The sequence below is a fragment of the Geotrypetes seraphini genome, chromosome 6, assembly GCF_902459505.1.
Source record: "Geotrypetes seraphini chromosome 6, aGeoSer1.1, whole genome shotgun sequence".
Classification (NCBI taxonomy): Eukaryota; Metazoa; Chordata; class Amphibia; order Gymnophiona; family Dermophiidae; genus Geotrypetes; species Geotrypetes seraphini.
Window position 1 is genome coordinate 51,969,272 of NC_047089.1, and position 1,104,695 is coordinate 53,073,966.

At 42.2% G+C, this 1,104,695-nt stretch overlaps 5 protein-coding genes across 16 annotated transcripts in view; 3 read left to right on the forward strand and 2 right to left on the reverse strand.

Moving 5' to 3' along the window:
- Positions 1-39,650, forward strand: part of PDS5B (PDS5 cohesin associated factor B) — a 376,109-nt gene extending 336,459 nt beyond the window's left edge. For both annotated transcript variants that reach the window (XM_033948529.1, XM_033948531.1), the window contains exons 31-35: positions 861-969; positions 11,602-12,041; positions 12,133-12,237; positions 26,681-26,804; positions 38,546-39,650. In XM_033948529.1, the coding sequence (XP_033804420.1) occupies positions 861-969; positions 11,602-12,041; positions 12,133-12,237; positions 26,681-26,804; positions 38,546-38,581 (814 nt within the window). In that variant the 3' untranslated portion in view covers positions 38,582-39,650. The remainder of the gene's footprint in view (positions 1-860; positions 970-11,601; positions 12,042-12,132; positions 12,238-26,680; positions 26,805-38,545) is intronic.
- A 67,999-nt stretch (positions 39,651-107,649) lies between these two features.
- Positions 107,650-188,865, forward strand: KL (klotho). Of its 3 annotated transcripts, XM_033947495.1 has the most exons (6): positions 107,650-108,519; positions 173,834-174,344; positions 178,465-178,733; positions 182,816-183,869; positions 186,214-186,574; positions 186,672-188,865. In XM_033947495.1, exons 1-5 carry the CDS (start codon positions 107,794-107,796, stop codon positions 186,549-186,551), a joined length of 2,898 nt encoding a protein of 965 aa, XP_033803386.1. In that variant the 5' UTR covers positions 107,650-107,793; the 3' UTR covers positions 186,552-186,574; positions 186,672-188,865. The 3 variants fall into 3 exon arrangements, with proteins under 3 accessions (XP_033803386.1, XP_033803385.1, XP_033803387.1); XM_033947494.1 differs by having other exon boundaries at positions 186,214-188,865; XM_033947496.1 differs by having other exon boundaries at positions 178,504-178,733; positions 186,214-188,865.
- Positions 188,866-206,142: 17,277 nt separating this feature from the next.
- STARD13 (StAR related lipid transfer domain containing 13) lies at positions 206,143-612,913 on the reverse strand. 6 transcript variants are annotated; one of them, XM_033948071.1, is made up of 17 exons: positions 612,784-612,913; positions 570,909-571,685; positions 494,047-494,080; positions 424,871-424,915; positions 284,541-284,612; positions 280,298-280,379; positions 273,702-273,765; positions 263,233-264,608; positions 254,224-254,397; positions 252,760-252,919; positions 241,453-241,651; positions 238,433-238,640; positions 235,666-235,780; positions 226,194-226,415; positions 225,085-225,302; positions 215,080-215,256; positions 206,143-207,165 (listed from the first exon to the last, which is right to left on the reverse strand). In XM_033948071.1, the coding sequence occupies exons 2-17, from the start codon at positions 571,578-571,580 to the stop codon at positions 207,048-207,050; spliced, it is 3,936 nt and encodes a 1,311-aa protein (XP_033803962.1). In that variant the 5' UTR covers positions 571,581-571,685; positions 612,784-612,913; the 3' UTR covers positions 206,143-207,047. The 6 variants fall into 6 exon arrangements, with proteins under 6 accessions (XP_033803962.1, XP_033803963.1, XP_033803965.1 ...); XM_033948072.1 differs by lacking the exon at positions 424,871-424,915; XM_033948074.1 differs by lacking the exons at positions 494,047-494,080; positions 570,909-571,685; positions 612,784-612,913 and adding an exon at positions 461,329-461,658.
- A 50,401-nt stretch (positions 612,914-663,314) lies between these two features.
- On the forward strand, positions 663,315-714,625 carry RFC3 (replication factor C subunit 3). Of its 2 annotated transcripts, XM_033949252.1 has the most exons (10): positions 663,731-663,790; positions 671,324-671,377; positions 672,114-672,251; positions 674,859-674,926; positions 685,509-685,606; positions 689,639-689,820; positions 697,813-697,949; positions 698,342-698,440; positions 705,642-705,711; positions 713,969-714,625. In XM_033949252.1, exons 3-10 carry the CDS (start codon positions 672,183-672,185, stop codon positions 714,158-714,160), a joined length of 915 nt encoding a protein of 304 aa, XP_033805143.1. In that variant the 5' UTR covers positions 663,731-663,790; positions 671,324-671,377; positions 672,114-672,182; the 3' UTR covers positions 714,161-714,625. The 2 variants fall into 2 exon arrangements, with proteins under 2 accessions (XP_033805142.1, XP_033805143.1); XM_033949251.1 differs by lacking the exon at positions 671,324-671,377 and having other exon boundaries at positions 663,315-663,790.
- An 11,901-nt stretch (positions 714,626-726,526) lies between these two features.
- On the reverse strand, positions 726,527-770,862 carry LOC117363058 (probable tRNA methyltransferase 9B). Of its 3 annotated transcripts, XM_033950270.1 has the most exons (5): positions 770,690-770,862; positions 759,731-759,869; positions 754,385-754,584; positions 735,511-735,684; positions 726,527-728,723 (listed from the first exon to the last, which is right to left on the reverse strand). In XM_033950270.1, the coding sequence occupies exons 3-5, from the start codon at positions 754,536-754,538 to the stop codon at positions 727,678-727,680; spliced, it is 1,374 nt and encodes a 457-aa protein (XP_033806161.1). In that variant the 5' UTR covers positions 754,539-754,584; positions 759,731-759,869; positions 770,690-770,862; the 3' UTR covers positions 726,527-727,677. The 3 variants fall into 3 exon arrangements, with proteins under 3 accessions (XP_033806161.1, XP_033806160.1, XP_033806162.1); XM_033950269.1 differs by lacking the exon at positions 759,731-759,869; XM_033950271.1 differs by lacking the exons at positions 754,385-754,584; positions 759,731-759,869.
- Between the last annotated feature and the right edge of the window lie 333,833 nt (positions 770,863-1,104,695).

Consider the following 1,104,695-nt stretch of genomic DNA (forward strand, 5'->3'; position numbering starts at 1 on the left):
ACATTACCGCAAGAGAGGACTCTGCCTTTGGGTTCTCAGTATTAAGGACCAGCGCAGTCAGCCCGCCCTAGATGTCTGGGACTACTTTTGTATGTCTCACTTGTCCAGAATGACACACCTATTGCACTGGAAAAGAGATTATTGGCCAGATGCACTAAGTCAGCGATCATTGTCCTTAAATGATTTTGATGGAGCTCTTGCTTGCTTAGGTACTAACTACAGGTGGCAGTAGAACTCCCAGTGAAGTAGGAGGACCAAATTAAAAATCCAGAGTAGATTCCTTCTGCATATGACTCGCGGCCATGGGGAGATAGCCTGCTTGTCCAGAATGACACACCTATCTACTGGAAAAGATATTATCAAGGTAAGGACAATAATCTCTTTAGACAGACAGATAGATAAAAATTCTAGAGAAAAGAATTCAGAAGAAACCAGCGCCAGTGCTTATAGTAGTATACTTTGATTAATCAGAAACCTCCATAACACTTAACCGATCTAAATGTGATTATTACTTCAGAAATTTATCAAGCATGAATCTTGAGTTATGCATGTTTGTTGTTTTGAGGTCCCTTTATCTTACCCAGTTTAAAATCATATATGCAGATTTTTTTCTGTTGCATATTTATTGCAGAGATTATGTCTTTCAAGGTTTTGGTGGATGTCTAGTTTTTTGTGGTTTATCAAGGTAGATGTGTTAAAGTATAGCTTTATTGAGCTTGGGTTAGAAGTTAACTTTATGGTAGTTTTTAAAACTGTTTCAGGCTTAACTTTGGGCTCCTTTGAGAACATGAAAGAGAGATTTTATATATATTTTGCTATATAATGCTAAATAATTATTAATGTATATTGTATGTTGTAAGACTGGACAGTACAGAACTGGATCACAGTGAAAATGAAGATTATACAATGATGGCTTCGCCTTTGTCAGGAAAGAAAACTGACAAGAGAGATGAGTCCGATCTAATGAGGGTAAGTAGTTTTCATGTTGCAGTAGTTTGAGAGAGGTTGAATCTTACAATATTTAAACAAATGAATTGACAGATTTAGAGTGAGTAGTTGAGGTGTAGTAAAATTAATTTATTGTGATCATTTCTAACCTGCAACATTTCAATACCATGAGTTAGTGACTCCCAGGGCAGGATTAATTCGCCGAGGGTCCCTAGGCACACAAGTACACTGGGCCCCGCCCCACCCCACCATGCGCCCAGGCGGAAACAGGAAGCTGCGTCAGAAGGAAACTTTGGGCAAGTAGCACCACTTGCAAAATTACAGTTCCCATTGCCTTTCTTACTCGCGTTGCTTGCTTGTCTTACTTTTCAATGATGGGGGGGAGCCATGTTGTTGATCGGGGGGGGGGGGGGCTCGTGTTGCTGGTCCGAGGGGGAACCCATTGCCGATCAGGAACGCATTGCCGATCAGGGGGAACCCAAGTTGCCAATCAATGGTGGAGGGGCCCATCGCCGTTTGGAAAAAACAATGTTGATGCCCTCCTTCATCGGGCCCCCCTGACCATTTCAGGCCCTAGGCATGTGCCTACTTGGCCTATTGGTTAATCCTGCCCTGGTGACTCCTGCAAAACATGAATAACACTGATTGTAGTCAACCTTGCAAGCACCATTATTGTTACTTCCTGGGAGCATCTCAAAGAGACTGGGCATTAATTTGCCACCCTTCACATGCACTTCCCCTCCCTGTGCCTGCTTTACAAATCCTTGGGGTCTAGGGGGCATGGTGTAGAAGTAATCCTCAGTTGCTTCTGTCCTTGTTGATGTCAGGTTCAAAATGGCACTGCCAACCTCAAGCAGCAGCTTGATCTCTAGCAGTAGTATCACAAAACTATCACTAGGGATATTGGCACCATTTTGAATTCAGTGCTGGCAAAATCCTTGCCTTTACTTAATATCCTTTATCCATAAACTTAGGAAACCAACCTATACAATCCTAGCCCTCAACAAATGATCTCTAGAACTGTCAATCACCAAGTCTATACTTTGTTGATTTCACTCTATCTGTAACATCTTTAATCATTGTAAACCGCATAGAACTTCACGGTCCTGCGGTATATAAAAAATTGTTGTTATTATTGTTGTTGTTGTTATAAACAAGCAGACAGCATATTGTCACATGTAGGTTAAATCATCCACGGAGCCCGATACGGACAGTGGTAAAGTATACTGTCACTTTAAGCTTTTAGCAAAGTTTTGAGACTGCCCGCACCGCTCATGTGCAAATGCTTTCCTGCCCAACGAGGTCATCAGTTTTTCATTTTCCGCAGAGTGAAGATAACATATCTGAACTTCATTCCCTCAAGTTTGCCTTCCCACTTAATTTTTTTCATGTTTTCTACTTATTTGTTTTTATTTTCCAAGAAAAATAATAAATATAAGTTTCCGTGTGAAGAGGCCTTTAGGCAATTTTGAAGCCTTGGCTCCTGCCGACAGTGTCGATGGCTTTTCAGCCTTCCTTTTACTCCACTTCAACGTCCTCTCCTGCTAGTTCTGAGTCCAGGGCTTAAAAAAACCGATGATAACTGAAACACCAAAGAAGAAAAAATAAACAACAAACTAACAATGTTTTTTCTTATTTCTACATATTTTTTTTTGGGAAATCTTAGGCCTGGAGTCCGATTTCCACCAACTTGGGACTTTTCTGTGGTACTGATCCCTGTCTGTCCAGGTGGACATCGAATTGCATTATTTGCATTTCTAGCATCAAGTCTCTTGATGCGTGTCTCTCGACGCCATCATTCTTCAATGCAGGCTGTCATTTCTGAAGTGCCTATTGAGGCAACCACGCTTGGACTCCTGCTGCACCTTTGGTACCAGCTAGCATCATGTACCAGTGGCTCCTCTTCATACATCGAGACATTTTCCTCATCGTGGACATTTTCAGCATTGAGTCTCGATGCAGGCTGTCAATTCTGAAGTGTGCTGCCTTTTCAGGTAATGACGCTTCGACACCCTGCTGCACATATGGTATCGCCTTGATAGCATATGGTACTGGTGCCTCTATTCCCTGTGTTAAAAGTCACGGGACTATGTGATGCATTGCATTAACCTCGACAGCATCAATGATACCGACGCATGAGCCAACTCTACCAATGCACTCTTTTCAAAATCAATTGAGGAGTTCTTCAAGAGGGAAATTGATGACATTTTTTAATTTGCATGCGGCACCAATGCTAACATCAAATTCCTCAGTACCGGCCTGCGCTGAAATTAGCATATAACAGGTACTAACTCCAGTTTTTTTCATCAAATCATCAATAGCTATCGAGATCTCTTGACAAGGGAACATCATCATGATACTGATTCTCCTTCCCCTGGATGTCATCGATATGGTGCTGTCATCCTATGGACATGTTGGGCAGTAGAACCACATTGAAGCCACACACAAATGTATAAAGACAATGGCAAACCACTCCTTTACTCTGCTGTGAGACATCTCAGGGTGGATTCCTCACTGTGCATGTTGCCATTTTTTCCCCCAAAAACTACATTCTCTTCCTAGAGAAACAAACCTTCATATGTTGGACTGTAAGCGTCCCTTGGCTTACTTTATACAAAACACAAAACCAACCGTTCATCTCTTTAGCTCCTAACAGGAATGGGCCAACTCGGTGGTATAATCCGTCCCTCATCTTTTCTCCAAAGTGTACTTCTCAACGCTTCTCAATCCAGAAATCCAAATGTGGATTCTGATCTGTCTTTACCCACACTGCTGAACACTGAGTGTGAGCCTACGTCACGCTGAAAAATCTGCCGGCCTCAGCAGCAATTCAGCAATGTTGTCTGTGGCTCCCTTTCCTGCTTTCCAATCATCTCCTAGAAACATAGAAACATAGAAATAGACGGCAGATAAGGGCCCACGGCCCATCTAGTCTGCCCACCTTAATGTCCCTCCCCTACCTTTGCCCTGTGAAGAGATCCCATGTGCCGATCCCATTTGGCCTTAAAATCAGGCACGCTGCTGGCCTCAATCACCTGTAGTGGAAGACTATTCCAGCGATCAACCACTCTTTCAGTGAAAAAGAATTTCCCGGTGTCACCTCCTCCTCCTCCTTTTTCTCTTCTGTATATATGGAAAAAGTTCTAACTATCAAATTGGAGTCAGATACTAAACCCAACCATGGATCCTTTATTTCTTAGATTATGATGAGCCTCCTACAGAACTTCTTAAGTTGCCTCTGTACTCTTCTTCAGGATGCGCTCTTTAAGAGCAGAGAGACACTCTTTCTCTTACTATTGCTCCCAGCATCGACCCTCAACTGAGAGTTTCCAGCTGTGCACTTTGAAACTGGGATTTTTCCTCATTGTCTCCACTGTGCATACTCGCATTGACAGTACTGCTAAGTACTATTAGAGATATCCACCATGATTGTAGAGTCTATAAGGTGGGATCACCTCTTTTGTGCACTATAACAATGAAGTAAACAGCATGTGTTCTGCATGGTTTACAGCCTATTAAGCATGGCATGACTCTTCTGTTTATCACTACATCATGCTAACTTAATCAAACGTGTAGAGCGAGTTAGGATGGATTGTCTATCCCACCCATCTGAATATAAGAACATAAGCAGTGCCTCTGCTGGGTCAGACCAGAGGTCCATCATGCCCAGCAGTCCGCTCACGTGGCAGCCCATCAGGTCCAGGACCTGTATAGTAATCCTCTATCTATATCCTTCTATCCCCTTTTTCTTTAGGAAATCATCTAATCCCTTCTTAAACCCCAGTACCGTACTCTGAATAACTTTGCTTATTACATTACCGGGGCTCTGATGGAGGGATCCAATCTGGGTGTAGAGCCTGCTAAGTTGGATCACCTCACACATTTTTTCCATTTGAAGGAGAGATCTACTATCGGTGTAGAGCCTTTAAAGTGGATCACATTTCTTTCCTTGAATGTCTGGAGAATACTATATCAGATGGTTCACTAATTATGTTCCCTCAGCAGGATCAGCCAGGTTCTTCAACACAGAACGTCTACCACTGTGCCATCAATGTTAATATAATACTCAAGGAGATACTCACACTATTTCATTTGGCATATCTTACCTTACTTCCCATTTATTTTATTTTATTTTTTTTTAATATATTTTTATTGAAAATGGTCAGTGGCAAATGCAGCAGAATGCAGAAATAACAACCATGATGGTAAGAATACACATAACTGATAACAATAATTGATAACAAACTGCTGCTTTACCCCTCCAGCAAAAGGCAGCCAACCAAAAAAATACAAGAAAGGTCATCAGAGAAACACAACTCTTTAGCATAGCAGAGAAACAAGACCGTCAAAGCAGAACCCTGCCAGCCCACCATCCAATTTTTTATGGAGAGCCCCAACAATCCCCACAAACAATCCAGCCACACAAGCCATTCCTACCCCTCACCCCCACCCCTCCCCGAGCCCCTGGAGTACAGTAAGAGCACAAATGCTGCAGAAAAAATGAAAAGGTAAGGGTGGCGCAAAATCCAACAGCCAGGTGCTTAGATGAGAACCAAGTCCAGCAGATGCTGCCACAGAAAGGTATAATACTTCATATCCGAATGTCTAGCTCCTTTATAGGACCGGAGCTCAAACTGGGCCAGCTCCCACAACATGCATTTCCAGTGAGTTACAGGGGGGTGCATCCTCTGAAATCCAATAGTACAATATTAACTTCTTAGCCAAGAGGGTAACATTGTAAATGAACCAACACTGAGGAACAGTAAGGCCCTGCTCCTGAAGTGGTTCCTGAAATCCCAGAAGAAGCACCTTGTAGTTCCATTCCACAGAACGATGAAGAGTGGTCTCAAGAAGGGGCAACAGCTCTTGCCAGATGGTAAGCCTGGCACACTCAAGAAAAGAGTGTATATAGGTGTGGGTTTACATTTAACATAGAGATCGCACTCCCACAACCCAAGTTGCGCTCTCCCAATGCCGGGTAATATAAGCGCGATGTAAAATCTTATATTCCAGCTCCTGAAAATCAGCAGACTTGGAGAAATGATAAAGCACCTGGAAGCACTCCAGGAACTGATGGTCGGAAAAATGCTGACCAAAGTCCCCCTCCCAGCACTCCCGCAGGGCGCTCATGCCTGGTACCCGTGTGGAAAGCCGCAAGACGCCATACCAGTGAGATAACTTAAGTGGCACCAGAGTAGCAGCAAGAATTTTGTCCAAAGACCCCATGACTTCCAAGCCCCCGGGCGTTCAAGGCGCTACGTCCCATTTACTAATATCAAAAGATCAACCTTCGTCTCCATCTACTTCTTTATTCTAGAGACTTTAGAGGCTTGGGACTGGCTATAGGGGAGAAGGAGGCCAGTGTACATCCTATTTAGGATGATTTTACCTTTTTCTGGCTATCTCTGCCTTCACTAAGATCTACCTTTATAATTCTAGACCTATTCTTGAACCTTTCCTCGCCCATTCTGGAACATTCACTACTAGCCGGTACACTGGACTACGAACAGGTTCACACTCGTATCTTTTGGAATTCATTATGGATCATTACACTATTTCTTTTTTCTGCATTTGGTATTCTTCCAATACTTGTGCTAAAAAGGACGTACCTTTGTTTAAAGGTTTTTCCTATTCCAATCTATTTATCGTTCTCCCTTCAGAGTTTTCCTGTGTTTCTACTCCATTAACTATGTAGTATACCTGAGAGCACACACAAGAGTTAACCGTGCATGTCTGAACCTTTGTTCAGTGGTCACAAACAGGGATCTGTAGCCCAACCCTGATTCAACTCCAACTTCAGCTCTATTATTGGTTCCAAGTCCCTACCCTGCTGATGAGTTATGTTTATCTATTAAGGTACCACTTTGTTCCTAGCTTTCCATTTTTCTCTGTGGTTCACAAGAGACGACAGAGTTCCTCTCCTGGCTAAGATTCAGAGCATGTAAACTCTCTTCACCAGCTGCACAATTCAAAATAGCCTGTTGGTGACTACGGTACGCTCAAATCCAATGTATTTCCAATCAAAATCTCAGTTCTCTGACAACGCTACCATTCACATAAAAACATAGAAACATGATTGCAGATATAAGGCCAAATGCCCCATCTAAACTAAAACTAAACTAAAGCTTAGCTTTATATACCGGGTCATCAACCTATGGAAGCCCATCCACAGTAACCATTATCTCTTTCTCTCTCTGGGAGATCCTATGTGCCTATCCGAGGCCCTCTTGAATTCAGACACAGTCTCTGTTTCCACTACCTCTTCCGGGAGACTGTTCCACCCTTTCTGTAAAAAAGTATTTCCTCAGATTACTCCGGAGCCTATCACCTCTTAACTTCATCCTATGCCCTCTCATTACAGAGTTTCCTTTCAAATGAAAGAGACTCGACTCATGCGCGTTTACACCACGTAGGTACCGTATTTGCCGGCGTATAAGACGACTTTTCAGTACCTTAAAATCCTCCCCAAAGTCGGGGGTCGTCTTATACGCCGGGTACTGTTTACATGCCCTTACTTTACATTAGAGAGCTGCACGGGGACGCCCCCTAGGGTCGCGGGGATCCCGTGGGGACGCCCCCTAGGGTCGCGGGGATCCCATGGGGACGCCTCCGAGGGTCGCGGGGCTCCTGCGGGGCTGGATGTACTCAGTCTTCTGGATGTACGCGGCTCTTCTTCTCCCTACCTTCTCTGCTTGCAGCACAGAGCCGAACGGAAGTCTTCCCGACGTCAGCGCTGACGTCGGGAAGACTTCCGTTCGGCTCTGTGCTGCAGGCAGGGCAGATAAGGAGAAGGAGAGTAGCCTCGCGGTTCGAGTGGCTACCAAGGGAAAGGGGCGGCCCGCCCCTCCCCGCCCCGGTTGCAGCACAGCCGGCCAGGTTCCCTTACTTTTGTGGCACTTTCCCGACCGACCGATAACAGCCCGGGTCCGACAATCCTCCCTGCCCTGTAGCCGCGAATCTAAATTACCTTCTTACAGCAGCTGTAAGAAGGTAATTTAGATTCGCGGATAAGGGCAGGGAGGTTTGTCGGACCGGGGCTGTTGTCGGTCGGTCGGGGAAGTGCCACAAAAGTAAGGGGACCTGGCCGGCTGTGCTGCACCCGGGGCGGTAGAGAAGGAGGGGGGGAGAAGGACGCTGAAAGGCCATGGTGAAGACAGGAGGGGGGGAAGGACTCTGAAAGCACTTGAAGACAGAGGAGGGAGAAGGAGGCTGAAAGCACATGGGGGAATACAAAGGGGTGAAGAAGGACGCTGAAAGGCCATGGGAAGGACTCTGAAAGCACATGGGGAAGACAAAGGGGTGGAGAAGGACGCTGAAAGGACATGGGGAAGATGGGGGGGAGAAGGACACAAAGGAAATGAGGAAGAGAGAGTAGGGAGAAGATGCTGGCAGGGAAGAAGACAGATGCCAGACTATGGGGGGAGCAGAGAGAAGAAGATGGGTGCCAGACCAATTTGGAAGGGGGAAGAAAGGGAGAGGCACAGTAACAGAGCAAATGGAAGATGCAGAAGGAAGAGAGATAGTGGATGGAAGGAATTGAATGAGAACATGAGGAAAGCAGAAACCAGGCAACAAAGGTAGGAAAAGAATTCTATTGCTTTAGTGAATTAATTAAAATTGTTGAAATAAATTCTGATGTTCTTTTAAGTTTTATTTGTTGTGCAGAAGGTGTGCGGAAGAAGGGGTAGTCTTATACGGCGAGTATATAACAAACTCTATATTTTAACTGTAAAAGTTGGGGGGTCGTCTTATACGCCCAGTCGTCTTATACGCCGGCAAATACGGTATTTAAATGTCTCTATCGTATCTCCCCTCTCCCGCCTTTCCTCAAAAGTATACAGATTTAGATCTTTAAGTCTGTCCACAAATATAAATCACCCCACTTCAGAGTGTCAAATATAAGAAGGAGGGTAAAGGGTCTCAGAAACCTGCTTGATTAAACATATGATTGTGTAATATCAAAGCTAAATGAGTTGGAATCTTAATCTTTGACCCTTAACTCCACCACCTCCTTAATGCTTTGCTTAAATCTTACTGTCACTAATTTATTATATAGTCAACTTTTAATAAGACGTTATAACAGTAAGTATTATCACTTATGTTTAATGTGCAGTCACTACTGCCTCTTTTTGATGAGAACCCGTTTCCCCATACAGAAGCTTTGTCAAGGGTTCTAAAGGAGCTCTGCATAATATAAGAAAAACGTGTTTAAATCCAACATCATATACTAAAAACACCCTAAGACTGTGTTAAAACTTCATATAAATCTTTCTATTTCATTTTTATTTTTAATTAATTAAATAATGTTCATCTTATATTCCAAATACTGATTTAAAAATCCCAATTAGTAATAGTGAATTAAGTAGTAATGTATTCACTATTACTAATCCTCTTATTTAAAGTACCAGACTAGATGGCCAAGTGCAATTAATAATTTAAAATTTATCCATTAAAATTTCAAAATATCATGAACCATTCTGTCCTTAATTCCACTCAAAATTAAATCCAAAAACTTTTTAATTATAAATCAACTCAAGTTAAACAACAATCAAGGTTACAGCACTGAGACAAGTTATAGCTTCTATCCTTAATCACCTTTATGGTCTTTACAGCAGAGGCACAAGTGCTCTGATTATTCAACTAGATCTAAATAGTTCATTAGTTCTAAGTTGACCAATCCTTCCTCTAGCTTTTTTTTTTTAAATTTAATATTTATTGATTTTTAATAATTGACAATAATTACAAGTCAATAAGCAAACATACACTGTAGTTTGAAATAGATCACATTCCAAAATTCTTAAAGAAAATCAAACTATACAAAGCATTGTTAGTCCACAATATATTTTGGAGACGAAGTTAAGGAAAAAACTGAGATGAAACAATTAGGAAATTAATAAAAGACAATAATAAAGAGGCGATCTGACTGCTCTTGAACAATCTGCATTGAGCTAACTTGAAAACAAAGAAGCTCATGATGACTCTCTATCCGAGATAAACTTAGATAACTGTTGTGGTTCATAAAATACATATCTATTTCCTCCAAATATCATAACACACTTACAGGGGTATCTTAGAACAAAGGTTGCCCCTAGTTGTACAGCCTGAGGTCTTAATACCAAAAATTGTTTTCTTCTTCTCTGGGTTGGACGAGATACATCAGGATACATCCTAATTATATTTGTCATAAACGGAACATCTTTATACTTAAAAAACATCCTAAGCATCCAGTCCCTGTCCGAATCAATTGCAAACTGTACTATTAATGTGGCTGGGACCTGAATCTCAGTATCCGATCTCTCTAGAATCTGAGTCAAATCCAAACTATCAGCAGATAAATTCTGCTGATCTAAGTTTGGATTTTGAGGTTTAATTCTCTTTAAAAGGTAATATATTTTTGAGAGAGGTGGATACGAGGTTTCTGGTACTTTCAAAATTTCTGACAGATATCTTTTAAACATAATAAGGGCAGTTGTAGATTGTACTTTTGGAAAATTAATAATCCGAAGATTATTCCTCCTAATAGAATTTTCCAGCATTTCTTGTTTAAAGTGCAAGCTAGCACTGTCCTTAACCCAAGTCAGGGCTTGTACTTCCAAAGTCTTTACTTTAGTCTCAATGTCACTCATTTTGTTCTCCATACTTGATACCTTATTTTTAAGTTCCAAATTTTCTGAGAGAACAGTAGTACAGCGTGAAGATAACTGTTGAATTTGACTCCCCAGAGAAGTTTGCATGTTTGATATGGCCTCCCATATGGATTCCATTGTAATTACCTTAGGCCTTTGCAAGGGGACAATCTCAGTTCCAATATGTCCTGTTGTGACCAAAGTATCAGTAACCACTTCAGAAATCTGAAAAAGTTCATGGGCTCCCAAAGTACCTGTAGCCTCCTGAGCAGTTGAAGAGAGTACATGAGCTTGCTGAGTTCTCTCAGCCGCTTCCTGGGATCCTAAGGGCTCCTCCTTCCCCCATACAGGGTTAGTCCTCCCACTCCGAGAGGACAGCAAGAGGGCATCCCGAGCCGGCACGTCGGCAAACGACTCCTCCGTTGCTGCGGGGCAGGAAGGCGGTCTACGCTCATCCGGAGAAAGAATGACTGCCTCAAAGGAGAGATCCCGCACCTCAGCTTGTGCAGTCTCTCCAGCCGAGGATACCTCCGGTTGTGGCGTTCGCGAGCCATGTTCCACGAAGGAATCCATCGGACCCAATGGTGTCGTTACTTCAACGGGAAAGACCCGAACCTTAGATTTCCTTTTCACCATAGCTCACAGTAAAATTCCACCACGAGAACAACGGCGTCTCCGCAAACATTCAGATCGCCATCTTAGGTAAGCTCCGCCCAAATTTTAAAAAAAAAATCTCCTTCCTCTAGCTTATTGAATAGGGGCTGTGAGAACGGGAAGTTTGGGAGCATTGCCGCGGGTCACATAAAACAGCCAGACAGACTGGATTTGGCCCGCGGGTCTTGTATTTGACACACGTGTGCTATACATGAAAGGAGGTAGAAAATAACTAAATGAAGCATGCAAACTGAACCTGTATTCCTGATATACAATGTTTACTGTATGTTGAATAACACAGGAATTATATATGTAATGCTCAGATATAGTCAAATTAATCAACAGTATTTAGTAATGCAAATTTGCTTTGCAGTCAGAACTGGAGAGGCCACGAAGTCGAAAGAAAGCAACTCTCATGGATCCAGAAGAGAAGATGAATCTTGAGGAGCTGTGCAAACTAGGACAAGAGCAAAAACTGAAGGGTAGTCAGCGAGGAAGGAAAAGAGCTGCAGTTGCTTCAGAGTCAGATGAGCCCTGGCCAGAGGAAAAGAGGCTGAAAGAAGGTTTGTTAGAAAATGAGGATGAACAGAACAGTCCACCAAAGAGAGGCAGGAGGGGGCGGCCTCCCAAAGCAGCCAAAGGAATTATACCAAAGGAAGATATAGCTGTTAAACCTGCTAAGAGAGGCAGAAAAAAAGCTCAGCAATTAGCAGTAGAGGAAGAGGAAGAAATGGGGGAAGAACAGGTCAGTGAAAATCTGCAACGAAAACGAAGAGGCAGGCAACCTAAAATGCCTAGAAAAGCTCAGCAGAGGTAGGTCATTTTCCTTACTGCACCCTATTCATCTTGTTTTGTTTTAATACTTATTATGAAATATTTCAAATTTGGATCATCCTCCAAATAGGTTGGAGACATCTGAATGTCTTGCGGATGAGTCACCACAATCCACACCGCAGAAAAAACGAGGGAGGCCTCCAAAAACACCTCCATCACAAAACAAAAGAAATGTGTAAGTTGTATACCATTACTCATTCCTACTGAAATATCAGCATAGGATAAATTCATAACTGCTTGTCTAGATTGGGAGGGCAAATAGGTACCTGTTTCATAAAAATTCATAGATATATTTATGCCTTTATACAATTTCCTCACAAAAGCTAGAGAATTTACGGCTAAATGAAGCTATGGACATTTATATCTATTCGGTGTAAATATTCATATGTAAATCACAACTCTTCCCATTCACCCAAAATTGCAGATCTAAGAGATCTTAATGGTATAAATGGACTCAATAAATGTATAAGATAAAGAGGTTCTCCTGTGTTTTAATGTTTTATAGGTAACTAGTGTGCTGGTTTTAAGAAAAGTTTGGACAATTTCCTGGAGGAAAAGTCCATAGTCTGTTATTGAGAAAGATATGGGAGGAAGCCACTGCTTGCCCTCGATGGAATGTTGCTGCTACTTGGTTTTTGGCCAGGTACTAGGGACCTGGATTGGCCACCGTAAGAAAGGGCTACTGGGCTTGATTTTAACATTGGTCTGACCCAATAAGGCTATTATGTTCTTATCTACCCCTGACCATACTTACAACCTAGTCAGTTAAATAGGCACACATTTTTGTTACCATACATAATATTAAAGTTCAAAACAGAGGTGTAAAAATCCACAGCAGTGCATATATAGCACAGCTACTTACCTGTAACAGGTGTTATCCAAGGACAGCAGGCAGATATTCTCACGTGTGGTGATGTCATCCATGGAACCTTGCATGGACTGTCTAAAGTGAACTATCACTTTAAAGCTAAAAAGATTTCCCATACCGCACATGCACAGGTGCCTTCCTGCCCGCTGCCAGCTTGCGGGCCATCAGTTCAATGACAAAGCTAAAAAGCCAAAAAGTGGAGGTGGGCGGGTTGTGAGAATATCTGCCTGCTATCCTTGGATAACACATGTAAGTAACTACTTTTATTCCAGGACAAACAAGCAGCATTTTCTCACATGTGGGGACTCCCCAGCTAACGAATAGGTCTGGTGTGAAATTGGCTTCTAATTAATAATTAAACTTTGTGGCTGAAATGACTGTCCTGTCTGGTAAGATTTTCCAAATAGTAGTGGGTCATGAATGTATGAATTGAGGACCAAGTGGCTGCATTACAGTTTTCCTCAATAGGAATGGAGTGCAGATGGGCTACTGAAGTCACCATGGCTTGCACCTTATGTGCAGTAATACGACCCCCTATCGTCAGACCAGACCGAGCATATCAGAATGAGATACAGTCCACAATCCATATGGAGATAGTTCTCTTGGTTACTGGACTTCCCAACTTATTTGGGTTAAATGACAGGAACAGCTGATTAGAAACTCTGTGAGGCTTGCTTCTATCCAAGTAGCAAGTGAGAGCACGTTTGCAATCCAATGTGTGAAGCACTGTCTTGTCAGGATGAGAATATGGCTCTGGATAAAATATTGGAAAATTGATGGACTGGTTGAGATGAAACTCCGTAACAACTTTTGGGAGGAATTTTGGATGAGTTTAAAGAATCACCTTGTCAGGATAAAATGTAATATTTGGTGGATTCTTTACTAATGCTTGGAGTTAACTTATCCTACGAACTGATGTGAGAGCAATGAAAGACCACTTTCTAAGTGTGGTGCTTGAGAGATGAAGTGGACAGTGATTCAAATGGAGTCTTCATGAGCACTGATAGTACCACATTAAGATCCCAAGCTTCTTTGGGAGGTTTTAGAGGAATTTAACATTCTAAAGATGTTTCATGAATCTGGAGATAAGAGGATAAACCGCTAAGGCAGGAGTGTCAAAGTCCCTCCTCAAGGGCCGCAATCAGTCGGGTGTTCAGGATTTCCCCAATGAATATGCATGAGATCTATTTGCACGCACTGCTTTCATTGTATGCTAATAGATCTCATGCATATTCATTGGGGAAATCCTGAAAACCCAACTGGATTGCGTCCCTTGAGAAGGGACTTTGACACCCTTGTGCTAAGGGCTTTGTTGTGCAGTGGTGTGTGAAAAACACTTTATAACATTGAGATGAACTCTGACTGAATTAGTTTTTAGACCAGAATTATAGAGGTGTAGGAGGTAGTCCAGTACAGATGGAAAGGGACAGATTACTGGATCCAGAGAATTGTTCTTACACCATAAGGAAAAATGAGTCCATTTGAAGTGGTAGCACCCAATGGAAGGCTTTCTCGATGCTTCAATGATAGTTGACACTGATGCAGACAGGGAGAAAGAGTATCTTGTGGTTGGGAGAGAGATACCATGCTGTGAGTGCCAAGGAATGTAGATTGGGATGCAGTAGTGATCTCTCTCTCTGTATCAGCAATGTTGGGAAAATTCGCAGAGTAATAAGTTCCTGTTTGCACAGAGGGAACCAAGGTTGACGTGGCCACTGAGATGCTATAAGTGTCATGGTGGCTGTTCCTAGCAAATCTCGAGCAGACACATGCTTTCCTCCCTCAGCAGAGACTCGTTACACTTGTTTGGATTGTGTCCAGAAGAGCTCCAATGAATTCCAGAGACTGGAGTGGGCTCCAGGTAGAATTCAAAGCATGTTGAGCCTGCTGGAGTGTGAAGGCTTTTATCAACCAGTCATCCAAGTAAGGACATACTGTACACGGAAGTTGAATGAACAAAGAATTGCTGCTACAACAGCTAAGCACTTTGTGAAAACTCTGAAGGTAAACTAAACTAAAGATAGAGCTCGACACGGTTTACAGGTAATTCAATAAATGAGGGAAGGACATAATAAGAAATTACAGGTAATGAAGAGGATAGCTAGCTTTACATTTTAAATAGATAGCTTTACGTTTTGGAGAAAAGCCAGGTTTTCAGATGCTTTCGGAATAATTGGAATGAGCCTAGGTTCCGCAGCGGGGCATGGAGGTTATTCCAAAGCTCAGTGAATTTGAAGAAAAGGGATTTCTCTAATTTACCTGCATACATGACACCTTCTAACGAGGGGAAAGATAGTTTGAGTATGTGGGCGGATCTGGTAGTGTCAGGTCTTGAAGAATTCCAGGATAGTGGGATTAGGGGAGGAAGAATGCCATATAGGATCTTGAAAATTAGGCAGGTACATTTAAAATGAATCCTAGAAACCACCAGAAGCCAGTGAAGTTTTGATAGAAGCGGAGAAACATAATCGAATTTGCTTTTTGCAAAGATCAACCTAAACGGAGTGTTCTGGATCCGCTGAAGTCTGAAGATTTTTCTTGGTTAGACTTAGATAGATGGAATTACAATAGTCCAGTCTGGAAAGAATGATTGATTGTACAAGGACAGCAAAATGTTGTTGGTGGAAGCAGGATCTCACTTTCCTCAAAATGTGAAGACTAACAAAACATTTTTTTTACCAGAGAGTTGAGATGATCATTAAAGGAAAGTGTAGAGTCAATAATGATGCCCAAAACGTTGCTTGAGAATTCGATCTGCAGTGTGGGACCAGAAGGTAGCACAAACGGGAGGACTTTGTACTGGAAGTGACATGTTCCAAGACAAAAACAAAAAGTATTTTATCCCAGAACAAGCAGGCAGTATATTCTCACCGACGGAGCTCCAGTACGGACACTTTAAAAGTGCATCACCACTTTAAGACTTTCAGAAAGTTTGCGATAGCCTGCACCATGCAAGTACCTTTCCCTCGATGTAGGCGCGCGGTCCCTCAGTTTTTTAGTTTCCGCAGAGCTAAGAAGTCGCGTTTCAACGGCTGTTGTCGGTTTTGCCTTCCCACTCTTGCGGTTCTTTGACTTTTCAGTCATATTCATTTTTTCTTTTCTTTTTTTTTTAAACGAAAAACTTAAAAAATTTGTCTTTTTTGGTCGTCTGTGGGTTTTTGGCCCAGCGGGGCCTCCTCGTATTCCTCAGCTCGCTGACGGGATTTAAAAAGTGCGGTCGCTGTGCTCTCACTGTGTCACTTACAGACCCTCACAGCTGGTGCCTGTAGTGCCTGGGTCCCAAGCACCGTGTCCAATCGTGCAAGTGCTGCTCTTCGCTGCAGAAAAGAACTATCAAAAAACCATAGCTTGCAGCAGGAAAAACTGTTTGGTGTCACCATGGAGGGCGAACCTACATCAACCCCATCAACATCGAAGATGCCGAAATCCTCGACACCAGTGGAAGTACAGACATCGACCCTGGTGTCACTGTACACCATCCCTCTTGGTAAGCCGGCTAAGAAGCCTTCCCCTACCCCCGTCAGGGACGGAGGTCAAAAAGGCATTGAGCCAAATCATGCTGACCTTGCACAAGTCTATGAAGCATACCGTTCCATTATCGAGGAGTGCCTTGATAAAGAACTACTCAAGCTCCCACTCCATGGTATTTTATGAGGGACATTCTACAAGAACTTGGAATCTCCTCTTTCTGTGCTGGTGGCTCCCAGAAAACTGGAATCCCTCTATAACAGGGATCTCAAAGTCCCTCCTTGAGGGCCGCAATCCAGTCAGGTTTTCAGGATTCCCCCAATGAATATGCATTGAAAGCAGTGCATGCACATAGATCTCATGCATATTCATTGGGGAAATCCTGAAAACCCGACTGGATTATGGCCCTCAAGGAGGGACTTTGAGATCCCTGGGCTACATCATACCTCACAATAATGGTACACCATCAGTAGCGCGCAGAACAATAGTGCCCTGACAAATGTGTGCTCTGACAAGTGCACGCATGAAGGGAGCCGGATTTTCAGGCCACAGTTGTTAAGTCTAGTGCATTGAAAGCAGTGCATGCACATAGATCTCATGCATATTCATTGGGGAAAGCCTGAAAACCCGACTGGATTGCGGCCCTCAAGGAGGGACTTTGAGACCCCTGATGTAGCCTTAGTTTCCTAATACAATGAATCTGGTGAATCATACATAGGAATTTACATGACATCTCAGTGAGTAACAAATGCACATAACTAAAGGGGACAAAATGAGCAGACACACAAAGACAGCCACACTGCTTAACTGAGGTCTTTTTTTTCTCCACAAGTTTGTGCTGGTGATCTGGATTTTTGGAAGTGTGTACATTCATGATCTAGTCTGTGTTCTGATTTACTTGTGGCAGTGTAGCTGTCTTATGTATCAAGCATAATTCTTTTTTTTCTTTGTGGTTTTGTATTATGCTTCTTGTTTATATATAGTATGATTTCAATTACCCCAACATTGACTGGTTAAATGTTACATCGGGGAGCGCTAGGGAGGAAGCATTCCTAGACAACATAACTGACTGCTTCTTGGAACAACTGGCTCAGGAACAACAAGAGGGGGAGCTATTTTTGATTTGGTCCTTAGTGGAATTCAAGGCAGAGTATAGGAGTTAACTGTGTTGGGTCTGCTGGGAAACAGTAATCATAACGTGATTAAATTTGAGCTGGTACCGGAAGTGACATCACAAAAGAAATCTACTATAGAAGCATTTAATTTTCAAAAGGGTGACTATGATAAAATGAGGAAAATGGTTAAAAAGAAGCTAAAAGGATCAGTTGCAAAGGTTAGAATTGTAAACCAGGCATGGATCTTATTTAAAAATACCTTCATGGCAGCCCAGACCAGATGTAGTCCACATATCAGCAAAGGTGGAAAAAAGAGGAAATGAGAGCTGGCATGATTTAAAGGTGAAGTGAAAGAGGCTATTAGAGCCCCCCCCAAAAAAAAAAATCCTTTAAAGAATGGAAAATGGATCTGAATGAAGAAAAGAAGAAGAGACACAAGCACTGGCAAGTTAGATGCAAAGCATTGATAAAGAAAGCTAAGAGAATATGAAGAGAAACTTGCAAAAGAGGCAAAAACTCATAACAGTTTTTTTAGGTACATCAGAAGCAGGAAACCTGTGAGGGAATCCAATGGACCGGACCATTGGATGATCAAGGAGCAAAAGGGATGCTCAGGGAAGTTAAGTCCATAGCTGAGAGACTGAATGAATTCTTTGCTTCGGTCTTTACGGAAGAATATGTAAGAGATCTACCTGAACCGGAAATGGTTTTCAAGGAGGGTGATGCAGAGGAACTGAAAGAAATCTCAGTGAATCTGGAAGATGTACTAAGCCAAAACGACAAGTTAAAAAGTGATAAATCACCTGGACCAGATTGTATACATCCCAGGGTACTAAAATAACTCAAACATCAAATTGCTGAACTTCTGTTAGTGATCTGTAACCTGTCGCTAAAATCATCTGTAGTACCTGAAGATTGGAGGGTGGCCTTTGTTACACCGATTTTTTTTTTTTAAAGGGTTCCATGGGAGATCCAGGAAATTACAGACTGGTAAACTTGATTTCAGTGCCGGAAAGAATTATAAAAAATAAAATAGTGGAACACGTAGACAAACATGCTTTAATGAGACAGTCAGCATGGTTTCAGCTGAGGGTGATCTTGCCTCACCAATTTGCTTGACTTTGAAGGTGTGAATAAACATGTGGGTAAAGGTGAGCCGGTTGATGTAGTGTAGGGGTGTCAAACTCACATTAAGGGGCTGAAATCCGAAACAGGCTAAGTCGCGGGCCAGATCCTGCCCCCATAATCATAATTATAACACCATTTTTTCCATTCATTTTTCATATATACACACACAATATAATCTTATTAACAGTATCACCTTATCTTAGTATCACCTAAACATTAACTACACCAAACACTAACTTCCTTTCCGTTTTTCCTAATATGTCCCCCATGAAATTCTTAACAAATTGTATTATGTAATTCGCCACTTTTTCTAAAAGGGCCCTTCTGAAATTCTAAACAAACTGATATAGAAATTTGCTGCATTTTAAGATTCTGTATACTATAATTTTCACTGACTATCTGCATATTGTAACTCGCTGATTGTCCAGCTCTCTTCAGTTTTGAACCGCCTAGAAGTCGCACGATTATAGCGGTATATAAGAATAAAGTTATTATTATTATTATTAATAATGGTAATGGTTAACCACAAAATTAAACTACACAAAACACACTGTATGCTTCTCAACATTCATTCCTACCAGAACACAGATAACCCCTATGCAAATACAGGATCAAAAATTAAATGTACTAATATATGGAGAAAAAATAAACCACCCTAAGATTCAAGATTCTGCATGCAGTACAACCCCCAGAGAAAAAGAAACAAATGTATTTCTTCCTGAGCAGTGCAAAAGATTGCAGATTAAAATGCTCAAAATTGACACAGTTTGGGGGGACGTCACGTGACCGTGCATAAGATGGCAGCCTAGCTAACTCCTCCGCTTCAACCTTCTTTAAAAATATCGATTTCAACCTGTTCTACTTGGCTTTGAGGTCAGTAAACCTATCCATCAGGCTTATTATGTCCTCTAAGCGCTCCAAACACAAACCCCCATCGCCTGAAAAGGCCTGGGAGCCTCGATTGCTCACGACCTGCAAATTCTGCGTGGTCTCATGCAAGATAACCTAGCTGCAACTGAAGATATCAGATCTGAAATAAATAACATTACCCTGCAGCTAAAACAGTATAGTGCACGCTTAGATCTGACCAAAGAGTGCCTCACGGTTCACAACACTCAAATCCAAGAAGCACAACATGGCCTCCACAAAATGGATGTCATACAGCGTGATATCGAAGATATGTCTAACCGTATGCGTAGGAATAATGTTTGCCTCATCGGTCTTCCGAAGGGCATGGAGGGTAAGGATCTCATATTTCTTCCCAAAATTTTGGCTATCCAATTCACTCCGCTACTGGAGATCGAACGAGCGCACAGAGTGCCCTTTGGCCCTCCTTCCCAGTTCAAGTTCGAGGCCAATAGTCATGAAAATCCTTCATTAGCAGCAAACACTGTAAATTTTACAAGCTGCAAAAACAAAATCTTCCTTGATGGTAGATAGCAAAAAAAATCCTATTTGTTCCAGACTTGTCAAAATCATCTGTTCAAAAAAGGAAAACTTTTCTCTCAATGCACTCACATCTTAAAAGCATCGGCGCACAATATAGCCTTTTCTATCCGGCCAAAATGAGGAGAACCTAACGCAACACTACCAAGACCTTTTGAAGATCCTAAAGATTTACAGAAATTTCTAGATGACAACACCTGTGACCTGACATGATATCTTTTCTGTACTCCTTTATGGGTTGATCAGTACTCGGTTTTTCTGACTGTTTTTTGAAGACTGAGGAGCTGTATGCTGGGCGCGTTTTGTCGGCATGCGACCCCCCATCACTGGTTTTCTGTTTTCCTACTCTACATGTTTGGTGCAATCATGGATCTTCCTTGTTTTTCTTTTTGTATTTCTCCCTTTTTCATTTTTCTTCCCATGGAGCTTCTCTCATACTTCTGGTTTTTCATATGCTGGAGCTTGGCTTACCCATATCTACCTGGGCAATATGAATCATTAATAGTATTCATTCCATATCTTTTGGACCCATCTCATTTTATGATTCCTAATGACTTAAGATTAATCTTTTTTTAATATATTTATTTATTTTTTTCAAATGAAATCACAAGAATCTACTTGTTACAGTAATACAGAGTATATCATAAAAGAAAAAAAAATCCCAAGATTATAAAGAATTCAAAGCTAAAACTAATCACAATTTAGGAATCCTTGAGAATTATATATAACAGTTAATCATAATCGTAAACTCTTAATTAGCCCTCAAAAATGTATGGAGAAGCAATTTAAGAAAAGACAAGGAGGTCTTAAGAAAAATCACACATACCAAAAGAAATGGCTTAACGTGCTTTCATGGCCCTAATTTTTGCAACCCTACAGCAATCCAAGAAGATTCGAAGGTGCTCAGGAAGGAAAAAAAAAACATATTTAATTCCAGTGTATCTTACTAGACATTTACAGGGGTAACTTAATACAAAAGTAGCTCCCAGGGTTTTAACTTCTTCTCTCATAAGTAAGAACAATTTCCTCCGATCTTGAGTAGATTTTGTAACGTCAGGGAATATCCAGATTCTCTGACCCAGGAATAAACTCTGAACATGTCGGAAGTATAGCATTAAGGTCTTGTTCAAAAACAAATGATATTATCAAAGTACCCCAATATTCTATTTCTTCCAGGGAGTTTTCTAAAATATCAGTTAAGTTATTTAAATCCAAAGGTTTTGATCCAGCAGCCTGTGCGTCTTGTAATGAAGAACCAACTTTCTTAGGAAGATAATATATCCTATTTATAGGTGGAATTGAGTCCTGAGGAAATTTTAAATTTTCAACGAGGTATTTTTTAAACATGTCTAATGGAGAGGTAACTGAAGATTTAAGAAAATTCAAAATTCTAAGATTAAGTCTTCGGTTATAATTTTCAAGTTGTTCAATTTTCCTTTGGAGGAAAAGTCTTTCTTTAGTAAAAATTTTGAAGAAAAGCAATTTCTTTATTAACTTGGTCAAACTTTGTGTTAGTATCAGATTGAATATTACGCACAGAGACTGTAAGGTCATCCAATTTACTCACTATCGTTGAGATCTCACTGGCAGATTTGGTAGAGGCAGCTTCTAACTTCTGGAGCACTCGCCAAATGCCGTCTAAAGTCACCTTTGAGGAGTGGATATCATCCACTCCTGCCGCTGTTGATTCTCCGGTGCTCAAGCTAGCGTGAGGCCCTCCTCTGCTTGGAGCCGTCGGACACGTCAGGTCCTCAGAGATCTCATTCTCAACGTCTGCTGACACCGGGATAGGTGGCAGTCGGGTTGCTGGAGGGGAGAGCGAGATAACAAGTCCCACAGCTCTGGTGGCTTCTTCCATCGGAGCTATCGTTGGGGTTCCTTCCCCCTTCATTATTGGTCGGAGTGCTTGTAAGGAAGTGTTCCATCGACTTCTGTCCCAGTGCGGGAGGGTCCATCTAGACCAGGGGTGTCCAATGTCGGTCCTCGAGGGCCGCAATCCAGTCGGATTTTCAGGATTTCCCCAATGAATATACATGAGGTCTATTTGCATGCACTGCTTTCATTGTATGCTAATAGATCTCATGCATATTCATTGGGGAAATCCTGAAAACCCAACTGGATTGCGGCCCTCGAGGACCGACATTGGACACCCCTGATCTAGACAAAACCCTTACGTTGGCATGTGGCATCTTCGGCAGACTACAAATCTGAGGTAGTAAGGTAATAATTGTAAGGACTGACGGAGCACAACTTAAAAGCTGTTACCACGCTGCCGCCATTTTGCTTTCCGAATCTGTGTATCGACTAAGATTAATCTTGTCTCTCTGAATGTTAAAGGTATTTCCAACCCTGTTAAACGGAAGAAGATCCTTCAGTATTTCAAACATCTTAATGCTGACATCTGTTTGATTCAGGAATCACACCTTACTCTGGCAGAAGCTCAGAAACTGGCCGGTGGCTGGGTCCAGCATTGCTATGCAGCCCCGGCCAATGGTAAAAAAAAAAAAAAATGGCACCATCCTCCTTATCAACAGATCCCTCAATTTTCAACTAACCCTTCACAAATATGATCCTACTGGACGCTGGTCTTATATTGAGGGTACTATTGATGGCTTACCACTCAACCTGCTAAATATATATGCTCCCAATTCTGATAATTCAGATTTCTTCCACTCCTTCCACACTATGAATAGCTCCTCTCTATCTGAACATACTATCATTGCAGGAGATTTCAACTTCCCTATTGACCCCTTCATTGATAGATCATCTTCATGCCGTCCTTCCAAACTTCGTTCTAGATCTACCCTCCTTAGCTTGATGGATAATTATGGCTGGTCTGACATGTGGAAGATTCTTCACCCCACCATGAAAGATTTTACATTCTACTCCGCACCTCACAAAACGTACTCCAGAATTGACTATATTCTAGGATCCAAGGACATATTGAACGTGACCACTACTGCCAAGATTCACAATATCACAATCTCGGATCATGCTGCCATTTCATGTTCCCTTAACTGGACCTCCAAGTCTACAACAAAATTTTAGAGACTGAGGAATTTCTCTCCCATCTTCATCGTGAATCTAAAATATTTTTTTCTAATAACCAAAATTCAGTTACTGACTACTCCATATTATGGGAAGCCTACAAATCTTGGTTGAGGGGTGAAACCATTAGTTATTCAACATTCTATTTAAAAAAAAAAAAAAAAAAAAAGCTGACCTACATTGTCTAGAACTGGACATACATTCTTATGAAGCTCAACTATATGATAAATTCGATCCCAACTTATACAAAACTTTGCAGCGTCTTAAATTTCAATACAATGAGATATTTAGCAACTCTGCGTCCTCCTCTTTATTCAGACAATCTACCATGTATTACGCTCACTCCAACAAAGCTGGTCATCTGCTGGCCTTTTACCTTAAAGGCCGCAGAACGAAACACAGAGTGTCTCATATAACATCTCCCTCTGGAGCACTCCATACATCCACTCGAGACATTCTGGAGGATTTCCATATTTTTTTATGAATCCTTATATACTTTGGAAATACCCTACTCAGAACATCATATTGCAAAATTTTTACTCTCCATCAACTTACCGTCTGTAACTGACTCAATGTCAATCTCTACAGCAACCCATCTCTACTGATGAAATCACTAAAGCCATTTTCTCCATGACCTCAGCGAAAGTGCCGGGCCCAGATGGCCTATCATCAGAATTTTATAAATCATTCTCTTCACTACTGACCCCTACATCTCCTTGCTTATTACCGGTTTCATCTCTTCTCCGGATAACCTCCATCGTTTTCATGAAGCTAATATCATCATGTTTCCAAAGCCGAACAGAGATGCTTATCTCGTAGAGAACTGTCGTCCAATATCATTATTGAACCTGGACTATAAGATCTTTAAGATCCTTGTGTTTAGATTGGAAAAGATTATGTCATGTTTAATCCATAGGGACCAAGTCAGGTTTCTAAAAGGAAGATATGGAGCGGATAACACCAGATTACTTAGTCATGTTCTCCACTCTGCCCTGTCTAGTCAACCTCCCTTGATTGTAGCCTCTTTTGATGCTGAAAGGCTTTTGACAGGGTAGAGTAGAGATACTTATTTTGTGTTCTTGATCATTTTGGTTTCCTTAAAGAATTTCTTGATATGATTTCCTTACTATACAATAACCCTGTTGTCAAATTAATAGTTAATGATGATGTTGCTTCTCCCTTTACTCTTCACAGGGGCACAAGACAAGGATGTCCCATGTCCCCACTTTTATTTAATTTAGCCTTAGAGCCATTACTATCTGTTATAGGACAATCCACTTCCATCAAGGGCATCTCTATAGCTAACATAGAATTTAAATTATCAGTATATGCCAATGACATTTTATTATACTTGTCAGATCCTGAGACCTCCCTTGCACGAAAATATGACCTATCCAGCTGAGATTCAACCCTTCCCATTGTTCCAATTCAGCAAACAGCTTGTGTAAACGCTCTGGATAATTTATTTTATATAATTGCTTATGGTCTGCAGTAAAGTTAATGCCCAGATATTTGATTAACTTTGACGCCCATGTAAAGGGGAAACTAGCCTGTAATTGACAAACCAGCCTATCATCCAAAGTCACATTTCAAATTTTGCCATATTCACCTTAATCCTGATAGTTTACCAAATTCCCTGAGCTCCCTGATCACATTCGGTAAAGATATCTCTGGATTCCACAAAAGGAGCAGAATATCATCTGCATAAAGCACTATTTGGATCCCTTGACTATCTGCCTGGTGCTGAATATGGCTTGCTAGAGGCTCCATCAATAATGCGAAAAGCAAAGGGGAAAGGGCACACCCTTGATGCGTCCCTCGTGCTAAGCTGATAGGGGGCAGCAAGGTTTCATTAATTTTTGAACAGGACAGAGGGGCTTTATAGATCAGCTGTAGCCACTGATAATATCTCTGGCTAATGCCCATTTTTCGAAGCACTTTGAAAACATGGATCCAGCCCACCCTGTTGAGTGTTTTTTTGCATCGAGAGACAGTATCACCACAGTGGAGCCCTCCCTATGGTCAAACCAAATTAAATGAAGAGCTGTTTTAATATTATCAAATAGCTGTCTTTGGGAAATAAAGCCCACTTGATCTTTATGTACCAATGTAGTCATGTAGCTGTGCAATTTCAGCTAAAATTTTCATGAAGATTTTATAGTTGGTATTGAGCAATGAGATGGGTTAATAGGCCGCACAATTTTCTGGGTCTTTCTCCTGTTTATGAGAGTCATTGCCGCTCTTCTCCAAGTCTGGGGAAGCAGGTGTTGTTCGTTCTAGCCCATTGTATACTCTTACCAACAACGGAATTAATAGCTGCTGGAACGCTTTATAAAATTTTTGGTAAACCTGTCCAACCCCGGGGCGGTATTCAAGGAGAGAGAACCGATAACTTCTTCCACCTCGCTAGTTGTTATGGGCCTGGAAAGCGAGGCCGTTTCCCCCTCCGAAAGAGTCTCCAATGGAACCAATTTCAAATAACCCTCTATCTCTACCTCCGTTGATTCTGGGTCTGCTTGATATAAATCACTATAGAACTACATGAGAGGCAATTTTTAAAGGTTGTTTGAATTTGCACATTCAGAGTGAGTGAGGAGTCTAGTAGTATCCTGAGATTTTTGACCTGTGATTTTAGGGGGAGGTCATACTTCCCCAAATATATTTTGAAGTCAGGTATCTGCCAATTTGTGTTAGGAACCCAAAGAATATCTGTTTTGCTTAGATTCAGGCAGAGTTTGTTGTTTGCCCATTCTTGAGTTGCAGTTAGGCAGTCAGTTTACTCAAAGATGTGCCCACCTAAAATTACTAAAAATTAAAATTGCTGCTTAAAACGGCTTAAAAACACCATAAAATCTCATGTGTTCCCACAGCCATTCTATGTATTCCAGTGATGCTACAATGATGTCATTGGAATTGGCATAATCGGAAGCACTAACAGGCTTCAAAGAAAGGGATGTAAAACACTTTTTATTGAACTGACATGGCCCATGTTCTGCAGAAGCCTGCTTCAGGGTTTTTCTGCTCATTGATAAGTGTTTTTCACTACTTGGAACAAAGCAGCATTGTCTATCAACTGGATGTGGCATCAGTAATTACTAACAAAAACGATAAGGTATTTTTCCTACATCACTAGTATGAGACTTCGTATCTAGCATGAGTGAGAAGGAGATACACTTTATCAATGAGCAGAAATGACCCTGATGCAGGCTTTGGCTGAAATATGGGCCATGTTGGGTCAATAAAATGTGCTCTGTCTCTTTCCTTGAGGCCTATTTGTGCTTATGATTGTGTGAATTGACTTAGTATTTGCACATTTATTTCCCTTTTCTTTGGACATTCATCATTGGAATTGGGGCACATTAAAAAGTAGTGTGGGAAGCTTATGCTTGCTCTAAATAAGTTAAAAACAATCATAATTAGCACAATGTTGTAAATAAAAACACCTTTGACCCCAGTGCTCTACACTAGGAAGTGGGTCCTGATTTTGAAATATATTATCATTTCTGACTTTAGATGAGGCATATTTTTTTTGTTTTATAATGCAGCCGCTCTGGACGTTACAAACAAGTAGCAAGTAAAGAAAATGAATCTGATGAAGACATGGCTCAGTGTAGTCCTCTTAATGATGACATTCCTCTGGAAGATGATGATCAAGGAAGCACTCTTAATGTATGTATTTTATGTTTTGTATTTGATATAGAATAAATTTAAAGTTAGGACATTCTTTGCAAAGGTGAAAGGTATAGGAAGTCCTTTGTTCCCAAATACCAAGCCACGAATGAGTTACAGGTGTTGCCACTTGAGTGACGATTTCCTGACAGGGTGGTTTGCCATTGCCTCTTCCGGTCTAAATATAAGAAATCAGAGAGAGAAATAAACTAAACATAAAAGATTCTGAGAATCTTAGTTTTTATATATTGTAAAACCTTGGATTACGAGTAACTTAGTGTACAAGTGTTTTGCAAGATGAGCAAAACGTTTATTAAAATTTTAACTTGATCAACAAGCGTCGTCTTGCAATACAAACACATCGACGTGCACCATGAACAAGTATGCATAACGTACTCATGTTACATCGCTGAGCACAGCTTAACACAGCACAAGCATCACAACTGAGAACAATATAAGTGCGACACAAACGCACACAGCAACACAGTATTTTGTTTAAAGTTTTTGGGTTTTAGAATGAATCATCTCAGTTTCAATTATTTCCTATGGGAAAATTTGCTTTGATATATGAGTGCTTTGGATTATAAGCATGCTTCCAGAACATTTTATGCTCGCAAACCAAGGTTTTACTGTATAATAATTTTACATAACACATTTCAGCAAAAGGAGCCTGAAGCTTAGTACAAACCAAAAAGCAAAGTTGTTTACCTGTAACAGGGGTTCTCCATAGACAACAAGAGAATGCAGCCATACTTGCTGGTGAAGTCCTCTGACTGTGCCGGTGCTCTCCCATAGGTATAGTAAGTTTTTTTGTGGTTGGTTTTTTTTTTTTAACTTACTGAGTATGTGTGGACATCTTGCCTCCTGAACTCCACCCCCTGGTTAGTCAGTTATGTTACTAGCTTAAACAGCAAATGTTATTGTGCAGATGGAGGGCAGGCAAGTGTGGCTGCATTCCCCTGCTGTCTACGGAGAACCCCTGTTACAGGTGAGCAACTTTGCTTTCTCCAGAGACAAGCAAGGGAAATGCAGCAAGTATGCTAAAATGTGATTGATTGGGCAGCAAAAACGATCTTGAGCTTGGAAGTGTGCTCAGATAGAGAAACATTTCTACTTAAGTGACTTCCTTGTTGATGAGTGTCTGGCTGCAAGAAGAACCGTTTTTACTGATGAAAAGACTGGGATGTCAGTAAGGATTGTTCATTCAATTTCTATGCTGTGAGACTGAGGCTGCGAAGATTGGGATGTAACATGCGACCATTCTGTTGGGAGAGAAGAGATAGATAATCCTTTAAAGGAAGTGGAGGAGCTTTGAGAAGGTCCAGGAGTATAGGATACCAGATTTGCCTGGGCCATTGAGCAAATAAGAATCCATCTGAGTGCTGTCTCTGATGACCTTCTGAAGAACTTTGGAAATCAGTGGAATTGGAGAGAAGGCATACAGCAGAGTGAGATTTCATGGGATTGAAAAAAGCGTCACTTGCGATTGCATGAGGGGCAGGACAATAGGGAGCAATACTTGGTGCACTGAGCATTGACTGCGGAAACAAAAAGGTCTGTTGCAGGGGTGCCCCATTGTTGAAAAATGTGTTGTACTACTACTGAATTTAAAATCCACTCATGAGGATCGAGTTTGTAGCTGAAGAAATCTGCAATGATGTTCATCTTCCCTGGAATTCATACCGCTTGACGGTAGGCTTACTTGTTCAGCTAGAACATTGCTACTTGGTTGTCTGTTCGGATAAGTAGAAGCGTGTTGCGTATCCAAGGCCTGAATACTCAAAGAGCATAATTAATTGCTCGAAGTTCCAAATGATTTATGTGAAGGTGTAGTTCTACTTCTGACCACTGACCTTGAATCTGGAGGTGATTGACATGCGTTCCCCAACCTTTGTTTGAGGAATCTGTGGTAATGGTGAGTAGAGGTGGTGGAGACTGGAATTGCCATCCTCGTTGAAGGGATGGAGAGTAAACAGGAGAGGGATGCTTTGACACTGGGTGGTAGAGGAATTGAGGTTGCCAATGATTGAGTTCACTGAGTCCAATTCAGCTTGAGATGCCATTGTAGGGATCGCATGTGCAGCTTTGCATATGGTACCAAAGCAAGGGAACTGACCATGTGACCTAAGAGGCGCAGAATTCGGCGCACTGGAAGAGCATGAGATTGTCTTATCTGGTTTGCTAGAGAGATTGTTTGATGACGTTCTTCTGGAAGATAGGCCTTTGCAGTGACAGTGTCGAGTTGTGCCCTGATATATGCGAGACAATGAACTGGTTGGAGCTTTGACTTGTTGAAATTGATTATGAAAGCCAACACTTGCAGAGAATGCACTTTGATTTGAATGGTGAGAAGCAACTAATCCCTGGAGTGTGCTACTAGGAGCCAGTCTAGGTAAGGAAACACCACGTGGTTGTGTCTTTTCATTTCGGTTGCTACCACCGCTAAACACTTTGTGAACACTCGTGGTGCTGCTGATAGGCCGAAAGGTAGAACTTTGTACTGGTAATGATTGTTGAGGAACATAAATTGTAGAAATTTCTAGTGGGAAGGATGAATGGGGATGCGAGTATATGCATCTTTGAGGTCCAAGGTGGCTAACCAATCGTCTTTTCTGAGACGTGGAAGTATTGGTGGAAGTGAAATGATCTGGAATTTCTCTGTTTTGAGGTAAGCATTTAAGAGACGAAGGTCGAGTAAAGGTCGAAGACCTTGTGTCATCTTGAGAATGAGGAAAAATCTGGAATAGAATCCCTGGTAATGCGGTTTGGGAACCTCCTTGATAATGTTCTGTAACATCAGGGAGATCTCTTCTGCCAGCTGAGGAATGTGATGATGCGGAATGGTGTAGGAAGATGAGTATGGGGGTGGTGAGGAAGGAAGTTGAGGGAGTATCCTTGAGAAATGATAGTTAGAACCTAATTGTCTGTGATGATTTTTTTGCCATGCTGAGAAAAAAATGGGTTAGCCCCCCTCCCCCCCCCAATACACACACAGGTAGAGGGTCAAAATCTAGGAGCAGGTTTAAGCGGGGAGAGTTGAGTACCTGAAGGCTGCTTGCAGTCTCTTGAACGTTATTTCTGAGCAAATGAGGAAGATTGGGATGTCAAAGGAGTGGCTCTGGTATAAGGAGTAAAATGCCTCTGGGGATGATATTGTTGATGGTATGATCTACGATAAGACAAAGCAGTGCAAGATCTGTGAAATGCTGGGACAGATCCTGGAAATGTGCTGAGAGCTCGCACTTGGTTGTGTAATCCTTCATGAGCTGTGAAACCATAGCTTTCACTTTTTCACCAAAAAGACTATCTCCCAGACATGGGGCATCTGCCAACCTGCCATGAATAGACATTCTAAGGTCTGAGGCTTTGAGCCAGGCTGTGCGTCAAACTGAAATGGCAATGCAGCAATTCTAGAACTCATGTCACAGTTTTTATTAAATGGTAAGTGGACTCTTGTAATGCCATCTGAAGACTAGGAATTTCCTCAGAAGAGGCAGTGTCCAATTGTAAAATGGAGTATTGAAAATGTAGAATTTGAAATTGATGGGCCATGATTTTTGATGTGAGCATGGAGCCCTGATAAACTTTGCGTCCGATAGAATCCAGGAAACTATAATTTTTCCCTGGAGGTGAATTGTATTGAAAATTTGAGGATTTAGATTTATGAATGGCTGATTCTGATACCATGGAGTAATGTGGTAGCTGTTGTAAATCATGCCCAGGCACCTTTTCAACCCTGTATTTTAGCTGTAGTCACCTGGAAGCAGTGAAAACTAATTGGGGCTTCTGCCAGTTAGCAAGCTGTAGATCTTGGAGTATTTGATGCACTGGGAGTGAAATAAATCCTTTTGAAGGAGTTTGGCAAGACTTAAGGATTACTTGAAAATCCTTTTTATCCTAGGACAAGCAGGCAACATATTCTCGCATGTGGGTGGTGTCATCCATGGAGCCTGGTACGGACAGTATGAAAAGTGAACTGTCACTTTAAGTTTTAAGAAACTTTGCAACTGCCCGCACCGCACATGCGCGAGTGCCTTCCTGCCCGACTTAGGCTTACAGTACCTTATTATGTCCTGGACGTCGTCCGGTTAGTGTGCTTTCGACCTCTTATTAATATTATTTTTCAGCTTATAGCCATTAGTTTTTTTATTTAAAACTGTTTTCTTTACTTTAAAAAAAAAAAAGTATTATTTTCATTTCTCTCAAGTGGGCGTTTGCCCTTGTAAGGGCTTTTTGATTGCCATCATGAGTTGTTTTTCGACTGTTTTTACAGTCGTCTGTTTTCCTCTGTTAAAAATCAATCATTGAGTTTAATTTTGCCAACGCTATATTCCCATCCATGTCAAAACCATTGATGGTGTTTAAAAAGTGCTATTGGTTCCAGTGGCCTATTTCCATAACCGACCCCCATAGCTGGTGTTTGTACTGTTTGGGCCCTGAAAATTGTGTGTACTCCTGCCTGCACTGTTCCACCTTGCAGAAGCATTCACTAAAAGCCCGCCGCATCCAACAGGAAAAACTCTTTGATTTGACTGTGAACACTGGTAAACATGTGGAACCTGCGGTACCAGCATCAACATCTGATGACATCCCGGCATCAGGGAAGCCAGCTAAGAAGCCATCCTCTTCCCAGCCAACATTGTAGACCTTGACATCGAGTCCCTCGATGTAGGCTAAGAAGCAACGTCACCGCTCTCCATCTCCACAAGTGGTATCTCCTTCAGAGCATGCATTCTCGTTGAGGTCACCCACCCCTAGACACCCTGCCATGCCAAGTGTACCAGTACAGTTCCTCAGGGAGCCAGTTAATGAGTTCTTTAAGAGAAAGTTTGGTGACATGTTCCAAGTTGCATGGAACACCGCTGTCAAAATTGACTCCCTCAGAACCAACCCATCCTCAGCATAGCACCTCAAGGTCACAAGATACCAACGAGATCCTTATTGAGATGTCGATCTACTTCGCACTGATCCACCAGTAGACATCGATGCTCACCGTCCAAGTATCAATCTTCAGCTTCACAGTGAAGTTCTACATCAAAGCATCACCGTTCTGCCTCAAGGCATCGTTGTTCTCTTCAAGACATTGACGTTCTTCATTGAGATCTGGTTCTAGACACTGTTGATCAATATTGCATCATTCCCATGTTTCCAGGGGTAAGAGAACTTCTCATCGGTTCTCTTCTTCATGTCATTGGATCGGTATCGCGGACCATAGTCTCATACTACTCGTCACTCTCCTTGTTTTTCTTCATATAGAGAATCACCTGGAGTGCCTGTGGCAGACTCTGACCTTTCACATCACCATTCTGACCATGTGAGCTCTCTGTCTCTGCACCAGAATCATATGGTATACCATCAGATCCATCTCCTCCTCCCCAAGACGGTGGTCTCACCCTGAAGGTCTGTTTTTCACGAAATACATCAGATAATTGGAGAAGGCCCTGCCTGTCAAGCTGGAAGCTGACACAACCCAGAGCAGAACTGTTGAATGCCTTAGATTATGATGAGCCACCTAAGGAGCTTCTCAAATTGCCCTTACATAATCTACTCAAGGAGGCCTTGTATCGTAATTTGGAAAATTCCCTTTTGGTTACAGCTGCCTCGAGAAAAATGACTCTTTATGGAATAATTTCCTGCCTGGGATTTGATAAACCGAAGCTGCATCATCAATCGCTGTTGGTGAAGTTGACTCTTAAGAAGTCATCTAGTACCAGAATTTATGTGTTCACACTACTGGGGCATGAGGGTTGCACGATGGATAAATTTGGATGCCGCCTCTACCAAAATTCAATGTTGGCGAATAGTGTGTTAAAAACTACAACTTCTAAATGTCCTTTTATTTTAAATATACTATTAAATACTATTAAATATACTTTAACTAGTCAGAATATATTTTAACTAGTCAAAATATATTTTAACTGATTTTAGTTGATTTTGAGCAGTATCTTCCCCCCCCCCCCCCCCGAACATCTGGAACATCTACTTCAACTGAGTACCAAGGATCCAATTCCCTTACAAATCTTTCCATCTCTGCTCACTCAGAGTCAAGGATCTCTTTTACATCCCAATCTGAAATCGCTATACCTCACAGCTTAGTACTTTTTGGCCTAATCTCTCAGTAGCTGTACAAGCCATTACTGCTGCTTCCAAAAAACCTTCTACTCAGCAACGTTACCAGCAGAAGTGGACACATTTCAGGACGTGGTATACTAGCCAACAACAAGATGCTACATCTTTCTCTATCATCGGTATTGGATTAACTTCTCCATCTTTCTTATTTTGAACTAAAAACTACTTTGGTCAGAGTTCACCTCAGTGCTATTAGTGCTTTTCGTGTTCCTGTCAACAATAAATCTCTGGCCTTTCATCCTCTTGTTTCCAGGTTTATGAAGGGACTTTTCAATTCTAAACCTCCACTTTAGCCGCTTTCATTTGTCTGGGATCTTAATATAGTATTAGCCACTCTGATGGATGAAACCACCATTTGACTGCTACTCATTTCAAGTTTCTCACTAGGAAAGTGGTTTTCTTGATTTTCTCTCACCTCTGCTCGTTGAGTGAGTGAACTCCAAGCCTTGGTGTCAGACCTACCGTTCACAGTATTCCATCATGACAAGGTGGTCCTACGCACTCGTCCTAAATTTCTCCCAAAAGTGGTCACAAATTTAATCTCAATCAATCCATTGTGCTACCAGTTTTCTTCCCAAAGCCTCGTGCTCATCCCGGAGAAATAGCTCTTCACACTTTGAACTGTGCTTTGACTTACTACATACACAGAACTAAGCTACACAGGACATTATCTCAACTGTTCATCTCATTTGATCCTAACAAATTGGGCAAGCTTGTAACCAAAAGAACTATTTTCACGTGGCTAGCGGCTTGTATTTCCTTTTGCTATGCTCAGGCTGGGCTGCAGCTCGGAGGACGTGTTACAGAACACAAAGTCCGAGCTATGGTAGCATCAGTAGCTTTTTTTACATTTCACTCCTATTGATGAAATTTGCAAAGCAGCTACTTGGTCCTCAATTCGCACATTCACATCTCACTACTGTCTATAATCCTATTCCAGACAAGATGGTTATTTCGGCCAAGCTGTATTAACAAAATTTATTTTCTTCTTAATAGCCAACTCTCCCTCCATCCCATTATGTTCAGCTAGGGAGTCCAAAACAAAAAACAACAACAATCCAACGGCTCTGCAGTGAAAAGTCAAATGGCCAAAGCAAGGAGAAAAACTGCAGATATGATGTGCAAGGTGTGTAAGTCTAGTCTTTATTAGAAGAAATTCAATGTTGCATTCCAGAAAAAAATGGTTCTCTTGTATGAGTACACAGGACCCAACACGGTCTGTGTTTCGGAAAACATTCTTTCCTCAGGGGTCCGGGATGTAATGATACATAAATACAGAGAACCTTATTTTTAAAAACACGTAATCCTTGAAAGGACTGACGGCATCGTATTTCTGTCCAGCTGCAACTCAATAGACTTGCAGGTAGCAAAAGCTAGAGAGTCCCACATGTGAGAATATCCTGCCTTCTTGTGCTAGGATAAAGAACAGTTACTTACCATAACAGGTATTATCCGGGGACAGCAAGCAGATATTCTCATATCCCTCCCACCCCTACCCCTGGGTTGGTTTCTTAGCTTGCTGATCTACCAAACGCCTACGTCAGGTGGGAAGGCACTCGCACATGCATGGTGCAGGCAGTTGCGAAGTTTCTTAAAACTTTGTGACAGTTCACTTTTCATGACATCACCCACATGTGATAATATCTGCCTGCTATCCCGGTTAATATCTGTAACAATAAGTAACTGTGCTTTATCCACTGGCATAACAGTCTGCTTAAGACTTAAAAGAGTAGAAACCTTCTGCAGGAATTTGGGATAAGAATATTCTTCCGATAATGGCTGCGCTTGGGAAGGAGGCTCTGTATCCAAAGTAGCAAATTCAGATTAATCATACCATTCATTGGTAGATGTTTGCTGTTGAGGAGAGGGTCAGAGAGATGTACGAGAAGACCAAGCAAGATCCAGTGGATTTGAGAGAGGTTCTGGGCACTGAAAGTCCTGAGAAGGACACTGGTTAATACAGTCAGGGTACTGTTGAATATCCACTGAGGTGGAAGGAGAGAGAGGGGGTTGATGTAGTAGTGCAGCACTATCTCTCATAAAATTTTGTAAAAGCAAGAAAATTTTATTACTTTATGCATTGAACTTTGTGCCTTTGGAAAAACTGTTGGTAGTAATTGAGGCATAGAGAACAATTTAAGAGATATGAGGTTGTCTGTAATTTGGGCTAGAGAGACTGGCTGTTTAGTTCTAAGTTTTGACTGAGAAGAATTTAAAAGTTTACCTGCAGAATCCTTTATGGGGGCAGGAGAGGACTGTGAGACAGAAACGGTGCCTGTGCGAGGCCTCCATACACGAAGTGCCGCTGTGGAGTAGCAGCTTTCCATCAATAAAGAAAGAGTTTTCATGGCCATAGCAACTGCCATATTAAAAACAGCAAGCAGTTTGCCATTAAGCAAAAAGATATCGGCTTTGTCTTTCCTCCAATATATATATTTTTTTTTAAGTCTGAAGAGAGAGAAAAAATTCAGTGACACTCTTTGAAGTGTCCTTTCTTTTTTTTTTTTTAACAAATAAACAAATGGTCTACAGTATTTCTACTAAGTCAAGTTTTTTTGCTGAAGAGGTAAGGAGAGGGTCGCCGTACCTCAAGAAGGACATGGCGGTACTTGAGAGAGTCCAGAGAAGAGCAACTAAGCTAATAAAGGGTATGGGGGACCTCTCATATACTGACAGACTGAAAAAGCTGGGGCTTTTCTCGCTGGAAAAGCGACGACTTAGAGGAGACATGATAGAAACCTTCAAGATCATGAAGGGCATAGAAAAAGTGGACAGGGACAGATTTTTCAAACTATGGGGAACCTCAAGTACAAGGGGGCACTCAGTGAAATTGAGAGGGGAAAGGTTTAGAACAAATGCCAGGAAGTTCTTTTTCACCCAGAGGGTGGTGGATACATGGAACGCGCTAACGGAGGATGTGATAAGTAGAAGCACGCTACAGGGCTTCAAAGAAGGTCTGGACAGGTACCTGGAGGACAAAGGGATTGAGGGGTACAGATAAGAGTAGAGGTAAGGTTATAGGGATAGGATTAGAGGTAAATGGTAAAATTAGTCAGAGACCACTGTTCAGGCAGTGGGCCTGATGGGCCGCCGCGAGAGCAGACCTCTGGGCGAGATGGACCTCTGGTCTGCCTCAGCGGAGGCAACTTCTTATGTTCTTAGGGGAGAGCTGCAACCTGTGAGGAGCCTGGTGAAAGAAAAAACTGACTAACTAGGGGGTGGAGCTCAGGAGGCAAGGTGTCCACACATGCTCAGTAAGTTTTTGGGGTTTTTTTTTTTTTTTTTTTTAATAAAGCTTACAATACCTAGGGGAGAGCACCGGCACACAGGCTCAGTCAGAGGACTTCACCAGTAAGTGTGTCTGCATTTCCCCTGCTTGTCTCTGGAGAATCCCCATCCCTCTTCTCCCAACCCTAAAATCGAAGTAGCCAAAGCTTACATCCTAAAATCTATAAACCACCGAAGAGGCTTGATATAAAACTAGGCTTTCAGCCACCTTTTAATGGAGGGGTAGAATTTCTCCAGGCATAATAAGTCCACAAGCAGCACAATCCACAATTTAGGGCCATACACTAAAAAAAAAATAAGATGGATTGCAATTTGACTTGCTTGGAATTTAAAGGAGAAACTGTTGCAATCAACTCGAATCCAAAGATGACTCATAAAATCATCTTAATGACTTCAGATATTCTAACACTTCAAAAAATAGAGTTTGAAATACTTAACAAAGAATCCTAAATTGTATCTAGAACTCAACAAGCAAACAATGAAGCACAGTCAAAATTGGGGTGCTATGTTCAAATGACTTCAAATTCATCAATAACCAAGCTTTGGACGAGCCGAAGGTGTTGCAACTGATATTTGGAAGACCACAGTAGAGGCTATTACAGTAATCAAAATAAGATTATGACAAAAGCATGAACCAATATGATCAAATTAGGTTATCCCTCTTGGCTGCAACAGTAGCAGTATTTTGAAAATTATTTGATTATAACTTGCATTTCAGCCCTGATTTTCAGAGGCATGGCTGTTTTTCCATTGATTCATCAAAAAAAAAAAAATCTACAACTACAAAGGGAAAGGGGAAAAGACATGATTTGTCATTTTGGGCATGGTTTGAATTGCAAAATGCTAGCTGAAAGCTACATGACTGAAGAATAAGATGTTTGAGGAGTGTAATTTCATAGCACATGCCATTATGTTTTCTCATTTACAAAATATGATTAATAATGGGAGATTTTTAATTCCAAATAGACAATCTGAAGTTCAATGATGGTAAAATTATATGTGCTTTAGGATGAAGATAGACAGGTTCTTGGTCATCTATGCCTCATAGAAAGCCAGTGTTGCTACAGCTGGTCTAGAGGATCACCAGTGCCCATATAGGAGATCTTTTAAAGAAGATTAAAAAAGAAAAAAACATTCTGAACTGGAAAATCCAAATGCGCAACAGATAAGATTTTATTTGAAAGTTCGTTGATATACCCTAAACTACACAAAATCAGAGACTTAGTCATGTTATACCCTATATAAATTTGTTTAAAACATTTGAATGCCAATCACATATTTGGCTAGAGGGAGGGACATAGTTGAAAGAAAGAGACAAATACTATGATTCTAATACTATAAATCAGGGGTGTCAAACTCAGTCACGTTAAGGGGCCGAAATCCAAAATGCAGGCTAAGTCGCAGGCCCCCGATGTTATCTTCTGCCTGGCTCCCTCCTCCTCACTGCTGCAGTATACACAAAGCCACGGGTGGTGGCTCCTCATGCATCCCGTGCCTCATCCGGAAGCATTTCCTCTGACATTGCAATGTCAGAGAGAAGGTTTCCGGTTCAGGCGCAGGACGCGTGTAGAAGCTGCTGTCCGCGGCTTTATGCATACTGCAGTGAGGAGGAGGGAGCCGGCCAGAAGATAACACCGGGGGCGGCAATGAAAATGCCACATCACACCGCAGGCCACATAAAATGGCCAGGCGAGCCGGATTCAGCCCGCAGGCCTTGGGATTGACACATGTGCTATAGACTGTAGACACAGTTCATCTTTCAACTCATTTATACAGTAGATTCATTGCTTACACACAACTTTTTCATTAAAGGAATATGGAAGAATGCTTCTGGTAAGTGTAAGTGATATTAGTGGAACTAAATAAATCTTAATGCCTTTAGCTTCTTGTGTTCCTAGACTGTCAAATTTCTACTCATCAGCTACTTTATGTTCAGCGAGGAATATAATATTTGTTATGGTACTGTCCATATTCATGTTGACTTCATGAAACAGTGTTGTGTAATCACGTATGCATATGATTTTTAATTTGTTCACAGTAGTGAGCTGTCTTTATGAAAGGGTCATAACGGGTTACATGTACCACATTACCTTCATGCTATTTCACTCAATTACAGCACTTCTATTTAAAATAGATCCACATTTTTCTTAATTTTGAAAGGAATTTTCTGTGGTCTTGAAGCCCATCAGCATTTTTAATGGAAAAAATCTGGATTTGAGAGAAGTAATATGAAATAGTTTGCCTTGCCATAGCCATTAGCATATGTCCACAATGTACAGTAGCTTTACAGAAATCTGTAAACTAACAGAATCATAACCCAACAGGTACGGCGCAAAATCTCAAAAAGAGACAGACCGTGAGCAAACCTGGAAGTGCCATTCTACCACATGAAGACATGGAGATCACTTTTGTTGGAAAGCTTTTGGCAGAATGAAGCTGTCGGTGCAGAAGAAAAAACAAACAAAAAAAATAAAAGCAAATCATTTGCATTTACTACCCCTGCATTTGCAGCCCCTGGGTCACAAGCTTTAGCCACACAAATTGATTTCATTAGCTGGTTTTTTTTCAAGTTGTGAATTGTAATGTCCACTGGCTGTGTAGACCTATGAACTAAAGAGACCTGTAAATAGTACTTTTTTAATGTTTCAGAAATGCTTGTATAGCTTTTATCTTGCAGCTTTAAACAGACAGTACCCAATCATATCTTGGATATGTTTTAAAAATAAGGGTAAAAATCTGTTGGAATGGATCTTAAGCAATATCTGTCAGTGTTTGTATTTGTACCTTCTGTGGCATTTTACTGTGAAAAAGTATCAGTTAAACAGTGCCCTATTCTGTTGCCATAGATTCCTTGCAAAGTCAAGTGGTCTTTTCCCCTCTTTGTATTTAATCTTCATGTTTACTTCTAGGTACCCATTTGTCTTCAGAGGTGCTAAATTATTCTGATTTTACAGGTGTTGAATAGGATAATATATGGAAAATGAGGGTTGTGAAAGTCACTGTGTTATAAGTCATTGTTACTCCTCAGTATTGGTGCCAGAGTTTTCTGGTCTTTCAGTGGCTTTGGGGAAAAAGAATGAAAACAAAACAAAAAACCCTTTTACATAATTTTTATTTTAAAAGTGTTTTATTAAACAGTGTCTTGAAGTATTTTTTTCCTATTTTATCACACCTATTGATTTTTATTAATCTACTGTATCAATAAAATTCTTTTGTTTTTAATCTAGAATGTTAACTTGTGTAGATATTTCCCTAGAACATTACTGAGAAAGAATTGAAATTATTATTGCATTATAATATGAAATCTTAAATATAAAATATTATGAAAATTGCAGTTCTTATTGTTATGTAAAGTTAATCCAAAAGGAAAAAAAAAAAAGAAATTTTATTGATGCAGTGTCCTTTTCTTTACCTGTTCCCGAGAACCTAGTGTTCTGTGTTTTATAGTGAGTTGCATGTTTATGAGCAGTGTGCTGAAAACAGGAAATGTTACTGGAAACTAATATGTAGCAGTGGTTCATTTTAGCTTACTCCAGTGAAAACCTGGCATCAGCAGGGTATTGTACTTTATTATAATTTTTTTAATACCTGAAGACAACAAGATTTTTGTTGAATGAGCAGGTTTTTGTAGGCTTACTGCATCCTTGTACAATTGAAATCATGCTCCCTTTAATTCCTCGCCAACTGGTGTTGATAGTGATCTTAAAAAATAAGGAAAACAAAATTTATTATGAAAGTTTTCTTTGTCTTTGAACCAAACTATAAAAAATGTGCCTGGTTAAATATAAAATAATTTCTGGTTTTGTTCTCATTAAGTTGTGAAAAGTATTATAATGTATTATTCCACTAAATAACTAACATTTTCCTGTAATAGCACTCCAATACATGTGCTCTTTACTTAAACACTATTTTCAGTGTTACTTCAGAATGGGAATAAAAAAGAGGATATTGATCAAATACTTTTGTTTCATTGAAAACAAATTGGTGATTCCATTTTCATATCTAATTCTTATGCACTCTAGTCTATGTAACATATCATTTGCTTCTCTTCTGCATTTGTATCCATAGTGGGGCCACTGATTGTGGTGAATTGATCCTGCTGCTGAAATTAAGTGATTTGCTTGAAAGCTTTCCCCAAGGATTAGCTAAATTATCCCATGTTGGTTACTTGCACATCCATGCAAACAAACATTTCCAGCCTATAAAGTAACAATCAAAAGTGATTTTTTTTTCCACTGAATTGCACTGAAGTTTTTAAAATAAAGAGAGATATATGAGAATGATTATGAAATATCAAATGTGGGTTATGATTTTGAAACTTTTTCAAAGTTCCTCTCACCAATTAGAATAATTTCCTTAAATATTGATGCTCATGCTTTGATCGTTTATGTGCTAAATCAAAAATTAGTCTGATGGTCAGGTATTTGAAAAGTTGTCAAGAAAGTTAAACAGTGTCATATTATGTTTTAATTGCTAGGTGTTTTTGCTTTCAAGTTAGAGTACTTCATTTTTGTTTAGTCTGTTGTTAGAGTGGTGAACTCTGTCTACAGATGTCCTCTATCACTGATTCTTTGTGACATTGTGCAAGCCAATTTTTATCCTCCTGTCTCGATTACGATTTGATAATTATAATAGCTTCCACCAAGAAATAAACAAGAGACTTTCTTGTTGTATGAGTTCAAGCAATATGTTGCAAAGAAATCTGTTCCCTAAAATAGACCAATACAAACAACTGGGTAATATTCAAAATAAGAATGTGTTCCCAAAATTGCGTAAAATGCAAAAAGACCAGAGAAGGAACAACCAAAAGTACTTTAAATACCTTTTTAAACTTAAGTGGCGCTCAGAATCCAAGATGGAATGAAAAAACTCGATGTGGGGTACAAACCCCTAAAGAGCTTCTTACAGAATCTATCATTGCACCATTTTGGAGTAAAAGGTAATTAAATGTGCTTGTTGAAAAACGCTCATAAATAATTTAATGTCCATATAGTGAAAAAAATGTCCAGTTTATACGTGAATTCAAAAAAATGTGAGTTCAAAAAGACTTAACTTAAATGTTCAGTCAGCGTTGACCCGGCGAGGTTCTGACGCGTTTCGCCTGACAGGCTTCCTCAGAGAACCCGCTAAGCTGCCAATGAACTACGAATTGAAATATGTCCTGATCCGAAGGAAAGTTTTTTGACGTTTTGACGTCACAGGAAATGAAAAAAACTTTCCTTCGGATCAGGACATATTTCAATTCGTAGTTCATTGGCAGCTTAGCGGGTTCTCTGAGGAAGCCTGTCGGGCGAAACGCGTCAGAACCTCGCCGGGTCAACGCTGACTGAACATTTAAGTTAAGTCTTTTTGAACTCACATTTTTTTGAATTCACATATAAACTGGACATTTTTTTCACTATATGGACATTAAATTATTTATGAGCGTTTTTCAACAAGCACATTTAATTACCTTTTACTCCAAAATGGTGCAGTGATAGATTCTGTAAGAAGCTCTTTAGGGATTTGTACCCCACATCGAGTTTTTTCATTCCATCTTGGATTCTGAGCGCCACTTAAGTTTAAAAAGGTATTTAAAGTACTTTTGGTTGTTCCTTCTCTGGTCTTTTTGCATCCCTAAAATAGACCAGCATAAAAATATATAGATTCCAGTGCAATAGGAATGGTATGCTGAACCAAGGGTCTGTTGCAGGAGATACTTACTGATCAATGTTTTCAGCACCTCCTTGTACTCTGCTGCCCCCAGTTGGTTATTTCTTCTGCAAGCAAGTCTACAGAAGCAACCTTGATCTGCTCAGTCTTTTTTATTTTTCAAGTATTTTTTGAGGTTTTTCTCAGGGTTTTGTTTTGTGTTGCTGTTCAGCTCCAGTGACCACCTAGCCTCCGTGAGAGGTGCAGACTTTGGTTTGCAGCTGACAGATAGATCCTGCGAAACCTGCTCAGCCAGCCTGTTTGAACTGTGGAGCTCGGGGGGTTCCCCTTCTGTTTACTCACTCCTTGACTTGATTAGAAGTGCTAGTGCAGGCTATATAGGTACCAATTGTGTTTCTTCAGAGTGCATACGGTTGTGGCATGACTGGCAGCTGAAGAGTCAGAAGAGGCAGTTTTCATGTGGCAGAGGTCCTCTCCTATTCCCAGCTACTATGAGAGATGCTGTGGCAGGATGCAGCATATCTTCCTAGCGTCTGGTCTGTAAGTAGGGCTGTCAACCCACAACACAAAGCAGTTCGGGGGGGGGAGGGGGTTGTCTGAATTTGATGTTTTTGTAGGTATAATATGTTATAGCCTTGTTCTCCCACTCCCAAAATCATACAGTCACTGGTTTTTGTGATCCTACAGTGGCGTTACAGCCATTTTTTCCGAACTCTCCTGCAATCTTCCTCGGCAGGAGAGATGTCCTGTCCCGATCCCCCGAACCCTTCCGCAATCTTCCCCAGCAGAAGGGATGCCCAATCCCTCCTGCTGCAAACCTCCCCAAAGGTTGCCCACCTGGACCCCCCCCCCCAACTCAGACTCCCTCTAATCTATTTTAGATGGTTGGCCGGTTGGCTCCTGCCTGCGTCTGGCCAGTAGTCCCGCCTTCTCTGGAATGGCGGGCCTGCCTTTCAAGGGCCTAAGGCCCTGATTGGCCCAGACACCTGGGCTAACCAGAATCTAGGCCTGTCTCCCAGTACATTCTGGGATGCACTCGGAGTGGTCTAAGATTCTGATTGGCCAGATCCCCTAGGCTCCTCTAGGGTGGAGGGACTCGAATGGGGGTATCCTTGGGTAGTCCAGTGGGGGTGGCTTTGGACAGTCCGGGTAGGCAACCTTTGGGGGGGGGAGTCATGGGTATCCCTCTTGCCGGTGAAGATTTTGGGAGGGTTTGGGCATCTCTCTTGCCCCGATGCTTGCGGGAGGGTTCGAGATCACGGCAGGAGGGATTGGGCATCCCTCCTGCCGCGATCGTTTGGGGGTGGATGGTTCCACGATTCTCTAACCTGCACTTTTGACAGTTGCTGGTTAGAGAATTGTGCTTTTAGGGGAAGGACTTGTCCCTCCCACGCCTAAAAGGTCTTATTTTGGGTGTGTGGGACTTGGGCTTAAAGGTAGACATAGTGGCTGTCTGGGCGATTAAACTCCTTGAATTTACAGGTAAGCCATTCTTAAAAGAAAACATTTTGAATGTTTTTTTAAAGAATGGCCATTTCCCTGCTGCTTACTTTGAACGTCTAGGGCCTTAGGCCAAAAGGGAACTTAGATTTTTTTTTATGACCCTCCCAGTCTTCCAATTTCCTAAGATCTGCCTGCAATTTTTCATGATCCGCATGCATTTTAACAACTTTGAACAGTTTAGTGACTCTATTTTATTCAACAGGAACCATGCTATCTGTCTGCCTGAGACATGATGGGTTTCAAGTAACTGCTCTTTTTGGTCTGGTCTTCCATATATGTATTTTTGCCAGGATCTATCTATTCTTTTCTTCTTGAATCTTTATGACATCTCCCTTGCCTCTGCTTGGATTCTCCTGCCGCTAATAGGTTGTCTATTATTTTACATCCTCCATTCATATAGTCTTCCCTGTGTTCTTCCTTTTTTCCTCTTGTTGAAGATGGGATTCTTCTGCTTAGTCTTTATTTCTTTCCCTTGCCTCCTCCTCCTCCTCATATCATCCAGTATACCTGATTTTCTTAAAAGGCAACAAGCGTTTTGTTTCCTTAGAGGCCAACTTTCCCTCCATCCCTTTGCTAAAGCTAGGGAGTCCCACATGTGAGAATATGCTGCCTGCTTGTGTAAGGATAAAGCACAGTTACTTACTGTAACAAGTGTTATCCAGGGACAACAGGCAGATATTCTCATAACGCGCCTTCCTCGCCTAGTTGGCTTCTTTACTTGGGCATAAAACTGACGACCTTACAAGCCGGCTTCATGCATGCTTGGTGCGGGCAGTCTTGAAGCTTTGCTAAAAGTTTAAAGTGACAATATGCTCTACCACTGTCCATATCAGACTTCATGAATGATATCGCCCACATGTGACAATATCTGCCTGCTGTCCCTGGATAGCACTAGTTGCAATAAGTAGCTGCTTTTTATATGGTGAACATGGTGGCTCAGGAGGGCTTCTCCTTTGGAGCCTCAGTTTTGAGGGCAGCCTTCTCTCCCACCCAAGGTTTCAGGGACTGCTTAGGTACATTTTTTGGTTCAGCATTCCATCCCTATTACACTAGAAAAAGAATTTAGGTTCCTACTGTGATAATCTTTTCCAGTAGATAGGTGTGCCTGCCTGGACTTTCTCCTGCCTGAAGTTGCTTCTCTGAACTTTCTGCTCACTTTGATAAATTGGAAGACATTGTATATTGATTGTATATAGTTTCCTAATGGCTGCCCCCCCGGTTTCCACAGTTTCTTGTGACTTTCTGTTAATAAAGATTGTCATTAGTTCCTTTCATCTCCATGGCATGTTTGTGAGCTGTGTATTTTATATGAGCAGATCAAAGGCTCGCTTGGGGGAGTTTCTCTCCATTCTCTTTCTCCTCTTCTCTCCTGTAGGGCTGTCAATTGCTTTGAAACTTACTAAGGGCAGCAGGGAGAAGGAGGAAGTGCTGAAAACAATGATCAGTATCTCCTGCAATGGACTCACGGGAGCAGGAGCAAGACCCTTGGTTCAGAATACCATCCCTATCTACTGGAAAATATATTATCAAGGTAAGAACCTAGTATCTTTTTACTGACAATTTGGTGACCCGTCAAAAGCGCGCAGGACTTTGACGCGCTGACAAGCCCATGGCAACATTTGTGCGCGGGACAAATGCGTGCCACCATTTCTGCCATTCCTGTTTGCACTCTGAGGGTGTGGGGAGTGTGTGTGTGTGGAACCCCTCACTACACTGAAAACTCCCGAATACAGAAAAAGGGAAGGAGAACAGGAGTTCTCAGTGTACTTTGCGGGGTTCCCCCCAAACAGAAGCACAAGCACTTTTAAGTGTAGTTGGGGGCGGTTCCCCCCCCCCACACACACACACAGAGCGCAATCAGGAACGATAGCGGTGGCACGCATTTGGCTGCACAAATGTTGCTGCAGGATTGTCGGTGCACCAAAGTCCTGTGCGCTTTAGTATGGTACCGACAATTCTCAGTTGCCTAATATGGCCAGGTTTCACCTCTGCAGCTGCATCAGGGTCTGAGACAAAACCCAGACTTTTACTTTTCTAGCAATCACAACTTAATAGCAATCACGTTGTGGACACAGCACACTGTTCTAAGAGTTATTAGAAGTGTCCACAACGTGATTGCTATTAACCTGTAGGTTTGGCTCTTTATGGTGGTTTTGTTTTGGGCTGGATCTTATAGATTTTGTAGATCACTTGCCAATCTGTTTTTGGGACCAAGTTGTAAAGTTTCAGATCCTGTTTTGATTGAAGGCTGTATTTAAATTTAATATCCTTAACTCTTTAGGACTCCTTAATTAAAGGCTTGAAGATAACAAAAAAACATTTATTCATGTAATAACATAGCAATAAATCATTTGTAAAGTGATCAAGGGTCAGACACATATGAAACAATAATAGATGTCTATCTGTTATAATAGATGAACATTATAAAGTGTTCATTCACCTTAAAGTACTTATTGTAAAGTTCTCATACTTCTTAAGATATTAGGGAGTAATGCATTTGCTCTAATCTCAGTTCTGCTTGTTTGCACTAGTGTGAAAACGAGCATGAAATGTAAATTAATTTTGGACAGGGTATGTTTTGGTTAATGGACAATTCAATGGAAGATAATCCATCATGGAGCATGACTCTTGAACAAGACTTTGTCACTCCTAGATATCTTAAATATACTTTTTGTTGTTTATTTAAAGCTTTTATACTGCTAACTAATGACTATGAAGTCAATTCAGAGCAGCTTACATGAGCAGCTTTAATGAACATATGAATATTAACTTCAGTAATTATGATACAGTACATGAGTTACAATAGATATGAAACTTCCTAAAATTATTTTGCAGAACCCTAATTTTAGATCCATACAAAGAACTTTAATTTGATTTCTATCCCATTGTCCCCCAGGAGCTCAGAACAGGTTACAGGTATAACATATATAATTTCTGTACAAATTTGCAATACAAGTTTTTATCCTAACTAGATACATGCTAGGGTCTAATATTAATATGCATAATATACAGTTTACTGGTTACAATTTGCTATAGTTGTCCTTACAGTGCAAGGTTTTCAGTACAAGTTATATCCTAATTTGACAAACAGAAAGTTACAGTGTATGGTACAAGTTATCCTTATGTGACACATACTGGTTCTGATACCAATATACATTTCTTTATAGTCTATCGATCAAGGGTAGGGGTTTAGGTGAAGAGGTATGGTTTTATTGCTTTTCTAAAGGGAGTCCATCAAGGGATTTGATCTGTGGAGGAAGTTTATTCCAGTGGTTCGGTATGAAGTGGGAGTAATAATAACTTTATTTTTTGTATACCGCAATACCACAAACAGTTCAGAGCGGTTCACAATGCAAGAGACTGTACATACACAGCGAAGATACAATGCAAGGGAATGTACTATGCAGTTGGGAGCAGGTTACAATGCAGGGGACTGTACATATTCAGCATAGGTGTTTATACAGCGAAGATACAATGCAGATTTACAATGCAAGAGACTGTACATATACAGTGGAGATATTTATACAGTGAAAATACAGTGCGAGAGACTGGTAGAGCACGATACGATGCAAGAGACTGTATAATGCGGTTAAGTGGATTACTATGCAAAGATAGTTACATATATAGCGAGGATACCGAGTGGTGAATGGCCAGAGAGTGCAACCAGTATCAGTTACGGGAGGGTGCTGGGGGGAGGGGTAAGTAGGAAGGAAGGAAGTATTGGATTGAGGGGGGAGGAAAGGAGAGGTGGTAGGGTTTGGTTAATTGGAGGAGATGACTGTCGCTTTGCGGTTTAACCATGATAAATAATCTTATGGAAATTAAGACACAAAACACAATATATTGGTTCAATCCAAAAATAAGAATAGATGGAACATCATAGTTATGGTCATCATGGGCTAATAAAGGAATATTAACTGTTGGTTATATGTATAATCATAATTCTGTTAATGTCTTTTAACAATGCCTGTAAGATATATAAACTTTGCACAATGTTTTAAATGGCTTCAAGTAAAGCATTAATTAAAAGCATACCATAAAAATTATAGTCCTAAAGATCTTATACAATCAACATTTATTGTATGCAATGATATTGTAAAGGCTAGACACAAAGCTTTCAATTGGTTTAAAATTATCACAAAATACACAATGAAACTTATTCTTCAAAATCTATACCAAACATAGAATTCAGCTTTAAATACTATATTAAATGACAGACTGGTTAAATTTTTGTTCAAAATGAATATTCTGAGATCTGCATTGATTAAACAGTCACTATTCTTTGTTGTTCATCATGCGCTGTGGACACTGTTGAAATCCCAATTAGTGTCTTCATCTGCATCATAACAATGCAGAAGGAACACTGGATCGTATGTTTTGGTGTCCTTTTGTGCATGAATTTTGGAAAAAGATATGGAAACAAATTTAAATTCTATTAGATACTGATGCACTGCTAACATATATGGGTGGTGTTGCTAATAAATTCAACCCTGCACATGCCTTCACAAAAGAAGATAAAAACTCTACTACTTTTACTATTTATTATGTATAAAGTGCTACCAGACGCACGCAGTGCTGTGCAACAAAAGAGCTTACAGTCTAATTAAGACAAACCATAGGACAAAGGTTTATTCATGTTACATATCTTTACTCACTGCAGTAGCATTACAGGACATACTTTGCTCTTGGAAACATTTTCAAATGAACTTCCAATTTTGTTGACAAACGGTGTGTACTATATACAAATATGAAGCTAATATACAACAGAAATTACTGCATAATCATAGTTTTGAAAGCTTTTGGGCACCAATTAAAAATTATGTTAATGTATAATACTTGTATAATACATCACAAATATAATTGTTAGCACTTAGCTTTGTGAGACAGATGGGTGGAATGGGATTAAATGATAATTTGTTATATACACTGCACTTTTACATGTGGTTCTCCTATGTGAACAAATTAGTATTTCATTTATACTATACAAGTTGTTAATTGTGTTACATGAAAACAAATTTAAAAAAAAAATATTTTTGGCTCTACATATATCAAAAACCTACCTTTTTGATATAGCTTTCAATCCTTAACCCTAGTCCTCTCCCCTCCAACCCAGCCAGCTGATTAACCGTTTCCCTTAACTGTATCCATGACATCCTGTTTGTCTGTCTTGCCTGTTTAGATTGTAAGCTCTTTCGAACAGGGACTGTTTTCTTACTCTTTGTGACTCTGTACAGTGCTGCGTGCATCAATAATAATAATACATTTAAAGGCTGTAGTATGAAAGATATATAGCAAGGTTTTGAATCCTACTGTCTTGGTTTTCTTTTCTTTTCTTTGGCACAGTGTTGGCTTTTTGTCTCCTTTTAATAGGTGGTTTTCTATACCAGGTTCATTTTCTTCCTTTTTAACAATTGTACCTGAAGGCAAGTCTGAACTGAATGTCCTCGGTTGTAGACATGTGTTCTGGAAAACTTGAAGCATGTTATCTGATAATATAGAAATTAAAGTGTGGACATTAGTTACGAACACTCTATAAGATGTTATCGGTCAATTAGATATTCCTCAGTAGAATGGAATATTCAGCCTCGTGATCTGCATCTGGAAGTTGTAGTTGAAAATTGACTTCTGGTTGCCCTTTAAAATAACAGCTTACTACGTAACTTGTTTTTGTTCTACCTTACTGAGCATGTCCTTGGTCCTCTTGTGCTACTCAGAAAGTTGATGGAGGTCCTTCAGTTTTAACTTGAAAGTAGGTCTATGAGTATGCTTAATTAATACTTTTCATATAACTTTCTCGAACAGAGCATGTTTGGGAAAACTAAGGAGCTCAGGAAAATAAAGTTGGTTCCCACTGTTTTATAGAAATATAGGGAAGTATATTTTTCCTCAGTGGCTGCTATACTTATAATTTAGGCCAACATAGTTCAGTATCTCTCAAACTGTGTGCTATAGCACAATAGTGTGCCCTGAAGAGATTATGGATGTGCAATGAGAGATTCCAGAATTTTACTTTATTTTTAAAAAATTCCCTTCATAAGTATACACTAGAAGAGATGACATGCAAGGGAAGATCATGCCTAACGAACTTATTGCACTTCTTCGAGGGAATATACAAACAGATGGACAAAGGGGACCACATAGACATCGTATACTTAGATTTACAAAAAGCCTTTGACAAGGTACTCCATGGACGCCTACTACAGAAACTGAAGAACCATGGGGTGGAAGGAGACGTACATAGATGGATCAAAAATTGGTTGGCGGGTAGAAAGCAAAGGGTAGGAGTGAAGGGCCACTACTCGGACTGGAGAATGGTCACAAGTTGTATTCTGCAGGGGTTGATACTCAGACCACTGCTGTTCAATGTATTTATAAATGATCTAGAAACAGGGACGAAGTGCGAAGTAATAAAATTCTCAGACGACACCAAACTAGGAGAGTGGGCGACGAGATGGCAAATGAAGTTTAATGTAGAGAAATGTAGTCTTGAATATAGGAAGCAGAAACCTGAAGTACAGCTATACGATCTGAGGGCTGGTAATGGATGAAAGTACCCAAGAAAAGGACTTGGGGGGGTAATAGTGGACAAGACAATGAAGCCATCGGCACAGTGCACAGCAGCCTCTAAGAAGATGAATAGAATGCTAGGTACTATCAAGAAAGGTATTACAACCAGAACGAAAGAAGTTATACTGCCGTTGTATCGGGCGATGGTGCGCCCGCATCTGGAGTACTGCATCCAAAATTGGTCGCCGTACCTCAAGAAGGATATGGCAATACTCGAGAGGGTTTAGAAAAGTGCGACATGTTTGATAAAAGGTATGGAAAACCTTTCATATGCTGAAAGATTAGAGAAATTGGGGCTCTTTTCCCTAGAAAAGAGGAGACTTAGAGGGGACATGATAGAGACTTACAAGATCATGAAGGGCATAGAGAAAGTGGAGTGGGACAGATTCTTCAAACTTTCAATAAATACAAGAACGAAAGGGCATTTGGAAAAATTAAGAGGGGACAGATTCAGAACCAATGTTAGGAAGTTCTTCTTCACCCAAAAGGTGGTGGACACCTGGAATGCGCTTCCAGAGGGTGTAATAGGACAGTGTATGGTATTGGGGTTCAAGAAGGGATTAGATAACTTCCTGAAGGAAAAGGGGATAGAAGGATATAGATAGAGGATTACTATACAGGTCCTGGACCTGATGGGCTGTCGCGTGAGCAGACTGCTGGAAACGATGGACTTCTGGTCTGACCCAGCAGAGGCACTGCTTATGTTCTTATGTTAGGTAAATGTCTGTCAATGTTATGTAAATAGCTTCATAAAGCTTTAATAATGACCAATTCCCCCTTCCCGACGTGTTTCGCATAGCTTTATCAAGGTCAGGGGAACTTAGTTATAGCTGAGCTTTTCCTATTTAAACCAGCCAGCCAGCGGCTGGTGTCGATGTTATGAGAAGCATCATTCTTTGACATGATTGGTCCTTGAAAATTAACGGCAAATACATTAGATAGATTGTGAGTTCACCGAGACAGATAGGGAAACATGCCTAAAGTACCTGTATGTAAACCATTTTGAGTGTGATTATATAACTACAAAAAGGTGGTATACAAATCTCAATCCCTTTCCCTTTAGTTTTATATTTTATACAATAGTTATCCTAACTTGAGCAACAAAGAAATCAAGGCTTTGTTACCATTTGGATCTTCTTATTTTTGTGAACTTGGATTTTCAGCTCTGACAGAAATTAAATAAAAAGGACGACTGAAGATGGTAATGATGAAATGTGTGTTTGCATGTCAACTATCAAGCTGCGTTTTGAGTTATTGTACTCAAAAACAAGCACATCCATTGCATTGATTAGCAATTCTATCTACTTTAGTTTAACCATTGTTACAATTGCCCATACATAGCTTAAAGAACTTTAAATAAATAGCTCTAAAATTTAATTTTTTGTTGGTTTTACAATTTTATAATTTCAATTATGTGCCGTGAAAACCATTTGTTTCATTTAGTGTGCTGGAGCTAAAAAAAAAAGTTTGAGAGACACTGGCATAGCTGAATATCGCTCAATATAAAACAGACATATGTGTAGGGAAATTGTCACTTCGAAATCAAACTGGTCTCAGTCTCCTTGATGTATATAACATCAAAGTTTTTCAAATTTTAATTGGTGGAAAAATCTCAAACTCTCACATATATGCCCAATTCATTCACAGTATCGGTGACGCTGATATGTTTAGCACTGCAACCTGCATTGATTGTGTTTGTCTACAAGCCAGTACCCGTTTACTTGTATAGATCCCTGAAGAAGGCATTCCAGATGGCCAAAACTGGGATCCTAGTCGGGACTTTAACTTTGTGGTTTCATCAAGTAAACATACTAGGAATTTTTTTTTTTTACTAATATAATTGTACCCTTTGGTTGTTCTATGACATCTTGCTTGCTTTTTTTTTTTTTTTTTCATCTATTGAGGCAAGTCATCATCCCTTTTCTTGTTTGTTTACAATTCATTCAGTAAATGTGGAGAGACATAATCTAAACAAACATCAAAGTCTGATTTAGACATAGGGTGCTAGTTGCCCAAAGTCGGCAGTCTCAAAAGATCCATTTTTGAAAAGTGCATAGAAAAGATTTTTTTTTCCGAAAATTGTCTCTCTGTATGTCCAGGTGCTTGATCGTCCAGACAGCCAGTACGTCTATCTTTATACTACATAGTCCAAGTCTGAAACATCCAGAGCAAGATATTTTGGACGTGAGAGGGGCCAGCATTATGATGGACTGGTCACCCAGACAGGGCAACAGAGCAGTGGGATACCTTACAGGGCACCTTATTGTCAACTTCACAATAAGGGTGTCACATAAACATCTCACCACAACTTCCTTATAAGTCGTGATGAGCCCCCAAAAAACCCACTATACCAACCTGTCTACAACCCCAATAGCCTGTATGGCTGCAGATGATACCTATATGGCAATAGAGTAGGATTTGGGTTTTTTAGTGGGCTCACATTTTCTACTATGAATATAGTGATTAGAGTGGCTTATGGGCCTGGGTCATCTTCTCTATGGTTCAGTAGCCCCCCTCCCCCCGGACTACTTAAGCCATCTCTGTGCAGCTCTATTAGGCTTTCCTATGCTAAGTGCTGATGTTCCGGAGGCAGATATATATGTTTTTATTCTGATTTTTGTGGTGGGGTGAAGGTGTCAGTGAACACGGTGGGAGTGTGTAGGGGTCTTTACTTTGTCCCTGCAGTGGTTATCTGGTCACTTTGGATTCCTTTTGACACTTATACCTGTTTTTAAATCATCTAAGCCACAACGTACAAGTTCTGTCTAAGCAGTCTCATCAAACCTTCGATTATTCCAGCAGGTTACCTAAGTCTAGGTCAGCCTACATCCCGCACTAACCACTCCTCCAGAAATGCCCCTTTCTGCTCTGAGAGCACAGAAGGATTCAGAGACCTAAAAAAAATCTCTGGATATGTCTAATAACCCGTTTCTATTAAATCATCTAGGGAGAGGTATGGCCAGTAGGAAAAAGGAGGCATTGATGCCTCTGTATAAGACTCTGGTGCAACCTCATTTAGAATATTGTGTACAATTCTGGAGGCTGCAGCTTCATAAAGATATAGAAAGGATGGAGTCGGTCCAGAGGAAGGCTAATAAAATGGTGTGTGGTCTTCGTGATAAGGCGTATGGGGACAGACTTAAAGATCTCAATATGTATTCTTTGGAGGAAAGGGGGAGAGGGGAGATATGATAGCGATGTTTAAATACCTATGTAATATAAATGTGCATGAGTCGACTCTCATTTGAAAGGAAACTGCAATGAGAGGGTATATGAAGTTAAGAGCTGATAGGCTCCGGAATAATCTGACAAAATACTTTTTTTACAGAAAGGGTGGTAGATGCTTGGAACAGTCTCCTGGAAGAGGTATGGCGGATGGGCAGACTAGATGGGCCATTTGGCCTTTATCTTCCATCATGTTTCTATGTTAACAGCGGTACCTGGAGTGACCCGCTTCTGTTAAACACTACACCCCCCTCCTCCCGTCCAACCTCTTCCTAATCCCAAGAAGACCAAAACACCTTAAGTGGTAAAACCTGGCCGCAGCCCTGTTTATTGAATAATAACATATTCTTAATACAATTAACACAGTTAAATATACATAATTTAACATCCTCAATTAACATTAACAAACCCCCTAACAATGGTATCACCATTGTTACCAGATCCCGAGCTACCATCAGAAGTAATTGGCCCCCGACCCCGCCATCCAAGCTAGGGTCTGAGGGGTGGCATGTCCCACACATGCCCCATTATCCAGGGTCACCGACCCGCCAGGCACGGCTCCCAGCCGGCCCACCGCTCATCCCTTGATGAGCCCCAGTAGCCAGTAGCTCGGGATACCGCGACCCTTACCTATACTACACCCTATAAACTAAAGGGCGGGCGGGTGGGAAAGCAGTCTCGGAGGACCAAACCGTTTAGGTCCTCCGAGCAGGCCTCCTTTTATCCCCTCCCTCCCACAATCCCCCACGGCTGCGACACCCAATAGAGGGGGGGGGGGAGCAGCGATCCCAAGACCACGGACCGCCCCCCCCTACCCCCCCTCCTAGCTCTCTCTTTCCTTTTCCTATCCCTGCCCCGGCTAGCCAGCCCGATGAGCGACTCCGCGGGCCACCCAGTCCCGCGTTAGGGTCGCCCGTCGAGACCAGCTCTCGGGCTTGCTTATTCTAATTCAGAATCCGACATTTTGCTATTGTTGGGATTATATCTCCATATGTGCACTGCTTTGCACTTGTCCTCATTAAATTTTATTTGCCATTTAGATGCCCATTTTCCTAGTTTCACAAGATCCCTCTGCAAATTTTCACAATCCTCTGCTGTTTTAATTTAAATGCAGACTCTACTAGTGTCCCTAGTTCAAGCAGATCATTCAGTCCTATTCTGTTTCATCTTTTAACTGCTTTACAGTCCATGAAAGGGCACTGCATCCTATTCCATAATGCTTTAGTTTCCTAAGGTTGGAAAAACAAGTTCTATAACTAAAATGTTGAATAAACTGTACAGCGCTGCCCAAACCATATAAATAATATTTATTTATAAATTTTAAGTGAAATGAAGATCTTGGTGCAGGATTGTATAGTCAAATGAACGAAAAACCGTTCAGTACTGCAATCCGTGTGTCACCACACACACACCTCACCATCATCGCGTCTTCCCTGTAAGATAAATTGGTGCCTAAATTAATAAGTGAAAAATCATTAAAACAAAAGCTAATGTGGCAGCACGGAAGCTGCTTGTATTTTCACTGCTCTCAGCACCGATCCAGCGGGCAGGCAGAAAACGAGGCAGGAGGCCGATCCTGCAGGGGAGTTGAGCCGTGTCCGCCCCCCCCCCCCCCCCGAGACCAACGGGGGCCTCTCCTTAAAAGAGAGCAGCACGGAAGCTGCTTGTATTTTCACTGCTCTCAGCACCGATCCAGCGGGCAGGCAGAAAACGAGGCAGGAGGCCGATCCTGCAGGGGCGTTGAGCCGTGTCCGCCCCCCCCCCCCCCCGAGACCAGCGGGGGCCTCTCCTTAAAAGAGAGCAGCACGGAAGCTGCTTGTATTTTCACTGCTCTCAGCACCGATCCAGCGGGCAGGCAGAAAACGAGGCAGGAGGCCGATCCTGCAGGGGCGTTGAGCCGTGTCCGCCCCCCCCCCCCCCCCGAGACCAACGGGGGCCTCTCCTTAAAAGAGAGCAGCACGGAAGCTGCTTGTATTTTCACTGCTCTCAGCACCGATCCAGCGGGCAGGCAGGAAACGAGGCAGGAGGCCGATCCTGCAGGGGAGTTGAGCCGTGTCCGCCCCCCCCCCCCCCCCCCGAGACCAACGGGGGCCTCTCCTTAAAAGAGAGCAGCACGGAAGCTGCTTGTATTTTCACTGCTCTCAGCACCGATCCAGCGGGCAGGCAGAAAACGAGGCAGGAGGCCGATCCTGCAGGGGAGTTGAGCCGTGTCCGCCCCCCCCCCCCCCCGAGACCAACGGGGGCCTCTCCTTAAAAGAGAGCAGCACGGAAGCTGCTTGTATTTTCACTGCTCTCAGCACCGATCCAGCGGGCAGGCAGAAAACGAGGCAGGAGGCCGATCCTGCAGGGGCGTTGAGCCGTGTCCGCCCCCCCCCCCCCCGAGACCAGCGGGGGCCTCTCCTTAAAAGAGAGCAGCACGGAAGCTGCTTGTATTTTCACTGCTCTCAGCACCGATCCAGCGGGCAGGCAGAAAACGAGGCAGGAGGCCGATCCTGCAGGGGCGTTGAGCCGTGTCCGCCCCCCCCCCCCCCCCCGAGACCAACGGGGGCCTCTCCTTAAAAGAGAGCAGCACGGAAGCTGCTTGTATTTTCACTGCTCTCAGCACCGATCCAGCGGGCAGGCAGGAAACGAGGCAGGAGGCCGATCCTGCAGGGGCGTTGAGCCGTGTCCGCCCCCCCCCCCCCCGAGACCAGCGGGGGCCTTCTCCTTAAAAGAGAGCAGCGCCAACGTTCGGCGCGCCGGCGAAGGCGCATAGTGCGCACCTTTGTGAAGCGACACTTTTTGAAGCGACAAAACGTTATGATAAGTACTTCAATCCACTAAAATCGACCTCTATATACTGCACCTTTCAATAGATTTTTGACAGTATCTGCAAATTCTATATTCCTTCCAAATTGCCTGTTAAGTTGATAGTTCTGTTTATCTTCATATAGCCTGATGAGTTGATAATACTGTTTATCTCCATAATAACCTGTAGGTTTTCCATATAACCTGATAAGTTGAAAGTACTGTCTAACTCCATAATAACCTGTATGTCTTCCATATAACCTGATAAGTTGATAATACTGTCTATCTCCAAAATAACCAGATAAGCATAGACAAACTGCCATAGCTGATACTCTTATATCCCATTGTTAGTTCTCCTTATCCGTACATAACATTGATAGCACCTACCCAGCTCTGAACTCACTACTGAGGGCTACAGACGCAACAGAACAGAGGGGAAGAAAAAATGCCCCCTCCTCCCCAACCTCCCTTCACCTCTCAGAATCTCACCCCTCACACCAAACACCAATCTGCAGACTCTCCCGCCCCCTACAAAAAATTCACTATGCCCCCCATTTTTTCTACAAGCATACTCCTACATCTACTACTCTTCCTACTCCTAACCAACAGAATAACAGAAGGATATCATACACCCTCTATCCCAACCTTAACAGAATCCCTTAGGTTCCCTCTACCTACCAGAAAACTATACTCGCACAGAAACTTGATAGACTGCTCCTCACTCAACCATATCAGCATACCAACCAGCTGGGGAAAAAGACCACCCCCAAAACCAAAATCAGCACACCACAACTATCATCCACAAACCAAAGAAAATCTCCTCCACCCAAACCTCTCACCCACTCCCCAAACACACAACACCTCATTATCCTGTGCATATATGAACATCAGATCAATAAGCACAAAAGCAGACCTTATTAAGGACTGGATAATTAAAAAACAACTAAGCTGCCTATTCCTATCCGAAACCTGGCTAACCTCGGAATCCGATCCCACCATCACAGAACTCTGCCCAACAGGTTACAAAATAGAACTGATCTGCAGAAAAAAAAAACGTGGTGGAGGTCTAGCCATCATACTCAAAAACAACATTAATATAAAGACCCTAGACAAACACTCCACCTCCCACCTAGATCTCCTAGCCTGTCAACTATCCGATGATTCTCTCATAGGAACATTAACATGCATCCTCTGTTACTCAACACCAGGAAAATGGAATGAAAATAAACAAGCTCTCGAAGAATTCATTTACCAGAATTCCATAACATCACCTCACAACCTACTCCTAGGAGACATAAACCTCCATCTAGAAGATCACACCTCTAATCAAGTACTAAATTTTCTCTCATACCTCAAAGCACTGAACTACCAGATCCTCAACCCCCAACCCACACACGAAAAAGGCCACCAACTAGATGTCGCTGCTTACATGACCCAACACCCTCACAAACCCAAAATCCATATCTCAAATGGGACCTGGCACCCCTCCCTCTGGTCAGATCACTATAAATACACATTTAACATCAACTGGCCTCAAAGCATCAACAAGCAACCTCCAAAAAAAACCTCCTTCAAAGCACGCCAAAAAATCGAACCCTCCACATTCTGGGATAAAGCAGACCACGCCATCAACAACATAGCCCCCAACGAATTTACATCCCAATGGCGAACCATAAGCGAAACCATCCTGAATGAGCTAGCCCCAGAAAAACTAAAATTTAAAATATGCAGACCTTCTGATAAATGGTTCGACTCCGAACTTCTCCAAGAAAAAAAGCTATGCAGACAACTTGAAAGAGACTGGAAAAAAAATAAGAGCTCTGAACACTCTAAAACAGCATGGAGAAATCAAATTAACCAATACAAAACCAAACTCAAGGAAAAACGGAAAAACTACTACTCCAAAATGATAGGCACAAAAACCCCAGACACAAAAAAGCTATTCAACCTAGTAAAGAACCTCACTGATACCAAACCTTACCTTGCCACACAAGGAATCCACCCACCGACAGCAATCCACCTAGCAGACCATTTCAAAAACAAGATCACCAACATCAGAACCGCATTCATCAACACACACACCCATCTCGAAAAGATAACAACAAACCCATCAACAGGGGAAGCCATTGTTGCAGACAGAAGCTGGTCCAACTTCCCAATCCTACTTTGGTCGGATATGAATCGACTATACAATAAATACAGCCATGCCTCCAGCGACCTAAATAATTGCCCCACCTACCTGTTATCAAACGCCTCCATCACATTCAAAACTAACTTCATGCTATGGATTCAAACCACATTGACAGAAGGCCAATTCCCACAGGACCTAGGAGAGATTTTAATCACTCCAATCATGAAAGATCACAAAGGCCCAATAGATAGCCCCGCCAACTACAGACCTATCGCTTCAATACCAATATACGTTAAAATAATAGAAGGTCTAGTAGCTCAATACCTCACTAACTACCTGGAAAAACATAACTTACTCCACCCCTCACAATCAGGATTTCGAACTAACCATAGTACAGAAACACTACTTGTCTCACTTCTAGATGCAGCCCGGCAACACATCAGTAAGGGAAAAAAGATGGTGTTAATACAACTAGACCTCTCCGCAGCATTTGACCTAGTTGACCACACCATATTACTACAAATACTCGACACCATAGGGATCTCAGGCAAGGTCTACAATTGGTTTCAAGGGTTCCTCAAATCAAGAACCTACAGGGTAAAGTACAATGATATAAAATCAGAGCCATGGGCAAACCCCTGCGGAGTTCCACAAGGATCTCCACTCTCACCTATGCTCTTCAACCTCTTTCTCTCCTCCCTAGGAGCCACTCTAGATAACCTAAATGTCACATCCTTCAGCTACGCAGACGACATCACCATACTCCTCCCCTTCGACCCATCAGATACCACCACCACAACAAAGCTGGAAACAACCTTAGATACAGTAGAAAAATGGATGATGGATCACAAACTAAAACTAAACTCAGAAAAAACAAAATTCCTCTTGCTCGAACAGGCCAAAACGCCAGCCATCACAGAACTGAAAATCAAAAACACCAAATACCCAATACAACCCGAACTAAAACTCCTAGGAGTTATAATAGACAGATGCTGCACAATGCAGTCCCAAATCAACAAGACGACCCAGAAAGCCTTTCTAACCATGAGAAATCTACGTAAAATCAGAAAATTCTTCAACCCAGCACAATTCAGACTAATTGTCCAATCCCTAGTCTTAGGTCTGCTGGACTACTGTAACTCCCTCTATCTTCCTTGTCCAGCCACTATGATAAAAAGACTCCAGACCATACAAAACACCGCCCTCAGACTGATCTACTCACTCAGAAAATATGATCACATAACTACTGCCTTCTTAGACTCCCACTGGTTACCCATACAAGCACGAATTCAATTCAAGTTCTACTGCCTATTATTCAAAGCGTTACATGGCTCTTCCCCTTCCTACCTAAACAACCGCTTATACCAGATCTCCACCTCAAGACACAGAAGAACCCCAAACCCTTTTACCTTTCCCCCACTCAAAGGCACACTACGCAAGAAATTGTTTGACAACCTTCTGGCAACACAAGCAGCAAAACTCAACCATACCATCTCCAATCTGCTGACAACATCGGACGACTTCAAAACATTCCGAAAAGAAATCAAAACCCTGCTTTTCAAAAAATTCATCCAAATATCTTAACCATTCTTCACCTACCTCAAGATATTACGTCCCCAAATAACCCACCTAAACACCTTCCAAGCAAACAGACCCAAAAATTAGATGGTAATCTTACCTACTCTAACAATATTCTCTTTGTCCATATCACACAGTTCAGCACTGTCATTTTACTATCCAACCCCTAAATCCCCTTAGGAATCTATCCAGCTATCTCTCCTCTGTCAAAAAAAAATAAAAAAAAAAAAAATTGTATCTTCACTGGAAAATGTCCAGTCAAATCTTTTGTAATCCGCCTTGAACTGCAAGGTATAGGCGGAATAGAAATCCGTAATGTAATGTAATGTAATGTAAGTGTATAAAACATCAAATGACTGCACAGTCCAGAAATACTGTAAAGAGACAAAAAAAACACCCCATCTCAAAAGGGGATCCAAAAGTCCACACTGCTCTCAACAGATTTCAGGACCAAAGATGGTAAAGTGGATGGAACTCCTCTCGTATGAGGAAAGACCAAAACAGTTAGGGCTTTTCAGTTTGGAAAAGAGATGGCTGAGGGGAGATATGATTGAAGTCTACAAAATCTTGAGTGGAGTAGAACGGGTACAAGTGGATTGATTTTTCACTCCATCAAAAATTACAAAGACTAGGGGACACTCGATGAAGTTACAGGGAAATACTTTTAAAACCAATAGGAGGAAATTTTTTTTCACTCGGAGAATAGTTAAGCTCTGGAATGCGTTGCCAGAGGATGTGGTAAGAGTGGATAGCGTAGCTGGTTTTAAGAAAGGTTTGGATAAGTTCTTGGAGGAAAAGTCCATAGTCTGTTATTGAGAAAGACATGGGGGAAGCCACTGCTTCCCTTGTATCGGTAGCATGGAATATTGCTACTCCTTGAGTTTTGGCTAGGTACTAGTGAGCTGGATTGGCCACTGTGAGAATAGACAACTGGGCTTGGACCTTTGGTCTGACCCAGTAAGGCTATTGTTATGTTCTTACTTGTTGCTCTACTACGCAGACTGGCCATAACTTTTTATTTTTTAAATTTCAATCATATTTATTAACTTTCAATAAAAATAGTCAAGAATAACCAAGCAACACCAAGAAAGGTGTCATGTACAATAAACCAAAGTAGAAACAGTGTCACAAAGATTAACAAAGGCAGTAAATATCCATCCCTATCACCAACCCTACTCCCCCCTCCCCTGGAATGTGAGGGGGGAAAACCAGCATAAGACACTTCAAGGACAGCCAATTAAGACACGGCTGCGTGCCTATGGAGACAAAGTATCTAAAAATGGCTGCTAAATAGTAAGCAACACTCGTCCCTGTTTAGTATCCCAATCAGATAAACTCATGGTTTCCATAGTCGGGAGGTTCAACATACTTGAGCACCAGTGGCTGTAAGTAAGACGTAGAGAACCTACCCAGAGGAAAAGAATAACTTTCAGCCCTGAAAAAATTGCCCTTCAAAGAAAACTCGAAGACCTCTAGGCACAGGACGTTGAAGGTCAAAAAGCCAAAATAGACTACTAGCTATAACATTTAAAGCCATCATACAGGTTGGTATCTACTATTCATTCACATCTTCTTTTTTTTTTTTAGGGGGGGATGGGAGGTGGTCAGTGACCACTGGGGGGGATATGGGAAAGCCATGCTTTCATCACTCCAATAGTCATCTGGTCAGTTTGGCTACATTTTTGCGGCACATATTTGTATAAACAGGTCTAGCCTCAAATGTCCAAATTGTGTGCATGTGCTCTGATCCTATGATGCTCACTAATATTATTTGATAGCCCAAATTTAAATAAAATTCCACTCAGTATCTTTATTTAAACTTTCTGGATATACATTACCCCACTGCAGTGGCATACCTAGCATATGTGACACCCCTCCATCTGTATGAAAAACATGATTTTTAGTAACAATCCACACGTTACACATGATACCTAGGAAAACGTAGCATCTTACATATTGCAGTGAGCAGTACATCAATACACCCATTGTAAAACTAAACAAGCCAGACTAGCAGCCTTAAAAATCATTGTAGCAATCTGTAGCCTTGCAAAATCATTGTAGCCTTGCAAAATCATTGTAGCAATCTGTAGCCTTGCAAAGTTTTAGCAGCCTGTAGCCTTGCAAAATCATTGTAGCAATTTGTAGCCTTGCAACGTTTTAGCAGCCTGTAGCCTTGCAAAGCATTGTGAGGCTGATAATTAGCCAGACATCCTGTAGCCTGATAAGCCTTATAGCCTGATAATCTTTGTATAGCCAGCCGCGTGTTGTTTAGCCAGACAGGCCCCGCTTTGCCTGCACCATGGCCCGGCCTAACTTTCATCAATGCACATCATTGTTCTTACTCTTTCTAATCAGCATCAGAATCTGCACAATCGACTCTCTATACTCGGCCCCTATCCCAATTCACTACACCATATACCACACGGTAAAACCCAAACACCCTACATTCACACCCCATACTCCATATGATCATCCAGCAACAGAGCCACCCCCAATCCCCCCCCCCCCCAGATCTACCAAGCCTCGTATTAATAAACAACGATCACTAAAAAATCTAGCCTACTCCCACAACTTCCCAACTGACCACACCAACTACCAGAACCTACAAGGCTACAACCTGAACATAAGATCAATGAGGAACAACTCCATACTGATCAAAGATTGGCTGAATGAATCTAACCCAGACCTTGTTCTACTTACAGAAACCTGGTTGCTATCAGACAATGATATAATTATCAAAGACTGCCTTCCCCCAGGTTTCAAGATTCTATCCCTAGCCAGAACCTGAGGAAGGGTCAGAGGATTAGCAATAATATTTAGAGACCACCTAAATTGCACTATACTGAGCATCAAATCCTCTCCCAACTTAGAAATATTATCTATCTCACTAACTTCAAAGTCCCTAGCCTCCTCCCTTACTATCACTTTATTCTATAACCCACCAATAAAATGGAACCTAGACAAAGAGGACTTTGCTGAATTCTTACTGACTAACTCATTAGCAAGCCCTTACAACCTATTATGTGGGGATATCAACATTTACCTAGAGCAAACAGACCAACCAGAAACATCTGACTTTTGGTTACTTATCTCCCAACTCGGCTACTTCAAACCCCCTCCAATCAAAATCCAACAAAGAGGCCATCAGCTAGACCTGGTGACATTCTACACCAATACGCCAACCAATCCCAAATTCTATTGGAAACATGATAAGTGGACAGACTCCCTATGGTCTGATCATAGACTCTGTAACTTCTCCATTGACTGCCAACAACACTCCTCCAAAAACAACAAAACAAGAATCAATAAAACTCACACTACTAGAGGTAAGATTGACCCTGTAGAATTCTGGTCCCATTATGAGACTATCACAAAACAAAATGAAGAAACGGATCAACTTATGATCTCCTGGATTAAAGACAGCATTAACATCCTAGATGAAATAGCCCCCTTCAAATCCCGCAGAATCAGAACTACAAACCTAGAGGGCTGGTTTGACTCGGAGCTGCTACTAATAAAGAGGGACCTAAGAAAATCAGAAAGACTATGGATCAAATCCGGTACTCAGGAGCACAGAGTTGCCTGGAGACTAAAACTCAAAAAGTACAAAAACCTCACCAAGGGAAAACGCAAAAACTTCTATGCCCACAAAATTGGAAACGTCTCTATTAACAGTAGAAACCTTTTTAAACTAGTCAACGACCTCTACAACCTTGAGATACTCGTTGACAACCATGAAGAACCCACATTATCCGCCAACACCCTAGCAGATTTCTTTAACTCCAAGATACAAAAACTAAGATCATCGATAACGGCCTCAGCCAATCCCCACGGGTACTTTCCTATTCTCGCTGACATCGACACATCTAAATCTGACCCTGGGTCCAGAACGGACCTAAGCTGGAACCACTTCACAACCATCGACTGGCAAGCCTTCAGCAAATATTACAATAAATATACCAACTCCTTCTGCAAACAGGACTCCTGCCCCCAAACATCATGAAAACCGCACCGACTCACTTCAAAGCCAATATGTTGGCATGGGTAAACTTTTTACTATCCACAAGAAATTTCCCAGCAGAACAAGGCCATATTATGATAACTCCTATTATAAAAAAACACGAAAGAACCACCCAACGTCCCGTCTAACTACAGACCTATCGTGAGCATCCCGCTGTTCACCAAAATAGCAGAAGGGGTAGTAAATGCTGAACTCGCCACATATCTGGAAAATTCAATATCTTAAATGATAACCAATCAGGCTTCTGCTCGGACCACAGCACCGAAACCGCATTCACTCTTTAGCCAGGGCACTAGTGCCCTGATCTTGCAACTTGACCTGAGCAGTGCATTCGACCTTGTCGACCACTCCATCCTCCTAGACTACCTTCGGCCTACATCGGTATCTCTGGCCAGGTCCTCAATTGGTTCCACGGGTTCCTAAGAAATAGATCATACAGGGTATTCAAAAACAACTCTTTCTCATATAGCTGGGACAACTCCTGCGGTGTTCCTCAGGGATCTCCTCTCTCCCCCACCCTGTTTAACAACTACCTCGCCTCCCTGGGAAACCTCCTGCAAAGCCTCAAGCTCAAATTCTTCATCTACGCAGATGACATTACAATAGTCATCCCGCTAACCAGTTTCACACCAGAGTTGTTCACCTCTCTTTCAAGCTCACTTACTCAGATAGAACTCTGGATGCTATCCTACAGACTAAAATTAAACCCTGACAAAACCAAATTCTTCCTAGCTACCTCGAACGACAAAATCAAAGACACCACAATTCAAGTGAAAGGAGCATTTTCCCCCCTCGAACAAACCTTAAAAGTACTGGGAGTCACCCTAGACAAACATCTATCCCTAGAAAAACATACTGATATTACAGTCAGGAAAAGCATCTTGGTGCTCTGGAAACTCCGCACCATAAAAAAATACTTCGACGACACCTTATTCCACCTGTTAGTACAATCCTCCATTCTCAGCATCCTAGACTACTGCAATATTATTTACTTGGGCTCCATGAAGAAAACCATCAGGAGACTGAAACTGATCCAGGACACTGCCGTCCGCCTTATATTTGGCTTGAACAAATGTGAACACATCACCCCTTTCTACCACAAATTACATTGGCTACCATTTGAATCTAGAGTCCTATTCAAGTTTCCGTGCTTCTGCTACAAAACTGTATTTGGTTTATCTCCGAGCTACCTCAACCCACACTTCAACCTGAATTGCAACAATAAGAACTCCCGCAGAATCTATCTATTCACCTTCCCCTCCCTAAAACTATGCCACCTCAAAAGGTTCCTCGACAAAACCTTCGCCTTCCAGGCGGCCAAATAGAACCCATGGCTAGCCCAAATTGTGCTCGAGGCCCCCACCTACCTAAACTTCAGAAAACTACTCAAAACTCATTTATTCCATAGACAGAACCCCTAATCCCCCATCTTCCACTTCTCTCACCCCTTCCACCAATGATCTGAACTCTCCTCTTACTCCTTCTTATTGTTTATTCCCAACCTGCTAACTCCAATGACTTGTACATTCCTTTTATGCTTACCTCAATGACTTTGTTGCTTGTAAATCTGATTAATTGATGTGAACCGCCTAGAACTCCCTGGGTATGGCGGTATACAAAAATAAAGTTATTATTAGTAGTAGTAGTAGTACAGATCAATCCTGCACAGTCAATTCTAACAGAAAATCATGTCTTTCGAACACAGAAAACACATTTGCCATTTATGGAATATGTAATTACAAACTAACCCCTCCCCCTTTTACAAAACTGTAGTGTGGTTTTTAGCCACATTGGTAACAGCTCAAACTCTCATAGAATTCTGAGCATCAGAGCTGTAACCACCATGGCCGGTGCTAAAAAACACTACACAGTTTTGTAAAAGGGGAATAAAATAGAAATACAAAGACAAAGGTTAAATTGAACCAGCAAGAAGCTGGACTCTGCATACAATGCAACACCACAGAAACAGCGATGCATCTCCCCTAATGCAAAAAATAATAAATAAATATAATTTTTTTCCTATCTTGTCTCTCTGGTTTCTGCTTTCCTCAGCTTCTTGTCACTCTCTTCCTTTCATTCACCGTTTACCCTCTCTCTTCCCCTTCTATAGGGCATCTTCTCTCCTGTTCCCCTTCCAGAAACTTTATGCCTCCCCCTTCCATCTCTCCCTTCACCCTAATTGGTCTGACATGCATCTCTCCCTCCCCCTCCATAGTCTGGTATCTCCTTTCCTTTCCCATGGACTTGGCATCTCTGGTTCCTCTCCCTTGTCTTCCTTCTCCCTCTATCTCCCCAATTGGGTGCTACAGCAGCAGCATTTCTCTCTCCCCCCTTCCCTCCCTGTTCAGCAACAGCATTTCTCCCCACCACTTCCCTGTGCAGCAGCAGCATTTCTCTCCCCCGTCCCTGTGTGGCAGCAGCATTTCTCTCCCCCCTTCCCTATGCAGCAGCAGCATTTCTCTTCCCACTCCCTTCCCTGTGCAGCAACAGCGTTTCTGGCCTGTTCCTTGCTGCAGCTGGTTTTCCATTCAAAGCTGCAGGTGTCGACACCTCGCACAATCCGCGGCTGCGTCGGAAGCCTTTTCTCTGATGTTGTGACATCAGAGGGAACACTTCCGATGCAGACGTGGATCACGTAAGCCGATGGCTGCGTCTTTGAGCAGAAAAACTGCTGCAGGGGAGCTGGCCAGGAACTAAACACCCGCTGGAGGGAGCACAAGCTGGGCCACGGACACCCCTAATTTTAAGTTTGCTGCTGCTGGTTAAGGAAAGCAGCAGCAGCAGAATAAGGGTAGCTGGCTGTGCACCCCCTAGGATCGTGCACCCAGGGCAGACCACCCACCCCCCTGCCCTCCCCTTGGTACGCCACTGCCCAACTGATATATCAATCTTTTCTTAATAAAATCACTGAGTGGCAAGTCAAATGCACATGGACAATTGCGCGAAGACAACTCAGCACAAGACAAAATTACTGAACATTCCCACCCACAACAAAACCACAAACCTCAAATCTGAAACCTGATGTCCCTTCTGTCAATGCTGTACTCACTGGGCTTCATCCTTCATCACCCACAAGTGTTACTTAAACATTCTGCTATACTGAATTTGATCTTCCTCCTCATTTGTCCAATGCATAGGAATCAACTCTGTGGGTGCTATGCGTGCTTGAGCATATGTAGTATTGAGCAAATTCCTTGACTGTGACTAGAGATGGGGCCATTTCCAATCATTTTGGAAAGTCAGTTTCTATGGTCCAATGTACTATAAAGATTGTCCATCTCTCAGAACCACAATAACTAGCAGCCAAACTACAAAGCCATAAACCCCTATGCGCTCTGCAGTCAACCCAAGACTCCTTACTTCAAATATCCTCCATCAAAGACATCAAATAAAAAAGCACCAGGGTAAGAATGTTCTTGATAATGGCCCCAATGTGTTAGAATGCCCTACCGAAGAAATTAAAGCTAGAAAAGGACACCGGAAAATTCAAAAAAGGGATAAAGACTGTCCTTTTCTCAGACTACTACTGAAATTATGAAGTTGACAGAGAGAGGAAACTAGAACTTTCAGGGATGCATGTAAATAGATTACAGTACTCCCCTGATATTCATGGAAGTTCCATTCTAGGAACCCCTGCAAATATCAAAAAACTGCAAATACAGTTTTTCACCTGGGGAGGCAGGAGAAGGCAGATGGAGAGCCAGCGAGTGAAGGAAATCACTCGCGGTATGCTTCGACCTCCTCTTCCTGTAGTAAAGTCGGGCTACAACAATCAGGAGCTGCTTTGACATGCAGCTCCTGACTGGTGTAGCCCGACTTTAGTACAGAAAGAGACGGTCGGAGAATACCATGAATGAGTGAAACTGCGAATCGCGAATTCGCGGGGGAACACTATAGTTAGTTGAAATGGCCAACCTCCATAGGAGGTGTATTTAGCTGCAGTAGTAAACCTAGTTTATACGTATATTTACATAGGATGATTGATTTGGTAAACGTGCATATAAGTAGGATGATCACTATGCCAGAAACATAAGTAGGACGATTGATTATGCCAGTACTAATAACTCTGTATTGTAACACCACCACAGAGCACCATGTATTTTAGTATAGAGCCCATGTATTGTAACACTTTGCAGAAGCTCTTTATAACTCCATATGGTAACATCTCTACAGAAGCTCGTGTAAACCGCTCTAAATTGACTCCCTAGTCATTAGTAGCAGTATAGAAGCTCTCAATAAACATCAACATATACAACTTGACTAGTTTCACAATCTGAAAAAAAACATGGAGATGAAAAGGTTTGCCTGTTTATGGATTAATAACTTTTGTTTCCATTGCAAACTTGCAATGGACACAGCACATTCAAAATGATCCCTATGTGTTGACACTATTCCAAAGTGCTGTCTATGATCAGATAATATTTCTGACCAATTTTTATTGCGTGTATGAGCAAACTGGGATGGATCATTAAATTGGGAATAAAGATTTAAAATAGCCAATACCGCCGAATGGCTTGACAAACAATATTCTATGGGTGTCTTTAGCAGTTAGCATGCCCTAAGGCGCTTAATGCCCTTTCATGAATCCCCCCCTTATACAATTAACCCCTTAGTGACAATTTTCACTCCACTAACCACCTAAGTGCCTGGATAGAACTAGGCATGGACAGCAAAAATACCGTCCAGGCACAGGTTTGAATATTGGCCAGTTTCTGGATAACTTGTGGCGACTAGTGCTTGGATTAGGCCTGGCATTGACTATCTGGGTCATTTACTGCATTTACAAAGCATGGCGGGGTGGCCTAGTGCTTAGAGCAGTGGCCTAAGCACCCTGCGGTTGTGAATCCAGTTCCCACTGCAGCTCCTTGTGACTCTGGGCAAGTCACCTAACACTTCATTGCCCCAGATACAAAATAAGTACCTGTCTGTAACCACACACAAAAAGCAGTATATCGAGTCCCATTCCCTATACTACAGTCTAGGCCAAATGTGAAGCTTTAAGTTAGGCAGCAGTAGCCACCCTACCACTGCCTAACTTAATTGGGTTTAAGTGGCACGATAATTGGTTGCACCATTAAAACCCAATTAAAAACTCATTAAAAAAAGTCCCTGCTATGTGCCCTACCTGACCGGCGCCTTGACCCATGGTGCCTACTGGTGCCTAGCAATGATGAAGGCCAGCCGTGGGTGTGGTTAGGGGGTAGCACCAACCTTTGGTGTCACTAGGCGACTGGCCTCAATACACAAAGGACCCTAGGTGCCAGAAATATAGGCCTGTGAAACCCTGGCCTATATTTCCAGCACCTAGGGTCCTTGCTAGGCACCGGTATGCCCAGTTCTATACGTGGCACCTGTCAGTGATTAACATGCAGCAAGTGCCTGTTTGCTAGGCGCACCATGTATAGAATCAGCTTCTGTGTGCCTTTGTAATTACTGACTGCCATAAGCAGTTAGGCTCAATATCAGCTCCCAGATTATTTTTCAAACTGTGACATTCATTATGAGGTGTTTTTTTTTTAATATATATTCACATAATTTCTTCTGGTAGAAAGATTACACAAGTTTCAAGTTTGCATCTCTGAACATTAAAGCAGAATCCGAAGAGGATTGATAGCAGCATTAGTTAAACATTTGTTAGCTATGCTTCACAAATTTGATGGTCTGCATCCTGGAAGTGATAGATAAACCACTGCAGAGAAGAGATTGGTGCAGACATTTATTACAGGTTATGCAATGCTGAATTTTTCATTTGGACTCTTGTACTCCCCGGTGTTTAAATTAAAAGATGGACCTGTTTTCTTTAAGATTTCACAGCAGATGCTGAAGTGCTGCTCTGTCAGAGGACAGGCATTAACAAATTTTCTTTGACTCACGAAGCCAGCACACACACAAAAAAAAACCAACCCTAAGTTACATCACTTAGCTGTAGAGCAAGGGGATGAATAATGCTCATACACACATATTCCTTCAGTGCTAATGATTCTATGGAGAGAAGCACTGAAAATACCTGTATATGAACTATTTAAATGCCATGACTGGCATTTCAAGAAAATGCCTGCCACGAGGTTTAAACATCAACCTGTTATTTGCTAAGACTCTGTTCCCAATCTGTGGCTATGGGCAAAGAAAATTTAGTTAATTAGTTCCTTAAGGTGCCACTGCACATTATTGGCAGAAGCTAACAATCTCCCTTTCCAGAGCATGACATCATGCCCTTGATCAGTGTGCTTAACATAGCATCATAGCCTCGACCCTCACCAGTCTCTCCCTCCCCATACCCCCTTGCCCCAGAATTTACATATTCTCTCTCCTATTTTCACCCAGTTTTTCTCTGTCATTCTGCCAACTCAGTCTCTTGCCTTCTACATTCCCCTGACCCCCCAATGGAGCAGGATTTCCAGAGGACTGTGTTTTGAGGGATGCTAGCTAAATTAAAGGTGGACAAACGATGGGGCCAGATGGCATACACTGAAGGAACTTTAGGCAGCTCTATTAGCTGATCTTTTTATCCCCCTCATTTGTAATTTTGAGAAGAAATTCAGAAAAAATAATACGCAAAATAACTATTATCTTTGCCCTCACTAAAAGGCGTTACCTTCATTGGAAAACTAGGGAAATATCTTCACTTCAAAACTACTGAGCTCTGGAAGGCACATTTAAACATGGGCACGCCCATGCCAACTTAAGCTGGTATTTTATAATGGCATCTTGGTGCCAAGATTCTGTTTTAGAATTGATGCTATGGGCATCTAAACTCAGGTTCCCAGTTATAGAATTACTGCCTTAGCTTCTAATCATTCATTTGAATATTTTTCATTTATTTTATTTATTGTTAGGTATTTATATACCGCCTATCTAAGTGGTTTACAATCAGGTACTTAAATATTGACCCAGATGTTATTACAGTGTAGTAAAACCTACCTCCGAGCCGAGAGACTTGCTCTAAATCAGGGGTGCCCAACGTTTTGGCTTCCGTGGGCCGCATTGGCCGAAAAAAATGTTTCTGGGGCCGCACAAATGTGCAAACGCTGCAGCAAGACAGAGGAGGGAGCCGGCAAGACAGTAAACACCCGGGGGCAGCAGAGGAAAACACTGCATCACCCTCGACTGGGGCCACACAAAATACTTCACGGGTCCACAGGTTGGACACCCCTGCTCTAAATGTTCATATTGTTAGATACAGACCTAAGAAATTGAGTGGGTAAGTAGGAGGGTGCTGTACTGAGTCTTACAAAACTAGTTTGCCTACAAGATGAAGAAATGTACCTCTCTGTTCCTTAACTCCAACTGGCTTGGTAATAAAGGTCCAGTCTTGAAATGCCTGAAGCTCAGGGTTTACTGAACTCACTATCTGCCTTAATATGGCAGAAAAAGAAGGAAAATAAATATTTTTTTCTTTCCAAATTAAGGCTTTTATTCTCTTGCCTGACCCCATCACATTTCATCTCTCCTTCCCTGGCCATTCCCAGTGGTAAAGTCAACTACATATACATTCCCACGTATTCCACGGTATAAAGCTACCAAATTTAATACTGCCCTAGCAGCCATTTGCATAAATTATTAAATTAATCACTGGGGTACATAACATGCATGTATGCCATATTGTAGCTTGGACATAGATATAACAGTGCAATTGCTGTATTGGAAGGAAAACCTCTGGTCCCTGTTTGCCACTAGCTATTTCGACTTAGCTTGCAAACCATAGTGGGCCAAACATCATTGGTTGAAACCTCCCCCTTACCATTTAACTTATAGCTTTTAGCTTCTAAACTTTTTCAAATTATACACTGTATAATTTAGTACTTAGCTTTAGCTTTCATGATGGACTTTTGCCCTTGTTATAAAGTTGCTGCTTTTTAGTCAGCTGTCCGTTGCCGACGAAGGCCACCCGGGTTTACTGAAGTAATGCTGTCAAGCCAGGAAAGGGAAAAATCCTTACCTGCAGCAAAAACAGAGATCTGATGAAGGAGACTCACCCATTTCCAGTTAGCTTGTTCTGTCCAGAGCCCTGACGCAGCAGAGCGAAACGTGGGCTTAGTTAAAAGTTGTCTATAAAAGTTATTAATAAATAAAGCTCTTCAAGAAAAAAAAAAAAAATTAAAGAGAATTAATTTTAAAAAAATGTACAACTTAATTGGAGCTCAAGTATCACAGGGTTCAGGACATAATGTTCTGGCTCTAATACTGACTAATTATCAGCTGCCTCAGGAACAGTGCCCCCTGCTGCTGCTTCTTTCCTCTGCCATGGTCACTCAGATTAGTAGGTGTTAGCCTATTTCAAAACTGCTGCTGCAATCCAATGGAGATGTGGGTAGGTCTTGAAAAGGCATGTGAAAAGCTATTCCTGTATTTGCGAATGTTGTCTCTAAATAATTTCTTGTAAATTACTAGTTTCAGGTTGTTGGGGGGGGGGGGGGGGGGGGGTTTGTTTTGTTTTTTTTAAAAAATTTATCAAGGGAAGGTTTTACCTGCGTTGGTGGAAGATAAATGCTTCCTAAACAAATGATTGCTGTATATGCATTGCTATACTCGGTCCTCTTCTTTAAGGCAGAGTTGATGGTTGTACCCTTAATGCCGCTAATAAATTAACAGAAAGAGAAAAATTATTTTACAAGATACCCGTGGTATTTGTTACTTTCTATACTGTACTACGCTAATGGATGTCAGACTTTCAAGTAATTCCCTGTTGTATATTAAATAAGGAGTGGAATGGAACAGGTAGATGTGAATTATTTTTTTACTTTTTCCAATAATGCAAGCACTAGAGAGCATATAATAAACCTACATAGTAAATTTAAAACAAATTAGAGAAAATATTTCTTTGCTCAATGTATGTAATACCACTCTGGAATTCATTACCAGAAAGTGAGCATTTAGGCCCGGATTCGGTAAGTGGCACCTAAATCGGCTGGTGCCTACAAAAATGGCATCAGCCGCATGTCAATCATGCTTAGGCGCTGTTAACAGAATTGCAGCTACTGGTGCCTAAGAAAACACTTACCCCCTCTTTTACAAAACTGCGATAGCAGTTTCTAGCGCAGAGAGCCACGCTGAATGGCCCCGCGCTGCTCCCAACGCTCAAAGGAACTCTATGAGCGTTGGGAGCAGCGCAGGCCATTTAGCGCAGCTCTCTACGCTAGAAACTGCTATCGCAGTTTCGTAAAAGGAGGCCTTGGGCACCAGTAATGTAGGCCAGAGGCCTACATTTCCAGTGCCTACATTTTTACCGTGAATTGCACATAGCGGCGCCTAAGTACATCTCCGCCCCTAACCATGCCTACTTTGACCTTAGGTGCCATCAGATGCCTACTGGCATCTAACTTATGGCGCTGTTCACAGAATCCGGGCCTTAGTGTAGCGGGGTTTAAAAAAAGGTTTGGACAACTGCCTGAAAGAAAATTCCATAGGCAATTTTTAAAATGGACTTGGGAAAATCCATTGCTTATTTCTGGGATAAGCAGCATAAAATTCATATTACTTTATGTGATCCTGCTAAGTACTTATGACCTGGATTGGCCACTTTTGGAAACTGGCTATTGTCCCAATATGGCAACTCTTATGTTCTAAGTTTTCCCTCTTGGATATTGGTTATTTGCTTTTGTATAATGGTTATTGTGAGCATTGTCAGCAGGATGTCTAAGACAGATCCTGTACACGACACAGAAAAGCCAAATCCAAAATGTGATCAACAGAGCCTTTAGTGTAGGGTTGCCCTCCTGCCCGATAGTGATTTGATAGAAGCTTTTCAAAACCCGGACAAAATGCCAGGTTTTGAAAAGCCGTCCGTACCCCTGAACATGTCCAGGGAAATCTAGATGTCTGGTAACCCTACTTTAGTCCCAATGTGAGTAAATATGTGTCATACTTCTTATGTTCAGCAGAACTAAACTAAACTAAACCTTAGGTTTGTATACCGCGCCATCTCCACAAGCGTAGAGTTCGGCACGGTTTACAGGGTTAGGTTGAAAAGGAGCTACAATGAAGGGTTATAGGAAAGGAGCTAGGAAGATAAAGAGGGACAGGGAACCAAAAAGCGGGATTTTTGAAAAGAGCCAAATTTTCAGTTGTTTGCAGAAGGATTGGAGGAAACTTGAAACTCTGAGCGGGGATGTGAGGTTGTTCCAGAGTTCTGTGGTTCTAAAGGGGAGGGATGTTCCTAGTTTTCCTACGCAGGATATACCTTTTGCAGAGGGGAATGATAGTTTCAGTTTTTGGGAGGATCTAGTGGAATTAGGGTTAGAGGAGTTCCAGAAGAGTGGGATAACGGGAGGGAGGATGCCATGTAGGATCTTGAAGGCTAAACAGGCACATTTAAAGAGGACTCTGGAGTGAACTGGGAGCCAGTGAAGTTTGGACAGGAGTGGGGAGACGTGGTCGAACTTGCCTTTTGCGAAAATAAGCTTGGCCGCGGCGTTCTGGATTAGCTGAAGTCTATGGAGTTTTTTTTTAGTTAGGCTTAAATAGATGCAGTTGCAATAATCCAGTCTAGAGAGGATGGTGGATTGAACAAGGACGACGAAGTGAGAATGATGAAAGTATGATCTCACTTTCCTCAGCATATGAAGACTAAAGAAGCATTTTTTTACCAAGAAGTTGAGGCGGTCATTGAAGGAGAGAGAGGAGTCTATGATGATGCCAAGAACACAAATCTTTCTAAAGCCAAATACTTCTGTAGCAGAGAGGTTTTCTTAATTATGAGCAGCAAAGTGTATTTTTTTTTTTTTAGGTTTTCACATAAATTAAGCAGATTATGATTTTGATAATACAGAACTGTGTTATTTCTGCCCAAAGCCTGAGGATGACCATTTGTAACACAGACTGCAAGGAACAGTTCCTGGAAAAGCAAGAACACGTTTCATGCATTTTATTTTAATTGCTCTAATAATAGCCCCTCAGAAAATACGGGTGACGCAACAGAGGAAAGTGATAAGATCAAGTCATTTCTTTTGATCTGATTTATTCTGCCACACTGACAAAAGCAGAAGGGACTCTAATTATGCAGCTTGGTGACCTGGACAGCTCAGCTCCTCTGGCTAATTGCATTTTACCAAGCTGAGAACACTATCAGCAGCAGTCTGGGTTCACCAGGATCTACACTTTATTTGCTGTATTTATTAACCAATAAGGCTTACTGGAAATACTTTGCCTTGGAAACAGTGGCGTAGCAAGGATAGGAGGTAGGGAGTTGCATGGGGACAGAAATCCCACCCATCCCCGCCCGTCCCCTCCAGGATCCTCTCCATCCCCACCCGTCTCTGTCAGGATCCTCTCCATCCCCACCCATACCCGCAAGGAATTACCTCCATCCCTGCCTGTTCCCATAAAAAGCAGCAATTACTTCTGACAGGATCATCAATTCCACAGTTTCTTTTGTGTTTGCGCTGCTGTTTTCCTTGTGAAATCTCTTTGGTGGAATCCTTTTTTTGTTTTCTGTTCAGGTAATTAACTTATAAACCTCCTCTTTTACTAAGGCTGACGTGTCCATTATATTATATGGACAAACCCTGCTCCCAAAGCCTTCCATCCCTGTGGGAATCCCGTGGGCCAGAGGAGGGTCCCCTTGGGAGTCCCATGGGCCAGAGGGGGGTCCCTGTGGGAGTCCCGTCGGTTAGGGGGGATTCCCGCGGGACCTGCAGGATTCCCGCAATCCCCATTCCCGTGCAGACCTCTAGTAGGAGGTGCCCAGGGCAGTGGTACCCCCCCATGTGCCCTCCTTTCCCCCCACCGCTCCTTCCACAACCCTGCTCCTTCCCATCTCCCCACTTGCACTCTCTCCCTCCATATATCTCTGTAAATCTTCACCAGTGTAAATGGCTTCTCCGGCATGCTGCTCACACCAGCATTAGGTTGCCCTATGATGTCACTTTTTGGCACCGTGACCCTGAAGTGATTAAAAGGAGAACCAGGCCGGTGCGAGCAAGAGGCAGGAGAAGTTGCTTGTGCTGGCAAACATTTACAGAGATATGGAGTGGGGGGAGAAGAGCTGGCGTAATGTGGTGAGGTCATCGAGATGGCGCCTGGGGTGGTCTGCCCCCCTCACCCTCCCTTTACTATGCCAATGCTTGCAAAGAAGCATCAGGGCCAGAGCACATGAAAGTTTTGAATTGCTGAAAACAATGGATTTTCTCATTTAATGTTCTTCCACACCTTGTTATGCTGTTCACTATCTTTGTCCTAATACATTAGACCAGGGGTTCTTAACCTCTTCCATTCAGTGTCTGTGCCCTCTCTCTCTCCTCCCTTCCATCCAGTGCTTGACCCCTCTCTCTCCCTTTCCCTTCCATCCAGTGCCTGACCTCCTCTTTCTCTCTTCCATCCAGCATCTGTTTCCTCTCTTCATTTGATCCAGCATCTGTCCTCTCTGTCCCCCTTCCATCCATCATCTGTCCTTCTCACTTCCATCCAGCATCTGCATCCTCTATCCTTCCTTCCATCCAGTGCCTGTACCTTCTCTCTCTCTATCCTCCCTTCCATCCAGTGCCTGTACCTTCTCTCGCTCTCTCCACCCTTCCATCCAGTGCCTGTACCTTTTCTCTCTCTTTCCTCCCTTTCATCCAGTGCCTGTTCCTTTTCTCTCTTTCCTCCCTTCCATCCAGTGCCTGTACCACCTCTCGCTCTCTCTCTCTCCTCCCTTCCATCCAGTGCCTGTACCACCTCTCGCTCTCTCTCTCTCCTCCACTTCCATCCAGTGCCTGTACCTTCTCTCGCTCTCTCTCTCTCCTCCCATCCAGTGCCTGTACCTTCTCTCGCTCTCTCCTCCCTTCCATCCAGGGCCTGTACCTTCTCTCTCTCCTCCCTTCCATGCAATGCCTGTACCTTCTCTCTCTCCTCCCTTCCATCCAGTGCCTGTACCTTCTCTCTCTCTTTCCTCCCTTTCATCCAGTGCCTGTTCCTTTTCTCTCTTTCCTCTTTTCCATCCAGTGCCTGTACCACCTCTCACTCTCTCCTCCACTTCCATCCAGTGCCTGTACCTTCTCTCGCTCTCTCCTCCCTTCCTTCTCTCGCTCTCTCTCTCCTCCCTTCCATCCAGTGCCTGTACCTTCTCTCGCTCTCTCCTCCCTTCCATCCAGGGCCTGTACCTTCTCTCTCTCTCTCCTCCACTTCCATCCAGTGCCTGTACCTTCTCTCGCTCTCTCCTCTCTTCCATCCAGTGCATGTACCTTCTCTCGCTCTCTCTCTCCTCCCTTCCATCCAGTGCCTGTACCTTCTCTCTCTCTCTCCTCCCTTCCATCCAGTGCCTGTACCTTCTCTCGCTCTATCCTCCCTTCCATCCAGGGCCTGTACCTTCTCTCTCTCTCTCCTCCACTTCCATCCAGTGCCTGTACCTTCTCTCGCTCTCTCCTCTCTTCCATCCAGTGCATGTACCTTCTCTCGCTCTCTCTCTCCTCCCTTCCATTCAGTGCCTGTACCTTCTCTCTCTCTCCTCCCTTTCATCCAGTGCCTGTTCCTTCTCTCTCTTTCCTCCCTTCCATCCAGTGCCTGTACCTTCTCTCGCTCTCTCCTCCACTTCCATCCAGTGCCTGTACCTTCTCTCACTCTCTTCTCCCTTCCATCCAGTGCATGTACCTTCTCTCGCTCTCTCCTCCCCTTCCATTTAGTGCCTGATCCCCTCTGTTTCCCTTCTAGCCATTGCCTGACCTCCTCTCTCCCTCTTTCCATCTAGCACCTGACCTCCTCCCTTCCCTTCTATCCAGTGTGTCTCTCCCCCTCTCTCTCTGGCGGTGGCAAAACAAAGATAAAGGCTACTGGCCCCACCCACTTCTGACATCACTTCAGTTCTGGGGCAGAGCCGACAGCCTAAAAAATGAACAGAGAGGTCCCACAATACCTTTATCTTTGTTTTGCCACTGCTGAAACAGCAGCAGCAGTGGTAGCAAGGTGTGGGGAGATTTTTGGAGGTGCCATGACACCCATGACTACCCCTGTTCTGACGCCTATGATGCCTATCTTAGACTATCAGGAATTAACTGGTACTTGCTGACAAGTTGTGGAAGGCCCATTTCCATGTTTAAGTCAGATCCCCCTCCAAAGCTGGAGTCGATTCTACTATCCTATTATGGATCAACAACGGTAAAACAAATTTTGACAGTTCAATATAAATAAAATAATTGCTTAAAAAGGTGCAGAGTGGAGAAAAGACCTCAGAATAGCTGTTGCCTTTAACTATAATTTCTCTGACAGCTCAATAATCTAACAGTGACAATCAGTCAGATAAATTTCTTAAATGTGCAAAATCCATCAACTGAACTATAATTATTTCAAGCGCTGTATCTCAATCTGTTCATCAAAGTCATAACACTCTCAAAGAGTATTCACATTTACAGAAAAGCTCTGATAGATAGAGCCTACCATTTTGCCAACAGCTATGTCAGAGGTTTTAACATCAGACTAGCATTTTGTATCACCCCATGCTCCTTTCAGCATCAGAGTTCTAAATAGTGAAACATTTTAAGTTCAAAATTATCCAATTACAAACCAGCATGAGGCTACAACAAATACAAAATTTTATTTAGACATAGTCATGAACCATGAGTTAAATAGTCTTCTAGATGAAGATATTTTGCTAATTTAAGATTTCCTTGGATATGAATTTTTTCAATAAAAATATTTCCTTGTTTTTTGGGCTATGTTATGTTAGCAGGCCATTGGACTGTGAACTGTGATCGACTGGAGTATTTAACCGATGCTATAACAGTTTGAATGGTCACTCTGTGATGGTGAGTAGTTTGGTTCCTGTTTGACCCACTTTGCTTTCAGTCCTGTTTGTCCCTGTGCATTCCTTCCTGTATTTGCACCAGTTCTACAGTTTGCACCTTGGACTCTTCTTGAGTACATCTCCACCTGCCATCCTGGACTGCTCTTAAGAAACTGGCTCCAGCTCAGTTTGATTACCCTTCTGGAACCGTGTCTTGCATAATACCTTGGCTGTGAATGACCTGGCTCAAACCTGCTAGTTCTGACATTTGCAACATTACTCAGAAAAACAAAAACAAGAGAAAACATATCAGTCAACCTATAAATAACACATCTAATTTAGGAATCTTGCAACCTGTAGTCACAGGTTATCAGTGCAAGCATGAAGAAATTGGACATTAACCTTATACTCATATACCCTCTTTGTATACACATTATATAGTCCAAGAGCAAAGTTGAAAATACAAAGAAAATCACATAGTAAGCAAGCAGACTACAATTGTCAATCATTTTCAAATATTCTTTTTAAATTTAAAAATATCATGGGGTTTAAGATGTATCAAGGTGTTAAAATGACAATTAACATATGCTAATTGCAACTTAACAGCTAATATGGAAGGGGTCAAGAAATGGACTGGCAGTGCATCTTATAGTTATCACAGAGGTAGTTACCACATGTTAACTATGAATGCAAGAGTGTGAGGGAGTATATAATATAAGCCCGAGTTTCCTTAAAGATTTTCCCTCACTGAGACTAAGGGCTAGATTCACTAACAAACTGATCGTCTACTGATCAGTTTGCGACCCCTTTGTGACCCGATTTCCCTCTGACCTGATTCACTAACCTGTGTACTGATCCGATTCCGATCCGTGCATGCAAATGAGGGGAAACGGCATGCAAAGTAGGCAGGGATGCGATTCACTAAACTTTTTTCTTGAACACCGACTGGGTTGGCCGATCAACAAGAAGCGACTGCTGGGGACCAGTTGCTCACGTCCTGTCCTGCCAGCCCTGCAGCCCTGAAATAAACCTGCTTGCTGCCTCCCCAACTCCTCTCTCTGGCTTCCCGGCTCTCTCTCTCTCGCTGGCTCTCCTGCTCTCTGCCACGACCTACTTTCTGCCTCCCCGACTCTCTCTCTCTGGTTCCCTGGCTCTCCTCCGTGATCTGCTCTTTGCCTCCCCCGACTCTCCTGCTCTCTGCCGCCCTTTCCTGCAGTACGAGCCCGTGGTTTTAACCCGCTTTAAACCCCTGGGTTAAAACCACGGCTCACACTGCAGGGAAGGGGGGCAGAGAGCAGGTGAGTCAGGGCAAGTAAAAAAAAAACAGACAGAAAACACATGCGCAGACTATCTACAGGCAAAGTAGATAGTCTGCGCATGTGTCGGTATCATTACCTAGCGATCTGTGTTGGCAGATGGGGGCGTGCCTTCGATCGCCCCCATTAGAATATTCTGGCTTCCAGAATCGATCGGCCCAGACATGGATCGGTCACGATCGGGTCCTAAGACTGCGTTATCCTAAGGCAGGGAAAGCTAGCGTGCTGAGCCAGGAGGATGGGACTCAGTACCTCATGAAAGTCTTCTGATAGGAGATAATGTCCTATTATGGATTAAGAATTGGTTGAAAGCCAGAAAACAGAGAGTAGGTTTAAATGGTCAATATTCTCAATGGAGAAGGGTAAATAGTGGGGTTGTAAATGAAAACTATACAGAGTGTTTGAGAGAACCAATCTTTACGTCCACAAAAATACTCCCTGAACATATCATCCAAATCTTCAGCAATTATTCTTTAAACAGTCTCAGCCTGTAAGAGTCTTGAAAATCAATTCTCTTTCAGTTCACTATCAAAGGAGGAAAAAAAGCCTCAGATCCCCATATGCCGCCATAATATACTGGAAAGGTAAATCACCTCCTCAACAAAAAACCTCCTTGTGTCAGTGAGTTCCCATACACATCAGTTAGTTCATTTAAATATTTCTTTCAAAAAAGATTACACTTATCAAACCTCAATCAAAATAATCGGGAACAACAATAACTTATCTTTCAGTTGCGAGTCTTTTAACCACTGTGCTCTCTGCTCGATCTCTGCCAGATGAATAATCCACTGTCAACGAAGGCACGCTCATGTTTTGCTTCTCACTGCATCAGGGCAAGGGACCCAATGCATTTGACACACAAATTTCGTGTTCATTAGCGACAAAGTGGGTCTGTGCTGGGACTTATGCTTTTTAACATATTCATCAATGATCTAGAGATTGGGAATAACTAGTGAAATAATTAAATTTGGGGATGACATAAAGTTGTTCAAAGTTGTTAAATTGCAAGAGGTCCTTGTGAGACGAAGAGACTGGGTATCAAAATGGCAGATGATGTTTAATGTGAGCAAGTGCAAAGTGATGCATGTGGGAAAGAGGAACCTGAACTATAGCTATGTGATGCATGTTTCCATGTTAGAAGTCACTACCCAGGAAAAGGATCTAGGTGGCATTATTGAGGATACGTTGAAATCCTCAGCTCAATATGTGGAGGTGGCTAAGAAAGCAAACAGAATGTTAGGAGTTATCAGGAAAGAATGGAAAACAGATAAAACTATTATAATGCCCTTGTATCGTTCTATGGTACGGCTGCACCTCGAATACTGTGTGCAATTCTGGTTACCATATCTCAAAAAGCATGGTTACATTAGCTATATAAGCTAATCCTTCTTCTTCAGATCAGAGATAACCAATTTAAACAGCTATCAGTATATAACAGTAAAACATCAAAGTATTAAAATACTCTTGCAGGAAGAAAGATGAAAGGGGAGGGTGGGAGACGGAGATAAGGAAGGGTGATCTGAAGGTGTTAGAACAGTAAAATTTATATGTTGTAATGCGAGAGAAAGCCAATGTCTTTGTTAAGTCCTGCCTGGTGGATTTCAAAATATTTTATAATTTTGATCTCCAAGATCTTGTGTTCCTGGATTGTCTTAAAATTTCCTTTTAATATTCTCACCATAAAATCTTTGATGCAGTGTTCTGGTTTTCTGAAATGTTGTCCCAAGGAGATGATATCCTGGTTGGCATTGCTGAAATTTATGTTCTTGACGGGGTTCCGAGGCTTTTTCCTCACTCAGATTATTTTGGTTTCAATTTTGCATGAACCTTAATACTTTCTCCTTGTGATTTATCCACCTAGTATTTTTTTCCCTAATAATTTTATCCATCTTGACTTTGACTTACAAGACATTAGCTTTATAGGGCTTTAAGTTTATGGAACACTGAATATTTCTTCCTGGTTTCAGATATATATGTAGATATATATGTAGAAAGAACAATCTTACTTCTGGTTGCTATGAAAGTAGTCCATACTGTAACAATGAATTTTAGGTTATCAATTATGTTTCATTTGAATAATTGCTTTAATGACATATTTGTAATTCTGAAGCACTTGATTTTTTTAATGATACTGTAAATAAAGAGCCACTTTTGCAAAGCATTGAAGAATTAAGGCTGACTGTATTGTTTGCAGAAGCACTCTAGCAAAGGAAAACATTGCAGCTTTATTAATGCTCTTCGAGAAACATTTCATTGTTAAGTCATGCTGTCTTTGTACACGAACAAAACAAATACTTGCCCTAGGAATATATAGAGAAACAGCTGTCATATTAACAGCAGAGATACAGAATACTGTATACAAGGCATGACTGCTGTAGATTAGTGTTGCATTGTTCTAGATCTTCATCTTGCCCCCAAGCAAACTGATCCAGGAAGAAGTCTAACAGCATGCCAAAGGAAACATTTAAGAACCGAGTCAAAGACTCACAGACCTGCAAAATGACCAAGACTGATAGGCTTGGGCAGTTTGCATAGCAAACTTAACAAATGATGAGCAGAGGAACACTAGGGAACAGCACATAAAATCCTAAGTCACTTCTCTTGGTCTTAACAAAGAGTGCAATTTTTCCAATTGCTGGACCAATGGAATGCTCTACACATTGGTCATACCTCAAGCACTCAAGTGGTAATGAAGTTGACATTTGCATCAAAAGTATACTTTGCACAACACTATTTTCCACTACGATGTGCTGTAATAAAACTTATACAGATAAAATACATATGCCTATCAACAATTATAATACCAAATTTGAAATAAAGTGAGATTTATGCATGAAGGACATAAGAATAGCCATACTGGGTCAGACCAATGGTCCATCTAGCCCAATATCCTGTTTTACTAAAGTAAAATCTGGGAACCCTATCTCCACCCCTAACCACATCTACTTTGACCTTAGGCACTGCTAGCCGCCATGCTGCAGGTGCGATTCCGATGCCTACTCCAGCAGCTGCCTACTTTTTATAAAACAAGATTTTAATTGGCTTTAAACCACATGGTCAATTGCCGTGCCAATTAAAGCAATTAAGTTAGGCGCCGATAGGCGTCAAGGCACCTAACTTACTTTTGTGTCCTGTTTTCACCTTTCTGGGCTGGGTATCTGCAGTCTGCAGTACATCTCATGGCTCTGATTTTCACTCCTGCTCAGTGGCATAGCGAGAGTGAGAGGCGCCCCTCCCCTGTCTCTGCTCCCTTGCTCTTTCCCCAATCCCGCCTGCCGCGCAAGCTCCCTCTTCCCTTTCTCCGTACCTCTAGTTGAAGTTGTTGCTTGCGATGGTCAACAACGTGCTTCTTGCGACCCCATCAGCTCTCCCTCTGATGTCACGTCCTATGCATGGCACCCGGAATTGATGTCAGCGGGAGATCCAATGGGGTCGCAAAGAGTACGTTGACCACTGTGAACAACAACCCACTAGAGGTATGGGGAAGGGGGGCACATGCGTGAAGGGGAGGAATAGGAAGAAGTGGGGGGGAAAGGAGGAGGGGTGTTGGCGTCCCCGCCAACATGGCGCCTAGGGTGAACCCCCCCCCTTGGCTCCCCCCTTTACTACACCACTGCTCCAGCTGTGCTCTAATCACTCTAGGACTTTTCCTCTCTTTTCTGATCAATCTTTGATTTAATTTGATTTATTAACTTGATATACCACTTATACTAATGCAGTTTACAATAAATATATATTGTACAAAAAAGTTTACAATTTAAAGAAAATTTTAAAAATTACACAATTTTGCTGTTCCTGGGTTTTCTGCTGCCACCCTCTCTCCTTGCTGGCAGCTTAGCTCAATTCAGTCTCCCTCTTTGCCACTTCCATAAATGTTGGGACACACTCCTGCAGCTCTTAGTATGACTGGCAATTGTTCTCTCCTCTTCTATGGCACTTAAAGCTCCTGATGTGACTCTTTCTTCTCTACCCCTCAGCCACAGCCATTAGAACTTTCCCTCTTCCCTCAGCAGCAGGCTTGACTCACTTCTGGGTTTGTCAGCCCGGACTGCTGGTGTAGGGGAAGAGAAGGTAGAAACCTTAGGGAATACAACCTTACTGCCAACAGGTAAGAAAAAGTATATTTTCCCAAGTATTTACATTTCTGTTACAAGATAATGTTGATTTATGGTACAAAACTAATTTATGTTCTTAGCACCTACATAAGAGAGGTCTCTTGTTTTCTCCATTTGCTTGTCCATTGATCTCAGCTCTCAGACACTGGGTTATTACTTTTCTTTGTTTCCTGAAAGTAATGTGTTGAAGAGTTGTGTTTCACTGTACACAGCTGTGATTCTACATCAGAGGCAAAATAAACTACTTGCCATTCATCAAGGCATCAAATATAAAAGGTCGGCTTATCATGTAGATGGATGCTTATTCTCCATTGTAAATGGAGTGGGATATTCTTGTATGATTTACATTAGCAATGTAATAAGAGTGCTCTTGACATACTGATTCATTCAGATAAATGGACTGGAGAAATTAAAGGCAGCTTTAATTGGATGATTTTATAACTGCCAAATCCGTGAAAAGTTGTTTTGACACTGAAGTGCAATGCTGTCTCAATGAGTCACATGCAAATATCTATTAAAATATTTTTCCTCATCCCCCTCCCAAAAAAATGTTCTTTACTTCTGAGGGAATGAGTCCTGCAGAGGGAGTGAGGTATCTCTTAAGCCCAGCCACTCCTCTTGGGACAGCTGGGGGAGGAAGGCTGAGTGGAGGGGAGGATTACTTCAGCGACTTAGCATTAATAGCAGAAGTGGTTTTCCTTGTTAATCTTGTCTTTTTACCAGTCTTGCACTAGACCAGTGGTCGCTGACCTTTTTCACCTTAAGGGCCGCAAAGTGGTAACAAAAGGGCTCGGAGGGCCGCAAGCATCACCCCCTCCTTCCCGTGTGAAAAAAAACAACTGGACCATGAATCATAGGGGGTTAGCCTCCCTCATCTTTGCTTCTAGGAGATTCCATTATCAGAGGCATTAATCTTGGGAACATAGTTCATGGAGCCCAACTTAGTGAAATACCTCCAAGAATACTAGGCAAATATTGACTATATATAGAGAAGAAACTAAGAATTTCAACACTGATGTTGTTATACATCTGGGAACATATGAATTGGCCAACAATATCCCGCTTAAAGCGCAGAGAGCTTTTTAGTTGCTGGGGAAGGGTTAGAATGTTTGGTAAACACAGTAGCTTTTTCAGAACTCCAAGAGATGTCTCCCTAGTCTGGTGTCATCAAGAAGGCACTACATGGAAAAACAAAAGAGTATATTGTAATGATGGGCTGCATCTTACTATGGCAGAAAAAAAAAAAAAGAAATTATTGTAGAGAAATTCAAACAAAATGTTTCTAGGCATTTAAACTAGAAGATGGGGGTGGCATATGGATGCAGGTCACTTCTGGTCAAGGGTGTCGGAACAGGGGAGGCCACAGAAGCCATAGCCTTCCCCAAAATTGATGATCAGAAGAGTCAGTTATGGTTCTACACCCCCACCTACCTCCTCACGGCCACTGTAATTTTAAATCTTTGGGCAGCTGCCACACAGCGTCAACGAGCAGGTCTGCCCTGGAACCCTTCATTCTGCAGCATCCCGCCTACGTGGGAGCAGGAAACTGCTGCAGAATGAAGACTTCCGGGGCAGGCCTGCTTGTTGATGCTGTGCAGTGGTGGACCAAAGATTTTAAAATTAAAGTGACGGGGGAAGGTTAGGTGGGGTGGGGAGTCGGATGCTGGAGAGACAGCTCATGCTACAGGATCCTGCTAGGGCTAGGGCAGATCCTTTGGGCCCCCCAAACAAAAAATAACATTCTCCTGCCTATGCTTCTGGTGTGACAGTTGTAAAGATAGCAACACAAACAACAATCTTTGTAATTCACTACTTAGCAACACAGTAGGAAGTGAGACTGAACAACAAACTATATGGTCAAGCTGGAAAGCAATGACCACAAATGCACACAGTTCATGATCTGCAAGCCTTGATATCAGGGGCAGACTTAGATTATGTTGCTATTACAGAGACATGGTTCAGTGATTCCCATGGATGGGACACAAATATACCAGGCTATAATCTTTTTTAAGAAGGACAGAGATGGTCAAAAATGTGGAGAAGCAGTTCTCTATGTGAGAAACAATACCCAAGCAACTGAAATACAGATGGCCTGGGGAAATGAAGAAGCGATATGGATCGCCTTGAAAAGAGAAGATGGAATGTCCATGTACATGGGTGTTGTCTATAGACCTTCAACACAATCAGAGCCTTCCCTCTGCCTTGTCATCAGTAATGTTGCCTGTTCACAGATCTGCTTCTTCAAGGCCAGCCACTGCTGCTTCTGCTGCTTTGGGAGGCCCAGAGATATATCTCTATACAGAAAGGTACAATAAGGTTGCATGTCTTATTCATTGGAAACATCATAATCATTACATTACTGTATTAGAAAAGTATTGAAGAATTCTGGAAATGAAGTTATGATTGCCTGAAACATTTCAATTTCAATTGATGATAAACTTGATGCAAGAAAACCAGACATTGTGGTAAAGTAGAAAAATACTAGAAGGGTAGTGATTGAGGTATCTGTTCTAGGTGATTATTTTGTGAAATGGATGGAGAGGAAGAAGATCCTTAAATACCAAGCAATGCAGTCAAAGACCAAGAAAATGTGGCAGAAAGATACAGAAATAATTTCCATTGTATTAGCAGCCACAGGCTTCATTAAAAAGAACTCTGGATAGGTTGTCTATACATGTTACATCTTATGAACCCATACAATTTTATAATTTCAATTATAATGTGCTGTGAAAACCATTTGCTCCATTTAGCGTGCCAGAGCTGAAAAAAAGGTTTGCGCCACTGATAGCACATTGTCTCGCCCATGGGTGAATCAAGAATATTTAGTGAGTGAACTGAATGATCCTTTTATTGGTTTGGAGAACTGTTTTCAGTGGATAAATCATTGCTGTATCATGGCTCAGTGAGTAGTGGGGATGTGTAGATTACAATGTGAATATTTTACAGGGTTTTTTTTTTTTTTAGCACATTACTTTCATATCTCTTGAATTTTGACCCAGTCCATTACCATAGTATATCCAACCTCCATAAATCCCTCTTCAAATCTCTAAATGACTCCTTAAACTATAATGCTGGCACCTTCTCCCCATACCTATTGACTTCAGGAGTGCTGTTCTATTCTCACTTGCCTTCAATTCCTTAGTCCAATCATTCACCAGCTCCTCCACCGATAACACAGACTCCTGTTCTTGTTCTGTTTATAGACCTAAGCCTCTGACATTCTAGCTGGAGTCTATTTACCCCAAATTCTCACAACCCTACACTGGAACCTACTGTAAAAACCAACGACAGGAGTATGAATAACATCACAAAATAATCTACACCCATACAAAAATCAGATCTAAAATATGGTATTTCCTGCCTTTTGGGATCCCCTCTAGGGCGGCAAACTAACTAAATCCAAAACCCCTTTGAAAATTGACTATAGATTTCATGGATATTTGCAACAATAAGGCTACTGAAAATTGCTCCATAAAAGCATTTCAAGCTGCAGAAAACAGAAAAGTTTCAATTTCAAAACAAAGATCTTACCCAAAAAGGAATGCTTACATTCAGTTTTCAAAATACATACAACTACCGTATTCCTTTTTTAAGTTCAGCAAGAGTTTGTTTTATGGTCATAAAATTAATGTTTTCCAGATATTTAAAGGCCCACACAGAGCACCAGAAGGGAGTTTTGGCTCTCCATTCTAAGGCCCTGTCCTTGAGCATGCCTTTCATTCTGAAATTCCCTGAGAGATATATTGTTAAAAGTCAAGGTAAAGTGTATTCTGTATTGAGAGATATTAAAAAATCCTATTCTCACAACCCTACACTGGAACCTACTGTAAAAACCAACGACAGGAGTATGAATAACATCACAAAATAATCTACACCCATACAAAAATCAGATCTAAAATATGGTATTTCCTGCCTTTTGGGATCCCCTCTAGGGCGGCAAACTAACTAAATCCAAAACCCCTTTGAAAATTGACTATAGATTTCATGGATATTTGCAACAATAAGGCTACTGAAAATTGCTCCATAAAAGCATTTCAAGCTGCAGAAAACAGAAAAGTTTCAATTTCAAAACAAAGATCTTACCCAAAAAGGAATGCTTACATTCAGTTTTCAAAATACATACAACTACCGTATTCCTTTTTTAAGTTCAGCAAGAGTTTGTTTTATGGTCATAAAATTAATGTTTTCCAGATATTTAAAGGCCCACACAGAGCACCAGAAGGGAGTCACCAGTATATCTACTGAAATCCCTTGGGAAAAGGCCAACTTAAGATCAAAAAGATCCTAGCTTACTAGTATCGGGGATGAAGACTATAAATCTCAAGTGCCCGTGGCCAGTTACGAGAAATAATCTTAGTTTCTTGAGAGATATTAAGACAAATGATACTTTTTCTTGGACTGGCCTTCTCCTCCTTTTGTGGAGTTTTGGAACTGAGAGAGTTAACTTTCCTGCTTTATTGTGGTGATTTGCCTTTTACGCCCTCCCGTTCCCCATCCCCACCCCCTCAGTTCTAATAGTTCAATATCCTTTGTAATTCTTTTTTGATTAAAAAAATAACAATATTACGAGCAGATTAATACTATACTAATACTATACTGATCAATTTGAAACTTTTGGAAACTGACCCAATTACCTTTTTCTCAATCAACACTGTGCCAGGGCCATGGAAGGTAAAGAGAATTTTGCAGTGGAAAAGTACAGCCCACTAATTCACACGATGCAGTTACCTAAAATAACTCTGAGAGTTCAGGAACTAATATACCTGCTATGCAAGCTTTCCATGATGAGCCATCTGTTTGGGGAGGGGGGGGGGAGAAGGAGGCTGATTTTGTAATTCTAACACACTTTTTCCTGTAACCCTGTGATGCTGTAACTTCATGTCATTGAGTTCATTGTTAAATGATATAACAACTCTATGTTTACTGCTGTTTTCTTAAACCAGCGTTCAGAAGTCGTAAAACTGAGGGAAAGTTCTGTTTGCTTATAAGTTTTTTTTATTACATTGGAGCATGCAATATAGTATTACAAGAAATACCGCACATGCTTAGGACAAGAAAGTTAGAAATCCTAGAAAAAAAACCATAAGTGCTAATTTTCTCTGTCTTTGGGTGTCTGTAATTCCTACGGGGTCAGTTGGAGAGTTGAGTTAATTGACTAAGGCCTAAATTCTTTTTAAAAAACGCATTAAAAAATGACTGGCTGCTATTGCAGCCGTTCTGGTAGCGAATTAAAAAAAGTGAGCCATTCTCCAAAAAACGCTCATGTAAATGAGGTTGGCGTAGAGTAGTGAAAACTCACTAAATTTCCATGTGCCTATCGTTGGTGGTAGAGATGGGCACATGCGCAGAAAATACGCAAAAAGAAAACCAAAGCAAAACCAAAACACAACAACAGCGGGAGAGTTCAATCTTTCCCGCTACAAACCAACACCCCCCCGTGCAGTGGGAGAGATGCCCTTTGATTTTAAATCCTGTTCTGAGATGGAAAAATTCAACACCAGCAGACCGCATAGGAGTGACTGTACCATTAAGAAACATGTCAGGCATTTGGAAACCAAAGTTTATTAGCCTCATTATAATATGCATATGCCTCATCAGTGGCGTAGTGAGGGGAAGAGGCGCCTGGGGTGGTGGGGCCCCTCCCCACCCTCTTCTTCGTTCCCCCGCTCCATCCTGCCCCCCTGCCACATGTGCCCCCTTCCCTTCCCCTGTGCCTTTTTAATTTTCCAGGCAAGAGCAACAGTACGAATTTTCTGCCTGCCTCGTGTCAGCTATTCCTCTGACATCACTTCCTAGGTGTGGGGCCCGGATGTGACATCAGAGAGAGGCAACACCGACGTGGACAGCAAGTTCGTAATGCTGCTTGCGCAGGAAAAAATAAAGAGGTACTAGGGGAGGGGGAAGGGGCACAGGGGAGTTCAGGAAGGAGAGGGGGCAGAAAAGAGGACGGGTGCTTGTGCCCTTTACAAAGATTGCGCCTGCGTCTCCCTTACTGCACCAGTGAGCAGTGCTGGATTAACCCTATACGCAAAGTAAGCACGTGCTTAGGGCATCAAGGGAAGGGGGGCACCACAGAAATTTTTCATAGCTGAATTTATCATTTAAATTATTACATTTATAGCCATTTTCAAAATGTAATGAAAAATGAATAAGTTCTGTTTACAAAGCGTTCCCTCTTGTGTCATCATGTTTTATCCTGCCAAATAAAGTACACTGTGCTCGCAGATTGGAAGCTACATACGTTTTGAACAAGTCTAGACGCGTTTGAAACAGCACACCAAGTGACGGGTACTAGCTCTTAAGAAGTTCTTCATTTAGTTGCCAACTGTCACTGGTGGAAATTGCAGGTGCATTCATAACCTCTTCTTGCTTTCAAAGTCCCAAAGCCTCAAACAGCCTCAAAGTTGCTTAATGACTATTCCAATAGCACACTCAGTTCTGGCTCTTTTAATCTATTAAAATGTAAGTACGTAATTTTATAAGGCAGGGACCACATGTTTCTTCACGATTCTTCATCTAGTATCTGCTGCCCTGTATCAATCTTTTTATTTTTTTATTGCATCGTGCATATTGGACTCCCCTTAAACCAGGGGTGTCCAACCTGCAGCCCAAGGGCCACAGGCGGCCCCATGAAGTATTTTGTGCGGCCCTGGTAGGGGCGATGCAGTGTTTTCCTCTGCTGCCTCCGGGTGTTTACCGTCTTCCCAGCTCGCTCCTCTGTCTTGCTGTAGCATTTGCGCGTTTTTGCGCCCCAAGAAACATTTTTTTTTCCAGCCAATGCGGCCCAGGGAAGCCAAAAGGTTGGACACCCCTGCCTTAAACTATCCAAGCTACAGACAGATCACAAGGATGACCTCTGCTGGTCTTGTCAATCATCACAAGGAACATTAAAATACATGATATTTGAATGCTACTTGTTAAAAGGCTATTGGAATCATAACATAAGAACATAAGCAGTGCCTCCGCTGGGTCAGACCAGAGGTCCATCGTGCCCAGCAGTCCGCACACGCGGTGGCCCAACAGGTCCAGGACCTGTGCAGTAATCATCTATCTATATCCCTCTATCCCCTTTTCCAGCAGGAAATTGTCCAATCCTTTCTTGAACCCCAGTACTGTACCCTGCCCTATTATGTCCTCTGGAAGCGCATTCCAGGTGTCCACCACACGTTGGGTAAAGAAGAACTTCCTAGCATTCGTTTTGAATCTGTCCCCTTTCAACTTTTCCGAGTGCCCTCTTGTTCTTTTATTATTCGAAAGTTTGAAGAATCTGTCCCTCTCTACTCTCTCTATGCCTTTCATGATCTTGTAAGTCTCTATCATATCCCCTCTAAGTCTCCTCTTCTCCAGGGAAAAGAGTCCCAGTTTTTCTAATCTCTCAGTGTATGAAAGGTTTTCTATCCCTTTTATCAGACGTATTGCTCTTCTCTGAATCCTCTCGAGTAACGCCATATCTTTCTTAAGGTACGGCAACCAATATTGGACGCAGTACTCCAGATGCGGACGCACCATCGCCTGATACAACGGCAGGATAACTTCTTTCGTTCTGGTTGTAATACCCTTCTTGATTATGGCTAGCATTCTATTTGCCTTCTTAGCGGCCGCTGCGCACTGTGCCGTCGGCTTCATTGTCATGTCCACCATTACCCCCAAGTCCCTTTCTTGGGTGCTCTCCTTCAATAATATCCCTCCCATCGTATAGCTGCACCTCGGGTTTCTGCTTCCCACATGTAGTACTTTACATTTCTCAACGTTGAACTTCATCTGCCATCTTGTCGCCCATTCCTCTAGTTTGTTCAAGTCTCTTTGCAATTCTTCGCAGTCCTCTTTAGTCCGAGCTCTTCTAAATAGTTTGGTGTCGTCCGCAAATTTTATTATCTCACACTTCGTCCCTGTTTCTAGATCATTTATGAATATATTAAATAGCAACGGCCCAAGCACCGAGCCCTGCGGGACACCACTCGTCCAGTCCGAGTAGTGGCCCTTCACTCCCACCCTCTGTTTCCTACCCGCTAACCAATTTCTGATCCATCTATGTACATCTCCTTCCACCCCATGGTTCTTCAGTTTCCGAAGTAGGCGTTCGTGGGGTACTTTGTCAAAGGCTTTTTGGAAGTCTAGATATATGATGTCTATGGGGTCACCTCTGTCCATCTGTTTGTTAATTCCTTTGAAGAAGTGCAATAAGTTTGTTAGGCACGATCTCCCCTTGCTGAAACCATGTTGGCTGGTTGTCAGAAGTTTGTTTCTTTCAAAATGTTCGTCGATGTTGTCTTTTATAAGTGCTTCCACCATTTTCCCCGGAACCGAGGTCAGACTCACTGGTCTGTAGTTTCCCGGGTCACCCCTTGATCCCTTTATAAAGATGGGCGTAACATTGGCTATCTTCCAGTCCTCTGGGATCACGCCTGTTTTCAGGGATAGATTGCAAATTTGCTGCAGTAGTTCCGCTATTTCCTCCTTTAGTTCCTTAGACCGAAGCTTTAGAGTTCATTCAAAGAAGGAAACTTCACCTCCCATATCTCAAACCTATAGTGTCCCACAGGGCTCCATCTTATCTCCTCTGCTGTTCAATATTTTTTTGTCCCCTCTCCTTACTCTTGCACAGTCAATAAGATTTACAGCCTATGCCTATGCAGACGATATTCAATTACTTCATCCAGTAGATACCTCTAATCCCACAGATATTCAAACAATCAACAAAAAATTAGATGAAATAAGTGACTGGCTTTATGAAAACAAACTCTCTCTAAACATCAGTAAATCAAGCAGCCTACTTTTTCCTACCAAAAAGAACGAAACTATTCATGAACAAATTCTCATCAAAACTTATCCTGTAAAAATGGAAACTAAAATAAAACTACTAGGGGTTACCCTAGACAAGGATCTTACCTTTCATGATCAGATTAGTACAGTTGTAAAAACTTGTTTTTACAAACTAAGGCTTATACGTTCTCTATCATCCATCCTTGATACTACAGCCATCACAACTCTAATTCATTCACTTGTCATCTCTCACCTTGATTATTGTAACTCTCTTTACAATGGACTCCCTCAAAAAGAACTACGACGACTTCAACTCATACAAAATACAGCCATAAAACTTATTTACAAATTAGGAAAATATGACCATGTTACACCCCTCCAGAAAGAAGCTCATTGGCTACCTATAACCCATCGTATCACATATAAAACAATTATGCAAGTCTTCAAAATTAGATTCTTCCACCAACCTTCTTTTCTAGATAAACTTCTCATCCCTTACTGCTCATCACGGACCCTCAGATCAGCTGATCAAAACCTACTATCTGTTCCCACAATCAAAGATTTCTTCTATACGAGAAAGACTAACTTTTCTGTAGTCGCTCCTACTCTATGGAACTCATTGCCATCCCACATTCGTCACGAGACATCAATTGATAAATTTAAGGCCAAACTAAAAACTTTCTTATTCCAAGACGCGTTTTCTTGCTCCTAAATATAATTTATTCTTCAATACCACAACCGCTTTTAGGAAGCGATCCCATTAGTTATGTTTCATCCTTCCCTTTCCAATTTTTTTTTTTTTTTAATTGAACTATGTATTTTTTTCCCCTTCCACTACTTCTCCCTACCATCACTTTCCAGTATGTCCAGTTAAAGTCTAAATGTTCACAATCCCCCTTCTTTTTCTTTTCAATTATTTTATATATTGTATAAATTTTATTTTTATTTTTTTTATCATATTTTAACTTGTAAACCGGCTAGATATTTGCTGATAGTCGGTATAGTAAAAATTTAATACACTTGAAACTTGAAACCCTTGGATGGATTCCGTCCGGACCCGGGGATTTGTCAGTTTTTAGTTTTTCTAGCTGCCTGCGTACGTCTTCCAGGCTCACTTCCATGGATGTTAATTTTTCTGTTTGATCTCCCTTGAAGATTTGCTCAGGTTCCGGTATGTTGGATGTGTCTTCATTTGTAAATACAGACGAAAAGAACATGTTAAGTCTTTCTATTACTTCTTTCTCTTCCTTCACCACTCTCTTTCTGTCTCCATCGTCCAGCGGTCCCACCTCCTCCCTGGCTGGCTGCTTTCCTCTAACATATCTAAAGAACGGTTTGAAATTTCGAGCTTCCCTGGCTAGCCTCTCTTCATACTCTCTTTTGGCTTTTTGAACCACACGGTGACATTCTTTTTGATACTTCCTGTGCTCTTTCCAGTTGTCCTCAGTTTTGTCCTTTTTCCATTTCCTGAATGAATATTTCTTATTTCCTATCGCTTCCTTCACAGATTTGGATTCACATTATATCCTTAATAGATATCTCTACTCCTCTATCTTACTCATTACTAATTTGTCTACATTACACACTCTATTACCACAAGAGAATGTTCAATTGATACAAATGCTCATGTTGATAGCACTGTGCACATCTTTGCAAATTGGAAGGATTTCTCCAACATCTCTTTTTTTTTTTTTTAAATAATTTCTTTATTCATTTTTAAACTTACATCAAGTGTACAGTAAATATCAACCAAATATAATACAACATCACTTGAAAAATTTTCAATATCAAACACCAAGAAGATTTAACCCCCACCCCTCCCAAATTCATATACAACTAATATATACCACATAAAAATAATATCTTACGACAATCATCTATATATTCTTAATGGAAAAACAAGAAATCCCTCCCCAAATCCACATGTGTATTAAGATTGGGAAAGGTGTAACTTATTCATTACTATAATTTAATAAAGGTCCCCACACATCCTTAAATTTATTATAATAACCTTTTTGAACAGCCAACGCTCTTTCCATTTTATACACATGACAAACTCTATAACGAATGGTGGAAAACTGTCTTGTCTTTATGCTCGATATGAAAGAATAGCAGCTGAACTCAAAGGCTCGCTTAAACGTTTTGAAAAATTGTGGGCACCATTGCTCCAATATACTACCATGACATGATTATCTACAATACCTAGTGAGCTAGATTGATCTCTATGTTATTTACCTGTTACATTTTAAAATAGAGAGTGCATAAAGCTTAATTCGGTTTGCGACTTGTGATTTGCAATGCTGACTTGTTACTTTACACACGTCTGTCCTGTTTGTTTGGTTGTAGGTTATTTCCTGCCTCTGTTATTTCATGATTGTAGTTATTGACCACCCATAACAGAGCAAGACATGTAGTATTGGTCAGTAACTCACTCTATGTTATAAAATGAAAATAACAATAAAGATGATTGAACTAAAAAAAAATGTAAGTACGTTTTATATATTTTGAATGCGTTTAATTCTGTTCTTGGATATGAGCTCAGACATTTTGGCGCACTCACTTAATGGCGTCGTGCGCCAAACATGCCTTTGTACGAAGTGTGCTTGTGTCCACTCATGTTGCACAGTCTACTATTTCAGTACTATTTAGGGCTCCTTTTACAAAGCTGCGCTAGCGGGGTTAACGCGCGCGACTTTTCATCATGCGCTAACCCCCGCGCTGGCCAAAAACTACCGCCTGCTCAAGAGGAGGCAGTAGCGGCTATCGCGTCCGGCGGTTTACATGCGTTAAACCGCTAGCGCGTCTTTGTATAAGGAGCCCTTAGTTTTGTTTATTCCAGCCTTTTTTGATAGAACATAGTTCAATTTATTTCAGTTTATTTGTTAAACACAAGTTTTATAAGCGTTTTTAACATTAATGGTCCAAATTGCTCAGCTGTGCGTTCATTTTCTTGGTTGAAATATATTAAAAATCCCTCAGATCAACTATGCAACAAGGTAGGCTGGATGCCTGATCTCTATTATGTATAGAAGCAGGTATGTTACGAAAGATTGATTATGAAGATCTGATCAAAGACTTTGCAAGAAAAAAAAGTAGGAGAAAATTATTAAGCCATAAATCAGGGGTGTCCAATGTCGGTCCTCAAGGGCCACAGTCCAGTCGGATTTTCAGGATTTCCCCAATGAATATACATGAGGTCTATTTGCATGCACTGCTTTCATTGTATGCTAATAGATCTCATGCATATTCATTGGGGAAATCCTGAAAACCCGACTGGATTGCGGCCCACGAGGACCGACATTGGACACCCCTGCCATAAATAAAATGAATTAATGGACTGCACTATCTATTATAGTGAAAACTTTTGTGAGAGAAGTATTCAACCTATATAAACAAGAGATGATAACTTAAAGACCATCTCCCTTTTTCTCACACCTATCATAAGGTAATGGATATTTCCAATGCTAACAGACCCTTAGAAGTACCACCATGATGCTCAAAATGCTTTCACTGTATCTGGCTTCACGTATTAAATCCTCACTGGGTCACCATAAGTTAACATTATTTAACTATCAAACTTTATTGTGAACTTTTTAGGTTTATAAATATTAAATAGTACTTAACTTTATAAATTAAGTGGTCTAACTCAGTGGTTCCCAACCCTGTCCTGGAGGAGGCATTCGATAAGGTTCCGCATGAACGAGTCATGGAATCGAGGGTGAAATACTCACGTGGATCAAAAACTGGCTAGAGCACAGGAAACAGAGAGTGGGGGGTAAATGGACAATACTCGGAGTGGAAGAACATCACTAGTGGTGTGCTGTAGGGCTCGGTGCTTGGACCCGTGCTCTTTAACATCTTTTTAAACGATCAAAATACTGAAGGGAATAGACTTAATAGAGAAAGACAAGACTGTTCACCCTCTCCAAGGTAGGGAGAACGAGAGGGCACTCTCTAAAGTTGAAAGGGGATAGATTCCGTACAAACGTAAGGAAATTCTTCTTCACCCAGAGAGTGGTGGAAATTTGGAATGCTCTTCCGGTGTCTGTTATAGGGAAAAACACCCTCCAGGGTTTCGAGACAAAATTGGACAAGTTCCTGCTAAACTGGAACGTATGCAGGTGAGGCTGGACTCATTTAGAGCAGTGGTCCCCAACCCTGTCCTGGAGGACCACCAGGCCAATCGGGTTTTCAGGCTAGCCCTAATGAATATGCATGGAGCAGATTTGCATGCCTGTCACTTCCATTAAATGCAAATCTCTCTCATGCATATTCATTAGTGCTAGCCTGAAAACCCGATTGGCCTGGTGGTCCTTCAGGACAGGGTTGGGAATCACTGATTTAGAGCACTGGTCTTTGACCTGAGGGCCGCTGAGTGAGCGGACTGCTGGACAGGATGGACCACTGGTCTGACCCAACAGCATTTCTTATGTTCTTCTTTATTTATGAGGTTGCCATACGTAGAGGATTGTTATCTTCTTTTTTACTAGACAAACATCAATTTGGAATCTGGCCAAAATATAGTATGGAGACAAGATTGATATCAATAGTTACATAGTGACATAGTAAATGATGGCAGATAAAGACCTGCGTGGTCCAACCAGTGTACCCAGTAGTCTCATACTCATCATCTAGTAATTATTCATTTTACTTGCTGTTCCTCTATAAGCCCTCTATAAGCTGATGTCTTCCCCCTCCCCCACGATAAGCAAGACCTGCACTTGGATGATATGAATGTAGTATAAAATAGGGATCCTTGCTTCTGATCCATCTTGTCATATACAGGACACAGATCTTAGAAGTCAGTCTGGTATCACTCACATTGCCCCAGTGCCAGAGTTGCCGTCAAAGCGAACTCCAGCTCATCCTGTCTTGCCATATGGGACAAAGACCATAGAAGTCCGTCTGGCATCAGCTTCACTACCCCACTGCTGGGGCTGCATTTAAGCATCGCTCCTGCACATCATGAACAAAATTATAATTGCTGATCTGATGTCCTAGTTGTAGAGCTGAGGTTATGGGATCAAATCCCAGTAGTGCTCCTTGTGGCCCTGGGCAAGACACTTAATTCTCCATTGCCCCAGGTACAAAACAAGTACCTGTATACCATACCTTTTATGTAAACTGCTTTGAATGTGCAACCACAAAAAAATGGTATACAAGTCCCTTTCTATTTAGGGATTCTTTGGGGCAAATTCTGTAAAGGACATCTAAAAGTTAGGCATCGTTTAGACGTGCAGTAGCACAAGTCACATCCGCCTAACTTGGGCCCAACTAACACCCAAAAGTAGACATGGTTTTGCAACGCCTACATTTTAGGCAAAAATATAGATGTGTTAGGACATTCAGCGCCATGTGGTTCTGTAAGTGGACATCCATATTAAAACCATGCCCACACCTATCCCGTTAGGTGCTGCTTTTTCTGATGGGCGTCTATGAAATTTTGGATGCCCTTTTTATGAATCATGCGCACACAGCCTTTGGACGTCTAACTTTCAATTATTGTTTGTTAAAGTCGTTAATTGGGCTTATTATCTAATTTATTTGGACACCTAAGTTGCTGGACGTCCACATTCTGGATGCCTAAATTTCTACTTCATCAATCTTACACGACTTTGGAAATGCTAACACTGAGTAACTGAGTAACTACTCACGTTCAGTTTTAAACAAGTAACCTCCATCTATTGGTTTACCACCTGAAGTGACATAGTCAAAATTTCTAAAGCCTTAATATAAAGGTGTTCTAATCTAAAGAAGAACTGGATATCATCTACATAAATCCTATAGTCTAACCCCAGAATACCCAATAAAACACTATCAACTGTTGTCCTCTGGCCTCACAGCCAACCTGATGTCAGTCCACTACTCTCTTTGATTCAGATCCTACTATGCCAAAAAGATGTCAGTCCATGATCCATGATAATGAACTCTTTCAGTCTTCTCCAGGTCTGCACATGGGCAACAATTTATATCATCAAATCATCTTGAAAACAGAAAGATCCCTCTCCAGTTTCCTAGGTTCATCTGCTGTAGGGTCTTTATATGGATCCTCCTGTGTAGTTAGGGTGAGTCCTTTATCTTCCACAAGCAATTGTCTTAGTCCTCACAAGTCCTGGGGTCAAGAAGCATCCCCTTATCCTGCCCCCTTTCAGGGCCTAACAGGGTAATATTCTCCCTTCCTGGGTTGTCTTTTCTTTTTTTTTAAATTAATCTTTATTGATTTTCAAACTTTGACAGTGCTATATAATTAATTTAGATATAAACACTACAAAGAAGGTACTTTAAATTCACAATTAATACATATAACAATCATTAACCCCCCTCTCCTCATAACTTGTTATATTAATTAATCGTTATTCATTTTTTAAAGCGCCCAATAAGTGTAATATATAATACAATCATTTATACTTAAATCACATTTAAAATATCATCAAATTCTAAACTATATCAAATAATCCCCCTCCCTTATATCCTATAGATGTTTATAAATAAAAGAAATCATAAAATATTCCCATCCACGCACCCTGGACGTATATGAACCAAAGGGAAAAAAAATTAATGTTTATTCTATATAATATTTTCAATATTTGCAATATTTTGTTAATGGCTCCCAAATAACCTGAAACTTTTTGGTGGAACTCTTTATGCCACATATTCAAAATGGAAAAGATAATTGCTATACAGCAGGGAAATTAAAAAAAATTTCAGGTTATTTGGGAGCCTTCATGGGTTTTCTTAGTAAATACTGTCCAGAGTTCTTCAAAAAGTTTCATCACTTTCATATTTTCACGGGAAATGTTTGGGGCAGAAAAAAATAGTAAGAGGGCATGTCAAAGAATGTCATGTGACTAGTCAGTCAGGCAAGCTGGCTCACCTGTGAAAAAGTAATGTAATTTGCTTTTGAGATATTTAATAAACAGTGTTTAAAAAAAAAATAAAAGATTCCTCGTAAATACTAATGTTTCTTCCGTTTAGTTGGGCATCAAAATCTCACTCCCAGCACTCAGGGAATTATCAAGGGAACCTGAAGATTAGCCTCCCACCACCTTCCACATAGCCTTCTGTGACCAGTTACAACCAGCCATGACAGGGACCCAGTGCCTTTAAGGACCAATCCTTGCAGATTGCATCTGAGGGCCCTCAACTCCTTTGATTAGACATACATTCCATCACAAACAATGAAGGGATTCACAAAGATATTAAACAATATAGCTGACAGAGCAGACACTTGCACAATCCTGAAAGACTCTCCATCATGCAGAACAATTATGTGATTACCTTATGATTGAGAAATTTAGGTTGGTACTTTACAGTTTAATTCTGCTACTCTTTGATTACTGTAACTCATTGTTTTCAGGGTTACCAACATTTATTTTGTGTGCATTACAAGTAACACATAATGCATTAGTAAGGTTAGTATCGGGATATTCCAGGTATGAATATATAACATCAATCTTATATAAACTACATTGGCTTCCTGTGGTATGATGGGTATAATTCAAGGCCTTGTGAATATACAAAGCCTTGAATAATGAAACACCTATTGTTAATGCTTCTACTTGGAAAAGAGAAGGCTCAGGGGTGATATGATACAGGTCTATAAAATACTGAGTGGAGTGGAAAGGGTAGATATGAATTGCTTGTTCACTCTTTCCAAAAATACTAGGACTAGGGGGCATGCGATGAAGCTACTAAGTAGTAGATTTAAAACGAACCAGAGAAAATATTTCTTCACACAACGTATAATTAAACTCTGGAATTTGTTGCCAGAGAATGTAGTAAAATCAGTTAGCTTAGCAGGGTTTAAAAAAAGGTTTGAATAAGTTCCTAAAAGGGAAGTCAATAGGCCATTACTGAGATGGCTTGGGGAAATCTACTGCTTATTCCTAGGATAAGCAGGATAAAATCTGTTTTACCACTTGGGATCTAGTTAGGTATTTGGGACCTGCGTTGGCCACTGTTGGAATCAGGATACTGGGCTTGATGGACCTTCGGTCTGTCCCAGTACGGCAATTCTTATGCTCTTACTTTACATATCTTTTAACCTCCTAGAGCATTATAATCAATGGATAACAACTTTCTAGTTGTGCCATCCTTTTATACAGCGCTTTTTGGAGCAAAGAAATAGTACTTTTCAGTCTATAGGATCTCAACCATGGAACTCATTACAAACTGATATATACTAGATTTTTGAAAATGCCTGCTTAGAAAAAGCTTTTCTTGGTAATCTATTACATTAATATTCGGGCATTCAAATAATATTGAATAATATTCTGGCTGAAAACGGGCCCATAGTGAAATTTTGAATATAACTTTGAGAACTCAACCCTAGTAAATTTTCAAAAATGATAATTTAGGAACATAACTCTCAGATTTAGGAGCATAAATCCTTTGAATATTTTTGCTCCATGTAAATTGGTCTGTTGTGCTTTCTGAAGGTCAGTTCTTCAAGTACAACAAAACACATTAAAAAAAATCTACTACAGGCTTTACTCCTAGTTGACCACCCAATCCTTTTTTTTTTAGTTCTAAAAATAAACTATCTTAACATAATCAATTTACATTCTAGTTGAAAAAACCAACTTTATCATATGGGAAAATCTATTTTTGGAGCCTAAGGCCTTTGTCCATGAGTCACTGATGCATATTTTTCTTGCTGTACCTCTGATCTCTGCTATAATTTACATCTAATGTTTTGAAATGGACACTTTTTCTAAGTTTGTGTATAGATTAGATTAGAGTAGGATGTAGTTATTTTAACTAGCTCTTTAGAAATATTCTCAGATTAGAACCTGATAAAGAGATAAATAAATAATTAAACATACCACTGCACAACAAAGTTTTTGCTTCCTGAACACTGCTGGGTGTTTCTTATAGAATTTTGGGTGCTGATCATGAATATTACATCAAAAATTACCCATCACGTACCATTTCAGAGAAATCTTCAATTTTGTCGTGATTTTTTCTTATATTTGGATGCAAACAATTTTTTCTCCCATAAGTGTCTTATCAACAACGGTTTGTGCCGCCTGGGTATGTCCATGCATAAAATCTAGCCAGGTTGGAAGCTGTTTTATGGAAGATGACATCCTGGGCATGTCTGGGCAGGTCTGAACGAGCTTGCGCTGTCTCACCATGCTATAATGGTGGCTTCCATACACCGATCCTGCTCATTTGGTTAATACAGATAGTCCGTGTGTGTATATAGTATCAGTATAGTAAAGTATAGTAGTATAGTAGCTGTAGCAATATAACAGTAAGTAAGCTTGATGCTATAGACGTTTTGGTGTCGGGCAATATGTCTCGTCGGTGTCGTAACAGCCGCGACACATTCTGCTATATCTGTGGGGAATATACACTTACGCCTCAGAGACGTTCGATGACTGCCCTTGTAAAGAAAGCCTATCATCTGTATTTTGGCTGCAAAATAGGTGATCAAGACAAGCAATGGGCGCCTCACATTTGCTGTGCGACATGTGCTGTTAGTCTGAGAGCCTGGCTCAGAGGTACTCGAAAGACGATGCCATTTGCTGTTCCGATGATATGGCGAGAACAGAAAGACCATGTGACGGACTGTTATTTCTGTTTGACTAATGTGTCTGGTTTCTCTGCCAAAAACAAGAAGTCAATTGAATATCCTAATCTGCCTTCAGCAATGAGACCCATGCCACATGATGACAGTCTTCCAGTTCCGAAACCACCAGAGGATTGGACCTTAGACGAACCAGATGAAGAAACTGCAGTGCAGGGTTCTAACAGTGACATTGACCCGGATTTTGAACCATCCTCATCAGGCGATCCACATCTGATAACACAGTCCGAATTGAACGATTTGGTCAGAGATTTGGGTCTGTCAAAAGCAAAAGCTGAGCTGCTAGGTTCGAGACTGCAGGAATGGTGTTTGCTATCACCAGGTACGAAAATTTCTGTGTTTCGAGACCGGCATCATGATATAACCAAATTTTTTGCACAAGTCGACAGTCTCTGTTTCTGTTGTGACATTGAAGGATTGTTCTCGGTCTTTGGTTGTGATCACAACCCGGAAGAGTGGCGTCTTTTCATTGATTCGTCAATGTTAAGCCTGAAAGCTGTTCTGTTGCACAATGGCAACGTTTATCCTTCAGTACCTGTTGGCTATGCAGCACATATGAAAGAAACATATGAGAATATGGAAATGTTACTAAAGTATGTCCAGTATACCAGGTATAACTGGAATATCTGTGGAGACCTCAAAGTCGTTGCTCTGTTACTAGGACTGCAGCTTGGCTATACAAAGTACTGCTGTTTCATCTGCGAATGGGACAGCCGAGACAGAGAGTCGCACTATTCTAGAAAGAACTGGCCACTCCGTAAAAAGTTAGTTCCAGGACAGAAAAATGTAGCACATGAATCGCTTGTTGACCCGACAAAGATATTTTTGCCTCCTCTTCACATTAAACTGGGACTCATGAAGAATTTTGTGAAAGCAATGAACAAGGAAGGGGAAGGTTTTCGTTATTTAAGACAGATGTTCCCAAGAATAACTGATGCCAAGATCAAAGAGGGTATTTTTGTTGGCCCCCAGATCAGACATGTTATGAGTGACAAGCGATTTGAAGATCTGTTAGTTGGGCCGGAAAAAATTGGCTGGAAAGCCTTGAAAGACGTTGTTGACAATTTTCTGGGCAATTACAGAGCCCCAAACTACATTCAGCTGGTAGACAAACTTCTCAAAGCATACAAGAGAATGAAGTGCAATATGTCACTCAAGATTCATTTCCTCCATTCACACTTGGACTTCTTCCCCGCAAATCTCGGTGCTGTGAGTGACGAGCACGGTGAAAGGTTTCATCAAGACATAGCTACGATGGAGAAACGATACCAGGGCAATTGGAATCCGTCAATGCTTGCCGACTATTGTTGGATGCTACAACGTGATGCACCAGACACTGAATATAAAAGAAACTCGGGAGCAAAACACTTTTAATTCTGTTTCATTTAGTCGCTTGTGCGAAACGTAAACTTGACTATATATTTTATTGTCAGTAAACATAAAAATGTCTATTTCTCATAGTTCTTACGTGATGCAGTAAAACCAAAACCATATTTGAGCATACCAAGTTGGTACCTGTCATAATCACCAAAAACTTTTCAGGAATCAAGACTTAACCAAAAAATTGTTGTGCAGTGTACTTAGTCTGGTATTTTTTCCATGAAGAGACATGATTATTGCCTCTGGGGCTGTTGACAAAACCCTATATTACTTAGGTTAGAACGATCATGACTGATACATGAAAATTAGCATAAGAACAACATTCTTCTCATACTTACCGTATATACTCAATATAAACCGATCCAAATATAAACTGAGGTAACCTTTTTTCTCCCCCAAAAATGGGGAAAAAAGGTTGACTCGAATATAAACCAAGGGTTATATTATTGTATAGTTATTGGTGGTCCAGCGGTGAACCAGGACAAGAGCAACACCTCCTGTGCCCTGTCCCAGCAGGCTTTATGCCCCTCTTACCCCTCCTTGACCAATTCCAGGCATCTTCCGGGCCTGCCTTGAGCCCTGGTGGTGCAGCAGTGAGTCAGGACAGGAGCGACCCCTCCTGTCTCCTGTTTCGGCTGGCACTGCACCACCCCACCTTCCTTCTACCTCCTGGACCCTGCAAAGGTCTACCAAGCTCGATGACTGGTGAAGAGTATCCAGGACCTGTGGGAACCCAGAACACAGATCAGAAGACTGGTGGTGGCCCCACAAGCAGCTAGAAGAACTGGAAGAGTTCAAGGTCCAAGGCTGATGAGGACTAGTGAGTGACCGGCAGAGGGACCAGCGGGGCGATGGTAACCAGCGAAAAGACTGGCAAATAGTGTCTTGAGCTGCCAGAAGACCTAAGAGGAAGCAGCCTATTGGCTCTGAGAACACTGGCAAAGTGTGACTGGCAAGTGACTGGCAGAGGAACTTGCAAGGCCAGTGGCGACCAGCAGAGAGATTGGTAAATGGTTTCGGAAGCTGCCCAAAGACCCAGAGGGCCAAAGAGGGTCAGGGAGGAACCTGGTGATGATCAGGAAGAGCCTGGAGGAACCTGGTCACATGTATTAACAGAGTGTGTGGAAGCTTTTAACAGAACCTTTAGCAAAGCCCAGTGGAAGACCAGAAGTTCCTAAGGATAGAGGAGTGACGGGAGTAACCGCTCAGCTTCATCACATTTGGTGGCAATGTTGGGATTCAAAAATGCCCATCACATATGGAGTGTTGGGATTTTGGAACCACCCATCACATTTGGGGTAGGTGGATTCTGGAACTGAACTAAAATGAATCCTGGTAGAACAGATAACTCCAAGTGAGGAGTAAAGGGGTGGCTGTAGAGGCAGAGGATGCTACATGGGCCCTATCAGGGAGCCCACAGGGGGCTCATAGGGAGCCCATGAGTGAGGCCATAGGAGCCCTCAATACAAGGGGAGGGGGGTTAGGTTTTGAAAAGCTAAGTGGACTAGCCCTGCCTTAGCCTTAGAGAAAGAGAAAACTGCAGTCAGTTAATTAGAGCTGGACATGCAGGATTTTTTTCTCTTCTCCTGTCTTAGCGGAGTGAACACCAACCTTTTTGAGGGGGAGGGGGGAGTGTGACAGGTTTAAGTTCCTGTCATGAGCCAGCAGAGGGAGCCTGGCTAGTGAAGCTCATTTACATATAGATGCAACTGGGAGCTGTCCACTCACACTGAGTGAAGTAAGGTGCTGAAAAGGACAGTTCCAGAGCAAAGAGCTGAGAAAAGCAAGGGCTCCTTTGGGAGCAAGACAAACCTTAAGGGAAGGAATGCTGGCTTTGATCTAATCCTTGATAGGCTGATAGACCAGTCTGCTTGGTAGAGCTTGGAGTCCAAGGAGGGCTCATGCTTGACAACCAGCAGAGGGCCTGGTGAAGAATGTGTGAATGACCAGGAGAGTGAGCAAGTGGGAGAGCTCTTATGGAGAGTGGCTGAGGGACTGGAAGGAGTCCTCAGGAGTAACAGAGAGTCATTTTGGAGACCAGGAGAGACTGAGCAACTGGGAGTAGGTCTGGAAAGAGTAGCAGGAGGGCCCAGTAGAGCTTGGAGTCCAGAGGGGCTCAAGTTTTATGATTGGCAGAGGGACCGGTGAAGAATGTACAGGACCCATGAGGACCGAGAAAGCTGGGGATCAGAAGAGCTGGAAGAGTTTGAGGTCCAAGGCTGATGGGAACTTGTGAGTGACCAGCAGAGGGACAGGCAGGGATGGGTGAAGAGTATCCAGGACCTGTGTGGACCCAGAAGGCTGGGGCTCAGAAGAACTGGAAGAGTTTGTGGTTCAAGGCTGATAGTGACTGGCGAGTGAATGAAGCAGAGCCCAGTGGAAGATCAGAAGTGCCTGGGGATAGATGAGTGAGTCCAATCACAAACACTAACCACTTTATTGCACTTGGTAGCATTTTCATATGCACTAAGCATGCTTTAGACTAGAGCTTGCCCTTTAATAGATATAACCAATTGATAGCTATGAGGCTCATTTTTGAAACAGAAAAATGTCCAAAAATAGCACAAAGGGGGGGGGGGGGGGGACGACGACACAGGGGATGAATCATCCCAGGCACTGTCTTTGTGTGGGGGTGGGGGGGGGGAGGTGCCGACAGCTCTTCTCTTCTCTACCCCACCATGTACCTCTTTAAATGTTCACCTTTGTGCGTTTTTCCATGGAACTTTTTTTGTTTGAAAATGGCCCTTGAAGAATCACTGAGCACAAAAATGTCTAAAATAAGGCAATTTTTTGAACCAAAACAATGAATAAACCAATAAAAGAGCAGCTTCTTTCACTTGCTGGTTGTGCCAGCCTCGGCTCCCTTCTGACATCGTGTCCTGGTTGCTAAGACTGAGCTGACCAGCAGATATCAGCTTAGCCAGCTCTGTCTCTGCTGGCTAAAAAATATCCCAGAAACTCAGTACCGGTTGCCAGATATGGTGGCGGCATTGAATTTCTGGTTTTGCTTTGGACCGTGGTTTTACTAGTTATCTTCAGCAGTATGAATATGGGGTAGAGAGACTTTTAACTGCATTGAGAGTGGTGAATTCTCAGACAAACGATTAATATGAACAAAATGCTTTCTTTATTTTGTACCAATGTAAATCATGTTGGGGTCCTTTGACTAAGCTGCAGTAAATGCTAATGTGTGCTTTCTGCGGAACACACTCAGGGAACCTAGAGAGGTTTCCACTCAGCATGCGCTATCCGCTCTAAAAAATATTTTATAACTTTGGCATAAAGTGGGCATCTGGGCACAGAGAGTGGGTATTTCAGAACACATCAATTAGTGCAGCCACATCACCAGGTGCTAACTGATTAGCACAGGATTAGCATGTTGATCCTTATTTCCTACAAAATAGGTGTGGGTAAGAGCTCACACCTATATATTTTTTTAATGGCTGAAGGCAAATGGCAAAATTAATAGGAAAAATGGAAAACTGACCATTTTCCAGCTGCAGTAAAAAATGGCCTTAGCACATTAAAGCCACTTTCTACCATAGCTTAGTAAAAAGACCCCTTTGGAATTTGCGCTCCTAGTTTCTATGGTTGAATTGCCAAGACTGTATTTTTTAAAAATGTTATATTATTATAGCTGAAATTCATGACAGATTCAAAGTGTGATCTGAAAAATCCATTGGAAAATGAACAGAAAATTCCACTGGCCATGTGATTCCTGAAAAACAAACTCTTATCAAGTAAATTTTATTACCAGACCTCAAACACCCAAGGCACTACTTTTTGATTTTTTTCATGCCCTTACTGGGGTGTTTGAGGTCTGGTAATAAAATTTACTTGATAAGAGTTTGTTCTCTATTACTTTTGAGTTAATTTATTGAACATCTCTGAATTTTTTCCTTATCCAGTTGACATATGATTCCTAGCCATTTTGGCAGTGAAGTGGTTAAAGCTTGTGCTTTAGTTTGTAGATCACTTCCTCACTCTCTGATCTCTCCACAGGGTGGAGGTGTACATCAGCTTCTAGGTAATCATTAATCACCTCTCCTTTCCCCTTCCTTTACCTAAGTATCTTGAAAAGGGACCGGGCAGTGTTCTGAACTGCAGGCTGATGAATGGTGCTCTTGGTGGAGGAGAGTGTGTGTTTGTTAGAAAGAGGGAGAGTGCAGAGAGAACTCCGGGCCGAATGATCACTGTTGCCTGTCTCTAACATCAACCTGCAGCCTGAAAGAAGCCGCAAAGACAAAATGCACCCCTCACATCATCTGCTTCTTGCTTTCTGCCTACAGATCTACTGCCTGAATGCGGACTCTGGTGATGGAAAGAAAACCTGGAGCACATTTGACAATCTTCCTTATCCTGAGGATAATCTGTTTCTGTATGACACATTCCCTCATGGTTTCATGTGGTCAGTTGGCACTGCTGCTTATCAGGTTGAAGGGGGGTGGCAGCAGAATGGTAAAGGACCATCCATCTGGGACACATATTTTCACGAAGTCAATCCACAGCTTGCCAATGGAGATGTTGCAAGCAACAGCTACAATAACTTACAAAGAGACATAGAGGTACTGAAAAGTTTGAAGGTCACCCATTATAGGTTCTCCATCTCTTGGGCCAGGATTTTTCCAAATGGGACTGTGTCCAGTCCAAATGAACCAGGCTTCAACTATTATAGGACTTTGATCCAGAGGCTGAAGGAGATTGGGGTAGAGCCTATAGTGACCCTCTATCATTGGGATTTGCCCCAGAAACTTCAGGATGATTATGGTGGGTGGATCAACGAGTCCCTGCTGGATATCTTCAAAGACTACGCCGAATTCTGTTTTAGGTCTTTTGGTAAGGAAGTTAAACACTGGATCACCATCGATAATCCTTACGCTGTGGCTTGGCATGGTTATGCAACGGGCAAGCTTCCCCCTTTAATTCAGGGAGGCAAAGTGTTAGGATACAGAGCTGCTCACAATCTCATCAAGGTAAGAAAAATACCCTGAAAGTAACTCCAGATAAGATGAACACAAGCCAACATTTCATTATTCTTACTAAAGAAAGATAAACAGATGACATATGCATATATGTTTTGACAAACCATTATAAAAGCTAAGGATATGTGTGTATCATTTCCTATAAGAAACACATGGGGAACATTTCTTGCTGAACTTTGCAGCATAGGCATGTGAGGAGACAATATTGGCAAATTTAAACTTTATTCTGGACTTCAGAAAATAATTGGTAGGGTCTTCCCTAAGCAAAAGGCATCTTTTCCTATTTTTTTGGTCTAGATAAGTGATTATAAATCCTACATATGGTTATAGGGTTGCTGCTTATTTTCATTTTGCTGACCATTGGATGAAGAGATTTTGGGTTTCTCATTAATAAATGTTACTAAGACTTACTGAAATCATTTTTGAACTGTAATTTATAACACGTCAATATTGCCCATCTGCTCAGCTTTAAAGCTTCTGGTTTAACTAAAAGGAACTATGTTAGTCTGGCTAACCCTATTACATTCGAAGGTGCCAACATTTAAAAATGATTTGGGTGGCAATACAAATTACCCATCCCTGGACATAATGAAGGAGCTTGGCCAGTATTAGGGTTGCTCAATACCCACTGGTATCCACAGAGCTGGCTCCTATGATTACAAGTTACCAATTGCGTTTACATATATTGCCCTTTGCCTTTTGTCAACAGAAAAGATTTTGTTGATCTCTTATTATTTTTAAATTAATATATATGTATTATTAAAAGATGGAGAAAAGAATTAATCCTAAAACAGATCTGGCAGTGCCACTTTTTATTTTAATTGCATTACTGTCTCCTTTTCTTCCTTTATCTAAACTTAATTGGCTTCTTTTTCTCACACTCCTTCATCCCTCTCCTCTCCTTATCCTTTCTCAGCTGTCCTTTTCTTATTCAGGAGTCAATTCTCAGAAATGTAGGGAATAGCACTGGGAAATACCATGGGAACAGTGCAGCAAAATATATTCCCAATGCTTATTACTAAGAGCATGCAAATTATCCCCCCTTTTACTAAGCCATGAGAGTGCTAAATGCTCTGACGCTGCTCTGACACTCATAGAATTCCTACGAGTGTCAGAGCGGTGCTGGAGCATTTAGGGGGAAATTCTATAAGAAGCGCCCAAAAGTTAGGTGCTGACATAGGCACTGTTCAGCGCAATTCAAGTAACATTGGGTGCTGTTTAATGAATCACTCTGTGCGTCTATTTTGGAGGCACCCAATAAATAGGCCAGCTCTAGGTACAACTGTGTGAGCGCTTAAGCACGCTTAAGAGCAGTGATGCTGCAACAAGGTGCCTAACACATAGCCATGCCCACGCCTAACATGCATAGCGCCTATTTTTAGAGGCCCCTTGTTACAGAATCGCTTTTTCTTGATAGGCGCCTAAGTTTCAATTATTACATGCATGTAGGGAAAAAGAACCCGATGTTCAGCTACAAAATGGGAGGATCACTGCTAGGGATAAGTAACCTTGAAAGAGACCTGGGAGTGATGGTGGACACGTCTTTGAAGGCGTCGGCACAGTGTGCCACAGCCTCAAGAAAAGCAAACAAAATGTTGGGTATCATTAAGAAGGGTATCACGACCAGGACAAAGGAGGTCATCCTGCCACTGTATCGTGCAATGGTGCGACCGCATCTGGAGTACTGTGTCCAGTATTGGTCGCCGTACCTCAAAAAGGACATGGCGGTACTTGAGGGAGTCCAGAAAAGAGCAACTAAACTGATAAGAGGTATGGAAAACCTCTCATATACTGACAGACTGAAAAAGCTGGGGCTGTTCTCCCTGGAAAAGCGGAGACTTAGAGGAGACATGATAGAAACCTTCAAGATCCTGAAGGGTATAGAAAAAGTAGACAGGGACAGATTTTTCAGATTATGGGGAACCACAAGTACAAGGGGGCACTCGGAAAAATTAAAAGGAGACAGGTTTAAAACAAATGCCAGAAAGTTCTTTTTCACCCAGAGGGTGGTGGACACATGGAACGCGCTTCCGGAGGCTGGGATAGGCCGGAGCACGTTACAAGGCTTCAAAGAAGGTTTGGATAGGTTCCTAGAGGATAAAGGAATTGAGGGGTACAGATAAGAGTAGCGGTAGGTTATAGGGATAGTCTGGGACCATTGCTCAGGCAATGGGCCTGATGGGCCACCGCGGGAGCGGACCGCTGGGCGAGATGGACCTCTGGTCTGCCTCAGTGGAGGCAACTTCTTATGTTCTTATGTTCTTATGTACTGATTAAAAAGCTTAATTGAGCTTGTTGGTCAATGTAGATAGATGCCTATCTAGGTGGGTGCCTCCATAATAGGTGCCTAACATTAGGCGCCAGTTACAGAATTAGAACTTAGTGCACCGGGCCATGGTAGAAACCTTTACCACAGCTTAATAAAAGAGGGGGAGGGGTATATGCAGCTTGTTGCATTGAGCATTGGGACGCTAAGGGGGGAAGAACGTGCCTGGTGCAGACAAGCTCTCTTAACTTTATCCCCGTGGCTATCTGGATAGCAGACTGATTCTTTTTTTATTTATGAAATTAAGAATTTGCATCCAAGCAATACACATATATTAAAGTAATGCTAACATAACAGGAATCAGTAATCAAAGGAAATAATACACAACTCTTAAATCACAATATGGGAATCAAGAATAAGGGGAAAAATTCTAGGAAATGTCAACTTTTATAAAAAGTGTACAGAGACACATCAACAGCTGGTTAAAGAACTCGTGGAAAAAAGAAACAGCATTTGGTGATTCTCATAGTCTCAAAATTAACTGTTTGGGTTCAAAAACGAAATAGTTTTGTCCACCAAATATAACAAAACATCTACAAGGAAATTCTAACAATAACATATCCCCCAACACCTGAACTCTTGAGGCTCCTTTTACTAAGTTGCGCTTAGCAGTTTTAGTGTACATTGCATTGCTGCACACGCTAGATGCTAATGCCAGCATTGAGCTGGTGTTAGTTCTTGGTGCATAGCGAGGGATTAGCGCGCGAGGCAATGCAGCGCGTGCTAAAAATGCTAGCGTACCTTAGGGCTCCTTTTACTAAGGTGCGCTAGCATTTTTAGTGCACACACAAGATTAGCGTGCGCTAGCTGAAAAATTACCGCCTACTTAAAAGGAGGTGGTAGCGGCTAGCGTGCCCTAAAACTGCTAGCGCACCTTTGTAAAAAGAGCCCTTAGTAAAGGAGCCCTTGGTCTTAAACCCATGAATTCTCTGTGCCTGACTTGTGTTAATCAAGAAAGGTCAGGAAAAATTCTAATAGTTGAATCCATAAATATTTCAGAAAGATGTTGATCCTGGCAGCCTACACTGTCTAAATTATTTTAAAGGTAGTATAAACTTCTATCAAATCATACAATTAACACTGCCCTAATCAGCACTTTCAGCCTTCCTTTTTACTTTTCCTTCAGGGGCCTCAGCGATGGCACCCACACCAATATTCAATTTCATTAATGGCTGGGGTTTATTCATCTTGTCTTCACTGGCTCCCATATAAACTTCCCAAATTGATATCTCTTCAATCTTCAGCATTAAACATTTCATATGACTTGATAAGAACATAAGAACTGCCATCTCCGGATCAGACCTTCAGTCCATCAAGTCCGGCGATCCGCACAAGCGGAGGCCCAGCCAGGTGTACACCTCGCGTAATTGTAGTCACACATATCCCTCTATGCCTCTCGTAAGGAGATGTGCGTCTAGTTTGCTTTTAAATCCTAGAACGGTGGATTCCGCAATAACCTCCTCTGGGAGAGCATTCCAGGTGTCCACCACTCGTTGCGTGAAGCAGAACTTCCTGATATTTGTCCTGGACTTGCCCCCCTTAGCTTCAGTCCATGTCCTCTTGTCCGTGTCACATTGGACATTGTAAATAATTTTTTTTCCTGCTCTATTTTGTCGATTCCTTTCAGTATTTTGAAAGTCTCGATCGTATCCCTTTGTAGTTTCCTTTTCTCAATCCCAGTCTCTTAAGTCGTTCCTCGTACTTAATGAATAGAGAAAATTTATCTCATCTTTATCAATAGTAATATTTTTCGGTAGTAGAAAGCACTTATCTCTCACTTTCTCTTCAGAGTACGAATCAATAAGGGACTTGGGGGTTCAGCGACTGACCTGACTTATGTTTCGCATTTGCTGCATCAAGGTCTCTCCCCCTGCTCAACAGTGCCATTGTCACCTTTCATCTCAGTTCATTAAGTATTGATTATCAAATTATATTAAGGGCTCCTTTTACTAAGGTGCGTTAGTGGTTTTAGCGCGCGCCTAGCGCACGCTACAATGCTGCGCGCCTAATGCACGCTACAATGCTGCACGCACTAAACGCCAACACCTCCATAGAGCTTGTGTTAGTATTTTTCATTTAGTGCATGGTTTGCGCACGCTAATCTTAAGCACGCGCTAAAAACGTTAGCGCACCTTAGTAAAAGGAGCCCTCAATGTTTAATGCTGAAAATTGAAGCGATAGTAATTTGGGACGTTTATATGGGAGCCGGTGAAGACAAGATTAATATATTCCAGTCGATAACTAAAGTAAAGCTGAAGCACAGTATTATGATTCTGCTCAAATACAAAAGTGACCAAGAATGTAGTCCTTACTGTTATAACTTCTAACGATAATTCCAAGTTTCCATTTTTATTTGGGATTTAATGTCCTGCTCGTCAAAGAAGCAATGCCAGAGCTGCTTACAATCTAGTTTCTTAGGAGAGGAAATGCACAAACTAGACAGGACGATGGGGGAGAGGGTGGAACTGAAAAATTAGATAGGAAAGAGGTAAGGGGGGGACAGTGCAAGAAGGCTAAGCTCTGCTTCCATAATTCCCAGACAGTTCTAGCTGGAGGGAGTAGGAAAAGATCAAGTATAGGTGTCAGAGAAAGAAATGTTTTGAGATCTGATTTAAATTTAGCCAAAGAAGTCTAAAATCTGAGATGAAGTGGCAGCTTATTCCAAAGTTCAGGACCTTGTACTGCGAGTGGTGTCAAGAGTGATATTGCAGGGGGCGTAATAAGTTGATTCTGATGTGCAGATCTGAGGTCTCTGGAAGGGCAAATGAGGTCAGAAATCTGGATAAATAAGGGGATCTTATAGGTAATACGGTGTGTAAGAGGTAGCCAAAGGGCTGCTTTAAGTAGTGGAGTGACCTGGTCAAATTTACAGTGGCTAGTGATCGGTTTAATAGTGGTGTTTTGAATAATTTACAATCTCGGAAGGTTGTCAAATTGAAAGTCTCATCACAAACCACTTCTTGGCCATCAACTGCTCCTCCAGAGTCCTCTTTGGAGATTTAAAAAAAAAAAAAAAATGGTCCTAAGAATAGGGGGCATTTATACAGATGCTATCAAATGAGATTTGGGGACATTCAGTAATTAAAATTATTTTTCCTATTTTGGTTTTCCAGATATTCTAGTCTTTTCTGTAGAATGTCTTTCTCAATTTGTGTAACTTTAAATTCCTGAATTTCACAAACTTGGGATGCTAAAGTCTCCAATCATTAACCTGTAAAGAAATATTATCCAGTCTCTTAGATAATTAATACAAATGTACTTCAATAAATTCATCCATCTGCAGTAAAGCCATCCACAAGGTGTCCATAGTGACAACTGCAACTGCAGGTTTTTAAAGTTGTCATAACTCACAAGGAAGCAGTGATATTTCAACTGGGTTGTCCAAGGGTGCATATACTACACCCGAGGCACCCCATTTGTCTCCATCAGATGGTGAAGATGCTACCAGGTAGAAGGTCTGAGGTTGAGATAGACACTAAAGAATGACAAGGGATGGTTTTCCGTGGGAATGGCGACTGTGACACATTCTGTCACCATGTCATTCTCTAACCAGTAGCAAGTTCACTAACACAATAGTTCCAAACCTCCTCTTGAGCACGGGACTCCCAGTTAGGATGACTGGCTGATTGCTTCCAGGTTGCGGTAGAGTAGCAAGCTTGCCCTGTCCTGTATTGGTAGCATAGAATATTGCTACATATTGAGTTTTGGCCAGGTACTAGTGACCTGGATTGGCTACCGTGAGAACGGGCTACTGAGCTTGATGGACCACTGGTCTGACCCAGTAAGGCTATTCTTATGTTCAATGAGGTCCCCTACAAACTTTGCTCTGCACTAACAGCAGAACCACCCAAATCTGATGAACTCTCCACTCAAGGTTGTAACCCACAGGCCTCCAGAGTCCTCTGTCTCACAAAGGGAGGCTTCCCCGAGCTTAAAGGGTATGTTTTAAGTTTAGCCTTCCTCTCCCCGTTGCAGCAGTAAGGCCAAGGTCTGAGAGTTCACAACACCCACACACATCATCCTCCTGATGCCATCTTGGTTCCTGCTAGCAGACCAATTTCACTACTTTCTGGTCAGAGATATCTGGATTCCAGTGCTGAGTATCTGGATAGTAGACTAATTTCACCACTCTCAGCTTAATAATAATCTGAATATTTATAGATCTGAAAAATTAATAACTGCATATTGCTTACCCTCTCCTCACTACCAAAAATACCATCCTTCTCCTCCCCTCAATCAGCTAAAAGTCTGAATACTGTGGAAACCCTTGCATTGAGCTTAAGTTAGACCAGAAAGAAATATCCAGACAGGCTAATGCAGGGGTAGGGAACTCCGGTCCTCGAGAGCCGTATTCCAGTCGGGTTTTCAGGATTTCCCCAATGAATAAGCATAAGATCTATTTGCATGCACTGCTTTCAATGCATATTCATTGGGGAAATCCTGAAAACCCGACTGGAATACGGCTCTCGAGGACCGGAGTTCCCTACCCCTAGACTAATGTATTTGAGTACGATATCTATTTATCTAAGTAAATGACTTAATACTGTTCATTTAATCTTCATTTAGGTAGGAGCACAATGTAATTTAAAAAAAAAAGAAATTCTCATTTCTATTTGAATGTACTGCCTCCCTGAAACCCTGACTGGATTGTGGCCCTCATTCCCTACCTACCCCTGAACTAGAGTATTCAGTACAAGTCCCAAAACCCGGACTGCTTGGGGACTGGGTCAGTCTGGATTTTCCAGATTCTCATGCAGTGCTTTTTGAAATTCAGATTTAAGGAATACAGAAAAGTTGAACAAGTCAGTTTTGTTGATGTATTCATTAACAAATACAGAATACTTCATTTATCACAATGGGTATATTCACAGGAACACGTACAAAAACTTAAATATATCCCCCCTTTATACTAAACTGTGATAGTGGTTAATAGCGCAGGGAGCTGTGCTGAATGCGCCGCGCTGCTCCAGATGCTCACAGGGATATTCAGTGCAGTTCGCAATGCTAATAACCGCTATTGTAGTTTAGTAAAAGGGGAGGGGGGTTAATGAGGCCAATATTCAGCACTGTTTGACTAGCCAGGAATGACTCTCAGTTGGATAAATAGTGCACAGCTGGCTATCTGGCAAAATTCAGCGAGAGATAGGCGGATGTATCCTGCTGAATATCTGGCTTAGTGAATTGGCTGGTGAGAAGCTATGTCGTGTGGCATAGCTGGTCACCGCCAATATTTAGTGGCTCACTGGCTAAGTTCAGTGGCCAGATAGAGCTGCCCAAAAGGGTGGTCTATCTTTGGCTGTTAGGACCTAGCCAGCTAGTTGTTGAATACACTGGGCAACAGATATTCTATAGTGGATATTCTATAGTGGATATTCTATAGTGATTTGGGGGTCACTGAATTCAAATCTGACCTTAATTTTTTGGTATAACCCTCTGATTTTTGGCAAAAGAGCATTATAATGTAAAAATTAACATTTTCACTATATTTTCTAATGCTTGGAGTAAATGTTATAATCTGTGAAATATTAAAACCGTTTGCCTCAAATTAGATTTTTCCCCTGATAATCTTGGCAGTGTTAGTGATGAGCACGGGGAAAGGTTTCACCAGGACATTGCTACAGATATCGGGGCAGATGGAATTCATCAATGCTGGCTGATGATTGTGGACATTAATTCGAGATACTCCTAATCTCATTTATAAATGCACTTCAACAGCAAAACGATTCTAGAAAATAATATTTATAGGAACTCTTAAATCGGCGCAATGCGTTGCATTATGACTTCTCATACTATAAATATTTGCAATTTGCTCAAAAACTATACGTGATAGGAGAAAACGGAGGCTATTTTCATACACAGGATATCAAATTCTATAAAGTACACCTCATGTTCTTCTTGCCCCAGAAAAAAAGTTAAAATTTGTTGCGCGGTGATATTAGCCTAGCTGGCTACGTCTCCACCGATCAAAAATAGACCTTAAACTCAATGCTTGTTGCCGGATATGGTGAATTTCTGGTATTGCTATATACTGCAAGAAATTGCCGGCAATCTCCCATGGTCTGAATATCTTGGGGAATTTCTTATTGAATTAAACCATATAAGGAAAGTCATAAAAAAACTATTCTCTATTAACTTGTTCCATCTCACTCTTGATTTTACACTTCTCTCATATCCTTTCTCAGTCTTCTCTTCTTAGAAGGGAGTCATTCAATCCCATATGTCCTTTTTTATTAACCTTTCTCTGCGTCTTTTCTAAATCTTTTCTGAGATGTGGTGACACCAAACAGACACTGGTTATGACTGAATTGGAAATTCAAGAGAGCAGAATACACTTCTGGGCCAAAAAAAATAATTTAACGTAATAAATAAAAAAATAGGCTGCACGATTCATAGTATGATAAGCTCCCAGCAATATGCTATCGTAATTAAGGGATAATAATCTGGATTGCACAAAATTCTGATCTGTTTTTCCTCTGAATCCCATCAGATCATTTACTTCTAGGGCCCTCTGTATTTATCCATTTCCCCTCAGACCCTCACATAATACAAGCAAATTGTTGCTACACTGAGAAAGGTGCAATATTGTGAGTGAGAGAGGAGGATTCATTTCCTTCTTTTGCCAACACTTTAATATTTTTATGACCTGCTAATCCACAGAGTGTGCCCAGAGCGGCTGACATGATAAGAAAAGCATTGGATACAGGTTTAATTGCATTTAATAAAGCATACATAACAATAAAATGAAACACTTGAAAAATGAAAAGACAAAAGTAATTTGATAAGGCAGTATCATAAGCCTCCTAGATTATCAAAGGCCGGAATGAAACGGAAGACCATAACAGAGAAGGCTACTGTAGATTTACTAATGTGTGCTACTGGGTTAGTGCATGGAACATGAGAATATAATCCACGAAGAGAAGGAAAATAACCCCATGTCAAATAAACCAGAACAAGAAAACCAGTGGGGAAGGGACTGTATGAATATAGTCTGTTAGCTCCCTGGTAAAGCTGCTGTCTCTGCACCCAGAGGTTATGAGATCAAATCCCAGGGCTGCTTCTTGGGACCCTGGGCAAGTCACTTAATCCTGCATTGCCCACAGCTTTGAATGCCAAAGGCAGTATACAAGACCTCATATCCTTTCCCTTCCCTACTTACTAATGTTACTACTATTTATAATTTCTATAGCACTGAAAGGCGTATGTAGCACTGTACATATAACACAAAACAGACGGTGCCTGATCAGAAGAGTTTACAATCTAATTTGGACAGACAGAACAGTTGGGGAGTTTCTTGCAGAGAGAATAATAGGATGGACATAAGTATCTTAAGGTGAATGGTCTGCGTCTGTGTATGGCCTTTTGGAGGAGGATGGGCAGGGGAGGGCTTCAATGGCTGGGAGGGTGTAGATGGGCTGGAGTAAGTCTTAACAGAGATTTCTGTGTGGTGCAGTGGTTGGATCTACAGCCTCAGCACCCTGGGGTTGTGGGTTCAAACCCCGCGCTGCTCCTTGTGACCCTGGGCAAGTCACTTAATCCTCCATAGCCCCAGGTACGTTAGATAGATTGTGAGCCCACCGGGACAGAGAGGGAAAATGCTTGAGTACCTGATTGTAAAACCGCTTAGATAACCTTGATAGGCGGTATATAAAATCCTAATAAACTTGAAACTTGAATTTCGGCTGTTGGAACCCAAGCACAGTACCGGGTAAAGCTTTGGATTCTTGCCCAGAAATAGCTAAGAAGAAGAAAAAAAAAAATTTAAATTGAATCAGGTTGGGCAGACTGGATGGACCATTCGGGTCTTTATCTGCCGTCATCTACTATGTTACTATGTTATGTATTAATGTGCGCTGTTTCCTAAAATGTGCAACTGTGTTAGTGCATGGTAGCATGCCTGTGTGAATCCGATGCTAGAACTGAATATGCGTCTAGCATCGGATTCACACAGGCACTCGTTTGACACCTTTGTATTGCGGTTTGTTTCAATACCTTATCCACCATGGACCCCTGGGGAAGGCGTGTTATCCGAAACACGGACCGTGTCAGGTCCCTTGGTTGGTAATAAGGTTGTATATTGACTGTATTTTATTGACGGTATAATAAACAATGCCTGCATCCTGTACATGGTCTGCAGTTTTTGTTTTGCTGCTTTGTTCACTGCAGATTTGGTAGGATTTTTTTCTTCTTTTTTGTGGTGTCGACTGTTTTTCCAGCACTCATTAATGTGCACTATTTGCTACTGCCTTAGCACAAGCTAACGTGCATTAATGTGCATGATTTAGCACAGGTCCCATTTTATGCAATATGACCAATTTACTACTAACTCATCTTAGTGCTAACACAGTAACACACTTTAGTAAATCTAGCCCAGAAAGCCAGTTTCCTTATTCAGATTTCTGTTATGTACCTTGAGTAGTGGTATAGCAAGGAATGTTTTGAGCTGGTTTAAAGGTTTTCTTATTATGAGATCTTAAATGTTTAAAATGAAAGGAACCTATTCGGATAAATGGACTGCAACTTGTGGAGTCCCGCAGGGATCTCCGCTAGCACCAATTTTATTTAATACACTGATGTTTTTCATTGGGGATTAAACTAGAAGAAGCGAATTCCAGGTTTTCATGTATGCTGATGACATCATTGTTCTTATTCCCTTACTTATTGATATAACTGAGATTAAGCCTAGAATAGACGTGTATTTTATTTTATTAGTAGTTGGATGACTGATAGCTGTCTGAAATTAAATAAGGATAAAACTAAAGGGTCTTTATACCAAAGCTGTGGCAAAAGAGACACCAAGTTCCGAGCATGTGAGGGCCCTAATTGAAAGAAATGTCTATGTCCGATTTGGACTTAGGGCACTAGTCGTCCAAAGTTGGCAGCCGCAAAAGGTCCATTCTCGAAAAGTACGGCCAAAAGATTTTTTTTTCTGAAAATCGTCTCTCTGTACGTCCAGGCGTTTGTTCGTCCAGACTGCCAGTACATCTATCTTTAAACCACATTCTTGACCAAATATTCATCCAAGTCTGAAACGTCCAGAACAAGACCTTCTGGACATGGGAGGGGCCAGCAAAGTGATGGACTGGCCACCCAAACATGGCAAGAAAGCGGTGGGGCACCTTACAGGGCACTGCTGTGAACTTCACAAAAAGGGTGCCACAGAAACATCTCACCAGAACTCCCTTATAAGTCATGGCGAGCCCCCCCCAACCCACTATATTCACCTGTCTACAACCCCAAAAGCCCATATGGCTGCAGGTGGCACCTGTATGGCAGGAGAGTAGGGTTTGGAGGGCGGGATGGTAGCCTCACATTTTTCACCATAAATATAGTGGTTAGAGTGGCTTAAGGGCCTGGATCCTCCTCTCTATGGTTCACTAGCCCATCCTCCAGACTACTTAAGCCACCTCTGTGCAGCTCTACTAGGCTCTCCTATGCCAAGTGCTGATGTTCTGGAGGAAGGTATGTACATTTGTATTCTGATTTTTATGGTGGTATGAGGATATGAGGAGGTCAGTGAACATGGTGGGAGTGAGTGTGTGTCTTTACTTTGTTCCTGAAGTGTCTCTGGGCACTTATACCTATTTTTAGATCACATAAGTCACAACGTATAAGTTCCATCTAGGCAGTCTCGTCAAACTTTCGATTATCCCTGCAGTACGACTAAATCTGGGTTGGCCCACATTCCGCCCTAACTACTCCTCCAAAAACGCCCCTTTCTGCTCTGGGCACACAGCAGGATTCAGAGGCCTAAAAAGTCTCTGGATATGTCTAAAAACCTGTTTCAATTATCGACATTTGGATGACCTGTCTTTATGATCATCCAAGTGCCGACTTGGGCGGGTGTTGAGACGTATTTCTGTTTCGATTATGAGCCCCGTATTATATAGTTTTAAAGGGATGTAAATCAAATAAGCTTTTTTGAGCTATTTCTGATCATCATATATATTATTTTAGTATTTCAGAAAGTAGATGACATGCCATGAAGTTGGATAGTAATACATTTAAAACAAATAGGATAATTTTTTATCATTCAATGCATAAACCTTCTTTTACTAAGCCATGGTAGAGGTTTCTACCACAGCCTGGAGTACTAAATGCTCATAGGTATTCTATGGGCGTTGGAGCATTTAGCGCTCAAGGCTGTGGTAGAAACCTCTACTGTGGCTTAGTAATAGGGGGGATAGTTAAGATCTGGAACTGGTTGCTAGAGGTTGCGGTAATAGCAGATGGAGGGGCATTTTCGATATGACATCCAATCCGAGTTTGGACATTTTGCGGAACATGCACACAAATCAAGTAGCAAATATGACCATTTTTGAAACAGAAAACATCTATCATTTTGTTTCAAAAATGGTAATTTCTTAGATATGCTTGTCCTTGGTGCGTTGATCAAGGAACCTGCTTGCTGCTCTACTAGGACTGACCATAATATCTGAAGCTATCATACAGGCAGGTACATACTGTTTCATTCACATTTTTGGGGGTGGGAGGGGGACAGTGACAACTGGAAGAGTGTGTGGGAGATCATGCCTCAATCCCTCCAGTGGTCAGTTTGGGCACCTATTTGGCATGTATTCATTGTTAAAACAGGTCTAGCCCCAAATGTCCAAATTGTACCCTGGATGCATTCTAAAATGTTCTGTTGCAGAAAAATCGTCCAAATCAAGCCCATCCTAGTTCCGCTCAAGCCACACCTCCAACACACCGTCTTTGGGTTTAGATGCACTGTAGACAATCACCATAGAAATATGGGTAGAAAATGGGGTTTGAAAAATGGTGAATTAGAAGGGTTTGACAAGCGAAGCATCCATCTGCCCCTTTACGCCGCTTTTTGGACGTTTTTCTTTTTTTGAAAATGAGCCTCTTAACGTAGTTTCAGCTATAAAAGGTTTGTACTAATTCTAATTAAGTTTAAGTTTAAGTTTATTAGGATTTTATATACCGCCTATCAAGGTTTTCTAAGTGGTTTTTTTTACAATCAGGTACTCAAGCATTGTTATTAAGGTAGACTCAGGGAAAACAACTTCTTATTCCCAGGGAGAAGAACAGAATCTTGCAACTTTTTGGGATTCTGCCAGATACTTGTGACCTGGATTGGCCATTGTTAGAACCAGAATACTGGAGTAGATTGACCTTTGTTCTGAGCCAGTGTGGCAATTCTGATGTTCTTATGAAACAGGTGATTGACAGGAGAATCAAACCCCTAAATCCATTTATTGGTAGTGCCAAACCTTTTGAGCTCTGTTTAATGTGAGAGTGTGGCATAGTGGGTAGAGTTACAGCCTCTGCGTCCTGAGGTTGTGGGTTCAAACCCCATACTGCTCCCTGTGATCCTGGGCAAGTCACTTAATCCTCCACTGCCCCAGGTACATTAGATCGATTGTGAGCACACTGGGACAGATAAGGAAAGTGCTTGAAGTACCTGTTTGTAAACCACTTTGAATGTGGTTGTAAAACTACAAAAAGGCAGTATACAAGTCCCAATCTTTTTACATAGTATAAAGGCTTTGCCTATTCCGGTATTCTTACTGTTGTTAAAAATTAATGTGAAAATAACATGTTCAGATTCCAGAAATCAGTGAAGCCAGAAATGCGGCAGTGGTTTTATAGTGCTGCTGAGCTGTTTTCCTTGGTCTTTTTCTAGTTCACTAATCATCATACATAAGTAGCGTAAGACAGCAGTTCCCAGTTGCCTCCAATAGATTGGGTTAGATTCTGATTCTCTGCCTATAGTAAGAAATTTCAACTACCAAGTTTCTGAAATTGTGACACATTTACATATATTTGAATAATTTTGCATGTTAAACCAAGGACATTTATTTTGAACAGTAAACAATTGGAGCGATATTGAGCCCACAGTGGTTGGCAATGACAGAGGCTCTGACCACTGTAGGCAGTAAACAAGGCAGATAGTTAATGCTAGGCCTAATCCAGGGATCAGCATTTGATATCTGGTGCTAGTCAATATTCAGCCTGGTGCCTAGATAAAGTTACAGTAGCCTTTTTGCTGTCCTATTTTCATCACTTACCCAGCTGCTAGGCTCACTTTTGGTAACAGCAAATTTGACCATGTGTCCCCTTTACTCCAAAAAATTACATTGGCTTCCAGTTCATCTTAGAATCCAATTTAAATGCATTTGTATTGCATTTAAGATCTTATATGTTCTTTTCATTACTCTTGTTCCCTTGGACTGGAATGTGTATAGATCTCATCTTGCCAGAAGCACCCAAAATTGAAACTCTCCTTTCTCTCTCTTAGGGGTAAAAATAAATCTATCAGGAGATTTAGCCATTCTTTCTCCTTCAGATTGACAGAGCTTTGGAATAGCTTGCCGCTTTCGCTAAGAAGTTTAAGCCCCTTCTTATCATTTCGGAAAGCTTTGACGACAATTTTGTTTGCCAGATATTTTGGAAATTAGTCACATTTATGTCCTTTAAATTAAATTACTTTTCTGTTCTTTTTTGTATTTTTAGGGCCTGTTTTACAAAGCCACGCGGTAACGGCCCCGAAGCCCATAGAGATCTAAAGGGCATCGGAGCTGTTGCTGCACGGCAGCCACTAGACCTTTAGTGTTAACAGTCGAGCTCCAATTGGTTGATGACCCGGTCTATAAAACTAAGTTTTAGTTTACCTGATTAGGAAACTGAAAATTACCACTCACGGGTATACTCCAGCAGTAACCAGATAGTGCTACTGGGCTTGATGGACCATTGGTCTGACCCAGTAAGGTTATTCTTATGTTCTTAAGATTGCATCTATGAATTGAACCCTGTATCTAGTGTCATCAGCTAAGTCTTACTGTTTGTGCATGTGGAGGGTTTATGTTCACTTTAAGTCTTTAAAAAGGTCACATTGATGGAGTATTTTTATGCCAATGATTTATGATAGCTTTGATTACTATATGTATGTTGATGTCATGTTAGTTTGAGACTTTTTTCTCCACCGTGTTTTTGATCCTTTACGTGTCTAGTGTTGTGCCCTCCGGTGAATACCGGCCATTTCACAATGTTTTTAAGTATTGAATTTGCTGGATTGAGTATATTGTTTTCCTCATATTGGTTGGCTGAAAATGTACCAAAACCTGCATGGCTTATGCCATAAGAGTGGCCCTAGGATGGGAAAGCAAAATAAATAGCTGGCTTAGATGGCTAAGACCCCTTGAGCCAGCCTTATCTGCAGGGGTGCTCAAACCTTTCCTGGAGGGAATGCTAGTCAGTGAGGTCTTCAGTGTATCTAGAATGAATATGCAAGATATACATTTACATGCTCTGTGTGTAAATTAATCTCAAGCAAATTCACCGTAGACATCCTAAAAATCTGACTGGCTAGTGCTCTTCCAGACTAGGTTTGAGAATCACCGTGCTATATCATATAAACAGTTAATTATTTCTGCAAATTGAGTATAAACAGCTAACTCAGAATAATAAGCCTTGTGGTTTTTCTTCTTAAAGTTCAAGTTGATTAGTTATTTATTGTTACTTCTTGGTATTATGCCCAGGCTTAAAACCTGTACATTTGTTGACTGGTGTGTGCAAACCCCGTCTAGGAGAAGTCTGCATACAGAAGATCTTACGATTCTTAACAGTCATGGTTGAAATGATAAAGTAAAAGTAAAATAATCAGCTGGAAGGGCTGGTCAAACACTTTTGTGGACAGGGAACTCTTCTCAAATAACTTGGAGGCAGTTAAACTGTAGACTTGAAGCACTGGGCATTTAGGTAGGAATCGGGATGTGTAGTTGAGGACATGCACAATCCCCAGAATATTTTACAAAAAGCCCACTGAATGCAGAGCCTTTTATAAAATACATATACCAACGCTTCCCAAACTGTTGGTCAAGACTCCAAAAGGGTTCTCCGAAGGTACAGTACATTATTATTCTGCACATCTGGGGGAGGGGAAGGGGTGAGAGGTATCACACAATTTTATTTGGGCACAAGCATGGCATCACAAGCACAAAAAAATTGCGAAGTACTGATGTATACAGATGTTAGTAAATATACATGCAAGCCCTGGCATGTCCAATGGTAATAGCCATTTGCCATTCTACCATTCTGAAACAAGAGCAGTATCACACAGAGGGGAATCCTATAAACAGTGCATGTCTCCATTGTGCCTTTGCCATGTGCTCAGTGTCAAAATGCCTAGTTACAGTAAAGATAATAGAATATTAGCTGATACATGGAAAACATTGCGTTATGTAAGTAATTTAACAACTATTCCAATTTACAAATCTACAAATCAATCTATATGGCTGAACTCCAAGATTCAAATAGGCGGAAAAAGGATCGTCTGGAAGCATTGGATGATTGCAGGTATATGTTTATTAAATGATGGTATCTCTAATGGTAAACTGCTTGAGTTTTCACAATTGCAATACAAATATGGCCTTAATAAATCAGAAAGTTTTAGATGGTTGCAATTGAAGCAGGCCATTCAGGCTGGGTTCCCTGAATGGAAACATCTTAGCGAGCAATATAGTATGGAGTTCTTATGCTTTCAGGCGGACTTCCTGGGTCATCAGGCTGCCCAATAGTATAAATTATTAACTGGACTTATTAAAAAGAAACCAAACACTGGTCTGAGAGACATTTGGGGCATAGAGATTAAACAACAAATTTCTGTGTCTAAATGGACACAAATTTGGACTTGGAGGTTGAGATGTACAATGTCAGCATCTATGAGACAAACATGTTTTTTTCTGTTACATAGAGCATTATGGATCCCTGTTCAGTTACAAAAATTGGATAGCTCTAAGTCTAATAGATGTTGGCACTGTCATCTCGAAGCAGGGACTTTGGATCATTTATTATTCTATTGTCCATTTATTATGACCTTTTGGAAATCAATTTGGGACCAAATTAATTGTTTATTAGACAATCCAGTGGCATTGTCATATGATACTGTGTTGTTTGGTATGGCAATGAGAGCAAAAAGTCAAATTTCTTCAAATAATAACAAATTATTACTTATAATGACCGGGGTTGCCATTCAACAAATTACGTATAATTGGAAAAACTGGAGTAGACTAAACTATAATTTTTGGTGGAATTCCCTATGTCATATATATAAAATGGAGAGATATATTGCAATACAGTGAGGGTGTTTTAGAAAATTTCAAGATGTGTGGGATCCATTAACAAAATATTGCAATGATTAAATGATTATTTTCCCTTGATTTACAGTTCAATTATGAGGGGGGAGGGGGATAATTTTATTTGATTGTATTTACATTGTATTTGATTATATAATAGGAAGGGTTGGGGAGGCTGGTGGTTAATAGCATTTTATGTGTACTCTTGATGACTATTAAATATATTTATGATCTATTTGTTATATTATATTGATGCACTTATTGTACGTTTAAAAATGAATAAAGAATTAAAAAAAAAAAAAACAGTGCTGGAAAAAATTGGTGCTAAGTGTTTTTCTATAAAGGGGGTGTATCCTCTATAGAACTGCATGTAGCACGTCGATTCTTACTCCTAACATTGGGAGCCAGATCTACACCTGCTGAAACCTGGTATAAATGCTACCACCCAAGTTAGGCACACTGAGGAAGTATTCTATAACTATATATCCAACTTTTTGGAATGCTCCTGATAAGCCCTTAGTCATGCCTCTTTTTAAATTACACGCTAGTAGAGTTAGGCGTAGGGTTACCAGACGTCCAGGAAAACCTGGACATGTTCTTTTTTTAGAGGACTGTTCAGTCTCCCAGATGGACTTTCCAAAGCTCAGCATTTGTCCAGGTTTTGGAAAGCCCTGACGAGCTCCGGCTGCATCTGGAGGGCCTCTGAGCAAGCGCAGATGACGTCACACACATCCGCACATGCTCCAGACCCTCCAGACGCTGCTGGAGCTCGTCTGAAAGAAGGGAGGAGACTGGGAGTGGGGGGGGGGGGGGCAAGGCTGGGGGTGGTGCTGGAGGCGGAATGGAGTGGGGCTTGAAGCAGAATGGGGTTAGGATCATGTGTCTGGGGTTTCTCGGAGAAAAATATGGTAACCTTAGTCCTGGCCCATGGTCCAAAACTAAACAAACTACTTTGTGTGACCCCCTTCCCAGCTACCATGTAAGAAAGGGGCTTAAAGAAGTATCAGCTAAGCTTCCAGTGCAATACACTGATTATTTATAGGAGGAATCAACTGGCGATTAAGGTGGAGGGATAGGAGCACCAGAGGCAGAAGACAGTGGGAATGCAGCAGGGAAAGAGTAGGCATGGTAGCAAACAGTACAGGCTGGACAAGCAGCAACCTCCTAGCTATCAGTCTCCCATGGGTACCGTAGAACTGTCTTTGTTGACACAGGCCACAGGTACAGTAATCAGTGGCAGAGACCACCACCAATCTGCCGCAACTGAAACCCCTGTATGAATTTTTATGACACAAAACTTTGCAGAGCCCAGTGAGACCAGGACCATGGACTGAGCACACAAATCTGCAATTTGCCCACACCTGATCAAGGTTGCTTGGGATTTCTGCTTCTGCTCACTACCCAGTGTTGCTGGTGAATTAGGGTTACCAGACTTCTGGTTTTCCCCGGACATGTGCTCCTTTTGACATGTCCTCTGGGGGTCTGGACGGCTTTTCAAAACCCGGCACTTTGTCCAGGTTTTGAAAAGCTTGGAACAAATCACTGTTGGGCAGGAGGGCATCTGCGCATGATGAGAGCAGGCAGCGGGGGAGGGGAGACTAGAGCAGGATTGGGGGCAGGACTGGGACATAATGGGGTCTAGGGGGTCTGGATTTTCCAAATGGAAAATCTGGTAACCCTATGGTGAATGGATATTCTCAATGACAGGGGATAGCGTAAGTCCACATAGTTCACAGCTAGCATCAGATCTGGTGGAAAAGCTTCTGTTTCCAAAGATAAATTTTCCTCTAGCTAAGTTCGCAATTCAATTAATGCAACATATGACCGCTCTCTATCCCTCAGTGTCTTGCTGTGGTTTTTCCTATTGCCACCCCATGGCTGCTATTTGATCTCCTTTTTTGTTCAGTGGGTTTGTTAGCTTCACGTACAAATAGAGATCAAGAGAGGAAAACCTCTTCCTCCAGTTCTCTCTCTCTCTTCTGTTATCGCTGCCTCCTGTATCGCTGCCTGCCATGCCTGCTGTAGATCTCGACAATGCCTGGCCCATTGTCTTGGTTCAGTGCCACTGCACTGCTATATTGTACTAGTGCCACCTAGCTGCTGTCTGGTGTGATCAGCTGTCCTGCTACTCTCTTGTTTCCACTGGGATATTTTCTCCATTAATAGAAAGGTTCTGATTGGGTGATTATTATGATTGGGTTTAAAAAAAATCAAATTTTGTATTTTGGAGGCTAGTGCTTGAAACTTAATTGATGCGTTCATAAGCTGAAAATTCATTTAGGGCAACTAACACCCTTGCACCATCTTTATTTAAATGGCTAATACAAAAATCTGACTTGGAGTCTTCTCTTTATATAAGCACATCTGATCGGTTTGCTTAGTTAAGTATTCTCAAGATGGGACCTGTTTGCAGTACCCAGGAAGAGGCGGCCATTTTCCTATGGAAACGATTAAATGTACTTGAACTGGTATTCCATTTACTGTAGCAAAAGAAGTTAAAAAGCGGCATGAAAGGCATGTCATCGGCAGACCATTAAAGACCATGGTGTAGTTGAAGAATCAAACCTCTATATACCTTGGTTTATACTTTGAGAACAGGTTTTTATACTTCCTCATATGGACTTTATTGGGCAGGTTGCTGGAATAAAGCTTCTTCTGCACCCTTCTGTAGCTTCTGACACATAGCTGCTGCTTCTTAACATTCTTTATACTAGGGGTCTCAAAGTCCCTCCTTGAGGGCTGCAATCCAGTCGGGTTTTCAGGATTTCCTCAATGAATATGCATGAGATCTATGTGCATGCACTGCTTCAATGCATATTCATTGGGGAAATCCTGAAAACCCGACTGGATTGCGGCCCTCAAGGAGGGACTTTGAGATCCCTGCTTTATACAGTACATAACTTAATTGACCTGCCATCCTGATCTTACCAATGTACCAAGGACAGGAGAAATCACCTTCTCGTACCGGAGAAACCATAAAAGACAGTGAAGAAGACCTCTGGGTGCTAGAGTACTTTAATTCAAATAGAGACTCAATACATACATGTTTCGGCCAAAACGGCCTGCATCAGGAGTCTGACTAGACTGTTAAAGCTAATAGACACTCTTTCTTGTATAGTCTTAATACAACGTGGCTCTAATGTAATGCAAATTTATGTCACACCAGGCAGTAATGAATGCTATTGTCTCCTCGATCTTGGCTATTGTGAAGAAAGTTTGTCGAGACTCATCAGTCCTACTGATTATTATCTCATGCTGCTTAACCTTGTTGTTATGAATGATATTGCCAGGTATCCCTCCAAACATTTCAGAGAAGATAAAGCAGCACAGGCATTGTTCTCCTCAATCTTCCCTAATAAAGGTAAAGGCCAAAACAGAGAGAAGCTTAGGTCCTGAATTTGAATGCATCGCTGCACTCATGTAATCACCAAGAAAGATTTCAAAAGGGCTGCTGAGCAGAGATAGTATTCATCTATCAGAGAAGGGATGAAGTATCTTCCCTAGCAGACTGGCTAGCCTACTGAAGAGAAGGCTTAAGCTTCACTTATTGGAGATGGGTAGCCGAAGCCCCCAGATAAGTAAAAACCCTTGGGTAGTTAAATCATTTAATACTTCTGTAGAAATGGGGTAAAGAGGCCATAGTATTGGATAAAAGAGTCTGGATCTAGAGGCTGTTATGGAAGAAAGTGACTTGGATTTGCTGATGGTCACAGAAATGTGGATCAAAGAGAACCATGATGAGAATATATTTGTTAATATAATGTTTAGTCTTTAAGCCCATAACATTAACGGGTGCTAGAATAGATGTGTGTGTGTGTCTTTCTTTTTTTCTTTCTCTCTCTCTCTCTCCTTGGCCGCTTTCTGTCCTTCTTTCTTTTTGTCTCTTTTGCCTTGGCTGTCCACCACCACCCCTTGCCTGCTCCCCATGTCCAGCAGCACCCCTTCACTGCTCCCCCTGTTCAGCAGTAGCCCTTCTCCCTTCCTTTTACCACCCCCTGTCCAGCAGCACCCCTTTTCTGCTCCCCCTGTTCAGTAGCAGCCCTTCTCCCTTCCTTTTGCGTGGTCCTCTTAGAGTGAGTGATGGCGGGAGGGGGAGTCGCCGGCATATTCTTCACCTCCTTGCGTCCATGGTTGACATTTCAAACTCTGCATGCGCAGTAGGATCCAGAAAACCGCCACAGGCTCGTTCTACTGGCACGGAGCTACGTATCATAGTCGCAGAGATCACGAAGTTTGAAGTGCGCATGTGCGCTTAGGGTTTTATTATAGTAGATTATCTATTCAGAATGGATAGCACTGAAGAAAGAGGAGGATTGCTCTTATATGTTAAAAATAATATTTAAGCAACAGAGTTGTAAGTCTTTCAGGATAAGGATACTGTGGGTTAATCTGGAAAGAAGGACTGGAAAATCTATTTATATTGTTATGATATACAGGTTTTCTTTACAGGCAGAAGAAATGGAAAGAGATTTAATTGAAGGCAATCACAATATATGTAAAAAAGAGGTAGTACTATTAATAGATAAGTTTAAAATGCCAGATGTTAACTGGGACATCCCTGTTGCAGAATCATCTGGAAGTAGTGAGATCCTGGATGAAAACTGTCACAGCAGTTGGTAATTACGAATGGGCAGCTGGAAAATTTTCCTATCATGTAGTTTCCCATGTCATGTACAGAAATCTTCATTTTATTTCAGATTTTTTGACCATTTTGTCACTAAGGGAACAATGTTGTTAAGAGTCAGTGGTGTAGCGAGGGTAGGAGGTACCTGAGGTAGTAGCCCCCCTGTAACTATGTACCTGAGGTAGTGGCCCCCCCACACCCTCCTCTTTGTCCCCCGATCCTTCCATGTTCCCTGCTCCTTCCCTGCCCCATGCTACACTCATGCCCTCCCTTCCCCCATACCTCTTTAAATCTTTGCCAGCACAAGCAGTTTCTCCAGCCTGCAGTTCACGCTGGCGTTGGCTTTCCCTCTGATGTCACTTCCTAGCCCTGCAGCCAGGAAGTGATTGCAGAGGGGAGCCAGGCTGGTGTGCACAGTAGGCCGGAGAAGTTGCTTGTGCTGGCAAAGATTTAAAGAGGTACCGTGGGGGGGGGGGGGAAGGGGGAGGGCAGAAGGGAAGGCATGAAAATGGCATGAGAGTGGAGAGGTGCTGGTGCCCTCCGCAAGACAGGTTCGCCCCCCCCCCCGCCTCCTTACTATGTCACTGTTAAGAGTGTGCCCTATTTACATAGAATGCACACTATTATTGGCAAACAAAATTCCATAACATATCATAGGTTTTTTTCTGCTCATTTTCATTTGTTAATGACATGGAACAACATGGGTTGTCGTTGACATGTCCCATGTTGTTGCAAATGACAGCCAAGTCCTGATTGATCTGTTAAAGGGTGATGTTCTATTTTTGCTCATGGATAATGTAGCTCCTTTCTATATTCTGTGTTGTCTTTTACTCTGTTTGTAAACCACTCGGACAGTTCGCTCATGAGTGGTATATAAAAAAAAAAATAAATCTTGAAACTTGAAGTCTGCCTGTTCCAGGTATAGAAGGCAGCAAGGTGGAAAAAGCAGAATTTGTAGTTTAGCAAAAATGTAAATATTCCATTACAGGTTTATCTTGATATAACTTATGGGCTCCTTTTACTAAGATGCATTAATGAATTTAGTGTGCACTAATGATTAGCACATGCTAATTGCAAACACGCTCATAGGAATAGGAGAGCTGTATGGCATTTAGCGCACACTGAGATCAGTAGCACGGAATATTGAACCTGTTTGGGTTTCTGCCAGGTTCTTGTGACCTGGATTGGCCCCTGTTGGAAACAGAATACTGGGCTAGATGGACCATTGGTCTGAACCTGTATGGCTATTCTTATGTTCTTAATCATTAGCGCATAATAAATCCATTAGCACTCCTTAGTAAAAGGAACCCTAATTACTGTAATGCAATCTAATTGATTATAATATTTGAAAGAAGGTGGGTGGGACGGGATATAATTTTTATGTTTGTAGAATTATATGAGAATTACAAGTGTTATTGTTGTTACTAATGATATATTCCTGTACGCTTGCTGTAAGTTTTCAAAATGAATCAAGAATATTAAAAAAATAATAATAATAATAATAATTGACCCAATTGAAACCAGTTAACATATTAATGCCTCATTGTCAATGAACATGTGTTGCAACAGTTAAGTATAAAGGAGTTAAAGGAAAACGAGAGAATGACACGGGGACCCAATTTTTTCCCGTCCCTGCGGGAACTAATTTTCCCGTCCTATCCCTGCAAGTTCTTTTCCTGTCCCTGCTCCATTTCTGCAAGTATAAGAACATAAGAATTGCCGCTGCTGGTCCATCATGTCTAGCAGTCCGCTCATGCGGCGGCCATCTGGTCAAAGACCATCGCCCTAACTGAGACTAGCCCTACCTGTGTGCATTCTGGTTCAACAGGAAGTTGTCTAATTTTGTCTTGAATCCCCTGGAGGGTGTTTTTCCCTATGACAGACTGGGAGAGCGTTCCAGTTTTCTACCATTCTCTGGGTGAAGAAGAACTTCCATACGTTTGTAAGGAATCTATCCCCTTTCAATTTTAGAGAATGCCCTCTTGTTCTCTCTACCTTGGAGAGGGTGAACAACCTGCCCTTATCTACTAAGTCTATTCCCTTCAGTACCTTGAATGTTTCGATCATGTCTCCTCTCAGTCTCCTCTGTTCGAGGGAGAAGAGGCCCAGTTTCTCTAATCTTTCGCTGTCCTCATCTGCACAAGCCTCAAACACTTTAAAATCATAAATGTTCGAGGTTTATGCGGTTAAGGCTAAGCTTACAGGACAGCTACAGTGCCAAAACTTGCGGGGGTGGGACGGGGAAATTGAGTTCCTGCGGAGATAGGGAAAAATTTGTCCCTGTGTCATTCTCTGAGGTAAACCCAGTCCATTTCTGAAAATTTCTGAAATGTGACAATGCCTAAGAGCGAGCATATTGCCTCCTGAGGTCTCTGATCTCTGTATTTCCTCTGAATATCTACTTATTGTATTTCGCTGAATGTCCAGCACTCTTGATTGTAAACCGCCTAGAAGTCACAAGATTGTGGCAGTATAGAAGAATAAAGTTATTATTATTATTATTATAAATAGGACATCACCCTTTAAAAAAACATCAAGGGTCAGTTTTGAAGGAGCTCTCTGGCTTTTACGAGGATCCCTCTTCTGTTGGGAGAACAGGGTAAGAATAGCCATTTACAGACAATGGGGGGGAGATGCATGAGTCTGGCATCCAGGTGTGGAGACAGAAATCCTGCAATATGCAGGAAAGAGACTGCAGAAATCCTTGCTATTCCACAGCCTGAAATTACCAGTCTGATCAAGGTTGTGTCTACAAGAAAGTTTATTAATGTGACTCCCCTGGAAAATGCCTCTGTTGGCTGAGCAGTGGCATGGGATTTTTCAGGGGGTCACTAAGTTGGTGAACTAGGCTAGAAGAGACAGGAGGAGGAGAAACATAAGAACATAAGAATCGCCACTGCTGGGTCAGACCAGTGATCCATCGTGTATTGATGCACCTTCATGTCCAGTGCTGTATATGTCTAGTCTTCTTCTTTAGGTGCCATTGACTTGTGGAGGAGGAGAAGGGATGGGGGAGGAGTAACGGGACGGGAGAGGAGGGACAGGACATGGAGGAAGGACGGGGGAATTTATAAAAGGCAAGGAGGGAGTGTAAACTAGGCTTTTGGTTATTCCTTTTTCTCCCACCAGAGCCCTGACACCAAGGGAAACTCCTGAAGCAATTTGGGAGGGAACTGAGGGAAACCCCCCCCCCCCCCCCAGAACTTTAGTTATCCATTTTCTCCTGCCAAGGCTCTAGACCCGAGGGAGACTTCTGGAAGGTGATTCTCTCCCAAGAATTAAAGTCCATAACGTTTGCAGAAGAGCAGACACCTTGAAATGAAATAAGGGAAGCTGCAGGAGGTTCATAAGAATAAGAACTAAGGATGTTCTCTCAGGGTTTCTGCAGGTGGCATCATGCTTATTGCAGGTTTCCTTGTCTCACTGCATCTTGTCAGGCAGAAACCGACATTTCAGCCATCATGCGGTGGCTTTCTTCAGGGTATGCTGTGAGGTCTGCAGTTTGTCTTTATACGAGCTGCTACCCAAAAGTTTGGGGAATGTGAACAGCGTGTGCGAACTAGAAATAATATGCCCTTCTGCCCCTAGAGGTGTCTAGCAGTATGCTTTGTGAATCAGTGTGCCAACGGGCATGCAGCTGAGAGGTTACGTTGTTTTGTTCTGTGTGATTTTATAAGGTTGTGTTTTAGTGACTTGGCGGATTTCGATATGATGGATTTTACTGAGCAAAGAATCTGCATCAAATTTTGTTTCAAACTTAATAAAACTGCTGCAGAAACCCATCGTATACTTCAGGAAGCCTTTGGAGATAATGCCGTGTACCAAATGCCATGTGCCAAAGCAAAACCTTTCTTTGGTACAAACACTTCAAGGATGGACGAACATTTGTCCACGACGATGACCGTTGCGGACGACTGTCAACAAGCACATCACCGGAAATCAGATTGTAGGCAAACTATCCACGATATTTATGAGATAGTAGGACAGTCATATGGGACAGTTCAACAAATTTTGTCAGACAAATTGAACATGAGATGCATTTCTGTGAAATTTGTGCCAAGACTGCTAACCGGTGAACAGAAGGCCGCTCACATGTCACTCGTTTGACAATTCCTGACTTCCAGAAACATTACAGTGATTACGCACCCTCCCTATTCGCCTGACCTTGTCCCCTGTGATTTTTTTTCCTATTCCCAAAATGAAATTACGACTGAAAGGGCGCCATTTTAACACGAGTGAAGAGATCCAGGCAGACTTGCAGGAGGTCCTCAAGGCACTCACCTACGATGACTTCAAAGATACATGGACTCATGGGAAAAATGCTGGGATCGCTGTATACATTCTCAAGGGGACTACTTCAAAGGAGATAATTAGGAGTTTCGGTAAGCAATTTTTTTTTTTTTTTTTTACAATTGAATTCCACAAACATTTGGGTAGCACCTCGTATACAGTGGGTCCACTATATAAAATGAAATCATCATTCAGAATCCTCAAGGAAAGATTTCAAACGGTCCAAAATAATGAAATAAACCAGCTATTTTATATAAAGTTGTGGAAGTCTGGAGAATTGGTGCAGTTTGCAAGTTTCAGTCTTCTGTTACTTCAGCTACAGTATATCAGGAAATGTGGTGATGGGGTGGAAAGCACACTGCTCTCAGCTTCATTAACACATACAGTTGTTAGTCATATCACTCCCATACCTACCTTCCAACACATTCATTTCCATAACTGAGCCTGAACTTGTTTCGTGTGCCAAAACAGTATAGTGTGTGAAATCAATGATCTAAACTGGTTCCCTTGTGAGTATCATCATCACTAGCCAAGCTAAATGCTTGCTCTTCAATAAAATGATTGCAGTCAATTCACCCATCTTCAGCTTGGAAATGAGGTCATGGCAAATAGCTACTTGGCAGGGCTGATGACTATAATTGCTGTACAGAGCTGGAGCAAGGACATTTAGGAATTTGAATCAGGTTGAATTGGATGATAGTGTCTATATAATGGAGTTTATTGTACCTGTCCCATTCCAGTGCAGGATGCATTAATTGTCTCATTTTCAAGAGCATTAGCCTTATTATTCCTTTCTTGTTATGCAATGACAATCATGTGATATCAGTAACATAGCAGATGATAGCCAACTAACTCAGCCTGCCCAGTTATGCTGGTCAACGCTGCTAATGATATAGGTCAGCAGTCATACATAGTAACATGATGGCAAATAAAGATCCTCATGGTCCATTTAATCTGCCCAGCAAGGTGGTCAGAGCCACACCTGCCTCTCATAGAAAGATAGAAACATGAAGGTAGATAAAGGCCAAATGGCCCATGCAGTCTGCCCATTCGCAGTAACCATTATCTCTTCCTCTCTCTCAGAGATTCCACATGCCTATCTCACACCTTCTTGAATTCAGACACAGTCTCTGTCTCCACCACCTCTTCCGGGAGACTGTTCCATGCATCTACCACCCTTTCTGTAAAAAAAGTATTTCCTTAGATTACTCTGGAGCCTATCACCTCTTAACTTCATCCTATGCCCTCTCATTCCAGAGCTTCCTTTCAATTGAAAGAGACTCGATTCATGCACATTTACATTACGCAAGGTATTTAAATGTCTCTATCACATCTCCCCTCTCCCTATTTTCCTCCAAAGTATACAGATTGAGATCTTTAAGTCTGTCCCCATATGCCTTATGATGAAGACCACATACCATTTTAGTAGCCTTCCTCTGGACAGACTCCATCCTTTTTATATCTTTTCATATCTCCATGCAGATTAAACTCCGTCATGATCAAATACTGACATGACTAATAGGGCAGTCACACAATCATGGAAGAGTGGCTTTTTATAATTTTGGATAGTCCCATTTATTTTCAATACTCAAATAAACCAACAATCTAATCATGTTGCAAACTGATATTTTACTCACTATTCACTCTCAGGTGAATGCGACACCAAAGCACACACACTTTTATCTTTATCTGTCCCTGCTATCCTCAGGTCACAGACTGTAGAATTCTGCCCGGCAATGGTCCTACTTACCAATTGTTGGAATTGCTGTCAAAGCCCACTCCTGCCCATCCATTATCAGCAAACAGAATGTAAAGGTCTGCTCTATTTTTTGCCATATTAGGGACATAGACACTGACAGCTTATATGTATGTAAAGAATATATTGGAGATATCCCCTTTGGGAGTAGTTCGAAGAGTTTTTTGTGCACATAAAACAATGTTTTCTTGCATTAATAGCTGCTTATAAAATTGTCCAGTGTAGATGCTGCTGATGTATAGTACATATTTTTACAAAGTGTAGACACAGACATTGCTGGAGATGGAGGTTGGCTGGAAGTGGGACAAAATGCCCGGCTCAGTACGTCAAGCTCCGTCTCTGGCAGTATCCAAAGCCAGACTCAAAGCCTACTTCATTGAAGATGCTTTCAATTCCAAACTACAACCCACCTTCTAAGCACCAAAATCTGTAATTCCCCCACCTGAGTACTGTGTATTGATGCACCTTCGTGTCCAGTGCTGTATATGTCTAGTCTTCTTCTTTAGGTGCCATTGACTTGTGCCTGAGTCCTATAGATCTAAAAAGAAATTGGTTTTGTGCTATTCCGGTAAGGTCCTCCAGCATCATCCCTGTGGTTGTTTTCAATGTGTCCAGCCATCTGGTAACAGGTTGCCCTCTTCGCCTGGTTCCTTCGATCTTCCTAAATGTGATGTTCTTCTCCAATGATCTTTCTCTTCTGACAGTATGACCAAAATAAGACAGTCATAACTTCAACATTTGGGCTTCTAGTGGCATAATCTATTCTAATTGAATTCTTAGTTTTATATATCGAATCATCTCCTAAAAATAGGGCTTATTTTTGGGGTAGGGCTTATATTAAGACCTACCCCGAAAATCATGCTAGGCCTTATTTTCAAGGAAGCACAGTAGTAACATAATAGAAATGATTAGTAGTAATAGTAAGTGGGACATAGTCGGGGCCTCCGAGAGACAAAGCCAGACCTAGGGCAAACATGATTGCTCCCCCCCCCCATGCATCATTGGTCAAAGGTAAAGTTCACCCTCCATCCCATCTACCTTCATAAGCCTCTCTCTCAAGGGATTGCCAGCAGCAGTGACAGCAATTTTCACACACTGCCTGCGGCTGACCCAGTATCCTCCTCTCTGCCATATCAGGAAGTTATATCAGAGGGGGTGAGACGCAGCAGAGAGATTTCTGAGTTGCCCACAGGCAGTGTTTGAGAGGTGCTGTTGCTGTTGCCAGCGACTCCTTGAAAGAAAGGCTTTTTAAGGGAAGGAGGGGAAAGAGATGGAGCAACCCTATAAGGTGGTTTTCTGTGGTCAGCGCCAGGCTCCCTTTGGAGATTGAGCCTGAATCTTGGCCGACTGCCCCCGCCCCCCCCCTTTTGGCAGCCCTGGGTGTAGTTGCAATGCATGTCACAAAATTTGTGCATATCCGTGCAAACTTAGGTGGAAAAGTTACACCTTCCTCAGGACTGGTCTAACGTTGTTCATGAAATTTCAAGGAGGGTAATTTTGTAAAGGCACCTAGACATATTTGTAGCCTTTGTAAAACAGACACAACATTACATCCCTGCCCAAACTAAATGCTCTATTGTAAAATCACCTTTTGTATGTTCTTTCTTTCATTCCTAATCATTTGTTCAGCTTCAAGCTGTCCTTGAGATGATTAAATTAGATTTATTCTATGTGCCCATCAACACCCATTGAATGTTAAGGGTTTATTTCTCTTCTAAATAACTGTCACTACTCTGCAAGTCTTGCAATAAACTACCAAGGGCCGAATTTTGTATCTAATCTGTAGGTCTTGAGGAACATCCAGGATTTCTTTTCTTGCTTGGGAAAGGAGGGCGTTCTCATCCATGCATTACACCGGACCTGAGAGTTTCTTTAGATATCACCAGAAGGGGTGTGCTGATCAGGTGTAACATGGATGCCATATATTTTAAACAGGAAAGAAGGAGCTAGAAGAGTAAAGAATATAATTGATAATCACCTGTTAAACAATTCCCAATTCCAAAGGGGACATAAAGAAGCAAATAAGAGGTTTGTGGTATAATATGCCTTAATATTCTGGGAACAAAAATTAATCAGAAGATCCACTTAATTATTAAATTTGTGTTTTCTTGACTGAGAATGAAAAGAGAACAAAAGTGTGCCTTTTTACATGAAAAGGTGGAGTACTCTATGGATGTTTGTTTATATTTCTGTTTACTGAAACCATATATACTGCCTCTTGAGAACACTGAAGTGGTTTACAAAGTTAGGGAAAAGGGAAGGGAACTACGTTAATGCTGACATTCCCTTTTTCTGATTTCCCTTTCATTTCTTCCCTTTTTCCGATTATGTGAATAATTTGTTTTGTTTGTCAGTTAGTATTTGTTAACCCATATTTACATAATTTTTATTATGTACACCGCTTAGATATCTGATAAGTGGTTTATCACATTTTAGATAAATTTGAAACTTGAAACCTTGAAACATTCAATCAGAAGAGAAAGACAAAAAAATTCCAATTTCACTGCGCCAAACAATAGCAGCCCCATATGTCAGACTGGAACGCCTGAGTGAAAAATTGTGTCTTGAGGAGGAAGAGATAATGGTTACTGCGGATGGGCAGACTAGATGGGCCAATTTGGCCTTTATCTGCCGTCATGTTTTTATGTTTCAAATAAGAATTTTCAGAATGTAAGACCAATGGAAGGGAGTTCCATAGCATATGCACAAGCACAAAAAAGGTAAAATGTCTAATGAAAATAAGTTTGATTAAGTGGACTTGGGGGGGGGGGTGGTTAATTGATGAGCGGTTGCTGGTCGGAGAGAACGTGAGGTTCTGTAGTGACTAAGGGCTAGATTCACAAAGCAAACCTATCGTGTACCGATCAGTTTGCGACCCCTTTGTGACCTGATTTCCCTCCGACCCGATTCACTAACCTCTCCTGCGATCCGCTTCCGATCCGTGCATGCAAATAAGGGGAAATGGCATGCAAAGTGGGCAGGAACGCGATTCAGCAAACAAATTTGGGACGCTCTGGGCTGGCCGAGCAACAGAAGAAACGACTGCTGGGGACCAGTCGCACACGTCTCTGCCGACTCTCCTGCTCCATTGCTGCCCTGCATTCTGCCCCGATCTTCCAGCCATGCCTGATCTTAGCTAAGTGTGGGGGGTTTTTCTGCCTCCCAACAAACAGATATGAATGTGGAAGCCTGTCCAGTCCCGATCTTCCAGCCCTGCTTTCTCCCCCATGTACTCTCTGCTATGAGCTCTGGATCTCTGCCGCCTTCCCTGCAGTGCGAGCCCGCGGGTTTAAAGCGGGGCTGCACGCTGCAGTGCAGCCCCGCTTTAAACCTGCTCGCACTGCAGGGAAGGCGGCAGAGAGCAGGGCATGACCAGCTGACAGGAGAAAGCAACAAGCCAGTGTCGGCAAAAGGGAAGAGGCTGCTGCCGCCGGGGAGTAGCCCTTCCCTGGGAGAGCAGGAGAGTTGGGGCTCCCAAAAAAACCCTCAGAAAAACAAACAAACGGACACAAAACGCATTTGCAGACCATCTGCAGGGAAAGCAGATGGTCTGCGCATATGTCAGGATCAAACACTAGCGATCCATGCATTCAGAGGGAGGCATTCCTCCGATCGTCCTCATTGCAATATTTTGCTGTTGTGAATTGGTCAGGCCTGCTGGAATCGGACCCGGAAGTCAGATTAGTGAATCTAGCCTAAAAAGGAAGCCAGATATGAAGGAAATACTGAATTCAAGACTTTAAAGGTCAGATTTAACAGTTTGCAATCTACACATTCTTTGATGGGTGTAATTTTAGTGACTGTGAAAATTGCTCGAATTCACCTGAAGCAGCAGTTTTTGTGAAACTGGGAACTGTTGGGACATTAATCCAAGCTCCAGACATGGGTATCACAGGGAAAAGGAGTGTCACATATAAGCTAATGGGGAACTCTACTGTATAAGCTTGAACTAAGAGCTTTGCGCCACGTAAGAGAGTGTAATGCACATTTAGATGGGAAGTTTATCAAGCTGTTTTAGAGCTTTTAAGTTGCATTATTTGCCCCTTAACATGATTTAAAGATCCCTAGCTCAGTTTGATCTATTTTACTGTGGCAATATTTAAGTTGCCATGGGTTACAGAGTAACCTCATTACTATGTTAAAAAAAACAACAACAACCTTAATGTGATTTGTAGTATGCACTGAATGCATACTGCATGTCATGTTAGGGCCCATAAATCATGATAAAATAACAACAGCTTTTAGTTTTGTTTTTTTTACCACTCGGGAGCATCTTGCCTGACAACCCATAGACCACCAATAATGGTAGGCACTTATGGGGGTCTAGGGCCCTTTGGTGATGAGGGAGTTGGTGGGCATTGGCTGTCTTGGGCCTTTTGGGGGGTGGGGGGGTGTACAGCGATTGAGGTGTGGATGGAGCCTTTGGGATAGAGCTTAATTTATGGGAGCCTACTCTTCCAGCCCTGGTGCACTGGGCTGTGGCTTTGCAGCCCAATGTTCCTGAGGCTGCTGAAACAATGCAGCTTGTGAAGTGGCTTGCAAGCGATGCTATTCTTTTGCCACAGGATTCAACAACCTGCAGGACTGTTATCCTGTAGGCTGTTGAATCCTGTAGCAAATCAAGGTGAGATAAAAACATTTTCATGCGTAAGTGAACTAGGCACTATTATATGACGTGACACCCAAGTGGTACAGCATATAATGCCAGGGTGGGTGTAAACGTGGGAGAAGCATGTGTGGACCATGGGCGTGCACATAAATGATAGAATAAGCAAAACCAAAAGAAGGACTGCAGAGATGATGGACAGGGTTCAGGAGCTTTATTTTAGACAATAAAATGTTGTTTTCCAAAGAATGGTTCACATTGGTTAGAAACCGGAACCCGACACGGTCTGCGTTTCAAAAAAAATGAGGAAAAAATAGCCCAGGAGGCCAAAAACTTCAAGTCCTTCTTTAGATACGTGAAAGGGAAAAAACCTGCAAAAGAGGCAGTGGGACCCCTGGACGACCAGGGAAGAAAAGGGTACATCAAGGAAGATAAACAAATCGCAGACAAACTAAATTCCTTCTTTGCGTCTGTCTTTACGAAGGAAGACACCTCAACAATACCTGAAGCAGAGAAAGTGTTTCCAGGAGAAATAGAAGACAGCCTCACCACAGTTGAAGTGGACTTAGACCAGATATACTATCAGATCGACAAACTTAAAAGTGACAAATCCCCTGGACCGGATGGAATTCACCCGAGAGTCTTAAAGGAATTGAAGGTTGAAATCGGAGAGTTATTGCACAAACTTGCAAACCTGACAATCAGAACTGGACAGATACCGGACGACTGGAGGATAGCGAACGTCACGCCAATTTTCAAAAAAGGATCGAGAGGGGAACCGGGCAACTATAGGCCTGTGAGTCTTACGTCGGTCCCCGGCAAGATGGTTGAAGCACTGATCAAGGATAGCATAGTCCGGCACTTGGACGCACACGACTTGATGAAACCCAGTCAACATGGATTCAGGAAAGGGAAATCATTTTTGACGTGTGCGGATCGCCGGACTTGATGGACCGAAGGTCTGATCCGGAGATGGCAGTTCTTATGTTCTTATGTTCTCAGGGGTCCAAGATGTTCATAATCTGGTGTACCAAGAACCATATGAAGTACTAAGGAGCCTTTCGCCGCCTCCTTTCCACGAATTTTATGTCCAACTATTACAGAACGGGTTACAGGTTAAACATACATAAACAGTTAAAAGGTTACAATTTGCACTAGATTTGCCATATATGTGTATATCTCCTTCCCTACCCCCCTAGTTTTGTGAGAGCCTATTACTTCATGTAAACTTTCATTATACTTGGAAATAGAATTATAAAAAGCATAGTAACATAGAGTCACATAGTAGATGATGGCAGATAAAGACCTGAATTGTCCATCCAGTCTGCCCAACCTGATTCAATTTAAATTTTTTTTTTCTTCTTCTTAGCTATTTCTGGGCAAGAATCCAAAGCTCTACCCGGTACTGTGCTTGGGTTCCTACTGCCGAAATCTCTGTTAAAACCTACTCCAGCCCATCTACACCCTCCCAGCCATTGAAGCCCTCCCCAACCCATCCTCAACCAAAAGGCCATATACAGACCCACACTGTGCAAGTCTGACCAGTACTGGCCTTAGTTCTGCAATATTTACTATTATTTTCTGATTCTAGATCCTCTGTGTTCATCCCACGCTTCTTTGAACTCAGTCACAGTTTTACTCTCCACCACCTCTCTCGGGAGCGCATTCCAGGCATCCACCACCCTCTCCGTAAAGTAGAATTTCCTTACATTGCTCTCAAATCTACCACCCCTCAACCTCAAATTATGTCCTCTGGTTTTACCATTTTCCTCTCTCTAGAAAAGATTTTGTTCTACGTTAAAACCTTTCAAGTACAAAGAGACCTGAACAAACTGAGTGAGTGGGCAAATAGATGGCAGATGAGCTTCAATGTAGAGAAATGTAAAGTTTTGCACATAGGGAAAGGAAACCCGATGTATAACTACATGATGGGGGGGATGGTACAGGGGGAAGGCAACCTAGAAAAGGACTTGGGGGTTTTGGTGGATAAAACACTGAAGCCGGTGGCACAATGCGTAGCAGCCTCGATGAAGGCGAACAGAATGTTGGGCATTATCAAAAAAAGTATCACGACCAGAACGAAGGAAGTTATCCTGCCACTGTATCGGGCAATGGTGCGCCCGCAACTGGAGTACTGTGTTCAATACTGGTCGCCGTACCTTAAGAAGGATATGGCGATACTTGAGAGGGTCTAGAGAAGAGCAACAAGGATGATAAAGGGTATGGAAAACCTTCCATATGCGGAAAGGCTAGAGAAGCTGGGGCTCTTTTCCCTGCAAAAGCGGAGGCTTAGAGGGGACATGATAGAAACCTATAAGATCTTGAAGGAGATAGAGAAGGTGGAGAGGGACAGATTCTTCAGACTAGCGGGGGCAACGAAAACAAGAGGGCATTCAAAAAAACTGAAAGGTGACAGTTTCAGAACAAACGCTAGGAAGTTCTTCTTCACTCAAAGGGTGGTGGATGCTTGGAATGCGCTTCCAGAGGAGGTGGTAGGACAGAGTACGATTTGGGGTTTCAAAAAGGGATTGGATGATTTCCTGAAGGAAAAGGGGATTGAAGGGTATAGTTAGATGGTTTCTATACAGGATATTATATAATTAGGGAATAAAATGTTTTAGGTAAAAGATCACTTACAGGTCATGGACCTGGGGGGCCGCCGCGGGTGCAGACTGCTGGGCGAAATGGACCCATGGTCTGACTCAGCAGAGGCGACGCTTATGTTCTATGTTTTTTCCAAATAAGGTAAGCAACTGCAAGATATTATCCCACAGTTTTGCCGTACTTCATTCAACAGCGTTTATAAATTTTTACTGGTCCTCAGCGGGCCACCACGCACTCAAATTGTCTCATTGTGTTGGGCTTTATGCTCCCACTCGTCATTGGATCCAGTGTGTATTATTTTAAACCTTTTTAAGAAATAATTTAATTTTCTCAAATAAATATATGCTAAAAGTACTTAGCTTTTGCAAGACGCTATTCGGGGGGAGTAAATTCACCATTCACCCATTCACCAACATGTTTCGCCCGTACGATTCAAAGGGCTTTATCAAGGTTTCCACTCCCTCTTAAGCTATTCAACCAGACTATTGCAGATGACACCAAGCTATTTAATGGGGCTAGGACTAAAGAGGACTGGAAAGATTTACAAAGGGACCTGAACAAACTAGGGGAGTGGGCAACGAAACGGCAGATGAAGTTCAATGTAGAGAAATGTAAAGTCCTACACATAGGAAACAGAAACCTGAGGTACAGCTATACAATGGGAGGGCTGTTATTGAGTGGGAGTACCCAAGAAAGGGACTTGGGGTAATAGTTGACATGATAATGAAGCCGTCGTCACAATGCGCAGCGGCCGCTAAGAAAGCAAATAGAATGCTAGGAATAATCAAGAACAGTATTACAAGCAGAATGAAAGAAATTATCCTGCCATTGTATCGGGTGATGGTGCGCCCGCATCTGGAGTACTGCGTCCAATATTGGTCACCATACCTAAAGACGGATATGGCGATACTCGAGAGGGTTCATAAGAGAGCGACACATTTTATAAAAGGTATGGAAAACCTTTCATACGCTGAAAGATTAGAGAGACTGGGGCTTTTTTCGCTGGAGAAGCGGAGACTTAGAGGGGATATGATGGAGACTTACAAGATCACGAAGGGCATAGAGAAAGTGGAGAGGGACAGATTCTTCAAACTTTCGACAACTACAAGAATGAGAGGGCATTTGGAAAAATTAAAAGGGGACAGATTCAGAACCAATGCTAGGAAGTTCTTCTTCACCCAACGGTTGGTGGACACCTGGAACGCGCTTCCAGAGGGCGTGATAGGGCAGAGTACGGTATTGGAGTTCAAGAAGGAATTGGACAATTTTCTGAAGGAAAAGGGGATAGAAGGGTATAGATAGAGGGCTACTATACAGGTCCTGGACCTGATGGGCCGCCGCGTGAGTGGACTGCTGGACATGATGGACCTCTGGTCTGACTCAGCAGAGGCACAGCTTATGTTCTTATCCCTGTCTGTGCATATCAGCCTCTCACCTCCCAGCATATACAGTTCTTTCTGATTTTTAATCCCCAAATGCATTACTCTGAATTTCTTTGCTTTGAATTTTAGTTGCCAGATATTAGACCATTCCTCTAACTTTTGAAGATCCTTTTTCATATTTTCCACTCCCTCCTCTGTGTCTATTCTGTAACAAATCTTGGCAATATTTCTTTGTGATAATGCCCAGTTTTCTTTCAAAAACTTGTTAGCCACTATAAATATATCTTGAGACATGATGAACAATATTAATACAATAACAAAGTAAACAAAAAGAAAAAAGAACAAAGATGGAAGATGGAAGAGCTCAGTGCAAAGTAGAGAATGATACGGGGACAAGTTTGTCCCAGCAGGAACTCAATTTCCCCATCCGATCCCTGTGAGTTTAGTCTCTGTTGTTGTCCATGCCCCAGTCCTGTAAGATCTACCTTAACCGCATAGGCCTGGAACACTTATGATTTTAAAGTGTTTGAGGCTTGTGCGGATGAGGATGGAGTTTGCAGAAATGGGGCAGGAACAGGCAAAGAACTCGCGGGGACGGGACAGGAAAATGAGTTCTCGCGGAGATGGGGAAAAATTTGTCCCCCCCTGTCATTCTCTAGTGCAGAGATCATGAACGAGCAATCTGTTAAAAACAGGAAGCAAGAAACAATGCTGTAATAGTTATTAGTGACCGTGAAGTAGCTTTAGAATGAATTTAGCTAGAAGCACAGTTTCCTCATGGCACATGAGATGCAGAAAAGAACAGTTATTTATGTTTCTACTTAACCACATTTAAACTAATGAAAAGCAGGTGCAGATTGGTGGCCATGTTTGAAAGAGAAATCTCGGAAAAAGAGCAAAGCGTTTGTATGTGCCTGCAGCTAGTGTTTTGTAATTGATTTTTAATTTACAGTAAATGTGTTCTCATTTTAATTAAATTGGAAAGTCTACTGTACCTTGCACTGCAGCATAAATTAAACCCTGCACTTAAAACTGTCCATCAGCAAAACAGACTTGATTATTGAGCGTAGTTGCTGACCATAGACAGTGAACCTTTATATTACAATTATTCATTTGTATCATCTACTATTAAGCAAAACAATAGCTAGAAATATAAGGTGTGATAATACCCTCCCCCCCCTACACACATATTTTAACATGCTGTAAATTTTTCACTTACAAGTAGTTTTGGATAATCCTTATCTCTTTTTCCTAATTATTTCTATTTCAAATGGATCTTTCCTATGATTGAGGTCTTAAGTGGACTGATAGTAGGATTATAGTTCCTATTTTCTTTTTTATTCTTCTTATTTGTTAAATTTAATTTTCTTTTGTCTATATAGCTTTCTAAATAAGTAAATTTACTTTTTAATTGTTAAATTTTTAAAAAGGCAATACCTCCTAACAGCATCTCTGTGCTCCAAGTTTTCCATCCCCTGTCTTTTAAAGAATATACAAAAGAGGCTTAGAGACCATAGAATATTTATTTATTGGGATTTATTAACCACCTTTATGAAGAGATTCACCTAAGACGGTGTATTAAAACAATATTTCTAAAGCCATACATTGACTACAAACATTTTTGTGATATTGTATTAGAACTGTTTGGTAAGGGTTGACTCTTTGTGGATGATACCAAAACCTGCAATAGGGTTGATACCCCTGATGGGGACGAATTTAGGGAACATTGAAGAATGGTCCCAGATTTAATAGCTAATATTTAATGCTAAAAAATGCAGGGTCATAAGAACATAAGAATTGCTGCTGCTGGGTCAGACCAGTGGTCCATTGTGCCCAGCAGTCCGCTCACGCGGCGACCCCCAGGTCAAAGACCAGTGCTCTAAATGAGTCCAGCCTCACCTGCGTACGTTCCAGTTTAGCAGGGACTTGTCCAACTTTGTCTTGAATCCCTGGAGGGTGTTTTCACCTATAGAGTAAAACCTTGGATTGCAAGTAAGTTGGTTTGCAAGTGTTTTGCAAGACAAGCAAAACATTTTATTAAATTTTAACTTGATATGCAAGCAATGTCTTGCAATACAAGTATATACAGTATACACACACCACATCATCACAACGGAGCCAATGGCTCTTCTCTCTCTGACATTTTAACAGTGTAGTGACTGTTCTAAGCAAGCAAAGTCATGCAATATGAGTACATACAGTATACACGTGTCACATCATCACAACTGAGCCGATGGTTCTTCTCTTTCTGATGCTGCAGGAGTGTAGTGGCTGTTCTAAATGAGTGAGGTCTTGCAATACAAGTACGTATAGTATTTTGTATTAAAGTTTTTGGGTTGTTGAATGAATCATCTTGAGTTTCCATTATTTCCTATGGGGAAATTCACTTTGATATATGAGTGCTTTGGATTACAAGCATGCTTCTGGAACGAATTATGCTCGCAAACCAAGGTTTTACTGTAACAGACTCTGGAAGAGCGTTCCAGTTTTCTACCACTCTCTGGGTGAAGAAGAATTTCCTTACGTTTGTACGGAATCTTTCCCCTTTCAACTTTACAGAATGCCCTCTCGTTCTCCCTACCTTGGAGAGGGTGAACAACCTGTCCTTATCTACTAAGGCGGAAGGACAGTGTAAGTTGTAAAATACATCTCTGCATGGAAGAGGGAAACTTGGGAGCAATAATATCCGATGATCTTATGGTGGCCAAACAGGTGAAAAGGCTACAGCAAAAGCCATAAAGATGCTTGAGTGAATAGGGAGAGGAATGACCAATAGGAAAAAGGGGATGATAATGTCATGTTGAGACTCCATTTGGAATGCTTTGTACAGTTGCTCCAGAGGGCAACTGTAGAGAATGACACAGAGATAAATTTTTCCCCGTCTCCACAGGAACTCAATTTCCCCATCCCTGTGAGTTTTGTCACTGTCCCTGCTCCATTCCTGTAAGCTCTGTCTTAACTGCACAAGCCTCGACCACTTATGATTTTAAAGTGTTTGAGGCTTGTGCAGATGAGGACAGAGCTTGCAAGAATGGGGCAGGGGCAGGGACAGGAAAAGAACTCGCCGGGACAAGAAAATGAGCTCCCGCGGGGATGGGGATAAATTTGTCCCCGTGTCATTATCTAGGCAGCTACTAAAATGGTCATGATAAAGCATATGGGGCCAGATCTAAAGATCTCAAAATATATGCTTAGGAAGAAAGATGATATGCTAGAGACATTTAAGTGCATCCACTATATAAATGCTTAATAGACAGACCTCTTTCAACTGAAAGGAAGCTCTGGAATGAGGGGGGCATAGAATAAAAGTGAAAGGAGATAGACTCAGGAGGAACCTAAGGAAATCCTTCTTTATGGAAAGAGCCATGGATGATGCATGGAATGGCTTCCCAGTGGAGATGAAGACTGTATCTGAAATCAAGAAAGCATGAGGAAAAACACAGAACATCTCTGAGGGAGAGGAAGAGATTGCAGGGTTTAGTTGATGGTATAGATGGGCAGATTGGATAGCTACAGTATATGTTCTTTACTTGCCATCATTTTCTGTGTTTCAATGTGAGTGCCAAGTGATTATTCTGTGTATTGTGTGGAGAAAATATCTTCAATTCAAAGACAAAGAATACGTGGCAGAAAGATCTAATTTAATATACTCTTCATACTTGTACACCACATCTTCCCTAAATTATAGAACTTGAAGTAGTTAACAAATAATGATAACAAAGTATTAAAAATAATTTTAAAAAGATGCAGACGTATTAGCTGCACAAGCTTCATTAAAAATAGTTTCCAGTTGATAAGCTGCTTACACATATTACTTCTTATGAACTCCAGAAACAAGTTCTCTTTCAAACAGTGGAAGAAAGTTTTGGCAGTAAATATGAGAGAATGAGATTATACATTGTTTGAAATGTCTGTATGCAAATATCAGAAGCCTCAGAAACAAGATGGGAGGCATGGAGGGCCATTTTCGAAAAGGATGTCTAAGTCCGATTTGGACATTTCTCACAAGACATCTAAAATTCCAAAACTCAGAACGTCCATTTTCGATAGGCGATCCACTAGATGCCTCCCCCCCCAATTTTTTTTTTTTTTTAAATCACCTACTTGGACGTCTTGGCTGGCAGGATGTCCAACCCTTAGGACACCTTCAACCATAGAAACATCCAAGTTGAAAATGTCACAATCCAAACCAGTTGGACATGGGAGTAGCCATCATTGTGAACTTCACATAAAGGGTGCAAGAAATACATCTACCTGTCTACCACCCCGATAGCCCTTATGGTTGCAGGTTGCACCTATATGGTAGTAGAGTAGGTTTTGTTGGACTCACACTTTCTACCATCAATGTATTGGTTAGAGTGACTTATGGACCTGAGTCATTATACACACCTAAGGAAAAAGGTCTGTAAACTCATCAACTACTCTAATCAATACCCTATATGGAACTGACAGGGGACTCTACACCACTGAAAGGCCTCACAACAACATACCATACATTGCAGTCACTCAAGCACAAGCGGAAAAGACAAAAAAAGAAGTGGAGAAAAAGCCTCAGTTCTGCTTCATGGCAAAAAAACTCCACTTCATTAAGATAACCACTTGCACATGTGAACTACAACGAAAGGTGAAAAAAGGCACTATAACAGCCTGTAGCGTGCCACCATATCGCTCAGCATGCCAGGAAAAAAATTCCAAACAGTGATACTGTGGGTAAATAAACACTTCAGCACTACAGTCACTAGTATTGCATAATGAGCAGAACAAAGCAAGAAAACGTAGCTGCCAATGGTGTCCAAGTTCTCTCCAAAGTGTCCACAATCACTGCTCTCACACCCGGACCCCACAGCTAGTTGACCTGACGGGGAAATCTCCGTTTCGCTTCGCTGCGTCAGGGGTACAGATTCCGCTGCATCACAGGCAATAAGTCAGGATCCTCCGTGCACATCAAGCTCCCATTCCACTTTTAAATCACTTCTGGCGCAAAGAAACGCCGCAGTCAAGGGCTGATAAACTCTTCCAGGACTCCGCCCCCTATTACCATTCACCAATCAGAATGCATCCTGAACTAATGAACGCTGCCCATTCAATCCGGGCATTTAATCCATCAGGGTGAACCGAATGCAGTGTATAAATCTAACGCTGTTCCTTCTGCCACTATCCCACTCACCAGGTTTCTTAATACACCTACCTGTATGCTGCTCTACTAAGCTTTCCCATACTAAGGTCTGCTGTTTTAGAGACAAGTATATACTCTTTTGTTCAGATTTTGGAGAAGGGGCAGGGGGGGGTCAGTGACCTCTGGGGACTGTGAGGTAGACAAACCTTCATGTATCCAGTGGTCATCTGGTCAGTTTGGGTCCCTCTGTGGCACTTAGATGCTTCTAAAATAGGTCTAGCTAAGAATGTCTAAGTTCCATCCAGGACATCCTGGGAAAGGATGGATTATCGCTGGAAGACATTCAAGTTAAGCACACCCAAAGCACGCTTCCCAACTACCCCCCTTGGAACTCTGGATGTACAGTGGGCAAAACACCTCACTAGACATCTAGAAAACCAGCTTTGAAAATTGGCACTTGGACATCTCGGTGATTAGAAAGTCAAAGTACCAATTTATGATGGTTTTTGGATGTCTTTGTTTTTTTTATTATGAGCCCCTTTGAATATATTGCACTATATTGTTAAAGCATCATCTGTTTTGTAAGATGAAACATAAAAACATGACGGCAGATAAAGTCCAAATGGCCCATCTAGTCTTCCCATCCACAGTAAACTTTCTCTCTTTCTCTCTCTAGGAGATCCCACATACCTATCCCAGGCCCTTTTGAATTCAGACGTCTCTGTCTCCACCACCTCTTTTGGGAGACTGTTCCATGCATCTACCACCCTTTCTATAAAAAAGTATTTCCTCAGATTACTCCGGAGCCTATCACCTCTTAACTTCATCCTATGCCCTCTCATTGCAGAGTTTCCTTTCAAATGAAAGAGACTTGACTCATGCGCATTTATGCCACATAGGTATTTAAATGTCTCTATCATATCGCCCCTCTCCCGCCTCTCCTCCAAAGTATCCAAATTGAGATCTTTAAGTCTATCGCCATATGCCTTATCACGAGGACCACACACCATTTTAGTATGATGGTTGATGCCTTTTATATGAACTGGCAATTCTGATGTTTTTTGACATGCTTGTTTTATTATTTTTTAATTGTGTATGTTTGGTTGTAATCTACCTTGTTTAAAGGTGGAATATAAATAACACACTATAAATGAAAAGATGGATATAATAGGCAGCTCGAAGATTTGGTAGAAGAAAGATAATCAATGGGATGCTATGATACCTGGGTACAAATTACCGTATATCGCAGTGATAGGGTAGATCAAATTGGTGGAGGTGTAGCCTTTTGCAGTAAGGAGGGCATTTAATCAAATAGACTAAAAATTCTACAGGAACCAAAACATACCTTGGAATTAGAGAGTGACATGGTAACCACTAATGTGGTAATACACAGTTACCACGATAGCGGGAAGACCCCTGAAAATTCCCTCGGAATGCCGCAGGGACTCTTGCTGGCCAGCTCATAATTTATATATACCAGTATTGTTAATGTACTTGTAATATTATGAGGCATTTGATAAAATATTTTCAAAGTTTTTGTTGACCAAAATATGAGTCTTGTTTTGTGCGATGAATTTTATGACCCATTTTGCTGGGCAATAATGAAAAAATTTATCTAATTTGGGTAATTCTATCAGTATATCTGAATTAAGCATCATAAACTGTATAGATAAGCCAAATTTGAGTTTTTTACCAGTTTTGGTATATGTACTATAGATACTGAAACTAGCCACTTTGGTTCCGGTTGTGCAAAGGCTTACAAGAGTACCCCTCACATTGGATGCTCTACTTTAGGAACAAATGCTTATATGACTCTAATATTTTCTATGGCTTAGCTTAAGACCTTAGGCTACTCATATATAAAATTTAATGGAATTCCAAGATGGTTGACTGGGGACATGTTTCAAAATTGGACCACTTGACATAGAATAACCCATCTACAACAATGGAACAACATAAAATAATCCAACTGGGTATCCCTCCTGCTGCAATCGTTTGGGTGTGTGGATGGTTCCAGCAGGAGGGACGTTGTGTGTGTGTGTGTGTGTGGGGGGGGGGGGTGTTCTGTCAAGAGGGATTGAGTATCCCTTCTGCCAGTAGTCTCCATGGGGGGTAGAGACAGGCTGCTGCTAAATATATCATGTTATAAATGGTCCGGATATTACCTCAATATTTGCCACAAGTGTAGTGTTTATCAAGACGCCTCAGCCCCACCACTCCACCGCAAAAGTTTCATTCAAATCGCGGGAAGTATCATGTGGTGCTTCATCATTGGCTGTCTTTGATTTCATAAACAATTTTTTAACTTTTTTCCAACTTTTTTTTCTTTTTTATATTAATATTGAATCTCTCAATTGCATTTGAATTAGAGTATAAAATCCTTAAAGGATAATACTTATCTCAGCCAACCAGGGGAGCCAGACCAGACATGTTTCGCACGTATATCGTGCTTTTTCAAGGGTCTCCCGAGGTACGCCGCCGTCATCCGACTCCAAAAGGTTAAAGAGCAAAAGACCTTTGCTCTTTAACCTTTTGGAGTCGGATGACGGCGGCGTACCTCGGGAGACCCTTGAAAAAGCACGATATACGTGCGAAACATGTCGGGTCTGGCTCCCCTGGTTGGCTGAGATAAGTATTATCCTTTAAGGATTTTATACTCTAATTCAAATGCAATTGAGAGATTCAATATTAATATAAAAAAGAAAAAAAAGTTGGAAAAAAGTTAAAAAATTGTTTATGAAATCAAAGACAGCCAATGATGAAGCACCACATGATACTTCCCGCGATTTGAATGAAACTTTTGCGGTGGAGTGGTGGGGCTGAGGCGTCTTGATAAATACTACACTTGTGGCAAATATTGAGGTAATATCCGGACCATTTATAACATTGTGATTTATGGTGTTGGCTGGATGAAGATAATTATTAAGGCCAATATAAATAGATGCTAAATATATCATGGCAGGGAGATTCCTTGCCGCGATAAGCTCAGTAGAAACCCGATTCTCTAACCGGAGTCTGTAACATGGATGTCGGTTAGAGAATCGGGTTCTTAGGCACGATTCTCTATAGGACGTTCATGTACGATTCTGAAAAGCCCCTTAGACAGCTTCTGAGACTGGGCGTCCTATACAACAGTGATTCCCAACCCTGTCCTGGAGGACCACTAGCCAGTTGGGTTTTCGGGATAGCCCTAATGCACTCCTATCATCTTCATTACATGCAAATCTCTTTCATGCATATTCATTAGGGCTTTCCTGAAAACCTGACTGGCTAGTGGTCCTCCAGGATAGGGCTGGGAACCACTGCTATATGGAATCCAGGCTTAAATGCCCAGTTCTTTGAAGCTGCTTTCATCTCTTAACTCCAAATCACTGTCAGATACCTATACCCATGGTATCATTCCTTCTACCTGAAACTCCCCAACCCTGAGAAGCCCTGTCTGTCCAATTTAGATTGTAAGCTCTTCCGAGCAGGGACCATCTATTGATTATTAAATATACAGCGCTGTGTATGCCTTTCAGCGCTATAGAAATACAAAATAGTAATAATAGTAGTACAATAGGAGGAGTACAATACAAATACACATCTCCCTCCGTATTCGCGGTTTCAGCATTCGCAGTTTCGATTATTCACGGTTTTTAGCTTGCTGTCTCCTCCCCCCCAAATTAAATCAGCTTGCATAGAGAAATCACTGATTCCAAGCGTTTACAGAGAAAATCGCTGAGTCCCAGCACTTTCTTCACCGTGTTTTGCCTCTCTTTCAGTTTCAAATTATTTTGTGTCCCTACTATTTTTTCTCCAGAAGTTGGGGAACCCCGGTACATACACATGCACAAGCTGGTAAAGGAATTATGGTGAGAATATATCCGATTCTTAACTGTGGGCATAAGGAATATCATATTTTAAATCAGGGGTGTCCAACCTTTTGGCTTCCCTGGGCCGCAATGGCCGAAAAAAATGTTTCTGGGGCTGCACAAATGCGCAAACGCTGCAGCAAGACAGAGGAAGGAGCCGGCAAGACGGTAAACACCCAGGGCAGCAGAGGAAAACACTGCATTGCCCTCGACCGGAGCCGCACAGAATACTTCACGGGGCCGCAGGTTGGACACCCCTGTTTTAAATAGTCTCGGTGTCCATTTACATTTTCACATATCCCAATTTTTCTACCTTCTGTATTTCTCTTATACACTGCAGTCTATTAGACATGATCAGTTATAATTAATCATTGCACCAGTGTGTAGTATAAAGGTACTGAAAAATGTTATTAAACTGAGTTCATAGCTGGTCATATATCCAAAAATTGAAATTGTCCAATGTGTTTTTTTTAAAGAGAAGTAGCTTAACAGCTTAATGAATGAACTTAGCTTGAATGTTCAACCCGCGATGGTTCAGCTGGGTTCTGACGCGTTTCGCCCCTATGGCTTCATCAGAGAACCCGCCTAGCTAAAGATGAACACGAATTCAAAATCAATCCTGAAAAGATGAAACAAAAGAACAAGATGCATGACTGTGTTTGATACTAAAAAACATCTTATAAATGCAAGTAAGCAGCAAAGTTAACGACGCTACCGGTGGAATACCTGTGTTGAAACAATGATTTTCAATTTCCTGTGACGTAAGCGCTCAGCTGAGCGCTCGGTTTTATGCAGGGAGAGATGTCAATCACCTAGTGGAGGAACGCCCACCACTCCACTTCTTTATTAAGGCCAGAAGGAGCCACTGTCTGCCAGTGAAAAATGAAGCTCTGTTCTTGTTTCCAAAGCCAAGCCTGTGAATTGCCCCCTCTATTACTGTGTGCCACCTTCAAAATTACAAATTTTAAATCCTGTAATTGATGAGAAGAAGATTGCCAATGCTGAACCAACGGGGCATTGATGTCTCCTCTTCTGATTTTACTGAGGTGTTCAATAATACGGGTCTTAATACTTCTAGTAGTATGTCCTACGTATAGCATATTGCATGGACAAAAGATCAAATATACAACACCCAGAGTGTTGCAATCTGTGCGCTGTTGTAAAATGTGTTGCTTTCTTAATAGCTGGGGATGTTGAATGCTGGTGGTTTCAAAAGCATGCGCACACACCGTACACTGTCCACATTTGAAATGCCCCGGGGGGGGTGTCTCAGTGTCATCTGATTTACTGAAAAAATAAGAAGTGGATATATGATCCCTCAAGTTTCTGCCTCTGGAATATGCGAATAGAGGAGGCTGTTCAAGGCATGTGTGTGTCTGCAATATATGCCAATGGGTACTGATGATTTTTTTGATATTGAATGCTTGATAAGAGTAAGGCAACGTGCATACCATTCGGGATTCAGGTAAATCAGAAGTTTGATTTAATAAATAAGAACGATGAGCGTATAAAGCCCGTTTATAGGCTTTTTTGATGGTGCCATGAGGGTACCCTCGATCTTTAAAGCGTTGCCACATATCTTCTGAACGATGTTTAAATTCTTCCGTGGTACTGCACAAACGCCTGAGTCTCAAAAACTGACCCACTGGTAAATTATCTCTCAAGTGACGTGGATGGTAACTGTCATAGTGTAACAAAGCGTTCCTATCAGTGTTCTTACGGTGTATGGAAGTATGAAAGACCCCTTGATTGAGAGTGATGTTAATGTCTAAAAAAGCAATCTGGGTGTAAGAAGTGCAAGAGGTGAATTGTAAGTGTGGATTGCATGTATTGAGCCACTGTAGAAACTGGTGAAAAGATTCAAGCGTGTTAATCCATATCATTTTTCACTGGCAGACAGTGGCTCCTTCTGGCCTTAATAAAGAAGTGGAGTGGTGGGCGTTCCTCCACTAGGTGATTGACATCTCTCCCTGCATAAAACCGAGCGCTCAGCTGAGCGCTTACGTCACAGGAAATTGAAAATCATTGTTTCAACACAGGTATTCCACCGGTAGCGTCGTTAACTTTGCTGCTTACTTGCATTTATAAGATGTTTTTTAGTATCAAACACAGTCATGCATCTTGTTCTTTTGTTTCATCTTTTCAGGATTGATTTTGAATTCGTGTTCATCTTTAGCTAGGCGGGTTCTCTGATGAAGCCATAGGGGCGAAACGCGTCAGAACCCAGCTGAACCATCGCGGGTTGAACATTCAAGCTAAGTTCATTCATTAAGCTGTTAAGCTACTTCTCTTTAAAAAAAACACATTGGACAATTTCAATTTTTGGATATATGACCAGCTATGAACTCAGTTTAATAACATTTTTCAGTACCTTTATACTACACACTGGTGCAATGATAGATATCACAAGAATCTCTTTAGGGGTTCGTCCCCAGTTTTGAGTTCTTCATTTGCCATCTTGGTTTCTGAGCACCACTCAAGGTTAATAAGGTATCTGAAGCATATTTTTGGTTCCTTTATCTGCTGTATTTACTTATTTGGATCTTTAGGAACACATTTTTGACTTTATTCCCCAGCTGTTTATATTGAATGACAGTTATAATTAATGCCATAATAATAGCCTAAGCAAGCTCCAACTGGTACTGCACTCTGACATCGCTGGAAGATTAATGAAACACCTTCATGTTCTGAAATTATCATTGCACTTGTTACTAAACACAAGTTCTCTGTAAGGAGGGTCAAAGTCTTAGCATGCACTGCAAACATTTTACAGCTTGTTTTAGTTTCCTTAGAAGAATGTAACTCTGAAGGGAGGGACGAAAGAGTAATAAAAATTGACATATTAACCAATAAAGCCAATGATTCAAAGATATTGCTTTACATGGAGTGCATGCAGCTACGGACTGCACATGGGGGGATGTCGGGGTTCAGGGCACAGAACCCAAATGCTTCAAATGTGATGTACTCATGAATTTCTTTATCTTACAAATAAGTGACTAAAAGAGTGGCAAAAAGAGATTATTTTACAGATAAGGCAAAAAGAGCCTTAATTTATAGCTTTCTTAATTACAAAAAAAAGAATAGTCTTGCATATAAAGTTCAATGCCCAAAACTGACAGCAACCTTTACATTTTAGTCTTAGTAAATAAATTAACAAACAGGCAGAATGAAAAGTGTTTAAGACCTTTTTGTACGATAAGAGAAGGCTAGGAGAAAGAGCAATGGTGACAAATCACTTTGAAAGAGGCTGGATAGATTCTAAACTAGTGGGCATAACATTTTGTTGGTGGTTTAGCTGTACTCTGGTGTCATTTGGATTAGGTTTGTGTTATTTGAACATCAAAATAAAGAAGAAGAATCACATAGTCAGTTCTTTTCTCTAGGGATCCAACAGCACTATCTGATATTGTCAGTGCTGTAATTTTAATCAGCTTGCTGTTTTCTTATCCAGTTTTGGTGGTCTAGACCAGGGGTGCCCACACTTTTTTTTTGCTTACGAGCTACTTTTAAAATGACCAAATGATCTGCCAACAATAACATTTTTAAAAACAGAAAGCACACTGTACACAGATAAAATGTTAATTATCATTTGTATTCGGGGGTTTTATCAGAGGTCAAGGCAGATGACTTTAAAATATGCAATGTCATCTCAATAACAACTATACAAAAATAGACAAATATACCCCCCTCCCCTTTTACTAAACCGCGATGGTGGATTTTAGCGCAGGGAGCTGTGCTGAATGCCCCTCGTAGCTCCTGACACTCATAGGTTCCCTGCGCTAAAAACCACTAACGCGATTTTGTAAAAGGGGGCCATAATGCAAAATATAGACAGCAGATATAAATTCTCAAAACGGACACATTTTGATCACTAAATTGAAAAAATTATTTTTCCTACCTTTTTGTCTGGTAATTTCATGAATCTCTGGTTGCACTTCCTTCTTCTGTAAAGCCAATATTTCTCTCTCCCCCTGTCCCCTCTATCTTTCTGCCTTTCTTTCTCTCTCCCCCTGTCCCCCCAAGCCATCGTGCCGATTTCTCCACTTATCCGCTTCTTTCCCTACCCCCACCCCCATGCCACCAACGTGATTTCTCCCTGCTGCTTCCCCAAGCCAGGCCTAGCGCGTACAAGCGCCGGGCCCAAAAGACTTCACTTCCGACGTCAATTCTAATGTCGGGGAGGAAGTTCCAGGCCAGCCAGGCAGCAATTGGCTGGCCCAGAACTTCCTCTCCGACGTTAAAATTGACATCGGAGGTGAAGTTTTGTAAGTCCGGCGCTTGTACGTGCCAGGCCTGGCTTAGAGAAACAGCAGGGAGAAAAAGATCGCAAAGGCAACGTGATCGACTCGAGTTGCCTTTGCGATCTACTGGTCAATCGCGATTGACCATTTGGGCACTCCTGGTCTAGACAGATTTATTTTTTATTTAATGCTGAATGTAAAGTCCAATCTTTTGTTTAGTTAACTTTTGGCATTCATCCATAATCTATTTTTGTACAAAGGGTCAGTTTACTCAAATGACAATACAACTGTGCCTAATTAAAGACACTGGAATGTTAGGTTACGATTTGATCACAGATCTCTCATTCTGGCTCCACCTTCTTCAACCAGTATATGCAGAAATCATGCCTTCCAATCAGTAGTTTAATAAACACCATCCAACTAAGAATTAACCGTGTCGCTTAGTTTGCATGATCTAAGCAAGAACACAGAGAAGGTAGACAGGGACAGATTCTTCAGACTGTGGGGAACCACAAGTACAAGGGGTCACTTGGAGAAACTGAAAGGGGACAGGTTTAGAACAAATGCTAGGAAGTTCTTTTTTACCCAGAGGGTGGTTGACACATGGAATGCGCTTCCGGAGGTTGTGATAGGCCAGAGCACATTACAGGGGTTCAAGGAAGGTTTAGATAGGTTCCTAAAGGATAAGGGGATTGAGGGATACAGATAGAAGTAGAGGTAGGTTATAGAAATGGTCAGGAACCACTTCACAGGTCATAGACCTGATGGGCCACCGTGGGAGCAGACCGCTGGGCGCGATGGACCTCTGGTCTGACCCAGTGGAGGCAACTTCTTATGTTCTTATGTTACCTCTTTGACACAGTACATAGATACCTGGTATTTGGACTTTCCAAGGAAGAAAATATTACAACAGAACTCAAAGGCACAAATTAAAAGAAATGGAATCTATGTTAAAAGTTGTGAATCCTAATAAAGCAATAATTTCGCATTAACCCCTCTTTTACAAAACGGTAGTGTGGTTTTTAAGCACCAGCCGTGGCAGTAATAACTCCGATGCTCATAGAATTCCTATGAGCGTCGGAGCTCACTAAAAACTGCACTATGGGTTTGTAAAAGGAGAGAGGGAGGTAAGTTTATATACAATACCATCTACCAAAAATACAGCATTGTTGTACAGTAGATGTTGCGGGGACAGTGTCCAGAGAGAACAATGATTTTACTTGTCCCATGTTTACGTGTGTGTGTGTTTTTGGGAGGGGGAGGGGGAATCTACATTTTTTTCCTTAAAAGTGCAGTTTTATGAAATTGCTGCTCCCTCTGTATATAAATGGACTTTGACATGCAGCCCTGCCCCTGTTTTATAAGAAGCTCTATGTTTGGCAGAGCTACTTGTAAAATAATACAAGGACTGTGTACATTTTGATTCGAACATGTGATTTTTCCGTGTTAAAATCTGCCTCTGCTATTATGGTGCACTCAAGATATTAGAATCATTCTCTATTGTTAGTACATTATTAGGTTTAGAAGTGCTTGACTTTTTTGTGAATATTTTTTTTCATGGTTATTGTATTTCATGTTGTATTGTTATTTAATGATTGTATATTGCCATTTGCAGTAACCAACTAAAAGGTGATTAGTGATTAAATTAAACTATTTTGTCAATAAAGGGCACCGGTTGACTGCTAAGTACAGACACTATCACTCCGTTGTCAGAATAAAAAAAAAATGCTACCTTTCACCCTCATATGATATAACATGACTAGGTTTGGAAACAACTTTAGGAATGCAATATTCTTAGTAACCTTGTTTTCATGACATTCTCTAGGCCAAGGTTTAGTGTACCACATACTCTGCTAGATTATGTTAAAACCTTTTTCCTGCTAACACCTTGGAAAATAGTTTCAGATCCATATTTGTTACCTTGGGAGCCTGCCATAGTAATATAATATTATAAGCTTTTGTAAACCATCCTCGGTTGAATTACACAACCTTAGAAATTTGCATTTAGACCATACCTGCTGTTGTGTTATAAAGGAGCTACTTATGGGAGTCATTTTATAAAGGTTTTACATGAGGAAAACACTTTGTATAAAACTGTGTGGTTGTTTATGAGTGTACGGGGCTCATTTTCAAATAAGATAGGTGTCCAAAAGACAGCATAAACCAGCACTTGGATGTCTTACTAGTCAAAACATCCAAGTGGGTATTCTCAAAACAGACTTTCTAGACATCTTTCTAGTTGTGCATCCAAATCTTAAGGGGGCGTGTTTTGGGTGCGCTTAGGACTTAGACACTCGTCAGGCATAATCAAACCTTTAACAAAAGGTCCTGGGCTTTGTTTTTTAGACATTTGGGGCTAGACCTGTTTTAAAAGTGTCTAACTGCTAAAAAGGTGCCTAAACTGACTAGGTGACTAATGGAAGGATTAAGGCATGACTCCCCCTTTACTTCCCCAGTAGTCACTGACCCCGTTCCCATCATCCAAAGATGTTAACCCCCCCCCCCCAGTATATTCTAGCCTGTATTACGAGGGGGTACTGAAAAGTTTTCGCCCAAACAGCTTCAGATGTTAACACAGATATTTGAGCCCAGAAATCAGAGAGGCAATCTAAGAGTTACTGCAGTGAATTTCACATTAAAACTTCCAGGTACAGATGTTAGTTTAATTTGCTTCTGTTGTATGGTGAGACCTCCAAAACCTACTGTACCTACATTAAGATGACACTCGCAGGCATAAGGGCTATTGTTGTGGTATACAGGTGGGTACAGTAAGTTTTGGGTGGGTTTTTGGAGGGCTCACTATACAATAGAAGAAAGACATAGTGACATCTGTACCTGGGACTTTTAATGTGAAAGAACAGTTTACTAAGAATGCAGGCTGCCTAGAGGAAATCTTGCTTTTGTGAGTTTTTCATGTGGACATATTTATATTTGAGAATGGCCAAAAAAGATATGATGAAATAAGGACCAAAATGCCAACAGAGGTCATTAAAAAAAAAAAAAGATAGATGTCTTGCTAGTTTGAGAATAGATTTTTTTTTCTACTGGATTTCTGGACATCTTTCCCAAAACGTCCAAACTCATACTTAGACATCCTATTGAAAATACCCCTCCACATGTGGCTGGTAGATGTGAGAATAAAAGTAATCATTTGGATGCACATTGCCTTTTATTCCTCTGTATCTACTGTTGGCCTTCTTTTCTGAGTTCTTCATGGATATTTCGTCTTCCTGGTTTGTTTTTTTTGTTGTTGTATACAGACAAAATTGCGTGTACTTATACATGTGCTACATATAGGGGCTTCCGGGACTATAACTTGGGTGGAGCAGAGGTAGAGTTGTGATGTATGAGTGTATTTTATTAAATATGCAGGTATTACCATATAGTATATGCACACATATACACTCATAACACTGGCCAACACTCATTTTGGTTCCTCAAATGTTAGACCTGTTTCTGGTTATATTTGACCTGCTAATTACCAAAATGGCATCAGTTTTCTCCTATCAGCTCTAGTTTTTGTAGATACAAAACAAAATACCATTCTTCACTCTGCTCACCCATCAGGATATTTTAATATAGCATTTAAATGAATATCTTTTAAGCATGAAGGAAACATATTAAAAGAAAAGTGTACAACATGAAAATCTACTTATTTCATACCAAAAGCAAAAGCTTATGATACAAACTTTCTAGTCATTCGACACAGAAGAAGCTCCTTTGTAAGATTTCTGAGTGGGATCTTCCAGGACAATCCCGCATAAGATTCCAACAATATTTTGCCTTCATGTGTGCATCCCATATTCCTTGGTATCTGACTTCCATTGTTTTTATGTCTTGGTGAAATCTTTCACCTTGCTCATCGCTTAAGTCACCATGGTTCTCTAAACCATCTGTTGATACACCAGCTCAATGTGTGTTGAAATTTACGAGCTCATCGAGCTCCTTTGCTTCAGCAGTTAAAGACCATCTTTCCTTATTTGATGTACATCCAGTTCTGTCTCAAATTCAATGTTTGATTTCGTTTTCCAGAAATATAAATTTGTCTGACATGGTCAGCAAAGCAGATGTGTGGACAATGAGACAAATGGGTGTGGGTAGTCACAAAAAATGTAACCACTATTCTATGTGTGTAGCCACTGAAGAATGTCATCTTTTTCAATGGGATAAAATTGACTTTGCTATGACGCTGAAACAAAATACATCCTATGACTCAGTGGGGGTAATTTATATCATCCGATGTCCGTGTGATAGAATCTATGTGGAACAGACTTCCACAGTGTTTAAAACACACTTGATTGAACATCGTTCTTGTATCAAAACGAAGAAAATGGAAGCTCCTTTGGTGCAATACTGTACAACAGTTGGACATCGTTTTGAAATGCTTAGGTGTCTGGTGCTTGAGCAATTAAGTATACATTACATTACATTACATTACATTAGTGATTTCTATTCCGCCATTACCTTGCGGTTCAAGGCGGATTACATAATGAGTTATTTGGATGTTTGAGATTGTGTTTAAATCCTCCTGCTGCTTTTGAGCCTGTCGTGGTTGGAGAAAGAATGTTTTCCTTTTCTCCTGATGCAGCTTATTTTTGCGAAACAAAGCTCATGTAGAGGAGGGGTGACTTTGTTTATTGGTACTGGACCTATTTTGCTGACTGTGGATCTTTACTGCTTTCTGGTGACTTCAGTGAGTGCAGTTCAAGTGCTCCTTTCACATTGTTAGCGTAGATCTTCAGCTTCAATTTACAGAGGGAGAGACTTTATGTTCACAGTTAAGTACTTGGTTTTTGACTCTACAACTACGTCCAGTTCACCGTTCTGATCACTGTGCTTAATTTTTTCTCTGCTTTCGGGCCAGGAGCACAGGTTTTTCTCAATTTGTATGTTGAGGGTTTGGTTTTTTTTTTTTTTTACTGTGCTCCCCTGAAAGCAAGAGGAGCCTATGATTATCAGACTTTAAGCCTTTGTGGCTTTTACTATTCAGCTTGGACTTGAATGTCCTGCTTGTTTGTCTCGATTTGATTAATTAGTGTGAGTTCAGTTGTTCAGTACAGCGCTGTGTAATTTGAATATTTGCCAAGTGAGTATGCATTAAAGCCAAACATGAAATGAAATAATCTCTCACATGGGAGGAAAGAAAAAGCCAGGAGAAGGAACGAAAGCAGTATGCACATCCTTAAAGTAAATATTTTATTTATTCAATATTTTAATCTCATGATTCACCATGTCACATTAAAAAACAAATTACACTTATAAGAAAACCCCCATAAGCTAACACCACACTCATACTTTATCCAGGTATTGATTGATAATGCTTCAGCTGTGTTAAGTTCTTTGATGTGAATCGTTCACCCTTTCCAAAAATACTAGGACTAGGGGGACATGCAATGAAGTTACTAAGTAGTAGATTTAAAACAAACCAGAGAAAATATTTCTTCACACAACGTGTAATTAAACTCTGGAATTCGTTGCCGGAGAATGTGGTGAAATCAGTTAGCTTAGCAGGGTTTAAAAAAGGCTTGGATAATTTCCTAAAAGAGAAGTCCATAGGCCATTATTGAGATGGTTTGGGGAAATCCACTGCTAATTCCTAGGATAAGCAGCATAAAATCTGTTTTACAACTTGGGATCTAGCTAAGGTACTTGGAACCTGGGTTGGCAATTGTTGGAAACAGGATTCTGGGCTTGATGGGCCTTCGGTCTGTCCCAGTAATTCTTATGTTCTTATGTACTTATTCTGGCCACATTTTATTATTGCACTCTTTGGTTGTTACCATTCTGGCTAGATGAGTACTGTATAGAAATTCCCATATATGTCAAAATCCATTTCCTTCTTTCTATGTCTTACTGTGAAGCTTTGTAATAATCGAAATTAGTGGGGCTGTTGCCTGAACATTCAAATGCCTAGGTACCAAGGACATATTCTGTAGTTCATTTTTTGGGAAGGCCTGGGATAGACTGTGGGGAGAAAGCATGCATTTTCTTGTTCTGCCCCCACCATGTTAGTTATCATACCTTTGCTGGTGGAGATGTTGAATACCCGCCAGCCAAAGAAATCTGCTGCCCAAGCCACCCCCTTTCTTCTCAGGCTGCCTCAGGAGTGACGAAGTTGGCAGTGTGCCTTCAGTAGCCAATGCTGGCACTTCCCGAGCATGCTCAGTTTCCACATGACCTGAGCATGCTGAGTCATGCACCTTGGAAGCGGAAATCCATGCAAGACGTACTTCTTGAACGGAGAAATTTTAACAAGGCTTCAGCAGAACGAGATTTAGGAGTAATCATTAGTGCAGACATGAAAACTGCTAATCAAGCGGAGAAGGCTTCATCTAAGGCAGAGTTGTCCAATGTCGGTCCTCGAGGGCCGCAGTCCAGTCGGATTTTCAGGATTTCCCCAATGAATATACATGAGGTCTATTTGCATGCACTGCTTTCATTGTATGCTAATAGATCTCATGCATATTCATTGGGGAAATCCTGAAAACTCGACTGGATTGCGGCCCTCGAAGACCGACATTGGACACCCCTGATCTAAGGCAAGGCAGATATTGGGTTGTATCAATAGAAGTTTCGTCAGCCGAAAGCCTGAAGTCATAATGCCGTTGTACAGGGCCATGGTGAGACCTCATCTGGAGTACTGTGTGCAATTCTGGAGGCCACATTACAGTAAAGATGTGCGCAGAATTGAATCGGTTCAGTGGACGGCCACCAGGATGATCTCGGGGCTCAAGGGTCTCTCGTACGAAGAGAGACTGAACAAATTGCAGCTCTACACTCTCGAGGAACGTAGGGAGAGGGGAGACATGATCGAAACATTTAAGTACCTCACGGGATGTGTCGAAGTGGAAGATGATATTTTCTTTCTCAAGGGACCCTCGGCCACAAGAGGGCACCCGCTCAAACTCAGGGGCGGAAAATTTCATGGCGACACTAGAAAGTATTTCTTCACAGAGAGAGTGGTTGATCATTGGAACAAGCTTCCAGTGCAGGTGATCGAGGCAGACAGCGTGTCAGACATTAAGAATAAATGGGATACCCATGTGGGATCCCTACGAGGATCAAGATAAGGAAATTGGGTCATTAGGGCATAGACAGGGGGTGGGTAAGCAGAGTGGGCAGACTTGATGGGCTGTAGCCCTTTTCTGCCGTCATCTTCTATGTTTCTATGCCTTTGACTACATTGTTTGTGAAGTAGCACGAAAGGGAAGGGGTGGCTTAGACAGAAGATTTCTTCGGCTGGTGAAGTTTCAGCATAAGGTGCTGCAGCTTTGGAGGGAGCCCAAGCCGAAAGGGGGGAGGAGGGGGGACTCCAGCTCCCACCATAACTATGCCACTGTTAGGTGCCTTGGGAGCTGCAGGTGGGTGTGTGTGTCAAGTGATCCCTACACTAGGCTCTCTATCTTTACTATTTGCTAGTATAGGCCCTACATATGCATGGTCTTGTTGGACAATCACGTATTTATTTAGCTCAGAACGGGCTACAGGTTGACATGCACAATATACAGTTAACAGATTACAATTTGCCATAGTTACAGTACAACCAAGAAGAGAATAATACCCAGCATTGGCATCAATTGATTGGATAAGATAAGAATGGCAGCCTGCTACATCTAATTTAGCTATTCCATGGCTTGCACTATTACTGGGTTCCTTCCTTTATCTTCTTATTACAGGATGAGGGCAAGAGACTCAGGAGTGAATGTCAGTGGATCAGAAGGAATCAAGAAGGAATAAAGATAGGAAGATAGCTAGCTGTGGATTGATCTAGAAATACTGATTTAAAGGCACACAGAAAGGTAAATCCAGTCTCACATGTGTGTTTAAAAAGCAATTGGCTTAGATTAGAATACTGAATTGTGAAGGGGATAGAGATATATTAAATTTGGCTTCTTAAAATAGCAGCACTAACCAGCTTACAGAAATTCTTCACATTTGGTGGGAATAAGCAGGAGGAGATTTCAAAATCTTTATATCTCCTCAGGGATTAATTATAAATCAGAATGAACATGCGGCTCTCATTAATTTTCTTTGTTGGAATTGCAGTCTTTAAATTATGTTAAAGGACGTGTGTTATTATATTACGCTGAGGATTGCTGGTCCCTTTACAGCAACAGTATTATTACAATGCAGGGATGTTTTTTTTTAACCGTTTACACTACCGAAAACCATGCTTGTACTTTTCACTATGCAGACTCTGTTGGATTTTCAAAGCAACAATATACAGTACTTGTCCTTCCGCTTTGCAAATTACCCTGGGAAAACTAGGCACAAGTATTTACATCTACTGTTTGGTTTCTATAATTCTTCTGATGTAAAATGCAGGCACTTTTTTGACAATTTAAAAGTATGCCCATAGGTTCCAACCCTGCCGTGGCCTATCTTGGACCACTTCCTCAACCTGTAGATAAAGTTTAAAGCCTTCAGGTTGCATTTATATAATATTACCTGAACATGGAGAATTTCATAAAAGCCCTTATCTGTATATAAAGCACTGTTTTATTTATGAAAATGGCTTTAAAAATTGCTCTCCACCCAAACTACATTTTATAATAGCAGGCCTAATTTTTCAGTGCATCTACTTTTAACATGCGTATAATTCCACATGTGTACAACAGGCTTTCCATGAGGAAAAATCTTTATAAAATTTGCCCCTACATACCCGAATTATTCTGTGTGTTTCACTCTTTTGCTTTAGGTAGAAGTAACATTTTTTTTTCTTGTGTGTTTTATTGGGAAGTGTCTTGTTTTCAACTTGCTCCCGGAGGAATAAGAAATTAGTACTAGTAGGACTTGCCAATAGTCATGCAAAGGGTAAAATAGGGAAGGAAGAAGATTCTGAAGCACAGGCCAATGTTTTCACTACTAGACCATGAGTCCTCCCAAAATTTATAGGGCTTCTTTTACTAAGGTGTGTTAGGGCCTTAACGCGCGGAATAGCGTGCGCTAAATTGCCCTGTGCGCTAGACCTTAATGCCAGCATTGAGCTGGCATTATTCTAGAAGTGTACCGCGCGATGTAGTGCACAGTAATTTCATGCGTGTGCTAAAAACGCTAGCGCACTTTAGTAAAAGGAGCCCATAGTCACACTGCACTGGGGGCTTTGATTTCTCTGAAGTGTCATAGTGATGCTGGTGCTCTCCTTCAAGATTTGGTATACTTTCTTCTATGAAGTTCTGCCAATTAAACTGCGATAGCGGTTATTAGCCCACACTGTGCAGATGAAACTGAACGAATCCAAAACAAAACTTCTCTGGCTCAGCCCAAAATTGGACCATCTGCCCACCTCCATCCCTCTGTCCTCTGGCCCCATTCTGCATCTTGAATACTCAAGTAAAATTCTGGGAGTCATCATTGACTCTACACTTCCCTTCAATGATCACCTCAACTCCCTAATAAAAAAATGTTTCTTCAGCCTTCACATGCTGAGGAAAGTGAGAACCTGTTTCCATCAAAAGCACTTTGCCGTCCTTGTCCAATCCACCATCCTTTCCAGACTGGACTATTGCAACTCTATCTACCTAAGCCTAACAAAGAAAAACCTCCAAAGACTCCAGCGGATTCAGAATGCCGCTGCCAAGCTTATCTTCGCAAAAAGCAAATTCGACCACGTCTCTCCGCTTTTGTCCAAGCTCCACTGGCTTCCAATAATTTCCAGAGTCCACTTCAAATGTGCCTGCCTTACTTTCAAGATCCTACATGGCATCCTCCCCCCCCCCTTTATTCCTCTTTCTTGGAATTCCTCTAACCTCAATTCCACCAGATCCACCCAAAAACTGAAACTCTTCTTTCCCTCTCTCAAAGACGTCTCCCTTGTAGGAAAACAAGGTTCCTCCCTCCTTTTTAGAATCACTGAGCTCTGGAACAACCTTACCTCCCCTCTTAGGAATCTGAGCTCCCTCCAACTCTTCCGTAAACATCTGAAAACCTGGTTATTCTCAAAAATGTAACTCTTCCTCCCTCTTTGATTATTCTAGTCCTCTAAATTTCCTCTTCATCCTTTCCCTCCTCTGGAGTTCCTTTCTACCCTAACTTCTGTTAACCGTGTCGAGCTTTGCGAATGTAGAGATGATGCGGTATACAAACCTAAGGTTTAGTTTAGGGAGCCGTGCTGCTCCCGATGCTCATATGAGCGTCAGGAACAGCATGGAGCATTCAGCGCAGCTCTCTGTGCTAATAACCACTATCGCAGTTTAGTAAAAAAAGGGGGGGGGGGGGGGTTAACTATAGCAAGTCATAACGAGGTTAAATAATTTAGAAGCTATTGTTAAGAAAAAAATTACTGGTCAAATAGTACATAATCTACAGTGCTTTGTAAAAGTATTCATACCCTTGTATATAGCACATTCAGCTGTCTAAAAATATATTTCAAAATAGAAAATGGTGGTGTTTAAAGACCATATGACCCTCCTCTTCAACTGAACACCCACCAACAAACAGTCTCCTCCGCATCCCCTCCTTCCTGCGAATACTTGCTCTACAACCCGCCTCTCTTAATCTACTGTAATTTCCTTCTGCATCATCCATATGCTTATGATGATCTTGAAATGTCCTTGTAATATACTGTAATATTTTGTGAATGTTCTTTGTACTCCGTTCTGAGCTCCTGGGAGAACGGGATTGAAACCGAAGCAAATAAATAAATATTCAGTTTGTCCATCCATAGTATCTTCTATCCCTTCCTCTCCCTTAGAAATCCTATGTACTTGTTCCATGCTTTCTTGAATTCAGGTGAGGGAGGCTCTGTTTCATAATTTTCAAGATAGACCTTTTTCTTTCCCACCAGCCTCTTGGGTGGACGATTAAAATCTGCTTTTAATATGGGATGCATGTAGATTACTATTTGAAGAAATTTATTGACTCATAACAGAAAAAAACAAATTACTAACAGAATGTCCAAACAATGTTGAGTATAATCAGGAGCTAATCATATTTTTGATGCATTAATGACTGGGAGTAAAGAGTTGAGTAAATAATATTTTTTTAAAATGCAATATTATCTATGAACTTAAGTTTATAATGAATAAGGGACTAAAGTAGACAGATTGTTTAGCCATTAAGAGGCCCTTTAAGCTCTTCTAGGTCTTTTCCTATATGCTAAGGCCATAAAAATTCTTATTTTCTGTTAATTGCGTGCATGGCTATGCACCATGTTAATATTAGCGCATAGTAATTTTTAAAAAATTGCTATGAGCATTTACTGCCACCTCCAGCATATACAAAATACAGCAATCAGACTTCTAAAAAGCCTCCAAGCCCACAACGCTGTCTCCCAGACTCTATCGTCGGCTCACTGGCTGCCTGTAGCAAACATTGAGTCTTCAAGGGCCTGATGCTAGCGTTCAAATTCTTGTACGACATGGTGTTGGACTACATGGCGACCAAGCTTCTTCCGTACATGCTGAACAGGTCCCTTCGCTTCTAGGATGAAATATGCCTCAAAAACGCTCTCTGGTCAGGCCCTTGAACTGCAAACTGCCAAATGACGTTCCTACTCCCACGTCATACCAACCCACTGGAATCAACTGACCCCACAGATTAGATCCCTTGAAGGACTACTCAACTTTAGGAAAGCAATAAAAACATACCTCTTTACCTAACTCCCTCACTCCCGACTGATAGATTACAAAGAAATGTATATTGATACAAGATCCATGATATGTGCCATGTTAGGATAAAAACTTGTATTGAAAAATCTTGCACTGTAACTATGACGAATATAACCAGTAAACTGTATATTATGTATATTGGTACTAGATCCCTAGTGTGTGCCAAGTTAGGATAAAAACTACTACTATTACTATCCATTCAGTTGTGTCCAACCCTTGGATACTCTGTAGGCCAGTCCTCATCATGCTTCCCTATTTTCACGGCTTCTTTCAATTGCTTGATGTTTATTCCTGTGTCATTCTTGATGGTATCCAGCTAACAGGCCTTTGGTCTCCCATGCTTTCTTTTACCACTGACCATTCCAAATAGCATCTCCTTTTCTAGTGAATTCGCCCTAATCACATGTTCAAAATAGGTCAGTTTCTGTCTGGTAATCTTGCCTTCCAGGGACAACTCTGGATTTATATGATCAAGAACATCTTTGTTGGTGATCCTAGCTGACCATTGGATTCGTAGAAGTCTTCTCCAGCACCACAGCTCAAAGGCATCAATTTTTTTTCTATCTGCTTTCGTGAGTGTCCATGTCTCGCAGCCATATGTCATGATTGAGAACACAATGGCAGTGATCAGTCTTTGTTTGATGGTGACTGAGACATCCTTGCACTTCAATATTTGGTCCATGCTTACCATGGCTGCATGCCATGGATAAAAACTTGTACCAAAAAAAACTTGTACTGTAACTATGGTAAATTGTAACCTGTTAAGTGTATATTATAGATGTTAACCCTTAACTCATTCTGAGCTCTTTGAGGAGGATGGGATAGAAAATGAATTAAATAAATAAATAGTCTTCATCACTTCTACTTCATCACTTCATCAGTTCCACACATCCATAACCCTTTCTGTGAATAACTATTTCCTTAGATTACTTCATCCTAGGTGCCCCCATTCCAGAGCTTCCTTTCCATTGAAAGAGACTCACCTCCTGTGCATTTATGTCATGGAGGTATTTAAATGTCTCCGTCATATTTCCCCTCTCTTGCCTTTTTTCCAAAGTATATACAGTATATTAAGATCTTTGTCTGTCTCTATATGTTTTATGATGAAGACCACTGAAAATCTTAATAGCTACCGCTTGGACCAACTGCTTCTATTTATATCTTTCTGAAGGTGCGATCTCCAGAATTATACACTATACTCTACATAGGATCTCACTGGGGACTTATTCATAAGAACATAAGAATAGCCTTATTGGGTCAGACCAATGGTCCATCTAGCCTAGTATCTCATCTTCATGGAGGTCAATCCAGATCACAAGTACCTGGCAAAAACCTAAATAGCCTGAACAAATATCTAGTTCTTCTTAACAAAAGCAAAACAGTTGTGAAAAAACACTCACTCCCCTCTGAACAGTTTTAAATCATACATCAAGAACTATTTCAATTATTTTAATATTTTTTGAACAGGAGATCCTCAGTGTGATTGCATAGACAGGTGAGCACAATAGCATTCAATGCTTAACTAATGCACAGGCTAACAAGCCCATTGCAGCACACCATCCTTGGACCCTCCCTTGTGCTAAAAACCAATTGTGCAAAAATTCCACTTATTCTTATTCTTCAAACACCTCCCCCCTCCCCCATAATATTATAGTTCTTTTAGTCAGTAGGACATAGTTCAAAACTCTTCAAACTTCTTCATACAAACTGTACTCAAAACCCGATATTTCAGTACTTCAACAAGTTGAATGCTAATCTCTTCATTCCCACCATATGATTTTCAACCTGCATAATAAAATTTTCCACATATAATCGTACCCAAAACACAAAAAATGAACTATCTTAGGGCTGCTTTTACTAAATGGCGCTAGAGGATTTTAGTGTGGGCCGGCGAGGTAAATGCTCACAGAATTCCTATAAGAGTTGGAACATTTACCGTGCCAAAAACCTCTAGCACCATTTAGTAAACCCAACGTTAATGTGCAGAATTCTCAATAGGTGAAGTCATTTATCTGTATGCTGACAACCGTTGTACACCTTCCATTCAGTCTTTCAACCGGGTTTAATAAAGAACTGCATTCATTTGATCAAAAAGAAGGCCCCAGTTCAAAACCGTTTGTAGCAATCCCTACAGGGCTACCCTGTTTTGCAAATGCATCCTCAGGGGAATACTTTGTAATCCAGAATGCATAGAAGTGGGCTGTCCTCATCAAGCAGAGAAATAACCCAGCATACAGTTTTTCCTTCGAGGAGGAGGCAAATGAAGCCCATCTGCACCTCTTCTTTAAGAACCTCCTATGAGTGTCAGAGCTTCCGAGTTCCAGGAGGGAGATTTTAGGCTAATTCTGGAGTTCTGACAACTGTATCCTGATGTATTATGAGATCTAAGTGTTGATGTCAATGGGTAGACTCACGGACTACTGATCCCAAACTACTAGCCAAAGTCTTCTTTCTGGAGCTGGGTAACTTGGCAGCTCCGGAGGTGCCAGGAACCACTTCAAAAGAACTTATAAATGCAGAGCTACTAAGTTACCTAATTCCAGGAGGGTGACCTTTTTAGACAGTCCTGGTCCTGAACTTATACCCCAAAACAGTGGGGAATGTATAGTCTCTAATTCTACCCATTGAATTCTGTGCTGCAGATATCATAATGCATCATGATAGGCTTCTAATAAGGCCTTACATGGCCTAAAATCTCCCTTTAGTAACAGGGTAACTTGGTAATTTTGCTAAATTGCTGGGGATACAGTAGTGTGGTTACAATAGTCACTCAAATTTAACTGAGTTCTTCTATCAGCTTTTTTTTTATTTAGGTGACTGAGTCAGTCTTCCAGTACATTTTACTTGGGCTGGCTAGCTCATTATGTTACAATCTCTAGACAGTCCTTACCTACTAGATAGGATTCCTAAGACTTGTATTCTAGATAAAACAAGATGGAAGCTATGCCTGCTCAAGGTAAGTCTTAATGTCACTGTGCCTCCAAGAAGTGCATCGAAGGAAACAAGCCTGGAGGCAGGGCAGAAATATCCAAGCCTGTCCTGGGCTGATTCTTGCTGAGCTAATCAGGAAACAGGTACCAAGATTACCAGAAGTACAAGACACAGCTACGAAGGGGCTGACTACAGCTAACATTACTAGAATAAGCAATCTTTGATTTGTTACAAATATAGGGCCCTTGGCATTAAGTCTTTTCCCATAGACTCAAGAAGGACAGTTTTTCAAAGCATTAATTTTCATGAAGAGTGGGTAAATTAACCTGTCTGAAAATTACTCTCTCAAAATCACTAAAAAGTATATGCAGTACTGACAGCATGCATATCTAGTCAAGCTATCAAAAATTGCCTCCTTAAACATACCAAATGTAAAGTTATTTACCCCCCTCCACCCTTTTACTAAGCTGCGATAGAGGTTTTTACCACAGCCCGGGGCAGTGAATGCTCTGACGCTAATAGAATTCCTATGAGCATTGAAGCAGTGTTTTGGAGCATTAGCGCCCCGGGCCATGGTAAAAACCTCTATTGCAGCTTAGTAAAAGAGGGCCTTAGACACAGAACTACTATGTTTAATACAGAATCTTTTCTCATGAAATTAATGCATTACAGAGTTACCGGTAATTTGTGAGATTGTTCACTAATTGAGCTTACATACATTGAAAGCACTAATGAGCTATGTGTGCTGACTTTCTTGATGATTATTAGACTAGGTAGAGATGATCTGTGAGACTCTTGATTACTGCTACAGTCTACCAACCAGAAATCAGGAAGTTTATAATAAATGAATGTGTTTGTGTTTCTTTAATAGGCTCATGCCAAAGTTTGGCATCTCTACAATGACTATTTTCGCCAAAATCAGAGAGGTCAAGTATCCATAGCCCTTAGCTCCCATTCAATAAAACCTCAAAATATGACTGAAGAAGATATCACAGAATGCCAGAAATCGCTGGAGTTTGTGCTGGGCTGGTTTGCCAAACCCATATTTACAGATGGAGATTATCCACAGAGCATGAAGAACGATCTCTCATCTATTCTGCCTGTGTTCACTGAGACTGAGAAGAAATTTGTTAAAGGAACAGCAGACTATTTTGCACTTTCTTTTGGACCAGTACTGAGTTTCCAGCTTTTGGATTCTGATATGAAGTTCAAACAAGTGGAGCATTTAAACCTGAGGATGGTTCTCTCCTGGATCAGCAGCGAGTATAATCAACCCCGAATATTCATCACGGAGAATAGCTGGCTTGGTCCCAACAGTACTAAGCGAGAAGATGCCAAGTTTATGTATTATCTTAAACAGTTTATAATGGAAATATTAAAAGGTACAGTTTAATGGGTCAGTGCTTGTCCATGGCTATTGCAATAGTATACATTCAGCTATAGTAGGTATTTTTCTGTTCCTGGATGGCTAACAATTACAAAAAAACAGTTGAAGTGGGATTTGTGGTTCCTGGATTCACAGTCTGCTGCACTAACCACTAGGCTAGTGGTGGGATTGTAGGGTGGGGTGGGGTGGGGTGGGGGTAAACTCCTTCAGAGCTCCAGTAAACAAACCCTGCAAAAGTAAACACATTCCAGAGTTACATAAAAAATTTGTCATAGTAATGGAAATAGAAACTGAAATACAAGACATCAGAAATGCATATTTTGCAAAACTAATATATTCCAATTAATACATTCAGAAAAAAAAAATTTGTCTACCTTTGTCAAAGTACTGCTTTTGTCTCAGTGTTTCTTTTCTGCTTTTCTGTTTTTTCTTAACTTTTTCCAGGTGTTTATATCCTTTTGACATTTCTTCTATATGTTCACCATCCATCTTCCTTCTGTATCCCTTATCCATTCTATCCAGCATCTCCCCTCTGTGTCCCCTGCAACTAGGAAGACATCAGGAGAGCTGAGGCCAGCAAGAGCAGCAGGTAAGAGATGCTGCTCACTGCTGGCGAAGATATGAAGATGTGGGTGGGTAGAGAGGAGAGGTGCCAGTGACCAAACCAAGACGGTATCTTGAGCAGTCCATCCCCCCTTACTACACCACTGCTGTGTGCTCTCATTGTGCATCTACAAAAACTGTGAATATATTTAATGCACAGTAAAGAACTTTTTAGTATGGTAAAGAATGGGAAGATCCATATTATTTGCACTTAGGGCTGGATTCAGTAAATGGCACCAAAAAATAGGCATCAGGAAAAATCAGTGCTAAGCACTTAACAGCATCCCTGCTTTCGGTGTAAGGACTTATGCCAGCTGAAACCTGGTGTAAATCCTGGTGCATAACAATCCCCCAAACTCTATAATGTGACCATTGTCCCAGGTACACTAGGTAGAGTGTGAGCCCACTGGGACAGATAGGGAAAAATGCTTAAGTACCTGAATGTAAACCACTTAGGCCAGAGGTAGGTAATTCCAGTCCTCGAGAGCCACAGGCAGGCCAGGTTTTCAGGATATCCACAATGAATATGTACAAGATGGATCTGCATGCACTTGCTCCTTGAGATGCAAATTTATCTCATGCATATTTATGGTGGATATCCTGAAAACCTGACCTGCCTTTGGCTCTCGAGGACCGGAATTGCCTACCCTTGACTTAGGCTATAAGTGATATATATATATATACTAAAAATAAATCATTCTTTGCAACTCCCCTGGAGGATTCTTAAACCTATGATAATAATTGGAACTAGCAGTATATAAAAAAATGGATTCTGCTTTTGCAATTATTGAGGTTTTTTCCTCTATTTAGCTCAAATACAATAAGGGGCTCGTTTGCAAAAAAAGATAACTGTCCAAAAGACAGCATAAGCTGGCACTTGGACACCTTACTAGTTAAAACGTTCAAGTAGCCATTTTCGAAACTGACTTTCTAGACGTCTTTCTGGTCACTTTGTCTCCACTGCATCTAAATCTTAAGGGGGCATGATATAGCATGTTTTGGGTAGACCTAGGACTTGGATGTTCTGCAGGGATAATCAAACTTTAAGCAAAATATCCAGGGCATTTGGGGCTAGACCTGTTTTAAAAATGAATGAGTCTAAAAGGTGCAAAAACTGATGAGATGATCACTGGTGAGATTAAGACACGACACCCCCCCTTACTCCCCCAGTGGTCACTGATCCCTTCCCACCACCCAAAGATATATAAAAAAGTACATTCCAGCCTGTATTACAGCTTCAGGTAGTCACACAGCTGAGCACAGCAGAGCAGAGGGGTACTCTAAGGGGTACTGCAGTAAATGTCACATTAGGGTTGCCAGATTTTCCAATCAGAAAATCTGGACCCCTAGACCTGCCCCCAAGACAGCCCAGTTCCACCCACTCCCACTGCCTTTTCTTGTTGGTCAGGAGGACATCCGCGCATGCGCAGATGCCCTCCTGCTCAACACTGATTTCTTCAAAGCTTTTCAAAACCCGGACAAAGTGCGGGGTTTTGAAAAGCCATCCAGACCCTCGGACATGTCCTCAAAAGGAGGAAATGTCCAGGGAAATCTGGATATCTGGTAACCCTATGTCACATAAAATGTCCCAGGTACACATATCACTATAACCTGCTTATATTGTATGGTGAGCCCTCCAAAACCCAGCCAAAACCTACTATACCTACATAAAGATGACACCTGCAGGCATAAGGGCTATTGTATAGGTGGGTACAGTAAGTTTTGGGTGGATTTTAGAGGGCTCACCATACAATATAAGCAAGTTATACTGAGATGTGTAGCTGAGATGTGACAAGAACTGCAGTACCCTGTAGAATGCCCCTCTGCTCTGCTTTGCTCAACTGCACTCGGTTGTTTGTTGCCAGTCTGCTAAGAATGCTGGCTGCTTGGATGTTCTGATAGCTTATTTTTCTCTGTTTTTCATTTGGACATCTTTGTATTCGGAAATGATCAAAATAGATAGACTTACTAAGGGCCAAAACATCTAGACAGGTCATAAAAAAAAAGACATCTTGGATATTTTCTCTACTGGATTTCTGGATGTATTTTTCAAAACTCTAAACTCAGACTTAGACATCCTATTGAAATTGCCCCCTCCATGCCTTTAAATTGTAGGATTGGATTTTGTGGTTTATATACACACCTCTGACCCACTCATGCCCCTCCTATGGCCACGCCCCTTTGGGCAAGAGAGTTTGGGCAAGGATTTACATCGTCACATTTTAAAGTTATTGCTCTCTTGTTTATTGTGACACATATCTACTCTGCCAAGATTTAAAGCGACTGCATATTTGAGGATCTGTTTTGCTTTTGATTATGAGCCAATGAGTGACAGTTTGGAGTTTCTATCAAGAACCCCTCTGAGATTTTTTAAAAACTTATTTGTGTTTGATTGAGTGAAGGAGTGACGCAGTTTTGACCCCTGATGCAGGCAATTTGTGCCGAAACACGGTCCATGTCGGATCTTTCAATAAAGTGAACTGTACTTACTACTCCCATCTCTGAGGCCCTTGGTACTGCGTTTTTTACTTACTGTACTTTGAGTCCCTCTTCTAGTTATATTCTCTTGAGAAACAGCTGATCTATCTGCCACAGCCAGCCACTCCTCCCCCAGACCATGTCATGCCAGGATCCTGCCCTTGTTTTAAGCAGCTAACACATGGGATTTTACTGCAGCATCTGCCTTTTTAATGCAGTAGAAAGTAGCAAAGGTTTGTGCTACTGTCTACTACATGGTAATCTCTGCATTAGCTGCTTATCCCAGTTTAGTAACAGGACCCCTAAATGTTCTTTAAAAGTGTCTTCTATTAAGTTGAGTAAATTGGGTTACTGCACTGCCAATCCCTACCGGAAACCCAAGCAACAAGTGTAACACTTATATGAACCTTTTAGAGAAAAGGTGGGCCATGTCTTATACGACCTACCTACCTACAAATTAAAGCCAATTCTAATTAGATTGTAAACTCTTCTGGGCAGGAACCGTCTCTTGCATGTACAATGTACAGTGTTATGTGCGCCTGGTAGCGTTATAGAAATAATAAATTGTTGTTATGGGCCATGTCTCATACAACCTACCTACTTACAAATTAAAGCCAATTCAGGCATGGCATGTTCTTTTTACTAACATGCATACCTCACAACTTAGATGGCCAATATCTTTCATTGTAACAAAGTGAACTTGGCCCACTATTGTTCTCAGAGGTTCATATATGCCACACATGTGCACAGTATAAGGAACTAATGAGAAGATTTTAGGAAAGAGATTTTTTTTCTACATAATGGTGGTATAACCATAATGAAAAGTGCCCCCCCAAAAAAAAATAAAATAAAGAAATCAGTATAAAACCTAATTATGAAGCAAAATATAATTAGGAAAATTTTAAGTTTAAGACCAAAAGAGGAGACAAGTGATTCATGAAATATGCACATATTTTGAGGACTTTTTAAACTGTGTAACTGTTGGACTGCTTAGGGCTGGGATGCAATTTCCTTCTCATTTATTCCTTCTCTAGCTATCAGATTTGATGCTGTCAATGTTACTGGTTACACAGCTTGGTCCCTCATGGATGGCTTTGAATGGCTCCGAGGATACAGTATCAGAAGGGGACTGTATTATGTGGATTTTGCAAGCCACAATAAGAGGTTGATGCCCAAGTCTTCAGCTCTTTTTTATCAGAAGCTGATTGAGGAGAATGGATTTCCTCCTTCACTAGAAAATCAACCAATAGAAGGAACATTTCCCTGTGGTTTTGCTTGGGGCACTACTTCCTACACTATTCATGTAAGTCTGTGGATTATAACATAATGATTTTCTCATGGAAATCCCTTTGAAATCACACCATAATATATCCTGTAATCAACTCATTTACTGGCCTTTTTTAAAACTTATAGATGATTTCAAATTGTTCATTATGTATGTTCTTTTTTTTGTAAATTTTGTTTATGGTGCACTGATATAGAAAACAGAATACAAAACAACTAGCAAACATGATGAAATGCAATAATCATGACCAGATGTCACAAAAAATAACAAGATCAGCATCCCTAACCAGGAAACAAACCAGTACAACTATAGCTTAAGTATGGGCTGCATCTCCTCCTCCCAGTGGGCTCTTATCTGGGATCCATGGGAGATCAGCCCCCTACTGTATGCTTCTTCAGTGTCTTTTCTGCAGTCTTATCCCCCATCACTCATCGAACCATTCACCAAGTTACCCTCACATTCACACAGATCCCCACACATACTAAACTCCCTCTCTCTCTCCCTCATCCCCCAACCCTCCCCCAAAGGACAACCACCAGATACTAAAGGCCTTCTGCTCTTTCAGATCTCAGAACCAGTAACTCTCCAATAGTGATCCAACAACTGTCTTACCGTATCATCACCCTGGAATGACCTACATTGGCCAACCAATGCTCAAAGACCACCATACGCCCCATAATCGCTTGCCAGATTTCAGGCAGAGGAGTCACATTCTGAGATCACTATCTTAAAATGACTTTGTGGACCAGGAGAGCAGTTAGATCATAACGTTTCAGTGCATTGGGTGACAAGCATTCTTGTTCTCCTATTATCCATATGCCCAACACCAAAAAGCTGGAAGTATTCTGCAGTGGTCGGCCTATCACTCATTCAACTGTCCCAATAGCAGTTGTATGCATGTTTTTCTATAGAGATTTTTGGTGCTAACTGCGTAGTTTGATACTGTGTTATAAACTTTTTTCAAGGATAGGCACTCTCAGATCTTGCCTATATGGGTACTCCTACAGTACAGATGGACAATGTTTACTCTCTACAGTTATTATTACTGTTATTAGTAGAATAGAAAACATATAGGGGAAAAAGTAATCATTATAAATAATTCATATAGTAAATGTAACTTAATATCAGACAGTGTATAGACTTGGGAAATCAGATAAAGTTCTGAAATCAATATTCAAAAAAATCTCATAAACTAATCACATATACCATTTATAGTGACTCCAATTACCAATATTTTGTTTCCTTTTTGGTTCAAATGCATATGTTTATGTATTCACACATACCATTCAGTTTTTTTGGTTATACAAAGCATGTCACTTTGCATATATTTCACATAGGATTACTTTCAAAATACTACTTCTTACTTTTAAAGTTCAATCTAATCGCATTCTACCCTTTATAGATAGGATGATAATCCCATTCGACCCACATAGGACGCTCCGCTCCTCCCAACAACATCTTTTAGCGGTCCCCTCAGTCCGCCAATTGTTTTATGATACAACACGTAAATCAATCTTTTCTGTAACCGCTCCAACATTGTGGAATACTTTACCTCTTATCCTGGGACCAGAAAAGAATCTCAATAATTTTAAATCTAATCTTAAAACATTTCTTTTCAGAGATGCTTTTGAGATCTATACTTAATTTTTTGTTCAAAAAACTCAGAAAATAGGCCTTACATCAAAGACTCCCTTTTTTACCTTTTGTTTTTTTCCTCCCCTTTCTTTTATGTTAAGCAATGTATCCTCCCTATTTGCCTTTGTGTATCATGTTGCGTCTGTATTGTATTTGTTTATGCGTTCCCTTTATGTTATATATTTTTTTATATTTTTAAACTTTGTATTGATTGGAAACCGCTTTGATCATAAAAGCAGTATATCAAGACTTAAATAAACTTGAAACTTGAAACTTTCACTTTTACCATTCTCCTTAAGTTTTCATAGTCTCCTTTTAAAAAAAATTAAATGCAGTTGTATTGGATTTCCTGTGTGAACTTATTCCAGGGAATATATCAAATTTGATAATGTTATGATCACTGTTATCAAGTGGCCCCAACACCATTACTTCCCACATCAATTCATGCACCCCACTAAGAACTAGGTCTAGAATTGCTTTGCTTCTTGGATCCTCCATAAAGCAGTCTTTGATTTCATCAAGGAATTTTATCTCCCTAGCATGCCCTGATGTTACATTTACCCAGTCAATGTTGGGGTAGACCGAAGGTCCATCACCCATTATTATTGTGTTATATATTTTATTAGCCCATATGGAATTTCTACCCACAGGGATTCCAAGGTGTGTTTCTGCTCCTCTAGAATTTTCATTTCATTTTATTCAAGGCTCTCCTGAACATATAACTCTACTCCTCCACCAATTTGATCCATCCTATCACTATGATATAGTTTGTACCCAGTCCCATTGACAGTGTCCCATTGGTTATCTGCCTTCCACCAGGTCTCAGAAATGCCTATTATATCTATCTTTTCCTTTAATGGAATATATTCTAGCTCTCCAATCTTGTGTCATAGGCTTCTGGCATTCACATACAGATGCAGGAATATAGATGTAAGATGCAGACAAGCTTATTGCTGAGAATGAATGCCACGCCATTTTTCCTGTGTTTCATGACCAGAGGAGCAGATTCAATGCTTGTTTGATTGAAAATGGACCTGTCCTGTCCATTCGAGTTTACTGATCCCTGTCAAATCAATTTTGTTTTTTTCCATTTGATCTTTAACAATTTCCTTGATTCATACTTCGTACATTCCATGTCTCTATGTTGAGAATATCTTTATAGCTTTTGATATCCCTTTTCTGTCCAGCAACATCAGCATCATGATGTCCTGGCAGCTTTCATCCGTCAGCTTCATACTCTGGGTGATGATCAGTTCTGCCCTAGTAGCATGGTGAGTGCCTTCTGACCTAGAGGACTATCTTCCAGCACTATACGTTGATTCTTTATGTCTCATCATCAAGTTTTCTTGGTCGAATACAGAAATAGATTGCCAGGCCTTTCTTCTGTGCAGTATAAATTCGATGTTGCCGCTGTTCTCGCATCAAACGCGATCCTCTGCCTCTGACATTGCCCATCTGCTGCTGCCCAGATGGGTGGTACATCGTTAGTCCACCCTGCTGGTAGTGAAACTACCAATGGCATAGCTTTCAGCTTCTCAGATGTGCACAAGCCCGAGTGGCATTATAAGCCCATGTACCATGGCTGGAGCCCTATTGTTATTGCCCAGTATTAATGGATAGTGTATTTATCAATAAATGCACTATTTAGTAGGAGGGTGCTATTTATCAATAGCTCATGCTGTTGAGGATAGCGTACGCTACTGACCTATAGTAAATGCTATTGAGCGTTAATGCACACTATTAATGAAATCTCTCTGAAATGAAAATGAAAAAGAACACAATAGCTAGAGGTGAGGCATGCAATGGCTGTTGATGCTTCTTTCCCCCAGCATATCCCCTTTGCGCCACCTTCTGGGGACTGCCCCTGCAAATACCCCCATTGACTCACCTCCCTTTACATTTGTGTCCTTAGGCTCCTCCACCAATGAGTTAAGCTACTATTCAAATCACTAGCTCTACTCATTTTCTATCCTGTTTGGTCATCCTTTTAAAATCTACTCTTCTGGTTCCTGCTCTCTTCCTTCATCCTTTGTAGCTTATCCCACCACCCCAGCCTGCCTCCTATTCCAGCCCTTCCCTATCTCTACCCTATCTCTGAGTGGCTGATCTACAGATTGTTTGTGGATGGCAGCCACTTAATAGGTGACTGTCCTAAGTCTAAAACAATTTTTTTTTAAATACCCCAAATGACAGGACAAACTAAACAAAAGAAAAAATTTGCCATACACATATTGGGTGAGCAGTTTTCAACTAGTCATTTTTCCCAGATAAATAAATATTTACACTAGTGCCTGGCTTATGAAACGTGTCCTTTGAAATGATAGAATATGTTTTCTCATAGGCAGAGCTCTTGTTAATTGAAACTCTGAAACCATTACCTTTTACTGTCTATTTCGCGAACATAATTCAGCTGGAATGAGCATATGAGATTTAAACATAATTTTTGTTCTTTATTCTTTTCACAGTTGGATACAACTCCTTCCCAATTTAATGACCCTAATGTTTATTTGTGGGATCCGAAGAAAATGAAGAGTCTTACTAAAGTTGAGGGTGCGATAACTCAGAAGCGCAAGCCTCACTGTGTTGATTTTGCTGCTATCGGACTCCAGATTTCTTTGCTACAAGAAATGCACGTCACTCATTTCCACTTTTCGCTCAGATGGGCTTTGATTCTTCCTTTCGGAAACCTGACTAAGGTCAATCATACAGTCTTGTACTACTACAAATGTTTTCTTAGTGAGATGGTGAGAGTTAATATAACCCCTGTAGTTGCCTTATGGCAATATATAAATGAACATCAGGAACTACCTGTTCCACTAGCCGAACACGGTGCATGGGAGAACCCCCAAATTATCCAGGCCTTTGTTGACTACTCTAGGCTTTGTTTTAAAGAACTTGGCAATTATGTTGGCTTTTGGATCACAGTGAATGAACCCTACGTGAGAAATCTTTCCTACACTGCAGGACATAATCTTTTGAAGGCCCATGCTTTAGCTTGGAGGGTCTATGACAAACAGTTCAGACAATCACAGAAAGGTAAGATATCTATAGCTCTGCAAGCTGATTGGTTAGAACCGGCTTGCCCCTTTTCTACAAATGACAAAGATACAACCAACAGAATTTTAGAATTTGATATTGGATGGCTCGCTGGACCTATTTTTGGCCATGTTGATTATCCCTCTTTTACGGATGATGAAAAAAAGTTGATTCAGGGAACATTTGACTTCTTTGCTTTAAGCCATTTTACAACCAAGCTCGTTTACTGGGAAAGAGAAGATGCATCCAAGAATAATCACTATCTTAAAGTTCGGCCAATGACTGACAGCACATGGCTACATTCACCTAACAGGACGGCTGTGGTTCCATGGGGATTACGAAGAATGCTCAACTGGGTTAAATCTAAGTATGGTAACATCCCAATTTATATTCTGGCCAATGGAATTGATGATAACCAGGAAGAGTTTCAAGACAAGCTGAGGATGTATTATATACAAAATTACATCAATGAAGCTTTAAAAGGTAAAACAAAAACAGAGAATTCTGATTTTACTCTAATACACTGAAACAAAAGAGTCGCTTGATATACTAAATAACGGTCACAATAGAAGGGGGATAGGACTTTGGACTTCTTTATAAGCTCTGATATATACAAAGAGAGGAATTTCATAACAGGTCGCCTAAATTGGGATGCTAAGTAGGCATCGATTTTGGAGCTATGAGGGTAATTTTATTAAGAGGTACCTATTTTAGGCACCAAGGTCCAAGTTCTATATATGTCGCCCCCCCAAATCAGCACTGAAAAAAATCTGTGCTTAGCACTATTCTATAAACTGCCTCTGGAGTTAGGCATGGTTTATAAAATATGCTTAGCACTGGTCTGTGTGACTAACATTTAGGCATGGTCATTTATACCAATGAAAACCAGGCCTAAATGCCTGCGCCTAAACTGTGTGCAGATTGTGCGTGTTCTATAACAGTGGGCTTAACTTTTAAGAACAGCCACAACCCGCCCATGCTTATCCCCTGGCCATGCCCCCTTTTGAGATCTGTGTAGTAGAATTTATGCACACTACATTATAGAATATGCTTAGAAAGTTGTGCTTGTAAATTGTAATTAGTGCCAGTAATTGCTTAATTGGCAGTCATTGGCACTGATTGGTTTGTTAACTAGTGCTGCCCAATTCGCTGATTTGAATCAATTCACTGATTCACTTTGGACCTAACAGAGAGAGGAAAAGTCTTTTTTGTTTGCTTTGGTTACACCACTGCGCCGACTTGGGGTGGAGAGGGCAAAGAGGGGTGGGGTGGGTAAAGAGGCTACAAAATAAACCTGCCTGGATGTTTGGAAAAAAAACCAAAAAACAACCCAATTGGGCAGGAAAAGTGAATCGAATCGAAAAATTGATTCAATAGGCTGAATCGCATCAAATCAAAAATTTTTTCCTTGAATCGGGCAGCACTATTGTTAACCAATTAAGTTGCAGGTACAAATTGGCAATGCTCAACTTTGGTCACAGTGGTCTCAAACTTGCAGCCCGAGTGCCACATGCAACCCGCCAGGTACTATTGTGAGGCCCTCAGTATGTTTATCATAATCACAAAAGTAAAATAAAACAGTTTCTAGATTAGTGTTTTTCAACCTTTTTATACCTATGGACCAGCAGAAATAAAATAATTATTCTGTGGACTGGCATCGGTCTGTGGACCGGCGGTTGAAGAACACTGGGCTACGTCGTGGGCCAGACCCCGCCCATCTCTACCCAATCTCCACCCCAGACCCCGCCTTCATAATAATACTAATTTTTCACAGATACATAATATAATCTTATTAACAACACATAATGGTTAAGCACAAAATTAAACTACACAAGTAACACTGACAGCAGATGTAAATTCTCAGAATTGACATAATTCAATCACTAAATTCAAAAATAAAACCATTCCCCCCTATCTTTGTTGTCTCCTTCCCTCCATGCTATGCCTTACCTTCTGGCCTGCTCCCGCCTGGCCATTTTATGCCGCCCCCAGTATTATCTTCAGGCCGGCTCCCTCTTCCTCACTGATGCAGTGCACAAAGCTGCGGGCAGCAGCTCCTTGCGCGTCCCGTGCCTCATCTGGAAGCCTTCCCTCTGACGTTGCAACGTCAGAGAGAAGGCTTCCGGTTCAGGCGCAGGATGCCCGTAGGAGTCACTGCCTGTGGCTTTGTGCACTGAATCAGTGAGGAAGAGGGGGCTGGCTTGAAGATAACGCTGCATCGATCGCACCGTGGACCGGCGGTTGAAGAACACTGTTTTAGGCCTGATGCACGTACTGGCCCTGTGGACCGGCAGGAAATTTCTGTGGACTTGCACCGGTCCACGGACCGGTGGTTGAAGAACACTGATCTAGATCATATGTCTCTTTAGCTATAAATTACAATATTATTATTAAGACTTAGCCAAAAGGACAGATTTATAAACTATAAAGAGTTTTACCTCATGCAAAATTGTCATTTCTTTAATAAGACATTAACTATTTTTTTTCTGAGGCCCTCCAAGTACCTACAAATCCAAAATGTGGCCCTGCAAAGGGTTTGAGTTTCAGTCCACTGGTATAGAGAATCTGTGGGCAAGAAGAAAAGGAGGCACCTAGGTTTTTACAGCATTGTTCTAGGACAGGTGGTGGTGAAGGGAACATGATTAAGTTTAATCATCAAAATCTTGGGTAGAGTGCCTATGGGCCCAAATGTTCATTGGCAATAGGGGTGGGAGAAAGATCTTGCACTGATCCTGGGGCTTAAATTCTGTCAAATACTCTTTCACTGCGTTATTCCAGCAGCATCTATTCTGACTTATCGCTTTTCTTCCTTTGTTCTATATTTCAGCTTATGCCATTGATGGTGTTAATCTCGCAGGATATTTTGCTTATTCTTTTAATGACAAGACTGATCCCAGTTACGGCCTGTACAGCTATATTGCAAATCAATATGAGCCCAAGCCTTCCATGCAACATTACCGAAAAATCATTGACAGCAATGGATTTCCAAGCCCAGACGCTTCTGTGATTCCATGCCCAGCAGAGCCTGTCTCCTGCATTGAAATCAGTTTTTTCCAAACCAGAAAGTCTTTATTGGTTTTCGTCTCCTTTATATTTTTTGCTTTCATTGTAACTGTTTTCATGATTATTTATTATGCTAAGAAAGGGAAAAAGATATATCTATAATATAGTTGTACTTATTAATCTAATGTTCTGTGGGAGTCCTGGAATAATTATTCAGCACAATCTTGTACAATCATTGCAGCACTGGGAACTATTTGCACCGTGTAATACTGTGAACTACTTTGTTCTGTGGGAGTCCTGGAATAATTATTCAGCACAATCTTGTACAATCATTACAGCACTGGGAACTATTTGCACCGTGTAATACTGTGAACTACTTTATTGGAAAAAAAATATTTTGTATACATGGGCCGATGAAGTAATTTTCCCTGATATAATTATCTGCTTTTTAATGACTCCTATTTTGTTCTCATTGAATCAGTCGTGAGGGTTTTAAACTAGGCCTTCTTTCTTGATCTGAAACTATTTAGGATGTAAGCTGAAATAAGTCTAGTGCTAATGAGAAGAGCAAATAGAGAGTTTTAAGGGAAATCTTATGTTATCACCCAGAGGTAGGCATTACCTAAGAGACAAATCCATAGACCAGGATTCTCAATGGTTGCTGCCAACGACGTGGCCTTTGTAAGAAAATTTCCTCTAAGGGAATAAAATTTTGGTTTAAACAGAAATGCAGCTGAAATGTTTAAATATAGATATCAGCAGCCACCTACAGGAAAATATTTTCTTCTTTATTGCAAAGGAGAATCAGAGTACTGAGAGATCCAGAAGTCCCATTAACTAACATGGTTGACTTAGTCTGCACTGAAGGATCTATAATGAAGGAAGATAGATTAAGCTGCTAATGAAACTGGCATTCGTTCTCCATTAAGTAAATGTGTGTTGTTTTTTTGCAAGTTCCACCCTCAGATAACTGCCTGAACTTCTCCACCTATGTGATTTCAGTCCTGTTTTTGTTACTAGAATGTGCTAGTGCTAACACTTTTTAAGGAAAAAATTATTGTGGCAACAGGATGAAAAGGAAGTTCGGACGGAACTCTAAGGCAGAGTGGAAGAAAGAGATGGGGAAACCGGAGCAGATAACTTGAGTGGAATCTAGGCGATGATTCCCTCTTGCTATGTGAAGTAAGGGGAGGAGGGATGTGGGAAGAGCTATAGTAGATCTTACTTTGTGAGAGGAGAGCTGGTGGAAGTAAATTAAACAGAATGAAATATAAAGTAAGGGGGCTATTCGATAGAAATACTCTCCACACCCTTATTCTTTCTCTGTTTATGACTAAAATGGATTATTGCAACATCATTTATGCTGGAATTTCATAAACTCTAATTCAAAGATTACAAACCATGCAGAACTATGCTATTTGCCCACTATGTCGCAGAAGCAGGTTTACTCGTATCTCACCAATTCTCAGAGATTACCATTGGCTTCCAATTGAACAATGAATCAAATTTAAAATCCTTTTTCTGGCATTCAAAGCTTTTCAATATGGTTTATCCTAATGTATCACAAACTGTGTACCGGAGCGAGATTCTCGATGCTATGTGAGATGCCGGCGAGGAGGAGAGGCACCAGCTGACTGCCTACAAGACATGTCTCTCGTGATGCAAGGCACGTTCTGTAGGCAATCAGCCAGCACCTTTCCTCCTCCAGCACTGCCCCCCCCCCCCCACGGTTGGCGGCTCAGGGCCCTATCTGGAAGGCATCCATGCATGTTGATGTGATGATGTCATTCATGCATATGACATCATCACGTCGATGTCCATGAATTTCCAGATGCCTTCCAGCCATGGCCCTGAGTTTAGTGTGCCATGGCTTCGGGGAGTTTGCGAGACACTGTTTTACCCAAATATCTCCCTTACCTAACTATTCCATATGCTCCTCTCCGTATGCTTTGGTGTATTAATGATCACCGGCTGGTTTTGCCATCCCTCCAATATGGACATGGGCAAGGATTCTGTAAATGGCGCCGTTATCGGCAGCTGCCTTAAAAACAGCTGCCAATCATATGTCAATCATGCAATGGCGCCGTTTACAGAATTGCAGCTATGTGAAAGATAGGCACCAGAAATGTAGGCCAGAGTTTTAAAAGCCTACATTTCTGGCACCTATCTTCCACAAAAATCACATTCACGGAGGTGCTTTACAATACCTAACACCACTTCCTGCGTTAACCATGACTACAATGGTATTAGGCTTCGTAAAGCACCTCCATTTTTTTTTTAATTGCAGGTTAATTGGTTTTTAATTGGTGCAACCAATTAGTGCGTCGATTAAGCCAACTAAAACCAATTACGTAAGTTAGGCAGTGGTAGGGCACCTACCACTGCCTACTACTACTAATATTAATTATTTCTATAGCGCTACCAGACGCACGCAGCGCTGTACAGAGCCACAAAGAGTAAGAAAACAGTCCCTGCTTGAAAGAGCTTATAATCTAAGCAGGCAAGACAGACAAACAGGATTTCATACTTACAGTTAAGGGGAACGGTTAATCAGCTGGCTGAGTTGGAGGGCAGAGGGAGGAGAGGACATCACTGATGAGGTTGGCTCTTATTGGTGGAATGAGGCATTATGACATCACAATCTCGGCTCTGCTTCCCAAAGACAAACAGGATGTCATGGATACAGTTAAGGGGAACGGTTAATCAGCTGGCTGGGTTGGAGGGCAAAGGAGTAGGGTTAAGGAGTGAAAGCTAAATTACGGTGCACTATCAAGAATTTGGGCTTTGGAGTCCACACAACACAGTACTTTCTTTTTCATAGCTCCAGAGTTATGGAACTCATTACCTTTGGCGATCCGTAGAGAGTCTTCCTTGAAAAAGCTCAAAATCACAGTTAAAATGTGGCTATTTGAGCAAGTTGTTAGGGGCCGATGGAGGGGCCTCTCGGGGTCTGACTGCTGTGCTTCCTGGAATCTCTGTATTAAGTCCCTTTTGAGTTTGTATATTATATTTGTACGTGTGTGTCCTTAGTGTGGTTGGTTCTATCCTATCAAGATTTGTAGTTCCTTTCCATTATTTTAAGTTGTAGATTGTGCACTTCCTTGATCTACTACCATAGTTAAAGGCGGAATAGCAAGTTCAAAATAAATAAATACACAGTGCTGTAAAGTACTGTTTGGAAAGCAAAACTGTTACTACACCTTACAAACTCGTAATCCTAAAACCAAAATAGCTCAGGTGTTTTAAATAATGCTGAAGAACGCAAGCCTTACTGTAAAAAGACAATTCTATACTGTACATGTTACTGAAAAGTCCAAGGGTGATTTTTACCCATGGAGTTCACATCAGTTTTCAAAAGGAAAAGTGAGCAGGGGAAGTAGAAAGGCAGGGCCAAAACTTAAATTTGCTACTTTAACAGCAACAAATCTTTTTGTTAGGGAAATCAAATAAAATTAAGAGGAAAAGGCGGCCACTTTGGTTCTAACAAATCAAAGCTGAAAAGATAATGAAACAGTGGTTAGCTTTTGTAAACTACAAAATATTACAGAAAGAGGAAGACAGGTGACAATATCTGGAAAGGCCCTTAGATCTGGCCATGAACAAGTCACTGCAGACTTTGGTGAAAAGTCCCATTATGTAGAAATACCGATCAGCTGGAAAGGTCTTTGTACTTGTTATTCTAGATAAAAGGCACTCTGCTTGCAGATGAAAATGTAAAAAACTTTCTGTGTGGCATACATTTTAAAAATATGCTTTTCATAAGTGGTAGAGATTACTAGCTAACCAATGACATCACATTAGAGATGGTGCTGGATAAGCAGAGGCCCAGGGCAGAAACTGGGACAGGGGCCTGTTCTTGGCCCCTCTTCTCTCTTTCAGTCTTTATCTCCCTCTCCTTGATGCTGCAGCCTGTGAAGTCCAAACTCTGGTCTGGTTGCTATTGCTGCAAACCCCTGCCTAAACTGATGAAAACAAATTCCAGCACCAGTATATTCCCTCCAAATTTGCTTCCTTAATGGAACAGGAGCTCATGAGCTGGCCTGCAAAGCCCTGTGCAGAACCTACCTGAGGACAGACTCATAGGGCATGTAATGCTCGTTTACATCACCCATGGTAGGAGAGAGGAACAGGTAGGTTCTGCGAGGTTTCTCAGCCTTTCCAATACATACAAGACTTTTGTTAGACTGCACAGTAGAAGGACTGGCCACTGTTGAAAACAGGATACTAGGCTTGATGGACCTTTGATATGTCCCAGTATGGCAACTCTTATGCTCAAACCCCCTGAAGTAACTGTTGGGGGCATAGAACATAGAACAATATTTGTATTATCTCCCACATAAGCAGTTAGTATATGTTCAAGATATCTGTGTTAGTTGCAAGGTACACTTCCCACCTCCTAATAAGTACTTTGATATTACATGTTAACAGTAGTTAATGTGCACCGTTAATGTGATGTGTCAACAGTTTAAAGAGCTCTGCATTAAAACTTAATGTGAGTTGAAACATGCCTTAAACATCCAAATGTATCTTTTTTAAAAATTTATATAAATTTAATGATTACAATATCAGATGATACCAGGAAAAAGGATTCTTACACAAAATTTAAACAATATTTATACATACAAACAAAATTCCTTTCCAAGCCCACAATAATGGGGAGACATGCTACCAATTTTTTACACAAAAAATAAGAAGAAAACTAAGAATTGGTTCTTGATTCATCCTTATGAATCTTAAACCCTTCTCTACCATTTGAGACTCTTACATCCTCCAATTTCTCAGTTATGAAACACATTAAAGAATAAAACTCATTTCTGTTCTCTAGCTAATAAGAATTGTTGCAATTGAATGGGGTCCCAAAACACATATTCAATGTCTTGTAATTTAACAAGACATTTGCATCTTCAGCTGGCGGAACTTAGTGCCATGCCAGCCAAGAAAGCAGAGGGATTCCAAGCCAAAGGTGAGGGGCCTAGGCCCCTGTGCACCCCTCCATGGCTATGTCACTGCTATATAGTGTCATTTGCTGATTGCCTGTGGATTATCATAGGAATCTATGATGCTGTGTCATACGAGGGGGTGCTGAAAAGTTCTCAGCCCAACCTACCAACTTCTTAAATTCTGAACTGAAAATAGTGCCAGTTTGCAGAAACAAAATTCAATGTTTTTGGCCTTGTTTCAGCTCATTGATTGAATGATATTCATTCATTCATTCTCTTTTTGGCAGGGCTGAAAACAGTTCAGCACCCCTTCGTACTTCCATGCTTTTTTAAATACATACGCACTGCACAAAAAAGCATGATGTCATTGTGATTCTGCATAACTTGATAAACCATTTGTCCTTTTATTGCATTTCAGAAAATCACAAATCCAAGAAGGTTTGAAATTCTATTTTTATTCAAGTATTTTTGTGATACAGGTAAAATATTCTATTTTGTTTCTGAATGCAGTTGGTTGTATGTATGATAATGAAATACTTTTTTTAAGTATAGATATTTGAGAAATGAACATCACATTTTAAAAAGAGAATCAAGTCAATAAATTATATAAATTATATATTGGAAATTTATTTTTAAAAATATCTAGTTTTGTCTTGAAAATGTTTTGTTTTTATTCAATAAATTTGATGTTGAAATAATGGAGGCTGAGGACATTGACATCCTTAATTCTCATTTTTTAAATATTATTCAACCGAGAAGTGCAGAGAACTCAAAATTTTTAGCATATGGGGCACCTGTACCCTGGCCACAAGTTAGTATTTCAACAATCATACCAATGGTAGTGGAAAACATAAAGTTTAAGATTTTATTTAATCAATTACTATAAAGTGTGAAATAAGCACATCACAAGCAAACACAATACATGGCATCAATGATCCATCCAAAAGATTACACTTATATTCCGAGGTCTAGACTTCTCGTTTTGGGTATGGTTACTAGGGATGGGCAGTTTAAAACTTTTCTTGCTGGTTTTTCTTTGTTCCAGAACAAATGTTATCAAGACTTTGCCCTCTTTGCAAACGAGTAAGCACTGTCCCCCTAATTCTAACCCTTAATTTTACAAAGTCAAAAGTTAAGTGCAAATTAGGCGCTGAACTTCCAGAGCTCAAACTCAGCTGCATGACTTATCTACTGTCAACTTCGCTACCCTCACTTTACCCCTCTCCTCAAATCACTTCACTGGCTCCCTATCCACTTCCGCGTACATTTCAAACTCCTATTACTAACATACAGGTGTCTTCATGACGCAGCCCCTCAGTATCTCTCCTCTCTTCTCTCTCCTTATACACCTTCCTGAGAACTCCGTTCCTCAGACAAGCCGCTTTAATCTGTACCATCTTCCACTATTCCAGACTTCATTCCTTTCATCTAGCTGCCACATATGCATGGAATAAACAATAAACCCACCTTTTTGATATGGCCTTCAATTCTTTATCTTACTCTTCACTGCCCACTGTTCACCACCCTAGCCAGCAGAGCAACTATCCTTCCTTACTTTATCCCCACACCCTAACATCCTGTTTGTCTTGTCTTAGATTGTAAGATCTTTCGAGCAGGAACTCCATTGTGACTCTGTACAGCGCTGCATACGTCTGGTAGCACTCTAGAAATAATTAATAATAGTAGTAGTAGGTGCTCAGATGGAAGTTAGGCACCAAAACAAGGGTGAAACAGCAATTAGGTGCCTAGGTGCACTCAGACACTATTCTATAATACTAACATAAGAATTGACAAACTGGGACAGACCGAAGGTCCATCAAGCCCGGTATCCTGTTTCCAACAGTGGCCAACCCAGGTCCCAAGTACCTAGCTAGATCCCAAGTAGTAAAACAGATTTTATGCTGCTTATCCTAGGAAACAGTGGAATAAGCAGTGGATTTCCCCAAGCCATCTCAATAATGGCCTCTGAACTTCTCTTTTAAGAAATTAGCCAAGCCTTTTTTGAACCCCGCTAAGCTAACTGATTTCACCACATTCTCTGACAATGAATTCCAGAGTTTAATTACACAGTGTGTGAATAAATATTTTCTCCGGTTTGTTAAAGTGACATTTTGTCTGATTTTTCACTTACAGTATGTTGCACAATGCCCTTATGTTACGTAGAGCTTCCTTCACCACACCGTGGTAGCTATTCTTCTGTGTCAAATGCACTGAAGCCCATTCAACTCTTATAGGCTTCAGTGCATTTGCCATAGGATAGGGTTACCAGATTTTACATATGTAAAAACTGGACCCACAGTCATGCCCCAAGTCCCAGCCAGTTCCACCCATCTCCCCCGTTATGCTACCACGCCCCAGCCTCGCCCCCCTCGGACTGCTGGGTGCGATGGACCTCTGGTCTGACCCAGCGGAGGCAACTTCTTATGCTCTTATGCTCATCTCGGTCAGGAGGGCATCTGCAAATGTGACAAGCATGTGCCCGTAACATCACCGCATTGCATCCGCGCATGCCCTTCCCGATGCAATCTGCTTTTCAAAACCCGGACAAAGTACCAGGTTTTGAAAAGCCTTTCAGACGCCAGGACATGCCCTCTAAAAAGAGGACATATCTGGGTAAATCCGGACGTCTGCTAACCCTACCATAGGAGAATCACTACTACGGATTTGTAAAAGGGGCCCATAGTTTTCCTATAGTATTACTATTTTTTATGCAGTTTTGAAAGCTTATTAAAGAATAAAATAAAACCCTCATTTTACCTGCATTAACTGTCTGTCAGAAAAGTGCCCTCCCTGAATGTGGTCAAAGGACAATGTGTTGTTCCACAGTGCGTGTAGATTAAGTTGCATTGAGAAAAGGTGTCCTCCCCAAATTTTCTACACAGAGCAAGGAAATTTATGGGCATAAATGACATTTTTGAACTTTGTGCATACTTTTCTGGGAAAAATCTACATGCAGAAAAAGCAAGAGCCACGTAACCCATGGCAAATTTCACAGCCACAACGTGCACTTCTGCTTTAACTAGTGCAAGACCCATTCAGATCCTTTATCCCAATGTGGACAGTTTATAAATGGCCCCTTTTTGTTCTGAATGAGAGCTTTGTTTCTGCTTCTATTTCCCTTTGATATACAATATGTTTTACATAAAAGAAATAGAAAATCAATAAATGCAATTTTTTTCTAATTCAGTAGCCAATGAGGTATGAACTGCCCTTTTATTGTTCATATATTTAAAAGACTATAGTGGAGGAAAAACTTCACCATTTGCTTTACAGTTCCTATAGCTATGTCAGCTTAAACAAGCTTAAAGCAAAACAACACATAGGAAAAATCACTATTTTGCAAAGGTTTGACAAGTAACTACTGTAAAGTCCAAACAGGGCGGTTTAAATCAAACGTGAACAAGTAAAAGTCCCTGCACTTATCTTTCTGTAGAAGCTCCGCTGCATTTTGAACTCAACTTATCTCCTGGAGCTTAATAATGATTCTCTTTTAGTGGTAATATTTTTATTACGTGCTTTTAATTGTACTCTTCCAGAATGAGGAATAACTATTTTGTGATCCATATTGAATCTTTATTGAAACTTGCAGAATATAAAACATACCCTCCCTCCTTTTATGAAGCAGTGTTAGGCTTTTTTTTTATCGCTGGCTGCAGCGGTAAAAGCTCGGACGCTCAAAGAATTCGGAGCTTTTACTGCCGTGGCCTACGATAAAAAATCTTAATGCAGCTTCATAAAAGGGGTGGGGGGGAGGGGGAGATAGTATGTATAGCAACTCTTGGTATACTCCTTTACACAGTCACTGTTGGTTTGAACTGCCCTCTTTGGATTATAGTTACTTTAAAATTTTTGCAAAACAGTGCAGGTTTTTTCCCCCTTGTGATGTATTGCTTTGCGTTAAGCCCATTTAAGCTGACATATCCACTAGCATAGGCAGTGAGCAGGGAGGGTCTCCCCCCACTGCTTGTGCAGGCCTCAGCCCTCCCTCTGACATCACTTCCTGTTCATGGGACCAGGATATGACATCAGAGGGTAGGCCCAGTCAGCATAAGGGATAGGAGACCCTATTCGCTGCCGGTAACTACAAGAGGAATGGGGGGAAATGCATTTTTAAGACACCCCCCATGGGGGTGTGTAGAATGCTGAGCACCTCTGCCCCAGGGTACACCATCCGTTCTATGCCACTGGGCATAGCTATATAGGAGTTGTTTCAATTAAACAAACACTGAGGTTTTTTTCTCTATAATTAAGCATATGGACAATTAAAGGACAGTTTTTAGGTCACTGGCTACTAAATTAGAAACAATTTGTATTTTATGGGGTAGAGTGTATTGTAGTGGTTAGAGCTACAGCCTCAGTTCGCTGAGGTTGTGGGTTCAACCCTGTGCTTCTCCTTGTGACCTTAAGCAAGTCACCTAATCCTCCACTGCACCAGGTACATTAGACTGTGAGCCTGCTGGGATAGGGAAAATGTTTGAGTACCTGATTGTAAACCACTTAATACACCTTGTCCAAGCAGTATATCAAATCCCAGTACCCTTTTCCCTTATTGATTTTCTGTGTCTGATATTTTTGCACTCCAAATTGATTTGTGTAATTACATAAAAGAAAGTCATACTGTATTTACTATATGCACATTTATTTAATTCTGACTTTATTATTAGTTTCCAATTGATATTCACTGAGGTAAAAATATATGAGGTATAAATATAATTACAACAGAAACATTCGTTATCATTTTGTACTCCCAATGACAAACTCAATAAACAAACCCTGTATTATCTGCTAGGCATGCACCTAATGTGCATTTTTAAGAAACATATTGCATTCACACCCAGTTTATAAGTGCTAAAACAGGCCCAGATTTCTTAAAGGCACTAACCTTAGGGGAGTGCCAACCTCTAATCATAAATAATACTATGGTCTCCCACTAGAAGAGAGCTTTAATTTTTGATGGAATGCCCCTTCATTTTTACCAGTTTAGAGAGGGACAGCTGCCTGAGGATGCTCTGGATAATATTGGAATGATTTGCACATTTCTACATAGAATACTACAGTACCAGCTTTAGTCCAGGAAGGGAATTATCTTGCTACTTTTCCATTAATTATCTAATGAATAATATCCTACTTGCTCAATAAATTTTCTTATAGTTTTGGGGAATGCAGACATATGCTAATTATTCCTAGGAATGAATGATAATTTCCATATTTAAGAGAAAGTTTCAATAGGGAAGTTAATAAGTATATTTCAGCACGACAGAAAAAAAGAGGTGTGAACAGTTCACAAAAAGCATCCAAAACAGCAAGATGCATTAATAGACTTAAACAATTTACCCCCTCCCTCCACTTTTTTTCAAAACTGTGATAGCGGTTTTTAGTGCAGGCCGTGCGCGTTGAATGCTCTATGAGCATCAGGAGCAGCGCAGAGCATTCAGCACACCAGCCTGCGCTAAAAACCACTATCGCAATTTTGTAAAAGGTTTGTGTGTGTGTATGGGGGGGAGGGGGGTTATTGATAGAAAAAAGCCCATTGTGGCCACCTTTCGCAGGTAAACTGCTTCAGGGGAAAAAGCCACACTAAAGCATAAATGTACAAAAACAATCAAATGAATTATGTTGGGTGGGATTGTTTCCTATGATGCAGCCTACAGGGTGATATGTGGCCACATCAGGCTCGTGTCACTAAAGTTCTTTTTTAAAGAGCATTTGCTGCATTCCAATATTTTGGTTTTTTATATCTCAGCATTCACAAATTCAATTTTCAAACACAAGGTTATCATAGACATTGGGCCCCTTTTACAAAGCCACGGTAGCGATGCTGCCATGGTAAACGCACTGAAACCCATTCTATTCCTATGACCTCTGGTGCATTTACCACCACTTTGTAAAAGGGGCCCTCTAGATCTGAATATCAGTGTCTTATACAGCTCCCAGTATGCCCATAAACTCAACTCAGACAGCCTTATACAATGATGTAAAGAATGTGCTTTAACAAATGCCAACTATTAGGTTTAGACATTTTGAAAATGAAATGTATGTGAGCAGTTTCTTGCAGAATGCTTATTTTCCATATAGTGAAACACGTGGTTATAGAAGTATATACGCCCTTTCTAATGGCAAACATGCTACTTAGCCAAATGCGATGTTATTTTTTACCCATAAAAGCGCCATCGAAGCTTTTGAACATTTATCACCAAGGGCTCCTTTTACTAAGGTGCGCAAACGTTTTTAGCGCATGCACAAAATTACCGCACGCTATGCTTCTAGAATAATGCCAGCTCAATGCTGGCGTTAAGGTCTAGCGCGCGCAGCAATTTAACACATGGTTAAGGCCCTAACACACCTTAGTAAAAGGAGCCCCAAATGTCCTTGAAATTTTGTGAAATGGCAGTTTAATAGACAGGATTAATATACATGTGAATAGTTTTATGGAATAAAAGCTACTTTTGGAACACTGGGGTTAATTTTATAAACAATTTTTCATGTATAAAGGCCATTTTACATCCACTAAAGAGCTTTTATAAAGTTGTTCAGGATCATTTACATAAAATTACATAGAGTGACAAGATGTATATTTTTACATGACCCACATCATTTATGTATATTCAGGGTTGAAGTTTGCGCCAGTGCTGTAGCCAGGTCTCAAATGTTAGGTGGACTTACAGGCTAAATAGGTGCCCTCTCAACAACTCATGCCCCCATCCCAATACAACTTAAAATATTAAATTCCCGAGCTGGTGGGGATTCTCCAAGTTCTGCCAACTGAAGACCTCAAAAGCACCCATAGCTTTCTTTTGGGTTGCTTGGCAGTAGCTTTCCTATGCATTTTCAGTATCCAATTCAGGGCATCATTGCAAAAAAAACCACAGGCCATCTCAGGGAAAACGATATCATGTCGAAAAGTGATTTTCCTGTGATGGACAGTGCCTTTTCTGCTCTAATGCCCTGGATACTGAAAATGCTTGCATAGTTAAGTTCTAAAATACTTTTTGTAAACATTGTTTTATGGAAATGTATATTCTTTGTGAATTTTTATTATGGGGGAAGGTGTTAAATTTGGTTATTGATTAGATATTTCAAAGATCAAATTCTTTTGAAGACGAAAATTACTGTGACAAACTTGCCTCATGATAGTCCCACACATTTAAAAAGTTTAGTAATTCAATTGTGATATTTCATAATGGTAACATAGCAGCCTATGTGCCATTATCAAATAGGCTCCCTGAATGATTCTCATGAGTGTACAAATGCTCTGTACTCATGCTAAAAGGCATGTGGAACTGTGTGAATATATGTGCATCTTATATAGAGCAGGGATCTCAAAGACCTTCCTTGAGGGCCGCAATCCAGTCGGGTTTTCAGGATTTTCCCAATGAATATGCATTGAAAACAGTGCATGCACATAAATCTCATGCATATTCATTGGCAAAATCCTGAAAACCAGACTGGATTGCGGCCCTCAAGGAGGGACTTTGAGACCCCTGTTATAGAGTATATGCGTACCTCAACACTTGGGGGGGGGGAGAATTGGAGGGTTTGGGTAGAGTTGGGGTGGACATACATGCCATTGGCAGCGTATGTACTCATATGTGCATATCCACCTGCACAATTTATAATTCCCATTTCCTTTCTGTAAAAAAGCTTTACACCCAGAAAATGCTTTACAAAATTATCCCAGATGTGACTCTATTGTACATCAAGAATTGCCAAATATTAAAAAAGAAAACATCACACTATTAAAGCAATGGATAGAATGGAAAGGAAACAGATAACATAACGTTGGAAGATAATTTACAGTACATTGTCAACAAGTTTCCTTAAAGCACCATTAATAACAATGGGTTGAACTTGAAGTTTTACAGAAATTATTGCTAAGAAACTTCCAAGAAACACATGCTATGGATAAAAATATCTATGCAAAAACATTTAATTAGCACTTTAGAGGCCTGCTGTATGTATAAAAAATAGGGTCAGGGCAATAAGTCTTTAGCATGCATATTGTATACAATTCCCTGAAGACCGCACCTTCAGAAAAAAATTAAAAGGATGGAGTCGGTCCAGAGGAAGGCTACTAAAATGGTACATGGTCTTCCTTATAAGGCGTATGGGGACAGACTTAAAGATTTCAATATGTATACTTTGGAGGAAAGGCAGGAGAGAGGAGATATGATAGAGATGTGGTGTAAATGTACATGAGTCGAGTCTCTCATTTGAAAGGAAGCTCTGGAATGAGAAGGCATAGGATGAAGAAGTGATAGACTCAGGAGTAATCTAAGGAAATACCTTTTTACAGAAAGTGTGGAACAGTCTTCCAGAAGAGGTGGTGGAGACAAGAGACTGTGTCTGAATTCAAGAGAGCTTGGGATAGGCACGTGGGAGCTCTTGGAGAGAAGAGATAATGGTTACTGCAGATGGGAAGATAGGATGGGCCATTTTACCTATATCTGTCATTATGTTTCTATACTTTGATGGGCCATCCAGTGTGAAAGGCAAATAGGATAGCCGTGCATGTAAATGCGGGAATATGATATGGAAATGAGGTTTTATTGCACCATCACATAGTTATTTTCTGAGAGTGCAATAAAACCAGAAAATTTAACACCTGCCTTGGCCCAAAATCTATGCTCATATTTTCACTTTCAGCTATTTAGCACAAAAGATTTCTTCCCATTCTGAACTCCCATCCCATATATGACTATACAGTTGGGATGGGCTGGGGAGGGCTTCGACGGGAACTACAATAATTTGGGCTGATTTAGAAACGCTGGAGTGAGCTTGGACAGCAACTCCAGTAGTTGGAACCTAATGACAGTGCCAGGCCAACTTCTACGGCAGAAATATTAAAGAAAAAATAATAATAAAATAGACTGTTGGGCAGACTGGATGGACCATGCAGGTCTTTGTTGTCATTTACTCTGTTTACTATTAAATTGAAGATGGCCTCTCTCAAATGTCTCCTTAGCACCATTCCCCCCAGTCCCAATAAGCATCTCCTCCATCTCCTTGGTGCAGAGCAGCAAATACCTCACACCCGAGAGGCTTCCCAGCTCCAGAGGCATCAATTGAAGAATCTTGTTTTTGCATAGCAGAACCTCCACCCCAATTTACTCCATCAGAATCAGATCCTTACTAATCTGAATGGGTGGGATCTTCTCAGGCATTAAGGACATCAGAGCCACCCTGTCCCCACTGCAACCATCACAGCACAACACTGCTTTAAGTGCTTTGCAGTATATGATGAAACGTACCGTTCCCCATACCTGGGATGTCCCCATCCTGACAGGATGTCAAAAACTAGATATAGTAGGAAAAGATAAAAACACCAGAATGGCATTGATTTTAGAGGTGTCAGCCCCAAGCAATCACTCAGTGTATCACCTGGACAGAGAGAGATCCTAATATACCAAGCAATGCAGTGTAACACTAAGAAAATGTGGCAGAAAGCTACAGAAATATTTTCCACCATTTTGGGTGCCACAGGCTTGATCAAAGAGAACTTGCAAGTATACCTAGCTGTTGCCTATACATGTTATATTACATCTTATGAAATCTAGAAAAAAAGCACTCTTTGGTACAATGCTACAGTGAGAATTACTGGTAAATTTGAGTGGCTGAGATCATACTCCCCATACCATGGCTTAGAAGTGAGGTCATTACCGTCATGGTACACACAAAAATAATCAAGAAGGGAACAAAAATAACCTAATTAGCCCTGCCAAAAAAATCATTTTCAAATATTAGGGGCTTTGAAAAAGGTTCTGTATAATGGTGGTGGTGGTAAACAACTGAAGTGCGATGATGGTTCCTAGTTATCTTTTCCTCCAAGTAGAAGAAGGATAATGGCACTGAGCACTTCATTGACTAATATATAAGTTTTTTTAAGCAACATTGGTATTATTTCCTTCCTTTATTATTTATATTTTCCATTTTTTTTTCAAGTTGAAGACACACAAAAATAACTTATTTGGAGAAAACTGCTCCAGGATGAAGCAACCATAGTTGTCGTTCTGTGGTGACTATGGAGTTGGCAGGAGGATTCCAATTTCGTTCCTGCTTTAGAAGATCCTGGCCCTTTGAACTGGTAAAGACCTAGGCTGGCTCAGGGTTTGCTGCTCTACACTGAGCCCAAAACCTCTGCTCTAGCCCCAGCAGGATGCTGCAGCATGATGACTCCCCCACCTACCTTCCCCGGTCGCTGTAATTGTAAATCTTCGGGCAGCGATGTAAATCTTCGGGCAACGATGCTGTTTGGTGGCTGAACTGTGGTTGCCCACAGATTTAAAATTACAGCGGCTGGGAGGAGTAGATGGGGGAATAGAGCCATAACTGACTCTTCTGACCGCCAATTTTTAGGGAGGCTGTGGCCCCTGTGGCCTCTCCCATTCTGACGCCTATGACACTGAGAGGGTGTGAGTGGATGGCTGGTTAGGTATAGGAGATGCCACTTGCAGATGAAGATTGTGATGTCTCTCATAGGATGTAAGAAAGGAGTGATAGTGTTTGAGGGGGATGGGTTCAGGACACCACTTTCAGTTTGGTTCATAGAGAGAAGGTATTCCCAAGCTAACTGACCCTTTCAGTTTCAGCTGGTTAACACAGGCAGATAGTGAGAACAGCATGGTTATTTTCTAAATATGTATGCTACTTTTGTGGACAGATTAGTATGGCAAAAGGAACATACAATCAGTACAACTTCTGCATATCATGTTAAATAAACAGACTACAAAACCTTCAAAAAAGAAACTAAAACCCTACTCTTCAAAAAATACATAAAACCTATTTAACACGATCAGTTCCTTCCCAAACTCCACCTATCACAATCTCTACCCCTTTCAAATCTAAAATGTTTCCAGTTACCCAACATGTATCACCTCAAGTCCCGACAATTCTTATGTAAAGTTACAATTCTTGTAACCTCCTGGTAAATCTTATGTAATCCGCCTTTAACCGCAAGGTAATAGCGGAATAGAAATCACGTAATGTAATGTAATATAAATAATGCTTTATGGTGTGTGCTAAATTTTTACTGATTTACACACAATTTTTTAGTGCAAGTATTATTGATTAAAAATTAGGAAGTGGGAGTCCTTTCAGTTCTTAATTTTCTAGGTAATCTTTCTCTAAAGTTCCATCTTTGGCTTTATCTCAACTAATGTGGGCAGAACAAACTTTAGTTTTTTCCCTTACCATATTGCTCATTCCTTACCTTTTCCCGACTCCCTCCTTTCCTCATATTTCTTTGTTGGTTCAACTGTATTTTGTTTGTATATTTTTTATTCTTTACCCTTTTAAATTTACTTATTTTAAACTTTTATTGTAAACCACTTAGATTTACCTTTGGTTTTATATTTGTGGTATATTAAATAAATTGAACTTGATTGGGAACATGGAAATAGTTGATTCCCCCTGATAATAGCACACAGAAACTGAAACAGTATGTGAGGTGGCTCTCTGGCTTCCTCCTCCTATGATCCCAAATGGTCTGGAAACTGCTGATATGCTATATTTTGATTCTGTGATGTTATGTGCTAGATTGGTAATATATAGAAATCAATAGAAATAAAACAAAGCAAAGGCTGATGGAGAAGGAGCAATGACTCTTGAGTGCTGGTCACGGAAGTGTTCGATGGTTTGGTTTGTTCTATTTGGTTTATTGATGTCTGTTATTGAGGCATCTTGTATATCTTATGGAATTTTATATTTTGATATATGTGTGGGTTTGGCCAGTTTTGGCCTTAAATTGAAATTCGTCGTTGATGCGACATGTATGTTATATGTAATTTGATTTGATATGTAAATATGTAATTTGTTATAGTGTATCTCTGAAGTGTTTTGTATGATAAATGTAAATCTTTTATTTTGTATGTTAATATGTAACTTGTCCTGGATAAGGGCGGGTGAGAAATAAACAAAAAAAGGAGATGGGACTTGAGTGACTTGTCCAAAGTCACAAGGAGCTGAGGTGGCACTCCCCTTCCTTACGCTCTCCCCTTAACTGTTTTCTATCCTATATTAAACTAAACTAAACTAAACCTTAAGTTTATATACCGCATCCTCCCCATCTTCCTGTTTCGTGTTAGTCTAGTCTACTTTGTTTAATATTAGGCACGCCATTTGCTTAAGTTGTTTTATGCTCCTTTTTAATTGTATTGTCATTGTCATTTTTAATTTTTAATTTTGTTTTCCTCATTATATTTTATCAGTATCTCGCTTAGAAGTTGGATAAGCAACAGTATCAAATTTTAATAAAACTTGAACTCACAACTAGAGAATGACACAGGGACACAAATCTGTCCCCATCACTGCAGGAACGCCCCGTCCCCGTGAGTTTTGTTGCTTTCCCTGCCCCATTCCTGTAAGCTCTGTCTTATCTGCACAAGCCTTGAACACTTTATGATTTTAAAGTGTTTGAGGCTTGTGCAGATGAGGTCGGAGTTTGCAGGAATGAGGCAGGGACAGGAAAAGTACTCACGGGGACAGGACAGGAAAATGAGTTCCCATGGTGACGGGGAAAAATTTGTCCCCGTGTCATTCTCTACTCACAACCTCAGGGTGCTGAGGCAACTGTTCTAACCACTGGGCCATTCCTCCACTTTACTCCTTTTGTTTTATTTCTATATATTACCTTAAAAAGTGGGCTAGGCCAAAAGACCATTTCGCATTTCTAGACTGTAAATTGCTCCGACAATAAGGATGGAATATACAGCACTGCAAGAAACTACACTAAACCTAATTTCTACATCACCCTAACACTAAAATGAGTAGAATCAAAACAAAAAACAATAGTTGAATTTCTGCTTGGACAAAGCTATAAAGTTTTAGTGATTAATGCATTTATATTTATGTTTTGTATCAGTGAAAAAAATACCCTGTTTCCCAACAGCAAAAAAAAGTCACACTTCTCTGCACTCTTTGATTGTACAAAGTACTAATGCCCTGAAAATGAAGCAAATTAGTAGACAGAACTAGATCAAAGTATTTCTGATATACATTATACATAAAAAGAGGTTGAGTTATTAGAAGTGTTAAGTTTAAGACTTGTGCTAATTCAATCCCGTTTTGTCTCCGTTACTGTAGGGGTAATTTTAAAGCCATCTTTACATTATCCAGACACTGCCTTATGGAACACCATTGTGCTCTGTGTGTATACCTGTGCACATACAAGTCATAAGCACATAATTTCACATGCATAATGGACGAGCAATTTTCAGAGGTCCCGATTCTATAAACGGTAGTTAGGTGGTGGTAGGTGTCCTACTGCGGCCTAACTTAACTTGTTTTTTTTTTAATCAGCACACTAATTGGCTGCACCGATTAAATACCAATTAAAACTCAATAAAAAATAAATAAATGGAGGCACCTAAGGGCGTCTTCAAAAAGGCCACCGTTATCCCAACTATGGAGGCACCTTACTATGCTGAATACCATGGCATGGTTAATGCCAGAAATTGTGCTAGGCATTAGAGAATGACACGGTGACAAAATTCATCACCGTTCCCATCCCCGTGAATAACCGCAGGAAATAATCCCATGTCATTTTCTAGTGTCTGTTTCAACCTCAGTCCTTCTACACCAGCATTCTTCAAAGCAAAGCTTGAGGATCAGTGGCTGTGGCCATTCATACTCTGATTCTTATGTGAGCCAAGGATAATGAAACCATTGTGACATCACTGATGTGATTGGCTCTTAGGCACTGGTGGAATGAGGCATTATGATATCATAATATCTGCTCTGGATAGCAGAGACTGTCATTCTGTAGTGTCTGTTTCAACCTCAGTCCTTCTACACCAGCATTCTTCAAAGCAAAGCTTGCGGGTCAGTGGTTGTGGCCATTCATACTCTGATTCTTCCCTCTCTCCTTAAAGAATGACATGAAGATGGTTTCCCGCGGTTATCCGCGGGGACGGGAACGGTGATGAATTTTGTCACCGTGTCATTCTCTACTAGGCATCATAAGGTGTCTCCATAGATGAGATTCTTGTGAAAGGTAGGTGCCGGAACTGTATGCCTTTAAACCCCTGGCCTACATTTCCAGTGCCTACATTTCACGTAGCCGCGATTATGCAAATGGCACCATTGTGTGACTGACATGCGATCGGCCACCATTTTTTAGGTGGTTACCAATAACGGTGCAGTTTACAGAATCCGGGCCAGAAAGGCTATTTTTGAGGAAGAAGCACAGTTTAATCTACAGAGACCTTTTTGAAAATTACCCTTCATGGGCCAGATTCTAAAAATGGCGCTCAAAATTGGCCACCGGAAAAAATCCATGTGAAATGCGATCTTATAAAGGGCACATAGCTTTTATATAATCCTGCTTGGTGCCAAGTCCCATATCTTAACTTTGGGTGCCAGATTTACACCTGCTGAAATCTGGTGTAAATACTACTGTCCATACTGGTGTCCAAGTTAATTGAAGAGACCCAGTATTAGGTAACAACATGCACAACTTTTCAGAACACTCCATTCCCCCTTTTGAGTTGCATGCAATGAGATATGGGCGCCTTGCATCACAGAATAGTATGCAGCTAGACGCGCAAGCAAATCCTAATTGGTGCCAAGTAATATCAAGAATTGGCTATTAGTGGCGAATTGATCATTAGTCAATTATGTTGTGTACGCATATGCAGGTCATTTGTAGGCACCATATATAGAATCCAGGAGCATGTTTCCAACATAGACACATGTGTTTTTCTGTGACACAATTGTTAATTATTCCCAAGAAACCTCATGAAAACCATCTGTTATACATTTACAACAAATAGATTTTGAAAAAAAAGTTTTACAAGAAACTTCCAGCTAGTCTTGCAAAATGATTGTGAATTTTGGAAAAGGGTCTTATCTTTACTGAACATGTAGTTACTAGTAACAGACACGATATATCAATTGAATTTGGGTGGAAACATGATTTCTCATTTGGTTCCCAAAACAGATCTCTTGACTCAAAAGAAATAAAAACAACTAACCAGTCCATAATACTGTCAAAGAACGGAGACAGTCATCAATATTATCCTAGAATTCATTCAAAGATGGTTTGTGTGCTCAGCTTTACTCTGGGATACATTACCGTTCTGCTCCCGCTTTTGGCATCTGGCAACACAAGCTGCCCTCATGAGCATTCAGTATGGCTATTTTCTTGCAGAATTAGATTTGTGCAAAGTACACAGATTACATTTCATATGCCTTTGTGGTAGTATTATACAACAAGTGACAAAAAAATACAATGTAAAATCCAAGTTAATGCCAGCTGATTTTTTCCTAAATGAACTAAAATATATACAAAATAATTAGTTATATGTACAGTTTATATAGCTATACAGAAATACATATATATTACATATACTATATTTTATTTACAATTAATATGCTTCTTAGAAGCCTTCAATATTAAAATTAAGTAATAAACAGATGATATTCTGCCCATTGAAAAATAATGATAAAGCTCTGAAAGGATTAAAAATGGTTTAGTTCAGTGGCTGAAATCAATATTAAAAGAATGAGAGTGTAAAAGTGCAAAGCTCTCTCTTGGTGACAAGCATCCAATATGGCATCCTTCCTTTTCACCTGATGTGACCCTGGCATCTGGCTTTAGATTGAAAGCTCGTTCGAGCAGGGACTGTCTTCTTTGTGACTGTACAGCCCTGTGTACATCTGGTAGCGCTATAGAAATTATTAATAGTAGTAGGAGTTTATGTACTTTTTGGAGAAAAACAGGCTCTCAGATTTTGGTTTCTGGTCCCTCAGAAGTAAAAAGCTGGAACGAGTTTCTGATCCTGGCAACTTCTGCTGCACACAGGTGTCCAAAGGCTTTGTTGTACCACTCCAGGCAGTGACCTCTAAGAGAAAGGTAAAAAAGCCTGTGAAAAAAGAGCTTCTTTCATAACACAAACAAAGGAATATGTAATAAAACTATATGATACAGTACTAATTAGTTGTGACCTGCATTCAGATGGCTGGACATGCTGAAAACAACCATAGGAAGACCTTACTAGACTAGCACAAAATCGATTTCTTTTTGAGTTGCTAGGACTCAAACACAAGTTGATGGTATCTAACAACAACTAATTAGTTTGAGTTTTTGAGATATTTTAGGTATCCTGTTATAGAATTGTCCTGCATGATGTGTAAAGATGGAACCCCTTCATCAATATGTCAAGAAAGAGAAATTAAAAATGAACTCCCTCTCTATGGTATTTCCCTTACAGCGAGGCAATGATTGACTAGCCTCCGTAGGCTATTGCTGCCTGATCCAGGGAAATTTTTTTCCATTTAATTTGGCCTATTGAATTGATTTTTATATTCGATTCACTTTTCCCGCCCAATGGGTATCCTCACAGGTTTATTTTGTAGCCTCTTCACCCAATCCAGCCTCCTTTGCCCTCTCCAGTCCCATGCCATTGTTGTAGTGTAAACAAAATAAACAACAAGACTTTTCCTCTATTAGGTCCTAGCTCGCTCTCACTGTCTTAACACCAGTTGTGGCAGGATACACATTTCAGATCTGACATATTGTAATTACAAAATAGGTAATAAATTTATTTTTTCTACCTTTTGTTGTCTGGTCGTTTTATTATTCAAATCATGTTGGTCTCAGGCTCTGGTTTCTGTTTGTCTTCTGTTAACTCACTTGCCAGGGACATTTTCTTTTCTCCGTGCTTACCATTCATCTTTCATCTCTGTAACTTCCCTTCCACTGCCAAATCCAACATTTCTATTTCTTTCCTAGTGTCTACCACCTCTCTCTCCCTGCCTTGTGCCTGGGTCACACCTCTGTATTCCCCTCCATGCAGCATCTCTCCCTTCCTCCCCTCCATTATCATGTGCACCATTTCTTTCTCTCCATGCACCATCTCTCCTTGCTCTCTACCCTATGTCCAACATTTCTCCCTCTCTCTTCTCCATGCATATTTCCCTCCCCTCTACCAAATGCAGGATATCTCCCTCTTACTCCTTGCTACCTCTGTTGCATCTTTCCCTTCCTCTCCTCCACCCCATCTCCACCAATTCTTTCTCTTCCCCCCCCCCTGCGTATCAGCTTTCCATCCCTCCTATTCCCCTGTGCAGCACCTCCCAACTGACCCCCCCCCCACTCCCCTTTGGGCCTTCTAAAGTAGCAGCTGTGGTGGCAGTGACTGGCTTGGCAAAGGCAGCAGGGTGAATAGACTTCTCGTGGCCTGCCCGCTAGGGCTTCCCTCTGCCATATCATCAGTGACGCAGCAGAGGGAAGGCCCCAGCAAGGCATGCCAGGAGAAGCTTGTTCACCGCATTGTGTCTGCCAAGTGCGGTCATCGCCGCTGCTGCTGTTACTTTAGGAGGCCCAGAGGTATGTCAGGAGTCACTGAATCGGTGAGTCCGATATTTTTAGAAAGTGAATCGATTCAAATCTGGTGAATCGGGCAGCATTACCATAGACCATAAAAATACCTACTTGTATATTCACATCATCCAATATATTGAAAATTCTATATTTTACCATATAGGATAAAGCTAGCTCTACTATATACTCCCTTTCCGGATCTCATCAGCTCCAAGAGTCTTTACAAAATGCATCACAATAGCAGTGGCCATTAGCACAAGCAGGGCATGTTTATATTTCCCTATCTCAATGATTATCTTGTTTCCACATAAACTGGTGCAAACACAGGGGCTAAACCAGCTTCTCTATTCTGTTCTTCTCTGGACCTCTGGTGCTCAGAGCCAGGTCATTCTGTGAGCATCTATAGTGACCACTACAGTTGTGGAGGATGTCTTAAAACAGACAAGGTGCACTCCACACACAGAAACAGAGAAACATGACGGCACATAAAGGCCAAATGGTTCATCCAGTCTGCTCATCTGCAGCATCCACTCTCCCTAAGAGATCCCACATGCCTGTCCTGTGCTTTCTTGAATTCAGACAGTCTTTATCTCTACCACCTCTACCAGGAGACTATTCCACCCTTCCTGTAAAAAAGTATTTTCTTAGATTATTCCTAAGCCTATCATCTTTAAATTCGCCTGCCTCTGCTTCAAAACCTTAGCAGGCTCTTCACCAATTTACCTATCTGAGCACCTTGAAATTGCAGGCCCCTCTCGTACTCGAAATACCTACCTGTTTTCTTTTCCCTCCCCGAAGGGCTGCCTATACAAAAAATTCCTCGACCAATCCCTAGCATTCCAAGCGGGCAAATGGAACAAATGCCTCTCCACTCTCATCTCCAATTCCTCCCCCTATCAAACCTTCAGGAAGTTAACTAAAACCTACCTTTTTGACAAATTCCTCTGAATGTTCCGCTCTCCTCCCTCCTCCCCCTCTGACCTCAACTCTCCCCCAGACTCTTTACCGCCGTATGTAATACTTCTATTTGTAACACTGCTGTACGTAACTCATAGCAAACATAACTACTTCGAATATATTACCTACCTGCAAAAATTAACTTCTCCGTAAATGTATCGTCTAAAATGTAAATTTAACTTGATTGTTAAAAAATGCATTGTCTAAAATGTTAATGTAACATTAACGAAATTGTAACTTCGCTGTAATTGTACAGTCTCTTCTTCTGTTAACCACATAGAACTTCCATGGTAATGCGGTATACAAGAATAAAGTTATTATTATTATTATCTCTTAACTTCATCCTATACCCTATCACTCTGTAGCTTCTGCAGCTTCCTTTCAACTGAAAGAGTCTTGCCTCATGCATATTTATGCCTCTCCTGCCTTTCCTCCAATTGTGCAGGACTGGGTCAAGATGAGTCTGATACTAAGACAGAAAGTATTTAGGGACAGAATGAGCTTGTTCCAGTAAGGAATGATAAGAACATAAAAACATAAGAATTGCCACTGCTGGGTCAAACCAGTGGTCCATCATGCCCAGCAGTCCCCTCACACGGCGGTCCTCTGGTCAAAGACCAGAGTCCTGAGACTAGTCCTACCTGCGTACGCTCTTATTCACCAGTAACTTGTCTAACTTTGTCTTGAATCCCTGGAGGGTGTTTTCCCCTATGACAGACTCCGGAAGAGCGTTCCAGTTTTCTACCACTCTCTGAGTAAAGAAGAACCTTCTTACGTTCGTATGGAATCTATCCCCTTTTAGCTTTAGAGAGTGCCCTCTCGTTCTCCCTACCTTGGAGAGGGTGAACAACCTGTCCTTATCTACTAAGTCTATCCCCTTCAGTACCTTGAATGTTTCAATTATGTCCCCTCTCAATCTCCTCTGTTCGAGGGAGAAGAGGCCCAGTTTCTCTAATCTTTCACTGTACGGCAGCTCCTCCAGCCCCTTAACCATCTTAGTTGCTCTTCTTTGGACCCTTTCGAGTAGTACCGTGTCCTTCTAAATGATATGCAATTGATGAGCAGCACTCATTGATAGCATGGCTCCTTGAAAGGCCTTCCTACATATGATATCAAACATGTTTGTAATCTTTGCCTGAAGAGGTGTTAGTGTTCGATTTCTAGTAGAGAATGACATGGGAACCAGTTCCCATGGCATACTTCAGCAAACTACGAAAAAACCATGGGGATGGGAAAAAATTGGGCCATCTACTACAGGAACAGGAGCAAGGCCTTTTACTGCCTGTGGGAGTTATAAAGGGTAGTGATCTCCCAGTAAAATAAAAAAATTTGCATCTGTGTCAGCATCTCAGTGAATCCAGCAGCCCCCTCCCATGAGTCCAACAGCACAACTAAACCTTCCTCCTCAACTCCCCTCTCGGCCTGTGTCTTTTTTACCTTTAGTAGCCTCAGCTGCCAGGGAGAATAATCTTCAAATGCCCACACAGAGGCCTTCCCTCTGCTGAGCCCCTTGTTGATGTAACTTCTGGTTTCGCAAAACCAGAAGTTATATCAACGAGGAACTTGGCAGAGGAAAAGCCTCGGTGCAGGCCTTTGAAGATTATTCTCCATGGACGCTGCGGCTAAAAGCAAAAAAGACATGACCGAGAGGGGAGTTGAGGAGAAAGGTTTAAGTGTGCCAACTCGCATGGAGGGGGGCTGCTGGACTAAAGGGGGGGATTCTGCAGCTATCGCCTGGTCTGGGGGCTGATTTTAAGGGAGATAGTGGCTGGAGCTGGATCAGCTCTGAAGGCTGAGTGAAAGAGAAATAGTAGGGTTACCAAATGTCTGGTTTTCCCTGGACATCTCTTTTTGAGGACTCTGTCGGGAGTCCGGGTGGCTTTTAAATTTTAGAACGTTTATCTGGGGAAACCAGACATCTAGTAACCCTACACTTGCTCACCTATTTGGAGTCCTCCCCTTCCCCCATGCACCTATCTGGAGTCCTATTCCTTCTCCCATGCCCCATGCCTGTGAACACCCATCCAAAGTCCTCCTCCCTCCCCCCAGGGGATCCTGTACTTGTCCACCCGGCACTGCTGTAACTCTTCATGTCGTTGATAGAGTGAGTGAACTAAACATGCTGCTTTTGGTGGCCCGGAAGCTTTCTCTCTGCAGAGTTTAAGCACTAGTCTTTGACCTAAGGGCCGCCTAGTGAGCAGACTGCTGGACATGATGGACCACTGGTCTGACCCAGCAGCAGCAAATCTTATGTTCTAAGCAGTGGAACCCGGTGGTGGTAGTGGTGGGGGTTTGGTAAAAAAGTTGCTGGACTGCAGGGATGGGGAAGGAAGGAAAGGAAATATGCCCTAGACCTGCAGGGGAAGAAAGGGAAAGGGCAGATAGAGATACCAGACCACGGGAGGAGGGGAAGGGAAGAAGAGAGATGTCAGACCACTGGGTGGGGTAGGGGAGGGGGTAGGGGAGAAGAGAGAGATGTCAGACAAGGGAAAGGAAGGAGGAGGGAGGTATTCCCGACTAAGGCAGGGGGAGGGGAAGGGAAAGACACAGAGATGCCAGACCACAAAGGGGGGGGGGTAGAAGGGAAAGGAAGAAGGAGAGAGCGATGCCAAACTGTGGGAAGGAGAGGAGAAATATCCCAGACCATAAGAGAGGGAGGAGATGGTACACAGGGATGGGATGGGAGGCATGGGGAAGGAGAAGTGAAGAACAAGGGAGGAGCTGGGGCATAGGGATGGGAAGAGTGGGGAAGGTAAGAAAATGGAAGAAATGCAGTTTATGGATAGATGGGAATAGGGGAGAAGAAAGAGGGAGAAGTTGGTACACATTGATAGATGGAAAGGGAAGACATGGAAAAGTAGATAGATTTGAAGAAGAAGCAGAAAAATGGAAGAAAGTTGAATGTTAAAAGTTAATGCAGAAAATGAAGAAAGAGAGAAAAACAGCAAACAGATAAGAAGGCCCTGGAAACACAGACAAAAAGGAATGCAACCAGAGACTGGGAAAAGTTGAATAGAAAAATAAAATCACCAGACAACAGAGATAGGAAAAGTGATTTTATTTTCAGTTTAGTGATTGAAATGTGCCAGTTTTCAGAATTTACATCTGCTGTCTATATTTTACACTGTTCAGGAAGAAACATATTTCTTTCTATTTCTCTGGTATTGTACTGCACACAGAGCCTGGCATCTTAGGGTTTGTTTGTGTATATTAGGACTTTTAGTTTCTGGTTTAGCTGTGTTCTGCACATGTGACCAAGGCCAGGTGTTCTGGTAGGAATGAATGTTGTGAAGCATTATTGATGTCATGGTTCCAAGTAGGAAGATATTTGTTGGCAGACTGTCTGGGTTTTGGAAGGCCCTAAGCTCAGGGCCGCATCTGGAGGGTCTCTGTGCATGTGCGGACGTTGACGTAATGACATCACACATATGCATGCATGAGCATGATGTCATCACATTGACATCCATACATGCGCAGAGGCCCTCTAGACATGGTTTGGAATTGGGGAAGGAAACACAAGTTTAATGTGGAGGGGGGGGGGGCGGGCGGGCGGAATGGGGTGAGGCCAAGTGTCCTCTTTTTTTAAAGAAGAAATCTGGTAACCTTAGGAATTAGGGGCTAGAACTGCATCTGGTCTGGGAGCCGAGTAAAAGGGAGATAGGGACTAGAGCTGGAGAGAAGAGACAAAGAGGGTATTGGCCCTGCAAGGGGGGTGATTGGAGCTAGAAGGAATGGAAAGAGGTTCTGGACCCATATGGGTGGGGCTTGGGTTGAAAGAGATAGAAAGACTGAACCTGGAGGGTGCTAGACCCATGTGGGAAAGAGCTGGAGGAAAGGGAGAGAGATTTAGGTGCAGGCTAAGAGGGGAGTTGAGGAGGAAGGTTTAGGTGTGCCAATTCGCATGGGGGACTTGCTGCTGGACTCAAGGGAGGGGGCTGCTGGACTCACTGAGATGCCGATCCAGATGCAATTTTTTCTTTTTACCAGGGAAGCAAGACCCTTTACTGCTCCCATGGGGTAGTAAAAGGCCTTACTCCCATTCCAGCAGTAGACGGCCCAATTTTTCCCCCCATCTCCACGTTTTATTGTGGTTTGCCGCTGTATGTTCCAGGAATGGGTCCCTGTGCCATTCTCTAATATTTACCAAAGGTCTTTTGCAGCTGTACAAAATAGCTTAAAATCAGGCTCCTGCTGAAAAGCTTCTGAGGAAACCCAGCATAAGCTTCTGCTCAAGCATGCGCATTCCAGAACAGTATTTTGTTATACAAGTTTAATGTTTCTAGTAGCTCTAGCTTTCTTCTATCATGTTGTTTCCCTGAGATGAGTCTAGGTAGGTATGGGCAGTGGTGTAGCGAGGGTGGGAGGCACCTGGGATGGTGGCGCCCCCACAACACCCCCTCTCTACTCATCCCCCATGCCACACTTGTGCCCTCCCTTTCCTCTGGTACCTCTTTAAATCTTCGCCAGCACGAGTACTTTCTCCGGCCTGCTGCTCATGCCAGCATTGGCTTTTCTCCTGACATCACTTTCTGGCCCCATGACCCAGAAGTGATTTCAGAAGGGAGCCAGGCTGGTGCAAGCAGCAAGACAGAGAAGTTGCTCACGCAGGCGAAAATTTAAAGTGGTATGGGAGGGTGAGCGTGGCATGCAGGAGGAGGGGCAGAAAGGTGCCAGCACCCTTACCAAGACGGCGCTCGGGTGTCCGCCTCCCCTTACTATGCCACTGGGTATGGGGCTCAAGGGGAGTCAGCAGAATCCCGCTCAGACAGAATAGCAGAGGAAAGGGTCATAGATTCTGACACTGATGAACAAGGTATAGAAGTTGCAACTTGCAATCCCACTGGTCTGCCTATGTACCTGTGGCTTGCAAAATGTCTTTCTATGCTGGCCATGGCAGCTCCTAGTATACCAACACCTTTACGACGTGCCGTTGGCAGCAGGAAATCAAACAAATAGAGTAGGATTAATGCAGAGATATGGAGTCCACTGTCCTCTCCAAAAATAGCTTTGTACTTAACCTTTCATCATCCCTCTCATACTCTACCCTTTGTTAATGTGTGGAATGAGACTCTTAAACAGTCACAAGACAGCCACCACCACAATTTTTTTTTAACAGCATTATCTAAACAAAAGAAATGACAGTGGTGAATACAATAAAGACACAGTGTGATTCCAACTATGCAAAATATAAGAACATAAGAATAGCCTTACTGGTTCAGAACAATGGTCAATCAAGCCCAGTAGCCCATCCTCAAGTTGGCCAATCCAGGTCACTAGTACCTGGCAAAAACCCAATGAGTAGCAACATTCCATGCTACAGATCCAGGGCAAGCAGTGGCTTCCCCCATGTAATTACTGATATAGAATTTGTGTTTAGCCTTCATCATCCCAGTAGCTATCTCTAGGTGACCTGTTGAAAGTTATCCTGCTGGCGCATAAATGTAGGCAACAAGTAACGGAATGAAGGGGCACGTACTTCAGATCAATCCGGCATATGTGGGTCAGTCTGGATTTCCCAGAGCCGCATGGCTCTATTAAGTACTGTGAATCCAGCACTGCTGCTCGTACTCCTCCTAGCACAGGGGTGTCTTCATGCTCTATAGAGAGAGCCACCAGAGTGCAAACTCCTTTGGGCAAGTCCATCCTCCAGGTCCTGTTGAAATAAAGAAAACAAGGAAACATTATGATTTCTTTTTAACTGTCAGGTGTTTTGGGGTTTTTTTTTTTTTTGAAACATAGGTAAATACCCAGTGACAAACAAGCAACCATCAGCTTAACAGAAAGCATCTCCCAAGTTAAACAATCAAATATATAATGGTAACATAACGGTAATCCTAGAATTGAGAGTGGTACCATAGGACTGGAGAAGGGTGAATGTGGTCCCTCTCCACAACAGAGGGGGACAGAGTGGCGCAATGGTTAAAGCTACAGCCTCAACCCCCTGAGGTTGTGGGTTCAAACCCACGCTGCGACTTGTGACCCTGGGCAAGTCACTTAATTCCCCCTTTGCCACAGGTACATTAGATAGTTTGTGAGCCCACCGGGACAGACAGGGAAAAATACCCGAGTACCTGAATTAATTCATGGAAACCATTCTGAGCTCCCCTTGGAGAATGGTATAGAAAACTGAATGAATGAATGATAAGAGGAAGTAAGGAAGAAGTAGGGAATTACAGGCCAGTAAGTCTGCCTTCTGGGGTAAGAAAATTACTACTGCTACTACTATTTATCATTTCTATAGCGCTGAAAAGCAAACGCAGCGCTGTACATTCAACATGCAACAGATAGTCCCTGTTCAGAAGAGCTTGCAATCTAATTTGGACAGACAGACAGGACATATAGGGAGGGTTGGGGAGCTTCTTGCAGAGAATGATAGGATGGACAAAGGCAATTTTATGGTGAGTGGGAGATCGGAGTTGAAAGCAGCATCAAAAGAGTGGGCTTTTAGCTTAGATTTGAATATCGTTAGAGACGGCGCCTGACATAAAGACTCAGGCAGTTTATTCCATGCATACAGCGCAGCAAGATAGAAGGGATGTAGGCAGTGGAGGAGAAGGGTATTGATAGGAGGGACTTGCCCAATGAACAGAGTTCATGGGTAGGAGCAAAAAACTCCACCACCACTGAAATGTAATTATCAAAAGGGTAATATACTCATCACTGTGCACAGGAAAAACAAAAAGAGTTTTACTTAGCTTGGGACCATGGTCTGAAACGCCGTGCTGTACTGGTAGAAAATGTCTGGCCAGACTGTAGATGAAAACACCCCGGCACCATTTAGATGTACAATCCAGAATCCATGTCCAATCCTCCAACAAGTGCCTTGTTTCACCTCTCAAAGGGTTCCTCGGGGAATGTATCAGCTGGAAAACTCCACTCCTCTTCCGTGCACAAGAAACGCCCCTAAATGGTGCCAGGGTGTTTTCATCTACAGTCTGGCCAGACATTTTCTACCAGTACAGCACGGCGTTTCAGACCATGGTCCCAAGCTAAGTAAAACTCTTTTTGCTTTTCCTGTGCGCAGTGATGGGTATATTACCCTTTTGATAATTACATTTCAGTGGTGGTGGAGTTTTTTTTGCCAGTGATAGTACATATGCAGCTTGGACTTTAAACAGTATTGAAGGTGTTTACTGCTGCATTGAAATTTTTGAGGCTTTTTCTCCACTGGTTTGTGAAATGGTTATCAGGGGAGTGAAACCCATCTCTGGTGAGTAATATTTTGTAGTTAAATTTTGGGATTTTTTTCTATTACTCTTTGTTTTTTTCTTGAGAGATGTTTAAATACCTACGTGGTATAAATGCACATGAGATGAGTCTCTTTCCATTGAAAGGAAACTCTGGAATGAGTTGAAACTCTGGAATGAAGGTGAAAGGGGAGAGACTAAGAAGTGATGTCAGAAAATACCTTTTCATGGAAAACAAATATCTGTTAACAATATACCAACTACAGTCAACCCATAATTTAACAGACCTCAATTTAATGGATTTCGGATTTAACGGACAGTATTCAGAGGAACAAAAAAATACATGACAAGAGTATATTTTCTCTTCTTCCTTGCACATGCTCTTGCCTTTGTGGGCAACATTTATTTAGCAGTATTTTTGCACTGTAGACTCCATATACTCAGTGATCAACAATGATGTCTGAACCTACTGGTAGCAGTAGAGAGAAGACCGTGTGGCGCAGTGGTTGGATCTACAGCCTCAGCACCCTGGGGTTGTGGGTTCAAACCCCGCACTGCTCCTTGTGACCCTGGGCAAGTCACTTAATCCTCCATAGCCCCAGGTACGTTAGATAGATTGTGAGCCCACCGGGACAGAGAGGGAAAATGCTTGAGTACCTGATTGTAAAAACCGCTTAGATAACCAAATCCTAATAAACTTGAAACTTGAGAAAGCGGGTGAATTTAAGTTTGGGGCAGAAACTTGAGTTAATCAAGAAATTGAAAAGTGGAATTCCAATAGCCCAACTATGCGCAGAAAATGGCACCAAGAAACAAACCATTTCAGATATTTAAAAAAAAATCAAATAAACTTTACTCTTAAGTATAATGTCGAAGGTGCAAGTGGTGTAAGAGCTAGAAAACATATGAGAAACAATTAAAAGAGGTGTATTGTACAAAACGGTACATTCAACAACATTCATGTGCTGTCAATATGCATAGGGTGCAATTAAGTGCTGCTGTACAGAAACTTGCAAAACATATGAACATCAACTTTCAAATAAGTGATGGATGGTTGTGGAGATGTCTGAACAGAGAAAGAGAGTGGGGAAGGGACACTGGTCAGACCACTGTGAGGACAAATATGTTTATTTAAAATATAGAATTTCAGTTAAAATTTGCACAGGTGTACATATAAATAGAACAAGTCGTGGCAGGCATGTAAAGTCCTTTGTAATAAAGCATATACTGGACCCCAACACGATCCGTTTTTCGGCCACAAGGGCCTTCCTCAGGGGTGTACTAGTAGCCCAGTAGGCGCACTGAGAACAAACACATCAGCAAAGATACCTTCATGAAGTACTTGTTGAGCTGGAGGAGGAGAAAGATGTGCATCTCCTCCAGTGGTCATCTTGGGCACTTTTTGGCTCTTTATTCATTTTTAAAACAGGTCTAGCCCAAAATGTCCAAATTGTGCCCTGTACATTTTGAAAATGTTTGATTATCCCTGAAAAATGTCAAAGTCCTAAACCCCCATTAATCCCTCCCAAAACACGCCTCTAACATGCCCCTTTATTTGGCATTGTTGCTCAGAAGCAACATATGTCTTCTATGGCTCTTATGGGAGATCTGCATCTCCAAATGCCTTTTACTTTGCACTGTTGCTCTCGTTCAACATTAAGTTACATAAAGCAGCCATTTTATCATTTGCCAATTAAAGGGTTAAAATGTCCAAGTGCAGGAATAATCAAAGAAAATACTTTTTTACAGAAAGGGTGGTAGATGAGTGGAATATGCTCCTGGTAGAGGAGGTGGAGACAAAGACTGTGTCTGAACTCAAGAAAGTATGGGACAGGCACAAAGGATCTCTTAGGGAGAGGAGGAGATAGTTTTATGCTGTAGATGGGCAGATTGGATGGGCCATTTGGCCTTTATCTGCCATCCTATTTCTGTTTTTCTATTTTGAAAATGAGCCCCTTAGTTACATAGTAGATGATGGCAGATAAAGACCCTTGAACAGTCCATCCAGTTTGCCAAATGATCACACTCATTATCAATTCAAGATTAAACCAACAATGAATATTAAATAAAATGCTTGATCTTTCTTTGGTATTTATGGGACAAAGATCGAAGAAGTCTGCCCTGAACTGTCCTTATGTCCCAACCACAAGAATAGCCATCAAGGCCCATCCCAAACTGTCTTGCATTAAGGTTTAGGGAAATTTATTTGGGCAGGAGGTAGACCACTCAAACGAATCAGCATTTGCCCATTCAAAGAAATGTGCAAATACATTTCTAGTCAGGGTCACTGAAAACTGCACAGTTCCTGAGTCTTTTGCATTTTCATTCAATGCTATTTGCTCGTTTGAAGTTTTAATGCAATTTTCTGTCCCCAGCAGCTGATGGGATTGGATCAAACTCCATCTATCACCAGCTGTGAGAATCAGTGTAGTGTGATTACAGTCATAAATTAAAGGACATCTTCAGGAAATAGGACTAAATAATTGTTCACAATTATGATGGTGCTAAGAAAAAGTGCTGTGATTATGCCTTCTGACAAAGGATCTAATGGCAAGGTATAGAAATGAGCAAGTATGATCAAGAATCTGAAAATGGAGCAACTTCCCTTTGAGGAAAAAATAAAAAAAATAGTATTTATCTACTTGGAAAAGAAACCCTGAAGAGAAAGATGACATGTATATAACATGATGAAAGTCTTAGAGAAAGTAAATAAGATATATATACCAAGAGAGCAGAGGAGTGGCCTAGTATTTAAATTAGAGCATAGGTTCTGAACAGGAGGTTTGTGTACCCCAAGGTGTACATGAGACCTCTGAAGGGGTTACGAGGTTTGTCTTGAGAACCTATGAAGTTACCTTTCTCACCTCCCTCCCGCTACCATCCTTACCACTGCTGCTGTTTCTCCAACTTACCGTAGTTGTGTGGCCACCAGTCTTCAAGTGCATGTTGTTGACCCTGCTGGTTCCCCACCTTGGAATACGAAGTTGATGTCAGAGGGGACACAGGACCTACAAAGCCAGCAAGGTACACTTGAAGACTGGGGCTGTGCAATTGCTGTAAACTGTGTTGCTGCCACTGCAGCAGTTGGGGGGTGGGGGGTGGGGAGGCAGAAGGTGCAATGGAAAAAGACACTGGATGGAAGGAGGGAGACAATCAGATGGGCAGGGAAGATGCTGGATAGAAGGGCAGGGGAGAAGCTGGATGGAAGAATGAAGTATAAAAGATGATAACGAAAGACTCAAGAAAGAAGAAAGGGAATAAGAGAGCCAGGGTAAAGGAAAGATATGGAAAGCTGTAGGTAGGGGACTTCAACTACCCGGGGATAGACTGGAGTACAGGTCACTCCAACTGCACTAGGGAAACAGGATTTGTAGAAGCCGTGAGGGACTGCTTCATGGAGCAACTAGTCAGGGAACCGACGCGAGGGGGTGCTACTCTTGACCTCATCCTAAACGGATTAGGGGGGCCTGCAAGAGGGGTAGAAGTGGGAGGACCACTAGGCAACAGTGACCACAACGCGATCAGATTCACATTAGAAAGGGGGACACCCATAGTAAGGAGGACCGCAACAACTGCGCTCAACTTCAGGAAAGGAAACTATGTTGCTATGAGGGAAATGGTGGGGAGGAAGCTCAGAAACATCTTTAGGATGGAGACTGTAGGAAGCGCCTGGACCCTATTCAGGGACACCCTGCAGGAAGCACAAAGAATGTACGTCCCCAGTTTCAGGAAAGGCTGCAAGAACAAGCGGTCAAAGGACCCGGTTTGGATCTCAACAGAAGTAAAGAGGGCAATAAATGACAAAAAAGTATCCTTCCGGAGATGGAAAAAGGACCCAACGGAGGAAAATCACCAGGCGCACAGGAAATGCCAAAAGGAATGCCACCGAGAGGTTAGAAAAGCAAAAGGGAAATACGAAGAGGGGCTGGCCAGGGAGGCAAAAAACTTCAAGGCATTCTTCAGTTACATAAAGGGGAAGCGACCAGCGAGAGAGGAGGTGGGGCCGTTGGACGATGGGGATAGGAAGGGAGTGATTAAAGAGGATAAAGAGGTAGCTGAGAGGTTGAACACGTTCTTCTCGTCGGTTTTCACGAGAGAAGACACATCTAATATACCGGACTCAGAAGAGCTCATGAGTGGGGAACAGGCCGAAAAATTGGAGCACATAGAGGTAAGTAAGGAGGATGTCCTCAAACAGATAGACAGGTTAAAATGCGGCAAATCACCGGGCCCAGACGGGATCCACCCAAGGGTTCTGAAGGAACTAAGACAAAAAATAGCGGGCACAATCCAGCATGTTTGCAACCTATCCTTGAAAACTGGAGAGGTACCAGAGGACTGGAAATTGGCGAATGTCACACCTATCTTCAAGAAGGGATCGAGGGGTGACCCCGGGAACTACAGGCCGGTGAGCCTGACTTCAATTATAGGGAAGATGGTGGAAGCCATGATCAAGGACGGCATTTGCGAGCACATCGAGAGAAATGGCCTACTGAGAACAAGCCAGCACGGATTCTGTAAGGGAAGGTCGTGCCTAACGAACCTTCTGTACTTCTTTGAGGGAATAAGCAGTCGGGTGGACAATGGGGAACCCATAGACATCATTTATCTCGATTTTCAAAAGGCTTTCGACAAGGTGCCACATGAAAGGCTGCTTAGGAAGCTGTGGATCCACGGGGTGGGAGGGGATGTGCACAGATGGATCAAGCACTGGTTGTCGGGTAGACTGCAGAGGGTCGGAGTAAAGGGCCAATATTCTGACTGGCGGGGAGTCACGAGCGGTGTGCTACAGGGATCGGTGCTGGGGCCGTTACTCTTCAACATATTTATCAATGACCTGGAAAAGGAGGCAAAGTGCGAGGTTATAAAATTGCAGACGATACCAAACTGTGCGGCAGAGTTAGGTCTAGGGAGGAGTGTGAGGACCTGCAAAGGGACCTGGACAAGCTGGAAGACTGGACAAACAAATGGCAAATGCGCTTTAACGTGGAAAAATGCAAGGTCATGCATATAGGGAAAAAGAACCCGTTGTTCAACTACAAATTGGGGGGGGCATTGTTGGGAGACAGCAGACTTGAAAGAGACTTGGGTGTGCTGGTGGATGCATCACTGAAGCCATCTGCACAGTGCGCAGCAGCCTCGAAAAAAGCCAACAGGATGCTGGGCATCATAAAGAGGGGCATAACAACCAGGACGTGGGAAGTCATCATGCCACTGTATCGAGCGATGGTGCGTCTGCATCTGGAATACTGCGTTCAATATTGGTCGCCGTACCTCAGGAATGACATGGCGGTACTTGAGAGAGTCCAAAGGAGAGCAACGAAACTGGTAAGAGGGCTGGAACACTGCCCATACACCGAGAGGTTGGAAAGGCTGGGGCTCTTCTCTCTAGAAAAAAGGAGGCTCAGGGGAGATATGATAGAGACCTTCAAGATCATGAGGGGCATAGAGAGGGTGGATAGGGACAGGTTCTTCAGACTGAAGGGGACAACAGATACGAGGGGGCATTCGGAGAAACTGAAGGGAGATAGGTTCAAAACAAATGCAAGGAAGTTTTTTTTCACCCAAAGGGTCGTGGACACTTGGAATGCGCTACCGGAGGAAGTGATCAGGCAGAGTACGGTACAGGGATTCAAACAGGGATTGGACGGATTCCTGAGGGATAAAGGGATCGTGGGATACTGAGAGAGGTGCTGGGATATAATACAAGTATAGAAAGCTAACCAGGTAATAAGTATAGAAACCCAACCAGGTCGTGAATGTGCAAGACCGGAGGGTTAGGACTTCGATGGGAAGATAGGACTTCAATGGGAAACCAAGGTGGCAAGGGGGCCCCTTCTGGTGATTCAGACAGGTCGTGACCTGTTTGGGCCGCCGCGAGAGCGGACTGCTGGGCAGGATGGACCTATGGTCTGACCCTACGGAGGCACTGCTTATGTTCTTATGTTATGTTCTATGTACAGTAAAAAGAGGGATATTGAAGACTGAATTTAAATCTGGATGAAAAGGCAGAAAATTAAATTGAAGAAAGCTGAAAGGAAAAAAAATGGCAAAAGAGTTAAGATGGAGGAAAACAGAAACCAGATTTGGATCAACATTATTTGAAAAATATAATAATCGGACAATACCGGTAAAAAAGCAATTTTATTTTCTATTTCATTACTGGCATATGTATGTTTTTGAAATGTCCACTTCAACTGAGGACCCTCTATATATAAAGACAAACCACAGACCTCACAGCATACCCTGAAGAAAGCCACAGCATGATGGCTGAAACGCAGAAAACTGCAACAAGCATGTAAAAATGTTATTTTACTTGTGAAAGTACTAACAAAAATACCATCCAAGTTAGCAGTTTTTTAAAAAGGTTAGGATAAATCCCTAGAAGTAAAGTCTATAAACCATTAAGGCTGTCCTGGAGAAAGCCACTGCTTATTCCTGGGGGAAGATAGCATGAAATTTTTCTAATTTGGGGGAATTCTGCTAGGTACTTGTGACATAGATTGGCCACTATTAGAAGTAGGATACTGAACTTGACAGACCTTTGGTCTGGCCTAGTATGGCAACTGTTATGTTCTTAGGTACTAGGCTCTGAGTAGGAGGAGTTGAAGGAATGGAGGATAAAGTATCATAAGTGAAGGAAGATCTCCTGCTGCTATCACCAACTTTTATTTTATTTATTCAATTTTTCTATACCGTTCTCCCAAGGAAACTCAGAATGAATTTATTCAGATACTCAAGCATTTTTCACTTTCTGTCCCGGTGGGCTCACAATCTATCTAATGTACCTGGGGCAGTGAGGGGATTGAGTGACTTGCCCAGGGTCACAAGGAACAGCGTAGGTTTGAACCCACAACCTCAGGGTGCTGAGGCTGTAGCTTTAGCCACCATGCCACACTCTTTCTGGGAGCGAAACAGAGCCTAGGTAGGTGAGATACCAACACACTCTTTCTTTCTGACTGTGGCTAGGTGTAAAAACACAGAAACATGACAGCAGATAAAGGTCAAATGGCCCATCTAATCTGCTCATCTGCAGAATCCACTATCTCCTACTCTCCCTAAGAGATCCCATGTGCCTGTTCCACGCTTTCTTGAATTCAGACACAGTCTTTGTCTCCACCACATCTACCAGGAGACAATTCCACACCCATAGCCCAACACCTCCAAGTCACTCTTGGGCGGGGTCAGCCTAAAAATGTTCCTGTGGTTGACAGATGTTTTCTGTCTGCGCTCTCGACCATGCCTCTGATGTCAGCCCAAAATGGGAAGTTCATGATCAAGTGAAAAGTAGAAGCAGAACAAATAGCTGACTCCAGGAGCAGAGGAGAGAGTGAAGGACAGAAAGCTGGACCAGATGGTGGATGGGATACCCTGGGAAGGATGATAAAGAGCAATGGATCAGATCCATATGTGGGTCATGGATTCCCCAAACCTGTCCTAAATCCTTTCAAAATTTGTCTATATTTTTTTTCACAACTTTTACACAGATGTTAAATCTCTCCATTCCAGTTGCAGACCACTCTAGACAGTTCAGAGAAGTCTAAAGATTGAACTGTAACCAGACCATCTTATAGGACAAATTATTTTATTGTACCTCAGTAATAATTTAAAATGCAATTTATTTTCCCATCTTCCTCTTGATGAAGCTGCAATTCACTTGCAAATTCTGGAAAGCTTATTTTAAAATCCACATGAAAGAATTTGATTGCATATTTCTGAAGCAATTTGTTTGCGGGACATATTTTTTTCTGTTTGGAAGGAAGCTGCTACTCAAATGTGAATCATTATTGCATAAGAACATAAGAGATTATTTATCTGGAAGAGTAAAATTATTATTTTTTAATTATTATATTGATAGTATAATATATAATATTATTGTTTATAATTAAGATAAGAAGGGGATAAAAAATTGTTCAATGTAATAATGTGATGATAACAATGTATTTTCATAGTTTTTTCTGATTCTTCAATTGTATACATTATAAAGTTTGAAATGTCAATAAAGATTTACAAAAAAAAAAAAAAAAAAGAACATAAGAATAGCCTTACTGGATCAAACAAATGGTCCATCTAGCCCAGTATCCCATCTTCACAGAGGCCAATCCAGGTCACAAGTACTTTGCAAAAACCCAAATGCCACTGATCCAGGGCAAGCAGTGGCTTCTCCCATGTCTGTCTCAACAGTAGTTTATGGACTTTTCCTCCATGAACATGTCCAAACCTTCTTTAAAACCAGCTACATTTTAGTATATTTTGTACAAATTATTTGATAAATGCTTCAGTCTTGATCATACCTTAGAATTACAAAGTCTCTGGTGGGATGGGGTGCCATACTGTTCAAAACATATTGATAGATTTCTGTCTGTTTATCAAGTGACTCAATGACCTTCCACTGCAAAAAATCATCATCCCATAGGTGGCGTTCTCTCAATATACGATTGAGTACAACTGATGGGGGAGCTTCAACTTCAACGGATACTTTCCATAGTCTTAGAGGGTTCCCATCTCCAACCTAGAATCAAAGGAAATATCAAATCAACCAATTATTTAATGTTACAAGCTAAAAAAGAATAATGACAGTGGGACTCTAGAATCTTTGCATATTTCTGCAACGAGGATGTTTCTGGATTCCTTCCTCTGAAGTGTGCATTGTATAAAAAGGTGATGTAATGGAAGCTGGGCTTTGTCAGTTATTATATCCAGTTGAATTTTGAAGAAAGCATAACATTTATTTATTTTAGTATTTATATATCACTTATAGCCTAAGTGGTTTACATTAAAGCACTCAAGCATTTTTCCCCATCTGTTCTGGTGGGCTCATGCTCTATCTAATGTACTTGAGACAAAGGGGGATTAAGTGACTTGGCTAAGGTCACAAGGAGCAGCATGGGATTTGAACAAACAACCTCAGGGTGCCAAGGCTATAACTCTTTCCAGCCACCTACTTTTTACATGTATAGGTGGCATAAAAGTCCTTGAGGAGAATGTTGCATAGTGATTAGAGCTATAGCCTCAGCACCCTGAGGTTGTGGGTTCAAATCCCACGCTGCTCCCTGGGCAAGTCACTTAATCCTCCACTGCCCCAGGTACATTAGACAGATTGTGAGCCCACCATGATAGACAGGGAAAATGCTTAAGTACCTGTATGTAAACTGCTTTGAGTGTGGTTGTAAATTGCAAAAAGGCAGTATACAAAGTCCTTATCCCTTTCCCTTTTCTGTGTGTAAAACACCTTAAAAAGCAGAAAAAAAGCTTTATAAAATTACCATATGTATGTATGTATGCATTGCTCCAACTTTATCTTAATGATCTTTAGTTTATATAATTTGTAGTTATAAATGTTATATTGGGTAATAGTAAATTTATATATACACTCATTTCACTTCCTGTCCTTGGAGGTTACCTTTTTATAGGTGAGTTCAGTATTATCTATGCTGGAGCAGGAGACCCATCCCTTGAACTTTTCTTTTGCCTCCTTTTGCAGGCTTAGGATAAGATACTCCAGATACATCTGGTATGTCCCGTTGTCTTCATCCAGCTGTTTTCCAAGTTCCTCCAGGGTCAAAAGGCGAATCTCAGCTTCCACATAAGAATTACGTGACTGTGCTATTAGCTCATGGGGAACCTAGTTCACAGAAATCACAGTAATCAAGTTACCAAGATCACAAAAGAACCCACCCCCACCAAAACAAACAAACAAAAAAAAAAAACCTGAACAACTCACATCCAGTAGAAGCCCAACATTATTTATTGTTTTATGCTATATTTTTTCACATGAAAAAGAGCTCTTTGCTAAGTATTTTATGATGGTAATTGCCAAAGCATCATATAAGCAACAATTTACATTAACCTAATGGCAATGCAAAAAAATGTATTTAAACCTCTCCAAGCTAATGCATGGCCCAATGTGGACCATGGTCTCCATTTAAAAAAAACAAAAACAAGGAATGGTTAAGCTTTTTGATGAAAAGACTTTGTAAAACAATTTATGGTATGCACAGCCAGGCAAAAGTTTGGATCATACACTTCTCCCTCCGCATTCGCTGTGATAGAGGATTAACAGAACTGCAAATACAGAAAAACCGCGAATAACTTTTTCATGTTATTCGCTGTTTTCTATTAAAAATCATCGTGAATATGGTGAAACCGCAAATAACATGGTGGGAGACCTGGCCAGTTCCTGAAGGAGAGGGAAAACAGGGCGACAAAAGTGCCGGGAATCAGAGATTTTCTCTGTAAACGCTTGGAATCAGTGATTTCTCTATGCAAGCTGATGTAATTTGGGGGGAGGAGCAAGCAAGCTAAAAATCATGAATAATCGAAACCGCGATTGCTGAAACCGCGAATACGGAGGGAGAAGTGTACTTATTTTAAACAAATTTTTCCATGATTGTGTCACTTACTTGTTTTTTGTATGTGCATGGTATGCATACTAAAACTTTTGTAATCATGCTAATTAATTGTGCGCGTGTTCATTTATAGGTATATGTGTATATTAGTGATCTGTGTACACTTTAAATTTGTAGGTGCCCAATTGGACCAAATGCATGTTCATGAATGCAAACCTCGATAAAACATGCAACACTGCAGAATCAACTGGTAAACTGTTCTGGATCACAGGAAACAGTTCTGTGGGTGCTGTGGAAGCTCGAGCAGTCCCAATATTGTATAAACTCCCTGATTGTGCCCAGGGAGATGTAATGTCCATTGGGTTTAGCACTTCCAATAATTTTTAAAAGTTGGCTCCTATTGTCTCAATTATAGGAACTTCCCAGCTCATAAACTACTATTCTATAATATCAAACTGCTTTCAACGGAATCACAGGCAGGACTTGTTCCTCTGCCCATAGGTGGCTCAAACAGGTTTCTGCGTCCTTGCCAAATTTCCACTATTTATATTTTTCATTTTTTATTCCTGCATTTTTACCACCTTATTTTAAAACTCCATTTATCCTCTCTCCTCCGATGGAAAGCCAGTGTGTCTTTAATATCACTATTTAAACAACTGCAATTCTGACAACAGCAAAATGCAGTGCACAATAAGAACACAAAATAATAGACATAAAAACAACACATATACATATAAATGATAAAATACAAACCTAAAAGGCAAATAGTTTTAATCATATTACTAAATAAGGGGTCCTTTCACTAAATTACTAATGGAATTAGCATGCACTAAATGCTAAGAAGCTCATTTTATTCCTATGAGCTTCTTGACGTTTACTGTGTGCTAATTCTATTAGCACACAATAAGCTTTTGTAAAAGGGCCCCTAAGTAAATTAAAAAGCTTTCATTCTTTTCTGGAAAGCTAACTGATCAGTCTCTCCATGCAGATAAACTAATAAAATATTCCACAAGCTAGAGCCAGATGCGTCTCAATAAGCTTAACATATTTCACAGCAGGAACAAAGCCGCTGACTGCAAAGCACATGTTGCTGAACATAATAACAAGGGGAATTCTACAAAATAGTGCCTAAAGTTAGGCATTAATTCTGCCCCCAAATTTCAGTATGGATATGCGTTCCAACGGATGCAAGACACCGAAACGGGGCTGAAATGGCAGATTGGTGTATCCATGCTCAACTGCCTATGGGCATGGTTGGGTCAGGGGCATTCCAGAAATGTGGGCGCATCATAGAATACTGCAGACGTATGCCCAACTTGCGTGCCAGGATTTACACCTGGTTTCAGTTGGTTTAAGTCCTAGTGCCTAAAGTTGGGTGTGAAATTCAGCACCCAATGCTATTCTATTAAAAAAAAGTTATCATCCCAAAGCACTCTTTATAGAATAGCATTGGGGGCCAATTTTTTTTTGTAACCAAATTTGGGCACCATTTACAAAATCTAGCTCATAGTGAATGATGGTATAAGAACATAAGAAAAGCCTTACTGGGTCAGATCAATATCTAGCCCAGTATCACATCTTCACTGTGGCCAATCTAAGTCACAAGTACCTGGCAAAAACTTAAATAGTAGCAACATGGACTTTCCGTCCAAGAACCTGTTCAAACCTTTTTCAAAACTAGCTACATTAACTGCTTTTACCATATCCACGGGCAATGCATTCCAGAGCTTAACTATTCTCTGAGTGAAAAAAATATGTCCTCCTATTGGTTTTAAAAATATTTCCCTGTAACTTGAACTTGAGTGTTTCCTAGTCTTTGTAATTTTTGATGGAGTAAAAAAAAAAAGAAAAAAAAAATCGATTCACTTGTACCCGTTCTACACCACTTAGGATTTTGTAGACTAAAATCATATCTCCGCTATCTTTTTTCCAAGCTGAAGAGCTCTAACCTCTTTAGTCTTGTCTCATATGAGAGGAGTTCCATCCCTTTTATCATCTTGGTAGCTCTTCCTTGAACCTTTTCTAGCTATAGCTTTTTTTAAGATAAGGCAACCAGAATTGAACGCAACACTCAAGATGAGGTCACACCATGGAGCAATATAGAGGCATTATAACATTCTTAATCTTATTTACCATCCCTTTTTTTTTTTCTTCAATCATTTTTATTAATTTTTTCAGATGTACAAAAACAAGCAGTACAAACATACCAACCAAAATGAACAAAACAAAAAGCAGAAATAGTCAGGTCATTCGCATCTTCCTTCACGAAGACCCACAGAAACCAACCGCACCATACACACCAGAATCCCCTACCCCCACCCCACACACTCCAGTGTCAAAAGTTCAGTAAAGAACTACGAGCTCTCGAGGACAATCCCTCCCAAACGGGAGCCCATATTCTCCTAAATTTCCTCCAGGGCCCAAGACCCCCCCTCCGAACATCCATATATTCAAATTTTAACAAAGTAAAAAATTAATTTCTCCACATAGTTAAGGTAGGCACATCAGCTTGGCGCCACGACAAAAGGATACACTTCCGGGCCAACAATGAGACCTTTTGCAATAACAGGTTACCCCCCTCTAGACAATCCCAAAGGAGCCCCTGGAGAAAAAAGCAGAATGTCTGCCCGCAGATCATTCTGCAGGTACAGTGCTACAAAGGACCAAAAGGTTTGGATACGGTCGCATGACCAGAACATATGAAGTAAGCCTGCAGGGGTGGACTGGCACCAAGGACACCGAGCATGAGAGGCGTATCCAGAAACATAAGCCCGGAATGGAGAGACATGCAGCCGCAGAAGAAACTTGAAGTGCTGCTCCTGCAGGACCACAGAACGAGTCAGTCGAGGAAGATGTTTCATCAGAAGACGAATTCCCTGGCCCGTGATATGTTCAGATGGGGAAAGATCCTGGCTCCACACAGCCGCCATCACCTCAGGGTCCCAAGGGGCTGCGAAGCAGCCCAGACTGACCTGGTGGAAGGATAAACTAAACCGAGTCTGACGGGACAAAGTCAAAGTCTCACACACCACGTCCGCCTGGTCTTCATTCAAGGTAGCAGCATCCAGTGAGTGGAGATAATGAGACACCTGGCGATAGTAAAGCCAATCCCGAGCCTCCAAGAGACCCGCCGCCTGTAGATCCTGGAAAGAACGAGGCATAACATCTGCACATAGCAGAGACCACGACCCCGCCAGCATTGTAAATATAGTTTGGATGCGTCAGGATCCAGGTCGCGGTTACCCCACAGGGGCAACAGAACCGTGGAACCATCCCTTTTCTAATAACTCCTAGCATCTTGTTTACTTTTTTAGCCACTGCCGAACATTGGCCAGAAGGTTTCAGTGTATTGTCTATAATGAAACCCAGATCTGCTTAATAAGGTGGCCAGAACCATATCCGCCACTCCATGCAGATTACACTCCTTCATGATTAAACACTGGTATCCCAAAATTTAGGTTCACCACCTTGCATGGCCTTTACAATCAAGTATCAGAGTTTTAAACTCCATGTTTGAAAAAGAAATTAGAAACTAATATAAAGCTTTAAGCATAGAGAAATATATATATATATATATATTAAAAAAAAAAAAAAATAAATACCTATCTAAATGTCTTGGCTGTCATGACGTGTAACCTTAGGATACCTAACTTTGTTCACCATTTTCAATCACAAAAATGTCCATCCAGACCATTTTGACATGGGAGAGGCCAGTATTGTAATGGACTGGCCACACAGACATACCAACAGAGCAGTGGGGCACCTTAAAGGGCATGCTGTGAACTTCACATAAAGGGTGCCAGATGTTTATCTCACCATAACCCCGTTATAATGCGTGATAAGCCCTCCAAAACACCAATAGCCCTTATGGCTGCAGGTGGCACCTATATGGCAGAATAGAAGGGTTTTGGTGGCCACACACTTTCCACCATAAATATAGTGGTTAGAGTAGGATATGGGTTTTGGTCTCCTTCTCTATGGTTCACTACACTGCCCACCAGGTTACTCTGGACACCTGTGTGTGCCTTAGGCTTGGGTTCCCTCCTGGCCCAATCGTTATTGGCGGGTTGGGGGGTCACCTGGGCAGGAGGGCTTGGGCTCCCTCCTGCCTGATCTTGTCGAGGAGGGGGGGGGTGGTGATGCATTGCGGCAGGAGAGATTGGTTATCTCTCCTTTTGCAATAGTGATCCAAAGTGACGCAGTTGACAGCACTTCGGGATCATTATCGTGGCAGGAGAGATTGGCTATCTCCCCTGCCGTGATGGTGATCACCCCACTACCCAAACTGCCACAAACCGCGGCAAGAGAGATTGGGCATCTCTCCTGCCACGGGTCGCAGCAGTTTGGGTAGATGGGTGATTGCCATCGTGGCAGGGGAGATGAGCCATCTCTCCTGCTGTGATGGTTGCGATGGGGGGTGGGTAGATTGCCGGGCCACTGAGCTGATCGCGCCAGCCGCCATCAGCTCAGTGGGCCCTTTTTCGGCACTTATACCTGTTTTGACTTGCTCTAAGTCAAAACATATAAATGCCAACTAGGCAACCTGTCAAAAGGTTTGGTTATACCTGCTGTACGACTAAGTATAGGTCGGCCCATCTCCTGCCCATTCCCCTCCTCTAAAAATGCCTCTTTTCGCTCTATGTGTTTAGAGGCAGGGGGAAGGCCTAAGATGGTTTTAGATACGTCTAAAACCAGCTTTGGTTATGGGTACTTGGATGATCAGGCTTTTTGATCGTCTAAGTACCCATTTAGGCCACTTTTTAGATTTTTTTTTTATTATGAGCCCCTTAATGTTTTGAAAATGCCCCTAATAGTATCTAGCTGAAAATCTTGCTGAACAACCAGATACAACTGGGGCAGAAGGCAGGTGGAATGAGGGAGGATTTAAAATTATACAGATAGTGGTGATATTCAGCTGCTTATCAGATAATTTCTATGGTTAGTTTAGGCTGATGCATTAATAGCATCATCACCTGGATTCTATAAATTTACAGAATTTTATGACTAGAGTGCAAATTTGTGTACTTAAGTTATAGAATAAGGGCATCTGCATGCACAACTTAATTTAATAATTAGCTGTTAATTAGAGTTAACGGCCAATGAATGCCTTAAATTGATATTAATCGGCTCCATACAGCATTTGAGAGTGCAACTGCCCTTAATCACTATTCTAAGAGTTGTGTGCATCAATTTCATTGTGTGCAGCTTCAAGGGGACATGGATGTGGGAAGGGCATGGACAGGTCAAGGGCATGCCTAGCATTTAGGCATGCAGATTATAGAATACAGTGGTGCCTCGCATAACGAACGCCTCGCACAGCGAACGCTGCGCACAACGAACTTCATGTCTTGCTTCCCACAACGAACTTCGTTTCACACAACGAAGTCGCCCGAGCTGCATCCTTCCGCGCAGGCACCGCGCTTAACTGCCCTCTCTCCGCCTGGCTCCCTGTGAAACAAGCACTGGCGCTACAGCCGACACCCCGCCGAGAAGAGAAAGTGATGTCGGCAGGGAAAGAAGCACGGTATCAAGCAGCTGTGGGTCCTGCACCGCCGATGCGGCTGCATCCACTGAGAGAGCCAGCGAAACTGAATGCACATCATTCGGGCGGGAAAATGCCAACTCAACCGGCGCCATTACTTCATCTTCCCCCGAAGCGTCCACATACCCTGCAGCGCATAACCCCGATGGTGTTTGCCGCTTCCCACACCGGAAACAACTTTTAACCACCTCTGCTGCCATGTTACTGCACCGAAAAAGAGAAAAAACTAACACCACAGAACATGAAAACCACCGGGCCAACCAAAAATAAGCCAAGAAAAAAAAAATGAACAGTTAAGTCCCAGTTTTTGCCGCTGAGACTCTGCCCTCTCTCACTGTAAAATTAGACTCTACTTAGTCTGTCTTTAAATTTAAAAAATGTGTGTTGTTTTAAAAAACAATTATGTTTTTAGATGTATCTAAATAAAAATAATAACCAAAAATTTATCTTTTTTTATGTCATCTTAGCATATTTTATGCTACAGAACGAATTATTTTTTTTAACATGTATTGTTATGGGAAAACGCGTTTCACATAACGAACTTTTCGCATAACAAACTTGCTCCTGGAACCAATTAAGTTCGTTGTGTGAGGCACCACTGTACTAGCAATTACTGTACATGCCTACTTGCCGTAAATACAGTACATGGCATGAGTGCTCACTTTTAAAGTTAAGCGCCAAACTGCAGACATACGCTAGTATTCTATAATCGCAGACCTGTGTGAAACAATCATTATAAAAGTTGTGCTTAGCACACATCATGTGAACACCTACATTTTAGTACTATTTCTTTAATCTAATCCTACATGTATATTATTTTTTTTTCTATACCGTTCTCCCAGGAGAGTTCAGAACGGTTTACATGAATTTATTCAGGTACTCAAGCATTTTTTCCTGTCTGTCCCAGGCTCACAATCTACCTAATGTACCTGGGGCAATGGGGGGATTAAGTGACTTGCCCAGGGTCACAAGGAGCAGTGAGGGTTTGAACCCACAACCCCAGGGTGCTGAGGCTGTAGCTTTAACCACTGCGCCACACACTCCCTGATGCTAATGCTTATTCCATTTATTAGTTTATATAAGTATTACGAGCTGCCATGAGAGGTCGAGGCAACCATTTTCAGGCAGCAGCTACAGGGAGTAGGATGCTTTTCTCTTGCCCTCATTGACTCCAGAATTGTACACAATATTCTAAATGAGGTCTCACCAGAGTCTTATACAGAGGCATCAATACCTCCTTTTACCTACTGGCCATACATCTCCCTAGGCAACCTAGCATTCTTCTAGCTTTCGCCATCACCTTTTCAACCTGTTTGGTCACCTTAAGATCATCACATACAATCACACCCAAGTTTCGCTTTTCTGTTGTGCACATAAGTTCTTCACCCCCTAAACTGTACTGTTCCCTCTGTTTTTTGCAACCCAAATACATGACCTTGCATTTCTTAGCATTAAATTTTAGCTGCCAAATTTCAGACCATTCTTCAAGCTTCGCCAGGTCTTTCTTCATGTTATTCACACCATCCAATGTGTCTACTCTATTGCAGATTTTGGTATCATCTGCAAAGAGGCAAATCTTACCAGACAACCCTACAGCAATATCATTTATAAAAATGTTAAAAAGAACAGGCCCAAGAACAGAACCTTGAAGCACACCACTGGCAACATCCCTTTCCTCAGAGCGATCTCTATTGATCACTACCCTCTGTCGCCTTCCATTCAATCAATTCCTGACCCAACCCATCACTTTGGGACCCATCCCAAGGGTACTCAGTTTATTTATTAGATGTCTGTGTACACCACATCTAGTGAACATCATCTATCCAATTCTCTGGTCACCCAGTCAAATAAATTGATCAGATTTGTCTGACAGAATCCATGTTGTCTCCAGTCCTGTAATCCACAGGATTCCAGAAACTTGACCATTCTCTGTTTTAATAGCATCTCCATTAATTTGCTTACCACAGAAGTCAGACTTACCGGCCTGTAATTCCCTACTTCTTCCTTACTTCCACTTTTGTGGAGATGGACCACCTCCGCCCTTCTCTAGAGACTCATTGAAAAGGTTAGTCAGTGGAGCTACCAGAACTTCCCTAAGTTCCTTCAGCACCCTCGGATGTATATCATCCAGCCCCATCGCTTTGTCTACCTTTATTTTAGCTAGCTGCTCTCGAACAGAACCCTCTGAAAATGGATCAGGGTCTATGAATTTTATTAGAGTAAACAATTGTGGAAAAAAAAAGTTACAAAAGTTCAAATACGGGACTGCTTTTTGACCCATGACATGATAATATCAAATTACAGCTCTTGATAACTTGCTACTTGGATTGTCTCACAGAAGAGACAATCATTTTCCAACCTACTCTGGGGTTGAGCCCATCTCCTTTCAAGGCGTGCCTAGGCCCAACTCAATAATGATTTCTAAACATTTATATCAAAGATTGGCCATTTTTGTAAAAGTCATTACAGCTTGCTGATGCCGAGAGACATCCTCCATATTGATTACAGAGTTCTCTGGTTACTTTACTTTTTTCGAGCTCTTTTTCTCTATTTCTCCTAGGGATGTGCAATTGTTCCATGCATTCAGTTCATTGACATGCCTTAAAATATGTAGTGTGACCAAAATCGAATTAGCCCACATTAACCTATGCATATTAAAAAGTTCTAACGTGTGATACAAATTATTATTTGAATGATTGTATGATCTAATCAAAATACAAAAACCTGAAAAGGAATCAAATGTTTTCTGACTGTACACATCCCTAGTTCCTCCTTATCTTCATCCCTTTAGATCTTTCCTTGATTAACTACTACTAAAATATAACAGAGGTAAAGGTAGGGGAGGGTCATTAGGGTGGGCAGACTGGATGGGCCTTGGCCCTTATCTGCCGTCTATTTCTATGTTTCTATGAGGCCTTATTGACTCTTGTATGCATATAATGTGATCTGTGGGATGTGCAAGTGCAGTAATCTGGATCACTCACCTCAAAAAGTTTGTTGCATTCCATTATCATGTGCGCTAGTCCTTGAGTTGCTGCCAGATTCTCATTGAGATCCTTCTGATCTGGTTTTCCTGTTGCATATTTTTTCTGTATTACCCTGAAAGGAATTCAAGGTCTCAGATAAATCAGGAGAGCCACATCATTTCTAGATCAAAGATATATACAGTTGAATGCAAATGATTAAGGGCACCTGATCAAACTGTATATTTCAATTAATTCTTAGATGAACAGAAGTTGACAAAATTTCTATATGGTATAAAGGTAATATGATCTAGGTGATTTTTGGAGCCAGTTGTGAGTCCCTATACAGGTACCTACACTGAATATTCAGAAGTTATCTGGGTGCCACTAATATTTGGTGTGGTATCAAACTGGGCATAATTAGAACTGCTTTTTATGTGGGTCTAATTGCCAGATTAGTTATCCAAGTACCACAACAGAATACTGGATAGTATCACAGTAGTCTGCCCGGATGTCCAGTGACACTATTTAGGTAATTGCTGCCAAATATCCAGGTATGAACTGGTCAGCAGAATTTTTGAGGGTAAGAGTCTAGATAAGTCAAGCTGAATATTAACTGTAATATCTTTCAGCAAATTTTATTTAAAAATTGCTATGTGAAAATAATATAAAAGTGAATATGGCAGGTGTTAATGTTTGGACATCTTTCTAATTGATTCAACAGTAGGTTTTTTTTTTAAAGTTCCTAATAATTGGTTTGTTATCTTTTGATAAAATTCTAGGTTAATATAAATAAAAGCTCTGACCCTTGAACTTCCCATGTTGTGATTATTGTTCTTCTCTAAGCAGCTGAAAATTAAGATAATGAACTCTTTGAAAGCAGGGGATGGAAAGCAGGAAAAGGATCTAGGTGTCAAGGTTGAGGATACATTGAAACCCTCGGCTCAATGGGCAGCGGCGGCTAAGAAAGCAAATATAATGTTAGGAATTAACAGGATGAAAAAAAGAAGGATGAAAATGATATCATGCCCTTGCATTGCTCAATGGTACGGCCGCAACTCAAATACTGTGTGCAATTCTGGTCACCGTATTTCAAAAAAGATATATATATATACTTTTAAAATGGAACATTCGATGGCCGTACAACAGAAATGTATGGATGTTTGGGAACCATTGACTAAATTCTGTAAGGAATGATAACTGATTTTATTTTATCAACCCTTAAGCATACACATCCAGGATGGGTGGGAGGGGGGAGGGATTTGCATTGGAATTTCATTTGGGGAATATATGGAGGGTTTCCTGTAGGTATGTAATTTTTCTGATTATTTGGTGGGGGGTGGGGGGAAATGGTTGTGCATTAATGTCTATAAGTGTAATGTACATTTCGTGTAAACTTATGTATATTGAAATTGTTTGTTTGCACAGCGGTCAACAAGAGAGACAGAAAGACACACAGACAGCGGCCAAGGAGAGAGAGAGAGAGACAGAAATACAGAGGCAAACGAGAGAGAGAGAAAGAGACACAAAGACAGCGGCCAAGGAGAGAAAGAGACAGAAAGACACACATACAGCGGCCAAGGAGAGAGAGAGACAGAAAGACAGCAGCCAAGGAGAGAGAGACAGAAAGACAGACACACACAGAGAGCAACAGAGGGAGACAGAAAGACACACAGACAGTGGTCAAGGAGAGACACAGAAAGAAAGAAAGAAAGAAAGACAGAAAGACAGCGGCCAAAGAGAGAGAGAGAGACAGAGACAGAAAGAAAAACAGAAAGCGGCCAAGGAGAGAGAGAGAGAGAGACAGAAAGATAGAGGCAAACGAGAGAGAGAGAAAGAGACAGAAAGACACACAGACAGCGGCCAAGGAGAGAAAGAGACAGAAAGACAGACACACACAGAGACAGTGGCCAACGAGAGAGAAAGAGACAGAAAGACACACAGACAGCGGCCAAGGAGAGAGACAGAAAGACAGCAGCCAAGGAGAGAGAGACAGAAAGACAGACACACACAGAGAGCAACAGAGGGAGACAGAAAGACAGACAGCGGCCAAGGAGAGAGAGAGACAGAAAGACACACAGACAGTGGTCAAGGAGAGACACAGAAAGAAAGAAAGAAAGACAGACAGACAGCGGCCAAAGAGAGAGAGAGACGGAGATAGAAAGAAAAACAGAAAACAGCCAAGGACAAGCCCCCGTTAATATATCGGGCTTAAAAACTAGTCTGGTATATATATATATATATATATATATATATAGATGACTTGGCGGTTTGGACAATCAAACGGCTGGATGTAGAAGTAGACGATTCTCGGAAAAAAATATATATTTTGGACATATTTTTCGAGAATGGACGCTACTGACTTTAGGCGACTAGCGCCCTAGGCCCAAAACGGACTTAGACACTTTTTTAAATTATGCCGCTCTTTATGTTTAGGGGTATAGCAAATTTTAAATAAACCGTAAATCATTTAACTTGATAGTGCTGCTACATATCTCCTCTGACCACTGTAGCTCTGTTCAGGCAAAGCTGAGCTGGTCCCAGAAGTTATACATGTACCGAATATATTCAGTGCTGGTGTCTGCATAGTTAACAAGGATCCCTTAAACAAGTGGATTTGGCACTGAATATCGACCATACCCACATAACTTTTGAAGATCACCGCTCGCTCAGAATATCTATGTCACTGATTAGACAAGGCCCAGCATTGAATATTCATATCTAATTTGGCCTTTGGAAACTGCATTTTAAAGTACTGTAACAAATAAAAAAACAAACAAACACTTACTTTGGTGAACTGTCTTTCTTTAATATATTGAGGTGGAAAAGGGAAGGTGCTAAACACACTGCAACATTCATAGGAGTCATCTGGTTTTCTGCCACGGATGTGACATCATTAAGAAAGCAGAGTAGTGTCTGTAGAACCTCTCTGTTTTCATCAGACATCAACATGATGGCTGCTTTCACCAACTGAAGTCGCTGCTCTTTGGGCACATCTGAGGGAAATCAAATGCCAATCAAAGATATGAATCATTAGGACAAAGGGAACTTAAAAATAGTCACTGCAATGGTAATTAAATCATTTTCAATACAGTAAAACTACTCAGCTGGAAAGTTGACAGGACTGACAAAAAAACCCACTGCTATTTGCTTAAACACACCAGGCCAAAAAAACTGGGCCGAAATCCTTTTCCGTGTTTTCTCCACCTCCAGGTGACTTTGGACTAACTGCATATCTTGCATATGGTAGGGATGAAGGACCAATAATTGTTCCATCTCCTCTACCCCTCCAGGTCTCCCTTAGCAACACATCCTTTCTTATTATAAAATATGGGGGTGCTACGATAAGGGATGTCCTGATTGCCCATGGGATTCTCATCCAGTCACAATCTGAGCTTGTGCTGCCCTAAGAAATTAATCCTCTGCCTGTGCCCATTTAAAATCTCCTGGGATTACATCCTCACTCCACTTAGGCCAGGGGTGGGCAACTCTGGTCCTCGAGGGCCAGAATCCAGTTGGATTTTCAGGGTTTCCCCAATGAATATGCATGAGATCTATTTGCATTTACTGTTTTCAATGCAAATTCATTGGGGAAATCCTGAAAACCTGACTGGAATCCGGCCCTCGAGGACTGGAATTGACCACTCCTGACTTAGGCAGACTATCTAAAGGGTCTTGAGGTGTACTGTCTCTCCTATCCTGAATCCTCATTAACTGCAGCCCTTAAATTCAGAGTGCAGTGCAGATTTTGCAACAACCGGTCAGTGAGGTTTAGGCAGCTTCAGATCCTCAGTATACAGATAGGGGTCCTCCAAAGGAAATATCTCAGGGAAAGACACTTCCTCCATCTTCTTTGGGCCAACAGTTAGCTGAGCCCAGATAGTTCTAAATTTTGAGAAGTCCTAACCCAAGACAACTGGGTAGGGAAGCCAGGCAAGACTGCTACCTCCAGTTGGGCTTGCCCAGTTGGGGTCTTGAAAGAAACCTGAGCTGTAAGATAGTCTTTGGTCCCCATGCACACAGGATAAAGTCCTTAGCCTGGAAATCTACTTCCAACAATAGCCAATTCAGGCAACAAGAACTCAGCAGAATACCAAAAAGCAACAAGATACTAACACCAGGGATAAACCGTGGCTTGCTCCATGTCTACCTTAATAGCAGTTTATGGACTTTTCATCCAGGAACTTGTGCAAATCTTTGTAAAATGGATTTTCCCGCTGCATGTGCTACTACCTATACACGCACTCCTGTAGATCTTTTAAAATACCACCAAAATTGAGCATATCCTGGCATGGACGTCTCAAGTTGTATAAAAAATAGGGATCCACATATATCAAGCTCCATAATAAATTCTACTATTTGTTCCAAAATATTTTGGAAGCCTAGATAAGATATATTCTATGTATTAAAAAAAGGTAATCAGCATAGTTTAAGCCAATTCAAGAAACAGAAAATAGAACCAAATGAGGAAAATAGGAATGAAAAAATAATCTCAATGATTCAGGACAATCTCTTCACTTCATCCAATCTAATTTCATATCTATCCTCAATCCAATTATAATAATTCAATCATGCATAAATTTAAATGAATATGTAATGTGATAAAACGTGCTTAGAAATCATACATGCTCAAAAGTCTCATCATAACTGTAGTACTCCATGTCCATCACTGCACATTTGAATGTACTGCAAATTTTTATATTATATAAAAGTAGTATATACAATGCACACAATGGACTTACTTTCAATTTATGAACCACCTTTTCATGAAGAGATTTGCCAAAAGTAGTTTATAATTCATTGAATAGTAATCAGGTACTCTAAGGGCTCCTTTTACTAAGGTGCGCTAGCGTTTTTAGCGCACGCAAGAAATTACCCTGCGCTACACCGCGTGCTACACTTCTAGAACTAACGCCAGCTCAATGCTGGCATTAAGGTCTAGCGCGCGCAGCAATGTAGCGTGCGCTATTCCGCGCGTTAAAGCCCTAACGCGGCTTAGTAAAAGGAGCCCTATGTATTTTAATATTAGTTAGGATTTGGGTTTGTATTGGATTATTATTATTATTATTATTATTAAAACAGATAACGCCTAATTTATTTCATAGTTGGAAAACAGTAATGGCCACTAAGCAGATTTGAGAACATCCCGCCTGAATAGAAATATGTTCAGTAATGTTAGTTAGCAGCTCCAAACTAATCAAAATGACCTCAGCTTAAATGGCATACTGGAAGGCAGTAAGGCCCAAATTCTGTAACCAGTGCCTAAAGTTAGGCACCTATTTCGGAGGCGCCTATCTAAATTAAATAACAAGCTCAATTAGGCTTTTTAATCAGCACTGATTGAAACATAGGCGCCTAACAAGAAAGTGTGATTCTGTAACAAGGCGCCTCTAAAAATTTAGGCGGCCTTAAAAAAAATAGACGCTATGCATGTTAGGCGTGGCTATGTTAGGCGCCTTCTTACAGAATCACTGCTCTTAAGCGTGCTTAAGCGCTCTGCTAGGCGCCTAACTTTTAAGTGTGCCTAGAGCTGACCTATTTAATGGGCGCCTGCCAAAATAGGTGCTGCTCAGCGTGATCCACTAAACAGCACCCAAATATGCTTGAATTGCGCTGAACGGTGCCTATATAGGCGCCTAACTTTTGAGGGCTTCTTATAGAATTTGCCCTTAACTGTTAATACTCTTAATGAAAGAGAGGCAAAATATGATAACTATTTTGGTTTCTGCTGAATATAGTGTAGACTGACCCTGCATTAGGAGCATAATGACAATAATCTTTGTGTTTCCATACAGCAGCATTACGTACACTGGTAGATGTGCAGGAAGGTTTCTCCTAGTTTGCTGGTGAGAAGTGGTTCCGGAAGGTCCCTAAAAAACTGTTTCACCATGTCGGCGACATCATATGCACACTGGTCTTCATAGCAAACGTTTTCAGGGCAGCTTTCATTCATCTGTCGCAAGGCTTGTATCCGAGATCTAACCCCTGATTTTCGAAACAGGCCAACCTGTAAGAAGACCATTCAGTATGTGAACTCTTTTCAAGAGGCAACTAATTGTCAGGACAAAATTAAATTGTGAGGATAAAGATGCAAGTTTTGATGATCTTCTTGTTTACAGATAGACATTCAATTGGAAAACACTGTCATAAGTAGAAAATTTCCATCTAAATCACGTATCTTTGCTTTCTTTTTCAGTCATACCATACCAAAAGAATATGCGATGCTTACAATTAATGCAAAACGCTGCGGTCAGACTTATCTTCGGTCTAAAGAAATTTGATTACGTGACGCCATACTACAAACAGCTACACTGGGCTGCCGTTGGAAGCTCGTGTAAAGTTTAAGTTCGCCTGCCTCTACTTTAAAGTTCTTTACGGTCTAGCCCCTAAATACATAACTGACCTCTTCTCCTTCTCAGCCAACAGACACAAGAGAAGCTCCCACTTGCACTTCGTTTCTCCCCCGGTTAGAGGTTGCAAACTAAAAAAACACCATGAACACCTTCTCTCACATCAAGCAGCTTTATGGGGTAAAGATCTAGAACAACTGCACTCGCCCACCACTTACGAGGTATTCAGGTAGCGCCTCAAAACTCACCTGTTCCTGAAGTATCTAGACAGCTGACCCGTTCCTCTCTTTCCCTTCTATAACGGTTCTCTTGCCCTATCCCCCTCTTGTTTTCCCCACTCCTTAAGTTCTCTCAACTTGTACTTCATTAATCTTTTGTAAACCGCATAGAACTTAACGGTACTGCGGTATATAAACTGTTATTATTATTATTTTTTCACTAGAAACTCTTCACACTCTCAAAATAGACTTTTGAAGTGAACACCTAACTATTCCATATCTTAGCTGTTTTAATCTTTTGCTCAGCTTTCAGTCTCCTCATAGGGCCAGAACTAGAAATTCTGGAATCTAGGATGAGCAGCCAAAATTTTCCCTTAAACACTAGGATTAAGCTGAAGTTGGCAGTTGGAAACACTGCATTTCTTATCTTCTGTCTGCACCTAGGGGTAGACTGTAGCAAAAACTGGCCTAGAGGACCTTCATCCCACACCAACCTATGGGATATCAAATTCCGTTGCGATCCCATAACCCCCCGCAGACTCCACTTATCCCCAAGCCACTCTATATCAAAAAATGTTTTGTTTTTTCACCTAATGTTTGAAAGAGTGGCAAAATATGATAAAGACAGCATGGTTCATCTGCTGAAAATTAAGAGCTAGATTTTAAGCTGGCATAATGACCATCATGTTATACATATGTTCAGTGGAACTATCTGTACAGGCAGTGGTGCTGAATGCACAGATATTGAGATTACTGTGTCAGCACTATTTATTTGGCTGGACTAAACTAAATGTATAACTTATCTTAGGGTTACCAGATGCTCGAATTTATCCAGACATGTTCTCTTGTTAGAGGACTGTCTGGACGTCTCTGGACAGCTTTTCAAAACATGGCACTTTATCTGGGTTTTGAAAAGCTGGTGAGATTGGGACCGAGTATGGAGTGTAGATGGCCTGCAGAGACGAGGTTTGCATGGGGCTGGGGGCGTGGAATGGGGCGGGGCCATGCGTCCTCTTTTTTGCAGATGCACAATCTGGTAACATAGAAACATAGATGACGGCAGAAAAGGGCCATAGCCCATCAAGTCTGCCCACTCTAACGACCCCACCCCCTTGAATTTACCCCCCTAGAGATACCACATGTCTATCCCCTTTCTATTTTTACCCCCTAGAAATCCCACATGTGTATCCCATTTCCTTTTAAAATCATGCACGCTGCTGGCCTGAATCACCTGAATTGGAAGTTCATTCCAATGATCGACCACCCTTTCGGTGAAGAAGAACTTCCTGGTGTCGCCATGAAATTTCCCACCTCTGATTTTCAGCCGATGCCCTCTTGTGGCTGAGGGACCCTTAAGAAAGAAGATATCATCTTCCACCACAATACGGCCCGTGATAAATTTAAACGTCTCTATCATGTCTCCTCTCTCTCTACGTTCCTCGAGTGAGTATAGCTGCAACTTATTCAGCCTTTCTCATACGGGAGGTCTTTGAGTTCCGAGACCATCCTGGTGGTCATTCGTTGAACCGACTCAACTCTCAGCACATTGTGTGGCTTAACCATGCTCTGCCCCAAATCCATCCTCAAGTAGTTCACTCAGATTACTGGCCCAATATTAACTGCATAAGTTTTTATGATACTTAGAGAGAAACTTTATTCATTCATACTTTACTAATAAACATAGAAATTTGTTTTATTAATAGGCTGTATGAAAACACTATAACATCATTGTACCAGAAAAACTATAATCACAAGCTTGACAGAATTGCAGGAAAAGAAGAAATAGATGTTTCCTCTTACAACTCTCCGTAAACAATATTCAAATTCTGGTGTCACCTCAATAGCAGCAATACAAACTCTCTCTACTACTCCCGGTACGTACAGTACTTTGTGAAATATGAAAAAAACATGCAGCAGGTATGTGGCGAACTGCCCTACCAAACCAGCACTAACCAGATCTCAAGCAGTAACAATATGGCACTCAGCCCTTGAAGTCACTGCAAAACACCTTCCATTGGAAAAAAACCAGAACAACCCAGAAACTACGCACTAGCAATATCCCTCATCTTTGTAACACATACAGACCCTCATAAATTTGAAGAACACAGCAGATAATTGAAATGGGAACTCCATGAACCATGCAATGCAAAACTGAAGAAACACACAAAAAAATGCATTTCTCTTATAGTAAGCAAAATGCAAATATATAAGCGATGCACATTGCCAAGGATAACATATTCCATATATTAATATGAAAACAAAACATTTTTTTCCTTTGTCTGGGACATTTTATTTTCCTCATCACATTGGTCTTAGTTTCTTTTTCAGACTTTTAAAACTCCTTTTCCATGGTCTGATGTTCATTTTCTGTTTCTTTTTCTCTCTCCTCTAGGATTCTGCTTCTTTTCTCTCTCCTCATCGTCTTTCTTATTTCTTTAATTTTGCTTTTACATCTCCCCGCCTTCATATTTTACTCCTATTTTTCCTGCCGGGCTGTAATCTCACTGTTATCCCTTGTCTACCCAATGGTAATGTGACCATTTATTTTTTTCATCAAAACGGAACATCTATTAATATACAGCCCCCCCCCCAATCCCGCCCTAGCCCCACCCCCAATCTCTTCCATTCATTTTTCATGTACACACAATATCTTATTAATTCATAATGGTAAACATAAAATTAAAAAAGCACACTGTACGCAGAGAAAATGTTAATTATCATTTACGAGTTTTGGTTTTTTCCAAAGATGTCAAGGCAGATTACTTTAAAATATGCAATATCATCTCAGTAACTATAGAAAAATAAACAAATATAGTGCAAAATATAGACAGCAGATATAAATTCTCAATACAGACACATTTTGATCACTAAATTTAAATAAAATCATTTTTCCTACCTTTGTTGTCTGGTGATTTCATAAGTCTCTGGTCGCACTTCCTTCTGACTGTGCATCCAATCTTTCTTTCTTTCTTATCCAATATTTCTTTAACAATCCATCCCCATCCCCTTTGGGTCCAGGTCTCTCTCTCTTTTCCCTCTGTTACCCTCCCCAGATTCATTGTCAGTTCTCATTTGTACCTTTGTTCCAGGTCTCCCTCTCTCTCCCTCCTCTGTTATGATCTTAAATCTCCGTTCTTCCCCAGGGTCTCTCCCCCTCTGTCTGAACCTCCCATAGTCCTGCATCTGCCTCCTGTCTTTCCTCTTTGGTCCAGGCCTTTCTCTCTCTAGTCTTTCTAATCTGCTTACAACCCCCCTCTTTTCTCTGCCTCTTTCTCGCCTTCTTCCCTCCCTCTCTCCTTCCCTCCCAGCAGATTTTAGCATATCTCTCTCCTTTTGTCCCTTCAGATCTGGTATCTGTCTCCTTCCTCTTTTCCTCCTCCCAGGTCTGGTGTCTGTCTCCTCCCCTTCCCCCCTGCTAAGGCATCTCTCTCTCCGCTCCCTTCCTCCTGTTCTTCCTTCTTAATTTATTTTCTGCTTCTTTCTAAATTCTTTCTTACTATTCAGTCCTCAATTTCCCTCTTTCATTGTGTCTACCTATAGATTGCCACCTCTTTCCTTCACCCCTTCCAGTATCTAACTCTATCCTCTTCCCTCAATCCAGCATATGCCCTTTTTTCTCCTCCTCCCCACTTCCTTCCAGTGTCTGCTCCCCCTCTCCCTCCACTTCCATTCAGTCTTCCCCCTCTCCCCCTACTTCCATTCAGTCTGCCATCCTCTTTCCCCCACTTCCATTCAGTGTCTGTCCCCCTCTCTCTACCCCTTCCATCTACTGTTCACCCTGTCTCGCCCCTTCCATTCTCTGCCCTCTCCATCCAGTGTCCACCCTCTGTCTCTTCCTTATGGTATCTTCCTTCTTTCTATGCTCCTTCCATAAACTGTCTCCTTTGTAAATGATTCATTTCAGTTTAACCCCCTCTCAATTTTTCTTTCTCCCTATGCTCTGGAATCTCTCTCTCTTCTCCTTTCCTTCCTTCCTTCCGTCTCCACCCTATGGTCTGGCATCTCTATCTCCTTCCCTTCCCTCCCCCATGCCCTGGCATCTCTCTCCCTCCATGCTCTGGCACCTCCTCTCCCTCTGGTCTGGCATTTGTTTCTCTTCTCTCCCCCATGCCCTGGCATATTTCTCCTCTCCTTCCAACTCCCCCTCCCCTTCCATTATCTGGCATCTTCTCTCCTTCTTTTCTCTTCCTCCCTCCTTCCTTCCTTTCCCATGTTCTGGCATATGTCTCCCCCTCCATGCCCTGGCATCTCCTTTCCTGTCCCTTCCTGCCATGGACTTGGCATCTCTCATTCCTCTTCCTTTTCCCTCTTTATGTGTCAGCATGCCCCCTATCTACCTATTACTCCAATATCCAGAACCTCCTTTTTCTTCTTACTGCATCCACCCTGTATCCAGCATCTCCCACCTGTCTTCCTACTCACTTCATGTCTGGGATTTTTCCTTCACCAAACAACCTCCATGTCCAGCATCTTCCCATGTTTTTTCCTTCCTTATCCTTCTAAAACGTTGGCGTGTCCGCCCCGCACCCCCTTCCCTGATAGGTCCCTTCTACACCTCCCGAGTCCCCACTGCTGTATCCCCCACTTCAGACCGCAATGCATTATCTTCTCCCCGAACACGGACCTGTAGTTGTTTACCCCATCTGCAATCTTCCCACAATGCACCGCTCCCACCAGGCCCCGCACAAACTGCCACCGAGCCCTACGGCTGCTGCGCTAAGGACCCGTCCTAGGGGACAGTGGAGAGGGCAGAACGCATCGATTGGTGCCTGAGCGCTGTCCCTATCCCATTAATGAAAGGGAAAGTCCGGAAGAAGCAGTGCCCTGCCTGTCCTGTTTGCCCCACACACAGCTTCAGGATGCCATCTCTGAAAACGGGACATTTTGGCATCCCGAAGCTGTGCATGGGGACAACAGGACAGGGGAACTGAAAAAGGGACAGTCCCGTTCAAAACGGGACGTATGGTCACCTTACCCAATGGCCATATTTTTTCCAGGAAGGTCCCAAGACTGCAACAAGAAACAAGCATGAGCAGAGCCTTTGAGCCCATGCATATATTCAAAGCCCTGCCCCCTTCATCAACACAGGCTTCCTGATCCCCCAGGATGGTTCTTTGTCCCACCTTCTTGGTAGGTAAGTGCATCTGCTAAATTAATGTTGTTTTTCATTATTCAGGGTTCTCCTTCCCTCTGGGCTGCCTATCTCATCCGGCTCCAGGGAAAAATATAGTACCAGCCCTCCTGGGCTTCTGGCTTTTCTCACTCAGTACAGCTCCTGCAGCTTATTTAGTGAAGCAGGGCCTCAGGGACTACATTTTCCACTACATTTTCCCTTGGCTGGAACTGTCTGCTTACTGGAGTCTTTGCTGCTACTCCTTCCTCATTGATCACAGCAATGCTTTTCCTCAGGTTCTCTCTCATGTCCTGGCTGTAATTTATGAAGGTAGGTAGGAAGGTTTACCCCAGTTTCTTAATGTTTCTTACCTCCCCAAATACAGGGTTTCAGGAGTGTCTTTCAAGGAAACAGGCATCCTGAAGCCCTGCAGTGATAGAGCTACTCTGTCACTATATCTATCTATGTTAACAAAATTAGGTTTTAAAAAAAGCATCATGAATAAGACCAAATCTGGCCAGGCGAGTTTTTAGTTTAAAGATACTAGTTTTTAGTTTAAAGATACAGTTAGATACAAAAGTTGTATATCAAAGCCTGTGTTTGCTTCAAAAGAATGTAAGAAGACTGTGTTGAGTCATAGCTACGTGACATCCTGTTTATATTAAATCCTGTGCCTAATGGTATTACTCAGTTCTTCCCATTCTGTCTTTCACAGAAAAGGACCCAGTTCAGAGCAAGGCTTTTTATCTTATTATGCCTTTCCCAATCAACAAACTAAAAGTAAAAAAAAAATAAAAAATAAAATAAAAAAATATATATCCTATATAATAAAACCCTAAGCGCGCATGCGCACTTAGGGTTTCGTGTTCCCTGACGCTGTGGTGTGTGATCCGTGGCCGTATTCCATTTTAGAACCTGGCGGCAGGGAACATTCTGGCCATTCCCCTCCTCCCGCCCTCACTCATCATTTGGAAGCGCAGGCAAGCTCTCTCCCTGCCCGCGTCCTCAGCAGGGAACACACCTCCCGCCTTCACTCGCTGCTGCCACCGCTGATCCTCCTCTTCAGAGCAGCCTGTCCAGCCCTCACTCGCCGTTGATCCTCCTCTTCAGAGCAGCCTGCGATGGTGGCCGGCTTTAAAGAACCTCGCAGGCCGCTCTCCAACCTCAGTAGCACATTCCCTCTGACGCACGGGATCGTGTCAGAGGCAACGTGCTACCGAGTTGGAGAGCAGCCTGCGAGGTTCGCTAAAGCTGGCCACCACGATCGCAGGCTGCTTTGAAGAGAAGCAGGCCAGAAGATGCTGGGATGGAGGGAGGGTAAGAAGAGGATCAATACTGGGGGCCCGGGGCAGAGGGAAAGGGGGCTGCTTTGGGGGGAGGGATGTGCTGGGAGGAGACAGAAGGGGCCATGGAGAGATAGGGAGAGGGAGAGGGAAAGGGGGCTGCTTTGGGGGGGAGGTGTGCTGGGGACATACAGCTTTGCTCTGGGGGGGAAGACAGAAGGGGCCATGGAGAGACAGAGAGAGGGAAAGGGGGCTGCTTTGGGGGGGAGGTGTGCTGGGGACAGATAGCTTTGCTCTGGGAGGAGACAGAAGGGGCCATGGAGAGATAGGGAGAGGGAAAGGAGGCTGCTTTGAGGGGAAGGTGTGCTGGGGACAGACAGCTTTGCTCTAGGGGGGAAGACAGAAGGGGCCATGGAGGGAGAGGGAAAGGGGGCTGCTTTGGGGGGGGGAGGGGTGTGCTTGGGGCAAACAGCTTTTCTCTGGGGGGAAGACAGAAGGGGCCATGGAGAGACAGGAAGAGGGAAAGGGGGCTGCTTTGGGGGGAGGGGTGTGCTTGGGGCAAACAGCTTTGCTCTGGGGGGGAGACAGAAGGGGCCATGGAGAGACGGGGGGAGGGGTGTGCTGGGGGGAGACAGAAGGGGCCATGGAGAAATAGGGAGAGGGAAAGGGGGCTGGTTTGGGGGGGAGGTATGCTGAGGACAGACAGCTTTGCTTTAGGGGGGAAGACAGAACAGGGCCATGGAGAGACAGGGAGAGGGAAAGGGGGCTGCTTTGGGGGGAGGTGTGTGTTGGGGGCAGACAGCTTGCTCAGGAGGGGGGGAAGACAGAAGGACACAGACAGCGGCCAAGGAGAGAGAGATAAAGAAACACAGACAGACAGACACATCTATTCTAGCACCCGTTAATGTAACGGGCTTAAAGACTAGTATATATATATATATATATACACACACACACACATGGTTCTCTGTATCAGAAGCTTTAGTTAAAACAGTGTGTCCCAAACTTTTTAAGCTGCTGGCACACTAATCTCAGGGCTGTGTCTGGAAGGCACCCGGAAATGCGTGGTCATTGATGATATCATGTGCATGCATGATGTCATCACATCAATGTGCAGATGTCCTTCAGCTGCAGCCTTGAGTCTCCTGTTACCGCCAGTGAGGGTTGCTGCAGAAGGAAAGGTGAGAGGAGCAGAGGCACTGGCGCCGGCTGACTGACTACAGGATGTGCCTCTCGCCTGTAAGCAGTCAGCCGGCACCTATGCCTCTCCTCCTCGCCGGCATCTTGAGGCACCCCTAAAATCCTCCGGGGCACACAGTTTGCAATACACTGGATTAAAAAATGACTCAAGGCTAGATGCACTAAACATGGTCAGTAAGATCATGTGGGATGCTGTAGGCTGATTTTTTGGCCGAGTCCAAAAAAGTTTGTATGCAAATGATTTGTGCGGAGGTTCGCCGTAATCCCCGTCCAATCAATCACTGTGAGAGCTACTCACACATGCGCAGAATAGCCCAGATGATATAGCGACAATGTATGCATGTGCCAGATTTACTGCCATCAGTCATAGGTGATATCATCGTTTCCTCTTCCTTCCAGGGAAAGGGCAGCCTGCTTAAACCAGAGCCTACAACCGTTGTCTATAATGTTGATCGCTGGAGCACAAAGCACCCATGTCCCATGGAGCACAAAGCACATATGGTTAACAAATGCTGGTATTTCACACAATTTTAAATAGTATGGCGAGGGCAATCCATTGATGCTGTATGGAGGGGGCAGAGATGTAGCAACAGACTATGCAAATGAGGCTGGTACTGAATAAATTCTGGCCCAGCTCCTACATATTTTAATCATGAGGGACGGAAATTTTCACCTTCTCTCATTAGCACCCATATTTTCGCAGCCTTTTCTTATATTTTATGCTGTTAATGGGCACGCATAATACTCGCCTTCAAAACACGTGCTCATACCGCGCATAAAACACACGTATACGTCCCTACTGCTTTGTAAAAATTGTATTTATGGTATAAATGTTATAAATGCTATTATTTTCAGGGCTGAATGGATCACTACAGGTGATCACTATTTTTTGTGCATGGTGAACTGATGTTGGAGCATCGATCGGTCAGCTACTTTGCATGCCGTTTTAATATTAATGACCCCATTTGCATGGTAGAATCAGTACATGAGCGATCGCGCAGAAAAACATGCAGTGAGCAATTTTGTGTATCAGGTCAGCAAATATGATCAGTTGCTAAACCGGTCAAAACGGTTTAGCGACGATCGTTAGACGATCTGAGACTTTAGTGCATCTAGCCCTCCATGCTAGAACCTGTAAGAGTAATAGAGAGGAACTGAAAACAAACTATCTACATTTTTCCTAATCATATTATAAGCATCTCCAATCCAGTATAGTACTCCTTTTCCCCAAGCAGTGTGCAGTATAGCAATCATTGTACAGTACAGTAGAGGATAATTGGGGCATTTATAACAATTGTTTTATACACAGATGAATTAATTCTGGAAGGCTTGTGGTTATAAATCCCAGAAGCTTCAATAAAGATACAGAGAGAGAAGGGCATGAAGAGTTCACATTCACATGCTCTAACACAGTTTGCACTTGAATTCTAGATAACTGAGACCAAACATTTCCTCCCTCCCCCTCTTAGGTCAGATGCAGGAGATCACATGCGTAAGATATATTTTATAATTATCTCAACTGTTTCGTACCATGAGAGATATCTGCTTTTTAGGGTAGGGATGCTTGCATTTTTCTGCATTCAAGTATACTAATGCAGCCAGCACACTACTTTATCCTGTCTTTTCAGAAACAGCTGCTCTTTTTATAAAATGACATTAGGGGAAAAAAAGCCAAATCTCTTTTTTAAGAACATGAGAACATAAGAATAGCTTTACTGGGTCAAACCAATGGTTCTTCTAGTCCAGTGGTTCATTCTCACGGTGGCCACTCCAGGTCACTAGTACCTGGCAAAACCCCAAATAGTAGCAACATTCCATGCTACCGATCCAGGGCAAACAGTGGCTTCCCCCATATCTGTCTCATTAACAGACTATGGACTTTTCCTTCAGGAAATTGTCCAAACCTTTCTTAAAGCCAGCTACGTTAACTGCTCTTACCACAACCTCTGGCAATGAGTTCCAGAGAGTGACAAAAATATTTCCTCCTATTGGTTTTAAAAGAATTTCTCTGTAACTTCATCAAGTGTACCCTAGTCTTTGTAATTTTTGATGGAGTAAAAAAAAAAAAAAATTAAATTAAATCGATCTACTTGTACCCATTCTACACCACTTAGGATTTTTGTAGACTTCAATTGTCCGAGTTTCCATTATTTCTTATGGGGAAATTCGCTTTGATATATGAGTATTTTGGATTACAAGCATGGTTTTGGAACGAATTATTTTCGCAAATTTTTTACTGTATGTGCACACGTACTTATCCCTGGATTCTATAGATAGACCAGTGTTCCCTCTAAGCTGCGCTGGCGTGCGCTGGCGCACAAAATATTACATCCAGCGCACAAGTTTCACGTCACAGCGCACGGCGGGCAGGGCGGCGAGAGGAGAATTGGGCGAGTTGGCTCATAACTTGCTGGCGCCCGATATTTGTAGCGCACAGCGAAAAAAATTTTGCTCACAACACCCGCCCGCTTAGAGGGAGCACTGGATAGCACCCAAGTTTCCATATGATGCTGAGATTTGTATTCAACTAAATTAGTTTAAAATTCAATACCCATCACTAATTGGCTGCTAATAACCGATTACTGACATTACTCGGCACTAATTTGGATTTACTCACCAATCAGTCTGTGCGCAATTCTGTAATGATCAACACAGAAATCATCTTTGTCCATTTTATCAAGTGTTTCAGATGGGCTGACTTGACATTACATTTCTTATGTAGGTACGGTATATGAAACCTGCAAATGACATTTTCATGCCCAATCTTTCCATGTTTGTTTAGCAAAGAAAGAAAAAACTTGCATACCACCAGCAAGTCTTTTTTTATTTTTAATTGTTGCCCAATTTTATGTCCTTGATGCATTATTTTTAAGCTATTAGGCTAGAATAAATGATGCTGCCACTTGTAATCCAGCAAGATAAAAGATTATCAGCTAATTTCTGATGCTTACCTGATCCAGGCAGTTGCTGCGCAGATAACGTAACGCTTGTTGTATGCTTTGAGGAAGGGGCTGCCCTGTCCTTTGAACATGAACTATTAAAGGGACACCAAAAACATTCTTATCCTTATAATCGGGCATTTTCATCCTCTTCATGAATTTCGGCACAGACCTGGAATTCATAACCAGCAATGTCAGCATCAAGAACACTTCTTTGTATCTTTATAGTAATGCTGGGGTGGGGGAGGAAGGAAAGTATAGTGAGAAAGTCAGTGAGAAAGTTCTGAGCCTCTTTTACTCTGTCAAAAGCTTTCTGAAAATCTAGTTACACCATATCAACTAGTTCACCTTTATCCACATGTTGATTGTAAGTGCATAGGTTGTACAGTAGGTGTAAGGGGCAAGTCTGGCTTTCTCTTGAAGTTATTGCAATTGCTGCACATTACGACTGTTTGCAATTAATGCAGATAAACTTACCGTCTCCTCTTGAGAAAGCGCTAAGGGCTGGATTCTATAAATGACAGCTAGCATCACCTACATTGTAGGCGCCGCTTGGCACAGTTGTCAATAAACTGCTAGGCACCGCTTATAGAATCGTGCCTAGCGGTGCCTAGATGTATTTAAGTGCCCTGGAGGTAGGCGCAAGTATATAAGGCCAGGTTTTACTTGGCCTAATTTACCAGCACCTAACTCAGAAGCTAGTGATGTCTAAGTCAGCCATACCTATTCTCCACCCCTAATCATACCTAATTTTCAGTTAAGTGTCATTAGGCGTTGCATCCCTAGGCATCCTAAGAGTTCAGCGCCAAACTCTTAATTGTTAATTTAATATATTTTTTTTATGGGCTGAAAACTGGCGTGGTCAGTTACCATGCCAATTAAGTCAATTAAAAACAAATGTGCGTGGATTCCGAAGTTAGGTGTCATTAGGTGTCTTTGATTAGGACGCTTAGCAGCGCCTAATGTAGGCGACTTATACAGAATCAGGCCCTAAGTGCACACACTCTTAACTGCAGAAGTGACAGTGTGCAGTAAGTAGTGCAACGCTCAGTCCATGCCCATTCTCTGCCCATAATCACCCAGTTCCCACCAACAAAGACAACATTTAGTTACTTCATGAATTAACATGAGCTATCATACCACTGCGGTAGCAATTACTGAGTGTCTGTGATAACAGGCAAGCTGATTTGTGAATTAACTATTTAATTCACTTTTGTAAAAGGGCCAAAAGGCATTACTAAAGGACATTAATTCAATTTTGGGTTATTGTAATATCTTGTTTTTTGTTTTTTTTTTCAGGAATGTCTCATTCCTCTCTATCTAAATTGTAATTCATTCATAATATTTCAGCAAGAGAGGATTACTTCTCTGCTGCAGATTCTGCATTGTTAACCAACCAGAGCGCATATAGAATTTAAGAGTTGTATTACTGTTTGAATAATGGTATTTATCCATTGTTCTAGTATTTATACTCACCACGTCCATCCATGTTTATTTGACATGGAATACTTCTCCATGATGGCGGTGAGATGAAGTAAAGAGAACTTCTGTAGAAGATTCAGTTGACCAGCGGACTGATTACTCATCTGAAGTGATGCCACCGAGTGACTGAAACAATGAGAAATCTGGAAACTTGGCCATCGTAATCGTCTATATTAAAATACAGCAAAGTAAGATTATAACCAAATACACAACACAGATACCTGTCTTTATATACGGGGGCAATTTTGAATAGTTTACAAGTAATCTTAGCCCCCACATATATCGTGTCAATTTTCAAAAGAAAACTATAAACGTAGAGGTCTGTTTACTAAGCTGTATTGTGGCAATAATACACTTTCAAATGTATAATTGAAACACTTTAAATTTTAAAAACCATACAACATATATTAATAAAAGCTAACAATAAATCCAAGTTGAATGTCAAAACCTTCAAATTTACACACAAAATATATTCAAATCATAAAGCTGGTGAGAGGGGTAACCATTATTAATAATAATTCTAATAAGTGGAAAAAAAGACCTCCGTGTCACCCAGGATAAAACAAAATAGTCCTGGAGACAACCTAACTTGAAAAGAATTTCTGAAGTAAGAGACACATCCCTAGTCATAAAAAAACTCCACTCTACATTTATAATATCAAGAACTGCAGACTTAGGCCCTCTTTTACTAAGGTGCGCTAAGCGGTTTAGTGCACACTAAATCAACATGTGCGCTAACCGCTAATGCGTCCATAGGATAACATGCACGCATTAGCGTTTAGCACGTGTTCAGCGCGCGCTAAAAAGCATAGCACACCTTAGTAAAAGAGGTGGGCTAATCTTTTAAAAAAACTCTTAATACAGTTATATTGAATTGAACAAAAAAAATTATCTTCATAAAAGCTAAAGCACAGTTACTTACCGTAACAGGTGTTATCCAGGGACAGCAGGCATATATTCTCACATGTGGGTGACGTCATCTACGGAGCCCCGATGCGGAAGCATTTTCAAGCAAACTTGATTGAAGATTTAAGTTTGCTCTGCTGCTCCACGCATGCGTGCCTTCCTGCTCCACTAGGGGGCGCATCCCCTCGTGGTCTCCAGTTCACTTAACTAGCAAAGAAGCCAACCTCGGGGAGGTGGGCGGGTTGTGAGAATATATGCTTGCTGTCCCTGGATAACACCTGTTACGGTAAGTAACTGTGCTTTATCCCAGGACAAGCAGGCATGATATTCTCACATGTGGGTGACCTCCAAGCTAACTGAAAAGGGATGGAGGGAAGTTGGCAATTTAAGCAAATAGATTTCGCAATACCGATTGGCCGAACTGGCCATCGCTTCTGGACAGTGAGTCCAGACAGTAGTGGGAGGTGAAAGTATGAACTGAAGACCACGTGGCAGCCTTGCAGATTTCCTCAATAGGTGTGGACCTGAGGAACACTACGGAGGCTGCCATCGCTCGGACCTTGTGTCCCGTTACTCGACCATGCAGCGCGAGACCAGCCTGAGCATAGCAAAAAGTGATGCAATCGGCCAACCAGTTGGACAAGGTGCACTTGGAAACTGGGTGGCCTAACCGGTTTGGGTCGAAGGACAAAAACAATTGTGGGACTTTCTGGTGTGGTTGAGTGCGTTGGAGGTAAAAGGCCAACGCTCTCTTGCAGTCAAGAGTGTGAAGCACCACCTCTCTGGGGTGAGAGTGGGGCTTGGGAAAAAACACGGGCAAGACGATGGACTGATTGAGGTGAAAATCAGACACTACTTTAGGCAAGAACTTTGGATGTGTGCGGAGTACCACCTTGTCATGCCTGTAGCTCACTAACTCGCCGGGCGGAAGTGAGTGCAAGCAGGAAAATCACCTTCCACGTGAGGAATTTAGGATGGCATTTGTCTAGGGGCTCAAATGGAGGTTTCATTAGTTGAGCCAGAACCACGTTAAGGTCCCAAACCACCGGAGGGGGTTTGAGAGGAGAGTGGACATTCAGAAGACCCTTCATGAAGCGAGAGACTAAGGGGTGGAGCGAGAGGGCTTTTCCTTCCAGGGGCTGATGAAAGGCCGCAATCGCTCTGAGATGTACTCGAATGGAGTTGGTCTTTAGGCCGGAGTGAGATAATTGAAGTAAATAGTCAAGGACCAGAGGGACGGGGACCGACACCGGGTCCTGGCTGTGAGAGGAGCACCAGGCTGAGAATCTGGTCCACTTTTGAGAATAGCAGGTTCTCGTCGAGGTCTTTCTAGAGGCCTCCAATATCTCCTTGACTGAATGAGACACGGGGAGAGAAGTCAGGGGGAAAGAAACCAAGCATTCAGATGAAGAGATTGAAGATTGGGATGTAACAGCGAACCCTGACTCTGTGATAGTAGAGAGGGAAACCGAGGCAGAGGCAGTGGATCTCTGACACTGAGTTGAAGTAGAAGGGAAAACCAAGGCTGGTGTGGCCAGTGAGGAGCAATCAGGATCAGGGTGGCTTTCACCGTTTTCAGGTGGACCAGCGTCCGCAGGATCAGAGGAAATGGCGGAAATGCGTACAGAAACCTTCCCTCCCAGTCGAGGAGGAAGGCGTCGGCCTCGAGTCGGTCCGGGGAGTGTATCCGGGAGCAGAAGAGGGGCAATTTGTGATTGGGTGGGGGATGCGAACAGATCTATTTGAGGCGTCCCCCACTTTTCGAACACCTGTCGTAGGGTCTGAGAGTGCAGCGACCACTCGTGTGGCTGGAGGAGGCGGCTGAGACTGTCCGCCAGACAGTTTTGTTCTCCTTGTATGTACACCGCTCAAAGGAAGGTGTTGTTGGAGATTGCCTATTTCCAGAGGCGCATGTCAGTGTTCCCTCTAAGCTGAGCAGGTGTCCTCCAGCTGCATTGCTACCACTAGGGGGTGGAATATTTTCAGTCGCTAAGGACAGGTATGTTCCCTGGAGTCCTGCAGAACTTGCCTGTCCCTCACAATTGAAAAATGTGACAGTAAAACAGCACCCTCTATTGGTGAGACTGTGGGTGGAGGACTCCTGCTCAGCTTAGAGGGAACAGTGAAACCCTGTCCCCCCTTGTTTGTTTACTTAGTACATTGCTACCTGGTTGTCGGTTCGGATGAGGACCACCCGGTTGTGAAGCAGATGTTGAAAAGCTACAGCTGCGAGATAGATGGCCCGGAGCTCTAGCACGTTGATGTGACAGCGGCGGTCTTCTGCCGACCACATCCCCTGAGTGCGGAGGCCGTCCAGGTGGGCTCCCCAAGCGTACTCCAACGAGTCCGTGGTGAGTACCTTGCTATGAGGAGGGGCGAGGAAGAGCAAACCTTTGGAAAGATTTGAAGAGTCGGCCCACCAGCGGAGCGATCGTTACAAGGAAGGAGTCACTGTCACGGGACGATCGATCGGGTCCCGGTCTTGACACCATTGAGAGGCCAGGGTCCATTGAGGGATTCTCAGATGGAGACGGGCGAAGGGTGTGACATGGACGGTGGAGGCCATGTGGCCCAGGAGAGTCATCATCTGTCGAGCTGATACCGAGGTCAGCAGTGAGATCCTTCGGCTCAGACTTACTAACGCAGACTTACTAGACGCAGAGGGGGGAGGAAGGAACGGAGGCGAACCGTGTCCAGCGTTGCCCCGATGAATTGTAGGGACTGTGAGGGGCGTAGTTGGGATTTTGGGAAGTTTATCTCGAACCCCAGACTCTGTAGGTAGATAATAGTCTGTTGGGTCGCTGAGATAACCCCTTCCCTGGACGGGGCTTTGATCAGCCAGTCGTCCAGGTAGGGGAATACCTGAAGACCTTGGGAGCGTAAGGTAGCTGCGACCACCACGAGGCACTTGGTGAAGACCCGAGGTGACGATGCTAGGCCGAAGGGGAGGACTCGGTATTGCAGGTGCAGGTCTCCCACCTGAAAACGCAAGAACTTGCGGTGAGCTGGGTGCACTGGAACATGTGTGTACGCCTCCTTCAGATCGAGGGAGCAGAGCCAGTCGCCCTCGTCGATCAGGGGGTAGAGGGTCTGTAGGGAAAGCATCCAAAATTTTTCCCGTACTAGAAATTTGTTGAGGCGTCTCAAGTCTAGTATTGGGCGAAGGTCTCCCATTTTTTTCGGTACCAGGAAGTAACGGGAGTAGAAGCCCTTCCCCCGTTGGCCGGGGGGAACCTCCTCCACTGCTCTCAGGTGAAGCAGATCTCGAGCTTCGGAGAGGAGTAGGGGTGGCTGCGTCCGGTTGGGAGGGCAATTCCTTGGGGGGTTGTCTGGAGGAATGGCCCGAAAGTTGAGAGAGTATCCTGATGAGATCACGCCAAGGACCCATGTGTCCGACGTGACTTGTTTCCAGCGAGGGTAAAAGACTTTGAGGCGACCCCCGATGGGAAGGAGGCCTGGGACTATGGCGGAGGAGGCCCGCCCCCTTCCGCGTATCCCGTCAAAAGGACGGGGATGGTTTGGTAGTCGCAGGCGGTTGGGACTTGGGCAGAGCCCGATGGTGGGCTTGCGGACGCCTGGGCGGAGGCCGCGAGAAGGCAGGAGTGGATTTTTGTGGGTAGCGGCGTGGAGGGGCCCTGAACGGCCTGGACGCGGGCGGTTTAGGCTTTTGCCGCACGAGGGAGGCAAACGAGCGTTCGTGTTCGGAGAGGCGTTTTGTAGCCCCCTCGATAGTGTCATCGAACAGTTCTTTACCCACGCAGGGGAGGTTAGCCAACCGGTCCTGTAAGTTGGGGTCCATGTCGACCAGGCGCAGCCAAGCTAGGTGGCGCATGGCGATAGCAAAGGCTACCTCTCTGGAGGAGAGTTCGAAGCCATCGTAGGCCGCGTGGAATAGATGGAGGCGTAGGTTGGAGAGGGACTCTGAAAGCAGGTTAAACGCTCCTTGGCGGGAGGCCGGTAAGTCAGTCTCAAAGGCTCTCAGTAGTCCAATGAGGTGTTTGAGGTAGGATGTGAAGGTGAAAGTGTAGCTTTGCACCCTAGAGGCCATCATCGCATTTTGATATAGTCTCCTGCCGAACTTGTCTAGGGTTCGGCCTTCTCGGCCTGGGGGGACCGCCGCTGAGACCCTGGAGGGGTGAGCCTTTTTCAAGGAGGATTCTACTAACAGCGACTGGTGGGAGAACTGCGGTTGTTCAAATCCCGGGAAGGGTACTGTACGGTACTTGGCCTCCATTTTGGAGGGTACTGCTGTGACCATATAGGGGGTCTCCAGGTTCCTGAAGAAAGCCTTTTGGAGTACTGGGTTAGGCGGTAAGCGAAGGGACTCTCTGGGCAGTGATGGCATATCCAGCTCCGCTAGGTACTCCTTAGAGTATCTGGAGTCGGACTGGAGGTCCAAGTCCAAAGCGTGGCCCATGTCCTGGACAAAGTGAGAGAAGGATGGGCGGGATGTTCCCGAGGCCCCGTGCGGGGTCGGTGAACGAGACCTCCGTCGGGTGGAGAAGGATGGGGAGGCTTCCCTCGAGTATCGAGGCTCCTGCTCCGATCCACGCTCTGAGACCGGGGAAGCACTGTGAAAGTGTTCCGGGGTCGTGGATCTCCGACGTCTCGAGGAGCCCCTCGGAGACGATGCCGGGGTTCGGGGTACCGATCGATGTCGAATCAGTAACCTCGATCTGGACTCCCTCGGTGAAAGCCTGAAACCTCGGATCGGAGCCCCGGTCCGAGGGGGAGTTCGGAGGATGCGCGGGTTGGAGAGTGATAGCTCCGCCACCCTCAGCGGTCCCGTACGAGGTGTAGGTGAACGGCCTCGTAGAGTGGGGGAACCCCGGGCCTTCTTGGAGGTACGGCGGTTCGAGGTTTCTGTCGTTTTAGCACGACGTTTTGCCCCGCGGCGGTCTGTGGAGGGAGAGCGCCTCGGGTGTCTCGGCGAGGAGTCCGAGGAGGATGGGATGTGGCGAAGCTTGCGCGCTTTTCCACGAGGTGGCTCGACGCGAGGCTCAGGCTGGTCTGGCACATGCGGGGTCGAGGTCGAGGCCGGTTGTAGATCGGCCATTGCAGCGGACAGCTCCGATGAGATCATCGCTCGGAGTAGGTCCTGGAAAACGGGCACGGACAGCATCGAGGGCATGTCCACTGCCTCGGTGCGCTCCACCGGGGGCGACCTCGTATCAGAGTATTCCCGTGTGGTGGAGGCACGGCCCGAAGGCTTGGAGGGTTTCGCCTGGGCTGTAAGCATGGGACTTCCGCCATGCGTCGCCGGTGTCCCCGAGGCTGGCTTCTTCGCTGTTACGGGACCTGAAGAGGGAAGAGGGGACTTACCCAGAGCCGAGGCTTTCTGTTGTCCCGAGGACTTCGGATTCGAGTCTCGAGGCGATGCCGAGGTCAAGCCGGGGCCGACCTCGAGGCCGAGGTAGAGGGTTGGTCGGTGGCGAAGAGATCCGCCATGCGGGCTTTTCTTCGGCGGAGGGCCCGGTTCTGGAAAGTAGCACACTGGGGGCAGGAGTCAGTTGGATGAGCGGCCCCCAGGCAGAGGATGCACCGGCGATGCGGGTCTGTGATGGAAAGAAGCCGCTCGCACCGGGTGCACTTTTTAAAGCCGGTCAAAGGCTGGGACATAGAATCGAAACTGGCCACGGCTCGAGTAGCCACGCGGCCACGGGGACCCAGAAGCCTCCGGGTCGGTCAAAAACGAAGCAGGAACAAATTGAAACAGGAAAAAATTCACGCACAGCGACTTAATCGAGAAAAATAACAAAAAATCGCGGTGCTAGAAGGCAGTTGGGGCAGAGCCTGAAAAAACACGACTTCTAGGCTCAGCGGAAAATTTTGAACTGGAGACCACGAGGGGATGCACCCCCTAGTGGAACAGGAAGGCACGCATGCGTGGAGCAGCAGAGCAAACTTAAATCTTCAATCAAGTTTGCTTGAAAATGCTTCCGCATCGGGGCTCCGTAGATGACATCACCCACATGTGAGAATATCATGCCTGCTTGTCCTGGGATAATACATGTTATTTCACTAAAAGCAAAAAACTATGCTGTGCCACAAAGCAGCTTATTATCATGCAAAATGAATGATAGGGCTTATGTTAGACTTTGCAAGTTGCTTTATTCATGGGAAATTAATAACAGCTTTAGAGAAAGTTTTAACCTTCTTCCAGGAGCAATAGGCTGTTATATGCCCTCAAGAAGTGACTTCAAGGGACTGGCCGGTGGCTTGAAAATGCCCCCTCTGCTCTTCTACTATAGTCAGTGGTAAGTACACACTGGCTTGTACAATACACACTTTTATTTGTGATGTACTGGAAAAGTGCCCTTCGAGAGCAGCAGCATTCAAAGAGATCTGGTAGACATATAAGGCAGCCAAGGTAACTTTCCAAGACCACATTAGTAATATTGTTAAAACAACCTTTTACAGGCTGCGCCAAATTCGCTCACTTTCACAATTTTTATGTTCAAAATCTGTTAATATTCTCATTCATTCTCTGGTGATCTCTAAAATTGATTATTGAAATGCCCTTTTTAAGGGCATTTCTCAGAATGAAATAAAACGCTTACAAATTATTCAAAATGCTTCCATTAAACTTATAACTAAAACTAGGAAATTTGATCATGTAACACCTCTTCTTAGGAAAGCGCATTGGCTTCCTATATCTCACCGGATAACATATAAATTATGTATACTTACTTTTAAATCCCTGTTTTATAAAACTCCAGCATTCATCTATAAATTATTAATCCCTTATACTCCAAATAGAATACTGAGATCCAATGAACAAAATCTATTGACGATCCCTTCTCTTAGGATTATTAATACAAGACGGCAATTTATTTTTTCTGTTACTGCACCTCAAATTTGGAATTCTCTCCCTATTTATTTAAGGGAAGAACGCAATCTGGAGAAATTTAAGAGTAGTTTAAAAACTTTTCTTTTTAAAGATGCTTTTGATAATTAGTTAGCAGTCCGCTGGTCAAATTTTTATTTCCATTGTTTAATTTTATGACTATTGTCTTCCCTACCTTTGTTTTACTCCCTGATTGTCTTACTTTTCTTTAATGATTTTGTATTTCATTCTCCTTTTCCCACGTGTCCATGGTTTGTAATGTCTGTCTTTTAGTCTGCTCGCATGTAAAATATTGTAAAGTGTTGTATTGTCCCCCAAATACTGTAATTTTAAAAATGTTCATCGCTTAGAAATATGATTAAGCGATTAATCAAAAATTTTATTAAACTTGAAACTTGAATTGACTTGACTGCTTGTACTGGGACATCTGCTCTTGCTCTTGTATATAAAGGGAGCAAGTTTATCCTAAGGTGCTCATGTTGGTCTCTACCCCCTCTCCCTTTATTTTAATTTAGAAGAGAGACTGGTGAGGTTTTCTATAATCCCCTAGCTCTTTTCTTGGCCAATTAAGGGCTCAGGCCTACATTGTCCCCTGTGACCCTGAGCAGGCCACTTGGTATTTCATTGCCCAGGTACATTAGATAGATTGTGAGCCCACTGGGACAGATAGGGGGAAAATGCTTGAGTGCCTGAATAAATTAATGTAAACCGTTCTTAGCTCCCTTGGGAGAACGGTATAGAAAATTGAAATAAATAAATAAACACATATCCACACTTCTGCTCCACAAAGGCTGGTATACAACACAATTGTTTGTTAATATAGGTGTGCTTTGGACTTGATACAGCTGGAAAATACCTCTTAAAGGTGTTTGACTAATTTTTTTCTATCACTCTAAATATCTTGATAATGATACTATCTTCTATCACACAAGAGACCTGAATTGGCCTACATTAAGGGCAACAGGGTTTGAATATGGCAGAGAAGTGATTGACAGAAGCCCTTGTGGAGGGAAGGAGTGATGGGCATGAACCTGTGGGAAATACAAGAATCTGAAGAGTTCAGACTTGGGGAAAGTCAATCTAATATATGTTCTCAACAGGGTAACTTGGTTCCTACAGTATAATCACCAGGTGAGTGAAATGGAGGAGTGGAACAGAAGTTAAGTGCCATCTTTCTCATATCTTTTTCTCATAAAGCATGAATTTCAGTAACCTTATAAAACAGAAACAAAAAGAGTCATTCAACAAACCTGTTAGGTCTGGTCAGAGAGGCCCCAACACCAGAATCTCTCCGTTCTTTTACTCCTGTTGTCTCTAATTCATTGAGAGATGCACCATCTCGATCTATATCACTAGGTGTGGTCCTGTCATCAGAAACAGAATTCCCTTCAAAATCTAATGTGATTTGATTGGGAGATTGGAATGATACTCCAACTGACAAATCATTTTGAAGCTCTGGCATCATTTTCTTTGACCAGTGGTCTACAACCTCTTGAAGTCCATTGACGTGTTGCAAAATATCATCTAAATGAGGAAAGAAGTTATCTTTTTCCAAATCCAGAAGGTCTCCGGTGCTGGCATACAAATGTGAGCCTGGTACATTGTCATAAACACTTACTCTGCTTCCTCTTGTACAACAAGAAGACACTAGTCTAGGCTCCTTAGGCCTGTTAAGAGAAAGGCTAGCAGTCCGCCAGTTTACAGCATTGTTACTGTCTACAGGTGACAGACTTTCAATGGAAAGGGCCTTAGGAAAAGTGCCAGGTTTGTGATCCTTGGGGATATGGACAACCAGGTCCTCTTGGGAATGAAACTCATTGTTACGATTTTGGTTCATCAAGTGTTGTAGCACTGCTCCTGTCATAACATCCATGTCCTCCAGATACATACCTTCACGTTTGTTGGTTTCATGACTCTTTCTTTCTTTTAAAATGGGAGTGCTCATTGCACTGCTATTATTTTCTGACAGACTGTCATCACTAATGAACTTTGGCGAAAATGAAAGCCCACTTCCTATTCCATCTATTGTGTTTTGCACATCTTCATTTGCTATCTCTACACAGTGCATTGCCTTTACTGATTCTGGTTCCTGTTGAAGAATAGGCCCACTTATCACTAAGCCACTAGTCCTTCCACTGCTCTTATGTTTTCCAAGCGTACCCTTAGGTCTTAATGTTTCCATACGTTTTAAAAGGTTTTTGGCTTTGGTTCGTGTTGGGTTCTCATTCTTGAGGTTAAAAGTATAATTTGAGAACTCTTTGGTGGAATGAGGGACTATACTATTAAATGAAGTGAAGTCAGGCATGACCACAGTATGTGCACATGTCCTCGCTGAGCAGTCAAATGTTTCTCTAGTTGCACAGCTAATGCCAGACTGGCACCTATTATCACTTCCTCCTCCACTGCTCTCACTATGAATGGAAGAGATCTCGGGTTCGCTCAAATCTGTAAGTACACTTTCACTGCTTGTAGTGTTTTTCATCTTCATGTCTCCCATAGACCCATGCTTATCAGATCGGTGAAGACAGAGATCAATTTCATTCACACGAGACCATCGTCGACTGATTCTTTGAAAAGTCCATTTGTCACTGATGGCACAAAGGTCTTCTTCATCTGAATCTTCACTCTGAAAAATATTATAGCATTATATTTAACATGATTAAATACTGGGTATATTTCAAAGGCTTAAGAGCATTTTTGCTAAGCAATACTAACTGCCACTATTGAAGGTAGTGCAAATACACTCATTCAAACAGGAGGCGACAAGTGAATCTGTTCTCAGTTCTCTTACTATGTGGTGCAGTTTTTCTCTGCAGTAACTGTATAGGAAGATGCTGGGAACACCCCCAACAGTTACTGCACAGGCTTTGCACTTAGCATGTGGTTAACTACAAAACTTTACCACACTTTAATACCAGGGCCCCTTAATTGAAAATACCCAAATCAGGTTTTATACAGATAGTATGGGGGAATCCAACTAAATTGATCTTTGGCTGACTAAAAGCAGATACTCCCTCTCAACTGCGGTACAAACAAGCATTCCCCAGATGTAACTTGGCTGGGGGAGAAAATTAAATGCATGCCCCTTGATGCACAGCTTTGTAAGGAGTCTTCTTCTGTGGGCTTGACTTATGTACTTAAAGTATTCCATTCTGTATTGGTTTTATACACTAATTTGGTCTTTTTATTTTTTGATGGTGGAGAATGGGGTGGGTTGGTTGGGATGCGTTAACAGATTAATTTCAGTATGGTTTCCAATATGGATCCACAAATCAAATTTTCCCCAAATGTTGTTAAATTGTCCTAGCAATAATGCCCAATAGTATTTTGATGGTAGTTTCATACAGACCAGTTTTCAACACTCGGTCATAACATTTAAGATCTAATTCTCAGTGTAATAAGCGAATATTAATATAGGTTATTTGTATGCCATTTTGTTGTCCTTCCTATACTCCAGTGCCTTTAAGATACATTAATGTGTGATCTGTTGCTAATAAAAAGGATATTATGAGGGACTGGATAGAGGAAGGATATCCTGGCCTAGTATTAGTAACAGAAACATGGTTATCTTCATTTAGAAATAATCTGAGATGACGTATGTTATGGGAGGTTTTATGTACTGACAATCTGTTTATCATGTATGATATACCTTCCTCCTAATTCATTAAGGGGTCACTGCCTAATTTAATTAATTTGTTCATTCAGTTGATTAAAATTGCACAATGAATATATCTATCTATAAAAAGTGAAGTAAATGGCACGAAGCACGTGTGTGATCACTATAAATAGTGAAATCAAAATTGAATAATTTCCTATAGTCACTCCATAAGGAGGCAGGTGCTGACACCACCCCCTAGAATGTTCCTATGACAGACGATTTTGGCTTGAGTGTTAACCAGGCATTTTCACCAGCACTATTCAGTTACATGCCGCTGAAAATGCCCAGTTAGTCCTGGCCAGGTGATTCGAATTATTTTGAATATTGGGTCTCCAAAATCAAACAGTTTGAAAGGGCATGTCATGTCTAATATTTCCAAAAATGTAAAATTACGGGGGACATATGAAAAAAAACTAGAATATTGTAGGTGCAGAAGAGATCCTTCAATGAGTAGCTGAGGATGTTCTCCAGCTGCATCCTGTACAATGAATATTTTCAGATACAATAAATATGCTTTAATTGCTTCCTGTATTCCTTCCTGCATATCATGAATTTTGCCAGTAAAACTCAGATCTGTATTTCTAATGGAGAACAAAGAGGGGCCCCATCTATAGTTAACTCTATTCATAACAAGGTTCCACATAACATACAGAATTCAGTGCTTGCCGTCAATTAAATTACTTCACAAGACTCCACTCTGTAAATACAGTGTTATCAGAGCTGATGCAAAGATAATAGGTCTATAAGGACTAAAGTCTAGATGCACAAAAATTGTCGTTAAAATTCTGTGGGTCACTGTGAGGCCGATAAATTTTCCGATTTGAAAACGGGAATCAACGTTCAAACAACTTCACATGCAAATGAGTTTTGCGGAGGTCTGCTGTAATCCCATCCAACCAGTCATTGGAAAAGTGACTTTGACACCTGCGCAGAGCCAGCAGGAGAAGCTCAAACAGTTGAGCAGCAATGAAAGCCCTGGTGCAGCCTCCTGCTGTTCGGGGCATGAAGAATTTTAATCTTTTTTTGATGGGAACAGATGTTTTACACACGTACAATATCTATCCCCATTTAAATTAAAAAAAAAAAAAAAAAGTCCTGCCAGCATCGACGACAGCAACCCCTGAACAAAATGAAAAAAAAATAAGATAGGCAGGAGGAATGCCCACTCCCTCCTGCCTCGGAAACCCAGACCCCCCTCCCTCCTCCCATGAAGATCATCAGCATGAGGGATGCCCACTCCCCTGCCCCACCCCCCATACCTTATACAGAAGACAGCAGGAGGGATGCCTAGTCCTTCCTATTAGTAGGTCCGCCTCTTCAAAATACTGAGCCTTCCCCTTCCTGGTGCATCCCAGGCGCCTGAGCCAATTAGAGCCTTAGGCCCCTGCCAGGTGCATCCTGGCACCATTCCTCTATATCCCTATGCCTCCCTATGCCCAGCATTGCCCCTATTTGTCCCTGTGTCTATGCTCCCTCCCTGTCCAGCATCTTTTTGCGGTGTCTCTGCCACTACCTGTGTCCAGCTTCTCCCTATCTCTTTCCTTCATCCTGCACCTCCCCCTCCCCACTAATGGTCCCAGCATGTCTCACCATGACCCTGCTTTTCTGAATCTAGCATTTCTCCCCTTCTCATTGTCCTTCTTATCTGGTCTCTCTTTCTTCCACACACCCCCTTTGTGGGTCCAGCATCTCTTCTTGCATCACCCTCCCCCCACCTAACAGTCTTACAAACTTGCTTGTCTTCCTAGCCCAACCTGGTAGCTTTCCCTTTGCTGCAACTTTCTGTAGGACATGCAGTGAAAAGTACCCTGGGGCTGGTTGGTTTCAGGCTAGCTTAATTGATGCTGGGAAGACAAGCAAATTTGTTAGATCATCAGATGAGGAGGGTGGAAGGGAAACAGAGGAAGGGAGAGATGCTGGACAGCGGACTGGAAGGGAGAGACATTGAAAGAAATTCTAGACCTACAGGAGGAGAAGAGGAAAAGAGAGAAACATTTCAACATTAGGAACAAGCATTTATGGCTCGAGCCCTGTATCCAGTGAGGGGTGGGGGTGGGGATAGAATGACAACAGGGGTTGCCATTGTCCAGCAGACCTTGAATGGAAGAACACTGGGGTACCAAGGAAGGGGACAGGAAAGGGGGAGTGAAGGGAGGACTATTCTGTTTCTTGAGACTCCCCATCTACTGTTTTTGTGACCCTATTTGAGGTTATGACTCACAGTTTGGGAACTGCTGGCATAGATAAACCAGCTGGTCAGATGGGAGGTGCTAGGAATTATTACATATGTAGGGTACTCTATGCCTGTGGTACATAAAAAACCCCAAATTGTGCTATTTCATAGTTAGTAGCTGTGTGTCAAAACATTCCTTCTGAAGAGGACTAGAAAACTAGTGTAATCCTTGATCTAAAACATTTCTCTCCAGAGAAATTAGATTTATCTCAGCATGTTTAGTTTAGTTACTTTTATTACACCTTTATTAGCCATAGCACAGGAACTGAACCTCTTCCTTGAGGTATTACTGAAAAAGGTGTAAGCAAAATCCAAATATATAATTAATCAGATCTAAAACATTGGAGTGCTTTAGCACTGTGTTTTAGGGATATGTAAGCTGTGCAGCTACATAGGCACTACGCCCAAGGTGGGGATAAGGGTCCATGCCCTTCCTTGATTTGTGATGCTAGACTGCTATTCTAGCATGGATCTGCCATTCATAACTATGGCCATTCAGAAACGAGGGAGTGGGGGACATAGTGGGACAATTACACTAAAGTCATAGTAGGGCAATCACACTAGGCCTCATCTTCTGGGGGACTCCATGCTGCCACAGAAGTACCAGAACAAAGCTACAGAATAGAATGGTTATCACACCAGCTGGCGATTTTGCTAGATGGTAGAGTAAGTGAAATTCTGAACAGGAAAATAAAGCAACAAAGGCGAAGCAGGACAGAAGGTGGTTGGGGTAAAAAAATGAAAAGAAAAGGAAGCTGCAAGATATGGAAAGAGAGGAGCATGCTGGGCAGGTGGTAGGGTTAAGGGTTCAAAGGGGAAAGCCTGCACGATAAACACAAGCCTACACATGGAGGTGGGAAATGGGGGCAGTGCCCAACACCTACTCTTCATTTAGTGTGCGGGGTGGATGATTGCAAACAGGCACTGCATGACTTGTCCATCTCACACCCACTTCCACTAGGAAGTTAGTGGCGTAGTAAGAGGGGGCAATCTACCCTGGGTGCAATCTACCATCTTGGTGGGGGCACCGGCACCCGTCCTCCTCTCTGCTCCTTCCCCGCCCCCCCCCCACTACCACACGTGCATGCTCCATCCCTTCCCCTGTACCTCATTAACATTCCTGGCGTGAGCAGGAACCCCAGCATGTTGTTTGTGCCAGCATCAACTCTTCCTCTGATGTCACTTCCTGGACTTGCACCTAGGAAGTGATGTCAGAGGAAGAGCAGAAGCTGGCGTGAGCAGCAGACTGGGGTTGCCGCTCTCGCCAGGAACATTAAATAGGTATGGGGAAGGGAAGGAGTGGATGGGGGTGGGGGTGGTGGAGAAGAGAACGGGGTAGGGACGCCACCGCTTCGGGTGCCTCTCACCCTCGCTAAGCCACTGCTAATGGGTGTTCTTTCTACCAGGCTTGAGACAACTCAAGTTAGCTGCTTAGTAAAAGGGTCACTTAGCACATCCTTATTAGTAGATAGGCCTTAGAAAATATGGAAAGACGTAATCTGAAACATCCCCAAGTTGTTGCTAACCTTTAAAACAGGAAATCAATTGGTTTCAGGTTTTTTTCCCCATTTTATTAACAGTGCACACGATTGCAAAAACAGGGGTAATTCTATAAAGAAAACACCTACATCTACATAGCAGATATGTGCATAAATCATTAGAATATTGGCATTTATGTGCGCTTGTGTGCACATATACATGTAAATGCCAAAAACCCCTTATATGCCATTCTGCAAATAAGCACATTTCTGCAATAGTATGCCCAGATTTGCGTACCCAAGAGTGAGTGTGCAAATTAATTGAATAACAAGCCCTTAACTACCAATAATTGGATGCTAACCAATTATTTATGTTAATTGGCACCCATGAGCACTTGTGCACGAATCTGACTACATGATATTCTATAAGGCATGATGCTTAACTCTACTAGTGCGCAGCTCAAAACAGGGCGCGGCCACGGTGGCTCAGGGGTGTTTCGAAAAGGTGCACGTGTAGTTATAGAATATGGCCTCAGTGCACCTAACTTGGACACCAGCATTTTAAACCAGGTTTCAACAGGCATAAGTCTGGCACCTAAAGTTAGGCATGGGATGTGCACCCTTAATGCTTTTTGACCATTTTTTTTCAGCACCCATTTCTGAGCACCATTTATAGAATTTTCTTCTTTGTGTATGGGCAAAAAAGCTCAGGGGGCAATTCTATAACTGGATATCACAGTGGCGTAGCAAGGGTGAGTGGTGCCTGTTCCCCGCCCTCTTCTCCATCCCATGCTCCTTTCCGCCCCCCCCTACTGCACACGTGCCCCCTTCCCTTCCACCTCTTTAATTTTCTCGGCGCACGCAGCATCATGAACTTGCTGCCCGCGTCAGTGTTGGCTCTCCCTCTGAGGCCACTTCCTAGGTGCAGGACCTGGAAGTGACGTCGGAGAGAGCCGACGCTGGCGTGAGCAGTAGGATGGAGTTGTTGCTCGCGCCAGTGAAAAGCTAGAGGTATAATCAGTGCGAAGGAGGGAAGAGTGGAAAGGAGCAGGGGTATGTGTGTAAAGAGGACGGGTGCCAATGGACCCACCAAAACAGCACCCCTGCACCCCCTTACTACGCCATTACCACTATCTAGGCTCCTTAAGGTTGCATATGAGCACTAATTCGATAACAGCATCTGGTGCCAAAATTCCATTCTAGAATACTAGCATAGGGTCATATTCATGCGTATATATTTAGGTGCACCCACTTATGTCGTATTAAGGGTAGGCATACATGGGTGTACCTAAGTGTGGTGAGCTACTCATACTCTAACACAGTGTCTCACAAACTTCTGGAAGCCATGGCACACTAAACCCTGTGCCGCAGCTTGAGGGCATCCAGAAATGTGCAGATGTCAACATGATGACATCATACACATATGATATCATTGCATTGACATCCGCGAATGTGCAAAGGCTCTCCAGATGCAGCCCTGGGCCACAACTGGGGGGGAGGTGTGTGCTGCAAGAGGAGAGGCGCCAACATTGGCTGACGGCTGTGCCTCTTGCCGCAAGAGGCACATCCTGTAGGCAGTCAGCCAGCATCAGCGCCTCTCCTTCTTACCAGCATCTCATGACACACCTGGAATCTCGCCGTGTCACACAGTTTGCGATACACTGCTCTAACAGTATTCTCTAAATTGGGTGCATAGGTTGGAGACACGTCTATGTTCCTCCCAAGCTCCACCCGCATGGGTGTCCCCTTGCCGTTCTGTGCTAGGCTATGGAATACTGTGGAGTGCACTGCTAGCACTTGCACATGTAAGTGCTACATTATGCTTGTAAATGTTAGTATTCTATGACCTATATGCACAAATAGTACCTAATAATAGAATTGCTCTTCAAATGAATCAAGCCTTTAACATGAATTAAGTGAAACATCCAAAGGAATATTTTTTTGCTAGCAGTCCTCTTTTAAAAAGAAGGATTAGTGCATCTCAAATACATGAGGACCTGGAGTTAGATGAGATCATTTGAGTTCCTGATATGGACCAAAGACTGAGACCAAATTTACTATTCTAGATTACTCAGCCTCCTGCATTATCACATTTCCATCAACACATTCAGCTTAATGCCAATGTTTCAGCTTTCTCCAAAAGGTGGACTACATTTAACACTGCACTGATTAGAGAGAGAACATGCTTTGGGTCAGAAACCTCACACATGACGGCTTAACTGGTACAGAGGATCTATTTCATACAAATACTTAAATTAGGTAAAAGGGTTTGCCTGTCTGAGTGGAGCCCTTAACCCTTTCAGGACCATAAGGATCGTAGGCCAATTTTTGTGGTTTTGACGACATTTTTATGGTAAAAAGGGCTTGCAGATGCCAAAAAATTGATTTTTTTTTGTGAAATATCATTATTTTTATTTAAAAAAATCACACTTCTGGCTTATGGACAGTGTGGCAAGTGAATCTTCTCGTCAATCTAGCAACGACGCTAATGAATGAATGTCGGAACCAGTTTGTTTACATAAAGGCAGTATCATATGGAATCGGTACATATCAAATTTAGAACTGTAGACTATCCCAATCAAAATTTATAGGATTTTAAAGTTATGGGACAAATATGTCCCTTGGTCCTGAAAGGGTTAAAGCCTGAGATAATGTTTAATTTGAAGTTTTAATCTAATGGTTAAAGCAGTGAGTTTAAAGACCAAGGAAGCCCAGTTCAAATCCCACTGACCCTCCTGTAGTGATCCTGGGCAAAGCCATTTAACCCTACTTTGCCTCAGGAGCAAACTTAGAAGGTCTTTTATTAAAGATTTGCCCAAGTTATCTGCAGCAGGGCTCGTAGAAATAAAATGGATCATGTAGCAGAAAACCTGTGCTAACCTTCAGATTGTGAACAAAGAAATATCTTGCTTTCAGCGACTCCTGGAAAAAGTGTGACCTAATTTATTTCTTAGAGCCTGCACGTGCCACAATAAAGCTCTATCTTCCCCTTTTACGAAGCCTCGTTAGGCTTTTTTTTTTTTTTTTAAAATTGCTGGCCATGACGGCATCGGCGCTAATCCTGCTGCAGCCGGCGATAAAAAAGCCTGATGCAGCTTCGTATAAGGGGGGGAGGTATATTTATTATAAAAGCTTCTTTTAGGCATTCTTTTTTTAATTTAGTAATTTTCACACCAAATGATACAATTATATGCTTGCAAAAGAAAAAGAAGAAATTTAGAAATTAAATATCAAATGAAGTTTAAGAATCAGCAGGAATTAAATTACACATAGTTCTCTTGCTATTCCTTAATATTTGCAAACATTCAGTCCTATGCTGCTTAGGAAGAACGATATATCCCCCATCTATCAGAGGAACTTGGATAACAACAGTAGTGACAAAAACTTTTACAACACAAAACAAATATTTTGTCACCTCCATGCTCCTACTGATACTAGAAAGTTATCTTAACAAATTTAAGAGAAGGCTTGCGAATTATCCCACCTCCCCTTTTATTAAGTTACGTTGCCAAACAGCGCAAGCTAAATGCTGAGCCATTCAAGATTAGAATGGGTGGCACAGCATTTAGCTTGCACTGCTTGGCAGCACAGCTTGATAAAGGAGGGTGGGGGGGGGGAAGGAAGGGTATAAGATGGTACCTAAAGAAGTATAGACTTTTGGCATGCATTGCTCTCTGACAACCTGGGCAAGTCACTTAATCTTCCCCTGCTCCAGGTTAGTTGCGTGTGGACAGAAATCCCACCTATCCCCACCCATCCCCGCCAGGATCCTCTCCGTCCCCACCCATCCCCGCAAGGAATTACCTCCATCCCCGCCCGTCCCCATAAAAAGCAGCAGTTACTTCTGACAGGATCATCAATTCCACAGTTTATTTTGTGTTTGTGCTGCTGTTTTCCTTGTGGAATCTCTTTGGTGAAACCCTTTTTTTTTTGTTTTCTGTTCAGGTAATTAACTTATAAACCCCCTCTTTTACTAAGGCTGACGTGTCCATTATATTATATGGATGAACCCTGCTTCCAAAGCCTTCCATCCCCGTGGAAGTCCCGTTGGCTAGAGGGAGGTCCCCGTGGGAGTCCCATGGGTTAGGGGGGAATTCCCGCGGGATTCTCATGCAGACCTCTACCCCAGGTACATTAGATAGATTGTGAGTCTGCTAGGACAGATAGAAAAAATGCTTGGATACCTGAATGTAAACCACTTATGCTATAAGCAGTATATAAACTACTAAAATAAATCAATAAATTTGTGATAAAATTTGCAAAGATCATCCAAAGCTGACGTGACAGCTAAGGAAAGCGCACACTGTACACAGCAACAGAAAAAATGTCTTCCTGGAAATTTCAACCTACCTTCTTCCTTTGGAAGTTCACATCCAGTTTCATTGAGGCACACTTGTTCAATGTGTTCAGTCGTCTGAAAGCAAAACAGAATCCAATAATTATCATCCCACCGACAACAGGGGCCGACTTTCGATGCTTCTTAGCCAAATGGGTCCTCAAAGTTTGCCCTGCCATCAGTTCATGTAACTTGAAGAAAGTTTCAGGTAAACATCTAAATGTTATTTTGCTCTGCTAACACAATCAGAAACAAAAAAAAAAAAAAAAAAAAGAAATCATATAGACAGATGCAGTTTAGTAGCTTAGAAAAATGGACTCCATTCTGCAGAACTCTCCTGGACAGATTTGCTACAGGAATGAACCTTTGTTGGCAATTCTTTAAATGCTATTAAAGCAAATGATTTTCAGGAACTCCTACTACACTCTAGTGAGTTAATATTCTCTAACAGAGGAAGGGAGTTTAAATTCTAAAAGCTCTTAATTTCATTACTCCCAAGACTCCTCCCACTGACACATTCTGAAAGGGTGACAGTGTCTCTTAGCAGCAAGAAACACAAATGAGTCAACACTCTTGGCACCTCCAGTCTGATTAAGCACTTTTGTATTCAACTATGAAGCTTTAAACCTTGAAGTCTCTCTAATTAGGGAACTGATGAGTTTAAATTTCTCTCACAGAATGTGCTGCATATGAAAACTGGAGCTAAATCAAGAGTCTACTGTTAGTGCTTTTTTTGTAGAAAAATTCTATTATGTAAAACCAGATTCTCCAAGAGTCCTACAAACTCAAGAGAAACACAAACCCAAAACTCATTTCCCCTCCAGTTAGAGGCTGCAAAATGAAAAAACACCACGAACACCTTCTCTCTCACCAAGCAGTCCAATGGGGCAAAGACCTAGACCAGGGGTGCCCACACTTTTTGGGCTTGCGAGCTACTTTTAAAATGACCAAGTCAAAATGATCTACCAACAATAAAATTTTAAAAAAACACAACGCACACTGTACGCATAGAATTGTTAATTATCATTCCTATTCCAGGGTTTTTTCAAAGAGGTCAAAGCAGATGACTCCATGCACTGTCACTTCAGTAACAACCATACAAAAATAGACAAATACCCACCCCCTCCCTTTTTACTAAACCACGATAGCAGTTTTTAGTGCAGGGAGCTGCGCTGAATGCTCAGCGCTGCTCTCGACGCTCATAGGCTCCCTGCGCTAAAAACCTCTATTGCGGTTTAGTAAAAGGGGACCATATTGTAAAATATAGACAGCAGATATAAATTCAGACACATTTTGATCACTAAATTTAAAATAAAATCATTTTTCCTACCTTGTCTGGTGATTTCATGAGTCTCTGGTTGCACTTTCTTCTTCTGACTGTGCATCCAATCTTTCTTCCCTTCTTTTAGCCTGTATGCTTCCTCTCCTCCTGACCTCATTCCCCCCCCCAACGTTTTCTTCTTCTCTCCCTGCCCTCTCTTTCTTTCTCTCTTCATGCCCCCTTTCTTTTTTTCTGTTTCTCTTCTTTCCTTCTGTCTCCCTGCCTGCCCTCTTTCTCCCTCCCTGCCCTCCCCCACACCACTGACACTGCGCTGCCATCGGATAACAGGCCCCCAAAGCCGCCCGCCGCCAGCCAAGCTCTCCTTGCTTCAGGCCCACCAGCATTCCTCTCCCCGATGTCAATTTTGCCGTCGGAGAGGACGTTCCGCTGGCCAGAACTTCCTCTCCGACGGCAGAATTGACGTCGGGGAGAGGAAGGCTGATCGGCCCAAGATCGACCTATTGGGAGAAATGCTGCCGGGTCCTGCCTTTGAGGAAACAGAAAGTAGGCAGGACCTGGCAGCAAGAAGAGCAAATCGCAAGCTTCACTGACCTGTCTCCCGCTTTAGCCCGCGAATGGGGCTCTAACATGTGCGTGCCGGCTTCCCTTCTCTCCCCCCCCCCACTGGACATAACTTCCGGTTTCAGAGGGAATTGAAGGGAAGCCGGTACAAGCACATGTTAGTCCCCGGAGCATAAATTCTCCAAGCCGGTTTTTGTTTTTTTTTTTAAATGTTGAGCAGCGGAGGCAGCAGCAGAATTCAGGAGCAGGCCAGTCAGGAGGGGAAAAAAGAGAAGGGAAGAAGGGAACCCGCTTTGCGATCAACTGGGGTCGCCTGAGCGAGCGACCTGTCGATCGCGATCGACGTGTTGGGCACCCCTGACCTAGACCAACTGCTTTCGCCCACTACATACGGGGAATTCAGGAAATGCCTAAAAACATACCTGTTCCAGAAATACCTAAACAATTGACCCGCTCTCCCTCTCCCTCCCCCCTCTCTATTCCACCTGAACTTACAGCACTGTTATAAATATAATCTGCTATCTTCATCTTATCATAATTTTATATTGCTATTTATCCCCAACAGGTCCTGTCGGACATTACCTACTAAAATGTACATATTACATTTTCGCTCAGCAAATTGTATTTCTATACTATTGCCTCCTGAGGTCTCTGATCTCTGTATTTCCTCTGAATATCTACTTATTATATTTCACTGAATGTCCAGCACTCTTGATTGTAAACCGCCTAGAAGTCGCAAGATTGTGGCGGTATAGAAGAATAAAGTTATTATTATTATTATTATTAAATGCTTTTGGAATGAAAAATTTTGATATAAGGCCACATTTTTTTGTAACTCAGACCAATGTAGCTGTATGGATCATCCGAGAATCAGAACTAAGCGAGCATTATAAAAAGCAAATTAAGGCTGATGTGTGGCTATCTGAAGAGGCACAGCCCCTGAGGAAACTGTAAAGTGAAATGGTTGGGCAGCTGTCGGGCAAAAGCTAAGTGCTCTTCTTTTATAAATTACAAACATACCATTAATTTCGAGCCTGCCATTAAGAATTAATATCAATTTTTTGTATATGCTTAAAAAAAAGACCAATGATGAACACGTCATCCTGTAAGGGCACGAAAAAATATTGAAGTAGTGCCTTGAGTGTTTGAGGTCTTGCAGTAAAACTTATTAGATTCTTTATAAGTTTGTTTTTTGCGAGTTTAATACCAAGAAGTTTTACCACTGTGGGAGTTTCAGCAGGGTGGGACTAGGAGGCGACAGGCCGGAAGAGGGGCAGAAGATGACGTCGACTTTTGGAGAACTGCGTTCTGTGCCCCCTCCAGCTGAATGGCTGGCACATTGGGCTCGGACCTCTCCAACTGAAGTGTGTTCACACCAATGCCTCTTTCCTGTCTGAAACCTTATCTTTGGAGCTGGCATTAGGTTTCCGGCGGCAAGAGCTGCATTTTGATTTGCGCTTTGTTTCTGAGCATCAGGAGGAATAGCCAAGCAACCTTGTTTGACTACACTTACATGCTATTTGTGCTTTCTTCAGCAACCACATTGTTCCCTATGCTGGTGCCCTCTGAATATGTGCATAACCTCATGCTGGCGCTAGTCCTCTAGACAGGGCAGGATTAATTCGTCGAGGGCCCCTAGGCACACACCATCCCACCCCACCATGCGCCCAGGCGGAAACAGGAAGCTGCGTTAGAGGGAAGCTTTGGGCAAGCAGCACCGCTTGCACAATTACAGATCCCGTTGCCTTTCTTACCTGCGTTGCTTGCTTGTCTTACTTTCTGTCGATTGGGGGGGGGGGGGGGGTGTTGCCGATCGATTCTGGAGGGGCTCATCGCCGTTTGGAAAAAACAATGTTGATGCCCTCCTTCATCGGGCCCCCCTGACCATTTCAGGCCCTAGGCACGTGCCTACTTGGCCTATTGGTTAATCCTGCCCTGCCTCTAGAGCCTGCGTTAAGAGTTCTGAACATCGGCACGTAAGTGTAGGAGAGACAAAATAGCATCTTATGCCTGCCCAAGCTTTTTGCAGTTGTCATAATCTTATATACAGCTATATCTGACCAACAGCCTAAGCATGCTGATTGCACAGAGCTTTACTTTCCTCAATTGCACGCATATTAACTTATTTATTTAAAAAATGTCTTCCCCATTTATCACCTAAGCGAGTTACAATAGAAAACATACATAATCAAAACATACTCAAACATATTAGAATATATGCATCCTATCCTACTCTTCCAAATACAATCGCTAAAATTAGCATAGCGCTAATAAAAAGCTCACCCTATATGAACTGTAAAATTCATTTCTCTTCAAAGCTAATAAAAAGCTTTAATAAATAAATAAGTTTTCAGCTGCTTCTTAAATGACAATTTCTCTCTACATAATCTTACCAACCCTGGCAATGTGTTCTACATATATGGACCAACAACAGCTGTTGCTTGCGTTTTTTTTGCTTTTTTTTATAACGTGTTTCACCTAATGCATCAATTGATAACTTCACTGCAGATTGTGATCTCAAATTTCTAGAAGGTATATTCCAGTGGTCTCAAACTTGCGGCCTGGGGGGCCACATGTGGCCCACCAGGTACTATTTTGAGGCCCTCGTTATGCTTATCATAATTACAAAAGTAAAATAAAACAGTTTCTTCATTGCATGTCTCTTTAGCTATAAATTACAATATTATTATTAAGCTTAGCCAAAAGGAAAGATTTATAAACTATAAAGAGTTTTACGCCATGCAAAATTGTCATTTCTTTAATAAGACATGAACTATTTTTTTCTGAGGCCCTCCAAGTACCTACAAATCCAAAATGTGGCCCTGCAAAGGGTTGGAGTTTGAGACCACTGGTATATACTGTTTCAAAACCTGTCTCAGGTATAAAGGTGTCTCCCCATAAATTACCCGATGAACAATTGTCAAAATTTTGTATTCAGTCCTTGATTGAACTGGTAGCCAATGCAAACTCTTCAGTGGTGGAGTAATATGATCATTCCAGGCTACCCGTGTGATCATACGCGCTGCAGCATTCTGTACTACCTGCATTCTACATTTGGCAATACCAATCAGCAAAGAATTACAAAAATCAAGCCTAGAGATCACCATACATTGAATCATAGTCTGAAAATCTGATATTGACATATAGATGTCACCCTTGCAGCAATCTAACTAGAAGAATGCACCTTTAACCGTCTGCAAAATCTGTTCTTGCATAGAGAGTTTGATATCCAAATATACCCCTAACATTTTAATATATGGTGAAACTGTTAGGGTCACATCTTGTACCTCCAGTTCTTTCGTATTCAGCAACAATTCATCGTTCCCCACAAACATAACCTCTGCCTTTTTAATTCCTATGCTTTCTTAAAATGGGTTATCTTTGGGAAAAAAAACCCTGCATTTGTAAGAGATGGGTTTGGTGCCTCAGCAAAGTCATTTTCTATTAAAGCAAGAATAAGATGACAGGAAGAGGAGTAATAAAGAATAAACTGAAGTGCTCTGATATGATAAATACATTAATCCAAATCAATGATTATTTGATGTGTAACCAGTCAAGAACTGCTAATCCCATCAATCTGGAGAATCAGGCACTGAAACCTATTACCTTTTACTATTATCCTGTCAGGGATATCAAGAGCAAACATTGTACCAAGACTAAACACGCTCTACAAGAACTGGAGATGGCCGGGAGCTCAGCCTCACTGTCTGTGTCTAGCTATAATACAACCATAGAGCAAATAAGGGCCTTTAGTTTTAAATTAGACTCTGAGCTAGTATCAATGAAGCAAAACATTAATTAATAGACCTACCGAAGTATCTACAACTAGTATCCTAAAGTTAAGTTTCGGTCACTTGAACTTTTCACACAATAGCTTGTGACGAATGCTGCACATGAAGGGACTGACGAGGCAACTTCTGTTAGAGCTCCAATGACCAACAGTAATGACCAATAGTAACGGCCAGGGAATGGGTTAGGGCTGGGGAGGAGTCTATTTTAAGAGGTTGCACCTCAATGGGGAGGAAAGTTGAGCAAGGGGAGACTGCCAAATTAGCTGTTGCCCATATTTGGGGCATTTACCATTAGAGGGGAGCTGCAGGGGGGGGTGTCTTGATCTGGAGGGAGAGTGTACTGCAAAGGGGTGTTGAGGTATGGGTTTTTGTGTGCCACAAGGGGTGTTGATCTGGGGATTTGTGTGCCACGGGGGGAAGGGGGGGAGGAGGAGTGCTGTGTGCTCACTCCTATCTCTACCAGCACCTAAGGTAAGTGAAAAATGCTGTTTAAACATTTCAAACTGATTTTCAAAAACCGCCAGAATCGTACCTCTGTAGGCACTTTATGGAGCCTAACATCACTATAGGTGTGGCTAACATCAGAAGTGGCATTAAGACTCAGTAAGCGTCTCCCAGAGGCACAATTTATGTCAAAGGTAGGCGACGGAAATACAGGCCTTGAGAACCCTGGCCTACATTTCTGGCACCTATTTTTGCTGGAGGCGCGATTCTCTACATAGCACCGTTGTGTGATTGACCCTCGATCGGCAGCCGCTTTTAAATGCAGCCGCCAACCATGGCGCCATTTAGGGAATCTGGGCTTAAGTACTTAACTGTTCAGTGCTGAGGCTAAAAATAAAATCGAATAGTCAGTGCTGGTCCCCGGAAATGGCCCAGCATTGAATATTCTAGTTGAGCGCCAGCACTAGGTGGACAGTACGCTCTCCGACACTGGCAGAATATCGGCCCCATTGTCATGGTGCATTCATTTTACCTGCAAAGGGGCTCTATATGGTCTTTGTCAAGGAAGTCATGATCTCGTTTCACAGCAGCAATGTCAATTGGAAACTGGGAATCTAGACGAAAAAAAGTTAACAGTTAGCATTCATCTTATATTACAATGAAATATTACTTTGTTTTACAAACCATGAATAAAACCTATGATATGGTGAAATAAGTCCTCTGCAAGGTGTTCTGTTTACTTTATACAGCCCTTTAGGGGCATTAACACTAAGAAGGCCATAAAATAGCATAAATCAGCACTTGGACGTCCTAATCGCCAGGATATCCAAGTGCCAATTTTCTGGACATCTTATGAGGCAACCTAGCCACTATGCATCCAAAACTAAAGGGGTGTGTGTGTGTGCTGGAGGCGTTTTATGGGCGGACTTTGGGTGGGCTTAGACTTGAACATCTTGCAGTAATAATCAAATCTTTCCCCAGAACTTAGATGTTCTGAGCTAGACTTGTTTAAAAAGTGTTTAAGTGCCAATAAGGTACCCAAACAGAGAAGATGACCACTGGAGGGATTAAGTTATGACCCCCATCCCACGGTCCCCCAGTGGTCACTAACCCTCTCCCACCCCACAAAGATCTGAATGAAACAGTACATACCTGTGTCTAGAACAGCACCATCTGGTATGGGAAAGCATTACACAGGTGTCTTAAGTAGCCTGGTGAATGGGCTAGTGAGTCATAGAGAGGAGGACTCAGGCCCATAAGCAACTTTAACCACTACATTTATGGTGGACAATGGTTGTAAATACAAAACTTTCCTGGATAAGACCCTTGCGTTCCAAGCAGGTAAACAGCAGTCTTGGTTGGGTAAATGTATTTGTCAAGCCATGTCGTCCTACAGTACTTTTCGGAAAGTGATCAAGACGACGTTGTTTGAAAAATTCATTTCCTAGTGTGGCTGCATCATGAGACATGATAGAAACCTTCAAGAAGGGCATAGAAAAAGTAGACAGGGACATATTTTTCAAATTATGGGGAACCACAAGTACAAGGGGGCACTCGGAGAAACTGAAAGGGGACAGGTTTAGAACAAATGCTAGGAAGTTCTTTTTTACCCAGAGGGTGGTGGATACATAGAACACGCTTCCGGAGGCTGTGATAGGCAGGAGCACGTTACAGGGCTTCAAAGAAGGTTTGGATAGGTTCCTAGAGGACAAAGGGATTGAGGGGTACAGATAGGAGTAGAGGTAGGTTACAGGGATAGGAGCAAGAGGTAGTTATAGAAATAGTCAGGGACCACTGCTCAGGCAATAGGCCTGATGGGCCGCCGCGGGAGCGGACCGCTGGGCGAGATGGACCTCTGGTCTGCCTCAGCGGAGGCAACTTCTTATGTTCTTATGTTTATATTATGAACTGTTATTCTAAGCAAAAGTTTATATTGTATTTTCTTAAAGAATATTTGCATTTTTAATAAATATTTTGTACTTTCTTATCATCTTGTATTTCGCTGATTGTCCAGTCTTCTTTGGTGTAAACTGCCTAGAAATCAGTCGGTTATGGTGGTATACAAGAATAAAGTTATGTTATGCTATATAGGTGCCACCTGCAGCCATATGGGCTACTGGGGTGGTAGACAGGTGAGTATAGGTTTTGGGGGAGTTTTGGAGAGCTCAGCATAAATTATCAGCGGCATATGGTGAGATGTACATCTGGCACCCTTTATGTGAAGTTCACAGCAGTGCCCTCTGCTCTATTGGTATGTCTGTGTGGCCAGTCCCTTCCACTTCCAAATGGTCTGGATTAGGATGTTTTGAACTTGTGGTCGAAAATAGTGAACAAAGTTGGACATCCTGATGGCCAAGACGTCAAAGTAGGTGATTTAAAAAAAAAAATAAAATAAATTAGATGTCTTACAGTTTTGCCTGTTTCAAAAATTGCCATTTCTCTGCCTCCGACTTTGGACATCTTGTGAGAAACATGAAAAGTCGGACTTAGACATCCTATTGAAAATGTCCCTCCCCATGTACTTCTTAAATTGCCATTACTAACAAAAAGAAAGAAACAGAAAAAGATCCCTATCTTTATATTTATTATAACAAGTTGAAAAACAGACACATAGAGGGGCATAATCAAAAGTGTGCCTAAGTCTGAGGTTGGACGTTTTGTGCAAGACTTCCACAAACCCAACAGGAAAAATGTCCATTTGGGATTGTGAAGATCACATTGTTGACTGCCGCAAACAACAACTTCAATTAGAGGTATGAGGGAAGGAGGCGCACGCATGGAGGGGAGGAATGGGAAGAGGCAGGTCGGAGAGGGGGGAGGGGTGCCAGCGCCCCCACCAACATGGCTCCCAGGGCGGACTGCTCCCCACCCCCTCCTTACTATGACACTGGTTATGGAAGAATTTGCCAGTTCAGGGGCCGTGTTCAAGAGTTTGTGAAGAAGATTTCATGCTAGTTTTTCAGATTTAACTGCCAGTCTTGACTCCTTTTGTAAACAAAAGGGAGCCCCTGCAATCTTAGAAGGCAGGTAAGAGATAACAGACATGCGCATGCCTGAACAAACTAAGTGAAAGCACACACATTCTTATCTGTTCTTATTTATCTAAATGTGAACAGTGGGGTGCCTCCAGCCACTAACTCCAGGACTCCCAGACTATGCTCAGTTCTTGCATGAACTGAATATGCGCAGTGTCAGCAGCTGGAGACATCAAGCCAAATTCCGGGTTACTACAAAAATGCAAGGAGGAGGACAGTGGCTCAGCAGGGAATTTCTTTGGCTGGCGAGATTTGGCATCCTTGCCAGACATTTAATAGGAACAGTGCAGATCTGGAGAAGGCTTGAGCCCAAAGTGAGGTGGGGGTCTAGCTAGGTCCTCAAGGCCCTCCATGGCTACACCACTGATTTAGGTGAAGAAGAACAGGCACTGATGTACACTGGTACTTTCAATTTTTGTTTGGATACGTGCACACAAAACCACAGCTACCATGAAGCCTTTCTATGCATGTGTCCAACACACTTCCCTCTATCTACAAGTTTTCTGTTCATAAAATTTACATATACAGAACAAAAAAAGGAACTAAAACCCCACGTAAAATCAGACAACAAAAGAACAAGTGGGGAGTGGGATAGACCACATCAACCTTGGGGTGGACAATCTTTATTTATATAAATAAATTCACATTAAAAATACATATAAATTCACTTCAAAGTTTGCATATGAAAATCCAAAATTCTGAAAGTCCTGGTAGAAAATGATGCGACCCGACACTATCTGTGTTTAGGCCTCTGATTGGAGGCCTGCCTCAGGGGTGTAGTCTACCCAGTAGATGTCACTCCAATGCTGGGAAACTGCTTAAGGTGTCTTGCACGAATGTAGGTGGGTAAACAGGATTCAGGGCTAGATTCACTAACCTGTCCAATCGTGTCCGATCCGTGTCTGATCCATGGCAGGCCGACAAATTCTCAATGTGTCCTCATGCAAATGGGGCTGATTGTAGGCACACCCTCCAGCGATTCTGGCGCATGTGCAGACCATCTCCTTTGCCTGTAGATGGTCTGCGCATGCTCACTGTGCATGTTATCACAAAGCTGGAAACTTTCACAAGCCTGTGGTTTTAACCTGTGGGTTGAAAGCGGAGCTGCACCGCGGCTTAAAACCATGGAGTCAAGGCAGAGAGCAGGAGATCGGGGCAGAGAGCAGGAGAAGCACAATCGTGGCAAAGAGAAGGAGATCGGGGCAGACAGCAGGAGAAGCACAGTTGGGGCAGACAGCAGGAGAAGCACAGTCAGGGCAGAGAGCAGGAGATCGGGGCAGAGAACAGGAGTTTTTAAACAAGCGACTGGTCCTCAGTTACATTTCAGTTTTTATTAGTGGTTATAATGTGTTTGATTTAACAATTGAGTAACCACTATAAATATTTTTTTAGAAAAACATCCAAGTCATAAGCCTGCCCTAGTCCCACCCAAACCATATATCTAACACGTTCCCTTGAGATTTAGATGATCTACAGATGAACAGCATAGATATCCATCTAGAATATAGGTTCTGAAAATAGCGAATTGGAAGGATTTGTTGAGAAAAATGTCTATCTGCCCCTTCTGACATTTATCCTTTTTGAAAATGAACCTCATAATATTTTTGATTTAAACAATACAACAAAAACATACACTTATACTGGCAAGATGGAGAAAAATAGAAACATTTGTTATCTCTCTTAGGATCATAAGCTCTTGGTTGCCTGTTTCTGAATTAGGCTCGGAAACAAAGAACTCACCCTCATATAGCTGAGCATATTGAGGAAATCCAGCAGCTCGTAACCAGTCACATGCTTCTTTTGCTTCAAGCTCTAGAAGAAAACATGAAGAAGATAGGCACTAAGTTAAGCTGTCAACACAATATTTGTAAAAGAAAACTGACAAAGCACTTAGGCAAGAGAGCATTTTAAATGGCAAGCTTCTGGACTACTACTGTAACTATCTTAAGTAATCTAGAAAGGAAGCGTGCTAATCCGAATAAATTTACTATAGCTCCATATTTTAAAGATCTCAAACATGTCATCAGCAGGAGTGAGAAAATCCAGGGAACTGGTTGCTCAGCCATCTAAATGTCTTTCCTTCCACACTCCTGCTGCAGACTTTGAACACAGAAGCGCTAAAAGCATGGATCCTGCTGAATAGGTTTCAGCTCTGTGGGTATTTGAAAACCCCAATACTAAATAAACCCCCTTCAGTGTGTTCAGGGAGGGGTGATTTGTGTTGGGTTTGGCACCCCCAGTTATTGTAAAAAGTTAGATGAACCGTAGAGAAAGACACGCTGCCAGGCCTCAAAGAGAAAGAAATGCAGTTTTGGCATTCCCAGGGTGTTAACCATCAAGCAAAATGGGTGGTTGCCTAGGGCAACAGCTTCTTGGGGTGGTAAACAGCATCTGAGCCTGACAGCCCATGAACTCAAGGCCCCGATGCTCTAAGGTCGCCATTAAAATCCTGTGAGCCATTGTACTGCCAGTAAATTTTTTGATTTCTAAACGACGAGCAATGCTCCACAAACTTTGCATGCAAATGAGGTCCACAGAAATATCATTTGATTAGTCACTGAAGAAAGCAACTTGACACATGCGCACAATAGTTCACGGAAAGAGACATAAATGTGCACATACACCAGGAAAAGCTACATTGTAGACATGCAAATCATAGACGTGCCTTATTGTACAATATTTGCCATTCTGATAGATCTTGCCAGACTTCAAATAAAAAAGAAAGTAAACTAAAACTTCTCAAAAAGCGAATACAACATCTTCGTTTTGAGCAGCGGGACGCTTGATACCTGATGTTATATTTGCTTTTTGAGAAGTTTTAGTTTACTTTCTTTTTTATTCGAAGTCTGGCAAGATCTATCAGAGTGGCAATATATTCTAGATATACACATCGGTGACTCTCAAGACTCCTGAGGAAGGTCTGTTGGCCGAAACATGTGCATGTCGAGTCATTGAGCTGTTGGATGTATTTTTATGGCGTTGGATGAATAAAGATTCCTATATTATCAGATGCATTGGAGGACACTTTCATTAGTGCACATCATTCAGATCTGGACAATTCCACTCAGCCTTTGGTACATTTGTGTCTGTGGTTTTGTTTTTTCCCCTGTTTTTGCTTTTTTAGAGGAGTCATATCATGGACAGTGTGTAGAATGTTAACCAACTAGCGTATTCACATTAGCTTGTACTAGCAGCCTAATGCTGAGTTAACATGGGAGCACTTTTGTTAATTTTTTGCAACTCTTGCATGCTAATGGAAACATCAACATGAGACCTGCAAAATAAAAAGAAATCAAAATGCTCTAAATACTGCTGTGTTGACTCTAGGCTTAGTGCATAGGAAACTCCCATGTTAAAGACAGGATAAGTCCAGATACTAATGACCCAAGAGCCCCTGAAGATAGGGTTGTGGAGTTGATACAGCAAACCTTTTGACTTTTTTGACTCTTCCATTTTTCTATTGTCCAACTCCAACTCTAACATATATTTTAGATCTAGGACAAAGACATCTATTTATTTATTTTTGTTTTAATACACTGCTTATAGCCAAGGGGCTCATAATCAAGAGAAAAATGTCTAAAAACCGGCCTAAGTCGGTACTTGGATGAACATTTCTCAAAAATGTCCAAGTGCTGAAAATAAAAACGGGTTTTGGACGTATTTCTAAACGACCTAGGCCTTCTGCTTCGAACTTCATGGTATAGCGGTATATAAGAAATAAATTATTATTATTATTATTCATAGTGCCGCTCAATGTCCAAAGCTAAATGGGGCGTTTCGGGAGACGTGTCGAGGGCGGGAGTTAGGTGGGACATGGGCTGGCTTAGACTTAGTCGTACAGCATGTATATCCGAAAGTTATACAGCCCAGGATCAACGGAACTTGGACGTTGTGACTTAGACCATGTAAAATATGGTCTAAGTCACAAAAAAACATCTAAAGTCAGCAGATAAGCACTGCAAACACATAAAACAGACCCCCACACACTACCCCAGTGATCACCAACCCCCCCATAAAAATTTTATTCACAACTTTAAATTTCAGCCTCCAGACCATAATCACCTGGCCGCCTGGCATAGGAAAGCCTAGTCATCCAGCCCAGAGGCAGCTTAAGTCGTCTTGGGGGTGGGTTAGGGATCCATAGAGAGGAGGACCAATGCCCATAAGCCCCTGTAATCACTGCATTGATACTTAAAACATGTGCACTCCCCTATACACCCCAAAACCCTTTTTTACTGGCATATAAGTGGCTCCTACAGCCATAAGGGCTATTGGGGTGGTAGATAAGAGGGTCTAGGGGATTCTGGAGGTGGTTTGGGGGGCTCACCATCACCTAAAAGGGAGCTGTAGTGAGGAGAAGCCATGGCACCCTTTTTGTGAAGTTCACAGCAGTGCCCTGTAAGGTACCCCACTATTTATGTGGCATGTCTGGGTGTGCAGTCTATCACCTTGCAGACCCCTCCCACATCCAACAGGGCTTGTTCTAGGCGTTTTGGACTTGGACAGAAAATTGGACGGAAATGTGGTATAAAGATGGACGATTTAGCGGCTTGGACGATCAGATCGGCAGGACATATAACTAGACGATTTTCAAAAGTAAAAAAAAGTTGGACGTATCTTTCGAAAATGTGTCTTAGGCTCTTTTTAACTTTGGACGACTTGCGAGATGGATGTAAACGGACTTAGACGTCCCTTTCGATTATGCCCCTCCACGCGGTTTACATTCAGTTATTCAAGTATTTCTCCCTATCTATCCTGGTAGGTTCACAGTCTGGCTAATGTCCCTGGGGACGATGAAATATTAAGTGACACAAGGAGCAGTGCTGGATTTGAACCGGCAACCTCAGGGTGCTGAGGCTGCAGCCCTAACCACTAGGCCACTCTTCCACTATCCACTATCTAAGCTGGAGTTGGAGTCGGTATATTTATACGGACTCCAACTCTGGCTCTATCCAGAATTGCTTCCGACTCCACTACTCTAACATCATAGCCCTGCCTAAAAGTACTCTACATGGGTGGCTGAGCAGGCGCAAAAGAGGAAGCATACATTTGAAAATTCAGCATGTTATGTGCTGCTCGACTTCTTTAACCTAAATCCATCTGATGTAATGCGTCTTTAAATCCAGCTTAAAAGTAGGCATGTTGTAGACGCTTGAGCATGCTTGGGCAGGGCAGGAGATGGTAATATACCCAGGAAAACCACTATATCCCTGGTTAAATGGATTAAAATATTGTCTTCAAATAGTTTTTAGTTATCCAAATTTGCCTGTAAGTAGAGAATGACACGGAGATAAATTTGTCCCCGTCCCCACAGGAACTCAATTTCCCCATCCCGTTCCCGTGGGTTTTGTCGCCGTCCCTACCCCATTCCTGTAAGCTCTGCCTTAACTGCACAAGCCGCAAACACTTAGGATTTTCAAGTGTTTGAGGCTTGTGCAGATGAGGACAGAGCTTGCAGGAATGGGGCAGGAAAAGAACTTGCGGGGATGGGAGGGGAAAATGAGTTCCCACGGGGACGAGGAAAAATTTGTCCCCGTGTCATTCTCTACCTGTAAGGCTGCTATCCATACTGAAATACAAATGAACGCATGCTTCTTTTTATTTTTTTTTTTAAATATTTTATTTATAACATTTTACAATATTACCAAGCATATACATCTTGTACAGAAAAGTGAGATCAAACTACATATTAAACTATAATTCCAAAATTAATATTTGCTACAAGGAAATACCAATCTAGCTGTTCTCACACTAGTCCTCAATATTATTGGATCCATTATTAAGAGCAGAACTTATATACTTCAAATTAATTAAGCAAGAAAAATCCTTGTCTAACTAAAGTGCGGGGAACTAATTTCTCATAGGCGTTATTACGTTGTTATTCCTTTTTCAAGACGTTTCATTGAGAGAAAACTAATCAATTGAGATGGCTCTGTAAATATATATTTCAATGATAAATATCTAACTACACATTTACATGGATATCTCAAGAAAAAACTACCCCCTATTTGAGTCACTCCAGGTTTTAAAATTAAAAATTCTTTCCTTCTTTTTTGAGTCTCTCTGGAGACATCAGGAAAAATCTGAATATGTTGCCCCAGGAAGTCTTTAGACCTATTTTTAAAGAAAAGTTTTAATATCCAATCCTTGTCTGGAGCCAAAGCCACAGACAACAAGAGAGTAGCTGGAACCGCCAACTCTCTATCTGATTGTTCCAATATTGCTGAAATGTCCAATGACCTCTCCCGGGGTTCCTCCATGTTTTCTTCTTCTTTGAATTGGGGCTTAGCAGGTAAGTAATACACTCTTGTAAGAGGAGGTAAGGAATTTTCAGGAATTTCCAAAATTTCCATAAAATATCTTTTCACCATTTCTCTGGGAGAAGTTGACAGGATCTTTGGAGAAGTTGACAGGATCTTTGGAGCATGCTTCTAAGCAAAACAGCTCATCTTATGTTTTATGAACTCCAGGGTTATTTTATTTCATTTATTAAAATTTATTCACCACTATTATGGTTAACAAAGCCATTCATGGTGGTTTATAACACTAAAATTTAAAAACAATTGTACTCTAGCACAAGGGTTTTTCAGATCAGTCCTTGGGACACACCTAGCTACCCAGATTTTCAGGATATCCATAAATGAATATGCATGATAAAGATATGCATATACTGGAGGCAGTGCCTGGAAATTTAATCTCATGCATAGCTATACTATCATTTATGTTATGTCTGTAATGGAAATGCTGCATTATCAAGACTGTATTATCACTTATGTCATGTCTGTCATGTTCGGTCTTTATTGTGAATGTACTCTTGTAACCTGTTCTGGGCTCCTTTGTGAGGACGGACTAAATAAATGAATACATTCATTGTGGTTCTCCTGAATACCTGACTGGCTAGGTGTGTCTTGAGGACATGGGTTGAGAATCTCTGCTCTAACAAGATCTCGCTAACGCAATTACAGCAAACACTTTCACACAAAGAGCAACAGTACCGACCAAACCATATCAATTAATACCGTCTTAACCGAGCCACCTTCACCTCCTGTCTTGAAGAAAAAAACAAATTTTTCAGCTGCTTCTGGAAAGATAAATTTTGTTCCAGAAGCATAATCAAAGGTAGCTTATTCCATATTTCTGGCACTGCCACAGAGGCTCTATTTCTCCATTTTATCAGATGCATCACCCTAACTTGGTACAGATAACACTTTTTCTTGAGCTGGACAGAGCTGCCTAGTTGGAATGTACTGCTACAGGCTACCAGCCAATGATTTTGGCCTCTGAAATATGTAACACATGTAAATATATGTGAAGGCAGGACTGGAGATAGAAAACAAGCCAGACTGTTTTGATGCTTTGTACAGATTCTGACATCTGATCAAACAGTTATTTCATGTTGAGCTTCATACTTCCTGGGGTAAATAAATCATACTCTGAATCTCCATGAGTAGTGTATCTGCTACTATTTGCAGGAAACTGATTTCCATTAAATTTATATCTGAATGACTCAGGTTTCATAGTAACATAGGGCTCCTTTTATAAAGCTGAGCTCGAGCCTTAACGCGCGGAATAGCATTATAGCGTGCGCTAATCCGGTGTGTGCATTAAAAACGCTAGTGCACCTTTGTAAAAGGAGCCCATAGTGTAAATTGGAACAGTGGGTCCAAAATTCAACAGATTTACGTTCTTAACTTAAGGGGTCTTTTATTAAAGATCAGCATATATTTGCCATTTTATTGCTATGGGCACTGCTGCAGGTAACAGGTGCTAATTTTTAGTAAAAGACCATTTGAGAGTTATAGTCATAAATTAGCCTGTTTGAAAATATACTAGGGCTGAATTCCTAAATTTATAGTCAAATTTTAACTCAGCTCTTAAATATACTAGGAGCATAAAAAGTGGATGGCAACATGAACAGATTTAGGGTGGGGGGACAAAAGGTGATTTCAGTACTAGGGTCATAAATTAGGCTCATAGATATAGTCACTCAGTGGTCGGCATACCGCGGCTTGCGAGCCGCATACGGCTTTTTGGCCACTTGAGTGCAGCTCGCGGTTCTGCTAGCTAGAGCAGGGGTGCCCAACCTGCTTCCCTTCCCCATAAAGAGGACGCTGAAGCGCCAGGCCAACCAACCTTCCCCACCCAACGTCAATTCTGACATCGGAGAGGAAGTTCCGGGCCAGGATCAGTAGGTTTAGTGAATCTTGCCCTTAATCCCTCCATTGCCTCAGGTAACACAGATTGTGAGCCTGCCAGGACAGACAAGGAAAATTCTTATGAGTACATGATTACAATTGTAAACCGTTTTGGGTGAATCTCTTTTTTTTTTTTTTAATTCTTTATTAATTTTCAAAACTACAACAGTGTAATACAACCAATGCAACTCATAGTAATACAATAAAAGCACATTCATCTTTCTCATGTTCATAATCATCCTTTCCTTCCCCCGGCCATCCACCCAAACAATTATCATTCCATATAACACAAACATATATTATCATAAATATCCTATCTATTCTGAATAATGATAACTTCACACCCATCCCAATTATAAATATTCAAAAATCAATTTATGACATAAAGAATCCCTCTCCCCCCCCCTTGCCCTGGATATGTACCATAGTAAAGAACAAACTGATTCACAGTCAACAAACAATTACAATTAATCTCTTCATAAAAAAAGTGGTTAATAAATCCCATCAAATAAATAATTGGCTCCAATTAACACTTAAGGTCAACTGACTGTATATTGGCAGTGGCCTGTTGTCCCGTGATATAGCCAGTCAATGGCCAATCCAGCAAACCAGATATTCAGCTGGCTAAGTACCACTGAATATCAGGGGGGTGGGGGGGGAGAGGTCTCTTATACGTATTTATAGGTAACCGATGGCCTCTACGGGGTAGCTGTCCTCCTTCTCCATTTTCCTTTACCCAGTGGCATAGTGAGGGTAAGAGGCGCCCCTTCCCTGCCCTCTTCTCTGCCCCCCTGCCATGTGCCTGTCCCCCTTCCCTTCCCCCGTACCTCTTTAACTTCCATGGCAAGAACAGCATCGCAAACTTGCTGCCTGCGCCGGTGTCGGCTCTCCCTCGGACATCACTTCTTAGGTGCGGGAACCAGAAGTGATGACAAAGGGAGAGCTGACGCTGTTGAAGTTGCTGCTCGCACTGGTAAAGAGCTAGAGGCACGGTGGGAGGGAAGTGCAGGCATGAGAATGGTGGAGGGCAGAGTGGGAAGGAGCAGGAGGGCGGAGAAAAGGAGGGGTGCTGGTACCCCCACCAAGACTGCACCACTGTCTCTTTCCCTCTCACTGATTTCTTAATGTTGAGGTTGTATAATGTTAAATCACTTTTTGTTGTTTTTCCTTTGAATTATTTTCCAATTTGTTGATAAGCAAACAGGATGCTAGGAATTATTTAAAAAAAAAAAAAAAAAAAAAGGGATGGTTAACAAGACTAAGAATGTTATAATGCCCCTGTATCGCTCCATGCTGCGACCTCATCTGAAGTATTGCATTTAATTCTGGTCTCCTTATCTCAAGATAGATATAGCGGCACTAAAAAGGGTTCAAAGAAGCGCAACGAAGATGATAAAGAGGATGGAACTCCTCTTATATGAGGAAAGACTAAAAAGGTTAGGGCTCTTCAGCTTGGAAAAGAGACGGCTGAGGGGAGATATGATTGAAGTCTACAAAATCCTGAGTGGAGCAGAACGGGTACAAGTGGATCGATCTTTTCACTCTGTCAAAAATTACAAAGACTAGGGGACACTCGATGAAGTTACAGGGAAATACTTTTAAAACCAATAGGAGGAAATATTTTTTTCACTCAGAGAACAGTGAAGCTCTGGAACGTAGAGGTTGTGGTTAGAGTGGATAGCGTAGCTGGTTTTAAGAAGGTTTGGACAATTTCCTGGAGAAAAAGTTCATAGTTATTGAGAAAGACATGGAGGAAGCCATTGCTTGGCCTGGATCGGTAGCATGGAATATTGCTACTCCTTGGGTTATGGCCAGGTACTAGGGACCTGGATTAGCCACCGTGAGAATGGGCTACTGGGCTTGATGGACTATTGGTCTGACCCAGTAAGGCTATTCTTATGTTCTTAAGTGTTATACTTGATATGCAATTAAACTATGCATAAAATATATATACAGGTAATATATATATATATCTATATATATATCTATATATATATATAAATAAAAGTTATTGCCCATATTACTTGTCGGTATCCGTTTAGACTGAATCCAAAAGATGCCTGCAGGTATAATTATTACCACTAAAGTATACTGATTTCATTAAAATGGCATTAGTCCCAAGACCAAAAACTATAAGTTGACATAATTACTAACGTTACAATTTACTAAAATCACTCCTTTTTCCCTTTTAAGTTGTAATTGCCAAGAAGGATTACGAAAACACACACAAATATCTGCCTAACTATATGTTTCAGCAGGTATTTTCAATTCAGGGTACTAATCACAGCTGCTCTGACACTAGTTCATCAGAACAATGGCACTATTAATACAGGAACCAACCCCCCCCCTGCTTATTTTTAACTAAATTTCTTTGAAAATTCTGGGAGTTTATAATAGAATATGAGAAGATCCTGATGGGAAACAACAGACAGCACTACATTATTTTGGAACTACACTACAGGAAAATGGAAAATCTGCAAAAACAAAAGCAAAAAAAACCAACAACAAAAACCCAGCTACGAAATGTTTATTGTACCCTGTGTTTTGGGAAAGCTATCAAAAGAATTCATAGAAATTATAAACTGCAGTATAAGCAGCTGTAGCTGTGCCTGTAGCCCTTAATTCTTTATAGTGCACTAGGGGCTCCTTTTACAAAGGTGCGTTAGGGCCTTAACGCGCGGAATAGCGCACGCTAAAATGCCCCACGCGCTAGCCGCTACCGCCTCCTCTTGAGCAGGCGGTAGTTTTTCAGCTAGCGCGCGCTACAGCACGCGCTAATCCGGTGCGTGTGCTAAAAACGCTAGCGCACCTTTGTAAAAGGAGCCCTAAATGTTTGACACCAATTAGGTGCCTAATTTGCTTTCAATATCGACCCCTTAGGCACCAATCTAGCCGACCACTGATTGGTTAAATCGCTTTGTTGGGGCTAGCTGCTAATTTCCAGCAGCACTTAACTAACACCCCTCCCCCCCCCTTTTACAAAACCACAAAAGTGTTTTTTTAGTGCAGGCCGGCACACTGAATACTTTGTGCTGCTCCCAACCCTCATAGAGCTCCTATGAGCACTGGCAGCAGCGCAGAGTATTTAGTGTGCCAGCCTGTGCTATAAACCGCTTTTGCGGTTTTGTAAAAGGGGATGGGGGAGGGGGGTAAGTGCTGCTATAATTTGCAGTTAGCAACTAACTCAAAAGCTGGCTATGTTGAAGGTGTTTTGGGGGAGAGGTCAGCAGTTAGCCACTTAAGGGGATATTCTATTAATGGTGCAGAAACTTAGATGCCGGTAGGTGTCCTACCAGCACCTAAGTTAATTGAGAAATGCCATTTAAAACAGCACCTACATAGGCGATTTACAGCGCTTAATGCCCCTATTGGCGGTGCTAACACTGGAAGTGGTGTTAGGCCCTGTAAAGTGCCTACCTTAGGCACGATTCACGGCAAAGATAGGTACCGGAAATATAGGCCCGGAAAACCCGGGCCTACATTTCAGGCGCCTATCTTTCACAGAGGTGCGATTCTCTATACGGTGCCGTTGCATGATTGACACGCGGTCGGCAGTTGCTTTTTAGGCGGCCACTGATATTGGCGCTCTAGAGAATCCGGGACTTAAGGGCTGATATTCAGCCTTTAAGTGGCCATGTTCAGTGTATAAATAGGACCGCATATAAGTCTGTCCTATTTTTATGAGCTGAATATCGACTTAAAATGGCTATGCGCTGACTTAAACATAACCAGATATTCAAAGCCGAAGCCTGCATGGGTCACAGCTTTGAATAACTCCTTTGGTGCTGAGCGAAATGCTCTCTGCTGCCGACTGAATATCGGACCTTAGTGGGACACGGGCACTCTTTTTTTTTTTTTTTTACTTTATTTACCATATATATAACAGAATATCATAAAACAAGGAAACAAAAGCAAGTTCACATTACTGGAGAGAGAAAAGCTAATTGGGAAGTACTATTCTATGTCCTCTCACAAATAACAAGAGATCCTCCAAGCCCACATTCTTAAACTGTCAAACTCCACCTCCAAAAATGCCTTGCTCCTACCTTTCAGTACATTCATCTGTATGTGAACAAAGGACTTTTGTGGGAGGGGAAAGAAGATAATTTACAGTGCTAAAATTATATGTTTCCTAATGTAACCAGGGTTAAAAAGTTACTTGAGTGAGAAAAAACAGGGTTTGAAGAGGATTTTAAAAGATTTTTTAAAGTAAAAAAAAAGTCTGGAATATAAGATCTGTGTTTTTTTTATTTTGAGAAGTATGGTTTGTGTATTGATTGTATTGGTGCAGTTTTGAGGTTTTCTGTTGCTGATCTCTTGCATAGGTCTGCTGTCCTAGTGCAGAGATCAGCATCAGCTGTCTGAACATTCTAACTGTCAGATTTGACAGTTGGGAGGGTGACTTGGTTCTGTGAGGAGGTGTTTTGGCTTGTGTGGCTCTTGTGAAGGTAATTATAGTTGATTGTATTGAATTTTGAATAAGAATTGTAAGTTGTGGTTGAAGTTGAGGTTTGATTCATAGATTCTGGTAATTTCCAAGGTTGAAATATTTATTTCTGGTAGATGTGAAGAATTGTTTTATCTGTGAGACTATTGGGTGTTAGAAATAGTCTGTGAGAATATTGGTAAAGAAAATTTGATAAACTGTTTTGGAAGTTTTTTTTAATATCTTCTGTAAAATTTATTGAGACTTTGGGTTTTATTTGTGTTTTGAGATATAGGAAATTTGAGTGATTTTAGAAATAGGAAATTCTGGGGAGGGAAAAAGTATAGGGAACATCAATTACACTGCACAACAAAGTTTTTGCTTCCTGAACACTGCTGGGTGTTTCTTATAGAATTTTGGGTGCTGATCATGAATATTACATCAAAAATTACCCATCACGTACCATTTCAGAGAAATCTTCAATTTTGTCGTGATTTTTTCTTATATTTGGATGCAAACAATTTTTTCTCCCATAAGTGTCTTATCAACAACGGTTTTGTGCCGCCTGGGTATGTCCATGCATAAAATCTAGCCAGGTTGGAAGCTGTTTTATGGAAGATGACATCCTGGGCATGTCTGGGCAGGTCTGAACGAGCTTGCGCTGTCTCACCATGCTATAATGGTGGCTTCCATACACCGATCCTGCTCATTTGGTTAATATAGATAGTCCGTGTGTGTATATAGTATCAGTATAGTAAAGTATAGTAGTATAGTAGCTGTAGCAATATAACAGTAAGTAAGCTTGATGCTATAGACGTTTTGGTGTCGGGCAATATGTCTCGTCGGTGTCGTAACAGCCGCGACACATTCTGCTATATCTGTGGGGAATATACACTTACGCCTCAGAGACGTTCGATGACTGCCCTTGTAAAGAAAGCCTATCATCTGTATTTTGGCTGCAAAATAGGTGATCAAGACAAGCAATGGGCGCCTCACATTTGCTGTGCGACATGTGCTGTTAGTCTGAGAGCCTGGCTCAGAGGTACTCGAAAGACGATGCCATTTGCTGTTCCGATGATATGGCGAGAACAGAAAGACCATGTGACGGACTGTTATTTCTGTTTGACTAATGTGTCTGGTTTCTCTGCCAAAAACAAGAAGTCAATTGAATATCCTAATCTGCCTTCAGCAATGAGACCCATGCCACATGATGACAGTCTTCCAGTTCCGAAACCACCAGAGGATTGGACCTTAGACGAACCAGATGAAGAAACTGCAGTGCAGGGTTCTAACAGTGACATTGACCCGGATTTTGAACCATCCTCATCAGGCGATCCACATCTGATAACACAGTCCGAATTGAACGATTTGGTCAGAGATTTGGGTCTGTCAAAAGCAAAAGCTGAGTTGCTAGGTTCGAGACTGCAGGAATGGTGTTTGCTATCACCAGGTACGAAAATTTCTGTGTTTCGAGACCGGCATCATGATATAACCAAATTTTTTGCACAAGTCGACAGTCTCTGTTTCTGTTGTGACATTGAAGGATTGTTCTCGGTCTTTGGTTGTGATCACAACCCGGAAGAGTGGCGTCTTTTCATTGATTCGTCAATGTTAAGCCTGAAAGCTGTTCTGTTGCACAATGGCAACGTTTATCCTTCAGTACCTGTTGGCTATGCAGCACATATGAAAGAAACATATGAGAATATGGAAATGTTACTAAAGTATGTCCAGTATACCAGGTATAACTGGAATATCTGTGCAGACCTCAAAGTCGTTGCTCTGTTACTAGGACTGCAGCTTGGCTATACAAAGTACTGCTGTTTCATCTGCGAATGGGACAGCCGAGACAGAGAGTCGCACTATTCTAGAAAGAACTGGCCACTCCGTAAAAAGTTAGTTCCAGGACAGAAAAATGTAGCACATGAATCGCTTGTTGACCCGACAAAGATATTTTTGCCTCCTCTTCACATTAAACTGGGACTCATGAAGAATTTTGTGAAAGCAATGAACAAGGAAGGGGAAGGTTTTCGTTATTTAAGACAGATGTTCCCAAGAATAACTGATGCCAAGATCAAAGAGGGTATTTTTGTTGGCCCCCAGATCAGACATGTTATGAGTGACAAGCGATTTGAAGATCTGTTAGTTGGGCCGGAAAAAATTGGCTGGAAAGCCTTGAAAGACGTTGTTGACAATTTTCTGGGCAATTACAGAGCCCCAAACTACATTCAGCTGGTAGACAAACTTCTCAAAGCATACAAGAGAATGAAGTGCAATATGTCACTCAAGATTCATTTCCTCCATTCACACTTGGACTTCTTCCCCGCAAATCTCGGTGCTGTGAGTGACGAGCACGGTGAAAGGTTTCATCAAGACATAGCTACGATGGAGAAACGATACCAGGGCAATTGGAATCCGTCAATGCTTGCCGACTATTGTTGGATGCTACAACGTGATGCACCAGACACTGAATATAAAAGAAACTCGGGAGCAAAACACTTTTAATTCTGTTTCATTTAGTCGCTTGTGCGAAACGTAAACTTGACTATATATTTTATTGTCAGTAAACATAAAAATGTCTATTTCTCATAGTTCTTACGTGATGCAGTAAAACCAAAACCATATTTGAGCATACCAAGTTGGTACCTGTCATAATCACCAAAAACTTTTCAGGAATCAAGACTTAACCAAAAAATTGTTGTGCAGTGTTATCTATTTTTTTTCCTAGATTATAAAGTATATTTAGGCAATTTGGGGTTATTAGATTATTGGTTTGTTTAAGTCAGAGTAGTAGGTTAGTTCCAGCAAGAGAGAGTCTGCTAGCAAAAGCGCGCCTACCTGGTACCCCTACATAGCTCAAATACCCAAATCTGAGGAAAAAGAAGAACTTTACAGAGGGGAAGTAGAATCTCTTTGTTTAGATTTGATTTACAGCATTTGTTTATTAAATTTTATTTCTATATTCAGCTTTGAATCCTTAGTGCTTCTTTATATTTATTATATTATATGTTTAATAACTATTTTTATTTCAAGGTTATACCATATTATTATATATTATTATTTTGTTTATGTAATTCACCCCTTCTCCTGGGGAAAGGTATCAATTTAACCCTCGGTGTTCACGACTACTAAACAAATCTTATTTCAAGAGGGATACCTTTTACCTCAGTCTGAAAAGGAGGGGGTTACACTAATAGATTTCGTAAGTGTACAAATGCTATAGGGGGGATGTGGTACAGTGGTTAAAAGCTACAACCTCAGCACACTGAGGTTATGGGTTCAAACTCATGGTTGCTCTCTGTGATCCTGTGCAAGTCACTCAATCCCCCCCATTACCCCAGGTATATTAGATAGACCATAGGTGTCAGAAGGGGGAAGGGGAAACACAGGGGCCGTGGCCTTTTCAGAAATTGGTGGTGGCTCTTTTCCCTCTTTTGGCCACTGTAACTTTAAATTGTCAGCGTGTAGCACATGTTCTTCTTTCCCTCCCTGTCCCCCTCCTAGCGGTACCCTACCGCACAACCTCGCTGTTCGGCTCTTGACTCCCCCCCAGCTCCTCCCCCGTGTTCGTCATTTAAAATCTTTGGGCAGTGTCAACGAGATCAGCATGCTGCCGTTGGCCTGCCCTACATTCAGTAGGCTGCTGCTGAATGAAGGGTTCCGAGGCAGGCCGATGGCAGCATGCTGATCTTCTTGATGCTGTCCAGTGGCTGCTGAAAGATTTAAAATAACAACAATCAGGGAGGAGGTAGGTGTGGGGGAGTCAGCAGCCAAAGAGATAGGTCATGCCGCAAATTCCCGCTGGGGGGGGGAAAGGAAGAATAACATATACTACATGCCAAGGGCTGGGGAGGGGGGTTGGGAAGGTAGGGGTGCAGATGCTCAGGGGCTTGGGGTGGGGGAGTTGGGAAAAACAGATGCTGCACTTACTGGGAGACAGTTTTTGGGGTGAGAAGGCAGGGAAGGACAGATGTTACACAGGCTGAGAGGGGTTTGGGAAGGACAGATGCTGTGCGGAGTGGGAGAGGGTTGGGAAGGAAATGGGCTGGGGGTTAGGAAAGGAGGTTAATAGAGATGCTGCACAGGTGGGGTAGTGGGAAGGGAGAGAAAGAAATGCTGCCAGTGGGGGAGTGAAAAGGAATGGAGAATTGTTGGACATAGGTGTATGGAGTGAGAGGGAAAGAGATGATGTACATGGGGAAAGGAAGAAAGAGGGAGAATTGTTGGATATGATAGTGGTGGAGAGGAAGGAGGGAGAAATATTGGATGTTGAGAGGAAAGGGATGTAAGAGGGAGCAATGTTGAACATGGTGGTGGAAGGTAGGAAGGACGAGATGTAGTATTGTGTTGGAGAGAGTTGATGGAAGGAGAAATTTTGGGCATGGGGATGGTGGGAAGGGACAAAAGATGGTGTTTCTATTCTTAAAAAAGAGCTCGAGAGCTGGTCTCGATGGGCGACTATAACGAGGGGCTGGATGGCCCAGGTTGGTCACCCATGGAGAATCAGCTTATAGCTGATGGGAAGGGGTGGTGAGGGGTGGAGGAGGAGCTGGGCATGATGGGAGGAGGTGGAGCAATATGTGTCTCTGTGATTCAGGGTTTTTCCTGTTCATTCGAGGCAGCTTTGCAGGTACTGTGTTCCTGGCTCTGTTCCCTGTTTACTACCCTGCAAAACCTTTGCCCTTTCCTTACTGTTCCTTGTTCATTGTTTCCCTGCATTCATTAAACTTGGACGGGGGTTTCACAGGGCGAGGGTTGCTGTTTAGTTGCCGCAGTCTGCCTGGGGGTGCGTGCAGGCCTTGGATAGGCCTCATGTGCTGGCTGTGCATGGGGTGTGTGGCTGGGTGTCATGGGAGATGATGATGCATTTTGTTGAATTTGTGCAGGGGTCGGGCCTGTGGGATAGCCAGGGGTCAGCGGGAATCGGTGGGCGTGGTGAGTGTCGGGAGTGCTGGTAGTTTCGCGCTTCAGGGTCCTACTGAGCGCTGTCTTGTGGGCGGGAATCCATGTTGTTATCCTCAGCCTGTGCGCGGTGGTGCCTGGGGGGAGCGGCACACCGGACCTCTGGTTCCGCAGGCGTCCCCCTGTCTCCGGCAGATCCCTCCTGTTTTAGCGGCTGGCGGTGTCGGCCGTCCTGACGGTGTGCGCGATAGCATGGCACGCTTTGTGGGAATTCACCTCCTTTGTGCTTGTTTGGGGCTTGTTCCATGCTGCGGACAGCGACGTGTGCGTGCTGTGGGGCTCACATCGGCGTGTGGCCATCGGGGTTTGTGGTGCAGGGTACAGATGCCCCTCTCCCGGCCGCCTTTGTGATGGATCCTGGAATGCTGGGGGCTGGAGTGGGGGGTGTTCTTTATGCGCTGCCTGTTTCTTTGCGGGGTTGCCGGGGAGGGGGTGCCAGGTCGCCGTCTTGCGTGCCTCGAGGGCGGCTGTTCGGCCTTGTGGTGTGGGCGCTGTGGAGGTGGGGCGGATTTTGGATCCCCTTTCATGTGTCTCAAACAACAACAAAAAACAAAAAATTAAAATAAAATAAAATCAAAACCAAACCTCATTAAATCTTGTTCCTCAGCCTGTGCCTGACTGGGGGGAGCTTGGGGCGTAGTGGATACAGCTTCTGCCTCGGCCCCTGCAGTGGGGGGGTTTCCTGCCATGTGGCTCCTCTCAGTTGCTCTTGCACATGGGCGCTGCTCTTACGTGTGGGCTTCGGGTCTGTGCGGCGGGAGTCGGGGTCTTTCCGTTGGAGGGCGGTTGCCTTGGAGGCAGGTGGGGGAGTTAGCACTGGTGGCTCGGTGCTCTAGGGCCTTGTTCCCCCTTCTCTATGGGCTTGCCATTGGACTCCTGGTGAGTCGGCTCCTTCAACTTGTTTTTCCTTATTTCCTGGGGCAGGGGTCCGGCTGGGGGGGGGGGGAGGCTTGGCCTGGAGGTGGGGATGACAGTAGGGGCTGAGGCCATGTCGGGTGTTCAATCGGGTGTGGGTGCTTTGGGAGTGGGTCTGGGGCGCTCCTGGACAGTTGCTGCTGTTCTTTTGGTTTTGTTTCAGGTCTGGCGATGGCAGTCTCAGGGGCTCGTCTCTTCTTCACTGGTGGTCTGTGGACAGAATATCAGATCTTTTGGTGCCAGTGTGCGACGGGGTCAGCGGGCTTGGTGGTTGCTCCGAATGGCGCCACTGCCTCACAGGTTCCTCTTTGCTTCGCTGCTGAGCAATGGCTAGGACTGTCAGTGCCGTTGGTGACTGTGACCCTGGACGATACGGATTACAGCGGGAGTCAGCAGACGCATTGGTAGCTGCGAAAGGCGCCATTCTTTCTTCCAGTCTGGTTTTGGGATCGATGAGAGACTGGTGGTTGCTTCGAGGGCGCCACTGCTTCGGTGGCATGCCCTTTTGCCAGCTGTCTGCAGGACATGGAGTTGTTCTGTGGCAGCGAAATGTGGCTTGGTTGGTGGCCTGGCTTCCCCTTGGGGGATTGGGCTGATCTGGTGCTGTGGACCCCCCGGGGGGCAGGACCGGGCGGTTCTGTGGTCTCTCCGGGGGGGGCAGTGCTAGGACGGTTCTGTGGACTCCCCGGGGGAGGGGCAGGACCGAGGTGGTTCTGTGGACTCCCCGGGGGGACAGGACCGGGGCAGTTCTGTGGACTCCCCTGGGGGGCTGGACCGGGGTGGTTCTGTGGACTCACCGGGGGGGGGGGGGCAGGATCGGGGGTGATTTTTTGGACTTCCCGGGGGTTGCAGGACAGAGGTGGTTCTGTGGCCTCCCTGGGGGGGCAGGATTGGGGTGGTTCTGTGGCTCCTCGGAGGTTGCAGGACTGAGGTGGTTCTGCGGACTCCCTGGGGGTGACAGGTCCAGGGTGGGGTTCGGCGAACTCCCTGAGGTGGGAGGACCGGGATGGTTCTGTGGACTCCCCGGGGAGGGGCAGGACTGAGGTAGTTCTGGGCCTCCCCGGGGCCGGGGCCTTGTAGGGACCTCCCGAGGGGGTGTGACCGGGGTGGTTGGGGACACCCATACGGGGCCAGGACCTGGGGTAGTTCTGGGGACTCCTGATGGGGTGGGACCGGGGGTGGTTCTGTTAACTCCTGGAGGAGAGGGCCCGGGCAATGGTTCTGTGGACTCCCTGGATGGGCTAGTGCTGGCGTGGTTTGGATGGTGTCCTTGGGGCTAGCTGGGGGAGGTTCTTTGGTATCCAAGGATGGGGCGGGCCTGAGGAGGTTCTGGTGATCTCCTTAAAGCACGTTTAGGAATGGGTATGGTTCAGGGACCTCCTAGGGAGGACTAGGTCAGTCTGGGAGTTTTTCAGTGCGGGATGGGTGGTGCTGGTTGCATGCCGCTGGAGAGGTGCGTGGCGACGGCCTGAGTTCCATGGGTTTGCGGTGCCCTACCACTGGGGCGAGGGGCGGTGATGGCTGGTTGGTGCTGGTTCGTGGAGGGTGCTGCGGTGCGGGGGGCTGAGGGGCCCTGGTTCCGATGCTGAAGGACTTTATTCCCATGTGGGGCTGTTTCGGGGTGCATCGGTGGCGGGTTGTGGTAGGACTAGGTGGTTTGGTGGTTTCTTGGGGGCGGGGGTCCAGGTGGTGCGTGTGCTCGTTGATGGCTGGTGGGTGTTGCAGAGTTGCTATCATGGTTCCTCCGGTGCTTGGCTCCTGTTTGGTTGTTTTCATACTTCCGACCGTGCGTTGACTTGCGGTTGGTCTGGTGGTGGCAGGAGTGGGTGGTCCTGGTTCTTTGGAGCATGGGCTGTATGGGGGACTGCGTGATATGGGGTGCGGTCTAGGCACCTCGGTCTGCGACCCTTTCTCTTCCCCCTCCTCCTTTGGCTGGCTTGCCGCTGTACGTGGCGCTGTTCTTGGGTCATTTTGGGTAGGCAGGGCTAGGGTGGTCCTGCAGTATCTCGCATTAGCTCTAGGTATATCTGTTAGTTCCCTGGTGGTGGGTCCCGTCCTGAGTTTATGGACTCCCCCTTTTGGATCAGGGGTTTTAATCGGTGGCACCTTCGGGTTGGAATAGGGTTGTTTGGTGCATGCTCTGGTGGGGCTGTGTTGGGGGGAGGCGCATTTTGGCTTTGGCTAGTCGCTGACGGTTCCTTCGGGGACTTCTTGGGGCATGACTTGTTTGCTGGATTTGGGGCCAGATGCGGGCGTGGTATTCCTTGTCGCCCCTCTGGTGTATAGGTGCGGGATGGGCTTGGGGTCTTAGTCCTGGTTCTTCGGGTTATCCTGGTGCCTTGTTGGCGTGGTTGTGATCGGTCGGATCGGCCCTCTTTATGCTTGGTGCCAGTGAGAGTGTGCCTGGGTGTGGGACGGCCGCGCTCTGTGGGGGGATTGCTCTGCGGTTGTGTTCAGTGGTGCCTTCCCTCCAGTTCTTCCCAGCTGCTATGCTGGGCGGTTGGTGCCTTGGGTTACAGTCTGGAGATTCAGGGGCAAGGGGGCTGTTCTGGTGGTGTCCAGGGCTGTCGACTTGGTTTGTCTCGCTTGGGCTTTGTAGACTGGTCAGGGGGTTCCTCCGATGGGGAGGTATGGGGCGGGCAGGGTGCCCTTGCCGTCCTGGTAGCGGGGTGGGTTCGGCATGGTTTGGGTCTCGTCCGTGGGGGTCCGATTCTGGGTTTCGGCCCGCTCTCTGGGTGGGTCCTGGGGGCTTTGGGGTTGGGCTTGGTGGTCAGCTGGCCGGGAGTTGGGGTCTTGCTGAGCTTCTGCTTTGTTGCCTCATGATGGGATAGCAGGGTGTTCCATTCTTCTGGTGGTGGGACAGGTTTGCCTGTCAGGGGTCGTGTGTTCCGCTGAGGATTTTCCCAGAGTGTGGATAGGTTTGGGGCCACAAGTGGTGTGAGTCGTCCGCATTTCCTGGAAGGTTTTTCGGGGGTGCAGGCTCATCGGTGTGCGAGTGGAAGGGCGCTGATTTGTGGCGGTTCCAGTGTGGGGTGTTACTGCTGGCCTTGTCCTGGGGGTAGGGGATGGTTCTGGCTATTCTTCGGCCATTCTTGTGGTCTTTATTCCTTCGGGCCCCTGGGCTTTGTGGGGTTCAGCCCAGGATTCAGTGGCGGTCCTGGGTGGTGGTCTACCGGTATTACGCATGAGTTTGATGGTTCCGGTTGGGTGGGCTTGCTTGCTGTTGGTGGTGTCTTTGGCAGTGCCCCTCTGGGGGGTGCTGGCCTTGTGGTTGCTTAGTCGCGGGGCTGGGGGGGGCTTTTCAATACCTCACTTTCCTGGGGGGCCGCAGCTTTGTTTTTGGGTGGGGGGGCCTGTAGTTTACAGGCCTGTGGCGGTGATCCCGAGCTACAAGCTTTGGCTCATCAGAAGATGAACGGTTATGTGGTAGTGTGATCAGCTGAGGGATGACGTCATGGGTCATGTGACCCGGCAGGGGGGGCATGGAGGTACGTGCCTTACCCCCGCAGGCTCATCCGGGGATGAGCCGTTAGGGGGAAGTGAGCTCAGGGGAGCTAATGGGCTTTTAGCCACGTGTCACGAAAAAGGGGCATGGAGGTCCATGCCACCCCCTAGACTCTTGCTTCATGGCGGGGTCAGGTGGAATTTAATTTTGATTTGTCAAAATTGCAATGTTTTGTAGCTCGGGAGGTGACGCAATTGAATTGCTTATTTACTTCTTGTCCCAATAAACAAAGCTGCGGCCTGGTTATGACCATCAATAAGAGTCTGTGGTTATTTAAGGTTGTCATTATTGTGGAGGTTATAAGGGATCTGATAAACAGGAAAGCATTGAGATTTGGTGTACATAAAGGTAAGAGGGTGATGGGTGAGGTGGGGCGACAACTGGGCCATTCCAGTTGCAGGGCCATTCCAGTTTGCAGATACTTCTTGATGTATCTTGATGTACTTGTTTGGTACTGAAGGGGAGTTTTCTGTAGCAGTTAGTGAGGTGACACTGTATATTTTAAAGTCATCTTTCTTGACCTCAGAATATGTTAATTAAAATTTTCTCTGAATACAGTGTGCTTTATGTAGTTTAATTTTGTGATTACCATTATGTATTGTTAATAAGTTGTGAAGAATGAATGGAAAAAACGACATTACAATTAGTACTATTATGGGGTGGGGTCTTAGGCGGAGCTTGGGAGGAGCTTTTGGGCCCTCCCCCACAAACAAAAAAGCATGAGTACCTGAATAAATTCATGTAAACCATTCTGAGCTCCCCTGGGAAAATGGTATTAAAAAATTGAATAAATAAAAGATCTACCAGTGGATCATCTCAGTGAGAGGTATAAACTTTTATGTGCTGAAAGAGTTAGCAGCTTATACCGACTATGCTGAAGATTTGCAATTTTCTTCAGTAATCATTTCCTCACATCAATGGCATCTGCTATTCAGCACTAATTTACTATATTGCAAATGTAAAAAGCTGATGATTTATTATACAAAATGAACTGCAGTATATGCTTATTTTAAAAATACAAGAACATAAAAGATTAGTGAATTTATCCTTTAATTAATAGGTTTAATATTTATTTATCAATTCATTGTTTATTAACTATCAGGGTAGCATCATAAGAACACAGAATGCAAATTTAAAAGCATTTTAGAAGAAAAAAAAATAGTTTGGAATGTAGCAAAAATGGTTTTTTGTTAATAATTTCAGGGAGTGCTCTTGTCTGAATGTTTCCCATGATTTCTGGCATTCTTCTCACTGAAAGCAAAAAACCCCCACCTCATATGGCTCTAATTTAAGATTCTCAGCAGACCTCACTAAGGAAATTCCTTGTGTAAGTTTACATTTACTCATTCATAACACTGCCATCTGTTTGGGCCACTGGGTAATCAAAGGTCTTCATAACTCTGAACACTAACCCTGCTGATTCAGTACTAACACGAACACAATTTAAGCACAGTTAATTCGCAAAACTATGGGCCCTTTTTACAAAGCCGCAGCAGCGAATCCCGGGTGGCAAATGCAGTGCAGGCCATTCAACTTCTATGGGCTATAACATAACAAGTCACTTTGATACCGCATAACCGGTAAGTTCGATGCAGTTTACAAAATTTAACAACTAAAGAATGAATTAATTGACTAACAAATGTGTCTTCAATTGCTTTCAAAAATGATTATACGGCATGGAACTCAATAGCAAAGGTTTCAATTCCTTGTCCCAGAAAGCCGCCTGATAAGAAAGCAAAGATTGGCGGTGTTTTGTGTGACGAGCCTTTGACAGATGGAAATTTTTTTAAAAAGGCTGTGTGAACGGCGAAAATACTTGGACTGAGTAAAAGCAAATAATTCAGATAAGTATGTGGGTGCCATGCCAAAGAGGACTTTGTAACAAAGACAACCGAATTTAAATTTAATTCGAGCCTCCACAGGAAGCCAATGCAATTCCCAATAATAAGGAGTCACTTGATGAAACTTTTTCAATCCACAGATCAGGCGGACTGCTGCATCTTGGACTATGCGCAGCCTAGATAGATTTGCCACATTGGCCATGCTGGGATTTGTTACAGCAGCTTTGTAAAAGGGGCCCTATGTTACTACTTCATTATCTCCCTCCTTTACAAAGCCATGCTAGAGTTTGTAGTGCCGGCCACTGCGGTAACAGCTTGGACGCTCATAGGAATTCTATGAGCGTCGGAGCTGTTACTGCTGCGGCCGATGCTAAAAACGCTAGTGCGGCTTTGTAAAGGAGGGGGGGCGTGTAAAGAATAATAAAAGTTGCAAACAGCAATTAGTTAAAATTTTTAGAAACTACACCATATAAAGATTGGAAGTTACCTTGCATTAGAGTTGTGAGCTAAGCGTAAGGCTGTGGCCTAGTCATGGTTGGGCTCTCCTTGCCTTTATCTGTTTTTCTTTTCTTCCTCATGCTTTTCATGGAAGCCAGAAAGAGATGGGGGTAGAGAATGACACGGTGACAAAATTAATCACCGTTCCCGTCCCCGCGGATAACTGCAGGAAACCATCTTCATGTCATTCTTTAAGGAGAGAGGGAAGAATCAGAGTATGAATGGCCACAACCACTGACCCGCAAGCTTTGCTTTGAAGAATGCTGGTGTAGAAGGACTGAGGTTGAAACAGACATTACAGAATGACAGTCTCTGGTATCCAGAGCAGATATTGTGATGTCATAATGCCTCATTCCACCAGTGCCTAAGAGCCAATCACATCAGTGATGTCACAATGGTTTCATTATCCTTGGCTCACATAAGAATCAGAGTATGAATGGCCACAGCCACTGATCCTCAAGCTTTGCTTTGAAGAATGCTGGTGTAGAAGGACTGAGGTTGAAATAGATACTAAAAAATGACATGGGATTATTTCCCGCGGTTATCCGCGGGGACGGGGATGGTGAATTTTGTCACTGTGTCATTCTCTAGATGGGGGCTCTTATACTTGCAATAAACAAGAAATCCTTACTAACGCAACTGCCAAATCATAAGTTACCCCTTTGCTTCTCCTCAAACATTGTTTTAAAGCCTTCTTGTCTTCAGCACAATTTTTTTCTTGTGTGGAAAACTGGTTTTAAAAGCTGAGCTATGCTTTATTGTATCACCCCCATCCCCTCCCCAGTGTAACAATAGGCACAAAATTTAAGGGCATATGCCAAGAAAACATATGGAGGATACAATAATGTGGATGTCCAGAAGTAACCCTCCAAAAGCCTCCATTTGTGCACTGCATGACATTTCAGTGCAAACACATCTAGACCACTTAGAAATATGCATATTTATTTAATTGGTTTTCTATCCCGTTTCCCCCAAAGAGCTCAGAATGGGTTACAGGTAAACATATGTAATATACAGTTAGCAGGTTACAATTTGGCATAGTTAAGTTTCAAGTTTATTTAGAAATTATACCGCCCACTCGAGCCTTCTAGGCGGTGTACAAAAATGCCATAACAATATACCAATTAAAATGTAATTTAATCAAAAACAAACCAAGGGAAAAGACAATTTAAGGACAAAGACGAACGGGAACAAAAGGAAAGAGGGGATTGGAACTACAATTAATAGAAAGAAAAAGAAAAGAAAACACTTAAGGGGAAGAACAAAAGGTTGGGGAACTGAAAGTAGAAATATTTCTTAAATCTAAGCCGTCCTTAAAAGGACAATTTAGGTTACAAAGGCTTGCGATACAAGGTTGTATCCTAACTTGATACATACTAGGGGTCTAATACCGTGTTGGGTCCGGAGTTCCCAGTGTTTTGGGTCCTAGATATTTTTATGTCGATTACCAAGTATAACTTTTAAATTAAGCCTACATCTTGAACATTAACTCTCCACAGAGTTTCTGTCTAATACCAATGAACATAATATAGAGTTTACAGGTTACAATTTGCCATAGTTATCCTTACAATGCAAGATTTTATAATACAAGATTTTATCCTAACTTGACACACACTAGGGATCTAATAATATCAAGATCCAAAATGCACAGTTCTGGTTGATCTATCGTTCAGAACTCTTACTAGTAGCAGTGACAATATTTCCTACCAGTTTCATTAAACAGAGAGAATAATAATCAGAACAACCGTTGTGGGCTGTCCACTACGAGAGGGGTGCTGAAAAGTTCTCAGCCCACCCAAGAAGAGAATGACGTGGATATGATACAATCAATGATCTGAAATAACGTCAAAACACAAAACTTCGTTTCTGAAAATTGGAACTTAGTGAAGATAATAACACTCTTTTCAGCTACAGTGTCAAAATAACACTTAGAGGGGCAAAATCGAAAAAAACGTCTAAGTCCCATTTTGGCCTAAGTCCCTAAACATTCAACTCAGAAACAGGGAAAGTGTCCATAACCAAAACATACGTCCATGTTTTGATTATGGCCTTCCTCTGCCTAAACGCCCAATCTCCACTACCCTAAAAGTACCCCCACAGCACGTCTACACTTTTTAACCATAATGAAAAAAAAAACACAAAACATCCAACAGAAGGGCTTTTAGGCAAAGGAGGAGCCAGTCCTTCGCCTAAAAGCTGGATTCTGTAACCGGTATCTGTCAAAAACAACACCGGTTACAGAATCCTCCCCCCCCCACCAACGATCCAGGCAGGAGGGTGCCCAAGCCCTCCTGCCATGTCAAACCGCGACCCCCCCTCCCGACGATATCGGGGCAAGAGGGAGTCCAAGCCCTCTTGCCCCGTTGAAGCCACGACCCCCCCCCCCCGATAACATCGGGGCAAGAGGGAGCCCAAGCCCTCTTGCCTCAGGCACCCGCGGCACCCCTGACTCGTTCGGGCCAGGAGGGAGCCCAAGCCCTCCTGGCCCAGGTGACCCCCCTCCCCCCACCCCCACTACAGTACGGGCAGGAGGGATCCCAGGCCCTCCTGCCCTCGACGCCCCCCTCCCCCCCAAGAATCCCCGATCACCCCCCCAGCCGACCTGCGACCCCCCCGGCCGACCCCCCCTTCCCCGTACCTATTTTAGGTTGGTCGGACAGACGGGTGCCAAACCCATCTGTCCGGCATGCAGCTCAATGAAGAATGGGGCTGGATTGGCCCAGGGGCACCAAAGCCCCGCCTCCTGGTGGGGCCTAAGGCGCCTGGGCCAATCAGAATAGGTGGGGGGGCGATCGGGGGTTCTTAGAAGGGCGGACGTTGGGGGGAGGGGGTGCATCGAGGGCAGGAGGGCCTGGGATCCCTCCTGCCCGTACTGTAGTGGGGGTGGGGGGAGGGGGGTCGCCTGGGCCAGGAGGGCTTGGGCTCCCTCCTGGCCCGAACGAGTCAGGGGTGCCGCGGGTGCCTGGGGCAAGAGGGCTTGGGCTCCCTCTTGCCCTGATCGTGTCGGGGGGGGGGGGGGGTCGCGGCTGCCGCAGGGCAAGAGGGCTTGGGCTCCCTCTTGCCCCGATGTTGTGTTTGGGGGGGGGGGAGTGATTCATCGCGGCAGGAGAGATGCCTCATCTCCCCTACCACGATGCCATCACTCCTCTACCCGAACTGCCGCGGGTCGGGTAGAAGAGTGATGGCATCGCGGTAGGGGAGATGAGGCATCTCTCCTGCCGCGATGGTTAGGTTGCCGGGCCGCTGAACTGATGGCGCCAGCGGCCATCAGCTCAGCGGCCCGTTTTTCGGCACTTAGACCTGGTTTTATTTCGTCTAAGTGAAACAGGTCTGAGTGCCAATTAAATTGTTTTGGTTATACCTGTTGTACGCCTAGGAGTAGGTCGGCCCACCTCCCGCCCACTGCCCGCCCTTTCCCCTCCTCTAAACACACCTCTTTTCTCTCTGTAATTTTAGTGGCAGGGAAAGGCCTAAGTTGGTTTTTGATACGTCTAAAAACCAGCTTTGGTTATGGGTACTTGGACGATCAGGCTTTTTGATCATCCAAGTAGCCACTTAGGACACTTTTTAGACTTTTTTTTAATTTTATTATGAACCCCTTAGAATTTAGGAAATTGGTTGGTTGGGCTAAGAACGTTTCAGCACTTCCTCATATAAGACTCTGGAAAATTCTCCATTAGCAGCTTCTGCAGTTGGGTTTGCCATCTTACCCCCGAGGGCTGACCCAGTCATTTAATGGGCAAAAACCAAGAGTGGATAAGTTCATTTGGTTACTTGTGGTGGTGACAACCCTACCTCTAGTTCAGTAGTAATAATATTCAGCATACATTATTATTATAGAAATCAATGAAATTATATAGAAACATAACATAGAAATATTATGGCAGATAAAGGCTAAATGGCCCATCCACAGCATCCACTATCTCCTCCTCTGCTTTCAAGATCCCACATACCTGTCCCACGCTTTCTTGAATTCAGACACAGTCTTTGTCTCCACCATCTCTACCGGGAGCCTATTCCACACATCTACAATCCTTTCTAAGAACAGCTGTAAAAAAGTATTTTCTTAGATTATTCCTGAGCCTATCACCTTTCAACTTCACCCTATGCCCTCTCATTCCAGAGCTTTCTTTCAAATGAAAGAGACTCGCCTCGTGCACATTTATGCCATGTAGGTATTTAAATGTCTCTCTCATATTTCCCCTCTCCTGCTTTTCCTCCAAAGTAAAACAACCAGCTCAATTGATTTTCAAAACTCCCCTTTACCAAATCAAAATGTATATCATACGAGGAGTCTTAATTGGTTTATCTAATTTAAACTTCTTAGGTTTGCAGACCTCAGTGGTACCTCCTGTATGCCACTAAACTTTTAGATCATACAGAATACTGGTACCCATAGTCGTCATCGGCCACCTAAGAAGTTTAAATTAGATAAATCTAAGAAGTTTAAATTAGATAAACCAATTAAGACTCTTCGAATGATATACATTTTCCTCCAAAGTATACATATTGAGATCTTTAAGTCTGTCCTCATACTCCTTATGACGAAGACCACTGACCATTTTAGTAGCCTTCCTCTGGACTGACTCCATCCTGTTTATATCTTCTTGAAGATGTGATATCCTGAATCGTATACAATATTCTAAATGAGGTCTCACCTGAGTCTTATACAGGGGCATTAATACCTCCTTTTTCGTACTGGCCAAACCTCTCCTTATGCAAATGAATAAAATAGTTCCATAGCAGCTGAAGTTTAAAAGTTGGGTGCAAATTTTGGTGCTTAGCGCTATTTAATACACAGCATCCAACTTGAAGTACTGTTTAGGATAATGCTCTATAAATTTCTGCGCTTCTCGTGGTGATTGGTTGGTCATAGATGACAGCATTTGGGCTGAAAGAGAGGCTTATTTAAAGGGGCATGGTGTCCTGCGTCCCGTGCCTGCGGAGCAGCCATGATGAGATACAGAGTCTCTTAAGAAGTATTGTTGTGTGGAAACCTGTGGGAAGTGAGAAGATTCAGTATATCTTTTCTTTAGGAAAGAATCAACACCTTCACATCCTAAGGCAGCTGTAATTTAGCGAAACGCTGGCCATTGTCGGTATGCGGTGGATTCAACATAAGATAAGTATTTTTTAATTTCTATGAATTTTTTGGGATGAATTGTTTGGCACCATATGCTCTGCATTGCACAAGGCCTTTTTCGAGTTTAAATACCCACTAGAGGAGGCTTTTTATTATGCTGATGAGGTAATCTACCCCCGTGCAGTTTCCCCACCTTTAAAGTCTAATTGTCGGTTTGTGTGCCTTCGACGCAACCCTCCCATGACCGCCCCCCAAACCCCCAATTGGCCCCCCCCCACTGACCCACGACCCCCCCTGCTGGCCCCACACCCCCCCGCCCCCGTACCTTAAAAATTGTTGGTCGGACGGACGGGTGCCAAGCCTATCCGTCCGACAGGCCAGCCATCTCGGGAATGGCTGGCCTTAGGGCCCGATTGGACCAGGTGGCTCAAACCCCGCCCACAGGTGGGGCTTGAGGCGCCTGGGCCAACCGGAATCGGCCCAGTTATCTTAGGCCCCTCCTTTGGGTGGGGCCTTAGGCACATGGGACGGTTGGGTGGGGGGGGTCGCCGGGGGGGGCGATCGTGGGTTCAGGGGGGTGGTCGTGGGGGGGGTTGTGTCAAGGGCAGGAGGGCCTGGGATTACTCCTGCCTGTATTTTAGTGGGGGGGGGTGGGGGTTAGAGGGTGTCGTTGGACCAGGAGGGCTTGGGCTCCTTCCTGGCCCCACTGGACTCAGCAGGGGGGGGTTGGGGATCGCGGGGCAAGAGGGCTTGGGCTCCCTCTTGTCCTGATATCAGCGGGGGGGGAGGGGGTCGAGGTTCACCAGGGCAGGAGCCCCAATAGTGCGTGTGTGTGTGTGTGTGGGGGGGGGTGATGTATTGTGGCAGGAGAGATTGGCCATCTCCCCTGCTGCGATGCGATCACTCTTCTACCCGAACTGCCACATCCCACAGCAGGAGAGATTGCGCGGGTCGCAGCAGTTCGGGTAGAGGGGTGATCGCATCGTGGTAGGAGAGATGAGGCATCTCTCCTGCCGCGATGGTTGCGGTGGGGGGGTGGGTAGGTTGCCGGGCCGCTGAACTGATCGCGCCAGCTGCCATCAGCTCAGCGGCCCCTTTTTCGGCACTTATACCTGTTTTGACTTGGTCTAAGTCAAAACGTATAAGTGCCGACTAGGCAACCTGTCAAAATCTTTGGTTATACGTGTTGTACACCTATGTGTAGGTCGGACCGCCCACTGCCTGCCCTTTCCCCTCCTCTAAAAACGCCTCTTTTCTCTCTGTGCATTTAGAGGCAGGGGAAAGGCCTAAGCTGGTTTTAGATACGTCTAAAACCAGCTTTGATTATGGGTACTTGGACGATCAAGCTTTTTGATTGTCCAAGTACCCATTTAGGCCACTTTTTAGACTTTTTTTTTTTTTATTATGAGTCCCCTAGTGCAGTGTTTTTCAACCTTTTTTGGGCAAAGGCACACTTGTTTCATGAAAAAAATCACGAGGCACACCACCATTAGAAAATGTTAAAAAATTTAACTCTGTGCCTATATTGACTATATATAAAGTAATTCTCTTGAATAGGAATCAAATAAACACAAAGAAAGTATTTTATAATGCTGCCACCGCCAACAACACCGTTGGCGGCGGTGGCACCCAAGTGGCTAAAGAGCCGCAGTTTGCCGGCCTAGGGACAACACTGGAGGGTGGCCAGCTGTGCACCCCCTTGGGATGTAAACCCGGGGTGGGGCAGACCGCCCCCCCCCCCCACCCTGGTATGCCACTATCTGTACCTCACTCCCTCCCTATGACCAAAAATTCTCCTTTCTTCTATTCCCCGTGTACACAACCATCTCTTTCCCTCCCTTCCTCTCTCCAAAGTCCATGCCTTCTGTGTCCAAACACTCATTCCCTCCCCCACCTCAGCATCTCTTTCCCTCCCTTCCTCTCTCCAAAGTCCATGCCTTCTGTGTCCAAAAACGCATTCCCTCCCCCACCTCAGCATCTCTTTCCCTCCCTTCCTCTCTCCCAAGTCCATTTCTTCTGTGTCCAAAAACGCATTCCCTCCCCCACCTCAGCATCTTTCCCTCCCTTCCTCTCTCCCAAGTCCATTTCTTCTGTGTCCAAAAACGCATTCCCTCCCCCACCTCAGCATCTCTTTCCCTCCCTTCCTCTCTCCCAAGTCCATGCCTTCTGTGTCCAAAAACCCATTCCCTCCCCCACCTCAGCATCTCTTTCCCTCCCTTCCTCTCTCCCAAGTTCATGCCTTGTGTCCAAAACGCACTCCCTCCCCCCTTTTGTGTTCCGTGTTTGCCTACCAGCCCATCTTTGCAACTTTCTCAGCAAAACGAAGCTCAAGCCGCGAGGCTTGTCTTCTGCTTCCTGTCTGCCCTGCCGCACACAAATAGCCGAACGGAAGTATTCTCCGACGTCAGCGCTGACGTCGGAGGGCAGGCTTTGCTTAAGCCCTCCCTCCGACGTCAGCGCTGACATCGGGGAACGCTTGCGATCGGCTATATGTTAGCTGCAGGGCAGGCAGGAACAGAAGACGAGCCTCGCGGCTCGAGATGTATTGAACTCAGTAGGTCCCCCGTTCAGCTCTCTCCTGTCCACGTGGGGCGGATCGCCCCTCTCCCTAGACTGGTGGTATTGCCCTGATGGCGGCCCTGACCGTACGGCACACCAGGCAACATCTCGCGGCACACTAGTGTGCCGCGGAACAGCGGTTGAAAAACACTGCCCTAGTGTATGTAAATATATTTCATGCATATTCATTGCAGCTCTCCAGAAGACCAGGACATTGTTGAGAATCACTGTCCCTCAAAGAGGAGATATATGTTTCCAAAATGATAGAACAAGGTTTCACTGAAGAAGTTCAATATTTACCTATCCGTTGGTGCTATGTACTAACTACTATTATACAACTTACAACATATTAAAAGGCATAAGAGTTTGAGGGGAAGAGTAAAGACATTTCGGAAGATTTAATATATCCAATGCGATCTGGAATTGAATGTTTGAAATAAAAATTATATACTAGAACAAAGATTACTATACGATTGCTTCAAGCAAAGACCACAACGGAAGCATCAATCACTCAGCATTTGAGAAGTAAATAATCAGATCTGCTTCAGAGACTTCGCTTCTACTCAACACAACAAAGCTATAACGCCTTGCCAACATTTTTATGGATATTTTTCTCCCCTCTCTAACAAGGGTATTATGTCATTACCATCACAGAACCTATTTTCAAAACAACTTTTAGTTCTAACTGGATTTTTGAGGCATATATGACACACTGATTTGGTAAACAGAAACCTAAAACTCATAAAAGGATTCCAAACTCTTAATACAGTGCTTTGGAGCATGCATTACATAATACTCTTTTTTTTTTAAATCTGTTTTTTAAAAATCTACTTTGATATAGAGCAGTCTGCATTATATTTCTTGGAAATAATTATCCAGTCCATAAGACTATGACCCTTTGGGATTCATTAAAGAAAAATGATGGCTCAGCTCTATTATGTAGGCTCTCTCAGATTGCAGTAATCCAGACAAGAGTAAACAATTTAGCAATGTGCTTCTCACCGGTCTACTGTTATGCCATCTCTCTCCACTTCAATCTGTTCAGGCTACTGCGCGCTTCATTTTCCGCCAGGGTCGTTAAACCCACATTACTCCTCTCCTGAGGCTGCTTCACTGGCTCCTGGTCCATCTTCGCATACAATTCAAACGCCTCTTACTGATGTTGAAGTGTACTCGCTCTGTGGTTCCTCAATATCTCTCCTCTTGTTACCCTGTATACTCCCATTCGGGAACTCCGCTCATCAGACAAGTCCCTCCTCTCTATACCCTTCTCCTCTACTGCCAACTCCCATCTCCGTCCTTTTTATCTTGCTGCACTGCATGCTTGGAACAACCTACCTGGCTTGTTACGTCAGGCTTTGTCTCTGGCGGTATTCAAAGCCAGATTAAAAACCTACTTATTTGAAGTTGCATTTAAACACTGACCCAACCAACATATCTGTCTGTCATTCCCTTAATAGTCCCCTACTATCTTTTAGCCCCCTCTCTGTGTTAGTCATAATTAGATTGTAAGCAGGGACCATCTCTTGCATATACAATGTACAGCGCTGCGTGTGCCTGTTAGTACTATAGAAATAATAAATTGCTGTTGTTTACTGTTATTTTAGAGCATTCTTGTATCATTTTTCTAAGCACTTCAGTGAACAATTGGACATCTTTAGAAACCAATACAGAGTCCTCATCACCAAAATTTACCCGTTCCTCTTTTGAGCACACTACCCTGACCCTTGTCCACACTCTCGTAACCTCATGCTTAGATTACTGCAATCTGCTTTTAACCAGTCTCCTGCAATCTGTGCAAATCTCTGCTGCACGACTCATCTTTTACCAACCTCGCTACACTCATGTCATCCCTCTCCTTACATTACCTCACTGACTCCCTATCTGCCTTCGCATACAGTTCAAGCTCCTATTGCTGACCTACGTAGATGTTCATTCTGATGCCCCTCAATATCTATCATCTCTTCTCTTTTCTTATACACCTCCCAGAGAACTCTGTTCCTCAGATAAGCCGCTCTTAGCAGTACCCTTCTCCTCCACTGCCAATTCCAGACTTCATTCCTTTCACCTAGCTGCTCCTATGCCTGGAATAAATTACCCGAGTTTAAGAACACAAGAATTGCCGCTGCTGGGTCAGAGAAGTGGTCCATCATGCTCAGCCGCTCCCGCGGCGGCCTTTAGGTCAAGGACCAGAGCCCTAACTGAGTCTAGCCTTACCTGCGTACTTTCTGGTCTAGCAGGAACTTGTCTAACTTTGTTTTGAATCCCTGAAGGGTGTTTTCCCCTATAACAGCCTCCGGAAGAGCGTTCCAGTTTTCCACCACTCTCTGGGCGAAGAAGAACTTCCTTACGTTTGTATGGAATCTATTCCCTTTTAACTTTAGAGAGTGCCCTCTCGTTCTCTCTACCTTGGAGAGGGTGAACAACCTGTCTTTATCTACTAAGTCTATTGCCTTCATATAGAGTTGTATGTTCTGGATTCAGCCTTGTAAATTTCTGCTTGGCAAAGACTGATTGTAAGAGGGACTGCACAACTCGCTTGTACTGATGTCAAAAGTTAGTATCTCAGTCTCCACCTGCTGACAGATGAGCGTAAACCCATCAGTTTCTGTGCCAGTCTGGAGGGACCAACAGAAAGAAAATGAGCAGGCAAGGACCCAATTTCTCCTTTATTTACTTACCACAGAAGTCAGATTCACCGGCCTGTAGTTCTCTGCTTTTTCCTTCCACGTCTGCCCTCTAGTCCTCTGGTTCCACTCCCTACGCTACAAAAGCCAAGACCCTTCCCTTGTTTAAAATCAGATTGAAAACCCACCTTTTTGATATAGCCTTCAATTCATAACCCTACTCCTCACTACCCAGCCAGCAGATTGACTGTTCCCCCTAACTGGATCTATGACATCCTGTTTGTCTGCCTTGTCTGTTTAGATTGTAAGCTCTTTGAACAGGGTCTATCTTCTTTGTGACTCTGTACAACGCTGTGTCTGATAACGCTATAGAAATAATTTATAGTAGTAGTAGTAGTGGTGGTACAGTGTAGACCCCCCTATTAACTAAGCTGCGTTATCTGTTAATGTGGCAATTAACACGGCAAATGACAGCAGAAAAAGACCCTCACAGTCCATCCAGTCTGTCCAACAAGATGGTCAGAGCCATGCCCCCCTCCCCCTCTGTGCAGGTCTCAATCACCCATGCTCAAGTGTCAGTTGTGAAGTCACCACCATGCCAACTATCTAGGCAGCCAAACATGACGATGTGATTATAAGATATGTGATTATAACCAAGACTCTAAGTAATTAATGCACATCAACAATTAATGGGCCACCTTAGCACAGGGCTTCTCAGATAATCTTTGGGTCAAACAAAGTCCCATTAGGTTTTCAGAATATCTACATACATATGCATGAGATAGATTTGCATACCAATAAAGAAGTGCATGCAATCTATCTCATGCATATTCATTCTGAATATCCAGAAAAACCGATGGCCTGGGTTGAGTAGGTCTGCCTTAGCAGATAACACATAGTAATTTCTGAATCAACCATCTAACACAGGGGTGCCCAAAACGTCAATCGCGATCTTCCAGTCGATCACAAAGGCAATGCTGGTAGATCGCTGAGCCAGTCTTCTCCCTAGTGTGTTTAGCGGGCACGCTGCCCAGCTAATTTAGGTGAGCGCCCAGCTGTCTTACTCAGATGACATGCTTCCCCTCAGCGTCCTCCGTTCTTCACTCTGGACCTATCACAGATGAAAGTTAATTACGGCAGCCTGCAGAGTAAATGTAGCAGGCTGCAGTTGGTCTCTGTAGCATGTTCCCTCTGCCGCGGTCCCGCCCCTGACATTACAGGAGGTGCGGAAGCGTGGCAGAGAGAACATGCTACAGAGGCTGACGGCAGCCTGCTACGTTTGCTCTACAGGCTGCCGTAATTAACTTTCAGCTGTGGTAGTTAGGCCCAGAGGGAAGAATGGAGACGAGGACAGTTTGAAGATAAACTGAGAGAGTAAGTCTGTACCCTCATCTATCCTCTTGTTGAAACATAGCATTTAAGGAAGTACTCCTCCCAGTAAGGCTCCCAGAGTGCCTTCCCAGCTGCCTATGCCATCCGTTTGCTGAGCACTTTAAAATGTATTCATTTTAAGTTTGCTACTATTTTGTCTAGTTTCAGAGGCATAAAGAGGAATTAGCTGAAGTTGCAATCAAGAGGTAAGGCTGTGCCATAGCGAGGACCCCGGTGGGATGGGGGTTGCCTTAGAGATGCTGGATCGGGGGGGGGGGGGGAGACAAAAGGACCTTAAGGAGGGGAGGGGGAAAGCAGCTGTTGGTTAGGGAATGGAATGAGGTCTGGAGGACAGAAGAGGTACACACAGTATATATAATAAATAAATACGGGGGTCTTTTACTAAGGCGCGCTAGCCAATTTAGCGTGTGTTAAATGCCAATGCGTCCAAAGAATATAATGGGCGCATTTGCACTTAGCGCTCGCTAAATCGGCTAGCACACCTTAGCAAAAGAGGGGGTATATGTTTAGTGTTTTTATTGTTGGTAGATCATTTTGACTTGGTCATTTTAAAAGTAGCTCACAAGCCCAAAAAATGTGGGCACCCCTGATCTAACACATAAGGGGTCATGAAATGGGTAGGAACTGCACCTTTCAATTAACATGGGGGTTGTTACCACGTGTTAAGTGTAACTGTGGCAGCTAACACAATACAGTTAGGGAGCAATGATACAACTAGGTACCTCCACTATCCAATAATGACATCTGGGGGCCCAGATTCTGTTACAGAACAGTAGTGTAGCCCGGAATGGGAATACATAATGTTTACATGCCCATAATTACACCAGCCATAGACCTGGCATAACTGTGGCTGTGTAAATGTGACAAGGATATGCTTAATAGTACTCTGTAAGATATGGAGGGAATTCTATAAATGGTGCAAAAAAACTGGCATCAAGCACTATTCTGTACAGGGTGCCCTTTATAGAATAGCCTTAGAGCCAACTCCTGTGCTCAAAGTTGAGTGCTGGTATTTACACCAGCTGAAACCAATTCATTGCATTTGGGTATGAAAATAGCGCTATTCTATAAAACCACGCACAACTTTTTGAAATATCTCTACCCCACCCTGGACATGCCCCCTTTGGAGTTGAGCACTAAGGAATTTAGGCACCTGATCTTATAAAATAGCACTGAGACAGATGCATGCTCAAATCACAATTATTGCCAATTAATTCCTAGTTAATGGCTTGTTAAACAATTTATTGGTGCATGCATCTTCACTCTATGCCAAAATCGTGGCTCCCAAATTTGGGTGTCGTATATAGAATGCAGGGATATGTGTGTTAGTGGGAGCCCTGCCCATGCTCCACCCATGTATACATCCCCCTTGTATTTACATGCTATGGGATCAGTGGCATAGTAAGGGGTGCAGGAGGGGCAGATCGCCTCGGGCACCATCTTCATGGGGGCACCTTTGTCTCTCCTGTTCTCCAACCCCCTGCATACCTCTTGAAACATTTGCTGGCATGAACAGCATCTTCCACCAGCTGCTCACAGTGACCTTGATTCCTTTCTGAAATCACTTCCTGGTCTCAGGACCAGGATGTGACGTCAGAAGGGAGCAGAGGCTGGCACGAACTGCAGGTGGAAGATGCTGCCCATGCCAGTAACTGTTTCAAGAGGTACAAGGGGGTAGGCGCTCAAGCAGTGAGGGGTGGGGGGCACTCAAGCAGCAGGGAAGATCAGGGGTGCATGGCGCAGGGCATGGCGCAGGGCACCACCCACTCAGGTGCCAACCTCCTTAGCTATGCCACTGTATGGAACCTAGATCATTAGACAGTAGATTCACCCTGTTCAAGATTATGTGGGATCAAACCTGGCCTGGCATGGGTCTTACTCTCTGTTGCCTGGATTGTCCCTGGTGTCTAGGTTTTTGTTAAATTTTTTTTTATTTGATGGATTTTGCTTTGCTACATTGAGCCATCTTGGAATGGAAATAAAGTACACTGGGGCAGCGTTGTTCGCAGCTAGGAGCATGCAAACCATTTGGAAATTTTTCTTTCAGAAGGGGCTTGATATAAACTCTGATTATACAGGATGGGACTGGGTTTATTTCATATATGAATAATCTTTTACTGCAATTAGCGTTTCAAACATGCAAAATGGGAAACCTTTGAAGCTAAGGTCCTATGTTAGCTTATAGCAGAGGTTCTCAACCCAGTTCTTAGCAGCCAGTCAGATTTTCGGGATACCCATAATGAATAAGTATGAGGTGGATTTGCATACACTAGAAGCAATGTATACAAATTTATATCATGCATAGTCATTATGAAATCTTGGAAAGCTAGACTGGCTGAATATGTCCCAAGGACTGGATTGATTACACAGGTCAATACATCATTTTCATCAGAGTTAATGTTGGGTGGGTTTTGTAGTATTTTTCATGCTGATTTCAAATCTGTGTTTAGTTTCTCATTAGCACACTACATTTTTGTAATGAGGCTCATTATATATATATATAATTATAAACGTTAATTGGCGATATATCATATGTTTATGGGATAAATGTATAAGGAGGGTTAACGATAGTTGTCTTTGTTTTTTATGCCACAGACATTATTTAATCATCCAGATAGTTTCTGTGACAGCTGTGGTTCATTCATGACGAAAACACAGCGTCGCCCAATTACCGTAGATCTGAAGAAGGTATAAAAATTGTACTTTGGCTGTCCACTGGGTGACCAGGATAAGTCTTGGGCTCCACATATTATCTGTACCAGTTGTTCCAATAGACTTTGTGACTGGCTCAATCATAGAATGGCAGTGATGTCATTTGCAATCCCAATGATGTGGAGTGAACTGCGAGACCATATTAAAGATTGCTACTTTTGCTTTGTGAACACAAGTGGATTCTCAGGTAAAACTAAGCACAAAATTATATATCCTACTTTGGATTCTGCTATTAGGCCTGTTCCTCATGATGACTCACTGCCTGTCCCTGTACCTCCACAAGCTTCTGTGGAACATGATGAAGAATGTGATGATGCAGTAGCTGGTCATAATATAGAATTATCTGATCCTGATTATGTGAATGATGATGATTCAGAACCAGAGACCTTTACACAAGCTGAGCTCAATGATCTTATTCGTGATCTAAATCTTTAAAAAGAAAAAGCAGAACTTCTTGTTTCAAGGCTTAAGCAAAAGCACTTACTTCAAAAAGATGTTAATATAACTCATTACAGAAAAAGGAATCATAACTTAAAAACATTCTTCACTGTAAATGGCTCATTGTGCTTTTGTCATGACATCAACGAGCTGTTCATCAGTTTGTCACAACTGCATTGTCCAGATGAATGGCGTCTCTTCATTGATTCTTTACAGAGAAGCTTAAAGGCAGTGTTACTACACAAAGGAAATTCCAAACCAAGTATACCAATTGCCCATTCTGCTCATCTACAGGAGTCTTATGAGAATATGAAGAATTTACTAGAAGCAATCAGTTATAAAACACACCAATGGAACATCTGTGGTGATCTGAAGGTCATTGGCATGCTAATGGGAATGCAAGGAGGATTCACTAAATATTGCTGTTTCCCTATGCTTGTGGGATAGCAGATCTACAGCTGAACATTACGTCAAGCGTGTCTGGCAGCTGAGGGATACCTATAACCCAGGGATAAGCAGTGTGAAATTTATGCCATTGGTGGATCCTCATAAAATATTTCTTCCACCTCTTCATATCAAGGTGGGGTTGATGAAGAATCTGGTAAAGGCCATGGGTAAAGCAAACTCACCAGGTTTTCAATATCTTTTTAAGAAATTTCCCAAAATCAGCACTGCAAAACTGAAGGAAGGAATATTATAGGCCCACAGATCAAGTCCGTTATGCAGGATGAAGATTTTAAGCAATCACTCTCAACAGCTGAGCTTGAAGCTTGGGAGGCATTCAAGTGATTAGTGGAAAACTTTCTGGGCAACCATAAGTCTCCTTCATATAAGGAAGAGTTCAGAATCTCCTTGACTCATATCAGAAGCTTGGCTGTCGAATGTCATTATACACTTTTTGCACTCACATCTTGACTTTTTTCTGGAAAATCTTGGTATGGTGAGTGACGAGCAAGGAGAATGTTTTCACCAAGACATTCAGTTAATGGAGAGTCACTACCAAGGTTTCTGGAATGAGAGAATTATGGCCAACTACTGCTGGATGTTGTGCCGTGACAGTCCAGACACAACTCACAAAAAGAAATCATACTCTAAGCATTTTTGAAGAAATACTGGTTGCTAAGTGACACAGTCCAGTATAATTATGCTATGCTGTGTGCTTATTTGACTTTGGACTGAAGATACTGCAACATTTCTTTAAATTGATGCTGCAATTCTTAAAACCCTATATGCTAAAGCTATAAACTAACATTAGTCATAACTTTAAAAGTTTACGTGACTGAAAAAACCCCTAATAACAGATCTGAAATCAGCATGAAAAACTGATTTAGAAAAATGTGCTGTATTGTCAGATGATTCCGAAAAAGTTTTTTTGTTGCCTTGTGCTATTATTGGCTTATAGAGCTGGAGAAAGGTACAGTGAAACCTCGGTTTACGAGTGTACCGGTTTGTGAGTGTTTTGCAAGACGAGCAAAACATTCGCAAAATCGGCGCCATGGAAACTGAGTTTGACTCGATTTACGAGCACCACCCCCCGCGATCCAGCATCCCCCCCAGCGATCCGGCATCCCCCCCGCTCGCATCTTTCCCCTCCCCCGTGATCCTACATCCCCCCCGAGCACCAAAATGAAATCCCTTACCACGATTGGGCACCGGCACCAGCACAGGACATGCTGGTGCCGGAAGATCCTCCCTCTTCTGGGCTGGGCAGTGCGTCGGAGATCCTCCCTCTTGCCCAGCACAGGCAAGAGGGAGGATCTCCGACGCACCGCCTAGCCCAAAAGAGGGAGGATCTTCGGGCACTGGCACCGGCATGTCCTATGTGTTGGTGCTGGTGACCAATTGGGGTAAGGGATTTTGTTTCGGTGCTCAGGGGCATGTAGAATTGTGGGGGAGGGGGGTCACGTGAGCGGGGGGGGAGGATGCCGGTTCGCAGGGGGGATGCCGGATCACGGGAGGGTGATATGGATCAGCATTGGTGGCTTCAAGGGGGGGGGGAATGGAGCAGCGCCGGTAGCCTTGAGGGGGGGGGGGGAGGTGGAACGGATCAAAGCGAGTTTCCCTTACTTCCTATGGGGAAACTCGCTTTGATATACGAGCAATTTGGTTTACAAGCATACTTCTGGAACGAACTATGCTCGTAAACCAAGGTTCCACTGTACTTTAATTTTCATCTGTCCCATCCTTCAGTGTAAATTTCTGTCCAAAAAGTGAGGCAGTCTTCACCTATTTAAGTTCTTCTACTCTTGAAGATTTATCGTGACCAATATTTATATTTATACAGTATATTAAGTGTTAACTAAATTACTGTATTTTGAAGTTCCCTGTTCTGTGCCACAGCATTCCTTGTTCTGCCTTTTTGTTTTTACTGAACTTTGAAATATGTAGTCCAGTTTATTTTACAAACAAAGATCAATGGTCTTATTTTTAGAATGGTTTGCCCTTCAGTGCCTTTGGCAAAACATTTTAGAAAACTGAGTTACAACTAATTAACTGTTTAGAATAACCCATAAAATCATTATCATTTACAGTACTTATAATGTACAGTCATTCACTGTGTCACTTACAAGAACAGAAACCTGTGTTGCACTAAATTAAGAAAAGTTACATTAATAAGCTGCACGTACAAATGGTGTTTAAGACTCCATCCAAGATCCTTGCCAAGAAAACAGAATACATTGAAAGTTATTTATTTATTAAATTTAACCATTATGCACAACAAGAATCAACACTGGAAATTAACTGCAGTAAAACATCACAAAGTGAATTAACCCCCCCATTTTACGAAACCGCGATAGCAATTTTTAGCGCAGGCCAGTGCGATGAATGCTCTGCGCTGCTCCCGACACTCATAAGAACTCTGCGAGTGTCGGAAGCAGCGCAGAGCATTCTGCGCGCTGGCCTGTGCTAAAAACCACTATCACAGTTTTGTAAACCAGGGGGGGGGGGGATTACAATAAATACTAAAGGCCTCTTTTACAAAGCCACAGAAGTGATGCTGCTGCTGTGAATGCACCGAAGTCCATTCAATTCCTATAGACTTTGGTGCATTTACTGAAGCAGCATCACTACTTCAGTTTTGTAAAAGGGGCCCTTATTAACATACACCAAAGCAAGTTAATGCATGCTAAATGACACAAACCCCTTTATTTATACAGCTGAGTTATGCAAGTCGAATGCTTTCTAACTGCAGCTGTGACTTAGAAAATTGCCCTCCCTGTATCATGTGTTAAGGTAATGAATTAGTTAAAAGTCTGGAATCACTGTGGTAACTTAAGACTTGATAAGAACATAATAATCATACTGGGTCAGACCAATGGTCCATCTAGCCCAGTATCTGTTTCCAACAGTGGTCAATCCAGGTCACAAGTACCCGCCAGAAACCTAAATAGTAGCAACATTCCATGCTGTCCATGCTGCCAATCCCAGGGACAGCAGTGCCTTCCCCCCTGTCTTTCTTAATAGCAGACTAGGGTCTTTTCCTCCAGGAACTAGTCCAAACCTTTTCTTTAAACCTAGATATGCAACTGATTTGCATAAGCGAGGCTCATATAATACAAAAGATTCAAAATGAACAAAGAAGCGATACGTGCAATACAAAATGTAGCAGAAAGGGAAGGAATGTCACAGATATTTAGAAAAGCCTCCAAATGATCCTCGTTATGGTACTGGAGAAATCAAGGTTTCAGAGCTTTGCATTATGAAAGCACATTTAAGGTATTTATGTGCTTATCCTGATAAAACATGCAGAAACTATTATTGTAAAACAGGTTTACTTTCCCACTCATTCCATGTGGAAAGAGATTAAAGAGAAGTTCATGTAATCCTTTGCAGTTTACATAGTTTCCTGCCACATTGTTTTCGCAAGTATACTCAAGTTTCCAGGCTCTACCAACATTTGGGGGGTTGGGGGGGGGGGAATAATAACAGTGGAAGGGGACCAGAATGGCATTATGGAAAATGCCACAGTCCACTGAATGACTTAGTAGTTCAGCCAACTGAAAAGCAGCACAACAGATTTACAACTCTCCAAGAACCATCCACAACTCTAGTTATGCTGACCATCTCTTGCATTAACAGAATGAATATGCACGGTCTCATTTCTGATGAATTGTGTTGGTTTCAATCTGCAGGGCTTTATGGAATAAAAATTTTAAGACAAGCCAGGATGACATGGAGATAAATTTTCCCAATCCCCATAGGATCTCTTTATCCCCGACCCTTCCTCGCGAGCTTTGTCCCTGTCCTATTCCTGCAAGCTCTGTCCTCATCTGCATAAGCCTTGAACACTTTAAAATCATACGTGTTCGAGGCTTGTGTGGTTAAGGCAGAGCTTGCAAGAATTAGACAGGGACAGAACTCGCAGGGACGAGGCAGGGATATTGCGATCCCATGGGGATGGGGGGGGGGGCAAATTTGTCCCCGTGTCATTCTCTACCAGACCTTGAAATCAAAGTGATAAAATATTTTGACACCCACCAAACCGAACTTAACAATCTTGCCCCCATCCCCTTTTACTAAGCCATTATGTTGTGCATAATGGTAGAGGTTTCTACCGCGTCCCGGAGAGTTAAATACTCCGACGCTCATAGAATTCCTATGAGTGTTAGAGCATTTAGCGCTTAGGGCCGCGGTAGATACCTCTACCGTGGCTTAGTAAAAGTGGTCCTTGGTTTTCTATCACAATACAAACCACAAAATTATACTACTTTGTCACCCTCTTATCACACATCCATCTCTCCCTGTCTCTCACCCATCCAGCTTTCCTTGTTTCTTACTTTACCCACCCCTTTGTATTTCCTGTCAGACTGCCATTGTAATGCTTTCGTTTCACTTATATATTCTAATATATCAACATTTGCTTATTTCTGATCCAAGAAGAAGGGTTACCTCTGAAAGCTAATCAAAAAAATGCATTAAGTTAGTCCAATAAAAAAGGTAGCACCTTATTTCATTTTGGTTTAAAAAAAAAAAAATTCCATATATTACCAGGAATAGAAATATATTTGAAATACATCAACAAATAAAACAAATAAATACTATAAATAACTAACCAGTCGATATTCAGCTGATATTTCATTGGTTAGTGCTGCTAAAAAATGCCCGGGTATCCCTGGACATGCATTTAAATGCCTGGAGCTTTCTATCCCTCTTCACAATTCCTACCAATGGTTCATCATTCATAGATGGTGGTGTAATTTTATCCCTTTGATGTCAACATGTGTTTCTATGGAAATGAGCAGAATTTGATCAGCAAGAACTGTGACAACCCAATAGACAGAGGTGAGAAACTATGAGACGGAAGAACATATTTCCCAAACAGTCTACCAAAATGTACTGAAAAGGGAAATTTGAGGGCACATAATTTTATTTTGAATTAGTAGACTGTACCAGTATTTATAGTTTACTCAGGGCCAGCTCAAGGGGGTTGTTGCACCCTGAGTAAAGTTTAACTTTAGTGGCCCCCTTCATTGGGCAAATCTTGCAGTATAAGCCTCACAGACAGTGGTAAATGTTTAGCCAGCACAGCCACTGGCTTAGGGTAAACTTTGGCACTGATGTTATAACTCTACTAGTGTTTAAGCCCGTTAGATTAACGGGTGCTAGAATAGGTGTGTAGACTTAGGCATTTCTTTCTTTCTATCTGTCTTTTTTTTTTCTTTCTGTCTCTCTCCTTGGCTGCTATCTGTCTTGTCTTTTTTTCTTTCTGTCTTTCTCCTTGGCCGCTGTCTGTCTTGTCTTTTTTCTTTCTTTTTTTCTTTCTCTCTCTCCTTGGCCGCTGTCTGTCTGTTTTCTGTCCGTCTATCTGTCTTTATTTCTGTCTCTCTGCCTGGCCCCTCATCTTTCTGTGTGTCTGTCTCTCGTTGCCCCCTGCCTGTCTGTTTCTTGTGCGATGAGACGCTTCAGCTCCAGTCCCCTTCTCCCACCTACCTTATAAAAATGAAGCAGCTCTGGCAGGGTCCGACGCAGGCTGTATTGATAGGTAATATGCCGCACAGAAACCGCCGCACCGCCGCAGGCTATATAGATAGGGAAACCACCGCAAGCTCCAGCTGGAGGAAGCTTGAGGAAACTGCCGCACATGCCTGAAACTGCCAAACAAACCAAACCGCCACAGGCTCCATCGCCGCACGTGTCGCAAGCTGTACTGAGCCGCACATGCCACACGTTGTACCGCGCATGTCTGACACGGAGGCACAAATCACGGATGCAGGGATCACGCCGTTTGAAGTGCGCATGGAGGGGCATAATTGAAAGGAACATCTAAGTCTGTTTTCGTCCAAGTCACAAGTTGTCCAAAGTTAAAAACAGCTTAGGACACATTTTCAAAAAAAAAAAAAGTCCAAATTTTTTTTCGTTTCGAAAATCATCTAAGTATACGTCCTGCTGATCTGATCATCTAAGCTGCTAAATCACCCATCTTTATACCACATTTTGTCCAACTTTTCGTCCAAGTCAAAAACGCCTAGAACAAGCCCTGTTGGACGTGGGAGGGATCTGCAAAGTGATGGACTGAACACCCAGACATGGTACCTAAATAGCGGGGTACCTTACAGGGCACTGCTGTGAACTTCACAAAGAGTGCCATGTCTTCATCTCACTACAACTCCCTTATAGGTCATGGTGAGTCCCCCAAACCACCTCCAGAATCCCCTAGACCTACTTATCTACCACCCTAATAACCCTAATGGCTGCAGGAGCCATTTATATGCCAGTACAAAAGGGTTTTGGGGGTGTATAGGGGAGTGCACATGTTTCAGTATCAATACAGGAATTACAGGGGCTTATGGGCATGGGTCTCCTCTTCATGGGTCCATAACCCCCCCCCCCCAAGACGGATTAAGATGCCTCTGTGCAGGACGACTAGGCTTTCCTATGCCAGGCTGCCAGGAGATGATGGTCTGGAGGCTGAATTTTAAAGGTGTGATTAATATTTTTATGGGGGTGTGTGCCTGTATTATGTGTTTGCAGTGCTTATCTGGTGACTTTAGGTGATTTTTTGTGACTTAGACTAGGTTTTAAATGGTCTAAGTCACAACATCCAAGTTCCATCGATCCTGTGCTATATAACTTTCGGTTAAACATGCAGTACGACTAAGTCTAAGCCAGCCCACATCCTGCCCAACTCCCTCCCTCGACACTCCTCCTGAAATGTCCCGTTTAGCGATGGTCGTTCAGCGGCACTATGAAGGCCTAGGGCGTTTAGAAATACGTCCAAAACCAGTTTTTATTATCGGCACTTGGACGTATTTTGACAATGTTCGTCCAATGTTCGACTTAGGCCGGTTTTTGGACGTTTTCTCTTTCGATTATGAGCCTCTTAGGGTTTTATTATAGCGGATGAATATCCAAATATTCGGAATGTTAAGGAATAGAGTGATTTGATATGAAGGATACTTTAGGTGCACTGAAAGTTTGTGCATAAAATAGATGTGTCTTATGGAGGGAGTAGTGGCCTGATGGTTACAGCTGCTGCCTCAGCATCATGAAGTTGTGTGGCTCAATCCCAGTGCCAGTGACCCTGGGCAAGCCATCTAACCCAATGATATAGGGATAGAGCAAATGATTAAAAAAAAAAAAAAAATTGAAATCATGCTTTGTAACTGAATCATACCACCTAGTGGGTCATATTTTTATAATTTGTTTAATTATTTAGTATATATTTTAACTGTTTTTATTGTGTATGTTTGTTTTGCGATCTGCTTTGGATAAATGCGCACTAGAAATAAATTAAACTAAACTGTTGCCCAAGTTACCAGTTAGATTGTGAGTCTGTTGGGACAGATAGGGAAACACTTAGGGCCTGTTTTACAAAGCCGTGCTAGCGGCTGCTGCACGGTAATGGTCCCGAAGCCCATAGAGATTTAAAGGACTTCAGGGCTGTTGCCACGTGGCTTTGTAAAACAGGCCCTTAGAGTACTTGATCACTACTCACTGTAAACCATTTAGTTATATAAGTAGTATTCAGACCACCTTCACATTCGTATTATGTAAAATACTTGGCTTAGAATATAATCTTATCATAATAAAAATTGGTTTGGGGCAGAATTTCTTTTCCTCAGAGAAGCACAAGGACTTGAGAGATCAAATATTAGCCTTTTCTCATTATCTCGACCATCTTTTCCAAACTACAAAAGTATGAACCACATCGGTTTATGTATGCACTGCCATTTCTAAGTATACTAACGAGCATCTCTCATTAGTGAGAGAAATAGTAGTAAGAGAAATAAGAGAGTGCTATGATCAGTATTAATTATATGTATGCTCTAACGAGTCATGTATTTTTTTTATCTTGGGCTGAACTTATGTAAATAACAGTTTTGTAACACTATATAAGATGCAGCACTTAGAACACACAACCCATAACCTAGCGAAGAATAATTGACTAAAAAAGTAGAAACAGATATGCAGATAAAGAAATGAAATGCAAAATGCAAGATAACAGACTGCACAACACTGATAAAAGTCAAACAGAAATAAATATTTTCCTGTACTAAATAAGATACAAAGAAATCTCTAAAAACTCCCATTTTTATAAAAAAGTTATTTGTTTTCTTTTTGTAAATTAAGATTTATTTACCACCTTATTGAAGGAGTTCACTCAACTGAATAAGTCAAACAAACATAAGCAATAGACGGTTCATAGACAAAACCGCGGAAGACAAAGGCGCACGCCGACAACTGAGCGCAAGACGGAGGCGCGCGCCGAAGAAAATGACAGTTTTTAGAGGCTCCAACGGGGGTTTTTGTTGGTGAGCCCCCCACTTTACTTAATACAGATCGCGGTGGCATTGTGGGTAGTTTGGGGGGTTGTAACCCCCCTCATTATACTGTAAACTTAACTTTTTCCCTGTTTTTAGGGAAAAATTGAAGTTTTCGGTAAAATGTGGGGGGTTATAACCCCCCAAACTCCCCCACAACGCCCCCACAACGCGGCGCGATCTGTATAAAGTAAAGTGGGGGCCCCGTCGGAGCCCCTAAAAACAGTTATTTTCTTCAGCGCGCGCCTCCGCGCTGCGTTCAGTTGTCGGCGCGCGCCTTTGTCTTCTGCGGTTTTGACCTGACACCGCAATAGACAATTGCAGCAGTAAAACAAATATTCAGATTACAATACAAGGGGGTAGAGGAAATGATAGTGGGTATAGGTATCTGACAGCAGTGAGTGGGAGTTAAGAGTTAAAAGTACAGTGGTGCCTCACACAACGAACTTAATTCGTTCCAGGAGCAAGTTTGTTATGCGAAAAGTTCGTTATGTGAAACGCGTTTTCCCATAACAATACATGTTAAAAAAAATAATTTGTTCTGCAGCATAAAATATGCTAAGATGACATAAAAAAAGATAAATTTTTTGTTATTATGTTTATTTAGATACATCTAAAAACATAATTGTTTTTTAAAACAACACACATTTTTTAAATTTAAAGACAGACTAAGTAGAGTCTAATTTTACAGTGAGAGAGGGCAGAGTCTCAGCGGCAAAAACTGGGACTTAACTGTTCATTTTTTAAATGCCTGCATGGTTGAAATTGTTGTCCATTTCCTTGGGCAGATCATTCTGTCTATAATACTAGTTTATACTTATTACAAAATGGTCTAAATGGATAAGCTTTTTTTTTCCTGTTTCTTTCAATATGTAAACAGATTGCCAATGGTGAGAGAGAACAAAGCTGTTATTTTTCTAGCATCGGGGAAGCGGCGAGAGTAGCTCCGCCCCCCCAACGCATCAGCAGTAGGCGCCGGGCCCCTGCGAGCCGACGGTCCGCCACTGCACAGGGAGCCAGGCGGAGAGAGGGCAGTTAAGGGCAGTGCCTGCGCGGAAGGATGCAGCTCGGGCGACTTCGTTGTGTGAAACGAAGTTCGTTGTAGGAAGCAAGACCTGAAGTTCGTTGTGCGCAGCGTTCGCTGTGCGAGGTGTTCGTTATGCGAGGCACCACTGTAGTTTCAAAAAAGTGGGCTTTTAGCTTGGATTTGAATACTGCTAGGGATGGAGCACGATGTATTGATTCAGGCATCCTGTTCCAGGCATATGGTGCCACAAGAAAGAAGGGACGGAGTCTGGAGTTGGCAGTTGAAGAGAAGGGTACAAATAAGAGGGGCTTGCCCAATGAATAGAGATCACTGGGGGGGAGCATAAGGGGAGATAAGTGAGGAGAGATATCGGGGGGCTTCAGAGTGAATGCACTTGTAAGTCAGCAAGAGGAGTTTAAACTGTATTTGGAAATGGATGGGGAGCCAATTAAGTGACTTGACGAGAGAGGTTAACGTGAGAATAGCGGCTCTCACGGAATATGAGTTATGTGGCAGAATTTTGAATGGACTGAAGAGGTGAGAGATGGGTGTGCAGGAGGCCTGAGAGAAGTACGTTGCAGTAGTCTAAGCGCGAGGTGATGAGAGCATGGACAAGGGTTTTGGTAGTGTGTTCAGAGAGAAGAGGTCGTATTTTGGTAATATTATAGAGGAGGAAGCGTTGGAATGGAGTAGGGGATCAGTTACAGAAAAGATAGAAGAACGGATTGTCTGTGGGAGGTGCTGAATTTAGCATCCCAAATCATTTTGAAAGTTGGTTTCTATGATAAAGGTCATGTCTTGTGATTGAAAAGGGGTTATAAAATACCTCTTTTCTCCCACAGGAAATAATGGGAGGCACACTGCCAAAAAAAGAAGGCTGAATAGACTTACTCCTAATTGAAGCCAGTGAACTGTACTATATTTAAGTAAAAATTTGTTAGTTTTACTTGTAAAGAAGTACAGGATAACATTTTTTTACTTTTATGAAGTAATAATTTCATCTTTACTACTTTTACCTAGTTACATCTGATACTTGCAGTTAAAAGTAAAAAGTTAAAGCTGAAGCAAGATATAAATGACAATTCCTCAGTAAACCAAATCAAACAGAAAAAGCTGGAACTGGATTTTGTTATTGAAAACCTCATCATGCAAACAATGGATCATTTCACCTTTAATTTTGCTGTTCAGTGAATATAATCTATGTGGAGTTGCTTGTGTATGTTGAACTGGTTACTAATCTCCAGCCACACAAAACATTGATGAGTTGGGTTACTTTGAAGTGGAGATGAAGCTGAAGCTTGTAGCAATTGGTGAACAGACATATGTCCCTACCACAATAAATTGCTGGTCATCGCAAGACAATCATTTTCAAAATTTACTTTTATGAGAAGTGATGCTTTTTGTCTGCATCTATCATCTGCAGACAGTTTTTGCCTTTTGAGCCTCTGAGTTAGCCGCCAACTGTGGCGGTTGGTGTGCCATTTACATCAGGCACCCGGAGAAACAGCGTGGGACATCACTGGGGACCTTCGACTCTTTTTGAAAAAGTTGCAGCTACTGCTGTGAAACATTTATTGTCTGTGTCTACTATCTGTGGAGTGTTTTTATCTTTTGAGTCTCTGAGTTAGCTGCGAACTGTGGTGTTTGTTGTTCCATTTACTTCAGGCACCTGGAGAAACAGTGTGGGACATCACTGAGGACTTCAGCAATGTTTGAAAAAGCCACGACTACTTTGGTGCATGGCTGCATGGCATGGCCGAAGGGACACGCTAGGCCCCTTGGGAGCCTCTTGGAGTCAAGAGGAGCTGCAAGAGACTAAGGTAACCTGGGAAGTTTATAAAAATATTTTTTTCATATAAGGGGTAAGTGGAAAGTAAAACCAAGGTTTCTATTCCAGTGACCTCTGGTCCTATAGATTACCATGTGATTGTTCTCAGTGTATCTTTTCTACTCTACTCCCTCCTTCTTTTCCTGTTGAATTAGGTCCTAATACATCTTCACCAAATAATCCAGAACTTTGAAGTCCATTGATAATTACATACATTTCTATGCCAAATGTCTACCCTATGTTGACAGATGGTTCTGAAGATCATGGTTTGGTGCAGGTACCACAGGAAATTTCCTTTAAGGATGTTTGGTTAATTAATGTTAAGATGGAGGGTTTCTTAAAATCAGTTATTCATCAACATCAGCTTTCTAAGAGGAAGTTGTTGGTAAATTAGAAAATTTAGACCTCCTTTTACGAAGGCACGTTAGTGGTTTAATGCACATAATAGCGCATGCTAAACCACCGGACGCGTTAGCCACTACCGCCTCATCTTAAATAGGCGGTAGTTTTTCGGCCAGTGCGGGGATTAGCGCATGATGAAAAGTCATGCGCATTAAACCCGCTAGCGTGGTTTCGTAAAAGGAGCCCTTAGACTCCAATGTAAAGATTCTTGATAAAAGACTTTCTACAGTTGAAATGTCGAAACAGCTTGCAAGGCAGAAACCTGCATCATCTGTTAAAGATTACCTTAGCTTACATTTAAAAATTGAAATGTTGGAGATGCAAGATCCAAAAACCTGTGATTATTAAATTTCTCAATAACTCATTTGCTATCCCTTAAAATTCTTTTGAGAAAATGTATCAGGGAAATTTTAGGTTTACAAAGTTCTGATTCAATGATAATCTCTAATTGTTATTATATTCCTCGAGCTAAAAAATTTCCTACAGAGTAAGGGGTGGATCAGCTGAGTGCAACAGAATTTGATTTAACAGGTTTCCTGAAAGACTCTCAAGATGCAATTCAGAGTAGATCCATCCTGTTGGTGGCATGCTCCACTGAAAGTGATAAGGCTTTAATTTTGAAAACTTATTTTAAGAATAAAAATGCGATATTTTGTGGAGCAAAAATTCTTATGTTTCCGGATGTGACCAAAGCAACACAGGTTAGACGGAAGGCCTTATTGGTATTAAAACCTAGGGTGTTGGCTTTGGGTGCCACATATTTTTTGAAATTTCCTTGTAAATGTATATTGAAGTGTCAAGATAAAGATTTCCTTTTTTGGGATCCATTACAGTTGGAGCAATTTCTTAAATTACACGAAGGAGAGAAATCTTGACTGTTTTTGATTTAGGAGGTAAAAAAAAAAAAAAAAAAAAAAGAAGAAGGGGCGCGGTTTATATCAGGATTATTTCCAATTTCTTTCCTTAAAAGTATATTATGATATAATTGGTATCATGTAGTAGGACTATCTGCCAAAAACTTATCTCACCTCCAATGCGTCCAAAATGCAGCAGTCTGCCTAGTCAAAAACTTGAGCACCTGTGACCACGTCACCCCAGCAATAGTATTGTTTCATTGGTTACCTATCAAGAAGCGCTGGCATTCAAAACCTTCAAGAAACTGGTACCAAGCCAACCATTAAGATCACAAACTGGTACCCAAGCCAATCATTAAGATCACAATAAGAAAGATGGATGTCCCTACCCCCTGGACACACCCTCAAAACTGAATCAGCCTGCAGACATGCCTACTCACACTTCATACCCAAGCTATGGAACCTCATCCCCCCATCTATCAAAGAGCTGGACGACCTATGGAACTTTAGGAGGGCCATGAAAACCCTCCTCTTCACAAGTCCAGTTCCATGAAAAGACCAAACCTAAATGATCTCAGATAAACTCATCAACTAGACCATAGCGCTAAATTCCTCACCAAAGCATGTATAGTTACCGTATTTTCACGCATATAACGCGCGCGTTATACGCGTTTTTACCTACCGCGCATACCCCTCGTGCGTTATATGCGTGAGCGCGGTATACAAAAGTTTTAAAACATAGTTCCCACCCCGCCCGACGCCCGATTCACCCCCCCAGCAGGACCGCTCGCACCCCCACCCCGAACGACCGCTCGCACGCGCTCCCACCTGCACCCGCATCCACGATCGGAGCAAGAGGGAGCCCAAGCCCTCTTGCCCGGCCGACTCCCCGACGTCCGATACATCCCCCCCCCGGCAGGACCACTCGCACCCCCACCCCGAAGGACCGCCGACTTCCCGACAATATCGGGCCAGAAGGGAGCCCAAACCCTCCTGGCCAGACCGCTCGCACCCCCACCCCGAACGACCGCTCGCACGCGCTCCCACCCGCACCCGCATCCACGATCGGAGCAAGAGGGAGCCCAAGCCCTCTTGCCCGGCCGACTCCCCGACGTCCGATACATCCCCCCCCCCCGGCAGGACCACTCGCACCCCCACCCCGAAGGACCGCCGACTTCCCGACAATATCGGGCCAGAAGGGAGCCCAAACCCTCCTGGCCACGGCGACCCCCTAACCCCACCCCGCACTACATTACGGGCAGGAGGGATCCCAGGCCCTCCTGCCCTCGACGCAAACCCCCCTCCCTCGAACGACCGCCCCCCCCCAAGAACCTCCGACCGCCCCCCCAGCCGACCCGCGACCCCCCTGGCGTCCCCCACGACCCCCCACCCCCCTTCCCCGTACCTTTGGTAGTTGGGCCAGAAGGGAGCCCAAACCCTCCTGGCCACGGCGACCCCCTAACCCCACCCCGCACTACATTACGGGCAGGAGGGATCCCGGCCCTCCTGCCCTCGACGCAAACCCCCCTCCCCCCCAACGACCGCCCCCCCCAAGAACCTCCGACCGCCCCCCAGCCGACCCGCGATCCCCCTGGCGACCCCCACGACCCCCCCACCCCCCTTCCCCGTACCTTTGGTAGTTGGCCGGACAGACGGGAGCCAAACCCGCCTGTCCGGCAGGCAGCCAACGAAGGAATGAGGCCGGATTGGCCCATCCATCCTAAAGCTCCGCCTACTGGTGGGGCCTAAGGCGCGTGGGCCAATCAGAATAGGCCCTGGAGCCTTAGGTCCCACCTGGGGGCGCGGCCTGAGGCACATGGGCCCAACCCAACCATGTGCCTCAGGCCGCGCCCCCAGGTGGGACCTAAGGCTCCAGGGCCTATTCTGATTGGCCCACGCGCCTTAGGCCCCACCAGTAGGCGGAGCTTTAGGATGGATGGGCCAATCCGGTCTCATTCCTTCGTTGGCTGCCTGCCGGACAGGCGGGTTTGGCTCCCGTCTGTCCGGCCAACTACCAAAGGTACGGGGAAGGGAGGTGGGGGGGTCGTGGGGGTCGCCAGGGGGGTCGCGGGTCGGCTGGGGGGGCGGTCGGAGGTTCTTGGGGGGGGGCGGTCGGTGGGGGGGGGGGGGGTTTGCGTCGAGGGCAGGAGGGCCTGGGATCCCTCCTGCCCGTAATGTAGTGCGGGGTGGGGTTAGGGGATCGCCGTGGCCAGGAGGGTTTGGGCTCCCTTCTGGCCCAACTACCAAAGGTACGGGGAAGGGGGGTGGGGGGGTCGTGGGGGGCGCGGGTCGGCTGGGGGGCGGTCGGAGGTTCTTGGGGGGGGCGGTCGTTGGGGGGAGGGGGGTTTGCGTCGAGGGCAGGAGGGCCTGGGATCCCTCCTGCCCGTAATGTAGTGCGGGGTGGGGTTAGGGGGTCGCCGTGGCCAGGAGGATTTGGGCTCCCTCCTGGCCCGATATTGTTGGGGAGTCGGCGGTCCTTCGGGGGGGGGGAGGGATGTATCGGACGTCGGGGGGGGGCATCAGACTTTCAGGATGGGGACAGACCTTCAAGGGGGGACAGTGCACGGAAGTCAGGGGGGGTGAACGGAGAGTCGGGACAGCGCACGGAAAGTCAGGGCGGGCGAAAGGAGCGTCGGGCAGCATGCGCGGTATACCCGTGAGCGCGGTATACCAAAGTTTTTGTACATATCATCGTGATTTCTGCGCGCTATACCCGTGTGCGCGTTTTATACGGGTGCGCGTTATTTGCGTGAAAATACGGTAATTAGTGTACCTTGGATGTTTATATCAACTATAGCATATATAGCTAATTAATGTACCTTGGCTGTTAATATCAACCACACTTCTCCCTCCGCATTCGTGGTAGATGCGGGTGGAACATAGCTGCGAATATGGAAAAACCGTGAATAACTTTTTATGTTATTCATGTTTTTATTGTAAAAGTCAGCGTTTTTACTATTGAAACCACAAATAACTTTTAACAGTTATTCACGGTTTTTAGGGCTTATGGCAGGCAAGCAGCGATTCCCAGCGATTTTAGGGCTTCTCAACGCTTTTAGGGCTTATAGTAGGCAAGCAGTGATTCTCAGTGATCCCCAGCGATTTTCAGGGTAATAGAAATTTTCTCCATGCATGCTGGGAAGCAGAGTTTCTCTCTATGGATGCTGGGAAGCAGCGTTTTTCTCTGTGCACACTGGGAAGCTGGGAAGCAGCGATTTTCAGGGTGAAAGATTTGAAGCAGCAATTCTGTGGGAGAAAGCATGGAAGCAGCGATTTTCAGAGTGAATGTTGGTAAGCGCTAAACTTTTTTATCGGTACAGTTAAAGAAAAGGAACTTTACTCATGATGTAATTTTGGGGGGTGGAGTCAGCATGCGAAAAATCGTGAATAAGCGAAACCATGAGTGCTGAAACCGTGAATATGGAGGGAGAAATGTATAGCATATATAGCTAATTAATGTACCTTGACTGTTTATTTCTACCCTAGCATGTATAGTTACCAAATGTATCTCTGAGGTTCTCTACCTCGTATCTCGGTCACTGTACTACTAGCTTCCCAAGTACATCTTGTCCATATTTGCCTTGACTATACTGTGTATGTACACCTGTAACCCGTTCTGGGCTCTTTTGGTTGGATAATTGAATAAATAAATAAATAAAATCTCTCTAGATGTGGACTTGATGGATTATCATATTATTTAGAGATGTTTTCCGCTGAATATATTTTCATTGTATTTCCTTATCCTGTATTCTGTAATGGAATGTAAATGTAAAATATGCAATATAAAAATTCCTTTTATTAAAAGCAAAGTGGATTGAATTGTAGAACAATACAATTTTGGGAATAAAAACATTAACCATAGTTGCAATCACTGTTGTTATGATACTTTTACTTTTTGCTCAAAAACAATTATTTTTAATTTATTTAAGTAAATTTTTTAAATGTATTCTTCATTGTAATTTTACTTTAAGTATTAAACAATACATGTGTTTTTACTTTTACTTAAGTACCGTACTTTAATCAAATACTTTCAACAACGCTGCCAGAAAGAGCAGTGAAGGGCTGGCACTATCTGAACAGTGGTGATAGTCAACTACTATTCAAGATAACATATCCAGATGGCACTCAGAATAGCATGTTTGCTGTCCCAAATTATTCAGAAAGCTATCTGGCTAGCCCTTTTGAGGTTTACTACTATGCAGATAAACTTTATCTCCACTCTGACTCCGCCTCAGTAAAGATACTGAGCAGCACATCTTACCACCAGAATTAAGGGCTCCTTTTACGAAGCCGCGGTAGCGGTTTAACGCGCTTAATAGCACGCCCTAAACCGCCAGACGCGCTAGCCGCTACCGCCTCCTCTTGAGCAGGCAGTAATTTTTCGGCTAGTGCGGGGGTTGCGCATGATTAAAAGTTGCGCGCGTTAAAGCCGCTACCGTGGCTTCGTAAAAGGAACCCTAAGTAGCATTTCTAACAACTGTCCATCTTTCTGTGCTGGCTGCACTAATTTGTTCACCCCTCGTGCACACTGCAAACTCCTCTGTCCAGGCCAAGCTCTGAATAAAAACACAATTTATCTCTGTTATTATTTTCACAAAAGGCTAATGCACAGGGATAGAACTCAAAACTAGTGCTGCCCGATTCACGATTCGAATCGGTTCACCGATTCACTTTGGGTGAATCGATTCAAATCGATTTAAAACACCATAAAATCGGCTTCCCGATTTAGACCCTCCCCCCTCGCCCCATAAAGCAGGAGCGGCAGCGTTGCTCTTGCTGGCCGACCGCTGCTGCACCTGCTTTAGAGGGCAAGGAGGGAGGGTCAGTCGGGAAGTGCTGCTATTGGCTTCCCCCCCCCTGATTTCTCATCCTGGCGTCTGGCTTCCCCCCTGGCATCCCTGCACCGTTTTCCTTATAGGTGAAGCCTGCAGAGCAGATCGCGGTACTAGCGTCTTTGCAAACTGCTTTGAGGCTGTTTCCTCCGCTGCGATCCTGCCTCTGACGTCAGAGGAGGGGCGGGACCGCAACAGAGGAAACAGCTCAAAGCAGTTTGCAAAAACACTAGTACCGCAATCTGCTCTTCTATAAGGTAAACGGTGCGAGGAGGCCGGGGGGAACACGGAGGCCTTCCCGGGGGTAGGAGGGGGGTGCGCAGTCCTTCGGTGTGGGACAGGCCTTCAAGGGGGAGTGAAGGCCTTCAAGGGGGGGGTACAGGCCTTTAAGGGGGGTACAGGCCTTTAAGGGGGGGGACAGGCCTTCAAAGGGGGGACAGGACAGGGATGGTGGAATAGCTCTTCAGGGGGGACATGCAGGCCATCAGGGGGTACAAGCCTTTAAGGGGAGACAAGCCTTCAAGGGGGGGACAGGCCTTCAAAGGAGGGACAGATCTTCAAAGGGGGGACAGGCCAGGGATGGTGGCATAGGCCTTCAGGGTAGACAAGTCTTTAAGGGGGGGCAAGTCTTCAAGTGGAGGACAGGCCTTCAAGGGGGGGGACAGGCCTTCAGGGGTGGGGTGCAGGCCTTCGGAGACAGACCTTCAGGGGAGGGGAGACCTGGTGTAGAAGAACACAGAGGGAGGAAGGGAAGGGGGGGTTTCAAAGAAACGGGCATATGCCGGACTTTGGGGGGGGAAGAAATAATGGGTCTAAAAATAGAGGAGAGGGAGAGAGATGATGGTCAATGGGATTCAGGGAGGGAAGGAACAGAAAGGGAGAGAAGTTGGACACAAAGGATGGTGTGGAGGGGGGATAGAGATACTGGATAGGAGGGCAGTTGGGAAAAGAAAGGGAGAGATGGTGGACCCTGGGGTGGTGGGGAAGGAGGGAGAGATGCTGGATGAAAGGGTAGTTAAGAAAAGCTGGATCTGTGGATGGAGATGAAAAAAAAGAAAGATGCCAGACCTCCGGGGGAGGGAAGGGAAATGGAAGGGGAGGACGGAGATGTAGATGGATAGTTAGCACGGAGAAAGAAGGAGACCCTGGCAAGCACGACAACCAGAGCCTGGGACCAACAAGATTTGAATAATGATCAGACAACAAAAGGTAGAAAAACTAATTTTATTTTCTGTTTTGTGATTACAATATGTCAGATTTGAAACGTGTATCCTGCCAGAGCTGGTGTTAGACCGCAAACGTGAGCTAGGATTTAACAGAGAGAGGAAAAGTCTTTTTTGTTTATTTTGTTTACACCACAGCACCAGTGTGGTTAGGAGAAGGCAAAGGGGGTGAAGAGGCTATAAAATAAACCCACCAGGATGTTTGAAAAACAAAACAAAACACACAATTGGGCAGGAAAACCGAATCAAATCGAAAAACCAATTAAATAGGCTGAATCGAATCGAATCAAAACGTTTTTTCCTGAATCGGGCAGCACTACTCAAAACAAACACATCTATGAAAATACAGATCTAATCTAATCTCTTTGCTCATGAAGAACTTTTTCTATAAGTGAAAGAACAGTTTTGCCATAGTTCTTATCCTGGTTAGTGTACCAGCTTTCTTTTTCTGTAATCCACCTTGGAACCTTAATGGCGAGTTAGCAGAATATAATGTAGACCCTCTTTTATAAAGCCACTTTAGGGTTTTTATCTCTGGCCTCTGTGGTTAAAGCTCCGACGGTCATAGGAATTCTATGAGCGTTGGACCTTTTACCACAGCGGCAGGTGATAAAAAACCCTTACGTGGCTTGATAAAAGGGAGCCTTAATTTGAATTCTGCTTAATCAAAATAAATTAATTGGCTGAAGGCAGATCACAATGTCCTACAATAATCACATTCATATTAATACAGAAGCATTATAATATTCTTGATCAGTTTCTACAAAAAATATCATCAACACAAACATTAATATAGAATTATTACAAGTCTTACACTAAATACTAAAATATGTCTCAAAAAGGAAAGTTTTCAATTGCAACTTAAATTATATATATCTGTGCACATAGATTCATGAAATAGAATTCTAAAGTTTTGGACCAATACTCATTATAGACTGAAATAGGAGATCTAAAACCCTTTAATGGAAGGTAAAACACTTATTTGTGTTTAGATCTTAAACTTTTTGTTAGTATGTATCAGTTTTCCATATAATTTGGGGCAAGGCCTTGCAAATTTTAAAATAAAAAATAGTAACTTAAAATCTAATCTCATTTTAAAAGAAAGACAATGATATTTTACTAAGTAAGGAACAGCCCAAATCATCTTCAAAACACATTTTGTAGAATTTCTAAGTAAGAAAGTTGGTAATCTGGCAATTCAAAAAGAATTCCATAGCAATTAATCAAATATTGTCATAATTATAGCCTGTACCATAGCCTATACCACCAATTGCAAAGGATGTGAACTAAAATAGTATTTAATATGATGTAGCTATGACAAATGACCATAAACTTTTCTTTGATAAATATTTTATTTTTAAAATCTATATACCACCTAATACCGAGGCAGTTTCCAATAAAACCATACATAATACATACTACAAATACTTCTAATTTATCTGTGTTTCATATTTAAGCCAGAATCTAAATAGGTATTCAAAAACTTGATTTCCCAACACAGGGATAACAGTAATCATGCTACAGCTAAAATTTCAGGAGGCCTAGCCTCCTGACTATCTCCTACCCAAAGAATCTTGGACTTTTTAGGATTGAAATTTAACTCTTTGTCATTCATGTCTAAATAAAAGAAAAATCTTAATCTTTTCTTCATACTTTACCATGCTAGAATATTTACCAGAGAAAAAATACAACATTATCTGATCTGCATATGAAAAATAAGTAATTTGAAGGTTATAGAGATGCTTTTCTATTGATCGCATTTACATGTTAAATAGGATAGAGGACAATGGTAAGCCCTATGGGACCCCACAGTACAATTCCATCCTCCAGAAATCTCATTATTCTATTTTACTTGCATTGATGTATATTTCAGAAAACCTTCAGATTAATACTTTTCCAATTATTCCTGTTGCACTCAATTCTGTCAGTAAATTATCACGGTTAACAAGATTGAATGCTGCTGTTAAGACCAACTTCACAACCAAACCTTGTTGTTGGCTATGCAATTGGATTCCCAAATCTCTAAGGATTCTGAGGATGGAATCAGGAAGGAGCTGTTAGCTCTGTGGGTGTTTAGTGCCAGTGCCCGCCTAGCTAAGCGACCAAATAGGACCACATAAATTGCAGACCTAACTTTGGGTGCCGGCAATTGCATAATTTCTGGGCTCTGGCCTGAAATGTGCCAGTCTACCCTTCCTCTCTTCCAACTACCAGATGATGCAGACCTCCTTTTCACCCACCTCCCCAGAAGAACTTCCAGACCCCCCCACCCCCACCCCAGAATCCCCTGCCAAGATCTCATGAGTCCTACTTATCGAATACCTGGTGATCTAGCAGGAAATGGCCAGAAGTGATGCCCACTTGATTCTGCTTATCACAGCTGCCTCTTCAAAATGGCTGCCATGACCTCTAGCAGCAGCCTTGCACAGAATATCAGCCAGAATCTATATAAGCTCCATCCAATAGCACAGAACAAATGAGCACTGGATAATCAATGCTGGTGTCTAGACAAGGCATGACATTGAACATCTGAATATAATTCTGCTCGCGATTGTCAGCATTTAAAAACCAAATTAATAAAAAAATGCTTATCACTGTGGACTCAGTATTGACTGGAAAATTTTTAAGGACACATATGGTGGATAATCAGGTCATCCAAGTTGAAAGGGTCTGGGAGCACTTATTTTAGGCCTCTTTTAAAGAGAAACAGGAACCTATATGTCTTCATAAAATTGCTCCTACAAAGCTGTAAAATTAAACATTAAGATTATGGCTTAGACATTTATGGCAGCTCAAGAACAAATGGAAATATTTGTTTATAAAATGCGCACATAAGAGTGTATTTAATAAAGAATGCTATGTCAACCGCAACTCTACCCATACTTCACCAAAAATTTCACCTCCGATCATGCCTATGCTTGAATCACAAACACATGTGATCGCGCCACCATGCATATTTATACACGGGGGTGATTTGTATGAAAATGCCTTTATAAATTACCCGCATACTGGTTCTTATTACATAAAGATTATCAGAAACAGGTTAAGCAAGGGTTGACAGTTCAACGTTTCTCTCCTCTGTTCACCTTCATCAAACATGTCTCTCTTTCTTTCCAGATGTAAGTGAAACTAACCAATATGAATTTCTGCAAAATAAATAAGTCATCTTCAGAACTATACCAAAAGATAAATGATTCCAGACACTGGACTGCAGCCATTTTCCCACACATGCTTCAGTGTTTCTTCATCCATATCTGTCTTAACATTAAAAGAACATTTTCCTTAAGAGTTTATGACAAATACTGCAACTTCTGGCTTGGATGATCAATACTACAGGAATAAAATTTGGGGGTGCTAGCTGAAATATAAATGCATGAGGCTCTGGTACACAAAGTATACCGAGTTCTGGCATTGGATCCCATTTCGTGTATACATTTGTACTTCCTGTAATCTTCTCTTTCCAAATCAGGTCTCAAAGTACTTTCTCTCAAATTACTTTAAATAAAAACCAATCATTTCATACATTCTAAAAATAAAGTTACTAGAACATAGCAACATAAAATACTTTACTCTGACCTGTATCCACAGGGGTCCTGAATTATATTTATTTTTTTTTTTGGGGGGGGGCAGTGTTCATTTCAGCTATGTCAACAAATTAAGTACACTCAAAATGAATGCCACGCAATTAGAACTTTTGAAAAAGAGCTCTGAAAATGCCATCACAGAACTTGGCATTTTGGAAACAGAGAGCGACACATCAGCTCACAACACTGCAGTCCATAAAACTGGAACTATTTATTCACTTTTGACCATTAACAGCAATTTTGGTCATACACTTAAAATCCTTTGGGAAATTCCTTTGCTTTTTTTTTTTTTTCCAAATTTGTTAACTGCAGTTTTGATAGCAAAGCTACGTTATTCCTCCTGTACAAGCCCTCCTGTTTCACCTTGCACCCACATGATCACATCTGGAAGCCGACCTTGGAAGAGAGAGTCTAAAAAAACATTCCTACTCAACAGCAATGCCCCCCCCCCCCCCGAGATGATTTTTGCATTTATGAGACAGAATCAACCTTACGGGATGTGTTTGTCCGATTGAAAGTGATCCTGTTTTAAAAGGTAGATGAATTTTTAAGAAAGCTATTCAGTCTTTCAAGTTAAATTCAGAAGATAATCGACTTTTGCTTTGAAGGCAAAACCAGCTTTCAAAACACATCTAACTGCTGTACTATATAGCATGTACACTTACTTCATTTACAAACACTGTATTCCTGAGGCTTGACTCTGCTTTTGAACAAAAATCCCTTTCTTCTGTATTTCCTTTTTCTTGAGACCTGCTTTTCAAGGTCTGACAAATAGCTCCTGGGTCATGGAGTGCCTCCTTGTCATAATCTTTACGAGTTAAAAACTCCACACAGTACTACTTAGCTGTTGTCTGTACAGCCCTGTTCTACCGTCTTCCCAGTCAGAGCAATCCTCCGTCTGGTTTTAGGCTGATTCCAGCCCCACCCCCCAAGTCTTGAAGAAACAAAACCTCACAACTGGAATTTTCATAAATCATTTCACCCATCCTGTGTTGCATACTACAGAAAGGATGTGGATGTGTCCCTCTGACATTTTGGGAGAAATGGACAGACCTCTTCTGTAAATGCACATTTTTAATTGGATATTCATTTCCTTGGAAAAACTGCTGTGTTCTCAATTAACGTAAACATTTGGATGTAGAATAAATGCTCAGAGGATTGAAAATAACATTTCTCTCACTTCATGGCTTTTCTAATTACTTTCTTCCTTATACAAATAACACTAAGCGAGAAGTTATCAAGCTGCATTAGGGGATCTAAGCTGCCTTATTTGCCTCTCAACGTGTATTAAAGGGCACCAAAGCGAGTTAAATTAGCATTATGAAACAATAACTAAGGTAACAAGGGCTACAGTTAGTTGAAATGGCCAACCTCCTTAGGTGTATAAATATAGTGTATTTAGCAGCAATAGTAAGCCTAGTATTATTATATGTGTATATATGTAGGATGATTGATTTGGAATAAACTTGTGCATATAAGTAGGATGATCAATGTGCCAGTAACATCAGTAGGATGACTGATTATGGCATAATCATGCCAGTACTAATAACTCTGTATTGTAACACCACCACAGAGCTCTGTGTATTTTAGTATAGAGCCAATGTATTGTAACACCTTGCAGAAGCTCTTTGTAACTCTGCATGGTAACATCTCTACAGAAGTTCATGTACCGTAAACCTCTCTGAATCAACTCCCAAGTCATTAGTAACGGTGTAGAAGCTCTCAACAAAAAACTATAAACAATGCCATTGGTGCTTCCACAGTCAAGCCTGCCACTAGTGCCCCCCAAGCAGGCAAACTCATTTGAAGGGTCCTCCAAGTGTGCCCCCTACCCAAGAATAGTCCCCAAAGTCTCCTACCCCTCTGAAGTCTTCCCCCCACCTCCAAACTCATACCTTTAAAAATCCCCAAGGTCTAGAGGACAGGTAGAAATGATCTCCAATTGCTTCTTTCTTTGCCAGTGCTGAGATCAGAAATGGTGTTGGCAATCCCTAGAACAACAGTCCTCAAACCTGTGCTGTATATCTCCACTGAATATGTATGAGAGAAAGTTGCATACAGTGGAAAGTAATGCATGCAAATCAATCTCATTAATATTCATTGCAGATATCTGACTGGCTAGGGTTTTCCCAGGACAGGTTTGGGAACCACTGCCCTTGTGGTAGTCTCACAGAACTACTGCTAAGGATCGTGCTTCAAGAAAGGTTTAATGACATTATAGCTCTCAAGCAGTCACATTACCAATAACATCAATGTAGGCATGATTTCTGCAGGATTATCACTAATAATAGCTGTTTATGTGTCTTTATAAAATAGTCTTAAAATAGGTACTTTACACCCTAGAGCCTCTTATATAATTATCCTTATTGTCAATTTCCACATATTAAAAAGTTTTAAGACAGATTTTAAACTGTTTATTAACATAAATGCATGAAACAAATTAATAAAATAAAAACCTGAAAATAGAGAAAAACAGCCAAATATTTAAATATGAACAAATTATAATCCCCTGTGCACAACCTTTAGCGGGGCATTTTCGATAGTGTATCTAAGTCTGACTGGATGTCTCCTGCAAGCCATCCAAAAGTCGGGGCGGGGAAGTGTCCATTTTTGAAACCACTAGATGCCCCAATTTATTTTTTTAATGACCTATTTGGATGTCTTGGCCCTTAGGATGTCTAAATTTTTTGGCCATTTTCGAATAAAAGAAGTCCAAATTCAAAAAAATCCAAATTATGCCCATTTGGGCGTGTGAGGGACCAATATCTTAGGGCCTCTTCTATCAAACTGTGCTAGTAGTTTGTAGCGCGGTGAGCCGCACTGAATAGCCCACGCTGCTCCTGACGCTCATAGAGTTCCTATGAGCGTCAGGAGCAGCGCGGGCCATTTAGCGTGGCTCTCTGCACTAAAAACTGCTATTGCAATTTGATAGAAGAGGCCCTTAATGGACTGGTCAGAAAGACATGACAACAAGGCTGTGAACTTCACGTAGAGGGTGCCAGATGCGTATTTCACTAGAATCCCATTTTAGTGTATGGTGAACCTTTCAAATCTCCTCCAAAACTACTACACTCACTTATCTACCACCCTAATAGCCCTTATGGCTGCAGGTGTCACCTATATGGCAGTATAGTAGGTTTTGAGTGGGTTTTGGCGGGCTCACATTGTCTACCATAAATATAATGGGTAGATTGAGATATGGGCCTGGAACCCCCTCTCTATGGTTCTCTGCACTGCCCACCAGGCTACTCCAGATACCTGTTTACTGCTCTATTAGGATGTCCCATAATATCTATAGCTATCATAGAGGCTGGTATGTACTGTTTCATTTACAACTTTGGAGGGTGGGAGAGGGTCAGTGACCACTGGACGAGTGTGATGTCATCGCATCGCATCCGTGGATGCCTTCCAGATGTGGCCCCAAAGAGATGAGATTTGTGTGGGGCTGGGGGAAGTACAGGTCAGGGCTGTGGGTGGAATGGGGTGAGGCTTTGGGTGGACCAGGGCAGGGCCACATGCCCTCTTTTTTCGATGTAGAAATCTGGTAACCCTAGCTAAGGAGCAACTGAGTTCCTTACACAAACTACAGACAAGAAGTTAAAAGTACTTACTCACATTTCAGTAGCCAAACTGGTTCATTACAATATCTTCAAACACACTTAAGCACATCAGTGTCACAAGAGTTAAAGGGAAAAATGCAAGTTAAAAGAGAAGTCCATGGAGATAGGCAGTCTGCTTGCATGGGGTTCTTTTAGTGCAGTGGTTTTCAACCAAATTCTTAGGAACCACCTGGCCAGTTGGGTTTTTAGGATATCTATAACGAATATACACGAGAGAGATCTGCATACCAAGAACGCATTGCAAATCTATCTCAGGTGGTCCCTAAAGATTGGGTTGAAAACCACTGTCTTAATGCACATTAAACCAAAGTAATGCACTTTAATCTATGAAATAATGAATGTTACAATATGGTAAGATTTTGCATGTACCATGCTTTAACAGGAATTTTTAACATATAAGCAAGTGCAAATAGCATATGAACATAAGAACAGTCAAACTAGGTCAGACTAATGGTCCAGCTAGCCGAGTATCCTGTTTGAAAAAGTGTGACTATTTGCAAAGAGAGAGAGCTTTTTCAGGAGTGCATACTTTTTCCTAATAAGGTACCCACTTGAATAATTGCCTAGGTGCGAATAATGTGTGCCTCTGTGCAGTGGCGTAGGGAGGGTAGGAGGCGCCCGGGGTGGTGGTGCTTCCTGCACTCTCCTCTCTGCCCCCCCCCAGCTCTTTCTGCACCCCCATGCCACACTTGTGTCCTCCCTTCCCACCCCATATCTCTTTAAATCATTGCCAGTGCGAGCAGCTTCTCTGGCCTGTTACTCGAGCTGGGGTTGGCTTTCCCTCTGCTGTCACTTCCTGGCCCCATGACCCGGAAGTGATTTCAGGGGGAGCCAGGCCAGTGCGAGCAACAGGCTAGAGTAGTTACTTGTGGTAGCAAAGATTTTAAAGAGGTACAGGGGTGGGGAAGGGAGGGCACAAGCGTAGTGTGGCGTGTGTGTGTGTGGGGGGGGGGGGGGCGGAGAGGTGCCAGCGCCCCCACCAGTGCCTGGGGTGGTCTGCACCCATGCCCCCCCCTTACTACGCCACTGCATCCATGCATTTCTGAGAACAGAGTGCGCACTTCTTACAAATAGCATGCATTCTTTTGAAAGTATGCTCACTCAGTGATTGTGGTTCCAAGATGACAAAATGGCCAAAGAAAATCAAATAAGTTTCAAGTTTATTAAAAGATTTTTTAGACCGCCTATTCAAATTTCTAAGCGGTTTACAACATAAAATTACATAAAAACAAATTATAAAATTACATGAAAACACGTAAAATGGGGGATACTAAATAACATCCAAACATAACAAACAGCTTTGATCAGAACATTCGTAACTTAAAACAAGGATAGTGGGGAAGAACTACAATAATTATAGAAAAGATAAAACATAAAAGGGTAAAACAATAGGTTAGGATTAAAACGGCAGTTAGTTTAAATTTTAGATTTTGCCCTTAGAAGGACAATTGTTAACCAAAGGCATCTTGGAACAAAAATGTCTTTAGTTTAGCTTTAAATTATTTTATATCGGATTCATAGCGCAGATAATTAGGCAACGAGTTCCATAGAGTTGGGACAGTAACCGCAAAAAGGAAATATCCTGGTTGCCCATCCCTAGTAATTTCCAAGAGGTATTTTTCTATTTTATTTTTTAGCCCATCCTCTCATAGGAGCTCACAACAGGTTACAAATCATTTTCCCTATCTGTCCCAGCAGGTTCACAATCTAACATACCTGGGGCAGTGGAGGATTAGGTGACTTGCCCAGGGTCATAAGGAGCGGTGCGGGATTTGAACTCGCAACCTCATGGTGCCGAGGCTGTAGCGCTACACACTCCCTTCCAGGTAGTCTGACACATGGGGGTTCCTTAATTAATGCAGAAGAAGTGGAAGACCTACTGTATTCCAGAAAATGAGGTCAATGCAGCAGAGAGCTCCTGATGAATAAAAAGCAGATTGAAAAAGACAAACTGTAGATGTCTGCCAAGGAGAAGAGCACAGCCTGCCAAACCAACCCAGGTGCTAATTCTTCTGCCATCTCTTCACTCTTTTGCAGCTAAGGATCCTCTGTGTTTACCCCTACTGAACACTTGGCATAAGCACAGAAAATTCTTAGTTACAAAATGACAAATGTTTTTACATTAAATATTTAGGCCTGCTTCTTTTTTTTACTCAGCATGTTTTAGGTAATGACTTTCATGGGTTCCAACTTTAGCTAAACTTCAAATTTCCTGTCTCTGATATTTCTATTCTCCAGAAAGACTGTAGGCAATAGCAGAATACAAACAGCCCTCTTTTCACTCACTGCAAACGTGGCAATGAAAATGTTAATCTTTATCTAGGGCTTCTATTTTACTGAATATTTTGCTTTAATAAACATAATTTTAAACTCTTTCCCACCCCAACCTGCCACAAATATTTTATTTATTTATTTGGTTCGTTTTACATCCCATTCTCCCCCAATGAGCTTAGAATGGGTAATATTGATCTTTGTGATTTAATTCTAGAAGTGGATGTTTCCAGAAATTCTTTATTTTTTTTATTCTTACAAATTCTCCTTTTTAAATATTATTGATGCCATTTAAATATTTTGGCTTCCTAGTTACCCAAAAGCCTTTTGGAAGAAACAGTGGCATCCATTATTCAGTTCAGAAGTGTGGGTGGCCATTAAAACTACATACAACACTAAAAGGTCTTCCTTTAAATATGCTTAATCATAATAATCAACTTAAAAAAGCCTTAGCCGCAGAGGATTATGCCGTTAGCTGCAGCCTGCTTAATACTGAAACAGAAGAATGCACTTCATACTTTTGCTTCTCCAGTGAAATGTTGCTACAGTTGTACCAGAGGTTTGAAGGGCACATCAGGACACATCCATTAAACCAAACAACTGTACTCAGCTTTAACAGAAAGCAGTCGAGAAAGAAGCCATTTCTCCGCAGTTGCACTTCAGAAATTGTAATGTGTTATAGAATAATATTGTCAAATTTTTAAAACTGCTTCTTTAATTGCTAGGAGGTGACTTCACTGCATATGACATGCATTCCACAAGGAAACCCAGGGTGCACATTAGACATAATCACAGTCAAAACCAGTTGGGCTTGATAGTAAATAAAAAAAAGTGCAAAGCCTACATTTAGATCCTAAATTTGTTCCAAAGTTTTAGTCAAACTTAGGAGCACAGCTTTGGAGTTAAAGCTGGAAGCTTAGAGTGTGTGGCGCTGTGGTTAAAGCTACAGCCTCAGCACCCTGGGGTTGTGGGTTCAAACCCACACTGCTCCTTGTGACCCTGGGCAAGTCACTTAATCCTCCCCATTGCCCCAGGTACATTAGGTAGATTGTGAGCCTGCCGGGACAGATAGGGAAAAATGCTTGAGTACCTGAATAAATTCATGTAAAACCATTTTGAATTCCCCTGGGAGAACGGTATAGAAAATTGAATAAATAAATAAATAAATAAAATAAAATTCTGGGTTGAACTGCAGTTGGTAAAAAATGTCCAAACTCCAACTCCAGCTTCAAAATAAAACCTTATAGTATTATAATATAGGGTCAATTTATCATTTTATGCTTATATATTTTTGTTCAGATTTCAAATACATAGCCTGGTGGATTGGCTAATAAGCTATAGAGAGGAGGACCCAGGCCCATAAGACACACTAGCCACTACATTTATAATAGAAAGTATGAGTCCATCAAAACCCTACTCCTATATAGGTGCCACCTGCAGTCATAAGAGCTACTGGGGTGGTAGACAGGTGGGTATAGTAGGTTTTGGGGAGAGGTTTGGAGGGCTCACCATATATTATAAGAGGGTTATGGTGAGATGTATACCTGACACTCTTTTATGTAAAGGAAATCTATGTGGCCAGTTCTTTACATTATATTACATGGGTGTTTTCTATACTGCCAATACTTTTCAGTTCTATGTGGTTTACAAAGAATTGGCCTGGGCATTCCCAGAGAGATTACAAGGTTGATAGTTGGAAAAAGCATTAGGATCTGGGGAGTCTAAAAGGTTTTGATCAATGGACAAATTTCTTGAATAGCATGGTTTTCAATTGTTTCCTGAAGGTTTTTTAGTTGGGCGTTGTGGTCAGCAGATTGGAGAGGTGGTGGTCTAATCTTGCTGCCTGGGTTGCTAATAGTCCATCATACATTTTCTTGCTTTGCATGCCTTTGATTAGGGGGATGGGAAAAGTGTGCCTGTGTTCTCCTTGGTCTGGATGTTTTGCTCCTGATTAGGCGATTGTTTAGATAGTTTGGCCTGTCTCCATTCAGGGCTTTGTATAGGGTGCAGTAGAATTTGTATTGTATGCTTGCTTCTACTGGGAGCTGGCCCCTCCCACATCCAAATTTGTCCAGATTTGGACATTTTCAACTTGGATGTTTCTGTAGCCTTACACTTTCCATCATAAATTAAGACCCTCTTTTACTACGGTAAGCTAACCGATTAGTGTGTGCTAAACGCTAACAGGTGCATGTTAGTCTATGGACACGTTAGTGTTTAGCGCAGCTAATTCAATTACTGCGCGCTAGTAGTTAGTTTCAAGTCTTATTTAAAATTTGATTAAATCGCTCAATCAGACTTCTAAGCGATGTACAATAATAAAACCATTACAAAGATTAAGACTTACCAACATATTATAGCCAAACTGACAAACTAAGTGCAGACAAACAGACAGAACCAATGGGAAAGAGGGGATGAAGTACAAATGTGATAGGATAGATTTTTAAAAAATGGAAAAACGATGTGTGGGAATAAGAGTAAAAGTTTAAAAGAGGCTCGATATCAAAAGGTGAAAGATTTCAAATCTGGAATCGAAGGTCTCTGCCTCGCAGGGATATGAATTAGGGTTAGGAGAAAGAATTTTATTCAGAATTTGATGGAACCTATCTCAGGGGGTTATAGATCGAAGGCATCTTTAAATAGAAAACATTTTAGGTTACTTTTAAATCTGTCAAAAGAAAGTTCTTCCCTTAGATAAAGTAGTAGAGAGTTCCAAATTTGGGGTGCTGTTACAGAAAAAATGTTTTGCCGCCTAGTATTAATAACTTTCAAAGATGGAATGGATAATAAATGTTGATCATTTGACCTGAGTGATCGTGCAGGGGTGTAAGGTGTTAGTAATCTGTCTATAAAGGAGGGAGCTTTGGAAATAAGTGTTTTAAAAGTCAGTAAACATAATTTAAAAGTGATCCTATAGGAGACCGGGAGCCAGTGTGCTTTTTGAAGAAGTAGCGTTACGTGATCAAATTTTCTAGCATTCATGATGAGTTTTATGGCTGTGTTTTGAATAATTTAGAGACGTCTTATTTCCTTCTGAGTAATTCCCTTAAATAGGGAGTTGCAGTAGTCAATGGGCCTGGGTCCTTCTCTCTTTGGCTTATTATCCCACCCACCAAGTTACTTAAAGACACCTGTGTGATGCTCCACTAACCTTTTCCTTACCAGTTGATGTTCTACAGATAGGTATGTACTGTTTTATTCATATCTTTGGGGTTAGAGGTGGGTGGGAGAATGACCAATGGGAGAGTGTGTGTATGTGTGTGTGTGGGGGGGGGTGTTCATTACTTAATCCCTCCAGTGATCATCTGGTCAGTTTGGGTACCTTTTTGACACTTAGACGCTTCTAAAACTGTTCTAGTTTGTAACGTCTAAGTTCTGTCTAGGACATTCTGCAAAAGGTTAATCACCGCAAAATGTCCAAGTCTAACCACAGCTCGCTGAAAACACATTTCTAACATGCCCCTTTCTGAGTCTGACATTTTGGAGGGCAAACGACTTTGTTTCAATTATCAGCACTTGGACGTTTTGCAGAGAAAAACATCCAAGTACTGATTTTTGTATTTTGAAAATGCTCCTACTACTGTAGCAAATTTCAAAGAGGCGGATTTAGAAGCCTAAACACCTTTGACTATCTGTCTCATTCATTCTGGACTGAAGTCCATACGCTATGGATCCCTTTTACTAAAGTGTGGTAAGATTTTGCACTTACCATGTGTTAAAGGCAAAAATTAACATGCAATAAGTGAAAGGGCCATGCCAAGTATTTACCCTGCATTTATCACACAGGGCAGAGCCATACCATACAGTACCACATTACATACAGTACCAGACATCTGCAGTGCCAAATAGTGTAAACTAACATAGTCTGTCCCTAACTGAAATAATCATGTGACCGGGCCAAGCGGTATTATCCATCACATGTCCACACCCCAGGCGTATCCTGGTCCTTCCCAGTCTCTCTCTACCACCAAGCTTGTTAACACAAAACAAACAAGGTTAAACACTGTTCTAAATCCTGTGATCAGGTCTTCCCAGCTCCTCCTGCACTCTGTGAACTCCAGGTCTTCTCAAGTTCTTCCTCCGACCTTCCATTGACCCTCTCCATCTTCGGCAGCTTCTGGTGCAATTTACTTGTCACTCTGCCGGTTGCCACCATCCCAACTGGTCCCTCCACTGGACACTCCTTAGATCTTGAACAATGCTCCCAGGGTCTCTCAGGCTGCCTCCCAAGGAGTCTTTGAACAGCTCTCATTGCCATCACCAGTCTCTCAGCAAGTCACCACCGGCCCCACTGCTGATCAGCCCCCTGACCCTCTCAGCCTTGGACTCTGCCAGCACTTTGAGCTGTCTCTTGTGGGGCCACCACCAGTCCCTCACTCCCTGGCCTCTTGGGTCCCCACCCCTGGATCCTTCTTTACTGGTCCCATCACCGGTCGTCAAGCCTGAGCCACCTCCTTGACTCAAGGCTCTACCAGGCCCTCTGACTACTTCTGAGCCCTTTCCTGCCGGTATATTGGTCCCTGTGGACCCTCCCACCACCAGGCTTCCATTCTCCGCTGCACCAATTCCCCCATCAGGACTGGTCAGCCTAGCTACTCTATTCTGCTCTGCTCCCTGAGCCCCCTGTCAACGCTGATCAGCAGTGGCCTTCAGGGTTTACCGGGAGTTAGGCCAGAGGCCAGCATCTCTCCTCATGAGGGTTGCCCAGCTCCCAAAGGAGTTCCTTTCCTTCTGAGCTCTCGTACTAGAAGCTATGGGTGAGTGGATAGCTCCCAGCAGCACTTGCAGCTCTCATGCAAATCAGTTCTCCTCTCAGGCTCAATGAGCTCCACTGCTCAGGCTCCCTTCACTGGCCAGTGAAAGGTACTCCACCCTGTCACAAAAAGATAGGCACTTAACACTAAAGTAGGAATGTTAGAGGTAGACTTATGTATCACTAGGTATGATTCTATAAAGGACTTATGCGCCTATAATGTAGGTTTTTAAAACCCTGGCCTATATAACAGGCACCTAAGTTTTAAGTTAGGCGCTGCTAAGCATGATTCTCGAATGGGTACCTAAGTGTGATTGACATACAAATTACAGAATTTGGCCATAAGTGTCACATGGCTCATAGGTATAGAATAAGTTGCACAGCATTTAGCATGTGCTAAGCTTTAGTAAAAGGGCCCCTTAGAGTACTACAGCATAATTCTCATTTTCTATCTATGTTGAAAATTCCTAAGACATATGTTCCTAATGCTGCTTTTAAGTAAATATCACTATATATTTGATAAACCAGATGGTTCTCACAGTTTTTCTTTATAAACACATGGAAGGATTAGTGCACACCTAATTGATGGAATATCTTGGCCAGTTCTCTCTCCTACATGAAACCCAATCTGGTTTCAGACCTTTATTTAGCACTGAGACAGTAATTGCAGCCATATTGGATAATTTCGCTCCTTGTTTAGTAGAGGCCTCAAAGCCCTGATTATGCAATTTGATATGAGTTCCGCCTTTGACTTAGTAGACCATGGGAAATTGCTACAATGCTTAGATGCAATTGGTATCAGAGGAGAGGTGTTAGACTGGTTCCGAGGCTTCCTTATATCCCGCACCTATCAAGTTCGTTTTGATTGCAATCTCTCGGACACCTGGAGAACACATCTGACGTCCCACAGGGGTCACCACTATCCCCATTACTTTTCAATGTTTACATGTCAACATTAGGTGCACAACTGTATTCAGTTATGCAGGCGACTTTACGAACATCATCCCATTCGCCACCTCTCTCTCAGAAGTTACTCCCACGGCAACAGAAGCAGTAAACTCGATGGAACGATGGATGACTGAATTTAGACTGAAGCTCAATTCAGAAAAAACAAAATTCTTCATAGCTTCGCCACACCCACTAGATACTAAAACTCCACTATGCATCAACAATCTTAATTACCCCATTCAACCCACTCTGAAGGTTCTGGGCGTAACGCTGGACCAGGGCCTAACCATGAAAGACCAGGTCAATTTTTGGTTAAAAAGGTTTTTTTTACTCTCTGGAAGCTTTGGTCCATTAGAGCATATTTTGATGCACCATCATTTACAATCCTGGTACAATCCCTCATACTGAGCCAACTGGATTACTGCAATATCGCCTATCTGGCAATTTCCCAGAAGAATATGCGGCGATTGCAACTGATGCAGAATGCAGCAATCAGGCTGATCTTCGGGTTGAAGAAGTTTGATCACATAACTCCCTCCTACCGACTCCTGCATTGGCTGCCAATGGAGGCACGTGTGAGGTTTAAGTTCGGTTGCTCAAGGTTCTATTCGGACTAGCCCCCAAATACATAACCGACCTATTCTCCTTTTCAACCAATAGACATAAAAGAAGCTCAAACTTGAATTTTGTTTCCCTCCCCCTCCCCCCCCCCGGTTAGAGGATGTAAATTCAAAATTCATCACTAACATCTTCTCTCTTATCAAGCAGCATTATGGGGCAACGATCTGAAACAACTACTTATGCTTGCCAATACATATAGGGAATTTAGGAGACAACTGAAAACATATCTATTCTAAAGTACATAGGAAACTGATTCGTACAATCTCTCACAATACCAGATCTCTAGAATTGCTAAACAATAGATATTAACTATGTCAATTCTACTCAATTTGTAACATTTATAATTATTGTAAACCGCATAGAACTTCATGGTCCTGCGGTATATAAACCGTTGTTATTATTATTATTATTATTATCTTCCAGGTCTGGGTCATTTCTTCTACAAGAAACCAATCCCTCTCCTAATAAAAAAAAAGTAAATTCCTCTCCCTCAACTGTGTATAAGCTTAGTTGAATAATTAGTTCTGTAATTCAGTGCATACATACACACCCTACTTTTAATGTGTTTACACAATAGCTATAAAATATTTGCAGTTTTTACTGTTGTCCACTAGAGGCCACCCAGGATTTACAGTAAATGTTTTCAGGGTATGTCAGAGGCAAAATGAAGAAATGCAACTGCAGGGCTGGATTTGCAGTATTCTTTTCTTCATAAGCACAGAATGTAATAAACCCTTAATAATGAACACTATTTAGTATATACTGCAAATGAACACTATTTAGGATATACACCATGATCGAAGGGAACTATGTATTATCTAGCTTTAGATTAACATTCACATTTAACATGCACATTAATGGCTGGTGCCATTTTAATATGAGCTCTGTCCAGTGTGCACGTCTAATGCGCATATTTTGCATAAGTGATTTTAAATTTATTTATTGAGCTTTATCGATAACCTCTACAAATATGCTGACGACATCCTCGTCCTCCTCGAGACTGACTCGAACCTCACCGACCTGGCTAAGAACATATCCTCTTGTATAATGAACCTACAATCCTGGGCCCACACTGCGCAAATGAAATTGAATGAGTCCAAAACAAGACTCCTTTGGCTTGGCCCAAAACTAGACCACCTACCCACCTCCTTCCTACTACCCTCTGGCTCCTCTCTGCAACTTGAGTTCTCGAGCAAGGTTTTGGGCGTCATCATTGATTCCACATTGTCCTTTAATGACCACCTCCAATCCTTGGTAAAAAAATGCTTTTTCAACCTTCACATGCTGAGGAAAGTTAGATCCTGCTTCCATCAAAAACATTTTACTCTCCTTGTCCAATCCATCATCCTCTCCAGATTGGACTATTTCAACTCTATCTACTTAAGCCTAACCAAGAAAAACCTCCACAAACTCCTACGGATTCATAATGCCGCAGCCAAGCTCATCTTCGCTAAAAGCAAATTTGACCATGTCTCCCCGCTCCTGGCCAAGCTCCACTGGCTTCCGATAATCGCCAGGGTCCACTATTTAGTTTTCAAAATCCTACACGGTATCCTCCCTCCCTTTATCCCTCTTTCTTGGAATTCCTCAAACCCTAATACCACCAGATCCTCCCACAAATTAAAACTATCCTTCCCCTCACAAAAAGTCATTTCCCACAAAGGAAAGCTAGGGACCTCCCTCCACTTCAAAATCACTGAGCTCTGGAACAACCTTACGTCTCCTCTTCGGAACTTGAGCTCTCTCCAAATCTTCCGCAAGCATCTGAAAACCTGGCTTTTCTCAAAAAATGTAAGTCTCCCTCCAAATTAGGAATCAAGGAAACTCTTTTATCTTGGCATCCCAAGTCCTCTAAATTTTCTTCACACCTCTACCTCTAACCCTCTGTTGTAGTTCCTTCCTATTTCTTCTACTGTAAATCGCACCGAGCTCTACGAACGTGGAGATGATGCGGTATACAAACCTAAGGATTAGATTAGATTAGATTGAAGCAATTTACAAATATAACATAACAAAATTTTGTTTGCATAACATGATACATCGTGAGGTTCGATGCAGTTAACAAAAATTATCTATAGACCGTACATAGGCGGATGGGGTACAAATACAGTCAGCACAAAACAAGTACAATCAGCACAATACAAGTACAATCAGTATAATACAAATGCAAGGAGCAGAAATTTAAAATAATATATAGAAAATCATACATATAAAATAAATAAAACCATCAAATTTTAATACCAAGAGCACCATACCTTATACATAATAACAGAAGACTTATTCTCCTCAGTCCATCTTCCTTCACTCTTCAATGCCCAGGGTCACAAGGAGCAGCTCTGGGATCAAACCCACAACCTCAGGGTAGTGAGGTAGCAGCTCTAACCACTAAGCCAGAAAACATGCACACTTTAAGATATGGTCACTTACACCAGCCTTACCGCTGGTGAAAATGTCCACACCTTGAAGCTAACATGTACATATGAAAGCGACAGAATTTTATAATTTATGTGCATACCTGTGTGCTCAGTCTATACTCAGCCCATGTACATTCCTACTGGCAAAGTAAAAACCATCAAATCATGGTGCATATTTTTTTGCTAAGCAGAATTCTAGAAAAGGCCATATTCACATCAAATTGGGGATCCCTAGTAATAGCAAGTGTTTCCCAAACCAGTCCATCAGTCACACCCTGCCCATCTTGTTATCAGGATATCCAGTGAATATGCATGATATAGACTGGCATAGAATGGAAGTGGATTCAAATCCATCTTATGAGCAGTGGCGCAGTAAGGGGGATAGACTGCCCTGGTACCATCTTGGTGGGGGTGCCAGCACTTCTCCACCTCCCTCCCCACACACCATGCTCGTACCCTCCTTTACCAGCATGAGCAACTTCTCTGGCCTGCTGCTCATGCCGCCCTGGCTCCCCTCTAAAATCACTTTCAGGTCACGGGGCCAGGAAGTGATGTCAGAGGGAAATTCAGTGCTGACACGAGCAGCAGGCTGGAGAAATTGCTCACGCTGGTGAATATTTAAAGAGGTTATGGGGGGAGAGGGAGGGTGAAAGTGTGGCGTAGGGAGTGGGGAAGGATCGTGGGTGCAGAGGAGGGTGCCGAGGGATGCCGGTGCCTTGGGTGCCTCCTATCCTCGCTATGTCACTGCTTACAAACATGAATATTCATTGTAGATATTTAATCTCTCCAGGCTGAAAAATGAAGAGCCCAGCAAAACTGTAGCTATCTTTATGCGCCACTGCTTATAAGATGGATTTGAATCCACTTCCATTCTATGCCAGTCTATATCATGCATATTCAATGGATATCCTGATAACAAGATGGGCAGGGTGTGACTGATGGACTGGTTTGGGAAACACTTGCTATTACTAGGGATCCCCAATTTGACTCAAAATTACACTACCTAAACATCTCACGGTGGTAGCAGTCTCTAGGTTCAGCTGCCAGGAATATAGCGTTTTAAGGAGCATCAAGCAAATAGGAGACCAATTCTATTCTGGGATTTTATTATGCTGCTCACTAGAATTAAGTAGTTAATTAATAATTACTTGTGTTAATAAATCTATTTTATAAAAATACTCCACAAGTTAGATAAACAACATGTATATTGAAAGCATAAAATGCTGTGTAATAATAATAAATATTAATTAATATGTGAAGTGCTCAGTCACCAACTGATCCGTGCATAAAGTACTATTAAAAGTACAAGCGCTGGTTGTACAACAGGAACCATCATTGCACTCTCAGTCCCTTAACCTTCTTTATTCAGTGTTAATAATCAAAAAGAATGAAAAAAATCACTTATCTTCAAATGAACTTAAGGAAGGTAGCATGGTATTAGTTCAACTCCAGCGCTCATAACAGGTTTCAATCTCAATTAAAGAATCCCCAAGTTTGAAACTCACATAGCACTTCACTTATATTAATTAATATTTATTATTATTATTATTACACAGCATTTTATGCTTTCAATATACATGTTGTTTCTCTAACTTGTGGAGTATTTTTATAAAATTTTATTATGCTAGTCTACTGAAGCAGACCAAGCCATTTCATTTACCAGCAGTCAATTCTATAACTGGGTGCCTCCCTTTAGGCATTGCAGGGCCTAGCCATAGGAGACTAGGCAGCTAGACAATCCGGTGCTAGCACAACTGTACCCTTGTGTTAGCTGTACCCTGGCATTAACAGACCTAACTTTAAGGCATCTGCACTTACAGCAGCCACTGAGCTGGTGTTCATTGGGGAACTGAAATCCAAAAGGGACGCAAGCAAGTCACAGTATTTTGTAAGCTACTTGTGTAAGAGGGAGCTCCATGACTCGTATGTCTACCCATGCTCTGCCCCTGTGTATGCCCCCCTTGCAAATACATGCTATGTACATTGAGCAGGTATGCAGAGAATAGCACTTAGGCAGCATGCTGGAATAGACATGGGTAAGTGCACACTTATGGGTGCATATGCCAGTGTTCTATGCATTTACACACATTTCCCCATATTCTATAAATAGCACTCAAAATTGTGCATGCAAATTTGGGCACACGCCCAATTTGCGTGTGCAATTTAATTGAGAAATGAGCCTGTTAGCACCAGTAATTTGGCACTATCAATTACTGGCACCAATTGGTAACAATTTGAACTTACACACATCTTGTCAGGCACTAGAGGCACGCATAAATCTTTTTTTTCTAATTTCTTTTTTGGTGAACGGAATACAGTACAATGCTACATAATACAACCGGATTAAACAGCAACAAGAAAAGAAGAAAAAAAAAAGAGAAACACAGCTGCTGGGCAAGTGCAGAGCTTCAAATACATTCCATTCGTTTTCTATTTTTATATTCCCTCCCTTGCTACCCCTCCAACCCATCCCTACTATTTCCTTGTCTGCAGAAGCCCCTGCAATTTTGTCTTTAAACTTTTTTCCAAAGTGCACAATATGCTTCACTCTTTTCCCCTTGAGGCCTAGTGTGCTCCCATGCATGCACTTGAAATATGAGCAAATACCAATGTTGCAGTGGAGAGCACTGTCCTATACCTAATGGTATAATATCATTTTCTTATCCAGCACAAGGGCTAAGGATATGAATTGCTGTTGATGCTCTGTGACACCTTGAGCAGTCAAATCAGAGTCAATCCTCAGCAACAGTACCCAGGGCAGGATTAACCAATAGGCCAAGTAGGCACGTGCCTAGGGCCCGAAATGGTCGGGGGGGGGAGGCAATGAAGGAGGGCATCAACATTGTTTTTTTCCAAACAGCAATGGGGCCCTCCGACATCGATTGGCAATGCGGACCCCCCCCCCCCGATCGGCAACGCGGCCCCCCCATCGACGGAAAGTAAGACAAGCAAGCAATGCAGGCAAGAAAGGCAATGGGAACTGTAATTGTGCTTGCCCAAAGCTTCCCTCTGATGCAGCTTCCTGTTTCTGCATGGTGGGGTGGAGCGGGGCAGGGGGCCCAGTGTACTTGTGTGCCTAGAGGCCCTCGACGAATTAATCCTGCCCTGACAGTACCTTATAAGAACACTCCAGGGAAGTGCCCAAAACTCTCTCCAAACTAGAAAAATATACCTAGCCAATATTGTGTAATTGTGGGCACTCCACAAAGTGATGGAGGGTACTCCAGGCAAAGCGACACATGCATCACCTACCCATAACTCCATCTCTTTCCCTTTACAATGAGCGATATAAGCTTTAATCAATAGTTTGTATGGAATCTCATGCAAACCCACATTTGGGGAGGTTCAGACAGCAGCCAAGAAGCTAGATGCCGATTCATCTTCTGAAACACTTTCCCCGATGCGTGAGGCCCAAATTCTGTGCGAGACTAGAAAAGAAGGGAGATGGTTTTTGCTCCCTTCCCAAATTGTACCATACTGACAGTTTGGGCTCCTTTTACGAAGCCGCGTTAGCGGTTTAACGCGCGTAATAGCGCGTGCTAATTTGCCGGCCATGCTAGCCGCTACTGCCTCCTCTTGAGCAGGTGGTCATTTTTCGGCTAGCGCGCGCTAAAAATGTGCGAGCGATAAAGCCGCTAACGCAGCTTCGTAAAAGGAGCCCTTTAGGTTTTATTGGCATTTGCAAAAAAAGAGCTTGTTTAAAGTAGCAAATGTGGAGCCATCTTTGCTTGCAACAAGGAGTAGTAATGTTGAAGTTCTAAATACTGAAAGAAATTAGAAGCGAGGGAGGTCTCACCTTTGTTGGCGTTAAGAAAATGATGGTATAATACCTGTTTCTAAATTTTTTTAAATGGCCAATATATCGACAGCTTCCCTGAACTAATGGGTGAAATGCTCTAGTTCCCCTTCCTACTGGGAAATCATGACCATCTTCTGCTTCTAAAAAAATAGGGAGGGGCCTGTTGCCACCACCAGCCTATGGGCTAGATGCAGTAAAATCTCCAATTGTCTAACAATCATCTCTAAACTGGTTTGACTTATGTTGCGCTTCAGAGCGGATATAAATCTGTAGAGAGCATTTGGGCAGGAAAAGTGGGGGGGGAAAAAGGAGAGAGAAAAAAATTCCCTATGAAAACAAAGCACCAAATCACACAAGAGGAATATGGAAGGACCATAGGACTCCAATGAAAAACAAGAACTCCAAATTTAAAGATGCACAAAAATGGATTGAGAAGCCAACCATACGAGACTAAAAAAAGATGTGACACGGAGACGTATTTCAGTAATTCAGTAGTCAACATCTGATGAGCACAGTATCCTTAGGTTTATATAGTCTCTGTTAGCATAAATATGGCTCACATAAAACTGGATTTTTTTTTTTTTTGGTATAAAGGCATAGTTGTCTGTGTTTTCATTATAAACTAGCCTAGCACAGCCCTTATAAAAATGAAGGGTTATCATTGACTGCATATATGTTGTACTTAACCATGCTCTTTGACCTTAACATTTTATAGAAATTTATTTTTGAAGTGTATGGCACTCAGGACATGATCATTAACATGGGCTACCTTGAAGATATGCTATTATAGCCCTCTTTTAATAAGCCGTGGTAGACGTTTCTACCGCGGCCCGGAGCGCTAAATGCTCAGATGCTTATAGGAATTCTATGAGCGTTGGAATAGTGTCAGAGCATTTAGCGCTCTGGGTCGTGATAGAAACATCTACCGCAGCTTAGTATAAGGGTTCATTACTAATTTGTGCTATTTTTGCACAGGTCTCATTGTATGTAACAAGACCTATAGTTACTAATAACTGGGGTTAACAATAAAATAACATCTTAAGGGTAACCTATGTTGACAACTGAACCCCTTAGTAAATATGCACTTTGTAGTTTAAATTTGCATGAATGAAAAAAAAATATTTTTGTGTGGAAACTGCCGTATTGTGTATTTAATTATTTTAAGATCATTTGTATAAGTTTCTAAAAATCTTAAAACTCTATTCAATATACATTTTGAAACCGGATATATTTAAGTAATAATCCAGGAAAAAAAGGTATTTTAATGTGTGTCATATCCGAAGCATTTAAAAGCCTGAGGCAAACCTACGGCGCTCCAACCAAGACAGAGCATTAACAAAGAGTAAATGCCAAGCACGGTGGGAATTACTGCAAACGTAATGTAAACTTTGTTTTATTTTTTTCCTCTCCTACTGCAAGCTGATACATTTATGAAACATATGAAAGGAATTTCTTGGAGCTTCATTTCATTCAACGCATCCATTCCTCAAATAATCTCACCCATACTTTAGTTGTTCTCAGTCACAGCCCTGCCATGTAAACTCAAACTGCCCTCCTAGTGGGGGGTGGGGGGGACAAAAAACAGTGGCAGAATTTCAAAAAGCAAAGGTAAAACACAGAGGATTCCTAAACAGCAAGAGGATGGAATCAAAGCAAAACAAAGGTCTTTCACACTTCAAAAAAGGCCGAGAACATGCGTTCTGTATGGAGTGACAGGTATAACCCTAAACAAAGATATATGGGAGTAACCAGCAGATTCTGCAACTGCCTTACTGGACAGACTAGATTAGTCATGTCGGTTTTATCTGCCATCTGTTACTATGTTAGTTAATAGAGTAGCTAGGACTGAATAGGTTCTGGAAGGAAAAATTAAGATGGGCCCCTATAATACCATCTCTCAAAAGGTTGAGGGAGAGGAAGAACCAATCCCCCAAAATATCCATTCCAGATCTACAAGTACGATAAATAGAAAATCTGTCATGGGGGAGCCAATGCTTGCCCTGGGATCGGTAGCATGGAATGTTGCTACTATTTGGGTTCTTGGCAGGTATTTGTGACCTGGATCAGCCACTGTGGAAACAGGATTCTAGGCTAGATGGACCACTGGTCTGATCCAGTATGGCTATTATGTTCTTACTAGTCTTTAAGCCCGTTACATTACGGGTGCTAGAATAGATGTGTCTGTCTGTCTGTGTTTCTTTATCTCTCTCTCCTTGGCCGCTGTCTGTATCCTTCTGTCTCCCCCTCCCCCCCCGTGCAAAGCTGTTTGCCCCAAGCACACCCCTCCCCCCAAAGCAGCCCCCTTTCCCTCTCCCGCTGACTCTCTCTCTGGCCCTCTTTCTCTGTCTGTCTTTCTGTCCCTCTCCCTGCCCCTGTGTATTTCTTTCTTCTTGTCTCCCTCCCTCCGCTGTCTCTGTCATTTTTCCCCATTTCCTTGTGCAGCAGCATTTCCATCCCACTTCCCTATGCAGCAGCAACAGCATTTCCCTCCTACCCCCCTTTCCTGTGCAGAAGCAGTAGCAGCATTTTCCCCCACCCCCCTTTCCCTTCTCTTATCTTCTCTTCCCTGCTCCGTTTGGCCCCTCCCCCTTCTTTTACTGCCGTTGTCCTGCTCGATCTGGCCTGCTCCTGACCCTCCCACCGCCGACAAACCTCAGGGCTCCAGCCGCGTAGGCAGCACTTTAAACACGCTACTTCGCGGCCTTCTACTGCCGATTTCCTCTGCCGCGTCTGTCTCCAATGATGTCATCAGAGACGCAGCAAAGGAAATCGGCAGAGAAGGGCGCGAAGCAGCGTGTTTATAGTGCTGCCTACGCCACTGGAGCCGGGAGGTTTGTGGAGGGTCAACGGCCGGAGCGGGGCTGCTGTCCACCATTGCTGCCACTGGTGCTGCCTAGTCTGCTGGAGCCGGGAGGTATATAGAGAGCACAGTCGTGGCATGCGCCTCCAGCCTCTGCAAGCGCCGTGAGGTGTCAATTAGAATGTTGCCACCTCACGGCGCAGTGAGAGGCAGCGGCGAGTGAGGGCAGGCGGTGACGCGCCGAGGACAGGGAGAGAGAACAGTCGCGCGCCTTCAGCCCCCGCATGCGCCGTGAGGTTAGAATGTTGCCACAGAAGCACACCTCACGGCGCCAGGACTCACGAATTTTCGAGAGCGCATGCGCGCTCTAGCGTTTTATTATTATTGATAACAAAGCAGCACTAACATCCAGGATTCAAAACCCAACTATCCTACTTTTAAAAGGCAGCACCCTAGAATATCAATACCATAATACTTTCTGCTGGAAAAACAGAACAAGCCTGACCACTAGAGAGCCTGACACAGAAACTATATACTAGCAGAATACCCCACTTCTACCATTCATGCAGAATAAAGATAGAGCCTCTAATACAGGATAAGCAACCACAAACTAGAAACAGGAACTCTGAAAAGTCTGAATGCAACACTGGAGAAAGGAAATGTATTTCCTTCTGTACTATGTAAAAAAAAAAAAAAAAAGTTACCAGTCACTTAATTGAAAATAAAATGTATTCTACCTTTGTTCTCTGGTTATTCTATTTTACTAGTCTGCTTGGACCCATCCTCTCCTTTTAACTTTTCTTGCACCATCTTCATCTAAGTTCTTTTCCAGGTTCAGAAAATACAGGGAAGCTACTGATCAAAAAATTTAAAGGCAGCTGAAAAGCCTTAGCTCTAAAAACTGCTCAAAAAGGAGTTTAACATGTTTTCGTTTTCCCTTCAGTTATATCTTTATACGATTCCTTGTTCTTTTCTTTGATGGTTGGAAGGGGAGGGGGGTATTTCTGGGTATTGATTTAAGGTATCTGAATGTTTATAAGTGCTTAATTGTTTATGGTCAGACATGTCTGTTATGTTGCACTTTTTGTAAGATATGAAAATTCAATAAAGATTTGGAAAAAAAAAAAAAATTAAAGGCAGCTGAAAAGACTTAGCTCTAAAAACTGCTCAAAAAGGAGTTTATCATGTATTCGCTTCCCCTTCAGTTAGTGGATTCAAATGCACAAAATTTCATGGGCGCCAACTCTCTTATCAAGCTGCATTGCATGACAGTGACTTCTAGAACTTGTTCCTAACGTCCCACTCTTATCTTCAATTTAGAAAGCAACGGAAAACCCATCTCTTTAACAAATTCATTGGTAATTAATTTCTCTCAACCCATTTTTCTTTTGTATCCCGCATAGATCCATTTGGTAATGTGGTCTAGAAATCAATTTATTGTATTGTATGTAACAGGTTTTTAAAAATTTTTTTTTAAATGAACCAACTTATGAATACTTCATTCTCTGCTCTCTCCCCCTCTCCCTCTCACACACACACTACCAGAGCCTTTAGAAAGAAGGAGGTATTCATAAAATGTATGTAGTTCTGGTACACTGTGTGTGTGTGTGCTTGTTTATCCTCTCATTCAGTTCATTTCTACTTGAAATTCACTATAGTTTGGCCTTGTGAGCAAAGGGGAACATGTGGGGAGAGGGGGCGGTATGGAATTTCATAACCGAACAATCTCTCTCTCATGTCGGCAGTCACCAAGAGGACAGGAACTGCCTTAAATAACTCATGGATGAATTACAGCATAAATAGCAAACCCAGCTTAGAACTTGAAAATGCAGTGATATGCATGGGGAGGAGGCAGGAGGCGGCTTGATTCACCCAAAATCATTTTGGCCTCTGAAAGGAAAACAGCAGCTCTTGTAAAAGGAGATATTCATTGGCCTCTTGAAAGAAAAGATATTCATTACAGTCTGAAAAAATGCATCTGCAGTCAGCAAGAGGAGGAGTCAGTGCAGAAGAATCTTTAATTCTAAAAAAAAATTTCCCCACCCAAAGCATATTTTTCAGGGGAAAAATGAAGGTTATGAAACTGTGCACCGGTCCACACATAAAAAAATAGGTGCATTATTATGATTTGCACCTAGTTTTCAACAATCTGCATAAAGGCATTTCCAGGGACAGAGTTGCAATGTATACCAGTATGTTACAAAACAGTGCACATGCACACATTACTGCGTTTGATGTAGTATATTTAGATTTTAACAAAGCCTCTGACAGGGAAGGGGTAAAACGCGGACCTCACGGACCTCACGGATCTAAACCCGTATGGCCTTAAAAATCTGAGGTCCATGTCGGTCCGTGTCGGTGCCGCTTGTAGTTTCTGTCGCTGACAGACCTTGATGAGATTTGAGCACTGACGGATCCGTTTCAGCATAGGGAGGGAAAAGTGTTAGGATCCATCAGCGTTAAAATCTCTTCGAGGTCTGTCAGAGCCAGAGACTAGTGCTGGAGTTCGGAGACTTCTTTTCCATAACGCACGTCCAAAACCTATGTCCCCGCTCTCTTGGCTTCTGCTCTGCCGCTCCAGCACTAGTCTCTGGCTCTGACAGACCTCGAAGAGATTTTTAGCACTGACGGATCCTAACACTTTTCCCTCCCTAAGCTGAAACGGATCCGTCAGTGCTCAAATCTCATCAAGGTCTGTCAGCGACAGAAACTACAAGCGGCATGGACACGGACCGACACGGACCTCAGATTTTTAAGGCCATACGGGTTTAGATCCGCGAGGTCCATCAGGTCCGTGAGGTCCGCGTTTTACCCCTTCCCCCTCTGACAGTGTTCCACACAGGTGTCTGCATAACTAAACAGCTTTATCCCCAGCTGGGCCAAATGCACACCTAATGATAACAAATAAACGTTAAAGAGCAATGGGGACAATGGTGAACCTTGCGGAATGCCAGATGAATTATTCCAAATACCTGAAAGATCTTTATTGAAACGAACTTGATAGGTGCGAGACGTGAGAAAGCCCTGAAACCATTCTAACACCTCACCTCCAATACCAATAGCATCCAAACATTGCAGCAATTTCCCATGGTCCACAAAATCAAATGCAGAACTCATGTCAAATTGCATGATCAAGGCATTAAGACCTTTACTAAACTAAGAACGTAAATTGTCCAAAATAGCCGCAATAACTGTCTCGGTACCAAATAAAGGTCTAAAACCAGATTGAGATTCACACAAGAGAGAAGATTGATCAAGATATTCCATTAGTTGAAAATGGACCAATCCTTCCATAATTTTTACAAAAAATGGAATTGATGCTACTGGTCTATAATTAGTGATCAATGCTAATGATTCTTCGGGTTTTTTTGGGTTTGGAGTTAACAAAACCATAGAGGCAATTAAACTATTCATTTTTGGGGCAAATATACCAACCAAATAATATTTTGGTTTTCCATCCAATTCACACAACATTTTCTGTACATACTAGGGGGAATATTGGTTGGGAGAGATTCACACATTCCATGAATGCACTCATATAATTATTTCACCAAGTAACTGCAATTTTGAAACCTAATAGCTTTGAGGTTTTCCAAAACTTCAAAACATGTCAGTAAATACATTAGGATTCCAAATGTTTGTGAAGGGTAAATGGGATGGGACTTGTATACTACTTTTTCCGTGTGGTTTACACAATCAAAGTGGTTTACACATTTCTTAGACAGGTACTTATTTTGTACTTGAAGCAATGAAGTGTTAAGTGACTTGTCCAGAGAGTCACAAGGAGCTGCAGTGGGAATCAAACTTAGAACCTCAGGGTGCTGAGGCAGCTGCTCTAAACACCAGGCCACTCCTCCACCTGTAATGGTGACAGATTATTAATTCTAGAAAAAAAGACCTCAGATCCTGGGCAAGCCCTCAGAACTGTTCAAGATATGCATCTCAGACGGATTTATTTGTTTGGATTTTCTGTGAACATACATAGGAAGGGAAAACAATTATCTTTGATACTGCTGCTGATCACAATGGAACTGCTATTGTCAGAACTCTAAGGCTATGCCCAAAGAACACAGAACTTTGCCAAAAGCATTACATAAAAATTCCGACCTGTAATAGATGAGCCCAGTTTCCTAGAGCCCACCCCCTTTATCTGCTTAAAAAGAATAGAATTCTTCCATTTCTTATTCAACAAAAGGTTATTGGCTGCTGTTCTAGGAAAAGGAGAAATACAGACCCTGGAACACTAAGTCCTCCATCACAGCCTTTCTGTAAAGAAGTGCCAAAAGTTTGTCTCTGTTAGGAAAATGTCAAGCAAAATATTTAAAGAGATGGGGACTATGGGTACAATTTCAGATCAGATGTGACAGATAAACAATCTCACTGACCTACAATGGTAATTTTCAGATAATAAAATCAACTATATCTAATCTAATGAGATGGCATGAAAGACTTCTTTTACAGAAGTCTGTGCATTATGTTTCATTTATGGTTCAATCTTTGGCTTCGGTTAATGGTTCCAATCCTACCTAGATGGGTATCAAAATGCAATTGTCAATGATTTGGTCATCTAAATCACATTCAGACTGGACAGTTATTCTCTGTTTTACAAACTATTATGACTGTCACTAATAGTGATCTCACTGGAGGTCACAGCAGGTTGAATTACATTATTGATCCTACAGTCTATCCCTTAAGAAAACACATACCCCTAATTCTACATACTTGTATGCAAAATTACCTGTGCAAGTTATAGAATAGAACCAACTATGTATAATTTAATTGCTAAGTGGTGTTAACAACAATTGACTATAATTGATATTAATAAGCGCTAATTGGGCATGTGTTGATCAAAGATGGTGACATACTGAGTTGTATGAGCTACATCTCCCTTGGAAGCTCCTTCGATTTAACTTTTTTTCCTGCCTTATTACCTGTTTTCGGGTAATGCCGAAGAGGGGACGAAGTGCTGCTAGAGCCTCGCAGCGCTCCAGGACGGTCGTCTTTGGCAATATTGAGGCGCTAATGAGGAGAATGCAGGGCATGCTGTTGCCAACGGGGAATTTCCCGCAGGAGATACACAGTGGAGGCGAGACTGCAGGATCTCCATGGGATTGGAAACATCTTTGAACCCCAATGTTAGACCACTGCTGTTGCCAACGGGGAATTTCCCGCAGGAGATACACAGTGGAGGCGAGACTGCAGGATCTCCATGGGATTGGAAACATCTTTGAACCCCAATGTTAGACCACCTCCCCCACGCCCTCAATCCACCAGTTCCCCGCAGGCGGAGGCATTTCCGGAAGTCGAGGTTCACCTCCTCCCGGAGGCTAGGGAGAACGAAAAGGGGACTGTGCTGTCGGACTCTTTGCCGATGCAAAGGAATCTGAACAGGGAGATTGAGGAAGAAGTGGTAGGGGCCGAACAAGCCCAGCAGGTCGTTTGACGAGCCACGCTGCCAGTGGGTAAGCTAATTGAACTAAATTTACATTCTTCCCAAATTGAGAAGCCCCAGGAAGTAACACTGGACTCTCTATGGGATCTTGTAGCCAATTTGGCAAGATCTATAAACCCACAGTTACAGCAGTTGGAAGGAAAACTTAATATTCAAGAAATTCAGATTAAAATTTAAAGACTGAAGTAGAGGATTCTAAAACTCCTGTACAGACTGTCCATCAAGAATTAAAAACCTCCAAGCAAAACACTGAAACATTAATTAAGGACAATATTAATTTGAGAAGGAAGGTAGAGACACTGGAGAACTTTTCTCAAAATAATGATCTTAGACTAATTAATTTCCCTAGGGCTTCAATGGTAGCTCCTAGGGAAATGTTGAAACGTTACATGTTGGAAGTATTGGAGGTAACTGAGGAATCAGTACCTCCATTTACACAGGTTTATTACCTTACAAATGTGGCACAAGACCGACAACAGTAACAGGAATTGGGACATGATTCAATTACCGTAATATATCAAATCTGTTGGAACTATCTGATAAAGAATTAGTGACTCCAGCAACTTTACTTCTAACGGTAGCTCTCGCACCAGATAAAAACTGGCTGCTGAGACTTTTCTTTAAAAATAAACAAAAACAATTTTTAGGCCTTAAAATACAGATGTTCCCAGATTTGGCTAAAGATACACAGTGAAGGAGACATGAATTCTTATTAATGAAACCTGGTGTTACAGCCCTGGGGGCGACCTCTTACTTGCGTCATTCATGTAAATGTGTAATTCATTATCGATCTCATAAATTTGTTTTCTTTGAGCCATCCCAGCTGACAACATTTCTCTCAACGTCACGCTTGGAGAAAGATGAGATCTGAATGCTTTGTTAAAAGGAAAGGTGCCCTAGTTTCACTCAACTAGTCTATTGCTTGTGTAATGTCATTTTCTTTAATACTTGCTTATTACCCATTTTGGATCAATTTTGAGAACTTGAGTTGAAATTTAAGCTTATATTTGATTTCTTTAATAATGTAATTCTTATTTTATTATTCTTTGCTGAATTTCCTTTCTGTTCAAGTGAAAAATGCTTGATTTATAATGAAACTCAATAAATATATAATAAAAAAATTAAAAAAGCGCTAATTGACACTAGTTTGTAGTTACAGGAGTTAACTGTCCTTAATCGGTATTCTGGAAATTGTGCACACAGAATCCATAGTGAACAACTGCAAGGCAGAATGAACCTGGGAGGGGTATAGGCAGGTTATAGAATACTATCAGCTATGTGCCTAAGAGACAGGAATTAGACACATAACTAGAGACTAAAGCTAGTATTCTATAATGGCAATTATACAAGTAATTGCCGATATAGAATTTGTTTTAGTGCACATCATCTCGGTGTCTAACTTTAAGCAGAAAAGAATCACAATTCAATCTGGTCTGTCCTTTTTTGCCCTGTATATAATTCATTCTGTAAAAAGCTCTTCCACTGTGCTCTTAGTCGCACTCCTATTTTTGCATTAGTGATATCTCATTTGGATTACTGTGGTGCATTATACTGTGGTTTCCTTCTTTCCTCTTGCAAACGTCTCCAACTCAACCAGTCTGTGGCTGATAATCTTTAGTACATGCCATGCATTGACCATGTTACGCCTTTTTTAATCTACAAACACTAGCCCCCAGCTTCTGCATGCATTAAATTTGAGATAAAGACCATAGTATAAAGCAGTGTATCTCAAACTGTGCCGCAGCACACTAGTGTTCCTCCTGAGATTTCAGCTGTGCCACGGCACACTGGAGAGGAGGAGAGGCACTGGCTGGCTGCCTACAGGACATGCGGCGAGGGGAACATCCTATAGGCAATCAGCCGGGGCAGGCGCCTCTCCTTCTCTCCAGCCCTCTTCCCTGCAGGCACTCCCCACCGGTGTCTCAGGGCCCATCTGGAGGGCCTTCATGCATACGTGGTCGTGATGACATCATCACGGTAATATCCGCGCACTTCCGGATGCCTTGAGCCGCAGCCACTACATTTAGTGTGCCGTGGCTCGAGAACATTTGCGGGACACTGGTATAAAAGTCTCTCTCCTCTGGCTACTCATCAGCTCGCAAACCTTCTTATTCCCCTCACCCCATCTTGCAATCTTTGTTCCTCTCAGCAAGTTCTCTCCTCTTCCACCATCTTCTCATCTCTGCCTCACTGCATCTCGTGGCACTGCTTTCTGCTATGCCAACACACAGTTGTGGAACACTTTGCCACTTGAACTCAGGTTTGAACCCTCATTTTCTAAATTCAAATAACAAGTAAAACCTGGCTAGTCCACATACTTAGTCCCTCCTAAGTAAACCTATGCCTTACACAGCATAATACTGTTCTCAACTCTTTCCACCTCACTTTACCTACACCCATGGTCCTTTACCTTTCCTTTATCTGTCCATTGGTTTAATTTCTTGGAAATGTGATACATGTTTTAATGATTTTGGATGCTCTTTTATTGTAAGCTGCCCAGGTTTTGCGGAAAATAAATATTTTAGATAAATAAATATCCTTTTATATATGATGACCAGGAAAATAGACACCCAACATTTTTCCAAATAACTCAAAAAGTTCTATTGCAGCACAAATTCTGCCTGAAATTTGAGACATTTCTGAGTACATTATTTTTTAACAGGCTAGAACTCCAGTGCATCGAGCTCGCAAAACGGTTGAGCTGCTCACTCAATTCCTGTTCCAATAAAGCTTGCACAGTCCGGCCCGACACAGAGCTGTGTTTCATTTCAAAGCGTCTTCAGGAGCTGTGACTGAATAAGGCTCCCATTTGAGATTAGAATCTTATCTTATTTAGAAGGAAGCTGAAAACAATTTTGTTCCTCCAATGATTTGATTTTTAGAATGTTAGATTAAAGTGGGCTGATTGGGTTATTATATAAGTGGGTTATTTTATTTTCAAGTGGGTTATTTTTATTTATAAGTGGGTTATTTTATTTTTATGTATTTCTTTTCTGTAATTCTTATCTCCATGTTCTGGACTGTTACTGTTTTATATACCTGTGAATCATTTTGAATGACCAGGAAAATGGATACAATTGGGAGTAAATAAATAAATATTCTATAATAGAACCCATGCATCCAGATGCCTTTATAGAAAAGGCTGTCAGCAATGGCATTGGGTACCTAAAAGAAGACATCCATTTATAGAACTGCCCCTATAGTGTCTGAAGATTCATGGATAGAGGGGCTGGTGCACTCTCAAAGCATTCTTGAATGTAAGCAACTCTTCATCTTTCCCTAATGCAGTGGTTCCTATACCCCTGGCCTATGAATATTCATGAGATAAATCTTTATTCATTGCCTGCAATACATACATATTCCTCTCATCCGTATTTGTGGTGGCAATCGTGAAAACTACAGTGGCTGTCTCCCAGGACAGGTCTCTGTAATGTCCTCTAGAGCCCTCTTTTACTAAGGTGCGCTAATCGATTTAGTGCACGCTAAATACTAATGCATGCATGTTAGTCTATGAACAAGTTAATGTGTGCTAATTCGGTTAGTGCACCTTAGTAAAAGAGGGGGTAGTTGTTGTATCCATGGATTCTGGGAGGTCCGTGAAGTCCAGACCCAGCATTTCTAAGGCATTGCTCTAGTGCAGGGGTAGGGAAACCAGTCCTCGAGAGCCGTATTCCAGTCGGGTTTTCAGGATTTCCACAATGAATATGCATTGAAAGCAGTGCATGCAAATAGATCGCATGCATATTCATTGGGGAAATCCTGAAAACCCAACTGGAATACAGCTCTCGAGGACCGGAGTTCCCTACCCCTGCTCTAGTGGATGGGAAAAGTATGACTACCTCTCATTCTTCTTCCAACTGGCATGGTAATCTTAGTATAGATTTATTTATACATCCATATTGCACCCATTCATTGGAATGTGGTTAGACCGTTTATGCCACTCAGGAGCCTATCAATGTGGGCTACTGTTACAACCAGTGGCGTAGTAAGGGGGACGAGGGGGCGTACCGCCCCAGGCGCCATGTTGATGGGGGCGCCAACACCCCTCCTCCTCCCGCCTCCTCCCATTCCTCCCCTCCATGCGGATGCCTCCCTTCCCTTCCCCCATACCTCTAGTGGAAGTTATTGTTGGTGGCGGTCAACAACATGCTCTTTGCAGCCCCATCTGTTCTCCTGATGACGTCACTTCTGGGTGCCACGCATAGGAAGTGAGGTCAGAGGGAGAGCCAATGGAGTTGCAAGGAGCACGTTGTTGACCGCTGCGAGCAACTTCAGCTAGAGGTCTGGGAGAAGGGAAGGGGGGTGCACACGGCAGACAGAATCAGGGAAGGAGCAGGGGGAGGATATAAGGGCGGGGGCATGAGCGCCTCTCACCCTCGCTATGCCACTGGTTATGATTTATTTTACCACTAACTCATGCTATTTTTGCACAGGTCCCATTTTATGCAATTAGTTACCAATAAGTGGTGTTAACAGTAAAATAACACCTCTTAACCATAGCCCGTGTTAATTACTCACCCCCTCCCTTAGTTGAATGAGGGTATCCTGGCCACGCAAACTACTCACTGTGCAGAGGTTCCACTCAAAATTAATGGATTAGACTGAATTACACATTTTGGTGGGCAAATATTTGTTCCATGTATAAATATGAGAGAATGAATGCGGAGTGTTTGGGGTCTAGTATGACATTCAATAAGGTGTGGAGCCCATTCACTGCATATGTTGACTTGCTATGAATGTCAGGTATCTCCCTTTTTACAGATTCTTTACACATCCGGGGGGAGGGGAAGGTATTTGGGATTGCTAAAGGTATTTATCTATAATATTGCAATAATATATGCATATGCAGTGTAATAGTTATGTGAGGAAGAGAGGGAGAAAAGGATTGGTAATGTATTAATTTTGTGTATTTTAAGTGCGTTATAAAAACATAGAAAGTGACGGCAGAAAAGGGCCAAGGCCCATCGAGTCTGCCCACTCCATTGACCCACCCCCCTAGTTAATTGCTCCCTGATGACCTTTTCCCTCGAAGAGATCCGACATGAGCATCCCAAATGATCTTAAAAACTTGCACGCTGCTGGCCTCAACCACCTGTATGTATAATGCTCATGTTTAATATAGTTGTATTGCACTGTCAAAATTTGAAAATCAATAAAGCATTAAACAAACAAAAAAAAGGAGCCTAGTTTTCAGGCTGCATGCATGCATGTAATTACTGTCTGCAGCATGTGTAAATCTAAAACCTCCCACCTCAGAATCCTCATGTCACCCCATGAAACGTTCTGGTTTACTAGAGACACACACACACACACTCCCTCAGACACAGACATAACAATCGCAGAAGCTGCCTTTTATTCAAAGTAGAATAAAAATAGCTGAGTATAACCACTTTGGCAACTATACTCACAAACCACTCAATAATACCTAATGCCGGAAAAAAAAAGTATGTCTTCTTTTGATCTTGTCGTTTCTTGTCCTTTCCTGTTTTTCCTTACATAACCTTTAACATAAGCCACTCATTCCTCTCTTTTTATTCCTTGAATTAGTCAAAACCTATCACTACATCAAAACAAACAAATATTAATGTTTTTTTAGCCATCTTCTTTTAGTAAAAGTCTTCAACTAATTTATTATTATTAAAATATGGTTAATGGATAGCGGAGATAAGAAAAAGTAAACACAGGAAGGCGGGAGAGGAACAGAGAGGAGTTGGAATTAAAGTGAAGAAGGGAGAAAATATGATGAGAAATGGATGGAGGTAAGGAAGCAAGAGAAATTATGAGTAGGGAGAGATAAAAGAGAAAAGGGGTGCCAAGAAAAACTCCCGATTGCTTTAAAAAGAACGGATTATGTTTACTTATGAGGCTGTCTTATATTCAGAGCAATATGGTATTTTTCCTGGAACCATGAATGTTTCAACTTGTTATTTTATAGACTATTTAATTTACTGAACAAACTGTTGTTAAAGTGAATTATGTCTTACCTTGATAATTTTGTTTCCCTTAGTCAGCCGCACCATTCTGAACAAGTAGATGTTATCCCCTCCTACCAGCAGGTGGAGGTAGAGAAAAAAACCTGATCTCTTTCCAGCAACTTCACTGGTATAAGGTCTGGTGCTAAGAGGAAAACTTCAGTATGCATCTGCCAAAGCAGCAGAAGGCCCCTTCATAATGCATGCCTGCGCCCTATCAACCACTGCAGCTGAAACGATTATCAAGCAAGCATAACACCACAGAGTGGCACCCACTACCCTGCATATGTCAGGATGGACTCTGTTTTCTTTTGGGGTTTTTATTTTTGAAACTGAAAAAGAAGGATCAGAGCACCCCATGAGTCCCAGGTCTGAGTCTTCTGAGGGTGGATATCAGAACAGTGTGGCTGACTAAAGGAAAGGAAATCAAAGTAAGACACAATTTCACCTTCCTTAGCGTCAGCTGCCTTATGTCATGCCACTGGAGCTTGCATGCATCTGAGAAGCTGAAATCTATGCTGTTGGTAGTTTAACTACCAGCAGGGCCTCCCAAGGTAGACAGGTTTCAACGGAGATGTCAGACTAATGATGTACCACCCATCTAGCAGCAGCAGATGGCAGTGTTGGAGGTGGAGGATCGCTTTTGATGCGACAACAACAACATTTAATTTATACTGCACAGAAGAAAGGCCTGGCAATCTAATGCTGTATTCTACCACAAAAACTTGATGATGTTCATCAAATCGCTAGGACCATATACAAGTCGATGGCACCTAACACAAAGCATCAGCTGCACCATTCTGAACAAATGGGATACATCCAAACAGATTTACTAGGCGGGGGAAGACAAGGCCCCCAAATGACTGCTCTGCCAAAATCTGCACAGACTCTGTCTAGCATGACCAATCTGTAAAGCTTCACAAAGGAACGGAGTGATGACCTTGTCATTGCCTTGCAAATATTTTCCAGAGAAACCGCTTGGGCCTCCACCTAGGAAGCTACCTGAGCCTGAATCAAGTGAGTCCTCAATCTTGAGGGACCTATCTATACCTATAGATGTAAGCGGACCAAGACATCTTGATCTACCTCACCATAGATGCCTTGGAAACCGTCTAACCATTGTGTCATAATCCAAGGAAAGGGAACAAGTATTAGAAATTGAGTTATTCAGCTGGCTAAATAATCAAGAAGATGCTGATTCAAATGCAACAGACCACATCTTTCTATAAATTTCATTTGCCAGACATATACCATTTCAATAAACAGTATAATTCAACAAATAAATAGAACCCAACTGACATTGTTGCCTCATTTCTCGAGTAAGCGGGCACTATGATTTGGCACCTTTTCTTTGATTGTGACACATTTAAAGGGCTATAGAAAGGATGAAGAGGATGGATTATTTGTTCTGGTCAAATAATGCAGCAATGTAGCTGATCCCAGAAACTCAAATAGAGCCCCAGAGAGCATCAATAGAACCAAGGGCAAGCCCCACGATGGCAAAGAAGGTTGAACCAGAGGAAGCAAAAAAAAATATGGGCCACCTTCCTATAGCTATCAAGGAGGCACCCAGGATCTGACCCTGAGAATTGGAAAAGGCAGCCACCTGCACTGATAAAAAAAGTCAATGCCAGTCCTTGTTCCAGGCACTGCTTCAGGAAATTAAGGAGGAGGGGGGGGGGGTCTGTGCCATCCAGGGGAACAGCATCACTCCCTCCAAACTCTCACATAAGCCAAAGATGTTGAAGTCTTTTGATATTCAAGTGATGTCGAGATAATCATGGGCTTGAACTATGCCCTCTCGGGCCAAATCATAAACCTAAAAGAGAACTGGATCTCCCATTTCCACCAGCTCTTGCTGGAGAAGACTGCAGTATTTTATCAGTGGAAGTAGTTCAGGTCTCAAATACACACCAGGTCCGCAAACCTCTGACAAACCACGAGAAGAACAAGGTGAGGATACTACACAATCCTGCACAAGTGCTGGCCTATCAGAGTAAAATCTGGCAATTCTATTAATGCTAAGGTTACCAGATAGTAATTGGCCCCTTGGCAAAACCAAATTCATGATTATCTATAATAATAAAATGCTAAGCGCGCATGCGCACTCTACCACCGTGTTGCCTGATCTGTAGTTCCGTGGTCGGCAGAGTGCGTATGCGCGCATACAAGGGTCCCTCACTCCGTCTAACATAGCGGTCTCGGCAGCGATTCCCCCTCCCGTCCTCACTTCGTCAAACTACACCATCCCTAATATTCTTCCAGAGAGGACTGGGCAAAATACGCTGGAGTCATGTTCTTTTTCGGCCCCCCCTCCCTTCCCTTCCCGCAGGCTGGCCTGCTGTGGCTGAAGGTTTTTTTTTAAAGTGGCGGCGGCTCCTCTCACGATCCCTGCCAGCGTCGGAAGCCTTCTCCAACGCTGCTGCAGGCTCGTGAGAGGACACCGCAGCTTGAGAGGTGGAGAGCAGGGAGTCCAGCGCTGCTGGCCAGTTTGACAAAGTGAGGACGGGAGGGGGGAGTCGCTGCCGAGACCGCTATGTTAGAGGGAGTGAGGGACCTTTGTATTATTTATATTTAAACATAATTTATACTAATTTGTCCCAGTATTTATGGTTATTCATTCTGAAAGATTTAGGTGCTGTTCTGCACATCACTGCAGTTTACTAGTTTTCGCTGTAGAACATTCAGAGCAGTAGTTCAGATATGTGGACTCTGAATAGGATACAGCTTTTCTGACTCACCGACTAAGAATTCAAGATAGTGGCACAGCAATAACTTTGTTCAGAACATGGGTAATCATTAACCAGTGTTCAAACACCTAAACTAAGTCTGATTAAAGAAAACGATGGACTCTTCTTGCTATAGCACAATGTTGGTTGTTTTCTTTCCACATATGAAATAATGGCATCGTTTGGGGAAAGAAAGCAGGAAGATGAAGGGGAAAATTATCAAAACATCCTGAGCTGAAAGCACTGGCTCAACTTTACTTCCGGCAGGAAAAATGAAAACTAGACCAATTCAAAATCATCTTATGGGCATCATCTATCTGGTCGCAGGCCTTATAAAATTGCTCATCGACAGCTTGTGTTCAAACTCAACTAACAACGTTTGAGTTATTCCAATTTCATAAACACAGTTGAGCACCAACTGATCCCCTGCTCATACGTTTTGGGCTTGATTTTATAGCAGGACTACTATGTAAAATGTCCAAAAACTGCTTCTTTTTTTTAGACACATCTACGAGTCTTTATAAAACAGGCTTCCAAAACTAGTCCCAATATACTCATACAACCCCATTTTAGGCAATTTGTTTATTCCAAAATCTACACATGAAAGGGACGACGTATAGATTTTGGGCATCGTTTTAGAAAGGAGGGTGGATTGATTTTGCAAACGCACACATGGAAAAATGATCAAAGAAAGCACCTTAACCTATATGTGTGTGCAAAATAGCAACTTAGCAGTGACACATACACATACATGGCTGCAACTCTGCAAACTTCTTGATCCTCTTGGAATCAGCCATCCTCCAACAAGAAACTCTCCCCTGATCAGCACACTCCTTACCCTCTTATAAACAGCCCACCAAATAAGACCCCTAATTTTCACTGCCTTGAACCAGGCCTATCAATTAGCAGCTCCTGCATTGCACATACACCCTAATTTGCAGCCCTACTGAACCAGAACTCTGATTAGCTGCCCCCAAATTTCCTCAATCCAATTCCTCCTCACCATCAGCCCCCCCCCCCCCACCATCTGAGTTCCACAGCATCATCCCCCCACCTCTGGAACCATCCCCCAGCCCCCGCACCAGACTACCAGAACCTCAATCCCCCCTCCAAATAATCAGCTCCTGCAGCTGTTCTGATCTCTTTCTCCCTCAATCCCCTCGGGCAGCCCCAAAAAGGATTCTGGCCATCTAGGAATGGGGGTCAGGAGCAGACCTCCTCCACTCCCACCCTGTCTAGCTTTAGCACCTCTAGTGGTATTATCATAATATTACCGCTAGGGGGTCAACCTTCCACATAAGAGCAACATTTAATTTATACTGCACAGATGGGCACTGTAGGTGTCAGGAAGGAGATTGGATGTGCTGCAGAAGGGAACACCACTGTGGCAATGGCACATTTTTATGTTTATTTCCTGGGCCTATATCATGTTATGCGCTTTGGTGGATGGTGTGGGTACTCCTGCACTATCTGGTATTGCATGTAATTCAGTGTCTGTACTGCTGTGTTAACTGATTGTCCTGTGTGATAAATGTAGGGCTCATGCAGGTCATGCCTTATGCAATAACCAAAACAGATAAGGAGTGGAGAAAGGACACAGTCACCCAACTTGAAGGACAATCAATTTAGTGATAACATATAAATAGCTAAAACATATACAGAAGCTTAATAACAGAGGGTCTTTTAATCCTTTTAGTGCTGGACGCCAACACGGTCCGTGTTTCGGCTTAGAAAGCCTTCCTCAGGGGTATATAAAAGAAGCCCAGTAGATGGCGTCAAAGTACTTGTTAAAATAACAAAAAGGAATGCTCTCAATATGTGATCAAAAGCCTGCAACTGAACGTTATTCCAATCTGAAAATGATGCGAGCTATCACATTTGCTGAATGCAGGGTGGGAGGGCATGGCGCAGGGGGGGAGGTGGGGCTTTTTTTTATGGGACAGGTTGTGCATGTTTAACTTGCACACAACATCTGTTCCATTAAAAAAAAATACAGAAGTCCTAACAGCAATGACTGCTTCCCCTGTCACTACTGTTAGGGCTCTGTGCATGTGTCAATTGTTCACTGAGCAATTGAATCGGTGCGTTTGCATGCAAATGATTTGCACATCTGTGCAAATCATTTGCATGCAAACTTGCTAGTGCATCAATTGCTGTTGGAGAATCGACCAGAGAAATGGCCAACAGTGATCAAGTTGCTATCTTTAGTGCATCTAGGGATGGGCAACTCTGGTCCTTGGGGGCCGGAATCCAGGGAATCAGGATTTCCCCAATGAATATGCATTGAAAGCAGTACATGCAAATAGATCTCATGCATATTCATTGAGGAAATCCTGAAAACCCGACTGGATTCCGGCCCTCGAGGACCAGAGTTGCTCACCCCTGATCTAGCCCTTAGTTGCTAACTGCTAAGTTTTAGCAGCAGTAACAATGTTAAGTGCCACTGAACATTAATAAATATCCCCAAACAAGCAATTTAACTGGTCAATGGCTGTTTCTGATCTCTTAAATGCTGTATATATTCAAATATAAACCAAGGTAACCTTTTCCCCCAAAAAGGAGGAAAAAAGGTTGATTCGAATATAAACCGAGGTTAGAAATTTGGGTATGCGAGTATCATTTGTCATCCCCACCAGAACATCTGGCCTCAGTCGCACATGCAGAAAACAGATTTTTAAAAAACCCTTTAAAAAATATATACTCACAAACTAAAAGTACTATTGTACACAAATGAAATCTTAATATGCCAGACTCTGCACACAGTACACCACAAGAAAAATAGAAAGTAATGAATTTCTTCCTGAACAGTCCAAGATATAAAAACAACAGATGTAACTTTTCAAAGTTGACAAATTTTAATCACTACATTGAAAATAAAAACCATTTTGCTACCTTTGTTATCTGGCAATTTTATTTTTCTGGTCATCTTGTTCCATCTGTGCTCTTAACTCTGTTTCTAAGGCCTTCATATGTATTTGCTGTTTCTTTCCTCTCCTTCACTTTTTGCACTACATCCTTCTTTGGCACTGATTTTCATATTCAGTTTACTTCCATTTTTCTGCCTCCATCTCAAATCTATCTTTCCAACTCTTCATCTTCCCTCCGTCCATGTGCACCATCTTTTCCCTCTCTTCTTCTTCCTTTCATCCATGTGCCCCCATCTCTTCCCCTTCCCTCCATCCATTTGCACCATCTCTTCCCTCCTTCACCCCTTCCCTCCATCCATGTGTCCCCATCTCTTCCCTGTCTCTCCATCCATTCCCCATCTCTTCCCCTTCCTGCAATCCATGTGCCACCATCTCCTTCCTCTTGCTGCCCGCAGCTTTCCCTGCACTGTTCCTTTGCTGCTATCCACCCAAGCAGAAACAGGAAGTTGCTTCAGAGTAGGGGAGAGGGGGGGGGGGGGAGGGGCTGTGGTAAAAAAAATAAAAAAGTACAGAGGAGGCCACCATCTTAGGTACTCCTATCCTCACTACCTGCTCCCTCTTTCCCCAGACCAACATAGCACTTACAGTCCCAATGCTCTGTGTTGGGCTGAAGGCCTTGAGCGGCTCCACATGCTCAAGGCTTGCTGAATTCCCTTCAAGAATCCTGGAGAGGGTGGGAGCCAGCAGGCCTTGAGCATGCACAGATGCTCAAAGCCCTTCAGCCCAGCACAGAGCGTCGGCATCGACTTCCGGAGTATCAGGACTGTAAGTGCGATGTTGGTCTAGGGGAGGAGGGAGCAGGTAGTGGAGGATAGGAGTGCCGGTCAACAATGGGAGGGGGAGGAAGATAGGCATGCTGGTCATCAGGGGAAGCAGGTGGAGATAGCAATGGTCATCAGTGGAGATAGCAGTGCCAGTCATCGGGAAAGGGGGAGAGATAGCAGTGCTGGTCATGGGAAGGGAGTGGAGGATAGCAGCGCAGAGGATCTGGAGGGGTAGAAAATAGCATTGTTGGTCATCGGGTGGGGAGGGAGGAAATAAAAGCACAATCATCCAAAGGAGACTTGAATATAAACCAAGAACCCCATTTTTGGGCCTTTTTTGGATTAAAAAAAAAATCTCTGTTTATATTTTAGTATATACAGTAGTTCTGAATATTGACCAGCATGTCTCTTCAATGGCACTTTGCATATTTTATAAAAGGTATAACATTCCTGTAAATTTAAGCACTTAAAACCTAGATATTCAGTTCTCCACCGAGATGATCTATATAAAGTTATACTCTTTGGAGTAGATAATTCAGTTGTCAGTGGTGAGCACTTTTTAACTATCACTGGTACCATTCCCGGATATTTACAGTGCTATGTCAAGCACTGGCTTTAAATATCCAGGATTATGTGACCGGCTTTCTCTCATGCATTTAAGTGTGATAATCGGCACTTAACTGCCTAAGTGGCACGGCATTAACATCAGGCAGTAAATGCTCCATCACCCAAAGGAATTGAATGGACGTTGGAGCATTTGCTGCACAGCATTCAGCTGCAAAGCTTTGTAAAACAGGACCTAAGATAGGATAGACTTTTATGCAATAAGTGCTGAATATCAGCACTTAACCACATAAGTTGTCCACCCTACTCCAGGGTGCCTCCAACAGATATTCTACCAGAAATCTGTTCCACTTAAAATTCCCAGAACGCAACTTCCTGACCGACACCCCCACTCCCACATGTAATCTGACATATCGTCAGGCTTCCTAAAGCAGCAGCAGTGGTGGCCGGCTGCCTATGAACAGGCTGTATGCGACCTGACCTGCCAGGGCTTCCCTCTACTGCATCACCAGTGATGTCATCAGTGACATGGGAAGGGAAGGCCCTGGTGGGGCAGGTCACGAGCAGCCTGTTCAGAGTGCTGCCTCTGCTTGCCATCTACCACCACCGTTGCTGGTTTAGGAGGCCCAGAGGTATGTCTTGTCTCACCAGGGAGCAGGGTTGGTTACTCAATTGGCGAGTCTGATTTCTGGGGAAAATGAAATTGATTCACCAAAGTGAATCGATTTGAATCGATGAATCGGGCAGCACTAATCTGCATCACGAAGATCTCCGCCTCTCCTCCAAAATCTGCATTTACAAGCAGCATGTCAACAGTTCCAGGAGATAAGGTCCTTAGAGCTCACATTGAGGAAAGGAATGTGGTCAGTAGTGTGCTGCAAAGTTCGGATCTTGGGTTAGGTCTTTTGAACCTTTTTATAAGCTATATGGCTGAAGGGATGTCTGGTAAAGTTTGCGTCTTTGTGGATGATACTAAAATCTGCAATAGAGTAGGCAACCCTGTGGATAACATGAGGAAGGACCTAGAAAAGCTTGAAAAATGGTCCAGAATTTGGTAGCTATGGGGAGATGCCAGACCAGGGGAGGGGAAGGGAGAGGAGATGACAGGCCAGGGAAGGTGAGAGGTATATACAGGGAGGATGGCCTGTTCTCCATTATCACAGGATTACTGCAGTATCAGTTACCATTCCCATAGGAATACTGTGGAATGGTCTACCGGTATGGTAGTAATACCGGGTGTTCTTTGGACACGGTTCCCATTACCATGGTAACTGCAGTATCACCACGGTACTGGTTACCATGTCACTTTCTAGTTCTGAGATCTCAGACCATGTGTCCAATTTAGAATATGAGCTAACAAGATATACTGAGGGTTAATAATGAAAAAGATGGAACTGTTAAGAGCAGAAGTTGTAGGAAATCAGAAGTAGAGGACAGTAAAAGATAAAGGAAAGGAAAATGTGAGAAAGAGAAAAGCAGCAGATAAAACAGAGATACCAACACACACTTTAGTAGTTCAAAAATTTCATATTTAGAAAAGAAAATGTAATTTTAAATGAAAAGTTCACAAAGTTTTCAACCATTGCTTCTCAGCTCTCTCTTGGAAGCACACCTAACAGCTGGGTTTTCAATATTCGCACAATGAATATATACGAGATAAATTTTAATATATAGGAGACCCATTGTAGACAAATCTATCTCATGCATATTTATTATGGGAAACTTGAAAACCCAACTGGCTAGGTGTGCCTCCAGAAAAGAGTTAGAAAGCACTGTTTTATCACATCCCGCATCTTGTCTCCTCTCTAAATTATTTGAAAGATCCTAACAGATCCTAATAGGGTGTTCCATTCTCTGTTGCTTCTGATTAATAATTGTATTATGGATCTGTCTGCCAAAAATCTGTCCAGACCTTGTTTAAACTCAAATGTGCTATTAACCTTGACCATATTCTCCATTAGCAAATTCCACAGCTGGTTTGCTGATGGAAAAATACTTTTTAAATTTGATTTCAATCTACTGTTTGTTGGTACCAATAGGATGTCTTCTAGTAAAGAACAGTTCCTATTAGGGTAAAGAATACTTCCTATTTATTTGTTCTACACCAGAGGTTCCAACACATAGTACACATAGTTTGACTTGTAGTTTGTTTGAATATAGCCATTTTAATATATCATGATTTTATTTCAATTGTCCTATTGTGCCATATATTGTGCAGAGGCTAATCAAGTCAAGCTTCTGCCTAAGAGATTTTTATGGCTTATTAAAATTGTTTCAGTTTAATAATTGGTTTATTTCAACATATATGAGCATGGCACACCAGAGCAATTTTACCATCTAAATTTCCATCCCCTGCTTATGTTCTCTTTGGTATTTAAGTCTTCTGCTGGTTCGATTTGTTTTTTTTCTTCCCTCCTTTCCCTTTCCTGAGGGCAGGTGGCATGTGTGTGTATGAGAGAGACGGGCAGGTGCTGTGTGTGAGAAAAAGAGAGAGAGAGATAAGGGCAGGTGGGATGTGTGTGAATGAAGGACAGGTGGTGTGTGGGTGTATATGTGTGTGTTAGAGCAAGGAGCAGTGTGGGTTGGAATCTACAACCCACATCACATTTACATACATAGTATGGTAAAAGACAGCATGGCAAACCAAAGTTTACAAAGCATGGTATTGCGAGACATAGCATAGTGAGCATAATTCAGCAAAACATAGTAAACATAGTATTATAGGCATGGCTATGATAGTATGACATGACTAGAGAAAATGGTTAGGCAAGTGTGCATGATGAACCATAGCATGGAAAACATGAAGTGGTAGACATTTTGTGGCAGACAAGGCATGAGAGATCAAAGCATGGCTGACATAGTATGGCAAACCTAGTATGGTAAATATGGCATATAGTAAAGTATAGTAAAACAAGGATGGTGAGCAGTGTGGTAGAACATTGTATGACAAAACATGGCAAGGTTAGACATAGGATGAGGCGTATCAGCATTTGAGACTCATGTCGGTGGAGAGTTGGGCCCTTTGTCAGAAGATCCAGGGAATTAGGATCGATGCATTCTCATAGAGGGTCAGGGGAAAAGGTGAGTTTTTATTGCCTTCCTGAAGTTTTAGGCAGCTCTGTCTGGCCTGTGAACTTAGCCAGCAAGCCACTAAATATTGGCAGTGATCGGCTATGTCATGTGATATGCCTGTTATCGACCAATCCACTAAGGTGGATATTCAGCAGAAGATAGCTGTCTATCTCCTGCTGAGTATCGTGGGATAGCCAGCTATGTGCTATTTAGCCATCTGGAAGTTGTTCCCGGCCAGCTAAATAGTGCTGAATATCGGCCTCCCTAAAATTTGAGTATGCAATGTATAGAATACTAGCTAACAGCAGTGACACACATCTTTCAATCAGTGCCAATTAAAACCATCTATACCTAATAATTGGTTGTTAAGGTCAATTAGCATCCAATTAACCTACGTTATGCTCGTAAGCATCCTTATTCTACAACTTGTACATGAAACTTTGTATGCTAATCACAGACTTAGGCATACAACTTTATAGAATTAGGGGATGACGGTGGGCAGTTCTATAAATACATGCTTGCATTTATGTGCCTCCTTACGCATAAATACAGGGAAATATAGCGCTTTGTGCATAAGCATCCTAAGCGCTATTCTATAATAGAGCTACCAGATGTTTGGGAAAATCCAGACATGTCCTCTTTTTAGAGGACTATCCAGGTTCCCAGACGGACCTTCCAAAACCCATCAGTTTGTCCTAGTTTTGGAAAGCCCCGATGAGCTCCGGCCGTATCTGGAGAGCTTCCAAGCATGCGCGGATGATGTCACACACATCCGTGCATGCTTGAGGGCCTACAGACACGGCCAGAGCTCACCGGAGAAGACGACGAGGCTTTGAGGGGCCAGAATGGGGCAGAACAAGGCAGGGATGAGGCAGAAGCCATACATCTGGGTTTGTAAGGCTCCAAATATAGTATCCTATGGTAAGGGTGAGTGTAAGTACAGTGCATATGTGCAAGGGGGTACAAGTGGGAGGAGAATGGGCAGGATAGGGGCAACTTAAAGAATATAGTATGTTATGCCCAGACATGCTGCATTTTTGCAGTCACAGTTGCACCAGTTCCTTGTGGTGTAACAGCAGGTGTGTACATTTTTGTTGTACCAATGTTGACTTATGCTGATATAGAACAGATGCTCAGGTGAGCTGAGGGCTTAAGTTTGTTCTTGAGGCAATCGAATATGAAGTGACTCACCTAAAGTTACAAGGAGTTTCAGTAGAAGAACTAGGATTTCAATTTTGGCTTCTCTGGTTTTCAGCTGACTACCTCCTCTCTCTCTCCCTCCTCTTTCTCTCCCCTCTTACCTCTCTTTACAGTCGCCTTGAGCCTGTATAGGTATGAGCGACGCACAAATAGAAGATTAGATTAGAAGATATTTTCTTATTCAATTGTTTGGTTTTAGAACACATAAAGTCTCTTTCTGATTCTGTAAATATCTTAAGCCTTGGCTACTTACCGTGTACTTCACCTACTGGAGTGCTAGAGGACAGGAACTGCAGTAGACCATATACAGGTGATTTCAGCGATAGGCCAGGAGGTATAGTGCTCCCATCCTGCAACAATCCACTAGGGGCAGTGCTCCAGCTGAATTGCTCCAAACCCCACATCCCCTAAGAATCAGCCATGACTGCAAACACCTTAATTTGTGCTCTGAAGAAATATGTGGTACCAAATTTAAAACTGTGTGAAGGCATTCATGCTAAATTCAGTTTTTGCACAAAAATCTCAAGAGTATTGTTATCCTTCCTTCCTGAGAGCACTGGGCCACTAAATGTGTAGCCTGATTCTCCTGGGGATCAATCAAAAAGGGGTGGTACTTATTAAAAAATAATTCTCAATCCCATGATCTCCTCAACCTTACCCCCCGAATGTGCCATCACATACTCACCCTGCAGTGGTGTAGTAAGGGGGGTGGGGGTGGGGCAGTCTGCCCTGGACACCGTCTTGGTGGGGGCACCAGCACCCATCCTCTGCCCCTCCCATTCCCTGTACCTTTTTAATGCTCCCAGCCCAAGCAGCAGGTTGGGGTTGCTGCTCGTGCCAGGAACATTTAAAGAGGTACGGGGGAAGGGGCACACACACGGCAGGAGGAGGTGAGGGAGGGACACCTTTCACCCTCGCTATGCCCCTGTTCTCTCCTTTTTAGTGATGTAGGGATATTATTAGGGAGAGAGCTTGTGGGTTTATGGGTTGGTGAAGTGTTGTCTTATGTTCTGGTGTATTGATGTGTTTATTGCATTTCTTATGCTTTTTGTGATTTTATTATGTATGTTATTTTGTAATCCGCATAGAATTGTTGGGTATGTGGAATATAAAATTTTTAAATAAATAATAAAATAACCCCCTGGACACCCAAGCCTTGATCCCCCACTTTAATCCTCATTTTAAAAAAAACAAACCTCCCCAAATCTCCAAAACCTGGCCCACAAACCCTGATCCTCCTCTGTTCTAGATCACCTTTCAAAATAACCCTAACCACAAACCCTTTTAATCTCCATTCAAAATAGCTCCCCTCCTCCCTGGGTCTTTCTAGTGAATAATAGAAAAGCAGAAGCAATCTCCCTGTGCTTCTGCTCCTCTGCATCCCTGATTCAAAATGATATCTAAATGTATTCAAAATGTATCTAAACTAAACTACTTATATTTAAACTACTGTTCTTAATTTGCTGTATAGTCCCTATATCTAAACTGCTGCACAGTCTCGTATGTCCAAGTATTTAAATCTACTGTATAATCTTGTATGTCCAATTCACGCCATTGTGAATGTTTACTTGTAAACCGTTCTGAGCTACTGGGAGGACGGGATAAAAATCTAAATAAATAAATAAATAGGCTCAGCCCCTTCATGGAGGTTTGGGAGTATTTTGAAGGGGGATCAAGATGGGGGTGGCATTACAAATTTGGGGGATATCATTTGAAAAAGGATTAAGATGGGGGCATGACATTTGTAAATATCAGGCCTGATTTGGAGTCCATTATCTTTGAGTTGCTGCATCTGAAAACATAGAAATATTTCTAGCTTCAGCCATGCAAAAGTGAACTTCCTCTGCTAAGCTTTCCATGCTAAAATAGCACAATATACTACTGTATTTTACCAGAAGTTTCAGGTATCTATTGTATTTCATATTTGGGGAGGAAAGGGGGGGGGGGAGTGTTTACTCGTACATCTGTCAAAGCTATGAAATAACACTTTGTAGGAAGCATAACTGTTCATTTGGTTTTTACTTTATGGCCCATATTTTTATGTTTGTAGAGCAGCCTGCAATTCATGCAGCAGAGGAAGAAAAAAAGCCAAAGGAAGAAACAGCAGGCTGCAGCACTCCCCTTGGACACAGGACTGCTGAATAAAGGGGGAAGAGAGTATCCCAGGGAGGAGCTCTCAAAAAGAGAGAGGATTAGGGCTCCAACCCACTGACCATAGTTCCAAGAGCCCGTGGAGAAAGAGATGGGCAGAAAGATGTAATAGAGGAGCAAAAGGGCTCTGCCAAGAGCCCTACAAAGGAAAATTTTGCAAGAGCTGAAGGAAAACCTAGAAAGCAGAAGGAATTCTGAGCACGATGTAAAGCTGGGATTTAAACAGGACCGTGGTTGTTACTTAAGTAAAAGTAGTAAGTTGCAGGTCCAGAAATCACAATCACAAAGTCCAAAGATAAAAATATAACCCCCCCCCTTTTAAAAAAATCTGCACAAGCAGTTACCACACAGCAAACACTCCGACATCCATTAATTCCCTATGGATGATGCAACCTATCCTTGAAAACAGGCATGATCCCGGAGGATTGGAAGATAGCCAATGTCACGCCCATCTTTAAAAAGGGATCAAGAGGTGACCCGGGAAACTACAGACCAGTGAGTTTGACTTCGGTTCCGGGGAAACTGACGGAAGCACTGATTAAAGAACACATCGATGAACATCTGGAAAGAAACGAACTTTTGAAAACAACCCAACATGGTTTCTGCAGGGGGAGATCGTGCCTAACGAACTTATTGCACTTCTTCGAAGGAATTAACAAACGGATGGACAGAGGAGACCCCATAGACATCATATACCTTGATTTCCAAAAAGCCTTTGACAAGGTGCCTCACGAACGTCTACTCCGGAAACTGAAGAACCATGGAGTGGACGGAGACGTACATAGATGGATCAGAAACTGGTTGGCGGGTAGGAAACAGAGGGTAGGGGTGAAGGGCCACTACTCGGACTGGATGGGGGTCACGAGTGGTGTTCCGCAGGGCTCAGTGCTCGGGCCGCTGCTATTTAATATATTCATAAATGATCTAGAAACAGGCACGAAGTGTGAGATAATAAAATTTGCGGACGATACAAAACTATTTAGTGGAGCTGGGACTAAAGAGGAATGCGAAGAATTGCAAAGGGACTTGAACAAATTGGGGGAATGGGCGGCGAGATGGCAGATGAAGTTCAACGTTGAGAAATGTAAAGTATTGCATGTTGGAAACAGAAACCCGAGGTACAACTATACGATGGGAGGGATATTATTGAATGAGAGCAACCAAGAAAGGGACTTGGGGGTAATGGTGGACATGACAATGAAGCCGACGGCACAGTGCGCAACAGCCGCTAAGAAAGCAAATAGAATGCTAGGCATAATCAAGAAGGGTATTACAACAAGGACAAAAGAAGTTATCCTGCCATTGTATCGGGCGATGGTGCGCCCGCATCTGGAATACTGCGTCCAATATTGGTCTCCGTACCTTAGGAAGGATATGGCGTTACTCGAGAGGGTTCAGAGGAGAGCGACACGCTTGATAAAAGGGATGGAAAACCTCTCATACGCTGAGAGATTGGAGAAACTGGGTCTCTTTTCCCTGGAGAAGAGGAGACTTAGAGGGGATATGATAGAGACTTATAAGATCATGAAGGGCATAGAGAGAGTAGAGAAGGACAGATTCTTCAAACTTTCGAAAAATAAAAGAACAAGAGGACACTTGGAAAAGTTGAAAGGGGACAGATTTAAAACGAATGCTAGGAAGTTCTTCTTTACCCAACGAGTGGTGGACACCTGGAATGCGCTTCCAGAGGGAGTAATAGGGCAGAGTACAGTACAGGGGTTTAAGAAAGGATTGGATAATTTCCTGCTGGAAAAGGGGATAGAGGGGTATAAATAGAGGATTACTGCACAGGTCCTGGACCTGTTGGGCCGCCGCGTGAGCGGACTGCTGGGCATGATGGACCTCAGGTCTGACCCAGCAGAGGCATTGCTTATGTTCTTATGTTCTTATGAGTGTTTACTGCAGTAGCAGGGGGGGGGGGGTACATTTTAATTTCAAAATAAAAAGTACCATGTCATCTCAGACAAGGCTCAAAAGAAGTGACATATAATACCAAATGAAATTGTAATTATCAATATATAGCCAGAATTTTTAAAAAAGTCAAGAATTAACAGAGACATCAAGTGGAAGGGTGGTGGTGGTTGATCACCTTTGGGGTCACTGCACAGCAGGGGAAGGGGTCAGCCCCAGGGAAATGTTCATGTCCAATTAAAAATCATGTATACAGTACCTTTTTTTGATGGGGGGGGGGAATTACTATTTAACATGAGTACTTCTTTACAAAGCAAGAAAGTACATAGAAAAAGTACTAAAACTGTAAAGAACTAATGTAACAAAATATTTTTACTTCATTAAAACTGAGCCCTGGATTGAAACCTTTCTGTCTGAAAACAGTCCTCTGGGATTTTCAATTAACATCACCCTGCACTTCCATATCGTGGGTTGTGTAATTCCTCCCCTTCTCCTTTTGTTTCCCATTTGTGATGTACTATTTTTTAAGTGTGTTTCTTCTTTACTTTGCCTTGACCTGGATTTAAACCGCTATGATGTAATGCTTTTTGTGCAGGGCGTTAGAGCAAATAAACAAATAAATGCTATGCTATTTAATTTTTTGAACAGCCGGAAAATATATTTGCACATACTGAATAAAAGAATCATTTTTGTACTCCAAGGTCATAAATGGTTTCTCTGCTTCTACAGTGAAAACATGTTTATTAAAGTTTTTAAGTGACATATCCCGGGCCAAAAAAAAAAAAAAAATCAGACTTGTTTAGATAAGGGTGCCCTTTCAACCACATCTACATGCATCCTCTGAAATTCAACTGACTCTATTATGCTTAAATTATTTTTAAGTATACCCATAGGGGGAAAATTCCATTCAGCTTTCTATTTAATCAAGCTGGTGCAGAAGGTTTATAGAATTACATAATATCCTTCCTCAGAATCAGAGCTTCAAAATAGTATCCAAGCATCACCCGCTCCTAAATCTCACAAACAAATTCATCTGAAGCAACATGCATGATTAGCAAAGGATTTTGTATCCTTTTGAGAGGACAAATGTGCATACTTCATGCAACTTAAAATGATATTTTAAAGGAATGTAGACAGAGTTGTAGATCTTAATACCTACTTATGTAGGGATAAGTACTAGTTCCTCTGCTTCAGTCCTTTGAAGGGAGGACTGTGTTTATTTATATCACCTACAAAAGGAAATTCCAAAATTGTACTTCACACCCCAAGTAAGCAAAGTGATACGAGGGTCCACTGAAAAGTTCTCAGACCAGCCAACAAAGTTGGGGCAATCTCCATTGAGGGCTATACATTTAGTCCAGCAATTTTCCACTTTTTTCGTTCCATACTTTTCTGACTGAACAAAATCACTAGACTAAGCATACAGCCCTCAATGGAGAGTGCCCCAACCTTGTTGGTTGGTCTGAGAACTTTTCAGTGGCCCCTCATAAATATCCATGTACTTGGATTGCAAGTGTTTTGCAAGACAAGCAAAACATTTTATTAAATTTTAACTTGATATACAAGCAAGGTCTCGCAATACAAGTACATACAGTAAACACACATCACAACTGAGCCGATGGTTCTTCTCTCTCTGACGCTGCAGGAGTGTAGTGACTTTTAAATGAGCGAGATCTTGCAATACAAGTACGTATAGTATTTTGTATTAAAGATTTTGGGTTGTGGAACAAATCGTCTGAGTTTCCATTATTTCCTATGGGGAAATTCACTTTGATATACGAGTGCTTTGGATTACAAGCATGCTTCTGGAACAAATTATGCTCACAAACCAAGGTTTTACTGTATAAGTAAAACACTATTTATTATACTTAACTAGTTTTCTTTCTTCTAACCGGTGTTCTCCTTTCTGTAGTATAATGGATCAAGGAAAATCAATTAGCTTATCTATAAGGCTGATATTTTGAACTCACTCAATGCTGTTCTCTTTTATTTTGGAATTATAAATCACCTTCTTTCAAAACTCCCAATATGAAATTATTAAATTCAGTAGACAATGTTAACATTTGATGATGTCTTTTCTCTTGAAATAAAACATTTTTAGTTTTCAAATATTCCCTATAACTTTCAACACATGGACTAGCAGAGGGTAATTCTAAAAAGAGTACCTTTAGGTACCAATAATGGGCTTATTATCTATTCTATAAAAAATAGGAACTTACTTTTTTTGATAGAATACTAGCATCACAGTTCAACTACGTGCTTATATTTTACAAAGACTAGAGGATACTAATTTACAGAGTAATAATTTTAAAACCAATAGAGGAAATATTTTTTCATTCGGAGAATAGTTAAGCTCTGCTCCTTGTGACCCTGGGCAAGTCACTCAGTCCTCCATAGCCCCAGGTAAATTAGATCGACTGTGAACAGTCGATCTAATGCTTGAGTACCTGAATGTAAAACCACTTAGATAACCTTGATAGGCGGTATATAAACACCTAATAAAACAAGAAACTTGTGTTGCCAGAGGATGTGGTAAGAGCAGTTAATGTAGCTAGTTTTAAAAAAAGGTTTGGACAAGTTCATAGTCTGCTATTGAGACAGACATTGGGGAAGCCATTGCTTGCCCTGGATCGGTGGCATGGAATGCTGCTACTATTTGGGGTTTTACCACGTACTTGTGACTTGGATTGGCCTCCGCAAAGACAGGATGCTGGGCTAGATGGACCATTGGTCCGACCCAGTAAGGCTATTCTTCTGTTTTTATGTTAATCAGGTTTTCTATTCTGCCTTTATCTATTCAAGTTCAAGGTCGGATTACATTACAAGAGGTTGGGTCAATTACCCAGGAAGTTACAATAGACCATTTGACATGGGCATTCAATAAGGTTGCCAGCACAGGTAGACCAGTACAACTAATACAATTAGGTTGTAGTTACAAATACAAAGGCCCTCTTTTACTAAGGTGTGCTAATCGATTTAGCGTGCGCTAAACGCTAATGCGTGCATGTTAGTCTATGGACACGTTAGCGTTTAGCGCACCCTAATTCGATTAGCGCATGCTAATCGGTTAGCACACCTTAGTAAAAGAGGGGGTTAGTTACAAGTACAAGTAGGTCATCACTGGCTCTTCGTTTTGACCCAGGAGTTTCATTAAACAGTTTAGAAATGTGAGCACTTCCAACAAAGGTCATCATATTATATAATTTATGTGCATAGATTTTAGTGTTTTATAACCTACTCCCCCCATTATATATATATATATATATATATATACTCAAAATAATGCACATAAATGGCATATCCAGGATTCTATATATGGTGTCTAGATTTGTGCATCAAAATTTGGACACACTCGTGAGATGCATGCACAAATTAACTGGCTAATGAGCCAATTAAGATCAATGATTAGGTACTAATTATTGATGTTAATTGACAAAATAATTGCTGTAAAATTAGCCTTCCAGGCCCAAGTGATGATATTGGACACAACCTGTGGACAGTTGAAGTGATAACTCTAATTACAGTGTATAGGTTTGGCTCTCATTATAAAACTTTAATAGATTTTTATATATCCCCACCGCCACCGTTTACCTAAAATAAGGCAGGTATTTCTCATACATTTTTTTTTTTTTTTTTAAATAAATGATGCTCTAAATCACGGACAGAGCTCACAGAGTTGTTCAGAAAACAGCGGCACAGGGATTTTTCAGATCAACTAATAATGTAGAAATGTAGTTCAATAGAAACAATGTAGAAGGGAAAAAAAATCCAAGAGAACTTCTGGTGAATAGAAAAAAGTGTGGCATGTGACTATAAAGACAAGGAAAACAAGGACCTTTAGCTCTAAAAGGAGCCTTTTATTATAAAAGAGTCCAAAGGAATAATCAAACTACTTGCACTCACATGCACAAGTGGTGACCCAAAGATCAGATTTGACACAGCTGTATTTCAGTGGTCATGCCTGCGTCAGAAGTCAAATGCTTACAGCAGCAAGGACACATCATGTTCTCAACTTGTGCATGTGAGTGCAAGTCGTTTGATTATTCCTTTGGACTCTTTTTAATAAAGATTCCTTTAGCCCCTTTTAGAGCATGAAGTTTAGTTTATTACAGTGTCTCTCAAACTGTATAAAATACCAAATTTCCACTACAATAGTGCTGGACTTAATCTTTTCTTATACATAGCCTATAATGCTAATACCATAGGGGAGTTCAGATCTCCACCCGAGTAGTTTAACTCAATGTGGTGTTGTTCTTCATAATTCCCGGTATAGCATTTTTTTATTATTAAATTTTCATATATTCCTTTTTTCTTTAGTTTTGTTCAATAAATTAAATAACTTAGCAGCAGAGTAAAATAGGCAAAGATAAACTTAAGTTCTCCTGTCCTTGATAAAGTCATGTGAAACGCGTCGGCAAGGGGACTAACCTGCTGAAAAGCTAAGTTATTTAATTTATTGAACAAAACTAAAGAAAAAAGGATATATATGAAAATTTAATCATTAAAAATGCTATACCGGGAATTATGAAGAACACTATCACATCGAGTTCAACTACTCAGGTAGAGATTTGAACTCTCCTATGGTATTAGCATTATAGGCTATGCATAAGAAAAGATAAATAGTAAGTCCAACACTATTGTAGTGGAAATTCGGTATTTTAATTAATCTAGAAGAAAGTAAGATTGAATAAAGGGAAGATGTCTCAAACTGTATGCCATGACACAGTGGTGTGCCCTAAAGAGATACGGGTGTGCCACGAGAGATTCCAGAATTTTACTAAATTCCCTTCATAAATATACACTAGAATAGATGACATGTATGTCGCATACGCAGGAGTCAATGCTATGAGCATCTGTGTGCATAAGGATACAACTGCCCAAACAAGCATCATTCTTTGATGTGATTGGTCCTTGAAAACTAATGGCAAGTAATTTTATTTTTTTATGTAGTAATTATCCTAACTCGAGCAACAAAGCAATCAAGGCTTTGTTACTATTTGGATTTTCTTATCTTTGCAAACTTAGATTTTCAGCTTTGACAGAAATTAAATTGAACAAAAAGAGAACATCTGGAGAGGGTGGATGATGAAATGCATGTTTGCATGTTGACTATCAAGCCGCATTTTGAGTTCATTTGTTCTCAAAAACAAGCACATCCATTGATTAGCAATTCTATTCTATCTACTTTAGTTTCACTGTTGTTACAATTACCCATACATAGCTTTAAAAACTTTAAATAAATAACTCTCAAATCTAATTTTTTGTTGGTTTTACAATTTCAATTATAATGTGTCATGAAAAACCATTTCCTCCGTTTAGTGTTATGGAGCTATAAAAAAAAAAAAAAAAGAGAGACACTGGTTTAATTCATAGATTCAATACTTATTTCCCCTGATGAAGGTTATGCTTTAGGCAGTGTTTCTCAACTCGGTCCTGGAGTAGCCCCTTGCCAGTCAGGTTTTCAGGATATCCACAATGAATATGCATAAACCTGATTTGCATACTTCATTATATGCAAACTTCTTTCCTGAAAACCCGACTGGCAAGGAGGTACTCTAGGACCAAATTGAGAAACACTGCTTTAGGGAATCAGAAAGCTCAAACTGTAGCCAAATTAAACATTTTCTATATTTATTATTTTGGGATTATAAATCACCTTCAATTAAACCTACAATTGTGTGCAAACATTTATGCACCCCTGTTTAAATGAATCCTTAAGCGAACACAGCCTCTACAGTTAAACACAAAATTGGTTGTTACTTAACAATTCTTTGAAAGACACAGCTTGACTAGGGGGCAACTAAAACATTGGAAACAATTGTATTTGTTCTGATATGTTACATTTGCTATTTTATTTAATTTAATGATCTCATGTTTTTGCACCTACTAAGGTTTAGTACTTTCTTACTATTTGTTATTTAGGGCCTGATGAAGGTATTTCAATGGGTCAAAATATTTGTAATTCATTGGGGAGGAGGACTTTAATTTGTACCTAGTAATTATGCCACAAATTGGGGGGGGGGGGGGTTTAGGGTAAGAGAAGGAAAGGTAACTATGCCAGGAGGTTGGAGGAGGGAAGAAAAAGTTATTATGCTAAGTGAGGGAGAAGAGAAAAGGAAAGGAAGTGAACTACTGCAGAGGATAGAGAAGAGAGGGACAGTCATTTTGTGAGGGAAGGAAATTATTGCTGTGGTTGGGAGAGAAGATAGATGGAGAGAATGGAAAGGAAAGGTGATAGATGTCACCAAATGACACTGTTAGAATGTTTATAAATATACGTCCCATTGGAAAATACATTTCTTATTTGGTGTCATTGGCATTAAACATTCTTTTTTTGAAATAAGGATTGTTAGCTCCATATAGAATGTTAATTCTTTTTGAAGCCAATCAGGCTCATATTCAGACCACAGGAGATTAACAGCAATCTTCAGCAATACCAGAAATTCAATGCTAGTGCCACATCCGACCACTGTCATTGAATTTCCAGTCTATATTTGGCTGGCCAACACATAGGCCCCTTTAACTAAGCTGGGATAGAGGTTTCTACTGCAGCGAGGGATGCAAAATGCTCCGACACTATGAGCATCAAAGCAGTGTCGGAGTATTTAGCAATTCAGGCCATGGTAGAAACCTCTACCACAACTTAGTAAAAAAGGCAGGGGGGGAGGGATAACCAGCTATGGCAATATTCAGTGGCTAGCTGGCTAAGTCTCAATGGCCAAAGATATACCACCCTTTTAGGCTGTCGTCTTTGGATGCTAAACTTAGCTGGTGAGCCACTGAATATGGGCGGTGACTGGCTATGCCACGCAACATAGTGAGATACTGGCCAATCCATTAAGTCAGATATTCAGCGTGAGAGTGGATATTCCCCACGGAATATTGGCAGATAGCCAGCTATATGCTATTAAGATGATCAGGAGACGTTGCCAGATGTCTAAACAATGCTGAATATTGGGCCCTAGATGTTTGATTATAGTGGCATCTACCTGCACAAGATAAATTAGGCAGCAATAATTTTTATTACATGACAGTATGATAACGTGGTGTGGTAGCCATGTTAGTCCACTTTAAAGGTTAGTTTATAAAACTACAAAATAAAAAATAAGGTACCGTATACCTTTCTACTGGACTAACAATACATTTTTGACTCGCATTCAGAGGCCAAAAACTCCTTCCTCAGGTCAGGATAGTATTAGAAAAAAGATAACAACGGCAGAATATATAAAAACATTCCAATGGAAATTTCAAGGGGAAAAGTAACATACTGCATGAAAATTACTTTGGTAGACATTTGAGTATCTTAAAGTTTAAATTAGCAAAACATAGACTAATATGTATTTTAACTTACACAATATGTGAAAAAATGAAGTATTCTTGGTGAACTAGTATTAAAAAAATCTCTGTCTCATTTCTCTGTCACACTTTGTAAAGCAATCTCCCAGTTCACTTTCTGTTACCTGTTTTTGTAATTACTTAGACCAGGCCATTTCTAACACTGCATTGCAGGAAATACTTTTGCATAGCTTGCCAAAACATTATCACATTACTAAGTTGTTCCAATTTAGCACAAGTTATAACACACTTCATTTTTTATATTATAGTTTTGAGGAAATTGACCCCCAGTGACACTTCAAGAATAAGAAACCCCTGTAACAAATATTGATTATAAATGATGTTTACTTTCTGTAATCCTGTCAAAACAGAACTATAAATGAAGCCGTCAGAAAGATACATTTATTAGTTCTTAGACAACTGTAATTACACATTGGTTCATTTCGGCTTTTTGCATAGCACATATGCACTTGTAGGTGTATACATAATGCTTTGATATGCAAAGGATTTGCTTCTGATTTTGATAGTTATACTCCTAAATTGACCTTTTTTGAAAATTTACTAGGGTGAAGTGTCTAAATTTATATCCAAAATTTCACCACACTTATAAATTTAGGAGCATGGTAACAGTGGGTGGTAAGAGGAGCAAATTTAGGACAAGCAAAAAAAAAGTTAGGCACTTGGCACAGATTTTTAACACTTAGGGGGCCAGATTCTATAAACAATGCCTAAATTGGCAGCCGCCTACAAAAGTGGCTGTCAATCACGGAAAGCGTTTTACTGGCATACACTGCATATGCCTAAGTTTTTAGTGAATTGCCCCTACGTCCCGCTCCGCCCCTAACCATATTTTCTTAGGCATAAGGTGCCATTAGACATCCTGCTGTAGGTGCCTTTTAAAAAATGTTTTTTCTATATATATATATATATATATATATATATATATATATATATATAAAATATACACACACACATACCACTTATATCCTAAGTGGTTTACATTCAGGTACTTTATAATATTTCCCTAATTGGTCTTAAATGATGCAATTATTGCACCAATTAAAACAATTAAGTTGGGCAGCCGTAGGGCACCTATGGCTGCCTAACTTACTGCAGTTTAAAGAATATGGTCCTAGGTTCACAAATCCAGGCAAACAGTAGGCCTAAATTTACAAGTATAACTTTTAAGCTTCTAAATTAAGATGAATTTTCAATCCAAAATTTAGGTTTCTAAGTTTGACTAAAAACAGGTCACACATTTAGGAATTCAGCATTTTTTTATTCCAGTATCAGGCTGATATATATTTTTATGCTTCTTATTTTTTAAAAATTAGGAAATATTACAATAATTACCGTGGATAAGGCTCAGCATACACGGAAAAGTGCTACCTTTCTCTTTAAAATCTGATAACACCCCTAGGGGCAAAACTGCCTAGTCAGGGAAAAAGAATTCCTCCATAACTTACCTTGCAGCCGCTGTTGGCGTGCCAGAAAGCGACTCATTCTGTAATGTGAGCGCCTAGATTCCTCATACCAAAGCAATGGCTCCTGGCCCTCAGGTGTCAAATAATTTAGACAGGCACAGCCCGAGCCTGAAGTCTGAGGCATTTGCATAAACATTCTGCAGCCTGCAAACACCACCTTCCGGCTCCTGGACGACAGATCCCAGGCTCCTCGAACAAGGGAGAAAAAGAGTAAAGAGCAACCCAGGCGAGTTCCGAGGAGCGAAAGAACATTAGCACACAAAAAAAAGAGAGGGAGCGCTGACAGCTCCAGCTCGGGATTCCACACGGCGTCACGTGACCGAGGCGGACCTATCAGGATGAGAAGAGACACCTTCCGTCTCGCGGAGTTAAAAATGAACTCTTTTCACGCGTTTGTGATCCCACCGTGCTGAAGGCAAAGCACATGTCCTAATGACATACTTCAGAGGTGACGAAGCAGTGAATCGCTGGGATCGGAAGGGCTGGGGGAAGGGAAGGAACACCTATTCCATGTTGCAAAACTTTTGCAGTGCCAGTGTGCCTAGGAGGTGAGAAATCTCCTCTGCTCTGCCAGAGAACCCGGTCCTGCCGGAGTCATCGGTTAATTAGCAGGAGTGCTAGTTTTCTTCTTACTCATACAACAGAGTGCCCCAGGAAAGCAAATTTAAAAGGGTTTGTCTGAGTCAAACAGCCACCTACAGCGCCATAAACAGCACCAAAGAAAAGGAAACCTCCCTAAAAGGAAAGACACCCTGTAATAAAAGAGACAGGTTAGGAGTAAACAAAAGATCACTTGTTCCTGTGAAGTTATTTACGTTTCAGTTCTATAAAGTGTGTTTGTGTTTAGGGAGTGCGTGTCTTTTTTTTAAGATTTGTAGCTGCAATGGACTTAGGTTATTTATTTTATTTCTTTTCAACTTGAATGTTACATTACATTAGGGTCTTCTATTCCGCCTATACCTTGCAGTTCAAGGCGATTACAAAAGAGCTAACTGGACATTTCCAGTGAAGTTACAAGTTGTTGTTGTTTTTTTGGTTACAAGAGAGGAGAGGTAGCTGGATTAATTCCAGAAGAACTTTCAAATTGGATATTAAATTGACTCTACGTTACTGTGTGATATAACAAATAGATTACAGTTAGAGTACAAATAAGATTACGTTACATTTCAGGGATCTGAATACTTGGTTGGTGTTTTGGGGAGGAAGAGATTATTTAAGTGGAGGCTTTGGGGGAGAGTTTAACTAGGAGGAGGGGGAAGGGTTAGGTTAAGATATCTGGATAAATTTTTTGAAAAGTTGGGTTTTGATTTCTTTTCAAAAAGTTTTGAAGTCGCCTGTTGCCGTCAACAGGTTGGAGATGGAGTGGTTAAGTTTTGCTGCTTGCGTCGCCAGAAGGTTATCAAACATCTTTTTGCACTGAGTGCCCTTGAGTGGAGGGAAGGCAAAAGGGTTCGGAGTTCTTCTTTGTCTTGAGGTGAGGATCTGGTTTAGGCGGTTGTTTAAATAGGGGGGGGGGGGCGAGCCATTTAATGCTTTGAATAATAGACAATAGAATTTGAATTGAATTTGTGCTTGCATAGGTAGCCAGTGAGAGTCTAGGAAGGCAGTTGTAATATGATCATATTTTTTCGAGGAGTAGATCAGTCTGAGGGCAGTGTTTTGTATAGTCTGAAGTTGTTTTATCATGTTGGCAGGACAAGGTAGAGGGAATTGCAATAGTCCAGTAGACCTAAGACTAGGGATTGGACAATTAGCCTGAATTGTGCTGGGTCGAAGAATTTTCTTATTTTTCGTAGATTTCTCATAATTAAAAAAGCTTTCTGGGATGTTTTATTGATTTGGGACTGCATTGTGCAGCATCTGTCTATCGTTACTCCTAGGAGTTTGAGTTCGGGCTGTATTGGGTATTTTTAATTTTCAGTTCTGTAATGGTGGGAGTTTTGGCCTTTTCGAGCAGAAGGAATTTTATTTTATCTGAGTTTAGTTTCAGTTTGTGGTCTACCATCCATTTTTCCATTGCATTTAGGGTTATTTCCAGTTTTGCTTTGGTGGTGGGCTCTGATGGGTCGAAGGGGAGGAGTATGGTGATGTCGTCTGCGTAGCTGTAGGATGTAACATTTAAGTTATCTAAAGTGGCTCCAAGGGAGAAAATAAAGAGGTTGAAGAGCGTAGGTGATAGAGGTGATCCTTGTGGAACTCCGCATGGGTTGGACCATGGTTCTGATATGATATCATTGGACTTTACCCTGTAGGTTCTTGATTTGAGGAATCCTTGGAACCAATTGTAGACCTTGCCTGAGATCCCAATGGCGTCAAGTATCTGTATCAGTATGGAGTGGTCGACCAGGTCAAATGCTGCGGAGAGGTCAAGTTGGATTAGCATCATCTTTTTGCCTTTGCTAATTTGCTGTCGAGCTGTGTCTACTAGTGTTACAAGTAGTGTTTCTGTGCTGTGGTTGGTTCTAAATCCTGATTGTGAGGGGTGAAGTAGGTTATGGTCTTCCAGGTAGCTGGTGAGGTATTGTGCAACTAGACCTATTATTTTTAATGTATATTGGTATTGAAGCGATAGGTCTGTAGTTGGAGGGGTTATCTATTGGGCCTTTGTGGTCTTTCATGATTGGGGTGATTATGATCTCTCCAAGGTCTTGAGGGAATTGGCCTTCTGTTAATGTGGTTTGAATCCATAGCATGAGGTTGGCTCTGAATGTGGTGGAGAAGTTTGATAACAGGTAGGTGGGGCAGTTATTTAGGTCGCAAGAAGCTTAATGCCTACAGCATTTTACAATCAGAAATTACAATAGAAACGATATAAAGTTAAAAAGAAAATGCAGGACTTATGTCACAGAGTTCTATCTTAGGAACTCTTCTCTTCTCTCTACACCTCTTCCCTGGGTGCCCTGGCCTGATCTCCTCCCATGGCTTCCAGTATCACCTATATGCTGATGACTCCCAGATCTACCTTTCTACACCTGAGATTTCACCTAAAGTCCTGCCGTCATCTGAAACTAAATATGTCCAAGACTGAGCTACTCCTCTTTCCTCCTAAACCCTCTGCTCCTCCTCCTCCTTTCTCCATCTCAGTAAATAATACTGTCATTGTTCCATTCTCCTCTGCTCACAACCTTAGAGTGGTCTTCGATTCCGAACTCTCATTTTCTACGCACATCGAACAAGCTTCTTTCTCTTCAATATCACCATAATTCGCTCCTTCCTTTCTGAGCACACTACCCGGATCTTTGACCAAGCTCTCATAATCTCATGCTTAGATTACTGCAATCTACTTCTAACTGGTATCCCACAGTGTTACCTCTCCCCCTTGTAATCTGTGCAAAACTCTGCTGCATGATTCATCTTCTGCCAACCTCGCTATGCTCATGACAGTTCTTATGTAATCCATCTTGAACTACCTTGTCAATTCTTATGTAATCCGCCTTGAACCGCAAGGTAATGGTGGAATAGAAATCACTAATGTAAAGTAATGTAATTGGCTCCCTATCTGCCATTGCATACAGTTCAAGATCTTGTTGTTGACTTACAAGTGTGTTCATTCTGCTGCCCCTCAATATCGCTCCTCGTTTCTCTCATTATACACCTCCCAGAGAACTCCATTCCTCAGAAAAGCTGCTCTTAACTTTACTTTTCTCCTCCACTACCAATTCCAGACTTTGTTCCTTTCATCTAACTGCCCCCTATGCCTGGAATAAATTACCTGAGTTTGTCCGCCAAGCCCCTTCCCTTCCCTTTTTAAAAGCAGACTGAAAACCCACCTTTTTGATATAGTCTTCAAACCTTAACCCTAACTCCTCTGCCCTCCAACCCAGCCTGCCAATTATCCATTCCCCTTAACTTATCCATGGCATCCTGTTTGTCTGTCTTGGCTGTTTAGATTGTAAGCATTTTCGAGCAGGGACTGTTTTCTTCTTCTTTGTAACTGTGCAGCGCTGCAAGCGACTGATAGCGCTATAGAAATAATTAATAGTAGTAGTACAGCAATGATATGGACATTTGGGCGCATACAGTTCTACAAAGAAATTTCTATAGCACGTCTGATTTGCACAAATTTAACAAAAAACACAGCGATACTGTAGATTTAGGCTTTTGCTGTCCCTGGGAGGCGCATTAGGTGTTTGAGCCAATCAAAGCTTTGGGCCCCTCCCTGTGCAACCCAGGATGCACCAGGAAGGGGAAGGCCCGCTATTTTGGAGTGGCGGGCTTGCGAGCAGGAAGGACTGTGCATCCCTCCTGCTGTTTGCTTCACATAGAGGTGAGGCGGTGGTTCGTGGGGGGTGGATCGTGGGGTGTCAGAGTCATCCGGTAGCAGGAGGGAGTAGGCATCCCTTCTTTTATTTTTGTTCCTGGGGTTATCGGGAGGGGGGGAGGTGGCTGCGGTTCAACTTTTTTTATGGTGCAGATATTGTGTGTGTGTGTGTGTTAGAAACACAGACACACCTGTGCCCATAGAAAAAAAAAAATGAAAAAAAACATATCAGACCTGTCAGTTACATACACTGGACTATGGCATTGAAATGTTAGGCCCTCGATTGGATGGCGAATTTGGTGGGTCGCTAAACCAGTCAAACTGGTTTAGTGATCATCGCTACACGATCGGAGTGTTTAATGCATCTAGGCCTCAGTTCTTGTAATGAAAGCTTTCACTTTTAGCATGGAGGCCAAGGAAATGAGTGCCTAAGACTCTGAAAATACAAAATGACTGTGGCCCAGTACTGAGTCAATCTGTTATTGTTGATACCACTACCCCAAGATATGATGTTGGCATGGCCTGCAGGAAGTGCACTAGTAGGCCAAGTAGCTGTTGTCTTTCAATGTTGTTAAAGGCAGATTTACTCCACTGCTGGATTTGATGGAAAAAATAAAAATAAAAAAAAATGTTACATTTTGGGGTTGTTGTTTTTTTTTTAAATTAAAGCCTGAGAGGATTATTAATTAATTAGGGAAGCTAAAATGTAATCAATATTTGGTGAGAAAAGGGGAAAAAGACAGAAATTCTTCAGTACATAGTGATACCCCTGCATAAGACTTTGGTGAGACCTCTTTTAGAATATTGTACCTTCAAAAAGATATAAAAAGGATGGAGTCGGTCCAGAGGAAGGCTACTAAAATGGTATGTAGTCTTCATTCTAAGGCATATGGGGACAGACTTAAAGATCTCAATCTGTATACTGTGGAGGAAAGGAGGAAGAGGGGAGATATGATAAAGACATTTAAATAGCTACTTAATGTAAATGCGCATGAGTTAAGTCTCTTTCATTTGAAAGGAAACTGCAATGAAAGGGCATAGGATGAAGTTAAGAGGTGATAGGCTCTGGAGTAATCTGAGGAAATACTTTTTTACAGAAAGGGTGGTAGATGCATGGAACAGTCTTTCGGAAGAGGTGGTGGAAACAGAGACTGTGTCTGAATGCAAAAGGGCCTGGGATAGGCATATGGGATCTCTCGGAGAGAGAGAGATAGTGGTTACTGCAGGTGGGCAGACTAGATGGGCCATTTGACCTTTATCTGCCATCATGTTTCTATGTATCTATGAAAATGATGCACAATCTCTTCTGGCCTTAATTAATTAATATAGTAGGCCAGCACGGAGAAAGTGGTGTGATGGCTTAAATGGGGATGCTCCTTGAAACAGCTCCTCGGCGAAATGCTGAATTCACGTCGGAGCCCCAATTACTATATCATTAAAATAAGTCAACCTAGGCTTTAAATTTCATAAAATAAGATTAATTAATGAAAATATACATATTGTGGCCGATGAGGAGGATGGCTACTATATAGCTGAAACTTTACATGACATATGCTGCTTGAGTGTAGCCGCTGATGTCACTAAAAATATTTATTTATTGTGGTTTGAAGAAGATGACGATTGATTAAGAAGGAAGACTGAAAAGGAATATATTAAATCTATTCTTTAGTTTGTATATTGAAAGTGAGTGTGGCAACTAGTATGAAAATGATGCAACACAATGGGACGCATACAAGCTAAATGCCAGCATATAAAACCAGGTCATAAAAATGTTTCTTGGTGGACAAATAGCTACATCCAGTTCATAGGTTTGGAAGGACGAATTCCTTACAGATGGAAAGAGATAACTGAAGGAAGAGTGGCATACTCGTACATCCTGTCCAAATTGAGAAGCTCATAGATTATGTGATGGGCCACTGAGGACCAGAAGTTCATATAAATATTGGGCATGGCCTGACCAAATGATTTTATGGGGCATACTGAGAATTTTGAATTTAATCGCATAAGTGTCTGGAAGCCAGTGGTGAAACATGCCCCACTGAGAACACTGATCACAGTTTACTGTACGAGTTGCAGATGGCTCAGGAACAATGCAAGATGGAATTACCACAGATTACGCCTTCAGAAGATGAAAGGCTTTTTTTCCCCAAGAAAAGCAGAAAAGCAGAAAACAGATACAATGTAGATTTTGTTACCAAAGATAAAATACATGTGTTTGATGGCTGTTTACATCATCTGGGTTCATTGAGATTTGTTTCCTCTGAATCACTCTAATTTCTGGCACAGGTATCTTCCCTACGTCCTCTTCAGTAAACACTGAAGCTAAAAGTTTATTTTGTCTTTCTGGTATAGCCTTTTTCTCCCTAAAGTGCCTATTTTACCATCCAGTCATCTAATGGTCTAATTGATTCCTTCACATGGGAAGTGGGAGCTCTTCCTATGTCCTACCCATACTCTGCCCCGTGTCCCTCACTTGCATTAACCCCCGAGTATCCACATATATGTAATTTTCTAAATATTTATATGCCTAGCTATGTGTAAATGTGTGTGCTTAGTTTATATAAATTGCCCTTTATATGGATAAAAGTTATCCAGGTCTAAATCTAAACAGGTGATGTTGATGCAGTCACTATGTAACACATATATCCAAAACTGCTTCTTATATGGATAGTGATGCTAAAAACAAATTTATCCCTAGATTCTATAAATGGCACCTGATGTTAAGCATATAAATTGGGCATGAGGTTCTAGAACATAAGAATAGCCGCACTGGTTCAGACTAAAGGTCCATCTAGCCCGGTATTCTGTTTCCAAAGTGGCCAATGTACGTCACAAGTACCTGGCAAAAACCCAAGTAGTTGCAACATTCCCAGGGCAAGCAGTGGCATCCCTCATGTCTGTCTCAATAGTAGGCTATGGACTTTTCCTCCAGGAACTTGTCCAAACCTTTCTTAAAACCAGCTACATTAACCGCTGTTACCATATCCTTTGGCAATGTGTTCCAGAGCTTAAGTATTCTCTGAGTGAAAAAATATTTTCTCCTATTGGAAAAGTATTTTCCTGTAACTTTATCAAGTGTCCCCTAGGCTTTGTAATTTTTGATGGAGTAAAAAAAAAAATAGATTCACTTGACCCATTCTACACCACTTAGGATTTTGTAAACTTCAATCATATCTCCCCTCAGCCGTCTCTCTTTTCCAAGCTGAAGAGCCCTAACCTCTTTAGTCTTTTCTCACATGAGAGGTGTTCCATCCCCTTTATCACCTTGGTTGCTATTCTTTGAACCTTTTCTAATTCCATTATACCTTTTTTGTGTGACAGATTTTAACGCAATACTCAAGGTGAGGATGCACCATGGAAGCATTATAACATTTTTAGGGCCTCTTCTATCAAACTGTGCTAGCAGTTTGTAGCACAGTGAGCCATGCTGAATGGCCCGCGCTGCTCCCGATGCTCATAGAGTTCTTACGAGCGTCGGGAGCAGCGCGGTTCTCTGCGCTAAAAACTGCTAGCGCAGTTTGATAGAAGAGGCCCTAAATTTTATTTACCTCCCTTTTCTAATAATTCCTAGTATCTTGATTGATTTTTAGGTTGCTGCTGCACATTGGGCTAAAGATTTCAGGGTATTATCAATGACGATGCCTAGCTCTTTTAATTGGGTGCTACCTCTAAGGTGGACCCAAGCATCTGGTAACTATGATTTTGGTTATTCTGCCCAATATGCATCACTTTGCAGTCTGTATGCATTTTAACAACTTCAAACAGTTTAATATCATCTGCAAACGTAATCATCTCACTCTAGAGAATGACATGGTGACAGAACTTGTCACCATCCCAGTTCCCATGGGAAACCATCCCATGTCATTCTTTAGTGTTTATCTCAGCCTTAGTCCTTCTACACCAGCATTCTTCAATGCAAGGCTTTAGGGTCAGTGGCTGAGCCCATTCATACTCTGATTCTTATGTGAGCCAAGTATAAGATAATGAAGCCATTGTGTCATCACTAATAAGCTTTGCCCTTATTGGTGGAATGAGACATTATGACATCACAATATCTGCTCTGGATACCAGAGACTGTCATTCTCTAGTGTCTATCTCAACCTGTCCTTCTACACCAGCATTCTTCAATGCAAGACTTGAGGGTCAGTGGTTGTGCCCATTCATACTATGATTCTTCTCTCTCCCCTTAAATAATGACATGGGGATGGTTTCTTGTGATTATCTGTGGGGACGGTGATAAATTCGTCATTCCAATTTCCAGATCATTTATAAATATGTTAAATAGCACCAGTCCCAGTACAGATCCCTGCAGCAGTCCATTATTTGTACTCTTCTCCATTTAACTATACCCTCTGTTTTCTGTCCAATAACCAATAACCTGGGCCAATCAGGTCTTAGGATTAGTGGGGATGGGCGGACCCGCTATGCCTAAGGCCTGATTGGTCCAGGCTTCTAGAGCCTGGGCCAATCAGGCCTTAGATTTAGCGGGGATGGGCCGGGAAGGGGCGGGCCCGTCTCATTTCCACGAGGCGGGCCCATCGGCTGGACGGCAGCAAGACCCGTCAAGCCGACCAACATGTAAAGGTTAGTTGGGGGAGGGAGGGGTTGTCGGGCTTTCCGGCAGGAGGATTGGGCATCCTCCTGCCAATTACCAGTTTGGGGGGGAGGGGGAGGGAGGTTCCAGGGGGGTTCCGGCAGGAGGATTTGGCATCCTCCTGTCGGCGATTACCAGTTTGGGGAGGAGGGGGGAGGGGGGTTCCGGCAGGAGGATTGGGCATCCTCCTGTCGGCGATGGGACAGGTGGCCGTGACCGCGGCCACTATACTTATTGCAGCAGGGAGATCCCTTGCTGCCATAAGTATAGCGGCCGCGTCTACTTACAATGTAGACCAGCATTTTGCTGGCCTACATTTTAAGCGTCTCTTCCTCTACTAGGGAGATGCGTAGGGCCGCCTAGGTTCGCCTAAGGCCCTTAGGCGAGCTTAGGCATCTTGCGGGCCTCCCTAGGCTCCCGAAGGCGCCTTCAATATAGGCGGCCTGCCGGGGGAGCATTTTTTTAAAAAACCTGCATCCTGATTGGCTGATTAGACAGCTGTAGGACGCCTACAGCTGCCTAAAATCGGGACGCATTTTGGAGAATCAGGGCCTGAATGTATGGCTTGGAAAAATTATGTTAGAGGTTCCTTCTTATGCTGTTTTAGAAAACTGCTAAAGACACAACTATTTGATAGGCTGGTATCTTAATGTACTGTAATCTGTTTTAACTTTTAATAAGCTCTTTTCATTCAACTTGTATTTCATCTGTATTGTATGTATCAATTTTATTTGTTGTGAACCGCCTAGAACCTTTTCGGTATGGCGGTATATAAGAATAAAATTACTATTATTATTATTAGTCACCTTCCAATATTCATGTACTATAGACAATTTTAACGATAAGTTACAGATCACTAATAGCAGATCGTCAATTTCATGTTTGAGTTTTTTTCAGTACCCTAGATGTATACCATCCAGTCCAGGTGATTTATCACTCTAACTTGTTGATTTGGCTTAGTATGTCTTCCAAGTTCACTGAGGTTTCTTTCAGTTCTTCCACATTGTCACTCTTGAAAATCATTTCCAATTTAGGTAGATCGTCTTCTGTAAAGACCAAGATCTTCTGTAAAGACCAAAGCAAATAATTCATTCTTCAAGTGTCCCTTTTCCCATTTGTGCAGAATATCGACTTAAGCAGCTATGCATTAGCTGGCTTAAAAAGAACCATACTCAATGTCAGAGCCCAAACAGGTCCCAGCTTTGAATATCTAAGAATGACTCCATCAGCAGTGAGCAAAACACTCAGCTCAATGGCTGAATAGTCACTCCTAAATGTTTATTCCTCATTTCAGACGAGGAATGAATGTTTGTGTCCTAACAGTAGGTTTCATCTGATTTTCAGGAAATCCACAGTGAATAAGCACTTCTTTCATTTTATGCAAATATCTGTCATGCATATTCAATGTGGGTATTCTGAAAACTCAGTTGGCCAAGTGGTCCCTGAGGACAGGGTTGAAAACACTGTCTTAACAGTTTCTCATGGGGGTTTATACGTGCTATGCAAAACATCTAAGTCAGTGGCTCCCAAAACTAACTTGGGGAATCCCCAGCCAGTCAAGTTTTCAGAATACCCACAATGAATATTCATGAACATAAGCATCGCTTCTGCCGAGTCAGACCATAGGTCCATCGTGCCCAGCAGTCTGCTCCCGTGGTGGCCCCCTAGGTCCGTGACCTGTAATTGATCCTTTACTTAAGACATTTTGTCCTGTATAGTACCCCTCTAAGTATACCCTTCAATCCCCTTTTCCTTCAGGAACTTGTCCAAACCCTTTTTGAAACCCAAAATTGTACTCTGCTCTACCACCTCCTCTGGAAGCGCATTCCAGGTATCCACCACCTCTGAGTGAAGAAGAACTTCGTAGCATTCGTTCTGAATCTGTCTCCTTTCAATTTTCTTGAGTGCCCTCTCGTTTTTGTTTCCCCCATCAGTCTAAAGAATTTGTCCCTCTCTACCTTCTCTATACCCTTTAGATCTTATAAATTTCTATCATGTTCCCTCTAAGTCTCCGTTTTTCCAGGGAAAAGAGCCCCAGTTTCTCCATCCTTTCAGCATATGAAAGGTTTTCCATGCCCTTTATCATTTTTGTTGCTCTTCTCTGGACCCTCTCAAGTGTCGCCATATCCTTCTTAAGGTACGGCGACCAGTACTGAACACAGTGTTCCAGATGCGGGCACACCATCACCCGATATAGCGGCAGGATAACTTCTTTGGTTCTGGTAGTGATTCCTTTTTTTGATAATGCCCAACATTCTGTTTGCCTTCTTTGAGGCCGCTGCGCATTGCACCCCCAGCTTCATTGTTTGGTCCACCAAAACCCCTAAGTCCCTTTCTAGGTTGCTCTTCCCCAATACCATCCCCCCCATCGTGTAGTTGTACATCGGGTTTCCTTTCCCCGATGTACAACTACACGATGGGGGGATGGTATGAGAGATGTTCATATGCAAATCTCTTTCATGGTCTAAGTTTCAGAGAAGTGATGTATTGAGCAGTGATCAAGGAAGGCCACTCTTTTAATCTCCCAGTAGTTGAAGTCTACCCCCTCCCCCAAGCAAAATCGATAAAGAATATTAGGCTCTTCATAGATATGGAGAAAATAAAAGTTTTTGTTTAAAAAATGACTAAGACAATCATTTATGTTCCGAGATATTTTAGACCTTGATTTGTCTAAAATGGATGTTCATGCTGCACATAACATGAGCATAAACATCCATTTCTCCTATATTTTAGATTAGAACATCCTCATTCATTCTACAATATTGGCAGAACTTGAGATTTTCCAACCTGCATGTCTCAGTTCTGTGTTGTACGTCCTTTCTAAAATGCCACTCTTTGTCTTCTGTCTTCTTTTTTTTTTTTTTTTTGCCTTATAAACAGAAAAGATATATCATGTCTTTTTCATATCCCCAATAACTTCGTACACTGTTGTATGTCTTTGTCCTTAGTCACACTGACTTTTATCTCTCTTTTGTCTCTCCCTAAACTCTACCTCAGTAAGTCTCTTATTGGTACCCTTCTCCTCTACTGCCAACTCTTGACTCCGTCCTTTCTATTTTGCTGCACGTATGCCTGGAACAAACTGCCTGACTCCGTACGTCAGGCTCCGTCTCTGATAGTATTCAAATCCATGCTACAAGCTCACTTGTTTTTTTAAGCTGCTTTTAAGTCCTAAGTCCAACCCATTTGTAAAACAGTCATACCTGTTCGTTATTCTCTCCTTAGTTCCCTATCTACCTAATTATTCCCTTTGTAATTCCCTACCTGAGCAGTGTCTATAGATTCACCTTTTTGTCCTGTTTGTCTGTCATAATTAGATTGTAAGCTCTTTCGAGCAGGGACTGTCTCTTGTGTGTTTAATGTACAGCACTGCATAAGTCTGGTAGCACTATAGAAATGATAAATAGTAGTAGTAGTTATAGATAGGTCTAAAGCAGTGGTCTCAAACTCAAACTCTTTGCAGGGCCACATTTTGGATTTGTAGGCACTTGGAGGGCCTCAGAAAAAATAGTTAATGTCTTATTAAAGAAATGACAATTCTGCATCAGGTAAAACTCTTTAAAGTTTATAAATCTTTCCTTTTGGCTAACCCCCTCTTCTACGAAACTGTGATGAGCCGCGCTGCTCCCGGTGCTCATAGAGTTCCTATGAGCGTTGGGAGCAGTGCGGGCCATTCAGCGCAGCTCTCTGCACTACAAACTGCTAGCGCAGTTTAATAGAAGAGGGGGGGGGGGGTAAGTCTTAATAATACTATTGTAATTTATAGCTAAAGAGATATATGATCAAGAAACTGTTTTATTTTACTTTTGTGATTATGATAAACATACTGAAGGCCTCAAAATAGTACATGGCGGGCCGCGAGTTTGAGACCACTGGTCTAAAGGCATCTTCCCTGAAACACCTGAGCTGGTGCAGAACACAGCTTTTACGCTTTTTCAAGTGCCCATAGGTACGAGTATGTATTTCTGCTACTTGAAAAATAGTGATGACAATAAGATTTAAAAACTTCATCCTAACAAATAGAACTCTTTATATACGAGGGACCGCTGAAAAGTTCTCAGCCCAACCAAGAGGAGAATGATATGGAGCCATGAAACTTACAGGTTATTCCACACTTTTCTTGACACTTCATTTAATGATAGGAAATGAAACGAAGCGTCTCAAAAACTCCTTTTTATTTGGCCAAGCATCTAATTTCTTCTCATCCTGTGAGGTCACTGTGTCTCCGGTCTAGCATTTTGCTCACTGTTCCTTTACCTATGGTTTGAATTCACTCATACTTCCACTTCTTGTGATACTCCCAGACTCTGAAATTCCCTTCCATCCTATCTTAAGTTAGAAGTGCATGTCAGAAGTTCAAGGTTGGCTTTCTCTCAGAACATGCTGCTTCCAAGGAACTTGCTGCAAGGACAACGTTGAAAGTTCTTGCCTGATCGTTGCCCTTCATTGTTGTCTTATCCCCTTCCTGGTGTGTATGTTCTTGATCCTGTGTCTCCATTATGTCTTTCCCATTCTTTTGTATGTTTCATTTTTATGTCGGCCTTGGCCTTCTAATATTATAAACTGCTTTGCTGCAAGATTGTTGGAAGGAGGCATATCAAGCCACTAAATAAACTCGTCTAAACAAAATATTAGTGAATAAGTAGCAGTAGCAGCAGCAACAGCAGAAGAATTCAGAAAGTCAGAAACAGAGAAGGGATATCAGTTGAATCGTAGATTTTCAGATATAATCATTAGGATGTGTTCCTGTCATGAAAAGTATAGAATCATTCTAAGCTAGAATTTGTTACTTAGGACCTAGAATGGCCTCCTAGTTGAGGGGGAATCAACTCCCTAACTCCAAGGTCTACAGCCCAAGTGGTAGCGCACAATTTCAGTGCTGAATCCAAAAATTGGGCAACACTTACATTCTGTCTCATAAGAACAGTTTACATCAATTAAAACATAAGATAAAAACAAACCATATCATAAAATCTACATAACTAAACAATTTCTTCTCTGCACATGTCAACTGATAAATCGCAAGAATAAAATCAAGAAATTTCAAGATGTTTGGGAGCCATTAACAAAGTATTGTACTGATTAGATGAAATTTTCTTTTCCCTTAAATTTATAAGTTCAATTGTGAGGGAGGGGGGGGGAATTTTATAGTTATGTATTGTATAAGTATTGATTATTTGATACATAAGGGGGGGAGTTAAGTATTTATCACTGTTACCATTGATGATTATTAAGTGATATAGATATTGTTAATTTGTTTGGACATTTTATCACACTTATTGTAAGTTTGAAAATGAATAAAGAATTTTTTTTAAAAAAGAACTATGGTTGGGCCTAAACCAAAAAGAACCTTGGGAATTTCAAGAAGTCTTCATATTCCAAATGGAATACATACAGTTGCCAGCAGATTCTCTTGGCTCTTCTTGAGTTCTAGGATCCAACTGACTTACATTCCAGCACTAAATGAAATGGCAGGGGCTCTGCCAACAGTGAGCTAAATTTCAAAATACCCACACTCAAGTACAAATTTAGGGCTCCTTTTATGAAGGTGCGCTAGCGTTTTTAGCACACGCACCCGATTAGCGTGTGCTATAGTGCACGCTAGCTGAAAAACTACCACCTGCTCAAGAGGAGGCGGTAGCGGCTAGCACAAGCGGCATTTTAGCGTGTGCTATTCTGCACGTTAAAGCCCTAACGCGTCTTTGTAAAAGGAGGCCTTAGAATAAGACCATTTTATCTACAAAGTACAACAAAATGGAGGCCACTGAATACACAAAGCCTACAGCACTGGGTCACACTGCTACAGATGCAGAAATAAACTCTCTCTTTCTTAAAATTGCATTCAGAGCTATTTTCTACACTCCTGTGAGCTTTCTTTCTTTTTCTCATGGGCAAATGGATATATGCAAGCTGTTTGAAACACTTCTTGAAAGAACTCATTGTGTCCAGCTTGAACTGGTAAGAGTTGAGGCATTTCCTGTGAAAATGCACAAAACACCATCGTTTCATTTCTTCTGCAGCATATTCTCTGTCTTTAGTCACTATGGTATTTGCTTCTACACTGAGAAAAACAAAGAGGCTTTTTCCCCACAAATACCATTAATATGAATATGGGCCTGAGTTCCTAAGGCTTTTTCTCTGTTCTGTAGCCATTTCAAATAGCCCGCAGCGCTGGCAACGTCAATGAGAATTTTTATCCTGCTTGTAGGGCATTTTCTAAGGGAAGCTGCATGAGTAATGCCCTTTTGATATCTGCCTGCAAGGTACCGGAGCTAAAAGCACCCATGTACGTCTGTGCACACTACTTCTGCAGACTGTTAATCGGGAGAGGAGAGGGGGGCCAAAATAATATGCAGACATCTGACAATAAAATTTATACGTGCAGTTTCATTCTCTCATTGAGAGTGCTTCTATTCTTAAGGTTCAAGCTTAAGATACATTTAGGGCTCCTTTTACTAAGGTGCGCTAGGGCTTTAACATGAGGAATAGCGTGTGCTACATTGCCGCGCACGATAATTTCCTGCGTGCGCTAAAAACGCTAGCCCACCTTAGTAAAAGGAGCCCTTAAACTTCACATTAGTACTTCATCTTAGAGTTTAGAAATATTATTATTTCTCCAGATTTTCTTCAAAATATAGCTTACAGAAAAAACCTTATATTATTTAGTGAATCATTCAGAAATCATTCACCATCTGGCCTAGTTACAGTGGTGTTAAAAAAAATTCAGAGGGTCAATATCCAGTGGCAGTTTTCTGGGCAGGAGTGGTTCCTACTCAGATAACTGTCGCTCCTGGGGGCCAACAACAGTCTTTCAGCAGCATTTTCTGGATAATGCCATTGAAAATTAACACTGACCGCCCAGTGCTATCTTGATAATGCTATGGTGATCTGGGGCAGAGCTAAGATGCAACTGGAATCACCCAGTTAGCAGCAATATTCAGTCTGCTAACTGGGTAATTATCCAAACAAAGTTAAGACAGTAAAAGGTTCTATTTTATCCTGGTAGTTATCTTGATAGCAGCCTGAATATCACTAGTACTTGGATAAATGCCGGTGGCTGCTTTAGACCTGGTTATCTGGGTACAGCCTAGTGCTGAATATTTGTGAATACAAAACCGTGCAGCAGCCAGACATCATAATATTGCTTCTACTATAACGCTGATAACTATAACTATAATTATCTGAATATAATTTTGAATAGCAATAATGCCTGCCCTCACCTTGCCAGTGTGAATGTGATATGTGCTTCTAATAGCATTTACTGACTGTTGACTCAGGGAGAGCATGATGCAATTAAATTTTATTTGAGAACTGTGCACCCACGATTGCAACCTTTTGATGAAAATATTCTTTGATCAAATAAGGACAATAAGCACTCAGTAAGATTTGTTTTTGAGAACATACTTTATTAACCAAGGCTTAATTGTGGATCCAGGCAAGCCAGGGCAGGATTAGGGAAAAGGGAGACTATTCTCTGTTCTACTCTAGGCTCATCCCCTCTCCTTCTGTTCCCTACAGGCTTCCTGGAATGGAGGGGCTAGAGCAAAACACCCCTTCAGCTCTGGAGTCTGATAGGAAGTAGCAAAACTGTGTTCCAGGCCATTCCCCCATAAATGAAGCCTATTCACAACAAGGTTTTTATTTCTTGCTATATCTCTTCAGAATGATAATTACAGACTTCCGCAATGAACCTCCCTGTAGAGAAGGCCACCTAGGCATTTGTAGATCACAGCAAAGCGATTCTTTTGCTATTATATTTTGTAACTGTCCCCCCCACCCTCTCTGCAGCTCAGAGGGCTATATGAGTGTACATGTGTTTTTGGATCCTGAGGGATAGAGGGAGAAATAACTCTTACGGACCCATGTGCACAGATGACTTCTCACCTCAAGTGTGTTTTGCAAAATTACTCTCAAAAGTTCTGTTGATAAAAAGTGAATTTATTGGGTGAAACTAAAAAGAATTAGATCATCTGTTAGTTCACAGATATATAGCAGCATAAAACAGAGAAAAAGGTCAATCTGGGGACAGATCAATCTTATATTATTAGAGTCATCTATTCCTTTATCATATGAAGCCATTATTTGTGGTACGTTGTTACAGGTAAAGCCTGTGTAAGATAAATACAAAAGCCGTCTTATTTATCCTACTATAGAGATAACACAAAAAGGCAACCTAGTCACATCAAGGTTTGTGTGGGGGACGCTCAGGACGCCAAAATTGGCTCACAACTTTAAATAAATATAATATAGGGTGCTCTCAGTTATTTATCCTGACAGCAATAGCTATTCAAATGATCACGAGAAACTAGAAATGTCATGACAGACTTAATTACACATTCTGGTGGACAAGTGTGTGTAACACATACAAATATGAAAGAATGAACGCGGAATGCTTGGGTTTTAGTAATGCATTTAATAAAATATGGAGCCCGTTGATTGCATTTGTTAATACACAATAATAGTAATGTATTTTTCTTTCTTAGATTTCCTTACACATCCGGGGGGGGGGGGGGGGAGGAAGGATATTTTGAGGAGTTAATTATTTGAGTATAATGCAATATAAATAATATGATTTAATGTATTCATAATTGAGAGGGGGTGGGGGAAATGGTTGTTTTTGCTATTCTATTTGTGTATTGTGGGGCATTTTATGTAATCTTCTAATGTTATATTCTTTGTAATACACTGTTAAAGTTTGAAAAACAATAAAGAATTTATTTCAAAAAAAAAAAAAATTAAAAAAGTGAATTTATTGGGTGAAACTAAAAAGAATTAGATCATCTGTTACTTCATAGATATATAGCAGCACAAAACAGAGAAAAAGAAAAGAAACTAGTGGCGAGATTCTTGACTTACAAAAGCCTTTGGGCCCAATATTCAGCCAACGGCACTCAAGGCCAGATTCTACAAATGGTGCCCTAGTTAGGTGCTGCTAGGCACCCTTATTGCGGATGCCTAGTGACATCTAATCCGTGCACGACCCAAATTATTTCAATTAGTTTAAATGGCGTGGTAGTTGACCGCGCCTTGAAGTTAACTGATCAATTTAAAAAAAGAAACAAACAATTAAGAGTTCCATGTGGAATTCAGAGTGGCACCTACCAATGCCTATGATGAGGCACCCTCCGATGCCTACCTGTAAAGTTGGCATGGTTAGGGGCAAGGAATAGGCCTGGTAAACTTAGGTGTCACTAGGTGTTTGAGTTAGGTACCAATAAAACCTGGCCTAATGTGCTGGCACCTACCTCTTTATTTAAAATATTTTTATATTGTTTACAAAAAAAACCTAAACAGTTTACATCAATTAAAACATAAGATAAAAACAAACCATATCATAAAATCTACATAATTAAACAATTTCTTCTCTGCACATGTCAACTGATAAATCGCAAGAATAAAATAGCAAGCATGGTTAAGCAGATTCTTTTCTTCAAATGTCAATTAATAAATCACAGAAATGCAGTAATAAACAACTGAGTTTTTAACTGTTTCTTAAATTGAAACCGGTTTTCAAACAGTCGAAATTGGCCCACCAGACCATTCCACATTTAACACTAGCATTACAGAAAGTCATTGCTCTAGTCTCTGCATAATTTCCCTGTGCTATTGGAATTAATAGCTTTTGATTTTTGGACCGTAAAAATCTATTAGTCTTATAAAGTGCCACAACTTGTCGAAAGTACAGTGGTGCTTGATGGTACATAGTCTGATGGACCACAGAAACAACTTTATGTTGCACCCAAAATACAACTGGCAACCAATGTGATTGCTTCAGAATTGGTATAATATATGCCATCCTGTCAACTCCCATTGCTAACCTAGCTGCAGCATTTTGTACCAAATGTAATGCTCTCCCTCTTGTTTTTGAAATTCTAAGGTAGAGAGTGTTACAATAATCTAACCTAGACAGAACCATCCCCTGCACAACAGTCTGAAAATCAGAAGGCAAAAGCAGCAATTTCAAGAAATAGAGCATATGAAGTTGGTTAAAACATGCCTTAACAGTCTTGACTATTTGCAGCTTCATGGTCAGGCCTGAATCCAAAACAACCCCAGAACAGTCATTTCTTTCCTCACACTTAAGGAATTAGGCCACAGCACTTCCCACTCCTTCCAACAAACATTACTTCTGCGTAGCGATGTCCAAGCCTGCTTAGGTACCGCTGGGCGTGATTCTATAAGCAGCACCTAGAAGTTGACTGACAACTGCATGGAACGACACCTACAATATAAGTGCCCTTAGGCGCCATTTATAAAATCTGGCCCTTAGTGTTTTTGTTGACTGTCATTGATGTTATGCCTGGAAATTCAAAGATGGGCCATGTCTAGGCACTGGTATTAAACTTCTGGGCTTGCAGAGCTGGCTAAAGTATGCCTCTATCTGCATAGTGTTGATGTCAATGTTTTTGCTATCTCTGATATTCCTGCTGTTTATGATGGTTTGTTTTGTTACTATGACCCTCACAATCATCTTTGTACTTCAACATTGCCTGTACCAATGGAAGGAGGGTGGTGGGAGCTATCTCTCTGTATAGTTTAGTTGGGTTTTAATTTGAAAAACTTATCTTTAGCATAAGTCTTCTGTACGGCTTTATAACTACAGCTACAGTGACTATTATGTAATGTTTTTATTGTATGTGTACAGAGATCAGAAAAAAATGTGTACCTGTATTGTTGTTCTAATTTTCTTGGTCTTGTGTTTATTCTTGAGCTTATGCTTACAAAGATTTGAAAAATAAATGTTTTGATTATATGCTTTTGTCTGAGGCAAGGTTCTTTTCAAAATCTCTCTTTACATTTCTTAACAGTGCTTTGCATTTGATTCACCATTCATTACATTATTTCCTTCATGTTGATCTTTTTTCCATTTTCTAAAGGATATTTTTAGCTCTAATAGCCTCCTTCACCTCACTTTTTAACCATGCCAGCTGTCATTGGCCCACCTTCTGCTTTTTTAATATGTGTAATACATCTTGTCTGAGATCTAGGATGCATCTCCTGCCAACCTCACTACATCACCTCACTCCTCTCCTCAAATCAGCTCACTGGCTTCCTATCCACCTTCGCATACAGTTCAAACTCCTATTACTAACCTAAAAGTGTGTTCATTCTGCAGCTTCTCAGTATCTCTCCTCTCTTGTCTCTCCTTAAACACCTCCCTGAGAACTCCGTTCCTCAGAAATATTGTTTCTATCTGTACCCTTCTCCTCCATTGCCAATTCCAGATTTCATTCCTTTCATCTTGCTGTGCCACATGCACCTTCCTACCAAACCTTCAGGAAGTCAATTAAAACCTATCTCTTTGATAAATTTCTCCGACTCCTTTCTTGTCTTGTTGTATCTTTGAAATGCTTCCAGATAAATTTTGACTAATCTTGACATGCTAATGTAATTTGAAAGTCTTTTTTGTAACATTGCTGTCTGTATACCATCTTGGTTCTCTTCCATTTGCAATTTGTATCCCAGAAAGTACTTTTTCTATTCCCCTTACATCTCATACACTCATTGTATGTATCTCATTGTAAACATCTCTTACTTCTTGTTGTAAACATCTCTTACTTCTTGTTGTAAACATCTCTTACTCTCATTGTATGTAACTTGTTGCAAACCGCTTTGAATTTATGGTATAGCGGTATATAAGAAATAAAATTATTATTATTATTATACAGTCTCTTCCTCTGTAAACCCGCTCTGGTATTACGGTATACAAAAATAAAGTTGTTATTATTATTATTATTGGAATAAACAACTAAGTACATGCGTCACGCCCCTTCCCTTGTTCAAAGGTAGGCTGAAAACCTTTTTAAGACAGCCTTCAACTCATAACCCTACTCCCCTCTGCTCACCACCCTAGCCAGCAGTTTAACTATCCCCTCTAATTGTAGCCCCTACCCTGGCATCCTGTTTGTCTATCTTGATTGTATGCTTATTCAAGCAAGGCTGGTCTCCTTTGAGACTCTGTACAGTGCTGCATACATCTGGCAGTGCTCTAGAAATAATTAATAGCAGTAGCAGTAGAATAACATCCATCCCTGATGTAAATTTTTGATCTTTGCAACTGCTCCCCTAAATTTTCTTTTGACAATTTTCTTCGTTTTATCAGTCTCCATTTTTGAAAATGAAATGCTATCGTATTGGATTCTTCCAGTTTTTAAACCCAATTTGCTTGATCACCGTTGCAAATCATGTGTTTTACTAAAGGCTAGATCTAGATTTGCGCCCTCTTTTATCAGTTCCTGAACCAGCTGCGTCATAAAGTAATCATTTATTTCATCTAGAAACTTTACCTCCCTAACATGTCTTGACATTATAGTTCTCCAGTCAATATTGTGGTAATTGAAACCACCCATTATTACTGTGTTACATAATTTGTTTCTAAACAGAGACTTATGTTAACTGCTAGCTGTGCACTAACATGATTTGATATGAAAACATTAAACAGAGACTTTAAATGCTAACCTATACTCTAAACTCACTTTGTTAAAATATTCAGAGTAATTTAAAAAGAGACACTGAAATTATCTTGGTTTAACCCAAAGTCTACCTTCTCCCAAGTTTAAATAAAAAAAAAAAAAATCTTAGTACATACTTATCAGCGCAGATTTCCTCCGTACAGCAGCAGGTTCTGTCTTTGCTTCTTTTCAGAGCTTTCTTTCAATTGAAAGATATTCGCCTCCTGTGGCATTTAGCCACAGAGATATTTAAATGTCTCTACCATACCTCCCCTTCCACAGTTGAAATCCACACGTATTGTAGACAGTTCGCAATCACATGTATATAAAGCAAATCAAATCCACAGGTATAGTGTCGGAAAAGGACCCAACACAGTCCTTGTTTCGATTGTAATACCTTCCTCAGGGTCCTAAGAAAAATCAGATTCGATATGTCAATCTTTGTGGTTAAAGCACATGCCAATGCCAACCCTTGAGGAAGATACTGCAAATCGAAACAAGGACCGTCTTGGGTCCTTTTCCAACACTATACCTGTGGATTTGATTTGCTTTATATACATGTGATTGTGAACTGTCTACAATACATGTGGATTTCAACTGTGGATTTTACTTCTTGACATTAATAAAAGCACCTGCATCAAGGTGCATTGTTTCTGCAGTTCTCCTTTTTGATTTCTGGTTACCTCTGTACTAACTGCAGAAGTGTTGGATTTGCTTTCATTTTTTTGACTTTTGTCTTCCTCTAATACAGGGGTAGGCAATTCCGATCCTTGAGAGCCGGAGCCAGGTCAGGTTTTCAGGACCTCCACCATGTATGAGATGGATTTGCATGCACTGCCTCCTTGAGATGCAAATCTATCTCATGCATATTTATTGTGGAGATCCTGAAAACCTGACCTGACCTGAATCAACCCTTCTAAAGAAGCAGCGAAAAGAACGGACAGCAAAGTAGCCAAAAGTTCCCTATGTTCCTTTAGCACCCTCAGAGGTATCCTATCTGGCCCCATTGCTTGTTCCGCTAATTGTTCAGCCTAATGGGAATTTGTCTGTAAACAAAGTAGAAATTTACGGTGCTGGAACTGGGTGGGGAGGGGGGCACTTTATATGAGATGATTGTTGCTCTATGGGTAACAGCATATGCAGATAGGCTGGACACGCAGGCCTTTACTCATATATCAGGTGGTCCCTGCACAAGTCGACTGCCTTAACCAAATGACTTTAAAAATTAGCCAATTAATTGGGATTTATGACATACATAAGAACATAAGAAGTTGCCTCCACTGGGTCAGACCAGAGGTCCATCCTGCCCAGCGGTCCGCTCCCGCGGCGGCCCATCAGGACCGCGACCTGTGAAGTGGTTACTGACCACTTCTATAACCTACCTCAAGTTCTATCTGTACCCCTCTATCCCCTTATCCTCCAGGAACCTATCCAAACCTTCCTTGAACCCCTGTACAGAGTTCTGGCTTATCACCTCCTCCGGAAGCTTGTTCCATGTGTCCACCACCCTCTGGGTAAAAAAGAACTTCCTAGCATTTGTTCTAAACCTGTCCCCTTTCAATTTCTCCGAGTGACCCCTAGTGCTTGTGGCTCCCCACAGTTTGAAGAATCTGTTCTTATTCACTTTCTCTATGCCCTTTAGGATTTTGATGGTTTCTATCATGTCCCCTCTAAGTCTCCTCTTCTCCAGAGACTTCCCCATCAACTCTCTCAGCAAACATCATATGCAAACAATAAACTTCCAAAATGAACCAAGCCTCCACTTAAGAAATAGCAGAGTAGTATAGCAGGCTCTCTATTAATATGAAGCTCATGCAGTGATTTAACTGAGGAGCCGGATGCCGTTCTGCCATAATGACACCATGGGCTTCTTTTACAAAAGTGCGCTAGTGTTTTTAGCGCATGCACCGGATTAGCACGCGCTAGCCAAAAAATTACCGCCTGCTTAAAAGGAGGCGGTAGCGACTAGCGCGCGGGGCATTTTAGCGTGTGCTATTCCACGCGATGGGGCCCTAACACACCTTTGTAAAAGGAGCCCTATATATGTAGTTCATGGATTGAAAAATGTTTCGGCAGCTGGTGCCACCCCTTCCAGATCGTGGTCTACCTTCTGCCCTGCTTTTCACTCTTAGGTTATCTCATTAAGTGCCAGTAGTGAAGTCCTGAGACACTACTGAATCCCAAGACATGGCTTTGAAAGCACTGCAAACTAAATTCAAAGCACCTCCCCTGATGAATGGCGAGAAGATGCTGAAACTGTTTCCGATAAAACAAAGAGAGGGCTCAGCCCACAGTAACAGCTGCAGTAACTTACCAATTCTGGAAAACTGTCTCAGAGAAGGTTTCCACCTCCAGGGGTCTAAAAGCAAATAAGAAACACAAGGTTTAAAAAAAAAAAAAAAAAACCCAACATTGAAAAGCTAAAGTAATGGCTTTTTTTTTCATTTTATCTGTGCATGATGAACAGTCTCAGTTTTGCCCAGAGGGGAGAAGAAAAAAAAAACCCAAGCTGAAAGCCTGAGTCCATGCAAGAACAATAATTTAGATGCTATTATGTGGGAGTGTGTGGCGCAGTGGTTAGAGCTACAGCCTTAGCACCCTGAGGTTGTGGGTTCAAATCCCTCGCCGCTCCTTGTGACCCTGGGCAAGTCACTTAATCCCCTCATTGCCCCAGATACACTAGATAGAGTTTGAGCCCGCTGGAACAGATAGGGAAATATGATAAAGTACCTGAATGTCAACCACTTAGGATATAAGTGGTATATAAATAATTAAATAAATATATAGGATTTTCTGAGAAAAAGAGTTTGGATTGAAATGATACAAGCAAAGTTTCAGAGCCAGAAAAGCACCTCTTTAGGATAGTATACACAAAAATAAAAGTACTGGCTGACCCCTGGTAGTAGTACGATGAGAGTACTGCTAGGGTCAGTGATGCCATTTAGAACCTGGTGCTGGATGAAGCATGAGTGGAGGGGGACCGCACCCTCTCTTTTTTATTGGACTACCAGACTTTGCCTTTGGGTAAGTTCCAGTTGTGGATGGTGGATATTGAAGGTAGGTTAGGATGAAGATGGGTGTGAGGGCCAGTACCTAGAAGGAGAGACTAATTGAGGGGATCAGAGTGAAATCAAGTGGATCAGAGAGTATCATCAGGGGAGGAATGGCTAGGATCAGGGAATGTCATTGGGATCCTTTGGGAGGAAGGATTCAGAACCAGTCATTGGGGTTAGGGCTGGAGCAGGAGGTGGAGTATGGGTGGGGTTGGGGGGCCAAGCACCTCTCCTATTTTGAGTAGTAACCCATAATAATAGGACCCACAAGAAATACAAGACAACAATGAATTTATGAAGAGTATCAGCCCTTGATGAAACTTTGCCAGTGAAATGGCTGGGTAGCCGTCGGGCTATAAGTTAAGTGCTCTTCTCAATAGTTTAATTATAGCACTATATTGATTAATTTGGGTCTTACCTGCACTAAAAGTAATAAAATCAGACCGATGATGAGCACGTCACCCCAGTAAGGACACAAAAATCACAAAAAAGTAGTGTCTTGGGTGTTTGAGGTCTGACAATAAAATTTAATCTGCATGAGTTTATTCATAAGCAATTGTCTGTTTGAGTCAGGTTGAACAAACTGTTTTTCCATTGCTTATTTGGGCCTTCCCCTTCCCGCACTGGGGAGGGGCCTAAGGCCCCTGATTGGCCCAGGCACCTAAGGCCCCTCCCACAGCAACTTAATTAGCGCAGTGTCTCTTAAACTATGTGCTAAACTATGTGCCATGAGAGATTCTAGAATTTGACTTTATTTTTAAAAATTCCCTTCATAAGTATACACTAGAATAGATGACATGTATGTTGCGTATGCAAGAGTTTGTCAATGTTATAAGCGTCTGTGTGTGTAAGGGTACAACTGCCCAGACAAGCATCATTCTTTGACATGATTGGTCCTTGAAAACTAAACTGCACGCAATTTCAGTTTTATTTTTTATGCAGTAGTTATCCTAACTTGAGCAAGAAAGCAATCAAGGCTTTGTTACTGCACTAAAAGTAATAAAATCAGACCGATGATGAGCACGTCACCCCAGTAAGGACATGAAAATCACAAAAAAGTAGTGTCTTGGGTGTTTGAGGTCTGACAATAAAATTTAATCTGCATAACTATTTATACTGCCTGCTTTAGCTGCTAAACATAGCTGGTTTAATGCTGAATATTCACCTTTCTGGCTATGTTGTGCGAGATAGCTGGTTAACTCCTGCCGGAGAATGTGGTGAAATCAGTTAGCTTAGCGGGGTTTAAAAAAGGTTTGGATAATTTCCTAAAAGAGAAGTCCATAGGCCATTATTGAGATGACCTAGGGAAATCCACTGCTTATTCCTGAATAAGAAGCATAAAATTTGTTTTTGTTACTTGGAATCTAGATAGATACTTGGGACCTGGGTTGGACACTGTTGGAAACAGGATACTAGGCTCGATGGACTTTCGGTCTGTCCCAGTATGGCAATTCTTATATTTTTATGCTTTTATTATCCACAGTTAGGCACTAAAATGCTACTTAAGTGCCCAGAAGCCATTCCTGGCCACTTAAATAGCTTTCATTATCGGCCTGCTTTTTCCCTCAACAAAGGGTTCAGAGTGAAGTATCAACAAGAAATACAGACAGATCGAAATTTTGAAAAAGATGTACACCAAAAAGATTATTAGTTTTAAGAGAAGTTTACAAAACAAAAGTTTATGAAATCAAAGCTAAAGAATTACAAGATTGATTTTCATGAGGAAGAGAATTCCAGACCTTAGCTGACTGCTTTAAAGAAACAAAAGAACCATTGTGGAAGGTTCTAAACTTCAAACCTTTAATTGGAAGAAAATTCAAAAGATGACGATCAGTGCTTCATCATACAGAACTCAAATGTAGTAAATGTAGAGAAAAAGATAAAATCCTCAGTAGTAAAATCCAGAATCTTAAAAACCAAACAAACGTTAGACAAAATATCAACTTTTAAAGGTAACCAGTGAAATTGCATCAGCAAAGGGGAAATTTGATCAAACCTATTTTCCTTAAATATCAATCGTGCTCCAGTGTTCCGAGTCAACTGAATCCTATTTAACAACTTCTTTGAGAACCCAGAGTAAAGAGAATTACAAAGAACCAGCACACTCATAGCAAACTAGATGCAAAGAAAGATTTTTTTTTTAAACTAAGGTGTGCTAATGGATTTGAAGTAAACTGAAAAAGAAATGGCAGAAATTAGGAAAAATGTTTGAAGATAATGTAGAAACAACTGAACATTTTTCCGTGCACATTAATGTTAGCAGTTAACAAATAATCTCTACTGAGGATAATAGAATATATATTAATGTATGCTAGATCATATTAAGGCATTAGTACTGTACTGAATGAGGTCCTAAGGAGCCCTTTTACCAAGCTATGGTATGCACTAACGTGTTTACTGCAGCAAAAATTGCCTTACTGCAGGTCGTGCTCAGGTGGTCCCAAAGTACTTTAGGGATTGGCACATGCTACCCACACACTACAAAATAACATTTAATTTTCAGTGCTGGGAGCAGGTCTGGAGAAGGAGAGGTTATGTCCTGCTTAGTGCAATTAAACTGTTGCATGCTTAGTGCATGAGCCCTTTCTGCCTACATAATGGGTGGTAATAATATAATTTCTTTATAATGTCACTGGGGTACTAATAGTTAAATATTAGTGGAAGTCAGAAAAATATTAGAGTTCAAATAAAAGAACTGTCTTCTCATTCAAATTGGTAACCAAACTTCAGGATTGCAACCGTCACGTTTGAAAGTCACTCAGAGGTATAGAGTTCTTCAAGAAGAGAGTTGCGCCCTCTAGTGATGAACCAAAGTATATTTTTCAGTCGTTGCAACTTTATTAGTTCTGGTTACGCTCCAAGTTTGATTACAAAAGTAAATAAATAAATAAATAAATAAATGTCTTTACAGTCTTTCAAACACTTGTATGAAAATACTTTGTTTTTTCTTATCTTTACAAATCTTTTCAAAAAGATTTGAAAAGATTTGTAAAGATAAGAAAAAACAAAGTATTTTCATACAAGTGTTTGAAAGACTGTAAAGACATTTATTTATTTATTTATTTATTTACTTTTGTAATCAAACTTGGAGCGTAACCAGAACTAATAAAGTTGCAACGACTGAAAAATATACTTTGGTTCATCACTAGAGGGCGCAACTCTCTTCTTGAAGAACTCTATACCTCTGAGTGACTTTCAAACGTGACGGTTGCAATCCTGAAGTTTGGTTACCAATTTGAATGAGAAGACAGTTCTTTTATTTGATACATAATGGGTGGTGGCAGAGACTCATGCTCTAATGGATATATATTAATGGAAAAATTAGCAGGAGGATATAAATAAGGAAAATAGGAAAAATCAGCCATTTTGCCTATGTGGTAAAAAATGGGCATAGCTCACAGGAATGACCTGCATAAGGGCATACTATGGTCACTTTTTACTGAAGTTTGGTAAAAAGACCCCTAACCCCCTCTTCTATTAAACTGCGCTAGCAGTTTTTAGCGCAGAGAGCCACGCTAAATGGCCCACAGTCCTCCCGACGCTCATAGGAACTCTACCAACGTCGGGAGCAGCGCGGGCCATTCAGCGCGGCTCCCCGTGCTAGAAAACTGCTAGCACAGTTTTATAGAAGAGGCCCTAAGTATTTTAGAATAAAATCTTAGGCTACATTTTGTCCATAGACTTTACTCTCATTTTTAAAATGGTAATTCATGTATTTTTTCAAAATTATAATATTCAGCCACTTTTGGCAGGCAACTTTCTGCTGTACCTGATTGTAATTCATTTGGATTTGGAAAGGCAGGAAATTAAATTTAAAAAAAATTCCCAATTTGTAGTAAACTGCTCAATGTTTCCTATGAGGAGAATAATGTCATAAAAATCAAACGCACCTAAATGAAATTTGAGTTTTAAAAAATCCCCTTAACAACCAGATGGCAGGCAATAAATTGCAAGAGTTGAATCTGGACCTAATTAAAAACTTGTTTGTGCTCCAAAGTTTCAATAAAAGGACTTCTTGTAAATTGTAATCTGTCCCAAGAGAATGTTTATTTTCTTCAGTATATGGTCAGGTCTAATCTAACCATACATGAAGTGAAAACTACCTTCCAAATTTTAGGGACTTCAGTCAGGATCAACTTGTTCCACAAGATAATAAACTATGAATAAATAAAATGGTTAGAAAATAGCTAGGAATAGCATTCTTTCAGTGCCCATCAACTTCACGTTTTCAGGAGGGCCAAGAGAAATTGGACAAGACTATTTTTTCCAGATCAACTTACTTCACAAAGACCTACACTCTGTTTATTTATTGGAATTTTATTTATTTATTGGAATTTATTAACTAACTTTATAAATTCACCCAAGGCTTTGTAAAGCAGGCCCAGTTTAACATAAAACTTACAATTTTGTTATGGTTTATTAGTTTTAATATACTGCCTTTAGTGGGAAAAGGCAAAGCAGTGTACAACAGTTAAAATCAGCAGAAAATAATTGTAATATGTGATAGTAAAGAATAGATAGTAGAGATAAATAAAAAGATGTCGAATGTAGTGAAAATGTTTGATATTGTTGAGCCAGGCTGATATAGAATATTTGGGTGGCCAATGAAATTGGAAATCAATGGCTAGAGAAAAGAAATGGGTCAACAATTTGTTCCTGAAATTAGCATAATAAATCTTTAAATGTACCGTATTTTCACTCATATACCGCGCACCCGTGTAAAACGCGCACACGGGTATAGCGCGCGGGAAAATGTAATTTATGTAAAGAAATTTTTATATACCGCGCACACCCGTATACCGCGCATGCCGCCCGACTCTCCTTTCGCCCGCCCGACTCTCCTTTCGCCCGCCCCAACTCTCCTCTGGCCGCCCCGACTCTCCTTTCGCCCGCCCCGACTCTCCTCTCTCCCTTGAAGTCCTGTCCCCACCCTGAAAGCCTGTTGCTCCCCCCCGACGTCCGATTCACCCCCCCCCACAGGACCGCTCGCACCCCCACCCCGAAGGACCGCTCACACTCGCACCCCCCCCACCCCCCGAAGGACCGCTCGCACCCCCACAGCCTCCCCACCCCCCCCCCATCATGGAGAAGCTCCTACCGTTGTCATGCTGCTTCCTCTGCCGGCGGTCCCGGCCCTTCTGTGAGCCCTGCGTCTGCGCTGCTTTCTCTGTCAGAGAAAGGGCGGGACCGCCGGAAGAGGAAGCAGCGTAGACGCAGGGCTCACAGAAGGGCCGGGACCGCCAGCAGAGGAAGCAGCAGGACAATGGTAGGCGCTTCTCCATGATGGGGGGGTGGGGAGGCTGTGGGGGTGCGAGCAGTCCTTCGGGGTGGGGGTACGAGCGGTCCTGTGGGGTGAATCGGACGTCGGGGGGGGGGGGGAACTATGTATAAAAAAAAGTTGTAAAACGCGCTCACGCGTATAACGCGCATGGTTATGCACGGATTGTAAAATCGTGTATAACGCACGCGTTATATGCGTGAAAATACGGTAAATGTTTTGGAAGGGTATTCAGGAGAAATGCTGAATCATTGTATAGGTATGGGTTGATTCAAGAAGAGCAGGAGATACTGAAAGATAATGCAGATGACATAGTAACATAGTAAATGATGGCAGATATAGATCTGGGTGGTCTATCCAGTCTGCCCAGCAGTCACATTCATTCTCAAAGCAATGTTGAAGCAACAAACCAGTAATTATTCATTTTACTTGCCAAGTTCCAGTATAAGATGTCTCCCCCCCCCCCCCCACTGAGATAGGTAAGACCTGTATTCAGATGATTTGAATGTAGTATAAAATAAGCATAATTGTTCCTGATTCTTCTTGCTGAATGTTGTATGTTGAATAGACAACTGTGTACGCTTTTCAGGGCCCTAGAAATGATAAATAGTAGTAGCAGTAATATGGGACAGAGGCCATAGAAGTCTGTCCAGAACTGGCTACACTGCCTCACATTGTCCCACTGCTGGAGCTACTGTCAACACGAACTCCAGCCCCATCTGGGTTTGTCTTCACTTCATTGCTGCTGGGGCTTCCATTTAAGCACCATTCCTGCGCATCACAAATAAAGTTATAGTCTTTGATCTATCGAGTTTTGTGTCATAGAATAGAAACATGATGGCAGATAAAGGCCAAATGGCCCATCTACTCTGCCTATCCGCAGTAACCATTATCTCTTCCTCTCTCTAAGAGATCCCCCACATGCCTATCCCAGGCTTTCTTGAAATCAGACACAGTCTCTGTCTTCACCACCTCTACTGGGAGACTGTTCCACACATCTACCACCCTTTCTGTAAAAAAGTATTTCTTTAGATTACTCTTGAGCCTATCACCTCTTAACTTCATCCTATGCCCTCTCATTCCAGAGTTTCCTTTCAAATGAAAGAGACTCGTGCGCATTTACGCCATCATATCTCCCCCCTCTCCTGCCTTTTCTCTAAAGTATACATATTGGCCCAGATTCTCTAAAAGTGCGTCCCGATTTTAGGCAGCTGTAGGCGTCCTACAGCTGTCTAATCAGCCAATCGGGATGCACGTTTTTTTTAAAAAAAATGCTCCCCAGGCAGGCCGCCTATATTGAAGGCGAGGTCCGCAAGACACCTAGGCCCTGATTCTGTATAGGACGCTCGGGAGAGGCGTCCTATTCAGAATCGGCCTAAACTAAACCCCGATTCTGTAACCGGCGTCCATGTTACAGACGCGGGTTAGAGAATCGGGTTAGATTAGACACGGCCCACTACACTTATTGCGGCAAGGGATCTCTCTGCCGCTATAAGTATAGCGGGCCGTGGCCCCCTGACCGATCACTGGCAGGAGGGTGCCCAAACCCTCCTGCCCGAAGACGCACCCCCCTCCCCGACACTACCGACCGCCCCCCCCCCCCGACACTACCGATCGCCCCCCCCCCCGACATTACCGATCTCCCCCCCCCGACAATATCGGTCGCTGGCAGGAGGGTGCCCAATCCCTCCTGCCTGAAGTCGCACCCCCCCCGGCGCTAACAACCCCCACTCCACCAAACCTGTTCTTACAGATGGGTCTTGCACGTCGAGCAAGCAGGCACGCCTCGTCGAAATGAGGCAGGCCCGCCCCTTCCCGGCTCATCCCGACAAAGCCTAAGGCCTGATTGGCCCAGGCTCTAGAAGCCTGGACCAATCAGGCCTTAGGAATAGCGGGTCCGCCCATCCCTACTAAGTCTAAGGTCTGATTGGTCAATCAGGCCTTAGATTAAGTGGGGATGGGCGGACCCGCTATGCTTCTAGAGCCTGGGCCAATCAGGCCTTAGGCTTCGGCGGGATGGGCCGGGCCCGCCTCATTTCGACGAGGCGTGCCTGCTTGCTCGACGTGCAAGACCCATCTGTAAAAACAGGTTTGGTGGAGTGGGGGTTGTTAGCGCCGGGGGGGGGGTGCGTCTTCGGGCAGGAGGGATTGGGCACCCTCCTGCCAGCGACCGATACTGTCGGGGGGGGGGGGATCGGTAATGTCGGGGGGGGGCGGTCGGTAGTGTCGGGGGGGTGCGTCTTCGGGCAGGAGGGTTTGGGCACCCTCCTGCCAGTGATCGGTCAGGGGCCACGGCCCGCTATACTTATAGCGGCAGAGAGATCCCTTGCCGCGATAAGTATAGCGGCCGCGTTTACTTACAATGTAGACCAGCATTTTGCTGGCCTACATTTTTAAGCTTCTCATCTACTAGGGAGACACGTAGGGCCGCCTAGGTTCAGCCTAAGGCCCGCCTAAGGCCCTTAGACGAGCTTAGGCATCTTGCGGGTCTCCCTAGGCTCCCGGAGGCGCCTTCAGGCCTGCCTGGGGAGCATTTTTTTAAAAAAAAACGTGCATCCCGATTGGCTGATTAGACAGCTGTAGGACGCCTACAGCTGCCTAAAATCGGGACGCACTTTTAGAGAATCTGGGCCATTGAGTCTATCTCCATACGCCTTATGACAAAGACCACGCACTATTTTAGTAGCCTTCCTCTAGACCAACTCCATCCTTTTTATATCTTTTTGAAGGTGCAGTCTCCAGAATTGTACACAATATTCTAAATGAGGTCTCACTAGTCTTATACAGGGGCATCAATACCTCCTTTTTCCTACTGCCATATCTCTTTCTGTGCACCCTAGCATCCTTCTAGCTTTCGTCGTCACCTTTTCAACCTGTTTGGCCACCTTAAGATCATGACATACAATCTCACCCAAGTCCCGTTCTGTCAAGCACATAAGTTCTTCACCCCCTAAACTGTACCATTCCTTCGGGTTTTTGCAGCCCAAATGCATGACCTTGCATTTCTTAGCATTACATTTTAGCTGCAAAATTTCAGGCCATTCTTTAAGCTTCACTAGGTCTTTCTTCATGTTATTTACACCATTCACACAGCTCTGTGTTGGCAGTTACCATATGGTAAACTGTAGGTTAACCCCCAAATTCTATATATGGTGCTTTGAGTTGTGCATGCAATTTAACTGAATAATGAGCTAATTAGCAATGACAGATCATGTATCCAAACTAGTATCAGCTTCCTTCTACTACCTCCGCCAGCTAAAAACCATATGTGCATACTTCTCAGAACCCAAATTTGACCAACTACTCTACGCTTTTGAACTATCCCATGTAGACTATTGTAACACTCTACTAGTGGGCCTGCCTACCAAAACTCTCTCCTGCTTCTAAAGGGTATAAAACGCTGCAATCCGCCTTCTGAAAAACCTAGGCACCATGACCATGTCACCCCTGCATTAGCTTCCATACACTGGTTGCTCATTCAAAAACGCTGCACCTTCAAGGCCCTGGTCCTCACTTTCAAAACCTTCTATGAAACGATTCCGTATTACATGAAAACTAGACTACAAATCTACTTCCCATAGCGACCACTGAGGTCCCAAGGAGAAAAACGACTGACCATATCTCCTGGCTGCTCCCTCAAAACTGAAACAGCCCGTAAACGCTCCTACTCACATTTCATACCCAAACTTTGGCACACCATCCCCCCATCTGTCAGATCACTAGATGGACTCTGGAACTTCAGGAAGGCCATGAAAACTTTCCTTTTTACTAACCCAGCACCTTAAAGTCATTCACCCAGAAATGCCACTCAGTCAAAACACCTACGCCACCTAATCTCACCAGTTGCTACTTAGTGCATATGTTTTATTGTCATGTCTATATTGTAGATTGTTGTCATGTCTATATTGTAATTTATGTAAATTATGTCATCTCTGTTCTGTATGGATTATTATGGACGTACTTTGTAACCCGTTCTGGGCTCCTTTGGGAGGATGGGCTAAAAAATTGAATAAATAAATGATAATTGGCTTCTTAAAAAACAATTATTAGTGTTAATTGGTTTTAATTTAAATTTATGTGCATAAATTTAGGTGTGGGATCCGCACTTAAAATTTACATGCAGCACCAAAATGGGGGCACGGAAATGGGAGGGTCATGGGCAATTATAGAATAAGATGCATGCATGCCTAACATTCAAAAGCTAATAGTTTCCAATTCCTGAGACCTTTTTATATGCAGTAAGGATGACCTGGATAGAAATGCACTGTTGTGTTTTGGAAATCAGGGCACACCAACACATCACCTCTGCAGTGTAGAACTTTGTGGGAATTCAAACATGGATCAGTTGTGTGCATAAAGTGAGTACTCGGGACTAGATCTATCATTTACTCAAGCCCAGATTAATATAGCATGACAAAATATAAGCTTGCATTTTCACGTATCCTTTTCTCCTGGACTAACATTTAAAGAGATGATTAATCAACTATTCAGTGAAAGCTGATTGCTTGAGCACACAGTTAGATGAATTATTATCTGACCCTTCTTAAAAATTAAAAAAGGTCAAATTGAAAGGTTTTTGTACATTTCATCTTGCACCATGAATAGAGAGGGTAGTATTATCTCAATCGACTATTGTGAAGACAATTTAGCTGCCTATTTCTAATCTATTTTATAAAGACATGAAGGAGTCTATGTGGCTTTAGAAAATACGAAGGGCAAAGCAGCATAAATTACATCTAGATCAGAGACCAACTTAATTGTGGGCTCAGAGCGAAGCACTCCTGTTGCCTCTCTGCCTGTTGACATAGGCCACTGCTGTGGAATTCTCAGAGAAGACTCTGACTGTTTTGCTCTCCAGCAAAGACTGTGGTAGTCATTGTAGCGCCAGACAAATGGCTTGTAGTTCCAGCCTCTTGATAGACCATATCCGCCGAGACAAAATCCATTGTCCTGAAACTGGGTGACTGTTGCAACGATTCCCCCAGCCGAAGAAGCTGGCATCAGTCATCAGGATGACCCAGGAATCAGTCCGGAATAGGATTAACTTTGCTACAGACTATGGGTGGAGCCACCAGCTCATGCTGATTTGGGCTGTTGCTGTCTCAAGGGAGTGGAACTTGTAGGGAGTCTCTCTAAGGCGACCAGTGAGACAAGAATGTGTCTTGGAGAGAATGCATATGCGCCTTTACCCAGAGCACTACCTCTATTGTGGCTGCCATCGACCCAGGGACATGAAAGTAACACCACACAGTAGGTGCTGGCTTGTTCAACAGGTCTGTAATTTCACCATGAAGCTTCTGTTTGCATGCTTCTGGAAGAAAGACTTGGCCTTCTGTCATGTTGAATAAGACAAATGCACCCCCCCCCCCCGGTACTCGAGGGACTATGCCGGAACTAGGTGGCTCTTTCAAAATTTCACAATCCAGTCCAGACTCTGCAACATCTCCACAGCTGTTGCTAATGATTTTGCTCCTTCTGTTTGGGACGGTGTTTTGATGAGCCAATTGTCCAAGTATGGATGCACTTGCCAACCTGCTCTGTGAAGATGAGTGGCCACTACCACCATAACTTTGGTGAAAGTTCGGAGCACTACTGCTAGACCAAAGGGAAATGCTGAGAATTGATAGTGAGTCTCCAAACATGGAATGTAAGGAACTTTCTGTGTTCCAGGAAGATTGGAATGTAAAGGTAAGCTTCTGTCAAATGCAGGGTGACCAGAAATTCTCCTGGCTCTACTGCTGCGATGATGGACCGAATGGTCTCCATTCGGAATCGAGGAACTCTCAAGGCTGCATTGATGGGTTTGAGATCCAGAATGAGTCTCCACTCCTCTGAGCCTTTCTTGGGCACAACAGAGTATATTGAGTATCTGTTAAAGCCCAAATCTTCTGAAGGAACTGGTTCTATGGCTTGACTATCTAGCAACCTTTGCAACGTTGCCCGGACTTTTGCCACCTTATCCAAGAACCAGTCGGAGAGAGAAGGCATGAACTCTGTCTTGTAACCCTCTCTAATAATCTCCAGTGATCAGCATTATTTGGTTCCAGGCCTCCACACAGCCGGCAAGCCAGCCTCCAATCTTCAGAGGAGAGGCTTGAGGCCTGGCATCATTGTGGATTTTTGACTGTGAAGCGGTAACCGGAACCTTGGTTCCTCCAGTTCTCAGAGAATTTCTGTCTTGGGGGGAGGGGTTTCCGCAGTAACAGGAGTGAGTGGGCATCCCTCCTGCTGATTTTGATTGACATGGGGGGGTTGCTGTTCCGGGGGAGGGAGGGTTGTTGGGGAAGGACATCATCGGGGGAGGGGGGGGGATGGCACAGTATTTTTTAAAAAATTGGCTAGATATTGTATGTGTGCTACACACATACAATATCTAGCCAATTTTTTAAAAAATACTGTGCCATCCCCCCCCCCTCCCCCGATGATGTCCTTCCCCAACAACCCTCCCTCCCCCGGAACAGCAACCCCCCCATGTCAATCAAAATCAGCAGGAGGGATGCCCACTCACTCCTGTTACTGCGGAAACCCCTCCCCCCAAGACAGAAATTCTCTGAGAACTGGAGGAACCAAGGTTCCGGTTACCGCTTCACAGTCAAAAATCCACAATGATGCCAGGCCTCAAGCCTCTCCTCTGAAGATTGGAGGCTGGCTTGCCGGCTGTGTGGAGGCCTGGAACCAAATAATGCTGATCACTGGAGATTATTTTCTTTTCTCTTACTTTCTTTTCTCTTACTTTCTTTTCTCTTAGACCATCTCTTCTTTCTCAGGGCTAGATGCACCAAAGCCGCTGATTGTCTAATGATTGGAACTAAAGTGGTTTGACTGGTTTAGTAACCAATCGTATATGCCAAACCAGTGCTCTAAACAGGCTCACAGCATGGTTTTCCATGTGGTCCTACATTCTCCCAATTCTGGCATGCAAGTGAAGTTGCCCTAAAATTGCATGCCAGAATCAGGTTGGTAAGACTGACCCAGGAAATCCAATTGGTGTAGTAGACCTGTCAGTCTGCCTGGTTGTTGTTTTTTTCATTTTTTTCTATGGGCACAGATGTGTGTGCTACACACATACATCTGTGCCCATAGAAAAAAATGAAAAAAACAACAACCAGGCAGACTGACAGGTCTACTACACCAATTGGATTTCCTGGGTCAGTCTTACCAACCTGATTCTGGCATGCAATTTTAGGGCAACTTCACTTGCATGCCAGAATTGGGAGAATGTAGGACCACATGGAAAACCATGCTGTGAGCCTGTTTAGAGCACTGGTTTGGCATATACGATTGGTTACTAAACCAGTCAAACCACTTTAGTTCCAATCATTAGACAATCAGCGGCTTTGGTGCATCTAGCCCTGAGAAAGAAGAGATGGTCTAAGAGAAAAGAAAGTGTATGGTGTGCAGAGGTTTGTAAGGGAAGAGGGGCTATTGAGAACTGGTTGGAAGGAGGGAGAATATGGGTTATATAGATGGACCAGGGTGGGCCGGATAGCATAGCATGAGTATGGTATATATGGTCTCGGAGTAGGATGGTAAACTGTGGCAATGAGTTGGGGGTTGGGGAGGAAGAGAGACTGGTGAGATTTGCAGTGCTAACCTTAGTATTTGTTTTACCCACAAGTCCTCCCTATGTGCCACCACCTGCTGTGCTTTTAAGGACAGCCTGGCCAGTTGTGTTCATAACCCACCATGCTGTAATTTCCTAATATGGACGATGATTTGTGGTGAGTCGAGCACCCCCAGTCATTTTGAAAAGTTGGCTCCTATGCTTTGTTTGTTCATTTATAACCCGCTTTTTACAGAGCGGTTTACAGCAAAAGCATGCACAGTATTTAAAACACATATACACACACCATACATAGTTAAAACACCAATAAATCAGCGATCAGCGCTTACACCATCATTATAAACACAGTCCCCATATTTCATTTTACAGAACAAGTATCTTTTCAATAACCTCTTAAAAGTGCATAAATTTTCCTGCTGTCATATATATACATAGGTACTCGATTCCATTCCTAGGGAGCCATACAAGAAAACATGCTTATTCTTGACACTTTCAACCTCAAGCACCGAACAGGCGGTATTTGCAAATCTACACGATGGTCTAACCATCTGTATATGAACTGCATTTAGGTTTGAAATTTTTGTCATCCAATTCTCCGTGGAGTTTCCCTTAAAATAGACTAAGTATAACCAAGTATGTTCATGGCAGGGTGCGTGTCTTATTGTTAGAAATTTGTACAATTTATATTTAATTACAAACTGCTTGTTTTTGCTAGTCAATGTATGTTTATAATGCCTTAATGTAATACTAGGGGAATCAGTACTCTGTCGTTAGAAACTAATTTTATATGGTTCTGGCAGAAACTCACAGAACATTTGTGGTTCAAGTAATCTCTTTGTTGTAAGAATGCTTCTGTAAATACAGCATTTCTAGTCATTCTTTCACCCAAGACTTCTAACAAAATCAAAACTTCATGCAGCCACTGCCAGCCCCTTTGCCCATGCTTTCTAATTCCTCCTGCTGCCCGGTACCCACAGCCACTAGCACTCCTCCAATCAAAGAACTTTACTATACGCGAAACACCTTCTTTTCAGCCACAGCCCCTGCCCTGCTATACCATCACACCTCCACCTTGAAAACTCCCTCGACAAATTCAAAATCAAACTTAAGACCTTTCTATTTCAAGACGCTTACCAAAATGCAAGATAAGATCCTTTCTCCAAATACTGTTAAAGATTAATGAGAACGGCTTTTAAACAGCAACTTCCCTTCTCCACATATTCTTCCCCTTCCCCTCTTTACCTCCCTTTAATCTTTTTTTTTTTTTTTAACTTCGATGTAATTTTGAATATTTCCTTTCCCCATTCCCTCCTGTACCAATATTAGACAATATTGATACAGGAGGGAATGGTGAAGGGAAATGTTCTGTCTACATATATTGCCCCATTTTTATTTTAACTTAAATTTAAGCATTGTAAACCGACCAGATACTTGTCGATGGTCGGTACATCAAATTGTGAATAAACTTGGAAACTTGTCACCAAACTCAGTGCAGCCTTCTACTGTTGGCTGTGGAAACCAAGCCCTTCACTACTGCTGTAGTACTATGCAGTGGTGTAGTGAGGGAAGTGGCGCCCTCCTCTCTACTCCTGATCCTTCCCCGCCCCTCCCGTGCACGCTCGACCCCTTCGCTTTCCCGTACCTTTAAACTTTCCTGGTGTGAGCAGCATCTACAACTTGCTGCCTGTGCCGGCCTCGGCTCTCCCTCTGATGCCACGTCCCAGTCCCCCGACCAGGAAGTGATGTCAGAGGGAGAGCAGAGGACGGCATGAGCAGCAGGCTGGAGCTGCTGCTTGCACCAGCAAAGAGTTAGAGGTACGAGGGGTAGTGAAGGCGCACGCACATCAGGGGAGGAGTGGGAAGGAGCGGGGGTTGTGAGGAGCAGAGATGCTGGCACCCCCATCAAGATGGCGCCTGGGGCGGTCTGCCCTCACTTACTATGCCACAGGTAGTATGTCCCCCACTTCTATATTCCAGTGCAAGTGCACCTAGGGCAGGGGTAGGCAATTCCAGTCCTCGAGAGCCGGAGCCAGGTCAGGTTTTCAGGATATCCACCATGAATATGTATGAGATAGATTTGCATCTCAAGGAGGCAGTGCATGCAAATCCATCTCATGCATATTTATTGTGGATATCCTGAAAACCTGACCTGGCTCCGGCTCTCGAGGACCGGAATTGCCTACCCCTGACCTAGGGTTATCAGATTTTACTATTGTAAAATCCAGACCCATGGCCCCGCCCCCAGGCCCACCCAGTTCCACCCAGCCCCACCCTGTTTCTCCCACGGCACACACCCCAGCCCCGCCCCTCCATCTGTTCTCATGCTCGGAGCCACGTCTGGAGGGCATCTGCGCATGCTCAGGTGTGACACAATGACATCACATACATGTGCGTGAGGTCACTACACTGCATCCATGTGTCCTCAAAAAGAGGTCATGTCCGGGTAAATCCAGACATCTGGTAAACCTAGGTACACTTGATGTACTGCCACTGCAGCCCAGATCAGCATCGCTCAGTTTCCCCACACATTACCAGTGCTCTTGTTCTGGAGTCATGACACACAGCCTAAAGTTTAAGTTTGGTAGCTTCTGCTTTAAGGCTTTCTTTGGTTTAGCTCCCAAATATATACTTGAGCTTTTCTCTTTTGCAACCAACAGATACAAGAGAAACCCACATCTGAATTTTGTTTTCCCGCCTGTTAGAGGTTGTAAACTTAAAAAAACACCATCAAAATATTTTTTCATATCAAGCAGCATTACGGGGTAAGAATTTAGAAAAATTGCTTATGCTTACTGGCACTTATGGGGAATTTAGGAGACTTTTAAAAACATATCTGTTTACGAAGTATTTGGGTAGTTAATTCATAAAAATTTCATTATGAACTATTTAGATCAGGGATCTCAAAGTCCCTCCTTGAGGGCCACAATCCACGGGTTTTCAGGATTTCCTCAATGAATATGCATTGAAAGCAGTGCATGTACATAGATCTCATGCATATTCATTGGGGAAATCCTGAAAACCTGACTGGATTGTGGCCCACAAGGAGGGACTTTGAGACCCCTGATTTAGATCATTTCAGTGTCTCTAATTATTGACTTCTTACTTTTTTTAGTTCTATTCAACTTCTTTTATTGTAATTTTTTAACCATTGTAAACCGCATCGAACTTTATGGCCTTGCGGTATATAAACTGATTATTATTATTAAAGCCACTACCTGGCTCTACACATGCAGCTCCTGGCCATACACATGTATGTTGAAGGCAATCAAATACTGCCCAGCCCAATGTCTCACAAACTGTGCCAAGCCGTGGCACACTAAAGGTCATGGTCACGGCTCGAAGCATCCTGAAGTGTGCGGACGTCAATGTGATGACATCGTGCGCATGCGCGAAGGCCCTCAGATGGGGGTACTGGAAGAGAAGACCCTGAGCCACCAGTGGGGAGGTACTGGAAGAGAAGACCCGCAAAGAAGAGAGACGCTGGCACCAGCTGAAAGTCTACAGGATGTGCCTCTCACCACGAGAGGAACGTCCTGTAGGAAGTCAGCCGGCACCTCTCTTCCTCCCCCACATCGGACTAGTGTGCCGCGGCACACAGTTTGCTATACACTGGCCTAGCCAGATTAAGGCATAGGCAAACTAGGCATGTGCCTTGGGCCCAAATGCTTGAAGGGGGGGGGGGGTCCTGTCAGATATTCTTAGGATTTAGGAGGCTAAGATAGCCAGCTATCTGGATTTTTTCAGGTTTCTAAAAAAGTTGTAAATTACTTGTCTCAAAACCAAAAAGATGGCTAAGTATGTGTAGGGTTGCCAGATTTTCCAATTGGAGAATCTGGACCCCTAGACCCTTCCCCAGGCCCGCCCATCCCCGCACTAAACCCGCCCTAGTCCCCCTAGCCCCGCCCCCCCCCATTGCCTGCTCTTGTCTGCCGCTCCCCACTGGTTGCTCTTGTCCGCAAATTGCGTCAGGCAGGAAGGAAATCCACGCATGTCCAACTCGATTTGAGGAGGCTTTTCAAAACCCGGACAAAGTGCCGGGTTTTGAACAGCCATCCGGACCTCCGGACATGTCCGCGGAAATCTGGACATCTGGTAACCCTAAAGTATGTGGCTATTTTTCAGAGTTTAGCCTCTCCATGATCCTCCCTTCCACTGTGGTAGGCTCTGGCCAATGGGAAGGCTGCCTAGTCATAGGAAGGAGGGGCTGAGCTGCAAGGACTGGAGGAAGCAGATCTTTGCACAGGGTCCTTAGAGAGAAGTAGTGGAACTAGTGAGTGGTCTGGGGGTGGATTAGTACTGAAGAATGGGGGGAAATGTGAAGGGTTTTATTGTAGCTAGCAGCAAATGCCAGAATTTACGAGGTAGGCAGACCCAGGTGGGGGACTGCCTGAAGGACCATATGAACAACGGGACAGCATTAGAAAAGAGAGCTAGAGAGTGCACGTACTGTGTATGTTTTTGTGTCTTTAATGAGGACAGTGTCATATAAATAAAGCTTCCCTTTGGAAAATCTGGGCTGGAATGGGGAGGATCATTGGTACCTGTGCACATACTACGAGAGTGGAGGGAAGTTTTCAGCCCAAGAAATTTATCCTGCTATTAGTAGACTCTCTGTTAACCGGAATTCAATTAACCAGAACTCTTAAGCAATCAGAAAAAAAAAAAAAATCTAAGAAATATTGTAATACAATTTCTGGCCGAAATTTAAGTGTAAACTTGGCACACCACACCTGAGTACAGCCACGTTTGCCTATCACATATCCAGTAGTTTGTCTGCAACAGTTTGTGGTATGGCATAGTAAGGGGTATAGTATTAGTTAGGCCTATTTTTAATAGTAACTCTCAAGCAACCAGAAACTACATTTATCCGGCACCTATCAATCCCCATGGATGCTGTTTAACTGAGAGTCTACTGTACTTGGGAAAATTTCTTGAACACTGTTCTAATAAGACTCCACTCTGCCTATATCCTTTCAGAAGCATTAAAAAAAAACAACCCTAAATATATTTTGCTTTTTCCATTTATGAACCTATTCACTTGTATACATTGCCCTTAAATCTCACTCTTTTGAGAGGTCTAACCTTGGAATCTCTGGTTTGTATCAAAGGCAATGGAGAGTGAAAAAGAGTTGCCCAGTTTCCCTGACTCTCAGCCCACTGCTTCAGAGCTGCAAGTTACCCAGCTCAAGGAGGGAGACTTTTTGGTCAGTCCTGTTATTGAACTTATATCCCAATTCACTGTCCTATTTGTAGTCCCTGATGCCACCAATTGAAATCAGCATTTCCAGTCCCATAATGATAGGGTTACCAGATGTCCAGATTTACCCGGACATGTCCTGTAAGGAGTTTGTCTGGGTTTTCGGCCTGGGGCTGTTTCTGGGAGGGCCTCCGAGCATGTGCAGATATGATGCGATGACATCACATGCATGTGACATCATTGCGTTGCATCCGAGGATGCTCAGAGGCCCAGACACAACCGTGAGCTTAAGAGGAGGTTTGTGTGGGGGCAGGGCTGGGGCAGAATGGGGCAGGACTGGAACAGGGTGGGGTTGGGGTGGAATGGGCGTTGCTGGGAGGCGGGGACATGTGTCCAGGATTTTACTTTGTGAAATCTGGTAACCCCAAGGGACTCAGGATAGGGTTGCAGAAATCCAGGCCTGAGTTTCCCTATTGAACTGGGTAACTTGGCTGCTCTCCACTCGGGTGGTTTTTTCAGCATGTCACCTATCGGGACCCCTGACGAAGGTTAGTCCGAAACACGGACCGTGTTGGGTCCCTCACCTGGTAAAAGGTTTTTAACCTAAATTTACTTGTCAAAATAAAGCCTGCCTGCATCGTGTACAAGGTCTGCAGTTTTTTGCTTTGTTTGCTCTCCAGCTCTACTCATTACACTTCTCCATTTAAAGCAGGGGTGTCATAGTCCCTCCTCGAGGGCCACAATCCAGTCGGGTTTTAAGGATTTCCCCAATGAATATGCATGAGATCTATTAGCATATAATGAAAGCAGCGCTCGCAAATAGATCTCATGCATATTCATTGGGTAAATCCTGAAAACCCGACTGGATTGCGGCCCTCTAGGAGGGATTTTGATACCCCTGGTTTAAAGTAATAGTCCCCTTGCTCACTCACAAACTTATTACTGTTCTGTATTTTTCCCTGCTACTTCTGGAGAGCTGAAATAATGGTAGGGCAGGGAGGGGAGCACTCACAAATATATGTTTGCCTAGGGTCCAATATAGTGTTAATCCGGCCCTGCCTATGGATGAATGAGAACCCTAGCAATTAGAGCAATGGGGCTGAGAACCAAGGAAGCCAGTTGAATTTTCCTTCTCCCACTGACACTTCTTGTGATTCTGGGCAAGTCATTCACCCTGCTGCCTCAGGTGCACACTTAAGGAAAGAAAATGACCACAGCGCCCAACTGTAATTTACCATGAGCTCACCTTTGTAAAAGCGAGTAATGAAATCCAATTCCTTTTCTATTACAGTATTATAATAGAAGATGCTGACATGCTGACATCTTGTGGTCACTGCTAATACTGCAGTCTCATGTCTAGACAGGAATACATTTTTAGCCTACTTTTCTAAAGAAAAAAAAAAGCTTATGATATCGCTGGTGTGTGTGTATGTGTGTCTGTGCAGGATCAGCTTTTCTCTGCAGGTCTTCAGTTTCCTGCTGCAAAGTCATTGAAATGAGCTGGGCAGTCACCATGCAGCTCTCTACAACCACACTGCTGTTGGTATTCTCAGGCTGATCTTGCAAGATTACTGCAAGACCAGCAGATGAATTTAAGCATCTGTGCTGTTCAAACTCACAGAGAACTTCATGTTTACTAAAGAGCAGTAAGTTTCAGGCTGGAGGCATATTGCCTGACTGGGGGTGGGGGGAGGGAGGATTTAGTCAGACTTGTGAGCTGGGAGGAAAAGCTAACTAGTGGGTTTGGTGAGAAATGGAAAAAGGCTGGCCGGGAGGCTAAAACAGTCAGTCTAGCTGTCTGGCAAGCAGTGGGAGGGTGTAAACAGGCTTGCTAAGAACTGGGAGTAGGGATGAAAACTGAGGCCTAGCTAGTTGGGGTGCAAGGGGAGCGTCTGCTCCCCCAAATAGATTTTGAATGAAATGGCATCTATGTGGGTCAGCCCTTAAGTCTTGCTGTGGTGCCCATTTTACAAAAGGTCTGCTCCCCTTGATGTCAAAACCTGGCTATTCTTCTGGGTGAAAGAGCAGGAAAATTTGCAGGCAAGCTTGCCAGTGGTAGAAGTTGGAAGTAGGTTGGCTGAATGGGGGGAGGGGGAGCTTGAGGGAAACTTGCTGGGGTTGGGAGGTATAACCTGGCCAACTGGCTGGGAGGGTGGCAAGTAAGGCTGGGTAGGTAGCTACCTTATAGGCTGTTTTCTTAGAAACAAGTTGGCTAATGGGAAGAGAATGGCTGGTTAGGAGGGCAAAGCTTGTTGGTTGGGGGAATGACTGAAATGAGGGCAAGCTTACAAGCTGATGGAAATGGGAGTAATGTGTATGAGAGAAAGGAGATACGGGACTGAGGATAAGAGAGGCTAGAGAGAAGGTGACAATGTGAGAGGGAGCAGGAACAAAGAAGTAGTAGGGATAATTACCTCCCTCTCTTCCCAATAAAGATTTCATCTTCAATGTAGAATTCTCTCCCTCCTTTTCTCCTCTTATCTCCATCCTCATTTCCCCTCTCTAGTTCTCATTTTCCTTTTGTCTCCTCCCCTGGTCCTATACCCCCTATCCCATGGAGACAGGAAAAGAGAGAGGGAGGAGATAGTGAGGATAGCAGAAGCAAGGAGAGGAGTGGAGTAAAGCTCCTGAGCACTCGAGCAAGGTAAAAGGCTGGGGAAAGGTTGGGGAGAGAGGAGGGGCAAAGTTCCACGTGGGTGGGGCAGATGATGTTATATTGGAGCAGCTGAGCCCCCATCATTGTTCTTGGATTGAGGCAGATGTTATGTAACATAACACCCCCCACCCCATTCTCTACAATGACAGGAGCTTTGGCAACTCCAACATACACCATCACTCCCCACAAGAAGTTGATGGGAGCTCAGTTAAGCATGGAACTATGGGGCTGATATTCAAAGGCACTTAACCAGTTAGCAAGCAATGTTAACCAGATGTGTGTTGATGAGCATGATATTCAGTGGCACTGGCTGTGTCGAGCTGAGCTATAATCTCCAAAAAAAGATTGTGTGTTGCTAAGGAAGGACTCACTTGTGCATTTACTGTATGGGGTATGACTAACCAGACAGTGCTACTGAATATTCTCTCTGACCATCTCAGCACTCTGGACAGTTCCAGGGTGGTCCATGGATGGAGTTTGGACAGAGGTTATCCAGTTAGCGGCCATATTCAGACCATTAACTGGATAAAGACTGAACAGCAAGAAAGGCTGTTCTAGTTTATCCAGTTTGTTTTCTATTTAGCAGTCAGAATTTCACTGGCATCTGGGTACCGACACTAAATATTCAGTGGCTGGTGGTTTTCTTAACCATTGATCACCATGGTTGAATATCAGACCTGATTGGCTGAGGCACCTCCCAGGGAGGAGCCCGAGGCACCTCAGCCAATCAGTGCCTTAGGCCCCACCCTGTGCATCAGATGATGCGCCGGGGCGGGGCCTAAGGCCACTATTGCGCAGTGGCAGCCCGGGGAGCAGGAGCAGGACGACTTCCCTCCTGTTCCTGAAGATCGGCTTAGGAGCAGGAGGGTCCGGGTACCCCTCCTGCTCTCGAAGATGGAGGAAGCCTTATCGCAAGGAGCAGGAGGGACCGGGCACCCCTCCTGCTCCCAAAAGGTACCGGGGTGGGCCTAGGAGCAGGAGAGACTGAGCGCCACTCCTGCTCCCAACTTTTTGGTGCCGGGGGAGTGGGCCATACTGGGAGGGGGCGAGGGCCGTGCCGTGCCGAGGGAGGGCAAGGGAGAGATCGGGGCACAGCAGGGCAGGCAGGAGAGATCATGTCCTGGAGTGGTGTCGGGCAGGGCCGGTGTGTCGGGCTGGTGGGTGGGGCTAGTGTAGGCTCTCCTGCCTGCCTTGCTCTGCCCCGATCTCTCTTCCCTGCTCGCCGGACTCTCCTGCTCTCTGCTGCCATTTCCTGCAGTGCAGGCCCGCTTTAAAATCACAGGCTTGCACTGCAGGGAACGGCGGCAAAGAGCAGGAGAGTCCGGGAGCAGGCAAGAGAGATCTGGGCTGAGCCCCGAAAGCAGTGGCAGGAGGCTGCTTCTCCTGTCACAACTGTCAGGGTGTGCTCATGAACGGGGATCACTCTCTACTAATCCTGACCGTGGGTAGGGGGCATGTTAACAATCGCCCCCATTTGCATGCAGGCCTTAAATGAATTTGTCAGCCGGCATGCAAAAGGAAATGGATCGCACATGGTTTGGAGGGTTAGTGAATTTGGGCCAAATTAGGACAAACTTTATGGCAGTCCTATTTGGTTGCTTGGCTACTCAGGCACTGAACCTTGCCAGCACCTGCATAACTCACGGTTCCTCTCTCAGCTCCATCCCTGGAACGCTCTTCCATTGTCCAGTTTTGACATAGCCAGTTTGTACAAATATTTAACAGCACTACCCAGTTAAGTGTCTCTGAATATTGGCAGCCAGCTCACTCATGGTTTAACTAGGCAGAAGCATCTCCTGCCCAGTTAAACCCGTTGGAATATCGGGTCCAATAATATTAACTGTAAAATGGGGAATCAGCAGTGGGACCTGAGGAGCAGAGCTTGATTTATTGCCTATTTGATTTGGCTCATGTGTCTTTTTCAGTTGCAGCTCGAGGCAAGTTACATTCAGGTACAGTCGGTATTTCCCTGTCTCTGAATAGCTCACAGTCTGCACCTGAGGCAATGGTGAGTTAAATGAGTTGCTCAAGGTCACAAGAGGCTGCAGAGGGGTTTGAACCATGCTTCCCTGGTTTTCAGGCCACTGTTGTAATCATTATTTATTTATTTATTTAAACATTTTTATACCTGGTAATATGTGTCATCTTCCATTCAAAAAGGGGGGGGGGAACTGGGGGGAGGGTGTAGGGGTAGGATGAAATAGATTATATTGACATGTATATTGATGGAGAGGGAGAGGGTAGGGGGAAGTGGGGGAAAGGAGGTGGGGGGTAGTAGAGGGATGTTATGGGTCATATGGAAAATTTTTTGGGAGGAGTATTTTATTTGTGAATCTTTTTGAAATGAAATCTATTTGTACTATATTATATTTAATTATTTCCTTCAATAAAATGTTATAAAGTAAACATTTTTATACCATTTACAAAAAACTATGGTTTACATCAATTAAAACATACATAAGATAAAAACAAACTAAATCATATAATCTACATAATAAAACAATATCTTCTCTTCACTTGTCAACTAATAAATCACAAGAGTACAATAGCAAACATAGTTAAATAAATTCTTTTCTTCATAAGCTAATAAATCATAAAAATTCAGTAACACACAGATGAGTTTTCAACTGCTTCTTAAATTGAAACCGGTTTACACAGTCGCAGTTGGCCCACATTTTGACACCAGCAATACAGAAAGTCATTGTTCTAGTTTCTGCATAATTTCCCTGCACGATTGGAATTAAGGACCTTTGATTTTAAGATCGTAAAGATCTATTAGGCTCATAAAGTGCCACAACTCGTCGAAAGTACGGTGGTGTTTGATGGTAAATAGTCTGATGGACCACAGAAACAACTTTATGTTGCACCCAAAATACAACTGGTAACTAATGTAATTGCTTCAGAATTGGCGTAATATGTGCCATGCTTTCAACTCCCATTAATAGCCTTACTGCAGCATTTTGTACCAATTATAATGCTCTCCCTCTTGTTTTCGAAATTCCAAGATAGAGAGCGTTACAATAGTCTAACCAAGATAGAACCATCCCCTACACAACAGTCCAAAAACCGGAAGGCAAAATCAACAATTTCAAGCGATAAAGCATATGAAGTTGGTTAAAACATGCAATACTCATACACTACATCCAAGTGACCCCCACACTATTAACATTCATGCACAATAAATGGAGAAAAGACCTCAGTGTCTAAAAGGGTTACAAAAACATTGCCCAAAAAGACAAGCCCATCTCAAAAAACCAACTTTGAGGCAGGCAGACACATTCTTGGTCAAAAACTCCAAGATAAGTGGAAAAATATCATGTTGGTTAAAACATGCCATAACAGTTTTAACTATATGCAGCTTCATAGTCAGGCCTGAATCCAAAACTAGAGAATGACATGGTGACAAAATTCATCATCGTTCCCGTCCCCGCGGATAACCGTGGGGAAAAAAATCCCGTGTCTTATCTCAAACTCAGTCCTTCTACAATAGCATTCTTCAATCAAGGCCTGAAGGTCAGGGGTTGTGACCATTCATACTCTGATTCTTCCTTCTCTCCTTAAAGAATGACATGGAGATGGTTTCCTGGACGAGAACGATGATGAATTTTGTCACCGTGTCATTCTCTATCCACAACAACTCCTAGAACAATCATTTCTTTCCTCACAGGTAGTTTCACCCCCCCAAACACTTAAGGATTCAGGCCACAGCTCTTCCCCACTCCTTCCAATAAACATTACCTCAGTTTTTCCCACATTAAGCTACTCCTCCACTCCTAGTTGGTTTGCTTGGGTCCCCTGCCAATCAAAAAGGCATTTGTCTGCCCTTGATTACATCCATGCACCGTATTTTCAGGAGAGGAGATGCAAGTGGTCTAAGATAACAGAGTGCATACAATTACAACACTTGCAGGCCCTTTTACTTAAGGGTGTTACACCCTAGCACACATTTAGAATGGAGAAAACAGGTATTTTACCTGTTTGCATGTACTAACTTGTACATTAACATTTTTTTTTTCAAAATGTATTTGGAGGGGCATGCCATAGGCAGAGAATGGAAGAGGAAGCATTAATCAGCTAGCACCCTTGGATTAGCACATTCAAACTGGCTAGCACAGAGTTAATGCAGAAGCACCTATCTTCTACACAGGAGGCAGTAAGGGCTTCCGCAGTAACATTTTACATGCTAGTGTGAACATTAGCCAATGACATAAGAACATGAGAAGATAAGCAATGCCTCCGCTGGGTCAGACCTGAGGTCCATCGTGCCCAGCAGTCCGCTCACACGGCGGCTCAACAGGTCCAGGATCTGTGCAGTAATCCTCTATCTATACCCCTCTATCCCCTTTTCCAACAGGAAATTGTCCAATCCTTTCTTGAACCCCAGTACCGTACGCTGCCCTATTACGCCCTCTGGAAGTGCATTCCAGGTGTCCACCACACGTTGGGTAAAGAAGAACTTCCTAGCATTCGTTTTGAATTTGTCCCCTTTCAACTTTTCTGAATGCCCTCTTGTTCTTTTATTTTCTTAAAGTTTGAAGAATCTGTCCCTCTCTACTCTCTCTATGCCCGTCATGATCTCGTAAGTCTTTATCATATCCCCTCTAAGTCTCCTCTTCTCCAGGGAAAAGAGTCCCAGTTTCTCCAATCTCTCAGCGTATGAAAGGTTTTCCATCCCTTTTATCAAACATGTCGCTCTCCTCTGAACCCTCTCGAGTATCGCCTTATCCTTCTTAAGGTACGGCGACCAATATTGGTTGCAGTACTCTAGATAAGGACGCACCATCGCCCGATACAATGGCAGGATAACTTCTTTCATTCTGGTTGTAATACCCTTCTTGATTATACCTAGCATTCTATTCGCTTTCTTAGCGGCCGCTGCGCACTGTGCCGTCGGCTTCATTGTCATGTCCATCATTACCCCTAAGTCCCTTTCTTGGGTACTCTCATTCAATAACATCCTTCCCATCATATAGCTGTACCTCGGGTTTCTGCTTCCCACATGTAGTACTTTACTTTTCTCAACGTTGAACTTCATCTGACATGAAATTCAATTAAAAGGAAAATACCCTTAAAAGGTATCATGTAAAATCTGGGCTTAGCAGATGGAACAGTCAAGCATTACATTACATTACATTAGTGATTTTTATTCCGCTTGTACCTTGCGGTTCAAAGCGGATTACATAAGAAGAGAACTGGACATTTCCAGGAGGGTACATGACATTGGAGAATACAGATTGAGGATATAGACTTAATAACAGAATGATGGTAAAGACTTAATAACATCGGAAGATGTTTTGAACAGCAGTGTTATGATTTTTTGGGGGATGAGGTGAGGGAGATTAGGTAGATTGTATATACTTTTTGAACAGCAGTGTTTTGATTTCTTTACGGAATGTCTTAACACATTAAAATGTGTTAAGCCCAGATTTCAATGTACTTTATTAAAAGGGTCTCTTTTACGAAGTCATTTACTGTGGGCCGTTGCGGTAACTGCCCCAAAACCCATAGGGATTTACAGGGCTTCAGATAAAAGAGCCCCCTTAATAATGTTTTAAACATTTCCCTATCTAATCCACACCATATTTTAAGGTCATGTCAGAAATGGCATGGGGATTCCAACCAATGTATATAGTTTTTTACACACATATTCTATGAGAATAGTTATGTAACAGTTGCTCCCTAGCGGTTCATAGACAAAATCGCGTGAGACAACGGCGCACCGACAACTGAGCGCAAGGTTGACGGCGCGCCGAAGAAAAGCACTATTTTAAAGGGTTCCGACGGGGGGTGTTGGTGGGGAACCCCCCTATTTTACTTAACAGACATCGCGCTGGCGTTGTGGGGGGTTTGGGAGGTTGTAACCCCCCTCATTATACTTGAAACCGAACTTTTTGCCTGTTTTTTAGGGAAAAAGTTCAGTTTTCGGCGCGCCATCAACCTTGTGCTCAGTTGTCGGCGCGCCGTTGTCTCGTGCGATTTAGTCCCGTCACCCTCCCTAGCATCATTCTGGTTTACGTCTCACCACACCAAATTTTCAGGGTTATGTCAGGGGTAGAGATGTGCATTCATTTTAAAAGGAATTGAAAAATTACTTTGCTTTGTTTCAATACTAAAAATATTGCATCACGACAACATTAATCTTTCATTTCAATTTTGTTTTTTGGCTCCCGGTAGCCAAGTGAATTGGGGTTTTCTCACAATATAGGGATCCTTTTACTAAAGCTTAAGCATGCCCTAACAGACATTAGTGTGCACTATGTCATGTGACCCACAGGTAGAAAATAGGATTACACAGCATTTGATGTATACTAATGTCCATTAGCACACACTATGCTTTAGTAAAAGGGCCAAATAGTAGTGAAACTCCTTGTCCAGGCACTGGCATTGAATATCCAGGTTTATGCATCCATCTATCTCATATGCAGTTAAGTGCAATATTCAGCACTTAACTCCTAAGTGACACCACATATAGATAGGACTGTGTTTTATGCACTCCTAATATGACTGCTTAACTTAGGTGGTTAAAGGCGGAATATTGGCATTTAACTGTATAAATGCTGACTTTGCACCTGACCTGCTCATAAAATAGCTGGGTTTCATTAGCAGTGCTAACCAGTTAAGTGCGACCAAATATCAGTGGTTAGCCCTGCACAAGCGATTTGACTGGTGTGAGGGAGTCAGGGATTCTCCTTCACTGGGACTGCAGTTGTACCACTGGACAGCAAGGGGTGCTAGCCCAAGGAGATGAACTACAGGTCCCAGGATGTTAAGGAGATGAACTAAGCTCCCAGACTTAGCATCCCTGCATTGAGACCAAACCCAGCAACCAATAGTTATCTTTTCTATGTACGTGTCCATACAGTTAGAAAAACTGCTGTGCTTCATATCGCTTATATATGCAACTTCAGTTACTCCAAAATTAATTACATATATGTTTACCTTACACAGCCATGCTAAAGACCACCTGATCCTGAAGCAAATGCCGAAACGCGACCAGAGCATTGTAAATGGCCCAAAGCTCCAGCAGATTGATGTGGCAGCGACGGTCCGCGCTCGACCAAAGACCCTGGGTTTGGAGGCCGTCGAGGTGAGCCCCCCCAGGCATACACAGAGGAGTCCGTCATCAGGACCTTCCGTGGCGGGGGCGTGAGAAAAAGAAAACCTCACGAAAGATTGGAAGAGAGCATCCACCAATGGAGCGAACGCCACAAGGAGGGAGTCACCGCAATGTGCTGAGACGCGGGATCCCAGTCCTGTCTCCACTGGATCGCCAGAATCCACTGAAGTATTCGGAGGTGAAGTTTGGCAAAAGGAGTCACATGAAAGGAGGAGGCCATGTGTCCCAACAGGATCATCATCTGCTTGGCGGAGGCCATGGACTGAAGACCTGCCAGCAGAGGTGGATGAGGGCGGCCTGCCGAGGCTGAGGCAGAAACGAGCGGAGGCGAACCGTGTCCAGCACCGCCCCAATGAACTGCAGATATTGAGAGGGGCACAACTGGGACTTTGGAAAGTTGATCTCGAATCCCAGGTGCTGAAGGAAGATAATAGTCCGTTGGGTCGCTGAAATAACCCCCCTCCGCGACGGTGCTTTGATTAGCCAATCGTCAAGGTACGGGAACACCTGAAGACCCTGGGACCGGAGGGCTGCCGCCACCATGACGAGGCATTTGGTAAAGACTCGGGGGGACGAAGGGAGCCCGAATGGGAGGACCCGATACTGCAGGTGAAGGTCCCCTACCTGAAAGCGAAGGAACCTGCGAGAGGCCAGGTGGATCGGGATGCGAGTATAGGCCTCCTTCAGGTCCAGGGAGCACAGCCAGTTCCCCTCGTCCAGTAGGAGGGTACAATGTGGGAAGAGAGAGCATACGGAACTTGTTCAGCTCTCGGAGGTCCAGGATAGGGCGCAGGTCCCCGATCTTTTTGGGGACCAGAAAGTACTGGGAGTAGAACCCGGAGCCCCGCTGACCCAAAGGGACCCCCCCCCCCCGCCAACGCCCAGAGGCGAAGGAGGCGAAGGAGAGCCCCCAAGAGAGTGTCCTTCAAGCAGAGCGCAACTCTCCCTCCGAGAGTTGAACTCTGCTTGAAGGACACTCTCTTGGGGCCCGGTCCAGGGGCGATGTCCGGAAGAGCAGGGAATACCCCTCTCTGATGACGGAGAGGACCCAATTGTCCACAGTTATCACTTCCCAGCGAAGATAAAAGGCCCTGAGACAGCCCCCTATAGGCAGAGGAGAAGGCTCGAGGACGGAGGGGGCCGGGCCGCTCCAACCCAGATAGTCAAAAGGACGGTGCAGGTTTAGCCGTCGCAGGGGCCTGAGGCTTTTGAGAGGTCCGCTGCTGCTGCTGACGCCGAGGAGGCGGTCTCGAAAATGCTGGTGTCGATTTCTATGGATAGCGCCGGGGAGGCAACTTGTATGACTTAGGAGGAGCGGGCTTCGCCTTGGGTCTGACCAAGGAGGCAAAGGAGCGCTCATGCTCGAAGAGGCGTTTAGTGGCTGCCTCGATGTCATCAAAGAGTTCGTTGCCCAAGCAGGGGAGATTTGCCAGCCGATCCTGCAGATTCGGGTCCATATCGACTATGCGGAGCCAAGCCAGGCAGCGCATGGCTACCGCAAAGGCGGAGACCCTGGAGGAAAGTTCAAAGGCATCATATGTTGCCTGAAACATATAAAGTCTAATCTGCGACAGCGTATCCAGGAGCCGGCGAATCTCTGCCTGGCGATGGACCAGCAAATCATCCAGGAAGGAGGGCAGAGTCTTAATGCACTTTTTAAGATAGGAAGTGAACGTAAAATTGTAGTTCAGACCCTGTTCGCCATCATCGAGTTCTGATACAGGTGCCTGCCAAACTTATCCATAGTCCGGCCCTCTCGGCCCGGCAGGACAGCCGCGTAGACACGGGAAGGATTGGACTTCTTCAGGGTAGATTCCATTACCAGAGACTGGTGGGAGAGTTGAGCCTTTTCAAACCCCTTACAGGGGACGGTCTGGTACCGGGATTCCATTTTGGACGGAATGGCCGGGATAGCATAAGGAGTCTCCAAATTCCGGAAGAAAGTCTGCTGCAAAACCGGATTCAAAGGGAGACGAAGGGATTCCTTCGGTAGATAAGGAAGCTCCATCTCCTTCAAATATTCCTGGGTGTACCTGGAATCAGATTGGAGGTCCAATTGCAGCGCCTTGCCCATGTCCACCACAAACCTGGTGAAGGAGGACGGTCTTCCCGCTGAAGGGCCCTCCAAGGGGGGGAAGCTGAGCGAGACTTCGGGGCAGCTGAAAACGAGGGGGAAGCCTCCCTCGAATACTGCGCTGCCACCAGTGTCTACAAGCACGGACATCGAGGAAGCCCCACTAAAAGAACGAGGGGGAGTTGACGACAGCTTGCGTTTAGTAACTCGGGAAGGTGATGATCCTGGGGTTCAAGGGGCCTGCCCCGGTGAGAAGAAACCCGCCAACAAGGGAGGGAGGCGGGGATCCTCGATCTTGGGGCCCCACGATCCGGGGACCGAGGCGGCACAGGAGAGCGGAGAAGAGTAGGGTCTGACAGCACGAGGTCTGACAGCTTGACGGACCCCGTAGTGCGAGGGCCCGGTGATCTGCTCCGCTTCGGGGAAGAATCCCAGAGCCGCTTCGCAGACTTCTTCCTCGAGGGAGAAATACGCCTCGACCGGTGCTTCACACGAGGACGGGTGGCGGGAGAAGTACGCCTCAAGGGAACAGGCGAGGAATCACTCAAGGACAAGCGTCGAGATTGACGCTGCTTGCCTCGAGGGCCCTCGGCGCGACGCTCAGGCTAGTCCACAAAGAGCGAGGTTGATGCGGGGCAAGCTGGGCCAAAGCCGAGGAGATCTGCATGGTTAGAACAGCCTTAAGCATATCCTCAAACATCGGCATCAAGACCATGGGATTCGGGCATACTGACGCCCCCATGCACTCCAACGAGGGTGACCTCGAGGTAGATTGTTCCCGTAAAGTGGAGGCATGCTTGGGAGGAGGTCTCGTCGAGGCCGGCAGGACTACACTCACTGACTGGGAGGCCAGAGACTCCGAGGAAGGCTTCTTTGGTAGCTGAGCTGAACCTGAAGGAGGAAGAGGAGACTTACCCGATGTCGAGGTCTTCGAAGCCGGAGCCCACGAGTGCTTCGAGATCAAGGGGGACTTGCTCGGGACCGATGTCTTTGAGGCCGACATCGAGACCGAAGCCGAGGTCGAGGCCGAGACCGGGGTCGAGGTGGGACCCGCTTCAATGGTGAAGAGGTCCAGAATCTTGGCCTGACGCCGACGAAGAGCCCGAGGTTGAAGGGTGGCACAACGAGGGCAAGAGTCCGTAGGGTGATCAACCCCCAAGGATACACCAACGGTGCGGGTCAGTGATGGAAATAACCCGACCGCACTGACCGGGACATAGGGTAGAGAGAAAAAGCCGTGGCCACGCGAGGCCGAGCGGCCACCGAAGAACTGGGAGTCCCCAGTTGCAGAACGATGGAGGAAAAACAAAAAAATTTTTTTTTGGGGGGGGGGGGGGAGACAAGAAACCAATAAACACAGCGCACAGCGACTTCCGACTAGGAAAAAACAAAAGAAACGAAGCCGCGGTGCAAGAACGAAGCCGCGGAAAACTAAGAACTGAAGACCACGTTGAGGAGACGCGCTCTCTAGCTGAGCGGGAAGGCACGCGCATGCGCAGTGCAGTACTAGCAAACTTGAGATCTCCAATCAAGTTTGCTTGAAAAGCTGTCCGCGTCGGGGCTCCGTGGATGACGTCACCCACATGTCGAGAATATGCTGCCTGCCCTGTTTGTCCTGGGATACGTTTTTGTACAGCATATGCTAAATTTGAGAAAACACTCCAATATTTGCTCAGTGTCAACATGCAAACAGCATGCTAGATAAGTGACTGCAATGAAATTCTTTCTGATGCCGACCATATGCATAACTGATAACACATGGACAAAAATAAGCCCCTTTAAATATTATTTAAATATATATGTTTGGGATTAGTGAATAGCTATGATCCATGTGGCTGATATTTAGACTGTGGGAGTTAACCGGGCTGACTCCGGTCGGTGCTAAGTCCGGATATTCAATTCTAAGAATGTTGGAGCAGCATCAGAGCATTTAGTGCTCTAGGACGCAGTAGAAACCTCTATCACGGCTTAGTAAAAGGGGGGAGGGGGGCGGGGGAGCCAGCTAAGTTTATAATGACCAAAAATAGACCATCTATTTAAGCGACCCAATCTGACCACTAAACACAGCAGGCTAACGCTTTACATTTCATAGATAGTGAGCAATCTGCTAGCCACTAAGCGCTAATATTCAGCAGCCACTTCGCACTGGATATTAGCACTTAGCTGGCTTAGTACCATAAATGGCACTGGATATCGGATGGATTATGTATTTAGTGAAAATCCTATATAATAAAACCCTAGCCGCACATGTGCACTCCTACCTGCGTGTTCCATTTTCCCTGTTCTGTGAGATGTAGGTCCGTGGTGGCAGGAGTGCGCATGCGCGGGTCCCCAGCCTTACAGCACCTAACTACACTCGCCGGCAGGACTGGCCGCCAGCGCTGGACTCCTTGCTCTGGTAAAAATAAGTTCTTCGCCTTGCTGCCCCCCCCTTCCCTTCCCTTCCCACGGTCCCGACTCCAAACCTGCCGACTCCAGCAGCGTCTGCATCACTCTACACATGCTGCTTCGGGGCCGTAGAAGGCCCCAAAGCAGCGTGTGTACAGTGCTGCAGACGCTGCTGGAGTCGGCAGGTTTGGAGTCGGGACCAGGGAAAGGGAAGGGTAGGGCGGCGGCAAGGGACTATGAGAGCCGACCAGACTTCTAGCACCCGTTAATGTAACGGGCTAAAATACTAGTTGTAAATATATGCTGATCTAGTTCCTGAAAGTATCATAGGAAAGGCATGTTAGGGGGTATCAGTAAGGGAGAAAGTAGAAGGGCGTGCACTGTGAAATCCAGCAATTTATATATGTGTTCAAAATGTGGAGATACATAACCAATGTCTATTTTTTGATTACGGAGAGATGTGGCTTAGTAGTTAGAGGAAGATTCCATTCTTGCAACTGCCACTGACATTCCTTGTGACCTTGGGGGAGTACTAACTGTCTGCTATCACCTCAGAAAACTCCTTAGGAGGAAAATTGTCAACATGGCCTATTGATAAGTAGAGGTAGGCACCCCCCAAATTTTTTTTTTTATCACTGTCAAACAAATGTCTATAAATGGCACTGGAAAATATCAGCGCTGCGCACCAGTTTCCATGCCCAACTCTGTGTGCCACACTAATACCCACTGAAAACTGGCATAAATCTCGGTGCCCAAGTTGGGTGCGGAGACCCCTTATTCTACAGCAGTATATCGCAAACTGTGTGCTCACACAGATTCCAAGTGTGCCGCGAGATGCCGGCGAGGAGAGATGCTGACGCTAGCTGACTGCTTACAGGATATGCCTCTCACTGCGAGAGGCACGTCCTGTAGTCAATCAGCCAGCGCCTGCGCCTCTCCTCTTTCCTGGCGCCTCTGCTCTTTCTCCTCACCTCCCCTTCTGCAGCCCCCCCCCCCATTGGTGGTAATAGGAGGCTCAGGGCCGCAGATGTTGATGTGATAACGTCACGCATACATGTGACATCATTGCGTCGATGCCCGTGCATTTCCGGGTGCCCTCCACCTGCAGCTCAGAGATTAGTGTGCTGTAGCTTAAAAAGTTTGCGACACACTGTTCTACAGTATTTGACTGTGCAAAACCTTTTGGAATACCCCTGTCCAACCCATGCACCTCTTATGGCCATGCCCCCTTTTGGGTTATATATAGGATTTAGGCACTTACCGTTGTAGAACAGCATGCGGACAGTTGCACACCATGTTTCCATATCTTGTACTATATTTTGATTTAATTCAATAAAATTATTATTTTTTAAAATAAGGCCTGTGCTAAAATAGCATGAGTTAATAGTAAAATAACTTGTCTTAATGGTAGGGAAAGGGATTGGGACTTGTATACTGCCTTTTTGTAGTTTTACAACCACACTCAAAGTACTTAAATGTACTACATAAATGTACTTCAAGCATTTTCCCTGTCTGTCCCGGTCGGCTCACAATCTGTCCAATGTACCTGGAGCAGTGGAGGATTCCGTGTCTTTGCCCAGGATCACAGGGAACATCACAGGGTTTGAACCCACAACCTCAGGGTGCTAAAACTAGAGCTCTAAGCACTATGCCACACTCTCCACATGGTAGTTCATGTTGGTTAACTATGTCCCTTAGATAGTAAGCTCTTTGAAGAAGGAATATATTGCACCTGAACACATATACATTGCTGTACAGTATATGGCTGGCAATGCTACTATAAGGATAAGTATCATCGTCTTATTATTGTTTTCGCCAAACAAGTACAATATTCCTCCTTTAATGTCTGAAATTAGCAAACAGAAGATTGGAAGAGAAAGGAGTACAGTATTTAATTTTTGCAATTATTTGAAGCTCCAGTAAGTTAAGTGGAGTGACCAACTTAGCCTGTACCAGTCATGCTTCAATTAAAATGAATAATGAAATTGTTTGTATAATGTGTGCCAAGCTACTGTATAGTTGTACTCTGTATGACTCTCCCACTGGTACCCTCCCCCCACCACCCAATTTGTCACTACCAGTGAAAGAAGATGGTGGGCTGGGAGCAATGTTTGCACCCTTCCATATCTGCATCCTATATAGACCAACCACTCACACTGTCCTTGGTACAGTTTAAGTATAATACATGGATTTATTCCAATTTAATAACGCATCTAATTAAACTACATACCACATCAATTGCATTATTTTACATTGTGGTAGCATTTTACAGTATATCCTGTTTATGTTGTGGTAAGCATACGTACATTATAAGCCACAGAATCTGTCCAGTTCTCAGACACAAACCAGAGAACATTCTTAAAACAGCTGGACTTCATCTGTGGTTCAGCGGCACAATACATTTGTGCTGGCAAATTTGATGCCTCCAGTTCTTAATTTAAAATAAATCCCTTTAAAACTCAGCTATTGTTTTACGACAGGTGGCCCAAGCCCCTCCCTCCCTTCAGTCAAGCAGCACTCTGAGGTCTCTTTGACACAGGATTTCTAAGAGCAGAGTGTCCCAAAGGAATGCCCTGCTGGCACATACTTAAAACATAAATAGATAATACCAAAGAAGATATTAATATTCTGATTAGACAGCTTCTAAATGGCTGTTGATAAAATATTAACGTCCACTTAATGGTGTCATCATTCTTAACTACCGTATACTGTTTTCTGTTGTAAAACAAGCAAGCAAATCTTTGTTAACCACCTTCAAACTCTTATTGTAGCCTGCATCACAAAGATCTGGCCAGTATCACCCGCTTTCCTAAGCAATGTACTTTTTTTTTCATATAAACCTTCCGCAATATACTCTAGACACGCTCCTTGCGTATTTAAATAATAGCCTCCAGTTTTTCCATCAATATCTCTCCATTAAGAATTAATCCAGGCCTGCACGTTACAACTTTACTACCTAGTCCCACATATTTGTGCAAGTTAAAAAAGGAAGATGCAGAAGTAATATCGCAAATTGGCTAGCTATCCCTATTCAGAAGTTAGGTTCTCATTAAGCGCACGACAAAAGGTCACCTAGCAATGAACCCAGCACATGAAGCCCAATCTGCAGAGAAATGCACCTCAGACAACTTGTCAAACGTTCAACGCGGATTTGGCCAGGTAATTAGGAGGCGCAGTGCTGACCTGAGGAGGTGCCACCGCGCTCCTTTTCCACGTGGGTTAATCACACACTACGCGAACACTCCCATTTCAAGCCTAATCAGTAGAACGATCGCTGAGGCGCGCGATTTCGAAGCGAACGGCGCGCGCCACTAGGGCGAGGACACGCCGCAGCGATCCGAGCGAGAGCGCAAAACAGAGCCGCCCCCGCCAAGGTGACCCGGCTCGCGCAAATCGTCAGCTCGCGCCCACAGCGCGAGACACCAGGGGGAGGGAGGGAACTGACCTGCCAATCGTCGCTCTCTGACCCTTCGCCACAGTAGGTCCCACGCCTTGGAGGTAGAATCCCTCAGCTGGTCGCTCAGCGATCTCCGCAGCCGCGGCACGGAGGGTTTCCTCTGGCTGCTCATGGTCGATCCCCCGCTAGATCCGCTCCGCCGCGTGCCCGAACTCCTAGGGAAGCCCAACTTTCTGCGGGGAGAGGGGGCAGCCATCGCCCCTCCGCTTGCAGCCCGGATCGAGCAGCAGTGCCTTCGCCATCGCCGGGGGGCCAGAAGTGCGGAGGCTTCCAGCTTCAACCCTGTCCACCGAGAGGGGCTCTTCTCTCGCCTCCTCCCCTTCCAAGTCTAGCCTTTCTACTATTGATTTAGCTTGGCCCACGGGAAGAGGTCGAATTAAGTTTATTGGCCCTTCCTAGTCCCTGTGTCTTTCTGAGCAATCATTTTGATGTGCTCTTGGCCGCTAAAACTTGTTTTTCGCGGTTGGAATTTACTACAGTATCTGAAAAATACACAGCACCGAATTCCAATAATAACATAACAATTTCTGGTTAGAATTTAATTTGCTGTAAAATTCAGGTGAAGGTGCAATGTTATTTGGCAGAGTACAGAATTTGTAGGAATTTTTTTTTCCTTGGGTAGTCCTAAAAGTAGGCTGCAACATTCATAGGAGGAGGCATATTAAATAAAGTTAATCATAACCATAGTTAATTCCATGTTACAAACATGTATTCATTTCTTCACAGTCCTATGCACTTCATCCTAATCCAAGGCAGTAATTGAGTAAATTAACCTGTACTAATGCCTTAACGGCATTAGTTGTTGCAGGACCTAATTTTGTACAAAGGACATTGCATCTCAATGGTATTAACCTCCACTTTCTGATAGTAAATGGCCCCAACCAATAATGTAATATTTAGACTTTTGCATCTTTTATGCAAATAAAAATAAAAGCTAACTGGCCTAGGAGAACAGACTATTAAAGCCTGCAGAAGGTATGCTATTGCTGGTAGTATTAAACCAGTTATTTTCAATCCAGTCAAGTATTCAGAATATCCAAGATGAATATGCAGTAGATAGGTTTGCATTCAAGGGAGGCAGTATCAGTGGTGCCCCCACTCCTTCCACACCAGCCCACTGCCTTCCTCTCCACCACACCCCCAGCTCCCTCCCTTCCCACCCTTGTACCTCTTTAAATCTAAGAGGATATTCACAATATCGAAGAGAGAGATTTTTATATACTGCCCAGTAGTCTAGTAAGGGAGGGGGCGGAACACCCCTGATGCCATTTTGGTGGGGTTGCCAGCACCTCTTCACCCCCATGCCAAGCTTACACCCTCCCTTCTCCCCCATATCTCTTTAAAAATCTTTGCCAGCTTGAGCAACTACTCTAGCCTGCTGCTTGCACCAACCTGGCTCCCTCTGATGTCACTTCCTGGCCCCACAACTCAGAAGTGATTTCAGAGGGAGCCAGGTTGGTGCAAGCAGCAGGCTAGAGTAGTTGCTCAAGCTGGCAAAGATTTTTAAAGAGATATGGGGGAGAAGGGAGGGTGTGAGCTTGGCATGGGGGTGAAGAGGTGTTGGCAACCCCACCAAAATGGCATCAGGGGTGTTCCGCCCCCTCCCTTACTAGACTACTGGGCAGTATATAAAAATCTCTCTCTTCTATATTGTGAATATCCTGAAAACCTAACTGGCTAGATGTGCCCAAGGAGTGGATTGAGAATTAGTAGATCAAAGTGTTCTTAGCTGCTGCCACAAATTATATGCAAATAAGCTAGGTAGGAAACCAGCATGTAAAGCTTTCTGACAAAACTTTTAATAGGGGCTCAATGAAATGTAGTTAATTGCTTTGCATAATTGTGTTTCTAAGAGCATTTTTTTGTGTATACATAGCTAATGAGCTATTATGCATAATTTTGTTATCACAGTCACACATTAGCAATAATGCACATTTGAATTAAACTTGCAAAAGCAACTGCACATAAATAGCTATTTGAAATAGAAAAAATTATACAGGTATAATTTTGCACATAAGGTTAGGAAATAGGAATGCTGTCTTTCTTTCCTGTTAATTGCATTTTGTACAGCTTAATGCATTTTAAAACTAGGTGAGCTGTCTGAAGTTTATGTATACTGTGCTTTCAGAATAGCAAAAAAAAAAAAAAAGATATTCCCTGGCTGTTTCAGAGCTGTGTTTTGAAAATAGACGTGAGAACTGAATTTCAAAAGAAGCACATGCATTCAAGTAAGCCACTAACATGGATATCTTAAGTCATCATTTCAAAACATGTAAGGGATATATTGATGCAATTCTTTTGGATTTGCAGATAATCAAATTTAACACCCCCCCCCCCCCTCTTTTACCAAGCCACGGAAGAAGTTTCTACTACGGCCCAGAGCTCTAAATAATCCGACACTGCTATGATGCCATCTGGGCACCATCTTGATGGGGGCACCAGCACCCATTCTCCTCTCCATCTCCCACTCCTTCCCCCCCACTGCCATACATGCACTCCCCTTCCCTTCCCCGTACCTCTTTGGCGTGAGCAGTGACCCCCGTTCTGCTGCTCGTGCCAGCATTGGCTCTCCCTCTGACATCACTTCCTGGACCCGCGCCTAGGAGGTGATGTCGGGGGAAGAGCTGGTGCTGGTGCGGGCAGCAGGTTGGGGTCAATGCTCGTGTTGGGAACATTGAAGAGGTGTGGGGTGGGGGCGTGTGTGCATGGCGGTGGGAGGGGGGAAGGAGCAGATGATTGTGGAGGGGCCTCTCACCCTCGCTACACGACTGTATGGGTGGACAGATTGGGTAATAATAATAACTTTATTCTTTCATACCCTCCCGCTATAGGAGGGGCCTTAGGTGCTTGGGCCAATCGGGCCCTAGGATCCTGTGGGTTGGGCAGGGGAGGGGCAGGCCTGCCTCATTTGGACGGAGGCAGGCCTGTTGGCTGGACATGCGAGGAACCATCCGGTCCAACTTGCAGGTAAGGATAAGGGGGGTTCCGGGGTGGGGGGTTCATTGAGGGGGTTCCAGCAGGAGGGGTTGGGCATCCTCCTGCTGGTGATCTTAGGGGGGCCGTTGGGAGGGATCAGCGGGAGGGGTTGGGTACCCTCCTGCTGCGATCTTCGGGAGGGCAGTTGGGGGGTCCGACAGGAGGGGTTGGGTACCCTCCTGCTGCTATTGTCGGGGGTGGGGGGGGGATCTGTTGGCAGGAAGGGCTGAGTTCCTTCCTGCCGGTGATCATCGGGGGGGGGGGGGGGGTCGGGTTCTGTCAGCAGGAAGGGCTGAGCTCCTTCCTGCCGGTGATCATCGGGGGGAGGGGCCTTGGGGGGTCTGGCAGGAGGAGTTGGGCACCCTCTTGCCGGCGATCTTCAGGGGGGCCGTTGGGGGGGGGATCCAGGGAGGGGGGATGGGCATGTTAAATCCGATTCTGTAACCGGCGTCTGCAACATGGACGTCGGTTACAGAATCGGGTTAACTTTGGGCGGGTGTAGGCCTGATTCTGTATAGGACGCCCGGGACCAGCGTCCTATACAGAATCCGGGCCCAAATGTCTAAAATAAATGCTACAAATAGGGACCCATAATGAGGTGAGTGAGTCATCGGGCTGTGATCCCTGTGTTAAATGAGTCATGCTGAGGTCCAAAAAATTATTGTCAAATGACGGCCAATTGAGGAAAATTGTTTTTGGTAAGTTGTGACAGTTTTATGACTTATGAACAACTTGATTAGCACTGGGTTTATACTAGTCTTAACAATACCTTTACTGTATGAATGCACTCATTCTACTAATGTTCTTGCTAATTTTATAAGGGCACATACGTCCTAGGTGCCTCTTTGCCTTTATCAATTATTGTCCAACTCACTAGACTGGTGGCGTGGCATGGAATAAAGAGGACACTCCTCGACACAACTTTATATGAAACATGATTCATGTTGGATTACGGTCTTCTTGCCTCACTTTGATTGAAAGATGAATATCTGACTTCTCAATTGTAAAATTTAATTTAAAAAAAGTAAAATATAAAGTCTGTTGATTCTGGTAGAGATATTGGACCAATGATGATGATGGTGACTTTTATTTGCCGTCATTTCCTATGTCTCTATGGTGTGTAAAATCTTATGAAAATGTACTAGCTCTGAAGGTCTGATATACTTCACATATAAGAAAATTTGCATTTGGTGGCCATATCGGGTTCTTGTATCAATAAATTGATCTCATGAAAATGAAGTGCTAAGTGCGGATAGCATAGCTTGTTTTAAGAAAGGTTTGGACAATTTAATGGAGGAAAAGTCCATAGTCTTATTGAGAAAGACATGGGGGAAGCCACTGCTTGCCCTGGATTGGTAGCATGGAATGTTGCTACTCCTTGGGTTTTGGCCAGATACTAGGGACCTGGATTGGCCACCTTGAGAATGGGCTACTGGGCTAGATGGATCATTGGTCTGACCCAATAAGGCTATTCTTAAGTAAGAAAATAACTGGAACTTTGCTTTTCTTCTCTGATATTTTAATAGATGTTTTTATTTTTGTAATCCACTTCAGATGGCTGGGTGCCAGGAAGGCAGTAGGTAAAAACTGAATAAAAAAAAAAATAAATTGTTTCCATGCTATGGATATACAAGATAACTGGACAGATAAATATGCCACAGAATACAATCCTAGATGAGTCATGGTAGATTCTTCCTGGAAATAAAATTTCAGCAGCTCAGTGTGTGCAACATGTGTTGGGATTCAGCCATGACCCCAGGCTGGCATCCACATTCTTGTGAAGAGTGCCATCCATAGAGCTGACAGGAGCTCAGTGTAATCTTAACACCATGCTCTGGCACAAGAACAGAGAAATGAGTGTAGATAAAGACTGCTAAGTCCAACTACTCTGTCTATTCCTGATGCAGCAATGTAGATCCTGACCAGTCTTATTTAACTCTTCTAGGGATCTCCTGGATTTTTCCCATCTTTGATTCTGCTACTGGTTTTAGCTCTACTGCCTTTAATAGGAGGTTGCTCCATCTGTCTAATGCCCTTTCTGTGAAAACATGTTTACTTAGTTGACATCAGATTTTACCTAGTTTGGGCTTCACATATTCATTCCTTTCCCCTAGAAAAACCAATGGCTGCATCTTATGCATGTATACTTTTAGAACACTTCTATAGTGCTGCTAGTCATATTCAGCACTATACCAATACATAAAATAGAATCTCCCAGTGGAGGTGGTAGAGATGAGGATGGTGTCTGAAAAAGCATGTGACAAGCACAGAAGAGCTCTGTGGTCTGGATTCTGTGGCATAATGGCCTGGATTCTATAAATGGCACTGTTGTCAGTGGTCACCTTATTTGCTGGTATTTGATTTTAGGTATTTATATACTGCCTATCAAAGTTATCTAAGCGGTTTTATAATAAGGTATTCAAGCATTTTTCCTATCTGTCCTGGTGGGCTCACAATCTATCTAACGTACCTGGGGCAACGGAGGATTGAGTGACTTGCCCAGGGTCACAAGCGTGGGATTTGAACCCATAACTTTAGGTGCTGAAGCTATAGTTCTAAGCACTAAGCCTCCTCCTTCCCTTAAACGTAGCCGCTAATCATGTGTCAATCACATGATGGCAACTGTTTATAAAACTGTGCCTTCAGCAAAGGTAGGTGCCATAAATGTAGACCAGGATTTTCAAGGCCTACATTTCCGGCGCCTCCCTTTGACATGAATTGTGCCTACATTGGTGCTTTATGGTGCCTAATGGCAATTCTGGCATTATCATGCTTTATGAAGCAGCTTGTAATACTTTTAAAAGACACAAGGGGAATCTCAGAATGCCACTTGTCTGCTTGTTGATTCCTGCAGTACAATGTGGCAGCACTTGTCACTGGCTCACCCAAATGTGTCCTCTATTCTAATCTCTTTTTTCTTTTTTATATTCTTCACATTGTTTCTAATTCTAATTTTTCATACTGTTTCTGTGCTCTTTAATAAATAAATAAATATGCTAATATCTTTAAAGTCATTTCCAGAATCTCAATTCATTGAGTTTTTATCTCTTCCATATGTTTTCTTAGTCATTTCATTCATTTCAATAATTTATCATTCTTTCTGATTCATTTTCAAGTAATATCCTGAACATTTCTTTTCTTCTGGCATTAGCCACTCCTACAATGGTGTTAGGCATTGTAAAATGCCTTCATAGGCTCGATTCTGGTACTTTTTTTTAGGCGCTAATAGGCGCCTACATTTTTGTTTTAAAACCATTTTTAGTCAGTTTTGAATGGCATTTTCAACTTAAGTTAGATGCCTACCTTAAGGCGCTGTTTATAGAATCTGGGACATATGAATCAATGCCAGTATTTTAAATATAATTCTATACTTTATTGTTAATCAATGATGTTTGGGGAGAATGGGATAGAAAATGAATTAAATAAATATTTCAAGCATAATGGTGTAATATGATCAATTTGTTTTATAATTCCCAAGCAGCTTAAGTACCATGTTTTGAATAGTTTGCAATCACTTAAGATTAGCATTGGAATAACCCGCATATACAGTACTATGTTGCTATACTCCAGTTTGGAGATAAATAATGCATGTATTAACGTACTGTATATAAGGTTTTTATCATTAAAGTAATGTTTTACAGAACACAAAAGCCTCAACATATAAAAGCCTTTTTGAATCACTTCCAAAATGTGTTCAAAGATTAATTGGGAATTCACTAAATTTCCAAATATTTAAAATTTAGTAATAGATGGAATAGCTGTGCTTAATAAAAATGGTGTCAGTGCTCGTGAAGTTGGCACCCAGTTAACTAAGATACCAATTATAACAACGTTTTCATTCAGTGTTATATATTTAACTCTTTCATGTTAATTTTGGATATCTAGCATTCATATACAGGCATTTCAAATTGTGTGTGTGTGTGTGTGGGGGGGTTTGTATGTATGTATTATCCCAGGACAAGCAGGCAGCATATTCTTGACTGATGGGTGACGGCACCGACGGAGCCCCGGTACGGACAATTTTAGAGTGATTGCACTCTAAGAACTTGGAAAGTTCCAGTAGGCCGCACCGCGCACGCGCGAGTGCCTTCCCGCCCGACAGAGGCGCGCGGTCCCCAGTTTCTTAGTTTCCGTGGAGCTAAGAAGTCGCATTTTTCAAAGGCTGTTTAAATTTTTTCTTATACGCCTTCCCGCTCGCGAAAGCTTTTTGGGAGTTTTTTCCCTTCTTTCTTTTCTTTTTCTAAAAAAAACAAAAAAAAACCCGAGAGTTTATTTCTTTATTTTTTTCTTCATTTCGGTTTTGCCCCGGCGGGGCCTACTGCCACCATCGAGGCCTCGGCCTTCGATTTGGCAGAAGCCGTTTTCACTTTCATGCCCCCCCAGCCAGGGTTTAAAAAGTGCCAGCGGTGTGCACGGCCTATATCCCTCACGGACCCGCACAACTGGTGCTTACAGTGCCTGGGTCCTGAGCATCAGGCTTCCACCTGCACCCGCTGTGCCACGTTAAAAAAACGTACATTAAAAAATCGCCAGATACAACAGCGATTACTCTTCGGTGCCGATATGTCCGATCCTGCGGCATCGACACCGGCATCGGCCCCATCGCAGTCGGCACCCACTTCGTCAACACCGCGCAATACCGTGCCGGCGTCGCAACATCCAGGTAAGCCGGCTAAGAAGCCTTCCCCGCTGGAGCGTCCTCCGGTCTCGATTGCAGCGAGCCCAGTCCTGCCAACCGTGAGGCGCCCGCGGAAGCGCTCCGCCCCTATCGAGGTGAGTCCCTCGACCTTGGGCTCCTCATCTTCGGGGCGTCAAGCAGCACCGCAGGTACCGCAAAAGAAAAAGGCGGTACCGGTGCCCTCTTTGGATGAGCGCATTGCAGCCATCCTACAAACGCAGCTCAAGGAGCAGTTACAACAACTGCTCTATTGGCACCGAACCTTCCGGTCCCGGTCCGGTCTGAGCCGCCGGTGCCGGCAGTGGAGCAACCTTTATTGTCTGCGTCCACTGTCTCGGTACCGGTTCACTCGGCCTCATCGATATCGATGCCAGTTCTTGCACCGGAACCGAGAGCCCAGCATCAGTCGGTGCAGACTTCGGCACCGCTGCAGTCGGTAACATCTCCCGGTACCGTATCTATGAGGTCGGGTAAGTCGGCACGCAAATCCCGACACCTAGAACCCTTTACTTTGGAGTCTCGAGACCGTAGCTCCCATATTAGGGACCCTGATCTGTGGGGTGACTCAGGTCTGAGGGTGAGTGTTCCTCGGATGAGGATGATCCTGTTATTCCTGATCCATCCTCCAAACATGATTCCACGTCTTTCACTTCTTTCCTGAAGGACATGTGCAAATCTCTCTCTATTCCTTTGGAGGCTGAGTCTAAAAAATCCAAGGCCTTTCTTGATGCCCTTGATTTTGACCAGCCTCCAAAGGAATTTTTGAAACTCCCTCTTCATGACATCTTGAGGAAAACTTTTTATAAAAATTTAGAGACTCCTTTGACTATCCCAGGAGCTCCCCGTAAATTGGATTAATTATATAAAGTAATTCCTATTCCTGGATTCGATAAGCCACAGCTTCCACATGAATCACTGCTTGTGGAATCTACGCTTAAGAAGTCTGCGGGAGCTAGTGTATATGCTTCTGTCCCTCCTGGCAGAGAAGGTAAAGCCATGGACAAATTCGGTAAGCGGTTATACCAGAATGCAATGCTAGCCAATAGATCTGGTAATTATGCTTTTCACTTTTCTTTTTATCTTAAGCATCTCCTTACCACCATGGCTTCCTTTGAAAAGTACCTTCCTGAGCGGAAACGACAGGCTTTCCACCAATGCTCGTCTTCTCTTTTCCAACTCCGTAAATTTATGGTAAGATCCATTTACGATACCTTTGAACTTACCTCCAGAGCAACGGCCATGTCTGTGGCCATGCGCCGCCTTGCCTGGCTTAGAGTATCCGAGCTTGATGTCAACCATCAAGATAGGTTGGCTAATGCTCCATGCCTGGGGGATGAGCTTTTTGGGGAATCCATGGACTCGACCACCCAAAAGCTCTCCGCCCATGAGACACGCTGGGATACTCTCCTCAAAACAAAAAAGAAGACTCCACCGGCACGGCCTTTCAGACAGCAGTCGGCCTACCAACGCCATTATGTGGCTCGTCCATTGCCATCAGCTCCCCAGCAAACTAGGCGTCAACGTCAACAACAACGTCAGACTCCTAGACCACCACAGCAACAACCTGTGAAGCCGCCTCCACAGCAAAAACCTACGCAGCCCTTTTGACTTAATTCTCCAGGGCATAGCCAGCGTCCAAACATCTACCCACCTACCTCAACCTATAGGTGGCCGTCTCACTTTCTCAGCCGGTGGGAAGTTATCACTTCGGACCAATGGGTCCTCAACATCATCCGCCACGGCTACTCTCTCAACTTTCAGACCCTTCCGGCCCAAAGTCTACCAAAAGAGTCTGCTTTGAACACTCCTCAGTCTTCCCTCCTTCTTCAGGAGGTTCAATCCCTCCTCCTTCTGAACGCTATAGAGGAAGTTCCTCTGGATCAAAAGGGGCAGGGATTCTACACCCGTTACTTTCTAGTCCCCAAAAAAACAGGAGATCTCAGACCAATTCTAGATCTTCGCAATCTCAACAAATGCTTGGTCAAGGAAAAATTAAAAATGCTTTCTCTGGCCACTCTTTACTCTTTTCTCGATCACGGCGACTGGCTATGCTCCCTCGATCTCAAAGAAGCATACACTCACATACCGGTCAATCTGGCCTCCAGACAGTATCTCTGCTTCTTGATCAATCATTGTCATTACCAATACCAATACAAGGTGCTACCCTTCAGTCTTGCCTCCTCTCCAAGAGTGTTCACCAAATGCCTGATTGTGGTGGCTGCCTTTCTACGCTCTCACCACCTTCAGGTCTTTCCTTACCTGGACGACTGGTTAATCAAGGCCATTTCATCTCAGTCAGTACTCCTGGCCACCAACCAGACCATCCTTTTTCTACAACTCCTGGGATTCGAGATCAATCTACCCAAATCTCATCCCCACGCAAAGACTTCAATTCATTGGAGCGGTGTTGGACACAGTCCTGATGAGAGCGTTCTTGCCGTCCAACCGTCTTCAAACTCTTCAATATCTTTGTAAGCAGGTGCTTCCACAACGTTCCATCTCTGCCAAGCAAATGATGATACTCTTGGGTCACATGGCCTCGACAGTTCATGTCACCCCCCTTGCACGTCTTCACCTACGCACTCCTCAATGGACCCTAGCTACCCAGTGGTCCCAAGCGACGGATCCTTGCTCACGACACATATCTGTGACATCATCTCTTCGTCAATCTCTTCAATGGTGGTTGATATCCTCAAATCTCTCCAGAGGTCTTCTGTTCCATCTACCTCCTCATCAACTTGTCATCACCACCGACGCCTCCCCTTATGCCTGGGGAGCTCATTTGAACGAATTTCAAACTCAAGGTCTTTGGACAGTCCAGGAAATGAAGCACCACATCAATTTCCTGGAACTCAGAGCGATGTTTTATGCCCTCAAGGCCTTCCAACATCTTCTCTTTCCTCAGGTTCTTCTACTGTGCACAGACAATCAAGTTGCGATGTACTACATCAACAAACAGGGTGGGACAGGCTCTCGCCTCTTGTGCCAGGAAGCCCAGAAGATTTGGTCTTGGGCCACAGCTCGCCACTTATTCCTGAAAGCTGTCTACATTCAAGGGGAACAGAATTCCTTAGCGGACAAACTCAGCAGAATTCTCCAGCCCCACGAATGGACTCTCGATCCTTTGACTCTCCAGTCCATTTTCGCTCAGTGGGGCACTCCTCAGGTGGACCTTTTTGCAGCTCCTCACAATCATCAGCTGCCCCACTTCTGCTCCAGACTCTACTCTCCTCACCGTCTGGTAGCGGATGCTTTTCTCCTGGATTGGTCCAATCTGTTCCTGTATGCTTTCCCTCCTCTGCCGCTCATGTTACGAACCTTGTTCAAGCTCAAGAGGGAATGAGCCACCATGATTCTGATTGCTCCACGGTGGCCCAGGCAGCATTGGTTCTCCCTTCTACTTCAACTCAGTTCCAGGGAACCTTTTCTTCTTCCACTGTTTCCTTCTCTGCTTACGCAGCATCAGGAGACCCTTCTGCATCCCAACCTCCAGTCTCTGCACCTGACAGCTTGGTATCTCTCGGGCTGACTTCACATGATTCTCTTCTGTCTCAGCCCGTTCGGTCTATTCTGGATGCTTCCAGGAAACCGGCCACTCTGCAATGTTACCATCAGAAGTGGGCACGGTTTTCTTCTTGGTGTATTCTTCATCATCATGATCCCACTTCCCTTGCAGTGGAGACCTTGTTGGATTATCTTCTTTCCTTATCTGACTCTGGTCTCAAGTCTACGTCCATCAGAGTCCACCTCAGTGCTATTGCTGCTTTTCATGAGCCAGTTCAGGGGAAACTTCTCTCAGCTCATCCTTTAGTGTCCAGATTCATGCGGGGTCTTTTTCATGTGAAACTACCTCTTAAGCCCCCTCCTGTGATCTGGGATCTCAATTTGGTTCTGTCTGCTCTAATGAAGCCTCCATTTGAACCCTTGGCTACCGCCACTTTCAAGTTTCTTACTTGGAAGATACTTTTTCTTATTGCGCTCACCTCTGCCAGGAGGGTCAGTGAGCTCCATGCACTAGTTGCTGATCCACCTTTCACAGTCTTCCATCATGACAAGGTGGTTCTGCGTACACATCCAAAGTTTCTTCCTAAGGTTGTCTCTGAATTCCATCTCAACCAATCCATTGTTCTGCCTGTTTTCTTTCCGAAACCTCACTCTCATTCTGGAGAACAGGCTCTTCATTCTTTGGATTGTAAGCGGGCTTTAGCTTACTATTTAGACCGTACTAAGCCCCACAGATCATCACCCCAACTCTTTCTGTCCTTTGATCCGAATAAATTGGGACGTCCTGTTTCTAAACGTACGCTGTCAAATTGGCTTGCAGCGTGCATTTCATTCTGTTATGCTCAGTCCGGACTGCCACTGGAAGGTTCTGTCACGGCCCATAGAGTGAGAGCTATGGCAGCATCTGTAGCTTTCCTCCGTTCCACTCCTATTGAGGAAATCTGCAAGGCTGCTACTTGGTCCTCAGTTCATACTTTTACATCTCATTATTGTCTGGATGCATTCTCCAGACGGGATGGACACTTCAGCCAATCTGTTTTGCAAAATTTGTTTTCCTAATGGCCAACCTTCCCTCCATCCCTCTTTTTGTTAGCTTGGAGGTCACCCATCAGTCAAGAATATGCTGCCTGCTTGTCCTGGGATAAAGCACAGTTACTTACCGTAACAGGTGTTATCCAGGGACAGCAGGCAGATATTCTTGCGTCCCACCCACCTCCCCGGGTTGGCTTCTTAGCTGGCTTATCCTAACTGGGGACCGCGCGCCTCTGTCGGGCGGGAAGGCACTCGCGCGTGCGCGGTGCGGCCTACTGGAACTTTCCAAGTTCTTAGAGTGCAATCACTCTAAAATTGTCCGTACCGGGGCTCCGTCGGTGCCTTCACCCATCAGTCAAGAATATCTGCCTGCTGTCCCTGGATAACACCTGTTATGGTAAGTAACTGTGCTTAATAGGGTTGTCCAGAAAAAAAAAACAACATGAGGGGGCCATTGGAAAGTTTTCAGACCATCTAAGAGGAGAATGATGTGGAGCCATGAAACTTACAAGTTATTCCACACTTTTCCTGACACTTTTCTTTTCAATGATATGAAATAAAACAAAAAGTGTGGAATAAACTGTAAGTTTCATGGCTCCACATCATTCACTTCATGGTTGGGCTGAGGACTTTTCAGCGCCCCCTCATAAAGTTGGAAAAACTGTATGAATTGGAGTTTTTCCCATGAATTTGATTGTGCTTGATCAGAAAATAATTTTAAAAATGTTTTTAAAGCCTATCCTGGGGTCCCTCAAAGCCACTGATTACATAAAGTTCAGTTTTTCTTAAAATTTCCTATTATATATACTTAATTGGGCAAATTTCATAGTATTATATTTATAACTTTTATGTTTTCACACTCAGCAATGATACATTGATAAAAAGACATTTTATGTCAAGTCTGTTTTATTGAAAAAGAACAATAAATCGGTACAGAAATAACATTACACAGTCTCCAATATGCTTATTATAACAAGTGGGGTTGGATTCCTTAGAACACCATAGAGAATGACAAAGTGGCTGTTACCCGCAGCTAGCCGTGGGTAACCTGCCGAAATGGTGGATGAAAATAAAGTGCTCATTACGTTTATGGGGACAAGGCCATCTACTGCCCCATGGAGCGATGAATGGCTTTGTCTCCGAAGTTAAGGGAGGGAACGTGTATGGTCACCGATCACGCGCAGCCCCCTACCTTCTGTCTACTTACCGATCACTGCCACCGCTGCCGGCTATCCTGGCATCTCCCTCCTTTCCCCTTCCCTTACCTTCGTGGCACATTTTAATTTAATTTGTATAAGCAGCCGGAGCCTTGAAGTCGCGTGTGCGTCTGCCGGAACAAAACTTCTACTCTGATCCAACTTCCAGTTGCATCAGAGGAGAAGCTTTGTTCTGGCAGCCGCACATGTGACTTCAAGGCTCCGGCTGCTTAAACAAATTAAATTAAATTGTGCCACAAAGGTGAGGGGAGGGAGATGTTCGGACTGTGCGAGGGGTGCTGAAGGGGGATGGAAAGAAACAAATGCTGGAAGGGAAATGGGGAAGAGAGAGTGGGGAGAAGATGCTGGAAGGGAAGAAGACAGAGATGCCAGACTATGGGGGAATGGAGGGAAGAAGATGGGTGCCATACCAATGGGGGGGAGGGGAGGGGGAAGAGATGGAAGGGAGAGGCACAGTAACAGAGCAAATGGAAGAGGCAGAGAGAAGGCAGATAGTGGATGGAAGCAATTGAATGAGGTGAAGGTGAAGAAAGCAGAAACCAGACAACAAAGGTAGAAAAAAAATTTCTATTTATTTTCTTTTTTTTTTGTTGCTTTAGGATAAAGTAGAATATTAATTGGGTTGATAAAAATTTATAAACAAAGCCCTGCCAGCTGAACATCTTTCTCTAGTTCAGCAGCCAGAACTTTGATTTATAAAATGACAATTGCATAAAATATTGTTTCTTTTTATACTTTATGGGATCAGATGGTTTATGGGGAAGGGATGGGGACGAGCTTACGGGGACAGGGCGGAGACGGGGGACACATTTTTTCCCCGTGTCATTCTCTAGACCACCACTAATAAGAGGGGCAGCTAAAAAGTTAGCCCAACCAAGAAAAGAATGATATGGAGCCATGAAACTTACAAGTTATTCCACACAGAAATGAAAAATGTCAATAAAAGTGTGTGGCTCCACATTCTCTTCTTAGTTGGGCTGAGAACTGTTCAGGGGCTCCTCGTACAGTGTTACAGCCACAAAAGAATAGGAAAACATTCTCCTGTCATAAAATAATGATAAAATGACTTGCAAAAAATTTAGCAGTATTTTATTAAATGAACCATCAATATCTACACTTTATTGTGGAAAATAACAGAAAATTAACATACTTTGCTAATAACTAAACACGTACACTTTGGTGTAGTTTACCAATGATGTTCCAAACGCTCAAGCATTCAATGTCTTCTTGAGATGGGGGCTGTAATTGTCTAATATTGTTAGTTCTCAGACCATATAAAAGTGTGTAACAGTAATCCAAAGTATTGATAACCAGGGCCTGGATTAATATTCTAAGTGGAGGTCGCTGAAGTAGAAGACAAAAGAATCATAGTTTGAAAAAGTAGTGTTTGATTACTGAAGAGATATGCAATTGGAAGTTCAAGGCTGGATCTGTAATCACACCTAGGATTTTTATGGACTGTACCATAGGCGCCTGAACCCCTGCGATGTAGAAGGGAAGGGAGAGGGCTTAGCAGTCTGTTCTATATGTGTGCTTGAGGTTTCAGGATTACGTTTCATTTCATTAGTAAATAACCAGTTCAAACCAAGCATGTTTTTAACAATGTAAATGTCTTGAGGACTAGAGGTAACCAAGCAAGCAGGATTTGAAAGTCATCAGCCTATGCAAATGGTGTCAAAATCTAATGACTGAATAAGGTGCAACAGTGGAGACATAAAGATACTGAGCCAGGACAGATCCCTGAGACATGCCATGACATCTCCAGCATGTTCAAAATGCAGCAATCAGGCTTCTAAAAAACCTCTGTGCCTGCGACCCTGTCTCCCAGGCTGTAGCGTCAGCTCTCTGGCTGGCTGTAGCCAAATGTGTCTTCAAGGGCCTGATGCTAGCTTCAAATCGTTGCACTACCTGGCATTGGGCTACGTGATGGCTAAACTTCCTCCATATGTGCTGAACCAGGCCCTCCGCTCCCAGAATGAAATACGCCTCAAAACGCCCCTTGGTCATAAAAACATAAGAATTGCCGCTGCTGGGTCAGACAAGTGGTCTATCGTGCCCAGCAATCTGCTCACGTGGCAGCCCTTAGGTCAAAGACCAGTGCCCTAACTGAGACTAGCCTTACCTGCGTAAGTTCTAGTTCAGCAGGAACTTGTCTAACTTTATCTTGAATCCCTGGAGGGTGTTTTCCCCTATAATAGCCTCCAGAAGACCATTCCAGTTTTCTACCACTCTGGGTGAAGAAGAACTGCCTTACGTTTGTACGGAATCTATCCCCTTTTAGCTTTAGAGAGTGCCCTCTCATTCTCTCTACCTTGGAGATGGTTAGCAACCTGTCTCTATCTGCTCCCACTTCATACCAAGCCACTGAAATCAACTACCCCCGCAGATCAGATCTCTTGAAGGACTCCTCAACTTTAGAAAAGCAATAAAAATACACCTCTTCACCTTTACCCCTGCCCTTGACCCATGGACTACAAAGAAATGTATATTGGTACCAGAGCCAGTATGGGCTAGATTCACTAAGCAAACCGATCGTGTACCAATCGGTTTGCGATCCCTTTGAGACCCGATTTCCCTCCAACCAGATTCACTAACCTCTGCCCTGATCATCCTCCGATCTGTGCATGCAAATGAGGGGGAACGGTATTCAAATGCAGACAGGAAGTGATTCACTAAAATAAAAAAAGCAACACCGGCTGGGCTGGCTGATCCAAAGTAAGCGACTGCTGAGGACCAGTCGCTGAGGTCCTTTCCGACTGCCCTGCCTTCTGCCATCCTGCTTCTCTGCCCCGATCTGCTCTCTGCCCCGTCACAGCCCTGATCTCCTGCCTGCCCCCGCCTCAGCCCTGATCTGTCTTCCCCGCACTGCAAGCCCTTGGTTTTAACCTGTGGGTTTAAAGCGGGTTAAAACCACGGGCTTGCTGGGCTGTTTAAAAGTAAAAAATTTACTTTTAGACATATGCGCAGACTGATCCATGCAGTGTGTGTGGGGGGGCATGTCAACAATCATCCCTATTTGTATGCAGGCCTTTTGTGAATTCGTCAGCCTGCATTCAATCGGACACAGAATCGGGGGTTAGTGAATCTAGCCCTATGTGTCACGTAAGGAAAACTTGTAAAATCCTGCCCTGTAACTATGATAAATCTAACCTGTAAACTGTCCATGTTGTCAAATTAGGATAATACTTGTACTGAAAACCATGTACTGTAAGGATAACTATGGAAAATTGTAACCGGTAAATTGTATATTATGTGTATTAATATTAGACCCCTAGTATGTGCCAAGTTAGGATAAAAACTTGTACTGAAATGATATATATTTAACCTGTAACCCATTCTGAGCTCTTTGGGGACAAAATAAACCTGAGATTCTTCCTGTGCCAGCATACTGAGAATATCCTGACAGATAGATGAGTGAACCCTATCCCAAATCTTTCCCGACAGTCCAAAATTCTGTAATCTGTTATGTAACAGGGAGTGATCAACCTTAACAAAAACTATCATTACATCTAATGATATTAAAAGTACTGTTTTGTCCTGATGCAAATTGCTTTGCATGAAGGCAATGAGCCCAATTAATGCAGTCTTAGTGAAAGGTCACTTTGGGCAGCCACAAAACTTAGAGACTTGAAGAAAGCACAGATGTTTATTCAGCATATGCGGAACCCTGAGCCCCAAGCTGGCTTCAGAAGTCCCGAAAATAGGAAGTTACAGAGATATTTATACATTGTTCTGGCTATACAACTGAATTCTAGAAAAAACTTTTCACGTGTTACTTTTCTTAACAATCATTGGTCCTAAGCTCACACTAGCAGGTCACTTATCTAAGCCCTGCAGTCTTTTTGTTAAATGTCATTTATGCTGAGATAGCCATAAGAAGTTTGAATGTCCAAGCTAACACCCAGTGCAGGCAGGCTAGAACATGAGATAAGTTAGGTCTGCAGCTAAACATAATTCAGCATTTTATTAAAGAGAAAACTTGGTTCAACACTTAGGAAAACCAGTCCCAGACTCCTTCATTAGTATCACAATACTGTCCAAATCCAGCTTGGTGTGGATGTAATATATCCAAATAATCATGAAATTGTAAGGAGACAACTTGTTCTGGAATTTGAGAAATAGATGGGATATTTGCTATTGGGATGATAGTTGGACAAGATGGAAGTACTCAGTTTGGAATCCTTCTCGAGGATATATGGAAGCCTTCTTCCAGCTGTAAGGCATGTGGCCATGGATCAAACTAACCCCCCCCCCCCCCCCCCCCCAACTCCTAGTCACTTCAGTATGCTAGAAGGCAGCAGTGGGTCATGTGGAGCATTAATGGGTCTTATAATTGATATCATCATAGAGATTGTGGGAATAAAAGGTACATTAAAAGCCAAGAATGAACTACATAGAGAACTGCGATTTACTCTGATGTACGAGATCTATCAGTTTGAGATAATGCAGACTGAACTGGCTTCAGAGTCAATTGCAAGTTACTAATCTTGCTATAAAAATAATTTGCCAGATCTTGAGTAGAGAATGAGATCAGAGAGATTGACGAAACTGATACAAAGTCCCAACATGAGGGATCTAAAAATGCTGCAGTGGCTCAACATTCCCCCCCCCCCCTCCTTTTTAGAAAAGTGCAGAAGCGGTTTTTAGCTCAGGCTGGCGCGCTGAATGCTCTGCGCTGCTCCCAATGTTCATAGGAACTCTAAGGGTGTCGGAAGCAGAGTAGAGTATTCAGCGCGCCAGCCGGCGCTAAAAAACACTTTTCTGGTTTTGTAAAAGGGGGGGGGGGGCATATTTGGGACCAGTAATATTGGAACTTATGGGAAATTCTAAAAATGGCACCTAAAAGTTAGGTGCCGAGTAGTGTAGCGCTAAGCATGATTCTATAAAAGGCACACTTTATAGAATTGTACTTAGTGACACTTAATGTGGGCTTAGGCAAACCCTATTTATGCCAGGTCTAAATGAGTGTGCCTATGATCTGTCCATGCCTACTTTCTAGTAGGTACCTTGTACTAGGTGCCTACCTCAAAGTGGTATCTTGGTAGGCACTTACCATCCAATTAAGTGCAATTAATGTCAATTACAAGTTGTTAATTGCCAATTCTTAGCACTGATTAAGCCTTTTAAACAATAAAGTTAGATCAACTAGGCACACTGATCTAGGCACCTAACGTTAGTCATCATTTATATAATAGTTGCCTTAGTGTCGTGGTGGAACGTGTGTTGTTCCTGAGAGTGTGTGGCGCAGAGTGTGTTTGGGGGGGAGTGTGGCACAGTGGTTAAAGCTACAGCCTCAGCACCCTGAGGTTTTGGGTTCAAACCCACACTGCTCTTTGTGACCCTGGGCAAGTCACTTAATCCCCCCATTGCCCCAGGTACGTTAGATAGATTGTGAGCCCACCGGGACAGAAAGGGAAAAATGCTTGAGTACCTGAATAAGTTCATGTAAACCGTTCTGAGCCCCCCTGGGAGAACGGTATAGAAAATGGAATAAAATAAAAATCATGCCACAATTTTAATATTTATGTCCTAGCTCCATTGTCAGAGAATGCAGAGTGGCTGTTACAGAAATGAGAGGGGTGGGGTTTATTTAGAAATTTTATCCCATCCTGTACAAATGCCAGACTTCACTTTTATGTAGAATAATTAATTGAATACCACCATCAAATAATTATGATGGTAGTTTTACTGGCTGGTTGAAACTGAATGGGGGTTTCTTTGTGCATAATCAACTATTGGAACCTTTTCCTATTATCTTTCATAGCCAATTTAAATGTGGAAGAGGAGAGAGCTGTGATGCAGTGTGATGTACAGAAAAATCACTTAGGTTACCTCCCAATAGTTTATTTGCCTTTCCACCCCTCCCTCAATATGTCTTCCTAGAGACATCACTTATTTACTATATTGATTATGAACTCTAAAATAACTATATTCTGGAGGAAAAGGAATGTCTTTTCCAGCAGATATTTTCTCTAGTCTGAATTACAAACACTATAAAGAAATTGGTAAAAATGTACTTGAAGCAGAGTCAGGAGTGGTACGAGAGGACTGGAGAAGGGTGGATGTTGTCCGTCTCCATAAAAGTGGAAGTAAGGAAGAGGTAGGAAACTACAAACTGGCAAGTCTGACTTCAATGGTAAGTAAATTAATGGAAATGTTTTAAAAAAAAAACAGAGAAGAGTGAAGTTTCTGCAATCCAATGAATTACAGGACCTGAGGCAACATGGTTTCACTAGAGGCAAGTTTTGTCAGACAAATCTAATTCATTTCTTTGACTGGGTGACCAGATAGTTGGATAGAAGGTGAGCCCTAGATGTGGTATATTTAGATTTTAGCAAAGCCTTTGATATGGTTCCACACAGATGTCTAATAAATAAACTGAGTGCCCTCAGTATGGGCTGCAAAGTGATAGATTGGGTTAGAAACTGGTTGAGTAGAAGGCAACAGAGGGTATTGGTAAATGGAGCTCACTTTGAGGAAAGGGATGGTATTAATGATGTGCTGTAAGGTCTGATTATTATTCTTTTTACCATTTTTGAAAAAAAATATTGATGAATGGCTGTCTGGCAAGGTTTGCCTCTTTGCAGATGATACTAAAATCTGCAATAGGTTAGACACCCCTGGTGGTGTGGATAACATGAGGAAGGACCTAGCAAAGCTTGAAGAATAGTCCAGAATTTGGCAGCTAAGATGTAATGCTAAGAAATGCAGGATTATGCATTTGGGCTGCAAAAACCCAAGGGACTGGTACAATTTAGGGGATGAAGAACTTTTGTGCACAAAAGAGGAGTGCAATAGTATGTGATGATCTTACTGTGACCAAACAGGTAGAAAAGGCGACAGCAAAAGCTAGAAAGGTGCATAGGAAGATGTAAGGGAAAAGGAGGTATTGATGCCCCTGTATAAAACTCATTTAGAATTGGAGACTGCAAAAATAGACCTGCTTGTGCAATGCCTACAAAAGTAGGCATTAGGTAGATGCATTAGGATGCTGAGTGGCAGGCAATTCTGTAAATGGATGTCTATATTGAAGCCACACCCATACCTCGCCCACATCTATCCCATTAGGCGCAGCTTTTTCCGATGGGTATCCATGAAATTGTGGATGCCTATTTTGTGAATTGCGTCCAGCCTTTGGACGTCTAACTTTCAATTATTGCTTGTTAAAGTTGTTAATTGGGCTTTATATCCACTTTATTTGGACGCCTTAATCTGTGGACATCTACATTGTGAACACCTAAAGATATCTGTCCCTTACTGTTTTTCTCATGTCTCTCCTGCTGACAGCTTACCATAAATTATCTAATTTTCATCTTTATGCACTCATCTTTGACTAAGCTCAGTTCCTCTATTCCTTTTATGTAAAGTCCACTACAGGGCCCCTTAGAGTGCCCCACTGCTCTGCTGGATATAAGAATGCTGCCCCCCCCAACCCCCCCCCCCCCCCATATCCTAATGGCTTGTTTTTGTGTGTTTTAACCTCGGATGTTATTGGTGTTTTTTGTTGGGGGGGGTTTTTTCCCCAAAAATGGTTCTACAAGATAGATGCACTGAACTTAGAAACATCTAGCAAATGACTATTTTTGAAACAAAAAAGTTGGACATTTTTCTGGTTTGAAAATGGTCATTTTATATACTGGATCTTTGGATAGATTCATTAGGACATCAGGCTGCCTGGTGGTATAAATTAATATTAGAGTTCTTGAATAAAAAACCAAAAAATGGTCTTCGTGACATATGGAGCATCGAGATAAAGCAGTATATTTCTGCGTCTCGATGGCCACAAATTTGGACTTGGAGATTGAAATGTACAGTGTCAGCATCTATGAGACAGACATGTTTTTTTCCTATTACATAGATCTTTTTGGACCCCTGTTAGGTTGCATAAGCTAGATAGTTCCAAGTCTAATAGATGCTGGCACTGTCACTTAGACATTAGGACACTGGATCATCTATTGTTCTATTGTCCTTTGATACTTAGCTTTTGGAGGTCAATATGGGGTAGAATTAATAACATTTTGGAATCATCAATTCCTCTAACATATGAGACAGTCATATGTGGTACAATAGTACATGTTAAACCCCCTTTAGATCAATATAGAGGTCATCTTTTCCTTACAATGACTGGGATAGCCATCCAGATGATCACTCGAAATTGGGCAAGTCTTTGCTGTAGTTATAGACTTGAAAGAATAAATCCTGAGAATTTGGGGCATGGTAATATACATAAATTGATATGGGGCTCATTGGCATTTTATGTTATCTCATTATAATTGATAATAATTGAGTGTCGACTGAGTCAGTTTTGTTTTTTGTGGTACATATCCAGGGTAGGATGGGAGGGGATTATTTATATCATAAATTGATTTTTGAATATTCACACTTGGGGTGAGAAGATTTCATTACTTAAAATAGGGTAAGGGTTTTATGGTAATATATGTTTTTGTATTCTATTGAATGATTATTGGGTGGTGGGTGGATGAGTGGGGGAAAATGGTTGTTTATGAACATATGAAAGTTAAATGTGCTTCTATTGTATCATTATACATTGAAATTGTTGTATTGCACTGTTGAAGAATTAAAAGAAAAAGTCTAGAAAAGCTTAGGTTGCCTTTGCAGTCATAATTATCCACAGAAACTCTAGATTCAGAACAACTTTATGTGCAATTCTTTGCATGAAATAAAGGAAATTTGCTTCTCATACAATCAAAAACATCATGTACAACTTCTCGCAGAATATATTTTCCCATCCATTCATGCCCCGCAAATTTCTGTTTTCTAAAAAAAAACCTGATAGCAGATCTTAGAACTGATACTGTCACCTTCCCAACTTTTTTTTTTTTTTGCTTGGATTTCTGCAGTCATATTTCTAGTTAGAGTCAAATATGCAGACATAGTACAGTAAAACCTTGGTTTGCAAGCATAATTTATTCTAGAAGCACGTTTGTAATCCAAAGCACTCGTATATCAAAGCGAATTTCTCCTAGGAAATAATGGAAACTCAGATGATTCATTCCACCACCCGAAATACTTTATGTTGCGAGTGCTTGAGCTCTGGATAAATTGGGCATGTCACTCCTATTACATTCAGCCGCACTCAGCGTAAGATGTGCGCGCTTGAACTGTGGGTTCTGATGATGTGACGCATGTATACATGCTCGTACTGCAAGACAACAATCGTTTATCAAGTTAAAATTTAATAAAATGTTTTGCTTGTCTTGCAAAACACTCGCACACCAAGTTACTCGTTATCCAAGGTTTGACTGTATAAGCAGAAAAAATTCTCAGCAAAAGCCCATTACGACTTAGCAGCAGCAGCCATCTTTTCACTAATAGGGCTCCTAATTGACTGTAGCAACCCCCTCCCTGCTCCTAGAAAGTACAATATTCAATGTACTGTAAATGTGATCTACCAAGTCCTGGGTCTTTAGGCTAAGATGAAAGTTTTGATTCACTGGGCTATTTTCTCTCCATTTCAAGCTTTTATGCAGCCCCCTTCCTGCCCCCTAAAAACATATGTGCACACACTAACACACACATCATCAACTATGTAAGTCATCGATCCCTTCTTTCATAAATCACCGAAGATGAGTGCATTGGCAAGATGAAAACTGCTACAAATGTGTGCAGTCAAGTATAGTGGATGGCTGGTTTATATTGGTGATTGCTTTTTAAAAAAAATTTTCTGATTTGCATTCATAGCTTTCTGTAAACCGAGAGGAAGAAGCATTCAATCCCTTCTCTGCTTTTGATGTTCTATCATTTTAATGTAGGGTCCCCTTAGATTCCTCACTAAATAGTGTGTCTTTTCTTACACAAAAGGTTTTGATGTAAAGAGAGGCTAAGATCCATTTGTAAGAGCACCCCTTTGGGAGCTTGCCAGAATGGATTGTGCTATAAATGAGATAGAGACCCCTAGAGTTTTCTAGTTCAAAAACACAAATCCATCTCTCTCTCTCTCTCCTCACTGTTTGCAATCTGATAACCAGGGAGGCACACAGGCAGCAAAACTGTCATCTAGAAGTGAATAGCTACAAACCTAGTGCAGAGTTCGTGGACTGTTTCCCCTATTTTGGAGAAATGAGGAAGGAAAGCAAGTCTGAAGCTTTTCATTCCCAGTTTTTTCTTTTTTTCAGGTCCTGAAATAGTTTCTTAGGTATGAATTGCAGCTAAATACATAAGTACATAAGCAAAACCATACAGGGACAAACCAAAAGGCTATCAAGCCCATTATGCTGTTCTCAGTAGTGACCAATCCAGGTCAAAAGTACCTGAAAAGACTCAGACAAATAAAATATATTTTGCCCCTGAAATAAGCAGTGCATTTTCCCAAATTCATCTTAATAATGGTTTATGGACTTTTAGGAACTTGTCCAAAACTTTTTTTTAACCCCGCTAAGCTAATTGCTTTTACCACATTCTCTGGCAAAGAATTTTAGAGTTTAATTATACATTGAAACCCCCCCCCCCCATTCTGTAAATGGCACCTAAAGTTGCATGCTTACATCAGTGCACTTAGCCAATGTATATGCACGACTTAATTGATTAATTGGCCTAATCGGCATCAATAATTGGCAATGCTAATTGGGACTAATTAAAACATATGTGCAGAACTCATAAAACACAAATATGTAAAAAGCATGCACCAGTTACAATGCACAAATTTGAAAAGGGGGTATGGAAAGGGGCTGATCGGGGTGATTGGGGGCATTCCTAAAAGTTAAGCGCATTGTTATAGAAAACGCCTAATGTGTGAATAACTTAGCTGGCTTAAATGCTTGTGCCTAGATTATGCGTTGCACAAAGGCACTATGTGCGATTCTATAAAAGGTATGTGCACCTTGTAGAATCATGCTTAGCGCCACAGTAACATAGAAACATAGAAGTAGATGGCAGATAAGGGCCACGGCCCATCAAGTCTGCCCACTCTAATGACCCTCCCTATCTATCTTTGCGGATAGATCCCACATGTCTATCCCATCTGGCCTTAAAATCTGGCACGCTGCTGGCCTCAATAACCTGAAGTGGAAGACTATTCCAGCGATCAACCACCCTTTCAGTGAAGAAGAACTTCCTAGTGTCACCGCGCAGTTTCCCGCCCCTGATTTTCCACGGATGCCCCCTTGTTGCCGCGGGACCCTTGAAAAAGAAGATATCTTCCTCCACCTCGATGCGGCCCGTGAGATACTTGAAAGTCTCGATCATATCTCCCCTCTCTCTACGATCCTCGAGTGAGTAGAGCTTCAACTTCCCTAACCGCTCCTCGTATGGGAGCTCCTTGAGTCCCGAGACCATCCTGGTGGCCATTCTCTGGACCGATTCCAGTCTCAGCACATCCTTGCGGTAATGCGGCCTTCAGAATTGCACTGAGTACTCCAGGTGCGGTCTCAACATGGATCTATACAGTGGCATAATGACTTCAGGTTTACAGCTGACGAAACTCCTGCGTATGCAACCTATGATTTGCCTTGCTTTGGATGAAGCTTGCTCCACTTGGTTTGCAGACTTCATGTCTTCCCTGACAATCACTCCTAAGTCTCTTTCTGCTTCAGTTCTTGTCAGGATCTCGCCATTTAGGGTGTAAACCTTGCATGGATTTCGGTTTCCCAGGTGCATGACTTTGCATTTTTTGGCATTGAAACTGAGTTGCCCTCCCTTAATGCCCTTCTTGAGTAGTCAGCGACGATTTCTTAGGCGTGATATAGAATCAAGCTATGAATGGAGAAATTTTTTTTCCAATTCATTTTAAATTTACAATTTGGTATCTTCATTAAGTGCCCACTAAGCCTTGTATTTTTGGAAAGAACAAGCAGGCAATTCATTTCTACGCATTGCACTCCATTCAGTATTTTATGCACCTCTATCATATCTCCCCTCAGCCATCTCTTCTCAAAGCTGAACAGCCCTAGCCTCTTTAGTCTTTCTTCATAGAGAAAATATCGTATCCCCTTTATTATTTTTATTGCTCTCTCTATAGCTTTTCTAATTCTGCTAAATCTTTGTTTGAGATGCAGTGACCAGACTTGTACACAATATTCAAGGTACGGTCACACCACGGGCATCTACAATCGCTGCAGCTGGAGTGCAGTTATGGAATCAGTTATCTGGTTTAGTACATCAGCGTATTATTGCTAGATGGAAGTTTAAGAGAATGTTGGAAATGCAACTTTTTGCAAGGGCATTTATTTTGCTTGTTTAGCACGGTGTAAGATTTGAGGCAGGATTTAAGAGTACTTTGATTGTTGTTTTTGTCAGGTTGATTATTTGTTTTTATATGTTTATTTTATTATGTATGGTGCCTTGTGAATTAGGCGGTGTGTACATTTTTTTAATAAAATATATAAATGGAGTGATACAAAGACATTATAATATTCTCAATTTTGTTATTCATTTCTTTGCTAATAATTCCTAATATTCTATTTGCTTTCTTAATTGCTGTACATTTTTTTCCAATGCTTTCTGAAAATCCAGATATCAGCTCACATTTATCCACAAATGTATTTTTCCCTTCAAAGAAATATAGCAGATTGGTAAGGCAAGATTTCCCTTAGCTAAATCCAGATTGTCTTTTTTCCATTCATCCATACCCATGTAATATGCTCACTAATATTGTTCTTTATAATAGGCTCTATCATTTTGCCTGGTACCAACATCAGGTTCATCAGTCTATAATTTCTCAGGTCACCATCCTCTGGAATCCTTTTTGAAAACTGGTGTCACATTGACATCCTCCAATCTTTCAGTACCATGTTTGATTATGTGAAAAATGACTAATAACAGCTCTGCAAGTCTTTTTTTTTTTTTTTTTTAATTCTATCTCTACTCTAGGCCCAAGTGATCTACTTCTCTTTAGTTTGTCAAATTGACCCATTACATCTTCCAGTTTACAGAGATTTGTTTCAGTTCCTCCAACTTAGCCATTTCTGGTACAAGTATCTCCCTCACATCTTTCTCAGTGAAGGCCAAAACAAGACATCATTTACAGGGAAGTTATTAACATGGGCTACTGTCAAGATGAGTTATTTTACTACAAGTCATTTTTTTTTTTCTATCCACTGAGATCCTGTGCCAGAAACAGCACGACTTGTGGTAAAATAGCTCATCTTAATGCAGTGGTCTCAAACTCGTGGCCCACCAGGTACTATTTTGAGGCCCTCGGTATGTTTATCATAATCACAAAGGTAAAATAAAATAGTTTCTTGATCATATGTCTCTTTAGCTATAAATGACAAAAGGAAAGATTTATAAACTATAAAGAGTTTTACCTCATGCAAAATTGTCATTTCTTTAATAAGACATTAACTATTTTTTTCTGAGGCCCTCCAATTACTTACAAATCCAAAATGCGGCCCTGCTAAGGGTTTGAGTTTGAGACCACTGTCTTAATGGTAGCCCGCTTGATATCTTTCCCCCTTAGTCTCTCTGTAATGGCCTTGTCCTCCCTAAATGCCCCTTTTGCCCCTTGATCTAGCAGTCCAACCAATTCTTTTACCATCTTCTTGCTTTGAATGTATCTAAAACAGTTATTATTATTATATGTTTTTGCCTGAAAGGCAAGCTTCTTTTCAAAGTCTCCCTTTCTCTTCCTTGTGATTTCAATTTCAGTTTCCTTTCCTTATGCTGTTTCCTATTATTTTTAGTTGGATCCTTCTTCCATTTCCTGAAGAATGTTCTTTTGGCTCTAATAGCAGTGGCGTAGTAAGGGGGGCAGGGGAGCCGGTCTTCATTTTGGTGGGGGTGACGGCACCCTTCCTCCTCTCCGTCCCTGCCTCTTCCCACGTGCACACCCTCTTCCCCCGTACCTCTAGTTGTTCACGTGCTCCTCACGACTGCATCATCTCTCCCATTGCTGTCACTTCCGGGTGCCGCGCATAGGAAGTGATGACAGAGGGAGAGATGATGGATTGCTAGGAGAATGTTGCTTGCGGCGATTAACAACTAGAGGTATGGGAAAGTGGGTGTACGTGGCAGGGGAGATCATGGAAGGAGTGGGGGCTGAGATGAGGGCGGGGTGGGGCGTCACCACCCCGGGAGCGTCTCACCCTCACTACGCCACTGTCTAATAGCCGCCTTCCTCACTTTTTTAACCATGCCAACTTTCATTTGCAGAACCTCAATATTCGCGGGGGTTGGGGCAGAGCCGGCCCACGAACATTGAAAAATCATAGATAATTTTTAGGGCCGGCTCTCGAGACTACAACGGAACTGACGGCAGCCATTTTGATGACGGCTCTGCATAGGGCAGGAGCGTAGAATGATCGATCCTGCCCCATGTTGCCGCTAGACCACCAGGTAAGGTCTAGGGAAGGTCCGGGATGTAGCATTTCTTCCCCCCCAAAAAAAAAATTGTGAATAATTGAATCCGCGGGTTCTGAAACCATGGATTTGGAGGGGGAACTGTACTTTCTACCACTTTTAATACATAAAATATACTTGGTCTGGGCTCCCAATATGGTATTTTTGAACAATTTCCATGTCAATGCTTGCTTTTAGGTGTTTATCAGGGAGAAAAGAACCTTAACCTAAAGTGAAAGAATTCCTGCTGGTTTGTTAGAAGCGACTTAGAAAGCACACAACTACTACTGTGATTCTCTTTAAAGAGGAACTAGCTTTTATCCTGACTCTGTTAGTCAGTAATGACCTAGGGGGAAAAAAAAAAAAAAGCATAGAAACCTCAAAGGTCCAGAAGGTAATCTTCTTTCTGCTTAGGAATGGATCTACACCTAGAAACCTCCCCACTGTGAGAACATTATAGCACAGTGCCCAAGGAAAAAACCTTAATAGTCTTGAAATCTTGCATCCATAATCATTCACTAATCAAAATATTTTATGTACTTAGCAGCTCGGCTGGTATCATTTTAATTAACTCTTTGATTAACCAATGCTATAGTCTCCTGATTTCCCAATAAATGAACTATCACTGTAATTAAGTCAAATATCAGGGATTGAGGGGTACAGATAGGAGTAGAGGTAGGTTATAGGGATAGGAGTAAGAGGTAAGTTATAGAAATAGGCAGGGACCACTGCTCAGGCAATAGGCCTGATGGGCCGCCGCGAGAGCGGACCGCTGGGCGAGATGGACCTCTGGTCTGCCTCAGCGGAGGCAACTTCTTATGTTCTTATGTTCTTATCAGTAGGAATTGAGTGGTGAAATTTGAGAGTGTATTGTCTCACTAAACTGAGATGCGTGGAGGGGCATAATCGAAAGGGATGTCTAAGTCCGTTTGCATCCAACTCGCAAGTCGTCCAAAGTAAAAACACAGCCTAGGACACATTTTTGAATAGTGGGGTACCTTACAGGGCACTTCTGTGAACTTCACAAAAAGGGTGCCATGTCTTCTCCTCACTACAGCTCCCTTATAGGTCATGGTGAGCCCCCCAAACCACCTCCAAAATCCTCTAGACCCACTTATCTACCACCCCAATAGCCCTTATGGCTGCAGAAGCCACTTATATGCCAGTAAAAAAGGGTTTTGGGGGTATATAGGAGAGTGCACATGTTTCATTATCAATGCAGTGATTACAGGGGCTTATGGGCATGGGTCCTCCTCTCTATGGGTCCCTAACCCATCCCCAAGACGACTTAAGCTGCCTCTGTGCTGGACGACTAGGCTTTCCTATGCCAGGCAGCCAGGTAATGATGGTCTGGAGGCTGAATTTTAAAGGTGTGATTAATATTTTTATGGTGTTGGTGGTGGGGGGGGGGGGTCGGTGATCACTGGGGTAGTGTGTGGAGGTCTGTGTTATGTGTTTGCAGTGCTTATCTGGTGAGTTTAGGTGGGTTTTTGTGGCTGTCGATCCTAGGCTGTATAACTTTCAGTTATACATGCTGTACGACTAAGTCTATGCCAGCCCACGTCCCGCCCAACTCCCACCCTTGACACTCCTCCCGAAACACCCCATATAGCTTTGGTCTTTCAGCGACACTATGTAGGCCTAGGTCGTTTAGAAATACGTCCAAAACCCGTTTTTATTATCGGCACTTGCACGTATTTGGGAAATGTTTGTCCAAGTGCCGACTTAGACCGGTGTTTGGATGTTTTTCTCTTTCGATTATGAACCCCTTATTTTCTGTATTTTCACAGATGATACAAAACATTCATAGTCTAATTATTGTTTAACAAAACAAAGTAATAGCTATAATGTGAAAGGAGAGGAGGGCGATGTGAAGGGGTATTTTCAATACGATGTCTACATCCAATTTTGGATGTTTGGGGGGAAATGTCCAACAATCCAGTAGACAAAATATTAATTTTCAAACCAGAAAAACATTTCAGCTTTTTGTTTCAAAAATGACCATTTGCTAAATGTTTTTGAATGTAGTGCATCTATCTTTAGGACCATTTTCTACATAAAACAAAACCATCCCAAAGAAAACCACACACATTGGGATGTAGAAGAGGTCAGCATTCATAGTAGACTGACAACACAGACATCCAAGTAGAGCAGAGGGGTACCCTAGGGAGTACTGCAGTGAACTACACATAACGGGTCCCAGGTACACATCTTACCATACCCCTTATATTGTATAGTGAGCCCTCCAAAACCCAACCAAAACTTACTGTACTCACCTGAACACCACAACAATAGTCTTTATGCCTGCAGGTGTCATTCTTATGTAGGTATGGTTTAGATTTAGGTAGGTTTTGGAGGACTCACACATTTCACCATAAGTGTACTAGGTAGACTGGGATATAGGCTGGGTCTCCATCTCTATAGTCCATTCTCTACTAAAGACCTTCCTTGGACAACAGCATAAATAGAGAGGGATCCAAGTGGAAAAGAAAGGCAAAAATCAGGCAGGATCAGGAAACAGACTGGGAACAGGAAATACATGGAACAGGAATCACAGGCACAGAAAGAATCAAGGCTAGAGCAGGAATCATGCATGAAGAAAGTAGGGAAAATCTTGCATTGTAGCAGGGCAAGGAACTGGGACAGCAGTAGACACAGGTCAGGCCCACCAAAACTGTTCAAACAGCAATGGTATACCTGGCTAGGCTTCCTTATATACTGTCATTGATAAAAACATCCCTCTTTACTGTTCATTGGATTCCTCTGTGGATTTGGCTTTTCCTTCTGTTTATAATGGTCATATTTCTGGGAGCTCAGGCTACAGCTAAGCCATGTCTTTGGCTCAGCTGCAATTCTCCAGTCCTTAGCCTATGAAATTATGGGTTTGATTCATGAGAAACCCTTACTGAGGTAGGGCAGATGTGATCCATATTTGTTTCTGTCTCATTGGGTTCCAGACTCAAAATGGTGCTGGTTCATTCCAGTATCATTTTAAAGCTGGAGCCTGATATGGCAGGAGCAATTCTAAGTTATTCCTGACAAAGCCACTAGACACCAGAGAACCTCTGGGAAGGTCTTTAGAGGACAAGGGCTCAGAGTTGCCTTCAAGAAGTGGAAACTAGCTCTAGAAGGTAGTGATGTCTTCCATGAGGGGGGATGGGGGAAAGAGTCTATGAGTATGCACATTAGTTACATATGTATCACTAACTTTAAGCTGTCCCCAGAGGCAACAAGCCCTGTATTAGTGGCCCAATGCCAACTCAAAGCTAGCTTTATTTTTCCATGAATAATGCAACTTGTGAAGTTCAAACCAAATTGTGCTATTCAGATTGTACACTCAGGAGGATAATGCAAGTTATGGTAAACTAACGTGCTCAATCATTTCACAGAGGTACTTATCTTTGAATAATTTTGCCTTCTTCAACAAAATGCACCGACTCCTACAAATAAGATGTGGTTTATTGCTGGGTCACTGTTTACAGGACTTATGTCATTATATTGTTGGCAAGAATAATGTATTACTCTTAATTTTATTTTATTAATTGTATTTTATTATCCATTGGTTGTATTTCTGTACTGTATACTTTTAGGCCCTGATTCTATAAAGTCCACCTAAAGTTAGGCATCAATATCGGCGCTTACCTCCCCCCCCTTTACTAAGCTGTGGTTGAGGTTTCTACCGTGGCTCAAAGCATTAAATCAGGGGTAGGGAACTCCGGTCCTCGAGAGTCGGGTTTTCAGGATTTCCCCAATGAATATGCATGAGATCTATTTGCATGCACTGCTTTCAATGCATATTCATTGGGGAAATCCTGAAAACCCGACTGAAATATGGCTCTCGAGGACCAGAGTGCCCTACCCCTGCGTTAAATGCTCCAATGTTCAGAGAATTCCTATGAGCATTGGAGCATTTAGCACCCTCTACCTTGGCTTAGTAAAAGAGGACATTAATTACTCAATAGGCTTAATCAGTGCCAATATTGGCACTCAATACCTCACAATCGCCTTTAATTGAACTTAATTGAAAATGCCAATTAATACCAATTAAGTGCAATTATTGATTGTTGAGGACAATTAATTCATACTTCTAATTTAACTGCGTGCACATCATAGATCCATGCTGAAACCTTACCACTGATATTTTAGCACCATTTATGGAATCTGGAGGTACAGTAAATGATTAAATAAATGGATGAAATACAATCTGACACATCTATTCTTGTGGCTTCTAAAACGTTCATCAGAAAATTTATCAAGGTCTAAGTCTTTGGATCTAAAATTTGAATTTGTTTAACTTTAGTTAATGCTGATTCATTCAGAAACACCCTTCCTAGGTATAATCTCACGTAGAACAATTTTGATTTCCTTAGTTAAAGTAGTATGACAACATGAGTATGCTATATTCAGCTTTAAGTGTTCCACACAATTATATTTAATTCATTTTTATTGATTTTAACTATAATATACTTAAATTGCAACCACATCCAGCATAGTAATACAACATCTACCCACACCCTCCCCAACTCCATCCCTTCCATTCCTCCCTCATACCTATGTCCACCAGTTGGTTGAATCAACCACATTCCTCAGAGTCTACATCTTTAATTTAACAATCTACTCCAAGCAATTGGTGTTAATGTGTTCCAGAATGTCATCCAAATCTGGCAGAAATGTTTTCCATTCTTTGGGTTCAAGCTTATAATATTTTGGCGCTCAAATAATGTCATCTGTATCATCAGTACCAGCCAGTGAGCCAATGTGGGCGGGTCTGGTATAAGCCAGCATTGCAAGATACTCTTTCTCCCCATTAAGACAGCATGTTGCATGAATGCTGTACAGCCTCATTCCACACACTTATAACAGCAATGGTAACCTCTGGGACTAATTGACTATATGCAGATATAATACAATATATGCTAATATATAATTTTACTGTTTCACAAATAATGGTTGCTCATAACCAATAATTTATAGAGAGTAGATCAGCATCACCAATGCACTTACCCACATTTTTTCTACACAGCTTCTGAATTGATATCTAAAAGAGAAAACATCAGTGTTAAATAATGGAAATATTTTAGGTATTCTGAGATTACAGTAAAACAAGCAGCTACACCAATAGGTCCTATGAATTCCATCCAGTGTCATGTGGTATTTGAAACTTTCTAGAAAAGACTAGGCACACTTGATAGCTTTCCACATACCTCAGTAATGGGGGAGTCATGAGACCCTACCTCCTCCACATCATAGACACAAAAATCTTTCATAGTGGCATTGAAATACTGTGATTAAACTTGTCATAAAAAGTTGTGTTTTTTTAATCTTGTGGCGTTAAATCTCTCTAAACAAGATTTTGACAGTTGAAATTCAGGCAAATATGGTCAACGATTGTTTCGTGACAGTCACTACCTCAGGACCAATGAACCTAACACCAATGCCAACCTACAAGAAAATAAAACTCTCATGTAGGAAAACTGGAGCTATAAACTAGATTCAACGCATGACAAAATAAGGTACTCACGGTTCAGCAGTATACTCTCTGCTTTAAGGCAGTACCGTCATGGCATCTCAGTGTGATGAAATATCCCACAGAGACCAATTAGGGAAAACCTAAGCCTGATTGGCCCTTGGGATGCCAAACAACCAATAGCACCCGGCTATGCAAACTTCATTCATTAAACTGATGATGTAAAAAGTCCGCTGGCACATTATGATCAATCAAAAATAATATAGATCAGAGGTAGGGAACTCTGGTCCTCGAGAGCCGTATTCCAGTCAGGTTTTCAGAATTTCCCCAATGAATATGCATGAGATCAATTTGTATGCACTGCTTTCAATGCATATTCATTGGAGAAATCCTGAAAACCCGACTGGAATATGGCTCTCGAGGACCGGAGTTCCCTACCCCTGATATAGATCAAGGATGTAAAAAGACCCTTTCAATAGAAATAAAACCATCTATTGTAGCATTTAACCCATTCGGTTGTACCGTATTTAGAATAAAAAGCCATAGCCTTTTGTTGCGTTTGTAAATGGTACTTCATAGAAGTGTTGGAAAAATGGCCAATTATTTTTCCCTGATTCACATGCTTTGTACAGTGTAAACCAGGGGTGTCCAAAGTCCCTCCTTGAGGGCCGAATCCAGTCGGGTTTTCAGGATTTCCCCAATGAATATGCATGAGATCTAAGTGCATGCATTGGTTTCAATGCATATTCATTGGGGAAATCCTGAAAACCCGACTGGATTCGGCCCTCAAGGAGGGACTTTGGACACCCCTGGTGTAAACATTCTGTAAAGCATTGATTTTCCAAGACATGAAAGTGCCTCCATCCAAATATCAGATTTTTTTTTTTCTTGAACCTGTAATCCCTGTATACTGCGGCTGCTCCTATGAAATCCTTTGAAATCACTGGTTAACGTGTTAGAAAATACTGGTGTACCTGTAACATATGCCCCCCACATAGGCATGAGAATGCTGTTTGGTTGGGGGGGGGGGGTGTCTCTGGAGCTCAGCCCTAGCCCCAGCGGAATCTGTGACATGGCTCATCACCAGCTCCCAACTCTACCTCCTATCTCCTCCTGGTGTTGTACATTAAATCTTCGGGGCAGCTGCCGTGCAGCATCAACAAACAGGCCTGCCCCCCAGAAGTAGAATGAAGGGTTCTGGGGCAGACCTGCTCGTTGATGCTGCCACAAAGATATAAAGTACATCAATGGGAAATGGGTGGGAGGACGAGCACTAATCACTGACCGCCAATTTTTGGGGAGGCCTTGGTCCCTGTGGCCTCCCCCTTTCTGATGCCTATGTCCCCTCCCTCCCTTTTACAAAGCCACGTTAGGCTTTTTTATCGCTGGCCAAAATGGTATTAGCTCTGACAATCATAGAAATACTATGAGCGTCGGAGGGAATACCACGGTGGCTGGCGATAAAAAAAATGCCTAACGTGGCTTCGTAAAAGGGGGGAGATAGTAACATAGCAGCAGATAAAGACCTGAACAGCAGATAAAGACATGAACTGTCCATCCAGTCTGCCCAATAGTCACACTCATTATATTCTTTAATATTTCTGGGCAATAGACTATAGAAGTCTACCCGGTACTGTCTTTAGGTTCCCACTGCTGGAGTTGCCATTGAAGCCTACTCCAGCCTATCCTAACCATCCTGTCACTAGAGCTTCTATCAAAGCCCTCCCCAACTCATCCTAAACCACAGACCGTGCAGGATTAACCAGTATAGGTCTTAGTTTGTTTTATACCTTTCATTTTCCAATTAGAGATATAGTAGCATAAACAGTATTATCCCAGGACAAGCAGGCATGATATTCTCACACATGGGTGACGTCATCTATGGAGCCCCAGCGCGGACAGCTTTTTAAGCAAACTTGCTAGAAGTTTCAAGTTTGCACACTGCACCACGCATGTGCTAGCCTTCTCGCCACTAGAGGGCGCATCCCCACCTCGTGGTCCTCAGTTCGTTTTCATCCGCGGAGCCAGAAGCCCTGTGGATTATCTGTGCTAAGATTGCCTTCTGTCGCCGCGGCTGTGTTGCATTTTTGACGCGGTCGCTGCGTTTTTGGTTTATTTCTTTCTTTCTTTCTTTCTTTACAAAAAAAAAAAAAAAAATTTTTTCGTTTCCGCGCTCCGGGGGCTCCCGGTAGCCGTGGCCGAGGAACCTCGCTTGTTCCCGGCCTTGTTTTGGGCCCATGTCCCGGCCCGTAACGGGATTTAAGAAGTGTGGTAGGTGTGATCGACTTTTGTCCATCACTGATCCTCACAGGTGCTGCCTGAGGTGTTTGGGGCCCCATCACCCGACAGCGTCGTGCCCTAAGTGTGCCACCTTCCAGAAACGGGCTCTTAACCGTCGAAAGGCCCGGATGGCTGATCTCTTCGCCGTTGATACCCCGGCGGGGAAGGCCTCGAGCTCGGCCTCGGCTTCGGCCCCGGCCTCGACCTCGGCCTCGACCTCGGACCCCTCGGTTCCCTCGAAGCTGGTCGCTTCGCAGAAGCAAGCCTCGGGTAAGTCTCCACTTCCTTCCTCAGCTCCATCTGTCAGGAAGCCATCCTCGGGCTCTTCGTCGGCGGGACCGCCGGCCTCGACCCAGACCAAGGGATCGAAGGGGGGCGCCCCGAGGGAATACTCGAGACCGAGGTCGCCCTCTGCGGAGCGCCCCCAGGTATTGCCCCAGGGTCTTACTATCCCGGTATTCCAGGAGTTGCTTCGCGCTTTAATCTCCTCGGAACTCTCCGGGGCCATTGAGACTTTGCAGCAGGCTTCGGCCTCGACTTCGGTCTCGGTGGCCCCGCAGTTGGCGACCTCGGCCTCGGGCACCGGCCTTTCAGCGGCCGAAGCTCCCTCGGCCTCGACCACGTTGCTTCCCTCGGCTCCGACCTCGATGACACAGCCTGAGGTCAGTGTGCGACCCCGAGACAAGCAGCGTCGGGTACGCCGGATTTCCTCATCCTCCTCCCCGAGGTCTTCGCGGGGTTCTTCACCCTCGAGCAAGCCCCGGCCGAAGCATCGCCTCAAAAAAGCAAAGCGGGCTCGAGCCTCGCCCCGAAGGAGTCGTCGCTCGACCCCGCCCGAGACCGAGGCACTGTGTGTCGAGGATCTTCGCCTCGACAACCCCAATCTGGTACTAACACTGGAGGGTTCCCGTGCCTCCTCACCGAGGCGGAAGGGACGGACCTCCAGGCCCCGTACCCCGGGGGGTTCCCCGAGGGGGTCTCTTCGGCGGGCTGTCTCCCCGACCCCTTCGAGGTCGCGGGATCGTGCTTCTTGGGGTTCGGGGTCTGGAGGGCAGTTTGGCTATTCTCGCCAGGCATCTCCCTTTGACTCCGCTGAGAAGTCTCGGTCGCCCTCCCCACCTGCACGGACTACTTCTTTTTCGAAATTCGTCCATGATATGGCGAAGGCGTTGGGGGTGGACCTGGCGGCGGGGTCCATCTATACTAAGGAGTTTTTGGAAGAGCAGGATTCCCCGGCCCCTCAACGGGAATCCCCCCGCCTCCCGCTTAACAAGGTCCTCCTTCAAACCTTGCTGCGGAACCTTGAGGCCCCTCTTACAGTGGCGGTAGTGCCCACCAAGATGGAATCAAAATACCGGACTCTTCCCCCTAAGGGGTTTGAAAAGGGACAACTTTCCCATCAGTCACTCTTGGTTGAGTCGGCTCTTAAGCGCTCGCAGCCCTCGAGAGTCTCGGCTGCTGTCCCCCCGGGGAGAGAGGGACGGACCCTAGATAAATTTGGCCGTCGCCTGTACGTGAATTCCCAGATGGCCACGAGGGTCCTCAACTATGCTTTTGCCTACTCTTCCTATCTCAGGTCCATGGTCAAGGATCTGCCGGAATTTCAGGGGCTGATCCCGGAGTCACATAGGGAGAAATTTGCCTCATTTGCGTCCAACCTATCCCAGCTCAGATTTTATCTGTTCCATGCGGTGTATGACGCCTTTGAGCTCGCCTCGAGGGTCTCGGCTTGTGCGGTTGCCATGCGCCGGCTGGCCTGGCTGCGGACCCTCGAGATGGACCCCAACCTACAGGAGCGCTTAGCCAATCTACCCTGTGTCGGGTCGGAATTGTTCGACGACTCCCTGGATGCGGCTACCAAGAAGCTGTCTGAACAGGAGCGCTCTTTGGCGGCTCTCGTTCGCCCGAAGCCTAAGCCGTTGCCTCAGAGGCCATTCAAGCAACCACCTAGGCGGTATCCTCAAAAAACGACGCCGGCCTTTTCGAGACCTCCGCCTCGACGTCCACCCCAGGGGAGAGGGGGGCCTCCCAAGCCCGCTGCGCAGGGGACATCTAAGCCGGCACCGTCCTTTTGACGGGATGAGCGGCAGGGGGCTGGCCCCCGCCGCGTCGGCATCCAACCCCCTCCCCATCGGGGGTCGGCTCTCGGCTTTTGCCAGGGTCTGGTCAGGGATAACGTCGGACGCATGGGTGCTCCGGACCATCTCAGAGGGCTATTCATTAAACTTCTCAAGACAGCCTACCGACATGCCCCCCGGGGCGTGCCCGCCCAATCGGAGCCAGTTGGCCCTTCTCCGAGAGGAAGCCAGGGCCCTGTTGAGCCTCCGGGCGGTCGAAGTGGTGCCTCTCGACCAGCAGGGCCAGGGATTTTATTCCCGTTACTTTTTGGTCCCAAAGAAGACCGGGGACTTGCGCCCCATTTTGGACCTCCGGAAGCTCAACAAGTTCCTGGTTCCGTATGTTATCGCTTCCGATTCTATATCCTCTGTTGGACGAGGGGGACTGGATGTGCTCCCTCGATTTGAAGGAAGCGTACACCCATGTTCCGGTGCATCCCGACTTTCGGAAGTTTTTAAGATTTCAGGTCGGGGACTTGCACCTACAATACCGTGTACTACCCTTCGGTCTGGCTTCGTCCCCTCGGGTATTCACGAAATGCATGGTGGTGGTCGCGGCTGCTCTGCGTTCCCGGGGGTTGCAGGTCTTTCCCTATCTGGACGATTGGCTGATCAAGGCCCCGACAAGGGAAGGAGTTATTTCAGCGACCCAACAGACTATCACGCTTCTTCAGGGTCTCGGGTTCGAGGTGAACTTTCCCAAGTCTCACTTGCAGCCGACTCAATCCCTCCAGTTTATAGGGGCCGTGCTGGACACGGTTCTCCTCCGTGCCTTCCTTCCTTCTCCGCGACTGGAGGCCCTGCTTCGCCTGGGCCGGCAGGTTGCGCAACTGCAGGTAGTGTCAGCTCAACGCATGATGGTGCTTTTGGGGCACATGGCATCGACGGTCCAAGTAACCCCATTTGCCCGGTTGCACCTGAGGATCCCTCAGTGGACCTTGGCCTCGCAATGGCGTCAGGACCGCGACCCGCTATCTCGACCTTTGACTGTGACTCCGTCCTTCAGACGCTCGCTCCGTTGGTGGACCAACTCTACAAATCTGTCCGGAGGTTTGCTCTTTCGAGTTCCCCCGCATTGCAAGGTCCTGACCACGGACTCGTCGGAGTATGCGTGGGGAGCGCATCTGGACGGTTTGCGAACGCAAGGCCTATGGTCGGCCGCGGACCGTCGGTGTCACATCAATGTGTTGGAGCTTCGGGCCATTTATCTGGCCGCTCGTGCCTTCTGTCACCTTCTGCACGATCAAGTGGTTCTCGTTCGGACAGACAACCAGGTGGCAATGTATTACGTCAACAAGCAAGGAGGGACGGGCTCTTGGCCTCTGTGCCAGGAAGCCCTGCGGCTTTGGACATGGGCCGTCTCTCAGAACGTTTTCTTGCGGGCGGTTTACATTCAGGGGGAGCTGAATTGTCTAGCAGACAAACTCAGTCGTCTCCTCCAGCCACACGAGTGGTCGCTGAACTCCCGAGTCCTACGCGAAGTCTTCGACCGCTGGGGGACTCCTCAGGTGGATCTGTTTGCTTCGCCCGAGACTTGCAAACTACCCCTCTACTGTTCTCGGATGTACTCACGGGACCGTCTCGAGGCCGATGCTTTTCTTCTCGACTGGGAGGGGAGGTTCCTTTATGCGTTCCCTCCTTTCCCTCTGATTTTGAGAACGTTGGTTCATCTGAAATCGACCAAGGCCACTATGATTCTCATTGCGCCTCGCTGGCCAAGACAACACTGGTTCTCCCTGCTTCTTCAACTCAGTGTCAGGGAGCCTCTGCTTCTGCCTGTCTTTCCCTCTCTGCTGTCTCAGAGTCGGGGTTCGCTGTTACATCCCAATCTTCAGTCGTTGCATCTGACCGCTTGGTTCCTTTCCCCTTGACTTCCATTCCAGTTTCTCACTCAGTGCGGGAAATCTTAGAGGCCTCTCGCAAGGTCTCGACTAGGCTTTGCTATTCCCAGAAGTGGACCAGATTTTCTTCCTGGTGCTCCACCAACCACCTTGAACCGGGTTCTGTTCCAGTGTCTTCGGTGCTGGAATATTTGTTACATCTCTCGAATTCTGGTCTGAAGACGACTTCCATTCGAGTGCATCTTAGTGCCATTGCTGCATTCCATCAACATCTCGAGGGTCGTTCCCTCTCTCTGCATCCTCTGGTTTCTCGTTTCATGAGGGGTCTTGTGAATGTTCATCCTCCTCTCAAGCCTCCTCCTGTCGTATGGGATCTTAATGTGGTCTTGGCTCAACTGATGAAACCGCCTTTTGAGCCGATCGATAAAGCTCTCCTTAAGTTTCTTACTTGGAAAGTAGTCTTTTTGATTGCGCTCACGTCAGCTCGTCGGATTAGCGAGCTACAGGCTTTGGTTGCGGACCCTCCTTTTACTGTATTTCATCATGACAAGGTGGTTCTTCGCACCCATCCCAAATTTTTGCCTAAGGTTGTGTCTGATTTCCACCTCAATCAGTCCATTGTTCTTCCGGTATTTTTTCCGAAGCCCCATTCTCATCCTGGTGAAACGGCGCTTCACACGCTTGACTGTAAGAGGGCGTTGGCTTTTTATCTCCAACGTACTAAGTCTCATCGGAAGGTTCCTCAATTGTTTTTGTCCTTTGATCCTAATCGGGTAGGACATCCGGTTTCCAAGCGTACCTTATCCAACTGGTTAGCTGCTTGTATCTCTTTTTGCTACGCTCAGGCTGGTCTCCCGCTCTCGGGTCGAGTTACGGGGCACAAGGTCAGGGCGATGGCAGCTTCGGTTGCTTTCCTCCGTTCTACTCCTATGGAGGACATATGTAAAGCTGCCACCTGGTCTTCGGTTCATACGTTCACCTCCCATTACTGTCTGGACTCCTTGTCCAGGAGTGACGGCCGGTTTGGCCAGTCGGTGTTACGTAACCTGTTTTCCTAAATTGCCATCCTCCCACCTACCCTCTTTCTGGTTGGCTTGGAGGTCACCCATGTGTGAGAATATCATGCCTGCTTGTCCTGGGATAAAGCACAGTTACTTACCGTAACAGGTGTTATCCAGGGACAGCAGGCATATATTCTCACAACCCGCCCACCTCCCCGGGGATGGCTTCTTTGCTGGATATGGAACTGAGGACCACGAGGTGGGGATGCGCCCTCTAGTGGCGAGAAGGCTAGCACATGCGTGGTGCAGTGTGCAAACTTGAAACTTCTAGCAAGTTTGCTTAAAAAGCTGTCCGCGCTGGGGCTCCGTAGATGACGTCACCCATGTGTGAGAATATATGCCTGCTGTCCCTGGATAACACCTGTTACGGTAAGTAACTGTGCTATATGGCTAGTATTTGCATCTGCATTAGTCTCTTCTCTCGTCAGATACCAGGCTGCTAATCTCCTCAGCTTCCACAGATGAGATATCACCAGAATTTCCCATGTCTAATTCCTTCATATCAGCAACGTCATCTGGTTCAAAGTTTTTCTCCAGCACAGACTGGGTATCTTAAAAAAAAAAAAAGAGCGTGTCACACTGGCTATGTCTGCTGCTGTTCTTCTGTTCCTTCACTGCTGACTGGTTGAACCTCCAACTAGAGAATGACATAGGGACAAATTTGTCCCCATCTCAGCAGGAACTCAATTTCCCTGACCTGTCCCTGTTCCATTCCTGTAAGCTCTGTGGTGGAAAATTCTTATACAGAAGAGCACTTGTTAACTAAAAATCCTGCACAAGACCAATGATGAACACTTCACCCCAGTAACGACAGGAAAAACAACAGAAGTAGTGTCTTGGGTGTTTGAGGTCTTGAGTGTAATATAAGAACATAAGCAGTGCCTCTGCTGGGTCAGACCAGAGGTCCATCATGCCCAGCAGTCCACTCACGCAGCGGCCCATCAGGTCCAGGACCTGTATAGTAATCCTCTGTCCATACCCTTCTATCCCCTTTCCTTCAGGAAATTGTCTAATCCCTTCTTGAACCCCTAATACCGTACTCTGTCTTATCACGCCCTTTGGTTAGCGCATCCCTTTGGGTGAAGAAGAACTTCCTAGCATTGGTTCTGAATCCATCCCCTCTTAATTTTTCCGAATGCCCTCTCGTTCTTGTAGTTTTTGAAAGTTTGAAGAATCTGCCCTCTCCACTTTCTCTATGCCCTTCATGATCTTGTAAGTTTCTATCATGTCCTCTCTAAGTCTCCGCTTCTCCAGGGAAAAGAGCCCCAGTATCTCCAATCTTTCAGCGTATGACAGGTTTTCCATACCTTTTATCAAACGTGTCGCTCTCTTCTGAACCCTCTTGAGTATCGCCATATCCTTCTTAAGGTACGGCAACCAATGTTGGACGCAGTATTCCAGGTGCGGGCGCACCATCGCCCGATACGACATCAGGATAACTTCTTTCATTCTGGTTGTAATACTTTTCTTGATAATACCTAGCATTCTATTCACCTTCTTAGCGGCCGCTGCGCACTGTTTAGTTTGTTCATAGTCAGTTGGTGATTAATTAATTGAGCAAACGATTTTTCCATAGCCAATGTGGATTCTCTACCTCCAACCATCTTCCAAATGATACATAAGTTACTTCTGGATGGGGAACTAATACAAGTGATCCTACCAGTGCCACCTAGTGCAGCCATAGTTTTCCTTCCCTTCTCTCACCCTCTCTCATCTTCACAATTCCTCCTCTCTCTTCAAGGACGCATTTGAAACATAAAAGACGCAAGATATATCTGTTAATCACTTATATGTTTTCCTTTTCTTTATTTATTGTAGTTCTCCCCACCTCTCTTATGTTTCTGAAATTGTCTATTTGTCCATGTCTAAATTTTTTTTTCTCTTCCCTTATTCACTCTGTCTGTCATTCCCTTTTTTAATTTGTACATAGCATTGAATATGTGATAATGCGATATCGTCAAAAGATTTATTAAACTTAAAACAAGGGATGGTGATATATTTATGGTCAAGATAAGGGTAAGAACAAGGATACTACGTGTCTCTATCCCTTCACAATGCCCCATTTGAGAGTATTAGTGCTGTGCCTTCTATATGTGGCTCTTAGTGAGTAGCACTGTGCTAAGAAACACACACACACACCACAATGTTGTACTACTCTGCCTGCCTCTTCTATTGTATTGTAACAGAAATATTTCTTTTTGTCTCCAGTCTCCTCTCCTATGCTCTTCCTTTCCACAGAAGCAAACAAAAAGAACTGGCTCTTAAATAGTGTTGCATGTCGATTTATAAAAAAACCCCAACAACAACAAACAAACCACAAACACACAAAAAAAACCCCAATCCAAATAACAAAAAACCCCCAACAAAACCCCCAATATACTGATTGGCAGATTCACTTTGCAAGAATGTGCGTGCAATGTCAAACCCTTCTCTTGCAAACAGTTCAGAAAGCAGAATTTCCAGCATCGGCATGCTTCTGCCAAACTCCTGCATTTAAAAAAGAAACAAAAAACAAAATCCAAACCCCTCACATAGCACAGGATTGCTAATATTCTCTCCCCTCACCTTATAACCTTTTCATACAAAGTAACAGAAAAAGATCTATACTGTATTTAGTTTGAACAAACACACATAAAGCAACCAATCAGCATGCAGAGCAAGCAAGCGAGCGAGCGAGGGAGAGCAAAGTACACAAAGAATGACCTGACAGGTGTTGAAATTAAATTCAGTTTAGCCCACTGCTACATGCTAGAAAAACTGTTTTTCAGTACCATTAAGGGCTCTTTCTAGTCTTCTATGAAGTGGTTACATTTTAAAGGATGAATATATACTGTTTTCCCCCCAAAATAAGATTGGGTCTTATATTAATTTTTGCTCGAAAAGACGCATTAGGGCTTATTTTCAGGGGATGTCTTGTTGTTGGTTTTTTTTTTCTGGAGGTCAAAATACTGGTATTATTCCCTAGCTAGACCACAGTTGTGGAATGCATTGTCAGGAACGTTACGTTTGTGTAGAAATCTCGTGCAATTCATGAAGTTGCTTAAAACTTACTTATTTGTTCAAGCTCTTTAAGTGATACATAACAGTGGTTTGAATTAGGTTTGAACAAGTAAATGATTTATTAAAGTGAAGAACGATGGTACTCAAGAACAATTTGAATGCATTCATATTGTGACACTGTATTTTCCTCTATGAGAGGGGCCTTAGGCCCCTCCCTGGTGCATCCCAGAATGCACCGGGAAGAGGAAGCCTCGCCATTTTGCACTGGCGGGCCTGCCGGCAGGAGGAAATAGGCATCTTTCTTGCCAGCCATCAGATAAAGGTATGGGGGGCATTCAGGGTGGAGTCTGGGGGATGATGGGGCCAGAAGCAGGAGGGAATGGACATCCACTGTGCCAGAGAGAGCAGGGCAGCCAGTAGTAAATTGGGAGGCAGAGAAATCAGGGAGGGAGAGAAATCAGCTGAGAAGGAGCGGAGGAAGAAGGGAAAGGGCAGGCAAGAATGAGGGGCAGCAGCTAGAGCGCCCACCCCTCCGACATCAGCCAAGTAGCACCAATCCGGAGCTCCCCCCTTAAAAAGGGGAGGGGCCAATGGCAAATAGTACACCACTGTGCCAGAGAGAGCAGGGCAGCCAGTAGTAAGTCGGGAGGCAGGTAAAGGAGAGAAACAGCTGAGAAGGAGCAGAGGCAGAAGGGAGAAATCAGCTGAGAAGGAGCGGAGGAAGAAGGGAAAGGGCAGTCAAGAGTGAAGGGCAGCGGTGAGAGGTAGCTCCGCCCATCCCTCCAATGTCAGCCAAGCAGCACTGATCCGGAGTTCCCCCCTTAAAAAGGGGAGGGGCCAACAGCGAATAGTACACCACTGTGTCAGAAAGAGTAGGACCAACTGTGCCAGAGGGGAGGGGCCAACGGCACTCAGCCGTTTGGCGCACGAAGGTGAGCGTTAAAGGCGCTCACCTTAGCGAGAGCTCCTTTGCAAAGGGCCTTAAGGAGGGACAAGTCACTGCAAAGAAGAGCATAGGGCAACCACAGCAGACACAGAGGACACACAAGCAACAGGCAAGCAAGAAGAGCAGGCTTAAAATCAGGCGAGGGACCTCACAGTAACACCAAGGATGCTACATAAGGAACCAGGGAGAAGACACTTCAGACAGCAGACCAGCAAGCAGATGGCGATGGAAGCAGCAGACAGAAGCAGGATGATGAGCTACCCAGTTTTCTGCACCGTTTGCCATATGTATGACTACCTCCCCTACAGGAGAGAACATGCTGGAAATGAAAAATAAGTTAGAATCTCTATGGGTCAAAATTCCGTGAACAAATGGAACGGAAACGAAGATCGGCATTTATTACCGACCCCCAGGGCAGTCAGAAGAAATTGATGGAGAAATGACAGAAGAGATTAAATGCAACTACAAGGGAGGCAATGCAGTTATCGTGGGTGACTTAATTATCCGGGGATAGACTGGAACCTAGGCACCTCCGGCTGTGGTAGAGAGACCAAGTTCCTGGATGCTGTAGACGATTGATTCCTGGAACAACTTGTCAAGGAGAATACGAGAGGAAATGTGATTCTGGACTTAATTCTAAATGGACTACGAGGACCGGCACAAGGTGTATAAGTAGAAGGGATGCTGGGAAGCAGTGATCATAATATGATCCGCTTCAACCTGGACACGGGGACAAAACATCGATCCAGAACGACGGCCACGGCACTGAACTTCCGAAAAGGGAATTACGAAGGGATGAGAATCATGGTGGGGAAGAAGATTAAGAAGAGAATAAACACTGTAAAAACGCTAGAGCACGGTCACCGAGGTGCAAAATCTATATATACCACATATCGATAAGGGATCCAAGAGGAAAAAGAACAAGGAACCGGCGTGGCTCACTTTAGCTGTGAAGGAAGCGATCAGAGACAAGAAGACTTCATTTAAGGAATGGAAAAGGTCAAAAACGGACGAAAACTGGAAAAAGCACAAACATCAAAGCAGGTGCCATAAGGCGGTAAGAGGGACCAAAAGAGACTACGAGGAAAAAATAGCCAAGGAGGCGAAAAACTTCAAGCCGTTCTTTCGATATATTAAGGGGAAACGACCCACGAAGGAAGCGGTGGGGATGTTGGATGACCATGGGATAAAGGGAGTGCTAAAGGAGGACAAGCCATTGCCAACAAACTGAACACATTTTTTGCGACTATATTTACAGAAGAGGATATACAGAACATACTGGAAGCCGACTGGCTATATGCAGGAAACGAAGACGGGAAACTGACAGGATTGACGGTCAGTCTAGAAGAGGTATGCAGGCAGATTGATAGGCTTAAAAATTATAAATCCCCGAGACCAGATGGCATTCATCCTAGGGTAATCAAGGAACTGAAAGGGGCTGTAGCTTAACTGCTTCAACTAATAGCCAATCTGTCAATCAAATTGGGAAGGACATATGTGACATATGCCCCAAATGCAGGAGATGTGATGTCAAAACATGTTGGACCGTTCTAATAACTGTTGTTGAAATCTGGATGAATACACCTGAAACCACTTTTTATCTTGAAAGATTTTCAATAAAATTTCATTTGAGCCTTTTTGAGCCCCCCTTCTGCTACTTTTGTTCTCTTTTTCTTAACCCAGAATTCTTCAAAGTCAATATTACATGTATTACTAGACTTGGGGAAAATGTTTTGTATATAATTTTATCTAATATTTAAAAAATATTTTTTAAACTTTTTTCTTATTACAGAGTCGGGTGTAATATTTTTCAGAGTAACCTTGATTGGGTGCATAAGGAGAGGAATGGCCAGTAGGAAAAAGGAAGTGATAATGCTGTTGTATAAGTCTCTGGCGAGGCCCCATTTGGAATATTATGTGCAAACCTGGAGACTTCACCTTCAAAAATATATAAATAGGTTGGAGTTGGTCCAGAGGTTAGTGGTCTTTGTCATAAGCAAAAGAGAATATGAAGAAAGACTGGCAGGGGAAGCAACAAACTTCAAATCATTCTTCAGGTATGTCAAGGGGAAGCAACCAGCTAGGGAGGAAGTAGGACCCTTGGATGATGGAGACAGAAAGGGAGTGGTAAAAGAGGAAAAGGAGATAGCGGACAGGTTAAATGAGTTCTTAACATCAGTTTTCACAATGGAGGACACAACCAACATTCCGGAACCCGAGGAGATCGGAAAAGGAGATCAGGATGAAAATCTGGTCCAACTAGAGGTGAGCAAGACGGATGTCCTCAGGCAGATAGACAGGCTAAAGTGCGACAAATCGCCAGGTCCGGACGGCATTCACCCAAGGGTACTCAAGGAACTAAGGAACGAAATAGCTGAGCCACTTCGACAAATATGCAACCTATCCCTAAAAACTGGAGAGATCCCAGAGGACTGGAAAATAGCAAATGTCACGCCCATCTTCAAGAAAGGCTCAAGGGGAGACCCAGGAAACTACAGGCCGGTGAGCTTGACCTCGGTCCCTGGAAAGATGATGGAAGCGCTGATTAAAGACAGCATTTGGGAACACATCGAAAAAAATGGGCAGCTAAAGTCGAGCCAACATGGCTTCTGCAAGGGCAGGTCATGCCTCACGAATTTATTATACTTCTTTGAGGGGGTAAACAGCCAGGTGGATAGAGGGGAATCCATAGACATCATTTACCTTGACTTCCAAAAAGCCTTCGACAAGGTACCACACGAAAAACTGCTAAGGAAGCTATGGAACCATGGGGTGCAAGGGGAGGTCCACCGATGGATCAAAAACTGGCTGGCGGACAGGAAACAGAGGGTTGGAGTAAAGGGCCATTACTCAGATTGGCAAAGGGTCACGAGCGGAGTTCCACAGGGGTCGGTGCTGGGACCGCTCCTGTTCAATATACTTATTAACGACCTGGAGGCAGGAACAAAATGTGAGGTTATTAAATTTGCGGATGACACTAAATTATACAGCAGGGTCATAACCATGGAGGACTGCGAAGACCTCCAAAAAGACCTGACAACGCTGGAAGAGTGGGCCAAAAAGTGGCAAATGAGCTTCAACACAGGGAAATGCAAGGTCATGCATATTGGGAAAAAGAACCCAATGTTCACTTACAAGATGGGGGGGATCACCGCTAGGGGTGAGCAACCTTGAAAGAGACCTGGGAGTGATGGTGGACACAACATTGAAGGCGTCGGCGCAGTGCGCCACAGCCTCAAGGAAAGCGAACAAAATGTTGGGTATCATTAAGAAAGGTATCACAACCAGGACGAAGGAAGTCATCCTGCCACTGTATCGTGCAATGGTGCGCCCGCACCTGGAATACTGTGTCCAGTACTGGTCGCCGTACCTCAAGAAAGACATGGCGGTACTTGAGAGAGTTCAGAGAAGAGCAATTAAGCTAATAAAAGGTATGGGGGATCTCTCATATACTGACAGACTGAAAAAGCTGGGGCTTTTCTCCCTGGAAAAGCGACGACTCAGGGGAGACATGATAGAAACCTTCAAGATCATGAAGGGCATAGAAAAAGTGGATAGGGACAGATTTTTCAAACTAAGGGGAACCACAGGTACAAGGGGGCACTCGGAGAAATTGAAAGGGGAAAGGTTTACAACAAACGCCAGGAAGTTCTTTTTCACCCAGAGGGTGGTGGATACATGGAACGCGCTGCCGGAGGATGTGATAGGCAGAAGAACGCTACAGGGCTTCAAAGAAGGTCTTGGCAGGTACCTGGAGGACAAAGGGATTGAGGGGTACAGATAGGAGTAGAGGTAAGGTTATAGGGATAGGATTAGAGGTAAATTACAAAATTAGTCAGAGACCACTGTTCAGGCAGTGGGCCTGATGGGCCGCCGCGGGAGCGGTCCGCTGGGCAGGATGGACCTCTGGTCTGCCCCAGTGGAGGCAACTTCTTATGTTCTTATAAATCGTATGGGGACAGACTTAGAGACCTTAATATATATACAGTACTCTGGAGGAAAGAGGGAACATAAGAACATAAGAAGTTGCCTCCGCTGAGGCAGACCAGAGGTCCATCTCACCCAGCGGTCCGCTCCCGCGGCGGCCCATCAGGCCCATTTCCTGTGCAATGGTCCCAGACTATCCCTATGACCTACCTCTACTCCTATCTGTACCCCTCAATTCCTTTATCCTCTAGGAATCTAACCAAACCTTCTTTGAAGCCTTGTAACGAATATGATAGAATCTTTTAAATATCTCTGTGGCATTAATGTACAAGAGGTGAGTAATGTAAGAAAATGTATCTGATTCAAAATAGCATGGGACAGGCATGTGGGATCTCTTAGGAAGAAGAGAAGATAGTGGATGTTGTGGATGGGCAGACTGGACGGGCCATTCGATCTTTACCTGCCGTCATGTTTCTAACCTGCCGACATGTTTCTAACCTTTAAATGTGCCTGCTTAGCCTTCAAGATCCTAGACGGCATCCTTCCTCCTGTTATTCCACTCTTTTGGAATTCCTCAAACCCTAATTCCACCAGATCCTCCCAAAAATTAAAACTATCATTCCCTTCTACAAAAGGTATATCCCGTGCAGGAAAACTAGGAACATCCCTCCACTTTAGAACCACAGAACTCTGGAACAATCTTACATCCCCGCTCAGAAATTCAAGCTCCTTCCAACTTTTCTGCAAACACCTGAAAACTTGGCTCTTTTCAAAGATGTAACACCTCCCCCTCTCTGGTACCCTGACCCCTCTATACCCTCTTAGTTCCTATCCTATAACCCTTCATTGGAGTTCCTTTCTATCCTAACTGTATACCGTGCCGAGCTCTACGCTTGCGGAGATGGCGTGGTATACAAACCTAAAGTTTAGTTTAGTTAGTTTAGTTTACTAGGAAATGGAAAAAATTCCTGTTTCCTACGGGTGCCTTAGTATTTAGCACAAGCTAAATCGGTTAGTACGCCTTAATTAAAGGACCCCATAGAGATCTTTATCCCTGTATGCTTTATGATGAAGGTCATTAACCATTTTAATGCCAATAGGGTGACATCCTTTGGAGACTGCAGTTTCCAGAATTGCATATAGTAGTTCTTTTTTCCTGCTGTTCAGTTGCATAGGTGAACAGCTACCACAGCTAAATATTTTGTAAATACATACGGAACAGATGCCACATAGGTAAACAGCAGAATGAGTTATTGGAATATATTATGCTTTTCCAATTTAAAAAATATAATCTCTTTTCTTTTTTTCCTTTGTTCTTGTTGTTTTATCAGCTCGGTTAGAATCATGTTGGGATCAATGGGGAGGGGAGAAGGGGCTGAGAACACAGTTGATATCTGCAGAGATACTCTAATTGCGCTGGCCTAGTTCTTTATTATTTACTGCTATTATTACCGTTAGGATGATGAAGCGAAAAGGCAAAGCTCTCATTTACCCAACAGAATTGCTAACTCTGACATATGCTGAGGTACTGGATGCTTCAAAACTGAAACTACAACTCAGCTTGGTGGTTTGAAAATGCAATAGAGAAAGATGTGCCTTTTTTCCTCCCTGCGATGGAAATTTTACATCTCCAAGAATGGGAGTTTGTCCGATGTGCCCGACAAGAGAATACACTTCAGAAATGGCTATTGAGGCAAACTATTGTCAGAGAATTTATGAGATAGCTGCTGCATCCTCAAACCTTATGATGATTGCTAGAGGAGATCAAGTGGGGATGCTAAGTACAAAACAATCAGTGTGGATAATTTATTGAATTCAATTGCTGGTTTGGAGAGAGATTTAGTGGTTAAAATGTATAATGTATCAATGGGGCTAATACCCAAGGTAGCACTTAAGCCAAGATTTTCCGCCTCCAATAATCCAGCATCCCCTCTTCCTTTGCCCACCCCTTCCATGTCCACCTTCTCCCTTACCCCTAGTGTTCAGTATCTCTCCTTCTCTTATTTATGGCTTCCCCATGTCCAGCATTTCCCCTTCCCATCTCTTCCTTTCCTCCTCTCCCTAGTCCAACACCTCTCCTTTTTTCCCCTCCCCAGGTGTCCAGCATTTCCCCTTCTCTTCCCTTCTTCCTCTCCCTAGTCCAACATCTCCCCTTCCCTTCTCCTTTTCCTTCTTCTTATCCAACATTTTTCCTTTCCTAGTTACTAGATACCTGGAGCCCTAACAGCTTCTACGCAGTCGGCAGTATCGAACTGAAATGCTTCTTTTGAAGCGACCCCTATCCTAGTGTGCAAAAGCCCCTCCTTTTCTTCCCTTCCTTTTAAGATTTTATTTTTTCATTGTATTTAAGCTCTTACCTTTTCCCATTTTTCCTTTTTGTTGCAGTAAGTCTGTTTGCTCTGTTGTCCCCTCCACTTTTTACTTTATGTTTTATCTTAACAATATTCTGATAACTGTAAACCGTTTAGGTATGTTTTTGATAAACGGTATATCAAAGATTAAATAAACTTGGAGTATTCAGTTTAAAGTACTGTTATTAATTTATAAAGCACTTCATAATTAAGCATCTTTGACTATAGCCTCAACACTTAAAAAGTATCAACTTGCAAGGGCATTAGAAAAATCTACTTGAGATGCCATCCTTTCATATGAGCTTGTATCAGTTGAGGTTTAGCAGCTTTCAGGTGGCAGGCCCAAGGCTATGGAATCTGTTGCTTGCTGAACTGTCTAATTTGGAATTAACTTTTCAGACACACCTATAAACATCAAAAATTGTAAATTGAAGGTTTTGAGTGACGATTACACCAACTGGAAGAAAGCGAGGCGAGGCTCCAGTAATTTATGTTGTTATCGTAGCAGCCCTTTTACTAAAGGTTTGCATGAACTAACAGAATTAGCACACGATAAATGCTAAGAAGCCCATTTTATACTGATGGGCTGCTTAGTATTTAGTGCACACTAATTCTGTTAGTGCACTCTAGGTTTTATTATTATTATTTCTTGATTTGATATACCGTCTTTACCAATTAAGGACCTAAAAACACACATGCAATCATTCACACTGACTTTTACAAAGCTGTGGTAGAGGTTTCTACCACAGACCGGCATGATTACGACAGGAACTCGCAGCAGCCATTTTGAGCAGCGAGTCTGCATGGGGCAGGAATGTAGGAGTATCTCTTCTGCTCTGGGTCACCTCTGGACCACTAGGGCGCAAAAGGTAGGGTATAGATAGGTCCGGGGTAGGCGGGAGGTGGGTTGGAGCAGAGCTGGCTGGAACAGGATGTAAGAAGGACCACTCCTATCCTGGCTCACCGTTAGACCACCAGGCCTTAAGGCAGGCCCTCAGGAGGCATGAAATAGCTGTGGTTTGTGCTATGGCTGCTAGATTGGTGTTGGGGCTGCCAGGCTGAGATGGGCTAGGACAAGACACTTCAGGGAAGGTAAGATTATTTGGGGAGGGAGAGAGAAAAGAAAAAGAGCATTACCAAACTTGGATATAAACCCTTGGCTTATATTCGAGTCAACCTTTTTTCTTCTTTTTATAGGGGACAAAAAGGTTACCTCAGTTTATATTTCAATCGGTTTATATTTGAGCATATACTTAAATATCTCAATCTGTCTCTCCAGGAGACTCGTCCCTGCCCTTAACCAGGTTTATTCAGTTGGGAAAAAAAGTTTTTTTTTTAATAGAATCTTGAAATGGGGAAAAGATTATCCAGCTTTAGTAAAAGGGTCCTTTAGTTTGAAGCCAGGGACCATATTTAGCTTGTTTTATGTGTCCCCTATGCATTTTTGTTTTTAATTATTTATTATTTTAATGATTATATATACATATTTTATGATCCACAAAGAATTTTAGATTTTTTATATGAAAAATTATATTCCACTCAAAGACAAAAGAAGTAGAAAGTGAAAGTTATAATTGTAGGATTTCATATAAGATTGCATTCATTTTCTTGAGGGTATAATTGATGATGATGCAAATCAAAAAATGTTACATCCAAAATATAGAGCCAAGGAAGTTGAAAAGTTTAGCCAACAGATTTTCCTGTGGAGACTGGATATTAATTACAATCTACAAGCCTGGGTTAACATAACGAAGCATGAAAGAAAAATCTATACAATAAACATGAACAACTAAACTGCAATTGAGCATTGGTATAAATAATTTTGAATTTGTTTTTCATGGATCGGTGAGATGCTGTCCTTCTGTATTCAATTTGTCCGGCATGTGTAAAGCATTACATTGATTTGTAAGTTTAATCTTCTTATAATAAAAATAAAAGTTACAAAAAAAGGGAATCAAAGTAGGCATGCCTAGATAGTGCTTGTGAATTTAAAAGGCTGATATTTGAAGAGGGCGAGAGGGTCGTGGAATGAGGCAATTCGGAGAAGATTCTTTTCAGCGAGGTATTCCAATATGTCCCTTAAAAGGTTTTGAAACTGAAGGCCACTGGTGTTGAGATTCACAGAAGTGGCAGTGATTTATGAATAGACTCATAGCGAAACACTTACTGGACAATTTAGAATATATATTTGACATGTGAAAAGCCAGAGGTACCCCAAAATGGAATTGTAGCTGAACCTGATCTGCCTGCATGTGTAGCTACAGAGGAAATGGGTATTTTCATGAAGCGTGATGGCAGCTCGGAAAGAGAAGCTGTGTAGGCTGATGAAATAAAATAGCATGGCAGAATAATCCTGGGGAATTACAGCGAGGTAAGGAAGAATATTTGTACAGAGGAAGTAACCAAGGTCCTCAAGATTCAGAACATTATCTTAACTGAAGACATCATGACAATTTGCATCTGGTCAGAATTCCTACAACGATGTGCAGATGACCCCTTTTAAATTCCCCACTATTGGGACATTTTGGTCTTAAGCAGTCAATATCTGATAATAAAGCAAAATTACTAAGAATTTTGATCAATTTGGCCATTAAAATCAAACTGCAACACTGAAAGGATGCTTCTAGGGTGGAATACATAACTTGGTGGAACACAGTTTGTATAACTGCCAAGCATGAGTGTGTTGCTGCAGAGAGATTTATCCCCTCTTCTACGAAAATGCGCTAGCGGGTTTTAGCACAGAGAGCCACGCTGAATGGCCCGCGCTGCTCCTGACACTCATAGAAACTCAATGAGCGTCTGGAGCAGCGCGGGCCATTCAGCGCAGCTCTCTGCGCTAAAAAATGCTAGAGCAGTTTTGTAAACGAGGGGGCTAACGCTTTAAAAATTTTTACAAAACTTTGAGAGCCGTTGGAGTCTTATAGCCTTGCGCCTATTAAACCATAACGATTTATTTGATTAAGGTGTACATTTATGAAAGTATATTTATGAAAGTATTAATGATCATTAGTAATTTTAAATGTTAAGCTACTGTTTATTTTATTGTGTTTGTTTGTTTTTATCTTTTTTCATACATATGATCTATACTATATTGTATTCTATTTACATATGCATGATTTCTTCTTTAAATACTAATACAAATTATTGAAATATAAGATTAAATCAGTACAAGACTTGCATGCTTTAATGTCACGGACATCACAAATTCGGTCCACAACATTTGTATAAAGCACAGATTTAAACATAAGCTATGAAAAGCTTTGAAAATATTTATTTTATTTATACAAGATTTTACATACCGCAGAATAATACATATTCATAAACCATTAGTTTTGCTTTGAGTATGCACCGCAGTACGTTCAGTGGTGCATTTCCTGAGTGCCTAACGATGATAGATCACGTGTTTAAGCAAGAACTGTAAATGAAACAAAGCTCGGTTCTTTTACATTACATTTTAACTTATGGATTGCATCCAAAACCCAAGGAAGAAAGTCAGAGAGATTCCCTTACGATGTTCTTTTTCATTTTATTGGAACACTAGTGCATAACAGATGCAGGCAGTGCTCAAACTACATATATTTCTCATGCAATCACATCGTCACAGTAGGGGCTTGTTTGTTTTTCCTCCATAGGGAAGGAACCATGTGACCGTCTGATGTGCTGCTCACATCTGCAATGCGGGCAAAGCTAAGCAAAATGACCTTCCAAAGAAGCATTCAAGGGCGCTTCAGTATTATGCACTTCAAACCTTCTGCATTGTTACTAATAACTGCAGGAGAGATTAGGAATCATTGGAGGGCAGTAGGACATTGAAAGAAAAACAAATTTAGAAAAATACCCCCAAAACCCAAGTATACTAGTTTCCAGGGCTTAATGTTATTATTTTTAAATAAACAACAACAAAGATACAAACCAGAGATTTTTTTTTAAAAAAAATTATGTTATTTAACTTGCTTCACCCTAATCTCTCTTATTTCTAGCTCATTCCTGAGGCATCAAATTCCCTTGATCTTTATTAGCTCTATTCTGATCCTCAGTGCCCCCCCAAAAAAAATATTTTTGCTCAGGAACATACTGGCTAAAGCTTTGGCTCCTTGTGTGAAAAGTGATTAACTGTAATGCCAATGATGATCAAATATTAGCTTTGTGATTATGAATTCCTTGCAGATAAATATACAAACAGCTATCATTTTTTTTTAAATTTCAAAGCCGACCATAACATTTAAAATACCGAACAATTCATGACACTAAAGGAAATTCCTTGAGTAGAATTACAATGAAACACTCATTTGCTTTGTGATTGATTTATTCAAAGTTTAAAAATGATATAATACGCATTGTAATGGAAATTCAAACGTTCATTGTAAATTACATTTTATTTTAATGGGTATGCTACACAAGGTCTCCGCAGTGCCCTTCCTCCTTCCCCCCCCCCCTCCCAGCAGTTCATCTATAAGAAGGCAGACAGCAACTCATTATTCTTAATGGTACAACCGGAACATTTTTTTCATATTTACAGTTTGTGCTGAGCATAGTATTTTTAAAGTCTCTCCCATTTGATTGATTGTAAGTCACTCTTTGCACGTGGACTATGGCATCACCTTTAAAGTATCCCACAGTTTTATGCTTTATGGTGTCATTCTATAAGCTGAGTGCCAACAGTTAGATGCCACATACTGTATGTGCATAAATGACCACAATACCGGCACATAGGTATGTACAGGATGAGGCAAAAAAAAAATGTAAGCCCATAGAATTTTTTGCTGTTTCCTTGGCAACCCCTTGGAATTTCAATGTGAAATTTCACAGCTTTATTTGTTGTTACTGCCTACATATAGTATATATGCCTAGTGGGAGTGTGTGGTGCAGTGGTTAGAGCTACAGCCCTGAGGGTTCAAATCCTGCACTGCTCCTTGTGACCCTGGACAAGTCACTTAGGGCTCTTTTTACTAAGGTGCACTAGCATTTTTAGCGCGCGCAGGATATTACCGCGTGCTACGCAGCTAGAACTAATGCCAGTTCAATGCTGGTGTTAAGGTCTAGCGCGCGTGGCAATTCAGCGTGCGCTATTCTGTGTGTTAATGCCCTAATGCAGCTTAGTAAAAGGAGCCCTTAATCCCCATTGCTCCAGGTAGAGTGAGAGTCTGCCGGGACAGTTAGGGAAATATGCTTGAGTAAATAATTTGTAATCCACATAGAACTGTAAGATATGCAGAATATAAATTTTTTTTTTAAAAAAGTGGAATGAGTTTTTAAAAACATGTCAACGTTAGACTTTTTATCGTGACTGCTCAACGATTTTCCCATGTTCAAAAATGCTTGCACTGCAAAACTATCATTATTTGAAAAAAAAAAATAAAAATAAAAATGAGGCCAGCTTACTATTATGTTTATCATTCATTTGATATCCCGTTTAATGCAAAAGGCCAAAATGGCTTACAAAATAAAAATCAAATTGAAAGGAATGCCAATAATAAAAGGAAAGATAATGCGATCATAAACATAAACATTACTGTTGTCCCAGTGATGTAGACTTTTGTCTGGGAGCATCGGCGCTAATACCGCCACAACTGGTGATAAAAAAGCCTAACAGAGCTTTGTAAAAAGGGGGTTAAGTTAGGTGCCTAGACTGGTTTGGCCTACCAGTCTAGGTGCCTAACTTTAGGTGTTTTTTTTTTTTTTTTTTTTTTAATAGCATCAAGGCCTTTGAGCATTCATAGTAACTACAAAATTCTGACATGTTAGCTGTTTGAATAATGTTATTTTACTGTGTTTTAGCTTAAATATTTTGAACTCACAAAAATTGCTAGGTAGTAACATATAAACATAGAAGATGATGGCAGAAATGGGCCACGGCCCAACAAGTCTGCCCACTCTACTAACCCACTCCCTAATTTCTTCCTTGTAGCGATCCCACATGCCTATCCCATTTTCTCTTAAAATAAAGCACACTGCTGGCCTCAATTACCTGAATTGGAAGGCTATTCCAATTGTCGACCACCCTTTCGGTGAAAAAATACTTCCTGGTGTCACTATGAAATCTCCCACCCCTGAGTTTCAACGGATGTCTTCTTGTCGCTAAAGATCCTTTAAGAAAGAAGATATCCTCTTCTACCTCAATACGCCCCGTGACATATTTGAACGTCTCGATCATGTCACTTCTCCCTCTACGTTCCTCGAGTGATTACAGCTGCAACTGAGACCATCCTGGTGGCCATTCGCTGAACCGACTCAATTCTCCGCACATCTTTTTGATAATGTGGTCTCCAGAATTGTACACAATTCTGGACAACACAGAATTGTACACAATTCTGGACAACACAATGTCCCACACCGCAGGCTGCTAAGCAAGATGGACTCGATGGGGTTAGGAGAGACACTAACTGCATGGGTCAATGATTGGCTGAGTGGCAGACTTCAGAGGGTGGTGGTTAATGGTACCCTCTCTAAAACATCGGAGGTGACCAGTGGAGTGCCGCAGGGCTCGGTCCTGGGTCCACTCCTTTTCAACATATTCATAGGGGATCTGACTCAAGGGCTTCAAGGTAAAATAACACTATTCGCCGATGACGCCAAACTATGTAATATAGTAAGTGAATGCAGTTTACAGAATTATATGGCGCAGGACCTGCTTACATTGGAAAGTTGGTCCTCAACCTGGCAGCTAGGCTTCAATGCTAAGAAATGTAAGGTCATGCACCTTGGAAGCGGAAATCCATGCAGGACGTACTTCTTGAATGGAGAAACTTTAACTAGGACTTCAGCAGAACGAGATTTAGGAGTAATCATCAGTGCAGACATGAAAACTGCCAATCAAGTGGAGAAGGCTTCATCTAAGGCAAGGCAGATATTGGGTTGTATCAATAGAAGTTTCGTCAGCCGAAAGCCTGAAGTCATAATGCTGTTGTACAGGGCCATGGTGAGACCTCATCTTGAGTACTGTGTGCAATTCTGGAGGCCACATTACAGTAAAGATGTGCGCAGAATTGAATCGGTTCAACGGACGGTCACCAGGATGATCTCGGGGCTCAAGGGTCTCTCGTACGAAGAGAGACTGAACAAATTGCAGCTCTACACTCTTGAGGATCGTAGGAAGAGGGGAGACATGATCGAAACATTTAAGTACCTCACGGGACGTGTCGAAGTGGAAGATGATATTTTCTTTCTCAAGGGACCCTCGGCCACAAGAGGGCACCCGCTCAAACTCAGGGGCGGAAAATTTCATGGCAACACCAGAAAGTATTTCTTCACAGAGAGAGTGGTTGATCATTGGAACAAGCTTCCAGTGCAGGTGATCGAGGCAGACAGCGTGCCAGACTTTAAGAATAAATGGGATACCCATGTGGGATCCCTACGAGGGTCAAGATAAGGAAATTGGGTCATTAGGGCATAGACAGGGGGTGGGTAAGCAGAGTGGGCAGACTTGATGGGCTGTAGCCCTTTTCTGCCATCATCTTCTATGTTTCTATGTTTCTATTCTGGATGAGGTCTCACCATGGATCTGTACAACAGCATTATAATTTCGGGTTTCTGGCTGATGAAACTTCTTCGGATACAACCCATCATTTGTCTTGCCTTGGATGAAGCCTTCTCCACTTGATTGGCAGTCTTCATGTCTTCACTAATGATCATTCCCAAGTCCCGTTCTGCTGCAGTTCTTGCTAAGGTCTCACCATTTAGGGTGTAAGTTCTGCATGGATTTCTGCTGCCAAGGTGCATGACCTTACACTTTTTGGCATTAAAACTTAGTTGCCAAGTTAAGGACCACTGCTCCAGTAAGAGTAGGTCCTGCGTCATAAAGTCGGACACTGTGCTATTGCCTACTGTGTTGCATAGTTTGGCGTCATCGGCGAATAATGTAATTTTCCCTTGAAGCCCCTGAGACAGGTCTCTTACGAAGATATTAAATAAGATCGGACCCAGTACTGAGCCCTGCGGTACTCCAATGATCACTTCCGACGTTTCGGAGAGAGTACCGTTCACCACCACCCTCTGAAGTCTACCTTAGAACCAGTCTTTTACCCATGCAGTTAACGTTTCTCCTAATCCCATCGAACTCATCTAAAATGTCAGTAACATCAACATAGCTTAAGATAATTAACCTCCTACTTTACAAAGCTGCACTAGCGTTCTTAGTGCCTGCAGAAGGCGGTAACAGTTCGGACGCTGAAAGAAATTCTAGGAGTATCAGACTTGTTACCATGGCGGCCGGTGCTAAAAACGCTAGCGCAGCTTTGTAAAGGAGGGTGGTAAATATTTACTAGTAGCACATGATGTCTAAATAATTGCATAAAATTTCTCATTGAAATTCAAAGCGTTGTTGAGAAAGTGACAAAAAAAACTTTAGGGGGTTACATTCTTTTGTCTTACCATGTATATATTGTGACCAGGCGTGGGCCTGGCCAGTAAGGGTCAGACCTATGATACCCAGTGCACAGACTTTCACCGAGCAGTTTATTATAGGAGTTGGTGAAGATATGGCACAATCAAAAGAATTATAGTTCCAGTGGCACCAATGCTTCCTGAAATATATACAGTCAAACCTCGGTTTGCAAGTGTTTTGCAAGATGAGAAAACACTCTCGCAAATCTTGCCTCGCAAACTGAGCGTTGACTCGATATGCGAGCCCCCACCCCCCCAAGAACTGGTGGGAGTGCCGGTGGTGGGGGTGGTGCCGGTGCCGAAAGAGCTTGCTGATGATCTCTGCTGGGCCTTGAGCATCTGCGCATGCTCAAGGTCTTCTGGCTCCCACTCTCTCCGAGATCACTGGCAGGCGGCAGGCTCTTTCAGCATCGGCATGTCCTGTGGGTTGGTGCTGCGTGCTGGTGCCCGATTGCGGTAAGGGTTTGGGTGGGCAAGCAGACAGGAGGGGGGGGGGGGCGATGCCAATTCTCAGGGGAGATGCCGGTTCTCAGGGGTGGGGTGGAAGCGCACCAGTGGCCTTGGGGGTGGGGGGTCTTTTGGGGATATGGTGGGGTGGAAGTGCGCCAGTGGCCTCGGGGGTGGGGGAAAAATAGAGTTTTATCAATCAAAAACCAACCAAAACACCTTTTCCCCAACTGGATTCTACTACAGTGTTGCTTTATTTCCTTTAAAACATAATAGTTTCAGCTCAGCACAAAAACAAAAAACGTTTCTCTTGGCTTTCATAAATACTCCACCAATTAGGCAGGCTTCTAGTTTGGCCTTCACAGGCTGTGCCAAACTCTCCTTTTCCTTTAAACTAGGCAAAACAATGCCCAAAAGATCTCTGCCTTCTTTCACACTTTTAAAGCTTTACTGCAGAGCTGCACCTGAACTACCATTGAGCTTTTATTTTTAAGGCCAAACTCAATGGCACTGGGATCATCCGCCCTCTAAGACCAGATATTGCGATCCCTCCCCAAATAAAGGATCTCATTCAAGGTTTTAAAAAACTTTAAAGCTTTTGAAAAAATGTTATTTTCCATATAGCAGGCTAATCATGATACACAAGCCTTTCTTTTTTTTTTTTAACAGATTTTTATTGACAGTGAAAAAGTCACAACCATACAGAGTACAAACTCAACAGCAGAAATGCAAAAATGATCAAATACAAGTGACAGGGCTGGGTTCGGTTGATGGGCTTGCCGTTCTTGTTGACTATCACACAGGCCTTTCTAACCGAGGCTTTCTCTGTTATACAAATCACTCACAGTTCTTTTGTACTTCAAGTTCACATTAGCTTATGTTTTATGCTTTCTTTCATGGGCAGCTTTATCAAAATGGTCAGCAAACAGTCTTTTTTATGGCATGCCCATCACAGAGCCATGCCTGTCCAAACTTCTAAACTTTAAGCTGCTGCTTGCACAAAGCTTTACTTTTATCAAACTTCTCCACATTCATTCAAAGTCAGTTTCCATTTGGCTCTCATAAGGCAATTGTTCTAAATGGGCTTCAGTACATTCCATAACCTTCTCCTGACTTAATAACTCCCTGGTTCCAGAAAATTGTCAGGGAATCTTCCTGCATCTCTTTATCAGGATATTCAAATGCATATTCTTGGAACTGGCTGACCTGATTTCCTTGAGGAGTTGTGCCTTTCCTCAGCAAACATGCCTTGGCTTTAGATTTTGTGTTTGCCTCACTGCTGCTCCCTGCTCCTCCTCTTTGTTTCCCTTTACTTGGCTTGTGGAGACTATTGGCAGGTGTAGGCGTTTCCCTGATCAGCTGTCTCCTGGTGAGAGCTGTGTGCCAGTCCAAACTAGTTCCCTGCTGAAAGCATGGTGTGTGCTGTTTAAAAGCGTTCCCTGTATTCCTGTTCCTTGGCTTCAAGGTTCCTGCTGCTGATAGGGTTGTCTCTCTGGACCCTGTGCTAGGCAAGGATAAATGGGTACTACCTTGTTTGCATATATTTTCCCTAGGGTTTCCCATGGGTGTCCCTTTCATCCCCCCCCCCCCCATCTCTAGGCTGTGGTGCATATAGGTTTAAATGTGTTCAAGCCCTGGGTCAAAGTGGGTATTTCACCTACTGCTGGGTTCTCCAGACATACTCTGGTACTCACAGGGGCTTCCCTGTGACAATATGCACCTACCAGGGCTGTACCGTATATTCATCTTAGATTTGAATCAGTCACAAATAGTGTCCTGAATATGTTATTTGTATTCAATAGGAACAAGAAGTCGCTGCAGAGAGGCAGCTTCTGGGGCAGGCCGAAGGAAACAGGCTCACCTCGTTGCTGCTGCCGGCTGCCTAAAAATTCAAAATTGCAACAGCTGGGTGGGAGGTAGGCAGGGGAGTCAGGAGAGCCATACCTGACTTCAGGGTTGGGGGGCTGGAGAGAGAGGTCATGCAGATCCCACCGGGGGGAGGGGTGTGGGGAGGGGGAGGGAGAGGGGGAGGAGGGGGTTGGATTTGTAATTCTTTCCCTCAGTCTACAAGAGTCATTTTTTTTGTGTGCTTCAGCGGCAGGAATTATGTAGACCATTCCTGGGAGCAAGAGCAGGATTAACTCTAGTGAGCCCTAGGCAAACATGTTTGTTGGACCTCCCCATAATAAATAGGGCTCTTAGGTCTTTATAAATGATAAATATATAATTTTCCAACTAGTTAAGGGTTCTTAGAGAGTTCAAAATAATTGATGGATGTTGGTGCTCTTCCACCACAAGTACTTGTACAATTTGGTACCTTTTCCAGTAGAGTGAAATATGCACATGTCACTTAGAAATGCATCCGGATGGTTTTCCAATGTTCAGTAGTTAAAACCTAAAATCAGAAGCTCTAAATACATTTTAAGGTGCCCTCAAATGGGGTTTCATTCTGACCTGAGAAGAAATTAATTATGGAGGCAGCTAACTGGAGGTGAGGAAAGAGACAGACTTCTTCAGGTAACAGTGGCTCCGGCCTCCCCTTCTCCCCTTTTTATTTCCACACAGCTGCTGACTTAGCAGACTAAAATCTGTCTTGGGAGCCATTGAAGTAGCACATTAGAGATAGGGTTACCGGATTTTCCAGAATGAAAATCTGGACCCATGGCCCTGCCCAGTTCTGCCCTGCCCCAGTCCTGCTTCTCAACCTGCTCGCTTGTCGGGAGGGCATCTGCGCATGTGCTGGTGTGACGCGATGACATCACACACATGCGCGTGATGTCACGGCATTGCGTCCACACACGCGCAGATGCCATCCCGACGTCACTGCTAGCTGGAAGCTTTTCAAAACCCGGACAAAGTGCTGGGTTTTGAAAAGCCGTCCAGACTCCCGGACATGTCCTCAAAAAGGAGGCCGTGTCCAAGGGAAATCCGGACGTCAGGTAACCCTACTTACACATTTGGGTCCTAGGCACATAACTAATTTGCCTATCCTTTATTCCTGGGGACCAGATAGGGTTTCTTATTTCTGTCAGAGAAAGCTTCTCATCTCATTAGGTCTCCCCGGTGCAGGCTCTGTTGTTGTCTAAGGGTGTGGTTGGGTTTTTACCAGAGGAGAGGTCAAGGGACCTGCTTAGCACACATACACACTACCTTCCAGCAGGAAAAGGTCATTTAGTTTTCGATTTTGTTTTAATTTGACTCCGTGGCTCTTAGCAGGGTTGGGTACATCTGGTTTGTTTTTTAAAAAATTATCTCTTAAGTTTCCAACTAGGATCATAAATGCTTCGTAAAAGGGGTGGGGGGGTAGTGTTCAAGAATATTTAGAACATAAGAATAGCCATACTGGGTCATACCAATGGTCCATCTTCTAGCCCAATATCCTGTTTCCATAGAGGTCAAACCAGGTCACAAGCACCTGGCAGAAGCCCAAATAGTAGCAACATTCCGTGCTACCAATTCCAGGGCAAGCGGTGGCTTCACCCTTGTCTGCTTCAATAGCAGACTGGATTTTTCCTCCAGGAACTTGTCCCAAACCTTTTTTTTTAACCTAGATATGTTAACTACTGTTATCACATCCTCTGGCAATGAGTTCTGGAGTTTAACTATTCGTTAAGTGACTATTCATCTGTATGATTGGTGCAGTTTGAGTTCTTGCACTCGGTGCTGCTCTGATATGATAGGCTTCTAAATGTTTATTTACAGACTTTTGTGTTACCCCCTCCCCCCACCTTTTACTAAGCTGTGATAGAGGTTGCTACTGTGACCCGGAGCACTACATGCGCCAACACTGCTCCAATGCTTATAGAATTTTGAAGCTGCCCGCAAGGTTTGCAAACCTAAGAAACACTCCACTTTGAAGAAGGTGTAGAGTGTGCATATGAAAGTACTTGTAGGGTCTCCAAACTAAAATCCCTTTGCATACTTTCCCTGACCTCATCTTGCTCCTTTTCCCAGGCACAGCTTAAACATTTTTGAAAATCACCCTCCTAGGGGCAGATGTATCGAACTTTGATGCCAATGCAACAGTGGCTCCAGATTTATCAATAAGACAATCCGTGTACAGTACGCAGTTTACCCTGGAGTAAAGCTGCTGCCAAACTCTGAGAGCACTCTCCCTCCGCATTCTTTTCTCTTTGAGCACAATATCTGCTCTGGCAGTTCTGTTGCAGTTCCAGTTCCATAGATTAATTGCACAAAAGGCAAACAGTATCTCAAATTATCTGGCATGCTTCATGAATAGAAACTTCTCATTCAGGGCTAGCTGTAAACAACAAGAATGCTCATCTGTCTTTCAGTGCACATTCCTGTTAGGACTACATTCTCTTAATGCAAAGAACATATTTATGAAACAATAGCAGCTAGAAGTAAAGATAGCAAAGTCAATTTACAAGGCTAAGAATATTCCAAGGTTTTAATTTTTATATAAAAATGTCAAGTAATTGAATAATAGAGATGACAAAGAACATTAGATCATGGAATACAATTGTCACAAACTTCTTATGCAGGTGACTTTTGTGTAGCAGTTTGTTCAAAGACCTCGTTGGTGGGATTTCACCATGCTGTCAATATATAATTTGTAAATTCGATGAAATGGATATTTAAAATATATACAGTAACTAGTGGGTAAAATAATTAGAAGACATGAAAAACTAAGGCACCGGTGCTCAATGCTCTGACCACAAGGTAATAAATACTGTGTTGGGAGCAATTTTTTTTTTTCAGGTGATGCTCAGCCCATGCAAATTATATGCATGCTATCTGTGCGGAACAGCCTCGGTAAAAGGGGGAGGAACTGTGCCTGAGCCTGTTCAGAAGAGCACATCACTAGGCCTAGTTCCTCCCTCCCCATCCCTCTTGTAAGCTCAATTTTGTACTATCTCTGCTGCTCTCCCTCCTGCCAGCTCATCTTGATCGTGGCTCCAGAACCGAGATCAGCTGAGCTGGTAAGAGAAGCCACAATCAGCTGAGCCGGCAGGACTCCCTGAAGCTGGTGAGTCCTGCCAGGGAGTACTGCTGCTCAGTTGATTGGGGCTTCCCCTGCTGGCTCAGCTGATCACATGGGAGGTGTTGTGCTCTTGCATTAATTTTGTAAAATGGCCATGTACTAATAGTAACATTAGCACATGGCCAGAAATTCAACAAATAGAAAAAAGCCCTTTTTGATGGCTGCACTAGAAATTAGCTTGGCATGCAGTAGGACCTGCATAAGGACACGCTAAGCCCATTTACTAGCGGAAGTAAACAGAGGAGTGTCACAGGGATCTGTACAGGGATTGGTGCTATTTAACTTATTTATAAATGATCTGGAAATTGGAACGATGAGTGAGGTGATTAAATTTGCAGATGACACTAAACTGTTCAAAGTTGTCAAAATGCATGCAGATTGTGAAAAATTGCAGGCAGACCTTAGGAAATTGGAAGACTGGGCATCCAAATGGCAGATGAAAATTTAATGTGGACAAATGAAAAGTGATGCACATTGGGAAGAATAACCCAAATCACAGTTACAGGAAGCTAGGGTCCACCTTGGGTGTTAGCGCCTAAGAAAAAGATCTGGGTGCCATTGTACACAATATGATGAAACCTTCCGCCCAATGTGCAGTGGCAGTGGCGGCGGCCAAAAAAGCAAACGATGCTAGAAATTATTAAAAAAGGGATGGTTAACAAGATTAAGAATATTATACATTGTTACATGTTAAGCCCCCAATGGATCAATATAAATGCCGTCTTTTCCTGATCATGACCGGGATTGCCATCCAGATGATAACCTGAAATTGGAAGAATTATGATCGTTTAAATTTCCCTTTCTGGTGGGCAAATCTGTGCTCCAGCTATAGATGTGAAAGAATGAATGCCGATAGTTTGGGGCACAGTAATTCATTTAGATTGGATTGGGGTCCATTGACATCTTACATTTCTTCAGTATAGTAGGTCTTTGATCAGGAGTCAGTTTTTGTTTGTTTTCATGCACATCTAGGGAAGGGGGGTGTTATTTCTGTCTTAATTTTGTTCTTTGGGTATTTACACTTGGGGTGGGTGGGTGGGTGGATGGGAGGATATCATTAATTGGATTAGGGTAAGGTTTTTGCGATAATCCATGTTTTTGTGTTTTATTGAATAATCATTGGGTGGGTGGGTGAGAGTAAATGGTTGGTTATGATTAAGTGTAAGCTGAATGTGCTTTTATTGTATTATATGTTACATTTTATGTATTGCACTATTGAAGTTTGGAAAATCAATAAAGAATTAAAAAAAAAGAAAAAAAGAAAGAATATAATGCCACCTGGAATGCTCTCCCAGAGGAAGTAATTGCAGAATCCACCGTTCTAAGATTTAAGGGTAAACTAGATGCACATCTCCTTAAGAGTGGCATAGAGTGATACGGGTAAGGGTAAATTAGATGCACATCTCCCTTGAGAAGCATACAGTGTTATGGGGACTAAAACTATGCCAGGATACACCTGGCGGGGCCTCAGTGTGTGCGGATCACCGGACTTGATGGACCCAGGGTCTGATCCAGAGATGGCAATTCTTATGTTATTATGTGTTGCTCCATGGTGTGACCTCACCTGAATTATTGCATTCAATTCTGGTCTCCTTATCTCAAGAAAGATATAGCGGCACTAGAGAAGGTACAAAGAAGAGCGACCAAGATAATAAAGGGGATTGAACTCCTCTCATATGAAGAAAGACTAAAAAGGTTGGGGCTCTTCAGCTTGGAAAAGAGATGGCTGAGGGGAGTTTCAAGTTTATTCAAAATGTGTTGGTCTGCTTTTCAATTTTCTAAGCCGAATACAGAAATGTTAAATTTGGGTTATACATTTTAGATGACAAAGCAGACATATCTGACATGTAAAGGGATGGGGGGAGAATTACATCAATTTTTAAAGGACAGAAAGATGTTAGTACACTAGGGAGGGGGGTCCTATCTATGAGAAGATCTGAATTAAGAGGAAGATATAATTGAAGTCTACAAAATCCTGAGTGGAGTAGAAAGGGTACAAGTGGATCGATTTTGCACTCCGTCAAAAATTACAAAGACTAGGGGAAACTCAATGAAGTTACAGAGAAATACTTTTAAGCCAATAGGAGGAAATATTTTTTCACTCAGAAAATAGTTAAACCCTGGAATGCATTGCCAGAAGTTGTGGTAAGAGTGGATAGCATAGCTAGTTTTAAGAAAGGTTTGAACAAGTTCATGGAGGACATGGGGGAAGCCACTGCTTACCCTGGATCGGTAGTATGGAATGTTGCTACTCTTTGAGTTTGACCAGGTACTAGTGACCTGGATTGGCCACCAAGAGAACGGGCTACTGAGCTTGATGGACCATTGGTCTGACCCAGTAAGGCTATTCTTATGTTCTTATGCCTATGACTAAAGCTAGACCTGGCAAGAGCAGTATAAAGATTCCTTTTTATTCAGTTCTGTACCAAATGACCAAAAATATTTTACACAAAGGAACTATGGTCAGCTGGACAAATGTTTAAAAACAAACTCATGCTAGACTTCCAAAGAAAGGACTGGATTTCTTCCAAGTCTGTACTTTCTAACAAATCTATGAGTAGCAGAGGCCAAGGGCAGCCCTACCACTAGGCAGACTAAGGGGCCCCCTTTACAAAGCCTTTACAAAGTGATGCTGCCGTGGTCAACAAACTGAAGCCCATTCAATTCAAATAGGCTACAGTGCATTTACCAAGGCAGCATCACTACCACAGCTTTGTAAAAGGGGCTCTAACTACCTGGACAGCAGGCTTCAGGGGGTGGGGGAGAAGCAACAGCTCAGTTCCAGAATAATATTGCCAAGTTACCCAGTTCAAGGCTGAAGACTTTTTAGTCAGGTCTGATTTTGAACTTGCATCCCAAAACAGTGTAAGAGTGACTGATCCTGCCCATTGAAATCAGTACTGCAAGTCCCATAATGCTCCAGGATAGGGTGGTCAGAAATCCAGGACTGTCCCCAAATCTCTAGCCTGAAACTGGGTAACTTGGCATCTCTACAGTATTGGCACAGCAAAGCATTCAAGTATGTGTGCTTACGGCTTCATATGTCCCATCCCCTCTGACAGGAGGGACAGGACTTGCAGTGTGAGTGTTTGGATGCTCATAGGGCCCATCACTGCCCTGTATTACCTTTCTGTTGTATGTTTAAGAATTTTTAGATGTGTGATAGCATTTAAATATTCATTTATGATTGCTGATTTATTGTGTGAGTTATACTTGCAATCGCTGTACATGAACAGTTTCTTTTATTGTTTGTTACCCACATTGAACTGCAAGGTATTACGGGATATAAATCAAATTTTAATGTTATGTTATCTTGGGGGTCAAGAAAAAAGTTACCTGCCCTTTCCTTCTTCTTACCTAGGTGCTGGATCCCCGATTGGACTAGCTAAGAAAAGTCAAGATTTCGCCTTAGTTCTGCCATCCTGATCCCAAAGAAAAAGGGAGCAGCCCACTCCACGGGCAAGACAAACACTAGGGAGTGGTGTTCTCATTTAGAAAGAAAGGACCCTTATTTAGCAAGGTTTTTAAAGTTTTTGAGTTTTTAAAGTATTTAGTGTGTGTTTGAACTGTGGCAATAAAATTTCACAATGCTCAGCACATTGGTTGGGCTGTCAATCAACCCAGTAAAGGGTTTTAGACAGCAGCCCTAAAGTCAGATGCACACTTATTCATTTTTCTCTCTCTGGTATTTTATTTATTTATATATTTTATCATATTGATTTTGCATTAGCTTATGGTTTTTAATTAGTCCCTTTGGTTCTTAGGATTCTAATTATTGTAATGCATTTTAAATATGGAACAATTTTGATGCACTTTTCATGCATTTTTAATGTATTTGCTGGAAGCTTTTATAATATCTTACTTTTTGGGAACAGTTTAGCCTATTTTATTCATTGGTTGCATGCAGCTCTAAGTTAATTTATTCAAGGGGCTTGGCAATTTTTAAAGTGCACCCTTTACTTTAGGTTCCTTTTACAAAGATACGGGAGTGGCTGCTGATGTGGTAATTATTCCAGTGACCTTAGGGATTTAATGGGTGTCAGAGCATTTGCCACATGGCAGTCACTACTGTGCCTTTGTAAAGGGGGGGGGGGGGGGATAATATTGTAAGAGTGTTTAGGTTGATGGCACAAACAGCTTAGTGTATATGTGGCAGCCCAGACCAGATGTATTCCATGTATTAACAAAAGTGGAAAGAAGAAAAAACAAGGTGAAGTGAAAGAAGGGCTATTAGAGCTATAAAAAAAACAAACCCCAATCCAAAAAACATCCTTTAAAAAAATGGAAAAAGGATCCAAATGAAGAAACATAGAAACATGATGGCAGATAAAGGCCAAATGGCCCATCTAGTCTGCCCATCCGCAGTAACCATTATCTCTTTTGCTCTCTGAGACATAAGCATTAGCAAGTTAAATGCAAAGCACTGATAAAGAAAAATTGTGATTGTGAAAAATTGTGAAAAATTGCAGGCGGACCTTAGGAAATTGGACGACTGGGTGCCCAAATGGCAGATTAAATTTAATGTGGACAAATGCAAAGTGATGCACATTGGGAAAAATAATACAAATCAAAGTTGCCAGATGCTAGGATTCAACTTGGGGGTCAGTGCCTAAGGAAAAGATCTGGGTATCATTGCAAACAATACATTGAAACCTTCTGCTCAATGTGTGGCAGCTGTGGCGGTGGCAACCAAAAAAGCAAACAAGGTGCTAAGAATTATTAGAAAAGAGATGGTAAACGAGACTAAGAATGTTAAAATGCCTCTGTATCGCTCCATGATGCGACGTCACCTTGAGTATTGCATTCAATTCTGTTCACCTTAACTCAAAAAAGATATAGCGGAACTAGAAAAGGTTCAAAGAAGAGCAGCCAAGATGATAAAGGGGATGGAACTCCTCTCATATGAGGAAAGACTAGGTTAGAGCTCTTCAGCTTGGAAAAGAGACAGCTAAGGGGAGATATGATTGAAGTCTACAAAATCTTGTGTGGTATAGAACGGGTACAAGTGGATCGATTTTTTTACTACATGAAAAATTACAAAGTCTAGGGGGCCACTTCATGAAATTACAAGGAGATAATTTTAAAACCAATAGAAGGACACATTTTTTTCACTCAGAGAATAGTTAAGCTCTGGAACGCATTCCCAGAGGATGTGGTAACAGTGGTTAACGTAGCTGGTTTTTAAAAATGGTTCAGAGAATTTCCTGGAGGAAAAGTCCATAGTCTGTTATTTTACAGAGAACATTGGTTATCAATAGCTTTTCCCAAATTCAATTTAAGATTCTGCTTTTGGTCCCTCAGATCATCATATAGGCATATTGCAGTATTTAGCTTCTCTCTGGATATCATGCACCTCTTTGTGCCTTGTAAAATCATTGCACATCTGCTAATTCTGGCTACCTTTGGCCTATGAGAGGATAAAGAGCGGCTCTTCTTTACTTAGCTCTCCTTCTATGGAATTGATTTTCTGCAGAAGTCTGAAGGGAAGATATCTATTTAAAATTCAAAGTGGCCTTGAAGGGATATCTCTCTTTGTCCCTTTCTGTGATCGGTCTAGTTTTGTACAATTCCCCTTATCCACTTGGGATAGTTCATCTCTGTTCAGTTCATGCTGTTTATTGCCTTTTATATCTTAGGCTTGTGTTCCCTATCCTTAGGTTATCCTACGAATTTTCCTATCTTTCAGCAAGTATGAATTGTATTAATCTTCAATGATGCTCTGTTCATGGGTATTAAATCATAGTAGTGAACATATATTTCCCTTACTTAACAGTACGGTATGTCCTTTTAGCAGTGGTGAGGGTAGGAAACGGCTCATTTAGTACAGTCCAGCTGGGTGATTTATTAGTTATTCAACTAGTTCGCTCTGAAAATTACCCTCATATACTCCCCCTCCCCCCTTTTTACAAAACCGCAGAAGCGTTTTTTTAGCACAGGCCGGCACACTGAATGTTCTGCGCTGCTCCCGACACTCATAACTCTGTGAGCGTTGGGAGTAGCGCAGAGCATTCAGCACACCAGCCGGAGCTAAAAATTGCTTTCGCGATTTTGTGGAAAAAAAAAAAAAAGGTGGGGGTGGGGGGGATAGTTTGTGCTTTACGAGAATGCTCAGTGAAAAGAGAAACATTGAAAAAGAGGAAATTAAGCCAAATAGAAAGTATTAAAAATTACAAATAGCCACCAAAGAGGTCAAACAGTACATTTAGTTCCCACACCAAATCTTCCAACATCAACAGTGTGGTTTGGCTGTATATTATCAAAAATCTCTAGCCATGCATTCATAGGGTATGAATCATCAACCCTGTTTCCTGCTTTTACTTCCTTTGGCTCTTCTGACCTAGTTCTCTGCTTATATCTAATTCATAATGATGTCAGAGAATATTAGCCAAGACAAGAAAGCATTGGTCTCTGATGGAGTGTCCAAGAGAACTCTGATCTCAGATTCTAAGATTCCAGGTGGCTTTGCAGTTTACAGTATGTTATGTAAATGAAATTAAAGGGGCCATTGAAAAACTCTCTGCCCAAGCAATAAGAGAATGATGTGGAACGGAAGCTTACAAGTTATTCCACACTCTTCTTGACATTTTTTTGTTGTACTTCACATCATTGAAATGAAAAGTGTAAGAAAGTGTGGAATAACTTGTACATTTCACGGTTCCACATCATTCTCTTCTTGGTTGGGCTGAGAACTTTTCAGCAGTCTCTCATAACAACTTCTCTGAGTTCTAAATATTAACTTGCAACCATCTGAGGACAAAGAAGAGATTATCCCCCTCTTTTACTAAGGTGCGCTAACCAATTAGCGCATGCTAAACGCTAACACATCCATATACTAACATGCACGCGTTAGCGTTTAGCGCGCACTAAATCGATTAGCGCACCTTAGTAAAAGAGGGCCTATGAGATTTTCAGTAATAAATGTGAGAATTATTGTCCCATTGAAGATCCAGTATTTCCTTTAATATATCTACAGAAACTAAAGTTTGATGTAAAAGACTTATCTTCTGAAAAATATTATTTCCAGTGAATTTGTGCTCAGATTTTGCCTTTGAATGATTCAAATTCACTTTACTATTTTATGTTCTCACAAATATCTGGCTTTAGTTATTTATAAGTGGTATTTATATACCACTTACAGCCTGCACAACTCAAAAATGATTCGGGACCGAAACAAAGTTGGAAAATGTAGTGAGGACCGCAGGTAGTGACCATGGCTTGAGGCACCCGGAAGTGTGCGGACGTTGCCAAGATGACATCACGCGCATGCACAGAGGCCTTCTAGAGGGGCCCTGAGATGCCAGTAGGGGTGCCAGCAGGGAAGAGGGCAGGAGAGAAGAGGCACTGGCAGCAGCTGATTGCCTACAGCAGTGTTTCTCAACTACTTCAAGCTTAGTTCCCCCAACCACAGACCTCCCAAGCTCTGCCCTAAACCCACCCAATTTGTGCCCCGGATCCTGCCTCCTTTACTAATTGTAATGCAATTTTTTCCTTTCATTTTCATATACACACAACACACACAGCAGATATAAATTCTCAAAACTGACACATTTCGATCACTAAATTGAAAATAAAATAATTTTTCCTACATTTGTTGTCTGGTGATTTAATTAGTTTCTGGTTGGACTTCCTTCTGACTGTGCATCCAACATTTCTTTCACAATCCAGCCCCAGCCCCTTTGGGCCCAGGTCTCTCTCTCTTTTCCCTCTGCTTACCCTCCCCAAATCCAGTGTCAGTTCTCCTTGTACCTACCACCACCTTTGTTCCAGATCTTCCTCTCTTCCTCCTCTGTTATGATCTTCCATCCCTCTGTTCTTCCTCAGGGTTTCTCCCACTCTGTCTGCACCTCCAATAGTTCAGCATCTGCCTCCTGTCTTTCTTTGGCTCACAACCCCCCATCCCTCCAAGCATTTGTTCTTCTTTCTTCCAGGTCTTTCTCTGCTTCTCTTTTTCTCCTTCCTTCCTTCCTCCCTCCCTGGTCCAGAATCTTTCCACCTCTCTGTAGTCTCTCTCTCTCTTCCCTCTAAACACCCCCAAGTCTAACATCTGCCCCCCTCTCTTCTGCCTCCCCTTTATTTCAGTTTTCTCCCTCTCTCTCTTCTTTCTGTGGTGTTGTGGTGTTGCATTGTAAGCAGAGTCTGGTTTCTTGGCGGTTCAGTTTAACTTTTGTCTACATATTTCTATTTTTAGTTTGTGATTATTCCATACTGGGCGAGGGTGTATCTCTGTTCTGTGTGTATGAAAAGGACATAATTTTCAGCTGGCATTGACTACAGGATCAACTGACTGTGCGGGATCTGGCTTGTTTAGTTTTACAATGTATGTTTTGGTGTTCTAGTGCTCATTGCAGTGTTTAAGATGCTGCCTTTTCCTAGGTACACTCTTGTTGTGCGATATGTGGATTGTTACTAAAAATCATATTTTTGATGTAGATGGGGGAGGGGGGTTGTCAAAAAATGATGGGCCCTGGGTGTCACATATGCTAGGTATGCCACTGGCTAAATGGCATCTGTTTTTATTTTCTTTCTGTAATAGAAAGCGTCCAGGTTTTCAGTTCTTTTTATGCTTTTTAGAATGTCCTAAAAGCATGCAGCAGATAGTCTAAATATTGTGTATGGGTGGACACCAAGCTCAGATCTTTTGATTTTTGATGCACTGGGGTAACCAGCATTTAGAAGCAGTTCATCCCAACACCACTATCGTATGATTGCGTCTGGCCTCCTTGAAAGTATTGGAATAATTTACACAGACCAGTTAGAACAGTTGTTCCCAAATGGTGCCACAAAAAAACAACAACAACATTTGGGCTCACATAGGGATACTACAACTAGTGAAGCAGGGATTAAAGCACCATCTCAGCTGGTGCAAATGAGGACCTGGGGGAGGGGTGGAGTGGTAGGAAAGGGGATCACATTCTTCTTTGTGTCACTAAAATGGAATCATAGCCAATTATCCCTTCATTATAACAGGTCTTCTAAAGTTAGACACCAATTGCAGTATAGTCTTTAAAATTTTACATGGACTATCTTTCGGGACGAGAACAACTCATATTATACAAACAATAACAATTTCTTCATATCAGCCATATTTTACGGCATTCGACAGCATATCAATACAAAACATTCATGGCCCAGAACCCCCCCCCCCCAACATTTCTTGAAATGCTTCTACAAATAATGTAGTTTTCAGAAGTTTCTTAAACTTCTGAAAATCTACAAGAGCTCTCAGTGGTCCAGTATGCCTTTCTTTAAGCCAGTGAAGAGGAATAAAAGGTGATCAGATTTCCTGAACTCAATAGTAACTTCCAGATATTTCAGAAGCATTCTACGCACATCAAGCAACTCACTCATAATCCTTATGCCAGAACAAAGGAAGAGTTTAGGCTGTTTAAAATGCATGGAAGAGATCACCTTTGGGAGGAAGGAAGGGATTGTTAGCAGTACCCCTGCTTCAGAGAAGAAAGAGGGCTCTGCAGGAAAGGACCTGACCTCAAATTCTCTTCTAGCTGATGTTTCCAATCTTATTACGTATAATCTAGTTATCCTATTTGTTTTAAAGGTATTTCCGTGTAACGTCATTGAGTGTCCCCTTAATCTTTGTAATTTTTAGAGTTTACCTTTCCATGTTAAGCATCTCCTTCATCCAATATTTTTGAATGTCATAGCAGATTATCTTGTATTAGTTCTCCAATAGCTTTATCTTAAAAAATACTGTCAAATTTATAACTGTATAAAAACAAGGATTAGAAACCAAGTTGTAGATGATACTTTTTATTTGACTTATTAAATGCTTGCGTAGCTAGCTTTCAAGAGCTACAGATATATGAATACAAACAAAAGGAAACCATATCATAATGCTAAATTAGAAAATAAGGGTTTTGAAAAGAAAATCTTACTCAGCCATTAGAATAGAGAAGAACAGGGCTCCAGACATTTATAGAGAGTACTGAAACTTTTTTTTAATTTTTTTTTAAATCTTTATTCATTTTCAAACTTACAATAAGTGTGACAGTAAGTTAAAACATTTTAACATTAAATATATCACTTAATATTCAGCAATAATACAAATCATATAACCTGAACTCCCTCCCTTCCCACCCTTTCATAACAAATATTTTTATATGATATACTCAAAATTATCCCTTCCCCACCCTGAATATTGAACTTATAAATTGAAGGGAAAAAATGGCATCTATTCATTACAATATTTTGTTAATGGCTCCCACACATCTTGAAATTTCCTTAAATACCCCTGCTGTGCAGCTATTACTCTTTCCATTTTATATATATGACACAATGAGTTCCACCAAAAATTATAATTCAGTCTATTCCAGTTCTTCCAGTTACAAGTAATTTGTTGTATGGCAACCCCTGTCATTATAAGCAAAAGCTTATTATTATTCGAAGATATCTGAATCTTTGTTTTCATTGACATGCCAAATAATATAGTATCATAGGTCAATACCACCGGGTTTTCTAATAAACAATTAATTTGGCTCCAAATTGATTTCCAAAAAAGCCATAATTGATAAGTCTCAGACTGAAATCTTTTAGTATTTCATTGGTTTCTAAGATCCTTTTTCCGCTCATATATAACTTATCGCCTTTTATTTGTTATTGGAAGCCAGAGTTTTATTAGAGCTTGGGCTATTTGTTTGGCTTTCCAACCCATCTCATTCATTGGACAGTACATATTTCCACCATCCCCAGAGAGATTACAATCTAGTCTTGCTCAAGGTCACACACACAGACCCCCCCCCCTCTTTTATTAAGGTGCGCTAACTGATTATCGCGCGCTAAACGCTAACACGTCCATAGACTAACATGCATATGTTAGCATTTAGTGCGGGCTAACCGGTTAGTGCACCTTAGTAAAAGAGGGCCAGAGTCTTGGGATTTGAGGCCTGCCTTGCTAGTTCTCTTCACTTTCTCTAACCACTGGCCTACTCCTCCATTAGAGATGACAGCTCTTTAGCCAATATTATAAAGGAATCCTAGGCGGGTAGGTTCCGGAAGTTTTTCCTCATACAAGAAAAAAAATAAAATAAAAATAGACTGTAGATCCGTACACAAACTATAAGTATTACTCCACCCTCTAGTGTAGATGTATGAAATAGCTATTTATTATTATTTTGTTAGTCCATATTGTACATTCTGAAAGGGATAATGGTGCCTCACAGGATCTAAACTCATGGTTTCACAGACTTGCACAAACTGAAGTACATTGTTTGTCATGCCATCCGTGTAAATATTTTATGTTGGCTAAGGCTCAAGGGCAAAAGTCTATTTTTGCTCTCTGTTTGCAGAGACCTAAGTGGTTAAAATTCTTTACCATGAGATATGCTGCTGGTGTTACAGACAGCAAGTCTACCAGGTTTTCCAGAGATAGATATTTTGCAAAAGTTCTCTCTTTTTTTGCCCCAGATCTATTCTACACAGAACATAGGACTGTAGTAATACTTTCATTACTGTACATTAAAAAAAGAGACTAAAGGTCCCAGGCTAAAGCATGTGAGATCTATCAAATAACATGATGATTATACCATTTTATACTATGGTAGTAGATCAAGACACTGCACAATCTACAACTGCATTGTCAAGAGCCATCTTTGTGCTGTGGACCATGCTGACCAAACTGTTGTTATTGTACTTGTACAGATGGCCTAGTTTGGATCCCATGACTAGAAAACCATCATACCTTCAGAATATTGGCCCAGGTGCCAATAATCTCTCTGTTTACATTAAATCAGTGGCCTCTTTTCCCAACATAACAAGATCTGTTAAGCAAATTCCAAGTGGGGTATGGAACAGGAGGTGTCTGGGACTGGTCACAGGACTGTTAACCCCAGGGCAGAACCATTTTTTGTGGTACTAAGATCCTTTCATAGGAACTCTATGAGTGTTGGGAGCAGTGCAGAGCAGTCAGCACGCTGGCCTACGCTACAAACTGCTTTTGTAAAAGGGGGGGAGGGGGTTGCCACTTAATCCATGTTATTTGGCAAAAATTAACTTGCCCCCAAATTCTGTACTTGGCGCCTAAAGTTGTGCATGTACATCATATGTGTAGTTGATGTATGCACATAATTGCTAATTGTGGTAATTGGCGCTAACTGGCATATAATTTATTTAAAAAATTTATATACCATCTATATGGTCAGTTCTCTAAGCCTCTTTTATTCCAGACTTCAAAAGCAGCCTCACATTGGACCTACTGGTACTGGTGGTCAGACTGGCTCAAAGTCTTTTCTGCCTAGTTTGAACCACTGTCCATGAAGCCACTGTCCAGTAACATATTTGTAACAATTCAGGAAAGCACTGAAAACACACCTTTTCTCCTCAATGCACTGACCCATTCCCACCTGCATGATATCTTCCATGCTTTTTTCTGCATGATGTCTATGTCTTTGTAGCAATTCTTCTTCTTCTTTTTTTTTTTTTTAATATTTTAATTGACAATGTGCATCGATACTCATAAAACATATGATAACAACACCTGGTATTTTCTCTCTAAGGAAGACTGCTTTGAGGTTCCTCCTCCGATATTTCTTAGCTCTTTATCCTGTCTCATACCATTGTGGGGGAATGGAGACAATTCCTGGAAGGGTGAGAGCTTGCGTTATTATGATAGTTGGATTTGGCAAGTAGCTTTCCATTCTGTTTTGACTTGCATAATGATTTTCTTTGTTGCTATAATACTTTTTTGTATTTCTGTAACAATTCTAATATTGTGTAAGCCACAATAATTCCTAGCTGACATTTGCAGGATACAAAAGTTGGAATGGTATGGTGTATTTGTAATATTGTTCATGACAGTCCACAAAGGACATCTTCTGGGAGCACTTTGGCCACCTCTTCACACTACTTGTTTCATGGTGTTGTTCCAAAAGTAATTAAGCCAAGGTTGAAAACTAAAATTTTCACAGAAAAAAAAAGATGTGTCAGGAGCGATAAAGGCATCACTGGGTTACAAGAACAGTTCATTGTTCATCTTATCCAAAATTGCAATCAACACGATTGACGTGTAAATTATTCTATGTTGTATTGTTATTGATGATTGTGGATGTATCCTGTGAACCGCTTAGGCTTAAGCGGAGTATAAGTTTTAAAATAAATAAATAATAAACAACAACAAAAAAGAAGAACATTTCAAAATTGCCCCCCCAAAAATTGAATAGAAAAATACAACAGAAAAGCAAACAACGAAGCCTGTTTAGAAAAGAGCCCTACGAAACACCAACTACTGAAAGTTTGCAGGCATTAAAATAGCAGAAACAGTGATCTGCCAACTTGTCAGACAACAGAAATGTGCCAACCTGGCAAGGAATAAATAGATCCAACAGTGTGCTGAAAACCTCATGCATGTTTAGAGGCTTATTCCAGAATGTTCTGGCTGAGCCTTGCAGACTGTCAATGATGAGAATTACATGATATATCTGTATGAATCATTGCTTCTTCAATTATCAGACAATTATTAAGAAAACAAAATAAAATTTTCTCAGGAAGTGTAGTGAGAGGGAAAATGTTTTCACCTTTATGGCCAAATTTAAACTATTATCTACTTCATAAAGCTTTTTAAGTCCTCCCCCCCTTATGTAATCATTTTGCTTCTACACAGAAGTCAGACAGTAACAGTCATAGTCCTGAGAATTACAATTGCAGAACATGACTAAAGTAACATGATTGTTCCTTATACAGGTATGGAAGAATGATCCCCTAACAATAATGGTTAGAAGGGCCACTTTGAAACCTGGAACTAGATGAGGTCAGAGCAGGATTAATTCGTCGAGGGCCCCTAGGCACCCAAGTACATTGGGCCTCCTGCCCCGCCCCACCCCACCATGCGCCCAGGTGGAAACAGGAAGCTGCATCAGAGGGAAGCTTTGGGCAAGCAGCACCGCTTGCACAATTACAGTTCCCGTTGCCTTTCATACCCGCGTTGCTTGCTTGTCTTACTTTCTATCAATGAGAGGGAGGGGGGCGCGTTGCCAATCAATGCTGGAGGGGCCCATCGCAGTTTGGTAAAAACAATGTTGATACCCTCCTTCATCGGGCCCCCCTGACCATTTTGGGCCCTAGGCATGTGCCTACTTGACCTATTGGTTAATCCTGCCCTGGATGAGGTGGGTAATAACTGGGAACATTCCTATCTTGTGCCACTAAATTACCTGGGAACTGCTAGGTGAGTCTTGGGTGGGGGGGAGCTATTGGGAGAAGGCAATGTGTTTTATTTGTTTGCAAATGCTCAGTCACTGCCCTATCAAATCTCTTCAAATGGTGGCTTTAATTAAGCTCAAATTAAATTTGGGGCACGGACATATTTTTAGCAACTCACATATGCTCATTATAGAAAATCAGTCTATGTAATATGGATTCATACAATAGCTTCTTTGTCTTGGATTTACCTGATACATATGTCACAACGTCTACCAGTAAATATTAATCCCTGAATAAATAGCAGGCAGCATGTGAAGCAAAGTGCCTTTATTTCTCAAATTTTTTTGTATAGCAATTGTAGTTATAAGATCCCGTTGAAAAATACTTACAATATTCTACATATTAGCATATTAATTATACATAACCTCAGAGCCATGATTTATTTAATTTTATTATAGTGGTCTATATTGCTAATTCATAATTATAGTCAGAAGTCTCCTTGTTTTCATATCTTCTTTTATAGATATCAGTGTTACTATATCTGCCTTTCTGTAGAGATTAGCGCTGATGTAATCCTGCTTTGATTTGTTTCATGCAGTGTGATAGGTAACACGTTCTTTTAACATTAACAGTTATTGGTTGAGAATATTATAACACTTTCTTGTGATTAAGTTCATTCAGGAGGGTGTGTAGGAGTATCCCTGAATTATCCTTTGGAGGCTTGAGGCCTGGCTAGGCCATGAACCATCTTTTCTGAACACTGCCATCATGCATCCTGCATTCTACTGGTAAACAAGCTACCAGCTGACATCTGTACCAGTCCTAGTTAGAAGTACCATCTAGAAGCCCATCCACCCTCCTTGTGTAACCTGCCATAAAGTGCTGGATGGATCCTGACTGGCCTGTGTTTGTCACCTGGGCACCACTGGGGAGAATCATCACCAAGCTGAACTCAGTTTGGGTTTGGTTTTTGGAGAAGGAAGAAAAGAAAGAAAGAGAAGATTCACAGTCGATGTACACATCTCTGTGAAGAGGACTGAATTGTCAGTGCTGCTTATGGACTGTATCTTTATGTGCTAAGACCAGCACAAGGAAGAATTCTGCAGTGGATTATTTACTGGCTTTTATCAGACTGAGAACCCTTCAACTGAGGCAGATCAAGGACTTGGACTAGAATTTAGGGGGAGGGGTGCTCGCTGTATAGCTTGTAGCCCTAAAGAGGAATCGTTTAATCACCATTGGAAGCTGAAGCAGCTGACCTGAGGGTGAGAATGGGGTACCTTGTAGCGTTCCAGAGGCTAGTTAGTCATATGTTCTTTACTTGCTAAGGGTTGGATGTTCTGGAACACTTGGCAATTAGCCTAATATACCCCTCCTTTTACTAAGCCTTGATAGAGATTTCTACTATGGCCCGGAGTGCTACACTCCTATGAGCAGCAGAGCAGTGTCAGAGCATTTAGAGCCCTGGGCCATGGTACAAACCTCTACCACAGCTAAGTAAATGAGGGCCATAGTTGCTGCTTTGTGATATCTTCTCAGGAAATTTCTTTAGTGTAACAATATATATTTTGTAGTATTACTATATGTATATTTTTAGTGCATTTATATCTCTACATATATATATTTTTGTGCAATCATTAGTATAACTTTTTTTGTAACCTGCTTGCCATAACTTCTAAATATTTTTATTATCCAATAAATAATATATAATCCCACATTGGCATTATTTCTTCTTATAAGGCAGCAATTCCAGAACCTGTAGGTCCACTTTTAGGTGCAGTCATATTCCTTGCAAATGAATCCAGAATAATACTGTTTAGGTGATTTTTTATTTAGCATTTACACCTAAGGGCACCAGCCTTTCATATGAGAAAGCCTCTTTCTAGTATGTTTGGAAGAATACAATTCTTAAATAATTTTTTTATTTTATATTTTATTTTAAATGTGAGGTATTTTTATTATATTTTTATTATTTATTAATGTTTTCATTTACTTGTAGAGATGTTGTTGTGTGTTAACATTTATTAGTTTTTTTTGAAGTGTACAGGACCACTAACACAGGCATCAGTGCTGAAACATGGCCTGTGTCAGGTCACACTTCCCATCGAACAAATGTACATTTTCTTTGTTGGACATTCATCAGAAATACAAGAGATTACTGACTTAAAGATCACTCATTTTTAGTATACGTGTTGTCTGCTTGGAATAAAGTACTCTTTTTTTTTTTTACTGCTTGGATTTCCTTTTTTGTATTTTTTACATTTGGAGGGGCCTAATCAAAACAAACGTCTAAGTCTGTTTTGGGCCTAGGACACTAGTCGCCCAAAGTCGGCAGCATCCAAAGAACATTCTCAAAAAATCGTCTACTTCTACGTCCAGCCGTTTGATCGTATAGACCGCTAGTATACAAAATTGGCCAAGTTCCAAATGCCTAGAGGAAGACCTTTTGGACATAAGAGGGGCCAGCAAATTGATGGACTGGCCACCTAGACATGACAACAAAGTAGTCGGGTACCTTACAGGGCACTGCTGTGAACTTCACAAAAAGGTTGCCATATAAACATCTCACCACAACTCCCCTGCAGGTCATGGTGAGTCCCCCAAAGTATCCCCAAAACCTACTATAACCACCTGTCTACAACCCCAATAGCCCTTATGGCTGGAGGTGCCACCTATATGGCATTACAGTAAGTTTTGGGGATTTTTGGGTGGACTCACATTTTTCACCATGAATGCAGTGGTTAGAGTGGCTTATGGGCCTGGGTTCTCCTCTCTTTGGTTCATTAGCCCATCCCCCAGACTACTTAAGAGACCTATATGCAGCGCTACTAGGCTTTCCTATGCCAGGTGCTGATGTTCTGGAGGCAGGTATTTTTATTCCAATTTTTATAGCGGTGTGTGTGTGTGTGTGTGTGGATCTGTACTTTGTGTCTGCAGTGGTTATTTGGTCACTTTGGATACCTTCTGAGCACTTATATCTGATTTTAGATCGCCTAAGTCACAACGTATAAGTTCCGACCAGGCAGCCTCATCAAACTTTCGATTATCCCTGAAGTCTAAGTCAGCCCATATCCCGCCCTAACCATTCCTTCAAAAACGCCCCTTTCAGCTCTGGGCGCACAGCGGGATTCAGAGGCCTAGAAAGTCTCTGGATACATCTAAAAACCCATTTTGATTATCAGCATTTGGACAACCTGTCTTTTAGGTCATCCAAGTGCCAATTTGGGTGGGTTTTTAGACATATTTTTGTTTTGATTATGAGCCCCTTAGTCCAGCAATTTTCCACTTTTTTTGTTACGTATTTTCCCAATGGACCAACTGATTTAAACAAAGGCCTCATACAATACATACACACAAAGCTGTTTCTTGAAAGAAAACAAGTTCAAGTGTAGAAGATGCTAAGAAAAATACATTTTAATAACAAATATACAGTATACTAATCATGGACACGATCAACAAAATATCATAACCCTTTCCAGGACTTACTATGAGAGGGCAGGTGCTTGCAGTAGTTCGGAAGGTGTATTTTCATCTTAGGTTAGTCAATGGATTTAGGCCCTGTTTGGTGGCTCCGTTGCTTAAGATGGTGTTGCAATTGATGGTGCTGTCTGTTTTCGACTATTGCAGTCTGGTGTTGTTGGGAGTGCCAGAGTGAGTGTTGAGTGCGCTTCAGGTGGCCCAGAATTCAGTAGTATGCTCTCTATTTAAATTGGACTGACATGAGCATGTGACAGAATATTTTCTAAGGCTGTATTGGTTGAAAGTAAGGAATCAGATACGTTACAAGCTCTTGGTAAATGTTTTCATGTGCTTACGGAAGTTGGCCCCAGAACACCTGGTCCATAGCATCTTGCCTTGTGAGACGGCTTGATTGCTCTGCTCAGTTGAGAATTGTGATTTGCTTGTGCTAGCTGTGCAGGACTTAAGGCTTTCTTCTTCAAGGAAAAGTATCTTTCTCTGTATTGGTCCCAGGGAGTGGAATAACCATCCAGGATATATTTGCCAACAGCAAAATTTACAGAACTTCAAAAAATTGTTGAAAAGACACCTGCTGTAAGATGAAATATATGGTATGAGTTTGGCTGAGCGGGTAGGAGTGATGACTGTTGAGGGCTGAGTACTGGTAACAGAAACTTTCGATGGTCTAGTTCAGGGGTGCCCACACTTTTTGGGCTTGTGAGCTACTTTTAAAATGACCAAGTCAAAATGATCTACCAACAATAAAATTTTAAAAAAACACAACGCACACTGTACGCATAGAAAATGTTAATTATCATTCATATTCCAGGGTTTTTCAAAGAGGTCAAAGCAGGTGACTCTATGCACTATCACCTCAGTAACAACCATACAAAAATATACAAATATACCCCCTCCCTTTTTACTAAACCACGATAGCAGTTTTTAGAGCGCAGGGAGCTGCGCTGAATGCCCAGCGCTGCTCTCGATGCTCATAGGCTCCCTGCGCTAAAAAACTCTATTGCGGTTTAGTAAAAGGGGACCTTAGTGTAAAATATAGACAGCAGATATAAATTCAGACACATTTTGATCACTAAATTTAAAATAAAATCATTTTTCCTACCTTGTCTGGTGATTTCATGAGTTTCTGGTTGCACTTTCTTCTTCTGACTGTGCATCCAATCTTTCTTCCCTTCTTTTAACCTGTATGCTTCCTCTCCTCCAGACTTCGTTCCCTCCCCCAACTTTTCCTTCCTCTCTCCCTGCCCTTTCTTTCTCTCTGCCGCCCTTTCTTTTTTTTTCTGTTTCTCTTCTTTCCTTCTGTCTCCCTGCCTGTCCTTTTTCTTTCTTTCTCCCTGCCCTCCCCCAAGCCACTGCCATCGGGGACCAGGACCCAAACCGCCACCAATAACAGGCCCGAAAGCCGACGCCGCCCCAAGCTCTCCCTGCTTCGGCCGACCAGCATTCCTCTCCCCGACGTCAATTCTACCGTCGGGGAGAGGAAGGCTGATTGGCCCAAGATCGCGATCAACCTATTGGGGGAAATGCTGCCGGGTCCTGCCTTCGCGGAAACAGAAAGTAGGCAGGACCCGGCAGCAAGAAGAGCAAATGCTTCACTAACCTGTCTCCCGCCTTAGCCCTTAGCGAACGCTTACTTCAGGGCTCTCAACATGTGCGTGCCGGCTTCCCTTCTTCCCCCCCCCGGACATAACTTCCGGTTTCGGAGGGAAGAGAAGGGAAGCCGGCACGCACACATTAGAGCCACGGAGCATAAGTTCGCTACGGGCTGAAATCTCCAAGCCGGTTTTTTTTTTTAAATGTTCAGCAGCGGCGGCAGCAGCAGATGACAGCTGGGCGGACCGCCCAGCTAAAAGGCCCTAGAGAGAACACTGGAGAGGAAGGCTGATCGGCCCGGTAGATCAGGACGGCAACACAAGTCTATCACGCGATCGACTCGCATTGCCTTCCTGAGCTACTGGTCGATCGCGATCGACGTGTTGGGCACCCCTGGTCTAGTTTGTCTCATTTGGCATAAAGATGATTTTCATGAAGCATCCTGTGTGCCTTATGTATTTTTACATTTTGATGTAGGATAAGATTGGTTAGTATGTTTTATGCAATCTGATATTATATGTATGTATGTAGTTGTTATAGTGTTGATGTGTTTTGTATGATAAATGTTACGTTTTATTTTGTATGTTAACATGTAACTCGTCCTGGATAAGGGCGGGTGATAAATAAACAAACAAACAACTGGAAAATACTTGTTCACAGATGGGGTGATGGATGGTAGGTGAGAGAAAAATCGACAATGGAATTCAAGACAGACAATATAGGATAAGTACAGAGGATCTCTAACGTGGACTAAAAAGGAGGCTAGGAATCAAGAGAATGGTCTTACAGCCAAGTTGGCTAACCCTCAATTTTGCCATGTTGTGGTGTTTTGGATTAAGACATCAAAATTTACCTATGGACAAGTACACTAAGCTAAAAAAAAACCCCACAAAAAACCACCAACCAAACCCCATTGAATTTTACATATATTTGCATGTGATTTAATGGGTTATCCCATTGGCCACATGGACAACTGGACTAACCAGCTCAAGTGTGAAAAGTGGGTTAGTCCACTTGTCATTAAGACTATCCAATAGGTTGATGGTGTTCCCTTGGGAATAAGTTGGGTTGGCCTAACACATCTTGTCTGATGTCATATTCTATGGATGTGGTAGAAACAATAGAAACATGATGGCAGCTGAAGCCTCTTTTACTGCAGCAAGTACAGAAGTTTTTTGTTTGCTTGTTCCATGCGATTTGGACACAGCTGTTGTGTGTGCGTGTGTTCTGTACCTAGGGTCAGGATGCAGCTGTTAAGCACGAGACACGCATGCAGATAAAACATGCACAAACAGCTTCTATTCAAGCTACCGATGGCTCAAAACCCACTGGAAAATGTTGACCACTGAAAAGTTGGCAGCCTCTGCTGTGCATTACACACAGTGCTCATTTTAATACTAATGAGCTACTTATAATGCATTTGTATAGGATTCTCAGTGGCTGCTGCTGTAATCAGTAAACCCCCCCCCCCCAGAACCCTTTTGTGCATTGGAGGCTGAGCTACCTTGCAAATAAGATTGGCTATGGCCAGTCTTACTTCCACAGTAAGCTTTTGAGCACCGGGCCCTGAGTTGTTTCTCATACCTCCTGTAACCTGATCTAATAGGTAGCTTAGACTGATCTTTGCTGATTTTACTCCTGCCAGTAACTCTCTTTTTTTCTGCAGTGAATCATAACAGCTATAATTTTACTATTCTCCCTCCCCCCACCACCAGACAACCACAAAGTATTACAAGTATTTCTCATTTGACTGCATCAGCTATGACTCGTATTTGTTGTGATCCTTTTATTTAGGTATTATTTTTATATTTTAATATTGCAATCCACCAAGAGAATCTTTTGGATGAGTGAAATATAAAAAGGTTTGCTAAATTAAAAGAGGGTCTACAAAGTGATGCATTTCCTTTCAAGAATGTACTGCAGAAAAAATATATATATTGCAGCCCATCCATGGGAGTATTTTCACCTTCAGGCTATAAAGAGTGCTGAAGTTCTCCACAATAGTCCTATTTTGCAAAATAACAGTTGTAATAGAGGCACTTTGTCTCCTTAATTTACTTGCCAAAAGTCACAATAGCTGCTAGTATATGTAAACTTAAAATGAAGAAATGTAGCAATAATGAGCACTTTCTTATACAGTCAGATCTTAAAATATAATGCAATTGGAAAGCTTTGTATTCTATGGCACAAACATGACCAGGTTATGGGAAAAGATACCGAATTCTTTTTGGGGTTTGTTTGTTTTTTTTGTCAATGCTCATGACTCAGCGAGAGTTCATATTTTAGTTCATATTTAGGCATCCAGTAAGAAACCTACCCCCCTTCCCCTTTACTAAACTGTGATGGCGGTTATTAACGCAGGGAGCCTTGCTGAATGCTCCACGCTGGTCCTGACGCTCATAGGAACTCTATGAGTGTCGGGAGCAGTGCAAAGCATTCAGTGTGGCTCCCTGCACTAATAACCGCCATCGCAGTTTAGTAAAATGGGGGGGAGGGGGGAGTTTAGTATTGGTGTTATAATAGTCATTTATTTTTGGAATATTTTAAATACGGCCCATATTACAGGACTCCCAGATTGCCCTTATAGAATAGTGTGCAACAAGATGTGTGCACAAATTTTAATGAGTGCCAATTAAAATAAATAATTGGTTGCTAGCACCCAGCTATAGGTAGTTGAGGGCTCATTCGTCAATTAATCTGTGTGCGTACCTCAGGCATTTGCTCAAATCTGGGCACCATACATATAATTGGGGAGTTAACATACTGTAAATACTGTACAGTGTGCACTAAAGACTAGATTCTATCAATGGCGCCTAAAAAAATCTACCAAAAGAAACTAGCGTAAAAATGGTAAATCGGCTTTTGTCAATATTAATGTTGAAAATCAAAACAAACAAAAACAGGAGGATCACCTGCACAAGGCAATGGCAAACAGACAAAGAGTGGACCTTTTCACTTTTCAATGATCACGCTGCTTTTATCAGAAAGTATTCAGCTGTAATGTAGCACGGTGCTGCAATGACATCACACGCATCAGCGATGCAGTTTTAAAACCGTCCAAAAGAAGGCTGCTGGGATTTTTCATTTTCAACCAGAAGTGAAGGTCACCGGACAATAGTGTCCTATTGATATTGCTTTAAAGTGTGACACAGTTTACCCAGCAAAAAATCCATACTTTCAACAAGAAGGCTCCTGAGGCAGGCCGGACAGGCCGAAACACGTGTCGAGCCATCCTGTTTATAAAAGCAGAGTTTTGAAATAAAAAGCATCTTTGTGTTCTTGGACATCTCCACTGTTTGTCTGAAAATCAAAACAAAACCTTATAAGATGAAAAAACTTCTCTCAAAAATGTTTCAGATAAGTTTTTTCAAAAAGTCTTTTTTTTTTTTACAATATTGAAGAGTATTTATTGAAGTTCATGAAAAAAACAATTAACATACTGTATATTTTGATATGCGATGATTGGGTAGTGAGACTCACTTTATGGGGGGGGGGGGGGTTCCCCCCATGTGGTTTCCAGGTCTCTGAGCATATATTACTGATATCTTATGCTTTTGTTTTGATTTTCACCATTAATATTGACATAATTTGGTGTAAGCCTGGGATGGTAGCATTTTTATGCTAGTTTCATTTGGTTGTATTTTCAATTTCCCTGCACTAGTATGAGATTCCTCCCCCCCCCTCCAAATTTTTTTGACTGAGCCTACAAATAGCACTATTTATAGAATAGGATTTTAGCGCAGGGAACCACACCTAACTTTAAGTGTGGCCATTTCCATCAATTGAAATGTGGCACAAATCCTTATGCCTATATTAGGTACAGATTCCCTTGTTCTAAAGCTGTGCGCAGGGCCGCCATCAGGGCAGTACTACCAATCCTGCATTCAGGGGCCCGGAGCTGACAGGGGGCCCGGGCCAGTAGCGTACCTAGGGGGGAGGTGCGCCCCGGGTGCACGCCCCAAGGGGGTCTTGGGGCGTGCACCCGGGGCGCACCTCCCCCCTAGGTACACAGGAGAGAGAGCTGAACGGGGACGATGGGGGACCCGCGGGGTTAAATCTAACTCGAGCCGCGAGGCTTGTCTTCTACTCCGACTGCCCTGCCGCTCACACAGCCGATCGGAAGTCTTCCCCAACATCAGCGCTGACGTCGGAGGGAGGGCTTAAGCAAAGCCCGCCCTCCGACGTCAGCGCTGAAGTCGGGGAAGACTTCTGGTCGGCTATGTGTGCGTGGCGGGACAGGCAGGAAATAGAAGACAAGCCTACGCGGCTCGAGCTACATTTTGCTGAGAAAGTTGCTAAGATGGGCTGGGAGGCAAACGGGGAACACAAAAGGGGGAGGGAGTGCGTTTTGGACACAAGGCATGAACTTGGGAGAGAGGAAGGGAGGGAAAGAGATGCTGAGGTGGGGGAGGGAATGCATTTTTGGACTCAGAAGGCATGGACTTGGGAGAGAGGAAGGGAGGGAAAGAGATGCTGAGGTGGGGGAGGGAATGCATTTTTGGACACAGAAGGCATGAACTTGGGAGAGAGGAAGGGAGGGAAAGAGATGCTGAGGTGGGGGAGGGAATGCATTTTTGGACACAGAAGGCATGGACTTGGGAGAGAGGAAGGGAGGGAAAGAGATGCTGAGGTGGGGGAGGGAATGCATTTTTGGACACAGAAGGCATGAACTTGGGAGAGAGGAAGGGAGGGAAAGAGATGCTGAGGTGGGGGAGGGAATGTGTTTTTGGACACAGAAGGCAAGGACTTGGGAGAGAGGAAGGGAGGGAAAGAGATGGTTGTGTACATGGGGAATAGAAGAAAGGAGAATTTTTGGTCATAAGGAGGGAGTGAGGTACAGACAGTGGCATACCAAGGTGGGGGTGGGGGCGGTTTGCCCCGGGTTTACGCCCCAAGGGGGTGCACAGCTGGCCACCCTCCAGTGTTCTCCCTAGGCTGGCAAACTGCGTCTCTTTAGCCACTTGAGTGCCACCGCCGCTATTGGGAACAGGCCGGTGCCAAGTTCTCCCTGCTTTTCCCTGTGGGGCCGACCAACTCTCGCCACCCGTGTCAATTCTGACGTCGGAGAGGACGTTCTGGGCCAGCCAATCGCTGCCTGGCTGGCCCAGAACATCCTCTCCGACGTTAGACTTGACGTCGAGTGGCGAGAGTTGGTCGGCCCCACGGGGAAGAGAAGCAGGGCGAACTCGGCGCCGGCCTGTTCCCGATGGCGGCAGTGGCAGCCTATTCCCCAGTGGCGGTGGCAGCATTTTCCCAATGGTGGTGGCATAGGGGAGGGCAAGGAGAAAGAAAGAAAGGGGGGGACAGGGATACAGAAAAAAAAAAAGAAAGGGGGCTGGGTGAAACAAAGAAAAATGGGGCACGGAGAGAGAGAGAAAGACAGACATACAGAATGAAAGGGGGTATGGAGAGAGAGAGAGAGAAAAAGAAAGAAGGGGGCAGGGTGAAACAAAGAAAAAGTTTGGGGAGGGAATGAGGTCTGAAGGAGAGGAAGCATACAGGAGGCTGAAAGAAGAGAAGAAATATTGGATGCACAGTCAGAAGAATAAAGTGCAATCAGAGACTGATGAAATTACCAAAGGTAGGAAAATGATTTTATTTTCAATTTAGTGATCAAAATGTGTCCGTTTTGAGAATTTATATATGCTGTCTATATTTTGCACTATGGCCCCCTTTTACTAAACCGCAATAGCGTTTTTTAGCGCAGGGAGCCTATGAGCTTCAAGAGCAGCGTGGGGCATTCAGCGCAGGTCCCTGCGCTAAAAACCGCTATCGCGGTTTAGTAAAAAGGGAGGGGGAATATTTGTCTATTTTTGTATAGTTGTTACTGAGGTGACATTGCATAAAGTCATCTGCCTTGACCTCTTTGAAAACCCGCGGAATATAAATGATAATTAACATTTTCTCTGCGTACAGCGTGCTTTGTGTTTTTAAAATTTTATTGTTGGTAGATCATTTTGACTTGGCCACAAAGGTAAGGGGGAGGGAGGGGAGCTGCTGAAAGAGTCTACCTTGACGTGGTTGCAGGCTTACAAATCTTTTGGTCAAAGAGTGCGGCGACAGAGAAAAGTATGTGTGTATTCGGCCCATGGAAGAAGGGGGGGTCGGGGGGGAAGGGGTGCGTGGGGGGCCCAATAGGATTGCTCAGTAAGGGGCCCAGAAATTTCTGATGACGGCCCTGGCTGTGCGTACAAATTGAAGGATCATTCATGATCTGCCCATGAGCCTCCAATGGTCATGCCCCCTTCTTGAAACTGCACATAAATCCCGTACCTAAAAATAAGGGTGTCAATTTTAATTGATTCCAATTAACACCAGTAATTGCTTAAGATCCCAGTTATTGTTGCTAATTGGCTCATTAATTAACTTGCATGCAAAATTTGTAGTGCTTTAAATAGAATTAGTGTGTAAGGGGTAATTCTCTCAAGCAGACACTAACATTTACGTGCCAGTTGTATACATACATGTTTAGAATACTGCTATATATATAGTGGCGTAGCAAGGGAGGTAGACACCCAGGGTGGTGGCAACCAGCATCGCCATGCCGTGTCCCCCCCTTCCTACCACATACACCTCTTGAAAGTTCGCCGAAACAAGCAACATCTTTCACCTGATGCTCAAGGCGGCCTCGGCTCCCTTCCGATGTCACTTTACTCTGAGACTAACTCTTCATTCGACATATTATTCTTATATAGTGCCTTGGTGAGAGTGCCATAGAAAAAATGGAACATTATCATTTAGGGCTCAGGCCCGCACAATATTTGTATTCTAGTAGTGTGACTGGCAGGCATCTCTAAGTCCTTGCCAACTGAAGATCTTTTCCCCACCCACATGAACCTACACCTTGTGGAGTGAGTGGCAGTAACCCCGAGCTGCTGCTGTTGGCTACTGACTGCCCCCCTCCCCCACCATGCATGCTCAGTTTTTACACTGCACACATACGTAAAACTAAACATGTGACATGAGGACACTACTGGCCAACATGCAAGGTATAGGCTCATTCGGTGGGAAGGAGAATCTTCAACTTGTGTAGCTTGGGGATCCCTACCAGCTCAGTTATTTCTCAGTTTGGTTGGGGAGTGGTGCCAGGAAAGCGAGGGATATATTAAATTTTGGAATTTCTTATAGTTTGGGGGGTGTGAGTGGGGGGGAAGATGTTTTAGGCCCACCCACTCTGATACCGCGTCCACCGTAAACCAGTCATCTGGCTACACTACTGATTATTATCATTACTAATAATGCTTTGCTTTTGCCCTGCTTTTACTTCAAAGAATATTCAAGCAAATTTTATGAATTAAATGTTAAACATTACCTATAAAAATTCTTTTTTGTAACTCTCATTAGAAATGCCATGCAGCTCTAGACTGAAAACTCTAGTCCCTGTTTGAAATGTAAAATATATTGAATGAATGAATGAATGAATGAATTGTTCTTGCTGTGGAACTGAACAATGCCACATCTTTTAAATAGGGCATAGTGTTCTTTGAAAAGAGCAGAATTTTAAACTCTTTCCTCCCTCTTGATTAGGGGAAGAATTCTAAAACTCAGACAAACTCTTTCACCCAGTTGGTTATGGCGGTTGAGGCTTATAACATTGTGGCTACAGCAGTCTAAGGACTCCTTTTATCAAGCCGCGCTAGTGGGGTTAGCACGTCGGACATTTCATCATGCGCTAACCCCCGCGGCCGGCTAAAAAACTAGCGCCTGCTCAATGCAGGCGTTAGCGGCTAGCGCAGCAGGTGGTTTAACGCGCGTTAAACCCCTACCGCGGCTTGATAAAAGGACCTCTAAGTTTTGAAAGACACTAAACTTCATGTTTTAGTTTTGGCAACTGATGTAACACAAAAATTGTTCTTTGCTCTATTTTTTATGAATTGAGCTATGCCCACGTACCATATACTCGAATATAAACCCATCCAAATATAAACTGAGATAACATTTTTCCTGTAAAAAGGGGAGAAAAATATTAACTTGAATATAAACCGAGCGTTTATATTTAGCATTCTTCCTCTTCCATCCATCCTTCCTTCTCTCCCTAGACAGCTGGATATCGCAGCAGCCATTTTTACCAAGAAAACAGCATGGGCAGGAGTGAGTGCAAATCATTTCTGTCTCAACATGCCACTAGGCTACCAGAGAGGTACAATAGGCCTGGAAGTAGTGGTGTAGCGAGGGTGAGAGGTGCCCAGAGTAGTGGTGCCTCTCCCCCGCTGCACGTATGCACTCCTTCCTTTCCCCTGTCCTTCTTTAATGTTCCCAGCACGAGCAGCAACCCCAACCTACTGCTTGCACCAGCGTTGGCTCTTTCTCTGACATCACTTCCTTGGCGCAGGTCCAGGACATGCCATCAGAGGAAGAGCAGCAGGCTGGGAACATTAAAGAGGTACTGAAGGAAGCGAAGGGGTATGTGTGCATGGTAGTGCGGGGGTGGGGACGAAGCAGGGGGTGGAGAGTTGAACAGGTGCTGGTGCCCCCAGGGTGGACTGCCCCTCCCACGAGGCGGGGCCATGCATCCTCTTTTTCCAGATGCAAAATCTAGTAATCCTAGTTATCTACATAGCACACATTACCTAGAATGCTCTAGCAGGATAATATTTCCACACTCATGCCACACCTTCCCCCTTAATGAGCACATTAACAGGTATATTATCATAGAATGCTTTAATGCCGTCATGGAGAACCTCTGTTAGCGCTGTTCCCTCTAAGTTAAGCAGGAGTCCTGCACTTACATTCCTACCAGTGTGAGTACTGTTTCAATATCACAGTTTCAATAGTGGGGCACAGGTAAGCTTTACTTGACTCCAGGGTGCCTGCACACACTATTGAAGCAGCATCCCCCACTGATAGCAATGCAGTTGGAGGACTACCATTTACCTTAGAGGGAACAGTGCCTGTAAGCCCATATTAAGGGTTTAATGCCCTTTACTCAACATGCCCCATAGCTTGTACCTGAGGCACCGGAAAGTTACATGATTTGCCTAAGATCACAAGGAGCAGCAGCGACAGTGGGATTCGAACCTGACTTCCCTGGTTCTCAGCCTACTGCATTAACCATTATGCTATGGACTTAATTGAAAGTAGGCACCTAACTCGAAAAAACTTGATTCTATAAAAAGTAGGTGCCTAGCCTACAGGGGGAAATTCTGTAAGAGGCACTTAAAGAAAGATGCATAAATAAATAGGCGCCTAAAGGTATACGCCTAACTTAACTAGTAAATTGGCGACAATTATGAACTTTAAGAAGCTAATAGTTTTTTAAAAAGGAAAATTTAATTGGACAATGAATCGGTCCCTTTTATGGGAAACTATGTTGCCAAGTCTTTGGAGGCTATGTAAAAAAAGTTTTTTTTGTGAAGAGGGGTGGACTTCAGAAAAAAACTTCTTGACTTGATCTCACTTTGATAAAGAGTAAACCTAGAGCAAGAATGTTCTCTTTCTTTTGTTATCTAGGACCTAATGTGGTAGAATGGGGGTGGCTGGGAAAGTTTTGGAAGGAGTCTAAAGGGGGGCGGGGAGAGAAGAAAATATTAAAATGTCTCTATTATTGCAGATGCTTTTAACTTTGCCGAAATTTTAGATGATTTCAATTTTAAATATCTATTTGTACTGTATGTATAATGATTGATTGATGTGAACTGCCTAGAACTCCTGGGTATGGCGGTATATAAAAATAAACTATTATTATTATTATTATTAGTGGTCTAATGTAATTCCTCTATACATATATTTTACTTTTTTTGTAGAGTATTTGTATTGTATTTTTTTCTGCAGTTTTGGGTGTCTCACATTTTTTTTGTATGTTTTATATCTAAATAAAAAGACTGGAAATTAAAAAGAGAAATCATTAGAGGGTGATGACCCTATAGATAGGTTGGGCAGACTGGATGGACCATTCGGGTCTTTATCTGCCGTCATCTACTATGTATGTTACTATGTTAGAATGACAAGGAAAATCCATAATATAACAACATCATGAGAACCAGAAACCTATATACAAATAATCATGCATTGCTGTATATTATTAAATCATGTGTAAACTCATAAAATCTAGAGCCCTATGTTCTAAACTTATGGATAGAAATGATCATGAAGCACACTGCAATATGCATAGTTACCACATATAACTAGGGTGTCTACCCACACGGAAACTGCTGCCAAATTCCCATGATATATCACTAACTAGAATGCTTTAAACATTTCTTAAGATAAACTACAAAGAATCAATTATCTGCTCATTTGTCATTTTTTTGGAAGTTATGCCAGTATCTTGACATGTGTAGGTTCAAAGCCTGAAAGCTGCTTTGAAATCTTACGTTGATTCATTTGCCCACAAGCTGGAGATTTATTCAGAAAGCGGTCCAGCATAATTTAAGTGATTAATTTTAAATGCATCCCTTGAAAAGTACTGAATGAAATATGTTGTGAGAGATTCTTAAGCATAAAAACTAATTGCTGAACATTACCAACATATGCCACATATATAACTATTTTTTTTGTTATTTTTACAATGTTTTTATGCAAAGTCCTGTATCACATGCATTCCAAAATGGAAATGTTAGAACGTGTATGTGCTTCAAATCATTCACACCGGCAATATTAAAAATAGTCTCTCAAAATTGGACCTGTACCTCTGTGGCAAAGGGCTGAACACCAGTTGCCCAGGATTGCTTTTTGATGCTACACCATTGATAGTCAAGGTACACTTCAAGGTACTATTTAAAGCTATAAATGGAGATAGCCCAACCTACTGGAACAACCGACTAAATCAATCCACCTCAACCAGACACAGGAGAACCCACACACTATTCATACACCCGCCAACTAAAAATGTCAAACGAAGAAAACTGTATGACAATCTGGCCACCAGAGCAGCAAAACTGGGCAGACAACTCACCAATCTGCTGTCTTCGACCACAGATTACAAAACCTTCAAAAGAGAAACAAAAACCTTACTCTACCAAAAATACATAAAACCTATATAACACATCCAGATCCGTCCCAAGCTTCACCTACAATACTATCTACTCCTTAGCAATTCTAAAATGTTCAAACTAACCCTTGTATTTCCTAATACCACGACAATTCTAATGTAATATGACAATTCTTATGTAATCCGCCTTGAATTGCATGGTAATGGTGGAATATAAATCACGAATGTAATGCATATGCTGATAGTCGAGCCAAAAAAAAATAAAAAGGTGGCTAACACAGGCATTAAAGACATGTCAAGTTGTCTCAAGCAGAACGTGAATGTCAACCTGGTATGCAGCGATCATCAAACAGTTGGATTTGATATAACAGCTAAAGTGAAAGGCAGTCACACAAAACTCCAAGTCCTGGATTCAAAAGTGCGGACTTTAGTAGTATGGGGGGAGTACCTGAAGAAAGAGCTGATAGGATGTGAGAACATAAGGGAAGTGGGGAAACAGTGGTCAAAGCTGAAAGGAGCAATAAAAATGGCTACTGACCTATACATGAGGAAAATAAATAAAAATAAGAGAAAAAGGAAACTGATATGGTTCTCCAACTAGTCATGGAGAAAATAACAGCAAAAGAGCTCATGAAATATATAAAAGCTCAAGAAGAGGAGTACAGAAAGAAGCCAAGAGAGAGATACGTCTGGCGAAAGTGCACGCGGAAGAGCAAATGGCTAGAAACGTAAAAAAAAGGGAGTCAAAATTTTTTTCAGGTATATTAGTAAAAAGAGGGACACAAAAAAATGGAATTGTGAGACTGAAAGAATCTTTGAACTGCTAGGTAGAGAGTGATGAGGAAAAAGCAAATGTGTAGGGGAGTGTGTGTCGCAGGAGTAAGAGCAGTGCCACATTTTGGATTTGTAGGTACATGGGGGGCCTCAGAAAAAATAGTTAATGTCTTATTAACGAAATAACAATTTTGCATGAGGTAAAACTCTTTATCTATATATATAAAATCGGAGGTATGTATGTGTGTATGTGTGTGTGTATGTGTGTATGTGCCGCGATCACGCAAAAACGGCTTGACCGATTTGAACGAAACTTGGTATGCAGATCCCTCACTACCTGGGGTGATATGTTCTGGGGGTCTCGCGTCCCACCTGCACACGTGGGCGGAGCTACAAACAGAAAATCATATTTCACCCATTCATGTCAATGGAAAAAATGTAAAAAGCTGCCATTCTCACAGTAATTCAAAAACGGCTTGACCGATTTGAACGAAACTTGGTATGCAGATCCCTCACTACCTGGGGTGATATGTTCTGGGGGTCTCGCGTCCCACCTGCACACGTGGGCGGAGCTACAAACAGAAAATCATATTTCACCCATTCATGTCAATGGAAAAAAGGTAAAAAGCTGCCATTCTCACAGTAATTCAAAAACGGCTTGACCGATTTGAACGAAACTTGGTATGCAGATCCCTCACTACCTGGGGTGATATGTTCTGGGGGTCTCGCGTCCCACCTGCACACGTGGGCGGAGCTACAAACAGAAAATCATATTTCACCCATTCATGTCAATGGAAAAAATGTAAAAAGCTGCCATTCTCACAGTAATTCAAAAACGGCTTGACCGATTTGAACGAAACTTGGTATGCAGATCCCTCACTACCTGGGGTGATATGTTCTGGGGGTCTCGCGGCCCTCCTGCACATGTGGCCGGAGCTACAAACAGAAAATCAGATTTCACCCATTCATGTCAATGGAAAAAATGTAAGAAGCTGCCATTCTCACAGTAATTCAAAAACGGCATGACCGATTTGAACGAAACTTGGTATGCAGATCCCTCACTACCTGGGGTGATATGTTCTGGGGGTCTCGCGGCCCACCTGCACACGTGGGCGGAGCTACAAACAGAAAATCAGATTTCACCCATTCAAGTCAATGGAAAAAATGTAAGAAGCTGTGGGACCGATTTGAACGAAATTTGGTATGCAGATCCCTCACTACCTGGGGTGATATGTTCTGGGGGTCTTGCGGCCCACCTGCACACGTGGGCGGAGCTACAAACAGAAAATCAGATTTCACCCATTCAAGTCAATGGAAAAAATGTAAAAAGCTGTGGGACCGCTATGAACGTAAATTGGTATGCAGATCCCTCACTACCTGGGGTGATATGTTCTGGGGGTCTCGCGTCCCACCTGCACACGTGGGCGGAGCTACAAACAGAAAATCATATTTCACCCATTCATGTCAATGGAAAAAATGTAAAAAGCTGCCATTCTCACAGTAATTCAAAAACGGCTTGACCGATTTGAACGAAACTTGGTATGCAGATCCCTCACTACCTGGGGTGATATGTTCTGGGGGTCTCGCGTCCCACCTGCACACGTGGGCGGAGCTACAAACAGAAAATCATATTTCACCCATTCATGTCAATGGAAAAAATGTAAAAAGCTGCCATTCTCACAGTAATTCAAAAACGGCTTGACCGATTTGAACGAAACTTGGTATGCAGATCCCTCACTACCTGGGGTGATATGTTCTGGGGGTCTCGCGGCCCTCCTGCACATGTGGCCGGAGCTACAAACAGAAAATCAGATTTCACCCATTCATGTCAATGGAAAAAATGTAAGAAGCTGCCATTCTCACAGTAATTCAAAAACGGCATGACCGATTTGAACGAAACTTGGTATGCAGATCCCTCACTACCTGGGGTGATATGTTCTGGGGGTCTCGCGGCCCACCTGCACACGTGGGCGGAGCTACAAACAGAAAATCAGATTTCACCCATTCAAGTCAATGGAAAAAATGTAAGAAGCTGTGGGACCGATTTGAACGAAATTTGGTATGCAGATCCCTCACTACCTGGGGTGATATGTTCTGGGGGTCTTGCGGCCCACCTGCACACGTGGGCGGAGCTACAAACAGAAAATCAGATTTCACCCATTCAAGTCAATGGAAAAAATGTAAAAAGCTGTGGGACCGCTATGAACGTAAATTGGTATGCAGATCCCTCACTACCTGGGGTGATATGTTCTGGGGGTCTCGCGGCCCACCTGCACACGTGGGCGGAGCTACAAACAGAAAATCAGATTTCACCCATTCAAGTCATTGGAAAAAATGTCCAAAGCTGTGGGACCGATTTGAACGAAACTTGGTATGCAGATCCCTCACTACCTGGGGTGATATGTTCTGGGGGTCTCGCGGCCCACCTGCACACGTGGGCGGAGCTACAAACAGAAAATCAGATTTCACCCATTCAAAAGGGTGGGTTCACCCAAGATTGTATATGTTCTTGCTCCTGGAGGTGAAACTAAAAATGTTGTTTATAATCAATTTTTGTGTTAGTTGAATTGTATTCATTTTGTCAAATATTTCACATTATACTTTGAATATTTTACTTTTTATAAAGCTGTAACAACATTATTTCATTCACCAATATAAAGTATCTTTATTTAAATCCATTTACAGTGTTATTGCTATAATTAAATACCCGTGCAACGCCGGGGCATCAGTTAGTAGTTTATAAATCTTTCCTTTTGGCTAAGTCTTAATAATAATATTGTAATTTATAGCTAAAGAGACTTATGATCAAGAAACTGTTTTATTTTACTTTTGTGATTATGATAAATATATCGAGGGCCTCAAAATAGTACCTGGTGGGCCGCATGTGGCCCTCCAGGCTGTGAGTTTGAGACCACTGGGTTAGAGCTACAGCCTCAGCATCCTGAGGCTGTGGGTTCAAATCCCTCGCTGCTCCTTGTGACCCTGTGCACTTAATCCCCTCATTGCCCCAGGTACACTAGATAGAGTTTGAGCCCACCAGGACAGATAGAGAAATGTGATAAAGTACCTGAATATAAACCACTTAGGATATAAGTGGTATATATAAATAATAAAATTAAAAATAAAATAAATATAAAATACTTCTGTTCTGTGTTCAAGGAAGAAAATCCTGGAGAAGGACTGCGATTGGCTAGCAGACATGTAAGAATAGAATGGATACCACTCCGTTCACAGAAGAAAGTGTTTATGAACAACTTGAAAAACTGAAGGTGGACAAAGCCATGGGAAAGATTTATAAACTACTAGCTGATGCCCCGGCGTTGCACGGGTATTTAATTATAGCAATAACACTGTAAATGGATTTAAATAAAGATACTTTATAGTGGTGAATGAAATAATGTTGTTACAGCTTTATAAAAAGTAAAATATTCAAAGTATAATGTGAAATATTTGACAAAATGAATACAATTCAACTAACACAAAAATTGATTATAAACAACATTTTTAGTTTCACCTCCAGCAGCAAGAACATATACAATCTTGGGTGAACCCACCCTTCCCACGTGTGCAGGTGGGCCGCGAGACCCCCAGAACATATCACCCCAGGTAGTGAGGGATCTGCATACCAAGTTTCGTTCAAATCGGTCCCACAGCTTCTTACATTTTTTCCATTGACTTGAATGGGTGAAATCTGATTTTCTGTTTGTAGCTCCGCCCACGTGTGCAGGTGGGCTGCGAGACCCCCAGAACATATCACCCCAGGTAGTGAGGGATCTGCATACCATGTTTCGTTCAAATCGGTCCCACAGCTTTGTACATTTTTTCCAATGACTTGAATAGGTGAAATCTGATTTTCTGTTTGTAGCTCCGCCCACGTGTGCAGGTAGGCCGCGAGACCCCCAGAACATATCACCCCAGGTAGTGAGGGATCTGCATACCAATTTACGTTCAAAGCGGTCACACAGCTTTTTACATTTTTTCCATTGACTTGAATGGGTGAAATCTGATTTTCTGTTTGTAGCTCCGCCCACGTGTGCAGGTGGGCCGCGAGACCCCCAGAACATATCACCCCATGTAGTGAGGGATCTGCATACCAAATTTTGTTCAAATCGGTCCCACAGCTTCTTACATTTTTTCCATTGACTTGAATGGGTGAAATCTGATTTTCTGTTTGTAACTCCACCCACGTGTGCAGGTGGGCCGCGAGACCCCCAGAACATATCACCCCAGTAGTGAGGGATCTGCATACCAATTTACGTTCAAAGCGGTCCCACAGCTTTTTACATTTTTTCCATTGACTTGAATGGGTGAAATCTGATTTTCTGTTTGTAGCTCCGCCCACGTGTGCAGGTGGGCCGCGAGACCCCCAGAACATATCACCCCAGGTAGTGAGGGATCTGCATACCAAGTTTCGTTCAAATCGGTCAAGCCGTTTTTGAATTAATGTGAGAATGGCATCTTTTTACATTTTTTCCATTGACATGAATGGGTGAAATCTGATTTTCTGTTTGTAGCTCCGCACACGTGTGCAGGTGGGCCGCGAGACCCCCAGAACATATCACCCCAGGTAGTGAGGGATCTGCATACCAAGTTTCGTTCAAATCGGTCAAGCCGTTTTTGAATTACTGTGAGAATGGCAGCTTTTTACATTTTTTCCATTGACATGAATGGGTGAAATATGATTTTCTGTTTGTAGCTCCGCCCACGTGTGCAGGTGGGACGCGAGACCCCCAGAACATATCACCCCAGGTAGTGAGGGATCTGCATACCAAGTTTCGTTCAAATCGGTCAAGCCGTTTTTGAATTACTGTGAGAATGGCAGCTTTTTACATTTTTTCCATTGACATGAATGGGTGAAATCTGATTTTCTGTTTGTAGCTCCGCCCACGTGTGCAGGTGGGCCGCGAGACCCCCAGAACATATCATCCCAGGTAGTGAGGGATCTGCATACCAAATTTCGTTCAAATCGGTCAAGCCATTTTTGCGTGATCGCGGCACATACACACATACATACCTCCGATTTTATATATATAGATAAAGAGTTTTACCTCATGCAAAATTGTTATTTCGTTAATAAGACATTAACTATTTTTTCTGAGGCCCCCAAATGCTTCTGCTCCCTCTGGAAACTTCGCACCATCAAACGCCACTTCGACCACCTCTCCTTCCGTTTACTGGTCCAATCATTAATCTTAAGCATACTGGACTACTGTAATATCATATACCTGGGAGCCTATAAAAACACCATCAAATGTTTAAGACTAGTACAAAACGCTGCTGTCCGCCTCATTTTCGGCCTCAAAAAATATGACCACGTTAGCCCCTACTACACTAAACTCCACTGGCTGCCGGTGGAGGCAAGAATCATCTTTAAATTTGCTTGCCTCTGCTTCAAAACCTTAGCAGGCTCTTCACCAATTTACCTATCTGAGCACCTTGAAATTGCTGGCCCCTCTCGTACTCGAAATAACTACCTGTTTTCCTTTCCCTCCCTGAAGGGCTGCCTTTACAAAAAATTCCTCGACCGATCCCTAGCATTCCAAGCAGGCAAATGGAACAAATGCCTCTCTACTCTCATCTCCAATTCCCCCCCACTATCAAAAATTCAGGAAATTAATCAAAACCTACCTTTTTGACAAATTCCTCTGATCTACCCTCCCTCCTCCTTCCTCCTCCTTTGACCTCGACTCACCCCCAGACTCTTTACCTCCATATGTAACACTGCCATTTGTAACACCGCTGTATGTAACTTATAGCGAATGTAACTACTCCGAATATATAACATAAGCTGCAAAAAATAACTTCACCGTAAAGTTAACGTCTAAAATGTAAATGTAACATGACTGAAAATGTATAGTCTATTATGTAAATGTAACATTAACGAAATTGTAACTTCACTGTAAATGTACAGTCTCTTCATCTGTTAACCGCATAGAACTTCCATGGTAATGCGGTATACAAGAATAAAGTTATTATTATTATTAGATGGGATCCATTCTAGGATATTAAGGGAGCTCAGAGAAGTTCTGGCCGATCCTCTTAAAGATTTATTCAATAAATCCTTAGAGATGGGAGAGGTTCTGTGGGATTGGAGAAGAGCGGATATGGTCCCTCTTCATAAAAATCACAGAGATGAAGTGAGAAACTATAGGTCAATAAGCCTCACTTTGGTTTTTGGAAAAATAATTGAAGTATTACTGAAGGAAAGGATAATGAATTTCCAATAATCATGAGTTACAAGATCTGAGGAAACATTGCTTTACTAAAGGTAAATCATGTCAAATGAATCTGACTGAATTCTTTGACTGGGTAATCAGAGAAATGGATCAAGGATGTGCACTAGATGTAATATACTTAGATTTCAGCAAAGCCTTTTAAGTTTTATTAGGATTAGGATTTTATATACCACCTATCAAGGTTATCTAAGCGGTTTTACAATCAGGTACTCAAGCATTTTCCTTTGACACGGTTCCTCAAATGGAGGCTCTTAAATAAACTTGATGGGCTAAAGTTTGGATCCAAAGTGGTGAACTGGATTAGAAACTAGTTGATGGACAGATGCCAGAAGTGTTAATGGAATTCGTTCAGAGGAAGGAAAAGTGGGTCGTGGAGTGCCTCAAGGATTGGTGCTGGGGCTGAATCTGTTCAATATGAGGGGCTGCTGAAAAGTTCTCAGCCCGGTTAACAAAGCTGGGGCAGTCTCCATCGTGGGCTAAACACTTAGGGCTCCTTTTACTAAGGTGTGCTAGTGTTTTTAGCGCACGCAGGATTTTAACGTGCTCCGGAAGGCTTTAAACTAGGTGAGCCGGGGGGAAGGGGACCCACTCTTACACTAGTAGGGTAAGTAACTCCATCTTGGAGCCTGAGGTAAGTAATCGCGCGAATACCAAAGGGGACAGAGGCAATTTCAAGGGTTACAAGGGCAAGATCAAGGAGGACAAAACATTTCGCAGCAATACAGAGGGAGACAATGCGAGAGGGAGAGATTCCACCTTGGAATCTGAGGTAAGTAATCGCGTCACCAAAGAAGGAGACAGAGGGAGAGACAGAGACTCCACCCTGGAACCTGGGGTAAGAATTTGCGTGAATAATGAAGGGGGCAGAGGAAATACTAAGAGTGATGAAGGCAAGATTGAAGGGGGCAAATTATCTCGGGCAGAAAACGCTCCATGCAAGCAGAAAATATGGAGAGCCATGTATGCTAATGCCCGTAGCTTGGGCAACAAAATTCTGGAACTGGAAACAGAAATGAGAAATGCCGACCTTGATGTGGTGGCAATATCAGAAACATGGTTCTCGGAGTCCCACGGATGGGATATGGTCATACCAGGATATAACTTACTCCGTCACAACAGAAAAGGCAAATCAGGGGGAGGAGTAGCTCTATACATTAGAGAAGACATCAAAGTTACTAAAAATCACAGACATCAAGTATAAGGGAGAATCCCTCTGGGTGAACCTTGCCAGGGGCAATAACAAATGCCTGTATCTTGGGCTTGTGTACAGACCACCAAGACAAAAGGACGATGCGGACCAAGAACTAATTGAAGACATTGAGACCAACACACTGCGTGGAGATACAGTGCTGTTGGGAGACTTCAATATGCCCGACGTGGACTGGAACAAACTATCAGCTACAACAAGTGACAGTAAGAGGCTACTAGCCTCCATATGAGGAGCACACCTCAAACAGATGGTACTAGAACCCACCAGGGATCAGGTGATCCTGGACCTGCTCCTCACCAACGGGGACAGTATCACAGAGGTGTCAGTAGGAGAAGCTTTGGCCTCTAGTGACCACAACATGGTGTGGTTCCATCTGAAGAAAGGAATCACTAGGTCAAATACAAACAACCAAATTTTAAAGGGACTAACTTTCAGTGTAGGGGGACTATGTCTACAAAGCACTGCAAAACCAGAGCACGACAGACAGTGTGGAGGTGCTATGGTCGGCTCTGAAATCAACCCTGCAAGAAGCAACCAACATATACATAAAAACTGTGAGCAAACGGCACAGAAAAAAACAGACTGAAGTGGTTCTCAGCAGAGATCTCAGAACTAGTAAAGCAAAAGAAAAAAGCATTCGTAACCTACAAACAATCGCAATGGCCGGAAGCTAAAGAAACCTATCTGGCGAAATCTAGAAATGTTAAAACGGCAGTCAGGGAGGCCAAACTCTGGATGGAAGAAAATTTAGCAAGACAAGTTAAAAAGGGGGGTAAATCTTTTTTTAAGTACGTTAGCGACAGGAAGAAGAACTCAAGCGGTATTGTGCGCCTAAAGAAACATGACGGCAACTTCATTGACTCGGATACGGACAAAGCAGACCTACTCAATAACTACTCCTGCTCAGTCTTCACCTTCGAAGCGCCAGGATCCGGACCTCAGCCACAGACAAAAGGGTGCTCGGAGGACCCATTCTGGGACTTTGCAATTACCATGGGCAATGTCTACCACGAACTATCAAAGCTAAAGGTGAAAAAAGCCATGGGCCTGGATAATCTATACCCCAGAGTACTTCGGGAATTGAGAGATGTTCTGGCAGAACCATTGGCTGAGCTTTTTAATCTTTCCCTAACAAAGGGAAAAGTTCCCTTGGACTGGAAAACTGCCAATGTTATCCCACTCCACAAAAAGGGATGCAGGTCAGAGGCCGAAAATTACAGGCCAGTGAGTCTCACATCAATAGTATGGAAACTTATGGAAACGTTGATCAAAAACAGATTGGACATGATTCTGGATGACGAAGGACTAAGGGATCCCCACCAGCATGGCTTTACAAAGGGAAGGTCTTGTCAATCCAATCTGATAAATTTCTTTGACTGGTTAACAAAGAAACTGGATAAGGGCGAGTCCCTGGACATCGTGTATTTAGACTTCAGTAAGGCTTTTGATAGTGTCCCACACCGTAGGTTACTGAACAAGATGAATGCGATGGGCCTAGGTGAAACACTGACTGAATGGGTAGAAGACTGGCTTAGCGGTAGACTCTAAAGGGTAATGGTAAATGGTATTCCCTCAAAAACGTCAGAAGTGTCCAGTGGAGTGCCACAGGGCTCGGTCTTGGGCCCAATACTATTCAATATCTTTGTAAGGGATCTGCCTCAGGGACTTTGAGGCAAAATTACATTATTCGCCGATGACGCTAAACTATGCAACATTGTAGGCAGCGCAGCAGAACCTGATAGCGCAATCATGCCCGGCGCTATGGAGCAGGACCTACTTTTACTAGAACAATGGTCCAGTACTTGGCAACTGAATTTTAATGCCAAAAAATGTAAGGTTATGCACCTTGGTAGCAGAAATCCATGCAGAACATACACCCTGAATGGTGAAAACCTAACCAGAACTGTAGCAGAACGGGACTTGGGAGTAAAAATCTGGGAAGATATGAAAGCTGCGAATCAAGTGGAGAAAGCAACAGCAAAAGCTAGACATATGCTGGGTTGCATCAGAAGGAGCTTTATCAGTTGTAAGCCTGAAGTTCTACTGCCGTTGTACAGATCAATGGTGAGACCTCACCTGGAGTACTGTGTTCAGTTTTGGAGGCCACATTATCAAAAGGATGTGAAGAGAATGGAGTTGATTCAGCGAATGGCCACTAGGATGATCTCAGGACTAAAAAATCTCCCATATGAAGAACGTTTGAGCAGGCTGCGCTTATATTCTCTCGAAGAGCGCAGGGAAAGGGAGGACATGATAGAAACATTCAAATACATCACGGGCCGTATTGATGTGGAGGAAGAAATCTTTTGTCTTACGGGTCCCACGGTGACAAGAGGGCATCCACTAAAACTCAGGGGGGGAAGATTTCATGGGGACACCAGGAAGTATTTCTTCACCGAAAGAGTAAATTGATCGATGGAATGGTCTTCCACGTCAGGTAGTTGAGGCCAGAACCACGCTCGACTTCAAGGGACGATGGGACAGACAGGTGGGGTCGCTCCAGAGGAATGCTTAAAAGATGGATTCCCGAAGGAGGGAGGGAGGAGGGAGGGTTCTTGAGTGGGCAGACTTGTTGGGCCGTCGGCCCTTTTCTGCCGTCATACTCTATGTTTCTATGTTTAAACATGCACTACACTTCTAGAACTAACGCCAGTTCAATGCTGGCATTAAGGTCTAGCGTGCGCGGCAATTTAGCGCGTGCTATTCCGCGCGTTAAGGCCCTAACGCACCTTTGTAAAAGGAGCCCTTAGTGCAGTGAATTTCCACTTTTTCCATTCCATCAGAAAAATACGAAACGAAAAAAGTTACAGTTGATGGCCTAGAAATATCAAAGAAAAGAGACACTTTAATCATGAATTTATAATGTATGCAGCTAATGGGCAAACTAGATGGACTGTTCAGGTCTTTATCTGCTGTCATTTACTATATTACTATGATACATTTCTAAAATGGTTAAGCAAGGAAACACTACCAGCAAGCAGCTGTGATTCTGTGCCCAATGTCAATAGAACAGTAGCTAAGGTCGTCTGTATGTGAATATGAATGGGAACCTTCACACATCTTATTAAAACACTCATTGCAAATTTATGTTACAGGTTCTGATCCTTGATAATGTCATGTGGAAAGGACAAAATATGGAGGATGCCACTGGAGGCACTCAGTCAGACTGTACATCTGTAGCAAGGCAGCTTAGGTATAATGGCTATTTATTCATAATTTGGAACAAAAAGCAGACCTACTTAGGTATAACACTGCTCTCTTTGAACAAGAAGGGGGTGGGGAAAAGATCCTAAAAATTGCTTCTTCTGTTAAATATGTTCTGGCTTACTGCCAGTTATATATCTAGGCACGCAGTCACAATATTTGGAATCAGAACAGAGAGGCACTTCATCTCACAACTTGGAATGTATACAACTGCTAGGCAGCTCTGACTTTCATGAATGAAGGACTTCCATCATAACTAGGGAACAGGAGTACTACAACATGGCCATAGCAATCCTCAGTGAAACTCAGATACATGGCCAGTCACAGCTTACTGAATCTAGATCCTGTTCGTGGGAAGGAGTCCGTTTTGCCTTTAAGATGTTATTTGTGAATAAGGTGGAATCAATGCCGCACACCATTAATTCATGCTTATTGACACTACAGTTTAACCTATCCTTTGTAAGATGTGCTTCCTTTATTATTTTATTTATTTATTTATTATAATTTATTTGCCATATTACTGCGGCTAGGTTGATTTTCAGCAAGGGTAAATTTGAACATGCATCTCCACTATTGGCCAAACTTCATTGGCTTCTGATAGTCTCCAGGATACTCTTCAAATGTTCCTGTTGAACTTTCAAGATTCTATTTGGCATATGTTCCTCACTTGTACCTCTTTGCTGGAACTTTCAAAGATTGGGTCTTGTTAGGGCCACGCAAAAATGCAAACTCAAGGTGGTATACAGCAAGAATAAGTCAAGCACAAGCAATAGAAAATTACAACAGAAAATATATTCAAATTACAATACAAAGTATGGCATAGTATGCTACATTACAATGTGAACACAATGCTCGTAGCATATTTTAATAGACAGCATAGAGTATAAGCAGAGAAGGAGCATATTATAGATAAATAAGTTATAATAACAGAAGGTACTAATTTTGAAGAAAGTTGCACCTGAGGTCAGAATGGTGCTTGAAAATTACCTCAGGTAGGTAGGAGTGGATAACATGTAATATATACCAAACCAATCATACTGGCTCATAATGAAGTTATAGATAAGTTCTACGAACTGCATAAAACCATCTCTCTTGTACCTAGCAAACATAAACTGTTAACAATAAGAGAAAGATGTGCGTACCAGTACGATGGGTCTTTAATATATGGCAATTTGTCTCATACATATTCAGTGTAGTAATCCTGAAAATGATACTGGGTAGGTGTGTCTCCAGAAGAAGATTGAGAAGCACTGTTATATATAATGAAATTTCTAATGCAACATAGCTTTTGGAAATCAGTTCTTAGCTCAACTCAGTTAACATCAACACAGTCTTCCAGCAAATCAATAACTATAAGGTAGCAATTAAGTAAACTGATGCCTCCTTTTTGGCACCTAGATGCAGCATAGAGAGTGCCATTTCTATAATGGCATCAGGGCATCCTGAAACAATTACAGAGCACTAGCACAAACCCACACTGGTGCATCAAAATGAAAGTGCACCCACTTATGCTAAGCCAATTGCTGACAACAGAGGGAGCACCTAGAAGTTTCAATCAATGCATGTATTCTATAAGTTGTATAAAATGATGGGTGACATTCCTATGTCCTACACATGTATTCCCCCTTTTCAATTGTGTGCTATATCACTTACTTGTGAGCTTACAGAATAGTGCTTTGCACAAGTTGGTACGTAAGTGGTGCCTACACCGTGGTGCCTGAACGGTCAGTCCGCCCCTGCTTAGAGGGCAAATCTACATAAGGTGCACCAGCATTTAGATGCCTCTGATGTATGTAAATATAGTGTAGGCACCACTTACGTACCAACTTGTGCAAAGCACTATTCTGTAAGCTCACAAGTAAGTGATATAGCACACAATTGAAAAGGGGGAATACATGTAGAGGGCATGGTGAATGCAGTGAAATACATTGAAATCCTGCAGAAACGTATGTTGCCTTCAGCAGAGAACTTGTTTCCTGATGATTACTTCTTTCAAGATGATAATACACCAAGTCATTGAACAAAAACTGTATTCGGATGGATGAGAGAGGAAGGCGTGACGGCAATTAATACTCCTCACTGCTCAGTCATCAGATCTCAGTCCAATTGAGAACCTGTGGCACAATTTGTCACTGGAAATATTTTAAAAACAAAAAACCAGCCAACTATGAAGCAAGAGCTGATTGTGTCATTGATTGAAGTTTGGAATAGGATTAACACCCATGAGCATCTGGTGAAGCTGGTCCACTCTATGTCCGGAAGGTGTCAGCTTGTCCGCAAGAGCAAAGGCTGGCCAATCAAATATTGAAAGCAGTAGACAGGACAAAACAGGCAAACTATAGAAATAAAAGTAAAACTAATAGTAATATAACAAAATCTGTTACTACAATTTAATATCATATAGCCATACAAACACAATACATTATTATTGCCAATGTTCAACAACATTTCTCTGGACTGAAATTTTATTTACATTTATTTAAAAGCACATCTTTTTCAAATATGCATGTACAGTAATTGAACATATGACAGTAGAATGGAAAATTAAATAAGATAATACAGAGCGAATGGTTACGGTACATAGCTTTAAATGCATCAAACAAGTCAAGGGGCTGCTGAAAAGTTCTCAGTCCAACCACGAAGGGAATGTGGAGCCATGAAACTTACAAGTTATTCTACAATTTTCTTGACACATATTGTTTCAATGATATGAAATGAAACCAAAAGTATCAAGAAAAGCGTGGAATAATTTATAAGTTTCATAGCTCCATATCATTCCCTTTTTGGTTGGGCTGAGAACATTTCAGTGGCCCCTTGCAAATCTAATCAGTTGAATCTGTTGGGAACAGGATACTGGGCTTCATTGACCTTTGATCTGTCCCAGTATGGCAATTCTTATGTTTTTAGAATTTTGTATACATTGGGCTTTCAGAATATGAAAATTGGGCTCATAGATATCCATTGTTGATAAAACTTTTGCCTTCCAAGCAGCCAAGCTGAACCCATGGCTAGCCCAAATGATACTCGAGGCCCCCACTTACCTTGCCTTCAGAAAACTACTCAAAACTTACCTATTCAGCAAACACGACCCTTAATTATCCCCTCACCCCCACAATAACACCTCGCCCACCCCTGCTCCTCTCCTCCTTCACTAGACCTTCCCTTTTTTCCCTACTCTCTATATCCTTGTCTAGTTCGATCAAAGCTGCAATTTCTGATTAATTGTTGTAAATCTACCCTTCATTGCAGACTGTTGTAAATTGTTGTAAATCTGCTTGTCAATGCAGATCATTTTCTAATTGATGTAAACCGCCTAGAACTCGCTGGGTATGGCGGTATATAAGAATAAAATTATTATTATTATTATTATTGTAAACATTCTGAAAACTCAATTGGTTTGGGGGTTCCTCAGGAATTTGGGATGTCTTGGTATAGTGCATTTGGAAAAAGAAAAAAATATCACTTACCCTTTGTTTTCTCACACTTTCATCCGTATTTTCCCTTTTATCAGGACATTCATTGCGGAAGATACCTTGAGTAAGTTCACCTTTACTTTGTTTTCCAGGACGTATAGGTCTTCTATATAGTCCATTTAAAAACTCTCCATAATGGGGAAGCTCTGTAAAAATGACATCAAAGTCATCCTCTCCTTCGTCAGCTGAAATAGTTTCTGCATCAGAAATATCATGGGCACAAGGGTTGCTGTTATCTTCTGGAGGACAAACTTTTAAATCAAAAAAAGCGATAGCCCTTGGCTTGTGCTTTGTGACCTGTGCTTTATTAGTTCTGTTTGCTTTATCGACTGAGCTTCTCCCACATGCAAGCGGTTGTAATAAATGCTCCAATTGAGAAGAACTTGAAGATGGAATTGTCTCTGACATTACATCTTTAGTAAAATATTCTTTGTTATGGTTAGCATTAGCGATGGCAACACCTGGAAAGACATCTGTTTTGCACCTTGCCAAAGCAGATGTAGACAAAGAATTTGTTATTATAAATTCTCCATGCTCTGTCCATTCAGTTTTGCTTTCTCCATGCGCCTTATGCACCAAAGTCTCTGAAGCTAGAGCAGGGATAAAGGAAGGGGGCGGATGCTCCTTCAACAAAGCACTTGCTTCCATGTCACAAGTTTCAGCCATATGTTTTCCGACATCAAAGCACAGATTCCTTCTAAATTCTCATTTCATGAGATGTTTTCAATGGTTTCATCTTCATAGAAACAGTGATCCAGCTAGTTCTTCATCCTTAGAATAATCCCCAAAAGGTAAAAAATTAGAATGAACCTCAAAAAACACTCCCAAATAATTCTGAATCTGAAATTATTCTTTACGTATAAAATTCAAATACCCAGTTCAGTGGTGTAGCCATTGCTTAACTTTAAACATATAACTTAGATGTTGAAAGTTATACATCTAGGAATATGTTTGTAAGTGTTCATTCTGTTTGTCAGCATGCCTTAAAACATTTATGGGGGTAGTTACTAACCTTTATTAAAGAAATAACAGTTTGCCCCTTAATGTGCATTAAAAGGCAAAATTTTTTTTATTTTTCTATACAGAGTTACTCATACCTGTTCTGGGAGGCCAGTCAGGTTTTCAGGATATCCATAATGAATATGCACGAGAGACATTTGCATACGTGTCACCTCCATGATATGCAAAACTCTTTCATGCATATTCATTAGGAATATCCTGAAAATCTAACTGACCTGTGGATCCCTAGGACTAGTGTGAGAACGTCTGCCGCAACATCTTAATTTGTCACTGTGGGCTGCATAATATTGAGATCATATAAACAGTACAAATGCATGCAGAGCATGTTTTGAACTTCACGAGCTGCATTATTTATGGAAAAATAACACCAGCTTTGAGTTGGCGTTATTATTCCTTCCCAGGGGCATCGGGCCACTAAAAAATGGTCTTTTCTTAAAGTAGTTTTGCAAACTACCATTTGGTCCCTCCCCCTCTCCAATTTTCCCAGACCATCAAGATTTGGATATATAACTCAAATGTTTAGTAGCTGAAGTTTGATCTTCCATGAATTTGGCTTTGTCTTGCCTTGACCTGGCTTAAATCACTCTCCCTTTCTGGATGTGTAATTTTGGCCATTTTGCAAATAAAATATCCACAGTTACACACAGCTGCACTGAATATTATGTGTTTTTTTGTTTTTTTTTTTTTAAGCAGCATTTATGCGGTTCGTATTATGACCTACTGCATAAATGCCATTGAACGTCAACCTCTGTATGTCTTGTGTATCAATGCAGTATTGTATGCAAAACATAAGAGGAGTCGGAGTCGGAGTCTGATGGTTACAGCACGGAAAATCAAGGAAGCTAGGGTTCAAACCCCACTAATGTGTAAGCCTGAGCAAGTCACTTAAGATTCTATTACCTCAGCTACAAACATGAAAGGCAATTCTACAACTGGGAACGTGGCATGTAAGTACACAGAAAAAGCAGCACTTACACGTGTAAGTACCCTACATGCTATTCTATAAGGGAGAGTATAAGTGCTAGAGTATATAACTGCAAAGAGGTCCAAGAAAACAAATAGGCAATCCACAAGATCCAGGACACAAAAACCCCCCAAAAAACAGAAGATCAGAATAGGTACCTAAAATTCCAATGTGAAATTTATATGACCCTTGACCTTGGCACACTGAGCTTTTTAATTAAAGTCCTTCACCTGACAACAGTTTCACTATAGTTGCAGTTTGTAAGACAGAAGAGAGAAGGTATATGTTTTTTAGACTGGCTGATTCTACATTCTTTAGTTTTATAACCGATTTGGGAGAGATTCCACACATGTCTAATAAATGCTTCTTTATCCCTTCCCCCTTTCTACGAATTCGCATTAGGCTTTTTTTATTGCTGGCCGCGGCAGTATTAACTCCGACATTCATAGGAATACTATTAGTGTTGGTGCTAATACAACTACGTCTGGTGGCGGCGATATAAAAGCCTAACATGGCTTTGTAAAAGGGGGGGGTGTTAATGTTTTACAGCTATTGCCAGATAAAGACAATCTAACCAGGCCTATCTGTATTGAATCAACCCCCATACAAATGGACACCAAGAAGTGCAGTCATTCAGAAATGCTTTTACAAATTAAAGATAATATGCTCAATAACTTATCTTCTTTATCCCCTTTCCCTTAACATTCTGATTCACTCTCTGGTAATCTCTCACCTCAATTACTGTAATTTGTTATACCAAGGTATAACACAGAAGGAAATACGCCAGCTCCAAATTAGTCAAAACACAGCTATAAAACTCGTCTATAAAGCTAAAAAAATTCAACCATGTAACTCCATTAATCTGTGATGCTCACTGGTTGCCAATTCCTCCCTGTATAACTTACAAACTACTTGTTCTCACATTTAAAGCTAGACTCATAAACACCCTAGCTTATATCAATCAATTCCTTACCCCTTACATCCCATCGAGGGCACTGAGATCAAAGACTCAGAACCTATTAGCAATACCCTCCATCCACGAAATTGTCTACAACAGTGTTCTTCAACCACCGGTCCATGGACCAGTGCCGGTCCACAGAAATTTCCTGCCGGTCCACAGGGCCAGCAAGTGCATCAGGCCCAAAACAGTGTTCTTCAACCGCTGGTCCACAGTGCAATCGATACGGCGTTATCTTCGAGACAGCTCCCTCTTCCTCACTGATTCGATGCATAAAGCCACGGGCAGTGGCTCCTACGGGCATCCTGCGCCTGAACCGGAAGCCTTCTCTCTGACGTTGTAACGTCAGAGGGAAGGCTTCCAGATGAGGCATGGGACGTGCAAGTTGCAATTAGTACTATTATGGGGGTGTGGTCTGGGGTGGAGATTGGTTAGAGATGGGCGGGGTCTGGCCCACGACTTAGCCCAGTGTTCTTCAACCGCGGGTCCACAGATCGATGCCAGTCCACAGAATAATTCTTTTATTTCTGCCGGTCCATAGGTGTAAAAAGGTTGAAAAACACTGGTCTACGATATTACCCTTATGACAATCTTCTCAGTCATGGCCTCTTCTCTTTGGAATGCTTTGCCCCTTGATCTTAGATTAGAATCCTCCTTGGAAAAATTCAAATCCAAACTTAAGACATTCCTATTTAAAGACGCTTAGAGTACGACATTTATTTTAAAAATGTATATACCCCTAAATGGTTTACATGTCTTTACATACATAATACAATAAAACAGTAAAATCAAACATTCAAACTTTTAGTCGAGGATGACTAATCTTTCCAAAGGAGCTCTCCTCTTCCTATAGTGATTCCCCTCTTCACTTCCTCTCTTTGGTTTTTATAAAATCTCGATGGTATGTACCCCTTACCCTACTTTACCCCTGTATTGTGTCAATAAATTTTATTTATTTATTCAATTTTCTATACCGTTCTCCCAGGGGAGCTCAGAACGGTTTACATGCACTTATTCAGGTACTCAAGCAGTTTTCTCTCTCTGTATCTAACGTACCTGGGGCAATGGGGGATTAAGTGACTTGCCCAGGGTCACAAGGAGCAGCGTGGGTTTGAACCCACAACCTCAGGGTGCTGAGGCTATAGCTTTAACCACTGCGTTTGTCTGTGCTAACCCCCCCCTTTTTATTAAATATACAACTTTTTAAATTTTTTTTTATATATATATTAACTGCATTGTAAACCGTTTAGATTTTCTGGATAGACAGTATATCAAGTAACTAATAAACTTGAAACATTTTGGGTATGATTTAATAACTTTTTATGTGATCTTATTCATTAGTACAATCTGTGATTTTATGTTCATATGTTTTTGATTGGATTATGTATTGAGAATGTATTAACATGGAGGGGCATAATCGAAAGGGACATCTAAGTCCGTTTACATCCATCTTGCAAGTCGTCCAAAGTTAAAAAGAGCCTAAGACACATTTTCGAAAGATACGTCCAACTTTTTTTTTACTTTCGAAAATCGTCTAATTAAACGTCCTGGTGATCTGATCATCCAAGCCACATTTCCGTCCAAGTCCAAAACGCCTAGAACAAGCCCTGTTGGACGTGGGAGGGGTCTGCAAAGTGATGGACTGCACACCCAGACATGCCACCTAAATAGTGGGGTACCTTACAGGGCACTGCTGTGAACTTCACAAAAAGGGTGCCATGGCATCTCCTCACTATAGCTCTCTTATAGGTCATGGTAAGCCCCCCAAACCACCTCCAGAATCCCCTAGACCCACTTATCTACCACCCCAATAGTCCTTATGGCTTCAGGAGCCACAAATATGCCAGTACAAAAGGGTTTTGGGGGTGTATAGGGCAGTGCACATATTTCAGTATCAATGCAGCGATAACAGGGGCTTATGGGCATGGGTCCTCCTCTCTATGGGTCCCTAATCCACCCCCAAGATGGCTTAAGCTGCCTCTGTGCTAGATGACTAGGCTTTCCTATGCCCAGCTGCCAGGTGATGATAGTCTGGAGACTGAAATTTAAAGTTGTGAATAAAATTTTTATGGGGGTGGGGGTGTTGGTGATCGCTGGGGTAGTGTGTGGGGGTCTGTGTTATGTGTTTGCAGTGCTTATCTGGTGAGTTTAGATGGGTTTTTGTGACTTAGACCATGTTTTACATGTTTTACGTTGATCCTGGGCTGTATAACTTTTGGTTATACATGCTGTATGACTAAGTCTAAGCCGGCCCACGTCCCGCCCAACTCCCACTCTCGACACGCCTCCCGAAATGCCCCGTTTAGCTTTGGACGTTGAGCGGCACTATGAAGGCCTAGGTTGTTTAGAAATACGTCCAAAACCCGTTTTTATTTTCGGAGCTTGGACGTTTTTGAGAAATGTTCGTCTAAGTGCCGACTTAGGCCGGTTTTTGGACGTTTTTCTCTTTCGATTATGAGCCCCATATTGTTTTATTTATTTGATTGTCAGTTTTTATAGCCCCTGATGCAGCCCTTATGAGGACGAAACACGGCTGTGTCGGGCTTTTAGTTATTTTTGTATTTATAATTTTATGTAGTGAATAAATTTCACATTGGAGTTCTGAACCTTGATTTTGATCTATTTTTTTTTTTTTTGCAACTGCAAGAGGTTTCAAATGGGTGGAGTATTAGAGGGTATGGGAGTCTTTCAAATTCATTTGTACAACTTATAGAATACTATGCTACATGCATTGCATGACGTACTTATTAATGTCTGATTATGTCTGTCCTTGACCTAGCATACATGTGCCTATATTTAGGTGTACCAATACAAGTTTACTCTAGTATTTTATGACAGAATTATCATGCCCAGATACTTTTATAGAATGGGTGTTTCCATTCCTACAAGAGGGCACCTAGTTATAGAATTGATTCCAGAGATATAGGAATGCCTTTGAACTACTACTGAAAAATTGTGAGCGACATTCAAATAAACAAATAAATGATCTCTCAGGCTTCCACAGCTGGCGTCATGATTAGTGTGACCATATGGCTCCAGAAAAAAGGGGATGGATTGAGACATCCGGGTTTTACTTCCATTGAAAGCAATGGAAGTAAGGAGAACAGATTGAGACATCTTGGTTGCTTTCAATGGAAGTAAAACCCGGATGTCTCAATCCGTCCCCTTTTTTCTGGAACCATATGGTCACACTAGTCATGATTATTGCTGTTTTCTGGGAGTTGCCGTGTCTGGGTAGGTAGAACTGGTATTTCAACCATCATGTTGTGGCTTTCTTCAGGGTATGCTGTGAGGTCTGCAGTTTGTTTATATAAAGTGGGTTGACTGACCTGATTGAGAGCAGGGAGGCCTGTTGGTCAAGAATGTGAATTTTGGTGGCAAAGTTTGTTGGTCACAGATTTGAATTCTAGCACCAAAATTCAAAGTCAAATTTCCCATCAGAGTATCTGAGTATCCCCAAAGACTTACTAGCCCAGGAGAACCTGATGGCAAGAGGATACTTTATGTCACACTGCCAGAAGAATCTTATAAAAGTACTTAGGACCTTTGTATTGAAAAGAAAAGTGCAATGCAACCTAAAAATTCATTTGTATTATTTTCCTGTCACAAAGGAGCTAAGTCCCAAATAAAAGTTCTGTCACAACAGGTTTGTAATGTGTGAAATCTTGTAAATAAAAAGACACCATGGCATGAAGACCCAAGGCACCAAGAGAGGGGTAAAGCAGCACCAACATTCTGATGGAGACCTAACACATTGAGAAAAGAGTAATTCAGTGTGAACATTAGCAGGAAAACCCCAAGGCAATCATTTGAGCTCTGGTGCTCAGTGGGTGATGGAATTTTCCAGTTCAGGACACTGAGATCCAATGGGCAGGTAAGCATTCCAGGGTCATCAATATTCAGGGTCCTCTGAGGTATTTGAGTGTTCAAAATTTGAAAGCCTGGGAAATGTTGTCTTTGAATGTACTTGATAATGGAGGGTTAACAATTGCAGCGGGCACTTCCTCTCTATTCTGTGAACAGAAACCACAAGGCATTTCAGAAGAGATAAAGAAAGCAGCAAAACAGTGGGATAAAGACCTAAAGCACCAAGAAAAATGCAAAGAAGATAGAGCAGGAAGTCTGGCATCTATGTACAAAGACGCTGATACAAAGGATGTAACTTTTTGTCATGGTAGCATCAAGATGGCACTGAAATATAGAAAGAATTGTATGGAACTTGAAAATCTTGGAGACTCAATTTCTCACAACATACTTTTCTGCTCCACATTTATCATATTCTCAACTAGATTACTTTTCTATCTCTAAATTATATGTTCCTTGGAATCAATGATGTATTAATGATTCTATTTCGATGCCTAATTATACCGTGGTTGCTTTGCAACTCAAATTTAACATAAAAGAGCATCTCAGTTTCCCATGACATTTTAAAAATAGCTTACTATGTGGTCAAGATCAATAGTTTGAGTGATTTTTTTTCACTTAAAGATGAAACTGTTGACATTTCACTTACTTTAGTGTGAGAATTCTATAATGCTTCACTTTAGGGAAGTGGAAGATTAAGAAAATTAAAGAACTGGAGCAAAGGATAGAACAATTGGAAACATAACATATTCAATAGAGATCACCAGAGATTCTCTGGCATATTATCAGACTCAAATATGAATGTAATATATTGCTAAGCTTGAGAGAAGGACTTGAAGTTTTCATCTACAAAGCTGGCTAATTAATGGGCCACAACAGGGCCGAGATATTTGGTGTAATGGAGGGAATAGGAAACTGTTAGCCCCCCTTAAGCACTCCCCTTAAGCACAGATCCGGTTGGCAGTCATATTTAAGTATAAATTACCAGAAAATTTGCTAGGGTAATATAAGTGTTTCTTTGGAACTGCACAATTTCTGACCTTTGTGGCAAGGCTGGAGTCAGGTCTTTAATACTGACTTCCAGCTGGTGCAAACTAGTACTGAGGCCTGCTGGAGCCAGTCCCTTAGGACTTATTATTAAGTTACCGTGCTTGTGAAGAGAACAGGCTTCAGCATATATTTGTTGGAAAACACCAATAAAGAGTTTTGTTTTACTTTTATGCTGTGGTTTGGCTATGTCTATAGAGGTTATGTACCCCAATCCTGCTCACACTTAGCAATATATAAGCAGAGCAGGATTAGGCCAAGTAGGCACGTGCCTAGGGCCCGAAATGATCAGGGGGTGCCCGATGAAGGAGGGCATCAACATTGTTTTTTTCTAAACGGCGATGGGCCCCTCCAGCATCAATCGGCAACACGGGATACCTCCCCCCCCGATCAGCAATGTGGCCCTCCCATCGACGGAAAGTAAGACAAGCAAGCAACATGGGTAAGAAAGGCAACGGGAACTGTAATTTTGCAAGCGGTGCTGCTTGCCCAAAGCTTCCCTCTGTCGCAGCTTCCTGTTTCCACCTGGGCACATGGTGGGGTGAGACGGGGCAGGGGGCCCAGTGTACTTGTATGCCTAGGGGCCCTCGACAAATTAATCCTGCCCTATATGTAGGCAGTGTAAATTAAATTAAAACTGGTAAACTGCTAATAAAAATCACTAAAGAATTTGTCCAGTTTTATTCTCAACTGTCCACTCTTTTGTTAAAGATACCAATCATAATCCAATTTTCACATCTATCACTTTGCAATCACCAAGCTGAGGTTTTTGGTGCTCCCATTTCTATGACGGGAATAATTAAGATTATTGCATCAGCTCCTTGTAATAAGACATCAGTGCCTGATGGGTGCACTGTCAAATATTTTGGCAATTTGTTCAAATTTTAGCCCCCTAGACTACAGAAGCTTTATCAGCATCTCTAATTATGAGGGGCAGCTGTAAAGTTCTCAGCAATATTGAACCATTGTTCTCAAGATTTGATGGTATTACAGGTTGAAACAACCATAGATGTAGAGACAGAACTACAAATTAAAATTAGTGATATGGAGACTGGTTTGAAAATTAAGAGTACACAAGATGAATTCGATAAACAAACAACTTGAAAGCCTACCAGGGTCAATTAAACAATTTAGAGAATCAATTTGACAAGTCAAAATTAAGAAATGGAAATGAGATGAGATGAGAAGGATTACCAATATGATAAAATCTATACTTGGAATAAGAAGGAGATATCACTCTTTAGGAAAAAAAGTGGCATTTGAAGAATCATGTACTGATTCAGATGAGATAATGAGCTATACTGGAGAAACTATGGAAGATCTAAAGGATGTTCATGACCACCCTAACAAGGGAGAGGAGACCACCTTAATATGGTGGGCTGGAAAGGGGGGGAGGGAGTAAGAACACCAACAATGCAACTTCAACAGTAATAAATTTATTTTCACTAAAATTGGCAATATGGCAACATAAAGTACTAGTTTGGTATGGATTTTGTTCCTGAAACTAAACCTGATTTCTTTCAATTGAAAATTGCTTTATGTTCTTACGCAAATTACAACTAAAAGTTTATTTTCAAGAAAATATTTTTTTTTAAGATTATGGCAGATTTATGTAAAAAGGAATCACGCTGGATTCCACCAGGACCAATGGATCCAATTATCCCAACATTTCAGGATCTGGTACTGGTTTAACTAAATTGGAGCACTCATCTCTAATCCAAAAAATAGGTCAAAAGAATTTGGGGAAAAACGGGAAGCATTAAATCAATTTATTAATAATGAAGATACAGTAATAACTTGGGCTGATTAAGGTGGAGCTATAATAACACAAGATAAGATCAAATATAACAATGAAGCCCATACCAACTCTTGGATGCTATATCATGCCAGAAACTACAGGAAGATCCTACTTTGAATCTAATGTGCCAGATATCAGAATGGGTGAATAAATTTTATAAACAAGGTATGCTAACTTTGAAGGAACTTCAATTTCTAATTGAAAGAAATCCGAAAAAACCTCAAATATATTTCCTCCCTAAAGTACATAAATGAATCCAATGGGCCACTCAATAGTATACACATGCTCTGTACCTGGGAATAACAAAGGCAAGATGCAGAGCATTGCAGGTTATACAAAATGCAGCAGCACATCTGATAATGGGTTCATCTAAATATGATCAAATTTCACCATAGCTCAAGAAATTGCATTGGCCTCCAGTCACCTTCAGAGTTCAATATAAAGCAGTGTTGATTTGTCATCAATTTATGTATGGAAACATCCCAGAATTGCTTAAAAGTAATAGCAATATACCAAAAAGACCTTTGCGTTCTGAGAATTTAGCTTTACTGAAGACGTCTGTGAACCCAAGACTTGTCGAGACTGTTGAGGAGTTAAGTTATGGAACCCCTTGGTGGGTCAGATATGAAATTGCTGTGAAAATTACTAAAGACGCAGCTATTCGTAGATGCCTTATTTTAGTTACTTCTGCTAAACTTGATGAATTGTCCATGATCGTTCCTTTCCACATTTTGTCATTTCCCTGAAGATTGTATGTATGTTTATTTTATTACTTGTCTATTTTATCATGTATTTGCTTTTATTATGTCTTCATTTTAAATGCTGTATTATGTAAACCGTTTAGTTTTTAAACGGTATATAAATTTTTAAAATAAATAAATAAATTCAATTTTAGAACCGGTATCAAAATTGTTTGACACCTTTCTTAGACAAGAAGCTGTTAAAGTGCAATCTTGTTTAAAGTACACATCACAATTTTTGTGTATTTTGAATGACTATAAGGAACCCACACAGAATGCAGAGTTAGTGACAATAGATATAACCTCTTTATACACACAGATTCCATGAGAAGGTGCTTTGCAAATTAACCCCCCTCCTTTACAAAGCCACGCTAGGAATTCTATGAGCGTTGGAGCTGTTACCACAGCGGCCAGCGCTAAAAACGCTAGCACTGCTTGTATAGGAGGAGTGAGAGAGAGAATAAAGCATGGATGCTCTGGTCCCTGTAAGTCCTGACATTAGTCAGGTGAAATGGGATACATCCCGAAAAGTCCTGACATTAGCAAGCCAGGTGAAGGGAGATGGGATAAGGACAAAGATCACTTTTCTCTTTACAGAAAAACCTGCCCTCACCCCCTGCAACTGACATCTACCTTATCTATCTCTGCAGATGATAGAAACAGTAGATTAACTATGGAAAGATATTTCACCATTAACTGAAGAGCATGCAAAGATGGAGAAATACGCTGTTTTATGAGTTCAATTAGCTACTAAAACTAGAGAAAAAGCAACAGGTCCTGAGGCTGTGGGCTAGCTGTGGTTTTACACCAAGGCCCACCCAGCCAGATACCATAAAGAGATAAACAGACCATGGTCAGAAGACAGAATTCTCAGAAGAAAGAATTCATAAGAAAAATCATCTAATAGAAAGTATCGGAGATGTTTAGAGTTGGGAGGCGGGCTTGTGCTTGGAAATACTAATATGGTGGGGAAACAGGCATTTCGGGGAAAAGGTAGGTTTTACGGAAAACAGAGTAAAACATATAACATGACGTAGAGGAGAATAGCCAATAAATGAATGTAGCTAGGCAGTAATGCATAAGTAAATAACCAATAAGGATGTATCATGTGATGTGAACCACTAAGAAATGTATAAAAAACAGGCCTTTAGAAGGGAGAGGTCAGAACAGACATCAGAGGACCTCTAGGCCTAGAGGTCACCTTCTGAGCCACCTTCTGTTACGCTATATACTAAATGATTTATTCCTGTAAGCTGTTATTGATTGGATAAATAAATATATACTTATTGAAACCAGTATATAGCGTTCGAGGTCTCATTACCGAGGTAGGCCTGGACAGCGGCCTATCTACATCAGGAGGTATATCAAAGGTACTGGATCAACTGGATCATCGATCTGGAGAACAAAGAATCTCTACAGAATTTTTGATGAAACTAGCAAAGTGCGTAATTCAAGACAATTATTTTATGTATAAAGAGGAGGCGGTAGTGGCTAGTGGTTTAGCGCGCACTATTACGTGCGTTAAACCGTTAACATGCCTTCGTAAAAGGAGCCCTAAGTAACAATTCCTATGATTTCTTTGTTACGTACATACAAAGATAATTTTTCAAGGAAACTCTGAATCTTGTATACAGATACCTATGAACAATCTTTTTTTTTTTTTTTTACCTTATGTGTGAGAGAGCCCACAGCTTTCAATCAGTTTCCGTACATGTAACCGCAGGAATCAGAAAAAAATCAGTCACTCTGAAGAAGATTTTTCAAATGTAGGGGCAGCAAAAATATAAGACACAAGAAAGGGCATTTCTGCCTGCACAGGACACAAAAATGCATCAACAGAAATATGTGTGCGTGTGAGAATCCCTCAGGCTACAACAGCCTCCTACAAACACTGGCCAAACAGTTCAGAGATAAACAGAAGAAAGACAGTCTGGGGAAAGAGAAGGAGTTGGAGTCCTAATTAAGGACACCAGAACCTAAATATAATACATGAGCTCATAGTTAACACTTTACCAGACCTTACGCTGCCTCATTACCTGGGAGCCGATGCTCAAAGGTTCACGGTAAAGGGAAACTCTACAGTGAATCTAGTGCCCAAAAATTGCCACCGCACATTCAAAATAATGAGCGTGCAAATTCATACCATGTTAAAATTACAGCAAATCTGCAGCTCGGTGCATAATAGGTCAACTTTCCTGTTAGTACCTGAGTGGTGATTGGCTCAGACATTAAAAGGGAAGATGACATTTAAAAACAAGCATGCTATGGCAAGCCCCTTACTCCCAACCCAAACCAACACCTCTTCTTACTCCTCCCAAACATATCCTTGGTGGTCTATGGAACCCCCTCCTTCCCCAAACTTAAAATAATGCTCCAGTGGCCCCCCTATCCCAAAATACCCCGGTGGTCCAGTGTCCCTAGCTGGTCCAGAGACATACATTCTCCCTCCCTTGCCCCAGTTACAAAATAGTCTGGAAGTCAAATGGTCCCCCTCCTGACCAGGCCCGGCCTGACCCCTCCCTCTTCTGTCACAAATCACAAGTCACTTTCCTGATGGTCTATCTAGTGCAGGCCCACCTCTATCCCTCGGATCTTTCATAAGAAGCAGGAGCAATGTCCACTCACTTCTGCTTCTCTGGGCTGCCATCTTAAAAATAGTGGTGCCTTGTTATGTGCAGTGCAGTGCATATAAGGGAGAATCTTTGAAGGCTCAGTCTATCTGCTACAGTTAACTCTAAAGCAGTCTAATTAAATCCTGGCTTAAAAAGAGTATCTGATCTAAACCATGTTTACATTAATGCTTTGAAGCACAAATAATGTAGAAGGAGTTGGTCCATCAATAATGACAATGATTTATAAGGTACTTATAAGTCTTTTCTGTGGGTAAAACAAGAATTTTTATGTGCTGAAATACAGTAAGGACTAGACTCAATAAATGGTGCACAAAGTTAAGTGCTCTGATGATCTGTGCTAAGCTAGTATTTTGTAAAGGGTGCTGTGCTTGAAAGCCCAGATTCTCTAAATAGCGTTGTTGTTGGCGTCACCTTAAAAGCATCTTCCAATCGCATGTCATTCACGCTATGGTGCCATTTAGAGAATCGTGCCTCTGGCAAAGGCAGGTCAGGGTTTTCAAGGCCTACATTTCCGGCATCTACCTTTCAAGTGAATCGCGTTTCTGGAGGTGCCTACCAGTGCCTAATGCTACTTCCGGTGCTAGCCACGTCTACAGTGGCATTAGGTTGCCGGTAGGTGCCTCTGGAGGCATGATTCTGGAGCTGTTTATTTAGGCACCTTGAAATTTTATTTTCTTACTGTTTGAAACAGTGTTTCCCTCTTAACTTAGGTGCTAGATTAAGGTGCCGTTTATAGAATTTCTCCCAAAGTGTCTTTTGTAGAAAATTGTCTTAGCGTATGTTTCGAGCATGAGCACTTATGCCTCCCAAAGGCTGGTGTAGATGCTGGCGCCTAAATTGAAGTTGTAGGGATGAAGACTTAGGAGTAATGTTAGGAAGTTCTTTTTCATGGAGAGGGAGGTGGATGCCTGGAATGCCCTCTCGAGGAAGGTGGTGGAGAGGAAAACAGTGGCGGAATTCAAAAAAGTGTGGGATAAACACAGAGGATCTCTAATTAGAAAACAAATGGTATAAATTAAAGAACTAAGGCCGGTATTGGACACACTTGTACGGTTTGTGTCCCATATATGGTGATTTGGTGTAGGATAGGCTGAGGAGGGCATCAATGGGAACTCCACTAACTTGGAACATGAGGATGTTACTGGCCAGACTTTACGGTAGATATTCTGCAAACAACGGGATGGTTGGATAGGCCGGAGTGAGTTTCGATGGCAACTTCAGCAGTTGGAACCTTGGACAATACCAAGTGGACTTTAGTCTACGGCCCAGAAATATCAAGAAGAGACAAGTTAATTTAATCATGTATTTTTTATTTTTAATGGAGACAGCAAACTACAGACCGGTGAGTCTCACATCAATAGTGTGCAAACTAATGGAAACTCTAATCAAACGCCAATTGGATACGATCCTGAACGAGGAGAATCTACGGGATCCCTGTCAACATGGATTTACTAAGGGGAGATCCTGCCAATCCAACCTGATCAGCTTCTTTGACTGGGTGACGAGGAAGCTGGATGTTGGGGAGATCCTGGACATCGTGTACCTGGACTTCAGTAAAGCATTCGATAGCGTACCACACCGCAGGTTGCTAAGCAAGATGAGTTCTATAGGATTGGGCGACACATTGACGAAATGGGTTGGGAACTGGCTTGGAGGTAGGCTTCAGAGGGTAGTGGTGAATGGCACCCCCTCCGAAATGACGGAGGTAATCAGTGGAGTGCCGCAGGGCTCGGTCCTGGGCCCGATCCTATTCAACATCTTTATAAGAGACTTGGCAGAAGGGTTGCGAGGTAAAATAACATTATTCGCCGATGACGCCAAACTAAGCAATGTAGTGGGCAAAAGCACAACAGACATAAATTCAATGTCCGACAACATGATGCACGACCTACTCCTACTGGAGCGCTGGTCTAGGTCCTGGCAACTCAGCTTCAATGCCAAAAAATGCAAAGTCATGCATCTGGGCAGCCAAAATCCATGCAAGACTTACACCCTTAATGGCGAGATCCTAACAAGAACTGAAGCAGAACGAGAATTAGGGGTGATCGTCAGTGAGAACATGAAGACTGCCAATCAAGTGGAGCAAGCTTCATCCAAGGCAAGGACCCTTAACCTTCACTCCCCTGCAATAATCCAACTCCCGCCCTCCCCCTCCACTCTCCTCCCCTCCCCCTCCCCTCCTGTGTTTCTCTCTCCCTCCTTCTTTCCGGCCAATCCAACTTGCCTGTAACTCTGTTAAATTTCAGCTAAAATGTTCCAACATTTCCTTCCTCGTTGCTTGTAACTCCGACAAAATGTTGTAAATCCGTTTGCAGATCGGATCCTAATTAATTGATGTGAACCGCCTAGAACTCATTGGGTATGGCGGTATACAAGAACATAATAATAATAATAATAATAAATCATAGGTTTCATACGCAGGAGTTTCGTCAGCCGTAAGCCTGAAGTCATTATGCCATTGTATAGATCCATGGTGAGGCCCCACCTGGAATACTGTGTGCAATTCTGGAGGCCACATTATCGTAAGGATGTGCTGAGACTGGAGTCAGTCCAGAGAATGGCCACCCGGATGGTTTCGGGACTCAAGGATCTCCCGTACGAGGAACGGCTGGATAAGTTGCAGCTGTACTCACTCGAGGAACGCAGAGAGAGGGGTGACATGATCGAGACATTCAAGTATCTCACGGGCCGCATCGAGGTGGAAGAAGATATCTTCTTTTTCAAGGGTCCCGCGGCAACAAGGGGGCATCCGTGTAAAATCAGGGATGGGAAACTGCACGGGGACACCAGGAAATTCTTTTTCACTGAAAGGGTGGTTGATCACTGGAATAGTCTTCCACTTCAGGTTATTGAGGCCAGCAGCGTGCCTGATTTTAAGGCCAAATGGGATAGACACGTGGGATCTATTCACAGAGAAAGGTAGGGGAGGGTCATTGGGGTGGGCAGACTAGATGGGCCGTGGCCCTTATCTGCCGTCTATTTCTATGTTTCTATGTTTCTAATTAATAGGCAGACTGGATGGACCGTTCAGGTCTTTATCTGCCGTCATTTACTATGTTATTCTTAACTGATGGCATATGCACGCATGCAGCAGGGAGGGCCCTCAGTGCAGCAGATTAGCTAATTGTTGGAAGCATTTTGGTATACTTGAGTCTATTAATGAACCCGCATGGATGTGCTAATGAGCCAAGCTAAACTGCTGCACTGAGCACAGATTGTGTACATGCTGGATCATACTATTTTATCAAATCCAACAAATATATTTATCTGTTGGAATACATACAGAGCTGACCCCTGACACAAGCATACTGCTAAAATGCACTGCATGTGGGGTCTTTAATAAATCTGAGTTCCTTCATACCAGTTCATGGGGGTTCATTGCGTTTTTTATCTGCTGTGTTTCACCACTGCCCCTTTGAATCCTTCTCTTTTATTACCAAATGTACTTATATCAGTGTTTCTTAACCCTCTCCTGGAGACACCCATTCATTCAGAAAATCTCTAAACACCCACTTATTCGACAAATTTATCTGATCCTTCTATTCCGCTCATCTCTTACCCCCTTCTCATACGCTCCTTCTTCCTACCCTACCACCCCGTTCACTCAACGGTCTTCCACTCCTTCCCAAATCTAACTGATGTAACTTCGCTGTCCTTACAGCATCTCTTGTTGTTCTTGTTGTATACCGTCTTGAACTGAAAAGACATGACGGGATGTAAATAAAGCTATTATTATTATTATTAGATAGATTTCCATACAGTGAATCTTCAATATACACAAATGTCTGTCATGCATATTTGTTGTGGTAATTCTGAAAACCCAACTGGCTAGGAGTGCCTTCAGTTTACATACTGTGGGGTTATTTTATAAAGGGCCTTTTGGTTTTTCCATGTGCAGTATAGTGTAAAGGCTGTTTTTCATGTGGAAAAGGCCTTTTATAAAACACACAGAAAGCATGTGGTTTCTTTTTTGTTACACTAAAGGATTAAGGAATGCTGGCAAAAAAAAAACCAATGTTTGAAATTTTATTTCTTCTAAACAGTGTGCAGCTTCAATTTCATCCGATCAGTATAATACTAAGGAATTTTCAAAGTCAAAACCTGAAAATAATACTCTCACTGTATTCCTTTATTTGTAGTCTGAATGAACTCTGAGAAATATTGTGCAAAACTGCCCCCTAGTGGCATAAATATCTAAATAAAAAAGAAAGACAGCTTTCAAACTGGGGGACTGAAGCAGAATGCATCTAATAAATAGCAGCTCCCAAAGTGATGTACTGAATTTTGTTCAATTTTTCACAGAAATTAGAAATCATTAGGTGTTAGCTGGGCCTTTTGCTAGAAAAAATGGTTGCATTCCTCTACGAAAATGATAATGTAAACAATAAGGCCCTTTTACTAAACTGTGGTAAAATTTGCAGTTACCATGGCTTAATGCAAAACTTTACTGCATGGCCTTCCCGGTATTTTCTATAGAATTCAAATTAATGTTTGGGTACCTTCACACAGTTAATGCCTCCTATGTAGGAATCGGTAAGTGGTCCTGTGCTAACTCCATGTAAGTCAGTGCATTTTAAGTACAGTATGTTAAATGCCTTCCATGCCTTTCTGCCCATGTCACACCCTGTGAACTAAAAAAAAAAAAAAAAGCAACTTGCAGTTTACCACACTCACATTGAGAAATTAATTAAAAGTCCCTTAATGTGGCCCTATGCTACACAGTTTTGTAAAAGCCCAATATTATATTTTATAAAAGACTTTTTGTAGATAAACCCTGTTTTTGTATGTAAAAGGCCTCTTATAAAATCCCCATTAGGACTTTTTAGCAGCAATTTCTTTAGCTTTTCTGGTGCATTTTGTACACACCACAGAGGCATAATATAGACGACTTCCAATAAGTGCCTTATTTCCCTCTTAACCTAGGCATCCCATTACAAAATTATCTTCAGCGAGGATGAATTATTAAACAACTGTATCAGTTCCATGGTAAAAGTATGCCAGATACTTTCACACTGGCACATAAAAATGGTTTAGTGTTTGCACTGGTGTTGAACTGAAGCAAACATTTAATAAATAAATCTCACTGTTTTGGTACTGTATGCTAATCCCCTCCTTTACAAAGCCACGCTAGAGCTTTTAGCACCGGCCTTGGTGATAATAGCTCGGACGCTCATTTGATTTGGATTTTGTACCCATTTTGACTGTTGCTCTTCGATGTTTTGGCTGTAGGCACTTTACAATAAGTACGAGAAAGGACTGATAAGATTTATCCTAAGATTCTCCTGGACTAGTCTCTACCCCTGAAGCTGTTTTTTTAGCGAAACACTGACTGGTGTCGAGTGAGACTTTTATGAGTTTGATATCCTTGTGGAGTGATCTGGTTTTTACTTTGCATTATGGTTTAAGAAGAATATTGTCACAACACAAGAAGAATTGAAAGGACAATGTATATTAATCTTTGAATTGGAATCCAATGGACTGAGAGAAATTACTCAGCTTTGGAAGACAGGGGTGATTTTGGGATATTGGGTGAAGGAATATTAATTAATAAGTATATGGTTCTATGTAACAATTGAAAGCATGTTAAATATTTTATAAATATTAATATATTGAATTTACATTAATTAAGATTTCTTTCTACATTAATTGAGATTTTTTTTGTATGCATATTCATTAGGGATATCTTGAAAACCTGACTGGCTGGGGGGTCCCGCAGGACAGGTTTAAGAACCCACTGATCTATAAAATAAGCAGATTAAATTCTGTAGATGTTTAATTACATTTCCCGCTCAATATTTGCAGGGGTTGAGGCAAAGCCAGCCTGCGACTAACTATAGGGCCAACTCTGACCCACCTCCGGCTCCCTCCCACTTCCAGGACCCCTCCATAATTTACTTTTTTAAAGCCTGGTGGTCTAACGGTGAAGTAGGGCAGGTGCGATCTTTGTATGCTCCTGCCCTGTGCAGAACCACAAACAAAAATGGCTGCTGGGAGTTCCCGCTGTAGGAATTGTATGAGCGTCATAGCTTTAACCGCAGTGGCCGGTGATTAAAAGAAACCCTAACGCAACTTGATAAAAGGGGGCCTAAGCTGGTTAATTTGACCTTATATCAGTAGCTCAACTGGATTGCTTATGTTGTTGGTTTGTAGTGTTAATTTATGTATGTTATATAAAATTACAATAAATATAAACTTAAAAAATAATTAACGAAAAGAAATAGAATGTGCTATTTTGTTTGAGTGCACACTATCCCCTGGATTCTGTACAGGCCACCCAAAGTTGAATGCAGAGCCCAGATGCATGCATAAACTAATGATTCAATTGGGTGCTGACCAATTGATGTTCATTGGAGTTAATTGATAATAATTATGATTAACATGCGCAGCTACCTTCATGCTATTCTAAAATGCTGTTTGGAGTAAGGTCTGGAGCAGGCCTGGGTTGGAGTACAGGCTGAGCCAGAGCTTGAGATGGACTGAGCCTATGAGAAACCTAGGCAGGAGTAGAAATAGGAAGCACTAAGAGTTTCAAGGGACATAGAGAAGAATTGGATTGAATGCAGAGTTAGGTCCAATTAGAGGAACCTCAAAGTAATGGCCTGATGATGAAAACTATTGTTTGTGTATGAGTGGGTTGTGATCAATGGAGGGGCATGGGCAGACCAGGGGGTGTTCCAAAACTTTAGGCTTAATATCAGGAGCAGCTCAAGGCATCTTGCTGACGGCCCTCTCTGTCATTCCCCTTCCCAGCATCTAATGCTTTCACCCTTCTCCCCACAATCGGCATTTTTCCCATTCTACCCCCACTGCCACTCCACTATGGCCCGCCCCAACAGAAACAGGAAGTTGTCAAAGAGGGCAGTCCGCAGTGGAGAGAAGATGCGGGGACCAGTGGCAGAGAATCAGTACCGCCATTCAGCAACTTTTACAGAAAACTAAGGGTAGATGCTCTGGTGGCGGCGGGGGGGGGGGGGGGGGGTAGAATGGGAAAAATGCCGATTGTGGGGAGAAGGGTGAAAGCATTAGATGCCAGGAAGAGAAGCATTATATTACATTACATTACTGATTTATATTCCGCCTCAACTTTGCAGTTCTGGGCGGATTACAAAAGAGACAACTGGACATTTCCAGGATAATTACAGAGAGAATTCTGGTCATTTCCAGGAGAAGTTACAAGAATAATGGAGCTGTATATTTCAAGAGCTACAAGATGCTGTACAAATAGGAAATAGTGCAGATCCAGTATATATATATCGTTAGGGAGGCAGTTGACATGCTTGATGAAGAGAAGGGAACTGGTGAAGGGGGGAGGAGGGGGGAGTTGCGTTGAGAGGGGTCTGTTTGGGGTTAAGCTCCTTCAAGTGTGCTTCCTGAGGCGGCCTCATTATACGGCTGCCCCTGCTTAATAGACCAGGGAAGCATACCCAACTTGTGTGCCAGGTGTACACCAGGTTTCATCGGGCATAAGTCCTTGCACCTAAAGCAGGGCATGAGAATCAGGTCTAAGCGCTATACTATAAAGGGCGCTCAGCTAAAATAGGCCCATTCTGGAGAAGCTTTAGACTACAAGCATAAAGCAGAATGACTACCCTGCATCCAGGAGAATGTGGAAAAGGCAAACATTAATGTTATGTAATGACCTAAAGTAACTGAAAGCAAAAAGAGTTGGAAAACAAGTTGAAGAGAGCTCCAAACCTAAAGTGTCCTGGCCCAAATGAAGTGACCAGTTTTGGACTCAGTTAAAATCATTCCACCCAGAACTGGCAGACAGAAAAAAACCAATTGGTCAGGCAGCCAGACTTAACACCACAGTGACTATAACAGGAAGAACACACTGTAAACGCTGCAATTTAATCCACCCTATGTCTACTAAGTCTGTATTTTTAAGTCTGTATGTTTGTCTTCACTGTAAATGCTGTAATCTAAGCCCCCTTGTCTATACCGTAAATGCTATAAAGTCTGCATTTCTCACTAAAGTTGGTCCTACCCTTACTATGAATGTACTCTTGTAACCCGTTCTGGGCTCCTTTGGGAGGACGGGCTAAATAAATGACTAAATAAAATAAAAACCTCTTCCAAAGAAAGATACAAGCAATGTTCCCTCAAATTATAGACCCATAACTTGTCTCTCTATAAGGTGCTCACTATGATAGATGCCAACAAAATATGACCCCCAAAAACATGGCAACCAATATGACCCCGAGAAATATGACCCCAAGCATCATGGCAACTGAGCAAAAGAGTTATAAGAGAGCAGCATGTGGCACCCAAGATTGATTAATGCTGAATAAAGCCATTATGGTACATGCTAAGAAGGTAGAAATCTCAGTATAGGATTGATTGACAATAACAAAGCATTCCTGGTTAATAAATTGTCTTGAAATATACAACATAAAAACTGGATTGATTAAGTACATCATATTCATCGTGAAAATGTGGCAGCCACAAAGTTTGTTATTCCCAACATCAAGATCCAGTGAGGAATATTTCAGGAAGACTCCCTATCACTGTTTTTATTTTGTATAGCATTTAACTTACTAAGTACTTATTAAACTCCTTGAACAAAAATTTAGTCATACTCCTAAAGATGGTAATGATCCAGAGGTTATATCACATTTAATGCTTCCAGATTACTTAAATTGCCACAGTTCCAGATGTAGTGATGATGAATTTTGGCCTAAACAACCATGCTAAGGCAACCTTCCTTAGAGGAAAACTGAGCAAAACTGAAAACATTCCTCTGACTGATGACTATGAAATGAAGGAACTTGAATAGGAAGGTATATATAAATAGGAGTGGAGGAAGGAGTGACATTCAATCATAAATCACTGGGAGAAAAGATTAATGAAGAATGTTACAGGAGGCTATAACTGATACTGAAAGTTTATTAACATAACAGAATAAGATACAAGCTATTAATCAGCTGGCAATCCCCATACTCTCATAGAGCTTTTAAATTAATAGACTAGCCTCTTAAATATTTGAAAAATTGGATATACAAAAAAGAAGGCTCCTCCATACTCATGATGTAATTTATATGAATCAGTGTATGCCAAGAAAGTACATTCCTCCAGCTGATGGAGAAATTGGCCTCATAGAGCTAGATTGTACACATAGAGCATCTATCATAGACTTCCAGGTCTTTTTAACAGCTTTAACTGGTCCAAATATACTAAAAGTATACAAGAATGAAAGTAAAAATCTAGAGTTCATCTTGTCACCAGCTATTGAAGAAAGGCCACCCATGGCCGTAAGGAAAGGGCATCCCTCTATCTTTTGACCTACTGAGTCACTACCTAGATTTTTTCATTTGTAGGTTAAAAATTGAAGCCAAGTTTATTAGACAGCTTACCATTTAATCATTCATATACAAACAATAGTATTCATCTTCAGGCCATTACTTTGAGGTTCCTCTAATTGGGCCTAACTCTGCATATATCCCAATTCTTCTCTGTGTCCTGTGAGACTCCTAGTGCTTCCTATTTCTATTCCTGCCTAGGTTTTTTTATAGGCTCAGTCCATCTCAAGCTCTGGCTCAGCCTGTACTTCTTACAAAAGGTTTTGTAGTGCTCCAACCCAAGCCTGCTCCAGACCTTACTCCAGGCCCAGAGATGCAAAGTCTCACTCATTTAAAAGCTTTCTCCCTCTCATACTCTTTGAAACCTATTTTTCACTCATCAGAGATTCAGTACCAGCGTACTTATCTTGATCACTGCTTTCACAACACTTTTCCCAATCTTAATACACATGTGGATTTTGGGGGGGGGGGATTTCTTGTTTTTCCATTAAGAATATATATATGATTGTCATAAGATATTATTTTTATGTGGTATATATTAGTTGTATATGAATTTGGGAGGGGGGTGGGTTTTAAATCTTCTTGGTGTATGATATTGAAAATTTTTCAAGTGATGTTGTATTATATTTGGTTGATATTTACTGTGCACTTGATGTAAGTTTAAAAATGAATAAAGAAATTATAAAAAAAAAAGAAAAGAAAAGGAAATCTTAGAGAAGTATACCAAGTAGTCCAACCCGTAAGAAGAAATCTGAGCACATCTTCCTGTCTACTGCTTCCCTTTTCCCTTTACTGCAAGTACAAGTGTTCTGAAACCAATGTATATACTTTTAACCACCAGGAGGAAAACATTTACCCAAATTGCTCCCCACTTTGTTTGTATTCTTCCAGAGACTCCAAAGAAAAGTCAATATAATTTAATGCTGCCTTGATTTGTTTGTAAAGCAATACTACAAAGAAATTATTCTAGAATTATACCCTGGATGCACCACCTGAAAACTGCAATCTTTGGCCTTCAATTTCACTCCTTGGCATGTTAAATCTTGTTTTTTTTGGTATGGTATCCCCTTGGTATCTCCGCAGGCCAGGTTTCCTTGCTGACAATCCAAACACAACTCGGATAGCACAAGGCTTTTTCATTATAGCTCCACAATACTTAGGATATCTCTCAAATTTTCCTTCCATATGTGACTCCCCTGAAAATTGCCCTGCCTTGGACAGTAAGAAGAAGGCTTTTCAGGCAGTCACTGTGCAAGGAGGGCTGGGATATTCAGGCAGATAGGTCATTTTGGAAAAGGCCAGGGAGCAATAAAGGGATTGTGTCTGTAAAATAGAGTTCATTGGCTGCCCACCTCTGCTGAGACCTTAGTACAAAGGGGGAAGTTCTGGAAATCAAGAGAAGTTTGCAGTGTATGGTATCTGAAGCCCCATCATAGGTCAATAATTGACTGCAGAGTGCTCCCAGCTTAGGAGCAAGTTGGAGTACTTGGGGATAAAGCCACCCCATGTAGGGGAAATGGGAGCAGAAGTGTGTCACTTCTGGCAGGGCTTTCATTGTGCTGGCAAATGATCCCTGTTCTGGGAGTGGGCAGAAGAACTGAGGAAATTGTGTGAAAAAGGTTTTGGACTATAAGAGAAGGTGCAGAGATTGGCACATGCTCAAGGTTTCAAGGTTTTATTAAAATTTGATTTGATCGCTTATGTAATTGAGTTTACAATATATAAAAAAAAAAACCCCAACAACAAAACAACAGAGCAAGAGCATAATAAAAATGCCATTAACAATACCATTAACATATACAGAAAGAAAACAGTTACAAAGAAACATCAATTAATACTTGGCATACTAAAAAGGGACAAATGAAACAGACAGACAGACGGGAGACAAAAGGAATTAGGGTTAGAAATACAATTTGGATAGGAACGAAAGCCAAATAAGGAAAAAACCAAAAGGAAAGGGGTCACTGCTGCTTAATTCCTTACGGGAGTTAAAAAGATACTGTAAATTTTTAGATCAAATGTTAAAAGCTTCTTTAAATAAATGACTCTTGAGTAGGCCCTTGAAACGTTCAAGGTTAGCTTCTTCTCTTATGAGAGCTGGTAGAGTATTCCAGAGTTGTGGGCTATGACTGAAAAAAATGTGTTGTTTGGTATTTTTATTTATTTATTCAATTTTCTTTACCGTTCTCCTAAGGGAGCTCAGAACGGTTTACATTAACTTATTCAGGTACTCAAGCATTTTTCCCTGTCTGTCCCAGCAGGCTCACAATCTACCTAATGTACCTGGGACAATGGGGGGGGGGGGGGGAGGAGGGAGATTAAGTGACTTGCCCAGGGTCACAAGGAGCAGTGTGGGTTTGAACCCACAACCCCAGGGTGCTGAGGCTGTAGCTTTAACCACTGCGCCACACACTGCCCTATTATACAAAGGGAGGGGACCGTCAGCAATTTACGATCAGACGATCTAAGACTGTGGAGTGGCTCATAGATAAAGAAGATTACAACAACAAAAAAAATAAGACTGAACTGTGAATTTACGTTCTTTATGCCTTGATATCACTGGAGACTATATTTGACCCTGAACTGATCACCGGAATGCTCAGAAACATACAGATAAAATTGACAAGTTTAAGAAATGCATTTTCCAGGTTACTGTTAGTAAAGCAAGTTAAAGTTTGTCTGCTTTGACAGCTGATCATTTATTGTGAGGAGAGCCTGTGGCATTAAGACCCCGGGGGAAATGCCCTTTGGCCTACTGGGATTAGCCTGGCACCCTGGTCTGTGCCCAGCTTGATATCAGAACTCTTGTTTTGTAATATTCTGGTCGGGATGCCTTACCCAAAGAGCTTAGCTGGCACCTGAGACATTGGGGGTGAGAACAGGGTTGTGCATACTATTCCCACAGAACTGCATTATACTATTCTTATTCCCTCCCCTTTTCTTTATCATATAACAGAAGAACAAACATTCAATACAGTTCAAGCCAAGTCAAATTTATCTTGACATACCACAGATTTAAAAAAAATAAAAATATATATATATATAAGTTGTGTACAACAATATCCAAGTAAACAGCAGGGAGTTCTTGGGACTCACTAGAAAGCAGAATCATGGTGTACTCAAGCTTTTTACTTTCCCCAAAAGGGAAAACCAACAAGGTCTGCAGTAAGCAAAATACAAGGAAAAACAAAGAAAAACTTCACTTCAACAATGAGTGCAATGGAGCTATCTATTGCAAAAAGACATGGATATTATTTTTCTTCTACCCGGACTTGGTCTCTGATTATGGACAAAGTGGATTCTTTGAATTAAGTTTGATGCTTTGGTGGGGGATGGGGAGGTTTTGGGGGCGGATTGTTTTGCTGGGACGACTTCCTGAAGAAACAACAGGGGGCTATCTCATGTTGGGGTTATGTTATAGTGCATTGGGGGGTGGGGTACAGTTTATGCGTGGGTATCTGGTTTATAGTTCTTTGGTATGATGCTGTATTTTTCTTTTAGAGATGGTAGTTTTTTTGCTGCTTTACTGTTGCATATTGCATTCTATTGCTGTGTGAGTTGATATTCACTTAATGCTGTTTTGTATATTTTATTCAAATTTCAATAAAAATCTTTAAAATAAAAAAAAAAGAATACAAAAAAACCCCCCAAAGAAAAACTGCAGACAAATGTACAAGGATGCAGGCTAAATTTATTATATCAAAACATATGAATGCGGTTAGTATTACCACCTTAAAACAAACCAAAGGACCCGACACGGTCCGTGTTTCGGTTAACACGCCTTCTTCAGGGGTCCTAGGTTGATATGGTATCAAATAAAACTGCAAACAAAAAAACTTAGCCTGTGTAGTTAAAAATCAATAACCGAAGGACGGTCTCTATATAAACCTGTGCATACACAGGCTAAGTTTTTTTGTTTGCGGTTTTATTTGATACTTTATCAACCTGGGACCCCTGAAGAAGGCATGTTAACCGAAATACGGACCGTGTCGGATCCTTTGGTTTGTTTTAAGGTGGTAATACTAACCGCATTCATATGTTTTGGTATAATAAATTTAGCTTGTACGTTTGTCTACAGTTTTTCTTTGTTTTTCCTTCTTTTTACTTTCCCCACCTGAGGCCTCTTCCTCCTCTTCGCTACTATGGTTGTTTGGAATCACCAGGTTGTTCCCAGCCCCAAGAAAATTCTTCCCTGCCAACTCACTAAGGCAACCTTCCAAAGCAGCTAACACTATTGTCTGCCACTACACTGACACCCTGAGGACCTGTTTAGACCGGTTACAGTTTAAGAAAATGTTAAAAATTCAATTATATGTGGAGACCTTCTTGTAAGCTATGTTGCAGAGCAGGGGTGCCCACACTTTTTGGGCTTGTGAGCTACTTTTAAAATGACCAAGTCAAAATGATCTACCAACAATAAAATTTTTAAAAAACACAAAGCACACTGTACGCAGAGAAAATGTTAATTATCATTTATATTCCGGGGGGTTTTCAAAGAGGTCAAGGCAGATGACTCTATGCACTGTCACCTCAGTAACAACCATACAAAAATAAACAAATATACCCCCCTCCTATTTTACTGAACCACGATAGCAGTTTTTGGCTTAGGGAGCTGCGCTGAATGCCCAGCGCTGCTCTCGACGATCATAGGCTCCCTGCGCTAAAAACCGCTATTGCGGTTTAGTAAAAGGAGGCCATGGTGCAAATATAAATTCTCAAAATGGACACATTTTGATCACTAAATTGAAAATAAAATCATTTTTTCTACCTTTGTTGTCTGGTGATGTTATGAGTCTCTGGTTGCATTTTCTTCTGACTGTGCATCCAATCTTTCTTCCCTTCTTCCAGACCTCATTCCCTCCCCCAACTTTTTCTTCCTCTCTCCCTGCCCTTTCTTTTTCCCTCCTCCCTTTCTTTTTTGCTCTCTTCATGCCCCCTTTCTTTCCTTCTGTCTCCCTGCCTGCCCCCTTTCTTTCTTTCTTCCTGCCCTCTCCCAAGCCACTGTCGCCGCCATCGGGGTACAGGCCCTCATGCCACTACCACCCCAAACTCTCCCTGTTTCCCTGTGTCAGGCCGACCAGCATTCCTCTCCCTGACATCAATTCTGCCATCAGAGAGGAAGTTCCGGGCCAGTCAGGCAGCAATTGGCTGGCCTGGAACTTTCTCTTCAACGGCAGAATTGACATCGGGGAGAGGAAGGCTGATCGGCCTGGTAGATTGTGAAGGCAACGTGAGTCTATCACGGAGCCCAGGATGGGCTCCGCGATCTACTCACTTTGTCTTGGCGATCTACCGGTCGATCGTGATCGACCTATTGGGCACCCCTGTCATAGAGAGATACCTAACAAGAATGATGATCTTTGCTCTATAACTACTGAAGATTGAGGATATGTAATTCCTTCCATTATAATCTCATTGTGGTGTGTTGACAGTATTCTGTAAGTTGCCTGTTGAGCCATCGTGAATGTGTTATTCTGTTAATCACTTAGTTATAGGTGGTCAAGAAATTGTAGAAATAAATAAATAGAAAACCTCTTTTTTTTTCCAGGTCTCCAACCTCTCACTGTTGAGATCTTTTCACACTCCTGGCACAGCTATCCGTCCCTGGGTACTGAGATTCCCTTTCCTAGCCATGGAGCCAGGAGCAGAATGGGGTGGACCCGGGGGCAGAACAAGGCGGGCCCGAGGGCGGGATGGGGTGGGGCCACGCATCAAGTTTCAAGTTTATTTTTACCAGATGCAAAATCTGGTAACCCTACTCTAGGGGCCATATGTCAATCAAAATTGGATGCATACAGTAAAAGGCAATAGAGCGATGAACTAAAACCAAAGGGTATAAGATTGATACAGTCGTTGCAGCCTAGGATGTAGATTATGGACAAAGGTGGTTCACAGCCAGCATAGAAAAATCTGGGAAATGCATTGCTCCCTCTAAGCCAGGGATCTCAAAGTCCCTCCTTGAGGGCCGCAATCCAGTTGGGTTTTCAGGATTTCCCCAATGAATATGCATTGAAAGCAGTGCATGCACATAGATCTCATGCATATTCATTGGGGAAATCCTGAAAACCCGACTGGATTGCGGCCCTCAAGGAGGACTTTGAGATCCCTGCTCTAAGCTGAGTGGGAGTTCTCCAAAGGCAAAGCTACCAATGGGGGGCGGTGCTTCAATACTGTGGTCTCACTTGCTAGTGTCAAGCAGGTTCCTTGGAGTCCTGCTGAGCTTGCCTTTCCCTCACTATTGAAAAAGTTATAGTGAAACAGCACCCCTAGCTGGCAGGACCATAGGTAGACTCCCACTCAGCTTAGAGCAGGGGTAGGGAACTCCGGTCCTCAAGAGCCGTATTCCAGTTGGGTTTTCAGGATTTCCCCAATGAATATGCATGAGATCTATTTGCATGCACTGCTTTCAATGCATATTCATTGGGGAAATCCTGAAAACCCGACTGGAATACGGCTCTCGAGGACCGGAGTTCCCTACTCCTGGCTTAAAGGAAACAGTGCCTGTAAGGAAGAGTTGGAAATAGATAAGCATCTCATAGTTGCCTGGATGGGAAAAGGTTTATATACTGAATTGCAGAAGGTGGCATGTCTCAGCCATTGGAAATGTTGTAAACACTAGAACATCACTGTATTTGAAAAGCATTGGGATCATGACCCTGGCAGAATTATGGAAAATGAAAAGATTATGATCTCTGGAGACATTCCCATTCTAACTGACAAAAGCTTGATGCAAGAAAACCAAACACTGTGAGAGAGAAAAGCACGAGAACAACACTAGTAATACAGGTGTTAGTGCCAAGTGACTATTCTTTGCATTAAGTAGAAAAAGAGATCTTCAAGTGCCAAGCAATGAGTCAGAAACCAAGAATGTGTGGCAGAACTTATACATATTTCCCATTGTTTTGGGTGCCACAGACTTGATTAAAAGGAATTTTTCATGCACACCTTGATAAGCCGAATACTTGATTGTATCCTATGAGCACTAGAAGGAAGCTCTCTTTGGCACAATGCAAGCACAACAGTGAGCACTAGCAGTAAATTTGAGAAACTGAAGTCATACGCCACATAAATTAAACTAAACCTTAAATTTATAGACCGGGTCATCTTCAAAAAAATGAAGCTCGACTCGGTTAACAATCAAAGGTGAACCAATAATAATAAAACAACAACAAAAAATCATAGAATGAAAAAAAAATCAGATAAGCCTAAATATACAAGTAAAAAAAGAAATTTAAACAGAGCGAGTTGCTAAATCCTTAGAAAATAAAAAGGTTTTTAGTGCTTTACAAAGTAATTGAAGAGAGTTCAGGTCTCTTATCATAGATGGGATTGAATTCCAAACCTCCGTTAATTTAAATATGTAAGAATTCATCAATTTTCCTTTAGATCTAATTTTATTAAAAGAAGGGATAGAGAGTTTTAATCTCTGTGTATTTCGTGAGAGACAAGATCTTTGAGCGTTCCAGATTAATGGAACCAAAGGAGAGAAAATACCAAACAAGAGTTTAAAAACAATACAAGAACATTTAAATTGAATCCTGAAACAGACAGGAAGCGAGTGTAGTCTTTCTTGGTACAGGAATGAGGTTCTTTATTGTCACGGTAAGCACGTAACTTACTCATTTGGAGACATTACTCCCATGTACTTTTAAAGCTTGAATTCCATTTTCTTAAGTTCTAAGAAGCCATTCATCATTGCCTTCCTTCTGTTCTCAAAATGAGTTACTCAAACCTCTAAGAGATTAAGGACAACAAATACTGTAGGCTCCAGGAGTTACAGTTTAATGGAATAACTCAAGTTCTCAGCACACACCCAGTCCATTGGATTTTCAGGATATCCAGAGTGATTATGTGGGCAGGGGAAATAGCCTCATGGTTAGAGAAGCAGGCTGGGAACTAGCAGGCCCAGGCTTAAAGCCATAGCACCTTCTTGAGGCCTTGGGCAAGCCTCCATTTCCTTTGTATAGCTGAGGGTGGTGTTGGCAACCTTACCCTGCTTAGGGCCTGTCATAGAAACCACACTTGTGCAGCTCCCATAAACTATTTGTGGCTAAGTGCATGAGCACAAAGGAGAGAGAGCAAGAAAGAGCAAGAAAGAGAATGATTATGCATTATATATATATGCAGGTAATGCATGCAGTCTGTCTCATACATATTGAATGTGCCTAGGGTAACCAGATGTCTGGATTTCCCCGGACATGTCTGAGGGTTCAGACGGCTTTTCAAAACCCAACACTTTGTCCGGGTTTTGAAAAGCCTCCTCAAATCGAGTTGGGCTGGGAGGAAGTCCGTGCATGCATGGACTTCCTCCCTGCCCAACACGATTTGCGGACAAGAGCAGGCAGTGGGGGGCGGGGCTATGGCGGGACTAGAGGTGAGATTTGGGCTGGGATGGGCAGAACTGGGCAGGCCTGGGGGGGTAGGTCTAGGGGTCTGGATTTTCCGATTGGAAAATCTGGCAACCCTAAATGTGCCTATCCTGAAAATCAGACTAGAAGGGTATGTCCTATGATCCAAGAGAATTCAACATCTTTGTTCTGAAAATTCAAATTCATTAGGGTATATATAGATATACATGGTGTCCAGAAAAAGCAGGACCCCCTTACTAATGCAATTGAAAATACATTAGTATAATGATTTTTTTCTTAGTTAATTCATAATTTGTGTTCAAAGTGTCCTCTTCCAATTTTGACACATTCACGAAGTCTTCAACACCACTGAGCTGTTGGCTCAATGAATTCTGGAGGCTTCATTAATAAAGCTTGATATGCTGGAGCTCCATCATGTTAACAAATAAAGGCCCCCTTTAATCAACCTACATTAGGGTTTTTATTGTGGGTTGCTGCAGTAAAAGCTCTGATGCTCATAGAAATTCTATGAGCGTTGGAGCTTTTACTGCAGTGACCCGTGATATAAAAAAAACACTAATGCAGTTTGATAAAAGGGGGCCAGAGTGCTCAGCAGTGTCTCAAATTTCAGGCAGAAGTTTCTGCTGCAATAAGACATTTTTGGGTTATTTGGGAAAATGTTGCGGGTCCCTTTTTTTCCCGGACACCGAGTAGAATAAGTACCCAATTTAATTTTTTTCACTTCCTTCTTTGAACATGGTAAATAATATAGAGTGGTATTTTTGATAGAACGTCTAAGTCCGTGTTTGGACTTTTTGGGAAACGATGTTCAAAATTCCAGTAGAGAAAATGACCAATTTCAAAACAGCAAAACATCTTTCTTTTATTTTTTAAAAATGACCATTTCTAGATGTTTTTGTGCTCAGTGCATCTATCTTTTAAGACCATTTTTGAAAAAGAAACATCCAAATGAAAAATGCACACAAACAAGCCATTGGGATGTACAAGCAGCCAGCATTCTTAGCAGACTGGCCACAGATGTCTGAGCAGAGCAGAGGGGCACTCTACATAAGGCGGATAGGAAACAGAGAGTGGAGGTAAATGGACAATACTCGGACTGGAAAAGCGTCATGAGTGGAGTGCCGCAGGGTTCAGTGCTCGGGCCCGTGCTCTTCAACATATTTATAAACGACCTGGAAATTGGTACGACGAGTGAGGTGAATAAATTTGCAAATGATACAGTTATTCAGAGTAGTGATGACACAGAAAGATTGTGAAGACCTACAACGAGACATAAATGGACTTGAGGAATGGGCCACGAAATGGCAAATGAGGTGCAACGTGGATATGTGCAAGGTGATGCATGTCGGTAACAAAAATCATATGCACGAATACAGGATGTCCGGTGCTGTAAAGAGCCCCCAGGAAAGAGACTTTGGAGTGCTTGTAGATAAGTCAATGAATCTGTCCGCGCAATGCGCAGTGGTGGCGAAAGGGGAAAACAGAATGCTAGGAATGATTAAGAAGGGGATCACAAACAGATCTGAGAAGGTTATCATGCCACTGTACCGGGCCATGGTACGCCCCCACCTGGAATACTGCATCCAACACTGGTCGCCGTACATGAAAAAGGACATAGTACTACTCAAAAGGGTCCAGAGAAGAGAGACAAAAATGGTTAAGTGACTGGAGGAATTGCTGTACAATGAGAGGCTAGAGAAACTGGGCCTTTTCTCCCTTGAAAAGAGGAGACTGAGAGGGGACATTCAAGATAATGAAGGGAATAGACTTAGTAGATATAGACAGGTTGTTCACCCTCTCCAAGGTAGAGAGAATGAGAGGGCACTCTCTAAAATTAAAAGGGGATAGATTCTGTACAAACGTAAGGAAGTTCTTCTTTACCCAGAGAGTGGTAGAAATCTGGAACGCTCTTCTAGAGGCTGTTATAGGGGAAAGCACTCTCCAGGGATTCAGGAAAGGGTTAGATAAGTTCCTGCTGAACCAGAACGTACGCAGGTACGGCTATACTCAAATAGGACACTGGTCTTTGACCTATGGGCCGCCGCATGAGCGGACTGCGGGGCACGATGGACCACTGGTCTGACCCAGCAGCAGCAATTCTTATGTTCTCATGATGCCTGAGCGCATCCCAAGGCATGCCATTTTAAACTGTGTCAGGCATGTATTAGTGCCTTGTGCTCAGAAATAAATTATTGACTTGTAAAGTAAGGTATGAGTAAATTTCTAAACTGCCTTGATGTGTTCTTTAGTTCAGAAAGCAGTTAATCAAACAATTTTATAAATCAAATAAGTACAAGCAAGATTATTAATAAAACAATTTATCAAAAATTTTCTTTCGCACAGACACAGAATCTGAAAAACCATTGACAAGTATTATCTTAACTTGTAGCGTTACAGAAACAGCCCTTTCTAATCTTAGCTACAGTCAGAGGGTTTGACTATTAAGGCAAGTCATTCAAGCTAAAAGCTGAATACTGCCCTAAGCTAAAATTCTGAGGGGCAGCATCAATGATATGCAAAGAAATGTGCCAAATACATGTCAGGACTCTCCTGTAGTACAAATCGCCTCATAAAATCTAATCCTAAGCTTTGGCTGACCTCATGGTAAAAGCATGCCTCTTAATGAACAAGCAAGTGGAAACATTGAGCAAACATACTGAATATTTCACATAGTTATTGGTGGGTGTTGCCCAAACCACTTAAACAATAAATACATGCATTCATCACAAAATAAGCCTCAAAGGATATGGTCAGCATTAATTCAAAAGCACTGTCAAATTACACCTTCGACAGTTATTTGGTTAAGCTCATTAGCTTATGGTATATTGGCTGATCTGTATTAAGTTTGGATATGATGTTTCCCATTTTGACAAAAAAAATTGTACAATTAACACACTAGTTTGAAGTGAACATTATATTACGGGAAAAGAACTATAAATAAGAAACTTTTCTGTTAAGGATTATGGCCTTCTTTTACTAGGCCACGGTAGAGGTTTCTACCATGGCCTGGAGCACTAAAATCTCTGATGCTGACAGGAATTCTATGAGCGTTGGGCAGCATTGGAGCATTTCGTGCTCTGGGCCATGGTAGAAACTTGTGGCTTACTAAAAGGGGGTGGGCGGTAACTTCTCAGCAAAGCAAAAAGAAGAAATGCATTTCCCTGATTCTAAGAGGCTGCACAAAGAAATTCCAAACTTCAGGTTTTCAATATCAGTCTGAATTCTTTACCCCTTCAAATAAGACCTATTACAAACTGTTATTTTGCAAAATTTCAAAATATTTGAGGAGATAATGCTTTTCTGAGGTTATTAGTGGTTTTAGCCCAATTAGGCCTAGTTATCTAGTACATGTTATCTGCATAGGACTCTTGAGTATTTCAAAATATTGGAATATTATTTTGTATTTATATACAAGTCAGTATTCAGAGTGATTTAAGCAGGCAGGAGAGGTGCCTGCCCACTTAAATCTCTAGGGGCCAACTAACTGCCAATATTCAGTGGCATTATGAGACTCAAAGGTAAAGAGGAGAAATATGTAGAAGCTGATAAAGATAAGGCTGAATTGCTTAACAAATATTTTGGTTTTCTGTTCACACCTGAAACGATGGGAGTGGGACCACAGAGAACAAATACAAATAGGGATAGAGGATTGTGTTTGTGAGGAGCTAGTTTCTCTGAAGGTGGACAAAGCAATGGAACCAGATGTTGTACATCCGAGGGTATTGAAGGAACTTAGGAAAGTTCTGGCAGTTCCACTAGCTGACCTTTACAATGCCTCTCTAGAACTGAGAGTGGTACTGGAGTACTGGAGAAGGGCAGACATAGTAAGTCTGACTTCTATGGTAAGCAAATGAATGAAAACACTTTTAAAACAGAGAATAATGAACTTTCTGGAATCCAGTGGATTATAGGACCTGAGGCAACACGGATTCACTAGAGGCGGGTCTTGTCAAACAAATCTGGTCAATTTCTTTGATTGGGTGACCAGAGAATTGGATAGAGGACTTGCGCTAGATGTGATGCATTTAGATTTTAGCAAAGCCCTTGACAGTGTTCCACACAGGCATCTAATAAATAAACCGGGTAGTACTAGAAGAGAGGTACAGGGGAAGGGTGTGTGTACGGTTGTGTGGGGGGATGTGGAGAGGAGAACGAGTGCTGACGCCCCCACCAAGAGGGCGCCTAGGGCAGACCTACTCCCTACCCCCCCTTACTATGCCACTTTGCATATTCATTGTGGATATCCTCAAAGCCTGATGGAACTAGGTGCATCTCAAGGACTGGGTTGAGAAGCACGGGGGTTACTGTTTCTTAAGTAATTAAATCATAGGCATTGGAAAGGGGGAGGCCACAAGGACTATGGCCTTCCCAAAAATTGGCGGTCAGAGTCAGTTATGGCTCTACTCCCCCCACCCACCTCCTCCCAGCTGCTGTAATTTTAAAATCTTCCGGCAGCTGCCGTGCAGCATCGCTGCAGAATTAAGACTTCCAGGGCAAGCCTACTCGTTGATGCTGCATGGCGGCTGCCGAAAGATTTTAAATTATAACAGCTGGGAAAGGTAGGTGGGGGAGTTGGGAGCTGGAGAGAGAGGTCGAGCCACAGGATCCTACTGTGGCTAGAGCAGAGTCTTTGCCCCCCCCCCCCCCCGCCACCCAGGAAAAAGCGTTCTGCTGCCTATGAGTTAAATAAAAAATCTCCCATGATGCAGAGATGGTTGTTGGGGGTTCCAAGTTCCATGTTACAGTTTTGAAACAACTCAATTAGCCCGCAGCTTTCAGAATGGTCCATTTAGATTGGTTAGAGCAGGGGTAGGGAACTCCGGTCCTCGAGAGCCGTATTCCAGTCGGGTTTTCAGGATTTCCCCAATGAATATGCATGAGATCTATTTGCATGCACTGCTTTCAATGCATATTCATTGGGGAAATCCTGAAAACCCGACTGGAATACGGCTCTTGAGGACCGGAGTTCCCTACCCCTGGGTTAGAGTGATCATGCGGTCTAATCATATTTAAATGACTTTTGAGATTGGATAAAAGAGTCAGATTGGGTTTATTCTCTGCCAGTTCTTCTTAAATCAGTAATTTGAAAGGGGGCGTGGAGTTGACGGTGAAGGTACAGCTCTTCAAATATTGACTCTCTCATGCCATGAACCCCTTCCTGCTTATAGTACAGATGAATGCTGCAAAGTTGCTAAGCGACATGAGTGAGCTAGTAGCTGCAGAAGTGATGTGGCTTACCAGTGTTCCATATAAATAAAATCTCAAATGTCAGGTGTGGTGGACATGACAATGACGCTGACGGCACAGTGCGCAGCGGCCGCTAAGAGAGCGAATAGAATGCTAGGTATAATCAAGAAGGGTATTGCAACCAGAACAAAAGAAGTTATCCTGCCTTTGTATCGGGCGATGGTGCGTCCGCATCTGGAGTACTGCGTCCAATATTGGTCGCCGTACCTTAAGAAGGATATGGCGATACTCGAGAGGGTTCAGAGGAGAGTGACACATTTGATAAAAGGTATGGAAAATCTTTCATACGCTGAGAGATTGGAGAAACTGGGTCTCTTTTCCCTGGAGAAGAGGAGACTTAGAGGGGATATGATAGAGACTTACAAGATCATGAAGGGCATAGATAGAGTAGAGAGGGAAAGATTCTTCAAACTTTCAGAAACTAAAAGAACAAGAGAGCATTCAGAAAAATTGAAAGGGGACAGATTCAAAACGAATGCTAGGAAGTTTTTCTTTGCTTAACGTGTGGTGGACACCTGGAATGCGCTTCCAGAGGGCTTAATAGGGCAGAGTACAGTACTGGGGTTCAAGAAAGGATTGGACAATTTCCTGTTGGAAAAGGGGATAGAGGGGTATAGATAGAGGATTACTGCACAGGTCCTGAACCTGTTGGGCCGCCGTGTGAGCGGACTGCTGGGCACGATGGACCTCAGGTCTGACCCAGCGGAGGCATTGCTTATGTTCTTATGTGAAATGAGAACGGTGAGAAACCGAAAGGTCATCTACGTACCTCTCTCATACGGATTGCTCCCCTAACCCAAGCCCCTGAAACAATGTATGGTGCTATCAGAGCCCAAACCGCTTCCTTCAGTTTTCTATTATTTGGTCAGTAAGGAAATGCCTGCCAGCTGCCATTTTTATGTTTATGCAATAGCCAGACTAAGCAACTGTAATCACCCAAAACAAAAGAACATGGAATGTGTTTAAAATAGACCTATTAAGGTGCACAGTTCATACTGATTAGTGCAACAGTACAAGCAAGCAAACATACAAAAGATACGATTGCAACTATCACAGGGTAAAATGGTGCTCTAGATGAGAGCTGCTTCACTTTTGGACTTGTGTGCTCGTCAACTCACACACCGACTGGAAAGAGCTATGTGGTGCCCTCCCCGGCTTGATTTCTAGGGCAGTCACTGTTCATGCCTACCCCTCGCAGCAGCTCTCTACACATAAGCGGTAGGCTCTGTTCTAGTCAAGGCACTCAAAGATGACAAATATAAGGCCTTAGGAAATGTATTTATGGTAATAAATAAATGAATAAGGCTGTTATAAGGCTTTCCCCTTTTGCTCTCTGCCTTCGAGAGCCCAGATTATCCAGGCAAGTCATCATGGGGAAGACAGCAAGAAAAAAAAATGTATTTCCAAACTGGGAATGTCTAGTTTAAACACTTTTGATTTTGCTTCACAATAGCCAAGATCGTGGAGACAATAGTGTTCGTTACTTTCTGGTATGACACATAAATTTGCATTACTTTAGAGCCACATTGTACTAAGGCCTAGATTCACTAAGGGCACGGATCTGATCTGATCCGATCCATGTCCCGGGGGCTGATTCACCAGTCGTCCTCATACAAATGAGGGCGATCGGAATCACACCCCCAACCAACTGATTCGGATCGCTGAACAGCGTTCCTTGAGCATGCGCAGACCTTTTGTAGATAGTCTGCGCATGCTTAACGAGCAGTGACCTTTTTTTTTTTTAGTTTTTGGTTTTACTTTTCTTTGCGAGCTCGTGGTTTTAACCCACGGGTTAAAAACACGGGTTGTAGTGCGGGAAATGGCAGGAGAGTTGGGGCGGCGAGAGGAGGAGATTCGGGGCGGCAGAAGAGATTTGGGGCAGGAGAGCAGAGTCAGTCAGGAGAGGGGATCAGGGCGGCGAGACGAGATTTGGGGCAGGAGAGCAGAGTTGGGCAGGAGAGGAGAGCAGGGCAGTGAGATGAGAGTCAGGGCAGGTGGGTAGAGTCGGGCAGGAGAGCGGAGCAGGGCGGCCAGAGGAGAGTCGAGGCAGGAGAGCAGAGCAGGGTGGCCAGAGGAGAGTTGGGGCAAGAGAGCAGAGCAGGATGGCCAGAGGAGAGTCAGGGCAGGAGAGCAGACAGGAGAATCCAGGCCAAGAGAGCAAGATGTAGTTGGAAAGCAGTTAGCGACTGGTCCCCAGCAGTCGCTTCTTTTGTTGATCAGCCAGCCCAGTCGGTTCTCAAGATTTGTTTTGTGAATCACTGCCTGCCTACATTTTAATGCCGATGCCTCTCATTTGGATTGGAGGATGATTGGGACAGAGATTAGTAAATCGGGCTAGAGGAAAATCGGGTCCCAAAGGGGTCGCAAACCGATCAGTTTGCTTAGTGAATCTAGCCCTTTGACTATACAAGAAAGAGTGTCTATTAGCTTTAACAGTTTGGTTAGACTCTTGATACAGGCTGTTTGGACTGAAACATGTATGTGTTGAGCCTCTATTTGAATGAATAAAGTACTCTAGCACCCAGAGGTCGCCTTTACTGTCTTTTGTTGTTTAAACACTACTCCATAGCACAGTATGATGGATAAAAAAGAGAAAAGGCAGAAACAATATGTAAGTTGTAACCCTCCCTTTATTTTTCTAAGACACAGTGTCCATTCCCTCCCTTTCCATGCAATGCTCCCTTTTTACACATGAGGTTACATTGCACTTATCTGTATCTATTAATTGAAAGCCATATCTGTTTGCATAACCTTTGACACGTGAGGTGTTGTCACAATTTTATCATCTGTATGTATTCTGCAAAAGCTGTATATTTCCTGACATTGTCAACCTGTCACATGAATATCATCTCTCTCCTATTGCCAGCCTGTAAATCTCACCATGACCCTATCAGTTTTGGATTATTAAACATTCATTAACATCTCCCTTATGTCACATCTTTCATTGTGAACACAAGCAAAAAAAACAAAACAAAAATCCAACAAAACTGCAGTAATATATCTGACAGCAAACCAAAAAGAGAACTGCAGGGATGATGCACAAGATACCAAGAGGGGCATAATCGAAAGAGACGTCTAAGTCTCTTTACGTCCATCTCGCAAGTTGCCCAAAGGAAAAAAACAGCTTAAGACACATTTTCGAAAAATACGTCCAAAATTTTTTTTGGTTTCTAAAATCGTCTAACTTTACGTCCTGCCGATCTGATCGTCCAAGCCGCTAAATCGTCCATCTTTATACCACATTTTTGTCCAACTTTTTGTCCAAGTACAAAATGCCTAGAACAAGCCCTGTTGGATGTGGGAGGGGTCTGCAAAGTGATGGACTGCACACCCAGACATGGCACCTAAATAGTAGGGTACCTTACAGGGCACTGCTGTGAACTTCACAAAAAGGGTACCATGTCTTCCCCTCCCTACAGCTACCTTATAGGTTACAGTGAGCCCCCCAAACCACCTCCAGAATCCCCTAGACCTACTTATCTACCACCCCAATAGCCCTTATGTCTGCAGGAGCCACTTATATGCCAGTAAAAAAGGGTTTTGGGGTGTATAGGGCAGTGCACATGTTTAAGTATCAATGCCATGATTGCAGGGGCTTATGGGCATGGGTCCTCCTTTCCATGAGTCCTTAACCCACCCCAAGACGACTTAAGCTGCCTCTGTGCTGGATGACTAGGCTTTCCTATGCCAGGCTGCCAGGTGATGATGGTCTGGAGGCTGAATTTTAAAGGTGTGATTAATATTTTTATGGGGGTGGGTGATCACTGGGGTAGTGTGTGGGGGTCTGTATTATATGTTTTCAGTGCTTATCTGGTGAGTTTAGGTGGGTTTTTGTGACTTAGACCATGTTTTAGATGGTCTAAGTCACAACGTCCAAGTTCCGGTGATCGTCGGCTGTATAGCTTTCGGTTATACATGCTGTATGACTAAGTCTAAACTTGAAACCCAATAGATATTCTTCTCATGGTGGGAGTCAAAGAGCATCACATGAAATGAATGGGATAATTAGGGCTAAATTTACTAAGCAGTGCTATCATTTTATTGCATGCCAACTCACATTAATGTGTTATTTGCCAAATGTCCCACTTTATGCAATGAGACCCTTTTAGAAACAGTATGCATTAATGCATGTTAGTAGAGAGTGATACAACTACACCTTTTGGTAAAATCAAAGTCAAAACACTGCCTTCCGTCTGCATGAGAAAGTGGAAAATGGTTTGAATACCTGCTGTACTGAACGAATGCCTGGAATATTTGACAGTTCATGGCTCTGCCAGGGATTATGCAAGGAAAACAAGATTTAAACCTGTCCTCTTTCTTCAAAGCTAAGCACAATCATGGGAAAACTGTAGAATTTTATTTTTGATTTGCAATTATATAATAATTCACCTGTGCTTAGTGACAATTGAAAAAATATGGAACATTAGGTTTATGGGTTGGGTTTTTTTGTTGTTGTTTTTATAGCAAGAAACTGCTATAATGTCACAGATATTTGAGCTTTATACAGCAATAAAGGGTATCCACGGTGATTTAGGGATCCTTTTATTAAATGACTGTGGAGGTTTCTATCACAGGCTGGCGAGGTAAATGCTCCAACACTCATAGGAATTCTATGAGCATCGGAGCCTATAACTTGCCAGCTCACGGTAGAAACCTCTATCGCCATTTAGTAAAACCCAGCGTTAGTGATATGCAATGAGTTCAAAAGAAAGCACATAAGCATTGCCTCTGCTGAGTCAGACCATAGGTCCATCACGCCCAGCAGTCCGCTCCCGCGGTGGCCCCCCAGGTCAATGACCTGCAGCGATCTATTTCTCTACTACTCTATTACTTTACAGCCTTCTGTACTGTATAGTAACCCTCTAATTGTACCCATGGATCCCCTTCTCCTTCATGAACTCGTCCAATCCCCTTTTGAACCCCAAAGTCGTACTCTGCTCTACTACCTCCTCTGAAAGCGTATTCCAGGTCTTCACCACCCTCTGCGTGAAGAAGAACTTCCTAGCATTTGTTCTGAACCTATCTCCCTTCAATTTTTTTTGAGTGCCCTCTAGTTTTTGCTGCCCCTGCTAGTCTGAAGAATCTGTCCCTCTCTACCTTCACTATACCCTTCATGATCTTATGAGTTTCTATCATATCCCCTCTAAGTCTCTGCTTTTCCAGGGAAAAGAGCCCCAGCCTCTCAGCATATGAGAGGTTTTCCATGCCCTTTATCATTTTTGTCGCTCTCCTCTGGACCCTTACTTTTAATTTACAGACCCCTATTACAAGTACATTAAAAACAAAACAAAACAACAACCCAAACATTCAAAATACATTTAACAAGCTCCCAACATGCATTTTAACTGGCATTACACAATCATATGCCTTTGAGATTGACAAACACCTTCTGTATCATCATGCACTTCAGAAATATGTTTCTGCAATCCTGCATAATAATGAGTAGAAATCCCTAAAGCTTACTTTCCAAAACAATTAATAATTGCTCTACTTGTCAACACTAGGCTTTCCATTCTAGGAACAACAGGGTTTAATTACTTTTCCCCTGCACAGTCAGACAAGCACCCAACTCCTAACTCAGTGCAGATTGACATTTGTCTAACATCCCAGTGATACTTCTGCCTTTTCAGGGGTGCTCTTGCCCACAAACACATTTACACATGGTGCACATTAAAACAAGATGAAATGATCCTAAACCGTATTGTCTGAACCAGGTCAGAAGTGCAGTGCAGTGTAGTGCTGGCTTACCACATTTTCGATAAAAAAAAATTACAGAAAAACCCAACCCTTACTATTTTATCAGACAAATATTTACAATCGGTTGCCAAGGTACTCGCAGCACTCAGAGTTGGCATCATAAACTAGCAAAGTCCTTGTAAATGAAACTCCAAATTTTCAGTTAAAATTGTTTTTGCATGAGAATTATTTACCTGGCAATTTCAGTTCCAAACAGCTTTGAAGGTTAAAGCAGCACATCAAAATATTCTACTTTTGTCTTCTTGCATAAAAAATCTTATCAGAGATTCATAGGCACATCTGCCGAGACCTGCTCTCTCTCTCTATACACCAATGGGGAGAGCAGGGCACAGCGTGTGGGAAGTGGCTTCCCTGGAAGCCTACCATACAAGCACATGCTCTCTTAGTCTGAGGTGCCAAATTGGCTTTGCTGACTGGATTACAAAGCACTTCATTATGGATGCCCCATGAACTTTATCAGAAAAAGAGCACAGCCAGCCTACAACACAGGCTCTGTGAGACTCTCAATGTGTATAAATTTAGACCTTTAACAATGCAATTTACCATGGTCAAGGCTATTCTGCTAATTAACTGCTGTATGAATTTCATGCAACTTCTCTGCTTTGCTTTATTTAAGATAAAAAAATAAAAGGGGGGGGGTCACGTGATGGCCGGCACCTGATCGGACGCCTGATCGCGGAGCTCCGTCCTCCCTGCACCATTCGGCTCCCCTAACGCCTGCCGCCGCCAATAAATTTTTGAACATTTCGGCTCCCGCACTTCCGGGTTCGCTCCCGCTGGGCTGGGGAGCGTCTGGTGCGTGAATCACGGTGGCGGCGTGGGGGATGCCGACTCGAGCCCCGAAGGCCCCAAGAAACAGCGTGGCACTGGCTCTCAAAATGGCGGGGACACAAACGGAGGCTCCAGCGGACCGCACCTCAGATGAGATGCTACAGGTATCCATGCGGAACCTTTCTCAGCTTTTAGATGATAAACTGGCCAAGCTGCACGCTGCCATGGATGAAATTAAAGATGTGCTGGCTGGCCATGCGGCGCAGATCCACCAAGTGGAGGACCGGGTCTCGGCCCAAGAAGACAGAGTGGTGGTCGCCGATGGCAGGCTTGATTCTTTGGAGACCCGAGTGTGCCAACTGCTCGAGAGAGTGGAAGACCAGGAGAATAGGGCCCGCAGAAAGAACCTCCGTCTGATAGGGCTCCCGGAGTCAGTTAAAGATTCTGAGCTTCTCCATGTGGTGGAAGGATGGCTGCCAAAGGAGCTGGGCCTGGCGGAGCAGGCTGGCCCGGTGGTGGTAGAGCGGGTCCATCGTGTTGGTCAGCGTCGCGATGGAGACGGACCGGGCTGCCTGAGGCCGCTGCTGGCCAGATTCCATAATTATGCCATCAAAGCACGCCTGTTGGACCTGTTCAAGAAAAATAGATCTCTGTCCTATGAAGGGGCTAAGATTATGCTATTTCAAGATTTCTCCACCAAAGTTGCAGAGCAGCGTAGGGCTCTTACGCCGTATTGCTCGCAGTTGGTCACGAGGGGAATAAGATTTGCATTTCTTTACCCCGCTAAGGTGAGACTAACTCATGAAAATCGGACTTTCACCATAAGCACGGCGGAAGAGCTGAAAAAGTTCCTTGAGAAGCTGCACTGTTTTGCTATGTTTTCATATGCCTGGGTGTTTTAACCCTCTAGAGTTTGTGTGGGGGTTCTCACTTTAGTTTTCTGTCGGGGGGCTGGGTGGTGGATGGGGGGACGAGAGTGTTCGTGTGAGAAGGGAGTGGGGAATGGAGGTAGCGCTGGGGTTTTGGATGTGTGTGTGGGGATTGTTTGGTGTACGAATGGTTGAGATGCGTGGGGGGTCTTGGGGTAGGGTTGAGGGGATGAGAAACGTTGGGATTAAGGTGGGAGGGGGGTTTTGGTGGGGCAGGGGTGGGGGGGATGCACCTGGGGTCTCTGATCGGTACTGTAATGATAATTCAGTGGGTGGCGTGCCGGTTTGGCTGGGAGGCCAGCGCTGCTGCCCCACAGACTTGTTGTCTCTGGGGGGACTTACTTCTTACCAACTGCTATTGTGGGTTCTGTTAAGATTGCCAGCTTCAATATAGATGGCTTGCACTCCCCAGTGAAGCGCAGCAAACTACTTCAATACTGTAAAAAATTAAAAGTAGATGTTTTACTGCTTCAGGAGACTCACCTTAGCGTGACAGAACATGTTAAACTAAAGAGGGATTGGGTAGGGGAAGTAGCTTTTGCTTCATATAACTCCAGACAGCGAGGTGTTGCTCTCCTCTTCCATAAAAAGCATCCTTGTACTATGCACAAGGTAATACAGGACCCTGAGGGGCGTTATGTGATCTGGGCAGGAGTTTTCTTGGGGAAGAAATATGTGTTTTGTTCTCTTTATGCACCTAATGTATACTCTCATAGATTCTTTTCTGTATTAGTAGCGGCTTTGACGCCTTTTTCTGAATACCAATTGGTACTAGGTGGGGACTTTAACATCACGGCAGACCCACTTGTTGATTGCAAGCCACCTAAGCCTCGATTGAAAGGGGGCGAACACAAGGGGGTGAATTTTGTGCTGCACCAACTGGGTCTGATTGATGTCTGGCGCACACTGCACCCTACTGAATCTGACTTCACTTTTCACTCTCAAGTGCATGATGTTCACAGCCGATTGGACTACCTGCTGGTGGCTCCTTCTTTGCTGGCGGGTATTCCACAAGTGGTGATTGAAGATGGTGTTTTGTCAGATCACCACTTGGTTTGGCTGGAGCTTATTGATAGGCTGGGGTCCCAGGGGTCGACTACTAGTTGGCGTATGAATCCCACGTTATACGAAGATGATGAGTTTAAAGATTCCTGGAACAACAATGGGATTTCTTTGTGAACGAAAACCCCGCTTCTGATGTATCAGAGGTGGTGTTTTGGGAGGCGAGCAAGGTGGTCTTGCGTGGTAAAATTATTGAGTATACCACCCGCAAGCGCAGAGCCCAAGATAAGACATTGTTGGACTTGACACACCGTCTGGCCGCGCTGCGTGGGAGTTTACATGCTCCGGGTGTCACGACAGCTCGAAAACAGTATTTTGACCTACGTAGGCAAATTAATGATTTATTGGCAGACAGAGCCCTTAGAGATATCAGATTGTATAAATATCGCCTCCATCGCTGGGGTAACAAAGCGGGGAAATTGCTTGCATCTTTGGTTGCCTCAAGGGCTCCAAAGCGCCTTATCTCAAGGATTAGGGCGCCTGATGGTAGAGAGGTAACTGCCCAAGCTGGGATACAGCAGAGTTTTGTTGATTACTATAGGGTGCTATATGATAAGGGGACCTGTGACACAGGACAGAGGACGACTTTCTTTCAAGACCTACAGCTTCCGTCCCTGGGACATGAGCAGCGAGAGGTGTTAAATGCCCCGGTGCGAGGGTTGGAAATTCAACCCGACGGATTGGGTTCTGAATATTATAAGTTGTTGGGGGTGCGAGTGGTGGGCCCATTTCAAGCCCTATGTGGGGCTCTTAGTAGAGGTGACCTGCCTCCGCATAGACTAACTCACGCCAATATTGTGGTTCTACCGAAACCGGGTCGAGCAGAAGATCAACTGGGATCCTATAGACCTATTTCTCTGCTCAATCAAGATATCAAGTTGTTTGCTGCTATTATGGCGGCTCGTCTGGGTCGGGTTTTGCCCAATTTAATTCATTCGGACCAGGCAGGTTTTGTGCCGGGCCGCTATTCTTCTGCGAATGTGCTGAGGGCGCTTTCGGTGCTTCAAAATCCTGGACTTGTTGGGCAACACCCGGGCCAGCAGAACGCTCTTATAGTTAGTCTAGACGCGGAAAAAGCGTTCGACAAAGTGTTATGGGACTATCTTTTTTGGGTTCTTCCTCAGTTCGGCATTATGGGAAGCTTTCTGACTGGGATTCGATCATTATACGCTCATCCTACGGCCCAAATCCTGATTAACGGGGAGCTTACCTCTTCTTTTGAACTCGAAAGGGGGACGCGCCAGGGATGTCCCCTCTCCCCGATGCTTTTTGTCTTGGCCCTAGAGCCTCTTGCGGCTAAGCTCCGTCAGAGCGCCGACATGCGTGGTATTTGGTTGGGTTCACAGGAATTTAAAATTAATTTGTTTGCGGATGACATGCTCATCTTTCTGGGAGATGCTGAAGAGGGGGTTCCTCGATTAATAGATCTTATACAGAGATTTGGAGCCTTTTCCGGGTTGCGTATTAATTTTGATAAGTCGGAGGCTCTGGCGGTCCGCCCCCCGTGCACTCTATGGCATGATCCCTCCTTCCCGCTGCAATGGTCTAAGGGCACGCTCAAATATCTGGGAATATATCTGCATGCAAATCCAGGGGTGGTCTATCGGAAGAACGTACTTGATAAATTAGATGCAGTCCGAGCTCTGTGTAAGAAGTGGATGGAGTTTCCCCTTTCGCTCCTGGGACGCATCGCCCTTATTAAAATGGTCCTCTTGCCGAAGCTCCTATATCCACTACAAATGGTGCCCATTTGGATCAAACAGAAAGATGTGCAGGCTTATAGGGGGGTCGTTTCATCCTTTATATGGTGCTCTCGTCGGGTGAAAATTGGCTATAACAAACTGATTAGGGGGCGCGAGCACGGTGGTGTGAACTTGCCCGATTTGCGTCTTTATAATGTTGCTGCATTGTTGAGATGGGTGCATGAATTATATACGGGAGTTGCCAGGTTCGACCCGACTGGATTCTGGTACCTTTTGTCAGCTCCGGTGTCAGTTTTTAACCTCCTGTGGCAGGGGGCGGGACCCTGCCCTTCTATGCTTCGACCCTTACGAATGGCCTGGTGCTGGTGGCGGTCTTCCTTGGGGGGCGCGGTGGGTCCTTCGCCTTTTACGGAATTGGTAGGTAACCCTAAGTTTCCTGCTGGTTCGTTACATGCATTTTTTACCTCAGTCCGGACGCACCCAGACGTCATCCCCTCTTTTCTGGCATGTCGGGACCGCTGGGGTTGGACCGCAGGGTCTATGTTGGCTTACCTGCAGATGCGTAGCTATTGTTTGGCGCTCCGTTCGTCGGAGGGCAGCTTGCCCACTTTCACTTCCTTGGATCAACAGTATTTGTCCACCCCATCGGAATTTAACACGCTCTCGGAGTGGTATAAAGTGGGGAGGGAAAGACGATCTGACAGGTTTCTTGATGCTATGGCATCGGATTGGACTTCGGCTTTGGGAGAGCAGGTCAATGCTGATGAATTAGTTTTGTGTTTTCAGGAATGCGCCTCAGCCTCACCTAATATGAGTTTGCGGGAAGTGCACCTGCAGATTCTGCACCAATCTTATTTAACGAGAAGTAAGGGACGAACGATGGGGTTATGGCCTGATGACTACTGCCCCCATTGTCCGGCTCGTCGGGACACCTTGGTACATCACTTTTTGGAGTGTTCACATGTAGGGCCCCTGTGGATTTTTGTGCTTCGGGAGCTGGAGAACGTTATAGGATTATCTATAGACTGGTCTATAAGACGTTGCTGTTGGGTGTCACAGGTCCCCTGGTGGAAGCGGGTGTTAGCGATCCTGGACGGCGCTTTCTTTTAGTGGCCTTAGGAATCACTAAGAAGCTAATTCTTCGCCACTGGATTGGTACCACGCGGCCAACAGTGCAACAGTAGCGGGCTAATATGTTTCTGATGACTGGGTGGGAGCGGCAGCACTGCCGGGGGGCTGCGAGCTGGAAATCTAGGACCTATCTGGATTATTGGAGTTCCTTTTAGGGCTGGTTAGAGATCATGGGTGCATAGGGTGGGGGCCCGGGGGGGAGGGGGTGGAGGGGAGGGTTTCATTCAAAATTTGGATCTGCATGGGGGATGATATGCTGTGGATTTATCTATGTTTGTTTACTATTTGTTTACTCTTTACCTGTACCCTTGATTATGTACATGATGATCTTCTTGTATGGTCATAATTTGTATTATCTCGTATGCATTGATCCTTTAATAAACATATTTTCAAAAAAAATAAAATAAAAGGAATACTTTGTATCAGAAAAAGCTTTCAGTAGGTATTTAAACTGTCTCAAAGAGGCATGTCGAAGATTTAGACCGTGAATTCTCTGCACTCCTATTTATCATTTGAAGAATTTGTGCCCTTGCTGTGCACATGCTCTGAACTATACTGAGCTCCAGAATGAAAAATAGGAAGATTATTCTACTGCTCTGCTATAATCAGATCCAGATGTCTGAAATGATAGCAAGAGGCAAAAATGGATTATATCTCTATACTATATTCTAAAAACTCCTTCATTTCTGGGGGTATGGAATGAGAGCTTTGGATCCTCTCCAGTGAGAAAACGCGCCACAAGTTGCTCAGAAATCATACTCATTACATCACATTGGGCCTTACTGTTAAAAGCTTTTTTTTCTGCTTTAGACAGATACACATGCTTTACAAATTGGTAACCATCTGTGATCTAAGTTCTACAACATGGCATCTTCAACTGTGGGTAGCAACCCCATGTTTGAGACATCATCAGCCCATGACTCTGGGGATTCAGGGGGAGGGGTCATACACTTTCAGTGGCTGCACAAATGGGATCCCAGCCACAGAAAGTTTAATAAGTGCTCTTCAAGAAGTATACCAGTCTCCCTTCTCTCTGCCAAGCAGGAAAGGCAATGGACAAGAAACAATTTTGAAGCCACTGGCACCCTATGTGGTTACACTGCCCACAAATAGCTTGCTATGGCCCTGGGTCCTGCCATTTGACATATAGGGGGCAGGAGAAGAAAACCTTGCGTGCATGCATGTGGATGATGAAAGCCCCACCACTGTGCTGATAATGGCTGCTTCTCTGCCACTGTTTTGCTGGCTCTGCTGATGCTATGTTGCTACCCTAGGCAGACACCTAATCTGCCTAGTGGAAGAGCCAGTTCTAATAGCAGTATACTGTATATAGCAAGCATTAAGAAAGCTTTGTGAACATAGACACCCTTATAAGAGGCTTGGCAACCACTAACTTCTCTTCTTGGCCACTGCCTTCTTGAGTTCAGGGCAACCTGAAGGAACTGCAACTGTATCTTCTCTTCGTGCCTCTTGCTTACTTGTGTGACCCCCCTGAAAATGTCCCTTTGTTGGGTGTGGAAGGAGGGATTTTCAGGGTGGTCAATAGGTAGGGTTACCATATTTTATAACGTTAAAATCTGGACAAGTGGGCCTAGCCCCGACCAGCTCTACCCCAGCCCTGCCCAATTCCAGCCCAGCCCTACCCCCCCAAACCTCTTCACCTTGAGCTCAGAGCTGTGCATGCCGGTGCGCTGAATGCTCTGCTTTCCTCTTGACACTCATAGGAGAGCATTCAGCGTGCCGGCCTGCACTAAAAACCTCTATTGCGGTTTTGTAAAAAAAAAAAAAAAAAAAAAATCGGGGGGGGGGGGGGGGGTGTTAGCAATTTGGTGAATATTGATCCATTAATTTTTTTGGTATGGCTGTTTAATCGATTTGTAACCAAGAACTCTTAAAGCCTTATCCCTGTATTCTACTTACATGTATTCGATGTCCCTACATTGTGACTTTTACTCTGTCTCTCTCCCTCCCTACAAATATTCATGTATTCAAAGACTTCATTGTTATTTTTTTTCGCTGACTGTCCAGCTCTTCTTATTGTACACTGCCTCGAACTACTATGGCTTTGGCGGTATCTAAAAATAAAATTATTATTATTATTATATAATTTTGTTTTAACTTGGCAAGTGTTGGTGGCTGGCAAGAGACTTTCCCCCCCTTTAATGAAGCCGCGTTACGCTTTTTTATTGCCGGCTGCGGCAGTAAAAGCTCTGACGCTCAAAGAATTCCTAAGAGCATCGGAGCTAATACCACTAAAAAGCCTAACATAGCTTCATAAAAGAGGAGGTATATTTTCATGTTCTGTTCTATTTGCTCAACTGCATTTCTCTTGTTATCTGCCCAGAGCAGTGGATGGGCAGACTATTACCCCTCTTTTCCAAAACCACACAAGAGGTGTTTAGTGCCAGCCGGCGCGCTGAATGTTCTAGCTCTGACGTTCACAGCACAGAGCATTCAGCGCCGGCCAGTGCTAAAACCCTCTTGCGCGGTGTTGTAAGAGGGGGGGGGGTTAATTGTTTTTAAATAGATAAATATTTGATTTATGGATACAGAAATTTCTCCTTTATTTTAGCTAAGATCTGATTTTTTATGTTCCTATAGGCATGAAATGTGTTTATTTAATTTGATTATAAACCTTATCAGGTCTCCCAAGATGAGTTACAATGACACGACAATGACACTATTGCACTATTACCCCTTCCCCAGTCTCTTTTATATTTATTGATCAATATATGGAGCCATACTTCTGTAGCAACATCAACAGTCCATCTGCAGCTATGATAGTAATATTCAAATTAATTACAGATGTCAAGCTAAAAAAAATACAAGCAGTATAATTTTAAGGTGTTAATCTGGGAAGCAGGTTGAGAGAAAAGCTATTTAGAAAGGATTGAATGAATATCACCTTCATTAATCTTTGAAAAACGGCTGCTAAGAGACACAAATACTGGGAGGAAAAAGGTAGATAATGAGCATATAATGATGGATTTTATGCAGAACTACTTCCATGGGACAGTATTCTTATCTGCTTCAGTAAAATTTATATGACTGTGAGCCCATTAGAGATAGATAAAGTACCTGCATATAATAAAATGTAACCATTTTGGTCGTACCGCAGAAAATCCATGGCCTTTTACCATTTATGAAGCTTATGTATTATCCCCTTTGATATCTAGCTTTCTATCCATCCATACCACACAAATACTCACTTTTTATACAGGGGTTCTTCCTTGAGAAGACAATATTCTCTTTTGGGCCTTCCTGTAAGACTTTGAAGCAGGTCTGATATAGTCTTTATGTAAGTGAAACACAGCCTGTGTTGAATGGTAGTGGATTACTGTATAATTATGATTATCAATTGAATAAAAACAGAAACATGACTGCAGATAAAGGGCCCCATCCACAGCAACCACTTTCTCCTCCTCTCCCTAACAGATCCCACATGCCTGTCACATGCTTTCTTGAATTCAGACAGGCTTTGTTTCCACCACCTCTACCGAGAGACTATTCCATGCATCTACCACCCTTTCTGTAAAGAAGTATTTCCTTAGATTACTCCTGACTCCTGAGCCTATCACCTCTTAACTTCATCCTATGCCCTCTCCTTCCGGAGTTTTTCTTCATTTGAAAAAGACTCACCTCCTGTACCATAACGCCATGGAGATATTTAAATGTCTCTATCGTATCCCTTCTCTTCCATCTTTCTTCTAGAGAATACATATTAAAGTCTCTAAATCTGTTCCCATACAATTTATAACAAAAAAACACCAAATAATTGTGTAGCAGCCCTCTGGACCAACTCTATCCTATTTATATCTTTTTGAAGGAGGGGTCTCCAAAATTGCACACAGTATTCCATATGGAGCCTCACCAGGGATTTATACAATGGCATTATCACCTCCTGTTTCCTATTGGCCATTCCTCTCCTAATGCACCCAAGCATCTTCCTGGCTTTGACCGTGTCTTTTTCTACCTGTTTGTCACCCTGAGATCATCAAACATAATCACCCCCATATCTTGCTCTTCTTTTGTACACAGAAGTACTTCACCTCCTATACTATACAGTTCTCATGTATTTTTGCAGCCCAAGTGCACGACCCTGCATTTTTTTAGCATTAAGGCCCAAATTCTATAACCAGCGCCCAACTAGATAACATACATAACTGACCTTTTTTTCCTTCTCAGCCAAAAGACATAAGAGAAGCACACACTTGAACCTCATTTCCCCCCCAGTTAGAGGATGTAAAATCAAAAGACACCACCAATACCTTCTCTCACACCAAGCAGCATTATGGGGTAAAGATCTAGAACAATTGCTCACGCCTTCCACTTATGGGGAATTTAGGAAACGCCTAAAAACATATCTGTTCCTGAAGTATCTAGACAGCTGACCCGTTCAATTCTTCCTCTTCAATAACGGTTCCCTTGAACTGTTAACCACTATCTTTCACCTCTGTTAATTTCATTCAGTTTGTACCATCTTTTAATCTTTGTAAACCACATAGAACTTCACGGTCCTGCGGTATATAAAAAACTGTTATTATTAGATAGTCACCTATCTAAATTGAATAACAAGCTCAATTAAGCTTTTTAATCAGCACTGATTGAAACATAGGCACCTATCAAGTAAGCGTGATTCTGTAACAAGGCGCCTCTAAAAATTTAGATGGCCTTCAAAAAAATAGGCGCTATGCATGTTAGGCGTGGGCGTGGCTACATGTTATGTGCCTTGTTGCAGAATCACTGCTCTTAAGCGTGCTTATGCGCTCAGCTAGGCACCTAATTTTTAGATATGCCTAGAGCTGGCCTATTTCTTGGGGGCCTCCAAAATAGGTTCCACTCAGCATGATTCATTAAACAGCACCCAATTTTACTTGAATCACACTGAACAGTGCCTAATTAGGCATCTAATTTTTGGGCGCTTCTTATAGAATTTGCCCTTAAGTCTTAGTTGCCAATTACAGGTCCATTCTTCAAGCTTTACTAAATCCCACCACATGTTATCCATACCCTCTGGGGTGTCTCTGGGAGGATCCTTGATAAAGCGCCAATAGCGAAACATGTTGGGTCCATTCTCCCCAGACCGCATAACAGAACAGCTGGTTCTTGAATAGATTTGAAAATTAGAAAGTTAAAATAAATGTTAAAGTAAAATTTTTAAAAAAGTATACAAGTAATATTAAGATTAATATTAATGACCAATGAAGATCTGACACGTAAAGCTTACTGCTATGAAAGTTTTTTGAGCGGTGAGTGGTGCCGTTAAGGTTATTGTGAATGAATGTAGAGATCATTATAAGAATCATTATAAAAACACTTTGCTGTGACTTGGGTTAAGTGAAAATTATATAGCTTGTGAATGCTGATCCCAAGTATAAATATATGTAGGGAAGCCTGTTAAGCTTCAAATTGATACATATAAAAGTGACATAGTATACAGAAATCCAAAAGTCTTTGAGCAGAATTTTGGAAAGGATGTCCAATGCAGAATATGAACATCCAAGTCTGTGTATGTGAGATATGGATGTCCATTTCTCATGTATTTTAGACCAGTGGTTCTCAACCCTGTCCTAGGAGACACCCCAGCCAGTCAGGTTTTCAAGATATCCCTAATGAATATACATGAGAGAGATTTGCATACCTGTCACTTCCAATTATATGCAAATCTCTCTCATGCATATTCATTAGGAATATCTTGAAAACCCGACTGGCTGGGGGGGGGGGGGGTCCCCTAGGACAGGGTTTAGAACCACTGTTTTAAACTATGAGCTGCTATTCTAAAACACGGTGACCCGTCAAAATCACGACATACAAAAACACGTCGACAAATGTTATTAAATGGAACAAAGACTCCTAAGCCAAGCACATACATTCATTAATAGAAAAGATGGAAAAACCACTTATATGTTTGATGACAAACCCGTGTAGATTTATGCTTCTTCGGTTGCGACTGTCCCACAGATCCAAATAACGGTGTAAATCAGTGGTCCCCAACCCTGTCCTGGAGGACCACCAGCCAGTCAGGTTTTCAGGATAGCCCTAATGAATATACATGAAAGAGATTTGCATGTAATGAAGATGATAGGAGTGCAGATCTGCCCCGTGCATATTCATTAGGGTTATCCCGAAAACCCAACTGGCTAGTAGTCCTCCAGTACAGGGATGGGGATCACTGGTGTAAATGTTCCACTTGTGCAAATGCCAAATGTTACTCAGTACAATTCCCAAATGCCCAGTGTGCACACCATTAATTGACCCTCACGTGAAACAAAAATCCAAATCCAAAACTATCCCCCATGTAGAAGTGTCCAAAAGCAAAATGCGCTAAAGTTCACCCCTCAACTCCGGACGAGTTTCAAAACTTTCTTCATCAGGACATACATGTTCTTTCCCCTTCTGCAATTGGAGTTGAACGTCCATCTATTGGCCCATCCCTTTACCCTCTAAGATGAGCAAGAGTCCTCCACCTAAAGTCCTGACAGTGCCCCCCCCCCACCCCACTGTCAGGACTTTAGGGGGGGGGGGTTGCTGTTCCACTGTCATATTTTCAATAGTGAGGGACAGGCAAACTCTGAAGGACTCAGGAAACCTGCCTACCCCTAGTCATTGAAAATACAATATTGAAGCACTATCTTCCACTGGTAAGCGAAGCAGTTGGAGGACTGCAGCTCATCTTAGAGGAACAATGGGGCTCACTCTCCCCTAGCTTCCATCTAGTTTAATCATTTTTGATAGGAGGTTAGGGGCCCATGACCCTTAGTACCCATCTGACCCTGTCCTGGCTTTATAAAATTGGATTTAGACATCCATAGAGTAGGGACATCTAAATGCCAGTTTTCGAATATCCGAAACAGGAACAGAGCTTCCAACCAATAATAACCACTTTTGTGTGTTGATGACCCCTAGTGGCAGCTGTTTGGAAAAGCTGCAAAAACAGAGCAGCCCACTAATATGAGAACTGAAACTGTGAAGGTACTCTATATAGCCCCCAGGCTGAGAAAATTATAACTCTTGGGGGGGAGGGGGGATCAGTGCTAAACACCAAAAATTGGGATTCCTAAACACTGGGTCTGCAGGAAATCTATATACAGATATGAATACGATACCACTAAATTTCCTTCAGTGGAGTTAGACAGAGAACAGTTTGTATAGATATTGTAAAAATTCACTGATGTCAATGAAACAGAGGCCCATACATTTATTTTGTAACTAAGGTCAGACCAATTTGTGAACCATACCAGCTTAGTATGTATGCCTGCAGATATTGGATTCCAGGGGTAGGACAAGAATGGTAGCCAGCCACAGAGATTTCTATTCCATCTTTAGCCCATTATACCACCTGAAAGACCACAGAATATGCAGATCCCTAAAATTAATCATGACAACTCTCCCAGATAAGAAACCTTGCTCAGCTATCAATATTTCAGTGCAGGACAGGGATAACACATGTTAGCAGATGTAGTCAAACATGGCAAATAAACGCCATTATGATAATTGCAAGTTGAGGAAAAATCTGAGGTCTGACTCAGGGAAGGCTGTTAATTTTAGAGATGAATAAATTACCTCTCTCCCAGCCTCTTTTAGTAAACAGTTACAGGATTTATTTACCATAACTTGCATGCAAATAATTCACGGCATTCACCGATGGAAAAAAAGACAAAGATAAGAAAATACATTTCCCTTAGAAAAATGGTTCCATTGAAATGTTAAGTCTGTGCCTCTTTTGTAACATTGGATAAAAAGCATGCCAACCATTAGCAGTCCAATGGCATGACATGTTCTTGTTCTAGTATAAAGCTATCTTTAATGAAGCTATTCATGAACCCTCATAATCCTGAAGTGAAGCTGGCACATATCTTGCTCACTCAATTAGCAGATGCTATATGGTTTATGGGTGCAGTTGCTAAATGCTTTATAGGTGACTCATAAATTGATGCTGGCTGTTTTTGGAAGGCATTGAAAGGCCTTATCTTCTTTGCAGAGTTGTTCAACTGCAGTGCACAGAACCCAGTTAATCTTAAAAGTGCTTCTGATTTTTTCATTATTACTGACTGCAGCCTGCAGCTTTATAGAAAAGCATTTACAATGTCCAACAGCACACATTTTATGGTCTCTAAATCACAAGTGGACTCAGAGTTATGCTTTATGCCTTGGAAAAGCATCCATTTACAGGAATGCAGCTGGGGGCTTCTGCTATGATCTATACAGTTTCTGCTTCAAAGTATCTGTATTAAACACCCCTTTTTTTATCAGCTGATAACATCAGAAGTGATAGCTGATGTACATCAAATCCTTCTTGTAGAAAACAAGAAGACACCTTTGTGTTGATACCAGTGACGTAGCGAGAATTGAATGGGCCCCCTGTAGCAAAACATGTGTGCAAAAGATTATAGAATTAGAATGATAAGCATTTAATATTAGATGTTTGTCTACTGGCTGAAGGTTCACCTCAAGGAGGCTGATGTTCAAAATGATTTATAAAGTTAAACTTGGAGTTAAATATATAAACCTTCTTTTTGTTCACTTTTATTAGTTTGGGGCCAGCAAATGCACATTTGGCAAAACATCTCGATGTCCAGCCAAAGTTATCCTTTCAGGAAAACATGTTCTTGGAGCTGCTCCAGGGAGTGGAGATGAAAAAAACAACTGGATAGTCCTGATATACAATGTTATCTGATTCTTAAGTAATTTTAGGTGTCTATTTTATAGCTAATTAGTTCTTTGAGAGTACAAGATAGCAGTCCGGGTGTTATTCAAAGTGATTTAAGTAGACAGGAGAGGATCTTGCCTACTTAAGAGTCACCTGTGGCCAGTGGCACTTAACTGAGCCATGCCCTGAGTATTGCCTTGACTGACCCATAGAAAAGTAAGCAGGTCAGGAGCAGTACAGGGGGTAGTTTTGAGGATCCATATAGCTTAGCATGAATTTACGAGGGAATTGTGATGAATCTGGCAATGGTGCACATAGAACTATGGTTAGGGTTACCAGATTTTCCAACTGGAAAATCTGGACCCCCTAGACCAGAGGTCTCAAAGTCCCTCCTTTAGGGCCACAATCCAGTCAGGTTTTCAGGATTTCCCCAATGAATATGCATGAGATCTATGTGCATGCATTGCTTTCAATGCATATTCATTGGGGAAATCCTGAAAACCCGACTGGATTGCGGCCCTCAAGGAGGGACTTTGAGATCCCTTGCCCTAGACCCACCCTCAGGCCCTCCCTGTTCCACCCATCCTTGCCCTGTAAAGCCCTAATCCTGTAACGCCAGGTTTTGAAAAGCCATCCGGACCCCTGGACATGTCCTCAAAAGGAGGACATGTCTGGTGAAATCCGGAAGTCTGGTAACCCTAGCTATGGTACCACAACATAACCCCTACATACATAGCTTCCAAACTACACCAGTACACCCCCAATCGCCTTGTCTGCTCAGCCGTGGAAAGACGACTATGCATCTCCCACTGAAAATCTCTCCAGATGGAAACGCCCTGGAAACGCTCATACAGTCATTTCATCCCTCAGCTTTGGAATCAGTTGCCTGATCAGATAAGATCTCAGAACTCACTGATGACATTCCGAAGAGCAGTGAAGACCCTCCTTTTCAGCTAAACAGACTCTGACAGGCTGCCTCCCCCTTTTCTGCAACCTTCCTTGGAGCCCCTTTATTTAATGACCAATCTTGACCTTAGTCTCTTGACCCTTTGTACCCATTGTGAATGTCCTTATGTAAACTCTTTTGAGCTTCGAGGAAGATGGGCTAGAAATTGAAATAAATAAACAAACACATGACTGCATTTTGTGTACAGCCATGGGGCAGTAGCAGACGGCACAAGTGTAACCCTGGTCTCACTCACAGTCCTTGGACACCAGCTAGCTCTTTGGGTCAGGTACCTGTGACAAAGTTCTCATTTTTTGAGCTGAGTGTAGGCCGGGGCCAGTTTTGCTCCTGTAGGCCAGAAGGTACTCTTTCCTAGGCACACTTTATTTTATGTTCAGCAATAAAGGGTCAGCAGTCCCAGTTAAGAACATAAATATAAAAAACATAAGAATTGTCATACTGGGACAGACCGAAGATCCATCAAACCCAGTATCCTGTTTCCAACAGTGACCAACCCAGCTCTCAAGTACCTAGCAAGATCCTAAGTAGTAAAACAGATTCTATGCTGCTTATCTTAGTAATAAGCAGTGGATTTCCCCAAGCCATCTTAATAGTGGCCAACGGCAGTGGTGTAGTAAGGGTGGGGGCACCGGCATCTCTCTGCCCCCCCATGCCATGCTCACATCCTCCCTTCCCTGCCCCCATACCTCTTTAAATCTTGGCCAGTGTGAGCAACTACTCTGGCCTGTTGCTCGCTCCGGCCTGGCTCCCTCTGAAATCACTTCTGAGTCATGAGGCCAGGAAGTAATGTCAGAGGGAAAGTCAATGCTGGCATGAGCAACAGACCAGAGAAGCTGCTCACACCGGCGAAGATTTAAAGAGGTACGGGAGTGGTAAGGAAGGCGCAAGTGTGGCGTGTGGGGTGCAGAAGGAGTGGTGTGGCACCACCTCCCCGACACCTCCTACCCTCACCACATCACTGGCCTATGGATTTCTCTTTTAGGAAATCATCCAAACCTTTTTTAAACCCTGCTAAGTCAGATAACTTTTTAAAACCCTGCTAAGTCAGATGACTGATTTCACCACATTCTCCGGCAACAAATTCCAGAGTTTACACATTGTGTGAAGAAATATTTTCTCTAGTTTGAATTAAATCTACTACTTAGTTGCTTCATCACATGCAAACTAGTCCTAGTATATTTGGAAAGAGTAAACAAGCGATTCACATCTACCCTTTCCACTCCACTCAGTATTTTATAGACCTCTGTCATATCATCCCTGAGCTGTCTTTTTTCCAAGCTAAAGAGCCCTTGCCACTTTAGCCTTTCTTCATAGGAAAGTCATTCCATCCCTTTTATCATTTTTGTTGCCCTTCTCTGTACCTTTTCTAATTCTGCTATACATAGGCAGCGAAACGCCGAAAAGTTCCACCCTTGACCACACCCAAGCGCTGCCCAAGCTCCACCCCCAGACCCCACCTCATAATAATAATACTAATTGTAATGCCATTTCTTCCATTCATTCTTCAAATACACACAATATAATCTTATTAACAATGCATAATGGTAATCACATAATTAAACTACACAAAGCACACCATGTGCACCATCTCTTCCCTCTCTCCTCTTCCCCACCCTCCATCCATGTGCACCGTCTCCTCTCTTCTCTCCTCTTCCCCACCCCTCATCCATGGGCACCATCTCCTCTCTCTCTCTTCCCTCCTTTTTCCCATTCTCCATCCGTGTGCACCATATCCTCTGTCTCTTCCCTCCTCTTTCTCTCCCCTCCATCCATGAGTACAAGGAGCAAGCAAACCTATACGAACTTAAGATCAACCAAACAAACAAAAAAAAATACTATTCTGATCGAATCACCAAAACCAAAAACTCATCAACACTGTATTCCATTGTTAGATCACTAATCAACTTCAACAAACACAAAAAAGTAACAGATAACCAGCCCTCTGCCCAAGCTCTTGCCACCTACTTTGCAGACAAAACTGACTATAATTACCAGCCATACAGCACAATATGCTCATCTCAAATAACCGGTCAACGGTGCCGGCTTCCAAATACTCCAATTTCACCCTCCCAAAATTACCTGACATCCATCGCATCATACAATCTTTAAACATAAAAGGCAGACGTAATTCCTCCTTTCCTGATAAAATGTTATTTTTCAATCTTTGGCGAACATATTCACAAATTAATTACAAACAACCTATCTTCTGGAACACTCTAAACATTGGAAGGAATCCATAATTCGTCTGATCATTAAAGACCAAAATGCAAAAACGTCTGAGCTATCTAATTACTGCCCAATCGCAAACATCCCATTCTTAGCAAAAATAGCCGAAAAAAAGCTTTTAATCAACTCTCCGAATTCATGGAAAAAACGAAGGTTTTACATCCAAATCAGATGGGTTTTAGGCAAAATCACTCCACTGAACATTCCCTAATAGGTTTAACCACAAATATCCTTTACTATATAGATCATCATAAATCCATCCTACTCATATCCCTGGATCTTTCAGCAGCATTCAACACAATTGATCACACCTTACTACTCCAAAGACTCCGATCTATCAGAGTCTGTGATCAGGTCCTTGAATAGTTCAGATTCTACTTCACTGATCGTTCTTTCAGGGTAATTAGCAATAACACTAAGGGCTCCTTTTACTAAGCTGCGCTAGCAGTTTTAGCATGCGCTTAGCGCGCTCTAGACGCTAATGCCTCCATTGAGCTGGCGTTAGTTTTTGGCGCGTAGCGTGGGGTTAGCACATGCAGCAATGTAGCGCGTGCTAAAAACGCTAGCGCACCTTAGTAAAAGGAGCCCTAAGTCCGATCGATATACTACTAAATATGGAATACCCCAAGGTTCTCTTATCTCCACTTTTATTCAACATCTTTCTGGCCCCACTGCTAACATTTGGACAATCAATCAGCTTCACACCATATGCTAGAAGGTTTTCTGAAGGATAAATCGGTTCTAATGATATCCTACAATTAATTTCCTTTTTGGTTTTAATTTCCAACTAGGGAGGATTAATGAAGAAATACATAGATGTAAAGCCATACTCTGCCTACTTAGCTGTATTTCCTTATATTAAATGTATTTTGCGTAAGGGAGTGCACTGTCGGCCAGATAATGTGGATTAGATCACTGAATGATTTTATTTCCTTTTGAATGATTATGTTGCTGGTTGTAATTGGATATTCCTGAATTTGTTATATAAATTTGTAATAAATGAATAAAAAAAATATGAGTTTTTTTCCCTTCTTCCTCCCTCCCCATCCCTGCATTCCACCAGATAACCTCCCTACCTGGTTCCTAGGCCCTTCTCATCTCAAAAACTACAATGAGATCGCCAACGCAGGAGTGATTCTCTTGTGCTACCCACGGCCTCATCTGCACAGTTCTTTTGCCACGATCTGCCCAACTGGAAACAGGAAGTTGTTTCACTGTGAGGGTGGACCGTGGCAGAAGAACAGAGCAGAGAAGGACCCCAGCAGCATAGGAGAATTGGTGCCACACCAGCACCCTCCTTGCAGTTTTTGAGGTGAGGGGGGCCTTGGAAACCGACAGGGAGCTGTGAAGCGCATAAAAGATCCTACCGCCAATTTTATTGGGGAGACTATGGCTCCTGTGGCCCCCCTTCATTATCCCCCCATTACGATGCCTATGCCACTATATCTTTTTTTGAGATACAGCAACCAAAATTGCACACAGTATTCGAGATGTGGCAATACCATAGAACGATAAAAGGTCATTATAACATTTTCCATTATAACATTTTCCAATCCTTTCCTGATAATTCCTAACATTTGCTTTCTTATCCGCTGCTGCACATAGAGCTGAGGGTTTTAATATATTTTCAACGATGACACCTAGATCCTTTTCCTAGGCAGCGACTCCTAACATGGAAACCTGAATCACATATCTATAGTTTGGGTTCTTTTTCCCCCACATGCATCATTTTGCATTTGTTCACATTAAACATCATCTGACATTTTTATACCCAGTCTCCCAGTATCAAAAGGTCCTCTTGCAATTTTTCCACAATCCTTTTGCGATTTAACAACTTTGGGATTGTTCTCCCTTGAGAAGAGGAGACTGCGAGGGGATATGATCGAGACTTTCAAAATACTTAAGGGAATCGACAAAATAGAGCAGGACAAAAAATTATTTACAATGTCTAATGTGATACGGACAAGAGGACATGGACTGAAGCTAAGGGGGGACAAGTCCAGGACGAATATCAGGAAGTTCTGCTTTGCGCAGCGGGTGGTGGACACCTGGAATACTCTCCCAGAAGAGGTTATTGCGGAATCCACCTTTCAAGGATTTAAAATCAAACTAGATGCACATCTCCTTATGAGAAGCACAGAGGGATATGGGTGAATAAAATTACGCCAGGTGCACACTTGGCTGGGCCTCCGTGTATGTGGATCACCGGACTTGATGGACTGAAGGTCTGATCCGGAGATGACAGTTTTTATGTTCTTATGTTATTATCAAATTTAATTATCTTACTAGTTATTCCCATCACTAGATCATTGATAAATATGTTAAAAAGCAGTAGTCCCAGCACAGACCCCTGGAAACCTCACTATTTACTCTTCTCCATTGAGAATATTGACCATTTAAACATATTCTCTGTTTCTATCTTTTAACCAGTTCTTGATTCATAATTGCAATTCATAATAATAATAATCCTATCCCATGACTTTTTGAAATGCCTTTTGAATATCCAAATACACAATATCCCCTCCACACCAACTTGGACACCTTTCCATTTTCTCTCACCACCATCGTCCTGATTGCCTTTTCGCTTTACCAGATTTTCTTCTGTGCACTTCCCTTTCTGATATCATTTGTACTAATCACTTTTGGGCCATATTTAGTACATGGCACTCAGAATTAGGTGCTGTTAAGATCCGCCCTAAGCACCAGTTCAAGGGGAGTATGTGGCGCAGTGGTTAAAGCTACAGACTCAGCTCCCTGAGGTTCTGGGTTCAAACCCACACTGTTCCTTGTGATCCTGGGCAAGTCACTTAATCCCCCCCCATTGCCCCAGGTACATTAGATAGGACAGACAGTGAAAAATGCTTGAGTACCTGAATAAATTCATGTAAACTCTTCTGAGCTCCCTGGGGAGAACAGTATAGAAATTAAACAAATAAATAAAATAAAGGTCATTTAGCACAAAGCAACCTTTATAGAACAGCAGTTAGAGTGATTTCCCATGCCCAACTTTGGACATGAGGCCTTAGGCCTGCTGAAACCTGGTGTAAATCTGTATGTCCAACTGATGGTAGCTGGCCGTGGAAATCCAAGTATTCTATAACATGGGGCCTCATTTCTAGAAATAGTCATGACCTGCCCCTGTCCCCCCTATAGCCATGCCCCCTTTTGAGTTGTGTAGTATGAAATGTGGTTGCCCTTATTATAGAATAAGAGGTTCATAATCGAAATGGAAAAATGTCTAAAAACCCACCTAAATCGGTACTTGGACGACCTAAAACACAGATCGTCCAAGTGCCAATAATCAAAACACTGTGCACCCAGTGTGAAATGTAGCATTTTTCAAGGAGTGGTTAGGGAGGGAGGTGGGCGGGATGTGGGCCGACTTAGACTTAGTCGTCCTGCAGCGATAATCGAAAGTTTAACGAAACTGCCTAGACAGAACTTATATGTTGTGACTTAGCGATCTACAAACAGGTTAAGTGCCCAGAAGTTATCCAAAGTGACCAGATAACCACTGCAGGAACAAAGTACAGACCCCCCCCCCCCCACTCTCCCAGTGATCACTGACACCCCCCATACAAATCGGAATAAAAACATACATACCTGCCTCTAGAACATCAGCACCTGGCATAGGAAAGCCTAGTAGAGCTGCACAGAGGTGTCTTAAGTAGTCTGGGGGGGGGGGGGCTAGTGAACCACAGAGAGGAGGACCCTGGCCCATAAGCCACTCTAACCACTGCATTCATGGTGAAAAATGTTCACCCACCAAACCCTACTGTACTGCCATATAAGTGCCACCTGCGGCCATAAGGACTATTGGGATAGTAGACAGGACCATTGGGTATAGTAGGTGTTGGGAGTGTTTTGTGGGGCTCACCATGACCTGCAAGGGAGTTGTGGTGAGATATTTATGTGGCACCCTTTTTGTGAAGTTCACAGCAATACCCTGTAAGATGCCCCAGTACTCTGTTGCCATGTCTGGGTGGCCAGCCCATCGCTTTGTTGACCCCTCCTACGTCCAAAAGGTCTTTTTCTAGGCATTTTGGACTTGAACAATTATTTGGATGAGAACGTGTGGTATAAAGAAGATGATTCAGCGGCATGGATGATCAAGCGGCTGGACATAGAAATAAACGATTCTCAAAAAAAAAAAAATTTGGATGTATTTTTAGAGAATGGACACTGCCGACTTTGGACGACTAGCACCTTAGGCCCCAAATGGACTTAGACCTTTTTTTATTATGCCGCTCCACAGCTATAGATGTACACATAGCTCATAATTAATGTTAATTAACTCCAATAATTGATCGTTGTCACATAATTGACTAATTAGTTTCTGCACACATCTCAAATCCTCTTCCAATTTTAGATAAACTTTACAGAATCTGGACGTTTTCTCTTACTTTTTCAGGAGCAGACTGGTTAAAGGAGCAGACTGAAAACCAGGGAACTGCAGCTCCTTGTGAGCCTTCCCGGGATAGAGAAATACCTAGTGTGTACTTGAAACTAACATGCCTGGAGGTACATGAGCCAAACCTGAATAAAATTCTGTGCAAATGAGATAACCTTGTAAATCTGGCCCATTCTGTCCTATGATGAGTGATTGATGCATATCTTTAGCCTTGTATATAATGTAGATTTTTTAAATCTCATTTTCTGTTTCAGACTTATTTACCTTTAATTAGACTACACTGTATAAATAATTGGAAAGCCCACTCCCTTGAATGACTGGCTGCAAAGAAATATCTAAGGCAGGGTTATCCAGCATTGGTCCTCGAGGGCCACAATCCAGTTGGGTTTTCAGGATTCCCCAATGGATTTGCATGAGATCTATTTGCTTCCATTGTATGCAAATAAAATAATGTAGATCTCAAGCATATTCATTGAGGAAATCCCAAAAACCCAACCTGGCAAGGGCTGAGGTTGGTCACCCCTGATCTAAGGAGTCCTTTTACCAGGCCGGGGTAAGCACTAACGTGTGGCTATTAATGCCAAAAATAAAACAGCAGCCATTTTCCTGCCACAGCACAAAGTGGCCTTAGTGCTTGGGAAAGACCCACATAAGGGCATATTAAGGACACTATTTGCCACAGCTTTGTAAAGGGGCCTATAAATATTTTACATTATATTAAGAATAAGGATAAATAAAGGATAAATAAAGGATAAATAAGAATAAGGAACGTAAGAACAGCCATACTAGGTCAGACCAATGATCCATCTAGCCCAGTTTCCTGCTTCTAACAGTCCAATCCTGGTCACAGTACCTGGTAGATACCCGAATAATAGCAACAGTTGAATGCCTTCTCCACATCTAAGTTAATTAACAGGGAAAGCAAGTCTCGTCAACAGACCAGGGAGGCCAAAATAAAACATCTATTTTTGCTGGCTGTTCTACCCTGGACAAAACCTACTTGTGCACTATCTATTAAAGAAGACAAAACTTGAGCCAAGCAATTCACCAACCTTTTTGCCAATAACTTGGTGTCAAAATTATGTAAGACTTAGAAAAGTATGTATCTTTGATGGGCTTTAATGATACTATCATTTGAGCCATCTTCATAAAACTACATTAAATTGATATGCTACTGATGTACTGTAACATGGAATGCCATTCACAGCAGCTATAAGATACCTTTAATTAGTCTGACAACGCCATACTGAATAATCACATAGAAATAGTTTCAAAATTCCTCATCTTTCTTGAGCAAAAGCAGGATCATTCACAAGCTACGAAAACCCTGGCATACAATCTATCTGAGCGGTCATGGTCTGTCAGTGCCATAACAGATGTACAATGCATGGATTGAAGTTATGATATCACAATGCAAGAATCTGAGGAATGATGGAACTGAAGTTCAGCCATTAACAATAGCTTACTCAAATGTTCTTTATTTCTGAGAAACATTACAATCCTGGAAATAAGTTTCCATTTCTAAGAATTATATGTCTTTCCTTTGACTTCTGACTTCAAAAAGTTGGTCCCTACTGTCAAGGAAATTTTTATTAACTTTTTTCTGATTTATTCAATTATTCTTCTTGATACAAAATATCTTTACTAGAATCTTTATGCACTGCCTTTGGGTATGCCTTTTTAACTCTTTTGTAGGGTCATGAAATGGTTAACTGTTGTTTAAAATATTGCTCTGGTAATCTATTGACTGCATCTGCCTAAAATGTATGTCCCTACCTTACCACATTGTAAGCTGAATAGATAAGAGTTTGAGCCATGATGTACCCTGCCCTTCTGTACATTTAACTGTTAGAGTTAGATAGGTGTCCTGCTAGTGACCTGCTAGTGTGAACTTAGAACCAATGAGTGTTAAGAAAAGTAACACGTGAAAAGCTTTTTCTAGAATTCAGTTGTATAGCCAGAAAAATGAATAAATATCTCTGTAACTTCCTGGTTTCGGCACTTCTGAGCCAGCTTGGAGCTCAGGGGTCCAGCATGCATGCTGTGAATAAAACTTGTACTTCTTCACGCCTCTGACTTTGTGTGTCCAAGTGACCTTTCATTTGGCTTCCGAACAGGGACTTGAAGGTCTCTTGACCACTGGTTACTCGATTGGTCACTTGTTTCTGGTCCTACGGCTGATATGTCTGCTTAGCCGGCTGCCTTCCTTTTGGGGGGTTGGCAGACCTCAGGACGTTGGACCGCTTCAACTGACTTATCTAGTCTCAGTTTAAAGTACAAGAATCTGTATCTGTATCTGTATCTGTACCTGGAGTGGCCACTATCTGGTAAGTGGGGATTGATCATCCCTATCCTGTCTCTCGTCTCCTGCCTAGTAAGCCACGTGATCTGTCGCTGAAAAGTTGTGGGAAAGGGATTCTAGGAACTGTTATTTTCTGGTTGAGTAACTGAACTGAAATCTGTTGTGTTTTGTGTGTTTGAGAGTGTCTGAGACGTCCTTGAGGACGAAGCGAGTGTGGACCTGTTAGTACTGCGTTTCCCTAGCCCGGAGACGGGCGGGGCCAGGAATACAGGGAAGTGTTTTTGTCCTCCATTGCACAATGGGGGGATGTCTGTCTACCTGTGGGGATCCCTTGATATGTTAGCTAATTTTAAAAAAGGAATTTGTCTTTGATTATACTTAACAAATCAACCCTTATTTGTCTGTGCCAGTTAGAATGGCCGATATTTGGTGTGGGCTGGCCCCCTCTGGCTCCCTGGAAGAGGACATAACTCGTCAGGTTTTTATGCATTCGTTTGCTGTCAGTTCCTCTTCCAGTCAGCCAATTTTGCATTCCAATGGGAAAACCCTTCCACTGGACAAACCTCCTAAGTAACCTGGACCCGTCTACCCCAGGGCTTTAAAATTAGCCCCTCTCTATTCAGCACTGCCCTTGCTTCAGACCTTGCCAAATTCTTCCCTTCATCTGATTCCCAAGTCCTGCAGTATCCCGGGTTCTTTATGAGTTCTGTCTGTCCAAATGTATTAGTGAAGTTTAAACTGTCAGTTGTTCACAGCATGAGAGGAGAGTACTTTTCCTTTTGTGCTGATAAGGGCCATGAAGTGTGTAGCACTTCCAATGTGGTTTCTCCTGAAACAGATAAGTGGTTTTGCATTTGAAGTTTTTGGCTATGTTATAAAATGTATATGCATATTCAGAAATGCATATAAACGAAAAATATGATTTCTGGAACTTATATTCCATGCTAAAAAGAAGTTCTTTGTCCAAATTTAGTAGTTATTTGTCTAAATTTAAAAGTTCTGAAAAGGACTACATCTGTAATTTGATCTCTTTGATCTTTAAGCAACTCTCTCTCCTTTGTGAAATTCTGTAGGAAGGGGGAGTAAGTCTCTACTGAGACCCATGTTGATTGTAAAAAAGAAAAAAATGAACAATGTTTAAACTTGTGAGTACAGTAAAACTTTGGTTTGGGAGCATAATTTGTTCCAGAAGTATGCTTGTATTCCAGGGCACTAGTGTACAAAAATATACATACTTGTATTGCAAGCCCTTGCTCGTTTGGAACAGTTACTGCATTCCTGCAGCGTCATATAGAGAGGAACCATTGGCTCAGTTGTGAAAATGTGATGCTTCTATACTGTATGTACGTGTATTGCAAGACGTTGCTGGTATAGCAAGTTAAAATTTAATCATTGCTTGTCTTATAGAACACTTGCAAACCAAGTTATTTGCAATCCAAAGTTTTACTGTATATTCCAATCTTTGTTTTGTATTTCTGTATATAAAAAATGTAAGTTTAGGTATAACAATGTAATTTTTAGGAATGCTTTTGTATTGAAGTAAATATTTTTGCCAGTCAGCTGATAGTGAAGGGACTGCTGCTTTAGAGAGCGCTTGTGTCAGACTACCCTGCTTAGTGGGTGGATCCAGAACTGCATTTAGCTTAATTTTATAAGTCAGCTCTTTGGGGTAGGAACCTGATATAGAATAGGGATTGAGAACAATTCTTATGTGTTAGTACACATCTTAAGTTCAATTATTTTGTACCTTCTCTAATCTTTTGTAAACCACATAGCTCTTCACGGTATTGCGGTATATAAACTGTTATTATTATTATTTATCTGAGTCTTTCAGATAGTGGGTCTGCCTTTTAAATTTTCCTGTGGCCATATTTACATTGATTTCAAGTATGCCTTCCTCGTGTCACCTACCTTGGCTTTCAAATCCAGGTCCCTTCCTACACCGAGGTCTAGGCTGTCTGTAGTCTCCCTGTCCCTGATAACTGCAAGGCTCTGAGCACCTTTCTCAGTATTGCAGGATACTGTCCCATCTGGATCCCTGATTTCTCTACTATTGCTCGTCCTCTGTATGATTCCACCAAAGGCGCTGACTCAGCCCCTTTTGTCTGGACCCAACTTCAGGAGCGGTCTTTTCGCTGCCTCCAAAAACTTCTGACTCAGGCCCCTGCCTTCTGGCCCTTCTGCCCAAGAAGCTGAGCTTTATGCCCTCACTTCTGCCCTGCGCCACTCTGCCTCTCAGTCTTGCAATATATATATACTGACTCCAAATATGCTTTCCTTAACTTGCATTCCCATAGGGCCATCTGGAAACATCGAGGTTTCTTTATAGCCTCCGGCCGACTGATCCATCATGCTTCCCTCATTCTTGACCTTCTTGAGGCCGTACAACTACCCTCATGTGTTTCTGTTATGCACTGCCATGCTTACAGATGCGTGACGGACCTTGTCTCTCGTGGCAATGCCCTTGCCGACCGCACAGCCCGAGCTGCCAGTCTCTGCCCCCTCTTTCGGCTCCTCTGTATACAATCATTCCTTTTCTGGATTCCCTTACACCCCAGTACGCTTCTCAGGAACAGACTTGGGCATGCATTATTTTGGGCCAGTCTGTCCTGAAAGGGGGGTGGATACAAAATGCGCCAATTCAAGTGCCAATCCAGACCCACACACTGATACTTCAAACGCAAGCACAGCGGGTACCCTCATATTCATTCCTCAACACCTGGCCCTCACGATTGTCAAAAGATGCCATGATCTGGCACACTCTGGAGAACCCGCTATGAAAATTGACTCTCAAGAGACATTTCTTTATCAATCACTTTGATCAGCTAGTCCGGAATATGGTCCGACAGTGTGTTGTTGGTTCTAGAATAAAATTCCCAATCAGATGACTGCCACCTCTTGGATACCAACCTATTGGAACATATCCGATGCAGGTTCTGTCTGTAGATTTTACCCACATGCCCATTTCCCGTTCCCTCAGTCACTTCCTAGTCTTCACAGACACCCTGACTAGATGGGTCAAAGCCTTCCTTACTTGCACTGAACGCGCCAGGGAAGTAACCAAGCACCTCCTGAATAATTCCGTGCTTTGGTCTCCCTGTTTTTATAGGCAGTGACAATGGCCCTGCTTTCATTGCCGATGTTGTCCAACAAATTGCTCAGGCCCTCCAAATTGAATAGAAATTATATGCTGCTTACCATCCTGAGAGCTCTGGTCAGGTCGAAAGAATAAACAGAACTCTTAAGACCCTTCTCACAAAATGAATTGAATAAACTAATCTGTCCTGGCCTGTCCTGCTGCCTTCTGTTCTTTTTCAGATTAGATGCATCCCATCTAAGCCCCATTTGAGCTCATGTCTGGCCGGCCACCACCCATTGTGAACCCAGATCCTGGTTCCTTTGCTACTCTGGGATCAGATATCCTCCAGAGTCAGGTCCAGTCTTTAGCTAAAGCCCTGTAAGAGCTCCACAAATGGGTCCTGGAAAGGGCCCCACTATCGATAGCTACACAAGTCCATGGGTATGTCCCTGTAAATACAGTATGGCTAAAACTTGGAAGTCAGATCCCCTGAAACCCAGGTGGATAGGTCCTTTTACTGTCCTAATTTCTTCTCTTACAGTTGTAAAGGTGTCCGGACATGAAACTTGGTTCCACTACAACACGGATCTTCAGCTGAAGCTTTCTAAGACCTCAAAAGTTCTGAATATTTACCACTGTACTTAGCAGGTGTTCTGAATATAATTCTTTATAAGTGTTTGAGTTTAATTGACTGCCTGTGGTTCACACTGCCTTTAGCAAGTGTCTTGAGTATAACTGTTTGAAGTTTTCTAAGTTGTGCCTGAAAGAAAAATGAGCTTCCTATGTTAGTATATATAGATATGATATTTGTGTTGCCCTCACTTATGTTTCTTTCTTCTGTATTTTGTACTTAACAAGTGCAGCCCCTTTGCCTGATGTTTGTTTGCATGAAGGAGTTAAGTACAGAAAGTGTCAAACATTTGAGGGTATTTTCTGTTTCCAACCTACTGGTGATGAAGTTTAAAAGTGGGCGGAAATCTGCATTGATGATGTTGAGGGTCCACTTATCAACTAGACTCTTATTGTAGACCCCACTCGCCTGGTGTCTTTGTATTGTGATACATGTGTGCTATTTGATGTTTCTCAAGGTCATGGTACTACCCCTAATTCAGTTTTGTGTGGCTCCCTAGATTGACAGCGTTATTATACCAAATGTGCTAAGTATTTAGGTCTGTATAACCTGATGCCTTTAAGAACTGCCCCTATGAGGAAACCTTCACTAATGGTGGAGCCTGTCCTTTATGAGAAAGAATACCCCGTCTGCCTCCCTTACTATAGGTCCTAGCTCCAGCCCCTTGTGTACTACAGGCTACTGTAATCCCATGGTTTTCACTATCACTGACCCATATAACTGGAATGCCAATGTCCAAGTCCAGAAGGCCAGAGACTGCATGGCATTGTATATTGATGGTAAAAGGTGAGACTCAGGTACTGATGTATATGTCCGAATTGTATCCCACTCATGTGCTTCTGTCCATCACTCTGTGGTGTTTCCCCAGTTTTATGAAATTATGAAAGTAGATACTAATATCCTGTAATCACTAGAAATCTGTTTATATAGTTTGCTGAAACTATAGGTCAGACTCTTAATGTTAGCAATTATTTTGTATGAGGAGGGACTGGTATGGGAGAACAGTGGCTATGGGAGGCAATGCAGCTGGACATGTTAAACCTGACTTCACAGACCCTCACTTTTACGTTAGGTCCACGACCTTCACGATGGGCCTTGTGAACCTCCATTGTTGCTTCCCACTGTCTTCAGCGCCCTTCAGACACTGCTTAATGGAACTTCCTATGAATTATGGTCAGCTCCTGATAGTTGATATTGGCTCTGTGATCTGTTTGCCTACTCTTGATTGCCTGCTAACTAGACTGGTACATGTGTGCTTTGCATGATCCGTCCCAGCTTCTTCCCGATGGTGAACACCTGGGAGCCCCTGTATTCAACACCAGAGGTCGCCAAAAGCAGTCTACTTCCACCAATTCCCTTAAAATAGGTGAATGGGGTGATGACTGTCCTGCAGAACGGATCATTGCTGCTTATGGACCTGCCACATGGACCGAGGATGACACCTGGTGCTATCGGACCCCAATCTATATGCTGAACTGCATTATTTGTCTATAAGCTGTACTTGAACTGATAACCAATGAGACCTCCCGAGCTTTGAGTACCATTGGCAGAGCGAATGCTAAAATGCGCACTGCTATTTATCAGAATCGTCTAGCTTTGGACTATTTACTAGCTGCTGTGCCTGTGATAAATTCAACCTCTCCAACTGCTGCCTTGAACTTGAGTAAAGTGATTGAGAACGATGTGGATCGTATCACCAAACTGGCTCATGTTCCTGACCAGACCTAGCGTGACCTTACTGCAGACTGGATCTCTGGTACCTTCAGCTCCTGGTTGCCCTCTGGTTCAGCATTGAAGATCATCTTGCTGGTTGCTGCCCTGTCTTCTCTGCTCCTTTGCTGCCTGCCCTGTATGGTCCCCATAGCCATAAAGCTGCTCCACTGAACTATGGACTCTGTTGTCAAACGTTCCACTGCTGCATTGGCCCTCTCCCAGTATCGTCCCTTACCCACTGGGAACCCCGACTTTTCTGACCCCTAACTTTATTTTGTCAGGCTTGGCTCCTTAGGTACGCCAGCCTGAAAGGGGGGAATGTAGGGTCATGAAATGGTTAACTGTTGTTTAAAATATTGCTCTGGTAATCTATTGACTGCATCTGCCTAAAATGTATGTCCCTACCTTACCACATTGTAAGCTGAATAGATAAGAGTTTGAGCCATGATGTACCCTGCCCTTCTGTACATTTAACTGTTAGAGTTAGATAGGTGTCCTGCTAGTGACCTGCTAGTGTGAACTTAGAACCAATGAGTGTTAAGAAAAGTAACACGTGAAAAGCTTTTTCTAGAATTCAGTTGTATAGCCAGAAAAATGAATAAATATCTCTGTAACTTCCTGGTTTCGGCACTTCTGAGCCAGCTTGGAGCTCAGGGGTCCAGCATGCATGCTGTGAATAAAACTTGTACTTCTTCACGCCTCTGACTTTGTGTGTCCAAGTGACCTTTCACTTTCAGCAGTGGACTGACACCCCCTCACCCTGGGCTGCCCTTGAGCAGTTTGACAGCCAGCTGCCCCCTCTCAAAGTTGTGGCCTGGCAGCTACACCAGCAGCCAGTTTTACATAAATATTCAGCCACACAGAAGCAGCTTCTGGACAGACTTCTAGTTGGCACTTGCCTAGTCTGCCTAGTTAGAGGTCTGATCCTGCATGCCATAGTACATGTCCTTAAGCTGAGAGGCGTTCACTCTTTCCTATATTAGAAATGTAGCTCTTTTTCTTTTCAGGGGTGGAGCCTCGGGGTCTGGGTCCCCCGCTTTGGGCTCAGGCTCCCTCCTAAATTACGGCACTGGATGCCTGGCTGGCAGGGATGCTTATTTCCTGCCAGCCAAAGAGATTCTCTGCCTGAGCCCCTGCCCGTACTTTCTGAGCAGCAGGAAGTCAGCAGAGTGTCATTGCCATCACTTCTGCACAGGCCCGCTTCATGTATTGAGCTACATATATGCGGAAAATGAGCAGCCTAGTGGTTAGAGCTGCTGCCTCAACACTCTGAGGTTGTGGGTAGAGAATGGCACAATTTCTCCGTCCCCGTGTGTTTTGTCGCTGTCCCTGCCCCATTCCTGTAAGCTCTGCCTTAACTGCACAAACCTCAAACACTTCAGTCAAAGTGCCTGCTGGCGCCTAACAACTCCTACCTGAAAAGTGGGTGTGGTTAGGGGGCGGAGAATAGGCATAGTATGACTTAGGCGCCAGTAAATTAGGCCAGGAAAACCTTGGCCTAATATATAGGCGCCTACTATAATGACGCCTACTGGTGTCTAAATCAAGTTAGGTGCCACTAAGCACAATTCTATAGTATAAATGACGCCTAGCGGTTGATTGACAACTGTGCTGAGTGGTGCCGAGGAGTTAGGCATCATTTATAGGATCCGCCCCTTAGTTATAGAATTCTGTCAGTTACATGCATAACTGCTAGAATTTAGACACAAACATTTACAAGGGAAAAGTACTCACACCTAGATTTAGGCATCAAAATGTAGACTTAACACTAGTATTCTATAATGGCAACTATGCCCAATATTGCCATTATAGAATTGGCACTTACCCCCCTTTTACAAAACCATAGCATGATTGTTAGCGCCAGCTGTGGCAGTAACAGCTCAGACGCTCACTATGAGCGTTGGAGCTGTTACTATCGTGGCTGATGCTAAAAACCGCAAAATGGTTTTGTAAAAGGGGGGATTAGTGTCTACATTTTTGGCTCCTAAATTTTAACATCCTTTACTGCTTACAAAAAAGATGAGAATAACTGTGACACACCATTGTTCCACAGAATAGAGTCCAATGAGCTTTGTCATCCCTCACTCAGTCAGATATACAGATAAATTTACCTAATTAAGGGACCGCATAAATAGCAGATCTAAGTTTAAGACCATATATTCAAGAATCTTAGGTAAACGAATAAGGCTGCAATTTCAGGAACATACAGTAGCTAAGCAGATAAATCAACTATGCATCCTTATGTGGCAGCCATGGCTCTGAATATTGGTCATTTTATTTTAAACTTTTAAAGATTGATATAAAATAATCTCTGAAAAATGTATATCTCCTGGTTTTTTTTTGTATTTTACAATGTGTGGGAAGAAATAAATTTCTATTTTTCTTTATCCAATATTGCCCTGGGTTTTCCATGTCACATTTTTTCTGCATGCTTTTGTTTCTAATTTGTTATCCCTTATTCTGCATTTTTTTTTTTTTTTTCGCAACAACATCGGAGACTTCGATCACCTGGTCAGTAGTGTGCGGAAACTGATGCCCGAGTGGAGAGGAGAGCTGAGATTATGCAGACAGACGAGATGCTGTCATGTGTGGCGGACGTGCTCTCCGGTATGGAAGCCAATGTGAAGTTGCAGCCGTTGTCGTCTGTCACCGTTGAGTGTCAGCGAACCACGGCTGGGACCGACCAGGGGATCGCCGGGAGTCATCGACCAAGTTGCGAGGGCAAGAGTTGTGGAGGCATTTCCTACATTAAACTGCCAATTACAGGAAATGACCCTGGGAAGCTCCGCCTTACCCCCAATATCCGGCTGCAACACACCCTGGTCGGCGCAAAACCTTTCACCGCCTCCTACGCTCCTAACTTCGGTGATGAAGATCTGGTCTCCACTGACCCGACCCGAAACCTGGTTTCTTATACCCCGGAGCCCCTTCACCCATTAACTCGGCTTCTTTTCAGAGCTCTCAGCCGATGTGCACAAGATCAGCAGGACAAGAGTCTTATGTCAGACCCAGTTACATCAGAAACAAAACATAATGACTTTCAATACCTTTTTTAAAGACAATGTGTCATTTTATTTTCTTTCCCTACTTGCTTATGAATTATATTTAATCTTACTTATTGTTATACCTTTTTTCTTCGTTTTATATCATTTCTGTCATTTTAAATTTCGCCAGAATTCTATTGTTTAACGGTCTCCCCTTATGCATTTACTCTTTGATCTTCTCTCTTCTATCTACCAATGAATTTAATTCAATGCTGTCTTGTTAAAATATTTATTTCTACTCCCTCTTCTATCTTTATTTTTAATTAATTTATTAATCTCCAGGTACTTTAGTTAGATTGTGAGCCTTCGGGACAGAAAGGGAATTTTTTTAAGTACCTTTATTATTTTCTTATTTTTAATTTTAATGTATATTTTCTGTAAACCGCTTAGAACTTAACGGATGTAGCGGTATATAAGAAATAAATTACATTACATTTATTTATCTGCTCTACTTCCTTTAGGTAACAGTGTAGATTTTTATTTATTTATTTAAACATTTGTTACGTGCGCCATTTACTATCTTTACGCAACAGTGTAGATCAAAGTGGTTTGCAATTTAAACACAAATACAAAGAGGAAACAACCACTCCACTAATATAATTGGAAAGCAATATCTTTTTACCCCCAAGACTCAAGCACACCAGACTAATACAGTATACAGGGAGTACCATCTGGCCCCCAACTACTCCAACCAGCATCAGTTACCATAAGCTTGATGGAAAAGTCAGGCCTTAAATTGTTTCAGGGGTAGCTCTTCTCTAATAGTAAGTGCATCATCTTTTTAAATAATAAAATATTTATGATTTTATATTTTTATCCATCTGTGAATTTGTGTTCAGCATGTTTCACACATGAACATCGTCTGTCAGGTGTGCCACAACAGAAAGGTTGAGAACCACTGCTTTAGAATGAGCGCTTATCAGAAACTAACTGGGGAAACACACTCCCTAATGCTCACAATCAGGCCGCCTGTTTTATTACCCATAGCAAATACAGAGAACAACCTGATGGTATAAGTCCTTTCCCCCAGGAAAGTAGTCCTGAGCTGGCTGGGCATGCTCTGCAGTGTTCCAGTAGATGATGAGAGATAAGTTCAGAGGAGTTCACAAGAGAGACAAAAATGATGATGATGATGCGAGCCCGAGATAACTTGACCCTGATAAATGCTCTCTTTATATCATTTTTGAAAAAGGCACCTTCTCCAACGATAAAATAGCTCATTGGTTACATTCTGCATGTGATGGTTTGCAAACCCACAAGAATGTCCTTTGAAGCTGTCTATGAATTTGGGTATTAGGCTTGTGCGGTTAAGGCAGAGCGTACAGAAATGGGACAGGGACAGTGGCAAAACTCATGGGGAAATTGAGTTCTTGCAGGGATAGGGACAAATTTGTCTCCGTGTCATTCTCTAGTTACTAGGTCAGGTAATAGATATCATTATTATATATTATGCTGTAGTCTGAACCTCTAAATGGGTGATTAGTCTTTGGAACTTTGCTTCATGGCAGTGTCTGTATAACAGCCATCAAGCTATGGCCTCCCTAGACATGTAGTCACAATAAGAAGAGGGAAACCTCCCAGGAGTATAAAGCAGTCCACAAAAACAAAGTTTAGCTGAGATTTGTTGAAAGAGTTCGAGTGATGAATGTTTTCTGTCTGGATCATGGAATTTTGAGTGCCACAGAAGTCCGGACAAACCCTGATGCAGGTTGTTTAGCTGAAGTTTGGCTGGGTTGGGTCATGCTTAAAACTTTTGCCGCATGATCTAGTGACTCCTCTTTCCTTTGACCACTTTCATTCTTGTGGGTCTCAATACATGTGCCTGATAGAAATTGGGAAAATTGGCCCTTAGGGCTCCAGGAGACAAATAGAAACATCTGAGTAGTGTGGACGAATATCTGCGTGAGATAGAAAAATGGGCAGAAGCCATTAATAGAGGATCTCTAGTAGTTCCTGAATAACTTTTCTAGAGTCATACAAAATATATTTCTGAGCTGTAAATCAAAGCCCATTGTGAACAACAACTTGCTAGTCTTATATTTTTCATTGGATTTATATACAACAGGACAGAGATATATGAGATAATTATGGATCTCATTCTTAAAAAAAATGCAAAGAATGTGTGGCTACCCTATAAACATTCTGCTGTTCCTACAGTGATTAACATGTTTGAACCTGCAGCATGCAAGTTTTGCTTACACATTACCTTCCAGGAATTTTATGGTACAGGAGCAAACTCCCGTTAATATGAACATCAAAATGGATGGTTACAAAAGAAAAGGCCTTGAACACCCTAAGCTCACTGGGAAATATGTATCCTCTTTGAGATATCTTTTGTTCATTGCTTATTTCAGTTCTCTTCCTTCTTTGATCCTTTCAATCTGAAGCAGATATTTTAATACTTCAGCCCTTCTTTTTCTGTCTTTCTTGGGCCTGATATTCAGACCTGGCTATCTCCCATAGTCAGTGGACCCTGGAAATTCAATGCCAGGCTGTATCTGGTGACCAGCATTGAATTTCTGGAAAGGCATTTTCGAAAAAGAAAAAAAAAAAAAAAGGTCTAAGTCCAGTTTGGATGTTTCCAGATGAACGTCCAAAATTGGAGGAACAAAAATGGTCATTTTTGAATGACAAACTGCTGGATTTCCAAATATAATTTCCTTTTTTTGAAAATCGTCTACTTAAGACATCTTGGCCACTGGGATGTCTAACTTTATACCCCATTTTCAATCAGAAAAACATCCATGTTGAAAACACCCTAATCTTGACCATTTGGACGTAGGTGAGGGCCAGCATAGGAATGGACTAGCCACATAGACAACCAATGAAGCAATGGGACACCTTCACATAAAGGGTGTCAGCTGTATATCTCAACAAAATAACAAAAAAAATGTGGCAATAACTATAGAAAGAGCCATAGCCTCACACTATATAAGCCAGAATGGGGACAGATTCTGAAAATTTAATGAATAAATAAAGTGCAATAAAGTACAATAAAGAAAGAGACCTCAGTACTGGGGAACTGCAATCGGTCAATCAACTAGCAGTATAACCCTGGGTGGACAACTCATATTGACTGATCTATTAACTATAACCTAAATGAGTTTGCCCCGTACATCATTATGTCTCCTCTATCATGAAAAATAATAATAGTGAAAACTTTTCAATGGCTCTTCTCATTTAAGAAAATCGCAAGTCTCTTTAAAACTGCTGTCCTCGGTTTTCTTTCGCTGCTCAAACCAAAAAACACCAAAAAAATAGGTGCCAAAAAACTATATGTGAAAATTCAAACTTATCTGAGTCCAAAGGAAAATGGTAGCAGCGAAAACTCCCCCAATCTACTATACCCTCCTGTGTACCACCCCTATAGAAAAGAAGTGTTAGATCAAATAAGGGAACTAAATGAATGGTTCGACTCTGAGTTACTAACTCTAAAACAGGAACTGAGAAAACTAGAAAGAATCTGGCAAAAAACAAACAAAGAGGAAGACAAAACACACTGGAAACTAAAAATGAAAAACTACAAAAATCTGATTAGAGAAAAACGAACAAAACACTAAGTACAAAAAATAGGGACACCCAAAACTAATAGCAAAAAACTGTTCAAGTTGGTAAACAGACTAACAGACACTACCCAAATTCTGCTACGGGAAAGTGAATGTATGCCCTCAGCAGAAACCCTTGCCACTTTTTTCAACAACAAAATCTTAGACGAAAGAGCGACCATACGAAAAAGAACCCAGAAAAAGAACCCAGAGTAGACATGATCTGGAACCATTTTGAACCTCCAAATTGCACCAATTTCTAACCCTGTTCAATAAATATACTAAATCAAACTGCCTTCTAGACGTATGTCCTTCTAAGACCTTGAAAGCAGCCACACTAGATTTTAAAAAGGATCTATTTAACTGGATAACAACCACTCTCACGGAAGGAACATTTTATGAGGAAATGGGACAAATACGTATCACACCCATCCCTAAAGATCAAAAAAACTCACTAGCCTTGAAAACCAACAACAGACCCATAGCAAGCATCCCTATATTTACCAAACTACTAGAAGGATTGGTCAACCTGGAGCTAGTGAACCACCTAGACAAATTTAGCATTCTCAATGAACACCAATCAGGATTCAGAAAAGGTTTTAGCACTGAAACAGTCCTAGCCTCAATACTAAATCGCCTATACGGCCTATTCAGCAAAGGAACAAGTGCTCTGATTTTACAACTAGACTTCAGCAGTGCTTTTGATCTCGTTGATCACGAAATAATGCTGCACTGCCTAGATGCAATAGGAATTACGGGAAGAGTAACAAACTGGATACAGGGTTTCCTAACAAAGAGATCATACCATGTGATTAGTGGTTGGACATACTCAAACTTCTGGAGAAATCCCTCGGGAGTACCACAGGGTTCTCCACTATCATCTACACTATTCAATATTTACATATCATCCCTAGGACACTTATTGCAAAAGCTAAACTTGAACTACTACATATATGCAGATGACATTTTCATCTTAATTCCAATGAACAACATAACAAACAAAACCTCAGAATATATTTCCCATATTATGACCGAAATAGAAGATTGGACAATCAACTTCAAACTGAAATTAAACACGGAAAAACCAAAAATCTTCCTTGCAAGCCCAACAGACAAAATTACCAAAACAACGCTACATACAAAAAACCACGACTTCCCGATTACTAAAAGAATAAAAAATATTGGGAGTCACATTAGACACAAAATTGACAATGGCAGAACACACAAATATAGTGGTAAAAAAATGTTTCCTGATATTATGGAAACTAAAGATCATCAAAAAATACTTTGACCCATTATCATTCAGATTACTAGTGCAATCACTAGTGCTCTCTACACTGGACTATTGCAATATTGTTTATATGGGTATACCCATAAAAACAGTGAGGAAACTTAGAATTGTTCAAAACGCAGCGGTCCGCTTGATATTTGGATTGAAAAAAAGCGACCATGTTAGCCCCTACTACAGACTACTGCACTGGCTGCCAATCGAGGCACGAATAATATTCAAGTTCTCTTGCATATGCTTCAAGCTAGTTTGGGGACTAGCTCTTACATACTTGCTATCTCACTTTGTATTATACAGCCCAAAAAGACAAACCAGAAACTGCAAGCTATATGCATACCCAAGCATCACCGGCTGTAAATACAAAACACTTCTGGATAGAACTTTTATGTACCAAGCAAATAAACAACAACACTGGCTAGACAAACTACATTAATGGAGCTAGACTGACCTACGACGCTTTTAGAAAAGTCATAAAAACTGCCTTATTCGACAGATATATCACCTAAACAGTAATTACACCAAACACATGTTCCATTGCTTCTTCCATAATATGTCCCCTCTGAAGTTCTTAACAAACTGTACATTGTAATTCGCTGCATTTCTTTTAAGTTTCTACTTACTATAATTTCACTGACTATTCTACATATTGAAACTCGTTGATTGCCCAGCTCTCTTCAATGTAAACCGCCTAGAAGTCACAAGATTATGGCGGTATATAAGAATAAAGTTGTTATTATTATGGCTGCAGGTTGCACCTTTTTGGGATGAGCTCACCTGTTCTACCATAAATGTAGTGGTTAGAGTGGCTTATGGGTCCTCCTCTCTATGGTTCACCAGCCCACCCACCAGATTACTTAAGACACCTGTGTGCAGCTCTACTAGGCTTCCCCATATCAGATGCTGCTGTTTTAGAGACAGGTATGCACCTTTTTGCTCTCATTTTTGTGTGGTGGAAGGGGGTCAGTGAGCACTGGAGGAGTGTGGGTTTGTCTTACCTTGATGCATGCAGTTGTCATCTGGTCAGTTTGGGCACCTTTGTGGCACTTAGGCCTTTCTAAAAGAGGTCTAGTTCCAAACGTCTAAGTTCGGTCCAGGATGTCTTGCAAAATGTTTGATTATTGCTGCAAGATGTCCATGTCTAATCTGCCCTTGGGAACGTGCATAGCATGCCTCCATCATGCCCACAAGCGAAGTCAAAACAAAGGGGGAGGGGTGGCTGCAGTGTACTTGAGTGGACATTTCAATTTTGGAACAGAACACGCTGCAGCCAGATCGAACAGAACACGCTACAGCCAGATTATAGAACAGAACACGCTTTTAACCCGGGGGCTCGCACTGCACTGCACTTTTTGCAGAATTGGGGAGTAATGTACAGTTTTATTTTTATTTTGAGGGTTGTTTTGTAACCTCAATACTGGTATTTCAGGGTGGCAGAGAGCAGGAGAGTCCTCCGCAGTCACCTCATTTGGATTGCAAACCCAATCGGTGTTTCTTCTTCAGTTTAGTGAATCAATGTCTTCCTACTTATGCAGGCAATTTCCCCTCATTTGCATGGGTGGATTGGATCGGGTGGGAGATGGATTGGATACAAGGTTAGTGAATCGGGTTGGGGAACAATTGCAAACTGATCGGGACACAATCAGTGTGTTTAGTGAATCTGGCCTAAGTAGCATGCAACCTTGCCAATTATGGAGATTCTGCCAGGTCTTATGACCTGGATTGGTCACTGTTGCAAACAGGAGACTGGGCAAGATGGACCAGTGGAGCTCATAATATCCAAAACAGACATCCATCTCGGATGTATTTTCCAAACTGGAAATGTCCAACATATAATCAAAATATAAATTGGGCATGCCCTAGGACATTGCAGGAAAGTTAACTCCCTAGACTCCACCAAAAATATATAAACCTCAAATCTAAATTTTTAAGATAAGGAGCACCCTCAGCGTGAGTTTGAAAGCTTTAAAGAGCAACTCAAAGAGCAGCTTTAGTGCTTAGAATAGCAAAGCAAAGCTCTTTAAAGCTTTCAAACTCACGCTGAGGGCAGGGCAGGATTAACCAATAGGTCAAGTAGGCACGTGCCTAGGGCCTGAAATGGTCAGGGGGGCCCAATGAAGGAGGGCATCAACATTGTTTTTTCCAAACGGCGATGGGCCCCTCCAGCATCGATCGGCAATGCAGGCCCCACCCCAATCGGCAATGCAGCCCTCCCCCATCAACGGAAAGTAAGACAAGCAAGCAACTGTACCGTTCCCTCGGATTTTTGCAGCCCAAATGCATGACCTTGCATTTCTTAGCATTAATTTTTGGGCTTTATTCAATAGGGATTGTTCTTCTACTGGCAAAGAAGAAAGAGAGTCTTTTTTTTTTTTTTTCAATAAGGCCCTAAATTTTTCAGTTTTACTGCATCAGTCAAATTACAGCAGTTGTCATAAGCATGAGCAGAAATCCAAAGAACAGAAACTAAGAGCAGATGTTACTTAGACATACAATTTACATTTAACTTTTTTTTGTTTTCTTATAAAGAAGCAATTTATGCCAACAAACAATGTTAGCATGGAATAAAAATGATATACGGCTAGTTCTACCTTGGGGAAATTCCTGCTGAACAGTGGAAATCTCAACACTATAAAGAAAAGAACATTCTGAATAGTAGTTGTTAAAATGATCTCCAAATGTACAATGATAAGTACCAGACTGTATTTCCATTCCCAGGAGAGAGAATTCTACTCATTCATGTCTGAGGGACAGTAAAAGAACCCCTCCCACTACATCTGCCTGAGGAGATTAAGGATATATTCATTTTGCTATCATCGTCCTTTAGTGTATTGATTGCGGTTTAGAAATATGGCATATAAAATGGCACGCAGGCATAGCCTGCACAATCTGAAGAATATGACATGGTAAAAAAATGTAATAGCATGCCTGTACACATCACGGGAATATTTTTTTTTTTTAAAGTGTGTGACATGTATTTCTTTTTTTTTTTAATATGAAAAATTATTATATACAAAAAAGAAAGTTAATGCATATATGTAATATCAATACAAATGGAGTAGTGTGGTATAACAACCTTGTAATATAACAGAAGAGCATTGCAAACTACTCAGTAAGAACATATATAAGTCATAAAGGGAAGATAAAGAAGGAAAGGAGGGAGGGGAAAGGAAAAAGCAAGAAGAAGTCCGTCAGAGGCTAAAGAGAGAGAGAAGAGAAAGGTACAGAAAGAGGAGAACAACATGACACTCGAAAGAACTGGGAGAGTAGCTAAGTTATAATGAACGCAGATAGGGCTGAAAAATAGCCCATTTCTGGACAAATTTATTATTCAGGGGCTGAGATGTAGAAATTAAGAGCACAGAATACCACCAAAAATGTACATTTAACACAGTGGTCTCAAACTCAAACCCTTTGTAGGGCCACATTTTGGATTTGTAGATACTTGAAGGGCCTCAGGAAAAAATAGTTAATGTGTTATTAAAGAAATTACAATTTTGCAAGAGGTAAAACTCTATATAGTTTATAAATCTTTCCTTTTGGCTACATCTTAATAATAATATTGTCATTTATTGCTAAAGAGACATATGATCAAGAAATGGTTTTATTTTACATTTGTGATTATGATAATCATACCGAGGGCCTCAAAATAGTACCTGGCGGGCCGCATGTGGCCCCTGGGCCGCAAGTTTGAGACCACTGGTTCAACATGTCAAAAGATTGCCAATTAGATAAGATCAGTCTCACAGCAAGTATTAAAAGAGTGTTAAATAGGGGATGCTGAGAAGCAGGTGACTGAATAGTAGGAGCCTCTGACTTGAAAACAAACCATAGCAGCAGTAATAGGAGTCTGTTTATCAAAAGGAGTCTGTAAAATCGATCAAATATCAGTCCAGAAAGTTTGTAAACGGGGGCATTCGAATAGCATATGAAGTAAAGTTCCTGGAAGTCATTTGAGCGGCGACATGCACTTCTTTTTTTTTTTTTGAAATATATTTTATTGAGCAAATCAAGAAAAAACATAGAACACAACAAAAGGCAGCCGTGCCAAAAGAGCAATAATACACTACGGCAAACCCTATGTACAAGGCATCAACTAAGAATACAACAGTCACACAGTGCCATAAAGAATCAAGTGCTCAGAAAAGATTTTACAAATATCACCCCAAAGATACCCAACCTACCCACCCAGCCCCCGCCTCCCATGTGGATGGCACAACAAGAAGAAAGATGTCAGAAAAAACACAGGTATGTATGAGTGAGTGAGGAAACAAGCAACAAGCGCCAGAGAGCAGAATAGAAACATAGAAACATAGAAAGATGATGGCAGAAAAGGGCTATAGCCCATCAAGTCTGCCCACTCTACTGACCCACCCAATTTAGTCTATGTGCTAATGACTCAACTCTTTAACTCGACCTTCGTAGTGATCTTACGTAGGTGTCCCATTTATTCTTAAAGTCAGGCACGCTGGTGGCCTCGACCACCTGCACTGGAAGCTTGTTCCAGTGATCTATCACTCTTTCCGTGAAGAAGTACTTCCTGGTGTCGCCATTAAATTTCCCTCCTCTGAGTTTGAGCAGATGTCCTCTTGTGGCCGAGGGTCCTTTGGGAAAGAAAATGTCATCTTCCACCTCGACACGTCCTGTGATGTACTTAAATGTCTCAATCATGTCCCCCTTCTCCCTACGTTCCTCAAGAGTGTAGAGCTGCAGTTTGTGCAGTCTCTCTTCGTACGAGAGACCCTTGAGCCCCGAGATCGTCCTAGTGGCCATCCGCTGAACCGACTCGACTCTGAGCACGTCTTTATGGTAATGTGGCCTCCAGAATTGCACACAGTATTCCAGATGAGGTCTCACCATGGCTCTGTATAGTGGCATTATGACTTCAGGTTTCCGGCTGACGAAACTTCTATTGATACAACCCATCATCTGCCTTGCCTTGGATGAGGCCTTCTCCACTTGTTTGGCAGCCTTCATATCTGCACTGATGATTACTCCCAAATCTCGTTCTACTGAAGTCCTAGCTAATGTTTCTCCATTCAAGGTGTAAGTTCTGCATGGATTACCGCTACCGAGGTGCATGACCTTACATTTCTTAGCGTTGAAGCCCAGCTGTCAGGTCGAGGACCAGCATTCCAATGTAAGCAGGTCCTGCGCCATACTGTCCTGCAAGTTGCTTTCACTTACTATATTGCATAGTTTGGCGTCGTCGGCGAATAATATTACTTTACCTTGAAGCCCTCGAGTCAAGTCCCCTATGAATATGTTAAAAAGGAGTGGACCCAGGACCGAGCCCTGCGGCACTCCGCTGGTCACCTCCAAAGTCTCAGAGAGGGTGCCGTTGACCACCACCCTCTGACGTCTGCCACTCAGCCAATCGTTGACCCATGTAGTCAGTGTCTCGCCTAACCCCATTGATTTCATCTTGCTTAACAGCCTGCGATGTGGGACGCTATCAAAAGCCTTACTGAAGTCTAAGTACACGACGTCCAGAGACTCTCCCGAGTCTAGCTTTCCTGTTACCCAGTCAAAGAAGCTTATGAGATTGGATTGGCAGGACCTACCCTTGGTAAAACCATGTTGACTGGGATCCCTTAGATTCCCCTCATCCAAGATCATGTCTAATTCACGTTTAAGTAGTGTTTCCATGAGTTTACAAACTATTGATGTGAGACTCACTGGTCTGTAATTCGCAGCCTCTGCCCTGCAACCCTTTTTGTGCAGAGGGACGACATTAGCTGTTTTCCAGTCCAGGGGGACTCTCCCCGTACTTAGGGAGAGATTGAAGAGCATGGCTAACGGTTCCGCCAGGACATCAGCCAGCTCTCTGAGCACTCTTGGGTGCAAATTGTCCGGTCCCATGGCTTTGTTCACCTTGAGTCTTGACAGTTCGCTGTAAACATCAACTGGTGTGAACTCAAATTTCTGAAACAGGTCTTCCGCGCTTGGCGTTGCCTCCAGCTGTGGCCCATGCCCTGGTTTCTCGCAGGTGAAGACTGAGCAGAAGTATTCATTCAGTAGTTTGGCTTTATCAGAATCTGCTTCCAGATAATTCCCGTCCGGTGTTCTAAGGCGTACTATCCCGTCTGTGTTCTTTTTCCTGTCACTAATATACTTAAAGAAGGATTTGTCACCTTTTTTAATGTTCTTCGCTAAAGTTTCTTCCACTTGAAGTTTGGTCTCCCTGACTGCTGTTTTGACCGCTGCAGACCTGGTCCTATATTCAATGTTAGCTTCCCCTTCCCCCGTACGTTTGTAGGAGAGAAATGCTTTTTCTTCTCCTTGACGAGGTACGAGACCTCATCTGTGAACCACTGGGGTTTCTTATTTCTTTGTTGTTTATTTACCGATTTTATGTAGCGGACAGTTGCCTCGTATAGGGTCAATAGAATAGAAAGAAAGAGGTGCAGTCCCCCATATCCTATGAGTTAAGCAGTAAACTCCTAGAACGGTGCGGCAAAGCCATCCAATAAGCCTCCCAAATCTCCTGAAAACGATCCCAACTACGGGGAACCCTACCGGACACAGCCTGGCGCTCCAGCAAGGCCAATTCAAAGAGTGAACATTGCCATTGTACCACCGTTGGGATAGCCTGCTCCCGCCAGCACACTAAAATCGCCCGTTTGGCCAGTAAAGGGTGGAGGTATTTAAACACCGAGGTTTCAAGCCGCCGCCATCTTTTCTCCTTTAAAAGCTTACATTTGGAGTTGGATGACAGCAGCCACCTCGGTAAGAACAAGATATTATATGGCAGAACAATAATCAGGAAATTATACTTAGGTAGGGAGCAGTAACATTAACTGTAGTTTACTGCTTTTTTCCTTTTTTATGTGCTGGGAGACCCTTGATAAAGCGCAACGGCGCGAAACATGTCGGGTCAGGCTCCCAGATGTTGGTCGATGCAGAGATAAGTGCATAGTATATACAACAAGATAATTGAAGTAAAATAGAAAACGCTAATTTAAATGTATAAAATCTAGTCACTAATAGTGGAGTACTGGTTAATGCACATGAGCCAATGATGAAAGTCACCACGTAATTTCTTCCTACGGTTTTAAATTATAACAGTGGTGGAGTGGTGGGACTGAGGCTTTTGTATTCAACCAACTACTACTTTTTGAGAGGATTTGTTTTCTAGTCCTATTTCTTACTATCAAATCACTGTTGCAGATCTCTGCAGCTTTGTTTTCTGCTATAGGTAATGCTGTATGTCCCTTTCAAGTATGAAGTGATTTTCTTTCTGGGTGAAACAGACACTATTAATGTTTGGCCTGGGTGGTGGAGAGAGTGTCTGCTGGTTCCTAGCTATTCAGCTTTGACTTACTTTGGTGCCTGTCTCTTCTCCCCCTTTCTCTGTTCTGGTTACTTTCTTCCCCTCCTCTTCCTCCTTTTGGGCCTGGCTGCCTGATGGGGCTCTCCATCTGCTTCCCTCTGGAAAGGCATGCTCTCCTCCTCAGCCCTGGATGATAGCTTGGGGATTGACTGACAATTCTCATTAGCAATATAATTAATTTAGCTCTTTGCTTGGCATTTTCTGCCTTTTGGACAGTACTGCATAAGAATTTACAGTGTGAATTGAACAGGGAGGGGAACTGATAGGTCTTAGAAACAGGTGTTGGCAGTGGGAATAGATATGAGACACAGACATCTGGATACCCAGGTTGAAAATTCATAGAATCCGATCCATCCACACTAAGACTGATTAGGTTATTTAATTTCCTTAGCTGTGTACTTCACAGCTGCTAAAAGCCTTAGTCTCACATCTTACACATTCCTTGCATGGTTACTTAACTCATATATTCTTCTTACATACAGAGCAAAAAAACACACATATTCAACCACAACCACTAGCCCAGGCTTTCACATGTACAGAAAGACCCAGGAAAAGAAATCAGCGAGAAGGAATAATTACAAGACCATAGCAGAATTTGCACATACTCTCTTTTGTCTCCTCTAACTCCTCCCACCAGTGAAGAAATCGCCTGTAGTCTTTCAACCTGAAAAGGAGAGTTAGTATATACAGGCAATATATAACTGCTCAAATGTGAGGTTCTGAGCATGTACAAGGTTGATGCACACTGCCTTAATGTGGCCTACTTTATGTTAGAAACCAGAACAAAGAGAGAACCTCAATATTCCACTTAAAAATGGAAGAACCACAAAACCAAACCACTTGCACATATAGGTGCAAGAATAAGTGAAGTTAATGAAATGAATGTACCAGGTTTATTATAAACGTCAAACATAAAATGATAACACAGTACAAGCAAATGCAACAGATAATATCAACTAACAACCATAAAAATCAAAGAGTCTCTGATAAATGATGGTCCATGAGGCAAATAGTTGGCGTTTGAAATGTGACCAACGGGTCACAAATTGTTGTTGGTCTAAAAGGTGATGGTTCTTACGTTTGCCAAAATGGCCCTAGGGTGCAGAAGGCCAAATGCATAAGTACTCTGTGGTGGTGGTATGAGGATGTGATGTAGGTGGGAACCTACACGGTCTGTTTCGGCGTGTGAGAGTGCCTTCATCAGGGATCCTGTCAAGAAATATCTATTATACAAGAGGACTAAAATAGAAAATGAAACCTACTGGTACATTTCATTAACTCCACTTTTTCTTGCACCTATAAGTGCAACTGGTTTGGTTTTCTGCTTTATGTTAGTACAAACTGCATTATTTTAATGTAGCCTGCATTAACATTTAACTTTCATTTTGCTGAATGAAACAATGTTTAATGCATTTTAGTAAAGTAGAAGGCGGGTAAAACTTGGTTCCTTAAATGTAAAAACTTAGGGCTCCCTTTACAAAGGTGCGCTAACGTTTTTAGCGCACGCACCGGATTAGCGTGGGCTTAGCTGAAAAACTACCGCCTGCTCAAGAGGAGGCGGTAGCGGCTAGCGTGCGCTATTCCACGCGTTAAGGCCCTAACGCACCTTTGTAAAAGGAGCCCTTAATAAATCACTTTTGTCTTATAATATTAAGCATAATTAAATGCCATCAATTTTCACAATTATAACCCCCTTTGCTTAGAAAAAACTTTTGGAACACTAAAAACAGCCATATGTGTTAATTGATTCCCAAATGACTAACAAATTAGGAGGGTGATATATCATATAATGTGAAAAATTCTCAGTGCATAGGACCTCACATAACATACGTTATCCCAAGTCCACATTCTGTTTAATTTGTAACATACAATCATTTATATCACTACCTCCATCCCATCCCTTATATCTGTGAAGCGTCTTATATGTGTTATCTAGTCTAAAAAATATGTGTGCCCTATGTATATTTGGGTTGGATATTAATCAGAAAGATCAGTTTTCTTGTATAAAACATGGTTCCTGCCAATAAGTGGCAGAAAATAATTTGATACCAGGAAGAGAAAATCAACCTTTTAAATAAAAATAAGTTAAGTTATAAAAAGTACTAATTAAAACTCTAATTATACTCATTATAATCAAATTGTTTTGGAACATAAGTGAAATGCATATCATAGCTGCACCTGGTTATAATATTATACCCTGCAAACACATTTAGGGCCTGATGCACTAAACAATTTTTTAAAATATTTCTGTATACATTGGGAAAATGTTTTGTGCATCTGGCCTTAAAGTTTGAAAAGCAGCAGAAAAAATAATTTACCCTGTTAATCTTGAAAACTACAAGCTGCAGAATGCTATCACAGCCACTTTTTGGCATGTCCTCTTTTCCAGCTGGCACTAGCTGGAAGAAAATGTTCTCAGTAGTATAACTTTCATTATACCTTCTGCTGTGTCTAATCTGAAAAACACTTCAGGCAGTTTAGCACATTGCAGTTGTTAAAAGATTGGTTGGTGCTGGTATTTCATTTGTATTCATTCTTGCAGATAGGATGACTACGTTACCCATCCCAGTCCTGGATTTCTGCCAATCTCATCCTGGTGCATTATGGGACCTGCAGCACTGATTTCAATGGATAGAATCATGGACTACAAATACTACACTGCTTTGGGATGTAATTTTAAAACCAGGACTGGCCGAAAAGTCTCCCTTCTGGAATAGGTAACCTGGTCACCCTAGTTGCAGATTATTATAGTGGAAAAAAGATATCTTAAGGGCATTCTTTTCCAGTGTTGACAAGCATGATTATACTGTGTCCACCTAAGCAGAACACTAACTCAAATCATTTCACCACTTAACTGTGTGACTAATCTTAGTATTAGGTAAGTATCTGCCACATTTTAACTAAGATTTCCTTAAGCATATCTTTAATGCTATTCTAAAATCTGCAGGTCTTTATGATGAATATTACCTTGTGATAGAATTCTTGTGTCCAGTGGGTTATTATCCAGTCTTCAACCTCTGTCCTGAGACTGCCAACAAAGCTGCCATTAATGTCACCAGGGACTAGGTGACCATGGAAATGCCTGCAAAGGAGCTCAGATGCTTCTGATGTCACCCAAGTACTCCATGCTAGTAGTGACAAGATGTAGGTTGACCCATGAAACAAACAGGCAACCGATCTGCAAATTTTGTAAGATCCAGTCTGAACAAAAACACAGCAGATCATAGTAATGAAAATATAATCAATATTTATTAAAACACTCCTATTAGCCCAGTTTTTTTGTCAGTGCTATTGTGACTTTAACTATGAATTCTGTTGAAATCCTCAAACAGAAATCTCTTTGTCTTAATACTTCTCTAATTATCTGCATAGCTTCTTACTTGAGGATATTATTATAAAGGCAGTTCCCGGATTAAGAATGGGTCCCGTTTTTTAAACTGTTCTTAAGTTTAATTTGTATATAACTTGGATCCTAATATTCTTCCCACCTTCTTGAGACCCCTCTTGCATCCCTTTCCATCCATCCATCCCACTGTTCCCTCTCCACCACCACATCCAACATTATTCCCTCATTTCTCTCTTCCTCATTCATCTCTCACTCTTCTCCCACCACCATGTCCAACAATTCTCTCTCCCTCCCTATGCCCAACAATTCTCCTCTTGCACCTCTATGCACCATCTCTTTCCTTCTCTCTCAGACACCCAATTCATCCTTTCTATTCTCTCCCCCACCTCAGAATCTTTCCCTCCCTCCATTCTTCCATCCTATGGCTCATGCACCCGTTCCTCCCTCTGTGTTCCAAGTTCATGCCCCCCTCCTTCCTTTGACCGAAGTTTGTGCTCCTTCCCTCCCAAGTCCCAACGCATCCCTCTCTCTCCCTCCCATGTCCCAACACACCCCTCTCCCTCCCTCCATTCTGTGGCCCAAGTAGTGCCTCCCTCGGTGGGTGTTTACCGTCTGGCTGGCACCCTCCTCCTTCCAGCTGCAGTCATTTCTCTGCACAAAGCAGCTGGCAGCGGCTCCTATGCACAATCCGTGGCTGAGCGGAAGTCTTCCCTCTGACATTGGAGGAAGTGCCTTCCATGTCAGAGGGAAGACTTCCGGCTCAGCTGCAGGACGTGCATAGGAACCGCTGCCCGTGGCTTTGTACAGAGAAATGACTGTGACTGGAAGGAGGAGGGAGCCGGCCAAAAGGTAAACACCTGCTGGAGGGAGGCACATTCTTGGGGCACAGAATGGAGGGAGGGATGTGTTGGAACTCGGGAGAGAGGGGAAGGGGTGTATGGGACATCGGAGGTACAGCAGGACCCCGTTCATAAGTACGAGTCTGACATAAGTCAGATGTTCATAAAATGGGGACTGCCTGTATATTGATTCAACATCAAATGTTGCAAGGATCACATTATCTATACCCCGTAAATTACTAAGAATATTAATATCACTTGAGTCTCTTGTGTAAGATGGTATCTTTTGCACAAATGGTCTCAAAAAATAATCTGCCATTGATTTTTTTTTCTTTTGTTGAACTGTAAATGTTTTATTGATAGGGACTATAGTGTTCCTTTTGTCTTTTTGTTTGTTTTCACTTCAACTTAGACGTTGAGCTATTGTCCCATTCTATCCATCAGGACCCATTAACTTTATAACAACACATTGGTTTGCATTATTTCTATTTATTTCCTTGCTTAAAACACCAGATATCCTTTATTTCTTTTATGTAGGTCTTCCAGGACCAGTCTGGCTACAATTTAGATATATTTCTGTCAGACCACAGTATTACTCTTAAAAGGGACCTGCATGGGCTCCTCTGATGAAACCAAGGCCTACTACACAGTCAGGAGAAGCAGTGCCTATAGGGTGCACTCTCATTGTTAGCATTCCCTTGTATAGCTCTATGGTATGGATGCAACTTGAATACTGTGTGCAGTTCTAGTTTCCGTATCTCAAAAAGGATATAGCGGAATTAAAATAGATACAGAGAAGGGTGACGAAAATGATTAAAAAGTTTGGGACGACTTCCCTATGAGGAGAGGCTAAAGCAGCTAGGGCTCTTTAGCTTGGAGAAGAGATGGCTCAGGGATGATATGCTAGAGGTCTATAAAATACCGAGTGGAGTGGAAAGGGTAGATGTGAATCGCATGTTCACTCTTTAAAAAAATACTAGGACTAGGGGGCATGCGAACAAGTTACTAAGTAGTAGATTTAAAACAAACTGGAGAAAATATTTTTTCACACATGTATTTAAACTCTGGAATTCATTGCCAGAGAAAGTGGCAAAATCAGTTAGCTTCGCAAGGTTTAAAAAAGGCTTGGATAATTTCCTAAACGAGAATTCCATAGGCCATTATGCAGATGGCTTAGGGAAATCCACTGCTTATTCCTAGGATAAGCAGCATAAAATCTGTTTTACTACTAGGGTTCTAGCTAGGTGCTTGAGACCTGGGTTGGCTACTGTTGGAAACAGGATACTGGACTTGATGGACCTTCAGTCTTATGTTCTTATGGGAACACTGGGCCTTCAACTAGCTAGTATCAGGAGAGAAAGGGAAAATGATTCAATCTTGAACAATCAATCCCTCAAAAGAAAGCTCGCTTAGAGGAGAACAGTACTAAACGTGCCACCCTAGCAGATCTGCTTCTAAGTTTGTTGAACCAATGCAGGAGATAGAGAAATATGTACAAACTCTGTGACATCAAACCCTGCAGTAATGATGATGGTATATGAAAGCTTGTTCTTTGTTGCCATCTGCCGGTAGGGGAATATAACTCACGTTAAGAACATAAGAATAGCCTTACTGGGTCAGACCAATGGTCCATCAAGCCCAGTAGCTCGTTCCCACGGTGGCCAATCCAGGCCCCTAGTTCGGGCAGATGGACAAATAGGATAATAAAGATATGCACTGTAAAATTAGCGGCAATAGTAGTAGCAGCTAAAAGCTAGTTTCTTTATAATAAAATACGTAGCAATATTATAAATTGTTTTAATCTAATCAAATCCGGACGTTCTCAGTATTTGGAAGTAAATTTTGCCAAACTTCGAACTACATTACAACGAAGAGAGGATACTTTTTTATTTCCAGCAGCAAAGAAAGCCGTTCGGAAAGATGGAAGCGTTTGACCTAGAGCGCTTGCCGTAGTTGCACGTAGGACTTAGCGCGCCTGTGGTTGGTTGAGAATTTGTCTCGGCGCTCGCGGGAAACGTAGCTGTTTTCGTTTTGTTTGACGTTCGCCCGCGCGCTCCCTAAAATTCTCTGCTTTTCTTTTCCCACCTTGAGTCTATGCGTTGTTTGAATTTGGGACTGTAGCAGTGATGAGTCTCTGGGTGGATAAATACCGGCCGAGCGCCCTTGGGAAGCTGGATTACCACAAGGAGCAAGCGGCCCAGCTTCGGAATCTGGTGAGGCGAAACTTGCTTTGGCCTTCCTGCTGATTGCTACGGGGCAGCGGTTCTGAGGATCGCTCGGCACATGAAGACTCACAATTCTGATGTATAATCGTGCAAGAATGCCCTTGCTATTTAGCCCTTTAAGCAGTCTTGTGTTAACATTTTCTACCATTCATTATACTGTATTAAAGCATTATCCTTGGTGTAGGCTAGGTTTTGCTATCAGCTATGTAGACATAGGATTTATGGAAGTAAGGTTAATCTAAATTTTAAAAAAAGAAAAAAAGATGCCTCGAACATATGGAAGAATAACCTAAACCGTACTGTCATGATGAGTTCTTCCACATGCAAGTAAGTGGGTTTAGTGCAGTGGTCTCAAACTTGCGGCCCACCAGGTACTATTTTGCAGCCTGCACTCTGTACTAGTGCTGCCCGCTCTTTGCAGCGTCCTCTGGCTTCCCCCCAGCCTCCCGCTCTTACCTTCAGATAATTACCACAGCCTGCAGAGAAGATTGCCGGTGCTGTAGCGATCCTTGCAGGCTGCCGGCGTCCTCAGTAGTATGTTCTCTCTGCCACAATCCTGCTCCTCACAGCACCAGCGGTCCTCTCTGCAGGCTGCAGTAATTAGCTGAAACTAAGACCGGGAGGCCAGGGCAGAAGCTGGAAAACACTGCAAAGAAGGAGGGGGGGGACATGCAGGCCTTTTTTTTTTTTTTGGGGGGGGGGGGGAAGATTTATAAACTATAAAGAGTTTTGCCTCATGCAAAATTGTCATTTCTTTACTAAGACGTTAACTATTTTTTTTCTGCGGCCCTCCAAAGTACCTACAAATCCAAAATGTGACCCTGCAGATTGTTTGAGTTTGAGACCACTGGTTTAGTGCTATCCGGCATCCTAGTTTTACAAGTCCTGGCCCTGATCCTGACCGTCAATCTGCCCATCCATACAGAACAATATTTGTGTAGAATCAAACATCATGTACCCCTTGTTTTGGTACTAGCATCTGATGCTACAAGTAGCAAAACTTCTATGGGATTGCAAGTAGGACTTATTCTTGTGGTGTGGTTAGAGAAAACTGGGAACACTGGATGAGTCATTTCAGCTTTTCTGTCATCACCTACTATGTTTCATTCAGCAACAGTCTTACTACAGTAGTTTGGAAAGCTATTTAGATTAACATAAAGTTTGGTGGTAAGACATGGGATTTGGGAAAATAGCCAATGAGGAAGAAAGCAAAAAGTGCCTTGGATAAGGAATGATATTGCCCCCTCAAAATAGGAAGAACTAAAGAAGAAGCTAAAAAGTGAGCAGTGACGCAAGAATCTTTTCTCTGGGTACACTTTATGGTCATGTGACTGATACAACAGTTTTTAGATACACCATGAGAATTTCCAACATGCAGCCTGCTTTGGTGAAACTTGGCCACATCGAGTTATCTTATTAGTAAACTTGGACCTTTTCACTTGGACTTCTTGTATGATGCTAATTTTTTTAGTTTCCTCTAAGGAGTGTTATTGTTCAAGTGGACAAATTTCTATTGCCAGCAACTGAGATAACTAGGCAGACTGGATAAGCCAGTTACACTTCTCCCACCATATTCGCGGTTTCAATTATTCACGGTTTTTAACTTGCTGGCTCCCCCCCCCAAATTACATCAGCTTGCATAGAGAAATCGCTGATTCCAAGCGTTTACAGAGAAAATCGCTGATTTACAGCACTTTGTTCACCGTGTTTTGCCTCTCCTTCAGAAACAGGCCAGATTTCCCACCATGTTATTCTCAGTTTCACCATATTCATAATGGTTTTTAATAGAAAACAGCACATAACATATAAAAAAGTTATTTGCGGTTTTTCAGTATTTGCGGTTCTGTTAATCACCTATCACAGCGAATACAGAGGGAGAAGTGTAATCCTTTTTTTGCCATCTCATACTATGGTCCTTATTTTAGAAACTGTTCATGTTTTGGATAACTGAAAACTGGAATTTAGAAGCCGACTGAATTTTGGTTTCAGTTGTAGTTTCAAAACTGGCACACAATCCTTTTTCTGCCCAGTTTTGGTTTTGGCAGAAAGGCTTTGGTTAGGGTTCAGTTTCAACTGAAACTTAACATATGTTTTTGGTGAAAGATGAAATTTGTGCTTTGTTTTGTTTGTATCCCTTCCTCCCTCTGCCCATATGTAGTGCTCTCCTCGGGCCTATTTTACAATCCCTGGTGTCTTAGGGGTGTAGTCATGGTAGGAGTGATCCCCATTCGCTCCTGCTCTTGCTGGCTCTGCTCTCAGAATGACTGCCATGACCTCTAGTGGCAATCTCATAGGACTTCTGCAAGAGGTCACAACTGACATGGGCAAGAGCAACTGGGGATCTCCTTCCCTGAACATACCACTAGACCACCAGGGATTGTAAGGTAGTTTGGGGTGGGGGCAGGAAGAGAGAGGCGGCTAAAGGTAATGCAGTTATGATCTTGCATAATAGTTTGTATGGTAAATAGAGTACCGTATTTTCGCGGATATAACGCGCACCATTGTAAAACGCGCACAGGGGTATAGCGCGCAGAAATCACGATGATATGTACAAAAACTTTTCTATACCGCGCTCAGGCATATAACGCGCATGCTGCCCGACTCTCCTTTCGCCCGCCCTGACTTTCCGTGCGCTGTCCCGACTCTCCGTTCACCCCCCCTGACTTCCGTGCACTGCCCTGACTTTCCGTGCGCTGTCCCGACTCTCCGTTCACCCCCCCTGACTTTCCGTGCACTGTCCTCCCTTGAAGTCCTGTCCCCCCTTGAAGGTCTGTCCCCATCCTGAAAGCCTGATGCCCCCCCCGACGTCCGATACATCCCCCCCCCGGCAGGACCACTCGCACCCTCACCCCAAAGGACCGCCGACTCCCCAACAATATCGGGCCAGGAGGGAGCCCAAACCCTCCTGGCCACGGCGACCCCCTAACCCCACCCCGCACTACATTACGGGCAGGAGGGATCCCAGGCCCTCCTGCCCTCGACGCAAACCCCCTCCCCCCCAGCCGACCCGCGACCCCCCTGGCCGACCCCCACGACCCCCCCACCTCCCTTCCCCGTACCTTTGGAAGTTGGCCGGACAGACGGGAGCCAAACCCGCCTGTCCGGCAGGCAGCCAACGAAGGAATGAGGCCGGATTGGCCCATCCGTCCTAAAGCTCCGCCTACTGGTGGGGCCTAAGGCGCGTGGGCCAATCAGAATAGGCCCTGGAGCCTTAGGTCCCACCTGGGGGCGCGGCCTGAGACACATGGTCGGGTTTGGCCCATGTGCCTCAGGCCGCGCCCCCAGGTGGGACCTAAGGCTCCAGGGCCTATTCTGATTGGCCCACGCGCCTTAGGCCCCACCAGTAGGCGGAGCTTTAGGACGGATGGGCCAATCCGGCCTCATTCCTTCGTTGGCTGCCTGCCGGACAGGCGGGTTTGGCTCCCGTCTGTCCGGCCAACTTCCAAAGGTACGGGGAAGGGGGGTGGGGGGGTCGTGGGGGTCGGCCAGGGGGGTCGCGGGTTGGCTGGGGGGGCGGTCGGAGGTTCTTGGGGGGGGGGGGGGCGGTCGTTGGAGGGAGGGGGGTTTGCGTCGAGGGCAGGAGGGCCTGGGATCCCTCCTGCCCGTAATGTAGTGCGGGGTGGGGTTAGGGGGTCGCCGTGGCCAGGAGGGTTTGGGCTCCCTCCTGGCCCGATATTGTTGGGGAGTCGGCGGTCCTTCGGGGTGAGGGTGCGAGTGGTCCTGCCGGGGGGGGGGATGTATCGGACGTCGGGGAGTCGGCCGGGCAAGAGGGCTTGGGCTCCCTCTTGCTCCGATCGTGGATGCAGGTGCGGGTGGGAGCGCGTGCGAGCGGTCGTTCGGGGTGGGGGTGCGAGCGGTCCTGCTGGGGGGGTGAATCGGGCGTCGGGCGGGGTGGGAACTATGTTTAAAAACTTTTCTATACCGCGCTCAGGCATATAACGCGCGAGGGGTATGCGCGGTACGTAAAATCACGTATAACGCGCGCGTTATATCCGCGAAAATACGGTACTCCAGTTACATGTTTTTGATGCAAAAGTTTAGCAGGAATTTAAGTCTGTAAATTTGGGATGATAATCTCCTTAAGAACTAGCCTTTTTATGGAGATATGACATTGGCTGTCGTTCCAAATGTGGAACAAAGTCAACCATTGTAAAAGCGCTGTGACTTTTAGTTTCAGTTTTCATTAGCTGAGGTCCATGTGGGCAGAGGCTAGTTTGCTTGGAGGTAAATATGGTCTTTCATTATTTAAATAATTATATATATGAGAGTTCCAAAGATAGTTATATTAAGAGTAAGCCAAAGCACTGAAGGTACTGATGAATTCATCATCTAGAAAAATGAACATGGCTAATGACTAGAGCAGAAAATAATGTCATCAGATATGTTTTCATCCAGAAGGCATGACCCAGTGGAAGAAGTGATGAGATATAGGAGAAAGCAGAAAGAAGATGAAAGGCCCAGAATAACCAGAAAGGCTCATGGACACCATAGACATGAAAAAGTAAAAGCTCATGACTCATTGAGGAGCCATGCTAAACTACCAAGCCTTAGACACCTCCAGAAGAGGAGGTTTGCATAAAATGTATGATTTGAAAGACAGCAAACAAGTGATCAAAGGAAGTGCACTTATTAAGAAAGCTGCAGCAGAATAGATATATACAAGGTGCCACTGAAGGAGGTACCATTGAGAGCCAGCATGAAACTGAAAGAAAACATCAGGCAAAGCTGCCAGAGCCATGCAGGCAGCAACTATTGCCATAGTCCTAGGGAAGGCTGCTGAGCTAGTATCATAGAAGCAGATAAGAAATCCTGTATGGAAGTCTGGCAATAATCTATTGTGTATGTTATCTCTGTAAACTGCTCAGAACTGTTGGACTATGCATTATATATGCATGTAAATAAATAAATACATAGTAACATAGTACATGACGGCAGATAAAGACTTGAATGGTCCATCCAGTCTGCCCATAAGTTATATCCATTAAAAAATACATGATTAGATAATTAGATTAACTTGTCTCTTCTTTGATATTTCTGGGCCATAGACTGTAAAGTCTGGTATTGTCCTAGGTTCCAAATGCTGAAGTTGCCGTTCAAGTTCACTCCAGCCTATCCAAATATCCTGTTTGCAGGATATCTACCTTAAAGTCTGGCCAGTAACATCCTCATGTTCCATATTAATGGAGTTCCCATTGATGCCCACCCCAGCCCATTCTACACTGAAACACCATATATAATAATAATAATAATAAAAAATTTATTTTTCTATACCACTATAGTCAGACAGAACGCAGACCATGCAGGTCTGCCTTAGTTCTTTAATTTACATTCTTCATTTTCTAATTAGAGATCCTCTACTTTTATCCCACGCTTTTTTGAATTCCATCACCATTTTCCTCTCCACCACTTCCCTTGGGAGGGCATTCCAGGCATCTACCACCCTTTCCGTGAAGAAGAATTTCCTAGATTACAACTGATCCAAAATACTGCAATGAAACTCATTTATAAGGCCAAAAAATATGATCATGTTACGCCACTTTTCCGAGAGTTACACTGGTTACTGGTCTCTCACTGAACTACATATAAAATTCTCCTCCTAACTTTTAAAATTAAGACCTCTCATCTTCCTGGCTTTTTAGACAAATATCTCCACATACCCCTTCTAGGGTCCTTAGATCTACGAATCAAAATCTATTGATAGTACCATCAATAAAGGACCTATACTATACTAGAAATTTCATTTTTTTCAGTAGTTGTACCATCGCTGTGGAATGCAATGCCATTCTATCTTCGCAATGAAGATTCCCTAACCAAATTGAAAGCACATCTTACAACCTTTCTCTTTAAAGATGCCTACCAATAAGTAGGAAATAAGTGACAGAGAAAAAAAAACTAACACTTTTAAGAAGCTATATCCCCATCTTCTTCTCGTTACTTCCCCTCCCTCTATCCTCCCTTTTACTTTTATTTATCATTGTAATTAATACTTTCCTATCCCCAAAAAATCCTCTTGTTTCTAATCAGTCTCAATTGTCATAGTTTTAGGTTTACCCCATTTTATTTTATTTTACCTACTTATATTAAACCTATTTAATTTGTAATATTGTAAACCACCCAGATACATGGTCGGTATATCACGCCATGAAGAAACTTGAAACTAACATTGCTCTTAAGTCTTCCTCCCTGTAATTTCAATTTATGCCCTCTAGTTTTATCATTTTTTTCTTCTCTGGAAAAGTTTTGGTTCTATATTAATGCCTTTCAAGTATTTAAATGTCTGTATCATATCTCCCCTGTCCCTCCTCTCTTCCAGAGTATACATATTTAGGTCTTCCAGTCTCTTCTCATACTTCTTCCCTTACAATTTTTGTCGCCTTCCTCTAGATTGCTTCAAGTCTTTTTTTAATCTTTCCCCAGATACGGCCTCCAAAACTGAACACAATACTCCAAGTGCGGCCTCACCAACGACCTATACAGGGGCATCAGCACCTCCCTTCTGCTGGTTACTCCTCTTTCTATACAGCCTAGCATCCTTCTGGCTACAGCCACGGCCTTATCATGCTGTTTAGATGACTTTAGATCCTCAGAAACAATCACCCCAAGTTCCCTCTCTCCATCTGTGCTTATCAGCCTCTCACCTCCCAGCACATACGGTTTCCTCGTATTTCTACCCCCTTTATGCATCACTCTGCACTTCTTCGCATTGAATTTTAGTTGCCAGACGCTAGACCATTCCTCTAACTTTTACAGATCCTTTTTCATGTTTTCCACTCCCTCCTGGGTGACCACTCTGTTACAAATCTTGGTATCATCTGCAAAAAGGTTAACTTTACCTTCTAGCCCTTCAGCAGTGTTGCTCACAAACATATTGAACAGAATCAGTCCCAGCACTGAGCCTTAAGGCACTCTACTACTCACCTGACCCTCCTCTTAGCGAATTCCATTTACTACTACCCTCTGGCGTCTGTCAACCAGTTTCTAATCCAATTCACCACTTTGGGCCCTAACTTCAGCCCGTGGAGTTTAAGAGCCTCCTATGAGGAACCGTGTCAAAAGCTTTGCTGAAATCTAAGTGAATTACATCTAGCGCATGTCCTTGATCCAGTTCTCTGGTCACCCAGTCAAAGAATTCAATCAGATTCGTTTGGCACGATTTACCTTTAGTAAACCCATGTTGCTTTGGATCTTGTAATCCATTAGATTCTAAGACTTTCACTATTCTTTCCTTCAGCAACGTTTTCATTATTTTTCCAATAACCGAAGTGAGGCTTACCGGCCTGTATTTTCCCGCTTCATCTCTACAACCACTTTTGTGAAGAGGGACCACATCCGCTCTTCTCCAGTCCCGCGGAACCTCTCCTGTCTCTAAAGATTTATTGAACTAATCTTTAAGAGGACCCGCATGTCACAAGTTTGATTAAAACACTGCTTCTTACCTGATGATAATTTTCTTTCCTTTAGTCATGCCAGACCAGTCCATAAGCCCTCCTTATCTGGTTTTTCTTTGTTTTCTTCTTATAGGTAATCATTTCCTTCACACCGATGCCTGACATCTCCTGATTCTGTGAAATACCTGTATGTTAGTTGAGTATGAGCCTCATTCTGTAACATTAATAGTATAACCTCAGTGGCATGTTGGCTTTCATCTTTTCCAACTGTCAGCTATATTTCTTATGAGCACCATTGCTTGGCTATTTGAAATACTGAACACGCCAGGCTGCACGATACTCTTAAAGGGCAAAGCTCTTGGGACTTTTTTCTGTAGCCATCCACTGGTAAATGGACTTAACCCATTTGTTCTAGACTGGTCTGGCATGACTATATAGGACAAAAAATTATCAGGTAAAAAACATTTTCCCTTCATGCTGGATGTCCATTTCTCATATATTAGAACAGGCTATATGTTGGCAGATCCTGTTCTAAAATACATGAGCAATGGATGTTAATATGTGACATACTGACTTGAATATTCTGAGTTGCTGGCTTTCTAAAATGCCATTCTCTGTTACTGGGAATCTACATTTTATGCCACATATCCAAATGACTTTCAAGCGCAACGTATCTTGAGTACATTGAAACATCCATAACAAGCGTGCAAAGTAGACAGGTTTATTATACACGCACATTTTTAAATTTAAATGTATTGCATATTTGCCACCCTCTCTACCCCCAAGGATGTCTGTTTGTAGTGTGGATTAAAGAATGTACTATTTGTGAAAGTGTTTGTGTGCTTTTAGCAGCGGAAAAGCTACTTGGGAGAATTCAGCCATTTTATGAATAAAAAAAGCTTGGTTTGCTATGCTTTTTTCAGGTGCAGTGTGGTGACTTTCCTCATCTTTTAGTGTATGGCCCATCAGGTGCTGGAAAGAAGACCAGAATAATGTGTTTACTGCGAGAATTGTATGGGCCAGGCGTTGAAAAGCTGAGAATTGAGCATCAAACTATAACAGTAAGGTGCCTTAGTTTATTTTTTAGGCCTTTTTGGAGGCAGTTTTCAAATGGATTCTTTTGGGATTTATCCCGCCTTAAGTCCTCAAGGAGGTAAAACATGAATTAAATGTGCACTAAAACTTAGCTCACCTTTTATATTATTATTATTTTTTTAACTGTGTTAAGTTCTGATACTTAAAGCCACGGGTGCAGCCTTCAAGGGCTGCAACCCAGATGGGTTTTCAGGATTTTCCCAATGATTTGCATGGGTTCTATTTGCATGCACTGCCTCCATTATATGCAAATAGATCTCATGCATAGTTATGGGAGAAATCCTGAAAACTTGGCTGGGTTGTGGCCTTTGAAGACCAAGGGGGATTAAAGGGTACAGATAGAGGTAGATAGGGATATAGGGCTAAATCAAGAAAACCTGACAGGTCGTGGACCTGATGGAGCCGGTGCGGACTGCTGGGCGTGATGGACCTCTGGTCTGACCCAGTGGAGGTAACTTCTTATGTTCTTATATGTTTCCCACCTCTTTTCTAAGCTAATTACATACTAAATATAGTGCTAAAAATGTATGCCGACGCTGGAATAAAAATACGTACACATCTTTATACTGACTTAATGTATTAAAAATGATAGTAAAGTCTTTAATTTTACTACTGGTTTTAATTTGGAGGCTTTGTAATGCAGCCTGTGACTCTTTTGCCAGAAGGACTCAAGTCTAAAACTAGTGTATCCCAACCCGCATACTCGCACAGTAGGCTCACCACCTCCTAATGTACCCCATACTCAGCTTGCCACCCACTTTGCCTTCTACCTACTACCATACCATATATGCCTCCCTAAAGGGAAAAATAAGAGGTACGTTGATGGGTTAGGGCTATCCAGTTGTAGTTGTGAGTTTGGGAGGGGTCAAGCTATGACCCCTCCTGAATCTATAAATAGTACAGAAATGTCTAACCTAGAAATGCACCCTGCTGACTTGCCAGCATTTCAGTTACCCACACGCAAAATTTCTTGGGTGAGTAGCTCACGTGGTTCAGCAAGTTTGTGGTTTAGAATAATTCATTCAACAGATGTGCTCGCCATGCACCTGCATGCCCAGGAGTGGTTTAGAGTTGTTGGGCATAATGGTACACTAGCAGATTTGAAAGGAATGGAGTGGGTTGTTAATGGTTAATTTTTGAAGAAAGTGTTAGTGGCTTGGAGAGTCAGTGGGTGGTATTTCTATATTTGGGAGTCAATGTGCTATGTTACCACATTTATGGGGACAGAACATAGCCCCTCTAAAACCCAGTTTTGTATCCTATTGAGGGTAGTTCCAGAAAAAATTGCTATCTTTCCACCAGAAAATAAAATGCCTTTTAATATCATAAGAACCTAATAAGTGAGAGCCCCTTCCCTGTTCAATATGTCTATGCTTATTTTGATATTTTTTTTCTTTGGTCACATAACATGCCAACCATTTTGGTTTTGTCTTTGTTATTGATCAAATTAGTTATTAGTTGATTGTTTTCATACATTATTTTCCCTGAAACACAAAGCTATCATGTAAACAAGTATTTTTATGTTTGAATCATATTTACTTATTTTTTTAATTAATAATTTTATTGAACAATATTTATTAAGAGAAAAGATTAAGAACATTCGGATAACGCATTTCCATTTTCCTATACAGTGCATCAAAGTCCTTTTAAACTATAAACTAAGATATCCTTCCTCCCCCTCCCAACCATTCCTTCCACAAAGCAGACAAATGTAAATGTATACAAGTATTTTTATATTATTAATACCTAGAAAGCTGGTGAAATGATTGAGATTAAATTCATTTTAAAGAGCTACATTCTAGTCATGCTCAAATGTTACGATTATACATGTTGCATCAGTTACATCACAACTTTTCACATAACTCAGAAAAGAAAAGAGAAATGTCTATGGTTCTTACTGGTTCTCTAACTGTATCATTTAACTAGTTAATTGATATGTTCATTAAAAAAATTATCCTGGATTGGTAATATTAATATAACTGTGTAAATGATGCAACTGAAGTGATACTGTACTTACAATGTTACTGCAGAATTAAACAATAAAATACAGTGCCTTTTTTAGGCTCTGATTGTACAGGAAGGGCCAGATTCTGTATAAGACGCCCAGTGGCTTTTGAGAATCGCACATGGGTGTCTTATATAGAATTGCGTCTGTCCTCGTGGACAGATGCCTAACCACCCCGATTCTCTAACCAGCGTCCATATCGCAGGCATCGGTTAGAGAATCGAATTGCCGCTGAGCAACCCTGAGCTTAGGAGTCAGCCACTTATGTAGCTGATTCAGTTCTGTTTGTTGACAGAAAAAGCACAATTGCCTACCTGTAACAGGTGTTCTCCATCAACAAGATTAATTGGTCTTAAAATTCCATCCTGCTCTCTGAGAACTTGAAAAGACTGAGGACTGCTGCATGTGGGAAAGGCAACGTGCTCAGAAATTTACACTGATTCTGAGCTCTAGGAGAGCTGTTCTCGCCCACTTGTGTGCTAGATTTAAACCTTTCAATAGAGAATACTTGTTAAACAAGAATAAAGCAAAGTTGATTGCATGCTAATATTGTTCTTTAATTGAACAGACACCATCTAAAAAGAAAATTGAAATTAGCACTATTGCGAGCAACTATCATTTGGAAGTTAACCCAAGGTAAGTAGTTATATTATCTAAACCAGTGGTCTCAAACTCACGGCCCGGGGGCCACATGCGGCCCACCAAGTACTATTTTGAGGCCCTCGGTATGTTTATCACAATCACAAAAGTAAAATAAAACAGTTTCTTGATCATATGTCTCTGAAGCTATAAATGACAATATTATTATTAAGACTTAGCCAAAAGGAAAGATTTATAAACTATAAAGAGTTTTACCTCATGAAAAATTGTCATTTCTTTAATAAGAAATTAACTATTTTTTTCTGAAGCTCTCCAAGTACCTACAAATCCAAAATGTGGCCCTGCAAAGGGTTTGAGTTTGAGACCACTGATCTAAACTCACAAAAGCTTTTGTGGTCAAATTAATATAGTAGACATCATTTCTAGTTATTCTTTCACCTAAGATTTTAACTGAATGAAAACTTCAGAGGGTTTAGATTGGGGAAGTAGATTTTCTCTGTTTTATTTATGCTGCTTCTTGCACCCCCATCCCTGATACTTTCTCATACACACACATCCTTGACACCAGTCTCTCTCTCTTGCTCTCTCCCCCATTCTCTCCTTTGTTAAGGCTAGTAGGGATCCCCTGATGGCAGGAACACTCCTATACTCTCTGCAGCTTGAGGGTACTCTCTAAGGGCTGCTGTCATGTTGGCTTCTCCTCCCTTTCCCAGCACAGGAGAGTACTGGAGTGTTCAGACTGCTGTTTGCAGAGAGTTCAAGATTGTTTCATCTGCTGGTGGAAACCCTCTTCAGCTGGTGGGCCTTCGGAATCTCTGCCAGGTATCTCAGATATTGAGTTTGGGTGCATGGGAGAATAGGGGTGAGGAAAATATGTTTACTCACCTATACATATTCAGGGCTTCCAGTCTTTCCTTGTACGTCTTCTGGCACAAACCTCCTACTATTTTCGTCGCCTTCCTCTGGACCGCTTCAAGTCTTTATGTCCTTTGCCAGATATGGTCTCCAAAATTGAATACAATATGCCAAGTGGGGCCTCACCATCAACCTGTAAAGGGGCATCAACACCTTCTTTCTTCTACTCTCTCTGTACAGCCTAGCATCCTTCTGGCAACAGCCACTGCCTTGTCGCACCGTTTCTTCACCTTTAGTGTCTGAAGATCTAAAGGTGAAGAAACAGTGTGACAAGGTGGTGGCTGTTGCCAGAAGGATGCTAGGCTGTATAGAGAGAGGCATGACCAGTAGAAGAAAGAAGGTGTTGATGCCCCTGTACTGGTCGATGGTGAGGCCCCACTTGGCGTATTGTGTTCAATTTTGGAGACCGTATCTGGCGAAGGACATAAAAAGACTTGAAGCGGTCCAGAAGAAGGCGATGAAAATGGTAGGAGGTTTGTGCCAGAAGACGTATGAGGAGAGACTGGAAGCCCTGAATATGTATACCCTAGAGGAAAGAAGGGACAGGGAGATATGATTCAGACGTTCAAATACTTCAAATGTAGTTCAAATAAGCTTTTTCTCTAGTTTTACTGCTACAGTAGCTAATTGAACTTAAAAACAGCGCATTTCCCCATCTTTGCATGCTCTTTAGTCAATGATGTGAAATATCTTTTCACAGCTAATTTACTGTTTCCATCAGCTGCAGAGATAAGATACTAGTTGCAGGGGGAGAGAAAGGTTTTTGTAGAGAGAACAGTTTCTGTGAGCTTATGGTTTTTCCTTATCCCACTTCACCTGGTTTAATAATGTCAGGACTTAAAGGGATTCTTCCAGAACAAAATCTATTCCAGAGAAAGGAAAATGGTAAAACCAGAGGACATAATTTGAGGTTGAGGGGTGGTAGATTCAAGAGTAATGTTAGGAAATTCTTCTTTATGGAGAAGGTGGTTGATGCGTGGAATGCACTCCTGATGGTGGTGGTGGAGAAGAAAACAGTGACAGTTCAAATAAGCGTGGGATGAACACAGAGGATTTCTGATCAGAAAATAATAAGAAAATAATGGGTATACTTTAAAGGAACTAAGGCCAGTACTGGGCAGGCTTGCACATCCTGTGTCCCGTATATGGATATTCAGTTGAGGATGGGCTGGGGAGGGTTTCGATGGCTGGGAGGGTTACGATGGGCTGGAGTGACTTTTGATGGAGACTCCAGTAGATGGAACCTAAACACACTAATGGGCAGGGCTCTGGGTTTCTGGCTCAGAAATATCTAAGAAAAAGGACCATTTAAACTAAATTAATTTATGGAGTATGTATGGTTGGACAGACTGGATGGACCACTTGGGTCTTTATCTGCCCTCATTTACTATGTTACTAAGAAAGCGTGGGGCAGGCATGTTTGTTCTCTTAGGAGAGGAGGAGATAGTGGATGTTGCAGATGGGCCATTTGGTCTTTATCTGCCATCATGTTTCTATGTTTCCATTACCATTACTACATTTAATTATCTGTTAATGCTATTTTTGATCAATGAGATTTACTTAGTAAGTACATTTCAAAAGAAGTAAAATGTTCCAGTGCTCCTAAAATGAAAAAGAGATGTAGTTGTACAGATGCCAACAATGACGTAATTCAATGCATTTAATCCATTTTATATAGACTTAAGTCATAAGCAGGGGGCAAAGATGCTACAATCAAAGACCAATAAATTCAGTTTAGAATTGCAAATCAATTGGACGTGTTTCCTAAGTACACTATTCAAATTCCTAAAACAATAAAACATGATTCCTTTCTTAGAATTTACTTGCAAATAGATTTGGGCTCTGATGATTAAACAAATGAAAGATTTTGTTCTCTAGATCTGAATAATTAGCTGCTGGAAGGATAGGTATCTGCTGCCCTCCTTGAGACTTAAAACTATCTATCTATTATTTAAGGCCAAAGATCACAGTGACAAAGTTTTGAAGATATTACGGGATAGATATTAGGCCAGTGGCAGTGAGCATTTTTTAGCCGCTGGCAGCATTATCCCCAGATGCTGGGCCCTGAAACTGAAATTTAGGCAGCCTCAAATGCATCTGGCTCTCTCAAAAGTGTGATAAAGATAGAACTGCATAAAGATAGAACTGTGTTTTATGTAATCTGTAGATGGTTACATATTGAATATCAGCATTTAACCACATAAGTGCTGACTCTAACCTTGGACCACCCAAAAATAGCTAGCTTTCAGTTTATCATTAACAGATTAACTGATGTCGAATAGCAGTAGATAACGCTGCACAAGCAATTTACCCTGTCCCTTTTTACAAAACTGTGCAAGAGGTTTGTAGCACCTGCGCTGTTCAGATGGTCATAGAGCATTGGAGCAATGCAGATCATTCAGTGCTAAAATTCTCTTGTGTGGTTTTGTGAAAGGGGAGAGAGTTAAATTGCTTTGAATATCGACCCCCTACAGTTATTGAATCCTGTACCTTGTATCCACTTAGACCAGGGGTAGGGAACTCTGGTCCTCGAGAGCCATATTCCAATCGGGTTTTCAGGATATACCCAATGAATTTGCATGAGATCTGTTTGCATGCACTGCTTGCAATGCATATTCATTGGGAAAATCCTGAAAACCCGACTGGAATACGACTCTTGAGGACCGGAGTTCCCTACCCCTGATAGACTGTTTGAGCAGGGGCTTATTGTAAACGTAATGCTAATAAAGCCATAAACTACCCTGAACATTATTTGGAAAGGTGTTCTAAAAATCTGCTTCTCTGTTTATGGATCATCTAAAAAGGTTCTCACTAGATTACAGTTGTTTCAAAATAAAGCTGCTAAATGAATCATTTACATAGAAACATAGAGTATGACGGCAGAAAAGGGCCGATGGCCCAACAAGTCTGCCCACTCAAGAACCCTCCCTCCTCCCTCTCTCCTTCGGGAATCCATCTTTTAAGCATTCCTCTGGAGCAACACCACCTGTCTGTCCCATCGTCCCTTGAAGTCGAGCGTGGTTCTGGCCTCGACTACCTGACGTGGAAGACTATTCCATTGATCAATTACCCTTTCGGTAAAGAAATACTTCCTGGTGTCTCCATGAAATCTTCCCCCCCTGAGTTTTAGCAGATGCCCTCTTGTCGCCGCTGGTACAATCTTTTTCATATCAGGCTGTTCAGATGTGGAACAATCTTCCACTAGAAATAAGAATCTTAGATTTGTTTATTGATTTTCGTCAAGTTTTAAAGACTTTTTGAAAAATATAACTCTTGATTTTAACTTTTTGTGTAATATTTTTTTAAAGTATATGTTCTCCCTTAATGTAGGGTTTCTCTTGTTGTATTCCGTTATGAAACTGAATTGAAAAGCAGCAGAATATAAGATTACTGATTAGATTAGGTGTTTACTCTTATAACTGAACTTTTGCTTCAGATAAAAGCTGTTATAGGTAAGTGACTTTGTTAGGTCAGCCTTATGCACTTGTTGAATGATTGATTGAAAATATTACCCTCATTTCTAATGTGTTAGTATTGTAAACCGCTTAATACTCATGTACAGGGGGGTCACGTGATGCCGGGCGCTTGAACGGACGTATCTCTCCACAGCTCCGGGCCATGCCAATATAAATCTGCACAATACCCTCCGTAAATTCAGATTTTTTTTGCTTTCTACGCTATTTCTTTGTGCCCTTCGCTTTGCTGACTTGGTGGCATGATTCTTTGGAGTGCTTCTACGTGCGATGACCGCTAAAACACAGCGGGGTGTTCGGGACAGAGTGAAACAGCAGGAGCCGAAGATGGCGGAAGGCCACGAGGTTTACACTACAAGAGGCCGCAGTGCAAGAACTCACCCGATCCCTAACCTTGGTGATGGAGGACAAGCTTGCCAAAATACATACATTTATGGAGGATATCAAAGAAAGCCTAGATTCTCATGCGGGTCGCTTGCAGCGTGTAGAAGATCGTGTGGCACGCCAGGAGGATCAGGCTGCTAACTTTGAGGAACGGCTGCGCGCCCTGGAGTCCACTAACAAAACCCTGCTGGACCGCGTGGATGATCACAAAAACCGAGGGAGGAGAAAGAAACTGCGTTTCATCGGTTTTCCCGCTTCTATCTGAGACGTGGATCTCCGCAAGTGCCTAGAGAGCTGGCTGCTAAAGATTTTAGACCTTACGGATCTGGGCATGTCTATTCAAATCGAGCGGGCGCACCGCGTGGGCCAAAGGAAGGACGATGAGACGCGGCCGCGCCCTGTGCTCGCCCGGTTCCTTAATTTTGCGGTTACTATTTTGCCTGGCTCACTATCGTAAGGGGGCGGATTTTATCTATGATGAACGCAAAATCTTACTTTTCCAAGATTTTTCCCCCCAAGTTTCCTCCCGGCGCAAAGCGATGGCACCACACTGCAACACCTTGTATCACCGTAACATCCGAGTATCCCTCCTTTATCCAGCCCGGGCTCGGGTTTTCTATAACAATAAAGTTCACTATCTGGAGACACCAAGAGAGCTGGAGCAATTCGTTCTTCAACTGCCAGCTCCTGTGCACCCTGAATCTGTACCTACCTGACCTCATATGCCGGGGACTTGGATTTTTGCATTGCAGCATGGCCGCATGTGCTTCTCTATGAACCGCCATTGATGTGAGTCTGGCGGTTGGCGGCAGATGGCCTTGATTTTCGCTCCTTAGCCAGCGGCAGTATTGTCCTGGTGGCTGTTCTTTGACTTTTATGCCTTATTTGCCAGCAGTGCACCAGGAGCTTTGTTTCTTTTGTCTCTTTTGTTCTTTTTTTTCCAGTTCTGAGTCAATAGGGGGACTACCCCTTTTCTTGTGTTTATTCATGCAACTTTCCCTTGGATGAGGCTTTGTTGCCGGTTTCTCATTAGTTGCCTTTTCTTTTAACAGTTGCTGACATGAAGCTGCTTTTATGTTATATTATTTTCTGGTTTTGTCGGTTATGCCTTCACCCTATGTGTGGGGCATGGCCTGGAGCTGTTATTTGTATTTCATTCTCACTTACTGTTTGTTGTTCTGGGACGCTTGTATGGTTCTGGGGGGAGGAGGGATTGGATTGCATGTGGGGAGGGGAGTGTATGGGGTTTTTGTATGAATGTGTATGTATGGGTTTTGTTTGGGATCTGTGATTATGGCTGTCTGGCTCACATAGACTGTTCTCTTGTGCATTTTTGTACTGCTGTCACTCATGTGTGGAGGGGGGATTCGGCTGGGACGTCCCCCGCTCCGTGTTTCTGTAAGTACATGCTTTGCTATGTAACAGTTACCACAAATGTAATGCTATGTCTTCTCTAACCGTGACATCCCTCAATGTGGATGGGATCCACTCTCCCATCAAACGTGCCAAACTCCTTGCATACCTCCGACGAGAACACACGGACGTAGCTTTTCTCCAGGAAACACACTTCACAGACGAAGAACATCGTAAACTAAAGCGGGATTGGGTGGGTCAGATTGGCATTGCCTCTTACAGCTCTAGACAGCGTGGGGTGGCTATCCTCATACATAAACGCATACCGTTTACAGCAGGTCTCGGACCCTGATGGGAGATACGTCTTGCTAGTGGGTGAATTATGGGGCCAGTCCATTGTTTTTTGTAATATATATGCCCCTAACACTTACTCGCACGCTTTTTTCTCTCACCTTGTAACTCTCTTGGCCTCCTATGCTTCTAGTTTACTTGTGTTGGGGGAAGACTTCAATGTGCCTGCTAACCCAGCCTTAGATTGCCAACCAGTGAGAGACGCCCCTAGGGAACATTTCAACAGGGGCGTGAACTACCTCATGGGAGAATTGGGCTTGTTGGATGTTTGGAGGACTCTACATCCCGAAGAGCGTGATTTTTCTTTTTATTCCCACCCCCACCTGTCTTATTCTCGTCTTGATTATTTCCTTGTTTCTGAACTCTGGTTCCCCAAATTTGCCTCAGCCTCCATGCTCGCTCCGACTTTATCTGACCACTCTTTGATCTCTATCTCTCTTCAGTTCTTGCAGTCCTCCGGTGAACGCATATGGCGTATGTCACCACAGCTCTATACCGATAAGGTATTTCATGAATATTTTTCCAAAAAATGGGAGGATTTTCTTCATACTAATTCTGTTTTGGATGTGGGGCCTGTTGTCTACTGGGAGGCTGCAAAATCTGTCATGCGTGGACACATTTTGGCATATTCTTCCGCTCTGAAGAGGCGACGGGAGGGTGAACTCCTCGCCCTCACTCGGGAACTGCAAGAGCTTCGCCGGGTGCACATTTCCCAACTTACCCCATTGATCAGGGCCTCACTGAAACTATTGAAAGATAAGATCAATCATCTCCTTGACGCGCGAGCCCAACGCAGCATATATTTTTACAAATATAGACTGCACGCCTGGGGTAACAAAATAGGACGTATGTTAGCAAATTTGGTCAGACCACCCAAGGCCAAGCACGTCATCACCGGTATTAAGGACAGGACGGGCCACCTACACACTAACCCTACGGATATCGCGGCTCATTTTGTCAGTTTTTATCGAGACCTTTATATGGCTTCCCCGGTTGACTCCCAGGCCCGAGATGATTTTTTCAGGGACCTCCCTCTGCCATCTCTTTCAGAGGAATAGGGGCGGATATTAAACTCCCCCATCACGGGGCAGGAACTACAAATAGCTATCGGTAAACTTACACTTGCAAAAACACCGGGCCTGGACGGCATGGGGCCGGAATTTTACAAATTGTTGCCTCCTACTGTTTTGCCGACATTGCAATCCTACTACACCAGTCTATTGACCTTCCACCTGGGGACAAATCGAGCTCACGTTATCCTTCTCCCCAAACCAGGCCGACCCCAGGACCAATTGGGCTCATATCGACCAATTTCCCTTCTCAACCAAGACGTTAAGGTTTTAGGTAGTATACTGGCAGCCCGTCTTAATACCTTTCTGCCGGAGCTGATCCACGAGGATCAGGTCGGCTTTGTTCCCGGCCGACATGCATCTCTGAATCTTTTGAAGGTTTTGTCGGTTTTGCAGTCATCCCATGCGCCGGGGGACAGGGCCCTTATCGCCAGTCTTGACGTTGAGAAGGCGTTCGATATGGTCTCCTGGGAACATCTTTTTTGGGTCCTGGGGCGGTTTGGCATCACTGGTGATTTTGTTCGGTGGGTAACGGCTCTCTATACTAGACCATCTTCGCAGCTTTTGGTGAATGGGGCATTGTCTGATTCTTTTCCCTTAGGACGTGGCACCCGTCAAGGATGTCCGTTGTCCCCTCTCCTCTTTCTGCTTTCATTGGAGCCTTTGGCACAACGTATCCGACAAGACTCGTGTCTTGAAGGCCTTCGTGTAGGGACACATGAATTCCGCATTAGCCTATTTGCGGATGACATGCTTCTTTACGTTAATCACGCTGACACCATTATGCCCCGTCTTATGGCACTTATACAAATTTACGGGCGTTTTTCGGGCCTTAAGATCAATTTTGAAAAGACGGAGGCTCTTTTGCTTGGGACGTCGGGTGTGCCTCGATGGACAGAGACCCTGGGCGTAGGAGTGGCCCCTGGGAAGCTTAAATACTTGGGAATAATGTTGTATTGCGACCCTAAGCGTTTATACACAGCCAATATCTCCGCCGCGCTTGGTAAGATCAAAACCTTGTGCCATCGGTGGCGAACCTTACCACTGTCCCTCATGGGAAGGGTTGCATTAGTCAAGATGGTACTTTTCCCCAAATTACTGTACCCTATTCAGACTATCCCCGTTTGGGTGTCTTCTTCTGATGAGCGTTCTTATCTTGCCACTATCAGATCTTTTATTTGGCGAGCTGGGGCACCTAGAATCAGCTTTTCCAAACTCTCTCGAGCTAAACAGCATGGTGGCCTGAACGTCCCTGACTTACGCATGTACAATGTGGCAGCTTTATTTCGCTGGATACACTCCCATTTGGCGCCTGATTCCTGTTCTTCTCCTCCGACCCTCTTGGAATCCTGCTGTCTCCCTCTCTCCGTTTCCTCTTTTCTCCATGGCTGTTCTGGGGGGGGTTTCGGCCTTCCCTCTTCTTCTTCTTCCTCTTCCTCTTCTTTCCTTCCTTTTCTTTTCTCCTTTCGGAAGGCTTGGGTATGGTGGCGCAAGAAGCAGAATCTGCTACCCGGTTTTTCCCCTTTTCTTTCTCTCCTTCGCAACCCTGATTTCCCTCCTGGCATGAAACGTTTATGGGGTCTGTTAGATCGAGGAGAGCGGGATACCACTCTGGGGGCGGTTTTGGATATGGGGGGTGGTCTCTTTCCCTCTTTCTCTCAGGTGCGGGCGCATTGGGGTCTCCCCTCCCATCACATTCATACATATTTACAGATTCAGCACTATATTACTCCTCAACTAGCTCGCCATGCGGGCCGATGGGAGAGTGGGTCCCTTGATAATATTTTTCTGGAAACCCCGTCTTCCAGGAATACTATTTCCCGATGGTATTCTGCGTGTAGAGACCACCAACCTGAACTGGGTTTGGTGACACTTGCTAGGGACTGGTCCTCCGAGCTGGGAAGGACTGTCACTGTTCAGGATCTGCATGTGTTTTTTCAGAACATTTATACCTTGGTTAAAGCAGTCTCTCTTCAGGAGACACAGTTTAAAATCCTCCATAGAACATATATAACAAGAACTCGTGGGGTGCTCATGCACTTATGGACCGATGCTCTCTGCACTCGTTGTTCACAAAGCCCTGGTACATTTCTCCATTCCTTTTTTGACTGTCAGGCTCTCACGATTTGGGGCCGGGTTCATCACTGCCTTGAATCGGTACTTCAATACACTTTTGAATGGAACTGTGTAGCGCTTCTGCTAGGGGATGTCCAGGATTTGATTCAACAGGGTGTAGACCTCCCAGCCCAGAAATTCATCTTGCATGCTGTTCTTCTGGGCAAAAACCTTGTTTTGCAACAATGGTCTATTGCAGAGGCTCCTGCCTTCAGTCTATGGCTTGCCAGAATGAGGATGCAGGCCAGATTTGAACTCGATTCTTATTCCTCCAGAACTCAAGCTGTGTGGCTTACCTATTGCGCATTATGGGACCGTTTTTTGGCTTTGCCCCCACCTGCAACTGCACCTTCATGACTTTTGTGTTCTCCTGAAATAGAAGGCTTGGGTCTTCGTTTTCACATTTCACATTTGACCTACTGCAATTTGTTTTCCTCTTTTGTGTTATGCTTATTTATTGACAGCTCTGGTGAGCCTCGGTTATTGTGCGCATTGCTTGCTTTGGGTTTGAATGGGAGTGTGTGAGTAGAGGAATGTCTGTGTGTTCGTCTGTTGATCTGTGAGATTGTATTGGTGAATCGTTTGGGGATTCACAGGCTTCTCTCTATTTCTTTGTTAAGTAGAAACTGGGCATGTGTGAACCATGTTTTTTGTACCATCATTATTGCTACTGTTTTGCGAACTCTATCTGTTCATTTCCAAAGAGTTGGTATTCAGCTGTTCTGCATACTGTACATGGTTTTGATTGCCTAATAAATATGATATTACAAAAAAAAATACTCATGTACAATGGTATATCTAATATAATAAATTATCCAATCCAATAAATGGGGATGGTTGTGAATCTTTTATAATTTCATAGAAAAGTTCTGTGTGCTCAGCTATATAGTATTTTGTCAGTGACACCTGTTTAATTCTGTTTTCTGATATTTATGGGTACAATATTTGTCTTGACAGTGATGCTGGAAACAGTGACCGGGTAGTAATTCAGGAATTGTTAAAGACAGTTGCCCAATCTCAACAACTTGAGACAAGTACTCAAAGAGATTTTAAAGGTTAGTAATAAAAAGCACAATAGCAACAAGACAGGATTTTGATTGGCCTGTCTTTCATTAAATATCACGTTACTTGTGTTTAGCTTGAGATGCCGTTTCTTTACAGTTATTACAAAATACAGTAATGGCAATAATAAATCTTCAGACCTCTACCAGATACAACTTTATCAAAACGACCACTGGAGAATCCAAAATATTTTGTAATATATATTCTTTAACTTTCTCACGGACCTCAGTGGTACCGTCTACATGCCACTAGACTTTGAGATCATGTAGAACACTGGCACTCCTAATCGTCATCGGTCCCTTGTATTTCAATATTTTCTATTCATACTTTTTAAATATTTTAAATTTTTTATATACTTTAAATCAGTACTTATCTTTTACTCCGCGGGTGGGGGTAAGCACTCAGACGTAGGCTACATTTCGCCCCGTAGGGCTGTGTCAAGGAAATCCCCCTTAAATCAACCTGCTCATGCTCCCCGCGTTCAAATTAAAGACAGCTGGAGCGCAGGCTGTGTGGCCCTGTGTCGGTCCTATCGAGTACCAGCATGTGCGGATGCCTTCCAGACATGGCCATGAAGAGACGGGGTTTGTGTGGTGGGACGGGGCTGTGGGTGGAATGGGGCGGGGCCATGGGCCCTCTTTTTATTTATTTATTTTTTTAAAGAGCAAAATCTAGTAACCCTACTCTCATATATCGCCATGTTTAAATTATCAGCCAGTCGGGTTTTCAAGATATCCCTAATGAATATGCATGAGAAAGATTAGCATTCCTGTCACTTCCATTATATGCAAATCTGTCATGCATATTCATTAGGGATGAATAGAAAATATTCATGGATGACAGAACACAAATTAAAATTTAACCCGGACAAAACAAACTGCATCCTCCTAGAAAACAGCAAAACCCCAACCTTAACAAACCTAGTAATAAACTCGATCTTGGGGGGTGGGGGTATGGTGGGTCCGGGGAGGACATAAGAGTCCAGTCCTCCGCGGGTGTTTGATGAAAATGTATCCCATGGTTGTTATTGCTGTTGTATTTACTGTTGCTTAATAAAATAGATTTGAACTAAAAAACTCGATCTCATACCCCATACAACCCACTCTAAAACTCCTTGGAGTGCTGATTGACAGAAGATGTACCATGCAACCACAAATCAACAAAATAATAAAAACATCATTCGCAACCATGAGAAACCTAAGACAAGTTCAAAAATTCTTCGACAGAAAACTATTCCAACTTTTGGTACAATCCCTAATCCTAGGCCAAATAGACTACTGCAACATACTATATCTCCCCTGCCCAGCAACCATAATAAAACAACTACAAACAATACAAAACACAGCCCTAAGACTCATCTACTCATTGAAAAAATATGACCACATTACAGAGGCATACCACGACTCACACTGGCTCCCAATACAAGCAAGAATACACTTCAAATTCCATTGCCTACTATTTAAAGCTATAAACGGAGACACCCCTACTGGAACAACCGACTATCTCAATCCACCTCAACCAGACACAGGAGAACCCACACACCCGCCAACCAAAAATGTCAAATGAAGAAAACTGTATGACAACCTACTGGCCACCAGAGCAGCAAAACTGGACAACTTAACAATCTGCTGTCTTCGACCACAGACTATAAAACCTTTAAAAAAGAAACAAAAATCCTACTCTTCAAAAAATACATAGAACCTATATAACACAACCAGATTATCTTAGCAAATTAAAAATGTTCAATCTACTCCCTATGTATTTCCAAATATCATGACAATTCTTATGTACTCCGCCTTGAACCGGAACAGAAATCACTAATGTAATATCTTGAAAACTCAACTGGCTGGGGGTTCCTCAGGACAGGTTTGGGAACCACTGATCTAATATATAAAGTCTGATAATATAAACAATGCAAGGGTTGGGAACGTGACATTTGACTTTTAAGTGTTTAAACTAAACTAAAACTTAGGGCTCCTTTTATCAAGCTGCGCTAGCGGGGTTAACGCGCACAACTTTGCATCACATGCTAACCCCCGCGCTGGCTAAAAACTACTGCCTGCTCAAGAGGAGGCGGTAGCGGCTAGCGCGGCCGGCGGTTTAACGCGCACTATTATGCACGTTAAAGCACTAGTACGGCTTGATAAAAGGACCCTTAGCTTTGTATACCGGGTCTTCAACCAACATGGAGCTCGACTCGGTTAACAGTAACTAAAAGAAATACAAAAAAATAAAAGAGAAATAACAAAATCAAAGAATATTAATGCGAATGATTTCCAAAGTGTTTAGCAAAGAGAATAGTTTTCTTTTTTTTTTTTTTTAATATCATCTTTATTAAGCATAACAAAGAACGACTCTGTCAAGAAATATAGCAATATCCAACACAATAACAGGGAACCACAGTCTGCAAGATGAAAAGAAACAGTTTTGCAATTCCCCCCCCCCACTCCAAACAAACTTCAGATATGGGCCAGGCAAAGCTTGTGTCTCCAGAACCACCACTCTAGGAGCGCCCTAACAGGGTGAGTGACTCAGTAAATAGAATAGTTTTTAAAGACTTGCGAAAAAATTGAAAAGGTCCCGGGTCCCTTAGGATAAGAGGAATTTCATTCCATAGTTGAGTTAATTTGAACAGAATAGACCGAGTTTCTTGATTCTTTTGATTCCCTTTACTGAAGGAAAGGAGAGTTTGAATTGTTGGGTACCTCTTGCAAGAGAGAATCTATACACATTACATAATAAAGGGACAAAAGGGGTAAAAATACCATATAGAATTTTAAAAGTAATGGAAAGGGTTTGTATGATGATGGTGTATGGTTGTTTTTTTGTCATGTTTTTATTACATAATATTGCACAAAAAACCTAATTTAAAATATGTCAGTTGTGACCCAAATAGAATTGTTGGATATGCGGGATATAAATTTTTTTAAATAAATAAAACAATATCTCTCTTCCCTCTCTCCCCATGCAGGATTATCTCTCCCTTCTACTACCATATCCAACATTTTTGTTTCTTTCCCATTGTTCACCATCTCTTTGTGCCCTGGGTCAGACATCTCTATCCCACCCCCATTTCTTCCCTTCCATCATCATGTTTAGCATTTCTTTCTCTCTCCAATCTCCATGCATCTCTCTCTCCCTTTCATGCCATATGCAATATTTCTCTCTTTCTCACCCCTCTCCACTTTTTGCCTCTCTCCCTTTATTCTCCTTTACCCCATGTCCAACACATCTTCCTCTTTCCCTTCTCGGTTTCCATATGAAGCATCTTTCCTTCCCTTCCCTCCTCCCTACCTCATTGACAACTCTTGTTGCATCTCTCCCTTCCTCTCCACCACCCCATGTCCAACATTTCTTCCTCCCTCCTTTATATGCAGCATATTTCCTTCCTTCCCTCCCCTCCCCCACTGGCAGCTTTTGTTGCATCTCTCCCCCTTCCTCTCCACCTCATGTCCAACACTTCTTCCTTCCCTCCCCTCCCCCACTGACAACTCTTGGTGCATCTCTCCCTTCCTCTCCACCTCATGTCTAACACTTCTTCCTCTCTCCCCTCCCCCATTGACAACTCTCCCTTCCTAAGGCCTTGCTTAACAGGTCACGGCAGCAGCAGCGATTTTCACATGCTGCCTGCAGCAGAGGAGAGGATTCCGAGTTAACAGCAGGCTGTCAGTGTGTGTGAATTGCTGCCGCGACCTGCTGATGCAGGGCCCATTGCTGAGAAAAGATTCTGCCTGCAAACAGGTAAATTCTGTGCGACTGTACAATTCTACGGAAATCTTGCATTGCATTGAATAGTGATGCAAAATTCTGCCAGGAGTAGCCAATGAATGATGATTATTTCTTCTCAACAAACAGTGAATGCTGCATGCATAATGTCCATATCCAGTTCAAGGAGCAGAAAACCTAATTGGGAAATTAAGCCCATGTCTTTCATACAGCAGCATGCAGTACTTCTCTGACCCACCAATTCAGCTCATTATTGGTTGACTAATATGTATATATTTGTTGCTTTTTTATGTTTCCAGTGGTGGTGTTGACAGAAGTTGACAAACTTACAAAAGATGCTCAGCATGCCTTAAGAAGAACCATGGAGAAGTACATGGCTAATTGCAGGTTGATTCTATGCTGCAATTCCACCTCTAAAGTCATCCCGCCTATTCGAAGTAGATGTCTAGCAGTGAGGATTCCTGCTCCCAGCATTGATGATGTAGGATTTGTTGTATTCATTTTATTTGGGTGGCTGGGGCAGCAAATTTTCCTCCTTCATTCACAATTGCCTAGTTTCTCTCCCTCCCCCATTTTATATACCCCTTTTCTGCACTTTGGTTTATCCTTGGCCAAGGACCATAGGCTGCATTTCAATATAAATTTGTGGTTGATATGATCTATCCATAACGGTGGTGTAAATCAATGTCTCTAAAACTTTTTTAACTCTGGCACACTAAACGGAGGAAATGTTTTTTGTGGCACATTAAATGGAGCAAATGTATTTTATGGCACATTATAATTTAAATAATAATATTGCAGAACCAACAAAAATTACATTTGAGTGTTATTTATAAATTTGAGTGTTATTTATTTAAAGTTCTTAACATAGAAGAAGGGAGCATGATATTTCTCTGGAGACAAGCAAGATAAATGTAGGCACACTTGTTGGAGAAGTCTCTTGACTGATCCTGTGTGTCTATGCTCTCTCCTAGCAATAGTAAGCTTTTGGTTTATTGGGCACATGCAGGGAATCCTGCCTCAAGTGGCTCCTCCCCTTGCCATGTTAGTTTTTTTCTTTTACCACTCCTACAGGTCACAGGCTCTCACTCCCAGGAAAAAAAAAGGATGTAGAAAATTAAAAAAAAGAAAAGAAAAGGCTTAATAACCAGGAAAAACACCTCATTTGACCTTACAATTACTAAAAAAAACCAACAAAAAAACCAAACATTTTAGTCAGCTTACTTCAACCACAGTGGCAAGGCAAGAGCTTCAGGATAGCAGTTGCTTTCAGTGGCTCACTGACAACACCACTACCTATGGCGCAGCTTACTCAGGAACCTCCACCCTTTCAGCCAGCGTCGGCCTTCTTCCATTTATTGCACCACTTCATGTAGGACAGTACTAACTTGCTTCAGACAGTGCCAGCGCATGTGCAACCACCTCTATTTAGGACCATCTGTCCCTTCAGAAATGGATGAATCCTCTCATCCCTCAGTTTCAAGAATTCTCCCAGTTTCCCATGTTGTTCCACTTACAGAACCATAATGGGCCACTGTACATCCATCTGGTTATAGAAACATTGCCTGCTGTCTACTTAATGTAGCTCCCACCACCTTATTGCTGCAACATAGCAAATGGATAGCCTTGGTGATGACAGCAGCTCGCTTGCTTTTAGCTGCAGCTTGGAAACAGATGGATCTGCTCACACTGGAAATGGTGCAACATAAAGTGTTTTATATATATAACATGTCCAAACTGACTGCTTTGTGTAGGAATCACTTGGTGTCCTTTCAAAAAACTTGGTCCTCGTATATCTCCTGGTGTTGCTCTGGGGTCTTTACACCTTCCTCATTTTAGATTGGGCTGTACTGTGGCTGCTCTCTCATAGCCCATTTCAACGGCAAAGGGGGGGGTTGGTTGGGGTGTTTTGGGATGGGGGGGCGGGGTCATTCTTAATGAGAAGGAAGGGGTAATTTAGAGTACTTGGACCATATGCTGAAGAGTTACAGTGTATCTTTAGCTTGGTTGCTTATCCTATGATGTATCATCTTGCATTGTTTTGTATTGGTGTTTGACAATGTTTGCTTGTATTTTGCTGTTCTACTAATAAAAATTTAAAATTAAAAAAAAAGAAACATAGAAACATGATGACAGATAAAGGCCAAATGGCCCATCTAGTCTGCTCATCCGCAATAACCATTATCTCTTACTCTCTCCAAGAGATCCAATGTGCCTATCCCAGGCCCTTTTGAATTCAGACACATTCTCTGTCTCCATCACCTCTTCTGGGAGACTGTTCCACGCATCTACCACCCTTTCTGTAAAAAAGTATTTCCTTAGATTACCCCGGAGCTTATCACCTCTTAACTTCATCCTATGGCTTCTCATTGCAGAGTTTCCTTTCAAATGAAAGAGGCTCGACTCATGCACATTTACATAAACAAATATTATTTCAGGGAAAGAAAAAAGGGCTCCTGGATTAAGTTTTGTAGGCATCCTTCAACTTGGAAAATAGACAACTGAGGGGTGGGGGGGGGGGGATAAGAATGATATCTACAAAATCCTGAGTGGTGTAAAATGGGAGTGAATTGATTTTCACTCTTTCCTAATGTACAAAAACTAGGGTACACTCGATGAAGTTACATGGAAATACTTTAAAAACAAATAGGAAATATTTTCTTTAACTCAAAAGACTAGTTTTGCTATTGAGACAGATACGAGGGGGAAGCCATTGCTTGCCCTGGGATTGGTAGCATGGAACATTGCTACTATTTGGATTTCTGTCAGGTTTTTTTACCTAGATTGGCCACTGTGGGAACAGGATACTGGTCTAGATGAACCATTGGTCTGATCCAGTATAGCTATTCTTGTGTTCTTAATAGATTAAGCTCTAGAGTTCATTGCCAGAGGATTTGGTAACAGAAGTTAGTATATTTGGGGGTAAGAAAGGTTTGGATAAGTTCCTGGAGGAAAGTCTGTTATTGAGACAGACATCGGGGAAGCTATTACTTGCCCTGGATCTGTAGCATGTAATGTTACTACTATTTGGGTTTCTGCCAGGCACTTGTGACCTGGATTGACCACTGTTGGAAACGGGGCTGGATGGACCATTGATCCCGCCCTGTATGGCTATTCTTATGTTCAGAGCCTTACTACTCACCACAGAGCGCCTCATAAACTCATTATTGGTAGCTTATCCTAGTCAATGTTCCACCTACACAAACCTCTGCATTACAGCAGGACAAGCAAGATGTGTTTGCCTACTCAAAATGTACTCTGACTCATAACACCCCAGACCATGGGTGATAGAAGAGGCTTTAAACATTAAAACAAAACAAATCAGAAAACTCACTTTTATACCACAATACCATTAAGTTCTATGTGGTTTTACAAAAGAAGAAGTAGATACAGTAGATGGAATACTTCAATTACCCAAAGGATCTAGTAAACAAATATGTTTTTAAATGTCACCTGAATTGATGGTAAATGTTAGAGGACACAATTAAACGATTCAAATCCTTGTCCCGAGATGCTGCTTGATAGGATAGAAGGTGTGATGATATATTTTAAATTTACAGCCTTTGACAGATGGAAAAGTGAATAGAGCATGTGAGTGTCTAAAGTGTTTTGCCCTAACAAATGTAAACGAATCCACAAGAGAGTACGGTATGAGATCTGCTAACACCTTGAAGCAAAAACAACCAAACTTAAACTTCACATGGACCTCAACCGGCAGCCAGTGTAGTTGCTAAAAGAAAGGCATAACATGGTCAAACTTATTCAGATTGAAGATCAGTCAAACAGCTGCATTCTGAATAATGCAGAGTCTATAAAGATTTTTTTGAGTACCAGCAAAATGGATAATATTACAATATCAAGTTGACTCAGAACTAGGGATTGCACCAGAAGTCTGAAAGATGAAACATCAAAATGTTCTCTAATGGTACGCAATTTCCATAATGTATGGAAACCCATTTGTACATTCTTCATAGACAAATTCTGATCCAAAATTATTCCCAGTACATCCAAAGAGATAGTTGCTGTACTGGTACATAAAGTTCTGCAACTATAAATTTGGAAAAATCCCCCCTCTATATTTTCCACTTTTAGACATTTAGAACATCATTATACGTTTCCTCTGCATCAAGACACGACCAACAATATCTCTCATCCCAGCCTGTAGTCTCCAAGGTGACACTAAAGAAAGCTAAATTCACTAAAACACAAATCTGTGGCTCTACAGGGAAAGTTAATAGGTTCCCAAGACTCCACAGGGAAGAAGGTATATTGGAGCTCTATGCTCGCCCTTAATAGCTGATCAGTTTCATTTCCATTTCCAAAACACAAGAGAGAAAGCTACAAGTACCATTTTAAGCAGCTGCCTAGATCTGTCTAATGGTGAGGCTGACACTTCTGGTCTGCTGTCATTTTACCATAGCCAAACCAGAAATTGATTATTGAAAGAAGAAATCCAATCATCAAACAGTTTGCTTGATATAACAGCTAAAGTGGAGAGCGGCCACACGATACTTAAAGTCCTAGATTTCAAACGTACGGACTTTAATGCAATGGGAGAGTACCTGAAGAATGAGCTGTTAAGATGGGAGGACATAAGAGAAGTGGAAAGACAGTGGTCTAAGCTGAAAGGAGCGATAAAAATGGCTACGGACCTTTATGTGAAGAAAATAAATAAAAACAACAAAAAAAAGGAAGCTGATATGGTTCTCCAAACTAGTGGCGGAGAAAATAAAGGCGAAAGAGTTGGCGTTCGTGAAATATAAAAAAAACCCAAGAAGAGGAGTGCAGAAAGGACTACAGGGTGAAACTGAAAGAAGCCAAGAGAGGGATATGTCTGGTGAAAGCACAGGCAGAAGAACAAATGGCTAAAAATGTAAAAAAGGGAGACAAAATTTTTTTCAGATATATTAGTGAAAGGAGGAAGATGGAAAAACAGAATTGCTAAACTAAAAGATGCTGGGAACCGATATGTTGAGAGTGATGAGGAAAAAGCAAATGTGCTAAACAAATACTTCTGTTCTGTGTTCACAGAAGAAAATCCTAGAGAAGGACCGAGATTGTCTGGCAAAGTTACATGAGAAAATGGAGTAGATTCTGCGCCGTTCACGGAGGAGAGTGTTTATGAGCAACTTGAAAAACTGAAGGTGGACAAAGCGATGGGACCAGACGGGATCCATCCCAGGATACTAAGGGAGCTAAAAGAGGTTCTGGTGAGTCCTATTAAAGACTTGTTCAACAAATCTCTGGAGATGGGAGTGGTTCCTGGGGATTGGAGGAGAGCTGATGTGGTCCCTATTCACAAAAGTGGTCACAGGGATGAAGCAGGAAACTACAGGCTGGTGAGCCTCACTTCGGTTGTTGGAAAAATAATGGAAATGTTGCTGAAAGAAAGGATAGTGTACTTCTTTGAATCTAATGGGTTACAGGATCCAAGGCAACATGGCTTTACAAAAGGTAAATCGTGCCAAACGAACCTGATTGAATTTTTTGATTGGGTGACCAGAGGACATATGCTAGATGTAATTTACTTAGATTTCAGCAAAGCCTTTGATACGGTTCCTCATAGGAGGCTGTTGAACAAATTTGAAAGGCTGAAGTTAGGAACCAAAGTGGTGAACTGGGTTAGAAACTGGCTGTCGGACAGACGCCAGAGGGTGGTGGTTAATGGAAGTCGCTCAGAGGAAGGAAAGGTGAGTAGTGGAGTCCCTCAGGGTTTGGTGCTGGGGCCGATCCTGTTCCATATGTTTGTGAGTGACATTGCTGAAGGATTAGAAGGAAAAGTTTGCCTTTTTGCAGATGATACCAAGATTTGTAAGAGAGTAGACACCGAAGAGGGAGTGGAAAATATGAAAAAGGATCTGCAAAAGTTAGAGGAATGGTCTAATGCCTGGCAACTAAAATTCAATGCAAAGAAATGCAGAGTAATGCATTTGGGATTAATAATTGGAAGGAACTGTATATGCTGGGAGGTGAGACGCTGATATGCACGGACGGGGAGAGGGACCTTGGGGTGATAGTGTCCGAAGATCTAAAGGCGAAAAAACTGTGTGACAAGGCAGTGGCTGCTGCCAGAAGGATGCTGGGCTGTATAAAGAGAGGCATAGTCAGTAGAAGGAAAAGTGTTGATGCCCCTGTACAGGTCATTGGTAAGGCCCCACTTGGAGTATTGTGTTCAGTTTTGGAGACCATATCTGGCGAAGGACGTAAGAAGACTTGAAGCGATCCAGAAGAGGGCGACGAAAATGATAGGAGGCTTGCGCCAGAAGACGTATGAGGAGAGACTGGAAGTCCTGAATATGTATACCCTAGAGCAGGGGTGCCCAACACGTCGATCGCGATTGACCAGTAGCTCAGGAAGGCAACGCGAGTCGATCGCGGAGCCCATCCCGGGCTCCGTGATAGACTTGTGTTGCCGTCCTGATCTACCGGGCCGATCAGCCTTCCTCTCCAGTGTTCTCTCTAGGGCCTTTTAGCTGGGTGGTCCGCCCAGCTATCATCTGCTGCTGCTGCTGCTGAACATTTAAAAAAAAAAACAAAAAAAACCGGCTTGGAGATTTCAGCCCGTAGCAAACTTATGCTCCGTGGCTCTAACGTGTGCGTGCCGGCTTCCCTTCTCTTCCCTCAGAAACCGGAAGTTATGTCGGGGGGTGGGGGGGAGAAGGGAAGCCGGCACGCACATGTTCGCTATGGACTAAGGCGGGAGACAGGTTAGTGAAGCATTTGCTCTTCTTGCTGCCGGGGCCTTGCTGCCTACTTTCTGTTTCCGCGAAGGCAGGACCCGGCAGCATTTCCCCCAATAGGTCGATCGCGATCTTGGGCCAATCAGCCTTCCTCTCCCCGACGGCAGAATTGACGTCGGGGAGAGGAATGCTGGTCGGCCAAAGCAGGGAGAGCTTGGGGCGGCGTCGGCTTTCGGGCCTGTTATTGGTGGCGGTTTGGGTCCTGGTCCCCGATGGCAGTGGCTTGGGGGAGGGCAGGGAGAAAGAAAGAAAAAGGGCAGGCAGAGAGACAGAAGGAAAGAAGAGAAACAGAAAAAAAAGAAAGGGAGGCAGAGAGAAAGAAAGGGAAGAGGAAGGAAAAGTTGGGGGAAGGAATGAGGTCTGGAGGAGAGGAAGCATACAGGCTAAAAGAAGGGAAGAAAGATTGGATGCACAGTAAGAAGAAGAAAGTGCAACCAGAGACTCATGAAATCACCAGACAAGGTAGGAAAAATGATTTTATTTTAAATTTAGTGATCAAAATGTGTCTGAATTTATATCTGCTGTCTATATTTTACACTAAAGTCCCCTTTTACTAAACCACAATAGTTTTTTAGCGCAGGGAGCCTATGAGCGTCGAGAACAGCGCTGGGCATTCAGCGCAGCTCCCTGCGCTCTAAAAACTGCTATCGTGGTTTAGTAAAAAGGGAGGGGGGTATATTTGTCTATTTTTGTATGGTTGTTACTGAGGTGATAGTGCATAGAGTCATCTGCTTTGACCTCTTTGAAAAACCCTGGAATAGGAATGATAATTAACATTTTCTATGCGTACAGTGTGCGTTGTGGTTTTTTTAAAATTTTATTGTTGGTAGATCATTTTGACTTGGTCATTTTAAAAGTAGCTCGCAAGCCCAAAAAGTGTGGGCACCCCTGCCCTAGAGGAAAGGATGGACAAGGGAGATATGATTCAGACATTCAAATACTTGAAGGGTATTAATGTAAAACAAAATCTTTTCCAGAGAAAGGAAAATGGTAAAACCAGAGGACATAATTTGAGGTTGAGGGGTGGTAGATTCAAGAGCAATGTTAGGAAATTCTACTTTACGGAGAGGGTGGTGGATGCCTGGAATGCGCTCCCGAGAGAGGTGGTGGAGAGGAAAACGGTGACTGAGATCAAAAAAGCGTGGGATGAACACAGAGGATCTAGAATCAAAAAATAATATTAAATATTGAACTAAGGCCAGTACAGGGCAGACTTGCACGGTCTGTGTCTGTATATGGCCATTTGGGGTAGGATGGGCTGGAGAGGGCTTCAATGGCTGGGAGGGTTTAGATGGGATGGAGTAGGTTTTAACAGAGATTTTGGCAGTTGGAACCCATGCACAGTACCGGGTAGAGCTTTGGATTCTTGCCCAGAAATAGCTAAGAAAAAATTTACATTGAATCAGGTTAGGCAGACTGGATGGACCATTCGGGTCTTTATCTGCTGTCATCTACTATGTTATTTATATTTATTGTATTTGAAATATTTATATTCCACATTATCTACCACTCTAGGCAGAAATTTTAGTTGAGGACGCCTATTTGATTGTATAGATGAAGCAGCATATGTCCATATTTGGGCTGTCCACTACCCAAAGGGTTCACCAATGAATTTTATTTGTTCTTTATTTCAAGTGTAATGTGTTCAGCATTGAGCAGATAATGCAGCATCAGTTAAGTTGTAAATAAAAAGTAATAGGCTGAATGGACTTGACTGTACCTCTTTGTTTCAGATTTGTCATGTTTTATCCAGTGTGTGTAAGAAAGAAGGGTTAATGCTTCCTCAGGATCTTTCTCGCAGACTTGCAGAAAAATCTGGCAGAAATCTCAGAAAAGCACTGCTGATTTGTGAGGCTTGCAGAGTACAACAGTAAGTATACATACTAATAGCATAGAATTAATAATTTGGAGTTAAAAAGATTTTCAAGTGCTCAATGCAATCTAAGCAACCACAAATTTCATAACTTTGGGATTTAGTACACATGAACAGGCTGGCTGAATGAGTTTGCAAATATTGATCTATTTAATTTCCTTTGTTTTGTTCTATTTTATGGGGAAAGAGTGGCATTGTTTTGTTTGCCTTATCAGCTGATAGAAGTAGTAAACCTCACCATGTAGTTTGCCAGTTCATCAATTGAGATATAGGATTTTAGTTGTATCGGTGGAGGTTATTTATCTTTGTTGTCTCATTTGAGCAATGTTTTTTAAGTGTAATATTCGGCTGTTTTATTTGGACTCATTGCCAAAATATTTCTTGTATAGGTATCCATTTTCTTTAGACCAAGACATACCAGAAACAGACTGGGAGGTGTATCTGAGAGAGACTGCCAATACTATTGTCAGTCAGCAGACACCACAGAGGTATGGAAGTTTAGCAATCTCCTTTGATCATATGAAGCTTTAAAATGTTGTGAAAGTATTACAAGATGAAAGAAGGGTTTTATAGAAAAATCTCCTGTGAGGAGTACATTTTCAAAAACTTGGGTGCTTTTATATACAGGTAAAAAATAAAGCTAACCTGCTAAAGTTTGTCATATCCTGAATATATTATATATTTTTACATGTGTACTCTCCCAAAGAAGTCATAAGAATGGTCTGTGCACAAGAATCTAAATTTATTTTTATTTTTTTTATTATTTATTTATAGATTTTAACATTTATAACACAAGAATCCTCTTGTTACAAAAATTCAGAGGAATAGATAAGCAAGAAATCATGAAATGTACATATTGCATATTATAAAAAAGAGAAAAAAGGGGAGGGTATAAATGTATGTTTTTAAGATGATGTTAAAAGAAATACAAGTGATGTTTACAAGGTTTAAATGATTTAATATTGTGTTCTTGATGTAAGATGGTGGGAAGCCCATTGGTTGGGGCTGTTTTCCTTTCAGGGCCACGGAATGCCAGTCATCCTAAGTGCAGGGGCATGGAGGCCTCATAGTCCAAGAGACATAAACTGGAGTCCTCTACAGGAAACTCAGTGCTACCTAGTATGGCATTTTCTCCAGAATTTGTTAATTTGATGTGGAGTCTTTCAGGACAGCAGACCTTCTAAGGGGAAGTCTAGCAAAAGTTCTGTCCCCTCTCTGCTTGGTTTGTGGAAAGAGCAGCCCAGATCCAGGCAACCCTCCGCAGTTTACTGTACATTCAAGCCATCAAGCAACTTCCAGTCGAAGATTTGGAATCCAGCAGATGCTCCATATACTTTCACATCCAAGAAAGGCTCAGAGGTCCATCTTGGACTTCAAGTACATCAATGCGGCTTTGAGTGTCTCATTTTCATATGGAGACTCTGGTCAGTCATTGCTTTAGTGCAACCTGGGAAGTTCCTGGCAGCGTTGGACTTGACGGAGGCATATCTTCACAACCCCATATATCCAGACCATAAGCACTTCAGTTTCATGTCCTGGAGCAGCATTTTCAATTCAAGGCCTGTCCATAGCTATAGCCCTTGGATCTTCACCAAGGTGATGGTTGTAATGATGGCTCACCTCCACAAACCGGGTTGCTGGTCCACTCTTACATGGGCGACAGGCTCATTAGAGCACCCTCTTTGGAGGAAGCGGAGAGGGTGGTTCAGACCATCTTAATGACACTTCAAGGTCTGGGATAGATTGTCAAGCTGAAGAAGAGCCAGCTGCAGCCTGTTTAGTCCTTGGAGTATCTGGAGGTTTGTTTTGACACTGAGAGCGGCCGAGTGTTTCTTCCAGAGGCATGCAGACTGAAACTTGGGAGCCAAATTTCAGCTCTCCTGGTGCAGCAGTCTCCGTTGGCCTGCGATTATCTTCAGGTTCTGGGCTCGATGGCGACCATGATAGAAGTGGTTCCTTGAGCGAGAGCATATATGCGCCCACTGCAACACTCTCTCCTCTCTTGCTGGTCTCTGCAGAGGGATCCTCTGCATGTTTGGCTGCCTTGGATGACAGAGGCCTGCAACAGCATTGTCCTGGTGGCTTTGCACTCAGTCACTATCCTCCAGGGTGTCTCTAAGGATTGACTCTGGAACCACGCTGACAACGGATGCCAGCCTTCTGGGCTGGGGAGCATATACAGCGAGGATCACCCAGTGCAGGAGTGATAGTCCACATCATAATGCCATTGGTCCATCAACAGGCTGGAGCTCTGGGCCATCTGGTTGGTGCTGATTAGTTTTCTGCCCCAGGTGTCAAACAAAGCGTTCTGGGAATTCTCCGACAATGTGACAGCAGCAGCTTATGTCAACAAACAAGGAGGTACCATGAGCATTGGCCTCCAGAAGGCGGTGTAAGCTCTCATGCTGGGCAGAGACTCATTTTCTGGCCATCATTGTGGTTCATGTTGCTGAAGTGCAAAACGTGCAGGTGGATTTTTTCAGCAGACAGACTCTAAACCTGGGGGTGTGTGGCTTGGACACGTAACAGGATGGTCGAGTAAAGCAATAGCTCTGTGAAGACAGGCTATATTTATAGAAGATAAGCTACAAATATTAGTTTTTAAAATTTTAAAGTGTCAAATCCATCTGATTATGGCATCGAGCAAGGAAAACAAAAACGATTTGGTTGGAGGAGGAACCGGGTCGGGCAGTATCAAAACCAGAGCCGGCAACTCCGTCCAAAGTTCCATTGCCAATGGAAGAAAAAGAAAATCCTGATATTATAACTGAACTTTGACATATTAAGGCAATTGTTTTAGATAATGCTAAAAAATTACAAGTGGTTATTGATGAAGTTGCTTGTCTCACTAAGAGAATGGACTTGGTCGATATTAAGCTTAATCATCTGGAGAAGCAGGCAGATCAAGTAGACACAGAAATACTTCAAAGTAAAGTAGATCGGAAGGAAATGGAGTCTGTAAAGAGAGATCTTGAAGACTGTCTTAACAGCGAAAGGCGGAATAATTTAAGAATTATTGGGCTACCGGAAGGGGTAGAAAAGAGCGACTCAATATCTTTTCTTGAATGGTTCCTGCCAAAAATATTACCGATTAAATCAAAAATCCCGTTGGAGATCGAGAGAGCACACAGGATTCCAATGCAAAGAACAAACAGACAGAAAGGACCCAGGACACTAATTTTTAAACTGCTACGTTACCAGCATGTAGTAGAAATCTGTCGGTTAGCAAAGGAAAATAAAAATCTTAAATATCAGGACTCGAGAATCCATATAGTGCCTGACTTCGCTAAGGCTACAACAATTAAAAGGAAGCAAATGTTAGATATACGTCCACAACTAAAGTCATTGGGTGCTAGATTTGGCTTGATGTACCCTGCAGTAATGAGGGTCACACACGCTAACAAAACATTAAATTTTGTTGATCCAAGGAAATTGCAGGAGTATCTGGAGCAGTGCGAGCAGCCTATGTCTTCATAATAAGGATCTTCACTAGAGCTTATATTTTTATTTTTCTTAAATTACAGGTTGAACTATTTTGTTACATTTGAATTTTGTGTTGTGATGTGGCTGAACTGTGGAAACATCGTGGAGGAATGCAAGGGAATGAAATTGACAGGGTTAAAGGAACGACTGCTTCATTTGAATTGAAAATTGATAATATTTGAATCCTGGCACGAGCGATCTGAAACAGATGCAGGAAGTGTGGTGGATAGATTTAACAAAAGATCTTGTGAGAAAAAATTCACGCTTCTTTCCTTCAACATATTATGAAGTGATCTGCTCTGTTTTAGAAAACGGAGACTCTGACATAATAAATTCTTATAAAGTGGAGATTAAATAGGCTATGTAACAGTAAAATATGTTGAGCCTGTTAATTTTTTGAATGGGAAAGTAGTTGTACTTCTGAATGGTCTTATATTGGCTTAAATGTATGCAAATACCTAGTCGGTGACCTGATTGGCTGGATTTGCTCAATGGCAGAATGATTGGAGGTGTGTCCTGGAGAAATAGTCTGGCCTGGAGATCTTAACTTCTGCCCGAAGACTGAAGAATTGTCTTTAATGTTCTGAAAGCTGATGTGAAAAAGATCTATAGAGGGATTTCTAAAGATTGGAGCGCTTATGTGGTGAAATGGAGGGCAGTTACAAAGGTTTATTAAATTGTCTTATGTATGGTGGTTCGGATTTAAGCCAAGAAGGGAAGAATCTTGAAAGGCTTATACTCTGAGTAATGAAGTAAAGTAATTAAGTAAACTCCTCTACTGCAGTCAGATGTTTTGCTTTTCTTGCTAATAATATGACTTAATTTTCATTAGCACTCACTGGAATTCTTGGATCCATATTATGGGATTAATAGTATTGAATAAGAATGTTATTGCCTAATTGAGACTTTGTTCTACATAGTAACATAGTAACATAGTAGATGACGGCAGATAAAGACCCGAATGGTCCATCCAGTCTGCCCAACCTGATTCAATTTAAAATTTTTTTTTTTTTTTTCTTCTTAGCTATTTCTGGGCGAGAATCCAAAGCTTTACCCGGTACTGTGCTTGGATTCCAACTGCCGAAATCTCTGTTAAGACTTACTCCAGCCCATCTACACCCTCCCAGCCATTGAAGCCCTCCCCTGCCCATCCTCCTCCAAACGGCCATACACAGACACAGACCGTACAAGTCTGCCCAGTAACTGGCCTAGTTCAATCTTTAATATTATTTTCTGATTCTAAATCTTCTGTGTTCATCCCACGCTTCTTTGAACTCAGTCACAGTTTTACTCTCCACCACCTCTCTCGGGAGCGCATTCCAGGCATCCACCACCCTCTCCGTAAAGTAGAATTTCCTAACATTGCCCCTGAATCTACCACCCCTCAACCTCAAATTATGTCCTCTGGTTTTACCATTTTCCTTTCTCTGGAAAAGATTTTGTTCTACGTTAATACCCTTTAAGTATTTGAACGTCTGAATCATATCTCCCCTGTCTCTCCTTTCCTCTAGGGTATACATATTCAGGGCTTCCAGTCTCTCCTCATACGTCTTCTGGTGCAAGCCTCCTGTTCAAATATGTTATTTTTCTTATTTTCAATATTCTGTACAAGAGGTTTCTTGGAAATTTTAAAAGCAATAAATAACTAATTAACATACTCTGAGTAATGAATTTAGTTTTTTGACAAAAAAAAAGGAAATCTCTTCTTCATTGTGAATGAAAATAATGAAAGTAGGTGTGTCTGGGTTCATCTTTGAAAAACATATCGTGAGAAGTTTTCTGAAAGTTGATTAAAAGAGCTACCAGCTGCTCGCACATAATTTTTGCTTGTATTGGATGACTGTTGTAATTTGAATTCCGTGCGCTGTCATGGCCTTCTAACCCCTGCAGCTCTGTGCCGTACTCTTGTTTGCTGGCGTTGTATGTGCTGATTTGGATATGATACCACATATACTTGTGTTTAAATATTAATCTTTTCACTTTTACAGTGATTGATGTTTCACTTATGTAATGTTTGTTTAGATCTATATAGAAGTGGATTATTTTGATATAAATTTTATTCTATTTAATTGATTTAATTAATCCTGATCCTTGAGTACAAATTTCATCATAACACTTACATATTTATAACTTGCTGGATTGTTAATTGTTTTAAATAGATCTTAATGAGCATATGTAAAGCTAATTAATGAATTCTATACAGGAAAGTAAAATTGATATTGAATGGATATTATTAATTTTCAGAGGTATGGATTAAAATACATAATTTTATTAAGTTAAAGGTTTACTTAGGTAAAGTATTGGATAAGAATTAGTACATGAGAAGAGCTAAAATGGATCAAAATCTTAAAAATTTAAAAATAATACTTAAGATTTAGGTTAATTTTGAAGGAAATATATAAATAATTTATTAAAAGAAAATAGAGATAAATTGATATTGATTCATATTGGAAAATGAGCTTAATAAATTGTGTAAGATATTTTATTTTTCCGAAGAAGATATTTATTTATTTATTAACTTCATTGAAAAGTTGATTAATATCAATTGTTTATTTTTAATGAGGGGATTGAACGTTGAATTCATTAGATTTCTTTATGAATCAAAGTTAAAATGGATAAAATGGTTAGCTTATTAAATTTAGTGAAATAAATATGTTAAGATAGCTTGTAAGGAGTTTTGTGTACCAGATCTCAAATTTATGTTTCCAAGCTTTCACTATTAAATTGGGAGGGAAGGGAAGGGAGGATGGGATGGGGGCTGGGTTTGGTGGGGAAATGGGATTATATTTTGGATTCTAATTTTGGGGAAAATGTATATTTATTAAGCACTAATTATAAATTGCCTTTTTTGATAATAATTTTAAGTTTCAAATATAAATGGTAAAATGGATTTTAAGATTTTTTCATTAAATGTTAATGGTCTCAACCATCCGATAAAGAGAAAAAAACCCATTGATTTTAAAACAACAAAATGCGGACATTTGTTATATCCAAGAGACTCATTTGTCAGATGTAGAATCTAAAAAACTGGAAGGCGGATGGATTAAACATTGTTTTTTTTTCCCCTGCTGTTGGTAAAAAGGCTGGTGTTGCTATTTTAGTTAATAAAAAATGTACTGCTTTGTTTAAATTAAAGGCTTCAGATCCCTTAGGAAAATGGTTACATGTGGAAATGAGCATGGGAAGTACTACAATGGCGCTTTTCAATGTATATGCCCCTAATTCGAACCAAAATGAATTTTTTAAGTCTCTACAACATTGATACTACCACTGGCTACTTCTAAGTTAGTAGTGGCTGGGGATTTTAATGCTGTTATGGATCCTTTGATGGATAAAAAACCTAGTAAAATCATGAAATCATTGGGATTGGATAATTTTGCACAGTCTTGTGATTTAAAAGATATATGGTGAATACTTCATTTTGATGGAGAAATTTTCTTTTTTCCTCTCATGTTCATAAATCCTTTTCAAGAATAGATTATATTTTCGTTTCAAACCAATTATTACAACAGATAACACAAGCCTCCATAGATCCAATTATTTTAGCTGATCATGGAGGGGTGTGGGTTGAACTTAAAATTACGGCTGTCACTGGCTTTGAAACTGACTGACTGGGGGCAACAGAGAGCAGGGCGAAGGAGGAGGTACTGAAAACAGTGATCAGTATCTCCTGCAATGGACTTGCGGGAGCAGATGCAAGAACTTTGGTTCAGCATACCAAGTATCAAGGTAAGAACCTAATTCATTTTCTTTGCTGGTTATGAGCATGGTCTGAAGTGTGAATTTTTTTGATAGTGATTTTGGGTGGGACATCAGGGGGTTTTGAGCACTTTGCTGAATTTATTTATTTTTTAAATCTTTTTCCTAAGTACTCTTTTTTGTAGTATCATCAGCCGATGATAAGATTCTGTGCTGAATAGCATACTGTTTTTGTCAGTCCAGACCCTTCTATACTTGTTGAACCTTTGAGGCTGTTTGAGTAATATTTAATATTTAAGACACACTCCTGTAGCAGGAATGAATTTTTGATAACCTATTATATTTACGCACTGTTTTTGGGATTAATAGTTATTTGAATTATCTCCCTATATATCTGAATATAGCACAAAAAAGGAAACATTTTTAAACCACAATAGACCTGCATAGCTTTATAAGCCCTCAAATATGGAGGAATAGAAATATTAAATACATGTATTAATTTTTTAGGTTGCTTGAAGTTCGTGGACGACTTTATGAACTTTTAACCCACTGTATTCCTGCTGAAATAATAATGAAGGTAACATATCAATAAACTAAAACTGCATATTATTAATGTACCATAGTTGCATATTTAAATGGTTCATTCTTTTGAGTTATAGATGATAGTTGAGAAATTTGACTAACAAACAGGTTAAATATGCAAATACATGGCTTTTGCAGTACTTAATCTAGATTTGTAAATGTGTGTTTTGGGGTTCAATAGATTGGCTTAAGGTCACCTTCCACACATCCTATCGATTGGATGCCCTTCCAACTGCTTCATCCCCCAAATCGAAATATTCAAGAGATCAACGAAAAATTAGAACACATAACCAGTTGGTTAAATGACAACATGCTCTCCCTAAACATTGTCAAATCTGAAGTGATGCTATTTCCTAGCAATAAGTTAAAAAGTCTAGCTTCCCCTATCTGTCTGAACTCTGAAGTATTACACAGTGACTACAAACGGGTTACTGGGAGTGACATTAAACAATAACTTATCCTACCATCAACAAATCAGTACGATAGTTCAAAAATGCTTTCACAGGCTTTGCATGATCCACTCTATCTCTAATCTCCTTGAAACCCCTTCTCTAAATATCCTCATACACTCTAGTCATGTCTCAATTGGATTATTGTAAAGCCTTATACTAAGGAATTACCCAAAAAGAAGTCAGGAGACTACAAATAATTCAGAATACTGCCGTAAAACTTTTATTTAAAGCAAAAAAATCTGATCATGTAACCCCACTTTTAATTAAGGCACACTGGTTATCTAGATCACATCGACTGACCTATAAAGTTCTACTCCTAACCTTTAAAATCAGAATGACACAATCCCCAGGATTCATTAACAGATATCTTACTCCATATATTCCCTCACAATCACTACATTCAAGCAATCAAAATTTATTAGAGATCCTATCAACTCGACACATAATATATGATACGACCAGAAAATCAATCTTTTCTGTTACTGCTCCATCACTGTGGAACAGTATGCCCTTGCACCTTCGAGAAGATTCATCTCTTCCAAAATGTAAAAACATTTCTGTTTAAGGATGCTTTTGACTGCTAATATCATTATAAGCTTTTACTATCTGACAGGATTTTAACACCTTTCCTTTGTGTTTCTCTTTTAATGTCTTTCTTTCCTATTGAATATTGTATTTCTCTCCCCTTTTTTCCCTTCAAATATGTTTGTCTCTGTTGTTGTGATTACCTTTTAAATTTATAATTTTAGTTACTTAATCATGTACACCGCTATATATCAAATTTTAATAAACTTGAAGAGTTTGTATGTATTGGGGGGGTTGTAGGAGTGCGTGAGTTATGGCTGTGTGGCTGTGGTTTTGCATGTGCGAGAGAGGAGTAGCAGCAGTATAGAGGAAAGAGTGTCAAAGAAGGGTGTGTGGTAGGCATTTGATTTTCTGAAAAATAATAGCTGAAGAAGTATGGCAGCTATATCAGGAGAAGAATAAAAATACAATAATAAAAAAATTACAATTTTTTTCAGTTTCTCCTCTCATAACCCGTTAATGTCAGTCCACTTTTAATTAATAAAATTAAAACAAAACTGGAAAATGGTGATACTTTTTTCTTTAAAGACAAGCATGCCAGAGTTTCTCACGTGTGAGTAACATCACCGACAAAGCCCTGGTATGAATGCTTCCCAATGTTCTACAGCTTCTAGAAGCCTATGGCAGGGCCCCAACTGTGCATGTATGAGTGCCTTCCTACTTAAGTTGAGCTGTGAAGACATGTCTTTAATAGCAGCAAATGGTTTTTTTTGTGATTTTTACCTTCATTCTTGGTTTTCTTGAGAGTAATGTGGGGCTTTTCCCTTTTTTCAGTATTGTTCCCCTTTCCATTTTTACTTTGTTTTTTTTCCAGCCTTCTGTTTTAGGCCTGAGCTCTCATTTTGATGAAAAAAAAACAAAACAGCAATTTTTTTTCAACTTTGACCCCAGAAGAACTCTTCTTTGCAGGAGTTTTGAGGAAAATAGTGGAGGCCATTCCATTTAAGTTGGAAATCGAGGATAAAAACCCAGGGCTGAGATGTTGAATGTCCTCAACTATGTCGTAAAGGTGGACAGATGAAGAATTGGGAGACCCCCCACTCTCTGTACAAGTTGTTGAGGTTAGGAGATTGTGATGGCTACTCCAGAACCTTCTTTTCTTTCTGCTACAGCCACTGCAAGGTCGACTTGGCCTTATGTTTTGGATCATTGTCATATTGGAAAGTCCAAGTGTGCCTCGTGTAGCTTTCTAGCTGATAAAATGCAAATTCTCCTCCAATATTTTCTGATAAGATGCTACATTTATCCTGCCATCAAATTGACTAGATTCTCTGTGCCACTGTAGCTTTCCCGTAGTGGTCTCTGTGAATGATGTCACCTACATGTGAGATCACCAAAACACAAAAATTCCCAGTGATGTGAATATGCAATCATATATTCATACTGATTACAGGGGTATCAGAGAGACCACATGAGGTGAAAACACCACAAAGGCCTTATCTATCTTCATTTATCCCCTATAGCGTAATCATAGTTAAATTTGTTGTTATATAAATGAATAATAACTTAGCTTTTTATCAGCATTTTGTTCTTTTTTTCTTGTTATTTCATAATTTTTCAAGTAATTGCTTCTGCTTTCTCCAGCGTTCTGAGTAGATCGTTCCCCTGCCAACGCGTTTCGCCTATCTTTGTCAAGGCATGGGGTTCTAAGGAGAACATATACAGCGTGCAATTAAAACCTATCATGAACAAATTTAAATAAGAGAAAACTCTATAAAACATACCTGAGTCCTAACAGGTGCCTAACTTATAGCTGCAGCGGCTTCAAAAGAATGGCCGCGGCGTTAGTCCACTCACTGATATAGTAGAAGCGATCCCTGACGTCATATCCGGGGATCAGTAATTGAGATCGACTTGCGACAGCCAGTCAGTTGTCTCATTTAACCCATATGGGGCCATGGAGTTCAACATAAACATCCACCGGAGTTCTTTTATATTGAGATTTTTTTCAATATTACCTCCCTCCCACCCTAATGTGATACTGTCACCTCATGTGGTCTCTCTGATACCCCTGTAATCAGTATGAATATATGATTGCATATTCACATCACTGGGAATTTTTGTGTTTTGGTGATTTTATTCTTTTGTTTCACATTTTCAATCTGTAAGAATGACCTACATGTGAGAACATATGTCCTGCTGTCCTCAGAAAACACCTGTTATAAGTGAGAAACTTACTTTATTGCACTATCACCATAAGTTAAAATATTTTTGGACTTAACTTTTGGAGGTCATTGTTACCTCCATTAGTTAAGGACAGTAAACTTGAGGAAGGAGTTTTTGGCCTTCAAAAACTGGTTGAAAGTATATTAATTTTGTACAATAAAAAGGCTATTTCTCATTTTTTGTTTTTATTTCTATTGATCTGAATTACTGACATGATTCTAGTTTTCAGACTTGTCTACTATTCAGTTCTTTTTCTGTGTGCTAAAAATGTGATGACATTCTTTCCTTTTTATATAATTCTTTCTAACTTACCATTTGTTAGAACATAAGAATAGCCTTACTGGGTCAGACCAGTGGTCCATCAAGCTCAATAGCTCGTTCTCACAGTGGCCAATCCAGGTCCCTAGTACGTACCTGGCCAAAACCCAAGGAATAGCAACAGTCCATGTTACCGATCCAGGGCAAGCAGTGGCTTCCCCCATGTCTTTCTCAATAACAGCCTATGGACTTTTCCTCCAGGAAATTGTCCAAACCTTTCTTTAAACCAGCTACGCTATCCGCTCTTAACACAACCTCTGGCAATGCATGCCAGAGCTTAACTATTCTATGAGTGAAAAACAAAAACTAAAGGGTCAATATTCAGCCTGCAGCGTTGAGTGTTTTTCAAATGCTGACTACCATCAGCTAAGTTAGACCCAGGAGTTCAATGTTAGGTTGTGTATGAGCATTGCCAATGAATATCCAGGTCCTCAGTGATGCCCGGAAGCTATAGCCAGTACTAAGCAGAAGCCTGACCTATCCTTCTAAGAGCATTATTCTGTAATATGTGAGGGTTGTAGGAGGAATATAATGTATGTGATCAGGAGGAATGTATGTTTGTGATCTCAGTATGAATGGCTAGGACTGTCCTATCTTTTTAATGGAGTTTTTCAATTTAATTATTAATCTGGTGCAAAGGATTATAGGAGTCCTGACTAGGTAATATCCCCCTGCTCACAAGTTGTGTTGCAGAAGGATGTAGGAGTATGGAGGAGTGTGTGGCGCAGTGGTTGGATCTACAGCCTCAGCACTTGTGACCTTGGGCAAGTCACTCAGTCCTCCATAGCCCCAGGTACGTTAGATATATTGTGAGCCCACCGGGACAGATAGGGTATATACTTGAGTACCTGATTGTAAAAAACGCTTAGATGATCTGCATAAGCGGTATATAAAAACCTAATAAACTTGAAACTTGAATGTAATTTACATTCTTCAACTCCACCTCCTTCAACAGTGGCTGTAGTGCCCACTTCAGTTTTTTCCTCTACAAGCGAGGTGAGGTGTTCTGAACTGCTCTGTTGATTATTTTTTTATTTTGCAAGATTTTATCCAAATCTGGAGGTTTTACAATTCTTTATTATTTTTATTTTTTTACTGTAAACTGCTCAGGTCTGCTAAAGATGAGTGGTATATCAAGTTTTAAAATAAACATAAACATGTGAATACAGCCTGTATTCAGTACCTTACCCAACATAGCTAACCTGGCAAAGTTAGGAGTGTTATTTTAGCTTTGCTGTTTGCCCTGTTAGTTACGCATGTATCAGCAGTGAATATTTCAGATACTCGCATAACTTCTGGGACTACTCCCATGCTGCTCTCTCTCTCTCTCTCTCCTGGGATAGTCCCGCTGTGATCAGATGTGATATCACTAAGTAACATGATTTTTATTCCTGGGCAGTAAGTGTAATTTTCTAATTGCTCATACTTAAAAAGTCTGTTGTTTCCATAAAACTTTGCTTTTGTGACCAGGATAGTCAAATTTTGCAATTTACCTATTTAAAATGTGAATTTGCTGAATTTTCATCTTTTCATTCTTATAGTCATAAAAAGCAATATCTGAGTCAAAATTAACATGTATTTATATTGAAGTTATACAAAGAGGATCACACAAGATTTAGAAGTGAGTAGTTTTTTGAAATTTGTGATTAAATTGAAAGTCACTTTCATGAATTAGCCCCTGGATGTAGTCTCCTATCATGTTCTCATTATATTGTGCTTGATAGTGGCATTCAAAATCCAGTATATCCTGGTGGAAGCACTCACTTTGCTCCTCTGAATATACTCCCATGTTCTCCTTGAATGTCTCAAGATGAATATCAAGGACATCCTACAGCCCATTTTACTGTAATTCTTCACCAGATTCTCAACAAACTCCATATAGTTTCCAGCTTTGTGATTGCCCAGGAAATCTCGAACCACTATGACAAAGCTGTTCCAAGGTGTTTTCTCCTTCCTAGTTCACTTTTTGGGAAATTCCTTGCACTCCTGGATCATCTTGCTCTGTGGTCTAACGGAGACACCAGCTTTGATCTTTTCCTCAGACAGATTAGGGAAGATGTCTTGAAGGTACTTAAAGGCTGCCAACTCCTTATGAATTGTTTCATTAGGCACAATATGTTCTACAATGGTGGTATCAGCACCTTCCAAGGATCCACTAATGGTTCCCATTTGACAACGTTTCTCCCCACAAAGAATTCGGTCCACTGTGGCCAGTTCCACCATTGGTAGTGTGCCTTTGTGTCCTTGTCCCAAAAGCAGAGATAGCAGGGAAACTTGGTAAAACCTCCTTGGAGACCCATTAGGAATGTCATCATTTTGAAATCTCTGATGACCTCCTAGCCATAGTCATCATACTTCAAGGCGCCTAGTAAGGTCTTGATGCTGTTGTAATCCTCTTTGAGGTGCACTGAGTGAGCCAGTGGAAGAGGCTGGTACTTGTTCCCATTATGGAGCAGCAAGGCTTTGATGCTCCTGGATGAGCTGTCAATGAAGAGATGCCACTCTTTTGGGTTACAGATGATCCAGTTGCTTCAGACTGGTCACGGAGCCCATCTTGATGGGTGAAGAAGGTGGCGAAAGATTTGAGATGCTTCCTTTGATCTCTGACTTGCACACTTTCATTCAACAAGTTCTACTGCTTAAGCTTAGACAACAAAAGCTCAGCATTGGACTTGGTAAGACCAAGATTTCTTTTTTTAAAAAAAAATATCTTTATTCATTTTAAAGCCAAAAATAAGTGCAACGTATTATACAGACATTTTACACTATAACAGCACTTAAATTCAATCAAAATTATATTCTATGACAAATACATATATCACCCCCTCCCCCCCCCCCCCCCCCCCGTCTACATATCCAAAAATTGCACTCAAAAATTAAAAATTCTTCCCACCCACCCTGGATGTGTATGATCAAAGGGCAAAATCAACAATCATTCCTTACAGAATTTTGTCAATGGCTCCCAAATATTTATAAACTTCTTATAATGTCCCTGTTGTATGACCATCATACATTCCATTTTAAAAGTGTGACATAGAGATTCCCACCAAAAAGCATAATTTAACTGATCCCAGTTTTTCCAGTTCCTCAAAATAAGTTGTATGGCAACCCCTGTCATAATAAAAAGAAGTTTGTTATTCCGAGCAGATTTATAATAAAGTTGTTGAGGTCATTTTGGTTTTGATAGTATGGGTTTCTCTCATCAGATTTATCACTGATACTGTAAACTGGATCTACAACATCTTCCTCACTGTCAATTTTGGCCTGCAGCAATTCAGAAATTATCATGGGCCAAAAAATGCATGGCTTGTATGCGTGTCTGCCAAGAGGCAGGTTTCTGCCCACACACACTGCAGTAACAGCATGTCTGAAAAGCCCTTACCGCTTTCCTTTTTGCAGGCAGTAAAGTCTTCTGCGCTAAACCAGCAGCATGCCAGTGCATTATGGGTACACATGCCTACAAAACAACCCACCCTCCACCCACAGATGTGGTATGCCTTACTGCCTGAATTGCAAAAAAACCTCTGTGGAGTGACGATGTTCCTAAATGGACTTTATTTGAAAGTGTCAAAGTTCCAAAGGTACACTGAAATCATCCACATAAAATAATTTCATCTACATAAAAATAAATCATCCACATAAGAGCCTTAAAGGACCTAGTCTGCTAGGGATACAGGACCCAACACGGTCCACGTTTCGACAAAAAGTCTTCTTCAGGGGTCCCTGGGGGTCCTATAAAGGTGAGTACGTGGGAAACATCGTCACTCCATAGAGTTTTTTTTTTTTGTTTTCTCTGGATTTTCTTCTTTGTGGATATTTTGGGGTCAATTCCTTTTGTTTTTTACTGCCTGTATTGCCACAAAGTAAATCTTTTACCACAGCAGCAAGTACGGTGCCCCTGCTGTATACTGTTTGCCACATGACAATAACTTACCTCACCTTAATAAATGGGCCTCTAAGTTGCTCAGCTTGGAATCAATCTGGAATGTTCTGCAAAAAAGGTAAATTTCAAAATATTGATATCCTAGTCACAAAAGCAAAGTTTGAGGGGAATGATAGCCATTTTCTATAGGTAATAATGAAAGAACACACATTACCCAGGACCAAAAAAAAAAATTGTTACATAGTGTATACAATGACACTGCCAGTTAAATATCCCTTCTTAAGGAGCTCATTGTGTCTTAACTGGGCAAGAGCCTCTCTTGGCCAGTTAAATCCTTTTTGATTATCAGGTCTTAATATGTAAATATCACTCTACTTCTCAGATTATCCTTAAACTGAAGATTACAATAACAGAGGAATCCCATGATATAATGATATATTTGCTAAAATAGACATGATAAAAAAACAAACAGAAGTAATATACATCAGTTGGAAAAAGTTTTTAACATCATTTAAGAGAGTTGTTGTGTTGCACTGACATTGTTTTATTCACCACTGTGTGATATTTTTCTCTATTTCTAACATTAAGAACAGATTTGCTAAACTTTGGTCACATAGACATAGAATAAGAGAAAAGCTTTAGTAAATTGGCCTTTAGATAAGTGTACCTAGCATTATACTCTGCTTTGTTACATCAGGGCTTTTCAGGAAACAGACCAAATTTCTTGAGATTAATAAAATAGTCTTAAGATACGTATATTGATTTTAGCTAAATTGAACATTATACCCTTAAAAAAATTGAAGTACATCCTTGTTTTTCTTCCATTAATGTGTGTTCGTCTTTGTCAGGGACTTTTGACAGAGCTTCTAAATAACTGTGATGGACAGCTGAAAGGAGAAGTTGCACAGATGGCTGCATATTATGAACACCGCTTACAGCTTGGCAGCAAAGCAATTTATCACCTGGAAGCATTTGTTGCTAAGTTCATGGCTATTTATAAGAAGTTTATGGAGGATGGACTAGATGCCATGATTTTCTAATGTGTAAATAAGAAAACAATATACTTTAAGTGACTGGAATTTCTATTCAAAATATGCTTTCATCACATACAGCTCCTAGGTTCTGTAAGAGCATGATTGTCATTGCATTTCCATCCTGGTCAGTTATGTCACAAGTAGCTTTTCAGTACTTTCCAGACTTTTAGGTGATTTTGTTTGCCAGATTCTAAATTTGCATATATTATGATTAAAATTGGCCAACTGTAATTCTAGTCATTGAATTATTGCACTGTAGTTATACAAAACCTTGTATCCCTAAAGTAGTTATTTTTCATATAACATAGGTCTTTAAATCCAAATTGCTAGAAAATAAGTCAAGGCAAAATATGTCTTATGATTCTTCTTGAAGTTTAATTTGTCTGGTCTCCTTGTTTCTGCTAACCTAAGATCAGGGGTGTTTAAGTTTCATAAAGCTTTGTCAATTAAATTTTTCCTTTTTCCAAGCGAGTGTGATCTCTATTAAATTTGTCCTTAATAAAAAAAAAAAAAGAAAATTTTAGCGCAGAAAATCGTTTAGCCCATTTATTTTTATTTTCCAGTTAAGTAAAATCTTTGTAACGTCCATTATCCCAGGACAAGCAGGCAGGTATTCTCACTAGTGGGTGATGTCATCTGACAGAGCCCCAATACGGACGTCTCACAAGCATACTTGCTTGCAGAAACTCAGAAGTTTTGAGATGCCCGAACCGCGCATGCGCCAGTACCTTCCCGCCCGATGGTCCGGGCGTGTCTCCTCAGTTCTTTTCTTTCTGCGGAGCTGAGAAGTTTACTTCAATTCTGCGCTAATTGAAAACCCGTTTTTTTGTCTTCTATTGCCGCGGTTTTGAGTTATTTTACTCTTTATCGTGTATTTTATTTCCTTCGGTTTCTTATTTTTAAAAAAAAAAATTTCTTCCGGTGGTTCGGCCGGGTCGGCCGCGTGGCTCAGGCCCCGTTCCTTCGATCTTGCAGCGGAGCTTTTTCGGCCTATGTCCCGGCCAATTACCGGTTTTAAAAAGTGTAGCAAGTGCCAGCGCGCGATTTCGTTGACGGACCCGCATCGACGCTGCCTGCAGTGTCTTGGTCTAGAACATTTTCCGAAATCGTGCCGGCCTTGTTCCACTCTCACAGCACGTGCGTTTAAGCATCACTGTTTTTTGTGGGAGTCGATGTTCAAGATGGAAGCTGCTAAAGAACCTTCGGCTTCGACTTCGACCAGCGCTTCGCCTGCATCTGCGAAGCCCTCCACCACTCCTGCTACGCCGGGTCTCCTGAAGCCAGCTTCCTTCATTCCGGTTTCGACCCCGCCTCCGTCTCCTCGGATCAGGTACCTCCGCCTCCCATTCCACCAGTGGTTCTCAAAGGCCCCACTTTAGGTGCGGCTACCTCCTTGTCGGCTTCGTTACTTTCTATTATGGAAGCTCAATTCATCGAGCTTATGGCCACCGTGGGACCCAAGTTGCTGGCCATGATTCAGGATGACCAACCGGTTCCTCCTCCGGGGGGCGGGCCGCCCCTCCTCCTCGCCGTTCGCTCTCGTTGCTCGGCGAGGAGGAGCGGCGCTCGGTGGCCGGTTCCTCGAGGCGGGCCTCTTTTAGTGACATGCCCCCCTTAGAACCTATTACACCTCCGGACAAGGATATTTGGAATCCTCCTTCGAGTAATCGAAGCCCTGGGCATCGCAAACAGGAAGAGTTCTTCCGTACTCCTTATCAGGCCTGGGATGCATCTTGAGAGGCGTCGAATCTCCCGCCTCTACGATCTACTGCTTCAAGTCCCATATACTCCTTGGAGGCTTCTGGGGACCATTCGAAGCACCGCCAATCTCGTTCCCCTTCCCGACATCGGTCCAGGCATTCTTCAAGGCATTCCTCTCGACACTCTACAGTTTCGCCTCAGAAGAAGCTGCCTCGTGTGGGGTATTCCTCTTCGGATGTCTCTCCTCCTCCGGGACCGGAGTTCGAGGATCCCTGTGGCTCGTTCTCGCCCTGTCGATCACAGGTCTCTATGGATCCCGAGGCCTTGACTTCGTCCAGTCCGTCCCGCCGACCTGTGCTGGCGGACCAATTGTCCTCATCTTTCCTCCGGAAGATGGCGGATGACCTGGACATCACCTTGGACTCCGGTTCCCGATACTCCAAGGAATACCTGGATACCATGCATTTGCCTCATCCTCCGGCAGAATCTCTTCGTCTTCCTCTGCATAAACTCCTTGATCAAACTTTCATGAGGTGTTTTGAAACACCGTACTCTATCCCGGCTGTTCCTGGCAAATTGGATGCCAGGTACCGAACAGTGCATCACAAGGGATTCGAGGGCTCCCAACTCTTTCATCAATCCCTGTTGGTCGAATCCTCCCTTAAGAGGTCTCATCCGTCCTAGGTGCCTCCAGGCAGAGAGGACTGGACCATGGATAAGTTTGGGAGGCATATATACCAGAACTCGATGATGGCTTCCCGAGTTCTCAATTATACTTTTCATTTTGCAACTTATTTGGAGTTCTTCCTGCCTGTGCTTCGGAAGTTTACGCCTTACATCGAGTCTCAGGCTCGCTTCGAATTCGAGTAGGTGGTTGCCTCGCTGTCCCAGCTGCGCCTTCAATTGATGCAATCCTCCTACGATGCCTTCGAGCTCTCAGCACGGGCTGCCGCCTGTTCTGTGGCTATGCGTCGCTTGGTGTGGCTTCGGACCATTGACATGGACCCGAACCTCCAGGACAGGCTTGCCAACGTTCCTTGTGCAGGAGCAGATTTGTTTGATGAGTCCATCGAGACTGTGACGAAGAAGCTGTCGGACCATGAGAAATCTTTTCAGTCCATTCTTCGTCCCAAGCCTAAGCCGGCGCAGTCTCGCCCTTCTCGACCGCCCTTGATCTATCAGCGGCGCTATGCACCCAGGCAGGCTCCTGCTGCGAGACAACCAGCGAAGAGACAGCCTCCGCAAAAGGCTCAGCAAAAGCCTCAGCCTTCTACTGTCCCCAAGGCTCCTCAACCTTTTTGACTCTCTCTTAGGGAGCATAACCAACCTCGTTCTGCCACTCCCTGTTTTTCCTATTGTGGTCGCTTCCATCATTTTTATCATCGATGGGCGGCTATCACCACCGACCTCTGGGTCCTTACAATCATCAGGGAAGGGTACTCTCTTCAGTTCCATCGGGTCCCCCCGGACCACCCTCCAAGAGAGTATCCTTCCAACTTGACCCAGACCGCCCTTCTTCTTCAGGAAGCTCAGGCTTTGCTCCGGCTTCGGGCCGTCGAGCCGGTCCCTGTGGACCAACACAACCGGGGGTTTTACTCCCGATACTTCCTTGTTCTGAAGAAGACGGGCGATCTGCGTCCCATTCTGGACCTCAGGATCCTCAACAAGTTCCTGGTCAAGGAGAGATTTCGCATGCTGACCCTTGCTTCTCTCTACCTCCTCGTCGAGCAAAACGACTGGTTATGCTCTCTGGATCTCAAGGAGGCCTACACTCACATTCCCCTCCCTCTGCCAAGAAGCTCTCCGAGTCTGGGATTGGGCGATTCGCCACAACACCTTCCTCAGGGCTGTCTACATTCAGGGGAAGGACAATGTCTTGGCGGACAACTTAAGTCATCTCCTCCAGCCTCACGAATGGACCCTCCATTCCAGGCCCCTTCATCAGATCTTTTCTCGGTGGGGGACGCCTCAGATAGACCTCTTTGCGGCTCCCCACAACTTCAAGCTGCCTCAATTTTGCTCCAGGATCTACACTCCTCTTCGTCTCGAGGCAGATGCCTTTCTGCTGGATTGGGGGAATCGCTTTCTGTATGCGTTTCCTCCATTTCCACTCATTCAAAAGACTCTAGTCAAATTGAAATCCGACCATGCCACCATGATTCTGATAGTTCCTCGGTGGCCCAGACAACCTTAGTACTCCCTTCTACTTCAACTCAGCAGCAGGGAGCCATTCCTTCTTCCAGTGTTTCCTTCGCTGCTTACTCAGCATCAAGGATCTCTACTCCATCCCAACCTGCAGTCTCTCCACCTGACAGCTTGGTTCCTCTCAACGTAACTCCTCACCAGTTTTCCCAGGCGGTGAGGGATGTATTGGAGGCTTCCCGGAAGCCTGCTTCTCGACAATGCTACTCCCAAAAGTGGACTAGCTTTTCTTCCTGGTGTGTTTCTAATCGTAAGGAGCCTCAGCGAGCCTCCCTGTCTTCTGTATTAGACTATCTTCTACACCTATCTCAGTCTGGCCTCAAGTCTACATCTATACGAGTCCACCTGAGTGCAATTGCGGCTTTCCATCAGCCTCTACAAGGGAAACCTCTATCTGCTCATCCTGTGGTTTCCAGATTTATGAAAGGACTTTTCCATGTCAATCCTCCTCTCAAACCTCCTCCAGTGGTTTGGGATCTCAACGTTGTCCTTTCTCAACTTATGAAACCTCCTTTTGAGCCTCTCAACAAGGCTCCGCTGAAGTTTTTCACTTGGAAAGTGGTTTTTCTGGTTGCCCTCACTTCTGCTCGCAGGGTCAGTGAGCTTCAGGCCTTAGTGGCGGATCCACCTTTCACAGTATTCCATCATGACAAGGTGGTCATTCGCACTCATCCGAAATTCCTGCCTAAAGTGGTCACTGAATTTCATCTCAACCAATCCATAGTTCTTCCTGTGTTTTTTCCAAAGCCTCATTCTCATCCTGGAGAATCAGCTCTTCACACTCTGGACTGTAAATGTGCTTTGGCTTTCTACCTGGATCGCACCAAGCCACACAGAACTGTTCCTCAACTTTTTGTCTCCTTTGATCCGAACAAGTTGGGACTACCTGTCTCGAAGCGTACCATCTCGAACTGGATGGCGGCTTGCATCTCTTTCTGTTATGCCCAGGCTGGATTACCCCTTCCCTGTAAGGTCACAGCAATGGCGGCCTCTGTAGCCTTCCTCAAATCGACACCAATTGAGGAGATTTGTAAGGCTGCCACTTGGTCCTCGGTTCATACATTCACCTCTCATTGTTTGGATACTTTCTCCAGACAGGATGGACAGTTTGGCCAAACAGTGTTACAAAATTTATTCTCCTAAGTTGCCAACTCTCCCACCATCCCATTGAGGTTAGCTTGGAGGTCACCCACTAGTGAGAATACCTGCCTGCTTGTCCTGGGATAAAGCAATGTTATTTACCGTAACAGTTGTTATCCAGGGACAGCAGGCAGCTATTCTCACGTCCCACCCACCTCCCCTGGGTTGGCTTCTCTGCTAGCTACCTGAACTGAGGAGACACGCCCGGACCATCGGGCGGGAAGGCACTGGCGCATGCGCGGTACCGGCATCTCGAAACTTCTGAGTTTCTGCAAGAAAATATGCTTGTGAGACGTCCGTATCGGGGCTCTGTCGGATGACATCACCCACTAGTGAGAATAGCTGCCTGCTGTCCCTGGATAACAACTGTTTCGGTAAGTAATATTGTTTTCTGTTGCTTTACCACCTCTTCTACCAAACTGCGCTAGCGGTTTTTAGCCTAGAGAGCTGTGCTGAATGGCCCGTGCTGCTCCCGACGCTCATAGGAACTTAATGAGCGTCAGGAGCAGCGCGGCTTTCTGCGCTAAAAAACGCTAGTGAGGTTTCGTAGAAGAGGGGGTTAGTATTGCTGCAGTATTCAAAGTTATTTATTTATTTACATTTGCATGCACATTAGCATTATTGTCTGGTAGGTGACAGTATGGCACAATTTGAGTTATGCTTCACTGCCAGCAGATTAAGACAGAGAATAGCCTTTCTTGTTGAAATCATCTGCACTATATAATTTGGTACAGCAGAGGAATGTCCACAAAAAAGAGGCAAAAAACCCCCACTCTGGAAAGGCTAAAAGTCTAATAAAACAGCTACACTGAAAAGCAGGATGCACTCAAACAAGGGGTCCACAAGCTGATCATCAGCATTGATTAAATCAGTCAGCTAACTCAGGAACAGCGATGGACTGAGAAGAGATTGTGCCTAAAGAGGTAAAACCCCTGAGAGATAAGTCTGAGGTGGAGCGGGACCGAGAAGGCCTCTGGACCCTGGGAGTAGAGTCACCCTTAGATGATTGGACCTTGTGTTTCTCGGGCTGTGGGGTGTCTGCGTCTATTCGTGTGGAACTTTCAGCCTTGTTGAGCCCTCAAAAAATGAAATAGCCGCCCATTTAGTCACCTGCTTAGATAGGGAGAGGTTAAGCGTGGCACTGCCGCCTTCTGGTGTGCCATGCAGCACATGGTTGCTCTTGAAGTGCTAAATATCCACAATCCTGGCAAGAATTTGAAGCAGAAGAGCCCAAGGACTCCATCCCAATAAGAACTGAGGCAAAAAATGCAGTTTTGGAAGTGCAGGGAGCTTTTGAAAAAAAGAGCACTAAAAATCCTAGATGGCCACCACTAAGAAATTTGTGCCTAAATCACAATATTTTTCATAGTTAGCAAACTAGAAAAATGGTGACTAAGATTTGTTAGGTGGGGGAACTCAGGAAGACATACAGAAACCTTCAAAACTTGAAATTCAGATTCCCCCCTTTCCTGATTCACCTGGAAATCCGCTGCAGCCTGCTGCAGCTCTCTTACAGTAGCTGGAATCAGAGAATCACTTCCACATGCTCGGAATGCCTCTTCAATGCTGATCTTTGTGCTGCCAGTCAGACATGGTGCCTGACCGTACCTCCACCCCTGCGGATTGACAGACATGCTCAGGGAAGGGCGGAGGTGAAAAAATGCCAAATCAGTGCATGAAATTGGAACCTACTAGACAGATCCTATCAGTTTATTTTGAGGCTATGTAGGTTTCTGAGATCCTTTTCCACATGATTCTGTGAAGTTCAGCTTATAGTTGTATTACAATAACAAAAGGACACTATGGAAGGTAGCAGGAAGAATAAGATGCATTAATACCTACTTGGCCTTTCTGATACTACAATGTGTAGCAACTCCTTGTGACTCTGGACAAATCACTTAATCCTCTATTGCCCCAGGTACAAAAACTTAGATTGTGAGCTCACTAAGGACAGTGAAAGTACCTGTACTACAGAAAGGCAGTATATCAAATCCATGCTCCTATAGCAGAGATTGCTGAGTGAATATCCCCACTCTGCCTTTCCTAGCTTACAGCTATTCTCAGCAGGAGCAAAATTCCAAAGTTTATATCAGTTTTACCCATCAACTCTGGTGATTCTTTTATAGTGTGAATTATATGCAACGATAAATGCCAAAAGATGGACTATAATGGAACAATGAACAGCAACACAAATCACTCGGAAAGCAGTCACTAGGGGAAACATAAGCTGGCACTGGTTTTGCCTTTGCAATGATAAGAAGGCATGTAAATATTTAACCAGCAAGTACACATTCATTAAACTGGTCGATAGAGATTAGCTTTCTGTGGTTTATTTACAAACAGTTATGCCGCTGTAAATCTGTTTGTGATAAGAGGAAACCTTTTCATTTGGGAAACTCTAGATGATTCTTTTACAGAAAGAAAATTATTATGGAGTTTATTCAAGAACAAAACATCCAGTAACATTTATAGAAAGAGTTTTAAACTAGCAATGTAAATCACCAGATACTTAGTCCAGAAGAATTATTGTGAAATGTTGTACTCATGACAGTAAACCATCAGAAATAACTTAACTGACATTGGCTTTTACAAGCTTTGTAAAAGCCAGCCCTGAGTTAATATTAGTAATATTATATAATTGTCACCTGGAATTGCTCAGCCATAAAAGACTGCCCTAGTACTGATTTCGTATCTTTGCACTTGCAGTAATGGTTTCAGTAGAGAAATAAAACTATAGATGCAATGTGGCAAATCAAAAACAGTAACATAGGGCAAATACAGCCATATCCATGCCATCTTCTATCCCTTTTTCTCCCTTAGAGAGCCTATGTACTTGTCCCAAACTTACTCTACTTATAACCCATAAGCTGATATTTAGAATAGGCTGCAAAGATAGCAGCCACACTAATTACTTATATCCTATCTGGGCATTCAGATTTGTAGGACTCCTAGGTTTTGGCCAGGTACTAGTGACCTGGATTGGCCACCGTGAGAACGGGCTACTGGGCTTGATGGACTATTGGTCTGATCCAGTAAGACTATTCTTATGTCTTGCTAATAAGTGCCATAATTTCTCAAAATGTCAAAAAACTCACAAACCCTATGCCCTAAAGATAACTAAAGGGGCGCTGTAGAAAATAGTCTCAAATTTTCAACAAATGACCAAAGATTTTTTTAATAGGGTTAATAATTCACATTTGTGCACTTGATCCATTTCATCTATCTATCATAATGGCTCTAAAAGATCTAGCTCTTCATCAATTTACTGATATTACTAACAGATCTTTTACTGAAGAAAAGGCAATGGTGAATATCGGCACTTGGATGTCCCACACTTTAAATCCTAATGTAGTTGAAAATTTTAGGCCTGTCTCTTCATTACCATTTCTTTCAAAAGTTATGGAAAAAGTAGTTTATGATCAACTGGAATTTCTTGACTTGCATAACATATTAGTTCCCAAACAATTTGGATTTAGAACAAATGATGACATAGAAACATTGTTGATTCCTACCTTAGATAGTGTGAGAGCAGGCTTTGATAAAGGAATGTGTTTCTTTTGAGTTACTTTAGATCAGGGGTGTCCAACCTGCGGCCCAAGGGCCGCATGTGACCCAGTGAAGTATCTTGTGCGGCCCTGGTCAAGGGCGATGCAGTGTTTTCCTCTTCTGCCTCCGGGTGTTTACCGTCTTGCTGGCTCCCTCCTCTGTCTTGCTGCAGCGTTTGCACGCTTGTGCAGCCCCAGAAACATTTTTTTTCGACCAATGCGGCCCAGGGAAGCCAAAAGGTTGGACACCCCTGTGATATTTCATTTGCTTTTGGTACTATAAATGATAAAATGTTAATTAACAATCTGCAATCCATCCTCATTTTTGTCCAAACATTTTGTATAGCAAATGATTCTACCAGATCAGTGAACACAAATAGTCCTACTGGGGTTCTTGCTTATCATCTATGATCAACATGTTTTGTTACCATTATGTAGATTAGTTGACTGCTTGAAATTACAATTTAGACTTTACACTGATGCTATTCAGTTCTTGCTCCATTTTGTCAAGTCAGAAAAAGAATCTCGATATGTTAAAACCTTTGTTTACAATCAAGCAATAGATGAAAGCAAATCATTTAAAATTAAACATGGTGAAAGCTCAAATCTTGATATTATCTGGATAACCCTCAAATGACACACCAACTGCTTTTTCAGTTGATGGCATGGATATTCCAATTGTTAATAAATTTGAAATCTGGGAGCACAAAATAATTAGCATTATCTTCTTTAAGTTAAGACTAATTAGGCGATTGAGGGACATTCTAAATGCTTCAAACTTCGGTTTAATAGTTCAGAGAATTATTAGTCCTTATTAACAGCCTGCTGAGTGGGTTACCAAAAGGTTTTCTTATAAGTAGTTCAAAATTCTACCACAAGAGTACTTGTTCACTTTTCATATCTCTCCAATTCTAAAGAAATTGCACTGGCTTCAAATAGACCAGGGAATCAAATTCAAAATATTACTTTTGGTCTTCAAAATACTAAATAACCATGTCTTGGTAATTATTTTGGCAAGTCTATGCACATATCAGTCACCCAGAGAGTTAAGATCAACTGAGAGGGCTTTACTGGAAGCTATCAGATTTTGTGTCATAAGACTTGAAGGATAGCATTCTTCCATCTTGACCTAAATGTTGGAAATTGTTTGCCTTTTAAGAGTGATACAAAATGTGGAGATGTTCAAGAAAGAACTAAAAACAATGTTTCAACAGGTTTATAGCTCTGAATAATGACAACAGTGATGTGGAGTAGTGCTGCCAGATTCATGATTCGAATCGGTTCACCAATTTGAATCAGGTGAATCGATTCGAATCAGTTCGTTTTTGTAAAAAAATCGGACTCACCGATTCAGCCCCGATAAAAAGTTCATTCTTTTTTCACCGTCGGCCGCCGGACTCGTTCCCATCTAATGTAACTTCCGGTTTTGCGAAACCGGAAGTTACATCAGAAGAAACAAAGGACGTGGGAGCGTCGAGGGGGGAGCGAGCAGACCTCATGCAGCGGACCTCTGAAGCAAAGGGTATTTTTTGGGTTCTGTCTGTCTCTGCATTTCTCCTCTCTTCCCTGCGATTCCACATCCAGTCGAGTAACTGAACCGGCAGGATGGCTGAGAATCGGCAGGGGGGCTTGAGAATCGGCAGGGGGGCTGGGGATGGAAGCTGAGAATCAGCAGGGGGGCTGGTGAGTCCTGGGGGCTGGGGATGGAAGCTGAAATTGGCAGGGGGGCAGGGGATGGAAGCTGAGAATCAGCAGGAGGGCTGGTGAGTCTTGGGGGCTTGGGATGGAACCTGAAATCGTCAGGGGGGCTGGGGATGGAAGCTGAAATCGGCAGGGGGGCTGGTGAGTCTTGGAGAATGGGGATGGAAGCTGAAATTGGCAGGGGGGTTGGTGAGTCTTGGGGGCTGGGGATGGAAGCTGGGAATCGGCAGGGGAGCTTGTGAGTCTTGGGGGCTGGGGATGGAAGCTGGGAATCGGCAGGGGGCTGGTGAGTCTTGGGGGTTGGGGATGGAAACTGGGAATTGGAAGGGGGGCTGGGGATGGAAGCTGAGAATCGGAAGGGGGGCTGGGGATGGAAGCTGGGAATCGGAAGGGGGGCTGGGGATGGAAGCTGAGAATCAGCAGGGGGGCTGGTGAGTCTTGGGGCTGGGGATGAAAGCTGAAATTGGCAGGGGGGCTGGGGATGGAAGCTGAAATCGGCCCGCGCTGGTGAGTCTTGGGGCCTGGGGATGGAAGCTGAAATCGGCAGGGGGGCTGGTGAGTCTTGGGGGCTGGGGATGGAAGCTGGGAATCAGCAGGGGGCTAGTGAGTCTTCGGGGCTGGGTATGGAAGCTAGGAATTGGAAGGGGGGCTGGTGAGTCTAGGGGGCTGGGGATGGAAGCTGGGAAGTTTTGATATGATATTGCCTTGGTTAAATAAAATGTTTAAACTTAAAAAGCTGTGTCATTAACAGTGAATTGAAAAATCGATTCAACAGGGCGAATCGAATCAAAGTATTTTTCTATGAATCGGGCAGCACTAGTGTGGAGGGGCATTTTCGATATTGCATCTAAGTCTGATTTTGGACATTTCCCACTAGACGTCCAAAGTCGGCTATGGAAAAACAACTATTTTTGAACATCCTGGATGTCCAAATATTTTTTTCAAAAATCGCCTACTTGGATGGCTTCTCCGAGACGTCTAACTTTATGCAGCATTTTCAACCACAGATAGTTCCAAGCATCCAAATGCAGACCATTTTGATGTGGGAGGGGCTAGCATTGTAATGGAATGGCCACAAAGACATGCCAACAGAGCTGTGGGACACCTTAGAGGGCACTGCTGTAAACTTCACATAGAGCAGTGGTCTCAAACTCGTGGCCCATGGGCTGCATGCAGCTCGCCAGGTACTATTTTGAGGCCCTCGGTATTATAAAGAATGATTACTTTGGATGGGCAGACTAGATGGGCCATTTGGCCTTTATCTGCCCTCATGTTTCTATGTTTATAGAAAACTTGTGCCTTAGGTGTCCGGCGGTCACTTCCAGTGGTCGTTGACAAATAGTGTATATATAAGGAAAACATGAAAACATTTCAGGGATAGGAAGAGGGATGGGTGGGCAGGAGACAGAGAGGTGGGAGAGCAGGTTTAAACGTCTTTGTAGAGGGAAAGGAAGCCCAGATTTTTAAGTCCTTTCTGGTAGGTGTCAAAATATTTTATCATTTTAATTTCAAAGGTTTTACAAGTTAATAGTAACTATGGGCCTCTTCTATTAAACTGTGCTAGCAGTTTCTAGCATGGGGAGCCACGCTGAATGGCCCGTGCTGCTCCCTGTGCTAGAAACTGCTAGCACAGTTTAATAGAAGAGGGGGTAAGACTCAATGCATACAATTGGACCTGTCCGAAAATAGCATGAGTTAGTGGTAAAATACCCCATCCTAATGGTAGCCCATGTTCTTAACTTCCCCCTCCCCCCTCCTTCCTTTCCTCCAGGATATAAACATAGTCAAGTATTCAAGTCTCATGTCTTCTGGAGCAAACACCACACCATTTTGGTCACTTTTCTCTGAATGGCTTTTAATCTTTTTTTTATGTCCATGGCAAGACATGGCCACCAAAACTGAACACAATACTCCTAATTCAGGCTCATTGTATTAGTAATGCTGTTCCAGAAAAGCCCCTATAGACTAGATACATTATTGTTCATGTCCTACTTATGACACCCTATGATTTAATTATAATGAATCTTAGGAGTCAGAAAGATATAAAATATTTGAAACAGAAATAAGAAAGCTACAATAATTTGTTATAAGATGGCAATAATTTATTATGAAATGGCATTAAATACCCGTATAAAACCTGGCAGAGCAAGATTCTCTATAATACATTTTTCAAACGTCAATACTGGCAAATCTGTGAATAGAAAACTGTTCCAGATTTCGCTTATATGAAAAATAATTTAAAAAGCAAAACCACTTAAATCAACTAAATATGCAGCTACAAACAAAACAAGTACATCCTTAGAAAACACAAGTTAGTCATAAAAAAATCATATAAAATAAAATGTCACAACTGAAGTAATTCTTAAGAATGAAAAATGCAGCAGTGACAACCCAAAGCGAAAAACTGAAGATATCAGGTTCTCCCTGAGATACCATATTGTATATTCAAAATAACAGTTCCAAGGAGTCAACATGTTTCAGCAATAGTGCCTGCATCAGGAGTCCAACGTTCTGATATGTCGATAGCAAATAAAATGAAAGGTAACATAAAACTGATTAAAATCACTTGTGGTTTAGGCCAACAGTAATAGAAAGAAGGGACCCAACATCCATAAAGACTGGGAATTTACACTGTAGTCAAAGGACTACATTTTTGGAAAGATGCTTCTGTCAACAGAGAATTGGTCCCCCAGAAAAGCCTTCTAAATTTCAGGTATTCCATCTTCCATTTACAATTTACATACACATATTCTCTTCCTCTGCCTATGTAAATGGAAGTTGATCCAGGACAAAGACACCATGGAAAGGACCATGGAACCAAGGGCTATTAGAAATACCTGAAATCTAGAAGTCTTTGCTTGGGGTCCAGACCGCAAATGACAGGTATGTCTTTCCACAAAAGTAGGTCCATGATTGCAGGACAAATTCTACTCTTTATGAATGATGGTCCCTTCTTTCTATTAGTGTTAGCCTAATCCACCGCAAAAGCGATTCTAATCAGTTTTTTGTTACCTTTCATTTGCTTCACAACTTGATGTATTTTATCAGAACTTTGGACCTGGTGCAAGCACTATTATTTATTTATTTTTAATATTTATATATCACTTATAGCCTAAGTGGTTTACATTCAGGTATTCAAGCATTTTTTCCCTGTCAATTCCTTGGAACAGTAGCTATCTGAGAACTCAATCTTGTGATCCTATGGGGAAGAACAGCATCCATTTATACGGAAGCCTAAATGGTCCAAACTTGAACTTTTTCTGCAACAACACACCAGTTAGCATGGTCAAAGTAAGCTTGTTCAACATGCAGCTCAGGAATGTGTTGCTCTATAAGTTCAACCAGTTCCCCTTTTCTAAAAACATGATAATATCGAAGACAAGCCCCCTGAGGGTTCACTACTTCCTGTCCATTTTGAATGCACAAGTCATACTCATCGTCGGGACTCTGTAGTGATCTGTCCTTTCTGACTTTGCTCAAGTGATCATAGAAATCTCTTTGTTCAAGGAGAGAACTGGGTTTTGGCTGTTTTTTGACAGCTACTCCTTTGTGGTGGGAAACCAGGTCAGGTAAAGACAACTTACTGCATTCATGAATTGCTTCCATACAGGGGGGATGTTCAGTGTCACACCTTAATTCTGTATGACTGCTTCTGAAAGCAGAGGAACATGGTCTCAATGCCGCAGATTCTGTATCTGCTCTTACAGCATCATCCTCTGGATGTTGGCTGTAACTTGGAAACAAGTTGAAGGTATGCTGCATAAAACATTCTGGTCTATTTTGTTCAAAAATCTGTTCTGTACTTAATTCATTCAGCTGAATACTGTACTTGTGAAGCATGCCGAGCTTATGCTGGGGCTGCTGATTGCCATCACTACCAAGGTCTAATACTGAATCAAGTGATCTTGAAAATAAATCCAGTCTCAGGGATTTTTCAAAAGAGTTGTCTAATGTTTCTTTGTCCCCCAGGAAGGATGTACGTCTTCCTTTCCAGTGCATTTCTGAGGTACTAGCTGTGTTTCTTGAATGCTGATTATTTAAAGTCTGCTTTCTGTGCTTGTTTTTTATTGATTCTTTCACTGCATGAGCAGAATTACTGCTCAAGGTTAAAGGAGGTGGTGCAGGATTCCAGGGGACAAAAATGTCTTGCTTTTCAAATTTTCTTCGTTTTTGCTCCATGGCCCATACATAGATCATTATTTGGCCTCCCACTCTCACAACGCGTGCCATTTCTTTTATTGCTCGAATGCGACGCTCCTTCGTTGAAAGATGGTGGATCACTGTAATATAGAAATAGAACAGATTAACACAATTATGTACACAAAGAATTAATAAATGATCAAGAAGCAGCACTAGGGTCAATTTCTAATGTTTTTCTTTCAAAACATTATAACGTATCACCCATTATTATTTTTGTGGAAAATGAGAATTTTATTGTCCATTTTCTTTTTTCTTTAATTAACTTTCCTTCACCTTCCCAGCATGAATACCTGGACTACTCTGGTCTTCCTGTCTGGAAAATGATTGATTGAGAAATATCCTCCAAGACTGTCTGAATCCTTCCATCCTGATTCTGCCCATGCAGAGATTAACCTTACACAGTCATGCTAATTTGATTGAATTATTACATATTTTCCATGTAAGGAGAGGGGGGGATGGAACTTGTATACCACCTTTTTGTGGTTACACATGTTGTTCTGTGTTTGGAAGAACCCTTTTATTTTATTAGAACATAAGAATAGCCTTATTGAGTCAAACCAAAGGTCCATCAAGCCCAGTAGCCTATTCTCAAGGTGGCCAATCCAGGTCACTAAAACCTGACCAAAACCCAAGGAGTAGAAATATTCCATGCTACCGATCCAGTAGTGGCAGTGGCTTCCCCCATATCTTTCTCAATAACAGACTATGGACCTTTCCTCCAGGAACTTGTCCAAACCTTTCTTAAAACCAGCTATGCTATCCGCTCTTACCACATCCTCTGGCAACATGTTCCAGAGCTTAACTATTCTCTGAGTGAAAAAATTCCTCCTATTGGTTTTAAAAGTATTTTCCTGTAACTTCATCGAGTGTCCCCCTAGTCTTTGTAATTTTTGACGGAGTGAAAAATCGATCCACTTGTACCCGTTCTACTACTCAGGATTTTGTAGACTTCAATCAAATCTCCTCTCAGCCATCTCTTTTTCAAGCTGAAGAGCTCTACCCGTATTAGTCTTTCCTCATACGAGAGGAGTTCCATCCCCTTTACCATCTTGGTCGCCCTTTCTAGCGCCACCATATCTTTCTTGAGATAAGGAGACCAGAACTGAACACAATACTCCAGATGAGGTTGCACCATGGAGCGATATAGAGGCATTATAACATTCTTAGTCTTGTTAACCATCCCTTTTTTAATAATTCCTAGCATCCTGTATTTATGTCCACTTAAGGCAATTTACAAACATAATAAAAATGAATACTTGAATTAAATCTCTATGTCAAAATAAATAATATTCAGATCATAAAATAAATAAATACCTTTATTTTAATACTTTAACTAACTGTGCACTTGTCTGATGCAGGCTATCAAACATGTACCCTCAATAATTTTATGGAAATATATATACATATACACACATTTAATCATTTTAGTAGCCTTCCTCTGGACCAACTCCATCCTCTTTATATATCTTTTTGAAGGTGTGGTCTCCCGAATTGTACACGATATTCTAAATGAGGTTTTATCAGAGTTCTATAAAGGGGTATCAATATCTCCTTTTTCTTACTGGCCATTCCTCTCCTTATGCACCCGAGCATCCTTCTAGCTTTTGCCATCACCTTTTCTACCTGTTTGGCCACCTTAAGGTCATCAAATTCCATTCCTTTTTCATGCACAAAAGTTCTTCATTTCCTAAACTGTACTGTTCCCTCAGGTTTTTGCATTTTATATCATGATGCATATCAGAAACAGAATTAATAAAATTACCCTGTGTTTCCTAGCATTAAATTTTGGCTGCCAAATTCCGGACCATTCTTCAAGCTTCGTCAGGTCCTTCCTCATGTTATCCACACCATCAAGGGTGTTTACCTCATTACAGATTTTGGAATCATCTGCAAAGAGGCAAACCTTACCAGACAGCCCTTGTGGCACACCTCTGGTAACATCCCTTTCCTCAGAATGAGCCCCATTTACCACTACCCTCTGTCACCTTCCACTCAACCAGTTCCTAATCCAATCCATCACTTTGGGATCCATACCAAGGGCACTCAGTTTATTTATTAGACACCTGTATGGAGCAGGGTCAGAGGCTTTGTTAAAATCTAAACACCACATCTAGCACTGTTTTTTCTCCCAAATTATGGAATGATCTTCCCCCAGAGATTCATTATGAAATATCCATCCCCCAAGTTCAAATCTCTTCTGAAAACCCATTATTTTACCCTGGCAATTTCAACATAGGCTACTTTGGTATTTTGACTGAATAGCTGGATCTCGTGGCAGAAGTCTTGTTTTACTTTGTTTAAATAAGTAGTTCTGATTGGTCTAGTATGGTGTCTCCTTTCCTATCCAACACATAGAGGTCCATATATATATTTGTTTTAAATATGAATTTATATACCACCTATATAATGGTAATATAGGCGCTATAAAAAGTTTATTGAATTTAGTGCAGAGTTGGCAAGAGAGAAAAAGGCTTTCTCCTGCTGCTAAAGATTGATGATTTCATGGGGGGAATAAATGTACCTATAGGCAGTGGCTGAGGAAGTAGAGCGGCTTCTGAGTGGTGTCAAATGCACAGAAAAGCAGGCAGAAGAGGAAACAGAAACAGCAAACGGTAAGTGCTGCCTCCTGAATCTTGGTGGCTGAATATGATTGCCCCTAGGGGGCTTTTGGGGATTTCATATGAACCAATGGCCCATTATATTTATATACTAGTCTTTAAGCCCATTATATTAACGGGTGCTAGAATAGATGTGTGTCTTTGTCTTTCTTTTTTTTTCTCTCCTTGGCTACTTTCTGTCTGTCTTTCTTTCTGTCTCTCTCCCTCCTGCTGTCTGTCTTTCTTTCTGTCTCTATTTCCTCCCCCTGTCCATCAGTAGCCCTTCTCCCTTCCTTTTACCTCCCCTGTGTCCACCACCACCCCTTCACTGCTCCCCCCTGTCCAGCAGCAGCCCTTCTCCCTTCGTTTTACCTCCCCCCTGTCCAGCAGCACCTCTTCCCTGCTCCCCCTGTCCAGAAGAAGCCCTTCTTCCTTCCTTTTACCTCCCCCCTGTCCATCAGCATCCCTTCACTGCTCCCCCTGTCCAGCAGAGCCCTTCTTCCTTCGTTTTACCTTCCCCCTGCCCAGCAGCACCTGTTCCCTGTTCCCCCTGTCCAGCAGTAGGCCTCCCTTTCTGTTACCTCCCCCCCCGTCCAGCAGCACCCCTTACCTGATTCCCCTGTCCAGCATCTGCTGTTCAGAAGAGGAGGGCAGACAGAAGAGCAGCAGAGGGCCTTACAGTACTTTATGCCGCTGCCTGGAGGAGCTGAAGAGCAGGGTGGCCTACGCTTAGAGGTTGCTCAGGTGCGTGGGAAGCTGTTTTGCCCACTAGTGTGTGTGAGGAGCGGCCGGGATCGCGTGCAATGTCTGACGTTCTTTCGCTGACCGTTTAGTTCTGTGCCAGAGGTATTTTTAAGTTTAAAGTTGCCGCAGCGGCTCGTTTCATGATCCCCGCCTACATCGGAAGACTTCTCCGACCTAGGTGGGGCTCGTGAGAGGAGCCGCCACCGCGGCTTAGAACTTAAAAATAACTTTGCTCAGAACATCCTTGGGGTTCCGCGAGTGTGGTGCTGTTTTTTCTCCCAAGGTAACAGAACCCTAAGCGCACATGCACACTCCTGCCGCCACAGACATACGGATCACAGAACACGCAGGTAAGAGTGCGCATGTGCGCTTAGGGTTTTATTATAATAGATAACAATTGCTGCTGCACTTATAATTTCCTCTTGGAGAATGCAAGGGAAGTCTGGCTGGGGAGCTTTGCTCTGTGAAACATCAGCAGGGCCTGATGCTGTTTTTGGCCCATGGTACATAATTAGCTGTCTGGAGAGGCAGGGACTGGCTCAAGATAGCAGTGGGAAGGGAATCAGTTGTGATCAGCTGTTCAGACTTGAACATGGGGAAAAAAACGCCAGTGGTGTGCAGCCTTGGATACAGACAGGCTGTGTATCAGGCTCTAAGCTAGAAACAGAAGCTACAGAATTGAGAAAAGTCAAGTTCTGTGCAACATGAGTGCTCCATGAGACTATCAGAAGGACCCCGAGTGTGCAGCTCTGAAAAAAATAAATCCCTCCCCCCAAGTTATTGACTGGTTTACACAGCAGATGAATGCCTTAAAGGTGGGAAGATCACTGTTCCAGGGGAATGGTTGTAAAAGAAAGGGAATTTGATTATACCAAGATTTATAGGGGAGAAGAAGGAAGGAAAGGTGATTATGCTACGGAGGTATGTAAGTAGGAAAGGTGATGAAAAATTCAATAGCTGCATTCAGTTTAATATGGTCACAATACCTCCCCCAGGTTCTGCATATCATTTTCTTAATGTATCAGGTATTAAAACCTAATGAGCTATCCGCATGAGACCTAGCAGGACAATAGACAGCTGGTTATAATAATGGGTTTATAAAGTATGTACAGCCAATATATTTATGAAGCCAATAGGTAGATTTTTCCTTCTTGTCACTCAATGCTTCATTAAGATTTTCTAACAGGAAAACAAAGTCAAGCCAAGACATGTTTTGTCTCTGAAGGAAGCAGTTTGATAGCAGATGACCACTTAAAAGTAGGATATTAATGAGAGTGCAGACTGCATATCAAATACATCTCTGCAGAGGCTGAGGGAATCAGCCATATATCTGAGCAAAGTGACAAAATTATTCAGGACCAGGGAGTCGGTTCACAGTGTCATTAAATTTTATAGACAGAGCAAACTGCTCATAGCCAACAGAAAACCTGTGTTTCAAAGGTAACATTATGTTTTATCAGCAAGTTGGGATTATATGAAATAAGAGACTATTTTCCTCACTTGTCAGAAAGATTAACCACTGTGAGAATACATCATATCATACAACTCAGTGCTATTTAACTTTTAACTCGTTTACATCAGGATGCATATCAGAAATAGAATTAATCTGAGCTTGAAGTGAGATTTAAAATTTTTTTTTTTATTTTACAGGTGCTTTATTGATGTGGAGTAAATTTTAGTAGAGAGCCATCCAGTTGCCATTCCATTTATCTAAACAAAAAAACTTAAGAATAAAAAGAGACATCTTCGATCGCAAATTAAAACATAGACACAAGCTGAAAAGATGAATTTAAATAGGTAACAGGCAAAAAACAAAAGGAATTGACCCCATGATATCCACAGAGAAGAAAATCTAGAGAAAACCAAAAAAACTCTGTGGAGTGACGATGTTCCTAAATGGAGTTAGTCCTTTAAGGATTTTATGTGGATTACCTATTTTTATGTGGATGAAATTGTTTTATGTGGATGATTTTGGTGTACTTTTGGAACTTTGACTCTTTCAAATAAACTCCATTTAGGAACATCGTTACTCCACAGAGTTTTTTTTGGTTTTCTTTAAATAGGTAACAACACATTATAACTTGCAAAGACATCTTTTTGTAGAAGAGAAGCTGAAGTGTGGCACTTAAATCTTTATGTTCAGCAGTTCATCAAGCTTATTCTGGATGTCTCCATATACTGTATTAAGCAGTTCTTCTCTAGATTTTGTTCCATCTAATTGCACCACCTCAACACTGAGATCTTTTGATCAACTCCTATTCTTTTAAAAGCTGTATTGGAGACTTTAGCGAGGGCAGTTTCCGTAGAGTGCAGAGGACGAAAGCCCGATTGGTGTGGGTCAAGAAAGTCAAGACAACGGCGGTGAACAGCACGTTCAAGTAGCTTGGATAAGAAGGGGAGGAGGGAAATGGGATGATAGTTGGAAGGACAGGTAGAGAATGTCTTCAGCTTGGCGATCTCTTTCAGCAATACCAATGAGGTGTCCCACTGATAATTAGGCCTGATCATAGTCCCTGCCCAACTAGGCCCATCTGTAGGTATGTCACTGCTTACCATCCTAATTTATTAGGAGATTTGTCTGATTAGTGAACAGAAAATATCACCACTAATCAGATAAATCCAGAGACCACCTTTGCTCTGCCCATATATCACCCTGGCACTCTCTGGAAAATGCAGATACACTCCGTGAGGATATGGTAATATCTGCACAGTGCAGGTGAATATCCAGATCAGTGGCACTTAATCACCAAATACCAGGCTGGCAATTTATAAACACTTTGGAAGCCTTAGTTATAATGAAACACTGAAAAATCAAGACAAAAGAACAAGATGAGAATGGTTTTATCTATTAGGAAGAGAGAAGATTTGTTCTACAACCAAAATTTGCTAAGGTGGCCCAGGGGTGGGTTCCTGCCTGTGGGTGCCGCTGCCCCTTCAGCGGGATGGCTTCCTTCCCTTGGGGTCCCCGTGTGGCTGCCCTCCCGCTTCGGCCGATGCCTCTGCCGTCCGCCAGTGCCTCCCGGCTCCCGATTCAAGCCAGCCGCCATCCTGTAGAAGCATGCACAGGACCTCTCAACTCCCGAGTCAAGCTGGCCGCTGCCCTGACAACGCATGCATAATGTGCTTGTACGTGGTGCGCGCATTGTCGGGGCGGCAGCCGGCTTGATTTGGGAGCTGAGAGGTCCTGTGCATGCTTCTACATAATGGCAGCCGGCTTGAATCGGGAGCCGGGAGGCGCTGGTGAACAGCAGAGGCATCGGCCGAAGCGGGAGGGCAGCCACACGGGGACCCCAAGGGAAGGAAGCCATCCAGCTGAAGGGGCAGCGGCACCCACAGGCAGGTACCCACCCCTGGGCCATCTTAGCAAATTTTGGTTGTAGAACGAATCTTCTGAGTTTGTATTATGGCCTATGAGGAACTTTGCTTTGATATACGAGTGCTTTGGCTTACGAGAATGATTCTGGAACAAATTATGCTCATAAACCGAGGTACCACTGTACTTAAAATGAGATATCACTGAACTTACCAGCAATAGACAGGACAGCATCGAAGCACTCATTGCGATACGGGAGGCATAGACTGTCACAAACCATTATCTCAAAACCACGATTCCGTGCTGACTCAGCCAAAGGAAAACAGTAATCAGATCCCAGTTTAAATGCTTTTGAGTTGATATGAAGATATTTACCATTTCCACACCCTGAAACAAAAAAAATACTAAACCTTAGTGGTGGAGAAAAGCTAACTATTAATGTTTCAACCCTTGCTCTGATCTTCCTCTAAAGATGAGGTTCATAACAGTCCTCGGGACACACCTAGCCAGTCAGGTTTTCAGGATAACCACAATGAATATGCATGAGATAGATCTGCTTGCACTACCTTCCACTGTATACAAATCTCTTTCATCCGTATTCATTATAGATATCATAAAAAGCTGACTGGCTGGGTGTGTCCTGAGGAAAAGGTTGAGAACCCCTGGTCTCTGGTGGATGTCCACCCTGGTATTAGAGGTAAAGCTGATTAATACAAAGAACCAATGTATGGAAAAAGTGTGATTACAGCCTGGTGGAAATGTTGATGGTAAAACCTGGAATAAGATGGAGAAGGAATTCTGGAATCACAGAGTTAAATTTTTCTACTCTGAAGTAACCTAGTTGTAAACATTTCAGATTTTATAACTTGAATAATAAAGTGCATTAAATCTGCATTTAGATCTGCTTATTAATGAAGAGTATCATCAGACTTAAGAGAATATCAGCTGGAAAAAATATTTGATAATCATCATACAATTTGAAGATAAGAATAGTCGTCCATCTAGCCCAGTATCCCGTCTTCACGGAGGCCAATCCAGGTCAAGCAGTGGCTTCCCCCATGTTTGTCTCAACAGCAGACTATCGACTTTTACTCCAGGAACTTGTCCACACCTTTTTTAAAAACAGCTCCAATAACCGCTCTTACCACATCCTCTGGCAACGCATTCCATATAGTTTAAGGAAAGGCAACCAAAATGGTTTCAAGATCTGTACCAAAAACACTATGAGATGAAACTAGAAGACCTCAATGTGTTCACTTAGAGAGTAGAGATGGGAGGGGGGAATGTAATAGAGACATTTAAATACCCAAAAGATATTTAATGCAAAAGGAACACACCCCTTTTAGTGGAAAAGAGACGAGATTATGGTAGATACTAGAAAGCCCTTCTGGAAGAGATGGTAAAGACAACAAAGTAAATAAAATAAAACATCCGGAATTAAGAGGATGGTAACCAAGGCACGGAGAAATCTGAGTGGCAATTCAACTTATAATAGACATAATATGAATGCTTTATGTTCCCAATATTGCACTGGAATAGCCTATGCAAAACAGCAATGCATTTCTTAACTGAAAAAATACCAGCATATTATACACAGCATGGTATAATTATATTAAATGTCCAAGAAAACATTAAGGTATATCTATTTGGATATATGATTATTATTTTAAACATCAGTGTTACCAACAAGCATCATGATTTTAGGAAGACTGGAGTGATTTGTTTAGAAAGTCACTTCCTAGGAATGGGTCCTGGAAGTGACATCAGGGAGAGCGCTGATGCCAACACGAAGCAGCAACCTCACACCAGGGAAGTAAAAGTATGGGGGAAGGCAAGGGGTGCATGGCAAGGAGAGGAGGAGGGGTGACATATACCCCTTTGTAGCCTACGGGTAAAACCCATAATATTGGTTATAAAAGAGGATAACACCCAAAAGAAATACAGAAAATTTGCATGGAGCAGAAACAATGCAGTTCTAATTGTGAAAGACAGAGCCAAAAGCAAGAAGAAAAACAGATGCTTCGTACTGACACATATGAAAATGAGATTTCAAACAAATACTGGTGTTGGAAAGCATTTAATTACATAGGGGTCCTATTACTAAGGTGTGCTAACGGATTTAGGGTCTGATTCTCAAAAATGCATGTCCCAATGCCAGGCGGCAGCAGACATCATATCACTGTCAAGCAACCAATCGGGACACACATTTTGTAAAAAATCTCCCTGAGGTAGGATGTCCATATTATAGTCCTCCAGAGTGCGTCTATGGAGACACGTAGCAACGCTTAAGCACACTCCAAGGTGGGGCGGAGCTTCGCCCGGAAGTAGCCTTGGGCAGGCTTAAGCGTCGTTACGCATCTCTGTAGATGGGAGAGACAGACACTTAAAATGTAGGTCTGCAAAATGCTGGCCTACATTTCAGGCATCTGTCTGGGAGTGTAGGCACAATTCTGCATAGGTGTGTGATTGACATGCGATCGGCGGCCGCTTTATAGGCGGCCTTCGATACCGGTGTCCTATAAAGAATAAGGCCCTTAGGCCTGCATTCTGTAAAGGCGCCCAGTCTCAGAAGCTGACAGGTGTTCTATATATAATCGGGCCTAAGGCTGCCTAAAGTAAACCCGATTCTCTAACCAACGTCCATGTTATAGATGCAGCTGTTAATCTCCCTGTCGCAATAAGTTTAGCGGCCACCAGTCTCCCCTCCCTCCTCACGCAGTAGGAGGGATGCCCAATCCCTCCTGCCTGGAACACCCCCCACCCACCCTGAACGAATGCGGCAGGAGGGTGCCCAATCCCTCCTGCCGGCAATCTTCAGGGGGGTGGGGGGTGTTCCGGCAGAAGGGATTGGGAACCCTCCTGCTGGTGATCTTCAGGGGGTGTTCCGGCAGGAGGTTGCCCAATCAATTCTGCCGGAACACCACCCACCGCCCTGAAGATCGCCGGTAGGAGGGTGCCCAATCCCTCCTGCTGGAACACAACTCCCCCCCCCACCCCCGAAGATCGCCGGCAGGAGGGTGCCTAATCCCTCTTGCCGGAACACCCCGCATTGTAGATATCATGACGGCATCCCTCCTGCCACCAATCTTTGGGGGGGGGTGGAAGGTGTATCGGGCAGGAGGAATTGGACATCCCTCCTGCTGCATTCATTCGGGGCAGGTGGGGGGACTGGCAGCCGCTAAACTTATCGTAGCAGGGAGATCCCTTGCCATGATAAGCTTAGCGGCTGTGTCTACTTATGCTGGCCTACATTGTACACGTCTCTCACTGGACTAGGGAGATGCATACAGCCGCATAGGTTCATCTAAGGCTACTTCCAGGGCAAACCACGCCCACGCCTAACCTTAGGCGAGCTTAGGCAGGCATATGGGCCTCCCTAGGCTCCCGGAGGTGCCCCCAACGTAGGAGGCCTGCCTTTGGAGCTTTTTTAAAAAAAAAAAAAAAAACGTGCATCCCGATTGGCTGGTTAGACAGCAGTAGGATGCCTACCACTGCCTACAATTAGGACACCGTTTGCAGAATCCGGGCCTTAATATACACTAACTTTGAGCACCATTTATAGAAAAGCGCTAAGCACTTTCTTTTAGTCAGTGCTGAGTTTTCGCCACCATTTACAGAATTCCATCCTTAACCCTCCATTAGCCCAACTACATAAAAAAACAAAACCAGGCCCCCTTTTACAAAGCTGTGATAGTGTGTCCCCCTTGGTAAATGCACCGAAGCCTAGTCAACTCCTACGGGCTTTGGTGCATTTGCTGCCGAAGAATCACTACTGCGGCTTTGTAAAAGGGGCCTTCAGATTGTGAACTCACTAGAGTCAGTGAAAGTACCTGCAAATAATAAATGTAAACCAATTTGGTTGTAGCACAGAAAGGCACTATACCAAATCCATGACCCCTTATAAAAGGGTAAGCAGGTACCTAATCTATGAAGAAAGATAAGTGCCTGCTCTCTTTATAGAATATTAGCACAAATGACAGAAAACACGCTTACATTTAAAGTGCAATCACTTACATCAGTTCTATAGTTATATTTGCATGCTCCACCCACTGGCAAAGTACGCGTCATCAGAACAAATCGCTTTCTTTTCTACTAGTTAGTATCCTCTAAAAGGCCACATGCACATAGACGACTAGAATACTGCCATCCCAAGCTATTTATTTTATATATTTAAAAACTTATATCCCGCTTAAAAACTAAGCGGTTCACAAAATACATACACTATTATAAAACAATTCTAAAATAAGTAGAAAACTCTTCCAACAATAATAAAAAGAGAACCATCTTTCAAGAAAAAGCCTCTATAAATAAAGTTGTCTTCTTCACTGCACAACATAGGCCCCAAATATAAAAATAATCTCTTAAGGATCCCATTCAGATATAACTCCTCCAGTAAGGAGCGCAAAGCCTCACATAATTGGATAACCTGACTATGTTTAAAGAACAGATTTCAAATATCCAGTTCCCTTTCAATGTAACACTCCTCCTATATCAGGAGCCAGTGTAGGGCCTCAAGGGCCAAGTAAATCTGATTCCCGTAATTATATACAAACAATGTGTGCCACAGCATAACAGCAGATCAGGAAGGTTCAGACACACAAAACTGCAATAATCAAACCCTGATAAAATAAGGTTTACAAAACTGACCTGAAATCTTGGGCACCATGAAAAGTCTTGTGCTGTCAAAAAGGCTGTCTTAACCACTCTTACTTTGGATTTCATAAAAACTGTATCCCCAAAAATTTCTATACCTTTCACCTCCTGAAATTAGGGGAGTCTGATGGATCCAAGATGGCTGCTGTATCTCTGCTGCAGTGAGGACGCCACTGAGTTTCAACTTTACCTCTAATAACATGCTGAAGAGACGGGGCAAGAACGCTGGTGGTGCCTCCCGACGATCGACTACCCCTTCGGTAACGATCGATGATCTTCTTCGGTGTCTTCAACAGGAGCAAGGAACGTTGGGAGTTAGCCTGCTTGGGACATCACCGGGAAGTTGTGCGGCGGTGAAAACCTCAGGGCTCGACGTTACTCTCAGCCCCAACGTCAGGACACCACCCCTTCAACCGCTACCGCAGGTAGCCAGCTCTCCACGGGACCAGAATGCACCCGAAGAGGTAGCTCTCTTGTCCCTGGAGGCCACTGCATTGGAGGGCTTGCTGTTTGAAACATCCCAGAGTGATATGTTCACTCCGGTAGGACCTGCGACTGGGACAACTGAGGTTGGAGGAGCACAAGACTTCATTGAGGTAAATCAAATCCCAGAACAGTCTCCCACAGCACAAGTACATTTTTTTTCTCCTACTAAACTCCCTGAAGTCACTCTTGAAGCACTATGGGACTTGGTAGTGAATTTAGGAGACTCCTTAAACCCTCAAATTAACAATTTGAATAAAGAACTTAAAGAACAGAAAGGAGAAATAAAATTGATAAAACAAGATATAGCTCAGTTAAAAATAGTCACAAAACTCAATTAAAGAACTAACATCAGCAAAATATAATCAAGAGTTATTGGTTAAAGATAATACAATCCTCAGGAGGAAATTGGAAGCCTTGGAGAACAATGCTCAAGTTAACAATTTGAGAATTTAAAATTTTCCTAAGATCTTATCAATCTCCCCCTGAGAAATGGTGAAGCGCTACTTTATGGAAATATTGGAAATTCCTGAAAGCTCTTTACCTCCTCTTACAAGGGTATATTATCTTCCTGTTAAATCCCAAGTCAAAGAAGGAAAATTGAGGAATCTCGGGAAAGACCATTGGACATTTCCGCAATATTGGAACAATTGGCTAGAGAATTGGCTGTTCCAGCCACTCTTTTGTTGTCTGTGGCTTTGGCTCCAGACAAGGATTGGATATTAAAACTTTTCTTTAAAAATAGGTCCAAGGACTTCCTGGGACATCATATTCAGATATTTCCCGATGTCTCTAGAGAGACTCAAAAAAGAAGAAGAGAATTCTTAAACTTGAAACTTGGAGTGACCCAAATGGGGGGTATTTTCTTTTTGAGATATCCATATAATAGCATATATATATATAGCTGCATATAATAGCAACTCTCTCATTAAGATTCTGAGGATGTTACTGTGAGCTACAGGAAAGCAGAGAGTTTAAGGCTAGTAAGTGAAAATTTGTATGTCTGCTCTGGAGTTTGTTTCTGTTGGAGAGGATATTTTTGTAATAATATTTCTTGTAAATGTTTGATTTCATGAGAAATGTTGCAAATTAAACTTGCGTAAGGGTTGTTGAGCTGAGATGAAATTGTAAGGCAGGATATAGCTGAGGTTGTGCGAGTTGTGGGTCAAGAACTTATCTGATGCCTGTAGGTTCTCATGATTTATTCAGATTTCTAAATTAAGTTTGGAGTTATATTTCAAAGGAAAATTGATAAGAAATTTAAAGTGTGTTTCAGAATTTAAACTGGATTTTTGTGACTCCTGATGATAAAATAAAGTATTAAGTACTAGGAAATAAAGAGTTTTAATCTCATTCACTGTGTAAGACCACCGATTCAACTCAGATTGCCTTGGTATTTAAGGCAAATGTTTTGTATTTAATTTAGAATTCAACTGTTTTTCTTTTGGAGTGCATTCCTGCAGTCTTTTTGGATTACTAATCTGCTGAGCTCTTAACTAGTATACTTGTACACCTTTGTGTGAAGTTTGGAGAATCTGAAACTATTTTTTGAAAACTAAGGCCTCCTTTTACAAAGCTGCACTAGCGGTTTTAGCGCACGCTAAATTGCCCTGCGTGCTAGATGCTAATGCCAGCATCGAGCTGGCGTTAGTTCTAGCCACGTAGCGTGGGTTTAGCATGCACTAAAATTCTGCGTGCACTAAAAACGCTATCGCAGCTTAGCAAAAGTAGCCCTAAATGTTCTGAGAACTGAAGGTCTAAAACTTTAAGAGTGATCACTTATCTTGGAATTCTGAGAGGTTCTGTGGTGCAGAGCTGTTTCCAGTTAGTATTCCTGATGTACTGGCAGGCTCTATGGAATTGTGAGATAATTACTGAGGAGCTTCATTATTTCTGAAGAAAAAATACTTGAATATGCAGATATAGCTGAGTTTGCTCAGATATTGTGTGAATGTGTTTGTTGAAACTCTGTGAACAGATTTCATATCAGAAGCATGTTTTTCTGGTTTTCATGGGAGAGTCAGCTTAGTGATAGAAGAATTATCTGTTCTTTTGCACATATAGTTAGAAATACATGGCCTTAGCCTAAGAATACACTGACTTTAGCCAACATTCATTCAGGGAGATTAGGGCTTGCTTCCTTTCATTCATTTACAGATAGGTTAGTAGCAAATATCGAGATCTTCAGAGGAGCTATTAGTTCTAGACAGGTGACAGGATAACAACTCAGTGGTATCCAACACAAGAAACTGGCAATACCAGTGAAAACAAGTTTCTTTTAAAATACTTTATTTTTGTGTGCACACAGATATACAATTTTTGTATTTTATTGAACTTTGGGACTTAGAAACAATTTCTGGTTTTTAAAAGTGTTACCTAATAAAACACTTGCCTGTGGTTTTGAATAGCCTAGAACAAAATTGGTATTAAGCTGAAAGGTATGACATATTTGTTTGAGGTTTGAATATTATCAATGTAAATCTGATCACACGTGCGTGGTAAATTAGCTTTGCTATCCATTTATATTTGAATTAAATTTACCTTGTTTAAACAACATCTGATAACCACCATTGTTGGACATACTTATTTAGTTTTCTTTCTTTTCTACTCAATTGCTTTTTTTTTTTTTAGTTACAACAAACACTTCCCCCTCCAAAAAATATTTAACCTTTGTGTTGGTGTGAATTGAAAGGGAAACCTACTGAAACATCTGACTGTGATTATAACTAGAGAATGACACAGGGACAAATTTTTCCCTGTCCCCCCCAGGAACTCATTTTCCTGTCCTATCGAGTTCTTTTCCTGTCCCTGCCCTATTCCTGCAAGTTCTGTCCTCATCTGCACAAGTCTCAAACACTTTAACATCATAAGTGTTCGAGGCTTGTGCAGTTAAGGCAAAGCAGGGACAGCAATAAAACTCACGGGGATGGGACAGAGAAATTGAGTTCCTGCAGGGGTGGGGACAAATTTGTCCCTGTGTCATTCTCTAATTATAACATATCATACATTTAATTGTAATAATTAAATTGTACATCACCACAAACCCAATTTGGGAATGTCAAGTTTGGGCTTGATTGGGAGTTCTGCTCAGATAATGGCTGTCTGAAGGCACCAACCCCTAGGTTGGACTGAACCAGTGCATGGCAATGAATACATATAAGAACACAGTGTCTCTGTTCAACAAACAGTGTCTCTGTTCCACAAACCACACCTAAAGTAGTGAAATCACAGACAGAAATCCATCTTGGCTGGATAAGTTTGGTTCTGTGCTGCACATTTATTATTTATTCAGTATTTATATACCACTTATAGTCTTAAGTGGTTTACATTCAGGTACTCAAGCATTTTTCCTTGTCTGCCCCGGTGGGCTCACACTCTATCTAATGTACCTGGGGCAATGGGGGGATTAAGTGACTTGCCCAGGGTCACAGGGAACAGTATGGGATTTGAACCCATAACCTCAGGGTGCTGAGGTTGTAGCTCTAACCACTGCACCACACACTCCCCACATAATTCAAACAGACTGAAAAAGGCTGAGAAAGGATCTGCCAAATCATTACTTTAGAAACTCTATAAGAAGCTCTATCACAGGTCCTCAGAATTTGAAGGAACATCTATGTCAACAGAACCAGATATTGGTCATATTGTTGCCCAAAGTAGGACAAATTGACTACAAAACGACTGACTCTGCACACAACAATTTGATCCTATTTAAAATGAGGTGTTTTGGGAGAATTTAACAAAAACAGCTAGCCCCAGAGTTTTAGAGAATTGTGGATGAGCTGGCTAAATAATTGCAAAAATATAGACGACAGCAACATTTTTATTTGATAGAAGAGTTCTACTGGCAGCCAAATGCATTTATGAAATATTGCAGAGTGTCCAGATGGAATGTTTATTTATTTAAGATGAGACTGTTAAAACACATTTGTTTCATGGAACAGGCGATCAATTCTAAATCTTTTATTTTGTTTCTTTTTATTAAATGTTCATAGAAATATCTCTGTTAGAAGGAAAGATTTAATACAGCTATCCTCAAATACAATAAACAGCTAAATATTCACACTTCTGATAAGTCTTTCAAAAGTTAAGGCATACACAAGCCAACTCGCTATTTTAGAAAGACAAGAAATAGCTATATGAAGAGGAGACAGGGTAAGGGGGGCATGTAGGAGGAGAAGAGAGAACGGCAGAAGTTTAGCTCTAGAGTTTGTTGCTAGAGGATGTGGTAAAAATGTATGTTTAGTCCGAAGAATATTCAACTTAGCCAGATTCAAGCTTTTTCCTTATCTCCACGAGTCCACCCCACCCCCTCCAGTTCTACGTATGTAGTTCTCAACTGAAGCTGGAAAATTTATCCCTAAAGAGATTTCAATCATTTTTCTAATCTTTGCATATTGAGATATGCACTGCTCTTTAAAAAAAAAAAAATAATAAAATCATACTTTTCTTACAGGCTGAGGTGTTTTCAGAGGATTAAGCTTACTTTTTGAATACTCCTATCATATTTACCTTTTGCCAGGAGAACTCAGATTTAGCTTCCAATGGGGTCCTTTTATTAAGGCGCGCCAGCCGTTTTAGCATGTGCTAAACGCTAACAAGTCCATTATATTCTATGGACTAGAGAGTTGCGCAGGGACAGAAATCCCACCCATCCCCGCCTGTCCCCACCAGGAACCTCTCCGTCCCCACCCGTCCCTGCCAGGATCCTCTCCGGCCCCACCCATCCCCACAAGGAATTACCTCCATCCCTGCCTGTCCCCATTAAAAAGCAGCAATTACTTCTGACAGGATCATCAATTCCACAGTTTCTTTTGTGTTTGCGTTGCTGTTTTCCTTGTGGAATCTCTTTGGTGGAATCCTTTTTTTGTTTTCTGCTCAGGTAATTCACTTATAAACCTCCTCTTTTACTAAGGCTGACGTGTCCATTATATTATATGGACACATCAGCTTCCAATGCCTTCCATCCCCGTGGGAGTTCCTTGGGCCAGAGGGGGGTCCCCGTGGGAGTCCTGTAGGCCAGAGGGGGCTCCCCGTGGGAGTCCTGTGGGTCAGAGGGGGTCCCCGTGGGAGTCCTGTAGGCCAGAGGGGGCTCCCCGTGGGAGTCCTATGGGTCAGAGGGGGTCCCCATGGGAGTCCCGTGGGCCAGAGGGGGGTCCCCGTGGGAGTCCTGTAGGCCAGAGGGGGCTCCCCGTGGGAGTCCTGTGGGTCAGAGGGGGTCCCCATGGGAGTCCCGTGGGCCAGAGGGGGTCCCCGTGGGAGTCCTGTAGGCCAGAGGGGGTCCCCATGGGAGTCCCATGGGCCAGAGGGGGGTCCCTGTGGGAGTCCTGTAGGCCAGAGGGGGCTCCCCGTGGGAGTCCTGTGGGTCAGAGGGGGTCCCCATGGGAGTCCCGTGGGCCAGAGGGGGGTCCCCGTGGGAGTCCTGTAGGCCAGAGGGGGGTCCCCGTGGGAGTCCCATGGGCCAAAGGGGGGTCCCCGTGGAAGTCCTGTAGGCCAGAGGGGAGTCCCCGTGGGAGTCCTGTGGGTCAGAGGGGGTCCCCATGGGAGTCCCATGGGCCAAAGGGGGGTCCCCGTGGGAGTCCTGTAGGCCAGAGGGGGCTCCCCGTGGGAGTCCTGTGGGTCAGAGGGAATTCTCATGGGAGTCCCGTGGGCCAGAGGGGGGTCCCCGTGGGAGTCCTGTAGGCCAGAGGGGGCTCCCCGTGGGAGTCCTGTGGGTCAGAGGGGGTCCCCATGGGAGTCCCGTGGGCCAGAGGGGGGTCCCCGTGGGAGTCCTGTGGGTCAGAGGGGGTCCCCATGGGAGTCCCGTGGGCCAGAGGGGGGTCCCCGTGGGAGTCCTGTAGGCCAGAGGGGGCTCCCCGTGGGAGTCCTGTGGGTCAGAGGGGGTCCCCATGGGAGTCCCGTGGGTCAGAGGGGGGTCCCCGTGGGAGTCCTGTAGGCCAGAGGGGGCTCCCCGTGGGAGTCCTGTGGGTCAGAGGGGGTCCCCATGGGAGTCCCGTGGGCCAGAGGGGGGTCCCCGTGGGAGTCCTGTAGGCCAGAGGGGGCTCCCCGTGGGAGTCCTGTGGGTCAGAGGGGGTCCCCATGGGAGTCCCGTGGGCCAGAGGGGGGTCCCCGTGGGAGTCCTGTAGGCCAGAGGGGGCTCCCCGTGGGAGTCCTGTGGGTCAGAGGGGGGTCCCTGTGGGAGTCCCATGGGCCAGAGGCGGGTCCCCGTGGGAGTCCCATGAGTTAGGGGGGATTCCCACAGGACCCCCGCGGGACTCCCGCAATCCCCGTTCCCGTGCAGACCTCTACTATGGACATGTTAGCGTTTAGCGCGCCTTAGTGAAAGAGGGGCAATATTAGCAATAGCAATATAGAAATCTTCTCCTAACTGGAGCAGTAACTTCTGAATTTTTCAATAGTCCCATTACTCTACTGTTTTAAAATCACACTAGCTCTCATTCAACTGGGCCCACTCTCAGGATAGTGGCACCTGAAAGCTTGAGTGTGTTCTCTTTTTTGTGACGGGAAGTAGAGTACTTTTCTGTCTAGTAATAGATTTCGTCTCTTTCTTTTATTATTATAATTATTGTATGGCACATCATCTTGGCATGTTTGTCAGGAAAGGTTGTATTTCAAATTCCAAATAAACCGTGATAAACCTTTTGTTTACCAAACACTATTTTCTACTAAACCAAAACGCTAGGGAGAACTTTATTAGACATTGGTAAACTGTATGGTTTCACAAAATCTGTTTTCTTCCAGATTCCAATATTACAATTAGATTTAAGCTCATTTTCTACTAGACTAACTTTTATGGACTTGTTTCTCCCAACCTTGAATGGAAAAAAACAATATTAACTCCTTTCTTGATAAATTACCCAATGGAGCTATGTTTTCAGAAAGCAAATAGAATATCTGGGTTTTCCAAAACAAAGCTCTAGAATCAAACACTAAGCTCCATTAGACTATTCCCAGGAAGGATTCCAATACTGTAAGACACAGTGAAGCTTGAGATATCACTGCTTTCCTCGGAAGACTTTAACATACCCTTTGGACTTTCTATGAGCCTTTTTAAATGCTCATAGTATTTTTAGATAATTTTTAAAGTTTGCATTATCAACACTGGAGTAACACCTAGTGGACCTATGGATACACCACTGAGGCAGGCCTCCACCTGGGGGCCGAAACAGGGATCGTGTCAGGTCATTGGCTGGATCCTTTCAACATAAGGACATTATATCCATAGGACTTTTGATATATGTGCTTTCATTTATGTGATTTTGAATTTGCTTTGAGTTTATTCAAATGCAATTTGCTTGTCCCAAGGTTGACGTGCTCTATCCCACTCCCCACTTGTTTTTCTCTTGTATTTTGCATGTGGTTGTTTGTTCTTTTTCTTTGTTCTATATGTGCCTCAACTCAAAACAGCTGCAAACTGATTGTTGTGCTTAATCAAAGAAACTACAGGAGAAGTAACCTGCATTGCACAGCATGTACAATCCCCCCCCCCAATAAAAACAGATTTGTAGAAAGTAACCTGCACCAGATAGCAGGTATTGCCTTGGCAACCCTACTGGGCAGACTAGATGTACTGTATCAGTCTTTATTTGCTAATACCCACTATATTAAATTCACAGTAAGTAGCTAGTCAGTCACCATAAACCATTATGGGCTTGGAATAAAAGACAGGCTTTCATTTGCTTTCTGAAATATGCTACCACAATTTAATATTTCTGGTCTTTTGTCTTGCAAAAGAACAAGTATCAGAGCATGAAATTTATAATTATCCTTTATTATCAAACTTCAAGTGAAAAATTTCAAAAACAACATGCTCCAATCACCCCACAAAACCTAATTGCTAACTCTGTTATCACTTTTTCTGAATCATGGCAAATTGCCACTTTTTAATGTTTAATTTTAAAATATTTTACATTTGTTGATGAGTTCTATAGGGTCAGGGGCTGCCCAGCTTCTTTGTATCTACAATATCCTTGCTGTTAGACAATAGGGGCCTGATTCTCTTTAGGATGCCGATCGTGGTGGACACCAAAGAGGCGGCCACTCATCCCATGTCAATCATGAATTGGCGTTCTAAAGAAAATCACATCTGCATCACTGAACACACACCTTAAATGTAGACCAGCATTTTGCAGGCCTACATTTAAAGCATCTGTCTTGTGCCTACAGAGATGTGTAGGGACGTTTAAGCATCCCTAAACATCTCTGTAGGTGTATGATACACCCCTTTTTTTTTTTAAGTGCGTCCTGATTGGCTGAGACATGGCGGTAGGACACCTACCGCTGCCTACCATTGGGACGTGCATTTGCAGAATCAGGCCCTAGGAGCTTAGATGCTAAGGAAGAAATTCTATATATGGGACTATATATAGGGGGCTTATTTATGACCCTGTACAGCACAATGATTGTTCTTTTTCCTTACATTTTCTGGCCAAGATTCTCGAAAAGATTGAGCTGCACCAATTGCAAGACTTTTTGGAATCTTGGATGATTTTCAATTCGGGTTTTGATCAAAACATTCTACAGAGTTACTGTTGCTTTCTGTCCTTGATTATGCACTTGGTAGCTTGGATCATGGAATTTCTTATTTTATGATCTTGCTTGACGTTTCTGCAGCTTTTGATACCATGAATCATCAGATTTTGTTGGTGAGGTTACGTGCATTGGGCATCGGAGGAGTAGTGCTTGAATGGTTTTATTCTTGGAAAATAGAATGTTTTGTGTAGAATCTGTACAGAAGAAATCAAGTTGGTCATCTTTGGGATGTGGTGTTCCGCAAGGGTTGGCTCTGTTGGCAGTCCTCTATATATGCTACTCTTGTGCAAAAAGTTACGGGTATCAGGTATTAACTTTATGCAGATGACATTCAGTTCTTGATAAATCTATGGAGGAGGCTTTGTGGTGCCTTCATAACTGTTTTCAGGTAGTTCAGGACTGGATGTGGAAAAATCAACTGAAGCTGAATGTGTCAAAGACAGAGATTTTGTGTATTGGACAGGACAAACATTTGTTGGCTTTCCCCTCGGCGGTTGTTTTGGTCAATGTGGAAGTCTTAGTATTGCGGCAGTGCAGATATCTAGGAGTCATACTGGACTCAGCATTATCATTTACGCCACAAATAAAATCTGTAGTATTGCATGCTTTTTTTAAGCTACGACTATTGCGCAGTTTGAGAGACTTTGTCTGCCGAGAATTTTAGAACTACAATTGTGATACTGTTGACTCCAGTTTTTGAGTATTGTAATGGGCTGTATTTGGATTTACCAAAGTACGTTGTTAAGGTGTTACAACTTACGCAGAATGCTGCTGCCCATGTTATTGCCAATGTTCCCAGATATGAGCATATTACCCCATTCCTGAGAGAATGACATGGCTACCAATCCAGGTGCACATTGAATTTAAAGTGATGTGCATAATTTTCAAACTCTTGATTGATGACTGTCCAAAGATTCCGCGCTCACTTTTGCATCTATATCAGCCAAATCGGGACCTTTGATCCATGGATAAAGTTGTGTCTGGATGTTCCTCCTTTGAGTGTAGTTAGGTTGGCAGGGGCACGTAAAACTATGGGCTCCTTTTACAAAGGTGCGCTAGCGTTTTTAACACACGCACTGGATTAGCGCGCACGCTAGCCAAAAATCTACTGCCTGCTCAAAAGGAGGCGGTAGCGGCTAACGCACGTGGCAATTTAGTGTGCGCTATTCCACGCATTAAGGCCCTAGCGCACCTTTGTAAAAGGAGCCCTATGTTTTTTCTAAAGGGGCCAACTTGTTGGAATATGCTACCGCTGGGTTTGAGACATGCTACAAATGTGCTGCAGGTTAAGACTGTATTGTTTGTGTGCACTTATAAACCTGAATAGACTCTTTTAGCTGCTGTTTATTCTTTCTTTGTTGCAGATCATGATTTTTTAGTATAGAGGGCGATGTTTTGGGAAAAAGATTGGGGCTTTGGGATTTGGTATCTTGAGGTTTTATGTTTTACTACATTACTGTGTTTTTATCTTTTGTTATGTGTTTTGTGATTTTATTGTGTATGTTATTTTTTAATCCGCATAGAATTGTCAAATATAAATTTTGAAATAAATAAATAAATGATACCTAAAAAAATGATGCTGAAAAAAACACTATTCTACAGTATAAGCCATGCTTCAATTTAGGCACAGTTTATAGAACAGTTCTTATGCCCAGGGCCTGTGCCTAACTTTAGGCGTGGCCATTTGCACCAATGAAAATGTGGTGCAAAAGCCCAAACCTAAATTAGGCACATTAGCTCTTATTCTATAATTACTTGTAACTTAATGGAACAGCCCCCGATCCGCCCATGACTCACCCATTTCCACACACCCTTTTTTTGACTTGCACCTAAATATACACCCATAACTTGTATTCTAATTAGAGCCAACAACTGCTTGTAATTAGCTTCTTATTCGATTAGGTGTACAAATTGCACCCACATTTGTGTGTAGTTTTCAGCATTTTTTATAATTATGAGGTAACTGTCCAAATCTAAAAAGAGTACTATTGTCATTAAATAAATGGGGCCCCCAAAACATTACTATTAAGGTTTTTCTCTTTGCTAACGCTGACAAATATGGGAGTGAATGACTAGATTAAAAGGGTAGATTGTCAAAAGGTTTAATTGGTTAACTTCAAAAGTTAGTTAAATGTATGCTTTTCAAAATTTTCCCTACTAGCCAATTAGATTGCATTTCTAAGTTCACAGATGGCCAGAAAAGGGGTAAGTCTAAAGGCATCCCCAGTTGCACAAAGAGATTGGCTAGATTAACTAGGTTTAGCAAAAACAACAAACTAAAGTGAAAACCAATCAATAAACAATCAACCACTCTTTCACAATATGGTGCATAAGGTCTAAATTTTGATATTTTAATATTTTATATCATACTGTTTACATATGCTCAAGCCAATCAAACATGAAAGGAGGAAAAAGCCTCAGACTACGTCGCACAAGCCAGCTGTGATAACGGCTTTCAGGCAAGGCTAAACAATACTTCATGGGCATAAAAAACCTCCTTTATTTTGCTTGAAAAGTGCTATGTGCAATGCAAACCATCAAGGAAAATACTCAAAGGGTCCCAATAGCAAAAAAAAATTACTTATCTTTGTCTGAGATCGGCGCACGAACGATGGCCAGCGTTTCACAAATTTCTTGCTGCATCAGGGAGTAAACCACCAATCAGAGGTATCGTTTAGCCTTGCCTTAAAGCCATTATTATAGCTGGCTTGTGTGATGTAGTCTGAGGCTTTTTCCTCCTTTCATGTTTGATTGGCTCGAGTATATGCATCCTCCTTTCATGTTTGATTGGCTCGAGCATATGCAAACAGTATGATTTAAAATATTGAAATTTAGACCTTGTGCACCTTATTGTGAAAGAGGGGTTGTTTATAGATTAGCTAGGTTACCAGGTGAAGCTCAATTAAATTTGCTTCCATTAAATTTTTTTCTACTGATAAGCTATAATTATCAGTTCTTTTATTTGCTTAGTGGCTCTTTGAAAATGAACCTCCTATTACATTACATTACATTAGAGATTTCTATTCCGCCATTACCTTGCGGTTCAAGGCGGATTACAAAAGAGTTAAAGAAGGTGGGTTACAAAGGAAGATCTCTGGTCATTTCTAGTGAAGGTAAAGAGTTTATATCCTGTGCCTGACAGGAGACAGGAAGGAGATGGGAAGAAGGTAGTCATGGTGTTAAGATTTTTTCAGGACTTTCTTGAAGAGTATAGTCCTTTGCCAAAATTGTTGAAGACAACGGTGTCTCTCTTTCAAATGTGACAAAAATGTAATTGTGCCTTTATAAAAAAGGTATACTCTTATTTATTTGTCTAGCATTTCCAAGGAGTTACAAACACATTGTCACTATTTTATTAGTTCATTATGTAGATTACCGTATATTTATTTTGAGGTTTTATAAACTGGCGTTCACTAAGTATCACAGTGGCTTGCAATAAATTCATACTATAAAAGAGTTTGCAGAAAAAATATCAAAGAATTGATAGAGAAAACCACATTGGCTCTTTAATGCTGACCTAAGTAACCACACTAGTGCCTACCCATCACTGAAGGCTGAGAGAAAAAAGTAGGTCTTAAGAGCAGCCTTAAATCAAGGTAGTGTAGGCTCTAATCAAAGATATTTAGTGACAATGCCAGAAGAGAAGTACTCAGATATAGAAAGCAGATTCTTGTGTGGAATCCAAATGTGCCTTAGAGGACAAAGGAATATTAAAAGCTTATCATTCTATGAATACAGAAAATGCGAAGAGGTCAGAGAAATGAGAGCATCATACAAAGTAGCAAGACCTACTTGCATGGTCTTAACAACTAACATTAATATTTTGAAATTAGCTTGATACCTTAAAGGAAGCCAATTAGAATGTAAATTAAATGGTATGACATAATGATTCTACAAGTGTGCAGTACTATGGAGCACCCAAATTGCAGTGTCCTGTACTAGTTGAACCCGTCATAGAGACAATTGGTAAACACTGTTGAGTAATGAGTTGCAGTAGTTGAAGTAGGGCAGGGATCTTAAAGTCTCTCCTTGAGGGCCACAATCCAGTCGGGTTTTTAGGATTTCCCCAATGAATATGTATGAGATCTATATGCATACACTGCTTTCAATGCATATTCATTGGGGAAATCCTGAAAGCCCGACTGGATTGCGGCCCTCAAGGAGGGACTTTGAGATCCCTGTGGTAGGGTGTGTATAGCATCAGTTGAGAGACACACACTAATATTGTTTATTCCAGGGAATTCAGCATACAAAAATGTAAATTGAATGCCAACAATTTGACATTTCCATGGACAAGAGAACACAACTACAATTATGATTTAGTGGATGTTCTAGATTTTCTTATGTTAATGACCCCAGTATTTTAAAACAAAAAAACAACAACAACTACATTGGTTTCCAATTGAGCAGCAAGTAAAGTTTGAGATATTATTGCTGGTTTTTAAAGTACTGACTAACTGTATCTCAGTTACACTTTTGTCCAATTTCCAATTATATCAACTGTCTAGATCAGTGGTTCCCAAACCTATCCTGGGGGACCCCCAGCCAGTTAGGTTTTCAAGATATCCCTAATGAATATGCATGAGAGAGATTTGCATACCTGTCACTTCCATTATATGCAAATCTCTCTCATGCATATTTATTAGGGATGTCTTGAAAACCTGACTGGCTGGGGGTCCCCAGGACAGGTTTGGGAACCACTGGTCTAGATCATCGATATCAGTACATAAACATTTACTAGATGTGACTTCTCTGCAGTCAGGTTGGAAGAATATAGGTCATCTTTTTTGTGACTGGGCCTAGATTAGGGAACTTTGTCTATGACTTTAAGAGAAATTCAGAGTGGGACAATTTAAAAGAGACTTGAAAACTTAATCTTTTCAGCAGTCATTTGGGAACAGAGTCAAACAAAATATAGTGACTAAGGGCCCATTTTCAAAGCCACGGTAGAGATACTACTGCGTCAAATGCACTGAAGCGGAGCATTTAGCACTGCAGCATCGCTATCACGGTTATAAAAGGGGCTGGCATCCTCTGAATTACTGCCAACTCTAGCTTTGTCAGTGTCTGCCACTGCATGTTCTGGCCACCAGGCCAGAAGCAATGTTGGCAGCTACCAGCAACAGAGAAATAACCAACGATAGATAGGAAGAGGCTAGTAGCAGCAGCAGAAGACTGGAGAGTAAGTAGCAGGAAGGTGGCTGGCAATTTGGACAGGATGAGAAGTATGGAAAAAGGCGTAGAATGAATGTTTCCAGAGCAAGAGGAAAATCTGGCCACAATTCCCAGAAACTACAGGAAATTGTGGACTTTGTCTACTTGGTTGAATACATGGTAAAATAAATTCAAATCACATTGTATATGTATAGTATTGATTTATAAAAAAACAACTAGAACAACAGCATGTAAAATGACTTACCGATATCAGCAATCAGGCTTCCTGTCTCCTGGGCTAATAAGAACTCTTGCACTTTTGGCCAAGCCTTGTAACGAACATCATTGAAATAAGGAGCAATCGTCTCATACACGCTATGGACATGGTCTCTTTCCAGCTCATTTGCTTCCTTCTCCATGTCACGCTGTCTGTCTTTGTCATTGAACCTATTTCCGTGATTGGAACTAAAATCACACAGAAAAACCCCCCAAGTGCTTTAGAACATAAACAACACAAATGTTTAGCATTCAAAATGCCTCATGCAAGCTGGCTAGATATTCAAAAGAGGAGGTTAATTGATTGATTGAAATTTTTGGTGTACTGCCATTTGGGCAACAGTTGCCATCATAGTGGTTTATGATGCAGGTAAAGCGCCAGAAAAACATTTAATAGACAAACAATATTTTAGTCCAGGTTCATGGAGGCCCATACCGGAAATACACCATGGTGAGAGGAGATACATAGAACATCATCATCTTCTGGGACTCTAAAGCAGTGGTTCCCAACCCTGTCCTGGAGGACCTCCAGGTCAATCGAGTTTTCAGGCCAGCCCTAATGAATATGCATGGAGCAGATTTGCATGCCTGTCACTTCCATTATATGCAAATCTCTCTCATGCATATTCATTAGGGCTAGCCTGAAAACCCGATTGGCCTGGTGGTCCTCCAGGACAGGGTTGAGAACCACTGCTCTAAAGCATATCAGAAACATAATATGAAGGGGACCTGTGCAAAGCTGTTCCTCAACGGCAAATTAGCCAAAAGCTTGACAGCTTTTTTCAATTTCTAATTTCAACTTTTATAAATTTTTTTTCTTGTTAAAAATTTTTTTAAACTACACCCAAGTGAAACTCTTGGTTAGAAAATGTATGTCATATAAATGAAGGAAATATATAAAAGAAAACAATCAATTTAAAAGGAAAAAATGAAAAAAGTTATTCAATCATTAAGGCAGCAGTGGCTCACAACAATTGGGGGATAAGGAGGAAATGTAAAACCAGGGAAACTAACAATGGGGAATGGGAAACAATCAGAAAGGATTAAGTATGGGAAAACCCTGCCCAAAATCATTTGCAATAACCAGCACATTAGATATTGACCCTGTCGTGTTGGTAAGCTTTTTCATATCGAAAAAAACAGAATGCAACTTTTCTGGGACATAGAACATATAAGGGCCCATTTTCAAAGCACTTTAGACACCTAAAGTACCACTGAAATCTATGATACTTTGAAAATGAGCCCCCATAGTATAATAGTTCCTTTGCATTTAATCAAGCTGGACACATTTTGGTTGATCAGAAATGCTCTCCACAGAAAGAGGCATTTGGAAATAGCAAGCCACAATAGGGAATCTCAGCTCTCAATGGCAGCAATTATGAGATTTAAAAAATGGCACTGCCCCATATTGATTTCCAAAAAGCAAGTATTAATGGACAATAGATCATTTGTTATTCTATTGTCCATTAATACTTGCTTTTTGTAAATCAATATGGGGGGGTCAAATAAATAATTTGTTAGATAATCCGGTAGCATTATCCTACGACACCGTATTGTTTGGCATGTCAATGAGAGCTAAAAGCCAAATATCCTCTAATAACAATAAGCTTCTACTCATTATGACAGGGGTTGCCATACAACAGATTACAGATAACTGGAAAAATTGGGAGAGGCTGAATTATAGCTTTTGGTGGAACTCTTTGGGCTCCTTTTATGAAGGTGCACTAGCGGTTTAACGCATGTAATAGCACACGCTAAACCACCGGCGCGCTAGCCGCTACCGCCTCCTCTTGAGCAGGCGGTAGTTTCTTGGCTAGCGTGGGGGTTAGCGCGTGATAAAAAGTCACACGCGCTGAAGCCGCTAACCCTCTGTGTCACATATTCATAATGGAAAGGATAATTGCCATGCAGCAGGGAAATTTTAAAAAATTTCAGGTTATTTGGGAGCCATTAACAAGATACTGTAAAGATTGAAATTACTGTTCAGGGTGGGGTGGGGGGTGGGAATATTTTATGATTTCTTTTGCTTATGAAAAACTGTTGGGTATAAGGGAGGGGGGATATTTGATGCGAGTTAGAATTTGATGATATGTTAAGTGATGTTAAAGTATAAATGATTGTATTATATGTTACACTTATTGTGAGTTTTAAAAATGAATAAAGATTAATATATTTTTAAAAATGGCACTGCATTAGATCATCGATGTTGAGATTTTAGATCATTCTTTTAGAAGCACTTGCCAAAATCTTGAACCACATTTTGCAAAAACAAGCGAGATTAATCAGACATGTTCTCAGAAGCCTCTGATGGTGGATCATCTGGTATTGGTGAATGGACCTCAGTTGATGGCTTAGTGGTTTCAATAGCATAGGCACAAGAGAGATCCAAGTTGGCACTTGCGCAGATGAGATATTTGGGTGTACTTGTGATGAGATATTGGGCAATATTACTATGCTCTTAGCAAAGAAAATCATTCTGCACTGAAAAAGCATGCAGCTGTTCTGTGGAAGGCATACAAGGTAGAGACTGCTAACCTATACTGACAGAACTGTTGCATTGATTTATGTGAATGCCCTCATCTGGGCAAGCCAACATGTGGATATTGCTCAGAAGTGTCAGCACAGTCATAAATGGAATAATATAGTGCTGTTGATGGGGGAAGAGAAGATACCCTAAATTCATGCTTGTGTGAACATCATTGAAACAAAGGAGCTTTGACCAAGTCTTCTTCTGCCTTATAACCAGCAGATGGTCTTGCTCCTAGAGGTCACTTTGCAGAGAGAGAAATTCAAGTTAAAAGAGAACTGATAGGAAAGGCAATTAAACCTCTGTACAGATGAAATTCATCTTTAATTCTGGTGACCTCAAAGTAGACTTTCTGGACCAGATTCTATAAATGGTGCCAAGCAACACCTACATTTTAGGCACCTCTCGGCACGGTGGTCAATCAACTACTAGGTGCCATTTATAGAATCATGTGGGTGGCAGGCATAGGTGTACACATATGGTTTCAAGGATTCCTATAATCCAGGACCTACAGAGTAAAGACAAAGAAAAATCAGAACCATGGTTCAACCCCTGTGGCGTACCCCAAGGATCATCGTTATCCACAACACTCTTCAATCTCTACATTCCATCCCTCGGCACCTACCTAGCCAAAATAGGCTTAACCTCCTATGCCTATGCAGACGACATCACCAATCTCCTTCCTTTTGATCAGCCAATGCCCACCATGACAGACACACTACACAGAACTCTAGAAACAGTGGCAACATGGATGAAAGACCACAAACTAAAACTGAATCTAGACAAAACAAAATTCATACTTCTCGAAAAAAATAAAACCCTAACAATAACAAACCTTGTAATAAACTCAATCACATACCCCATTCAACCCACTCTAAAACTTCTGGGAATGACGATAGACAGATGCTGCACCATGCAACCACAAATCAACAAAACAATACAGAAATCATTCACGGTCATGAGAAACCTGAGGCAAGTTCGAAAATTCTTCGACAGAAAACAATTCCAGCTCATGGTCCAGTCCCTAGTCCTAGGTCTCCTTGACTACTGCAACATCCTCTATCTCCCCTGCCCCGCAACAATGATAAAACAACTACAAACAGTACAAAACACAGCCCTGAAACTAGTCTATTCACTAAGAAAACACAACCAAATCACAGAGGCATACCTTGACTCACACTGGCTCCCAATTCAAGCAAGAATACTATTTAAATTCTACTGTCTATTATTTAAATCCATAAATGGTGACAGCCCAGCCTACTTGAACAACCGCCTAATCCAAACTACCACAAATAGACACAGAAGAACCCAGACACCATTCACATACTCTCCAATCAGAGACATCAAACGGAAAAAACATATGATGGCCTTCTAGCCACACAGGCCTTCTAGCCACACAGGCAGCAAAACTAGACCACCAACTCTCCAATCTACTAATTGCGACCCCAGACTACAAAACTTTCAGAAAAGAAATAAAAACCCTGCTATTCAAGAAATCCATGAATATTTGTGGGTCGGCTCTGCCCCTAACCCCTGTGTATACGGAGGGAGAAGTGTATTTAGGAAATCTCTCTCTTTATTAGAAGAGTTGCAAATTCTTGGTTTTATTGAGGTTATTTTAAAGTAAATTAGTGTTTGCTATGCAACTCTATTTAATTGCAAAACTGAACTTCCTCCACAGCTACTTGGTTTTCCTCTTATTGTTATTCGGATGGGCTTTTGTAGAATATAAGAACAACTTATTTTATTGTAAAGGCTTTGTTCTTATTTAGTTAAACAGTACATTAAAGTTTAATAAACATAATTTTCCTGCCCAGATCATTGGAGGTCTTTTCACTACCACAATATTTATACAGATAAAGGGCTCCTTTTACAAAGGCGCGCTTTGGCCTTAACGTGCGCAATAGCTCGTGTTAAATTCCTGAGCGCGCTAGCCACTACCGCCTCCTTTTTAGGAGGTGGTAGATTTTCTGCTACCGCGCGCTATAGTGCGCGGTAATTTTGTGCGGGCACTAAAAACCCTAGCGCACCCTCGTAAAAGGAGCCCAAAGTCTTAAGAGAAATACAAAAATATTCAATGAAATATCTTCAGTAAAGCTTTGTAGCAAAATTATGGTCAACAAATGAGCTTTAAGTATTTCATCATGATTTTTCTCAAATGTGTTTTGGAAAATAATGGCTATTTGCAAGTTGTTTAAATGCATGATACTATTTTGAAGGAGGTTTTTTTTTAGATTGATAGTAATATGTCAAACCTCACGGTGGAATCACATGTTCTGACAATCTTTGAAATCTTTTTCTCGTCTATATTTTTGTTTGGGAACTCTTAAGTTCTAAAATTGTTTAGTAGGGCTTTTTGTATGAATTCGCTTGCCATATCCACTGCCCTTGTTTGTTTGAGTTTAATTAAAATGAGCAAATACTTTGAACCTCATACACAGACATTTACAGTAATTAGAAATCTAGATTCCTTAGTCATTGCCAGAAATAAGCTTCCTGTAACTACAAAAACTCAATTTACTTTCTTATTAGTCTGCATTTTACAGACCTAAACAAGCTTAGGATGTCACATTCAAAGTCTCGTATCTCCCCTTCCTCCATTCTTTACAGTTATGAAAAGCTACATTCCTGTTGTGAGCCAACCAGAATTGACTTGAATATTGTGATCATTCTCACAAGTTTTATTTAAAATTTGATGTACACGCATTGTCATAATTTCAAAGCATATTATAAATCTAAAATTGGGGAAACGATACTGTACATAGACACAATTATGGACAAACTTGTAAATAACAAGACTGCACTAACCTGAAAGGGTCTCTCTCCACTCTCCAAGGCTAGTCTTGGATTTTAAGGTAGCACAGTAGAAAGGGATCATTCCTAAGCCATTTGTCATCCTTTATTTATATGCAGCTAAGTGGGCCAACTCAGCAACCACATTATTATTCTATGACAAAATGACAAAGCAAATAATTCTGTTTCCCCGAAGTTCAGATCCTCCCTGTTCTCCACCAAGTCCAAACTTGTTACTGCTGCTATGATACATCCAAAGCTGGCACTCGCATCTAGTTACAAGCTGAGACCTGTTCTGCCAGCCTTGCTTCTCAGCTCTGTGGCTGAATGACTTACGACTTGTATGCAGCTTCTGTGATCAGATGTAATACAAAGAAGCTATATTTAAAAAACAAAGGCCACATTGTTCTACACGGAACTCATAACTGTTTATGTTATCATCAGTTCTTCAAAAGGTAAATTTGCTTTCAACAATTTAAACCAGTGGTTCCCAACCCTGTCCTGGAGGACCACTAGGCCAATCGGGTTTTCAGGATAGCCCTAATGAATATGCATTGAGCAGATTTGCATGCCTTTCACTTCCATTATATGCAAAACTCTCTCATGCATATTCATTAGGGCTAGCCTGAAAACCTGATTGGCCTGATAGTCCTCCAGGACAGGGTTGGGAACCACTGATTTAAACAGTATAATAAAATCATATCAAAATATGTGGAGAGCTGTTTCCCCCTAGAAATGGAATTAGGCAACTAGATACCCTGTTAGAAAATTGACTAAATGTATCAACTCTAAGGGCTCCTTTTACAAAGCCGTGCTAGCGGTTTAATGCGCATAAAAGCATGCGCTAAACCGCCGGACGCGCTAGCCGCTACCGCCTCCTCTTGAGCAGGCGGTAGTTTTTCGGCCAGCGCGGGGGTTAGCGCGTGATGAAAAGACGCGCGTGTTAAACCCGCTAACCCGCCTTCGTAAAAGGAGCCCTAAATGTGAGCATTACCAGGACCTAACTTGGGGCTAGATTCTTAAAACTTTTCTGTATTATTTTATTTGCATGTGAGTGGAGGAATGGCTTAGGGCTAGATGTACTAAACCAGGGGTGTCCAATGTCGGTCCTCGAGGGCCGCAATCCAGTCGGGTTTTCAGGATTTCCCCAATGAATATGCATGAGATCTATTAGCATACAATGAAAGCAGTGCATGCAAATAGACTTCATGTATATTCATTGGGGAAATCCTGAAAATCCGACTGGACTGCGGCCCTCGAGGACCGACATTGGACACCCCTGTACTAAACGCTCTAATCATGTACCAATGGCCACCAAATCAGTTTGACTGGTTTAGCGCCCGGCACCATTTTGGAGAGTTGGGCCTGCAAGCAGGAGGGACTGAGCATCCCTCCTGCTGTCATCATAATTTAGAGGTACGGGGAAGGTTCAGGGGGTGTGGGGAGTAGTTCAAGGGAACTGGGGGAGCATCCAGTGGCAGGAAGGAGTGGGCATCCTTCCTGCCAATTTTTGATAAAGTGGGGAAGGGAAGGGGTCAGTTCGGAGGGAGGGGGGCGGCGGGTAAGTTTAGGGGGTTGCGGTGGTGGAGGAAGTGGGCATCCTCCTCTCTATGGTTCACTAGCCCACCCACCTGGCTACTTAAGACACCTAAGTTATGCTCTATTAGGATTTCCTATACCAGATGCTGCTATTCCAGTGACAAGTATGTACTGTTTAATTCAGAGTTTGGGGGGATGGAAGGGGATCAGTGACCACTGGGGGAGTTTGGGAGCATCATTACTTAATCCCTCCAGTGGTCATCTGGTAAGATTGGGAACATTTTGGCATTTAGACATTTCCAAAAGAGCTCTAGCCCAAAATGTCTAAGTTCTGTCAAGGTTTATTAAAATTTGATATCCCGCCTTATCCAGATTCAAAGCAGTTTTACAGAATTAAAATAACAATTTTACAATGATTAATAATAAAAATAGCATTATTTTATGAGTAATTTGATGTTCGATGGGTAGCCAATATGCGTTATACAGAAGAGGAGTGACATGGTCATATTTTCTTGCATTATTAATAACTTTTATAGTGGAGTTTTGTACAATTTGTAGACGCTTTCTTTCTTTTTTTGTAATTCCTTTGTAGAGGATTACTGTAATCCAGACAAGAGATGACTAGAAAATGGATGAGTATGTTTAATGTGGGAGGATCGAGCAGTTTGGCAAGTGAATGGATCATTTGGAGTCGGTAGAAACATTTATGAACCACGGAGCTTATTTGATCATGGAAAGTTAATTTCCCGTCCAGGATGACTTGGAAAAGGTTTAATTATCCTTACAAGACGTCCAAGTCTGGCACATCCAAAACACACCTCTTAACATGCCCTCTTGAACTCTGGACATAAAGAGGACAAAACGTTTCAGTAGATGACCAGGAAATAATTTTTGATTATCGTCACTTGGACATCTTGGCGATTATGATGTCCAAGTGCTGACTTAGGTGATTTTATGGACATTTTAGTTTTTTGATTATGCCCCTGCTAGGCACCTATGTGTCTTTATAAAACACCAACACAAAAATCCTGCCAAAATCACACCAGCTTGACAGCAGGAGTAAATGTACATGGCTGAAGTACACATGTACTTGATTTTTAAAATAATCAATGCTTCCCCTGTGCTCTGCCCAAACTAGGTTTATGACCATGCCTACATGGTGGATACATACAAGTATGTGTGTACTTGTCATTAACCCCCAGATTCTATATATAGGCCCAGATTTGCATGTCCAAATTTGGGCATGTGTGTACAAATTAATATGCGAGCTAACCACCAATTATTGATGTTAATTGACACTCAATATTTTCACTCAGATCTGGCTACACGCTATTCTATAAGGCAAGGCGTCTAACTCCCACAGTACGTATCTCGAAAGAGGTATATCCATTTCACTACCAGCAAACTATAGGCCAGTTGCATCGATTTCCTTTTTTGTTAAGATTATGGAGGGTTTGGTTCAAATTCAGTTGACAAAATACCTTGAACAGCATTCCTTACTCCATGATTCTCAGTCTGGTTTCAGAACTTATTATAGCACAGAAACGGTGATAGCTACAATGTTGGATCATCTAAATGGCTTACAGAGCAGAGGTAGTAGTGCGTTGGTTCTCCAGTTTGATCTGAGCAGTGCCTTTGACTTGGTGGATCACACCAAGTTACTGGCCTGCCTGGATGCTCTAGGGTTGCAAGATAATGTTCTCTCATGGTTTAAAGGGTTCCTGGAATCAAGGCTTTACCAGGTTAAGTCTAACAACCAGCTTTCTGTAGCTTGGAAAAACCCATGTGGGGTCCCTCATGGTTCCCCACTTTCTCCAACATTATTTAGGGCTCCTTTCACTAAGCTGCGGTAGCGTTTTTAGCGCGCGTTGCAGATTAGCATGCGCTAACCGCCGCGCTACGCAGAAAAACTAATGCCAGCTCAATGGAGGCATTAGCGTCTAGCATGCGTGGCATTGTAGCACACGCTAAGTGCGCATTAAAACCGCTAGCACAACTTAGCAAAAGGAGCCCTTAATGTTTATTTATCTTCTCTGGGTTTTCCTTTGAACAAACTGGGCTCTAGACTGTTTATTTATGCTGACGACATCACGATTATCATTCCTTCTTTATCCCAAATTACTCAGACGATTGAGTTGGATGCAGGAATTTAAATTCAAATTAAATCATGATAAGATCAAATTTTTTGTTGCATCTCTACCTAGAATTATACATGAACCTCAATCATTATAGACACAACTCTCTACACAATCAATACAACGATCAAAATATTGAGAGTTGTCATAGATCAACACCTGACTATGAAAAAGCAAGTAGATACTGTTGTACAAAAGGGTTATTACATGCTGTGAAAATTGCATACTATAAAATCATACTTTGAGTTCCCTGCCTTCAAACTTTTAGTCCAGTCGTTATTATTGAGCCTTCTCGACTATTGTAACAGTCTATTTGACGTGTACCAAGAAAGAGATATCTAGGCCTAGACTAATTCAGAATATGGGTGTTAAACTGATTTATGGCCTAAAGAAATATGATCATGTGACTCCATTTTACTATGAGTTGCATTGGCTGCCAGTGGAGGCTCATGTGTTATTTAAATTGGGTTGTCTTTGTTATAAAGTTGTGTATGGTATTGCTCCCATTTACATGACTGATAAGTTTCTTATAGAATCCTACAAATATAGGAGAGAATCACATGCTTTGTTTAATTTTCCATCTGTTCAAGGATGTGAGAGCAAGAAATCTTTGGAACTTACACTAGCATTTCAGATTGCTCTTTATGACAGGGAATTTAGACCATTGCTGCACAGTGCTTGTTCTTATAAAAACTTTAGAACTCAATTAAAAACCTATCTTTTTAACCGCATTGAACTTACGGTTACGCGGTTTATAAATACAATATTATGTAAGACAAAGTATATGCACCATAAGATGGAGAAGACAAAATGAATCCTCTGCTGGTTAGAGAAGATATAGAAGTATGAAGTGTAACCTGCAGAAGATCTCTGAAGGAATGAGGTATTTGTGTACAACCCAGGAATATAGTAAGTGGTATAAATATTGGACTGCGTTTTTATTCTTTTCTCTTGTAGTGTTTAATACATTTTAGTAGTAGTAGTAGTAGTAGTAGTAGTACAAATAGCAAACCTTTTTTTCAGTAACTCTATTCAGTACTCTATTGAAAACTGGGTTAGATTAGACCAAAAAATTCCAGTTAGAATGGCCCCCTGAGGGATTATTAGAATGGTCTAAGCTGTTATGCTTCTGAACAGTCATTTTGCAAACAAAATAGGGAGAATTATTTGCAGAGAAATGTTTATCCTCTGCTGCATTGCAGAGGAACAGGGCAAGGAGCCCTGGTAATTGCTAAATATATACCATAGGGGTTTATTGACTGAGGCCCATATACTCAAAACTCACTGTGCCTTTAACAATCAGCGCTAAACCAGTTTTAACTGGTTTAGCATCAAAGTATTTCAGCTATTGATGCCCAAAATGGCTAATCACTGTCTTTTCCGTGGTTTGTATATGTAAATGGTTACAACGAGCTCATTAATATTAAAATGAGCACTCCAATCGATGTCCATATGATGCACAAAATGAAGCACTGGCCTTTAACGATCCAAATTTAGTGACAGGTCATCAAGTGCCAATAGCGTTGAAATGCATATGTTAGAAGTGTATATCAGAAGGTCTGGGCCACTGATTGCATGTGGAAGTTCATAAAAATAGTTTGTATGGGATTCGGGACCATATATTATATATGTGTGTGTAAAGAGCATGTCTCATGCATATGTGTTAAAGGCATCTCTCATGCACAGCGTGAATGGTCAGACTAGTGTCATGTCAGTGTCTGCTCATCAACAATTTCTTGCCGGTACCTGCGGTTTAGTCTGCAGGGCTGCAAAGCACACAACAAGCCACTGATGCCCGCCATCCAAAGGCGCAACTGGATTGAGTGGGTGTGGAAGCACTCAAGTTGGACATGTGAAATGTGAGAAAAGGTGATGAAAAGTAATGAAAGCATGTGGGAAAAAAGTGATGAAAGCACCTTCTGTTTAGGAACCAGGCCCACAGCTATGTGAGGAGGTCTTCTTGAGAGGAGTTCAAGCCTGAATGCCTCAAATTCACTGTGAAGCATCCTTTGAATGTCATGGTTTGGGGCTGCAAGGCTGCACATCAGCAATGGAATGGTCAACGGGACCAAGTATATCACAATACTGCAAAAAGCGCATGGTACTATCAGCTCAGCAGCTGTTTCCAGGCCTATCACCTTGCCATCACTCCAAACAGGTGATCAACTGGAAGCGTCAGAATTAACATTGAGTCAATCAACTGGCCTGTGCAATCTCCGGATCTGAATCTGATCAAGAACTTGTGGCACAAGGTGGCCTGGGAGATATCCAAGAGACATCCAACATCAAAACTTGATACGGTTCCTTATAGGAGGCTCTTGAACAAACTTAAAGGGCTGAAGTTAGGACCCAAAGTGGTGAACTGGATTAGAAACTGGCTGTCAGACAGACGCCAGAGGGTGGTGGTTAATGGAAGTCGCTCGGAGGAAGGAAAGGTGAGTGGTGGAGTACCTCAGGGTTCGGTGCTGGGGCCGATCCTGTTCAATATGTTTGTGAGTGACATTGCTGAAGGGTTAGAAGGAAAAGTTTGCCTTTTTGCAGATGATACCAAGATTTGTAAGAGTAGACACCGAAGAGGGAGTGGAAAATATGAAAAAGGATCTGCAAAAGTTAGAGGAATGGTCTAATATCTGACAACTAAAATTCAATGCAAAGAAATGCAGAGTAATGTATTTGGGGATTAATAATCGGAAGGAACCGTATATGCTGGGAGGTGAGAGGCTGATATGCACGGACGGGGAGAGGGACCTTGGAGTGACAATGTCCGATGATCTAAAGGCGAAAAAACAATGTGACAAGGCGGTGGCTGCTACCAGAAGGATTCTGGGCTGTATAAAGAGAGGCGTAGTCAGTAGAAGGAAGAAGGTGTTGATGCCCCTGTACAGGTCGCTGGTTAGGCCCCACTTGGAGTATTGTTTTCAATTTTGGAGACCGTATCTGGCGAAGGATGTAAGAAGACTTGAAGCAGTCCAGAATAGGGCGACGAAAATGATAGGAGTTTGAGCCAGAAGACATATGAGGAGAGACTGGAGGCCCTGAATATGTAAACCCTAGAAGAAAGGAGGGACAGGGGTGATATGATTCAGACATTCAAATACTTGAAAGGTATTAATGTAGAACAAAATCTTTTCCAGAGAAAGGAAAATGGTAAAACCAGAGGACATAATTTGAGGTTGAGGGGTGGTAGATTAAAGAGCAATGTTAGGAAATTCTACTTTACAGAGAGGGTGGTAGAGAGGAAAACGGTGACGGAGTTCAAAGAAGCGTGGGATGAACACAGAGGATCTAGAATCAGAAAATAATAGTAAATATTGAAGAACTAAGGCCAGTACTGCGCAGACTTGCACAGTATGTGTCTGTATATAGCCTTTTGGTTGAGGATGGATTGGGGAGGGCTTCAATGGCTGGGAGGGTGTGGATGGGCTGGAGTGAGCTTTGACGGAGACTTTAGCAGTTGGAGCCCAAGCACAGTACTGGGTAGAGCTTTGGATTCTTGCCCAGAAATAGCTAAGAAGAAAAAAAATTTAAATTGAATCAAGTTGGGCAGACTGGATGGACCATTCGGGTCATCTGCTGTCATCTTCTATGTTACTATGTAAGGGAATCCTGCAACTGCTTTCTGCATTGGCCCCATTATCAGTTAATAGGTCCCACTGCATAAAACAGCCCAGTGGCAAACAGTGCACATTAATACATGTTAGGGTGCACTAATGTTCTCAATGTACTTCTGTAAATCTAGCCCATGATTTTGCCTGTTTTTATGCAATTCAGGGTGCATTAGTGCAGTGTTTCTCAATTCAGTCCTGGAGTACCTCCTTGTCAATCAGGTGGTTTTAGGATATCCACAATGAATATGCATAAACTTGATTTGCATACACTGCCTCCTTTATATGCAAATTTCTTTCATGCATATTCATTGTGGATATCCTGAAAATCTGACTGGCAAGAGAGCACTCCAAGACCAAGTTGAGAAACACTGCTTTAGTGTATATAATAAATCAAATTAAAAAGGGAGGGGTTTCAAATTTAGACTATATTAATTTTATTCTGCATTTGTACAAAAGGGTTTATTTTATGAATATTCTGCATTTAAAGCATGCTTTACCTCAGGGGTTCTCAACCATATCCTTGGGATACACATAGCTAGCCATGTTTTCAGGATACCCACAATGAATATACACGAGACACATAAAATTATTTGCACTACCTTCATTGTTATGCAAATGTATCTCATGCATATTCATTCTGGGTATCATGAAAATCTGACTGGCTAGGTATGTCCTGAGGACTGGATTGAGAATCCCAGTTTTACATAGAGAAAATTGCTACTATATGTGTATATACATGTACCATTACATACATAAGTATTTTTTGAGGGGGCAGAGCAGGCATGGAGTACTGTGACAAGGCATCTCCATGCCCTTGTCATGGTAGAAGAACATCCAGCCCAATTGCACTAATTTCCACTTTACTACAAAAGAAACTGGAAAAGGGATGTTTGCCTTTAAGAAGTGGAACTACAAATCCCTTAAGGCAGTGGGGTAGTGAGGTCAGCAGAGCTAGGCTGGGAGGAACATAGGGAAAGCAGGCAGAGCAGTCAGCTATATTAATTAAGCATGCTCTGGCTTGCTGACAGCACCTGATAGCTGTAGAAGTAATCAGCTCTCATGTCACTGACAAAGACTAGCTTTAACAGAAGTATTTTTCATTAAGGAAAAAGAGAAACCAGAGACAAAGAGAGGGACAGATCAGAAAACCTGAGCCACTGAACAAGAAAATAGGGGAAGGTTTCTCCTAGGTAAAATAGCTTGGTTTTAGAGTTCCTCTCCAGGCTCTGAAACAAGCAATCCCTAGGGTCAAGAATGAGAGGACATTCTACCTCTGGAAGCAGGTGGCAAGGACAAGGCTTTTAGCAGGGAACCTAGGACTGGTTAAGTCTCTCCTTCTAGGGAGGGAGCAGCTGTTTGTAAATCACTCTGGTAGGTTACTTTCCTGCTAGCAACAGGGGGGTGGGGGGTCATTGTTGTCTACAGAAGGGCAGGGTTTCCATAAACTGCAAGGAAAAGATTTACATGTTTAAATAGGAGCTCATGTTTTGGCTATACTGCTCCAAGAAAAAGCCTGGAAGATGTTAGGTCAGGGCAGAAGAAGCCAGGCCTGCAACCCAAAGGTCAGCTACTCATCTGGCATGTTGTGATGTATGCTACAGTCCAGATCAGGTTTTATCTACCACCCTGGCTTTAGTCCAGGATTTCAGTACACAGGAAGTGACAGCTGCTAGTAAAAGAAACCTGGTAGGAATTAAACTTAGAATATGCCAGAACAGCAACATGTTGAAAAGGGAACATGCATGCAGGTGAAGCTGGAATGATATAAAGCAGGGATCTCAAAGTCCCTCCTTGAGGGCCACAATCCAGTCGGGTTTTCAGGATTTCCCCAATGAATATGCATTGAAGTAGTGCATGCACAATGATCTCATGCATATTCATTGGGGAAATCCTGAAAACCCGACTAGATTGTGGCCCTCAAGGAGGGACTTTGAGACCCCTGATATAAAGGCTATTTGTGTTGGTATGTTAATAATGGTCTAACCCCAAAGCTGTGGAAGGGGACTACTTTTTGTGCTGAGATTGTGACAGTGAATATGCTTAATAAGAAAGAACCGAAGGCGGTGGATACTTTTTTTTTTAATGCATAAGTTACAAATTTCTTGGATGCATTAGACTGAGTTTCTGGGATCCATCCCAAGCTTCCTGAAGTGGAAGCAGTGCCAGCAAGCTTAGAGTAACGGCATTACCAATTGTTAGTGGGAAGCGCCAGGGCCATGGCAGATATGATAATAAGTACTTGCTCATATTTACATTTGTCTCAGAACAAGAAGATATGTGAGCTACTAGGGTGATTTTGGTTGGAACCTATTTTATAAAAGCACATAAGCACCTATGATATATTGTCTTGTTAAAACACATATATTGCTGGAAGTTTATACAAGTATCCCCAGTCTACCTGCTCCTATTCCATCCAAAACAGCTAGAAAATATTTGTTGAAAAAAAATAAAATACAGTATTCAAATTGGTCTTATTTTATTTCTATATCTTTTTAAATTGTTTTTATTATGGTTAGGGCCTCTCTGGATCACTGAGAAGGTCTGGCAATTGCAAAATGGCAGATAAGGGCAAGCAGGTTGAAAACTGCAATTTGCAACAGAATCTGTGTATATTACTGGTTTCATATATACTATACTTTTTGTATATCTTCATGGTGTGTGAGATTCTACAATTCAATTTTATTACAATAAAAGAAAGATGCAGGAGGAAATTCAAAGTAGGAATAGCTAATTCTGGAGAAAGCCAGCTGAAAATTGTATTCTCACAAGAGATACCACAACCCTGAAAAGACTAGAAGCTCATATCAATCAGGCAATACCCAGAGAAGTTTCGTCCATCCAGTTGTAAGAGGCCTTCACTGTTGTCAACAGAGGAGAGTTTAAGCCATCTTTGTTTCTACAGATTATGGATAATGTTCTTGCACTGTACCCGTGGAATGCAGTAAAAAAAAAAATTTTAAACGTGAAAAACTAGAAAATAAAGAGGCTGATTATTAAGTTTTGCATCAGTTACAGTCTACCTATTAGAGGTTTGTGCAAAGACTGCACCAGACTTAATAATAATAAACATTATTTTGAATGGGGGAAACGAGGCACAGACCTGATGCAATATTTGCTCTGGAGCAAACCTTTAATAAATCAGCTCTTCAAGGTAATAACAAACAAATCACTGACTGGATTCTCGCCATTTGATTTCTCCAGTAGTTGTTTCATGGGTTGCACCTATTGATTAAAATGAGCACTTTTTTCTTGTTTTGGGGGTTAGTGTTGTGCTTTTTTTTTTTTTGTCTTAAACAATAGACGTATTGCCATAATCTATAGAAACGACTCATGGCATCAAGCCCAATTACTGAAGCGCAAGCTATCAGTGCACAAGTAGTTAAGCGGCACAGAAGATATGAAAAAAATCCGGTGGGGGGGGGGGGGGAAGGCTGCTCGCGCCCCTCTTTGGGTGCAACGAAAGGACACCCGGGCGACTCCAGCGGCGGTCAGGGGGCTCACACTTGTTTTACGTTGCATTCTCTCTCCTAGCGTGCCCCTGACACACTGCGGCCAAGCACAGCGTTGCAAAACTTCTCGAGAGCTGTCATTAACCCCTAAATCGGCATCTTTTTGTACTCCCCTAAGAAACGAAAATGAAAGGAAAACAAAACCGCAGCGGCTCGAGGGCTTGCTAGGAGTGTTTATGTTACCTGCGGCCGCTGCAGAGGGGCTTGAACAGCCCGGGGCAGCGCTGCACCGCTGTCCCCGCCGACGGCTGCCAGGACCTCGGAGAGACAAAGGACCTGGAAGGAGAGCGAGGCGGAGCGGGCTGTGAGCTGCCAGGACCTGAGCGAGGGGAGGGGCGAGCCGTCACTGGGCGCGGGGAAGGAGGCGGGAGCGGAGTTGTGGAGCTGGCTCAGTCCCAAGAGTAAAGAGATGAAAATGGATCAAATGCAAACCAAGAAAAAAAATATATAAGATTATCTTAAAAAAAATTAGCTTAACCTAATACTTTTTTTGATTAGCTTTAGGGACATAAGATTCTCAAAGCTTTGCGGTAAAAACCGACAGGTCGCTGTCCAAGTCCTTCTTGTAACAATTTTAAAAAGGCGAGTCATTCTCCTAAAACGCTGCATGCAAATGAGGTTCGCGGCTAAATTTACTGTAAACACCGCCTTATTGTCTTCGTGTTTGTTCTCAGAGTAAACTCCTTAACACAAGTTTGGCTAGACACAGTTGTACTCAGCAATATTGAGCCGATATGACAAACGTGTAAAAAATCAGTAACGTGTATCTCAGAAACCAGTGCTAGCTGGAATTTCAATTACAGATCTGAAATCAGCGTCATTAAATTAACTAAGAACACTTCTTAAGTTCTCAGTAGCAAAAACACACCCCTTTTTTTGACCAGTGTTATGAGCCCTTTTATTTTTGAATGTTATGGTGAAATTGTGACCATTAGGTGGAATATTTGATAAGTGGTATATCAAATTTTAATAAACTTGAAACTTACATTAATTGCTCTGTAATGTGCTATTGCTGTAACAACAACACAACAATAGACTTGTTTTTGTTGTAGCACAAAAAGCTATCTCAAGGGCTTAGCCACAATTTGAGTGTGTGTGTGTGTGTGGGGGGGGGGGGCAGGCAAGCATTTCCTTGCTGGTGGGATGATCAAGCCCCACTAGCAGAAGAGATTCTGTGCCAGAACTCTTGCACATGATGCTAAGCAGCAAGGTGCTCCAGTCTATTCCTTTTGGACTTCTAGTCTGACACCGAATATTTGGTACAAAAGGAGTTTGTTGATATTCATTGTGGAGTAGAAGTAGTCATTTCTTTAGTAACTCTGGAGACCCACTTGGGCAGCCTTAGGTGCTAATTCTGGTCCTTGTCTTGTTCCCTGGGATTGTCAGATCTGTTGTCTTGTCCCTTCATGATACTGGCACAGTGCTCCCATTTCAGTGTGTCTGTTTTTTGGCACTTTTGCTTCATTATTCCACCTAAGACACCGTTTTCTTCAGTTGTCGAATGGCTCGGGTACCAGCGGAAGAAAGCTCTTCCAGAGATGCAAAACGATGTCCACGCATAGGTGGACTCATGTCTTGGCTGTAGGGAGCATGAGGTAACACCTCCCAGCCGTATTTGTGCAGTTTTTCAATAACTAGTGGAGAGCTCCATCTTCCCCACGACCAATGAGCTCAATCAAAAGTCAAACAAATGATGATTTTTGCTTATGATTATGAAGGCATCATCATCAAGCATCATCATCACAGACAAAGTTCCATGTAGAAGAAGTGTCCCAGCAGTGTATTATCGTGATTTTTTGCAAAAAATGTGCAGAAAAATGCAGAAAACCCAACCTCAGTTGCTCTTGGCTGAGCCAATCATTCTTCACAACATAGGGAATGCAATTGAAAAACTACACGAATATGGCTGGGAGGTGTTACCTCATGCTCCGTACACCAGACTGACCTTTTTCCAAAGTTGAAACAACCTATGTGTGGACATCGTTTTGCATCTCTGGAAGAGTTTTCTTCCACCGGTACCCGAGCCATTCGGCAACTGAATTAAAACGGTGTCTTGGATGGAATAATGAAGCTTCCCGGATGTTGGGACTCAGTCATTGCAAAGCAGGGAGACTATATTAAAGGATTGTAAAGAAATACTTGAAAAAAAACAAAACCCAAAACATGTAAATTTAAAAAAATAGTGTTTATAGAATTTATTTATGAAATGATCCTCGTATGTTCTAAAGATAATTTAAATCTCACAAACCCACTAGGAAAGAACTCTGTATACCCAACAGGATTCACTTGTGAAACATCCCTGGACTAACTCCAACAGTGCAAATCACAGTAAAAATTATGAAGTGCAATAGTATATGTGAAATTTTTTTTTCAAAAAATCACAAAAATATATAATATAATATTGGCCACTGCTATTCAGCACAAGTCAGCGTTCAATGTTCAAGCCTCAAAATATACTTTCAGATGAAATGAACCCTGTTGGGTATACAGACTCCCTCTTTTACTAAGGCACGCTAGATGATTTAGCACGCACGCCCATTATATTCTATGGACACGTTATCAGTTAGTGCTCCTTAGTAAAAAGACCCCAGAGTGACAACTTCACCTTTATGGTGAAGTTGTGAAAACTGAGGACTCTCCCTTTGCATAATAATAATTATTAGTATTTTTTGCAATATATAATTTCTTGGCCATTTGCTTTTCTCACTTCTTTAAGGAAGGATTCTTTTTTCTTGATACATATATGTTCTGCCATTTTGTTCTTTATAATAGTCTCTACCATTTTGCCTGGCATCGATGTCAGACTCACCAGTCTATAATTTTCCAGGTCAACTCTAGAACCCTTTTTAAAAATCATCATCACGTTGGCCACCCTCCAGTCTTCTGGTACTATGCTGGTTTTTAAGAAAAAATGACAAATTACTAACAATAGCTCTGAAAGTTCATTTTTCAATTCTATCAGCACTATGGGATGTATACCATCTGGTCCAGGTGATTTGCTACTGTTCAGTTTGTCAAATTGGCCCATTACATCATTCAGTGTTACAAAGATTTGTATGAGTTTCTCTGATTCATGACAATTGAATAGTTTCTGGCACTGGCAACTGCTCCACGTCGTAAAGACCGAAGCAAAGAATTCATTTAATCTGCTATGGCCTTGTCTTCCCTGAGAGCCCCCTTTATCCCTCAGTCGTCTAGCGGTCCAACCGATTCTCTTCCTGCTATTAAAAGCTTCTTGCTTTTAATATACCTAAAAAAGTTTTTACTATGTGTTTTTGCTTCCAGTGTAATCTTTTCAAGATCTCTCTTCACCTTTCTTATTGGCACCTTGCATTTGACTTAACATTCCTTGTGCTGCTTACAATTATTTTCAATCGGATCCACTTTCTGAAGGATTCCCTTTTAGCTCTAATAGTTTCCTTCCCCTCACTTGCTAACCACGCTGGATGCCCTTTGGTCTTCCTTCCTCTTTTTTTAACACATGGAATATAGTCTGTGGTTCCGGGATGGTATTTTTAAATAACATCCACACGATAACATGTATATTTTTGACCTTTGCAGCTGCACCTTTAAGTTTCTTTTTTACCATTCTCATGTTATCAAAGTCTTCTTTTTTAAAGTTCAGTACTATTGTATTGGATTTCCTAGGAAACTTATTCCAGGGTTTACATCAAATCTGAACATGTTATGCTCACTGTTATCAAGCACCATTACCTCCCAATTCATGTACTCTGCTAAGAACTAGATCTAGAATTGCTTCACCTCTTGTCAGTTCCTGAACCAGCTGCTCCATAAAGCAGTCCTTGATTTCATCAAGGAATTTTATCTTTCTAGCATGCCCTGATTATACGTTTACCCAGTCAATATCGAGGTAGTTGAAATCACCCATTATTACCGTATTACTCAGTTTGTTAGCCTCCCTAATTTCTGATAACATTTCAGCATCTGTTCGTTCATCCTGGTCAGGTGGACAGTAGTACACTCCTATCACTATCCTTTTCCCCCTTACACACGGAATTTCTACCCACAGGGATTCCAAGGTGTGTTTCTTCTGTATAATTTTCAGTCCATTCGATTTAAGGTCCTTCTTAACATATAATGCTACGCCTCCACCAATTTGATCCACCCTATCACTACGATATATCTTGAACCCTGGTATGATAGTGTGCCATTGGTTATCTTCCTTCCATCACATTTCAGAGATGCATATTATATTACATTACATTAGTGATTTCTATTCCGCCTTTACCTATCTTTTTATTTAGTGCAATATATTCTAACTCTTCCATCTTGTTTCATAGGCTTCTGGCATTTGCATACAGACATTTGAAACAATGTTTGTCATATCTATTTACAATTTGCTCAGCAGTCGGCATAGATCATTTGCAGCCTTTAAAATCAGCCTGCTCTGAATTTAGGGAAACCTGGTCTACTGAGGCCTGTGTTGCAATGAATCAAAAGGGTTCCCTAGACTTTCTTGGGAGGGGACTCTAAACATTTATCCTTTTATGATGATATCTTTTAAAAATACGTTGTCCCGAACCATGCTTTTTTGAGTAACTGTTGGTCTTCCCCCAGTTTCTAGTCTAAAAGCTGCTCTATCTCCATTTTAAATGTAGACGCCAGCAGCATGGTCCCACCCTGATTAAGGTGGAGCCCATATTTCTTTTTTGCCGACCTCAAGGCCCCATCTGGATGTGTGTGACGTATCTGCGCATGCTTGTTGAAGGCCCTCCAGATGTGGCTGGAGCTCGGGGATTTCCAAAACCCAGACAACTGCCAGGTTATAGAAAGTCTGTCCGGGAACCTGGACAGTCCTCTAAAAAGAGGACATGTCCACGTTTTCCCGGACATCTGGTAGCCTTACATATAGCTCTGGTGGATCAGTGTCCTAGAACCTTGAATATACATGCAAAGGGGCAGTTTCTGTTTTTCCTATTCACTCTTCTTTTATCTGATAGTGTCTTCTGATAGATAGGACCTTGAAGCCGTCGGCACAATGCGCGGCAGCGGCAAAAATATGCAAATAGAATGTTGGGCATGATAAAGAAAGGAATCTCGAGTAGATCGGAGAAAGTTATAATGCCGCTTTATAGGGCAATGGTCAGACCCCACTTGGAATACTGCGTCCAACATTGGTCTCCCTACCTAAAGAAGGATATAAAACTGCTGGAGAGGGTGCAGAGACGAGCAACTAAACTAGTGAAGGGTATGGAGAAACTGGAATATGAGGATCGACTTAAAACACTGGGATTGTTCTCCCTTGAGAAAAGGAGACTGCGTGGGGATATGATCGAGACCTTCAAAATACTGAAAGGAATCGACAAAATAGAGCAGAGAAGATTATTTACATTGTCCAATTTGACACGGACAAGAGGACATGAAATGAAGCTAAGGGGGGCAAGTTCAGGACTAATATCAGGAAGTTCTGCTTCACACAGAGAGTGGTTGACATCTGGAATACTCTCCCAGGGGAGATTATTGCGGAATCGACAGTCCTAGGCTTCAAAAGCAAACTAGATGCATATCTCCTTGAGAGAGGCATATAAAGATATGGTTGGCTATAAAATAAGCCAGGTGTATACCTAGCAGGGCCTCCGCGTGTGCGGATCGCCGGACTTGATGGACCGAAGGTCTGATCCGGAGATGGCGCTTCTTATGTACTGGCCTGCCTCCTGTGAACATAACCAGCCACAGAGTATCATAGTAGGCCAGGGGTAACACCTGACTGAAGGGAAAGGGAGAAAAGTTATCCCCTCCCTCCCACTGCCACTTTACCACTAATCTGAGCTTCCTACCCCTTGTCTCAAGCAAAGAAAAACAAACTATGCTTGTGGTTAAGTGATGTATTAGATTCTAACCAAGGGAGATCCATAGATGAAGTGACAAGGGAGAAAACTTGGCTGTCTGTTTACTGAGCAACTGTAAATAGTTCAAAGACTGGTTTAATCAATTTTAATTAAAGCTCCTGTTTGGTTCACTCATACCTTGGAATGAGCTGTTGTTCCATCTCATAAGAGAAAGCAGGGGGTTCGAGTGGAATGAGTGAAGACCCTCGGAGTTGCCCATCCTCCGGCCCCAGCCTATGCCCAAGCTCAAGTGTGAGTCAATGAGTGACTGCAACTACTCCCCTGTTGCTGCTGCAAGTAAGACATCGATTGTCTCTTTTTGTGAGCCCTGGCGTCGGGCAGGTGACCCCCCCCCCCCACACACACACAAACTGAAGAGCTAGCCAGAGCCCCAGCACTACATGGAGGTGCGGGCGTGGTGGGAGACAGGGCTACATAATAATTTGTATTTACAGAAAAACTATTAAATGCCAAATGGGCAGATGGTTATTGGGTTGAATTTTTCCTGTTTTTTTAATTCATTTTTTGTTGAGCTAGTAAGGACTTTTCAGGGATGTGTGTTTTTCCTACAGTATCTATGGCCATGTTAGAGGTCTCTTCCTATCTTGATTTTAGAAAATTGTTAACGACTCAACCCTTTGGTAGGCTGGTATCGTAATGCATTCTGCTTCATTTTTTCAATCAAGTTCCTTATATTCAACTTGATTTTATCTGTTCTATGTATTACTTCTTTCCCTGACATGCCGGTATTTTCTGCATTATATTGTAAATGCTTTCTGTCTTTATCTGTTTTTAAGTCCATTATTCTAATTTGTATTTTATCTGTATCCCATGTATTAGCTCACCTTGTTGTGACGCTTAGAACTTTTTTGGTATGGCGGTATATATGAATAAAATTATTATTATTATTATTTCTTTATATTTCTTTTAAAATTTATTACTCATTACATCCTGCTATTCTGTATAAACATAAATAAAATTTAAACAAATACACAAAACATGCTTTTCAGTCATACATGCTTCTCAACTTAATTTTTTTTTTTTTTTTTATACTAATATAACTCCTATCAAAATTGTACGTTCTTTGACCAAACCATTTGTTCCATGTATTAAGGGGATGGGGGGGTGGGCTTGATATGAAGTGTGATTCTGAGGATTGGTTGCTTTGTCTCAGATTACTTTTGTAACCAGTTGTTACTTAATATAATATGTTGTATTATACTTAATGTTCAATACTCTCTTCCCTCACATTCATATTCTCTACTAAAGATCAAACATATCTGTCCTTTATTCAACAATGCAGGTCAGGCTGATGGTACCTGGGAAACAGGAAGGAGAATGGAATATCTTTGCAAATTGAGATCGCCGCATTTCCTCTGTGTAAAGTTAATCCTTGAGTGTTCTGTAGAGATTTTTTTAAATTAGTCTCATGGGGTAGTCAGACAATAGCTACCTTGAATGCCAAGAGCTTGAACTCCCTGCAAAACAGAGAGCTCTTGTTTACAGAAGCTTTTAATTTTAAAAGCAGTCATGTTTTTCCTCCAGGAAAATTATTTACAGAAATGAACCAAAAGACTATTGAGACATGGTAAATTTCATAAACTCTTGTAAGCATCAAACCAACTAGCTAAAGGTGGTGTGGGCAAATTATTTCATACGCATGTAGATGTTTTTTTACAAGATATTTCAAAAAGACAGAGCTGGCAGCTATATTTTCATTAGAGAATAACAAAGGGTCAATTTTTTCCCCAGCTCCCAGGAACTCAATTTTCCCGTCCTGTCCCCGTGAGTTTTGTCACTGACTCTGCCCCAATCCTGTAAGCTCTGCCTTAACTGCACAAGCCTCAAACACTTATGATTTTAAAGCATTTGAGGCTTGTGCAGATGAGGAGAGAGCTTGCAGGAATGGGGCAAGGACAAGAAAAGAACTCGCCAGAACGGGAAAATGAGTTCCCGTGAGGCCGTGGAAAAATTTGTTCATAAGAACATAAGAAATGCCGCTGCTAGATCAGACCAGTGGTCCATCATGCCCAGCAGTCCGCTCACGCAGTGGCCCTCTGGTCAAAGACCAGCGCCCTAACTGAGACTAGCCCTACCAGCGTACGTAATTGTTCAGCATGAACTTGTCTAACGTTGTCTTGAATCCCTGGAGGGAGGGTGTTTTCCCCTATGACAGACTCCGGGAGAGCGTTCCAGTTTTCCACCACTCTCTGGGTGAAGAAGAACTTCCTTACATTTATATGGAATCTATCCCCTTTCAACTTTAAAAAGTGCCCTCTCGTTCTCCGTACCTTGGAGAGGGTGAACAACCTGTCCTTATCTACTAAGTTTATCCCCTACAGTACCTTGAATGTTTCGATCATATCCTCTCTCAGTCTCTGTTCGAGGGAGAAGAGGCCCAGTTTCTCTAATCTTTCACTGTACGGCAGCTCCTCCATGCCCTTAACCATCTCTAATTTTCATCAATGCAGCTATAGGAGGGAATCCTGTCTCAGTTTCAAATATGTAGGTCTTTGATAAAGAGTAAAGTTGGTTTTTTTTTAATGAGAGTTTGTTAAAATTTTGGGCATACTGTAGGGGTACTTCAATCCTTGATAGTCTACTAGTCTCTGCAACCCCCTTTCTCCAGTTGACACAGGGCAGGCAATGAATCAAAAGGGTTCCCTAGACTTTCTTGGGAGGGGACTCTAAACATCTATCCTTTAATGTTAATACCACTACTGTAGATATCAGGCACCACCATTTGAAAAATGGCAACTACTGGGACAGAAATAATAACTCTTTGCTTCCTTTATGTAGCCCAACTTAACATTAGAAATTGGCCTTTCTACATGAGTAAATGAAATATACCGGTAACTCTTCAAATAGTTTCCTATAACCGTTCAAATAAACCTGAACCAAATCCTTCAAAACAGGGCTCCACATAGGTCACTATTAAAATGATTGCCTGCCCTTGGATTGATCCAAAAGTGACTGAGTTAGACACTGGTTAAGTGGGAAGTGAAAAAGGATAGTGGTAAATAGAATCAGTCTTAAGAAAGAAGCTTTTTTTCGGTGGTGTGCCATAGGGATTAGTCCTTGGTTCAGTTCTTGTGTTTTCAATTGCAGAAACTTTCCAATTTCAACATAGAGTGCATAGCTGTAAAAACGTGGATTATTGCATTCACTTTCCTATCCCCTATCTCTGATATTAAATGAGAGCTATATATGAGAGGATGCCTTACACCACCCTTACACCCTGACTGCAGGGCAGAGTCTTCAGAGGTCTGTGCTGGGCTCTGGTAGCTTCCTGAAAAGCCGGTAGGGAGCACAACGGTTAGGGAGCAGCTCCTGGATATGTGCCACAGTGCCACAGACATACTGTTTTGTGCAGGAGCAGTGGCCATCTTGGCTCCTGACTGCATGGCTCCTGGAAAGGCTCAGCTGATGAAGATTGTCACTAAGGAATGCAGGGGAACCCTCTTGGGATTTCTGAGTTAGAGCTTGATGGAAGGGGTCCCCTAGTGACCCAGCCTGGAAATTTGGGCCTATTCTGGCAGTGGCTATCTCCAAGAGGCCTGTTAAGTCCCTGGCTACTTGAAGGGGATCCACCTTGGCCAGTTCCCCTGTGCTATAGGTATAATAGGTATATAGGTATAATGCATGTTAGTTGACACTTAATGTATGTTAAAGAGTACCAATGCACATTAAAGTACCATGATTTATGGTAATGTAAGTAATGATGGGTTGCATCTTAATGAGATGCAAATATATGCAAAACAGCTCATTAATAATTGTTTGCATCTTAATGAGATGCAAATATATGCAAAACAGCTCATTACTAGTGTGACCTCCCCTGAAAAATGCCTATGCTGTAAAAGCAGTGATGGAGGATTTTTCAGTTGGTCACTGAATCTTGACTGTGGCTAGAGAAGAGAGTGGGAGGAGTTGAAGATCCCTTTTTCCCAGGAGGGAAAGGGGAAATTATATAAGAGAAAGAGGGAGTGTGATCCTGGCTTTTGATTGTTCCTCCTTCCCCTGCCATAGCCCTGAGACCAAGGGGGACTCCTGAAGAAGTTTGGGAGGGTGCCGCGGAAAACAAAATCAGTGTGCTTTTGGTTGTTCCGCTCTCCCACCAAAGCCTAAGATCGAGGGAGACTGTCAGAGCAATTTGGGAAGCAGTTAACAAAACTGTGCAAATAATGGATCCTAAAATGGAAAGGAGATGATAAGGGAATTTATAATGTACTCGAAATTAATTTTCCTATGAACTGTTTTCCTACCTTCTTCTACTCTATGTTTATAACCTAACTAATTTATTTTTCTCAAGTACTTTAGCAAGAATGTGAGCCTTTGGGACAGTCAGGGAACTCTAAGTACTTTCTCTTCATCTTAATTAATCTTACTTATTGCATTTCTTCTGTTTCTACTGTAAACCGCTTAGAACCTCACGGTACAGCGGTATATAAGAAATAAAATTATTATTATTATTATTATTTTGGTGGAACCAGAGTACCTGTTTCATGGAGTGAGTGTAAATAGTTCAGAGACTTCTTAAATCAACTTTGAATAAAGTTCCAGTTTGGTTCACTAATACCTTGGACTGAGCTGTCATTTATCTAAATGAATGATGAAGAGTTTAAGTGGGATGAGACCCCAAAGTTGCTCATCCTCCAGCCTACCAGATTTGTCCATCTCCAGCCTTTGCCAAAGCTCGAGTATGTACTGTGAGTCCACGAGTGTCTCTATTACAACTATTAATCATTTCTATAGTGCTACTAGACATACACAGCGCTGTACATCAAAACTGTAACCATCAGAATTGTAGAAGCAAATAAAATTCATTCTTTTTATGATCCCTGGTGTTGGGTGGGCAACCCTCTGACCCAATGAGCTGACCGAAGCAGGAAGCCAGGGCTATACTATGTAAATTCAATGATACAACTCATGGATACTGTAAGCCACTGCATTCCTGAATCAACAAGGCCAACAAAAAAACCACAGCTCAATGTTATCTGAAAATAGCCTTCTACAGCCCTGGCCTCCTTGAGCCCACCTTAAGGGTCCCTTGGTGTCTAGCGGGTTTAGATCAGGAATGATCCCCTGTCATACCTGCCTCTTGTTGGTGCTGGGTTCAAAATGACACCTGCAATCTCTACCAGTAGAGGTCACCAGTGGTCTCACCTGGAGCCACTTTTTGAACTCAAAACCTTCAAGGGGTGGGAGTGACAGGAGCTTGCTCCTGCCCTGTACCACTAGTCACCAGGAGGGTGGAGGAGTCTACTTGGGAGGGGGAAACTCTTCAGGAGTGCTCTGTGTAGGTTAGGGGTACTTTTTGGGTGGAAGGACACAGGAGGGAACCAGGGGTTTACAAAGACATTTTTAGGTGTTGTGTAAGAGGATTGGGCTGCAACTTTGAGGCTGGATGTCCCCCTCAAACTGTGAAATTGATGGTATATTAAACCTATCGAAGGAGAAATCAATAAAAATGCTCAGTCATCTGGCTCCTTTAATTTCCAAATCAGTCCATTATGCTTGAAAGGCACCATGGTACACCTCTTGTCATCAAGAGCTTAAACGTGATTGTAGAAAATTAAGATGAAAATGGAAGAAAAGTAAGTTGGAAACAGATAAATTGATCCTACGGGAACCCGTTTCGCCGCCGTAAAGCGGCTTCCTCAGGGTTATTTTTATACGGGATTTAACACTAGCTTTCAAGTTATCACTACAACACTAGCTTTCAAGTTGTCACTACAACTTGAAAGCTAGTGTTAAATCCCGTATAAAAATAACCCTGAGGAAGCCGCTTTACGGCGACAAAACGGATTCCCATTGGATCTGATACACGGGGCTAGCAGCGAGAATACTTTGTGTTGCTGCATGATAATCTAACATCAAGCTGAAAGATAAGTGCTGATTTGTAGCCTTTATTGATATTACATATAAGTTGCTCATAAGTTATATCGCTTATTTTGCACAGCTATATAATGCAATATTTGCACATGTGAAACGTTATTTGCACAATTTTCAAAAAGTGCTATTTTGCACACTAGATAAGAAGAAAAGAATAACTAAAATAACTAAAATTTTTTAAAAAAATTTAATAGAATGAGTAGTAAAATTCACTTAAATTATTTATTAGTGACAAAGTAGGTCACATAAAAAAGTGAAGGTTTTGGATCAATGAAAGATACCCACGCCACAATTCCTTATATGGATGATAACCTTATGATCCTTGGAGTGGCAATTCTGAGATTCTTTCCTTCATCTTTTGTTATAATTGAATCACCTATTTAGATGGTTCTTTTTCTCAGCTGATTAACCTTTTTGTGGATCTGGTTATTTGTGGTTAATCTTTCTCACTTTTTCGTGTTATTTTTGCTTAAGTTAACCACACCTATTCTCCAATTCTAACTATGCCTACTTTTAAGGTAGGCGCCGTTAGGTGTCAGAAGGTGCCATGTGGATATCCGTGCGTAAGTTCAATTATCAATTAAAATAGATCTCAGGAACAAATCTCACTTTTTCTTAGTTCTTTACATTAGATGCCCATTGTTCAATGGGTCAAATCTTAAAGTCTGTCTATTGATTTTTAGAGCATTTAGGAATCCTTCTCTATTGCAGTGGCGTAACAAGGGGGGAGGTCTGCCCTGGGTGCAGCCTTAGGGGGGTGTACAGCTGGCCAGGTCCAGAAAATGGTCGATCGCTAAGGCAAAGTGAGTCGATCGCGGAGCCCATCCCAGGCTCCGTGATAGACTCACTTTGCCTTGGCGATCGACCATTTTCCGGACCTGGCCGGTTGTGCACCCCCCTAAGGCTCCCATCGGAGAGGAAGTTCGGGCCAGCCAATCGCTGCCTGGCTGGCCGGAACTTCCTCTCCGACGGCAGAATTGACGTCGGGGAGAGGAATGCTGGTCGGCCCAGCGCAGGGAAGCAGAGAGAGCTTGGAGCGGCTTTGGGGCCTGTTCCCTGATGGTGGCAGCAGTGGCTTGGTGGAGGGCAGGGAGAAAGAAAGAAAGGGGGCAGGCAGGGAGACAGAAAGGAAACATAAAAAAAGAAAGGGGGCATGAAGAGAGAAAAAAGAAAGGGAGGCAGGAAGAAAGAAAGGGCAGGGAGAGAGGAAAAGAAAGTTGGGGGAGGTCTGGAGGAGAGGAAGCATACAGGCTGAAAGAAGGGAAGAAAGATTGGATGCACAGTCAGAAGAAGAAAGTGCAACCAGAGACTCATGAAATCATCAGACAAGGTAGGAAAAATGATTTTATCAATTTAGTGATCAAAATGTGTCTGAATTTATATCTGCTGTGTATATTTTGCACTATGGCCCCCTTTTACTAAACCGCAATAGCGTTTTTTAGCGCAGGGAGCCTATGAGCGTCGAGAGCAGCCCTGGGCATTCAGTGCAGCTCCCTGTGCTAAAAACTGCTATTGTTTAGTAAAAAGGGAGGGTGTATATTTGTCTATTTTTGTATGTTGTTACTGAGGTGACAGTGCATAGAGTCATCTGCCTTGACCTCTTTGAAAAAAACCCATAATAGGAATGATAATTAACATTTTCTCAGCATACAGTGTGCATTGTGGTTTTTTTTAAAAAATTTTATTGTTGGTAAATCATTTTGACTTGGTCATTTTAAAAGTAGCTCGCAAGCCCAAAAAGTGTGGGCACCCCTGAGCTAGAGCGTTGAAGTTGCATCAGAGACGACCTTTACGGCAGCCATATGCAACTACAACGCTCCGGCTGCTGTAAGAAGGCGGTTTAGACATCACTGGCCACAGGGCAGGGAGGTTTGTCGGACCGGGCCTGTTGTCCGGGGGGGGGGGGGGGTGGCATTGCAGATCTTGTTGCCAAAATCAGAAAGGTGAGGAAGGGAGAAAGATGGGCCTGTGGTGGATAGAGAGATTGAGAGAAGGGGGCAGATGATGGAAGTGGGTAGAAAGGGGAGAGAGAAGAGGTCAGATGATGGAAGTGGGGAGAAGGGAGAGCAAATGCTGAATGGAAGTGGAGAAAGAGAACACATACAGGATGGAAGGAGGGATAAAGAAAAAGGACATATGCTGGATGGGGAAAGAAGATAGAGTTAGTGAGATAGTGGAGGGGTGAAGGAAAGGGGTGGCATGCTGTGGGTAGACATAGTGAAAAGAGGGAAACTGAGGACTGCATAGTAAGAAAGAATTTAATTTAAACGGAGGCAGAAAATAAAGAAGGAAGACCAGAGAAGGAAAGGGAAGAGAGAGAGGAGAGAGAGATGCCAGAGAACGGGGAAGGAAATAGAGATATCAGATCTGAGCGGAGGAAATGAGAAGAGAGACATGCTAAAAACCACAGGGGGGGGGAGGGAAAGAGAGATGAAAGGAGAAAGATGCCAGACCATGAGGGAACAGAGGGAAGATGATGGATGCCAGACCAAAGGGGGGGGGGGAATCTAGAGGATAGATGGAAGGGGGAGGCATACAGTTTCTGGAAGGGGCATAGATAAGGTGACCATACATCCCGTTATTGAACCGATCATCCCGTTGTCCCGAGCCACCGCTTCGGGATGCTGAAATGTCCCGTTTTCAGGGACAGTGTCCTGAAGCTGTGCGCAGGGACAAGGGAATGGTCGGTCCAGCGCCAAACCCCTGCAGTGTTCTCCGCGCCCAGCTAATCCTGCTGCTGCCGCCGATGCTCCTTCCTGGGCTGACTTCAGCATGCAAATTGAACCCACGCTCTGGACTCTAACGTGTGCGTGCCGGCTTCCCTTCTCTTCCCTCTGAATCCGGAAGTTACGTCCCGGGGGGAGGAGAAGAGAAGGGAAGCCGGCACGCACACGTTAGAGCCTCGGAGCAGGAGTTCACTACGGGCAGCGACGGAGGGAAGCTAAGCGAGACACAGAGGGAAGCTTACAACTTGCTTTCGGGCCTTCCTCGCTGCTGGGTCTGACTTCTGCCTACTTTCTGTTTCCGCGAAGGCAGGACCCAGCAATGAGGAAGGCCCAAAGCAAGGAAGAGCAGCAAGTTATAAGCTTCCCTCCATCGCTGACCTATGGAAGATAGGTCAGCGATGGAGGGAAGCTTGTGACTCTGCCGATGGGAGGGATGGGAAGAGAAATGATGCTGCTGCACCCAAGGGGGGGGGAGGGGGAATAGAAAACATGCTGCTGCTGCACCCAAGGGGGGAAGGGGGAATAGAAAAGCTGCTGCTGCTGCACCCAAGGGTGGGGGAGAGGGGAAGAGAAAATCTGCTGCTTCTGCACCCAAGGGGGAAGGGGGGAATAGAAAAGCTGCTGCTGCTGCACCCAAGGGGGGAGGAAGAAGAGAAAAGCTGATGCACCCTAGGGGGAAAGAGAAAAACTGCTGCACCCAAGGGGGGGGAGAGGGGAAGAGAAAAGCTGCTACTGCACCCAATTGGGGAGGGGATAGGGGAAGTGAAGTGCTGCTGCTGCACCCAACTGGGAAGAGAGAGGGGAAAAGGAAGACCAGGGAAGGGAGAGGAGAGGAAAGAGATGCCAAGACCATGGGAGGGAGGGAAAGGAAAGGAGCTACCAGACCATGGAGGGGGGAGAGATGTCAGGGTATATGGGGGGAGGGGGAGGAGACAGATGCCAGACCAGGAGGAAGGAAGGAGAGAAAGGATAATGGAGTGAGAGGGGGAGATGGAAGGAGAGGAGAGAGATTGGAAGTTGATAGAGATGCCAGACCATGGGGTGGAGTGGGAAGGAAGAAAGGAAAGGAGAAGAGAGAGATTCCAGAGCATAGGGGAGGGGGTGTAGACAAAGACTGGAAGGCAGTGATGGGGACATAGGAAGGAGGCACTGGGGGCACTAAGGACACAGGAAGGGGCACTAAGGACATAGGAAGGAGGCACTGAGGACATAGGAAGGAAGGAGGGAGGGAATAGAAAGGGACAATTGTTGGGTCTGAGTGCAGAAAGAAAGAAATGAAAGAAAGGATGCACAGTCAGAAGGAAACGCAACAAGAGACTCATGATATCACCAGACAGCAAAGGTAGGAAAAATGATTTTATTTTCAATTTAGTTATCAAAATGTGTCAGTTTTGAGAATTTATATCTGCTGTCTATATTTTGCACTATATTTATCTATTTTTCTATAGTTACTGAGGTGACATTGCATATTTTAAAGTCATTTGCCTTGACATCTTTGAAACTCCCCAAATATAAATGATAATTAACATTTTTTCTGCGTATAGTGTGCTTTGAAGTTTTTTTTAATTTTAAGGTTATCATTATGAATTAATATGAAGATATTATGTGTACATGAAAAATGAATGGAAGAAATTGGGGGTGGGATTGGGGCGGGGCTAGGGCAAGGTTGGGGCGGGGCTAGGGTGGGATTGGGACGGGGCTAGGGTGGGATTGGGGGCGGGACTGAGAATTAATAGATGTCCCCTTTTGATGAAAAAAATAAATGGTCACCTTACGCATAGAAGGAACCCGATATTCAGCTACAAAATGGGGGGATCACTGCTAGGGGTAAGTAACCTTGAAAGAGACCTGGGAGTGATGGTAGACACAACTTTGAAGGCGTCGGCACAGTGCGCCACAGCCTCAAGAAAAGCAAACAAAATGTTGGGTATCATTAAGAAGGGTATCACGACCAGGACAAAGGAGGTCATCCTGCCACTGTATCGTGCAATGGTGCGACCGCATCTGGAGTACTGGGTCCAATACTGGTTGCCGTACCTCAAGAAGGACATGGCTGTACTTGAGGGAGTCCAGAGAAAAGCAACTAAACTGATAAGGGGTATGGAAAACCTCTCATATACTGACAGACTGAAAAAGCTGGGGCTGTTCTCCCTGGAAAAGCGGAGACTTAGAGGAGACATGATAGAAACCTTCAAGATCCTGAAGGGTATAGAAAAGGTAGACAGGGACAGATTTTTCAGATTATGGGGAACCACAAGTACAAGGGGGCACTCGGAGAAATTAAGGGGGGACAGGTTTAGAACAAATGCCAGAAAGTTCTTTTTCACCCAGAGGGTGGTGGATACATGGAACGCGCTTCCGGAGGCTGTGATAGGCCGGAGCACATTACAAGGCTTCAAAGAAGGTTTGGATAGGTTCCTAGAGGATAAAGGAATTGAGGGGTACAGATGGGAGTAGAGGTGGGTTATAGGGATAGTCTGGGACCACTGCTCAGGCAATGGGCCTGATGGGCCTCCGAGGGAGCGGACCACTAGGCGAGATGGACTTCTGGTCTGCCTCAGCGGAGGCAACTTCTTATCTTATCTTATCTTATCTTTGTCTATGTATTTCTATTTTATCCCCTCTTTTACAAAACTGTGGAGCGTTTTTTAGCACCAGCCGTGGTGGTAGCAGCTCTGATGCTCAGAATTCTATGAGCGTCAGAGATGTTACCACCGTGGCTAAAATCCACACTACAGTTTTATAAAAGGGGGAGGGGTTAGTTTGTGATGACATATTCCGTACTAGGCAAAGGTGTTTTCTGTGTTCTGTCTGTTCGAAAGACATGGTTTTCTGTTAGGATTGACGGTGTAGGATTAATCTGTACTGGTCTGGCTTGTTTAGTTTTACAATGGGTGTATTGATGTACTGCTCACTGCAATATGTAAGATGCTGCCTTTTCCTAGGTACTCATGTGTGACGTGTGGCTTGTTACTAAAATTCATGTTTTTCAAACAGATGGGGGGGGGGTGTCCAAAAATGATGGGCCCCGGGTGTCACATATGCTAGGTACGTAAAACAACACTTTCAATTGGCGACTGCTATGGTTATAGGACAATGGAATAGTATCGTTTTGCAGAAACTATGTGAAACAGGTGCCAACTCTAATTTCACTCAAAAAGAAGGAAAAAAGCCTCAGAAAAAGGCCCTCCCACCGCCACAAAAGTGGATATCAAGGTGGTTAGACGGTAACCTCACAGGCAAAACCTTCATTAAAATGAGTGATTTGAGCAAAGAAACTTATGCTTCACATATATACAATTATGGATAAAGGAAAAACCACTTATCTTCAACTGATCGGCACACCGACGGAGGCCAGCGTTTCACCGACTAGCTGCATCAGGGTGTGACCCGACCGATCAGTCTTGAAAGAGCGAAAACAACCGCTTCAACTGAGTCCATCTTTTTGGACTCAGTTGAAGCGGTTGTTTTCGCTCTTTCAAGACTGATCGGTCGGGTCACACCCTGATGCAGCTAGTCGGTGAAACGCTGGCCTCCGTCGGTGTGCCGATCAGTTGAAGATAAGTGGTTTTTCCTCTATCCATAATTGTATATATGTGAAGCATAAGTTTCTTTGCTCAAATCACTCATTTTAATGAAGGTTTTGCCTGTGAGGTTACCGTCTAACCACCTTGATATCCACTTTTGTGGCGGTGGGAGGGCCTTTTTCTGAGGCTTTTTTCCTTCTTTTTGAGTGAAATTAGAGTTGGCACCTGTTTCACATAGTTTCTGCAAAACGATACTATTCCATTGTCCTATAACCATAGCAGTCGCCAATTGAAAGTGTTGTTTTACATACATTGGTTTTTCAATATATCTGTGTTTCTATAACATATGCTAGGTACGCCACTGCTCTGTCACACAATTATATACAAAAGCTGTTGGTCTGGCATGGCCAGAGTTCGTTTTGCTTTCCATGGCTGCAAATTGTTTGGCTGTTCCCTAGTGCAAAACTGTCTATTACTCACCAAATTGCTTTTTACATAGCTAGCCCTCCATTGGTTTGTGATCAGAATGTAATTTGATGCAGTTTAAGAAGCAACTGAAAGCAGTTCTATTTACTGGGGCTTTTAATTAGGATTTTTTTGCTGTTCTGCATTTTTAATACTTACGTTTATTTGTATTTAATGGCTTTTTTGTTTTAAGGGCCCTTTTACTAATCTGCAGTAAGCACTAACACATGCTTACCACAGGTTTAAATAGCACTATTACAGGGCATGCTCAGGCATCCCAGGGTAACTTTAGCAGGTGCATGTGCTACCTGTACCCACACGCTAAAAAATAGCTTTTATTTTTTAGCACTGGGAACAGAGCATAAATTATGCAAATCTAACTCATCTAGTGATCTCCAAAACTGTAGACAACTTTATAGGGATTATAATCATTATTTGAAGTTAGCAAAAAATAAAAATGTCATATTTCTCTAGTATACTGAAGAAGACATCAAATCCCTCCAAAGAGCTTTTCTTGATTTATCATCAAACCATCAACAGACAGACTCACTTTTCAAAAACCATGCCTTTGGCATAAGAATTAGCTTCCTTTTTTGTAAAAAGATAGATTAACTGTGATACAGTTTTCGCCTGCTATTCCTGAGGGAAATCCTCTCTGGCTCATCGGAAGATACTGTGACTCATACTGACCACTAATAGAATGGCCCTTTCCCTAGGTCAATCTAGTTGGTCATCATTTCATCTTCAATCACTTACCTCCTTGCAGAAGATTGTAGCCTCTTTGAAAATTGCCTTCTCAGGCTGTGATCCATTTCCATCCTCCTGGCTAAAACTTCCACGTTTAGATTTTATTCCCATACTTTTAGCCATAATGAATTTTCGTCTATCAAACTGCGATAGCAGTTTTTAGCGCGGGGAGCCATGCAGAATGGCCTGCGCTGCTCCCAACACTCATAGGAATTCAATGAGCGTTAGGAGCAGTGCGTGTCATTCAGTGCGGCTCTCTGCGCTAAAAACTGCTAGTGCAGTTTGATAGAAGAGGCCCTAAGTCTTTCCTCAGGCATTTTTCCTTCTCTCTGGAAGCAAGTGATCAATCACTCTCTTCTATAAAAACTGACTCTGGATTCCTCAATTGCAGCTCATTATCACCCTGTTTCAAACTTATGCTTTATGTCAAAGATTCTAGAAAAATAGTTTTCATGCAATTAATGTCTTTATTTGAAAAGTCCTTAGCTCTGCACCCCAGGCAATCTAGATGTAGAATGTAACAGCACAGAAATCTTACTTACCTCACTGTTGCACAAATATCATATTTTGGCAATCTCCCTCAACTTGAGTGTCTCTTTTGATTTGGTGGACCATGACCAGCTTCTCCAGTGTTTGCGGTCTTTAGGTTTATTGGGTATGGTCTTTTCCTGATTTAGATCCTTTTTATCTCAAAGAGTTGCAACAACACACGATAGACTGCAGTGTGCCATAAGGTTTCATTCACTCGCCACTATTATTCAATCTTTTCTTAAATCCACTAGCCACATTAATTCAATAAAGGAGTTGACTGCTTGTCTCTATACAGATGATATTCTCTTGACTTTCTCAATGAATCCCTCTGCTCCTTGTCCCCATTGCAAAGCTGTCTAGACGCAATCTCCGACTGGAGGGTTCAAAATAGATTGGTCTTAAAGAAGGACAAAACAGTCTCCTGTTGGGCCTACAGGTGCTCTCCGAAAACGGACTGACCCTCTTATACTATTTGATAATAAGATTGCCCTGGTTGACAACTTTCGGTATCTAGTGGTAATATTAGATTTTCAATTATCATCAGGTTTCGAATTTAGCCAGATTGAGCTTCTTTACTTTTCATTAGTTAAGGAGAATCTGCCATCGCTTTGTTCATTACACCTTTCATTCCTTAACCTTTTCTTCATTTCTAGATTAGATTATTATTGTAACATCGTCTACAGAGGTTTACCAGGTTCTGCTTTTAAAATTTACAGTCATTTCAAAACATAACAAACAGACACCTTTGTAAGGCAGGCCGGTAAGATATTGTCTCCAACTTATTAAAATCAGACCACTGGCTACCAGTCAAACAAAGAATTGTCTATAGAGCACTCCTCTTGACTTTCAAAGCCTACCTTTTCAGTATATAGTACTGGTTTATTTATCTTCAACATCCCATATTGCCCAGCTCACCTTCTGCTTCAAGGATGATGTTGAGATTCTGACCAATCCTGTAGAGAATCCATTCTTTCACATTCTATACTTTGTTGAATGATGCTATCAATTATAACAAAAGTTTTACTGGGTAGTTGAAACTAGCTGAAGTAGAAGGGGGTGTTTTTTATGCATAGAAGGCCATGGTGTCTTATATTACTAATTTAAAAGTGGGGAAGAAGGAGATGTATAATGTTTGAAAATATTGCTTTGATGTGCCTCCCCCTATACCTAGCTTGTCCCTCCTATTGCCATCCTAAATACGGTATTTCTGTCTAGAGATATCACTGCTACTGTATTGCTATTGCATTTTTTTCAAAACTCTTTATTAAAGATTTTTACAAATATCAATTACAACAAGCAAAATATTCACATATCCAACATAGTTCTCATTGCATAACAAGAATAATCATCAATAATACAGCAAAGGTCATAATCAAAATAAACAAAGAACATATTCCCCTACTCATCCCCCACCCTTAGGAAGTCCTCCCCACCACCCAAGAAAAACTCAACAATCCAGCAGAAAAGAGCATCAAGAAATAATAATTCAGGGTGTAACCTACTGAGGGCAAGCATCCTTTCAAGAAATATAAGGATCCCAAATCTTATAAAAGGGGGCCAGGTGATTTGATTTCAAAGCAATCAATTTAGTCATCAAAAAAATATAATTCAATTTACAGCAAACAGCCTCCAAGGCAGGCAGCGAGGGCTTCCTCCAGTCCTGAGCTAAAACTAGCCGAGCTGTTACAAAAATATAAGCAGCCAGTTTATGAAATCTAGGACAAATCCCCACCGGGTGTGTACTTAATAATCTGCTCCGCACGTTCCAGATACTATACCCCAGTGATAGTAAAGACCAGTGCAAAAACTGAGCTGCAAAATGGAGCTATTTTCAGACAAGTCCACCAGATATGATACATATCCCCCTGGGTACCACAGACTCACCATTGCTATTGTATTTTATTATTTCTTCATGTATGGCACATCACAGTAACATAGTAAATGATGACAGATAAAGACCCGAATAGTCCATCCAGTCTGCCCAGCCTGATTCAATCTAAAAATTTGTTGGGTTTTTTTTTTCTCCTTCTTCTTAGCTATTTCTGGGCAAGAATCCAAAGCTCTGCCTGGTACTGTTCTTAGATTCCTACTACTGAAGTCTCAGTCAAAGCTCACTTCAGTCCATCTACACCATCCCAGCCATTGAAGACCATCCTCCACCAAATGACCATATACAGACACAGACTGTGCAAGTCTGCCTAGTACTGGCCTTAGTTCTTCAATATTTACTACTGTATTATTTTCTGATCCTAGATCCTCTGTGTTCATCCCACACTTTTTTGAACTTCGTCACCGTTTTCCTCTCCACCACCTCTCTCGGGAGCGCATTCCAGGCATCCACCACCCTCTCCGTAAAGAAGAATGTCCTTACATTGCTCTTGTGTCTACCACCCCTCAACCTCAAATTATGCCCTCTGGTTTTACCATTTTCCTTTCTCTGTAAAAGATTTTGTTCTACGTTAATAACTTTCAAGTATTTGAACGTATGAATTTTAACCCCATTAATTCATGCCCTACCCAAGGATCTGGGAATTAGAGAGATACTGGCACAAAAAATATTCTATTCCTTGTAGATTAATTCTTGCAAAATTCATGTTTTTATGTCTTTATTTTTTTAATTTTAAAGTTTCCAATTAGTTTGATAGTCCAGTTGATATTGCTGCATTTACAACTGGTAGTACCACTGATTTTTTTCCTACACAGTCTTTCTACTTCAATTGTAAATCATAGTATTTTGAAAAAAAATTTCTAGCTATTTTTCAAAAATCCTAACCATCACTGGGTTTTATAACATCTAAACTATACTATAAACCATATATTTTTCTTTTTTATGACTATTATCAGGAGTGTTGTGTTCCAATTGCCTGTCGGTTTGTATTTTTAAAATCCCACATGATCTTGACTTGCTCATTTTCTATAACCTTTTCAGTGATATGAACCTAATCATTGTTTGCTGTAGTAAAACCTTACATTGTGCAGAGATTCAAGCTGATCAATTTAGCTATTTCACTACAGGCACTGATTAGCAGAAAGCAGTAAAGAACATACTGAGAAAGCCAATACACTGTGCTCTAATAGATATTTTGCTACTGTGTGGCATGAAAAATGACTAGGTCAGAGCTTCCAGGAAAAAAAAGCAAAAGGACGCTGATGAACTAAGCAACCTAAACAACAAGAGCCTGTTTATATGACATCCATGCTATACAGGGATAGAATTCAAAATGGCTTCTAAAGCCTGTTTTGTTCTTTGCAATGGATCAAAAAATCACAAGCAAGCATTGAGCATCACTGCCAAAAAAGGCAATGATAAATGCGATGGGCTTCAAAGACTTTGTCAGCATCAGGCAAGCCAATCCAAACTGAAACTGTATGATGGCACAGTTGAGCAATATTTGCTATAAGCAAAATATCAAAGAGGACACCAGCTGGAATTACAGGTTGTATGCTCCAAGCAGATAATACTGAACCAGTGAGCATATGAACCTCATACAATTAAATTGCTTGCCAAAAATTCACACCCTTCTACAACCAATGACCAAGCATAAACACAGTAATTTGATTTATTACCTTGCTAATCCATCAGAGACAATCAAGCAGATTACAATTAAAATAAAAATCACATAAAATTTCAATAGTTAAGAGATGTATCCCCCTACCATACAAACGTCCTATTGATTTTGGAGTTCCTTTCTATCTCTTATATGTCATTTTTAATTGTAATACAAAAGCAAAAAAAAATATACCACTATATTAGCCAGTAGTAACTTATGGGGTAGGAAAAGCCTCAGAACTTCAGAGCTATGTATCTCCTCAAATGAGAGGCTTTTTCATGCTCCCACTTCAATCATTGGCATAAAAACCTCTTGTTATTCTATGCATGACATTATTCAGTTTGTATTTTCTATTTTCCTTACTTTATCTTTCTTTCCCCTTTTATCTATCTATCTATCTAAACGACTGCCCCTACAGATCAGATCCCTTGCAAGACTCCCCAACTTTAGGAAAGCAATGCCTCTTCACCTAACCCCCCTCCCCTTGACCGATGAATTACAAAGAAATGTAAATTGGTACCAGAACCCAGAATGTGTCACGTAGGGAAAACTTATACGGTAAAATCTTGAACTGTAACTATAGCAAATCTAACTTGTAAACTGTGTGTGTCAATTAGGATAAAACTTGTACTGGAAAACTTGTACTGAAATTATGGCAAATCCAGTGTACATCCTGGGTCTCATAATCAAAACTTAAACCAAGTCTAAAAACCTGACCAAGTCAGCACTTGGATGACCTAAATGACAGGTTGTCCAAGTGCCGATAAACTGATTTTTTTTTGGATGTGTCATGGGACTTTTTAGGTCTCTGAAAACCGCTGTGCACCCAGAGCTAAAAGGGGCAAATCTGGAGGAGTGGTTAGGGCAGAATGGGAGCTAACCTAGACTTACCCCCTCTTATACAAAGTGCACTATGCTTTTTAGCATGTGCTAAATATTAACGCACGCTAAATACATGCTAAACGCTAATGCATGCATGTTATCCTATGGACGCATTAGCGTTTAGCTTGTGCGTTGATTTAGCATGTGCTAAAACACTTAGTGCACCTTTGTAAAAGAGGGCCTTAGTCGTCCTGCAGGGATAATTGAAGGTTTTACTGGACATCCTGGATGAAACTTATAACGTTGTGACTTAGACAATATAAAACCAAAGTGGTCAGATAACCACTGCAGGGACATAGTGTTCACTGACCCCCTCACACACCCCCAAAGATTGTAATAAAAAAGTACATATCTGTCTCTAGAACATCAACACCTGGTATAGGAAGGCCTAGTAGAGCTGCACACAAGTATCTTAAATAGCCAGGGGAGGGGAGGCTAGTGAACCATAGAGAGGAGGACCCAGGCCCATAAGCCACTACATTTATGGTGGAACATATGTGCCCAACAAAATCCTACGCTACTGCCATATAGGTGCCACCTGCAGCCATAAGGGCTATTGAGGTTGTAGACAGGTAGTTTTTTGGGGGGCTCACCATAACCTGTAAGTGAGTTCTGGTGAGATGTTTATGTGAAGTTTGTGAAGTTTTTGTGAAGTTCACAGCAGTGCCTTCTAAGGTGCCCCACTTCTCTGTTGCCATGTCTGGGTAGCCAGTCTATTACAAGATGGGCCCCTCCCACATTCGAATGGTCTTATTCTGGGCATTTGGGACTTGGATGAAATTTTGGTCGAAAATGTGGTATTCCATCTCTCTCCTCTTCTCTGCTTCCCTTCTCTCTTTTCTCCATGGTCGGGCATCTCTCCTTTCCCTCCCCTTCCCTGGTGGTCCTTCCTTCATCCCTCCCAATTTGGTGGCTTTCTCCTTTCTCTCTCTTCTCTTTCCCTCCCCTCCCTCCAACAGAGTGAGACATTTCTCATACCCCTCTCTCTGCTGCTTGTAAGCTTTGGGCTGCCAGTAGTGTTAATGAGTTGAACACCTGCTTATGGCAGATCCAGAAGCTTTCCCTCTGCTTCAACTTCCTGTCCCCACAGAAGCAGGACGTTGCAGCAGAGCAAAAGCTTCCATGGCTGCCGAAGGCATGGGTCTAGGAAGTGACGTCAGAGGAAGAGACGACACTGGTGTGAGCAGCAGTTTTGGGTTGCTACTTGCACCTGGAGCGTTAAAGAGGTATGGGGAAAGAGAAAGGGGCATGCAGGCATGGTAGTGGGAGGACGAAGAGGAGGATGGATGCCGGCGCCCAGGGCATATCGCCTCCCCCCTGAGGAGAATGCTTTCATTACTTCAGCACTGTTAGTGGCTATTATGTGGTGTCTCAAATGAGCTTTGGCTCTTTCAGCAGGTCAATAGCTTCTTTAGTGATTAAGGACTTCACTCTATTGTTCACATAAAAGGCTGGCATCTGTGCCATAATTATGTTGTTTTTGGAGGTATTTTTTTAGTCTATAGGTGGCTACTGCAGGTGATGGACAGTTGACAAAGATGTGGACTCACTTCCTGTATTAGCCTCATAGTGATATCATCTTAAATAATTTTTATAGTGTTTGGACAGTGAAATAAATAAAAAAGAAAACATACTTAAAGTACAAGTAAAGGGAGGTAAGGAATGGCCTAGTGGTAGAGCTGCTGCCTCTGCACCGAGAGGTTGTGGGATCAAATCCCAGTGCTGCTTCCTGTGACCCTGGGCAAGTCACTTAGAGCTCCTTTTACAAAGCCGCGTTAGCGGTTTAACACGGGTAATAGCGCATGCTAATTTGCCAGCTGCGCTAGCCGCTACCGCCTCCTCTTGAGCAGGCAATAGTTTTTCGGCTAGTGTGCGCTAAAAATGTGCCTGCAATAGGAGCCCTTAATACTCCATTGCCCCAGGTATAAAATAAGTACCTGTATATACTACATCAATTACATCAACTAGACATAGGAAAACCCACACTCCATTCAGGCACCCTCCAATCAAAGAAGTCAAATGGAAAAAACTATATGATGGCCTCCTAGCCACACAAGCAGCAAAACTCGACAACTAAATCTCCAATCTACTAATTATGACCCCAGACTACAAATCATTCAGAAAAGAAATAAAGACTCTACTTTTTAAGAAATTCCTGCAAACGACTTAATACTGCTAGCTCCTTCCCAATACCACTTCCCAATACCTTCCCAATTCCCCAAAGCAACTTCATCTACTCTTTATCTCCTCTAGAAATTACCAGATATCTTCTTGTGATACATTTTTTGTAATTCTTTTGTAATCTGCCTTGAACCGCAAGGTAATAGCGGAATAGAAATCTCTAATGTAATGTAAACTGCTTTGAATGTGTAACCACAAAAAAGCAATATACAAGTCCCTTTCCATAAAGGGCCAAAATAGAGAAAGAGATATAGCCAGAGATTGACAGGCACACCCAAAATCCATTGCCTCAACATGCACAGGATCAATTTAGCACTAGGGAATCCATATGAATAAAGAAGGAACTGACTGGTGCCCTACTAAATTAAAATTATTAGAATTGCATAACACCAAATCCAGTTTATATTCTTGACAAGGAAAATAAATTAAATAAAAAGTCAGTTGTTACACCTTCTGCAAAATCATCAATATGCAAATTAAAATCCCTTAATAGAATAATATTAGGAAAATCAATACAAACATTAGAAATAACCTGAAATAATTTAGGCAACTGTATATTTTCTCTAGAGCCCTCAAAAGCAATAAAATGGTTAAATTATTCATATTTCCTAAGGTAATAAATATTCCAAACATATTACTACAGTAAGTACCGTAATTCCATTGAAGTTGCCAGCCCATTATGACCAATTTAAAAAACACCATCCCCTTTATATTTAGCCAGGGGCAAGAAAAGATAATATATCCTGCTAGGCCCAACTCTGTCACAGTCAAAACTAAGAGAATCCTTAGAATTCTAAAGATCTCTCAGTTGCCTTGATTAGAATTCTAAAGATATCTCAGCTGCCCTGTTCAAGCACATTAATAACTAAAGCCACTTCAAAACAGCCTGCTTATACCGGTACATTAAGAAAATGAATATTCAATGTGGCCACCTTCTCTTTAGGCATAGATGTATTATGCAGCATAAATACTTACATATACGAGGGGCCAGTGAAAAGTTCTCAGCCCAATCAAGAAGAGGATTATAAGGAGCTATTAAATTTATGAGTTATTCCACACTTTTTTTTGACACTTTTCATTTAAGAAACGTGTGGAATAACTTGTAAATTTCATGGCTTCACATCATTCTTTTCTTGGTTGGGTGAGAACTTGTCACCGGCCCTTTGTAATATATGTAAACCCACTTTGGTTGTACTCACAGAAATGTAGTATATCAAATTCATGACCCTTTACCCTTTAATTTGAGTCAATATTGTTTCTATTTTTATAGCAGGAAGTGTTCTGAATCCGATTTCTAATGCATATCTACCCTTCCCCAAAAGTATTTGTATTGTTTAAGATAGCCAGGATGATGGGGGACCTGGTGGGGGGGATTTCTAGGGGATGTGATTCTAGCATGTCTATTTGTGGAGTGGTTTTTGTTTACTGATGGGGGGGGGTGGTCTTAGGAGTGTGACCCCATCCTCTCATGCTATTATTCTGGGATCTTTTGTTTCTTTGATCTGACTTGTTTGAGAACCCAAGCTTGTATTATACTTATTATTAATTTTTTTTGGGGGGGTGTGGGGTAGGAATTTCTTCAGGATTCCATACTGGATGACTAGTGGGTTGCGGTTCTTTTTGTTCTTGGTTAGTATTTGTTATCAATAAAAAAAACCTTTGCTGTTAACTGGGGGAACAAAGGGATGGGGGAGTTGATTATTGGTTTGTTATTTTGTTGTTCACTTCAAAATGAAAACCTTTTTGATGATGGGAGTTTGTGGATTTCCTGTGATATGCTACTCTCCTTGCTTTTCTTGTACCATGTTTGCTCTTATTCTTGGTGTGTACATGCTCTCTCTTTTCATCAATAAAAATTGTTTGAACTTAAGATAGCCAGGATGAAAACACTCTCACGGTAAAAAAATTGAATGGTTTGGTATTAAGCATAGTTTAAGAGGTGACGGGACAAAAGCACGCAAGACTTCGGTGCACCGACATTGCAGCGCAGACATTTCAGCGCAAGACCCCAGCACGCCGCCTAAAAAGTTACTTTTAAAGAGCCCTGACGGGGGATGTGGGGGGAAACCCCCCACTTTACTTCATACTCTTCGCGCTGCTATTGGAGGGGGTGCAATCCCCCACATTATAGAGAAAACTTTTTCCCCCAAAATTGGGAAAAAGTTAAGTTTACTCTATAATGGAGGGTTCCAACTCCCCAACCCCCCCCCAACGGCAGCATGAAGAGTATGAAGTAAACGGGGGGGGGGGGGATTCCCCACTTACACCCCGCGTCGGAGCTCTTTAAAAGTTACTTTTTAGGCGGCGCACTGGGGTCTTGCGCTGATTTGTCTGTGCTACAATATCGGCGCACCGAAGTCCTGCGCACGAATGACTATGGACCATTTAAGAAGATAGAAGAGGTTCTTGATCACTTAAATCAGTGTATTGCAAACTGTGTGCCATGGCGAGATTCCGGGTGTGCTGCGAGAGGCACATCGTGTAAGCAAATCAGCCGGTGCCAGCGCCTCTCCTTCTATCCGCACTTCCCCACCAGCGCAGTCATTTTATGATTAACGAGCTCAGGGCCCCATCTGGAGGGCCTCTGCACATGCATGGATGCTGATGTGATGATATCACACATGCACATGACATCATCACGTCAATGTCTGCGCATGTGCGGAGACCTTCAAACCTCATCTCCGAGTTTAGTGTACTGCGGCTTGGAAAGGTTTGTGAGACACTGACTTAAATCATACTGATCTGGTCAGCTCTTGATATTCAGAGACCCTGCTAGGTTATTATCAGCTCTAACTACTCAGGTAGATTGTGGGTGGTGCCAGGGTGTTCCAGAGGCAGAGTCAGGCAGGGAAATACTTTAAAACCAGTAGGAAGAAATTTTTTTTTCCACTCAGAATAGTTAAGCTCTGGAACGCATTGCCAGAGGATGTGGTAGGAGAGGATTGAACAATTTCCTGGAGGAAAAGTCCATAATCTGTTATTGAGAAAGACATGGGGGAAGCCACTGCTTGCCCTGGATCAGTAACATGGAATATTGCTACTCCTCAGGTTTTGGCTAGGTACTAGGGACCTGGATTGGCCACTGTGAGAACGGGCTGCTGGGCTTGATGGACCATTGGTCTGACCCAGTAAGGCTATTCTTATGTTCTTGTCCAGAAGTTATGCAGGCGTAGGCCATATTCAGTGCCAGTGCCCCAACAGCTAAGTGGTCAGACAGGACTACATAAAATGCAGTTCTAACTTTGGCTGCTTAGTTGTCTGGGTGTCAGCACTGAATATCAGGCAGTGCCCAATTAACTTCTGTGTTCCTGGCTGACAATGCAAATGCCTAACCTGCCCTCCAGTTCTAGTGCTCCCTTAGGACTTGCTCAGAGGTGATCCCTGATAGTCTACTGAGATGGACAGGAGTGGTACCCTTAAGTTCTCATCTTGTCTGGCTCCAGTGCTGACACTTAACAGAAGTCTTGTGGTACTACCACTATGGATCATCTTTCCATCCCAAGAAAATATTTTCTCTTTAGTATATTTAATATTCAACATCATTAGAATGATGAGATATCCAAACATTCAGAGTTGTGTAACTATGATGAAACCTTTAATATGGGTTTGTTTGTTATCTATGCTTGTGCTTGAAATGCCATAAGAACATAAGAATTGCCATACTGGGATAGACCGAAGGTCCGTCAAGCCCAGTATCCTGTTTCCAAGAGTGGCCAACCCAGGTCCCAAGCACCTAGTTAGATCCCAAGGAGTAAAATAGATTATATGCTGCTTATACTAGGAATAAGCAGTGGATTTCACCAAGCCATCTCAATAATGGCCTATGGACTTCTCCTTTAGGAAATTATCTTAACCTTTTTCAAACCCCGCTAAGCTAAATGATTTCACCAAATTCTCTGGCAACAAATTCTAGAGTTTAATTACATGTTGTGTGAAGAAATATTTTCTCGTTTGTTTTAAATCTACTACTTAATAGCTTCATCGCATGTCCCCTAGTCCTAGTATTTTTGGAAAGAGTGAATAAGTGATTCACATCTACCCTTTCCACTCCTCTCATTATTTTTTAGACCTCTATCATCACCTCTGAGCCATCTCTTCTCCAAGTTGAAGAGACCTAGTCACTTTAGCTTTTCCTCATAGGGAAGTCGTCCCATCCCTTTTATCATTTTTGTCACCCTAATCTGTACCTTTTCTAATTCTGCTGTATCTTTTTTGAGATATGGTGACTGGAACTGCACACAATATTTGAGGTGTGGCTGTACCTTAGAATGATACAATGGCATTATAACATCTTATACAATCCATCCAACGATTAAAATTTTAGGAATCGTATTAGATAAACATCTTACTATGAAAACAGATAGATGCTATTGTAAGTAAAAGTTATTTTACTTTATGGAGACTACGAACAATTAGACCCTATTTTGAATTTTCAGCCTTTAAATTATTGGTCCAGTCATTATTGTTGAGTCTCCTTGACTATTGCAATATTGCTTATTTATCAATTACTCAGAAGGAATTATTGAGATTATCATTGATACAGAACACAGCAGTTAGATTGATTTACGGATTGAAGAAATACGATCATGTTACGTTATTTTATTGTGAATTGCATTGGTTGGCTGTGGAAGCTCGGATATTGTTCAAATTGGGCTGTTTTTGTTACAAGGTTGTATATAGCTAATAGTTTTCCCATAGCTATGCACAAATGCAGTAGAAAAACTCATGCCCTGTTCAATTTCCCTTCTGTAAAAGGTTGTAAAAGCAAGAAATTCCTAAATCACTCTTTAGCAGCTTCTCATGAAAAAGAATTTCGATCATTGTTGCTCACAGCTGTTTCTTACAGATATTTTAAAAAACAGCCAAAAACCTATCTTTTCTCCAAATACCTGACTAGCTGACTCATTCAAATATACGATTATGTTTAATGTTTATAATCTTTTGTAAACCGCGTAGAACTTTTTGGTAATGTGGTCTATAAGTATAATGTTATGTTATGTTCTATGTTTTCCATTCCTTTCCTGATAATTCCTAACATTCTATTTGCTTTCTTAGCAGCCGCCGCACATTGAACTGAGGGTTTCAACATATCCTCAACAATGCCACCTAGATCCTTTTCCTGGGCAGTGACTCCTAACACAGAACCCTGCATCGCATAGCTATAGTTCAGGTTTCTCTTTCCCACATGCATCACTTTGCAGTAGCTCACATTAAATGTCATCTGCCATTTTGACGCTCAATCTCCCAGTCTCAGAAGGTCCTCTTGCAATCTTTTCACAATCCTCTGCGTCTGTGAGATCTGCCTCTTTGCCAAATTCGATTTCCGGCGCGTGGGGTGGCTTGTGGCGTGTGGGGTGGCTTCAGCGGCGGTAGCAGTATGACTCCTGCGCTGCGCTGCCGGGATGCCTCTTCTTACCCCCCAGACCAGAAAACTCAGCAGCCACGGGGCATTTGCTTGGCCAACCCACTTCGATAATGCGAGGTGGACTGGCCTAGCAAAAGCCCCGAGGCTGCCCGGGCTAGCGGATGCTTATTATGAGTGGAGGAAAAAAAACAACTAGTCGCCGGTTCAACCACTGCAAAAAACAATCGCCTCCGAGCTTCAGCAATGCGATGCTTGCTTATTATGAGTGCAGGAAAAAAAAAACTAGTCGCCTCCAAGCCTCGGATGCTTTCTTATTATGAGGGAGAAAAAAAAAACAATCGCCTCCGAGCTTCGGCAATGCGATGCTTGCTTATTATGAGTGCAGGAAAAAAAAAAACTAGTCGCCTCCGAGCCTCGACTATGATAAAGCCTGATATAGATTTAATAGATGGGGTTAGAGTACAATTTGGAATGATTTATAAAACTCTACAGTAAATCCATCACCACCAGGAGCGGATCCAACTCTAAGGGACTTCAACGCCACCCATAGCAACAGATTGCTTTGTGGATTTTATTAAACGGCACTATAGTTTTTTTTTGCATGGGCCGGCGAGGTAAATGCTCTTGCTCACAGGAATTCTATGAGCATCAGAGCATTTACCTTGCCGGCCCGCTCTAAAAACCTCTAGTGCTGTTTAATTATATATATATCTTTATTAATTTTCATTCTAAACACTGCATAAAGGAATACATACAAATAATTTGAAAAACAGCACTTACATCCATTTTATCCCCCTCCCACTCACCCTAATTCCAATGTATACAATAAAACCATACAACAGTACATACATGTAATTAATAAACAAATCCTAATATAATACCTCCCTCCCCTCCCCTTTCCCTCAATTTGCAAATCAAACCGGTAATAGGGGAATAATCCATTTAATTAAAATAAATAAAATTGGTCAATGGACCCCCACGTCAGTTTAAACAACTTATTATTACCCATTTGTTCAGAATTCATTTTCTCGTATTTATAACACAAGCATAATGAATTCTACCAAAAAATGAAATTTAATCTGCCTGTTCTAGAACAATCATCCTTAAGTCGAAGACATACACACACGCACACACACACAAAATCCAGCTTCATTGCACTCTGGAAATGCATTCACTAAACAGTCAAGGGTTTTGTCGATGGGCTACAACAAATCTTCAGCTGCACTTAATATCTACAGACCTCAAGTCATAACATTTTAGAAAATATGTCCCAAATTTCTTTACAATAAGGTTACCATCTTGTAAACTGTAGAGACTCTACAGTTAAATCACTCCTTTATGACGCAGTGTGCAAGTACATAATGGAGCAGCAGTTTTGCCAGGGTTCAAGCTAGATGCAATTTGATGCCCTTAAGTGCTGTGATCAGTACTAAACTATACGAAAGTGAATCACCAGTCCGATGGAGATTAGAAACACTGGACGAGAAAAGCTGTTGCCATTTGTCTGCAACCTGCAGCAAAGAGGACATTAAAGAAAATCAGGGGGAAGAATTACTATGGCAACAAATCAGTTTTATCTCTTCATAAAAGAGCACATAGCAATGTGAAAAATGCTTGCTCAGAAACAGGATGTTAAAAATGCATAAAAATTGCAAAAGATATGTGGTGTACATTTTTATGTTATTAACGTCAGGCATATGATCAGAAATGAATTTAGGGAACTATAGATTAGGCACCTTTCTTCCAGATAATGAAAACAATATCAGTGAAGAAACCAGTGCATTTCTTAAAACATCAGAACTGCTATTTTGCGATTTCTCTGAAGCCAGCAGGATAACATTTCCCTGGCATACACCACCCTTATACTAACATTGTTGGACTTTAGCTAAGCATTTTGCATTTGAAAAAAATTAAACAAGAGAGAGATAAGAGGCTGTGCTTCTAATCTTAACAACGTGACCCCCTCATAGCATTATGCAGCCCAAAACCATTGGGAAGGTCAAAGAGTACAAATTACCCCTCCATGTGCACAAATGAAGGTGTTTGCTTAGGATACAATGCTGAAACCCAAGCGTTAGAGCCACTGATTGCCTGGCTTCTAACGGAAGGTTACTGTAAAATATTTACTGTGGGATGACATAATCAATGAGCGTTCAAATTACTTCTGTGTTAAAATTGCTGCAATAATCCACAGTTCATTGTGAAATGTAACTCTTCCTGTCAGCACATGAGTGGTGATTCACTCACACATTGACAGGAAAGGTAACATTTTAAAAATACACAAGTTTGCTGGTATCTATATCCCCTCCCTCCTTGAAATGAATCAAACCCACAATCCCTGGTATCTGGCAGCACCCCTCCTCCCTTCACAAGATATGACCTCTTTCTCTCCCCTGACTCACCCCCCCCCTTCCCACCACGCACACATATATTTCTACAGCGATCCTGGGCGCCACCATCTTAGATTTGTAAATATAGCAGTAAATTATAATTCTGTATGTATCTTGATAAATATAAGATATATAATCACATTGGATGATACTGTCCACATCGATTAGAAGTAGAAATGAAGAAAAGTTCTGTTTTCCATGTAGATCATGTATGTCAGAGGATAAATAGTATGAGGCTCATAATTGAAAGAGAAAAACGTCCAAAAATCGGCCTAAGTCGGCACTTGGACAAACATTTCTCAAAATCGTCCAAGCGCCAATAATAAAACCGGGTTTTGGACATATTTCTAAACGACTTAGGCCTTCATAGTGCCGCTCAACGTCCAAAGCTAAACGGGGCGTTTCGGGAGGCGTGCCAAGGGTGGGAGTTGGGCGGGACGACGTACAGCATGTATAACCGAAAGTTTAACAACAGAGCCTAGACAGAACTTGGACGTTGTGACTTTGACCATGTAAAACATGGTCTAAGTCACAAAAACCCACCTAAACTCACCAGATAAGCACTGCAAACACATAACACAGACCCCACACAGACTACCCCAGTGATCACCAACCCCCACCCCCATAAAAATTTTATTCACAACTTTAAATTTCAGCCTCCAGACCATCATCACCTAGCCATCTGGCATAGGAAAGCCTAGTCGTCCAGCCCAGAGGCAGCTTAAGTCGTCTTGGGGGTGGGTTAGGGACCCATAGAGAGGAGGACCCATGCCCATAAGCCCCTGTAATCACTGCATTGATACTGAAACATGTGCACTGCCCTATACACCCCCAAAACCCTTTTGTACTGGCATATAAGTGACTCCTGCAGCCATAAGGGCTATTGGGGTAGAAGATAAGTGGGTCTAGGGAATTCTGAAGGTGGTTTGGGAGCTCACCGTAACCTATAAGAGAGCTGTAGGGAGGAGAAGCCATGGCACCTTTTTTGTGAAGTTCACAGCAGTGCCCTGTAAGGTACCCCACTATTTAGGTGGCATGTCTGGGTGTGCAGTCCATCACTTTGCAGGCCCCTCCCACATCCAACAGGGCTTGTTCTAGGCGTTTTGGACTTGGACGGAAAGTTGGATGGAAATGTGGTATAAAGATGGACGATTTAGCGGCTTGGACGATCAAATCGGCAGGACGTATAATTAGACGATTTTTGAAAGTAGAAAAAAGTTGGACGTATCTTTCGAAAATGTGTCTGAGGCTCTTTTTTAACTTTGGACAACTTGCGAGCTGGACGTAAACAGACTTAGACGTCCCTTTCGAATATGCCCCTCCACGGAACTAACCTTAGAATGCTTAAATTAAGGAAATAACTATTTACTTGCCTACCTAAACTCTTTAAAGGTAAGCAATGAAATTTCAGCAGAAGAAAATGAAACTGACCCTTCAAAAGTAGCTTTTGCATATGAAGCTTAAGGGGGGAAATTGAGTTCCTATGGGGATGGGGACAAATTTGTTCCCGAGTTTATTCTCTACTCCACATACTTCTAGTGGTTGCATATAAAGATACAAAATTGATTGTCCTAGATATTTTTGACAATGTGTTCAACTGCTATACAAGATTGCAAGCATCTCAAAAAACTGTCCTTGTTATAGCTAATTGTCATTTTCAGAAACTATATTTTAGGTGACCAGAATAGACATGGCTATTAATCAAGAAAGAACAGTGCTTCCAAGCAGTTAATTTTGTTTCAAATTCATTGATATGCAGAGCATTCTCTGTAAGTTAGTCATCAAACATATTGAGAGAACAAGAAATTCCTGGCACATACCGAATTTCAAAGGATAAATCACAACATTCCATGCACAAACTGTGGCACAAACCCCCTGGAAAATATTATAGTATAAGAACAATTTGGGGGTTCGACTGAAGTGATTCTGAAGACAGTTCTCAAACCCTTTTAGCTGGGTAAATAGCAACTAGCATGCGGAGCAGGTCTGGTGATTCAGTGGTGGTTCTGTGCATAGCCATTTAGAAGGTCTCCAATTTGATCCCAGAGTCAGGTGTTCTATACCCTGGCTTGACTAGGCTGGGTCTGCTATAGATATAGCATTCATAGCCTTTGGGGAGAAAGAATCATGAAACTGAGCTTGGTGCATGGCTCTTGGCCTTAGGACTGTTCCTGCAATAACCAGATGGAGAGCAAAGAAAAGATTCCTCTGTTGTTATGAATAAAAGATCATGGAATTATTACTTTCACGAAGTTTCCTAATAATTAATCATATAAAATATGTGTTTTATTAAAAAGTGCTCAGACCACCACCACTGTTCTAAAAGATCATGGTGCCAGAATCCCAGTATAGGTACTGATTGAGCTAGAAGAAAAAGAAGAAAGATGGAACTACTGGGGAAAAGAAGCTTCTCTGAAAATTGTCCTCTGCTGTCCAACAAAAAGTACATGTGAACTTCCTAGTTCATGTACCATGTTTCTCTGAAAATAAAGACCTACCTTGATAATAAGCCCTAGCATGATTTTGGGGGTAGGTCTTAATATAAGCCCTACACCCGAAAATAAGCCCTAGTCGCCAGCAGCAGCAGCAGCAGCAGCAGCGGCAGCGCTCTCCCCCCCCCCAGCCGACCCATCTCTCCCTCCCATCCGAACTGCGAGACTAAATGTACCTTATAATAAACCAGCAGTGTCGGCAGCAATGTAGACAGGCTCCTTCGCAGCCTGGGCCGTTTGTCTGCCACATCACTGATGACATCATCAGCAACACGGCAGAGTAATGGCCCAGGCCGCAAAGGAGCCTGTCTACATTGCTGCTGCCGGTTTGTTATAAGGTACATTTAGTCTTGCGGTTTGGATGGGAGGCAGAGATGGGTCAGTGGGGGGGGGGGCGTGGCTGTGGTGGCAGGGGGAATAGAAAGATGCTACATGGGGGGATGGGAGGAACGGAGAGATAGAACCTGCAAGGGATGGGAGGGATACAAGCTGCAAGGGTTCTGCTGCACAAGGGATGGGAGGGAGGGATAGAAAGATACTGCACAAGGGGATGGGTGAGAGGGGAGGAACGATGCTGCACATGTGGGGGAGAGAAAGGAAATAGGAAAAATTGGGGTGGAGGAGAGGAAGTAAGTGATGTTCATTGTACATGAAAAAAATAAGACATCCCCAAAAGTAAGACCTAGTGCCTTTTTTGGTTCCAAAATTAATATAAGACAGTGTCTTATTTTCGGGGAAACACGGTATCTTTAGCCAGATTAGAAAGAACTCGTTCTTGTGGGTATTTTTGGAATAGGGAAAGAAAACAGCATACACTCGTATATATATTGGTATTTTCAGATGAACATATGCTAGCCTTCTACCCATTTTAGCCACTTGGAAAGGGTAGATGTGAATCGCTTATTTATTCTTTGCAAAAATACTAGGACTAGGGGGCATGCGATGAAGCTACTAAGTAGTAGATTTAAAACAAACCGGAGAAAATATTTCTTTACTCAATGTTTAATTAAACTCTGAAATTCATTGATCTAGAATGTGGTGAAATCAGTTAGTTTAGCAGGGTTTGAAAAAGGTTTGGATAATTTCCTAAAAAAGAAGTTCATAGGCCATTATTGAGATGGCTTGGGGAAATCCATTGCTTATTCCTAGGAAAAGCAGCATAAAATCTGTTTTACTCCATGGGATCTTGCCAGATACCTGTGACCTGGGTTGGCCATTGTTGGAAACTGGATACTGGACTTGATGGACCTTTGGTCTGACCCAGTTTGGCAATTCTTATGCTTTTATGTTCTGTTCAAGTAATGGGTTTGAAGAAAACAGCCACATTAAGACCACATTAGTTTTTTGGATTCTAATTTTTAGGGTAAGCAGTGAAAATGGAGACATATGAGGTTTTTTTATACTGAACTCTAGTTAGAGTTAATATCAAAAGTGGATTTTTCAAGTCTAAAAACAACTGGGGAAAGCATACAGAGAATGGTTTAAGGCAACGTATCGCAAACTGTGTGCCACGGCGAGATTCTGGGTGTGCCGTGAGACCCTGGTGAAGAGGAGAGGCGCTGGAGCCGGCTGACTACCTACAGGATATGCCTCTCACCGCCAGCTGGTGCCGGCACACCTCCTCCTCGCTGGTGCCTCTGCTCCTCTACGCGCCTCTCCTGTTGCAGCACCTGCCCACTGGTGGCTCAGGGCCCTTTCTGGAGGGCCTTCGCGCATATGCAGACATCAATGTGATTTCATCACATATGCATGCGACATCATCACGTTGATGTCCATGCATTTTCGGATGTCCTCCAGCCGCGGCACAGGGTTTAGTGTGCCGCTGTCCAGAAGTTTTCGAGACACTGGTTTAACGTATTCTTTCCAACACCTCTCGTTGTGTTTGCGTATGTATTTGTGTATACCGAGGCAGTTTTGGGTGTATGTTTTAAGGGTGGGGCAGTTTGTGGAGAAGTTGGAGAGTAATTGGCAGTGGGATAGTTGCTTTGGTTAGTTATTCTGGTAGGGGCAGTTTGGGAGAAGAGGAGCCTGGAGGTGATGAGCTTGGAGCAGAACAGATAACAGTCACTACTCCCTAATCCAGTGGCCCCTCGTATAATTGATTTAAATTAAAGCCCTTAAGTTTCAACTAACTTTAGTAGAAGTATTTGCCTAAATCAAACCTAACTGCTCATTTTTAACTAGATAACCAACTAAATAATATTCTCAATATTCAGGGTTAAAGTTTGGCTTGGTATTGAGTTGTCCAGCCAAAAGTTAATCCATCTACAAGTCCTAATTTTGAAAGGTGATAATTTCTCCATTTAACTCCTGAAGTTAATTGGACAAATCATTTCAATATCAGTAAACATTTCTGATGAGAAGTCATTTAGCAAGTTCTTCCACAAATAAGTAATAATTACACAGGCCAACAAAAAAATTTTTTGTAGTGCTTTGGGTTTTTGATCTATTCCTGGGGTTATTTGATTCAGAAAATTGCATTGGATAGACCACATCTGCTCTAGTTTCTTAGATATGGTTATGGGATAGTAAATATGCCTTTGGGATAGAAGAGCCAGACATGAACATTGGGCAAATAAAGCTTGGCCTCCCAGGGAATATGTGATGGTTGAAGGACAAAATGTAATAATAATAATAATAACAACAGTTTATATACCGCAGGACCGTGAAGTTCTATGCGGTTTACAATGAATTAGAAAGATTCTACAAATTGAATGGAACATTCATAGTTAGAGATTGGTGGTTAACAATTTACAAGATCAGATTTGGGGGTGGGATTGTGATGGGGTCTATTGTCCAGATTCGTTACCTAGGTATTTCGAGAACAGGTATGTTTTTAGGTGTTTCCTAAATTCACCATAGTTGTTTGTGTGTGTAATTAGTTTTTCCAGGTCTTTGCCCCATAAGGCTGCTTGATACGATAGAAGTTGTTGATGGTGTCTCTTAAATTTGCATCCTCTAGCCGGTGGGGAAACGAACTTCAGGTGTATTCTTCTCTTATGTCTATTGGTTGAGAAGGAGAAGAGGTCAGTTATATATTTAGGGGCTAGACCAGATAGTACCTTGAAGCAGAGACATCCCAGCTTGAACTTCGCACGTGCCTCCATTGGCAGCCAGTGCAGGAGTCGGTAGGAAGGGGTTATGTGATCGGACTTCTTCAACCCGAAGATCAACCTGACTGCTGCATTTTATATCAGTTGGTCTCTGCATTTGCTTCCGGGAGATTGCCAGATGGGCAATGTTACAATAATCAAGGTGGCTTAGTATTAGGGATTGTAACAGAATTCTGAATGCTGAAGCGTCGAAGTATGCTCTAATGGACCTAAGTTTCCAGAGAGTAAAAAACCCCTTTCTGACTAGGGAGTCCACATTGTCTTTCATGGTTAGACCTTGGTCCATTATTACCCCCAGAACCTTCATTGTAGGTTGAATAGGGTAGTTGAGATTGTTAATGCGTAGTGGTGTTGTGGTGACAATGAACCTTTGGTAGCACGAGATAGAATCATACTGCCACCACTACATATAAAGCTAGGCCTGATTAAACAATTTGTAAAGGCTTTGAATAAAGATGGTTTGTGCATTGAATACATAGCACATATGTTACTTGGACTTACCATGAAAAAACTGAAAGCAAGAATTTTTGATGGTCCATAGATCAGACAACTTATAAATGACCCACATTTCATAGCATCAGTGAATGAAATTGAATCATGTGCCTGGTTTTCAGTTGTTCTTGTTGTGAGAAGCTTTCTTGGCAACAAGAAGGCAGACAACTTTACACAATTAGTAAAGGATATGCTCTTTCATTTCAACAGGCTTGGCTGTAACATGAGTGTTAAAAGTCCATTATCTGCACAGTCACTTAGATCGCTTTCCAGAGAACTTTGGTGACTTAAGTGAAGAGCAAGGTGAAAGATTTCACCAAGACATAAAAACAATGGAAGCCAGTTACCAAGGAAGATGGGCTGCATACATGATGGCAGACTGTTGTTGGAATCTTATGCGGGATTATCCTGGCAGATCCCACTCTCGAGAGTCCTACAAAATGAGTTTCTTGTGTGTTGAATGACTGAAAAGTTTGTATCATAAACTTGTGCTTTTGGTATGAAATAAATAGATTTTCATGTATACTTTTCTTTTAATTCTTATTGATTTTCTAAACTTCAATAGTGAAATAAACAGATATATAGTATATAATAGATCAATAAAAGCACATTCAGCTTACAAATATACATAACCAACCATTTCTCCCACCCACCTACCCACTGATAATTCAATAAAACACAAAACATAGATCTTCCCAATAACCTTACCCTATTCACATTAATAATATCTTACCAGCCTTCCACCCCCCAAGCGTGTAAATATTCAAAGGTCAAGATTAGGACAGAAATCAAGCCCTCCCCTCCCACCCTTCCCTGGACGTGTACAAAAATAAATAAACAGTACTAATTCATAATCAAATCCCCACTATAGCAAAGTAATATAAGATGTCAACGGGCCCTAAACCAAGTTAAAGAAATTACTGTGCCCCAAACTATTGGCATTCATCTTTTCATATCTATAGCTGGAGCACATATTTGCCCACCAGAAAAGAAAATTTAAACGGTCGTAGTTCTTCCAATTACGGGTAATCATCTGCATGGCTATCCCGGTCATGATAAAGAAAAGATGGCATTTATATTGATCCATAGGGGGCTTAACATATAATAATGTTCCACAAATGACTGCCTCATAAGTCAGTGGAATTGATGATTCCAATATGTTGTTAATCTTACCCCATATTGACTTCCAAAAGTTAAGTATCAAAGGACAATAGAACAACAGATGATCCAGTGTCCCAATGTCTAGATGACAGTGCCAGCATCTATTAGATTTAGAACGGTCTAACCTGTGTAACCTAACCGGGGTCCAAAAAGATCTATGTAATAAGAAAAACCATGTTTGTTTCATAGATGCTGACACTGTACATCTCAACCTCCAAGTCCAAATAAGTGGCCATCGAGACGCAGAAATATACTGCTTCTTTTCTTTTAATTTTTAATATGTTTCCTTCATGCTTAAAAGATATTAATTTAAACACTATATTAAAATATTCTGATTTTTTTTAATGGTCGAGCAGAGTGAAGAGTGGTATATGGCACATGTTCTGTATCTCAAAGATTAGAGCTGGCAGGAGAAAACTGGTAAACACACTACACTAAATTCCCTTAGTGAGAAAAATATTCAAAATAATAAAGACCACTAGTATCCCACTATTTGTGAAAAAGTGCAAAACCATAAGGTGGCTTGGTTTTGCACTTTTTCACAAATAGTGGGATACTAGTGGTCTTTATTATTAGGAGAAAACTGGTGCCATTTTTGGAATCAGCAGGTCAAATATACCCAGAAACAGGTCTAACATTTGAGGCACCAAAAAGGGTGTTTGCCAGTGTTATTAAATAAATGATATATTTTTTTTATTTTTTTATCCCCTTTTTTTTCCCCCTTATTTTTTTAATTGTTTTTTTTTTTTTTTTTTTTGTATTTTTAATGTAATATTTTTTTACCTAAATTCTTAACTAAATCCCAATCATCTTCAGATCCCTCCCACACTTATCTCACTTTAATACATATTGAAATCTAAGGACAGATAAAAACCCTTTATAATAAACTAAAAAAAAATACAGAAAAATTTCTTTTATAATGTCCATAGAGAATAGAGTCCAGAACTGTTGTGGGAAGGAAAAAAGAATCAAGACAAAAATGAGGTATATGAATGTAAGTAAGTAAAATAATAGTCCATAAAAATAAGTCAACCAAGGATATGTAGAAATCAGCAAGTAATGAAGGCTATGGTAAATGAAAGGCAGATGCCGGCTCACATAGTGATCTTCGCTTCTCAAGCAGAAGTGCAGGCATGTATCTGGAGCAAAGTGCAAAATCTTCAAGAGGGAGACATGCCTTGGGATTGCAGGCCATCCAAGAAGGACTGAAGTTGTTCTGGGGATTCGAAGTGGCGAGTTGAGTTATTAATCGTTACGATCATCCTTGCAGGGTATTGTAGCCCGTATCTGGCTCCCATCGATTTGAGTCTCGCCCTCATTTCAAGAAAGGACTTTCTTTTCCGAGCCGTTGTCTTTGCCAGATCCGGGACTATTAAGATCTTCTTGTCCTCAAATTTCAAATCTGAAGTGGATTTTGCGGCAGTTAGAATTTGTAAAGCCTGAGGATAGCGCAGTAGCTTTGCAATGATGGGTCTTGGTCGCGTGAACCCTTGCTTCACAGAAGATGGCGTCCTGTGAGCACGCTCGAATTGCAGAGCCGAATCAGATGGTAAATGCAGGATTTTCGGTAGTTGATCCATAAGGAATTTAATTAAATCAGTTCCCTCTGCACATTCCGCTAATCCAATTATACGAATGTTATTTCGACGATTTCGGTTAGAAAGGTCTTCCAATTCCTGATCTAGTTTTTTAAAGCGCTGCTGAACTCGTTCCTCGAATTGAGCAGAGGAAAGTGCCGCCATGTCTGCCTTATTTTCTAGCACTTCCACACGTGTTTTGCAGGATTCAAAAGAGGCAGAAAGTAAGTTTATTTCACTGCGCATTTCACATGTGATATCGTACTGCTTAGTTATTAAATCTTTCAGCGCCCGAATCTCATCTAACACGATATCAGAGGACTCCACATGGTGTTTACTCACCGACTGTTTTTCCGGAGTCGGAGGATCGTGTTTTGATCTTTTTGAGCTTGAGGCTTGCAGTATTTGCGCTTCTGCTTTAGAAGATTTAGTCGCTGCCATCTCAGTAAGAGAATGAGATGTTTATATGCTTAATTATTAAAGATTATCACTTGCTCCGTGACGATGATTTAGGAATCAAGGAGGAGAGGAGAGATTATGCAGCCATCTTGTTCTCCAGCTCAATAGCGCCCCTTGGGGGTTTTTTTTGTATAAGATAGAGATTTATAAAACAAAAACAAAAAAAAAACAAAAAAAAAAAAGTGAGATAAGGATGGAAGGGTTCAAAAGATATTTGGGAGCTAATTAAGGGATTAGCACATTACTTGATTATATTATACTTTTTGGGGGGTTTTCTATATATGATAGAAAATCATAACGAAAACAAAGTAAAAAAATAAAAAAAAAATAATAAAAAAATAAAAAAAAATAATAATAATAATAAAATAAAAAAAAAAATAATATATAGAATAAAAGGATAAAAAATAATAAATAATTAAAAAAAATAAAACAATAATAAAATAAAAAAAAAAAAAGTATAACAAATATAATAATAAAAAAAAAATGGGGAAAGGAAAATTAAAAAATAAAGAACTTATCTTACTTGTTTATAAACAAAATAAGCTTTTATGACTGTATTATTTTATTCCCAAATATGGCTTACTTTATCACAAGCCATGTTCCACTGGATTAATGGTGTTTTTATTTTTGTTTTCCTTTCTTTATACATTACTGAAGATACATAACATACATAACACATTATCATCCTCAATTTAATGTTTTTTCTATTTTCATGCTCTGTTACCATATTGTTCGGTTGTTACTGAAGGGGGGGATTTGTGTGCCCTTGTTACTCTTAGTTTAATGGCACCATTCTTCTTTCATTATACTGTTGGCTGGACTGTTTTGGTCCTTCATGCCTTTATTTCTATACTGTATTTACAGTTAAGCTGTTGTTTTTCTTTTTGTTTGTACTCTTTCTCTAATGGCACTTGGCAGTACACAGATGTTTCTGAGATTATATTTGGTACTTCTTTATTTTATAACTCAGTCTTATCAGCTGTAATATACACTTATGACTTTAGATAAGCAATTACCACTCACTGTTGTCTCATGGAATGTTAATGGGCTTAATAATCCCATAAAAAGGAAAAAGGTCCTTATTCACTTAAAACAGAAATCACCTGATATTATAATGTTACAGGAAACACATTTACCTTCCACTTCTTCTCTGATTAAATCTTGTAATTGGATCTCTTCTGGGATCGATTCCCCTTCGATGGGTAGAAGAGGAGGGGTATCTATATTATTCTCTAAATCTACACAATCTAGGATCCTGAGCCAAGCTATTGACACTAATGGTAGATGGATAATTCTGCAGATCACTATTCATAATGTTCCACTTCTTCTGATAAATGTTTATGCACCCAATAGTGATTCTCCAGAATTTTTCCTTGATTTATTAACTACTATACAAACGTTTGAACCACTGCCAATCATTATGGCAGGAGATTTTAATCTCCCTTTAGACATGTATCTAGATAAACAATCAAACTCTATACTGTCTCCACAAAAATCTCATATTTCCTTCAAATCACTTATTACGCATCTACAACTATTAGATATTTGGAGGCTTCAGCATCCTACTGATAGAGATTATACATTTCACTCTATTCCACATAATAGTTTCTCCCGATTAGATTATATCTTTGTCTCTCCTCCTTTCCTCAATTCCATTACTAACACTTACATCTCTCCGATTCTCATCTCAGATCATTCACTAGTATCTGGCACTTTCTTATGGAATACAACGCCAATCCCTAAATCCCCTTCATGGAGAATGCAACTCTCTCTCCTTGAGGATGACGGTATAGTAGAAAGGATTAAGAAATTTATTCAAGACTTTTTTGCCTCCAATATTATCTCTGATACCAATCCATTAAATACATGGGAAGCATTTAAAGCCTCATTAAGAGGAGAATTCATTTCCATTGCCTCTCATAAATCAAAAACTGATAGAGCCATTACAACAGATTTAGAAGCTCAAATTCTAAATCAGGAACACTTATATTGCACCACAAAAGATCCCAAGCAATATAACACTTTATGTCAACTTAAATATCAATATAACCGTCTTATTTCCAAACAAGCGGGGATGCAAATTTTCCTTAGTGAAGCCAAATATTATGCGGAAGGAAACAAAAGTGGTAAAATGTTAGCCTCATATTTAAAGAGAAAGCAATGTAAAATTCAAATTCCTGTGATACATAATAAGAATGATTCTCCTGTTACTTCATATTCTGGTATTTTGGAGGTTTTTCAGGAGTACTATCAGAGTCTATATAGGTCTGAGGCTTCACCTGACCCAGCCTCTTTAAATTCCTTTCTTTCAAAAATCCATCGACCAGTTTGGTCTGAATCAGAGAATGCTGTTTTAAATCATTCCATTACTTCAGAGGAAATTCTTATTGTATTGAAACAACTAAACTCGAATAAATCACCAGGTGCAGACGGTCTCCCCGTAGAATTTTATAAAATCTTTCAAAAAGATCTCTTACATTATCTTCTTGAGTTATTTAACTATATTTCCCCTGAAGTAGTTCATGGAAGCCGATTTAGTGAGGCAATTATCACTGTCATTCCAAAGCCTAACAAAGATCATCTGAAAGTGCAAAATTATAGGCCTATATCATTATTGAATGTAGACTATAAGATATATGCTAAAATTTTGGCAAATAGAATAAAAAAGATTATACATAAAGTTATTCACTCTAATCAAATTGGCTTCATGCCTAATCGACTTATTGCAGATAATTCTAGACTATTCTTTCATCTTTCTCATATAGCCAGCAATTTACCAGAACCAGTAATAGCCTTATCTCTTGATGCCGAGAAGGCTTTTGATAGAATTGAATGGAATTATCTATTTCATATCTTAGAGTGGTTTGGAGCTCAATCCCCTTTCCTTCAAATGATTAGAGTCTTATATACCTCTCCGTCTGCTCGAATAACAGCGAATAATTCTCTTTCTTCCACCTTTCAGCTTCATAGAGGAACTAGACAGGGTTGTCCACTTTCTCCATATCTGTTTAATCTTGCCCTGGAACCCTTACTTATTCAAATTAGACAGAATCCGATTATTACTGGTGTAATATGCAATTCCACTGAAGTTAAACTCTCTGCTTATGCAGACGATATTCTCCTATATCTCTCTAATCCGGAAACCTCGATTCCAGAACTTCTCAATACTATAGTCCGATACTCTTCTTTCTCAGGATACAAACTCAATCAAGAGAAAACGGAATCTCTTCCTTTAAATCTTTATGCTACTCCAGCTATGGTTCAACCATATAACTTAATTTGGGCCTCCAATAAACTAAAATACTTAGGTATCGAACTTACTCAATCTCTTTCAGACACTATGGAAATTAATACACAGAAAATACTTACACTAGTTAAAGCCTTAATTAACTCTTGGCATCCTCTATTCCTTTCATGGTGGGGTCGATTGGAAACAATTAAAATGATGTTCATGCCCAAAATAAATTACATTTTACTTATGATTCCTTGTCTTTTTTCTCCAGCTTTCTACAAAAAAATAGATTCACTTTTGTCTTCCTTCTTATGGAAAAATAAACAACCCAGGATAGCTCTTAAAAAACTTAAACTAAAAAAGGAAGCTGGCGGAGTTCTTTTTCCAGATTTCTATACATATCATAAAGCTTTCATCACTCACCAAGGTCTATACTGGTTTTTTGATCAAGACCCTAATTCACCAGTTTGGCTAGAAATTGAAAAACAACTGATGGCTCCTCTCCCTCCTTCTGCCTATCTAACAGCAACATGTAGCCCAACTTTGTACCCTTTGATACAATCGACAATTCAATGTCTCTTAGATTTGGATTCTAATCTGGAAAGAGCTTATACTGCTTCTCTATATACCTCTCTATGGTATAACCCAAATATCCTCATTGACAAAAAACCTTTTTTGTGGAAGGAATGGATAGACAAAGGAATATTCTTCCTAAAAGATATTGTAGATACTAATCTTAAATTACTCCCTTTCTCCACCTTACAAACCAACTTTACTCTTCCATCATCAGCCTACTTTAGATGGATGCAGCTTCATCATTGTATTTCGAATAATGTCTCTCTTCAAACTATTAATACCCATCAACCGTCCATCTTTAATCTTGCTTCAATTCTATTGACAACAGGACACACTGCTTCTAAACTATATAAATTGGCCCTAACACAGAATAACTCACCAAATAACACAATCATGGGTATTTGGGAAAAAGATTGTGAACATCAATTAGATAATAAAGAATGGGCGCTTCTTTGGTCTAAATCTTTGAGGTCTTTATCATCAGCCAGTACATTACAGTCTATGTACTTTTTATATCATAAAGCTCTATGGACCCCTCATAAATTGAATATTGCAGGTCTCTTACCTTCTGGCCTATGTTGGAACTGTAATATGGGTCAAGGTTCATTGATTCATATGATATTTGAATGTTCATTTGTAACTTCCTTCTGGCAAGATGTGTGGTCCATCATGAAATCAATGTTTGGTTTAGATAATCAATTATCTTTATCTATAATAATGTTTAAGTCACACTCTATACATATTGACCTATTAGACTCTCAAAGAAAGTTGTTTGATATATTAATCATACTAGCTCAAAAACTGATTCTAACTAATTGGAAATCTGCTAATTTACTTCACGTCCAACATTGGTGGAATTTAGTTTTACAGCATCATAAATATGAAATGGTATTCTATGAACGTAAAGGTCAATCTCGTTCTGCTAATTCTTGTTGGTCCCCTTTACTGAACTATTTGCAAACATCAATGTCTGACTGTATTTGATTTATATTTTTATATAACTTTGCTTGATTTTGTACTGCTCTGTGCCTTTGTTATACTGGTTTTATAGTAAAATCAATAAAATTTTCATGGAAAAAAAAAAAAAAATAAATAAATGATATAAAAAGTATGCATTAGAAGGCTAGTAATGCATTACTTGTATAAAGTAACTTTAGAAACTTGGTATAGGATCAACTTTTCAAACAAAATGTGAGAAATAAATTAACTGTGCAAACAGAGAAATCTGTCAAACAATGCAAATATTATTTTAATTTATATCTAATAAAATGTATATTGACACAGCAAACAGAATACGTTCAATATAAATCAGTAACTTTCTGTGCTGCTGTAAAAAAAATAAACATTTTAGTATGAATCATTCTTTAAAATCTCAGCTATAGCGATTAACATAATCCTAAAAAAATAACATATTTTGCAAACTGTGATAACAGAGAATTTCATTTCTGACCCCATCACTACTGTATCACTTCAGATGCAGAAAGAATACAAAAGTGGTAGGATGAAGGGTCAAAATGAAAATAACAATTATATAGAAACTTGTTTGGAAAATAGATGCAGGAGAAAACACAAAGTAATATTTCAAAAACAACATAGGTAATCAAATATCCTGAATTCTATTCAGTCCGCAAATAGAAAGGGGAGTACCATATATAATTTCAGGTAATTAATTCACAACTAGAATATAAGACAAATATTAAAGGAGAATTATTATATTTTTATTTATTTAGGTATTTATATACTGCCTATCAAGGTTATCTAGGTGGTTTACAATCAGGTACTCAAGCATTTTCCGTATTCTATGTTTTGACATTGTTTCAGATCATTGATTGAACCATATCCAATCGTCAATCATCGGCATAAAAAACCTTCAGCTTTATCTTATAAATGAAGCATTCCAATAGGGGTCATCCGTACTGACTTCTTTGGGAGCACAGATAAGCATTTTAAGCACATTAAGCATTCGTATTCTTGTTCAGGATTGTTGAGGACCACTACAGAGTAAGGATATCAATAGATAGGTGCTACTGAACTTTTGGAATGCTTCAATTATAAGATAAAGCTGAAGGATTTTTATGCCGATGATCGATGTTCTGAAGTAGAGCTATCTTGTGATTGCTTGGTCTTCATCTTTACAGAGGGATTATTTCCCAGTAACATCTGAGGCTTTTTCCTTCAGTTTATTTAAATTTATGAGAACACAGGTTAATGACATAATTGTTTATTCACTTACTGGAGGTTTGATATGATAAATACGATGGGCCACTGAAAAGTTCTCAGCCCAAGAAGAGCATGATGTGGAGCCATGAAACCTACAAGTTATTCCATACTTTTCTTGACACTTTTCATTTCAATTATATGAAATGTAAAGTGTCAAGAAAAGTGTGGAATAACTTGTAAGTTTCATGGCTCCACATTCTTTACTTAGTTGGGTTGAGAACTTTTCTGCGGCCCCTCGTATATAGGGATTTACTCTAATCCATCTACATTTTGTGTTTTTGTGTTCATAAGATAGATTTGCATACCAAGGAGGCAGTATATGCAAATCTGTCTCATGCATGTTCATTTTGGGTAACTTGATGGGATTAGGTGTGCCTCAAGGACTGGGTTGAGAAGCATTGTTCTAGATGATAGGTTACGCAGTTCAAATGACTGACTTCCTGTGAAGAATGTGTAAGACAGTTATTGAATTTTTAGTTTATATGCAGTTATCTGAATCAAAACTATCTAGAAATCACACTCCACTTTTTACGGATTGGAATGATTTTTCTTTGGAAGAGATATAGTAAAAGGTAATGTATTATATTTTTCAGAAGTTGGCAGTGTGCTCCTATTGTCCTTTGTATAGAAAATCTTGCCAAATGTATATTACAAATTATAAAGTATTATTTTTAAATGTAAAAATTCCTTTGGGTGATTTCCAGTTTCTCCCATGTCTGACGTGTTTCTGTAGATGCAGTGACTTAGAAAGGTTTTTATGCTGGCATGTATTAAATAACTACAAAAGGAAAACTTACCAGAGAAATAGCTTACAATTTGTGCCTGGCAGCACTCAGATGGTGTGAAATATGGTAGATGGGTTTACTCAGATACATTATGTTCCTCATACAGAGCTGATGTATTGCCTTAACTTCACAGAATACTACTGTCATTTGAGAATTCCCATTATTGTTGTCGGACAACTTAAAGGATATTGAACCAAACTGTGAACTTATGGATGAGGAAGAGGATGAGACTCTAGTGATTACTGATTACCTCAAAAGAGGACAAAGACAGCAATAATTATGTACCTGTTCTTTAGAGGATGCTTAGTAATAGCAGCATAAGGAGGGCAATTCTATAACAAATTCCCTATATTTAGGAATTTAGATGGCATCTGTTAGCAGTCTGTTTTATAAAGGAAAGTAGACAACCTTTTTTTTTTCAATTGGGACACTTCTAACATATAATGCTCACGTGTGACACACTGCATACATGACCCTCACAAACACAGTACAGTCAAACCTTGGATAGCGAGTAACATGGTTTGTGAGTGTTTTGCAAGACGAGCAAAACATTTTATTAAATTTTAACTCTATAAACAAGCGTTGTCATGCAGTATGAGCACATATACATGTGTCACGTCAAGTACGCACAATATATGCGCATTGCATCGCTGATCATGGCTAAATGTAATACAAGAACCCGCAGTTCAAGCATGCATAACATATGCACATCTCACGCTGAGCGCGGCTGAATGTAATAAAAGCATCACACCCAATTCACCCGCAGTGCAGTGACTGTTTGAAACGAGCGAGGTCTTGCAATACAAGTACGTACAGTGCCGTATTTTGTATTAAAGTTTTTGGAACAAATCGTCTGAGTTTCCATTATTTCCTATGGGGAAACTCGCTTTAATATATGAGTGCTTTGGATTGCAAGCATGCTTCCCGAACGAAGTATACTTGCAAACCAAGGTTTTACTGCATAGCAGTATCTATGAATTTAAGGTAAGCATGCTCTGCAGCTATAAACACCCCCTCTCCTAATAGCTGAAGATCGGAACCAAAACATTTCTCCATAGAAGTCACATACCAAAAATATTCTGATTCTCATTTCAACAATAGCAACAAATTTCTTGACTACCAGGCACACGGTTAAATAATACAAAACCTGAAAAAAAAAATCAACTCAGCATTCATATAGCAAAACTGCCATATAAGAGTAGCATCAATTCCTATCATTCAAACAGCAAGAACCCTACATATGAATGTTAAACTGGGCCCTAGAATACCAATACACTTATTACAAGTAAAAGGAACAAGTTTGATTGCACTACACAAAAACTACATGCAAACAAAATACTACACCTTATCACATGGCAAATCCTCCCCAAATACAGAGCAAGGTATCACAAATTAGAAACAAATATGAAGACAAAATTTGAACTGGGAACCTTGAGAATTCAAATGTGGCATGTACTGCAACACTGGAGAACCAACAAAAGAAATGCATTTTCTTTTGTACTGAACCCAATACAAAGACATATGTGATGCACATTTCCCAAAGCATAGTTCAATTATTAAATTCCAAACTAAAAACACATTTTCCTACCTTTTGATACAAGCACAATTTTATATGGAGAAACAAGGCATGTAGACTTGGAAATAAAATATGAGCTTTTTTTTTTTCTATTCCCACCGAAAACATAGCCTTGGAAATACTTTCTCTGTCTTAATGTGCTTGTGCTATGCACGTTTACCCCCTCTTTTACAAAGGCGTGCTAAGTGTTTTAGCGCACACTAACTGATGTAGCGTACGCTAATCGATTTAGCATGCGCTAATTGCTAACATGCCCATTATAGTCTATGGACGTGTTAGCATTTAGCATGCACTAATATTTAGTGCACTCTAAATTGATTAGCACGCGCCGTAGTAAAAGGACCCCATTAGTCTGATTGAGGTAAATTTCATAAGCCAAACTGCTTTTGTAAATGGCTTTGATTAGCACCACACCGTAGTAAAAGGACCCCATTAGTCTGATTGAGGTAAATTTCATAAGCCAAACTGCTTTGGTAAATGGCTTTGAAAATTGATCTCCCCGAATTTACAGGGCTATCAAGATTGTCCCACAATCTTTGGCCGAGTTGCTGATTAAGGAGGTGAAAGCTTACTCTAGCAATATAGACAAGTTAGAGGAAGGAATAGGAAAACAAGTCATTTATTACTGCAGCAATCTATCCGTTATACTGTTCATGCTGTCAAGCAGAGGAGTAAAGTAATTTAGATATATATCTGAGCAATCAGAGAGAGGCTCTTTGGAAGTGGAAGCTGCTGGCAACCACTTGTACTGTTTGAACAAGGTAACATTATAGACCTTATTTTCTACAGATGTTTCCAATAAACACAAATGAAGGAAACCTTTAGGGACAATTCAGAGTATGTGAAAACTTGTATACTGCAGCATTAACATTCTGCTCTTTTCAAGTTGTAAAATTATAAATGTTCCTATTTTGCCTTGCAATAAAGATGTGTAAATGCAGCATTGTACAATATGGAGACATTAAACTGAAATATGGCAGTGGCTAGCTAATACCATCTAGTGGTGAATCAAATCAAATAAATATAATAGCAAAAGTATTTTCAGGGGGATGGGTAGGATCACACAGCAAGGCTTAGTAATTCTAATCATCTTAACTCAGGTGCTTTGCCAAATGGCACCGCAGTGTAATACAACAGATTCCAGTCAGCTCCAGAGATGTTGCTTGTTATGTAAAGACCTCGTCCTCACTGAGATTTTGATAAACAACTCATAAATTATGATAAGCTCTCTCTGAAGAATAGTCTAGCAGTGGTTCGTGTAGTGCAGAATAGGCCTAAAAACACATAATTGGACATCAAGCTCATAAAAACTAAGCTTGAAATGATCTCTGTCCTACCTCCTCCTGCAAACATTTTGCAAAATTGCTGCCAGAAGTAGGCAACCTGCAGTTGCCATGGACACCAATGCACTTAGATATGTAATATATCCCTAATGAGTATGCATGAGAGGTTTTCAAGACTACTGCCTCAGTTGTATGCAAAATCTCTCTCATGCATTTTCTTTAGGAATATCCTGAAAATTCAAGTAGCTTGGTGTCCACAGGGACTGGAGATTGTCCACCCCTGATTTTTCTTTTGTGAGTTGGTGACTATTCACATCAGTGTCATATCTAGCACCATTTATTGAATCAATTCATTTGTATGTAAGTGAAATTTTGGGTCTACCCAGGATAGGGATAGAACATCAGTATAAACTATATACCTCAGTAATCATATCTTGCATAAGATCTCCCCCAAAAAGAGAGTGCAGTAGGATGTTTCATCTCATAACAATGTGAAGTAAATATTCAAATTCTGGTGTCACCTCTAAAACACCAATACAAACTAATGTACAATGCCAGGTACATTGTGATGTAATAAAATTCCTTTCCAAAAAGATACTCAGAACATATGTGGTATGTAAAAATGCCACACTCTTAACATGCTAAGTGATAAAAAGAAACTATCCATGGAAAGGCAGTATTGAAAATGCTAAATAAGGCCCTAGAACAGTGTTTATCAACTCGGTCCTGGAGTACCCCCTTGCCAGTCAGATTTTCAGGATATCCACATTTAATTTGCATATACTGCCTCCATTATATGCAAATTTCTTTCATGCATATTCATTGTGGATATCTTGAAAAACTGACTGGCAAGGGGGTACTCCAGGACCGAGTTGAGAAACAATGCCCTAGAACACCAATACACCTCACTTGTACTGAAATAAACAATACAAGCTGCTATAAATTCCCATACAGAAACTACACACCAAAAGAATATGTCATTCTGCAGAAATAGAAAAAGAAAATGTATTTTCTCTTGTACTGAGTAGAATATAGAGATGCACATCCTAACCGCTGGCATATTCTTTAAACTGAAAACAATCCTTTTCTCTTCTTGATTTCTGGACATTCCCCCTTTTACAAAACCATAGCTGGAACTGTTATTGTTGTGGCTGGCGCTAAATACTGTGCTAGGGTTATGTAAAAAGGGGGAGGGTTATTTGTCTAACACATATGTCCCAGTATTTTTTTTCTGTTATGTCTTATACTGAATCTTGTCTATCTTATATTTTACTCCTACCTTTTGCTTTCTTCACTTCCTGCATTACACTGTCTTACATTGTTTTTATTTTTTCCCTTTCTTCCCAATTTCTCTCCTTTCTGCCACTCTGTCAACTCAAAAATTGATTTCACCCTTCCTTCTCTCCATCCTTCAGCTTCTTCTTTTTATATCTCAGCTATCAAACTGCAATTTTTCAGTCTCACTTCCTGCCCAGATCATCTCCTGGCCTTCTCAATTCTCCCATTTCTCTTCTCTCTCTCCTTTCCCACCCTATTCCTTTTTTATTCACCCATTCTCTATTCTTCCATTTCTAATCTCTATATGCACATCCTTTCTAGCTCTCATCTACTGTCCTCTGTCTCTAAGCCCTCACCAGCTCCAGGAATGTCCGTCAGTCATCTCTTCCCCATCATCCAGACCACATTCTTTTACTTCTTACCTCCTTCCTTTCTTTAACTTTCTCGCCAACTTCATTTCCTTCCAAAATTCTTCCCCTTTGCACACCCAATCCTTTCCACTGTCTCACCTATGTCATAGCTCCCTTCCTGTTGCTTTCCATTGCTTTTTACTTCCTCTACAGCTGCCCAAGCCCTCTACACCATTTCTCAACCACCGCTACTCTTAAGCACCTTTTTTTCTTACCCCCGTAAGAATTCCCACTTTATAATACTCTGTCACTTTACCCCCAATGTTCTGGTGATAACCAAATGCAAAAAAGAAACTGTGGAAACGATGATCTCAATAAAGTTTATTGTTCAAAATTAAACCCCTCTTCTACGAAACCGTGCTAGCAGTTTCTAGTGTGGGGAGCCATGCCGAATGGCCCGTGCTGCTCCCGACGCTCATAGGAAGGAGCGTTGGGAGCAGCGTGGATCATTCAGCATGGCTCTCTGTGCTAAAAACCACTAGCACAGTTTCGTAGAAGAGGGGGTAAAAGTCTTCACAAATAAAAGCAATATATATGCTTGATATATCCAATTGATACATAGTAAAAAGTTTGTGGCATGGACCGGACATGGTCCGTGTTTCAGTATTTGACAACCTTCTGGGGTCCATCCAGTTTGGGCTACAAAAGATAAAATTGCTAAATAACAGGCAGTTATATTAAATAACTTTTTCATCTGAAAAGGAACTGAGTGATATTTTCACAAGGTTTGGAGACTTTTTGATGACTATTGTCAGACTTCAGTTTAATTTACAGGTACTTTTGCTGTTGTAGTAAATATTATATTATGTGATGTTAATTTGGTTCACATCTGTTTATATAAATTCAATAAAAATTAAAACATGGGAAAAGGTATGTTTGTAACTTCTAATTAGAATCAATTAGTGCCAATTATTACTTGTTAATTGCCACTGATTAGCCTATTAAACAATTAAGTAGTGCAATTCGGCAGTGTGCACTAGTTAGGGCTCCTTTTATGAAGGTGCACTAGCGTTTTTGGCGTACGCTAGCCGAAAAACTACCGCCTGCTTAAAAGGAGGCGTTAGCAGCTAGCGCATGCGGCATTTTAGCGCGCACTAAGCGCGCGCTAAAACCGCTAGCACACCTTTGTAAAAGGAGCCCTTAGTGTGTACCACTTTGGTTGCACTAAACAGAATCTGGCCCACTGTGCAGCAATCTGCTGGCATTTCTTTTTACTTTTTCTGTTTTTGGTAAGATGGCTTGAACTTATTGCTGTAATGCTTTTTCTATTTTCTTGTAACACTGTGTGGTGTCAAATTACGAAATATCAATTCAATTATGAAATGCTAACTTAAAAAAAATAAAATTGACATGCTTTTGTACATCGGACTTACAGATTTGCGGGGGTTTTTTTCAGCCCATCTTTCCCTATTTTGTCAGATCTTTTTTGAGTGACAGTGAGTGTGATCTCTAATGGCATTGCAACTGCTGCAGTTTCCCATCCAAAAGCTTGATTCCAGGCACTGCAGCCATTTTTTTTTTTTTTACTGTGACTATGAAAATGGGCTTCATTTCTCTTCAGGAAGATTCATTAATAACATAGAGGTTTCATGTGGAAAAAAGTACCCACAGAAACATCTGACACAAATCTCTGTGGGTTCTATTCCTTGGGACACTTACAAAGAAAAAAACATATTCTTATTTCTCCTTGGAGATTGGCAAAAAGATTCCGGAGCTTGGAACGCAGCTGCATGGACGTGTAACTGTCAAGCATCCACACCTAGGCATCTCCTGATCGCTTTTACAGCGATTTAAATTGTTCCCTCAGAAGCTGGTACACTTTAATCTACTCAACAATGACTTCTGTCAAGCAAACCAAAACTGAAGTGGCTTTAAACCCTGGAGGGAAGGCTAAAAGGCTAAAGGCAGATCCGCCCACACCTTCTAAGGGCTCCTTTTAAGAAGCTGCGTCAGCGGCTTTATCACATGTGACTTTTTATCACGCGCTAACCCCCGCGCTAGCCGAAAAACTACCGCCTGATCAAGAGGAGGCGGTAGCGGCTAGTGCAGCCGGCAGTTTAGCGCGCGCTATTACGCTTCGTAAAAGGAGCCCTAAGACTCCTTTACCTGCAGATGCTCAATGGCCACAAATCTGGACTTGGAGGATGACATGTACGGCGTCTGCATCTATGAGACAAACATGTTGTTTGTTTTTTTTTTGTTACATAGATCTTTTTGGACCCCCTGTTTGTTCGTTTACAGAAAGTAGATAGTTCCAAGTCTAATAGATGCTGGCACTGTCATCTTGAGGTAGGGACTTTGGATCATTTACTGTACTATTGTCCCTTGATACTTGGGTTTTGGAGATCCATTTGGGGTCAAGTGAATAAAATGTTGGAAAATCCAGTGGCATTGTCATACAATACCGTGCTATTTGGTACGTTAATGAGGGCTAAAAGCCAAATATCTTCCCAGAATAATAAACTTCTCTTTATTATGACAGGGGTTGCCATACAACTTATTATGAGAAACTGGAAAAGTTGGGATCGGTTAAATTATACTTTTTGAGTGCAATTTTTGGATATGTAGAAAGGGGGGATGATATATGTATTTGTCATAGAATATAATTTTGATTGAATTTAAGTGCTGTTAAAATGTAAAATGTCTGTATAATATGTTGCACTTATTTTTGGCTTTAAAATGAATAAAGATTAAAAAGAAAATTGGCAAAAAATGTGTCGGTAAAATTTCCAACAAGCTTTCCATCTCCAAGGGTACTTCTGAAAATTGTCCTCTACCTTATCTAGACTTATGAGCCTAGGTTTGATGCCAAGTATGGAAAACAGGGATAAATTCCTAAGTCCAACCCTGCTGCCATCTACCATATATATTCAAATATAAACTGATTCAGATATAAACTATGGTAACCTTTTTTCCCCCCATAAAAGGAGGAAAAAAGGTTGACTCAAATATAAACCGAGATTAGAAATTTGAGTATGTGAGTGTCTTAAGTAATGCCATAAGTAATCACTAATTTTTCAGTTGAGGCTGTTTCGAGTCCATAAAAAGGTGAAGGAGAGACGACAAATATCTTTCTACTTGGGGCCTTGACACCAACCAAAGTTTCTGGACTTCTATCCCCACCAGAACACCAGGCCTCAGTCACACATGCAGAAAACAAAAAACCCTTTCAAATACAAACCCACAAACTAAAAGTTAATATTGTACACAAATAAAACCTTAATATGCCAGACTCTGCCCACAGTATAGAAATAAAAAGCAATAAAGAAATAAAAAGCAATGTATTTCATCCTGGAACAGTTCAAATTATAAAAACAGATGTAAATTTTCAAAACTGACTATTTCAAGTTTCAAGTTTTATTTATATTTGATTAATCGCTTAATTAGAATTTTTCTAAGCAAGTTACAATATATAAAATAACATGTAATTTAACAAGGTAATAAAAGCATAAACAAAAACAAACAAACAAAATAAAAACTAACTAAAACAATGCATAAAAGAAAGACAGACAATAAGGGGAAGAAAGTTAAAGGAATAGGGTCTAAAAAGCAGTTTACAAATTAAAAGCATCCTTAAATAAGAAGCTTTTTAAGTTCTTTTTAAAATAGCTTAGATTAGTTTCATCTCTCAGTTGTAGAGGTAAGGAATTCCAGAGTTGTGGAGCAGTTACCGAAAATATATCCTGACAACGGGTTCCAATAATTTTCAAGGAAGGAATTACTAGAAGTTTTTGGTTAGTTGATCGAAGGGAGCGTGAAGGACTATATGGAATAAGTATTTTACTACTTGAAAATAAAACATTTTTCCTACCTTTGTTATTACATTACATTACATTAGATTAGTGATTTCTATTCCGCCATTACCTTGCGGTTCAAGGCGGATTACATCCAAACTAAAACAAGAATTACATTCAAAATTTGAAGGAATAAAATAAGCGATGACATTAAATTTTTTTAAGGTAATGAAAATGTCGGGTAAAAAGAATTACCAACAGGAAGTAGAAGTCTTTAGGAGATAGGAAAAGGGTGAATTGTGGGGATTTTAGATAACATTTGGTAAATATAAGAAAGTTAGAGAGAATTAAAGGTATAGAGAGTGTTGGATATTGGGTTGGGATTGGTCGTGCTGGATAGGTTTTATGTATTTTTTGAAGAGTATGGTTTTAGTATCTCTCTTGAATGTTTTGTAGTTTGTAGTTGAAGATAACAGAGTGGTAATTTGTCTGTCCAATTTAGCTGCTTTGGAGGCTATTAGGTTGTCATAAAGTTATCTGGCAATTTTTAATTTTTCTGATCATCTTTCTCCCTCTTTGCTCTTAACTCTGTTTCCAAGGCCTCCTTATGCATTTGCTGTTTCTTTCCTCTCCCTCTTCACCTCTTGCACTACATCCATCTTTGGCACTGATTTTCATATTCAGTTTTCATCCATTTTTCTGCCTCTATCTCAAATCTATCTTTCCAGCTCTTCCCCTCTCCGTTCATGTGCATCATCTCTTCCCCTCTCCTCCGTACAAGTGCACCATCTCTTCCCTCTTTTTCTTTTCCTTCAAGCGATATGCATCATCTTTTCCCTCCTCTCCCCTTCCCTCCCTCCATGTGCCACCATCTCTTTCCTCTCATCTGCCCCTCCTATTCAGCATCTCTCCCTTTTTCTCCTTTCCTCTCCCCCCCCCGGCTCCACAACATGTTTTCCCCACCCAGTTCTGAAGCACCTCTATCCACAAAAAACTATAAGGAGGTTGCCGGTGCAGGAGTAATTCTCTTGCACTGCCTACGGCCTCCTCTGCACTGCTCCTTTGCAGTAGTCCTCCCAAGCAGAAACAGAAAGTTGCTTCAAAGGGGGATGGACCATGGCAAAAGAACAGTACAGAGGAGGCCATGGCAGCACTGTAGAATTGAAGAACAGTGGCTTTTAGGCACTTTTGTCCTTCACTACCTGCTCCCCACTGCCCCAGACTGACATCGCACTTACAGTTCCGAGACTCAGGAAGCCGATGCTCTGAGCTGTAACCTTAAATGTCTGTGCATGCTCAAGGCCTGCTGGCTCCTGCCCTCTCCAGGATTCTCGGAGTCCAGCAAGCCGTGAGCACGTGCAGATGCTCAAGGCCTTTCACTAGCACAGAGCATCTAAGTCATTTTCCTGAGTCCCAGAACTATAAGTGCGGGGGGAGCGGGTAGTGGAGCGGGTAATGAAGCATAGGAGTGCCGGTCATCCGGGTGGGGGGAGGAAGATAGCAATGCCAATCATTGGGGGGGATAGTAGTGCTGGTCATCAAAGGGTGAAGGGGGAGACAGCAGTCATCGGAGGGGGCTTGGAGGATAGCAATGCTGGACATCAGGGATAGGGTGGAGTGAAAAATAGCAGCATTGGTCTTCAAGTGGAGAAGGGAGGAAAAAAGTACCATCACCAAAAGGAGGCTTGAATATAAACAGAGGCCCCCATTTTTGGTCCATTTGGTCAAAAAATCTCAGTTTATATTTGAGTATATACGGTACTTTGTATGCTTCTGAATTCCTAGTCAGTTGTCAAAGGACCGAACTTACAGTAGATTATTACTCTTCAAAATTAGGTATCTAAAAACCTTTGAGGGTGGTGCAGTGGTTAAAGCTAGAGCCTCAGCACCCTGAGGTTGTGGGTTCAAACCCGTGCTGCTCCTTGTGACCCCAGGCAAGTCACTTAATCCTCTCATCGCGCATTAGATAGATTGTGAGCCTAATGGGACAGACAGGAAAAAAATAATGCATGAGTACATGAATAAATTCATGTGAACTGTTCTGAGCTCCCTTGTATAAAAAAATTAAATTTTCCCCCTTAGAACCCTGAAGCAATTTATGTGGCAATGCCCTTCATTCACTGGGCTAATATCAGTGAAGTTTAAAATTGTGATAAATGTTCAATTATGTTTTGTTATGAGGAATTCTTTTTTCCCCAGAATGAGGGTGCTGCTATGCTCTTATAGAAGCTAAGGTTGGTGGGTAAGAAGACAAGATGAATGTATGGATTGCTTATGCTATGAACTGCATAAATATAATGCAATTTGAAAGAAATACAAAATGATAAGAACGTTCAACTCTTCACAGTCAATCAGTGCATTTTTTTCTAGTACAAAAGTTGCCAATATTCAACTACTAGGTCATTCTTCTGGAGTGAGATGATCACCGAGGGACACACTCCCTAGCAGCCTGGCCCCCTAAAACCAGTCAAAGAATCCATTAAAAGGCAGCACTGAGTGTGTGGAATATGAACTCTTTTAACTCTCCTTTTACAAAACCATTGCACGGTTTTAAGCGCCGGTCATGGCGGTAACAGCTCCGACACTCATAGAATTCCTATGAGCGTCGGAGCTGTAACTACCGCGGCTGGCACTAATATAAAACCAATATAGGATGACATTTTTTTGTGTGTAAATGAGAGTAATCAGCAGAGGAGAGAGACAGAAAGGGAGGTTGCAAAGAAAGACTAATGAGGAATCAGAAATGAAGAGTCCATGATGTCATATGTAAAGACGGCAATAAGTCTATTTTCAATTTTAATGATTTTGCCCATTTATATAAGCTGCTTGTCTTTTAGAGGCCTTTGCAAAAGAGATTTACTTAGGTTATGAAGAACAACCAACGTTATTACACTATGCACACTAAATGTCTATGATTAATTTGTGCAATACAACTTCATCTGCAGAAGCTAGAAGGTAAAGCAGACACAGAGGATTAAACTCATAATCTGTCAGCTGGAAGTGACTTTAGATCTTTTTGCCTCAAGAATTCCACAGCAGGTTTTCTTAACAAATTTGTGTTTCTACTTATGACTATCCTGATTGGGCAGTAAATGTTGACAGTTATACTCCAGTGGTCGACATTAATGAAAGCAAATATGGGAAAAGATGCATAATAGATAGCTCTTATACCCCACTTAATCTGAACATTATGAAGAGGTTTACCATACTTTATTAGAACAGCTGAAGGAAGCAGCTTTTTTTGGACACAGGAAATTAATTGTTAGGAAATGTGATTTTTATATGAATCAAATCTAGAAGCTGTAGGTTTGTAACTCTGCCAAAAGTATCGCATTTTATAAATGTTTAAAATGTTATGATTGCCTCATGTTGCAAATGCTTAATGAAGCAAATTAGAATGGAAGCCTTGCTGGACCCAATAGCTATAAATAGTGATGAGGTAATGATGAAACCGGAATTAGAGAATATCTAGGACACAATGATCATATTAGAGAGTCATAAATTAGTGAATTATCTTGTAGAAATCTGTGTATTGGTAGCATTTCATAAATAATAATTTAGATTATGTTTCTTATATTATGTACCTGTAACCGAAGGACCTTTTCTACAAAATATTTTCCTTATTGTCAAAGAGGAGAAAACTTTTAGTATAACTGGAGGATAATTCTATAAGGAGCTGCCTAGTTTTAAGCAGCAAAAAGACACATAAATGGAGGCATTCTAGTAATTTATGAGTATAAGTGGCCATTTATACACATAAATAACTTCTTTATAAAATACTGATTAGCAATAAAGTGTGTGCCATGATTTGATGGCATGTACTTTCTAGTGGACATGTGCGTGGGTGCATATATAGAATTTTGTCATTTACGTATGTGCATGCTATTTTCTGGGAATGAATGACAGTAGAATTTCAGCTATCCAGTACCACAGGGATCAGTAGATACCGGATAACTTTTTCTGGTTAATTGAGAGTGTGTTAGAAACCTTGTCTAACACAGTCTTAATTCTTCCCCCTCCCTCCCATCCCGAAGTACCAGTGTGACAGTGGTCCTGAGCCGCAAAGCCCTCCTCCTTCCCTCAAGCCCCTTAGTGGCAGAAGCAGGCGGCATCCTGAGCCGCGAACCCCCTCACTCCCTCCCTCTCTCCCTTTTTACCTGAAGCGCAGCCGGTCAGCAGGAGGCAGCTCCACAGCTTCCTTCAGCTTGTCCAGCTCCTCCTCGGCAATTGGCTCCTCTTAGGATTCCGAGTCAGGCCTCTCTTATCTTTTGGCTCTTCATCATCACTCTTATCTGCACTCCTTCCTCCTGAACGGCCTCCTTCACTGTCCTCATGGATGGTAACTTCTGGCTCCTTCTACTGTGGAAAGTCTATTGTCCCATCCCACTCTTTGCTTGTTTTCTTGCCCAAATCTGGGTGCCATGTACTGAATTTGATCCAAAGTACATTTTCCCTTTGTTTAAGTTGCTCCCAGTGTTCAGTTGCCTCACTTGCCTCACTTGTTTCAATATATTGAATTCAATATTCAGTCTTTACATTTGTTTTTGAGCTGGTTTCTCCATCTAAGTTGGACCACCAATATACAGTCCTGAGCCTAAATGAATCATTTATCCATCCAAGTTAGGACATCATTTATACAGTCTTTTGTCAATGAATAAAGTTATCTTCATGCTTAGGGAATTATTTTATAAGGAACCACGTAAATGGTAAATGAGCTCTTACTGACTAATGGAAAAGTACGTATCATGATTTCATGGTGCCAGTAGACATGCATATAAGTAGAGTTTGGGCAGAGCGTTGGCACAGCACACAAGTATGCATATAAATTAGAGAAAGAAAACTATTATTTGCATACATTCCAGCACTCAAACAGGTCCATATCTGTGCATGAACTTTCAGCCACTTGTGCTAGTGTTCTATTAAAAAAAAAAAAAGTGGGTGGGCAGACTAGATGGGCCGTGGCCCTTATCTGCCGTCTATTTCTATGTTTCTATTATTCCCAGAGAAAGGTAGGGGAGGGTCATTGGGGTAGGCAGACTAGATGGGCCGTGGCCCTTATCTGCCATTTATTTCTATGTTTCTATTATACCTTTCTTTCTAGAATTGGCTTGAAATAGGTGTCATATCCTGTGCTTGAGGTAGATACCCTCCATTTGACAAGAAGTTCTGAAATTCAAAGTCCATTTCAAAACCCACTTATTTGAGAAGGCTCAATCAATTCACCTAAGACCGGATGGTCAGTGGGGGATCCACTGTCCTTGCAATCTGTACATAATCTTAAGAAATCTTCTTCCTCAATGTTTTCTTTCTTATCTATCCTTTTTCTATTATTTTAATTCCTATTGTACATTGCCTTGCTGTCTTATTGAGGAAAGAAAATTCATCAAATAAACATAAGCATAAACTTAAATTTCAGTGTTCCGAGGTTTATTTTTAGTTGGGTTGGACGTATAAAGCTAGATATGAGTGAAGCTGGATTTAAAGCAAATTAGTCCTACCCTGAGCTTCATTTTAAAGATTATATCCAGGTAAATAATGAGTACTTTTTTTCCCTCTGGAACTTAAATGTTTCCAGCTTTAGATGCTTTTGGCTGACATTCAGCATTTTTTATTTCTACATGTATTTTAATTTGCATCATGTGAACACTGAGTTAATTAAAAAAAAAAACAAATTCTGCAACTCCGTTAAGCATTGCTCTGTGTCCACTTATATTATCTTTGCTCCAGGGATAATTATCTCTCTGAAAGAATCAGTAAATGGTGTTCCTAATCCAGATACTGTATCAGATTTTATCATTCATAACATAGTAGTAGTGTAGAGTATTCTGAATATATGCATGCTTTTGTGAAATATTTCTGGGGGGAAAAATACCTAAATCTCACAATTAAAAAAGGAAAGGTCATGTGATAACTGATGTCTTCCCTTCAATTATTGCCCTGTGTGCACATTTGCAGTCATATCTGCTTGCAGGTACAGTATTTTCTTTTCAGTATGTAACTATTCAACCTTTCACTGGACCATGGAGAATGGCTCTTACCAAGCATTCCAGAATGTTCAGCCAATCATCTTGTTAAATTGCCTGAGCATTCCAAACACCTGTTTCTGTGAAAGGCAATTAATTGTGTGCACTGAAACAGCAAACATAGTACTCCAATGTCTACCCAAGAAAGGGAGCCTCTTGTCTCTATTTCTGCAAAATTTGTTACAAGAAAGCCATACCCTCTGTGCCTTTTTACGTTTTATTTAAAGTATACACAAGAAGTAATGGTCTCACAACCTAGCAATTAAAAATGTGGCAGCCAAATCTCTTTTTTTTAACCTCTGTAAAGTTACCCCTTAGATTCCCAGCTGTGCTTGCTGGGAATTATTAAAAAAAAAGGATGGTTAACAAGACTAAGAATGTCATAATACCCCTGTATTGCTCCATGGTGCGACCTCATCTGGAGTATTGCGTTCATTCTGGTCTCCTTATCTCAAGAAAGATATAGTGGCGCTAGAAAAGGTTCAAAGAAGAGCAACCAAGGTGGTAAAGGGGATGGAACTCCTCTCGTATAAGGAAAGACTAAAACGGTTAGGGCTCTTCAGCTTGGAAAAGAAACGGCTGAGGGAGATATGATTGAAATCCACAAAATCCTGAGTGGAGTAGAACGGGTACAAGTGGATCGATTTTTCACTCTGTCAAAAATTACAAAGACTAAGGGATGCTCAATGAAGTTACAGGGAAATACTTTTAAAACCAATAGGAGGAAATTTTTTTTCACTCAGAGAATAGTTAAGCTCTGGAACGCATTGCCAGAGGATGTGTTAAGAGCGAATAGCGTAACTGGTTTTAAGAAAGGTTTGGACAAGTTCCTGGAGGAAAACTCCATAGTCTGTTATTGAGAAAGACATGGGGGAAGCCACTGCTTGCCCTGTATCGGTAACATGGAATATTGCTACTCCTTGGGTTTTGGCCAGGTACTAGTGACCTGGATTGGCCACTGTGAGAACGGACTACTGGGGCTTGATGGACCAATGGTCTGACCCAATAAGGCTATTCTTATGTTCTTATTTGTGGTCTCATAACCAGCTGGATCCAGTAAGAATTAAGTTATTCATGACTCACTCATGTGCTAACATATTTGCACTCAGGGGTGCAGGGGAACAGATTTACAAAAATATATGATTAGTAATTACATTATTATTAAGGTTAGTATATAGCAACTTTGTTCATGGTACTTTGTGGTAATTAGGTATGGATACACATGGCTAAGAAGAAATTAAAAAGAAATTAAAATACTGGTAAATGTTATCAGGATGAGCATGTGAAAAATTTTCAATTTGGCTCATTTACAATTGCTTGCCAAAGAGTTTCAACATGATTGGCTGAAGTGTCTTATACTTCTGAATTGCCCCTTTCCCATTTCCCCCTCCCAGAGTAGCTTTATTATATCTGTGGCACAACTCCCTCTCTCTCTCTCTCTCTCTCTCTCTCTCTCTCCAGACTGAGAACCTGAAGAGGAGGACCATGTACCTCCACAGGGTCAGTGCCCAGATGCAGGAGGAAGCAGGTCAGTAAAAAGTGCTCAATATACTGTCCCATTAAGAGCATCAGGACATGACTGTTGTCACCAGAGCAGACCCAGCCTTAGTGCCAACTGTTACAGATATATTGACCAGTGATCTTCCACAGTGAGATCCAACATCCAGGGTATGCTAGTTGAAAGCACACATGCAAAGCAGGCACAACATACGACTCTATGCTGCCAAACTAAGGGAACGAGAGAGTGTAGACAAGAGAGATGCTGGCTCATGGAGATAGAATGAAGAAAGGGGGAGATATGCAGGGCCCACAGAGGTAGGGGGACATACTGGACCTGAGGAGATAGAGAGGGAGGTGAAAAGAGAGACAGACACACAGAGATATAGATGAAGGTGTTTAGAGGATGGAGGGAAGTGGGTGAGACAGGTTTAATTTTTATATTTTGATGTTTAATATGTTTGTTTTGTTTTCATATACAAGTTATTTTACTGTGTGTCTATATATGTATCCCACTAAGAATGGTAAATTGTGTGGGCTATACATTTTTAAATAAATATAAAGTTAGTCCTGGCATGGTAGATTTGCTCTAGGACTGAGTAACTTTTTTGTAGAGTTGTATTACTTCACACAGTATGCCTGGGGCTGAGAAGGTTTATGTGGCTCTTAGTGAGATTATACGAGAATCAGAAATTTCTTTGTATGGTGAGTTTTATGGGAAAATATCCTAACTCTGTTCTGTACCCATTGTTGGGGGAGGGCCAGGGTTTTGTGGATACATTTATTTGGCTTTTGAATACCCATGGGATAAGCATACAGTGTTTGGGAACTGTGGCTCAATTGGGGTTGAAGAGTGCAACTTCTTATACTTCCCCTCAATTCCCTCCCTCACCACTCCTAAATGTAGCCTGTTGTTTTAGCTGCAGTTATTAGTTAGGGGAAAAGCATGGGGTGGAGTGTGGGCGTGACAGGTGACAGGTTTTAATCTTTAGAAATGTTGCCAACCCTAGGCAATTGAGAAGCAGCAGGAGGCAGTATTTCCCTTATAGCCTTCTATCTAGAGGTTGTGGCAGCCATTTTGGGAAATCCAGCTGTTAGGGGCAATTGTGAGTGAGCTTCATTCTTGCCCCTATTGTCCTGCTTTTTTCTTTCATGTGGGTGTTAGCCAATATTCAGTGCCAGCACCCTTATAACTAACCAGCCAAATTTAGGACATCCTAATTTCACCCAGTTAGCTATGTAGGTGCCGGCACTGGATATTACAAGCACTCAAACTGCTATTGCCTCCCCAACTCTTCCACCTGTACTGTCCCTGACCTGCCCACTTCACCCATGGCCATTTGATGCTGATATTCAGTGACACTGGTTGGTTAAGTGCCACTGAATAACGGCAGTGAAGTGGCCACAGGTGACTTAAGCATGGAGGAGGCTCTCCTGCTTGCATAAATCACTTTGAATATCGGACGGTTAGAATTTAACCTGCTAAAATTTATCTGATTGTATTCCTGTTTCAAGTTGTAACCCTCCTGTTCTAGGGTTACAAAAAATAGAATTTATAAAATATGATTTCTATTATCTAGTCTTCTCTCCATTCAGTAACACAGGCTGGAAGAGATCTCTTTCAAGGTGCTAAGTCTCTTGCCCATCCTCACCAATAACACACAATCCTTTGTGAGATATTCAAACTTATCTTTTAAAGTGCACAAAATGGATAATTTCATTACTACTAATCATTTCTATAGTGCTACTAGACATACACAGCACTTTACATCAAAACATAGAAGAGACAGTCCCTGCTCAAAAGAGCTTACAAACTAGTCAAGCCAGATAAACTGGATAAGAAGGTGCATCAATGCACTGCACGCAGGTAGGGGATTACAGAGGGAATGATAAGAGATATTGGTACCTAGAAGGTGGGTTGGAGTTAGAATGAGGTAGATACTTTCCATATTTGTACAGTATATTATGAAATGGTATCAGGATGTATTTTCCAGTTTATTTTAAAGTGTAAAGGTGGCCTTTGTGTTTTTTTGTCATAAACTGAAATTGAAAAAGGATTGCTTTCCTCTAGAAACTGTTTGTTAACTGAAAGTAGCACAAATGTGCCCAGAAAACATTGAAATGAAAATATCACATGCTATTTCAGGCAATTATTTATTTAAGGAAACAGACAAAAAGTTTTGTAACTGTAATCTGAAAAGATCTAGAGAACGCCTATATTTAACCAGCAGGCTGCGTAACATTATTCTCAAGCAGGTAGGAAGGTTTGATGAAAAGGATGGATGATGGATGGGTGATGGAGTTAGCAGGCCTCTCTTCCTGACGAGGATAAAGCTTTGGCTCAGAAGCAGAATTTTAATGGGACTGTTAAAATTATTGACAAAGGATTTTTGAAGTATGAGATGATTCAAACCAGAGCACCAGGGAGAACTGAGCTACAATAGTTCACAAAGCTAGAACATATGGTCAAAGGTGCTCTCCTAATGAAATGAATAAAAAGATTCACTTCAGCTTGATGAGCAGAATATTTAATGATGGGATTATTACACAAGAATGTCTCTGCAGGTGAGTTAGTATTTTGCTCAGTCTATATTATCTGTAAACATTTACCCACATGGGAAAGACATTCAGCATGAAGGAAGCATATCCAAGCTCGTGTTCTAAAGCAGTGTATCTGTTATTTAATTCAAGCAAAGGATCATACATTAATGAAACTGTACAAATATTAATGGCAAGAATAAAGTTTGCACTGAACATTTATTTGGGACTACAGCACTGCACCAAAGGTCTTATTGACTTTATGATGAGGACACAAAAAAAATGGAAATCAGAAATATCTGAGAACATGAGACATTTGAAATAATCAGACATTCAAAACAAATGTGGCGCAGTGATTAAAGCTACAGCCTCAGCGCGTTGAGGTTGTGGGTTCAAGCCCACGCTGCTCCTTGTGACCCTGAGCAAGTCACTTAATTCCCCCATTGTCCCAGGTAATTAGATAGATTGTGAGCCTGCCGGGACAGATAGGGAAAAATCCTCAAGTACCTGAATAAATTCATGTAAACCATTCTGATCTCCCCTGGGAGAATGGTATAGAAAACGGAATAAATAAATAAGTAAAAATAAAGGTTGCTGTTTACTGAGCTACATTAGCTATTAAGATGGCAGCTCTGGCTACTACATGTTAATAGTATAGTGGACATGTTAACTGTTAACATTCAATAAATGCTACTGTTAACAGTGTTCAAATCCAAGCTAAAAGCCCACTAGTTCGAGGCAGCTTTCAACTCCTAACTCCCACTCACCGTAAAATACCTATGTCTTTCTTTCCTTGCATTATCTCTGCAAGGAGCTCCTGTCTGTCTGTCCAAACAAGATTGTAAGTTCTTCAGAGCAGGGGCCGCTTATTAGATGTCAGATGTACAGCACTGCGTACGCCTTTCAGCGCTATAGAAATGTTAAATACGTAACAGTAGTAGTTAACAGTTAAGGTTAAATGGGACATGCAGTAGGGTGGAAAATGAACAGAGACTGTACCTTACGTTTAGAAGGTAATTCTATACAAGGTGCTAAAATTTACACACCAAGGGCTAGATTCAGCGCACAGAGCTCACAATTCAGTACCAAAAAAACTGGTGCTGAATGGTATTCTATAATGAGTGTTCCGGGATGGACACCCTTTATAGAATAGCACATGAGGCATGAGGAGTTATACCAAATGAAACCAGGTGTAAATCCTGGCCCGTAAGTTGGGCACGGATCCACACTATCTTCTCGGTGACAGCTCCTCAATCCTGGAATGATCTTCCAACATATATAAGAGAAGAAAAAAATCTAGACAAATTTAAGAGTAAGCTTAAAAGTTTCCTTTTTAATGATGCTTTTAGCGATTAACGATCTTTTATTATTATATTTTTAGTAATTTCCCCCCCTATGTTATTACTTTTTTTTTTTTTTTTAATATGCATTGTAACCATTAATGAACTTCCCTTTTGTTTCTAAACAATGTCTAATAATCTATGTTTATTTTAATATTGTGATTTGTGTTTGTAACAGTATTTATTTATATAATATTTTACCTATGTTTTAAACTACGTGTTTTATTTTGTACATCGCCTTGAATTTTGATATGGCGATTAATCAAACTATTTAATAATAATAATAAACTTGGAAACTAGTGTATAACACCGCATTCATTTTAAGGGGACCTCCCTCATCCGCCTATGTCCCTGCCTTCATTACACCCCCTCATAGGTGTTATTCTCTACATGGGTGTGTAAGTGTGTTTTCACGTGGATCTGCTGTTTCAGTCCTGTTTTGACACTTTACGATTGTTGGAACACTTTTCTGCATTGAAATTTTGGTGCAGAGATAGTGCCCAATGTTCAGTACCAGATATAGAATTTCCCTGTAAATACATCCAAATGATTATCATAGTGACATACATGTCACTATGCACATACATGTGTTCACATACACTTGTGCACATACATGTGTAAAATGTAAAAAAAAATCTGTTTAAGAGCTATTCTGTAAATATGTGCATACCATCCATACTGCATATATTACAGATAGACATTTACAGGGGTAGAGTCTGGGCACAGCATGGGCAAGACACACAGATTTCACAGAGATTTTTTGACCTCCGATCCTGTTTGAGTTGTTCTGTGTGATTGACAGACGCTGGAGGTTTTGAGGTCTTTTCCCCCTGTTGTCATTATAGCACATCGTAGTGCAAGAGTGAGGTATTCCTATAGGTTTTCTCTATGACATAATGAACACACACAGTTAGGTCCCTGATTTGTTATTTTCAATTGTCGCCTAACTTATAGTGCCAATTTCAGAATCCAGGCCTGTCAATCTATGCCTATGTGCCATAATTGATCTAAGGATCTTTTCTGGAACATAGGGCTATCATACATGCCAAATAGGTTGGGATTTTAGTATATATGTCTCCCCGCTCCTGGCCAAGCTCCACTGGCTTCCAATAATCGCCAGGGTCCACTATAAATGCGCCTGTTTAACTTTCAAAATCCTATATGGTATCCTCCCTCCCTTTATCCCTCTTTCTTGGAATTCCTCAAACCCTAATACCACCAGATCCTCCCACAAATTAAAACTATCCTTCCCCTCGCTAAAAGGCATTTCCCACACAGGAAAACTAGGGACCTCCCTTCACTTCAAAATCACTGAGCTCTGGAACAACCTTACCTCCCCTCTTCGGAACTTGAGCTCTCTCCAAGTTTTCCGCAAACATCTGAAAACCTGGATTTTCTCAAAAAATGTAAGTCTCCCTCCAACTTAGGAATCAAGGAAACTCTTATATCTTGGCATCCCAAGTCCTCTAAATTTTCTTCACACTTCTACCTCTAACCCTCTGTTGTAGTTCCTTCCTATTTCTCCTACTGTAAACCGCGTCGAGCTCTACGAACGTGGAGATGATGCGGTATACAAACCTAAGGATTAGATTAGATTAGATTAGATAATACTTTATAAGCAAGAGTCAACAATTTAAATAGTGATCTATATCGAACTTGTGGGGGTGCAAAATAAAAAAATACGTCTAACGCCTTTTTGGTGAACAGGAGATAAGAGATAGAGAGAGTAGGGGATCAGCTTTCTCTCACCTTCCCAAAGCAAGACAATACCTTTTGTACACTATTTCATTCAACAAATACTTTACTGCTGTGTATGCACAAGATTTAAACTCACAATCTTTGTCTCCTTTTTCAAACTTTGGTAGTTTCCATGTATATGTCCATCTAACCTTGCAGAACACTCAAAATACTTTGGCTGATGAAGGACAAGAGGCATCACTGGCAATAATGGTGAAGGAGGGATGAGCACAAGAACTCGGGACCTGCGGTGCTGCTGAAAGGTAGCGAGAAATATTGTAGAAGAAAGCAGGATTGCAACAGGGCTCTACACTTCTGATTGCTCAGCTATGAAATTACCTTTAGTCACCTCCTCATATCTTAGCAAGGAAAAGAAGACAATCTGTTGTTATTATTGTTCCATATAACTCACCATGCCTCTTTTCATACATTTTCGTTTTATGAACAAATTGGATTTTTCATGCTTTAACAACCCACTCTGAATAATTTATCTGACTTAAGCTATTTACTCAGGGAGGAGATATTCAGTTGTTATATTGTGTGCCTGGCTTCTGTAATGTATATGATTAAACTAGTGAGCTTGCCCACTTGGCATAAAAAGCAGCAGGAGGAAGAGTTTTGAGCAATAGTTCAGATCCATGTTAATGCCAATAGTACTTTCTGTAACACCTTGTTATTAATCACACTTGTAACCTGTAGTGTCAGCCTCTGCATACTTTTGAGCTTTCTTTCGCTTATTCTTTGCCTTATTTTTTTGGCATTTGATGTAATTCCATTGTAATTATTGGACAGGTTGCTTAAGACTGATGGATCTATAAACACAGGCTTCATCTGTTCTATTCAATTTCCTCTTAAGCTTGGAAGAATGGGAGAAAGAGAGGAAGAGATTACAGCATCAGTTTGCCCTGATCCTCCTGTATAAGTTGGGCAATAAATATGTGTACAGCATGTAATAATTGAAAGAGCCCTGTCTCATACAGCCCGAAGGGTAAAATCATTAAGAGAAGCAAAGTGGAAGCACGGAGGGTGGTTGAAGGGGGTGCCATTGAGCACATGAAGGTCAAATGACATACTCAACTAGGCTATTAAAATAATTTTTGACAGGTTGCTGACGTTTCATAATTACATTTTGACACCTGAATTTACAATCTGGTAAAATTAATTGTATTTAGACCTGCCTCTAGCTCTAGTAAATAAACATCATTCTAGGCTTGTTGTGAGATGACATAAATTATAAAATAACTTTTCTTGGCAGTTGGATCCCTGTAACATTTTTCAGAGAAGGATGTTATCACTCGACAAATTTTAGCCTAGCAAGGCAGATAATGTTATTTTCTTTCCATTGTGTTGTGCTACTGTCCAAATGTTCACTTATTTTTGAAGAAGGTTTAGAATGTGATCCACAATTGAAAGGTATTCCACAATTGAACTATCTGATGAACTACTGGTTACTTATTAATTTTAGTATTTATACACCACTTTGTGTACTCCGGCATTTTCCCCTTTCTGTCCTGGTGGGCTCCTACTCTATCTAATGTACAATGGAGGATGAAATAGCTTGCCCAGGGTCACAAGGAACAGTGGGTTGTGAGGTTGTGGATGTGAGATTGTGGGTTGTGAGGTTGTGGATTTGAACCCACAACCTCAGGGTACCGAGGCTGTAGCTCTAACCATTGTACCATACCCTCCCCACTTAATTATGTATTTATAAATTTTGGGCACCCCCAACTACCATAGATCTGTCCTTGTTAGACTTTTTGTTGTTCTTTCTGAGGCCTTTTACTAAGCTGCGCTAAAAAGTGGCTTGCGCTATGACTAGCATGTGGGTTTCCTGCACACTGAGGCCACGTTTAGCGTGGCTGTAAAATGTCTGCATTTCCAATTTCCTCAATTAATGGCAACATGCTAATTTCCCAATTAGCACCATACCGGCACCTATTTTCTATGCAGTAAAGGCTCCCGTATTAGCCACATGCGAATTGGTTAGCAAGCAGTGATGTAGCTGTGTTAACTCTCTACCCCCAAGCATGCCCCCAGCATCAAAAAAGTATTTTTTTAGTGTGTGGGAAGTGCACACAGTTCCGAAAACTACCATGGGATTCCTGAGCTTGCCCCATGGTAGTGGATTTTAACCTGCGGGAAGCACACATTAGTTCTGATTTTTATGGAAAGATAAAAAAATGTTCTTGATGATCTTATTGGTAGAACACCAAATGAAAGTGGTAGACACTTTGAAGAAAGGTATGGATAGGCATTGTTCTTATTGTGTGATCTCACTTGATGTGGGGCCTTTGATACAGTTAATCTTGAAGTACTGCTTTCTAAATTGAAGCATTTAGGAATGAGGGGGACTGTGTTTGATTGGTTTTCATCTTATTTGGTGGGCAGGTCCTTTTGTGTGAGAGGGGAACGAAAGATCTCGGATAAAAAGTTGATCACTGCTCTATCTGCAGTGTTGTTTAATATTTATATGTCATCTCTTGGGCGGGTTTTTCAAAATCTGGGGGTCCAATACAGGATCTATGCAGATAATATCCTCTTTTTTCCGACTGATGGTCATCAGAGAGAGGCTGAGCTGCAATTGAACCAATACATGACAAAAGTATGTGAATGGATGACCCAACACGGTCTCAAGCTGAATGTGAACAAAATAGAACTGATAATTGTAAGGAGAGAGAGTGAGTTGGATGTGATGGCTAGTATGGTTATTATGGGTGAGTTGATACAGATAAAGAAAGAAATCAGTGTTTTGGGAGTTTGCTTAGATATGTCATTGACTATGGGGCAACAAGTTCTGAATATGGTTCAAAGGGATATGCTAAACTTCGTCTATTGGATAGAATGAAACCTCTCTTGACAACTAAGCTGAGAGCATTACAGGTTATGATGAACTCGGCAGCTAGACTGATTAGCGGGGTAACAAGACCATTTCATATTACCCCTGTATTGAAAAGTCTTCACTGGTTACCGATTGAACAACGGATTCACTTTAAACTGTTATCTTTGGCGCATCGAATCATGCATCGATCAGTACCATATTTATTTCAGTGTTTCTGGGAGGTGTACAGACTTGGTAGAGCTCTGCGATCAGTTAGTAGTATAAAGTTAGTATGTCAATCAATTATGAACGTAAGATATGTGGTTACAAAAATGAAAATGTTTATGTCTGCTGGGATGTTTTTGTGGAATAACCTATCCGGTCAATTAAGATTATGTGTAGAATATACTAGCTTTAAGAAATTGCTTAAAACTAATCTATTCATTGATGCTTACCTATGATATGGAATGTGTATTACTCCTCTGAAATTGTACTGTTTTCCCTGTAATGTCGTTGATGAGTAATAATAATAATAATAATAACAGCTTATATACCGCAATACCGTGAAGTTCTATGTGGTTTACAAAGATTAAGCAAAGGTACAAATTGATTGACTTTAAGAGGGGAGGAAGAAAGAGGGTTAATAGGACAGGAAATCCATTTTTGAGGAGAGAGTGATCAATAGAACAAGTTAATCGCTATAGAGGGGAGAGAGAAGAGAGGATCAGTTGTCTAGATACTTTAATGGTAATGGTTGAAAGAACCTCAAAGTGCACAATTACATTGTTAGATATGTGTATGATGATTTTATTGGGTTATTGTATAACAGTTTGTGTATATTTTTATGTTTTTATGCATGTTACTTTGGAAACCGCTGAGATTTCTGGTGGTATAGCATTTTTTAAATAAATAAATAAATAAATCAATAAATCAATCAATCATAATAGTATGGTTGCTCTGGAGAAACTGTGGAGACCACTTGAGAATTTTTTCAGATGAAAATGTGCCTTGCTTTTATATATGTTTAAGAATTTTAAATGCATGTCTTTTTTTAATTGCCATCTTTTAAAGAAGCTGATATATGCCAACAATAAAATACAGCAAAAATTGTGCTACCTCGTACTAAAACAGCATTGCTACCAAAAACACGCTCAAAGAAAACACGCTCAAAGTAGCTCAAAGAAAACCGTTTTTACTCCTTTCCTGAATTGATAAAGCACCGTCAATTGCCGTAGTGACAATGATAAAGCATTCCAAAATACCGGGCCCTGAACCGAAAGCATTGATTTATGATTGCCGGTGAGTTTCACAATGGCTAAAGATGGAATTTCTAATCTCAAATTGTCAGCAGATCATAACACACGTAAAGAGGAATGCCATCGAAACAAGAATTATCCAGAACATTGTGGGCAGTAAGACCCATCTTCTGCTCTTTGGATCAGGTTCTGCCCTCTTGGCTACAATCTAATTCTCAGGGGCTACTCTCTTTGATCTTAAATGCTGTATGATCTGTAACAGCTTGTTTCAGGGGATTGTCCCTACAAAATGGAAGCTGGCAGCTCTCTGTAATTACTGACGAAACCTTCCCTTGATCTTTCGAATCCCACAAATTACTGCCTTGTTTCCAATCTTGGTTTTCTGTCTAAGGTAAAAGAAAAAGTTCTTTTCTCTCAGCTATCACCTTTTGTGGAACAAAAGTCCTTCATCAATGCCAGGTGGGTTTTCGTAGCTATCATAGAATGGAGATAGTTATTACTGCACTCCAGAACAACCTCCACTCTACCTTAGACAGAGGTATTATTGCTCTTTTGTCTCTTTAGATCTTTCTGCTGCTTTGGACTTGGTGAATCACTCCTTACTTCTTTATCAACTTAAATATCTTGGGCTTTCTGGACCAGTGTATAGCTGGTTGTCCTCTTTCTTGCATGATCGCTCTTATGTTGTTCATAATTGGCTGGGCTCCTCTTGCAGTCATCTGCTTTCATTTCGATTTTGTTTCGATTCTCTTGCTCTTTAAGATTTCTGTTAGTCCTCTTGCTGCTCTGATTCAATCTTCCCTTCCTCCCACACCTCTGCCCCAGCATTTCTCCCTCTATCTCCTGCCCACCACCACCACAATTGTCTAGCATAGCTTCCTCTCTCCATCTGTGGGTCCAGCATTTCTCCTCCTCTGTTCTACCCCCACCCCCCAACCCAATGTCTGTCTTTTCCTTCCTCCAGCCTGGAGGGATGGAGAGACATTGGATTCGAAGTGGGGAGAGGGAGAGAGATATGTGCCTACCTATGACTAGCCCATAGTAAGTACCTCAGCTCACAGCAGCGGTAGTAACATGGGTAAAACAGTCATGGCAGGTCTTTTTGTTGTGGGCTCATTTGTCAAGGACCAAATTGTAAGTGGTCCCTTTTGTCAGGGGCTATTTTATGTTTGGGGCACACACATATACACCCCAGCTGGGAAAAGAGATGGCTGAGTGGAAATATGATTGAAGTCTACAAAATCCTGAGTGGTGTAGAATGGGTACAAGTGGATCAATATTTTACTCCATCAAAAATGATCAAGACTAGGGGACACTTGATGAAGTTACAGGGAAATTATTTAAAACCAATAGGAGGAAATATTTTTTCAGTCAGAAAATAGTTAAGCTCTGGAACGCATTGCCAGAGAATGTGGTAAGAGCAGTTAACGTAGCTGGTTTTAAGAAAGGTTTGGACAAGTTGCTGGAGGAAAAGTCCATAGTCTGCTATTGAGACAGGCATGGGGAAAGCCATTGCTTTCTCTGGATTGGTAGCATGGAATATTGCTACTACCTGGACTGGCCGCTGTGAAGACGGGATACTGGGCTAGATGGATCATTGAACTGATCCAGTATAGTTATTCTTATGTTCTTATATAACACACTCTTTTACTCTTAAGTAGCCATGCAGTTTTTGGCTTGGCTTTTTTTTTTACTTATGAAGCAGCAACATGGACAGAAGGTATAGGATTACACCAATAAATTTTGTAGACTTTGCTACATTTTATGACTCAGCCCAGGTTTTATGATTGTATTGCAATCGCCATTTTACAATGGTGTTTACTGTTTCTTTTCTTCCTTCCACACTGCATAACTATACTGCAAAGCAGTATAGTTTTGCACAAACAGATTTCAAAGCATGAAGGCTAATTTATCAGAAGCTTACAGTGTCTCCACTAGCATACAAACACTTGCACATTGCAGAGATTGGTTTTAAATCATTTGGCTTTGTTGTTCCCCCACCTAGTGCTCCTTGATAGCAACACTGCAGGAAAATTCAGGACAATTTTGTTAAGAGATGACAGGGGCTGCTGTCCAAATTAAAAAAACTACCAAACACACTTGAGGCAAAATGCACTCCATTCCAAAAATGACACTTGACCCTCCACCGGCCTCCTCTGATCCCCTGTCCCCCAGCACCAGCACTATAAACCTCTCCCACTCCCACTGAAGAGGCAATTCCTTCCCCCCCCCCCCAGCACTTATCAGGTTATTGTTGATAGCACAGTGTTGTGAAAGAAGTAATCCTCCTTTGTTCCCAGTCCTGTTGCCACCCAAGTTCAAAGTGGCAGCTTTGATCCCTAGTGGTAATAAGGCAGTACTACCACCGGGGGTCAAGTTGCCAAATAATGAGTATATTTGGAATCTCTAGTACCAGAGGCTGCGGAGTCAACCTCAAGATCACAGAAACTGGCTTCAGGAATGCAGGATGCCAGATGGCCAAGTTTGGATCCATGGACACTGGAGTTTCTGGAGTTGGGCTTTCTGGCACAGAAGCAGGAAAAACCATGGAAAATGGAGCTTCTGGAGTTGGACTTTCTGATTTGGAAGCAGGACTAGCCAGGGCTGGAATCTCTGGAACTAGAGTCTACAGTGTGACGGCCTTTGACATCAAGACAGGAATACCAGGAGCTGGAGCTTTGGGAGCAGGGGGCACCGATGCAAAGGTAGATCTAGTCTCTGGACTGGAATACCAGGAGTTGGAGTCTTGGAAGCAGGAGACAGAAACATGGCGTGAAGCCACAGACCTAGAAATTTTTGGAGCAGGTAGGGTACCCCAAACCCAAGAGTAACGGAGGGTATTACAAGTGATCAGTGATGCCATTTGCTTACCTACTTTATTAATTGGACTTTATTCATTGCCATTATGAAGAGATTCATCCAAGACAGTGAACAGCAGGTACAGTTTAACATAAAACCTATATCTATTTATTTAAAATATATATAATCTGCTTGTAGCCAAAGTGGCTCACAACATACATTGCTTAAAACACATAACATGTCTACAAAATTCAGGACAACAAAACTAAACAAATAGAAACATGAATCAAAGTGAGGGTACGATTTTGTTATATGTAGTAAAATGGCCATACACAAGCGTAAATATATCAATGAGATAAACTTGGAAACTGCAAATTAAATCTAGTAATAAGACTAACATAAAACAGTATCAGAAATATGAACATCATATAACAGAAATATGTAAATGTGAGTACAATAAAAATGATACATTAATAGACATCATGAAAAACATGCAGATAACATAGATATGATACAATGTCAGCATAATACTAATAAAATACCTAATAAGCACCCATTAGAAGATTTGAATAACATACTGTAGATATGATGCTAATACTGTTCCTACAATACAATGAAACATCTTACTTTGTAGCCAAGGGGTCAAGTGCAGATATATAGATGGGTACAAGATGAGTAGTTCAATTGGGATAAAAAATAATCAATTGGGATAAAAAATAATCAGGACTCCCCTCAATCACTTACTGTACCTTTATCAGTTTGCTTGAACTGGACCTGGACAGAACAGGATCAAAGGGGGACTGCTCCTGTTCCATGACACTGGACCTTTTCAGCAGTGACACGCCTTACTACACATCGATCAGGCAAAAATTGTTGCGTTTATACTTTTTACCACCATCTCTAGGACCTCTGAGGAAGACGTGTTGATCAAAACATGGACCGTGTCAGGTCTCTTTACTCACTTAAGGTGATTTATTTGGGTTCAACAAATTGTTTATTGAAATAAACTTTGCCTGCATCTTGTACATCTGTTCTGCATTTTCGTCTTTTGTTTTGCCTTATCACTGGATCACCAGGCTTTGCCTCCAGGTGCCTCAGAGGTGGGAAGAGAGTTGTGTTGAATACAGGTGAGAGGAGCTTGGCATGGGGGATCAGACTCTATGATTGGGGATGATGGATTGGACTGTGTCATTGGGGGGTAGGGAGTTAAGACTGTCAACAGGAGATGGGAAGAACTGGATACTGACACTGGAGGAGTAGGGGATCAGGAAGGAGAGCTGATGGGAGGGGGGGGGGTGAGAATGGGTGATGCCACTGTGGGTATCCACTCTGTTTAAGCATGTAACATAGTGACTATACATTAAAGTGGTAGTTTTATCAGTGCGTACCTCCCTGTAGGGGCCGTTAACTGTACAGAGTGTGGAACAGTCCTCAACAAATGATCTTTAGAACTGTTAATTGCTAACTCTGAACTTTGTTAAATCCACTCAGTCTGTAGCATCTTTTAATCATTGTAAACTGCATAGAACTTCATGGTCCTGCGGTATATAAACTGTTATTATTATTATTATTAGAGCTACATCCTCAGCACATCCTCAGGTTGTGGGCTCAAACCCATGCTGGTTCTTGTGACCCTGGGCAAGTCACTTAATCCCCCCATTGCCCCAGGTACATTAGCTAGATTGTGAGCTCACCAGGACAGACAGGGAAAAATGTTGTAGTACCTGAATAAATTCATGTAAACCATTCTGAGCTCCCTTGGGAGAATGGTATAGAAAATTGAATAAATACATTCTGTATTCCCAGATTCCATTATAAAATACTAGTGTAACCCAATGTCAAAGTGCCTGAAATTACACCAGCCATAGACCTAACATAGCTGTGAGCACCTAAATGCGCAAGGACACACATAACTTACAGTATTCTGCGTGTTATGTGCGTAATTGGAAGATATGCCCATTCCCCTTCCATGCTCCACCCATGTGCTCCCTTTCATTGCATGCCATAGTACTTACATGCACCCTTATGGTATAGCATTTTCTATACTAATGCACTTAAGTGCTACTTTTTAGCGTGCTTAGTTATAGATTATCATTTAACTATAGACACTGTACAGTAAATGCAGGGCAGATGTAGGGCACACTCTGCATTTAATTCATAGGTTTTACAGTTACTACACATTAATTTTTGGTATTAATGTGCACTAAGTACAAAACCCTACCGCACTTTAATTAATTACCATATTAATATCTAATGACTATAGTGCAGCATACAGGGAAATAACTCTTAGGCATAATCAGTGATTTCTTCTCTCTTCCATTCTCCTCCCCTCCCCCCTCACATTGCATCCCACAAACACTGAATCAATTCCCAGGGAGCCATTATTTTTTCATTTTTTGTTTTGTCATATTGGACATCTTGAGAAAATAGAGGCACTTTCACAATCTAAAAGTGATAAAACAGACAGGAGAAATAGACTGTGAAGCACCAAGTGTTTTATTTACATCTACTGTATATGTGATTAAATCTGCTGTCTTATATAGGATGGGAGAGATGCTCAGCACAAACCCTGCAAATCCAGCTATGTAAATATACCCTCATTCACATAAACCTACCTAGTAGAGGATGCAAAACAGAATTAGTATGTTACCCCTTAATACTCAATCCCTATTAGGAAAGGTGCTTTTCAACCATCCATAAAAACCTTCTATTTAGTAACTCTTCCGGCCCTCAGAAATGCCACCAGTTGTTCAATAGACTTTCATAACAGCTGGCTTTACGCATCCAATCTTCACCAGGTCATTCTATGATAAATATTTTGTAATTTGACTCAGTATAAGATAGTTATACCATTTTAATAGGTTATATGATATAACGTGTTTGTACTTAGCTTGGGTGGTAAACAGCTAGGGATCAGCACGCCAACATGTTTCACCCTTAGGGGGGTTTCCTCAGGGCTACAATCCCTTAGTTTAAATTGTACTTCACAACGTGACCACCTGTTACTTTTTATCTTGAATGTTTACCTTCTTTCGAAATATATTTTCTTAACGCGATATACTAATCCCTTAATACTCAGCATGCAAAAAAAACAACAAAAAAACAAAACCCAACACATTCAAATTCTGTACCAGGCAGTGACTTGAAAATTGATATTGAATTGGGTGGCATTGTATTATTGAGAACGGACACATTAGTCCATGGAAGTGTGGTGGGTTGTTTTTTGTTTTTTTTTAGTATGCAGGAATGCAACATGCAAAAGTTTATTAATAAAAGGTCTTCACAGGTACATGCAAATGCAGGTCTATTGATAAATCTATAAAACGCACAGTAATAAAGTGTAGTTTGGACCCGACATGGTCCGTGTTTCGGTTAAGAATAACCTTCTTCACCATATCCATTCCAATCAGAATTTATATTTTACTTAGGCATAAATTTAATTTGATATTTACTCATTCTGCTCACTATCATTAGATTACCACTTGCCTCCATTTCCATTATATTTTCACACACTTACTTTAGGTATCATCATTGTTGTTTTGTGTTTTATTTTAATTCAAAATTTTTTTTATTGAGTTTAGTATATAAAGTACAATAAATGTTAAGGCAAGAAACATGCATGCCGTACCAATGCAAAGAGTCACTAAATATTATCTACATAATGTAATACAGCAGACAGACCCATGCCTATCTATAAGGAGGAAAGTAGCAGCACAACATGCTGCCAAAAGTACGTGTAATATCCAAAACACAGAGGACTCCTTTTACGAAGCTGCGTTAGCGGTTTAATGCGCACTAAACAGCCACGCTAGCCGCTACCGCCTCCTCTTGAGCAGGCGGTAGTTTTTCAGCTAGTGCGGGGGTTAGCACGTGATGAAAAGTCCCGTGCACTAAAGCCGCCTATGCTTCGTAAAAGGAGCCCAGAGAGACACCAGAGCCATACACCTATAGAAACACTGGAGTGAGCCATAAAGTAAGAGCCAGGTTTAGACGATGATATCCATGTTTCAGCACATGAACTGAATGTCGTCAGCCTGTGTTGCAATAGAAGTTAACCGGACTTCATATTTTAGTATAGGAACTTATGACAGTGGCATACCAAGGGGGAGGGGCTGGGGGCAGTCCGCCCCGGGTGCAGCCTTAGGGGGGGTGCACAGCCGGTCCCTATTGCGCTCCCTCCCTCCTTACTTAAAGTGACCAGCGAGTGAACCCTTCTGACCCTCCCAGTGAGAGCAGCAAACCTCCCTCCAGTAGCGTTGGCAGCCGCAGCGCTAAACAGGCTGTTTCGCGGCTTTCTCCTGCCGGTGAAGCTCACTGATGACATCATCACTGATGCTTTACCTGCAGGAGAAAGCCACGAAGCAGCCTGTTTAGCGCTGCGGCTGCCAACGCTACTGGAGGGAGGTTTACTGCTCTTGCTGGGAGAGTCGGAAAGGCTCACTTGGGGGGGAGAGATAGGAGGGCCAGTGGGGGTTCGGCTGGGAAGGGAGAGAGTGGTCTGCCTCGGTGCTCTTAGGCCTGGCGCCATTACCTTCTTCGGGCAGCAGCAGCTTTTACAATTCACTGCTGTTGCCGGCTTCAAGCCTTGCTCTCTGCCGGGTCAGGACCCGACAGAGAGGAAGGCCTGAAGCCGGCAACAGCAGTGAATTGTGAATTCTGCTGCTGCCCGCTGAAGTTCAGGACACCAGGCCTTGGGTGACAGAAGGAGGAAAGGGAGCAGAGGGGGAGAGAATTGAGGAGAGTGTTGCTGTACCCAACTGGAGGGAATGAAAGGAGATGCCAGGGCTTGGAGGGAAGGAGGAAGGTATGCCAGATCAAGGGAAAAAGAAGGGGGAAAGGAAGGAGGAGATGTCAGAGCATGGAGGGGGAGGGAGAGATGGAAGAAAAGGAAAGGAGAGAGATGCCGGGAATCAGGGAAGGGATGATACCAGACCGTGGGGTGGGAAGGAAAGAAAGGAGAAAAGAGAGATGCCAGAGCATAGGGAAGAGGGTGGTGAAAGAGAGAGAAAAACAGAGAATTGACAGAGTTGAAATCAATCATGTATAAAGGAGAGAAGGGGCACGGGATAGATAGTTTATGGAAGGAGCATAGAAAGAGGGAAGATGCCATATGGAAGAGAATTTAGACAGAGGCAGAAAATAAATTGAGCAGGAAGACCAGGGAAGAACAGGAGGCTGCTAAGCAAGATGGAATCGATGGGGTTAGGAGAGACACTAACTGCATGGGTCAATGATTGGCTGAGTGGCAGACTTCAGAGGGTGGTGGCTAATGGTACCCTCTCTAAAACATCGGAGGTGACCAGTGGAGTGCCGCAGGGCTCGGTCCTGGGTCCACTCCTTTTCAACATATTCATAGGGGATCTGACTCAAGGGCTTCAAGGTAAAATAACACTATTCGCCGATGACGCCAAACTATGTAATATAGTAAGTGAATGCAGTTTACAGAATTATATGGTGCAGGACCTGCTTACATTGGAAAGTTGGTCCTCAACCTGGCAGCTAGGCTTCAATGCTAAGAAATGTAAGGTTATGCACCTCGGAAGCGGAAATCCATGCAGGATGTACTTCTTGAATGGAGAAACTTTAACTAGGACTTCGGCAGATTGAGATTTAGGAGTAATCATCAGTGCAGACATGAAAACTGCCAATCAAGTGGAGAAGGCTTCATCTAAGGCAAGGCAGATATTGGGTTGTATCATTAGAAGTTTCATCAGCCGAAAGCCTGAAGTCATAATGCCGTTGTACAGGGCCGTGATGAGACCTCATCTGGAGTACTGTGTGCAATTCTGGAGGCCACATTACAGTAAAGATGTGCGCAGAATTGAATCGGTTCAGCGGATGGCCATCAGGATGATCTCGGGGCTCAAGGGTCTCTTGTATGAAGAGAGACTGAACAAATTGCAGCTATACACTCTCAAGGAACGTAGGGAGAGGGGAGACATGATCAAAACATTTAAGTACCTCATGGGACGTGTCGAAGTGGAAGATGATATTTTCTTTCTCAAGGGACCCTCGGCCACAAGAGGGCACCCGCTCAAACTCAGGGGCGGAAAATTTCATGGCGACACCAGAAAGTATTTCTTCACAGAGAGAGTGGTTGATCATTGGAACAAGCTTCCAGTGCAGGTGATCGAGGCTGACAGCGTGCCAGACTTTAAGAATAAATGGGATAACCATGTGGGATCCCTACAAGGGTCAAGATAAGAAAATTGGGTCATTAGGGCATAGACAGGGGGTGGGTAAGCAGAGTGGGCAAACTTGATGGGCTGTAGTCCTTTTCTGCCGTCATCTTCTATGTTTCTATGTTTCTATGAGGAAGGGAGCGGAGAGAGAGATGCCAGAGCAGGGGGGAAGGAGAGGAGACAGATACCAGACCAATGGGGGTGAAAGGAGAGATGGAAGGGGGAGGCATACAGTTTCTGGAAGGGGCATAGAAGGAGAGAAGATGCCATATAGGGGCAGAGAGATGGCAGACAGTGGATGGAAGGAAGAGAGTAACAAGAAGATGAGGAAAGCAGAAACCATAGAAGACAAAGGTAGAACAAAAATTTTCTATTTATTTATTGCTTTAGGAAACATGTGTCACTATTTCTGTGGTGTTGCATTGTATGCAGAGTCCAGCTTCTTTCTGGTTCAATTTAACCTTTGTCTATGTATTTATATTTTATACCCCCTTTTACAAAACTGTGGAGTGTTTTTTAGCACCAGCCGTGGTGGTAGCAGCTCTGATGCTCAGAATTCTTTGAGCTTCAGAGCTGTTACCACCGTGGCTAAAATCCACACTACAGTTTTGTAAAAGGGGGAGGGGTTAGTATGTGATGACATTCCATACTAGGCGAAGGTGTTTTCTGTGTTCTGTGTGTTCGAAAGACATGGTTTTTTGTTAGGATTGACTGCAGGATTGATTTGTACTAGTCTGGCTTGTTTAGTTTTACAATGGGTGTATTGCTGTTGTACTTCTCACTGCAGTATGTAAGATGCTGCCTTTTCTTAGGTACTCATGTGTGGCGTGTGGCTTGTTACTAAAAATCATGTTTTTCGTACAGATGGAGGGGTACCAAAAAATGATGGGTGTCACACAAGCTACTGACTCATGGTCTTATGTTTTTCCGTGATAATGCTTTCATATTTTACTGTAAGGCATAACATATTCCACCATGTGTTGTAAGTCACCTTAGACATGTCTTTCCAGCAATGTAATATGTTTTTAAGGGCTAGAAATATCACCCTCACCATAATGACATTACTTTATTCAAATATTCCAATAGGACCCTGGAAGAAGGTTATTCATAACCGAAACACGGACCGTGTCAGATCCATACCACATTTTTTTACTATGCATTTTATGGACTTATCAATAGACCTGCATTTGCTTGTGAAGATCTTTTCTTAATAAACTTTTACATCAATATCATCGGTTCCTCAGTTTTGTTTTCTGTTGGTTTTCCCATTTTTTTCTGTGTTTCAAGTTTGCTTTATTTTTGATATACCGTTTATCAGACAAGTATCTAAATGGTTAACAATAAAAATAGAATATAAAAATTTAAAATAAAAGCATGGCTGAGCTAAAAGGAGGGAAGCACTTACGCATATACATACATGATACGGAAGGGAAACAAGGGGAGAGGAAAGTTATTAAATACATCAAAATGGAAAATAAAAAATAAAGGGAGGAAAAAAGGGGAGGAAAGGACAATTGGTAATGGAACATGCAACATCTTGAGATATAAATTGGGAAATTGCTACACTGTGATAAAATATGGCAATTTACTACAGCTTTGAAGGCCTGGCTCAAGGGACTATAACACCCTGAGCCAATTTTTTCACTGGCATTGGTATCTTTCCCTGCACTCTTCCCTCTCCTTCAGTTGCCCATAATCCAATCTCTCTCTTTCTCTCTGAAGTCCCTCCCCCACCCTGCTGGATCAGAGCACTGGTAATAAAGGGCACCAAAATCTATCACTCTTGGAGTCTGAAGGTAGACTGAACTAAGATTTTGGTGCTTTTTATTATCAGCAACCTGAGCCAGTGCCTCACCTGATTCATAGGCTGAGCTGGCCCTGCTCATTTGCAGCTGATTTTTGTTTGTAAATGGGCTTTAAAAAAAAAAAAAAAAAAAAAAAAGTCAGGCCTAAAAGCACATGTGGTGTATTCCAGTGCATACTTATGTAGAAGTGGCTTGCTCAGAGGTAGAGTTTCGATAGTGCATGGATGGAGTTGCAATTTAAGTATGTGTTTTAGAAAATATGTGCATTTTATACTGTTTTACAAAATATGTGTGTACTTTATATTTAGATCTAATGAATAAGTATGAGAAATATTCACAGGCCCACTATATCCATTGTATGCAAATATCTCTCATGCATACTTATTAGGGATATTCTGAAAACCTAACCTGTTGGTGACCCTTGAAGACTAGGTGTGAAGACCAATGGCTTAGATTGTGAGCACTGACAGGCCTGCTTAGGAGCAGGCCTAAATGTTACAGTGTAAAAGTAGTGTGGAACACAACAAAAAAGAGGAATGGAGGGAAAAAGATATAATATACTAGAAAACAACTCACTCCATTTGGTCAGTATGCACCAACACCAGAAAAAGTATTTTAATGTGAAAGAAAAGCCTCAGACATGGAGAGGTGTTCCCACTCTCTTCCACCCAAGCATCGCTGGCAAAATACTTTCGCATATAACTTATTACTGGCAGGTGGGAGCATTAAAATAATCAAAACTAACTAGAAAAAACAAGCTAGTTAGAAAAGAGCAAAAGTTATATGCAAAAGATTTTTTTTGCCAGTGATGCTTGGGTAGAAGAGAGTGGGAACACCTCTCCGTGTTTGAGGTTTTTCTTTTGCCTTGAAATACTTTTTCTGGTGTTGGTGTGTACTGACCAAATGGAGTGAGTTGTTTTCTAGTACAGCATATATGTACACATACATTTTGTAAAATACACATATAAATTACAACTTCATCCTTGCCACATTCAAACTCCACCAAGCATATCAACAATAGGAAATTCTTACCAGCTGCCAGAGAAGGAGTATCCCATGGATTGAAGAGACAGGGCAGATGCTGGAAGGAAAAGAGTGAAAAGAAGATGAAAGCAGAAACCAGAGACAACAAAAGGTAGAAAAAAATAATTTTATTTCTATTTTGTCATTAGAATATATCAGATTTGAAATATATATCCTGCTAGAGACATAACTGGGGACTGCAGTATTCTGTTAGCATGATATTTCTATGTAGCATTCTATAATAACTTGGCTTGTTCAGTTTTCTTGATAGTAGAGGGGATATATGTGAAGGGGAGGGAAGACAGGGATTTTGTTGGTCCGTGCTCTGTATATTTGTATTTATAAAATCACAATTGTTCAGAATATTGTTTCTTTTTATACTTTAATAAAATACGTTCAATATAAAATCATAACTGCGGCTTGTGCAGATGGGATCAGATGGTTTGCGGGGACCGAGCTCACGGAGATGGGGCGTAAACGGAGTTTTTAAATTTTAGTCCTAGTAGTTTGCCGGTCCACAAAATAATTCTTTTATTTCTGCCGGTCCACGGGTGTAAAAAGGTTGAAAAACACTGTCTTAGAGCATCCTTTGCCAGCCAGAATCTCCTACTGAAAGATAAAACTAGAAATTCCACAGATAAACGAGTATGTGTGCTTGGGTATACCAACCTAGCCCCCAGGATCACACATATTTAACACAAACTCTGGCATGTATCAACTACTTCATTCAATTTATTTCTTCAGGTCCAAGCATTGCAATCAGTAGACGTTCAAATAAATATAGAAAGGTGGTTTGATCATATTTGCCTTAACTAGAAAGATACAAATCTGTAGATAAGGGGCACTGCCTATGTGATAACTGCAATGTTTTCAAGTAAATGTTTGCCTGTATTGAATGTACAATCCCTGAACTCAAAAAAAGTATGAGATTAAATTAATCACCACTTGTTTGCCCTCAGCAGCGGTACGAATGTATTATTTGTCCTTTTAACAAAGTTTATGCTGGCGGGACTACTTGAACAATGAAGGTGCAGCTGAGAGATCAAAAAGGCTGAATCAGCATAGGCATTCCTTCAACACCTCTGGTATCTCATTGTATGGAATTATCTCACTTGAGTTCATTGGCAACCGCTTGGCCACATTAACATGAAGAAAACATTATGTCTGGTTAATTCTGTTTCCGATTATTGGATATTTGAATGCAGATCAGATGTTTTGGACTGAATGATGATATTGAGTGAATGAACATTATGCGGTAACCTCCACTTAAGCAGATTTAATTCTTTTGGCAACCTTCAGGACAAAACTTTGAATCTCTGTTTTTCCTCTGAGTTGAAATTACTCATAGTAGTCTACAATATGAGCAGCATTTTAAAAAGGACGTCTAACCCAAGTCTGTATGCCACATAAAGACGTTAATTTCTCATGCATTTTAGATCATGATCTACCTACATAAAGCCTGTTCTAAAATACATCCAGCAAGAACATCCATTTTACAAATTGGAATATCCAAACAATAGACACAGCAAAACAAGGGACATGGATGTCTTTATGGCAGCAGATGTCTTTATGGACTATCCATATTATAAAATGACCACATAGACCTCCTTGTGGAGGAATAGCCTAAGTTTTAGAGCAGCTGACTGAGATCCAGGGTAGAGAGGCCAAGGCTGCTGGTTCAGGTCCCACAGCTTACAGGTTACATATTTCATTTATTTGATATACCACTATCTCACTTACAAGTAAATAAAGCAGTTCACGATAAAAAAATATTTTAAAAAATCTAAATAAAATAGAAAAGAACTCCGTCATAAAAAGAAAAGCCCATCCATTAGTCAAACCCAAAAAAGACACCATCAAACCCATACAAAACCCCCATACACACACAACCACTATGGACTCTATTTACGAAGCCGCGTTAGCGGTTTAACGCGTGTAATAACACGTGCTAAACTGCTGGCAGTGCTAGACCCTAACGTCAGCACTGAGCTTGTTGAAATAAATAGGCTTTTTAAATCAAGGTAAAGAGGTTTCAATTTTTAATAAAAATGGAAGTAAATTCCATAAAACCGGTCCCACATTTAAAAAAAACAAACGTCTTTCTTGTACCTTCCAATCTTGCATCATATAAATTTTTAACTTCCAAGAAAATGAGCCTCGTTGGAATACAAATATCTAGATGGTTTCAACAATTTAAAAGGAGTTCCTGATATTCCAGTATTCAAAACTTTAAAAACAAAATCAACTTGAACTGAACCCGATAATATATCAGCAACCAATGTTCATCTATCACATATCCCCACTTTTGATTGATGAACATTGATTGCTGATATATTTTCAGGTTCAGTTCAAGTTGATTTTGTTTTTAAAGTTTTTCCTATCAATAATGAATTTGCATAATCAATTTTTTCCATAAATAGTGAATGAATTAGAATTAATAGAGAAGCTCTGCCCACTGACCCCTTTATTGCTTTTAACATCTGTAACTCCCTAAACACTGTAGCTGTTTATAATGTTCTTTTCTTTATAAATTGTGAACCATCCAGGACAGAAGAATAGCTACTATAACTTCTCTTACTCCATGCAGTGGAGAATTGCTCATAATAGGAGCACCCTTCTGTAGCATGAACATATCAAATACCAGGTCTAAATATGGACATCCATTTTTTTACATGAATGTCCCATCCCTTTCTGCGATTGAAATTCAGTATCCCTCCCTAGCCCCACCCAGAACATGCCCAGATTGCGATCCCTTGCCATATGGACATACTGCAGTTTTAGATGTCTATTTCCTGGCTTTATAAAATTGGCATTTGGACATCCATGTTACATGGATGTCTAAATGCTGGTTTTCAAATATCCAAAACACCGTGTTTCTAAAATATCCATGAACAGAGGAGATTGAGAGGGGACATGATCAAAATATTTAAGGTACTGAAGGGGATAGACTTAGTAGATAAGGACAGGTTGTACACCCTCTCTAAGGTAGGGAGAACGAGAGGGCACTCTCTAAAATTGAAAGGGGATAGATTCCGTACGAATGTAAGGAAGTTCTTCATCCAGAGAGTGGTGAAAAACTGGAACGCTCTTCTAGAATCTGTCATAGGGGAAAACACCCTCCAGGCAGTGGCGTACCTAGGGTATGTGGCACCCGGGGCCCATCATTTTTTGACACACCCCCCCATGTAAAAAAATATTTTTTGTAATGACCATGAAACAGAATAAATGGTCAGAATAGAAACAGGCAGTGAAAATTTTCTTATATTCCAAATATAACATAACATAAATTATGTCTGAATTGTCATGACATCAGAAGTACATATGGAGTAGTTGCAGGTGATGATTGGGACAGTTCTGATTGTGTTAGTTCGGTTTTATGTGTTTTTTGAATAGAAGGGTTTTTATTTCTTTTTGAAGGTTTTGCAGTCTGTGGTCGATGTCAATTGGTTGTAGAGTTGGGGATCGAGTGTTGCAGCTCGAATGGCTAGGAGGTTGTCGAACAGTTTTTTTCTTTTGACGTTTTTGGTTGGAGGGTGTGTGAATGGTGCATGAGTTCTCCTATGTCTGTTTGAGGTGGATTGAATTATTTAGCTGAAGAAATTAGTTACCCCCTCATCCCACACACATTAATTCTCTTCCATTATAAAAAAACATTGATAAGTTCCCAGAAAAAAAATACATTAAAATAAAAAGTGAAAACAAAGGCCCCCTACAGATGAGAACATAACAAGAATAGCCTAACTGGGTCAGACCAATGGTCCATCATGCCCAGTAGCCCATTCTCATGGTAGCCAATCCAGGACACTAATACCTGGTCAAAACCCAAAGAGTAGCAACATTCCATGCTACCGATTCAGGGCAAGCAGACACTTCCCCCATGTTTTAATAACAGATTATGGACTTTTCCTCCAGGAATTTGTCTAAATCTTTCTTAAAACCAGCTACACTATCTGCTTTTACCATAACTTCTGGCCACTTCATTTTTAAGTTTAGATCTTTCCTTTCAAACAGAGACCTTGCTAGATGTCAAATACAGCACAAGGTAACTTCACATGGACTTATCTGTGCAGGAAATGTGAATCTCCTCATACACCCACCATATAGTGCAAAAATGTGCAAAGGTCTGTTTTTTTCTTTCGATCACTACATAGCCTAATGCCACACAAGCAGTGCTGTTACAAACATATTCTGTAGGTCAATGCTAAGGATAACAAAGTTTCCTTCCTTGGACCAGAAGGAGATACTGATAAACCACTGGAAGAGATTCCAAAACAACACCCAAAGACCCACTCAGTGTGTGAACCAGTTGAGTGGAGTGGACTAACTGGAGGGTGGAAATGGGCCCGGAGTTTGCTCAGCAGAATTTCCCAGACCACCTCTTCCTCTCAATACATTGACACGCTGCCGCCACCACCACCACTAGGAACACCTCACTGGGTAGGCCAGCTATGCTATAAACTTTATAAAACACATTATTATATTTTCTTGTAAAGCACATATTTTAACTGAACTCTCTGACATCCTCAGCCTTTCCATTCACAAAAATAGAAGGAAGAAAAGTTCCCATTTCCTGCTGTCTCATGTCCCCGGCCTATACAATATTTTTTTTCTGCAGACCCTTCAAGAGTCTGACCAAATCCTCGTTTCACTTGCATTATAAAATACTGAGGATGCCATCTCTCCCCAATCCCAGGTCCTAAAGTCTAAGACAGTAGCGCAAACTAATGCTGCCAGATTCAGGAAAAAAAAATTTCGATTCGATTCAGCCTATTGAATTGGTTTTTCAATTCGATTTTCCTGCCCAGTTGGGTGATTTTTTTCAAAACTCCTGGTGGGTTTTATAGCTTTTTCACCCCCTTTGGCTTCTCCTAACCACACTGGCGCTGTGGTGTAAATAAAATAAAGAAACAAAAAGGATTTTTCCCCTCTCTGTTAAATCCTAGCTCACGTTTGCAGTCCAACACCAGCTCTGGCAGGATACACATTTCAAATCTGACATATTATAATCACAAAACAGAAAATAAAATTAATTTTTCTACCTAACCATCCCTAACAGAACTAGAAGTAAACTCAATCACGTACCCAATACAGAGCTCCCTCAAAATCCTAGGTATACATTTAGACAGATGCTGCACAATGCAAACACAAATCCATAAAATCACCCAAAAAGCATTCCTCACAATGCGAAATCTAAGAAAAATCAGAAAATTCTTTAATAAAGACCAATTCAGGATCATTATCCAATCCCTTGTGCTAAGTATCGTAGACTACTGCAACAGCCTTTACTTACCTTGCCCTACCAACACAATAAAAAAACTACAGACCATCCAGAACACAGCCCTCAGACTCATATACTCACTCAGCAAACACGACCACATTACCAATGCATACTTAGAATCTCACTGGCTACCAATAAAAGCAAGAACACAATTCAAATTCTACTGTCTCCTTTTCAAAGTAACCCACGGCACAGCACCCAGTTACCTAAACAACCGTTTTCACTACTACCTCTCACCCAGAAGAAGGAGAACACAGAACCTTTTCACCTACCCACCTCTCAACGGTACTCGTCGTAAGAAACTCTACGACAACCTTCTGGGGACACAGGCAGCTAAAATTGACTCTGACATCTCAAAACTACTGACCAAAACAACAGACATAAAAGAGTTCCGTAAAGAAATAAAAACACTACTGTTCAAAAAATATCTCCCATCACTCTAACCACCATCCAATGAGTTCCCAATCAACGCCTTTGGAAACACCCACCTATAGTATCTCTTTGTCTGTGATCTAGAATTACTGTAACTCTTTTACACCCCACCCGATTTAACTTGTTTCAGTTGATATGTATTATCTTCTGTGATACGTATTATCTTCTGTGATATGTATTATCTACGGTGATATATATTATCTTCTGTGATATGTATTATCTTCTGTGATAGGTAATATCTTCCGTGAAATTGAAGTATCTTAATTCTTTACTGTTCCTGTAACTTACTCTTATCCTGTAATGTAATTCTACTGGAAATGCCCAGATATCTTCTATATTGTAATCCGCCTAGAACCGCAAGGCACAGGCGGAATAGAAATCCCTAATGTAATGTAATGTACCTTTTGTTGTCTGGTTATATTTCAAATCTTGTTGGTCCAAGGCTCTGGTTTTCTTCCGATAACTTGCTTGCCAGGGTCTCCTTCTTTCTTCTTTCTGCATGCTAACCATCCATCTGCCAACTCTGTCCTCCCTTTCCATTTCCCTTCCCTCCCCAGGAAGTCTGGTATCTTTCCTTTTTTTCATCTCCCTCCACAGATCCACCTTTTCTTAACTACCCTTTCATCCGGCATCTCTCCCTCCTTCCCCACCACCCCAGAGTCCACCATCTCTCCCTTTCTTTTCCCAATTACCCTTCTATCCAGTATCTCTATCCCTCCTCCACAAAATCCCTTGTGTCCAATTTCTCTCCCTTTCTGTTCCTTCCCTCCCTAAATCCCATGGTCCATCATCTCTCTCCCTCTCCTCTATTTTCAGACCCATTATTTCTTCCCCCCCCAAAGTTTGGCATATGCACGTCTCTTTGAACACCCCCTTCCCTCTGTGTACTTCTAAACCAGGGTCCCTCCCAAAGGCCTGTCCCACCTTGAAGACCTGCACCCCCCTTGAAGGCCTGTCCCCCCCTTGAAGGCCTGCACCCCCTTGAAGGTCGGCACCCCCCCCGAAGGCCTGCACCCCCCCTGAAGGCCTGTCCCCCCCTTGAAGGCCTGTCCCACCCCCTTGTAGGCCTGTCCCCCCCTTGAAGGCCTGCCTGCCTGTCCTCCCCTTGAAGGCCTGTCCCCCCCTTGAAGGTCTGCACCCCCCCCGAAGGCCTGCACCCCCCCTTGAAGGCCTGCCTGCCTGTCACCCCCCTCCCCCTTGAAAGCCTGCCTGCCCGCCCGCCCGCCCCACCCTGAAGGCCTGATGCCCCGACTCACCCCGAAGGACCGCTCACCCCCCTGGCCTCCCTGCACCACCTATGAAGCAGCCGCAGCAGGATCACAACGTCAGCTATCCCTGCGCTGCTTAGGCGCTGCTTCCTGCGCCGCGGTCCCTCCCCTCCTCTGATGTCAGAGGAGGGGCGGGACCGCGGCGCAGGAAGCAGCGCCCGAGCAGCTCAGGGATAGCTGAAGTCGCGATCCTGCTGCGGGCTGCTTCATAGGTGGTGCTGGAAGGTCAGTGGGGAGAGCGGTCCTTCGGGCGTGGGGGGGGGGACTGAACGGCAAGGCCGGGAACACCCCCTTAGGGCTGGCACCCGGGGTGGACTGCCCCCCCCCTTTGTACGCCACTGCCTCCAGGGATTCAAGACAAAGTTAGACAAGTTCCTGCTGAACAAGGACGTATGCTGGTAGGGCTAGTCTCAGTTAGGGTGCTGGTCTTTGACCATAGGGCCGCCGCGTGAGCGGACTGCTGGGCATGATGGTCTGACCCAGCAGCGACAGTTCTTATGTTCATATGTTCTTATCCCATACAGCTTAAATTGACTTTCTAATTTGTTTTGGCTTGTTCATGCAACAAAGCTTTTTTGGAATGATGTCATGAAAATGATCTTATTTAAACCTCTTTTAGGTTTCCATGGATGTTTACAGTTCACTAAAACCATTGGGGCTACAAGCACATAGCATGCAAGAAGCATTCCATCTCCAGTACATACCAACCCCTGACGCAGTTTTTCAAAACTTAATATCGAGTCGGCTGACATAACAGCGACATCACTGGCAGCAGATCTAGTCTATCATATGACAACAGATACAAAGCAATTCTTGATAAGTACGTAGAAGTACAGTAAAACCTTGGATTGCAAGTAACTTGGTTTGCAAGTGTTTTGCAAGATAAGCAGACATTTTATTAAATTTTAACTTGATATACAAGCAATGTCTTGCAATGCAAGTACATACAATATACACACATCACAACTAAGCCGATGGTTCTTCTCTTTCTGACGCTGCAGGAGTGTAGTGGCTGTTCTAAATGAGTGAAGTCTTGCAATACAAGTATGTATAATATTTTGTATTAAAGTTTTTGGATTGTGGAATGAATCATCTGAGTTTCCATTATTTCCTATGAGGAAATTTGCTTTGATATACGAGTGCTTTGGATTACAAGCATGCTTCTCGAACGAATTATGCTCGCAAATCAAGGTTTTACTGTATTCTTTTCAAACATGGCAATGTATTGTACAGTGCCTTCAGGTATGAATGCTTTAGTTCAGCAGGCAATTCTACTGTATAGCTGTATGCTTATATAGATGCCACAAATAAAATATAGACTTATAATTATAAAGCACAAGCACTTTTGCTAGCTATAGAGCTGGTATAAATGTTTGCACCTAACTGCCAGAGATATACACGATAACTTATACTATTCTATAAGTTACATGCATTAGTGCATCCTGCCCACAGTCTGCCCAAAACTACTTATCTGAAGATACACTTGTAAAACATGAAGCATTGAATACTGGCATGTTCTTTCAGAATGGCACAAACCCATAATATGGCCATTCAGGCACATAAATCACCACTTATGCATGCAAATGACCACTTTTGCATGTAAATGATCAGAATGCCAGCAATTATATGCATTTTGTCATGTAAATCTTGTTGGCTCCTTACAGAAGTTCCCCACTGAATGTTCCTGTTTAACAAAGAACTAATATTCAATGGTTTTACTACAAATATTAAAAAGGTTAAGGAAATAAAAACATTTTTTATTAGATGAGTGACTTGATAAACAGCACATTGGGGTCCTTTTACTAAGGCGTGCTAACCAATTTAGCGCGCGCTAAATGCTAAGGCGCCCATAGACTATAATGGGCACCTTATCATTTAGAGCACACTAATCTTTAGCATGCACTAAATCAATTAGCGCATGCCGAATTGGTTAGTGTGCCTTAGTAATAGGACCCCATTATTTGGCATTGCAAGGGGCACAAAATGCTGCAGCCAGATTGATCACAGGAACTCCTAAATACGATCATATTACACCTTATCTTCGACAATTGCATTGGCTGCCTATGACATTTAGGGGTCCTTTTATCAAGCTGCGGTAGGGGGTTTAACACGCGTAATACCGCACGTTAAACCGCCTGCCACGCTAGCCGCTAACGCCTGCATTGAGCAGGCATTAGCTTTTTAGCCAGCCGCGGGGGTTAGCGCCTGATGAAATGTCCGACGCGCTAGTGCGGCTTGATAAAAGGAGCCCTTAGAGTGCAATATAAGATTTTGATGAATTGTCATCAATTCTTGCATGGTACCATTCCAGAGTATTTCAAGGAAAGGATGACTGTTTACCACCCTAAAAGATCCTTGCGTTCTGAAAATTCAGCTCTGCTGAGGGGCAATGTTAGTTCAAAATATTTAGAAACTTGTGTAATGATCTTTTTGCTGTGCTGTGGTAAAGTTATGGAATTCGCTGGTAGGACAGTTAAGGAAATGTGTTGACAGAGAAACTTCTAGAAAATTCTTAAAAACACAACTGTTTGTCACTGCTTTTTTTATAGGATCTGACTCACTTTGATCAAAGATTTATTGTCAATTTCAATCTTAGTCCCTCTTTTACTAATGCACACTAACCAATTAGCGCGCGCTAATCACTAATGCGTCCTTAGACTCACATGCACGGTTTAATGTCTGATTGTCCTTTTGTATTGTTTTAAGTATTATGTATGTTTGATCTTATGTAAACTGCTTAGGGTTAGATGGTATAGAAATTTTAAAAATAAATAAATAAAAATAAGATCTATTTCTGATGGTCCCTATTTACCATCCATACATTGCAGGGATTAAGAATACAAAGGATACCTTAATAATAGCAATAGAAATACTGAGCACTTACCAGGTACTCTGTGAAGGAATATAAAACCTGCAAAAGAAAAGATGCTCAGAACCTATGTAGCAAAGCTGTCATTTCACAACCATATTAACTGCCAAAACTCTCACAATGATCCAACTTATGAATATTACAGGAGGTGCTAAAACATCAACTCGCCGCTTACTGAAAACCAGAATAAACTAGATTGCTAGACATCCCTACGCAAAAGCTATAAAACTAGCACAGTCCCTCAAGTCCTGCACACAGAGCCCATTTGACAGGGAAGTAATTTGAGTGCCTTTATGTAGCTTGGATTTGGAAAAGGCAAGTAATTAAATACAAAATGCAGAAGGTCTTCATCAAATGCCGAATAAGCATCCACAAATTAGAACATGTACAGACAGAACCAAAATGGAGACCCCCCCCTCCAAGAAGCTGGAATGAGCATGCAGAGAAGCAGGTGTCTCATATGCTACACTAAATGGAAAACAAGGGGTAAATATTTTACTGACCCCTGCTGGTGTTATTTCCAGATATTCAATGATGGGCCGTGTCTGAGCTTTGGCACTGAATACCCGGTTTATGCGGCCCCAGCTAACACATGGCTGGTTAGGTTGGTATTCAGAACTTAACCAGTCATGGGTTGCTGCATGAAGATAAGACTGTGTTTTATACGGTCCCAATTATACAGTTACGTTGGGCGGTTAAGTTCTGAAAATCAGCACTTAGCTGGCTTTCTCTTAGGTGCTAACCGCTAATTTTCAGCGATGACAACCGGCTAAGTGCTGCTGAAAATTAGCGGACAGTCTTGAGCAAACAATATAACTAGTCCTTGGCTATTTCTGGCTGGTTAAATTATTTTGAATATCGACTAGAAAAGTATTTTTTCTACTTTTGTTGTCTTGACACTTTGTTTCATTGGTCCAGTCTCATTTTTAGTTCATCAGCCCTCCCCCAACCTAGTTAACAGCAATCCCCTCTCCTCTTAAGGCCACTCTTTCTCTACTTATTCCCCTACTTAATCCCCCAAACCCCATTCAAACCAACTCCCTACTCTAATCTACAAGTTCTCCCTTTCTCCTCCACTATACTGTTTTCTACCTGCTCCCTCACTGAAATTCCAGCTCCAAGTCTGCAAATTCTCCTTTTACTCCCAAAGAACCCCTCTCCTTTCCACAAGCTTATCTTTCTCTGCTCATTCCCTACTCTCCATTCCTATACTGGTGCTGTTGTTTCTTATTCCTGCTCTCCTTCTCTATCTCTGAAAGCCCCTGTTCTCACTCCTCAACCCCATGTTCCCACTTTCTATGTCAATCTCCATGTTCCCACTTTTTTCCTGCTTTCTCCTTCCCAGACAACTTTCACCCCCATCACCTCACAGTAGTTGAAGACAAGAAAGTCTGGCTGTTTAATAACCCTATCCCTGAGTACGAGGGACGTTCAATAATTTGTCTACCTCAGTAGGAAAGAAAAGAGTTTTCAAAATTTTTTTTATTTTCCAATATACTCCCCAAAATAAGTACACATACTTCATCCACTTTTCCTGCAATGAAAATAATTCCTCTGATTGACCTTCAAATCAGGACATTACAGTTTCCTTGATGTCTTCATCACTTGAAAATTACTGTCCACATAGAGGTTTCTTCAAAACTAGGAATAGGAAATAATCTGAGGGAGCCAGGTCAGGACAGCTGTTGAAACCCATATTCTCAGTTGTCAGCCTGTGATTGTTGTGGTATGTACACCAGTACATTGTCATGAAGAAGCAGCATACCTCCTGTGAGTTTTCCTTATCCAGGGATTCAAGACAAAGTTAGACAAGTTCCTGCTGAACCAGAACGTACGCAGGTAAGGCTAGACTCAGTTAGGGCACTGGTATTTGACCTAAGGGCCGTCGCAGGAGTGGACTGCTGGGCACGATGGACCACTGGTTTGACCCAACAGCGGCAATTCTTATGTTTTCTCCTTAACTGACTTCCACAAAGCGATCATTGGGTTAGCGTAACTCTCTTCGGTTATGGTTGTCTTGTATGGCATGAACTCCAGAAGCAAAAGTCCTTCATCATCCCAGAAAACAGCTGCCATATCTTTGCCTGCAGATTTTTCTGTCTTGAACTTTTTGGGGTGGGGGATGACTTCTGCTTGCACTGTATTGACTCTATGATCTCTGTGATAGACCCAAGTCTCATATCCAGTCACCAAATGAAAAAAATTCACTTGGTCTTTACAGAGCATCTCCAAGTTCCCCTGACAGCATTGGAGCCTTGTGGGCTTCTGACCATGGCATCAGCATCTTGGACTTGCCTAACTTTTCATGAATTGTTTTCCAAACTGTACCTGCCGAGATGGACATTTCTTCAGCTATTTGGGAAACTTTAATTTGTCTGTCTGACAAAATTAAATCCTTGATTTTCTTACACATTTCTGTGGCAGTTGCTTCCACTGGCTGTCCAGTGTGAGGGTCATCTTCAATAGACTCTCTATCTCACTTAAACTGCTTGATCCAAAATTTTACTTTGTAGGATGAAGGGGCAGACTCACCATAAACTGCAATCATACGTTCATGGAACTCCTTTGGATTTTTTTCCTTCTTTTGTGAGAAATTATATCACTGAACTGTACAACATGCACAGACTTGTTTCAACATGCTTGCTACTTTCTTTCATTCTCAGGTAGATAATTTATTGAACACCCCTCATAAGCTAATTACCATTTTTTTTCACCATGTGGCCATTGCAATGAGTTTGGCTATATCTCAATGCTGGATACAGAAAGAGGCACCTTTGTGGGATTTTGTAATGGCAAAATTGCTTTCTTTTTATAGAATGGAAAAACTTGCAGCACTGAAGAGTGAAAAGATGACAATTTTTAAGAGAACATGGAATATTTATGAACAGTAGAGAACAGGACAGGAGTCTTGCATGAGTCTGATGGGTAGGGAGCAGTTACAACTGGAAATGATGGAAATCTTGATGAGTAATTGGGGGGAGAGGAGGAGAAGGGGAATAGGGAACAATTTAGCCATTCTTCTGATAGGACACTTTTGAGTGTATCTACTTTATGATGTTAATAGTAATGTAATGTAATGTAATGTAATTTATTTCTTATATACCGCTACATCCGTTAGGTTCTAAGCGGTTTGAAGAAAATATACATTAATAGTGTTATTTAAAATAAAAAAATTAGGCCTTTGTATATAGGGATACCACAAATCTACCCCTCATAAAAAAAGGAGCAAAAGGGCTGGGGGGTGATTAAAAAATTCTTAATTTTTGCACACTTATGGTGAGGTGATGTCACAAACAGGAAGGAAAGAGTCTTGATTAGGTCTTAGTCACAGAAGCAGGAAGGAAAGTTGCTCCCTTCAGGCTACAACATGCAGCAGCCAGTATAGACCTCTCCCCTCCCCTCCTCAGCCCACATTCCGATCTGTCTTTTCCACCTACTCTACATACAATCAAATAAGGTAGCCACTATACAGCATTCATACACTTTGCTGATGCTGCCCTGCATTTAACCATACTCACATAAGTCACACTATTTTCTTTTTTATTATTTTTATTATTTTTTTATGCAATCTGCATAGTTGTTCTTCCATTGCGGTATATCAAGTGTTAAATAAACTTGGAAACTTGAATATCAAGTGTGCATGCATGTACACATGCTTGTCACCTGCTGTGTCACAGTTCCGCAACTTCTTGAGGCACCTGTCTAGAGGCAGCTAGCATGTGATTGTGGCTGCTGCTACCAGGTAAAAACGTCCTGTCAGGACTTGAGTCAAGAGCAGAACCACATGGCACCATCTATAGGTTTATCTATAGGTTCCCTGATACAGAAGGCTTAGGGAAGCTTTCCTTTTTTGTCCATAGCATCCTATTCTGGGGCACAGTTTTAGTTTAGTAAGCAAAAGAACAATGAGGTCAAGCAAAAAGACCAGAGCCCAAGAAATATATGCGTATGACATCAATTTATTCATAAAAATGCATAAAATAAAGGACAGTTCTAGATTCTGTAGATCAATAAAAGCAGCAGGAGGAACAGGACTTGCCATGTTTCGGCAATGGCGCCTGCATTAGCAGCCAAGCATTTCAATTATGAGTATTTGTAAGATTACACCTTCTTCAGTGCTAAAGACATCAACTATACTGTATTGAAATGCCAAGAAAGAATTCACTATGGTGCTTATAATAAACCCTTAAACACATCTAAAAGCCCACCCAAGTCGGCACTTGGATGACCTAAAAGATAGGTTGTCCAAGTGGACGTATCGAGGGACTTTTTAGGCCTCTGAATGCTTCTGTGTGCCCAGAGCTGAAAGGGGCATATCTGGAGGTGTGGTTAGGGCGATATTTGGGAGGGATGTGGACCGACCTATACTTAATCATTCTTCAGGGATAATCAAATGTTTAATGAGACTTCCTGGACAAAACATATGCGCTGTGAGTTAGACGATGTGAAAACAGGTATAAGTGCCAAAAAAGTATCCAAAGTGACCAGATAACTACTACAGAGACAAAGTAAAGACCCCACACTCTCCCCAGTAATCACTGACCCCTTCACACCCCCACAAAGATCAGAATAAAAATGTACCTGTCTCCAGAACATCAGTATCTGGTATAGGAAAGCCTAGTAGAGCTGCATACAGGTGTCTTAAATAGCCTGAGTGGTGGGCTAGTGAACCATAGAGAGGAGGACCAGTCCAATAAGCTACTCTAACCACTACATTTATGCTGGAAAATGAGGTCACCAAAAAAACCCCAAACCCTACTCTATTACCATATAAGTGGCACCTGCAACCATAAGGGCTATTGGGGTTGTAGGTGGGTATGGTAGGTTTTAAGGGTGTTTGGGGGGCTCATCATAACCTATAAGGAAGTTCTGGTGAGATGTTTATCTGGCACCCTTTTTGTGAAGTTCACAGCAGTAAGTTTCCCCACTGCTCTGTTGCCATGTCTGGGTGGCCAGTCCATCACAATGCTGGCACCTCCCACATCCAAATGGTCTTGTTCTGGATGTTTGGGACTTTGAGGAATTTTTGGTCAAAAATTTTGTATAAAGATAGACATACTGGTGGTCTTGACGATCAACTGCCTGGATGTCCAGACAGACAATATTTTGGACATGTGTGTGATTTGCCTTTCAAGAATGGACATTTTCCTAGCGCTGACTTTGGCCGTTTAGCGCCGTACGTCCGAATCGGACTTAGACGTAAGTTTTAATTATGCTCCTCCTCCTGCTCAAAGAAATGTCCAAGAATTGCGAGCGTAGAAGTGGTTTAGTATCGAAACAGTTGTGATATGACACAACCTTACAAATAATTGGAATGTTTGACTCCTGATGCAGAACCATGGCTGAAACAAAACCGTACTGAGTCTTGTTTCTCCTGCTGTTATTGATCTTCACAGTCTTGGACTGTCCTTTATTTTATGTACTTTTATGAATAAATTGAAGTCATAAACCCATAGTCCTTGGGCTTTTTGAACTTTCACTGTACGTTTGCATGTATTTATTAATGAGGATTTTGTTCTCCTATTTCTAACTTCTTTAAAGTTTTGTTTTAGACAGTTCACTTAACAGTAGACTGGATAGCCATGTCTAAGGGAATTCAGGCTGAATATTCGGACAAAGTAAATTGGACATTGTTGTCTGGTTATCTTTAGCTAAACACAGCCATAGAGACAGATTTAGAGAAAAGCGTCAGTGAATCATGCCATTAGTGCATTCTTCAAGAAGAGGTTACTACTTTAATGTGTGGAAAAACTGCAAAAAAACAAAAAACTGCAGTAAATGTATCATGTTAAAAAATACTGTGATATTGAAATAAGTATATAAAGTGGGTCATTTCATAATTTTTGCATATTAATGAGAATGAATAGAAAGAAATTGTGTGCCAGTGAAAAGTTATAACCATATTAAATATTCAGCAGCTATTCATTAAGCACTTCACACATTAAATAACACCTGACTATTAAAACCTGCCGTAGGCAGATATTAAAGAGTGATCACCATGCATTGGATACTTCACTTGTAGCTGGGAGATTCTTTTGACTACTAAACAGTCATTTGCTTGCTGATGGCTGCATCTGCACCTGGAAATGAGGAAATAAAAAAAAAACCAACAAAAAATAACAACTGACTCATGATTAGAATACTCCCTGTAACTTCAGTCACTTTTGTTTACTTTTTAAATGATTTCTTTCTTAATTATTATTATCACTCTCTGAAAGTCTTGGATCACAGATAGATAATTGTGGACTATTGATTGCTTAATATTGTAAGAGGAATATGTTATATTTCTCTTTTTCATGAAATTATTTTCTTTTTTTCTTGTTCCTAACTACAATCTTACTGTACAAAATACTATGCTTGATAATTTTGTGTAAAATGATAAATAATAATAAAAAACAAAAAAAAAAACTACAACCCTCCCCCAAACCAAACAACAACAGAGACTGTGACAGCAGGAACAAGAAGCAGAAATATTGCCAGTGCCCTAGAGATAGCTGAATTGCGAAACAGGGCCGCTGTCAAGTCTGGCTGAAGGAGTTTTGTGAACTTGACTACTCTTAAACTTGTGAAGCTAACCCCCCGTTTTACTAAGGTGCGCTAATCGAATTAACATGCGTTAAACGCTAATGCGTCCATAGACTAACATGCACGCGTTAGCATGTAGTGTGCACTAATTCGATTAGCACACCTTAGTAAAACAGGGCCTAAGTTGAAGATTTCCTGTCAAGTGTGTGAAAACTTTGAACTGTGTTCCTGATTGTAACTGTGAACCTAAGCGGTGGCGTAGCGAAGGTGAGTGGCGCCTGGGGGTGGTGGCACCCCCCGCCCTCTTTTCCATTCCCCCGTCCCCGCCCTCCTTCATGCCCCCCCATGCCCCCTCCTTCCCTTCCCCATACCTCTTTAATTTTCCAGGCGCGAGCAGCAGCATGAACTTGCTGCCCGTGTCGTGTCAGTTCTCCCTCTGACGTCACTTCCTAGGTGCGGGACCCAGAAGTGACATCAGAGCGAGCCGACGCTGACACAGGCAGCAAGTTTGTGATACTGCTCATGCTGGGAAAATTAAAGAGATACAAGGGAAGGGGCCTATGCATGTAGCGGGGGGAGTCGGCAAGGAGCGGGGGGAGGGGGACAAAGAGGAAGAAGGGTACTGGTGCTTCCACCAAGACAGTGCCCAGGGTGGACCACCTCCCCTGCCTCTCCCTCTTACTACGCCACTGAATATAAGTACATTGCTGCATACTGAATTTTATGATATGGAAAGTATTTTTTGTGTGGAGTTTTTTATAGAGAGCAATGACTTGAAAACTTGGCTCTTTTCAAAAATCTAATCACCTCCCGTTCTCTAGCACCCGGTCCCTCTCTATCTTCTTAGTCCCTCTCCTATATCCCTTCATTGTAGTTCCTTTCCTCTTAACTTCTGTAAACCGTGCCGAGCTCTGCGCTTGCGGAGATGGCGCGGTATACAAACCTAAGGTTTAGTTTAGTTAGTTTAGTTTAGTTTAGACTGTGCCTAGCTCTGCTGCAGGATACATGTGCTGAATTTGAAGGGTGCAATGATTTTCTGAGGTCTCTTTTGAAGGGGTTGTTCGCTATTTTATTTGTATTGCAGATGCCTTTATCATAGTTGTTGTACTATAGGTAGTAAGTTTGAACATGTTACCTCCCCCCCTCATTACATCAATTGCATTGACTACCTATTAGATTTTGCATAATATTTAAGGTATTAGTTCTGATTTTTCACGCTATTCATCAAGGCATACCATGGTATTTGTCAAATATTATGATGCTGTATCATCCACTTTGATTTTTGAGACCAGAGGTGGCAATGCGATTGTCTGTGGGTAGAATACAGCAAATAAAATATGCTTGTACTAGAAACATAGGTATTTCACTAGTGGGAGCTGCAGTTGTGGAATAATTTGGTTCGATAGCTGAGATTGACTAATAATGTGCAACAATTTAAGAAGGTTCTAAAAACATCGCATTTTGTAAAAGCTTTTTTTAAAAAAAAAATGTTTTATGAAGAGTCGCAGTTGAGAGATGAAAATGAAGTAGGATGTATATTTTAATGTTATTAATTGGTTTTATGTTATGAATTTTAATGATCTCTTGTTGTAATTTTGCTTGTATTCTGGTACCCGCTTAGCTTTAAACAGGCTATATAAGTCTTTAAAATAAATAGATTGTAAGCTCTATTGAGTGGGGATTACATGTTTAATGTACAGCGCTGTGTACATCTAGCAGCGCTATAGAAATGATAAGAAGTGAAAAATTCTTTTGTGGCTAGCATGACACTACTGTGTAAAAAATTTCAGTTATGTATAGAACAGACTCTCCTTCACTCTGAAGGCTGCAGCAGCTGCTTCAGTTAGGATTTTTTGTTTGGTTTTAATTTTTGGATAATATCTGGACCAATGTTCCCTCTAAGCTGAGCGCATGAGCGATCGCTCACTATTTTCATTGGCGTCGCTCATAATTTTTCTCGTGTCGCTCACTAAAATACTGCAGTGGGAAACTGAGGACTGCATAGTAAGATCCCCGACGCACTTCCGACGCAGGTGGGGATCGTGAGAGGAGCCGCTGCCACGTCTTCAGTGGCGTACCAAGGGAGGGGCAGGGGGGCGGTCCGCCCCGGGTGCAGACTTAGGGCGGGTGCACAGCCGGCCAGGTCCGGATCTGGCCTGCTGTGCAACCCCCCTAAGGCTGCTGTCGGAGAGGAAGTTCGGGCCAGCCAATCGCTGCCTGGCTGGGCGGAACTTCCTCTCCGATGGAAGAATCGATGTCGGAGGAATGCTGGTCAGCCGATGGTGGGAAGCAGAGAGAGCTTGGGGCAGCCGCGGCGGTGGCTTTGGGGCCTGTTTCCCACGATGGTGGCAGCAGTGGCTTTGTGGAGGGTAGGGAGAAAGAAAAAAGAAAGAAAGGGGGCAGGCAGGGAGACAGAAGGGAAAGAAAAAAAGAAAGGGAGAAAAAAGAAAGAAAGGGAGAAAAAGAAAGAAAGGGCAGGAAGAGAGGAAGAAAAAGTTAGGGGAGGGAATGAGGTCTGGAGGAGAGGAAGCATACAGGCTGAAAGAAGGGAAGAAAGATTGGATGTACAGTCAGAAGATGAAAGTGCAACCAGAGACTCATGAAATCACCAGACAAGGTAGGAAAAGTGATTTTATTTTAAATTTAGTGATCAAAATGTGTCTGAATTTATATATGCTGTCTATATTTTGCACTATATTATGGCCCCCTTTTACTAAACCGCAATAGTGTTTTTTAGCGCAGGGAGCCTATGAGCGTCGAGAGCAGCGCTGGGCATTTAGCACAGTTCCCTGCGCTAAAAACTGCTATTGTGGTTTAATAAAAAGGAATGGAGGTATTTTTGTATGGTTGTTACTGAGGTGACAATGCATAGAGTCACCTGCCTTGACCTCTTTGAAAAAAACCCAGAATAGGAATGATAATTAACATTTTCTCAGTGTATAGTGTGCTTTGTGTTTTTTAATTTTATTGTTGGTAGATCATTTTGACTTGGTCATTTTAAAATAGCTCGCAAGCCCAAAAGGTTTGGGCACCCCTGAGCTAGAGCGTTGAAGCTGTGTATTTCTATTTTATCCCCCCTTTTACAAAACTGTGGAGCGTTTTTTAGCACCAGCCGTGGTTGTAGCAGCTCTGATGCTCAGAATTCTATGAGCGTCAGAGCTGTTGCCACCGTGGCTAAAATCCACACTACAGTTTTGTAAAAGGGGGAGGGGTTAGTTTGTGATGACATATTCCATACTAGGCGAAGGTGTTTTCTGTGTTCTGTGTGTTTGAAAGACATGGTTTTCTGTTAGGATTGACGGTGTAGGATTGATCTGTGCTGGTCTGGTGTATTGATGTACTGCTCACTGCAATATGTAAGATGCTGTAAGATGTGTAACGTGTGGCTTGTTACTAAAAATCATGTTTTTCGTACAGATAGGGGGGGGGGTGCCAAAATATGATGTGCCCCGGGTGTTACATATGCTAGGTATGCCACTGTATGTAAAGATACCAGAAAGCTGGTGAAGCAAAAACTTTAAGTAAATTGTTATTCTTCTAAGTTTTGAGTATTTAACCCTCCCACAATCTCACGGGCACTCTCGTTCTCCGCGCCTGCTCATAAATTTGTGGAGTATGTAACTTGTTGCTCATGCATATTTTTTTTTGCACACACCTCATCAATCCTTAGAGGGAACATTGATCTGGACCCAGGGGGACTCATCGTGTGGCTTTTGTAGGGCCAGCAGCTGAAGTGACAGTCTCTTAATTTGTTAAAAAAAAAATCAGGGGACAGGGCATTTTTGTTTTCATTGTCTTTAACAAAAATCTCTACAGTCCTATCCCCCCCCCAAAAAATAAAATAAAAAATAAATGATAAGTAGTAGTAGCAGATAGGCTAGTAACTCCCAAGTAAAATTATTTGATAGTCATTCAATCCCAAGCTATACAGAATGAGACTAAAGCCCAATTGAAATCTCATGTTTTTAGTTCTGTGAACACTCTACATTCACAAAAATCCCCGAGCTACAGAACAGGACTAGAACACTTCACCTTGCAACTAACCATGCAAAAACGAATATTCAAATTCTGGGATCATCTTAGTTTAACAGCGACATAGACATCACCCACTAGAGATAGCGGGCAAAAAAAAAAAAAAAAATTGTTTGGTTCATTTCAGATTGGTTGCTTCTTTCAATCATTTTTGGATCATAAAGTTCATTCATTTTATTGGCTTTTGTAATACAGTCAATGGGGGAAGCAGTGCATCCTCTGCAGTAATGACAACAGACCCCCTCGGCAACAAAAGGGGGCAAAGAGCATCAACAGTGGCATGACCAGTCCACAACACTGAAAGGGCAAAGCAGCACAAATAGTGGCATGAAGACCCCAAAGCACATAAAAAAGAAGAGTAAAACACCCCTAACAGAAGCATGAACACCTTAAGGCGCTAATAGGAAGGAAAAGGCACCATTAACAGGCTGTCTAAAGATGCTTTCCTTCACCTGGAGTGGAATTTGTAAAGATGTCTCTTTCAGTTGACCAGGCCAGTAAGCTCAACTCAGTCAGCACTCAACAAGAATTGACCCTGCAAATTTTCCTCCAGGAGTGGATTTTTATTTGATTTACCTGTGAATTGCTAAGAGCCCAAAGAGGACACATTTCCTCACCTGAAATAGGATATGCAAAGATGTCAGCTTCAGCCGATCAGGACAGTAAACTGCCCTGCACTGCTGGCACCATCAGTATCTTGCAAGCATTGCCTCTTTAAATTTTCCTCCAGGAAAGGCATTTTTTTTTATTTTAAATTTAGCTATGAACTACTAAGAACCCCATGGACACTTTGCCTCACCTGAAGTACGATTTACTGAGGCGATAAGCTCCACCCCAAGCCACTAACATCAACAGCACCCAACAGCATTATCTCTTTACGTTTGCATGCTGCTGAAGAATCATAGCAAGAGAGCACACTGCTTTGTGTCCCCTTTAAATGTGCAAATGTAATGTATTTTGCTGATTATTTGATGACTGGTAGCATGCTGAGTACTTGTATACAGATTATTTCTTCAAGCCATGAATTTTCTACTCCAGTTATAGTAGAGGTAGGCGGTTGGGGTTATTCTATGAGCAAAGGCCTGAGCGTTTAGTGAAAGTGTGTGGCGCAGTGGTTGGAGTTACAGCCTCAGCACCCTGGGGTTGTGGGTTCAACACCCCATGCTGCTCCTTGTGACCGAAGTCACTCAGTCCTCCATAGCCCCAGGTACATTAGGTAGATTGTGAGCCCACTGGCCAGATAGGAAAAATACTTGAGTACCTGATTGTAAAAAACGCTTAAATAACCTTGATAGGTGGTATATAAAAACCTAATAAACTTGATAATTCAGAATGATGTTCAGGCTTTGATATTTTATGCATCAAGACAAAGAAGCCAAAGATCTGTTTCTCGTACAAATGGGGATGGGAGGGGCGGGGGTCAAAAAATGATGGGCCCCGGGTGTCACATATGCTAGGTACGCCACTGGTCAGACTTAATGGTGATTTGGACAGTTTAGTGAGAAAATCATCCATCTGGCACTTTATGCCACTTTTTGGACATTTTTCTCTTTTGAAAATGAGTCCTTTAGCATACTACCTCCTTAATTTTGGTGCCTAACTTTGGCTCCCAGTTATCAAATTACCCTCTGTATAACCAGACTCCTTCACTTACAATGCTGCAATTGAAATAGCAGGAACCCTCCCCCCCCCTCAAAAAAGAGCTTTGTTAACTCTATTAGATCAGCATAGAGCAGTGGTTTTTAACCTTTCTTCTGTTGTGATACACCTGGCAGACAACATCCACAGAAGTCACACAGAACACTAAAATTCACAGCTGAACTAATTATTTCATTGTTGGCATTAAGTTTGGTGTGAATTTACCTACCATTCATTATATATATATATATATATATATATATATATAAAGCTGTATGTAGCTCATTAGTTCCAGATATTTCAACTGCAATACATAACAAAAAGTATTCAAATTCTGATGATACCTCAGTAACAGCACCATACAATCCGTCCACTGCCAGATGCTTGAAACAAAACAAGAAACCCTGCAAATATGCTACTCCGAAACAATGTGGCAAACAGAAGCCTTGGGCAGCCGATCTTCAATATATCCATTTGGGGCTGGTGGCAGCAGTTATCATTGGGGGCAGTAGAGACACAGAAATAAAGACTAGTTAAGGGGATTCAAGGACCTGATTCTCCGGATCTCTGCTCTCTGCAGCTTGCAGGCACAGATGGTTGCTAAGGAAGGCACAGATACCATATTTTTGTTACGCAACTCCCACCACTTGAGAACACATCAGTGTGTCCAGACACACTGGTTTAGAATCACTGGCATAGAGCAAAGTAATTTATTTGTGGATTATTTTTAGGGATGTGCTGTTATTTTAAACAAAATAGAAAATGGCAACATTTCAATTTTGTTTAATTTTGAAAAAGAAAAAAACAAAGAAAAGAACAAAACATCATTCATTTTCAAAAAGCAGGTAGCCAGTCTTGGCCTTCTCTTTCTCCCTTGCTCAAACCTCCCCCCAAACAAACCTGTACAGTTATCTCCCTGTACTTGTGGCCATCTCCCTAAATATCTTCCCCCATGTGTAAGTGCAAAGGAGACAACAGCCACCCCTATGACCTAATACTTCCCCCCCCCAGTACGATACTTAAAATGTTATGGGCTAATCCTCACACTACATAGACTCAGAAGAGCTCCTTAACAGGACTGTTGTAGACTGATTTTTTTCTGTATATAATAGAGAATGACACAGTGGTTGTTATCCGCGGCTAGCCACGGGTAACCCACCGAAACGGTGACAAAAAAAGGTCACCACGAGGACAGCCCATGGAGCGGTGAATGGTCTTGTCTCCACAGTTAAAGGAGTAAGCATGCACAGTGAACGAACACGCGGTCCAGCAGCCCCCTCTCTCCCGCCCGCTGGAAGATGTGCGCAGGCAGATAGAAAACCAAAAAACTGACAAATCCCCGGGTCTGGACGGAATCCATCCAAGGGTTCTGAAGGAACTAAAGGAGGAGATAGCGGAAATACTGCAGCAAATTTGCAACCTATACCTGAAAACAGGCGTGATCCCGGAGGACTGGAAGATAGCCAACGTTAGCCCATCTTTAAAAAGGGATCAAGAGGTGACCCGGGAAACTACAGACCGGTGAGTCTGATCTCGGTTCTGGGGAAAATGGCAGAAGCACTGATAAAAGAAAGCATCGATGAACATCTTGAAAGAAACAAACTTCTGATAACCAACCAACATGGTTTCTGCAGGGGGAGATCATGCCTGACTAACTTATTGCACTTCTTCGAGGTAATTAACAAATGGATGGACAGAGGAGACCCCATAGACATCATATACCTAGATTTCCAGAAAGCCTTTGACAAGGTGCCTCATGAACGTTTGCTCCGGAAACTGAAGAACCATGGGGTGGATGGAGACATACATAGATGGATCAGAAACTGGTTAGCGGGTAGGAAACAGAGGTAGGGTGAAGGGCCACTACTCGGACTGGAGGAAGGTCACGAGTGGTGTTCTGCAGGGCTCAGTGCTCGGGCCGCTGCTATTTAATATATTCATAAATGATCTAGAAACAGGGAGGAAGTGTGAGATAATAAAATTTACGGACAACACCAAACTATTTAGTGGAGCTCGGACTAAAGAGGACTGCGAATAATTGCAAAGGGATTTGAACAAATCAGGGAAATGGGCAACGAGATGACAGATGAAATTCAACGTTGAGAAGTGTAAAGTATTGCATGTGGGAAGTAGAAACTCGAGGTACAACTATACGATAGGAGGGATGTTATTGAATGAGAGTACCCAAGAAAGGGACTTGGGGGTAATGGTGGACATGACAATGAAGCTGATGGCACAGTGCGCAGCGGCCGCTAAGAGAGCAAATAGAATGTTAGGTATAATCAAGAAGGGTATTACAACCAGAACGAAAGAAGTTATCCTGCCGTTGAATCAGGCGATGGTGCGTCCGCATCTGGAATACTGCGTCCAATATTGGTCGCCGTACCTTAAGAAGGATATGGCCGTTACTCAAGAGGGTTTAGAGGAGAGCGACATGTCTGATAAAAGGGATGGAAAACTTTTCATACGCTGAGAGATTGGAGAAACTGGGTCTCTTTCCCTGGAGAAGAGGAGACTTAGAGGGGTAATGATAGAGACTTACAAGATCATGAAGGGCATAGAGAGAGTAGAGAGGGACAGATTCTTCAAACTTTCAAAAAATAAAAGAACAAGAGGGCATTCGGAAAAGTTGAAAGGGGACAGATTCAAAACAAATGCTAGGAAGTTCTTCTTTACCCAACGTGTGGTGGACACCTGGAATGCGCTTCCAGAGGAAGTAATAGGGCAGAGTACGGTACTGGGGTTTAAGAAAGGATTGGACAATTTTCTGCTGGAAATGGGGATAGAAGGGTATAGATAGAGGATTACTGCACAGGTCCTGAGAGAGACGGGCAGGGAGTCTCGGCGTGGTGAGCAGGCGAGGCGAGCGGCAAAAGCCTGAGATCTTTTTTTTTTTCCTTTATGCAGCATCGGGGAAGCGGCGAGAGTAGCTCCGCCCCCCAACGCATCAGCAGTAGGCGCCGGGCCCCTCCATAAAAGGAGGCGAGCCGACGGTCCGCCACTGCTTGGAACGCCAGGCAAGGGCTGAGAGAGACGGGCAGGGAGTCTCGGCGTGGTGAGCAGGCGAAACGAGCGGCAAAAGCCTGAGATCTTTTTTTTTTTCCTTTTTGCAGCATCGGGGAAGCGGCGAGAGTAGCTCCGCCCCCCCCAACGCATCAGCAGTAGGCGCCGGGCCCCTCCATAAAAGGAGGCGAGCCGACGGTCCGCCACTGCTTGGAATGCCAGGCGAGGGCTGAGAGAGACGGGCAGGGAGTCTCGGCGTGGTGAGCAGGCGAGGCGAGCGGCAAAAGCCTGAGATCTTTTTTTTTTTTTCTTTTTGCAGCATCGGGGAAGCGGCGAGAGTAGCTTCGCCCCCCCCAATGCATCAGCAGTAGGCGCTGGGCCCCTCCATAAAAGGAGGCGGGCCAACGGCGCGCAGCCATTTGGCGTGCGGCGAAGAGAGCGCCTTTGCGAAGGGCCCTTCCACCTTCATCCAGATACACTCCTCTCTTCTCTAAACAGAACCCTTCCACTTTCAGCCAGAAACACTCCTCTCTTCCCACACATGAAAGCAGATACTCTCCTTTATCACACGCAAGCAAGCACTCAGGCAAACACACTCTTTCCTCGACTCACATTCCATTTATTTATTTATTTTATTTTATTTCTCTTTTTTATTTTTGAAATGGCAGGGAGAACTAGGAGCGCCAAGACTACTATCAAGTTCAACACTCCAGCATCTGGAGAGACCCGGAGGATGGCCAAAGACTCTACACAGAAGGCAAAGAGTGCCACTGAGCGGGGAGCAGATGTCTCAGTGCTGACCGAGGCCACCCCCCTCCCACGGTATGCTTCGGTCTCTACGCAGACAGAGGAGATGAGACAGGTAGAAGTAGACGAGAACATTATGCAGGAACTGCGGAGCCTCAGGGAGGAGGTGAAACGCCTGAGGTGCATCAGGGAGGATGAGGCCTTCATCGACGATGCCATCCAGGAACTGTCTCATATCACAGAACGAAGCCTCGAAAAGACCATCCTTGGCACTCCCAAACCTACAGCTCTAAATTCAACGATCGGAATACAGGAAATGATTGGAGATGCCGGTCCCTGGAAGCTGGTAACCTCTTCTACTGGCAAGCAAAGAACCCCCCCCCATTCTCACTTTCTTCTTCTTTTTCTCTCAAATAGGGCAGTTCTACACCAACCCCACAACTTTCCCTGAAGAACAGATTTCATGTCCTTCAAGAAAGAACTGTAGAAGATGAAACAGAGGGGGCTCAGGAGGATTTCGAACACAGAACATCGGCTACAGTTCTTGCTGCTCAACCCCCCCCCCCCTCGGAAGGAGCGTAGAGTGGTGGTCATCGGAGACTCCATGCTAAGAGACACCGAAGGACCAATTTGCAGACCAGATTTGCAGTCGAGGGAGGTCTGCTGTCTCCCTGGAGCAAGGATCCGGGACATCACCACCAGTATAGACAAACTTCTGAAACCTACTGACCATTTCCCTATGTTTCTCATTCATGTAGGTACCAACGATACTGCCAGAAGCACATCAGACAGCATCCCTAAAGAATTTGAGGCCCTGGGAAGGAAGCTGATGCAAACAGGAGCACAGGTGGTCTTCTCATCAATTCTCCCGGTACGAGACAAAGGCAGAGACAGGGAAGAGCGTATCCATCGGACCAACGAGTGGCTTCGCGAATAGTGTTTAGAGATGAACTTTGGATTTTTAGACCACGGAGAGGCGCTACAAGGACTACAGGGACCTGACGGACTACACCTAACAAAGAGAGGCAAGAAAGTTTTTGGACATCGACTAGCACGCCTACTTCGGAAGGCTTTAAACTAGGTAAGTTGGGGGAGGGTTCATACATACATATCAGAGCAGCAAGGATCCACCCTGGGGAAGCAAATAAAACCCACACTTCTGAGCCTAAGGTAAGTACTGAGAGAAGGAGAAGGATAAAGCATGGAAGCTCTGGTCCCTGTAAGTCCTGACATTAGCAAGCCAGGTGAAGTGGGATACATCCCTGTAAGTCCTGACATTAGCAAGCCAGGTGAAGAGGGATGGGAAAAAGACAAAGATCACTTTTCTCTTTACAGAAAAACTGCCCTCACCCCCTGCAACTGACATCTACCTTATCTATCTCTGCAGATGATAGAAACAGTAGATTAACTGTGGAAAGATATTTCACCATTGACTAAAGAGCATGCAAAGATGGAGAAATACGCTGTTTTATGAGTTCAATTAGCTACTGTAGAAGTAAAACTAGAGAAAAAGCAACAGGTCCTGAGGCTGTGGGCTAGCTGTGGTTTTACACCAAGGTCCACCCAGCCAGATACCATGAAGAGATAAACAGACCATGGTCAGAAGGCAGAATTCTCAGAAGAGAGAATTCACAAGAAATATCATCTAATAGAAAGTGTCAGGGATGTTTAAAGTTGGGAGGGGGGCTTGTGCTCGGAAATACTAATATGGTGGGGAAACAGGCATTTCAGGGAATAAGGTAGGTCTTACGGAAAACAGGGCGAACATATAACATGACGCAGGTCAATCAGCCAATAAATGAATGTAGTTAGGCAGTAAAGCATAGGAAAGTAGCCAATAAGGATGTATCATGTGATATAGACCAACGTGGTGTTGGCCACTAAGAAATGTATAAAAACCAGGCCTTTAGAAGGGAGAGGTCAGAACAGACATCAGAGGACCTCTAGGCCTAGAGATCACCTTCTGTTACGCTATATGCTAAATGATTTATTCCTGTAAGCTGTTATTGATTGGCTAAATAAATATATACTTATTGAAACCAGTATATAGCGTTCGAGGTCTCATTACCGAGGTAGGCCTGGACAGCTGCCTACATCAGTACCCATAGTATACACAAAAAAACAAGGGTCACACTAAAGGGGATAGGCATCTCATCACAAATTTGGAAAGCAATGTATGTTAATGCACACAGCTTGGGCAACAAAATCCTAGAACTAGAAACAGAGATAAGGAATGCGGACCTTGACATAGTAGCGATATCCGAGACCTGGTTCACAGACTCGCATGGGTGGGATATGGTTATACCAGGCTACAATCTACTTCATCGGGACAGAGAGGGCAAATTAGGAGAGGGGGGGTAGCACTATACACTAAGGATAATATCAAAACTACCAGGATCACAGAGGTTAGATACACAGGGGAATCACTTTGGGTAAACCTGGCCAGAGGGAATGAAAAATGCCTTTACCTCGGTGTGGTATACAGGCCTACGAGACAACAGGAAGACAAAGACAAGGAATTGATTGAGGACATAGAGAATATCACTTTGCGTGGTGACACAGTACTATTAGGGGACTTCAACATGCCAGATGCAGACTGGAACACCCTCTCCGCGACTACGTGTGGTAGCAGAAGAATATTAACCTCCATTAAGAGTGCACAACTCAAACAAATGGTATTAGAGCCCACCAGGGAAAAGGCAATACTAGACCTGGTACTCACAAATGGAGACAGTGTCTCAGAAGTATCAGTGGGAGAGACGCTGGCCTCCAGTGACCACAACATGGTATGGATCAACCTCAGGAAAGGCTTCTCTAAAACAAACACAGCAACGAGGGTCCTCAACTTTAGGGGCGTAGACTTCGACCACATAAGAGACTTTGTCCATCAGGAGATGCAAAACCATGCAGAAACTGACAATCCAGAAACTATGTGGTCAAATCTAAAATCCATCCTGAACGAAGCATCTAGCCGCTACATAAATACAGTAAGCAAACGCCGGAGAAACAAAAAACCACAATGGTTCAGTAAGGAAATTTCGGACCTCATTAAAAAGAAAAAAGAAGCATTTATCACCTACAAACATCTTGGGAAAAGGGAGGCAAAAGAAGACTATCTGGCCAGATCTAAGGCTGTCAAAAAGGCAGTCAGGGAAGCCAAACTTCGAATATAGGAAGATCTAGCACGGAACATTAAAAAAGGGGACAAATCCTTCTTCAAGTACATTAGCGACAGGAAGAGAAACAAAGATGGGATAGAACGCCTTAGGCAATCAGATGGAAACTACGCAGAATCTGATACTACCAAGGCAGAACTGCTAAACGAATACTTCTGCTCAGTATTCACCTGTGAAGCACCGGGAGCAGGTCCACAACTACAGATAAGAGACAGCCAAAATGACCTGTTTCATGATTACGAGTTTACACCCAGTAGCGTCTACCACGAACTCTCAAGACTCAAAGTAGACAAAGCCATGGGACCTGACAATCTACACCCCAGGGTACTCAAAGAGCTGAGTGAAGTTCTGGCTGAACCACTATCCGTGCTCTTCAATCTTTCCATGCGCACGGGAAAAGTACCCCTAGACTGGAAAACAGCTAACGTAATTCCACTCCACAAAAAGGGCTGCAGAACAGAGACAGAAAATTACACACCGGTGAGTCTTACATCCATAGTGTGCAAACTCATGGAAACACTGATCAAACAGAAACTCGACAAAATTCTAGACGAAGAAAATTTACGTGATCCACACCAACACGGATTTACCAGGGGAAGGTCCTGCCAATCTAATCTGATTGACTTCTTTGACTGGGTGACCAGTCGTCTGGATGCCAGGGAGTCCCTGGACGTGATATATATTTGGACTTCAGCAAAGCTTTCGATAGCGTTCCACACCGCAGGCTGTTGAACAAACTAAAATCGATGGGATTAGGGGATACATTCACTACATGGATAAGGGATTGGCTAGATGGTAGGCTTCAAAGGGTGATGGTAAACGGTACCCCCTCCTAAACGTCAGCAGTGACGAGTGGAGTACCTCAGGGCTCCGTCTTAGGGCCGATTCTATTCAATTTATTAATAGGAGATTTGACCCAAGGTCTTAGAGGAAAAGTATCACTGTTTGCTGACGACGCCAAACTATGCAACATAGTAGACAAAAGCAGTGTGCCTGACTTTATGACGCAGGACCTACGGCAGCTGGAACAGTGGTCATCAACTTGGCAGCTAGGCTTCAATGCTAAAAAATGTAAAGTAATGCACCTAGGCAAAAAAATTCACACAGAACTTACACACTAAATGGTGAAACCTTGTCCAGGACCACGGTGGAACGTGATTTAGGAGTGATCATTAGCAATGATATGAAGGCTGCCAATTATGTGGAGAAGGCTTCGTCAAAGGCAAGACAAATGATGGGTTGCATCTGTAGGGGTTTTGTCAGCAGAAAACCTGAAGTCATAATGCCACTGTACAGATCCATGGTGAGACCTCATCTCGAGTATTGTGTTCAATTCTGGAGACCACACTACCGGAAAGATGTGTTGAGAATTGAGTCGGTTCAGCGAATGGCTACCAGGATGGTCTTGGGGCTCAGGGATCTCACGTATGAAGAAAGGCTAAAAAAACTGCGGATGTACTCACTAGAGGAGCGAAGAGAGAGGGGGGACATGATTGAGACCTTTAAGTATATCACGGTGCATATAGAGGTGAAAGATGATATCTTCAGTCTTACAGGGCCCTCGGTAACCAGAGGACACTCGCTGAAAATCAGGGGAGGGAAATTTCAAGGTGATGCTAGAAAGTACTTCTTCACCGAAAGGGTGGTCGATCATTGGAACAAGCTGCCTCAGCAGGTGATTGAGGCCAACAGCGTGTCAGATTTTAAGAGAAAATGGGATATTCGCGTGGGATCTATAGGGGAGTAAAAGTCGGGGAGTGGGTCATTGGTATGGGCAGACTCGATGGGCTATAGCCCTTTTCTGCCGTCAATTTCTATGTTTCTATGTCCTGGACCTGTTGGGCCACCACGTGAGCGGGCTGCTGGGCACAATGGACCCCAGGTCTGACCCAGCGGAGGCATTGCTTATGTTCTTGTGTTCTTATCTCCCTCCCTCCCTTCCCCTTACCTTCTCTTCGTGGTGATTTCTATAAGGCTATGCATTGTATTGCAGCCGGAGCCTTGTATTCTATTGTATTGAAGTTGCGTCGCGTGTGGCTGCTGGAAAAGTCTCCTCTGACGCAACTTCCTGTTTCTGGTTGCATCAGAGGAGACTTTTCCAGTGGCCAACGCGACGTGACTTCAAGGCTCCAGCTGCAATACAACACATAGCCTTATAGAAATTGCCACGAAGAGATGGTATGGGGAAGGGAGGGAGGGAGATGCACAGCCAGCCAGCAGGAGGGAGCTGCTGAACCGTGCGAAGGGTGCTGGGGGGGGATGGAGAGGAGAAGACGCTGAAGCAGCCTGAAGGGAACTGGGGAAGAAAGAGAGGGGAGAAGACGCTGGGAAATGGGGAAGAGAGAGTGGGAGAAGACGCTGAGAAATGGGGAAGAGAGAGTGGGAGAAGACGCTGGGGAAGAGAGAGTGGGAAGAAGACGCTGGGAAATGGGGAAGTGAGAGTGGGGAGAAGATGCTGGGGAAGAGAGAGTGGGAAGAAGACGCTGGGAAAGAGCTTGATTAAGAATATTTGAATCGCTATCCCCTTTTGACTCTTCCCTATCAATCTCCCCTGCCTTTTCTCCTTACTTCCCCACCTCCCTTACCCAATCCCATCCACTTTCGTTAACTCCTTCTACTTAAAGAACAATCTTCTCTCTAGGTTTGCGGGGACGGGGTGGTGCTGAGGACCAAGCTCGTGGGGATGGGATGGTCATGGGGACAAAGCCCACAGGGATGGGGCAAAGACGGGGGACACATTTTTTCCCCGTGTCATTCTCTAGTATATACAAAGATTTCCTATATATAAATATCATTGTATTAAGGTTCCATTATGGTAGAATGTCCCAAACTATAAACTGTTATCAATAAAGAAACTGCAACAATATTTCTCATTGTTAACGAATCAATAGTAGGATCAACTAAAAGTAAATTTATGAGAAATATCATATCAGACCAACATACCACCTTTTTCATAGCAGAAAACTAAATGAGATTTGAGCAGTTTAAAATTGCCTGCACTGCAAAGTTCATTGTTCACATGTTTGTTGTTTATTAATGATCTAGGCAAGGAGTTAGAAATCATAAATCTTAGCGACATTTAAACATGACTAGTAGAAATGATAGCACAGTGATTAGTGGTGAAAGCCTGCATAACCATACTTACAAACGAGGAGACTGACTTGTTAAAACAAATGTGAAATTTAATGGGCATAAATACATGGTTAAAAATTCAGAGAGCAGCAACTAGAGTGCAATTTACTAGCTCAGACAATAATTTCTAGCAGGGTAATCATAGAGAATAATATAAGCATGTGTTTATACTGCCAAAGTGTGGCTGGCAAAGCCTAAAAGATTCATATCAGGCTCCATATGGAGTTTGGAGTATGAATTGTAGCAAGTAAAACTAATTCATATGAACCGCTTAGTACATGGGATAAAGCAGTATATAAACTGTGATATAACTAATATAACTAACTAAATAAAAATTCAGGAATACTATAAAAAAAGTGTATCAGTGGGAGAAGTGAGTTTCATATGGGGCTGTCAAAAGATAGATGCCAGGCTAAGATGTCTGGTCAGGAGGGTACCAGTGCGCCTTCTGCTTAGGAGTGTGATACTGTATATGTAAGTGACACACCATATTTATTTTTGCCAGCAGAAAGTGCGATAGATCATTCTTCCAAATTTAATCACCATGTATCCCCTTGTTTCCCAGTTTAGTTCTATCAGACTTACTTTACTTTGAATACGTTAATTTTTGTGGTAGGTCCAAGTTGGGACCTACACATTAGGGGGTTGTTGGTAAAACAATCCATACTATACTCAATAACTCAGTCCAGGCCAGAACTGGGGTATGAACCAAAAGGTTTTTTTTGTGTTTTTTTTTTATCTTTATTCACTTTTAATACGTTCATTAAGTGAATACAAGGAAAAGAATACATTTTACACTTTATACATCACCTAAAGTCTTTACAATATATAGTGAGATCAACATATTTCCCCCATAAAAATTATTATATATAAAGTTACTGATAAATAAATTCATACGCTTCCAAATATGCAAATATTTAATTGTGCAAACCCCAACCCAATCCTTCCCACCCACCCAATCCATCCCCTCTGGATGTGCAATTGATATAACAACAAATTCAAAACTATAATAGATCTACAAATGACATCAATGGGCCCCATATTAATTTAAAAATTTTTATGTTTCCCAACAAATCAGCATTCACTTTCTCATATTTATAAATTAGACATAAATTTGCCCACCAGAATGTGAAATTTAAATGGTCCCAATTTTTCCAGTTTCTCATAATTAATTTTAGAAAAGGTATTTTTAAAAATAGTATTTAAGCAAAAAGAATACAAGTCAAACACAATAAGGTTTTTCCAACTACTCAGCTACTCTCTTCTCCATAGAAGCAGCAGTGTGTTGATTCTCTGTTCCAGATCACATTTTTACGCACATGCAGAAGTCTAAGCAATCCTCATCACTTCTTACCACTTTCTTGCTCCTCCTGGCACAATGCTTAGGCTAATCAAAGTCCTTGATCCCCCTCACAGAATCTGGTGCAGTGTCTGGAGAATCAGAATTAAAGACAAAGAATTCAAGTAGGGTTTTATACCACTCGCCAATCCCCCCAAAAGGATTTTCCTCGTCTTACCACGTCACTGGTTTGGAGAGCCCTCCCCTTCTTCTGGAAACTATGGAGGGATTCACAAATCAAAGTACAATATCCTAGTCAAGCCACTAGAGGTCTCTTCTATCTACTTTGAGCAGAATCTTAGAGGTAATGGTTTTCACAGAGGGATCAGATGGTGATATTTTTGCCTCTTCAAAGCTATGTGAATCCCATTGACTTTTAAATTATGTATGACAGCTTTCATTGAAGAATAATGAACTCAATTTCCTCAACCTGTCCCCGTGAGTTTTGTTGCTGTCCCTGTCCCTGCCCCATTCCTTTAAGCTCTGCCTTAACTGTACAAGCATTGAACACTTATGATTTTAAAGTATTTAAGGCTTGTATAGATGAGTGCAGAGCTTGTAAGAATGGGGCAAGGACAGGAAAAGAACTCTCCGGGACGGGACGAGAAAATAAGTTCCCGCGGGGACAGAAAAAAATTTGTCCCCTTGTCATTCTCAGTAGTGCACTGCCCTGGACAACAGACTCTAGAAAGAATTAAGAGAGAACAGATAACCCAAAAGGAGAGATTGTGAATAACATGATTGGAAAAATAAAATGGCAGAACAACAAAGGAAGAAAGTATTTTATTTTATTATATTAATTGGACTTTTACAGCTTTGGGACATGTGCAGTACATCTATTTGCACAATCCAAGAGAAAATGCGTTTGTATTTCTTCAGTGTTGCGCTGCATTTTGTAAATATGAATGAAACCAGTACAGCGCTGATCCTGATATGCCCATTGATTCCAGGTGACAAAGAAGAATGGAGTGATGGCCAAGTCAAAAGCAACACTGAGACTGAATTTGGAGGCATGGATGGAGGAGGGTTTTTTTTTAATGCCAATGAGGTATCTCTGTTTGAAGGCCAGCCAAGCTCAACACATGGCTGGCCCAAATGATCCTCGAAGCCCCCTCCTACTTCGACTTCAGAAAATCTCTCAAAACTTACCTTTTCAGCAAACAAGACCTCTAATGGCCCTACCCGCTCACTTTTTCCTCTCCCCCCCCAACATTCACCCCCCTTTTTTTTCTGCTCCTCTCTTCCAAGTCTTCAACAATCCTCCCCCATCCTAGGTCAATTTCAGTTTTTACTTGTTACCGAACTGTTTTATTTTATTTGTTTGTAAATCTGCTAGATAACGTAGATCCTTTTGAATTGATGTAAACCGCCTAGAACTCCCTGGGTATGGCGGTATATAAAAAATAAAATTATTATTATTATTATTATTATATATGCTAATTTGCTAGCAGCAGGCGCAAGTCTGAGGCTTTTTCCTCCTCCTTTAGAAATCTTTAAAATTATATTCCTCTAACGAATTGTGAGCAAAGGATATTAGAAACATAGGATGGGTTGTATTTTGTTCATTGATGATTTTGTTTCTTTACTTGTTTCTACTTTTGTTATTGAAAAATCAATAAAAACATTTGAAATCGTATTTTTCAAGGGTTATGGAGATTTGAGTATTTTGATCCCTTGAGTTTGTGGATATGGAGTTTTTCACTTGGTTAATTAGGTATAGCATGAACCCCACTATTTACCCTTCTCCATTGAGAATATTGACCATTTAAACCTATTTTTTTTTTCTGTCTTACAACCAGTTTGTAATCCATAATAGGACATTATCTCCTATCCCATGACTTTCTAATTTTATCAGAAGTCTTTCATGAGGTAGGCAAATGCCTTTTGAAAAGCCAAATACACAGTATCAGCTGGCTCACCTTTATCCACATGTCCATTCACCTAAGAACATAAGAATTGCCGCTGATGGGTCAGACCAGTGGTCCATCATGCAAAGCAGTCTCCTCCCGCGGCGGCCCTTAGGTCAAAGACCAGTGCTCTAAATGACCCCAGCCTCACCTGCGTATTTTCCAGTTGAGCAGGAACTTGTCCAACTTTGTCTTGAGTCCCTGGAGGGTGTTTTCCACTATGACAGACTCTGGAAGAGCGTTCCAGTTTTCTACCACTCTCTGGGTGAAGAAAAACTTCCTTACGTTCATACGGAATCTATCCCCTTTCAACTTTAGAGAGTGCCCTCTCGTTCTCCCTTCCTTGGAGAGGGTGAACAACCTGTCTTTATCTACTAAGTCTATTCCCTTCAGTATCTTGAATGTTTCGATCATGTCCCCTCTCAATCTCCTCTTTTCGAGGGAGAAGAGGCCCAGTTTCTCTAATCTCTCGCTGTACGGCAACTCCTCCAGCCCCTTAACCATTTTAGTCGCTCTTCTCTGGATCTCTTCAAAGAAATGGAGTAGATTGGTGAGGCAAGATTTCCCATGACTACATGCATGCTGGTTTTCTCTCATTAATCCATGCTTATGTATATGTTCTATCATTTTGTTCTTTATAATAGTCTCTACCATTTTTCCCAGCACCAATGTCAGACTCACTGGTATATAATTTCCCGGATCACCTCTGAAACCCTTTTTTTTAATGTATAATATTTCTTTATTGGGCAAAACCAATAAAGAAATATTCTGCAACAGAATGCAGAAACAAGAAAAATCAAAAACACAACTGCAAAACAATGTCAACCACCTAGACAGAGCGAACGACTAACACGATGCAACTGTACAGCCTTGTACTTGTGGGGAGGGTTGTCGGGGATTATTTTAAAATCTTGTATTGGGCTTGTTCTGAAACCCTTTTTAAAAATCGGCGTCATGTTGGCCACCCTCCAGCTACTATACTAGATTTTTAAAGAAAAATTACAAATTACAGTACTAACAATAACTCTGCAAGTTCATTTTTCAATTCTCTCAGCACTCTGGGATGTATACCATTCGATCCAGGTGATTTGCTGCTTTTCAGTTTGTCAAACTGACCCATTACATCTTTCAGTGTTACAAAGATTTATTTAAGTTTCTCCAGTTCATCAGAATAGAATACCATTTCTGGCACTGGTAACTCCCCCACATCTGGTAACTCCCCCACATCTCTCACAAATTCATTTAATCTCTCCACTATGACCTTATCTTCCCTGAGAGCCCCTTTTATCCCTTGGTTGTCTAGTGGTCCAACTGATTCTCTTCCTGGCTTCTTGCTTTTAATATGCCTAAAAAAGTTTTTACTGTGTGTTTTCTGCTTCCAGCGCAATCTTCTTTTCAAGGTCTCTCTTTGACTTCCTTATTAGTGCCTTGCATTTGACTTAACATTCTTTGTGCTGTTTACAATTATATTGTACAACTGCAATATGATTAGTCTCTATCATATTTTCCCAGTTTTGTTATTATATAAACATTTTTTTGGGGGGGGGCTTATCTGCTATTTTCACCCTTAGCAGACCTGGTGTATGTTCTCAAAATTCTCCGTGCTCTCTATGAAGATTTCTGATTAATCCAATTAACTGAATAGCCTGAAAGTTTTTCAAAATAATTTTTCAGCTCAATTTGCCCAAAAGAGGAATTCAAGTCATTTAGCACTGGCAATAAGCAAGTCATATAAAGCAGAGGCATATTTTATATGTATGCATTTATGTAATATTTCTTAGCAGTTAGTAATGAAGATGTAAAGTAAGATGTTCTTGTCTTTGTAATGATATTTGTCTTAATGATATGTATGTTTAATTGGAAACCGCATGGTAACAGGTAGTATGCAAATTTTTAAAATAAATAAATATTTCTTCTACTAAAATCCTTTTCATTTGTTCTATATATCTCAATGTAATTGCCATTCACTCAATAGCTATTGCAAGGGGTGCAGTAGACAACCTTGTCGTGTGCTTCTGTTTAAATTAATTACCGCACCAGGGACACTATTGACTTACTGTAACATTTACTCTTACCATTGGTTCTATCCAAATTGCTTTAATCCGATCTATAAATTAGGTTGTAAATCCGAATTTTTCCATTATCCATGCAAAAATGTTCATTCTGCATTGTCAAAGGAATTTTTAGCATCCATTGACAATATAGTATTTTATACCTGTATTAATAAACCCACGTAGATTATGTGAAAAAATAAATCATGCTTTTCGTACTGCATTGAATTCATTAAACTTATACTCACCCAGAAGGGTAAGGTTGTACAATTTCACATCACAGTAATCTTATCAATTCTAACAGTTGCTTCACAAACCAACAATTTAATCATGAGGTTTAATGGAGTACAGAATGTAATTATGCGTGCATTGCCAGTTCTTTTGTCAAAAACAGAAGTAGAACAAGGCACATAATTGGAGTTGGGATTGTACGAAACATATTTGTCCTCAACTGCCAGTGCTAAACTTAAAGTTCATGGTACCTCTAACTTTATATTCTTTGCAGCGCTGGCCCAAAAAAAAGACAGATCTCTGTTTTCTCTATTTTAGGGCTGTAGGTTCAAATCAAACATCAAGTTGTAGATGGGGGTGGGGGGGTTTGGTCAGCAGTACTTGTTTATGAATGTATATGCCCCCAAGTCAGATTCTCCTACTTTATCAATGCACTGGTGAACTGCCTAAGTTCTTGGTGGATAAAATTAGATATAATAATCTTCAAATTGCAAGCATTAAGAATATCTTAGGAATATCTTTAGCACTTCAGATGATTAAAAAAATGTTAATATGGTGAATGTATAATTTTGGTGGAACAATATTAGTGGGGTTTAGAAATTTGAACTTTAAGCAGCAAAACAACTTTGTAAGATGATATCTGAGAGGTAGCAACTATTGGGTTACTATATGGGACTTTAAAGGGAAATCCCTTCCCCACCCCCAACCCTTCCCCAGAGAAGTCTGCTTCTTTGGAGAAGAGTATGAAGGAGAGGACCTGGAAGGTATAAGTTTTCTGCGGGGACCCTTACACAAGCTAACCACTGAACATTAATAATGTTAACGCACATTAATACTTGCGTTATTACATATTAACTCATTTTATTACATTCAATAGCAGATGGAAGAAGTTTCTGCATTCTGTAACTTTTAGACAAAATTAAATATTTTTTTCCAAGACATTGACTCTGTTTGGATCACTCCTGCTGAGCTGTGTTGTGGACTGAAACTGACTAATGCATCACACCTGCCTGGGTTTGCAGAAAAATATTTGAAATATGTACTCCGATCTATGGTTGCCTTCAGCTTGCAGAGCTACCAGTAGGTGGTCTGGTCATATAATCTGAATGTTAGAAAACATGGAACTCTTTGTTCTGATACACCTGTTCTGCAATGCTAAAAATGGCAAGTGAATACAAATCTGTATGGCTATTTGTGCATAAATAAAATAACTTCTGACTATCACTCATACTCTAGCTTGTACAAAATCACCAAGCTAATAACTTTTGTTATTTACTGACACGGTAAGAAAGCATTGAGTTGTAAGAGGTTAAAAAGCCACTCTTCCAGGGCCATAAACAGATACAGTTCCCAGGATATCTGCAATAGATAAACAGGAGATGCTATCCCAAGGGAGCAGCTAAAAAAAACCCCACAGTATCAGAATTCAAGAAATAAAACTATAAGCAAGGAAATGACAATAACGTTGTAGACCAGGTATACTCTGAAATATTGCGGCAAGGAAGGAAAGATACATTAGAGGTACTTTTATAATCTTTATCTGCTGTGATATTCTATGACTATTCCAAAAGATTTTTTGAACAAAATATTCAAAGCTATTTAATTGGCTAGAAACAGCCTCTGACCGATTAAATAGCATTTTAGCACCTAACCGTGAATATTCAGTGCAAGAAAACTAGTTATCTCTGCTGAATATGTGGGGTCAGTGCTGAAAAGTTAACCAGCTATATCGTTTGATAACCGATAATATTCGGCGCTGACCAACCAATGTTAGCGGCCAAATTGAGCCACATAAATAAGCAGGCTATCTTTGGCTGCTATTAACTTAGAGCTCATTTTACTATACAGTGTTTGAGGTTTCTACCGTAGGGTCAGTGAGGTAAATGTTCTAACACTCATAGAAATTCTATGTGCGTTAGAGCATTTACCTCATGGCCCGCAGTAGAAACCACTACCGCTGTTTAGTAAAACCAAGCATTAAGCAGCCAGCGCTGAATATTGGCTTATCTGATTAAGTTAGTGCCAACCCAAAAACCCTTGGATATTCAGTGGCAGTCACCAGAAACAGTCTGGGGTCAGTGCCTACCACAGGACTTATGTGAGCTGCCCCCAGAGCCTACTATCCACTGGAGCCAGGGCAGGATTAACCAATAGGCCAAGTAGGCACGTGCCTAGGGCCCGAAATGGTCAGGGGGCCCGATGAAGGAGGGCATCAACATTGGTTTTTTCCAAATGGTGATGGGCCCCTCCCCGATCGGCAACGTGGGCACCACCCCAATCGGCAACGCGCCCCCCCTCCCCCCCCCATTGACGGAAAGTAAGACAAGCAAGCAATGTGGGTAAGAAAGGCAATGGGAACTGTAATTGTGCAAGCGGTGCTGCTTGCCCAAAGCTTCCCTCTGATGCAGCTTCCTGTTTCCGCCTGGGCGCATGGTGAGCTGGGGCGGGGCAGGGGGCCCAGTGTACTTGTGTGCCTAGGGGCTGGGGGCCCAGTGTACTTGTGTGCCTAGGGGTCCTCGACAAATTAATCTTGACTGGAGCCTATCACATACGATTTTTGATTATATCACAGGTGACATGAGGATTCAGGCAGAAGTGAGGGGGTCTTAAATATCTGGACTTTGGATGTGGGCAAGTTTTGCCTGATGTCTGAATGTGCAAATAAATTAGATTACATTACAATTGTGGTGTGAATGCAAAGCGAGGATGGATCTAACCTGTCAGCAGAGTGATAAGAAAGTGAGAGACACAAAATAGCGTCTGCAGCAAGTTAAAAAAAAAAAATCAGGGGTGTTAGTATTGTTTGATAAATGTATTTTCCATGTATACAGTAATTTAAAAAGATAAATCACAAGAGAAATGTTGATCTAGTAAATAGGCCCTTACAAGGAATTACAACAAAAGGAATAACATACAGTATATCCAGTTCAAGTAATAAATAGACTTATGGAAATAGGGAAATGAGAATAACTCCAAGATGCAGAAATAAAAAAGGAATAAAGAAACGCTCCAGAAGACAGCTAGCAGAGAGCTACATTACATATGCAAGCAGACATCACCCCTAGTCAAGACAGATCTGAACTAAACTGTTATTTTTGCCATAAAAAAGCACCAGTCAGCAGTCTATGCATATATTTGAAAGGCCACAGCTGGTGTTTAAAAAAACTGATCAGCACAATAGCTGAATATTGATTTGTCAATATTTGTCCTAATTTAGATACCAGAAACATAAGCAATTTGTCTCCAAAAATAAAACTCCCCTGAGTATAATGGTAACTGTAGCAAGGGTTTTCTACTGCTTGAATTACTTATGATACTTATTTGTGGAAGATTGTTTTAAAGATATTATTCCCAATGAAATAGTCAAACAGCCAGTAATTATTTTGACATCTGAAGAAAGCGATTGCTGTGGTCTAACATCCAGTGATTTGTTCACTTTGGATAGATGTACATAGAAATTTCCTTCTGAACCCTTCCCACTCCATTTTTCCCTATTTCTCTCATTTAAATTTTCAGAGAAACTGACTGGGTTAGAAACGGGTTGAGTGGAAGGTAATAAAGGGTAGTGGCAACTGGGCTTCTCTGAGAACTGGAGCATTACCAGTCATGTGCCACAAGGATCCGTTCTTGATCCAGTTCTTTTTAACATTTTTGTAAACGATATTGTGGAAGGGATGGCTAGTGAAGTTTGCCCCTTTTTGATGATACCAAAATCTGCAACAGGGTAGCTGACAGTGTGGATAGCATGTGGAAGAATCTAGTGAAGTTTGAAGAACAGGGTCATGCATTTGGGCTGAAAAAACTCCAAGGGAGTGGTACAGTATAGGGGGTAAAGTACTTTATACAAAAGAAGAGGGGGGGGGGGGGGCCTTGGGGATTACAGGTTGCATAGGGTGAAGAATAGCCAGCAAGAGAAAGGGAGTGTTAATGCTTCTGTATAATCCCTGGAAACCACACCTTCAAGAACATGTAAACAGAAGGAATCAATCGATGTTACATTGACTACTCTCCAATCTTCAGGTACTATAGATAATTTTAGTGACCGGTTATATAACACTAAGATCAGATCAGCAATCTCATGTTTGAGTTCTTTCAGTACCCTGGGGTGTATACCATCTGGTCCAGGTGATTTATCACTCTTTAACTTGTCAGTTTGACTGAGTATGTCTTCCAGATTCACTGAGATTTCTTTCAGTTCTTGCGCATCATCATCCTTGAGAACCATTTCTGGTTCAGGTAGATCTCTTACATATTTTTCTGTAAAAGCCAAAGTAAAGAATTCATTCATTCTCTCCGCTATGGCCTTGTCATCCCTCAGTGCCCCTCTTGCTCCATGATGATCTAATAGTGTGAAGGATTCCTTCACAGACTTTCTTCTTCTGATCTACCAGAAAAAGTTGTTACTATGAGTTCTTGCCTTTGTGGAAAGTTTTTCTTCACATTTTCTTTTAGCCTTCTTTATCAGTACTATGCATCTAACTTGCCAGTACTTATGTTGCTTCTTATTTTCTTCTTTTGGATCTTTTTTCCATTCTGACTATGCCTCCAGAAGGCCCCCCCCAAATAGTTTCTTTTTCAGTAGATGCTAACTGGTTAAGTGCCACTGAAAATGAGTGGTTAACTCCCGAAAAATTATTTTTACTGGCCAGGAGTAATTTCTGGCAGGTTAATATAACATTCAAAATAGACCAGGCATACACATTGAGAAGAAGACTAAATGCCTCAAGTGCCCAGGGTCAATAGCCAGAACTTATCTTGGCCATTAGACCCACAACTGAGCTATCATCGGGTGCTGTCTTATTTTCTCAATATGCCTTTTTATGCTTTTGTCCTTTTTTTAAATTAAATATTTTAAATAAATATTTTATCTTTTGTCTTTATATAGATGTTTTATAAATGTTAATTTTAACAAGGATTGATTATCACTCTAAGTGAATGCTGTGGATGTGTGGTACTTAGCTCGGGTAAGCAACTGCCCGCCACACTTCCCACACTCAGTCAGACGGAAGATCTCCGTTTCGCTCTCTCTATATTTTTCAAAGAGCTTCTTCAGAACAGCGCGAAGGTTAACTTCAGGGTGTGCTTTAATCCGTAATTGCATATCCCACTGGCATATTCCCCTGATGGCAACCCTAGTCTGATGGATCCAAATGAGCTGAAGAAGGTCCACCAAATATCTTCCCAAGTGGGGCTGCAACACTGCTTGTCAATGTGGGACAGATTCTGTAATTGAAACCTAAAAAGATAGGCACCTAAAGTTAATCTCACTTAGGCACCCATTATAAAATCGTGCTTATTAGCGCTAAACTTAAAACTTAGACACCTGAAATGTAGGCCAGGGTTTTAAAGATCTATATTATTTATTCATTCATTCAATTTTCTATACCAGGGGTAGGGAACTCCGGTCCTCGAGAGCCGTATTCCAGTCGGGTTTCCCCAATGAATATGCCTTGAAAGCAGTGCATGCAAATAGATCTCATTGTGGATATCCTGAAAACCTGGCCTGCCAGTAGATCTCGAGGACCGGGCTTGGGCAGCCCTGCTGTAGAGAATCATGCCTAGAAGCACCTAAGTCCTTTTCCACCCCTAAACACACCTACTTTGGAGTTCTTTTGTAGAATCGCACCTATGAAGATAGGCGCCTATTTCCCAATATACTAAGTTAGGCACCTAACTTTAGGTGCCTATTTATTTAGGCGCCTTTTATATAACTTCCTCCTGTGTGTCAGTGACATTCATACCTTTTAGCTCCCCCTTCAAACTTTTCATTGGGGGGCGCTCTCAAGAAGGCAAGGCATTTCCAAATGCATTTTTCTTCTTCTATAGAGAAATGCCTGGTCCTTCAAGCATACAGTTCTTCCCCCATACACGTCCTCCTTTCTATCCTAAGCTTGGGTAGAGAGGCTAAGAGTAACAAAAAAATTTTTTTTAAACCCACACCAGGATGACAATGGGTCCCAAAAGTCTCCAGGGGCAGCTGATGGTTCCTGGGCCTTGTATTGAAGAACGCTTTCTTAGTCATTGGATATCAAGATTTGTCATTGTAGTTGAGTTGTAGTGATAGGTATCTTATCTCTGCAGGTTTGACTGCATCATGTACATGGTATTCGCCCAGGCCTAATTTGTCATGACAGAGGAGGTATCCAAATTTGATTCGATATGTTGCAGCATACAATACTGCATAAGGTCAATCTGTAGGTATGGTTATCATATAGATTTTTCAATAAAAATGTATTTCTATATATCAAGCCTCAGATTAGGGTGACTCGAGGCCTTCATGTGTATAAGAACTAAGAAGGATACATAAATATATTGTACCTACTACCATGTTTTCGCGAAAATAAGCCCTAACATGGTTTTTAAAGATGCTCCTAATATAAGCCCTGCCCCAAAAATAAGCCGTAGTTAAGATCGAGACCCGAAGCCACCCTGACACTCCCCACCTCCATCCCTGACACTAGTGCTGCCCGATTTGCCAATCATCTCTCCCTTCCTCTCCTCCACCCCAATTCTTCCTCTTTCCTGTCTCTCCCTCCCCCCCATGTGTAGCATCTTTCCTTGCCTCCACCCATCGCCTTGTGCAGCAGCTCTAAGGCTCTGAAAGTGCTGCCATATTTTTGGAGGGCTCTGAGCTGCTGCACAAAGGGATGGGGGTGGGGGGTGGGAGAGAGATAAAGGAAAGAGGAAGAGTTGTGGTGGAGGAGAGGAAGGGAGAGATGATTGTTGTACATGGAAAAAAAAATAAAACATTCCCCGAAAATAAGCCCTAGTGCATTTTTTGGAGCACAAATTAATATAAGACCCTGTCTTATTTTGGGGGAAACACAGTAGTTCTAGCTTCTTCTGTATAGCCCTGCCATTTCAGCGACATTTCAAAGGCAAACCAGTAGCCAAAGTAACCACCCACTCTAGTACATTTGTTTCAAACTTGTATGAACCACTGATTTCATCCTTGTAGGAAAAATATAAGCGATATTTAATATTGTTGAGCGCAACCCACTCAATAATCAGAAACAATAATGCAAAATTATATAAAGCCCACACATAAAGAATGAATCATTAGGCATGTGTTTCTGAGACAGACTCCATAGTAGTTACACATAATCAGCTACATGCATACGGTATAACCACGTAACAAATAAAAAATAGAGTCTAATTCAATTTCTAATTATAAACCTTTCAATCCATTCTTCTACTAATTTAGAAAGACCAATTTCCTTTCTTAATATATATTACATTCAAAGTACAGTCTTAGCTTTCTCTTAATTCACTGGTAGTCTATTCTGGCAAGAGTATTTTTTTAAGTTGCCTTTGTTTAAAGTTTTCCACAGAGTGACCCCTATGTATATATGGCTATGGGTCAAATGTGTGTGTTTTTTTTTATTATGAATGTAATATGGCATTGCATTCTAATAATGTAATTCAGCTGGCTTTTCTCTCTGATGCTAGTTATTTATACAAAAGGACATTAAGCAAGCAGACTGGTTTTAATGCAGCAAAGGAGTGAACCTGTTGCCTGATTTTCTGAGAACTGAATCTAATTAAATTTTAGATGTTTAGAGAAAATGTACTTCTTTACATGGGAGTTGATATTCAGTGATCTCCTGCCCTGCTTAAATCATGCTCAGCAGGCTGTCCGTTGATATTTAGCAGTACTTTATTAGACAGCACTACTGATAATACTGGCACTAACTGGCCATCTTAAGACTGGCAGGAGAGGGGCATTATGGGGGTGGGGTTGGCAGTTATGAGATGCCAACAATATTCAGCTATGCAGGCAGCTAGGACTAAGGAGTCCTAACTATGGGCTCCTTTTACGAAGCCGTGTTAGCGGTTTAACACGCGTAATAGCGCACGCTAAACTGCTGGTTGCGCTAGGCGCTAATGCCAGCATTGAGCTGGCATTAGTTCTAGCCACGTAGCGTGGGTTTAGGATGCGCTAAAAAGCTGCGTGTGCTAAAACTGCTAACACGGCTTCGTAAAAGGAGCCCTATGTCTGCTTAGCTATAGCTTCCAGACACTGGCCTGGAGCAGTCATGTTTTCCCCTCTCTCCTGGACTCACATCAATAGAAGGCCCCACCATGACTGATCCCCTTCCCAAACCCCCTTGAATCATAGAAGTTCTTCCTCACGCCATGAGCCTATCCCCTTCCCAAACCCCTCCTTTACTTCCATGGTGGGCCAGAGTGCAAACAGAGGAGTGAAGCCCACTCATCTCTGCCTCTGGTGGCTGTGCCTTACAAATGGTGTCCTTGACCTCTAGCTGCAGCCTCATGGTACTACTTCTAGGAACTGACCAAAAAATTATTTGGATTGGCCTGAGAAAGATCTCTAGCGTTCAAGAGGCAGAGTCCATCTATGGGGCTCATAATAAAAAAACAAAAATGTCCCAAAAACTGCCTAAGTTAGGATTTACAACAAACTCCAAAAACAGAATTGCCAAAGAACCTTACAAAGAGACCCACAAAAAGGCAAAAAGGTCAAAGGTTCCCAAGAGTAGTAGTGAAACATTGTCCCCAGCAAAGGTTAAATCAATAACCAACACAATAATGTGTATAAGGTAAATAACTATCAGAATTTTACAAGACTTAGGTACCCTCAGTGCGAAGGGACAGCGACAGGAGCGTAGCTCCAATGCTTCACGCATCAAGGTGGTGCCGGGAAGGCGTACACCTACACACCACCATAGGGTACCAGAGTGAGTGTTTTTAAATCAAAATGACATGCCAACAAAAGCAGTGCAAAATAAACACAGGGCACTATTACCGCAACCACTCAGGGAACCCCCCAGCCAACTCCCAAAAAATGAAAAAGCAATACTTAGTTTCTAAAGATTTTCATCCAATGTCCAAGGGAAGTGAGACAGGGCAGATGGAATGGCAAAAGACCAGGTTCAACCAACCTGGTTTCGGGAACAAGTCCCTTCCTCAGGAACCCATAACTGAACAAATCAATCAATGGCAGTCCTCCAGGAGAGCTGGGAAGAAAGGAGGAGCCTTATACACATTATTGTGTTGGTTATTGATTTAACCTTTGCTGGGGACACTGTTTCACTACCGCTCTTGGAAACCTTTGACCTTTTTGCGGGTCTCTTTGTAAGTTAGGATTTGGGCATCCTAATTACTTGGATGTTTAAGTGCCAATTTTCGAAACTGGTTTCCTCTACATCTAGCAGAACATTTTTCTTGTTGTGCATTCAGACTTCTTGGGGCTTTGTTGAGGGGCTTGTTATGGGTGGGATTTGGGCGTGCTTAAACTTGGACGTCTTGCAGAGATAATCAAATTTTTTTCAAGTTATGTCCTGAAAGGAACTTGGATGTTTTTGGATAGACCTGTTTTAGACGTGTCTAAGTGCTAAAAAGGTACCCAAATTGACCAGATGACCATTGGAGGTAAGTAAGCATGACCCCCCCCCAACAATCTTCCAGTGGTCACTGACCCCCTAACACTCAAATTTCTGAATAAAACAGTACATACTTGTCTGAAGAACAGCAGTATCAGGTATGGGAAAGCATAGTAGAGCAACACACAGATGTGTGAAATAACCTAGTGGATGGGCTAGTGAACCAAAGAGAGGAGGACCCAAACCCATAAGCCACTCTAACCACAACATTTATGGTGGCCACTAAAACCCTCCAAAACTCTACTCTTCTGCCCTATAGGTGCCATCTGCAGCCATAAGAGCTATTGGGGTGGTAGATAGGTGGGTACAGTAGATTTGGGGGAGTTTAGGAGGACTCTGCATATATTATAAGGGGATTCTGGTGCAATGTACATCGATGCCTATGTGCCAGGATTTACACCAGGTTTCAGTTGGTGTAAATCCTTGTGCTCAAAGTCTGATGCTGAAATCAGATCTAAGCGCTATTCTATGAACAGCTGCTTATAGAATAGTGGTCCGTGTGGATTTTTTCAGGTCCTAAATTTGGGTGCCATTTACTGAATCCAGTCCTATCTAGTTTAAACTTTGGGACAGCTCCAACACATTTATATGTGCCTATAAGTTACCTAATATGAGCATATTCTGTAAAGGAAAATAGGCATCTAGGAGCAAATTCTATAAGAAGCGCCCAAAAGTTAGGCGCCGCAATTGGCACCATTCAGCGCGATCCAAGTAAAATAGGGTGCTGTAAGCTTTAACATAATTAAACCAAAGTATACAATCATTAAAAGGATAATAAAAACACAGTATACCATGTTTAAAAGGATATTTATAATATATTAGTTTCAGTAGGAGTTGATCTGGGAACATCAGCATAGAAGGCGGGAAGCTTCACTCGTGTGCTACACAGAAACTTGTATAGCAATGGTATCATTAGCTCCTATAAGAAATGTAAAGCATAGGACTTTGAGCTCCATATAGGCTTCAAATAGACGTGGTTTAAGCTCCATAAAGGCTTTAGCACAATATATGCTATTTAGGTCATCCAATCAGCTTTCTCTGGACATCCCACAGATTTTATTTGAGAGAGGTTTTTAAAAGCGATTCTTTGCTCTTAATAACTCTCTCTTTATCATGAAACATTGCTACAATCAGCTCATTCTTCTAAGCAAACAGAAAGCCCATAACTTCAATTGGCAAAGCTTAAAAACAGAATAAAACACAGAACAGACCTGAATGTGGCTTCTAATTCATTGCAAATGGAGGTATGGAGCTGCACAATGATGACCTCATTGTGACATCAGCCAAGTGTACCTGCACAAGTAAAAGACTGGCTGGGAGTTGAACTCACAACCACTGGAAGATCAATACAGCACTTTTACTCGTTGAGCTACAGCACCTTCCACTTCAGTTTCTCTGACTCCCCTGTCATATCATAGTTTAGTGATCTGCTACGCTAAAATCTGCTTAGCTATCATCTCACAGTTAGCGGAGATAAATGACTGGTAGCTCAATGGCTTAAATCGCTGCTTTCATTGTCCCAAAAGCCAGAATCTCAAGTTGGGTTCAAAAAATGTGACGTGGATTCAAATACTGCTGTTTTGTATCACATGCAAACTCAACTTTTGGAATAGATTGTTTCTAGTATTGCTAATGTTGTGCTGTTTGAGATGAAAATTAGATGTGATTGGTCTGTAGCTTGTAATTTTTATTAAAATGAGTATTTTGTTAGCTGAAGGACATGAGGGAGTTAAACCCAGACCAGGCTCATACCCCAACTTTCAATCTAACCACTGTGCTACAGAATCAGCTATAAAATCATAGCAATTCTAAATGGATTATACTGTACTGTTTAGGCGTCCTATGGGCACCCAAAGAATGCAGAATCGGCTGCAGTTCAGCATATCTCAAGCTGTCAGGGTAGGAAACTGACTGAAAGAAGCCACCATGTAAAGGCACCTGGTTCATCCTCTCCACCTCTCATCTAATCTCATGTTCTCAAATATTATGCTAGTTGCAGGCTGTGAAGCAGGAGACATGCCAGCTACCCTGTTTGCCTGGGCCTGGGCCTCATGGAACACTAGATAAGACAAGGGCCAATGTGACTAAGGAGCTGAAGTGGTGCTTATTAAAGGAAACACTAATGCCTGGCTGCTACAAGGTAAAAAATGGTATAAGATTTTTATTGCACAGTCCAGGAAAGCAGCAACTGCAGTTCGATGAAATAGATGACAGGTATGCAGAGTAAGGCACTTGTAGGTCCAAGTTGTTACTGTGGTAGAATTGGTAAGGTGCCAGAATCTGCTCCTAGTAGGAGAAGGCAGGCTGAAGAAAAAAGAAGATGGATTGAGACAAATTAACTTAAGCAAGATAGCTGATTTAAGCCTAACTTAATCCTAACTTATGCCTAACTTAAGCAAGACAGCTGATTTTTCTTCTCCTGTGTTGGGACCAGCGTCTGATGAGGTGCAGGGGTGGAGCAAGCTCACATGCCATTCATCAGCTCGAAAGTTGAAATTTTGAAAGTAAGCCTAACTTATGCCTAACTTTAGCCTAACTTATGCCTAACTTAAGCTCCATTGAAATGAAGTGAAAACTACACTTAGACCAGCTTTTCCTATGCCTACATTTTCCATACTGTTTAGACGCCCTCTGTCGCTTATGTAGCCTCTAAGTGGTGCCTATCCTTAACCACACCCATGTTATGCCCAAGTCTGTCTAAGTTCCAATTAACACTTGCTAAGACTCTTAAATCACTCATTATCCACTTAAATCGGATGCCTAAAGTACGCCTAAAGTTAGGCGCACTTTACAGAATCTATGTCAGAAAGTATAGCATTAGAAGGGGTTTCATTATTCTGTAAAATTTCAAAGGTTAAAAAGTGGCACATATCATCTCCAGTTTATTTCTAATAACTGGAACAATCTTATAATACAACTTAAAATTTCATGGCCAGTTTAATTTTTTTCAATAACAAGAAGGCTACTAATGTTCAGTACCATAAAAGCTAATCTTTCTTGGAAAGTTAATTTCCAGCTACATATTGGATTATTTTTAGAGCTGCATCTTTGAAGTAGGCTGTGAAAATTGTAAGGCAGTTTATAGCTCTTCTGCATGCTGTTTTAGATGCTTTAATTTGTAATTTTTCAATTTGTATTTCTTGTCTTTCATGACATTCATCCCCCCTTTACTAAACTGTGACAGAGGTTTTTACCGTGGTCTAGAGCGCTAAATGCTCAGACTATGCTCCGAAGCTCAAAGACTTCCTAAGAGTCCTGGAGCAGTTTTGGAGCATTTAGCATCCCAGACCATGGTAAAAATCTGTATCATGGCTTAGTGAAAGCGGGCCTTTATTCTTTAGGGCAGCATTTTGATGAAAAGTTGTAATCGTGATTAATCACACAATTTAAGATATATTATGTATTTATTTTTGTTTCCACTGTAGCACCTTGTGAATCTGAGCAATGGAAGGTTAGGTGACTTGCCCAGAGTCACAAAGAGGTGCAGTGGGAACAAAAATAAATAAACAACATACCTTTAATTGTGCAATTAATCATGATTAAGATTTTAATCAAAATGCAGCCTTAGTCTAGGGTCTAGGGAAAATGGTCAGTGAACAGTTCCAAAGTGGAATATATATTATTTACTAGTCTTTAAGCCCATTACATTAAAGGGTGCTAGAATAAATGTGTGTGTGTTTGTCTTTCTTTCTTTCTGTCTCTCTCTTTCTTCAGCTGTCCACCACCACCACCCCTTGCCTGCTCCCCCTGTCCAGCAGTAGCCCTTCTCCCTTCCTTTTACCTTCCCCCTGTCCAGCAGTAGCCCTTCTCCCTTCCTTTTACCTCCCCCTGTTCAGCAGCACCCCTTCCCTGCTCCCCTGTCCAGCAGTAGCCCTTCTCCCTTCCTTTTACCTTCCCCCTGTCCAGCAGTAGCCCTTCTCCCTTCCTTTTACCTCCCCCCTGTTCAGCAGCACCCCTTCCCTGCTCCCCCTGTCCAGCAGTAGCCCTTCTCCCTTCCTTTTACCTCCCCCCTTTCTCTTCGTTCCTCCAGTGAGTACATCCGCAGTTTTTTTTAGCCTTTCTTCATACGTAAGATCCCTGAGCCCCAAGACCATCCTGGTAGCCATTCGCTGAACCGACTCAATTCTCAGCACATCTTTCCGGTAGTGTGGTCTCCAGAATTGAACACAATAATCCAGATGAGGTCTTACCATGGATCTGTACAGCGGCATTATGACTTCAGGTTTTCTGCTGACAAAACCCCTATGGATGCAGCCCATCATTTGTCTTGCCTTGGACGAAGCCTTCTCCACATGATTGGCAGCCTTCATAGCATCACTGATGATCACTCCTAGATCACGTTCCACCGTGGTCCTGATCAAGGTTTCACCATTTAGTGTGTAACTTCTGTGTGGATTTTTTTACCTAGGTGCATCCTAGGTTGGTTCGGTGTGGCGTATCTTTGAATGATACTATTGAAAGAGGATATTTAGGGAGTCCCAGTAGAGAGGTTTCTCTGCGCTCTCTGATTTTGCTTTCTCTGAACTCCTTTCTTCATCTAACTCAACCACTTGCTCACCTGACTTTTTTTTTGGATTCCTGTTCAGTTGGGCTGTTACCCTATTCTTTATTCATCTAAGTATTCTCACAGAGTACAGACCAGCTTTAAATTTGTCCTTTCTTTCCAAATTGGTTGAAGGGTCAGTTTCTTTCACCGTTTTTACCCCACACTGAAAACACAAACATTTTGTTATTGGTGCCAATCAGTTTTCCGCCAGGCTGTGGTACGGAAACCGTTCAGATTGGGCTCTTAAGAAAATTGCACTGTTGATATCGCTAGACTTGTCACCTGCCTTTGATCATACTATCCTTATCCAACATCTTATTGATTTTAGTCTCTCAGGTACAGTGTTAATGTGGTTCACCTCCTTTCTCAGTAATCAATTTTTCTTTGTACGTGCTCATTCAGTACTCTCTCTCTCTCTTTTGCCTCACTTCTTTTTATTCAAGTTTCAAGTTTATTAAAAATCTTTTTAAACCGCTTAATCATTATTCTAAGAGGTGTATACTCTAAAATTATTTAAATACATGTTAAGAAAGGGATACTAGGTAAAAACCAAGTGTCAATACAAAATACTGATAGACATATGGACTTAATTCAAACAATAGGGGGAGTGGGGAAGAACTACAATCGTGAAAGAAAAGAGCAACATAAAAGGAAAATACAATAGGTTAGGGGAAAAATTATCAATTTAATCTAAAATTTAATCTAAAATGTCCTCAAAAGGACAGTTTTTATCCAAAGGCGTCCTGGAACAAGAATTTTTTTAGTTTTGTTTTAAATTGTTTTTGATCGGACTCATTGCGCAAATAAGTGGGCAATGAATTCCAGAGAGAAGGGGCAGTGACAGCAAAATTATTGGAGCGCAGCGTGTTAATCAATTTTAAAGATGGTATAACAAGAAGATTCTGAGATGTCGAACGGAGGGTTTTTATGATATTGTAAGGTATTAGAAGTCTGTTAATAAATTCTGGTTGGGTATTTAATTTTGTTTTAAATGTTAAAAGCAGGATTTTATAACCGATTCTTTGTTCAACTGCCCACTTGCCACTATTATTCATGATCAAGGGCTATTATTCTGTTTCTGTGCCGATGACAGTTTACTTTTTCTACCCATTGGTTATGCTACCCCTGATCTTTCCCCTATTCAGCAATGTATTGACAGAATTCAGCTCTAGCTGCAGATTAATTTAATTGTCTTGTTCTGTCTGAATCACTCTAAATCAGGAGCTTGCTGGATAACTGGTGCAAAGCAATCCCTAATCCTCATGCCTCGTTTAGCTAGTGCACCTATTCCCTTGGTGGACCCTGCGGTTGTGGGTTCAAACCCACTCTGCTCCTTGTGACCCCGGGCAAGCTAGTTAATCCCCCATTGCCCCAGGTACATTAGATAGATTATGAGCCCGCCAGGACAGACAGGGCAAAATGCTTGAGTACCTGAATATGTAAACTATTCTGAGCTCCCCTGGGAGAACGATATGGAAAATTGAATGAATAAATAAATAAATACATAAAACCTAATATTTCCCACATAGTTCATACTTGTTTCTTAAGTCAGATTGATGTGCTCTTTTCATGACCCCATTTCTCAGTGCACACTTCATTAACCCACAAAATTTCTAAGTTGAGTGCCATTTATGGTTTATGGTTTTTAGTTATATCCCGCTTTTTACAAAGCAGGTTCCAAAAACACATACATAGTAAAAAAGCACAAAATACACACTTTACAAATGCACAAACATGAAAACACAGTTTTGTCTTAACTGCCTTGTCCTACATAAAATACATATTAAAAACCAAACCACCCCACCCTCACATACAATACTTACTCCTATGCCACAATTTGAACCCCTGTCTCTTTTTATCGTTTATACATTCAAGTCGTAAAACCACATACATTTTCTTCTCTCATAGCACCCATATGTCATCTGACAGAACAGGTGATGTTTCAACAAATGTTGAAACGTGCTAAGATTCCCTTGCTGACATATGTAACCCGGGAGTTTATTCCACTCCGCTGGGCCTGCACATGAAAATGTGCATTTATCGAATAGCACACAGTGCCAGAATCCATACCCAACTTTGGGCACAAGGATTTATACCAACTGAAACCTGGGGCCCCTATTACTAAGCTGCGTTATGGCTTTAACGCGCAGAATAGCACACGCTACATTTCCGTGCATGCTAGACCTTAACATCAGCATTGAGCTGGCATTAGTTCTAGCTGCGTAGCGCGTGGTAATATCCCGCATGCACTAAAAGCACTAGCGCACCTTAGTAAAAGGAGCCCCTACTGTAAATTTATTTATTTAGCCCTTCCTTCCAAAGGAACCCAGAACAGGTTAGAAAAGTACATTCACAGTATAGAGAGGACAGACATAAGTGAAAAGTACATATTTGGCAGACATAGCTTAGTAGATATTGCAACATTCACAGAATAGATAATACATACATAGCGTAAATTGATGTTGCAGCATTCATAGTCCTGCCAGGACATAACATAAAGGTAATACAGATTTTGCATTGCAGGAGAGTACATGGTTGATGGGCAGCAGTTGGGTTCCAGTGGATAACAGAGATAGGTTTTACTGGGAATGACATTTGAATTTTAGTATGTGGGGAAGAGTAAGGAGGCATTTCTGCCTGGGAGAGAGGAGAGACCCGGTAGCTTTGCTGCAGTCTTTCAACTTTGCCAGCTGTTCCCGAGTTCCCCGCACTGACATCAGGGTGCGAGGTTACACCGGAGTTAATAACTTGTCGCTTCCTGCGGCATGGCCGCAGGGCATGGCCAAAGGGGCACACTCCTTATGAGCGACTTTGGAGTCCCAGTGGAGTTCTGTTGGAATAGAGAATATGGTTTGAGATTTTTTGTTTATGTGGTTTTGTTGAGCATGGGGAAGCATAAGGTAAAGCCTAAATTGTTACCAACTAGTACTCTGACTCTTCCAGGCCTTATTGAAAGACATCTAGTTTTGACTTCCTAAGCTTATTCCTTCCTCTCCTTTCGCAGGAAATGTATCAGGTGCCTCATTATGTTCTGGGGAAAGAATTTCCCCAGGTCCACCAATCTCTTGTTTCTCTCCAGAAGAGACTAGTCCTAATGGTATTCCTACAGGAGAGGACACAGCTACAGACCTATTGTTACAACAACCACAATTAGAATCCCCATTAAGGCATAATAAAATTCAACCAGTTGTTTCCTATTGGAAACTTATCTAATGAGGAAATACCTCAGAATATAACTTTAAGGGTATATATAGATTGTGGTTAAGAGGTCTGAAGCTCTACTACAGGGTCCAGTACAAAAGCTTTGTGCTTTTTCAGATCAAATAGTGTCTAAAATGGATGAGAAAATTAATCAGTTAGAAGAAGCAGTTAAAAAGTCAGAATCTCAGACGGGATTGCTACAACAAACTAGTACTTCAGCATTTAAAGATAGTCTTTGGTTGCATAGGCAATGTGAAATTATGGAAAACCATATGAGAGCTTCTAATCTGAGAATATTGAAATTTCCAAAATGTCTACTGCTCTCGCCAGAGATACTACTTAGAAAATATTTCAAAGAGGTTCTAGAATTGAGCAATGCTGAAACTATTGTGTTGAATAGATGTTTCTATCTCCCTGGGAGGAGATTGGTTAACCAAGAGGAAGGTATACCTGATGGATCTAACCAGAAGAAAGATCCACTGGAAAATTTAACTTTATTCCTTGAAACAACTCAGGATGATATTTCTGAACAAGCCACCCTCTTGGTTACCTTCGCCTCGGAGAATTGTAAAAGTATTGTTTTGAAAAACTATTTTTTGAAAAAAGATTTCCTGTTGTGTGGGCAGAAATTACAAATGTTTCCAGGCATGTGTAGAGCTACCCAATATAGGCAGAAACAATTTCTTCAATATAAATCTTGAGTATTATTATTGGGAGCAACCTTTTTCCTAAAATTTCCTGCCAAATGTATGAACATATGAGTAGCCTTACTGGGTCAGACCAATGGTCCATTAAGCCCAGTAACCCATTCTCATGGTGGCCAATCCAGGTCACTAATACCTGGCCAAAACCCAAGGAGTAGTAATATTCCATGTTACCGATCCAGGGCAAGCAGTAGCCTCCCCCATGTCTTTCTCAATAACAGACTATGGACTTTTCCTCCAGGAACTTGTCCAAACCTTTCTTAAAACCAGCTATGCTATCTGCTCTTACCACAACCTGTGGCAATGCATTCCAGAGCTTAACGATTCTCTGAGTGAAAACATTTTTCCTCCTATTGGTTTTAAAAGTATTTCCCTTTAACTTCACCGAGTGTCCCCTAGTCTTTGTCATTTTTGTCAGAGTGAAAAATCGATCCACTTGTACCCATTCTACTCCATTCAGGATTTTGTAGACTTCAATCATATCTCCCCTCAGCCATCTCTTTTCCAAGCTGAAGAGCCCTAACCATTTTAGTTTTTCCTCATACAAGAGGAGTTCCATCCCTTTTATCATCTTTGTTGCTCTTCTTTGAACTTTTTTAAGCGCTACTATATCTTTCTTGAGATAGAAAGACCAGAATTGAATGCAATACTCCAGATGAGGTCGCATCATGGAGCAATACGGGGCATTATAACATTCTTAGTCTTGTTAACTATCCCTTTTTAAAATAATTCCTAGCATCTTGTTTGTTTTCTTGGCTGCCGCTGCACATTGGGTGGCAGGGTTCATCGTATTGTCTATGATGGTACCCAGATACTTTTTTTTTTAAACCCGATCAGTTAGAAAGATTCCTGTTAGATAGAGACTGATGTTCAAACTAAAGCTTAAAATAAGATATTTACAGGCATTTTCTTTTTGGTTAAATATGTTTAAGAATGTTCTCTTTTTCTCCCTTGATGTTACCAACTAGTACTCCGACTTTGTATATATATTATAAACTGTTATAATCAAATAAATAAATAAGTAAAATAATTTTAGTATGTGGCGCAATTTGGTTATGCTTGGAGTGTTTAGTAGGTAACTGTTTAAATTATATTTTGGTGGCATTTAAGTTACACTGGGGGTCCATTTGTTGTACCAGGAGATGCCTTTGAGTTCCATTTAATGAAGAGTGGATGCTTCGGTCATTAAGGAGCTGGATTTGTACAGAGGAAGGTTTTCACGGCCTTCTTGAAGTTCCACAGACTAGCGATCTAATGGATATGGGAATGATGTGCCATAATCTAGGTATAAACTGTGAATAGGAGCGTTTGCAGGCTGTTTCAGTTATGAGTGAGCGGTCAGGTGGTAAGGGATCTCAGTCCTCACATATAAATTAGGCATGGATCCCTTAAATTCTATAATCAATTTAAATTCTATGATCAGTTTCAAGAAGAGGCTAAAACCCAATTGTTTGTCACCACATTCTTATGACTTAACAGTTTTTTGGAAAAGAAAAGATAGTTCTCCCCTGTTGATTGTAAGATTTTAGTTTGTCCTATGGGCGTGGGAGCATTTAGCGCTCCGGGCCGTGATAGAAAACTCTACCGTGGCTTAACAATAGAGCGCCTAAATTTGTTTTGGATTTTGTCAGCCAGCTGTCTAGACCCCACTGTTTGTGTGGACTTTATCTGTACAGTACTCATGCCATCCTTTCCCTAGTAGTGGTTTCTTTCCTAGCAACCAGAACTGGCACAATCTATTTATTATTCTTCAGTGCACTTTTAAGTTCAGACCAGTCTAGATAGTCAGAAGCAGCTTTGTCACCATCGTTAATATGTTTTTCATTTATTCATTCTTGTAATGCTAGGATACCCTGTTTGTTCTGTTGGCCACTGCATATTTAGAATTATCCTTGGTCGTGGATAATCTTTCAGTTGGAGGGAGAGAGAGAGAGAAAAAAAAAGCAGCAAATGCTTTCATTCTTCTATGTTTCTGAGATTCAGTATCAAAAAATATAATTAGGCTTTCTGAATTTCAAGATGAGCTAGTGCTATGTGATAAAGAAATCAATTTGGATCTGCACTGTAAATTATTATAGGAAATTCAGTGAAACCGCAGTGCCAGGGGGAAAGCACGTAGAAAGGCAAAGATTGATGGCGACCATTTGCTCTTCAACACAGCCAAATTACATCCCTTCAAGGATTTCTATCTTTCATTCCAAGGAAGAAAAATCTGCTTGATTTCTAGGCTCTTGTTTTGGAGTCATGCATCTGAATGAGGTGCTCCCCTATTCTGTGGAGTTCTAATAGTGTTACTGAGAAGGCTGACATAAGCCGTGGATTTTTAAGCACATTGGTAACAGGAAGATATAAAGCTAAGTAGCATAAATTGCCTCTCATTCTTGTTAAAATTGTTGCAGTAGCTCTTATTCCTTAAGCAATTAGTTCTAAAGGAAACAAAAAAATTGTGTTATAGCCATGTGCACCTTTCCATGTATGGTAAAATGCTTTGTGTAATTAGCCATATTGTCTTACAGTGCAGATGGAATTGAATTAATGCAATCCAAAAAGGACGGATTACTGGAATACAGAAATTGCAAATCATTGGTTCTTATTTTGTACCTTATGATGCAGTTGTGAACAATCTATGTTCCAGGGATGGTCTATATATGGAGCTCCAGCACTGCGTATGCCTGGTAGTACTCTAGAAATAATAATATTTATTTTTCTATACCATTCTCCCAGGAGAGCTCAGAATGGTTTACATGAGTTTATTCAAGTACTCAAGCATTTTCCCCTGTCTATTTGGTGGGCTCACAATCTATCCAATGTACCTGGGGCAATGGGAGGTGACTTGCCCAGGGTCACAAAGAGCAGTGTGGGTTTGAACCCACAACCATAGGATGCTGAGGCTGGAGCTTTAACTGCATCACAGCTTTAGCTTTAGCTGTAACCACTGCACCACTCTAGAAATCAAAATGTAGGAAAAGTGAGTCAAGTATAGGACAATCAAGCCATCGTGACATCACTGATGAGGCTGACTCTTAGGTACTGATGGAATGAGGCATTATGATGTCACAATACCAGCTCTGGTTATCAGAGACTGAAACTTTTCACACTATTAATTTATTGAATTTTCTATACCATTCTCCCAAGTACTCAAGCATTTTTCCCTATCTGTTCTGGTGGGCTCACAATCCATCTAATGTACCTGGGGCAATGGAGGGATTAAATGACTTGCCCAGGGTCACAAGGAGCAGCGTGGATTTGAACCCACAACCCCAGGGTGCTGAGGCTGTAGCTTTAACACAGTTTAAAAAAAAATGAGAGCCAAGGTCAACCCAAAAAATACAAATCAGGCCAGAATACCTTCGATCTGAGCTAGATTAAAGCTAATGTAGATCAGCAGCTGAGCCTAGACCAACTAACTCAGGGGTAGGCAATTCCGGTCCTCTAGAGCCGGAGCCAGGTCAGGTTTTTAGGATATCCACAATAAATATTCTCATCTCAGAACACAAGGATTTCTAGGGTTATTTTGTTCATGCTTAATTGAAAGCTGATTTTGTTCTTTGCAAAACACTCTAGAAGTACTCTAGAGTCTAGACAATTGTCCCTATTTAAACAGTTTAAGACACTGAAGTTTCTGACTGCTATTAATTATTTCTTGAGCGCTACAAGATGTATGCAGCATTGTAGAGTCACGAAGGAGACTGTCCCTGCTCGAAGAAGCTCACAATCAAGACAGACAAACAGAATGCCAGGGTAGGGATTACAGTTAGCAGGATTGGTTAAACTGCTGGCTCTCTTTCAAATATTTAGGACTCCTTTTACAAAGCCGTGCTAGGGCCTTAACTCACGGAATAGCACACGCTAAATTGCCACGTGCGCTAACCGCTACCACCTCCTTTTGAGCAGACAGTAGATTTTCGGCTAGCGTGCGCTATAGCACGAGCTAATCCGGTGCGTGCGTTAAAAACACTAGCACACCTTTGTAAAAGGAGCCCTAAGTAGCCTATTTATTTGTTAAATATCTGCTTTAGAATCTTACTCCTTATGCAATCCTTATAACCTTATGCAAATAATATTTTAATAAGCTGTGTCGCATGCAAGTTCATGGAAAACAACTAACTGCTTCCCACAAATCACAATTAGCCATTTGATTTGCGGTAACCCTCTGGCTTATTTGGAACAATTTTGCTGTGCCAGCACAGATCAGCCCTAGGCAGGGGTATTCTCTTTGCCTGATGCATGAGAGGTCAATGCAAAGTGCCAGTGAGGATTATCAGGTTCAGATGGCTCAAGACCTGAGATAGTAGGTTCTGCAGTGCCTGAAGAGATAGCCAAGGACTGCCAGCTGAAGATAGGAGAGCTGAACATCCAAGAGCCAAGGAGAAAAAAAATAGGGGATTTAGAGAGCATGTGGTAAGGAGAAGCAGAAACAAAGAAAGCATGAGGATGGATGAACGGGAGAAGAGCATGATGTGAATTCATCTGGAGTCATAAGTGAAAAAGAGTAGAGAAAGAGAGAATGGAGGGAGAGATTACGGGATAACAGGCTAGAAGAATGAGTGAGAGAGTAAGAGTGGGGAGATAAATGAACCAGAGAGTATGAAAGTAGATTAAGGATAGGGTTATCAGATTTCCTCTTTAAAAAAAAGAGGACATCTGGCCTCAACCTATTCTACCCCCAGCTATATCCTGTTCCACCCCCCCAGCCCCGCCTCCATGAACCTCCGGTCTTCTTCCCCAAGATCTGGAGGGTCTCTTCACATGCACGGACATCTACACGATGATGTCACACGCACGCGTGCCTGCGTATGATGAGACCGTGTTGACATCTTCACATGCACAGAGGGCCTCCAGACTTGGCCCCGAGCTCGGGGACTTCCAAAACCCGGACATGTCTGGGGTTTCTCAGACATCTGGTAACTCTAATTAGGGTGTAAATAAAAGGGGAAGGGGAATGACTGAAAAAGCAGGTAGGGCAGAGCTTCCCAAACTGTGGTCTGTGGCCACAAATGAGATCTAAAAAAAAAAATCATTGGCACGTGCTCTGTTGAGGCTATGTTATAATTAGAAATAATACAAAGAAGAGAAAGATTAACCACAAATAACTAGATCCACAAAAGGTTAATCAACTGAGAAAAGACCCTTATTGAAATGACTAGGAATTTACTTATAACATACAAATGAAGGAAAGAATCTCAGAATTGCCACCCCAAGGATCATAATAATATCATCCATATAGGAATCGTGGCATGGGTATCTTCATTGATCCAAAACCTTCATGAATAACTGTGACATAATTTTATCACTTGTTAACTAATAAATACCTTCACTACTCAATGAATTTTAACATATAACTGGCCTATTTAACCTGTTTATATTATTTCTTTTTTTTTTTTAATCTCACTTTTTCCACTATTTATAAAAACTTCATCACTAAATTATAGTAACAGAACTGTGCAAATAGCAAATCACAGAACTGTGTAAAATAGCATGTCTAAAGTGCAAATATGCAAAAACTGTGCAAATATGCAGAATAAATTATCTGTAACTTAAATATAACATCATCGGTAATTTATTCTGCTTATTTGCACAGTGAGATAAAAAGAAAAAAAGAAATAATATAAACAGGTTAAATAGGCCAGTTATATGTTAAAATTCATTGAGTAGTGAAGGCATTTATTAGTTAACAAGTGATAAAATTATGTCACAGTTATTCATGAAGGTTTTGGATCAATGAAGATACCCATGCCACGATTCCTATATGGATGATATTATTATGATCCTTGGGGTGGCAATTCTGAGATTCTTTCCTTCATTTGTATGTTATAAGTAAATTCCTAGTCATTTCAATAAGGGTCTTTTCTCAGTTGATTAACCTTTTGTGGATCTATGTTATAATTAGGCCTGCAAGGGCTCCATAGAAGGCAGGGGATAATGTTAGCTTTGGCCAGGATCAGCAGCATGGAAGATGAGGTAAGTCTCTGTGGATGATTTGCTTTCTGTGCCCACAATAATGTGTCTGGCACCAAAATTCAGTAGGCTACCTCAGGGACCTGCTTGCTGCTCTAATAGGACTGGCCATAATATATGAAGCTGTCATACAGGCTGATATGTATTGCTTCATTCTCCTTTTTTTTTTTTTTTTTTTTGGGGGGGGGGGGTAGGAAGGAGTTAGTGACCACAGGGGGAATAAGGGAGGCCATACTTTAATCCCTCCAGTGGTCAGCGGATGTGTTTGGGCACCTTTTTGGCAAGTTATTGAAACAGTCCTAGCCTTATTTGTCCAATTTTTGCCCTGAATATTTTCTACAATGTTCCATTATTGCAAAAAAAATGAAAAAATGCACAAAATCATAAGCCCAACCTAGTCTTGCCTGTCTTTAGAAGCGTTTGATAATAAGAGATATTGAGTGAATGACATTTGACTTGTTTATTAGTTCCCCTCGATCCTGAAGAAAGTTTCTTTTGAAACATGCATGTTGGGAGAGGTGGCGTAGATCAGTGTTCTTCAACCGCCAGTCCTTGGATCGGTGCCAGTCCACAGGGCCGGCACCTCCATCGGACCCAAGACAGTGTCTGCAGCCGCCGGTCCACGGTGTGATCAACGCAGCGTCTTCGGGCCAGCTCCCTGAGTGGTGCTCCTACGTGCGTCCTGCGCCTGAACCAGATGAGGGAAGGCTTCCAGATGAGGTGGGGGATGCTGCCCACAACTTTGTGCAATGCAGCACTCAGGGAGCCGGCCTAAAAAGGCCGCATTGATTGCACCATGGACCGACCCGAAGATAACACCGGAGCGCAGGCCAGAAGGCAAGGCACAGCATGGAGGGAGAGAGACAACAACAGTAGGGGGAATGCTTTTATTTAGGATTGATTTACATCTGCTGTCTGTTCAGGAAGAGATGCATTTGTTTCTTTTCCTCTGGGGTTGTACTGCTTGCAAAATCTTGCACCTTAGGGTTTGTTTATATATATTAGTGCTTGTTTTTGGTCCTGCATTTGCATGGGGTCATCTGTTTTCTGGTAGGAATGAATGTTGAAAAGCATACAGTGTGCTTTGTGTATTTTAATTTTGTGGTTAACCATTATGTGTTGTTAATACAATTATACTGTGTGTATATATGAAAAATGAATGGAAAATATGGTGTTAGAATTAGTACTATTATGGGGGTGGGGTCTAGGGCGGAGATTGGGTGGAGAAGGGCATGACTTAGCCCAGTGTTCTTCAACTGCCGGTCCACGGACCGGTGCCGGTCCACAAAATAATTATTTTATTTCCGCCGGCCCATATGTGTTAAAAGATTGAAGAACACTGGCGTAGGTGACAATTAAGAATCTACTATGAGCTAAGTAGTTATATCAATTGTATGGTTGAAAAAGAAAAAAAGATAAAAAATTATGAATAAATAATAAATGATAAAACAGTGAAGCTAATAGCTTTTTAAAAAGAGCTTTATAAACAAGTTTCCATAAAAGATTGGACTGACGAAGACTTTAGCTGCCAGTAGTATGAAATGCCTGGCTGCACTCTGAAGGTCCAGGCAAAAATCTCATATACATGTAGCCGCTATATGTGAAGTGGTTCACATTGAGCTCTATATAAATGTGATAAGGTTTCATTATGAATAATTAGTACTGTTTACGTGCAGATTTATATTTGAGTACTAATTCAGTGGCAAAAACCTTGAGCCAAAACATGCCCCCTTGGGATTTAGATACACTGCCTAGAAAACTGTCTAAAAATAGGGTTCAAAAATAGAATTTGGACATTTTGACAACAAAAACATCCATCTGCCACTTTGTGCCACTTTTGGGGTTTTTTCTTTGTCAAAAACGAGCCCCTTAATAGGGCTACTAATCAGATAGCTACATCAGTTAACACTGTATCAAAATATTTGGCATTAACCAATGCCTAGGATCTTTGACTCTACCTACTGCTAAATATCCAAATTCTGTTTAAATGCCATTGCAGGTGGGTTTTTTTTTAAACAAATTGCCAACCATAGAGTTTAAATATTGACTGGAAAGTCTTCAAGGGTCTCACAATACCCATGTCTGGCCCCATAAACCTTACTGTCCTGAAATATGCAGGCAAATGATCCTGTGTATGATCTTATTGCCACAGTAAAATACGGAGCCTCTTGTGCGTGTGGAAATTTTCTATCTGTATGTGGGAGGACAAGAGATATGGCTCCAGTGGAATCTGGATGACTGCCATGAAATCTGTGAGTGTGCTTCTATCAGAACAATATATAAGACCTGAACTTAGCATCTAAGTTCTCTTCATCAAGCAATTGAGTAGACTAGATGGGCTTTAGTATCTTTATCTGTCTCGTTTTGCTGCATCATTTTTAAAAAAATTTATTTATTCATTTTAAAGCCATAAGTAAGTGCAAAATAAAATACAATCATATAATTCTATAAAAGCACTTAAATACAATTACAATTATAATCTATGACAAAAAAATTATCACCCCCCTCCCCCCATAATTATATCTAAGAACTACACTCAAATTGAGAATTGAAAAATACATTCCAACCCGCCCTCCCACCCACCCACTCTGGACGTGTACGACCAAAGGGCATAATCACCAATCACTCTTTACAAAATTTTGTCAATGGCTCCCAAATCTTCAGAAACTTCTTATAATATCCCTGATGTATGGCCATATTACGTTCCATCTTAAAAACATGACAAGAGAGACTCCCACCAAAAGGAATAGTTCAGTCTATCTCAGTTTTTCCAGTTCCTTAGAATAAGATGTTTGGCAACCCCTGTCATAATAAATAGAAGTTGTTCTGCTGCATCATTAACAACATCGGCAAACCTTATTTTCCAAACCTTATTTCCTTTGTTTTATTTCTTTATACTACCAAAGTTCCTTGAAAACTGGATCATTAGTCCACTCTGTAGAAGGGTTACCAATCGTCCGAATTTCCTCGAACATGTCCGGGGGGGGGGGGGGGGTCTGGACAGCTTTTCAAAACCAAGCACTGAGTTTTGAAAAGCCTCCTCAAATTGCATTGGGCAGGGAGGAAGTCCGCACATGTGTGAATGTCACATGATGATGTCACGCGCACACTTGACATCATTACATGACATCCACGCATATGCGGTTTAAAGGTGTTCAGGCAATAACCTCATTGGCATTTGAGAAAGCTCTGTGCGGTGTAGTGAAAAACTTAATGTATGAAAGACAGATGGATGAATCAACTTATCTTCAGAACGATCGGCACACCCATCGCTATCAGTTAGTAAACTGAGTTGCAGCAGGAAAGGAGATCTACGTTGCCTGTCGTTTTCGGATTGCTTTTTTTTTGTGTGTGTGTTTCTCGATAATGTTCTCTACATGTGTGTACCATAAAATCCTGGACACCTGAGGAAGGAATGTTTTCCGAAACACGGACCATGTCGGGCCCTGTCCCTTCACATATGCGAACCACTATTTGGATTGCTATATTGTATTTGTTCCAGTAAAGATCTTGTGCTTTGAATATCACATCTGCAGTTTTCTCCCTTGTTTTCATCGTTTAATCCTCAATTCATCTCCTTTTACCAAAACAAGGCGCCGATTGCAAAGAACAGATGGGCTCTCCCCTTAGAAAGACTTCAGGACAAATCAAGCAATCAAACTCTTAGCTAAATTGAATTGCTAACCAGTGAAACTCTTTCAAAGAGAGCACACAGAAGGGAGAGGAGGAAGTCTGGAGAAGACTGTAGTAGTTTCAATTTTATCAGAACTTTCAAGGAAACACCTTCAAAAAGAGAATCTCAATCATCTAAATTATAAAGAAACTGTATGAAAAGGAATTTACTGCTGCAGAACAGCTTAGAAGGGCTGCACCTATTAACTTCCTTTCCTTGAATCCTGCTAGACTAGTCCAAATCAATGAGTTGAATCCATTTACCAGCAGATGGTAGTAGAGATACTGAATTATTCCAGTGACACCACTGGTATAAGGGCTGGTACACTCTGGAATTCTCCAATATGCCACTGCTAAAGAGGGAGAAGGTCTACCTTGCCTTACACCAATGTAAACCATATCAAAACCACTGCAGCATAGCTCATGAAACACAAACCTATATGCATACCACAGGGGGAAAGCAGTCTAACCCTCAGGAGATCCCATATAGAGAGTGAAATGGTGACAAATTTTTCCCCGTTCCCACAGGAATTAATTTTGCCCTCCCATCCCTGCAAGTTCTTTTCCTGTCCCTGCCCCATTCCTGCAAGTTCCATCCTCATCTGCACAAGCTTCAAACACTTTAAAATCACAAGTGTTCAAGGCTTGTGCAGTTAAGACAGAGCTTACAGGAATGGGGCAGGGGCAGAGACAGGGACAAAACTCACGTGGACGGGACAGGGAAATTGAGTTCCTGCAGGACAGGGACAAATTTGTCCCCATGTCATTCTCTAATCCCATATACCATAGTCTTCCAGGGCAAACCTTGGACTGTTCTTGCAGAACTCAAGGAAAGGAAATTAACAGGTGTGAATAAATTTCACCTTCCTTATTTTGCTGGACCAGTCCATATCAATAGAATGTACAAAAGCAATATTTATTTATTTAAAAAATTTCTTACCCGCCTATTCCTAGGCGGTTTACAAAATACAGTTATAAAGGGGCAAATTCTATAAACGGCATCCCGATTTTTTGCAGCATATCGGTGTCTAACTGCCAATCGGGTCACACGTTTTTTAAAAAACACATCCCGTGGCAGGCTGCCTACATTGTAGGCAGCTCCGCAAGCCTAAGGAGGCATGTGGGCCACCTAAGCTCACCTAAGGCAAGGCGTGGTCGTGGTTTCCCTTGGAACTGGTCTTAGGCAAGCTTAGGTACCCTAAGGTGCCACCCTAGGCCCATGGTAACTGCTTGAAATGCAGACCAGCACAATGGGCGCCAGTTAGAGAGTCATGGTGGTTAGGCGGCTTAGGGTGATTCTGGTTAGGCCACTCATGTGCGATTCTCAAAAGCCACTTAGGTGGCTTCTGAGATCGGGCACCCTGTATAGAAACCGTGCCAAAATGCAGGCCCATACAATAATTTTGCACAAACAACAGATACACCAATTTTTTCAAAGAGACAATTACCTAACATGGCCAACCACATATATCAGTAGGAATATCCTCATGGAACGAGAATAAATAATTATTTAAATGCTTCCATAAACAAAGTGGTTTTTAATACCTTCTTAAATTTTTGAAAATCCGAAAGTGTGCTCAGTGATCCAGTTAAATTGTTCTATAAGAGCACTCCTGCTAAAGAGATAGCAGATGTCCTTATGCTTTCATAATGTACTTTTGAAAAATCCGCCAATACCTTATTGGGTCAGGGAAGACCCTCTGAATTACTGCTCTGTAAAAAAATGCATCACCCTTTGTTAGAACATCTGTCTTCTAATGCTTCACAAATGAATGTATCAATGACCACACCATTACCTTTCAGATATCCTCAGGCTTAACTGCTCATATCTCTGGCCTTACCCCTATGCTCTGTTGGGAACTGGAAGGCAAAAGAGCTCAGGCCTCCCTTCCGACATCACAAGATCATACACGTTCACGATAATGAAGTCTGCCTGCACATTCTCCATTCTTGCTATGTGCACCAACAAGCGGATCTTAGCTCAGATGCAAATTCAGCTGTCCTATACTATCTGGGCAGTAATACTGAAAATCACCTCTATACAGATAGAAAGCACGTCCACTCCCGGACGGCTTCAGCAAAATATGGGTAGTGCTGAGGCAGCGGTGTAGCGAAGGTAGGAGGCGGCTGGGGTGGTGGAGTCCCCGCCCTCTTCTCTGCCCCCACCCCCATGCCATGCGCACCTTCCCTTCCCCCCTCCCTCTTTAACTCTTCACTGGTGTGAGCAGTATCTCCAGCCTGCTACCTGCACTGGCGTCAGCTCTTCCTCTGATGTCACTTCCTGGCTCTGTGACTGGGTCAGTCCCAGAAAACAGGGATGCGACTGGGGCTAAGGAGAGCAGAGCAGAAGAATAATAGAAGCCTGTGGAAAATGTGTACTTACAAACTGAAAATGAGTTAAATCTGCCAATGAAAGAAAGTCTCACCTGAAGAGGAGAGTGAGAAGTGGAGAGCAATGAAGAGACAGGTGAGCCGAACTTGCATGGAAGAGGAGCAATAACTCCCATGTAGGCTCCCCTTTCTTCTTCCTTAAACTCCATTCCTTCTCTAGTATCTTTTTTCAGGCTACTTGTTCCTCCTTTGGAGACTTCCCATTCCTACAGCCAGGGATTACCGGTACTTTCACAGTCTCCAGACCTAAGAACATAAGAATTGCCGCTGCTGGGTCAGACCAGTGGTCCATCGTGCCCAGCAGTCTGCTCCCGTGGCAGCCCTTAGGTAAAGGACCAGAGCCCTAACTGAGTCTAGCCTTACCTGCGTACGTTCTGGTCTAGCAGGGACTTGTCTAACTTTGTCTTGAATCCTTGGAGGGTGTTTTCCCCTATGACAGCCTCCGGAAGAGCGTTCCAGTTTTCCACCACTCTCTGGGTAATAAAGAACTTCCTTACGTTTGTACGAAATCTATCCCTTTTTAACTTTAGAGAGTGCCCTCTTGTTCACCCTACCTTGGAGATGGTGAACAACCTGTCTTTTTCTACTAAGTCTTTTCCCTTCATTATCTTGAACATTTTAATCATGTCCCCTCTAAGTCTCCTCTTTTCAAGGGAGAAGAGGCCCAGCTTCTCTAATCTCTCGCTTCTTCCCATCTTTGCTCAGTGTATAGCCATCCTGGTACCAAGGTGCAGGGTAAAACTGAACCACAGAACTCAGTGGCCTGCCACACCTTGAATTCCACTGTGATGCTCTTTACCAGCTTCCCAGGGCCATGCTTGCATTCCTGCATTAAATCTTTCCACAACTCTGGTACACTCTGGAATTCTCCAATATACCACTGCTAAAGAGGGAGATTTTAAAAAGAACTTAGCTCAGTGTTTGACAACCAGCTCTAGGGAAGGCAAGATTTTGGAATGTATGGTTTGTGGAGCTCTATGACTACCTTTTTTCCCTCTTTTCTCTCTTTTTCTTTCATGTGATGTAAACATTTTTAGAATTTGCATTGATTTGTAAATTATTTTGGTTGTACTAAGGAAAGGTATATCAAAAATTAAATGAACATAAATATAAACACTCCCCTAGCTTTTGATTTGGTCCCATGAATTTCCCTATGTCTGAATTACCTGCCCTGCTCACACCAGCTGTACTTTTTCTTTTTTAGCTGCTGAGAACAGATTTGAGTTGCATTCATGATTATAACACTTCCATTTTCAAAATTTAGCTTCTACGTTCCTGTGCTCATTGTAACTTTGTATACAGCTCACTGATCTGTGTTTCGGGACAACAGTCGGCTTGAATGCCTTGTGACCCACCGGCAGGTGGTCGAGCAAGGATTTGTGTTTTAAAAAAACCCATAGTCCCCCCTCTTTCACCCATTTACCACTTGAGAGAAGAAAGTTATTTGAGGTTGGGCAAGAACTGTGTTGCTCTGGACACTATTGCATGCCAATATCACATGCATGATCATTGTGAATATCCTGAAAAACAGAATCTTTGAAGACAGGGCTCATAATTACCGATCTAGCCTATTCCTAGTTTAGAGTGTGAGAGCGATATTAACATGTATTTCTTTTTTTTAGATAGGTTAAGATAGATTTTCTCACATTGCTACAATAGACTTGTTCAAGAAGTGTTTGTTGTATATTGAAAGTGAGCATACACTTGCAAAGAACTTTCTTCCCAGGAAAGTGTCACATGGGCTTTATCATTGAAGGAATTAGCACCACATGCTTTGCTCCAGCTCTGTGTGAATGAAATTACTCAGGTCACATGCTCAATATCAACAGAAAAGAACTTGCATCTCAAAGGATTAAAATAGCTTCTCAAGCAATTCAGAAACTTCCTGCTGTGATAATTATGTGCAATGTGAAAAAAGAAACTTATTTTTTAAAGATATTTTCTGTAAGTTGTGTATGTATTTCCTATTTAACCTTTAAAAGACCACATGATTTTTTTCATTTTCCAGTAAAAAAGAGTCTATTGTATGACTTTGCTTCACTCTTAGAAAAATGATGGCAGATAAAGAACAAATGACCCATCTAGTCTGCCCATTGGACTCAATAGAATTGATTTCCTCAGGAGTTTTGGCTTCCAGAAAGCTAATAGCAACCAAAATATTGTGGTTTTCTACAAATACCTAATATAAAATGGAATATTTGGCCTCTCGTCAGGCCATTTCAAACTCTCAATCAAATTTTGGAATAATCCTTATAAAGATATCTGCAGCATGCAGAAGGCAGAGCTAGCTTATTCTTGTCATCACTGGGATCTTTTCTTGTCAATAACGAACGATTCACACCTCTCACCTTACATATAGAATTTTTATTCACCATCTATTCTGTATGGATGATAAAATCTTCTATTTCAAATAATCTCAAGATAACTGTATACTTTGGAGAAAAGGCAGGAAAGGGGAGATATCATAGAGACGTTTAAATACCTACGTAATGTAAATGTGCATGAGTTGAGTCTCTTTCATTTGAAAGGAAACTTTGCAATGAGAGAGCATAGGATGAAGTTAAAGGTGATCGGCTCCGGAGTAATTTAAGAAAATACTTTTTTTACATAAAGGGTGGTAGATGCATGGAAGAGTCTCCCAGAAGAAGTGGTGGAGACAGAGACTGTGTCTCAATTCAAAAGAGCCTGGGATAGGCTCTCGGAGAGAGAAAGAGAAAATGGTTACTGCGGATGGGCAGACTAGAAGGGCCTTTTGGCCTTTATCTGCCATCATGTTTCTAAGTTATACCAAGAGTTTAATGTGAGATGTTATAGGTATAAATTGCCCCATAATATTCAGAGAGACTGTAGAGGGAAAGGATTAGCCAGATGGTGTGACATTTAACAAGTTGAGAATCATTTAATGGGAAGATAACCAGGTGCTAACCTTACTGAGGTAGAAAAGCTCAGCTTTACAAGCTTGTCTTTTGAGAAGTTTAAGAATAGAATGGAACCATAAATTAAGCTACTGAGAGGTATGGGGGACCAGTTTGAGAGGAGTGGTAAGGTCAAAGGCTTTCAAGAGAGTAGTCAACCATGTGTCACTATGATCATCTAGGATAACTAAGAATTCTGGGATTACATGAATTCCAACAAACAAGTTGGTTGGGTACAAAAAAAGGTTGGGAAGCAAGAGGCTTCTGACATAGACTAGCAAGATTCCCTGTGTCACATGATTTGAGGTTCCCAAAGTGCTTAGCACAGGTAAAATTAGCAGGCTGGGCAAAAATCAGATGAAGACTTGTAGGCAAAAGGAAATGATCAGACCAGGATAGTGGTATTGTAGCAGAATTAATTGTGACTTAGGATGAATTTGATTAATTTGGTAATAGTTTCTGGTGTGTATTGGTGGTCCAGCAGATGTACACATTTAGAAAAGTGTCACATGGAGTTATGCCATTGTTTGATTCTATAAGAACATTCTTTTCTTGATTAGGGAATAAAAAGCACATTTCTTGAAAGATTCAGAGCTATTTTCAACAATAAAAAGTAAAGTAGCAGAAGATATATTACCCAAGTTTGTTTTGACTCTGAATCTTGTTAATAAGGTAAAGGAGAACTGACCGGGGGCAGTTTAATTTCTTTGTCTAGCATGCAATTTGAAAGATGCTAGGTAACATTTCAATAGAGAACTCAATAATAAGAGTGTTAAATAAAAGTGACAACGTATTTATCTTTCTCCCACTGCTTGAGAAAAAAAAAAACTTTAATAAGAAATCAGCTGAGATTTAAATAATGAAGTTTGACAAATATTAATTCCTGGTATTCTTATTTGATTGTTGTTATGTCTAGAAGGGTTTAGAATCAGCTTCTACCAAAATTCATACATGAATTTCTTTCCATTAATTGGTAGAAATTATTTTTAACTTCGGTAACTCTTATTTCTGTTCATCCTCATGTTTTCAGTCCTGAAGGATGATGATGCAATGACATTATTTCATTGACAATGTTTAGAACTCTAACACATTTGTTTACAAGGCTGTTAAATCTGTGGTAGTAGAAACACTTACATATTAAATAAATTCATATAACAAGTATACCATAAGTTCAGTAATCAAACAACCCTACATAACAAAATATACTAAGTTGCTTCTATGCATATGACATATTTCTTGGTTGGTCATGAGTTAACTCAATAAAATTCAGATCATCTTGACAATAACATGTCCTGTAGTATATTGAATATTTACACTGGCTTTTACAAAGCTGCGGTATAAGTTTCTACTGTGGGCCGGTGAGGTAAATGCTCCGATGCTCATAGAATTTCTATGAGCGTCGGAGCATTTACCTCAACAGCTTGCGGTAGAAACCTCTACCCAGTGGCGTAGCAAGGGAGAAAGACACCCTCTTCTACACCCCCCATCTCCACACGCTTCTTCCCCGCCCCATCCTGCCATATACGCACCTCTTCCCTTCCCCCATACCTCTGTAATGTTCCTGGTGTGAACAGCAACCCCCCACACCAGCATCGGGTCCTAGGAAGTGACATCTGAGGAAGCGTTGACGCTGTTGTGACTGCGGTGCGCACACGTGGCAGTGGTGGGGGGGGGCAGAGAGAAAGATGGGTGCCTGCTCCCTCACTGAGACAGCACTCAAGCCGGACTGCCCCCCCCCCCGTTCCCCCCTTACTATGCTACTACCTCTACCACAGTTTTGTAAAAGGAGCCCTTAGTTAGCATCCAGAGTCACCACCCAGGAAAATATACACAGTAACCCTGTTCTCCTGTGATTCCATAGCTGTGACAAAGGTTGCAAATCTGGGTTGAGAGAAAGAAAATACAAATCCTGATGATGACGACCCTACTAATAATACCAATGGAGAGGTATAAGAAAGGAGATGGATATGAGTGAGAGAGTGCATTACAGAGAGTTGCGCGGAGACAGAAATCCCACCCATCCCCACCATTATCCTCTCCGTCCCCACCCGTTCCCACCAAGATCCTCTCCATCCCCGCCCGTCCCCATAAAAAGCAGCAATTACTTCTGACAGGATCATCAATTCCAGTCTCTTGTGTTTGCGCTGCTGTTTTCCTTGTGGAATCTCTTTGGTGGAACCCTTTTTTTTGTTTTCTGTTCAGGTAATTAACTTATAAACCCCCTCTTTTACTAAGGCTGACGTGTCCATTATAATATATGGACGAACCCTGCTTCAAAAGCCTTCCATCCCCGTGGGAGTCCCATTGGCTAGAGGGGGTCCCCGTGGGCCAGAAGAGGGTCCCCGTGGGAGTCCCATGGGTTAGGGGGCTTCCCGTGGGACTCCCATGGGATTCCTGCGATCCCCATTCCCGTGCAGACCTCTAGTGCATTAGTGCCAGATATGTGTATAAAGGTTTTGGTGGCAAGTAAGAAGGAGGAATGAGCAAGACAATTCTCTACCACCCACTCCCTCTTTAGGTCCTGGATCCCCCTTCCCCACTTTGCATTCTTCATCCAACCTCAATCCACATTCTCTCTCTTTCCCATCTCTAATCCTGCCAACCCTTATCATTTGTTAGATTTAATATACCACCTTTTTTGCAAAACAAATCAGAATGGTGTACAATATAAACAATTTGATAAAAGAAATTAAAAACTGAACTCCATTTAAAAAGGAAAGAATCCGCCATTCATAGATATACCATTCAGTGACATAGTGAGAGAGGTTGGCGCCCAGGGCAGTGGCACCCTCGCACCCTTCCCCGCTGTTTGAACACTCCCCACTCTTTCCACCGGGCCCAGCAGCACCATCCCTCAGCTACTTACTGCATCCTTGAATCTTAAGGAGCAGCAGCAATTCCCAGTTGCCCTATCTTTCTGGTGCTCTCATCCATAAAGGAGTCAGAAGGGCAGCAGCAATAGCCCATAAAGCAAAAAGGTTCTGGCCTCAGGGCAGTCGGACTATTGTGACAAAGAATAACAGTGGGAAGAAGCAACTAGGTCCATACAAGAAAATAATGCCATTGAGAAATGCAGCACCAACAAGCTAAGAGCAACTGGGGATTCCTCTTGTCCTGAAGACCCAGGAGAGGATAAGTCATGATATAGTAAGACCTTCACAAGCTGGGAGAATACTGCTATCAGGCCCCTAGGGAGAGAGCTCTACTTAATATTTTTGGTCATGTGTATGTTTTCAGAGGAGAGAAGGAAGCCCCATCCATGATTAGTCACTAAAGATTTATGGAAAAACAACTAACGACATTTAGTTCATAATTGTTTTTTTTGTTTCATTTTCAGAATGAAATCAAACAAAACTTGAAATTTTGTGTTTGTTGAAATTTCTTCTTCATTTTAAAAACTAAAGCACATTCCTACAGCATTGCCTGTGCAACACATGGTTTGAAAGACCCTCTTCCCAATGAAGGTGGTGAAAACAAGGATAGTATCTGAATTCAAGAGAGCATGAGACAAGCACAGCCATCCACTGAGGGAGAACTGAGAACTCGGTATGGATGGGTAGATTGGATAGGCCATAACGTCCACAAAGTACACCAAGTGAACCTAGTCCATGGACTCAGGAGTTTGAAAATACAAGATGCTTTATGTCAAATGAGAATAATGAACAAACACTGGAACGCAGGGCTTCTCTCTGCCACATCATCAGTGATATCATCAGTGACGTGGCAGAAGAAAGGCCCCAGTGGGTTACAAGAAGCCTGTTCAGAACGTGTTCCCATTATTGGCAGCCTTAACTCGCTACTCTGCTTGTGTCGGGCTTTCCTCCTACTTCTGCTTGGGCAGGACCCAGCTGAGAGTAACGCCCGACAGTGAAGTTCCCGGACTATGATGCTGATGCCAATCCCAAGAGCACCCCCTTCTGGTCTGCACCTGGGGTGGACCGCCCTCCCCCTTGGCATGCCACTGGTGGGTGGTGAAGGTGATGACGGGAACAGTGAAAGCATTTATTTGTGGATGGAAAGATACATGTCTGTGTGAAAGGATGAAAGGAAGTTTTTGTTAGGGGTAAGAGGTGAGGGTGAAGTGGGTGTCTGTATGTATATATTTCTGTAAAAGGAGTTTTAGGAAGCACATATTTTCCATATCCTCTCTCGTTTTCTCTCTCTCTTCTCTTCTATATGCAAAAGGATATGGGGCTCATAATCGAAACTTAAATACATCTAAAAACCCGACCAAGTCGGCACTTGGATGATCTAAAAGGCAGGTTTACATTACATTACATTACATTACATTAGTGATTTCTATTCCGCTTGTACCTTGCGGTTCTAAGCGGATTACATTAGAAGATGGCTGGTCATTTCCAGGCGATGACAATGCAATACTTTACATTGCTTTACAAACTTTGCATACCTTACTTTACATTACTTTTCATACAATACTTTACATAGCTTTACGTAGATTTACTTTGCATTACTTTACAAGTGACGATAATTGAAACAGCTTTTTGGATGTATCCAGGGACATTTTAGGCCTCTGAATCCTGCTGTGCATCCAGAGCAGAAAGGGGCATTTTTGGAGGAGTGGTTAGGGAGGGATGTGGGCTGACCTAGACTTAGTCGTTCTGCAGCGATAATCAAATGTTTGACAAGACTACCTAGATGAAACTTATACATTGTAAGTTAGACAATGTAAAGACAGATATAAGTGCCCAAAAGGTATCCAAAGTGACCAGATAACCACTGCAGGAACAAAGTAAAGACACACACTCCCCCCCCCCCCCTAGTTCACCGACCTTGTAGCACCCCCACAAATTTCAGAATAAAAACGTACATACCTGCCGCGGGAACATCAGCACCTTGCATAGGAAAGCCTAGTAGAGCTGCCCAGAGATGTCTTAAGTAGTCTAGGGGGTGGGCTACTGAACCATAGAGAGGAGGACCCAGGCCCATAAGCCAATTTAACCACTACATTCATGGTGGAAAATGTGAGCCCCCCAAAACCTTACTGTACTGCCATTTAAGTGGCACCTGCAGCCATAACAGCTACTGGGGTTATAGACAGGTGGGTATATTGGAATTTAGGGGTGTTTTGGGGGGCTCACCATATCCTATAAGGGAATTCTGGTGAGATGGTTATGTGGCACTCTTTTTGTGAAGTTCACAGCAGTGCCCTGTAAGGTGCCCCACTGCTCTGTTGACCAGTCCATCACAATGCTGGCCCCTCTCACGTCCAAAAGGTCTGGTTCTGGGCGTTTGGGACTTGGATGAATTTTTGGTCAAGAATGTGGTATAAAAATAGATGGAGGGGTGGTCTGGACGATCAAACGTCTGGACGTACAGATAGACGATTTTTGGCCCAAACATTTTTGGGACGTACTTTTTGAGAATGGATATTTTGCCGCTGCTGACTTTGGGCGAGTAGCACCCTACTTCCAAATAAGGCTTAGACGTTTGTTTTGATTATGCCCCTCCATGTATATGAATGGATGGCCAGACAGAAGGACAGACAGATTAATGGATCCTAACAATAGATGCTATCCCAAGATGCTTAATGTGCCAGTAAAAGCAATTTTATATCTTATGAGTTATGCAACACAAACTGCAGCTTTAAAGCAACAGAGAAAAATCACAAGGAAACAGAAGCAAGTGTTTTATTAAGAACCAGCTATCAAATATTACAAAGAAAAAACTATTAAAAAATTGCATAATGCATCATATATAATAAAACCCTAGCCGCGCATGCACACTCCTACCTGCGTGCTTCTATGATCCGTAGGTCTGTGGCCGCAGGAGTGCGTATGCGCGAGTCCCCAGCCTTCTTCCCAATGAGGCATTTTCTTTTTCCCTCAGCCATTGAATTCAATTTGGCTGAGGCGGTCTTTACGTTCTTTACGTTCGCCGTTAACGGACTTCAAAGTGCTGCAGGAGTCCTTTTCTTTTACAGACCTTCGCAGTTAGTGCTTCCAGGACTTGGACTTAGCGCTGGACTCCCTGCTCTCCGATGCTGGCGGGGATCGAAAGGAGCCACGGTGACACCTCGCAGGAAGAGAAGTCCAACAAAACAGTCCAGTCGCTACGTTCTTCGCGGTCCCGACTCAAAACCTGCCGATTCCAGCAGCGTGTGCAGCACTCTACACACGCTGCTTCGGGGCCTTCTACTGCCCTGATTTGCTCTGCCGCGTCTCTGATGATGTCATCAGGGACGTGCCAGAGTAAATCAGGGCAGTAGAAGGCCCCGAAGCAGCGTGTGTAGAGTGCTGCACACGCTGCTGGAATCGGCAGGTTTGTCAGGACCACGGGAAGGGAAGGGGGGTAGGGGAAATGCTGCTGCTGTGGCTGCTGTACAGGGAAGTTGGGGGGGGGAAATCGAAATGCTGCTGTGGGGGAAATGCTGCTCCACAGGGACATGGAGGGGGAGGTAATGTTGCTGTGGCTGCTGCACAGGGAAGTGGGGGGGGGGGGGAAAGAAAGACATACAGCGGGAGGAAGGGAGACAAGAAGAAAGACACAGGGGCAGGGAGAGACACAGAAACACAGACAGGCAAAGGGGGCCAGGGAGAGAGACAGACAGAAACAAAGACAGCGGGAGGGAGAGAGAGACAGAAATAAAGAAAGACAGACAGACATATATTCTAGCACCCGTTAATGTAACGGGCTAAAATACTAATTCACAATAATAATTTCATATGTCTACTGCAAATAGTAGCCACTTTTCTTCCATGTTGACTATAGGCACTTTGAACAATATTATCTAACTTTGAGGGAGATTCTAAAGTTTAATAATTTCTTGTTCTTCTTCCTGTACTAATGTTCTGATTACCCTTGAAAGGGTATTACTGCTCCTGATTTATGCTAAACTCAGCCAACTGTGCAGTTCTATCAGTTTCGATTTAACAAAACAGTGGAAGATGGCACAGCACTATCATGTAAGCTGTAGATCATCATTATTTCCTCTAGGCAGTATGGTCAGTTTACTTAATGTATTACTGGTGTGCACCATTCTGGAACCATTCCTTCATTAAGCAACAAATCACTCAAAAGAGCAAAAAATGTTTACGTTTGGCACTATTCTTTCTGAGTATGTGAAAGTTTAATCTCATGAAGCAACATGCATCATTGGCATTTTATTTAGATTCACTGTTTCTAATACTCCAATGTATTAGTGAGCTGGCCATAAAATGTATTCTAGATAAAGGTTTTGAGCAGGTAATGTCTTCAAATGGGTTAGTTTTGCACATGCTCTACTAAAGGGGTAACATAATACTGGATAATACTGAATTTATTAATAGACTTTTAACACCCCTTACTTCTCAACGTGCTCTTCAGTCATCCAATCAAAATCTGCTAACAATTCCATCCCTAAAAATTATTAATACTATATGCAATAATATTTTCTCTGTTACTGCCCCCACGCTCTGGAATTCTACACTGGCTTACCTACGAGAAATCCACACATTAGATAATTTTAAGACCGGCTTAAAAACAATGCTTTTTAAAGATGCCTTCACTGTATGATTGACCTTTTAAGGACAATTTATCTGATCATTAGCACAGTCTCTGTGGCAATTGTAGCAGCGCAGATAAAGGGAAAATCTTTTGTAACTCTTACCTCTTGTTTTTTCCTTAAATGTCCTTTTCTTTCAACTTATTGTAGTTCTACCCTTTTCCCTTTCGTGTCAGTTGGTTTGTGTGATTTTGTACCCGTCTTTATGGGATATTAATTAGCCTTTAATTTTAACTTGTCAGTATTACCTTGGTTTTATTTTTTATTGTAAAGCCGCTTTGTAATTTTGAAAAGGTGGTATGACAAATTTTTTATAAACTTGAAAAAACTTGAAACTTGAAAGTACCAAAACTTAGGGCTCCTTTTACTAAGCTGCGCTAGCGTCTTTAGCGCGTGCTAAAGATTAGCACACGCTAACCCTGTGCTACACAAAATATACTAACGCCAGCTCTATGGAGGCACTAAAACCGCAAGCACAGCTGTGTTAGATAGATGGTTCTTTATTAGAGACATTAAAGCTTTCAAAGCAACATGGTGGAGAATAAAGTCTCAGACTAAGATGACAGACACCTCTACTCAAAGAACAAAAAAGCTGTCATAAATCATATCATAGGCATAAAAAACTCCACACACACTTTACTAAGTTGCAAAATGACCAACAGTCATCCATGTGCACAAAAACCAAAACCAAAAACTGAAACAAAAACCGGGATTTATCTGATGCATCAGAAGCGATGTTCACTCCCTCGATGCTGTTCCACTTTTGATACGTTATATCTCTAACACGTCCCAGTTAAATGCTTCTCAAACTCAACCCGACAAGGATCCTTGTTTTGCTGAATCGTCGGCTGCCTCAGGGGTTTTCTCATGACTCCATGCACCAACACTCTTTCAATGGCAGCAAGGAACAGTGAAAATGATACAGAATGGCGCTTAAAAAAAGGGAATCCAGCAAATGCACTAAAAGTCAGTAACACCAGAAAATCTCCAAGCCTACAGATCTGGGATCAAATATTCTTTATTAAGCAATGACCCGACACTGTCAGTGTTTCAGCCAATAGCCTGCATCAGGGGGTCTTCAAATTATCTGTCTGCGGCAGGAGGAATGCCAAATCCCTCCTGCTGGCCGACTTGCAATGGGGTTTGGGGGTTCTTTGCTGCAGCTGCTCATAGAATTTTGTTTCTACAAATTGGCACTTAATGAAATAAGATCACACTTTTCAGTTACAGTGGCAAAATAACGCTTAGAATTTAGGAAGTTAAACTGATAACTTTTCAGCTCCTCCTCGTCCATTGCAATAACATTAGCAGGTCACTCCTCAGTCTACCCTCTTTCACCCTTGTAGAGACCCTAGGATCCTTCTACTAAGGTACAATACTTTGACTTTGCATTTTCCAGAAAGGAGGAGTTTTACCCTGTCCTTTATTACTATAAGTGGAGAAAATAGATTTTGGAGGGAACTTACCAGGGGTATAAAACCCTGAGCACAATTCATATCTTTATCTTTGGCTTCTGCCTCTCCCAGTTGCTGATTTGCATGCGAGGGGAGAGCACAGTCCAGCCCAAAGGCCCTAGCCATCTAAGCCCAAGCAAGCCCAAGAGATCGATGCCTGGCTGCCCGAGCAAGGACAATCTTTAAAGAGAAACCTATGAGCCTTTATCTATAACAGCAGCCACTTAAGATCTGCACTGTCATTGGAACAGTGGCAGTAGGTAACCCATTATACCCACTCCTAGGGTTAAAGTCAATAAAGAAGTTGGGCATAGTTGTGTATTTTCAGCAGGTCACCTAGGATCACCTGGATCTGCTCCAGAGGCTGAAGAAATAAGAACCATCTGTCTCCTGGGACCATCTCACATGCAACCAGAATCAAGCCACCTAAATTTCAGCTTTAGACCCTCAGAATCCTTCAGGCTTTTAACACTTCTGACAAGACTGTAAGTGACAATCTTCTTTAAAACTATTTATATTTCTTGCTATACCCTTAGGAGAGGAAATTAGGGCAGCATAGAGAAATATACTGACAAGGAGACAGGTTGAAAAGGCGATAAAGAGACTTTGTAACTACTGTTTGAATTCTGCCTTTGCCAAAGTTATAACTGCCTCTGCTGTTATACCCCCCTTTACAAAACCGTAGCATGAATTTTAGCACCAGCTGTGGTAGTAACAGCTCTGACACAAACAAGAGCCAATTAAGACTGACAATATTCCCCTACAACAAGTCACAAGCATAAAAATCCTTAGGGGTTTTAGATCATAAACTAACATACCAAGATCACAAAAGCCAAACAGTAAAAAGCTGTTTTTACAAATTGCACATGATCAGGGCACTAGCAAAAGTATTGGAACCGTCGCACTCAATATACGTATTCACTCCCTTGTTATTTCAAAACTCGATTACTGTAACTCTTTACTAAAAGGCATCACCCAAAAACAAATAAGGAGACTTCAGCTTATCCAAAATACTGCAATAACAATCATAACAAATTCAAAAAAGTATGACCATGTAACACCTCTTTTAAAAAACGCTCATTGGCTGCCAATATCCTACTGCATCACCTATAAAATAGCATTACTCTCATTTAAGATCTGCCAAGCTAATCTTCCTACTTTCTTAGACAGGTTACTGATTCCTTACACTCCATCCAGGACTCTCCAGTCCACTGAGCAAAATCTTTTTTCTGTGCTATCTCTAAAAGTTATCGGCACGAGACGCAGAAATATATCAGAAGAGAAGTCGCTCCAGACAAGTTTAAAAGTTTCTTGAAAACATTTATTTTCAAAGATGCTTTCGAAAATTAAAATTCACTAATCGAATGCATCTCTGCAGATCTCCTGTTTTTAGCAGTCTGTTCCTGCTTTTTAGACCCCCCTCCCATTATGTGATCCTTCAACGTTGCCTTTTTCTAAAAATTATGTAGTTCCACCCCCTATCCCATCATTGGCTGTAAGTCTGTTTGTCTTGGTAAAGGTATGTGCAAAAATTGGTTTTGTTATCCCTTTTTTTCTACATTTGTAATTTGCTTTGAAACTATGTTATAAGCGTATGCATCAAATTTTAATAAACATGAAACATATGAACGTGTGAGTATTTAGCAAGCATTAAAACGTCTAGTGCGCCTTGGTAAAATGACCCCTAAGTGTATAGCCCTTGATGGAGACTGCCCCGACTTTGTGGGTTTGGCTGAGAACTTTTCAGCAGCCCCTCGTAAAAGAAGGAAAGTTTTCGGCCTGGGAAATTTACTCAAGTTTCCTGGGCAATTTCCTTTGAACACTGCCCTAATATTACCTTCTCTCTGTCTATATCCTTTCAGAAACACCAAAAAAGTGACAATTTTAATTTTGTTGTTTCCATTTGTGAAGCTTTTTCACATGTAAACCTTTGCAAATATATATTCAATTACACTGTCCCTTGGCACCTCTAGTTTATACCAGAGGCAATGGAAGGTGAACATGGCTTGCAGAACTTCTCTGGTTCTTGACTCGTTACTGCAGAACTACCAGATTAACCTTCTCTAGGAGGGAGACTTTTTGGACAATTCATTGGTTGAACTTGCCACCCAATTTAGGGTGCCATGTGTAGTCTCTGATATTACCAAGTGAAATCAGCACTTCATGTCCCATAATGTTTCAGGATAGGGTTGCAGAGATTTAGGACAAGTTCAGAATCCCCCCTTCTGAAACTGGGTAACTTGGTAATTCTCCAACTCCAACCAATAAGCCTTTCTATTGAGGCTTGTGTTCACTCATCAAGTATTACTTCTACTATACCCACAGAAATGAGGGGCATTCAATAATTTATCTACCTGCGTATGAAAGAAAGTAGCATGTTGAAACAAATCTGTGTATGTTGTGACATGTGTCAAGGTTGCTCATGCACAGCTGCGGTTTAGTGCAAGTCTAACATTCCAAGAGACAGGATGTCAGGAGAGTACTCATGCAAATGAAGTAAGAAACTGCTAGATTTTGAGCAGCGTTCAGTGATAAAATTTCTCACAAAAGAAGGTAAAAAGCCAAAGGAGATCCCATGAATGCATGACTGCAGTTTCTAGTAAGTCTGCCCCATCATCCTACAAAGTAAAATTTTGGAGCAAGCAGTTTAAGTGGGGTAGAGAGTCCATTGAAGATGACCCTCACACTAGATGGCCTGTGGAAGCAACTGCCACAGAAATATTCAAGAAAGTCAAGGATTTTATTTTGTCAGACAGACAAATTAAGGTTTCCTGAATAGCTGAAAAAAAGATGGGCATCTCGTTAGACAGTTTGGAAAATAATTCATGAAAAATTGGGCATGTCCAAGGTTAGTTCAAGACGCCATGTCAGAAGGCCACGAGGCTCCAGTGCTATCAGGAGAACTTGGGGATGCTCCATGAAGACTAACCCCCTGTTTTACTAAGGTGCACTATGCTTTTAGCGCATGGTAAATATTAGTGTGTGCTAATCACGTGCTAAACGCTATTACGTGCATATTATCCTATGGATGCGTTAGCGGTTAGTACTTGCATTGATTTAGTGCACACCTTTGTAAAAGAGGTCCTAAGTGATTTTTTTTTTCATCATATGGTGACTGGAGATGAGACTTGGACTCCATTTTGGGCTCCTGAGTCCTGAGAAATCCTGAGTCCAAAATGGAGTCAATACAGTGGAAGCACAAGTCATCCTTTACCCCAAAAAAGTTCAAGAAAGAAAAATCTCCAGGCAAAGCCATGGCAACTGTCTTCTGGGATGATGAAGGACTTTTGCTTCTGGAGTTCATTCCACACAAGACAACCATAACCAGGGAGAGTTACTCCAACACAATGATCATTTTGCAGGAGTAAATCAAGGAGAAAAGGTGAGAAAAACTCACAGCAGGTGTGCTGCTTCTTCACGACAATGTGCCAGTGCACGTTTCACAACTGTCTGGCCAGATATCAACCTAATAGATCTATAAGATCATCTCAACATGACCGATTTGAAATCCCAGGCCTGAGAGATATAAAACTACAATAAGCTAGAAAGAGAGCCTTTTCAAATGTGGGTCCTAATCTATGGAACTCCATACTTCAAGGATTCATTGAAGAAATACCCTACCTTTCCTTCCGGAAACAATTAAAATCAATTCTGTTCCACCAACACTATGGAACCCTATGTGATTACTTGCCATAGTCTGCGTATGTCTGCATAGTCTTATGTTGCCTTTTTTGTATGCCAGTAGTATTCACAATACATCTCTTTCTTCTCTTCATATTTCTCTAACATGTATTTAAATACTTCTTACATAGATACTATAATTATATTGTGAGCCCACTTGGACAGAGAGGGAAAATTTTCTAATGATTGAAAATGTAACCCTTATTTATAATGTATTAGTATTGAAAACTAATTTATAGTAAATCCAACCAATCACAAGCTGCCATCCGAGAATGGGGGTTTCAGCAGCTGAACCATCCAAGCTATGGTCCTGACCTGGCTCCCTCAGATTATTTCCTGTTTTGAGTTTTGAAGAAATCTCTCCGTGCAGAGCAGTTTTCAAGTGATGAAGACGTCAAGGATGCTGTGACATCCTGGTTTGAAGGTCAAATAGAAAAATTATTTTCAAATGGGTTAAAAGCATTGCATGAAAAGTGGATGAAGTGTATGGAGCTACCAGGGGACTATATAAAAAAAATAAAACCAAAATTTTTGAAAACTCTTTTCCTATTGAGGTAGATAAATTATTGAACACCCCGGTAGGCTCTATACTTTTTTCTTGAGAAGTGAAATGGTGTTTGGGGGGCGGGAGAAGGTTAAGAAAAGAAGTAAATCAAAGAGAGGGAGAAGAGGAAATCCTGGTAGGGGGAGTGGCCACAAATATATGTTTGCCTAGGGCCCAATATAGTGGTAATCCAGCCCTGCACATAAATATTTATGTTCTGAACTGGGCTTCCCTAGTTGTCAGCCCTGTGCTTTAAGTACTAGGCTACTCCACAAATATACCTTTTGGAAGTTTATATTTATTTACTATATACCCTTTTCTGAAAATGCAGGCCAAGGCAGTATAAACATCTGGAAATACACATACCTCCTTGTGGATACCCCCTCCCCGATGAAAAGTTTGATGATGTGCTGGTAGGGATGTATGTCACTCACATACACTGAAAAGCAGTGTTGCAGCCCCACTTGGAAAGATACTTGGTGGCTCTTCTTCAGCTCATTAGAATCCAAAGTGGCCCAAAATGAAAAATTAGAGACCACTGATCTAAAAATTAAAGCCGAAAAGAATACCATTTGCAGGTATAAAATAAACTGTGAATATGTACCAGGTAAGGTATTTCAGTAATTACTGGGGCAAACATTTGCTATGCACTAATGATAACATTATTGATATGGCTGCGACAGAGTGCACTGTAGTAGAATTCACCAGACTGAAACTGAGAATGCATCACCAATGCTCTTCTTCCTCCATGGAACACTATTTTTGTTGCCATGGTGCTGGACAGTGCAAAGAGAGAATTTCCTGTACAAAATAGTCAAGGCTGCAATTTGCTGCAGCTCTGCAAGATTTTTCATCTCATCTAGATTATTTGAACACTCTGGACTGCAATAAGGTTGAAAAGATAATTTAAGAAAACTAAAGACAAAAAGAAAACCAATATTTTTATTTGTTTGAATTTCAATAAGCAGGAAAGCACTACAGTACAGGGCCCTAGTCTTCTTTATGTCTGAAAAAAATAATGAAATCCAAAAAACAATTGGCTAACACACTTAGACAAAAAGTCTGAACTGGGAAAAAATAAATAGAGTAGAAAAAATTCTTTAAATAATGGACATCAGTATGAGCCCTTGATAAATAAACGGAAAATTGTGGCTCGGGCCGTGTCTCATAGGTGACCAGCACCGGACCAAAGTCTAAATGAGAACTGCCCCATACATCATTTAGTCCATTATAAAGTTATCAAACATGTGAATAAAATCACACTCCCAGAAAAAGATTCTTTATATGTATATCAGACTTACATACCAAGGGAGAAAGATGGGAAAGGCATAATAAATACATACACTCCCTAGAAACCAACCCAATAATTAATGCAATATAATAATATAAAGTGCAAAGTAATAAATGACAATATAATAAAATCTGAATCTAATGTGCGGATCAAAATAATGAATAATAGGAATGAATTATAATGTAGTATAAAGTGCAAGTGCTCCCTGACAATTTATATTATTCTAAGGTGACGGGCTGACTTAATAAAGACCTACTAACTAACAGCGAAATAATAAATAAATAAATAAATAATAAATAAGCTCAACCCTAATTCATAAAGTAGGCCAGGAAAGATTACTGATTCTATAAACAACCCAACTTTCTTACAATAATTCATAAAGGCACTTAAGAGTTCTATATAGAATACACTATACAGTCAGTAATTCATAAAGTTACTTGAAGAGGAAAAAATAATTAATGAAACACTCTTCAAATAGTTGGATTCCAACTGTTCAAAGTCCTAAGAAATTTGTGAGGACATAATTCATAAGTCTGGAAAAGTTAGGAAAATAAATAAATAGAAAAAGTTCATATCCATAGCACTACAAAAGTTAATAAATGTCCCTGGCACCATTTATTTCATGGCGCCTCTCAATCAAAAGCACTGTTCACTATCACCACTTGACAGAGCTCTGTTTCGCCTCTTCATCAGGAGAGGAGATTGTCAGCATAGCTATTGCTAGCATTCAGCATTTTCATTTGGCATAAGTAATGTCAGCAAAGGCCTATGGGAAATTATCTGACTCTGGATTCAGAATTCTGTGCTCCTGCACAGAATTCACATACATTAATCATTCAGCCAGACTGGATTGTTTATCAAGAAGATAGGCTGCTTGAATGGGACAAAGAAGCCAGAGACTAATCCCATCTACCATACCTGCAAGTATCACACCCTCCTTATCAATTAAATTAACCATTGTTTCAAACAGTTTACAAATTCTAAACAGAAAGATACTGGGACATACAATAGTTTCTAAACACAGAATAAGATTCCAAGCTATAAAAGCCTCTTTTCTGCAACACATCTGCAGCTCTCTCTCTCTCTGTCTATCCTTCTCTTTATCTATGGAACACGAAGCTTGGACCATCACCCCATCCCCCTTTTCTCTCTCTCTGCCTTTCCCTGGAACTTCAGGCTTCTATGTCTCTCTTTTCCTCTGAACTCTGTAAGGCAGGGAAACTGTGTTGCTCTCTCATTAATTGTAATGCTTAATTGTAATGCTTATAAATATTGCTTTTCTGTAAGCCTATTTCTATAATATATTCTTTATGCAATCACCTCTGGCTGTGCCTTCTTGATTCTACTTCCTGGTGAATCTTCAGTGAGGGAACTGAACCTGGGACCTGGCGTGTGTAAGGGCGCCTCTCAAGTGACCCCACCAACCATATATTGTGGGGGCCACTAACAATACTTACAGAGATTGCTTGCAAAAGTGTGAAAAAAAATAAAACATACCCTCCCTACTTATTACCTATACATGAGGTCCAAAGTGGATAGCAGCAACCCCCAAGTCACTCTTGCTTCGCTGTACTATATCTATATCAGCTTGAGCCATTTTGGAATGCAATACTGGAAGGCCTAAAAAAGGTAAAGGGTCATGGATTTGTCGTAATGCCATTCTGTTGTACAAAAGTGGTTTACATTTTTATTGTATGCTAGAATTGACTAGTAGTAGTATTTTCTGTCCCTAAAATGAGCTCACAATCTATGTTTATGGACTTGCCCAGATTCGGCTATCTTTGTACATTAGAAAGCAATGTAATTTTGATATTTTTAAAACGTTATTGAAGAGACATCTATTCTATAACATGAAATTACGGCATTTGCAATTGTATAAGCGCTGGTCGCTTATTTGTGTTTTATATGTATTTTAGGTTGTTGGTTTTTTTTATTGTGTATGTTTAAATTGTGAGCCGCCTTGAGAAAGCTGGGTTATAAATAAAATAAAGCAAATAAAAAAAACAAAACCTTAGAGCTGCAATGGGAATGAAACCCAGTTCACCTGGTTTTCAGCACTCTGCACTAACTAGGATATACTGTCAGTGGCGTAGCGCAGGTGAGTGGCGCCCGGAGTGGTGGCAGCCCTCCCCGCCCTCTTCTTTGCCCTCCGCCCACTCCTTCCCAGCCCCCCTGCCGTGTGTGCATGTCCCCCTTACTTTCCCCCATACCTTTTTCATTTTCCCGGCGTGAGCAGCATCACAAATTTGTTGCCCATGTCATGTTGGCTCTCCCTCTGATGCCGCTTCGTAGGGCCGGGAACATTAAAGAGGCACGAGGGGAGGGAAGGGGAGCACTAGCAGCGGAGGTCAGGAAGGAGGTCGGGAAGGAGGAGGACAGGTGCCAGTGCCCCCACCAAGATGGTTGTACCTGCCTTCTGGTTTTAAGAGAGGTTTGGACAATTTCCTGGAGGAAAAGTCCATAGTCTGCCCCTGTCATTTAGGGCTGCCCAGGCCAATGACATAATACTTAAAAAGGTCTAAGGTGGGAGATACTGATCAGTGATGTCACACTAGTGGGTGGAGCAAGCTCCCACACCTCGAGGTGTTCCTGGTGCAATGATGCTGCCAAAGGGGCATCATTAAAGTACACAGACCCACTTTCTTCAGCCTACAAGATATATTGTAACATTTATATTACAGTATGTGGAACAAAGCCCCTTAGCATGCTCAGGGTGTAATGTCAGAAAGATCTAAAGACAAAACGTCAAAAAAACTGTGTCCAGAAATCAATCCCATCCTGCTTCATTTAAAAATCTGAAAAACGTAGTTTTCATCAAAATATATACTAGAGTAACTGAATTCCAGAACAGTGTAGGAAGGCAGAAAGTATGAATCCTAATTACCTTTTTTAACCATTCAATTTTTATGTTCTGTTTGAAAGACAACTGTTCTGCTCCTTTGGAAGCAACTGAAAAAGCATATGTATTTCCCTTTCATTGGAGAGAGGAGCCCGATGGGCCTCTACGACGGGGAAAGCAATCCAAATACAGAAGTTGTAAGGAAAAGATGTCGATCACACAGTGGGGGACAATCCAAAGCAAACTTTATTGGTCAACAGCACGATATGAGTTGTACAGACTCGACACTGACAGCGTTTCGGCAGTTGTGCCTTTGTCAAGAGTCTCCAGATGAAGAGATGTACTCTTATGTGCTGTATTAAAAACATCAATTACCGTATTTTCGCGGATATAACGCGCGCGTTATACGTGGTTTTTACGTACCGCGCATACCCCTCGCGCGTTATATGCCTGAGCGCGGTATACAAAAGTTTTTAAACAGTTCCCACCCCGCCCGACGCCCGATTCACCCCCCCAGCAGGACCGCTCGCACCCCCACCCCGAACGACCGCTCGCACGCGCTCCCACCCGCACCCGCATCCACGATCGGAGCAAGAGGGAGCCCAAGCCCTCTTGCCCGGCCGACTCCCCGACGTCCGATCCATCCCCCCCCCGGCAGGACCACTCGCACCCTCACCCCGAAGGACCGCCGACTCCCCAACAATATCGGGCCAGGAGGGAGCCCAAACCCTCCTGGCCACGGCGACCCCCTAACCCCACCCCGCACTACATTACGGGCAGGAGGGATCCCAGGCCCTCCTGCCCTCGACGCAAACCCCCCTCCCCCCCAGCCGACCCGCGACCCCCCTGGCCGACCCCCACGACCCCCCCACCCCCCTTCCCCGTACCTTTGGAAGTTGGCCGGACAGACGGGAGCCAAACCCGCCTGTCCGGCAGGCAGCCAACGAAGGAATGAGGCCGGATTGGCCCATCCGTCCTAAAGCTCCGCCTACTGGTGGGGCCTAAGTCGCGTGGGCCAATCAGAATAGGCCCTGGAGCCTTAGGTCCCACCTGGGGGCGCGGCCTGAGACACATGCTCGGGTTTGGCCCATGTGCCTCAGGCCGCGCCCCCAGGTGGGACCTAAGGCTCCAGGGCCTATTCTGATTGGCCCACGCGCCTTAGGCCCCACCAGTAGGCGGAGCTTTAGGACGGATGGGCCAATCCGGCCTCATCCCTTCGTTGGCTGCCTGCCGGACAGGCGGGTTTGGCTCCCGTCTGTCCGGCCAACTTCCAAAGGTACGGGGAAGGGGGGTGGGGGGGGTCGTGGGGGTCGGCCAGGGGGGTCGCGGGTCGGCTGGGGGGGAGGGGGGTTTGCGTCGAGGGCAGGAGGGCCTGGGATCCCTCCTGCCCGTAATGTAGTGCGGGGTGGGGTTAGGGGGTCGCCGTGGCCAGGAGGGTTTGGGCTCCCTCCTGGCCCAATATTGTCGGGGAGTCTGCGGTCCTTCGGGGTGGGGGTGCGAGTGGTCCTGCCGAGGGGGGAGAAGAATCGGACGTCGAGGGGGGGCATCAGGCTTTCAGGATGGGGACAGGACTTCAAGGGGGGACAGGCAGATCTTCAAGGGGGACAGGCAGACCTTCAAGGGGGACAGGACTTCAAGGGGGGACAGGCAGACCTTCAAGGGGGGACAGGACTTCAAGGGGGACAGGCACGGAGAGGCGGGGCAGTGCACCGAAAGTCAAGGCAGGTGAACGAGAGTCGGGACAGCGCACGGAGAGGCGGGGCAGTGCACGGAAAGTCAGGGCAGGTGAACGAGAGTCGGGACAGCGCACGGAGAGGCGGGGCAGTGCACGGAAAGTCAGGGCAGGTGAACGAGAGTCGGGACAGCGCACGGAGAGGCGGGGCAGTGCACCGAAAGTCAGGGTGAGTCGGGGCAACCAGAGGAGAGTCGGGGAGGGCGAAAGGAGAGTCGGGGTGGCCAGAGGAGAGTCGGGAAGAGCGAAAGGAGAGTCGGGGTGGCCAGAGGAGAGTCGGGCAGCATGCGCGTTATATGCCTGAGCGCGGTATAGAAAAGTTTTTTTACATATCTTCGTGATTTATGCGCGCTATACCCCTGTGCGCGTTTTACAACGGTGCGCGTTATATCCGCGAAAATACGGTAGTAGTCACGTGCTGCATAAGTTTCATAACTTTTTAGTTATTTTTATTTTGGCATTTATGTGTCACCATAATTAGGACACCAAATAAAAATGTTCATACACGTTCCTTTTTCAAAGATATTAACAATCTAAGTGGGTACTTGAGGCAGCAGGATCCAAAAGGATTTATACGAAGGGGTGCTGAAAAGTTCTCAGCCCAATCAACCAACTTCCTAAATTCTGTAGCTGAAAAGAGGGTTATCTTAGTTTGTTAAGTGCCAATTTGAGGAAACATTACATTATATCGGTATCTTTTAGTCCACCAATACTTTGCAGTTCTAGGCGGATTACAATAAGAGGAGATTCTGGTTATATCCAGAAGATTAAAGGATAGCTATTTGATTGGAACGTTTAGGGTCTGGAGACAGATTGAGGTAACCATGAGCTTGTCTTGATAAATTTCCTAAACAACATGGTTTTGATTTCTCTTCTGAAGGTTTTGTAGTTTGGTGCTGAGGTCAGTAAATCGGAAATGTGGCTGTCTAGTTTTGCTGCTTGCGTGGCGAGTAGCCCTTCATGCATTTTCTTTCGCTGTATGCCTTTTATTGGGGGGTGAGTGAAGGGTGTCTGTGTTCTCCTTGGCACTGTTGACATTGTTTCAGATCACTGATTTTTAACCCCACCCTTTTGTTTATACTTTATTTTTCTTTAACCATTGTAGTTCTCCCCTTTTTCCCATTCATACCCGTTTGTCCAGTTGTGTATATTATTGTTTTGTCTAATCGTGTATGTTAATTTTGTTAAAGTTATGTTAAGAACATAAGAACATAAGAGCATAAGAAGTTGCCTCCGCTGGGGCAGACCAGAGGTCCATCCTGCCCAGCGGTCCGCTCCCGCGGCGGCCCATCAAGCCCACTGCCTGAACAGTGGTCTCTAACTAATTTTATAATTTACCTCTAATCCTGTCCCTATAGCCTTACCTCTACTCCTATCTGTACCCCTTAATCCCTTTGTCCTCTAGGTACCTATCCAGACCTTCTTTGAAGCCCTGTAGTGTACTTCTGCCTATCACATCCTCCGGCAGCGCGTTCCATGTATCCACCACCCGCTGGGTGAAAAAGAATTTCCTGGCGTTTGTTCTAAACCTTTCCCCTTTCAATTTCTCCGAGTGCCCCCTTGTACTTGTGGTTCCCCTTAGTTTGAAAAATCTGTCCCTGTCCACTTTTTCTATGCCCTTCATGATCTTGAAGGTTTCTATCATGTCTCCCCTGAGTCGTCGCTTTTCCAGGGAGAAGACATGATAGAAACCTTCAAGATCATGAAGGGCATAGAAAAAGTGGACAGGGACAGATTTAAATTGTATTATCTGTTTTTACCCTATTTTAAAATGGATAACCACCTTGAAATAAATGATAAGGTGGTATATCCAATTTTTAATAAACTTGAAACTTGATTGAACCATCTCCACGTCATTCTCTTCTTGGTTGGGCTTAGAACTTTTCAGCACCCTCTCGTATAACATCACAAGGCAGTTGGAATCCATCCTTAAACCTGTACAAGCATTCTGGCAAACAGAAGGACTGAAATGAGAATCCACAAGCACGTGAGAGGAAAGAAGCAACAGAATTTCCAAAACAAGAGGAAAAAAATATATAAAGAAACAGACTAACAAACAAGGAATAGCTAGTGGCTAAAGCATAAATACAGCAGGAAATACAGAGTTATTTTAGAAAGCACAACTAGGTCAACACTTGAAACACAGAAATAGTTTAGAAGAGATGAACTAAAGCATAAAGATGAAAGACTATCATGGCAGCTCAGAATAATAGACCACGGCCGAGATGGTTCACAGCCAGCATAGAAAGAAAGGACAGTAAAGCAGATACCGTATATACTTGAATATACACTTCTCCCTCGGTATTTGCAGGGGATAGGGGCAGAGCCGGACCGCGAATTGAGAAAAACCATGAATAACTTCTCGTCCGGCTCTGACCCACTCCCACCTCCCTCCAGCATCCTGGCCTTACCTGGTAGTCTAGCAGGCTTTCGGGGCAGGAGCGATCTAACTATGCTCCTGCCCCGTGCAGATCGCCTATAGGAAATGACTGCCGTGAGTTCCCGTAGTCTCTCGAGACTACGACGGGAGCTCACGGCAGCCATTTCCTATTGGAGATCTACACGGGGTAGGAGCGTAGGAAGATTGCTCCTGCCCCGAAAGCCCGCTAGACCACCAGGTAAGGTCAGGATGCCGGGAGGAAGGCTGGAGAGAGGCAGGAACGTGCTAAACTATGGGAGGGAGGGGGTTTCCCCCTTTCCCCCCCAAAAAAAATCACAAATGTGTGAAATCACGAGTGTCGAAACTGCGAATGGGGAGAGGGAAGTGTAAACTGGGATTTTGGGGCCAAAAAATTGGCCCAAACATGGGAGGCCCAGTTTATATTTTGGCTAGCGCCCCCCTCCCAGAATTATTGCAGGCTGCCAACTAGGCTTTGCACCCTGTCCCCCTTCCCTGCCCTATTCTTGTACCTCCTCTGCCAATCTCTGGTGGTCCAGAGGTGCAGCAGGCAGAAGACAGCTTTCTGCGCTCCTGCTCCGCTGCTAACCTGGTCGGTGGTGGCTGCTGCGAGATCAGGTTTCATCAGCCGCTGAGCGGCACCGAGAAGGAGCGCGCTTTGGCTGAGCGGCTTCCTGACTGGCTCCCGCACGATGCACAGAAATCTCGATCAACAGATATTGTACAGTATATTTCATTTTCATATTCCAGAAATCAAATACACTTCCCCCTCCGTATTCGCAGTGACAGGGGAAAAACAACTCAGTGAATACAGAAAAAGAGCAAATAACTTTTCGTATGTTATTTGTGGTTTTCTGTTAAAACCCCTAGAGAATATGCTAAAACCGTGAATAACCTGACCTGTTCCTGTGAAGAAAGTGCAGCAGTCTTCTCTGTAGAACGCTGGGAGTAGCGATTTTCTCTGATGTAATTTTGGGGGTGGAGCCTGCACATGTAAAACCGTGAACAACCAAAACCGCGATTGGTGAAACCACAAATATGGAGGGGGAAGTGTATGCTGTATACCACTTAAAGTGGCATTTTGAGTGGCACAGTAATTATATATTTTAGATTCAATAGCTATTCACATGAATGTGCATAAATGTCAGGACATATATTACTGTTACACTTCTCCCTCCGTATTCGCGGTTTCAATTATTCATGTTTTTTAGCTTGCCGTCTCCTCTCCCCCCAATTACATCAGCTTGCATAGAGAAATTGCTCATTCCAAGCGTTTACAGAGAAAATCACTGATCCCCAGCATTTTCTTTATCACGGGTTGCCTCTCCTTCAGGAACAGACCAGGTCTCCCATCATGTAATTCGCGGTTTCACTATATTCATAATGTTTTTTAATAGAAAACTGCGAATAACATATGTAAAAGTTATTCGCGGTTTTTCTGTATTTGCGGTTCTGTTAATCCCCTATCACAGCGAATACGGAGGGAGAAGTGTATTACATAAGAACATAAGCAGTGCCTCCGCCGGGTCAGACCACAGGTCCATCCTGCCCAGCAGTCCGCTCCCGCGGCGGCCCAAAACAGGTCAAGACCTGTCTGAATCATCAGAAGGGGCTCCCTTGCCACCTTGGTTTCCCATTTAAGTCCTGCCTTCCTATCGAAGTCCTAGCCCTCCGGTCTTGCACATGCACGACCAGGTTAGTTTATACTCATTACCTGATTTACTTCCTATACTTGTGTTATATCCCAGCTCCTCCCTCAGTATCCCACGATCCCTTTATCCCTCAGGAATCCATCCAATCCCTGTTTGAATCCTTGTACCGTATTCTGCCTGATCACTTCCTCCGGTAGCGCATTCCAAGTGTCCACGACCCTTTGGGTGAAAAAAAACTTCCTTGCATTTGTTTTGAACCTGTCTCCCTTCAGTTTCTCCGAATGCCCCCTCGTACCTGTTGTCCCCTTCAGCCTGAAGAATCTGTCCCTATCCACCTTCTCTATGCCCCTCATGATCTTGAAGGTCTCTATCATATCTCCCCTGAGCCTCCTTTTCTCCAGAGAGAAGAGCCCCAGCCTATCCAGCCTCTCGGCGTATGGGCAGTGTTCCAGCCCTCTTACCAATTTCGTTGCTCTCCTTTGGACTCTCTCAAGTACCGCCATGTCCTTCTTGAGGTGCGGCGATCAATACTGAACGCAGTATTCCAGATGTGGACGCACCATCGCTCGATACAATGGCATGATGACTTCCCGTGTTCTGGTTGTTATGCCCTTCTTTATGATGCCCAGCATCCTGTTGGCTTTTTTCGAGGCTGCTGCGCACTGTGCAGATGGCTTCAGTGATGCATCCACAAGCATACCCAAGTCTCTCTCGAGTCTGCTGTCTCCCAACAATACCCCCCCCAATTTGTAGCTGAACAACGGGTTCTTTTTCCCTATATGCATGACCTTGCATTTGTCCACGTTGAAGCGACCAGAATTACACACAGTATTCAAGGTGCGGTCATACAGAGTAATACAAGGGCATTATAACATTTTCATCTTTGTTTTTCATTACTTTCCTGATAATTCCTAACATTCTATTTGCTTTCTGAGCCATCACTGGTAATGTTTGGTGGGTGGGTTTTTCCTGCCCTGTAAACATTGAGCTTAGCTTAACGCTGGCACTAGTCTGGTACTAATTGGCTCTAGCATTAGCATTGGTCTAACCATGAGTGAGGTATTTTCTTCTCTACATCAGTGTATTTTATTTGCTGGTCAAATGCAAAACTCAGAAGAAAGTTTCCCACTGCACAAAGCCGATAACTTCTTTCAGACTGAAGGAACAAACCGCTGGACTGCCCTGACACTGACCTGCTGTTCAGTCTTAGGCTGATGTATTGTATAGCATACAGTACAGCATCACAAAGCAGCACTTGGTATATACACAGTGGTTAGTCAGCAATGTGTGGTTCAGATCATTATCATATATCTTAGACATGGGCTGTGACAACAGCTGAGGGAGATGTGAGGTGTGAAAATTTGCAAATGCAAACAACTAATCTTAACTTTACCAATATTCAGACTTGCAACATCAGCATAAGTAAGAGCAAATCTAACCTTGAACTAATTTCACATCGGTGTAAAGTGCTTTTACATGATTTTATTGATATCTTGCTATCCTATCTGTTTTTGCATTCTATCTCATTGTCTTGGTTGTAATTATACTTTTAAAAATCTATTTATTTTCAACACAAAATGGTCATGCTAAACTTTTGGATTGGGAAAGTGATTTACAATTCTTGAAGACTGTGGCAATCAATGCTTTCCACTAGAATACTGCAGTCATCTCCCGTGTTCTCTGTTGCCATCTGCAGCGATGCAGTAAGTGGATTTGCAGATAATCAATATTCAAATTGTTCAAGCCCTGCAGAACACCATATTGGAAGCATAACAGAAAATGAGTTTATCAGCAGAGATACAGCACAAGTAAGGAGGCACACAGAACATTTATCTCAAGAACTAAGGGCTAGATTCACTAAGCAAACCGATCGTGTACCGATCGATTTGCGACCCCTTTGTGACCCGATTTTACTCTAGCCCGATTCACTTACCTCTCCTCCGATCCGATTCTGATCCGTGCATGCAAATGAGGGGAACGGCATGCAAAGTAGGCAAGGACGTGATTCACTACAGAAATCTTGCAAACCGACTGGGCTGGCCGATCAACACAAGAAGCGACTGCTTGAGGACAAGTCGCTGAGGTCCTTTCCGACTGCCCTGTCTTCTGCCGCCTTGCTCTCTGCCCTGCTTCTCTGCTCCGATCTGCTGCCCTGTCTCAGCCCTGATCTCCTGCCTGCCCCGATCTCCTGCTGTCTCCTGCCTGCCCCAATCTCATGTTCTGCCCCGACTCTCTCCTGCCTGCTGCCCCGACTCACCGCCCTGCTCTTGCCCTGAATCTCTCCTGCCTGCCGCCCCGACTCGCCGCCCTGCTCTTGCCCCAAATCTCTCCTGCCGTCTGACTCTCCTGCCCTTCCCCGCACTACGAGACCATGGTTTTAATCCACGGGTTTAAAGCGGGTTAAAACTACGGGCTCGCTGGGCTAGTAAAAGTTAAAAAAAATTTTAAAAAGTTGCGGCTATAGACAGCTTTTAGACGCATGTTTTGTGAATTAATCAGGCCTGCATGGATCGGCCACGGATCGGCAACCCTAATGCAGGTTAGTGAATCTAGCCCTAGAGATGTTCAAACCTGGGTAGATATTTATATAATTTCAGTGAGGTATTTGTAGGGTCAGCTTGATGGCTCAAAGGTAGGCCTGCACACTGTCTTGTGGAACTCCTGCTTTCAGTTCTGGAGATCAAGTCTTCTGTTGCACAGACCAACCAATGCCAGGGATGCTACAGAAATATCACTACTACTACTGTTTATCATTTCTATAGCACTGTTACACATACACATAATAGAGCATCCCTACTCCATGGAACTTATAATTGATTCAGGACAAGGTTGACAGATCAGGGCGAATAATAATAATTTTATTTCTTATATACCACTATACCATAAGTTCAAAGCGGTTTACAACAAGATACAACAGGTATAACCAAAACATTTGACAGGTTGCCTAGTCGGCACTTATATGTTTTGACTTAAACCAAGTCAAAACAGGTATAAGTGCCAAAAAAGGGGCCGCTGAGTGATGACGGCTGGCGCGATCACTTCAGCGGCCTGGCAACCTACCCATCCCCCATTTCCCCTACCGCAATGCAATCACCCCTCTACCCGAACTGCCGCGACCCGCGGCAGGAGAAATGCCCGATCTCTCCTGCCGCGGGTTGTGGCAGTTCATCTAGAGAAGTGATCGCATCGCAGCAGGGCAGATAGCCAATCTCTCCTGCCGCGATACATTACCCCCCTGATGACATCGGGGCAAGAGGGAGCCCAAGCCCTCCTGCCCCGCGGCACCCACGAACCCTCAATTACGTTTGGGGCAGGAGGGAGCCCAAGCCCTCTTGCCCCACGATCCCCCAACCCCCCCCCCCCACCAAATCCGATCCAGCAATGAGGGAGCCCAAGCCCTCCTGGCCACTCAACCCCCACCCCCTACAAGATCGGGCAAGAGGGAGCCCAACTCCTCCTGCCCAGGCTGACCCCCTACCACACCCCCACTAAAATAGGGGCAGGAGGGATCCCAGGCCCTCCTGCCCTCGACTCTACCTCCCCACGACCACCCCCCTGAACCCCCGATCGACCTCCCCGCTGACCCGTGACTTCCCCGGATGACCCCACAACCCCCGACCCCCAATCCCACCCCCCGTACCTAGACATCTCTGGCCGGACGGATGGGTGCCAAGCCTGCCCGTCCGGCAGGCCAGCCAGCACAGGAATGGGGCTGGATTGGCCCGGGAGCCTTAGAACCTTCCTGTGAGTGGGGCCTTAGACCCTTTCTGTGGGTGGGGCCTTAGGCACATGGACCCAACCCGGCCTATGTGCTTAAAGCCCCACCCACAGGAGGAGCCTACACTCCCCCCTTGTAAAAAAATATTTTTAGTAATGTTCCTCCAGGTGCAAGCCATGCGAGGGGTGTTCCCGGCCTTAGAGTCATGGTCCAGGAACTTCCCTTCTCATGGCCCTGTCCCATAGGCCCCTTGGCCCATCATGTTCCCAGTCTTCTCTCCTGTCCGATGTCCTTTACCTTCCGTGAAGCTGAAAAAACTGCCGGCCTCTTCCTGCTTTCCATGTCTGCCTCTGCCGCAATCCACCCGGGCAGAAACAGGAAGTTTCGTCATTGGCAGACGCGGAAAGCAGGAAGGGGAGCCGCGGGCGACATAGCTAAATCACTGCCGAGGCCGGCAGTTTTTTCAGCTTCACGGAAAGAAAAGGGCCATCGGACCGGACAGGCCAGAAGGCTGAGAACATGCTGGGCCACGGGGACTACTCAGAGCTTTGGGACCGGGCCGTGAGAAGGGAAGTTCCTGGACCATGACTCCAAGGCCGGGAACACCCCCCTCATGGCTTGCACCCGGGGCGGACCGCCCCCTCCCCGCCCCTCCCCTTGATACGCTACTGGCGGTATATCAAATAAAATAACTGTAACTATAACTGCCTGTACATAAATGAAATGTTGCAGTTATATGCAGTTCACAGAGTTAGCCTTAAAGAAGCTTCAAAGGTAGCATTTGATGGTGCAGTCATTCTATCCCTGTGCAATATTAGGCAGAAGGTCACACTTCATAACCTTCCAGCCTATAGGCAGGAAACTAGATGTCATGGGCTTATTTATGTTTACATTTATGTTCCAGTTCAGAATTTGATATACTGCTGCTGTACATAAATCAGTGCAGCGGTTATAGAGTCTGGAAACACTTGCAGATTAGTCTATTATATATAATAAGTTAGTAATCTCTCCACAATTACCCCATCTTAAATCCAAAACATCTTTTCATATTGTATACAATAGGAATAGAATAAATGAATAGAAAACAAATATTGGCATACCAGCATTTTTGGTGTCTGTCTTGGAAATTCTAAAGCCAAGATTCAACAGCCCTGGTCAGCATGTTTTTATAAATGCCAGTTAAGGTATTTACATCCACTCCATACATTCAGCGCTGCTTTCCATATACAATGCTAAATATATATGGAGAGCAATGACTGACACTGCCTTTTAGAAAACCTTAGCGCAGTTTTTAGCGCTGGACACAAAAGTAACAGCTCCGATACTCATAGAATTCCTATGAGTGTCGGAGCTGTTACCGCCACGGCTGGCGCTAAAATCCACGTTACGGTTTTGTAAAAAGGAGAGGGGGTAAGTTAGGAAAGCCTTTTTGCCTGCATTTATCCATTGATAATGATAAATTCACTACTGTTTCTCAGATGATCTCGGCTCAGAGCTCATTTTGAAATTCTGTACAATATGGTTGACTATCCCAAAACCTATTGAGATTATCATTGGCCGCAGTCCATTCTTTAAAAATAGCAAGATAATTAGACCTTGTTTTAATTCTTGATTGCTTTGCTAGCTGTCTGGGCTAGCTCAGCAAAATGATTGTTCTTACATCCCAGTCCCGAGTATTTATTTTAAAGCGAGATCAGCATGCAATAAGACCGTCATAATAAGAGATTTAATCACAGAAACAGAGACAAGCTTTGTTTTTGTTGCTGAAACTTGGTTGACAGAACCAGATTCAGCTATTTTGCATGAGCTCTGTCCCTACAGCAGTCAAAAAAGCAGGGGGCCTTTTATTGGTTTTTTTTTTAAAGTTTTTTAAAAATTTGACTTTGGTGGATTCCTTGCACGTGAAAGGCTTGGAGAAAGCTTTTTGAAAATTCTCTGATGTAACTATTTTAGGTTCTATAGGCTCTCTGTTAGTTTATAGACATCATGGTTCTTGGAAGGAAATGAGATGATCTTTTATTGATTTATGGCACAATGTGCCATTTATTCAGATTCACTACTGTTGTTGGGAGATGTAAAACTTCACTTAGAAAACACTACTAATCAGGATGTCTTAGATTTTTTTAGTAGATTCTTATTCCTTATCAACATCTACCGTGTTTCCCCGAAAATAAGACCTACCCTGAAAATAAGCCCTAGCATGATTTTGGGGGTAGGTCTTAATATAAACCATACCCCTGAAAATAAGCCCTAGTTAGATTGACCCCCGAAGCCCCACCCAAATGTCCCTAGCACTCCTCGATTCCATCCCTAGATTCACCGGAAGCAGTGCTTTACCCCCTACCCCCCTCTGCCATGCAGCCATACCCCGCTGACCCTCCCACCCGTCCCTCTGCACAGCATCTTTCCATCTCTCCCTCCCATCCGAACCCCCGACCTTCCCACTGCGAGACTGACATACCTCCCTCCAAACAGCAGCATCGGCAGCACTCTAAACAGGCTGTTTTGTAGTCTTCTCCCGATGGGTCCCTCCCTCTGCTGCATCACTGATGATGTCATCAGGGACGCGGCACAGGGAAGGCCCCAGCAGGAGAAGGCCGGTTTTATCCAATTTGCTCATGAGAAAGGACATGCTTTGTTCTGTATATTAACCTATCAGGGCTCCTCATTTCAATTATGTAGCAGAAATGTACCATGGACACAAATTCCCTGGTCAGTTCACTATATGGCTGAGTTTACTCTCTCTGCCTTTTGTAGCTGTAAGTACTACATCAGTTAAACAAATCCTTTTTAGGATTTGGTTTTATCTCAAGCAGACCTTGATAACTTAGGATATCTAGACGCATGGCATAAGATTCTATCCTCCACAATTGACAAGCTGGCTCCTTTGACTATTAAGACCAAACCATTTGGTTCCATGGTATAATAATGAATTCATGGGGTTGAAAAAAAAAAATCCTGATATAAATTAGAACATATCCGGAGGAAATCTCAGACTGATGGTGCAAAAATTCAATGGAAAATAGCTTTCAAGAATTATAAATGGGCAACTCAATTAGCTAAACGAAATTTCTACTCCTCACAAACTGAAGTTAATCAGTTGGATGAAAGGAAATTATTCAGACTATTTTACTCTTTGACATCTGTCCACTCCAATGAAAATGATCCTCAGAGTTTGACCTCCTCAGCTGAGGAATTAGCTAAGTATTTTTCAGATAAAATAGAGAATATAAAATATTGTATCCCTCATAATTTGGACACAGTTATTGATTGCTCTAAATATTTTACACATTCCAGCAGGCAGACAGTGGTCCTCCTTTTTTACCTGTTACTTATAATAAAACCAGTCTTTTACTAAAAGAAAAAAAGTTATCTAAATCCTGACGCATATTAGATATTTGTCCTGTGTATTTGTTGGCCGATCCACCACTTCAAATAACTGTATGGCTTGCAATGATTTTAAATCGACTGTTTCAGGTAGGTTGATATCCATCCTTGTTCAGAGTAATTGTTCTGACGTCTCTTATAAAAAATGTTTCTCTGGATAAGAAGAGTCTTCCTTCAAATTACAGGCCAGTTGCAAATATACCAGTGGCTAAATTAGTAGAATCCCATGTAGCCGAATTATAATATGATTTCTTGTTAAGATTTGATAGTTTACATCAGGCGTGTCCAAACTGCGGCCCCGGTCGAGGGTGATGCAGTATTTTCCTCTGTTACCCCTGAGTGTTTACCATCTTGCCGACTCCCTCCTCTGTCTTGCTGCAGCGTTTGCGCATTTATGCGGCCCCAGAAACATTTTTTATCGGCCAGTGCGGCCCAAGGAAGCCAAAAGGTTGGGCACCCCTGGTTTACATCCTTTACAATTTGGGTTTAGACCATACCATTCTACTGAATCTGTTCTATTAGCATTGGTTTCTGAGAAAAAAAAAATCTGTTTGCTTATGGTAAATCTGCCATTTTATCTTACAGCAGCATTTGATCTTAGAGCAGCATTTGATACAGTGGATTACAATATTTTACTACATAAATTATATTCTTTGGAGATAACGGCAATATTATGTCTTGGTTGAAAGAGTTTCTTACTTGCAGACATTATAAGTGGGGAGGGGGGTGTCAACGACCACTGGGGGAATATGTGGGTGGCCATATTTTCATCCCTCCTGTGGCCATCATGTCAGTTTGGGTACCTTTCTGGCCTTTATTCACACTAATCCCACCCAAAACATGGCTCTAACATGCTCCCTTAAGATTTAGATGTACTGGAGACAAAACAATCAGAAAGACATCTAGAAAGTCAGTTTTGAAAATGCCCATTTGGATTTTTTGACTAGTAAGACGTCCAAGTGCTGGTTTATGCCATCTTTTGGATGTCTATCTTTTTTGAAAACGAGCCTCAATGTATCTCTTCTTATATGAGACCATTAGAACTATTAATCCCAGCACATGGTTTAAAATTCAACAGAGCTAAGACCACATTGCTCTGGCTAGAAAGAATAGGACTCAATATCCCTCCTGAAATCTGCCTCACTGATGGTTTTGTATTGAAGGGGGTAAAAGTTACTAAGCCCAGATTCTATAAACAGCACTGGTATCGGCTGCTGCCTAAAAACAGCACCATTTATAAAATGGGGGCTGTTTTAAAAACAAGCACCTTAAATTTAGGCCAGCATTTTACATCTATCACCCACCAAGACCACTCTGATCCCAACAAAAACTCCGGCTGAGCATTCAGCCAGCAACCCGTCTCCGCTTGGAAACTGCTTAGAGACGGTCATACTCCCACAGTATGACCAAATTGTGGAACCAGGTTTCCCCCCTCCCTCGCCTGCCACCAGAGCAGTAGACAGTTTGTTACCCTTCTGGAAAGCTGTGGACAATCCTATTCTCAGCACACACCAGCCCTAAGACCCTAACTACCCTATTATGGCATACCTGATCTGCTCGAGGCCACCTGGGACACATGGAGGGGCATAATTAAAACATACGTCTAAGTCCAATTTGGGCGTGTGGTGCTAGACGCCCAAAGTTGGGCATCGAAAAATACGTCTAGAATATATATATATTTTTTTCAAAAATCATCTATCTGGATGTCCAGGCTATTGTTTGTCCAGACCCCTAGGCCGTCTATCTTTATACCACATTTTCGACCAAAATTTTGTCCAAGTCCCAGACACCCAGAACAAGCCATTTGGATATGGAAGGGGCCAATCTTGTAATGAACTGGCCACCCAGCCATGGCAACAGAGCAGTGGGGCACCTTACAGGGCACTGCTGTGAACTTCACAAAAAGGGTGCCAGATAAACATCTCACCAGAACTCCCTTATAGGTTATGGTGAGCCCCCCCGAAACCCACTATACCCACCTGTCTACAACCCCAATAGTCCTTATGGCTGCAGGTGGCACCTATATGGCAGTATAATAGGGTATAGGAATATTTGGTGGGTGCACATATTCCACCATAAATGTGTGGTTAGAGTGGCTTATGGGCTTGGGTCCTCCTCTCTATGAGTCACTAGCCCATCCCCCAGGCTATTTAAGACACCTGTGTGCAGCTCTACTAGGCTTTCCTAAACCAGGTGCTAATGTTCTGGAGACAGGAATGTAATTTTTTATTCTGATCTTTGTGGGGGTGTGAAGGTGGTCAGTGAACACAGGGGGAGTGTGTGTGGGTCTTTACATTGTCTCTGCAGTGGTTATCTGTTCACTTTGGTTACCTTTTTGGCACTTATACCTGTTTTTACTTTGTCTAACTCACAATGTTTACATTTCATCCAGGACATCTAGTAAAACATTTGATTATCCCTGCAGGACAAGTCTAGATTGGCCCCCATCCCACCCACATACTGCCCTAACCACTCCTCCAGATATGTCCCTTTCAGCTCTGGGCGTACAGCGGCATTCAGAGGCATAAAAAGTCCTGTGACACGTCCGGAAAGTCGCACTTGGACGACCTTTTCTTTTAGGTCATCCAAGTGCTAACTTGGGCTGGTTTATAGACGTGTTTAAGTTTTGATCATGAGTCCCATAGTGTATAAACCGCCTAATGTCTTCCTGTCCAATGTTTGCTTTTGCTGTCAAGGCCATATGGAAAAGGAAAGAAGGTACCAGGCCTCAAGGCAAAGCAAAATCAACAAAGAGAGGCACTGGAGATGTCATATCCAACCTGTGGACAATGAGCCTTTATTTGCAGTTTGTATCAAAGTTTCATAGCAAGTCTTAAAGTAAAGGTTCAATGTCCACAGGTTGGATGTGACATCTCCAGTGCCTCTCTTTGTTGATTTTGATAAGGCCATATGGGACACATAGGGCATATGCCGCCTATTGTCTCCCTGTCTAATGTTTGCTTTTGTTGTCAAATTCTAGGCTGTTGGGGAGAATGGGCTATAAAACTAACTAAATAAATACATTTAAGGCACCTGCCTTGCACCTATGGAAGCACCTAGGGCAGGGGTGTCCAATGTCGGTCCTCGAGGGCCGCAGTCCAGTCGGGTTTTCAGGATTTCCCCAATGAATATACATGAGGTCTATTTGCATGCACTGCTTTCATTGTATGCTAAAAGATCTCATGCATATTCATTGGGGAAATCCTGAAAACCCGACTGGATTGCGGCCCTCGAGGACCGACATTGGACACCCCTGACCTAGGGTCACCTAAAGACGCCTAAGCCACTTCTAACATAAACCACACCCACATCGGTCTCAGGCTTCCTTAGGCGTGCCTAGGCACATCCTTAGGCGCATGAATGATGCCTTCAACGTAGGCGTCATACGCCACATCGATTTTTTTTTAAATCCCAGTTTTTTAGTTAGATGCCGCCTAAATTCGGGATGCCATTACTAAAATCCACGCCTAAGGCTCTTGGTGTTTATTGGGGTTCTTCATTGTCTATGAAGGCCCTAGGAAGTGCTGTGGCTCGCTGGTTGAGCTGCTGCCTCCACACCCAGAGGTTGTGAGATCAAATCCCAATGTTGCTCCTTGTGACCCTGGGCAAGTCACTTAATCCTCCAGTGCCTACTGCTTTGAAATGCCAAAGCAACAAAACAGGTGATATACAAGTCCTCCATTCTCTTTCCCTTACAGATGCACTGTTTAAGGCCACTTTAAAAATAAAAAAAAATTTATTTGGTTTTAGGAGGATATGTTCATTGTTTGAAGTTAAGCATTTTTTAATACTGCTTCAAGTGTTAGTCCTCTCCAAGTTAGAATATTGCAGCGGTCTGTATTGTCTTCTTTTTGTTAATTTAATTTCTAGATTACAAGTTATTCAAAATACTGCTGTGAAGCTCGTTTTCAGATTTAAAATATTGGATCATGTTATACCTGTATTGATGAAGCTTCACAAGTTGCCAATTCAGGCTCATCTCATGTTTAAACTTTTATGTTGGATCTATAAGATATTTGCTGGATTATGCCCTGATTATTTGCTTTCTCTTTTCTCTTTGTCCCCTTGTCCACTTGAGCTGTAAACTCTCATTTAATTTATTTTCCATTTAAAAAAAAAAACTATGATTAAATCTTTTCCTTAACAAGCAGTTGCAGCCTGGATTTCTCTGCCTACTGAACTAAGAACTATTTCTTCTTATCTGTCTTTCTGAAAGGTTTTAAAAACTTGTAAAAAATTTTTTTAGCTTAAACACTAATTACATTTATATATTTTTTTACTAAATTTTTGTTTTTGGCTTTGAACCTTGTGTAGGGAGTTAGCGGAATACAAGCCTCACTACCATAATTATTATATATACCATAAATATTATATAATATTAATATATGTATATATATATATATGTGTGTGTGTGTGTATATATATATATATATATATATATATATATACATATATACATATATATATACATAGATAGATAGATAGATAGATGTATAGCAATTGAACTCCTCAGTGCCACTGAATATCCTTCTCACTGGCTGGCACCTGCTAACTGGACAAGTAGCTTCAACTATTGATACCTATAAGTTTAGCTATACACCCTAGATCAAATTGGGGAAATACTCTTTTTGACAAGATTGAAGGATTAAATATCTCACCTCCTCACTTTAGCAAGTAAAGATAGTAAACTATGAAGAAGTCAAACTCAGTTGCCTATCCTTTGAAGCAAGCAGAACTAGACAGTCAAATGTATGATGTTCTGTGACCAGACCTGTATCCAAGTTTAAAATCCCTGTCTATTAGGGCCAGCGGGGCATGGCATCACTACAGAGACAACGCAAAAGGTCCAATAAGGAGGGAAGGTAGCTACTGCTAGACTGAAGTAATTGATTTCTATCATGGTAATATTGGGGGTCACCGTTATGTGAATCTCCCTTTCCACCATTAGAGCATTTATTGGAGCTGGTGAGCAAGTAACTTTCTGGTGAGTGGCCTGAAATATTTCTCTGGAATGCTAGTATCTGTACACTTCTCTCTCCGTATTCACTGTGATAGGGGATTAACAAAACCGCAAATACAGAAAAACCGTGAATAACTTTTGCATATGTTATTCATTGTTTTCTATTCAAAACCATCGTGAATATGGTGAAACTGTGAATAACATGGTGGGAGACCTGGCCTGTTCCTGAAGGAGAGGCAAAACACAGTGAAGAAAGTGCTGGGAATCAGCGATTTTCTCTGTAAACGCTTGGAATCAGCAATTTCTCTATGCAAGCTGATGTAATTTGGTGGGAGGAGCCAGCAAGCTAAAAAACGTGAATAATCGAAACCACGAGTGCTGAAACCGCGAATACGGAGGGAGAAGATACAACCCTCTATGGAAAAGAGAAATTTGTTAGGATGCATTTGTTTCAAGGTACTGTCAGGTCTCATCCCAGAATGCCTTATGGAATCTTTTATCATTACTAATTCTAAACATTCTAGGAAATCTCACATGTCATTTTCTTTTCCATCTGCTAAGGGCTGTAAATTCTAAAATTTCTAACAGCGTATGTTAGCTTTTCAAGTGACTTTATGGGCGAAGGATTTGAATCACTTATTTACGTCTTTCTACGCTTACCAACAGTTTTGTCGTGCCTCAAAAACACATCTTTTTATTGAATCTTGTGAGAATTAGATATACTTTGTTGTTGAAATTCACTTGTATGCTTTATCTTTTGTGAACCGCATAGAACTTAACGGTATTTGCGGTATAGAAGTGAGTTTTATGTTATGTTATGTTAGCATAGCTTCTATCAATTCAATGAAGCAAAAGTTGGTTATTTTGAGACTAGTGTACTATGTTGCTGTGAGGGATCTTCAAAACGTTTCTGCACTTTTATTTTTTAAACACTATTTATTAAATATCTCAACAGCAAATTGCATCAGTTTTCCACATAATCACCCTGTCTGCCTGACTGACTAGTCACAGGACATACTAGGACACGCCCTCTTACCACTTCTCCTGCCCCAACCATTTCCTGCAAAAATATAAAAGTGCAAAAACCTTTTGAAGAACCCTCGTATAACATCTGTTTCTGGACTTTTATTTGCAGAATGTGGGCTCTCTTTCTGATGAACTGCCTTTAGTGCATGCGATATTTCTGAACATTTACTAACAAACAGAACACAAGCTGTCTTTCTGTGCATTAGTTCCCCTGATAAAGATTTGCTGTAGAATTGAAACATGCCTAGGGATATGAAATATAAATGATAGCTGAAAGAGACCACTAGAGCCAAGCCATTTCTTACAGACTTAATTGATTTTATACATTTATTAATAAAGTTTGTATCAAATGAATAGGTGAGTCTATTACATTTGCATTATTGATGGCGGTAATAGCCTCATCAAATGGGAATCTCTTGGTTCATACAAACTTAATGACATGATAGATTGCTATGGATTCAATGTCCCAAAGCAGCAAGGGTATGTTGTCTCTCCTCCCTGCTTCCACTGCACTTTTTAAATCACAGGATATATTGTAAATAAAACATCTGGAGTTTCCCTTGCTATAAAAAACTATGCTATTTTTTCCTATGTGCTGCCACACAACGCTCAAAGAACAATACAATGCAATAAACCAATTTCTAGACCGCATAACCAAATAGTTCTATGCGGTTCACAAAAGAGTAATAAGGATACAGAAATAATCTGAATGAAGAGATCTAATTACCTATGAATTTGTTAAAGAGATGGGCCTTCAATTGCCTTCTAGAAACATAGAAACATAGAAAGATGACGGCAGATAAGGGCTATAGCCCATCAAGTCTGCCCACTCCCTTGACCCACCCCTTTGAGTCAACTGACCCCTTTAATTATACAGCCACTTTACTAACCCGCTCCTTCAAGTGTATACCCTAGTGACCCTATTCCTGGACTTGACCCCCGTAGGGATCTAAACTGAAGGGAAGAGTGAGACAAGGAACGCAAATGCCTGAAATCGCTATCGTGCATAGCAGCTTGAAAAGAGAGTTGTCGCTCCTGAAATTTTTTATATTTACAGCCATTAACTGGTGGAAAGGCAAACAATGCGTGCGTTTTTCTCAAGCGTTTCTGAGATGAAAAAACAAATGAATCTGTCAGGTATTGTAGGGCCTGACCAGTGACGACTTTATGGTATATAACCAGAAACAAACAATCCAACCAATCTACAGTAGAAAAGTCAAACGACAAAACAAAGCAAGGATACTGCAGAATTGATGTAAAAAGGTATAAAAGTCTAATCTTTATTAAGAATGATGCAATGTTGCATTCCAAACAAATGGTCCTCTTGTGTGAGTATATGGGACCCAACACGGTCCGTATTTCGTAAAACACTCCTTCGTCAGGGGTCCACAATGTAGAGGTATATGGTTTATATGGTTTACATACACAATATTAAAATGACAACAAGATAAAAACAAATACAGTAAAACCTTGGTTTGTGAGCATAATTTGTTCCAGAAGCATGCTTGTAATCCAAAGCACTTGTATATCAGAGCAAATATCCCCATAGGAAATAATGGAAACTCAGAAGATTTGTTCCACAACCCAAAAAATTTAATACAAAATACTATACGTACTTGTATTACAAGAGCTCGCTCATTTAGAACAGTCACTATATTCCTGCAGCGTCAGAGAGAGAAGAACCATTGGCTCAGTTGTGATGATGTGACGTGTGTATACTGTATGTACTCGTATTGCAAGACTTTGCTTGTTTAGAACAGTCACTACACTCTTGCAGCATCGGAGAGAGAAGAACCATTAGCTCAGTTGTGTTGTGTGTATATTGTATTACTTGTACTGCAAGACCTTGCTTGTATATCAAGTTAAAATTTAATAAAATGTTTTGCTTGTCTTGCAAAACACTTGCAATCCAAGGTTTTACTGTATCAGGGGTGTCCAACCTGCGGCCTGAGGGCCACATGCGGCCCCGTGAAGTATTTTGTGCGGCCCCAGTCGAGGACGATGCAATGTTTTCCTCTTCTTCCCCGGGTGTTTAACATCTTGCCGGCTCCCTCCTCTGTCTTGCTGCAGCATTTGCGTGTTTGTGCGGCCCCAGAAACATTTTTTTCAGCCAATGCGGCCCAGGAAAGCCAAAAGGTTGGACACCCCTGCAAGTGTACATGATAAAATAATCATATAATAAAAAGAAATACATACACTCCTCAGGGAAATACAATAATTTGAAAAGACATGGGGGCTCAGATAATATCATATTTATGTATGAAAATCACAATGTGGGACGGTTTTCTGTCTTTTCCTTCTTTTCCATCACTCTTGCTAAAGGTGAAGAACTCAGGAGAACTGACCATGATCTAATGGGTCCTGAATATCTTTCCCTCCCCTTCAATTGAATATCAAAGATAAAAGAGGAATAGTTTTCCTTTTGCCTTTCCAGGTGAGGGTTGGAACTCAAAGTAAGAATTTCTGGAGTGAGGTCCTTTGTCAAGAAGCTGCAGGTTATTAGAAGAACCTCAATGAGTTTAAGAGAAGCCAGGCTATAAAGACACAGTTTTATCAGTCAGGGTAACATACTGTATAAGAATCAGAAAATAGAAGAGCTGTGACTAGTGTCTGATGCCATTTTGGACTAATTATCCCATTACCCCTTGTAATTAAGGTTGCCAAAAATGCAAAGGAGATTTAGGCGATTTTGCCTACATGGATCATCCCAATAGGTTTATAGAATCTGGAGGAGTAAAGAATGAGAAATAGCTACCAGTATTTTGGATTTGTGGCATGTCCAGAAACTTGAGTAACTGGATATTACACCAGGAAGAAGATGAAAAGGCAAGTCTCTGAATCAGCTTTGGAAGATCAAAGAGGCCTTAGCTTGCAGTTGTACACTAAACAGCTTCTACCAGCATTCTTGCAAGTTATCTTTTTATATGATGTGAACCGAGTTTTTGACTCACCCAGTAAAGACATACTAGCCAATTTTTCAAAGCAATTTAAATAGGCAGGAGCCTCTTCTTCCCACTTAAATCGCTTCTTGCTGCCCATGTGGGATATTCAGTGGCACCTAACTGCAGAGTGCCACTGAATATCCACATTGGCAGCACAACCAAAAGGTGGGCAGGTCAAAAGCTGTCCTAAATTAGGCCACTTAGCTAGAAGGGGTGCAGGCACTGAATATTGGGCCAGTAACTGCATGACTAATGTTACTTATAAAAACTCTCCCAATCCCCCTGCCGGCCTTTCCAATAGCTCCCATCCTTCCCAAATCCTCCCTTCAGGCTCTAAGTTCCCCCTGCCCCTGAACATACCCCTCCCTTAATATCTATGTAGCCTCCCCCGAGCTTACCCATCTCCCTGGTGGTCCAGCAGGGGTCACTGGGAGTGGGAATAGAACCCCCCCCCCCCTCACTCCTGCCCATTTTGGCTCCATTCAGGGGCTATTGGAGAGGTCAGGAGAAATATCAGGAGGTTTTTCTTAAGCAACAATAGTTATGCGGGTGCCAGTCCGATATGCAGCAGGGGCATGCATAACTCTCTTATGCAGACCTGGCTTAATTTCGATTGCATAAGTTCTGGCACCTGGCCCACCCACATGTAGCCCCCCAATATTCAGTGCCTTTACATGGTCCAGCACTGAATATCAGGGGCTAATTTTGCTGGCTATCACTGGCTGACTATCAGGTGAATAGAGATCAATATTAAATTGTGCAGTCTAAGTACAAATTGAAAAGTCTTCCGTAGATGTTTTCAAATCATATGTACATTCAGTGACTCTATCCATTTAATTGGAGCTTGGAACGGCCTCCCTGTGGAGGTGGTGGAGATAAAAAGTGTTTCTGAATTCAAGAAAGCTTGGGAGAAGTGTGTTGGATCTCTAAGGGAGAGGAGAGGTTAGTGGATGGCATGGTTAGGCAGACTAGATAGGCCATATGGTCTTGATCTGGCTTCATTCTTCCTATGTTTTCTACTGTATACCTGCTATTTGTGTGGGCCCCTTGGACATTCAACATGTTTAGTGGCTGAAAACCACTCCTTAGACCAGGGGTGTCAAATTCCCTCCTCGAGGGCCGCAATCCAGTCGGGTTTTCAGGATTTCCCCACTGAATATGCATGAGATCTATTTGCATGAAATGCTTTCATTGCATGCTAATAAATCTCATGCATATTCAGTGGGGAAATCCTGAAAACCCGACTGGATTGCGGCCCTCGAGGAGGGACTTTGACACCCCTGCCTTAGACATATAACTTAGCTGACTTTACCCACCTCAGAGCATCCTAAATCCTTTCACCTTTTCAGATGGAGAATTTTGGCAATGTAATAATGTATACATCAAAGCTTATCCTTTTAAGTGCCCTGATTAAAAAAAAGAACTTATGCAGTCACGTACTGCCAATTATATAAGTGCTGTCAAGTATACATGCTATGTTCATCCAAAATCTCTTTATTCATAGAAAATCAAAGAACATAAAAGCCAGCCGACATACAATATTTTTCTTTATGCATATTGGCTAATAGATCGATAAAAGAGCAATTCAGGAATGCCAATGTGTTTTCCATTTCCCTCAAACTTCCCTTAACCAAGGTTAACAAATCAGACTAATATCAATGGTTTGTTTTTATAAAGAAGGGCTGAATTTCCACTTCATCGGGGTGCATGAAGACTGTTTTCTTCTGAGCAGCAGAAAGTGCTTGCAGAGAATGCAGGGCCTTGGAATGATTTTTTTTCGGGATCTTTGAAAAACACAAACAAATAAAAGAAAGAATGAGAGCCAAGTTCTACAAATGTCACAAGCAAATATAGATAGGGCAAGTGAGATGGTTTATCAGATCTTTTTTGAAGACAATCTCACTTGCCCTGTTTTTTTTGGTCTTTTGGGATCTTGCCAGGTACTTGTAACCTGGATCGGCCACTGTTTAGAAAACAATACTGAGCTTGATGGACCTTCATTCTATCCCAGTAAGGCAGTTTTTATGTCTGAATCCTCCCCCTATTCCACACGAGTCCTGAAAATGAAAAGAATGTCTTCCTCTTCAATTACCTGTCCTCTTGATATAGACCCCAAGAGGACGCCTTGCCAGTATATATTCAGTACCTGCAAAATTGTCCAGACTCTGCTCCTCGACCCTCCTGTCATAAAGTGATGAATGCTGCAGCAGCAGCATAGCTAGACAGCCAATATTTGGCCAGGCCAAAGTGGGAGAGACTGCCCTGGAGGAGTGTGACTGCGTGAGCGTACCATCGAGCCCTGCCTACCACCCACCTCCAGAGCTGGGGCTGCAGCAGGTGGCAACTCACCCTTCCTCAGAGGTGGCACATTATCGCTGCAAGCAGGATCAGCGCTGTAGCCAGGCCCTGGTGCCACCACATGCTCACACCGTGAGGGAGACTGGGCAGGCCTGAACTACGATTGGGCGGGCAAGGCCCACCCATAGTTACGCCCCTGTAGCTGCGGCAGTCAGAGAGGATACCCAACTGCACTGTCCAGTTAAGTGCCATTGAATATCCTCTCCCAATCTGCTCAGTGTGATTCATTTGAGCAGGAGCCTTTCCTATCTAGTTAAATCATTTTTTAAATACCAGACCCAATATAGTTTTAACAAAGGAAAACTTTGACTCTGTCAGGCTGAGGTATGCAAAATAATTGTGGTATAAAAGTATTAATTGAAAAGGGCCTATAACTTCGCTCACATTTCACTTATTTTCAACTAGAAATATTTCCTTCACTGTTAAAAGTTAGAACATTACAAAGAAAGGAAAAATCAAATATAGGCCCTCTTTTACTAAGCTGATTACCGCGGCAGCCCACAGTAATCATACCAAAGCCCGTTAGGAATTAATGGGTTTCGGTGCCATCGCCATGTGGCTTTGTAAGGGGGGGGGTATAATTGCACATTAAAAAAATTAAATTTATGTGCCTGTGACTATAGCAGGGTAAAGCCGAATATGATGTGATTGTGACTTGGTTGCTTATTCAGCTGCGGTTTGATTGCTTTCAGATCTGTATTTTATGCTCCACATGGAGAGTAGCACATACGTACATTTCTTTAACTCATTGGTCTGAGGTGTATGTATATATTTTCACTGAGTAGTCTAAGCAAATCACTGAGAACACAGATTTATCATAACTTGAATGAAAAATACAAGAACAAAATGTGCTAAACTTCAGCAATCATGATACAATTACAGGCACTGTGGGTTAATAGTGTGCTTGAGGCACTGTTAAATTTGTGATTTGTCAGGTTCTTGAATTATCAAAAATTACCCCTCTCCCCTTTCACAAAAACATGGAAGAGGTTTTTAGTGCTAGCCGGTGCGCTGAATGCTCTGCGCTGCTCCGACGCTCATAGGAATAAGGATAAGCATCATAACGTATGTTTTATTCTTTGGGAAGATGGTTGAGGCGCTGATCAAGGATAGCATAACCCAGCACTTAGACACACACGACCTGATGAGAGCCAGTCAACATGGATTCAGGAAGGGGAAGTCATGTTTGATGAACCTACTTCAATTTTTTGAGACAGTGAACAGACAAATTGATAATGGAGAACCGGTGGATATTGTATACTTGGATTTTCAGAAAGCGTTCGACAAGGTTCCACATGTAAGACTCCTCAGGAAACTGCAAGGCCATGGAATAGAAGGAGACATACTATGATGGATAGGCAAATGGCTGGAGAACAGAAGGCAGAGAGTGGGCTTAAATGGGAATTTCTCAGACTGGGAGACTGTGACTAGCGGTGTGCCCCAGGGCTCGGTACTTGGGCCCATCTTATTTAATATCTTCATAAATGACCTGGAGGATGGAACATCTAGTGAGATCATCAAGTTCGCAGATGACACAAAGCTATACTGAGCAATCAAATCACAGAAGGACAGTGAGGAACTCCAGAGCGACTTGAGCCAATTGGAGAATTGGGCAGATAAATGGCAGATGAAGTTTAATGTGGAAAAATGCAAAGTGATGCACTTAGGCATAAAAAATTAAGAACACAAGTATAGTATATCAGGTGCAACTCTGGGAAAAACCGAACAGGAAAGGAACCTGGGTGTATTAATCGATAGGACCCTAAAGTCGTCGGTGCAATGCGCGGCGGCAGCGAAGAATGCGAATAGAATGCTAGGCATGATAAAGAAGGGAATCACAAGTAGATCGGAGAAAGTAATACTACCGCTTTATAGAGCGATGATCAGACCACACTTGGAATATTGCGTCCAACATTGGTCTCCATACCTAAAGAAGAATTTTAAAAACTCAAGAGGGTGCAGAGACAAGCAACAAAGCTAATAAAGGGCATGGAGAACTTGGAATATGAGGAACTACTTAAGAGACTGGGATTGTTCTCCCTTGAGAAGAGGAGACTGCGAGGGGATATGATTGAGACTTTCAAAATGCTGAAAGGAATCGACCAAATAGAGCAGGATAAAAAATTATTTACAATGTCCAATGTGACACAGACAAGAGGACATGGACTGAAGCTAAGGGGGGACAAGTTCATGACAAATATCAGGAAGTTCTGCTTCATGCAACGAGTGGTGGACACCTGGAATGCTCTCCCAGAAGAGGTAATTGCGGAATCCACTGTTCTAGAGTTTAAGGGTAAGTTAGATGTACATCTCCTTATGAGTGGCATAAGGTGACATAGGTAAGGGTAAGCTAGATGCACATTTCTTATGAGAAGCTTAGAGTGATATGGGGACTAAAACTATGCCAGGGTATACCTGGCGGGGCCTCCATGTGTGCGGATTGCTGGACTTGATAGACCTAGGGTCTGTTCCAGAGATGGCACTTCTTATCTTCTTACGGATCCTGCCAGGTACTTGTGATCTGGATTGTCCACGGTTGGAAACAGGATACTGGGCTTGATAGACCTGCAGTCTGTCCCAGTATGGCAGCTCTTATGTTATGTTCTTATGTACATATAAGAATTGCTGCTGCTGGGTCAGACCAATGGTCCATCATGCCCAGCAGTCCGCTTACACGGCGGCCCTCTGGTCAAAGTCCAGCGCCCTAATTGAGACTAGCCATACCAGCGCACATTCTTGTTCAGCAGGAACTTGTCTAATTTTGTCTTGAATCCCTGGGGGGTGTTTTTCCCCTATGACAAACTCCGGAGGAGCGTTCCAGTTTTTTACTATAATCTATATGGTGTTTATGCTGTACTATGGCAATTGCTATATGTCTCCTTTTGATATGAGATTTTATCTATCTTTTACTATATTAATGATGTAGCTTTTTTTTCTATAATTTTCTATTGTTTATAAACTTACTTGTAAAACACTCAGATAGTTTGCTCATGAGCAGTGTAGCAAAAATAAAATAAACTCAGAAACTTGGAACCCACATTGGTCATGATGCTTCCAGCAACAGGGCTGATCTTACTGTCCTGGGCTGAAGATCAGCAAAGGAAGGGACAAGAGATTCTGGAATTCCAGAAGAAAAAACAAGATCCAACTGAGACAAAAGGGATCTTTAGTTAGCAACACAGTATATATAATATTTTACAACTAACTGAGCACTACTTGTGTCTCCAAAACATTATAAGCAATTCCCAAAGGCCCTTAGTACAGAGCTACCATGGTACATGATTGAAAGGATTGAAACTTAAGCTTACCAGTGAGCAATTACACAGATCATTATTCCTGGTAACTTATCCCAAAGGAAACCTCGTTAGGAAAAAATAGCTGTACTTTTTAAAAACAAATGATTGTATTTATCAATGAAAATAATCATTTTGAATTGTTGAACAAATTATAATCAACTCAGCTGATGGAGAAAATTGACATCATATACAGTGAACATTTGAAGGAGTCACGTGATGTGCTGAGTTTAGTAAGACGTGTCTTGCTTGAACTCCAGGACCCTGGATCCTTTCCATCCTCATCCAGTCTCCACTTTTGTCTAAATTGTCATGGAAACGATTGGTGTGGTGTATGGACAGGTTTGTCCACCATTTAAGCCCTGTTATGAGTAGGAAAGCCTCCCGAAATGATAAAGAAAAGTCCACGCGGTCTCAGAAATCAGATCAAAAGATGACAGCGGCGGACTTGGGTTCCGTGCTTCAGCTTTCCGATGAGCATATTGAAGCACTCTCAGCATCAGTGGTGCGTGTTCTGGATTCCAGATTTGAGCAGCTGTTGGAGCAGCTTACTGCCATGGAAGCCCTCCTTGCTGACACCACAAGGCATACAGGAGAACTAAAGACCAGGGTAGCGCTGGTCGAAGACGTGCACACCTCATCAGTTGTGGATCTGGTCACCCTCCGGGAGCAATTGCACTGTCAAGCTGAGAAAATTGACGATCTTGAGAACCGCTCCCTGAGGGACAACTTACGGTTGGTGGGCTTGCCGGAAACTGTATCCGACTCTAGTATTCTCTCTACCTTAGAGTCTTAGCTCCGGGTAGAATTCCCATTGCCAGTGGACATGGGGTCGCTGCGCCTTGAACGAGCGCACCGCCTGGGCTGGAAGATGGAGGATCGCACGCGCACCTGGGTGGTCATCCTTAAGGTCCATAACTACGCTCATAAGGCAGAGTTGATGCACTAATATAAGCTGAAGAAGAACACCTTATGTTATGAAGGGGACCCTATCTGGCTATTCCAGGACTACTCTCCCTCCTTACAGGAATGGCAACGGCATTTTTCCCTGGTGTGCTCAGCGCTGCATGACCGTAAACACCACTTCATGCTGTTGTACCCGGCGCTGTTGAAGATCTAGATGGGCTCCGGGTGGAAGACCTCTGAAACTGTGGAATCTGCTTGGGCCTACTTGGACACTTTGCCTGCTAAGCCTGGAGCCTCGGCCTCTCCCTGAACCACCTGGTGGTGCTGTGCTAATTTTGTGGACATTTAGTCCTGGTCTTTTTGTGACTGCTTTTTCCAGGACACTGTATTTTTGTTGTGTGCTCGGTCTGCATGGGCTCTCTTGAATACTTTGTATTGCCAGGACACTACTGCTTTCTGGGTTTGGCTGGTTATTGTGGGTGGCTGGTAAGGGTGTACTTACATGGTGTTGTGTGTGCTGTGGATTTGAATGTGTGTGGCTTTGCAGGTTTGTATGCAGTATTGCATGTATGGTGGGAGTGGGCTTGGGGGAGTTGGTTGCCTTGGTTTGTGTTTTTGTCTGCAGAGACTGGCAGCTGCTTGGGGGCCTTTTGATCTGAGCATTCAATTCTGCCCTTTCTCCTTTGCCTGGATGTTGCCGGGCTTTGGTTTACAGTTTAGTACCCTACTGATGTTTGACTGCTCCCTTGTTCCTCTTGAGTGGGGATTTTGGTGGGATACCCACTAGTGTCTTCCTGTAGTTTCTAGCCCTGTGGCCTTTCCGATCTCTCTTTTGGCTGTATTATTCATCTGTTTGAATAGTAGATGTAAGTGAGTTGTGTGTTTGTTTTGGCCGGGAGTGTTTGGGGTTTGTCTGGGATTTGATTTGTATAGTAGAGTGGCATTCTTTGCTGAGACTGGGGGGGGGGGGGTGGAGACTGGGGGCCACATCATAGCGTTACTCTGTTGTTCTGGTCTGCCTTGGCGGAGCAGAGTGAGTTTGGTGGATTTGGGCTAGGGATGTGGGGGGACCAGTTTTGGCTGGGTGGGTGATGGGATATTTGGGTAGGAGAGGGATAGAGGAGGGGGTAGTCCTCCTTCAGCTGATTTTTTGTATGGTTTGTTGTGCTTATGGGAATGATGTGTTTTATTCCTTATGTTGTGTTATTTTTTCTGGTTTTGTTACCCTGGGGGAGGCTGGGCTCCTGGGGTATTCTTTCTGTCTTTTTCTTCTTCTGTATCTTGGCTTCCTTCTTTCTACCTAACTAGCTGAGATGAGTACTCCTTTTCGGCTTATTTCTTGGAATATCAGGGGCATCAGTTAAGCATTCTAAAATTTTGGCTGCCCTGCAGCGTTACCAATTGGATATAGCCTGTTTACAAGAAACCCGCTTAACGGATGCGGAACATCTCAAGCTACGTCGCTCGTGGGTGGGTGGGTGAGGTTTATTTTGCCTCCTCACCGGGGCGTCATGGTGGCATAGTGGTGTTGGTCCGTAAGTCTTCACTGCTTGGAGTTCAGGTCCTCGATAAGTCTTTGGATGGCCGATATCTTCTCTTGTGCTTGACGTTGGGGAATCGGAGCTATTTGATGCTGGTTGTCTATGGCCCAAATTCATCTGAATCTTCTTTTTTGCAGAAGTTAACTCAACTTTACTTATGTTACTCTGGAGACCCGCTTTTACTTGTGGGCGATTTTAATTTGGTCATGGACCCAGTTTGTGACAAATCTGGTACTTTGTCTACTAACCTGGGGGCTAAGGGACATCTTCTTACTGACTTTTATGATATCCTTTCTGTGATAGACCCTTGGTGTCTTTTACATCCTGAGGTTCGAGACTATACTCACCTCTCCCGAGCTCATACCTGGTCTAGGATCGATTATATCTTTGTGTCTCCAGAATTGTTTTCTTCTGTATTGTTGGTGGAGATTGGCCCACTGAATATTTCAGATCATATACTGATCTGGTTGGAATATTCATCTGGATGTTGCCTATGTCCGTTCTTTTTGGCGTTTTCCATTCTATCTTGCCCACGATGTCGAATTTAGGACTTTTCTGCAGACCCAATGGGATGATTATTTGACTAATAACGTACAACATCAAGATGACCCCATTTATTTTGGGAAGCTGCCAAAACTATACTTCAGGGTCATATCATTTATTTTAAGTGTATCAGAAATAAGCGTATCCATAGAGGAATTATAACCTTAGAAAGGGCTTTATGTGCTGCTAAGAGGGCCTTTCATTCTATTCCTTCGGTGGAGACTCGAGAACAATATTTGTTTCCCCCAGGAGGCCCTTATTCTCTCCTTCATTCTCGCTCTCAGAAGTGGGCGGCTTATCCTAAACATCGTTTTCAACGGTTTGGCAATAAGCCTGGGCGTCTTATGACACGCTTTGTGGAAAGTAGGACTGGTCAGCGACCGATATTGACGCTCCGGACTCAGGGGGTGGGGGGGAGTAGGGTGTCTCGCACTGCTGATGTATCAGGGGTCCTCTATGATTTTGTTGCAAGGTTTGATGCTCCAGACGATGTTTCTCAGGATTTGTTGGCGGATTATCTTCAGTCCTCTGGGGTGCCTCAACTTTCTGAGGATGTAGCATCCAGCCTCAATTGTCCCTTTCATGTGCTGGAATTACAATCTACTATTAAGGCCCTCCGCTCTGGCAAGGCCCTGGGCCCAGATAGCTTTTCTGGTGAATTTTACCAAATTCTTTCTCCCCATTTGTGTGGCCCCTTGTTGGCTTATTATAATGCCGCTATTGCTCAAGGTTCCTTTCCCCGTTACACTAACGAGGCTGAAGCCGGGTAAGAGGGCAGATGATCCTGGCTCCTATCACCCAATCTCTTTGATTAACGTTGATCTTAAGCTTCTTTCCTGTATGATGGCTGATCGCCTAGCTCCTCATCTTCCTACGGTAATCCACGAGGACCAGATTGGTTTTGTTCATGGCCGCCAGTCGATTTGCAATGTGAGGAAGGTTCTTTTGTGCTTGCTTATTGCCAGCACCACCAAATTCCAGCTTTGTTTGATAGTGTTCATTGGTTCTTTCTGTTTTGTACTCTTGAGTACGTTGGGCTTGGGGGCCTCTGTTTCCAGGTAGTGCGTTCTTTATAGTCTAATCCACAGGTGTCCCTATTAAGTTTAAGTTTAAGTTTTATTAAGTTTTTATATACCGCCTATCAAGGTTATCTAAGCGGTTTAACAATCAGGTACTCAAGCATTTTCCCTATCTGTCCCGGTGGGCTCACAATCTATCTAACGTACCTGGGGCTATGGAGGACTAAGTGACTTGCCCAGTGTCACAAGGAGCAGCGCGGGGTTTGAACCCACAACCCCAGAGTGCTGAGGCTGTAGATCCAACCACTGCGCCACACACTCCTCTTAATGTAACCTGAACGGATTCCTTTCCTATCCTCCAGGGTACTCGGCAGGGCTGCGCCCTTGCCCATTTGCTTTTTCTTCATTCTTTGGAACCCTTGCTCTGTACTTTATGTCTTTTTGATGAAGTGAGGGGCCTTGGTGTAGCGGGGAATGGAATTGAAGACTTTAGCTTTTGCAGATGATATGTTCTTGATTCTTACTAGTCTGGAAGTTTCTTTACCATCTGCATTAGATCTTATCTCTGAATTTGGCTTCTACTCTGGCCTTTCTCTCAATCTGGACAAATCGGTCGCGTTGCCTTCTAGTTCTGAGGTTCGCACCAACTGGAGAGGTTTGTTTCCTCTACGGTGGGCTGTCGTCGTTGAAATATTTGGGAGTTCTTATACCGCTTGATCTTTCTCATTTGTGTTCTTTGAATGTAGAACCACTTTTTCAGGCTTTTACGAATCGCTTGCAGTTGTGGAGAAGTCTTCTGTTTTCGCTTCTTGGTTGGGTGAGTTTGTATAACATGCTTATTTTTCTGGATTGGTTGTATGTCTTTCAAGTACTCCCTCTCTATTTGACCTCTAAGGATGAAAAGCGACTGGAGCGTCTAGTTCAGCGGTTTCTTTGGGCAGGTAAGAGAGCTAGATTACCTTATTGGCTGGTGGCTACTCCTTGCTATAAGGGAGGCCTGGGTTTGTTGAATCTTCGTTTATTGATGGTCAGTTGTGGCATATGTCATATCAATGACCTATTTTGGGGTACTTCTACTTTTACTAACACCTCTTTGAAACTTTCCTGTTTTTGCACTGCTCATTTTCGTGCCTATCTCCATTCTGTTCCTTCTCCTCAGCCTGGGCTCCTTCCCCGCACGGTACTACACCGTCCTCTGCAGAGGATCTAGCACTGGGTCTGTAAATTTCATTCTGTTAATCCTACTGTTTCTCCTTTCTTGCCTTTAAGTTTCAATGATGATTTTCTTCCTGGGGTGGATAGGGCCAGTTTTGCCAGGTGGGAATCAAGGGGGATTCATTATTTGTTTCAATTGGTGGAGGATGATGGGAGGATCAAATCTTTTGACCAGCTGCGAGCGGATTTTGATCTCCCTCGCACTGATGTACTATATTTACTTATATGCAATTTCATCACTATATTACTTCTCTACAACCTTGCCATTTAACATCTTCTTGTTAGGAGTTGTTGTCTACGGCATTTACCATTGGTTCACAGCTCCCTGTTCCTCTTAAGTTTCACCATAGACATTTGAAAGACGAGTCCCCCGTGCTTGACCATGCTAGATTGCGAGACACTTGGGCTCGTGATCTTAATATTGAATTGCCTAATGATGTGATCTTACATGCTGTTAAAAAATTGTATGCCTTACACAAATATACCACTTTTGGGGAATAACACTATAAGCTGGTCCTACGGTTGTACATTTCACCTAGGAGGGCTCACCTCTCTGGGTTTCAAGCATCAGCTGACTGTCTTTGTTGTCATGCACACAAAACTGATTTGGGACATATGTTTTGGACCTGTTCTACTATTCGATCCTTTTGGGACGCCATATTTCTTTTTGTGGAGCACATCTGGAATATCACTATACAATGTTCTCCTTTGCTCTTATTTGGTGCCTTTCTGCATTACTATCTTCAACGACAGGGAGTTGCTGCTTTTCTCCGGTGGATGGTCTTGGTCACTCTGAAATGCATGCTGCTCAAATAGTTAGAGGTGGATGCTCTGGATTATTCCCCCTGGCCCTGGCACTGTCACCTGATTACACTCCTGATGTGGGAAAGAAGAGATGTGCTGGACTTCTCCTCACTACAGGAGCGCTCTTTTCAGCGCACTTGGGAGCCGTTTTGGAATACTATGACTCCCCTGGCTTGTAGTCGCTTAATGAACTGTTGACCTGTTGTTCTTTGAATTTTTCTGAGTTCTTCGTCCATGTTTGAGTCTATATAATTGCTTTTCTTTACTGGTTCACAGTTTGGCTTGTAGCTTGAAGGAGTACTGGGGGGGGAGGATGGAGGGTGGGGGTAGAGTAGTACAGTATTCTGTTTATAGCAAAAGTGAGCTGGTTTTTTGTCTTTCTTTCTTGTTGACTTCAATAAAAATATATTTGACATACTGTGAACATTTCTGTGAGAAGATGCTGCATTTCCAAGTAGTCGGGTCAGGATGGTTTTATAATGTGCATGTCAACCCTGAAAATCCTTACTAGCATCAAAACAACTTGGTTAAGAAATAGATATAAAAACCAGACTGTCATATATTTAATGGCTCCATCTACTTCTGTGAAAAACAGTTGCCATAGAGATTTCTTGTACTGCTTACTGTCTGGTCACTACTACTCATTAATGCATCACTGCATGCCACATTGTACTCAAAAGGTTCCAAATTTCATTATTATACAGAAGCAGGACATCTAGTCATCCCATTTGTCTTATCTGTTGCAATACTTGATAGCTGACTTTATTACATATCAGGGCTGACATTCTGAAGCTTTATGCTTAGCCATCTCACTCCCCTCCAATCTGTCCAGAATTCGGTTGCACGGCTCATATTCCGGGAAAGCCACTTTACTCACATTACCCCTCTCCTAAAGTCACCTCATTGGCTTCCCATCTGCTTCTGAATACAATTCAAACTCTTCTTACTTACCTACAAATACACTCACTCGGCTGCTCCTCACTATCTCTCTTCACTTATCTCCCCCTATGATCCCCCCTATGATGGTAAGTCCTTCATTTCTTTGCCCATTAGGCTGCCAACTCCAGACTCCGTCCCTTCTGCCTTACTGTGCCGTATACTTGGAACAAGCTGCATACACCTTTCAGCACTATATAAGTGATAAGTAGTAGTAGTAGTAGTATGTAAGATATATGTAATTTTAAAGAAAATATTAGGGGCATTTTCAAAATACTAAGACATCTAAAAATGGCATAAATTAGCACATGAATGTCCTAAGTACCAGGATGTCCAAGTGCCGATTTTTTTAACTGTTTTTCTGGCCGTCTTGCAAGGCATCCTATTCACTGTGCATCCAAAACTAAAGGGGGGGGGGATTGTTAGAGATATGTTCTGGGTGGGCTTTGGGTGGGCTTAGACTTTGCAGTAATAATCAAACCTTTCCCAAGATGTCCTGGATGGAACCTAGATGTTCTAAACTAGACCTGTTTTAAAAGCATCTAAGTACCAAAAAGGTACCCAAACTTACCAGATGACCATTGAAGGGATTAAGTTAAGACCCCCCCATTCCCCCTCCACCCCACAAAGATCTGAATAAAATAGTACATACCTGTCTCTAGAACAGCAGCATCTGGTATGGGAAAGCATAGTAGAACTACATACAGGTGTCTTAAGTAGCCTGGTGAGTGGGCTACTTAACCATAGAGAGTCAGACCCAGGCCCATAACCCACCAAAATCCTACTATACTACTATATAGATGCCACCTACAGCCATAAGGGCTATTAGGGTGGTAGACAGGAAGGTAAATAGGTTTTGGGGAGTTTTAGAGAGCTCAGCATAAATTCTAAGGAGTATATGGTGAGATGTACATCTGGCACCCTTGTGTGACATTCAAGGCAGTGCCCTCTCAGGTGCCCCACTGTTCTGTTGGGATGTTCATGTGGCCAGTCCATTACAATGTTGGCTCCTCCCATGTCCAATCGTCTGGATTTTGTCAGAAATGGCAAAGTTGGATATCCTAAGGTTGGACGTCCTAGTGGAAAATTAGGGAGTTTGTGAGTCATTTTATAAGCACCAAAAAGCATGCATAAGTCAGGTCCTACACATATTTTATCAAATGTCCAATGCTCACAGAACCCTTTATTAAAATACTGTACATACAGTGTTAAAAACAGTGATGTACCTAGCCTGGCTGCTACATCATATGGCAAAGCATACCCTGCCTCCTGGCAGAGTGGGGGGGGTGCAGGAACAATCACAGGGCCATGGTCTGTGTGTGCGTGGCTGTGGACTCAGCTGGTCCCCTGCCCCAGAACAGAAAATTGATGTCAGAGGGGATGGGGGGCGCCAATAGCTGCGTGTATGTGGATTGTAGCTCTGTAGCTTCTCCATGCGCCCACTTACTGGCTGCACCTGGGGCAGGCCTCATCCACTGTTAAAACACACACAAAAGACAGGACCATTTTATAAACATGAATGTACACATGATGACAACATGGGATCATATGTCTATTGTATATATTTGTAACGTGGGGGGTCATTTTCGATAGTGTGTCTAAATCTGAGTTTAGACGTTTTGTGAAACACACACAAAAAACCAGCACCAAACATGCCCATTTATAAAAACTGTAAAATGTCTATCTTGTTATTTTTGAAAATTTTTCAGATGTGCATCTATCTTTCTAAACCATTAAAAAGAAAAAAGCACAAAACAAACAATTGGGATGTAGGAGGGGCCAGCATTTTTAGTAGATTGACCATACAGGTATCTCAGCAGAGCAGTAGGGCAGCTTAGGGGGCATTGCAGTGAACTTCACAGAAAAAGGCCCAGGTGCACATCTCACCATAACCCCCTTATGGTGTATGGTTAGTCCTCTAAAACACACCCAAAACCTACCTTACCCAACTGTACACCATACCAATAGCCCTTATGCCTGTGGGTGTCACCTATCTGTAGATATAGTGGGATTTGGGTGGATTTTGAAAGGCTCACAATAGTCAAGTGTAGTAGTCAAGTTGGAGTATAGGCCTGAGTCCCGATCTCTATAGTTGACTACACTGCCCACTAGGTTACTTCAGAGACCTGTTTGCTGCTCTACTAGGACAAATCATATCATCTGAAGCTATCATACAGGCAGGTATGTATTTTTTCATCCAAATCTTGGGGGGGGTGGGGGAGTGATGAATAGGGTTACTAGACATTCGGGAAAACCCGGACATGTCCTATTTTTAGAGGACTGTCTGGGTGCCTAGATGGACTTTCCAAAACCTGGTAGTTTGTCTGGGTTTTGGAAAGCCCCGACCTCCCGTCCGCGTCTGGAGGACTTCTAAGCATGACCGGATGATGTCACACACATCTGCTCATGCTCAGAGACCCTCCAGATGCAGCCCAGAGATCAGAAAGAAAAGATGAAACTTTGCGGGGACGGGGATGGAGGTGAAATGGGGCAAGGCTAGGGGCAGAATGGGGCTGGCCATGTATCTGGGTTTCTCTGGACAAAAATCTGATAACCCTAGTGATGGAGTCAGTGACCACTGGCAGAGTGTGTGTGGAGGGGTCATGTTTACATCCATCCAGTGGTCATCTAGTCAGTTAGGCCACCTATTTGGCACTTATTCACTATTAAAACAGGTCTAGCCCCAGATGTCCAAATTGTGCCCTGGACATATTCTTAAATATTTGATTATGGCAGAAAAACGTCCAAATCATAAGCCTGCCCTCGTCCCACCCAAACCACACCTCCTTAAAATTTAGATGAGCTGTACAAGAGGCAATATAGATTCCTCCTTTCTTCTGGTTATGTCCTACTCTATGCAACCTATCATAGATCTGGTTTTGGCTACAGCTTTCTCACATTGTTTCACCACCTTGAGATCCAGACACTATCATCCCAAAGTATCTTTTCTGGTTCATGCATACCAGCCTCTCCCATCCTACTGCATACAGCATCACTCTACTTCTTCATATTAAGATAACTTCCAAACATTTGACCAGTCTTCCAATTTTTATAGATTACTTCTCTCTTTGCCTACTCCCTCTGGAGTGTCCACTCTGTTGCAAATCTTTGTTTCATTAAAAAAAAAAAAAAAAAAAGTTTTTCCTTCTGCCTCAACAGAAATATCACTTAGGGTTGATCTTTGAGGTACTCTACTGTTCATCTTTCTTTATTCTGATTGAATGCAATTTATCACTACCCTCTGTTGTATGCTAGCCAACTAATTTGTAATCATGTTTACCACCTCGGGACCCATTCTCAGGCTGTTAAATTTATTTATAAGTCTTCTGTGAGGAGCTGCATCAAAAGCTTTGATAAATCCAAGTAGACCATATCCACTGCATGCCCTCTATCTAGTTCTCTAGTCACCCAATCAAAGAAATCAATCAGATTAATTTAGCATGATCTGCTTCTAGAAAAACATGTTTAGGCACTGGCTTGTAGCAGACTTGTTATCTTTTCTTTCAACAACTTCTCCATTACTTTTCCTACCACTGAGGGGAGGCTTACTGGCCTATAGTTTCCCACCTCTTCATTACTACCAGTTTTGTGAAGAGGAATCATACTGTAAGATTAGGTTCTAACCTCGATAATCTCCTTTCTTGCAGATGTGTTTAGTAGTCCTGTACACTAGGGTTATGCATCTGAACCCGCAAGTTGGTTGCAGAATGCTGTCAATCATCTTTGAACTCCACCTCCTTCCCAGTTAGCTGCTTCTGTCCCCTCAGTTTGTACAAAAGCAATCAAGGAGCACTGTAACGACAGATATAACGGAAGGGGGGAATCGGGGGGAAAATCCCCAACACTACAATTCTATTCTGATCTGTAACAAACATATCAATGAACATTATAACTTGCAAGTAACTGATCAAGACAGATATCAAAACTATGTGCAACCTGTACTAATATTATATAGAGTTCGGAGCTACTCGCATGCCCTGCTATCAAGCAGAGACTGACAAGACTACTTTCTTGCGTGTTGTAATTTGGTTTTTTTTTAAAAAAAACTTATCTGAAAGACAGAGAAGTCTCTAGAGCCAGACTGATCCCAAGGCAGAAGGCATGCGAACCCCACTTACAGGGTGGGGCTTCAGGACTGCTAGACATATCTACAAGAAAGAAGATTATTGAGCTAAGAACATAATCTTTCTTTCTAGTGCAATGTGTCTACAAGGGGCCTTTTATTAATTCAGCCCTATTAGTGTTTAAAATTTGGCCCAGCAAATAAATATCTTTTGAGGTAGCCAAAAGTTGTCCAAATAAAAAATAGGAGTCAGGCACATGCTAAACGTGAGTTTCAAGTTTAATCAAGCAGCAATGATATTCAGCCACTATCTAAAGTTAACCAGTTAAACAGCAAAAGTGTGTGTTATCTGCCCTTAAATGCATGCTAGTTTACCTCACTGCAAGCAAAATAAAAATGAGATACAAGCCATGCAGATTCATGACAAACACTTCATTATTATGCAAATTGAATAATGCAGCTTGCGTTTAACCTTGCAAGCTGTGTTATTCATGGAAAGATAATGCCAGCTTTGAGCTCATGTTATCTTTCCTCCCCAGAAGCACTGAGCCATTAACACAAAGCCTGATGCTCATAGGAAAAGGGACCATAAAACTTCATCCCCTGACACTCTTTCACAGTACCCTTCCCATACATGTTCCCCCACTCTGGATATCCAATCCTTATAGGGTTACTAGATTTTACTATTGTAAAATCCATACCCGTGGCCCCTCCCTCCAGGCCTGCCCAGGTCTACCTAGCCCCACCCAAGTCACACCCTGTTCTGCTCCAGCCTCACCCCCCAGCCCCACCCCAGTCCTTTGTTCTCGTGCTCAGAGCCGCGTCGGGAGGGCATCAGCGCATGCGCAGCTGTGACGCAATGCTGTCACACGCATGTGCGCATGTATGTGACATCACCACGTTGCATGCGCAGATGCCTTCCTAATGCAGTTCCGAGCTGGAAGCTTTTCAAAACCCAGACAGTGCCAGGTTTTGAAAAGTTGTCCGGATGCCGGGACATGTCCTCTAAAAAGAGGACATGTCCTGCTAAATCCTGTAACCAAGCAGACACAAGGCCTGCCCTGGTCCCAGATAAGCTGGGGGAAAAAGTAAAAGCAAAATCCCGGAAGGAAAAACCCAGGATCTCCCAGAAGTATATTGGGAGAGATAATGCCAGTGACCACCAGGAGGAGTCAGATTTATCTGAGGAAGAAGGGAGTGAGTTTTATCTTAGCCACCACCAGGGGAGCTCTAGAGGCCCCTGGACTTCTGCTGACACTCTCAGAATAAGGCACGCCCCTAGAGTACATAAGCCAGCAGTGGCATTCAAGCCAGCAAGCCAGTTAGGGAGGAAGTTTAGGTCTTGCCTCCCTAAGGATTCACCTGGGCCTAACAGGGACAACAGGCCTATACCGATGGAATGGACTGAGGCTGTACAAGCAGAAGACTTACCATTCCAGAGAGAGGAGCTTATGGACTTCCAAGAAGCTTGTACTGGCTGTGAATCCAATTATCCTGAATTAATGCAGGTGGACCTGGCTTCAAGCCACAAATAGTGAGTGTGATGTGTTTTGGACTGTTTGTGTGCTGTTTTCTGGAATGTTGATTTTGAGGAAGCTGTGAGAGAGTGTGGGGAGAGGTTTTGCTTCCACCTTGGGAGGGAATTTGTGAAAGCCTATCTTAAGGCCTTTATTTTGGCAAAACCTGTTGCACTCTCCTGTTCCTGGCAGACATATACTGTTGCCAGAGGCTATCCTTTATTTTCTTTAATGATTGAGAATTAAGGAAACTAGAATGCTGAACTTTAGTTTTGATTTAATGAAATACCTGCTTTGGAGCAGGCAGAGCTGGCTCTGTAGCGAGCTGAAGTCACAAGAGTAATTGAGACTTAATAAGCAGTGGAAGAAAGTTTGGACTTTATTTTTGGACTGCTTTATTTTCTTGCCCCTTTTGGCAGTTGTGTTTTTTTTTTGTCTTTAATGCTGTAAGGAATCCTGACGAATGTAACCAAGTTTGAGGAATTACTTACCTGCCTTAAGAGTTGAGTAAACTGAACTATTGCTCTAAGCAACCCTATTGTTGGGACTTTATTTTTGAGTTTAATTTTGAGTGCTGTTGAAGAGTCCGGTCCTGCAGGGTGACTCCATGTCGGGTCACACGCTGGTGCACTGTTTGTTGTAGCCACCAGGATTTCTACAGAGCCCTGCATTGGGCTATAGTGGTGGCCACAATCCGCATGTCTGGTAACCCTAGATCCATACATTTCCTCGCATCCTCCAACCTGGACCCCAACAACCCTCTTCACGGTACTTACCAAGTCTTTCCCTAGAGTCTACTCTAATAGATTCAAAATCGAAAGATTAACCCTAGTGGTGGCTTTGCGTTACTACTGCTAGAGGTCGAGCTGCCCAGTAAGGGCAGAAGGTGGAGGGGTGGGAAGGAATGTATAGATATGTTGTCTGGGGGAGTGTCATGAGTGAAAGGACATGTAAGGATGGGGTGCTAGGGTGTGTTGTGGGTTGTGGTTCTGACAGGTTTGTGACCCATGGTCTCTTTAAGAGCTAGCAGGCTTTACCTGGGGCCCCCTATCTATCTTACTGCAGCCAAGGATATGTGATCATTAGTGAAGACATGAAAACTGCCAAGCAGGTGGAGAAAGCTGCATCCAAGGCTAGACAAATGGTGGGATGCATCCATAGAGGTTTCGTCAGCCGGAGGACCGAAGTCATAATGCCCCTGTACAGATCCATGGTGAGACCTCATCTTGAATATTGTATTCAATTCTGGAGACCACATTATCAAAAAGATGTGCGGAGAATCGAGTCGGTTCAGCGAAAGACCACCAGGATGGTCTCGGGACTCAAGAACCTCCCATATGAGGAAAGATTGAATAAACTGCAGCTATACTCGCTCGAGGAACGTAGAGAGAGGGGGGACATGATTGAGATGTTTAAATATATCACGGGCCGCATCGAGGTGGAAAATGATATCTTCTTTCTTAAAGGACCTTCAACCACAAGAGGTCATCCGCTGAAAATCAAAGGCGGGCAATTTCATGGTGACGCCAGGAAGTATTTCTTCATCGAAAGGGCGGTCGATCATTGGAATGAACTTCCATTGCAGGTGATTAACGCCAGCAGCGTGCTCGATTTTAAAAAGAAATGGGATATGTATGTGGGATCTCTAGCGGGGTGAAGTCTGGGGGTGGGTCATTAGCGTGGGCAGACTTGATGGGCTACAGCCCTTTTCTGCCATCATATTCTATGTTTCTATGTTTCTATGGTTGCAGCAACAAATATTTATATTTAATATGAAATTACTAATCTGTGGTACTACAGTCACTGAATCCCATGGTAAATATGACTGTGGTAAAATACATTATTTTACCACAGCTTTGTAACTAATCTAAGTCAATCAGACCTTTAGAAGGCCTGAGATAACCGGATATACCTATCCAGGTATCTTTAACTGGTCAGCCATCCTGACTTAACTGAATATTGTCAACATAATAAGAAAAGGAATCAATAAATACAAGAATAGCTATCAACACCAAAAGAGTGTACAAGCCTGCAGAACTGGGGTCCCAATTATACACTCTTTTGGTGTTACAGTATTAACTGAATATTGTAACACTGAATATAGGCCTCATGATGTTATTTTGCCAAAACTGTATCCAGTAGGTAATTTCACTCTAGATTGTTTAATCTGAATCAGTATTTTCTATTCAGAATACATGTAAAGATGTGTTGGTCATAGAGAATACTATATTCTTGCAAGCTGTGTTGTCTTATAGTGGAAAAACATAAAAATTATAGAACTTGGCTCTATACATGAGCTCTCCAGTGTCCTCTGACGTAAGTGTGGCACCTCTGGTCACTGCAGGATATCCTGCCTTATGGCATACAGATTCTCTACTCTCTCTCTCTTTTATTGTTTCTAGGGCAGACATGGGCAAACTACAGCCCGTGGCCCATATCCAGCCCATTTAGTTTTTTAATCTGCCCTGCCAACCATTTGAATCTCGCCGACTGCGAGCCCTACATACCTCCCTCCAGACCAGCATTGGGCCAGCAGCGCTAAATAGCCTTCTCTCGTCAGGGAATTCCCTCTGCGCATAACTGATGATGTCATTAGTAACGTGGCACATGCAAGGCCCCGATGAAAGAAGGCTGCGAAGCAGCCTGTTTAGAGTGCTGCCAGCCCGACACTACTCTGGAGAGAGGTTTGTAGGGCTCATGATCAGCAGGGTTTGTATGGGAGGGAAGGATGGAGGGTCGGCGGGGATTCAGCTGTGCAGCAGGGAGGGTGCTCAAGGGTTCTGCTGCACAAGGGATGGGAGGGAGGGAAGGATGGAAGCTGGGCAAGGGCTCTGCTGCGGGAGGGAGGGAGAGAAGGATGCAAGCTAGCAAGGGTTCTGCTGCATGAGGGATGGGAGGGAGGGAGGGAAGAGTGGAAGCTGGGCAAGGGTTCTGCTGCATGAGGGATGGGAGGGAAGGATAGAAGCTGGGCAAGGGTTCTGCTGCACAGGGGATAGGAGGGATGGAGATATAGAAAGATGCTGTAGAGGGAAAGCACAAGGGGATGGGTGAGAGGGGAGGAAAGATGCTGCACATGTGGGGGAGAGAAAAGAAAATCGAAGAATTGGAGTGAAGAAGAGGAAGGAAGAAATGATCATGTACATTCATTTTGTAGAATAAGCCTTACGTTTTAATGCTTTGCTACCTTTTAAAGACCAAAACCTTTTATGTTATGACATTTACATTTAATTTATATTAGTTTACACAAACACTCCATCTATCTGCTGTCGGTCCAGCCCCTCTGTCAAGTTTAAGAACCCATTGTGGCCCACGAGTCAAAAAGTTTGCCCACCCCTGTTCTAGGGATATGTATGGTAACTATTTTTCCTCTCTTATTGCATGGTATTGTTGGACTGGATATAAACAACTCTTTCACCTCAGGTTTAATGCTTTGCTGCAGGTAGAAGGGTCAGGGTTTTTTAGGATGAGATTTGGCTACAATTTCTGCACTAATATACAAGAGGAGAATTCCCCAATCCTATGCAATTGTTTTCAATTAAGCATCCCTCCAACCAGACTTTCTACTACGAGGTACGGGGTAGGTAGTGTTGGGGTAGACCTATGGGTGCGTGCATACCAGTGGGTTTTCAGGAGCAGGAGCACAGTTCCTTCATTCCTGCCCCTATCAGTGGGCTTTCAAAATGACTGCTGCAACCTCTCGTTACAGCTCAAGGTTCTACACACTGTGAGCTGCTAGAATCTAGGAAGGTCACTATGTATGACACCTTTGCTGGATATGCATTAACTCACTGTCTTAAATATGTATACTGTTACTTTACACAGTGGCCTTCACAAAAGGAAAACATTGTAAAACATAGAAACATAGAAATAGACTCTGTCTCTTTTTCCCCCATACAGGACAGCTCAACATCGACACCTCATATCGCCCTGAGGAACAGATATCAGCTGCTACAGGAAGGTCCGGAGAAAGAGCTACAAGTAGTTGTTCAGCAGACGGTTCCAACTCCAGAATCAACAGTACAGCCCACCCCTAAGAAGCGCAGAGTGGTGGTCATCGGAGATTCGCTGCTGAGGGGCACCGAGGGACCAATCTGCAGACCAGACCTACAATCAAGAGAGGTCTGCTGTTTGCCAGGGGCCAGGATCCGGGATGTCACTGCTTGCATTGACAGACTCATCAAGCCCCGAGACCACTTCCCCATGGTTCTAATCCACGTCGGAACCAACGACACCGCAAGGAGCAGCCCGGACAGCATACCTGAAGACTTCAGGGCCCTGGGGGAGAAGCTGAGGAGGATGGATGCGCAGGTAGTCTTCTCCTCGATTCTCCCAGTGAGGGGCAAGGGCAGAGCCAGAGAGGATCGAATACAGAGGGCGAACAACTGGCTGCGAGGATGGTGCAAGGAGATGAACTTCGGGTTTCTGCACCATGGAGAAGCATTGCAAGGACTACAGGGACACGACGGGCTACACCTAACCGGAAGAGGGAAGAATGTCCTTGGACACCGCCTAGCCCGCCTACTCCACAGGGCTTTAAACTAGGTAAGTCGGGGGAGGGTACAGGCACAAACAACATACCAGGCGAACTAAAATGCCAATACATTTTTGAGGCTGAGGAAAGTAGTCACCGAAATTCTGGGTCAGGGGTGAGTGCACACACTTTTGAGTCGGGAGTAGGGTCACATCATATTTATGGGTCACATTGTGATTCCGGGTCTAGGGGGAGTACACACTGTAGTTCTGGGTATATGGGGAGTACACATTGTGGTTCTGAGCCTCAGGAAAGCACAAATAACACAAACAATGTTAAAGGTGTTCAAATAGCTCAAGCAGGAATATCCCCACTGAGACGTAACAAAAATATAACATGGAGGGCTATGTACGTCAACGCACACAGTTTAGGAAACAAGATCCTGGAATTGGAAACAGAAATAAGGAATGCCGACCTGGATGTGGTGGCGATATCCGAAACCTGGCTCACAGACTCCCACGGGTGGGACATGGTCATACCGGGTTACAACTTGCTTCGCCGGGACAGAGAGGGTAGGATGGGAGGGGGTGTAGCATTATATACTAAAGATGACATTAAGGTCACGAGAATCTCAGATGTCCAGTATACTGGGGAATCCCTTTGGGTTAATTTGGCCAGAGGGAAGGACAAATGCTTGTATCTTGGCATAATTTACAGACCCCCAAGACAACAGGATGACCTGGATATGGAAATAATCGAAGATATAGAAAATATCACCTTGCGTGGGGACACAGTATTGCTAGGTGACTTCAACATGCCTGATGTGGATTGGGTTACACTTACCTCTGCTTCCGGCAGCAGCAGGAGGCTATTAAACTCTATGAAAGGAGCAAGCCTCAGGCAACTGGTGTTGGAACTGACAAGGGATCAGGCAATACTGGACCTGATACTTACCAATGGAGAAAGTGTCACAGAGGTCTCGGTGGGCGACACATTGGCCTCCAGTGACCACAACATGGTATGGTTCAATATCAGGAAAGATTTCACTAAATCTACTACACTAACCAAAGTCCTCAAATTCAAGGACACAAATTTCAAAGAAATGGGAGACTTCGTTCACCAGGCGCTACAAAGCCAAGAAGAAACCGATAACGTGGAAGACATGTGGTCGACTTTGAAAGCAACCATACAAGAAGCAACAAACCGCTATGTAAAATCAGTAAGTAAACGGCGAAGGAACAATAAGCCACAGTGGTTTACTGCGGAGATCTCAGACCTGATCAAGGAGAAGAAAAAAGCATTCATCTCTTACAAACAATCAGGGAAGCAGGACTCTAGAGCAGACTACCTGACCAAATCAAAAGCCGTCAAAACAGCAGTCAGGGAGGCTAAATTCCTCATGGAGGAGTCTCTGGCAAAGAACATCCAGAAGGGAGATAAATCCTTCTTCAGGTATATCAGTGATAGAAGAAAAAACTCAGGCGGGATTGTACGTCTTAGGAAACCAGACGGAGACTATGTGGAAAAGGATTCGGAAAAAGCCCAACTATTAAATGAATACTTCTGCTCAGTCTTCACCCGAGAAGCGCCAGGGCTCGGCCCTCAGCTACAGACAAGAGTTGGCTCAGTTGACCCGTTTAGTAACTTTGAGTTTACGCCCAGCAGTGTCTACGGTGAGCTGTCAAAGCTCAAGGTTAACAAAGCAATGGGGCCGGACAACCTGCACCCCAGGGTGCTTAGGGAGCTGAGTGATGTCTTGGCGGAGCCACTGTCCGCGCTCTTCAACCTCTCCCTTAGTACAGGCAGCGTCCCGTTGGACTGGAGGACGGCTAACGTCATTCCACTCCACAAGAAAGGCTCAAAGATGGAGACAGCAAACTATAGACCGGTGAGTCTAACATCGATAGTGAGCAAACTAATGGAAACTCTAATCAAACACCAATTAGATAAGATCCTGGATAAGGAGAATCTACGGGATCCCCGACAACATGGATTTACTAAGGGGAGATCCTGCCAATCCAACCTGATCAGCTTCTTTGACTGGGTGACAGGGAAGCTGGATATTGGGGAGTCCCTGGACATCGTGTACCTGGACTTTAGCAAAGCATTCGATAGCGTACCACACCGCAGGTTACTGAGCAAGATGAGTTCTATAGGATTAGGTAACACATTGACGAAATGGGTTGGGAGCTGGCTTGGAGGTAGGCTCCAAAGGGTGGTGGTGAACGGCACCCCCTCCGAAATGATGGAGGTGATTAGTGGAGTACCACAGGGCTCAGTCTTGGGCCCAATCCAATTCAACATCTTTATAAGAAACTTGGCAGAAGGGCTTCGAGGTAAAATAACATTATTCGCCGATGACGCCAAACTGAGTAATGTAGTGGGCAAATGCACAATAGACGAAGATTCAATGCCCGACAACATGATGCACGACCTACTCCTACTGGAGCGATGGTCTAGGACATGGCAACTCAACTTCAATGCCAAAAAATGCAAAGTTATGCACCTGGGCAGCCAGAATCCATGCAAGTCTTATACCCTTAATGGCGAGATCCTAGCAAAAACAGTAGCAGAACGAGACTTGGGGGTAATCGTCAGTGAGGACATGAAGTCTGCCAATCAAGTGGAGCAGGCTTCGTCCAAGGCAAGACAAATCATGGGCTGCATACGAAGAGGTTTCGTCAGTCGTAAGGCGGAAGTCATTATGCCATTGTATAGATCCATGGTGAGGCCCCACCTGGAATACTGTGTGCAATTCTGGAGGCCGCATTATCGCAAGGATGTGCTGAGACTGGAGTTGGTGCAAAGAATGGCCACCCGGATGGTCTCGGGACTCAAGGATCTACCATACGAAAAACGGCTTGACAAATTACAGCTATACTCGCTCGAGGAGCACAGAGAGAGGGGAGACATGATCGAGACGTTCAAGTATCTTACGGTCCGCATCGAGGCGGAGGAAGATATCTTCTTTTTCAAGGGTCCCACAACAACAAGAGGGCATCCGTTGAAAATCAGGGGCGGGAAACTACGAGGTGACACCAGGAAATTCTTTTTCACTGAAAGAGTGGTTGATCGCTGGAATAGTCTTCCACTACAGGTGATTGAGGCCAGCAGCGTGCCTGATTTTAAGGCCAAATGGGATCGGCACATGGGATCTATTCACAGGGCAAAGGTAGGGGAGGGACATTAAGGTGGGCAGACTAGATGGGCCGTGGGCCCTTATCTGCCGTCTATTTCTATGTTTCTATGTTTAGACGGCAGATAAGGGCCACGGCCCATCTAGTCTGCCCACCCCAATGACCCTCCCCTACCTTTCTCTGTGAATAGATCCCACGTGTCTATACCATTTGGCTTTAAAATCAGGCACGCTGCTGGCCTCAATAACCTGAAGTGGAAGACTATTCCAGCGATCAACCACCCTTTCAGTGAAAAAGAATTTCCTGGTGTCCCCGTGCAGTTTCCCGCCCCTGATTTTCCACGGATGCCCCCTTGTTGCCGCGCGACCCTTGAAAAAGAAGATATGTTCTTCCACCTCGATGCGGCCCATGAGATACTTGAATGTCTTGATCATGTCACCCCTCTCTCTGCGTTCCTCGAGTGAGTACAGCTGCAACTTATCCAGCCGTTCCTCGTACGGGAGATCCTTGAGTCCCGAGACCATCCGGGTGGCCATTCTCTGGACTGACTCCAGTCTCAGCACATCCTTATGGTAATGCGGCCTCCAGAATTGCACACAGTATTCCAGGTGGGGCCTCACCATGGATCTATACCATGGCATAATGACTTCAGGCTTACGGCTGACGAAACTCCTGCGTATGCAACCTATGATTTGCCTTGCCTTGGATGAAGCTTGCTCCTCTTGATTGGCAGTCTTCATGTTCTCACTGACGATCACCCCTAAGTCTCGTCCTGCTTCAGTTCTTGTTAGGATCTCGCCATTAAGGGTGTAAGTCTTGCATGGATTATGGCTGCCCAGGTGCATGACTTTGCATTTTTTGGCATTGAAGCTGAGTTGCCAGGACCTAGACCAGCGCTCCAGTAGGAGTAGGTCGTGCATCATGTTGTCGGGCATTGAATTTTTGTCTGTTGTACTCTTGGCCACTACATTGCTTAGTTTGGCGTCATCGGCGAATAATGTTATTTTACCTCGGAGTCCTTCTGCCAAGTCTTTTATGTAGATGTTGAACAGGATTGGGCCCAGGACGGAGCCCTGTTGCACTCCACTGATCACCTCCGTCGTTTCGGAGGGGGTGCCATTCACCACTACCCTCTGAAGCCTACCCTCAAGCCAGTTCCCAATCCATTTCGTCAACGTGTCGCCCAATCCTATAGAACTCATCTTGTTCAGCAACCTGCGGTGTGGTACGCTATCGAATGCTTTGCTGAAGTCCAGGTATACGATGTCCAGGGATTCCCCAACATCCAGCTTCCTCGTCACCCAGTCAAAGAAGCTGATCAGGTTGGATTAGCAGGATCTCCCCTTAGTAAATCCATGTTGACGGGGATCCCGTAGATTCTCCTCGTTCAGGATAGTATCCAATTGGCATTTGATTAGAGTTTCCATTAGTTTGCACACTATTGATGTGAGACTCACCGGTCTGTAGTTTGCTGTCTCCATCTTGGAGCCTTTCTTGTGGAGTGGAATGACGTTAGCCATCTTCCAGTCCAACAGGATGTTACCTGTACTAAGGGAGAGATTGAAGAGCGCAGATAGCGGTTCCGCCAAGACATCACACAACTCCCTGAGCACCCTGGGGTGTAGGTTGTCAGGCCCCATTACCTTGTTAACCTTAAGCTTTGACAGCTCGCAGTAGACACCGCTGGGTGTAAACTCGAAATTACTAAACGGGTCATCTGCGTCAACCCTTGTCTGTAGCTGAAGGCCGAGTCCTGGCGCCTCGCGGGTAAAGACTGAGCAGAAGTATTCATTTAACAGTTGGGCTTTTTCCGAGTCCGCTTCTACATAGTCTCCGTCTGGTTTCCTAAGACTTACTATCCCGCCTGAGTTCTTATTTCTGTCACTGATATACCTGAAGAAGGATTTATCTCCTTCCTGGATGTTCTTCGCTAGAGACTCCTCCATGCGGAATTTGGCCTCCCTAACTGCTGTTTTGACGGCTTTTGACTTGGCCAGATAGACTTCCCTAGAGTCCTGTTTCCCCGATTGTTTGTAAGAGATGAATGCTTTTTTCTTCTCCTTGATGAGTTCCGAAATCTCCGCAGAGAACCACTGTGGCTTATTGTTCCTTCGCCGTTTACTTACTGATTTAACATAGCGGTTTGTTGCTTCTTGTATGGTGGCTTTCAAAGTCGACCACATTTCTTTCATGTTATCGGTTTCTGCATGGCTTTGTAGCGCCTGGTGAACGAAGTCTCCCATTTCTTTGAAGTTTGTGTCCTTGAATTTGAGGACCTTGGTCAGTTTGGTAGATTTAGTGAAACCTTTCCTGAGATTGAACCATACCATGTTGTGGTCACTGGAGGCCAATGTGTCGCCCACCGAGACCTCTGTGACACTTTCTCCATTGGTAAGTCAATTATATTTTGAGTTTTGACCAATTTATAGCTCCAATAAATAATGGATAATCAGATAGTCAAGAGGTGAAGAAGCCTAGCACAAAAGATATAATATATGCAGTATATATGAAGTTGTTAGTAAATTAATCTATGCACTTGTGGTAATGAATCCTTTTATATATTCTTTTGATCCTTTGTGTTCAAGATGCCAAATTCCCTATATAAGGGGCTGGCTTTTGTACAGAATTTAGAACATACTTTGTCTGCATTTAAGACTTCTATGTCCTCATATATCAATATATTAATAAACAATTGTTAATTTTGAGCACAGGTTAGCGTTTCTTTATTTACAGTAAGGCTGAGATGGACATGTCTTCTATGATCAATTTGAAGATGGATTTGAAGGGGGAACTTGTTTGAAGCAGGGCAGAAGTATGAAGCATCAACAAATAATATTAATTACCTGTTTCTAACTGTACTGTAGAAGAACAGAAGAACCCTTGAGTAGATGAAGAAGCTATATGGCACATTAAAACTCATGGGCTATAGTCTGTACCACAGAGGAAAAGAGCAGCTAAATTTAGAGAATATCATTGCCTGTTTCTAATTACACTTTAGTGTTAATTGTGAAAGTTGTTAATTAAAAATCTATAGTGAAGTATCCATCTAAAGTTGTAAATAAAGCATAAGTCACAATTCTCTACCCAGAACAATGTTTCTCAACACGCGGTACACGAGCCGCTTGTAGGGGGGGTACGCGGTGTGGGTCTCCTACTCCAGCGGCATGCCCCCCTCCTGCGAATCTGATACGGAAGACTTTCCTCCAGCGCTGACATTGGAGGGAAGCCTTCTGGGTCAGCCAAAGTGGCCCCACAGTCCAGTCAACACCAAGCTAACTCCAGTGATTAAAAGCCCTCCATCTTCTGCCACCCTCCTGCTGCCTGTCAGGGAGTCTGGAGTCTATACATGGCCTAGCACTGGCGCTAGCTTTACTGATGCAGAACCTTCGAGTCTATCTGCTCATGAGGTCCTGTTGGTACCGCCCCTCTGACGCAAAAGTGTCAAAGTGGGTGGAGCCAACAGTGCCTTCCCAAGCACATGGATGTGAAGGCTCTTCGTTGAAGTTAGCACCAGTGTCGGGCACTGTGTGGACTCTAGATTCAGGGTCAGGCAGTGGTAGGGCAGCAGAAGGAGGAAGGTTATAGGAGGAGAAACGCTGGACTTGCTAGGGGGAGCAGGGAGGGGAGGAGAAAGGGAGTGATGTTGGACTGAGTAATGTGGGGAAATGGAGAGAATTGATAAGGCTGGCTGGTTGGCTGGATGGATGGGTGTGGAGAAATGCTGGACATGGATGAAGGAGAAGGGGAGAAGGGATATGCTTCTTATGTGATGGAGAGGAAGGGAAAAAAAGAGGAGGACATGCACATGGATGGAGGGGAGGGAAGGGGAACTGAAGAGAAAGGGAAGATATGCACATGGATGAAGAGGAAAAGAAGAAAGAAAAAGGAGGTACACATGGATAAAGTGGAATGGAAGGAAATAGAGAAAGAATCACATGGCTGGAAGGGAAAAGGAAGATGGGAAAAGATGCATGTGGATGGAGGAAGGGAGGGGCATAAATGGGACACAGAAGGGAGGGGATAATAGAAAGGAGAATTTTTGGGTATGAGTGTGTGAGTGAGAGAGAGAGAAATGGTGCACCTAGGGAAAGGAAGAAAGAGGAAAATTGTTGAGCATAGAGAGAGATTGAATAGTGAGGTAGAAATGCATAGGGAAGAAAAGGATGAAAGGGATAAATGTTGGATATGGTCTTGAAGAGGGGAACAGTGGGACAGACTGAAAGGGATGCAAGGGGGAGGAATGTTGGATATAGTGGTGGAGAGAATGAAGGGAGAGATGTGGCATGTGCTAGAGAGGGGTGATAGAAGGAGAAATGTTGGTCATGGGGCTGGTGGACAGTGGTGAAAGATGCTGCACATGATCTTGGGGATGAGAGAGGGAAAAATGTTGGATGTGGCAGCAGAGGGGATGGGACAGATGCACCCTGGATCTCTCTTTCTTTGTTTCCCTACTCCCTTTGCAGCAAGGGAGGGAATGAGAGAAAGACAGATGGAGAGTGGGAGAGAGAGGGAGACATGTTGTCAATGGGGGTGGAAGAGAGAGGAAGAAAAGCTAGACTTATGGAGGGACAGAGAGAGGAAGGGAATGAAGTCCGGAAGAGAAGAAGTGTGCAGGAGGCAGAAAGAAAGAAGTGTTGGAAGTCAGAAGGAAGTGAAACCAAAGACTAATAAAATCACCAGACAACAAAGTAGGGAAAATGATTTTATTTTCAATTTAGTGATCAAAATGTGTCAGTTTTGAGAATTTATATCTGCTGTCTATATTTTACATTATATTTGTCTATTTTTTGTAGCTTTTCTTGAGGTGACATTGCATATTTTAAAGTTATCAACCTTGACCTCTGTGAAAAAAAAGAATATAAATGATAATTAACATTTTCTCTGTTTACAGTATGCTTTGTGTTTTTAATTTTGTGGTTATCATTATGTATTGTTTATATATGAAAAATGAATGGAAGAAATTGCATTACAATTAGTACTATTATTATGGGGGTGGGGTCAGGGGTGGAGCTTGGGTGGGTCTGCGGCGGAGCTTGGGCAGGTTGATATTTGTTAGACTTAGGGGGTACTTGGCTTGAGAAGTTGAGAAACACTGCCCTAGAATACAGTATCTTAAATCCAGTCCTCAAGGTTCACAACCCAGTCCATGTTTTAGGATTTCCACAATGAATATATATATGAGATCTATTTGCATTCACTGCATGCAAATAGATCTCATACATATGCAATGTGGAAATCCTGAAACCAGGGTAGGTTATGGACCTCAAGGAATGGATTTGAAGACCCTTGCCCTAGAGCAGGGGTGTCAAAGTCCCTCCTCGAGGGCCACAATCCAGTCAGATTTTCAGGATTTCCCCAATGAATATGCATAAGAACTATTAGCATACAATGAAAGCAGTGCATGCAAATAGGTCTCATGCATATTCATTGGGGAAATCCTGAAAACCCGACTGGATTGCAGCCCTCGAGGAGGGACTTTGATACCCCTGCCCTAGAAATTTCACCACATGCTTACATGCTAGGCTAGGCTTAATAGCAAGGGTCTAAAACAGAGGTGTCCAATGTCGGTCCTCGAGGGCCGCAATCCAGTCGGGTTTTCAGGATTTCCCCAATGAATATGCATGAGATCTATTTGCATGCACTGCTTTCAATGCATATTCATTGGGGAAATCCTGAAAACCCGACTGGATTGTGGCCCTCGAGGACCGACATTGGACACCCCTGGTCTAAAAGAATATACCACCTTGGAAAAGCAAGCCTTTGGAACATTTAGGAACAGTAGTCAAGGGCCACTAATATTAAAACTGCATTAGTCTATGCTTTTGAAGGACCATTTCAGATTTTATTGTTGGGAATGAGCATTAGTTTATGAACTTGTCAACCAAGTGAACACAAAAACAATTTTTCTGTACTGCATATACTATAAATAGATCACCATCATCAGCAACTTTCATTCAGTATAATTAAGCAGAGACATGTCGGGTACCATTTATCTATCTATATCTATCAGAATTTTGAAAGATTATACAGAAAGAAGCACTGAAAAACAGTGAAAAAATGGTACTTTTAGTTGAAAATAACCTAATATAGGCCAGTAGAGAAGTAGAAGGAGAGCTAAATTGTCCATTTGACTTGTATTAGTTACTGATTCTACAGCACTGATCTTTTTCACCCTGTTTACCAATGCCATTGGAATGTATAGCCATTCTTGCTTCCTGAACAATACATAAATCACAGATGGCCAATTCCTAATCCTCTTGTTTCAGCAGCAGGCCTGTTTTAAAGATATTTGCAACAATAGTTCACCAGACACATTTGCACACTAATTTATTGCAAGGGAAATTCTTGCTGCAGTGTGCTTTGCTTCTAATGTGAAAGTGGCAGCTTGAGGATAGTGGAAATGGCACCGTTTTAGAATTTACCGCCTTGTAAAAAGATGCTGCTGTGTCTGCTCTCTGCCTGGCCTCTCGGGCCTCTGCATGAGCCTTGTGAGTGTTTCCTCTGACTGCAAGGTCGCGACACTACTACGCTTGCTTTATTTGGACACGTACGGCATTTCAAGTGTTTTACATCATAGTTCATATACCCAAAGATCTTCAAGACTCCTGACGCAGGCCTTAGGGCCGAAACATGTACATGTCGGGTCGAGTGACTTTGGATGAATAAAGATCAATCAGATGAGTTGAAAGACACTTTTATTTGTGCACCTTTCTGATTGGACAATTCCACTCATTGTTTTTGCTCCTCTGACTGGGCCAGAGTTCTGATTTGTTTTACAGCTTTTTCCACCTATATTTAGTGGCTGCCCCTGGTTTATTTATTCATTCAATTTTCTATACCATTCTCCCAGGGGAGCTCATAACAGTTTACATTAATTTATTCAGGTACATAAGCATTTTTCCCTGTCTGTCCTTGCAGGCTCACAATCTATCTAATGTACCTGAGGCAATGGGGGGATTAAGGCCCAAATTCTGTAACCAGCACCTAATGTTAGACACCTATTTGGGAGACGCCCAACTAGACAGGCACCTATCTAAACTGAACAATAAGCCCAAGTAAGCTTTTTTAAAGATATGACATAAAGAATTCCACCAAAAACTGTAACTCAGCCTGTCCCAATTTTTCCAGTTTTTTGTGATATGCTGTATGGCAACCCCTGTCACAATGAGTAAAAGTTTGTTATTATTAGAAGAAATCTGACTCTTAGCTCTCATTGAAGTATCATATAATACAAGACTCCCTTCTGCTTCCTGGACCTTCCCCAGACGTTACTGCTAAACCACCATCCCGGTCTGGGGAAGGTCCGGGATGCAGCGTGTCTTTCCCCCCCAAAAAATCGCAACTAACTGAATCTGCGGGTACTGAAACGCAGATTCGGAGGGAGAAGTGTACACTATTATAATCTTTTGTTAACCGCATAGAACTTCACGGTCCTGCGGTATATAAGCTGAATGTTATGTTATGAGTAAAAGCAAGCTTTTCTGACACCTTAGACATGAAAGAAAAGTTTGAAACAGGTCAGTAGTTGCTTAGAAAACGGGTCAAAAGTAGCTTTCTTCAAAATAGGCTGGACTAAGACATGTTCACAGAGGGCAGGGGCCCAATGACAAAGCTAAGGTTCAAAATAGTAAGAAGAAAGGGAGGGAGATTGAAGTTGATGAACTTGAACCACGAAGGAGGGGATATAGGCGACAAAAGGTGGGCTTCATTGTTAAAACAGTAATGAATCAAGTTGGAAGGGACATGGTTTGATATGATGACCAGGTCAAAGTAAAAAATAAAGCTAATGGTTGAGAGGGGGAGGATGAGGCAAGGGAGTTGATAGGGAGAATGGAAAGCACAGGAAGTGAAAAAAAGGCTTTTGCAGGTTTTGGATTTTGTTCACGAAGAAAATGGAAAGGGTATCAGTTAAAGGCCTTGAAATAGGGTTGAGTTTGAAGGAGGGGAAGTCAATATGTAGGATGGCATAGAGAGCTTTAGAGTGTTTTGTAGAAGATTGAAGTTTCTTATCAAAAAAATCATATTTTTTTTTTTTTTTTTCCCAGGTGGAAGGAGTGGCCTAGTGGTTAGAGCTACAGCCTCAGCACCTTGAGGTTGTGGGTTCAAACCCTGTACTGCTCCTTGTGACCTTGGGCAAGTCACTCAATTCTCCATTTCCCCAGGTACGTTAAGTAGATTGTGAGCCTACCAGGACAAACAGGGGAAATGCTTGAGCACCTGATTGTACACTGCTTAAATAACCTTGATAGGAAGTATATACCTCATAAAATAAAACAGAAAAAAATGATGGAGATTTGCAGGTATGGATGTCTTCCTGTAAGATCTCTAGAACAGTGGCTCTTAAGTCAGTCCTTGGACACACTTAGACTGTCAGATTTTAAGAATCTCTACAATGAATATGCATGAAAAAAGATCTGCATATAGTACCTCCGATGTATGTATATCATCTCGCATATTCAGTGAGGAGATTCTGAAACCCTGACAGGCTGGGTATATCCCAAGAATCAGCCTGAGAACCACTGTTTTAGAGGGTTCAGTGTTAATATGTTTTATAACAGTCCAAAGGGGGAAGCTGAAGGAGAAATACTTTTACTGGGTGAGTTCATGGATTCCATAGTGAAAATAAGATTTACGCCTTATTAAACTGTGTTTCTATCTAGCCCAAGATGCTGGGACTCAACCCACAATATAAGGCATACACAGCCAGCTGGGCAGCTATACCAATGCAAACAGTGCATGCAGATCTCTCTCATGTATGTTCATTATATGTTTCCTGAAGCCGCTGGGTGTGTCCCAAGGCCTGGATTGAGAATGACTGCCCAAGAATGACCATGTTGCACAATCTAGGAAATGTCTTTCCTAGGTTTGCAAACATTTTTTTGCTGTGTATTGAGAGAACCGTAAAACAATGCATAAAGCTCAGACGTTTTGCCCTGTATCTACTCAAGATGTCCCAGATTTCAGCCCCATGGAGTTTGAAGTTATGTTTGCTTCAGCTAGTATAAATGCTGATGAACTGTGAATTGCCTGTGGGTTGAACTCTAATTACTTTTGTTCCTGTAAATAAATAGACTTTGTGGAACTACAACTCGAGTTGCAGTCTGACCTTTTCTCAAAGAGGAGAACTAGTAACAGTCCATTTAGTAACCCTTTGAACCTTTTGAGCATGTGCATTAAATCTGCTCATGCTCCCCTCTCCCCTTCTGTGCCCTTGGAGGGATTAAACTGTAGATTTGTGGTTCTCAAACTTGTCCTGGGGGACCCCTCAGCCAGTTGGGTTTTCAGGATATCCCTAATGAATATGCATGATAGAGATTTGCATATAATGAAAGTGATAGATATGCAAATCTGTCTCAGGCATATTCACTAAATATATCCTCAAAACTCAACTGGCTTGAGAACAGGACAGGACAGGACAGGACAGGAATGAGAACCACTGCTTTAGATAGTATGTGGCCTACTCAGTCTGGCCCACTTTTAGATTGAGGAGTACCACAAGGCTCCCTTCTATCACCCACAATCAGGAACATGATGCATAGTACCTGTCAATCTTCAGTTAGATGCTGTTTATAGAATTGTTCCTAGTGGTGCCTAAAATGGACTTAAGTGCCCCCTATTTATGCCAGGGTTCTCTTGGCCTAAATACTAGGGTTACCATATTTTTCTCCAGGAAATCTCAGACAAATGATACGGGCAGGAGTGAAGGAAGGTTGCTCCTGCTGAAGTTCACCGCTGGACCACCAGGGATTCTAAAGGTACACGGGGGAGGCGGAAGGAGGTGAAAATTCTTAGAAGAGATCATGGTGTTAAGGGTGATTCTCAATGCAAAATTGTCTTTGAAATTGCAGGTTGCAAGAGTAGTACAGTTAGCTTATTTTGCAATGAGAATGTTGTCCCAACTGAGAAATGTTTTCACCGGCTGGGATTTTAAACAAGTCCTACAAAGCTTGACTATTGTAATAATATTTACTTAGGACTACCAGCTATACGTATAAAGGCTTTGCAGATTGTACAGAATTCAGCAGCACAGATTTTAATGAGGAAATCCAATTTTGAATATATCATTCCAATTTTAAAGAAATTTCACTGGTTACCAATACATCTCCGTGTACAGTTGAAAATTCTTAAGATAGTTCAGCAAGGAATTTATGGTACTTTACCAGAGTATTTTACTAACGGCCTCTTTTACAAAGCTGCGCTAGTGGCTGCCGCGTGGCAACAGCCCCAAAGCCCTTTAAATCTCTATGGGCTTCAGGGCCATTAGCGCAGCGCAGCCTCTAGTGGGGCTTTGTAAAAGAGGCCACAAATGTTTGGCCTTATATAGACCAGCTAGGTCATTAAGATCAGACAATTGTATGTTACTAGACATATGAAAAAGAGATGAGGTAAAATATATTAACACCAGAAAATCCTCCTTTTCTGTTACAGTACCACTTTTGTGGAATGGTGTATCAGGAATAATCAGATTGTGTAAGAATGTGTTACAATTTAGGAAATTACTTAAAACACTTTTATTTATTGAAGCATTTACCTGAAGTAAATTTGGGACAGTTAGACCATAGCAATATGAGACCTTTTAAGAACAGGTGAAGAGATATTTTGAGTAGGATAATTTTATTAATTTTGTATATTATGACTGTTGTTTGTTTTTATTATTATGTATGTCTTATTGGGAGCCGCTTAGGCCTTCAAACAGGTTACAAATAAAATAAAAAAATAAAAATGTAGTGGACTGGGCCCAATGTGAATTTCAATGGACAGGATTAAACACTCCCTTTCTGCCCCCCTCCCATGACTAGAAATAATCCTAAATTCTCTTCTTAAACTAACTGAGATTATTCTCTTACTCTCCATCACCTCAGTTGAACCCATGCTCTCAAGCCAATTTTTAGTATAAAATTAAATCCAAGTAAGCCATCTGGTAATTTCTCAAATGTTAATTTATTTACCCGAAGAGTGACACAATCAATTGTTTAACTAAAAATCCATAGCTACAAGCTCCATAGTGAAAGTAATCTACAAAACAAGCAGTGTATCACAGCAGCAAAACTCCTTACTTAGCAATGTACGTTCCGGAGAACTCAGCATAATCTTCTCCACACGCTAACTGACACACTTTTTATTTAATTTATTGATTGATTGATTTTAATTTCTTACATACTACCTGCAAGTCTGAAAGCTATTAAAGTCGTGAACATTCAGGTACAGTAGGTATATATCTGACCCTCAAGGGCTATGAAGCAATGGAGGAAAGTTACACCGTTCTCCCAGTTGATATAAATGGGGCAGAAGGATTTTTAAACTGTAACCCCTATAGTCATCTTAGTGACTTTTACTGATAACCCATTTGACCTAGGAGTGGAATAAATTGTTGTTTTCTATGAAATGAACTGCATAGAAGAATGTTTCCTCACAGGCATTCACAGAAGATTATTCCCCAGAAAGAACAAATTAAATTTCTCTACTATAAACCATGCCATATATACTTAAAGTGTACCCCTGAAGTAGGGTTACCAGATTTTGCGTCTGGTAAGAAAGGATGTGTGGCTCCGTGTGTTGATAATTGTTTGTTAGTGTCCAATTATTGGTGTAAATTGGCTAATTAAACAATTAAGTTGCATATACAATTTGGCAATGTGGCTGAATTTGCACGCACAACTTTATAGAATCCAGGTGAAATGGGTTTAGCATTAGCATGCACTAATTCAGTTAGTGCATGCTAGGATTTAATAAAAAGGCCCCTTTGTGTTTTAATTTTCAATGTATTTTACCAGTTGTTTTGGGGGGGTTGTGTTTTGTTTTGTTTTTTACTGTTATAAGTCCTGTTGTACTCGATTTCTAGCTAAATCAGTATAGAAATTCCATATTAAATTAAGAGATTTGCCTGGCTCGTAAAATCTTGTTTCTCTGTAATCAATATCTGTAAGACCTTGAAGCAGAAGCTAACCCACAAAAGGCTTAAAAATGAACTGAAGCGCCTTTTCATTGCTTCCAGTTGTAATTTAGATTCCTAATCTAGCTGAAATCAAGAATGCACTTATTGCTTCTAGAACTCATGGCAGCCCGTCTAGGTACAAGTTGATAGACGGTATATCAAATTTGGAATAAACTTGGAAACTTCTGGGTGCCGCGCGTAGGAAGTGATGTCAATGGGAGAGATGACGGGGTCGTGAAGAGCACCTGTTTCTCTTTTCCCTGGCCATTTGTATTCAGAGGCAACCAGCTGCACTAAAAGAATCTATTTTAGGATGTATTTTGGGTAGCAGACTTTTTTTAGGGGAAGAGATGTCTGAGGATAGGGTTGTAAGATCCATATTTACTGCCCTGAGATAAATCCACTTTTTAAAAAATCTCTGCTGGGTCCTAATCATCTTCAAATAATTATGTTTATGTTTATTAAAATATGATATACCGCTGCAGTATGCAACAGTTCTCAGCGGATAACAATAAAACTTAATTAAAGAAAATAATTCCCTTAAAAATAGGACAGACCTAACTAAAAAGAAAAGCAATTTTTGCCATTTTTGCAGGTGAGCCGTCGGAAGTCAACGTAAGAAGTGGCATACTGTAGTTAGGACTGAATTGGGCTTGAGTGGAAAAATTAAGATTGGCCCCTATAGCATCATATTTCCAAGGTAGTGGGGGCCAGGAGTAGGTCCCCTTCAGTGCACCTGTCAGGGATTTGGGGGGAGGGGGGGAAGGAGTTAGAAATTGAGCAGTGTAGGGCAGGGCAATATGTAGGGGTGGGGGTAGGGAATCTCTAAAAAGCTTTTCTCATGCAACAATGAGTATAAAAGAGAGCTGGGGCATTTTCCCATAGAATTCACCATACAAAAAAAATGTCTACTTCTGGGTTCCTCTCAGTAACAGCAACATAACCCCTCTCCAGTAGCTGGTATATTATGAATTAATTCAGAATCCTACAAAAGTCACTCAGGACGGAACTAAGATGGCTGCTAACTATCATGCTGGCAACACGCATCTGAATCGCGCTGTTCCATTACTTACTTTCTTAGCTGGCGACCCTGTGCTGCCAGAAAATTACTATTTTCTTCAATAGTGATGCCGAAAAGGAGAGGCAGGAGCGCTATTGGCGCCTCACGGCGCTCTGGAGTGCCGACTTTCGGCAACATCGAGGAGCTGCTTCAGCAGATGCAGGGACTTGTGGTGATGCCGTCGGAGAAAGACCACTGAAGTTGTCAGGTACTGGCGAGACTGGAGGGATTCCTCTTGGGCCCGACACCACCCTTAGTCCCGAGGTAAGAGCACCACCTCCGCTGCCCTAGATTACCAGCTCTCCAAGGGGCGAGGAAACCCTGGAGATAGGGACGGTCCTCTCTCCAGAGGCAGGCAGTATAACATCGGGGAGTTTGGTAGTGGAGCTCCCTGGCCAGGGAATCTCCAAAGAGGAGTCTGGGACAATTCCAGCCACTTAGAAGGTAACTTCTAACTGCAAATATTTAGCAAGAGATAGCCAGTTATCTCCCACTGAATATCCATGGTTAGATGTTGAAATGCTATTTTATCCAGCCAGGAGCCGTTCCTGGCCAGTTAAATTATTTTAAATATTGGCCAGATAGTATATGTCAGCCGATATCACGGTCCAAACAGTTTGCCCAACAAGATGTCCAGAGCAGTATCTAGCACTCTGCTCAGGTTCCACTCATTTATGTTTAATTGGCATCATGAACAGGACAGCTGGCAATTTGCCTTGCCAGTTTCATATGAAGCAATCTTGGAATATAATACCATGATACTGTTGATTTAAACCATAAGAATTTCTTCTCCTCCCCCACATAAATGAGATTAACAGTAAATTAATAGATTATTAACGGCAGTCCACATTGATAACTCTCCCCCCCACACACACACACACACTGAATCTTTAATTATATTTCTAGGTTGCTTTTCATTAGTTTTCTAGCATCTCTTATTTGTTAGATTTATATATTTCCTTTAGAAAAATGCGTTTGCATTGCCTATTTTAAAAGTCTTCTTCCCCAAGTTCATTCTTCAGCTTTTTATGTTAAGCTTATGATTTCCCCATGTTGATATGATGCCAGCAATTGGTTTTGCTCAGGTCTAACATTAATAGTAAGCTGATCTATTTAGATGCACATTGTTGGAAATGACTAGGCGAGAAGAGCTTTTACAACCTTGAAACAGAGAAACCAGATGAAAAGCAGAACAAAAAAAAAAAAGGGAAAGAGGAGGAGGGATCTTAATCATTTTTGTTTGTAACTGCCAAGTGAATTATCTAAAGGACATTTTTATTGGTAGAGCTGCTGCTTTAACAGATGGCAGGCAGCTCTTGACACGAGACAGTTCTAAGTATCACTTCATTGAGCGCTTCAGCTTCATACCAATTAACATTTTGAAAAGCCCAACATATTCCCAGGTGAATTTCTTTGTGTAAACAGTTAGTTCTTCAAAATCTTTGCAATGAAAATTGTACAACCACAGACAAATGTTAATATTCCCGGCTTCTGCTCAGAAATGATGACTTGAAAAAAGCACAGCATGCAGAAATATGTCTTGAGAAGTACATAGAAATTTGATGTTTCAAAATAACATACTCCTATATTTCTTGGGCTCCTGCTGGTAAATGTGCTTCTTATGTAAGTTCTCTTGAATGAACATTTCCTAGGGGCATACATCTGCCTACAAACCGTGTTGCTGGAAAAAAGCACATAAGGATCAATATATTCACTCTTTCTTCATGGAACAGCACAATGAAAAAGATTCTAGAAGCAATCCAAGCAGCTATAGGGGAGAGAAAAACAATCCTAATTTTTCAAATTAAAAAATGTGTGTTCATCAGGACTATATTTAAATGAGGTCTTATGTTTCTATTCTTATTGTCATAGTATGTTTTAATTTTTTAATAATTTTTAATATTGTACTTGAATGTTTTTAACAATTATATTACTTTTATTATATAATTTTAGATTGTACGTAGATAGTGTGTTCTATAAAACTGTACCATGTGCTGAAATGTCTCAGTATTTTCCTGTTGTGAACCGCCCAGAACTACTGGTTGGGCGGTATACAAGAAAATTAATTATTATTATTATTAACTAGTACTTGTAATAAAGAAAACTAGAGCTTCTGTGGCAAACCTGACTTACAGTGAAAGCTTTATCTCAATAAGATGATTGATGCACTTGGATTTTTATTTTAACAGTTGGGCCCAGATGATCTTAAAATAAATGGGAATGATCAAGCTTTTGTCAGCAATCTGTTTTAATTCAAAATTGTAACAAAATTATGCATTCACAGTGCAGAACTCAATGGGCAAAAAACACATTGGAGAGAAAGAACATGAAGTCTCCAAACAGCGAAGAGACCCCAGGGGGAAATCATCTTTCATGACTTCAAGGTAAGCTATTCAGTGTAACAAAGCAGTTGGTTAAGTTATGAGAGGGGCCGCTGAAAAATTCTCAGCCCAATCAAGAGAATGACGTGGAGCCGTGAAACCTACAAGTTGTTCCACACTTTTCTTGATACTTTTCATTTCAATGCTTTGAAATGAAGCGAAAAGTGTCAAGAAAAGGTATAGAATAACTTGTAAGTTTCATGGCTCCACATCATTTTCTTCTTGATTGGGCTGAAAACTTTTCAGCAGCCCCTCATAATTGTATAGATGGAAGTACAAATGATAACAGCAGCAGAAAGAAGGAAATCAGATTCCTTATCTACAAGTCTCTCAGGAGACTTTACTTTGGGGATCTTTTTTTTTCTTTTTCTTTATGAATTATTTTTAATCTTATTCATTGTTTTGCCACTTGTTTTGTTTTGTTCTATTTTTATCATTTAAATTTCTCCAGAATCCTATTATTCAACAGTTCCTCCTCCTGCATCTATTCCTTTCTCTCCTCTCTTCTACCTTCCAAAGTACTTAGATCAATGCAGTCTTGTTAGAATGTTTATTTTCTTATTTTTTCCTCTATCTCTATTTTTCACTTCTTTATTACTCTTCACGTACTTTAGTTAGATTGTGAGCCTTCGGGACAGTAAGGGAATTTCTAAGTACCTTTTCTTACTTATAATTTTAATGTATATTTTCTGTAAACCGCTTAGAACCTAACGGATTAGCGGTATATAAGAAATAAATTACATTACATTTTATTAAAATGCAGTAAGTTCTAGCGTACGCTTACCATACAATATAAAGGCTCACCATGGGATATGTGCTGGTGTCCCACAGTATGTGCAAAAATATATATTTTTTTAATTTTCTGGGAATGCAGATGTGAAAATCTTGGCCAAAATTGTGGTTTTACCCTGGGAGAAAATAAGTGGGAAAGTTATTCCTATAGATAATCAGATTCTATCCATGAGAAACCAGTGATACGCCTAGCACAACTTTCATCTCCTTTCATAAAAGCAGTGCGCATTGATTATGTAGAGGATCCTGCTGAATGTAGGGTAAGTGAGTCATCAAAAGGTTCAGCCCAAAAGTCACAGGTTCAAGGGTGGCTTGCATATGACTGGGGGGACAAAAAAACATGCTGAGTAGCATATTTTCTGTTTGGTAACTTCCATGGAGCAATGCACTAGATCTAATCTACACCTGTTGTTGGGAGAAAATAGAGTTTTTGTGGATGCAGATCGTGTTTACATTGAATTTATCAGAACTGCCATACTGTGTCAGACTAAAGATCTATGAGGTCATGTATGTGACATATGTGATCATCATAGATCAGGTGTGTTGAAAACCACTGCACTAAGGCAGTATGATCCTTATATTTGCAGGGGCATCCTTAATTCTATCTTGTGCATGGTTTATTAGAGTGGCTCCCAAACCTGGTCCTGGAGACAACCCAGTAATACACACTTTCACTTAACAATTTAGTGGAAGGTAAGAATTTATTACAATGTGAGCTATAAAAGCCCCCACGGGAAGGAAAAGCCTCAGACAGGGCCCTCCCACCGCCACAGCAGTGGCTAATGTATTCAGGCGGAGAACCTCATCGGCATAAAAACCTCTCGTGGAGACCACCGTGACTCTATATTGTGTTATAGTACAGTAAATGAGTAAATAAATAAATAGTGAAGTTCAATAGCTGGGTCAAATTTTAAAGATGTACTGACTCAAAAACCAGTCACCGAAAGTGACTTAAAACTTATCTTTTGTTCATGAGCTCAGTCGGAACACCAACGGTGGCCAGCGGTTCACATAATGCTGCCTCAGGGTGTGACCTCCGATTATGAGCTTTCAAAAAGAACACGATAACCCGTGTCTCAAAGCACAAAATATGGCAGCCCAGCCAGTCAAGTTTTCAGGACATCCACGATGAATATTCACGAGAGAGATTTGCATGCACTGTCTCTACTGCATGCAAATCTCTCTCGTGAATATTCATTGTGGATATCCTGAAAATCTGACTGGCTGGGGTGCCTCTGGGACTGGGGTCGGGAAACAGATGCCTTGATTACCCACTTCATCCATTGTGCCTTCCTACTGAACTTTCACAGTCCTGCCTCGCTCTTTAGTGTTCTCTCTCCCTACATAAGCAAGGTCCCTCCGCCTCTCTCCAATGCATGCTTGGATTCTGCCATTATTTTGCCATCTGCCACCCTTTTGGAAGTAAATTACAAGGATTCCTGCCTTTTGAAATAAATATATATATTTTTTCTCACGTTCCTTTTGTGCCTCCCTCCTTTCAGTTTTATATGACGACTCTTTTTCTTGAGAATTTAATTATATGGATAATCCTTCCGGTATGTTATTGAAGTCTGTTAAATTAATGTTTGTATCATATTTCCTCTTTCCTTTTTCATGCCTAGCTCATTTAATCTCTATGTATATAGCTTATCTTGTAGGTCAAGCAGCAGATTGGTGATCTCTGACTTATTAATGACCTTAGGTAGATGTGGCACCCCAAAAATGTTCATGTCTGTTTTTTTCCCCCAGGTATTTTTAGTTCCGAAATGAATATTGTAAAGGGCTTCAACATGCATGTTTCAAACAATGGTTTTCTTCAGGGTCGAGGGGAACAATCCAGTGTGTGCAGAAAAACATTGTTTGAAACATGCATGTCGGGAGAGGTGGCATTGATGAACATTTGAGAGCTAACCTCGAAGCTAAGTAGCTAAGTAATAAGATTAAATTAGAAGAAAAAGACATTAAGTAAGAAAATGAAGGAAACTAAAATGAAATACAATGAAGAAATAGTTTTGGAATTATGAAATTAAGAATAAGTATGAAACTAAATGAATTTTAGAATTTTGAGTAAATAAACAATAAAGTGGACTGATGAAGACAAGAGATTGCTGGGCATTATTCATGGTCCAGTTGATATCCAAAGGTCCATACAAATGAAAAAATAATATACGTATACATATTGTGACCGGGCCCGTCCCTGAGTAAGTGGGAAACTGCGGCCCGGACCACAAGTAAGATTTTTAATACGCCTTTTATAGGGCAGTGGAAGGAAGACCCGGATACCGGATTCGTGAGAATATAGTATCAGGTTTATTACTAACCCAAAGTTCAAAGAAAATAAAACAGCAGAAGAAAAAACATAAAACATTCACTTCAGTTGGTTACAGTGCTTAGAGGGCCTCTCCCCCATTATACTCTTACAGTCCAGGTTCTATTAAGGAGCACAATGGCACTTCCTTATCACAAGTAAAATCCCAGCCAACGTATAAGTCAGTTAATGCTTTCCTTGGCTCTTAGCCCCTGTCGGGCTTGATTGCTCTCACTCTGGACTTCACCTTTTACGAGCCTAGCTAGCTGAGCACGGCTTGCGTCCAGCCTTTCCTTCTCAGCTCTCTGCATTTGTTTAACACTTGATTAGCACCTTGTTAACTCTGCCCGCACTGCTCATGCTGTCGGGTATACAAACAATAGGAGACCGTTCTTCAGGAGTTTAACTTAGGACATGCAAACATCATATTCTCCAAGGTCCATGCCCTCTTCACTTATCTCATTACTTAGTATGCTGTCCATTTCCCATTCACACTCCCGGGAACTCTGGCTTGAAGTTTCTTCATTTCTTTCTGTTTGTGCTTCCCCTCCCCCTCTCTGTACGTCTGCAAAACTATCTGCAGCTTTTCTCTGGGGAGGCTTTCCCAGCCCTGCTCTTTGGGGCTTGAGTTGCCAGTCACAATACCTCTCCAGGGCAATAACACCTTTCCCTAGGTGTGGGCCTCTTGCCCTCCGTTCCTGCTGGACTTGAGGCACCCTCTGTGACCTGGAACCCACGTGAGTAGTTTGGCTTCTCAACCACTCCTTCTGGTTCTCCTCTCTCTTCACTCTCGTTCCTTCTCTAGGTTCCTCCCTTCTCCTCCCTCCAGTAAATTGATCTTTCCTATAAGGCCAACCCCGGGGTCTGACTCCACCCCCTTCTAAATTAGCCTCAGGTTGCTCCCTGCCTTCAGGAAAGGAGTGATAGGGGAAATCAGTGGTCTGCAGAGCCTTTCTTAATTGGCTCTTCAGCTGTGCTGGAACCTGCCTGGGCTTGCCTACTTTTGCCTGAGCCAGCTGTCCTGACTCCATGTCTGGTTTTATCCAGCCTTGTGCTGCATTCTGGGGAGTTTCAGTAGTAGTTTTCACCGTGACAGGAGCTTCCCTGTCACATACCCCCCTACTTAAACCCCTATCGGTCCTTTCTTCCTTTACACTCTTAGAGGCCTTTTCCCCTAACCGTAACGGGACTCTTCGGGTTATGGATTTCTTTACCACCCCTTCTTGCTCCTCTGAGGAGCCCCAGCCCTGCTCCCCCCGAGCAGTGACTGTATCTATCACCTCCTCTCGCAGTTCCGGAATCATCACTCGCTCACATATTAATTGAGCTATACAATCCCCTTCTTTTATACTGTATTCCTTCTCCCCTAGATTTATTACCAAAATCTTAAGGGTTCCACGATAATCGGGATCGACCACTCCAGCCCCTATGTGTATGCCATGCCGGAGGGCCAAACCCGATCTTGGCGCAATGCGCCCATAACACTCTTCTGGTAGAGCGATCACTAAGCCCGTATCCACCACCTTCCTGCCCCCTTTTGGCACCTTTATTTCTTGGATACTGCTTAAGTCCCAGCCCACGGATCCTGGCGTCACGCGGACTGGCAATTTAGCCTTGGGAGATAGCCGCATCACCCTTAAAATGGGCTTCTCCTTATCTGGTGTAACCTTGGCCAAGGAAACCTCTTTCGGTTTTCCAGACGGACTCTTTCCTCTCTTGTCCCTACTCTGACCTACCTCTTCAGGTTTCTCTGGCAGACTCTTTCCTCTCTGGTCCCTACTCTGACCTACCTCTTCAGGTTTTTCTGGCGGACTCTTTCCTCTCTGGTCCCTACTCTGACCTACCTCTTCAGGTTTCTCTGGCGGACTCTTTCCTCTCTGGTCCCTACTCTGACCTACCTCTTCGGGTTTCTCTGGCGGACTCTTTTGGCCCCTGTCCTTATGTACGCTTGCCTTTTCAGGATTAACGGGCAGCCTCTCTCCTCCCCTGTCCCTACATCTCGGACACTCCTTACACCAGGTCCCTACTTCTTGGACTAGTCCGGGCCAATAGAATTTCCTTTGGATCTCTTTAATGGTCAAACCTGGGGTCAAATGGTCTAGTCCTCGGTCCCTATGGATGGACCAAAATATTTGTTTCCTAAAGCTGGCTGGTATTACTAAGCACCTTTGTGCCTTTTGGGCCCTAGGATTCCATCCTCTCCTATAGAGGAGTCCCCCTACCACCTGGAACGCACAAGCCCCGTCCCCAGCGATTTCCCACTGCTCTATAGCCGGCTCTAACGAGGGATCTTTCCTTTGTTCCCGGCTTAGAGTAGGGAATCGTTGGGCCACCTCGTAAGGCACCCAGGGTCTCCACGATAAGTGACTCCCCCCTCCCTTGCCTTGCGAGCAAGATCTTTTGTCCTCTCGCCTCTCTGCTCGGCTTTTCCTTCTTTTATGGGAGGGTTCTTCTAGGACCTCCTCTGCCAGGGGGAAGATTTGGGCTAACTGCTCCTCCTGCACTGGGGACGCCTCCACCCCTCACATGCCAAAACACTCCCTAAAGTAGGGCCATTCCCGTCCCAGGATCACATCATATGGGGGCCTAGGCATCAGGGCCATTTTTAGAGCATCTTTTCTCCCTTCATATTCTATCCACACCTCCTTCATTTCATAGGTTAAGGAGGTCCCATGCATGCATTGTATTACCAACCGTCCCTGGGGTTTATCGATTTTCTGACCCCGGGCTCTTAAAACCTGATGCCATACTTTCTGGGCCAGTATGGACTGATCAGCCCCTGAGTCTATTAGGGCAACTACCGGGATTCCCTCTATTTTTATCGGAATCATCCACTCTCTCAGGGAAACCAGGGTTGTGGACCCAACCTTGTTGGTCAGGCTCCTCCTGACCGGGCATTGCACTTGCCAATGTCCCGGATGACCACAGGCAAAACACTTACCAGCCCGCTTAACCCTGGCCCGTCCCTGGTACCTTCCCCCAGACCTCCTAAAACATCTGTCAAGGCCTTGTCTCAAGGCTCCAGGGTTCTCCTTCGGGGCCAAACGGGTTCCCCGTGACTGGCTCCGATAGGGACCTGGGTCACTCTCTACACATTCTAGTAATTTTGGCTTAAGTATAGGATAGCTTACTGCTGGTTCAGTACCCAAAGTACGATATGATATGTCATCATCTACATTCATTTTATGCAGTCTTATTGGCTCCCCAAAAGGAGCGCCTACCGGCCCGACGACACCATCACCGCTGCCGGCCGCCGGTACTGCAGGCCTCTGCGCCAGGTTGCTTATGGCCTGTATCTGAGCAGTCATTTGTTGCAAAAGTTCCATGTGCCTTGCTTGCTGCACTTGGTGATCAGCCTTCCAAAGCTCTGCCTGCGACTGCAACATCTCCTGGAAATGCAGCTGCATACGGTGCATCTCCCCTTCCAGACCAGTCCGGAACTTGGCTGCCTCCATCCTGAAATACAAACAAGAGAGAACAGGAACCCAAGTGCGGACTTTTCAAACTATGGTGTTCCCCTTCTGGTCCCCCAAGCTTCTGGTCCCCCTTACCCACCAATCCACATCAGCCACCCCTAAGTACCGTTACCTTAGGGACTGATGTGTCTCAGCCTTGGGATATTAGGGCCTCCCCAGCCACTCCTGCAACCAGGAACTCAGGAACCTGGAACCGCTCCTCCGGACTCCGCTCCACTCTTTTGCTGACGTTGGCCTCCCGATGCCTTAATGCTGCCTCTGGGTCTTTTAATCCTCAGTCTCCAAGAAAGTCCGGTTAAGAAATTTATGGCTTTTCAAACAAAAATCCAAACCCCGCTCGAATTGTTCCTACATTCCACACCACTGTGTTACCAGCTTGTGAACACAGTCCTTTCTGGCACTATTTTCCACTGCCAAAACCAGCTGTTGCTTTGCACACAAAAAAAACCAACCTTCGTGTTTCTGTGGTTTTGCCTTTTTTTTTTTTTTTTCCTTGGGGTTTTCCTTTCCAACCTCTGGGCGTACTTCCTCCACTAACCTGTGGGCGGCGCGATCCCACCACTGCCACCAACTTCTTGTGACCGGGCCCGTCCCTGAGTAAGTGGGAAACTGCGGCCCGGACCACAAGTAAGATTTTTAATACGCCTTTTATAGGGCAGTGGAAGGAAGACCCGGATACCGGATTCGTGAGAATATAGTATCAGGTTTATTACTAACCCAAAGTTCAAAGAAAATAAAACAGCAGAAGAAAAAACATAAAACATTCACTTCAGTTGGTTACAGTGCTTAGAGGGCCTCTCCCCCATTATACTCTTACAGTCCAGGTTCTATTAAGGAGCACAATGGCACTTCCTTATCACAAGTAAAATCCCAGCCAACGTATAAGTCAGTTAATGCTTTCCTTGGCTCTTAGCCCCTGTCGGGCTTGATTGCTCTCACTCTGGACTTCACCTTTTACGAGCCTAGCTAGCTGAGCACGGCTTGCGTCCAGCCTTTCCTTCTCAGCTCTCTGCATTTGTTTAACACTTGATTAGCACCTTGTTAACTCTGCCCGCACTGCTCATGCTGTCGGGTATACAAACAATAGGAGACCGTTCTTCAGGAGTTTAACTTAGGACATGCAAACATCATATTCTCCAAGGTCCATGCCCTCTTCACTTATCTCATTACTTAGTATGCTGTCCATTTCCCATTCACACTCCCGGGAACTCTGGCTTGAAGTTTCTTCACTTCTTTCTGTTTGTGCTTCCCCTCCCCCTCTCTGTACGTCTGCAAAACTATCTGCAGCTTTTCTCTGGGGAGGCTTTCCCAGCCCTGCTCTTTGGGGCTTGAGTTGCCAGTCACAATACCTCTCCAGGGCAGTAACACCTTTCCCTAGGTGTGGGCCTCTTGCCCTCCATTCCTGCTGGACTTGAGGCACCCTCTGTGACCTGGAACCCACGTGAGTAGTTTGGCTTCTCAACCACTCCTTCTGGTTCTCCTCTCTCTTCACTCTCGTTCCTTCTCTAGGTTCCTCCCTTCTCCTCCCTCCAGTAAATTGATCTTTCCTATAAGGCCAACCCCGGGGTCTGACTCCACCCCCTTCTAAATTAGCCTCAGGTTGCTCCCTGCCTTCAGGAAAGGAGTGATAGGGGAAATCAGTGGTCTGCAGAGCCTTTCTTAATTGGCTCTTCAGCTGTGCTGGAACCTGCCTGGGCTTGCCTACTTTTGCCTGAGCCAGCTGTCCTGACTCCATGTCTGGTTTTATCCAGCCTTGTGCTGCATTCTGGGGAGTTTCAGTAGTAGTTTTCACCGTGACAGGAGCTTCCCTGTCACAATATATTATGAAGTATATGTTAGTATTAGACCAATAGTATTAGACTAACAGTGTATATGGGGCCGCAATATATAAACAGGCACCATATAGCTTTACAATATTAGAGATTTAAAAAGAGTACAGAGAATAGTTAGTGATTTAGAGAGAAGTGAATAAGGACTACACTAACAATTGGTTAAGATTTATCAAGTGGTCTGGCATCTAAGCACGTAAAGCAAGGAGCAGAATCTTTGCAAGTGCCTTGGCAGGAATCCTCACACTCTATACAAGGAGCAGAGTTTTTGGGAGTGCATCGAGGTTCCTCCATCAAGCCTCTGGAGCTTCGATCTACAGCCTCCAGCCCTATCCATTCTTTGGTAGCATCGGCTGCTTCTGTCTCCGAGGTGAAGTCTCCTTGATTTTCGAGATCTGCTTCCAAGCACCGTTCTCATCGACGATCGAGGCCTTCATCGAGGCATACTTTCAGGCATAGTTCTTCTTCTAAAGAACGTCCCTCTTCCACTAAGCCTCAATCTACTCCTACTTCGACTAGACCGCCGACTCCTCGATCGAGGTCTCCACTTCCACACCTCGAGGTTGCAGCGGTTTCAATTGCTTCGTCCAAGTCTCCATATTCTTTTGATGCCTTTTTTCCTGCCGAAGCTTCATCTTCAACCCAGGCTGCTTCGACATCCTTGAGTCCTGCTCGAGGCAAAGCATTCAAGAGAATAAACAAAAAACATGCTAGTGTAATTGCTGTAACTTCTTAAAAGTCTTCTTGGAATTCCATAATCCTTATACTTTAATCAGTGGATAGACTGTGCTCAGAGACATGGAGGAAAAAGGGGACAGAAAGTCCCCCAAAAACCTCACCACCCAATCATAGCATAACTTCCACCTTAACACACTTTTATATGTGCATGACTTGAAAAATTGTATTATTGAAAAAGCACTTATCTTTTGTATATAGTTCTTTGGCCTCGACGTGCCACGATTCAAAATTTCTTCAGGAAGCCAAATGGTGAAACAGTGAAAGACTCTTAAGTCTTCCAGAATGGGTATCAGTCTCTGCAACACAAATCCATAAATTTTTATGAGTGACTGAAACTACTATTTGAAATACTAAATACTGTATTACACACATATATTTAATAAAATATTATATTAGGCATAGCCAAAAGGTACCTGGTCTAGCTTGCAATTCAGCTTTCAGTGAACTTCCGATTTCTGCTGACAACAGCAGGAACGCTCAAGGAGAATTTAACAAAGTGAACCCACATGTTTCCCTCCAGATGAGGGTGCTTCCTGAGTAAGGGTACTGCAGAGGGACAATCCACATCTGAAAGCACAGGTCTTATACTGCTGTGCTAAGCTGTATAATTAAAAGGAGACCTACCTACTGGAAAAAGTTTTAAGTGAGAACCCGTATTAATCCCCAAACGTTACTAAGGGGACCAACATATACATACAGTAAAGGTCTGAATCACGATGTCAAAAACGCTTGCCACTCTATTTCATTGTTTATTTCATTGGGTGGTGAGGTTTTTTGGGGACTTTCTGTCCCCTTTTTCCTCCATGTCTCTGAGCACAATCTATCCACTGATTAAAGTATAAGGATTATGGAGTTCCAAGAGGACTTTTAAGAAGTTACAGCAATTACATTAGCGTGTTTTTTGTTATTCTCTTGAATTTTTTCACGCTTTTTGATTTTTGAAGTTATTTTCCTCCTGTGTAGTTTTGACGAGGCAAAGCATTGGCAGATCAGCTATCTTTTTCATCTTTTCTTCATCAGATGGCTGTTGACTTGAATCTTCAATTAGATGCTGGTTCCAAATACTCTAAGGAGTACCTCTAAGTCATGCATCTACCTCAACCTCTGGCAGAGTCACTTATGCTTCCTCTTCACAAGCTTTTGTCTCAGACTTTTGCCAGATGCCTGGAGACTCCTTATACCATTCCAGTTCTTCCAGGCAAATTGGACTCTAGGTATAAAACTACATTGCAAAGGGTTTTTTCAACTCACAGTTATCTCATCAATCCCTGCTTGTGGAGTCCTCCTTAAAGAGGTCCCATCCTTCCAAGGTTTATGCTACCTTTTCTCCTGGAAGGGAAGGGAAAACTATGGACAAATTCGGACGTTACATCTATCAAAATTCTATGATGTCCTCTAGAGTCCTCAATTATAACTTTCATTTTATTACTTATTTTGAATTCCTCATAACTCTTTTAACTAAATTTCTGAGTTATTTGGATACTCAAAAACACTTTGAATTTCAAGAAGTCATTGCTTCTTTATCACAACTCAGACTACATCTACTTCAATCGTCTTATCATGCCTTCGAGTTTTCTGCCCGGGCAGCTGCTTGCTCTGTAGCCATGCATCGCCATGCCTGGCTTTGTACCATTGACATGGATCCTAATCTTCAGGATCGCTTGGCCAATATTCCTTGTGCAGGCAATGACCTCTTTGATGAATCTATCGAGGCAGCCACCAAGAAATTGTCTGAACATGAAAAATCATGTTTTTCAGACCTAAGCCAAAGCCAGCTCCTGCCAAAACTACACGTCCTCCTCCTATATATATCAGAGGCGTTTTGCTCCAAGGGCGGCTCCTTACAATCGCCCTCCACCTAAGAAACAGCAGCCTCAGAAGCAACAAAAATCTCAACCTTCTGCTGCACCTAAGGCTTCACAGCCTTTTTGACTGTCTCAAACAGAGCATAACCTCCATTGTTCTGTCTCTGACTTCTCTTCCCCCTATAGGAGGTCGTCTCCATCATTTTTACCACCAATGGATGATAATTACATCCAACCTCTGGGTACTGACCATCATCAGAGAAGGATACTCTCTTCATTTCATTCCAGTTCCACCAGGGCTTCCTCCAAGAGAGTATCCTTCCAATCCTTCCCAGACCGCCCTTCTTCTTCAGGAAGCTCTGCTTCGTCTCCATGCCATCGAACCAGTTCCTCTGGAACAGCAGAACAGGGGGTTTTACTCCTGTTACTTCCTTGTTCCGAAGAAGACAGGCGATCTGAGGCCCATTCTGGATCTCAGGGCTCTCAACAAATTTTTGGTCAAAGAAAAATTCTGAATGTTGTCCCTGGTATCCCTTTATCCCCTTCTCGAGCATAATGACTGGTTATGCTCTCTGGATCTCAAGGGCCTACATTCATATTCCCATTCATCCGGCCTCCCGTCAATATCTCAGATTTTGGGTGGGGAATCTGCATTATCAATACAGAGTGCTGCCCTTAGGCCTGGCTTCATTGCCCAGAGTGTTCACCAAGTGCCTGGTAGTGGTAGCAGCAGCTCTAAGGAACCATGGTCTTCAGGTATTTCCCTACCTCGATGACTGGCTCATCAAAGATTCAACATCTCAGGGGGTTATTGTAGCGACCCAACGGACTACCTGGTTCCTACAAAGTTTGGGATTTGAAATCAACTTTCCCAAATCCCAACTTCAGCCCTCACAGAATCTACAATTCATCTGAGCTGTTCTGGATTCTATCTAACTCAGAGCATTCCTTCCACAACAACGTCTGGAAGCTCTTCTTCAACTCTATCATAGTGTCTTCCTGCTCTTCCATCTCAGCACGACACATGATGATACTCCTGGGTCACATGGCCTCCATAGTACACGTGACTCCTTTTGCCAGACTTCATCTCAGAATTCCTCAGTGGACCCTGGCATCTCAAAAGACGCAGGTTTGCGACCCACTTTCTTGACACATAACAGTCACTCCTTCATTGAAGCAGTCTCTCTGTTGGTGGATGCTCTCTTCCAATCTCTCCAGAGGCTTGCTTTTTCAAATGCCCCCCATCAGAAGGTCCTCACGACAGATTCTTCGACCTACGCTTGGGGCACTCATCTCGATGGGCTCCGTACACAAGGCCACTGGAGCAGTACGGATCGTCAGTGTCATATCAATCTGTTGGAACTCAGAGCGATCCTCAAGGCTCTCAACGCTTCTCAACATCTTCTTCACGACCAGGTAGTCCTCATTCGGATGGACAACCAAGTCGCTATGTATTATGTCAACAAACAAGGAGGGACGGGATCTGCCTCCCTTTGTCAAGAAGCTCTGAAGGTTTGGGACTGGGCAATTCACAACAACACCTTCCTCAAAGCTGTCTACATCCAAGGGGCGAAGAATTGCTTGGCAGACAACTTGAATCATCTTCTGCAACCTCTCGAATGGACACTCCATTCCTCGCTTCTTTATCACATTTTTTTCACAGTGAGGAACACCTCAGATAGACCTCTTTGCAGCTCCCCACAACTACAAACTGCCTCAGTTCTGCTCCAGGATATACTCTCCTCATCGCCTTAGATGCTTTTCTTCTGGAATGGTCGAATCTCTTCCTGTATGCATTCCCTCCATTCCCTCTCATTCTCAAGTCTCTTGTCAAGTTAAAGAACAATCATGCCACCATGATTCTGATTGCTCCCCAGTGGCCAAGACAACCTTGGTACTGCCTTCTACTTCAACTCAGCAGCAGGGAGCCATACCTTCTACCAGTTTTTCCATCTCTGCTTACACAGAGTCAGGGATCTCTGCTTCATCCCAACCTGCAGTCTCTATACCTGACAGCTTGGTACCTTTCAACATGACTCCTCTTCAGTTTTCTCAATCTGTAAGAGACGTTTTAGAGGCTTCTAGGAAACCTACCACTAAACAATGATATCACCAAAATGGAGTAGATTTTCTACATGGTGTTTTTCTCATGATAAGGAGCCTCAACATTCCTCCTTATCTTCTGTTTTGGATTACCTTTTGCACTTATCCACTTCTGGCCTCAAGTATACATTGATCCGAGTCCATCTCAGTATAACTACTTCGTTGCTTGCAACTTTGATCAATTGGTGTGAACCGTTTGTAACTTTGATTAATAGATGTGAACCGCCTAGAACTCCCTGGGTATGGCAGTATACAAAAATAAAGTTATTATTATTATTATTGCGGCTTTCCATCAGCCTATTGATGGGAAACCCCTCTCTGCTCATCCGGTGGTTTCCAGATTCATGAAAGGACTTTTCAATGTCAGACCTCCTCTCAAACCGCTTCCTGTGGTTTGAGACCTCAATGTTGTACTTACTCAACTGATGAAGCCTCCATTTGAACCAATTGACAAGGCTCATCTGAAGTATCTCACTTGGAAAGTAGTGTTTCTCATTGCCCTCACTTCTGCTCAAAGAGTCAGTGAACTGGAAGCTTTAGTAGCTGATCCACCTTTCACAGTGTTCCATCATGACAAAGTTGTCCTTCGCACTCATCCTAAATTCCTCCCTAAAGTGGTATCGGAATTTCATCTCAACCAATCAATTGTTCTTCCATTGTTCTTTCCAAAGCCTCATTCTCATCCTGGAGAAATAGCCTTCATACTCTGGACTATAAGCGTGCTTTGACCTTCTATTTGGAATGCACCAAACCACACAGAACTGCTCCTCAACTTTTTATATCCTTTGATCCAAATAAGTTGGGACATGCTATCTCTAAGCGTACCATCTCCAACTGGATGGCTGCTTGTATCTCTTTGTGCTATTCCCAGGCTGGATTACCCCTACACAGTAGAGTCACAGCCCATAAAGTTAGAGCAATGGCAGCTTCAGTAGCTTTCCTCAGATCTACACATATTGAGGAAATTTGCAAGGCTGCTACTTGGTCCTCAATTCATACTTTCACTTCTCACTATTGTCTGGATACTTTTTCCAGACGGGATGGACAGTTTGGCCAAACAGTATTACAAAATTTATTCTCCTAAATTGCCAACTTTCCCACCATCCCATTTTGGCTAGATTGGAGGTCACCCATATGTGAGAATAGCCTGCCTGGTTGTCCTGGGATAAAGCACAGTTACTTACCATAACAGGTGTTATTCAGGGACAGCAGGCAGCTATTCTCACAACCCACCCACCTCCCCTGGTTGGCTTCTCTGCTAGCTATCTGAACTGATGAGACGCGCCCTACGCTGGGCGGGAAGGCACTCGCACATGAGCGGTGTGGTCGACTCGAAACTTCAAGTTTCTTCAAGCAAGTCTGCTTGCGAGCTTCCACATCCGGGCTCCGCTGATGACTTCACCCATATGTGAGAATAGCTGCCTGCTGTCCCTGGATAACACCTGTTATGGTAAGTAACTGTGCTATATGGCCTATTCAATTTGTCCATCGGTGCCATCTACTCTCCCCGTCACTCCCTTAGAGATCCTATATAATTGTCCCAAACTCTCTTGAATTCAGATACTGTTTTTGTTTCCACTACCTCTATCAGGAGGCTGTTCCATAAATTCACCACCCTTTCCTCAGGTTACTTTTGAGTCTATTCCCTTTCACCTTTATCCTATGCCCCCTTATTCCTGAGCTTGCTTTCAACTGATACTCACCTCCTGTGCATTTATGCCACTTAAGTATTTACATAGTAACATAGTAAATGATGGCAGCTAAAGACCTGAATGATCCATCCAGTCTACCCAAACATATACTCTCTATAATTTAATGATTTAATTTAAATTGTTTTTTTTCATAGATATTTCTGGGCCAGAAACCCAGAGCTCTGCCTGGTATTGTACCGGAATCTCCGTCGAAGCTCACTCCAGCTCATCTAAACCATCTCAACCCATCCTCAACTGAATGGCTATATACGTGACACAGATCGTGCAAGTCTGCCCAGTACTGGCCTTAGTTCTGTCATATCTCCCTTCTCTCTACCTTTGCTGGAGGTGCAATTGTATATCCAATGCCGTCACGTGATTCACAGGCGATCTGCAGCTGCTTCTAAGGTGGCTGCTGACAACAGTGCCAGTTACAGAATCCGGGCCTTTCTGTTTAGATGAATTGCTATTCAGAGATAGTGACTATACTCATATTATTTTAATAAATACAGTATGCAAAATTTTGTAGCATTCTTAATTCTTTCTGCAGCTAATTCTTATTTTTTTTGTTCAGAATTCCCCCCCGGAATAAAATGCACAGTCACATGTCCTATCTTCCCTTTTCAGAATTGGCAACCCTATATCTAAATGCTATTCAGAAGATTTTATATTCATTATTTGTGGTTGTCATAGAAACATAGCCAATTTCAAAGTTTAGTTATAGTGCACTCTCCCTTTTAAGATGTCATGAATATGAATTAAGAGCAACATAGTTACTTTACCATGGAGTATTTTTTTGTCTAAAGTGAAACAGGCAATTTAAAATACCACAATAGAATTTTTAAGCTTCTGGATAAAAATCAATTGTTCCCCGAGCAGCAAAACATTTTTATGATTTATCACTAAAACATGAAATAGAAAAAAAATATATATAGCAAGGCTGTGTCCAAGTAAAACAAAATGCTAAAGTGAATGAATCAGAGGTTACATCTTTCTTTTTTCCCCAGTAGTTCCTCCTCTCTCTTATATCTTCCAGTTCATTCAGAATAAGGGCTAGGCTCCTGGTGCCATAAGCCTTCATTTATACCTCCTTGGAGATTTCTTCCTGTACTTTAAAGCAGTGTTCTTCAACCACCAGTCCACGGACCGCTGCCAATCCGCAGAAATTTCCTGCCAGTCTGCAGCCAGAACGTGCCTCGGGCCTGAGGAGATCAGTGCACAAAGCTGCAAGCGGTGGCGGCTCCTACACACGTCCTGCGCCTGAAACGGCAGCCTTCTCTCTGACATCGCAACGTCAGAGGAAAAGCTTCCAGATGATGCATGGGACGTGCGAGGAGTCACTGCCGCTGCCGCAGCACGTGGCTTTGTGCACTAATCTCCTCAGGCCCGAGGTACGTTCCGGCCGTGGACCGGCAGTGAGGAAGAGGGTAAGTGAGGAAGAGGGTAAGTGAGGAAGAGGGAGCCGGCCGCGGGCAGCATAAAATGGCCAGATGGGAGCACTGGCATGTTTCTTGCTGAGGGGACGGAAGACAAGAGAGACAGATGTCTTTCTCAAGGCGTTGTTTGTAAACAAGAGAGGGCAAGACACCCAGCCTCACCCAACTGCCGTGATGAAGGGATGGCACATGGAGGGAGGGAGACAACAAAGGTAGGGGGAATGATTTTATTTTCAATTTAGTGATTGAATTGTGTCAATTTTGAGAATTTTCATCTGCTCTCTATATTTTGAACTGTTCAGGAAGAAATGTATTTGTTTCTTTTTCGCTGGGGTTGTACTGCATGCAGAGTCCTGAATCTTAGGGTTTCGTTTGAATATATTAGTAATTTTATGGTCCTGTATTTGCATAGGGGTAATCTGTTCTGGTAGGAATGAATTTTGAGAAGCATACAGTGTACTTTGTGTAGTTTAATTTTGTGGTTAACCATTATGTGTTGTTAATAAGATTATATTGTGTGTATATATGAAAAATGAATGGAAAAAATAGTGTTACAATTAGTACTATTATGGGGGCGGAGTCTGGGGCAGAGAAGGGCGGGGACTGGCCCACAACTTAGCCCAGTGTTCTTCAACCACTGGTCCATGGACCGGTGCCAATCCACAAAATAATTCTTATATTTCCGCCGGTCCATAGGTGTAAGAAGGTTGAAGAACACTGATCTAATGGACCCTTCCACTATTTCTTCCATCATGCCAGAATTCTATAATCATGATCCCTGAACCAGGCCACATGGTGTCGCTGTTAAGCAATGACCCAACTTGTGGAGTGAACAAGAAACCTTCTGGCATTGTAGTGTGTAGCACCATACCACCATGGACCTCTGGGATCAGGGAATGGGGAATCTGTCAAAGGAATCTTGACAGATGGGGGGGCTTCATTTTACTGATCTTCATTCCAAGGGGATAGAATGCTTTGAGGAGATAGGTGAGATTGGATGCTTTAAGGAGTGGGGGGAACTAGATGTTGTGAAAGTGACTGGAGGAGCCAGACCTCAGCACTGACACCTGCCTCTTAACAGCAGACATTTAGGGCCCCTTTTACAGAGCCATGGTAAATACTCCGAAGCCCATTTACTGCAGCAGCATAGTAAAATGGGCCCTTAGATTAGGGGGTTTTTTTGGTTGGGTTTTTTTAAATCAACATAGGTTCCCTTTGTGAAATGGGAAATCCGTGTTGATATGCTAGACCTGCCCAAACCCCTCACTTCCACATCTCTATTTATATTCCCAAAGAGTGATTTAAGTGTAGTATTTCTTTGCAAATGAATCAAGGCAAAATTTAATGATCCTGGTTCTTCTTTGGAGTCTCTGAAAGCATGCAAAGCGAGGAGCAGTTTAGTGGAAATTTTTTTTAGGTGAAAACAGTGGTATCACCCCGCTCTTCTATATGAAAAAAATATTTTTAGCAATAATCTATGAGTCACACATTTTGAAGCAACTGTAATCTCTACAGGCTACCCTCTGATTAGCCATTATAAAGCAAGTTGCGTGATTCTTCTCCACATACACATTGCATTCTCTGCGCTTCACATTTAGATAGAGATTTGTCCAGGACTGGATTTAGCCATTAGCAACACAGGCAACTGAATGGGGTAGGGATTCCATATTTTCAGAAGCAAAAACCCAGACATATGACCCTGCCCCATTTCGCCCCATCCCCACCTTATTCCACCTCAAGCCCCAACCAGTTCCACATCCAGCCCCACCCCCACAGACCCTTGTCTCTTCTTCCCTGACCAAATCTGGTCAGGTATGGAGGGCCTCGAGCATGTGCGGATGTGTGCAACATCATCTGTGCATGTCCGGAGTCCCTCCAGACGCAGTCGGCACTGGTCAAGGTTTTCCAAAACCTGGACAAACTGTCGGGTTATGGAAAGTCTAAAATGAGGGTTTTTCCAGACATTTTGTAACCCTAGAATAGAGCACTAAATGTTGAAGGCACCAAAGACTCAGGCCAAACAGGAGCCCGCTCCTATTTAATTAAGGTCCATGTGTATGTGCTGGTATGAAAAGGTACCACTGTGGTTTTCCTCTGCTCCTCTTATGGCTCTCCAATCTTTGGGATCTCTGACATTACCCCATAATCCCTCCTTGCTAGAGCTGCTGGTCTTGACTATGAATGCCAAAATCGAAAACCCAGCCCTGAGCTGGTCAGCCCCACTCAAAATCCTTCATGCTAAAAAAAAAATTATAAAATTTAAATTGAATCAGGTTGGGCAGACTGGATGGACCATTCGGGTCTTTATCTGCCGTCATCTACTATGTTACTATGCTTTGTTTGGAATTTGTTTATCAGGTAGGCGGGGTAATTTGTGTTGAGTTCAGGAAACCATCATCCCTAATCATTTTTAAAAATTGGCTTCTACATGAGAGAATGAGAGGAGAGGAGAGAAAGCAGAAAGAGAAAGGGACGAGGGTGAGAAAGAGGATGGCAACAGCAGGAAATTAACTCTAGGAGCCCCTTTAACAAAGCTGTGATAGCAATGCTACTTCGCAAATACACTGAAGCCCATAGGAATTGAATGGCCTTTGGTGCATTTGCCATAGGACAATCGTTACCAAGGCTTTGTAAAAGGGGCCCTAGATTTGGAGTAGGAAGAAAGATTCCAGGTGATAATGGAGAAAAAAGAGGAGGAGGAACAGTGAATAAAGAACAGATAGGAAGAAAGGAAAAGGGAAGAAGACAGAGAAAGTGGGGAGGAATATAATGGAAACTATTAAAGCATTAACTGCTGAAGAAAAAAGATTAAGAAAATGGAATTGAAATGGAAAGAGGAATGAGGACATCAGATAGAGAAACAAGAGCAGAGAATGAGAAAGACATTGAGCAAGAAAATCATGCCAGAGACATCAAGGATTGGAACAAAACACATACACTTCTCCCTCCGTATCGTGGGGTTAGGTGTAGAGTCGGACCGCAAAGTGTGGAAAAACCGTGAATAACTTTTCAGCCGGCTCTGACCCACCCCCGACTCCCTCCTGCATCCCCAGAACCTTACCTGGTGGTCTAGTGGTGAAGCGGGACAGGAGCGATCTTCCTATGCTCCTGCCCCATGCAGAGCCATCACCAAAATGGCTGCCATGAGTTCCCATTGCTTCCTGCGGTGTGGCCTACCATTGCACTCACAGTGGTCAAGGAGATTGAGAGGGCACAGCAGGAAAAACTGCACTACCGGTAGAAGTTTATTTTTAAGTTTAAAGTTGCCGCCGCTGCTCCTCTCACCATCGCTGCCTGCATCAGAAGTCTTCTCCGACGCAGGTGCGGCTCGTGAGAGGAGTCGCCGCAGCACCTTTAATCTTAAAAATAAACTTCTACCGGTAGTGCCGCTTTTCCTGGATTTTGGTGTGCACGAGGTAGATAGCAGGTAGGCCAGCGGGCTAAGGCCCGTCTCCCATTTTACTTGCCCCGAGCGCCAGTTCTGTGCATGTGTCCACCGCCAGCACTCCCAATGACCTCCTCGCAGTCCAATGCAGTCAGCCATAGCGATATTTCTCTGACGGTGGGTGAGTGAGGGCGGGAGGGGGGAGTCGCGGCGTGTTTGCTGCCTCTGTCAAACGGCCACTGCCATAGCTAAGTGCGCATGCGCATTCCTACCTGCGGTGCCCTACAGTGCACGGAAAACGGGAGCACGCAGGTGGGAGTGCACATGCGCGGTTTAGGGTTTTATTATATTAGATATTTTTAGCTGTTTTAGTCCCATGCCTTGTGCCTTGTTTATCTATTTTACATAGATACACTTTGTTGGGCAGTCACACCGCCGTCTCATTTGGTATCTTTCTCTTTTGTGTTCCTGTTTTTTGTTTTACTGCTTCAGCTTTCTTTACCTTTTGGTTTATTTGGATTGTTAGCACTCCCTTCTTCAGCAGTCATGTTCGGTGGTGTAAAAATCAGTGTTCCCGCTAAGCTGCGCTGGGGTGCGCTGACGCACAAAATATTACCTCGCAGCGCACAAGTTTCTCGTCACAGCGCACACAGTGTAGAGCACAGTTCTTCAACCGCCGGTCCGCAAACAAAATCTTGCCGGTCCGCGAAGGATTCGGTCCCCGCCGCAACGAAAGGCCGGCGTCAGCTGACTTGCAACTTCCTGTTGCAGTCGCTGTGCCGGGACTCCTGCCTTCGCCGGGACTCCTGCCTTCCACCGCGTTTGCCTCCTGCCTTGTCTCCGCACCTCCAGACCAGCAGCGGCAGCTGTGTATGCTTTTAACTTCGGCACAGAGCTGCCCCTAATCAATAGTTTAGCGCGGTTTCATAAGGCAGCCTCGGGGCCTTTGCTAGGCCGGCCCACATCGCATCATCGAAGCGGGCCGGCTATCAAAGGCCCCGAGGCTGCCTCATGAAACCGCGCTAAACTATTGATTAGGGGCAGCTCTGTGCCGAAGTTAAAAGCATACAGAGCTGCCGCTGCTGGTCTGAACTCTTGGGCCGCTGAAGGAGGGCAAAAAGCAGCTGTCCTGGAGGTTTCCCTTCCTCTCGCCTTTACAGGTTCCTTTTTTCCACCTTTTTTTTTTTCCTTCAAACAGCAACGGGCCCCAGCATCGACATCAATCAAGTAAGTTCCACTGTCAATCAAGCGGTTCTGCTCGGCCAAAGCTTCCCCTGTGACATGAGCCACCCTCAGGGGAAAGAAAGTGACCCACAAAGGTGAGGGGAAGGGGGGCAGATGATGGAAGTTGGGGGGGGGGAGAGAGAGAGAGAGAGAGAAGGGGCAGATGATGGAATGGAGGAGATGAGAGAGAGAGAGAGAAGGGGACAGATGATGGAAGTGAGAAGAAGGGAGAGAGAGCAGAAGGCAGATGGATGTCAGTTGAGAAGGGAGAGCAGATGCTGAATGGAAGTGGGGAAAGAACACATACTGGATGGAAGGAGGAGATAAATAAAGGGGGAAGAAAATAGTAAGATAATGGAGGGGTGAGGGAAAGGGGTGACAAGCTGTGTGTAGACACAGTGAAAAGAGGGAAACGGGACTAAATAGTAAGAAAGAATTTAATTTAGATGGAGGCAGAAAATAGAGAAGGAAGACCAGAGAAGAAAAGGGAAGAGAGAGCAGAGAATGATCAGATCTGAGTGGAGGAAATGAGAAGAGAGATATGCTAAAAACCACAGGGGGGAGGGAAGGATAGAGATGCCAGACCATGAGGGGAACAGAAGGAAGATGATGGATGCTAGACCAAATTGGGGGGTGGGGGGGGGCAGGAGGAGAGATGGCAGGGAAAGACAGACAGTGAATGGAAGGGGCAGATGCTGGACTGAAGAGACAGAGAAGGTTATCATGCTGCTGTACCGGGCCATGGTACGCCCTCACCTGGAGTACTGCGTCCAGCACTGGTACTTTAAGAAGGACACGGTACTACTCGAAAGGATCCAGAGAAGAGCAACTAAAATGGTTAAGGGGCTGGAGGAGTTGCCGTACAGCGAAAGATTAGAGAAACTGGGCCTCTTCTCCCTTGAGCAGAGGAGATTGAGAGGGGACATGATAGAAACATTCAAGGTACTGAAGGGAATAGACTTAGTAGCTAAGGCAGGGAGAACGAGAGGGCACTCTCTAAAGTTGAAAGGGGATAAATTCCATACAAACGTAAGGAAGTTCTGTGGTAGAAAGCAACATATTTATTTGGCTCATAACTTGCTGGCGCCCGATATTTTTAGCTCACAGTGAAAAAAGTTTGCTCACAACACCCGCCCGCTTAGAGGGAACACTGTGTTATGGTCACATTTTCTCATTAAATGATATTCATTACGTTTTTAAGCTATGAGTTTCACTGATGCTTGGTACTATTTAATATGATATTTTTTAACTTTTTACTTCAGTACTCGTTTGTAGGGAGTGTGTGCTACTTTGATTTTCCTATACAACTGTTAAAGGCTCATAAGGCATGTTTCACACACATTGTTATTTATTTACTTATTTTTTCTACAAGTTTAATATAGTACATATTATTCCTTCTGCTCTAAACTCATGTTTTTGTATGTAGCTTTAGTAAAATTTTAACTCCTTTTTATACACATTTCCATATAGTGTGAGCAGCCTTACTCACATATATATTTTTATTTTTATTTTTTTGTTATTTATATGTTTTTATACCTTACTCCCATATATGATTTTTTAACCCTTTACATGGGAGATGTTAAAATTTAATATGATGGCATATAGTCATTGTTTTTTTAACCCTTTATATGGGAAATGATTTAATTATATTGCATATATAGTTATTGGTTTTTAATGTTTATTCCTTGGTATTGCCATGTATCAGTTGTAATGGTATACAACATATAGGTACAATAATGTATGTATTAGCTCTTGTGATTGAATTAGATTTGCTTATTTTGAGTTAAATGCATCTATATGTCCTTTTTTAAGTATTTATGATTATTCTTTGCTGTTTGCTTAATTATTTTTTTCACATGTTTTTAACTTTTCCATTAATGTTATAAATATTGTGGATGTTTTTAACATATATATCCATGTATGTATTTGTAGACTCCTGAGGCAGGCCGGTTGGGCCAAAACATGTACATGTCGGGTCGTTGAGTCTTTGGATATATATACAAGATTTTGAACCAATAAAGATATTTGCATTCATCAGATGAGTTGAAGGACACTTTTTTAGTGCTCACCATTCTGATTGGGACAATTCCACTTTGTTTTTTTGCTTTTGATGGTGGCATACCCCCACACCCCTAACACATCCCTCCCATGTTGAATCCCCCCCTCCCATGCTATGACCTCACCCCTTGCAGACCCCTCCCCATCAAACAAATCAATATCTCCAAGGCACACCCCCTTCAGACACCATTAAACCCCACACAAGGCATAAGTCTTCCCCAGTGAAAACCTAGCCAACTTTAAGGAAAGCCTGACCCTCCCCCCCCCCGCACCCTACCCTCTCCCCACCCTCTGACTTCCCCAGAATCCTGCCCAGAGTTCTGAAGATCCATAAATGTCTACAAAGGTGGCAGTAATCCCTTTGTATTTCTGCCTGGATCAGCATGTTCTCCAAAACAGCATCTGTCCCCTTTGGTAGTCTCACTACCTTTTTGGAGGAGATGCCAATCCAGGTGGCAGCGAAAAGGGACTGCTGCCACCAGCAGGGACATTTATGGATCTGCAGATCAGTAGGATCCAAAGAGGGTCAGAGGTGGAAGAAAGGTAGGGTGCAGGGAGGAAGGGTTAAAGTGGTGGGGCCAGGGCATTTCTTGATGGGGGCAAGGTTTTACTGGGGGGGTCGGATGCCTTGTTGAGAGGACTGGGGTGATTGAAGGGAGACTGGTTGCCTTATTGAGGGTATTAGGTTCCTTAGTAGAGAGATTGAAAGCTTTGCTGGGGGAGTCAAGAAAAGAGTAGAAGCAGATTTAAGGTCAGAAAGTCCTAGGATGCACCATACAGTTACTGCCTTGCCCAGTAGGGCAGTTAAATTTGCCTCCTCCTAGGAACTTTTTTCAGTTAAGATTTCCCTGTAAATGTTTTTGCGTTTTATCAGAAAAATAAGTACATATTTTATGATCCTGTTCATCTTCGGTTTTTTTCTTGAGGGTAAGGGGATATCACTGGCAACCCAAGTAGAACCACAGAAAAATTGAATCATGGGAATATTATCATTGGAGATCCCTGGCTTTATTTCTTCTTGGTTTTTGAAATTGTTAGCTAAATCCCTTCCTGGGGACTTTCCTGTTCTTGCCTCTCCGCATTTGAGGTCAGCTGTAGAGTATTTATTTTTTGTTCTATTATTTTCTTTTTCCATGTAAAATATGTGTTTTTTCGGGTTTTTTAAAAACTTTATTTAGTTTTTAATGCCAATAAAAAATGCAATACAATTTATACACAATATGTAAAATAGAAGTACTGTATTATGATTTTTGTAATTGCCTTTAAGAGATGTAATCTTGAATGTTAAATTTGAAATAATAAATTTTTTTTAAGAAAAATAAATAAATTTGGCTTTGCTATTGGCAATCCTGGCAGCTAGCGCATGATAAGGACTCATACTCTAGCTATCACACCCAGCCACTCCTCCACATGCCCATATTGCACACAGATCCCTCTCTCTCCTATATTATTCTGCTAATGTAGTGATTTTACCACAGCGGCTACCTTTTTAAGGCAGGAGACTATATAGCACAGTAAACCCTACCTTAGCTGCTTAATACAGCTTAGTAAAAGCCCCCCCCCCCCCCCAATTTTAAGTAGGACGCAGTTGGGGAGGGACGAAAAGGAGGAATAGAGAAAATCTGCGCATTCCTGCTCTCATTTCCTCTCCTCCTACTCTCCCTAAGCAAGTTACTCATTAGCCACCTATATTCTTCACCCCCTCCAGCCTAACCCTGCTCTGGGAATTTCTCTATGAAAGTACATAGGTAGTTTTAACTATACACAGGGCATACAATTTTTAAATAGCCCTTTTACTCATGGTTTACTCATGGAAGCAGCCATTTACAAGGGTATTTGGCTTAAAAAAATATCATTTCTAAATTTTCTGTAATAGATCTAAAAATTCAATCACTGGAAAACATTGCAACATTATTGTACATTTCTCTCAGTCTCCCAGTAATTGTACCACATTATTCTTTTGTAGATTTTTTTTTTTAACTAATTAAATTCCTGTTCTTAAAGGTAAGAACATCAAAAGTTGAGGAAAGCTTTTTGGCATAGATTCTATAAAGGTAGCAACTTTAAGGAACTGATTTTTCACAAACAATAAAGGTCAATCGTGTACTATAAATTCATGAATGCACCATGTGACAAGCAGACAACCCCTATTTTTGGAGTTCTCTATAATCTACTGATTAATCATTGCTAGTTTTTCCCAGTTAGTTGGCTTCTATTGTATGGAATTGATTTAAGTTTTTATGCATTTTATTTTGTACAGATTGTGTGAGAGAGAGACATGGTTGCAGTATTTTCTCACATAATTTTAATAAAAGGATATTAATATCTATGGAATGTGTGTGTGATAACAGGTTTATACTTTTTTTGTGCAAGGTTTGTATAACACTGTGTAAACTGGTGATACTCAATCTTTTGTCTCCCAAGGTTTCGATTGGCCTGGGTACCTAAGTCCCCTCCCATAGCAGGGACTTAAGGTATCCAGGCCAATCAGGGCCTTAGGCCCTTCCCCGGTGCACCCCTGGATGCACCGGAAAGGGGAAGGTCCACCATTTCAAAGAGATAGGCCTGCTGGCAAGAGGGAGTGGGCATTCCTCTTGCCGGCTTCTACAATGAGATAAGGTAAAGGGGTTGGGGGTTGCTTGAGCTGGGGTGGGTTGAACTGACCACCCCCCCCCAGACCACCAGGGCTGTCTTTTGGGGTCTTGTTGGTGGGGTAGTAGGAGGGGGGAACTTGGGGGGAGTGTGGGGGAGTGCCAGGGGAAAAGTCGGGGGGGGGGAGTGATGGGGAGGTCCAATGGCCTTGATGCACAACTGGGTTGTTGAGGTAGGAGGGAGTGGGCATTCCTCCTGTCTCTCTAGGTGTGTTGCTGTCTTGGGGGCGGCCATCATCGTCAGGGAGTCCTCTCAACAAGTTTGGGGACCCGAGGTTGTCGTCAGGGGGGTATGACAGCTCATCATAGGAGCGGGGGGGGGAGGCAGCTTAGCTTGCTTTTTTTTAATGGGGCAGATATTGTGTATATGTAACACATGCAGAACATCTATGCCCATTAAAAAAAAAAAGTATGGTGTGTTATAAATATATTAATTTCAGGGCTGAACAATCGGAAGGACAGGTAAGTGGCTGGTCTTGACGTCATCTTTGTGTGCATCGTGAAGCTATGTTAGAGCATCAATCACTCTGCTAGTTTACATGGCATTTCAATATTAATGATCTTATTTGCATGGCTGGATTGGAGAATGAGCGATCGTGCAGAAAACCACGCGGTGAGCCATTTTGTGCATCGGGTCGGCAAATCCAATCATCGCTAAACCAGTCACAAGTGATTTAATGACAATCGTTAGACAATCGCTGATTTTAAAGCATCTGGGCCTTAGTTCCCAAGTGGTCTCTGAGCATATATTATTTTCTTTTTTTTAAGTTCAATAATTTTTATTAAGTATTTTAAAGGATACAAGAATCATTTAAAGTACATAGAAACAAAATAAAGCTTTCTGTATATAAAATATATAAATCTATGTTTAACTGTATAGGAGCAAAGGCTCCAATTATTAAAAATGTATGTAAGGGATATATAAGATAAAGATGAGAGAGAGCAGTAAAGAAAAAGGAAAGAAAAATGAAAGAGAGAAGAGAGGAGAAGAAAAGGATAACAGGAGTGTCTAAGAAGATGAGCGTACATAGGAATCTAAGAATGACCATGGAGATTTGTTGTATTTCAAGTTCATGCAGGTTCGGAATGTAACTCTCTTCTCATATGCGTAGGATTCAAATCTATGATACATACTCAGAGAGTTCCACCAAAAGGTATAATCTAATAGCGAGGGTGATTTCCAATTTTTTAGAATGTGCATGAGGGCAGTCACCAACATGGTATCAATGAGTTTAGGTGGACAATTTGATTGTGTGAAACATGGGTGTTGAGAGCGAAGGATTACAATGTCTATAGAGATTTCTTCTGAGCAGTTAGTAATAGATTGTATGGTGTTCCAGACGTAGGTCCAAAAAGAGCGGACTAGAGTACAATGAAATAACATATGATCAAGAGTTCCTTCCTCTTTCAAACAGTTCCAGCAAACAGAGTCTTGCTTTAAGTTAGCTTTCCACATGCAAAGTGGGGTCCATATTGCCTGCCACATAAGGAAGTACATTGATTGTGATACTCTAGAAGATAAAAGCGGGCGATTTGTTGATGACCAGAAAAGCTCCCAATCAATGTCAGAAAGCGGAGTGGTAAGTATAGCGTCCCAGTGCTTCATAGAGTGAGGTGAAAAAGTGAAAGAGTGATCTCTTAAAATATTGTAGAAGGATGATATCGCCTTGCCTTTTAATAAAGACTGAGAAGACCAGTTGTAAATAGTATTTTTGGAAGTCATATAGTCAAATCGTATATGTAAAGACGGCAACACTCCAGTGAGAGAACGCCATTGTGAATAAGTAGAAGGAGGCAGCGAGTATGTAGAGCACAGTATATCGAATGGAATTAACGAGTTGAGGGTAGACAATTGATGGACAAACCATATACCTGCCCGCTGCCACCTTTTCCATGATAGAGATTTGTCGTGATTTTGAATTTTGGGATTGTTCCAAAGGGACATGAGTGGACTAACCTTAACTGAGATTTCAGTCAATGTATCTATAAGATAAAGAGCATGCTGCGTTGCACCCAATAAAGAGTATCTCTTTAAGTGCCTTGGTATTGACACCGTTAGTAAGCATGAGATGTGTAAAGGCGTACATATAAAACATTCCATTTCAAACCAGGCAGGAAGATCTTGAGTGGGAAGATTTTGAGTGGAGGAGTTAGTGAGCCAGTAAGCTCCATATTTGGCTAATGAAGCAATATAATAGTGATAGAAATCAGGAAAGTTGAGACCACCGTTGATCTTAGAGGCTTTCAGTTTGGCGAGAGCAATTCGAGGTTTTTTCTTGTTCCAAATGAATTCAGATATTTTCATATTTAGCCAATGAAATAATGATTTCCGGCATAACAGAGGGAGCATAGAAAGGATATAATTAATTTGAGGGGCCAGAGTCATTTTGATGGATGCAATTCTACCCCACCAGGATAGAAAGAGTGGAGTCCATCGAGATGTAGTGTTTAGAACTAGATTTTTTACTTTAGATATATTAAGATCTTGAGCATGAACCGAATCTTTATGTATTAAAATCCCCAAGTATTTCACAGCTTCATGTGACCATGAGAAAGGAAAATGAGCCAAATCTGATGGAAGTATATTATCATTTAAAGGGAAGATCTCTGATTTCTCCCAATTAACAGAGTATCCGGAAAGGAGGGAGTATTGAGTGATAATATGAATAAGATTGGGAAGGGAGAGTAACTTGTATGAAAAGGTTTACAGCATTGTCTGTTCATTATTGGTTATTCTCATTTTCCCTTCACTTGTATGAAAGTATTTTTCCCCTGTGTGTTTTTCATGATTTAATATATCTTTGCCATGGGTAGAAATACATCAATTTTATTGCCCTGGTCTTATAAAATATGCCCCACATTCTGCATGATTTTACAAACATGTCAAAATTCATACATCCACAACCTATCTAAAATGGCACTGTACATATTTCAGCATTTAACATTCACAGTAATAAATTATGAAAACTAGCAGCCAGAAGCTACTATTAAAAAAAAAAAAGCCAAATATATAATAGACAACAAGAACTTAGGAATGGAGCAATCAAAGCACCACCACATCTTCAGCCAAATTAAAGCAACAATTATTTTTTATTTTAATGTGCAGGCTGGACAATTGAATTACTACATTTTTGTTCTACAATAAAGTCTTAAGGTGTTTCAAATTAAACCTAAAAGTCATGCACACGTATAATTTTAACCAGTCTTGAATGCACAGTCACAGTTCAGCAAAGCTCCTGAATGAAAAATTGGATGTCTAATCAGATTTGGCTTGATTCTGACATTGTTCCTCTTATATAAAGTTTGGTACAGAGAACTAGTGAACTGGATTTGATTACTCATCTTTCTCAGGCCATGCTCAAGGTCAACTACAAATTTACATATAATAGGTAGATCCCTGCCCAAGAGGATTTATGATATACTATGGTCAGTGGTAAAAGGAAGCAGGGGAGACCAAAGGTCCATTGGCTGGATACCATCAAAAATGACACAGGAAAGAACATCAAGCAATTGAAGGAAGCCAAGGAAAACAGGGAAGCATGGCAAGGACTGGCCTACAGAGTATCCAAGAGTCGGACAAGATTGAATCTGGTGCATGGAAGTAGTACCTCTAATCAGAACTTGATACACAGTGTGAGTCTAACTCATGAAGAGCTTTCATACCAGAGAGACACATTCCCTGCACCAGGCTCCTCTCCACTATAGAGAGACATGATCATTATACTTAATCATTCCACAAGAGAGACTCACATTGAGTTCCAGGTCTCCCTGAAAACTGGAGGGAGTTTCTGTGGTAGAAGGATTTAGTAGCTGGTATAGAGTATGATTCTTGTAAATAGTTCCACCAATATACATACCTGATACACAGAGAGTTTTTCTGTCATATAGCCACAGATACTGGGAGAGAGTGTCTCTGTAATGTAGAAGGACTTGATACAGAGAGGAAGTCTTCCTTACAGAGGAACCTGGTGCAGGGAGGGAGCAGAACCTGTACGAGGGTATTAAGCACTCTGGGCAAATCTTTAGCCTTGTACCAGTTCCTCACCCCAAACAGCCTTTCTAGCAAGCTGAATATCCCCAAAATTAATAGAGGTATGAGAAACAGTTGACTGAAATGAGATGTTAGGGTTGCCTGACCCTCTGTTGTAGTTCCTTCCTATTTCTTCTACTGTAAACCGCGTCGAGCTCTACGAACGTGGAGATGATGCAGTATATAAACCTAAGGATTAGATTAGATTAGATTAGATTAATATAAGTAATATATCATCAATAAACAGTTTCCAGGCTACTATATGCTTCTTATATTGAGACCCTTAAATATATCATTCACAAGCCTGGCCATGGACAGGCACGCAATGGAGGGTGCTACAGTTGCCCCCATCGCGACACCCTTAGTCTATAAATAAATCAATGTACACAGGTCTCCCAATAATCCTTGCAGGGACTCCGCTATATCTAACTTACATACCGTTGCATTAATTAATTCAATGTCCTGATTTGCAGGATATTTGTGTAAATTGCTTTTACATCCAGCGATATTAATATCACTGGGCCCATCAGTGATATATTATTTAATTCATTTATTAAATGAGTGGAATCCTGGCTAAAAGAGGGAATCTGCTGTACTGAATCCTGCAAATAAAAATCTAAAAACTGCAACAAAGGTTGAAAGAAAGACCCCTGGCTTGAAACCATTGGTCAGCCGGGAGGACACTACTCTTAAAAATTGCTATTCTTTCACTGAAATAATTCCCTTCTCTCTAGCAGTGTTCAAACACTGCAATGCTTCTCGCTGAAATCCCTCCGTTGGACCGGGGCTTTCAGCTGCTCATTGCAGTACCATGGAGGATCATCCCATTCTGCCCATGCCTACACCCCTGCATCCCTAGTTTAACCCTCACCTGGATCTAAAAGGATTCTGGCATCAAACCCTGAGGGAATTCTTGGCCTAGTGTAGAAAAAGTTGCTCCTAGAAGCACTCCTACCAGAAGGGGACGATTCATCTCTGAAACGACTTTTGATAAAACAGCCGTGACGAATCGTCCCATTCCAATATGATAGAGGTCTATAAAATACTGAGTGGAATTGAACGGGGTAGACATGGATCACTTATTTTCTCTTTCGAAAAGTATAAGGACTAGGGGGAACATGATAAAGCTATTAAGCAGTAAACTCAAAACAAATCAAAGAAAGTATTTCTTCACTCAACATGTAATTAAACTCTGGAATTCCTTGCCAGAGAATGTAATAAAAGCAGTTAAGCTTAGCAGGGTTTAAAAAAGGTTTGGATACTTTCCTAAAAGAAAAGTCCATAAGTCATTATTAAGATCAGCTTGGGAAAATCCACTGCTTATTTATAGCATAAACGGCATAAAATCTGTTTTATTATATGGGATATTGCTAGGTACTTGTGACCAGGATTGGCCACTGCTGGAAACAGGATACTAGGCTTGATGGACTTCCACTATGGCAATGTTTATGTTCTTACGTTGTATGGCCAGCAGGGGAATTGAAGAGCTAGGTCTAAGCTTCATTGCTATTCTTAGGACTGTTGAAATTCCACAGGGTTTTGTCGTTCAATTGTTTGAATTTGTTAAAAGGGAGGGGGGGGGGGTTGAGATAGCTCAGGGACTGTCTGTATGATATTTACAGGTATATGCTGCTCTAAAAAGAGCAGGAATTTATGCATTCTTTCACATTGCACTATGTCTAACAGGCTCAGTGGAATGCCATTCCATTTAAGGCTTGGCAGTGTCTCCTGATAGCTCCCATGTGCACAAATTAGCAGTAACTCTGCTAGAAGTTGAAGCAGGTTAACTTAGAAATTATATTTGTAAATTCATGGTAACACAGTGTTCACACTTAAGATCCACTGTGCTGTAGAATATTTAGGGTGTAATTCTATAAAGGGGTACATACTTTAAGCTGTAAGTGCCCACATTTGAGTTTTTGGGTTTTTTATAATCATTTATGTATGATGTGGCAACATATACATGTAAATGACCCCCTACAAAATATCAAATAGTTGAAAAAGAATGTGCTATGATATGATAGCATGTGTTTTGCCAGTGGGCATGCATAGGGGTGGAGTTTGGGCAGTGTGCAGGCACAGCACACAAGTACATGTGTGAATTATAACAATATTAGAATTTACACACATACATGTGGTATAAATGTCCACATCTGCCACTTACACTAATATTTTACGCCCGTGCCTAATTTTCTTTATGAAATAGCACCTCAGTAAACGCCTTCTTGCTTCTTATCCTAGGCACCTTCTTATAAATTTACCCTCTTTAGGTGGGAGCTCAAAAGGGTTAAGTGAGGTTGCCCGTGCAGTGAATAGTGAGGGGGGGGGACTACTGCAGGGTTTAACTTTGATCAGAAAGATTCATATGCCAATGTGCGGGATCCTGGATATGGGAAACATCGCAGACAGACTGAGTTTAAGAACAGTGGTATTCTCAGAAATGGACTATATAATAGTCCCTCTGGAAATTGCAGCCAGAAGCAAATCAGATCTAGTCCTCAGATGGAAAAGGCAATTAGAGGTGTGACTCACACCTTCTCAGAGAGCAGGAAATGTTGCCACAATTTCCTAAAATAACAGGAGAGATGCAGCACAAATTGAGAAGGGTATGTACAGTATACATACTATCATACAGGACCTGGATAAATCATTTATGGTTCTATGTTAAAATGAAAGATAGGAAAATACTGGTCAGGCGTCTAGGAACAGTAGGTTACTCCCCAAATAAAAGGAGTTCTTTTTAATGATCCTACATATTTGGGGGTCTCACCTATAATTGAGAAAAGCCTACCTGGTGGGGAAATTTTGCTAAGTTGAATAAGTGTGCTTCTCATATGCATATAGTGAACTAAACTAAACCTTAAGTTTGTATACCGCATCATCTCCATAAAGATAGAGCTCGGCACGGTTTACAGGTAATTCAATAAAGGAGGGAAGGACATAATAAGAAATTAGAGGTTATGAAGAGGATAGCTAGCTTTACATTTTAAATAGATAGTTTTACGCTTTAGAGAAAATCCAGAGCCTGGGTTCAGCAGCGGGGCAGGGAGGTTATTCCAAATCTCAGTGAATGTGAAGAAAAGGGATTTCTCTAATTTACCTGCATACATGACGCCTTTTAATGAGGGGAAAGATAGTTTGAGTTTGTGGGTGGATCTGGTAGTGTCAAGTCTCGAAGAATTCCAGGATAGTGGAATTAGGGGAGGAAGAATGCCATGTAGGATCTTGAATATTAGGCAGGTACATTTAAAGTGAATCCTAGAAATCACCGGAAGCCAGTGAAGTTTTGACAGAAGCGGGGAAACATGGTCAAATTTGTTTTTTGCAAAGATCAACCTAGCCGCAGTGTTTTGGATCTGCTGAAGTCTTTGAAGATTTTTATTGGTTAAACTTAGATAGATGGAATTACAATAGTCCAGTCTGGAAAGAATGATTGATTGTACAAGGACAGCAAAATGTAGTGAAGTTGGCAATAGCAGGTTCTTCTGGGCAGAAGCTAGTTTTCATATTATATTCAAACCCTTTCACTGAGCTCAGAATGATATGATTAGGGTTATCATACAGCTCCAGAAAAAGAAGGACGAATTGAGACATCCAGGTTTTACTTCCATTGGAAAGAATGGAAGTAAGGAGGACAAGTTTAGAGAATGACATGGGGAACAATTTTTTCCCTGTCCCGGCGGGAGCTCATTTTCCCATCCCTGTGAGTTCTTTTCCTGTCCCTGCTCCATTCCTGCAAACTCTGTCCTCAAACTGCATAAGCCTCAAACACTTTAAAATCCTAAGTGTCCAAGGCTTTTGCAGTTAAGGCAGAGCTTACAGGAATGGGGCAGGGACAGAGACAGCAGCAAAACTCGCAGGGACGGGAAAAGGAAATTGAGTTGCTGTGTAGACAGGGACAAATTGTCCCCATGTCATTCTCTAAACAGGTTGAGACTTCTGAAGTTTACTTTCTTTGAAAGCAATCTGTCCTCCTTTTTCTTGAGCGACAAAAGAAGAGGCACAGGAGAAGTTAACACCAACCTCCAGTTACATGCACTTTATTAAGAAATAGTTCAAAGTCCAAATACAAGTCCTTGAATACAGTATGAAAATGGTCCCAACTAAATCTAAGTTTCGGTGACTATGTTGCCTTCCTCAGGGTACTACAAGATACTTGTAATGTTCTGCAATAATTCCACAATAGCGCTCCAGCGTCTCAGGAAAGAATCGCCAAAAACTGGAGGTTGGTGTTGACTTCTCCTGTGCCTCTTCTTTTGTCATTTTACTTCATTTTGAGGCTTGTTGTCTTCTCTCTTTGTTGATCATATACACTCCTTTTTCTGGAGCCATATTGTAACCCTACATGAACTTCTTCTAAAGAAGAAAGGGGAAGAAAAAGGGGCACAGGGACTCATGTAAGGGGGTTATATAATTAGAGATGTATGAGCTTTGTTTCTACATTGCAGTGGTGCACTTGACTTGGTTGCCACCCAGGGCAGAGTACCCCTCCTCCAGCTGTATCACCCACCCCCCTCCTCCAGGCAGCTGACGGGGGTAAAGTGATCATAGGACCATGGTCTTGCATGTTGGCTCTGATAGTCCTTTGCCCCGAAACAGGAAGTTGATGTCAGAGGGGGTGGAGCTGGCAGAGCAAACAGTTGTGCGTGTATGGACTGCAACCCCCACAGCTGCTCTGTGCACCCCCTTATTGCCTGCACCCAGAGTGGACCACCCCTACTATTCCACCTTTGGTAAACCACTGGTGCATTGACAGGGTGTGTACAGTAGTGCTGCCCGATTCAGGAAAAAAAAATTTGATTTGATTCGATTCAGCCTATTGAATTGGTTTTTCGATTCGATTTGATTCGATTTTCCTGCCCAATTTGGTGGGGTTTTTTTTCAAACATCCTGGTGGGTTTATTTTACAGCCTCTTCACCCCCTTTGCCTTCTCCTAACCACACTGGTGCAGTGGTGTAAACAAAATAAACAAACAAAAAAGACTTTTCCTCTCTCTGTTAAATCCTAGCTCACGTTTGCAGCCTTAACACCAGCTCTGGCAGGATACACATTTCAAATCTGACATATTGTAATCACAAAACAGAAAATAAAATTAGTTTTTCTACCTTTTGTTGTCTGGTCATTATTCAAAATTTGTTGGTCTCAGGCTCTGGTTGTCTTCTGATAACTTGCTTGCCAGGGTCTCCTTCTTTCTTCTTTCTCCCTGCTAACCATCCATCTTCCATCTCTGTCCTCCCCTTCCGTTTCTCTTCCCTCCCCAGGAGGTCTGGCATCTTTCCTTTTTTTCGTCTCCCTCCACAGATCCACCTTTTTTAACTACCCTTTCATCCAGCATCTCTCCCTCCTTCCCTACCATCCCAGGGTCCACCATCTCTCCCTTTCTTTTCCCAACTACCCTCCTATCCAGTATCTCTATCCCCCTCCAAACCATCCCTTGCATCCAACTTCTCTCCCTTTCTGTTCCTTCCCTCCCTAAATCCCATTGTCCATCATCTCTCTCCCTCTCCTCTATTTTCAGACCCATTTCTTCCTCCCCAAAGTCTGGCATATGCACATCTCTTTGATCCCCCCTTCCCTCCCTCTGTGTACTTCTATACCAGGGCCCCCCTCCTGTGAAGGTCTGTCCCCCTTGAAGGTCTATTCCCCCCTGAAGGCCTGCACCCTACCCCTAAATGCATGTGCCACCATCCCCCTGAAGGCCTGTTTCCCCCTTGAAGGCTTGTCCCCCCCATTAAAGGTCTGTATCCCACCCCTGAAGGCCTGCCTGTCCCCCCTTGAAGACTTGTCCCCCATTTGAAGGCTTGTCCCCCCCGAAGGCTTGTCCCCCCCTTGAAGGCCTATCCCTTCCTTGAAGGCCTATCTCACCCCTGAAGGCATGCCTGTCCCCCCCCTTGAAGAACTGTCCCCCCTTTGAAGGCCTGCCTCCCCCCTTGAAGGCTTGTCCCCCCTCTGAAGGCCTATCCCTCCTTGAAAGCCTATCCCACCCCTGAAGGCCTGCCTGTCCCCCCTAAAGGCCTGTCCCCTCCCTGAAGACCTGTCTCCCCTTTGAAGGCCTGCCTCCCCCCTTGAAGGCTTGTCCCCCCCCTTGAAGGCCTATCCCACCCCTGAAGGCCTGTCTGTCCCCCCTAAAGGCCTGTCCCCCCCCCCTTTGAAGGCCTGCCTGGCTGTCTCACCCCAAAGGACTGCTCACTCCCCCCCCCCGGCATCCAGCTTCCACGATTCACTTCGGGTGAATCGATTCGAATCGGTTCAAAACAAAAAAAAACTGGCTTCCCGATTCGCCTGACCCTCCCCCCTCACCCCCTAAATCAGGAGCGGCAGCTGCCGCACCTTAGAGGGCGAGGGGAGGTCAGTCGGAAAGTGCTGCTGTCGGCTTTGCCCCCCTCCCCCATGCATCCAGCTTCCGGCTTCCACCCACCTGGCCTTCCGCTTCCCCCCCCCTGGCCTCCCCGCACTCTATACCTTCCAGGAACAACCTGCAAACAAGATTGCGGTGCTAGCGATCTTAGTACTGCTTCGGAGCGGTCTTGGATGCAGGCTGTTCCTGGAAGGTAAACAGTGCGGGGAGGCCAGGGGGGGAAGCGGAAGGCCAGGTTGGTGGAAGCCGGAAGCTGGATGCCGGGGGGAGGAGGGGGGAAAGCCGACAGCAGCACTTCCCAACTGACCCCCCCCTCGCCCTCTAAGGTGTGGCAGCTGCCGCTCCTGATTTAGGGGGTGAGGGGGGAGGGTCAGGCGAATCAGGAAGCCGGTTTTTTTGTTTTGAACCGATTCGAATCGATTCACCCGAAGTGAATCGGTGAACCGATTCGAATCGTGAATCGGGCAGCACTAGTGTACAGGAGCCAACACATTTTAGGGTTATCCAATGGAAAAAGGCATTGATGATCATTTAAATAAAAAGCAGAGAATACATGAAGTCTTTTTGAAGTCCTGATCTTTATCATCAATCAATGTATGCCAGGAGGAGGGGGGCAGCTAGAAAGTTGAGGAACAGGAGAGAGGACTGAAAATATAAAACACATATCTCTGCTTGAAATTGTGACTTATTGTAGTACTGTGAGAGGATGTGTTAAATGTGCTAGTGTTCTTACTATTTCTATCTGTAATAATAATGAAAACAATTCAAATTAAAGGAGGACATGACGTAGTGGTTAGAGCTACAACTTCAGCATCCTAAGGTTGTGGGTTCAAATCCTGTGCTGCTCCCTGTGACCCTGGGCAAATCATTGAATCCTCTACTGCCCCAGGTACATTAGATAGACTATGAGCCCGCTGGGACAGATAGGGAAAAATGCTTGAGTACCTGATTGTAAACTGCTTAATACACTTTATCCAAATGATATATAGAAACCCCATTCATCTTCCCTTTCCCAAAAGTATTTAACTGGGTAGGAGAGGTTTTGCCTGGTTAAACTGTAATGGTCAGGAGTGAATTTTCAGCGACCTGTAGTCAGACTGCTGCTGAACATCTGCTCGGAGTACCACAAAACTTTCCAGATAGTGCCGGGACAATAGGAACATATGAATTGCCATACTGGGACAGACCAAAGGAAGATCCATCAAGCCCGGTATCCTGTTTCCAACAGTGGCTAACCCAGGTCACAGGTGCCTGGCAAGATCCCAAGGAGTAAAACAGATTTTATGCTGCTTATCCTAGGAAAAGAGAAGGTAGACAGGGACAAATTCTTCAGGCTGTGGGGAGCCACAAGTACAAGGGGGCACTCGGAGAAATTGAAAAAGGACAGGTTTAGAACAAATGCTAGGAAGTTCTTTTTCACTCAGAGGGTGGTGGACACATGGAACACACTCCCAGAGGCTGTGATAGGCCAGAGCACGCTACAGGGGTTCAAAGAGGGTCTAGATAGGTTCCTAAAAGAAAAGGGGATTGAGGGGTACAGATAGAAGTAGAGGTAGGTTATAGGAATAGTCAGAAACCACTTCACAGGTCATGGACCTGATGGGCCGCCGCAGGAGCGAACCGCTGGGCGCGATGGACCTCTGGTCTGACCCAGTGGAGGCAACTTCTTATGTTCTTATGAGCAGTGGATTTCCCCAAGTCATCTCTTTTAGGGACTTCTCTTTTAGGGACTCAAGAAAAGGTTGGATAAGTTCCTGCTGGAACAGAACATACGCAGGTAAGGCTAGACTCAAATAGGGCACTGGTCTTTGACCTAAAGGCCGCTGTGTGAACGGACTGCTGGGCATGATGGACCACTGGTCTGACCTAGCAGCGGCAAATCTTATGTTCCTATGACCCATATCTTTTTTTTAAAAACCTGCTACGTTAACTGATTTCACCACAATCTTGTATAGATTAATGCTTTCTTTAAGGGCATAACAAAAAAGGAAATCAGGCGACTACAAATCTTACAGAATACAGTCATAAAAATCATATTCAATGCCATAAAATATGATCATGTATCACTCCTTCTCCAAAAAGCTCATTGGCTCCCTGTCGAGCACAGAAAAAACTATAAAATTATTTTATTGACCTTTAAAACCCATCAGATAATCAACCTGAATTTATTAACCGTTTAATCATACCTTACTGTCCATCCAAAGTTCTTCGTTCTGCATCTCAAAATCTTTAAACGATCCCTTCTTTAAAGCACATCAACACTATTAGATCTAATAATTTCACGGTAACTGCCCCATCTCTATGGAATTCCACCCCTAACCATCTTCATTCAGAAGTATCTCTTCCTCACTTTAAAAATAAGTTAAAAACGTTCTTATTTCAAGACGCTTTTTAGGGCTAAATTTTATTTCATCTTATTTTTAAAACCCCCTCCTATCATACCTTACCTTTTATGTTTTCTTTACTTTAACTTTTGTAGTTCTACCCTTTTTCCTCTTGTTCCTGTCCGTTTAAAGTCAGCGTCCTACTTTTTTGTTTTTTTTTAACTCTTTATGAGGACCACATATGTAAATTTGTATTGTGTGTTCCCCATTAGCACTTATTTGTACACCGCTTAGAAGTTTGATTGAGCGGTATAAATTTTTTTAAATAAAACTTGAAACTTAGGGGTCCTTTTACGAAGGTGCGCTTGCTCAAAAGGAGGCTGTAGCGGCTAGCGCGTGCGGCAATTTAGTGTGTCCTATTCTGCACGTTAAGGCCCTAACGCGCCTTCGTAAAAGGAGCCCTTAATTACATGTTGAGTAGAAATATTTTCTCCGGTTTGTTTTAAATCTAGTACTTAGTAGCTTACAGGGACAGTCGGGCATTATGCGGACACCAGCCATATTTAGTGCTAGAGCCTATATAGCTAACCAGGAATGTTGGACGCAATGAACAGCCATCCTAACTATGCCCAATTGAGTATGCCGGGAAAGCACTGAATATCAGCTATATCTGGACAGCTTCTGGGCATTGCCAAAAATTCAGATACTTCCCCCTCCCCATTTGCGGTTCCTGCACTCACGGTTTCATATAATCTTGATTTTTTTCTGGGGAGGGGGAAAATAAAAAAAACAGTCTTCATGTAAAAAAAATCCATCTTTTTTTCCTCCCTGCCGCCTTCCCGGCCTTACCTGGTGGTCTAGAGGGCTTTCGAGGCAGGAGCGATCTTCCTACGCTCCTGCCCTGTGCAGATCGCCATGAGGAAATGGCTGCTGGGAGTTCCCGTAGTCTCTCGAGACTACGTCGGGAACTCCCTACAGCCATTTCCTGATGGCGATCTGCACGGGGCAGGGGCGTAGGAAGCTCACTCCTGCCCCGAAAGCCCTCTAGACCAACAGGTAAGGCCAGGGAGGTGGGGGTGGGTCAGAACTGGATAATCGCGGTTTTTCAGCATTCGCGGTCCGGCTCTGCCCGTATCCCCACGAATGACGAGGGAGAAGTGTATTCAGGGCTCCTTTTACTAAGCTGCACTAGCGGTTTTAGCGTGCGCTTAGCACGTACTACAATGCCACAAGCGCTAGATGCTAACGCCTCCATTGAGCTGGCGTTAGTTTTTCCACATAGCGTGGGGGTTGGCGCGCACTAATCTGCAGCGCGCGCTAAAAACGCTAACGCAGCTTAGTAAAAGGAGCCCGCAGTGGCAGGATAGGACCGGCACTAAATATCCTGGTCTAATTTAGACAGCAGCATTTGACATTTTAAATAAACATTAACCAAAGCTTTTAGTTAAAAAAAAAATAAACAAAAAACCCCACCTTTATAAGTTATGACACCTTTTTGAAATCAATTAGATAAAAAAGACTATTGTAGCACATCAGCTTGCATCAGATTCCCTAAGGGCGGAAAATAGTACTGAGGGACAGAAAACATAAAAATAAAACCAATAGTGGGAAAATGTACACCTATGCTGATATTCTGAAAAAATAAAATGACTGTAGATTTCCTATGCTCTTCTGAGGCATGAAATAAACAAGATCAGAAGGAGAGCGTGTCTCACTAGCCAGCAGTAACTACCTGCAAATAGCACTTACGGTACCTCTGCTAGGGCAGCACAGCGTGACCTCTCCTCTGGGAACTGAATGTTCCAGCTTTACAGGAAAAAAAAAAAGACCAGCTTCACTTATAAGATTAAAACAAAGCATGCCTTATTCAAAAAGTTGATAGAGAGCCAACTTTAACATGGTTTTTTTTAAACCAGGGATAAAACTTAATTAGGTAGTAAAACGTAAGTAAATAGAACATCGTCATAGGTGCTTTGTTTCAATTAAAGGGCATGGGATATAAACCAGAGCTAAACAGGAAGGGTATTTTTAAAACTGACTTCCTATAACGGATGCATTAATTACTTTAAAACACACATTCTGTATTAAAAGAAAAATAGATGACTATGAATAAATAATGAATTATAATTCACTAACTTATTATTGCAGAAGGATCTTGAAACACAAATATTCTTCTATTTATATTTTTTGATAGGCAGGTTGAGGTAAGAACATAATAAAAAAACCATGTCAAGCAAGGCCAATGTTCAGTACTCTGGGTTGTATACCATCAAGGAAAATGCTTGAGTACCTGATTTGTAACCCGTTCTGAGCTCCTTTGGGAGGATGAGCGAAAAAACTGAATAAATATATAATATATATATCCAGGTGATTTGCTACTGTTCAATTTGTCAGCTTGGCTCATTACATCTTCCAGTGTTGTAGAGATTTGTTTCAGTTTCTCTGGCTCACTAGCACTGCATACCATTTTTGGCACTGGTATCTCCCCTACGTCTTCCTCGGTGAAGACTGAAGCAAAGAATTCATTTAATCTATCTGCTATGGCCTTGTCTTCCCTGGGCGCCCCTTTTATCCCTTAGTCATCTAGTGGTCCAACTGATTCTTTTCTCAGCTTCTTGCTGTTAATTTACCTACAAAAGGTTTTACTGTGTGTTTTTGCTTCCAGTGCAATCTTCTTTTCAAGGTCTCTCTTGATTTCGTTATCAATGCCTTGCATCTGATTTGCCACTCCTTGTGTTGTTTTTTTATTATTTTTAGTCAGATCCTTCTTCTACTTTCTGAAGGATTCTCTTTTATCTCCTTCACCTCACTTGTCAACCACGCCAGCTGCCGTTTGGTTTTCCTTCCTCCTTTTTTAATACATCGAATATTTCTAGTCTGGGCTTCCAGGATAGTCTTTTTGAACATCTATGCCTAATCTAAATTTTTGACCTTTGCAGCTGCTCCTCTGCGTTTCTTTTTTTTTATCATTCTCCTCATGTTATCACAGTCTCCTTTTTCAAAGTTAAATGCTATTGTATTGGATTTCTTGTGTGAACTTACTTCGGGGATTATATCAAATGTGAACGTTATGATCACTGTTATCAAGTGGCTCCAGCACCATTACCTCCAGCACCATTTCATGCACTCCACTAAGAACTAGATCTAGAATTGCTTTGCCTCTTGTCTGTTTAACAGACACTTTATATGCAAGTGAACAGCCTAGAAGCTAAGGAAAACTCCCCCCAGGAAAATACATAACAAAAACCAGGAACAAGACAATCAGTAGCTCTGTCTCACCTCTAACTAGTTAATAATTGTGTCCATGGCCAATTGTACTGGATTGTAGCCTTTCCAAAGTATCAGTTTCACAAATAGTACCTTAAATATCCCTTCACAGTTTTTACCTTGATTCCAGATTTAAGCTTATAGCAACATTTTCCCTACAGCCTAATTCTGGGTCTCATTCCCTGTGTCTGGTCTTTTGCTGCCATTCTGCCATGCCTTACTTAGCTGAGAGAGTGAGGCAGCAGCAGTGTATTTTTTAATACTTAAATAAAAGTAAAAGTACAGTGAAAAACACATTAAAAAATTACTTAAGTGAAATAAAAAAGTAATTGCTTAATATAATACTTTTTCAGTAAAAAGTAAAATTATCATAACTCCAATGAATGCAACTATTGCTAATGTTTTTATCCCAACCTTATTGTTCTATAGTTTAATTCACTTTGCTTTTATAAAAACTAACTCCCCCCCTTTTACTAAACCCTAGCGCAGTTTTTAGCGCCAGCCATGACGGTAACAGCTCAGACACTCATAGAATTCCTTTGAGCGTCGCAGCTCTTGCTGCTGCGGCCGCCGCTAAAAACCACACTATGGTTTTGTAAAAGGTGGGGGGGGGGGGATAAATTTTGAAAATGGCTTCCACTCATGCAAGTGTGCTTGTGAGTCATTAATAAATGAGCACAGGTAAAATGATGATCAGCAACTGCACCGGCAGGAAATGGATTGCTCAGCATGAGTAAAATGTTCCTTCAAATCAGACCAAGCTGCAACATGACTGATGTCTTTTGACTGTGTCTGCAGATATCGATCAAGGGAATCTCCGTCTGGAACATTCGCTTTCCATATAATGAAGAACACCTTATCATCATCATTGTCATTATCATTTACATTAGAAGTAGAGCAATCTTCATCTTTTTGATCATCATTAAACTGACCAATTACAGAGAAGGCTTTTACAAAGTTGCAATCGTTGTCTGTAATTGTACTAACAATTTTTGATCTGATGGCAAACTCCGTTTGAATATCTTTGAGGAGTGATGCAAGCATGTCGAATGCATGGGAACCCTTCAATCCTGGGGCCTAGACTTCCTCTCTAAAGAGTACCAATCTAATCAACAGGCACCCTAAATGTAAAATTTTCCATTGATTGACCAGCAGTCTGTGTTCTTTTTACTATATAGTAAGGAACAGTTTAAAAGCTGAGACCTTTTTGCTCAGGCATAGTTTTGAACCTGAGACGCCATAGGGTGAGGCACTTGTAGTCCCCGATTCTACTTATTGAAATCAGTGCTGCCCAATAATGTTTCAGGAGTAGCCTAAGGGCTCCTTTTACGAAGCCACGTTAGCGGTTTAAAGCGCGTAATAGCGTGCGCTAAACTGCCGGCCGCGCTAGCCGCTACCGCCTCCTCTTGAGCAGGCAGTAGTTTTTCGGATAGCGCAGGGGTTAGCGCGTGATAAAAAGTGGCATACAATAAAGCCGCTAACGCGGCTTCGTAAAAGGAGCCCTAAATTCTACTGGAATTAGCAGCTCTGATTTATGATGTGGGTTTGTATTCGACAAGTACAGCACTGTAGGAACTGCAATAACAACAGTATTACTGATCATAAAACCGACGGTACAATTCATACCAAGCAAAAAAATATTTGGATGCAATATACAGCCTAAGTCAATCTGGGCAGGAGATGGTTGCTGTAATTTCAGGAATACCCCCTTATGTTGAAGGGATTTGAACTGGGTTTTGCCAGTTGAAGCAATAAAGGCATTATAGTGGCTGGCTCTGCTGCCGCTTCTGGAGATCTGGCAGTTGCCTATGGCAGCCCATGAGCAGTGACCTGTCATGAACGTACAACATGTTTTCTACAGGTACATGTCTGTGCCCTAAGGTTTATAATCTAGATGGAAAGCTAAGTTAACAGAGGATAAAGTGATTTTCCCATGACCACTGGAACATCAGTGAGAAAAGCAGGACTTGACAGCTCATTGCTCTAACCCAGCAGTTTGCATCCTGCAATTTAGCAAATTTTGTTTCAGACTTGCTAGATCACCTTTCTACGATTCAAAAGTAAAGCAGTTTACAAAGCAACAGGCATACTGTATAATTAGAGCTTCTGATTTTAGGTTTCAACTGATAAACACTGATAAAGCACTCCCAATGTAAAAAAAAAAAAAATTAAATTGGTGTTTATTGGATAAACACCTGGAAAGCACCACCTTCCCCTCGTCTTCAGTCCCATGACCTGTCTTGGATCATCTACTCATTTTTTGTGACTTTTCTGTGCTAAGTGACAAGCATACATGTTTTATTCCACTGGAAAAGATACCTGTGGCATAAAAACACACTGATCAAAGTTGGTTTTTTGTTACTCATACAAATCTCCTTATTAACTGGAAAATTAACAACTAAATTAACAATAAATAAACACCTAGTAATGGAAGCCCTACTTTTAAAAAAAGACGGGAAAACCAATCTTAATTTAGATCTAAATAGGAAAGAAACAGATCCAAAATCAGGCACATTTTAGACAGTAACGTCGAAGTGGCTGTATGTAGATTTAAAGCATGATTTTAGAAAGACAGATGTACACATGTAGGTTCATCTAAAACTGACATATTCTCACCCCTGGGACTACACTTATAGGTTAGGTGCTGACCTACATGTGGGAGGAGGATCGATTTTATAATTAAAAATGTGTAAAACATATATGAAGAAAGCAGAGGATCTTACACATGTCTGTGCCAATATTCACATGTATAGTTGAAAAAGCAACCTACAGCTAGCTGTACATGGTAGCATATATATCTGTAAGGTAGTTATCCTGCATCCAATAACAGAGAAGGTTGGTTCCCCTGGGAATCTGTTCTCCCAAATAGGTCTCCATCAACTTCCCTCCCCCTAAAGCTTACTAATCCAATCAAACCACTCCTCCAAAGAGATCTCCTTCCCAATCACAAGCCTAATCACCCAATTGAGATTCTTCCACCACGTCAAGTCACTTTGGAACATCCCCCACTCCCCTTAAAGAGATCCCATCCAGACCACTCCTTGAAATGCAACCCTCTTGAGTCTTTCCCCTTGATGGTAATTCCCTCCCAGCTGTTCTGATTCCTCCACATATCTCTGAGCATATCTAGATGCCACCCACCCCCAGTTCTTACCCAGAGGGACTCTGGTGGTCCAGAAACTGAAATGGCACCCATGACTTCAAGTGGAAGTCTTGTGGTATTACTGGTCAGTCTTCCACCCTCATTTGGTTGCCAGATCTAGACAAGGCAGGAGTAAAGGAGGACTGCCCCCACTCCCATCACTAGACCACCAGGATTCCTTCTGGGTAGGCTCCTGGAGCATCTGGGGGTTTAGTGTGCCCAGAGAAGTGGAGGACAGGTTGGGACATGCTTGGTTTTAGTGAAATTGATCATGTATGAGGGAGGCCCATCCCTTGCACATGCTCAGTTTTCATGCATGATTGGGGGGGGGCTGAGCCTCCCTCATGCCTGCTTAACTTCATCAAAACCAAGCATGTGTGCAGGGGGAGGGGCAGGGCAGGTAGCATGGTAGCTAATGAAAAAAAGCAACGGTTAGAGGAGGACTTCCACCTGTAGGGCTTGGGGTCCCCCACCAGCCAAATTATCAGAAAGCACATCATTTTGAGGGGCCTTAACCTAAATTGGGTTGGTGGCGACAAGGCCCCTACTGCCCCCTGTAGCTACCTCACTGGCTCTATCTATTTTCCAGCCCGAAACTGAGCTGACAGAGGATTTCCTTCTAATCCTTTTGAAAGGGGGCTGAGAGTATATTTTTCTAGTGAATGCATTCCTGAAGCCATCTCAAAACCTTAATATATATCCCAAGGTAAATATATCTGTCTTTCAGCTTTAGAGTAACATCATTATTTATGTGTGTAAATAATAATAGCTTGTGAACTTTGCCATCAATGAAAGCTAGCAATTCATATGTCCCGCCCTTGAGCAGATCCCTAGTTTGAGTACAGTAGTTACAAGATTATCCACAGATGGCTAATATTATATTGTAGGAGATGTAACTTCTGCCCTGGCATGTCTGAAGTTTATTCCAAGTAAAAACAAACAAACATACCAAACCTTTCATCACCTACCTAAATCCTAGTGGGCGTGCAACACAGACTATTTTAAAAGTATCGGACATTTCCCATTTATTTTGTTGAATATCTAGTTAAAGATAACCAGATATCCAATAGCTGAATGTTGACATCTCTGAGTCCAAATCTAGCCCCTCAGATAACAGTTAAATGAGCTATGAATTAAACCTGAGAGGTGATCAAATAATACAGGCAAAGCAGACATAAAAGGGCATTTTTTGATATGACATCTAAGTTCAAATGTAGGTGTTTTGCTAAAAATGACTCAAAGAAACATATAGCTCACAGCCATAACTGAACCAAAAAAATGTCTAAATTTCTGGTTCAATTATGACTTTGAGACAGATGTTTTTATGCTCACTAAATCCATCTATAAGTAACATTTGACAAGAAAAGAAAAGTCCCAAGGAAAAAAAGCCATAGTGACATTTGTCTGACAACATTCCTATTAAACTGGCCATAAAGACATCCTAGCAGTGCAGGGAGGAAGCCCAGTTGTCATTTCACTGGACTGCACATAAAGAGACCCAGGTACAAATCCCTTCTATTCTATGATGAGCCCTCAAGGAACAGAGAAACCCTACTGTACCTGAAGGTTTACCAATACAATAGCCTCCAGGCTTGCAGGTCACACATATATTTAGGTAGAAGATGTATTTCTACATTCCATGAGGGCTCACACATTTGTTTGAAATGAAAGAGTTAACTTGGGACATGAAACTGGGTCTTTTTTTGTTACTGTCTATTGCACTGAATCTATAAAATTCTGAGTGGTGTAGAATGATTATAAGTGAATCCATTTTTTACTCCATCAAAAAGTACAAAGACTAGGGGACATTCAATGAAGTTACAGGTAAATACTTTTAAAACCAATAAGAGGAAATATTTTTTTTACTCAGAGAATGGTTAATATCTGGAATGCATTGCCAGTGGATGTGGTAAGAGAGGTTAACATAACTGGTTTTAAAAACGGTTTGGACAATTTCCAGGAGGAAAAGTCCATAGGCTGCTTTTGAGACAGACATGGAGGAAGCTACTGCTTGCCCAGGGATTGGTAGCATGGAATGTTGCTACTATTTGGGTTTTGGTCAGGTGCTTGTGGCTACTGTGGAAACATAATACTGGGCTAGATGGACCACTGGTCGGACTCAGCATGGTTATTCTTATGTTCACTGACCACTAGGCTACTCCATCCATTTGCTGCTTTCTTAGGAATGGCCACAGTATCTGGAGCTTTCATAGAGCCTATTATCTACAGTCACTGCCACATTCGTGGGACGTATGAGGGGGGGTCAGTGACTGCTGGGGGATTAAGAAAGGGTCCTGGCTTAATCCTTCCAGTGGTAAGCTGGTCAGTTAGTGTATCTTTTCTGATGACTAAAATACGTAGGCCAAGAACCAGAACCATTTTTTCCTGTTCCATTGTTGCTAAAAAAACATTCAGATTTTAAGCCCACCCAAGTCCCTCTGAAAACACGTGATCCAACATGCCCCCTTGCTATATGGACAAACTCAGTTTAAAACGTCCCTATTCTGCCTATTCGAAAATCATGATTTAGACATTATGGCAAGAAAAATTATCCAAAAGGTATACAAGCTGAATATCCAAAAAAAATCAAAAAAATAACCAACAGAATAAAGCTGAATAAAGCTGCTAATAGTGTTCTCTGTTTTAGCTCCCCAACTCTGGAACACTCTGCCTCTTTTTATTAGAAAGGATAGAGATCTTGTCTCTTTTAAAAAACTTTTAAAAACTTTCTTATTCAATGATGCCTTTATCGATTAATTAATCTTTTTTTTTCTCTCTTTTCTTCTATTTTCTTCCCCTCCCTTTGTTTTTTTTCCCTAATATATGTTTTTTCCTCCATCAAGATAAAAATTTGTAACTTTTCCCCCCCTTTCCATCTTTTCATGTTTGTTTTTAACATTATGTATAGAGATCTTTTCTGTTTTATGTAATTATTTAACAGATTTTTATTTTGCTGTTATTAATGTATTACTAACATGATTGTATGTTCTCTTATAATTTGTTTTTAATTGTACATCGCTTAGAATGTTTTAAATAGGCGATTCATCAAAAATAAAGTGAACTTGAACTTGAAGGAAACAGGCTGAAAGGCAAGTAACTAACATGGAGAAAAAGACCTCAGTGTTTCAAGGAAACAACCAAGAAACTATATGTTCAGTTATAAACTGCCATACAAAACACATCTCAGGTCAAAAAACTCCATGGAAAAGATTCATAAAGATACAGTTTAAAATACACAAGTTAAACTGCAAAAAAACCAGCAAAAAACTGTAAAAACTTGCACTTATCTTCCATTCATCTCCCACAAGCAGTGGAATTAAATATCCGTTGCTCCAATACGGAACCAAACACACTTTTCAAAGAATGAAAAATTATCCACCACTTTGTTCTGATTTTGAGATGCTTTTCTCTTTTGAAAATGAGCTCCATTGGATCAAAACCAGAGATCTGTGCAAAGAGAACCAGATTAAAACTGGATGTGAATAAGAACATAAGTATAGCCTTAGTGGGTCAGACCAATGATCCATCTAGCCCAGTATCCTGTCTTCATGGAGGCCAATCCAAGTTACAAGTACCTGGTGAAAACCCAAATAATAGAAACATTCCATGTTACCAATCCAGGGCAAGCAGTGGTTCCCCCATGTCTGTCTCAACAGCAGTTTATGGACTTTTCCTCCAGGAATTTGTCCAAACATTTTTTTAAACCATCTACATTAACAGCTTTTACCACATACTCTAGCAACTGATTCCAGAGCTTAACTATTATCTAAGTGAAAAAATATTTCCTCCTATTGGTTTTAAAAGAACTACTCTGTAACTTCATTGAGTGTCCCCCTAGTCTTTGTAAATCTTGATGCACTAAAAAATTGATCTACTTGTACCTGTTCTACATCACTTCGTAGACTTCAATCCTATCTTCCCTCAGCCATCTCTTTTCCGAGTTGAAGAGCACTAACCTCTTTAGTCTTTCCTCATATGAAAGGCATTCCATCCCCTTTATCATCTTGGTCACTCTTTGAATGAATGGCAAAACAGAATAGGCAGCAGCCAGGAAGAGCAAGACACAGAAATGATAGCAACAAAAGTACCAATTAGACTAGAAGTAAACTAGAGAAGAAAATCTCAGTTTAGTAAGAAGAAAACAATGCTGGCCTGAAAATAATATAATTCATCCATTCAAGAATGGCTCTAAAAGGTACAGTGAAAAAGAATATGTAAGAGGATCATTTCAATTTACGAAAGTCAGAAATGACTTTTTCTAGATAAGCACAAAGCAATGCACAATATAAACAAGTATACTAACCGTAAGTACAATTTTAATAAAAAAAATCATAAAACAAATTCAAAAATACCCATTTTTGTATATAGTTTCTCTGTCAACAAACTAAATCAATCAATGATATTGAAAGCCTTCTTGATTAGCCAGGTTTTCATGTTGCGCCAAGGCAGAATCAGATGCAATTAGTGAATATGCTGGAAAGCATCCAGCACCAGGTGGCTGAATAGCTCACTGGGGAAGCCTCTAAACTAGAAAGCCCAAGTGTATAGGACCAACTGTTCTTGACAGACTTTGAAGAATATTGTTAGAGGATTATTCAGTAATTAGCTTTAAATAGTTTCTACATACCCACCAAAAATTGTTAACCAAAGGTACTTAAGCCAAAGATGGTGTTGCACACAGCCATATAGGCACTGCAAGGCTTATAATTATCAACAGTTCAAAACATAGCTTTTCAAATGATTTTTGAGATAATGAATGTAGGATTTTACAATATATAAACTGTAATAAATCACAGTGGTTAACCTTATTATCTACATTTGTGAAATATATTAGATGCCCCATTAGAAAACTAAAAGTTAGGATTATTGAATGTTTCTAGTGTTAGAGAAAAAAAATGACAGAAACTACCCTGTAGCTTGTCATTTTCAAGACATAATTGATGGGAAATTAAATGGAATTAGAATCTTTGGTACTGCAAATCTCATCCTGGAGGGTTAAGTAAAGGCATTAAGAGAATCTGTTGAATTAAAAGACTAGGTACCATTAAACCCCCAGGATATCAATCTAGATTTTAATAAGAAAAGTATTTTAAGCTCTTTGAAATGTTAGAATAATGAAATGTCTTTTTTAATTTTAATTTTGTCTTTGTATGAATATTATTATAGAGCCCAATAATTATAGGATTTATGCTTCTAACTTTGATAATTCTGCTCTAATGTCTCTGAAAACTTACTAGGGCTGGGGGCCCACATTTATACTCTAACTTTCATAAAAAGCGGTTGCAATGTGAGCACCCTGTACCCCAATTCTATGCATCAGCCACATTTTCAGAGGAAACTCAATTTTGAAAATCAGATTACAGTCCCACAGGTAAAAAACACTGTAACAGGGCTAAGCGAGGGTCAATTATTACCTCCCCATGTGCATGGTACTACAATAAGAGGGGCCGCTGAAAAGTTTTCAATCCAACCAACAAAGTTGGGGCAATTTCCATCAAGGGCTATACACTTAGGGGCAACTTAGGAGTCCAAATAAATTCGATAATAAGCCCAATTAATGACTTTAATAAACATTAATTGAAAGTTAGACATCCAAAGGCTGTGCGCGATTCACAAAATAGGCATCCATAATTTCATGGGCACCCAGCCAAAAGAGCTGCACCTAACGGGATAGATGTGAGCGTGGCTTTGATATAGACATCCATTTACAGAATTACATGCTGCTCAGCATCCTAACGCGTTTACATTCTCGCCTAAAATGTAGGAGTTGCAAAAGCAGGTCTACTTTTGACTGTTAGTTGGGTGCGAGTTAGGCAAACGGGGCTTCTATTTTAGGGGGTATAAAGGACTCCAGTTTGATATTAAGATCAAAAGATGTTTAATAATACATTACTTAAACAAAGCACATGAAAATATATATATATTGCATACTAAACGTTCTATTTTGGGGGGTAAAGAGGACTCCACTTTGATAATAATATAAAAAGATGTTTAATAATGCATTACTCAAGCATTACTCAAGCATAGCACATGAAATATATACATATATACAGTATATATTGCATACTAAACCTCATTTCCAAAAGGTTAAGAAAAAAAGAAGAGAAACCCTACTCAAAATGGCTATGGTTCAGAGCAAGTGGACATGTCTGATGCACAATCTTGACATCATTGTGACATCATCAATATGCACCTAGATGGCAGAATGTCACTAAAAAATAATAGGAACTGTTCTCTAAAAGGAAGCACATGTGGCTCAGTAGTTAAAAGCACTGCTTCCATCTTCCACAGGTTATGGTTTCAAATCTGTAGTATGGTCAGGTACCCCAGCACATATTACTATTTTTTTTTTTTTAATCTGCCATGTGCTCTGCTTGAATAATGCTTTATTAAACTTCATTTTCCATTATCATTAAAGAGGAGTCCTCTTTACACCAAAAAATAGAAGGTTTAATGTGCAATATATATATATATATTTCATGTGCCTTGATTTAGGAACACAGAGGCCAAAAGAGGAACTGTACAAGTGTTGAAGGTACGTGTTTGATATTTATCCTAGATAAATGACGGCTTATGAATCAAGAGGATATAAGCTTGGCGTTTGAATTGACATGTGTGTGTGGTGCAGAGGTTAGAACTACAGCCTCAGTCCCCTGAAGTTATGGGTTCAAACCCTTCACTGTTCTTTGTGACTCTGGGCAAGTTACTTAATTCTCTTGAGCCCACCAGGTCAGAAGGGAAATATGATAAAGAAGCCAAATATAAAATTGGGCTGCCTTCTGCATACAATTTTAATTATATAAAACAGCACAAAATTGCTGTTCTAATGATGTCATAACTCAAAAACATGATAACGTTATAGACGTTGTGAAGATGTCTATGTGATGTCTAAAAGGCAATTCTATAAAGCACACCTAACTATATAGACGCTCTTACATTGGCTGAGCACTGCTGAGCGCGAGTCTCTATTGTGCATCTATGCTTAATAGAATCGCGCTCAGCGTTGTGCTGCTGGACGTCTATACAATGCCTAACTTTTAGATGTCCTTTACAGAATTTGCCCCTTAGTTCAGTGATTTTCCACTGTTTTCATTCCATCTGAAAAATATGGAGCGAAAAAAGTAAAAGAATAGCTGGACTAAGTGTATAGCCCTCGATGGAGATTGCCCCAACTTTGTTGGTTGGGCTGTGAACTTTTCAGCAGCCCCTCATACTTAGGAGCCCTTTTAACTAAGCTGAAGTAAAAAGTGTCCCTAGTGCATCCTTACGCAGATCATTCCTGCAGGCTAAGGCCATTTTTATCGCAGGGGTAAAATTGCTGATTTTTCCATTTCCAGCATTAATGGCCAAGTGCCAGTTTTAACTTTTGCACATGAGCACTTACCAAGTCCTATTTTGTAGGCGAAAAGGGCGCAACGCTATCCATGTGCTAAACTGGTTAGCGTGCAGCAATATTGCTGTGTTAACTGATTAGCGCAGAACATGCCCACTTTCCATCCCCACACCTTTTAGTTATGTATTCAATTTTCTTCTCCAAAGTGAGCTTAAAATGGTTTACATTAATTTATTCGGGTACTCAAGCATTTTTCCCTGTCTGTCCCTGCAGGCTCTTGGAATTCTACCCCTAACCATCTTCGTACAGAAGTTTCTTTTCCCCGTTTTAAAAATAACCTAAAAACTTTTCTATTTCAAGATGCTTTTGACACCTAACTGCCCTTATTAGGACTAAAATTTTTTTTTTTTTTTTTAAATCCCCTTCCATTAACAAGATACTATAAAGATTGAAATTACTGCATAGAATAACTTAATTTTTTCCATTTTGTTCATACACGTCCAGAGTGTGTGTGGGGGGGGAATATTTCATGATTTCTTTTGGTTATGAATGATTGTTGGGTGTAAGGGAGGGGGAATATTTGATGAGAGTTCGAATTTGATGATATATTAAGTGATGTTAAAGTATAAAATGATTGCATTTTATGTTACACTTATTGTGAGTTTTAAAAAAGAATAAAGATTTATATTTTAAAAAAATCCCCTTCCTATCGTATCTACCTTTTATGTTAACTTTACTTGATTATTGTAGTTCCTCCCTCTTTCCTCTTGTGCCCGTTCGTTTTTATGTTATGTAATATTTGTCTCGTAACCTATCTCAAGTTTTACCTATGTAAGCTTGTGTCTTTGGATCCTCATTAGCACTTATTTGTACACCGCTTAGAAGTTTGATTGAGCGGTATAAAAAATTTCTTAATAAACTTGAAACTTGCCCAGGGACCCGGAGCAGCATAGGTTTGAACCCACAGTGTGCTGAGGCTGTAGCTTTAACCACTGCACCACTCATGGGCAACACCTGCTGATCCCCAAAGTACCACAGGATGCCTGAGCATGCCTCATGGTGGGAAATTTTAGCTGCAGTAAGCACGTTTTAGTGATTACCCTGGCAGTCTGGTCTTCATTTTAGTGATGACTGCAGCTTAGTGAAAGGGCCCTTGAGTGTGTAATACACTACCTTACTGAGCATACATGCAAAAGATTTCCCCAGTAACAAGTGTATGAGGGGGTGCTGAAAAGTTCTCAGCCACACCAAGAAGAGAATGATGTGAATATGGCTCAATCAATGAATTGGAACGCTCTTCCAGAGGCTGTTATAGGGGAATGCACCCTCCAGGGATTCAAGACACGGTTAGATAAGTTCCTGCTGAACTAGGACGTATGCAGGTAAGGCTAGACTCACTTAGGGCACGGGTCTTTGACCTAAGGACCGCTGCGGGAGCGGACTGCTGGGTACGATGGACCACTGGTCTGACCCAGTAGCGGCAATTCTTATGTTCTTATGTTCCAGGTTTTTTCCCATCCCAAGCATCCCACTGCCCCCTCTATGATTTTTTGGTGGGTTTAACCTTATCTTTGCTTTGCAATTTTATTAATGCGCATTAGAAATTTTACAAATATGCAATTGATTGTGCACAAGATAATTTTTAAGGCATGTTAATAAACCTTACATGTGATGAAATGGTGACAGAATTCATCAGTGTTCCCATCCTCGTGGATAACGATGGGAAACCATTCTTTAGTGTCTACCTCAATCTCAGTCCTTCTACACCAGCATTGTTTAATTCAAGGCTTGAGGATCAGTATTTAGGCCCATTCATTCTCTGATTCTTCCCTCTCTCCTTACAGAATGACATGGGAATGGTTTCCTGCGGTTATCCACGGGAACAAGAACGGTGATGAATTATGTCACCGGGTCAAGGAATTCACAATTAGTCTGTACTAGTCCGAACCGTGGCAAAATACTGCCTTCAGAAATGTACTATAACCAGCAGGCTTTTCTTTACTATACAGAGTCAGCCCTAGATCATAAGAAGTCAATCAAGACAGCATTATTACCACTAGAGAATGACACGGAGACAAATTTTTTCCCCCATCCCCGCGGAAACTCATTTTCACATCCCATCCCGGCGAGTTCTTTTCCTGTCCCTGCCCCGTTCCTGCAAGTTCTCTCCTCATCATAAGTGTTCAAGGCTTGTGCGTTTAAGGCAGAGCTTACAGGAATGGGGCAGAGACAGCGACAGCGACAAAACTCGCAGAGACAGGACGTGGAAATTGAGTTCCTGCGGGGATGGGGACAAATTTGTCCCTGTGTCATTCTCTAATTGCCACCTTCGCTTACAAAACATGGTGTGGAATTTGGGACTCTCTGACTGTGCACAAACAATGTCTTCCTTGCTTACAACCACCCACTAATGCTGAACTGTTATTTCACTAACTGTAGTGTGTTTTCTGTGCTATAAGAAACACTGCCTCTTTGTATTGTTCATCAGGACAATCTAGAGAGACTGATTTATATTAGTCAAAAATAATCTGCCATGTGATTAGCATCAGAGTAGACTTGAAAACCAATCAGCAGCCACAGAGTGGAAACTTAAGACTTACAGTTTGTCAATCATTCTGGGAGTCCCAGTGCACTGCTCATACAAGATGCTATCTATCAGTGTTTACATAATTAATATAGTGATCGATTAAAGTTGGTTTTGTACATGACAGGTAGTAAAGAATAAATGAAACACAAGCTCTCAGTATAGAGCAGTTTTTCTCAAATTTTATTTCCAGTCGGTACACACCTGATGGACAGTGCTCGCATATGTGAGGCACTGCATACATGATCCTTTCATGACTATTACGGGCCTTAAGTCTTTATGACTTAAATGCACATATGCGCTGTATGCACAGAGCCCCTATCTTCCCCCAATAGGTGCTGAAAAGAACTTGCACATTTCTCCATGGAAGTTACCATACCAAGGGGCCTATAATCAAAAAACATAGACATCCATAAAGCATCCCTTAAATCTGCTTTAAACACTCACAGTGGTTTCAATTGCCAAATATCTCAGTCCTCAATTATTTTAAACCTCAACAGCGAGTTGTCACTCTATGGAAGTTTTTTAGCCAATGATGTGGAGGTGGTGGTTTGAGCTTGAGCTCTGCCAATAAAACCTGAGGCTTCTTCTTCCTTTTGAGCAGACTCTCAGCTACTTTTAAGTGGAGTTTTTTTGCACTACTTTATTTATATTTCCCCACTTCACCTTTTGCAATATTGTAGTTAAGACATTCATGATGCACATTGCCCAAAGTTTTCCAAAGCTATCAAAAATAAACAATGTAAGCAGATAGGGCACAATTCCATAAGCTGGGGCCAAGATGTAGTGCCAGTTCTATAAAAGTACTTAGGTGCGCCTAAGCCATTACAAATTTCTAGCACAAAGCCAGAATGGCACCCCAGTTAGGCGTGTCCATTTACAACAGGTCAGACTAGTTTAAATTGGCATACCTAAGTGCATCATGCAGTGTGCACCATGACTAACAGTATTTTATAAGTTATGCATGTTACTTGATGACATGCCTGTGGCTCACCCATGCTCCATCCATGTGCATATCCCTCTCGCAGTTACGAGGGAGATGTGCTAAATCAATGGTTCTCAGCCCTGTTCTAGGGGACCCCCAGCCAGCTGGGTTTTCAAGATATCCCTAATGAATATGCATGAGAGAGATTTGCATATAATGGAAGAGACAGGCATGTAAATATGTCTTATGCATATTCATTAGGGATATCTTGAATACCCAACTGGCTGGGGGTCCCCTAGGACAGGGTTGAGAACCACTGTGCTAAATGATTTTGGAGCTTACATTATAAAATAGCGCCTAGCACTTATGCATGTTAATTGCCAATTATTGTCACCTCTGACATACATACTATTGTTCCGTAGCATATTTATTTATTAGGATTTATTTACCACATTTTTGAAGGAATTCACTCAAGGTGGTTGGTATACAGCAAGAATAAGTCATACATAAGCAATAGATGATTACAGCAGGAAAATATTCAAATTACAATGCAAAGTATGCCATAGTATGCTACATTACAATGTCAACACAATACTCAATAAAACATTTCAATGGACAGCATAAGGTGTAAGCAAAGATGGAACATATAGATAAGACAGAGTAGCAAGACTTAGAAAATAAGACTAATTGAAGAAAGTTGCACATGAGGTCAGAATGGGGCTTGAAAACTACATAATTCAGTTAGGGTGGGAGCAGATAAACATGCAGCTGGTGTTACTCCTAGCGTGTGACTAGCAAGTTAGTTACGTCTTCCATTAAAGGTCTGGTTGAAGAGCCAAGCTTTCACCTGCTTCCTGAAGTAGAGATAATTTTGTGTTAAGCAAAGCCTTTCAGGGAGTGCACTCCAGAGTGTGGGGGTACTCCACAGAAGGCTTGCTGGCAGGTTTCACATCGTGTGATGTCCTTCAGAGAGCGTGTGGTTACGGATATTCCCTGGGAGAACCTTAGTGACCTTGGAGGTGTGTAGAGGGAGACCCTGTTCATCAAGGGCCTTGAAGATTAGACAGAATTTAAAATTTCACCTTGTATTGTTCTGGTAGCTAGTGAAGTGTGCAAGGAATAAGGTTTATAGTCAAAAGTGCGCGCCGACAAAGGCGCGCCAAGACAACTGAGCGCAAGGCGGAAGCCCGCGCCGAAGAAAAACAGTGTTTTAAGGGGCTCCGACGAGGGGTGTTGGTGGGGACCCCCCCCACTTTACTGAATACAGATTGCGCCGGCATTGTGCGGCATTGTGGGGGGTTTGTGGGGTTGTAACCCCCCTTATTATACTGGAAACTTAACTTTTCCCTGTTTTTTAGGGAAAAAGTGAAGTTTTCAGTATAATGTGGGGGGTTACAACCCCCAAACCCCCACAATGCCGGCACGATCTGTATTCAGTAAAGTGGGGGGTTCCCCCCCACACCCCCAGTCGGAGCCCCTTAAAACACTGTTTTTCTTCGGTGCAGGCTTCCGCCTTGTGCTCAATTGTCTCGGCGCACCTTTGTCGGCACGCGCTTTTGACCTGTCACCAGGAATAATTTTGGGTAGATTCCCATGTAAATATATGATTAAAGATCAAGGGATCTATGTTTATGTTTATTTAAGATTTGATGTACCGCTCCTGCATTTTACTGACCTAAGCGGTTTATAAAGTATCAAACTAAAATGAAATTAGGTATTTGAGAAAAACTACCCTATCTGTACTCATACATTTTTGAATTCTGACCCTTTGAGGTATTTCTCCAAGGTAACTGCTATCCACATAAATGATAGTACTGAATATCTATCTGGCTAGTGTGGTCATTAAACTAAGCAGTGGCTGAATATCACCATTTTCCACATAGAAGGCAAAAATTATCATCCCACCCTGCCCCTACTTTTGTTTAAATGACCCAATATTTGTGCATTTTAAGGAAATATACAGATAAATAATAATATGTAATATCAGTTTTGTACTAAAGGGAGCTCCAGAAGAAATACAAAAGCTCTGAAGGAAAGAGAGCACATGGAAATGCTGGGTGTTGAAGTCCCTGTGAGTCCTGCACTGAAAGTGATTGAGCTCAAATTGTGAACAAGCAATTTGGAAGATATAAGAACATGTGAGGGCACTTAACAGTCTGCTGGTGATAGGAGGACCTCGGAAAAGAATAATCTCCATAGAGGTTGTGGGATGCTAGCAAAATGTAGAAGGACAGAGTGGGCCTCTAAAATATTTCTTATCCTATAACTTTGCTTATGCACCTTAAATTCATGGGAATATCTCATAAGAATTTAGGTAGAGCTACTTATTATTGGATTTGTTCAATGTTGTAAATCTTTTATTAAACCATATTCTCATATTTGGTCATTTAAATTGTCAGTAAAGTATCCACCATGCTAATTTTGATAAAGAAGCATTTAGTCACTGTAGAGAAAACTTCCCCCTCAAGAAAAGACCCATGTATGAATGGACAGTGTTTGTGTGACCAAGTAGAGCTACGTGATTACACCAATCCAACTACCATTCCTCTCAGAATCACAGCAAAATTCCTTAATTTCTTATTTCTTGTTACTTGCAAAGACTCTCTTGAAGGAAATGCTCCTATAATCAAACCCTTCAGCCAAGCATCAAAGATGGCATACCACTGACAAGTCAATAAAGAGGAAAAATACCAGGGTAGTGATAAACACTTCACTTCTTCAAAATGAGTAGAATCACTCCAATTATCATATAAAAACCTATTTATCTTTTGTCTTCTACTCCAAGATGGTTTCAAAAGATCTTAACATCCCTTACACCGGATCTTTCATATGTACTCTCTAAAATTTATTTTAAGAACTAAAACTAGCCAGGAGAGGAACATCATAAATTAAACATGGGAAGGGGATCATGGGGCCTCTTATAGCACACAGCTATTTCAGAACCACTTCACCAATCCCAATCCTTCAATCATTTGTTTCTCCCCCAACCTTCCTATTTCTGGATTATATTTACTAAACATTTCTTTTACATTACTTAAATATGAAATATTCCATAGAACAAACACAGCAAAGTACACTGATAATGTGTGAAACTGCACTTATCTATCTCTTAAACAGTGCTAGAATCCTAAGAGATACTAAGGGAATCCTATAGGAATACTCCATCATCTTTCAATTTAAGACCGTCAAAAGAAGGCTCTCACAAACAGGCATGTCTTTAGTAATTTTTTAAACGTTTGGAAATTTGCACATATTCTCAACGTGCCTCTCATTGAGTTCCAAAGTCTTAGCCCTTTTACAGCTGCAGCAGCATTGTTGGGGTGGGGGTGCAGGGTTATCATGTACATCCTGGTTTCTTCCCTCAATCAACTTCATCATCAATTCTGATTGTAAATTTTGGTTTGGAATGTATCTTCACAATATTCAAGTCAAGTACTCTGGTGCCACACCATAAAGCACATGGTGTATTATTGTCAGAATCTTGTACTTGATTCGAAATTCGATAGGTAATCAGTGCAATTTTTTTAAATACAGGAGTGATATGGTCATATTTTGACATCCCAGTAATTAATCTAGCAGCTGTATTTGTATTACCTGCAGGGCATGAATTCTTGCCTTTATAATGCCCAGAAATAGAGCATTACAAAAATCCAATTTACTGATGACAAGACTTTGGACTACAATCTGAAAATCTAACATTGATAACATAGGTCTGACTCTGGACAGGATCCTCATTTGCATGAAACCTCCCTTAATTACATGCAATATATGATTCTCCATTGACGGGTGACTATCAAGGTAAACGCCTAACAATCTCATCGCAGAAGTTACAACCAATTTTATATCTCGTAATTCCACATTTTTTTATCCTCAATAAATTTTTGTCATTTCTAATAAGCATCAATTCAGTTTTTTGTATATTTAACTTCAAAACATTATCATCCATCCATTCCTTTATTTTATCCACACATGGTATCAATTTTTTTTTGTACAGAATCAACTCCTGATTCCGCAGGAAAGAAGAAGCAGATATCGTCTGTATAGATACAGTATTGAACATCCAGATCTGTCAAAACTTTTCCCAAAGATGCAATATACATATTAAACAGCAGAGCTGAGAGTGCCGAACCTTGCGGCACACCCCTCTTTCCTGGATATGTAGCAGATGTTAATAGAACCGATGGAGTTTTTCTGACCTGGGATATGTTTTCTTGTTTCAGTATTTTATGTTATTGTATTTAAATATCTTTATTCATTTTAAAGCTAAAAATAAGTGCAACATATTATACAGACATTTTACATCATGCTGGGCATGATGGACCGCTGGTCTGACCCAGCAGCGGCAACTCTTATGTTCTTACATTATATTTCATGACAAATACATATATCATCCCCCCCCCCCTTCTACATATCCAACAATTGCACTCAAATTAAAAGTATTTCCCCACCCTGGACGTGTATGTTCAAAGGGCAAATTCAACAATCACTCCTTATAGAATCTTGTCAATGGCTCCCAAACCTCCTTAAATTTCCTATAATGCCCCTGCTATATAGCAATCATATGTTCCATTTTAAAAATATGGCATAAAGACTCCCACCAGAAATTATAATTTAACCGATCCCAGTTTTTCCAGTTCTTCAAAATAAGTTGTATGGCAAGAGAAGTTTATTATTATGGGAAGATATTGGGCTTTTAGCCCTCATTAACGTGCCAAATAGCACGGTATCATACATCAATGCCACTGGATTTTCCAATATTTTATTCACTTGATCCCAAATGGATCTCCAAAACTTAAGTATCAAGGGACAATAGTACAGTAGATGATCCAGTGTCCCTACATTGAGATGACAGTGCCAGCAACTGTTAGACTGAGAACTATCCAATTTCTGTAAACGAACAGGGGTCCAAAAAGATCTATGTAACAAGAAAAACCATGTTTGTCTCATAGATGCAGACACTGTACATCTCATCCTCCAAGCCCTTAATATTGAGATTTTATATTTAGAAACGAGGCTGACTCCTTCTGATTCCTGCAGTCCTCTTCTTGCCTCAATCATTTGTCCCCATCTACTTTAATGTAATCATCACATTCACAGTTTAGCCTTCATCTTATGTTTCCCATAATCCATTGGAAATTCATTTTCAAGGAATCTGAAGGAATGACCTTAAACACAGTTCCATCATTTAATTTCACAGACTCCAAAGCAACAGCCCCTCTTTCCAGGCAGCCTACAGAGAAAAGGGGAGGGGCTAGCCTGGAGCAGAACTAAGATCAGCCACTCTGCTATCTAATCCAGCCTTTCTTTTCCTGTTGCTCTCTTATCTTTGGCCTGCCCCCTACCTCCCTCTTCTCGCTCCACATGTCCCAATTCCTTTTTGCTACAAATCAAGGCCTAAATATAATTGAAGGCAGATCCATGTTCAGCTTTCAATAGGTTCCAAACTCATACAGAAAACCAAATGAATTCTGTACCACAGGAGAATCATTCCTACAAACCTAAGCTGCCTTTGTTCTTCAGAAAAAAATCAGTCGCCCACGTAAATGACTCAGAAGGCAGAAATAAATGAAAGTCTGTAATCAGCTTAGTACAATCTGAAAGCCATCGCTGTAGTAAAAAAAAAAAATAAATAAACACTTAAAAAAACAATTCTGCCAGCAAATAAAGTACAAACATTCTAGCGGCTATTTGTATGCTGTCTGGCTAGAAGAATGAGCAGAGAAGCTTGCTTTCAGAGTTAACATGTGCCTTGTAAAGCAGTAAGCCTTTTAAAGAATGATTTCCCAGGACATATTTATCTTGTATTATGGTCTTAGCTACACTGCTAACAGTAAATAATGGATGGGCAGAATCCTAGCCAAGCACATAATATAATTTTATTTTCTTTGGTTAAGCAAACTTAGGTCTAACCCGCACATTATTTAAGTTTTGTAGAAGCATACAACATGACAGCAGATACAAGCTTTATGACATATCTAGTCTGCCCATTTTCTCTAACTACAGACCTACAGAATGTTTTGATCTACAGTTTTACCCTAACATCCCCAGCATTTAAGCCCCCTCTGTGCTTAGACCACCCTTTCTTGAATTCTAATACCTTTTTAATTTATGTGCTTTCCTATTTTTGTAGGCCTGGGGTAGCACCAGAGCTGAAGCAGGGTCATGGAGTGGATAAGATCTGGTATCTCACAACTCATACCACTAGGGCAGTGTTGGGTGGGAGAGAGGGAGGAGACACCCTTTCAAGAACCAGCATTCATGGATTCTCTTCTCATAGATTCAATCTTCCTGCAATCAATGCAGTCACTCCCAAAATAGCAACTGTCCTGTTAGAATGGTTGTTTAAAAAATAATAATAATTTTACCGATGATTTCTTCAAACAAGACACACTCCTCCAATACAATCCCGATTTAGATGGACAACTACAAAAAAAGTAATTTTCTACTCTTTAAGGTCTCCAAATCTTGTTCTCTCTATTTATTTATTTTGTGACTTTTGAAAAGGTATGTTAACACCAGGTCTAAATGATGTACAAATGAGTAGTCTTTAATATATACAGACCATGAAAAGAACCCCATTGTTTGACAGGAAAGATCGACGTTCACATCAAAAACTACTTCTAATAAACATCTAAACAATATGGGGCTCATAAAAAAAACAAAAACCCCGTTTAAAAAGTGGCCTAAATGGGTACTTGGACTATCAAAAAGCCTGATTGTAGTGACGTACCAAGGGGGGGGGGCGGTCCACCCTGGGTGCACGGCTTGGGGGGGGGTGCACAGCCGGCCAGTTCCAGGTCCTCCTGCCCTTCCTTTCCCCCGGCCGCGCCACTATAATCCTACCTTCCCCCGCTGACAAGAAGTCTTTCCAACGTCAATTCTGACATCGGAGAGGACGTTCCGGGTCAGCCAGGCAGTGATTGGCTAGCCCGGAACGTCCTCTCCGACGTCAGAATTGACGTTGGAAAGACTTCTTGTTGGCGGGGAGAGGTAGGATTGTAGCGGCGCAGCTGGGAGAAAGGAAGGGGAGAGGCGCTTTTTTTTTCCACGACAGGGAGGACAGGATGTAGGCAGGCATGCTGGCTGGCTTTTGCACGGCAGGGAGGGAGGGAGATAGGTAGACAGGGGACATAAGAAGGAGGCACTGGGGGCACTAAGGACACGGGAAGCAGGCAATGGGGGCACTAAGGACACAGGACGGAGGCACTAAGGACATGAGGAGGCACTGGGGGCACTATGGACAGGAAGGAGGCATTGGAGGCACTATGGACACGGGACGGAGGCACTGGGGGCACTATGGACACAGAAAGGAGGCACTGGGGGCACTATGGACACGGGAAGGAGGCACTGGGGGCACCATGGACACGGGACGGAGGCACTGGGGCACCATGGACATGGGACGGAGGCACTGGGGGCACCATGGACACGTGACAGAGGCACTGGGGGCACTATGGACATGGGAAGGAGGCACTGGGGGCACTATGGACACAGGACGGAGGCACTGGGGCACCAAGGACACAAGACGGAGGCACTGGGGACACTATGGACACAGGACGGAGGCACTAAGGACATGAGAAGGAGGCACTGGGGGCACTAAGGACACAGGACGGAGGCACTGAGGACACTAAGGACACAGGACGGAGGCACTGGGGGCACTAAGGACACAGGACGGGGGCACTGGGGGCACTATGGACACAGGACGGAGGCACTGGGGGCACTAAGGACATGGGAAGGAAGGAGGGAGGGAATAGAAAGGGATAATTGTTGGGCCTGAGTGCAGAAAGAAAGAAATGAAAGAAAGGATTCACAGTCAATTAATAGATGCACCCTTTTGATGAAAAAAATTAATGGTCACGTTACCTCTGAATTACTTTCTCTGCAGCAGAGTCAGCAGCCGTGCTGAGGTGCAGGAAGGTCCCGTGCTGACTCGTCTGCCGGCTCTGCTCCGGAAGAAGTAAGTTACATCGGAGGGTGTGGACCCGGCAGACGCAGTCATTGCGGGACTTTGCCACAACTCCCTGCATCTTCCGGGTCCACCCCCTCTGGCGTAACTTACTTCTTCTGGAGCAGAGTCAGCAGACGAGTCATCGCGGGACCTTCCAGCATGCGGCTGCTGAGTCCGCTCCAGAGCAAGTACATTGGAGTGGGGTGGACTGGCAGCCGGCAGCTACAATCATTGTGGGACCTTGCTGCATGAAGGGAGAGAAAGGAGCAGGATTGCTGGAATGGAAGAGTGGTGGAGGGAAAGAAAGGGGGCAGGGTGGTATGGAAGGGTGGTGCTGATAGAATTGATGGACACAGAAAGGGGAGAGACATAAGGGGGAAGGATATTGGAGGGAGAGAAAGGGGGCAGATGCTGATTGAAGAGGGGTGGATGGTGAGAGAAAGGGCAGACATTGGATGGTAGTGGGGAGCCTATGCTGGATGGAAGTGCAGATGGGAAAGATAAAGGAGCAAATGCAGGAAGGAAATGGGAAGAGAGAAAGAGGGGAGCAGGCGCTGGATGGAAGTAGACAGAGAGAGGAGAAGGTACTAGATGGAAGGGTTGGAGAAAGAGGGTACATGATGGAAGGAGGGGATAAATAAAAGGAGGGCACATGATGGGGAGAAAAGGATTGAGTTAGGGAAACACTGGAGGGGTGAGGGAAAGAGGTGGCAAGCTTTAGGTAGACAGTAAAAAAGGACAGTGATGAGAGGGTAGTAAGAATGTAATCTAGACAGTTGCAGAAAATAAATTGAAAAGGAAAATGAGGGGAAAAAGGGAAAGGGATTGCAGAGGAGAGGTGTGGGAGAGGGAAGGAGAGGAGAGAGATGCTAGACCAATGGAGGTGAAAGGAGAGATGGAAGGGGAAGGCAAACAGTTTCTGGAAGGGGCATAGAAGGAGAGAAGATGCCATAGAGGGGAAGAGAGACGGCAGACAGTGGATGGAAGGAAGAGAGTTACAAGAAGATGAGGAAAGCAGAAACCACAGAAGACAAAGGTAGAAAAAAGTTTTCTATTTATTTATTGCTTTAGGAGACATGTGTCACTGTTTCTGTGGTGCACTGTATGCAGAGTCCAGCTTCTTACTTGTTCAATTTAACCTTTGTCTATGTATTTCTATTTTATCCCCCCTTTTACAAAACTGTGGAGTGTTTTTTAGCGCAAGCCGTGGTAGTAGCAGCTCTGATGCTCAGAATTCTATGAGTGTGAGAGCTGTTACCAACTTGCCTATCACTGCAGGAGAGATGGCTCATCTCTCCTGCCAGCGATGGTGATCGCCCACCCCTCTCCGAACCGCAGCACTTCGGGGTCAGCATCATGGCAGGGCATCTTCCTTGTTTTGGGCGTTTGGGACAGGTTGATTATGGGTAGGTTGATTATATGGTGTAATGTAAGTTTAGACGTAGTGGTGGTCTGGGCGTTTAAACAGCTGAACGTAGAGGCAGGCCATTATTTTAAAAAACCCTCCTTTTGGACGTTTTTTTGATAATGGACATTTTCCCTGCTTCTGCTTTCAACGTTTAAAACCTTAGGCCAAAAGGGGACTTAGACTTCTTTTTATTATGCCCCTCTATATGTATTATGAAAACAGTTTGGAGTATTATGCTTAGGGTGAATAAATAGCACAAAGGGTACATACCCCTAACTTATAACTATTAACCATTACAGTTGGATAAAACTTGTTAGACTGTCATGACTGTTGCTGTAATTGGGTCCCAACAGCCTTATGCAGTATTGAAAGCTACAGTTAAGAAAATAAAATGTGTTTTTAAATTGTTATATGAGGCCTCCACACATAGACTAACCCCCTCTTTTACTAAGGTGCGCTAACTGCTAATGCATTGATAGACTAACATGCACATGTTGATAAGATTGCTGCAGATCTTATCATCAGCCCATAATAAAGACTTCGTGACAGTTACAATAAGATAGGTTTATTAGCAATAAGCAAAAGGCAAAGCACAGCATGTTGGCTATAAGGATAACATACATACAAAATAGCAATCTGATGTTCTTTCGGGTCTGACTCCTCTCTCTTCTCTCCTCCTTCTCATCTTATGCCATCCAGCATGTCACTTATATACATTATTTCAGTAGCCTAGAGTATCTCCTAGTTACTCACTTCTCATTGGTTTGTCACATATGTCATTTTTATTGGCTGAATGATCTATACATTTATCATGGAGCCATACTGAAGCATGACGTCACCTGGCATCAAAACTGACCTTTCTATATTTCCCTGACAAATGCATTCCCAATACTAAGGCTAATAACTCCAGAGAGCAAGTCCCCCACCTTCCTGAGTTACACTGTCGTTCGCTAGCACTTCTTATGAGGACTTCTTATCATGTACTGTACTGTTCTGAAAAGTCCCAAAACAGTGATGTCATAATCAGGAGATCTGACTGCTAGTTTCTGGAGCAAAGGTGAATCTCTCTCATACTGGCAGAGAGGAAAATGAGCGCATGCTCAAGGCCTGAGAGTTCACGTCGAACGTGAACTCTCACGTTCGACATGAACTCTCAGGCCTTGAGCATGCACACATGCTCAAGGCCCAGCACAGGAGGCAGATCTTCAGGCACCGGCACCAACGCACAGGACATGCTGGTGCCGGTGCCGGTGCCGGTGCGGAGACTACATCAAAGTAAGAAGAGGGTTTGGGTGGGTTGGAGGGACCTCAGGTAGCGGCGGGGGGGGGGGGGGGATGTGCCCGATACATGAGCCATATACAGAATTTAGTGGATAATGTGTAAATGCAAGGGGAGCATATACAGGACTCTCAGTTATATGTGTAGTATACACAATAGTCAGTTTTGCGTATCCCGACTGCATTTTTGTGACCACAGTTAAACCAGGTCTACAGCTGGTGTAACTTCAGATGCTGATGTTGGGTTATGCTAGTATTCTATAATGGAATCCAGATGTTGTTATATAGGTTTCTCCCAATACAGAGTATAGATGCTTGAAGAGCTGGGACATATATTTCTTTATTCCAGAAGAAAGAGACCCAACACTGTCAGTGTTTTGGCTTTTTTTTTTTTTTTGGGGGGGGGGGGGAGTTTGAATAGAGAAGGAAGACAAGATCTGCTCTTAAATAGTTCAATCAACGATTGGGACAAAAGAAAAATTGTATGATTGCTCAAAAGATCCCCTGAGGCAGGCTAAGAGCCAAAACACTGGCAGTGTCGGGTCTCTTTCTTCTAGAATAAAGAAATATATGTCCCAGCTCTTCAAGCGTCTACACACTCTTTATTGGGTGATATTTGGTTTGTTGTGTACTTTGAATTCCCTTTCCTTGCCTGTTATGTAGGTTTCTGCCACACGACATTAGGCTGCCTTAATGGAGATGCCCACTCATAGAGTTGCTCCCATTCTGGGTGTGGAGCTTAAGTGGATAGGTTTAAAAAGGGTATGGACAGGTTCCTGGAGGAAAGGTCCATAGTCTGCTATTGAGATAGACCTGGGGGAAGCCACTATTTGCCCTGGGATCAGTAGTATGAAATGTTGCTACTATTTGGATGTCTGGCAGATATTTGTGACCTGAATTGGCCACTGTGGAAACAAAATACTGGGCTAGATGGACTATTGGTCTGGCCCAGTATAGACTATTCATGTTCTTATATTGTGCATATTTTATGTATGTACATTGACACCTGCTCTTTAGCTGATGAAAATGTATGAGGGTTCCTTTTCACTGCAATTACTGCAGAATTTGTGTTAGCATTTTTATAAAGACCCTTAGTCAGATCAAAGTCCAGCTTTTTCTGCACCTGGGGAAGAGATTCACAATCCCCCCCCCCCCCCATCTACCCACACACCTTTTGTTGTTTTTGTTTATTTTAGTCATACGAGGGGAGGAGTAACCGCACTGTTCTCCAGAGGCCAAATCATCTTTCAGTCCAAGTAGAAGGAAAGCCATTAGGCTAGTAGTGTCTCTGGGGTTGGAATAGGAGGACAAGCACAAATCATCACCACCAGCACGTCACTGCCTCTCCTCTGCCTTTTCATTAGATATAAAAGACAATACAAGAAAGCTTTTCATGCATAAAGAACCCCCCTTCCCCCAGCAAGTATTAGGCACCCATTAAAACTGTCATTGTAACGGATAACATCATTCCATAGATTCTTCTGTGTCCAGGATCAGACAGAATTCCAGGTAAGGCCTTTTCAAAAATACATATATTTACATTTTGTGGTGTCACCTCAAGAACAGGGACACTAGATTGCAAAATAACACAAAACTCTGCCAAAAAAAAAAAAACATTCAGGATCCATTCTGCAAATTTACTATGACAGCACTGCCTTACAGGACTCAAATTGCTACTATCTGACCTATGAAAGACAAGGCATTGTAAATATTATTCTGGTCCTAGGGCACTCATATATCTACTGTTTAAAAAAATAGAACAAGCAGGACTGCAACAGATCTATACACAGAAACTACATGGTGGCACAATCCTTCACCTCCAAAGCATAAGAACATAGACAGACCACATTTCTGATTAGTTAACTTACCCCCCTCATAGTAACATAGTAAACATAGTAGATGACGGCAGATAACGACCCGAATGGTCCAGTCAGTCTGCCCATCCTGATTCAATTTAAATTTTTTTTTTCTTAGCTATTTCTGGGCAAGAATCCAAAGCTCTGCCCGGTACTGTGCTTAGGTTCCAACTACTGAAGTCTCCGTCAAAGCTCACTCCAGCCCTTCTACACCCTCCCAGCCATTGAAGCCCTCCCCAGCCCATCCTCAACCAAACAGCCATATACAGGCACAGACCGTTTACCTTTACAAAGTCGCGCTAACATTTTTAGCGCTGGCCACTCATAGGGATTCTATGAGTGTCGGAGCTGTTACCGCGGCAGCCGGTGCTAAAAACGCTAGCGCAGCTTTGTAAAGGAGAGGGTTAAATATTGCTGACAAAGTAACACTGCTGTATGAGACAATTCATTCATACAGCAAATGCTGGAAAATCTTAGAGGCTTTAGAAGTGTCTCTTTGTTAAACCACTCATCATTTGTCAATTCATGAAAATAGGATTATTATCTTAGATAAATGATCCCTGATGCCGTCAGAAGGTTCTGTACATCAGTGCTGAAAACATCTGTGAGCTCAGGCTGCAGCCTGGGGCGAATCTGCTAGTGAGGTGGGGGAATGAAGGCCTTTAAAAGGGACAGTGTTTAATATAACTTTTACCAAAGAGCTATCCTAGTTGCTGCAGATGCAAGACAGCTAAAAAGCATGATAGATAAATCTGCAGATTCATCCCTTACTGGTTATGCAGTCTTTCCGCCAAAGCCACTCAGGGATGTGCATTTATTTGAAATGATATTTCCCTTGTCATTTCATGCCATTTTTTTACCCCAAAATCATAGGGAAAAAAATGTGTGGTCAATAGTGCACACTTTTGAGAAATAGTGTGCTCTATTAATATTGCCCCCCAAAAGAAACAAAATAAAGGGGTCCTTTTACTAAGGCACACTAATCAATTTAGCGCATGCTAAATGCTAAGGCACCCATTATAGTCTATGGATACCTTAGCATTTAGTGCCCACTAATCTTTAGCGTGCCTTCATAAAAGGACCCCAAAATGAACAAAACAAAAAATACCATAAATGTGGGAAACTAAACACAAACATTTTGTTTGCCCTGCACCCCCCCACCCCCCCATGCATTTCCAGCTTTTCTGGCAAGCTTAACTTCACCATCATTATTCTGCCTTGCAAATTGTTTTGCTCACACCGTCTTCTTTCTACATTTCTTCCACTGCATGTTCTAGGTCCTCTAAACCTTAGCCTCCAGTCCTCTGTTGTCCATTTCTACTCCTCACTAAACCTAAACCCATATAGGTTTCCTAGAATTTCCTCTGGTTTTCCCATGACTTCTCTTATCTAGAATTTCTTTTTCCTTAACAAACCTCAAGCATTTACCTCTAATTGTCTTGACCATTTTCAATATTCAACTCTTCTCCCCTCATATAATGTATTCACCCTCTGCTCTTCATCCCTCTTATCTGAATAGAACAGAAAGTGCAGCTGTACAATTCTTGCTTCCTTCACTTCCCTTCTGCTTAGTGGAGTCCTGCTTCTTACCTGACAAAATTATTGGCCTGATCATTTTTAAATCTTCAAGCTAGCCTGCAGAAAGATGGTTGTTTCCCCTTTAACTTCACTCAGGACTTGAGCCAGCATGACAGTGTAGTCTGCTGAACTTAGGGTCAATTCTGTTTAAACCAGGGCTTTTTTTTAATGCCAATGTAGTATACCAACACATGTTTTTTTTAACATACTCCCCTCCCCCAGCAGCTGCAGTCTGGTATTTCCCCCAAGTTTAGCCTTCATTTTTGTTTTCCAAAAGGTAGCAGTGACAGCAATTCCCAAATATTGCCCTGCTGCCAGCCTGCCTCTGAGGAAAAAAAGAAGTATGTCAGAGAGGTGGGCCATTGTAGAGAGAAGAGGCTGCGGCCATCAGCAAGACAGCTTTCGAGAATCGTTGCCTCCACTACAGACTTTTTGAAAGCCAAAAGAAAAGTTAGACTCTGGGATGAAGGTTGAGGATGGAAGGGGTGAGATGCCAGACTGCAGCTAGGGGGTAGGAGAGTGGAGGGGAGGGGAATAGAGATAGAGATTGAGTGTATATGAGTGAGTGAGGAGAATAGGAGGTAGAAGGGAGAAATGGACTAGCAAAAAGGGAGGGAAGGAGAGATGAGGATGGGCTAAAGGAAGGGGAGATGTCAGATTTGAAGGGGAGGGGGCAATAGATTAGGGGAGAGCATAGGATTAAATAGGCTCGGGGTGGGAGAGAGAGTGTAAGCCTACAGTAGGGGTAGAGCCATAGATAGTGGCCCCGCACCTAAGGTTTTCCTGTATGAGTACCAGTACCTGGTTTAAACACAGGCTTTTGCAGTGCTGGTTTTGTACCTGTACTGGTAGTCAGCTTGGGACTGACTGCCCTATGCTTATTGGGGTTGAAAGTTATCATTCATAACAGGGGTCCCATTGGAATCCCCCCTAACCCACGGGACTCCCACGAGGACCCCCCTCTGGCCCATGGGACTCCCGTGGGGTCCCCCTTCTAGCCAACGGGATTCCAACGGGGATGGATGGCTTTGGAAGCAGGGTTCATCCATATAATATAATGGACATGTCAGCTTTAGTAAAAGAGGGGGTTTATAAGTTAATTAACTGAACAGAAAACAAAAAAGGGTTCCACCAAAGAGATTCCACAAGGAAAACAGCAGCGGAAACACAAAAGAAGCTGTGGAATTGATGATCCTGTCAGAAGTAATTGCTGCTTTTTATGGGGACGGATGGGGATGGAGGTAATTCCTTGCGGGGATGGGTGGGGAGGGAGAGGATCCTGATGGGGACGGGTGGGGACGGAGAGGATCCTGGCGGGGATGGGTGGAATTTCTGTCCCCACACAACTCTCTACTTCCTACTGCTATGGGGTTTCAGCATAAGGCCTTTTGTCATCTCGTTTCTTTTTATAGTTCATAGCCGCAGCAATGAGAAAGAGATGCAGGAGCAATGGAAGTTTGAAGAGAGGGGTTGATTGATAGTGGGGAATGACAAGAAGGGATAATACTAGATGGGGCAGAGAGATAAAGATGCTATGCCATGTGGGGTAGGGGAGGGAGATAGGGGCACCCTGTCTAGCAGTGTTTGGGGAGCAATAGTCCCCTCTCCCTCCTCAAAACTATGACCACAGAGGGTTGGTAGGGAAGAGAAGGAAAATAATGAACCCATGGATTGGGCTTTTGATTTTTAAATCGGTCATAAAATTTGCCACCGATACATGAATATTTATGATAATCTACCATTTTAATGAGTAGCCTAGCAAACAGAACAATTTATATGTTTCTAGATTCATTTCAAAACATTATTGCCACAGACATTACACAAAGACTATTTTTTATGAATCTAGACAGGAGTTAGGGAGCTGCAGGCTACAATATGCATTAATATATTCTTTCTAGATATGTAGGTTTTATGCAGTTTAATTTCAGTGCATACTGCATCTATAAAATGTGAATTCAGACAAGCAGATATGTATTGTCATACTGTGTAAGCAGCCCAACATTTTTCCATTTAACTACCTAAGTGATATATTTGTCTACTTAATAAAAAAATATATGCTTATAATTCTATTAAAAAATAGTTCCCAGATAATTAATACATCATTTTAATGATAGCATTTAATAGCATACTGATAATATCCTTCTAACCCCCTCCTTTACAAAACTGTGCTGGTGTTTTAGCGCCGGCCGTGGCAGTAGAAACTCCGACGCTAGCGTGGCTTTGTAAAGAAAGGCCTTAGTGAACTATATCAATTGCATTTTGAGAGATGTTTCTATGTATAGACTGTACACAAATCCATCTACAGTTTGCATGCTAGAGTTTTAATTCCATATACCTCATCTAGACTTTTGCGTTCAAATGGCCAACATTTATTGGTCATCCCCTCTCTTAAAATTATTAATACGCGGCGGCAGTCTATTTTTTCTGTTACGGCTCCCCAATCCTGGAATTTATCTAAGAGAGGAAAAGAATCTTGGAAAATTTAAGAGCAAACTAAAGAGTCTTCTTTTTAAAGATGCATTCAATGATTAACTGAATTGCTTATGGCTCTTAGTCCATTTTTAACTAGTTTGATTTATTTAATCCCTTCCCTATTGTTTTTAACCCTAATTGTATTTCTTTATAACCAGATTGTAATTCATTCCTAGTTTTCCCTGTGTTTTTGAATGTATGTGTAATTTGACTTACTATTATGTTTTAGTAGATTTGGTACTTGTCATTTATGTTTGTCTTCCTTTATTTTGTAATTTTATCACTTTGTACATCGCTTAGAATTCAGATTAGGCGATTAATCAAATGTCATAATAAACTTGAAACTTGTAAGAATGACCCGCAACTGAAGCAGGCTACAATTTTTTAAGATATGCAAGGATTTATTAGAGATTGAGGAATTGTGAAACAATTAACGGGAAAGAGATATTTTATTTAAACGTCACCCCCCAAAAAAATCTGTTTTGGGCATTTCACATTCAGGTTTCTGTAATAAAAGATATTATTCAGGCATGGATATTGAATTAGTAGTGCACCTCCAACTTAAAAAAGAAGTGTCCTACTGTATCTGCCACCAGAAGGTCCAGGGTCAGATGCAAGACTTCTAGGATCTGGTATAGTCTAGGCCAGGGGTAGGTAATTCCAGTCCTCGAGAGCCGGAGCCAGGTCAGGTTTTTAGGATATCCACAATAAATATGCATGAGATAGATTTGCATTCAGTTCTGGTCTCCTTATCTCAAAAAAGATATTGCGGCACTAGAAAAGGTTCAAAAGAAAGCAACAAAGATGATAAGGGGGATGGAACTCCTCTCATATGAGGAAAGACTAAAAAGGTTAGAGCTCTTTAGCTTGGAAAAGAGACGGTTGAGGGGAGATATGATTGAAGTCTACAAAATCATGAGTGGAGTAGAACGGGTACATGTGGATCGATTTTTCACTTTGTCAAAAATTACAAAGACTAGGGGACACTCGATGAAGTTATAGGGAAATATTTTTAAAACCAATAGGAGGAAATATTTTTTTACTCTGAGAATAGTTAAGCTCTGGAAAGCATTGCCAGAGGTTGTGGTAAGAGCAGGTAGCATAGCTAGTTTTAACAAAGGTTTGGACAATTTCCTGGAGGAAAAGTCCATAAAGTGCTGTTGAGACAGACATAGGGGGAAGCTACTGCTTGCCCTGGATTTGTAGCATGGAATGTTGCTACTCTTTGGATTTTTCCTAGGTGTCCTGGATTGGACATCGTGAGAACGGGCTACTGGGCTTGATGGACCATGAGTCTGACCCAGCAAGGCTATTCTTATGTTAATGCATTCAACAGGTTCCCAATTCAACCAAGCACCTGTTCAGCATAGTAAAGAGCCTACTGCAGCCCCCACAACAGGCCCAGCCTACCTAGTCAAAACTTAACTACGATGATTTTGCTGCATACTTTGGCAGTCTCACCCCTAAGATTTCTGTCTATCAGTGAGTGATAATGTACTATGAAGAGATCTAGTCAAGTAATAAAAGCTATCAGACAAAATTCTGATACCTAATTTAAAATGACTGTGGGGCATTGCTGAAGTTATTCTACATCCAGAAACAAACATGAACAGTTTAATATTAGCTTGTTGTTTATAATTCACCATAGAAATATATAATAACTTTGTTTTGGTCTATAGGAGAGATATTTAGTGTTCCAGTTTATGGATCCATTTTTCTTCTAGTATCCAGCATACCATGATTGTCAGCATTTTGGGAATTATGTTTAAACCACTGTCTACATGCAAGACATGTATTACATTTAGAAGATTGGTACACTTATACAAGTCTGCTTGTCATGAGGAGTACATGTACTTTTGTGTGGTCTACACTTGTGTTCATAGGGACATACTTTGGGTGATACAGAGGTGGAATTGTGATATACATGAGTAGCTTCAGTGACTTCACATAATTGAAAATTTAAAACTATTCTATGCAGTTTTTTACTCTTTACTTGTGGGAGAACAGTGAGTTCTTCCCCCCAGTGTCATCATTGGACCTTTGCTGCTTTCCAAATGTTATGAGATACCACTCCTGCAAAATATTTTCTTTTCCTTGATCTGGCTGCAGTTGCTATGGGAGACACCTAGGCTGGTTCTCATCTTAAATGAAAAACTGCACTGTATGTTTTTATTCTTCTTCTAGCTCAGGGACAGTGAGCACAACTCTCAATGATGTTTCTTGGAGCCCCTTTTTCCAATGGGCAAAAGGGGTAGCTGCCCAATTGCCCATTGATAAAATGAGTGTATGGTAGGAATGCCATCACAGAACATACAGACATGATGGAATATAAAGGCCAAATGGCCCACTCAGTCTGCCCATCTGCAGTAACCATTATCTCTTCCTCTAAGAGATCCCATGTGCCTATCCCAGGCTTTCTTGAATTCAGATCCAGTCTCTTTCTCCACCACCTCTTCCGGGAGAGTGTTCCACGCATCTACCACCCTTTCTGTAAAAACAGTATTTCCTTAGATTACTCCGGAGCCTATCACCTCTTAACTTCATCCTATGCCCTCTCATTCCAGTGCTTCCTTTTAATTGAAAGAGACTCGACTCATGTGCATTTACATCACCTAGGTATTTAAACATCTCTATCATATCTCCCCTCTCCCGCCTTTCTTCCAAAGTATACAGATTGAGATCTTTAAGCCTGTCCCCATACGCCTTATGACGAAGACCATGTACCATTTTAGTAGCCTTCCTCCTTTTTATATCTTTTTGAAGGTGTGGCCTCCAGAATTGTACAAAATATTCTAAATGAAGTCTCATCAAAGTCTTATACAGGGGTATCAATACCTCCTTTTTCCTACTGGCCATACCTCTCCCTATGCACCCTAGCATCCTTCTAGCTTTTGCCGTCACCTTTTCAACCTTTTTGACTACCTTAAGATCATCACATACAATCACTACCAAATCCTGCTCTTCTGTCATGCATATGTTCTTCACCCCCTAAACCAGGGGTGTCAAAGTCCCTCCTTCAGGGCCACAATCCAGTCGGGTTTTCAGGATTTCCCCAATGAATATGAATGAGATCTATTTGCATGCACTGCTTTCATTGTATGCTAATAGATCTCATGCATATTCATTGTGGAAAATCTGAAAACCCGACTGGATTGTGGCCCTCGAGGAGGGACTTTGACACCCCTGCCCTAAACTATACCATTCCCTTGGGTTTTTGCAGCCAAAATGCATGACCTTGTATTTCTTAGTATTAAATTTTAGCTACCAAATTTCAGACCATTCTTCAAGCTTTGCCAGGTCTTTCTTCATGTTATTCACACCATCCTGGGTGTCTACTCTATTGCAGATTTTGGTATCATCCGCAAAGAGGCAAATCTTACCCGACAGCACTTCAGCAATATTATTTATAAAAATGTTAAAAAGAAGAGGTCCAAGAACAGAACCTTGAGTCACACCACTGGTAACATCCCTTTCCTCAGATCGATCTCCATTGATCATTACCCTCTGTCGCCTTCCACTCAACCAGTTCTTGATCCAGCCTTTCACTAAGTTTATTTATTAGACATCTGCATGGAACAATGTCAAAGTCTTTGCTAAAATACACCACATCTAGAACACTCCCTCTATCTAAAAATACACACAGCTAGTGCACTCCCTCTATCCAATTCTATAACCACCCAGTCAAAGAAATTGATCAGATTTCTCTGACAAGACCTACCTCTAGTGAACCCATATTGCCTCTGGTCCTGTAATACACAGGATTCTAGAAACTTCACTATTATGTTTTAAAAGCATTTCCATTCATTTGATTGCCACAGAAGTCAGACTTACTGGCCTGTAATTCCTTACTTCTTCCTTACTTCCACTTTTGTGGAGAGGGACCACATCCGCCCTTCTCCAGTCCTCCGGTACCACTCCCGACTTTAGAGACTCATTGAAAAGGTCAGTCAGCAGAGCCACCAGAACTTCCCTTAGTCCCTTCAGCACCCTTGGATGTACACCATCCGGCCCCATTGCTTTGTCTACCTTTATTTTAGCTAGCTCCTCACAAACAGAACCCTTGAAAATCTATCAGGGTCTACCACTCCTCCATTCCTATTGATGTTTGTCTTCTGCGGTCCCACTCCCGGCGCTTCAGCTGTGAACACAGAACAGAAATATTTGTTAAGCAATTCAGCCTTTTCTTTATCAGCTTCTACATATTTCTTCCCTTCACCTTTGAATCACACAATGCCACTTTTGCACTTCTTCCTATCACTAATATATCTAAAAAAATGTCTTGTCTCCCCATTTTACTGTCAGCTATTTTTTCTTCCAGTTGCATCTTTGCTTTCCTGACTACACGACCAGCCTCTCTTAACTTTTCCAGATATTTTTGCCTGTCTTCCTCTTTCTGTGATCTTATGAAAGCTAACCTCTTATTCCTTACCTTCTCAGCTACTACTTTTGAGAACCAAAACAGCCTTCTTTTCCTCTTACTTCTACTTACTTACCTCACAAGACATTCCCATCCAGACAACAATTCCTTGACATAATCCCCCATTCGAACAGTTAGTTTTTTAAAGTTTAGAACCTTTGCTTTTGAATGAGCCCTCTCTATACCCATCTTAATATTAAACCATACCATGAAGTGATCACTGGATGCCAGATGATCACCTAGTGTAACATCAGAAACACTTTCCCTGTTTGTAAGCACTAAGTCCAGTATGACCCCTTCCCGTGTGGGTTCCATTACCAACTGCTGGAACAGTTCTTGTAGAGAATCCAGGATCTCCCTACTTCTAGAAGACCCCGCAATAGGGATACCCCAATCAACATCCAGCATGTTAAGATCACCTATTAGCAGAACTTCACCTTTTTTTAGATATACAGTGGTACCTTGGAATCCAAACACCCCAGAACTCGAACAACTTGAAATCCGAATTTTTTCTTTAATTAAATTATGCCCCAGAATCTGAATGCTGCTTTGGAATCCCGATGTACGGGAACTGCAATCGTTGCTCAGCCCAAAGCTTCCCCTCTGATGCAGCTTCCTGTTTCCGCCTGGAAGGGAAGCTTTAGGCTGAGCACCGCTTGCAGTTCCGTTGCCTATCTTGCTGTCTACACCAGTGGGGGCCCGATCTTGATGTCTATGCCAGGGGTCCCGATCTTGCTATTTCTGCCACATGGGCCTGATCTTGCTGTCTCTGCCAGGGGGACCCGATCTTGCTGTCGCTGCCAAATCCAGTGTGTTTACTGTTAAATTTATTGGAAAATCTGAGTTTGTGGGACCAAGGAATGAATTAATCCAGTTTCTATTATTTTCAATGGGAAAAATTGTCTTGGAACTCAAATGTTTTAGAACTTGAATGGGGTTCTGGAACGGATTAAGTTTGGATTTCAAGGTACCACTGTATTCTGAATGTCTACTGTTAAATCTCTGTCCACTTCTTCCATCTGTGAAGGAGGCCTGTATATCACACCAGTGTAAATATATTCACCATTCCCTCTTTCCAAATTGATTCACAGTGCCTCTTCCTTGCCCTGCAGATCCTGAAATTGTGTGGCTTTAATATGATCTTTAACATATAACGCTACTCCCCCTCCTTTTCTTCCTACCCTGCTTTCCTGAATAGATTAGAGCCCAGTATAACTACATCTCAGTCATGGTTCTCTGTGAGCCATGTCTCTGTGATCGCCACTATATCCAACTCATCTTCTTCCATCACAGCTTCTAGATGCAGAATCTTGTTTCCCATACTTCAAGCATTAGTATATACTGCTTTTTACTTATTTTGGTTTCTCAAACGAAAACAGCTTAAATTGTTTTCCTTTGTAAAATGAACAGGTGCAAAGGATCCATGCCAAAAGCAAAGGCAAACATACCACATGTGCTGGAAATCCCATGTAGTCATTTTCCCTCCCAAACCTAAACACGCTTACAGGAAGCTTGCTTTCTAAAGGAGCTAAATGTCAATGCATTTGAGAAGCTGTGTGTATTTTTAGTCATATAAAAATTAAAAATTCAAGTCAGGCTATTTTATTTAGTTAAAAACCTTTGAAAATTGTCTTGTTTCATGTCGGGAAAGATTTTTAGCCAGCTGCCTTCTTAGTCATGACTGCTTCCTTTCAGTTTGTACAGTACGCAGTGAATCTTATGTTGATAAGCAGGGGATCTGTCTGCATTACCCATGTGACTGGTTAAGAGAGCTGATGTCATCTTAGAAGCCTCTCAGAGGTGTTCATGCAAGCAAAAGTGCTACATCCATTCCTTTTCATCTCCTTTTTAAGCTTCATATTTTCTTTGTATCCATGATTGTTTGATTGAACTTGTCTACCCCCATCTGACGCACTTCAAGCTAATTGTATTGCCTGATTCCAAGTGAGTCACTTATATAAAGCACAAATACCTCTGAGTTAAATAGATCATAATTTTCATTTTGCATGAAGGACTATAATCAACTTATCCTAAAATAATGCAGGAGGGAGGAAGAAACAAAAGAAGAAGGGGGGGGGGGAGGGGGTAAGGGAAGAAAGCTCTTTTCATAATTTACATTGTGCAAACTTTTCCTTATAATCGTTTCATCCTTATGTGTGTTTTGAAGTTAGGCAAGATTTTTTTTTTTCCTTTCACTCACTGCCAACAATTCTAAAATGGAGAATAAAATCTCTTATGGATGAACTCTGTCACAATACAGTGTCACAAACTACTCTTTCAGGACTGTCCCAAAGAGCCAGGGAAGAAAATCTGTCTGTACTAGCCATGGAAAATAAACAGGGTTCTGAAACTAAAGGTACATAAGCAGAATAATCTGAAGCTAAGCTGATCTGACATCTCCAGTGCTGTGGTAAACATGTAGGGAAATATCACATTTTAAAAAATGAAATCAGTAACTAAGCAAATAAATAGATGTTACTTCCTGATTCTTTGGTGAAATAAAAATCAGGTATAAGGGGTTTTTTTTAGATCACATAATATATATTTATGGAGTTCAGCTAAGAGCATGATTTGTGTCAGGACTAGCCTTGAATCGGAGGACTCCAGGCAGGGAGACTGGAGCCCTGTCCTCTGAACCTATAGATAGTATTATGCAAGAGAAAGAGAAAGATCTGCTATTGAACTTGTCACAGAAAACAGTAACCATATTCCTCAGGATCCCAGGTAAACAACAATGAACTCAGGCCCATGCAATGCAAGTGGCAGCAGCAGCAAAGGTCAATGACAGGAGAATAGAGATGGCGTCAACATTTGTGCTACCTAGTGCCCACTCTTAGTAAGTTTGGGGCCCTTGCAAAAATCTCAGTCCTAGCTATGCTACTAATGGCTCCCCTCTGGGAAACTTCCCTATTCTAAGAAACTTAACAGCTGTCAAGAACTACACTCTAACCAGTCTCTGGGGGCCTGCCTAGCCCCATGCTACAGCCCTATAAAGGGTACCCAGGATTTTGAAGGCTGTCTAGCACCATGCTACTAGACCACAAATCACAAAAAGATGGCCTTATCCCAGGCTACAATGCCAAAAAGCTACCCATCATTTCTGAGTTGTCTAGATATCTGCTCTGCTGGCAGTGGATTGCCTTGTTAGGTTGTGAGGCATCTCTCAGTGGGCTGCTGATGTAAACAAACTGCAAGATGTCTGTTCTCTTAAAGGTGTGCAGACCAGCAGTATAGCAATGGCTGCCAGAACACGAGCCCTTGTGCTTTTAAGAGGGCAGAGGAGACTAACTGCTACTGCAGTTTGTCTATATCAGTTGCAGGCATGGAGTAAGGTAGAGCAAGGTGTAGCCAGTCTGAAGCAACAGAGGATGCATCATCAAAATGAGGTGGGGTGAGGGGGGGTGGAATAGGAGAGAAGCTGAGAGGAGAGGATGGAGTAGAAACAAAATCCTCATGCCAAAACAGCCCCAGCTGCTCTCTTGCTTGACCTTTAAGTAAGACTGTAACTATGGCTGGGCAAGGGAATAGCCTCCCAGGACACAAAGCCCCTTTGGGGTGGATAATGATGGCAACAAATAAAAAGCACAGATGAGTACTGTACTGCTCTTCTTCTACCATCCAGGCTAGAGGAGTCAGGGAAAAGATGGCGACAAGATTGTGGATTAGAGCTGAAGAATGGAAAGAGGAAGAGAAGCAGGAGTCAGAGTGGGGCCGGTGCTTTCCTGCATGGGCTAATGTTTACTTAACAATTTTCTTAGTCTATTAAGGAACAAGATAGCCCCAATAATGTGGACTAAAATAGTGGAACATTTCCTGTGTTTTTTTATTTTCTCTGTTTATATATTCACATTTTGCTTGGATTTTGTTATGATATGTGACAAATAGAAATAATAATACTAATTTAAAAAAAATACCTGCTTATCTTGTAAGGGAGTAAGTAGAGTGATCTGGGCTGGTGAATTGTTTTACTCTGAAATACCCAAGACCTGCCTCTTTGCCCGTCCTTTTGGAATGTTTTCGGGAGTATGGGGATTTTTCGGGCTTTTGTCTGAATCATCATAAGTCAGAGGCTCTTGCTTTTCCAGATTCTCTGCGAGAGGGCTGCTGTCCCGGATTCCCCTCATGATGGGCAGATCGTTCCTTTTGTTATCTGGGTATTCAGTTGTCCGTGGATGTTCGGACTTTATATCGCTTGAATGTTGATCGTTTGCTGATGGAGACTAGGGGGCTCCTGCATCACTGGGTGAATCTTCCTCTCTCACTGATGGGTCGTGTCCATCTCTTCCGGATGGTTGTTTTTCCAAAGTTATATTTGTTACAAACACTTCCCTTATTTCTTTTGAAAAAAGAACAGTCTTCAGCAATCAATTTTCTCCTTTTGTTGAAGGGGGGGGGGGGGTAAGAAAGGTAAGATGAACAGTACTTTTCTTTATGGATCCTGGGCTGCGGGTGGCTTGGGGCTTCCCTCGGTTCATCTTTATAATTTGGCTTCTTTGCTCCGTCATTTGAGGGACTGGCTTTTTGCTGGCTCTCACTACACAGATGTAGCCTTGGAGGCTGATTATTTTTTTCCCTGGGCTTTGCCTTATCTTTTACATTGGGATGGGAAGCAGCAGTTGGGTCTTGGGGCTCATAGCAGTCTGGTTCACCTGTTGTGCAGGGCCTGGCGATGTGTGTTGCGGCTTTGGGGCCATTCGCCTTCTAGCTCCATTTTACTGCCCATAGTGGGTAATGCGGCCTTTTGTCCCAGTCAGGATAATGTTGTTTTTAAACGATGGGTGTGAAAGGGGCTCTGTACTCTGGGGCATTTCCTTCAGGCGGATGGGAGTCCTTGTCCTTTTCCTGCTCTTCAGGCATCCTGGTCCCTGAGTGTTCTGGATCATTTTACCTACCGGCAGCAATCTCATTATGTTGCTACTCTGCCCAGGGATTCCCTCCAGTATGCTTTTGTGATCACTTTGCAGGATTTCTTTTTTGATGATGATTGGGATTGGCTCTCGGTGTATCAATACCATTGCCGGCTGGTGGCTCTGCAGCCAAGGAGGGACTATTCTCAGCTTCTGTCTCTGGGGACTCGGGACTTTGGCTGCCGCCTTCGGGTGGCATCCTTGTATCCTCTGGTGCAGCAATTTCCTCGGGTGGTGCAAAGTATGGAGCTTCAGGAATGTCAATTTCAGGTCCTTCAGTGGGGTTATATTTCTCAGACGCAGGTTTTTCATTTTGGGTGTGCCTCTACCTCTACCTGTTTGAAATGCCACCGGGTGAATAATTCTCTAGTGCATGGCCTTTGGTTTGTACAGTTATTGCTACCTTTTGGTCGGAGGTCCGTTGTTACTTACATACTCTGGTGGGCTATTCCCTTCCGTCTCAGGTTGAGGGGATCCTCTTTTTAGCTAAAGGTTTTTTGGGTGGGCTCTCTGCTGGTTATTCTTTACTTATCCGCAAGGGCTATATAGTAGGTAAGAAATGTATTTTAAACTGGCTCCAGGACTCCCCACCCACCATTTGGTATTGGCACAACAAAGTCCTCGATTTTCTCATCATCGTAGTAAGCTCTTCTTGTCTGTTTGGGCATCTTATTTGGATACTTTACCCCCTCTGATTAAAAGCCAAATACTCAACCGGCCAAATACTCAACCGGAAGCAAATGGTACTGTGATGCCAATGGGTTAAGGGTGGGCCGGGGGGGGGGGTGTTCTGTAGGATGGGGCTTGGATGAGTCCAGGTATATGAACCCAACCCAGGCTCTGACTGTCTCCGCCTGTTTGGTGGTTTGTTGTTTTGTGCACGGTATTCTGTATTCTGAAAATGTTATATCAGCTGCTTTCATGGTTTGTACTTTGTTGTTCAATAAACTGTTTTGAAAAAAAAAAGATTAAGAACTGTGAAATAGATGTATTTATAGGAAGGCTAAATTTTTTTTACAACTGCCTCACTAATCTTGGTGGTTATAGGGATAATTACAAAACTTGATAATATGACATAAAAAGGGGGCATGGGTGCTGGCTTAAGTACTGGACTTGTAAATACAAAGTTGAAGATGATGGCAAACCTGATGTTCAGCAATTGGAGGTAGTAGAGGCCATTATTTTAACAGATTTTGGACATGCCTGGTCAGATATAGAGGGAAGTGATGGGAAGAGGGTCGAAAGATCATATACCGTATAATAATGCAGAAGACATTTACAGGGCACTAATCAGATGGGGGACTTCTAGTCATTCCAAAAATCCTAGGAGGGAATTCCATAAATGGACGCCTAGAATTACACACCACTTGTACACATCAATAGTGCCAATAATGAGCAGTGATGTGCATATATGCTTTAGGTGCTGGCTATTCTATAATGTACCACCTAAGTGCCATAGCACATAACTACAATGGGGGCATGCATGTGGGTGGGCCTTGGGCATGTGTCAATCAGTTGCATGCACTGATTGGCACATCTAGGTGTACTCATTCACCATTGACCTGGTGTAAGTAATCACACCTAATTTATGGCATACCAAAGCAGGTTTATACTATTATGCACTAGTATTCTGTAATGTTTATGTTTATTAAAATTTGATATACCACCAAAGCATACAACTGTTCATAGTAATTTGCAATAAAATATAGCATAGAAAAGAACTCCATCCATATGCAGTACTCCCCCGAAATTCGTGGGGGCTCTGTTCCAGGAATCCCTGCGAATTTTGAAAAACCACAAATACAGTTTAGTAGTGGATCGAAGGCAGGAGACGGCAGCTGTGGTGCCGGCAGGTGCTGAAAATCGGATGTGGGATCATGTTTAGTATTTTCCGACCGCCTCTTCCTGCTACTAAAGTCAGGCTACACCAATCAGGAGCTGTTTTGTCAAAGCATCTCCTGATTGGTGTAGCCTAACTTTAGTACCAGGAAGAGACGGTCGGAAAATACCGCAAAAGACTGAGTCCGTGACTCCCAAGCCACAAATTCTCGGAGGGAACACTGTATAGAAACAAATCTGTTATTTATACTGTTCTGCCAAGATTTTTGGCTACTGATCACGAAAATAACATTTAAAATTACGTATCACGTACCGTTTTAACAAAAAAGTACATTTTTACAATTTCTTGGTATACTTTCAGGCTAATGCAATTAATAAAAACTGATGCAAAGATTCAGGAAGGCATATTTTTGGTCCACAGATCAGATACATCATCAATGACAAGAGATTTGAAGATCTGTTAGACAGACCAGAGAAAATAGCATGGAATGCATTCAAGGATGTCGTTGAGAATTTTCTTGGCAGTTACAGATCATCAAACTATATTGAACTGGTTGACAAACTTCCTAGAGCATACAAAACCATGAAGTGCAACATGTCACTGAAAATGCACTTTCTACATTCACACTTGGACTTCTTCCTTGCAAATCATGGTGCAGTCAGCAATGAACATGGCGAAAAGTTTCACCAGGACATTGCTATTATGGAAAAAAAGATATCAGGGCAACTGAAATTCGTCAATGCTGGCTGACTATTGTTGGACACTGCAACGAGATGCATCGGACACTGAGTACAAATGAAAATCAGCAGGAAAATGCTTTTAGCCACAGTGAACTTTCACAGCGTATCAGAAACTTTGTGCATAAAAATATGTTATAGACAATTAAAGATAACATTGTGTTTCTCAAAATTCCTACATGATGCAGTCAGTGAGAAATTATATTTGTGCTTATTTTGAAGGGGTCTATCATAATCAGTTTATTTTAAGGAAGCAAAACTTTTGGAAAAATTTGTTGTCCAGTGTAATCTATATCTGTTCTTGAGATAATGGAGGGTTGTGTCTTGACCAAGATCACAGGGAACATCAGTGGCATTTGAATCCTGGCTTCACTATTTGTCAGCTCACTACTCTAGCCATCAGGATATTTTTCCATTCCCATATGAGTGAGCATGTTCACTAGAAGAGAACACGTCAGGATTCTTTCAGCCTAGAAAGCTATCATGCATTTTATCTATATTGTAGGATTTGTCAACTAACGACTGTTAACACAGGCATAGTAATTCAAGCTGTCACATATTATCCAGCCTTAATGCTGTATCCTCCAACTACCCATGCCCTCCACTCACTCAGGGGATCTTCCTTGAGAGGACAGAATTCTTTGCTGGGCTTCCCATACATACTAGGGGGTCTAATACTAATATATATAATATACCGTTTACAAGTTACAATTTGCCATAGTTATCCTTACAGAACAAGTTTTCCAGTACAAGTTTTATCCTAACTTGACACACATAGACAGTTTACAGGTTAGATTTGCCATAGTTACAGTGCCAGATTTATCAATACAAGTTTTCCGTACGTGGCACATACAAGCATCCGGTATCAATATACATTTCTTTGTAGTCCATCAGTCAAGGGCAGGGGAGTTAGGTGAAGAGGTATGTTTTTATTGCTTTCCTAAACAGTCATGGAAATAACTGTAATGTAGATTATAACTGCCAGCAGAACCTACAAAACCAATCTGAATTCCACTGTAAATTGTAGGCCCTTAAAAAAAAAAAAAAAGAAGAAGTTTTCTCCCAGTTTTTAAAACAGAATAAAGACTCCCACTTCTGAAGAATCAAGGGCAGAACATTTCAATGGCATATGACCTTTAATTATTCTGGCACTAAATAGGAAAAGGTTAACAGTCCAAGAAGCTCAGAGGAGTGCAAAGTGTGAGCTGCTAAGGTTAAAAAAAAAAGTTAATATCTTGACCAACCTGTAAAAATGATTTTGAAAACTAGTGGAAGAACATTGACAGTCTCCCTATTTTAAGATTGTTTAGTGCTGATCAATCAATATTGTAACTCTCCTGGAACCACTGCCAAAGGTACGAGCTAAATCCAAACCCTGTTACCCTCAAACAATAAACTAATTTGATCAAATTTGTGAGTGATATGCAGTAGCTTTATAGCAGTGTTCTGTCCTACTTGAAAATGTTGTATAAATTAAAGCAGAAATACCATTTAGAAGGTTGCCCTGCAATGGTGAAAAAGAAGCAAGTGCTTTTATAAAGATAGGCGCTGGCGTCTTTTTTAGACTAACACAAGAGACAATAATTTGCGAACAAGCACAAGCAGAAAAAACACAAAGCAGACCAACAAAGGTGAAAGTATGTCGTTTATTAAATTCAATCACCTGATATGGCCACGTTTCACTCTAAGGCTGCTTCAGGGGTTAGAGCAAAGAGGGATTCCAATACTCTCCTAAAAGCAGATTCATCACAAATAAACACAGTCAAGCAGCATTTCCACAGAGTAGCAGCATGTCCTGTCATCAGGCAAAGATAATAAACATGGACTGCTTCGTCTTTTTGCTAGTACCTTCTTTTTGCCATTGCAGGGCAGAATGACATAAACAAATAATCTAAGCATTGGATAATTAATGTATGGAATAATGAGCAGCTTCCTTTTGCCAAAAGTGGATGGAGGAGGCAAATAAACCTGAGGGTAAAAAGGACTTTTTCAACAGACTTGAGATATGTTGATTGAAAGTCATTCTAAAATGAAAAGTAATACCCAAACCATGAGTAGTATCTTTGACTAGAACTTGAATACATGATTTAGGGGTCATTTTACTAAGGCGCGCTAACTAATTTAGCGCGTGCTAAATACTAAGGCACCCATAAAATATAATGGGCACCTTAGCATTTCACGTGCGCTAAATCAGTTAGTGCGCCTTAGTAAAAGGACCCCTTAATAGGCAATTTTTGTCCTTCTAATTCAAAGAACTTCAGGCTTCTGTGGATTTAACTTAAATCTATGATTTGCTTGCCAGCTGGTGAAAATATCAGGACAGAAATGTAAGTTTCTAAGGTGTGGTTATACTATGTCAAAAAAAGCTACAATCTGATTACTATCGACATAAAATTTTCAAAGTCTGAATCCGGCAAAGGATAGGCAGGAGTGAGCTTCAAACGGCAACTCCAGTAGTTGGAGTTGACAGTACTGGGTAGATTTCTAAGGTCTATGGCCCAGAAATAACAAAGAAAAAAGACATTTTAATTTAATCATGAAATTGCAATGCATCTAATTACAGAGCAGACTGAATGGACCATTCAAGTCTTTATCAGCCGCCATTTACTATGTTACTATATAATAGTACCTGCTGACCCCCAATCCCCAAATTAGGTCAGTCAGCAGAAAAAGAAAAAGATTGAAAAGAATAGGGGTCAATATTAACCCCTGAGTTAACCTATATGTAAAAGGAAGATGTTTAGGATAAATAAGCTGACCTCCAGCACAATGATAATTTGATAAGTTGGAAATATACTGTTTCCAAACATTGTCCCAAATTCCAACTCCAAGTAGCCTGATTACGGTAGTAATAGAGTATGATTCACTAGATTAAAAGTGGTTGATAAAAGCTGTAAAAAGCAAATTCGACCATGTGACTCCTTTGCTTTTGAGCCTTCATTGGCTCCCAGTTTATCTCAGGATTCAATTTAAATGTGCATGCATTACTGTTAAAATCTTATATGGTATTTTTATTCCTCTTGTTCCTCTGCTATGGAACGTTCACAGATTTTCCTTTGCAAGAGGCATTCAACAATTCAAGCTTTCCCTCCCTTCCAGGAAAGGAATTAAAGGAGATAAGAATTTTAGCCTCTCTTTGGCTTTCACAAATTTTCTCAATTATGGAATGAACTCCCTTTAATTTTGAGTTGCCCTAGTCCTTTCCAATTCTTCCGCAAATCATTAAAAACTTTTTTTTATTTGCTAAACACTTCGAAAATTAATCCCCTTGTAATTTTAGCATATCTTTCTTAATTATTGTTAATCGAGTCGAGCTTCCTCTAGTTTATTCACAATGTCAAAGGTGACTCGGACAAGAGGTCATGGACTGAAGCTGTGGGGGTACAGGGCCAGGACAAATGTCAGAAAGTTCTGCTTCACACAGCGAGTAGTGAACGCCTGGAACGCTCTCCCGGAAGAGGTTGTGGAGGAAACCACCATTCAAGGATTTAAGGGCAAGTTGGATGCACATCTTCTTGAAAGACACATTGAGGGATACGAGACGAGTAACTAAGGTATTTGCCAGGGTAGGCCTGGCTGGGCCTCCGCGTGTGCAGATCGCCGGACTAGATGGACCCAAGGTCTGATCCGGTGCAGGCATTTCTTATGTTCTTATGATGACCCGGTATATAAAGCTAAGTTTTAATTTAGTTTAAGTAATAACATGATCCTTCCCTGATCCATGTTCACTTATATCTCAATGAAAAAAAGCAACTAAAGTAGTCTCTGTGCTGTAGCTTGACTAGAAACCTGATTGTTTATAACGTAAGACGGTGTTTCTCAACTCTATCCTGGAGTAGCCCCTTGCCAGTCAGGTTTTCAGGATATCCACAATGAATATGCATAAACTTGATTTGCTTACAATGCCTCCATTATATACAAATTTCTTTCATGCATATTCATTGTAGATATCCTGAAAACCTGACTGAAATGAGAAACACTGGTATAGGACATTGACTTTGTCAATATAATCTGTTAATTGGCACGAGGCTGCCTATTTCATTAATTTGGTCAGAAAAGATATGTTACAAATACAGTGGGTGAGTATGGTGGTATCTAAAACCTGATTTTCCTGTCAAGATGCAGTCTAACACAGATCCTATTTGAGTAGTGGGATATCATGACTTGTTCTAAGTTAGTGGTCTCAAACTCAAACCCTTTGCAGGGCCACATTTTGGATTTGTAGGTACTTGGAGGGCTTCAGAAAAAAAATAGTTAATATCTTAAAGAAATGACAATTTTACATGAGGTAAAACTCTTTATAGTTTATAAATCTTTCCTTTTGGCTAAGTCTTAATAATAATATTATAATTTATAACTAAAGAGACAAATAATCAAGAAACTGTTTTATTTTACTTTTGTGATCATACCGAGGGCCTCAAAATAGTACTTGGCGGGCCGCATGTGGCCCCCGGGCCGCGGGTTTGAGACCACTGTTCTAAGGGTTTGAATACAAACAGGATGATAAGGTCATATAAGGACTTTTTATAAGATGGACTTGCACAGGATCCTCAGGAGTAGTAGAGGAATTCATATTGTGTAAGATCTTCTCAATTCCAATAAGGGGAACTGGATTAAGAGATATCAAAATACTCCCCGCAATAGAAGATGGAGATTCAACTAACGGGGAGTCCCGTGAATGTGAGCAGTGATTCATATTATTTGTAGGGGATAGGAATAGGCTATCCTGAATATCTAATATTGTACCTACTTCATAAAGAAGGAAGTGAAATCATCAGTAGTATGGGACAAATGTGGGTATAGTCTTCTGAGGAAGGGGAAGATTTAGAAAATGTTGCTACCACAGAGAAAGAGCCTTTTGGAATGATTCTCATACCAACATAATAAATGTGAATAATAATTTTTCTTTGCCTTTTGGTTCTTCTATCTGTTTCATTTGCATATCATCAAGTTATAAGCTGATTTATCTTTCTGTCACAGCCTCTCAGAATGGTAGGCCTAACACTTAAGCAAATGCAGCTGCTCATGCTACTGGGATGCATCCCAGTAGGTATTAGCAAAGGTGTCTTTCAGCAGGGCCAAAATGTCAAGTGTTGATCTAAAGAGCCGTATTCAAGGACGTAGTAATCTCTGATATTGTTGAAAAGGGGGGCATCTACTAAAGCAGGGGTTTTTAACAGTGGTATGAAGAGCATGAAGAGGTATTAATAATATTTTGTGACTCCTTGCATTGATGCAGCTTGTATGTATCTTGCCTTGTTAACATATATTGTACTTTTATATGCTAAAATCAAAAACTTTTTAACTTAAAAAAAATAAAATGGAGTGTGGAGAAGGGTCTTGAAATCTGAGGCAATATATTGAAACTTTCTACCTAGAAAATGTGAAGGCAATTAGGACAGCAATTGGTAACACAACTGTGTACTACTGTAATTTTAGTGACGTATTAGCTGTTAGCTCTATTAGTGGCTAACAGCGACAAATGCAGTTGTCACTAGTCACCAGAGAGACACATGGTTTAGGGAAGAAATGCATGGATTTAATGATGAATCAAAAAGACAAATTTTGATGTATCTAATGAATTTGGTTAAAATGCCTGGGACATACTCTTAATGGGGAGGGAAAGGTTATCAATTAAAAGGCTATAAAAAATAAAATAACGGTCAGTCCAGGACATAGCTGAGGTTTCAAGTTAATTGTTGTTGTTGTTATCTCTTTGTTTTAATGTATTATTTCTATAGCGCTTCTAGATGTATGCAGTGCTGCACATTGTACACGCAAGAGATGGTCCCTGCTCAGAAGAGCTTACAATCGAATTATAGCAACTATTATAAAAGTCACTCTATGTGTCTTTACAGAAAAATTCCATCAAATGTTATTCAACTGTTATTGAAACTTATGCTTAGAGACATGACACTGTATTGAACAATGCGATGATTGGGTGGTGAGGCGGCACATTCGCCTTCATGTCTCTGAGCTTAAGTTTCACTAACAGTTGAATAACATTTGATGGAATTTTTCTGTAAAGACACATAGAGTGACTTTTATAATAGTTGATATATCCTTATTTGGTCACTCAACATTAGTATTTTGGTTGAGTTATTTGCCCTTTTCTTTATTTTTGACTGAGTCTACAATCTAATTATGGCAGACACACAGGACAAAAGGGGAGTTAGAATATAGTGCTCATGTAGGGAATTAAAGGAGGAGCTGATGAGGTGGATAAGGGATTCAGAAAAAAAAATCAGATATAACGTATACCTTACATTATAAGTGAGGGTGTAGACATGCTGGATAAAGCCCATAGCACACTCACTCATAATACAAAGTCTATTTCAAGATACCTGAATGGATGTTCTGTGCGAATACTAAAATCTCCTCAAAGCGTCCTGTTAATTCCATGAAAACCCTGAACCGGCTGCAGGGAGAAAGTAAATCAATTCCAAGTTTAAGCAAATGGAGAAATCAATCTATTTCATCAAAAATTGTTAAAAGAACAAGTAGCTCATTATAGTAAATTATGGCTAGCCCTCCACCCTGTAATGCAACTTAATTGTATTTCCAAAGGGATGCACATAAGTTTACACAGGAAATGTAGCCACTCAATTAGTAGGTGGTGATTCATATTGCATATTTTTCCAACATCAATATTTATAGATATATTCACATGCACTATTTCCACTGTATGCAGATTTATCTTCTGCATATTCTTTAAGGGTATCCTACTTTCCAGGTCTGCGGTTTCATACCCCAGTCTAGATACTTTGCAAGTGTGATTCAGTTTTTAATGACCTGCAAATGTACTTTGGATGCTTTAGAGATCAAACTTGCAGGCTGGAATAAATGCATTGACAAGAAAGTCTTCAGGGAATTCTCCAGTGATGTGTATCTGATTAATTAAATCTGTTAAGATTTAATACCCTCCTCACCTGTATTCTGCAGAAACTCCTTATTTATATTGACAGTTGCAGATAAAGAAAAATTCAGTGGCGTACCAAGAGGGGGGGAAGTTCGCCCCGGGTGCAGCCTTGGGGGGGGTGCACAGCCAGCCAGGTCCGGAAAATACCTGGGCTTCAATTGCGACGGCACTCAGCGGCATCGGCGACAGCACTCAGCGGCATCAGCGCCCCCCCGCGACAGCACTCAAGTTCGGCCTCCTTCTCCCAGCATCAACAGAACTTCAGATCGGCACCAGGTGCTCAGTCAAAAGCTTTCCCTGACTCAGCTTCCTGTTTCCGCCCAGGCAGTTCAGTCAGAGGGAAGCTTTTGACTGAGCACCTGTTGCCGTTCTGAAGTTCTGTTGATGCCGGAAGAAGGAGGCCGAACTTGAGTGCTGTCACAGGGGGGGGAAGAGGGCACCGATGCCACTGAGTGCCGTTGCAGAGGGGGGGGGGGCCTTGACAATCTTGTTGCCAAAATCGGAAAGGTGAGGAAGGGAGAAAGATGGGCCTGTGGTGGATGAAGAAATTGAGAGAAAGGGACAGATGATGGAAGTGGGGAAAGAGAAGAGGGCAGATGATGGAAGTGGGGGGAAAGAGAGAGAAGGGGCAGATGATGGAAGTGGGGAGAAAGAGAGAGAAGGGGCAGATGATGGAAGTGGGGAGAGAGAAGAGGGCAGATGATGGAAGTGGGGGGAAAGAGAGAGAAGGGGCAGATAATGGAAGTGGGGAGAAGGGAGGGCAAATGCTGAATGGAAGTGGAGAAAGAGAACACATACTGGATGGAAGGAGGGATAAAGAAAAAGGACATATGCTGGATGGGGGAAGAAGATAGAGTTAGTGAGATAGTGGAGGGGTGAAGGAAAGGGGTGGCATGCTGTGGGTAGACATAGTGAAAAGAGGGAATTTGAGCACTGCATAGTAAGAACGAATTTAATTTAGACGGACGCAGAAAATAAAGAAGGAAGACCATAGAAAGAAAGGGAAGAGAGAGAGATGCCAGAGAACGGGGAAGGAGACAGAGATATCAGATCTGAGTGGAGGAAATGAGAAGAGAGAGATACTAAAAACCACAGGGGGGAGGGAAAGAGAGATGAAAGGAGAAAGATGCCAGGCCATGAGGGAACAGAGGGAAGATGATAGATGCCAGACCAAAGGGGGGGGGGTCTAGAGGAGAAATGGTAGGGGAAGACAGTTTCTGGAAGGGGCAGACAGTGGATGGAATGGGCAGATGCTGGATTGAAGAGACAGGGCAGACGCTGGAAGGAAAAGAGTGAAAAGAAGATAAAAGCAGAAACCAGAGACAACAAAAGGTAGAAAAAATTCATTTTATTTCTATTTTGTCATTAGATTATATCAGATTTGAAATATGTATCCTGTTAGAGACATAATTGGGGACTGCAAAGCCCAGGCAGTGCTTCTTTAGCTTCCAGCTAGCTTAGGGCTCTCTCGGACCTGGGGGCATTCCCCTAACACTATTCCTGTTATGTGTGACTGCAGTATTCTGTTAGCATGATATTTCTGTGTAGCATTCTTTAATAATTTGGCTTGTTCAGTTTTCTTGATAGTAGAGGGGATATATGTGAAGGGGAGGGGAGACAGGGGTTTTGTTGGTCCTTGCTCTGTATATTTATATTTATAAAATGAAAATTGTACAGAATATTGTTTCTTTTTTATACTTTAATAAAATATGTTCAATATAAAATCATAATTGAGACTTATGCGGATGGAATCAGATGGTTTGCGGGTACTGAGCTTGCGGAGACGGGACGGAAATGTGTTTTTTAAATTTCAGTCTTAGTAGTTTGCCGGTCCACAAAATAATTATTTTATTTCTGCCTGTCCACGGGTGTAAAAAGGTTGAAAAACACTGCTCTAAATCAAAGTCGGCAGCTGCGCTGAGGTGCAGGAAGGTCCCCCGATGACTCGTCTGCCAGCTTTGCTCTGGAAGAAGTAAGTTATTTCAGAGGGGGTGGACCCAGCAGATGCAGTCATCGCGGGTCCTTGCTGTAACTCCCTGCGTCTGCAAGGCCAACCCCCTCCGATGTAGCTTACTTCTTCCGGAGCAAAGCCTGGAATCATTGCTGGACCTTCCAGCACGCGGCTGCCGACTCTGCTCCAGAGCTAGTACGTCAGAGTGGGGTGGACCGGCAGCCGGCAGCTACAGTCATCACGAGAAAGGATCAGGACTGCTGGAATGAAAGTGTGGTGCAGGGAGAGAAAGGGGGCAGGGTGGAATGGAAGGGTGGTGCTGATTGAATTGATGTACAGGGAAAGGGGAGAGAGACATAAGGGGGAAGGATACTGGATGGAATTGGATTGGAGGGAAAGAAAGGGGGCAGATGCTGATTGAAGAGGGGTGGATGGAGAGAGAAAGGGCAAACATTGGATGGTAGTGTGGCGGATAGAGGGGGAGCCTATGCTGGATGGAAGTGCAGATGGGAGAGATAAGGGAGCAAATGCAGGAAGGAAATAGGAGGAGAGAAAGAGGAGAGCAGACGATGGAAGTAGAGAGTTGCACGGGGACAGAAATCCCACCCATCCCTGCCTGTCCCCGCCAGGATCCTCTCCATCCCCGACAGGATCCTCTCCATCCCCACCCATCCCTATCAGGATCCTCTCCATCCCCACCCATCCCCGCAAGGAATTACCTCCATCCCCGCCCGTCCCCATAAAAAGCAGCAATTACTTCTGACAGGATCATCAATTCCACAGTTTCTTTTGTGTTTGCGCTGCTGTTTTCCTTGTGGAATCTCTTTGGTGGAACCCTATTTTTGTTTTCTGTTCAGGTAATTAACTTATAAACCCCCTCTTTTACTAAGGCTGACATGTCCATTATATTATATGGACGAACCTTGCTTCCAAAGCCTTCCATCCCCTTGGGAGTCCCGTTGGCTAGAGGGAGGTCCCCGTGGGAGTCCCATGGGTTAGGGGGGATTCCCATGGGACTCCTGCGGGACACGCGGGATTCACGCAAACCCCGTTCCCATGCAGACCTCTAGATGGAAGTAGACAGAGAGAGGAGAAGGTACTAGATGGAAGGGGTAGAGAAAGAGGGCACATGATGGAAGGAGGGGATAAATAAAAGGAGGGTACATGATGGGGGAAAAGGATTGAGTTAGGGAAATACTGGAGGGGGTGAGGGAAAGAGGTGGTGAGCTGTAGGTATACAGTAAAAAAAGGAAATTGATGAGAGGGTAGTAAGAACGTAATCTAGATGGATGCAGAAAATAAATTGAAAAGGAAAATGAGGGAAGAAAGGGATTGCAGAAGAGAGGGAAGAAGAGGAGATAGTTGCCAGACCAATGGGGGTGAAAGGAGAAATGGAAGGTAGAGGCATACAGTTTCTGGAAGGGGCATAGAAGGAGAGAAGATGCCGTATAGGGGCAGAGAGATGGCAGACAGTGGATGGAAGGAAGAGGGTAACAAGAAGATGAGGAAAGCAGAAACCAGAGAAGACAAAGGTAGAAAAAAAAATTTCTATTTATTGCTTTAGGAGACATGTGTCACTGTTTCTGTGGTGTTGCATTGTATGCAGAGTCCAGCTTATTGCTGGTTCAATTTAACCTTTGTCTATGTATTTCTATTTTATCCCCCCTTTTACAAAACTGTGGAGCGTTTTTTAGCGCCGGCCGTGGTGGTAGCAGCTCTGATGCTCAGAATTCTATGAGTGTCAGAGCTGTTACCACAGTGGCTAAAATCTACACTAAAGTTTTGTAAAAGGGGGAGGGGTTAGTTTGTGATGACATATTCCAAACTAGGCGAAGGTGTTTTCTGTGTTCTATGTATTCGAAAGACATGGTTTTCTGTTAGGATTGACGGTGTAGGATTGATTTGTACTAGTCTGGCTTGTTTAGTTTTACAATGGGTGTATTGATGTTGTACTGTTCACTGCATATGTAAGATGCTGCCTTTTCCTAGGTACTCATGTGTGACATGTAGCTTGTTACTAAAAATCATGTTTTTCGTACAGATGGGGGGTGCCAAAAAATGATGGGCCCCGGGTGTCACATATGCTAGGTACGCCACTAGAAAAAGTATCATATTTTTTTCTTGTTCACTTTTTTTAGGTGTATTTTAACACACATCTTGGTAAACTGAGCAAACACAGACAGTTGAGTGTAAGAGAGCAGCTAAAAGCTTGGCTCTTCTCCCATTCTTTAAAGGAAGAAGCAGCTAACTTGCTAGTGACACATAATGTAGCAGGACTTGCTTATCCACTTCTTCCCTGGCTGAGGTCATATTCATACACCTTTCTGAATATGTGTAACTTTCTTTCAGCTAGTCCCCTTATTTTCTACATACAGTAATTCCTGTCACTCTATTTTATTTATCTATATGTCCCACTTCCACTTCCAGCCTTTGCTGTCTGTTAAGATGTTATAGTGCAGGGATGCACAATCGTGGTTCTCAAGGGCCACAACCCAGTCAGGTTTTCAGGATTTCCCCAATGACTGTGCATGAGATTTAATTGTATACAATGGAAGCAGTGCATGCAAACAGATCTCATACATAGTCATTGGGGAAATCCTGACTGGGGTCTGGCCCTCAAGGACTGAGGTTGCCACTGCTGTTTTAATGTGTATTGTGTTGACATTATGAGGTAAATTCTATATGTGGTGCTGAAAAATCATTGCGGAACAAAATGTGTGCTAAGACTATTCTATACACTGTTTATAGAATATACTTAGTGCCAGGAATCTTGGCAAAGTTTTAGGCATGGGAATTTATACCAACTGAACCCATGCCTAACTTAGGCATCAGGCATATTCTGTAACAGTGCATGCAAATGATTGGAACGCCCATGACCTTCCCTTGCCCCGCCCACTGCCTTGCCCCTTTTCAGATCCACCCACTAGAATTTATGTGCACTTCTTTATAGAATAGGTCTAAAAAGATGTGCATGTAATTTCTTATTATTGTCAATTAGTGCTGAAAATTGATTGTTACTGCCCAATTATCAGCATTGATTGGCTCATTATTCAATTAAGTTATGTGCGCAACTCAAAACACCGTATATAAAATCTAAGGATAGCATACAATGCCATAATGTGTACTATGATTTGAACATTTTTTCTGCTAGACTATGTCCAGATTTTTCCTGCTGTGCACTACCTT

Coding starts and splice junctions, on each gene's coding strand:
- KL (XM_033947494.1), top strand. CDS start 107,794: ATGCACCCCTCACATCATCTGCTTCTTGCTTTCTGCCTACAGATCTAC. Junction 108,520..173,833: donor CTGCTCACAATCTCATCAAG/GTAAGAAAAATA, acceptor TTTCTTTAATAG/GCTCATGCCAAAGTTTGGCA. Junction 183,870..186,213: donor CATCAATGAAGCTTTAAAAG/GTAAAACAAAAA, acceptor TCTATATTTCAG/CTTATGCCATTGATGGTGTT.
- STARD13 (XM_033948071.1), bottom strand. CDS start 571,580: ATGGCTGAAACTTGTGACATGGAAGCAAGTGCTTTGTTGAAGGAGCAT. Junction 284,613..424,870: donor GAGACAGTTTTCCAGAATTG/GTAAGTTACTGC, acceptor GTTTTCTTCTAG/AGCTTGAAGCAAAAGAAGCA. Junction 273,766..280,297: donor CATATAGAGCCCCTTTGCAG/GTAAAATGAATG, acceptor TTTTGCTTTCAG/ACGACTGAACACATTGAACA.
- RFC3 (XM_033949251.1), top strand. CDS start 663,704: ATGAGTCTCTGGGTGGATAAATACCGGCCGAGCGCCCTTGGGAAGCTG. Junction 698,441..705,641: donor AGTCAGCAGACACCACAGAG/GTATGGAAGTTT, acceptor TTAATTTTTTAG/GTTGCTTGAAGTTCGTGGAC. Junction 705,712..713,968: donor CTGCTGAAATAATAATGAAG/GTAACATATCAA, acceptor CGTCTTTGTCAG/GGACTTTTGACAGAGCTTCT.
- LOC117363058 (XM_033950269.1), bottom strand. CDS start 754,538: ATGGAGAAGGAAGCAAATGAGCTGGAAAGAGACCATGTCCATAGCGTG. Junction 735,685..754,384: donor AAGCCTGATTGCTGATATCG/GTAAGTCATTTT, acceptor TTTTTGTTTCAG/GGTGTGGAAATGGTAAATAT. Junction 728,724..735,510: donor TGCTGTCCTGTCTATTGCTG/GTAAGTTCAGTG, acceptor TCTATATTACAG/TGATCCACCATCTTTCAACG.